The sequence below is a fragment of the Lonchura striata genome, chromosome 15 (genome assembly GCF_046129695.1).
Source record: "Lonchura striata isolate bLonStr1 chromosome 15, bLonStr1.mat, whole genome shotgun sequence".
In the NCBI taxonomy this organism is placed as follows: domain Eukaryota; kingdom Metazoa; phylum Chordata; class Aves; order Passeriformes; family Estrildidae; genus Lonchura; species Lonchura striata.
The window spans coordinates 13,139,358-14,008,644 of NC_134617.1; the positions used below are offsets into that span (position 1 = coordinate 13,139,358).

An 869,287-nucleotide genomic window follows, 5' to 3' on the forward strand; every position below is an offset into this window, starting at 1 on the left:
GTAACCCATGTAAAAGGCAGGAAGGACATGCTTTTAAAATGTATAAGAGGCCAGGGAATAACCAAAGGAATTGTCAGTCCTCTGCTTAAGAGAAATGTAAGTAGAAGAAAAAAGGTATGTAGAGAGCTGAAAAGCTTAAAAGCTATTTTGTGTTATCCCTTCACTAAAATTATTGTAGTTAAAGGCTTCATCTGCTATTAGTAATAACAGAGATGAGATGGAATCAGGAAGGAACAGGTTAAAAAGTGCCTACCAATTTAACATGGAACACATTAAAATAATCTCTGGAGAGCCAGACAAAATTCTCCCTGGAGTGAGGTAGCATCAGTATCAAAGCCACTGGCAATTTAATTAGTGGATTCATGGAGGGGAGGGAATTTCACAGGGGCTGGAAATGAATGTCATAGAACGAAATCAGGCAGGTATAAGATCCTCATACTCAAATTTCACTTTTTCAATTCAGGTCTGTAGGCCCAAAGGAATAGTCTGTGCTCTGCAAATTCATTGTTCAATGTGTGCATGACCCTGCCTGAGCAGCCTGGGAGCCTGACGTGATGTTCAGAACCTCTTTGGCAGTGGGCACTGCACTGCCACCAGCCAGCCTTGCAGGCTGTGGGGACACCTTCTGCAGAGACCTGGCCTTGGCTGCCCAATGTGACATGCTATCATTCCCTCAGTCACCCTCCCAGTCTCCCCCAGCATGATCTGGTTGATAATTCACATTATTTCTTACAGTTGAGGGACTCGACAATATTGTGCTAAACACACATGAAGAGCAAGCATGAAATCACTGTGGTTGCTGTCCAATCTTTTCTTTATAATTATTCCATAAGCTGCCATCTGTAATTAAGTTTAAAATGTCAGTGGTTCCATAGCATAGTGGTGTCATTGATAATAACATGTACACAATTATATAATCCTTTCTTTTGGGAAACATGAAAAAATCTGTCTGGGAATGAATAATGTTTTTTATGTTTTTTGGGTTTTTTTTCAAATGAGAGCAGATAAAACAGAAATTTCAATGGACTTCTACAAGTGCATATTATTATTGTTGTTTTCCTTCATTTTTTTCATATTTTGTTTCTGCAAAAGAGATATTTTTGAAATTAGACTATTTCAGCATTTTCTTTGTTAAAGAGTCCTGCTCAGACAGGTCAGGTTCCCATTTCAGGCTGAGAAAGCAAACAGCAGCTGTGGGCAGTTAGGGTTTTGTTTTCAGAATCACACATGGGTCATTTCCTCTGTGAAAATTTGTCCAGGTAGCTCAGTCACCTGTTTACATGTCCCTTTCCAGTTTTTGTGATGTGGAGGAGGTGATGAAAATCTGTCCTTTCTTTGGGGCCAGCTTATGCAAGCGAGCACATGATTCTTCTGGCCCTTTAGGCTGTCGCTGTTAAAATGTTCCATCAAAGCTGAAAACAGCTGCATATCAAGCCATGGCAGGGCATAAAGGCAGCTCAGAAATGTTGCTGGCCCCCTTCAGAATAAAAGAGCATGTTCAATAAAAAGGAGAATGACGAGTTTCTCTGGGCTCTCCTCTCCCCTGGGGTTCCTGTGGGCAGTTTGCCATGCAGGAGTGGTTCTCACTCCGTGGGCAAATCACTGGGTTCATCAGCAAAGCACAAGAGGAATGAAGTGCAATTTGCTTCCCCCTGTTTCTGTGAAAGATGATGCAAATAGTCCTGGCTTTATAGAATATACATAGCATGCTCAGTTACCATATGTGTAATGGCATGGATGGCTGTATAGATGTATTTGTACAGAGTAAATAACTGCAGGCCCTTTATAGTTTCAGCTGGAAGAACCTGCATCACACTTCACTCTTCCCCTTCCTTCCTACACTCCAAGCTGCTGGCCAAGACTATTTATTTCCATCTCACCTTTAGAGGCCCCATTTTGTCATATCCCTGAGTTGTGATTCTGCTTGTACGTGGGAGAGTTGCTAGTCCCTGTCCAAATAACAGAGGAGGCAAAACTCTGTCTTCTAAGCTCTCTGGCGACTTCTCAGTCTCGTGTCCTCTTCTCAGCAATCATTTCTGAGAGCCTCTCATTCTGTTTGTGAGCCCACCTGGGATTAGGTGTTGCGTTAACCCACAGTAACACGTCTGCCAAAGCCTTTGGAATCTCTCTGTAAATGATACAACAGATCTTCAGCTGTACAGCAGCACCTTGGGAATGAGTGGGGTGCAGTCATGGTGTGGAGGCTGTGCCATTGCCAGGCTGCTGTTTACTGGCCTCAAAAAACTTGTGGTGAATGTGGAAAGTTCTTCATTATAGGAAAAAGCAAATATTACACCTGATTTGGTGAAAAGCAAGGAGGGTCCCCCAAGGAGAATCTGGGTGCCCTAGTGAATAAATTGACTATAAGAAAACTTAGCCCTCATTTTAAAGGGAAAATTCATTAGATGATGTCAACCTTAACTTTTCTATGATTTTTTTTTTTTTATTTCTCTGACTTGGGTAGGTATAGGATTCCCAGCTCTGGCCTCACAAGTTCATCCATGCATGTTCCAAGTGGGGAGGTGACTGGATTTGCTCCTTGCTGCCAGAAGGGCTCTGGGGTCTGTGGAGATGGCACCAGGGAGCTGCCTGTGGTCTGGCTTCTTTGTGTGGTGCTGCTGAAGGTGCTGAAAAAGCCTGTGGCATTTTTTGTTCACCTGTGCATGGAGAAACTGCTCCCTGCAAGGGGATTTGGAGGCAGAGCAGGGTGACCACTCAGGAGCTGTTCTGGTTGGATTCATCTCTTATTCCTGTTTGCCAACACCATAAATTGTGTAGCCATTTGGCACTTCCAGTGCTCCTTCAGTGGGCACTTGTGTCATGTCAGGGGAGTTGGAATCCAGAGCACATTTGAGACCAGTCTGTTTAATGTGGGCTGATATTTCTGCCAGCACTAAGCCATTTGGACTAATATTACAGAATATTTAGGTGTAGTGCTCACCTTTTCTTTTAAGGAGGTAACAGCAAGAGGGCTCGTGCATCTGCAGTGTAGATGGGATGTTAGATCTGTGAGTTACATGTAGTATAGATAAAAATTTCCCTGGAGACACAGTGGGTGACAGTGAGAGCAGGGTGGCCTGAAGATAAGGACTATGCTATCTTGGCATGAAATATTAGTAGCAAACATTCAATGTGATTTTGGTTCTGTGTTTTCTTTCAAAAGCAGAATTAAATGGATTTTGTTGCATTAAAACAAATAAGTAACCTTGTCAATGCTTATACTTTATATAGCTTTTCTAGATGGTGAACCAGATCAGATCATTTTAGGAAGCTGCTTCAGAGAAAGAGCAGAAAAAGAAACATTTGTAATTTTAAACCCTGGTTATGTAAAGTAGTCAGATATGGGGTTTTGGCTTGGGTTGTTGTTTCTCTTTTAAGATGACTTGTTGAGAAGTCCAAGTGTTAAAATGGAGGATTTTCACTTAGCATTTAAAATTAAATCTCCCATCTGATTCCTTGCTGTGTAGAGCTCTGCCTGCAGTCTTTGGCTTGGCTTGTTTAGCTGTACAGCAGCATTCCTGTCTGCTGCTTGGGTCTTTGAACCTCACTGCTGCCCCTCCTCATTTTGTTATCATGAAATTCAAAACACTTGATGAGGAAAAGGACTTCACAGACCACAGCACAATCACACTTCCCCGACATCAAAGTGAGGACAGGCTGTGAGATGAGCCATCTTGACCAACATGAAACAAGACTTTGACATTGTAATGCATTGACATCACTCTCGTTTAATCTTTTTTTCTCTTTTTTCTCTCTTCTTTTTCAGTCTTTGTTTAAAAATTTGTCTAGGACAGTAAAAAGAGGATATCCTGAGGACATTTTATGACATATACAACCTGTAAGTGGCAGCGGTGTAAAAAACATCTGTATCCACACTTTTTTTTAAAAACAGACTCAAATCCATCAAACATAGGGGAGTGCCTAGCTAAATTACATATAGGGTCTCATGAGCTAAAGTTTCTGTGCTGACCACTAAAATTGATTTATTATATCAGTTTGCGGCAAACAGATAGCACTTGATCCTGGTAACACATTGAAACATGAAATATATGAGATTTATAGGGTATGTAAAATAAATTCAACTCTTACCTAAAAATTATCTTTAATAATGACAAAAAAAATATTCTCTTCTTTGCTTTTCTAAATTCAGCTTCAGCAAGCTAATGTTATTGTTACTGAAAAATATACGTCCTTAAATATATATTGGAAAAAAGTAAGAATCATATTATCACTGTAGGACAGTGGAGTTATTTAGCACCTGGGAAATACCTGTGTTTGAGCTGGAGTTCATGGAAGGCAGGCATTTACACACTCAGGAAAACTGAGAAGTGTTTGTGCAGTAAATGTCACAATGTCTCAGTTACTGGAAGATTGTCACAAGTTTTGTGCCAGGCTGCCCAAGGACAGGAGTTCTTTGCTAAATGCTAAAATATTTGACTTATTGTGCTTAAATATATGTTGTTGTGATTATTCAGTAGACAAATACTCAAAATTCTTTATCCTCAGTGTGACACTGACAAACAGTCTACACGTTACGTTTTGAAAGTGTCAAATTACTAAGAGTAAAATACTGAAAGAAAAACATCAAAGCATGAAAAAGAAAACCTAGAGCATGGTGGAATATTTTCCAGTGCTATCTTCAGCACAGCATGATGTTGTGCTCTTTAGGCTGGGTTAGCAGGGCTGTGAATGAAAACGAAGTAATTGCTTCTGAGGAAAAACCCCACAATTTAAAGATTATTGCAGTTCTAATGTTTTGACTTTTTTAACATTTAAGTTCAATGAACATATGTCTCAGTGACAGTACATCTTTGAGCTAAATTCTGTATTTATGCACATAATGAATTTATGAAATATTGGACAGAATATATTGATGAAAACAGTATGACCAGCATTATGATTATATGATTAATAGATGATTATATTTTATTTCTGTAGGCTCCTCATGTTTTTTTATTAAACAAGTATTTATTGATGACTTAAATAGAAGTTTCTTTTAAATGCAATACAGTTTGCTGTGTATGGAATGTGAAGTCAGAACTTCACAAGAAGCTATCAGCCCTTTAAATAATAATGCAAATATCCTCCCTAAGTCAGCACAACTCATATCAATAACTGAGTTTGTTTTTTCCTTGACTGCTTTGTCTCTGGATGCATGAGAACATCTCTAGCACTGCTGTGATAAGTAATTATCTGTTGAATCATTTAGAGCTTGTGCAGTGAAGGTGGCACAGAGTGTACCCCCCTGGCAGAACTGATAGGGAATGCTGTAGAGAAGCAAGGCATTGCACAAAAGTAATAATATTTATGTGTTAGGGGTTTTTTTATGGCAAGCAGCTGCCTTTATCTCACCATCTCATCATCAGAACATTTATTTTGTATTATTCTGTGCTGTGACTTGGACACAATGCTGTGCATTATGACAGGATGAAAAATATACATTAAAAGAGCATGAAATTAAGATTTAAAAAGTGTTTGAATTGTTAGTAAATACAGAAAAGGATCTTGCACCTCCTGCTCTCTCTGATGTAGCCACAAGTAAGCAGGTCCTGCTGTATTTCTCAAGTGTGCTGAGGGTGTGCATGGAGAGAGGACAAGAATGCTGATGTATAGATAAATGGTCACTGGTTTTGCTTTAGAAAGGACTGGGAGCAAGCAAAGCAGGAAAGTCTTTTCCTGCAGCAATGCAGTGAAATCTGTTGTTGCTATGGTCTCAACTGGGTGCCTGGAAGCACTGATGTACATGTGAAATGTTTTCATATCACAAACATGTTAGCAATTGACTTGATACCAAGCACAGAAATAGAAACCCATACTGTTCATGCATATCCTTGTTTTCCTCTTTTTTGTATGCTGCTGTAAAGTGAGGGTGTTGGCAGCCAGTTTGATGTCAGGTCTGTCTGTGATTCTTTCTTCGTGCCCATCAGGGTGCCCACAGACTAAAGCCATCCAGCATGAAGAGATTCTTCACATCACAGTTGCAGAAGCAAAGTGCTTCTTGCCAAGCAAAGAAAATACCAACAAACATTACATATTCACATTTCCCTTTTGTTGTTTAATAAGGGAAAGGTGTCCTGGTGATTGCTCAGCCATCAAGCAGGAAAAACCACAATTCTTTTTCTTCTGTTTTTGCTCTTTTGTCAACAGAGAGTCTGCTTCCCTCAGCCTTCTGCTGTAAACTATAGAGAGCCTATGGAGAGTCTCAATAGGAGACATAATGGGAAAACAGGAAATTGCCCAGCTCAGTTGCCAGTCACAAATGAAAGCTCTTCTCCTCTTGGCTGCATGTGGGTTCCTTTGTCAGCCAGGATTGTTTCCCTGATGTTCAGAGGCCTGTTTATGTGTTTGGGATGCATCTCTTTCTTCAAACACTCTGCTGTAAGATTTATTATTGCGTTAGATGTGTGCAGCCTGGATGTCCCCCTTGGTCTTTTCTGTAGGGTTGTTTTGCTGTGCCAGCTGCCACCTCAGAGGTCTGGGGGTGCAGCATGCTCTGAGGGGCTGTCCTTGGAATAACCAATTAATAGACTATATGTATGTACATAAAACTCTTTGCCTAAAAGTCAGATTAGCCTGATTTTAGTGCTGCCTTCCTATCCTTCTCTCTACTTATACTGAGAGTTTCTGCTCATTGAGAAAAAGAAAATTTGTCCTCCCACTTTTTTTTCCTTTTTCCTTTTCAAAATGACAGAATCCAGATCATGCCAAAATATTTATGGAAATTCCTCCTTCTTTAGGCTTGAAATATCTTTACTAATCTTTGGGTCTACTAACTTATTCCGTCTGCCAGCATGAATTTGGCTCAGTTCCTTACATGACACTAAACCACTACTAAACTACTGTTACTATCCTAATCTTTTTTTTTTTGTTTTTTGTATGCCAGTAGTCATCATAAACCAGTAATAAAAATACCATCAGTAGACATAAATATTAATTATTTTCTATTCTGGAGGTGGGGGTTGTTTGGTTGGTTTTGGTGGGGTTCTTTTGGTTTTGTTGGTTGTTTGTTCATTGTTTGTTTGGTTTTGTTATTTTTTAGTTTTAGGGGATGTTTTTGTTTTTGGGGGTTGGGGTTTTTTTTGTTTATAATACCAAAGAATGGAAATTGAAATAAATATAAAGCTTTCTCATTATTTTGGACAGTTTTGTTCTCAACCTTTGTGCTCATCTCAGTGGTATGCATGCACTTTTACTGCTTACAGAAGTGAGCTACAGTGTGCTGCAAATCTGTATATATACATATATAGATATGTATAGATCTATTTCTTCCTTCAAATGGACTCCATCTTCAAAGGAGTTGTCCTTTCAGGAACCTGCTTATTTTCCAAATATTTAGAAGTTGTTTTTCTTGTAGATAGAAAATTGTAAATGTAGAAAATCAAGCAATGTTCCAGCAGTGCTGTTTATGGAGAGTATCCCAGTATTTTACCAAATATCCACTTATATGTCTCCTTAAATCAGTAATTTGGGCACAGCCTCCATTGCTGACAGACCTTTTAGAAATTATTACATCTGAATTCTTGTCAAAACATTCTCATACTTGGATTTCTTTAGTAAATATAATATATAGTACTGTATACAGATTAAAATTTAACCTTTTTTTTGTAGCACCTGTAACAGAAGTATCTAGGAAAAGCATAAGACACATGTAGATGAACTCTCAGGCAGTCATCTAGTGCCATTTTTCTCAAATTGAAGTTATTTTCCCAGTAAATTCTGATAATAATTTTGTTTAGTATGTAAATTTAGAAAGTATTCATACAAAACTTATATATATATATATGTATATAAATTTATATTTAGGGTACTGGGAAAAATCCTTATGTAGCTCCATATTAGACTACAATGGGATTTCTGTTTTCATTATAAGATATGAATTTATATGACTGGCTGCTCTGGGAAGTTCTGGTAAGAGTTTTCTAATATATTGCTTGGCAAAATAATCATACTGTATTGAATGAATTCATACATTAGCATGACTCACATACAAGGCTGAGCAGTTGCACAGTTAAGCCAGCCACTTCCAGTAAATAGAATTCAAAATCTCATGTTTATTTTAATTTTATTTACTGTATTGCATATGCATATTTTCATGTTTTTCCAAGTAAACATTATTACTCCCTCTGCCTGCACCACTCTAATTGGAAGATAGGAGTGGCACCTTCTCAGATGGCTGAAAAACAACTTTCTCCAGTGGAGTTATATTTTTCAGAAACTACATATCTTTTAGAAAGCAGGTCCCTATCTGTAAATCAGTATGGAAAGGTAATGCTGAAAACCTGCCTGGTAGAAAACAGTTAAAGCAGTTTGACCAGAAAGTCTGGTCAAAATATAATTGTTCTGTACATGTTTTTCCATTTAATGAAAAAAAAAAAAAAAAAAAGTTATCTGAGAAAAGGGAAATATTTAGAGAGAAATATAAGCACAAGATACCAACACATTTGGAGTCTTCTAACGTGTTCCTGTTCTCTTTAGGAAATAATTTAGGTCTTGTTGAAAGAAGTGCTTTTCATATCACTGTATGCAAAGACGGATTTTATTTCAGATACTGGATTAAAATCTAAATGTTTTTCAGGATATAGGGTTACACTGGATGTCCTTCAACTCTTTTCTAATTTAAGATTTCTGATTTAGAAAATCATTGTAGCATTTAGCTTAACCTTTGGATGTTCCTCTTTCCGTTGAATGGAGCCCAAAGGGTTCACAAGCATCTTCAAATACCCAGTTTTTTCAGTCCACTCTCCTGTACAAGGTGGGATACTTATCATCATCCACTCCTACCATCTGCCCTGGGAGCTAAGAGCCAGATAAAGACTTGGACTGTGAAATTATATTCTGTGTAGCTCACGTGAGGGTTAATTAGGGTGGGAAGAAAGTCACCACACAGCTTTCCTTCTCTGGGACTACAGCCATACAGATTTATGTTCAGTGCTTTAGTTCTGCTAGCTGAAACAAAAGAGCAGTAGGGAGGTGACTCCTTACCTTCTGAGAAGTCTCTCATTTCACACTGGTGGGATTCTTGTATGTCATTCTTCTAATGGACTTTCCCTGCTGTGCTGAATAGCAAACTTGTTAAATATGATTATACACAAATGCAGGGCAAGTGGAATTTATTCTGTAATTTTTTAAAGTGATGGGTAGGGAAACTCTTTTGCTGGAATGTTCAAAAAGCATTATGGAGTTTCACACAATTCCTAACTGATGGGGGGGGGGGGGTGCAAAACAAAACTGCAGCAGGGATTTTGTAACATTCAGGGAAGGAAACATTTCTGGGATTAATGTGTCATTGCTGGGGATTAGAAACTTCAATTTTGTCTCCAGTCACAGCCTTGTTTTCAGTTCAGCTGAAGTTAAAGGTAATTTGGGGCAGTGAGTGTCATCAAAATCTTGGGTTGCTTAAACTTGCTTCTTGTTCATTTACCTTTTGCTATAATATCTGACATCTTGTAGGACTTTTTTTTAATCCATCATTGTATCTGATAATAGCATCATATGATATATGATATTTTGGGCTAGCAGGGACCTCAGGAGGATGCAAATCCAAACTACCTGGCTGGAGCAGGGGCACCTCTAAGGTTCAGCCCAGACTCTGGTCTTGCAAACCTCCAGAGTTTTGGAACACATCTTGTTCAGAGCCTGAACATCCTGTGACCCCCCCCCAGGTTCTGCTCTCCACAGAGCCCAGGTGGGAACAGAGCACAGTCTGAACTTTGCTGAAGGTAACTTGAGTTACAGGGTCACCTCCAGGATCTCAAACATCATTTAAGAAAGCATTTGTACCAGGGAAAAGCAGATCCAGGAGACAGTGACAGACTCTGGTAAGAATAAACCACATAACAATGAAATCAGTGACTGTAAGGGGTTAGTTTGCAGTGTGATTGTTTCATTGAGCTTAGTTCTGCTGGGGTTCCTCAGATCACCTGGAGTTATTCAGATCACCTCTGTAATGAATTTTCACCCAGGTGATTAGTCCTGGAAAATGTAAAAAACAGGGGGAGAAGAGAAAATACATTCTCTGAACTAAGCATCTTAACCAGTTAACTGGTGTATTCCTTCATAGCAGGAACTCTGGTGTGTCTCAGGGTTCTGTGGTCAAGATGACCCCGAGATCGTAAAAGATCTTTTTTCTCCCAGCCCTGCAGCCAAAGAAGTCCAGATGTGTTGGTTTTGCTTCTCAAGGTTGTTTATTTTCTCTTACCTATAAAATTCTTTCTCTGGCCTGCTAAGCTCTGTCTAGCAAGTCAGATCGTGGCATTCTCCCTGCCCTCTAGGGGAGTATTTACATTTTATACTAAAAACTATGTGTACTTTATTTACAATTCCCAATACCTACCACCTACATTAGACAGTGTCTCTACTCTAAACCAATAAAAGTGTCACCGTCACAGTGAAAGATGGAGGACAAGAAGAAGGACAAGACACACCCAAATTCCTCCATCTTGCCTCCTGAACCCCATTCTAAAAATCCCCAAAATTCCAGTTTTTCAGCCTGTGTTACATTACTCAAACTCTTGTGACCTGTTAATCTTCACACAAAGTTGACAGTTTTTACCATGGGCTAAGATCGAAGCCACAGGTGTTTTTGACTTCATGTCAAGGTCTCTGAGCCCCCCTCCAGGGTCCTGAGACAGCCAGGGCAGCCAGAGGGATGTGCTGGGTTCCCACATGGTGGGGATTCTTGATGGGTTTTGAGTGACTGACAACTTCCAAACCTTCTCTTAACAGCAAATTTAGGAACAGGTAAGTAGTGCCCAAAGGAATTTGTACTGGGAACTGATAACTTTTGTAAAGCATTCAGAAAACTGGGGAAAGAGAAAGAAGAGTAATAAGCAGTCTAAGAACTGTGCAAACAAAATTTATAGGTAAGAAGTGATTTTCATGCTAAGTATATCAAAATTATTTGGATATGCTTATAACCTCATCTTAAGAAGTTTTTTTTGTGTGTTATCTTATTATGTGTTTTGTGCTCACAACTGAAAATGGATGGATAACTTTCTTACAGCAGGGCCCAAACAGAGTGGACACTAGAAATAAAACTAGTTGAAGGTATTAGTCCTTAACTCCAAGTCAAAAAATTCACCCAAGGTGATTTATGAGCAGCTGCTGCAAACCTTTCCTGGGGGTCATTACTGCTGGAGCACCAGTGCCAAGGCAGTTGTCCACACTCCCCTCTCAGCAGCCAATGCTTCTGCATTTCTTTCATTTTCAGACATATTAAAAATTTATCACAAACATTTAAAGGAGAAAAATGCATTGACTTTTCTGAAAGCAATTTGTTAATTAACATCAAAGGGATGAAATTTGCCTTGCATTGCCTGGTGAGTGGCATTCTTCCATCCTCCTGGTTGCTATGGGGATGAAGGAAACTCTTGTTCCGGGTCATTCCTAAATTTGCACATGAAAGCATTAGAGATTACTGCTGTCTAATCAAGTTATATGGAAAAGTTTAAAGGGAGGTACAATGTTTTACAGCCAGCAACCTTCAACAGAATAAAACACAATAGGTGCGAAAAAGGATTATCTCCTGCTTTTAAAAATATACCAGGAAAGTTCAAAATGGTATGAAAGCTTTTTTAGCCAAACATCTTGACTTTTTTTTTTTTTTTATGCTATTTTACAAATGAGGAATGTAGAATAACATTTCTAATAGAGAATTAGTGTATGCATTGCCCAACTCCAGGGCTGTCTTCAGCATAATGAAGAAGGGATGTGCTATGCATTCATTAAATGATTTTACTTTTGAACTTCAGATTCTTCTGTGTCAAAGTCCTTGATATTGTCACATTGGTATAGAAGTACAAAAACTTGTTCCTCTGAGTATGGACTAAAATCTCAAAAGAAAATAAGTCAGAACTGACACCAAAATTCCAAGAGGGAGCATCAGGAGAAGCCCAAATCCTGGTGCAGGACCTTCCTGGCAGTGGGGTCTGCAAGCAGCACATGCAGAATGCCTTCTGCCCCTGAGAAAGGGGTTCTGCAAGGCTTTAGGAGATGCCAGGTGCATTCCAGGGCAGAGAAAATGGGTTTGGGCATGAGCTTGTATTTTTATTTTAATGTGTGAATTAGACTTTTTTCATCCTTTTTAAAAAATTGTTGGTTTTATTTGTTGTAGGGTAATTATTTTATTTTTCTTTTTTTTCCATGACTTGTGAATTCCAAATAACATGGCAATCCTTTAAATGCTTTCTTAATGGAAAAGTCTAAAGCTTTAACAGCATTCTGTAAACAGCTCTGTTACAGAACAGAACATGAAGTTACCTTAATTTTGAATATTTATGATTTAATAGTACTGTTCAGAGACTGAAATGAAGAAACATGATGAGTTCGTCAAGTTATCTTTTAAATTCAATATAAACAAGCATGTAGCATCCTTAATTATATATGAGGATACTCTTGCTATAAAATAGCATTGTTGTCATGGAAGCAATCAAGACAGCAACAAGGAAACTGTGTTTGATTGACCAAGGCTGGTTCTAACAATACAGTGAAAAAATATTCATTTTAAAGTGACTGCTGAAGAAATGGATCTGCTTAAACATTGGGTTATTTTTCAGTGCTAAACTGGCATTTTTCATTGGTAAACCAAAATACAAGATATTTTTGTGATGGTACAAGTACTACAAAAATGTCAAAGGAGACTGTGTCTACCCACAGATCCTCACAAAGGAGGGCTGAACTGCAGCAGCAGAACACTGAGTTATGCACCCATGTTTCCTGGATGTGAGGAAGGGCCAGTTAAGAAGCATGTGTTAATTACATACATTTAGTTATCTGCATCTTTTATCACCCCATACTACCAGGAGATTCACATCTAAAGCTCTTGATTCTCCTTCTGATGTTTGCTTCTCAATTTGAGATTTTTATATGTGAATCTCCTCCCATTACTTTCCTATGGAGCAAAAATATGTGTATTTTCTAGATTAGTCTATCTGATCTATTTGTCTGATCATGACCTAGGTCCAAAAACTGTTTGAATTTAGAGAGATCTTCTATTCTTTGTCTTATTGGCTATTTTTAAGCTTGGTTTATGTGTGGAATGACTGGTCTTTGTATAAAAGTGGCCCTAACCACTTAGAAGCAAAGATATTCTAACATGGGTAGGCATATTTTCTGTTCTTCATTTTAGAAGTGTTTTGTCTACACCAGGAACAAAAGTGATTCAGTGATTTTAGCTGACCAATTGCACATCATTAATAATGCAGAGTGAAATTAATAACTTATCAGGAATCCTGATGCTATGTTCTCACCCAGGGTCCACTAATTGTGATCTGATTTGTACAAAGTAGTCTGCTTATAAAAGTGTTGTGAACAGAAAAAGGAATACAATCTAAAACAGTATAGTCAATAATTTTACCAGCTTCAGTCACAACTTTTCATTTAAATTCAAAATCTTGTCCTTATTCTATGCCCTATTTTGATCTGAAATAATAGAAGTAATTTTTTTCTGTGTTCAGCATTTAAGAACCATCCATTTCCCAATTCAGCTTCACAGGAAATCCACTGTTGGTTACTTTTTAAACACACAAGCAAAACTACTTCATGAAAATCCATCAGAAGGACTAAATATTTACTGTGATTGTTCTTCCCTTTCTCTGAGTTGCTGAAGAGAGGAAAAGAGAAAAGCATGTTACGTTCCCTTTAGCCATTTTCATGTCCTTGAAATATACAATTCTATGTAATAAGCTGTTGGTAATTCTTAGAAAAAGCTGTGGTTATAAATGATGAATTACCACTGTATCATGTTGCATTTTCATTTTTATTTTCAAATTGTGATTCTACACTCAAACCTGAGTATAGAATAGATATATTGATAATGTAATAGGAGATGAAAAGAGGGTTTGGGTTTTTTTTTTTTTTCCTTTTAAATCAGTGCAAGTAAGAAAGAATGGTTACTTATAGAATGGCTTTTTTTAGAAGATGCATTGTTAAGGAATGGAACCTAAGCAGCTTGCTAAATACGTAGAGAGCCAGAAGACATGGAAAAGTTATTGAGAAGAGAGATGGGGTTTAAAAAGCAAGGAACAGAAAGCTGCCAGCTGAGGTTTCCCTCTGCAGAACCAGCCAGATGTGGGTTCTGGGATTCTCATGTGGGAGAATGAGCACGTCCTGAATCCCCCTCCTGCCTGGCCTCCTGTGCCATTCCCATAGTGTCAGAATATGGGGAGGTTCTTGAGAGCTGGGAGTGGTCTTTTGGGGATTGCTCACAGCAGCCAACAGTGAAGGACTTGGCTGATGATCTTTGGAGGTTGCTCAGGGGTCAGTGGAATTAAACAGTTTGATCCAGAGATCAATGGGAGTATCAGTAGTTGTTCCCCTTGCACTGAAATTGGGTGATCAATACATATCTCTTTTCACAGAAATTACTTAAAACATTTTAAGCTCCTTTCATCCCTCTTTGCTCATATTCAGAGCAATTTTCACAATGTCAGAATTTCACAGAATCAGAAAAGGGGTGAATGCTGGTTTTGTGCTGAACAGCATCAGCCTCTTCTGTCCCATCTTCGCAGCCCCTTGTCCAGCTGGAGCAACTCAGAGTGGTTCCCTTCCTCCTCCCCACAGAGACAGTGATGCTCCCCATGCTCCTCCCAGCCTGAGGAGAAAGTTAACCCCCAGTAATAATGCTCAGGGACCTTGGTGACAGTGGCAGGTAGAAATGTGAGCACTTGCACTTAGCATGGCTGTAGAGCTGGCACAGGTTTGCAGCCACGGGAAAGTTCATTGCTAATAGGCAGGGGCTCACATCCCAAGCCTCGGGCTACAGTGAGATAGAATTAACAGCCTGTGACAGCCTCAGAAGGGAGTGCAAAGACCATCTGAGCTAGGGAGGCTGAAAAACCCAGTTTCTGTTGCAGCTGAGATCTTCAAGCCTGAGGAACTTTGAGAAGTCAGCACTGCTGCTTTAGCTCTTCTGCTGATAAGTCTGGGTATTGGGGACTGGGACTGTGGAACCTCCCACTAGCCTAAAAAACACATTTTTCCTAATATTAAGTAAATTAATAGTATAATAAAAATGTGGCATATAGTATGAAATGCATGAGAACCTTCACAGTTATTTAAATTAGTTTTGATCTCCTAAAAGGAAAAAAAAAAAAAAAAAAGGCATAAAAAAATTGAAACAGCACTGTCTTGCAGCGTGAAATCTTTCTGGCATTGGTGAAGCAGGCTGTGTTCCACCTCTTCCAGTACTCATTGTTTTTTTCCAGATTTGTTACAGTAATATTGCTTTTTCCAGCACTATATTGTTGTGATAAATGCATGCATGTTTGCTTCAGCCCTGAGTTTTGGCTTCAAGGAATCGATTCACGCTGGTATTTTTCACAAATAAGCTATTATAAGAACTTCTGAGAAAGAAAATAATTTTAGCTTTCAAAATGAATTGGCTGCTGTGATCAGGAGCTGGAAATGTCAGGTGTAGCCCCTGCAGTTACCTTGGGCTTTCAGGGTCATGTGCAGGCACAGAAGTAAGAGAGAGCTTGCCCTCCAAAGCTCCTGGAATTCCTGAGAGTTCTTAGCATTTCTGATTTAATTCTGGTGGTTATAGGACTGAATCTTTAGCTTCTGAAAATATTTTATATGCTCTTTAATTGCTGCAAATAGAATATGACTTGGCTGTTTGTTTGATTACCCTAAAAGTTGGTGAATTTTGTGTGACATGCAAGCCTTTCCAAAATACTCAGAAAATGAAACATTCTCTAGTAGCTCCTTACCTTCTGAAAGGTACTTATTTACTTGCCAAAAATGAGGTAGACTGTCCAGTTTTCTAAAGGTTTAATGGAATATAATCACTAATGATTTGCTATTTTTCTCCTAAGTGTTTGGTCATATGGCAGGCTGTGAGAATTAAATGGAAACAGAAATACAAGGGAATGCTGTGAAGTAACAACTGTTGCTACACTGTATTACAGGTACATACGGCATGTGTTGAGTTTGCTGTCTGAATATCCTGGCAGGTTTCATATTTCAGTTATTTTGCTTTCCTTAGTTCATTGGTCTGAAAAAGTAGAACTAAAACTTCCACCTTTACATAGTGGGAGCAAGAATCATAAGTTGCAAATTATTGCATTAAATTTTGAGCTACTGCTAGGTATCAAATATACACACATCATTTCAGAGGCATCCCCCAGGTTTTTGTCCTCTGAACACTTCTCAACTCATTCCAAATGAAAGTGATTGGAAGTACACTTGTGAATAATAATATAAAATATAGTATTAAGAGCTAATCCAGTTAAATCTCCATCAGAGTCTGTAATTCTACCCATTTGTCACTCATGCAAAAGCAGATTTTTCAGGCATAGCCTTTAAAATGCCTCAGGTTCGTTTTCCACTCTTCCTTAGCTCATAGGCTCAGAATAAAGAAGGAAAAGTGCTGGTAATGTAGACAGAAATGAAATGTGTTTGTTTCCCTCAGCTTTTTTCTGTGCTGCGTGGCTCACAAACTGCTGTGTGCTTGGCACTAAATCCACATGAGAAAGTAGAGTTATATTGTGAAATGGCAGCAGTTACTGCAGCATGGTTTCAGGACAAACTCACAGCTGTCAGCTCTTGGATCAGTCAAGTGTGGAGTCAGTGCAGGGAAAATGTTTAGCCTCAAGAGGGAGAAAGCCAGCTGCCATGTCCATTAGCACCCTTTGTTGACCATCCAAGAACACCAGCAGCATCCAAGGCAGCTCTGTCCCAGCTCTCTTTGCTGGAGAGAATTATTGGAAGGTGCCCAGTAAGTGAGCAGAGAATGGCAGGGGTGGAACTAAGGCAGAGGTGGAAATGCATTTTATATTTGGAGGTATAGGTTGTTTGGTTCTTTGGGCATCCTCGAGTGAGGCTTAATTTGCACCTGTCCTTTCAAAGAGAAAGGGATTATTGAACCACAAGAGGAGAACAGAGAGTCCCTTTGCCCTGCCTGGCGAATGCAGAAAGAGCAGGCCCCTCAAAAGGATAATCAACGGAATGTGCTAATGTTTGAGCCAGCACTTTCAAAATCCTCAATTAATTCTGGGGCTGAGGATATTGGGTGCTCAATCTGAGCTCTCCAGCTGCACTTGAATTATCTGAGAGCATAGATGCTTGGGATCTCCTAAAATGAGATCCCAGCTGTTTCTGGTTGATAAGTCTAAAATTAGTCATCACTTTTGTCAATTTTATTTTAAATTAAAAATTAAGTGCTTTCATTCATTATTTGTATTACATCATAGCACTTGGGAGCCCAGTCACAAATCAGGTCTGCATTATTCAGTACATACAGGCAAAGAACAAAAGATTGTTCATGTCCCAGGGATCTTACACTTTAACTTTTTATGGGAAAAGAAGTTAAGAGTACAAGGATATACGAGACCTGATTCATCAGGATTGTTTCAGCATAACTACAGGACTAACCAGTGACAATCTCATTCTTTGTAAAGTTTTGTTGTCATTATTTTAGCGTTTCTTGTGTTTTTTTTTTTTTTTTAAAGGCAAAAGTTTAAGGAAAGATTGAAAATAAACAAGCCATTAGCTCTTTTGGATTCCATGTCAAGCTGTGCATCTCTCATCCCATGCACACATTGATGCAGTTGGTGTGCACAGTTATCCTCATTCCTGCAATAGCTGGATGTGGCTGGTTTAATTTCAATACCCTACCAGTCATTTTTTTGCTACACCATTAGCAGTTTCCTTTTCTTTCTCCCTCACAATTCTTCCTGGGACTATAATCAACAGATGAAGCATTATTTTTATATAGATTATAGTTGTTGAGTTGAATAATAACATAAGGCAAGACAGAGAAATTGCTGTTGATGTCCAGATAAATATCACTCAATGTCAATTGTCAACTTTAAAAGTTAAGAGAAATTAAGTAAAAAGGAGAAAAGGGTACAGCTGACACTGTGATCAAAACTCACATATTAATGCAGTGCATTTGTATTCTGTACTAATTTCCTCTAGAGAGTGTTTGTGTGTGTGTGTGCACAGAGTTGTGTTTTCCTGGATTGTGTGGATGGATGAAAACAAAACATACAGGGAAATCTCTGACTACTTTGTTCTCCTTTTGTTCAGCGTTGCTATTATTCCCCAACTAATTCTTGTTATAAAACGGTAGCTTTGTATTTCAATCTGGGGAAAAAAGAAAAGCCATTGTTTAAAAAACAATGTAGAGGCAGGGATTTGACAGAACGTTGTAAACACAAAGAATGAAATCCTTAGCAGGTTGCTTGAGTGTGGTTATGTCGAGCCTCCTCAGCACGGATGGTGCATCCTTACTGCTCTAAGTGCACACTAGATAAAGAGTATTTATGTGTGCACTTATAACAAGAGGAGAAATCATATTGACAATGTGGACAAAGAATTTTTGAAGAGTTGTTTACAGTTTGCTTGAGTGGAGGAATAGTACAAAACCTACTATAGTATATAAATGTGTATACTCACCATTTCTTAATAATTTTTATTTTTTAATTATTTTTTATTTATGAGACCAAGCCAGAATTCTGAATCTGATCATCAGATTTGGATGAGAGGAGGAAACAGATGTGAATTTTATCATTCAGATATATCCTAGCTATCTGACTGGCTTTATGCTGGCTATTTTTTATGGTTTTAATCGCTTCCTCAAGTACATGACACTTTCTTGATCTGGGCCACCAACACTTTTCCATCCTGCCACAAAGCAATGAGGAATTATTTCTCTGTGTAGGTGCAGGTGCAATGCAGAATTATCCTGAGTGCTCATGGCTTTCTAATTCAAATGAGACAATCACAGAAGGTTGTACAAATCCACTAACAGCTGAGAACACCCCTGAAATATCCATGTAAACATCCTACAAGAAGTGTTCTCACATTGACCCTAAAGGCACTTTTATACATCTGAAAGTTTCTTGTGAAGCTCTGTTTAAAATATCATCTTTACTTCAGACTTTCTTGTCTTTTGCAGGACACTCTAGCCCTAAAAAGCTTTCTTATCCTCCTACACTCCATATTCAGCTTGCTCTTGATTACAGTTATTTCACCCCTGTAAGAATTCTGCTTCCAAAAATACATATAAAAGCTTTTATTTCTCTGCTATTCAGCAGAAAATAACCACAGCATGGAGGCCACAGAAAACTGTGGATCCTGTTTCCTGCATGCATTAAACAGTAGAGAACTAAGGCCACCAAACCATTTCCATTCACCTCTGTGTGTTTCTCCTCTGGAGATCTGATATGGAAATTTCTGTCTCTTCCACTTGATTTACAAAAATCTGATCTCCATACTCCAAAACAATATTTTGTCTGATTATTGACAAAACTCCAGACTCAATGCCTTTACAATCACTTCCAGTGATGGTCTTGTCCTGTCAGGAAGAAAGAAAAAAAGGAAAAATTAAGTTCTGGCTTTAAATTCCTGTCCTAAAAAAGAGGGTATAATAATTTAATATAATAATAATTTAAAATAATTTTTTTTCTAGATTATCAAGGCTTTACTTCCAGTTGTGGCTGGGGTGCCTGAGCCAGACTTAAAAAACATTTTCAGGAAGATTCAGCAGTGTCTGATTTGGTCAGTTGCCAGAACTTCTAGAGGAGATAATAATCCTGATTGTTCTCTGTTCGTGGAAATGGGCACACAGGGGACAATACACCAAACTGTCAAAAGGTCCAGCTTATTTACTTGAACTTCCTTTATTTTTCCTTCAGGAATTAGAATTCTTAGATTATCTTTAGCTGATTTAGCAAGAAAGGGCAATGTTAGAGAATCTCTTAGCTTAGCTGAAAGGAGGCATCACACATCCTTGATTTGAGAGAGGGGTGGTTATTATAAATAAAACAAGTTCTATTAAAGGAAGTGTAAAAAACAGGATGCTGTATCAATATCTAGACATAGCTTTAATGATTTTTATTTCCCATTGGGTGATTTGGGTACACTTTAATGGAATTAGACCTAAACATTTATTTTGAAGGTGCTGTCAATATAAGAAATATAAGGAGAATAAAACTGCAGGAAAATGTTGCCATGTTCCTGATAATTAATGGTTTTATAAAGTACAGACACAGTAAGTGAGTATGGGGGAGTGGGTCTGGCCATTCAACCAGCCCTTACAGCAAACCTACCTCTTTTAAAATTTTTAATATATTGACATTTTGTAGCAGGAAAATCAAAGTGATATATTTCTCTATGGAGTTGAATTTCCAGCAATTTCCTACTAATGGGTGAAATTTCTCCCTTAACATGGATGTTGATCACCACTGCAGCCCAGTTCTGAGTACAAGCTCGATTTGTGAAATTTACATCTTAATATCAAAAGAATTTTCTGTGACATCATTTGGTTTTTTCTGCCTGCATGGTTTTTAAATGTTCTCAGTTAATCACCTCTGCAACATATTAAAGAGGTCTCCTTTTGCAGAGCTGAATACCAGCTTTTCCTGGCAGTTTATTTACTCAGCAGCCTTACCCCAGCTGACAGAGTCCTCTCACAGCAGATTCTCTGCTCTGTGTGTCCCAAATTAACACCAGAACCTCCACAGTGCAGAGGAGGGTGATGAATGAGGCTGTGTTCCACTTTTCTGGATGTTTTGTTCATAAGTTTGATGGGGTTAGAGATGTGATTTTCTGTCAGAAAGGTCATGTAATCTGATTTCTGCATTTTTGCACAGAGTAGGTCTTTATCTAATTATTCCTGTATAAGTGGAATTACTTGTTTTAATGAATAGTATATTTTGGGAATCCAGTCAGTATGGGTTTAAAGATTTTAGGAAGTGAGAATGTAAAAATTCACTTGGTCATTTTTTCCAGTGATTAGTTGATGTTAATATAACTTGTCATTGGAGGAGAAAAAGAAAATATATTCTGACATGACTATAATAGGAAAATTCTCAGCTTTAGAAATAAGAGATATTTCATTGTGTTTAATTTTTCCTTTTATTTATGAGTTACTGGAAATTTTTCGATAATCTGAATTGGAATTGGAGTAAGTTCTAGTAATAAATGTCATTAACTATTCTATTTACCATCTAAAAACCAGCAGAACAGGATTCTGTTGGTTTGTTTTGAGGGTTTTTTTGTATATTATTTTGAGATTTGGGTGGGTGGGTTTTTTTTCATTTTTGTTCTCTGTAAAGGAAGTGATAGAACTAAGTGATATCCATGGGCTTTTTTTGAATTTTTTTACAATCTTAAAACATGTTTTTCAGTAAAAGGGTGCACATATAAACCAACACAAGATGTATATTTAGGAAACAGCAGTTACTGCAGAGCAGAGCCCTCTGAGATTTCAAAATCTAAGTGGGGTGTTTCAAGCAATGTTTAGGTTTTGAGCTAAAGCTGCACAAGATGAATTTCACTGCCAGAAATGTGGAACTCCAAGAGGAACTCCCGTGTACATCTAGAAGTGTTTAAATAATAAGATTTTTTAAAAAATACTTTGTGTTATTCACAGTTCAAAGACAATCAAAAACAACACAAGTATCAGAAGTTTATTGCCTTAAATTTTGTTTTCCTTACAAACTGTTTTTTTTTTCATTAAAGTGAAAAAAACCCCATCATGTATTCCCCTAATTCAAAACTTGTGAGACCAAGCCACTTTGTGGATTTTCTTCATCTTATCATATTTTAATAATTTTCTTACTGCAGTAGAGAAGATGGTAATAGAATGGGCACAACATTCTGGGAAAAGCATCTAAAATTTCAAATGTTGGTAGAAAACCCCCAAGGAAAAATATTTCCATCACAAAGTGTTCTCTTTTCAAGGAATCTTTGAAGTCTGTCATAGGACTCCACATTTAAAAGTCTCCCTGCTTTGTTTCTTTTTTAAATTAATCATTTGAACATTTTGGGGGCTTCAAATGTTTACTGGTGATTATTAAGACACTGCAGTACTGAGGAAGACTCATGAGGCTGCATATTTACCCTCATAGCCTTTTTATATTTTATTTTGACAAACCATCAATTGGAATTTTTAATTCAAACTATTCTCAAATGTTACAGCATTTTTACACAGTATATTATCAAAGTATCGAGTCCTTTGATAAGAGTAATTAAACATGCCAAGTTTGTTTCCACAGCCCTAAGTCTGCAATTGCTTCATCTTTCGTTCTGCTCATAACTGACTTCAGCTCTATTTATTCCCAGTAAAGCCAATGGCAGTGCTCCATCCCACTAAATGGGGGTATATTTATATCAGAATTCATGATAAACAATTATTTTGGAATAGTTAATAAAGAAATGAACATTAGAAAGTGCAATCACAGATTTGAAAAATTCTACATTGATTATTGATGAGTTGTCTGATTAGAACAAGAGTGTTATTTGTCCTTTACTTGGCATGGTGGAAGAAATAAAAAGAGCAGCCCTATTTACCTGGAAAAAAAATATTTGAATAAGCTACATGAAATGGTTATTTAATAAGAAATTAAATGTAGTATAGACTTTGTGCATTTTAACCAATTTTGAATGTAGGTTTTGTGAGCTTTTACAAACTCATACCTGCCACATAGTAAGTGGTTGTATTGAAAGAAATTGTACTTGGAATTAGAACTGAAATGTTATGCTTGTGAGATCATATTTCCTGGCCTTAATCTGGCACTGAGTAAGGCTTTGGGTTTTCTTTTTAGTTTTTCTTTTTCTAGCCAGGGAATGGCAAGGAATTCTCTAACATTCTGTAGAATGTTTCACAGCATAATACCAGCTTTGTGTCACACACCCTGGCTGATGCTTTTTATTTTCTTTCTCTTTGAGAATGCTGGGACATGCCACTGCTGGGCTCCTGAATTTGTCATTGGAAAACATCCTAACAAAAATTTCAGTTCACAGAGCAGGGTCTGTTTTATTTTAGATTTGTGTAGAAGCAAACAAATTACAAGTATTTTAATAAAGGCAGTAGTGATAGCTCAGGAATAAGGTTTAGACTTCATGTCTGTGCCAGGGAGTACATTAGTGAAAAAATAAAAGCATGTGAAATGGCATGCTACTGACATGAGCTGATTATGATAATGCCTTAGTACAAATTTTTGAAAATCAGACACTATAAAAATATACCATTAACTTTATGTTAATAAAATATTTTGCTTGATGCCTTTTAAATTATTCATTTGAAGTAGTCTAAAAATATAAAAGAACTCTTATTATCATTCAATTTACATGATTACTTTAAGTTCACTTTTTTGGTTTAACATAAACAGAGTATAAAATCCCCATCAAGGTTTTAGAGATTTAAAATGTATCATTTTTATGCAAAAATTGGAGTCTGTTAGGATGTTAAGGTTGTCATTAGTATAAATATAGCTCCAATTTCTGATTTGAAACTATTTTACACATAGAAATTAGTGCGTTTACTGATTTGTCTCATTATTTATACTTTGATTATTCATATACTCTTTTGAAAAACACAGTTTTACAAAACTAAAGCTAAAAAACCATAAACTGACTTAATACTGCTATAATCCTTTCTTGTCAGTAACACAGGAATCAAGGGAGCCATGGAAGGACGCATTTGGCTTATTGAATATGGGAGTTGTTATTTTTTAGGTAAGCTGAGCTTTCTCTGACCAGTGGCATTAATCCAAGTGCAGCTGAGGCACACTAGGATTCACCAAAAATTTCTAGTGGGGCAGAATTTTTTTTTTAATAAGGAAGACCTCACCAGCCACAGCAGGGAGGCTGAGAGACCTCGCTGCATCGTCTGCTGATGGCTGAAATTTGCAGGTGTTACCTGCTCCTCTGCTGTCTCTGATGGTGTGAGATCACAGATTCAAACAACTTTCTGACATTTGGGATTGCTGGTGTTTCCTAAAATTGGTGACAGCTTCTAGAGGCTCAGATGACTTTTTTTGTTTTGTTTTGTTTTCCCTTCTATTTCTATTTGACTGTGAAGTCTATTTCCTTTGGCTATAAAGACAATTTTAACAGCACAGACTCGTCCTCAAGCTGCCGAGAGTGATTTGTCCATCTCCAGGAACTCTCAGTGCCTTCAACACCAAGGGTCCCCCCCAGGCTCAGCGAGGGCTGGGAAAAGGATGGTGCTTGCAAAAGCCAACTCTCAGCACTGGCTTTTGTAGAATAAAGAGAATTTTATTTGGGACTTCCTGCAGAGAGCTGTGTGCACAGAGGATTGGGAGGCTGGGGAGATAAACCTTGGCACTGGAGTGAGGCCACGAAATGAATAAGGCAGCTCTGCAGTCATTCACAGGGGAAACGGCCTGAAATCAGCTCAGCCTGCATTGCCATCAGCCAGCATATGCAGGGCATCCTCACAGCTGCTGTGCTCAAGCCTTGTTTGTTGTAGGAGGTCACAGAAAATAGATGGTTTCATTTCTTATTTCTGAGAGTCATCTCTGTTTTCTGTGCTACAGACTTAATCCCCACCAAAGCCACTCTGGCTGAGAAACACTAGACAGTGTTATTTCCCTCTGATTAGCACTTTTTCCCAAATGGTTGTTTAATCTCCATATCTAGGTTAATTTGAAATAGCAACTGAGAACACAGAGACTTCCAAGAAGGAAGGAAATATATTGTACTGCTTTGCTAAAAAATTATCTTCACAAAGTAAAAGCAGTTGGATGAGGTGTTCACTATTAAAAGGCATTTTCCAGGCCTGCTACCATTCACTATATCGGAATTTACAGACAGAAAAAATGTAGTAATTCCTAAAGGGAGGTCCAGAAGCAAGATCTTTTCTTTCTTTCAACTCAGAAGTCATCTTATGGTGCATCATATCAGGTCATGTCAGCCAAACAGGGACATGGTTTAGTGATGGCCTTGGCAGTTCTGGGTTAACATTTGGACTTGGTGATCTTAAAGGTCTTTTCCAACCAAAGGGGTACTATGATTATTCCCTGTTATACCAGTTTGGATCCATCAGCAATTTTTTAAAAAAAATTGACATCATAGGAAAAAACACCAGAAAACTTCAGCATGTAATACCTATTTGCACATTCAGTTTTCACCTTGCATTGTACAGCTGTCTTAGCCAAGACTAAAAAAATGCTAAATTTGGTGCTTGTACAGTACATAACCCTACTTAGCTGGAGAGAAAGCAGGGTGTTATGCAACAAAGAGTGATTTTATGTTGTGCATTATCTTCTAGCTTCAGGAGTTCTTTAAAATTTGATTTCATTTCTTTTTTAGCTCTTATTTTCTTTGTTACTTTATTCTCCTTTTCTTTTGGTCAGCTCTCACAAGGCTCACGCCAAGGTGTGAAATGCTCAGCATTGTTTTGCAGCAGTATTTGTCTCTCTGGGAGGAATCAGAGTTTGTTTCACTGGCAACTCTGAAATCACCTCTGGGTCTGTCATGTGGTTAAGCTGCAGATGGTTTGCATGAGTTGCTTGTTTGAGCTGCATGAAATGTCCCTCTGGACTCTGCTGTGATTCTGAGGAATATATGCACTATCAGTCACATGAAAACCAATCCATGTTTTACTTTTCTGTGACATTAATCCTCACTAGCCATAGGTCTGGTTGTACAGTTCAGCTGCTTCTTCAGGTGAGGGGAGAGGCACTGGTGGGATGCCATAGGGACCTGCAACAAACCTTTCACAGGCATCACAGCCTGCTTTAACCTCAGGAGATACCACTGCAGATAGTCAGGGATGGATGGGGAAGAAAATTCTCACACACAAGTTGATGTCAAGTTTCATATTGGAAAGGAAACTTTTTTCCCCTCAAAGGATTGCCAATACAAGGAGGTTTCACATAAGCACAATAAGTAGTTTTCTCCTTTGCAGTAGTTTTTAAAGGATGAATTCTCTTTTTCAGAGGAGCATATATAAAACAGATGCTGTGGTGGTCAGGCTGCTTTTCTTCAGCATGGTAACATTTTTATAGGCAGCCATGCTTGATGTGAAAGCCACAGGCAATGCTGCAGCTTGCTGCTGATGGTTTGTCACTCATCGAGTGTCCCTGGCACAATTGATGTATATGCAAACACAACAGCTTGTCATGCCACTAGATATTTTAAATGTCAAAAACTCTGGTTACCCTGTACAACAGCAGAGGATTACAGTGCTTGCATGGCATCATGGTTCAGAGAGAAATTACACAGCAGATGAAACAATAGGAATGTTTCACACTGAAAATACGGAATACATTGAGGAGGAGGGGTTATTGTCTTGATTGTCTTTATTGTTTTTAATTGTCTGGCTCCTTAACGGTGTTCAGTTATCATTTCAGGGGCCTCATCTCTAGTTATTGTTACCTTAAGACAACACATTGTGATTAGAGACAGCAGCTTTCAAAAAGTTTGTTATCATTTAAATGCTGAATGACCACACTTTCAAATATTCTCATTATGTGATATAGTGACCACTTTTAAATGTCTGGAGAGAAATTCCAGAAGGAGCCACTTAAAGTGCTAAGTCCTTCTGAAAATCTCCCATTTATTCTTATCAAATTTCAAAATCTCAGAATACACAAATTTGTTACTCAGAGTGATTATTTAGCAGTCTCACCAATTTTCAAATTAAATATATTCTATGCTATTTCAAAATTGCCGATTAATACTTTAGATTGCAGAGGCTGTAACTCTAACTGAATATTGGAATTTGACATAACATGAATAGATGGTCAGAACAGGAGGACGGAAGGCTAGACTGGACAAACTCTGGCTAAATAAGGTGATAAGGCTAAATAAGGTGATAACTGAGCTACAAACATATCTGAGGTTAATTACACTTGAAATTGTCAGTCTTAAGTTGTAGATGAGATGCAGAAGTGTTTTACTAATGAGTTGGTTTCAAGAAGAAATAATGTCTTTGGTGTGAAAATCTGGAAGCCAGCCTTGTTGCAATAGCTGGCCCTCCTACCTTTAAAAAAGTACTTTTCATCCTGTGGCACAACACTCAAATTGCAAGACTGAGAGATGCATTTCTGCTCATTGTCATGCAAGAACCAACCCCATGCCACAGTCTGTGTGTCACAAGGGAAGCTGTGGTCAGCTGTCACACCTCGGTGGTGTTTTGGTGAGAGAATGTGAAATCATGGGCTCTGCAAATTACAGGATGCAAACATTGCATCGTATTTCTTCCTTCTCTTCTAGGAAGTTGCAAACTAAAGACAAAATAAGAGTTTCTGCATCTCTTTGTGAAGTAGAAGTTGCTAACTTGAGCTGTTTCGTTTGTGAAAGGGGCGTGGGGGGTGCTTGGAAGTGTTCAGCTTTGTGTTCCTGGGGAGTCACTGTTTGTAAAGGCAGAGCTGGGATATCAGCCTGGGGGTGTCACAGCCCTGGGGTGTCACAGCCCTGGGGATGTCACAGCCCTGCTGGGGTCACAGCCCTGCTGGGGTCACAGCCCCTGCTGGGGTCACAGCTCTAGGGTGTCACAGCCCTGGGGATGTCACAGCCCTGGGGTGTCACAGCCCTGGGGGTGTCACAGCCCTGGGGTGTCACAGCTCTGGGGTGTCACAGCTCTGGGGGTGTCAGAGCTCTGGGGGTGTCACAGCCCTGGGGGTGTCACAGCCCTGGGGTGTCACAGCCCTGGGGTGTCACAGCTCTGGGGGTGTCACAGCTCTGGGGGTGTCAGAGCTCTGGGGGTGTCACAGCCCTGGGGTGTCACAGCCCTGGGGTGTCACAGCTCTGGGGTGTCACAGCTCTGGGGGTGTCACAGCCCTGGGGGTGTCACAGCCCTGGGGTGTCACAGCTCTGAGGATGTCACAGCCCTGGTGGGGTCACAGCCCTGGTGGTGTCACAGCCCTGGTGGTGTCACAGCTCTGGGGATGTCACAGCCCTGGGGGTGTCACAGCCCTGGGGTGTCACAGCCCTGGGGTGTCACAGCTCTGGGGGTGTCAGAGCTCTGGGGGTGTGAGAGCTCTGGGGGTGTCACAGCTCTGGGGTGTCACAGCTCTGGGGTGTCACAGCCCTGGTGGGGTCACAGCCCCTGCTCCCCACGGGGTGACCGTGGGGCTGGAGCAGTGCTCACAGCTCGCTCTGGCCCTGGGAGTCTGGAACTCTTTGCCAATGGCAGCTTCCTTCTGTTTGTGTGGAAATTGCTCAGCTCTGACATTTGTAGTGTGATTGTTGCTCTGCTTAGGTCCTTCCCTGATCTATTGATCTGTGCTTTCTTTTCTGCTAACAAGGTATTCCATCCTCATTTATAAATACTTGAAATTAGCAAAAGGTATCACCATAATACTTTGGTATAAACTGGGATTTACAAATTGCTGAAAGGTCATAAAGCCTGTAGGAACAAAATGTGTTCTGGCTGGCAATCCTGGCAGTGTTCATCCAGAAGGAGAGGTACCTTTCATAAAGCCTAAAGTGTGGGCTCATGTTCTGAATTTGCTTTCCCCTCTCATTAGCAGAGTTGGGAAAAACGTGAGATTTTACAAAGAGCTGCCTTGCACAGTGCTGGAGAATGCAGGTTTTGATGCCATCCCACACACTTTTGGGTGTGAAATATGCTGGGAGATGATCCCACACTACCTGTGACCAGCTGGGGACTCTCCTGTGCTGTGCTACCACTAAACCAAGCAGGTCTGTCCTGAGGGAGGAGCCCTGTACTTCCCTCCTCTGCATCATACAGAAGTGTAGAAGAGCAGATCATGTAGAAATGAAACAGTTTATCTGTCTAAAATATATTAAATATGATTTCTACAGATAATATTGAATAATATTAAATATAACAGTAAATCCCAAGTCAGTTTTTAATTTATATGGACTTGTTTAATGATATCTTGCAGAAGTTATACAGATGCAGGTCAAGGTGGCTATATTTTTTTTTAATGTCAGCACTCATAAAATTCAGTGGCAACTTCTGAAAATGTTTTGGGAGGTGTAGTCCATCTCTCAGTTGGTACATGTCTGTACTGCCAAGAATAATGAAAGATGTATTTTTTTCATATTTGCCAAGGAAAGAACCAGAAAAGCACTCAATAGTGAGCAAATTATTTCCATGCTAAATCCCATACCTTATCCTTCACTTCATTTGGAGAAGTGAAATTTCTCACTCATGAGAGACCAGGCTGTTGGGACTTACAAAATCTGTGCTGATCATGACGATAACAGACTGTGCAATACATGGAAAAATATTTTGCCAAGAAGTTCGCTAGCAAAAAAGTTTTGCTTTATTTATAAATTTCAGACCTAAACCACTACTAATGTTCTCTTAAGAGAAGAGATCCTGACTGAAATATAATATGGATTTCTTCAAACAACACAGAGGGTTAGGACAGCAGGGGAAAAGAGAATTTTTACAGGAACTATTTATTTATTAACCAGGGCACATAGCTGGAAATGGATCAGGCATGCTGGCAGATCATCAAGGATCATACAGGAGTTTAACATGGTTTGACATTTTTCTATAGGATTCTGTTTCATAACTTTCATATATTGCGAAGTAGTTGTTGATAGCTGCCATAAAGGAAGAGTGACTTTCGAAGCAGCAGAAATTAACAGCAATATGCAAAAAATATCAGAATTCATTTTGGATGTCAACAAGAATAATGAAAAATGAGAATGAATGTATGAATAAAACTTCTTATTGCTCTTTAAAATAGCTATAACTTTTAGAGACACTTGGAAATGTAGAGAATACTAGACTGTTGGCTGTAAAATATTCTAAAAGTTATTTTCATCATCTTGGACTCACTTTGGTAGCTCTGTCCCCTTTTGGAGAAGTGTGGCTGCACATAGGATTGTCCTTTTTCAGATTCTCATTCCTCCAGAAAGAATATGTGTTAATATTTAGTCATATTTGCAAGTTGCCTACTCTCACAAATGGGGGTTTTAATGTCACTCAAAAGGGGGGAGTGGGGATGCACCACCACACCTACCCAAGACCTGCTGGTGTTTGAATTTTCATAGGACATTCTTTTATAAATGACAGATTCACAAAATGTCTCACTAATTGTAGGTTTGGTTTCTGAATGTATCCTGGCTACTCCTAGTGCAATGTGTATTCTGTTGTAAATAAGATTCTGCTTCCAAGGCCTGTCCCCCAGGCCATAAACAATGGATTATGTCCATTGAAAAATTAGCTACCAAACATTTAGCTACCAAAAAAAAAAAATGGACAATAAATACCTGCTTGCTTTTCAGGTTGTTTTACCTTTCCTTTCTTCTTTTCTTTCTTAAACTGTGACTGAATTTCTCATGGTTTATTCTTCACCTACCCCTAATGTGCTTCCATATTTTAATTCATTTAAGGCTACTAAAATTACTGACTTACACAGTGTTCAGAATTTTTAACTGAACACATTGAGCAAGTCTCTGCTTGAATATATAACTGAACATATACTGCTAAACCAGCAGCACTCAGCTGAGTGTAATAGCCAAAAATGACTTGTGCAGTCACAGTTCATGAAGTCTTGTTCATTTGATGAGGAAACCTTCATCATGAACTTAATGCAAGAGAAATCTAGGCTGTTCAACATCACGAGTCCCTTAAATGCACTCTGAGGCAGCATCTGATTCTTTAACTGTCCTACAGCCTGTACCAGACTCGAATTGTTGCACTCACATGTGCTCAGTTTCTGCTTAGGATTTCCACTCCATAAATATGGATTTAGCTTATATATAAACTGTCTACAATTTTTGTTCTTTTTGACCTTTTTTTTCAATTTGAAATTCTTAAGTGTGTTGAGGAAGAAAACTGACTTATGATGAGCAGAGTTACTTCAATTTAACTTTCTGTTGTTATCTAGTTGCCTGCAAGTCCATTTGCAAGAGCAGTAGTTTAACTGTTAACTGGATTTTTTAAACAGGTGTGTGTATGCTCTGTGTGTGTGTTGAGAAAAAAATTAAAGTCCTCATCCCAGTTCTCGGAGAACTCCTGTAAATATTCATCTGACTCAGATGGCCGAATTTTTCACACGTAAAGATTCATCAGAAACCTCATGTAATCTCTTAAATTCCTCTGTAATATGTCAAAATTATTTTTGCTACCAGAAAATTTGCTGATCCAAATCAGAATCATAGATATTTATCCTTAATAAAGTGGCACTAAAAATTAATGTTATTAAAATATTGTGACTTTGCAGGGGATGATTATTTTAATGAGGAAAAGCAGAAAAACTACCCCCTACCTCCATGTTCAGTTTACAGACTCTCTTTCTTTAGATGAAGTATTTTGCTCTGTTAAAAAAAGATCATTTTTCTAAAAATATAGGAAGGAAAGAAAATGGTCAAAACCCCAGCTATTATTATATGGGTAGCTAGACAGGGGAATCAAATTCCTACAAGTGCCCAAGTTTTTTATTAAAACTCCAAATATCTTTTCTATTTAGATGCACATAAAATAAACAGCACATCAAATTTAATACATATATATAATCGATGATCTGAGATAAACTGTATCCTTTATTCCAAATTTTTAAGCATTATTCTCATTTATAATTGTATTCTCCATTGTGAGGCAAACACAATAGGAATTCTCATATTATTAAAAAAATAACATATAAAATCTGGAGAACAATTATTCACTGTAGTTGCCTGTAATCTTCCAGAATCTTTTTCCTTTTGTGCAGATACTCCCTTAAAAGTACATTAATAAAGAGTAAATCTAAACAAGATAAGAAGAGAAAATTAGAAGCGTTCTCAATACATTTTCTTTCCCACAGCCGGAATTACAAAATAATTTTGTTTCTTTTTTTCAGTTCTTTGCTGTTGCCCAGCCAACACCTGAGGGATCACAAACAAACCTTGGAGTAAGTAATTAAAATTCAAAGCTCCAGCATTCAGTTAGTTTTTACACTTTCTTTTGCTTCCAACTAGCTAGGAATTTTCCAGACAAGCTTTTAATTAACAGGTGAGCTTAACTGATATGTGAGTTTTCTTTGAATGGAAAGGATATCAGTGAGAAGTATGGCAGGACTCTTTCATACTCACAGTTTAAGACCATTAGTCTGTTTGCACATTGATGAATTTTTTTTAGCAAATAAATAAAACTGAAAATACAAGTATTGGGAAGAGCTGAGGCAGAATTTAATAGAATTATGTTGATTTTCATAGCAACTCCTCAAAGGAGAACTCTACCTCAGTTCTGACAGCTTAGCCTGTGGTCTGGAATAAGACACAAGTAATGAAAATTCATAGGCACCTAAGCAATCTGTTTTGCCTAAATGAACCTAACATGATTTCCTTAGGTTGGATCTAATTTCACCTAAGTTTGCCATCTAAAACATAGGTGACCACTGTTCCAGCAGGTGGAGATTCAGAGGGGTGTTGAATCCACCTGAAAATGAGAATAACCACCTCCTGTATGTGGCCAAAAGCTTGGCTGCAACGTGCCTTTATACCTATAAGTATTTATTTCTTTGGATTTAAACATGAGCAATGATTGCCACAACAATGTTGTCGTCAAATACATAAAATTTGAGGTTCAGACAAGAACTTCAGAACTCAGCCACACATCTAATTACCAGAACACCCATCTCTGTGCACTGACCAGCCAGGGTGCACGCCTGTCTTTTCTTCTAAAACAGATGGTGCTTTCAGCGTGCTGTAAGGTCACCAAATTCAAGCTGTTACAACCCAAAAACCGACTCCAAAGTTCTGCAGCTCTCACAGAGATGGCTTTGCCAAGCTCTGCTGTAGTGTGCAGGAGCTGGTGCACTGGGCACAGTGGTGGCAGAATGTCACCGAGCGTCCGGGAGGCTGATCTAAGTCACTGCTTGGGGCTGGTCCAAGGATTGGAGAGCAAAGGCTTAAAGCCACCTTCAACTTCCCAGGAGCTGAATTTGGCATCATAATTCCTACCCAAAGAGCTGGCTCAAAGCTTTATGAAATTGTAGAATATGTGAAAGCAAGCTGTGAAGATTTAATCCAGATAATATCACAGTGGTATAACGATGGGCTGGGGTAGCAACTGGGAGATTTGGCAGGGGCTGAGTTGCAAAATGGCCAGCATTTCCTTCTTCAGGATTATTATTTCTTTGTTAAAATAAAGGATAGGTTGTTAAAACAAATATTTTCAAAGTATTTCACTGTATACTGAGCAGTGAGCACTGCTGTACACTGAGAAACAAATTAATGAATCAAACATTGCAGCACTATCCACAGGGGCTCGTTTAAAAGCAAATGCATGACAGAACTGGAAACCAGCTTAAATGCAAATGAGCGAATGTGATGAAATCTGTAATGTTTGATTCATTAATTTGTCTCTCATTGTACAGCAGTGATCATTGTTTAGCGTGTGCTACTAATGAAAGACCTTTATAGGCAAGGATTTCCAAATTTATAGATGAGCTTTAAGAGAGTTCTGTCACAAAATCCTTCATGGCCATGAGATTCTTGCATCTGTACTAATTAGTTTTTAACAGAAGAATTTAATATATATATTAGTTTTCTTGTTATGCAGGCTAGCAGATGGAAAGAAGGAAAGCCAGCATTATCTGATCCTCTAGTTTTCAAAGGCCACCAGCAGCTAATATGTTTAAAGGAGAAAAATACTGGAAAAACTAAAATCTTGGCTGTGAGATTAAAAGAAAAGCCCTCCTCCCACTCTTTATAAACAATTACTTTCCAGATTTTAATCAACTAATGAAACATGACTGAATCCCCAAAAGGGGTGGAGGAGGGTGGTCGGTGTTATTGTTTCCCTTTCATAGAAGTTAAACTATGAAATGTGAGTCTGACAGATATGATGGTAATATATATTTAGTCTTGCACAGCAGTGACATCAGCCTCTGTTTGTGTGCTCCCTAACTCTCAGCCTGTAGCTGTGACTCCCTTTGCACTTGTTCACATGACTCCAAACTGGGGCAGACAGGAGAGAAAAGTATTATCAAAGTAAACAGCCACTGTAGAGCATATAATGAAATTTATCAATTTAGGTTCCAATGGCAAACAAAATTGTACCTCAGTCTCAGCATTTGCACCCTCATGTGCAGAAATTTGTATAGGTTCCTTCTCGTTTGTTTTTGCATTTTGCTGGGATTCATCCCTGTGAGGATGGCTTTGGTTAGTAAGGATCGCCAGGTGGCATTTTGAGAGTTGGGTGGCACTAACCTCCCAGTACTCCAGGAAAAAAGAAAGAGAGAAGTCTTTTGTAGCAAATCAGCAGCACAGAATAAAAAATTGGCTCAGTTAGGAACCACATTTCCAAGATTCCTGTTCCAAATCTAAACAACATGCACCAGGCCAATCTGTCTATTTATTTCCATTCTGTATTTACAGTGCGGTGACATTTAGGCAAGTACAGTGCTAATTGCCTTGCAGGTACCTCTTGGTATTGACATCTGCAATTAATCACTAAGCAGGCAACTCTGGATTCAAACATTCTGATTTTGATCACATCACCATAGAAATGTGATATATTTACCAGCTCCTGAAGATGTTGTTTTCTGACAGGACAGTTTCTGTTCTCTTGGCTTTTTCTGAGATTGCAAACCAAGATGTCAAATAATGTCTGCTACAAAACAGCTAGGTCTTGGGGGCAGCTGGGGAGGGTTGCATTGTCATTAGTAATGCGAAAATGACTTTCTAAAATAATAGAAAATCTGTTTCTCATGTGCACAGAATTTGGTTTTTACAGCTTACTATATACTGGAGCAAAACAATACACACTTTTTCAATAGTTACCAAAATTATTTGAAAAAGAGGGTTGAAATAGTCATCTAGAAATGTATGAATCATGATAAATATTTCCTGAGTGAAAAGCTTCTGAAGCCTTCTGTCTGGAAGTCTTCTGTCTTTTCTTTTGTTGGCTGGGAAAACAGCAAAGATATAAAAAAGTAAATTCCATGAAAATTTCATTTCTGTTTTCCTATAGCAGTAGACTTCAATCTTCTTTTGCCAAAATCTCTTTTTCCATGTATAGTTTTTCATGTCAGCCAGCTAGTTTTCAGCTTCCCCAGCACCATTAAAACTTCCCTTCTCCACCCTACCTTACTGCAGACCCATGGCACTGTGTATTCTCTCAGGATTCAAAATCATTTTGAAATTTCTAAGAAGACTTTTAGTCCATTACTAGCTAGTTCTGTTCTGCTAAAGACAGTGGCAAAGATCCTCCTTATGTCAATGATTTAGAACAAAGACACAAGAAATCTGTAGTGTATTTTGCATGAAACCATAGCTTTACTTGCTGTTTGGCTTTAATCCAGTTAAAATTTTATTTTGTACCTGTTTTTGACCTTAGAAAACCGGTATTTCATATAATAGCTGCTTCGTCTACCCTTGAACCACTATGACATTTAATTACCTATTGCGTGCTCCTCTTTTGAATGTATTGTTTCCTAATGTCTGCAATTAGAAATACAATATCTGGTGGGTTTGCACCCAGGGCACAGGGGTTGTGGCTTCTCTCTGACACATCAATTGTGCAGTCTGGGGCTGGCAGCAGGATGAGAAGGGCTGAGCAGGGGAGATGCTGTGTCCTCCAGCCAGGGAGGGGAGTGCAGGTGCTGCAGACACACAGCGAGGCAGCAACTGCTGTGCTGCTCAAATATTTGTTGTCTGTAATCACTGAAATGGTTCCACAGCACTGGCATCAAAGGGTTAACAGGTTATAGCAGGGACCTAGAGTAAGTTGATCTTGGTCTTAGTAGGATTTTTTTTGTCTCTCTTTTTTTGTGGTTTTTGTATTGTTCATTTTTGTATTGTTCATTTCTGTCTGTTATAGTAAAGTCTTTGAAGTCGTACCTACCATGCTGGGTTTTTTTCTTCAAAACAGTTTTTGCTTATTTTGAAATTCACAGGTCCGTTGTGGCTCTTATGTTGATAAAGCATTTTCTCATGGTTATGTTTATTTCCATTTGTGGATCTATTGCTTCTCTCCTGAATGTTGTTCCATTTCTTAGCAGCCTCTTTTCACCATCTCTTTTAGCATGTCCAATCCTTTACATCAGTCTTTTGGAGGGTTTAATTCCTCAATTCTTCCTCTGATGGTATCAGACCTGTTTATGTTACCAGGCACAGCCAAAGAATTATAACTTGTATGGCCTGTTCCGCTTCATGCACATGTTTATTAGGAAGCTGGTAATGTTGTAAGAAGTTGCAGTAGCCATTGCCTGATGCAGTGTACAAAAATTACAGTGTAGTAATTCAAAAATGTGTTATCTCAAAAGAAGGTTGTTCTTAGGAACTTTGACTTGATTCAAGCTACAGCAAGTGGCTTTAGCTAGTTAGAGAAAACTTTTTAAACTTTCTTCTCTTAGCTAATTTTAGGTACTGTAGAAGCTTTACAAACCAAAAGGTGTTGTTGCTAAACAACTGAACTGACTACTTCACAAGCCGCTAGAGACTTTATTTTAGCATTATCCAAAGTGTTTCCACTGAACAACAAAATGTTGCACTTTTCTCTTTAGTGACATTCTATTTTAATGTTACATAAAGTAGCTTTCAAAAGGGACAGTCACTACTTCTAGTGCACAGTCCAAGGACACTTTTAGTTTTTCCAAGTGTTTATGAAATAGCTTTGTAGCTTATGTATAGACATGAGAAAACAAACTGGAGATAACAGAAGAGACTTAAAATTTAAAAAATGTTACAGTTCCTTAAAAGTGTTTCCAAGGCCACCAACCTGTATGTTTAATACCTTGGAAGATATCTGGATGGTTTGAAGGCTTTGAGGTGGTTACTGCAGCACACCACAGAGCAGCATCCCGTGGCAGCAGCAGGAGGGATCTCTGAGCTCAGGAGTGGGTGAGCTCAGGAGCCCAGGGCTCCTGGCAGGGCTGCAGGGCCTGTGTGTAAAAGGGGTTCTGTAAGGCTGGTCACACAGGGGCCCAAGTGGCAGAGTGGTTTATTAGTTTTATTCTTGTCATTCTTAGGGATTCTGCACTAAACAGACTGAAGTATGTGAAGAAAGGTTGAATGGGTAGTTTTCTCAAAGTGTAAATAAAACTGGAACAATTTTTAATTTAAAAATATTTTTTTTTTAAATTGGAGCTGATCGGTGAAAGATGATGAGTAATATCTAAACCCTAGTGAGAAATTCTGCTGTCATGGCCACCTTCTCCCTATCCATGAGCTTTGACATAAGGAAAAAATCCTTACTCTAGGGGTAGTCCAGTCCTGGAGCAGGCTCCCCAGAGAGGCTGTGGAGTGTCCATCCCTGCATTCTTTCAAGACTGGAATGACCCCTGTGTTGAGCTCAGGGTTGGGACTCCCTTGGTCTCACCCAGCTTCAGTTGTTGTCCTCTCCTGTGTTTGCAACACATTGGCTGTGCTGCCTTTTCCAGCAGGGAATTGCTCAGAAACAACAGCCTTGCTCAACTCCCAGCCAGCATCTTCCCATGAATGAATCTCCAAGTATCTGTGAGAGGAGCTACAGGTGGTTTGGGTGATAACTGGGACAGAAGGAGCTGAAAGCACTTGTAAAAGGTCACCATACAGGCAGTTGCAGGGCTGGTGACAGCCAACAAATCTGCTGCTCCCCAGAGCTGCTCCCTCTCTCCATGACACACTCTCATGGGATTGCAGAGGTGCATGGAGGAGTGTCCCTGAGCCCATGGAGTCACAATGTGCTGGAGACCCAAAAGGAGAGCAGCTCCTGAAGCATCCTCCTGTGACTTCTCAGCAGGCCGGATTGGTTTGGGGCAGCATCAGGCTGCCACACAGACTGGTTCCTCTCATGGGCTGTTCTGGGAACATGAGCCCACTGCACCATACCCAGCTCTGTGTCCTGGATTTCCTGATGCCATTCTATTTTTGTGCTCCTATAATGCAGAGGTTATTAGATGTTTTTAAATTATATTTTACATAAAAACTTCTGAGAAAACGTGGAGCCCCCAGTACTGAAGCTCTCCTGTCTGTCAGAGGAAGCGCAGGAGCCAGTATGGGTCTCTGAACCAGTCATCTGAAAAGCCTAAACTGCATAAAAAACCCTCAAAGTGAAGTTCACTGTGCAGTACATAAAACTAGATGAGCTGTAGCACCTTACCACAGTATTCTTAATGCTTCTGGATATTTCAGGAGAATGTACAGGAGCTACCTTGGGACTGTTCCCAAACTGAGTGTGTGCTCACAGCAAGTGTGCCTGTATTACAGTGAGTTATGTTTGGTGTATGGTGCTTCTTAGAAGTTGGTTCCACCCTTTGTGTAAGTTATGGGTGTTATTAGCAACAGAAATTGATCCCCTGAAAGCAGCAGAACATGAATAGAGCACTTCTGAAGACTCATTACCAGGATAAGCTAATACAATGTATTATGTTTTGTAATGGATTCTCTTATTTAATTTTTAAGTTCTACATAGTTGATCAATCAAAAAGCACTAGTACCGTCCACTTTCCTCTTGTGTAAAATTTAATTTAATATTTGTGAAGAATCTTTAAGAAATAACATCATGAACTGCAGTAAATATTAAGGACATTGTAGAGAAAAACCTCAGAGACTTTCTAGCTAGTTAACTGGTCTTTCTTTAGACCCGAGTTTCCCCTCTGTGCTGTAGAACACAGGACTAAACCAATTTGGTGTTTAATCCCTAGAATATGCTGTGAACCTCACCTGTCTGTTTTTGTGCCAGTGTTTACTTGACTATGACTACAGATGGGAAAAATTGAATAGTAATAAGTCTCTCGCTTCCATTTGATATGTGATTTTTCGATGGTTTATGCTTATTTCCATATATACATTTGCCCAGAACTAGTCTTTAAAATTACTTTTTACTTATCTTCATGACTCTAGACTTTGAAGTAATACTTCAATGACAGCTGAACTGAGACATTTTAACAGGGTCTGAACAGAGCTCTCGGTATTCTGTGCCATGCTAAAGAACTCCTTCTCTCTTGGAAGTTTTATCATGTAGGAGGCTATTAAAGGTACGAGTTTAGGCTGAGGCAGGAATAAATCCTGGTCGTGCTGATGATGTCATTGCAGTGGTCAATAAAATACATGGAAGCAAACGCTTCTCATGTTACTAAGATCAGCTAACCAAATCAGGATACACGAGCAATTAACTCTTTAATTAAGATGAATGGATGACATTAGCCCTCCTTAAACCCTGCTCGTCAGCATTTACAAATAGAAAAAGACGGATGTCTCCTTCCCGAGAAATCTAGCTTTTATTTTTCATTCTTTGACAGCATCTCATTCTTTCCACTTTGTAAACAAATTCACTGATGAACACTGCCAACCACAGAGATTTAAACAGCCCTGTTCAATCAGGGCTATTGCTCACAGGTGATGTATATGGATTTAATTTATTTTCTTGGCAAGTTGCATTGAATCTATGTTTCTAATTAGGAAAATATAAAGGGCTTCTGATACCCAAATACCTAAGATCATATGAATTCAGTGAGCATGACATGTTAGAGGCCACATAATTAAGTACTATGAAACTTCTTGCCTTTGAAATGCATTATTATTTCTGACAAAGGTGTATGTGTAAACTGAAGAAATAAAGTACCAGTTCTCTGTCCTTGAAAATCAGAATAATCTGTCTGGAAGGAGATAGATTACCTCTCCCTGCTTTTAATACATACATTGCAGTATATTTTTGGAAACATTCAAATTTCCCAATGATTGAAATGTTTTTGCCCTCTTGTTATCCTAGAAAATTGCAGGTTTCCCACTATTAAAGTCAATTTATTGCTACTTTCTATTTAAATGACATATGGTGCATGTGTAAATTCTGGAAAGAAGTAGTCTTTTTTTCCTGCTACCTGTATTCAAATAGGTTACCCTCACATGTGGGACTCAGATTGGAATCAACATAACTGTTGAAAATAGGAATTTATTAGTGTTTGCGTTATGTTTTCAGGTACAACTTTTATATGTATTGATGTTACTGCTGGTAATTTTTGTGAAGCAGAATTTTGTGAGACAATATTAGGATATCACTTTTTACTTCTGTAAGAAGTTCTTTGCTCAGAGTCAGAAATGCTGAGTATGTATTTAACCCCAGCTTCTCTGAAGAACAGACAGTCTATGTGACCTTTCCTCCCACAGCTGCATTCTCAACTAGGGAAAAAAAAAACCCAAGTTCTTGTTTTAGGTGCAGCAAAAAACCAGAAATGTTCTTCCTTAAACATAGATTTTTGCATTGTTGTTGGTTTAACAAGAGTTAAGAATAATTTTGTTTTCAGCTTTCACATACACCCGCATATTTGAAATAGCAGTCCAAAATTTCTTGTAATACATCATCTCTCTGTCCTGGCCTAATGGATCTATAGCCTTCTGTTGGAGTCAGGTGCATGGAATTATTCAGATTATTTTCTGTGGTCTTCTGTTAGCCACAAGCCCCATCCAGTGGGTAATTCTTATGAGATGCTTTGCAAGAATGTTTTAAGGTCCTTTCATTTTTAAAAAAGTAGTTTGAGAAGGTGGAGAGGTACATATAGGAATGAAGAGGGAAGCAGATGGGTTAAGAGTAAGTAGCTGATTACACAGCATGTGACTGTACCAGGATCTAGAGGGGTTGGTGGCAGTCACTGTCCTGGTGGCTTTATACCAGAGCTGCTGCAGGGGGACTTCCCTTTCCTGGTCCAGACGCATCCAGAACTGGCTTTACCTTTGATTAATCTAGCAAAGGAGAATTTAAATTTTGCCCCAATTTAAATAGCAGAAAAGGAAAGGCACAATAGTAGCAGAATATTCTTGATGCCCTTTTCTAGGTTCTAAACCAACAGAGCCCTGTATGAATGGCTCTTTGATCCCTTGGCATAGTGAGGCTATGTGGGACACGGGGGAAGGACGAGACTGGAGGAGCAGGGGTGTCACTGCCTTTGTGTAAACAGAGATTCCCATCCCTTTTGGGGTTACATTTGCCCAGCAGTCACCCCTGCAGTGCAACCACTAACCTGCATAGGCAAGTTCTGGCTGCAGTGTTTTTCCTGCTGCGTGGCTGCTGCCATGCAAGACTGGAATGTGGGGACACAATCCCTGCAAGCTATTTTTGTCATGCTGTCCACATGGCACGAGGCCTGGGAGGACCTGTGATATATTTATGACAATGTGCCTGCAGTACCCCGAGCCTGAGGCAGCCACCCAGCAGTGCTCTCTGCAGCAGGACCCTCTCATCCACCACCAAAACACCCTCACAGAGCAGCTTGTAGCTCTTCCCTGAAAATAGAAGGTGCAAAACTTCCCTACTCAGGGATACCAACACAGAGAAATGTGGTTGAAATGGGGAGGGGATTAGCGGAGGAGGTGGATGATGACAGGGAAATAGCCATCTGTGTTTCAAGCAGATTTTTTGGATTCCTGACAGAAAATGGAATAATGCAGCTATTTGAACTGCCCCATGATTGTCTTACCCACAAGTTCAGTCAAGTGAGATATTCTTTCAAAAAGCTCCAGATGATAAAAAAATCCACACATACAGAGAAAGAATTATGAAGGGCACAAACACAAACTACACAGATTTTATAAGTGAACTCTTGCAGTTATTAAAATGTTTTGGCATCGTAACAGGATAGAAATCTGCAGTTTTGCCAAAACCTGGATGTGAGGCCTGTGTGGAGGTGACAGTGTCACTGATAGAGCAGGGGGAGCAGTTTGGCACAGGGGGCTGCTGACGTGGGCAGAGCTGCCACACACGTCTGTCTGCTCTGGGGGTGTGCTGGGCACAGCCATACATGCTCCTGTCACTCCTTTTGCTGTCTGCTGGAATCCAGACTGATAGATTTTTTAGCAAATATTTTAAAATGAGGAATGGAAACAATGTTTTATGAGTATTAGTAGCTTTTCAGTGTGTCGTATGATGACTTTTCATAATTTTAATGCTTATTCATCATTAGATTTTCTACCACATTCCCATGTTTGGATTACAATTTTCATCATTTTGGGTTTAGAAGGTCTGAGAGGATTGCACTGGGTTGTGAGGATGCTTTTAACCTCCAAGTCAGCCTTCCCTGGGGTTATCCCTGTAGGTCAGTGTCTGTCCAGTGCTGCTGAGTTGGCAGGTTGCCCAAGTGCCATGGCTGTGGTTATCTGTGTTCGTTATTGGCTTTATCACTGATAGCTCAGGTTGAAATACCAGCCAGGACACCAAGCACAGGCTGGGGCAGAGCACAAGCTGGTTCCCTGCCAGGCAGCTGTGCTGGCACGGGCTGGGGACTGCTACCACCTCTGGGTACCTCACTGCCACCTCTGGGTGCTCCCCTGCCACCTCTGGGTACATCACTGCCACTTCTGGGTTCTCCCTGCCACCTCTGGGTGCTCCCCTGCCACCTCTGGGTACATCACTGCCACCTCTGGGTTCTCCCTGCCACCTCTGGGTGCTCCCCTGCCACCTCTGGGTACCTCACTGCCACCTCTGGGTGTTCCCCTGCCACCTCTGGGTGCTCCCCTGCCACTTCTGGGTACCTCACTGCCACCTCTGGGTGTTCCCCTGCCACCTCTGGGTACCTCACTGCCACCTCTGGGTGTTCCCCTGCCACCTCTGGGTGCTCCCCTGCCACCTCTGGGTACATCACTGCCACTTCTGGGTTCTCCCTGCCACCTCTGGATGCTCCCCTGCCACCTCTGGGTGCTTCACTGCTGCTGCCCACCTGCAGCACCAATATGGATTTGGGTAAAATAATTCTCTGTAGTTGTGACTTTGCTTTGAATACAAGTGTTGGTCACTGCTTCCAGCAATGGCCACACCTTCAAGATGAGTTTGAAACATTTGGCCTCTATATCCACAAAACCCTGTCCCCAAAGTGATGCTCACTCCTAGGGGCCTGGCTTGGAAAGATGTTCTAAAGAGGAATTTATTTCTTTGCTGTCTCAATCTGAAGTCATTCTGCTCCTTGAAATCTTAATAGAAAAAAAACATTGGAAATTTCATATGGAATCCTTCTATTACAGAAAATCATCGGTGACAATTAAAGATGAGCATGGGGCTATAAAAGCACAAGCAACTCAGAAGTAAACCTGTTCAGAAATTAATATAACTCATGCATCAGTTTCTTAAAAAATGTTGGCAATTCTATTGCTCTTTAGGGCAGGAGTTTAAATTATTATTATATATACCTAAGCCTATGTTTCCCTATAGAGATGTAGGCACAAAAATATTTTGAAATTCATATATTTATATACGTGCTTATAGAGAAAAGGAACTGAGCTGTTCAAATTTTGCATCCAGCTGGTTGGGAAATAAGTGCTTATGAAAAGGCAGCACTCACCACTTACGTATTTGTAAAAAAGTAAAGTGATGCTGTTTAAAAATGTAAGAGGACATTAAGATGGAAGAAATAAAATAAATAAAAAGTCCATAGTGGAAATGGAGAAAAATCAGAAAGAAAGTTGATTATTTCATTTTACAACTGACAATTCAGTGACGTTTCTGTTTTAATATTATGTGCAAGCCTAACTGCCAGGTTTTATTTATCATCTGATATAACTCTAGCTCTGGTCCAGGGTACTGGAAAACCTCTCTTGTAGAGTTTTACCTCTTTAACCTCAAATGAAAACTGGCATTCCATCTGGATAGTGTCCAATGTGTCACATTTTGGTAGTCATCAACCAGTTCGCCTTATAAATCAAGAGCACTGATTAAATAATCAAGATTTTTGAAATGCCTTGAGGGAGCTGTACGTTTTTTGCATCAGTGATTAGTATTCAGTGGTAATACTGAAATCTATTTGAGCTGCAGCTATAAAACTGCATTTTGCATACTAGGCATAATCAGAGAGATTATATTCAGAAAGTGTGCTTCCCCTAAGACAGCAGAAGGTTATGACTTTTGCCACGGCTCCACTGTTAGTTTAAGTGAGCTTTGTCCTTGCTGTTGTTCAGCCCTTCATTCAGCAGAATAAAATCTTTTCTGCAGCTGTGTACTGGGAAAATGAAAACTTTAGGTAATAACTTTCATAGGGCAGCTGGTTAAAGAAAACTAGAGCCCCTGAATAGAAAGTAATTTTAATTAAAGATCTTTTTAGTTATTAAAGCTTAGTTTATATTGTGTCATTTCTTTTGTTGTTGCAAGTTAGCATTTTGTCATTTAAATCATTTCCCCAAATCACATATAACTGGCAATAAGAGGAGCTGCAGTTTACAAAAGAGACAATAGTTATTGGCTTCAGGAGAGACTGGCTAAGAAATAAGTTATTGTTCATATCAAAAAATAGAATCTAAGTGTTATATTCAGTAATGAACTTGTAAGAAGTAGAGCAATATAAATCAAAAAACGCTTTCCTGATAACCCCAGCTCAGGCTGTGCAAAACTTTGCAGGTTGTTTCAGTTGCTTCTGCCCCTCTCCTACTTTCTAAGGGGGGGTTCTGCCCCTCTGGTACCTGAGTGAGAGAGCAAACTGCCCCAAAGGCAGCTGTCCCTACAGTGTGAGCTGCCTGGGAGCTCAGGGCTGTTCTGCACACATGGAACCCTCCTGGGCAAAGCTGGGCAAGCAGTACCCTCCCTTCTGCAGGCTCATCCTCCCAGCTCCCAGGCAGATGGGTTTTAGCCAAGTGCTGCCCTTATGATGGGCAGCAGACAGTCCCTTGGACAGTGCTGTATTTTCCCAGGCTTGTTAGGATAGCATGCCATGGTCTTAAAAAATTATATTTAAATTATGCTTACCTCAAAAAACAAAACAAAACAAAACAAAAAACAAACAAGAAAAAAAAAAACAAAAAACAAAAAAAAACAAACAAAAAACAAACAAAAAAAAAAAAAAAAAAAAACAAAAAAAAAAAAAACCAAAACCAAACTTGCAACTGTCAAATGAATGTTTGTGCCTTGATGTGGAGCTTTGCCATACATGAATCCATATATCTTGTGTAACCTTGCAGTGTGATGTGTAACAATAATTAACACAGTCTGCATAAGTGGGCTTCATGCATGCTCATCACTGGCCTGGAGGTGATTAGAGATGATGGTGTATAATGATTTGGAAGGGGGAATGGAATTATGATTTGGGGCTGATCTGTCTCCCTTCCTAGCTCTGCCTTTGACAGATGCTCTGACAGACCCCATATCAATTTGGAGCCCACTGGAAGGCAATGGTATCAGTTCCAATGCCCATCCTGCCTTCCAACAGATCTCCAGAGCTGAAAACAGGGCGGTTTGGTGTCACTACCTCAATTAGCCTTAGAAAGAGAATTACTTTTCCTGCAGGTTTTGCTTCTACCCTTAATTTATTATGTCTACAATACCTTCATCTGCTAAAACCAGAGCTTTCTCCCAGGAAATGGAGAGCCTGAGTTCATGGTCTTTTCAATCAAGTCACTCTCACACTCCAGCTGAGGTTCTGCCATGCTGCAGAAGGGATTCAAGCCCTATTCCACAGGTGGGAAGGGGCACCAGAAGTATCATGGGCTGTAGCACAGGAAGCCTTTCCTTTCAGCTCTCACATCTCTGCACTGTGCTTTGTGTTAAAGGGTTCCTGGGTAAAAATGCAGTGTGTGAGGAGAGGGCTGTGAGTGGTGAGGGCAGTGGGATGAGCCTGGCATACCCCATTCTCAGGTGGATTTCCTGAGAGCCAGAGCAGGCAGGCAGGGAGGTGGCTCTGCCCAGGGCTGTCACCTCCCTGCGGGCAGGGGCTGCCCGAGAGGGGCTGCCTTGAGCATCAAATTAAACATACTCACACCCAAACCTCTGCCCTCCTGTCTAGTGAAACCCTTACAAACCAGGTGGAAATCCTTCCCTGAATCCAGCCTTTAGGGAGAAAGCACTACTGTACACACTGCTCCAGATGGAGACTCAAAGCATGTAAAGTATTATCAGATTCCACAATGAAAGAAAGTGATGAAAGGTTGTTGCTGCATTGTTTTGACAAACACGTGAAAACCTCATTATAGACACACACAAAAAGCAGAAAAAGCTTAGGATAAAAGTGTGGTTTCTAATAACCCTCCCTTCTCCTTTTCCCATGATAGGGGTGGCATTGCCAACTAATCTCAGTTATGGTTAAAATCATACAGTCATTTAGATCCATTTTCTACAGTAATCAAGCAGAAGCTGATCTTAGCTGAGGAAAGAAAAAAAAACCAAAAGGATTAGGAAGTAAATGTAGATATTGTGCAACTTAAACCACACATATTTTTTAGAGCAAACTCATAGCTAACTCTGCTGGCACGTAATGTGTTAGAGAATGTGGAATGTGATCTCTGCATGTTCCAACTGAATGCTTCTGCATTTCATACAGTAAATTGGAAATTAAAGATGTTTGATCCTCTCATAGCATTGTTCTGGTGTTTGATGAATACATGTCCTTCAAGTGCTCTGTTTGTTTGTTATCTGATATTGATGCAGACTTTGCTTGTCTTACTTTTTAAGACAGGAACATTTTTACCCTCTCCATTTTACCCTGGAGATATAAAAAGAAATAGCATACCTTGTGAGAAGTTTAGCTACTTACTTTTTAAGTTCATTATTATTCAGTGCTGTTAACTTCCAAGCTACTGCAGTTACCAATTTGCTGTTAATCAGTACATGATCCTCTAGTGTGGCTAAATCCTCCTTGTCTTTATTTTCCTAAAATTAAGACCATGCAGTAATTTTTCATTGATCCTCGTTTCATCACTTTCCTTTACTTGATTTCATCCTGTTGGCATCAAGCATTATGGACCATTAGCTTTTGAGGTATTTATTTTTTTATATATATTTTTTGGGTCAAGCTTTACAGACTTGTCATTTAACTATTCTGCAATGCCACTTTTCTACACAGTGGCTCCTTTCAGTTGCTGTTCATTCAGTAGATCTCCTCTCTCCCTTACAGGCTTGCTGCTTTGCCTGGAAGTGTTTTTCTCTGGTTTTATGGCTGCTTGAAAAGCAGCTGCTTTTTAAGGGTTTCCATGGGCTTTCAATTCAAACTCCTATTTCACCTGAAATATTCATTGGCTTTATTTGGGTGTCTTTAATAAAGACTTAGTGATTTTTTTTTTTTTTTTTGCTTTGCCCTAAAATGTGATATTTTTATTCTTCAGCTTTAATTGAGTTACATCTTGGAATATGTAAGAGGTAAAGTATGTGTACAGAGAGGATTCTTTACAAAATCATACAAAGACAATTTTGTGGTTTGGTAGAAAAATCAACTTTAGAGATTTAAGGGCTTATGTGCTGGGTATGAAATATTGCTAGCTGATATCAAGAAAACTCTATGCTGAGGTTGGTGAATGTTTTGGTAGGAGTGAGCAGGGAATACTGAGCAGAGCCCATTGATGTGGGTATTTTAATTTGTGTGCCTCTTAGCTTAATACAGAACATTAAATTATTCTGCTGAATAATTAGACATTTGTCAAGGAAAATAGATAATTATTAATGGATGGTTTGCCATGTTTCATCCTCTCCACCACAGATATGCTTACTATTCTATTGTTTAGCATGCAAAAAGTTCTCTGCATTCATTTACTCAGTTATGCACCTGAAATCTCATTCCCTTTGTGTCTGTACGTACAAATATTTTACTCCAATTTTCCTTTTTTTTTTTTTAGCTATAAGTTCTCATAATTCAGTAACAGTACTAGTTTATGTATTATTGTGAGTAAATGTTATCCTTGTGCTATCTGGAGCACTGTGTCCAGTTCTGGGTTCCTCAGTAGAAAAGAGATCTGGAGATACTGGAGAGAGTGCAGCAAAGGGTGCTGAAGGTGCTGGAGGGGCAGAACCATCTGCACAGGAGAGCTGGGACTGTCCAGCCTGTTAAAAGGAAGGCCTGGGGCTCTCAGGATGTGTGGGAGCTCCACAAGGGAGGCTGTGAGGAAGATGGAGCCAGGCTTCCTTTGGTGATGCTCCAGTGGCAGGCGCATGGCGATGGGCACCAAGTGAAGCACGGGGGGCTCTGGGTCACTGTGGGGACACTGGGCACTGGAGCAGGGTCCCTGCAGGACCTGGGGGTGGCCACTCCTGGGGACATTCAGGAGTTGTCCAGGTATGGTCCTGGGCAACAGCTCTGAGGTGGCCTTGCTTCAGCAGGGACAAGATGGTCCCCAGAGGTTCCTGCCAACCTCAGCCAGTGTCTGATTCTGTGTGACGATGATCAAACTGACCAAAGGCACATGCAGTGACAAGAGCAAACACCACCTTTCTGCTGGCATGCATGCCTGTGCTGGGTACCTACAGCTCCCAGTAAAATATGGCCACACTGCAGCAGTTAATTGAATAAAACACCAGTGACTAAAATAGCATTTCTAAAATGAACAATAAGAGATGTGATGCATTGTAGATAAGAGCATGCAGAAGTCTTTCAGTTGTACCTAAATACTTCTTGTAACTGAAAACCTCTTCTTTCCTCCTGATACTAGGAAAGAAGGGAGGCACTAATCAACAGGATTTGAAATAGTTGAAAACTACAACAAGTGGTCTCAGTTCTTTAGGCATTCTACCTTAAACTTGTTTAAGTTACTTGTAAAGTTACTTAAAGATAGTTTCTTGTAAAGAATTATGTAAGAAATAATATATTCAGCAAGTAACATAAGTAATGGAATCATACAAGGATCAAGTAGTTTCATCAAGGGTTGAACTCTATGCCCACAGAATGCAGTAGTCAGACTCTCATGGGCTTTAGATCAAACATGAAATAAAACAGTTTGATTAGTGCTGTTTGACCAGTATAACTGCAAGTCTGTGTGAACTTAGTTTCACGCTGTGTTTCCAGCATATTTGAAATGATTCTAACATAATGGTGACATGCTATAGAGCTTCAGACTAATGAACTTCGTGTATGTCAGCTTTAATTAATGAAAAAGCCCTTTTGCACTTATTTTGAACATCGGTGGATGTTTGTATCTCCTTTCCAATTCACAGATACAAATCTTTATTACCTTGCAAACTCATGTTCTCCGTGCTAACCTGACTGGGTAAGTTGCAAGTGGGGTGTAATGGGATGTGACTTGTCACAAATGCAGCTGCTCAGGGCAGGTACAATTCCCAGCCCTGGCAGAATGAGGAGAAAATTCTGCAGGTTCTACCCAGACAGTAGCACTGACCACACATCCACAGCTCACACCTGTAGGAGGGAAAACAAGCCCACCAGCTGATGAAGTTTCTAGAAGGATTGCAGGGAGAGAAGCCTGAGCTCCCCGTGTGTGCCCAGCCTGGCCGGGCACTGCTCAGGCAGCACTGCCTGGAGAGGGGGAACGTTTCTGTCTCTAGAATTGTTCCAGCAGTGACAAACCAGGGCATTTTGTGCATTTCTGTCTCCAGAATAATTCCAGCAGTGACATACCAGGGCATTTTGTGCATTTCTGTCTCTAGAATAATTCCAGCAGTGACATACCAGGGCATTTTGTGCATTTCTGCTCACTTAGCTGCGTCCTTTCTCCACTTGGAGAGGAGGGGTAGCTCACCTCCCTCTCAGAACAACTGCACTCCAGCTGGCGAACACTGCTCGAGCTGAACAATTCTGACAAGTATTTATAATAAGCTATTGCAGCTGTTCCAGCTCAGTCTTTGCTTTTGTAGATCAGATTTTGCATTTAGTATTTTCTTTTATGATTTCGTCTGTTATAGGAGCTAGATTACTCACAGATTCACTCCAAATAGTAACAACAAATTATGCTACCATTAACAGAATTGTAATATGTTTCTACTAGTAATGAAATATTTTTCCACAATTTAGGCTACATGAAGTGGCATAAACAGATATTCTGCTATTCCTTGGTGGCCTTGCTGCTTCTCTACAGGAAGCAGTGAGTCTTTCATTTCAGCTTGCTGTCCTCAGAGTTCATGCTATTTGGAGGCAAAGCTGTGGATGACAAGCTACAAAGCTGACAGGAAAACATGCAAGGTTGATATACAAAACAAGCCACACTGCTTGAGCTTTGACTGTCATCACTGCTTTCAGTAAAATGAATAATACTGCTCACTCCAAGGCTCTGTAAGAGTTTCTTCAGCTTCCATGGGGGATATTACAATTCCTTCAGTCCAAATTTGGAACCTAAGAGCTCAGTTTTCTAAAACAAATTCACAAAATAGCTCTTTTCTTTCCCCCAACCAAATTCATAGAAGAAAATAAGCTTGTGTAACTTGTCCCCAAATTGAACAAAGCTAACAGAAATTGATGGTCCCTTTCATGAACTGTGAAAAATGCTGTGGATATTTCTCTGGTTTTACAACTGAGTGAAAACATTCTCTGCTCACCACTTTCTCCGCAAATTTTGCTGCAAGCACCAACAACTTTACACCAAGAAGACCCAAAGGAATTTTCCATCAAAGAAAAACTGTGCATCACACGAGCAGGTGAAAATGTGATGGAGAAAGGTGTGATGTCTCTGTAAACTTAACCCATGCCAGCCTCCATCTAATGTGCAGTATTTTGTTTTATTTTCAAATTCCTGTGGATTTAGTAATTGAACATTATTCTCTATGTGGCATTCATGTACATAATGATATGCTAATATATCCTTAATAAAAAATAATCAGAATTCATCTTTTAACATGCTTCGAATTGTGCATGTAATAGAAATGGATATTTAAAACATCTTTATTTCATTATCTCATTTATTATATTGTAGGTTGGCAACTAATTAGTATAGATATTTGAAGTTATAGATTGGGGAAACTAAATTAGTGCACTATAATATAATTAATCATAGAAAACTTTTCTTCAGCAGCTAATCTATCAGCTACTTTGCTTCTTGTTGATACTCATAACTTTGATTAAGATTTTCAGTACTTTATTTAATATCATAGCTTGTTAATATGAAATTCAGTGAAGTATCTACTATCTCTGAAAACATTCCTGGAAAAACTTGCAATGAAAATCCTCCTGGTGCTAGACTTCAACAAGAAATAGCCTGCAGAGACCACCAAGGGCCATGGTGTGCCAGCAGTCCCTTAGCAAAGGATGCCTCAGGGTATCAGACATGCTTTTCATTTTTGCCCTCCCCTCTGGTTCTCCTCATGTGCTTTCACATGTTCCAGCCATGAAGTATTACAGTCACAGCTGAACGTGCAGGAAGAAAGCAGTAATCCAAACCAGGACCAAGACTGTTGCTTTAGAAACCTACAGCACACAGAGAAACCTACAGAGGGCAGGCTGGGGGTTTGTGAGCATCCCTGAGAGCAGGACAGGGGCTCTGCAGGCAGGGGCTCACTGGGGCTGAGATAGCTCTTGCTTTTCTCCTGGAATTGCCATGCTGTTTCTGTCCTTTCACCTACCTACTGAGAGGCAGACATACATGGTGAGATGTCAGAATTCAAAATTAATTATCCCTTCATAAAGTTCAGAAGAATTGTTTGAGCTTCTCTGATAGAGTGAGTACATCAGTGGACAAGGGAAGGGCTACAGATGATATTTATCTGGACTTCTCTAAAGCCTCTGGCACACTCCTCAACTTCTTAAACAAATGTTTGCTGGTTTAACCAAAGCTACTATTTCAGAAACTTATTTACCTTGCCTATTTTCATTGCTACTATAATTGTAAAGTCTTATTAAACTGTGAAACTAAACCTGTAAAGGCCTAATCTGTGTGATTTTTACTCTGTAGGATTTTTTCCAGTCAAATAGTTACCACTTGCAACTTTCAACATATGAATAAAATACCTGAGCAATTCTTTGGAAATGCCAAGTAAACAGAATGACAGGCCATTGACCAGTCACTGGGAAACACTGTTTAGTTCATTTATTAAATATTAGAATATTTAAGTGAGCTGTTTTTACTGTAACATGGTGTTATTTAGAATATGCCAAAAGAAAATAACTATTTTTAAAATTGTACTTTTTGTTGGGGTAACATATTGGTAAACTTGTAAAATTCCTAGCTGTTGGTTTCACTGAGTCTTTTGTGTGAGTCTTTTGGTGCATTTTGACACAAACATAACCTATCTTCATCCGTTCATGTGTATTTATGTTTCATGGTTACTTACAATTCATGCCCCAGTGGTCATTTATATAATTTTACTTATCCTGTAGTCAGCTTTGACATTATCACGTGACTCCAATTTGTTATTTGCTTTGACTAATGAACAGCAAATAGGTGAAGACTAAGCAAAGCCAAAAAACCTTTTTAAGAATAACAAACCAGAAACTGACAGAATAGCAATAAAATATGTATAGCAAACACTTTCTCTTAACCAAAATCCCCTTTATGGGATTTTTAAAATGTTATTGGACAGATTACCTGCTAAAGCAATATTTCTGGCTCAAATAATGATATTAATACAATTGAACATGGAGATTTGTAATAGGAGACCTTAAAGTTTTAGGAAGTAAAACTAGTTTTCCTGACTTTATTTAGTCAGGGGCTGGTATGCTTTCTGGTGTATATTTGAAGGCTTTTTTCTCCATTCATATATCATTATTATTACAGAAAAAAGTGGGGAATGGAATACAAATAACTGTTATATCCTGGTGAACAGCTACAGGTATCTTTCAGAATTTTATTTTGAAAATTGGATAATGAGGGGAATCTCTGAAAACTCAACACCCAAAATATTTGTAAGAGCAGAAGTATATATATATAATATAAATGCAAGATTTTGCCTTCTGTATATTAAGATGGATTTTTAGTTGCATTTTGTTTTCAAAAATTAATATTTGATATTACAAATTTGTATGACACAGATTTCTTTAAACACAAGTTTTGTAATTTGCATATAAAATAAATTGAATGTATGTAGAACATAGGCTCAGTGAGGCTGCAATACTTTAGAGTTAGGTCTCCACCAGGATATTTATACCGTAATTTACTAGTTTTCATTTTTTCTTAATGTTGCTTGAAAGCAAAAAGCCAACTGCATCCTTTTATGAAGTACACAATAAATGTCCATTTTACAGAGTCAGGAATCAGAATTAGAAATAGATGAGCTCTGAACTCTCATTTTACTTTATGACACTGCTTGATTTCTTTGTAAAAATTTGATTTGCATGGAGATAATCTGTAAATCATCATTCATCAACACATGAATGGACTTCTCTTTGTCAAAATTCCCAGTGACCTCAGCAGTCCCTCCTTAGTGGGAGCTGTGATGTGAATGTTAGCACGCAGCACCGTGCTGGTTGGAGGTCTCTGAAACAACCCACAGATTTTTGATGTTTCAGTAACAGCTCCTGGGACTTTTCTGTTCCAGCTCTTTTATTGCTGCAGAGAAGCTGCACTGGTAATACCAGTGGTGGGAAACAGTGAACAAAAATGCACTTTATGCTTTCCCTTTAGGAAATTAATATGCCTGTTCTCCTCCTTAGGCCTTGATCGTGCCGTGAAATTAAAAACACGCAAGTCATAATTCTACTTAAACACATTGTTACTGACAGCATGCATGGCCAGATGCTGTCAGTAATCAGGCACAGGTATCATTACTGTGTATGGCCTCACAAATAAATCAGTAGGGGTGCAGGAATTGCAGACTGGCAGCAGGAGCAGGGTTTCCCAGGATCACCTGCTGAGGGCCAAAGGGGATCATTACACTGCGTAACCTGACCTTCTCTCCAGCACATCTGTCATTTCATCCATTTACTCTGTTCTGAGCCCAATAACTTCTGTTTGACTAACACACCTCTTCTCTATTTGCCTTTATATTGAGTTTCTAGGCCAAAAGTCCATTACCATTTTAGTCAGGTCTGCCATTACCTAAAAGAACTTTTGAGGATTTCTTGTACTCTATTAGAAACCTGCCATTGGGAGCGTGGGACCAAGTTCCTCTCAGTAGCAGTGAAATTATCCTTGCGTCTACAGCAGGCCATGATCAGCAGTGTTTGTGTCAGGCTTTGGGATTCTTCTGAGTGAAATATGCATCAAAATATATTGCCGCCTGCCTAGTTTCTTATTTGCAGGGCGTTTTTTAGGAAGATTTAGGAAGATAACAATTTTTTAAGAAACTGGTCACATTAGTAAAAACCCAATGGTTCTGCAATTTTCAAAAAAAAACCATTATATACTCAAAACACATTCTTTCACCATGCAGAGCCTTCCTCCCAGTCTTTTTTTTTTTTTTATGCTATGTAATTCATAACAACATCTGACAGGCTCCTGCTAGCATCAAATTATTTGAGAAGGATTTTTAAACAGGAAAGGGAGATTTGGGCAAACACAGATTTGGACTGTGTGGTTGCTGCCACCAAGGTGGACATTGCCAGCATTCTTCTGCTTCTCAGATGTATATTGGCTCATTAAATCACTCTTGTTTTAAACAGCCATCTCCTCCAGGCTGTTAGAGAATTGCATTCCCAGAATTTATTGTTTGTCTGTAGTGAATTCTTCTTTAATATGTATTTAGGAGAAATGTCTTTACATCACATACATCACATAATCATTTTTTTTTTTCCCCAGGGGAAATTTTAGGCTAAACAAAAATATTTTTGATCATCAATATATAAAGTTAAACTATTTCAGTAAATATGATTCCTGTAATGTGTTCTTCAAGATATTCCTTATCTTCCCCATAAAAAAAACCCACAAAATAATAAAGCAAAGAGCAGATATCCCTCCTATAGATCTCCTTGTAACTGAAGAGAGGAGGCTTTTATCTTGCTGGCTGGCTTAGAGCTGCTCTTTACTCCCTGTAAAGGTAATGAAGACTCAAAAATACGGCTGGATCTTTTAAATTAGGAGTCTCACTCTCTCCCTCACAGTACAGTTTGTGTTCCTGCAGACACTTGAGCCTGCTGGTGTGAGCACCTGTGGTGAGGCTGTTTGTGGATGCAGTGGCAGAACCCAGCCCCAGTCATGTGAAAGCACGAAATTAATTCCACAAACTGGCATTTTTTCTGAATTTTTTACACCCTCATTCAACAGTACAATATTTTCAACAGCAATAAGGAAAACAATGGCACCTTCATGCACAGGCTGGGGAAGGTTTGATGAGCAGGAGAGCTTTAAGCATCTTGTAAAATTAATTGGAGGGGAGCTAACAGTTTGTGAACACGGCTCGTGCCTGCCATCACTTCTGAGAAGTTGTTTTGCTGTTTATTTAAAGGTGATCATGCCTTTTTAGCAAACCTACTGCTTTCAGGTATTTTTAATAAATTCACAGTACAAATTATGTGAAGTACAGAAATGTTTATAATAAGCAGAAAAACTCAGAGATATTTTATTAGGCTGTGCAACTATTGCTTAATTACTTTTAATTGGTGAAATAACTAATTCCTGGTTTATTTCTTTAATATTTTAACCTACTAAATGCATGGCTTTTCATTAAACATTCCTTTTGGATGCAGCTAAAGCCTTTCTCAGTGGTTTTGTTCACAAACGCTTAAATTAATCTCAGGTATTAGTTCAGAGAATCAGAGAATAATCACATAGTTTGGGTGGGAAGAGACCTTTAAAGGTCGTCTAAGGCCACTCCCCTGGCCTGAGCAGGGACATTTTCAATGACAGTAGACTGTGTAGTTAATATACATGTCTAACAGTGTATTTATGAGTCTCCAGTAACATGATGCTGGTTTTTTACAGCTTTTTGTGTGATTTTTTTCAAATGAAATAATCTTTTTCAACCAGCTCCTAAACACCTGTTCACATAGAAGCAATTGCATTATTATGATATCTATTATGCGTCTTTTATACATATACATAACACCTGCTATATCTGAGAGCACTTGTATCCAACAATCTGAGAAACAACTAATTGATTTAGTTATTTTTTAATTAAATGTATCACTGTGAAGTCAGACCTAATGAATTACTTCTTCAAATTATTTTCCCTTCTCAGACTGTTAGAATATTTATACAGAATTCTGTATATTTTCTTGCATCTAAATGAGACCATTCTTATTCATAACCTATTTAATATGAAAACCTATCCTCTGAAATTGATTCTAATATAAAAAGGTGTACATGTGCACTGATATCCTTTTCTTGAGTAAAGCAGAAATTACCTTATTAATCATATTCAATTGTTATAGGTCTCCACTTTGAAAGAAGTTAGCCCGCATAGAAAACTGGGCTTCACAGGAAAAAATGCCTCCATAGAGATTTTCCTGGCAGGGAAAAACCACAGCTGCCAAACTCCAAAAATATTTTGGTAGACCCAAGAAGAATGGATTTCTGTATGGGAAAAAACCCAAACTGACCTGAAACCTTTAAAAAGAAAACAAACCAAAAACTGCACACAAACAACAACAACAAAAAATCCACCTCAAAGATATTATTTTAGTCTCTTACTTTACCCAGTTAATCTCTACAAATGCAGTAGAAGTTCTATGGACAGAGGCATTACAAAGTTCAGGAATCCTATCCCTAAAGCACTGGCATCTGGTTTTAGCCAAGTGTTGAATCTAATTTAAACTATTCCTTTAATTTATAACTTTATTTATTTAATTAATTTATTTACCAGTTCTTTGAAAGTATCCTAGGATTTTCTTGTAGAAGTGCTCATTCTGAGGGAAGTAATGCATTAATTTGGAATCCATATGGACATTAGTCTGCTTATATTCTCTTAGCAGAATAGAAATATTAGAAATAGCCAAAAAAACCACAAGGTCATGACATTTCTCCCTCTTCTAAAGAATAGAATTAACAGAAAACGACACCTGGATATTTTGTTAATATTTATTAATTCCAACCACCCTGCAACTCTTTACTGAAGTAATGACTGAGAACAAAATCCTGGATTAATGAATGGAAGAGGGATGTTTTACGAATAAATAAATAAATAAATAGGCTATCCCTTTTTTTTTGTGGCTTTTTAAAAATAGCAATAGATTTGCTGGTTTGTCAGGGTTCATCCCTTCTGACTGGCTCCTCCTTGCCTGGCCAAATTCAGCCCTTGAGTGAGTGATAGGGATTCTTCCATGTGAGGGGATTGCTCACTGATTTGGAGCTGCTCTGAGCTATGCTGACCTGTTTCCAGCTTTATGTGATGTTTAAGCTGGAGACTAAAACATCTTATTGGATGGTAACACAGACAAAAATAATCATAGGAAAAATCCTATTATCAGATAAATATTTTTAGTAATGAGAGAGCAGGATGTAGTCATGCAAGATGCTTAGTCTCAAGGCCAACAACTCTTCAAATCACAATACAGTTGTAACATTTTCCATTTCCAAACAATGAGCAATCAAACATTAGCTAATTAAATGCTTTCAGTGGTGAAAGAAAATATAAAAATACATGAAATTATCAAATAAAAAAACCAAGCGACTAATTTGTCAGCCTCAGCATCACTTTACAAATAGCAGCAGCCAAGTTATCCCTACACTGCATATCAATCAATTTTACTTTTTACAGCTGATAAGATATTCTCTAATTAAATTATGTTTTAATTGCCTTTGACTTTCAGTGCAAGGAAAATGACAATATGCTTTCCATGAAAGAACTCCCTACTCATTTCTGTATGCTGTGACTGTCATTATGTAGTTAGCAGTTGTTCCACAGAGGTATCAAGACTCCACATTTTCTCTTGAAATAAGATCCTGAAATAAATGTGTTTTAGAAAGGGTTATTTTCTATATGCTAATATAATTATTGTTGGCAACATTGAGGTCTGCCCACTTATAGTCTACTGCCATTCTCAGAGTTTTTCAAGCAGCATCTCCAGAGCCATTTGATCCTATCTATGCGTGACTCATTTACAATGAGAATGCCAGTCCTGGAAAACACAACCTCCTGGTTTTCACACTGACTTACTTGCTAATTACCTTTCAAAATATTTGGTTTTTATAAGGCCACCATGAAATGCATAGATCGAAATCATACTGCTGCTTTATGATATGATAATTAAGTTAATTATAGCACAAAAATGTGTGTCAGTAAGAAGGTGCCAGAATTAGGGCAGGAGACCCAGCTCAGCCTCAGCACAGGGACACGAGGGCTGCACTGGCAAACAGAGCAAGCCCAGGAGGTCAGGGAAAATGAGCACCCTTCTCTAAGTGTCTCTTCTGCCTCTGCCAAACAAAGTGGGGGGAGGAAGAAGTAGCAAATGCCTTGACAGTTCCCACTCCTCAATTCTGAACACACAGGAGTGGTTTGGGTGAAGGCAATTTGGATGATTCAAACCAGACTTCATGTGAATTCAGCTGAGAAGGAAAGGAAGGTAAGCAAGCTGTAAACAGACACTGGTGGGAGATATGAAAGCAAAACCAGAAAAACAATAGAGACAACTTCTTTGTCTGGGCTTTGAGATAAGCAGAAGGAAGGAAAATTTGAAGTGCAGCCATACTGCATTTAGTTTGCTCTCTTACCCAAAAATTAATTTCTACACCAGTTACAGAGAAAACATCATCTCAAGATTGTACATAAAGGCTTTGGTCTCACTTTGACACAGTTACTCAGCATTTCACATTCCCTTGTTGCCATATGGACCTGATAGATGCTCCTTATAAGTTTGATTTACAAATAAAGTCAGAAGTGCTGCAGTTGTATTTTCCAGCCATTCCTCCAGTGAGCAGATAATGATATAGCCAGTGCTGGGATATTTGATGTAATTAGTGGACTTTTCAGTCACTGCATGAGTCCTTAATCTCCCTAGGATCCACGGGAAGAAAATTATTTGATATGAGAGCGTTTGATATTACAAGTTGTATTTAACATTTCAAGGCTCATTTGAATCAGCTCAGCTCACTGAACTGCTAAAGCATACAGGACAACATATCCTATCCTGAGGAGAAACCTATAGATGTGCTTAGTAGCCTAAAGGTATATTACAAAAAAAATGAGTTGCTGAAGATGAGGCCCAAAATTGTATTGGTGCTGCTCATTTCAGATGTGATCTGACAGCCAGGCCTGGTGCATTACAGCACAGAAGGCTGGATGGATCATCAGCAGAAAATACTGCTGAGGTCTCTGTGCTGCACTCAGAACTTCTTGGGGCAGAAATTCTGTTATGACCCACAAATACCTTTAGAGCACAAGCTAGTGAAATTTCATATTGGTGCAAAAATACTGTATCATAACACTATATCCCAATTTCTTCTCCCCTGTTGTAATCCATTAGGATGCTAGAAAACTTGAGTTTTTAGTAGAGATGTGCAGGCAGTAACATCTGCTTCCTGTGCCTTGGCACAGGACTAATGGCTGTTGCAAAACGCTTCCTTGTAAGCATTCAGCCAGGTTTCTGCCCACAGCAAATAAATGAATAAGGATGTTTAGTTCTACCCATGTTAAAGCAGTGTTTTGTAACCTCAGTATAAAATAGAAGCAATAATTTCAGGGGTTATGCATTTTGTGGTACACTGAGGATGGAATACCAAACAAGTTTTTATGCCATTAGAAAAGTGTGTATTTGTACTTCTCAAAGAGCTTGGCTTCTAAGCACAGCACTGAGGCTTTCTGAGTGCTTTCTGCAGGTCTCTAACAAAGTGTGTGCTGATAAAGGAGACACAGTCCTGAGGCTTCTCTTGGCTGGCCCATTCTCAGTGACCCAGGAGGACAGATTTTGCCAGGGGTCATTTATGTTAACAGCCCTGAAGGGTTAAACTTGTATTTATTTTCTAAGACCAGACAATTTTGTATGAGACACTTATTTCTGCTGGTAGTAATGAAGTGATGGCAAAGAAAAGACAGGATACCATGTGTACATTTTCCTCTCATGGTATTTCTTAGAGTGACAACATGAGTCAGTGGTCTAAGAATCAAAATTTCACAAAATTTAGGGTAAAATAAAGATATTTTTACAAGAATTCAGACTACCTGATGTATCAGCTTGTATTTGTAGAATGAATAATTCTACACAAGAGTGGTACCTCTTAGGAAGCACATAAGGATATGATTATAAATCACCCAGTTCCTGTAGGTCTGCTGTAGGTTCTGAGAAGTCAGTATATTTCTCTCTGTTAATTCCAATCAATTGTGGGTCATGTCCTAGATTTATAATAATTACATTTAAAATCTTGTGATTAAAACAAGCCCTTGCTTCTATAAATACAGTAGGAATTAACACATACCTTATGAGATCTTTCACAAATGCAGTCAATGTGCATGGGTTTAATTTTTTTAATATGTGTTTTTTTCTTTTTAGGCAATAATCAGAATCCAGAGGAAAAGGTTGCAATCTACAGGAAGCTGGTAGGTCAAATTTTAAAATTATATAAATGCCAGTACAATTAGAGAGAAAAAAAATGTAAGCAGTAAGGTAATGAAACTTGCATTTACTGGATATTCAGAGAATATGCAAAATCATTTAAATTTACATACTGAGGGGGTGAAAATGTGGTTTAGCAGAGGCAATTAACATGAGAAAGTAAGACAGATGCTGTGCAAATAATTCATAATGAATAATTTCTTTGCTCCATTATGTGTTTGCAAGTTTTCCAAACAAACTAGTTTTTCTGATGTATATGTTCAAACTGTTTGCTGAATAATATCTATGCATAATTTTTTATGTAATTCATTCATAAGCAGAGCTTTTTGAATATTCAAGCTCTTTTTGAATGGGTATGTAGGTTGTGCAACACATTTCTCTTTTCCAATTGGAGAAACATGACTTATAGGTTCTGCCATGAATAATCACAATATTTAACAATATTTGCTTCATTATTTTACCAAACATTTCTGCTAGTAAACTCATTTGTCAAGATAATCATGGAAAAAGAGATGCAAACAAAAGCAAATAAATTAGCCTGGCATCCTCTCCTTTCTTTCTCACTTGAGAAAAATAATTTGCACTGTCCATAATTCTGTTTGTCTTTCATTAAAATATATGAGGAAGCTGAAAATGCAAAATCATAGTCTTAAATAGACTTGGGTTTCCTACGGCTGTGGAGTCACACTTAATGCACAGAGTGCCCTTCGGAGCTGGGGCTGCCTTTGGCCCCCTCCCAGAGGGACAGCCCCTGGGATGGCTGAATCTGCTTCCCTTCCATGGAATCTGTGTCCCATCCAGGGAATCCTTGTCCCTTCCGTGGAATCTGTGTCCCTTCCATGGCATCTGTGTCCTGTCGGAATCTGAGGTATTGATGATTCTGAGATTGTAGAAAGTCTCTGTCTTTCAGCCCCGCTGCCAAAGCAGAAGCCATAATTGGTCTGTGCTGGTTCCAAGGTTGTTTATTCTGTTTATCTCTCACATGTTCTGCTGCCCTGCCCAGCTCTGTCCTGCAGGGCAGCGTGTGGGGCTCTGCCCTCAGTGGGATGTTACAAACATTAAATACCAGAAACTCCCTGGGCTGCATTTACAATAACGTGCCAATATCTGTCACCTACGTTGGACAGTGTGTCCCAGCCTGAACCAACAGAAAAATGACAACACCACAGTGAGACATGGAGGGCATGGAGAAGGAGAAAAAGGACAAGGCACACCCAATTTCCTCCATCTTGTCCCCTTTGGACCCCTCATCTAGAATCCTAAAATTTTACTTTTGCACCCATGCCACACTTAATTATTACTTATATCAAACACTCAGAGCCAGTAATTCATCCTGTAAGATTGAAAACTCTTTTCCATGGACAGAGATCACAGCCAGTGTCTCTGTGGGCTCTGTCCAGGGGGTTCCTGACCCCTGCCAGGGTCCCAGACCTTCCAGGGAGCCAGAGGGAAGCCCTGGACTCCCACAGTGTCCCTTCCATGGGATCTTTGTCCCTTCCATGGAATCTGTGTCCCTTCCATGGAATCTGTGTCACTTCCATGGAATCTGTGTCACTTCCATAGGATCTTTGTGCCTTCCATGGAATCTGTGTCCTTCCAGGGAATCCACGTCCCTCCAGCAGCCAAGCAGTGTTTGGAGCTCCTGTTCCGTGGCATAAAGGAAAGGCTCTCATGCAGGAAGCTAATGAAGATAAATACAGTATTTGTTGGCATTCAAGGTGATTAATTGCCAGAGGCAAGCTTAATTATGCCAGGAGTAACAATTGAGTCAGGGACAGATACCAAGTTTTGTGTGGGCCATTGTTAGATGTGTTGGAGTTTGAATTTGAACATGAATGAATTAGTATGGATTGTGTCTTCTTACATAGCTGCCACATATTCTTAATTATATTTAGAGTCATATTTATTTAGAACATTGGAAAAGTCAGTTTTTCTCTAAGTGAAACAGGTCATCAGAATTGAGAGACTGCAGCAGTCTCAGGATAAAATGTGTATGATGAACTCAATGATGAGTGAATTCCCATTCCAGAATCTTATTAGCAATGTAAAGACTGCATTTGATTTTCTATATTTAAATTTTTGTACATGTTTTTATACTGAATATATTACATTTCAGAGTTTCTATATCAGTTTACTATTTCAACAGTGATAATTAGGAAAAAAGTAATATTGGTAGTAGTAAAATAAATTTCATGTTCCTCAGGAGACAGTGAGAGAATTTTAAGTTCTCTTTTTGAGGTACCTTTGTATCCCATGTACATGCTCTCATTGAGGATCTGACAGTTTTAGTTTGTACCTTCATTTTTTCCTGAAATCAGAAATTAGCTTGGTAATAGCTTATGACAGGAATAGTACAAAGGATCCCCTGCACCTTTTTAAGACTAAAAGAACAAGAAAATGCAGAGAACTTATAAATACAGTTTCACAAAGGTCAGTTCTGCAAATGTGTATCAGTGTGAAACTTCTGCCTTCTTCACATTTTACACTAAAAAATGTGAGAGCACCGAGACAAGTATTTTAAATAACTGAAGTATATCTACATGCCTTTGGAAGAGAATAGGAAGAATAAAATAACTTAGCAAGTACTGGTGTCGGAGTGTGCTAACCAGCATTTACAAATTCCTTTGGAGACAAAGAAATGATTGCTTTAATGAGCACAGAAAACAAAACTCTTTGAAAATACAGAAAAATTACAGTGAAGTGACATTAAACCTAGAAGGAAATTGTAGATCACTAAGCTGGCAGATTTTATATGGCAAACATGACATTTTTTAAAAATGAGATATATGTATCAAAATAAGAAAACAACATAAAAGAAAACACACATTAAACCAATCTTGTTGTAAATATTCTCTCTATTCTTTGGATTACTTGCATTCTCTTCCCATTTTCAGTATTTTAGATTTCAACTTTATGAAACATCCAGACATAATAAACACTTAAATTCAGTTTTGGTTTATTCTTTCCTATTTATCTACAGTTTAAAAAAATCACGTCTCACCATTTAATCATTTCATTAGTGATTATTGGTATTTTTGTAACTTTAAAACTGACATTGTAGATTATACATCTCTGAAAGCATATTTCCTGCTCAAAACTTCCCCTTCTATGGCTGCCTTAATTTCTTTTTGCACTGCAGGAGTTCATACTGGTGGAAGTGATAAATGGACGTGTTTCTTTGCATTATACATATTTACAGCAAGTAAACTCTGTCTACCATATCACTTTATAAATCTATTGCCCAGTGCTCCTATAGCCAATGCATTAAATATTGGGCTTCTCGGGGACTGCTCAGTGCAGTTTAACACAACAGATAATGAAAGGAGATCAGGCATGAAAAGTTCCTCTTTATCTTGCACCTTTCGTCACACAAAGTAGCTGATAACAGCTAAGTTCATCATCCTTCTTTCATACAGTATTCAGGAAATCAGGCACTTAAACCACGACCTTCACAGAGAGAGGACTGTGTCATCCTCTTTAGTCAGGAGCAAAAAAAAGGACTCTGATCCTGAATGGAGTTGTTGGATTTTGTCAGAAGATAAATTAAGCAGCTGAATACTTTTGTGTGCTTGTATGGAAGTCCTTTTCAAGGAAATACTTTGCATTAAAAGAAAAGAGGGCATAAGAAGGCACAGAACATAAAAGTTAGCAATGAAAGATGGGGCAAAATTAAGGGAGAATAGAGCAAAAGTAAAATTAACTAACTGCTTCCTTAAAGACCCATCTCTAATATTTCATTATTTTATTAAAAATGCTGTGCAATGCCAAAGAATTCAAGCTACCTGTTGGAAAAAAATATTATCCCAATTCTGAAAATTTATGCTGGTTTATTATTATCTAGTATTTTTTATTCTCTTGATAGTTCTTGTGCACTAAGAAAATGAAAAAAATATTGTTCTATTATATTTCATAATGGTAAGTGAGCCTATAAAAGCTAAAATATTCACTGATCTGTGAAAGTATTTTTAGACAACAAATTCCACTTTCCCCACCCTCTAATTCCTCCCTCAGTCTGCAGAGGGGTCTTTTTTAAAAGGAACAAATTCTGTTGGTGAAGTAATTTCAGTCTTATGTAAAATAGCTATTTCATCCTTTACACCTTGCTACTTGCCTTTTTTTTTTTTTTTCTTTCCCTGTGTAATGTTCCAGATATTTTATTCTACCACTTCTTGTGGCTAAACCAATTTAAGTGACCTTTCACTTAGGCTAGGCACTAGCACTACCTGTGTGTGGTGCCATTTACCTAAAATCAGCCTCATTCCATCCCATGTGTGTGTCTGTGAGATACCTCCTCCACACCAACATCACTTAATGCAGAGCTGAGCTAAAACCACTCCTGACATCAGCAACAAATGTTGAATTTATCCTTAGCTCGCTTTGTCAGTGAACTCATTGTTACCTTCCAGAACACCCCCTGACCTCCATGAGCTTTTATCATACTGGTAAATACATGGTATTTTCTCCCACTCTCAAAAAACCATACACAGACAAGTACCTAAAGCAAATAGTTTTTCTTAATGTAATGGCTACAACCTCTCAGTAATTGCAGCAGGAATACAAGTGAAACTCTTCATCCTCTGTGGTGTCAGAGTCATTAAAATGGCTGAGAGAATTAACATTGCAATTACACTCAGAGAGGAGCTTGCAAAACCAAACTGAGGAATAGTTAACAACTGTATCTTCTGTCAATGTTACCACAGCAATGACAATGCTCAGATTTCTGTACTTGGGAACTGGAATCTAAAAAGTCATTGGAAACCAGTATGACTCCAGTAACTGGGTGGACAAGAAGGTGAGAGACATGGGTCCTGATTCACAGAGTAAGAATGGCCCTGATATTTATGTCTTTAGTTTAACAACTGGTTTAGGATTATCATATAAGCATTTTTAGCACAGTAACTACTCTGGAAGCAGGGCATCTACCAACTCTTCAACAGTGACACCTAATTTTAACACCCACAGTGTGGCTTTTTTTCCTGAGAGCTGAACAAATTAAACACAAAAATTCCTCTCCATGACTGGTGAATTCCCCTCTTGGTCAGCCAGATGAGCAAAGACTCATAATTTGCTTCCAGCTAGTACTAATCCACTTTACACTTTGTTGACAGCCATATTCTTCCAAATTCCTTTCAACTATTTGTGGTCAGCTATAGGGAAAAAAGAGGCCAGGTATGCCACTTCAGAGTTTGTTGTGTACAGAACACACACCACAGCACACAGGAGGTGTTTTGGTGAGTTTTGCATCCACTAGGGATGGCTGTGCATACTGAATGTGCTCACTCACAGACAGCAGTTCCTAAAAGTAAAACAATGTTCCATGCCTATAAAAGTCTTTACATTTTCTTAACTTTTCACTGAGCATGTGGAAAGACTTTCCATTTTTTTTTCCCCCCTTCCTCCAAAACTGCAACTTTGTTGATGGCTATGCATTGTTGAGAGCTGTTCAAGCACATAGCAAGTGGCTTTCTACCTGCTCAGTGCTTCCATTTGAGCCATTTCAAAGACAGGCTATCATTCTTACAATGATAAGAATAAGGCTGCCTATAAAAGAGAAGGGGAAAGAAAAGGCTAAAGAGACTGGAAACTACCTGAAAATTCTAGTACAATTTCAGCACCTTTCTTTTCTTTTTGTTTGATGAATTACATGCAGCTTCTGGCAATATTTAGGAGGTGACACAAACTCCGTTATTGCAATGTCAAACACACACCACACTTACTGAATTACCAAAGAAGGTAATTCCAGTGTGTTAAAATTCTGTATCATGCCATTCCTTCTCTGCTAGGTGCTCACTCCATGATACACAGCTATTTCTCCCATACCATGGTGTGGTTACTTCCTTGGAACAGAGATGCTCATATGTGTATTTTTTTTATTATTATTACTTTTTCCATTATTACTTATTATGCAATTACAGACATAGGATTAAGAGTGAAAATTGGACATTTATATCAGGTGCAGTTGCACGACTGACTTATGATATCACAGTATGTATAATAAAGGTAGGAAATTGTACCAATTAATTAAAATAATCCTCTTTACAACACATTAAAACGTTTGAGAGGCATTGTTCAGGAAGATAAGCTCTCTCTTTATTCTGAAGAGTTCTATGTTGTTACAATGGATCATTGCATTTCACAATTTCCAGCTTAAAGGTTTGAAAAAAATTATGGTTATCAGCTGGAGTGACCTCTTGTGTGATGCCAGCTAGTGAACTTCCTCCAGGTAACCACTCCATCAATCCTGTAACTTACATTTGAGGTGCAATATAACTTCCAGAAAGATCCTATTTTGAATCTAAGCAAGACTAGAATGCACATTCTATAGGTAAAATGTTCCTATTACTAAGAAGCTGCACTCCGAAAACTTCACCTTCATTGTACAATGTATTTATATAGCATCAACTTCCAAAAATCCTTTTATCATGCTTCTTTTGATCAAGCTATAGCAGTGTGTGTGGTGGAGCACCGACATACTAATAGAGAAATAATGATATATAGGGACACACTGAAAAATCAGCAGTTCCAGGTTAGAAAATTCAAACATGTGCTTAAAAGGCAAGGGGACAAGCATCCAGCAGTTACCACCAGTAAACTGCTAATCTTTCTTGTTGCCTCCTTTTTTCTTTCCTTTCAAATCACACTGAAGGTCAATTTTTCAAAGAAGTGTGAAAAGAGAGAGCCATGGCCCTTCTGAAAGTGGACAAGATGCTCTCCTGTCAGCAGGCTCTGTAAGTGACAAGGAGATTCTGAGAGAGCCCCTGAAGGCATTGAGGGCTGGAGCTGGTAACATGTGCAGGCTCCAGGCTGTGCCTTTTCAGCTCAGCCGTGGAGCACTGGCTGATGCAGCAACAGCATTGGGGCAGTGACACAGCTGCAGTGTCATTCCTCAAGCATCTTAATAAAAGATGAAGAAATACACTTATATTCACTTCAGATTTGCTGCCTGGAATTTGTTCTTGAAGGTAGGTGTGCACATTGTTTCCTCCAAAGAACTAAACAGAGCTAATGTATTTAAAATCTGCTAAAGAAGGAGTAGCCTATGGTGACCGTTTACTGACTAATCCAATAGCTAGAGACCTAACCCAATAAATTAGGTGTTTGGGTTATTCTCTGCAGCCTCATGCATATTCACTGCCACTCCCAGGAGAATACCCTTACTTGCAGATAAAAGGGATAGGAACAAGCCTGTCTTCCATTGAAGCTGTACCACCACATCTAAAGGAATCCAAGATCAATTTAAACAGAGAACAAGAAGAAGAGGGAGCATGGTTCCCTGTCTTCTATTAGGACACTCACTGTAGGGATAAAACACAGTTATCCTTCTAAAACCTACATTAATTGTTTCTCAGATATTCTGGATTTATATAGTTAACATCAATCCTGAATGTGAACTCAAAGCCAGTATTGCCACATTGGTCTCACTGATACTGCCTCGACGTGTAACTTTGGTTGGTTTTGATACTCTCTGCCACCCATCCACTCCCAGCTGTCATCTTCACTAACCCAGAACACTGGGAGCATGTACTCAGTTATTCACCAGGACAAACTAATGCTGCTTATAGTAAACTGCCTTCCAGAAAACAATGCCCCAGCCTGAAATGTCACCCGTGTTCTTTTTCACTAGATGCCTGACCTTGACTTCACCAGCTCTGTTGCACAAATGAGGCCACCTTACCAAGGCAACTGGATTGGTCTGTGCCATTAACCCATATCCATCATAACTGACCAGGCACAAACCCTTGCTGCATGGCATTTAATAAGCAATTTGCTTGTTCTCTCTCAAATCACTGGTCTAAATAGCTTCTGTATGACACTCCAATGAGGTGAAGATATCCAAATACCTTCAGATTGCATGAGCTGAATGAATTCTGAATTTTGTTAATTTGACTAATTATCATAAGCATCAAGTCAAATGGTTTATGGACTACTATTACAGACTTTATATTACCTTTTTCACTGACACTTGCATCCATCATAATGTAGTTTGACAAGATTTGCTTCCAAGCTCAGTGTAATTCTGTCTTTCTTTCCTGACAGGGACAACTCATTACTTAACTGCAACAGTCTTTTTATGACTTCTCTAGCATTCATTTTTGCAATCTAGTTTATTTTCAAGCAGAAATGTTATTTCCAGTAAAATGACTAGCACAGTATATCTGTACACAAGTTTTTCTGCAGAAACAACACATCACCACACGTACATTAAAATCTTGACCACAGCTTTAGAGACAAGGACACATCTTGAAATCTGTGAAATGCCATGGGAAAAAGATGAGGCCAGGGAGAAGTTGTAGTTCTGTGGATCTTCTTCACTCCTGTTAATAGATGGAGTCCTCAAGCCAAAGCGTTGCATGTAATTTGCCAAGCTCTACCAGTATGCTCAACTCTCCCCTTTTCTCAATTAACCTTGAAAAGCTGAGAGATGCTTCCCTGCTGGTTTCTGGATTGCCCCTTAAAACTCTTGCTCTTTGTTGACAGTTACAGAACTACAGTTGCAGTTGGGAAATTAACTCTACTGTAGTTTCTCTCTAATCAGAAATTTACAGTGCACTTTCCCCAGCTACAGCGAATCCAATGTGCTCCAGTTTACTGCATTTCTCTACAAGGATTTCTATGGTATGGAATATAGTCATGAAGTCAATCTGTGGCACTGTTAGCGCTGCTGCTGTGCATTGCCCATGTCCAAGGCTCCTTTTCACTGCTGTTTCTGATTCCTGGCTAATTCCGGTTGCTACTTTCCTCCTGGCCTTGCCAAAAATATGTACAAAGTTTTACAGGTTGCCATCAGCTTGCGCCTTGTACTTTGTCACTCTCTTGTTTCCTGATCTACTTGGCTTTAACACTTCTGCTTTCGGTGGTCTGACAGATGTGTAGCAATGTGAGGGAGAAGATTGAACAATAGACAACATTTAATGGTTTCAGAGAAAAAATAAGTATTCTGTGCACAATTTTGATGTAACGTTATACAGAACCTTGCGTTTGAGGCTAGAGCAGCTCCGTCCTGCAGAAGTGACAACAGTAGTTGGAACGGTTCTAACTCGTGGCAAGAAGATGGAAGCGATTTTTTAACGATTCTTGCCCGGATTTTGTTGTTCCCTCCGCGCGCCCCTCGGGCTGCGCAGCGGCGGCCGCGGGAAGGGACCCTCCGCTCCCGACCGGCATCCCCTCGTGATCGGCATCCCCTCCCGACCCGCTCCGCCCGCGGGGCGGCGGGACGAGCATCCCGACGCCGGAGACCCGGGGCGTCCCCGCCTCCCGCGCCTCTGCGGCAGCGCCCGGCCGGGGCAGCGCCCGCTGTGCGCAGGGACGGCCAAGGGAGCAAGGACGCGCTGGCGGCGGCGGCGGTGCGGCCGCTCCCGTGCCCGCTCCGTGCCCGCTCCGTGCCCGCTCCCGTGCCCGCTCCCGTGCCCGCTCCGTGCCCGCTCCGTGCCCGCTCCCCGCGCCGCCGCCGCGCGCGCCCGGCAGCGCGCGCCCGCGCGCCGAGCGCGGCGATTGGCTGCGGCGCGCGCGCGCGCCCCTGTGCCCGCGGGCGCCGCGCGCGTCGGGGCCGCGGCGCGGGCGCGCGCGCGCGCGCTCCCCGCTGGCCGCCCGGCGCGCGCTCCCCCCGCGGCCGCGGCTCCCGCGCTCCCCGGGGGCGGCGCGAGGCTGCGGCGCGAGGCTGAGGCGCTGCTGCCCGGCGCTGCTGCCCGGCGCTCCGCTCCTGCCGGGAGCGACGGGACGCGCCGCGAGAGCGCAGCGAAGGCGGGGAAGGGCAGGCAAGGCAGGGGTGTCCCCTCCTCACTGAAGGAATCCGCACCGGTGCGAAGTTATCGCCCAGAGACGGTGAGAGGCGCTCGGGCTGCTCAACCTGCCGCCGCCGCCGCCGCCGCTGCCGGTAAATGCTCTTCACTTCTTACTTGCCGACATGCCCGGGGCTCTCCTCCCCGCTCCGCCGCGCTCGGCAGAGCCGCAGCGCTCGGGGCTCCGTGGCCCCGCATCCCCCGCTGTGATTGCGCCCGTGGAGTTGACAAGTTGGGATTTGCGTGTGTGTGTCCGTGTGTCTGTGTGTCCGTGTGTCTGTGCGTGTGCCACAGCCCGCGGTGCGCGGGCTCTGCCGAGCCGCGGAATTCAGCACTTGGAGAGGTCATTAGTTGCGTGAGTTCCAGGCAAGGAGGATTCTCGGTGCCTCCGCAATAACCGCCGCTGCCGCCTTTCTGCCCATTAATCCTCATCCCTAACCGCTGGTATTTCTATGTTCTCACCGTGTTTTAATGTTGTCTTTGTTTTTTTTTTTTTTCTTTTTTTTTTTCCTACGCTGCTGTTTTTTAATTTGTTTACTTTCTTTTCCCCTTTTCTCCCGAGATTGTAGTACAATGTTATTATTTATGTCTTCAGTGTTTGCCAACAGTGTGGGAAGGTATCGCTGATTCAGAAACTATTGTCCACAGTGCGTCTCGCTTAGGAACAGGCAGCAATAGGAGAAGGCAGGCATTTGTATTCCGAAAGAGAATTTAAAATAAAGCTGCTTTGCATCATTGCTGCAGATTTGCGGGAAGCACTGAGGGACGGTGCTATTTTGTTGTTTGCGAAGGTAATAAAGACCGAAGCGCTTTGGTGTTTCACGCATAGCCCTGCGATTGAGCTGCTTGGGAATTGCTGTGGATAATAAATTCCTGGCTGTGGAGGCAGGGATTGCTGGCATGTATCGCACCCAGCGCTCAGACAATGTACCAGCGTGTGCTGACACCGGAGCGCGTCCCTGCTACACCTGCCGTGGAGCGGCACTTTGACAAGAGACTGGTTTGTCTCCTGCATACACCCAGACTGAAATTTAAATAAGGTGCGAATTGAGCTCTTAACTCTCTATCTTTGAACCGGGCTCCTTTTTCAATACTTCTTGTTAGTATTGTTGCGTAAACATCTATTTGTAGCAATTTCGGGAGATGTAATGGTACTGATGTCTTAATATGTGCTTTTATGCCTTTTTTTAACTTCATGCTTAAGTGTTCTGTCCTTCTAAAAGGCTCAGAATGTAATGACAAGTGCTGTCTGTGTGTGTATGTGTGTGTGCATAAATATTTAAATATTTGTATATAATGTTTGGTTTGTACTTGTTTAAATTTGCAGGATCTTGTATTATGTGGAGGAAACAGGTATTACAGAATTAAAATGCAGGAACACAGAATTAAAGGAGACTTTTTTTTGTAAGGTTTAGTTGTGTAGTTGGAAGGTTATGTAAGATCAAAGACATTCAAAATGCATGTGTCCTAGAGAAGTAAAGTGTAGAAGTAGCAACATTCTAGCAATTTAAGAATATAAAGCTTTGCTGCAACAACACAGAATGCAAGCTGTCAGTAAGTCTCTGTAGCCATCCAACATCCTCACAGGGCACTTTATGGAATGCTGCTTAAAATCTGTTGTAATTAAACCAGTCTCTGTTAAGGGCGGAGTTAATGAAAGATTAGCATCACCTGTTAGTATGGTTACTTGAGGTAAGTGTAGTAGTTTACAGTGGTTGTACAGACTCAAAAGTTTTTCTTCAAACTTCAGAGGAATTGAGAAAGATGGTTCTTTCTTTAAGGCATTTGTATTTCTCATTCAGCTGGTACAGAACCACTGTACAGAATAACAACAGGTCTGTTCTAAGGCGCTGATTTATATAAGTGCTAGGTAAAGTCAGTTTTTACAAAGGGATGCCAACCTAATGATAAGGAACATTTCTTTCTTTGTTACGATTTAAAATATATACAAACAATGTATTTGAGCATAATTTTCCTGTGCCTTGGCAAATCAGTGACCAGATTGATGATTAATTTGCCTTGGCCCATATGCTGAGGTTCCTAGTTGCTGAGTAATAAATAAAAACTAGTCTTACATTACACCTATATAGATTGTGTGGTATTCAAAAAGCCAACTGTGAGGTCTGAGCTTTAATTCATTTTAAGAGGAAAACTTTTCTAGCTATGGTTTCTTAATGTCCTGGCAATGCCCGAGAACTCAAAGAAGTAATTTTTAATCCAATTATTAACACGTTTACAGCATGGTTTTTAAAGAAAAAGTTTTGAACCAGTTAATGTTTGAATTTTTATTCTGCTTTTAAAAAAAACATTTCTATTAAGACAGTGCTCAGAGGAAACAATAACATTTTAGTCCTCTACATGCTTATTTTTTATAGGGATAATTAAAGTAATGGTCTTTCTGTGTCATTAGATTTTAACTGCTTGTGTAGCATGGGGAGAATTAACACGTGAGCATCACTAGTAATGTTTTGTTGTAATTAAACCGAACTGTATTTTCACTTCTAGTATTTCACACTAAAAGTCAAAGCTGCAGGGAAGAACTGAGGAGGTGCTTTCTCGTGTTAGGTCACAGAGATTACCAGAGGTTATTGATTTGAGGGGCTAATAGTTGCATTTCTTTGCCTTTTTAAGGAACAGTTTTATTTCTGATACATATACACATCAACCTTTCATATATGGACATGGTTTTGGCATTTGCATGTCAAATACTGACATTTTGTTTCTGCAGTCAAAGTAATTTTCCTGTGAACAGCTTTACTGTTAGAGTAAGTCATGGTGTTAGCTGTATTGGTGATTGTGCTTAAAATTATTTAGAACAACCTAGAAAAGGGAAAATGTTGAGTTCAATCCAGTTCAATGTGTAGACTTTCTTGTCTGAGAGGTCAAACTGAAGGTCAAATTAGATGAAGACAAAGCTCTAGCCACTATTAGAGTACTCAAGTCAATATACCAATGTTTGAAAAGCTGTTTTGTGTTTGTTTGCATTTTACTGTGAATTTAATCTTTCAGTCCTTATTGTTTTTGGCAAAAGATGGACATAGGAGCACCACTGAAGTCCATGCTTAAAGATAAGACCTAAAAATTATTTGGTTTATCCTTTAAACAATAATATTCTTTTATATAAATGGATAGTTCTAAAAAGTTTGCCCTTCCTTGCCCTGGATCTGTAATAGAAAATGCAACCTTACAATATAAATTAAATTCATTTCTACTAAACTAATTAAGATAAGAGATGTTTTAGTCCTTGCTCTTTCGGAAGGTTAATATTTAATGGAAATGGCAAGTTTTTTCCTAGGCTGTTTTTTTTTTTTTAAACTATGCTTTACTTACAGTTTCACAAGATCCTTATCAGGAAGAACAGTTTTATATAATACTCACTGGGCTACAACAGCAAAGAAGGTTTTGCTGATACTTGGGACAAGTAGAACTGGTCCTCATGTTGTGACCGGAGGTGTCACATCCCAGAGCCCTCATGCCAACTGATGGTGACTCATCTTTCTAATTCCTTCCTGCACAAGCAGCTCCTGCACAGAGTGCTTTTAGTGAAGTACAGAGTGCCTCTGGCTGTGTCACCCTGTTCCAGCCAGGGGCTGGCCCAGCTTTGTGTCCTGCTGGTGTCTGCAGCCTGGAAGAGCCCCTGCTTCTGCTGCTGCAGCGTGTTCCCTGCAATTCTGCCTCCCCTAATCCACACAGGATTGAAAAGAGACTTTGGGCCACTCTCTGGTAGCTCAATTTTGTCTCACAATTATTGGTCTGCAGTGGGATCCCATAATGCCGGTGAAGTTCAAATACATTGTTTTAAATCCACCTTGCAGACTAACTCAATATAATCAGATAGACTTTTCGGATAAGCAGGAAGTGTGCTAAGCTTAGATATTATTCATTTTTTATTATTTTTTAAATAGGTTCTTTTTAGTGGAATTGATTGACATTCAGTGGCAAATAGTAATAAATTGTCTACTTTCATCTTTATTGCTAAGCATTAATAACTCAGTAGTCATCCAAACAGGGATGTAATTATAAGATTTTTAGTGACAAGCTGCACAACATTGGATTACAAACTTTTATGTTTAGCTGAGCAGGTTGTGAATGGATACATGGTGCACACACTGCTTTACACCAGTGGCTGTATTCAAACTCATTCTGGGCAATAGTCAGGGAAACAACTGATCTTAAGTCATGCCTTTTTCTTTCCCTCAAGAACAGGTTTTATAGAAGATATATTTTATTCTCTGATGAATGAAAATAAAGTTCCACTTTGGAAGGGTGATTTGGCTTTGGGGATTTTTTGGTTTTCTGATCATTTACTTTGAGTTGTTTTGGTTTTAGCTATAACACAACTCAATATGGCAAAATTAAGAACTGAGTATCACCCTTTTTGGTTCTGGATAATAGGGTCTTAATTTTTTTTTTTTTTTTTGTTCTGAAGAGACTTCATAGCCAAAACACCTTTTAACTAAAATATTAACTGCAACTATTATTAACTGTTAAATATTAACTGTAACCATTCAGAACTACAAATATGTGTTAAAATAGTATAAAATACATAAGTAGATGCTCTTGAAGGATTTTCTTACTAGTTTGGGGCACCTGGCCTTTACCTTTAGTAGCAGCCTTTAAAGCTTTGAATTGGTCTCAGTTCTCCAGATTTATCTGTTGTTTCTCAGCCCACACAGGCCAGGAAAATACCAGGGCTTGTTCAGAGGGGTGGTGCAAGGCTATCTAAAATCCTTAATGAGCATATCAGTGAAACCCTTGAGGAGGACAGAAATAGCTCCTAGGTGCAGTCTGAGTGGGAGATGGCACGTGAAGAACGTGGATGCTGAGCAATGGTTTAACCTCAGGTGCTGCCTGGGGGAGTAGTTTCTTTTTCAGGTGCTGTTTGTGGGGAGCAGTGAAAATGACAGAAACAAAATTGTCTCCTGCTGCTTATCCCAGGCAGTGAGTGTCAGGGCACAGGGATAGCAGCCAGTGTCAATTTTTGGAACCAGACCCAGAGGAGCTTTTCCCACCAGTGTGCACAGGTACAAAAGCAGAGCCTGTCTCCAGGTGAGTGCTTCTGTGCCTCCTGGGAACTTTTAGGTGTGTTCCCTTAATTCTCAACAGGGCTCTTTCCTTTTTTTACTTACTATTAATTTCTGGGGACAGTTTTTAGGGAAGTCACTTTTTCTAAACAATTAAGTTAGGAGTGTTGGTTCTGCTGTGGTTTTGAGTGGCCCTGTACAGTGTTGTCAGCTGTGTTGTAGAAAACTATCTTGTATTGAGTTGAAGAGGTGTGGATAACTGTATGTAAGTGAATATATATAAAAATTCTTTTATGAAGCCATTGTGTAGGAGTGTAGGGCTTGGATATAAAATATCAAAATACAGGAAGTCCTACTAAGTATAAATAATAGATTTTTCCAAAGCTTTTTCTGAGTGTAATTGCCTAGTGACTTTTCTAATCTCTTTTAAAAAGGAGAATAAGTTATCATAATAGTGTGCTCCAAAACTGTAACACATACTAAAGCAATGGTAAGTACCTTTTCCAAGAAAGACAACGACAAAAAAGTATAATATTTAGAAAGGCAGAATACCAGATATTGCAATATAACAATGACACTTGACAGAAGCTTTCTGGTGTTGAAAATAAAGTTCACTTTATTTGCCAGTGTTTCAGGAAATACTGTGTTTGATTCAGATTCTGGAGGTAAAATGAGTCAACTGAAATAAAGTAAATATTAAATTCATCCTAGTATATATCAATACATTCCCTAGGGAGAAGTGTTGTACACTTCATGCTTGCCACATTAAAGGAGTTTTCTGAACCAAATAAAGCAAGTGATACACAGTTCTGCTGTCACTGTGTAAATACCTAATTGGCCATTACTAGGGATTTAGCCATTAAAAAATATATATATATATATACTTTTCATCCTAGTTCCTAATTATAGATGCTGTAGAGTTGGATATGCACATGCAAGCTCTTGGTGTGTTTGGTTTTGGGTTGTGCTCAGGGACATTCAGAAAGTTGTAGTGCTTCAGGAGGTGGCAAGAGCATAGTCTGGAACATCGACTTTCTCTTTTGGGATGTTTTCTAGGGTGGGCATTTCTCCTAACTTTTCTCCATGTACTTTTGACACAGAGAAAATATTTTCACATTGTCTATAGTTTTTGGGAGTGTGAGCTCTAGTTGGTGTGCTGGTTTCCCATGAAAACATACAAATGTAAGTGTCCACAAAAATAAGCCTTGAAAGAGTAGGGAAATAGTTTTCTCTCCTACTTAAACATAGCTGACAGCATTAAAATTAAAAGTATTATTATTGGGTCTCACAGAAATGATTTTTTGTCAGACACATTCAAATCAGGGTAAAGTTTTAGGCAATTCTTATTTTATAGAAGAATATTTCAATGAGTTGAAACTTGATATATTTAATTACAGCTATGAGTAAACACAAAATGACCATGGAAGTGGATTAGTAATTTTAATAATCCTGTAGCAGTTTGATTTGTTTGTGCAGTTTCTATAACGTATGCATTTACCTAAAACATTACTGAGTTTCTGTAAACATACAAGTGACACATGGGGGTCTAGCTAGCAGAAGATAGAGAAAATTCCCATAGTGAATGGCTTTGATCTGCTCCTTCTGTTTTGGGAACCTGTGGCCTAAATATCAGCTAAAGAACACACAAGGGAAACTGGAAATTGCTATTGAGAGTGAGGCAATACAGAACAGTTTTTCAAAAAAAGCTTACTGTTTAAAGATGAGTGGGTGTCGATAAGGCGCTGAAAAAAATCCTGTTAGCTGTACTCTTCAGTTCTTAATGTCCTTCTGGACTTGGTCTTGGCTCTCTGGCTGTGGAAAGTCCTTGAGGAGAAAAAAAACCTATAAAAGTATTTCTGTCAAGTCACCTGAAATAAATGCATATGTTTTGTAGTTGAGTATTTTCAGGAAAGATTTATAAGAAGTGGACTGTCAGGTAGATTATTAATAATCTAAAAAGCAAGGATAGTAATAAAGATTTGTGTATAGCCTTGGCTACAAAAGGAACTAAACCTTTCTTGTTTTAGCAGAGAAGTCATCTTGCATTACTTCTCTCCCTGCACAGAGACTAACCTAAGTCTTCTCTTTTCCCCTGTCTCTCCAGCAGTGCTTGTTGTGGGCACAGAGCAGCCTGAGCAAGAGTCTCTTAGTGCAGTGCTAAATTCGGAGGTCACAGCTTTATTAACCAATTCTGAAGTATGTGGTATTGCAGTGCAAATCCTAGCTGACACCAATGGCCTCAGCTGTGGAGTAAAGAATAAGCTGTGCAGCTGTCTTTTCTTTCAGCTTTTCTACCTGCTAGGGGATGCTGACTGAAATCCAGAACATTGTCACCTTCTTTCCTCTGTACAACATACCTGAGGCTGAGAGATGACACGGGAGTGGAGCTGCACAAAACATATTTCAGAATCGTGGCAGTGACCAGGACCAGTGCTGAAGCACAATTTGCTGCAGCATTTTTCTAGGCCATCAGAGTCACAATTATTTCAGTACTCCTTATAAAGCAGGCCCTCTGGAAATATCATCACAGTACTTCGTTTCAGCATTGCAGGGCAAAGGAGGGACAGAGATCACGATGTGCATAACCAAAATGCCTTGCACAGGAACAAAGTTGAGATAGTGAATCCTCAATGGATTGCTGTCATCACTCTCTTCCCCCTGCTCCTTTCAGATCATTCCCCAGCAAGGTGCTACCCCTTGCTTCAGCAGCCTGCCAATAAACAGCAGTCTAGCAGTCTCTTTCCCTCTAGGGCATGAAGAAGGGGAGAAGGAGAAAAATACAGGGAAAAAAGTACCCTGAATAATGCCTCAGCTGCCCTGGGAGGTGTCTTTCTCTCTCAAAGTGTACGTGGGGCCCATGGCTCCACCACTGCATGGCTGCTGTGGGTGAGCACCTGTGAGACCCTGTACCCTGCACTTGCCTCGCAGCAGCGGAGGGAAGAGCTGGCAGCTCCTCCTGGTAGTGTGTCCCTTGTGTTTCCATTGAGGATTAGTAACTAATGAGTTGAATGAGAGAGAGCTTTCCCTTGCCTTTCTCAAGCAGATGTCACTGCTGGAGAGAAGTGGTGAGAGGTGAGGAGAACCTGTGGATTGCCTGTGGAGTATTTATTCTTCTATTGAAGCTCTAATTACCTTACTGCAACTCTTCTTCCATCTCTCCAGTAATCCCAGAGGCCTCTGTAAGTTCCTCTAGTTCAGCTGGCATTCTGTATCAGCTACCTTCGGGCTTAAATTGCTTTTCTTTTTCCTTTAAAGGAGGAGTAATCACTTCCCTCTGTGTTTCTTAGTCCAAAATATAAGCCCTTAATAGATTTCTCTTTTACAGAGCAGCTTATGCATTACCTCCATGCCTGTCACTCTCTCCACAACCTTCTCTGACTGTGAACATTGGAATTTATACATTATCTATTCTGTAGATCTTGTGTTACAAAATTAAAATTTGCAGTTGTACCCCAGTTAGCTTTAGGCCAGCTTCCAGATGACCTTTTCCCACACAAGGATACTGGGATAGAGAGATCTGTGTCATTCTCCTTGTCTCAGCAGTCTTCTTGGGCAAAGCCAGAATTGGGAGTCTGCTGATACTCCCCACATTGATGGTCATTCCCTGCTTTCCTGGTGGTTCCTTGCAAAGGAGAAAGCCTTTCTCATTCCTCAGCTCTTGCAGAAGAGAAGCACTATGAAGTGTGGGGTTTAGATCCTTTGTGAAGCTGCTATGATTGGTGCTTTTTTCTGCCCCCATTTACCAAACATTTTCCATCTAGCCCTGGACAAAAAAGAGTTTCTGATTATTGTAAATTTCCTGGCCCCTGGAATGAAGTGTTAGAAGTCTGATGTATGGTCAGACTGGGTTAATCCTTGTCAGGAGGAAACCTGGTAGATATTAAAAAATATTTAAGCACCTTTCTTGAAAATAAGTAACTCAGCCCATGTATTATAGAATAGGAATGTCTTTAAATTTGCAATATAAAAATACTTTGATAAAATGACAGTTAAGCCTGAATTAGATTCGTTTCACTATTAGGGTCTGATCCTGAAAATAGTAATTATTGCCCTGCTGTTGTTCAAATAACTGTGCATGAGAAAGGATGACCTGCTTAGAGCAGCCTCTACTAGAATATGTTTTTCCTATTGTTGTCCATTTGCAGTTTAATTTATACATTTGAAAGAAGGACACTTATAAGATGGTTAGATGCCACTTCAATTTTGCTAATGAAATGCTGTTTTATACTTAGTAGACCATAATATTGGCACAACACAACCTATCATTTATAGCTAATAGGTATTATTTTCAAACTAAGCAGAAAGAAACATATATATGAGCTTGCACTTGTGGTAGTTGAAGTTTATTTATGCCTTGCAGTGATTGTAATGACTTGGGATCAAGCCTTGCTTATCCATGCTACAGTTTTAGCTAGGTCAGGAGGCTCACTTCTTCTTTCTAGGTGTTTTTCTTTATAGAAAAAGAGAAACAAATGAAGCTTGGCACCACACACTGCAAAAAGAATTGCTGAGGTTAAAGAAAAAGGTGCTCAATATTTGGTTTGAGATTGCTTTCCATTTAGGCAGCGTGAGTAGAAGTGAAACCAGGGGCTCTCATGGTAGTTCAAGAGCAGCTATGTGCTACTCCATCTGTGTCTTGCCTTGTTTGCAAAAAAGAATCTTGGCAGGCATGGCAGATGGAGGCAATATGGCTGGTGTGCTGTTTCCTGGGTCCAGATAGTAAACTAGCAAAAATGTGCTTTAAAAATATCTTACTTCTTATATCACTTACCTACTCTGCACTTGAGTCTGGCACAGGTGGATGTAAAGCTCCAGGATCTAAGCTCCATAACCAAGGGTTATCTGACTTAGTTCTGTCAGTTCATGAATATTTTGGGCTGTAATTCCCCAAATTTATTATGAATGCGTCTGTCTGGGTCAGAAGTCATGGTAACCCATATCCCTGTGTATTTTAACATAATGCTTTCTGTATCAGGTGGTTATTTATTTTCTGTGTCAGGTGGTGGTCATTTATGACCTGACCTCAAAAGGAATCTCTTTGGTTGGGTTACCATCCAACTTTTTCTCCCTTCCACCTTCCTTTCTCCCACTTTCCTAGCCTGCTTCCCTCAGCCATGACAATGCTGGGGAAGATTTTACAAATGTAGTTTAAAGTTTGGAGCTGACTAATTATCTTATTGCCAGAAGTTGTATGTACTCAGTGCCATTTCTTCTGTTGTGTATGAACTCTTATTTGTGTCCATTACCAGTAGATTATAGCTAAATGCTGAATGTTAGGAATTGATGTTTTTTTCCCACTTTGATTACTTGGAGATCCGTAGAGCTGTTTATTCATCTTCTCTACTTAGCAATTATTTAACATTCCAGTTTGCTCACACAGTAAATCTGTAATAGCTTTTTGTATTATGGAAAACAATCCTTCCTTGAGTAAGGAAACAGTGCTGCAGGATAAGCTAATGCATTGAAAAAAAAGTTTATTCTCCACTTAGAAAAGGACTGTTGCAGTCCTGCAGATAAGGGCTCTTGCCTCTGAACAGCAGACAAAATTCTGCTGGTCCCTTCATGCACTCAGCTCACAAACTGTGCTGTCCTTCCAGCCCTGACATAGTAGGTGCATTTGGGAACTGGATTTACTCCCTGAAATGTATCAGTTTTGTGCAAAAATGTGTGCCTTTGGGTTTGTAATTACATGCCTTTTGCAATTGTGATATTTCTTTTTTGTTTGTTTCTAATTGCGAATGTTTCAATTTGAAAGTGTTTTGGAAGATGATAGAAATTGGATGATGATCTAGTAGAGTAGGAGGGAAAAAAATAATCCAGTTTTTAATTTCAGATAAACAGCTTTATTATAGAGGCTATCTTCTCTGTGATTAGTCTGAACATGGACAAGAGTATTTTGAAAAAAAAAACAAAACTAAGCTGGCTGTATTATTTTGGAAGTATGTGGCAGCAAGATGGCCCAGTCACTGATAGCTTTTAGCCCATTATGGAACCTTTTCTTCTTTCAATTACCAAGGCTTATGTTTGGTCAAATAATGTTTAGCCAGTTTAATCTTTCTCTGTAAAATTCTCCAAGACTGAGATCCTTTGGTGAGTGGGGTTGGATGTCCCTCCCTGCTGGCCAGGGCTGTGCCATACAGGTGCCAGAAGCACCTGTGCCTCCCCCAAATTCAAACTGGGTGGCAGCACTAAAATCCCAGTGTCACCTTGTTTCCCATGTCCTCCTCATCTCTGAAGTCCTGTGTTGACTAAAAAAATTCTGGAATGCAAGAGCTGAGCTTCTTTGTACTCCTGGGACACACCTGACAAAGAATATTTCAGTCTTCTCCTCTGACTTAATCCATTATCCCCCTGAATAATGGAATACAGGGGAATAATGGAATACTGCGGCTCACAGTGAAATATGGTGTCTCAACAGGAAGCATGTTTTTGGGAAAACTGTGTAAGTTAGATCTTGGAGCTGTCTGCTTTTCTTAAGTGGTTTATTTATAGCTGTCCCTGAGTCTGTTGCCTGTGAGTTATCAAAGACTTTGCAAGTTTAATTTGCAGTTTCATTGCAGAGAGTAACTTCTTTCACCATGAGAAAGACTTTTTCCCCCCTCCTCTTTCCTGTGTCTGTGTTAAGTACACTGTTATCTTCTCTTTTGAGTGTCATGACTTAAAATGGCTGAGACATTATTCCTACACGGAAACATAGCCAGAAAAGGAATGTTTAACATGGCTGCTCAGTTCCCCTAGCTACCATTTCAAAGCTTTTGGGTTCTGTTCACCACAATTTTAAGGTCCACAGACCTTACAGGGTCTGACTTCTCCTCAGACCCTCTTATCCTTCTTATTTTCCCATTTTCTTTCAGGAATTCTAGCACAAAAAATTATTTGTTCTTTACCTCAGTTGACACAGTTCAGTTCATGTACCCTTTGAACAACCCTACTCTCTATGGGACTTCCTTAAAGCTTTCACCAAGTGAGACTGAGGTTAAAAATTAGAGAAAGAAATAAACCCCAAACCCCAAATCCCCTTTAAAATGATAATAGTAAAGCACAGTATATCTGCAGTGGCTGTGAAATCCTCACCATTACTGATATTACAGTACAGACTAGCCAGCCATCCATCTGGGATGATAGCATTACCATTGATACTGTCCTGCATGAAGGGGACAGATTAGACAACTTTGCAGTGGGGATCTCTCCCAGCTGTATTTTTCTGCAATGTACTGGACTGGCACTTCATAATAGAAAAAGGTAGATTTAAAGAGATGTCTACCAAAAACCCTCCAGCTTTTTTCAAGGTGTGTTTCTTAGAAATCAAAAGTATTTCTCAAGTGACTGAACTGGAATTTTGAATTAGGACAGCTGAAAACATGGATAGTTAGAGAAGGGTCAAATTTTTTTTTCCTGGATACAAAAATCCTTGCAATAACAAGGTAGGGTAATGTGTTGTTTCCATTAAACTAGTTTTTTCCTTTTCAGGCATCCTATCTAAGCAAGTCCTTGCTGTATGGGAAGAAGCTAAGATCGTAAGATAAGTGTTTTACTGAGCTGTTCTGTTTGTGCTGCAGCAGCCTTCTAACTACATAGCTGAAATTTTGCAGCAATAAATGTCTGTGTATATAGATATATCCCAGGCAATTCATTTGGCATCATGGATCCTAAAAACAGTGTCCAAATAGCTGCTGAGACTTCACTAAGTGCCAGGTAAATACGATGACAGTGTCCTTATTTTGTGACAGACCTGATGTGAGAAACAAAGGCTCAGAAGATTAGCTCATGATTTACATCATACAGGACACTGTGAGGAGAGGATAATAGGAGCAGAGTCTTCATGGTAGTCCCTGGAACGCACATGAAATGGAGCAAGATGAAAGATTTAAGCTATAATAGCTTTGTGAGGGAATGCCCTGCCTCTCTCCTTGTTTCCCTGTATTGCATCAGTACTGATCTTTTTAAAAGTGGAAATAGGTGCCCTCTGTGACTACCACTGTATCAGTACTGCAGAACAGCTCCTTGAACTCTGAATTCATTGAGGTATCCCCAGATGCCCTAGATACTGCTGAGGCTTTCCCTAGAAAACAAAATAGCTCAGGAAAAATGACCGATTATCCAGGCTGGCATAACCTTCCCATATACTTTTCAAATATAAATTACAGTGGAATTAGCAAGTAAAATATTGGATATTGTCTCTTTTAATGCTGTCCTTTGAAATTAATGGTAATGATGATTCCCCAGTTTGGAGTACATGGTAGTGGCTTTCTAGTGACTAATTGCCTCAGTCAGTAATGTAATAGATTTTTGCAACATGATAATGAAGGAAATCCTAATGAAGGTCAGATAGCAAATGGCTACTGAATTGTTAGTTTAAAGAATCTGTCAAAATGTGTAATAATTGCTTCAGGTTTTGTTAGGAAGGCTTTTTGACCCCTGGTGACAGACCTGTGATCATTAAAGATATTTCAGTGATTTTGGGAGAAAACCAGACTTACTGTGTCAGGCTCTTGAAGAAGGGAATTAATGCTGCTTAGCTTGATGCATGATGTTGAAGTCCAGCTGGATTTTCAGACCTTTTAGGGGAGAGGCATTTTTGAAGCTGACAGTGCAGCCAGGGCTGTGAAGTCTCACTGAGCTGTGCTACCTGCTGGCTGAAATCGTGGACAGCTCCATGGTGTGATGCAAGGGGAGAGATCGCTGTGAAAGACAAATGTTTCCCTCTGCATGCCTTCACTGGAGATGACTAAATCAGCCACTTAGTGATGCAAGAATACCTGCCTTTTAGACCTTTTTAGTTTTGCAAGTTTGTAGGGGCTTTTTGTTTGCAATATTGTGAGCTGTTACAGCAGTGGGGTTCTGCAGGGGGTCGTGGCAGTGCTGATTTGGATTAATGGATGAGGCTTTCCATGTTCAGGTAAAGGACTTCCACAAGGACATTGGAAGGAATGTGTCATGTCTTGTAAACAATCTTGGAAATGCAGTTCTAAATTGTGGCTAAAATCAAATGTGTTATTGTAGAATATTTTTTCCTCATTTGCATTTGTGAATCATTCATCTGTTTATCATCAGCTGGTGGTATTTCTATAGTAAGTGAGTTTCCATTAGAGAACTCATGATGAAGCTGCCTTTTCCTGTGAATCAGTAGTTTAGGGAAGGTGAAATATATAAAAGTATATTTCAAGTGAAGACTTGGTCAGCAATCCTACATAAAACCCTTGCTTCTCAAAATGTGTTTTGGAGAAGCACAACATCATACAGGCTGTTATTTTGTTCTTGTGTCGAGATAAATTTGTTTGGCTTTTAGAAGGATATGCTTGTATACATATGATTTCCTTCAAAAAGAAGTGGGTGTGGGAAGTTTCTGATTATTGGTTCTGTGAAGATGGAAAAGAGAGTCTCAAATTTGTGTTAAGAGGAGGTATTATCTATAAGATTATTATTGAATTAAATAACGCATATCATGTCTATTGAGCTTTTTAATACTAAAATATTGTTGCCTAATTTGAGATTGGTATCTGAGAATTGGAAAGCAATACAGATATTTTCTATTTTTAAAAATACTCTAAGTCTTCATCAGATACTAAAAGACTTGTAATGGTTGATTTTAAAAAAAATATTTTTTATTCAATGTATTGGAAAAGGAGGTTATGTCTTACTTCCAGATATAAAACAAAATCACAATAGTACAAAGTACAGTATAGTACTTGCTTGTACTACATGTGCAAAATATTGTATTAAGATTAGTTTTTTTCAAATTAAAAATAAATCAGGTTAGAGCTACTGCAAAAAAATATCTGTGAGCTTCAATATGTTTCATTTAGCAATATGTTTCATTTTGTTCTAGTAAAGCTAGGCAAATGAATACATGCAATCTGAAAGTTTTAAATAATTTTACTATGTTAAAGAATTTAGAAAAAAACTCTTAAAGCTTTATTAATTTAGTTGCTCATTTTCTAAAGTATTTCTCTTTTTAATTTGCTTCTCTGTTACACTTTCACAATATGCATTTTTGGGGCAAAACCCATCTGAACAGATTTCCCATACATCTTCAGCGAAGTGATTATTTCTGTGCAGTGACTGTTAAATCCTTGATTATGCTGTGGGAAAAATGTAATAAAGTTACCTACTTCCTTTTCTGAGAAGGAATAGCATTTTTGTTCTTAATAAGTTTGGTGTGGTGCTTATGGAGCTTTCTGAGGTGAGATGTAAAGCAGAAAATTTATATATTGTTTAGCTGCTGCACTGAAGGTTACAAATTTGTTTGCTTGTTGCAGCTATGCAGAGTGACAGGAATGCAGGTTAGAGGGCACAGAGTTAATGGTCCTGCTGGCTCTGAATTGGTTATGGTCCTAATCTCTGTGATTTTTCTTGTCTGTGATGCAGAAAACTAGAGAACGTGTTTTGTCTGTTGAGCAGCTCACGCTGCTGCCTGATGACCAAGGCATGTCAAAAGCAATTGCATAACATGGTGTTGTTATCTAATCTTTACCTTTTGCTGGTGCAGTGTGAGCCAGGCCTGGCTCTTGGCAGCCCTGCTTGGGCCAGGTCTGTGCAACAGCAGGAGCCACTTCAGCTCAGTCTCTGTTGCCTTTCCAGCGCCCTTGATAAGAGGAATGGCTGCAGCTGCCCCTTGCTGGGTCTGTGTCGTGAATCACAGACTCAACGAGGTTGGCAGAGACCTCCAAGGTCACCGAGTCCAACCTTTGACTGATCCCCACCGTGTCAACCACACCAGAGCAGTAGTGCCACGTCTGGCTGTTCCTTGGACATCCCCAGGCGACTCCCCCACCTCCCTGAGCAGCCCATCCCAAGGCCTGAGCAGCCTTTCAGTGAAGAAATTCTTCCTGATCTCCAACCTGAACTTCCTCTGGCACAGCTTGAAGGCATTTCTGGTTGTCCTGCTGATGGTTCCCTGGGAGCAGAATGAGGTGTCCCGTGAGCCTCCTTTTCTCCAGGCTGAGCCCTCACAGCTGCCTCAGCTGCTCCTCATGTACTTAACCACTGAAGCACGAGTACTCAGTGAATAGATTATTCTGATTCAGAAGGGTAGGAATTCTTAGATTTGGTATTGAGAGCTGTTTTCTCATCTCACTTGAAGCAGTGATGCTGGTTTATTGTTTTATTGGCATGGTACCCAGTGTAAGTGACTGAAAGAGTGAATGCCGATTCCTAAGAACAGAGTTTTCATTTTGTAATCTGTGACAAGCTGACAGAACATGAGAAAACATGATGGCCTTTCTCCCTCAGATGTATCTATTTGTCTGGGGGTGAATACACAGCCTGTGACAGCAGATAAAGTACATGCGATGATTGGATACACAGGGATATGCCTGGCCATCTCCAAATCAGAAGTATAAAGTATTAGAAGTATAAAGTACAAAGAACTTTTTAAACCCAAGTGTGTTGTCACAGGTACTTTATGAACTTTCATACTTGATCTCCCTCAATCTACTGGCACTTTGAATTCTGGGCTTGCCCAAGCTGTGTGGAATGGTGAAGCAAGGTTTATTTCCTTATTCTCACTGCCACATTCGCATTTAGTGGACTTTTCATTTGTTGTGTGTGCTTGAAAGTGGAATATTGAAGCCCAGATAGTTGTAACCTGATACCTTCCCACAACTGAAAATGCAGGCTTTCCCCTTAGCCATGATTTCCCTCTCACACTGGATGTGGTAAGCATAGCAAATGCCATGAATGAACTAAAAAATCTCAGCTGCAGCTGACTCCTTTGATAGATCTGAAGAAAATAAGGCATTCCTTTATCCTGGCCACTCGAAAATATCATCTATATCACCTAAAATTTGCATAGTAAGCACATCATTTCAGGGGAGCTTGGTAATAAAAAGTGTGTGGTTTATCACCTTGGTTAAAGGTGATACAGTTCAGAAACAAGAAGTACAAGAAATAGGAATTCTGTGTGTGATTCAGACTGCAAGTACTATGGATTTCTTTCATTCTTTCACAGTTCACAGAAAATATATTCTCAAAGAGACTGTATTTTATAACACTAAAAAAAAAAAAGCTGCGATAGCTATATTGGATTTTTAAGTCAGCTTTGATTCCTGCCCTGCTGAATAGAAATGAGCAGTCTGATGTGGAGTCTTCAGAATGCTTCACAAGTGACGGTCAAACACCTGGTGTTATATTGAAATATATGGCAAATAGCTCTGCCTCTGACAAGTGCTCATTATTCGACCAAAGAACCTAGTTTTTGGTGCAGTCTCTTATGCAGAATTGTTGAGACACATGAGAAGAAGCTTCTCTTTCCTATTTCCTTCCCAGTATTTGAGACAGATGATGGAGAAGCTAACAATTCATGGTCTTGCTGCACTTTCTGTTGCAGGAGATTTGAATGATTGCATCCCCATCTGGTCATTTGATGGGAACATTCTGAAGCTTTAACAGTCTGTTTAGATTCAATGACATTTCACAGCTTGGAGAGATCTTCCCCAGCATTACTGTGCTATCTGATTGAGTCTGCATGTACCAGAGATTACAGTTGTGATTATATAACCAAGAGATGCGGGCAGATAGATAAAGATGAAAATCCTTTGTATTATTTGGCTTGGATTTTATTTTGTTGTGGGTTGTTTTGTTTCCCTTTTCCCTCTCAGATTGGAGTTAAATGTAGGAAGTTGAGAGAAAGAACTAGAATGCAGACTAGGGAAAGGAAGACTGTAAATTGCTGCTGGAAACCATATGAATCAGAGGTTTTCAGAAGGTCCATTGCTTTTACTATATATATAGATATATAAATATATATATTTGTGTATGTGCCTACAAAAATACACATATGTGGAAAGCTTACAATGCAGATGCCCTCGCTGTGACTTAAGAATTTTTTTTTCTACAGAATGTTCTTTAGTAATTGATAATTTTTATCTGACCATTTTTTATTTGATGGTAGTGGTAAGCAGTTGTTTTGCAGTAGAATAATTCAAACTTCATTAGAAAAACATAAAGCTATCTTCTTTGCCATCTTATTCTTTATGGAAGCAGGATTTTATACACAACCACATTAATTACAATTAACTATAGCATTCTAATTTGTTGACTTTGTTTTTTCAGAACTCTATTAGTGTTAAACAATTAATGGTAAGTTGAACTTTAAAGTGGATGAGAACGTCATTCTAAGCTGTAATAGCTTAGTGGATGAGCATATTGTCCTAAATTGGCTTAGCTGCATCGTTCAGTGGTTGTTGTATACAGGCTGAGTAATTATATGATGACTGAATGCTATTAAACCTATCTCTCTTTTAGGCACACATCACGATATCACAGCAAATGTTCCCAAAACTTCCAGCTACAAAAAAATGTTGTTGTTAACACTATCTTTAAATGTTCACTGGATTAATTCTAGATCAATTTGCAAAAATATACAGGTCAGAGGGTTTCACTTATTCCCTAAATCTGGTTTTGCAGGTGTGTTTACTCTTTGGCAGCATTGTTTTCCAGTTGTGCTGGGAGAAAAATTATTTTACCATTTGCTCAATAGCTTTATTCTTTTTCTATACGCTTTCACTTACAGAGGATTTGCATTTATAACACGTTTTTCCATTTAACATGCTTTATATTATTGTAGGAAATGGAGAAGAAAAATCGCCAAGCTGTTTAAAAATTCAAATAAATACTTGTTTGTCCTGTGAGTTACATTTGAATTTTTTTTTTTTTTTTCCGAGGACACAATCCATTGATGAAGTAATCAGTTTTCTAAAATAAAAATATGCTAGCACACACAGTTTAAAATAAATGTCTGTAGGAAGGATATTTTCTCTTTGCATTTGCATTAATGTGCGTGGGAAGGATATTTTCTCCTTACTTTTGCATTACAACCAGATGCACACACACACTCAGACAGAGCTATTTATCTCTCTGTATTTATAAATATAGGCAACTCCTTTCAAGCCGTAGTAAGGCAGTGTGTGTAGTGGGAGCAGTCCAAGGCAGAAATAGTGTGACTGAAAACAGCTGTTGCATCCTGGCTCCCCCTCTTGCTCCCAGGAGAAATAAAATGTTGCTTATCTCCAGACAGGAGTTGATTATTTTCTCCTACACGCTGCCTGGCTGTTAGTGGGCTCGTGGACGAGATGAGGCAGAATCACAGCACCACATGCTCTGCTAAACTCGAGAGAGGGAATTGTGCCCTTTGTAGGCTCTTCTTTCCAGCAGTGGCCTACACAGGAGAGTGACTAATTCATGCTCTCTGACCTTCTGCATGTAAAACAAGTAATATTACCATCCTCATTTGCACTTCTTTATTATTTGCTCTAGTGATAAAATCAGAGGTTCACAGATGGGTTTGAAGTGCTGCTGTCCTGGTTCTGCCTGCGCAGGAATTGGCAGCGGTTGCCCAGGAGGATGAGGGATGATGTAAAGAGACTCCCGAGGGATCCCGGGGCTCAGGTGTGCTCCCTGCTGCCCTGCTGCATGCCCCAGTGCTGCTGTGCTTCCCTCCTGCTCCCTGTCCCCCGGGATGCCAGCACCCCAGGGCTCCTGCCCAGCCTCTGCTTTCCTGCCTCACCCTGTGCAATACCACACACCAGGGAGCTAAGAGGTGTCTTACCTCCTGCCTCATTTCATTGACTGCCACAGCCTTGAGAGGGGATTATTTTGTGTTTAACCTGATATCTTCAAATCACCCTTAGCTCAGGTCAGGCAGGGGACACAATGCTGACTGAAGGCAGTCAGTGTCCAAACAAAACAACAGCGGTGTTGCTACAAAGGGTAAAAATGAGAAGATTCTTAATCAGTTTTTAACTAAAAGATTTCAGGAGGTTCTTCCTCACCTTTCAGCTGTCATCTGACCTGGAGGTTTTCCTGGACATCTTTCCTTTTGCATCTAGTATCTTTTATGACAGCTGTTGCAGAGAACAACTTCTTGGTGAAACATAGCATTTACTGCCTATCCTGTTTGTCCTTGGCCTTAAAGGAGAAAGTTGTTTTCTGTCTCTCCAAAACTAGTTTATTTCTTATACCAGAAAACAGTGCAGCTATTCTGTAAATTGATGGGTTTGTCACTTTCTAGAAGCTCCCTGTCTGTTACTCATGTTGTGTTCCCTGTACTTACCTGCCTGTTGGTGATTCCTCCCTTCCCCTTTTGGTGATTCAGTGTTTGTTTCCCAGCATGAACTCTGTTGTTGCTTTTTTTCCCCTGAATTTAGGATTTCTCTGTCTTCATGCTTAAACAAGCATAGTTGATACAAATGTCAAAAGGGGGTGAGTGTAGGTGGCTCCATGTTGAGCAGAGCACCGTGGTAATCACCATTCTGTGAACACCAGGGGCTTGAAGCAATTGACCTCCATCATCACGATTTCAGAGTACAGAAACACGGCGTTTCAGAGGCAAGGCAGAAGCACAAAACAGTAGGTCTTAATTAATTGCCATTTTAAATGATACCTTTCCAAATTTTCTTTTGACTCTGGTCCTGCCTGGCCTTTGTTGGGCAGCTCTCCAGAGCTCTCTATCAGTGTCACTATGGATGCTGAATGTCCTCTTTATCAGATCACATTGTCTTGAACAGATCACCCTTACCATGAATGTAGTTAAACTCTTTTTTCAGTGGTCTATCAGCAGCATCTTCATTAAGAAACCATTTTATATCAAAGCTTTAGTGTGTTTGGCTGTCTGTTTACAACTGGCACAACAGCTTTGCTTTTCTCTTTGGACATATATGGCAGATCATATAAGAAGTTACTCCTGAAGCTCAAGATGAAGCTGATTTTGCCACATCACAAGTACTTTGTGGTTCAAAATCAGACTGTGTTGATCTGTAGGCAGCTTGTGGGTTTTCCCTGTGGATTCAGATTTGGAGGAAAAGGCAGGCTAGATGTGGCATCATGACCCCACACTCCTTTATTGCATAAGAGGGAAAACTAAGCATGTGTGCTCGGAGGGAACAGATGTGGACAGTTAATTCTGTTGCCCTGACCAAGTGATTAAGGGAATTAAACCTGGTCCATTCCATTATGCTGAGTGTCCTTACACCCACTCCTGTTTAGAGGCAAAATGCTGCTTAAAGTGAAGAGTTATTGAAAAGCAGAGCACAAAACAAACATTATCAATCACACAACTGACATCTAACCTCTGTGCCTAAACACATGCCTTGATGAATACAAGATTTCATTGCTGTGATCCATTGAATTAGACTTTTCAAAAAAAGAATAGACTGAGACACCCATTTGAGCTGTGCTTTGTGATTAGACTTCATGAAAATTGCATCTATTAAAAAGGAGTAGGGAGCAAATGCACACAAAAATTACAGTGTGTTTTCTTTTTGGTGTTAGGAGATATTTTGATACTGGTTTTAAAAAGTATTGCTCTACGCTTTTCTATCAAGTTTTGTCCTAGGGTTATGGTTTAGAATTTTTAATTTAACTTTGTCTGTCATGACAAATGAAGAGAACGAAACAGCTGGGAAACTGTAAAGTTGATTTGAGAGGGAATTGTCAAAGATCTCCACTCCAGTGGATTTAGCAAATCAAATTTTACCAGTATACCATTGATTCGGCCTGCTGAAGTAAAAGCACAGTATTATTTGTAAAATATGGCCATGCTAATAATTTGTAATTTTTCATAATTAAAGGATCATAATATTTCAGAACTGCTCTCCTGTACTATTAATAGACGATTAACGATGGGCTGCAACCTTGAACTTAAAGCTTTGACTTCAATGTTTGGATCTTTGTATAATGTGGTGAATATAAAAGGAAGGGTTACCAGCAGCTTGACTGCTTTTCAAAACCTGAAGTATTTTTAGTTAAACCCCAAATTCTGGTAACTGTGTAACTCATGAGATGATCTTATCTATTAGGATAGAAAATTGACATTCTCAGTCAAAAGCAGATCAAAGGCAGGAAAAGGGTGACAGTGGATGGCAGGTAAGTTCAGCAGCAGTTCTTTATTTACCTCTTCCATCAGGAGAGAGAGCACTGTGGTGTTTCTGCTGTACCACACCCTTGGACATACATAATGCTGTACAGCCACCCCAGGCAGGTGGCTGATCAAGAAATGTGATAGTTCAAGGAAATGGCCTCAAAATCTGTGAGGATGCACAACTACTGTCATGTCTTCACCCTGTCTTCAAAGCCTCCTGCCTACAGGTGATGGCAGCAAAAGATAGATATCCTATTCTCTCTGTTCTTCACACTCTCTGCTTCTCTCAAGGAAATATTGGAGTTCAGCCCTATGACTTTCTGAAGCTGTAGCTGCAGCATAAAAAATAAATTGCAAAACCTCCCACATGTTTCTGAACAAGAGCTGTGAAACTTGTCTTTGCCAGTTGTTTCATTCTAATACTCATCAATATCCTGAGCTAAAGGAGACGTGCTGGAACTGCCCATAGATTGAGGAAAGGAATGCTGCAGCTGTTAGCTCCCTGGACTCTTAACTAAGTGGTGTCATTGATGCTCTGTGGCTGGAAATGTTGGTGTTTGAATTTTACAGAAGCTGATAGCTTAGACCACTGCTCACTAGGGAGGCATGTTGAAGTGTATTTTTCAAGTGTTGATACATTAAACTGCTTAATTTTATGGTCCTGTGACTGAATGTAATTAATACTTTAAAATTAATTTAAAGCAACCTACTTAGCATTCCATATTAGTAGGAATTAATGCTAGTACCTATTTTGTTTTTCTGTGCAGAGTTACTTTACAAATATTTGTTTTTGTTGCTGCAGTTTGTAAACAAAATGAAAGCCTTTTATTTAAAATGGAAAAAAGTTTCTGTTTTTCAAACTGAAATAGGTCTAATGAGAGTATTTGAACAGGAACTATATTTCAGCATTCAGGAACTAAACCTAATTTTTATTTTCCTTGCTTGTAATATGCTGCAGAGTAGTTAACGACAAACACATTTTTTTTCAAGACATTGAACTTTGTTTGTTCTCTGCAGTACATGCAGCCTCAGTTTTTGGGCATATCTTATACTAATTGTTCTCATCATACCTTTTGAGCTCTTCAAGGTGCAGTGGTATTTGTCAGTCTTTGAATCAAAGGTGTTTCTAGACAAGTTTTAACTATACATATCAAGAGAAATTGTATGCTAATGTAGTTGGGCTTTTACTAATTTTGGGGCTCATTTGTTTGGATTCTGGCTATCCTTTATTTCTGCAAGCTTTGCAGCACCACATATAGTCTTACATAATCTTTCAGCCTGCTGGTAGGGGAAGCCAGAATTTAATAATAATGAATGAAAATACAACAGGCTGTTCCTCTGTTCTTAGTTAAAGGATTTGTGAACCTGAATCAGCTCTTCTCTACTTCTTCTTTCCAGTGCTGCACCCATGGCTGGAACAAACTGGAGAACTTATGGAATTTCCTCTCCTGGGCCACAGAGGGATGGCCCCTGACTGATGGGAGGCCTGGGTCCATAAACACCCTCTGTCTGTCCTGCCATGTGTCTGTACCCGCAGGGCACAGGAGCTGTACAGGGAATTGATCAAGACAGAATACAAATGAAGTGAGATTCAAGAATTACTTTTGTTTTTCTAACCTCTAAAGCAGTATGTCCTTTCTCATTGTGCAGAGTTTTAGGTAATATTCTTGGTTTCTAACAGCAGGATGAAGCTGCTGGAGTGATTAGTGTGGAAGGATAGAGAGGTTAGGAGGGTGCATTTATGTGTGTGTCCATGTACTCATTTCTGATGAGTTGTCATGGAAAAGTTACAATAAATTCTGGGGGTTTTAGTTTAATTACCATGTTTTTCTGATTTCAGGACAATTTCAATTTAAAGTGTCCAGCTAATGCTACACATGGGTGGTCTCTCCTAACTTTTAGCTGCTGTCTTTTGCCACACAACTCTTGGTGTGTTCTATTAATCTTACAGTCGTTGCCCTTCTGGTGGAATGCTGTTTGATTTGTATCCTGCAGGATGTTGGAAAGAATGGCAGAAGGAAAGACAAAATGCAAAGTTAGAAGAAGGAGATGAAAGAAGAGTCTTGGATCAAATGCTGCAATAGCAAGCAGCATTTTCTTTTTATGTCATCCTAAGTCAAACACAAGGTAGAAATACCTGGGATACTTCTTGTCTAATAAACTAAACCATGAAACCACTGTGGATCTATTCATCTGCTGCAAAGAATCCTCTCTGCTGGTTATTGTTACTGTACTGGGGAAAGGAAGGAAAAAGAAAAGAGAAAATGCTTCATTTTTTTTCACTGCTGTCATCACTCATCCTAATGAGGACAAAAAAGGTTACCTCTACTAGGAGCATGATGCTTTCATGTACTCTGAAACCCACCTGCTCACTTCTTAATGAGAATGTGAGGTTTGGAGATACTGTGATCGTGTTAGGTTATTTCTGAAATACATTACACAAGAAATAACTGTCAGCTGCCTATTTGGTAACCAAGACTTTTTAAATTCAGACATCTTGTGAAATGCTCTTGAAATAAATTTTGAAATCCTTTATTCTTACTGGTTTAGTCCTTGTCAAGTGTCAGGCATCAGCAGTATTTGAGTCTTGGGAGTTTACAAGTTGCATTTTATGCAAACATTTTTCAGCATCTGCACATATAATATGCAGTAGATATGTAGGTATATGTAAATAAATATTCATATCAATATCGTGGTTTGAATTTATAAAAGATGTGACATCTATGAGCTTACAGAGATTATTAGTAAGATGAAACAATTTTTCATAAGGTATTTTGACATATCTGACCCATAAATTTCACCAGGTGTTCTGCTTCTGAGTTTGTGTATGTACCTTGAAGTGTCATCACCATCCTGTGCTTTACAGCTGGGGTGTAAAGGGGAGTCTGAAATTATTAAGATGAGCAGGATATAGTTTTATTTTGAGACTGAAAGCTGTGGGTGAATTTAGAGAAGCTTTCTTTTCTTTCCTCCTTGGAAGTTAGGGCATACTGTACACCATATTTCATACAAAACAAGACATACAGCTTGTTTTTATCTTGCACCTGTGTTTTACTCCACTTGCTGCTAAGTGTAGAAAACAAAAGAAGTCTATCTGTAAACTTAGTGGTTAAAACCGGCTTGAATCTGATAGAAGTAATGTATTGAACCCTCATTTGTGTCACTGGAACCCAACAACTGCATGAAAACTTTAGCATGGAGCTTTGTCAGTGGCCCTAAAGTTACCCAGCTTGTTCAAGTCCTGACTGAACATCTTTAAGCACAAGTTGTTTTGCTCCACCCTCTCCATTTTCTTCATGTGCTGTTAAAAGTGCTTCTGTTAAAAGCTGCACACAGAAAAAGCAGATCTTCTACAGGCAGCTGCCAGATCATCTCAGGACTTCAGGGAAAAACTCAACTCTTTGATTTTCTCAAGCACTTTTACATAGAGCAAATTTGAGTTGGGACCAATTAGTATCTTTGTCTGTAGGTCATTTAGATTAGGCAGTTCAGGGTTGCTTTTAGTGTTTATAGTTTTGTTTAATTTTATTAGTCTGCTTTATAACTTGACCTTATGACTTCCAGTGAAACACAAGGGTTTTTTTCAGCTTACTTGATACCAGACAGATCTGGCTGTTCACACAGCATGTGTAGGTTTGTTTGTTTGCTTCTTGGTTACTTACATGGTGGATGATAAGAAATCAGCTTGCCTGGGAGGCACAGGTTTACAGTAGCAATCAATTGCTTCCTCTAACACAACACAGTTAAACTTGATGGAAGAATTGCTTAAGTTGATTTGTGCTGAATAGCTGTCTGTTGTCAAAAATTCATTATGGTCATTGGCCTGCTAATAAAAGTAGCTCATAGAGCAAAGTAATTTTGAGTTAGAGGAGCAGATGTAGGCTCATTAGTGTCAAGGAGTTCACCATCAGGAGTTCAAGCTGAGTAATGATCAGCCAATGGAAAGTATGACTTAAAATCTTAACATTGTGTTAACCCTTGCACATACACATCTTTTGAGGGCCAGAGTGACTTGCTAATATACAATGCAGTCAGTGTGTATCAGACTGCTCGAAAAACTGCTCAAGAGGTGGCAGGTGGAGTTAGTGGAATCTCAGAGAGAACAAATTAATGCTCGTTGTGGAGAGGGGAAAGTGGGGCAACTCATCTTGCCTCCTCCTCTCCCATTTTATCTAGGACTGGGAGGGGATTCATGCTCTTTGTCCCTTAAGTTTTTCAAAGGTCCCCAAGCAGTGGCATGGGCTTCACCCTAACTCTGACAGTAATCTGTCCATGTGCTTTGAGATTCTTTTATGTTTCATTTGAAGGGAGTAGAAGGAATTGTGGTGACATGGCAAGATTTGGCTATGGTAGTGTTGTAAATCGGCCCTCGCTATGGCTGCTGGTATTTAACAGATTTTTAGCCTAATTTGAGATTCTTCACCTGATGTTTCTGGTACAGGAGTTCTTCCGTTTTCTCTTGAGTCTTTTACCAGCTCTCCAGCATTTAGAATGAAGCCCATCCTTGGGTGCTGGGGCTCCCACCACCTTTGCTGGGACCTTGGAATAACATGGAAATGAACACAGTACTGCCATAGTTTGCTCCAGAGGATGCTCGCTTCCTCCAGTGAATGAGTTGTGCTATTGCTCCATGTGGGGAAAGTCCAAAGGCCATGGCATAATGCCCATAATTTTTTAGTCATTTAGACATCAGCTTGGAATCACTGAATGAAGAAACACATGAAGATTTCTAATATTATTGCAGCATATTCCCTCAGGTCATAATACAAAGATTAGTGTTACATAAATATTTTCATAATAAAGATTCATATTCTGAATAAAAATGGATTGTGTTAATGACGTGAAATTACTGGAAGAGAGTCATACATATTACAATCATATGTTAGACAAGTGTAACATTTTATCCTTCAACTTATTTTTCTTCCTACTGTGTATTTTTTGTTCACTTTCACATAAGTATTTCCTGTATCTGGTAGATAAACTCAAAAGAAATGTTTGATAGGTGTACACTGGACAGAAATGCTTCTACTTGTGAAACATCAGCATAGCTGTATCTTCTCATCTGCCTTTTAACTGTGATTTAGCTGAGAGCTGAAGCACAGTAGCTTCCATTAATCAGCACTGAATGAACTGGACAAGCTTTATACTAAGATTTAAGTGGAGAAACCTTTTTTTTGAAGCTTGCCAAACTCCACCCCTGAATTTTCTTTCTCTTGTAGGAGCTGATAACATCACTTAACACCTCAGGACAATTGGAACACTATTTCTAGTGGTGATTTAAGTGATAATGATAATTTCTCTTCCTTCTCCACAGGCAGAATGCTCTAAGCTTAGGTCTGCACATAGAAGTAAAAAGAATATTTCAAATGCATTGTTTCAAAATATGTGTCTGTTGTTTAAAACTTTTCTTCTATAAGGGTTTAATACAGCTTTTCTATGAATAGAAAGTTGTTTTGGGTTATCCAGGCTATAAAGACAGAGAAGGACACAGCAATGGGAGGTTTATTTAGTGCTGGTTGAAAATGGAAATTATCACAATTCCCATTATTAGAAGACTGCAAAATGGAGCTGTTAATATATAGCAAACTACATTTGCAAAAAAAACAACCAACCAAACAAAATGTTCTGGATTGCAAAATAGATAAATATTCAGGATAGTTGTAGGTGGAATTTAAGGTCACATTTTTGAGAGGAACATTATCCTTCAACTCAAAGATCTGATAAATAACTTTATTCCTTCCTTTCACTCGACTGTATGTCTGTATTTATCAGTATAAGTGCAAATACATTTTTTTAAATGCAGAACATATGCTTTAGCCATACTAATATTCCCCTGTTCACCTGGGTGCCTTTTAATGCCTGTTATGCCACCTCTGTGACAACCACCTACACAGATTTATGATAAACAAGAGCACTTACTATTAGATGATGATTTTGCAAGAAGTGTCGTTTCTTCATTCTGCTTTATCACTGTGTTGCAACTTAATTTTGCCTTTCAAAAAGCCCATTTGTTGTCCCAGTATAAAATTGTCATGAGCACAGGCAGTGAAAAACAAATCTGAAAAAATCAGGCAGATCTTGATCTTTTCCACCTAGGTGGTGAGAGCATCACTCATCCCATTCCACTGGTCTCAGCTCTAAGGGTGTAACAGGGTGGAAGTTCTACAGGACAAGGAGACCACAATTTTTATTTCTTTCTGTTTTGACTTTTAGGTAGGCAATGTGGGAAATGTTAAGGAAGAGAAATCATAGGTCACTGGAGAAATTCCTGTAATAGGATTTTGTGATGTAAGGAAGTATAAACCCATTATCTGCCAGGCATAACAAAAATGAAAAGATAAAATTAACTAGTAAGACTTTGCTTTATTCTCTCCTCTATTATTAATAATTTTTCAATTGTCATCCCAGGTTCTTCTGTCTTACACATCATAAACTGTTAAATAAAATGAAGAATAGCATTAATGTACACTATTATTACAATGTGAAGTAATATTTGGCTCAATAAATGAACTATTATCTTTTACAGTATCTGTCAAAGATAGGGACAAATGTGTTTCACCTACTGATTTATGTATGGTGCTCTGAAGAGAATTTCAAATATACATGTGCCCAAATTTTTAATTCTCTATTTATATGTCTGAATTAGTAAAAAAAAAAAAAAAAAAAAAAGTGTGAGTACATTTGTATTTTAAAGATATTTTTATAGAATAAGCTTTCAGCATCCAATCAGGCTAGAATTCTATATTCAATTTTCCAGTTTTATTAAAGCAGGGAGATCTATGTAAATCACAGCTAGAAACCAAATTTACCCCTGAAATCCATATGCTCTGGGCTTACCTGCTGAAGCTGCAGTGCTGGCTGTGGTGTGTGCCTTGCCTGAGCCATTTTATTTAGCCCTCATCCCTGCTGTGCTCAGCTCGGGGCAGGAAGTCTTTCACTGCCTGGATCTTCCTATCACGGTGGGCTTGTTTAGGATCATAAAAAAAGCTTTATTTTTCTCACTTTCTTCCTTCTTTTAGCTGTCTCAGTAATACTTCCCTGAATAATTTTATGCTTGTCAATTGTACTGTGCTGCTCTTTCATTAACAGAGAAATGAATATTATTCTTGTTACACAAAGAGCTGAAGTCTTATATGGGTCACAAATCCTATTGCAGTTTCTGGAATTCAGACCTACTTGTCAGATCAAAGCATTTAAATTCCACCAAGGTACTCCTCCTTAACTTTGACTTTGTTTTTGCTAAGGCTGCATATATAGCATAGTCATACGAGACTATCTGGATATTCTCTCACAAAATATTGGCAGTGATCCATGGTAGCCAATATTTACATATTTGTATTTAAATGTTGATGATAATATGTCTTATTCTGTTAGCATTTCTGCTAGCTAAAGTGATAGGTTTATATTTTAACATTGCTTTTACTTTACACTTTATTCAGCTTCTGGTGTTTATTTAAATCTCACCTCTAAAATAGAAGGTGCCACTAGGGCTGTTTTAAAGACACATGTTTATTTGCACTCTTCTTTCCTCCACTCAGAGGTCATTCGGAATTAGTTTAGATAGTGCTTTCTGAGGAAAGAATGAGACTTTTAATATTATTTCTGTGGACAATAATTTTTTCATAATTAAAGTATTTAATTACTTGATTCCAAATGCCATTTTCCTCTTGACATTAAAAAAGGATGAGTTGATCTCCAAATGAAGGAAAACTGTAATTTGAAGCTAATACTCAGCTCACTTCACACTGTTATGAATTTTTACTTTTTCCTTTTGTGAAAAAAAAAAATTAAAATACTTAATTACAGTTAAAGTCAAGATTAATTTCTCCTCACATGATTCAGACACTGGTCCTACTATCCTGACCCTCATTAAGGTGTTCTTCTTAGACCTGCTCACAGACAGAGCAGTGGTGTCAATTCTTGGGCTCTTGCTGGATGAGGTAGCTGTGATTGCCAAGAAAGTTTGATTTTTAATTTATTAATAAAATATATTTTCTTGGTTGCTCAGTTTTCCATTACAGAGAGCAACTACTGGAGGGTGTTTTTCCAAGGCTTGCATTTGAGGTGATCTAGAAGCATGAGATGTTGGAATAGCTCTAGCTGCCTCTGAGGATCTTGCCTACCTCAATGCTTCATCTCTGTGTGTTTCTCCAGCCCTGGAGTTTATTCTTTAAAGAACTTCTTTTTTTCACCTCTTCTACTTTTCCTTGTGTTTAACTTCTTTAAAGGTCCTTTGATCAAGTGAGCCCCAAGTTCAGAGTGTGCTGCAAGCTCTTTTTTCCCCTTCTGGAGGGAGCTGTCTGTCCCTTGGGGAGGAGGGTGCAACTCAGTCACGTTTTGGAGACCTGGTGTAAAATATTACTCTGATCTATTGTCTTTTATGTGTAATATAATACTCTAGTTACACAAATATTTTGAAGTTAGTTCAAACAGAAAGATTAAAAAGTAAATAGATTATTTTTTATTAATAATTCTGTCCTGTATGTAACTAGTAGAAGATTATTGACATCTGTTAGTGAGGTAGCAAAGAAACAAATGATATAAATGTGCATAACAGGATTAATAGTGATGCTTATCTGGAAGTTGTGGTAACATGAGCAGACTCTTTTAAGAATTACGCTTTTTTTCCTGAGGAGCTAAAATGGATAACCAGATTTCTTTGGGATTTAAATTAAGTATCTCACTATTTCTGCTAACACAGTTTGTTCAGTTCTGCTATGATAGTTCTAGATACACTTCTGTGGTGCTGAATATTTTTGTCTGAGCTTCAACCTTGGAACATGGGTCATGTTGTTAAATAATTTTCAGAAAAAATGATTATACAGAACTGCTGATATTCACTAATGAAAAATCAAGTTCTTGAATATCCATAAAAGTAGGTTTAATTTATACATCTTTTATATGTTCATGTCAAATTAATACCTATATATTCCTGTCAAATTAATGTGCTCATTAATGACATCAAAAAGACATTTTATATTTGGATATTTTACATTTCTAGAATTTTACTTTGTATTGTTGTCTGCATTAACCTTGTTAAAAGCATTGAACTTGAGCATAACAGTTCTGTCACCACACTGAAATTCTGTTGCTAAGTATTTCATGTCTGCTTGCCTTAGAGAAGTTGAACTACTTGTAGGTAGCTTTTGAGGCTGAATTTGCTGAGTACCTCTGTCTACAGCAGTGAACCAAAGCACCGCCCTCAGCTGTGTAATTTTAGAATTTGATGTCTTAATAAGATCAAATGAGTAATTACACACATCTCAGTCTGCTGCCTTCACTCATGTTGAGTTGCAGTCTACACTAGGATTGATTATAGGGGAGGGAAGTGCAGTGCAGCATTAAGAGAGTTGGCATGTTTTGGGGTCTTTGTTTCAAAAATCAACAGCACTGGGTAATGAAAACTTGTTTGTAACTGTTGGAATCAATCAAATTAATCAAATATGGATACCTCCATGGTATTATTTTCTTTTAGTGCTTAATAATGTTTTCACATAAAACTCTTTGTGCTGTGCTTTTGCTGAGCTAGAGGTATGTTGTAGTTTCCTGGAGAGGTAGAAAACAGCAGCTTTGGCTGTCACAGAGCAGTTGGATTTGTAGACTGGGGTGTCAACAGCCAAGTACTGTTACCAAGGTCACTGCCACGACCCTGTGGTCAGAGATAAAGAGCAGCCCATAAATGGGCTGGGATGGCTGTGTTTGTCTCCTTGTTTTCAGATGGAATGTCCCCTGAGCTGTGGTGTTGGGGTTTTGGCAGATGCACAGCCCTTTGGACAGTGGGTACCCACAGCCACGGTGTTTGCTCCACAGCAGCTCCCTGCACATCTCCCTGCCTTCTGTCAGTTCTGGACTTTAGCAGAGGTTCAGGTGTTCACTGTAGTGGTTCTCTTCACCAGGATAGTCACAGCAGTACAGAATGAAATACAGTGGCAGGAAATGTGTGACTGGCACTGAAAAGCAGTATTTGAATGTTTTTCAGCATCTGAATTTCAGAAAAATGAGGAACGTTCAGACTCTCACAGAAATTGTTGCTGAGTTGCCACAGTCTCTAAAGATAACCAAGGACGTTAAAATTCTATAGTTGCCTCTGTATAGGCAGAATCCAAAAAGTCTGGTCAGAAGCAAAAAAGAACCTCTATTGTCTACAGTGGATTTAAATTTTAAAGTCATTTTTCTATATCTTAATATCTCAATAATTTAAAAAAAAAAGGTCATTAATGATGTTAATGTTAATTGGCAGATAGACCATGAACTCATCTTAACTGTGTCTGTTTCACAGTTCTGGAGAGGACATGGCATGTTCTTGGTAAGGACATGGTTAAAGTCAAGAACATGGTAACATCAGATATTCAACCCTTAATTAATTCCAAGACTCTCCATGTCTTTCTACAGAGAAATCTTCTGTTCTGGAGGCAGACTTGGAATAACTGCAGGTTGAATATCCAGACATCAGTGCTGGGAAGGATGCTGTGTCTTTCAAAAGACTCATTTACAAAGAAATAAGCAATAGGGATGTAATTCTCAGTATGTGCAGCTTTACAGGAAATGAATCATGAGCAAGCTTAATTTCAGTATTTAAAGAAGTTCAAAGGTTTGGCTGACAAAGGTGAAGGTGTAGCTATAACAGCCCTTTTAGTAAGACAGTTCTTTGCATTGCATGACATTCCAGTTTGAAAAATAGCACTGCCCTGTATCACTGAAGCACAAGTTAAAAGGATTAGGAACTGGCCAACTGACAAACCTAAAAAATTAGTCATAATAATAGAGTGCAGCTCCATAGGGATCAGCACTGTGCCTGACACCATTTAACAGTTTCAGCATTGATCTGGAGTACATGGAACTGTGGTAAAATTTGCAAATGACTCAAAGATTACCAAAGCAGTAAATAATGAGGGCAGGGAGTAATACAGAATTATCTGTACTGATCTGCCTGTATGCAGCCATAATTCTGATTCAGTCAGATGCTAAGCTTTACAGCTAAGAAGAAAAGGCATTTTAAGTTACCATTCCATCCACTATAAAAATAAGAATAATAAGAAATGAAATAATGAGAAACTTCAGGACTCAGGAATGAGAAATTAGCAGAAATTTTATCCAACTGCAAGAAAGGGCCCAAACCATCCTTACCTGGTTAGACAGAGAAATGGAGAGTGCTGAACTGACCTGTAAGCATTAGGGTCAAGAACCAAAGGAAATGTCATCCATCTTTCTTATTCTTTGCATCTAGAGTAGGAGTTTTGCCATTGCTTACCATGGATTCTTGGCCTCAAACCAGGAGTCACCAAATGCCACAGCATGTTGATGTACAGGAGGTCAGTCTATGAACTAGAATTGCCCCTTGACCTTGAACTGGTAATATAAGAAATGCTAAGTTGACTCAAAATTGTTTGACAGACTTCTCTTGAGAAGCAATTGTATCTAATGGGAAATTACTTGTCCCTTTAATTTAAGGTTGAAGCTTTATTTTTAGGCTCCACTAAAATGTGCCTTTTCCCACATACTAAATTTAGACAAATTAAATTGTCTTTTTTTTCTGGCACAATAATATGCTGGTCTAGAATGCTGGACATTTTTTTGTTGTTTGTTTTTCCTTTTAGCTTTGAGGCAAAATGTGTATACAAATTAAAGGCTTCCCAGAAGGATATATGGTTTTCATACACTTTTGTGACTTGTGATAAGAAGACATTTTGGCCTAAAAATGAAACTTGGTTTTGGCATAGAGAATGAACTTCTTTTAATACATGGAAAGTAGGAATATTTATTTCAAAATGTTTTAAGAGCAGATTTAGAGTTGAAACCTGAACACCTGTTGTCAGGCTTATACTAATCACCTGTGAACTTTTAAGTAGGGTGACAGAGTGCTGTGCTGTGGTGCTCACGTTCTTAAGTATCTTCCCAGGGACTGAAATTCTGTCCTGGCAGTACTGGAAATATGGAGGCTCTTGCCAGTCTTTTCCAACACATTTTGTGGTGGCAGGTACACTTGTCCTGGTTTGTAAGATCAGCATGTATTCTATTGCCATCTGTTGGAGGTTGGGCAGCTTTCTTATCTCTCCCAAGAACAATTTCTCCCTCCGGGGAGATCTCTTCTGTTAATGGCCATTGAATGACTCAGTGCATGACTGGTAAAGTTCCATCAGCCCATGGTGAGATGCTCCACCCAGAGGGAGGAGCCAAGCATCCCTACCTGCATAAAATCAGCACTTTTTGGGACACCAGAGCAGCCCCTTTGCTGGATTCCCGGAGGAGCAGCTTCTTCCCTGCTGGATCCCCAGAGGAAGACCAGGCCCAACTCCTCCATCACCAGACCTTCAGAGAAAACTCCACCCTTCTACAGATCCCTGCTCCAGCAGCATTTCATCTGCCACTCCAGGAGGAGCAGCCACCATTTAACTGGACTATTGCCAACACCCTGACTCCTCAGGGTGTCAGATTTCTGAATCTATCATTAGTTTTGTTTGTACTAATTATATTTTTTTATATTTAGTTATTTTTTCTAGTAAAGAACTGTTATTCTCATTTCCATATCTTTGCCTGAGAGCCTTTTAATTTTAAAATTGTGGTAATTCAGAGGGAGGGGGTTTACCTTTTCCATTCCACAGGAGGCTCTTGCCTGCCTTCACAGACTCCTGTCTTTTCAAACCAAGACAACACTGCACAGTCACTGCTGTCTCAGGTTTTATCTTCACCTTGCACTTTCTGTGCCTCAGCCCCTGCTCGGAGCTGTCCCAGCAGTGGGGATGGAGCAGCATCGAGGGGGACTGACAGATCCCTGCCAGGAGGGGCTCAGCCCCAGCAGCACTCAGTGTCTGCAGAGCTGCCTGCTGAGGGAGCTTATTGTAAATGCAGGAGAGCCCAATGGGAAGAAATGACGATGTCTGACTCAATTCAGAAGGCTGAATTATTTCTTTATTATAACTATGCTAAAATACATCAAAATACTATATAAAAGGAGGATACTAAAACTACATACTACTATCTCTGACTCTAACACAACTCATGAGCTTTTCTGAGTCCAGCCCCACATGGGTTGGATTGGCCATCAGCTCAAACAATCCTCACCAGAATCCAGTCAAGCACTCGCCCCAGGTAAACAATTCCCCAAACACATTCCACATAGGACAAACAAGGAGCAGAAATAGAAATTGTTTTCTCTTTCATTTCTCTCTGTGCACCTCTATGAAAATCCTGAGAGGGAGAGAAATGTGCTTGCCACAGGGGCTGACCAGAATCTGTCTGCAGCCCCTCTTCCCACAGCTGCTTTCCTTTCCCCAATCTCCTTCAGGCTGCTGCTTCCTCATGTTGCTTAGAACTGGGGGCACTCGTGTCCTATAAATAAGAAACAGCCAACTTCACTTGCTAAGAGGTTAGGTTTTCTCCTATAGTCAGAGAGATATTTCAAGAATGATTCAGACTTGGATCTAGGTTAAGGAAATATTCTTTAGAAGTTTTACAATGAGTGTAAGTGCCTATGGCTTGTCTGCCTTTAAATTCTCAACACTTGTGTTACCATTCCATCCACTATAAAAACTTTTCTATAAAGTAGTATTTTTAGATATAAAGATGAACTGATCTCATCTCTGACTTGAAATTTTTTTGTAGTCATTGAATAAAGCAAAAATCAAGGCTCTTTTATTCACCTTTCTGCATGTTTTGTTTTGTTGTGAGCTTTTTTGAAGTGTGGCCTGGATTTTTTGTTTCCTAGTCCTGACAAAATTTTAATTTGCTTTTTAAGTTAAATTGCAAAGTTCTTTCAAATCACCTTCCAAAAGAAGGTTTAGTTAGAGAGCTATCCAGAGAGCACCTGCATGTGGCAGTGCTGTTTGTGGAACGAGGGTATGGCAGGGTGGGAGAGATGCTTTCTGTTTTTCTTGTGAGTTAATTTTAATCTTTGGTATATTTCCAGTAAATGTGATGATTTGAGCTGCTATAGGGGAAAAAAATGGTACTCATGTATTGCAAGACAGCAATGAGGGTGTCCTGCTGCTGAAAACTACAGGTGGAATATTGCAAAGTCATTACCTCAATAGCCTCTAAATGAAGTGCACGGTAATAAGATGTAAGATGTGCTTTGTTTTCTATAGCCTGCACAAAAAACCTATTGGAATCCATAGGAGTGACAGTGCAAACACATGATGAGATTAGTATTATGTTCAGAAGAACAGTAACAAAAAAAATACATTCCCTCAGGAAAATTGGAGTTGCGTAGTGTGAGATTGTAATACAGCCATGAAAGAGCTGAGCCAAGTAGGAATTTTCTGCTCTCATTGAATAAGGCTCTACAGATCTTTTATCTTGATTCAGGCTCACATATGGTTATTATGCTGACTCACTTGGTAGTTGTATGATGTGAGGCCTGTTAACATGAACCCAGACTTGTAAAAACACTTGAGCTTTTCTTTACAGTAAGGGGGAACTTGGGACAAAGAATTCGATAACAACAAATTACCAATGGTAGAATGAAGGTGTAGAATTGGGTGGTAAAGGTCAGAAGAATATTTTTGGTTCTTTTGTATGAATTAGGGCAAAAAGAAAAATCTTGGAAATAGGACACTAGGAAGCATGTCTTTGAGAAGAGGCTTTTTATGGTATTCCAGTAAAGAGCATGAAGTAAATCTTGCTTGGAGTGCTTGTGTCAACCACAGAAGCGTGGGGGTGCTTGGAGTGTAGTCTGAGAAACCTGTAAAATTCACACCTAAAGTAGGGTTTTGAAGTCCAAGTATACCTGAAGAGCTGAAAATAAAGCACACAGAATGAGTATGAGGAAAGAGGAAGTTCATTTCACATGTGGTGACCCTAGATGAAGAAAGCAAATGAGCTTGCATGGAAGAACTGTGCAGCTGCAGCACATTCTCCAGCTTGCAGATCTGACCAGTGAATCTTGTCAAAACCCAAAGCCTCATCATTTTAATGCAAGTCATTGCTTTGATCAAGGGAAAAGGAAAATATTCAGATTTTTGGTAACTTTTTTTAAGACTATGAATGATTCAGCCTCTGCATGATTCTGTCTCTGCATGATTCCTTTCAGAACTGAGAGATGTGTGATAAACCTTCAATTCCCTGCCACACACATGCTTTGAGGTGGTATAGAATCCTCATGCTGAACATGAGCATTTGACTATTCCACCAAATCAGGGCTGGTCCAAAAATGCACAACAGTGTATTTTACCAGCCAGCACCATTCTCTGAGTTTTAGGATGTGACATCAGTGGATTTTGCACTGGTCTTTACCCAAGAACCTCTCTTTGTATGAGGAATGCCACTGGTTTGCTGGGATTCAGGGCATGCTTGAATGACAGTGATTGCTGGAGACTTGCTGTTGGAGGGGAGGGTTTTAAGGACAAGGAATAGCAAGGAAAATCAAGTCATAGTTTCAGTTAGAGCAGTCATACACCATTAGATAACATGGCCAACTCCAACCAAGCAGAAATTATAGCATCATACAAAAATAGGACTGGAGATGACTCTTAGAGGGACTCTGCCTGAGGACAAGATGCAGTCTCTTGATGGCATTGGCATCAGGTATTTGGCAAGCCATTTTTAAAGGCCTCAAATGATGGTCAATTTATGAAACCTCTGTCCCACCTAAAATTCTCTATCATTAAAAAGTATTCCATAACCTCAACCTTTACTTTGCTGCTGCTGGCTTCATGAATATGAATAAACCTCTTCCTTTTCTTCTTACTTTTGCATTATCTGCAGTTGAAAGTGTTTTATCTTACTCTGTCCCCTTCTTCTACCACATCAACTCCTCTTTAAACTAAACAATCAAAATTTTTTTCAGTCTAGTTCTATGTAGGTCATGTTTTGTCTGATTATCTTTGTGGCATTCTTCTGGACCTTGTCTGGCTTTCCTTGCTCTTGAAGTGCAAAGCTGCAAACTGCAGAACTGTGACTGAGCAGAGTTGGAAGGATTATTTCAGTCTGTTTTCTTGTTTATACAGCCCTATATAAATATAAACACAGTATATATTTAGAGAGTGAGGAACAGCATGATATTGTTGATTCATGTGCAGCTTGTGATCAGCCACAGCCAACAACTTTTTATTTTACTGCAGAATGACTTGTTTCTCATCTATTTGTGTGCAGTTGAGTATTTTTGCATAAAGGAAAAATCTTGCCCATTTTCTCACTGTCATGGGTTCTTTTCTTCTGAAACATTTTGACCACATGTCAAGATGAATTTTAATTTGGAACTTGTCCGGTAGCACACCACCTTCTCATCTTTAAGTTGCTTCTAGATTTAAATACTCTATTTTATTCTGTATAATACTACAGTAGTTTAGTTGGAAGGTTGGTTGTGCAAGCCCTTGCTGCAGCTGCTCAGTGAAGGTGTTTGTTGCACTAGATCCAGCACACATCCCTACAGATCACACAGTGCTGGTATTTGGACTGTGACCCCTTGGAGTATTCTGGAAATAGCTTTCTCCCTTTTCCTTGTAATTGTCTAACTCGACTGTGCTTCACTAGCTTGGTCAGCTTGTCCTTTCTGTTGTCAGTGAGGAGGTCAAACTGTGAGACTTGCAGAGGAAAAACACTTTAGTTTCTCAGTACAGCTTTACTTCAGGGTTAAACAAAAGCTTTAGGTAGTCCATGTAAGCGTTAACTGGCTTCCACCTGGGGGATTTTAATCTGATTTTTCCTTGAAGCAGTACTTGGTTGTGAGTTGCACATTGTCAGGGTGTGGCTTTACTATATAGAGTAATTCCAGCTGCATCTGCCCCTAAACTGGGAGAAGTCAGCTCCCTTCAGACTGCCAGGCTTTGATATTGTGGGAACAAGGGGCAATGGGAAAAGTATAGAATTGGTAATAGTCCTTGCTATAAATCCTTGTTTTGATGAAATGCCCGTTGGTTTGAGGTCAGTGGAGCTGCCTGAGGAGCAGCTGAGCTGGGGCTCAGAGGGGCTGCTGCTGAGTTCTGTGGGAGTGTGCCCAAGGGGGAGGCAGAGCTGGGACAAGATGTGCTGCAGTCGGGCTGGCCCAGCCAGGAGAGGTTGTGGAGCTGTGTCCTGCAGGAATACATGGAAAACACGTGGTGTCCTCCAGTACACCCAGTAACTGGCTGGAGAAAAGCCTTGACCACGTGTGCTCTGATGGGCTGCGTTAGGATTTGGTCCTGAGGCTGTGAGAGACTGTGGGACAGGTTCTGACTGTGACATTTGGTTGGATAAGCAAACTCATTTAATATCAGAATTACAGATTTCTTTAACAAAGACCAAGTTAGAGCTACTTAATGGATTAAACCAATGTCTGCTGCTGTACTTTTTTTTTGATACAAAATGTTCTGTGTGCTAAGCATGCAAAAGGAGCTTAATGGCAAGGTTTGACTTAAAAAAAACCAACTTTTTAATAAGGTGTGATTCATCTTTGCTATTCTCTGGTCTAATTAAAGATTAAAAATCCAGCACAGAATACAAAATTGAAACATCATTCTACAGTTGCATAATTTTGTAGCACTTAAAAAGCATCATTTCTAGTTTCTACATTACAAGTAAAGTATTTGGATGAGCTTGAGTATCCTGTACTGCCCCACGTTGCAGCCTGCAGTGCTCAGGTCAAATTCCCTGATAATGCTGCTGCCCTAGTCTTAAGTGGAAGTCAAGGGGACTAAATGGAAAAGATTTGCAGTAATTTGGGAAGTTTGGGATTAGGAAAAGCACAGCCCTTGGTCATGTATGTTCCTGTGTGCTCAGAAAGAAAGGATATTTTGCTTTTCTGAAAAGCTGGTACATTGTTGCTGATGTGAGGTAATAAATACTGCCTTGTTACCAGGTGTTTTCACTGGGAAACAGAAGGCAGAAATATCAAGACCTTTAACAGTAATATCTGCAAAGCTCACTATTGCTGTGTTTTGGGGTGGGGGAGAAATGCTGAGGAGAGAAAAACTAAGGTGTCCTAGGGAAATTATTAGTCTTTACAGCCTGTATCTTTCTCTGAAAGACTGTTCTGAGAAACTTAGCTGTATTCTGTATGTGATGTTCTGTTCTAGCATAGTCTGTTAAGAGATCCTTCCTTGCTAATACTAAAATAAATCTTAAAAATTGAAAAGAAGGACATCAGTCCTTGTAAATGAAAAGATTTTTTAAATACCTGAATGGGTAAAAGAGATGGAATGTTTGTGGTTTGGTTTTTTTTTTTTTTTAATCTGGGTAGAGATAGCAGCATTTCTCATTCAGCCAACCAGAGAGCCTTTCTAGAGACATCCCAACAAAAACCCTAATAATATTTTTAAAGCAGATTAGGAATAATCTTCCTGCATGCCCTTGCCTCGGTGACCTGCTGGTTTGTTGCTCTCTGGTGGGGCTGTGTGTGAGGGAAGCAGTTCTGGAGTGTGTGAGGTGGCACCGTGCCCTCCCCTCCCGTGCCCAGCACAGGGCAGAGCAGTGCCCTGCACGGAGCATCTTTATTATTTCTCAGTATGATAGCAACCTATAATAAATTTAGAAATGAGCTGTTCAAACAAAATATCCAAGTAATGTGCTTCTCTTCCTTTGCATATAGAAAATGAAGTCAAACCTCTTTAGTTTTACAAGATTTTAATTAAATTAAGGGCTTCTAAAATGACATAAATTACAGAAGTGAAGCATGAGTGGTTTAGTACTGGGAAAAAATATCTTGACACCAAAATTTAAACAGTGCAACACAAACATTAAAGTGGCCTTCAACAATGACTTGAGGATTAGAACTGTGGATATCAAGAATTAAAGGATTTTAAAGGAATAATCTTTCTGTTTTGATTATTACAAGCTAGTACTGATATATTTGACCTACGGAAAAGCTTTTCCCTTTAGCTATGTGCCATCTAATAGCTTTTATTGTTATTCTCATTATAAAGAGAATGTCTGTAAATGAGTGCTTGAATGTTTGCTATTTTTCTCATTTGGCTGTGGTAACGTTGGGAGATAAATACAGAAAAGTAATTATTATTCCAACTTAATAATACAAGCTTGTTTGTAGCGTACACACTTCCTAGATTGCAGTAGATGAAGACTTATATTCTAAAATTCTCATTGCTGTAAGTCATCTTTTGAGGCTTCAAACATGCTATATGATACATAGACAAAGCAGAAGACAATAGTGTTCTAACTTACACTGAAGGTAACTGAAGTGATAAGGTAGATTCAGAGATAATTCTTATCTTTCTAAGCTTTTACAATATATGGAACCCTGAAATTCTTAAACTGACAGTTACTGTTTTACAATATCTTTTATATTAGGCTTTTTGAAGGGAAGTATTTTATTACCCCATATCTGTATATTCAGACACAGAGCCATGCTGTAGGAGAAAATTCTAAATGCAAATTCTACTGATTCTTTCTTTATAGCCTGGAAAATTCATGAGGTCAGTTTCTGGACTTTAAGACTGAATGAGAATTTGATACTTGAGTTACAATTCTGAAGAGTGAGAAATTAAAATGTGTGGTGTTCAAGAAATCATGATATATTGCCAAATATTTTAAATTCTGTGATACTTGTAGTTTTTTTTCTTGTTTCCCTTAAAAAAATCCCAAAACAGTAATATTTTTGTTACCTTTACAAAAGTGCTTTCTCTGAAATTTACATAGACACAGAAATATTTAAGAGGATGGTGTTTTTGTTGTATGAACATACTGAATTATGTATATTCTAGAAGTACTTTGTTCAATCATAATGTTTTGGCAGAACTGGAATATTGACAAATTATTTAAGGTTCTTCTATTTCTACAGATACAGTGGTTGGTAAAATGCTGAAAAATGGAAAAAATTAAGAACTTACATTGTACATAGCTCTACCCTTTTTTTTTTTTTCTCCCAAGTATATGCTTAAAATGTGATTGTTGATGATTCTTTCTGTACCTGGCCATCCAAAAAAAACCCGAAATTGAGTATCAGATATTTTCTAGGTTCTGTCTGTTATGAAAGGATTTTGGAGTGTAACATGAGTAGGGCAAATTTCAGCATAAACTTGAGTCAGTGTCACCTTTACTACCTTATTTAAACTATAGATCAAGATAAAAACAGCTTAATTTTAAGGTAAGTTTTGACTGACCATTACCAAAAATGAACTGAAACTATTTGTTCAGTCACAGATGGTATATTTTGAGTTCCCGTAGCTTCATGTCTCACACATACAATTACAGATATTCAAGCAGATCTCCAGCATGAGCACAAGATCAGCAAGTTTGTAGAAATGTGGAGATTTTGGTTCAGGACTCCCCGTGGTGCTCAGGGCCGGTGCAGAGGTGGATGCAGAGATGCCCTCAGAGCTGACCATGGCCCCAGGGCTCCGTCCTGCCCCAGGGCGTGCAGGGCTGCAGGGATGAGCCTCTCCAAGGCCCCTTGGACAGGTGAGCATCTGCACAGAGCCCCGGAGGGTCTCCCTGGGCTGGGCTGGGCAGAGGACAGGGACGGGTCCCCTTGGCCAGGTGCAGCCAGGGCTGATGCTCACTCTCTTAGCAGCCAGTCCAAGCTCTTGCAAACAGTGACCCAAGTGCTGCAGATTTTGAGTGGGGGCATAATTGAGCCTTTGTGTTGCATTTTTATTTTGGAATGAGCTTTTCTTACTTTGAGTTTTTTTGTTGGTGGTGGTTTGTTTGTTTTTTCATGAAGACTGCTGTTGCTGATGAAAAAAAAAACTTTCACCTCAATGTCATAAGATATTAGTAAAGCAGTAATTGTTTATAGTGAGGCAGCAGTTAAAAATATCCTTAGCTTTTTTGTTGTTTATTTATTTTTTTTCTTTTCTCCCTTGCTAGGAGGTAGCACAGACATGGGCATTTAATGGTTCTATTTAATGGTTATGCAGTAGCCAGAGAAGAGGAGTGCTCAGTAACTGCTTATTCTGTGCTTCCCCCTCCTCTGTCCTCCATAATGATATTCAGGCTGTGGAGGGGTTGAAATATCAGCCTCATATCTGAAGACAAATTTACATTTCACTCCAAACACCTTAATTTAATGAAGGTATTATGGTGTTGGTGGGTACTTAATTATGCTAGAGGCAGAGCTGAAATTTAATACTGTTCCACATGCAGAGAAGATTTACTAGTAGCTTATTTTCAAAAGTCCTCTAAAAGACTAATGCTTATGCAGTCTACTCTTGTTTGTTAAAGCAGATTAGAATAACCCAAACTTTCATAAATAAAATTTCATTTTAATTGCTCAATGAAGATAATGTATGTCTTTTTAGATTATGGGTTTTTGAGGACATATCTGGATTAGCTGGCTCTGCAGCAATGATCAATGCAACATTTGCTGCCCTTAGCATCTACACTTTGATGATTTACACCCAAACAAATATAATCATTCAGGACAAGTAATGCTGTATGCGCTCATCTTATATATAAATCAAAGTGACAATTTGAAAATTATTTCAGAGCACACCTGTTGGTTTCTCTGTAACACAGCAGAAATCTGCCTTTTCAATCTCAGTTTACCGTGTTCTTTCTGCTAAGAGGCCACTATGGTGAGGAATCATTTGAGTCCCAGCTCCTTCCTTCCCCAGGCTGGGGGGTAGAAGTGGGGTGGCTGCTGGAGGGGAGTGTCACTGTGATGGGACATCTCTGAGACTCCAGGAAAAGTCAAATAAGCATTTGTTTATGTACAAGTAGTAGTGGATCTCTCCAATTACAGCGAAAACCAGTCAGTAATTAGGAATATGAGCCAAGCAAGGCCGAGCTGTGCTGGCCCAGGCTGGCTGGGGGGTTGCCCAGTTTGAGATGCCCACGCTGGAGGCTCTGTCAGGGAGGAAGCAGGGTCACTGCTCCACCAGCACCATTCATGCACTTCAAACCCAGCTTATCTCTCTTTATGGGTCAGTCAGGCTGCTCTGGCGCAGCTGTTCTGGCTGGAGCTCAGTCCCACGCAGCTGCAGCCTGAGCTTTAGGGAGTTTGCAGGCTGATTGTTGATGTGTATTTCCTGTGTTTAGGCACCTACACTGAGGTGGGTTTGCTGAATGAGGCTGGCTGGAGGTATGTCTGGCTCCAGGGCAAACAGAATGGCTTAGAACATGCTACAATACACTGGTGACATTTACACCGGACAGTAATGTGAGAATACAAGCTGGAATGCTGGTGGGAGATGTCATAGTAGGATTTCTTGATGACAGAGGTAGTATAACCGAGAACTCAGTGAAACAAAAATTGATGTAATTAATATCAGCTAGTAATTTAATCTTAATTACAACTAACAATTTCTGCCAGGGTGTCAAGATACTATACTGGGTTTTGAATTTTTTACTGCTGCTACTCTGTTGTCCAGGTAGTGAGATGTCTTGCCTGTTTGCTTTGCTTTGTTCAACCAAACTTGACAGAACTGTTTCTTCAGTTCAGACTTTTTCTCATTAAGCCTTTAAAACAAAATCTGCTGCCATTTTTGGGGTACGTTTTTTTACTCAAAGCTATCATGTCATTTAAATGTGTGACAGTTTCATGCCTGATAACTTTCGTAGCACTAATTCCTTTTCACTGAGAACCTAAAATGACAGTTCCTGAGTCCTGGATGTCGTGTTTCTTGTCACTGGGCAAGAGAATTAGACTGAGTGACTTCAGCTGAGGAAACATCTGCTGTAGTTCTGAGCTGATTGCTGGCTTTTGGCTACCTCAGCTGTAAGTAATTCTGTTGTTAAAAGAGTCCATTTTGGAGTTTTAGAAGTGAAGCTCTTACAGCAGCACCAAGACCTAGAGCAGAGATCTTTTTAAAAGGTGAGAAAAAACTTCCTAGCAATTGCAGATATGTTTCACTATTACTGGAACGATTTCTATTTGAGGGATTTCTTGGTAGAAGGAATTTTTCAGTACATCAGAATTTGGTGTCAGTTTCTGAGAGAGATCACAGTGAGTTTGGTACAGCAAGGGAGGTGCTATTTCATTTGGGCTGCTTGCCCCTTGCTTAAAAGCACATTTACTTTCTGCCTTCAACCTGTTGAGGAAGGAAAGAAGTTTAGCAGATGTCTGGCCATTGCTCCAAAGCAGAAGGCACGTGCTGTGTGTTGCAGCTGCAGGAAGCCCTGCAGCAAAGCAGGTCAGTCCCAGGTGATGCTGATGGTGTCATCGTTGTGCAGGACAGTAGCTGAGGTGATGAACGGCTGAGGACAGGGGACAAGGGACAGTGCAGGGTGAAATGTATCCTGTCAGTGCCCTGCAGTGAAATCTGGGTGTGCTTCACATCAGAAAGTGCTGTGAAATACCAGGGATGTGGCTGTGCTGTGCAGAAAGAGCAGCAGGTTGCCCAATGGCATGTCGTGCTTTTAGGACTGATTTAATGCTTTTGCCATAATCACCAAAGACTTAAGCAAACAGCTTTGATGTTTAATTCCTTCTTTGCTTTGAGACAACTGGTTGTTGTTTCTGGGCTTCCAGCACATTTTACTTTGAAACAAAAGAAATTAAAATCCTAAAGAGACTTAGTCTGGTATACTTTTCTTTCCTGTAAAGCATATCCCTTATGTAAACAGCTTAGGTGAGGAGCATATTATATTGGAGTTGGGAATTAAAAAATTATGCTGGAGAAGTGGCAAGTCTCAAAAACAATATTATGTACATGATCAGCCTCATAAACAGTGAGCTCAGGATTCTGGCTCTGTGTTGCAGTTAAGCATCTCTGACAAATCAGGGTGGCAGAGCCAGTGTACCACTAGTGGAGAAAAAAAAAGACATCAGCACGTTGAGAGAATGCTGCAGAGAGCAGGAATCTGGTGGGTCTGGAAGAAAGGGAAAGGTGGTGGAATAAGCTGAAGGGGCAGAGTAGTCAGCTGCTTATTTTGCAAGCTAAGAGATGTGCTGTTTGCCAACCATGACTATTATCTACAAATCTGGGAAAATATGGAAGGATTTTAACAAGTCACAAAAAGTGTGATGAAAGTGCTGAGGTAATCCCTATTTAAAACAGCATTTTGGTATATTTTTTTGTAAATATTAGTATTATCATACAGATTGCTTGAGCATGTGGCATGTTTGTTTGCTTGCCACTTGTCTAAAGCAGCATACTCTTCAAAACATTAACAGTGTATTTCTCTCGAGTTTTTAACTGTCATAAAAATGTTTTTGAGCAGTTTAAAACAGGGAATGAAACAACTGCAAGATGTCCTGTTTAGAGGAAGCAGAAAGGAAAATAACTTTAGCCACATTTCCCTGCAGATGTTCCACTTGACTGTTGAATGATATGGTGCACAAGAGATGCTTATGCAAGTGATATTTGACAGTGCCACCTATTGCTAGAAAAGCAGAACTCAAATGAGTATTTTTGTTATAAGCATGCCTAAATTGAGCAGAAAAGTGAATTAATCTTTTAATTATTTCAAGGTCATTTAGCCTTGTGAATATAAACTTGCCTTTGTCTTTATGTCTATTAAATGGACTGCACTTTTAGAAACTGGATTTATCATACAGTTGCATCAGATGGTGAAATAAATTTCTATTCCAGAAAACTTGCAACTATTGGCATGTGGTTGAATGCCAGTGACTGTATTTTGGCTAAATCTATTAAGCCTGTTTGTTCCTCCCCCTTTAACTGATGACAGAAGATTGAATCTAAAAATCCCCAAACTGTTTTAGATTTAGCAAAACACAGGAACTTTGTTCTTTCCAGTGCTTGAAGTTTATGCTCATGTGAAGAGAATAAAATGGTTTTTTAAGCACACTTCCAAAATTTCTATGAAAATTAACTAGCTAATAATGAAAATTCTTTGAAGACAAAGACTTAATGTTCTGGATATTTCTTAATGTTTTGTATCCTTTATCAGGTCTTTCAGTTAGCAAGCATGAGAGCTGTTTTGTCTACCTGCCCTTTCAAGCATGGTATTTGTTTTATTATAGAAGTCTAACAACGCTAATGGTAGGAATAATGAAAGATTTATAGGGGCAGCCTGAGATCAATTTTAAGTTTTAATTGTGGTTTTTATTTCTGATCCTTCTTACTGCCTCAGTCCTGTTGCTCATCTCTATTAGAGGGACACCCAACTCTAAACCTCCTCCTGATTTTTGGCTTGTAATCTTTAATGGAAAGAAAAAAAATATTCTCTGTGTTGTTTTTTTCTTGATGGATCTAAATGGCAACGTAAGAGCAGGAAACAATGGAGCAGCAATTTGCTCTTTTTCAGGTCCTGGCAGATATCTCTGAGGAGTTTATTGCTGCTTCACATAACTAATATTCTTTGCCTGAAGCTGTCCTCCTTCCTCAAAGATAGACCAGGCTTTTGTTACCCCTGCTGAGCTTCTGAAGAGCTGGATGACTGCAAAGCTTAGGGGAATCAAAGGAAGCAGCTCTCGAGTATATAGGCATCTGTAGATTTAGAGAAGGTTCAGAAGGGAAAAATAAAGTATCACCTACCCACCTCCCAACCATAGAATAGTGGTGTGGAGAAATCTGACTTCATCATCCTCATTAAGTTTAGGGCTGAAATCTAATTTAGCCAAAGTGAAAATGGTGTACTTATTTCATGGATGGATTTTTGTGTGCTCTCTCTTCTTGAATCTCCTTGCTGAATTTCTTCTGCAGTTTTCCTATACATTTAATCTTTTACTTTATCATTGTAGCTATGTGCTCTCTTGGTGTTCTTCAGCTTCAGTTCACCTGTTTGGTCATTCTCTTGTTCATTCATCTGCCTCTCCCCCACCCACAGAATTACAGCATCTGAGCCAAGCCAACAGACCTTCAATACTTGCTGTAAAGTTTAAAACCCCTGTTCTAACTTTCCTTTATGCAGATTCTGTAGAGGTAAAAAGGAAAACAGCTTTCAGCAGTTAAATTGGGTGTCTTTGGAGGAGTCTGAGTGCCAGCAGAGGGCATTTCAGCCTGGGAATGGGAATGTGCTCGGGGCTGGTGGCCACAGCCTGCATAACTGGCTGCCTTGCCTTAAAAATGGATTTTTTTGATTATTGCAAATGTTGATGAGAGCCATTTAGGCAAGAGGTATTTCTGTCATTGTTGGTACTTTGTCGGCACTGCCTTCTTCAAGCTATCTGTGGCCTAATGCTGCTGTACAGTGGAGGAATTTGGGAACTAGAGGAGCAAAAATGTTCCCCATTTAGTTTAAGGTGTGACTTTACTGAAAGAACTGACACCTTTGTTGTGACCTTCTATCATCTGAAATTGAACATAATGGTGGATGTTAAAACCATTCTTGAAAAAAACTTTTCCCCCAGTGTAAAGCTTCTAATTCCTTTTTAGTTGTGATTTGATTTACTCTTTTAATTAAAAAGCAACTGAAATTGGAGAACACTACAACCTACTAACTGATTTTTGTGGATGATGGTGTGAGTTACTTAACAACAAATTACGATCTACTTCCTCTTCCAATCTGGTGCCAATATTGTTATCTTGTAATCCAATACTAACAGCTGATTATATCTGCCATTAATGCATTTAACAGATGACAAATTTTATTATGATAAGAAGCACCTCACGCTCTTTCATTTGTCCCAGTGTAAATCTGAAGTTACTGCCTTGGATTGAAAAGATTTGTTCTTGTGGAAGAGCTTACTGGTGTAAATGAGGATAGTCAAGCCTGACATGTGGTGATGTACCAAATTATATTACAGGATATTTAAATTCTGTCTCCCACTGTGAACAGCAGGATACCGTTTTTATCCTTCCTGTTGAATGCAGAATCACTTTTCCATTTATAAATTGAGCCTGAACAGAGCACTCTTGGTATTGGCTGTTCCCCTGTTACTCCACATGCAGAGTACATTAAGACACCTGTTCATTCTTGTAACGCAGACAACAAACAAACCAAAATACTTTCCTAAAAACAAATTGTTCTGTGATTAGTGGAACTAATGAAGCTTCACTGCCTGCAGGTTTCTGTTCTTTATCCCCATCTCCTCAGCAAGCCTCCCACCAGAAAGCTTCACTAGTTTATCTTTGCTCGTATTTCATGTGATCTCCCCTTTGTCCCTTTTGCCCTGCAGAAATGCTGGTTCCTGTTAACCTTCCTCAGGTTCCTCCTGCCCTGTCAGCAGCAGCAGCAACAGCAGCACTTCTGCCTGGGCTGCTGGGGAGCTGCTCAGGTAGCCAAGTTCTAGCTTCAGATATCTCAGGGGGGAGGAGAATTCAAGTCTCTTGTTTTACTAGCTGACAGATTTTCCCAGCACTCGGGGGAATTTAATATCTTCAAGTTGATTGCCCTCTGTTAAATTTCATAGAAATAGACCAGCAGATATTAAGAGTTTTTATTCCCTACTCCTTGTTCTGGTGATTGGTCTTTGGGAGACTAATTTTGTTGCTGTTAAACTGCTGCTCTTTTTCTGTATTTCTCTCTTATTTTGCAAATCAGGTGCAGTGGTTACCAGTGATGTAAGAAAGCACAAATCAGGAAAGGAGAATTTAGCCCCTTACTATTTTTTAAGGGCATGTATGCAACTCAATATCTTGTAGCTCTTGCACTTAAGGACAGTGTGAAATTATTGCCTTCAGGCATACCACAAACAAAAGTGGAAGATGAATGCTGAAAATTTTAGCTGGAAGAAATTTGAGTCCTGCCAGTTCCTTGTACTTCCAGAATCCCCTCTAGAGCTTTAGTCTGGCTCTGTGCCCAAGCAGGGCCCAGCAGAGTAGGTTGCTCAGGACACATCCAGTTGGATTTGGAGCATCTCCACAGATGGAGACACCAAAGACTGTGTGCTTCTCTTGGCAGATTTTGGTACATAAAGCACTATGTTGGAATTTTTTTGGTCGTGTTACAAATGGTCAGCCACTCTATGTATAAAGTCTTGTATTTTATCTGGTTTGTTCTTTTGGGTTTTTTTAATCAAAAAATATTTGTTTGAATTTCTGAACATCTAGGTGCAACTAACAGTATTCTTTTATAAACCAAGTATTTTTCAAAATATTGAAATTAATTTGAAATTCTGTACATTGAAATTCAGGTACTAATTACATTTTCCACAGGCCTATCACCTAGAAGTTGAGCTGCTCTTGTATGTATGGGCATTTAAGATTTTTCATCGTAAAGGGGAAACTATTCTTGCCTATTATTAAGTTAGCAAAGCCAGAAGCAATTGGTGTACTTTTAAGCTCTGCTTCATTAATTGGCTATGTATAGATTCACTGTCTTAGATTTTAATACTTGAAAATCCTATCTGAGTGTATTTATGCTCACTCCAGTGCTATCCAGAATTCAGTATTCAAATACCAATACTCTTAAGTGAGGTTTTTAAGCTCTTTTAGTTCATTGAGTCTTTTCTGTTTTGCAAAAATTAAAACATGCACAGTATTTTTTTATAAATATATGTTTAATGAAAAAACCTGCAGGTTTTAAAATTGTCCTGTTTGCTCAGTGCAGAGTGATAGAGATGGCTGGGAGCAGAAGAATTACACCAAATCTCCTGGTGGATATAAAATTTTCTCTTTGTGTTACTTTCCCAAAGGCTTATTAAAAAAAACAAACCAAGAAACTTGCCAGCCGAAAAAAAAAAACCAAAACAACCAAACAAAAGTATCTTGAGAAATATTTTTGAAATGAAAAAGATTTCTAGATTTCAACAGTTACCATATAAACATACTGAAAATAAATGTTTTGCAGACAAATAAACTACAATTGGTAGTTGGATGCCAGCAAAGAAGTAGCATGTGGCTCTTCAGGGATTAACGAATAAATATAATTATTTCTGTAACTGAGGGACTGTTGATAAGCCATAAGTATTTATGCATGGCACATTTTATTGCTGTGTTTTATCGAGGCCCTAAGCTGAGGAGTTGACAAGTTTCGTAGGAGATGAGGACAACAATAAACAGAACCTACACAGACAAAGTAAATCTATCTTTAAACTACAATTTATAAAAGTATGTTTACTTTAATCTTATGATAAATAACCCTTATCTAAAAGACAAAGTGCTGCTTAATGTTATGAATATTGGGTACTGCTTGCTTTGGGATAATTTTGAAAAGAATACCCAATACATAGGCCAGATCTTTTTATCATAATTTTGAGAGGTTTTAATTTTTAATTAACTATGAAGTCTCTTGTCTTTTCTCTTGCACGCCTGAGAGGTGATAGTACTTTAAAAAAACTTAATACTAAAATATTTTATGATTTCAAAAGGCTTTATATATTTATGTACATCATTCTGTAAATGTAATTAGATTAAAAAGACCCAATAAAAATAAGTAAGAATTTCTCTAAACTGCTTAATGAGGCCTAATAGAAATCTGAATTTCAGATCACATTAGGGTTGTCATATGCCCTAATTTCACATGACAGCTCTGGCTTGCCATGCAGTTGGCCTTTTATTTTGTGTCACGAATTAACCAACCGTGTGTTCTTATGCCACTGTTTTATTAGAGCTACACTTAAAAGATGGGAAAACTTAATTACAGTAGTTATGTTAGAACACGAGTTACAGGACAGGGAAATAAAGTCCCTTTCAAACCATATTTAGATATTTACAATATGGATAAATATAGAGGAATGAAAAATTCCTTCTAGTTTTCCCCACTTCCTAACCATACAGGGGTGTGCAAAGTGCAGCTGATGCTCATTAGCAGTGATGTATCAGCACCGAGGGGCTGTGCTGCTCTTGCAGCTCTTTCTGTTAATGGATGACTAATCCTGGATGAGGCACACAATACATTCACAGGTGAAACAGTTCTTCAAAATGAGTGGTGTTTGTGACACTTTGTAAAACAGAGTGTCTGTAGTCTAGTTGAAGAAAGGGGATCTACTAAAAATGTGAAAGGGTAAAAAGCAACTGTGAACTTTTCAGAGCTTTTTATTGATGGGTGTTTTTGTTGGTATGTTTGTTTTGTGGTTTTGCTTCCTTTTTAAATTTGCTGTTTACTAAAAGGGGATTAATATCTCATAATGCCTCTTTTTCAGTACTGTGGCATGATTCTGTGTCTGAATCACACTATCTTGTGGGCCTAAATAAATCAGGTGATCTATAGTGCTTGAAGTACCAACAATATTCTGGGGTTGGATTAACAGCTCGGGGAAAGGTGAAAATATAACTTCTTGTCTTCATTTGCCAGTGCAGAAGGCATTATCAAAATGAGGTGTTAGTTATCAGCCAAATCATTCCTGTCTGTCTCTGCCTGGAGTTGGAGAGATGCCAGAAGGGACTAGAAATACAAGATGGGCTGCCCTGGCTCAGATCGATGGCCCTAAGTGGATGCCTGGGGACAGGACAAGAGGCAGTCATAATTGAAATGCCACTTAGGCTTTCCCAGGCTCACAGCCCTTTTGGTCCGAGGACTTTCGGAGCTGGATGTGGCCTTGGCTGCTTGGGAAGCCTCAGTGGGGCTCTGAGAGGAGCTTTTTTGCCATTGCTTAAATCCTTGTAAACCTGTGGCCTCCCCAGCATCCCCTAACAAATGTGCATTTGCTGTGTAAAGAACAGACTCTTTTAAGGAGGGAAGAAAAATGGAGAAAAAAAAGAATTTTAAACCAGACTACCGCTAGTTCTGTTTATGTCTCCTGGCTCTCGTATGAAAAGAGTCAGGAAGGTCAGATGACATGCCTTGCAGCTTTCCCTGTGGTGTCCTTGCCTCCGAGTGGTGGGTTTGGTCCAAGGGCAGTAAATTCAGGGCATTGTTCGCTGTGTTCAGGCAGAATCCTTCCTGGGAGCACCCAGAGAGGGCAGGAGAAGGTGGGGCTGATGTATTGCTGCTTCTCTTCTGATCTCATCAAAGCACATGGGGACTTTGAGCATTAACATAAAGGGCTGAACTGCCGTGGTGGTGTTGTGCTGGTCTGGATAGTTTGAAGAATACACTCCTGTGCAAGGCTGCATAAAGCCAGAGGCATCTTACCCATGCTGTCACATGCACGTGTCTGCAGCTACTCAGTTTAGCTGCTCTTCATCTACAGAAATGAATGTGTATTTATACATGTATGCAGTTATATCTCTGAACGAGAGAGGGTCTCTGCTAATGTAACTTTATTCATCTCTTTTCAAGAGACAATATAATGCTTATCTCAGTAAGCCTGTAAATAATAATGCTTGTCCACAGACCGTGGTTGGAATTGCAGTTACTATTGATTTTTCATAAAATTCTGTTGGAATGGTTCTTAATTTAGTGGAATGTTAAGCTTTGCTTATATCCAGCCCCAGTTACACTTGTACTTCAGTGGTGTCTGGTGATGGTGCTGTGAATGGGTGCACAGTTCCCTTTATCCCCCCTGAAGAATCCCTCCCAATGATTGAAGCTGCCTCGGGTGCTTCCATAGTGTCTGGTGCAATGTAAGGATGGGAAGAGCAGGACTTGACATACAGGGTGTTTATGACTGAAGATGCAGATTCACCTCGGGTGTTGCCTCACTGCTGCTCCCAGCAGCACTAAAGGACTGGGGCAGCTCTTCCCCCTGCCCTCCCTGCTGGTACTGCCTTCACTTTCTGGCAGCCCCAGTTCCTGTCCTCCTCTGGTGAGCTGTGTTTGGCCTGATGGGATCACCCACCTTGTCTGTTCCCTCTCCTGATCTTCCCATTTGCACCCTAAGTGTCTCTCTCTTACTGTTTGGTTCTGCTTACCATGATGCCCATCTTTGAAGCTTTGCAGAAGTTCTGGAAGTTCATGATACTCTGGCACTTTCACTGTAAGTTTTATTTTTTTCTCTGTTTTATTTTATCCTTCTTTATTGGAAACTCTCAGTGTAAACTAGTGGTAAATACAGTTATATTTATTTTCGCGCTTACAAGTGGAGCTTCTGATTAATTTCTTCAGGTTATTATCTACTTGGCTGTTTGTTTCTATCTTTTCTTTGAATCAGTAATTGCTGAGGTTTATGCTGTGGTCTGTACTCTGCTGAGACATTGATTAATGTTTTGGTTAGCTGAGCTGCTTAAAAAGAAAATCTAAACCAAAACTGAGTATCAAGAGAGAGTGGTTTTCTCCTTGGTTGTGCAGCCTGGGGCCTTACAGGGTCACCAGCTGTGGTGGGCACAGCCCAGGATGTTTTGTGCTTCTCTCCTGCCCAGTGCCAGGGTGTTCATGCAGCTCACTCAGACATTTTCCTTCCTCCTTCCAACACTTTTTTTTTCCTTCTTGAGCAATGAATGAATTCTTCATTGTTGGTCTCTTCTTTACTCTCCAGATTATTGATGGATATTTCCTCTTTACATGATGCTTTCTCAGTCTTTTGTTTTGTTACTAAACAAGAGGTATTATTTGCAGATGTTAAATACACACTATACCTTTCTGGGAAAAAAAAAACAAAACAAAAAGAACAACAACTTTCCTTTCAGATTGATATATTTTTTAAAATACATAGGAAAATATTTAGTTTAGTCATTTCTCCTCTAGAGTTTTTGTGCCTTTTCCTTTTAGGTTCTTCCTCTTGCAGTTTTAGGAACTCCTGATACCCTTGAACAGCACAGAGACTTTGAAGTTTGTTATCCAGGGGTTGTGATCTATCCAGAGCTCTGGTTTGTAACTGGATCTAGTCCCTGGATGAACTACCCAGCAGCGGTGTGAATGATGTAGTTTTTCACTGAGCAGAGTTTTGCTTTGTCAGTGTCAGCTGTCCTGATTTGTTGGTGCAATGGCTTCTTCCTACAGCTGCTGCTTGTTAAACACCAACTTTTACTGTTGTTCCACTGCAGCATCTTTAATTTCTGTGTGAAATCATGGTCTTCTTCACGTTTGGATGACCATGGTGCTTCCCTTCAGCTTCTGCATTCTTTCCTCCTGGTCCTAGGGATACATATTTCAGTAGACGTCTTAGACTGGTATATTTTTTTATTTTTACTGCTTTTCATTTTATTTGAATTAAGACTGCTATATCTCTGAAGATGTTACAAAGTTACTTCAGTGGTGTGTTGGAGTTTTTTATTCTGCTGTGATTCTGCTGTGATTTTTGCTCTCTGCCTCTTGAAAGCAGTGCTATTAGATGCTTACCATGGTCTTTTTTTTTTTTTTTTTTTTTTTTTTGCTAAAGTCTTGCTGACTTTATCCAGAATTTCTCTTGAAAATATAAAGCATTGTCTTCAACTATTACTAATGTTCATTAGAAAAAAATGATGCTGTTTTAAGCTAGATGTTTGGAAATATGTCAGTTATGAAGTACTAAAGTTACACACTTGAGAAATCTAGAGTATCTTCCTTTTTGTAATATAATTTTTTTGATTCTACAGCTGCAATACATTGAAAATACGTTTATAATTTCATGGCTGTTAAAAGCTTTATTATTATTATTTTTTGTTACCCAGATTTCAGTTAATTTCCATTTTCTAATCTACAACTCTCGGTCATATCTTTTGCTGGCTAATAGGAAGAAGAAATATTTTTTCTTTCAAGTTTGGACTGCCTCTCATAAACCCAATTTCCATTATATGTATTGATGTCAAGATGAGGAAAAACATATTTTGAAAGTTATACTCCTATTTGTCAAGGGTGCTATGTTATGATTAATATCACTTTAAGTAATTGTCATTTGTATTAAATAACAACTGAATAGAAATTCTAGATATTCCCTGATTTGCTGGAATGTTCAGTATTTTATAAATCATTAGTTTAAATAAGTTTCTGGTTGATGTTAACTGTATGCATTAAATATAAAGGATGCACTGTGCATACAAAGTGAGTTGACATGAAAGTACTAGAATTGGTTTTTGAATACTGTGAATACAGTTTTTCTTCCAAGTCATCTCTCTGCAAGCTTGTCTCTGTCTTTATTGTCACACTGGCTACACTGCAAGGCAATTATTCAAGTTGCCAAAGAAAAAGAGGGGTGTGTGAGGATGGAGCAGTGAGAAAAGTCAAGGACTTAATAGCCAAGACAGAGATCTTTAATTAGAATTTGTCCTGGCCTTTGGGTGAAGTTGCACGATGATACATTTTCTTCAGAACCACTGGTGCAGTGCTGGGATCAGGTGCAGCCTCAGAACACATCAGTCTTGGGAAGCTTTGTAGGGTGGTGTTTGTATGATCAGTGCTGTGGGTTTGGTTTGGGTTTTTTTCCTGCTGAGGTGAAGTCCATGACACAGGTCGTTCAAAAAGGAGGGGGATACCATACCATGAATGGTTTGTGTAGTCTTACACTACAGCTGTCAGCCCCTGACTGGGACGTTCTGTGTGTGTTCCCATTGCTGCTGGCACTGCCTCCTCATGAGCAATACACCGAGCCAGAGTGGGGAAGTGCGGCAGGAGGAGACAAAAGAAACAGGACTGGTTTGTGAAATGAACAGGGCTTATGCCTTTATTAATGTTCAGCTCTTTATTAAAAAGATCAGCAGGGCAGGGGGCTCAACACGGAGCTCGCCCCTGCTGTTGTAGCTTTCCCAGCAGCTGAAGGAGAAGGTGGCAGAGTCTGTCCCTGGAGTCTTTGTGCAGAGTCTGTCCCTGGAGTGTCCATGGCACACTGGTAGCCAGGGGTGAAGAGGTGTCCAGTCTGTATCTGAAGTCCTGATCAGCAGACCATCCTCTCTCCTTTCCTCCTGGCACACTGGTAGCCGCAGGGTGAGGGGATGTGCAGAGCCTGCTGCCAAAGTCCAGCAGCAGCTGTCCCCTCTCTTTCCCTCCTGGTAACACCAGGAAGAGTTGCTCCTTTGTTCCTGCTTCCCACAGCCCAGTCCAGTCTGGTCCTCTGCAGGCTATGGTGACAGGTTAGACAAAGACTAGGAATTACATCCCCTTTTCCCGAACCAGCACACCCATCCAGCCCCCTCCACTGTGCCCAGTCTTCCATTTAGGGGTGTTTTCATCCCCAAAACCTCCTCCCATGATTCCACTGGTCCCTCTGTTTTGCATCCCAGTCCTAGAATGGCAGTGTGGGTGGGGAGTGTAGGTGATTCCCAGGAGCAATTGGCTAATTAACATTTCAATATCAGTACCTAGCTCAAGCCAGCAGTGTCCCATGGGATCCAGGAAGGCACTTTTGTTCATAACAGTTTGGTGAGGTGGCCAGCCAGGGTCACTGAGTGGCCACCTCACCACTGGCTCAGAGCAGCCAGGTGTTGCACAGCTGTTGTAAGGAGCCCGTTGAGTTCCTGGTGGGAGCAGCACTGCCTCTCCAGCCCAAGCACAAGGTTTGTGATTGCTGCTGCTGTGTTCCTGTGGTGCAGCCTTTAGTAGAGAGGGGAACTGGAGCTGCTGTGTCCCACAGCTCCCTGCATGGTGACAGATTGCAGATTTCTGCACTGGCGTGGCCAGTAAATGTGTACTTGTGCCTTATTTACTGGGCGTGTAAAAATGCTTATCGCTCTGAGCTTACAGCTGAAGGCACCCAAGCTTGTCCTGCAGCATGCAAAGTGCTGTGTAATGCCAAATGCAAGGAAAATTGGGCACGTGGTATTCACAGACACTTCTTCCATCTTCTCATGCCAAAATCTCAGGCAATTAAAGCGGAGTAGTGTCCTCTGGGGAGCGGTGAGCATGGAGGGGTTGGTGCTGAGCAGCATCAGGGTGAGTCGGGGAGGCTGCCTGGCCTGGGGCCAGCAGTGTCAAAAATGAGCAGGAAATGGATTCAGTGAAGCTCTGAGTACCTTGTGCTAAATGATCTATTGACTAAAAAAAAAAAAAAAAAATTAAAATTAAAAATACTACTAATAAAACAAAATACAGAGTATGTACCAAGCAGGACAAATTGTCTGTGTTATGTAGATTTTGCTGTTTCCTGGCTTTTGGATGCTTGCAGCTGTGATATTTCATTTCTATCATTACTGTGTGTCTAATCTATAACCTTCATCTGAGAAACACGACTCATTAATTAATCATTACCAAGGGCAAGACATGCAACAGCATCAAGTGTGCCAAATCCTCTCTCAAAGTTTTTAAGTGTCTGACTGCTCGTAGATAGCATCTCGGCAGTCCTGGCAGATTACTCTAAAGGACCAGATCTTGCAGCACATACTCAATTTATGGGTTTTTATATCAGTTCTTCCAGTGGCACTCCAAGTAATTTGCAACCCTGCCTTCCATTTATTTAACCCTTTCCATACTGCTGCTCTGAGCCCTGCTGCTGTGGTTCCTGGCACGGCTGGGGTGGCTGGGATGTGGATGGCAGCAGGGACCTGGAGGTGGCATTGGTGCAGATGGGCAGCCCTGTAGTTCTTAATGCTCACGTGTGCCTCAGTGGCACTGATGTGGAGATGTGGAGAGGCATCATGGAAATGGGCAAACTCTGCTGCACTGTGACTTCTCTTCTGAGAAACAGTGAAACTCCATTTATATGCTGGTTATGTAGTACCTGCTAAAATTATTTTTATTATTCTAAGAGATATCTGAAAGGAACAACTTCATTCCCTTTGGCTTTGCTTCTTTTCTTGCTTGGTTTGGCTTGTTTGTAAATACTGGTTGATGTTTACAAACACTTCTCCCCTGCTCTCTTATAGAAAGCTACTTCAAGGCAAAAAAATATTAGAACTTGTCAGACTGTATTTTTAGTCAGTCTTGGTAACAAGTACTTTATTGACAACTCTATAATAAAACATGAAACCTGTTTTGATTTTTGTTAACTAATTTTCTACATGGATTTATGATGGAGATTTTTTTTTTGTTTGGCTTGCTTGGGCTTTGTTTCTTTTCTAATTCTGTTACAGCTAGAAAGTTTCACCTTTCTTTGGACCTTCCACATATAAAGAGGACAAAGGAAAAATTGAGAACTGAGATTGTAGCTCTACTGCAGTTTTTTACAGTTATATGCTTTTACATTCTCCTATGACTTTGAAAAGCTCTGTACTTACTTCAGCCTGATTTTTAAAGTCATTTTTGCACGATCTTTTCTCTTTCTTACGCATTGCTCCATGAGCAGAGGCGACTCCAGCAGCCCAGTGAGGGCCAGCACGGTGGCCAGGGTGGGGGTGACAGGCTGGCAGTGCCTGGGCAGGGCTGGACCTGTCCCCTCCTGGTGCCAGGGACTGTGCCCCAGCAGAGCCCTGAGCATGGCCACTGTGGGCTCCAAATCCAAAAAACTTCTCAGCTGTAGCTGCCAAGTGGCCACGTGTCCTTCAGTCAGCCAACAGCTCCCTGTGATCAGTTTGAAAAGTCTGGGTGAGGTGGGCTTTGCTGAGGTTTAAAGCTGTTCTCATATGAGGTAGATTTTAGCTCTCACATATTAATTATTCTTTTTCTTGGTAGCTTATCAGTGTCTATATCTTTGTAACCCAGCACTGTTCTTGTGGAGCTTGCTGTTCCAAATCCAGCAGCTCCTGAAATAGTGATACACAAACAGGGAACGTATAAAATAATTAACAATTATAAGCAAATACTGTAAATGGCACAGAATTACCAAAGCAGGAGGTAGGTATTAGAAGTGTAATTTGCACTTAGGCATAGGTTGATAGGATTGCACAAAAGAAAGTAAGCATAATAGTGAAAATAAGGAGATTATGAAAGTAAAGACTGTATCCCAAACCCTAATTAGTGAGGTTATCTGCATTTCAGCTTTCATATTTGCTCATTAAAAGCACTGGGGTTTTTTTCACCTTGATTCATATTCCTAGAAAATCTTATGCCAGGATTCTGGCCATAAAGATTTTACATGATACTAATGTAAAATGTGTATCCAGTTCTTTGTCTTATTTTAAAAAATGGATGCTTTATGGAAAGCTGTTGGCTTGAAATGCCTATTCATTTCTGGGAGATAAACCTCAGCAGTTAAGCAGTTCTAGTACATCAGGCTTCTTTTTTAACCAAAAATAAGTACTGTTAATTTAAATTCAGTGAAAGACATGGATAAAGCAGTGTTAAATGCTCTCACTGTTAAAGGAAAGTAGCTTAAAAGTTTCATGCAGAACAGTGGAAAGCATTAGCTTGTCTCTATAGGCTTTTGTACATACTTATGATGAAACATTTGGCTCTAATATTGATGGTTGACATGTCTGTTCTCCCCTGCAGCCTGTGAGAATTTTGTATTTTTTGAGTGGGCTGCCATAAACTATTCTAATTTTTTGGCAGAATGACCAATCACTTCTTCACCCTTATTTCTTATTGCTTAGTTTCATAATGCAAGGTGAAACACATGCTTCTTTCAAAGGCATCTTACATATCATTTTGGCTCTGGCTGGCTCATTTCATTGACCAGGTGGAAATTGCTGAAGCAATGGACATATTAGGTAATATTTGTTTTTCCAAAAATACTTTTGTAGATAATAGAAATTCTGAAGAAAATGTGTGAATCAACAGGTATTAGAAGGTACTGGACACTGAGAAAGAAAGTCATAAATTGACAGAGAAAGCAATAAATGGTCTGTGAGGTGCTGACATCTAAGGCTATTTTAATTTAAACTTTTTTGGTAATAAAAATGCCCAGTGGAAAAAGTATAGTGGTGCTAAAGTATTGAGAATTTCTGCTTAAGTTCATCATGGCCTTTTGTTCTTTTGAACTGAGTAGGGAAGATGTAGTTATGTCATATTTACTAGTTTAGCAGTGTAAAAGTTAAATTACTAAGCAACCTCTGTGCTTGAGTGTCTGCATTTGGGACAGGGTGGAGAGAGAAGAGGAAGCATATGGAAAGAGGAATCTAGATTTATTTCTTACATCTGGTGTGATTAGATTGTGGGATCCTCTTGATGGTTAAAAACTGTGATAGATAAACACCAAAACACTGTTGAAGCCTTTAGTTATTGTTAGGATTTTACAGTTTGTTTTTTTTTCCTGAAAGTTATACTTATTTCTTTCTAACAGATCCATCTTGGTTTTCACTGCCTACTGCAGTTAAGAATTCCCTCTCCCCTGATGAGCTAAAGACAAAACCCCTGAGGACTGCCAGAGCCAGCACTGCGACTGCCCGGTCAGTGAGTACTCACAGCCTGACTTTTGTGTGCTTGCTCACAGATGTGTTTGTATTGTTGGCCAAAGTGGTTCCAACTATGCTTCAAAAGTGCCTGGGAAGATCTCTGCAGGAAAAGTGGTTTTGTAGAGGAAAGCAATTTGTCTCAGCACTTTGCTCTGAAGAATCTACTTCAGTCTTTTCCAGCCCAACTGAATGGCTTCAGAAGGCCCCTCTAAAAGGAATATGCCTTTTTCCTGTCTACCTGCATGTTCATCTGGGGTATTGCTCATCCTGACAAACTCAGGATCAAATGAGGGTGTTAGGAATGTATTGCTCCTGACATCAAAGCAATTTTCACTCAAATGAGTTCTTTGTTCAGATCCTGAACACAGCAATTTTTTTTTTTACTTAAGCTGTATGACTGGCTGCATATAGTTCTATATCTGTGTATAGAGAATAGATGCCATGCAGAGAAAAGACAAAGAGAAGAAACCTTTTCATTATCTGTTCTTTCATGGTGTCTGTAACTGCTGGTCAGAATGCTCACAAGACACCCTACAGTTTAATTAATGTGTACATGTTGTACACATGCTCTGGGAATTCAGGTAATTATATAAAGTACCACACTTATCCCAGTGTGTCCAGCAGTGGAAATGGGCTGCCCTGCTTAAGAATAGCTGAAGTGTAAAGGGAACATAACCTTTGGTTGATAGAGTCCCATCAGAAAAAAAAAAAAACAAAACCAAGCCCAACTTATCTTCCAAAAAAAATCTGTCTTCTCTTATGCATTTTAATTTTACTGAGAAAGAATTCTCAGGTGTCTCACTGAAAATCATACTCGAGTAATTTAACTCAGTGGCAGTATTTCATGGGACGCTACCTCCAGATTGTGCCTTTTCTGACAGAAATCTCTCATTTGGAGTTAGTTTAATATAACATTTTGAATTGTTTCACTTGTCTTGAAAAGCATGGCAAAATAGTGGAGTTTAGATATGGCAAGCATCAAATTGTGAGGGAATTCTTTAATTCACACTGAAAAAAATCAACACATTCTTCTGCATTGTTTGCAATGGGTCACTTGGTTGTCATTATGTATTTCTACTGGAAAGTTAATTTCTGACTCCAGGGCTGTACTTTTTCAGTTTTTAGACTATTAAGATCTGTGCTCCATATCATAAAGTAAACTACTCCAAGGGCCTGATCTTTAAATTTTCAAATTTTATATAGTGTAAGAAAATTAAAAGGAGAAAAATGAGATACCTCAGTATAAGGAATCCTTGATCTGGTGGGATTGTGGTGGTTTTAAAATTTATTTTTGTTATTTTACTGGTCTAAGTTTCATGACAGCTTTCTGCCATTTCTGTATGGTTAGAAACATGAAATAGAGGATTCCTGCAATCCGTTTTGGCTATTTTAAGTGTTTCCATCTAGTCTATGTATAAGTTATTTGTATATGCTCTGTGTACATGTTCCTGTATTTAAGAGATCTTCATAGCCCATCTTTAAGTAGTTAAGGAACAGATTGACAAGTACTTCCCACACCAAATTCCAGGAGAGCAAACATTAAATGATAAAAGAAGCTCTCACTTTTGCTCTGTATCTCAACTGCAGTTTGTCAGGGAAAGGTTGCAGAAGTAGGTCCTTGGTGAAAATTTCAAAACACCTGATAGCTCAGTCTCAATATCCCTGCTGTAGTCTTGGTTTGTTTGTTTTTGCTGTTTTTTACAATAACACCAAGTGATCTCCCAATGTCAGACAGCAAGTCTGTAGCAAAGCTGAACATGAAACCAAATTCATAATTCCATGCAGTAACTGTGGTTGAGAATATGACTGTTTAAACTTTCAATATGATGGCTAAGTCCTGTGCATTACTTATTTCATTGCTCTGGAAAATACTGAGGCCAGGAAGGATTTTCAGATACTGAAGAAAAACTTGTCTTCTTGCTCCCCATCTTATGTCTCTGGGAGTTTGCTCAGGGTTTGGTTTGAGTTGAGACACAGCTGGGACAAGGAGCTCAGTGGTGTTTGTGAGGAGCAGAACTTTCCTTTGGTGGCAGTGAAATATTTGCTTTAGAGGATCTCCAGCAGTTCCTCCAGCTGAAGGAGGGCTCCTCACAGTGCCCTAGGACAGGGGAAGAACACAAGCACCACAGGATCCCACACAGCATGGTACAGCAGCTGATTTGGGGTTTCACTTTGGGGCTTTAGGGTTTTGGGAGATGTTCTGTCTTTATGTGGGAGTGAGTCTCCCTTAGCTGAAGGTTTGGGGTTGGGAATTTGCCCTGAGCTCTGTCCCAGGTGCTGGTGGCATCACTTGTTTTCAGCCTGCTGTCTGTTCTTAATTTCACTCCTAAACTTGTGCTCCTGTGCATTTCCTGGTGTGATGAGGAAGTGTTGGTAACTTCCCAGCTAATTCCCTTTTGTATGGTTTGCCCAGCCCTTCAGCACTGCCTGTTTTTGCCTTATTCTTTATGAATCTGTCAAAAACTCACTGTCAGTTCCCAAACCACTGTCGAGACTCATTTTCCTCCACTGTGCCCTTCTCCAGCATCCTCTGGGTTCTTCAGGGGCCATGGTTGTGGCATCAATATTTCAGCATATTTGTTAGGTTTGGGTTTTTTTTTTTCTTTCTTTTCAACAAAGGCTGCTATCATCCCATCATGGTGGATCAAAGTCTTTAGAAAGTACCTACCTTAGAGGAAAAATAAGTTTAACTTCTTGAACAAAACCCTTGTGGACTTATTCTCAAGGGAGGACTCAGTTTCTTAGCTTTATGTATCTTGACAGGAAATTCTCGTCTTCTGAGGGAGCTGGAAGAAAACAGCCTTTTCATCACTGCCAACTTCTGTGCTCTTCTTAGTTCCAGGTCTGGATGATGCAAATTTTTTGGTATTTTTAGTGCTGCCACTCTGAAAAAAAGAGCATATTCTATATGGTTTGAAAGCCTTCTGTAAACTCCCATTGGTATGAATAGTCAAAACTACTTGAGCAAATTGCTGAAGAAGCCTTTTTTACTGTCAGACTTGGCTGCCTCTACCATGTTGAGTTTATTAGTTTGCAATGATTTTGAAAGGGAACAGAAAGTAACAAATAACGTGTTCTTAAGTATTTGTATCTTTTATTTTTTAGGCAACAAACTCGCAATCAGAGCTTGATAAGTATTAGCACTCACAAATGGAGCCACAAAACCAATGCAACTTCTGCTATTGATTTTTCTTCTGAGTAACTCTTGGCAGCAGAGGCAGGTTAGCATCCTGTGTAAGCATCAAACTTAGAGTAAATGACTCTAAATTATAATCTAACCAATGAATCAGCATTGCTACAGTGTTGTCCTCCCATTCCTCACCCCATACCTGAAGTGTATATCCCAAATAAGAAACAATGCATCAGAAAATTGTTTTAATTTTATTTTTTAATTAAATACAGAGAAATGGATGCTGTCCTGGAATTACCAGCAATAATAAAGCCTGATGAAAGAGCAGGGACATATATGCTATTAAAATACATCATTGTAATGTGGTAATTACAGAAGTAGAATTAAGGTGTTGCCCATGATTTTGTAAAGTATGCCATATCACCAAGTACCACTTTTTAAATATTTTTGTCTTTGTTATGAAGTTCAGTAAGGTATTAATGGGGCTAACCACTTTTACAAGTGGTTTTAAATTTATCAGGACATATACCCACACATTGGCCTTAGCACTGCAAGCATATTTGTCGGGAGAGAAATTTATTTGGCAGCATTCTTTAAGACACAAGATTTGATATGAGGAGATGAAGCACTGCCATTTCTCTAGTACTGCATGAGCAGATGAGAAATTGAATATTACTTTGGATAAATTCAGACCTCTCTCAGATGTATGGAAGATTGAAATAATTCAAGCAGAACAGTAAGTCTAGGATAATTTAAAAAATAAAGTACTGTATCTTAAAGTATTTTAGTGGACTCTAGATATGAGTGTTCAGACTAAGAAGGATGTAGTGAGAAAAACTAAATATATAAAAATACCAAATTATCACTAAATTCAAGTAAAAATGTACTGGAAAAGATAACTGGATGTTTGAGGTCCTGTTGTTTTTGTTTGGTTTCTTGGGTGGTTTTTTTTTTGTTTGTTTGTTTTTTTTTTTGACTGACTGCTATGTAGTGTACAAAGTTGAGTGTTGATAAATAGATACTGATAATATTTGCTATTTTATGAGAATTCTCTTTGAATCATATACAAATTTTATTAACAATAATCTGTATTCTATGCCATGGCATTGTATAATTCATGTATTCTTCAAATACTTCAGTGGGATATGAGATTTTGTGTGAAAAAGGATATTGTATAATTCATTTTTTTTTTATAAACTTGAGTGGGATAGGAATCTCTGTGTGAAAAAGGCTCTGTGGGGAAAAATATTTGAGCTTTGACCTTTGATTTTTCTAAGGACAAGTTTAATATATGTCATAGTTTTTAAAAAAGAAAACTCATCTTTTGCCTTCTGTGGGAATATGGGACTGTGGGTGAAAGGGTGGGGAGAGGAAATACTTTCAATATTCAGGCTGGCCTAGAGTGGCAGCCTGAGGGAAATGTTAGGAAAACTATCTGAATGCTTCTTAAAGTGAGACTGAAGGGGACAGTCTTGCCTAGAAGCTCCAGAAATGACGTTCTGTGCATTCTGGGGCTATCCTTGGAAAGCCCAAAGAAAACAGTTGCAGCTCATGACAGATGGTTCTCTGTGAAATAGTCTGTGGTACCTGCTACAAGCACTGAATAGAGGTGCCTGATGTGAAGGGAAATGTAAAATCCTGTCCGTGGTGCAGTAATCTGCCCTTTATTTATGGTTTTATTCCTTCCTTCCTGTACTAAAAACTCAGCACTGGTAATTCTAGGTTTTTGTGCAACTGATTCTGAATTCATCCTGGAAACTTAGTGGGGTTTCAAGAGAAGTTTTATGTGTTTCAGAATGATGTAGCCCTTCCTGTTTGATGATGAATCCTGGGCTGAACTATTTCAGAGTGAAATGGTTTCCTTGTGAAAGGTCCTATTTCCTTGTGAAAGGGAAAGTTCTCAGTCAGCATCTGTCCTGGAAGAAACCCTCTGTCTGTAATTACTTCGTGACTGCAGTTTGAGGTGCTGTGACTGTGTAGGTGTCTGATAAATGTTTTTGGTGGAATGGAGCACACGTATGAAGAATGAGTGGATAAAGCTGCATTTCAGTTCCATTCATTCCAGACCAGTCTGATGCCTTTGCCTGCATGAGCAGATTATTTTTGTGTATTTAACAAAAAAAAAATAAATCTTTATGAGAAGGGAATGTTGGTAAATCTATGTTTTCTTTCAGGTTTTTCCTTTGCTTTTTATTGCACTGTTGGTGTTTCTAAAAGTAGCAGGTACAAATAAAAAATATAGTTACAAAAATTAAATCACGTCAACTTCTAGTGAGCAACCTGTATCTGCTTGGATAGGTTCTTCAAAAATCAGGTGTGCTAGAAAGAAAACAGAAGTAGATGAAAACTAAACTGCCATCACAGTGGTAATCAAAATATTCAGTGTTCCCAGACCTTGTTGTATGGGTAGCACCACCCCATCAGTGCTGACAGCTGCACGTGCTGGGTGCTGCAGCTGGGCCATGAATCAGGGACAGTGAGCCTGAAGAACAGCTCAGGTGCCCCTGGAGATGGCTGGTGCTGACTGCAGGGCAGGAGAGGCCCGTGAGCAGGACACCTTGCAGGAGTAACTCAGTTCTACACATCAGGGAGCCCTCCAAGGGTGCTACCCATGCACTAGAGGAACATGGCAGTAGGGCTTGGGAGAGCCCTTTGCCATTCCATGAGGTCTGTGAGCCAAGATGACCCCTCAGTACAAATGTTTTTTGTTCTATACTCTTATTCTGCCTTTGAACTTGAAGCTGTGTGCAGGGAAGGTTGTGGTTTGCTAATTGTCTTCAAGCTATTATTTATTCTCGGTGACACTGGGTCTTCTACAAGTTTGCATTTACATAAACTTGTCTCACAATGTTGGCACCTTTACAGTGAGCTGAAATGGGAAAACAGCATGGTTCCTCTTGCCTTACATGATCTACTACTGAAAACCAAAATGTACCTAAGGGTGAGTTTCATCAAATTAATTTAGAATTATAAACTCAATATTGCTGGATTTTTATTTGATTTTACCTTGCATCTGGCCACTTGTTTTACTGGCCGATGGGTCTCACCTTACCTTTTTGAGCATGTGCAAAAGCAGCTTTGCTTCATGCAGATCCTTACTGACCCAGCTTTTTATACCCCCTGGCAATCTACTCTGTACTTGTACAACACCAGGTTAATTACAGCCTTATGAACATGTGCATTGAAACAGTCTGCCTACTGGTATAGTGATTTTTTTGTTCTTTTGTTTTACAAGGCTGCATCTTCTTATTTTTTTAATATTAGCTTTGTCATAACTGTCATGTGGCACATTTCATGGACAGTTGAAGTTTCCCTCACTTTAGCAGAAATCCTTATTCTGCTATTGTGCAGATACCCACGTTTGAGAATGAGCATCTGCAGCTACTCAAGACACAGAGATGCTGGTGAATGTGTCTAGGCATTTTCATTTGTTGTGCTGTGTTGTCCCTGCATAAATATGCAGAAAATCTGGCAGTTGAGCAATCACAATGCAAAAAGAGAAACACACTGGTGTTTTGTTATGTGATAGCTGGCTGTGCCACTGATTATAAAGCATGTAGTTGAACCCAAGGGGAAGGAATTTTTCTTTTAAAAAATATTCTAAATATTTTTCTTATCTCAATTTTTTTTTTGTCGATCTCCTTAGCAACAGAAACAGATGTTTCTTTTCTCTTAGTCATTACATTCAAAGAAAGTAGCTGCTTCAAAAATAAGGAAAGCAATTTCTATGAACTGGGTAGCTATTAATTATTGCCAAGATGTTTTAGGATGATAATAAGACATGCAACAATTGGCTTTTTTCTTTAATTGAAATATAGCTATCTAGTTAACCTGTGCTGGTTAGGTGAGCTAAAATCTATCTGCTCTTATAGTGCAGTTGTGTGATAAAGACAAGAGTGAGCTTGAATATTTCTGGTTTATTGAGGAGATACATAGTATCAATGTGCACCTAATGTTTTATTAATTCATGACTTCAAAGCGAGTCAGTGAAGAGTTTGCCTTGAAGAAAAAGAACTAAATATGCATGCCCTTACAAATATATATTTTTGTATGTCAATTTACAATATGAAATAGCATAATTATTTTAGATGTGGACTTTGTTTTACCTTGATGCTCTTTTTCAAATTACCATCTATTTTTCTCTGGATTTATTTTTTTTTTTTTTTTTTGGTACAATTTGAAGCTTTTACTTGGGTTTCAAAAGGGTTTACTGATCTGTGATTTTCATCTGTATGGGCACAAGTGCCTTCCTAATTCAGAAGAAACTGGCACATGTTGATGAGCTTTAGAGAGAAATGAGTTAGGACTGCAGAATCAGGATATGGACTGGGCTCTGTCAGCCAAGAGAAACCGAGTCACCTTTGCAGTTTGGAGAGAAGGATTTTTGCTGCTGCCCTAGTCCTGAGTGATTGTCATTTAAGATAACTGCATGTGCATGGACCCACATGTGTGCTTGAAAACCAGGGCAAAAGAGGAACCTTCATTCCTGATAGTGTTAATCGGTTTAGTTCATCTCATGGAGATTTAGTAGCACTGTTGAGGGGAAAAAGCAGTTGTTCACATGGGTGAAATTGGGAAGCCTTAATCTCAACTGGGGCTAAACTGGCAGTTCTTTTTTTACAAACACATTTTCCTGCAACAATCACATCCACAGCAGGAAAAAGAAAGCAGAGCCTTTGACATGAATTTACTTAAAGAACCAGCAAAGCTCAGAGAAGGAAAAGGTGAAGATCAGTGTTATGCCACAACTTTTACACACATTGGTTACTGTTCCTGATGCTTTCCTTTTGCTTTGTCTCCCTCCAACCCTGAAAATAATAATTTTGATTGGGACTCCTTTTGCCACATGTTGGTGGCAAAAGTGGTTTTGGAAAGCTTTACCAAAGAACCATCCAGAGCATTTATGAGGAGATGGTAACAGATGGAGAAGCTGACTTACAAATACTGGTTGCCAAGCAAACCAGGATCTTATTTATTACTAAAAAATTAGTAAATTACTGAATTTGTTTATATTACTCTAAGATTAACCACATTGCTAGATGGGGTTGTATAAAACTCTGCAGATAACTTACTGAAGATCTGTACTTGAAGACTTGCATAGGATCCTGCAAGGATATTGGCATTCACTCTGTAGTTATTTCTGTTGGATTTTTAGTGCATTTTTAGTGTGAGGGCCAAGAGCACTGAGAACTTCCTCCATTCCAGAGCTGATGAGCTGGGAGGAGCAGTGAGCAGCAAATCCTGGCTGTAATCCTTTCACCTGGCCAGCACATCAGACAGATGGGCTGGCTGCCCAAATGCTGTTTCCCTGGGAGCCCAGGGGAGCAGGCCACTCTCCCCCTTAGGTTTTGCTAAAGCAGTGGTGGAACCATCTGCATTCCAGTTAGATGTGCAGAGTAATCCAAAGTACAAATATGAAACCACCTTGATTCCTCAGTAAGTGCAGAATTTTGGTGTCTGCTGGAGGTTAGCACAGCTCCTCAGGGTGGGAGTGCTGCAGGAAGCAAAGCAGCAAGCTTTGGGCAGGGCTGAGTTTTGGGGAAGATGGGCACTGTTGTCTGTTCACCCCCGTGGAGCTTCTGTATGTGGGCTGGGAGTAAAGCTGTCTTAAGGGAGGACCTGAGAAGGGAAGGCTTTCATCAGCTGTGGCCAGGGACAGCGTTCCAAAAATGGCAGGAATTTTTGTTGCAGGAAAGTCTTAGAAAAGGACAAAACCTCGGTGTGTAGGCAGGGAGGCAGCCTGCAATGGGTATCTGCTTGTCTGTAGGCAGTCCTTGCCTGGTGCTGGCTGCTAAAGTAAGTTAGGTGTTATTCCTACTCAGTGTTGAGTTCACTCAGTTTATTGTAGGTGAAGCAAATGTTAGCACTATAAAATAAGAGTAGCTAAATGAAATCTTGCTGCCAGTGTCACCTGCTGTAAAAAAACTCAAACAGATCTATGAACTCTTTGGTCGTGCATTCCATGCCAGCCTTTGGTTCATGCTGAGTCTCTCCTGGTTGAATTCTTGGAGTAGGGGGCCTTTTCTGGGGAGCAGGTGATGGTGCAAATTCTTTCATGGTAGCTGCAGATAAGGCAGTGAGGCAGCCCTTTGCCACTTGGAGCAGTTACAGTCACCAGGAGGGCTCTGTGCAGGACACCCTGTCCTCTAGCAGTGCCTGGAAGCTGGTGACTACAAGTGGAAAAGGACTAAGCTGGTTTGTGATAGAAGCAGGAATTTCACTTTCTTGGTGTCTCCTTAGCTGACCATCCAGCCATTTCAAGCATTTCCTTGGCATCACTTGTCTTGGTGTTTCCTGAATTTTGGAAAATCATTGCTTACATATTGGTGATCTTTTGGAATAAATGTGGATCATTCCTACAGGGTATTTTAGAGAAAATTGCAGATTTTCTTTTGTCCTCTCTGTTTGTTTCATATGTAAGCTGTTACTGTCCATAGATTTACTTATGTCTAAGAGAGAATTTAGAAGAAAATTACTACTTCTTTCATCATTAAAGTGGACCAAAAAATAACACTGGCTAAAAAGGAAGTGTTCTCAATGCCTACACAGTTTGATGGACACAGCTCTTCAAATGCTCCCATAGCAAATGGGGGCCTTTTTAAACTTCCAGGTAAATCACCCCTTAAGGAAAAACAGCTGATAATTCTGCAGCTCTTCATGATGTCTGTCCACAGGTTATTTTTAAAGACAGAGTTGTCACAAAGAATATTTTAATACTGAAAGAATTCATTCCACTCAGTTTAATGCTAATGAGAATGAGACATGTAAAATCAGTATTTTGAATTGTATGTAAGAATATAAGGGTTAAATATGCACTTTAACTGGACTGAATATTCATATCTGTTGAGGGTTTTTTGTGCATGAAAAATACATGAAGGTAATTTGTTGAATCAATATTCCTGACAGGCCTGTTTCATCATCCATGGTTTGTGTGTGGTTTGTCAGGGGCTGGGAGAGGATTATTTTGGCTACTTTGTTTGTTCTTAGTCTGATTTTAACAAAAAATCTGAATTAATTGCCTTAGGTTGGTTCGGTCACAAACAACAGGTTCTTTGTCTGGTGACACTATACTCCTGGAATTAAAGAAAATGTATCAGAAAGAAAACAATTAAGACTAATTGTCTTCAAATGTTTGGCAAGAACCACTCCAAGACTTCATAGTTACTCTAAATTGAGGGTAAATTTTTAGTAAAAATATTGCATACATTAGAATCACAGAATTCAAAATTGGGTACTGATTTTTAATTTTACTGTAATGATTATTAATTATGGTGACAGACCCTAATCATGCATATGTCAACACTGAAGACCATTTTTTGTTACACATTTCAGGTATACTCTTAAAAATACTACTATTTTAAATCAACTTGTAATATAAACACCTTCAAAGAACCTGCTGCTGTGTGGAATTCATTGTGCTCTCTAGAGAAGTGTAGAATCTGTGGAAAAATGCTTTTCATCCACCAAAGGAAATAGGAAATTTGACAACATGCATTTGTCTACAAAATGCGAAGCAATATCTGATGAAATATGCTTTGTCAATAAAATAAATTGCCAAACAAAATGTAATCCTTCCTCAAAATACGTTTAGCCTGCACAGTGAAATAAGCCACTTCCACAAAGTGCATTTGGTTGCTTGAATTATTTTGATTTGCTATCAGAATCTGCAGATAGTGTTTTGTGTCTTTTTTTATTGTCAGACACTGTATATCAACCTTTTTTTGTTACATATAGGTAAAATGCATTTAATGTGAAGGTAGACATTAGATGAGACAGCCATATGTATGTACATATGTGTACACATGTATGTATGGACTTGGTTGTAAATTAAAAGAAAACTTGGGGTCTGTTAAAAATAATTGTATTTGGCTAAACAGAAATTTATTGCTAAACTTTTGCATCTCATGGAAACTAAAATACACAGTGCTACAATTGGAAAAGTCACTGCGGGTTTGGCTCCTTCACCTTAAGTACAAATATTCTCCCTGTTGTGTCAGGAAGAAACATGGATAGGAATGTGTTTATTTTTATCATATGTAACCAAGTAAAAATTACTTTTCGTATGTTATTTCACATACCAATGAACTAGCGGCTCTCATTAAACAATGTATGTTTATATAGAACTGGACGAGTTGGACCACTGATGTTGAGCAGTGTTCCAGGAAATGTTTGCCTCCTTCCTTTCTCCTTCCAGCCAGGTTCTGTAGGTAAATTTATTTGAATGGAGCATGACTGCTTCAATGAAAGAATAACATAATAATTGTTGAGTTATCTTTATATTAATTTGGAGGGTATTATTACTCCTGTCCCTTCAGCTGCACGTTTGTGAGCTAGCACAATGATAATACATGATAAAAGCCACATGAGCACGGAATGTCAGAAAGAGTTGACAGAAAGCTCATTGGACAAGCAGCAGACTAATCTATATGTGACATATAGGAGGTGGTTTTGTCTGAACAGCTTAATCACTGAAATGAGAGATGAGCCCAAGTACCTGAGGATAACTTGGGTTCTTGGGTAAATGTCAGAGCTGTTGCATTTTCCTCTGTTTTAGTGTAAATCAGGATTGCTCACTCTTTCCTTGTGAGATTTAATGCAGTAAATCTTTATGGGAGCTGTCTGAAAATTAATAGCTGTTGTAGAAGAAACTACGTAATAGAGCTTTAAATTATAGTTTTGAATTATGTATAATTTAATATTTTATTACATAGTTTTATATAGCACAACTAATGGAATATCAATTAAAAAAAAAAAGTCATTATTTTTTAAATGTTTCTATTGAGCATCAATCCATTCTTTTTGCTTCAGCTTGTTAGTGCACCAGTGATTAAATTACAATTACACTTCCCCCTAATGTATTTCACAGTTTAAATACCCTGAATAACATTGTTATATGTGAGTTTGGGGAACAGGGGCACTGGCAGAGATTAGGACTGCAAAGTTGGGCTGGAGGTATTTTTAGCATCTGTGTATGAGATAACGAAGTTTATGAATTGGTATTTTCTGCATCTCTTCAGCCTAGATTTTGAACCTTTTCACCATGTCTGCTGACTAAGATGAAAGGCTAAGAGATCTCAGAGACAACTAATTCCCTGCAAGATGGCAGAGAATTTTTAAATGCTTGTATTATGAGGGCCTCTCAGAAGAGAGAAAAAACCTCCAAATATCTCAGGTCTAGAAAAGTGTCCTTTGGTGAATGCAGCTGGGAGGGCACCAAATTCAGTCAATCAAACACAGACAAACACCTTTTGTATCTGATCATCAACTGAATTTCATCACTTCCACTGCTCACAGAATTAATAGCTTTTGTTGAGAAATTAGCAATGCAGGTTTAAAAATATATATAGTTGTTTGGGTTTTGTGGGGTTTTTCTTGTAGTTCGCACATCTTGCTTTTTACTGAATTTTCTAGCAGTATCTCACTTTAAATGACTATGTTGAGTCTTCATGAAAAATTAATATAAATAGTGGGGAAAATTAAGTGAAAATGTGTATGGACCTGATAAAATTTGGTGAGGTTGTAGTGTAACTGTAGATAATTCCATATCCAGTCTCTGAGGTAGTCTCTTGCAGACTCTGCTATATATTTGCCCTTGGATGAAGAAATAAAGTATCAAATTCTTTCTCATTATATTGAAATTGATTAGAGATAAACAATATTTGAGTTTAATTAGTTTCAAGGAAGTCTAATAATTGGAAGGCAAAAATTACTGCTATTTCAATCCCAGCGTTCAAAGTGTATAGAAAATACTGGAATTTTCTGCAGGTTAACATTGTATTTAAACATTCTAGTTGTTTCACAAAGAGAAAGGAAATGTGGCTGTTCATTTCTGTTTATTCATAAGGTGATATTACAGACAGAAAAATGGATGCACTTCAGGAATAAAATGTCCTGCATACATTTTTAAAGTACATTTCTAAAATCCTGAAGTGACGAATATTAAAGCAGCTTTAAACACACTGTGTTAATGTTTTGTAGCAGCTGGCTAAAGTGATAGCAACCAATATTTTTATTCTTACTTTTTCTGGTCCTATGTCATTCTGTGTTAATGTGCTGTCCCAAGGCTTTGAGTGTCATTTGATTCCCTCTTGCAGCAGTTCCTTACACTTAGGTTATGTTCTTTGAGGGAAATGATGATAGAAACAGATGCTATCTGTTGATCACTAATAAAAACTGCATGAAGAGCAGCATTAAGAGTTGCTGGCCCTGAGCATCGCTGCTGCAGAGCACAAAAATCAGTGAGTGCATGGTGGTGTTTAGCCTTGGGCTCCTGCCTCGTGTCATCTGCTCTCTTCATCCCTCACCACCAGCACCAAACCTCTTCCTGTCACCTCTCGCTGACAGGAGGAGAAGCTGACTTACAAATGCTGGTTGCCAAGTGAACCAGGATCTTATTTACCACTAAAAATAGTAAATTACTGAATTTGTTTATATTTCTATAAGATTAACAACATCGCTAGATGGACTTGTATAAAACCCTGCAGGTAACTTACTGAAGACCTTTTGCATAGGATCCTGCAAGGATATTGGCATTCACTCTGTAGTTATTTCTGTTGGATTTTTAGTGTATTTTTAATTATTTGATGTGCCAGAGTGATTTCTGTCAGTTTAGTTTTCAGTGCAGTTTTTCTGTGCTTTATGGCACAGCCTCTTCCCTGAAGCTGGTAGCCAGCTCTTTGATCTGAGCTTTTCACTGTGGTGGCTTTGCAGTTCTTCAGCCATGAGCTGTTGGCACAGATGAGCTGCTTTGTGGAACAAGCCTGTGTTTGCTCCTCAGGAGTGAGCAAATTATGGCACAACATGGAAAGGGCCTGAAACTGCAATTTTTGGTGTGCACTTGAAAGTTTCTTCTTTCCTTTGACTGTGACATTTTTTGTCACAAAATTTGTCAGGGACCAGTGATCCTCCATGTGGTGAGGCTTAGTGCTTTGTTTCACTTGGGTTTCCTCTCTGAACAGGCTCCCAGTATCCACTGTGGCTACAGGAATGATATCACATCAAACTGGCACTGATAATACACACCTTTGGAATTTGTCTTTCTGTCCTGTGCATGCCATGCTCCAGCTCCTGCAGGTTTGGGGTTTTTTAAATGCTGGAGTGGACTTTCATGCCTGTGTTTTCAAATGGCTGGTTTTTAATTTCCCCTCTGTGTGACTGTGTAGGAATGGGGCCCAGGGAGCAGAGCCCCATTACATAATTCCCCTGACTTCCCCTGCTTCTCAACATTAATTGATTTGGAAAGAGTTACCAAAACCAGGAGTTACAAACATCACAATCAAGGTAGTTCCATTTTCAGTCTTCCTCTGCCAGTCATGGGGGCTCTGGCTACACTGGAGTAAAATTTTATGATGGTTTTCTTAATATAAACCTTACAGTGTGTATTGAAGACAGAACATTAGAACTAGGATTTTGAGACAGTTTGGTTTATTTCTTTTTATATCAAGATCCTTTATAAAAAATGTTTGCTAAAAACTTGAGGAAAATGTATAATATTTGTGAAAATCAAATGATTCTTGGTAGCACTGGGAAGATTCATTTCTTTGAAAGGGTAACTGCAGTCTTAATCCATAACATAAAAAGATGAATCATTTGGAAAAGACAGTCATAATAAACGTTCATTTAATTAGTTTTGCAGAGGAAAAAATATAGCAAGAAACATTGACATTAAAAGAAGTATAATTTTAAATTAAGCTCTAAATGAGAATTGCTGTATTGATAAGTTCAACAAAAGCAAGTGTCTAAGGAGACTTCAAAAAGCAATGTGTACAATTTATTGGAGTGAAATAGCTTTGTGCAAACATGTATTTTGGCAAATTATTGAAGTGAGCATTATGAATGCTTTTTTGAATGGAGTGATATGCAAGCCTTCATCTAGGACCTAATATATCACCTGGAAAAAGGACCAACTATCTCCATGCAATTTTCAACAGTATGGGTATAATTGGAGAAAGACCAAAACACAGCCTTCAAATTAAGGCAGGGAGCTTACAAGAAAAATTAAACAACCAGAATATAAATGTATTATCAGAAGAGATGAACTGAAACATATAGGAAATTATCTCACATGAGGTTGCTTACTATATGAGTTTTATATTAATATGATATTATTATGTACTGATTGGTACATGAATATACTTTTCTTTAAAATAAATTTGATCTGAAGGAGTTTCATTGACCTTATCTACCGAGATGTTGCATCTTCTTTTAAATGTGATATTGTAGATGCAGTACAATGCAACCCTGCAGTTAAGTCCTTGAGAAAGCAAATTGTTAAAGTAACACGTTTAAATGTTTTGTTATCAAAACCTACACAAGAACATATATATATATATATATATATACACACCAATGCTTGCTGTTCTGATCTAGTTCTTTTTAAAGATGTTTGGTTTGTGTAGGGAGAGTCCAAGTGAGGCCATGTCCAGGTGCAATATCTCAGTTTGCATCCCTCATTCAAAAAGAAGTATTTCCAACACAAAATAAAATACCTCTAGTATGGGTAATTAAGTTCATGGCTCAACCAAATCAAGACATTTGGTGTCTAAATTATTGTCACAGTAAAGTGGAGCAGTGGAATAACATCTGCCCTGGGTGACAGAAGGAAAGGTAGTTTGAAGTCTTGAAAGCAGCTGAGATGTGAAATAGTTATTGATGTGAACGAGTAATTGATTGATCAGGTAATAACTATCCTAATTTAAACCTGACAAGGAAATTGATAGTTGATATTGTTAAATATCCTCTAATGAGGCAGAACGGAGATGGAAGAAAGGCAAGAGTGCTGCGAGTCTGGTGTGACAGTGGCTTTGATAAACAAATGCAATGTGGAATGACTGGGAAACAATGGGACACGATTAAAGGTACAATTTTCGAGTCATTTTTTAGACTGTAGGCATTATGTCCAGTGTATACAATGGAGGAAAATGAGGGAAATTACTGAAACTAGGAAAGCATGGCATTATGTTTTATTTGCAGAGAGTCTGCGTGTGCCCTACATTGTTATTACATCCTAATTATTTTAAATGGGCCCTATAAAAGCATTATGCCATTCCTAAACTTCTTGGTGAGTTTAAGCATTTGGATTCTGATTTTGTTGTTGTTGCTGTTGTGTGTGGTTTTTTGTTTGTTTTATCTCGCATCAGATACGTAGGATTTGCAACTAATTAATAGATTTACCACTTTAAAAATGTTAGTGTGTAATTTCCACTTCTAGGTAAGTTTGTGAAAGAGATCATAAAAACAACAATAACCTGAATTCACAGATTATTTATTTTCCCTTAAATTATTGCTGGTGAACTGTCAAAATGCCACAGAAAAGAAGGCAAAAGTTACTGCTTCTTGCTGTTATCTAATATATGCTTGTAATTTGGTAACCTGCTCTCCAGGGTAATTAAAGATGTAGTTTATTCCCAGAATTCTAAGGGAAAGGATCAGAAACATTTCACTGGAGTACCAGACTATGTGCATTAGCCTCTAAGTATAGGGAAATAAGTTTATGGCTTGTAATAATTGTGATAATCATTGTGCTTGGGTAACTAAGAACTCTTTATTGACCATGTTAATTATTAACAGCTATTGAAGATGCATTCTAAAAATGTTCCCAAAATGAATCTACTGTACTAAGCTTGTATTTTCTGGATTTCTTAATGAAAATAATTTAAAGCAATATTAGAGATAAAATAAAATATAATTTGAATTATTATAAAAAAAGGAAGTACTCAGTTGCATAACTTTAAGACTAAAGAGCCTGTCCTACATCAGAATTTGTGCATAGACAGCAAAAAGAAAAGGAGCTGCAGTCATAATTAGGATGATCTTGTATCCCATGTGGTTAGAATTTTTTTTTACTCCAATGTAAATTCCGATTCCTTGAAACTGAATTTTTGTGTGTTTCTAAAATTAACCAAAGCTAAGCTATGTTCTTCTAAGATAGAGTATTTAACATGTTATCATGCTACATTTTTTGTAACTATTGCTGTGGAAAAATGGGGATTTTGAGTGGTTTTTATAGGGTGCTCCACTGGGGCTTAATGCAATTAAGAAACGTTACTGTGATACAGATCACAATCGATTATAATAGTGGCCATTATGGGGGGAAAGAATGCTAAAAATAAAGTAGTTAGGCACCAATCTTATGTTCATAGTAGAAAGAACAAATACCATGAAAGTAGTAATGTATCAATAGAATATTGAACAATTATTGCATAATCATGAAAATATGCCCTGATGGCAGAGTTACTCAAGATCTCTCTGTGCCACAGAACTTAATAATTTGGACTAGAAAAGTCTTACTATTTTTGGGAAGTTTCATATAGGAATTTGTGTGCAAGAGGACTTGGGCTTTCAATTGCTTCTTTCACTGAGCCCAGTGAGTGCAATTGTAGAACAAGGTATCATATGTGAACTTTAATAGAAATCCTCTTGCAAGAGAAAAAGAGGATGTTCTAAAGAAAGTGAACCAACTCAAGTGAGGAGGCACATGCTCAAATATGGACATTATTGGGAATTACATGAATGAGGAAAAAATTATGGTGATATGTCAGTTGCTTCCATCATCTCTTGGTCTGAAATGATTTTCTTTTATCAATGCATTTTTTCTGAGATAATGACATCTCCTGAACCAATCAGCTCCTATTGCCAGTGGCACTTAGCTCCTGTTAGCACCCTGTGGAACCATCAGATCAGATCAAGTGAATTAATCTGTGACAGGCCCGGTAAAGGACAGCAGCATTTATCATCTCTGAGCTCATCCCTCACAGCAGCCCTGCCAGGCTGCAGTCCCTGCTCAGCAAAGCACTTTTCACCCAGTGAGTGATCAGGATGGCCCATGCCTGCATCCTTTGTGTCGTGTTTAGCTTTTAGAGCCTGTGATAATGAGGAGTGCACAGAAGTGGCATAGCAGAACAGACTGGTTTGGTTTTTACATTTGGAACGTCCTGTCAGAACACAGAATTTCAGAACTAGAGGTGAGAAAATTCAGGCTGTAAATAAAAAGACATCTTGCAAGACTGCAAGAGCAGGAGAAAAGAAAATACATAATATGTAGCCCAACAAACTACAAAATTTTCTGAATATGGTAAAAACACCATAGGCAGGTTAGTTAAGCAGGCAGACTTGACATGGACTTGAAAAGAACATGACTTTTTCCAGTTAGGAAAATGTAATATTTGTTCTGCTTAACCTTGTACTGGGGCACTTGTAAGAGCAGAGGATAAGGGATGCTTATTTAAGGATGCTTGTCCTTGGGTCTTAATGTGTTGAGCTCTTGGTCTATGCTGTTTTCCTTGCCTCTGCCTCACTCTTCCTGTCCTCACTTCTAAACTTTAGACTGACTTCCTCTACATTTGATAAAATCCTAGGCAGATAAATTCTGCCAGTCTATAGGACAGACATGCTATAACCTCAAAGGAAGGCTGGCAGTATTTTCCCCACTGGTGCAAAATGGAAAATTTGTTGGAATTTCATGCACCTTCTCTGTTTCCTCACGTGGGTTTTCTTTGGGTGGATGTCATAAGGCAGAGATTCTCTGTCTGTGGCAGAGATCCCAGACGTGGGGCAGTGCTGAGCTGTGACTGCCCCAGGTCAGCATCCTGCAGCAGGCAGGCACAGCCACTTTGGAACCTCCCTGAAGAATCTTGCAGACCAAGAGGAACTCTAAGCTGCTGGAAGCGTGTGTACCAGCAGGTAAAAAAGAAAAAAATCTTGAGAATTAACCATATCCTATCCATGCAATCTTTTAAATTATTCTGTGGTAGAAAGGTTCCCTCATCCACAGGGTCACTGGAATGAAGCCTGCTTTCCTGGATTGCAAGCTTTTATTAATTTATTTATTTAATTAATTAATTACTTTTAATTTTTTCCCCTTCTTTTCTTGTTTCCCTTGTGGTTGGAGCATTTATTAAGTTTCCCTCAAAGGAAATGCCTGATTTTTCTTAACTGGAGAAGAAAAATCAAGTCTAATATGATTTTTATTGTAGGAAGATCTGTGATTATAAAAGCCTTAAGTACCATTTGTCCTTGGTAGTCTGCTTTGCTTCTCTTAAGGATTTTCCTTAAGAAAAAATCAAAAGAAGAAAAAATTGCCTTCATGAGTGTGCATAAGTGTCAAAGAAATCAAACTATACTGTAATTTGTCTCATATAGTGGGGAATTCATCTATAACTAGCTCGTTAAAACGACAATTTTTGATAGAAATTTTAGCATTTGAAATATAATGTCAGAAGATAAAATATGAAAAAAACCTGAGATTAAGTTACTTGGTTTTGAGTAAGTTTTTTCTGTTTTGTTTTGGTTTGGTTTTTTTCATTGGGCTTTTGGCTTGTTCCAGCTGGACTGTGGAACAGTGAGAGAGGAATGGATTTCTTCAGTGTCTGTCACGCCTGTGCTTTTTCCTTACAGATCTCATTTAGTGTCAGTATCTGCCTTTGATTGTATGTATTTTTTAACTCACATGCTTTGTTTCAGTCTGGTGACTAATTTAGTCCTTGTATTTCAGCCCTCCTCCCTTCCTCAGGAGCACTTTGAGTGTCTGCATGGCTGCTCTGTGTGTGTGAAGGATGGGTGCAATCTGCAGCTGTTGCAGGGTGCTCTTGTATCTCATTGATTAATGCCCATCTGTGATAACAGTGACTCAGCACTGACATCTCTCTCGACCACTAATGATATCTCATAGGGTTGTTTTTGTAGCAATACCTATCTATATAATGATTTAATTATGTTTTTGGTCAGGGTCTGTCTGTCAAGTGATTTGCTGCTCTAATATCAGTCATTTGAATACTAGTTCACTACCTTCTAAGTAGATAATGTCAAAGTATCAGACTTGTAATCAAGCTGAATTCAACAAATTATCAAATTATCAAGTCACTCTATCAAGGGGCACATGCAATTCAGTTGAAAAACCCCTCAATTTTTATGGCATAGCCTTTAAACAATTTATGTGCTTTCTCAGATTCCTGTGTTTGTGTGTGGTTGTGGACTTTTTTAAGACAAAAAAAAATCTCTGATTTTTAAGCTTTTTATCAGGGCCCTTAGCAGGTTGATGATAGTGTGATATGCCATTTCCAGGGATGTGTTTTCACCCTCAGCTGCCAAGTGCACAGAGATGAGAAATAAAAGAAATGGTTCTTTAATTTGCAGTTATCTCTTGCTATCATGTTTCAGTGACCCATGAAACACTGTGGTCTTTGTCGTAGCTGTAGCCAGAATTTAACCAAGTATTCAAGAAAGTGCTTTAAACTTGGTGGAGATGCCTGTATTCTATAAAAGCCTGGAATGTGGTCCTAAGTTTGCTTTCTTCAGGACACTGCTCTGTTCATCAGTTAACTGTTGTTCAGATGCTGAATTGAGTTTGATATCAAGACTGGCAGTAATTGTGGTTGTAATGAGTGGATCAATGATTTTCAGTGGGCCGATGCTGTATGGGAAAATAATAATGCAAACAAATTGAGAAAAAAAATACTGCCTCAACTTCAATGGAGGCAGTTACTGCCACAGTTAAAAGAACCAAGTGGAGCTCATTTATTTTGTGAGAACTTGAGAAAGGACATTCTCAGCAAAGTGTTACCTTTCCCTATGCTGATAATGGCCATTGAAAAACCTTGCATTGAGACACCCATATCTGAGTCCTTTATTGGCCAAAATACAAACTGCAGGTAATTTAGTGAAACCAAAATGAACTTTTTCCTTTTGTTCATGATGTTCTTACACCCTTATTATAAATAATTATTTCTTCAGTAACACGCATAGCTTGAATTATCTCCATGCCATGGTGTTGAGAGCGTTTCATTTTTGTGTGTATTGTTTTGGTAGTAGTTCATTCCTCTTGTACTACTACAAAATAGATAGTCTTAAATGGTGTAGATTTGGCTTAAAGTTAAATATTTTGGAGGTTTGATTCATGGCATTAATATTCTCTTAATTTTTCTAAGCCTTCTTGTTGCAGCTAAGCAGGCAGAGAATGAAGGCTGTAAATATCAATTCTGTATTCATGGCAGGATTTCCTTGTTCCTAGAACAGGGTTTAAAGGAAGCTGTATACATCAAATAATTTACATGTATAAAGGCAGCTCTCAACTTTTTTAAAAATTCTTTTTGCACTGCAAATTATATTCTGGTTCTTAGTTTGACACTTCAACCTTATGATCATCTTGGGCAATGGCAGAAATCACCCAGTCCAAGTTGAATGGAAGGATGGAATTGTGCCTGAAGAGGCCTGTGCTCTTCTGTTCACCAGACACTTTGTGCTAATGGGTAGTTGCTCCTGTGATTGCTGTTTTCCCCTGTATCCAGCTTAGCATCACGTTGGGCATGGATGCAATGGATTGTGCTCAGCCTTTTGCAGTCAGATGTTAAATGTCACCAAGTGTGACAAGGGGCAGTGCTCAGAACCTGCTGTTGAATCCAGCCACATTATCAATCTTTACTTATAATACTTACAATAACTCACACTTACAATAACTCATTTACTTTATTAGTAGATACCCAAATTAATAACAAACTGAATGAATTGATGTATTGTCCAATACTGTTGTTTAAATACCATATTATTGACATACTGAATAAATCTTGTGACTATAATTGTGTATTTGATTTTGCTTTGATCTGTCTGGGTTCATTTGTAGAGCCATTTAATTATACAAACAATGCATATGTTTGGACATGTGAACCTCAGTCTTTTATATGTGTATTTTCAGGCTAGGTCAGTTGGCTTTTAAGTAGTCCTTAGGTTGTCTTCTCCCAGTTAAGGAGTAACAATTTCAAGAGTTTCCTGACTCTTGTCATGTAAAACATGTATCTTTATGGAAATAAGATCAGCAGAATGCATTGTTTGGAACGCTTTTGCTGTTGCTGAGTTGCTTTAACATGTCCTGACACCACTGATTGATACAGAATTGACTTCTGTCTTCTTTCTGCTACTTGGTGAGTTTGAATTAGAATGTGCTCATATATTCTCATTAAGGATTTCTTATAAATGGAATTCTGCAACAAAGAAGGCACCACGTGCATGGTCAAATGGGAGGAGTGGTTAAAAAAAGGAGAAGGCATCTAGGTAGCAGGCCTGAATCAAGTAGAGGCTGCTGATTTTTTTTAAGGGTCTGATCAACAGAATCTGATTTTTAACCCATCTCTGTTGAGAAATTCAAACAAATCCTCATGCTGCAGGAATCAAGCAGTGGTGACATTGAAACTGAACACTATCTGTAAAACTGACTCTCTTGCTATGACTAGAAACTGATTTGTGTGTTAAGGGAGCAAAATCTGCATTATTTCTGCTACATTTTATGAACTGACCAATACATATATCTTGCTAAACTTTAAAAACATGTGGAAACAAATGAACTTGCCTAAAAATGTTCAAGAAGGAAGATTACATGAAATAAAATACCTTCTCTATTTGAGCAGCATAGAGAATGAATTTGCCCTCATCTTCTCATCAGGTATTTGTGCCATTTACAAATGCAAAATTACTGTGGCAATTGCTTAACAAAATGGCATGAAGTCCTGCATTTGAAATAATATTTTTTTTTTCTTATTGAAACACTCTAGTACTTTAGAGGAGCACATTAATTTCTTAGTTCCCAGTGCTGGGTGTGCATGGCCACAAACTTCCAGGAACTCAGGGGTGCCAGATTCCCGACTGTCCTCTGAAAGCAGAACAGATATTCTGCTCTGCTGTTATTCAGCAGTAGGCACAAACCCCAGACTTTGTATTGTGGCCAGGAAAGCACAAAGTCTTCATTGACCATATGTCCCTCAGGGGACCTGACTGTTTTCCTCTTGATCCTGTACCCTGCTCCAGTACTTGCCACTCCACAAATTAACCTACCTTTTCTGAAACTCATCCAACTGTGTTTGTTCCTAGATTGGGGAAGAATTCTCCTAAGGATGTGTATTTTGCGAGGCCTGCTTCCTTCCATGATTCAGAGCTTGTTGGCACTTCTTTAAAAGAAGGATCAAGTAGAAGCCCTCTGGCACATCCTGCCAAACCTTTGATGCCACTGTCTGTCACAATCCAGGAGCACACTGACATCCCTTTAAAGTGGGCCAGGAACAGAATCCCCCACCTGCTTCCTCCCGGTGCTAGTCACTCTCACAGGGTGACACCTTCTTCCCTGGCAGCAGTGGCTCCTGCTAGCATTTAAAATTTACCTGGGGCACTTGCTCTGAATGTCTCTGGTTGTTTGAACATGACTTTTGAAGCTCCTTTTACCTCATGACTCAGGCACCAGAGAGCGTTTCTGTTATCCTGAGAGGAAGTGAAGGGTGCTTTGCCTGCTCTTCAGTTTGAGTCTGAAGTTAGTGACTGTATAGGTTCTTTTGCTGGATATTTTTATTAATGAACTTTTTATTGCATCTCTTCCAATCTTGAAGACTTTTGAGAGACTGACAGTTTGTGAGTTCACTTACCAGCAAACAGAATATTGCTGTAATATTACTTTGCTGTAATATTATACTCCTGCTGCTTTCTGTAATAAAACAGAGTTCAGGAGCCTGTGACCTGCAGCCTGGGAGTGGCTGGATGGCAAGAGGGGCCAAAGTCATTGGAGTCTGCTCAGCATGGTGTATTGGTGGCATCCTCTAGTCTGGACTGGGTGATCTCTTGTGCATCAGTGTCTGTATTGAGGCAGATATCTCACTTGGATGAAAAAAATAAGATTTTATCATGTGACGGTAAATTTCCAAATGGCCTGAATTATTCTGTACTTTTAAAATATGAACCTCTACCAAAACATTAATGCAAATTCAGTCCCTGTATTGCCAATCCTCCTTTATGACTGTCTTTTCCCTTGCTTTCCCTGCTGCACTCCCTGACATCAACTCGCCATTCTCATGTCTGTGAGGTGTTGGTGGCCCAGCAGGCACTGCCAGGTGGCTTCTGTGCCCCTCCAGGTGCTGGCCAGGCTGTGCTGGGGCAGCATGAGTCCAGCTCTTTGCTCAGCCCTGTTGCCTTTCCCCAATTCCAGACCTGTCCTGTGTTATGAACAAAACAGCCTTGCTGGGACACTTGGGCTTGAGCTAAGTACTGACATTGAAATGTTAATTAGCTAATTGCTCCTGGGAATCACCTACACCCCCCACCCACACTGCCATTCTAGGACTGGGATGCAAATAGAGGGACCAGTGGAATCATGGGAGGGGGTTTTGGGGATGAAAACACCCCTACATGGAGCTGAACATTAATAAAGGCATAAACCCTGTTCATTACACCCTGGACAGCCGTCCTTGGAATCTGCAGCACGCCTGGCACAGGCTGCTGTGTTTGGTGGAGCCAAACAAAAATGAAATGCTTCTTAAAGCACCACTGATCTAGGAGCCCTGTAAAACTCTGCTCATGCCCTTGCTCTGTTCAAAGTACATTTTCTTTCTCTCGCCTTCTTTCCTTTCTTGGGTGAATCCAAAGAGGGTGGAAGTTAAGGTAGTGTTGGCTGCTCATGCTCTGGGGAAATGTTAGATTTGAAAAGTGAGGACAGTTCTCTTCCCTGAACTGCCATTTGGATAGACCTACTTTCCTTCACCAAGTACTTTAACGACATATGCATTGTATTTTATTTTTTCTTAATGCAAGAAATCTCTATGGCATAATTAGAAACACTGTTACACGTCCTGTTGAGGCTTTGGAAGAAGTTGTAAGCATTGCTTACCTAATGGAAATTGGCAGCCCTTCTGTTGCTGTATTTTCAGGCTGTTTTACTTCAAGTCTAACCAAAAATAAAACTGAGGTATTTCCAGGCTGTTTTACATTGAGTCAAACTGAAAATAAAATTGAGGTATTTTCCTAAAAGCATTCAAAATTTCTTCTAATAAAAAGATGAAACTCCAGCTGAATTTCAATGACCTCACATCTAGATGAATAGTATTTTCTTTGAAAGAGAGGGTTTGGTCCATTCTTTCTCATAAAAATTTAGTTTTAAAAAGGAAAACAAAAGGAAAAAAATAAAGCTTGCTTTAAAGCATTATGTTTCGGGGTGGAACATAGGCTAACATCTTGTATTCAAATACACTGATTTTCCAAGGGTCACGAGTTTTTTCATTAAAAATTAATTACCTTTATTTCATCATTTGCCATGGTTGTGTCTAAGGCTTTGTAAATTTATTAAAAATGAAAAGTCCGCATGTATGTGCAGGTTTGTATGCAGAGTTTGCACGTGTAGGTACCTAATTCTGCTAGAAATGGTTTCACATGGAAATGTTCAAGAGCATTTCCTATATTCTTTCTGGAGTGTTGCGATCGGAGGTGCTCAAGTTAGTGTGTCATGCATTCTCTCATAACTACAAAGGTTACATCTGCATCTTTTTTTTTTTTTTCTCTTCTTTTCCCCTAAAACGGATTTCAGGGTTTTCTTGGTAGACACAGTCACCCCATTTGGAGTCTTTTATATACATACCTATACTTATACATATACACACACATATATATATGGCTCCAAATTTGGTATAAAGATATATGTTAATATATCTTTATAAACAAATATATAGTACAAATTATATATTTCTATATAATTATATAAATAAATAAATAAAAATATAGAAATATATATAAAAAATATAACTATATATTTATACATATACATATAAAAATATATATCCATTATATATATATTCACATATTATGATATTAGGTATTCTGATATGATGATATATATATGTTTTATTCAGTCCTGGGAAGTTCCTGTGCATGCTGAATGCAGATCGAGACATGTGGTGGTGTCTCTTTAAGGTTATTGTGAGGAGTGAGGACGTATGGAAATGATTCACAGGGGCTGCCATTTGTCTCCAGGTTCCTATAACAGGGAGATGATCTCAATCTGCCTTCATGCTGTTAAAATGATTCATAAGCCTCCCAGCATTCTCAAATGATGGAGTATTATTGCACCCTCTTAAAGTTGGGCACTGAGATAATTTGGCTGATGTTGGAGAAGGAATGTACCATCGCCCCAGTGGCTCAACTTTCATTGAATAAATATGGCACGCTGCTGCTTCTGCTCTCCTTGTGTATGGAAGAACAATTAACATGTCAGGAAAGAAGAATCACGGAATGTTCTGGCTCTTTCCTGGAAAAGTGCAATTCCACACTGAGCTGCATTTCTGAAGTTACTGAGCAAGATTCAAGGTTTTATCTCCAGAATATCAGAGGAAGTCAGTCCTATGTTTCATATGGAAGGATGTTACTGAAGTTGGAAGAACTTTATCACTGTAGCACTGTAGTACTATCATATGTCTTAACAGGACACATTTTTATTGCTAGAGGTAAACAGGATCTGCAATACGATTACAGCTGTAGAGTTGTAAAAAAAAAAAAAAGAGGGGGCTTTTGTGTAGACATAGTTCATGTAGACTATGTTCATGAATTCTTTTTCTTTTGTAGTTAAACAAAAAATGTATTAACTGTCCACCGTAACTCAGGGAGAATTGTTTATGAGCTGAAAATTTCCCTCCTTCTTGGTTGTGAGAGTGATAGTATGAGAGATACTGAAAACTTTTAAGACTTGATTACGGATTGGCGTATTTCTGATCTTCTGACATTTATAACCTTAACTGAAATGGTTCTTTCTTTCTTTGTTTTCTCTTTTATTTGCTTGTTTTGTTTTGTTAACCCCCCTATTATGACTTGTTGAGGGGACTTAGCTGTTGTGTCCTGCAGTATAAAAAAAATTACGGTGAAACAAAACTATTTCAAGTTTATAGCCTGAAATTTACATGAGAGAAGCTGTGAATGAACTCATTTCTATTTCTGTTGAAAAACTGTTGATAATTTTTGAGCAGATGTTTCTGACTGGCAAATACATTTCTATCAGCATATGTGGAAATTTAGATTTGAAATGAAATCAGTAGAAAACAACTGTTATAATTTCTTACTCTCCAAGTGAAACGAGCAATGAGTGATGGATTCTTCTCAGGGTTGTTTGGATTTTATTCTAAGGTACATACAGATTGCCAATGTTAAAATACTGATTGGAAGTTAAGTGGTAGTGGATGAGAAGTGTAGGTTTATGTTAGTAAATGTTTTGCATAAGGCAAATGGGTTAGCCTGGTTTTCATAAACTAAACCTATTTGTAAACAAAATGGTTGTGTAATGTACTAATTTGTAAAAAAAATCAGAAATGAAGCATCAGAATTTGAAAAAAGGCAATTGTTAGTAGGCCACAGGCTGCAGCTAATAACTGTCACATATTGAAATAATGTGTGCAAAATGCTAACAATATCTTATTTAGCAGAGCAGCAGTCTTGTCAGACAGCATTTCAAGTGGAGTTTGTGGAACTGTAGTGTACTCTTGTCTTTGATAACACCTCTCTGTCTTGAAGCATGCTTTCTAAGCCATCTAGTTCAAAGACAGTTCTCTTCTGAAATACATTACAGGATGTGTTTTACCTTCACTTTTACTTGTGTTTAACCCAGAGGACCCAGAGAATCATAATTTCCATAAATCAGAGCATGCATTATAACAGTAGGATGACTGTGTCTATCTTGAGAAAGATTTGTTACTTCTTAGGGGCTTCCTTAGTGCAAGTGCAGCTGCAAGTTGCCCTTGTTTGGGGCTGTTTGTATCCTGCTCCTGATGCAGCTGAAGTGCTCAGTGCCACAGAGAGAGGAGAGAGAGACATGCCCTTACATTATATTGTGCTGTCACTGAGAAAAACAAGATAAGTGTATGCCTTTGTACTGATAAGGAAGTGTCCATAGCATGTACTCAATCTTTTAACTTGACTGCTGTGATGTACCCTGCTTACTGGGTCTTACCCTTCCTGTGGCCTGAGTGCAGTTCTGAAATCCAGTAGCTTTGCCTAAGACACATCAGGTAAACCTGGAATCCTGTGGCAATACCATACCTTCTGTTTTGTCAGAAATATTTCCTGCTGTACTCTCTTTCAGTCTGAGGAAGAACATGAGATTGTATAATCACACTGGATAAAAAATGGCTCCATCTTTTAGTAGCATCCCTTTCTTCATCATGCGCATGGTAAAATTTGTGTTCTGGAGCCTTCAAAATACAAAGTGCTTGGAGTTTCTTCACTTCAATAGTGACCATGCACTTCTTTTTATCTGATTAGCAGTTTTTGACAGTCCTGTCTTTCTGAAATTTAGCCTGAAAACTCCCAGCCTCAGAACTGTGCCTGAAAATGCTGTGCTTTGAAGGAGTCAAGGTTTTGCCTCTCAATTTCTAGATGAATGTAGTTTCCTAAGAGCTTCCTTTCGAGGCTCATCAGAAATTTCTGCCTCACTGGATTTTTGACTTACGTATTTCCCACCCTTGATTGCTTGGAGGGCAATTCTTGCAGCTGCTGGCACTGATTGGTTTCTAAATATAGGGAAATCTTGCTGCAGGAAATTTTGAGATGAATCTGATAAAAGAAAAGGTAAGAAACTGTGTTATCAGAAAGTGGTGGTTGAAGGTCAATTTTATGTGGGCTTCTGTAATTTATCTAGCCGCTACAACTTGAATAAAAGATTAAATTTACCCTTTTCTGTGAAGATCTCGAGTAATCAGTCTTTGGCTGAGGAATTAGACCAGATTTGTAGAATTAGTATTTATCTTTTCACTTTTGATTAAGGTGGACTGCTAAGTAGCATTGGAATTCCTCTGGAATGTGGCTTTTCCCTTTCCCCCAGAGGACCTGGCAGGCTGGTTTGTCACCTCAACACTTTCAGGGTGGTCCCTCTGTCACCTGTTCTCATTCTCACAGAACTTTAGCTCTGCATTAGTCAATAATTTACAACATTTTCCTCTGAGTGATTCCCCTCTCTGCCAGTTAAAGTCATTGGCCTTGCAGCAAATGTCTGTGGGACTCCATTGCAGAGATGTTTAACTAAATGTAAAATCATTACTTCAGTGTGATAATTATAAAAACTTTAGTGCAGGAGAAAATCTTTTGCACTAGTCCCAGTAGCTATGGCACCTCATGTGAATCAGTGGCTGCTTCTCCCTCTTCCAGAGGTGGTCTTCTGCAAAGGAGGCAGACATCATTTGTTATCAAAGAATAGATCATCATTAAATTCAGATGGTTTATATATAGAAAACCACACAACAGTCAGGAGTTATTTTATCCATGTCACAGCCTGGCAGCTTGATTACAATTACTCTGTACTTAACCATGAAGCATCATCACATTATTTTTCTTGTACCATAGAAATGCAAAAATAAGTACATGGTTATCTAAACATGGGAGGACAGACAAATGTTCAAGAGTAAGCCTATTGCATGAGGACTAGAACCTTCTCACTCCTGGGCACAGGAACCGTGGAAGCAGCATTTTCTTCTGTTCCCTGCTCTAAGGGACACTTGGAGCAGTTCACATCTGCATTTTCAATCACAGAGACTTCTGAATGAGGAGCCTTGAAGCAGCTTCCTGTAGCAGATCAGTGGAATTCACCACTTCTGGGAAGCATTCCATAAAGATCATTTTGAGGGCTGAGAATGTAGTGCAGTCTGAATTCTTGTTCAGGACAACTGTGATGAAAAGTTGCCTTAATCAAAAAGAGGTGTCCACTCTCTGAAATTTGACTGGAAAGAGAACTAGAAGATGATTATTATCCTAAGCACTGAGCAGCTGCTGCTGCTATAAAAGCAAAAAGTCCAGCAAAAAACCCAGGGACAGGTTCGGGGTTGGGTTTAATTGTTGAAGCTTGAAATTTGCTTTCATTTGATAAGAAATGAACTTTTAAGAATTTTGATACCTGTGATCTGTTTGCTGCTACTAAGGAAGAATAAGGCCAGGTTTTTTTAAATTATTTCAATGTTTTAAGAGACTGTTGGAGAATTTTCAAATGTCCAAATTGTTTGTTTCCTGGCTTTAAATATGATTTTCTCTTTGAAGGATATTGCAGGCCATTTCACATTGTAACTTAAATGTTAATTCTCCATTTTATAGTTTTCTTTATTGTCAGTTATATACTTTTATTTAAAAGTATATTTCAGTCCCTAATGCAGTTTTATTTGTAGGACAGTAAGCTACATTCTGTCTTAAAAAAAATCCTCCTAATTAAAGCAATAATACTAGCTAGAGAAGCAAGATTCATGGAAATGGTGTTATCCAGGGTATTTTCTGCCACAAATTTCTTTGTTAATTCATATTGTTATCTAGAGCAATAAAAGAGTTCTCACATTTGCAGGGAAAACCAAGAAAAAGGTGTGTCAATGTGTCCATAAATACAACATGTATATCAGACTGAGATAAAGTAGTGATAAGCCTTGTGAATAAACTTCCAAGTAAAAACTTAAATAAAACAGTCAGAAGTGCTACCATTATTTCTTTTATTTTGCCTTTTATCTTCCTTTTTTCACCATGTGCTAGAAATGTTTCATATCCAATACCAGATCTTAATCATTCATTATTAGATAAAACTCTTTAATGTTCTCAATGTTTGTCAGGGCTGCAAAAGGAATGCAGCCATCTCTGATTAGTCACAATTTTGGTCAGCTCCCTTTCTATAATTTTTTCCTAAAGCACCATGCAGTCCTTTCTGTGTAGTTTTTCACCCCAAAGCAGTGTTCCCTTTTCTGCTACAAAGATCAATGCCAGAAGCCTGATGCAATCCTATTATAGCAAACCAGTATTCACTGCGAGGAAACACTTTAGTAAAGAAACAGATTTAAGTTTAAAGCTTGCAAAGGATTACTACATAAAGCATAGAAAAATCTTTCTTTTTTTTTTAATAATTACAAGTATCATAAAATGATCCCTTTAATGTGAATTAAGCACATCTTTGTGTCTGTAATAAGTATACATTTAATTTTGATGAGCTACTTGCAAATGAATTTACAACTGCTAGAAATGAGGATGCTTTTTTCAGTCACTTGTGTCAATTGCAGGGTAATTGGCTGGTTCTTCAGAGGACTTGTGGGAAAAGCATTGGAGTACTGTCAGCATTTGACTATGCTGTTTTATTTCCTTACTGTAAAGTACCCATAATTCAGCATAAGTTGTAGGCTTTAACCACAAAGATTGTTTTATGCTAAAGAGCCTCTAAAAGCAAGGTCAAAATGCTGCCATGTGGACTGGGTGGAAATGTCAGCTCCAACCTGTGTAAAAGCTGGAGAAGAGAGTGAAATGAAATGCACGATAAATAGAGCCTCTTAGTGCATGTCGTGTGTGTGCTCATGTTGAAAGAATGACTGCAGTAATCAATGAGAACGTTCACATGAACTGAAATGGAGCTGGTTTTACTGGCTGTTGTGTGAAAGTGGTGTTGATACAGCTGAAAAGGAGAAGTTGTGCATCTCATCTTTAAATCCAAATGAGCTGCTCCAAGACAGGCAGCTCTCAAAAATCTCGAGGTGGTAGCTGGCTGTTTGTGCACATGCAGTGCAGCAGGAGCATTCTGAGGAAAGCTGGACAGATATTTCTATTTTCATCTAACCTATTGTGTCTAGTGGAGGCAGGGGGTGTGTATGTTGCAGAGCAGTAGAAGACCATAATAAAGTGTCAGCATGAATTTTGGTCCCTACTTTTATCTGTTTAAGACAGACCATTAATATTATTTTAATAAAGTGTTCAGTGGTTGAATGTTCTGTTACAAATGCAAGTTGAAATATGTTGTGATACAGTGTGCTCTGGAAGAATATGAAATGGTTGGAGAAACTTGGGTACTTGGAAATAATCTTTCTTCCATTCTGATTTTGAGATGAATACTGTTAAATAAGGCTTTCATTAGCTGCGAGTTAATTTGGGACAAACTACTGCACTTAATATTTGGTAGATGGAAAGGAAGGTGTCTCATGCTGATTGATTTTATTTTGCTCATCTATTTTGGCCATTGCTCAAGCTGTGGCATTTTTATACCAGCTAATTAGGTTCATTCTGGGTAGATGGACAGCCCAAGTGACTCAGCAGGGCAGAGTTAAATTACTTCAGTCCATCCTGCTAGGCTTGTTAGCAAATCATGAATATCTTGATTATTTTCCCCTTTTATTATTTGTAATGTTTCAGTAGTTTCTTCTTGTGACTCATGGGCTAAAAATTACCCTACAGGAAGTTTTTAGGTATGGTGAAGGTGATTGTCTTTCTGCTCTGAAATATTCCATAAACTAGCTCTGAAGGTTAGTGGAAAGGTGGGTTAGCGAGCTGCAGTATGGCAGCTTTGTGCTAAAAACTCTTTGCAACAATTTCCCATGTGAAGACCAGTAATATAATTAATTTGCCTTAGAATAAATTCTGTATTTTGTAATTGATTTAAAAAATGAAATGTTAGAAAGTTGTTAACCTTGTGAGTTCTTTGAGACTTAGACTCCTTTGGAACCAGGAAAAGGTGCAAAAGGCAGAGGATTTCACAGGATGACACTATTTTGTCTATGTTAGTGATTGCAGGAACAGAACTGGTATTACTAGGAACACAGTGAAGTAGATGCATCTCGGGACAAAATGTTTTTCTATTTAACACAACCATAGTTTGAATAGACAAACTGGTCTTACAAACCAAGCAGTAAAAGCCATGCTCACAATTTCTTTCTCAGGAAAGGCTTTTATGATTTTGCATTGTATTTCTTTAGCATTCATTTCAGGTACTTCCAACATCTAGGACACTAATTGTTCAATAAGCAGCACGAGTTCCAAATGACTATCACACCAAGAATATTTGCTTTTCTTTACCATTTCTTCCTGGATATTGATAACTGCCTAGTCACGCTGTCTGCTAAGCAATCTCTTTGATTCTCTCATGTATTACCTAAATTATCAGCTGTGTAAGAAAGGCTGCAGTGGTGCCCCAGGGGTTTGCTGAGATATCTGGGATCTCACCTTGTTGGTGGGCCATGGTAACAGTGGCAGAGGCTTCAGACTCTGAATTTCCTGTTCACATTAATTAGGCAGAGATGTGAGGTTAGCTGGAGCAAAATGAATCAGTGCTGGTCCTCAGCACACAGCTCCCTGTGAAAAAATCTCATTCTGCTGCTGGGCTCTTAGCATACCAAAGAATTTTTTTCTTTTGAGTTGAAATTGTTCTGGTTTTTCAAGTATGACTCAGTAAATTTCCAAAGCAGATGTGCCTGGTGCTCACCCATACAGGCCTATCTGTAACCAGCATTTGCATAACGTCTGCATGTTCAAGGCCTGCTTGATGATCTTTTAAGATGATGAGGGGTTTTATTTTAAACTAAATATGAAGCCACTTTGAACTATGAGCATAAAATATTTAATCAAACTGAAATGCCTGGTGTGATAGATTCTGCAGGCATAAGACACATTTGCATGGATGCTGGTTTATGTTCACAGGTGGAAATTTATTTAAACTTAATGTTGTTTGCTTGAAAAGATGGCTGTTTTTTTTTTCAGGGAAGTTTTTTAAAAATGTATTTTGTGACAATTTCTCTCTGTGAATGTTAACTGTTTCTAGAATCCTAACTTAAAGAAATCCCAACTTAAAGAATCTTTGGTGAAAGTATTTTTTAAACATTTCTAGCACACAGGAAGGTGCTGTGGGTGCACATCTGCTTTGGACCCCCCTGGTTATATGGAACAGACAGTTTCCTATAAGCTGCTCAACTAATGGATTTAATGTTATTTATCCTCTAATGTTACACTTCTTGCTTACTCGGGGTAGATTTTTCTCTTTATTTTAAAAGGGGGCTATGAAGAGATGTGCAGACCAAATTGCAATGCAAACAAAGATTTGAACAGCATAAATAAAAAACTGCAAGTACAGAAATCAAAATGGCCACCCTGCTACCCACATTTCAGTGGTTTGGAAATATTGTCGTTATTATATATGGAGCAATGTTTTTAGGAACCAATAACAACTGCAATCACTGCTTTATTTTTTTTTCAGTTTATTTATCTCAACTAATACTGAATGGGTTGTTATCCCCCACGATTTTCTTTGTTCTAGCAGGATTGATGAAATCTGATGAAATATTACTCAGTCCCAATTTCAGTAGTCAGCTTCTGGTAATTGCTTTGGTTACTAAATACCTGACATGAACTTTTTGTTTCCCAAATGGATTAGATTATCTAAGCACTGAGCTCCCTGTGGGCATTGAATTTTTCAGCTCATTTCCATCTGGGTTTTAATGCTTTTGTAACAATGAAAAAGTTGGTTGAACTGAAAATGATTGATATGACTGAAAAGATGCCTGAACCTTGGAGGGTTTTTTAGTGTTATTTTTAATTTTTTTTCCCTAACTTCTCACATGGCTGTATGAGAAATGCCTTCTAGACTTAATGAAGGAAAAGTGAAGCTCTACTTCTTATCATATTAATACAGTTTGGGGTTTCCCAAGAGAGAATTTCTCATTTGTCTCAAGGTGATTTTTTTGTGTTGTACTTAAGTTGTCTGAATGATAAATAGTGCCCTATGTAAGTTGCTTGCTGTATATGTAACAACGAGTAATATTGTATTTGAAAATTTTCTGATAAAGTGGAATCCAATTTTGCATAGAAAAGCTAAGATGAATTTTAACCACTGCTCACTGAAATTTCATCAGTCAATCTGGACTTATTAGGAAAGGAGAAATTATTCATTTAAACCTTCAGTGATTAGGGACTGACAAGATTACTTTATCAGAATCACTTATTTCAATCAAAGGTACAAATTATAGTATTTATTTACCTTATTAAAAAATATCTGTATAAATATCTATTATAGATATATTTACATGCATACAGGGGCATACACAGCAATATATATAGTTTTATACAAAATACTGCATTGTTTAGCATAAGATCTTGAGATTAATTCTGAATTGCTTGCTAACTAACATTAGTATGCAATTATTTCTGTCAAAACATTTTTAGATAATTTTGTTATTTTAATTGGTCCCATTTAAGAAGTTGGTGGATGGAATTTTACTGGCTTAGCCTTACCTGCAGCACAGTTCAGCTGTGTCACAGCAAGACTGTGACACCCAATCCCACGTGTGAAATATGTGGCACACGTGGTTTTGCAGTAGCTCCAAATAAAGCTGCTCTTGCCACCTGCATTGACTTGGATGGGCTGTTTTAAAATTTGCTCATAAATGGAGAGTTCTGCATATGACTAAATAACAAAATATTCTCTAAATCTCTGAAAGCATGCATAAGAAACATAGGGTAAGTTAAAAAGCACAGAATTGTTTCATGTGTGCAATATCAAAATACATTTCCCAGAGGTAAATCCAGGAAGAGAAAGAACACAGAGGCTGTTTTATACAGCACTTAGCCAAAGAGCTGGCATGAAAAATAATTTCCACTTTGTTCCCCATCGTGTTGCTATGGGGTCTATGTCCTGAAAGTGAGCAAATGTGATGTATCTATTAAAAATACTAGCTATGAGCAAGGAAAAATTAATCTGAACCTATTCTTTATTACCCCATGCAATAATTATATCATTACCATTTTGCTATATTTTTACATGTAGTTGCCCTTGGTTTTCCAAATTAATTCACTCACCAACTGCCCTGAGTAACTAGAAAAAAAAATGTATTAGACTAAATTCTGAATAGGTTGAGTGTAGAAACACCTGGTAATGAAGATGTCTTACAGGATGGTTGAGTGTCAGACAAGGTGTTTGTTTCTTTATCTTGCAGCAAGCTTTGCTTATGGCATGACAGAGTGGCTGGCAGGAGCTCTGGTGCAGAGCTGAGCTTGGGAAAGCCTTTGCTGCGGGGGGGAACCATTCTGCTCTGTGCCCTGGCTGCTACACCTGCGACTTGGAGCAGTTCCTGCTCTTCCAGCCAAGCCCTGCAGGCTGATTCACAGCCTGGCTGTGCCAAGGGCAGGCTCCTGCAGGGCTTGGATCAGGCAGGGGACAGGGATGTGCTCAGACATCACCCATGCTTGGGGCAGCGGGGCCCCTTGGCCTCCTGAGTCTTTGAAGAGCTCACCATCTGTTCTGCTGTCTGGAGATAAGAGTGTGTCTGTCCCTTGGCCTGGCCAGGAGAAGTGGTTGCAGGTGAAAAACCCAAAACTATTGCATCTCCAGAGCCTGCAAGTGTAACCTCACGGGATTTAGGTGTGCTTGCAGGCAAAGGTGGAAAAGGGAAGGGTGAGGAGATGCAAATTAGGGGTTTAGTGATGTGGGACGGGGAAATGACAGCTCTTGTAAGTGGAGATGCAAATTCACATTATATCTTTCCAACCAAACTGGGTAGTTTTACGTTATCTGGAGTTAATTGTTATTTTTATACCTCCTTTTATGTAAACTGCTTTGGCCTTTGTCTGTCTCAGTCTCCAAATGAATCATTTACTTTTCCCACCTGATGCTATCACTTGTTAGACTCTTCTGCTTCCAATTTCATGCTTACATCATTTCCACTTTTAATTCTTGATTAGTTTGCACAATTTTAGAGCAACTCAAAAGAAGTTTCTGATCTCAAACTCCAAACAGTCTGTGAGAATATAAAACATGCATTATGTGTCACTTTTCAAGGACACACTGTACAAGTGGCTTGCTGTAATCTGTTCTAGGATGCTTAAATTTTAAAAGGCACAAGATTTTGATAGCTGATTTTGTTTCTCTGTGTGACTATTTATATTTTTAGCATATTTGATAAAGTACCATTACACAACCGCCTCTTGGCTCTGGTGTAAGGCTTTGTACCAATGTTTTTAATGCTTTGCAATGTGATTATGTAGCAATCTCTAGGTGTATTGAAAGCAAGTTCCCTTTCTACTGTGATAGCTAAGTCATCTCCACCTTTGTATCCCCTACCTGACAGACCCTTCATGTCTGACTCAAGTTTAAAACACTTGTCCTAATTTCTGAAACTTTTCTTCTAAACTGTATTTAAAACTTTCTGTTTTTAACAGCCTCCTCTTTTCTTCTTTGCTGACTTTGTTCCAGTCTTCATCTTATGTCTGACCCACTTAAGTGCCTGTGACTTTCCCATTCTACTGCCTATAATTGAAGCTGTTTACTTTGCTTTGTGCCCAAAATACCCCTGTCTCTTCAGATCTGTTTTCAGACAGAAGAGCCCTCTTTACTTGTAAGTCAGATTCTCCCACAGAGAACTTGTCATTGCCCGAGTGGCCGCACTAAAATCACCCACACGTGATTTCCAACAGCCCCGTTTGTGCTGAAACAGAAATTCTTTCATACTTTCTGCCTCTGTAGCACCAAAGAGATTTGTCATTTGGTGATATTCATGGTGTATTTCCTCTGCCTTTTTTTTTTTTTTTTTGGTGTGTGTTTGTGATGCTATTAAAATGAAAATGATAACCTATTGCATCTGCACCATGTGATGAAGCACGGGCCTGTGTTCAGCAAGGCTTGGGAATATTTTTTTGTCTTAATAAACAAACCTTGTAATTTAACAGGTTTTGTTTAGTTCTGTTTTGTTTTATGACATTTACAGCAAGGTAGCAACTACAGGGCAGGAATAGGAGGGGGATTTTTACACACCTTTCCTTGCCTTGTAAGTCCATCACTGTGTTTTACCCTATTCTCCCAGTGGGGAAGTGTGAAGAGTAAGTGCAGGCAACAGAGTTAAGCTGGAATGTCCTGCAGAGATTCACTATCACAAAGGGTAATGCTGCTTTATCGATCCTTTCCATACCGTCTCCCACAGTTGTGTTAAGCCTGTAGCAAGTGCAACCTTTACAAAACAAGATCAAGAGATATGCCTTACCATTTAAGTTGAATACTGGCTTTAAAATAGGATAAAAGGATGTTTCTTAGGTATGACATATTGTTGGCATTTTAGTGTATACATGATAAAAAATCCACAGTGGAAGTTTGCATTTATTGGAACAATTATTTTTTTCTTCGAGCCCTACATCTGTGAATGCAAGTGAGTGAACCAACTATTTGTAACTTTGACCAAACAGCTTTCCTAGAGAATTAAAGTTTCTATTTCAAATATTCTGCAAAATATTACATAGGCATAAGTCTGTTACTTATACTCTAGGAGTGAAAAAATACTGTCTAAAATTTAACAATCACACATTTTTTGTAACTATTTTTGTTATTGTTATTGCCACTTCTTTGCAGTACTCAATTCCATTGCTGCAGCAGTTTCCAAAGATGTTGATAAGACTTTTCACTAGAGCTTGGTTAGAGCATTTGCTCTATCCTCAGGCTTTCAAAAGAGTGCTGGAGGGCTTTCAGTTTTGCAGTGCAGATTCTTGCTTGCAATGTTGGCCTGTACTTCTAAATTAATATATTAATGTGATAGACCTTAATTTCTAGTTTGAAAATCACCAGTACAGTACACTCAATGGAGTGCTGTAGATCTGCCTGTACTCTGTGTTATCTGCAGGTGACTGAGGCAAAGCTGGGGCCATTAAAAGAAGCAAATGAAGCAGGGAGATTGTTCTGTTCAGGTTCTAGTAGTGGAGTGTTGTTGTGTCCAGCCTCAGTGCCTGTCCCTGGAGCCAAAGGGGCTTTGTCCTTGAGTGCAGTGCCCTGGCTTTGCTTTGCAGACATTTACAGCTATGGCAGGAGCTCTTCTACAGGTTGGCCTTGAGGCAAACCTTAGCACCTTCTGCTAAAAGTTTTCATCTTAAAGTATTGTGACTGACTTGAAGAGAATGCTCTCACATCCACCAAAACCAACAGTAATGTTAAAAACAGAAAAAAAAAAATCCTAAATAAAACCAAACCGAACACCACAACAAAACAAAACAAAAAACCCACCCAAACACCTAAACGAAAACACCTAAACAAACAAAACCCTCAACCAAAAAAAGAAAACTCAGCAAACCTAGATACCAACACATCTTTCTTTCTTCACTTTCCTTACTACAGTTAGTTACCACTTGTGCTCTCTAGCGAGGTGCAAACAAGTAATATGTGACCTGTATTATATGAAAGTTATGCATTTTCTGTATTCATGTTATGGAAGCAAAATTGCAAAGGCTACTGGGAAATTCAAGTAATAAAACTCTGGTGATCTCTGTCAGCTCTGTCTATTGTGAGTAACTCTGCTTGTTGCACAGAGGGTTTATCCAGATGAGGAGCTCAGCAATGAGTTAGGAAGAACTTGGAAGCAAACTTCAGTCAGGAGTAAGTGCAAATACCTGTCAGGAAACCCTGCCTCACCCCCTCCTACTGCCTCAGCATGGCTCTGTCTTAGAACCTTCTGCCTGAAAGTTGTTATAATTGATAACACGAATAAACATTAAAATTCCTCATATTCAGTTTTAGACATAATGAAAGTAGTGCAGTACACTGACTGTGGTGCAGTGTATGCAGAGGTTGCTATTTACCAGTGAAGCAATAAAATGCAAATAGGTCCTTGACTGCCACTGAAGTCAGGCTTAGCCCACTCTGTTCTTTTGTTTCATATGATACAGGTATATTTTTAGAAAAAAAATTTCTAGGTTAAATAAGTTGTTAAAAAAATCAGTTTTGAGGGCACAACCTGCAGGTAATAGTATTTGATTCTATTATTTTGACCGTGAATAGATTAAAAAAAAAAAATCTCTGGTATGTACATGCCACATGAATGGAATGCACAGAGCTTAGAAAATACAGTGAAGTATGCTATGAAGTAACTGATAAATAAGAGCAAAATTCCCTGTTTTCTTAAATGATTGTACACAATCTGGAAGCAACTGAGAGAAATGTTAGATTGTTTTAAAATTTTTGATCCTCTATGCTAATGACACATTAAATCAGTACTGTAGTATCTAATTACTGTTATAATGTTGTATAGTATGAACATAATAACATTAAACTATTTTATTTCCATGCTTAAGAAAAGGAAAGAACACACCTTAATAAAGCTTTCCCTTTTGTTTATGATACAGATTGCATGTCTGATAAGTTCTAGCAGAATTAATTAAGTCTGAGGATGAACTCAGACCTGGAAGGATGGACTGGAGAGATAGTGTCTTAAAATGCAACATGTAGTTGACAGATAAGTTCCTTGTTAATTTAATTAGTTGGAACTTTTTAAAGGGTGGTTGATAGCAAACATCAAAACCTGCCTTCAAACAGGCAGCTGTCAAGTATGGATACTTAGGTGAGAAATGTTCCTGAGAATGTTCTCATTTTTACCAGTGTTTATAAACCACGGATGACTGTTGTCTCTTTCCAAGTTTGTGTATTTTATTCTGCAATGTAATCAAGAATATTTCCAGAGAGGGGGATAAGATGTTTGGATTGGTAAATTGCAACCAGGAAAGTTGTTGTTGCAACTGTTTCATCAAAAAGTTGTGGGTAAGCCAGTTAAAAGGACTGTGCTGGAAAAGTAAAACTAAATAAATGAAAATTCCCAGTGCTTTTCAGAGTTACTAAACTATATTGAAACTTTGGATAAAAACACATTACGTGGTAATTTTAACAAAAATCATTACATTTATGCTGCCACATTAAAACCAGTCATACAGCACAACATAGTCAAAGTACGATACAGTTGCTAACACACAGGATTTCAGGCTTTAGGGAAAAAATGTACTGTGTTATTATGCCTGCACTTGGAAATGCACAGTAATGGCCAGTACTTTCCTGATCCCCTAGAATCTTTCACCAAGCCCATTAGTTTTTCATATTGTTAGAGGAAAGCCACACACGAGTAGTTTTGATAATCCATGGCTGGGAATTATTCCCCTTTGCAGTACTTGGTGTGTTGTATGTGTGCTGCAGTCACAGCTTGTGCCCTTGGTTGCTGTGAGAAAGGCAGGAGCTGGGAGCCAGGAGATGACACCAGGAATTTCATCCGTCCTATTCCCAGGCACATTGTTTCCCACCCTGTCCCCTCCCAGGTTTGAAAGGGGATGCTGCAGTGAACAATGTCACTTGTGACTGGGCAGATACTGCTGCCAGTCCAGTAATCTGTGCTTCTGACCTTCCTTGTCCTGACAAAAAGCTTTCCAAGTGAAGAGCATGGGCTGAGGTGAGTAATCCCAGCAGACTGGAGGCAGCATGTGTCCGACAGGTTAAGCATTTGTGTAGCCCAGCTGCTCTAAAGCCACTGACAATGCTTCAGCTGCACATTTGAGAAAGGATACACTTCCCATAGAACTGGTTAGGGTTTGGTACTTGATTTTTAATTAATACTCATTGTATGCAAAAGTAATCATGATTTTCTAACAAATGGAGAGGTGATAATCATTGGATTGATGGCATACTTGTGTATCAGGGAAGCATTCTGAATAGTTATTCCATTCTGGAATATTCTGGTTAATTCAAATTGGGATTTTTCCATCTCATTATTTGTAGGGAGCACAAGGCACATCCTTTTGAGACATTCCAATTTATTGTGTATGTATTGTGCTTTTATGTAAGAGTATAGTAATAATCCTTTAAATCTGGGTAAATAATATTCTAGAATCATGGTATATTGAGAAAATGCTTTGAGTGTTCTGATGTGGTGGCTTTCAGACAGGTGCCTGTATGTGTTTGCGTGTCAAGGATTGCAAAATACAGATAAGGTAAAAAAAAATTGATGTATGAGTAGACTTAAAGCTTGCCCTGACCCTTAGTCAAACCACTTTTGAGATTTGGAGGGGGAAAAAAAGTTCCATATTATCATTTTTGCACAGCTTTGCTATTTGGTTCCATTAGGGATTGGAAATGGGGAAATATTACAGAGTAGTTCCTGTCAATCTGAACAAAATTGAAATCTCATTAGCCTCTCTATCAGGTGAGATCTAAAAACAAGGTCTTGGCCACTTGTGGTCATTAAAGAACTCGCTCATTGCTCACAGGGGTAAAGGTGTTAAATACAGTGCCTTGGACAAATTCCAGCTTGTAAAATTAGGTTTGGCTTGAATTCTCTCCTTCTTGTTCTTAACTAAAATGTAATAATATTTTGAATTATGAAATGGAGCCTCACATGTGTCCTAAGCATGTCTGCTTTTCAGTGGCAGGAAAATTTTGATGATAGTGTATGTTAGACCTTAATGGAGTAATATAAACAAAAAAAGTTACAGCAGTCCTAAGTGGAAACTACAGTGTCAAAGTTTTACTATGCACCAGTTCAGTCATATATTGCCAAAAATGTATATATTGGGGAATAAAAGTACCTTGATTTCAGCTTGCTTTTTTCTGTAGCTCAGGTAGGTTGGATCTGTAGGAAAAAGCAGAAACATGTAATGAAACAGAGGTTTACAAGAGGAAGAGCAGAATCACTGCAGTCAGGACCACGACATTGATGTAACTGAGATGGTACAAGGGAAGAGCTGTCTCATTTCAAGGATTTATAAATGTACCAAACCTGTGTGCTTGAGCATCTCCTTGCACTTCAGACATGGGCACCTTACCACGTTACTGCAGAGTAAGTCAGGCTGTTTCCACAAGTCACCTGCTCTGCTGTCACTGCCTAATCATGTTCTTGGACTAGGTCTTTCTTTTTGTCATTCATGGACAAATTATTGTGTATCTTCATGGAATGCAAGTAATCACACAGTAATATCAGACTTTTGATGCAGCATATTTACACCAGATTTTACTTTCCTTAGTTTGAATGTCCATCTCAATTAGTTATATGGGATGTTTTGGGTTTTTTTTTTACCTTTTTTTCTTTTTAAAGTAGTATCCTAATTTTTCATACACTGCCTGTTTTCTACATCCATCCACATACTTTTTTGTTCAGGCTGTTTTAGCCTTTGAATTATGCATACTCAGCTTGTCAGTCAGGGCAGCTCTTGCAACATTTCAGTAGAAATTACCTCTCTAAGTCTTTTCCTCAAATATATATTTCTGCTACATTAGAGTCTGCTTTGAAATCCAGTGAGAATGTGCTATAGACAGCAAACACAGAAATAAGTAAAAAATTATATATGAGCATCTGTTTCTAATGGTAGTCATTTTGTAATACTCCTAGGAATCCAAACTGTTGTTCTCACATGTTTACAAAATTTCATGCATTTCCTTCTTAATCTTTCTTTAATGTTAAAATATGTTTTCAAACATACCTTATAGAGAACATGCAGTTTCTTCAGTATGTTATTGTTCTCCCTATCTCTTTTTAGATAATAACTTGGTAAAGCAGGTGAAAAGTAAGCCAATATTATTATGAGAGCCATAAAAATACAGGGTGGAGTATTTTATTATTTTTTAAGTTGATTTGAAGGTATTCAAATATACAATTAGAATTGTTTTAACGCTAAATTTAATGTTTGGAAAAATGAGGGAGAGTGAAATGGTTGGGGGTTTGAAGCATGGGAAGGAGAAAAGTCCATCTGCTTTTTTGCTCGGCATTGGTGAACACTGTGTGTTATGACAGGTCCTGAGCTGGTTCTCCAGCAAAAGTGAGAAGTAATTGCTGCACTTTTATTGTACAGCCACTTAGGTACTTGGCATGCATCCCAAAGACACATAACTAGGGAAAGCAGCAGCCAGCTCTCCCTAGATACAGTGAGAATTTCATTTTTTTGAGGGGTGACAGATATACCTCTGAACCTCTGCTTCGTTAGGAGTTCATCATGATGGATCTCAAGGAGAATTGCATTCCCCTCTCGCAGGAGAAATTGGACATTATGCCTGTATGCTGGTAGATTCAAAGCTGCTCTTGTTCTAACTGGTTTTAGAAAAAATATTTTCTTAGTCATTCATTCCCTTTCCTATTTGATAAGAAAAATAGCAAATAGAGTGTAAGATTTAGGAAGTTGTGTGATGCTTAAAGCAGCCAAAATTTGTCTTGCTCAGCTTTCTGTTCATTCACCACAGCCATGACCAACTGTGCTGGGCTTCAGTTTGCAACTCAAAAAGCTGAAAATGTACCAGAGGAGGTTTGGCTCTGTGCCTCCAGGGACTGTTGTGCTACCACTGATCTAAATCATGGTGTCTAAGCCAGGCAAATTAAAATGCTCACATGTACTTTTTCAGGTACTCCATCAGAAACTAGACCTTTTACACACATACACACACACACGCACATGTATGTGTGTGTGTATGTATAAATATTAGTGATTGATTGATTTTTAACAACTGCCTTCTGATATATTTTTGTTTTCTGATATATATTTTGTTCTCTGCTGCAAGAAATCTGTTTTTTCATTTAACATTCAAAACTATATCCAGCAATTTCTTTGTTGAGCAAAACAATATTATTTATGCTGCAATCCACCTAATCTACTAGCTCCAAGTTGAAATCATATGTCTTTCCTCACTTTCTACATTAAATCTTGCTTTAGACAGATTTTCACATAGGAATAGCAGGGACATATGTTGGATGTTTACGGTGAGGTGGGTTTAAAGTGAAAATACCCTCCAACATGTTAAATATTAACTACTTTGTCACGTGTAAACACTTGAAGATAATAAATGGTAGTGTTACAATGTAGGAATAATATTTCCAGGGCAAATAGATATAAATGTATTTTATTCATTAAATTTTATTACATTTAATGCCTAGTGTTCAGTAAATAATGTTCCACATTCTTGAGAGTAGTTAATAGCCCTTCTAGCTAAATTAGGACTATTAACTGATTTAGATTTAAAGAAATAGCCAAATGTGTACATGATGGCACCAGTGGTAAAATAATTTGGGAATAAGTTGTACTCATTAAAGCATACATTCACTACCTGACATACGTATTGGATAAGTAAACAAATTTGTGAAAATCTAGGACTAAATCATGAGGATAAGTGAGATCAGAGACCAATCATCCTGGAGATATTCATGTTGGGGCAAAGCTGGCAAAAGTGGTGAGCTTGAAAGCAAAATAGAAGAGGAATTTTCTAGGGCACAGGGAAAAGTGAGTCCTGTGAAACACAGCTGTGAAAATGTTCTGCCTTTTATCCTGGTGTGAGTGGCCAGATACAAGGGGTAGGATCTGTGTAGGAGGTTGTACTGACTCTGCTGCTCAACCTTGGTGGTTAAAGATTTGCATTTGGCTGTATGAGTGTGCAGCCTCAAATGTACTGAAATGAAACCATCTCAGCTTTTCTGTGCATTAAAATTCTCCTTGAAGCAGAGACCCCAAAGTTCAAGTAACTAAAGTTAACTAGAAGGTTCCTCTAGACACAAACACCCACACTCCACCCTACCCTCGATTTTCTGCGTTTGCATAGTGATTGACAAAGGTGTTACTTTATTTCATGTTTAAAAATAGTGGAAGATGAAGAATAAAGGTTATGTCTTAGTTCTGTTCCAGCATCTGCTGACTAGGACACCTCTTTTTCATGGTTAGACATTGAAATGCTTTGACTGATTTGGGAAATATGGCTCAAAAATTCTGTGAAATATCTTGTCAGCACCAGAGTAGTGAGTCCCAAGTCTCTTCATTTCTTGATAGCACATATTAGACATGGGTACAGCAGGCTGACAATGATTTTACTGCAGAAGTGGCAATAATGATAGGTTAATTTTAAACACATTTAAATCATCATTAAAAACTGGAATTCTGTTTGTATTCACAATCAATGTTTTCTCATCAAAATCTGAAAATGGAAATTACATGGGATAGAGTGGTGCTGTTCTTGATAGCCAGCCTGTAGGAGAGTAGAGGTTTGTGGTGTGTGAATGGATGGACCAAGAAGGGCTTGAACATGGTTGAGTTGCAGAACCTCACAGTCAAAGGTGTGAAAGCCAACTGACATAAAATTTCTAGGAAGTCTCAAATGCTAAGTCTGTTAATATGAGGTCTTCACAACACGTGTAGTGTCTCTTACAAGGTTTCACAGCCCAGAACTTGCTTTCACTACTGTGACAATTCTGAAGGAAACAGAGTAAGGATGCAAAGCTCCTGGAAGTTTTGCAGGAAGTACTGGACCCTCATGATTTCCATCAGATGCAGCATTTACCTTCATCTTGTCTTCATGAAGGGGTTTGGTTGTTTTGTCCTTCCAGAGTGAATTTGAGGGTTTTTTTGGTGTGTGGAGCTTCTGGTACATCATTTATATGTCTTTATTACCTTAATGCTCCATGTTTTATCTTCCTTTCCCGCTAATTTCTATTGACTTACATTTAAATATTGACTAAATTTCAAGTATTGCTGGATCAGAGTTTTTGAGATGTATCAGTTATTTTGGGATTAGAAAGTCAGTTATAGCTGGTGCTTTGCTGCCAGGCCTGTGAGGCTTTGTGCCTTTTCATTAAGATGCTGATGAAACAGAACCAAATATGTGGAAACTTGTAATTAGTCTTTCTACTCTATGTTAAGCAAGTGTTGCTGTTTACTTTTAAGGGAATGTAGCTTATTGCTGCCTTTGGGGCACAGGGGAAGGATGGAAGGGGTCAATGGTCAGGCAAAGGCTGGTGGTCAGGAGATACCAGATGTCACAGGGAAAGACCTTTGGAAGACTGAGACTAGTGAATTGCTCCAAAAAGGCCTAAAAGTGGCAGACATGGAAACTGTAAGCCATGTGCTTACAATGAGGTACATAAAACATAAAGCACTATTAGTTTGTATTGTCACTGCTTTACAAACTACTTTGTCATAGCCACCCCGAGCTCCAGGAGGAAGCCCGTGGTCCCAGCTGTCTCATTGATCATATGCCACTAGTTGGTGCAGCACACACAATTGAATTGCTTTTCCCTCAGGGAAACAGGGTCTCCAGGTGTGCTAATAATAAAATTAATAGCTCAGAGAAACTGCTTGCCACAGCAGCTGTGGCTTTACAATGAGAGGATCGATTCTAGTGTTTAACTGTCCTAATTCCATAGTGGATACCCAACTCAGCCACCGCTGAGATACGTTCAGGCTCACAGTGAATCAATACATCCCTAATTTAAAACAAAGAGCTAAGATTCCAGATTAGAAGCCTTTCTGAATAAAAGGATATAGGTTAAAACTGCCAACACCCTTCAAGTACTATCTTAACATAAAAGTTAGGAGTGCTTCAGCTAGTGCCTAGTGCTTCTACAGGAAGTGGATGTGATTCTACTGATTGTTTCCCACTCATTTTGTGAAGCATTAGCTTGGAAATATTAGGATGTAAAATGGCACTTAAATCATTTTGACCTGCCATTTTGTAGAGCTTCATGAATTCTGATTGTAATTGATAATATTGCTTTAGTGTGAATAATGTATGTAGTCATACACCGTAGTTATTACTGTCATAGAGCACTGCTGTCAGTAGCCACAGATTTGACTGCCAGCAGTGTGTCTTGAGGGGCACAAATGCTTTTCATATTGGATTTTGAGAAGATCCTGATTGTGAGTGCTTATAAATGTCAAGGTTTAGCCTGTGTATGGAAGAAAATATGCATTTTTATAAGCTGATAGTGGAAAGTGAAAGAGCATTAAGCATTATTGGACATGGGGCTGAAATTTCAGTGACAGCCTCTTAGTTGCAAGAGAAATGAGAAAGACATTGAAAATCACAGCTTGTTTGCTGAAGTTGGGTAGGGTTCGTTTGTTTGTTTTATTAAACTTGCAATTTGGGCTGATCATAGCCTTTATTGTTCCTTGTCTTGCTTATGTCCCTAGATGACAACAATTCCACCACAGTACCTACCACAATTTAGCACAGCAAGGGAGGGAGCTCTGAGACATTTCTGTCAGCGTTTAAACATGGCAGTTCCCTGCAGGGGGAAGGAAATTCTCCTTTCCTCTCCCCTGGAGTTCAGTGAATCACAATCACATCTCCCTATTGCATTTGATACCACCAGAAGAGTGTGGCTTCATTTGATTCTTGCAAATTTAGGAAATCTAAAGCTAACCATCAGAAGAAGTTTGAGAGTGCTGTCCTAATCTAATGGAGACTTTGTAAGTTATGGGCAATTAGGGGTGGTACCAGACTTGAAAAAAAATAAAGCAGTTAGGGGAGGAAAGACTTAAACAAATATAAGTGTTAAAATGCTGTTTATACCCTAGCATAACCAGAGCAAAACCAAGCCTCTGTGGTGTGTTTCTGAGACAGACAACTTTAGATGGTTGCTGACAGATATTGGTAGGAATGGTTTGTGGTTTTGATTGTTTAAATGAATAAATTTGTTAGGAAAATGTTATTTGAGTTACTTAAATACACTACTGGACATAGGCTTCCAATGGGGAAGCTTTTAAAGGTGCAAAAATTTGTTAAGCAGGAGCCACATTTTCCCTAAATGGGGAGCTTGACCTGCTTAGGAGGGCAGGCAGGCTGAGAACGAGCCTGGGTGGTGTTTTTCTGAGGCAGCAACTTCAGATGGTTGCTGAGAGATAATTGGTGTTCATGGCATCACCTCCCAAAAGATCTCCCCAGCACTCTCAGAGCTCAGCCGCTGTCCTTGGCAATAAGACTTGGTGGGGAAAGGTGACAGGGATGAGACAACCCAATTAAAAAGCACATTTAAAAGGGACTTCAGCCACCTCCAGTGGGTAAAGCATTGCTTGTATAAACAGCAAGGAAGTGCTGGTGGTTTTTGCAGGCCTGAGATGCGCACAGTGCTCTTTGTCCCAGGCATGGTGCTCTTTGTCTCATGACTCTGGCCTTATTTGCATTGCTTATTCTGACAGATGTGGGAGAGGTCTGCACTTCTATTTTTATCCAGTGTGTTTCAATGACTTTGCTTTGTAATAAATTGCTTTAATTTTTTCAGCCTCTTAATGAATTAACCAGTGTCCAGAGATAAAATGTCTCAGGATAAATAGTTTCAAGAGACTATCCAAGGCCACGACTCAATCACTAATTAGTTGTTTTTTCTGTTCTTCTCTGTGTCCCAGTGCCACACACACTTTGTACACAAAGGTTGAGGGCAAGAGATAAAGATAAATGTTAAGTAGCAACCAACTTTTCCCTAAATAGGGAGCGTGGTCTAGTTGGGAGGGCGGGCAGGCTGAGAACGAGCCTGTGTGCCGTGTTTCTGAGGCAGCAACTTTAGAAGATTTCTGGGATATATTGGTGGGAATGAAGGAAGACCCTTGTGTTTTTGATTGCTTGAATAAATAAATTTGTGAAGAAAAATGTGCTTTGAGTTCCTTGGATACACTGCTGGACACAGGCTTCCAATGGGGAAGCTCTTAAAGGTGTAAATTAGAGTTTGGTCTGTTGCTTCAATGCTTTTGCAAGTAGTGGGACTGAGAGTCTGAGGAGCGTTGGGAGATCTGTAGGATTGTGTTCTGGAAGAAATCCAAGAAATTGGTTTCATCTGAAGAACAGAGTTCAGATGGGAGATTAAAGAAATCGTGTCTTTACTACTGCATGAGGCTGCCCATCTGAACTAGAAGTCTGCATGAGGGGAGAAGCTTAGAGGTCTCACAGGGATTTTAATTTTTTTTCCAGTTGGTGTCATTGCAGGTGAAGCTTTCCACTGATCTGTGGAAAATTTGGACTGCATTTCCAGTCTTTTCTTAACCGCTGAGAGCATTCAGGTCTTTATTTATTAAAAAATTTAATTTTCAAGAGATGAGTGTATGCTGCACAGAATTTTTTTCTAAAGCTGTTTCAGGTAAAGCATATTCTTCCAACATATGACTATAAGTTGCTTCTTCTCTCCAAGTTATATGGATTTTTATTAAACAGTAATATTGTTGTTAACCCTCTTAAGCTATTGCTAAATCTGTTAAACCTCCTGGTTGTGTGAGAGTCATTTTTGCATAAGAAAATGTGGTGGTAGTGTGTTGGTCACATTGCGGTAGTGCCAATCCATGGTATTGGCCAAACTGGTTTTTGTTCCATTAGCAAATGTCAGAGTTTTTTAAAAATATATTCAGCTTTAAGAGAACCAGTTTTATAAGCTGCAGAGAAGCATCAGTAACTGACTAATAAAGAGACATAATTTAGTTTTCATTAATATTACACTTACAAGATTAAAACAATGAATTTTTATTAAATAGACTTGTATAAGAAGTCATTTTGATTAAGACACTGTCTTCATATAATGGATGTTGGTTCCATGCAGAGTAATGGATGAAAATTGCCTCTAGGAAAAAAAAAAAAAGGAAAAGAAAAAAAATGTGTAGAAAGAAATGAAGGCAAAGACTCCATGGCTTGCCAATACTCACAAACTTGATTTAACATTTCTTTTGTCTGCTTTTCATCTTATGGAGTTAATAGTTGGCTTAGAGCAATTAAGTATATTTGATTTTTTAAAGAACATCTGTAGATGTTTTGCTTTAGACCTAATATTTTTTCTTATTTTTTTGAAAGTAAATTTCAGCTAACTAGAGGGTTTTAATGTTATGGTGTAGTCTTGAAAGATGCTGTCCGTTTAAAACCAGAAAAAAAAAAATCCTGAGGAGTTTCATTGCTACATTAGGACTGAGTACATCTGTGTGCAAATAAGAAGCTTCTGTGGGAAGTGTTTTCCTGCTGCCTCCATCTCCTTGTACCCCCCCTGCATAGCCAGGGCCTCAGCTGGGGCAGCAGACAGGAGACTTGTCTCCAGAAAGTTCATTTAAAATGACCAATATTGCTTCTGTCCTGACAGCATCTCTGTGTGCCAAGGCACAGGGCTGCAGAGGGGAGGCAAAATTCTGTGCTAATTCTGAAACTAAATAAACTCTCATAAGGGGCGAAGGCATATTTTCTTCAACCCTTGGGCTATCTCCTTGACAAATTTCAAAGGTTTTCTGTGAGCAACAGAGGTGTTAGTTCTTGCTAAATATCTTGTAAAATATGAAGCTAACCCTTGAATTAAGTTGTTAATATTTGTACAAGTCATCTATCCCTCGTGTAGCATCCCAGTATAACTTACCAAAATTGAAGGTTTTGGTTTGTGATGGCATTAAAGAAGATAGTGCCACATAAGTGCAAATCCCTGTTTTTGATTTTTATTTTGATAATTTATTTAGCAGTAACCAAAGTGCCATTTTGGTGTGGAAGAGCAATTGTGTTTTATAAAAGCAGAGTATTTTCTTTCATTTAAAGGTTTGGGCTCTAAGAAGAAGGTGTTGCCAGGGATTAAGTGTAATCAAACTCCAACTCTGATCTCTTAAAAAGTAATTCAGCAAATGAATGAAGGACAGAAAATATTTTCTGTCATTTCTACAATATGTGGCTTTTTGTTGCATTGAAAATGCCAATATAAGCTACAGTTCAAGAACAAAAGCATGGAAAAGAAATGTAAATTCATAATAATTCAAAGGCCATGGTATTTATTATCCTTTCAATGAATAGATGAATTATACTTCCATTTTATAAGCCTTCTGTGAATATTTTTTGTCTTACACAATGACTGTTCTCACTTGACTTCAATGAAATGATATGAGAGGCAAATGTTATTGTTACATACAAGCTGAAACACTTTTTGATCAGTGTTTTGACTTTAGTTTTCTTGTTGTTCAAACCCATCTTTCTGGAGAATATAAAGTTATAATACTTTTATAGGGCTTTTTACTGGCTTTTTTCCTGCTACATTTCTCATCTTCCACTGGAGAGCCAGAACTTTGAGAAGGAGGATCTTCTCAGATCTTCTCTCCATCCTTAATTTATTTGCCAGTTGTCTTACTTCTGCCATATACAAATGCTATTGCTTGATTGCACGTCAGAGCTTTTGTCCATCAAAATTGAAGAATGTGCAATCCACACTGTTCTGGAATACTTACAGGAGAAGCAACATGGATGCACAAAAGGCAGAGATGGAAACTACTACATTTTGCTGCACTAAGTGACTTGGAAGAGTCAGGCAATTACTGAAAGTCTGTAAAAATAATTTTGAAAGAATAGTAGTATTTGTTAGATAATGTACAGAAGATAAGGCTGGCTTGTAATTTCATACATTTATTCCCTAGACTCATGTGGAACATGAGCATCTTAGGATGGGAAACAATTTATGTAGAAGCTTTAGGTCATAAATGTGAAATAAATTCTGTCATTAATAGCAGGTGATGTCAATCACTTTTCTCTTGCAAATAATCTCTATAAATAGAGCAATTACCACATAAGCAGTCAATTATAAACTCTTGCATTGTGAAAAAAACCACAGTACGTTGGCTTGTTGTCATTTCCAGAAAGGCTTTAACCTTTTACTAAAAAATAAATAAGTTATTATAATTCAGTGGGAAGGATCTAGAAGAGCTGTTAAAAGAGAAGAGGAAAATGGTATTGCATAGGATCCCTTCCATAGGATTTAGGAACTCCAGTGTTCCTTAGCTGAGTTCTGTTTCTGGATGGAGATTTGGATGGAGATGCTGGATTGAAATGCAGAGCTTGGTCTTTGCAGGGCCACAGAGGCCACAATTACTATTTGAGTAGTGAGAGGAAATGAGATTTTTGAGAAAAATGTTCCCAGCTGCAGCTGAGTTCCTCAAGCCTTCATTCAGCAGGGTGGCACAACACCAGGCATTACAGGACTGACACAGCTTACAGCAGATGTAGATTGTTTACAAACCTCTTTTTGTTGATCTTGAATAACTTTCCCCACATGCCTAAGAATTCAGGCAGTCAGGTTACTGAGTGATGGAGCAGTTTCAGAAATTAGCACTCTTGTGTTCAAATGTTAATATGCACCAAAATAGAACCACCCAATTATTTAACATCTCTGTAGATTAAATTGTTGTTTTGGGTAAGTAGTGTCAGGGTAAGTAATTCTTCCTGTGTTCCAGTGACACAATTGGTTCCTTCCCACTGTGTTGTAGAATTAGGTGCAGCCAATGTGTGTTGGAAACACTCAGACTCTGGCATTGTGGAGAATTCTGTAGGTGCAGTTGGGCACTACAGTGTTTCTGTTCTGCACTAGAAATGCCCAGAATAAATAGAATGTTTAAATACTAAAATGTGGAGTCATGTCTCTGCTACCTGGAAAGAAGGAGAATGTGATACACACCTAGAACATGAAATCAATCTCCTAGAAAGGAAGGATAAGGTCAGTTAGATACAAAAGCTGGTTTTGAGAACCTCCACTGATATCAGATGTGTTTGCAACAGACCCAAGTTTTGGACAAGTTTATTCAATATAGTGAGGGAGTAGCCACATGCTCCTACTTTCATGTACAAATCTCTGTGCTGTGATTTTGAGGTCTCCTAATCGACCATTCTGCTTTTTTATTGAGATAGAACTCTGCACATCTCAGCCAGTACTCTGTAATGAATGCAGTAAATGTGTGTGCATCATTAGTGAAACCTGGGCAGAGAAATCTGATACCTCTTCATACATAATCAGTTATTCTTGGGTCCTCAAATATCTGTTTCACAGTAAAAACAAATGTGGTCTTGTATCAATGTTACAGTAAGATCTCTTCTGCCTCCCTGTTTGGGGGTGTGTTTAAATGGGAAAGAAACCTCCCTGTATTGTGTGCATACACTGTGTAATATATAAGTAGTTTTCCCTGTGGAATAAGTTGAGGTTTGTCATATTTTTTAGTGATCACAGCACTGAAACTTCCCCTGCCAGCTCTGTGTCACCTGTGCTTTTGCAGCAGGCTGACTTGCCTTACCTGGGAAAACTTTTGGAATTGTAGTTCAAGTGACTGTGGGAACCAAGCAAGTTTTCCTTCTAGAAATAAACATTGCACAAAGTGAGACACATTCCCAAAATTCTGTCTAGGAAAATAGCTGTAGCCTTTGTTTATCTGTGGTAGCTACAAATAATTGTAGCTACTGCATGGTGAGCATGTAACTTGTTAAAAGCAGTAGCATTTAAAGGGATCAAATGATTAAAGTGAGCTCTTCAATCAAATACATCTGGAGACTAAAACAGGCTTTGGAAGTACATACCTCAAACACAAGGTAATTCTGTTTCTAAGATGCAGAGAAAAGTGAGGTCAGAACCTACACATGCACTATCAGGGCATGGGGTGTACGACTGCAGCCTGCCTCCTGTTTGGGAAGCTGTTTCACATAACACTGCTGTGCTAGAACACAGGTTTGTGAATAGGAAATTTAATTTTGAGACCTTTTGTGTATAAGGAATGAAGTCCTGAAGAGGTGAAAGTAAAGAGGAGAGGAGATGTGTTTGTTGTTCAAATTATTATTCAAAATGTTCGAGTTGGTTGTTTTGAAAAATGCCTGGCGTGAATGAGATGCAGAGAAGTGGCTGGTGTTTAATTACACAGGACTGCCACCTAGCATCAGCTCACAGCTCTGAGCAGCATCACACTTGCAGCAGCACCACTCCTGGGTTTCATTGGAATTCATTTTTTCTTTCCAACCTTGTTATTGGAGTATAAATGTCTATGCTAAAAAAAGACAGTTCTTACATGGTAAAGCTTTGATATTAACATTAAAAGCTTTTTAATTCAGACAAATGGAAACAGGACTAGTAAAAGCTTTTTTGTTAAATAGATATAGTTTTAGTATAGCTAATATTAATGGTTTCCAGATTTGCTTAGGTAGATGCCATGTTAATAAATGTTACTATTTCAGCAGCTCTCAAAAACCAAATTTTACATTTAGTATTCTTACTGTTCTTTCAAATTCAAGCAGAAACTGGAAAATGAAGAACTCTCTTCATGGCATTAGTGCACATACCCCAGATTTACATATTCCTAAAAGGAAGAATATCTGTGGCATCATGATAAAGAGTCCCACAATAATCAAGACATGAGTAATTCTGTATGTGGCAACAGATAGATATTTTATGTTTGGAAACTTATGAGATTTGTCAGGACATTTGCTGCTGACAAATAAGGGAAAAGCCAGCTCTCAGTCATTTATCCTTTTATTCTGTGTATAGCACAGAGTGAATTAATCCTTCATATTTCTCTCCAGTGCAGCATGAAGCTAGGACACCAATCAAAAATCTGCTTTACCTGAATGATCTGTTAGTGCTTTATTCTATTTTCTTACACTTTATAGTAAGTAAAATATTAAAAAAAAATAAAACTAAGAAATACCGAAAAATTGCATTTAGATTGATGTTGTATTTAATGAATCTTTTATAGGATGTAATACCAAGTGTTAATCAATAGACATGCCAGAATAACTTCCAATACAACCTTGTAGAGTTTTTAAAATTAATTCTTATTAAAATTATTGACTTGTTGTGACTTACTGGGGTTGCAACTGGAGCAGTTTTTCATCCTAATTAGGAGGTTAGGTTCCACTACTGAAACTGCAGATAATAGTGTAATGATTGTCATCTGGAAACATAAAAATCAATGTGAGATACTATCAAAATCTGCTGCCTGTCGCAAATTATGGAAATTGCTCACGGTTTTAAAAACACTGCTAAACGGTGTTTCCTTTTATTCTTTATAGCACATTCAAGCACAGCTACTCAAGAGAGTGTCTATTAACATAAAGCAAGTATCAAGTGGTGCTCAGATATTTAGGGCCACCTCAATCTGTGATGTAATTTACAAATATTTTAGGAGACATATGGAATAGTTTTCCTTTTATGCTATTAAAAAATCAAATATCTTATTACAAACTCTACAGTGTGATTGTATTTTAGATAACACTGCTCTGTTTTCTGGTCAATTATATTTGTTGATGCAGTAAAGAAACTGCAATGTGGAGATAATGGCCACACACATGGCTGTACATTTCTCTCATTGGTAACATCAGGAGAATTGGAAAATTTTAGGTCATTCTATAGATATATATTCCATCTTTTCTTTTACAGTCTTCACACTGCAATGTCAAGGGGCAGAAATGAGAGAAAAAGAAAAAAAAAATGTTGGTTGTCACTGAAGCTGTGCTTCAGTTAGAGGTTATTTATAGTGATTTTGTTTTTAATATTTGATGTACACAGACCTTTCCTTCTCAGTCAGGTGGAACTCTGAAAACTCCTCTGCTGTAATTGCCTTTGGAGGTCTATGGGAGGTTATAAAAACACGATACATGCTGTTTGATTAATCCATTATAAATTACTATATATTTTCCCACTCTGTCTGCCCTGTCTGCAGAATTTATTCTCCCATTTTCTTATGTTCATAATGGAAAAAATAGTGTTCTTCATTTGAATGTTAATATATGTCATGTATAAGGGGAAATGAGGAGCAAAACTTTTGGGTTCAAATGGAAACTAAGCTGATGCTTTCATGCAAATATTCACCAGTTTCCAGAGTGTTGGTCCTTGCCTCTTGGGAAGTACCTTAAAACAACTCATTTCAAGTTTTGTGATGAAGCACTACAAGATCTGTGTCCAAATCCTATATCTTATTTTTCCTTTCTACTTCATTATCTATGTACAAGTGGAATTGCTGACAATCCTTCATAAAAGTCTTTAAAAAGAATGTACAGCTGTAGAAATAAAAAAGCTCAGAATTGCAGGTATTGAGGGACAGTGGCATATATGTTCAGGGACATGGAGGTTTGACTATTCACCATTGCTCAGAAATTCAGAATCAACTGATTTGTAATGTGTACTCTGATGAGTTGACTGAAATTTTAAGTGGTGTATTTAAATTTTAATGCAAACAATTTTTGACAAAACCAAGGCTTTTACCAGTATGCAGCTTTGTGTTTTCACTGAAAAAGATCTTTGAAAATCATGATTCTACCCCAGCTTGGTGCAGAAACTGGCAGAATCCCCAGCTAATGCAAATCAAAATATCTCCATCAACTCAGTGGAGGTGAAGAGATTTATGGGAGCTGCAGAGATAATCCTCATTATCTTTGTGTGAAGAAGATAAAACTGGTTCTGAAGATCTACACAGTAGATTATGACATTGTTTGAAAAGTGTTTATTAACCTTGCACTGTTAAACAAAAAATAGCTTCAGGTATCTGGTATAAGAGGAGGTGAGATTTAAAACACTTGAGAGGGAAACAATAAACAGCTGTGCCCATGGTGGGCTTTGGAGAACATTCAGTTGTGTCCACATCTGGATTCAAACCTGCATGCTGCTGGGGTGAACTCACTGGTCAGAAACTCTTTGAGTTGCTCAGATGCTGAACCAGAATTGGTGGGAAGAAAGACTCTTCCAAAGCATCAGTGCTATATTTCAAAATGTAAGTCTCATTAAATTCTTTCTGATATAAAACAAAGAAAATTGTAAGTGCAATAATTAGAAGCGTAGTAAGCAGCACAAGCTGTTTTTCTCCATTAAAGTGTCAAATTCAATTCTCAATGTGAAAACAAAGCAAAATATAATTTTAGTGAAATGTTTGGGGAATAAAAAAAGAAATATTTTTGTTTGCAGACTCCTTACAAACAATTAAGCATTAGCTCTGTCAAATACCAAATTATAGGTGAATTCAATTTAAATTATGTGAACTACACATTCTTTGAAATTTGCTGAAAAAGACTTACTATAAAACTAAAACTGTGAAAAATCTCTTCTTTTCAAACTGGGTAAAACTCCTTAGCTCTTTTTGTAAGTGGCTGCACATATTTTGAAGGCATTCTAGTAATGCCTAACACCTTCCAAAGTACCTTTCAAGCAGTGAAATTCATATTCAGCACATCTGTGTTTCTACAAGACTTGCAGTAATAATCAGATTGGTTAACTATACTTTTTTTTTTTAAGATTGATTTTAATGTTTTAATCGATTTGAGGCAGATAAACTCAGTTGTGTGTAAAATCTTATTTATTTGGGGACAAAAGGCAATTGAGTTTTGAGAGGGAAAAAAAACTACCTTCCAGAGAAGAAAAGTCCTTAGACTCCACTTTTTAGGGCATGTTCAGCACACTTAGAAATTCATAATTTTGATCAGCACTACTCGTTGGATATGGAATTTATTTTAGTGCATTTTGGATCTAGGATTGCAGTTAGAAGTGTTGAAAATTATTGTAGGTACAGGGATAGTGCATTAGTTATTTTTCTTTCATCAATCAATTTCTTCAATTGACTTTTCCTGGCTAATAATGATTATTTCAAAGAGCTGAATTTAAATGCACATTGTAGAAGCTCATTAATTTTCAGTAATTTTGGAAATGCACATGAGGAATAGATGAATTCTGAAAATCTGTGCTATTGTCCCATACTGGATTCATTTATAAGGAGAATCATTGCAAATGCACTGCACCTAAAATCTGTGAAATCAAGAGAAAAATTGAGAACAGTTTTTAGAAGTGCAGATGGGTTTGGGGAACACTCAAAATTGAGAAGTTTATAAAAGCTCAGGCACAAAAATGAGTCAAAATCAAGTAGCTGAAATCCCCAAAATGTTAATGAAGTTCTGATTATGAACAGGGAAAAAAGAAAGTCTTGTAATCTTGTCAGTTCACTGCTATGAAATGTGTGTATCATATTTCAACCTTTATTTGTTGTGGGTTTTTAAAAGCAATTATTTTATTTATTTTAAGTCTTTTAGTTTTTCCTGCTGCACTACAGATTTTGTACCTAGCTGCCCATGGGATCTGTTTGGGGCACCTCCTGTGTTACTGGTTTTGCTACACAGCCCTGATCTGGAGCAAAACTCTGCTGCCACAAATATTTTCCCATTGTGGTTACTTGTCTGGTTTTACTGTACCAGGTTCTCATGTGAATTACAGATGTTTGGTTTAACTGTGGAGCTTGAGCACAGCGTTTGTAATCCCTTGTGAGTGTGTTTTAGTAGAAATGTTAGGAGGTTTTCATGACACGACACTTTTCCTAGTTAAATTCCTAGTAGGAATGATAAGGAAATCTGCTTTTGGTCCCTCTGATAAATGATGTTATTTAGCAAAGTGAGGATTAGCCTGGCTCTACATAGATAAGTAGACTTATCCTTAGACTTATCTAATTTCTGGAATTCTTAGGAAGTATGGACAAATCTCTCTATAGAAAAAAAAAACTTTTAAAAGCATTCTGATTCTTCATTAAACAAAATCTAATTAACTGATATGTCACAATTTCATGTTGGATTACAATTTTTAAGTCACATGTATTTGAAGTCTTGATCTGACCATCTGTCTGGTGATGCACTTGCACTGTATCAGAACTAACATTAGTGCAGTCTAAATGGAGGCATGGCACTATGGACCAGTTTGTATTTCCTCCTTATTACTCAAAACTCAATTTCTAAATGGGACATTTCCTAATTCTGTAGTCTTGATTATTGGAAAATATTCCAGCAGCCTCATGTAAGTTTTTTATACTGACTATAAAAAGAACATTTCAGATGGATAAATGACTTAAAGAAAGGCACATATCTATGATTTTTCAACTGTGCAGAAGAGAGGAGAAACATTACTTGTTCAGGCTAGAATTTCTAAGCTGATTTCAAAATTTAAGCCACCCCACCTGGAAAACTGAGGATTCCATCAAGATATCATGGGAGTATATAGGCTATCTTGAACATATTTCTAGGAAATAAGATATAATTAGTTTATTTTGTGTTTAAGAATCACTCTTCAATTAAAGATTATCCCACCTCCATAAATTCAGTTGCAATTGAGGTTATTTCAGGTCTTTCTCTTGAGGAGTTGCCCCAAGCATTGAGATCTGTGTGTTGTAGAATCTCTCCTTTGTAGATCTTCTAATATATAAATGTTACCATCAATTCAAAACTGCAGAGATAACACCAATCTGTAAGTTACTCTTAAGAAATTTATTTATTTTCCTTTTTAGTCTTTTTTTTGTTTGTTTTATTATTTTAGTTTAGGACTGTGCTATCAGGCTATTTAAAAAAGCATTGAAAATTGAAGCTGAAAGTTGACCAGAAGTCAATACCTAAAACTAAATAATTAAAAAAATATATATTACATGAACAAGGGTTCATGCAAAATGCTTTGTCCTTGACAATATTTTTATGAGAATGATAAAAGGGCTTAATGCCAAATTAAATAAATAAGATGCTTTTTAAAGAGAATACCCACTGCAAAAGTTCAAGCAAAGAAATTTCTAACTTGTGTATATGTAACAGATCTTGACTAAAACTTGATTTGATCCAGTGAAAATTGTGAAACTGGACAGTCTTATTAAATTGCTGAAGATTGATTTCTGTTCCCAGAAGTTAACTCTCAATATGCCTACACAGCCTAGGGATTGTCCTTTTTTCTATCTTGCCTCTCAGGAAATAGGAATGAAACTGGACAGCTGACTGATGTAAATGCAAATCCTTTGCTCTTATGATAGCTGAAATAAAAAACAATTAATCATGTATCTTTAATGCTGTTAGACTTGAAACCAATATTAGTGATTCAAACACGGGCTCAGTTTGGTGTTGGTTGTTTCATTTTGCTTTTTTCCCCCACTCTAATTGAAAAAATACTTGTTTTCTTTTTCTGTTTGCAATTCCAGCTGCTTCTCAAAGCACAAAACTCTTGTCTGTAGGAAGCTGTGTGGTTCAAGGAGTGCTTTTTCCTGGAGGAGTAAGAATTACTGATGGAGGGGGTGTTCACCCCTGCTGCCTAATGCAGTGCACATCTTTTATATCCCCTTTAACTCTGTGTTAGTGCCAAGAGGAACCAGCCTTGTCAAGAGTTGCTGTCCTGCACAGAATCTCCACAGGAGTGCTGGAAGAGTTGTCCCTTCCTGTGGCTTTGGCAGTGCCACTGACCAAACACCCAAATACACACTTACCAGTCCTGCTCTTTTTTGGGTAGGAGACTTCTTGGGGAGTCTGAGGGACTTCTCCACCTCCCCCTGCCATGGGCTGAGCTCACAGATCCACCCTTCAGGGAGCTGCTGATCACAATCTCCACCACTGCTTGTGCAGAACCAGCTTTTAAGAGCAACGTGTCCAGATCAGTGGCAATGGCATCAAGAAAGAGATTTCTTATCTCTCCTTTACGTTTTATTTTTTATTTTAATATTTCATGAAAGTTTTCATGCAAGTTAGAATTTACTGAGGTAATTTGGGCAACTGAGTAAATTGGTAATGGTATATAGATCATTTTACTCTAGGTCATTGTGTGTCTTGATATTGACCTAAAATTACAATCTGATGGCTCTTAATGTATATGAAAAGCTTTGTCAGATATCTTTTCAGTTCTGTTTGGTAGTAAATTAGGTTACAACTGTTCATAGTTTATTGATTTCAGTTCAGGATAATAAAGCATTTATAGTATTTGGTTCCAGTTTCCTTCCTGCTCTGAGAGGCAGAGATATAGGAGATTCTTTTTCCCACTGCCTGTATGGCAGGATGACCTATTGCTCAAGAGAGGCTTTAAACAGTAGGGCTGCTGCACTTTGCTCTCCTCTGCCTCAGTAACTTTTGTATGAAAATAGGGGATTGCAGTGCTTGTCTTGGGAAAGGGAAGCAACTCTTTAAAGGGTGGAGTAAAATCACTGGTGGAAGGTGCAGTAGGATGTTACTTAGAGCACACTTTGTCCAGGGCACTGAGGTGCAGCTGTGGCTGCTACCAGAGCCAGATGTGTGTGGGGGTGAGTTCTTGAGCTTGGAATTGTAGTGTGGAATTCTAGATAGCCCAGCATGGATGGGAACTCACCTGGCCACAAATGGGGGAGTTACAAAGGAGGTGGTTAATTAGGACACTTCAATGACTCTGCACATCTCAACAACTAGCAACACTAATTCACATAATGGATATCAGTAAAGTGTTCCTTCCTTCACGGTTTCTGCTGGCCAACTGCTCTCTCCCTAGTCCCAGGCCTAGTAGCTCATGTTCTCCACACTCCTGCTGAGATTTAAATACAGCAAAAGCCACCCACCAACACAGCTGAGACAAAATACCAGTTGATTTTAGCCTGTACTGGCTAAAATCAGTGAGCCTTTTGAAGTTTGGCAGTGAAAATTGTACAGGAAGAGAAAACACCACTGACTTCTGTGGGGTTGTGGGTTTACACCTACTTCTGTGCTCTACTCAGCAATGGAAATAGAAATGGAAGGACTTTGTTGGTAAATCACTATAACAATTTAAGTTTTGAATTTTTTTTATTTTGTTTTACAACAATCTTTATATTTCCAGACAGAATAATGTACCATATGCCTGCGTCTCACACACAGATCTCAAGTTGGTCTTTGGCCATTTATCTATGGGATAGGCTCAGATGAATTCGATGCTACCTGGGCCTCCAAACAAAAGACAAAATCTTCAGTGAAATGAGATTAGGGCTTGTATTGATTTACATGAGACTGGAATGTGGCTCTGCCTGGTGGAGAGGTGTGTTAGAGGTTACAATTCCTTCTCACGTGTTTTCTTTAGATTTATGGTAGTGTCATCACAACATATGGCAGAGTTGTTTTCTTTTAGGTTTGTTTTCATATTTTTAAGGGACTGTTTCAAAGTCAACACTGTCAAATCACGTTTGGAAACCTATGAGCTTACAGTAGTGTCTTGGAAATTGTGATAGAGCTTGTGCTTCTTACTTTTGTTAAACTGTGCTTTTAGTTCCTGTGCGTTTTCTTCACTCTAGAACTGTATTCCCTCAAAAGTCTGTGCTGTGGAACTGGAGAAGGAGCAAAGCCCATTCATTTTTCCCTGACACACCACACACACACACACACACACACACCCCAGTGTGTCACCAGTGTGGCTGTAGCAGGACCCACTGCAGTGGTGTCTGCTCCTCTGCAGGCTGCATGTGCAGACAGAATGCAGCCTCTGCCTTATTGTGCTCTTTGAGCTTGGAATTCAGCTTTAAACCTGCAAGCTTAGATGATTTTTTACTTGAAAAACCTCAGACTTTTTAAGCCTGCATGCTCAGCTTACCTTGTGTCTTTGCTTTACAGGCTGGTTTCCAAAATAAATAGTTCTTTTGGTTCTTTCTACTTTTTAATGGTTATGAACTTTTCCTAGATTAAGACCATCACAGGCACATTGAGGCTGGGAAGAGCCTCTGGAGCTCACCTAATCCAAGTGTCAGTGTTGAACTGAGACTGGGTTGCTAAGGGCTTTGTGTAGTTGAGTTTTGAAAATGAGTGAAATTCTCCAGCCCCTGTAGCAACCTCTCCAGTGCTTATTTTTACTCTCCAGTGAGTGATTTTTACTCCCTTCATTTCTGTTCAGAACTTCCTGTGCCTCAGTTTGCTCTGGTGGTTTCTCACTGCCCTTTGGTTGGTCCCAGTAAAGCCCCATCACCCTCTTCTCAGTGGCCTCACAGGAGCAGCAAGGCCACTGCTGCCCATTTCTGCAGCATTTCTTCATCTCTCCATGTAGATCCCATGTTCCTGTCCCTTGAGACACTGCCATCATTCCCTGGACTTCCTCCAATTTGTGAACATCTTTCTTGTTTTGTGGGAGAACTCTGTGCAGTATTATTGCCATCTGTAAAGTACTGCCAAAAATACCAGTACTAAGAAATCATTTTCCTTGGTAGGTACTACAGAATTGAAACAAAGAGAGCATTTTAAGGCTTGAGTTTAACTTACAATTGCTTGGTTACAACCATAGAGAATTCTGGTTTCACAAGGTAAATTTTGTTAAACTGCGTTATTAATTTTGTTCTCTGTACTTAACATCTAATCCTTAGAAAAATAACTGACTAAGCTTTGGACCTCTAGTTAATTTTCTGTTTTGAAAAGCAAAGCTATGAACTTGTTCAAACTTGTCCAATATCTTTGGAGGATAGGCAATTTTAAAACACTCTCAGTTTCATATACTGTGGATGGAGATCAGGATGTCTGCGTAGCTGTACAGATGCAATAAACAGTTTAAATCAAATATCTTCATTGAAGTGATAAATTTTATTTTGCAAGAGTCAGTGATACAACTGAATGTGGTAGGTGAAACAGAATTTGCTTTAAATTTGCTTTAAATACTTCTTGCCAAGTTCCCTTAGGTTTGATCTCTGTCCTTGTCACAGAGTGCTGATGCTTTTGCCTGGGAAGTTGGACCATGGCAGTTGAAGAACATTGGGATCTCTGTGCTGGATGCACAGCAATCCAGGCAGCAGATGGCAAAATTGTGGGGGCTGGCTTTAATGCAGGGAGCTTAGAGTTGTGAAGAAATTAGACATTGCAGCTTAGTTATTGTTAAATCTGTGAAAGGGCAACAGAAAGAAAGGACCAAATGGATTTTGCAAAGATTCCATGCACTTTTAAGAGCATTTTTTAACTTGTTTCTTCTTTCTGACTATTCTTGCTTGGTGAAACTCTGGCACAGATGGTGACTAGGAGATGGTTGTTGGCATTTCTCATATGGTAGCTTATTTGAGATATCCCCACTTGAGCTCCCCTGCTCAGGGCTGGAGCAGCTTTAGCCCTTGCTGTCCCCAGCTGCCTTCAGGCACCCCCTGTGGGGTGTTGGATGAGGCTCTCACACAGGGCTGAGGAGCCAGGATGGGTTTCTCTGTGACAACTCAGCCCCATGAGCAGTGACTGCTGGCAGAGTGACACGGAGGAAACCCCTTACCCACCAGCAAATGCCAAACTTTCCTTGGAGACACCCACAGCTAGAAGAGAGCAAGCAGAATGATGATCCTGGGTAAGAAATCTGCAGTGTAAGAGTGAATATTAAAGTACATGTCCTGAATGATTATGTAGATAACAGAAGATAATGTCTGCTGAAGCATGTGGCCTTTTCTCCAGAGAGATTTTCCTCTGGAGGGACTGGGGCCTTTTTCTTCATGATTTGAGATGGAACAGAGGATGTAGTGATGTCTGCACAGTGACTGTACAATATGATGTATTTACTGCTTTTTGTTTTCTTGGACTAGTTAATTTTCTAGAAGTGTATTTTTCTTGACTGAGGTTATTTTAAAAATTCCATTAATCAAGATAACCCTCTGAGTTCCCCTCTGCAATGATAATATGTGAGTAAACCTTGCACTGCAGATTTGGATGGACCAGCTTTCACGGTGGCAAGGTCTCAGTTCCATCCCTGATGACCCTGTGATGTGTGGACTCTGGAAATTCACTTCAGACATTTTGAGTTACAGCTGGTTACATTTTTTTATAATGGTTATGTTCCTTGTATCCATCACTGCAAGGTGTAATTAATTTCTATAAAGCAATTAATTTTCCTTTATTGAAAGCTGGAACAACACTTGTTAGCCGAGAATCTTCCAGTGTAGCTTTCTTACTTCATTATGCAAAGTTTCACTGCTGGCTGAGGTGCTCTAGAATTTAAAATGCTTCAGCAAATACTTGTATGGAGGCTGTTGAGATATAATGTAATCCATTTTGTGTCCCTTATCACGATGTTCTGTTGTTTTCCATTCCTATTTCTTTTTCTTGTGACTTTTTCTTCACTTACCTTGAACCTTTTAAAACAAAGAATCACTTCAGGAAGCTGTTATTTCTGATAAAATCTATGTGTTTACAAAGGTGGAGAACTCACAAAGAATAAGGCTACCGGTTCACACAAATAGAAACACTCTTACTTTTTTCCTCTTTTTTTTTCCTTTTTTTTTCTTAGGTTTTCTTTAAGAGAGTGTCATAGCTTAGCTGAGTGGACTATTCATGTGTGCAATTTGGAATTGTTTTCTGAAATTCTACTACATACTATTAGGTATTTTAAAATATTTTTGATTTTCCTTACCATATACGTTTATACAGCCTTAACAGTGGTTTCTAGTAAAGCCTTCTGCAAAAAAATATTTTTATGGATTGACCCTACTAGCAGGGAGAAAATGCATTAAAGCCTCCTGTTAATAAGCAAATGAAAATTGTTAGTATCACATTGAGGCAAGAGAGGTTCTGTGGAAGCTATAAAGAAAGAAAGGGACTGTTTCTTATACAGAAGGAGAGAAAATTATATAAGTGTACAGTGAAAAGCAGGTGGTGTTCTTGAGTAAAACGATAAGTACCTAAACCCATTACTGCTTGCATGATTTACGGATTTGATGAGTTTTAAGAATAGTCTTGTCAAGGTTTGAAAATAGCTAAGAAACTTCTTCAGCAACCTGCTCATCTGACAGTAGGATGAGATGTGCACAGGAGCTTTGCTGATCTCAGATTCTGGCAGAGTTCCCTGCACAGTGTATTCATCTGTAAACAAGGAATGAAAGGCACATTCCTGGTGTTTTTCTCTTGGCTGGTCTTGTACCCAGTGGTACAGGTTTTGCTGCTGCCAGCAGGGGTGGAGGTGCCCAATGGGTGTAGAATTACAGAGTGTTCTAACATAAGGAAATGAAAAGCAATTAGGAACTGCCTTAAAATTATTGGCATTGGACCTTCTTAGGTGCAAGAGAAGTACAAATCCTTTGATATTACATTTCTTCAGCTTGATAGCACAGTCAAATATTTAAAACCAACATCCTTGAGTCTAATATGGAAGCACCATGCCTGGAGCTCCCAGAAACAGCTGATGGATTGGCATGGCTGTGAAGGAAAAGGTTTGTGACATGGACAGTATTCAAGTCCATAATGGAAACTCTGGGTATAAATAAGGTTTTTGAGAAAACTAAAAGATAAAGGAGTCTGACAAAAAATGTTGGTGAATAATTGAATGAACTAATGACCAGATGTTGGTGAAATCAAAACAGAGAGGGGAATGGTTGGAGCACAACTTATGCTCCAGCCAGCTTAATGTCTTGGCTCCATTGCTGCTAAGGTTGAAAATCCCATTAGGTTAATTAAAGACAACATTTTACCTAGGATTAGGATGAAAAAGGTGAATCACCCGTGGACAATTAAATAAAGCAAGTTGTCACTCCTTGTATGGGCATTCAATTCTGTCTCACTTCTATAAATGTGGATCAGTTTGATCAAGGACTTAATCAAAAATTATTTAGACAATTACTCCCTGTTTCAAAAGTATTCTCTAGTGATAGGAAACTATTATACAGAATCGTTAAAGCATGCTTAACGCCATTGTCTTAATTATACAATGATAAATTATTCTACATTTGTTCATTAATAGCAGTTTAGCAGTAGATAATATTATTGTTTAGTCTTTCTAGGCAGTGGAAGAGTAGCAGTGTTCTTTAGGTAATTAGTTCTAGCAAAACTTAGTCTTTTGAAGTGCCCAGATCTTTAAGTAGTTTTTGTGAACTTGTTCAGCTATACTAATTTTAAATAATTATATTAATTGAGACGCTGGATTTTTGTGCTGTTTTATAGTGGCTTGATTTTATTTATTTATTTATTTATTTATGTTAACCTGACCGCATAGAGTGATGGAAGTATTTAGATAACAATTATACTGCAGGAGCAGGAAATCAAACTTGGGGATTCAAATGTGCAGTGAATTCACTTTGTGACCTCGGGTGGGACTCTTATCTTCACGGTGTTTGACCTTTGCTGTTGAATAAGAATGATACACATTTAGCTCTCATGGCTGTTCAAAAGCCTAATAAATATCTGTAAACAGCTGTGAGTTGGTAGTGGAAATATGTTTATGAAATATATATAAGCCTGGGTAAAACCTCTTTTTTTCTTTTTCTGGAATGGGGGATAGTTAAGGCCTCACCCAGAAAAGGAGGAAGAACACTCTCAAATAGGAAAAACTTGAAAACTTTGGATGGTTTTGCCTCTGTGTACCTGGAAGAAAAGATTTCAGCCCCCTTTGTGTAACTAGCAATGTTCTGGTTAGTACCACTTTGGGGCATTTATAAGCCCATCATTGAAAAATGAGCTTTTCTCACCTCTGAGTGACTGTGACACAATCTCCTCATGGCTTCAAGGATGGGAATCAACATGATAGTTGATGATCAGCTACTGAATTGTGTACTGTCCCAATAATATTTTAGTGAATTTCAAATGGTTTTCAAGAAAAATCAACTAAATGTATTCTGTGGCTATTGAGGCACAAAGTGAATATTGTTTGTGAAGCTTTCTATTTCTCATGCTCTCAGAGAGGGAAAAGCTCTTGGTTTGTAGCAGCTGGACACAAAGGCTTGGGACCTGGGACACTGCAGATGCTTTCCTGCTAGTGAAATTTTACTGGTGTGATTTCCAAATATATGGTGCTCCCCAGCTTGTGCATCAACTAGAAGCCACATTTAAGAACATTTATGACTTTATACCTGAATTTGTCTAGCAGCTTTTCCAGCTGAGCTCCAAGAAGGAAACTCTCCAGTTGGCCTCGGTGTCAGGTGTGGTTCTGAGGCCCCTGGGGACAGGGAGGAGCTGGGCTCACATCCACCCATCTTCTCTGCCCCGTGGAAAGGGGAACCAGTTGGGGGAAGAATAAGGGGTTAATCCTCAGCAGTCAGTGAATGATGGGGCAATGTTCAAAAACTGTCTCCTAGCATCCTTTCTCAATGGCATGTTATTTTCTTAATGGAATGCTATTTTCATAATAGATTTAAACAGTTCTGGGATTTTTAAGAAGTTCCTGGAGTACAGAAATCTCTGAAGATAGTCTAGAAATAAAAACATGTAGATTTAAACAGATAAAAATACATATATAGGATAAATATTTGGCTCAGTGCTTGATTTTGTTGTTGTGTGTACCATTTTGACTGCCATTAGCTTGAAAATACTTCCTAGAGCTTTTAGCTATTAAAAGGAAAAAAAATCAAGCAGTTCTTTTCTACAGTAAAGCAGAACACAGAATGCCTATAAGCATTGTGTGTCTTATATTACTTAACTTGAATCATTCATCACAACTGTTCTGACATAGCTGTTTACCATGTCATACTAAATATATCTCATTTTCAGCTTAATATAGAATGGCTCACTAAAACAAAATTCAGTATTTAGACAGGAAAAAAAAATTAAAAACAACAACTTATCAACGAAAAATGAGGCTACACCAAACAGACTGTCCAAATATTTTGGTTTTTGGTGCAAATCAAAACCAGCATACTTGTCATCAATATTTCTTCATCTAACAAAGTGCACATATTGTGGTACACCTAGATGTAGTATTTAATTTAAAATTTCATTTTATTTATTGCTTCTTTTTTTTTTTTAATAGACAGAGAGGATCCAGAAGTAGAGACATTCTTTTTCACTAATATTAAAATCAGAAATAAATACAACAGTTTAATAACCATTTTAATTTTTTGCGTGGCACCAAAGCTGAATTGTGCATTTTCTTGTTTCAAAAAATAGTCTTTCCATAAAATAATGAACAGTATTTGAATATCTGAATCAAAAGCTTATTTCCAATTGCTGCTGCTGGAAAGGAGTCTAGCCTTTTAAGAGACCTGTTTTGTTTTTTTTTTTTTAATGAATAGATTGGTACATGTTGTACTACTTCTTTTAAATTAAAAAAAAAAAAAATGTGGGGAAAAAATGCTGTTTCCAACACTGTCTGCACTATTGTAATGTTTTGATTTAGTTGTGCCACATGATTTGGGGGCACAACATAAATGTGAAGTTCTTTGTTTCCCCTGAACTTCCAAGTGATTCCTGGGCTCTGTGTGGTGTGAGTGGCAGTTCTAATGGTCCTGTACACTGTAATCATGTCAGGATCATTACAAAATGCAGCAAACGAGCCCTTGAGTTAGATAAAGGTACGAATCAACTTTAAATTTACAGAGTTTTAGCATAAGCTTTGCTAAGCCATTAAAATTCATTTTGAGCCCTCCCTCTGTGCTTCCTATTGATTTGACTGTGCTAACACAAAAAGGAATGGTCAAATTTTTTAAACCCTCTAACAAACCCATATTTTTAATTTCTCTTCTTCTCAGCTTTTTCTTCTCTTATCCCCTCTCTTCTTTGTTCCCCCTTGTCTCTGTTGTCCCTGTAGGATGTGCAGTGTTTTAATGCCCTTGCACTGCCCACAGTTGCACTTAGGCTCTCATTGCCCCTGCCAAAGTCATGGGCAGGTACAAAATTATTTTGTAGAACCACAATAAATCTTATATTGGATGAATTGTGAGTCACAAATGTGTTACACACATGTAATTTAGGGCACATGGGATCTGTGTACATCAGCAGCAAATACAGCCTGAGCTATTTATTGCTTTAGATTGACTGCTATGGTTGGTCCAGATCAGCTGAGACTGTATTCCTGTGAAACTTGACCAGCCCCTTAGCAGGCCATTATAAATAATAAATATTTTCTGAATAAACACCTTTCTCAGAAAGTTAGACAGAGCTCCTGTGTTTCTGAAATATTTAAGCCAAAACTAGAGGAGAAAAACAGTTAAAGTCACTTGTTAGTGGTTGTACTGCTCTGTAGTGTAAGTGGGTCAGAATGAGCTGTATTAGTTAAATCCTTTGAAACAAAAGAAATTATTAAATCAGTTAGGATTTAGGTCAATGATTCAAAATAAACCATTCACAGAGTGCCCTTGAGACAGGCAAGTCAAAGAGTATCAGGAGTTCTAAACTCAAATTGCATCTCACCATTATTCTCTAAGCAAAGCTATCACACCTTACCTTTCCAGGAATACAGTACATTAATATTTCACAGGAAAGGTGTTTAGCACTGAATTGAATCAGCATTTCATCTATTTAATATTAGAATGAAAAAAAGTGAAACCACTTTTCTAGGAGCATTTCACAACTTAATTCACTGTGTGTTAAGCCATGTAGAGTGATTCAGTTTTCTAAATTTTGAGAATGGCTTGAGCATGATGCTCTGGAACTGGTTTCTGCCTGGCTGCTTTAAGTTAGAAGAAACCCCCACAGCACATCTGAGGAGAAGAGAAATATCTCTGACAATATTTTGTTGTGTTCAGGTATATGTATTTAGTGTCAGATGCTTGGGATTTGTCCTCAAGCAATGGAAAAATAAGGAAAACAAAAAATAAAACTGCTCTAATAAATAAGAAAATGACATTGAAAAAAGATTTCAGTAAAAATGTTGTCATTTAATCTATAGCATTTGAAGGACCTACTAAAATTAGTAAAGTTCAAGAAAATCATAAAATCAAGTTTTTCACCAAGTTATTCTGATGTCTGATTCTTCTAACTAGATTTTCCTTATGAAAGATCAAAGTAAAGGTCTTGGGACATTTCTACTTTTATTTTCTTGTATTAGCCAGTTGGATTTACTGTAGCACAGACATTGTGCCTCACATTCTGCATGTGCAGAGGATTGAGGAGTATTTCCAGGCACATACAGCAGTGGAACACTGTCTTACCATTTCCTTTTATTTTTGCATTTGTAGGGGAATTGCACAAAACCCTACAAAAGAATGGTCATTGAGGGAACAATTTCAAAAACTCTTGTCGTCCTGAGAAGATGCTTTCATAAGCTAATATCCTGGAAATATTCAGAAGTTTTATCTCAGTCAGAGTAAATACTTCTTTTAACTACAGTAGCAAGGAATTAAATGTTCTTTCGGAAACAATAGAACTCAGGCCAGACAGCTTTAAGTTTAGCAGTCATAAAAACAAAAAGCTGTTTGTTTGTCTGAACTGACAGACAATATAGAATTCATATGGAATGACAGGCTTTTGTGTTGAATAGCAGCATGAGGACTCCCAAAGAGTAATTGGCAAGTTTTGCTCAATGCTGTAGTGTCTGTGTCTTTTTCTGTGTTTATAATTGTGATATAGTGATATCTGGATTTGATGAGAGAGTATTAAAATGGGATTAAAGAGCCAGGCATTGTTAATCTAAATGATCATATATCTCCTGAAACTTCAAGAAACTCTTTTTGCCAGTGGTGTTAAAATGCTTTACAGTTAACACACTTTCCAGTTCAATCAGTATTACAGCACCAAAGAACTGAACTAAAAAATTCAGATATGGAGGAGTCAACTAAGCCACTACATGTTCAAAGAGCTGAGAAACAAGAATGTGAATTGATTCTTTCTTTCTCTTTAATCTGAAGTTATAAAACAAATCTTAATTGTTTCAAGTGCCAAATGTCTCTACTTTTGTTTTGGCTTTTCTGTAGGTGTGGTTTTGTGACTTTTTTTCCACTTGAAATGTTAAAAATAAATTAAAAAGAAGAAAAAAAGTAAGCATGTTTACAGTTCTTTTTCCTCACAGATTGCAGAATACCTGTGGGTGTCTTAAAGCAGCTGTTTCTCATGGTTACCTAACTTTAAAAAACAGGGAAAAAAAAGAAAACAAAAACCACAACAAAGATAAATGTCAAATCTAAATGAAGGCTAAAAACCTTTTCTCTAGGTCACCAGCTCCACTGGCCAACATTTATTCTTTCTTAGGGCCATAATCTGTTTCAAAAAGCCATGATTTAACCAATACTTGTGCCAGTGCTGTGACTTCTCCTGCAGGTGCAGCTACCACAAGGAAAGGCTTGGCTGCCTTCCTCATGTTCTGTCATCTTCTGCTGCAGTTTGTTCCCTTGGGGGCAGAGGTGGCACAAGGAATCTCTGCTGAGATGCTTGGGTGGTTTAACCAAAGCTTCTGGCCTGGGCACATTCTGCTGGGTGGGCTTGGCAGGGGGAACCTGAACTAAGGGCACAGGGGCAAGGAAAAGCTCTGCAGCTGTCCCAGCTAAATTCACCCAAACCATCCTTCAACTCCTTAGCCATGTAAAGAAAAGCAAGATGTTTTGTTCCAATTGTTGCTTCTTAGCAAATCTGAGTATTTTTTTATGTGGGAAGCTTTAATTTCCAGCAAAAAAAAATTTGTCACAAGGATTTCTCAGGACTAGCACAGACCTGAGCATAGAATGCCATGAGAGAAAGACATACATACTAATACCAACTGGAAATAATTAGTACCCCAGTGGGTAGGGTGATTGTGCTTTTACTGTATTCCTTCCTTTCTAAAGTAGATTTCGTTTTGCAGTTTTTTTATGCTAACGATGCATATATTAAAGTCTATATGCCACAGTAAGGGTGTCCTAATTAAGAACACTGTAAGAAACTCTATGGTCCATTGAACAAGAGGAGATTTAGACAGTTTTCAAGAGCTCCAAGTGCTGAGTTGGATAAACTGGTTGACTTGAGGGGTGGTGAAGAAGCTTATCCAGTCATGTTCTGAGGTGCACAAGAGCAGCCGAACCCCAGAGTGTGCTCAGACAGTCACAGCCATGCAGGAATGTCAGGGTTGGGATGGGCCTCTGGAGAGGGATGGTCCACCTTCAGAGCAGGGCCTTGGGCTAGTGTTAGCCAGGGGCCATGAAATCAATTGCTGCTGCTTGTGAACACATTGTTGAAGGATAACGTACAGCTCTGTAATGCATTAATGCTGAATAGGAATAATCTCCTCTTTGGAACTCTCCTGCATGTTTCAGTCTTAATTGCAAGCCCTCCTGCAGGAAGAATGGAAATAATTAAAGCTGCTTTGAGACGGCCTTTGCTGCATAACAGAAGCAAATATTATTCTGTCAGTTCTATGTTGTTACCGGAGTTCATTCAAAAATCAAAAGATGACAGTGTTTTTGTTTTATCATTGTTTTTTAAACTCTTTGATGATACGATAGTTTAGATAGAATGCAATTATCTTACTGCATTTAATTTTTTTCTCCACACCCATTCTGGTCAATTATTTCAATTTCTAGAGGATGCATCATATGGACATTCCCTTTCTTCTTGATCTGTGTCACACTGTTCTTCAAGGACAAAGACAAGTCAGGGAGAGTAGAATAAAACAAAACATAGTGGCAGCATTACTTACTCTTTTCTCTTCCTTCCATGTTGTTAGGTGACAGTGACTGACCCCAGACAGAAGAGTGGCTGTCCTGGAAGCACGGTGCCTGGCTCAGGAGGATGGACATAAAGGACAGGAGGCACCGCTCGCTGACGCGGGGCCGCTGCGGGAAGCAGTGCCGCTACACCAGCTCCTCGCTGGACAGCGAGGACTGCAGGGTGCCCACCCAGAAGTCCTACAGCTCCAGTGAGACCCTGAAGGCATATGACCATGACACCAGGATGCACTATGGAAATCGAGTGTCTGACCTGGTGCACAGGGAGTCGGATGAGTTTCCAAGACAAGGTATGTTTAAAGTCGGGACTGGTTCCTTTTATGCTGCTCCTCTGTTCCTTGTTAAAGCATCTCAGTGCTACAAGGGGTTAATGAAAGAGCTCTAGGAGAATGGATATTATCTTACCATTATTTCTACTGCTTTGTGCCAAATTAGAAGTTCTTTCTTAGAGTTCTGGTACTTTTGAAATCCACAATTGTGAATGAGGCAAACCGAGATTCACTGATCAAAACATCTGATAGACACAAATGTCATGACCTTTAACCAGAGGATGTCTTTGCAAAGATATTGGGGTTAGCCAATGTGCTAGCTCGGTATCCTGTTTCCTAGGTTAATTTTGTGAATGATAATGGCATTTTCACCTAAATGTGACTTTCTTAAACACAGAATCTGTACTGAAAAGATAACTAAAACACTAAGTAACCCATATGGCCAACATAAATTCATTATTCATCAGGTGCCTTAGAATTCCTTTCCTGTTCCTGAAAGCTGGGTAATTGAACTGTGGGAATGGGAGTGGGGGTTCCTCTGAATTCATTTTGTCACTGCTTACCCATATTGCTCACCCTTAACCTCATAAAAGCTAAAAGGAGGAAACCCATCTAATTCCTTTTGTAATTGGCTCTAATTGAGCATTGCAGCCTACAACTAATGTTTGAAATAACCTGCCTGTATGAACTGGTAAGCTAGAGGAATTAATCTGTTATTTTATAAAAGGGTCCTTGCTATGTCCAATAGATTCATGAATTAAAAATGTAAATGTATTTACATGAAAACCTGCAAATGTGCACTGTACACACATAGTTTTATTCTCATTTGGGTAATTTCTTGTCTCAAGAACTTGAAAGCCTCTGTGCTAAAACCATTAGCAAGCATTGTTTCATAGGAGCTATTTTTAATCATGTGGTTTACTTGTCCAAATAGCCAGGTTAAATTGGCATTCAATCAGTGATTAGGTATGGCATTTGAATTAAAAGCCTTGGTTTAATGTCAGTTGAAGAATCGGTTATGATTCATACCAGCTAAGATACAGGCAGGCTTGTATAAATGTATAGGTTTTGTGCCCCTCTCAATGGAAGGTAATCTGGTACATAATTTAAATGTACCATAATTTAAATGCAGAAACTCTTCTGGTTTGTAGATGTGCTTGTTAACAGCATGTGATAGTTCTCTGCTACACATTTCTAATGTTGTGGCTCAAGGGAAGTTACCACACTTGTGGAAATCCTTCAGTGGAAGGTCATTTCTTATACCTGGTATCATGTCACGCCTCTTGTTTAAAACATTCTGACAGCAGGCAGTGTCTCTCTTCCCCTTTCAATCAAACTATCTAATAATTAGTGTTGATAATTAAGCCCTTGTCTAATTCCTTTTCTCTCACATTTGTCTGCAGACATGTGGGAGTGTTTGCACTGTGCTTGGTCTGTCAAACACCCAGTTCTGTTTTCTGGGGTAATCTCTGTTCTTGGAAAGTCTTTCTTTGCTTAGAGGTGTTTGCCTAAGATAAGCATCAAAGTGCACCTCCAACTTCTGAGCTGCTGGAGCCATTTTCACTGCAGTTTGTTCTACTTTACTGTACAGGAGTCATCTAAATATTACTTTTCCCTATCAGGATGATTGATGCTTCAGCTCAAGTGCCACATTTTCGTTTGCAGGTCATTATTCAGCATTTCATAATGGACTTTTTTTCTTGATTACTGATTTGACAACTGTTCATCCTCCCCCTGCTCTTAATGTGTTCTTCTCTGCCCTCTTTACAAAGGGGAATGCAAATTGTTGATAACTGAATTGAAACACTCAGATTTTTTTTTTTATTATTGTTATTTTTTCCCCTACTAGTTTGTGTAGTTGTGTCTAAATAAATAGTGATTATTTTAGAGAGCCAAAGTAATTTTTTTGTTAGATAATGAGCAGCAACTCCTTATTTTCCTGCTTTTGTGAAGTTTATAAAGCATTTTTTTCAGAAAATAAGTCTGTGTGATGATTCTTTGCATTTGAAAGCTGGCTATCTTTCTGATTGAACAGTTTTACTGACATGAAATTTGAGATAATATGACAGGTAGATCCAGATTAAGATTTGGTAGCTGTTCTCACTTTCTATATTAACATTAGATGGATAAAAATGTGGTTCATATAGCAGTAAGTTCTGTTCATTACATCTCATACATGCAGTTTCTGGCTGCAGACACCTAGGAATTTATACATTTAACTTTATTCTAACTTTGAGTGGGTGTTATGATGGGATTAAATTCTGTGTCAAATAAACATGCTTAAAATAGTATTTTTTTTTTTGTTCCTCTATTAGAAAAAAGCTTGACATTTTTTAAGGAATTGCAGATATCTTCCTCAGTATTTTGTCTCTTCCATTAGAAAATCTAAATACTTTTGACTTACTGCAAAACATTTGGTTTGACCATGGCACTGGAACTATTCACAGGTGTTTTGAGCTGCCTCTTGGACATTGCTGGGTTTGGAAAATAGGTTAAGACAAAGTTACACTCATTCTGGTTTTGTTTATCATGGTTTGTCAGCGAAATGCTAATAACAAAAATCATATTCGGAGCTCAGAAGTCTGAAACAGTTCTTGCTGGGTTGTTTTAATATTTTCCTGAGAGGGATGAAGGTTGTTCAGACTTAAAAGAAGGTTTTGGCTGTACAGTGACTGATGGGCTGCTACTTAGAGGCCACAGCTGCTCTTATAGGTGCTTGGGCTGACCAGACTTTGTCTCACTGCTCATGCTCCCAATAACACCAAGATGAGATCTTTGATCATCTTTGTCATCAAACCTGAGTCATCCTCTTAACTCTTCTGTTAAAATTAATGTATCCCTTCCAAATCCAACTGAGTTTTGGCAATTACAGTTTTAATACTTCTCTCCAGGACCTGTGACCTTTTGAAAATGAAATGTTCTGATAGATTTGGATTAAATATATTAAATAAATCTTCTTTCATGTATTCTGCCTAGAGTTGAGAACACATTCTTAGTTTTCCTTTGTCATGCAAGGTTTTTGAGTGGCATTCTGCAATCTGTTGATTTTCATTATATCTGTACAGTTACATTATCAAAGGAAATTTAGGGTAGAGGCAAGGTGGCAGATTCTTTAACATGGACTCAAGTGTAGGGTGGCTTGTGTGGCAGGAGGCCTCAAGGCAGCTCTCCTCTTCTAGCCAGTACATGTGGAACCTCCACTTCTCCTGAATCAAGGATTACTTTGGTTTTAATGGTGACCTGAGAGAAACATGATCCCAGTGTAAAATATGTATTATGGTGAGATAATTCTCTTCCATTTCTCCTGTCCAGAATGCATGGCATTACTGAGAATTAAAAAATTATAATTTGTGTACCTTATTTAATAATGGAAAGATGCTGAATAAAACCTCCCTCCTATACCCTCCACCTCTCCAAACCATAAAAGATTATAAGGTTTTATCAATTGATTTAAAAACCTGAAAGCACTTTTCATCTGTACTTTCATCTGTGTTGAAGTTGTTAGTAATGCAGCAATGTAGCAGCATTTCTAGACTAGCAAATAAATAAAAGTACAAATATTTAGAGCAGCTTTGTGTCAGTAGGCTTTTCAGAAAGGAAAATGTAAGAAAGTCAAGCCCAAAACTAACATTCCTCCTCTGGTTTCTACTCTAATATCAGTCAGGTGCCCTTTTGAACTGTAATAGTAAGATGATCTGTTAGACAGAAATTAAACCATAACTTTGTGTATATTAGATCTGAGTCACAATAAAAACCAGAAGAAAATGTATTTAGAAGTGGATTTTCAAGGAGACATCATGGGACTGACTGACTTCCAGTCTTTGGGGTACTTTCTTTTAAATATGCAGAAATTGTTTTCTCTTGGTATTTTGTGTATTTTGTTTTTTTGTTTGTTTTTTGTTTGTGGGTTTTTTTTTGTTTGTTTTGGTTTGTAATGTTTGGGGTTTTAATTTTGTTTGTGTGCTTGTTTTGTTTTCATTTTTTTTTTTTTTCCTTCTGAGCAGCAAGCTCTCTGGTTTGCAAAGTGGTAGTTTAAATCAGTTGTGATAATCTATTCTTTTCCATTTCCCTTATGGTCCCCTACCATCCTATTTTCTTGGCATTTCACCATTTTATATCCATTGTGAGTCCCTTTGCTGGGTGTGCTCAGCTGCTCAGACCTCCTGGGCTGACCACTGAGAGTCAGAGAGTCTGACCAGGGCTGAAGAAAGTTCATCTTCATCTCTTCTCACCTGCTGGACCAGCTGAGCAGCTCTGGTGGGAACTCCAGTAATAATTAATAACACCAGTGCTGGAAAACCCAGCACTATTCTAATATTAATATGTATTTGTAGAATAAACAGCATCTAGACATAATATGAGAATTCTCTGTACAGACAGTTTCTCTAAGGGAATAACTTTTTATTCTCAGCAGTTTCCCACAACTGATCATTATTAAAAATCAGCATATGTTTACAGTTTAAATTAGAGACTCAGAATGCAGGGATTTCTGATGGAAGTATACAAGTTTATATAGACTTATGCTCATTTTTTCCTCTTTTTTGCTCCTTTTTTTAGCTTTCAAGAAAGAACTTCTATTTTTACTGCTTCACTACCGGACTCCTCATTAGTTAATAATTAAGTTAAACTAGGTTCTGGTTTTTTAAACCATTTGCAAAGTTGTATGCACATTGTGTAAACCACATATAAGAGGATAACTTCTAAAAACTAGATGTTACCAACATGTAGTAAGCACACACTGAATGAAGTAAAAAATTTAAAACCTCAGGTCTACCCTAAAATAGGCTTAGTAACAATTTTCAGAGGAACTTCAAAATTAATAAGAAATATGCTTTTTATACTTCATAGTCAAATTTCTATCAAGCAAAAGATCTTGTGCTTCAATGAAAGCCATGTTTGTTCATCTTGTAGTGCTGGGGCCTGACTGGGTGTTGAACAAAACCTTTCCTTTCTGTGTTTTTTTTTTCCCCTCATCACTTTACACTGCTGTGAAATAGAATTCTAAGACTTTGGGTACTGAAAATAATAATTTTTGATTCTGTAAACCCTTCTCCACTTTCTACTACACACATGAGCACACACTCTTCTAAGAACTTTATACACATCTGTGGATGCTCTGTCTCATACTAAAATCTGCTGTAAAGGGAGATAATGTACTCCATGGAGATGAAACAATAGTTTTAGTTTTTAAAAGAGATACTTTAAATGAAAATGATTTTTGATTAATTCTAATAATGAAAATGGCTAACATTGAACAAATCTTGCAAATTTGTTCCACCTTTTGCGTCTTGCTTTCCAAAGGTTCAATTGATATTTTTTAGCATCTGTTTTTCAGCAAGATGTGTTTGGAAGGGAGGCTGATTACTTGAGAGTGTTCTCAAACTGATGGAGATACTCAGATTCTTTTCTAATACACTTATTAACATTGAAATGTCAGTTTAGAAAGCTTTTGCATTTGATCTGGATTTGAATAGGGCATCTCTGTCCCTGCATCCTAGGCGGGTTCCAGAAAATTCCAGTTTTTACATGTAGTCCTGAATTTGCTTTAATGAATATAATTTTGTTTCTGTGAACTTGAGAACCCCTCTAAAGCTTGTTTTCTGGTAAAGGAGCAATTAGGCCATTTTCCTTCTTATCCTCTTTTCTCATAATACAGGAAGAAATAACTATTTAAATAAAATGGAGTTCAGCAAATATTTAACATCCAGGAGCATTTATTTTGGATTATATGTTATTGAACTCTCCACTGCCACAGGTTTTAAGGTCTGCATCTTCAGAAAAAATAAGAAAACTATTAGACATTTGTATTTTAGTGAAGTGTGTGGAAGATGGGTTAAGCAATAGAGGGCATTCACTGCTCTAATGCATGAGTCAGTTTCAGCTCAAATGCGTTGGGACCAGGTTTTAGGTGTATTTTTCTTTACTCTGTAATTGACTTTTCTGCTTTATTTTTTTTTCCCCATGCTGTTTTGAAATGTCTTACTACTGGGGACTAAATTCCAAACTCAGTGGACAGCTGGTTCATCCACGGTGATGACTGCTCTGTTTAGATTTCCTCTGTCCTCCCTGTTTATTCTCCTAACACCTTCAATGTATTATGTGATTTCTAGAAGCCTTTAAAATATTGTGACTGGACACAAATGCACACACTTCACTCAGTAAGAAAAACCTAAGAGTTTCAAACAAATAAAAACACCACCCAAAGCTCATTGTCTTCCTTAGAGAACAATGGGGGTTTTGGAGTTGAAACCAAGTGCTGATGACCAATTCATTTAAAGCCTATATATCAGTAGAAAAACAAAATTATAAGGAAGTATAAATTGTTGGGTAAGCAGGGTCCAGCATTTGTTCTGTTTTATATTTTTTGTCTCTGGATTCAGAGTTCCAGGTCAGAGGATCTGCAGTTACCTTCCTTGGCCTGCTTTTGGGTTGCTCATTAACTTTCATCAGATTATTTCTATATTGATCCCACTAATCTTTCCTTGAATTTAGCACATTCTGAAGTTCTGGAAACATCAGCAGACCATGAAGTAGAAGTAGATCATGAAAAGTCATGATTTCCACTGGTGGGCAGTGGCTGTGGGAACTCAGTCTCCATGTTAGAAGCAGATGCCAGCTTCTCTCTGGGTTTTGGAAACTGGCTTCAGTTTTAGCCATTAGGTCTGGGGATTCTCTTTTCTGTGGTGATTCTCTTTTCTGTGGTGATTCTCTTTTCTCTTGGAAAACCCACAGTACCCAGTGTTGTTCTGAACAGATTTAATTAGATGCTGCAGCTCAGTCAGTTGTGTGTTCTGTGAACTGTCTGTCAATCTAAGCAGAGCTCTTCAAGTATCTGCCTGTACAATGTCATCTTCTGTCATGAATTTCAGCTTTGTGGTGGTTTCTAAACACTTTCCTACCTTTCAGTTTGTCTCTAATGGAAATTAAATATACCATGGCCATGCCCTCTATGCCCCAGTGATGTGGATAAAGACAGGTTGAAGAGACAGTGACTTGTATAAAGGTGTTTCTTTGACCCTATTTCATGTTTGTAAATCCAACTTCAAATTAGCTTTTCTTGGTAGCAGTCAGTTCCTGTTGAGGTGCACATCCTTTAAGGTTCCAAAATTGTTTCAGACTCTAGATACCTGATTAGACAAAACAGCATGCAAATATCTTTATATATTGCCTTTTTTTTTTCTTCCATGTGAGTGCTTAGCTGGAAGTGACTGCAGTGAATGCAAAAGTACATGTCTGTGACTGCAGACCATATTGGAAACAGAGATTTACTGTCCCGAAGTGTAATGCTTACTCAGCCATCTGATGAGATTTGAACACTAAACAGTTTGAGAGGGATGCATAAAGCTGTTTTATTACAAGATGCTGTTATGAATTGTAGCAGCTTTCCTTATGCTATGCTCCTGTTGCCAAACAAGTTGCATGAATGTAAGCAGTTTTATTTGTAATTACTTTCTTACATTTCCTTAAAATAGTTGGGTTATAGGTTTGTGATTCCTGCTTCTCCACTGGTGGCCAACTTTACATCCTGTTTAATTCAGAAAGAAAGGATATCTTTTTAAAACTGCTTGGAGAAAAGCCTCTCTGAGGAATGCTGCTGCTAATATGGGAGGTGGAGTGGGGCTCAGGTGTTTCTGTGTGTGGTAGAACTTTGTTAAAATGGATGCAGAAATCTCAAAAAAAACAATTGGCTGTTTCTTTATAATGCAATGAAAAGTAGAGAGATCTTATTTTAGCTGAATTTGAGCAAGTCCAGAAAATGGAAGATTAAATCACTCACCTAAAGACATGTTATGGAAAATACAGTAATTAAGACATATCCTTTTTCCTAAACTTTAGTCAAGACCTGGACGTTACAAACTGAATTTAACACTTGAAACTGTTCTTGACAGAGCAGTGAAGGCAGTCCTGTTTTCTTGCTTATGTGTAGCTAGAATTGCTTTTGATGGTGCTGCTGAACTCTGTTTTCCTTACACAGTCAAGTGTGTTCCTTATGACAATCACTACTCCCCCAAAGTAAGATAGTTTTTGAAAAAGATTGCAAGACAAGAACAGTTTGATCAACAGTGCTGAAAGTCTCTTCAGTGTAGTTTGTCCAGTGTAATTTTGAATGTTGAATCTTGGTCTTCTGTTGATTGCCTTGCAAGATTCTTCCTCAGTTCAAAAAATCTATTTGCTTGGAAGAACTTGCCAATATCTATCTGTTTTATCCCTAGCATTGCTCCTTCTATCCCTGCTCTGAGCCCAGATTATGCCAATCCTAGCACTGTTATACATCTTTTAGCAACCTATCCTCACTCTCATATTCCTTCTCTCATTATTGCCTCATTTATGCACTCTTAATTTTGGAATCTTGGTCCTTGCTGTTTGCGGTGTTTCTTCTATTGGCAGGTTTTTCCAAAGTCATGTGTCACCTAAACCATATAGAAATTTTCTTGTACAAAGGGATGGCACCAAGCACTGCAGCTGAGGGGTTTTTTGTAGTTCCACCAGCACTTGTAGAATATAAAGAAATGTTGAATGCTAAGGAAATTTGAGCAGCTGCCCAGCATCCGCTGTATTTTTTCCACTTCCACGTGAAAACCATAGAATAGCCTGTGGTCAGTTTTTGCCTAGAAGAGAGCAAGTTATCTGCTGTCTGTGGAAATAAGTGGAAATTTTGAATATGAAATTGATATTCATAATCATATTTGATTATATGAAATGTTAAAGGCTCAGTTGCAGATGACTCAGTCCAGTACAACTTTGTGTTCTCAAACACATTAATCAGCACCATTTGTTTAAATACTGAAGTAAAAATTATCAGTATTTTAGGGTTTGCTACTTAGGCCAGAAGCAATGTTAGTCAGAAAATTTTAAAAAAAAAGAAAAAAAAAGAAAATAAAAGAAAGAAGACCATCATGTAGAACAAATTGCATAAATGTTATTCCTTCAAGCAAATGGCTGCTCTGTAGCTGGTCTAGAACTGTATATTCACTTTTTTAAATTACTTCCAGTAGAGTACTGTGTTTTAAGGTTGGAAGTTTATGATGATATATTAAATATTATAAATATAATAATAATTTTTTGCATTATGTAGTTAGAGTACCAAAAAAACTTTTTATAGATGACATTCAATTTAATGTCATAGCAATATATGATTTTCTTTTGAAGTTTTTCTCTTCCTGAGATAGGCTTTTAAATGATATTGAAAAAAAGCTAAAATGGTACTTAGTCTCCACAGGGAAAGGATTACCTTTGACTGAAATTATTTACAATATATGAAAAGTTTATTACAAAAAAAGTGGTAATCTGGACTTTTTCCTTAAGTTATCTTACCAAAGAGTTAGAGAGGTGGAAAGAGTAGTATTAGTCCCATAGCTTCTCTATTTGGGGGATTGGGGTTTAGTTTCTAGAGTGTCTGCTAAACTTGCTGCAGATATATTTTGACACTAACATTAAAGTAATTACGACAAATAAAATTTTGTGTATGACTAGGCAGTTAAGTGTGTGTGCTCCAGTTAAGATTGTTTCTAAATTCTTACAAAAATAAAACTTGTAAGGCATTATTACCAGTATGTGCTTCAAGCACTGAATTTATAAAGTAGATTGTTAATAATATGAGGAATGATATATCACAGCTGTAATGCCATGTCTTCCAAAGTTAATGAATACTTACAGTTTTCATAATGAAAAATTAAAATAAGGTTAAAGTGGTTTATAAGACTGCCTACAGATCCAGCAGAAGTCTAATTAGAAGAAAGAACATTAAATTTGAGGTACTTGGAAATATATATTACCTAGTGTTATATACAGACTAAAATCCTGCACTTGTATTTAGGATTGCTCAAATGTGGACAATTCAACCAGAACACAGCACAGAAAACTGAAATGTTATTTGCTCTCTGAAATCACTGTGTACACAACAGATTGTGGGTTTAGATGTCTCCAGTACTTCAGTTATGCGAGTCTCCCTTGTTGACTCAGTGCAACAATCTCTCATCCGTGTTTGCCCGTTTCCTCACCATTCCTGGAGTAAAATGAGCCTTTGTGCTTGTTTCTCCTGCCACCAAAGCCTAATGAAGCTTTTGGTGCTGCTCCGTGGTGGCTGGGGGCAGCTGCCGCGGAGCGAGGCGGGCGAGGGCAGCTCTGCCGTGCCAGGGGCTGCTGGAAAGAGCCCACTGCCCACAGCTGGCCTTGAGAGCGCTGCCCCACAGCTGGGCTCAGCTGGGGCTCTGCACTTCTCCCTCAGAGGAAACCTTGGGCTTCCCTGCTGGTGTCCAGGCCACAAGGAGCTGCTGTGCCACGGTCCTGTGTCGAGGCTGGGTGGGAAACGTGTGGCGCTGCTGGAAGAGGGCAAACTGCCTTCTCTTCCCACAGAGAAGGAAACATCCTTCCTGCTTGCCCAGGCAGGAGGCTGAACACATAAAAACTGAGATGATGTTGTGATATTGCACTTCCCTCGACTTGGTTTTGCCTTTTGTATAATGCAGAGTGACTGTAAGTGAGAGTATATTTGGAATAAGTTGCTTTTGCAGTTATCAAATATGTCAGCCTTGCTTTTTATGTTTGTATGTCGGCTTTGTAACTCTTATAAGCTGTTATTGCATGACAGACTCCTCCATCTTAATTTCAGTCTCTTAAATTCATCTTCTTCCTTCATTTTTTTGACAGCGTAACAATATTACACCTTGATCCCAGTGTATCTATCCCACATGGGGTTTGCTGTGTAGTGTTTTTTTGGCCATCACTACATGAGCAGAACTGTCCTTGTTAACAGAATTCCTCTGAAGTATTGTTTTAGAGTAATTTTTTTTTGTTGATCTCTCTCTTTTCTCATTATGTCTACAGCTTGCAAAAGCATAATGGAATAAAATTTATCTAGTTTTTCTCCAGTATCTCTTTTACTCCTGAGAATCTTAGTATTCAGTTTAAGGAAGTGTATATCAAAAAATATTTCAGAAGTGCGGCAACTTATCCTCCTAACTATTCAGGTGTGATATTTATAAAACAGAAACTTTGGCATTTTAAGATGTGATGATGTAGAATAAGAAGGCAAAGGAGGAATTTTAAATAAATGCAGTGAATTGACAGAATAAAAAAATCTGAAATTATAAGGTAATTTTTTACAGATGCAAATTGTGTTCTAAAATACACAAATATACAATTTTTAATTGTTTAATTGTACGGATTCAGTTATTGAATGTAACATATCCATTTGCTCTAGCTGTGGAGTAGTGGAGAATAGGGATTTAATTCAGATTCCTACTTTTCCCTGAAAATTAGGAGTTTTCTTATTATCTCATGGTTTTGATTCCTAATTTAATTTTTATTTAATTTAAATTATTTTAATTATCCAGCATCCCAACATTTTTTTTTTTTCTCCTTCTTGTTTAAGCTATATTTGGAGCAGGTGAAGTTGACAATCCTTTTCATAGAAGGGTTTGGGTTGGAGGGGACATCAAAACCATTTCTTTCCAAGCCCCCTGCCATGGCCAGGGACACTTTCCACCAGACCAAGTAGCTCAGACTCCATCCAGCCTGGCCTTGGAAATTTCCATGGAAGGGCATCCTCTGGATAACCCTTCTATTCAGATCAGAAGAGGAAGTGACCAGTTCAGAGAGCAGAGAAAATACAGTTGTTAGTATATTTGTCAGTCATGGGAAAGACTTGTTTACTTGTGTTTGCACCAGGGATCTGCAAACAAATAAATGGCTCAAACTGATAGAGATTTACCTTAGATCCTCCTCAGGTGATGGAAATAATGTGCTGCAAGAGAGGAGCTACGGTTGCATATCAAAAAATGTTGTTACAGAAATGCGCAGTAAATTTCCACAAGTGATTAAATAAATTAAGTTCCTGGACACGTTTATGGTACTGTTTTCAAAACAAGAATTAAAATCTCTGTCTCTGGAGGTCATATGACTACTTAGCAAGGAAACAGACTCAAAGTTATTTGTAGCATCAGTGAATAGCAAATATACTTTTTTTTAAAACAAGATGTATTGTATCTCATGTGTTTACTACATTTAGTCCAGCAGCATAATTTACTTAATGCTCTGCAATATTCCTGGGGGAAAAAAAAAAGCCAAATTGTTTGGCTTAAATTCATCTTGTTCATATGTAAGAAGATGACTGAAGTATTTAATTTATTGTTTGTTCTTGTAAGAGAACATCTTAGAGAGATGATGGCTCTCAAAGGCCTTTACCACTTCAGCTTTCAAGACAGAGGGTGAAGCTGGGCTAAATCTCTGCACAAACTTTACCTTTCTGCAGCCTGAAAGGTACACTGAAATACTGAAAAGTATTTCTCTGTTGTCAGCAGCTGCAAGAAAAGAGTTCTGTGGTTTGGTTCTGTACTTGATCTTTGGCAGCCACAAACCTCCCCATGAAAGAACCAAAGGAAATCTTTTAGCAGAGTGAGCAGCTAAAGGGTGAAGTAGACCCTGTTGCATAAGAGGGCAAACTGTGATTTCTTATCATTTCACTTCCTCCTGTTCCACTTAAAAACATTTTCGTATGGACTATCTTAAATTTCTTATGACTCCAGGTTGTAAATTAACATATGGCATAATCTGAAATGCAGATGAGGGGAGAGGGCACTTGTGGAAAGTGGCTTCTTGTCTTACTGTCAAGGAGACTGTTATGCTTGAAGTTTTATATTTCTGCTGAAATCCATAGATATTTTTGGATATGCAGGTGGTAGAGTGTGTCTGTCAAATTTTCAATTTTTTTTTTCTCTCAAGGAATTCTTTACAAGAATCTTGGCAAAATATTTTGAATGCATTTGCGGTTTTTCCTTTTTATCTCTATATTCACTATTCAATTACATCATTTTTTTCTGATTTTCTTTATCTCATTGGTCCTTTCTTAAAGAATTCTAACCTGCGCAGAACAATACTAGTAAATAAAGACTTGTAAAATCACAGAAAAAAAAAGTCTAGTGAATTTAATAGAAGTGAGAGTGTCTTCCATGTTGGAATGGTAAAGTAAATTTTCAGATATGAAGATTGATGTGGAAGAGAGTTAGCAAAATAAAGATAAGATGAACAAGGCTGGTCAGGAGCAATGTTGAAAGAGGCTAAGAAAAAAAGGTGTCAGTTATGGGCTTTAGGGTGCTAACTCTGGGCAGAAGCAGCAGGAAGAGAAAGCATTTGCAGAACTTTTGGAATGAGCTCCTATCTAAATTAATACTGAGATATAAAAAAATGGCACTGAGGCACATGAGTTTTTTTGAGGCAGAGTGTGTGGTGCTTTATTTTATTCACTGCTCTTCTCAAGTTCAGAACACACCAGGCAGTGTTTGCACAGCCCTGGATGAATTTGGAATTGTGCTTGTGGTGTCACAACCTAAATTTTCTTTTTTCCCCCACAGTCTCTGTGTGAGACTGAACTCCAAGAGACTAGAGCTTGAAGTGCTGTGCTGATAGTGCCTATTTTAATTCTTTTTCCTTCTAATAATTAACCCTAAATAATTAATTGCCACGGTATATCTGAGTTCTCAGTATAAAGCTGTCACTTTATTTTTTTAGCATTTTCATTATGACATTATTAATGCCTTATTACAATGCTTTTGGCCACCACTACTTCCATGGATTTGAATTCTCTTCTCACTTTACAGTTATCCTCTTTTGGGTTTGTGTCATTTTCCTAATGGGAATTGAAATTTCACATCAGTTGGACAATCACATTCTTTCTTCAATAAGAATGTAGTATTTTATTCTTCTAGATAGTGTCATATATATATATACGTATCATAGTTTTATGTGTATAAATGCATTTACTATTTATTTTAGGTAGACATTGTTCTTACCTTCAGAAAGCAGGTGTTTTAGTTTCTGACAATGAGCACTTATTTACTAAGAAAACAAATTTTACTTTCGGAGCTTTAAAAAGGAATTAGAAAGGAAGAAATTATGATTATTATGAGCTATAAAATTATTCAGGACTGAATACCAGTAAATAATCCAGGGCACTTTAAGATGCAATTCTTTTTTCATCTGTTTAACAGGCCTCTAAATGATAATGAACTTCTCTTGATGTGCATATTAATTTGTGGTGAAAGGTGGTAAATAAGAAGTTATCCAAGATTTAAAGTCTAAGAAAAACAACTTGAAATGCCTCTTTTTCATCTTTTATGTAGCTAAAAAATGATATAAAATGGAAGATGACAGAGGTGAAATGCTTAAGAATGAAAAATGTATAGATTTTAAGTAATTCATAGCTTTTTTTCCTGAAGAGAACAAAAGCTAAGATTATATATGTCATTCTGATGTACCAAATCCTATTTAAATAATTGAGATGTTTGGATTTTGTTATTTTTTTGTCTTACTCTAACTCACATATTATGCCACTGGGATAAATGATGTTGGTTCATTCCCGTTTTACAGACAAATTGCAGGAGAAAAAAGATTAAGTGAGTTGCTCAGGGGCATGAATAACATTGTGAGCTGAAAAAGGCAAAAAAATCTTTGCACTTAGATTAGTAATCCATTTTTATTTATATCAGCTAATATTTCCTCTGTTGGTTTTTTCCTTCCCTTTCTGTTGGCTGTGTAGCATGTGTTCTTAACTAATCAGAAATCGTTTTGTAAACTTCTCTGATTAGTGAAACTTCAAGCCATCCATCCAAAGGGAGAGCTCCACTTCAGTTAATTCCATGTGTCTTGTTTTCTTCTAATTTTCTGGTGTTTCTGGAAAGTGCCTATTGCTTTTATCCATCACAAAAACTGTAATAATAATTTAGAAGAATAAAGATTAGAGTGCTTTTTTTGTTGTTAGAAAATAGAACTTAAACATACAAAGGTGAAGTCATAGACATATTTTTACTGGGTTTTATTAACATGGGAATTACTTCTGTTCAAGCAGATTTATTAAGATAATTTATTTAATAAAGATGTCTGAGAAACTGCTGGATTGGGGAAAACAAAAGACAGTCAAAAAATAGGAAAGGTAGGCATCAAGAGAGACAATAGTGGAGGCTCAGTGAGGGCTCTCACACCTTAGGTATGAGCTGTGAAATAAAAGGGAGAAGGAGAGAAGAGGAAAAATGAGCTGAATTTGCACAATTTTTTAGGAGTGAGCAATGTAACTCTTCCTTTAAGTGTGAATAACATCTCAGAAGTCAGTGATAACCATGTCTTCCATTGTGAGTCCAGGTTTATTATCTCCCTAGGGTGACTCATAGAAAAATGTCAATAGTATTTGACTGAGCATGTTTGGAGACTTAGCCTTGTTGGCTAAACCCAGAATTCACTATGGAGGATCTTCTCCAGAGACAGAATTTTTTATTAAAGCTCAGAGTGTTACTCTGAAAATTGAGCACAGGCTCCATGGCAGTGGTACTGGAGTATCCTGTTGTGTCAGGAGTATAAATCCTTTTCTCTTGGGAGAAGGCCACAGGTGGAGGCAGCCCCTGAGCAGCACCTGGAGCTCCTTGTTTCCTGAGGAAAGGAAAGAGACCATGTGCACCATGACGTGGAGGTGGCCCCTTCACACCGGGCACGTCTAGCACAGGATTTTCTGCCACTCTTGGCCCGTATCAGAGGAAGTTTTGTCATAAGAATCAATGAGTTCCTTCATGGTTCAAGTGCAGAAGAAAAATTGTGTTTGGAGTGTGCTGTTGTGGTCACTTGATTCTTTCTAATACTGTTATAAATAACACTTAGATTTGCTTGTACCAGTGTAATTGGCAGTCCCATGAGCAATTTTTATAGTGTAAAGGAAAAAAAAAAAAAGAAGTAGCTAAGTCTTCTAGATGGGTTTATTCTGATTATAATATCCTTCTGAGCACTGTAAATCTTTTGTTGTATTAATTAGAAAACCTGTAACAAGATGAATTTCTGGTTTTCTGAAATTCAGAGTACATTTCCCTGTCAAAAATAAACATTCCTTCTAGAAAATTATGGAGTCAACTTTGATTTAAAACATAAAGTGAAAATATAGGGTTTGAGTTTGTTGTTGTCCTTTGGTCAATAATCCTTTCTTCAAATCTGTAACACAGGGGTAATGGTAGGAACCTCTTTTCTGTGTGATATTTCAGTATATTTACAAAGCATAATTTAGTTTGAATATGGGCTAAATATTAATGCATGGATTCTATATGGTGGCCAGCCTGAACTGTCTGTGGAGAGGAGCTTCCTTATCCCTTTTCTTATCCATTTCTTGAGAATGCAAGAAAACATGAATTATCCTCAGGTAACTTTGCAGCACAGGATAAAGTCTTTAGAATTCATGGAATTTTATAAAAATGCATGCAAGAAGTATTTTAAAATCCAAGTAATTCTTAATGTTCATGGTCAAATAAAACTACCTTATTCATACATAATCTAATTAATTTAAAAATATGTTTGTAAATGTTGAAAAAATTTACAGAGGACACTGTCTATAATTATCAGTGCCACCAAGAAAATTAAAGTATGGGTGTATCTAAATGAAGACACTGAGGAAAAAAAGTCATGTGGGTTTAAAATACTACTTAAACTGCATTAATTCACTCTTATTCATTATTTTAGTGACCTTACTTCAGTTTCACCAGTTGATTTTTGGAAGTTGTTACATCAAAGTAAAAGCTATTACATTTCTAAAAATCTGCATTTGTCTAGCTATACTTAGTAGTTTAATCTTCACTTTTTAACTTTTTGGGGTTTGTGCAGTTAAATTCTTACCCAAGACACAAACACAGATATTTCAGGTTTATAAAGATCCCAGCTGTCAGGTACAAGTCCCAGCAGAAGTGAGGCTCCAATTCCCAGTAACAGTCATGGCTGCAAATGATGTCCAGCTTCAGAACACTGGTGTCACAGGATGGGGCAAGTATTTGTTCAAGTGCTTGCAAATAATAATGAAATATATTCCGAGTAACTAAATGTCCAGTATTAAATCACCTTAATAGCAGTGCTCTATGAAGGGTGTATGTTCTGACACATTTTATGTGATATTTGATGGGTTTGTTTTTTTTCCTATTCAGAACATATGTAACAAAACCAAGAAATCAAAGCCAACTTCTTGGTCATGCCCATTACATTGTAACTTATCATTTATTTCTCTTCTAGCCTGAAAAATAAGCTTATTACTCCTCAGTTTGGAGGTACCATTAACAAATTTAGGTCTAAGGGTCGTTGCCTGTTTTCAATTCCTATACATGAGGCAGAAGGAATCAAGGTACACCTGATCCAGTCCTACATCACTTAGGACTTTGTGTAAGGCAGTTGTAGGTTCCCAGCAGCCATTGGTTTCTTCTTCCCCAGCCAGGAAACTGTGCCCCAGGGAAGGTCAGGCTGTGGTAGGAAGGTGCAGAAGTCCAGTTTATGGTTTAATACTGACCTTCCTCCCTTTTCTTTCTTCAGCCGTGCCCTTCATGATACATGGGATCATATAAGGGCTATGTTGTGGCTCATATTTTATGTTTCTGCTGAATTGGACCAAAAGACTGGAATTATGTAGCTGTTTTTTTCCAGTGTTTCTTATGCTGGAGTTGTGTTTTCCTTGTGTTTAAAGTTTTCTGATGCACAGGGCAAGAGCTGTCTCAGTCCTGATGGACGTGATTTAGCAGTTTTACAAAGGGACTGTCTCTACACCATGCTGCCTTTAAAATAGATGTATAACGTGCTGCTGGTTTGGAATTCAGCCTACAGTGACCTTTGAGGAAATAGTTAATCTGAGTAAAAATTAATCTAATGGATATTTTTTCATACCAGGGTTTCTTTTCATTCTAAAGCAGGAGGGAAGGATTACACTGTGCTTGGTAACTTTCCTCCCCCACTTGAGAGGATTGCAGGTTAAGTGGGAACGGAGCCAACTCCTGGTTTCACATCCTTGCAATTTCAGCTGGACTGTTCCTGTCAGGTTATAGCAGATATTGTCCTACGTAAATGGATTCAAATCAAATAGAAATTACTTTAGAGTTTTTTTTATATGAGTGTAATTCACAAAGCTGAGTCCCTATAAAATCCTATTAAATTCTGAAGTCTTTTTTTTTTTACATGTACTGATACATAGAGCATTGCAAACCTTCGGGTTTTTTTATAATGGGAAAATGTTTGGGGAGATAAAACCATAAGCTGTAACTGATCAAATGCTGGCAGATGAGGATTTTGTTTCCTAGTTGATTCACCTTCCTGTCCTTTTTTTAAGCTTGAGAAATCACTTAGAGGTGGCTTGAGAGTAGAATATGGCTCATTGATAGGGAGGATTTCATGGAATTTATGGTGGGAAACTGAAAATGTGCTTCAAAAAGTGAGGAAAAACAAGGAGAGGAGACTGAGGTGTGGGAGCAGATGTGTTTTTACTTGGATCCATCCAACCATTAATAAGCTCAGATTTGAGTCCTACTGGACTTTAATTAATAGCCCTCTGCTGGGAAACACAGACTCGCTAAACCAGTGGTGAGGAATTCCAAAGGAAAAGAGCTAATCTGACAAGTATTATCTCTACAGGCATACAGAGAAATAAATGCTTTGTTGTGAGAAATACACCGTAACTGATCTGTGACCTTCCTGGCTAAAGCAAGAGCCTAGGGAGGTTTTTTTGACTCTCAAAATGAGTGCTGTACTATCATTGCTGCTTACTGTGCTGCAGCTCACAAGGCTTGGTTCCTAATGTCATTCCATGAATAGAAAAAATGGATTAAGCCATTCTTGAAGTTAACTTCATAGAATGAAACAGATACCATGATCTGGGACTTCACAGTGTTACCAGGGTTTAGGTTTACCTATACTGGGAAAAAATCAGAATACTTGGTAATTTCATCTTGATGAAATCTCTACCACTGAGGTTTGACTAGTAAACACATAATACTTTATTTTTTTGTAACTGAAGATGATGTTCTGGTTGCCTGGCTTTACAGCAGAAGTAAGGCAGGACTCTGGGTAGGCTATATTGGCTGTAACTGTGTTATGCAAATGAGCTGAGAGAAATTTACCCCTATATGCTTATTCTTTTACAATATCTTTAAAATTCTTTTAAGAGGAGCAAAGATTGAATTTATTCTATTAAGAAATTGCGTGGTGTATTTTCTCTTTGTGCTTTCTTTTTGCAGAATATTCTCACTGCGCTTTTTCATATTTAGAACCTGTCTGAGTTAGAAATAGAAGCCTAAAGGTTTTTCTGACAAATTGCTGAGGCCTATTAATTTGTATGGTTCGTTTGTGCTCTCCATAGTCAAACTGAATTTTCTGGTGCATACTTTGGTTGTGTAGGAAATGCAGTTCTATTTTAAAGTTCTATCTAGTTCCTGTAATATTTTTTTTCCTATCAGTGTCAATGTACTTGGAAGACTGAGTCCCTGTAAGGTTGAAAAGAGTCACTTCAGGAAATAAAAATAAATTGTATGTGAGGAGTTTGTGAAGAGAAGCTTCAGTGGCTGGTGAAGGCTCTTACAGGAGTACTGAGGGGAGGAGAGGAGCTGTTTAATGCCAACTCTTCCTGTAGCCTGTCAATTTATTCATGCAGTGGACCTTGCAAGCCCAATCCACAGATGCTATTTTCTGCTCCTTACTGAATAAAACTCAAGCTTGGTCCTGAGTGTAAAGATTAATTAGTCAGTGAGTGTTAAAGGTCTGTTAAAGCCATTATGGCATGTGTCCACAGAGACAAATAGGGGCTATAAAACACTGTGTTCGAAACCTAATTTTACATGTGTATTTTTCATTAATAATAATGATGGTAGTAATAATTATGGTCTTTTCATTCTGAAAGCTCTCCGAGGACTAAATGCATAGTGCAGTGCATACTGTGTAGGAAGGATCATGCTTTCCATCACTGAAATGCAGGCTGTCAAAGGCAGCCTTCGAGTGATGGGGAGCTCAGGCTGTTGTTGGCCATGGCTCAGGCAGCTGCACAGTGCAGCTCTTCCAAGGAAGCTCCTTCTGTCCACAACTAATTGTTTCCTGAGCTGAGGGTACTAGAAAATGTGTGTCACTGTTGAAAATGGCAAGCAAAGAAATATATATGGTTATCTCTATTTTACTATTTTTGTTTTTAAGTTTGGACTTCAGAACCATATCCTTGCAATTGGTTGCCAGCTTTCAAATAAACTTGGACTTATTGTTGAATGTTTGACTTTTTATCAGAAATTTTTAGCTAAGTTAAAAATTCTTAGCAATTGGCATAAATGGTAATAATTTGTAAATATAAGCATATGCATGAGTTGAAAATGCTCTTGCTCATTTCTTAGGACTAAGCTGCAACTGTTCTGTGTGCAATGAAAATGAATGTCAGCATTACCAGCACCTTCAAAAGTGAAATACTCCCCTTTGCATATTTTGCAGAGTTCTGTGGGGTTTAGTGGCATTTTTGTGTATATTTTTGGTGTTTGGAACCAAAGCTGAAGGCAGCTGAGATGAATGAACTAGCAGATAGAGCCTGTCTCTTAGACTTACAACTGTTCCAGCATGCAAAGCTAGAACTGATTATAGTACTTGTAAAGGTATTCCTTCTTTTCTCAGTCTGAGACTAAAGCAGGGAAGGAAGCCTTTAGAAACACTCCCAAAATTTGGGTTTGTTTACCCCATTATGTCCAGCTATGGGGTCCTTGTTTGGTTGACAAAACTCTAAATTACAAAACTGACTATATATATTCTCTATCTGGTTATAAATGAAGAAAATTTTCCACATGATTGGAAGGGAACTTCTGCTTCCAGTTTGGAAACTTGCTTTGTACAGTGTTTTCATCACAGTGCCATACTTGTATCAGAAGATGCCAAGATGCAATAGATCAGAAATACAGAAGAAAAAAAGGTGGCATTTTTCATGTAAAAGCAATGGACTGTCAGGTCATATTCCTGTTTCTTTTGTCAGAATGCCTTCCAGACTCCTTGTTACACACTGACATCTTAGACAATTTAAAAAATCTGTTGGTTCTGTCCAGCAATGGAAGGGAGAATTCAGCAGTGTGTGCAGAAGTGGTTTGGGGTTTCTTCCTCTCTTTGAGGTTGTCTGACTCCTGCAGTGTTTAAGGGAAGCCTTGTTCCTTTAGGAGAACTGTAAACTGTTGTTTCAGCTGTTGTGTTGATGTCAAACCTGGGAAGCACAGAAAAGAAATGGAAAGATGTTGATTTGTTGAACAGGCTTCCAGCACAAAGATGACTGAATAAAACTGGATAGAGATGATGATTGGTTTAGTGTCTATGTTGCATGAAACTGTAGAGCAGCAAGAAAAGGTTATTCTTGGAGAGCAGTTGAAGAGGGAAAAAGAAACAGAAACAACTTAGTGGCCCTTGCCAGATTTCTAACTACAAATGATAGATAATCAGTTATGTTTTGGAATCTCCATGGATAGTCATTCTAGAGGCTTCAAGAATGTAGTGCTCTCGCCAAAGAAATGGAATCAATCACTCACTTTAGCAATGTATTTATATTAGCCAGTGAATGAATGAAGTCAAAGGGCTAATAGATCTAGTGAGCAAAGCACTTGCTTTTCAGCTGCAGGTCAAGCAGCAATTGCAGATCTCTGAGGAGCTCCTTTCCCAGTGACAACTTGGTTTCTGTGTGCTCAAGTGACTGACAGAGCCAAGGGTGTGAGTGGCAGCTGTGCTTGTTCACCTCATCAGAATACCTAATGCTGCCTGAAGCCCTACCCAAACATTTCACATCTTGTAATGAAAGCTCAGTAACTGTGGTGTCATCTCTTAAAATAACATTAGTTTATAGAAACATGCTTTATTCTAAGATAGTTATCATAAAAAAGGTATTCATTTTAAATTCTAGTTCATTTTTGTAGTAATTTTACTGGTATGTGTAATATTGATTGTGTAGGAATTGTGAGGGCTGCAGAAGGTCTTGTGAAGACTGAGTAATTCAGAATATTTTGGATGCCTTATTTGCCTTTCATTTGGCAGTCTATCAACACTACACTGGAATAAGGCATGTGTTAAAATTAATTCTTGGGTGTGAAGATTTTTCCGATATGTGTCAAGGTACATGGCCATAATTCCCTAGTTCTGTGTATGGTAATGATTCTTCACAAATATTCAAAATAGTTACCAAGAGTTGCAATTTGGCAAAAATTTGTAATTTACATAGGGCAACCCATATCAAAAATTGCAAAATGGGAGAATACCTGTTTATAGTCATAAACTTTGATTTAGTTCTGGGCTTTGTCAAGCACTTGCCCATTTTGCTCGATATTTGTTAGAATTCATGTTGTTGTATTTTGATGCAAATCTTTATTATTTAGCAGTGATTAGAGAAGCCAGGGCAAGCCATTAAGATGTCTGAGAAGGAAGTGCTCGCAATATAACAGGGTCGAAATGTGTTTGTAATTTGCAAACAATAAATGCCAACAGTAAAACTTTTTAACAAGAAACATTTCAGAGGGAAAAACAAAACAATGTCTGAGTAATCTCAGTGACTGAGGACTGAGAAGAGGCAGCAATGTTCTTTGTAGATGGAAGGCAATACCGCATTGTGGTTTTTTTCATCATCTTAAGCTTCTAAATCTCCCTTTCAGCTTTTTTCTACAAAATTAGACTTTAATGTTTCATTATTTACATGTAATATGAATTCAGTCCTTTTAATAGTTATTCTTCTCTCCATTTCATTGTTTTATTGTGTGCTTTTTGTAGATATTAGTCTTTCATTTTTATTGTCAAAATAAAAAAAAAAATGAGTGCATTTTGAACACCACAAATTAAGCTAATTTTTTACTGTTGCCTTTAAATCTTAATGATGTATGTATTATTGTATAAAGCATGTGAATGGCTCATGTATAACACTAATAATAGTACTACCACTAACAAAAGAAAGCCAAGTTGGAGTGGTGGATCTTGTACACTTTGTGTGTGATTATTTCATAGGGAGTAGAGACTAATGAAAGCTAGTAACGATGGATAATATAATATATACAGCACGGCTAGTAAATCAAGTTCCAGAAGTTGCATCTTAATTTAGGCAGATATTTTCTGGATTCCTTCTAAAAACCTCCACAAATACTACAAATGCAGGTTGTGAATATAACATTGTAGGGTAGCAATTTATTGCACTATAATTTTGTTTATGGCACTACTGATCAGCAGTTTCACTGTGGTGGCTTAAAGCTTGACTTTTATTGGAATAGACATTTTGTGGAATAGCAATGACCAACAATTACATAGTTTTTGTCATTTTCATATGGGTATCATTTATTAACAGCAATATCCAAATTAGCATTTCAGAGGTTTTTCAGGCTAGATGGTTTTAACTGCTCCTTCTCACATGAAAGTCTTAATTTCCTTCACAGCACGGACCTGTGAACTGTAGGAAATGACTGTGGGGGTCTGTACCTGATAAATCTGCCTTCTAATGAGTGATGTGGAGCTCCTCGGGTGGGAGCATCCCTGGCAGCCCCCTCTGCTTTGGCCCCAGGGTGGGGTGTGGGCAGGAGGGGCTGTGCCAGCAGGGAGGGGTGCAACTCTGCTGCAGCTCCTGTGCCAATCCAAGGGAAGGGAAGGTGCCAGGCTCCCAGGTGGAGCAGCCCAAGGCACAAGGGCTCACCTGTTCCTCGTGTATCTCCACCAGGAGCCAGCTGGTCCTGCCTGCCCTGGATGGAGCTGCTGCTGCCCGGGCTCACAGAGGAGCCCTGGGGATGAGCACAGGACAGACCCAGCTCAGCATGAGCCCTTGTGGCTCTGAGAGTCTCCTTTGTGGCTCTGTGTCACTGTGTCCAGATAATGAGATGGAATGGACATCTCGGATTTGCCCTCCTGTAACAGGGTTAGATGCTGGCTGGGGCTTTGGAGTCAATCTTTGACACATGTCACAGTTGTTAAGGTAGGTATTAATACAAAATAATACATTTGTGTAGTGTTCAACTTTCCTGGAGCTGTCTATCAGAAAGTTCTGAAGTGGATTTCTTTAAAGACTCCCTGTCTCCTGAGGAAAAGGGGATAAGGCAGTGTGTCCCTGGACAGGATCTATGACTCATTATGTCAATCAAATTCCACTTCAGAGGGGAATAAAGAGATTTGTATCTCAAAGCTGTGCATAACGACTTCTTGGCTTTTCATTTCATATTTATGAGCGGTTTACTTTGAAGTGTTTATCAGGCAATACGCAGAAACATGAGAGAGCATTGCCTGAAACCATGTTCAAGTGTCTAATCTGTTAAATGCTTGCTGAGCAGGCTAGTTCATCAGTGCATGCAATGCAAAAAAGAGAGGAAAAAAATAAACTTTCTGGGGTTTTGAAGCAGAATCTTTATATTAACAATATAAAAAGGATTAATAATGCCAAGCATTTTGAAATAAATGTAATATATGAAATTTACAAAAGTTGGTTATGTTCTGTGTTAAGTAGATAAATAGTTCTTTGCTTGAAAGGAACCTTGGCAGTACTTAATACCAAAACTATACAGTGCCACATCTGCTCTTAAGATGGGAGTATGCAGTATCCACAGGATTCTCACTGCTAATTTTAAATGCTGGAGGCATTCATAAGAGCAGGCTGGTGTAGGTTTCTTTTTCCCCTCTAAAAAGGGCATTTCCTGTTAACAGGAATGTTAAAAGCTGATTTAAAAAAAGCAGTGGCATTAGTCTGCAATGGAAACAAATTTTGAGCAGTATCACCCGCTTGCTGTGCGCTGTGCCTGCAGTGAGACTCTGAAGAGGCAAATATTGTTAAATAGGTCAAAAATTAAACCCCATCATTTTAGGTAAAATGGAAACCAAATGGCAATGTTTTTCTCATTTTCCTTCAGCTCCAGTGGGTTAGTTAAGAGAGTCCATATGCCTCGTGGTGCTTGTTCCACTTTCCTGTTCACAAATTTTCTGTTACCAGTGCTCTCAGGTTGGGCTTTACTAATTCTGGCTGGTGTGGCTGGTCCAGTGTGAGGTGGGGCACTGCAGCCCCAGCCTGCAAACCCCCCTGGCACTTCTGGTGTGCCCAGGGCAGGGCAGTGTTTACCTGGGTGAGTCTGTGCTCTGTGCTGGCTGTGCATGTCAGCCTGCATTTAACTGGAAAACAACTTCACATCCAAGCTCATTTTCAAACATGTTCTTACATATAAGTAATATTAAGAAGGATCAACAGGAATGCTACTAGTTTGGAACTTAATTTTCTACCAAAAATTCTTTAAACTAAAGTAGTATCTTTTCCACTACAGAGAACACATTTGATTTTAATGACTTGATTTGTGTGTTCCTGCTTTAGGCTTCTTAAAGTTATTCCTAAAATAATTTAGAGGATCGCAGCTAATCTCCACTGTACACTTCTGATTATTTTAGCTATAGATTTCTGTTATGATTTTCCAGGTCAGAAATCCTTAGAAGCTCTTGGATTTGTTCACTTTTTTGGATGGAGGGTTTTCTCCTCAGGCTTTCCTGTTCAAGGATGAAACTGTTCTATAACCATGCACGTTGTTCACCAAAATTCCAGTTTAAAATGAGCAAACAATAAAAACCGCAGAAAGCCATGGAAAAAAAAAAAAAAAAAACCAAAACAACAAAGCTCCTATAAAACTTATTCTGTTCAGTTTCCATAACACAAGTAAGTTGTAGAAGAACTTAAATCCAAGGGTAGTTTTGTGACATGTATGCCTGTTCTCTGTTCTGAAGTCTTTAAAGAGATAACAAAAGAGAAAATAGAACAAGCAAATGCCTTTGAGAACCACAAATCTGAAATTTAAATAGAGGTGCTGGCATGCTCAGCCGAATCAGAGTTCATCAGTCTGAAAGTGACGGATAAATCTGAATATCCAGAGCCTGTCATGGTGGCTTAAGCCACCTGAAGCCACCGGCCAGCTTAGCTCATGTGCCCTATCACACCGTAATTAAAAACAGAATTTTTTCTGATAAGAGAGTGACTGCAAGGCCACAGGCAAGGGACATCCACCAGCACCAGGCAGAGCTGTTGTCAGTATTCACATCATGGGTGAAGAGTCTGGCAGCAGAATGGACAGGCTCTCATCCAAGGTGTCCTGTAAGCTGCAGAGAGGGTTTTTTCCCATCCCTGTTCTCCGTTGCTGTCCTTACATACTCCATACTCCCTTTCAAAGATCCTAGGTTCAGAGCTGCTTGTGACACCCATATAACAGAAAGGGAATTATGTGAACTAGCCTAAAATACTTCTTTGCAAAATATTGGTAGGCTGAAAAGTGTGAACTAGTGGGAGGATTAATGAATAATCCAAACTAATCTCTCTCTTGCTAAATCCGAAGAGTTCTGTAATTGGAGTCTGCAAACTCAAAAATAATAATGATGATGATGATAAATAAAAAAAAATAATAATGTAATCGTATGATGCCTAGGCATACTTGACCTTTATCAGTGAGATGTGAATTTATCATTTCACCTGATCTGCAAGGCACTTATGAAGCAAGTAAAGGCACTTAGCAATTGAGATGACGCGGGTGTTAAAAATAGTCAGATAACACAGCCTGCACAGTAACTCTCTTTCAAACCAACTGAATTTTGGTCTGATTTTGTAGTATTTGCTGTATTATCTCTTAAAAATAATGCCTCACAGAGATTTTGGGGTTAGGCTGAAAAATTTTTAATGCAAAACTAAGTGACAGACAAGTGTAGTATTTTTTTAATTACAACTGGTTCTTGTGTAGAATATTAGATCTAGCGGGGGAAAATAATTCTTTTTAAAGTCAGTTTGTGAAAATCAGGGTCAACATTTTCCCATACATAAAATATTATTTGACAAATTTTTTGTTCTAATTGAGATATCTTGATAATTCCTCTTCAGGGGATCGCACACTGCCACCTGTTAAACTTAATGCAGAGTGATTGTAGGAGCTTGACTCACTCTTTGGCACACTTGCATGTCCCTCTGTTATTAACCAATAAAGTCAGTGCTGGCAGTCCTTCAAATCTGAGACAAAAGTGAAAGGGAAGGGACAACTGGCCCTATTGTTCCAATGGAGTTTTATAGAACAAAGACAGTTTCAAACAGCAAAAAGTTTGAATAAACAGAATCTGTAACTTGTTTATTGGCACATAACACAATGAACACTTTACTGTTCATTGAAGAAGGGAAAAGTAGTCTAAATTAAAACACTGCTGCTGAAATTCTAAACCACGGAAACACAGAGAAGTTGAGATGAAATAGAGAAGCAGTTTACATTAACCAAGGGGAGTTGGGGTGCTGAGGTGGGAAGAGAACCTTGGCACAGCCTGTGCCTGCACTGCTGAGTGCAACCCGCTGAAATCTTGGTGTTCAACGTGGGTACACAGGGACAGGAAAACAAAATCAAACAAATCAAACAACAGCCTGTTGTGACTGCCTGGAAAGCACTGCGAGGTAGGGAAGGAAAAGAGGTGCATGGGAGGAGATCATATTTCTTCCTCCATGGGTCCTCAGATGCCTGGCATGACCAGTGAGCTCCAGCAGTGGAGCTGGTGGCTCTGCAGTGTTGCTGCTGTAGCCCTGCGAGCTCTGGATGTGCCAGCAAGGCAGATCACTGTGTTTGTGTGCTTGGGATTTTATGTGCAGTGTGCAAGCAGTAGTCATTGGTAGAATGAAAGAAATCCTGTAATATGGGTTGGTATTTTGTCTGTAGCAAAGTTCAGGACCAGTTGTCATCTGGAGTGGTGCCAACTGATTCATTCATAATACCACAACTGACTGGCTGATGAAAATAACTAATTATTTAGCTAGGATTAAAAGTGAAAAGCTGAAAGCAGTTTATAATTCAGTCAAATAAATACAGATGTTTCCTGATCTCATAAAATGAAGACAATTGGTGAATAAAAGATGTGGTTGTTTGTAGGTAAACTTCTCAAAGAGCTGCTTCCCTTGATACCTGATTGTAATATATTTATCTTTTACTCCAAAATATAGTGCTCAAATTATTTTATTATTCTTCAAGTCTGGCATGAAGTTTATGTGGATGTTTTATGTGACTTTTTCAATTGATGCAGTTCTCAGTTTAATAAGTTTGATTTATTTTGGAACCTCTTCATTTTAGGTGAATTATTTTTTCAGTCCTCAAAATCATTAATATTGGTCTACTGATGGTGCTCCTAGTAGAATTAGAAATGTAGAGTTAAAGGCTGATATCTCTGTCATTTCTGAAACATGTTAGGAGCAACGTCATTCAGAATATAAACACAAGTTCTCAGCTGAATAATGGTTTAAACTTTTTATTCTACTGTACAGGTTACAATTTACATTACCGTTATTTCTAAGTGACATGGTATTTACAGTGAAGAAGCACCTTGTGACTAAAGAGCTGACAGCTGCTAGTGCTCAGGAATCTTTATATGTGCCTGGGGACCCTCATAAAATATAGAGTAGCCGTGTTCCCAGCTCGTGAAGCAAGGTAGAGAGAAACAATTAAGGTTTTGTCTGTGTTGGCAGCTGATTCAGGTTTTTTGAGAGTTCCCAATTAAACAGTCATGGAAGTATGAAAGCTTATTACCATTGACTTCTGCTGCTTCTTGAGAGCACAGCTTATTTATCAAGTCATGAATAGTGGTTTATCTTTTGTCACTTTTAAAATCTTGATTTAAGAGTATAAAAATAAGAAAAAGGCTTTACATTAATTCAGCAAAGTATCAACGGCTCATTTATCCAGTGGTTGTTTACTACAGATTTTTGTAGAGCTTTTTCTTAATAATTGAACTCAGTATAGTGTATCAGTGAAGATAAACAGCTATAGAGTCATTTTATCAAAAAATTACTTTATATGTTTGTGTATATATATAGAGAGAGAGAGAGTCAACTGGAAATCAGGAAAAACTCACTGTCCTTTTCTTACACAATTGAAAATACTTTAACAGCAGCAGACCTAAATCTTCTGAGTTAGACTAGAATGAAAATTACATATTTTTACTGGTGAAAACTGACTTGAAACCATGTGACCATGGTATAATTATTGTACTATTTTGTGCCAAATGAGCCTAAGAGTGCAAACATGCATAGTCAATATAGATACTAAATGGTAGCTATCCTCTATTGGGATTGCACTTCATTCTTTCCTTATATTATCTTTAAAACTGACTACTTTTCCAAGTTTGCATTTTCCATGGAGCTGCAGCTGTTATTCCTTTATAGGAAAATACTATGTTTGTGTGGCAGGAGACAGTATCAGGTGTTGAGCAGGTTGGTAAACATAAAAAAACAGATTGAAAATAATTCTTCCTGTGTTCTTTATGCTAGCTATCACTTTAGGTACACAGAAATTTCTAATATTTTCTTGTGTTTCTGTGATTGATTTTATTTATAAATTCACTCTCTCTTAAAAGGAAACAGGTATTTAATAAAATTATTCCATAGTTTGTTCCATTTCAGGAACGGGAATAGAAAATACACACTCTCTTTTTCATTTTTTTCATAAAATTCTATTTTAAAAACTCAAACAAACAAACAAAAAACAATCAAGCCAATCCAAACCACCACCTCCAAAGCCTGCTATTACTTTGAAGGCATTTGGACCAGGGCTGGGGAATTTACAAGAACTTCATGATTTACCATGAGGCTTCACAATCTGTTCTTTCTGTGCTGCTTGTAAAGGAAAAAGTAACAGGAACTGAATTTTTGTCTCTTGGGGTTGGTTTGTTTGGAGACTCAACAGGGACTGGTTCTGAGATGGATGCTGGAGAAAATCCCTCGTGTTGGTTAAACCAAGGTATCCATGCGTTCAGTGGGAGATTCCAAGCCTGGGAATCTTTCCCCTCTGTCTGTCTGTGCATCTCTGCTGAAATCCAGCAGATTTCCTGCAGTCTGAAGTGCTGGGAGCTCTCAGGTGTGCCCAGGAGCTGCTGCTGGCCCGCGAGGTCAGCACTGAGCAGGGCTTTCCCAGCCTTCTGCTGCCACACACAGAATAACAGGGGAGGCTCAGCCTGGGTTTTCTTTCTGCTGGCACTTAATCAGCAGGGAGAAGGAGGAGAAGTGCACCCAGGGAGAGCACAGAAGGGTGAAGCACAGAGGAGAGCAGAGCAATTGCTTACAGAATTGCACACATCCATCTCCTTCAGGTTTGAGAGAGGACAGTCGGAAGGAATAACACATCCCTTTATAATAAATGAAGCTGTACTTCTTTTACAATTCCTTAGAGCTTGGAAAAGTTGGAAAGATTGGCTAAGAAAGTAAAGTGTTAGCCTGAAGGTTTGCATTTCCATGTGGGTTGTGTGGGATAGATAATAAATAGTCATGTTTGCTACCTTGCTCCATCCTCTTGTCCTCTCAAATCTGATTTTGTCGTTAATCAACATCAGCACTTGAGGAGAAAGCCATACATGTACACTTTTCCCTAAGCCAGAATATCATCAAAATCAGGTTCATCTCCATAAGGTGATGCCAGAAATACAGCTGGTGGGATAGAGAGGAAAAGAGAGCTCTTACACCCTGACTCTGTGTAAGAACTGCTCAGCAGCAGCAGGACCCTCACAGCCCCATTCCAGCTTCAGAGAAGAAAATCAACTCTATCCCAGCCAAAAGCAGCCCAGCATCTCCGTCAGAAAGGAGCAAGGCAGTTTATAAAAGACTGATAAAGAATTCTTCTGTCATTGATGGGAGAAACTAGGAAATGAACTTTACATTCAAACCATGCATTGCAACATGCACAAATATTTCTGTTTGCTGCTTCTAGTCAGTTTGCTGAAGAAGGGACTAAAGCAGACTGAATTTATAAAGAACTGAGCAAAATTAAGTGTGCATCAGAGATTTTGAAAAAGAGAGACCTCTTCCAGAGATTAGACCTAAATTGTGGAACTCCTGCTAGAAAAATCATTATAGCTGTGAATATAACAAAAACTTGAGAAAGGATGGAATATCTTAATATATTTTTCTTATTCTTACTTTCTGTAACTGATTGTAGTAGCAAAGACTGTGAGTTATATTTATTCTTTTGATTTTAGACTTAGCCCACTCTTGAACTTGGTGTCATGTTGAAGGCAAATTTATCTTATCTGTGCATTTCAGAGATCTTCCTCTGAGGCATCTTGTAGCGATCGCAGCTGGATTAGATTAATCTTCAGAAGGGCAATAAATGCAGTTTGTGATCAGCCAAATGAGACCTTTGCCTAGGGGTTAGGTGAAAGTAACCTTTGCTTAAATGGTGATGCTTTCTAGGCTTAGCAGGGATAATGAGTACAGTAGTACATCATTGAATTCAACACGGTTAGTAAGTGTTTATATCCTAAATAACTGAAAGAGTAAATTTCTGTACAAGGAAGTGCACTAAAGAGATAATAGAAGTAATGTCCTCATTTAAAGGAAAACATCTATTCTATTGACAGACTATTCACAGCGTGTAGATTATGGGCAATGATGATCAAGTACATAACATTATACTACTCTGCTAAACTAGAACGCTGCTGATCTGTTTTTGTATGAGAGATTATGTACACCTTAAGGGAGGAGCTGGGTTTAACTGCCTTCCTTTAATGAAAATCATCTAGTGGTTTCTGCAGGAAGGGATGAAGGGACTGAGCATGGAGACTGCTAAGCTGTTTCATGTGAAAAAGCAAAAACCTTGTGACTTTCTATTTTTGGTGCTGTGTTCTTCAAGGGAAAGAAGTTTCTTTCTTTTCCACCAATAAGGATCCAACGTTATCCAACTCTTTTCTCTTAGTGTGACCAGCAAAGCAGTAGATGGTACAAGAATCCAAAAAAAAGCTTTTAGTGTGGAAGAATGGATTCTGCCTGCACATTTCAGTCCTGCTTTGCAAGTGACATTCCAGGGTGGGGCAGTTCAGTTCCTCTCAGCTCTCTGCAAGCCCCGGGTGTAGGGGATGCTGTCTCACACTGTCAGGTGCCAGCCTTGCCTGCCTGCTCATGCTGGCAGTGCAGTTTGGCTTGTGGGGCAGCGTTCTGTGTGTGGGCACACAGCAGAGCAGTCTGACTGCCAGGGCATAGCAAGCAGCGGCACCATGGCCCTGCTGCCTTTGCTTGTCTCCAAAGTCTTGCCATGCCTGAGGTCCCACTGTCAGTAGAGCTGTAAGGATGATACTCCTTGAAGGAGACACTAAACCTTTAGCCCAGGCCAGGCTGTGCCTGCCTTTCCTCTCTCCAGTTCATCAGTGCTGTAGTTTGTGCTGGCACTGAGGCAAGGAGGCCTGAGTTGTTCTTGCTGAACTTTGTCATCAGGATTCCACACGGAGTATTCTGGTGGCCTGAGTGGATATGGAATGACTCAGGTGTTTCTCCATCTTTTATGAGACTGTACTTCATCTTCAAAGTAATAGTAGGGTGCCCAAAGGGGGGCAGCCAGGATGGGGAAGGGCTTTGAGGGGAATCCATGGAGCTGCTGAGGGCACTTGGCCTCTTGGAGAAGAGGAGAATGAGGAGAGACCTCATTCCATACACAGCAGGGTACAGAAGGTCTCCTTTCTTGTGAGGGGAAGAGGAGAGGCAGACACTGATCTCTTCTCTATGGTGACCCATGACAGGACCTGAGAGAATGGCCTGAAGTTGTGTCAGGGGATGTTTAAGTTGGATTTTAGAAAAAGATTCTTCACCCAGGGGATGGCTGGGCACAGGAAGAGCAACCCCAGGGAAGAGGTCACAGCACGAGCCTGGCAGAGTTCAGGAGGTGTTTGGACAATGCTCCCAGGCACAGGGTGTGATGGTTTCGGCCAGACTCAATGATCCTCTTCCAACTCAGCTTATTCTGTGAATTACGGACAAATTATTTCTGTGCATCCAGATGTTATTTATCCTCTATGTGAATATACAAGGGTAAATATGCAAGGTCTACTGGTGGTCTGCTGATGGCATTAATACCTTAATGTGCAGTAATGGCTGAGTAAATGAGAGAAGAATATGTTAGTGGAAGCAGTTTATATGTCATTCAGGACATGTGGGCAGTTTCATTTTAGGAAAACAAGGCATGTAGGAGAACAAGGTCCAGAATAAGAAAAGGTCTAGAGAATATAACTGTAGTATTTCCATCTTCCTTTCCTCAGATTTTACAGTAAATGAAGGGCTACGAAACTATCAGGAATTATAGTGATACATTTCTATATTTTTGGATGTAAAATACATGTCTGAAAACCTCTTTTATATATGTATGTAGATGTGAAAAGATTATTATCCAAGCACAAGTTATTTTACCACTATATGCTGCATTACAGAAAAGTCTCAAATAATATTTTGCAGAAACAAATGCCAAAAGTTAGTGTATAAAACTAATTTAAAATCTACCAGCAAAGAACATGTCTTTACTAGATGGGGAAATTTCTAGAATATTTCATGTCTACCATCAGGTCATAAGACTATAAAAGGGATTTCTGAGAAGCAGCATAGAAAATCCTTTCCCAGAGGTTCAGGGGCTGATTCCATTTGTGGTCTTGATATGATCCACTTCTCAATTTTTTTAAATTTTGTCAGTTGCTGGAAAATGCCATGTTCCCAGATAATAAAACTCAAATGGGTGAACGAGTTTTGCGAATAGTGTATTTCAGTGCCTATAACATTTTCCTCAGGCAAAGTAAGAACAGGATGCTAATCAAAGTGAAATCATCTGGGCTTGTAAGGGCTGTTGAAATCCACCGAATATCATCAAAATGTTTTACTGTGTATGTACAACAGCTTAATTTAGCTAATATATTCATAATTTGGTGTATTTGTAGATGTGCCACTAGAAAACAAGAAAATTTGAAAAACTTCATTTTTATTATGAGTTTAGTAATTTTAATGTGTATCTAATGTCAACATTAGTCTACCTGGGGTGGGCTACTATGATTCAGTTCAGTCAATTTTTAATATTCATTTTGGTTTGATTTTGACCTTTTTATTAATAAGTTTGCTAACATGGCTGAAGTAAAACTAATCAGTCATACTGTTTCTGTTAAATATCTTCTACTGAAATTGCACATGATTAAAGTTTACATTCTCCTTAACAGTAGCTTTATCTGTCATGCTAGAACTCTTCACTTATTAAAAAAAAAAAAAAAAAAAAAAGGGGCAAAAAGACAGCAACAAGCAGAAAATCTCTAGAATGAAGTGTACTTGAGAAGCTCATTTTTAGGACTGTTGAGTTCCTTGCTTTTGGCTAAACCACTAAATTTCTGATTGCTACATTAAATATTAGAAGGCAGATAAAATATGCTCCTAACTAGAAGGGTTTGGGTTAATTTGGTGTTGATGAAAGCAAGCTGGCTTTTTTAATGTCAGCCTTTTGATATTCTTTTTACGCATTGCCACTAAACGTTCCATTCCTTGAGAAGCATTGTCTGGGGGGAATTCTCTTGGCGCTGTGGCCGCGGTGTCACTGCAGGGCTCTTTGACCTCAGGGTGGCAGAGCCACGTCCCAGCCTGTTCACTGCTGCCCGAGGACATCGCTCAGGCTTCCAGAGGAAATCCATCCCCTTCCTTTAACTGATGAGCTTCAGGAATAAATTTAAACCGGGCCCCAGTTTTGCACTTTACATGTGTGCATGCACCCTTTATCCAAAATGTGCTTTGGCAGTTAAATATGAGACTGGAGAGAGCTGATACAGAAAGGGGAACCAGATGGATTTAAAATGCTATGAGCTTTCCTGGCTAACCTGAGAAAGAAGTTCTAATACTTAAAAAAATAAAAAATGTAGTTACTGTCTTTATTAATAGAAGACACTTATTTGTGTGTTTTATTTAGTGTATGAACTTCCATTGTTTAGCTTCATTCTGACAAATATATAAATATATAGAGGAAGAGGAAAAAATAGAAACTGATTTTGGACAAAATAAAACTACTGTTTTAGAAACACAGACTACAGATCTAGTTTCCCTGTGAATTAAGAAATTAGTTAAATAATTGGCAGTTATACTGCCAGCAACTTCAGTCTGGTTTTTGTTTTTAGCTCAATGTAATGAAGCTCAAATTACTTTGCTTTTCAAAATCTTTGAAAGCCTTAGAGACCAGTGAATATTTCCCTTTATTTTTTTACTGCCCTGTTCATTACTGTAGGAAACAAGTACATAAGCAGAAATCAGGCGGCAATTCTGGATTTTCTGAGAACCCTGGGGGACTCAGTGTGCTTTAAAAATGTATAAGATTTTGTCCACTGAGTCGTTATTAACTGCTAAAGGTCATGTGTTTTGACATCGTCTCAGAAAGTTTTGCCTTTAAACCAAATGACCTCCTGATTTTGGTATTGATTAATTCTTTCTTCTGGAATATGGAGGGAAAAGCAAACATTTACAATGTAAGGTCTACCTTGGTTTCTTTAGCAGATATTAAATTAGCAGTTACACCAAATGTGAATAGAAAATTGGTGACAAAGTTCCATGTTACCTCATTGATGGATTTCCATTCTTTCACTATCTCTGTGAAAGACTTGTGTTTGTGAAAATTAGCTTCATTTAAAAAAAATCTCTTTTTGAGTAATCAAATGCATAACTTTAAAGCTCATGCTCTGTCCCACAAATACAAGGTTACATACACACTAAAGCAGGTTGTGTCATTTGCACTTGTCATGAGGTTTATGATAATTAAGTGAATAATTATTTGGGGCCAAAAGAGTAGTCTAGAATTTAGAGACCTTTCCTACCTTTGTTTTGTATATTTCATCCATTTTAACCTTGAAAATATTGAACGTATTTAAGTCTTGCTAGACCAGTGCGCCAGAAATTTCTGTAAGTAATTCATCAGTATACAGCAGAACTGCGTAAAATTAAAAAGAGATCTGATATTTTCAAGCTGAAAATAAATCCTCTAGATTTTTTAATGACTTAATGTTTATTTTTTTTTCCCCTTGTGCTTCTAGGAACAAACTTCACCCTTGCAGAACTGGGGATCTGCGAGCCGTCTCCGCACCGGAGCGGGTACTGCTCGGACATCGGGATCCTGCACCAGGGCTATTCCCTGAGCACGGGCTCGGACAACGACTCGGACACGGAGGGAGGGATGTCCCCCGAGCACGCCATCAGGCTCTGGGGCAGGGGCATCAAATCCAGGAGAAGCTCCGGCCTGTCCAGCCGCGAGAACTCGGCTCTCACGCTCACCGACTCCGACAACGAGAACAAGTCAGACGAGGAGAACGGTAGGGTTTGCCTTCAGTGTATTCCTATTCTACTATTCCTAACCTACTTAAAAATACACCACTCTGCTTTCAAAGGTGAAGTCTGCACTTTCTCAGTTTGACTAAAGCTGGTTTGGGTTTTTTTGGCATCACTATCAGGAAACTTATTATATGTGCATCATATGATAGATATTATGTGTTATCTTACAATTTACTTTTCATGCCATAATCTGTCACAGAAGTTTGTGCTCCGAGTATCTTAAATTAAACTTAATGATGAGAAGCAGAAAGAAATTTACAAAGAGAAATAGTTTGTATATGTGATTTTTCTACACAGCTTGAAGTAATATTAATAATCCACAATGTGCTGATAGCTGTAACAATTATGCTAGCTCATAACAATCAGATTTAATTTTATGTATTTTTTTCCATGGTTTTGAAGTTGTAAAAACAATTATTTTGCTCTTTTAATACTGGTATTGTGGAGCTTTTGGAAAGCAAATCTATGTATCGGGCTGAGGCAGAACGCTTGTGTTTAGTGTCATTTAAAGTCTCACAGAAATGAGACTTTGGGCACAGCACCAGTCACTTGTGGCTGAAGAGTGTGCCAGGGGTAGAGTCTGACTCTCCTGTGTTCTGCACTGTCCTCTCAGGTGCACATATCCAAATTCAGGTCATTTGCGTGGATCACCCTAAAGTTCTTACCTGGGGAATTTTCTGGGCTCATAGGTCTAAAGAACTTTAGAGGGAAAATAGTAAAAAAGGATTTGCAGGAATTTGTCCTTCATCCTATAGGGTGATGAAAGTGTAAACTCAGCTTAGTTAAAATAGAAACAAAGGGGTTTGGATCTTGTCACTCTGAGGAGGTGAAGAAGAACCTCCCTAGCATCATCAACCCTCAGAACAACTGTTCCAGCAGCATGACACCAGGGATAGAATTCTGTTTGATACGTGTTGGGTGCCTCCCAGAAGAGCATTTTTGTAGGTGTTTATCTTGGGCTCCTCCCTGTATTCACTGACAGTTGTCTTGGTTTCAGCAAAGTGGGTGTGCCAGGCTCTGGAAACACATGCTACTGCTTGTCAAAGCAAACGGCAAAATTACAGTTTATATGTTGATAGGAAGAAGTTCAGCAAAGTGCAATTGATTTTGTTTGTAACAACAGTCTTTTTTTTTTGTTGATTTAAATTGAATCTTCATGTAATATATCCTCTCCATAGCCATAGCAGGATACATTTCTTCATCAAAACTAAGGAGGGAATGTGCATTTACTAATAATGGTTTGTACAAGGAAGCCCATGTTTTAAAAAGGATCAGCGAGCAGTTAATTGATTTTTCCTTTTAATAATGCCGTTCACAGAAAATATGACAACTTCCATTGATTTTAGTACAGTTTTGTTAAGGCTTCTGAGCATAATTTCAAATAAAAGTCCTGACTAATAGAATTCTGACAATATGGAATGGTTGGGCTTCAGTGCTGCAGCAGGAATTCACTTCTGTGCAGGTGGTTTTCTCCATTTCAGTGGCAGCAGTGTGTCACACCTTTTGTCTAAGAAAACATAATGATCTCAGAACCCACTTTTATATACACACTGTCACAGACTGATAAAAGAATGAGTCTGTTCACTTGTTTTTCATTTTCTTCCCCATAATAAGTGAATTATTCAGTAATTGGAAATACAGTGCAGTGCATCCATTTTTCATGTTTCTAACAATGGTATTAATAGGAGAAAGAACAACATGATCAAACAGCAAGCAAGAAATACACCAGTATGTGGAATTCATTTTGGGTTTCTGTAAGTAGGGTTTCTGTGTGTTTGGTTGTTTTAAAAAAAACAGCACACAAGGTGCTGTGTACACAGAAGTGTTAACTTCAGTAAACTTTTTAGCCTTACTCTCTCACAAACCCTGGTTAGCTCAAAAATCAATGCTTCTTCACATCACTGATTTTATGAAGTTTTGGGATACATTATCATATAGATTGACAGTTGCCCCACTGGTTCAACACCACAGTGTGGACACTTACAAAACCATCATTAATTTCTCACACTTGTGCCCAGCAGTGGTTTTCTACATAATAAGCACTGTGTCCTTCAGAAGCAGATCAATAACCTGCTAGGTGTTCATCCTGAGAGGAAGTAACAAGAATCTATATTTCAAGAGAAATTTGTACTCTGATATGGGTTCATATTTGCAGGATACCAACATAAAGCAAGACATTACATGGCATGAGACTTTACTCATTTATGCCTAGCAATATTAGAGGGAACTCATTATGCTTACACCTCTGAATTTATTGAAAGTATTGTTAAAGCTTTTTCCCTGATACAACTCAAAGGTCATGAAAGAGTACTACATCTCTAAAAGATGACTATTTTTTTAAGTATTGAGATCCTATCACAATTTCAACTTAAAAAAAAACCCAAACAAACCATACCTCTCACAATTTTTTGTATCAATAAATGTATTTTGTTATTTCCAGGTAGCACAGAGGAAGCTTAATTTCAAAAAATTGCTCCCTTTTAAATCCATTCACAACGCTTGTGACCATTTTCTGCGCTTGTAGATTTAGTCTGATTTAATTTTATCATAAACCAGAATGCTGTGAACCTTGAAATATTAGCAGGCTTGGAATGCTTATAGGTAAATTGAAATAATGGAAATTCATTAAGTTCCATATTTTACTTGGTATACTGAAATTCTTCCTCACCAAACACCTTACTGATATTTTACAAACACTTATATTTTCAGAAATCTAATTAGACTCTAAATTCTTACTGTATCTTCTAGTTTTTGCTGCTGTCTAGATGTGGCAATGTCTTCTTTAGACAGATCAATTCTGAATTTGTAACACAAATCTGTCATCAGATTGTTACTCAACATGATGTACTGTGTTGTGAGATTTAAGTAAATTAATTGGTGTTTTGGTTTTTGGTTTTTTTTTTTTTTTTTGATGCATGCAATTATAAAAGAACAGTTAGAAATGCAGATCACCTCTGATGTCATGTGCCAGCTTTGGAGATAATCACCTGTGGGGATGCAAGGTGTGAGCTATAGGGGATAGAGCACAGTTCCTCAATGTTTAGTTTTTCTTTGATTAAATCTTGTAACTATTTATTCTGAAACAGCGTGGCAAACTTTTCAAAAGGATTTTTTTTTCATCAGTTGCCTTTTTCTTTTGTAAACCTACAGTATTTCTATTTCCAGAGTAAAGCATAGGGGTTGGTCATGTTTAGGTAGTGACCTTGAAGTAACTACTCTTTCAGGGTTGCTTTTTTTATGTTTTTTTTTTTTTCTTTAAAGTTGAACTGAAAATCATGTTCTTCTGAAAAATATAAAACATTGTAAAATAAGGTAACTTTCAGTTTAAAAATACATGAAAAACAGAATGATCATAATTAAGTAGCATTTATATACAGAATCTTTTTGCAACAGATCTGCAATTTTCTCTTTTTCTGGCTTCACTGTTGTTGAATGACCAGTTACAGGCTGTTAGGAAAGCAGTGAAATTCAAGTGACATAAGGCAGATGGGAGTGAACAGCAGAACAGACCAATAACAGAGAAGAGAAAAGGTAATCTTAGGTAGAGGAAAGGAGGATGGAACATAGGATGTAAACTCAGGGCAAATCTTGGTTTGAGTGCTGAAATGAACTCGTTGGCTCAAAGTGAACCCAGAAGGAGGGTTTTCAGTTTGATGTGAATCTAGATCCTGCTGCGAAAGAGAAAAATATACAAATGGTGTTGGTGACTTTTGGTTTTTTTTGGTACATAGTTGTTCCCTTGACACTTTCTTTGCTAGTACCATTATTGTATATAATGGAATAGATAATGTGCTGCACTGATATTTTCAGGTTCAATATCCATCAGTGTTTGCTATTCTAGATGTACTGGTGGCAGTGACTTTTATTATTTTTTCTATATTGCTTTGGTGGTGCTTTTTATTGTAGCAATTAAAAGTTGAGTATCAGACAATACCTTATGTGCATATCACTTACTAAATGAAAGAGTGTCATGAAAAAAGAAAACAAAGTTGGAAAAATTATAAGGTAAAAGATGAAAAACTGTATTTGTGTTGTACTTCTGATTGAATCTTATGAAAAATCAGGCAAATTATATTTTTTTTCTATTTTTCCCTGCTGTGAAGTTTTCAATGGCAATTTCCTACAGTAACTTCTCAAATGCATCTGTAAATCTTAAAATCAAAACATAATCCCACCTCATAATTCAAACTGACCTCCCAGTGTACCATTGTTTCAATTTTATGAGCAGTATAATCTGAGCTTTTCCTGGGATGTTGCTGAATAGCAAACTTGGAATTACGATAGAAAAGATGTTATTGCATCACAGGAGTTTACAAGAAGGCATCAGACAGATGACAGCCAGGGAGTTTATTTTCTTACTTTTACTGTTGTAAATTTGACATGTTGTTATCAATATTTCATTTTTTAATTTTTTTTTCAGCTTTCTATTTCACACTTCATAATTTGCAGGAAAGATTATAGCAACACTGTGGTTCTACTCTTGAGACTATTTTGGGTTTGTTGTATGCATGCTAATGTGTCTGAGTTGTAAGGGAGTAGAAAGTAAAAGCTTTTTATGTTGTTGGTCCCAGAATTCTGTTTGGGTTAAACAAGTGGGAGATTAGGATCGCTTGCTAAAAGTTCCCCACCAAGAAATATTCACTTTCACCAACAGGAAATGCTTACCTTCTTAAAAGGGGATGTTTAAATAGTGGTGATGCAGTTGGAACAGGTCTGTGTCATCATCAACTGCCTGTGTGTGGGAAACATAATATGCCTTCATAATTTTGGGATAAAATATCGATATTTTGGTACAAGGAACAGCAGGGAAGATGCAGATTTGCATATAGTGGAGAGCTGGTTTCTGTAGGGAAAGCTGTCTGGGAATGTTGTGGCTGTTTCTCTCCCAGAGTGACCCAGGTAGCTGGGGAACAACAGGAGGCACAGATCTGAGAGAGGAGAAGGAAGAGCTGTCACAGTTGTGCGATCTGTTCCTCGCTGAGAAAGTGGCCAGATGGTCCCAAGGAAATGCTGGGATTGAAATGAAATGTCATCCACTCAGAAAATGGCATCACACACGTCATACATCACCGAGGCTCCTGAAGGAGGAGAGCTGGGGAGGTGAGCTCCTGCACGGGCAGACTTCAGCTCTTCTTCAGGAAGGCTTGTAAAGTACTTTGTAAATGACAAATTTAGAAAGTCATTAAGCGCAGTATCAAAGCTCAGTTGCTTAAGTGGATCCAATTTTGATGTGCTCTCAAAACCTGAGGGCACTTCTGATAGGAAGTGGTTTCCTAATGAGGGAATTGACTAGCAGGAATGACTTTTAAAGACTTAACTACACATAAACTCAATTTGGTCCAGGTAAATGGCTTATGTATTCAGTGCAGGGAGAGTCTAGATGATGGGGTTAAGGACAAAAAGTGGATATGTAGTACTGGTAAACTTTAAAGCCTTGTGTAAGACAGGAATATGAAATAACAGTATTAAAAACTTAAACATTTGTTGCAATTTTAATATAACCCAGTAAGACTGCAGTATAGCTTGTCAGGATGGTGTGATGAATTGCTGCTACACTGTCTGGTATATATTGAAAAAGCTCGATAAATACTATCTGGAACAAAGTGCTTGATGATATTCTAGAAATTAAGGATGGAGCTCTGCCTTGGTGGCCTAAAAGAGCAAACCCAAATGCCATCTTGACATTCAGGTGCTCATAGCTGACATTCAGCACTTGGGCAGCTGTTAGATTTTCCATTCAGATCAGTGTTGACCTGGGAGATGTGCATCAGGATCTTAGGTTTCATCCTCCTAGAGATACTGATGTTTTTAGCACTCATGATTGCAGGGGGAATGGATGGAATGTTAAAACAAACAAGCAGAAAATCCAACACAAGCCCACAAAAACCCCAAACAAAACCAAAAAGTCCCCCTGGATATGGCGAGGTGAGGTCTTACACCATGAATGTCCGTACTGTTCTCCCCTATTCATTTCAGTCAGGGCTTCAGCACCTGGAAAATTTTCCATTGCCTCTGGGGCGACTCCAGTCCCACATTCTGTGCCCTGCTCTGGCACAGAATCATTGGGCTTTTTGTCCATATCCCATTCAAGGGCCTGCTGAAGCTGTATTTTGTTTGCAGTCTCTCTCTTCATGGTGGTTTTTTTTGGATAATATGAATGCCCCCCTCATAATCAAGTTTTATAAGGCAAACAGGAATTGAGACCAAGGAATTGAAGTCCAATATTTAGCCAGGAAACTGAGGAAAACAGAAATATGGGCTGATGAATTAAGGCTATCAGGAAAATACTGCAGCAGCTGGGTTCATAAACTGCTGAGGTTAGCTGGGATCTTCCTTTTTCCTGAATCCTAAGGAAAGAGCTTTTGCCTGCAGCTGTATCTACATCACTGTGTGAAGGTCACAACATGGAGAGTTTTTTAAAAAAAAAACCTCTCAAAATAACCACAAGATTTTTCAATTATTATTTAATCATGAGCCTTTCCATCTAGTAGAGAAATGATGAAACTGTTTAACAAGAACTCCATTACAGCACATTATTCAGTTTGTCAATTATTAGTTTTATAAAAGAAAACTTAGATGATATAGGTCACCTAGGTAAGCAAGCAGCAGCGCCTTTGTTCAAACCATAACTGAGTTAGAATAATGCCTTTTTATTCTTTTCTATAAAAGAGATCTGTGCCTGATAAAGTCAATCCAGCTTGGTGCTAAATGCATTGTGTGTGGCTGATGAATGATAAAACCTTTGCAGGAAGGTTTGCAGGTTTGTCTGTACTTGGTGTATAACTAAATTTAATAAAGTGAAACAAAACCTAAGCATTTTACTTTTCCCTTATAAACTGAAGCACAGATCATGGGAATCCATACTCTGAATGTATTTTGTCTTGCCTTTCAAAATGAGAAATTTTACCAAAAGCTTCTTCTAACTTAGTCACACCAGAGACTGGTACCTTTCCTCACGTATGGTATCTCACTATTAATAATCTCCCTAATTACAAATACTTGCATACTTCACTGATTAGTGCATAATTACATCAAGGTACACACTGCTTTTTCTAGCCAATACTTCATTTATAAAGCTCAGCCTGAGTCTGGCCAATCAGCTCAGGTGCTGTAGTGAATGCCTACTGTCACATGTGTAAAATGACACGTAGGTGGCTGTTTAAGTGTCATTTCATTTTCTAAATATTTCGTGGGATGTGCTTTGTGTTTACACTCTGCTCACTGTTTTTTTCAAGGAATCTGTCAGCTTGTCGAAGGCAATGGGTTTGAATTGATTGTTAATGTGATGTTGAAGTGTCATGTTCTACTCAGGTAGGATAGAATTCCCCTTCAGAAGGAAAATGGATAGGAAAGGTTTCATATGTATATATTAGACTAAATAGAGCTTTTTGAAAACTGAATTATCCCATAACTAATGAGTTTTGAAAGATATTATTCATCTTTTGCTCTCTTTTATTAAACTTTTTTCACTTAATTCTTAGGTAGCAAGTTATAAAACATGCTTCTAAGTTCCATTCCTTAGGTCAAATGAGAGAAAATCTAATTAATAAGCCTAATTTTGGTGGTGCTGTTTGGGGTTTTTTGTTTGGGTGTTTTTTATCAGTAAAATGTTCTTTTGTGACTTTTTGCAGAAGCAGAATTGAATGACTTCTGACAGATACTATAGGAGCAACCTGAAAATTAACTTTTTTCTTTGCTTTTAATTTCTTTATATTTCACACAGGCTACAGACAACTTTCTGCTTAATTTAAGCTTTTACAAGTTCTATGACACTCTCCTTCCTTGGCAGTGATAAGGGAAGTACTTTTATCTATTTGTTCAGCCTCTCTGTAGCATTTGAAATTGCTGACTCTCTTTCCTACACTCTTCCTGTAAGAAGCTCAGGGGATGATTGGCAATGATTCAGGAGGACTGAAGCTCTGCCTCTCAAATCAAGTGAGAGGTTTCTTATGAGCAGCTGTTTGTCCACTTGCCTGTTCAGTCTTTGGCTCGCAGACCTCTCATCAAAGCTCTTCAACACCTCAAAAGCTGTTGGTAGCACCACAGAGACCATGCTGAAATCTTGACCATCTGTGAACAAGAAACACTATCTCTGGTAAAAGTAGAGGACTATTTTTTCAATTTATATTTTGTCTCTCTCGTGGTTAAAGAACATCAGATTAGGCTAAACCCATAAAAGAAAAATGTGATGATACTGGGGAGATGGAAGTACCTTGAAGAACTTGTCTTTTCCTAAAGTTACCTGCTCTCAAAGGCTTGTTATCATTGTTCTTAAAGCTAACTCCCTACATTTTTCAGCTTGAAGTGGGACTCCTGTCCATGTAAGAGATTTATGTGAAGTAGTTTTAAATGTTTTTCCCAGCCTAAATAATTGACCCCCATTTTGTGCTTCTCTTTTTCATCAGAGGGTGCCATTACTGTGATCTTCCATGTTCATGTGCTAAACCCACTGACTTTTGGGAAAGACATTGCTTCTATATGATACCACTCCTTTTAGTTGTGTAAAGAAATGGCAAAAAGTGGCCTTATGGAGAAAACTGGCAAAAGAGCTATGTGTAGATTGAAACAGTAGTTGAAACAACCCAGTGCTAAAACAGGGCTGTTTTCCTGGTGTCCATTTGGGTTTCTTACATTTCATCAACACCACTTAGACTGTAGTGGTGTACAAACTCATTTCTTACCCTGAAAATAACCACAAATTTCTGGATGCTTAGTACTGTGCAGCAGAACAACACCAGTGTCAGAGGAAGAGGGAGTTTTATTTGTGAATTAAAGTTCCAGAAGGAGGTGTAGTTACTTGCAAAGTTGCTAGTGTATTCCATGCTGGCTCCTGGAGGCACCTGCCCTAACATTGAACATGTGTAAGGTCCTGAGGCTTGTATGTGCTATTTGTTCATTAGTCTGTGCTTGCACAGTGATTTTCCATCTGTGCTCAGGTCTGAAAGAGAGATTTACACAAGCTGGACTCTAAGAAACAGAGTTGATTCCTAGAATGTATCACAAGTACAGTTCATCCTCAGAGCATATCAGACTGTATTTAGATGCAGTACAAACCCATATTCATACCTTCTGTCCTTTGATATTTTCTCTGGGCTCCCAAATACATAATGCAGCAATCTGGGTAAATGAAATAAAAATATGAACTTAGCAAGCTTGATTTCCTACAGGCTGAGATGGAAGAAGACACTTTGATAGTTTTTTAGTTTTCATTTTATTAAGAAGCATGCTAGTATTATTGAGGGCATTCAAATAGCATTTCTCTTGCAGCTGAGCAGCTATTCAGTGGGAAGGATGACTTTTGTGGTTTCTGAAGTTGTTATAAATATCTCAGGAACTGCTGACTGTTCAAGTCATTCAGGCTTTTCAGTAGCATGTTGCTGATGGGAGAAGATCATCACTGAGTGGGTGAAATTGTATTTGCCTGAAAGTCCAAGGAGCCCATGGAAACCAAAACTTCCTTGCCATGTTTGCCCTATTGAAACTGAGATACCATCTTGTAAAAAGGCATATCACTCCATTACAGCAACATGCCTGTAGGCAAGGCACAATGTGTGAGCATCATTTGTTTGCTCAGAGCCATGACTGTCATTCAGAAATATTGAGAGGTAGCAGTTGGATTTTTTCACACAAATGGTTAAGGGACTTTTCTCAACATCAAATTAGCATTCAAGAGTGAAAATATAGCTTCTGTTTCCTGAGATGCTGAGTTGTAAGAATGAGTAATTGTGATTCCTGGGGGAATTTATTTTGTTTTTTAACTTGAGTGGCACTAGATAAATAGGTTTATCAGTTTTCCACAGAACACTTATATTTAGTAAACTTGAAATGAGATGAATTACAGAGAAGTTACTCCTCTTTCTAGTTTTCTTTAGGAAGGGAATTATTTTAAGGAGGTGTGTGCTATTTATACCTCCTACATAATGCTATACCCTCCAGCTATATTACACAGCGTGGATATGGACAAAACAAGGGATGGCTGTAATTGCTTAAGTGACTGGAGTTTGTCTTTTGTAGTTCTTTTATTCTTTTTCCTATTTAAATTTCTATGCTCAGTGAAACAGGACATCACTGACTCTTGTGTTAAAAAGTTTCTGATCAGTTTTGTTCAGTGAACAGAAAGTACACCGGAGGATTAGGTCAAGGTTGGGACTCTGACCAGAGGGGCAAAGGAAAGAGGAGTCCAAAGAGGTTCCAGGTTTGGGGCAGCCAATGGAGCACCAGGAATCTGCCATCCAAACCAACTGCTCACCACGTGTGCTGGGTGTGCTGCTCTTAAAAGCAACCCAGAGCAATTCAGAGAATAAGTTCTGAAACTTTATCTCTATATAAATTCTGGATCACTTTAAAGCCTTTTTTATAGCAAATTTTCAGTATAGCAAACTTTCCAAGCTGCATTTCTGAAGCTAATAATGTATGTAAATCAGTTAGTTTCCTTCTTTCACAGAGTTCTCTACATTTTCAGTATTAAATAGTGAAATAATAATCCTTATGTGCCCAGTCCTGTCAATATATCCCTGGGCAGCTTCTCAAAGGCTCCTTGAGTCTCAATCATCTATATTCATTTGCCAGTTCTAATTTTCTGGAAAATTACTGCATATTTCAAGACCACTTCTGTTGTGATACTTAGCCAGATTTAATTCTTTCAGATACTTTATTTCTTAACCTATAATTTGACTTCCCTGAGAGTATTTGAAGATGGGTATGCATATTCAGTTTAGTCCTAAATTTTGGGCTTGAATCACACTCCAAGTATGTCCTCTGTCTCAATCAGGACTCCCTGTCCTGTCCCCTGAAGGCTCTCTATTTGTGGGCTAAATGTCCTTCACAGGAATAAGGACACTCTGTACATAATGGAGCCCAGCTCTTGTGGGTGACAGAGTGCCATCTAATCTTTCCAAATGAAGGTTTCTATTCATTTAAAGCAGAATTTCCCATATGTTTTCACATTTTTTATGTGGTTTGAATTAATTAATTGCATTTTACTTTTCTAGGTAGCAGGACAAATGAAGGCAGCCTAGTGTGATTACAGTTATGTGGGGGGTTTGGGGTTTTTTTAAGGAAAAAATATAATGAGACATGTGATAAATGTTAGGAGACTGACCTATAACCACAGCAGGCAGACATTGATAATCAGTGTTTTCTGTGTTATCATCAGTCCAGCTGTTTTTCTAAAGACCCTGAGAAAACTCTCTGGGAACAGCCAGTACTGCAGTACTTCAGCTTGAAGGCTGGAGCTGACGGGGAGGATTTGGACAGAATTCTGAGGACTTCACAGTCAGCATCATGAAGATAAACAATTCTACATAGTGAAGAGTAAAGGAGGTAGAGCAGGCATCACTGTGCTTTTTCTGGCTTTGGTCAGTTCTCTGATATTTTTGTATTAAAGGTTTTTTTCTAGTTTGTTTTTTTTTTTTTTTTTTAACTGATGCTTTTCACCATCTTTTTCTCCCATCATTTTCAATCCTGGTAAAAATATTATGGCATTTACCTGTCTTTGTCTGAAAGATAATTTATTCCACTTTCCTACATTTTTTCTAATGTAACATAGTGCCTTGAGCTTAAGACATTAATGTGGTTCCAGATAATCTCCTAGTCTCATTTGACACGTGATGGCTTAAAAGCACTCTTTATAAAGCAGAATATTACAGTATTAATGTGCAAAGTGAAGGTTATTCTCTCTCTCTCCATCTGATGAATTCTTTGCATGGCTTAAAACAAATGGAGGAGCAAATCATTTTACAGAAATAATGATCATCTTAGAAAAATGATCTGAAGAAATCAATATTTTTCTTTTCCTGACTTTTGTCCCTCCTTATTTGAGTCTAGTTCATGAAGTAATGGAATGTTAAAAATGCTTCAGATAACTTCTGTGGTGATAAATTTTGACACTCTTTCAAATATTGGTTTCATATATTTCCTTTTTGTTAGTTTTCTTGTGCCATATGTACTGCAATATACTATATTTTTTTCATAGCTTGAAAGCAATGTTGCTTTTTTTCTACAAACAAAATCTTTTCAAACCATTTTAGATATGATTTGAAGTATTTCTTGAGTTTTGCTGTTATGTCTCAGAGGAGTAGAACATATGTGGCAAGTTCTCCAGAAACAACCTCTCAAAAGAACATATTAAAGATGAAATATAAGGATTTTTAGATCAAAAGGATAATGATTTTTTAAAAATCTTTACTATGTGATAAATTAATCAGAAGGTATTATAAAGATGTACAAACTTGCGCAAGGAGAGGGAAGGAAGGGAGTGACTTTGAAATCAGTGCAGGCACAGAGCTGTGGAGCAGCAGGCAGAGCTGTGGCAGAGGCACCTGAGCAGATCAGAGTGAGCAGGATGAGGGAAATGAGCTCAAACCCCAGTTGAGCAGATCTGTGTTTGCAGAGGGGCTGGGCTGCTGTGCATGATAATAATCAGAGTGGGGCAGGGGCTCTAAAGAAGCTTTTGGTGCCTCTCAGGCCCTCCTGGTTCTGCCTTCCTGTGATTCCTCTAAAGAACACAAACCCAAAATTATGCTTAAAGCTGAAAGTAATCAGCTAACATACATCAGCATGAACCAAAGTTGTGTATTTCTGACAGGAATTCTAACAGACTTGACTCTATAACTGTGAAAAAAAATGCTATTTAATAAAACCCCAACAGATTTTCAGTGCAACTAGACATATGTATCTAAAAGAAATGCTGGACCAAAACACCTCACACTATGATAATTTCTGTTTCAGATTTCATATGTGAGCATGTATATGACTCATTCATGCTTTAAATACAGTTGTGAATGCATTTATAATTTGGTTAGTGATTATTTTTTGTATTAGAATACAACCATAGTGAAACCTGTTCTAACAGATCAGCTGCAAGAAAAGCCAGCAGCAGGAAAGGAGAGTGTATTGGAGATTCTGACATCAGATTCATAGCTAAGCCATGCCTATACCCCCAAAACAAAGATACACTGTAATTAAATTTATAGTTTTTATTACAGTCTATTTAATTTTCAAGATCTATTTTACTTATTTATGAAAGGCTGAATCTTACAATTCTCTGAGCTGTTATGATGCTTGTGTTGTAACCACAATAGATTGTAATCAAGTTTAGTACATCTCAACATTCAAAGGAACATTCTTGAACATTCTTCAAGAATTGGAAACTAAAATCTTGGTTCTGGAAGTCTGTAAGCTTTAATGAAACAATACTAATGGTATTTCAAAAAGGATTTTGAGAAATAATCAGAGAACAACTTCATTATTATGATTGATCAGTAATAATGAAGGAAAGTTCTAGTTTGCCAATGCTACAAAAATCTGATGGTTGTGGGTCTGGAACCTGGAATAAGCTTGCACAGCTCCAGCAGTGTTCAGGGTACCTGAGTGTAGTCCATACTCCATTTATTTGTGCCCAATAAAGCATTCACCAGTCTGGGAAATGGCTGCAAACCTGATGTAGTTGGTTCTGTTTCCTGATGGTCTGAAAATACTGACTTATCTTTTAAAGACTTTCAGAAGTCTGAGGCATTAAAATGTCAGAGGCAATTTTTTTAATAGACTCTTTCTTATCTAATTGAAACATAAAGTCCAGTAAGTGAATTGTGATAATTTTGTACAGAGTTTCTATGAAAGCTCCATCCCATTAGGTAAATGTGTGTTAGCTGCTGTTACTGAGGTGCTAATACAGAGCCCTTGCCAAGCAGCCCTTTTTAGCAATAAATAGCTAAATTTACATGAACTTAGCTTAAACAGCTAAATTCCTGTATGTTGAACAAGTGCTTGAGTTCTGCTTCAATGAATGAAGTATTTGGAAGAAAAATTATCTCAGGGTAATTTTGTTCCCTAGGGATTCTTGGTCACCCAGGTGTCCTCTCACGTGGGACTGTCATGGGCAGCACCTGAGGGCTTGGATCACACCTGGGGTGGTGTCTGGGGAGCCCCTGAGCATCGCTGCTGTCAGTGGGGGCTGTGCTCCCCCTTCCTCAGTGTTTTCCTGGTTCTTCTCCTCCTCCCCCAAAAGCAAGGCTCTCGTCTCCTCCAAGCATAACACATCTTCCTTTTGATCATGTTCCTCTGGACGTCTTTGCTGCTTGTTTTGCAACTCTTATCTGTCAGGTTTTGGTTCTCACACGTTTTCCTATGTCTTATTTGTCCAACTGTATCACAGCTCTGCTTTGGCCCCTGTGGGGTTATATATTATTTACATACTTCATTGAACTGCATTGCAAAATGCTTCAGCCTTATTGCTGTTGGTGCTTCTTGTGAAGTTAAAATGTGAAAAAGTGTTCCTGTGCTGTTGGTACCTTGTGCCAGTGTTATCTGCAGCTCCTCTGGCAGAAGGCAGGCAGCTCCCTGAGGGATACAGCAGCCCCTGCTTTGGCTGGGCTGTCCCAGCACAAAAGAAAAAAAATTGCTTAAAATGCAGTTTTAAAAACCATTTCTGTTAAATGTTTGCAACCTTTATATAACCCATTTCTGTCTATGGTGTCCAGAAAAGGGAGTGTCACAGGGATGGTGGCCAGGGGCACAGGGACAATGCCACACAGAGCTTTTGCTGTTTGAGGGGTACAGGTTGGGTTAGGAACCAGGGCTAGGTTTGGAGTCCAGCTCTCACTCAAAAGTGCTTTGATTAATACTGTGATTGATACAGCAGGCAGATGTTGTAGCAATAAGTCATAGGACTTTGGTAATATACATAGGAATTGGGTACTGAAGCCTGATTTGTTTGTTTGTTTTTTTTAATTTTGTTTTGGTTTTTTGTTGTTTTACCACTTGTGGATTTCTGCCATGCCCATCCCTGTGCATCACTGGTTTATTTTTGTTCAGCTCTGTTCTGAAGTGCTGAACACAGTGTGCCCAGAGTCAGAGCTGAGGCTCCCTGTGATTTCTGCAGCAGAACCTCCCGTGCAGTGCTCCTGCAGCAGCAATGCTGGGTTATCCCACAGCTCCTGGGGCTGAGCAGGGGCCATTAGTCCATTGATTGCTGCTCCTGGCTGCTCTCCTGCATCATGCCAGGGTTGAAACAGACACTCAGGGACTTAGGAAGTAGATGCACAATCTGCACATCTAGCAGGGGGAAGGAAAGAATCGTTTTTGTTCAGACACAGGTGAGTTACTGCTTGTGTGCGCTTGAAGGCTACTGGCAAAAAAGATTTCCCTAGAAAATAACTAGACAGGAAAAATGAGCTGGGTTTCTGAGGATCTGAAGTATAAAATATGCAAATTACAAGAATTTGGCATACTGTCAGGCTTAGACTTTTCCCCTTGATATACAGAATTTGTGTGACCTGCTCAGTCAAGCATCCTATTTGCAATAGATTTTTACAATGAAATTTGCAAGTGGCTTCCTTTTTAATTTTCTCTTCTTTTAGTGTGAGCATTTTCTGACAGGAATTCCAAGTCCAGTTTGGAGCACTATGTTATGCTTTAGACATCTGCATGCTTAAAACTGGAGTGCAAATACAAGATGCCTGTTTGAATAACACGGTGTCACCAGCAGAGCTTGAAAGTGCTGCGAGAGGTGATGGTGCTTCCTTATGCTCCTCTCATCACACATCATGTAGTACATTTGGGCACGTATGTGGGTAGTTCTTTGAAAAAGAATAATAAACAGGTCCAAGATGTGATGTCAGATCTAGTTAATCAGTGTACTAGAAATACATTAGCCTAAATCTTGGTTAGGAAAATAGTAATCAAAGTCTTGAGTTTCTTTTCATTTGGAGAGACAGATGGCATATCTGCTTAACGGCAAATATCCAAAAGAATTTTTTTAAAAAATCCTATCTTTCAAAACATGGCAATCAGAATCATCTTGGAGAGGAACTATTACATTTAATAAGCCATATGTTCAGTGAATTTACTTATTTTGTTCAAAGATGTAGACATAGAATTCACCTCTGTGTCCTTTTGTGTAAATTAACTGCCTTATTCTGTGCTACACAATTAAGGTATTTAACAAAGTTCCAAATGTGCAACATATTATTAGCCAAACACAGCTACTAGTTTTCATGTTGCTGAAATAAATGCATTTAGGTGAACAGTCTGCAGTTTACTAGAATTCCCTCTGTGGAGTTCAGCGTGTTTGAAGATCAGATTGACTGGCAGCTTCCTTGGTATACATAAAACAGATCTAAAATTATTTCAAATAGAAATTCTCTGAGGATTCTATCATCTTTGCCGTTCTGTTGTACTGGAGATGCAGATGTGCCAGACTGTTCTGCAGGATTATAAATGCATTAGTGAAACTCTAATACACTCTCTAACAAATATATGCAGTGCAAGAGGTTTTCTTAGCCATCTTGTACCCACTCATTTTATTTATTTCATGTAATTGGCATGTTGTTCTGCTTTTATAGCTTGTTAAAATGAGATGTGAAAATGGCTGTAGCTAATGGCTGCTGGAAATCTTTTCCCATGGTAGGAAGGAGGGGAAAAAAAAAAGGCATTGCAGATTTTTAAAGCAGAGAGCTCTCCCACCGAGAAGCAAAGATTAAAAAAGATGGATATAATGCATTGCTGTGTGTGGTAGAAGAGAGTTTTAATGACCTTGGATACATAAATGAGCATTGTAGACAGTGTCCAAGGCCTGAAGTGGCACCCTGAGGCAAGGCTGCTCTGGGCTGTGGTGCTGGCACTGAGACAGGTGTGCTGGGAGTGAAGGGGATTTTCTTTCCTTCTGCAGAGAAAATGATAAGAGAATAGGTGGAATGAGGTGTTCTGAATGTCTTCCTTTGCAAAGTGCAGGATTTGGCTCCCAGAAACTTAGACAAGGTGAATGGTGGGCAGCGCTCAGCTCCTCCTTCTCTGGAATCATGGCACTCCAGCCCAGTGGGTGGGCATAAATTAGCATGATTTTATTTGATTTAGCAATGAACTGTTGAGGTCTGGCCAGATAGAAATCCATGTGAATGTCCAGTGTATAGACCACTAGTTTTAAAAGAAAGCTTTCTTGTTTTTCCCCTGGACTACACTGTAGATGCTGTCACATTATTTCATGTTATTTGAATTGTTGTCAGGAGAAGCACGCAGTCTGTCCTGTGATTCTTAAAAAAAGGTTTTTTTAAACTTTAGTGGCATTAGAAAAAAATTTAAGTTGCAGTGCTGCACACCGTCGTTTTAAATGGTCATTCCAGTCTTTACCAGCTCTTGGAACATGAAAGGATTTTAGTTCCAGGATTTGACCTGAGAAAGTGGAAGACAGCAGAGGAACTTTGCTGCATCAGTAATCTTCTCTCTCACTAAGGGTATTGCACTGTTTCACTATATTCAATTAAATGAGTAAACTATCTTTATATTTCCACCCAATCTAGGAACCTGTTGTTCATTCCATGGCAAGACATTAAATTGCAAATAGAAATAAACCCAAAATTTCCTCTTGAAAAAAGCATCTGTTGCAGAACACTTGTTTTCTGGCATCTTATACTTCTTATACAAGAAAAAAAATTGAGTACTTAAACAAAAATTAAGATTCTTTTTTTTCCATTATTAAAGCATTTCAGAAGCTGCTGGAAAGGGGTTTGAGTTTTGTTTTGTATATACATATCCTTTTTTTTTTTAATCATTTCAGTGTAGCATTAGATTTCTATACAATAACATAGCACCTGCTAGATATGTTCCAGAGAATGATCACTGTTGTGTGCCCATTCCCATGTAAAATCTTGGTAAGATTAAGTATGTCAAACACATTCATCTGCTGCAAATCAGTTTGTCTCAAAAAAGACACGGTTAAATTATATGGAGCCTAATTTTTCTACTGATACACCTTCTGAATTTTATCTGATATACTGTATTTTTCTTCCCCAATAGGTCAAATGAATCATCCTTTACTTTCTCTTTTAGAACAGACAGTAAAAGTAAATTCAGCACATGCCATTTGTGTATAACTGGTGTGATTTACTGCACGGCTGAATATAAAATCATAAAACTTACAGGACATGGTTAATACATAACCATCAAAATAACAGAGTGCAATTCTAAATTTATGAGGCTGAACTTAACACTGAATATCAAATAAGAACCACATTGATTTCTGTAGCGCATGGCTTAAAAACACATTAGGTGGCATAACTGCAAGACAGTACATTGATTTAAGCGTAAAATGCATAGCACTCAATACTTCACCACCTAACGTTTCCCAGTAATGAACAAAGCTGTTGTATATTGATGAAAGGAAAATTATTTGTTTTGTTAGATTATGGTACTCAAGCAGATGCCTTGCTTTTAGGCTGGGTTGGCATAATTGGAATCACTCTTAGTAACAAATGACGTTGGACACCTGAAAGGGAGGGTACACGGTGAACTCTGCATAATGTGTTTTAAGAAATATGTATTTAGTCTGGACTTAATGTAAGTCTGAATTCAGGCACCCTTATTTCAGGGAGGGTACTTTGGCAGGTACAGAAGATTAATTGCATTTTGGAGGCCTCTAATTGCCTTTAAAATGTTAAACATTTGCCTTCCTGAATCATGGCCAGAGTGTAAGTCTATAAATCTCTATCAGCCTTACTCACTGAGTTTTGCCAAAATTACCTCTATTTACATCAGGAAACACACCTTTTTCCATATTTTAGACCCCAATACATAAACTGGCTCAGCAAATAGAGAGTTGACTTTAGTCTAAGGTCCCCAAAACTTAAATTGAATTGACATTGACATTTCCTCTAGATTTAGTCTTAAGTAGAAAATTCTGTGTGGGGGTTGAAATTGGGTCTTTTGAACATGATTTTCTCACAATGCACTATATCCAGAATGGTATCCTTGTCCTTTTTAATGCAAAGGGGACTTGAGGCAGCTCAGCCAGAAGCTCCAGGTGAGCGTGGTGCCTGGGCTGTGCTGGGAGCGGGAGCAGGCAGGAGCTGTGCTGAGTTCTGCCCTTGGTGCCTCGTGTGAGAGTGCTGCTCACCAGCCTGTGAGAGCAGGACAGCAAAAACACCTTGGTCTGAAGGACTTCAACCCTGTAGGACATACAGGTCTGTGTGTTAGCTCCAGCTGTGCACACACACATTTGTGTGTTTTGGATTAATTGTATGAAATGTGGCTACTACCATGTTCAGCCTGTGGCCTCTGGCAGGTTGTGCCCTTTGGGGTGTGTGCATTTCGTAGCTGAAGTGAGCAGATACCAGCTCCAAATCCGTGTTCCACATTCAAAACATTCACAGGGTGCTACGTTGATTGTGAATGTTTTACAAGACAAATTGGATGCAGTGGCGTTCTAGTCTTGCTTACATTTTGGGTTACTTTTTTTTTATCCTGCAAAGTTTAAGTATTAGTCTTCGTGACATGCAAAATGGTCTGAGGTGTTGGAGAATAATGTTTTAATCATCATTGACATTTTCAGAGAAGATTAAAATTTAATAAAATTAATTGTCCATTTTTGAATGGCTCACTTTGCTGTTAATCACACACTTTTAGCTTCCCCTGCAGATGGGTATTTCTTTCCTGCAGTGTTTTTTTTTTTACCTTGAAACTCACCTGTAATTATGATAATTGATTAAGTTGTTGGTTATAATCTTTTTCTTCAAATTAATGGAATGTAATTTTAAGTTATGCTTAGTGTGAAATAAACTGCTTTTTTAATCTTGTGAAAGAACCTTTTCTAAATCTGTAGAAATATTTTTCTTTCCCTTTTAAAGGAAAATCTCCAACATCCTTAAAGAATATACCTTACTGGGGTTATATTTAATGGCAAGTATAGAATACATTGTTTTCACTGCTGTGCATCTCTAGTAATATAATTTGAAGTGCTAGGGCCCTTTGCATCCATTTCTGAATCTATTATTAGTTGATTAAATTAACTGGCTGGATCAGTACAGTGAGAAGAGACACAGTAATGATATTACAGAATTAGTATGCTATGATGAATTGTCAAGAAAAGTAACTGTGACAGCCCTGTGGCCATATGCACTTAGCCATGCAATTTATAGTCATTTGAAAAGCCAAGGACTTTTCAGTTTTGGTTAGGAAATTTGTTCTTGCTTTTGACAGAAGTTGAGGGATATGTGAGTCTTGAACAAGAGGGGGTTTACAGTGCCAACGTGAAAAGAAACTAAAGGCTCTCCTCAACTGCTAGCATTTGGATAATTTACAAAGAACAAGCTTCAAAAAAGGATGATTTTATTGTAGCTGTGCCAGTTCTTTTTAGATTATACTATGATAGTGCACAGTATATGTAATAGTGTGGTTCCTTTACGGTTGTAGAAAATAGTGTTGCTTAGGGTCAGGTAAAAGTGAATGCGATCTTGTATCACAATTTCAGTAGTTATGGAGCACCACAAATTTTGGTACAGCAGCAGTAGGGCCTTTTTAGGAGGACAGTAAATACAGCTGGGTTTTATTCTTGCAACTGATTTGAAGCTATTTAAAATGCCTTATTTTGCCTTTATGCAAGTATTTGTAAGTAAAATAAAGATTGCCAAACAACATCAAAATTACTGGTAGTTGCAATAGGTAATCAGCATATAAGAGTTGACTCAGGGCCAATGCTGTAGCAATTTCCACTCTTTTCAGCTTGCCCCTGCTTAGTAGCTGGACACTTGGAATTTAAATTTAAAATCTTGCCATTTTCACATTATTGTAGGTTGGCTCTCTCTGTAATATTCTTAATCATTAAACCCAATTACACAAATAAATTTTCAAAGTAGTAACAGGCAGAGCCTGAGTGTAAAAGCAAGTGGACTAAGACAAAAGACAGCAGATTGTGTAGCCAACTCATTCTTTTTGTGAGCCTAATAAATTATTTATCAGTAGCACTATGGATCTGTAATCTTTGCTGAACATCAGACTAAAATTCTTGTTAAACTTTATAAAGTGGAGTGTTGTCATTTTTCTTAATATTGGTTATGTCAGTTTAAACTTTTGTAAAGAAAAGGAAAAAATGAAATAGGTTTTTAGTAGTTAAATGATAGGATGTAATTCTTAATCTTACAGGAAACCAGTACTGTGGTGGTTACTAACAAGTGTTGATCCCTCCTGGGGCCTCTTCCTGGTCCGTAGGTGCTGGAGATGATGCTTCAGACTGCTCTGTTTGCTGCCTGCTGCCCTGAGAGCAGGACTGCTTCTGTCCTTGTGTCTGCTCCAGCAGATTTTCTTTAGCACATGTTATTTTAAGCTTTGGGAGGAAATGCAATTTTTCATTTTCATAAAATAATTTCACTTTCTAATTTTTATTATAGAAACATTTTCTAGCTGCAGTCTGAGGCTGACCTCTAAAGGTTACTTGGGTCCATGGGTATGACATAACAGTTTCTACACATGATCTGATCAATTCCACTCCTCTCTTCCTCTGCTTTGCTTTCTTTTTCATTAGAAAGTTTCTCTTAGTGTTTGAGTCTTTTCTACCACAGTTGATGCCCGGTCCTTATTTCTTTTTTTTTTAATGAATAATGGATTTTTCCTTCTGCTTAAAATTTTCTCTCTTAATTTAATTATTAATTAATTTATAATCTTGTGTTTGAGTTTTATTAATTTTTCAGAGTTAATACACTAAGTGAAACATGTAGCAGTAATACATTCAGAAAAATAATGGTCTCACCACTCTTTTCAATAAAAAGAAAAGAATTTTGTTATTTTACTGGTAGAAGTCCAACTATTAATAAATAGTTAAATGCTGCTGTTAATGTTGGTGTTAAGCAGGAAAACCATTTCTACAGTTCCTCAGTTTAAGCAAGTAGTCCCTTGACTTCAAAGTAAAATATCTCAAATACTCAAAAATTTAAATGTTAATAGCTTAAGTACTTTATTTTCTAGACCTAGATAAAGGTATTTTTCAAGCAACAAATGTGTTGTTAGGTCTCTGTATCTGTATGGACTGACCTGTACAGAATCTTCCTTGAAGTTGTAATACTGATAATGTGGTTGCTGGGGTTTTGGTTTGTGTTTTGCCTTTTCCTTCGTCATCTATTACCATAGTCTGGTAAGGTAATATTTCCATAATTACTGCATTTAACTCTTCAGATATTGATCATCCCATATTTCAGTGACATTTTGGCTTGGTCTCATGCTTTATTTTTGCATTTTGTGAGCTTTGTACTGTTACCTGCATGCAGTCTCTGTAACAAACACTGCAGTCATGTAATAATTTCCTAATCTTCCTGATCTATGTATTCATAACAATTACTACTAAATAACTCTCATGCTTATTTGCAATGGTAAGTTCTGAGTGTTGGAAAAAACTCTAACCAGCCAACAAAAAACCAAACCAAACAAACAAAAAGAACCCCTTCCCCCCATACCACAGTATAACAGAGAAGGTAATATTTCTTTTACGTTGTTCTTTTTGTCAAATTTACATCATCATTATTTTAAAATACTTTTCTTGGTGTTACTATAGAAGCAGCTTCTGAGAATAGATGATCAAAAGTTGCCCTTGCAGGCTGCTGTTGGTTTCAGTGGGTGCTAGTGAGTGTAAGCTAGAATTTAAGGTAAGTAAAATCGAAGAGAGGCCAGAGATGAAATAGATTTTACTTTTTATTTGCCCTGCTTTTTATTGCAGGGACTTTTTACAGTTAGGGTGTTTGATTTGGGGTCATGTTACACTTGGTTGAACTGAAGTGATTAAACTTTGGTTCTGATCTCTGATTCACCCAGTATAAAGGCAGATAACCTTTTAGGATGTTGCTTCTGAGTGTGCATGCAGAAGTGCTTGGTCCTTTTTGTAGTGTGTAGTCAGACTTTGGAGTATTTGTGTTTGGCAGCAACTATTCATAGACAGAGATCACCATCTAGGAAAGAGCAAAACATTATTTTGTTTATAAAGAAAACAAAAATGAGCTTTGGTAGTAGAAGCTGTTTGGAATACGGGCAGTGCACCTCAGGAAGCTGTGACAGGCTCCCTGCTGATGGATTTCAGGTGCCATGACCCAGCAAAGAGCCTCTCAACTGTCCAGTGCCTGGACCACGGCGCTAAACACTCCGCAGAAATAACAGCGAATTCAGGATGCTCTGAAAAAATATTGCCCAGGATATTTTGTCCCCGTGCTCTGTATTTGGAATCTAAAGAGCACTTAAACCTGAGCGGGCTGATGATAGTTGCTCTGAAGAGTCCACTCTTGCTGCCCGTGGAAATGAATGCCTTTGATGTCCGTGCACTGCAGAGAGACGCGGTAAGCAGCTAAATGCCTTAATGCATTCTGCCACCGAGCGATCTAAAAGCTTCCATGTGCATCGTGGAGCTTGTGCAGGAAGGTTTTCACTGTCAGCAAAGCAAAATGAATGCCTTTAGCTTTAAAGTTTAAATGCCTTGCTCAGCAGGGAGCCCAGAGAGATTTGTTCAACTGAAATGAGCTTATAATAAGGCTTTCATCCTAAGATAAGTAAGGACAACATTCAGTAGCTCTGTAGTCCCTCACCAGAAAATACAAATAGCTTTCTCTGTGTGTTATGATGCTTTTATTGTCTTTCATGTGATATGTTGCAATTCATGCTAATAGACATTTTCCATCGTGGGCTGAGGTAACGCCATGTTGTAACTACATTTTGTTTAGAAGTTCAAGAAAATAGGAGTTGCAGCTTACATATTAATTGGTTTGTTTCTTTTACCCCCAGAAATGAGCACTAGGATAATATCTACATGAGGATTTGCAATAGCAAGGTATTTCAAACCATTTAATTGTGCTCAAACTTTACACAGGTTCAAAATGTATTTAGAGAAATTCATAGCAAAAAAAAAAAAAAAAAAAAAAAAGCATCACTGGCTATTAGACATGAAACACCACTCCTGGCTTAGGCAGTCCCAGAGGTGCAGATTGCTTGAGGCTGAGTGTGTGGGAGCTATCCCTATGCTCGCTGCTGCTGGAAATAAGGAACTGGGCAGACTGACCATTTGTCTGACCTGGTGTGGTTGTTTGTGTATTCTCATTCCTCTATCTGCTGATTTTCTAGCCCCACCCCAGTCATAATTATTCCTTCTGCAATCAAGAGGCATGGTTTGATCTGCAGGTTTCAGCTGGGATCATTAAAATAGCACTTATGGCTCGAGCCTCTGTCCACTTTTGTTTTTCGTGTGGTGTTTGTTACAGGGCTTCTGAGTCCCTAATAAGCTGTTAACAAGCTGTCAATTATAGTGCTCATGCAAATTAGTGAATCAGACAGTGAGGGGCTGATGTGTACAGTATGCTATCTCAGAGGAGGTAGACTAAACCCTTCTAATTTTCATCACTGTCCTTGCAAAGCCGTCTTCATAACAGCTATAAAACAGGCATCTTGTCTTTTCCTTTTTATCATGTTTACAAATTGAATATAGTAGTTAAATATCAATTATTACAGGTCATATTTTGTGTTAAATACCAGGCATCTAAAAATAGAACAATGACATTTAGATCCCAAGGACTTCAATGAATCTGTCTTCATGCTGGTTTAAATGTCTTATTTACAATTTGCTGGATTTCTGGGTTCACCAGAAACATCCTGCTTTCATTTCCACTACTGCCTTTGTATTTCCTATTCACTTGTTTTCAATATATCACATTTTTGCTTGAAAATCCATTATTTCTTGGACTCTTTTTAACTCTTCCCCGAGGACTGCAAGCCAGGTATAAGTCTCTGTATACCAGTCATCAAAACTTCTCTGGCTGCTTTTTTTATTTTTTTTCTAAGTAATTCTCAGAAATGAAGTCTCATAGCTCATACTCCTTATCTTGGTCAGGGCTCCCTCAGGAGCATACCATAAACCTAATCTCTTTCAAATTCTCCATCAAAATATCAACATAAATTTATTTGTGTCCCCCTTGGTATCCATTAACTCTTGGAATACTCACCCAATGTCATTTCATACCCTGTGTTCCTCCACTTGGCTGTGTAAGCACAGCTCATTTTGACCTTACTAGTTCCAGTTAAAATTCAAATGCTTCTGGTTTGTGCTTACTACTGCAAATTTTTGTTCATCTCTTTTGAGGAAGTGGAACAAAGTAGCAATTGGTTGACTTTGCTGTTTGACTGGTGAGAGTGAAGACACTGATGGAGTACAAGTATCCAACATCTGACTGTGATGTTTGGCAAGATTTCTCTTGAATAAAAAAACACTGAAAGATTTTAAATGGAGTCACATAGAAAAAAACTCTACTTTTCTGGCAAATTTTAAGACTAAAATGATCATTTTATCAGTCATCTAAACCCTACTTTTCTGGTGAATTTTAAGGCTAAAATGATCATTTTAGCCTTAAAATTCACCAGAAAAGTAGAGCTTTTTCTATGTGACTCCATTTTCTAAGACCAGAAAAGTAGGGTTTTTTATATGTGTCAAAAGTCTCCTCATTTGTGAGTTTCTCTTAAGTACGTGTGTAATCATAGCTGAGGAGGGGAAAAGGTAGGTAACCTGGGATACAGTTGTGAGTGGAATTAAGTCCATGCCTGATTGTTCTCATCTCAAGTGGAAGTGTAAAAATTTTAGGCACTTGGCACTTCACAGGCAATTATGTTTTATGGAGGACTGCATAAATAAATCAGATATCAAAAGGCACAGTTCTGGCTTTGAAAGGTCCTTTTGAACAGCCAGTTCTATTTGTGGCCTCATACTGGAACGATGTAAATCCTTTTTGTTAGTTATGCTTTAAAAAGGCAATTGGTGTCCTGGGCTTAAGCCTGTGTTAGGGAACCACAGAGCATTTTAGTTGGGAGGAAGGGCTGGAGATCATCTGGAGGTCACTGTCTTCTTCAGAAAGTCCTTTTTTCATCTTGCCACGTGTCCTCCAGCACTGGACAGACTGAGCCTCCAGCATGGTGAGAGCAGTGGAAGGACCTGTCACCTCAGTGACACAATGATCTGGTCACCCTGACTCAAACCTGTCAGCAACTCTAGGACAGCTGGATCACTATGGAGTCATCTTCCAGCCTGTAATATTTGGCTCTTGAATTTCGAATATTTGAACCCAATTTTAGGAGTGCATAGGCATTAATTTAACTAGAGCTAAATACTCTTAACTGTATTCTGCAGAAATTGAGTGGGTAATGTGCCTGCTGACTCGATTCTGATGCATTAATATCAAGGACTGTTTTTCTTCAGCGAGCTGAATGGAATCAGGATCAAGAGCTAAGTAAAGTTAAACAGGCATTCATATTCATTCAGGAGCAGTACAAAGTATACATTCAACTTGGTGCCATAATTTTCGTGTGATATCTGGTAAGCTTATTACTTAGCAAGAGCTATTAGATGAAGTTAGGCTCACAATTACAAGGAGACCCAATCAGGCTTTTGCTTCAGAGAGCATGGATGACTGTAGGAAGCTGATTAGGATATTTGTAGGATATTAGTGGGAGGCTGAGGAGTTGTCATTCCCTTTTCTGAAAAGATGGATTTATTCAAAAAGCTATCTAATTGGATAGATAATTGATTAACTGAGAAATTATATTTTCAACAAAAAGCTGTCACCAGTCTGATAAAAAGCTTGTCCTTTACAGATTTTTGGAATATAGGGACAGATGTCTTCCAGTTATCATTCCCAGCTGGAAGTCTAAGAAACGAAAAAGTTGCAAGAGCATCATACTGTCAGGATGTGTTCAAAATTACTTTTTTTTTTTTTTTAAATAGTCAACAACAACTGGCTGCAGCATCTGGCAGTACTGTAGAGTTTTAGAATTGTTAATTCTACCAACTTTAGGTTGGAATAGCATTACAGACTGAAAACAACACGGTTTCTCATTGCTTTTCTTTTTTCTGGAAAACTTGTTTTATTAGTTCCAAATGTGCATGTTCTAGTTAAAACAGGAGCCTTGGTGTTACTGATTAAATGCTTTGGGGCAGCTGGAGGAGCCAGATGTGGTGACAGCAGATGCAGATAGGCAGCAGGAATTGTGTGTCTCCTCTCATCCCCATAGCTGCAGTCCCCGAGGAGCTGCTGCAGGGATCAGTGGCAGTGCTTCACCCTTTGCTCATGGAAATCAGTCTGTGATTGAGCAGGCCTTCTAGTACTTTACAAAAAAAAAACCTAAATACTACTTTTTTGGGGCATTCCACTTTTCTTTTGAATTATCTAGTCCTGTTTATGATGAGTCTCTGGAGTCTAGTGCTTCATATTCTTATGTTCTATGTTATTGTGGCTGCTTTTCATGCATATGCTAATTCCCATTTCATATCCAGCCATCAAATGTGTATATAGTTCAAAGCACAAGTTGAAAGGCCAAATTTGAAAGTTTGGTTTAGTTTTTGTTGTTTTTTTTTCTCCTGTTAAACCATTATTTAAAATTTCACAGGCAGAGTCTGAATGCCTTGCTGTAAATCAAAATTAGCTGTGTTCAAATGAGTAAAGTTGTGAATAGAGATTAAGAGAAGTAATAGACAACGTAAGGAATGTTCTGAAAAAATAAATGTTATAGAATCTCCCTTTAATTTTTCACAGAGAAGTACTTAGCTCTAAAGACATTAACAAAAAAAAATACAAGCTTAACTTGACAACATTAGGGGTTTTATATGTTTTACACTTCTTGAACATGGACTGAATCAGCTGTGGTAAAAATATTTATTAGCATTCAATTTATTTCCCAGTGTCTTGAAGGAACCATGCTAATGTTTGGACTTCTTAGTTTGTTTTGATTTCATAGCAGGGAATGGTATCCACGTAAGTGAGCATGCACTGAACAGCAATAAATCATTATTTCTCAGATGACCAATATCAGCAGGAATCTCATACCCTTCCCTGCTGGAGATGATTTCTAAATTCATTGAATAATTATTGGTGCTGCTTTTCATATGTGACAAACATTTTCTCTCTGATTCTCTCAAGTCTTACAGTGATGTTCACACACAACCCAACATGCAGGGATTCTTATTTTTGGGATGTGGTAAAAGGAAGAATAAGGAACCTACATATATTTTTAAATAATATCTTATGAAATACTGGGAAATTTGTACTATGCAGTATAAGGAAAAAAGAAATCTGATTCAGATGATTTTAATAACTTTTTAAACGCTATGGTTTATCAAAATGCAGATATTTTATTGAAATGTTAATATTCATGTAATATCACAAACTGTTTCTGTCATGAAAAATAATGTTGTCAATTTTAAATTATCATAACAAAAACACAGTGGTACAGGGTAAAGTGTCTCTACTGAATACAGAATTCAAGGAAGCTCCCAAGGTTTTAGCAGCAATTATGCAGATGGGAATGATCAATGTCTGCATAAAACTTTATCTTTTGCTGTAGCTCTAACACCAATTGTATCAGTGTCTTTTGGAGAACAGCAATTGTCTTTTAATCCGGATCAGAAAAGCAATCTGAATTCCAGCTGGGCTGTGTGTCCCTGATCACAAAGCAGGGATGGGGAACTGGAGGCTCTGGGGCTGAGGAGGCTGAATTTGCCCAGATCCCCGGGATGTTCATTCACTTCAGCATCAGCACCACGGATCTGCTACCAGCTAGAACTGGGGAAAAGCGATTGGTTCTCAAAATAAAATTAAAAACAGTTCGTCACAATTTAAAAATAGATCTATTATAAATGTTAGTAAAGTCCATAACATCTTTGCCTGTCAGAACAGTAGAACAAATTACTTCTTCATTAATCAAAGGGTTAATTGAATTTTTAAATAAAACACTGCAGAAGTTCTCTGTGGAAGTGAGACATCAATTCACTAGAGGGGAGAAATCCTTTAATAGCCTGTAATTTAAATAGTTTTCCACCAAAATGAATTTATTGGGTATTGATTGGCTCCCAACTCAGTTTTAATACTGATTAAATATTACAACTTCATTTCAACACATCCACTAGCTTTTTTTTTTTTCTCTTCCCTCTTTTTTTTTTCTCATATGAAAACCTGGGTAATTGGGTTCAATCAATTTTAGAAGTCATGTTTAGGATAAGATAGTTTCAGTGAGAAAAGCCAGTCTGTTTGCAATGACTTTGTGAAATGCTGTTCCTTTCTTAGCCCATGGCTTATGCCTTCCAACCAGAGAGAGCAATTCTTCAAAGATTGCCTCTTCTGGAAGCTGCTTCACTTCAAGCAATACCATCTTTTCCCATGTATTTGCCATATTATCTATTGCTGCTCTCAAAGCCAAATCCTTGGAAACCAAAGCAATGTTTAATTTTCTCAGGGCTCTTAACTGTTATACATTTCAGGATTTGAAATTGGCTTCCATAAACCGAAATGTTGTGGAGTTGATTTATCATCAGTTAATGTGTTGCCCTCCTGAATGACAGAGGTGTAATGTTTCTGACAGTGCTGCTCCCTGGGCTTTTTTCCCCTTTCTGTGTGGCCTGTGTTGCTGGCATCACCTGTCTGTGTGCAACTCATTCATCAAAAATAGCAGAAATCAATCTTATTTGATTTCTCAGGTTATTTAGTGAATTTCCAGATGACTTTTTAGTCACTCTTTGGGAATGAAGAGAGAAAAGAGAAGGTATATGCATATATATGTTATACATCCCCACAGGTGCACACCTGTCAGCCCCTGGCAAGTTGTATCAATTAGAAAACGTGAAACTTGACTTTGCCCTCGTGTCTCCTGAAGCAGCCATGCCTGCAGTGCCCAAGAGGAGGGGTTTGATGTCCTCTCTGCAGAACCAGACAGCACAGTCTGCACTGCAGGAGCTGGAGAAATCCTGGTGAGGTCCAGGCGAGGAAAGCAGTGATGGGGCTGCTCCTGGGGGGATGTGTGAGAAACGAGATTGAGGTGGAGCTCTGAGGGGTTTGGTCAGGCTGGGGAACCATCCTGGCACACACAGAGTATGTGTCTGCTCCCTCAAGCTTTTTTTGTGCAAATGCAGCCTCGTTTGAAGCACTGCTTTGGCTCTATTTTGATGGAACTGAATTTCTATTTTTTTTCCTTTTTTTGTAATCATCTGTAGAAGGCATGGAAGTATTTGTTAAGAAAAGCTGTAATTATTAAAACATTAATTAAATCACAGTTAAGAGTATTTGCATTTGATGGTCTGTTAGGTTAATAATGACTCAGAATTAACATTGTTGTTTGTTCCTTGAGCATTCAACATAATGGGATTTTTTTCCTTTAGGTTCAGACTCCAAGGTTCACTTTTCATATTGGAGGGAGGTTAAGGCTTGGGGTACAGGTAAAATAACTCCTAAATGGACACTATGGCAGGTTTTGTTCCTTTTACCCACAAATGACTGACCCTCTCAGCCTGGCTCAGTGTTGCATTCCCCTGAAGTGCTGACTGCATGGACAGGGGTACCCACATCACCTCGCTGGGCTGGCTCAGGAGGTGGGTGAGGCAGCAAACAAAGCCCAGAGCTGAAGCCATAATTGAAAGGTTCAGCTTTAGTGCTGGGCTGTGGTGAACAGCAGCGTTTGACACCTCTGAGAGCTGTCATTCTGTGTGACTATCCAACAAAATACTCTAGGGTCTGGATAACATGTGAAAGTTAAGGTAGCCCTTCTGCTTGTGATCACAAAGAGGTTTTTAAATGTCCACTTTTTCGTACAGTTATGCGGGAAGGTTTTCAAAATCTTCAGATATGTGCAACATGCATCTGCTTCTGCCCACAGTACATTGATGACCCCATGCTGTGACAATCTCCCTGCTGTATAAGTTTAATAGACATAATTAAAGTATCAGCAATTCTAATTACACTAGTTTATACAAGTTATACCTATGCTTTTTTTTTGTTGCTTTTTGCCTACGTTTACGTGACTCTGCATTTCTTTTTTCCATTTAATATCTTACACCTAAATGATGTGTTGGAAAGAGCTCTGAAATAAAATGTTACCATAACTTCCAACACCCTACAGGTATCGCTAAAGAGATCCACTCTTCCCAGTCAGGGTCTTTTGCTCCTTATTCCTTTGGCCCCAGAGTAATTGATAAAATATTGCAGGATTTTTGTTTCAGTTTTATGAGGCAATGAATATTTACATTTTCCTTTCTTTCATGCAGGCAGATAAACACGCAGAATGGCATTTCTTATCTCCTTTACATAGCGCCGTATTGCAGACACTCAGTGTTCCTGGGATGTTCAGGTTTGTGATACTTTTGGAAATAAATTTGGCAGCATTTCTTCGTACATCTTTTCCAGTAACAGCTGCAGCTTCTTTGCCTGTTGTGTTTTCCTTCTGTGATGGGCTGCAGTCAAGTGTAGTTATGGGAGATGGCTGCTTCCGCTTGTAAGTGTTGAAGCCAAGCAAGTTTTGGCTAAGTTTTTGCTCTTCTTTCTTCTTTCTCTTTTCTTGTCATTCTCTCCTCTCTTGTGTTTTGGCAGTGTGCTGTGGGAGCAATAGCTTCAGCAAATTTGCTACAGGGGAAAAGGCAGAAGCTGCCATTGCTGAGTATTACGTAGTTAATACTGATGATCTTTTTCTGACATTAAAGAGCATTTCAGATGTTAAATCTGATCTGCAGTTTTAGAAACATTTGTGGTTTGTATGGATGCTGAGGATCTTTTTCATGCCCCATTTTCTGAGGGTAGGACTAGGGACCATATGGTGGATGCAGAACGATGGGACCTGTCAGATCAGTGTTTGGCAGGTTCCTTTCCTCACAGGGTGCCACATTCCCTGGAAGGAGAGGGAGCCAGGAGCGAGTCTGGCTGTGCTGAAGGGCTGCAGGTGGGGATGCTGGTGGGGACAGGGGCTGCTGAGCTGAGTGCCTGAGCTCAGCAGGGAAGTGTGGAAGCAGTGACCTTCAGGAGGGGACAGGGGTTTGATGGCTGGGTGGCAGTGCCTGACATGTGGGGCAGTGTCAAGGTTGAAGGCAGGCAGTGCTGCAGATGCTGATTGCAGTCCCTGCTAGAAAGGATGCTTAAATCAAAATGTAATATCTGATGCTTTTAGCTCTGGGTGTGTGTTAATCAGCCATGTGTGCAAACCAGGATGATGACCTTCACAAAACCCTCAGCCATTAGTTAATTCAAACAAACTAAAATGTTTGACCACTCACAAATACCACAGAGGTTGAATGGGTGAAAAGAGATTAGAAGCTTTATGTGCATATGAAAATCACCAATTTTAGAATTGTAATGGTATTCAAATGATTAGTTTATATCGAGATGGAAAGATAGTTCTTTTTTTCATGCATAAAGTTACTGTGACAGCAATTTGTGCCTGAAGGCTCAGGTGTGACATGTAGCAGCAGGTTCATAGGGGTCTGTTGGTTTTGGTTTTGTATTTTCTCACTTAAAATAAACATAATAATAATAATAATAATAATAATAATAATAATAATAATAATAATAATGTCTTTATCAGTTACTAGGGTGTCTTCATTTTTTAATCCAAAATTTAAGAAATCCAGGCAAGTTCTTTCTATTGCTTATTAGTAAATAGTACATTTATTTTGTATTTATCTATATATATTTAAATGCACTGTACCAGCAGATAAGAAATGAGGCTCACCTTCTGGTTCAGATTTAATGGTTTACGTCAAGGTAGAATTTTCACAGTACTTAAGTGAGATTTTTTACATGCCATCAGATGCAGACAGGAATTTCAGACTCCCACTAAAATTGATCTGTTTCCAGAATGAACATTGCCAAATTATGTAGGTGCTTCAGAGCATTTTACCCTGTTCCTTCCCATATTTCATTGTTTGTGTGCAGTGGCTTGCTTGAATAAATCAGTTTCTGTGAATTCTCCTTTATTCCAGAAAGATCTCTGTCAGAGGTCTCTCACTTGTCCTATACCATTATTCCAGATTATCTTTCCTCTTCCTTGCATAAACTGAATGGGGAATACTTCCCCAAAACTGTCTCCAAAGCAGTTTAGATCTATCCAAGCAGCTCTTCTCTTCCTTGTGTAAGCTCTCCCTTTTTTAACCTGTGGGAGTTCAGGGCATCCCTCTGGCTGCCCTGGCAGGTCTGGGACCCTGGCAGGGGTCAGGAACCCCCCTGGACAGAGCCCCCAGAGACACTGTCTGTGATCTCTGTCCATGGAAAAGAGTTTTCAATCTTACAGGATGAATTGCAAGCTCTGAGTGTTTGATAGAAGTAATAATTAAGTGTGGCACAGGTGCAAAAGTAAAATTTTAGGATTCTGGATGAGGGGTTCAAAGGGAACAAGATGGAGGAAATTGGGTGTGCCTTGTCCTTTTTCTCCTTCTTCATGCCCTCCATGTCTCACTGTGGTGTTGGCATTTTTCTGTTGGTTCAGGCTGGGGACACACTGTCCAACATAGGTGACAGATATTGGCACGTTATTGTAAATCCAGCCCAGGGAGTTTCTGGTATTGAATGTTTGTCACATCCCACTGAGGGCAGAGCCCCACACGCTGCCCTGCAGGACAGAGCTGGGCAGGGCAGCAGAACATGTTAGAGATAAACAGAATAAACAACCTTGAAACCAGCACAGACCAATTATGGCTTCTTCTTTGGCAGTGGGGCTGAAAGACAGAGACTTTCTACAATCTCAGAATCATCAATAGCTCAGATTCTGACATTAACCCACCTCTCAAATGGGGCAAAGCCAGCAGTCCCCATTTCTGCTCTCCTCTGTACCCAGGTGCTCAGCTCCCTCTCTCTGGCCAGTGCAGGCTGAGCTGGACCAGTGGTTCTGATCCCTCCCTCCTGAAGCATCCCAGGGAGGGCTCTGCCCTGGGCTGGAGCTCAGACAGGTTTGCCCCAGGGTGGGAGAGCAAGAGATCCAGCCTGCCAGCCCCAGGGCAAACCTCGTGGGAAGGGGAGGCAGAGGTTGGGAGGAATTAGCCTTTGCTCACAGGGTTTTGAGGCTGTGCAGATGTTACACTGCCCAGTGACTGGGAAAAGGCTGCACACAGCAGTTGAGAGTGATGAAGACAAATTTAAAACAGCGGCTTCCTTTTACCTGCATTACTTGTGAAGATTTTGGCAATGTAGATTACGTGATTAGGTAATGCCTTGTATTCATTTTTTGTTCTAGGGTCTAGCCTAGTGTTAAAAATTTGTCCCTGACATCCTCTTACTTCTGCCATTTTTATTCAAGTAATTCAATTAATTAAATAAATTGTACTTCTTAAAATATAATTTTACAGATTAACGGTCTTCTGCAACTAAATTTTAATAAACATGAAATAACTTCTGACTTCACAAAACTAGAAGCCTAATGATAAGCAAATATCTCAAAAAGCCCTACAGTATTTAGGAGTCTTTACATTTTTAGCAAGCTCTTTTCACTATAATCGGTAAACTGCATTCTGCCTTTGATTTGCTTTCTCTAACTACATTGATTTCCATAGCCTAATATATATTTAATTTGTAGGGATGTGATTGCAACTAATGTTACAGAGCTTTTAAGGGATAATAAATTCTAGACTATGTTTTATAGATTTTTTTATTATTTTTTCTACTCCAAATATTTTAACCACTGAGGAAAGTATAATTTATCTCATTGTTAGATTCCCATGCATTTTTTATTTATTGCAACTTAGGTTGCATTGAGATGGAGTGGTGTGCTTAAATTTTCCATTCTGCTTTCCAACATAGTTATCTTTTAAACTGTTAACTTTATTTATAAGTTATTTTTTTAAGGGAAATTCAGGTGGATACACAGTTCCTGAAGTTCCTTATCACTCAGTTGATTCCCAAACATTTGGGGTGTACAGCTGATATGGCCTTTCCTTGCAGGGAAGGAGATAAAAACTGCAGAATACCCGAATAAAATAATTTCTCCTTTAGGTTGTTTGGGATGTAAGCTACAAGAAGGAGTTTATTTCCAAATCTAAAGATGGACAGAGAAAAGTAGAGGCAAGTGTTGGAACTGCACTATCCAGGACAACTACAGCTGGTGTGGATATCCAAGGTCATTCCAGAATTCTGTACATGTTGATTGCTTTGGTACCCATCTATCTGCTTTCCTTAGGGTCATATTGAGCTTTCTTTGGATTACCTTAGTTTTCTGCCTCATAATGCTCATTTTCAGTTTTGATGATTTAAACCGTGGTGGATTTAACAAATTCTGTGGATACCGCAGGATACAATGACAATTTTATAGACTTGCACTGAAATTTGCATTTTCTAATTCATATGTCTTAGCTATAAGATAACATATGCCTTAGATTGTAGATTCCCACTGTATAGAAATTTTTATAGCTGTGTTGATTGATAGTATTTAAATAGGCTGTGTCTTTCCCTAAGAAAGGATAACCAAAAGAAAGTTAAATCTGACAGCAAGAGAGAGCTCCCAACTGGAGGAGTGAGAAGGAAGTTTGAAAGGAGGAGGTTTGTGACTTAGCATGACTAATGATTATTTGGATTTAGGAAAAGAGATGAGGAAGTTACTCTAAGCAGAGGGGTTTCACATGGCAAATATACTAGATCAGTTATTGCCAAGTATAGGAGAAAAAATGAAAAAAAAAAAGACCAGAAAAAGTGGCTTAGAAATTTCTTTTCCAGTCTCTGCTTATCAACATGAAACATCTGCTTCAGCAGCAGCAGCTCCCACTGCCACCGAGCAGCGACACGGGGAAGCTGCTGCTCACACCAGCACACCTGAGCTGCCTGCAGTGATTTATTGCTTGGCTGTGAGGTATGGGATGCTGCAGGTTAAACTGCAAAGGGCTCCAGTGAACTTGGACGAGCATCACGTATGGAAATTAACGTTGGCACAATTAATTTTTGTTTGTTATAGTCTTAATGTTGCTAAGCTACAGAAAGAAATGGATCACGCTGAGGAAGTCTACAAGTTGCTGACTGTTTGCACAGAATCTTTTAAATATTACACTAATCCTGTACTATAGCTTAGCTTTTATTTAGTGTAAATAAAATGGGTTCTTTATGAAAAGCCACCATCTTAGTTTTAAAATATTCCTGTCTTTACTTGTTATGAGAAAACTTGTACCTATAAATAGCAAACCAGCTTTGCTTAGATCAGCTGCTTCATCAGAGGAGTTCTTGGTCAGACATGTACAGACATGAATATGATCAACTCCTCTATAGTGCCAAAGAACAATACATTTTTATTTAGGACTTGCACAAGCTTTCATTTATAGCTATAAAGGAATTTCACACACAACTTCCAGGTTCAAACCCACAAATAAATACAATTGAACCATGTCATGTTAATAATATGGCTTCCTAAGGTGAAGTGCTTAATTTAATTCCCCCACCATGAATTCCCAGGGCAGACATGGATTGAGAGCTTGAAAGGTGAGTCCTTATGGTTTCATAGGCTGATGGAACAGCCAAAAGAAGAAAGGTGAGATCTTGACCTCAGGATGGAATAGAAGCTATCTATGAGTGCTTCTTTTCCTCTACATCTCCATCCCCACTCTCCCACCTTAGCATACCCTTTGATAGTTCAGTAAAACTAAAAAGGGGAGCTTGATTTTTGTTTTTTCTTTCTGCATTGACCATAAATTTAATTTTGATTTGCATGACTACCCAAGTTCATTTGATTTTGAAGATTGAAAACGTTTTAGAGAGGGAGTAAAGACAGACCTTTTTACCTAATCCTCATGTTTTGAACTCTTTATGAAATTATTACAAAGTCTTACTGTAGAGAGAAGAATTTGTCATACAATAGCAAACAAGTTTCACAATTTTAGAGAAGCAGCAAATACATCAAATGTGTGAAGTACTTTTCTTGTTTATACTTCTGAAAAAAATAACATGAGAGCCTGAAAGTATAGTACTTGTTTTGAAAACCTCTTGCTGTTCTCCAGTCAAAATTTACAGTTCTCTTGCACTGCAGAGACCTGTGTCTCTGTATTTTTCTGTGCTCTCACTTAGCTGGCAGTGCCTTACTTTAGAGGACAAGGAGTATTCTGAACAGTCACAGAATTTTCACATGTGTTTTTTGAATGGATTTTCTCATTTTGTTAGAACTGTTACAAAGTCTAATGAAATAGATATGATAGTGTTAAACTCTATAAAACTGTCACTATCGGGCTTTAATTTTATATGTTACATCAAATATATGGATTTCATTTCAGGAGACATTAGAGGAGATACTTAGGTGGTATCTCCTCCAGAAGTAATTAAAATTATATATAATATTAAGATGCTATATTAATTATTTCTGGGCAAGGTACTTCCTTCTGAAATGCATTCATTCTTTCTAGCAGTGGAAAGCTAGTACTCAGCAAATACAGACTTCCAGTAAACTGAGTATTTATCATATAGCAGTCTTACGAATCAATTATTTAAACCATTGTTATATTTTACTTCTATGAATATAATATCTTCCCAGGTGATTTATTTTGCAGATGCTTAGACATGCCATTCACTATCCCAAAGGAGCTGGACTCGGAAATCAATTTGTGGCTCTTAAATATTAGATAATTTTAATTTCCTAGAAGGAATAAGAACCCATATGTGCTAACAAATACATAGGTGAAGAGTTCTTAGTGCTAAGGATGCAAAAAAATCAGTCCATGGTTAGCACATGAGCCAGTTCAGTCAGAGCCAGTAATGAACCCACTATACACATGGCGTGGTTTCAATTACAGCTTTATGTGAGTAGACGGCATGGTGCCAGAAACAAAAGATTGAAACAATTTAAATGCTTCTCTTCATGGTTCAGATACTTGAGCCTCCGGTTTCTGTTCCCTTATTAATGTTCACTTTTATCTGTGCAGAACTCAGGCTTGGAAAATAGGAATTCACTGCTTGAATATGTAGAATGTCATCTTGTTAAAGGACGCTGTAGTATGATCTGGTAATATATCACTTAGTTAATTATTTGCTGTGTGATAGTTGCCTTCAAGGTTTATGTGCTCAAGGTCAAGAACTATATCTAGAAATTGCTAATTTGTCCCAGTCAAAATTAGAGAAGTTCTTCTAATAGACAGTTAGCAAAATAAAGGTCGTAGTCCCCTCTTCATATAATTACTTAGCAGTTAAATCACTTACACCTCCAGCAGTGTCATCTCTTTGCCACCTCCACAACCTGAGGGAGGGAGGCAAGTCCTGGTGTCTGCAGGGAGCTGCAATCTCTGCTGCTCTCGCTGAAGGAGTCTCCGTGCCCCGTGCTCTCTGAGGAGGCAGAGCAGGCTTTGTTCAGTGTGTGAGATGCTGGGGGCAGCCCTGGCTGCTCCCTGCCAGCCCCACACCAGCCCTGGGCTGCCTCAGGTCCAGCCAGCAGACACCAGCACTGCTCTCCTGCTCCAGCAGGGCCCTGGGCATGGCTGATGGTCCTGGGGATGGCTGATGGCCCTGGGCATGGCTGATGGCCCTGGGCATGGCTGATGGCCCTGGGCATCGCTGACTGCCCTGGGGATGGATGATGGCCCTGGGCATGGCTGATGGTCCTGGGGATGGCTGATGGTCCTGGGGATGGCTGATGGTCCTGGGGATGCCTGATGGCCCTGGGCATGGCTGATGGCCCTGGGGATGCCTGATGGCCCTGGGCATGGCTGATGGCCCTGGGCATGGCTGATGGCCCTGGGGATGGCTGATGGCCCTGGGCATGGCTGACTGCCCTGGGGATGGCTGATGGTCCTGGGGATGGCTGATGGCCCTGGGGATGGATGACTGCCCTGGGGATGGCTGATGGCCCTGGGCATGGCTGATGGCCCTGGGCATGGCTGACTGCCCTGGGGATGGCTGATGGCCCTGGGGATGGCTGATGGTCCTGGGGATGGCTGATGGCCCTGGGGATGGATGACTGCCCTGGGGATGGCTGATGGCCCTGGGGATGGCTGATGGCCCTGGGGATGGCTGATGGCCCTGGGCATGGCTGATGGCCCTGGGCATGGCTGATGGCCCTGGGGATGCCTGATGGCCCTGGGCATGGCTGATGGCCCTGGGCATGGCTGCTGGCACAGGCTGCCCTGGTAAGGTCTTTGCAGGCTCTGTGCCATCAGCTTTTGCAGGCTTGTATCACCGTGGGTGTCACGGGACACTGAGCTTCTGTGGTTTTTGGCAATGCCAAGCACTTTATGGACAAGACTGTGCAGAGCCACCTGTCCTGGGATGCCCAGCAAAGAGGGACCTGGTGGCATTTCACATCCTATGGACCTCTGCTCTGTTCATCTCTATTACAGAGCCAGTGGCTCAGGAATGGAGAGAGAATTAATCACTTTATTAAGTGCCCTGAGATGCTTTCTAAAGATTTTGAGCACACTTTTAATGGAAGCAAAGCTTTCTAATAGCCTCAATTTATTCTTTTTTTTTTTTAACAGGCTGTTTAGGCATAATAGATTTTCAGTTGTAAAACTTATTAAAATGGAAGAATAATATAGTCAGGTTTCCAATTGCCACTACACTAAGTTATTATTGTAATGTTTAAGCAAAGTAGGAATTGTAGAGTATTTAGCACTTTTCTTCCAATGAAATAATTTAATGTAACTGAAGGTATGTAGCTGTGAGCAGAAGGTTTGCCTTGATGTGTAAGTTGGTAGTTGATAAAGCTTATTTGCTTTGTACAGTTAAAGCAAATTAATAAAAATATACTGGAAAGGTAATTACCTATTTGTCTATCTGTATTAGCATCTTACAACAACTTGCTTTATAAAATAAACTCTGTTGATGGTTATTAAATCCAGTGATACATATTTGCTTGAAAAATATTATATTCCATCCAACTGATTTTATCACTCAGGGTTGTCTCTGTTTAACTGCCACCATTATAAAGAACTTCAGGATTTTCTAGGAGTCACTCCTTTTTGCCATTCCAACATGCATTCTGTTATCACAATTGCACTGGTTTGTCTTCTCATCCAGGAAGATTTGTCTGCCACACGACCTCTCTCACAAAACCATTTGGCATTCCTGAGCCAGCCTTCTTGGCTAGGATGCATCTTAACTCCACATGAAATGGTTCCTGCTGCTAGAATGTATTTGTTTTTTTAAAATACTTCCTCCCTCTCCCCCAAAACAGCAGTAAAATGTCATAAATGCCTGGATAAATATGGGTTTGGGGATGCAGTCTATTGTAAATGCTAATGCTGCCAAAAATAACATCATCTTTTTAATATCTGATTTCCATTTTATTAACCTTGTGACAGTGTGCCTTGTCTTTAATATTGCTGTTCTTTTCTTTCTTCTGTAAGACCCGACCATAACCTCATCCAAATATCTAAATATAGATAACATCTAAATTTTTTCAGTCTTGATTTCTTGTTCTCTAGTTATCATAATTATTTATTCAAATCATGGTGGCTGCTTTCTTGAGCTTGTCTCTGTTTTCTAAATTGACATCTATCATTGTTAAGTCCTGTACCTTCAATTGGATATGATTTTTCATAACTTGGAGAATCAGAATGAGAACAGGTTCATCTGCAAATTTAAACTAGATCCAACTACTTTTTTCTTGTTCTGATACATAAAATATAAAATAAGTCATTTAACTATGTGGTCCTTTTTTTTTCCATAAAATAGTTTTGTCTTCTAGAAGAGGTTGAGAGTGAAAATATATAAGTGAACTGAGTTGTGGAGGTCCCTGTGGAATGTGAAATGTGTTTGGAATTAAGGCTTACACCTTCATATCAAACTTAGGTCTAAACTTTCTGCAGTAACCTTCCTTTCACTGGATTTATCACAGTCAGGCAAAAAAGTTCTGCATAAAACACATAATTCTCAGTTTAACTTTGGAAAAAAAATTACTTTTACTTTATAAAGTAAAACATCATTTTAATTTTTACTAGATATATCAAATTAAGATAAAATGGATTCATCTGTACTTCCTAAAACAAGAGAGGGAAATAACAGAGAAACAAGTCTCTTTGTTCTGTGTGAAAGAGAATACTTAATCACACATCAGCACAGAATTAAAAAATATAGCAATACATGAAAGTATTCTTTTTTTCTTCACTGAACAAATTAATTGCCAGCAATGGAAAAGAACTACAAAGTGCTGTTTAAAAATAAAAAATACATATCTTAAAAATAAACAGAGCTAACACAGTTAAAATGAAGCTCCAAAAATCAACTAGCAACTGGCAATTGTTTTTGGGTCTGATCAGTTTGAAATACATATCAAACAACTTTATTGTAAAAGAAAATTTGAATGAGTAATTCTGCATGCATGATTTTCAGTGACAGACTTGGCACAAAAGCTGCTGTATAAATGGACACTCTTCCAGTTTAATTAATTTCATAGCTGAAATCTGGCCAAACTGGAGGTCTTAAGCCAACTAATAATATTCCTTCTAATGTTCTTCACAATATTGTTGTTGTGCTTTTGTAAAATAGGTAGGAATAAACTTCAGTATTCACAAGGAAGTAGCATTTGTCTATTGCTAGATATGCTGACAAGTATAGAAAGGGGATAAAGGGAAGAAATTATTACCAAGAGTGTGAGAAGGATGCAGGATCATTACCTCCTTATCCCCTTCCACTGACCTACAAGACAGCAATATGTTGCACAAATATAAGGGATATGAGCCTATCTTGCTACTGGAGGTCTCTGAGAAATTGCAACATTTATGGTGTATAGTCATATCCTTCTGCCTTTTTTGAGGGATAGAATGACCTTAACATGATATTCAAGGAATAATCACTGGAGTTAATTCTTTCCTGCAGATACATTCATTCAAGTCTGCTTGTAAAGAAATAGTGGTTTTGTTTTTTAAGATTGACAGTATAAAATATAAAAAGTTCTCACAAAATGCAGGAATGTGGACAGGGCTGAAAAAGGTTCTCCAGGAAACGAAAAATCCTTCAAAATTCCTGATGAACACATGGCTGGTATGTGCTTTACACCTCCAACTTCCCAATAATGAGAGGAGAGGTATGGCTGGGTCAGGGCTGGCGTTGGAAGGATCAAATTTAAAATAACCCAAGGGAAAGCGGGGAGTTAGTTGTTCTGCAGCTTATGGAGATCAAAATTAGAATTGTGCATTGAAGCATTTTGGAACTTACCCTGATTTCTGTATCTTACTGATTATATTGGGAGTAAGTTTTCAGTTATATTGGTCTTTTGCCTGTATTCAAATGTAGAGAACATTTTTCAATAATAATGTCTGAGGTGCACATAAAAAGAATCTGAGCTGCTGCAAATTTTCCCTATAACACATAAATTGAGAAATGTACATTTAATTAGCTTTCTATCTTTTTTTAGCACTTTTTGTAGCCTAAATGCTTATCTCTAGCATGGTGCTGGTATTTTTAGCAGTAGAGTAAAGGGGTTTTTACTCACTGTCATATTACACATGCTTCATCACACTGCAATAGATCAGAATAGATCAGATCTAGCTGCATGACTAAAATTTTGTGCCAGGTTAGCCCCTCTGAGATGGCAGTTTAATTGTCCTGAACCACCTTCATACTTGAAGATAGTGGTTTATTAAAGGAGAAAAAAAATATGGCAAAATGGAGCTTTGTGTGTTGTTCACAGGCTGGATGACTAATGGGGATTCACCTTTCTATTTTAATCTGTTTCTCTTCACTGAGCAACACCCATCAGCTCTCCAAAGTGTGTGTTTTTTGTGGTCTTCAGTCAATACTATTTATAACAAACCAAAATTTTGCTGTGTGGTTTAGTTTCAAGTATTTTTTTTAAGCTAGCAATTGGGTTGGTTCTGACTCCCTCCTAGTCAGGGTTGGTAGCAATTGATGAGAAGCAGATTAGATTACTGCTTAATGATGACGTCTTCAAAAGCCCTGGAGTGACTGAGGAAGATAAGTCCCAGGGAAAATCAATGGACTCAGGCTCTGGAGACAGTTAGGTGAGAAGAAAATGTTTCTGTAATGACCTAAATGGTCGCTCTCTCTCCTGGTCTCTCAGTTGTGATGTACCAGAGAGAATGGGTCTGTGTAAAAATATCCAGCATCTCTGACCATTTTAAGGCTGTTAAAAGTCTGAGTGCTAGATGTTTATCTGATTACTATCTCCTGCTCTTGCCTAACTTCAGCAGCCATGGACTAAAGCAGTTCTAAAGTAGAACCTGCGGGGGAAAGAACAATCAAAAACCAGAGCAAGCCATAACAAAACAAAAAAAACATCCCTGCAGTAGGACTAGTGGCTGTGCAGGTGACAAAGAATAAAATACGTATTTAAAACCATACACATTATTATCTAGTTCTTTGGGTTCTTGGTTTTACCATCTTTAAAAGGTTGGGATTTAGTACTCATGCACATTTTAGGCATAGATTTGGGGTTTGTTCACATCATACCAAAAGGACTTCTTATTTCTAGGTGGTGGTTTTCAGTTCACTCCCCTTCATCATTTATGTGGTTCTTAGGTTGGTTTTCTGTGAACCCTTTGAGGAGTTCATTCTTCCTGGCCTGTTAAGTATCAAGAATAAATGTTACTGGCCAATGGCAGCATTCAGATAATGAGGAGGAGGAAGAGAATCCAGTCCTGGTAATATTTTCAAGATAACAATTAAAGTTTTTCAAGAGATAAATGATCAGTCGTGTACAGTGCTGGACAGTGGTAGCAGTGTTATGTTACCTTGATGTTTATCTCTGCCTCATGAGGCTCCTTGAGTCACACTCCTGTGCTACAGAAGTTGAACAAATAATGAATTATTTTCTGCCCTGTTATCATGGGGTACAGCACAGGAAGCATTTATAGTCTTCTATGTTCTCCAAATTTATGCCCGTTTTTTGGTTTATATCTTGGTACCATGTTGAGTTTCTGTCATCCACCTATTTGGATATTCGAAGTTAGGGTTTTTAAACCTACATTTGAATTCATGCTGTGGGATTTTCTTCTTTTGCAATGACCCAGGAAATATGAGTTTGTGCAGATAAAGCACAAACTCATTGGTTTTTCCATAGGATTATAAACAAGAAGATGGGGCCCGGCTGAGGAAGTAGCTCCACTGGAATCCTGAGATTTGCATAAAAAGAAGTGCTCATACACTGGGTGACAGCAGTCCCTGTGGCGTGGTGGTTAAATAGCACCCAAATTGGTGAATTAATTAATTTTCCTGCTGCAGTACCACTTGGATCCATTTTGGTGAGCCCTTGTGTTACAGACTGGAGAGGGTGGCAGAGACCTGGGCAGAGATTTGTCCAGGCTGGCAGTGAGCTGGGAAGGGAAGCTGGAGTTGGCCTGGAATTCTAGCTGAGTGTGCTGCTGCTCAGAGCATCTCCTGGCTTTGCACCAGACCAGCTCCATGAGAGAAGGAAAAGTTGCACTTCCTGGTAGTGTTTTATGGATTGTGCTGAACGTTTTGAACTGATGCTCCTAACAACAGGGAAAGTGTGTGCATTCTCAGAGATCCAACTGAAGGCCTTGATCCATAAAAGCAAATCTTATCTTAATTGCAGTTTCCTGTCAAGGATGGATGCTTGAAATAGAATATTCAGTGGTTGTTCAGGTGTCTTCTTTTTTATCTGGCTTGGTACATTGACCTCCTTTTTTTCCTTTTGTTATAAATTCAAATTCTACTGGGATAGGAATTGTGGAAAAGATTGTGACTAATTAATGATCTTGCCAGTAGAAGTCATTCCATGTCATTACCAAGGGATAAAAGCATCATAATTTGTGATTTTAGTCAAAGTATCAAGTCACCTGGCTACCTGAGTATTAGCTATGATAAACTTGCTGTTACTGCACTGTTGGCCTTCTATAACATTTTAAATGCTGTAATAAAGTTGAATGCAGTTACAAAAATGGGTACAAAAGTGAATAAGAATTTTGATTACTTTTTTTTTCAAAAAAATGCTTAAGACTTTTCTGTTAAAAATAACATTTTTAAGTTTGAGGGGAAGTATTTGTTTAGGTATAACTGTAGTCTACTCTTTTAGAAAAAAAGATGACTGGGAAAAACACTTCTGGTAAAAGTAAAGGTTCCTCTTAGATGAGGTGTACAAAAGCTAACATTTGTTGAAATGTAATAATTCATTTGAATGGCCAATTTTCTTAAGAGTTTTTTGGTTTTTGTTTTTTTTTTCTTCAAAGATCACAAAATGATTAATAGGTTGATCCAGGCTGCATTCATATTACAGTCTAATTCTGCATTATATATTCTCCAATGTCAAAGAGCTAAAAGTTCAAATTGGACTCATTTTCATTATCAAGTTAGGGGTGGGGAACTGTGATTTATTCACCTCCACTGAGGAGACCAGATTCATAAATCTGTTCAAAGGAAAGTGGAGAAAGGTTTCTAACATGTCTAGAAGATACTAATTCATATCATAATTTCAGTATGTGGAGTTGACAGCCCATAGCACTTTTCAGACTAAGGCTTGATATCCTTTCACCATTCACTTTCCTTTCACTGGTATTAGCAAGAGACTGATTTCTTTAAAGTAAATTACCCTAAAATGTCTAATTCTATTTTTGCTGGAAATATGGACAAATGAGTTAAATGTAATAAGGGAACCAGTATGGATACTCTGTGGGTGTGAGCATGTGCTTTATCCAGAGCACGATCCTCTAAAATGGTGTTCCCCATGGTTCTCGTATGTCATGGTGATCAGACACCTTTCTGGGCTTTGTGGTAGATACAAAAAATATGTGTTGGGAAAGTAGTAAGAGGATGAGTCTTATTTTGACAGTTCATACATCCTTTTAAAAATACTTGATATGTTTGTGGAACAGGAGAAATTAATTCAAACCACAGCTTGTGTCTGTTTTCCTTCATTTCCCTTGAAACATTTATCCTATTTTGTCATAATTTAAACATGAGTTAAATGCTCTGCACTCTTGAAAATCAAGCAAGAGAAGCATGCAGATTTGTTTCTCACCATGTACATTTTCTGACCAAATGTCATCAACACATTTAAACTGTGCTTCATGTTGGATTGAATTAGAGATTATATTCATGCATAACACTGAGATCAGTTAGACTGTATTCTGAGCTCAAATTTTCTTAAAGTTTTGGAAAATTCTGCTGATTTAATGCAGAAAACTCAGAGGAAAAAATGGTAAGTTTATCTTACACTACGTGTGGATATTACAGTATCATCTAAAGCCATGTAGAGAAGATATTTAACAAAATAATAAATTCTGAAATAAAAACAAAGCAGAAAATACCTGATAAATTTTACACACATAATGTTTTAAATGCTAGCCTATTCAGCTTTCTATAAGTCACCTAACTGTTCTTTTCCAGCTTTGGATACCAATAATGACAAGTTTCTTGACATCTGGGTTAAGGTGAAGCTATTGTATCTGTCAGTTAACCTCCTTTTTGTCAGCCTGCCATGCTGATAATTTTGTATGTGTGGCACAGTCATTAAGGTACTCACTGTCCTCTGGCAGAATGAAAATTTAAGTTTTCCATTCAGTGTGAAAACTTTTTTTTAATTTTCTATGCAAAATCTGTATGCTAATCTAATTCTAATATATAAACTGTATCCTAAGCTGTCCGATGGAGGAAGAGAAAACATTCTTCTTTCCTCATGAGTGATGTAAATTTTGCAAACTTTATTGGTAGGTACAGCAGTAACTAATTTTTTAGCAGATATTATCATGCAAAGTTCATTTAAGTGACAATATTAATGAGAAAAAGAAGCTATGATTGCAGTGAGTATATTGTGAGGTATTTCATAAATATATAAAATACTTGTGTCACTTTATGCTTGTTTTCAATATATTTCGCTTCTTTATAGCTTGTATAATAAATTAGTGACTTTTAAATGTGTTCTTCCATTGCTTGTGGCATCATGTAGGTTATTTGGTTTAAAGTAATTATGCTTCATCACAGATTTATGTTCCAGTCAGAGATTCAAACACTGTTGAGCTCTACGGTGTATGAATGATTGCAAATTTTCAAAAGAGGAGAGTTTTTGAAGGTGTCTGTGTGTTAAGTTTTTGAATTATTAGGAACATCAAAGCTCCAGCATCTGGGTCAGAGAAGGACCTCCACAGAACTGCTGTTTGAAGCCTTTCATTCTTGACCTCCAGGACTGTAATAAACTTTTAAATAATTTTCAAGGACACTTCAGATGCTCTGTCAATTAAACTGCCATGCAAGCTGTTTTCCTGTTGGCCTGTAGCCACTATTTAATACAGTCATTAAAATTTAGTTTTAGGAGATATGGTATGACACATGAAGTGTTTTCATCAAATAGATTTCCTACTGAAAAAAAAGTCAAAAATAAAGGGAGGTAGAATAATTATTTAAAAAAAGAACTAAAAAAACCCAACCAAAATTACTGTGATCTTCTAAAGGAGCATTTTAAGATAATATACTTCTTGGTGACACACTGCTTTTGTAAATAGCTCATAGATGGAATATGGTGAAAGTAAACAATGAGTTTAGAAGGACATTTTATACTACCTGACTAAAATGTTATTCTCTTGCCATTCTGGAAATCCTCATACAGAGCATGCAGTGCTGTGGACATACTGAAGACTCAGTTGTTTTAAGATATATTTCCAATATTGAAAAGCAGAATATTGTGATGAAACCAGAGTTCGTTCTTCCAGAAGACACTTTTGGAGATGCTGTGTGCAGCACAGGATAGAAGGCAGTGCTGTGTCACTGCTGCTGCAAGAGATGATAATGACCAAGGAAGAAAAGGAGGACTTGAGTTCTGTTCCTTCTTTTGTGAAACGTGTGACTTAAGGGATATTTTTTAGTCTTTCTATTTCTTTTTGGCCCTTGTCTGAGTTGTAGGGTGGCAGGAGCAGCAGTGATATCTGCTGTCCCCAGGAATGCATTGTGCTGTTAGACATGGATGTGTGAATTTGTTCAGGGCCCTTCAGTGTCCTGTGCTGTGCATCTGCACCCTGCTGGTGTTGGCCGTGGTTATGATGCCAAGATTGGCTGCCTAGAACAGAGTTAAAAGGATAGAGTGGGTATTTATTATTTAACAGACACACCTTGGGCAGTCAAAAGCCTGGCAAAAGCTACACCCAATGTGGATGATGGTCATGAGTTTTTTAGACAGATATAAGTTCAGTTTATTTGCACATCAGAGGTTAATTGTCCAATTACAGCTTCAGGGAATGAAGTCACATTCCCCCAGTTGGCTTCTCCCCTCCCAGTTTATTTTTGTTTGTACTTCTCGGGGCCTGAGGCCGTGCTGCTGACCTTGGTTCTCAGGCCTGGAAGGATTGTCTTGTCTGACCAAGCTGTGATGAGAGCTTGCTGCCACTCTGCATGGAGTTCAGAGTGATGCACTAGTGCAGGGCAGGGCAGAAAAGCTAAAAAACACAAAAGCCAAAGCTTAAGGCACCACTTAAGTGGCCTCAGACACATCTGCCAAGGGGGCTGAAGTGCTGGTTCCTCTCATAGGAGTTCTCTGTGAGTGTAACACCTCTTCAGCTACCCTTTGGCATGAGCTAAGAGTGCTTCACCTTCAGTTCAAAGATTGGTGGCACTATCCAAACAGAGATGGGGAGACATCTGATGCCATACCAGTAAAGTTACCTGTGCTCTGCTTTCAGCAGCAACTGAGTTTTATTGAGGCTCCATGTTGCTTGGGCAGGTAGTTTGATTTAAAGACAGACATGATACTGTCAGGAAGAGAGGGAGTGATAGGATGGCACACATAGCTGATAGAATCTTTCAGCAGCTGGTCCTTTCGGAAAGAAAAAAAACCCTAAAACAACAAAATAAACAAACCCCACCAAACCAAACCAATCTCCCATAACTTTGGCACTGTCTTGTTTTCAAAGTTTGACCTTTGTTTCTGGCCACAATTGACAGCATGTATGAAGAGAATTCTTTGAAACTTATGATCTTGTGATCTTATGATCTTGATATAGTTCTTTTGTTCAGCTGCATGTGTGTGTTTATGAAGGCCACAGTTTCAAAACTTTGAAATTGAAATCAATAAAGCTATTTCCTTGGTTCTGAAACAACAGGAGCTGATATCCCATTCATTTGGGAATGGAAATCTTACTTCCCTTCTGGCTTTACAGGAGCTTTAGACCTGAGTGGTGAGCCCCATCATGCTGATCTCCTCAGATGGCCTTCAGAGTTAAGGTCCCATGTTTTATTCCCTGTGCCTCACACTCACATTTGTTGTGCAGGATAGCAGAGGTTACACAGTCAAGTTACCAGGAATTGTGTCAGGTTGTTGTGCATTGTCTACTTCCCTCCCTCTCCTGCCCACTGAGGCTCAGATACCTGGATCCTGCCTTCTGGAGTAAGTGCAACCTTCTGTCATTTGCTACACGGCAGAAAATCTGCTTTATTCTGGGCACTACAGAATTATTTTTGTTTTATTTTATTTTTTGGCTTGCTGCTCGGTCATTCAATTGGTTGATTTTCAAAGACAATATTGGGTAGGATGGCTTTGTCCATATGTATGTATTTATTATTGCAGGCATTAATCTCTTGCTCTGTGTAGTTAAGCTCACACCAGCCTGCCTCTCCATGAAGTTATCTTTCCTTAAGCGATCAGATTCTGCAATCTGCTGCTTATTGCATCCTCAAAAGCGTGATATAAATTCAAGTCAGGGACATTGTACTCTAGTTAAGGGACTGAGAGGATCGTAAAGAAAAATGAGAGGTATAGCAAATGTGTTTCCAATCTCTGTAGTATATATAATAGAAGGTTTTATTCTGCAATTGTCAGAGAGGATCTCATTAGAGCTCAGACTTTCCTGTTCCTGAAAAAGTTCTCATGTTGGGTACTTTAAAGGAAAGAGTTCACAGAGTTAAGATTTAAGGGCATAGGCTCCCTTCTAATACAGGGAACTGTGATCACAATGGACTGAAAAGTTCATAAGCTGTTTTGAAGGCGCTAGTAATATGTACAGTTTGCTTTATTCAGAAGCTCCTTCATGATGCAAGTGCACCTGCAGAGCTGCAGAAGGAAAGGAATTTTCCATTCCATTGTCATCTGCTGCCTCCAAAGGCAGCGGCCTAAAAATAATGGACTGGATCAGCTTTAACGGGATGATTTTTTATTTTTCTTCAATAAATTTTCCAAGGTGGGCTGAAAGGTTTAGGAACACAAACCCCTCAATCTGGGTAGGCCAGTGGAGGGGAGTTTCAGCCTTTGAGGTGTGCAGAGCTGCCAGCAGCCCTCTCCAGCTGCAGCTGAGGATCTGTGCTCACCTCTGCTCCTGCAGCAGGGCCAAGGCTTCCACAGCCTGAGCTCTGCTGCTCTGCACCATCCTGTGTCCTGGAAGTATTGATATATTGTTATGTATTTTATAAAACCAGCAAAAACTGATAGAGAAATCTGAAAAACCCGTGTTTGGATCCCTTGTTCTAAGCCTGACAAGTGGAATAAATCAATTGTACCCTAGAATCTGTCTCCAAAGAGTGTTTCAAAGAGAAACAGGTATCCCCTGACAGTACAGGTTTGAGTTCTTAAATAATATACTGAAATGGAAGTACATTTAATAATTAGATATATAAACCAAGAAAGGGGAATGATGGTTGGAGTTTCTGGCCCAAGTTCAAGAAAGCTTCTAACTTTGAAAATTACATTTTTCAATTTTTATAATTTTAGTTTACTATTTTTTTCTTGCTTTCATGTTCCATTCCTTGTCCCTTCTATTGACCTGCTGAAATGGTTTATTCATAATATTTTTTCCTCATATTGAAAAGCCTGCATGAAAGGGTTTTCATTTTTAAGACCCTTTTGTTTTTAATATTTAGAATTATTAAAGCTCTTTGTCCCAAAGCAAAATGTCCTTGCCTAGGTGGGTCATGTCTGTTTAGAGGGAAGATACTTTATGCTGGTGCTGCTGTTTGGAATTGGTTCACATCATAACACAGTAAAATATTAGTGACAAAGCTGAGTAGCTGGGCCTTTTTCTTTAGTTTGGCTATTCTTCTAAAAAGCCATTAAAACATCATTTTTCTACTTACATGCAAATAGGCAACCAATTATCAGTATGGTGCTTATTCTTCTAAACTAAAAGTAAAAAGAAAACCATACATTTCTTATCTGCTTTTGAACTGTTCTTTCAGGTCTTACATATATTCGTGTTGATGATCTTGTTAAACCTTTTCAACAAATTAACATTATGGGAAGAAAAAAGAAATCAGAACGCAAACCATGAGATTGGTCAGTTTTGGAGAGGCCCAGCTTGAGCCTGACATAATGAACACTTACCATATGTTTGATTTTAAGGAACATTTTGATAGTTTCCTATGATAGTTTCCTAAATGTATTTATTTTAATTCACAGATGGGTATCATATTTAGCCAGTGTGAGAAAAATCTTTGAAAAATCTGTTGCTTTTTAGAACCGAATTTCTGAACTTGAAATATACTGACAACACATCCGACAGAATCCTGGAAGCTGATCCTGGTAGATTAGGTCACCTTGTTCTAATATGGAAAACAATTTTAAAATTTATAGTTCAGTGTATTTGGAGATGATGATTAAATGCTTCTTGGGCTTATAGTGATGCACCTAATTATTTACTTGGGGATCTCTTCCATATTCCTCCTAACTGCAGGATGAAGCTATTATTGCAATAATTTCTGAAGTTCTAAACTTTTCTGAAGTTATAGCTTATTTTACTCATTTATTTTAATTCCAATTTCATGCTGTAATCCCTTCAGAACAAAAGCAAAGTGATTCGCGTGGAGGAATGAGCTGGTCTGAGTTGGTTTATGGTCATATCCACTGAGGTGAATTTTTTTGAATATGCAAAATAATACTAAATAAGACAACCTTAGCTTGGGCTAGAAAGCAAATAATTGCTTCTACGTTGTAGATGGCATCAAAGCTGGAGACCTGAGCTGGAGCAGAACCTCTGCCCATGCCCTGTGAGGGTGTGGCAGTGCTGGGAAATGGGCTGGTTCTGGCAGGGGGAGGCAGTGCTGTGACTGGGCACCTGTGCTGGGAGCTTTCCCCATGGGAAATGTCAGCATATACTGCATTTCCTATACAGACAGATGTGCATGTCTGCATATACATAAAGATCTTTCTTGCTCCACAGTACTGCATGCACTGAGTCTTGAGTAGCTGCATCATTTTAGCCAAAGAAATGAAGGCTTGGGGTGTTGCTGTAAAGCTTGGACTGGTCAGCAAGTGTCAGACTCATTGCTGTCAGCAAGTACTTTTGTGGGAAATGACTAAATCCAGAGAGGAGAGCCTAGACAGGGACCAGGACTGACATTTGGGCTTGATGATATAATTAATGAGACTTTAATAAGCCAGTAACAGGCAGCCTCACAAAACGAAATGAGCAAAGATTGCAAACACAGAGATCAGTTCCTTGGATCTTAAATACAGAAATTGTATTAATCTGTATTGATAAAAATTAATTGCTTATTTTATATAGTCCAGATGTAATTATAGATCAAGATAACATTTCTTAATAAGGCAACATAGGCTTTCAAATTTCAAACCTTGTGAACTATTGCAGCCATGGCTTTGGGAGAGCTGGAGCACAAGTTCTATTCCTTCTTCATTCATTCTGGCTTTTCCCCTGCCCTGTCCCTCTCATGTGCTGCCTGTGCCCTTTCTGCTTTGATTTCATTTGTTCTGAGCTGCTACTGGCTCTGGGGTCACTGTGTTTAGGCCTGAGTTTAAAGCCTCTCAGTATTGACATTTTATGTTGCAGTGTTTTGATGGCCACATCAGGCCTCCAGAAACTTTTATTTTCAAATTTAAGTTCAGTAAACTGGCTTTACTGAAAGACGTGTGTAAGTATGTGCAGGTGTCTGGTTGGAAATTTGCTCTGCAGAGCCAGGTTTATTCAGTCCCTTGAAAAACAGTGATACTGGAATCCTTCCCCAGAGCAAATCAATGTCACAGGGCCTTCAATCAGCAGGAACAAGGAAAATAAAGAAGTGAAACTTTTGAAACAATGTACCATTTCTTGTCTGTTAATTTCTGAAGATATCATCTCAAGTTATTGTAATGTTATTTTATCATTGTATTTTTACTGTGAAATGTATAGGAGGACTGCAGTGTGAATTGTTAATTACTATTTTTAATAATACTCCTATTTTTTAATAATGCTTGATTTTTTTTTCCTTCAAGAACTATCAGATATTCTAATTCAGGTCCTGTTTGCTCTGCTTTTAGCTTATCTGGACAACAACTAATGGGAGTGCAGGTAAATATAGTCCTGAAAAATGAACAGATCTTAAAAAAAAAAAAAAACATGTCCGAAATTTAGGTGTTAATTTATAGCAAACAGGTCTGAGGGAAACAACAAACAGATGCCCTACACAGATCACTGAAGATCCTTTTTCCTCTCTGCTGCTCAGCTTCAATTTTCTGTGAAGTCACTGTTGCACTTCTTTTCTGATTGCCCTGGTATTTTAAGCTTTCTGCCAAAATAGGTGCTAAAGATCTTTTGTAGAACAGAATGTGAAAGAAAAATAACACTTCGAGGTACACTAAAGAATAAAAAAGATCATAGCCAACACTTTCTACAGGCCTTGAGAAAACTCTTTTTTGTGCACATTAACCTGGGCACAGGCTGTGTGTGCTGTGCACGTGAGCTCTTCTTGCAGGCAGGGCTTGTTCCCAAGGCTCTGCCTGGGGTTTTGCAGTATTTTACATGTAACCTCTGAGTTTGTGTGTTTCTTACATGTGTGAAAGCTATATCTGAAAACCAAGAAGGATATATTGGCTTACAGCATTTTATTCACAAAATTGATTTTAAAAATGCATTTTCTTAGTCACACGTTTATTTGACAGCTCTAGGACGTTTTCTCCCTGAAACAGTACAAGTGTGTCAAGCAAAAATAGGGATTCTGAAATAATTTTTTTTTTTTAGAATTATTCTGTACTTGTTTTTTTCTAAAATCTTCTCAGACCTCTTTGACTTTATCAAATAAATTGAGGGGGAAAAAATAAAAATGAAAAGATGAATAAAAAAAGAAGTGATGTGACACACAAATTTTACTAGTGGGAGGAGAGGGGTGCTAAGTCAGTGTTTCCACAGAGGCTTTTTGCTGGTTTTCACCCCCCAATATCCACAGCTGTTCCTTGTCCATGCTGTGAGCAGCACACTAAAGCTGATTGGTGACTGGAGGTAGAAGCAATAATCAACTAATGGCAGGAGGGATGCATTTTAATGATGTTAAAATTGAGGAATATAAAAAACTGGCTGTAGCCACAAATGCATCTGTGTTGCTGTTTTCCTCACCTTTTTTTTTTTTTTGCTTTTGTTGAAAACTCAGCATTGTTTCTTCTTGTTAACATGAGGTAACTGGAATAAGTTTCATATCACCATTCACCATTCCCACTTGACTTGACATTTTGGTAGTTCAGATGAGGCTCTAATAACCTTCCTGAGCTCTGCTGGCTCTAATGATGTCCATTCAATAAATGAGATTTGAGCACAGCTGCCATGCTAAACAGTGTACTTGAACATAATTGAAAAAAAAAATCCAAATAACAACTTGCCTGAGAATTAATATTTAACATTCTAGTAAAAAACAGACTCAAAAATACATTTTTTATAACAAGTATAGTTGCCTTGATAGATTTTTTTTCCCCTTTGAAACTTGATTATTTTGCTGACATATCTGTTTGTCTCTTTGTCCTAAAGTGATAGTGATTCAGAAAACTTGCTAATGTCATAATTCAGTTTCCTGTTGACATTACATTTGTCTTTGACAGCATAAACTGTGGACCAGCAGAAAGGCTCAGAGCACTGCAGAGGTTAAGGCCCATCTGGCCCTGTGGAAAAAAGAAAAATAGTATATGTGAAAAATTTGTATAGAAAAATTAGGCAAAATATTAAAAAAAATAAAGATTCAGTAGTCCTGCACATTTATTTATTTAGTAATTTTTACACTTTTGTTTCAATTCTTTTTCATGCTCTACTAAATGAAAGACACCAAAAGATATTTTTACTGTACGACTAAATGTGGGAAGAACCTAAGTGGCAGACAATGCTCCTGGAGAAAAAATGAAAGAATAGATGCTCCATCTGTAAGGATTTTCTTATTTGCCACAGCACTCTGTCAGGCCTTTTATTTCTGATGTTCTGTGTTTGTAAACTGGCAACTTTTTGCAAATCATTCAGACGGAGCAGAGAACCCTTTAGCAAGAGCTGATGGGGAGCATGCAGGTGACCTTTGGTGGCTCCTGGAAAAGCAGGAACTGAGAGTGCAGTGATGGCAAAGGCACTGCAGTGTGCTGGGGGTGTGGTGGGAATGTGTGGCAGCATGTGCTCCCAGCAGCTGAGCTGCAGGACACCTGCAGTGATGGCATTTCCCACTCCCTTGGTGTTGGTGCAGGGGGAGTTGAATGCAGAACTCTTCCTTGGAGTGAGCAGGAGAAACTCAGCTCAGCTCTCACACAGGCTGGGCAGTGGGGTCCCCCAAACCCACTGCCCTGTTTGCCAGACTGCTGGAAGATACTGTATGAACAGCTCTATAATTAATCCAGCAGATTAATCACATTATTCTTTGGGATATAAATTTTCCTCTGGTGTAAGACTGCGTGTATAGACACAGGCACACACATACAGATATATAAACTATATATATATATATATGTAATATGTGTGTGTATATACACATATATAAACTGTGCATGTATACAGTTATATGTGTAGTGTATATATATAGTTTTGTATATATATATACACATATATATGTATGGGAGTTTATAGAGTATATAGGATATATGCAGTATGTAGTGAGAGTTATCGAGTATATAGTACATATATAGAGTATGTAGAGTGGCCCTGCAATCGCATATAAATTCTGTAAAAACTGATTTTCTTCAGATCACAAGAGAAAACAGAAACTCAAAGTTCAGGTAAATACCCCGCTAGAGATCCCATCCCCTTTCCAAAACCCAGCCATATTAGTCAATAACAGATATTGCGAACACCTAGCTGGGTGTAGGTTTCCTCCACATATTTGGCTGCACGTGGTTCTTTTGCCTCAGAATGTCTCAGTTTACATTCTCAAAGAGGAATTGGATCATATGTGCAATGATAGGAGTAAACAAGCTGGGTCTTGCTTCAGCAGAATCAATGCCAAAAATTGGCTGCTTTAAATTCGAACTCCCAACCTGAGGAAAAGCACCCATGTGGGGAGAGCCTGGCATGGAAGAATGCTGGAAATTGTACATTCCCATTTGCTGGAGCTCACCCTGGGTCGGGGGTGGCTCCGTGTGGTGGAAAAATCTCTCCTCCAACCCGTGCTTCCAAGGAAAACTCAGCAGTCTCTGTTGTTCATTCTCATGGTTGTTTATTGCAAGTTATCTAAAAGATTTTCTCCTTGGGCTGCTGTGGTTTGCTCAGAGCTCAGGCAGAGGCACACACACACCCTGACATCCTCTCTGACCCCGACTGCTTCTTCTCTCCCCGCCCAGGGCTGCTGCTGTCTTTTATATGGTACATTACGTGTGACATGGTTACAGTTTTTCCCAATGCCTATTACCTATATTAAATGGTGATTTTCTATCTTTTATATGGTACATTACGTGCTACATGTTTACAGTTTTTCCCCAATGTCTATTACCTATATTAAATGGTGATTTTCTATCTTTTATATGGTACATTACGTGCTACATGTTTACAGTTTTTCCCCAATGTCTATTACCTATATTAAATGGTGATTTTCTATCTTTTATATGGTACATTACGTGTTACATGGTTACAGTTTTTCCCCAATGTCTATTACCTATATTAAATGGTGCTTTTCTACTCTAAACCAATCTGTGAGTGCCAACATCACCAAGAACATGGAGGTGAGGAAGAAGAAAGAGGGATGACAGGGCAGGCCCAGATCCCTCCATCTTAAAACCTCTGACCCCCATGTACAAAACCAAAACCCCCCTGTACAGCACTCAAAATTCTTCCCTTTACTTTGTGACTACTTCTACTATAATATCTAAACTTTTGTGACTTCTTGTTCTTCCTGCAAGGTTGGTAAATCATTCCATGGCTCAAACCCAAAATCACAGCTGTTTCCAGGTGCCTGCCAGGGTCTCAAATGCTTCTGAGTGGGGTCTGGAACACCCAAAAATGTCTGAGGGGCCTTTTGAGTTCCGACACCCATTGACATGAAAACTGTGACCATTCTGAGGGTCAAGGGGTGGGAAGAACCTTCAAACACAGAGTCCACGTGAGGAAATAACCAGTGTGAGTGTTATGTGGGGTGAGCCCAAACCTGAGACCCTCTCTGTCTACATCAGCGCTCTCAATTTTAGTGCAATTCATGACTTTGGGCCTGAATGGCTGTGCCTGGGTAGAATTGGGATATCAACTGGCACCTATTTGAGAAGTTCTAAAGATCTGGCTATATTGAGACAGAGCTAAGCTTGAAATGGTAAGAAGGGATTCTTTGTAAAGACAGAGACGGACTCGGAAATAATTTATGTGTTTGTTTAATAGAAAAAACAAAGCATTTTTAAAAGCTAGTGAATTACTGCCTTGTTTAGAAGCACAATTGTTTTTTACATCCTCTGCCTGGGCATGGTAGCAGCTTCTCCCAATGATATTTATATGTTAATAAAATAGTGAAAGAATAAAACAAAGACAAGTGTGCATTTTTAACTTATATTGCTTGTATTAGATCCTGCTTACAGACAGTTAATGTTTTTTTCCCCTCTCCGGCTTTATACATTGAAATATAGTTTCTAGAATAATAAGAAAGCTTCCTAAAATTTGTTTTCAGTAAGTTATGTTCACCTTTTTAAAAAATAGTCTGTAATTTGTTAATCTCCTTTCCCTGCCAAACTGCTTGTCTTATTCAACAATAAATTGAATACAAATCTTCCCCCAGGCAGAGAGACAGAATACCAACCCCTGAAAGTCTGGCAGCTTAATTGACATTTGGTGGTAGCCTTAGGCACAAGTTAATTTCTACCCTGTTTATATGTACACATATACTTTTCATAAAGCATGCAGGCAGCACTGCAGATAAATTAAGAGTAATTCATATTGTAGTTCCCAGGTACACACTTGTTGAACTGACATGAAGCTATTTCATTTTATGAGTGAAGGTGTTCCTCACAATTAACCAAATCTGTCAGCCTTGCAGGAACAATGTGTTTCCAGGCAGCTGTGTGAGGTTTGCAGAATGCTATTTTTATTCAATTACCATCAAGTGAATACAGAAATCTTGAGAAATGAAGCTTAGGGTTTCAGACCTTATTCCCAGAAGATGTCCCACCTACCTGAATGCTGCTATTCATGACTAAGAAATACCACACAGGCTCTTAGGGCAAGCAAAAACTTTATTCATAAAAGTAGTTCTATTTATGCCTAACTCAAGTAAGTGCTAGGAAAGCTTCCTTAAAAATGCATAATCCACAATCAGATAAGAAGAGCAATACCAGGGCATTCAAAGGTTAATGGAGGATTTATTTAAAGTATTTAAACTACATTTTTAATTGTGATCTGTCTCCTTTGCCTATGTAAACTAAAGTCAGAGAATGAAGTCTAAGCTCCAGTAGTAAAACCTGAGGCTTTGCAAAGCAGTTGTTTTGCTCAGCTCCAGCTGTGGAGTTTGTCCATTTCAATTCCTGTACCAGTCCTTCATCCTATTGTGATGAAAGTTCTGGTTTGTAAGGCTAATCCACTGGAGCTGTTTGATTATACCTATCAATGCTATAGGCAGAGGAAATGTTTGTGAAACTACTAATGTAAAGTGCAGTATTGCAATAGATGTGCACAACTACAAAAACAGTATCAGTCACCCTGAGAGGGCTGGGTTTTTTTCCAGTCAGTGAGACTCTGTGTGCTTCTGAGCATGGGGACAATGACAAGAATAAAATATTTTTTTTCGAGTACTTTAGTGTACATACCATTGAAAGTCATTCCTATGTGACAAGCAAGCAACAGCTTTGAATTGCTCTAGTTCTTTGAGTGAACTTACTTATTCTTTTATTTCACAATACATATTGCCTTATTTTGAAAAAAAAATCTATGTGGGAAAACTGTTTTGATGATACAAGTCATCAGCTACAGTAAAATTCTTTAGTAAAGAATTCATGGGGTTTAGACATTTTTTTAACTATTCAAGGATAACAAGAGGCAGGTATGGCAGGAACCCTTTAGGAGCAGCACTTTTACTCAGACAGGCACAACGCTGGAAATCTGCTTGATGATCAGAGCTGCAAAAGTAGCAAATAATTTCTAGTGACTTTCTGTAGGCAGTCACAGGAAATGGGGATGTGCTCAAAGCATGTTTGGCAGCAGTTGGGATTTCATTGTCCTGCTGAGGGCAGTGGGACCTGGTGTTGTTCCCACCAGCATCAGGATTTTGGGAACGAAGCAGCAACTGCATCATTCCAGCAACTCACTGAAAGTTCTCCTTTAGCTCTCACTTTCTGTAACACTCACACCTATTGTAAATGCAGGCAAACCCAATGGGAAGAAATTATGATGTCTGACTCAATTCAGAAGGCTGAATTATTTCTTTACTATAACTGTGCTAAAATACATTAATATACTATATAAAAGGAGGATACTAAAACTACATACTACTTTCTCTGGCTCTAACTCTCCCAACTCATGACCCTCTCGCCAGAGCCCAGCCCCAGGTGGGTTGGATTGGCCATCAGGCTCAAACAATCCTCACCAGAATCCAATCAGGCACTCACTCTAGGCAAACAATTCTCCAAACACATTCCACATAGGAAAAACAAGGAGCAGAAATAGAAATTTGTTTTCTCTTTCATTTCTCTCTGTGCACCTCTATGAGAAATCCTGAGAGGGAGAGAAATGTGCTTGCCACACACACTCTGATTGTGGTAGTATTCATCAGCATACCTTTGACTAGCCCTGCTCAAAGCTGCAAAGGAAAGGAGTTCTGTGAAGTGGCAGGTGATGAAAAGAGAAGTCGGGCAGTTCCCTAGCACAGATGTGACACCAGCTGTGTCCCCAGCTCCCGTGGTGTCCAGCCCTTTTCTCCATTGTAACAGAAGGAGCAGGGTGGCACGGGGGGCTGTGCTCTGAGCTGGGGGTGTCAGTGGGGCTCCTCACTGGTGCAGTTCCCCACGGGAAGGTGCCAGCAGTGCCCGGGACAGCGCGTTGGGCACTGAGCTGCCCCCAGCAAACCATGGATCATTTATTACCTACTTGTCTCTTGAATAAATTACACATACAAATGAAGACAGAAAAACTATAACAAGTGTTTCTTTTGGCTCTGGCAAACAGGCATGTGTGAATCTCTTATCAAGTATCTCGCAGACTGTTCTATTTAGCAACTCCTGGTTGTGAACAAGTGATTCATCCTTGTAGCTCTTGTCTTTTTAGTACAAACATTAAATATTCTTTCACTTCCGTGACAATTTAGAAATTTTCTATTATGTCAAAACTAACCCTGATTTATAAAAACATATCAGAATTTAGTTTCAGTGAAACTGTAGCTGTGGTTAAAAATTCACAGTTATTTTGCAACTTTCCCATGTATCTTTAACACAAAGATCTTACAAGATTTTGTTGTAAAGATGCTATGTGTTTACTAAAGCATTTTCTCCATTTTTCCCAGTTTCCTCTCAAAAGAGGAATTTTGAGGGTGTTTTTGTGGTGTTTCTTTTGTCTTAAAAATACTCTGTAGATTTCTTAGATGTAAATAATAGCAAAGGAACCAAATGAAATGAACTTTGGAAATTGCCAAGGTAATGAATGCCCCATTGATTTTGTATTAAACTACAAATGTACATTTTAAAATACTGCATTAATCAATAGATTTTTTTTTCTTAATTTAACTTTTCTAAAATTTTATTTCTTCTAGGTATTCATGTGCTGTTCTTTGGTTAGCTTTAAGTCCTTGATGCTGCACTAGGTCTGTCATCCTAAGAATGAGAAGCACAATGGGAATGCCTAAAATTCCAAAAATACATACAAGATTGGATCCTTTTCTGTGCTGAAAACTTGAGGCAGTTTTAGCTTTTTGGTTTTTTTGGTGGGTTTTTTTTTGCTTGTTTAGGGTTTTTTTGGGGTTTTTTTTTGTTGTTTTTTTTTTTTTTTAAGATATTTAAAATTGTTTAATTTAAAGTTTGGGTTTTTTCCTTGAATTGTGGTAGCCTTTGGCCAGTTCAGGTGTTTGGGTTCCTTTCTAGGTGTGCCAGGCTGCTGGTGTTCCCTGGGCACAGGCACTGCAAAGCTCTCAGCACAGCTGCTGCAGCTGCTCCAGGTGCACATTGACCCTCCTACTCATTTTGGTACCAAGATAATTTTTTTTATCTTTTATTTACCTTTTATATAACTTTTATATATCCTCAGTATTCTTTGCATGCACACTTGTAATTCCTTAAGTCTCATAACTTAACCCTAATAATTTGTTAGGCCAGGAGACCAAACATCCTAAAGAACTCATAGTAGGAGGCCAAAAACCCTATACTACCTTGGGAAACCGAGGTTGTCTCTAGAACATGTCCTGTAAACCAGAGATTTGGCCCATCCAGGGAGGAATTCCTCAAATGGGACAATAACACACCCCTCATCCAGGCCTCCCACTGGGGCATCCTTGTTAGAGATGCTAATTTGTATTTTCTGTAAAATGTGCACACCACCCACTGTGGATGTGCATTGTGGCACATTCCACCTTGGTGAGGTGGGGCACCATAAAGGTCCTTATTAAAATACCAAGGTAAAAACCCCTTAGCCCTTAACCATGTCTGGCTCTCAATTTTTTTAAGACCAGGAAAAGGCATCAATTTCAGTCCAAAATGTCAAAAATAACAGGGAGCTTTCAAAAAAAAAAAAAAAAAAACACCCCTTAGGAATAATGGACTGGGATTCTTGCTGTGGCAAATACACAAAGTTAATGGTTGGTTTCCACCAGTGATTATACTGTTAATGGAGCAGAGCAAAAACCCCTCAGCTTATACAGCTGGAGCAAATTACCTTAGTTTTAACAATGCTGATGTTCCTTAAAAACCTCATGCCATCTTTTGTTCAGTTTTTATTTTTTTTTTGTTTTTGGTGGGTGGGAGAGAAGTGCATTTTATTTTGAGTTTCTCATTTCAATATACATTTTATAGTGTAGCTTAATTCACAAATAGAGGAGTAGATAGTACATGATAAATAATTGCAGTTATTTAAAGTAAGTCTTTTTAGGAAAAAAAATTAATATTTTTGGGAAAATATGTTATGTTTCAATCTAGGCAGAAACCTGAGATTTAAAGTTTTTATCATCAATCATGCTTAAAAGGAATTTCCTGCATTAATTATCTACAGTATCCTTTTGTTAGTACCACCTATATTCAAAGGGAAATAATGTAATTACATAGCCAGTACATCATTCTTTTATAACATATTCTCAATTACAGTGAATTTATACCATTTCTTTTCAGACTTACTAGCAGTTGGTAAAGATTCCCTAATTTGCTACGTAGTAAATGTGCTATGTAACATCCTCTCTCTATTGGAATTTCATAAGAGGAAAAAAACCAAAAGTGAAAAAAAATGGTTTTTATAATGAAGAGGTTTCTATTCACTCTGCTACTGGAATGGGGGAGACTAGCAGTCTAAAAAAATCCAATTATGTGTAATTTGTGTTATTGCTAATGTAACTGTTATGAGTAGGATTTGAAGTTGAATCCATGCCGAATGCTACAGTAAAATACAGCTAATACATTTCTGTGAGAAAAGTATTCCGACAGTTTAAACTCTGCTGATGTTTAAAGTCATAAAGTTTCTAATAAAAAAAGGTTCAGTGGGATAAAATTTCCTGAGCGGGAGTTTGTAGAATATTTAGAAGTAGGGATTTGTCTGCTGAGGAATTCATGAAGCTACTTCTACAGTCTGGTTGTACTTCTCAAATTCATAGTAATCCACAAGTGTAGAACCAGCTAGGATTTTAATAAGACACATAATACCAGGATTAAACATTACTAGATTCCTCAAGCAATGCATTTTCAAAAACAAATTAAAGGTAACCATCTGGTAAAATTTCTAGTCAACATAACAATGACTGTGATGTGTCAACCTGAATTTGGTGGGTTTTTTTCTTTCTTTTTTTTTTTTTTTTTTTTGATGTTTATTTGAAGTTTATGTAGATTTAGGTAGACAATAAGAAAGGTTTATTTTTTAACATGGGGGGCTGGGGTATCAATCCTTTCCCTAAAAATTTCCTATCACAAATCCTGATTGAGTTGTTCTCCATCAGTAGTGCTTTAGGTGCTTTTTCTTCCTTTGGGATACACAGCTTTACAACATACTAATGCAACAGCTACCATAAAATTTGTGCAGTTTTAGGGTTGAGAAATCAAACAGGTCAGTGTTGGGGAGATCTAAGCTAATACATCCAGCCTTTCACAGAGGCACAGCATGTCTTCTGTACCTATAGGAGGTGTTTCTCAAGTGTCAACATTTAAGATACTTGAAACATTTATTTTGCTTCATTTTTAATGTTACTGTAAGCATGAAAACTTTGTAATCTTGGTCTTAACTGCTGAGGCTGGTCAAAGGAGACACAAGCAAGCCCAGTCCTTTGATTTCAGTCTTATGTTTCTGATTTGGGGATGTATATTAATTAGGCCAAGGGTTATGCACAGTTTTCATAGAAATATGCTGAGACAGTTATCCTGAATAATTTTAAGGAATGGTATTGGTTTCATGCTTTCATGCCTGTACCATTTCTATCAGGCATCATAATAGACAATCAAAAAGTTTAAGCAAGGAAAAACTAGAAATTATCCACTTTTTTCCCCTTAAAATTCTGTTTGCTCACTTTTTCCTCCTAAATAAAGTAAAAACTCCCACTGAGAAATCGTGACTGCAGAATTCTTTCTCTCTCTCAGGGAGCTCTTTAGGCAGGAGGCACGAGGCCTCAAACATTGGCACTCTCCCTTGCTGTATGTAGGTAGCTTTATATAAACCAGATTGAAAATGCACTTTTAAGCCTCACAACTTCTGTTCAAGCTCTTCATAATCTGTCAGCATTAATACCATTTTCTCATTAGATTTAGTTGGGATTTTGTTGAACATGTTGCCCAGACGAGGCTGGGGAAATCTGTGTCCCTGCAGGCACCTGCAGGAGCCCTGGGCAGGTCTGTGCTGACCCGAGCAGCTCCTGGGAGGTTATCTCTGCAGGGCCTCTACCCTGAGTGCTCCTGCAGTTCTCTTATCTCAGCTCAATGGGAAAGGAAGTAAAAGGAGGATTAAGTATCAACAATAAAATAATTCAGAACCCAAATCAACTGGAAGTATTTCCATTCTTTTATGTTGATTAATTGTTGTGTACCTGGTGACATCTTCGCTGTTCTATTAACTTAAGTTTGAAGCTGTTCCTTTTCTAGGTGCTTCTCTGCCATCTTGATGAACAAAATTTCTATGTGAAATTGGTGACCTCTGCTTTTCTACTAAATCTGTATTTCTTCAGATTTTTTGTTGTACTTGCACATACAAGTCTGTACTTGGTCTGTACTTTTCCTTTTCTGCTGTGCCATAGGGTTTTTTGAATGAATAATGCTGCTTTGCAATTCCTAGTCACATGTCTTAATTTCATCTTTTAAAAGTCTATTCCGTCATGCAAAACTAGCAGCACTGGGCTTTTTGGTCATCTGTAAAGACTGCACTTGGGGAATCTCTTGACATCCTGAAGTGTCTTCTCTGTCTTTAGGCTCTGCAAGGTTTCAGAGGCAAAGAAAATAGATTTACACCCCTGTACCATCCTATTTGAGACAACTTCATTTCCTTTCCTAAGAGAAATCAAAGAAACTAATTCCAAAATGGAGTAAGATCCCCCTTCACAAACAGCTGGTGGAATTTTTTTGATTGTTGAGGGTTTCTTTAGTTCTGAGCACACTGATATATTGGAGCTGTTGCAACCCTCCCACAAGTTTTCCCAGTCCCTCTGGCCTGTCCAGGGTGATACTTTGGAAGATGGATTCTTTACTCCCCAGAAGGAATCAAGATTACCCATTTCACAGCCATGCCTTTGGAACTAAATGTCCTTGAACTTTTGCCACTCTGGTCCTTTGGGAGGTGCCTGGTGTGGGCTGGCATGGAGGGGCTCTGGAGGAGCTCCAGCAGTTTTCCAGGATCTCTTACCTGCATTTTGCAGTTCTTGCTCACATTTAATCACAAACTCTGTGATACTGACATGGTGTGCTGGATGGTGTTACTTACCACGTCTTGGTGTGAAATGAATCCATTACAAATCACTTAAGTGTATAGACCATGTAATTTGTTTTCTATTCTTGTTATCAGTTCAGGGAAAAAAAAGGACTCAGGCAAAAATGTCACAGAAAATGGGCTGTTGTTAATGACATTGCTGTCTAGTTATGGGAACTGGGGAAATGACTGATACTGGTGAATTTACTTTAATGTCTTGTGTCCAAGGTCTGGGATGATGTGTGCCTGACAGGTATGTCATGAACGGAGCATCAGGAATGGAGCTCTGGTTTCTAGCCTCTCTTCATGAGTTACCCTGTTCTTATGGGTTGTATCTGGGAGAAAAACCTAAAATATGGGCAAGCAAGAGTGGTAATGGGAGCAAGGAGAAAGTGAAGAACAGGAAGGCAAAGATTTAGAAGATTGGCAGAGAAAATATCGGTCTGAACAGGCACAGAATAGAGTAGGAGATAAGGCGGAAAAGGAACGTGGTTGTGAGGCTGTTGAAGGAAGGATTTATCTCACCAAAAGCAATACAGTTTGTCAGTCTCTGTATTTGCTAAAGCTCATTCAGTATTCGTGATGATATATGGAAATAATAGTAGAGGGAAGAGGAACACTTAGAGTGTGAGACTTTTCCTTTCAGCTGTGTTTATTTAAACGAATGGGAAACCCTGCCATGTGGTAGACTTCTCAGATGAGCTTCTTACGAATTACTTAGTACTCCATAACTTAGTACTGATGCAGTAATTCTTTCTCTAAAAGCAATTATTTGTATGTATGAAAGTGTCAGCAGCTTGTGATGTATTACAGGCAAGTGCAGTGTGCTGCTAATAGAAGTTAGTCTGCCAAATTAGTGAGGCAGAGCAGTATGAGAACTGGTGTGACCTATTTCTGCATTTCTTATGGGAATTCAGAGGAATAGTTGTAAGAGAATCTTAGACCCTAGCATTGCTTTCATAATCAACTCCCAGGCAGTGGGATATATAAGATACCAGCTCACATGGGAAGAGAACAATAAACAGGATTTGTGTGTGTCACTTGTAACTGTAGCTGTCGGGAATATTCTTCCTGATTTCATTTCTGCTTCTCATTTTCAAGAGATTAAGTTGTTGTTAATATGTTGACAGCTACTGCTTTATTTATTTTACTCTAGTGTTTATGCTACAAATTTCATCTCCCCTTCATTGTCTGTGTTGTCTAGAGTGAAAACAGTATTTTATGGGCAACCTTTTTTGTATAATGCATTTCTGTATGGATTTCAGCCATATGATTGAAAAAATCCCTGCTTCTGTAGTCTAATACAAACTTTCATAGATGGGAGCCAAGGTATCAATAAGGTAATAACTGAATATACTGCTACTGTTGTAGCTTTTTGAGGTGTTGACTTCAGTTGCAAAATATGAATAAAGTACAATACTACTAGAGGTTTACAGGTTTTAAAAAGCAAAGCAAATCCTATTATAAGGCTGGAATTGTGCAACCAGATTGTCTCTTGCTTTCTTATTCTGCAAATTTTCAAGGACTTTTATTTTTCCCCCTTTTCCTGTTGCAGGCTTCAGAGTGGTGAATACTGTAGGTGGAGGTCTGGTGGCATATCTCTGACAACTTTTGTGTGTTTCTGATGCTTGATGGTGGTAGAGAAATGAATCAGGATAGGGAAAATTCTTTGGGATTATTATGGGGTGAAAATACATTTGAAAAACATTTTAAGCATCTCTTAATTAATTGGGAACTCAAAAATAGCTACAGAAAATGCCTTCCAATCTCCACATGATTAAATAATCCTTAATGAGAAGTAGGTCCTTCGTTAGACACTATGTCTGGCTAATTGAAGAAATCATTTCTGAATGCACTCCAGAGCACAGGAATGAGTGAGCATGGCCTATACATGAAGATGTTTGCCTTTTACTGGTATTTATGAGTTGCTAAATGAATCCTATTTAACTGGCTGTGCACAGCCAAAGTAGTGTTGTGGTAATTGTACTCTATAACTTGAGGGGTTATTCTGCTTCAATGTAAAATTTTAAAGTTCAATGTATTTTTTTACTTTATTCTCTGCAGATCATTTTTTTGTGATTAATTCATCATGGCTACTTAGATATATAGAATCTAAATACTTCACAACATTGATTTTCCTTTTGTTATATATCCTGGATATAAAGCTTGTCTTAAAGTCATAGGATGAAAACTTGTGCATTCTGAAGGGTAAAGTATTTCTTTAGCCTGGCAGTGAGCTGCAGTGACTAAGGGCTCCAATGCAGCACAGGATTGTAGAAATCCTGAAGTTAGACAAATCTGGGAAACACCTCCAAGTACAACCTCTGGTTGAAATTGAGATTTTATTTTTCTTCTATGTCCATGCTTTTGATCAGAAAGAATTGCCTTTGGGTTTCCTTTCTCCCTTGGTTGTTTTGTTTAAGTGAATTCCACTTCCTTATTTTTCCCCAGGATTGTGTGGATTGGAGTACACAAGGCTGGGTGGGATTTGGTCATTTCTGTGCTCATGTCACTGTGGTTCAGTGACCAGTAACCAAAACCCTGTAGCTGGTGGGGAGACAATGGCAGGGCAGCAAATCCTGAGTCACAAACTGGAGGGAATGCTTTCAGCAGGAGCATGAACCCGAGCCTGTCATTTAACCAGTAGTTTCCACTGGGAAAAGTCCTTGGTCTGGTACAAAAATGTGAGGCTGAAGCAGTCATTTTCCTCTGTGAGGGCTGGGATGATCTGAGAGTTACATTTACAGGGTACAATCCCCAAGACCACTGCAGGTACTGGATTCAGACACTTGCACTAGTACTTAGTAATAAATTAAAATGTATTGGAAAAATCATCACAGAGGTTAAGACAAATTCATAACCACCACAGGCTGTCTGGTATTTCCCTGTTAGAAAGAATGCAGGGGTGAGGTTGAAAGTTTAATATCATACAAGCAGAAGTTAAAGCAAGATGCTTATTGAAATAGAATATAATTACCCTGCTACAACAATGCTAGAATGTAGCCTTACAAAAACCAAAATACTGTAACACAAAACAACACAAGAGAGAAAAACAAATCCTTGCAGGGGAATTACAGTGCCTGTGTTTGTTGGGCAGAGAACTTGGCAGCAGAACTATTTTACTTTCCTTCCTGAAATTGGTGCTTGGTACCAGAGGTCACATTCCAGAGCTGCATGGGCAGGGGAAGAGAAGAGCACTGGGCAGCTTCACCTGCAAGGTGCTGCCTTCCCTTGCCTGCAGGGCAATAAGCTCCTGCTGTTAATTACTGTTAATGTGCAAAGGTTCTTCCTAGGAGGCAGAATTGCCAGGCCAGTGGGACTTTAGTGCTTCCATTTCTCATGCAGCAAGAGGAAGCCCCCTTGGAGCAGCTGCAAAGGAAGCCAAAAGAGGGAGTTTTGCTCGCTGAAGGGATGTCTGAGATTCTGACTGGGCTTTCTCTGCCCTGCAGCCAATTCCTGTCAGCTCTGGCTGGCTCCTTTCCTGCCCTCATGACCTTCTAGCCTTCCCTTGGCCTCTTAATGCTGCTACACTTCATTTTCCTCCTTTGGCTTTGCATGGCTCTGTCCCTCTAGCAGAAACTCATGCTCAAAACAGATGGGAGAGGAGCGTGGCCACCAGAGCTGTGTCCTGTCCCTCCTGTCTCTCCTGCTCTCGTGTCCTGTGGCTCCATCAGTGTGGGATGGGCACGAGGAGTCCCGGGACAGGCAGCTGTGGGATTGTTTGTTTGGGATTGTTTGTTGTGGTTGTGCTGCTCTTTGCTTTCATTTTCTGTATGTACAGATGCTGGGTGTTTCTCTGAGGTCAGTATCCCCTGGCAAAGAAGGGGCAGGTGGTTCTGTGCCTCTTTCAAGGAACTCTCCATAGGGTGACTGGGTTCTAGTATTGCTTGGTGCTAAGAAAATAAATAGTCTAATGAACATGCAAAGCAATCAAAGCAACGATTAATGCACTAATTATCTGGTATTTTTATTGATATGCAAAGCAGAATTGTTCCTGTAGTTCCTCTCACCTTCACACACCAACAGATTTCTGTTACCATTTTTCCAGTCCAGCTCTCATACACATGGAAGTGTGAAGTACAAGCAGTGCTTTGTGAGAGTGCTGAAAAGTTTTCCTTCAGGGATCCCAGAATAATAGGGGCAGTCAGTGTTTCTCAGTCCTCATTTGAATGTAGTTTTTGCAAGTGGTTCACTTTGAAAAGTTCTTACTGATCTGTGGAAATAAATTTGGATACTCTGTCCAGGTTCTTCTGGTACTGGTTGCTCAGATTACTTTGAAGTATGTAACCCTGATATTTACATGAACTGGGCATTGCAGGAAGTATGAACCAACCAGCTGTAATTTCATAATAAGGTTGCTTTCTATTCTGAAGTGTTTTGGCAAACACTAATTTAGTTTGAAAATAAATAAATAAACAAAAAATAATCAAGCAACTGATTTCCTGATATCAAAATTGCTTCCTATAACAAGAGTCAAGGATTCTCTTGAATACAAGGGACTTTAACGATGTCTGGCTTGGTATTAAGATAAGTGTTTATATTCAAATGCAGAAAGAAGAGTTGCTCTTCAAGCTGCCAGTTTAATGGTTTTGTCTAATTGAATTCTTGTTTAATTCTTAGGATGAAGAAGTGATTGGCTTAGGTTAATTCAGAAATCGTGCAAAAGTTACTCTTTGAAACCATTTTAGGATTTTATTTTCACATTGCTAATTAGCATTTTGAACACAATACATGCTCTTGATTCTAAATGAACTAAAAAAATGAATGCCGAGTTAAATTTGCTTAAATTTGGACCTGAACCTGTTTAATCATTCAGTCAGAAGATATACATGGGTTTTACTGCATTTAAAATCTCTACTTAATTATTAATACTATTAAAATGGCATTAAAACAGTTGCTAGCAGCCCTTTCAAAAGGTATTATTGAATCTTTAAAAAAAATGGGGTTAAGTAAAAGAAGTCGGGATTGCTTTCTGTTCACTTCATTTCAGTGCAGTGAAGCCTGATACTGGTTTCAGGTGGAAACATTGCTCCGCATGTCTGTAGAATTTTTTAATACTATGAGAAGATCACTGGTGATAAAGTTTCTGGTACAGTACCAAGAGCAAGGAAAGGACAGTAAGATGGTAACTTTAATTACATGTATAAATTAAACTCTTTGCTATAGTCCTGTGATTGAAACTCATTTCTCTAACTTTATTGTTTGTTGTGAGTGTAAACTACAACCCAATTAAATTAGAAAGGATGGTTTGATAGATGCTCATAATCTGTGGCTTTTGGAAGGGATAAAAACCCTGACAAACAGTTCAACATTATCTTGTTGGCTTAACTTTCTACTCTCTAACCCAAAACAAATTAATGGATTGAACTCTGCAGCAGGTAAAAAAAGAATTCTGTGTTGCATGGGATGGGATGTACTGAAGTATTAAAGTACTGTCTCATTTCTTCTGTCTGCATGGAACTCTGCTGTGTGTTTTCTTATGAGTAGGTATGACCTTCCCAAAGGGACACAGAAAATGAGTCATTTGGGATGTCCCCAAACTTCACAATGGGCAGGATCAGGTCCTTCTGTGGCACAGGAGCATGAAGCTCTTACCCAGTATCTTCTACCTGGTTCAATTGGCTATGCCATTCTTAGATTTTTTTATTTTTTGTTTGTTGGTTGGGGTTTTTTTGTTTGGTTTTTTTTTTTTTTCTTTTGGGGGGTGGTTGTTTTTGGTTTTGTTTTGGGTTTTTTTGTTGTTCTTCTTCTTTTTGTGTTTTCTTTTTCTGTGGCTTTTTAATGTTAACTGCTACAGAGTGATGCTGGCTTTGCTCTCAGCATGCTCTCAGCTTACACCACTACTGAATAGGTTCTCCTGGGTGGCTCCAGGGCCATATTTAACCTTGTCAGAGGCCTGTTTGTACCATGGATAGGTTGGTCCTGCTCTGTATGGATGATTTATGGGCTCTGTAGGTACAACATGGGGTTTCACACAAGTAGGTGCTGCAGGTTGAGCACATCTGAGGTGCTGCTCAGGGTGCTCAGAGGGTCCATCCCCCTCACTGTGGGTCCCTGTCCCAAAGGATTCTCCTGACACACGTTCCTGTGATGCCTGGGGTGTGTCCAGGTGGGGTCTGCACTGCCCAGTGCTAACGCTGAGGAGCAGCAGCTTTCCTGACGTGGTCCACGGCCATTGGGATAGAATTCCCCTGGCAGCTGCCTCCTTGCCTCTTTTGTCCTGGCATCAGATGAGTGAGCTGTGTGTGGTTTCTAAACCCACTACAGAAGAGCTGTACTCTGTTTTCAGTCTCTTTGTGTGTATGAGCCATGCAGGATTAGCTGAGCAGCAGGTTTAGGTTAGTCCTGCATATTCAGCAGTGAAAATGAGAAGTAGGAAACATCTGACACTTAGGAGGAAAAAAGACAATATGAACCTCTGAAATCCTGCCTTCCACTGAGAGAAGGCAGAACTAATTTTTGTTTAAACAATTTGAAAGTATTTTAATACTTATTTAATACATATCTCTCTGAGTTTTTTCTCTTGTGTTACTTTTCTGAGTTTTCTAGGGCTGAGAAATTAATTTTCCCTTCAATGGAAGTAGTGTAAAGCACATTAGTATAGGCTTTGCAAGCCTTGTGGAACTTCTGTAACCCAAGTGAGAACTTGAAATTGTTGCTAAATACACAACATGCTCTAATTAATGTACTGTAAAGGCAGTTACTCTCTTAATTGATAGTTTTCCAGGAGAGAGAGTAGAAGGTAGAGAGGCCTGGTTTTGCTTGGTATTAGCTGCACACAGCTGTTTGTGCTGCTGTACACCTGCAGTCACAGCCAAGTCCTATCTTTACCCAAAGCAGTGTTGAATCTCATTCTTTACATTCTTGCTGTGTAACTTTTATTAGTCTTTTGTGCACACTTCTTCTTTAGAGTGCTGGAGAATAATGAAGTTGCTCTGATTTTGTTGCTGTGTGAGTGCTCTATCTAATCATGAAGCTGCTTCATCTTAATCTCTATTCTAAAGGGCCTTTTCTTCATAGCAACTACCCAAGGAAGACTTACATACAATCTCTATTGGAAGCTTGCACATCACTCCATTGCTTCATGAAGAATTTATTAATTTTATAAAGTATGTCTAAGCAATGCATCAGTAATTTATGAAGCTTTCATCATCATCTTTGCAGACTGAGGGCATGTGGGAAATATCATTTGTGCCACTGGAATGATGCTCAGAAAACAAAACTGAATACATCCACCAGGCTATGTTACAGCTGTTTCCTACTGTACCATTTTGGCTGTGCTTCAAATATGGAAATTCTCTGGATGATTTGTTCTTGTGAATGTAATATCTGCACAAAATGACAGGTGCTTTTTACATCTTGTTGTATGTTTTACTTTATTTAAGGGCAAACTTTGGTGGACTATTTAGTGCAGTAGTAAGTGGAACAGGGAACTTTATGTGCTTGCTAATCTGCTGGCATTCTTACACCAATGTCAATCTGCTACCTCTACCTCTTTTTCCAAGTCACTGAAAGCCACACAAAATGCCCTGCATGGCCAGGTGATGCTGTGCTGGGGCTCTCCCTGGTCCAAAGGGAGATTCATGCGTCCCTGTTTCCCAGCTGAGCTGTACAGCTCCCACCGGAACCTCTGAGACACATCACAAAGTTGTTTTGTGTGGATGAAGGAAAGACAGTTCTGATAGAAGTTGTAAATTCATCTCTCTGGCCTGGGGCGTACTGGTTTTTACAAGGTCTGCATCTGATAAATTTGTGTTTGGAAAGAAGGTGTGTGTTTGTGCCATTTTCTGTGAGCAAGAGAAGAAAAGCTAAAGATCTCCTTGAGACAATTAAACATTTCTCATTAGTTAGTTGCCTGGATTAAGTCTTTGAAGGAATTGATTTATAGACATGCTCATCATTGGTTTTGCCAAACAGTCAACATGAAAAAAAGAAAAGAAAAATGTATAGGGTCCTTTTTTTGCTATGGTTCTTCTTTTATGTGCTATGGAAGATATTATTTCCTTGAAGACCTGAGCATTTTGGACTTAACTGGGGAATTGGTAGGGTGTAAACAATTAAACCTCATGCATTTTAATTTTAAAGGGCCATTGCACTACTATTGTCATTTAAATATTTCAAAAATTTTGTTTCCAAATCTAAACTTTCAGTTCCTGGTTATTTAGTGTTTACTACACAAAGGCTGTAACTTATGTGCAATAATTAGGAGGTTGATTGTTCTCCAACTGAAAATTTAGGCACTTGCATTTCATTTGCTGACATTTCTTTGGCAACACTGTCAAACTCCTACCTACTCTCTGTAGGCAAGTGATAAATATGCAACGCTTACAATAGGGCTATTTTAAAATGTAATTTAAATGATACCTATAGCAAACTAACACAAAAACTTCCGTGTTTACATGCACTGAGCCCAGGCTTCACTCCTGGAAACTTGTGTTGCTGAAGTCAGTAGGAACACATTCAACACATTTTCCATTAAGCTGGGAAAGGGCTTCCTTTCCTTTATTTCACCTTGACTCTGAAAAGCAGAAACTTGGAAGAAGCTGTTGTTAGAGCAGGTTTCATTTGATCACAAGACTAAAAAAAAGTATGCATGAAAGCCATCTGTTGATAATTGAAGCAGTAATATCTGTTCCTAACACTTCAGCTGGATTATACTAATAGGGATTTTGAGAGAACAGGCAGGTAGGTGAAGCAGGTTTAGAAGCAAGGATATTTATCCAACTAAAGCAAGCTTGTAAAATATCAATTTTTATAATGCATTTTTTACACACTGAAATTCAAATCCCAGTGAAAATAGAGGCCATTTAGAAAGATATCTTTGAAGCTTCTTTTATTTTCATCAAAATAAGATATGGTTCTAATGGCTCATGTTTTCTGGCTGAATGTGCATAAATACATGCCTTGAAAATGTCCAGTATCTGCAGGAATATCCATAAAGGAATGAAAATACCCATTGAAGCTATTCTTTAATATCTTTTTAGAACATATGTTTTGCACTAGGTTGTAAAGAGCTGCCAAGTATCCACTTTGTATAGAAATCCCTAATTATACATTACAAAGCTTAATAAGAGAAAAATTCTGAAAGTGCTCAGAGCTGATCTTGTGTTCATGGCTGAATGAATATCCTTGGCACCAGTGATCTTCAGTTCACTGAAAGGGGAAATCAGGAATGCTAAATAATTAGCTAAAGGTGCTCTGCAGATTATAGATTGAATGCTTGTGATACAGATGTACCCACTGCCTGTGATGTATTGTTAATGAGCATTGCAAATAAGTAATATAAATCGTATTTTTAGTGCAGAAAGTGTGTGCAGGTCACAGGTTTTCCACATTATGAATTATTTTGATTGTGATTGGAAGAGGTGGGTGTGTGGAATAATTTAGAGGTATTCATCCCGATGTACTCTGGTTTTTCCCATTTCTTATGGTTGTGGGGTTTTTCTTCTAAAGAAAGACCAGAGTATATGGCCAAGGAAAATGAAACTCTAGTCACCTTTCCCACCACCTACATGTATGCTTTAAGCTGTAATAATAGAGGCGTTCTCTGTGTGGGCTGCTACTTCACTGTAAGTCACGGTAGTTTCATTATATTTGTACTTTCTAAGGCATTGGTGCACACATTTTAGTTTAGATCCTTTCTCTGGTTGTAGGGATGTAAACTGGAATTTCAACACACTTTTTCTTTAAATTGTTTGTTCCCTTCTTTTAATACAATTTTTGAACTTCCTGATTTTCTTAATTAGGCTTTGCCAAGTTCCATCTAACTTTTAAAGTTATAATAGCAGGGAGAAGAGTAAAAATACACAGGAAACATCCCTAAAGTTTTTATAACATTATATAAATATGGAGAAATATAATTTTATATAGTTCTAAAAATGTGTAAATCCATCCAAAAGAAATACAGAATCTAAAATTCTCACAGAAAATAACCTGAAGTATACAGCATCAAGTTTAAAGGTTTAATGAAAGGATTAAAGTACTCCTAGGGGTATTTTGTAGGCACTTGTCCTATGTTTATGAATTCTGCTATTAAGAAATACACTCCAGGTTTAGTCCTGCTAGGGAATATTTTGTGTTGAAGCTGATGCTTTCATTTATATACCCACAGGATTTATATTCCCACATAGACACAAATATATAACACACACATTCTTTTACTTATTCATATGTCCACATGAGCATCAGAAGATCACAGTTTCCCCCACAAATAACATGACTACATTTTTCAAGGAGCTTTTGACACTTAAGGTTTCAAACCTTGCATTCTGGATTTTTACACTTCCTAGGTCCCTTGAAGACCCCAGCCAGCCAAGCCAGTAACACTGCCAGTCTGGCTTTCCTAAGGATGTCTCTTATTCAGACTAACTGGAAGTTCTCACCTGGCCTTTTCATACATTTTCTGGAGTTCCTTCATTGTTGGACCATTTTACTTTCTCTCCTTCAGGAAAATAAAACCTTGTCCCACTCTACTGAAAACTAGGAGTCCAGTTAATCAGGCTGTTCTGCATTTTTATTCAAGACTGTAGATCCTCATTCTGTGTTAGAAATCACGTGTTGTCAGAAGATGTTACCTACTGGTTTTACAATGGACTTTATGAAGGGAGACTGATGCTCTTTTGTTGTTCTGATTCTTAGGCCTGATATTTTTAAGGCAGCCTTTGCAGAAAGGGATAGCTCCTTCCCTTTGTTAATGCCCTGTCATTTCTCATCAGCTTCCAATGCCAGAAACCCAAGTGGATGTTGCTTCTAAGGCTGAGCTAAAGAAATCCTCTGTGTAGAAGTAATTTTCTATGCTCACTTTTTGGAGTTTAAAAAGTAAACAGCATATGTCCAAAAGTGTGTGGGAGGCAAAAAATGCATACGCTGAACAACTTGTGTGCTTCACAAAGCGTGGACCAGCTAGCTGCAGAACACAGCACTGCTCCTGCTAGTATGTGCTTGACAGGAAGAGAATAACCTCAAAAAAGTGTGGGAATCATTAGCAGTCCAATGGAATGAGACTGAAATAGTTAATTCATATAAAGGAAATGTCATATTTTTTCAAAATATTGTTTCTGTATATTTTTGCACAGGGGTTTGTACCTGATGTAGTCCTCCTACTAAAGATCCACTCCTGTATTTGCATTCAGTCTTAACTTGAAACTCACAGATATCAAAACAAACGCTGTCTCAAAACCTGGTATATGTGCAAGTGCTCATTTAACCAGGTATAGAGATGAGAATTTTTTTTTCCCCCTCACCTTTGGTTTAATCATGTGAGGAAAACTGAAAAACAATTGATGTGGTGTCAGTTTGGGATGCCACTTCCATGCTTTTCATTCCCCCCCACACCCCCAGATGTTCTCCTTTTAGCAATGCCTAGTTTTAGGTTTAAGCCAGCAATTTTGTTACCAATCAGAGAAAACTTGCGAGATATGAGTCTTGAAAGAATTATTTTCTTTTTTTTTTAAAAAAAAAAACCTATTCCTAAATGCCAATCGCAGGATGTCTTTTTTATTACCTTTCAAGACTGTTGGAGAGGCTCTGTGGAGTGCCACGAGTGGTTGGGGTGTGTCGGGGCTGTGATGAGGATGCTTTCCAGTTTTGGGGAGGCTCTGAGCACTGTGATGAGGATGCTTTCCAGTTTTGGGGAGGCTCTGAGCACTGTGACGAGGATGCTTTCCTGTTTTGGGGAGGCTCTGAGCACTGTGATGAGGATGCTTTCCTGTTTTGGGGAGGCTCTGAGCTCTGTGATGAGGATGCTTTCCAGTTTTGGGGAGGCTCTGAGCACTGTGATGAGGATGCTTTCCTGTTTTGGGGAGGCTCTGAGCACTGTGATGAGGATGCTTTCCAGTTTTGGGGAGGCTCTGAGCACACGTCAGCAAGCCCAACAGAGGCTCTGTGCCATCCGCTGCTCACACGGGGGGCGATGGAGACTGGGGCTGCCTTAGGTGCTCAGTGGAGCCTTTTCTGCCGGAGTTACTGTACCGTCAGGCTGGCCCTTCACACGGCACATCATTAAGAAATGTGCATGTTTCAGCAGCAGGAGTGGGACAGATCAAAGGCAAGAATGATGAATGCTCCTTTGAACCAGCCAGCCCCACCCCTGGGGCTTGTCCGGAGCCTCTCGCTCCTCTCCCGCAGCCCTCGGTCACCGGTGCCTCACAAAACCTGACTTAATGACTTTCTGCACCACATTCACTTGCTGTACATTAATGAGGATTTTTTTAGTTGTGTTCCTGCTTTTTGTCTCTTTTAAGACTACTTTCAGTGTTTTAGCATCATGTTCAAAAGGCTAGTCAGATTTGTGTGCTCGCAGCCTCATTAAAATTCTGTTCTGCACATCCTCTGACTCACACTTTATAATCTATCAGAACACCTGTTTTCTTTACAATGGCCACAAGGCAGCTCAAAACACTGTGGTATTTAGCATTTAATAATGAGCACAAGATATGTATTTTTTGACACTTAAAATTTCCTTTAGAAAAGTGTATGGAAAAAATTCTGGTTTGAATGAATTATCTGAGTTTTCTCATCCTCCCTCCCTTCCTCCCCATATTTTGTTATTTGAATTCTGACTAAACTCAGTAATTCTGTGGCAAATGGAGAACTCCTCTATGACATAAGGCAGTGGTCGTGAGGAACTGTGGTGGAATCTATGGAGCAATCTCTTTCCCTACAGTATTAGCAGTTTTTAAATTTCTTAGGGCAGGAAGTGATAGAGATTTGTATCTACATTTAAATAAGAGCCCTTCACAAGCAGTACATTGTAACTCTACCCCTATGAGGATGCTTAGAAGCTTAAGTATATTGTTAACATCTGCCTCTTTATCATTCCATTACTTAAATCAATAGTGGGCATTGCAAACAATTTTTCTTTTAGTTACAGGCTTTTGGAATTGTAGTATTTAGCTTAATATCAGCCATTTGATACAGAAGATATTTGAGGGCTCAGCGTGGGGTGAAAAATGTGATCTCAAAGGGCAAAAGGCTGTCACTGTTACGTAAGTGAAGAATCATTTCTCAGTGGATATGAAATTCTCTATCTTTAGTGCTCTAATAGAGGACATACTGCAAGTTGATTATTGTAATCCTACAGTGTTATCTCATCAGTGAGTGGATTAAGGGAGTTATTTCTGCTGAAGGGTCAGAATAAACATTTTCATTTACTCCCTGCTGTGTCACAGACAAATAGAGGTGTTATCTAAGAACATTTTGCCACACATGGTAAACATAAGTACAGTAATGTGTCAGTGATTCTTCTCCCAGCTTTCCCCTGTCATATGGAATAGAATGGATGCTGACACTGAAATAGTTACTAGGAGGGGAAAATGTAATATCATACCTAATGTAGAAGGTTGTATTCCTCTCTAAGAAATTATCTCACCTTGGTTTGGGCTAGTAAAGTTTCAGGTGTGGGATATTCCATGTCATTTTTAGAAAGAAAGTGAGTTCACTGCCTCATCTGGTCCAAGAATCAAGAGTGTTGTAAAGTATTTTAAATAAGTGATTTAAAAAGATAGGGAAATAAATGTGCAGGTGGAGGAGATGACTATCACAGGCAGATTTAATGCCCTCCCTGTTGGAGAACAATATTTCCAAGGAATCTCATGCTTAAGAGGGCATTATGCATAAGTTATTTATCCTATATACTCTTCCAGGGAATTTTCACAAAATACCATAAGGAGAAGTGATTCTTCTTTTCCTGATAAACGTTGTTCTTTTTGCAAACTGCTGCTCCCAGGATGAAACCTCCTTCTCTGAACAAAACGATCACAGGGTACGTTTCAGTAGAGGAGCTGCTCTTGGTAAGCCAGCAGCCAAACTGTGTGTGGCTTCTGAGCACTGGGAGGATCAAGGGTGGCAGCAAGAGCAAAGGGAGAACCAGTATCACATGAAAAGATCTGGAAGTGCCCAATGCAGAGGGTCCTGAGCCTTGTAAAGCAGGTGTCAGCTCAGCTCTGGTCTGGATCACTCAGCAGGTACTGCAGGGATTTTATAAATGGAGGAACCCCTCTCCTAGATGGCTCTGGAGTTGTTAGCTTCCAGTAAGGCTTAGAATGGATTTCTTCCCTATATGGCTTATATATTTGAAAGATATTTTAAAAATAAATGGGTAAAAAAAGCAACAGAACACAAAATTGCTGGGGAATAGTGCCAAGATTCCATAACCTGAAGAGTGTATACCTTCATTTCTTCAAACAGTCCAAAACAGAGGATGGATGTCTCAATACATTATACAAAGGCAACTGAGCTCAAAATTGTGTCTCTGTAGAGGAAGAAATCTTGAGCAAATTCTCTTATTTGTGGAAGGAACAGGATCATGATCTTTGCCTCCTAAGGTGCCTGTTGAGGCCCATCACCTCCCTTCCCTGCCAGCAGAGGTCTGCAGGATGATCAATTCCAGCAAGGCTGGTGCAAGACCTCCCTGCTCAGCTCACACCCCTCTTCTCCCTCCTCCTCCCATGACAGTTCCTGGAGTTGTGCAGGTGAAATTACACAGGTGGAGTTTCCACATCAGTTTATAAATGGCATAGTTTGGGTTTTCTTTGTATTTGTTTGGGGTTTTTTGGGGGGGTTTTTTTTGGTTGTTGTTTTTGGGGTTTTTTTTGTTGTTGTGGGTTTTTTTGTTGTTGTTGTTTGTTTTGGGGTTTTTTTGAGAGGGCATTTTGTTTGGTTTTGGGTTTTTTTCATTTGTTTTGGGTTTTTTCAGATTGGAGCAGTTCCCCTAAGGCAGCTCCTCAGCCCCTGTGTTTGCAGTTATGTTTGAGCAGGGGAGAGCTGGCAGGCCAGGCAGGGATGAGTGGGTATGAGAGGAGGAGGCCAGGATCTGTTTACACTGGGTTCAGCACTAGCAAAAATTACAGCATGGAACTGCACTCTCAGCAGACAATTTGATTACTGAGGCACTGCTCCAAGCACATGATTTATCCACGTAGCTCAAAACAGATAGGAATAGAGCCAATGTGCTAATGCAAAGTAAGAGTTTCAAATAGAGCTTAATCAGATGTGACAAAATAGAATGAAATATAGAGATAATTAAACAAAACATGTGAGTGTTGTATAAGAGTGAACTTAAACCAATAAACAGAATAAAACATAAAATACTAGTCACATGACACACTAAAATCTGTTTGAATGTGGTTTACCACATGACAGGTTTCATTATATCACTCATTTGACAAAAACAAATAAGTTTTCTCCAGAGCCTAAAAGCAGGAGTACAAGCAAGGTCACTGTGTATTAGATTTGCCAGTGCAGCAGAGCATGGCTGTGAGTGCAGGGGCAGGGGAAGCTCTGAGGACATCACACACATGCTCCTGGGTGAGTGCTCAGGCTCCAGCAGTGGCTGGCACAACAGTTTGCTGGATAACTTCTGATGCAGGAATCAAAACTTCACCTAAGCTGATCCAGCTGCCAGCTCTTGGTCTTCCCAGTCCCTATCAGAGAAATGCTTATGGAGTACTGTGTTGGCATAAAACAAACCTTGTCAAGATTTCTCTGTGTGAGATTTATGCAGAGTGAAATAAAAGTGTGACATGGACACCTGATGCGTGAGTCTTCTGTATGAAGCATGACACTTGGCAAGAGAGACAGTGCTGAGCTCTGCACACCTGCCAACTCGCACTCATTTGGAGTGACTCAGGCATTTTTTTCCTGATGGTTGTGTGCAGATATCCAGCTAAATAGCTCCTGAATTTAGAGGGAGGTTTGTGCAATGAAAGACTTCCCTGAAGTATTTTTTTAACAGTGCTTCTTTAGACATATGTTTTCCTTCTGTTCTTTAATCACAGTTAGCCTTTCCAAACAAAATCTATATGGATTTTGAACATGAGTAATTAAAATAATACATTCTGGTTTTGTCTCCCTGTCTTACAGAAGCATAAGATAATTTAGATCATTGTTTTTTGTTAAAGCTCACTGTTTCACTGGGGAACAGGAGACCTGAACTCCACGTTAGCAAGTCTTAGGGTAAAAGAGAAAGACAACCAAATGTAAAGTCAAGAATTTATTGTTAATGTAACATAGCAGGCTAATCATAAAATTACTGTTAGGCCACATGCAGCTGTTACAGAAAAAGAAGGAAAGGGAGAGAGGAGAAAGCCATTACACAAAAAGTCTGAATAAATAAAAAACTCATGCAAGTAATAAATTTAAAGTTGTTGCATACACTACTGAGCACCTACCCCTTCCTTTCTCATGTTATGCTGCACTCCCACTGCCCCTGGGTGCCAGGGCTGTGGATTTCAGCCTGGAGGAAGATTTTGGTGAGCCATTCCTGTTGCAGGAGGGGTATGGCACTGCTGGCAAGGGCTCATCTTTCTCCTCATCTGGCAAAGCACGATGCTGCTGTTGGGGGCTTTTCATCCTCCTCACATTGGGAATCTTTGGGGCTTCCATAGAGTTTCTGATGTATTCTTGCACCTTGCTCCTTCTCCTCAGGTCTGCAGCTCTGTGTAACCTCTGCATTTGCTGTCTGGGCAGTCTCTCCTGTGTGGCACAGAGCATTCACTGTTTTCCTCCTTACCCTTAAAAACTGTTCTGCCCCTCCCAGGCCTGGACCCTTCACAGTGCTGGTGTTGCCCATGTCACCCTGTGCCCTCTCTCTGCAGCATCACAGTAGGGTCAGAAACACAGAATTCTGCCCAGACTGACCACTCATCATTACATTATCTTTAAAAATTGTTGTTATTTCATGTGACTATACAAAGCTGAGGACCAGTAATGCCAATTAGACTTAGAATAGCACTTGGTTATTAAACAAAGTCATTATTGGAGCTGAAAGCAAAGCTCCAGCGAGACAGGACAAGACTGGTATGGCCAGAGGCACAGGCTGTTTGGTAGCATGGAGCCTGCTACCCCACAAACACTGCCAGAGCCTCTTCTACCCAAACAGGTCAGCAGGAGCTCTGCTGTCTGCTTCCCACAGAACTTCCCACTGCTTCTGTCCTCCCCATGTGCACTTATTTATACTGATGAGGGGCTTATAGTCATCCACCTGAGCATGACAGGACAGAACAGTCTCACAGTTCCATGGAATTCAACTGTGTGAGATTTTCAAAGAGATAGACAGTGAAAGCATATGTTTTCTTAAACTCAAATAATTTCTGAATGGAGACTGACATTAATCCTTTGGGTGCCCTGAATGTAAAAACAGTAAAGGATAAGGAAGTTTGAAATCGCAAAAATGCCGTGAAAAATTGCTATTGATCACCAGAGTGACTCTTTCAAAATCTATCACCTTGAAGTTACAAAAGAAAAATCAATCATGTTAGGAGAAGAAGTATGTCATTACAGCTGCATTTTACAATCCTGGTGCTGCCAGAACTGCTGTGCATCATTGGTAGCAGTGTCTAGAGCCATGTTGGCACTGCTGCTTGAGGGGCCACTCTTTGTTAAGCAACTCATTGCCCATGGGAATTTTACTGTGAGGTCTAAAGTTCAGTGTGACCAGTCAAGCTTTCTTTCTGTTAGTCCCATGGCAATGGACTAGGTAACAATTAAAAAAAATATATATATACATATAAGATGTAAATTATTAAGGGGAAAAAATGAAGTCTTGGAGAGCTATTTTTGGCAGCACAAGGATTTTTAGTTTATAGTTTTTATTTAGATTAGATTTTAAAAAGGAATTCCTTCCTGTGAGGGTGGGCAGACCCTGGCACAGGTGCCCAGAGCAGCTGTGGCTGCCCCTGGATCCCTGAAGTGTCCAAGGCCAGGCTTGGGGCTTGGAGCAGCCTGGGACAGTGTACTGTGGCAGAGGGTGAAGTGCTCAATAGTGTATGCAACAACTTTAAATTTATTACTTGCATGAGTTTTTTATTTATTCAGACTTTTTATGTAATGGCTTTCTCCTCTCTCCCTTTCCTTCTTTTTCTGTAACAGCTGCATGTGGCCTAACAGTAATTTTATGATTAGCCTGCTATGTTACATTAACAATAAATTCTTGACTTTACATTTGGTTGTCTTTCTCTTTTACCCTAAGACTTGCTAACGTGGAGTTCAGGTCTCCTGTTCCCCAGTGAAACAGTGAGCTTTAACAAAAAACAATGATCTAAATTATCTTATGCTTCTGTAAGACAGGGAGACAAAACCAGAATGTATTATTTTAATTACTCATGTTCAAAATCCATATAGATTTTGTTTGGAAAGGCTAACTGTGATTAAAGAACAGAAGGAAAACATATGTCTAAAGAAGCACTGTTAAAAAAAATACTTCAGGGAAGTCTTTCATGATGAGGTTTAAGGACCCTTCCAACCCAAGCCATGCTGGGATTCCATGATATGTATGTGACTTTAATCAGGGTTTCTCTTTCTCCAGAGTAGTTCCTACCACTGACCTTGCCATGAGTGTGAGAGGATGGAGCAGACTCAAGGTGCACAGAGTTAAACTCTGTGAGGGCAGGCTCAGAAACAGCTGCACCATGACGGGGCACACACATTTGCTTTCCTGAGCATAAACTTTCTGACTTTTTTTTGCTTGTTTTTTGTTTGTTTGTTTTTTAACACATCCTCCATTTGATCCATTAGGAGGAACATTAAAGCAGAATGTTCAGCTCATTAAGTTTCAGTCATGCAAGACTTTCATTCTCAGAATAAAAGCTTATGCACTTGGAAATACTTGAAAAAAAAAAAAAAGAGAATGTAAAAACTTGAACAGTTCCAAGGTACAGTGGAATTGTGTGAAAGACTAAAATTCATTTGATAAAAAATAGCAGGTTCCATGTGCCAGGAAACATTAAGAGAGCATGAAAATGCAATTGGGTTTTCAGGCTTTTCACCAAGGTGTGGAAAGATCTGTAGCTACATGAATCCAAGCTATTAAATACTTTTAATACCTGCTGTTATTCTTGACAGGTGTATAAAATCAGTATTCTGACAAATTCTTCTCCATTTTTTATTTTGATAAAAAAATCAGTAATTAAACTTTTGCAACAAATGTCAAATTTCAGTTAGTGAAAGAGAGAGAAAATGCAGAAACAATCATTTATTTACACAATATAATGCCATTTCATTTTCACAGAAAGTGAGTTTCATTATCTTAGAATTTAAGCTATTACTTTCTTTAGACATTTAAATGAAGAAATGTTTAGTCATAACAGAAACTGTTTTAAAAATTTGTTTTTATTTTAAGAAAGGCATTTTTTTCTTCTCTTATTTTCTCTATGTTCTCTATGTATCTTCTTCCCTGTTAAATAGACAAAGCACAAGAAGTTTGCCTTTCTAGAGATTCAGTTAATTCAGTATTTTGCAAGGAAACAGCAGAAATAGCACAGAAATTGGTGAGCTGCTGCAGACAAGCCTTTTCCTAAGCATAGAGATGATGGCTCAGAAAACTACTCTTATGAAAGATTCACTTTAATTAGTGGATTTTTTTAAGCCATACAGTGAGGCTGATTAGCCCTACACTGCAATTCCATACATTTGTGCTTTAAGAGTGTCAAGAAAGCAGTTGAAATTAAGAGAATTAGATACTGAGTATTAAATATTTTTAATATATTAATGAAATATCCTTAACAGTTTGTAAGACCAGTGTAAAACAGAAGAACACAAAGGTGCAGATTATTAGTATGCCACGCATAAATGATGTAGGTTCTCTTTGAAGTTGCCTATTAAAAAAAAGAAGGCTTGTTGCTTGAGCTACATGTTCTCTGAAAATAGATATATTCCTGTCCTTCCAAGACTTCTCCTATTTTTGCATAAGTAAAAGTAGCTCTCAGAAGGAAAGTCTGGTTTGTTCCTTGATCATCCCTGGTAAAAATGTTTCTTACAGACAGCTTTAGGACAGCAGCTGCTCTTACTCCATCCATGAGCGCATTTTAGGGATGAGATAGGATCAAATTTTTTGGGACCACAATGAATTCTGCAGGAAACAGCAACCTGTGCTTACCCCAGCCTGCACGTGTGGCTGCCACGGCTTCTCACCGAGGCTGCTGCATGACCTGGCTGAACTCTGGAAGTACTGGCAAAACCTTCATCAGAAATAAGCCAGCACGGGCATTTTCAGGTAGTTTGTTCTGCTTCAAAATGCCCAGTGATTCATTTCAGTTTTTGAAGTAATGTGTTGGAACCACAGTCAGTTTCTGTGTTTTGTTGGAACAATCTTCGTCGTATCCAAAGCAGTGAAAAACTGGATTTTACCCATTCTCAGAATCACTTCTACATCTCTGAACACATCAACTTGTTCAAGTTCAGTGACTATTACAGTGTTTTTGTTCCTAACAACTTATCCATTTGTCCAAGTACTTAAAATTTCTTGCCTTTTTTCTCCTTAGTAGATGCACCATAAATACTGTATTTGAGACATTTAACTCCAACCAGTCATTTATTTTACAGATCAAAGAGACAAATATATTGTGATTCTTTTTTACTTCACAGTGTCAGCAGAGCATGAATAGATTAATATGTACAGGACTCAGAAATGTAAAGTTTAATCATTTACAAGCATTTTAGCTCGTGTTAATTGGCAGCTGAGTGCAAACCCTTTGCTGCCCAGCCAAACAAGCCTTGACTCTACAAGAACAGTGACTGCACTTATCATCCAAAGACAGAACTTGGTGCTTTTTACAGTGGAGCTGCTTTTGGTGACTGCTGTCACTTCTGTCATGGACTGGAAAGGAGAATGAGGCAAGGCTGGGGAAGGTTTGCCATGTGTAAGGGAGTGTGTAATAAGAACCCTGAAACTCTTGGTGCATCAAAAATCCCCACTGAAATATGGATGTACTGTATCATGTCACATACATCTGTCTTGGTGCTTGCTGCTCTCTGTAACCCCAGGAAAGCAGTTATTGTCTCTCCCAGGCTTCTGTCCACCTCCATGGACCACTTGGACACAGCTTTAATCAGGACTTTGTATCCTTGTAGCTGCCTGTTAGCACAGTGATCTTTAGGGTTATAAAAGGCAAAATATGTCAGTATGTGATAGAAGCTAACACGTAATGTTTGTCAAGGAGGGAACAGTAATTTAAGGAAGAAGGTATAGTCATTGTAGCTGATGTTAATATGTTTACATCAGCAAACAAACAAAATTTAAATGAAATCAGAATTTGCCCCTGAACTTCAGTGTGAAGCATACTGTGATGCTTTAATTATCTGAAGTTAGATAAAAGTATCAAGCTAATGTGAAGTGTAAATTACTGTCTCAGGATAAATAGATATTGAAGAGCTTATTCTGTTGAGTACATGAAAAATGAAAAGCACAGTGTATTGGTAGAAAAGGCGGTTTCTATTTCAGAAACACCTTTGGGACTGATGAACTGCCTAACTTCAATCTGAAATGAAGAATTTTCATTGAAAAAAGTGAAATGCAAAATTGTAGCTTCACTTGTCACGTATTATCTTGCCTGTGTCTGTTTTATTCTTTTTCTCAGAACTTGCCTTTTATTACCATTTTAATCACCTTGATGGGTGTTATTAGAATCACAAAATGTCAGCCTGGGGAAAGTGAGAATCTCGTCATTATTTTGTTTCAATGTCACCTTTGTCAATTCATGCTCAGCTACTATTTAAAATGTTGGTGCCAATCCTGTGATTCAATACCAGGTGTGATGTGCCCACTACTACAGGTGAGCAGTGCTTCAGTATTCCTATTTGGAATTCACTTCCTCATCGGGAATTATTCACCTTAATGATTTTTTTTTCCTTTGAATTTTTTTTCTTAGACCTTAATATTCTGATAGGTAAATAGTTTCGTATCATTAAATAACAAAGGTAATTTGCCCTGGCAGTTTGGAACAGTTTTCTGTACACGATCACAGGCAGATATTGTTCAAACACCTCTAATACTAATTTAGAATTACTTTTCAGGACATTACTCTATTTGAGCTATTCTAGCATTCCAAAACCTTTCCTGTAAATGATTATCAGAGGCACTAATTTGATGTTCTCAGCATCTGCTTAAAAAAAAGCTGTTCTATAATTTGTATTTTATTTGGGATATATTTGAAATGAGATAAGTTTAGTAAATTATTCAGAAATGTAAAGGATTACTCAATAAAGTTTTGCATTCTTAGTTTCAGTGCATTGAAGATAAACTACTAAAAAGAGGGCCCAGTTAACGCAGCATAAAGATGATGCATGAAATGTGACATCTCTTCAACATTGAGAGAAAACACTTCCCTTCATTGAGTGCTTTACAGCTACTGCAAAATATTGACACAGCCCTATTATACCAAACAATAGACTGCTTTCAAAAAGATAATTTTATAGAAGGGGTAGTATCATGTGATCTTATTAATATTTATGAAATATGATAACAGAAAAAAGGGAATTGGGATAGCGCTGCTATCTTTATAGACCCTATCCATTTCAGCTTCAAAATGTTTTTCATTTCACACATCAGACACTAATTAGCAAATATCTAATTAGTGTTAGAAGAGTAATCGCTCATGGGAGTTGTTGAGGCTTTGAGCTTTCATGCATGCAAAAGTACTGCCACTTTAGGTACATTTGTTGAGGTACAGTAACTTTAACTTTTATTTTTCTCTGAACTGTGTGAATTAGAAATAAAAAGCAAAATTCAGCTCCAATAATTGGGGGTGGGAAAATGAATGCATTCATAAAGAGTGAGGCAAGATCCAGAAAAATTAAAATTTAGGTATTTTTAAACTTCTGGAGATGCTGATAAATTCAATAGACCAAATAGAATATAATATTAATTTGATTTGATTCTGCTTTCCAGGTGAAAGACTATCTGTAGTGTTCCTCTTTACAGAACAGATAACTGTGTATACCCCAAATGAGTGGAACACAGAGTGCAGCCAAGGAAGGAATAATCAAAATGCTCTTGGAATTCTACTGTTTTTAAGTTTTATAGCTCAAGTGTGTCATGGTGATAAGTTTCTTGTTATGAATATTAATTATTAAGTTATGTGAGTTTTATTTTGCATTTCCTGTTATGAGAGACATAAATTCTATATGAACAGAATCTACCTTGGTAGTTATTTTGTCACACAGAGGATAAATACATCTTAGCTAGAAACAGAGTGTTCAGTACAGAGCATTGTGCTTCTGTCAGCATCAAAATTATGAATGTGAAGGAGGAAATAAAACCAAATATTTTTCACATCTGGTTTTAGCAACACTTCTAAGTTCACTATAAAATAATACATGCAGGAGCCTGATTTTGAAAGTAGACAGACTGTAGGAAATGTATGAAAATAATATTAATGATAAAATATTTAGATACTGTTTAAATATGCAACAAAATATTGAAAAATGCTGGAGGATTGAAGAATTAGTCTTTTTTGATTCTGCCGAATTTGATAGCACAACCCTTTTTTGTTCAACTTCCTGAAAATTCTGTCTATGGAATCTGGGTGCATTCTCATTCATATTCATAAACATTTTTCAATAACTTTTTACTATCAGTTTAATTTTAAAGATAATGTGGGTTCTAACTGTAGCTTTTAGATGGAGAAAAAGCAATTCATCTCCACTAAATTGATTTCCATTTCAGCAGAAATGGCTTCTCCTGAAGTTTCAACTGTCCTCAGCAGAATGTTTCCTCCTAATGATGCAATATTTGCACAGTATCAGATTGTCATACTCTCCAGAACCTGGTTCCTAAATATTAGAGAAATAGAATAGTCTATTTGGTTGAAGGAGCCAAATGGAAAACAGATGTAAATAAACAGCATAAAGGTTGGATGTACTTAATTTTTCTTCTATTCAGGCAGCCAGATCTGTATAGGTTTAACATCTATATCTCAAATTTATTAATAAAGTCACCAGTTGGTCAACAATACAAGAGAAGTGACTATCACTATCAAGTGATCAAGTGTCAGCTTTTTAAAAGTCTTACCCATCATTTTACTGAGCAAAGTATTTATTCCTCAGACTCAGTCCCAGTTGATTCTTAATTACAGGGGTTTTTTTACCTTTTGTTGGTTCCTGTCTTAGCTTCTTTTAAAGTCACTGTGAGTTCCTAAGCTTGGGCTACTGAGTACTACTGAAATTTTTAAACGTGAATAAAAATGAAGTGTGACAACCAGTGCTTCGATTACTGTGTGAGGACTTAATAGAAATGTTGAGGGCAGAAAAATAAAATTTTGAAAGAGACCTCTGGAAATGAAAGAGATGGTATTCCTGTGCATTGAATCTGTGAAAATGGAAAAATGAGTGTGTTTTATAGAAGCTTCCATGTGTGGCTTAACAGCATTATTGGAAATGGACTGATTTACACTGGTATGGTCTGCTGATGTTCCTTGGAACTTAAGGGGGCATATCAGCACATTTTTTTCATCATCAGAATGCTGCTCAAATAGTTTGCCTAATGGCAGTTTTCCATACATTACGACTTTTCTAATTCCTAGCACTGTTTACAGTGGTGATGCTCAGCCCTGACACGCAGCCTGGAATTGCAAAGTGTTTCCCTGGGAAAGGTTACTGCCACCAGCCTCAGTTACAGATGAGAACATTAAGGAAGAGGCAGGCAAATTACCTGAAGCAAATTTGAGAACACAACCTTCTTTTCCAAACCTCAGCCTGCTTTTCTGTTCCTCACTACCATATTATCTGTACCAGAAATGAGAGTCTTAATAAAATATTAAAGCATATACTGCTGGGTTTAGGTAAAAAAAAAAGTCTTGCTTTAAAGGTTTTTCCTTGTTTTAAGGTTGTAGTAGGTCAAGAATTGCTATAAAACAGAATACATAATGCTTTTAGCATTTTGATTTTTTTTAATATATGTTTCATTTAAATTTATTAGATGCTGGAAAAATTCAACATGTGAAGGTTTTCTTCCATTGAATAGTAATTTTCTTGTTAGGTTGTAGGGTTTATTTTTATGTCTCTTTAAACATGGGAGGAGTATTTTATTTTCTTTCTTCCTCACGTTTGCCAGGGCATGTTTTGTCAGGACAAGAATTTTGTCATGTAACTTTTGGAGAATGTCCATGTTAAAATTCCACTGAGCCATGAAAGAAGAACCAGCTGGAGCAGGAATGATGCAGATTCTGGCTTTCTTCTTTCCTCAAAGACTGAGCTAATCACCTCTCTGCCAATTTGAGTGTCCTAATTTATAACTCAACACCTGTAGGCTTTATTCCTGCTCCCCTTCCAAGGAGTTGACATGTTAAAGAAAATGCAAGAGCAAACCCTCCATGGGTCACAGGGATACTCAGGCACTGTTCTTACCCTCTCTTCAAAGGTTCTCTGAAATGCCTGCAGTGGATCCACTCCTTTGTGCCATTTTTTTAGTTTGTGTCAGTCCAGAGCAAGGGGGTGTTATTTCATTTTAAACACTTTTTTCTTTTTTTAAGTCAGTGTGAGGTGTGCTCCATTTATCCAGACTTATTGGTCTTTATGGACTTCATGTAGCAGAATAAGAAGCAAAATAGTGAAAATTCTGGAATTGTAGTGCTGGGCAAAACAAAAATAATGATAAAGAATACCTTAATTAGTAATGTTTTTTAAGTATTTGTAAGATTTCTATTATGTCAAGCAGATAGAATCAGGCTTGTAAACATCAATTTATGGAATATTTTCAGGTGTTTAACATCTGTCTTGAGCAGTTGATTGTACTTGCACAAAGCCTAATTAGCAAGGTCAAAAATCAAAGATGTATTTATAAAGCAACAGTGACCAGATCGTAAATATGAATCATAAACAGATTCTTGATATCACATGATTATTTACTGCTTGTGAAAAAAATCTCATTTTATTTAACGTTTCTCTTATTGTAAAGATATACTAAAATGCAATGTTTGTGCTTGATGTAGTAATATAGTTAAGACAGTTAAAGCAAAACCATTCTTTTGGGATCTTTATTTACTATATTTCTTAGATTATGTTAACCTTGTGGGTTTAACCTTTTTCTGTTACATGAAATTACCCTGTGGAAGCATTTCCATAAACTTAAAAGCCTTTATTTAAGTCACTTCAGGGCATGGCTTCACCAGAGAAAGAAACGTCATCATTCCTTAACTCAACTTTTTGGGTTGGATTCTTGAGAAAGTTGGTTTTGAATAATCTGAATGTACTTAGACTTTTTGTACTCGGTGTATGTTAAAGAAAAAAGAAACTTCAGTGTAAAACATTTTGTCTTCCAGAATTCATGGAGGTGTCATTAAGGTTATTCAGCTTGTGGAAATTATGTGTTGCAGTGTTATATCTTAGTAAAAATAAATAAATAAATAAATAAAAAGGGACATATTCTAAATTAGGAAAAAACTGGATCTTTTGATCCAACCCAAATGCTTCTTTGAGAAAGAGTTAAAACTGAGTTGGTATCATGGAATAACAGGTGTCTACTTATTGAAGGTGATAAACTTGATAAGGAAACTGGAGCAGATGAATGTTGTCACTGGAGAAGCATGTTTGCCCTTTTCAAAAGCACAGATTTTAAGTCTGGAACCAATTGCAGAAATGCCTTGGCTTGCCATGATATGTAGATCACAACTAAAGCAGGTAAATGCAATTTGTATAAGCATATAAATCAGAAAGTGTGATTTTAAGTACCCTTAAATGAATTAGATTTGTCTCATAATATTCCTATTAAGCAGGTAAATACCACAGATCCTCATTATTTGGAGATCAGGTGGCATTAGCAAACACACATTCCATTTCAGCAGCAGAGTTTCCAGCTCGTCAATTTGAAGGTAAGGATCATTTGTAAATCAGCTGTGAGGAGTTCTCAATCTCCCATGTAATTAAATCTCTTTATTTTCTATTTCCTTTTCTGTAAAGTAAGAGCAGAATACTATGTGCAAATTTGATACAGAAATTTACAGAACAGTTTTTACAGCTTTTAAGATCCCAAATGAATATAGCCAAGTGTGTGGGGCTGTTTGGAGGAGAAATTCTCTCTGTGTAAAACTTATGCCTATAACCCACTGAAGTCCTGAAAGCACCAAAAGGGGTTTGATGGTGACTGAATCCCAAAGCTTTCTAAGACTGTAGCTGACTGTGCCAGCAGCACCAGCTTTAGTTAATCTGTAATTCATTTCTTCTACAATCAATACAGAGCCACAATTAAAGGATATATGGAGTATGATCGTATACTCAGCATACAAAGATTTGTATTTAAGACATGCAGAACATAAAAAAAATCCATGGTTCATATTTATCCATAGGATAATTAGATTTGCAGGAATTTATTTGGGTTTTAGGAGACACGTTATTTATTTCTCTCATGTAAATGAATGCTTTTAACATACAGCCTCAAATAAAGCTCCCTTATTCCAGACTATAATGTAATGATAATATATTGTTTTGGTTATCCCTGGATGTGTTTGTTTGCTTGATCTGAGGTACAGCCAGGTGGTACCATCTTCTTACAACAAGTTTACTTCCTTTTCAATGAGCATGGTTCATTTGAAGTTTGTGAAAGGCATATCCTTATGGAATTCATAGGATTTCATGTTGTGATGCAGCAAGGAGACTTGCTAGAAATTGCCTGTTTCAGGCTGATGATGCAAAACTAGACATCTGTTAAATTAACATCTATCTAACATTTTTGCCTTTCAGTCAAATGCATTCAAAAATTTAAATGTTTTTTAGCTGTCAAAACAATCTGTCACAAGATATTTATTTTCTTCCTATAATGGGTTACTTAAGGAAAGCAGCATAAGGTTGAGTAAGCTGCACCTATGCTGCAGCTTCCCCAGCTCTGCACTACCTGTGAACTACTGGAAGATGCACAGGCTTAAATGATTAACTTTTAAAATTGAAATAAAAAAAGGCAGAACTTTATACTTCCTAACCTGTTGGATCACTTTATAATTTCAGTTTCAAATAAAAAATAAAGCCAATTTTGGTAAAGAAACCTTAGAAAATGTTGCCCTGCCTTTTTGTCTTAGAGCAGTCCTTAGGATGGTAAGTACATCCTGCAATAAATCACAGTGGGAACAAGCCTGCATTCACCTACAGGTTTGTTTCCTTCCTTAATTTAAGCTATTCATTACTTCTCATGTAGAGGAGGATATAATAACACATTAGCAATTACAATTATGCATAATTTTAATAAAACCCTGTAATAACAGGTCCTAATAATGACCAGAACCAAAAAGCCTTTAATGCAATATATAGCACTGCATTGTACAGGGTTCTCATTAATCAAACTACGGCTTGTGTGTCTTGGTGACATTCTGGGGCTGCTTTTATGTGTCACTTTCAGTCATGTAACCATGTGCCCTGCCCTATCCTGCAAGAATAGCACTGAGATTTTTCCAGATTCAATTCACAATGAAATCCTGGCCTCATTGAAGTCAATGGGTCTGCTGCCTCCAAATCAGTGAAACCTCAACTGACTGCATGCATCAGTATTTTCTAGAAGATAGGCACACTAGAAGTCCAACATTAAAGCTGTTTAAATTATTTATTTCAGAATTCATTTGTATACATTTCTTCTACTCAGGTTTTGATTTGTGTATGCTGGAAAAATGGGGATTTGTTTTGCTTTTTTCAGTCCCATGGCACATAAAGCCTGTGTGAATGTGAGTTAATGTGCTCTGGGAATAGTCAGCAGCTTTGCAGAGGGGTAAGATTGGAAGTTCTGAGGATGTGATATACTTCAGCCCTAGGGAGATGAGAAATGCGTCACCCACACCACTACAGCCCTTCAGGGAGCACCTTGCGTTGTTCATTCATGGTTTAGTTTGGATTTAGGCTGAAGGCAGGAAGAGAATTGTGTAAATGCAGGCACAGAGTTTGAGGTGATTGGGATGGGGCTGGGCCAGCCTCATCCCCAGTGTCACAGCTGTGAGCAGCAGGTGACAGCACTGACAGCAAGGAGCCATGGAGTGCCCAGGGGCACTGAGCAGCCACCAAAGGGAGCAGAGGCACACGGGGCACTGCAACATGGGGGGATAAAAGTTGGGCTGAAGGACAAAGAGAGCATGTGCTTGAAGCCTTCTGATGTGATCTGATGTTACTCTGTACGGGCAGACACCTGAAGCCTTCTGATGTGCGTGGTGTTACTGTGTATGGGCTGAAGCTTTCTGACATTGTGTGGTGGCACTCTGTGTATCGTGGCCAGCTCGACTGTGACACGTGCAGAGAATATAAAATATTGCAATAAGTGCCTGCATTTCATTAGTTATTAGCACAAAACTGCCCATTCCCCCAGAAGGAGCTCTGTGGGCTCAGGTGTCACTGTGGTGTTTTCAGAGGCAGCATTTGAACGTGGAGAACATATGGGGACATAGACTATGAAAATCATTCACTTAAATGTCACTTCTGTCTTAGATTTGTCATCTAATTTTGAGATGTGGAATGCCATGAATATTTTTGATTGTAGTTCACTTTACAGTGAGTTGTGCTTTTTACAACTGACTGAGGCCAAAATACATCAATGTTAATTATGATTATGGGGGATTTTTAAAAGCTTGTTATTTTATTTTTAGCTTGGAAAATATGCTGTGTGTCTTAAAGGTGCAGAAACTGGTTTAGAGGTTTTGGAGGATTTTAGAAACAAGTTTACTCCAATAGACTTCCTTATCATGAGGTAAATGGATTCTAGTACCAGAAAAAAATGCAAATTTTAAAGATTACATTATAAACTACTGTACATTGCTAGACCCCTGTGGACTTCAGGGGGCTTGTAGCATTTTAGGACTTTGGCATGTGGGAATAAAAAGCCCCATCTGACCAACTGGGCATCTCCAGGGAGCAGTACCCTCTGTTCTCTCACGCCTGCTCCGTTTCCCCTTTCCTCTCCCTCCTCCTGCCCCAGCTCTGTAGCAGGGCACGGGCAGGCTGTCTGATGGAACAGGCAACTCCAGCCTTGTGTCAGAGCCCTTCTGGCTGCAGGGACCTGATCTCTACTCCCTTCAGGGAGTTAGTGAGACCTTTAGGCATTTCAGAGCTTTGAGATTCACACAGGTTTGTGTGTACCCAGCTGAGTATTTCAAGGAAGGCCTGACAGAGAAGCAGCTTTGCTCAGAGACACAGGAGGAATGTACCAATGTTAATTCATGTTTGATTTCTAAAGCCAGTGGTCTAGAAGCTAGAACTCTGATTTTCTTCATTGTTGCTATTCTGTCTTTATACTTTAAATATATGAATACTTTCATGTGTTGATATTTTTGGTCAGACTGTGACAATCTGAAGCATGAGCCTTGGCTTTTCTGGGCAGAGGTAGATTGGCAATAATCCTTAGTAGAGGTGACAATAATCATTACATCCTCAGGGCTGTACTTCAAGTCCCACTACAGGAGCAGGAATGGAAGGTATGAACAGCTTGGGTTCTTCCTACACTGCTTAATAAAATGAAACCTGTGCTTTTATTTGATATGCTAAGAGCAGTCCCTTTTGTTTGCTAGGGAAATCCTTCCTTTGCTGCAGCTTCCTTCTGATCTGACACACCCAAAGCTAATCAATGGCAAGTTGATCCTGAGTACCCCACCGTGCCAGTCAGTCCCCTGGGAGGGAAGGGTCGCTCAGAGCCTCCAGCTTACCCTGCTGCCACCCTGGCTTCTCCATCCTCCCCTCCTCAGCCTCACTGTGCCTTCCTCTGCCCTTCCTCCCTCCTCTGCAGGGGGTGCACCCTGGCCAAAGACAGAGGGGAGTTTTCTAAAAACTCCTCTGGGAAATGGGTGGTGGGGGGGTTTCCCAGTGTGGGATTGAGCCCATGTCAGCCCTGCCTGGCAGGCCAGGCAGTGGAGGGGTTTTGGTGGCCCAGTAAAAGCCATGCAGGCAGCAGAGCCTGAGAACCTCCAGTGTTACAGTGTGTGAACAATGTACCTCCAGGCTTAGGTACAAAAAATCTGAAGAGTAAGAAAATGGTTTTTAAGTGCTTTTGCCTTAAAATGTGTTCTTGGCTTTCCCTTTATCTCTCTCTTCTTTTTTCTTTTTCTTAAATGAATACTGTTCTGAAGAAGCAGATTTTGGGAGCATTGTGCTGGGAACAAAAGGATTCTTTCAAAGACTTGTTGCTCAATCTTGTTTACAGGATTTTTCTTTTCCTGAAGCCTTCTAAAGTCTTCTCAATTATTCTCTTCCCTAATGTATTCATATTTGCTGGAATAAAACTTGCTCTATTTTGAGGAGGACTGCACCAAGTGCAGTTTTTCCCAGTGTTTTCTGGGTTAGCTGAGAAAACTGGCAATGGCATTGTTTCCCCAGATCTCTCTCTCATTCTCACTGTGACTCCTGCTGCATTCTCTCCTTCCTCTGGGTCAGCACTGCTGCAGCCTTTTCCTTGGCCGGCTCTGCTGCTGCTTTCTCCTCGACCTCCCAGCTCTGCCCTTCCTGACAGCCGAGCCAGCCACTCCCAGTGAAGTCTGAATGATGGAGGTTGACTCTAAACTTGGGCTTGTAAGCATATTTTCCTTCCAGCATTTCCTGTTGCAGCATAATTTCCACATGTTGTGACCTCTGAGTTGCTCTGCCTTTCCTGCCAGGTGTGTCACACACACCTCACACCTGGGTGGGCGAGGAACAATTGCATTTGTCCATGTGGCATTAATAATAATTATGAGCATAATCATCTTTGGGAATACATTAATGTTGTTTTCTTACATATGCATTAGGTTAACACTTAGCTAAATAATCATAATTAGCAACTTGAAAATTTAGTGCAAGCATTAGTTATTAAACCCTTAAATGAGTCCTGCGAGATATCATTACCACCATTATATAAACTGAAAAAATTGACCACATCAAAGATAATTGTCTTTCCCAAGACCCAGCAATGAATCTCAAACTGAGATGTGATTTGATCTCCAAGGCTCTGTTTCAGCCATGGATTTTGCATGCTTTAAAACACTGACTCCCAGGAGTTCAATGTAACTTGTCTGAACAATAAAAAATATATTGTTTACATTCTATTTTCTAGACATCAGAGAAGAAATAAGTTGTCAGTACTAGCCCTGTGTTTTTTCAGTGATCCCTACTGCAAATAAAAAAATATTTTTGGGGAATTTAGGATGGCTTCTGTATAACTCTATTAGTAGTTGTAACCTTAGGTGTTGTTTTCTACTTTGAAATAGAATTACTGAAGCAAGATATTACCTGAAAAATTACAAGCTCTGTTAGAATGCTGTTGAAAGTTAACCCAAATGGCACAGAAATGTCATACATAGCTGATTATAATCATGCTTCTGTGTAGAATGTTATTTTTGTATATTGCTCTGGTCTGTTTATAACCATTAAGAAGGGAATTATGCACAGTAATGTGTCTAGATTCCAAGGAAGTTATTTGGCCTGGACATTATGATTTTTATTTGTTGCTTGGCTGCAGGACAGCATATGGAGTCATTACCCACTTAATAACTGAAATAGATGCAACCTCTCTTCCCTTGGTGAGTGTGGGGATGGGAGGAGGAAGCATCTGTCACCTGTGCAGACAGACTGAGAGGGGCAGGGTCACTCAGGGCTCTCATCTCTGCCTTTTCCAAGAAGAGTTCTTTGCTTTTGGGCTTTTCTGTTTGTTTTGGTTTGGTTTTTTGGGTTTTTTTGTTTGGTTGGTTTTTGTCTTTTTGGTTTTTTTTTTTTTGGGGGGGGGGTGTGTTTTGTTTGTTTGTTTGTTTTTGTTGGCTTTTTAAATAATTATTTTTCTACCTGGAGTATAAATTTGCTAGGAAGGTGTAGGCACTTCTATAGGAATGTCTCTTTGCACAGGTACAGAGATCACTCCCTCCTGCCCTTTGTGGCCCAGCAGTGTGGCAGGGACAGTAGGGCATGTTTGAGTTCAGGGAAATTTGTGTGCCAAAGTGTGAAAGATGCAGCTGGGGAGATGAGTTTGATATACTTTGAGGCCACAGAGGAACTGGCTGAGTTAAGATTCCCAGCTACTGATTTGCTTTCAGATTGAAACAGTCACATTTTGTATGTGGTCTTTCTAGCCAGAGCAAAAGTATTTCCATGTTTGCATATTGTCCTTTGGAATATGTACTGATTCTGCATGTCCCTGTCTCCCTCTGTTGTTCAGTTTCCTACTCTTTTTTTGTGTGCTTTTTAATGGCTTTTTTGGTCTTCCTGAATTATAACCAAGTTGCTAATGGGACAAGTAAATTTTAATAAGGTTTTATTTGATTAAAGCTTAAAATGTTCAGCTAGGGCTCATGTAAAAGGTGGCTTTTTTTTTTTTTTTTTTTTTTTCATTTAGCAGCAGTGTAGCTAAAAATTCACTGGAATCCTGTGTTTAAAATTGTTAATCTGAAGTGAAAACTAAAGTCCTTAATTGTTCACATTACTAGCAGCCATCAGCTGTGCTCATTTTGGGTTTTATGCATGAGCTAAGCCCATACTTTATACCTGGGTCTCTGAGAAAATAAAAGATCTGTTTCTCCAGGCACCTACAGCACCAGCCTTGTCATGCTGATGACTGTGGCGAGACAGACTTGCCATTAGTGTTGGCCCTTTGGCATCTGTTTTTGATCGGCAGCCCAGCCGGGCTGCTCAGGTATTCAGCGCACATGGCCGCCGCAGCTGCTTTCCGGAGGATCCCTGCTCTGCTCCGGAGGATCCCTGCTCGGCTCCGGCGGAGCCGTGGCTGTGCTGGGCGCTGTCAGTCCTGCCGTGTGTCCCGCCCGCCGCTCTGCGCTGCCCCTCCGGCCGCGGGGCCGGCGCTGCCCGCAGCGCAGCGGAGCCCCGGCGCTCACGGGCTCTGCCGCGCCGCTGCTCCGGCCCAGCACGGCCGTCTCCCCTGTTCCAAAGAGGAGCCGTGTGCCGGAGCCCCGGGCACGGAGCCCTGACCGTGCCCCGCCGTGCAGGTGCCGTCCCGAGCCCCCAGGCGCGGTTCGTCCGTGCGGGGGCAGCGCCCGCGCATCCCCCGCCCCGCGCATCCCCTGTCCCTGGCATCCCCCTGTCCCTCGCATCCCCTGTTCCTCAATCCCCTCGTCCCTGGCATCCCCCGCCCCGCGCATCCCCTGTCCCTGGCATCCCCCTGTCCCTGGCATCCCCCTGTCCCTGGCATCCCCCGCCCCGCGCATCCCCTGTCCCTGGCATCCCCCTGTCCCTGGCATCCCCCTGTCCCTCGCATCCCCTGTTCCTCAATCCCCTCGTCCCTGGCATCCCCCGCCCTGCGCATCCCCCTGTCCCTGGCATCCCCCTGTCCCTGGCATCCCCCGCCCCGCGCATCCCCTGTCCCTGGCATCCCCTTGTCCCTGGCATCCCCCGCCCTGCGCATCCCCTGTCCCTGGCATCCCCCTGTCCTTCGCATCCCCCGTCCCTCAATCCCCTCGCCCCCTGGCATCCCCTCGTCCCTGAGCATCCCCCCCGTCCCTGAATATCCCCCCCGTCCCTGAGCATCCCCCGCCCCTGGCATCCTCCGCCCCGCGCATCCCCCGTCCCGCCCGCAGCTCCGTGGGCAGCACCCGCTCCCCCCGGGCCGTTCGGCGGCCGGACGGTGCCGGGAGGAGATGGAGCGAGGCAGGGCAGGCAGCGGGAGCGGCTCCGCTCCGGCCGAGGCTCAGCGGGGCACGGCTGCGGGAGCCGGGTGCTCGGGCAGCTGCTGGGGCCGAGCTTCAGGGGAAAAGGGGAGCAGCAACAGCGATCCTTCCCTTTCCCCAACAAAACCAACAGAAAGCGTTCAGCTTGGGCTCATGTAAAATGTCGTTTGTTTGCCCAAAAGGTGGTTTGTTGTTGCCCAACCAAACCAACAAAAACCTCTTTAACTGGAAGGTGTGCGCCTGCCCACGGGAGTGGGATTGAAATCAGATGATCTTTAAGGTCCCTTCCAACCCAAACCACTCGGTGATTATCAAAAAAAATAAAAATAAAAATAATAAAAAAAGCCCACAGCCAGAACCCAACTCGGAATTTCCGTCTTCTCCGCACTTTTCTCCCTGGACAGCAGCTGGGCCGGACAGGCAGAGAGGGAGCATTGGGACTGGGTGCCTGTGTCCCGTGCACCTTTCAGCGGTTCAGGCTGCAAGGAGCCTTTCTTAAGCGAGTGCTGCATTAGGACAAACGTCCCGATGTGAAAGCCCCAGCCTCCCATCCCTCGGTGGGATGCTGCCTGTCCAGCTGAGTGTCTAACTCAGTTTCAGTGGTTCTGAGGCAATGCACTGTGTTTGTAGCTGAATAGCTCGAGCAGTTGCATCCTCCTTACTTGCTGTTTTAGTAAACGTAGCACCTCATAACAAAACGTGTAGCTGTGTTACAGGGTCAGGGAGGGCTGCAGCTCTGGTTTGGCAGGCTCAGGTTCCCTGCTGACCCTTCTGGCAGAGGTGTGTCACTGGGGTACCTCTGAGCAGTCATCTCGGTAAGAAGAGATTTCTCAGAGCGTGACACAGCACCGTGCTTGGGTGTTTGGCTAATTCTGTGAGCTGCTTTGAGACCTTCAGACAAAGCCCTGGAGGTGGTACTGCAGGGACCTGCCCTACAGGTACCGTGCCTCTGTGCCTGGCCAAGGTCTGAGGGGAGGCAGGGGCTGCCTGCAGCCTCCTGATGGACACGCCTGGGCAGTGGGGAAGGGCTGTGATCTCCCTGCCCAGGTGTCCCTGCAGTGCAGGTGATGGCAGTCACTGGGGCAGCTGAGGGAGGCCACAGGTGTGGGCACTTTCCCGCACCCCCAGCACCTGGGCTGCCCCAGAGCTGGTCTGTGCAGCCCAAATGCATCGGGGTCACTATTGCAGCCAGAGTTATGTCGGGTGGTGTGAGCCTTCAGAAATGCAAGGCTGCTTTATCTTGGAATTTATGCATCAGCACGTGTTGAAAATATTTAATAACATCCTTTCACTGTTCTTAAAGGATCCCTTGATAAGCATAAAGAAATATTTCTATGCCAGTGGATACCAGAAGATGTGTTGGAACTATTTAGGCCTTGCATCAGACATTACTTATGATGTTGCAATGGGTTTAGCTAATTCTTAACACAGTGAGAAGCGTTGAGAAAATAAAATTCACAGTACTATGTGCTGCTTCACACATTTTGTTTCTTTGTCATGAATGTGTATTAGTTGATGACAATTAATAGTCTGTGAATTTGGCTTAGAGCAAACCTGTTAGTTGAAACAAAAACTAGGTGCTATAGTAGAGATAAGGGCAACAGAATGCTAATATTATGCTTTATGATTTATGCTTTGTCTGGCTTCACTCATATCCTTTATGCTAAATACCCCCAAAACAGCAGCAGCATGGTATTGCTTTACATTATTATAGTTACTTTGAAACCTTAATCAGCAGAAAAATCTATAATGAATAAGGTTATAGAGAATTTCATCAGGGATCCTAGTGTTTCTCCATTGAGTTCAACAAGCACAGTTTAAATGGAGAAAATTGAGAAGAAAAAAAAACAAACAAGAGGTTCAGGAAAAGAGGAAATGGAGGTTATTAGACAATTTGAACACGGTAAGATTGTCTGTCTGCTTTGTTGTTTGGGTTTTCTGTGTGTTTGGGATTGTTGTGGTTTTATGTTCTTTTGTTTTTGGTTTTTTTTAACAAAATTATACCCTTTCATTGTTGTGCTTTTGGTGTTCATTAAGACAAGCACTTTCTGGGAAGTGTACGTGGTGACTCTGTCATGTTATATATTGTAGTTAATATCTATTCCTGGCAGCTTCCAGAGTTTTTTTTTTTAGGTATTCAGAACATGAAGTTGTACCATATTATCCCAGATTTCATAAGTAAGGATGAGGTAATTGTAAAAGAGCGTTGGCTGATAAGTAAAGTTTTGAATTGCATCCGTGATTGTCACAGAAGAGAGCACGTCAAAAATGACAATGCCTATAATAAACTGGCTGGGTGAAAAATAGTAAAAGTAAAAATAGTTCTCTCTTCTTTTTGTGTTAATTACTTTTTCACTTTGTCAGAAACTGTTTGTGGGAAAGCTTTTGCTTTAATGAGTCTGTCTTCATAAAGTTGAAGAACATTTCAAATAACAGCCAGATAGTTCACCCATGCTCTTAGTCAGCTGTATGAAAGATGTGGCAGAGTCTCAATTGAGTTTCCATGGAATCAAAGTCTGTATATTCTTAAGAAAAAAAATCTAGGGAGAAAAAAAAGAATGATATTATTAAATTGGGTTCACTCTTAAATATAGTACATTACTTATTATTGATAATTTTAAGAGAATGAATAGATCTAAAAAGACATATTTAGCTATTTATATTCTGATCTGGTTGTGTTTCAGAACTGTGAAACAATTATCATGAAGCCAGATCTAAAATATGCATTTAAATATTTTTTTACATTTTAATCATCTGTAATATAATGTCATACTGACTTTTTATAGCATTTTTAATATGCATAAGGTTTTTTTAACATTTCTGTTATTTTTAAACAATTTACTTAAAATACTATATCTTAAAGTTCTCAAGGGTCAATCATGTCAGGCTCTTGCTGTTCTCAATATTCTGATCAGCACTTCACATTTACCAATCTACCAATTTCCTTTTGTTTCACTGTGCACTTTCTTAGGGGTATGACAGGGATAAAGGCAGGAGCAGCTGTTGTGGTTCATACCAGGGGTTTGTCAAAACCAGTATCCTGTGTCTGATGAGAGCTGAGGAAATACCAAATTAAGGGTGCTTTTTATGCCGTGTCAACCCTTGTTGGTGGAATTTTCCTCCATGTGCTGTACCAAAAAAGATGGGCAGTAAACCAAACTTCCCTGAACCTCTCTCCCATTTTTTTTATCAGCTCATTGGCTTGAGTCACAGTCTAGGTGCAGCATGAAAGTGTTTAATAAAAGAAACTCTTGACTCCTGCAGTGAGTAGGTTTTGGTTTATAGATAAGTGGAATTTTAGGTTCTGTTATACAAGTCCCCTTGATCATTACATGAAACAACTTTAAGCAGTTAATGAATCATCAGGTATAACTAATAGGGTGTAGACTTGATCCTGTAAGACCTCTGTGCTGTAAATATAGTCTAAATGTGGAGTTCTGGTACAAAAATAGTAGATCAGGACACAAGTAAACAGGAGCAAGTTTGAAAAATGTAAGACCTTTTTTGCTGTTTTTCACTTCCTCTCTGGTATCCTGTATTAGAGAGACATTTTTCTGTTTTCATCTTGCAACTTTACTCTGAAAATCAAAAGTTATTCATTAATAAAAATATTCATTCTGAAAATAAAAAGTTACTCTTTGCCTCCATTTTTTGGTCATCTCTTGTAGTTTTTTGGCATCCTTGGCTCATAGCACAGATAAAACTTGGCTCCAGCAGGGCAGCAGGTCTTTGGATCCTGACATAAAAGCAAACAATTTCAAAAGGTTTATATATTTGGTTCTGTGCTTCCACATTTTCAAGGAAATGTGCTTGTGTCAAGATCAGCTCACAAAAAAAGAAGAGTTTTTTTGATTACCCCAGTTGTTAGGCAATGACAGCAGTGGCCTTCTAATTTGTTGACATCCTTCTGCTTTTTGCCATCTGTATCATAGGTGTAGCAAAGCAGTGTCTATAGAGGTTGGAATTGAATTCACAGCAGAAATAATCTCAGAATAGAAGTCAGCCTGAATATAGGTCAAGTTAGTGCATAGGAAACCAACACATCTTCAAAGCTGTGGCTCAGAGAGTGCTCAAGGGTATACTTAAGGTATGAATGTTGCATATTAATTCAGGGGACTGGGCAGTAAAACTAGGCTTTGTTCAGTTTCTAAGTGTGTTGCCCTGTGGTCTGACATAAATTGTGCACTCAGTGAAGCTGTGTGCTCTGTTGTCTCAGCGTAGATTTGTATTTCATGTAGAGAACTTCAATTACCTAGTTGTGAGGAACATGCTTTAGGAGCCTCACAGCGCTCTCCTGGAAGCCAGCCTTTGTCTTTGCAAGCAGAACGTGCCTACAGAGCATGGAGGGGCCCTCAGCCTGTGGAAGGAAGAATTTAGGCACACCTGAACCTTACAGGTAAATTATTTATTCCATCCCTAATGCTAATTGAGGCACAGGAGGTTCACCTGAACTGGCTGCTGTTTAGACACAGATGAAAGTAATCGGTTTACTGCTGGTTTAAAAAATGTAAATCTTCTGTGGGAGCTGCTTCAGGAATTGTTTGAGGTACTGAGGATTCTTGAAAGACCTCAGTGTGTGACTGTAGTTGGAGAAAAATTCTAAGTGGAAATGTAGGAAGCAGACAACAAGTTGGTGCCACAGAAGTCTGACTCTTGAAATGCCTTTTTAATGCGTATTCCTCTATGATTTTACTAATAAATACAAGGGTGGGGTGGAATTACATGTCCTTTGAAAATTTTGTACCCAAATAGTCAAGAACATACTGATTATCTCCTATTTTAGTACTTCAGCAGAATTTATAGAAATACTGATTTCCATTCATTCATGAAATGATTGGTTTCAAAACATATTAACACTTATTTTTATGGAATAGAGAAAACTAGAAATTAGCTATGTAAATAAAATAATAACTTAGGTAATAATTATTATCACTTACTGAGCTGACAATGATAGGAATCAAAGATTATTTTCAGTAGCCATTAAGAAATCTGCATGAGTCATTACAAGCTGCTTTTGCTGGGGTTTTCTTTTTGTTTCCTTTTCAGAACACTTGGCTATCCCTTCTATCATGTAACTCAGGCAGTTGTAGATCAATTTGTTCAACCATGCATATAGTGAGTAAGGTTGTACTGTTTGGACCAAATGGAGGTCATAAACAGTTTTAATTTATAATGATGCTATCACATGTATTCAGTTATGCTCAAAAAGCAGCATTTAAGTGGTTTTATTATTCATACCAGCAATAGCATCACAGTTTTTCTTCACCCTGCCAGGATGTAGTAGTTTAGGCTTGTGCAAGGTCTTTATTTTGTGCCTCTCACCACTAAAATTATGTCTGATCCTGATGCTTCTTTCACCACACCAACTGCATTTTTCATTGTAAATTGGGTGCTGGGAAGTTAAATTTAGGCAATACAAGACACAAGGGATTTTCTTGTATGCTCTGCCTTCCTTCTGGCCCTTGTGCTCCTCCTGTATTCCTTCTGAGCAGTGAACAGATCCTTTCTAGGGAATGGAGGCTGGGGAGAGATGAAGGGCCACACCGTGCCCTTATAATTTTATAGTGCTTGTGGTGTTAGAGATCCAAAGGTATTATTGAAACAGGGTTTTGGGAGATGAAGGCACTACGTTTTATTAAACCAACAGATGTAACTGGGAAAAAAAAAAATAGATGCTCTCAGAGACAGTCTGTCTTCAGGCCTAAAACAGAAGAAACAAAACCAAAAGGCTGTAAAAATTAATGTTGTGTTTGTGTCACCCAACTAGATAATTGGCAAAGCAAGTCTTTGCTAGATGTAAAACAGAGAAGGGCGCTCTATCCACTGCTAAGATAAAGTGGTCATTGGTCCTTCTGCATAACCAGAGCTTTTCCTTCCATTCCAAAGGACTTCCAGTCAATGAGTGTTTCTGGCCAGGAGTCCCTGGGGTAGGTGTGGTGCTTTCCCAGTCATTTGCTGCTTTGTTTCCCATCACATCCTGTGTGGTGCCCCCTGTTCTCAAAGAACCTGAGTTTTCCTGAGAGGGTTGTAGGGGATGGGGCTGGATTCAGATCACTGAAACACAGCAGTGTGGTGAATATTCTAAAATTGATCTGTTCCTCCAGAAGTTTGAGGTCACTGAGGATGTGTTTGCATGTGGACAGAGAACAATCCAGATTTCTAGCAGAGTAGACAAGTATGGTATCGAGGTTTTCTGTGATTAAACTTAAACTTGGCTTCCTCGGGTAAGATTGAGGGGAAAGCTCTGGTTTAGTTATTTTCTCTGTAATGGTGAAAGTGTAAGAAAAGGTCTGGGAAATCAGCTATTTATATCTCTGCACAAAAATGGCATTGCTAGTACATTTCTGTGTGTAGTTATTTTGTAATGGTGTGGTGCTGGTGTGCTCCTGCAGTACTGCTTGAGGAAGCTTAAGTGGAAGCACATTTAACAGCAGTAAAATAGAGTTTTCTCATTCATGTTCATCAAAGCCTTGCCTGTCTTATGGAAATGTGGCTGATTTATAGAGTAACTTCCATAGGAGAATGACTTGCCTTGCTCACTGGAGCTATAAGGAGTCAAGCAGTTCAGTGTCCAAACACTTTCAGTTTGAACACAAGGTCAGTTCTTATAGAAAACAATTTATTTTCTTCAATGTATAAGCTCAGGCTTGGTTTTAGTGACACAGTCTTATGCCTTTCATGAAAACAAACAAGCTGCATGCATGTTTTCGAGTGTTTTGTTGACCTTGGATGCAAATGCAGCCATTTCATTCCATTGTGAATTTGTAGATCGGCCTGTGAGAATGAATAAATACTTCTAGATGTATGTATGTGTTTGTATTTCCTGAAAGTTGTTGTCATGGATATAATCTAATTCATTGTAAGAGATGTGGAAACTTCTTATCAAGACTTGCATGAGAAAAGCAATTTACAAGTTAGGGTGAGAAAATACAAAATGAATGGGAAACAGGAAAGATTTATCCCCTAATTGTTCCTGTTATTCATTTTAACTTAAGCAGAGGAGCTTCTTACAGCACTTGGGACTTATTTTTGCTTGTTTTCTTTTCAAAAGGTAGTGAGGCAGTTCCTTTAGAGTATTTGCTAATAATACTCTGGGAAAAAAAAATGCAATAACTAAGCTCATGCATGTCTGTTTCTCCCTCATCTTTGTCCCCCTAAAATTTCAGGTGGTGTTAATTTCCATAAAAAAGGAGACTATTTAAACAGTGTAAGGAATCCATTGGACTCCCTTTAGCAGCAGAGCATGGAGGAATTCTTGATCCATCACACAAACTGCTCCTGTGTTGGGTCAGCAAGTGGTGCATTGATACACATACAGAGAGATTTAAAAGCCCATTGTTCTCATTAATATTTTTGTCCTTATGGTAACTTTAAGTTCACATGATGAAAGCTTTTTAAGGAGGTTTGTGAGAATCTGATTTTAATGGATCTCTAAGTCAGTGGATTCCCAGTCCCCAGGTGACATAAAATAAGAGGTGAAATGCTGAAGCAATCAGAAATTTATCAATAGGTTAGGGTTTGCAAGTTTAAACAGTTGTTTTGCAAGTGTTGCTATAAAGATATGAAAGCTGGATTCCATCTGTCCAGAGCTTACTGTGATGGTTTTTGGTGAGATTCTGGAGGCAAACATTGATAGAAAAACATCAATTCTTACAAGTTTTGTAGTATAATAATGATATAGAATTACCTGGGGTTGAAACTGACTCCTGATTCTCTGATAATAATTTATTAATTCATCTTTATAACCTCCTCTCTGGAACTGGAAAACCCTTATGAAAGAGGATACCAAGTTATTTAAAGCTGTTGAAATATTCTTTTAGGCTACCTGAGTACCTTCAGACCCAGATGCCAGAATGTAGCACTGTGTGGCTTCCATGACCTACCACAGCACTCTTCTGCACAGGCCAGAGCTGAATCCAGATTTTTGACATTCTTTCCTTTTCTCTACTGCAGTTGACATGGTAGGATCCAATAGCCCAAACAGGGTGCTGCAGCAAAGAAAAGCTATATTTAAAGTTTCTTCCTATTGCATGTTGGCTCCATGTAAGTCCAAGGGTGGTTGTGGGCTTGTGTCAGTTCTGCAGACAAGGACTTGTGTGCTTTGGGCCAGCTGAACAATTGCCAGATGGCATAAAACCCATTTCTCCCTTGACCACGTAGAGGTAGAAGGTATGAACAAAGCAACTCACAGAAGCTGTCCTGATGTTACATGTTGTAGTTAGGGAAAAAAACCCAACCAACCAAAGACCCAAACAATCCACACACATCCTACACCCATCTTGCATGAAAATGAACTCTACTTGTATGAGGACTAAATGTGTGGATCTCTTCTAATGGGAATTCAAAATTAAATTTGAAATTTGGGCTTTAGCTTGTTACTCATTTTTAAAAAAATACTGGAAATATGAACATATGTCTGATGCATTCCTTTAAAAATGTTAGTTCTGGGTCAAGTTTCTTCTTCTCCTACCACTTTAGAGCAACTTCATCTAGAAATTCCAGAATAAATAAAATTGTCTGTAATACCTTTTTAAAAACAGATTTATCAGCGCTAATATGTTTTGTTGCTATGATAACTCAGTTATCAACATTAAACATTTGTTCAGTTCATTTGTTTATCAGTGGCAGTTTGTTAGTAGTTATAAGTAGAATTCCATCTGCCAGATAAACTATATTGTAAATTAATGGAGAAATTAGCAGCTCCTGTTTTTTGGGGGCAGGGGCAGATGTCTCTCCTAATGAATATAGGAACTGAATTGCATGTAAATGCAGCTCCAGGAGATGGTTGGGGGCATCTCAGGTACGCTGCACACAAGTGTGCCAGTCAGGCGCAAACAGGCACACACTGTGATTATCTCAGTTTTCAAACCTGGAAGAGGCAAGAATGTGTTGCTAAATGAGAGAGGCAGTATGTCATGCTCACTGAGATAAAAACAGAAGCTGCCAGACACTTTGGCTTTATTCTGCGAATTCTTTGCTTCAAAACTCTCCTCTTTTCTTCAGGCTTATTCTGCCTCCCGTTCTCATTCTTCCTCCTTCCCTCGTTGCTGTCGCGATCTCTCGCTCATTGTTCTCTCCCTCTTCCCCGTCTTTGATGCACATACGTTGTCACATTTCATTGACTCTCCCCTCTTCTCTGTTCTTACACTCACGCCTAGTGGTGCTTCAGCCAGAGCTCGCAGCCTCTCCGCCGAGTTTTAGTCATGTGTGAAGCTCAGTTTGATCGAGCGCTCCTTTTCTGCCTTTTCACTCTCGCGAAAGATTAAAAGGTGGCGTCACATCGCTCCCCGGCTTTTTCCCGCAGGAGGGACTTAAAAGGGACAACAAAAACTAATCACTTTCCATAAGCGTTTTCTTGCGAGAAGGGGACTTGGCTGTGCAATTCGAGGCCGGTGCTACGGATTGGGAAGGCTGGAGGATGCTTCATACTGCTAACAAGGGAAGGAAGCCTTCAGCCGAGGCAGGTAAGAAGTGTCTGAATGCGATGTTTTATGGAGTGCCGGGTCGGAGCCGTGCATTTCGGCGTTCTCGAACTGAGGCAGGCAACTGCAGCAAGAGGCAGCATCGCTGCTCTATCAGATTCCTATTGTTTAAGATGTAAAGTCTCTGCTATAAATTGAATTAGAGATGAGGTTCTGAGGACACTGTATTCACAATGACTGCTTGTTTTTTTCCCCCCCTTTTCTCTGTGTATCAAAATGAATCGGACACACAGCTTTTGTGAAAGCTGGACTTTGCTTAAGGTTAAATTCAGTGCTGAAATCTCAGTGTAAGAAAAGCTTGAGTCTTAGAACCCTCAGGGAGCTTCCATTCTGCAATTTGATTGCAACAGCTCAATTAAAAAAAAAAAAAGCTTTACTTATTTACTCTTTATTGTGTAAGGTAAAATCTAGCACTGAGTTTAGGTCTAGGTGAATATGGTTTGTTTGCCTGGCATTTTGTCGGATGAATAGCTATACCCTTTTAGATATACTGTAAAACCTATTTCGTGTTTATGTTTTGTAAATTGAGATTAAGTAGCATCCTGAATGAAATACGTGACTAAAACTCATAAAATGAATCTGTGTTTAGTAAAGCAATCACCAAATTAGAATAATGGATTTATGTCAGTTGTCAAATGGAGTTAACTCTGAAAGTGCTGTCCACAAGTGCACTTGGATTACAATAAAGGGCTTTCTGTTTAACAGTTATTGAGAGGAGCTAATTTATCAGGCAAAGCCTATGAACTTAAGTCTTGTGATAATATAAAATTCTATAGCCTAAAGGGTTTGTGGTTTTGGGAAACGTGCCCTTTTATTCTCTATAAAAATACATTAAGGTTTTATAGAGATTCAGAAGGCAAAAATAATTTTAGTAAGTGCTTTTTATTCACAGCTGGCATATTTAACTATTGGGATGCCTGTTTCTGTTCATCACTGGCTTTAGTGCCTTTTTTTCTCTCCCTACATTTTACAGTTGCTCTCTGTATCAGCAAACTGACTCAAAATAGGAGGAAGGGATTCTGAGCAACAATGATATTCTGAATTTCATTGTCACACTGAAGAGTGAACAAGCAGTCTAGGAGAGTTAGACCATTATTAGGGCTCGGGAAGAAAGCAAATACTGTTGTAGTGATCAGAGTTATTTGTAAAGTGGAGCACTTGCTGGCTGGCTCCGAGCAGAGCTGGGAAAAGCTAACTTCGGGAGCTGTCACCGAGTAAACATCCTTGGGTAGGCAGAATTTCGTGGCGCAGAGCTCCAGATGAGCACCCTGCAGAGTGACATGAATCTGTTTGCCTGAGAACTTTGGTCCTGATGCGAGGTGCCCAAAGGGGAGCTGCCTGCAGTGCCCGCGCCTCGCCATCCCAGCGGGGCTGTGCCTGAGCAGCTCAGAGGGGCTGAGCCCCCAGGGAAGCAGAGTCCCCCTCGCTGGAGCCCTTCAAGCCCTGCTCCTCCCTTCAGTGCTACTTAATCATGCACTTTCATCCTCTTACAAAGGGACAGAATTTTTTTTAATTTTTTTTTTTTTTTTTTTGGTCCCTGTGAAGGCTTGAAGTCAGAACTTGCAAATGTTTCACTGTTTTGCCGTGCATATTTTTACTTTTTAACTATGGTTTTGCTGAACTTGTTTATTTCATAGCATTGGAATCACCACTCCAGCTCTGCTTCACCTTTCAAAATGTTTCTGTTATGTTCTTCCTAGTTCTTTCTATGCTTCAGTTCTGTTTAGGCACATGTTGGGTCAAACCAAAATTACTTCTCCGACAAAAATTGAAGTCTTGGATGTAATGTGGTACTTTAAATGATATTTTGTGACTTAAATAAAGTATGTCTGAGTATAAATAGCAGATGAATTCTGGTAGGAATTAGTCATGAAGACTTTGGTGTTTATGAAATGGCAGAAAAGTGGAAGGTTGAAGCTGAGCCACCTTGATGTGCTTGAGCCCAGAATGCAAGATCTGAATTGCAGAGCATTTATCTCTGCCTTTGGCATTTGCTAACTCTGCCCTGCTAGATGTTAAATGGGTGATTAATAGAAATAGCAGCATTTTACTGATGTTCCAGTAGATGTTGCTGGAGAGCAAAGTTAAGATTACTTCATCTAGAGAGAGAAATGCAGTGAAATTGCAAAAACCAAAGAAAAACCTCAAGGCTGTTGGTGGTTCTATAATATGAGATCAATAATTTTTACATCATAATTGTAGGTGCTATTCCATCTGAAAACCTGAAGAGACACATGCTGAAATGAATCACATGTTGATACAACCATGTGTCTCTTTTAAAGATTTTAGTTTTTACTTACCTCTTCAAATTTTATCACTATTATTGACATTGTTTGATCTGTGTTTTCTTAAAGAAAGAGCTGAAAGAACATCCCTGAAAGGGTTTTTTTTTTTGTTTTATTTTAATCAAAACCACAAAATACAGATGTTTAATTATAAATTAAGAAAATAAATGCATCCCACCTCAAAATTAGAGTTATAGTACAGTAAAGTTGCTTTCCTTTGAGAACAGCAAGAGCTTACCAAATCAACACATAAAAGACAAAAAAAAATCCCTCTTAATTTGTATTTTATGTACTTTTTTATCTATTAACAGTTGGGAGTTACCATCTTCTTATGTGACTCAGTTCTGAGAGAAGCCCTATGATGAGTCTCAGATCAATAAATTGGAAGCACCTAATGGCAAATGTGTGAATAGTAAACTGTGATGGTCTGTGCTAAAACTACTGTTTTAATTAATCTGATAAAATGATAAAGCAGTCCCAAAGGAGTAGAGGATTTTAGTGTACAGGCAATAACTGATGCAATTTCAGGCAACCACTGACCTCTATCTGTGGGAATATTTATTTTTGGAGATGATCAACCATAACTGATTTCAAATTCAAAACCCTAATGGGTGTTGTGTTTCTTTAATCCTAGCTTTTCATGTAAAGCAGGGTAAACATGCAAAACTTAGGCTAGTCATGCTAAAAATATGATCTCTCTGTGTGCAACTGGTTTGTACCTCTTTGAACATTAAATAAAATAGACAAGAATTATTTGAAGACCTTTTAGAGAAGAGATTTCAATTTTTAGAATTAAAATTACTATGTTTGAATTTTATAATACATAGGAGAATGTCTTTATTTTGTTTGCTACTTAATGTTGAAGAAAATTTCAAGTTGGGCTTATAAATGGGAAAAAGTGCACATAAAAAATGTGTGGCAAATCTCTACAGTCATCTCTCATGTAATTAGCATTGTATGCTATTTAGTTCTGGCTTAGATTTAGTATTTTTTTGGGTTTTGCAGGTGCGTGTGCCAAAATGGCTGTAATCTGAGAAGATTTAGGTTGATTGGGGTTTTTTTGTTGTTGTTTATTTGGTTTGGAGTTTTATTTCCAATATTTTGAATAGAGATTTCCTTAATGTTCTGCTTCTTTAATTTATTGCTCAATGTGTGCATGCACACAACTGTGTACATGCTAAGGTAATTCCTTAACCTTCAGAAAACTGTGTACTTGCAATGCAGAGGAAGTGAAATCTTCCTGCATTTCATGAGTATAGTTTAAGAAATGTAACAGATATGTATTTATTGAATGGGCATGTAGTTTTTGTTTTCAAACTTAGTGGTTCCTACAGTTTTAGGGACCATTAGCCATGGCCATTAAATGTTATATGTCTCAGTTGGCCATGGCCAAAAGTTCATGAGCAGTTTGACATTTTTAAAATTCTGTGTCACTCAGAAAAATAAGCCTGACTCTTTCCAGTGAGAACATCACCAGAATTATGTTCTCGTACCTTCCTCATTCTCAGACTTGTCAATTCAATGAAATGGTACATAATTTATTTTAAAAGATTGTAATATGTCACTGGTTTCTAAAGAGAATTCCCTGTTGAAAACATTGGCAAATTCAGTTTAAAGGCTTATGACACAATATAGCCCTAAGGAATAAACTTTATCTTTGTATTTCTCAGTTCTCAAAGTCATGAAGAGAAAAGCAAGCATACTTGTATACTGGAATTTTACTTAGGAGAACACTCCTGAAAGCTCAGAATAGCTGCACAGGATCAATAATTTTGGCCAATTGAGTTTAGTGCCATATTTCTCAGTAGTAGCAATGGTATATTTCTATGTTTGTCTCTGGATGCTTATTTATGTATAAACAATGACCAAAATCTGAATCCATGTATTTTAATTTAAGCCCATTTGAAATTTTAAAATACTATCCTAGTCTCACATTATTGGGACTGAGGAGGAATATATTTCTAGGAATCTGCAGTAAGTTATTGACATCTCAAGCTAGGATGTGTACACAGGAAAATATACTGCAGATAATAGTAATTTAGTGACTTATTTGTGAGGCTTGCATCTATATCAGAGGCTGTGATAGTACCATTAAAACAGGTAAATAAAAATGTGAAAAAAAAAATTAAAAACTAGAAATAGGATTTGGCAACGAAGTCATCTTAACAATCTTCTGCAGGAGGTCATGGTTGTATATATTTTCCTCACTAATGATGCAATAACTCAAAGTATGGGATGTAAGTTCTTTTAGCTGTATTGTGCAGAATATATTTAGATAGCACAGTTCTTACTCTATGCATGCAATTTTTGAAGATACAAAGATCAGTTGCTATCTATAGCTTATATTGATTTAATAAAATTCAACCTGTAGCTAGCTCATAGCTGATTCCAAATCAAATAAAATCTGTATTCTGTTATCACATGCAATATGATTATAACATGGTAAAACACTGCAGTAGAGGGTTTTATCCACCTGCCCTCATAAATAAATTATTTTTAAAAAGCAAAAAAGCTTTTTAGATAAAGCTTTTGTTGAAGCAGGACATTGTTTTCAGATTGTTCTCCTAAACTTACCATTGTCTGTTGGATTTCAGGAATAAATTCATATGAAAGTGTCATATGTGAGCATTCTCTATAAAACCCTGGAAGTGTTAGAAAACCCAATATATGTTTGCCAAGAATTTTGTTATGGAACTGAATACTGAGTATTTTCTGTTGGAGAATGTGCCTTTGAATTGTCACCTGTTAATTTTGTTTATATTTGTGGTAATGCCTCTTGCTGTGCTTGACCACACAGTACTGCCAAGTAATGGCTCTTAATGGTGTCAGTTATTCTAACATTGTTAGGGAAGAACATAGTCTCTTCTGTTCCCCTCATTTCTCTTTGTTACTGGATTAATGTCTATTTTGAATAGATTTTAGTTGACAAATTCAACTCCTTCAGTCCCTTCTGTTTGGTCTAAATGTCAAACCCAACACAGGCTTTTGTGGTTTTTTTTTTTTCCCTGGCAGCACAAAGGGGACAAGGAATCTGCTGCAAGATGTTATCGTTTGGTGGGGGAACAAGGCTTGTACTGAGCTGGGAGAGACTGGTCTCCTCTCCCCACACACAATAATGTCTGGTTTGCAGTAACCCAGTGTGTCTGACCTGTAGCACTCCCTCCCCAGCAGATGTTAATGCTAAATGAAACCTGGTTTATCTCAGTATTTATATTGATATTCATAGTTGTAGCCTAATTCTGTACGTAACTGCTAAGGTGTGGCATGTTCCTGTTGGAAGGACACAAAGAGAAGAGGGTGGGAAAAACAGCAAGAGATTTCTGCAGGAAAGAAAACATTTCTGAGAACAGTGTGGGATTAAAGTCAAAACTGTAACGTCAGATACTGAATGCAGATTTATCTTAAAGTCAGCCTATTGTAGTATTGCTCTGGTGTGTGTGCATGGACATAAATAATGTATATGTGCTATACATATATACATGCAGTCTCTAGAGGTCAGTAGAATGTAAGGAATGGACAGATGTTCAGTTTTCTAATATGAGCCTTTGAAATGCAGCATATCAGTTGTTGCAACCTAGAAAAAGATGAATATGCTTCTAATGAAGTTTGGAAGTGAAGTAATTAATCAGAGTTAACAAAGAGCTGAATGGAGGAGAATCATGTCTGTCGTGTTGCGGAAATGAGAGTAAATTATTTGTTTTGGGCAAATTCCTGATAAATGCTCATTTGCGTTCTGAGAAACTTGACAGAGATCCAAACCATGATTATTGTATTATAGCTCATTATATTGCATCTCCTTGCTACCTTTTCTGAGAGGATCTTGTAGAATGACTGAAATGAAATTTAAAATGGTGTTTTGAGACAGCATGTGTCAAATGCAAAGCAAATCAAGGCTCCAGCATTGGCAATGTATTTTCTCTTCATGTTTACCCTGTTAGCCATGGCCAGCCTTAAGAAATTAATTCTTTCATCCTCATTCACCACCCTCTAACATGAAATCTTCTGATCACTTGTGGTTGAAGGTTCTGTTTTCTTTTTAAAAACTGTGTTCCCACAATCACAGAATAATTTAGGCTACAAAAGACCTCTAAGATCTTGGAGTCCAACCCGTGACTGATCCCCACCCTGTCAATCAGAGCAGAGCACTGAGCGCCACACCCAGATGTTTCCTGAGCACCTGCAGGGAGGGGGACTGCACCACATAGGGATGTGCCCTATGTGCCCAGGGGGGCAGCCCCTTCCAGTGCCCGGCAGCTCTTTTTGTGAAGAATTCTCCTTGATGCCCAGCCTCAACCTCCCCTGGTGCAGCTTGAGACCATTTCTCCCTGTCCTGTTGATGTTTCCCTGGGAGCAGAGCCTGACTCTCACCTGGCTGTCCCCTCCTGGCAGGAGCTGTGCAGAGCCAGAAGGTTCCCCTGAGCCTCCTTTGCTCCAGGATAAGCACTCCCAGCTCCCTCCCATGATTGACTTTCCAGACCCTTCTGCAGCTCCATTTCCTTCTCTGGACATGCTCCAGCACTACATTATCTAGACTCAAAAGAAATCCTGACTCCAGAGTCAGGCTGAGTCACAATGATGCATATGTATTGTTGTATTGTAAACAATGTGGTTAGATTTAAGTGGAGTTAGATGTTAAATTTATATATACGTATACACATGTATATAAATATATGTATATATATATATATATATATATAAATATATGTGTCTATATATATATAAAGGTCCTTCGAAATTAATGGTTTGTATGCTCTCTGTTTCTCTGCCTAAAGAGGCTTTTTGAGTGGTATTTGACATCTTCCTTCTGTTCATGTTGTAGTTCTGCTTTGCATTGTAAAATATTGATAGGACAATTCCTGTCATGGAATTAGTTAGATCGTCAATTCCCTTTTTACTTGCCTTCTGGTTATTTTCATTAGTTTGCCTGGAAGCTATGCTTTAAAAATCTCTGTGATCTCCCTAGATATTCTGGAAGGCATCTTTCAAAGTGGTTTCCAAAACTTGTTTAAGTAGTGAGCTAAACAGAGTCAATTGTTGCAAGAACCACTCTAGTTTCCTTTTCCCTCTGTTCTTTGAGTGTGTTGAAAACTTTCTTTAAGCATTAGATATGACTAAATGAAGTTCTGGAAGTGGATCTCAAACTTCAGTTTATCTACTTTTGGAGAAACAGGAAAACTACCAGCTCAGTAGCTGCTCAGTTTGTATTAAATTTATGCTTTTAACATAACATTGTGGTGGTCATAAAATATGTACTTGGATTCATTATTAATACATCATTACAAATAGTGCCTATGCATTGATGTTAATGAAGTCTAATAGTTCTCCACATAAACAGCAGATAAAATTTGAAGATCAGCCTGGTTCTGGTGTTTTAAGTTGCAATATCTGATTATATGAAAACATCACCTCTGTAGGTGGTGAAGAACTGACTTCCTCAATTTGAAATGATGGCAGGCCTTCGGGTTTAGTTGGTTTATGATTATATATTTTATTTTGCTTTCCTGTTGTTTGTGTGATTAGGCACAAAATAATTGTATTATGACAGGAATGATCCATATTTTTAAATACAGTGACTCTTACCAACCTGTGAATTTTGTTAATGTTTGTGCAGACAAAACTGAGTTTCAGAATTATAATTTCAAAAAAAATCTGTTATCATTGGGATTCCCCCACCCTTTAAGCAAAAGAATAATGAAGAGGTGGGGATTAGATCCAGCAGCACTAATGATGGAGGTGTATCTTTGGTTTCAGGAAATGTAAGGAGTGGATTGCTCTTTATATCCCCAGTCAGTTACATGAGGGAGTGGGAAATTATTGGATACAGCAAAAACAGAGATACGATGATTTTTTTGTAAAGGCTATTTGCCTTTCAAAAATATATAAACCAATGGTTTTGAGAATAATAAACAGCAGGCAGGGTTAGTTTGTATTGTTTACCCTATGTTTCAAGGCATGTTATTAGGAAATGGTAGGTTCTTTTGAGTCCACAGCCTAGTAGGCAATCCAGTAGGTAATCATAATATTAAAGAATTGTCTATGTAGTTACCTGTGATTGTGGAGAACTTGATTTTATTACTCAGTTGGTCCCACAGTTGAGTGTTTTATTTCTTTGTGAGAAGGGATGCATGCTTAGAAAACAGGACAAAATTTCTTGACTTCTACAACAAACACTGCAGAACTCTGAATTATGTGCAAACTTGAGTAACCATGAGATCTGGATATAGAGAAATATGAAATGACACTAATAACTAGTATCGCTGTAAAATTACAAATTATTTCAATTTAAGTGATTTCATTTTTCTACACACATTTTTAAAGTCTGTCACCATAAGCTGTTGACTTCATCTTGAATGCATTCTGCAGTCTTGACAGTTGAGGATTTGTTAATACTAAATCAGTAATTGTTGGCTTTGAAGAGGGATCCAGCATCTTCAGCAAGAGCTTATTAAACTGTAAAATATGGATTGCCTTTACCCTAATGGCCTCTGAATCCTATTACCATCCCATTAGAGAGTGTGGGATTTTAGTAATTCTGTTGTTGTTTTCAGTGGGCAGCAAGTACAATGGGGAAGGGCAGGGGTTAATGCAATTCATCTCCTGTAATAGTGTAACAGTGCGTCCTTTATCATTCCACGGGAGTCTTTTCCTTCCTGCAGGGAGAGTGTCTGCAGCCAGAACTAGTCCCCCACGCCCAAAAAACCCACCAAAACCCCTTGAGGTTTCCTTCATTAGCACTACTTTGTAAACACAATAGAAGTAAGTTGATAAATAAGTGCCAAGTAGGCTGTGGTCTAGGAGAGTTTTCAATTGCTAATATTGTGCCAAGAGGTATATTGAAAAAACACTTCAGATGAGTTCATTATATTTTTAATTATTTAATGCATCAATGCTGTAATATTCTGATTGGTTTCCAATCAGAAAGCACCTTATTCCTTTCCCCATAAATTCAGTGTGAAAAGTGTAAACCAAAATGTAAACCAAATGAGGAGAAAACAAGTGGTACAGTAAGAGTGAAACTTCCATATATAAAATGATAGTTGTTTATTTTGATCCGTATAAGCTACCTCCAATGATAGTAAGTCTTACTAGAGGAATAATTTATTTAAAGTTTTCACTAGAAAGGAATGGGAAGCATTAGTAATTATTAAGAAGGAGTAGAAGAAGTCATGTGCAGGGGTTTTGTCTGCCTCCAGTTGTGCATGAGGCCAATATGTATATTTTTTCAGCACCTGATATGTTGTTTTTTTTTTTTCCCCAAGTGTTCTGTGGAGATTGATTTGACAGCTAGAGGCAACTTGCTTCTGATTTCAGAACAGGATCGAAAAGAGAAAGATTTCAAACAGATATATAGAAGGATCAGCTGAGAAAGACCTGTCAGGGTAATTTTTCAGATAAACAATATCTGATACACTGATGTGCATACCCTATTGAGTAGGGGTTAGTTTGATTCATGAGCTACTTCCAGCTAGTAATTTTCTTTTCAAATAGAGATAAAATGGATGAAAGTCAGGGCAGTTACTTTACCTTTATTCATTTAAGAAATTAGAAGATATTTGTATGGATTAGAGTCTTCATAACTAGTTCTCCCTTGTTTTCTTCAGTGCATTTGGTTCAATTGTTGTTTTACCTTTAAATACAGCAGCTTTATAATGAATAACCAGGATCTTGTGTGCAAACAGTGAGAAAGGCTAGAGCAGAATCTGATAGGAGATGGGTGACTACTGCTTAAAGCATAATGATTAAAGGTCATGTGAGCAGCTTTTTATGTTCTACCTGTGTTTATTTATGTCTGGCAACATATGTCTGTCTTTTGCATGTCTGGCAACAGAGCCCAAGAAAGCAAAAGAGAGACATCTTTAGAGAAGCAAGATCTTTGAGATCAAGTGCTCTGTAAAAACTGATCAGCTGCAAACTCATCTTTGCAGTCTTCCCTGGCTGAGTCTGTGGGCCCTTGCAGTGCTGCACACACACAGTTCCTCCTCTGTGGCCAGATCTGTTTTCTGACACGGGTAATGCTGGGGCTTGGAGAGAATTGATTGGTTGCCTCCTGGTCTTTCTGCATTCATTCCTTCCCAAAATGGAACATCACGATTGCTCCCCCTTCCCATGAATGTTGGAAAGAGAGAGCCTGAATTCATCTGCTGTGGGAGCTGCACATGGATAATCTGTTCTCTTAAACTATAAAATCAGGGACCAGTAACCCAGTTTCTTTCCTGTGGAATAGATAGGTTCTCTTTTACAGGCAGTGAAATTTAAATGCCTGGCAGTATGCTGTACAAGTAGGTCAGTGTTATAGCTGGAACCAAGTCAACTGATTTGTCAGAAAGCTATTTTCCCTCCTGAAAGCACCCTCTTCTTGACCCTGCATTGGGTAGAGTCCATGTAGGTCAGTCTAGTTCTGTTAAGTGCTGAGCAAGTCTGTGGGAAGGTATGATCTGCTTCCTTGAGTTAATAATCTAATTATAGCCTACTTACAGAAAACTGTAGTATCTAAATATTTTAAAGATTTTCTTCTTGCTTATGAGCAAACTTAAACAAGATTCTACTAGAAGAAATGTGCTTACTTTATAAAACAGCTTGGTTCTATAAAATCTCAGAATGAATCTTGGTTCTAACCAGTAGGACCAGGGTGATAACAATAGAATGAGGGAGGATATATTGCATTTTTAAATTTAGGTTTTGTTTTGATATCAGAAAGGCTAAAGCCTTTCAGAACACAGTAAACAAAAATATCACAAAGTAGCCATACTTGTAGGAATCCTAATTAATTTACAGACTGATGTAATGAAAAATAAAAATGATGGAGATCAATAAGCAAGGTTTGACAATAAAGGTGTTAAAAAAATAATACTTTAATTACAGAATTGTAACCAAGGGCAGTGTTGCAGTACTTCTGCTCTCACTTTTGTGTGGATGAGGAAATGTGCATCGTGACCATGAGAGGAGTGGCAGAGTTTGCCTTGTGCAGGTGCAAAGCTCAGTGTGTGCTGGAGGGAACCTGGGCCATCTGAAGAGCTCGTTTTTTTCAGGGATGTAATGTCAAGTAGAGACGTGGATTATCTCCCTGTGTTGCCTTCAGCCTTGCTCCATTTGGGTGATGCTGTTTTGTGTATCCAGCAGGGTGGTGCAGCCCCTGTGATCACTGCAGATGTGTCAGTACACGTGTGTGGTGTGCTACACAACCAAGCTTTAATCTGAAACCTTTATTTTATATTGGATTAAGTTTTGTAGTGCTACAGGTTATTAGGAATATAGTTAGTGGAAGACCTTTTTCACAGAAGGCCTCTCATGGCAACTTTTGTTTCAAACCTACACTGTTATATTTTGTTTATATGTTTTTAAAGTGCTGGTATAGAATGCATTGTATACTGGGAAATGCTGGCGTGGATTTGTGGGGTTTGGGGGTTTTATTTTGGTTTAAGTATGTTGTGATTAAACTAAAACTATATAAAGAAACACAAACTTTAAAACAATTAAGTTTATTTTAGTTTGTTTTTTGCATCTGAAAGCTGAGATCGTTCTGTAAGTACTAAAATTAATCTGCCATCAAAATCATATTTTCTAAACATTTGACATATGCCAGAGAGGTGGAGAGGGGAAACAACAAGCAAATAAAACATTTGTGCCAAAGAGCTGCTTTTTAAATTAGCAAACAACATTGATGTCTCATCACAAACAAGAGAGCAGAATCTAATAAAGCATGCAGTATTTTCATTTTTATCTGTAAAGTAAAAATGGAGAAGCACTCAGCAAAGGTGGAAGTAGCCAAACAGAGAGGGAAAGAATTGCTTTGTCAGGAATGAAATAAATTTGATACAGGTTTAGTGGTCAGTTGTTAAACCCTGGACTAATAACTTAAGTGAAAGGTTGTAATCTAGTTTCTGTAATGTAATGGAAGTGTGTACCTGACTTTTGAAGATCGTCGATCTAATTGGTAATTGTTCTTTTGAACTGGAATTTGTTTCTCTCCGGGCTCAGTAACATTTCATTGTACTTTAAATTAGCTCAAAGGGAAAATGGAAATCTAAACAAGTAGGCTAGTCCTTTCAAACTCCCCCAAAAAAATTGATTGCTGGAAGGACCTTTCTGCAGCTGACATGATTTTTCTGTGTACTTGTGTTACTAAACACTTCTTAATGTCAATGACAGAAAAAAAGTCATTCCATGGTTTCAGGTGCATGGGTTTGAATGAAGGATGGAGGCCCAAAACGTGTGGCTGCTGTGGGCAGAGCAGGGGCTGTAACCTGCACTGTATTTCAGGTGTATTTCAGGAGCTGAACTGGGCTCTTCTGGGTGTGTTTGGCTGTGCCATTTTGTCTGCAGTGGGACATGAAGGCTAAGCAACATGATCTGTTGTTGTTCAGATCACGGGTTTGCTCTTGGTCACATTGGAAATAACTTCTTTCCAAGAGCTAATTTGGGAAGGGCAGAGCCTTGTTATGCAAAGGCAGGTAACATGAAAGGTTGAGCTTATTATCTAACAAACCCCCTCTAAATTAAGTCTTACTTTCATTTTTTTTTTTCCTGCCATACCACATGGGGGGAAAGCCAATAAGCTAATTGAGTCAGGATTATCTTCGTTCTAGCTATAAGCCAGCAGAAATGTCTGTTATTTTTCTGAAAAGGTCTGCTAAGGTAATGCCAGGAGGCCCAGGATTGAAAGGGGTCATCCTGCTCCTGCCTCCCACCCTGCTGTTTTAAACAGCAGGAACTGCAGTTTCGCATTGATCAGTTGAAAAGTCCAACCTGAAAAGTTTGAGAGATCTTTTCCCAGGGATGTTTATTTGAAATTGATATTTTGAGGGCAGAAAAATCATCTGCCCACCTACAATTCTATGAATAAATAGGAAATGGCAATTAGTTATTGAAATTTGTTGTGTGTTGGTGACCAGCTAACAATCTTTTCACAAAAATGTGCAAATTGGGGTAATTCTGAGCTCAAGTTAACAGACCAGTGTGATTGGACCTTTCAGATATTTTTTCCATGTCAACTCCAGTGATTTTACATAAAATATCCCTTTTCTGATTAGGGGAGCTTTAGCACTGTTTACCAGCCATACTTACCCAAGTGCAACTTCTTTGATTTCTCTCTTAAAATTTCTCATGAGTTTGTGTAAGCAAGGAGCCTTTCTGGCCCCAGAGTGGAATTTTCATTATTTTTATATCACTCATGATACTATGAATTAATTCAGGATTGTGTAATGCAATATCCTTTCTGCAAAGTAGAAGTGCTTCCTATGCAATCTCAGCATTGTGTTCCAAACCCATGCTCAGCTGCAGGTTTTGCACAATGTGTTTGCAATGCCTGTATATTAAACTAGAGCTCTCTAGATATGAGTAATTCTGTGTGGTGGCACATGTAGTGTGTTTTAATATTTATTCCTTCACTGCCTTCTTATGGGGAAAAAAACCCTTTCAACTACATTAACACAAAGCCTGTCTGCATCAGTTGCTCTGCTTTTTTAATGGAAACACTGAGTTGAATTTGTGAATGAATTTGTATTCTGGTAACTCTAGCATTTGAGAAACAAAAGTGACACTGACTGCAGCAAATTAACTGATTCAGAGAGAAGGTTTGACTATTCCAGATGCTTCTGACTGTGTGAAAGCCAGACATTGCATAGACTTTCATGCAATGCCAACATTCTGACCATCAGAAAGTGGAAGAGTCACTGTTGGCTTTCCCACTATAATCTTTCTACTTCAGAAAGGGAAAGTGTATCTTCAATACAAATACTGCTGTTCCTAGTACATAATTGTAAAGCAATGTTCTAATATGCTCCTTTTACTTCCTCAACAAGGTTGTCAGCATGAGTTTATATTAACCACTTGCAAAATCCCTCTGTATGTATATGGAGAAAGTAGTACACAGAAATTAGAAACCAGATTTATAAAATGAGAATTGGGGGAGTTGGCAATTTCTTTTCAGTCTGAAGCCTGCTAATTCAGAGTGATTATTCTGATCAGCACTATATGGAGTTAAATCCCTCTCTGGATGTTTGCATTTTCATTCTTCACTGCAATTTTGAATGCACCTTTCAACTAGTAGAGAATTATTTTGTTCTTTTATGTGTGGGGGCATTGGGATGATATGTAGTCTTATTTTCTGCTGTCCCATTTGCTGACTGCAAAAGAATGGAATGTACCAGTGGCTGGTTTGATACCAGGAAAAGAACAAGCTGCAGCTCTACTGGCACTACAGTAAATTGGAAGTGAAGATGTTCTTTCTGAAGCAGAGGTGTGTTCTGGTATGTGTTGGCATTGTTGGCTGTGTGGGACTTGCCTCCAGGAAATGCTCCTGTGGTGTGCAGGCTTTGTCCCCAAGTCCAGGTTAAAAGCTGGGAGCAGTGGTGAAGTCACTGCTGTACGTTTGTACTGCTGCCAGTTTTTGTGTGATGTGTCGTGTATTAGCTTACAGATATAATCCTGATAAAAGCTATGTCCATTGTCTCTGTAACACAGCTTAGGGAAAGGGAAAAGGAATAGGGGAAAAGCAAACAAACACCAAACATAACCATTGTTCTGTGCAGCAGGACTGTGGATTTTGGCATGTTGTGGTTGTAGGAAAAAATCTTCATCTCATGCCTGAAACTAAGATCTAAAGGGATCTTTTTTGCTCAGATTTTGTTTTCATGTGGGTTGTTTTTTATACTCCAATCCATTGACAACACTTTCCCATGCATCCAGCAAAACTGTAGGACCTTGCCTTTTTGTGTGAGTAAAGTGGTTTTCACCTCAAAATTATAAACACATTAGGAACTGTTTGTCTGTTAGGAAAATGTATGCTTCTAAGGTTTTAGGAGTTTTGTTCAAGGTCTTTAACATCAAATTAGCAAAAAAAAAGGTATATTAAAATCATTAGAGAGAGTGAGTTCTTGCTTTTACGTGAGCTCAATTTTCTCCTGTGCTAAGTCTCCTGAGATCTGTAGACAGTCAGTGCCAAGATAACATTGGCACCATTTTCTTATTGCCATGGTGATCTTCAGCTCTGCTGAATACTCAAGGGAGACCATGGTATTTTAAAGCAAGTAGAATTTTGGTAATTAAAAAGGCTGGAAGGAAGGGTCTTTCTAAATTTTGCCAGCCTGGGTAAATAAGGATAATGAATTATGTCTGAATAGGGAAGTTATTAGTCTGCTTTACTTGATTAGTACAGAGTATGAGTCAACTAGAAAGGGTCAGAGTGTGTCGGAATCTGAGGCATTGATGATTCTGAGATTGTGGAAAGTCTCTGTCTTTCTGCCCCGCTGCCAAAGCAGAAGCCATAATTGGTCTGTGCTGGTTTCCAGGTTGTTTATTCTGTTTATCTCTCACATGTTCTGCTGCCCTGCCCAGCTCTGTCCTGCAGGGCAGCGTGTGGGGCTCTGCCCTCAGTGGGATGTTACAAACATTAAATACCAGAAACTCCCTGGGCTGCATTTACAAGAACGTGCCAATATCTGTCACCTACGTTGGACAGTGTGTCCCCAGCCTGAACCAACAGAAAAATGCCAACACCACAGTGAGACATGGAGGGCATGAAGAAGGAGAAAAAGGACAAGACACACCCAATTTCCTCCATCTTGTGCCCTTTGAACCCCTAATCTAGAATCCTAATATTTTACTTTTGCACCCGTGCCACACTTAATTATTACTTATATCAAACACTCAGAGCTGGTAATTGATCCTGTAAGATTGCAAACTCTTTTCCATGGACAGAGGTCACAGACAGTGTCTCTGGGGGCTCTGTCCAGGGGGTTCCTGACCCCTGCCAGGGTCCCAGGGAGCCAGAGGGAAGCCCTGGACTCCCCCAGGAGTGGGGCAGGTGGGATCTGCAGGTGCAGCAGCACTCGGGATCCCAGCTGAGAGGCTGGGCAGGGCTGCCCTGCTCCTCCTGCCTGGCTGCATGGCAGGAAGGCACCAGCACATTCATGAGATTTGCAAATTAATCTCGTGCTTGGAGTTGGCCTCCTCCTTTGTAGGCTGTTTTATTAAACGCCAGTTTTACACTTTACTGATGGCAGTGGATTTTTCAGGCTCTCCATCATTTCTCTGTCATGGCCCAGTTTTCATTTCTCTCAGGCTACAGCATGAGTCAGCATTTGGGATTGTTTTATGATAACTCTGATATTCCCTCCACTTTTTTTTTTTTTTTCCTTTCTCTTTTATGGCCCTTTCAAGCTCATCAATCAGCGTACAGAGGCAGTGTAAAGCATGCAGACAGGAAGGATTGTGAGACATCTGTTACACTGATAAGTTGGGGTCAAAAAAAAATTATAAAATCTCCGTACTAGCACAATTTCAACCCTTTATTTCAGGTCAAATTTAGCCTTCAGCCACAGAAGCTGTTTTTGCAAAGCTGTGTATTATCTTGAACACTTTTGCAAAATACACTTTTGGCTAGCAAATAAGCATTTAAAATGAAACTTAATTTTTTTATATTAAATTTGAATAGTTTGTCAAAAATACAAATTACTGTGATGTGTCAATTCTTTTTAACTCATTCCATCCATATGCTTATATCCATTGTTACCTCTTAATACTGCTTGTGATGTGGGGAAGGAGGCACTTAAATACTTTCTTCATAAAATATGATATTTAAGTTTGTTACATTGCAAAGTAGAAAAAGCAAGCTGGATTCTCCTTCAGCGTACAGTTTAGTCATGGCACACCTGAAAGCTGCCCATTGTTCTCATTAAGTGTTAAAAGGGATTCCAGTCCATTAAACATGTTAAAAACCAATTTCCTTATCAAGCTAGATTTTAAGGCTTGCTGAAACAAGCTGTCCTGGTGACTTTAGAAATGCAGAACAGAAACACTGTGCAGTTCCATGTTGGTACTGTAAGATTGTGAAGAAAACTTACCTGAAAGATTTGGGATTAAACAGGAAATTTGTATTTGGTGTCCAAAATGTATATTACATGCATATTTACTGTTTCTCTTATATAATACATGCATAATTATTGTTTCTCTTATTTGGCTGTGTCCTCAAAAATATCGGTATCCAGGGGATAGACTCTGAGCTCCTTCAGTGGTCTCCAGGCTGGAGCTCTGGAACAGCAGTGCTAACGTGGTAGTAACCACATGGTAGCTTTGCACAATCTCCAGCACAGGCAGCTAATGAAAAAACCCAAAAGCTGTTGTTATTCTGGGGACAGTAGAAAGCTGTGCTGTGTGTGTGTGACACCCACCCCAATCCCCCAGCTCGTCTGGGAGCTCCTGGGGATGCTGCTGCCTCCATCCTGTGCCAAGGTGTGCAGCTCCCCAGGTCGCTGCTGAAGAGGTAGGTGGGTTTGGACAGCTCTGTCTCAATTCCTGAGGACACAGAGGAACTCTCCCCAAATGCTTCAGTCTCTAATTAGTGGGCACAGAGCCCTGCCAAGAAATGCATTTCTGGCACAGCTCCACTTCACTGAGTGGGTCAGGATTTTGCTGATTTTTATTGCTCTACTCTATATGTGATTGATTTTGTCCAACTGAATGTAATCCCCTGGTCTGTTTGTTTTGTCATATCAGCATATGTAAATTTAATCTTTGATGGGGCAATCTTTACGGTTTGTTTTTTTATTTTTCAGTTTTGTGGTGGGTTTATGTATTTTCAAATATTTTAATGGAACCATCCATTTAGGTAAATTAGAAACTTACCAGCGTTTTTACTTATTTGTATTGGGTTTTTTATTATTTAAAGACCATAGGCTAACTATGCTCTAAATTTACCTTCTTTATAAAAGGATAAACTTATTACTTGCCTGGCTCTGAGCAAGGATTACAGGAAATAAACAAGCCCAAGTCTCTATCTAGTTATTTTTAGCTTAACTATACTACTTCTTATTTCAGTTCAAGATGAGATGAGAACTGCAAATAGCCTAAATTAGTCTGTAGCATTTATATCTTGTTAAGTTTCCTGCTTTGGAAAATATGCAGGAAAATCATTATACGTGGTATTCATCTAGAGGCTGATGAGTTTGTTATAATTATGAAGGTAGATGTAATGAGATGAAAACATCTTTCTTTAGGCTCTCTGAGGAATTCCTTCTCTCCATATTGCTGTTGGGTTAACTGTTTTCTAACCAAAGTGTTCCTCAGCATTCACTTCTCATGTTTTGGGGTTTCCTCAGTTCCTGCTTAGGAAATTGATTGATTGGCAGCTCTGCCATTAGCATTTATAGGTGATAACTAATTAAATTCTACATGCACATGAGTAGATAATAAAGACCCCTTCGCATCTCATTTATTAACACAAGTCTCCAGTGTAATTATCATTTTACAATTATTTAGCATGCTTAATAACTCTTTGTTGAGTAACTTTCTAAGTCCTTCCAAAGGACACTGAGATACAGGTGCATCTAAAATCTACAAAGTTATGATATAAAGTTGGAGGTTTAGTTTATGCTTCCTTTTTTCTTTCAGGAAAATATCTATAGTTTTTTTCAGCTCAAAAATTTTATGTGACTTGATAATTCCTATTCTGTGTTCAAATATTTGATAGGCATCATGAAGCACTTAGGTGAGGAGACTGGAAGATGTGTGTGGATTCAGTTTATGGTTTTCTTCACAGGGAATTGTGTCAGCAAGGAAGGAACTAATGAGAATGGGACTATGAATATTTACTGTTTGAGGAGTGCTGAGTTTGCTTGATATCACTAGCAGAGGAGATTAGAAATGGCTCTTTTTATTTTGTTTCTTTTGATCATGATGATTCTTGTTTGTGTGGTGGTAATTTATTTTTTCAAGGCTGTGTCCAAAGTCCTCCTTTCCCCAAAGGCTTTTACCTGTATGTTTCATCCATATGTTTTTATTTATGTGCTAGTAAAGTATATGTGTATATTTACATGTAATTGTCCAAATATAATCCGTGCAAGTGCTATGTTTGAGAAGTGGTTATGATACCCCTATTTTCATGTGAGGAGAGCTCTGGAGAAATTAAACTGAGATTGACAAAACCTTTCCTTCAGTAATTGATAAATTTATAACATTTTTATTATATTATTTGTCTGTTTATATATATATATATATGTATAGAAATGCCTGCTGTTACTGTAACTTCACAAAGTTGGGCTGACTTTTATGTGGCAATACCAATTTCTAAGGAATGCAGGGGCTGGGGGTATCTTTCTGTTATTCTTTTCTTCATTTGCACTGTACCTGTAGAAGTGGCAATTTTCAGGGAGTCACGCACTGAATATTTTGGTGTGAATTTTTATGACAGCAGAAGTTTCACTCACGATTGCAGTTTAACTCTCTTGTGGAGATATTCAAGATTTAAACATAAAAAACTGCACAAGTTCTTTCTTCACAAGAAGCTGTCTTTTCCCTTAACTGTAATCCCAGACTGCTGTCAAGTTTTTAAAGCTTCACATAAGCTTGACCTAGAATAGAACTTTTTTCACAAGCTTAATTTTGTAGATTTTAGTCATTATTCACCTTTTATGCCCATAATAATGCCTAGTCATGTTTTGCAGCCAAACACAGATCTTCTGGCACAGAAATCATGTTTACATTTTTGTCAGGAAGTTGAGATCACCACCTGATCCAAATATTTATTAAAGAAATTGTCAGAAAGCAAGCAGATATTTAAAGAGAGACTAGTCCAATGTCCTGGTCAGTTTTTAATATGCTCTGTATGAGATAACTATTCTTGAGCTAGACCAATTTCTAACTAAAGGTAAACTAAAATCTTTTGGTGCCCAAATTAAACAGAGGTTCACAGTTTACCTTAGGTTAGAAATTGGTCTAACTAAAGATATAAACTATGCCTACCTTTCCTGGTTTCTTGACTTTTCAACATCCATTTTCCTTAATCCTTCAGTCTCTCTTGATGTGATGTGATAACATGCTATAGAAAAAGGGAGAAGGCAGTTTTTCTGCAGTGCCTAAAGCAGCAAATGTGTATTTGCTCTCTAGCCATAGAGTGAATGTCCACTCAGGCTGGGGACAGTTCATTTACAGTGGGTGAATGTCCACTCAGGCCAGGGCAGCACATTTGCAGTGGGTGAAGGCTTTGTCTGCCAGCTCAGAGCTCTCTGCAGTTTGGAATGTGACTTTGCAGTAGTGGAGGCTGTCTCGGCTGTTGTCAGTTCTTACTGAGCTCTGGGGAAATGCACAGCAAAAAAAAGGTGCAGCAAGAGCCATAAACTAGATTCTTGCTTTTATCTTTGCAATCCTTGAAAACAGAAGTGATTGCCAATAGGATTGGGGTGGATACAGGTGTGAGTAACTTGGGGCAGGGCTGCCCACCTCACTCGGGTTTTTGTAGTAGGCAGAAGAGGAGTGTGGTTTGATTTCTCTCATTTTCAGTTATTACAGCTACTTTTTGCATATATCTTAGGGGGGTTTTATCTTGAATGGTATTTTCTTACAGGCTTTGGGTTTTGGCAGCAAATACTCAAGATCTAGGCAGGAGATGTGGGCAAGTGTGCATGTGCTGATTGTGTTCTGCCTCGTGGCAGATACAGCTCATGTTTCTTTAGGTGAAAGAGTGACTTACATATTGCATTCTGCCTTGGTCTGTATGAGACTGTTATTCAGGAGCTGTTATTTGTTACTTCACAAATGCCTTTGCTATAACCTTCCTCTCACATAGTGAGTTAAACTCCTCAGCTAATTTATTTAAATTCTTTAGTCACTGAGGACTGTGCATTTGTATAAATGACTGAACATAGAGAATTTATTTTCAAAATGTGTAAGCGGCTAAATCTTGCTGATGTGATTGTGAGTGTTGGTGCAAAAAAACCGAAAGGAAAATAATAAAATTTTGGAGGCTACTAATACTGCTAAATAAAAAAAAGTTTTTAATATGCTATTAGATTATAATAGAATAATTGTAGATCTATAATATAGATTATAGATAATACAATATATATTATATTTATATAATATAGATTATAATATAATAATTAGATTAATATGCTTTTAGATTTTTCTGCAATTAGTGCAGAAAATGTTACTTACTTTTTACATTTTAAATGGTAGAGAGTAAGGTTCCTACTTTTCCCTAGGTGACTGTGTTTTAGGAAGCTCTGTTTTATTCAAAATTTCATGATGATACACATATATGTCTTGTAGATATGCCACTTTGGTCTTTTAGTCATTGTTCAGTTTTGTACTGCCTATATATTTTATTTATATTTATATTTTGTACTACCTATATATTTTTGTACTGCCTATATATTTATTGATAGTTTATATATCAAAAGTCCTTGGAATGTTAAATAATTCTTAAATTAAGTATGTCTTGTGAGAACCTGCATCTGCAAAACTCCCAATTTGTGTTGATAGCCGGCTGCGCAACTTTTGCTTCCACGTGCTTTTACCTTGCTCTTTTAATTTAGCGTTTGGTGGCACAGACATTTTGCAAGAACTTTTAAGGACTTCTTGAAACAAATAAAGGCTTCGATGGCCAGGCCATTTGCACCAGCAGTGAGGATGAAGATTTGGTGGTGGAGTTCTCGTGTGGCTGCCAAAGTGACCTTGGCCGGTGGAGAGATGACGGAGCGCTTTGGCGGCCGCTCCTGACAGCAGCGCGATAGCGGCGCGCCTGACAAATCGCCCACATTAAAATGGGGGCCACTTTCAGCAGCACCGGCATCCCAATCCATCAGTCCTGATTACTACACAAACGTCAGCCGTGGTGCAGAGCACATTTGTCAGGGGGAGTAAAAAGCTGCTGTCAGTAGGAGCGCTCGCTGTCGCGGTAATGGACTGAGGCTCGCTGCGGTGACGCGCAGGAACCAGCGCAAGGCCTGAGCAGGACTTGGAGAAAACACTTAATGTACACTGGTAATTAAACAGGCAGGATTGGAAACTTGACATAGGATGATTGAAAACTTTCTTGAGTGCTCAACGCTACCTGAAGAGTATCAGAAAGGCTCTGTTCTATAGAATGATTAATGCAGTAGGGAATCAAAATGCATTCTGTAAAAATTCTTTGAAATGCCCAATTCAGATGAGTTCAGTTTTGGTTTTTCTTAATGCTGGTGAAGAAACTACACAATAGGAATAGAAGTAATTGCAGAGTTGGATATGGATTGATATTTTCAGTCATAGCTACTTATTTGTGCATCTTTCACCCATCTTTCATAGGGGTTGTATATGTGTATAACTGAGGAATTCTACTGAAAGATCAGCTTTTAAAAGAAATCACTGTAAATAGTGTTTTGAATATAGAATAGCTGATTTTATTTTTATTGAAGACAGTCGGACTATCCCATAATGAAACAGCATTACTCTAGTGTAACTTCTGTATTGTACAATGATTGGTCAGTATTGAGTAGATAATAGATTTAATACATCTTCAGAAAATTATGCCAGAAATAATGAGTAATTTAAGTTCAAATGTGTTTACATTTGATTTGTTTTGGGTTTTTTTTTTTTGGAGGGAATCAGTGCTTTTATTAATGCCAATACTTTTTTCAACACAGCTGTTCTGTAGAAGAATTTATATTTCTTAATTCAGATCTTTTGTCCCAACTTGAAAAAGAATGCAAAATAGGTGATCGAGAATACCTCACAGTGAATGAATAAAATACTGTTGCAACAAAGAGAGTTTAAAAGCCATAAATTGCTATTTTTTTTTGCCCATGTGGAGTTTTTGTGATCTGTTTCCTTCAGAAGTTTCACCTTACACTTGTTTGATACTAATTAATACCAATGTAAAAAAAAAAACCTTTTGTGAAACACTGAGAAGAAGATGGCCTGGGGGAGGGCTGCATTTGATTTTTCAGTTGCACTGAGGCACGAGTGTGGAAAACATTTTAGTTATTGTTTACTTTTTAAATTTGCATTCATCAGGAAAGAGAAAAAGAAGTTAATCTGCAGTGGTAGAAATATGAGTATTTCTTTGGTTTTCTGAGATACTTCTGACTTTGTGGGTTAGTTTAGTATGCAGAATTCAGTATCTACATCTTTCAATGTTTTAAGTAAAACCTCTCTTCTGCTAAATAGAAATTATGAGTTTCTTACACTGCTTAAAAATCTGGGAGTTCTCTTGTCCCTCCTCCAGCACTTTAAATTACATTTACATTACATTTTAGATTGAGTGCAGCATTTGTTACCAAATGGGTTTGAATGGGGAGATGGGTTTGAAATATGGGTATTCTTCTTTGGGATCTCTGATCACCTCCTGGATTATCAATGAATGTCTCAGGTGTGTTACCTGGGCACCTCATTGCTTCATTTCTTTACATTTTCAGTTCTTTGGGAAGTATTAATGTGTTTATTCTCACTGTCTTAATGAATTTAATAATGGATTTCTAGGATCAAATCTTTCCATAAAAGGGTAATGCAGTGAGTTTCAAAATGTAACTCTGTTTTTAGCTATTGAGATTTCATTCAAACACGGTTGTAAGCCTTTCTCATATCTACAGATATGTGGCAGCAATTCTGTTCTGACCTCCAAACACCTTTCTCTGTGTGTTACTAGAAAGATCCTATTAAAATTAGATTTTTGTTAAAATTGGTAACTGAAGACAATTTTGAACTTGTAAAAGTAAATGAAAGATGATCCAGCTATAATATCTTTCTATACATGAAAATGTCCATTTCTGTGCTTTTGTATTGATGAAACAGGGGCTTGAGGGGATAAACATTCCTTTCATCATTATGGCTTTACTGCTTTGCCATTCCCTTCTTTTTTTCCTGCTCAATAAACATAATCAGTTGTATCTGTATTTGCATGAACAGCTGTAGGCCATGCCTAGTCCACCAAGCTTGCTAAAGACTGGCTCTAACTGTTATTTATTACTGGAATTTGCACACAACTGAGAACATCCCACATAAAATGTTCAGAGAGTTAATCCAACTCTTCTGTCAGCTCTTTGAATTTGATTGTTTTCCAAACCAGACAGAACAGTCAGGGTTTTTTTAAGTTTTCTGGAAAATGGAAAATTCTGTAACATTGTCTTCCCATATCATACCAGTTTGGGTAAGAAATTAAATTCCCAACAGTTTCTTGACTTCTCAGCATGACCCCCGAGCAGTCCATCAGGTTTTCAAGGAAACCAGTGACTGGGGAAGGTAGGTAGAATTTGCAACCTGTGGGGCATTTTCTGGAGTTTTTTTTTTTTTTTTTTCTTTTAAGGCAGCATGGAACAATTTGTAAAGCAAATTCTGTCAGGCTCTCATGGAATCTGTTGGAAATAAAGAAGTGTGACAGCTGGGTTTTCCAGCTAACTCTGATCTTCTCCAGTGAACTTATCTCATAAAATTTTTACTGCATTCCAGTGCAGATTGGAATACAATGGCAGGGATCTGTGAGAATGGCCAACTTAATGATTGTTCTGTGCACGGTTCAGGAGGGCCTGAGGTTTATGGATTAAAGCATCAATACGTCTCAGAAGTTAATCAGAGAGGGGTGTGATCCATAGAGCCTTTCAGGTAAGTTCAGTGGTGCAGCACAGGAGCAGGATGTCAGTCTGCACCTAGGATTTGGGGTGTGAAAAGTCCTGTTTTGGCAGAGCCACATAAAGCTGGTAAAGGAATGATCCCAAAATAGGGAATACTCAGAACTTTGTTGCTACAGCAGTGGGAGGAATCTTTTACCCTGAAATACTGTCAAAAAACCCACAAATTAAGTTTCTTAAAACTGAAATTAAAAAAAGTTAATAAACTACTACCTCAGGAAGACAATTTATAATTCCACCCTTGCTTCTGTAAAAAATATCTCAACAAAAGTATTAAAATACCCATTAAAGAACAGAAAATCTTCTAAAACATTTGGAAAAAAGTAGTGATAAAGAAAAGAATAACTGATCCTGTACAATCTATAACAAACATATATAAAACATGTTATAAAAACAATCCTGACATGAGCAAGAAAATTATATTAGAAGTAACAAAAACAAGAAATGTCCCAGGAAGTTATTAGCAAATAGATTTTTAAATTAAATTCCACACAAACAAAAATACAAATATATACTAATACTAGTTGATACCTCCAGTAATTAGCCTGAAACTTACCCCTGTTACACCAATACAACTAAAAAAGTAGTGAAGACACTGCTCAATCATATAATTCCAAGATTTTAAGTTCCTTTTAGCATCTCATTATGTGAGAAACCACTTTTTTTGCAACAGTAATCAGGGAAATTAACAAAGTCCTAAGACTTACCTGGATCCTGCACACCCATAAAGGCCCCAGGCAAGTGGCAAAATTAAACATATGAAAGGAGCCCTGAGAACCAAATTAATAAAATCTGTCAAAAAACATCCATAACATAAGTTCAGACCTTTCCTATAGCCTTACTCAGAGTCCACATACATCCAAGGCCAAAAAACAACCCAAGTTCCTATGAAATATTATATGGCAGAACTTTTCTGCTACAGCAATGGGAGGGGATCTTCACCTACAATCATCTGTGTTAATGAAGTTGCACTTTGTCTAATTAATGATTATTTTATTTATATGTAGTTCATGGATATTGTTGCTTGCATACTTCATCCACTTTGCATGTGCTTGATGGATTTGCATACTCATCATAGAATGCAAATAGGATCATCCATTTGCACATGGTTTATATGGATAAATGTTTTCATTAAATTATCTCTCTGGTACAACCAGTAATCGTGTGCCAAAAAGTGAGAGACTGCCTTCATTCAAATGTCAAAAATGGAAATTTAGGCTCACACGATCTTTCTTACTCTAAGCCTATATGTGTGTCTGCTTTTTCAGGCTTTCCTATTTATATTCAAATTTCAAGGAGACAGGGCAGGAGACTGAATGTGTCAGAGTTCACTGCTCAAAATCAATATATTGTATGGGACAAGCTCTTTTTTTCAATATGCTCTGTTTTGAACAAATACTAGTTGAATCATAAAAATTTACACACTTATGTTGTTTATGTGTTACACACTTTGTTGTTTCTTTGAAAAGAACCTCCCTTTCTTGCAGGTCTCATTTTTTTGTTTGGAAAATTCACTGGTCCTTTACCTTGCCAGTGCACTTCTCTTTTAGTAGAGGCTGCCAGAAAGTAGTGAAACAATGGACACCATCACTGTCCAAGTCCTCTTTAGGTTTTGGTGAGAAATACTGCTTTCATATCTTCAGAATTTCATGCTGTGCTCCAAATATTCCATAAAGAATTATTAAACCAGGCAGAGAGAAAATTCATGAGACATTCCAACCATCAAGAATATTCTCTAAACCATTTGCATGCTTATCCTTAGTCACACTGTATTAGTTTGCCATTTCTCTTAGCAGTGTAAGTTTATATTTTATGAACATGGTGAATTAGGGAACTTGATAATGCTTGCTTTTCCTTGTACAGGTTGACCTCTCTGATCACATAATAGTAAGATACTGCTCCAAGGGGATAAAGAAATAAATACTTTATTTATCTGTTTATTTTAAAATATATGTGTATGGAAGAATTCTCTCAATAAACTTAAAGTTTAGTGACAATTTTGATCCCCATCATTCTTGTTCAACCTTTATAGTGCATTTTGTTAAAAAAACAGCCAGAGGAGGCAAAGAGATCTTCAGACATGACAATTGCTTGAAGTGGTGTTTGCAGTGATGGAAAAGACAGCAGTTCCCCTAGGAAGGAAAAACAACCTTACAGTTATTTTATTTTCTGTATGTACACATCTGAACAGCTGTAGAGGAGCTTGAGTTGGGAATCATCACTTTTGTTGTTGTTTGTTTTGTCTTTTGTTTACCTCTGTCTGTCTTCCAAAACAGCTGCTTACTTGCCAGTATTTTGGGTTTTGGTTTGTTTATTTTAATGAGATAATATGGAACTTTTATTTTAGGGCAGGGTGGGAGAAGGTAAAAAGAGAATTTTCTGACAAAGTGAAATTAAATTTTGCTTGAATACTGACTTCTTCAATATGTTATTCATCGTTCCTTTGCTGTGGAATCATGGAACAGCCATGTCCCTGAGCCAGCAGTGTGTCCTCGTGGCCACGGAGACCCGTCCTGGGCACAACAGGCAGAGCACTGCCAGCAGGTCAGGGAGCTGCTCCTGCCCCTCTCCTCAGCCCTGCTGAGGCCTCACCTGGAATGTTTTGTCCAACTTCAGATTCCCCAGTGCAAGCAAGTCCTGGAGCAGGTCCAGGAGGAGGTTTCAAAGGTGATTAATGGAGTGGAGCCTCTGGGTTACGAGGAGAGGCTGCGAGAGATGGGCATAGCCAGGAGAAGAGACGAGCGAGGCCCCCCATCCCTCTGTCAGTGTATGCAGGGGGGCATTTGGATCTGGGTGAGCAAATTATCCCCAAAGGAGACTTAGATGCCTCTGTTTTGTTTTTTAATTTCACAAATTTGCATCTCAAGAAATGGCAGATGTTTCAAATGTGAAAGTGAGAGGGTTGTTTGGCTTTGATTTTGTTCAACATTAGATGCACTAAGGAGAAATAAGGAATAATAAATAAGAGTTCAGCACAGGCCTCTCTCTGCATGAGCATTAGCAAAACAGGGCGATGGAAGTTTCTGCAGGTGTGTATTTTTTTTTTGTTTGAAAACATCTATGTAACCATACTAAAAATCACCTATCCTGAACTCTTGAAAACCTCAATAGACAAGTTAAATATTAATTATATAACACATTGGTTATGAATGGGGAGCTTTGGTACTAAAATCTTTTGATACCCAGTTTAAACATAACTTTGCCTTTGGTAAGAGCTGAGTCTGTGACTTGCTGCCAGCAGGGATGGCTGCACTGAGAGACCAGAGTGGAGCAAGAGGGCTTCAGAGTGACTCATCTGAGACTGGGGATTCTGAAATGACACTCTTAATCCCTACGGATAAAATACTTGACAGTGCAGTTTACATATTCCCTCCTAGTAATCTGAAAAGTAGCCGTGACATTGGCTCCGGAGGGAGCTGCTTGGCAGCTTTCCCTGTGTGAGAGAGAGAGAAGGTGCTGCAATCAGAGACAATAGGATGTGGAGCAGGAATACAGAGGGAAAAGGCTCAATTTTATTAAATTCAATGTTTTCATCAATAGCTAAGCAACAACCCCCATGTAACACTGTGAATTAATTGTGGAGAATATTTCTTGTTCTGCCACACGCCCGCTGTGTAAATACTGCTACCAGCAGTACAGGCAGCTCTGTGTTGTGTTTAACATTGCTGTGAAATACAGGTGCATGAAAAGGGCACAGTAAAATTTCTGCTCCTTTTATTTCTCTCCTTGATAATTTTTCTTTCTCTTTGAAGAGGAGAAAATAAGCTTGAGGCTCCTTGCTTTTCAAACGTGTGCACCACATGTCATTGTTCCATGTATCAAATCTCTGTTTTGAAGGGTTTGTGGGTTTTTGTTCGTTGCTTTGGGGTTTGTTTTGTTTTGGATTTTTGGGGGGGAATTAGTTTTTCCTTTATGTGCACTAAATTGTCCAAAGGTTTTTGTAAATAGTGGTTTCCCTGACAGAAGTCTTAAAAATACAGAATGATTCATTACAAAGACTGGAAATTATTTTATGGTAGGAAAATATATATTACTTACTAGCTAATTTAGCATTAAAATATATTTGAGATTGGAGTGCTGTTAAGGCTGTGATAGGGGCATCATTCTATGTGTGCTGAAATACTGTTTGGTTTTTGTGGGTTTTGGGTCTTTTTCTGATTTTTAAATACCAAGTTCATTTTCTAAAGTAGCATCTGCAGGGCAGGCCATGTATTTTTATGATGCTTATTTCAGTTCTCAGGCTTTATAATGTTACCCAAAGGCATGCTGTGCTAACCTAGAAATTTGCTTTTTATGTATTGTTTTGTCTGAATAACTAGATGAACCAATAATAGCCTGCAAGTACATTCAAGGTGAGCTTAGGGTTAGTAAGGTAATGGAGTCTTTGAATTTCACTTAAAAATTTTTGATTTGTGAATTAAGCACTTAAATAGCAGCTGGGATGTTTTATAGCAGGAGTTATGTGAGCTTGGAATGGGCAGACTGGGTGTACAGCACAGTAGGAGCTTTGCATCTGCTACTGTCTTCTCAGTGCAATATGAAATGGGGCTCTCATCTTTCAGAGGAAGTGTCAGGTCTTAAACTTTGAAAGTAGCTCTCAAATTAGGCTTCTCTAGTGAAAAATAAATATAATTGAGTGCCTGATTCTGTGTGTGCATGTTCTGAATGCAGACAGCGTTATTTACACAGTGCTAAGTACAAATGGAGACTGACAGGTTTTTCTGTGTCCAGATGATGTTAACCAGGAGCCAAGTTAGAGTATGTGGCAAACAACATTTTAAAGAGACTTTAAAGCCTACACTTGGGATAACATGGCTTGCATTATATCTCTCATTTGTACATTAAGAATTGATTTCACTTTTCAGTTTGTCCCTTTTTTGTCCCTGAGAAAACTGAGAAGATTGTGCATGTGAAATGTGGGTGGAATTGTCTCAGTTCCCTTCCACACCTGAAGTTCAGTTTATGGGATTTCTCACCCAGGTCCAGGTTGCTATTTGACCATCACTTCCAAGGACTTCCTAAATTTGGGACAAGCAGTATAATGCAAAATAAGAACACCTTAATAGTGTTCTCTAAGTGTAGCAACAGGGGTGGTAGGAAGATTTGTATCTATTCCAGGAACAATGCCATCTATGGGTTTTGGAAGGATTCATTCCTCTTGGTTTGCTTGCAAACAATTTAAAAAATGTGGCACATCATTTGTTTTCCTGTCACTTCAAAGTAAGCTTGAGAGGTGCAGGGGAGAAGGGATTGCTTCCCTTTTTATTACAAGTATTTATTAAGACTATGGCTTCTCTAGCAAGTCTCATTTTTCTTCATGTTTTTTCTGAAACACTTTTTTTAATGCTTTTCAGCTGGAAATCTCCACTGTAAGAACTGTCATAAATAATATCTATATAATAATCTAGTATTGAGAGAGTATTTTTTTAAATGTAGTGTAGCTTTGTGGTCTAAATGATTGAAACATACAGCTGAATTTTATCCCCTTTGAGTTAGGTCAGATGTTTACTTGTTGATTTACTGGGTGATTTCTGAAAGACTTAGTGACAGTTCTTAAAAACCTACAAAATAAAACTACATAGCACTATCTCTTAGGATAACCAGCTCTCAAAATTATGGGATAAAACCCTCTACAATACCTTTCAGGAGTGGCTTGTCAGTCCTCCATCAGGCCAGGCATCTTTCCTTTGTCTTTTCATGGTAAAGATTAAATTGCTGTAAAACATATCATCTGGTACACCATGCTGAAATCCTTTCTAAGAGTGCCAAATCCCTTTTAGCAAAAGAAACAAATTTGAATTTGTTCTTAATTCACTCATTTCAAATTTATGTTGACTGTTCCTTATCTTCATTTCTTATCTTCACAAAACTCATGTTTGGCAATTGGTTCCATGTCATTTGATATCAGAGTTAAGCTGACAGGTCTATTAATTTCTTTTTCCTCCCCTTCTCCTCACTCTGCAAGGCAGGTATTGCCTCTGTTCCTCTGGAATGCTTTAGCTTTCCAAGTGTTCTCAGATGATCACTGAGATGATCTTGGTTAGAGATCTTTTTTGTTGTTGTTTTCTCAAATATTTTCTCAAAAGCTGTAGGCTCATCTTTTGATATTATTGATGTTAAGATATCGGTGATGCCTAAATATTCTTTTTATCATTGACTTAAAAAATTTACAAAGTTTTTTTTTTAATTGTAAGTTCTACTTATAATACAGTGCCTTTTTGAAGATAAAAGCAAAATCTCTGCTAAGAATTCATCCAGTTTTAGCACAACTTCGCTTCCTTTTTTTATCTCCCTTGTACTTAAGGGTTTTTTTTATTCTTCCTCTTCCTTACAGTTTCTGATTCATGTTGTGCTTTACATTACTAATGATCAGTAATAAAAGTACAATGTATAATCTTATTCTGTTATTAACAGAATTAGCATAAAAAAACCCACAAAGAAATCATGGAAAAATTAATATAGATGTTGTCAAGATTGAAATGAAAAGCGTTTCTAACAATTAGAGTTCATAACACACAGCATGAATGTAGCAATTGTTCTGTTATGGCAGCTGACTTGATTTGATGTATATACAATTAAAACCCTGAAGAACTAATTTTTAAACATTCTTCACATATGTGAAATACTTCGCTTTCCGCAGGGCTTTTGTTTGGACTTGCTAAAAAGCTCTCATATATAGTAAAAGAACTTTAATGGAAAGAAATAAAATGCAAAAAATTGTAATTTTTTTAGCCAAGTGCCAAACGTGTGCATTTAATCCCCTTGTGATTAAAACACTTAAAGGTGCACTTACCTTCCTGTGTGAGTATTCCCATTCTCTAAAATGAGGCTGCTTATGCTTAAAACCTTTAGCAAGGCCATATGAAAGAACAGGTTTTGTGCATTGTTAAATAAATAGTACTGATGACTATATTCAAATGAACATGCCTACAGTATCTTGACTGTATGCCCTTATTGCTCCCATTTTTCAAATTTGAAATATGAAAAGGAAGGCAAAGCTATCTGCAGCCTTTAGAGTATGGCAAAAGAAAAGAAGCCTCTCATCATAAATGTCATTACTTCGATTGCATTTTTCCACCCAGCTGGGTAATTCTGAAACTCTAACTCATGCAAAGGAGAAGAGTGAAAAAAGAAATCACACTTAGTCTCTTGTGCCAGTCATGCCATAGTAGTTTTAAGGTTGTGTTTTATGCACATGTACTTGCTGGTTTTTGAACCTTATATTTGTAATAAGGTTTTCATTCAGCTTCAGTGAAGTGTTGCAAGGCTCAGTTACCTGCTATACTGTACCTATTACAAGTAGAAGGTTTTAATCCTTCTTTAGCTGTTTTTGTAAATGTATTGCCCCTGTTTACTTGCTGAGTTCCAGATAGGCTTCGAGCCAGTGTTTTTGTTATGTATTGACTAACCATAAGTTGTGGTCACATCCTATCAGAATAATATGTAGTATTGATTCTGTACATAATCTTCCAGAATATTTACAAGGGAAGTGTCAATCACCTCTACTTGGTATTGGTGGCATGGTTAGACTTTTTTAAAATCTGTGCACTGAGTTCCTAATATGTTTACTGAGGTTTGTCAGTTATTATTATATAAGTATTTCAATCCATGTAAAGTTTATAAATCCAGTCTCTACACCTGCACTTTCCTGAAATAACTTTACACATATGAATATATTGGTAATTTCTGTCTGATTTTTCCCTTAAATAATATTTTGAGTTAATACTCTTTAAAATATATAGTATAAGAAGTATCAGTGGCAAGAGAAGGCTCTGAGGAAATTATATCAGCAATTATCATGTGGTTATGAATGGTGGAATTTTCTGTCCTTGTCTTATTGTTCTTTTTATGATGTGCTCTAAGGTTTTGCCCCAACCAAGCCAACACCACTGTCTGATGCCACACAATGAGCTAAAGAACTGAGCTGGGGAGGTCTTTGGCTGTTTGCTAAAATCAAGTAGTTTCTAGTAAGTTGTGGCTTCATATTAGACATAATTATATGTGTGGGTTACAGATCACAGCATTATCTTCAAAATGTTAATATCATTCTAAAAGTTGCTTTGTGACTATTCTTTTCAAGGAAGACAAACTTTTAAGTCTAAATGTGCAAAAAGATGCATAGACAGTAAAACTGTGTCTATGTTGGTGCTTACTTTCCTCATGCTTCTATACTCACTCTTGGAAAACTTTTGGGTCTTTTCCTTGTTTTGCAGTCTGAATTTTAGAAGCATGTCCTTCTCCAGGTATTCCAATATCCAGCAGCTTGTGGTTAATAGCTTTACTCCATATTTTTATCCAAAGCCCTCACGGTTTTGATTAGGGCATGGAAGTAGATGATCTTTGAGTCCCTTCTAGCCCAAACCATTCTGCAGATGGTTGTGTGAAAAGAGATTATTTCAGTTTTCAATCCTGATCCCATTCCTGTGAACAAAGCATGTCAGGAAAGTGCAGGGCAAGGAAAAAGGTCTTCACTCTCTTAAAACAGGTTTGCTCCCTTATTTTTTGGTGTCAACAATCAGAAATTCTTGCATGCCTAACAAGAATCAGCTGGATGAAAGAAAAGCACCACTTTTGCCATAATATTTTCATCCCAGATGATACCACCCTAAACAGGGTACAGTTCACAGAAGTACAGAAATGACCACAAACTAGTGTACACATCTGTAAATCTTGTTCATCTTTCAGGCCTACAACTGGTATTCAGTGGGGAGGTATCTTGCCGTGCCTAGTGAATTTTATAATCATTGTGTCATTTGGAAGAGCTCAAATGTCACTGTAAGGAAATAAACAGGAAGAGGTACTACAGAGAAGCAATATGGAATGGAAATGGGCTAAGAGGATATAAATGTAATTAGCGAAACACATTTTCATGACTAGTAAAATTAGCACCCATTTATACATGTTATACACTTGAACCCTTGTTGACACCTGAGGCTGGGAAAATATATCTGCTAATCAAAACATGTAATTATATCCTATGAAGCTGAAGTAACGCTCTGAATCCTTGCTCCTCGTGGTGTTAATGATTTGTGAAACTCATTTACCCGATCACCTCGGTTTGTCCTTTCTTGCTGTATTTCTGTTCCCCAAAATAGTGAGGTCAGGGACATTATAAAGCAATTAAATATTAGATCTATGGAAGAGTGAGCATTGCGTAAATTGTTAGATGGTATTGATATTAGAGAAGAAGGTGCTTTCAATAGCGGGGGGAAAATTCTCTGGTTATAAAATAAGCAAAGCAAGATGAGTTATTAACTTGCTGGAGAGCTAAAATTCCTGTGGAGCTGTAATGTAGTGGGGTGGTTAATAACTTGTAATTTCCCACTGGCATGACCTTACTTTGCTGTCTTCAGAGCCCATATCTACATCTAATTGAAGAACATTAAGGTCTGATGCAAACACAAAGGGGGAAAAAGTATAAATTATTGGTTTTTGCAGTGGTTTGGGCCTATACAGGAAAAGTACTGAGGAAAAATGGGATATAAAAAAGGCTCACTAACTTTCATGATATAACAACAGATGAATTTATTTTGGTTTACAGCCCGTTTCTAAAGTAGCATTGTGGAGATGTGAGTGATGAATCAACTCAATGTAGAAGAACAATTTATTTATTCTGGCAATACTGAAGTGTTGCTTCAGTGAAAGGGATGCTGCCATAGCCGTGGACACAGTTCTCTTGCAGCTTTTGGTTTATGTGGGTAGGTAGCACAAGTGAGAATTGGGAGGGAGGAAGGGGACAAGGAGGTTTAGATAGAGTTTTTGTTGATTAAAAGCACAACCAGAAATGAACTAATTCACAATAGCATTATAATAATCTTTAATTCTTGCAGTTCAACAAAATCTTCAGGCTAGTTGAATCATAAAGATGATTGAAAAAGGGAGAAATGCTTCTGCTGTAGCATGGATGTTATCCATCTTGATTAAGCAGCTCTGGCAGGTACTTTTAAATAACCAGTCCTAAATACCCTTTTTAACCACTTTGGGTTTCTCTATCTGTGTGTCTTAGATGAATTGAACAAGAAGAAAACAAGAAGAGTTTTTATAACAATACTGCTATCCCATTCTTCTCTCACACTAGTTTTGCTGACATTCAATGGGAATGTTTACTTTCTATGAAAACCAAGATAATTAAAATTTAAAATTGAATAAACACAGTATCCATAATGTTTATTAATCATGAAGTTCTATGAAGAACAGTGTAGTATAAAAGTGAATTAACTAGTACAGATATATTAGCATATTTAGTATTTAGAGATTTCTTAGAAAACTGGAAATGAGCAGAAAATGTACTGGTTCTAATATCTGAAGGTAAATTAATTCAATATATCATAGTTCTGTTGATGTAATCTTCCTTTGTACCCTAATTTTCCTTCACCTAATGTAAGGGAAACTGTGGCAATATTTGCATGTTTTATTTGCTATATGCAGTATAGTTATGGTCCTAAACTTCCCACTTAGAAGCATTGATCTCATAGTTTTAGGTGAAGACTCATGGAACACCATAGATGTTTTGAAAAAAACACACAATTTAGGTCAAAACAAAATTTATTTTAGAAAGCCTGCTCTGCCTCCCTTGAGGTAAGATTGGAGAGTCTAAATAAGTTATGAAATAAATAGAACTGCTATGTTAATATGTAATTCTGCATTGAATCTGTACAAAAGACATCTAATGCAGGAATTTTCTGTTAATTAATATTGTGCATCTACTGGAATTGTTGTAGGTGTTCTTTCAGTATGTCCTATTTGTGATAAGTTGTAACATGTAAAAATAAGTTGTAACATGTAGAATAAAAGATATTTCAATATTGAGATTATGGTAGTTCTCCATTTAAAGTCCTTAGGTATGATTTTTTGAATATGAATTTAAAACCTGCTGTCCCTGTATACACTGCTTACCTCAAACCAGTGATGTGTAATAGAATCTGAATATCTGTGCAAGAAGTGGACTGCTTGGACATTCAGAATCCAGGAGCAATGCCAGAGGAATTAGGTGAAAAGTAGTGGAAGCTCAGTCACAGTCCTTGAGCTCTCTTCAGAGTGAATTGTTTCCTGGGCTGCACTACTCACACTTTAACACAGCAAGGATTGTTCATGCTTAGTGACATTTAAATTTAACATTTTTCCTTGCTTTACCAATTTATGTTATCCAGCCATGCAAGAACTTATTTTTTTAGGGAGGTTGTTTTTGCACTCTGTTCTGAAGATTAAAAGAGCAAAGTGTCCAATGCTCAGCTTTAATCTGCTCAGTTCTGTGTCCATGTTGTGCTTGGTGAAGCCATGTTTCATCTGAAGTGCTGATTTTCCTCCTGGAGTCAGCAGGGAGTGGTAGGTGCTTTTAGATATTTTCCAGAGGAAGACAAGTCTGTCACAAATTCACTCATTTAGGTTAGGTGGACAAGACCCCCCTCTGAACACATCTCAGGAGTGCTTATTTCTCTTCTCTGACTGCAGAGAATAGTTTGGCTTCTCTGTAAAGAATCTGGCCAAGGTCTAAGTGCCTAATTTAGGTAAAGATCCCACCTATATGGGTTTTTAATCCATGCTGGACATGTTGACCAGTAAGTAACAGCTTAAAAGTGTCAGTGTTAGATGGTGAAAGGAAAGGTCATAAAGATGAACTTTGAGATATTTGCTCACTTGAACCTTCCAGAAGTGATTTTTCACCTTGTAGTGGTCCCTTTCTGTTAAGATCACTATCATGTGATTTGCCTGCTGGCCTCTGTGTACCAGATGATATCTCGGGTTTGTCATGACTGACAATTACGATTTGATATGTGGACATTTAAAAAGTTCAAAATGCTTGTGATGGGGTAAGACCACCAAGTAATTGGGTGGGGCTAGTTAAGATGTCAGGGTGCCATTGGTTGCGTGATCAATATTTGTGTGAATTGTATCATGATACCCTATTTGGTAAATTTTTTCCATCCAGAGGTGAACTAGGAAATTTGCAACTTCCTCTGTGAGGCAGAGGTTCTGCTTTGTCATGGTTCCAAGCTCTGTTTGCTGTCTCCTTCAGAAGAGTGCTGGTTTTACAGCTCAGTGCTCCTCTGTGTTGGAACGGGGTCAGCAGCTGTATGGATTTTCTCAGTGATAGGCATAACTGTGTCCAGAAAAGATCCAGGTTTAAATTCTATTTTCAAAAACATGCCTTTGCTCCCAGATGATTGAATGCAGTTCTTGGCCACGGGTGGCTGGTGGCATGTTTAATGTCCTGAGTTAATGACCCAACCTGCATCATAGGTGTTGTGATAAAAGCAATGACAGCTGGAGGATCACTGCTGGGCTCAGGAACAGTCTGTCCACTTTGGGAAAACAGGTCTCTTGATGGGATGACCCTTCACTTGAGTCATCCCCTCCTGCTTTTGTGTCATCTTCTCTTATTTGGCAGATATTACACAAATTCAAAGCAGAAAATTATTTTTTCTGACTGATGTAACTTAGTCCTATGGCTAGCACTAAAAAAGAAAATCTAAAATTACTAGCATATGAAAAGTCTTACCATGTTCTAAGCTTATCTCTTGTCATGTTTTTGCATCAGCTGGCAAAGAAGAAGCTTTGTGCAGTATTTTATACATGAGCATGCTTTCCTTCCATTCCATGCACTCTTTGGATCTGCTGAACAACAGGGATGTGTTCAGGATTTGTGCCCTGCACAAACTGAAGGTAGGAGCTCATGCAGACTGCCACGCCAGGAGTGCAAGAAAAGGAAATACAGCCTCTGGACAGAGCCAGTCCCCTCCCCTCCCACCTTCTAAACAGAGCCTTAGTGTTTGGACAATATCTAATCCTTGATCTAAAGGATGTGTGATGTGTCCAGTTTATTTACCTTGGAGGAATAAGATGCTATTACAGTCTGAATGTATTTCTTCAGGCCAGTCCTCTGATTCTTGGTCCTTGGAGCTTTTCAGTAAGTTTTTTCCCAGCTCTAACAGAATTGTTACCAGTAATGTTTGTTTTCTTGCCTTCTTGGCTGTCCTTTCAAGTCTTTTTTTCCAGTTTTTCGTAAAGGTTTTGTAGTTTGTTGCTCCATTATGGCCAAGCATGGAGCATGCAGTGGAAAACTAGCTGTGAACATGAGGTAGTTTTTGTAGGAGCATGTAGACTTGAGACTTGGATTTCTGTTTACACCTAAGGTCATTCTTGTGTTATTTGTATTTTTTATCTCTGACTCCTTCCTGTTGCTCCTGCTCTTGCCTCCAGCTCTGCTTCTCTCCTCTCATGCTGGGACTGGCAATGAGACACTGTGCTAAGGCACTTTAATTGCTCCTATTCATATCCTAATGATTTTTCTTTTATTTCTGAAATTACTCTGACCCATTTATTGCTTTGTTCTTCTTTATATGACATTTATGGGCAATGATGGACACTTAAAAAATGGACAACCATTGAAAATTTTCAAATGTCAGCCTGTTTCAAATACTATTTAACACTTCTAAAGTTCAAGTGACTACTTGGCCTTTTCTTGCTTTCTCTTTAATGAAGACTGAAACTTCTTCATTCTATTCCCAAAAGCAGAAGCATTTGATGTAGATTAACACTGACTCTACTTTTCAGACACCCTTCTTCATCCCAGAACAGACCATGTATAGGATTAAATGGCATCATTTTGATCAACTAAAATATTTGGAGATAAGCTGTCTGTGAACTGTCTTACGCTTTTGGCATTTCCATGGTAATATATGTGGAGGAGGAGAAAATCTGACTTATACATGTTTTCCCAGTCATGATTTGTCATTATAAGTGAAGATTCTTTTAGGTAATGTAGTCAACACAATTAAAGCTAAAAGGCAAGTTTGGCATAATCCCAGTTTTAGCCTTTCTGAAATATCATTTATACAGAGTGAGATGACATTAAGTTCTTAATTGCCAGGATGTATAAGAAAATACTTCAGAATGCACTGATATTTCACTATATGCACAAGTAGTTGTGTTTGATGTCATAATTTTGGTGTGTGTGTGTGTGTAACAGAGGGCAGAGTGTTTTTCTGGAATTTTTTGTGGGAAGTTTAGAGATTCTGTGTAATAGCACTGTCTTGTGCTATGGTTTAGAAGGCTTTTATCTATCCGCTAGAAGCTATTTCAGGATAAATTGACAACCTGCACTGTGTCTTTTTACTCAATCACCTCTGTGTGCAGAGTGCCAGTAGTGTTTTCAGAGCAGCACTTATGATAAGGAAAAAGTAGGCATAAATGGGCTGCTGAGAATTTATTGGGAGTCCTCATTCTGTTGATCAGGAGCTCTGCCAACAGTGACTCCACTGCCTGTTTAGTGAACAGGTAGAAAGCCTTTTCTAGCCAGAGTATTTCTCCTCCTCAGAGATAAAAAGGGTAGAATGAACAGGAGCTGAGACAGCTTGTCACTGCTGAATCTTGTCCTGACAGCTGCCTTAGCAGAATGCATTTGATAAACTGTGATTGACAAAATACTTGAAAACTGCAGCTTAAAACTGAATTTCTGGAGAGTGTGAAAGTAGACAGGATAAAGTAAGAATAGTCTTGTGAGCACACAGAGCTGTCATCACGCACATAACTCTCTTTAAATTTGAAAAATAGAAAGCTGTAGGGAAACCTAGGCTGTCCTAATATAATTATCAGGATCATTACTGAAATTGAGCCTTCATTTGAAGTTAGGCCCTGATGTAGTATTTTGTGCTTGTTTACTACACAAAATCTAATGTTGTAATTTAATTGAGTGGTAGACAAGGGGTAAAACAAGCAAAAAGAAAATCAGCTCTGGATTGCTGTGAACCTTTGGAGTCCATACATAAATTTTGAAGTTTTATGGTCCATTTTCATACTAAGAAAGAATTGGCAACAGTGGACCTGATTTTCCTGATTTTGCATTTGTGGTCTGAGAACAATTAGTTTCCACTTACTGGAAATTAAGCTCATCATTTCCCAAAAGTAAAGCCCTTTTAATGCATCTTCTCCATGACTGGAAGCTCTCAGAGGGCTCTTTTCTTAGGTGGGTTTTCTGCTCTATTTCAAATCAATGTAATCTCCTTAATAGTCTATATAAAATGTTGTTCCACAAAATTCTGAAAATTAATTATATCACTCCTGTACAAATACTGGGATGATTTTCTGAGTATTCAGTTACAAACAGAAGAGGGGATGTCACTGCCAGTCCTGCTGATTGCAGAGGCTGTGGCAGTGAGCAGAGCACAGACTCTGTTGGTTGGAGTCATTACACTGCTCTACCACTTGATGCATTTGTTGGCTTGTTTTATTTTTCATTTGCATTTGAATTCCTGTGAAGGAAGGATAAGATAGAGGTAAACAAATGATGTTTATTTGCTCTTCAGTTGAGCTCCTACTAGACCTGTGACTTAGAGAGAGAAAACATTGGGGAAAAATATCTCAGCATCCTCTGCAAAGCATCACATCTCCATTCATTCTCCAGCAGGCTTCAAAAGACACATCCCTCAGGTTTTAATGAAAACATAAATTAACAAGGAGTAACTAAAAATACACTTGAAGTTAACAGGAAACTAGGTCAATCACCACATGACTCAGTATTTGTAGCTTGGATAGAACACATTGCAGTGTTTTTCACATCATAAATATCCTTCTGGTAGGAAAGAAAGTATTGTCTATGTTTATTTCCTATCCCTTTTGAGTCAGGGAGTGTAATTCTTTCTCTGTAACTCTGCACAGCATGAAGCTGTGATGGGTTTGTGTATGTCTGTCTTGTCCAGGGCAGTTTCTGTGCATTTTGGACAAGCTGGGCACGGAGGGCTCTGTTCCATCAGGAAAGAGATGAGTGTGTTTGTGTCAGCCCATGTTGTGTGCAGGGGGGGGCAGCTGCCATCATGTGTGAGGTCACGTATGTTGGTTCAGAAAAGAGCTGAATTTGTCTGGGCTTTTTCTGAGCATTACAGCCTCTTCCTGCCCTTTGTTGTTCTGTTCATTGTGCAAACTTAATTTTGGTGCTTTATAGAATGAGCTGGAGAAACAGGAAAGTACTGATACAATTGATTTCTGTATGGCACTGTAGTGAAGACAGAGATGTTGAAAATTTCCTAAATAATCTCAAAATGTGAATGGTAGGTATGAACAGTAGGTGAAATGGATAAATGTTGAGGAATTATGATGGGCTTTGAATTGTCTATTAAGATTCAGGAAAGTTATGTTAGTGGACAATCCTGTGGAAGGATATCCATGCAAGGCTACAATAATGCAAACAAACCTCTTCTTATAATAAAACTAGCAATCAGTGGGAAGTTTATTTAAAGAAACCAGAAAATATAATCACTGCCACTGTGGAAAGGTGTGGAAGGTCCATAAACATTGAACAATATGTTGAATTCTTGTTCTTTCACTTAAAGAATCATACAGTTGAACTGCAAAAGGTAGTGAGATTACTTAGCCAAAGTATGGCACAGTTTCCTTGTGAAGTATTATTTTAATATTCTTTAGTGTAAAAGCCACTGGTGACATGGCTGGAGCCTCTGCTGCAGTGAGTGACATCAAAAATGTGAAAAAGGAATGATTGCTCACTGCCTTTCACCTGTGTGGAAACTAGACAGCATGAAATTAGCAAATGGCAGATCCAAAATGAACAAAAATCCACCTCATATACATTCAGGACTTCTTGTCCTTGGACATTGTAAATACTAACAATTTACACTGGCTCGGAGCCAGACTTGAGGAACTGATGGAAGAAAAATCCAACCAGAGCTGTTGAATAACATTTTTAGGAAATTGGAGAGACAAGCTCCTGGAGTTACAGAGGATATTCTCAAGTATTACTTTCATGTATTTATTCTGGTTTTATACTTTTCCCTGGGCTAGAGAAGCTATAAAATATCTTTGATATGATTTGCTACAGGTTGTACTTACATTCTTTATCAAAGAGTCCTGAGAATAGTTTTGTTTCAAAGCTATAGGTGATCTCATTATAGAGACTGAACAGATATTTGGTAAAGTTTGAGATAGAAATCTTGTTCTTCATGTCTTTTTCCCCAGCAGAAACCACAGTGAAGCTGCAAGCTTGTCTTTTTGAGAGTTGTGTGTCAGTTCTTAGTTCTTCAAAATTGTTTACAGGCACAGATGACAAATAAGGTCTTACCAACTAAATTACTTGAAAATTGTAATTTGATTTTTTTTTTCACTAGTAGAACTTGCTGTAGAAAGACAATAGAGATCAGTAAGTAAAAGTAGGTTTAAAGGTGGTTGAGGCTCATCAATTAACTTGCCATAGCAATTTAAAAACAATAATTCTTAACAGTGAAGAACATAAATTAATAATGAGGAAGACAGATGCTGAAGTTATTGCTTCAAGAGTTTTGTTTTGTGAGGCACTGCTATTGCTATAACACTCATCTCAATCACTTTGTATTTTTAGGGGCTTCCTTGGTTTTAAATGACCAATGAGCTACAGTGTTAGAGGTAGGCAGGATATTGTAATGTCTGCAGAATATTCAGGTTGCTGGAGAAAATCAAGAGCAGCTACCTTTAGATTTTTCCTAATTCTACAGAAGATGTAGTAAATTAGTATGGTCAGAAGACTTCTACTGGTTGACTGAGCTGAAAAATACATATCCTGCAATAAGGAGAAAAATTATTTTTTATGGAATTACTTCTAGGATTTAAACTGATTTTAATCTTCTCCATGAGTTTTTATTTATGCAGTTTTGTGCATTGCCAAAGTGAGGAGAAAAAGCAGTGGGTACCATAATTGACAGGTACAGGACTCTGTGTTTTAAACTTTGTACCTGACAGCTTCTGTTGTAAAATTTCATTCATGTGAGTTTTGTCACCATACTTATGTAAGGATAACTCGTTTCAAGATTTAATTTTGTTTTTAACAGTAGAGTTACTGGTCTTTCCAGGTGTTTAGTTTTTGATCTAAAAACATAGTCATTGGCACAGAGTAAAGTGTTATTTGTGAGAGGCCTGCATGTAAAAAGTATTAAAAAAAGAGAAAGCAACTATAGAGAACCTTCAGCTGCTGCTTGTAGCTCTTCTTAATTTTTAATAAATTATTCCCATGAGAATTGTTACTTATATCTCCATAATTATTAAATCATGACTAGTAACTGAGTCATTGGTCTGTATGGGGCTACTGAACCATTCCTAACAGCATGAAGTAATCGTTGTTGAATTGACCTTTACTTCAAAAGGCAAAGTAAAACCAGAAGGAAAAATGTTGGGAAATTTCCAATTAGAGTTTTACTTTTTGTGTGAAATAATGACCATGTTGAATTAAGAGGCAGTTATGAATATTTTAGACATTAGGGCTTGGCTCTTCAGGGGAATTTGAGAAGATTTGTCAAAATTACCAGCTACGTTACTGGCATGATCTTAATGTGATATTGTGAAATTGATTGACACTCCTATGTAGACATAATCATTTGGACTTAATAGGGCTGTATTTAATTCTTTTGGGAGATAAGACTAATAGAAATAATTTAATTTGACTTAAATAAATCTACTTGAAATTTAGGTTCAGTTAACTTTGACTTCATAGTTATAACAGACTTCTACATAAAGAAATAGACACATTTCTGCATTTTAAGAGCTGACTGAATTATGCATGTCACTGTGATTCTTATGGTAGAAAGACATCCCAATGCTTTTAGTACTCCATAGGAAATGAAAACAAAAATATTTCATTTTAATTTCTCGGTTGTTGTTGCTAATGTAGCTAAATAATTGCTTTATTCTCTGTAAAAGACATGGAGAGTGCCCTTGGAAACCAGCTCCTCTACATGACATCTCTTGCTGGTCATACTTGTAGTATTTAGGAAGTTTTAAATTGCAATGCAAGTAAAAACTTCTTCTGACTCCCATTTTTTAACCTTATCTTTAAGCTGAGGAGAGGGAAAATGGTATATTAGCTATGGAGTTCATTGAACTAAAATGTACTTTCAGATATGCTTGAACTGCATTGGAGCATTTTCCTTTGTAGTGTTTGTCAATTCTGCAGGAACGTTGGGTGGTGTGTTAACATATTATTTTGTGGAAGTATACGCATAAATATGTCTTGTGGGTGTTCTGCATTGGAGAATAATTGTGCTTGAGAGCTGCCAGTACATGCTGAAGGTAAAGCTTTTTAAGCCTAATTGAGTTGCTGAATGCACTTTGGAGGAGAGAGAACCGAACTCAACTTTCACAAAAGATCAAACAAAACATTGGATATAAAATGTGCAATAGAACATAATAGAGTAATACAGCATAGAGTAATTCTGTCAAGACAATATGGGAAAAGAAAAATTGTGTGGCCTTTTTGTTGCAGAACAGTTCTCATTCCCATGCCTTTGTGTATGACTTTTGTATGCTGGGGTTTTTTTCTAACTGGAGGTGGTGTGTGTAGAGGTTGAGTACTGGTTGAGTACCATCTGCCCACGAGACATGGTATGAAGTATTAGGGCAGAATAAGATGGGGAAAAAAACCCTGGTTTTTGAGGGCAAAGTAGAGCATTGACCTGTCTGGTACTGAGAAAGTCTTCTTATGGGCTTTCTCCTGTTCCTCATTTATCATAATAATGAGCAATAATCATTGAGCAAAACACAATGGAAATGCACTGAGATACCAGCAGAGGAGAACTGCTCACAGAAAGTGGTCAGTAAAAAGGAAATCAGAGATATTTGGGACAGGTCTCAGCCACACAGATGAGACAGGAAAGGAGCAAGAGTTTATTACTAGATGTTTTTGTGAAAATATAGGGAGGGAAGGAAAGCAGCTTGAGAAATTCAGGCTATTTATTTGTAAGGCTTTTCTTCAAGGTTTTTTAAGTGCTACTTTATAAAAATAAACCAGATTTTTATTGTATATTACTAGTAAAAATTGGGTTATGCCACTTTGATAAATAGAAGAGGAGAAATGAGAACAGAGCTTAGGAGGATGTTTAGGCTCTGGTCATATTTAATGTTCCACAGTAATTTTTTAGATCAATGTTGACTGAGAGACATAAGACTTATGGGTGGAGGAAGGGACTTATAAAATGTAAGGAAGTTTTCATGCATACAAAAACCCCCAAACAACCCAACCATAAACAATGGAGCACAAAAGGGTGGAGCACATCTTACAAGATCGGTTGCCAGACTTTTAGTGATGCCAATTGGAAAATGATAAACAGCAAAATGCCAGAATATCTGTGAAATAATAGGATTGGGAATTTATAGTGAATAGCAGGAAGCATCTACTTAAACTATGAAGGGAAGAACTTCAATGGAAGAAAACAACTGGGGATGAGGGGAGAGGAGTGATGCTTGTTCCTGGATTGCTGATGGCTGCGAGTAGTTGCTAGGAGAGCTCAAAAGAGGGATTAGAACTAAGAACAAGAGAATATTTGGGTATTTGATAGCCTCTTTCCTGGGACAGAGAAATATCCTGTGGGGCCAGGTGTGCTCTGCACTGGGATCCAGAACCTCTGGCTGGTGGTGTCCAGAGGTGCCTCCCAGTTGTGGGAGGGAATGAACCTCCTCAGAGTGGCAGCTTCCCTGGGGGGCTGTGAGGCTGGGAGAGAATTTAGAGAAATATTTAAAATACATGTATTCCTCATGGGAGAGCAGGTCAAGAACTGCAGTAGCTGTTTTCTCAGTCTTCAAAAGATGCTGCCAGGATTTGTACTGGTATCTAAAATCACCTGTATCAGTGCTGGCTTTTGGCTTAAAATAGGCTTGAGACTGCAAACCAAAAACTTCTACTTGCTCATCCTTGAAAGGCAAGGACAGAAAACTGGTTTCTTTCTCCCTGCCAGTTACTGTGGGAGGGGTTGTATTTTAAGGAAATGTAAAGGAGGAGCGCGGGAAATTCACACAGGTTTTACATTTCCAGATATAACTGTGCTGTCTGATAAGGGCTAAAATTAACTTAATGTTCTAAAGATTTACTTACAAAAGATTTTCTTTTCCTAATTTTTGGTAAGGCCAAAGATTGTAGGTCATAGTCTGCTCTTTCCTGTCTGATAATTGCAAAATCCATTACCGTCCCTTCAAGATGTTTTTTTTTTTAATAAAAGGCTGTACTAAATCTGAATAAAAGCCTAATAAGTAGATTAGTTAGAAGAATAGTCCTCCTGAGGATGGTTGATTCCAAATGTAGCTGCTAGAGATAACCCTAAATGCAATTAGGTTTAACTCCCTGTGAGTGTCAAAGGAAGGTAATGCCCATGGAGACCTCCCTTCAGATGACACTGTTTTAAGGTGTCTTAACATTGAAATATTCTTTTCCTTTGGGCACTGGTGAAAATTTTTTTCTTTTTTAATTGTTGGAAAAACCATGCTTAGCAACTTGAGCTTTAGCCATTAGTTTTAGGTGCTTCCCACAAAAAAAGGATGGTTCACCTTCCTTGGGTGAACAGTTTGATGTCCTCATCTGTGTCCTTGATAAGGATCAAATATCCAAGGTGGCCACAGACAGGTGAAAGAGAAAATAGCAGATTCAGTAACATATACAAGCATAAAGGGTAACGTGAGAAAATGTCAATAGATTAATTAATTGATGGATTAAATCTGGTTTTCCTCATAAAAGATAAATGAAAGCTAAAGCTAGTATTAAAACAGAAATAGAGACATTAAAGATTTCAAAACTTTGTATATGTTGAGATGGAATATAACAGAAATAATTGCTAACTACTAAAATGGTTTAATTTAACTGTAGGTACTGCATAAGAATTGCACTGTATTTAAGAGTTTGGCTCTATTTTCACAGAAAAAAGAAAAGGGGAAAAAAGCTTCACGAAACAATTTTATTACTTCCTCTTTGATCTATTCCTGCATAGCATGTATTTAGTTATATTTAATTTTTTCCATTTTTAAAATCTTAATATCAACTTTTAGTATTTTATTGTAGGGGAAAATTGCTAGTAATATCAAAAGAAGAAATTTGCAATAATTATTTAATTAGAGCATCTTTACACTGATATGCACAGTGCTCTGCCCTTCACATTTCTTTGCTTGACTTGTACATTGTTCTTTGAATTCTCTTTATTGATAAGTGTTCCTGAAAATCTTTTTTCTTCCTTGTTTGTAAATCAGAAGTCTGTGCCATAAAAGTAAAGCTGAACTAATTAGATGTGAGCCAAAGTACCCAAAAATGTCTTATAGCTGTACCTTAGCAAAATTTCACTTTCTGTATGGCAGGGAGACATTGAGCCAGTGCAGTGAATTCTGGTTTTTATTGTTGTAACTTGTCCCTTGAGGTTCCTTTCCCCCCCAAAGCCAGAGCTGTAAGACTCAGGAGCTGTCATTCTTTCACCTTATTCCACATGAAGCAAAGTATTTTTGCTGCTAACAAATAGCTAATTTGTTGTCTAGCGTGCAGAGTGGTTTGTTTTCTATTGTTTTGGTCAGCTCTTCTTTTATTTGTGTCAATGTGTTGACTTTTTTCTTTGTATATAATAAATTGCTGTGTTTGCAGAACACATTTCCACTGTTGACTTGTTTAAGTGTTGCGTGAAATATTAAATTATTATCTTATAAATATTATGAAGGATTTGAATATGAGATGCACCAAGTATAAATATTTTCCAGTAAAAACTTACAGACAGTGAAAAACAAGAATTAGAGTGACCATACATTAATTATTGGTTGTCTTTTTTGCAAGGAAAATAATGGAAATAAATAAAATAGCCTTTATATTTCCTGTTTACTACATCTGAAAATTTTCCTAATGTTATTAGGAAATTCAATAATACTTCTCAATTGATTTCAAGCTTTTCAAATGTAATAGGACTCCCTGATTATGTCATGTTTTCAAAATCCAGGATTATTTTAGTTCCTTTCTTTTAGTCTAAGAGAGAGTAAATTCAAAAGTAAAGGGGCTTTTTGTGTGTATGTATTAAAATGTGTTTTCCTAAAAATTGAGAGTTTTATGAGACTGAAAAGAAAAAATAATCTCCTTGCAACAGTAGAGTTTCATTTGTTCTTGTCTAGTTGAGATGCAGGAGAATGAGCTTGATTATGTTGAGAGTCAAAATCATAATGCTGCTGCAATAAACTTGTAAGAAATTGTTATTACAACTGAAAATGTCCATTTTCCAAATTAGGAGTCTATTTTTAGGGAGTAAAAATTATCTTTTAAAAGGATGTAATGATATGTATTTGACTATAGGAGTAATGGATAGTACACTGAAAATAAGCTGGTTTGAAATTAAGCACCTCCTCTACATCCTGTATGGGAGCTCTGCTGGCCTTTGGGTAAAGTTCTACCCAAGGAGAGATTTTTGAGAGGTTTTGATGCCCTCAGACCTTATTGTGGTTAATGATGCTGACAGTGGGTATATGGACTGCCTGGAAAGCAAGATTGCACCAAACTACTACTACTCAATTTGCTTTTTAATGTCATTGATAACAAGATAAAAGAATTCTTAACCTCTACATAATGGAGAGTAATGTATTTTACTGACTCTTGAGGAATGCTTTGGGTGGGAGGAGATGAAACATTCTATTGGCTGTGTTGTACCAAAAATGAATGGAATGGAAGAAAAGAAGAGCCATCTCTAAAATGTTATTTGTTTTATTTCATTTAGATTTTCACACACACCTTTCTGAGAAATTGAAAGACAGACAGACAAGCTGGCAGCAGCTGGCTGAGGCAAAGAACTCTCTAATACGTAAGGTTTTTATTTTGCTTAAACTATATTCCTTGTAAACTTAGAACCCAGTTTAGAACTTGTGTGTTGTGCAAAGTTTAATCTTGTTCTGTGTATGTTCTGTTTATTATGTGTTGTGAAATTTTGGTTGGCTGTTTTTTTCTTCCTGGGTTTTTATATTCCGTTGAATAAACCTGATCTCTACTACTCATTTTTGTTGAGTATTACCTTTCTGGTTGGATTGAACTAATTTAGGGGTTTTTTGCTGGGAGGCTTGGCTGGGTGGTGAAGGAGCTGTTTTCCCTGAGCTGATCCTGCTTCATGTTGTCAGGCTTGTTCCATGAGGGGAGGAGAGCTGAGAGCTGGAGGAGATGCCAGCTCTGGGTAGTCACAGGCATAATTTTAAACCAAAATGGTCCCTGCACCTGTATTTTCACCAAGGCAATCGCATATGTTGTGTTCCAGTGGTAAAGGTTTGCAAGGGACACAAGTTTTGTTGGAGATTCTTCAATCGGTGAAAGATTTAGTGATGAATGTTCATCTTCTGTCTTGATTTGAATATTTTTGATCTAAGAGTATGAGATTCAGACAGCCCCACTTGATGTGCCCCTGAAGTTTTGTTTTTTTTTTTCCTTAGGGGCTGTGCAAATCAGGGAGTTGTGTTGGTTTTTGTGGGTCTGTAGGGGATCCTGCATGGCTAGGCAGGGGTATCTGGAGTACCACTGTTCCCCACACACTCTCACACTTGTGCTTCCCTGAGAGCAAAACTACTTTAGGAGGAAGAGGATGTTTGGGGAAAAAAACTTGCAATGCACTTTTTTAGAAAAAATAAAAGTTGCCAGGCTGTAGTAATATAAATCAAAAGACATCTCAAGGAATTTTAGTACAAAGATAATGATTTGGTGACTTCAAAAATTATTTTCATTCACTTTATATGCTTATGCTAACTACAGTGTCAGCTGCTTTTGATAAAGCCTTTTGTCCTTGACTTGGCAAACTTTACCTTGTGTTTGATTGCCTAAAGAGATGAAAGATGGATTTTGTTATTTTATTATTTTCTTCCAGTGCACCTCTGACCTAGTACATACATGAAAGATGCCTTTCTGTTTGGGCTCTTTTTTAAGCACTTAAGTAAATGCTTTTGCAAGATGAGGGCCCTAATGAGGAAAAATACTCTGCTTGCTTAATACTCAAATGAGACCTAAACCGAGGTTTTCTCATCACCCTCATTGTCTGCTGTACTTCTTCCCATAATTGCTTAATTTTTGGTAAAAAACAGTGAATAGCATTATTCTTTGAATCTCAAACAGTGACTAGGCAAATACTGGAACAGTTTCTTAAATCAGGTTCTGGAAAGGTTGAGCATCTGTGACCTTTTCCTAGTTAATTCAGCCCGTGAGTGTTGAGTGTTTTCAAGCAGTAGATAAGGACTGTTTGTTGTGTTTCCATGCTTCTTAGAAGAGTGGGAGCCAGAGCTTTTGGTAGAGTAATTAAATTTCCATAGTGCTGATGTACAGTGCCAAAAACTGCCCAAGGTGTGGTGTGTGTATGGTTGGTAATAAAGATGAAATTAATAAAGAACGGAAATGATTCTGTACATATTTCAGCATTTCTGAAGTAATCATGATTATTGGTGTTGCAGGAGGATTTTGGCACAGGTGAAATGAGTGGGTTATGCTATTTAGGCTGTACTAAATCTCAAAGAATAATGCTTGAATACCTTTTCCAGGATCACAGAAAGGTTTTGCCTAACAAATTGCATCCAACTGAAAAATGTCTTTCCTCATTTGAAGCTTTGATGCTTCTATAGAAACAAAATACTGTTTCTCTTTGGTTTGCTTCTTTTACCTTGCATCCTAATTCTCCTCTCAATTCAAACACATTTGATTGATATATTGCTTTAAATTTTTGGTATTGTGTTCAGAGCTCTAGAAATTAAGAAGAATGTGAAAATGTATTAATAACTATATCACAACTCAAAAACACTTGAGAGTCTTAATGCTTGCTACTGGCTTGATTTAACATGCATTTCAGAAAATAATTGAGCTGAGACAAGCCACAGAAAAACATTACCTTTTATGACTTTTATGAGTCATACTTCTTTGACATGCTAAATCTGATCTGAGTAGTGGAATAGTTTGTTGAATGCTCTGAATGTGGTGAGAAAGGTGAAGTGAATTTGCTGACCCAGATGTGCTGCCTGGTGATATCAGCCAGATCTTTGATGTTAATAATTCCAGGGACTTGACCAAAAGCAAGCTTTATCTCTGCTCCTTTTAAACAGTGCCATAGGATTTTCTACATCAATCTGGATGCTGCCAAAACCAGACAGATGGCACTAACCTTAGTTTAAAGCCTCAGCTGGCTGAGAATGCATCCAAATAGTGTTGCAAAGCTTTCAGTGTGCATGTTGTGTCAACAGAAGAGGACTCTTTGTATCACCATGAGAAGAGCCCTCAGACTTTGCATTTCAAAGGTATCCTGTTCTCATGTGTGCTCACATAGAGCAGATTGCTTTGCAGTGCTCTAATAAAATGATGAGTTTCTTGATCTGCTCTGCCTTTGCTATGCCAAGGTCAAAGATGCCACAAAAAAGGAGATGAAGTGCTGAACATGGGTGTTAGAATGGTCAGTGGTTCAGAAATACGGGCAGAAAGATTGTTGTCAGATCTGTGGTCTGGCTCTGGAAGCAAAGACAATAAAATTGTCTTACAGGAAAAACATCTCCCCTCACTAGTATTTGGAGTAGTCCTAAATCTCACCACTTCTGAGTACTCCTTTTTTGGAAGGAGAATTTCTAGTAGATTTTAAAAACTACAATAAACAACTCACCTCAACTACCCCTCTCTCCCCCCACCAACAAGATCTCTAATCTATGTCAAAATAAGAATATAGAATTACAAACGAAATGCAAAAAAGAAAATAACCAGACCAGCCCTGGTTTATTTTTAGAGCTGTAAACTAATGTAGCAAAATTCCAGATATTTATAAAAATAATTATTTTTAAGCATTCCAGAAGTATGATGTTGAGTATATGTGTGTGTATATACATACATACATACATACATATACATACATATATACATATATATATATATATATATAAAGAAATGTAAAAGTGTGCTGCTTGGGGTATCAGCTCTTAGTATGTGCAAGCCAACCTGAACTGGAGTGCAGTAGAAGACTTGCCAGGGAGAGAGAAAGAAATGAGTCAATCAAACATATTGCAGTGCACTAAAAGGGGATTTTTAGGTTCAAATTCTAGTGGGTGTCCTTTCAAAACAACAAAAGCAAGACCTGGGTTTATGATGGGATTCTAGCAGTGATTTCTTTAAACAGCCAAATCTGAGTTGTGCAATTACTCTTCATGCAACTGTTTTGTTAAGAAACTTCAGCCAGAGACTGCAAACCACACAGCCAAAAATGCATGATAAAATAAAATAGGGGAAAATATAGGAAATCCTGAGGGAGAAGTAAAACTTTCTTGCATAATGGGTCCTAGAAGAAAACAAGTTGACAGTTCTACCAGGTGCTTCTTATAGGAGCAATGTTACAGAATTTGTCTGAGCAGCACCTGTATTGGAAAGACAGGATTTGAAATGTGCTAAAGAAACAAAAGAGGTTGTGTGGTGAAGGGCTGAGCTGCTGGCAAAACACTCGATGGCCTCAGAGTTACACAAATCAATCTCCTGGGTAATGCACCATGTCCCAAAAACTGGAAGCTACAAACAGAAGATATTTTATTTTAAGGAGTTCTGTGACAGCTTATAAAAAGCAGCTTTTCCACTTTTTGCATGAAGTTTCTACCTTAAAGATACTGATGAAATAGGTGACAATTTTTAACACAAGCAGTGACAAAATAAACACCATCTGCTAGTGTTGGCTTATTCCATAGTCTTCTCATGCTGGGTGATTTTATTTCACCTTTTTTCAGAAATAGTTAATGACACATCTGCTGTGTGTAGTGGAGGTGCATTTTTGGTGATTAAATGTGGACATAGGATCCGAGAAAACAGTAACAAGACTTTTTCAGAAAACTGAAGAAAATATTAGTGCCACGAGGAGCTAACAAACTAACTGTGTTGATAGCTTTTATTTTTTTTTATTTTGACCTGGTTTACTGTTGGAGCAACATTTTAAATTATATTTGTTCTTTCAAAATACATATTCATCAAATTTCTCATTTGGCCTTTATTTTACCAAAGCAAAAATCTTGCCACTATGACATTCGTAGTCCTCCAAGCAAGTCTGCTTTTGTAGCACATCTGTGAGTCTGGGATGTGGGGTCAGAGCAGGTTTGGGTGTCCTGGGGGATCAGGGTCAGGTTTGTTTACATAAGAGAATATCTTTAAGGGAGCAAAATGTACAGTGGGACCTGGAGAACAAAATAATGAGGTTTAGCTCAAAGTCCAGTTGAATTCTGGACAATACAAAATTGCAAATACATGCAGAGTTTTTTGCTTGTATAGAGTATGTCTGTATCCTGTAGAGCTCCATGAATCCATCTTCCTCCCAAGAGCCATGGTAGAGCAAAGTGTCATTGTCTGAGTCCCTGTTTGGGCAGACAAAGTTGTAATTCCTGATGTTTTGTGTCAGGCTTTGTGTCTTCCCTCTGGCAGAGCTCAGTGGTCCTGTGGGTTTGAAAATCCCTTTTGAGTGTCCCTGAAGAGCAATCTCTTCCCATCACCCCAGGATGTCCCAGTTTTCCCTTCTCAGTCAGCAAGGAGAATTCTTTGTGATTTAGCATTTTGCTGCAGAGGCATTAGCATAATGATCTGCAAAATTCCAAGCAATTAGGCTGTTAAACCTGTGTTTACCCTGCCAAATCGTATGTCCCAATGCTGTTATGAGTGTGAGTAGATTTTAATAAATCCAAATAACTAAATGTCTGCATCTCCATGTGGATGGGTGGATATTTAATTTTAATATTTAATTTTAAGATTGAGATAAAAATTAAAGCCATGGAAACCCTAAGAGAAAAAAAAATCATGTTTGGTTATGTTGTTATCTTAGGTGAAAAACCAGGATGGACTGCAAGAAACATGAATTCTGACTCTGTCTAAAAGTTTCAAGTGAAAGCAAATTCATTGTCTTTCCTTCCTGGGTGAATAAGGTCTGTTTAATGGTATGAAGTCCTTGTCCACATTTTATGGTTTCATAAAACCACAAAAACTAAGTTATGTAAGTAAAGCTGTATGCAGTCCAAGAGGAAAATTACACCTGGAAAAAAGCTTCAACATGCTATAAATATTTTTAACAGTAATTTCTTGGGAGTTTGTTTGTTTGTTTTGTTAAGCCTTGCTTAAGCTCCTAATGAACACTGGCTAAGGAAATATTGATAGAAATATTCTTAAGGGCAAGCATCTGTACCTGTAGGTATTGTTATACTTTTGTTCAAACTTCATTCAGTTTATTATTTTAATAATGAATGTGTAGAAGTGCTGTGAAGTAATATGTCATTAATGTTAATTGTTCTGATAAAAGAAAAAAAGAGCAATCTGACTCTTGATTTTTGTTTTTACAGACTGTATAGTAATTAAAAATTGGAATGAGAATTCATGCAAGTTGCTCAAGTACATTCAGTAGTGAATATTTGAAGTCATCCCATGCTCCCTAGCAGTGATGAACAGACTTACATCAATTAAATACTTATATTGCAAACCTTTTGGCTTGACCTCATCTGTGTAAACATTTCATTTATGAATTATCAAACCTCTTTGAAAGACAGCCTTATGTACGTGTATTATCATTTATGTTAATCAGAAACATTTTTCAAGCTGCTGTTCGTGAAGTAAGGATGAAAGATCCCTTGCTTATTCATACCCATATGTATGCTGTGAAACTTGAATAAGAAGGGAGACAACAAGGACTGCTTCAAAATATAAATTATATACATATTTTTTACACTCATGCCATATTTCCATAGTTTATGTTTACTTAAATCCAGTGTTAAAGGTAAAAGTGTAGCAAGTGAGAACAGAGTTTTTTTGATCAATATCCATTCCTTGCTCTTATAAAAACTCTTTTGTTTAGATTAGGAACTGCAAGTGAAGGTACTTTATTCCAAACTGGGGTTGCATCTGTGACAAAACTTTTATAGACTCTTAACAGCTTACATGATATATTACAGGGTATTTTAAATATGGAGAAGCAATGAGGAAATTATGACTGCACATTATTTTGGAATATGTTACTTGCAAACCCTTCTGCTTATTAAAGAATTTTACTTTGACAATGCAAAACTGCACTCACAAATTGCCAGTGGAAGGCCAAGCATTTTGATAGAAATGTAGTGGATGGTCTGATGATATTTGAAGATTGGAATCTGTTTGGGATAATAAGCAGAGGTGAAAAGCTGACTCACATAGGCCATGTCTTGATATCCATTTCCTTACTGGGATAAGTGAGCTCAGTATTTGCAACCAAATTCAAAACATTCCTCCTGTTGTTAAGACTTACAGACACAGCTGATAAAAGTTTTTCATGATTCTTCAAAATTTATGTTCTTAAACAGCATTTTTAGGAGTTAGGATTTGATCCTGTATAATTGTTTAGATCTTGAGTGATGGTTCAGCAGCATGAATGTGCTCCAGAGAGAGTTTTCTGTAGTGCTTATGCTCAGAATCCACCCATGCTTGATTTTACTTGCTTCCTTTTTTATTTAGAATGAAAGCTTTCTCAATTAAAATCTGGCATAGGGAAATACTGTGCGTCAACTCCCACATGGCCTGAACTACCTGGTCCCAATTAATGAAATATTGAATGTGGTGTTAATGCCAGGAGGGCCCTGATAGGACTTACTGAAAATTACTGATATAATCCTCTTCTAAAGTAAAGCATGATTTTGATATGATTAAATAGCATGTGGAAGTGGGAAATTGAATGTGTTTTGGAAAAGTAAACGATCTGCAATGAGGAAAAAAATAATCAAGTGCCTTGTTTCTCACTATAAACCAGAAATTTTCATCTCTTACCTATCCAGCCTACAGAATCTTCAGTATTCAAGCAGTGTAGAATACTCATTTTTTAGGGCAACACTCTAGTACTGCCATCCCTTCTCTTTCCATCGAAGGATAGTTGGTAATTCTTAGGATTAGTTGGAGATGTTTCCTTTGAGTCTGGATTCTGAATATGCCTTTGTGTATCATGTGATGAGATCACCATTTAGGTGAATATCTACTGGTTCATCTTTCAGTAGTAAAAACAGCTTGTGCACCCTCCCTGACAGCTTCTTACACAGCACAGGCTGAGCAGCCACTGCTGAGGCTGAGCAAGTGCCTGCTTTAGTCTCTAGAATTGACATTTTCAGAGTAATAAAAGGCATTTCTTTTAGTCACCGTCACTCCTCATTCTCACAGAAAGCCTTATCAAAATAACAGCACTGCTCCTGCAGTCAAACTTCTTGTCCTGTACTCATGGCAGTAAGGATTGAATCCCTTTTGGATCTGACTCAGAGCTGTCTCACTCTAGATTGGTTTCTGAACATTGTCTGATATAAATTTTGTAAAGAACACAGGAGCTTCATGTCTTACAGGCTGATATCAGCATTTTTGCAGCTTAAAGTTAGGGTTTGTATCAACAGACAGGAGGAAATTGAGATTAAACCAGGAAATCAAGGCCATAAGTGCCCTGGTTGTGCAGTACTGCTACATGCAATAAAGGCTCTAAGATGCAAATTCTGCAGAGGTAGAATTGAGATAAACATGTTTTGGGGTAGATTTAGGAATAAGACGGATAAGAATAGATTTAGATAAGGAAGACAGGACTGATGTGTTTTGTATCAATTTCTTCATTTTCTGAGTCACTTGTGTGATGTGCATTATTGGCATTCCATTTCAGGTGTCTCAGAGTGGTCTGGTCTGTGGTGTCAGGCATGTGTACTTCCCAGAGTGGCTAAAACAGTGCTGCTGCTTAGGTAATGAAGCAGTAAAAATGTCAAAAGCACTGCAGATATTAACAGTTAGAAAAAACGTAAATTATATTTGCCTTCCTTTACTGTGCTGTTTTGGAGCTGTCCTTCCAAATCCACAGTGATAGAAGAAATCAAATTGTCTCAAAGTTAAATGTGAAGTAAGGGGGAAAGATAGAAATATCTCTTAGGTGTGGGTACACAGATACACAAATACTTATGGAGATCTGTGTAAACAATATTTGAAATGACTAAAAATCTAACCACCTGAGCTGCCTCACATGAATCAAGAAATGTTATATAAAAACAGCTGCTGCTGTTACACAATCTTTCTAGCTCTGTTTTCCTCATCAAATTAATACAGAAAAGTGGTTTTGTACGCTGAATTTGTGCACGTAGTTGAATTCCTTGTTCAGCTTTTAATTAATTTAAATGAAGTTCTAAATTCGGTTCCCTGTCTAGGTTTATGCTTATGACCATTGTTTTGCATGACAATCAAATTAGCATTTAGAAATTCTTTTTCCTTCATTGTTCTCAATATAGAAATACCTGCTTTAATTCTTCTTTAGTTCTTGCTTCTTTCCAACCTGAACCTGGTGTTCAGCTGTGCTGTGTGAGCCTGTGCTGAGAGAAACCCTCCTTGCTTTACATTCTTAGAGCAGAGAAACACAGGCACAGCTCTTGAACAGAGGAACACTCACTTTAGCTGGGGAGCAATGTGTGACAACTTCAGTTTTGTTTTTCAGATATATATGCGAGAGTTCTATTCTTGTGTTGTTTCTGATAGAAAAATGGATAGAATATCACTTTCTGAATTCCCAGAAAGATTTAAACTTTTGAATCTGGTCTCTGTCAGCTTTTCTCTTTACTCCATAGTAACTGTGTGTCTCCTTTTCCTCTATATCTTGTATGTGGCAATTATTACTGTCAGAGACATAAGGTAATTAAGCTGAATTTCATATTGAGGGATATGGGCTAAAAATAAATAAACAATCTGATTTCATAATTTGCATCCTGATAAGCTCCAGCTATCAGAAGCCAAGTTTATTTTTTTTCTATTTCACCTTGAATTTTTTGACTCCCCAGGGTCATCTCCTAGCTGGGTGCTGTGTGGCAGAGCTCAGCTGCTGCTGCTGTGCAGGCAGTGTCTCCCAGGCTCAGGTTTGTGCATGTCAGCAAACCCTGGCTGTGGTTCAGTGAGTGGGTAATTCTCAGTCATTAATTTGTTGAAGCAGTGTTTGAACCTATCTGCTTAAACGTAAATCACTTCTCAGGCGTGAGGCACCAGAAGGTGCAATTAAATAGGCAGTAAAATTAGATTGGGTTTAAACTGTTGCTTTTTCATAACTGAAGGATACAAACACAAAGTTTTTCTTCCATTATGGGAAAAGGCTACCTGTCCAGAAATGCACTGCAGTGTATTATGCTGAGTGTGCTTCCTAAAGAGAGCAAGGTAGTTAAGAACAATAGTTTTTTTAATCGTTTTTTTTGTGATGTGTAGTTTCAGTTCTTTGAATATTATGAAAACGTAGAATTCAAATAAGCTAGGCTCTTTAACAGGTACTTTGTTTAATGTTGGATAGGAATCAAGTCAGTGGCACTTCTTTGCCAGCTGCAAACCAGCATCAATGTGTGCTGCAAGCACTCTGACATGAAAACCAAATTCCATTAAAGAAGAGCCAAGCTGTGGTTTTAGTGAATTTGCATTGTTAAATATGAGATGTGCATGTCCTTTATGAATTGTTTAAGCCCACCTCACAAAATCTGCTGCCTTTGCAGTGCTTTTCATTGCTCATTGTGGTTCACCTGGTCAAAGGCTGGTGTAGGGTGAGATGTTGAGTGTTCCCAACAGCCCATGGAAGGCAAAGGGCCCTGAATCTGCTCTGGAGGACAAGTCCTGCTCTGCTGAGTGACCATGACCAGCCACAGTGTGTAGGTAATCTGTGATAAATACACCAAGATATAAGCTGAGTGCTAAATGCAGTCCAGCAGCTGCTCAAGGTAATTCCTCTTTTAATAAACTGAAGAATTTGGTGAAAAAGGGTGCAGCATACACTTTGTATTGGATTCCATGCAGCCACTTAAGGCACTCAACAATTACTACTCTAAAGCTGAAAATTAATCAAAAGTTAACAGAAAAGAAAGAAACCAGTTTATATACTGATTGAAAGAGTACTGAGGTGCTAGGATTTTTTGTGGGTTTTTTTTTTGTTTGTTTGTTTGCTTGATTTGAGCTTTTTTTGTGTGTGTTTTTTGGTTTTTTTTTTCCCCTGGGAATATCATATATATGGTTCTTTTAGTTTAGTGCACAAGCAAAGCACATAAATCATTCTCTTGGCTGCTTTGAAGGACAGCATTGGCCCTTTCTGGATAATGCTGCCTAAAGTAGCTTTATTTACACTGGTTTGGTGCTCCAGAAGCCCTGGAGGCACAGGATATTTGATCCTTGTGAGTCTTAACTACCTGCCAGATCTTAAATTAATCCAAGATGCTTTATTCCTGCAGCTGGGTTGAGGTTTTTTTGGCAGAATTTTTTTGGGGTTTTGAGGTCTTCTTATTTATTTTCTATGTTGCACTGAAGTGTTCATACACTCAGATGTGTTGTTGACTGTGTAATACACTTTGAGCTTTCAAATATCCTCAGTGGATTTTTTTCTAGAATGTTGCTATTTACAGTACTCTTACAAAGTTGCTTGAGTTAGCTGTTGACAGTTTAATATGTTTTGTAGAACTGTAACTTTAATTATCATTCTTCCCAATTTGTCTGTACTTAAACATCTGTAACCATAGAGTTCCATAGCACAGTGAGGTTGTTCAGTCTTACTTTTAATTTTCATCTTCATGTATTATAAATTTTACCTGACAAGTAGTAATAGGAGGGAGTACTTCAGGCACAGTGCACCTGCTGATCTGAGTTGGTGTAAGCAGCACATATTTCAGTCATGTGACAAATTACTATTGCTTCATTTCTTTCTAAATGGAAAAAAAAAAATCTGACCTCAAAGAAATGTCAGTATTACAATTTACAGTTCCTTGTAAATGTAATAGTTCATTTTGAAAAAATGCAGGATTTGCACTTAGATACCAATAGAAAATTGAAGACTGAATATTAGTTCATATGCAAGAATTGCTAAAAACAGAATATATGGAGAAGGCAAATCCTTATTTCTAACTCACACTTTTCAAAGATTTTTCATTATGTGAAAATGGCAACTATTGCTTTTATATATGCTTATATTAATATATGTTTACACTTCCCTTCCTTCCCCTCCATGTCACACACAGATAGGGAGAGTCAGGATTGCTAGCAGATTTCTTGTTAGGGATAATTGGTGACACTTCCTTTATGTTCATTAAAGGCTGTATTCTGGTGGAGATAAATAGATAAATGACATGTTTGGGGTTACCAGGAAGATGTGATTTCATCACTCAGTACACAAGCTTTGCAAAAATGTTCCTGATTTATAAGTAAGTTTAATCACACCAGCTCTGACAAAGAGAAACATTTATTCGAATGCCTGAAGTTCTGATGCTGGAGTTACTTGAACATTGTGCCTTGCTGTCAGCTGTTTTGGATGGATTTTGGTAAATAACAAATTTCTAAGTTCTAGAAATAATTTCCATTATTCACATAAAAACACATTGCAAAATTTGTCTGAACATAGAAACATAATATACATGGAGTAGAAGACTGATTGTTGCTGAAGTCTGCATGTGGACCCTTTGTGCTTGTGCCAACAAAATTTACACCCCTTATGTCATCAGTAGCAAAGGTGGGGGCTCTCAGCTCATCTCTTCCTCTTTCTGCTCCTATTTGAGGCACCAAAAATAGATATCTGAGGTTGCAAAATTTGGTATTCAAGAATTAAATGAGTGAGGAGTTAACTTTATGTAACTTCAAGATTGGCTTTTGGGGTCAGAATGTTGTAATGGATGACCTTAAGAGGTCCCTTTCAAACTTAATTGTTCTACAAATCTGTATTAATAATCTCCCTGTGACATGGAAAGGAGATCATTAATTTGTGTGAGACCTGTAATTTGTTTCCTGAAATCCTAATAATCTTGACCTAAGTATAGGCACTTCTGTTACTGAGATTTTTGATACCATTTTTGGAATCTCATCTATTCAGCATGCAGATCATTGCTTGGTCCATTGTAACTGCTGTAGGTTATTCCAGCAGAGTGAGTGGCAAAGGACAGACCCACCATTCTGAAATATTAGAGTAATTTAGAGTATTTCCCAGCACTGTCTTTATAATACCACCAAAAAATCTCATCTGATCACTAAGTGCTGTGCTGCACATGAGACAGAAGTACTGCAACTTCTGTATTAATCAAACATTAAACTGTATGAAGATGCCAAATGATAAACTGCTGTTTTTTCCTAGATGCATAGGCATTAAAGCAGCACTGTTGCTATTTATAATAAAAGGTTCACTGCCTCAGAACGTGATGTCGGTTCCATACATAAACAGGATTAAAAATACTATAAACACTCTGTAAGTAAGTAATTAAGAAGCTGTACATGTTCCTGTCCCTCCCACGTTGAACTGGGGAGAATCAGCGGATCTTTGTGTGCGTGGCACATCTTCAGTACACGTGCAAGGTGCGAGGGAAGGTCAGCAGTGATAATTGCTGTACAGACTGGCAGCCTGCCAGCACCAGATCAAGATTTTAGCCTCGGAATGTTTTACGTGAATTTGCAATGGAGAGTTCAGTGCTGTGCCTCATTTCACTAACACACCGTTTCCTTCTTTCTCCTTACGTTCTGTGACAGAGATGTTATTTACATACCTGATGTAAGAAGATTGTGGCAAAGATTGTTAATTTCTGACAAAAACAAGTTGGTGAATTCTCCTGCTGGTGTCCCATCCAACATGGATGGCCATGTGTACTTTTGGGATGTGTTACTGAAAATATAAGTAGGTCTGTGAGAAATCAAGCCAAATGTGTTGCCTATGTTATTTTCCCTTGCATTGGGAAGGTTTTCCTAGCTTTCAGGATTTGGTGTGGCTCTTCAGGACATATTATATGGTTTCATTGTTATTCATAGCAATTTCTTTCCATTGAAATGGGTATCTATGGTTACTGGATGGCTACTGCAGCCCCATGCAGGGAGGCTGTGAGAGGGGTTAATTGTTGTATGATGTATGTTTTCAAACTGTAGTAAGAATTCTCCAGCTTCTAGTCCGAGCTCTTATTTCTTGGGAAAATAAAATGTGATCACATAAGTTCCATAAGCCTGCCTGAAACAAGGGAATTTGGTAAAAGGTTGTGTTTTAATAATGGTGTTAAGCCCTTTGTGAAGAAGCATCTATTCTCTTTCCATATTGCATTCCATTGACAAAAAGAAGTTGTTGTCACAGTTGCAGGTTACCATGAGAAATTGAGAACATACTCAATATAAATACAGTAGTGGTTAGACTACAGTGGGCCAGAGTGTTTGGGAGAACACAGGTTTGTCTGTTGGGGAAAGGACTTAAGAGAAAACTGAATTAACAGTGCCCATAAGACATTTATCACTGCTTTTAAGCTTAAAACATAAAATTGAATTTAAATTGTTAGGCCTATGTTCACCATAATCTAAAGCCAAACAGTTGTTATGCATCCTGTATGCAAAGGTTTGGAATCAATCCTGTGAGCTCCTGTGTTCTGTCTTGTATTCTGCCTACAGAGCCAGGAGATCAATTTAAAAAGAAAATCAGGAATATTATGTAAACCACTAGGGCTCCTCTGCATTCCTTTGTGAGCAGAGCAGCAACAAACATCAGCATCCACACGGGGTGCCTGATAACACCAGATATTTCCCAGGATTAATCGTGTTCTGCCATGGGGAGTGCAAGGCTGCTGTTCTGTAGCTTCTGCTGCAAGGTGGCATGGCATGGAAACAGGGTGTATCAGAGACCTGACGATATCAGGGTCTTGTCTGGCTGCCAGAGCACCTTGTTGGAGCTGCAGGAGTCTACATTGAAATCAAGGAAGTCATTAAGCTATTACTACATAGAGGATCAGCAAGTAATTCTAGTGAATTTTGTATTTTTATAGTGTGCATGTACACTTATACAAAACTAATCTACTTGCTTTTATGTTGTTTTTATACATATTTCTGATTTTCCTGGAAAAAACCAATTCTGAGTAGTTAGCATACATAATTACATTATTGTTCATTGATTACTAGCTAGAAAACAGCAAAAGTAAACAATGTGATTTCTCCTAATGACTATCTGTTGATTTATTGGTAATCAGAAAAGCAACTATTTAAAAGTTTAGTTGTTATATTATAGTTCTAATGCATCAGTTGATGTGTAGTGTTTTGCTGCAGGCTGCCTGATCAGTGTCTTCACTTACATTTATTTTTTTAAACACATGGACGATGATAAGAAATTGAGGAAAGGAGATACACATATGCTGAAGGGACATAAATAAACTTGAGTTCAAGGGAGGGATGACTATTCAGAAGCAGAACATGCTGGATGTGGGACACTTTATCAAAGGTAGCAGTTACAGCAGTTACTGAACACAAAGCTGCCTGGGACAAATAATAGAAGAGTTTTTATGGTGTTAGAAAAATCTTCCCATTAACTGAACACAATATGCAGGAGCAAACATATGGATTGGTCTCATTAAGAGCAAAGACATTTGTTTGAGATAAGCCTCAAAGGGAAGAAGAGAAGTGGCGTTTTGCTTTGGGAAAGACAAAAGAATAATGAGGTTAAATTAGAGCAACATCACGTTATCACACTGGTGGAGTCTGGACAAAGACAGAGTACAATAGCCTCACTCGGTGTGGAAAAAAAGGAAAAAGGATTGAGTGTTACAGGCACAATGAAGTTTTGGTTGGTGGCTTTGCACTGTTAGAAAGCTGTTTCCAGGTTGTTTGGTGCTGTCATTCTGGGCAGTTTGGGCACTCCTGGTTCCACAGTCAAGGCTGACTCACAGACTGTCCAGAAGAAATCCTGAGCATTGAGTGTAATGTTTCTCTTGCTCCTCTCATGAATTTTCTTTTCCCTTTTCAAACATGTTGGTTATCAAAGCCTTGGTCCTGATTTTTGGAGCTGACTTCCTCGGCTTTTCTTGGTGAACTGCAGGTGTTTTCCCTTGCCCTGTTTTTTAGTTACAGTAACTTGGGGATGGATGTTGGTAACCTGTGTGTGGAAATATCTTGGCTTTTCTGAAATCCTGTTTCTGTGCCTGACTCAAGGCATGTCCCTGCAGGGTTCACAGGCTGTGTAGGGAATCTAAGTGCCTAGAGCAGTCTTTAAGTGGCATCTGTAACATGGAGCACAAAAAAAACACCATTTACATGTTACCATCTGAATTTCCACTCTTCCTAACTCTGTGTGACTTAGTCATCCTAATATTAGTAAATAAAACAGGGAGAAGAAGTAATAAAATGGAAATATAAAAGAAGTTCCTGGCTTTGTCTTCTTCCTTTCAACAGGTCTGTGAGCACTGTTAGTCACATGTAGGTGCACAGCAGGACAGGTTTGCTGTGTCTGATCTTAGGCAGAATTTCTCAGCCAGGTAGGCTTGTGTTTTCCACATTGATCCCTGAGTCAAGCAGACAGGTGCTCTTTATCATCCTTTGGTTAAAACAAATAAATTAGTCTCAGCTTTTCCTTCACTGTGTTTTTTAGCTCCCTTGTCAACAAGTCTGGGTATCTTGTGTGCTGCTTTCCTTTCTCTCTCTGAACTCTCCAGTTCACTCCTTTCTCTCCTGCTCCCCCACAGTTGTATTCCCCTGCATCTTAAAGAGTTCATTTAAGAACTAGCAGACTTACAGAGGAATTTTAATATGATCTACCATTATGGAGATTTCAATCTGTTCCACAATCACGATTCAATCTGTTAGCTAGATAAGAGTTTAAGAAATTTTTTAGGCTTTGAGAAGTTTTTAACAAAACGAAGCACTTTAATATGCAGTTAGCAATAAAGTATAATATTTACAGTAATGTAATTGCAAGGGAAGATATTGCTCAAATTGAGATAATAACTTAAAGGAATCAAAGATATAACTTAAAAATTAAAAACAGATCACTTATATTTAAGCCTTATAATATTTAAAGAAAAGAGGCGAATGGAGGAACAGAAATTAATACTTTTAGTTCCTGAGAATCCTGTGATGTGCAAAATATCTTTCCTGTAGCTGGGATACATGATGTCATATAGTAATGCAAAGTGCTGCAATATCATGCTGCATGCAGCAGGACTAGACTGTGCAAAATGAGGCAAAAATGACACACCAGTGCAGTGTTAGTGTGGCATCTACTACCTGGCTGGAGACTGTGACCATTAAGGATGATAAAACTGGTTGTATTTATTTACAGAAAAAAGTAAGATGTTTTTGGGGGCATAGTAAGCACAGTAGGAAACTAACAAAGTCAAAATTTATCAGAAAAAGTCTCTAAAATAACTTCACTTTTTGTCTGCTGCAGTTATAGGATACAGGTCACACATGATAGTGTTTGAATGTTCTAAGTATGTGTGAAGAGGTGAACATTTGATCATTTTGGTAGCTTCAGAATTAGCTGAATGCATGGTTACACTGTCTCCAGCACACAAACAGATTGACAAGGCTAATCAGATAAATAAACTTTATTAACCTCCTCTCAGCATAAGGCTATTCACAGTCCCAGAAGTGACAGAGGACCTGGAATCAGTTATTAAAAATTTGTGAAAAATTAAAACTTGTGATAAACTTCTAAAACGGGTTAATCCAGAAGGTATTTCTGAGGAAAGCAAGCAGGAATAAAAAATATGCACAATAAAGGCTAAGTCCTGGTATCTGTAGCCAAGAACAATGACAAGCTGAGTCTAGCTGGTGAGTCAGAGTGGTAGTCTGGAAGATGGGCACTTCAGAACAGGGTACCAAACACTGGATCCTCAGAGGGGAAAAAAGGAATTCAGCTCTTGAAGAGCTTGTCTTCAATGTGATGCTGTCTTGGTCTTGAACCTGAGGCCAGTCTGAAGTCACTCTGTCCTCTCTCATGTTTGCTTTTCTTTCAAGGGTGTTGAGCTGGGTTATCTTCTGTTAAGTGGAATTATAAACTTCACGTCCTTCATTGATTCATGGGAGATATTTTGAAATATTGTGATTTCAGTTCAAGCGAGAAATATTTTGATGACAGTGTTTGCCATCCTCCTTATAACTCTGTCAGTGTCTATTGTGGGCTAGAAGGAAAAATGAGTAGTTGTGGCTGGGTCAGATAGCAGGAATTTACAGAGAACTCTCTGTTCTGTGTTGCATCCAACAAGGTCTGTCTTCCTTTGAAACAGGGATGACCTCTCTGGCTGGATACCAAGGAGGTTCAAAACCCTCTAATTTTCCTTGAAATCTATTTTTATCATGATCAGGGACAGGCAAAGTTAAAAAGTACAGGACTGACAGTTCAGGAAGGAAAAAATGTCTTTACTGGATCGTGCAGGTATTCTGTAGCAGAGTTGAAAATTCTTCTGGTTTTCTGGGCTTTGTCACTTTTATTGTGTGAAGCTGGTTTCCAAGGATTCTTTATTTATTCAATTGAATATCTAAAACAAATTATGTTAATTAATGAAACCCACTGCAAAATCATAAAATGTCATTAGTGTCAGTGACTGTTACTGTCATTGACAATATGATAACTATTGGAAGAAAAATATATTTAACGAGGAGAAATTATTTCAGATTTGAATTCAAAAGCCAATATAAGCCATATACGTAAATGTGAGTAGGTGTATGTATACATCTGCCATATTAAAATTATTTTACATGAAGCCAGGTACAGAGCAAGGGTCTCTCTGTGTGACTTAGATAAAATCCCTTTGCATGATTCACATTTTGAAGCTGATCACTGACTTATTCTCCAGAAGCACTTCAGAAAATTCTGAGGAAAATTAATACAATGTCCATTGTGTATGATAACCGAAGATTTCTGGAAGGTGTGCACAAAATCTCTTCAGCAGGTGCTGGTGCTGCACTTTTGTGAATGCTGTCTTCTGCTCTTAAGAGAAATTGTTGTGGTGACTCGACTACAGCAGTTGATGCACCAGTTCTGTCTGTGCCAGATCCCCCTTTGGTTTTTAGAAGTTCCCAACTGGAAATTCACACTGGCATGGGAAAAAAAAATAGAAGTAGGGAAGAAATACCTTTAACATTTGAAAGCTTTGCTGATTTTCCCAAGGTCTCCTACTGCAAAGAATAACAACATTAAAGAAGGTAGGGTGTTAAAATATTTTCAGTGCTACCCATGTTAAATGTGTCAATCATGTTGAGTCTTCTCAGTTTTTCACAGTTCTGTTTGTTTGAGGAAGATCAAATTTGCACTTTTTATACCATCCATCAACTGAAATATACCATTGATTCCAAAAAGGTATTTGACCCTGAAAAACCAATTACTTCTACTGAAATCAAAAGACAAATGTGGAGGTGTTTCCATGAGTAAGATAGCATTTTAAAACATTATAAAGTGGAGATGAGAAGGTAGCAATAAAAACACTTTTTAAAAGACATATATTTTTAAGCACTTGTCAGAAACATGAACCTGGTGAGATGTGGAAATGTCAGACACATTACATGTGCAGGACGTGCATTTGGCATTTTGCTGTCAGCAGGGGAGTTCTTCTACAACTAATTCCTCAGGAACCACACGCTGAGTCTGTCTGCAGGGAGGAAACAGGGCTAGGGGTAGAAGCATATATTGTTTATTTTGTGGAGGTGTACTAACAGGATTTTTTTCTCTTTAAGAGAAGACCACGAGTTATGTCAGTCACGCTGTATGATAAGCTTCTGGAGTTGGAATAAATTCCATATTTTATGCAAAAATATGAGTCAAGCTGTGCAGCTCACTAGTACACGTACAAATGGGCACTTTCTAGTACACTGCATGTAAAGTGATTAAAAATCCTATCTTGCAAGTCACATGTGTTTAATAAATGTTATCTGCAGATGAGCAGATGAGCCTTTAGCAGGGGAGCCTGTATGGCAGTGCTTTATTGGGGTCCTCCCAGCCATAAGGAAGGGGTGCAGGGTGTGATTCTCTGCTTTTGCCATTTTGGTTACTTTCTCTCCTCTCCCCTCTGCTCAGTTCTGCCAAACCTTGACCCTGCTGGCTGCACTACTGACGTGAGCAGGGACTGTTGGCCCCCAGAACACGTTCTGTCCCAGCAGGGCTGTTGGTGATGCTCCCGTTGCTGCTTCCAGCTGTGGATGTTTAATCTGACACAGCTGTTACAGCACATAGCCTTAGGAGCATGGGGAGGGAAATGGGATTTAAGTATCACTGTCAGCTCAAAGCCAAATTTCCTGCAGGACAATATCGCATGAAACCAACATATTAATGAATACACAGAATATAGAGCGTAGTTATAATTTGTTTATACACTGTTTTCCATAGAGACCTTCATGAATACACCAAAAAAGCAAACAATTATGATTTTTATCCTCTTTTAGGCTGTAAACTCTAAATTATGGAATCAATATTGTCCAAATTTAGCAGCAGTATTAAATAGAGAAGCAACAGTGAATGAAAATTCAGATTCATATCAAATAGCTTCCTTTCCTTATTGCATTTTTTTCAAAATTTTAATATTTATTATAGTTATTTTATATGGTCACATTTGCCACTGATAGGCAAGTTTTTTGTAACATGGTCAGAATGCAGTGAAAAAATAAGACCTGGTTTATCATAAGAAAAATTAGATGTGGCATTTCAAATATTTGTTTAGTTCAGGTAGATGTGATTTTCAAGTTTAAGCTGCATGAGCTAAAATATAGTCTTGAAAGCTAAAGTAAAACAATCTTTTCCAAGTTAGTGAGATGTTCTGTTACTAATTTTGCTCTCATTAAGACTGTTTTTCTTATGTGAATAAACTACAATAATTGAGTGCATCTTCTTGTTATGAATCCAGAGAAGGCAGAAACTGAAAGGAAAAAAATCCCTTTTGTTTCTCTTTTTTTTCCCCTGGATTAGGCCAAAATTCTGATTACTGTGCATTACAACATCACTGACATCAAATAGATGCAAATACTGAACCAAATTTACTCCAGCAGTAATCATTATTTGACTTTTCATGTTCTGCAGCAGGGCTGTTTTTGCTGTACTTAGCTATAGTTAAAAACTACATAGGGAAAATACAAGTAGGAGACAGTGAATGTTTTTAATCTTGCAAAATAGTTCATTAATAGATGAAGGAAAAATTCTTTGTTGCAGAAGTTTTTAAAGCATCTTTAAGCAGATGCTTAAAAACATGTGTAACTTACTGGACTGCACATCATTGTCAAAAGCTGAATTATCCCTGTGCTGCACTTGAGCCAGCACCACAGGTCCATATTAATAAAAATGTTTGACGTTCTTTGTGAAGTCACCAGGCTGTTGTCAGGCACTGATGTTCAGTGTGTGCCTTTGGTCCCTGTACACCACACTCCTGATCCCATCTCTGGGATCACACACACACCAGTGTGTGTGGAAAATAGCAGGGATTGGGCTGGGTTGTTGGGCTGCTGTGTCAGCTTTCCTCATGAGGCTCATTCTGTCCTTCCCCTGCACATCCCAGGGGTTGGTGAGTGCAAGGTCAGCGTTCCCACACCCAGATGCCTCCTCCAGGACATCTCTGTGCCACATCTGTGCCCCTTCTTCCCATGTGTGTGCCTTGGTGTTCTTGCTATCACCTTGTGCAGCAAGGGCTGCAGAGGGACTGTGCCTTCTGCAGCAGAGGTGACTCAAATGTAAAGATATACTTAATTTTTATCCAGAGTGTTGCAGTCACAGATCTCCAAACACTTGAGCAAAGAGAAGGTGCAGGTAAGTGAAACAGGACCATACACTCTGTGTAATGCAATAATTATTTGTAGCCTTACTGTGGAGTAGAATTGGAATAATATTCTTGGGATTAGTCTTAAGTTTTCTTAAATGGAAAACAGTAACAATTATTAACACTTTTCATTTTTATGTCACATGAGGATATAAACCATAAAGCAAGTGATTCTGCCCAAACTTTGCCTCTGAGCAGAGAAGGACATGCAATGACACATAAGAGAAGGTGGGGAAAAGATTAAGCACTTGCATTTTATGGATGAAATTGTTATTTCATGGAAACATGTTTTAATAAATTTTTTTCTAAATTGTTAGCTGCATAATTTTGGTTTATAGTCTTTCTCAAATGAAACTTAAGCACACCTGTAAGTAGTGCACTTATCAAGGAAAAAAATTCACCAGCTGTAGTTCTTCAGTGTGCTTGGAGCTAGCCTGAGGACCTGACTGTTTCTTTGAACCATACTTTGATTCCCACTCTGCCTGTTGGGTTCAGAAATGAAAGTAATTTTGACCATTTAAACTTCTTGGTAGAGAAAAGTCTTTATTCTTTGGTGTCATAAAAGAAGGAAGAGAATTTGATCATTTTGGGATGCTTCCTGAGAATTTCAGTGGAACTCCAGATGCTCTCAACTTTTTTATCTGGGTGGTGAAACTTTTCTTTGGAATCTTATTATTTGTTACAATGTGCAAATATGTTTAGAGTAATATTAAGAAATAAATGATAATGGACTTTTTCAGTAGTTAGTTCTAGGTTTTTTAGATTTCTTATTTTTGAGAAAATCATCTAGTTCTGCTATACTGATACATCAGCACAGAAATGCACCTGTAGCTATATGCTGGTAGTGGGCACTGAGCATCAGTGAAGAGAAGGAATAAATGGAAAAGTGTTTTGAATCCTTTAATGTTTAAAAGTAGTGTCATTTTCAAAATTTCTGTAACTTTTCTGAATGACAGTCTGAGTCAGCGTTAATGGGATTTGAAGATGTGATTTCATGGTGCTCTAATTATTTCAATCCTCATTTTCAGACAATGTTTTATTAATGGCATTGTGTTAAAAGCCTGATAAGTTACTCTTAAGTGTTGCAGGAAGAGGGGCCTAATTAAAAAAAGAGAGAAGTATTGTTTGCACTGAGGGTTTCATGGGGGGTTGTTTTTTTTTTAGTGGGAAACATTACCATTTAAGACATTTGGTGTAAGAAAAAGAAAAAGAACTTCAGTGAGCACATCTTAACTCTAGTGCTTGATCCTTCACTTGCTCATGTTTGTGTCTCAAGTTATTTAATAGACTGCTGGAATGGCTGCTTTGTTCCTCTAGCCTCATGATGCTGGTATTTGGTTTTTTCCTTCTTTAGTTTTGTCTTCCTGCAACTTAGAATTTGCAGTGTTGAGCTTACCAGATGACCAGTAAATGTCAAACAAATCAAAGTGTTGCTGCCAGCAGAGCTATTGAAGTGCCTCCTTCTGAATGTGGCTGTTTTTAATTGATTCCTGAGAGGTCAAAATAGAAAGTGCCAATGGCAGGAGCATCAGGGATTCATGGAAACAGACCCCAGCAGTCCAGCTTTTGTTCTCCATGTACTTATCTAGGTCTCCTTACCTTGAGCAGATGTGAGCACCTGCTTATGCTCAAATATATAACCACCCTAAGAAGTGCTTAACTTTGTAATATGGTTTTAACTTTGCAGGGAATTACCTTATCTCAAAGCTGGGAAGACATTTTGGGAGAATATTCTCTACAACTGAGAGGGGAAGACATTTAGCTGAGTAGCACCCATCCTTCAGAAACAGCAGGGCCATGCTGCAGGCTCAGACCTACCAGCATAAGGTGTCAGTGGTGTTCCTGCTCTTCCCTCTCCTGCATTCTCCCTTCATCTCAGTGATGGCAGCTTCCTCTTGGCTCATCTGCTGGGATGGGAAGGATTGCATGTGCTACATGGGCTGTGTTTTCCTCTCCTTGCCAATCTGGAAGTGGTTTTTTGGTAGGCCAGCTGTCAGCAGAGCACTCTGGAATGTGGTGATGAGATTGCTGTGTTCCAGCCCCTAGGTGCCAAGTGCAGTCCCAGCAGCACTGCCCAGCCAGGAGATGTGTCCTGTGAGTCAGCCCACTGTCCTTCTGCAAAACATGATGTAATTCTGGCTCAGCAGAGAAACAGGGGCAAGAAAAGAGTATTTACTATTCTTTACCTATAGTGTCCTTTGAACTAGTGGCAAATGGCTTCTGTGTTGGGTTTTTTTCTAGCCCTTTCAAGATTTAACTCCTCTGTTGGCTTTCTCTATTCTTTTTTTTTTCCTCTCTTAAACTAAGCATCTAATTTTGCTTTTCCCAAGATTGTCAAAATATTGATCCTTTTCAGTTTAAAAAGAAAAATTTTTGATCCTCCATGCAAAATATGGTTTTCATGTTTCACATCTCCACTTTGTAACCTGTCTGTAGACAGCAAATAACCCTACAGTCCATCACAGCCTCCTTACTAAAAAAAAAAAAAAGGTCAAATCAATTTAAGCTAAAATACAACTTTTTGTGTTTTGATGCTACTTCCCACTCTGATTTATCAGAATAGTTACATTTGCATGTCAGATGCAGAAAGATGATGATCCCAAAAATCAGGCTTACTCATCTGTGTAATCATTTTTGAGCATTTTCTAATCAGAGATGCCTTCTGCATTAGCATTGGTGATTTTCAGTTGCACTGATACATTTGTTCTGTATTTGTGATTAATAAGCTCCTTGGAATATTTTTCCACTTGGCTGTGTGAGTTTTCACCTGTACAAAAAGGGCATTGTTTCAGAGGCTCCAGAGTATGTCCTCTGTGTGTTTGTTCTTAGTGATTTCACATTCCCAAAAAATACTTGGAATCCGTGGGTTTCTGAGGGTTTGTTTCAGTCCTCTTTGCTATTCTGGTCTCCACTAGCATACTGGGAGGGAATAATGCATATTTATGACTGCTGGATAAATGTTCATGCTCAGTGTGTCAATGGAGAGCTCTACCAATCCTGTGCTATTTTTCCTACAACTGACTGAAATGTGCATGCAAATAGATATGTAGATGAATTCTTCAGCTCCACAGTAAACATCCACAGCAAGCTTTATCTACTACAGGCACAGAATGAAAAAGCTTTGGCAGAGGAATTTCACCCACAGCCTGAGATCACCATCCTGGCACTTGTGCGGTGCCATGTGTATGCCCAAATTCCACAGGTGGTGGTGAAAGGAGCTGGGTTGGTGTTTACCAAACCTTTGTGCACATCCAACGTGCCTTCAGTGCTTGGCAGAGTTTGGCAAGTGGGTGGAACTGTGCCTGTTAGCAGCTTCCCCACACAGCAGAACAATGGAATGAAAGAGTGGCCTAAAAATACCCAGAGCAGTCACTCATACGCTCTGACACCGCCAGGGAGGTTACTGGGGAGAAGAAGCCCTCGTGTTTCAATGTATAATACTACTAAGCATGCAAATTAGATGTTGGTGTTTTGTCTAGATGATTCTGTGCCTGTCATATTTCTTTCCATCAACAAGGTTAAAGTATATGTACAGTTAAATAACAGATCTAAAAATAAGACGAATTTTGAAGGGCAGGTTATGGACTAAGTCTGACAATATCAATGAGCTTATTTTCTATAAATGGATTATTTTCATAGGCCTTTTAATTTTACAACCTTAGGCTACACCCGCATCCTTTTTAAAAAGCCTTTTTGTGGAGTTTGGGGGATTGTAACACTGAGGCTTTCAAATAATCAACCCCTTCTAGGAGTGGGAGCTTGAAGCAAAATACCAAATAAGGGGGTTTGTCAGAACTGACTGAACGGAACATACGTGACTCAGTAAATAGCACCAGATCCAGCAGGGTAATAAAGACTGGCATAAGCTAATATATTAGAGATTAGAAGAGATGGCATAAGTGACATGCTAAGGCAAATTACATTGTTCTTCCATTCTATAGGCTCCAAAAAACCTCTGGCCCAAGGGCTTAAGATTCTTATTATTTGAAAATAAGGAGATAAAATAGAAGTAATCTTGTCTTAATTTGCACTAATATAAACAATATGGTATTAATCAAAGTTAATCATCAGTAAAATAAGACAAGCACAGAGTGATCCATCCTGCATGCTTCATCTTGGGATGGCATGGGAGAAATGCCCCTGCTTTGGTGTGCATCTCTGTCCATTAACTGCAGAGGTAACTACTGGACTAGTTATGATTTGGTAACTATTTTTAAATTAGTTGAATCAGTAGAATTAGTTGAAGCTCATTCAAAACATCTGAGTTAAGACAGAAAAGCATGTTTCATTTGGAATACTCTCACAAGTTAATTGCTCTGCTCTGTCCTTTGGCATCACTTGTCTTGTTGTCACCTTGCTTCTCCATGGAGGGCACTGAGAGACCAGAGGTACTAATTTTTCACTGCTGTCACTTGAGGGCTCTCTGAATTCATAGCCTAAATTTAGATATTCCCAAGACTTTGCAGATATTCTCAGGATACTGCATAAGAGAGAGTAAACCTACTTGCAATCTTGTGTTGACTTAGCTTTTATGGTAACTAAGTTTAATATTTGCAAACAAATAATTTTCAAAGGTACAACATTGCTAACCTAGAAACAGATTTCTTAAAGTGAAGAATTAAAATACTTTTGGACAACAGCATTGATTGTGGTTGTCATGTAAAGATGTTTTGAAATAAATCTTGACCACAGGAGCAGTATCTTGGTAGAACTTCAAGAAGTCCTGTGCTGGGGCACTGTCTCCACAGTTGTGCTTCCCAAAAAAAGCACTCAGGCTAATGCAGGAGAGTTCTGAAGAAATCTTTTGAGGCTTGAAGACAACATAGACACACATAGCCATTCTTGAGTTTATCTGACAGTCAGTCCCCTGAAGGTTAGCTGAGAATTCTTTGAAGAAATGTTTTCAGTGGTTTGGGGCTGCTTTGTCTTTGAGGTGTTTATGTATGGGGACTCAAATTGTAATTACAGACTCAGGCTGGCTGCAAAGGCTCAGGTCATGGAACAAGGCTCTAAGAATTTCATAGAACCAAAGAAAGTAGGCTTTGGTAGGGCTGCCAGTCAGCTGTTCCCTTCCCAGGTTGAGACTGGCAGTGATTTCTCCCAGATGAGGGTCACCTCTGTTCATCTATCTTGGCAAACCCCTGCTGTGCATCCATCCCCTCGCTGCCCCCCCCGAGTGCCACAGCTCCTGGGCATCACCTGCAAGCTCTGCCCCAGGATGTTCTGTGCAGCAGTTCTCTGGCTGCACCAAAGCCTACACTCAGGACTTCCAGATCTTTGCCAGTTGCCTTCCCAGGCTTTTGCAGGAACCCAGACTTGCTCATTTCTTCAAACTCATAATTTGTGCATTCAAGTGGTATTTCCTCCCTTTCTCATCATTGTTCCTTCTCTGTAAATCAACAGCCCTGTTTTCCAGTCATACACGTCCTTCTGGTTATGGTCATGTCACAGATCACTGAATTAACTTGAACTTCTTCCTGATTGTTGCCCAAACTCTGCACAGTAGTATACAGACACCTGAGGGAGGTGTCTGAAGACCCTCCCTTAAGGGCAGGAATGTGCAAAGTGCCTCTTGTTTTCCCTCCTGTATGACTCCTCCGGTTGCAGCTCCTCCTCCTTTACATTTGTTTCAGCCTGTGTTGTGTGCTTGTGCCCCCGGGGCTATGTTAATATATTTACTGACAGCTGTGGTAAAAATTGAGTTTTACAGATGTGCATGAGCACATATGCACGTATAACATTATACAGTATTCCTTCAGTTTTTCATTTTCAGCCTTGTATTATCTATAAACAAACACACAGCTCATACTTAGTTGCTTGACAAATTTCAGTTGCAATTATAAAGCATAAATGTAATTGTCATATAGTCTTGGCTGTGAATTTTCAAGGCAGGTGTCAGGCACTGCTATTTTGCATCCCATCCCTCCACCCAAACCCGCCATAGCTCTTGAGTTGGAAATGTGTATCAGAAACAATGGCAGCATTTCCAAATGCTTCTATGGAGCGTTTTACAACTTAGGGAAGTTTTATCACTGGAAATTAACCTTTGAGAGGAGAAATAGAATTTTATTTGAAAGTCTTTTAGTGCATTTAAGAGTCTGAAATAATTTTTTGCCATTCAATAAAAATGAAATATCTCAGCTTTATAAACCTACTTCAGGGTTTTTTTTTGTTTATGGGTTTTTTTTCCCCTCCCCAACATTCCCTTTGAAGCTTACCACTTGATAGATTAGCCCAGTGCTAAATAAAATGCCCTTTTTTTTATGTTTGGAAGCTTGGTAATTATTGCCAAAAGATTCTTAGTGGCTCATACTATACATATAATCAGATTAGTCTTGAATTCTGTCTCAGCTGAGGCTGTAGGAGTAATCCAATTGGTGCTTGTTTACCTCTCCTGTTCCTGCTGCCTCCAAGGGTGCACAGCAGCCCGGGGAGGGCAGCAGGGCTGTGCTGTGCTGATGCCTTGCAGGGGCTACCTAGAGCAGAGGCTAGACAGAGTTAAAAGGATAGAGTGGGTATTTATTATTTAACAGACACACCTGGGGCAGTCAAAAGCCTGGCAAAAGCTACACCCAATGTGGATGATGGTCATGAGTTTTTTAGACAGATATAAGTTCAGTTTATTTGCACATCAGAGGTTAATTGTCCAATTACAGCTTCAGGGAATGAAGTCACATTCCCCCAGTTGGCTTCTCCCCTCCCAATTTATTTTTGTTTGTACTTCTTGGGGCCTGAGGCCGTGCTGCTGACCTTGGTTCTCAGGCCTGGAAGGATTGTCTTGTCTGACCAAGCTGTGATGAGAGCTTGCTGCCACTCTGCATGGAGTTCAGAGTGATGCACTAGTGCAGGGCAGGGCCTGAGAAACAGAAAAGCCAAAACTTAAGGCAGCAGTGGGGCTGACCCTCTGAGAGGGATGTGAGACCAACCCCAGAGAATTTGGTGTCTCTCAAAACTCCCAAGCCTGGCTGGGCAGTTCAGCTCTCAAGTCTCTCACAGTTACAGTGAGAAACCCTTCCCAGAGCTCTGTGTCTGTCTCTGATCCCACAAGTCCATCAGTAGGACTTAAAAATGCTGCTTTTCAGGGAAATAATCGTCAAATGTGTGCGTGTCAAACACGCCCCTCACAGATCAAACTGCTGGAGGTTTGGGGCACTCTGTGTATGTAACATAGAAGCTTGAGTAAAGATCAAGTCCATGGCATTTTTAGGTTTTTCAACAACATTTTTACTACTTTCCTGGGATTTATTAGGAGTAAATAATTAGGAGATGTAGGGGACCTCAAAGGTCAGCTATAGCTTTTAAAGTATTCAATTTTCTTCTGCAATTCATTGAAAGGATTCCTAGGCTTCATTGTATTTAAAAGAATTTAACAATTTTGTTAGTAATTCACATCTTGCCCAGGCTTCATGTTTTGTTTAGTCTCAGCCTCATCTATTGTAGCACAATGTTGATTGCTTCAGGTGCTGATTTTACAATTAAATGAAATTAGGATTACAACAGTAGAAAGGCAGACAGGAAATAGCCATTTTGTTATGCTAGCATGTGTATATAATAGATTTAATGAAATTCAAACTGTACGTATCCGGTCCTCATTAGCAATTCAATCTGCCTTCAGTAATAATCAAATATACATATATTTATCAAATGTAATATGTGTGAGTCCATATGCTTCAGTACATGTATACAATGTTGTTTAATACCTTTTGGAACTTAACATATTGGGCATCTGTTCCCATTACCTCAGGATTACATCTGAAGGAATATATTTGTAAATATGGTGTATTTTTAAAAATTTCCATTGTTTGTTACTTTCTATGTAGTTTTTAGTAAAAGAAGAGCTCTCTGACTCTGTGTGAGGTGTGATAATTACCTCAGTCCCCAAGATCAGTACAAGTACATGTCCTAGCAATGAGTGCAAAAAAGCAAATATCTTCACATAGCTATTTTTAAGAGTTCCTTAAGCTTTATTATGAAAGTTTTTATTTTTTCTTGAACAATGAGTTTTAAAACATGTAAAATTTTAGCTGCTACAAAGTGTTTGGCAGTGTAGAAACTAAAATCACAAAATGCAAAATTAAAATGTCATGGTAAATATCTGCTTCATTGTGTTTCATATTCATTAAGAGATAAAATAGGTCTTTTTCATAAGGATAAAGGGATTAATCATTTCAATTTACTTGTTATGCTAGCCAAAAATAAAATTCATCAGCTATTTGAAGTGTTCTTTATAATACTTGAAGAGGGATATGTGTTTTTTTAGTAGAATTTGGGTTTTCAAACTTAGTTCAGCTTTTTTGCATAATGTGAAGTTACTTAAATTGGATTTTAAAAAATACAAAAAATTATATTCTGTCTATATGGACTATATTTTAAAGAAACCAGCACTTCAAAGGAATATACTGCAAGGTACCAACCTGTATCCAGCCTAGCAAAATTAGTTCAAGGTATCCTGGGGTAATGCTAAATGAAAATGGTATTCATGGTGTCAGAGCTCACAAAAAATAGTTATTAATACACTCTTTCTTTTAGGAAAGATGTAAAAGTATTTCCCTTTAGGTAGGAAGATAACAAAGAGTATAACTCAATAGATGTTTGATGGAGATACTCGGTGTAAGATTCCTGTCTGACTGAAGATGTTCTGATTCCACAGAGTCTGCTGGAACTGCTGTGTTTGCCACAGGGGGTCTCTTTAGCTATCCAAAATCTCTTTCCTTACTGCAGGATAAATTAGGTCTCAGAAACAGTGACGTATGCTCAAGTTCTGGATGTGGGAAGCATTTTGGGAGTGGGGTGAGGAGGAAGGTTCTGTGGGGTTTTTTTAATGAAGCCAGAGCAATGGAGAGATCTGCTTGATAATAAAGCTTAACTTCAGTGCCAGCTCCGTGCTGTTACAGCATATTACTACACAGCAAGAAATGTGGCACAGATGTTGTGGCAGCCATATTTTACACCCTCCAAAAGGTCATGTCGCTTGTTATTACATTCAGAATCAATATTAAGTGAGCGTTCCAAATTTCAGCTGTCAGTTGAATTTATTGCCGCAAACCAAGGCTGAAAGGTTTTCAACTGTGATTCCAGCAAGCTAACAAATTAATAATACAGAAGTATGCATGGTGGAGCAGGTGATCCATGTTCCAGCAGAAAAGGAAGTTTAATTGAAAATCAGAGGAATCAGAGCTGAGCTGTTGAGTCTTTTCACTGTACCACGGGGGACGTGTAGTGTCTGTGAGAACTTGTCTGGTGGCCACTGGCAGGGAGGGTTTGCAAACAGAGCCAGTTGTGTGCTGCACAGTGAGGTAAAGCACACATTGCCTTTGTGCCTTGGAAAATATTTCCATCTCTGACATGTGGAAGTCATTTTCATATTCCTGTGTCTTATGCATGTGTGACAATTCTGCTTTTTTGTCACCATCTCTGGTAACAGCAAAAGGGAACAGGTCTGGGTGGGAAATGTTGTTGGTGGTGATCCAGGAGAGCTGCAGCTTTGAAGGCTCAGGTTGTACCTGTGTTTTCACTTCCTCCAGGGAAAAGTTAAATTTCAGCACCAAAACACTTTCTGGAATAGAAACGTTCCTGTTGTCCAGTGGGGATTGGCTTCTGGAATGGGGTCTCATGAACTTTGGTAGCCACAATGCTCACAAAACCTCTCCAGTTTGATAGCATGATAGAATTTTTTAAAGCTTCCAGATGTTCAGTATTTCTGGTGCTGCTTTCAGTACCAGATGCTGAGAGATGTGAATGAAGAAAACCCCTTGCAGCCTGGAATGTCTCTCTTGTTTTCAGTAGGTGTTGAAGTGACCTTAGCTAGATGAACAGCACTATTTTTCATCTGATCTTTCTCATTTTATTCTTTCTTCCCTATATTCATATAGTTTCATTCTGCTAGTTTCCATTTTCTTAAAGACTCTTCTACAATATGTGCAGTGCCTCTGTGGCTTTGTTGCTTTTCCTCCTTCAGTTCCAGAAATAGTGGATTTTGCTTCACATATCTGTGAAGGATGTTCCTCCATTTTACAGTACAATGATCAAAATTACAGCTAATCTGCAGCAATTCTCTTACATTTCGCATAAATTTGACATTATTCATGCTACTTAATGTAAATTCTTCAGATAGAAGTTTATGGTTCTTGAAGCTAAACATGTGAAAACAAGGAAAATTGTAAAGAAACTGTCAAATTGAAATGAGAGCAACAGGAGAGACAACATGCCTTCACAACTGCCTTTTGTGTACTTTTTTTTTTTTTAATTTGTCCCCCACAAATTCAGGTGGGGTTGTTAATTTTTAAATTTTAAACTACCTTCTTATTTGTGCTATTGCCAAGAAAAAAACTACAATGCAGAAGTGTAACTACTGTTGTACATTTCTGGCTTTAGGGACATAAGCAATCATTTTTCTTAAAAATAATTACCTGATACAGGGAAATATTAGCAGTTTATTCAGTACAGAGTTTTGAGAAATAAGGGGTTAATATGAAGGAGATCAAAGACTGAAGGGGGGAGCAATGGGACAAATGTATTCATATGCCAAAGGTATTTTGCTGCACCACTGTGCACCACTTTGGACAAAGCATAAATCACGGTTATTTAAAATTGGCTGTGAGGTTCAGAGAGCTGATTGAAGTTACTCTCAGTGCTACATGGATTACTATTGCAAAACAGAGCTGGTTCCAGCCTTCCTGCTGCAGGGAAGATAATTTCTGCCACTGCCACTCTTATTCTTCTCATTGTTTCTGTTTCCTCAGTAACAACTATAGCTATTTGCATTTGTAATGGTCTTTTGAGACTACAAGCCCTGAAAGGATCAGGCATTTGTATATACCTTCAGTCTTACTGAAATGGCATTTTCAAACCTTTGAAAAAATCTACATGCTTTTTTTCTTCTAAAATGCAGAAAGGAAGCTATGGAGACATCAAGAGACAATCAGAGTTTGGGTTTTTCCATCAGAACATCTTTATATAGATGAGAAATTTACTTCAGTGCATAAGTTTAAATGGCTAAACTGTAGCATAATCTGATTTTATCTAGTGCTGTCACTTAAATCTAGATAAAAACTTATGTCCTTTTTTCCTTCTGTGTACCTCAGGGAAGTAAATACTTTAGGTTGCATGGCAGCCAAAATCTGGTGCATTAAAATTTACAGATGGTAAAAGGCATGTCTTTTCATCTGCCAATGTGTGATTCAGATAGCACAAGCAGACTTCCATCCACTTGACCGCACTAGAGTTGGCACAGCCTTCCTTCTCACTCCCTTCCCCGGCTTGTTTGGTAAAGCAAAAGCAGTCATGCTTCTGGGAGAACAGGAGAATAGCTTTTAGATCTAAAGTAATTAAAAATACTCGAGAAGTATTTATAGAAAGATTAATTTTTGCATGTTTTGAAATCTTGTGTTTGCCAGGAAAATGCATCGTGACTTGTTTGAATCACTGTCATACTTAAAAGATAATAACATCTTCCAAGTAATTGACATGTCAGAATCTGAGGTCAGGTACACATTAAAGTAGATAGAACATCCTAATCCCACTAAATTAAGTCAAAATTGTAGAGCTAAAACTATAACAATATCAAATAATGTCATTTGTGTTAGCAGTTGATAGAATATATGTTTAACCCTATTAGAGTAAGCAGAGACATCCAATCATGAAGCTACAAAAATAAAAGTTTGGTTGGTTTGGATTTTTTGTTTGTTTGATTAAGAAATTGATAAAAATTGTATGGAAAACTTATTGCAGTGTGAGGTTTTTGTTTGTTTAGGAAAAAGATGTTCCTAAACATCGGAGGGTAAGCACATGGATTATTATAGTTCCAAAGGACTCTGCACACCATAATGCATTCTTAGAGCCTTGAAGTTCTTTTCACAAAGGTCAATTGTTCATTCAGCAATACACATCAGTCTCTATGGTCTGATTTGTTTAAAGAATTGAGATTTCTAAGATGTAGACTTTTATTTGATGGAGCCCAATGGGGAGCTTGTATCACGTAGAGCAACCCTTATCAAGATTTAACAATCAGCATGCCACATGGAAAATTCAGAAGCACTTATTATACCACCTGTAAGATTTTGATTAGTTTAATTATAAATCACTCTTGTTCTGATTTTTACTTACTTGCAACACGGGCTGATTGCAGCTCACCACTAGTGTATGTAATACTGTGATATATTGTACTCTAAATTCTGATAACCACTTTTGCAAAAAGACCTGTCTGCCTCCTTTGGACAATTACATATGTTGGTAATCTGCTCTTTCTGGTTTTCTTTTTGTTACTTAAATGATAACAATGCATTTTTATTAGATCAGAGGTGTACCTAAGTGATAATAAGACCATAAGCAGGAATTCTTGACAAAATGAGACTAAATTGAATTTAAAAGGCAAAAAGCAAGGGGCCTGTACCATCTGCAGTCCTGATCATGTTGAATCTAGGGGCAGGAATCAGAATTCTGAGTCTTCCTCTGTTGGTAGAGTTCTTGGAGGCAAAAGTGTTCTCCTTCCTCCTGCCAACCAGCTCTGCCTTCCTGCCTCTCCTCCCACTTAAAAGAGCTTTGGTTAGTCTCTGCCACTTTCCAAGCAAAACTCTAATTTCCACCTGTTTGTACACAGCTTCAAGGTCAGTAATTCTGCCCTTCAGAGTTTGGTAGAGGTCAGTTAGTCCTTTACAGAAACCATTTGGACTGAAGATAGAGGAAACACTGGTGACTGAATTGTCATTCCTGGAAATGCTGGACTTGAGCTGAGTCTGGGACTGTGCATCAACAGTTGGGTTTTTTCTGTTCATCCCTTCTAAACTTTCTCTGAAGAGAATCCAGGTACTATTTCCCACCTACCTCATTCTGGAAGCAGTTTGGGTTTCATAGATTTCTCCAAGGCTTTAACAGCCCAGAAGCTCATTTTTCACAGTAGCACAGACTGCTCCACGATAGCTTTTCTTCAAGAATTCTGTGATTAAAGATAATCAATTCTTTAGGAAGTCTTGATAAGCATGGTCCTTATACAAGTATGCTGTGATTTGCACTGGGCTGCCAAAAAGGGGACCCATGCAGTTTTTAGAGGAATTGTGTCATTTACTGCACACCCACAGATTGCATCCCCAAAAGCATGACAAAAGAGATTTAAATCCCCACTCTTTTTCAGTAAATGTAATCACTTGTGATTCTTTTTTAATTAGAATTTTTCATCTGTTTTGTGCTGGCAAGTTTGAGTGTTTAGGCTGATCTGCTCTGAAATTTGTGTCTCTTGAACCCTGCTCTCCTGCCATTGACTGGCATCACTATTACAGCAGGTGGTGAAGGGAAATCATAAATTTATGGAAACTTGTGAACTTTCTGGATTACGCTGTAGCTAGTACATATAAATGGTTGAAATAAAAAGTTTTATCTGGGTGATGTCAATGTGGTATTCTGGAAGTTCTTGTGTTACTATATTTCCATACTATTTTGAATATTCTGGGGAGGGTTCAATCTTTTCAGGTTTTTTGTTTTGTTTTCTGTTTTCCCAAATTCACTCAATGTTTTCTCAACTAAATCACACAAACATTCTGCTTTTGACAGTTTAGCACTAGACATTCACCTCATTTTTTGAGGTGTTTATAGGCAACACTCCATGCCAAGCTTCTAGCAGCCTGTGTTGTGGCAGTAGTAGTTTTGTTGCCAAAAAATTCACCACTGTCAGCCTGTCGAGAACGAGATGAGATTGCTCATGGTTCCCTGTCTGTAGGAAAGTCAAATGTCAGATCACTGGGAGGATTTGGAAGGAGAAAGGAGAGCAAATGTCTTTCTTTCAATTGTAATGTAACAAAAAAAGGCCGTGAAGCAAGAAACTAGAAACAAATAACTAATTGAAAATACAGTTGTCTCTTCATGGGGGTGTAGTAATCTAGTGGTAGCTGTGACACTGCATCGAGAATGGTCAGTGACCATTGGTTGCAATTAAATAGAAAATGTAATAATGTGGTAGTAAAAATGTATACATATATAGTGTACAGGGAGAGGGAAAGAAATTATCAAAACCTCTAAGAAATGTCTGGGGAAAAAATTGAAAAGAAATTAGGCTTGCTGCCAGTAATGTTATTATTCAGAGACAGTCCAAAATTCTTTCTGTCCCCAGATTGCATTAAGGGACTCATAAAAGCAATTAGCATGTAGACTATTTTTCTAAGTCACTGGAATTTTCAGCATCTAATTACCCATTATGTAATAGCTGGAAGCCAGCAGATAATCTCAAATTGTTGATGCCCTAGGATAATTTTAAGTACTTTGGTAGTAGTTGGGTTTAAAAGAAACACTAACAAAAAAAAAAACAACCAAAATTTGTTTCTGTGGTTTTTTTGGGGTTTTTTTATGTATGGATACTTCTTTAGCATGAATGTGTTCATTTAAAATTATTTCTTCTCAGGCTGAACATGAAATTATTCTGATTACCTTGATGTTATTGGCTTTTGATCTTGTTCTAGTGAATTAGAACTGATGCCTCGTTGAAATGTGCCTAGAAAAGAAACAGGAAAAAACAGGGCTTGTTGAAGTGATATCAGAAATTATAGAAGGTAGCTGGGCAAAACTTATTCTGTCCAGTGCACTCTATTTAGTACCTGAAACAAGGTAAGAGATTGCAGTGGGTTGTTCTTGCTGTAAGTTTTAGTGTAGTTGGTATCATCGTTGGTATCATCATTGACTCTCTGATGACTTAAAAGAGAAAGAAATTATCTAATGACGAACCCTGTAAGTGAAAAAGGTAGTTGAAATGATAAAACTGATTTCGTGATCTTTTTCAATACTCATAGTCTGATTTTCCAGTGCATTTTTGTTATGAAGCTGCTACTTTCCATCCTCAATAAAACATCAATTTGTTGGTTTCATTCAAAAGTGCGTTTTTAATCTCAGTGCTTATAAAATATATTTTTGAAATAATCTATAGTTTTTCATATTTTGATTAGTGCTGCTATTGCCCTCATTCACTGAACTATTTAAACATAATATAAACAAATTCCATAAGTGTATACACACTTGCTGAATATGATTGAAAGCTACGCTTTCTTGTTAATTTATTACTTAAAGAAGCCTCATTCTGAGTAGCCAAGAATTCTGTTTCTTGGCCTTGATTTTTTTTTTTTTCTGGGGTTTTTTGTGCAATATTATAAGTTTATAAGTCTCTTTTTTGTTCTCCATTAAAAGTAAAGCTTTGAAAGTAACAAAGATGAAAGAGCCTGATAGTGGTAATTTATTTTCTATTTAAATCCTTTGTTTTCTTATTAGATTTCTGTCTAATAGAGTACAATGAAGGAGTTATGATGTCCAAAGATGCTTGTCTGGGAGTCTAAAGATATTTTCTGCCCACATATAAGGATCGCATGATGCACGTGGAGAGTTCCAGCACAGCCAGGGATGTGAGCCCAGGAGCTGGGCTCAGTGATCCTGATGGGCCCCTTAAATTCAGCACGTTCTGATTCTGTGAGGTGCTGCCCTGCCACATGTGTTCTCAGGCCTGAGAACAGTTAGCTTTCAAACACATGATAAGCATTCTTTTAATCACAAATGAAAAATAGGAGGCTTTTGAAGTAATGGCTAATGATTAATATTTATTGTAACACTTGGTCACTCCATATTTAAAACTCTGGCGTAGTTTGGATACTGAAGGTCAGTTGATGAAATCAGCTGTTTCCTTGTTGCTTCTTATTTTTCTTTCATCTTCACCCAAATGTCAGAATGCTATTGGAAACTTCCCACTTGCTGAAGTCCATGTCACCCTACATATGTGATGGCACATGCAGAAGAGGTCCAGAAAAGCATCTTCAGCCTCCCTAAAGTAGGGATTTCCTCAATGTGTGAACAATGTAGTGCTTTACTTGCTGATCCAGTGCAGTGCTGGTGGCTGTTGTGAAGGGCAGCATTGCTGCACACTTCATGTGGAGAAATACCCTGAGAAGGAAAGAGGGAATACATGCTGGAAAGAAAGAGGGGAATAAGATGTATTTGTGATGTCACACAGTCATAAATGAACATGGAACTATTACAACTTCTCATTCAAGAGCTAAGGGATAGGAATCAGTGTAAATATTGGTTTAAACCACTGCTCCTGAAAGGTGTGATGCTCATGCAGCTTCCATCTTGACTTCCCATTTTTTCATCATCTCTGCTTCATGAAGGTAACTAAGATGTAAATTCCTGTGAGTGTTTCTGAGCTCTACCTTCTTTTCACCTCATGACCTTGAGATCTGTTGCATTTTTATTCATCCTGTATACAGTACTAAGAGCTTTTCAGCTGATCCCTGCCCTGGTGGGCTTGTGGGCTACATCAAACAAAGGAACAACAAAGAAGAGGTTCTCAGAACATCTATAATTGACTTTCACTTTCATAGCAGAAGGTTTCAACAAGTTGATTTATTTGATTCTCCATCTCTTTGGTTTTGATGGCTGTGTTTTGCAAACAGTTGTGAAAAGACAAATTAAAGAACATGATTACTAAAAAAAACCCCACAGCTATTGTGGCAAATGATTAAAATCCAGTGGAAGAAATGGCTATTAACTTTTCTGCCAGAATGTGTGTTGCTTTCTATGAAGCAGAATAATACCATTTTTTAAAAATATAAACTGCAGTTACAATATTGACAAAGAACATGGAATTGTGTTCCTTGTTTGAAACATTCTTATGAATATTACAGTATTTCTAACACTTTAATATTACATTTCTTGAGTCGGATTGATTCAAGGTTATCATAATGGTTTCTGTTTTCAGGGTTTTAAGAAAAGAAGGTGAATTTAGCTTAGCATTTGCTACTGTTTATAAGTTCCAGTGATTTTATTGGTTCTAAAAGAAAATCCTAGTTATTCATTGTAAGCATAGAACAGTAAACTTTCATATAATTAGCAGTTAATTGAGAAATTAAATTAATCTCCATATTTAAAACATGGGACTCTATCCAAGTACAAAATAACAGTAATTGTTCTGTGCCTTGCTGGGGCTGCAGGGTACTAGCATAGGTTAATGTATCTTAGTCACACACATTCACACTGACTATAATATTATTATCAAGGTGTACACTGAGCTGTGACCTGTTTAGGGGAGGCAGTGCCGCTCCTACTGAGAAGTAAAAAATTATGATTAAAGCAAGAAACTTGTACTTGAGCTGGAAGCTTGTAGTGCCTATGACACCAAATATGTAAGGAGAATTTTGAGATTAAATTTTGAGTTGGTAGAGGGACGTTGCATTATGGAGGCGGTAAACATTCTGAGACATAGACTGAGAAATCTGAAAAAAAAAAGAGAATAAATCCCTTGAAGCAAAATAAAATGCAGATTTGAGAAGGTTGGGAATTTCTGCATTATCCAAGCGCCACATTTCCAAGTTCCTCTCCATCTGTGAGCAGTGGATGTAGGCTGCAGGTCAGATCTCTGGCAGACAGCAGCTCTCAGGAGCCAGTAATCCCCTCTGTCACTCTTTTCTAAACGCTATTGTTCATCTAAACTAAAATGGTGTTAAACTACAGCCTGCCGGCATTTCAAATATAAAGATTATCAAAAGATCTTAAGCTAAAGACTGGAGAAGATTGACAAGTGCAAAAGCACACATCATTCAGGATTCGTTCCTCCAGGCGTTCACTCATAAACTATTTTCTATTAAAAGAACGAAACATAAGCTGACAACATGAAGACAGGAAATGGCACGGGTAAGCACAACAAATGAAGCCAGAATTGCAAAGGTACATACACATCAATAATGAGATTGAGAAGAGGTGTGGCAGCATTTCTGTGTCATCCCAAAGGCCTCCAGTGAGAACATTTAGAATATCTATCAGCCTCTCTGTAAACAGATACAGAGCCTGGCTTCTCTGAGTTTCAGGTCAGGATGGGGCTGTGACAGCAGGGAGGTTCTTCCACTCTTTATCATGGTTTCACCTTGAAGGAGGTGGAGAAATGTTATATTTATCTGTGCAAATCTCCTTCAATGTCAGCGAACAGCAGGGTCAGTTAAATGCAAGTTTTGGGCAGAAAATGAGTAGCACTCTAAAAGACACAGGGTGAGGCCTGAACAGAACTTATTCATTGAATACTAAGAGGATGTAAGGGGATAAAAAGGGTAAGAAGTATCATATGAAAGGAGGAGCAGCTCTGTAAAGAACTGTAAAGCAAAGCCTGTAACTGGATCTGCTGTGGATCGTTGTATCTTTGTGATTTGAAATTCCTTGCTCGAGTTCTCAGCACACAGGGTGAGGGTTGTACTCCTGCCATCTGACCAGGACCAGGATTGACTGCTAAATGTCAGGGAAGGTGAGAGGCTCTTGTGCAGCTGAAAAGCACTGTAATGATGGGCTATAATATGTGCTGTAGGACTGTAATGATGGGCTATAATATGTGCTGTAGGTTCCCAATGATGCAGAGCCTGGGCATCTGTAGATGCCCCAGATTACTGCTGCTTGGTATCCACTGCAGCTTTTGATTTAGCTTTGGGTTGTGTTTGAACAGCTTCAAGATGGGGAAGCTTTCCACAATGGTGACTGTGCCTTGCTCAAGCTGTCTTTATTTCAGAATGGTTTTACATGTGCCTAGAATACTTGAACAGCTTCACACAGGCTTAAGGGTCTTAGTGTGCAGAATCATTTGCTGATTGATGGAGAAAGGGAAGGCAAAGAAAGGGTTACCAGCAGAGGTTGGACAGGGAGGGGATGGGCTGGGTGATTTGTGATGGTCAGCTGTAGTCCACTTTTCTATCACCAACTACTCCATGAGCTACAGGCATTGAAACTGAAGAAGTCATGGTGATACCTTCTGAAGTGCTGCAAATCTTTTAAATCTTTTATACCTGCACACAGCTGTGCTGGCAGCACCACTACAGAAACTGGCTGTGACTGTGAGCACCTCTGTGGGGGTGAGCAGGGTAAAATATGTGCATATTTCTCATGATCACATTGCAGTATAAAGTCTTCTAGAGAAAAGTATGCCCTGTGGTTTTTTTAGGACATTATGCCAGGATCTTTGAAGAAATGGGTAACTCTGCTTTCTGTTTCCTTCCTGTCTTTCTACTAGGAATATCTCTATGTAGTACAGGTTTCAACTGACAAAGTAAGGCTTCTCAAACAGCTCTTTGTCAAAGGTTGGACTTTGATGATTAAAATAATCTAATCAAAATCCAAAGTGCTTCTCCCAGAATACACAGGGTGAAATAAAATAATACTGATTTTTCATGGTGTTCTTTCAAGTTGAGACACTACTAATATTTTGTAATTAATACTTCTCCTAATGAAAGTATTAGATTTAGTGTTTACAAAGAGAATTTCCTCCTGGGGGAGCTTTTCCATTATCAATCCACATACTTTTTATTATGCTTGTAACAAATCCCTGCTATGCTAATTGTGTAATAGACCTGAGATTAAAATCAAGTAATCTCACCTCTTGTGCTATTCTTTAATTTAGGAGAAATAGGAAGGAGCCACAACAAGGCAGTAGAACCTCAGAGCAGTCCAGTGAAATACCTGATGCTCCATGTGCCTTCCCAGTGCAAGCTTTGTGCAGCTGGGCCCATTTCTTTCCCTGGTTTACAGCTTTTAACTTGTTTAATAACACATCTGGCCAGCTAAGGGTTCCTTTTTGAGTGTAAGACATTTTAAATGTGAGGTTTTGCTCAACTATGTGATGAAATCAAATAGGATGCCTGCAGAAATAATGTTATTATTTGCATATTTTGAAAATTTGAGGTAACAAGATAAGTTATGTCATTTGCTATTGCTGTAGGAAGTCATATTTTTTCCAGGATATTGTTCAGGTGTTTTTTTTTTTAGTCTGAGCACATATGTGTGCGTGTGTATATATTTATGAAGTAGAAGTTGTCATTATGGAATAGTGTGACACTAGTGTCTAACTATTATTAGAATAAATTATGAGGTTAATAAGGAACAAGCAATAAAAGGATAGGAGTGGTCAGGTCTCTTTGTTCTGCCATGGGGTGTTTTTGCATCCTTGAACTAGTAGTTTTTCTTTTTTTTGTACAAAACTAAAGTAGCAAATGGAGGGATACATAAATAGCAGCACTCAAAAGACTTTTTAAGGCAGAAATAGCCTCAGTACCTTTTAAACTAAACCATTCTACTGCAAATCTGCAGCAGAAGAGAGGAAAAACAGTTTTCTTTTTTTTTTTTTTAATGGGAAAAGAAGAATTTTCTTTCCTGGGTAGCATTGGTTGGAAAGCTCTGAAACCTCATCAGTTGGATGAACTTTATGCTTTTGAGTAATACTGTACAATTTCTTTATTCCTGTGTGTTTTCAAGAGCTGCGACTAAAGGGCACAATCAATACTTTTATCTAGCATTAATTTGTTAATAATTGTGTGGAAATACTAATTAAATCCAGTCTAAATAGCTTATTTTTCATTTTGCACACATCTATCCCTTAGCGGGTTTTTTTTTTGGCTTCTGGTGCACAGAGTGAGTGAGTTCTGTGTGTGTCAGCAGAGCAGTGACCTCATCACTGGTGTGAAACTGAGTAATTGTTGGTTTGTTTATAGAATGTGTTTCTGTTTGCAGCTTTTCTGGCACATTTATATTGGCCTTGTTATGCTTTGACCATAAAACCCCAGATAATTGTTAGGTAATGAGAAAACTACGAATAATATGAAGCTCACCACACATACACACACACACAAAAAGCAATGTTGTAGTGTGGTTCTGTTAGTGCTGTTGTGTCATGTCCTTGACAAAAAACCAGGTTTGATGGATTTGACATTGGATTGATTTGTAGCTTTCATCATCCAACCAAGAATTGCCTTTCAGATATTCATGTTGTAATTTGCATTACTTTGAGCCTTGTGGCTCATGGAAAGGTGGGGTATGGAGAGCTATCCATGCACCTTGTGTTGGGTCATTTTTCTGGGAGAGGCCATGAAGGCAGCGCTGCCAAACTTAAATCAGAATTTGTGCCACAAACTTAGGGCTCACAGACAAGCCATGTTCATTGCAGCTCATTTTGGAAGCATCTTCCTACATGTAGCCTTTTAACACGCCTTACTGGCATGGCAGAACATGCTGCATTTGGCAGAAAAATGGCACATGATATCCTCTAACAGAACTTATTGCAAAGGAGAATTTCAGGTTACTGAGATGAAGAAAACAGGTGACACCAAAGGCAGATAGCAAATGGATCTGGTATGTTCAGGCTTTTCCTGCCCAATCATGCCATCTCTCTTCGATTTTGACAAGCATTAGCAAGATGCTAGATTATGAAAACAGTGTAGCAATTAGTTTTAAAATAATAAAAATAATGAAAAATCAGCAATTTCCTTCTTGAAAATGAGGTTTGAGACATCCTTTCCAAGAAGGGAGTGGTTACATTTATTCAGTGGTGGTTTGCAGAGGCATCTGCAGGAGCACCATGCTCCTGCTTTCAAGTTTCAGAGGATTTTGTGTGAGCAAAGTGCTCACATGATATAACTGTAATTTACTTCAGCTTTATAGATACAGAATGAGATATCTAACTCTCAGGGGTGGTAAATATCTGCAGAATCATGGCAAAGATAATTTATTGTTGTATCTTAATTAAAACTATAATTAACAAATAAACATTTTGCTAATAACATGCTAACAAATTTTCTGGAAGGTAATATAATCACAGACTTGATTCCTATTTTTCCTTCACAGTCGTGTGTTTCCATTGGCATAGATTAAAAGACTTGTAGGTTTGGGCTTGAATTTTTTTACTTAATATTATCATAGTTAGACTCTGGACCAGAATTTCTAATTAAAGATCTGAAAGTTTCTTGGACCTGGAGGAACTATTGGCTTTTTTGCTCTCCAGTGTGTGTTTTGAATGAGAAGTGTTCTGTCTGCACCTTAAAGTCAGAATGCAGCCTTTTAACCTACTTTGAACAGAAATAGAAGGAATGGGTATCTGTTCTACACTACAACAGTAAGAAGTATAAAAATAAAATATTTCAAAGTGGCTCAGTCAACTGACAATTCGAAATTAGCAGTCCTTTATAAAAATGGAAGGGGGTGTATTCTAAGATATTTTTACCTAAATTATATTTTGAAAGAGCAGAAGACTTGGATGAAATGGTGCATTTGTACACTGGCTGCAAAAACAAGTTGGTAAATCAGGTTTTTTAAATAGTACAGTATTATCTGATTTTCACAGATTATTCAGTTTTAAAAATACAATTGTTCAATTAAGCCACTTAGAACTGTTTATTTTGAAAATCTTTTACACGTGTAAATGGCTTTGTGATTCTAAGCAAATTAGAGCTCTGGGAATGTAATGCATATTTATTAAATGTTTTGGCCTGTAGAAAATGTTTTCAGAGGCCTTGTTCTCCCACAACGTTCTGAAAGTGCATGCCAATAAAAGAGCATCAACTGTGTGAAGCTAAGAAAAGAACTGACCTGGAGGAATTAGAAGAGGTGATAGAAGGACGTATTTTGGCTGGCAAAGTCAGGGCTTCATGTTTAATTTACAAAAACATTAAACTTTTCATGTTTAATTGAAAGGAACAGTAGAATGCTGGAATTTATAATCCCAGTGATGCTATGTTAGAGCCACACCATGGTGGCACGGCTGCTGTTCGAGCTGCAGATGTATAGAAACATTTTGCTAAAAATGCCTTTATTTTTGTTTCTGAGGGGGGAAAAAAGGGGAAAACAGCTAAGGCAGCAACAACAAAAACAACACATTAGGCATGCACTACTAGTCTAGCTAATTCTAGCAGTGCTATTAGCAGACATTTAGGCAAATCTATTAACATTTAGCATCAGCACAAATGCATTCCGACTTTTCCTCTTTCTGGCAAAATATGCATGGCCATTGAAGGGAGAAAAAGGATATTGGAGCTGTCTCTTAGGTAGTACAGCCTAGATGGGGAAAGAGAGTTTAGGAAATTGTAGCTTTGAAAAAGAAACTTGACTCAAAGCTGTTACTTAAAAAGGGAGAGATGTCCTAGAGAATAATGTTGATCAGGTGTTTGGTTGGCATGTTCTGAGCATCACCCCTGGTTTGCATTTTTAAACAGGTCTTCAGCTTTCAACTTTGCTATCTAAGTCTTAATTTTTTTTTAATGCTTGGAATTTGGGAATATCTTTTACAGATGTATACAAAGTTTTTTTAGCAGTCAGGCTTTTTATGCAGTCTTTTTTAACTGCATCCATTGTGCAGTTCAAGTTAAAAATATTTTTTTTTTAAGTTCATTTTCTAACATATACAGTCAACCATACTTCAAAACAGGCTGAATGGGTAGCTGCAGTAATTGTCTTCTTTTTGACAGTGACAAAGGGCAAATGCTTTATTATAAGTCACCAAAAAAATCTATAAAGTAAACATATTGTAATAGGAACATTCTTCCTAATGCTTGCTGAGGTGTTTTGTGGGTTGACTGACATAAAAAAATTAAATGAGAGAAAATTCCTCTTAAACTTTGCAATTAAAGGAAAATATTTTGGAAAAAAAAAAGTTTCCATGAATTCTAAGTATTATAATTATTTCTTTAAGGACTGAAGTGCATAGCTTTTAGGCAAGGGCTCAGCATTTTTAAATGGCTGGCAGTGAAGCCCTTATAAATTTATCATCAGTGAAATTGCATTTCTTGTTTAGCAAGGAAAACAAGCAAATCATCATTATTCAACTGTTGCTACTTTTAATAATTTCAGTTTGCATTTTGTTGGTTATCTTGTTCTTTGAGCTACGCACTAGCCACTTTCTATCAGGAAGGGGAATTTGTGAGCCAAAATAGAGGAGTCTCTTTGTGTACTGAGTGATTACAGAGACTTCTGTTTCCTGCTCTCCCTGCTCCTCTCCTCAGTGCCTGTGGCTACTGTTAATTCAGTGTGACCTCTTGGTCTTTTGGGGACCCCAGTGCTCCCCAGGACATTCATAAATCTTGGTGCCTGCTCAGTCCCTTTCATTTTTTCCAGCTGTGTAAAGCATGAATTTGTTGAGGAAAGATTTCCGACCAAGTGTAGCACATATTTTTTTCCTATAGTGAGAGTAGTCTATATTAATTTCTGCTATTTTTCTCTGTCTCCTACTCCACTATGTGGGCAGGTCTGATTTTCCTCTTCAGTTCTTTATATTGAGTGTAATTGGTGGTGGTGCAGCATATGAATTACCAAGTCTTGTCTGGGTTTTTTATTATGTTGATTTAGGAGCAGGTTGTGTTGTAGAACTATGCTGTTAGAATGTCTGGGGTCTGCTGTAGCACAAAGTCATAGATTTTGACTCATTTATGACTCCACATTTCTGTTTTGTCCTTTTCACCTTTTCCACTGTGGTTTGCAAGTCTCTCCCCCACCCAAGACCCCTTCAGCCCCAAGGAAGGTTTTATGATCCAGGGTTGTCACCTGGAGGGGCCTGTGGCCAGGACAGGGGATGGATGGATGGATGGATGGATGGATGGATGGATGGATGGATGGATGGATGGATGATGGATGGATGGATGGATGGATGGATGGATGGATGGATGGATGGATGGATGGACGGACGGATGGATGGACGGACGGACGGACGGATGGATGGATGGATGGATGGATGGATGGATGGATGGATGGACGGATGGATGGACGGATGGAGGGATGGATGGATGGATCCCTTTGGTGCTCTGTCCCACCTCCCTCCCTGGGCTTCCTGGTCCTCTCCCAGCCCTGCAGGGTCCCACGGGGACCCAGCTGCAGGAGGAGAGGCTGGGACCCTGTGGGGAAAAGGGAGCAGGAGCTCAGGGATGTGCCTGTGAGCCCATGGGGTCTGAAATTCCCTGCAGGCATGGAAGGTTCCAGGGTCATTGACAGCTGGAAGGGAAGGAAATGCAGAGTTTCTGAGCTGAAGTGAGGAGCTGTGCACTCCCTGCACCTTTCACTGACTGCTCTCCAGATGAGTCTTTTGCTTAGGTCCTCATTCACCTTTTTGAATTTTTATTATTAAAATTCTGTGTGACTCATGGGTATAAGATGCTGTAGCCATTCTATTTTTTTTTCAGTAAATATACTGCTTTGGCTTATTTAGTGATTCAACTCCTCAAGCCATTTCTTTGTTTTATAATTTTTTAATAGTTTCTTCTCTTCCAGTGAGAAAGGCAAGAATCACATTTATATGAACCATATACTTTGTTATGCTAACACATATTTTGTACTTAACAAGTACAGATTTAAGTGATTATTTATATAAAACGTGTGAGAATAAATTCTTTCTCTGCTTGTCTCTTGAGACTGAAATTCACGATTCTGAATTTTTCTACATATAGCAGCTAATGATTTAATTTGTATTGGTGGCAGTTTAAATCCTGTCACTGCTCAAATGGCATTGATTGCTGCTACTAAAATACACAACATTCATATTTTCTCAGATTGTTGTTTTAAAAAAAAAGTAAAGATTCAAATGCTTAATTTCTCAATTAGATATGAATCTTGTAAAGTTAACTATTTAAATGTAAAAGAAGAGTAAATAAATTATTCTTCTACAGAATCCTTCAATGTATCTCAAAAGTCAAATTTGTTCTCCATTGTTAATGTTATATTTCTGGGTTTCAGAGGATTTGGGATCTTTTAAGCTGTCTTAAATTTTATCTGCTACCTTTTGACACATTTTGGAAAGGCATAATGAACTTCTGTTGAAGGCAGCAGAATTTTAAAGTGTTCAGCAGTGTCAAGCATGATGCCAGAAAGAGTGCAAAGGCTTTTAAGTCATCATAACAAAAGCTGATCTAGAAGTCCCCCCAAAGTTTTCTGAATTTTTTTTTTAACCTCATATTTCACATAGGAGCTGATTTTCTTCCAGCACATTTTTATGTATTTCAGGGATTGTTCTGACACTGTCATGGGCACCCCAGAAATTGAAGCCCACCTTAGAGCATGGAATGAAGTTATTGCTGGTTTTAAAACATTTGAAGAAGAGGAGATTTTGGGTAAAAATGCTTATTCTAGTGAGAGAGCAGTGCCTGCAGTCCTGCCAATACTGCTGAATCCCAGCACCCAGTTAAGCCTCTGGGGTGACCATGGGCAGAGGCAGCAGCAGCAGCTGGGGTTGCCTCAATAATGGCTCTCAGCTGCTCCTCTGAACCTGCTTGTTGTCTACAGGCAAAAAACAAAAGTTAAAGCAGTAATTTTCCTCTGGAGGATCTCAAGGTGTGAAATATTAACCATGTGGAAATTTAAAATGTCGGTGGGATCCCGTTGTTCCGCTCGGTGCGCCGGAGCAGACACAGACACAAACTCTGCTGGGTTTACCCCGTGCTGTGGCTGCTCTCTTCAGGGTGCCTGGAACATCTTCCTGGAGATGCTCAGGCCTGGCAGTGCCTGAGGAACAGGAGCAGTGTCCTCAGCAAGGGCTGTGACTCCCGAGTCTCAGACAGATGGGCACTGAGGGTGCCTTCCCCTGGAATGGTCCAGCCCATGAGCATGGATGGGCTGGACTATTCCATGCTCCTTCTTTTCGGGTCACCTTGCTCTCAGTGACAAGGCTGTGCTGCATCCTGCTTTTAATTGCTGTCCAGAAGCAACCACAAAGAGCAGGTTATTGCAGAAAGGCATCCTTAGTTCCTTCTAGGCTGGGGAAAAGCTGTGTTTCCCTGGCTTGTTCTAGGAAAACATGGCAAATTTTCACCTGTTTGTGAGAATATTTCAATCTGGATGCTGCTCTGTTAGACTGTTAGAGGTGGTTAAGGCTGATGGAACAAACTGAGCTTTGATTTACATGAGAGGCAAAATCTAAGTGAATGTTAGCAACCTAAAGATCAGAATAGTTCTGCAATCCCAGCTGTCAGCTTCTCTGTATTATGAAACATCATATCATTGTTAAAACAAAGCCTCTTTTCTGCCTGCTGTCTTTGAGCTGGCTGCTGTCCTGGCCAATGGTGGTGGCAGAAGTTAAATATGCATGGCTAAGTTTTACTAATACTAGGCAAGGAACGAGCTGAATGCTATAAACATTTTCTGTCCTAATAATTTCTGTAGATAGGAAGGCCATAGCTATTGATGTAGTTGTTAATTACTTTGGGGTTTTTAAGCCCATATCAGGGGTATAGTTACTTTAACAAATCCTAATCTAAGTCTTTCAGTGGCAATATTGAATTTTAAAAGTAGTAGTTACTGGTTGCAGTATGACTTCGTTAGTATACAGGAAAATCATTCCTTGGTGATTAACATCTATTCACATCTTGGAATGCATTATGGGCTCTAAATTATCATAGAAATTAATGCAATCTTCTTAAAAGGTTTTAAAATATGGTAATAGATACAGCATACCAGCACCTGCAGCTCAAGGTTCCAAAGTTATTTAAGTTGGATATAATTATATTTATTTTGCAAGCATCTAAATGAGGGGAGAATAAGACACAGTGTTTAATAAAAATTGAAAATATAGGCACTCAATTAGAGGTCAAGACTTTCAAAAATTATTTTTTATATAACCAAAATATTGCTATTCCTGATGCATATGAAACACTGTCCATTTTAAAGTTTTGAAACCTGTGGCAGAATTGTGACATTCCTTGCACTGACTTCATAATAGTGAATTCAGTCAACTGGTTTTCTTTTCACTAGTAAATCAAGGAGAAAAATTTATTACGCAAATGTAATTTTTCAAGGCTTCTGCTTCTCACCTGTGTGCACTATTCTCATATATATTTTTCTAAGGGTCATTTGCAGATTAATTTTCCATCTGTCTAAAATAACAGAATGTATGAAAAACAAAATGGGGCAGTTGCTTGAAACTCAGCTTCTGGCTTCTCCTGTTGGAGTAGCAGGGAGCAAACAGTGGTACCTGAAAATGAGCAGGTACAATTAACCTGGGGCTGATGTCCTGTAGAGATGTGGTAGATGGATGCATAAGTAACTTGTGCTAAACTTGACTTCAACACCCATTCTGCAATTAAATTAACTGAGCTAGCCAGGAAATAATAGTGGGGGTTTTTTGCAAAAGACTATATATATATATAGACGTGTGTGTGTGTATGTGTGTTTCTGTTAAATATCTGTGACAGAATGAGTAAATACTTCCTTATTGTATATCTTCATACTCTCTGGATGTTTCATTGAGTGAATCCCAGCCTATCTTTAGGATAACAAGAGGACATGCTGACATTTGATGGCAGTGTTCATTGTGCATAAAGTGGAGCGTGTACAGCACATTAAGTGCAGAGTTGGAATGCCAAGAGAGATTTACAGATAACAGAAATTAGCAGAAAATGCTTCTTATTACCAATACAGAAAAGCTGTATTTGAAATGACAGCCAGATGCTTGTTTACTGTGATTATAATGTAATGGTAATATTCTGTTCTGTGGGCGTGGGGAATTCAGGGACATTCCAACCCCAGCCTCTTTTCTTTTATTTTCAGTTTTTCTGAAGTAAAGTGATGAACTCCTGCTCACAGTGCCAACTAGTAAGAAGTAACATAAACATGGTAGCTCTTTAATGACAGGTTTTGGCAAAGTATATTTTTTAAAGTAAAGTTTCAATGAGAACTTAGCAATTTGCAGCTGTGCTATTTCCCTAATACAAGGTTAAACATGTGGTGGATAAGTAAGTGCTAGTTTTAGTGAAGTGTGGATAGTAATTATCACCAATTGATCTTTGCTTAATGGCTTCATTTTTTATTTGTTTTACTTGATAGAAATCTATTGTGAATCAAGTTCATAATTGAAAGATGGTGCTTAGGATTTACCATTTCATGATCCTCAAGATTTCTAATTTTAGGCCTTAGTTTTACCATTTTGTCCATGGTGGAGGGAGTGTTGGGATATGTGTGTTTTGGTAGATGTAGTACAGAAAAGTAAAATCTTTGTAGTATCATTATATTACCATTCATAAGTACTTCTGTTTCAATTTTCTCAACATTTCCTTGAGCACTAGAAGCTTTTAAGCATCTGTTGATATTGTATGATGATCTTAATGAGATAGAAAAACAAGTGTTTTCTGCATAGGAATGAGTTCAGAATATTTCTGTCCCTTGGAATGAAGTTTGAATTACAATGTAGTCCTTATGTAGATATCTTTGTCCAGCTGTAACACTTGAGATTTACTTTGGCTGTAAGTTTCAGACTAAAGTGAAAGAAGTGAAAGAGAAAAGGGAATAAAAATGAAGGGATTAAAAAATACCAACACACCACATCCTATAACAAAACAAAAAACAAAGAAGGTCAATAAAGAGTCTAATTACTAATTCATTCAGAAATTGAAGTAAATTTTTTAAAGTGAAATGGCTCAAGCCAACAACTAACAGTTCATTAGGGCAACTTTACTAGTATTTGTATATCTTTTAATTTATTTTAACCTTTCCCTTTCTGTGAAGCTATTTAAAAAATTATGGGAGAGTATATTTAGAAATACATATTTGTTAGCTTCTGGTTTGTACTGTTTTAATGAGGCCAAAGCAATAAAGACTCTCAACAGATCCTGAGGTCTGGATGATGAATGTCTGTCTTCCACTGATGAATTATTGTGTCGTGCTTCAGTCTTTGAGTTGCTGTTTAAATATGAAAATATGAATTTCTACAGTTAGGAACTATTCTTGAATTAATTACTTTTTCTCAGGAATATGTGTGCAAATGTATTTGAATAAAAATCAAAGAAGTTTTTCTGCTTGGCAGGAGGAAGGTTGAAGTGGCAAAATTAGGAAAAATGTTTTTAAGGTGTTGTTGATTTAGAAATAAATAAAACAAATGTACATATGTGTCCAAATACATTTACTCAGGTAGTTCAGGCATGTCTCCAGAAAACTGATCATTAATCATATGTAGTAAAGTTACAATGAGAACTTAGCAATTTGCAGCTGTGCTATTTCCCTAATACAAGGTTAAACATGTGGTGGATAAGTAATTGTTAGTTTTAGTGAAGTGTGGATAGTAATTATCACCAATTGATCTTTGCTTAATGGCTTCATTTTTTATTTGTTTTACTTGCTTTGATAGAAATCTATTGTGAGCCAAGCTCATAATTGAAAGATGGTGCTTAGGATTTACCATTTCATGATCCTCAAGATTTCTAATTTTAGGCCTTAGTTTTTCCATTTTGTCAATTTTATTGCTTTGAAAAATATGTGAAATAGCAATCTGAAAGTGGGCAAGCAGTGATACCTCTGGTTCACATCCACATATGCATTAAAGTCTCTATAGTGAGCTGTAGGATATAAAAATAGAATTGGTAAAGACATGTATGATTGCTGATGTATTCCTAAGGGAAACTGAAGTTGCTCACAAAAGAAATATCACTCCTTTTCCACTTAGGAGCGTTGAGAGAAACAAATCCCAGGTAGTTACCTTCCCTTCACTCACAATTCACATATCATTCACAAGGGAAAAAGCACCATCAAAATAAAATAAGTATTACTTTCTGTGACACACAGCTACATTGTTGGTCTGAAAGTTTTATTAACAACTCACATTTATATATTTTTATGATACTTTTAAAATAGTGAATTATGAACGACTGAAAATACCCTCCAGCTTAATTGAGAACCATTATGTCTAGTAATTGCCAGTGATTTCAGAAACAGCCGTTGTTCTCTGGCCTATTAACATAATTTGAATTTTTTATTGCACTTCATAATTATCTGTTGGAGTTAAAAAACAGGCCCATTTACTGAAGTGTTTAAGAACAAAAGTCCCAAATGGGCTGGATTGTGATGTATTATTTCTATTAACCTACCTTGCTGGAACAGTTTTGTACATCAGTTTTTGATGGGGTCATGACTTCTGATAGAAGAGGAGGGTGGATTCTCTAGTTTTCATTTCACTAAGTGTAGGTAAAATGGCATCTTTTAAAATTGTCTTTGACTCTTTCTTACATATCTACTCCACTTACTCCTCAATCCCACTTTTATGTGATCTCCATGATAGCTGAGAGAAGCATTATTTCAGCCTTACACACTTAACAAATTTCGTCTGTTCATCATGGCAAGTTAGCAAGGACTTGTCCCCTTCTTAGTTCATAATAGTTTTAGATCAAGACTTTTTTCAGACCTGTGATTTGTAGAGAAAACAAGCTCCTTATCTATCACCCTTCTGCATACTGCAATAAAATAAATCATTGAAACCTGCTGTGTTATTACTGGTTTTCCCAACACATGATAACATACAGCATGCTCTCATTTGTGATTGTAAAAACCTGCACTGACAGGAGGATCTCCTAGTTGTTCCTATTGCTGGCAGCATTCTTTGTAGAAATCGTTTAAAGCAGGTTTTTCTTTCTGGAGCGTGTAGACCTGAAGCCTTCAGGTAATCTTCTCAATTAGTCCCTGGGGCTGTAGAGACAGGAAAGTGAAGTTCTCTTAGCAGCTAAAATTGCAGGTTCTTGTTAAAATTAAGGTTTTAAGCAATCTGGTGTTGGAGGGAAAAAAAGAAACAGAGGGTAAGAACAGATAAAAGTCCTGGAGTTTTGTCTGACGGTAAGGATAGTGAAATGTGTGATCCCTTTCTCACAGAGAATGGTAACCAACTCTGTAACCCTCTGGCAGTGAACACTGCTTCTCTCTATATTGAGCATCTCTGTCTTACTATCTTCATCTACATTCCCCTAAAATCCATCAAACCTTATGTTCAGCCTTTGTAGGGCCCCAGTGGAAATTCTGAGAAGATTTGGAGGACAGAGGACAAGGGGCTGGGCAGAGAGAGGGGACAAGCTGTGGATTGCTCTGACCTGAGCCAGTTGCTTATTTATGGCATTCAGTTAATAAATAACTCCACCCACCACCTCTTGCTTCTTTCTGTGGCAGAAAAGATTTTATATTTCCTTTTATATTCATAGTCAGAAAGCACATACCAGAAAATTGGTACAACATGTTGGGCAAAAATCTTACTGATGAAAAGACAGACTTTGCTGTGAGGCAAGAGAAACACTTCCTAAGCAGGTGTAGAGGGTTGTTTCTTGTGTTTGAGTTTATTTTGGAGGAAATGTTTTTTCCAATAACTTGACCAAGCCCAGACATGAGCTTTCTGCAAACTCTGAGTAGCATCGATGTACTGAGAGGACTGTAAAAATATCATGTGTGCCTTGGCCTTTGGCAAAATTTAGATTTGAAAAAGCCCAGAGATTTCTGAAGATTTTTCTTTTAGATAGGTGCAGTGGAATGAAATGGAAATTTTGTGCTATGTAAGCAATCTCCTATCACTGAAAATCACTGAAAATTCTAAAATAAATGTTATATAAGTGTGGTTCTTCGTGCTTTAGTGTAGGAGGCATCTTTTGGAAGAGAGCAGGGAAATCACCCTTAATTAAAACTGGCAATCTGGAATTGTTATATTACTTTTATGCTAGTTTTTACAGTGGGTTTCTGGTTATTGTTACTGAGGCAGAACTTAGATCATATTGGCATAAATCAGGCTAACTCATTTTTCCTTGCAGGGCATACTTTTTAATACCTCCAGCTTGCTGGTTTGTTGATTTGGGGTTTGTTGTTTGGTTTGTTTGGTTTTTTTTAGTGACATCAATGTCAAGTAAAACATATCACTTCCCTGTCATGACTAATGACTAACTCAAAGATCAACTCTTGGTAGTGTTAGGACCCCACATATCCCAGTGTGCATGCACCTATACTTGTGTGCGTGTATGTCTATGTTTGTATGTGTTTACAGAACATCCATATAGGTGGTATACCCCTAACTCTTATATATTAACTGAATTTTGGCTTGGTTTTATCTTCATCTGTTGCTTGCAGCAAAGGAAGATCCTTTAATTGGGGCCTGCCAAGGGTTACCTACAGTAGCCCCTTGAGGAGGATAAACAGCAGAGGTTTTTCCTTCCTGAGTACTCTAAACTACTTAAATGTTATTATTTTATAATTAATCTGGAGATCTGGAACATTCTTTACCCAAAAGATAGTGAATGCATCCCTTTTGAATTGTAGTGTTTGTTATGCTGGCATAATATAAGGATTTTTAAAATACACTGCTCAAGATGGGACTGATGATTGTATATTTTTCACTCAATCTCTGTTTCAGGCATTTTATCTATTTCCTTCTGTGTGCTATGGACCAAGAAGATATTAGGCCTCATATGAAATTACAAGCAAATGACCAGGAATCTTCTTGTCATTAATTTTTACAAGGTGTTAATTACAGGCAATTTTGGATGTTGTTGCAAATCTGTAAGTTGTTACCAGAGAAGAAACTGAGAATTTATTTGTCTTTCAATGACCATTCATCTTCTAGCATAAAGAGAGTGATGTACTTATTCTTTTACATGTATATATAAAATATCTATAAAATAATGTATATTCCATGTATGCTAACACATATATGTGGTTAAGCTTGTGGGGTTTTGAATGTCCTGAACTTTTGTATCTTTCAGAATTAAGAGCAGGAGTGGATGATCTCACTGATAACAGTAACATAGTCATTTTCTTTGTTATTAAAGGAACATGTCCTGTGTTACCCAAAAGAGACTACTGCTTTGGAGATCTTAGAGCTTGCCCTGACTTAACATTTTCTTTTGTTGCTCTTCTACATTGTTAGATTTAGCATATGGGAATATAATAAATAATGGTGTTAAGCTTAATAAATCCATGCCAGTCTCTAGTTGTAGCACCTAGCAGGTGTTGAATGGCTGCTCTAACTCAGCAGACAGCAGTTCTGTGTGCCACTGGTGTGAATTGTTGTGGGGCTAATTCTGCAGTCCATGGTGAACCTAAAACCTGAAAGGTTTTGTAGGTGTTTAAAAACCTAGTTTCTGTGTAGAAAGCTTGAAAAATGTCAAGTGTTGCATAGTGTAAGTGCACATTGTTTCAGTTATATACCTGTAAAATTGCATAGTGCAAAGGATGTTCTTCTGCCCTATTTCCCTGCCTCACTGCTTACAGGTGATGCCAAGGTAGTGCCAAAATTAGCTGGGTGTGACCTGGGATTGTTCTGCAATTGTTTCACCTGAATGTGAGAGGAAGCTGGCGTGTTTAATGTGGGATCAAGTTCTGGTTGGGAGAATTGACTTTCTTCATACATTTATTTGTAACATGCAGCTATAAACACAGTAGTTGAGCTCCTCTTATCTTAAAATACTAGCATAAATGAATATCTGAAATATTTATCCAGAGTTAAGAAATTCAGACAAGTTAAAAGTTGTTTTTCTGGTGTGGAGTCCTGACATCAAGCAAGGGTAAAAAAAGAAACAATTCTAGATTATTTAAGTACTTTTTAATGTTGTCTGTCTCCATTGATAGCCTGAATTTTTGACAGCAAAAGCATTTACAGTTCTATGCAGTTCATCTTCCTTGACTGATTTCTCCATAAGCTTTCGGCTGAGTTTAGTTATGACTTATAGCTTGAGCATGGCATTTGGGAAAAACAGAAAAAGTAGTATAAATGTAAATGTGAAGAGCTACAGCTCATTCTGTTTTTGAAATTGTTGGTGTGAAAAGAACTCAACAGTGTTTTATTTAAACAAGGTCTGCTTCAACCTTGATTGACTTGCAGTAAATTGCCTGGTACGAGAGGCAAAAGGAAGTGGATAGAAAAATGGCAATCAACACCAAATGTTTCACATATTGATTGACAAGCACCAGAGATGTGCTAGAGTAAGATAAATTGGCTAACAGAGCCCATCTTGACAGCTCCTGAGATGGGAAAATTGTTCCTGTTAATTTGCTGCTGGGACCTTGTCATTTATGGGGATATATATTTGAGTGCCTTCTAATGGTGTAAACAAACTTTGGATTCCTAAGTAGCATATTTCAGCTTCAGTTGCTTTAATTTCTCTTTGTCCATGTATTTCTGATCTGTAGTTTTAAAGTGCTTAAAGATTGAAAAGATGGGAGAAACTGTCATTATTTTAAAGATACAGTTTGTGCTGAAATATAGAATGGAACATTCAAGCTATTCTGTAGCCTGTTTGATTTTCAGTGGGGTTTTTGCTTTACCAAAAAGCATGGGACAGAGCCCATTTGTTGCAGGGAAGAACATGTATCTTTATTCCTTCATTCTGGCAATTTTAACTGTATAATGAAAAGATTTCTTACCTTTTTTTACACAGCTAGTTTTGTGCTTCCAAATGTCTTTTAATCAGGTTACAGGTTATTTTAGTACTGCAGAATCAAGCTCCATTTTTCATATAGTGGCCTTTCATGTCTGCAATTTCTTTTCATTAAAAGGAAATTTTAATTTCCTGTATTGGTCTCACGGAGTGCCATTAATTATAACGATACACAGCAGTGGTAAAATAATTAATGGTCTGATCACTGTTGTGTTGCAGTCTGCCACTCAGGTTTTATTTTGGCTAAATCTTTTCACATAAAGGGAAATTTGATGCAAACCTTCTCACTTAAGAATAAATATTTTTCAGTTTTAATATAAGAAAAGTGAGCAGATTCCAGTCTTCAGCTAAGGTGTGGTCTGTAGATTGTAGGTTATATTCTACTTTACTTGAGTCTACTTCCCAAACTCTGAACTAGAAATCACCTTTACAAAGATGGAAATATTTCAAACCTTATTCAATACTGGGTGAGAACAAAATTTTATCTGATTATTTGCAAGTGATTTGATAGGTTGTCCATAATTCTATGCTGGGGTATTTTGTGTATTCCTTACCATCTTCATGGTATAGCTAGATCTACCAGAAGACATCAGAGAGGTTTTAAAGGGTTATTAGGCCTAGCTCATCATGTCATGGCATTTCACTTCTACTTAGATTTGAAACTTTGGGTCCAGGTTGTAAACCTAGACCTGAGCACAGAGGATTATCCTGCATTTAATGAACGCAGCAGCCTGGTGTTCCAGTCAGGAAAAGACTGAAGCTGGGGCAGCTGCTCCCTGCTCAGAAGCTTTTCAGGACTTCAGAAAACTGCAGAACCCCTGGCTGTGCTGAAGGCAAAAACAGAGTTTGCATTGACTGACATGGAGGTTTCACTGTGCTTTGCTGTTAAATGCTGGGATGGTTGTTCAGCCTGGAAGGAGGATGTGTTACAGGTGTGCTAACTTCTCTAGGGTACACAGTGTGAAATATCACAACAGTCTTAAATGTCTGCAGCACCTGTTAATGTTGAAGGAAAAAGGATAGCTACCAGAAGTGCAGTGAAACAGAGGGAAGCTAAATTCTGATGTGCTTTTGTGCTTTGGAAAATCCCACCAGAGACAGAGAAGCCTGAAAAGTCCAACTTTTAGGTTTTTGTGCACCCAAAACTCCTGCTAAGTCAATAGTGGTGGTGTAAGAAATGCAAGGCTGGATGTTGAGAGAAGAAACCAAATGAAGCAAGGAAAATGCAAATCTCAATATTGTCATGTAAATTTAAGTATCAAGAATAATGGAAGAATAATTCCCATCATCCTGCTGTTCTGACTGCACCTCCCTATCTGACAGCACTAAAATAAAAACAACTTTAGCGTGTGTCACAGCAGTGGGAGAGCACTAATTCAGAAGTGTGCTCACCACACATTTAGAAAGCAAATAGCAACACCATATTTTAACTGTAGGTGGAACCAAGAAAAGTAGACTTTAATAGCCTGAAGCAGAATTAGCCACAATATAGCACTGGCACATGATATAGCAGATTTTAAGCATATTATTTAAATTATTTAGCCATTTACATAATGTGGGTCATGTGAAGCCTTGTTTTCATTTCTCATTTTTCCCTCCAGAAAATGGAGCTGCTTTTTTTAGTAGGCTGCAAAGAGTTACCACAAATCCCATAATCATTATCCAACTCCCACCAGTTAGTACTAACTAGGTAACACTCTCACAGAGTTAAATAATTACAGGTTGGAGTTTTCTCATGTTTGTTCAAGATATTTTTTATCCCACCTATTAGGGACTCCAGGAACTTGAATCACTGAGTGTTGCAACGTCCCTGGAAATAAATTTCTCTAATAGACATTAAGCCAACATTCAGGGGTATATGCAGTGGAGATGGTGTGAGTGGCTGTTTAACAGTGCTTAGAATTTCACTAAAATAAGGTGAAGGTAAACAGAAGGTGTTTGGATAGTGGAAAGAAGTTTGTAGCCCAGCTCAGTCTGAACTCCTGGTGTCCTCGAATGAAGATCAAATCAGAGTACTTCTAGATTGATCTGAGAGGGAAGGTTTCACAGGGTGCCTGCTAATTACCCACCCAGAGCCTAATTACCACCCCTTTGTTAATGGAATTCCCTCACATGAATTTAGCTGTTAAGACTGAAAAACAGGGAATTTTCTTTCTTCCCAGTTTTTAAAAGCTACACATATTATTGAGTTACCATAAAGTTCATTCACATATGGTTGTGGATCTTCCAATAAGCTTCTTCTAAATACATTCCTAATCTTAGAATGTTATTTTTGTCCCATAAGGAACAGGCAGCTGATAAGTTGTTACAATTTAATGTTATAGTTAGTTCAGTAGAACTTTTTTATAGGGAAGTTAAATTAATTCTGGTTGATGTGAGTTTTGCTCCCACGGATTTGTTTCTGGTTTTCCTGGCTGAATCAGAGGTAGGGTAATATTAGAGGAGACATTTTGACTTTATGAGTGATGGGAAAAAATCATTGAAACAAATTACTGTTTTCCAGCTATGAAGGTATCAAACATATGCCAAGTAATCAGCTTGTGAGTGTAATAGGTTCATGAAGGAAAAGGGTTTTATAATCTTATTCACTGATGTTTTTCCCGAGACAGCAACAGCTTTTATAAAATGAAGCTTGTAACTTCTCATTACAGAATCTAATCTGCCCAGAAGACATTGAACAGCTGCAGAACCCTAACATCTTCTAGCTGTAAATTGCTTTTATTATTTATCTTTGTTTAACTAAAAAAGAAGGGGGCATCAGATGATTTAACTAGACAAGAATTAAGTGACATTAGCTTTTGACAGCAGCAAATTATTCCTTTACATACTGAATTGGTTTAGATAATTCTGAAGTCATGACTGTCTCCTTATTTTTAATATCCAAATTTCATAAAACTGATACATTTTGTAGATGGATTGCTTAGAAAAATTAATTTAACTTCAACACTGGAAGTCAGAAGTGATTGATTTCCAAGTTAGTCTCATTCTCCTGCAGAGTTTTTGCAATGATAATATCTTCTGTTGGTACAGTGATTTCCATATTCAAAGATTACACATGTGCAGTACTGCAGAAAATATTAATCATGTTCAGAGGTCAAATGGTTTAAAGGAGATAACAAAGCTTAAACAAGCTTCTAGAATGGATCTGTAATAAAAAAACAGGGATCAGGACTTGCTGGTGGTTCTTCATCTTTCCCTTTTCTATTATCTACAGTTCTCAGACTGTATTCCTAATTGTGCAGTAAATGGTTTTACTTCAGAGGAGAGGAAGAAGAAATATATTAAATATGAATATATTTCAATTGTTTGTTGTTTTGGTTTTTTGTAAAATAAATAATTTTAAAAACTTTTGTAACAAATGTTGAGAAAACTAAGCAAGATGTAGGGAGTTACTAATTTTGTTAAATGATAAAAACACAAACCTGTGGTACTGAATTGCCTTTGCTGATTCACTTGTATAAATCACAGGTGATGACTTCCTGTGTCTAAATCTCATTTTGCTATTCTCTTTTAATTGTCTCAGCAACATTCTTTCCTTGGTATGATGTGATGATACCAGCTGCAGCCTTAGTGGCCCTTACAATCTGTTGTGATGCAGAAAAATACTTAAACACATCAGAAAACAGGTCTGGGCTTTTAGAAAGATCATGTTTTCTCCTTTGACTTTGTGAAATAGACTCTGTGAAAATCTTTTTTTAGCTTGGTTGGTTTTGTGCCTGTTTGCTTTTAGAGATAGGAGCTTCAGGAGGACTGGAAGTACTTCAGTGATAACTCTCTGTCATCCAAATCCTGATTTATATCTTTATATTTTGCTCTTTTGAATCCTCTTTGCCCAAGAGAAGAAGTGCAGCAGTTTAGGCAAGAGGAAAGGAGCTGAAGAAAATTATCACAGACTGATTCCTTTCCCTCTTTTTCTCACATACTTCACTAGGGGCTTTTGTTTCATCTCTTCCCCCTTGTGATGCCTTAAGTTTTAGCTTTCATATCTTTCAGATTCTGTGCAGCTTTAGTGTGTAGCTCTGAGCTTCAGAGTAAGTGTCAGCAAGTTCTCTCCACAGGGTAGGGAGACAATCCTTTTCCAGCTTGACCAAGGACAACTGTTACAAGATCCAGGCCCAAAAAGTATAAACATAATAAATAGCATTATAAATACACGGTGAATTGAAGAGAGAAAAACAAGGAGGATGGAACTTCATTACCTAAAGCTATAATTGGACAATTAACTCCAATATGCAAATGGACCAAAATATAAAAGTGAGAGACCTTGTGACCAGTTGTCCAGATTTTGTGACCATCTTGGATTCAAGCTGGGTTAGCCCTGGCCAGGCTCTTGTACTGCCCAAGGTGGATCCATTAAAGCCTTTAATAAATCCCTGCTTTATCCTTTAACTCCGTGTAGCCTCTTTTCTAGATCAGCCTTCTCAAGGCATCACTGGAAGTGCAGTCTGCAGAGCCAGATGTTCAGCGAGTGCTCTGCACAGCTGGCTAAGCATTGCTGCTTGCTCCTGGGGAACTCCTGGAGCTGTCCTGCCCCTCTCCCGGGATCTGTCCTGCCCCTCTCCCGGGAGCAGGCAGCCCCTGGGGGGAAGAACTTTTCTCCCCTGAGCATTTTTCCTGCTGGGGCTCTGCTGGCTCCCGGTGCATAGAAGCACAAATGCCAGTTTAGCTACAAAAAGCAGACATGCTGCTCCCCACCTGTGTCGGTTAGCTGTAGTAATCCACCAAGTATGAAATATTTATGTTCCTTGTGCCATTTAGGACAATATATATTGAATTTATTAAATATAACTCTGCTTGAGAGGGCCCAAGCCAGCGGTGAGCAGTTCTGTGCATCTATACTAGAAGGAGATATTTTTCTTCTTTTGCAGAAGGCAATTTTTCTGGGGAGGAAGGGGAGGGTCTGCTGAATGTGCTGTACCTCAGGAAAGTTTCACATTTATCAGTCTCTAAATGCTTAATTTATAGTGCTTTGCACTGCAAAAACGTGCATCTTACTTACCTAATTGTTTCCTGACACATTTAGCAGCTTTCCTCACTCGTTAAAGTGAATTTAGCAATGCTGACAATGTAGGTGCTTCAGTTTGGGCTGACTTGAAAACCTAGTGTGAATGTGTTAGGTGGAGGAGGGCTGTGAGCTGGTACAGGGTCCTGCCTGTGGTCCTTGTTCTGATTCTGTCCGGCTTTCCTGATGGAAGGGAGCAAAGGAGGCTGAGACCTCATCCTTCTCTTTTATCGCCTCTAGCTAATATCACCCCCCCCCCCCCCCATTCCATTGCTAGATAGGCCTCTGTGTATAATTTTTGTATAAATGAGCAATACAGCAACTGCTGTTAATGATCCTGTCCATCATATAAGTCACTAACATAATTTTATGGGATTACTTTGCACAGGGTCCTATACTTTGTATTGGTGTAACATGAACATCAGCAGCTTCAATCAGTAAATGTCAAAGTCTTAATTGCCAATTAAGTGTTTTACACAGTGCTTCTGATGCCATCAGTTATGAAGAAACAACTCTTCTGCTTTCACTCTTTGCTGCCTTTGCTTCCTGCATTAACACTTGAATGCTGCTACATCTTTCAAAGGGCTGATTTTTAAAAAGTTATCTTAAAGTTTCCCTTCTTTCTTCAATCCAACCTGATAAGGATTGCAGAGGGCACACTGGCTTGGGATACCTTTCCTATCTGAGCCCTGGTCCTTATGACCAGAGCTGTAGAACAAAGGGGCTGTATTCATAGCAACATATGTGACTAATTTAGTTTTTACAGGGCATTTATGTTTATTGGCTGCTTATCTGGCAGATATCCTTAGAGAAGAACAGAACAGTTCTATCACAACCCCTTGATTGTGAAGTTTAACAGCTGTTGAAAGTTTTGAAAGCTGATCTTGCTTATAAAAGCCTCTACATATAGGAAGATATTCTCTCATAAATGTAAGTTACCAATGAAGATATGCTGCTTGGGTATATGACATTCATGCTGAAAACTCTACACAGATGCTTGCTACACATCTATCTGTAGAAGAGATTCTGCTAATGGAAAAAGTTTGAGAATTCCAGTACAGATACAATAAGCTTTGACATCAGTGTTTACCACCTTGGGACTCAGGGGTGGCAAATGACAGGGCTTACTGAAATGAGTAAATTAAGAGTGTGAGATGGTAACACATAGGTTATGATCTTCCCTCCTGTCCAAATTAATGGCAAAATAGCTATTTAAGGAGTCTCGATTCATCTTTAGACCTGTTAAAATAATGTATGGTTTTGGATATTATGCATGTCTATCTAGAGTTGTGTGGGTAAATATACTTCAATATATAAAAAAATATATAAATATGTACACACATATTTTGGAATGCATATTTCCATGCTTGCTGCACAAAATTGTTAAATTCCAGGGTTTTTTTTTTTTGGTTCCCTGTTTCCTGTCATGCACCATGGTGTAATATAGAGGCCAGGGTATTACACTCACGTGGCCTTTATTTATCCACAAAACCCTATAGGTCCTTTAAAGGAGGAAAAAAAACCACGTATGAAAAATATATCTCAAATGTCCTTCAGTAACTGATGAGCAGCATGCATCTCTTCTGTGATTGTGTCTCCTGTTTATGTATATTCATGCTGGGAGTGATTGCAGGCAGTCTTTTTTTCCTTTGTATTTTTTTTTTTTTTTTTTTGTCCTTCTGGTGATGGTGTGGTCGTTCAGGCTAATAGCAACTGAAGTATCTCTTTTCCCAATGTGTTATTGTGATTGAGATGAACAGGACTCTTCTTCCCTGTCTGGGCTTGAGACATTACCAGCTGTGAGCATGGCCTGATTTCTGAATGTAGGTTCTATAGCAGATTTTAAGGACTTAAAGGACTTAAGGACTTAAAGTATAGAAGTAATTGAGGAATGGTTTCATAAAAATTCCTGGGCTGGTGAAGAAACCTGAGACTGATTTAAAAGGAAAATTAAATACAAGTGAAAAGAGGGTAAAGAAGGCCCTTGCGGCCTGAGGTGCTATGTGGTCTGGAAGCCCAAAGCAAGCCCAAATCTGAATGAAGAGTTACCATGTTTCTTCTTCACTCTAAAAAGGAAGATAAGATAAATGACAGGAGAAAAGGGTGGGAGGAGAGGAAATTTGTTTTTTCTTCTTGGCTGCTTGCTTTTTGAAAAATGCCTTACGAATGCTGTATTCAGTATCTGTATAAGCCTTTGTCATGCATGAGTATATGCAGTATGAACATGCATATGAGCAGATATTGGGGAAAGAACTGATACAATTCCCTTTGGAAAATGTAATATATCAGCTTTAAGCCTGGTTCCCTTTGTAGCATTGGTATCTGGTTTATGTTTCTTTGACTGTGTTACACAATTACATTATTGCTGTCACTGTAAGTATCCATTGCATAGGATTCTGTCAATGCTCACCAAGATAAAAAACTTATTCAGAGAAGCTTTAACATATTACTATATTAAGATAAATTGTAGAAACTTCTATTATTATTTAAGTTTTGAAAACAGTAGTGTAATAGAATATGATGTTATCATATGTCACTGTATTTTTATAGACTGTAAGGTAATGCAAATCCCATTGAGAAGCAATGGAAATTTAGAATATTTTAAAGAGCTGGGAAGTTTCAAAACATGACTGTTGAGATGTCTGTAGACATGTGAATGGATCTGACAAGGAGCTCGGGTTTATAGAACCTGCAAAGCCTAGTCTGTCCTTTTAAATATTAAATTGAACTTATTTGACCAAGATATTAATATAAGTATGAATCAAACACCTTATTTCTCACTTAAGAGTGTAGAGTAACAAATAAATTACATGTATCATGCCCTTTATAGCCTAACTGCATCCCCACACTTGGGGACTTTCACAAGCCATTCTCTTGGCTGTGGTACATACATAGTTACCCTTAGATTACTTTCTTAAGGAAAATAAAGCTTAATGGTGTCTTTCTGTTCCTGTTCAGTAATTTTTCAATTAATTTCCCACCAAATTAACAAAAAAAAGCTGGGTGTCTTAAGAAATCCTGTGTGTTTCAGGAGCTGGGAGTAGAGAGACATGATGTTTTTTAAGAGTCCTTCAAAGAGGGTAAAGCTGTACTGGGAGTTTAATGTTTCATAAATGCAAAAGACTCAGCTTGATCGACCAAGAATGTCCCAGCCACAAGAAGAGTTTTATTTCAATTTCCCTGTTTATTAGGCAGTCTAACCAGAGGATGGACTGGCAGTGGGTTCTGTGGCTCACAGGCTTCTCTGTTTTGCCATTAGCACGTGATTGTGGTGAGATCTTCCTCAGGAGCCAGCTTCCCACCAAAACGATGCCACATTTTAACAGCTTCTTACCTTCTGATTCCTCCCAACTACAAACAGCTGTAGTAATTAGACATTTTGCCTTTTCTTCAGAGATTTGGGCTGTATTATTTCACGATGGTAACAATGTCATTAGCATTCCCGACAAAAGAATTCTTAAGCTTTGAGGGTTTCTTTCATTTCTCAATGTATTCTGCAAAAATGTACCTAAATTGCTCTAAAATACCATATGTAGTTTCCACAAAAGGAAAAAATCTTTTCCTCCATCTCATACCCTCACACATCCAACAGTTTTATAGTGTAGTAATATATTTCCATATGATACATGCAGTCAGTGCAGATTTAGAATTTATAAAGCTGCTTCTTTCAACTTCACAGTGTTGAAGCAGAGCCAGAATATGTGAAAATTAAATTCACACAGTGGGCACGAGTGTCACGTTCCTGTCAGAGGTGTGTCAAGCCTCTGCCTCTCTGCTTCTTTCTGCACATAGCAAAGAAATAATTAGAAGCTGGTCTTGCTCAATCACTTTCCTGGAATGTTTAGGATATTCATGGTAGTATTTCATAAGAATAGCATAATCATAAATAATAACAGTAATTATTGCTATCATCAATATTAGAGTTATTTCCTCACAAATGCAAGTCCACAATGAAAATATTCAATGCATATTGAATTTTATGTAGCATAAACCATTGCAGGTGGGACTTAATATGGAGTAGCTTAAATCCATTTCTGTCATATTATATCTTGGTCATTCAGTCTTATCAATTTATCCAGGGCTAAAAATAATAATAGCAAATAATCTTAAAAGTCACTTGCCTGTGCTGTGGTATTTATTTCATTTGAAAAGTTTTTGAAGGGAAGAAAGTACTTCATGATATTTGCTGGTACTAGGCAGTGCAAAGTTGGGGGTTTTCAGGATCTATGTGTGCCTTTGGTTGATTGCTGCATCCCAAATATAATTTATATCTGGAACTTTTCATTTTCTCACTTTTATTCCCCTCCTCATTTGGAATTTCATGTGTGATTCCATATATTTACCTACTGGTACAAACCTTAGGGTAATTCATATAAAGTGTGGAGTCCTTGATTCAAAATAATGAAGGTATAACTAGAGGAAATCAGTGTGTATTTTCTCTGCTACTCTTTCTTTAAGAGTGATGGAAATAAAGATATGCCATTTTATATAGCTTTGCTGTGTTTTAACATTTGTAGCATTTGTAGCACATATCTGCCTTACAGACTTTGGCAGTATCAAAAAGGTCATATTTTCTTACATTTAAATTATTCATGAAGAATTTCTTCAATGCACTAGATAAACTTGCAAGCAAAAAAAAAGGCAAAAAACCCCACAACAATAAAAAAACCCACAACAATAAAAAAATCCTGTCTTCATGGGTACATTTGATGGAATGGATTAATGTAAAGTTATGTGAGTTCACAAAATAATAGGATGTGTAACTATGAACATTTCTGTTGCTGACTTGATGTCACTGCTTTGTGTCACCAAGACCATATTGTTGCTGTGGGCTGAGGTATTTTATACCCATTAAGGATTGAGCTTCAAGGGTTGGTATTAACCTGGCTGGGCAGGAAATTCTGCTCCTACAGCTCTGGTGAAGAAAGCAATGGGAGAGGAAGGACAGCAGAGCTGGGAGCTGCCAGCCCAGATTGCAGCTTTAGCCCATCTCTAAAGCAGAATAATTGCCTTTCAGTCCTGCTGTCCCCTCCTGTCACATCTCTCAGTGGGATCTGGGAAGGTCCACAGCATTCTTAGCTTGAAGAAAGCCCTTGTAGGGCTATTTCCTGCCTCTGAGAGATTCTTGTGCTGCAGCAATTTTCCGGGTTAAAAAAAAAAAAAAATCAATCAGCACACTACTATTATTTTAAGAGGCGTACAGATGTGATGTAATTTCAGGAAATGTGATACAAAGGGCCAGGTTGGTGCCAGTGGGGAGGCTGGGGGGCTGTGCATGGCAGTAATGGAGCAGAACCTTGGGCAGTTGCAGTGCAATGACTTGGCTGGTGGGGTTTTTTCATTACACTCATTGCTGATCTTTGATCCCTGTGTCCTCTTTCCCAGGTCGTCCCATTCCACCTACATCCTCGTCTAGCCTTCTCCCATCTGCCCAGCTGCCCAGTTCTCATAATCCTCCACCAGTTAGCTGCCAGATGCCATTGCTAGACAGCAACACGTCCCATCAAATCATGGACACCAATCCTGATGAGGAGTTCTCCCCTAATTCATATCTGCTGAGAGCGTGTTCAGGGCCACAGCAGGCTTCCAGCAGTGGTAAGAAAATTGCAAACATATGGAGTTTGTTTGTGACATGCTTGTGCTGGTTTTATGCCTTCTTTTTGAATGTGCAAATGTGTTCCTGCATCAGCAGAAAATTGAGAGCATCTACGGAAATGGGGCAAAGAAAATCTTACCGGTTTATTTACTGGAAAATTCCTGGAAATGCAATCCATCATATATGGTGTTCCTTCATTCTACTATAGAGAGATTTTTAGTTTGAAGTATGGTAGGAGCTGTGTAAAAAATATTATTGAATTCTTGTCATCAGAGAGTTTTATTTTTCAAAGTAGGTTTCCTGCTCCTTTTTGCATCTGGTAGGAGTGAAATGTACACACAATGGTTCTTTGTTCTGCATGGGCTAATCTAATATATCACTTGGTGATGAGGTTTTGTATCTAAAAATGCATGTTGCTTCTGCCAGTCTGTGTCTGTTCTTGTTTCTGAATCTGTCTGGTTCTGTACTTGCAATGTCACGTTTAACTAAGATCTGCTATTTTTCAGCAAATTAATTCTTGTCTTTCAGGCCACTGTTTTAAAACATTTGCCGCTCTATCAGTCATGGAATCTGTAGTACCTGGGGTTTTCTCTCTTGTTTTTTCCCTCTTTTCATTTTTTTAATTTTAATTTTTATTAGTAGTTGCTGACTTTTCATTTTGACAGCAAAAAACTGAGGAGTGAAGATGCAGTCCCTTTTTAGAAATACAGACAAATCAAAAGAAGCTATTCTAGCACCTTTTTTTTGTTATTAGAGGTACATGTTGTGTGTAATTTAACTGAGCACAGTAGGTTTAGAACTTCTATGCAGTTTCTGGTCTGCCCAAGGGGTGTCTTAGCTGTAATGAGGCAGCTCTGAGCAGCACTGGAGGTTCTGTGTGATGTAGGACTGTGGGCTGCATACAGCACACCTGAACACCCCCTCTTTAACAGGGGCTGGGGGTGTGGTGGGAGGGTGAGCAGGGAGCAGAGTTTGAAACAGAACATTGAGTGGACAATAGAGATATTTTTTCCCCTAAGCATTGGGTTAGAGCAGGTGGCCCTGGGAGCCTGTCCAGCCTCTGTCCTTGGAGCTTTTCAAGAACATGTTGGCTGAAATCCTGAGCTGCTTGCTCTGACCTCAGAGCTGTCTTTGCTTGGCAGGGCACAGGACTGGGCACCTGTAGGCACAGAGTTTGAGGTAATTGAGGTAAATACAGCCCAGCCTCATCCCCAGTGTCACAGCTGTGAGCAGCAGGTGACAGCACTGACAGCAAGGAGCCATGGAGTGCCCAGGGGCACTGAGCAGCCACCAAAGGGAGCAGAGGCACACAGGGCACTGCATTAATGTGAGGGGATAAAAGGTTGGGCTGAAGGACAAGGAGGGCAGATGCTTGACAACTCTTCTGATACTGTATGATGATACTCTGTGTTGTGGCTCGACTGCAACGTGTGCTGTGACAGGCTCCTCCTTCCATCCTAAATTATCCTTTAATCCCATTCAGCTATGTTAAAATATAATTGCACAAAGAAATAATAATTCAGAAATTGAGTGTGCTTCCTTGCTCCTTGAGTGTATTGGAAAACAATCATGAATTATGATGCCACTTTTGAGGGGGTTTAAGAGATTTGGGGTGATCTGGGAACTGCTGTCTCAAAATCTGTGATGGGCAACTCTGTTGAAGCCATGGAAGCAGGGAGGGGGTCAGGAAGCGACGCTGTTGAGGCAGGATGGCATGAAAGGACTCTAGATCAGAAGGTGAGAGAGTAGAACTCTGATTTATTTCAAATACATCTCTCTTTTATAGACAGTATCGTCTAGACCTATTCTATTGGTCCCAGAGTAAAAACATCTCACACCATTGGTGTGCAGTGAATGACACACAGTGGTAGAATTTATTTATAAACAATGTGAACAACAAGACAGATAAAGAATTATTTACATTTTTTCTCAACTGTTTCCCACACTTCTGCCTGGTTAGAAACTTTCGTTTTCTCTCTGACTGAAGTGAGAATACCCAAAAGGAAGTGAGTGTAATTCATCTTTGAGTCGGTGTAGTTTCATGCCTTAGAAACATTCAAGAGGATTTTGCAGGGCTCAGCCATCTCTGGAAAAGGGTGATCCAGCTGATTGAATGGGCCTTTGTGTTTTCAAAAGGGTCTCAGCAAAACCTGTCACTAAATGTCTTCAAGGAAGCATTTAACCTAGCACAGGGTAAGAGGGAAGATACCTGCATGGTGAGCAGTTATTTGAAAGACAGCAGAAGCTGGAGCTCCCCAATGAACTTTCATAGGACATTAAAATACTCAGAGAAGATGGTGGGGTAGGAAAGTAGGTGATGGCAGGGTGCTAAGAACAAGATCAGCTTGTGGAGGATCACAGAAGCACCTGTGAGTCCAAATAAGAGGGAAATAAAATTACAGGAGACCTTAGGGCAGAGAAATGTAAAGGGATATTCATGGCAAAAGCAGCTCTGGTTGCTGGGTTGGTGATGGATCATTACCTGTGTGCAGGGAGGAATGCTTGCCTTGTCAGAGCTCAGGAACAGCTGAAGGAAGGAATAAAGGGCAGAGAACACTGTCTGAAAGGTGTGGTGGATCAAGCAGCTTATGAGATTTTAAAGGGGAATGGAAAAAGTAAATGGGAGAGGGATGAAATAAGGAGAAGAAAATCAAGGTCGGGGAATGTGAGCTAAAAAAAGAGACTTGGTGGATACTTGAGTACTTGGTAATTACAGCCACTGCTGGGACTGAGGGAACCAGCATGGCTTTTCTTAGGAAGCCGAAGGAAGGAAGTGGCAGTAAAACAGCATCAGAAAATCTGATAGAAGAGCTCTTTGAGTTTCATTTAAAATCATAATCACTGTTTCTTTGTGTCCTTAAAAGCTTTGTGTTTAACAGTTGTTGCTATGGTCTGACCCAAGGAACCTTTTTGGCATCTTCTGATTGGCTTTGCTTTGTTTATTCTACATTTTAACACTTTTTCCCCACATATCCCATTTATGTCTTTATTAAACAGTCATATAATATATAATGACCTTTAATTTTCAGGGTATACGATGCAGGTATCTTTTTTTTCTATTTTTTACCATACACACATGCATAATGGCTTGAGTGTTCTGTAGCATGAGTTATTCTGGACTTAATGGATCCTCTGGAAAATAATGAGCATTTTTCTAGTGGTGTCACTTTTTTTCTTTAGTTCTCACAATGTTTCTTTGTAGAGCTTATAAGAAAATACAACAGAAAATTACTTCTACATTAAATTGGAGAAAGTTACTACTTTTTGTGGCTTATCATTATCCTTGAAAGATTTTTTGAGTGTCTTTTACCATCTAAATGACAAGAAAACATTGATCATGCTCTGCTTATGCTTTTTTTTTCTTTTTCTTTTTAACTTATATATATATATATATATATATATATATATATAGTTCCTTTGTAAACTTAGTAATATAGATCCAGACATTTGAATTTGAGAAACACTAATTAAATGTAAATATTTTGCTTAAATTTGGGCTTGGGTTGAAAGGGAAGATTTGTAGATACTTATATGTAAGGTTTAGATCCCAAATAATCTTCAATCATAAATTTTTGCTAGCATTTTCTAGCTTCTTCTTTAAATATTTCTGTCCTAGTTTTTAAAGTACATGCTGAATATGAAATATTTGCCAGTGTCTTTTACTAATTACAGTATAGAAGTTTCCTCTTGTTTGTCTGACTGGATACTCCCCTTGCTTCAAGCTCTGTAATTACAGGTGGCTCCTCAACAGGTTTAAGATGAACCTTTTTGGATTTGAGGAGCCACTCATCCACGTGTGTTGCCCTGTGCCCTTCACAAGAGCCGTGCTTAATATATATGGAAAAAATCATTTGCCTGAAAAAATTACCCAATCAAATATTCTATCAATGAGCAATCTATTGTTGATATTATGGAGGCCTTTAATCTACAATAAATCTTTGTTAGAACTCATCAGAACTCCCAGTTTGAGAGAAATGTGATTATAGCACTCTTAAAATGACATTACATCATCGGGGTGATTGGTTTATCATTTGGAGAAGTGACATCAATCATAACTAGCATAACCACACAGTAAATGAATTCAACCTTTCTACTGCAGAACAATGACACAATAATTGCTCAAAATCAAACTTGAAATGAAATCAGAAAATGCACTTTCTTTAAATATGATGTTAACCTAATGGAATATATTATTAAAAATCATGTTTGAGGAAGTTCTATGTAATTAAAAATAGGTGAAAATGTATTCCTTTTTTCTCTCATTAGAACCTGTTTCAGTTGCAGAATCATTTTCTATGCAAGAAGATATTATGCTGGTTTTAATTGAACTCCCATCACTTAGATTCCTCTGCTTGTATTTCTTAATATAATATGCAGCACAATTATATGTGATGAAGGACAAGAGGTTTTGAAATCTGGTGCACCTGCTGATAGTATTTGGAAAAACACAAACATTGTAGAAGGAAATGAGACCTTTTAGCCATTAAAAGTTACTGGATTTTTTATTTCCTTTTAAAAGAATGTCAGTTCCTGCCATACCATTTCCTGAGATGGTTTCTTACAGCTAACAATAGGAATAGGTCTATTTCTTCTTCTTGTTTGTGTTTTATATATTTTTTTTCTGGTAAGATAAGGTGACTCAGCTTGTTGAAATGCCATTTTAATGGCTTCAGTCAAAATACAATATAACAGGCTGGTTTTCAACCTTACGTGGAAGAAAGAGAAGGGTTTTTGTTGTTTGCACCCTTGCCTTTACTAGAGAGGGTTTGTTTCTATTAAACCAAATTTTAACTGGCAACACAAAACCAATTTGTTTTGTTTGTTCATTTCTCAGTACGAGTGAAAGACACAGGACAGACCTACTCACACATTAGGTTTTCATATAATGGATCCATAATTGGACACATTCATCAGCTTCAACTACTCTAACAATGAGAACGTAGAAGCAGAATTGGAGTGTTTTGATTTGGGGAAAAATTCCAAACTGTGGTTTAGATATTGCCATGGTTCCTAAGAAATTGCTGGAGTTTAACTAGAAGGGGGATGGTACCCATTTTTTTGGTGTTAATGTGTCTTTTTGGCTCAGAAACAGTGATTTAAAGCATTTGGCTCCATGTAACAATGTCTGCCCACAGAGTAGTTTGGACACTGCTTGGAAAACAGGGTTTGCTTTGATTTTTTCACAAGCAGTTTTTGGCAGCAAGGAGAGAAGAAAAGAGAAACAGGTTGGCTTGAAGGAAATAATTGTTCTTTAATGTTGTCTGTTAGAGTTGGAATAAAGAATAAGACTCCTTTTGCTTATGAGCCTATTGCATGGAAATATCATGTAAAATATCAATATTCATTATTTTCAGTATAAATATCTAGATGGATCTCCCATGTTTCACAGATAATACCGGTCTATAGAATTTCATTATTATTAATGTGTAATTACCACCACCTCCATGCAGTTTAATCTAGTTTGTAAAAATCTTTTCTGAAAGAAGCCAGAACTTTCATTAATGCACTGTAGCTGAAGGACTTATTTTAAATCCTCTGCTGGGAGTGCTTGGAAGTGTTTGTTTTACAGCCCTCTTAGAATCTGGCATCAAATAAAGAAGTATTTCCAGTTTCTACTCTATAATGCAAACCCAATTGCAGAACTATTGTCATCTTTTAGAAAGAAATTAATAGAAAAATTATTACATCCTTTCAGATGATTAAGCATCACCCCCTCCTGAATGGAAACCACAATTTTCTGCACCTATCAACCTACAGGACAGAAAATACATTGACAGCCACAAAAATTGAGAATCCATAGCTTTATTTATTTCTGGTTTTTAATCCTCATGAACGATGGCCTTTGTTTTACTTAAGAGACCAAATATTAGAGTTTGGATTGCTCAGTATGTAATGGGGGAAGGGCAGCAACAAGGGAGAAAAGGAACTGGAATCTTCCTCCCCTTATCAATATTGCAGCTGGGGCCAGGAGAGAGGGTGTTGTTTTACTCTGCTGCTTGTTGTTTGTTCTTCTGCTTGTTTACTTTTGGTTTTGTTTTGTTTGATCTCTGTGCATCACTTCTGACATCTCAGATAGGGAGGAACAATTACCAGAAAGAAAATTTTGGCCTCCACCACCATCACTTTCCTGTCCTAGCTGCTATATAAGATTAAGATTTCAGCAGCATCTTTTGGAACCTCTTTTAGCTTATTACATCGTAGAATTTGCCAAGTTATGCTTAGAGCAGCAGCAGTTAAAATCAGTTAAGGTTCCAGGCTTGGGGTTTCTAAATTATTTCCTGTGCTTTCCTATAACTGCCTCCAAAAGGCAGCCCTGCATCCCAGCTGTGTATACAATTCTCCTGGGAAGGGGTGCTTCTTACTCATATATTCACAGGGAAATGCCATAAGGAACTTTCTTCAGTTGTTACTTTGCAGACAAAGGGTGATAGACTGATCTTTATTGTTTCTGTTTCCAAATTAAAAGTAAATTATATGTTTGTTTCTGCTATGGAGCCTGGCCTAGCTTTGAGGCTGTAAACAAGAGTGTCTTCGAACATGTATTGTTTAAACATTTTGTGGACGTAACAGCAAGGCCTTTAAATAAATATTTTTTTTCAAAATTTGTTTCTGATGCTTAAATTCTCTAAATCCTTAATGACCAGTTATAGTCTCATTCTGTTGCATCTCTTGAGCACTGAGTCTAATTTTAGAGCTTTAGAACTAGAATTAGAAATGGAAGGAACAGCATGAACAATGTTTTCCCACTGAAACTGAAGGGTGTACTTTTTCAAAAGTATCAGCTCCATGTTGCTGCAACTATTACAGATATTATTGCTGCTGCTAATCTCTGTACCCTGTGTTGATGATGCCTGCAGATGTCTGAATTTCTGCCCGAAGACATGATTCTAGATATTAAGATATGACAGAAACATTCTATTTATTAATTTATGAATTCATAATAACAACAATCAAATCTCAAACAGAAGGTTCTATGATAATAAAAATGATAATGAATTACTAAAAGCTGTAGAATTGAGAACAGACTTGAATTCTGCTGTTTATGGGGGGTTTTTTAAGCTCAGCATCGTTTTGAGAGTTGGAGAGATTTTTTTTTTTAGCTGCTATTGATTGTTTAAGGTTTGTAAATGTGTAGAATTGGGAACCCCTGTGGCAATAAAAGCCCCCCAGCAAAGCAGCTGCAGGACAGACTTCCCAAGTTCCCATTTCTCTGTGCATTGCTGTTTTCTGACAGCTTCCCTGATGGCTGGGACACAACTCAGAGGCTGTGGCCAGTCAGGCCTGTTCTCATTGCCAATGCTTATTCTGTCTCGTGGCATTTCTCAGACATCACCAATAACTGGCAAACTTTGGAAAGCTGTTGAAGCTTTTGAAACTTAAAGGCTCAATATTGTTGCTCAGTGTCATTGCACCAAGAAAATCAGTGCCTGGACTTGGCACCTCACTTGAAAACTGAAAGGCATTGAGGATACTGCAATTGTAAGCAGAAAATATATCTTTTTATTTTTCTCTTTTTTTTGTATGCTGAGTCCAGATGCTGCTTGTGTGTTTTTCCTTTGCGTGTAGAAAAGGCAAAAATTGTTCTTGCTAACAGGCTCTGCTCTAAGTGGTGCTGTGTGGGAAGAACATTTTGGGCTTTCTAATAGTTTTGTCTTTTGATACAGAATTTTAAATCTTCTGAACTGCATCTCCCTTTCATTGGCAGTGACACAATCCTGACAACTTCCATAGTGGATAGTGCTGCTCCTTTATGTGGAAAGGCAACATTTAGAAAACATTTCGTGTTTTTAGCTGCCTACCAACACAGTTTGGTAGCTGACTAAAGTGAAGAGTTGAGCATATGCAAATTGTTTGCACTTCATGGGCTACAAAGTAAAGAACCTAAAATTTAGGGTATACTTTTTTCAAAATATTTTGCAATATTTGTATAGAGAAGGTTCTGTGGGTGGCTTGGTTGGTTGGTTTTGTAACAGAAGAAAGTTTAATAACTTCCTTCTTTCTCCCTATAAATCCAAATAAGTGCCATTTTAAGTACTTGAAAGCAAGGAGGCACTTTTCATCTGAGTCAATATCTTGTCTTATGGATTTTCTGATTTTGATATGCCATACGCTTCTGGTTTATTTAAATGATAAATTGTGCATTTATCTAGTGCTTAATTATTACTCCTAGTTATAAAATTACATTAATGGATTTACAGTTTTGATACCTGTTTCTAATATGATTATACATATTAGCATCTTATCAGGCAAACTGTAAATATATGTCACCTATTTATCACATTAACATCTCTAGAAACTGAGTTTGTCTTCATATAAAGCATGATGAAATCAATGAAAATTAGGAATTTTTTCCTTCAGAAGATACTCAGTCTTAATTTAAAAAGTACAGGAGATGGGAAACTTCAGCAGATCACTGGAGAAACTGATCAGTGGTTACTAATTATTCTCCATGGGGTTTTTTTTCTTGCCCTATTAATGCCTGACTCTTTGCCTGGCAGTTCTCCCATGCATGTCTGCAACATCCCTTCAGCATAAACAGAAAGAAATCTGGACTCTGTCATTTTACTTGGAATATTTTTCCCTTCGTGTTTCCCTGCCCCTGCCCTGTTGCCCTCTGGGATCATGTGCCCTAAAATGGTTTGCACATACAGCTTTTTTGGTGAAAACAGCTGAAAACAGAGCTCAGCCAAGCAAATTAAACTTTCCTGGTACTTCCTAACTCAGCTCTTCAAATGCATGAGCCATGTTGTAAGGATGACTCCTGTGCCTGCACCTCTGCATCTTCTGCTGCTGAATGCTTCTGCAGGCCAGGATTTTGTCTTTTTTACAGACTCAGCTTCAGCTTGTGTAGACACAGCTACAGTGGGAATGTAATAGAAGCCTGTGGTTCCTCCACTAAACAGCTGCTTTATTTTGGTGCAGGGTTACAGAGATTTCTCCTGGGAGAGCCAGCAGATGTTCAGAGGGGCTGCACTCGGAGCTGAGCGTGGTGTTTGGTGGGGCTCTCTGGTGATGCTCTGTACTCACACCGTGTCTGCCCTGGTGTGGCTGTGCACAGCTGACACTGCAAGCACTCAGGAAATCCAGTGCAAATCCTGAACTGATCCAGTTCCTGTGGAGTTTGTAATTCCCACAATGTTTGAAATTATTACAGACTAAAACTACAGATGAAGGGTTATTTTTTTCTCAAGGAAGAAAATCAACCAAACACTGCCTTTTTTATTACATTGCAAATATGCATAATTCATGTTTCTGACAGATTGTTACACAGAAAGTAGTGGACTTTGAATGTTTGTAGAAGCTAATCACTGGCCTGAGTATATGCTTAATTTTCAGATTGTTTCACATCAAGGCATAGAGGGAGTCTTGTTCCATTGGAAATTTTGTTTCTCGCTCTGTTCCGTTTGTTTGGATTTTATGTTTTATTCCATTCTGTAGCAATGCTTCACTTGCTCCCAGTTCCCCAGGTTGCTTTCATTGCAGTGACCTTTTCCATCTGTGTAGGATGCTATTTGTCACTCCTCTCTCCTTGGATCCCTGCCTGGCCCCACCATGCTCTTGCCTCCTGCACAATGGTTCCTTTCTGTCTAATGCACTTGTGCTGGGTGTCATGGGGCTGGAGCAGTGGGATCTTCAGAAACTCAGCTTTTCTCTCCTTTTATTCATGTCAGGGGTAATGGTTTGTGAAATAAATAAATAAATGCACACCTACAAGCAGAACCATAACAGCATCCCTACGATTGTAGTGACAACTGGTCCTTGTCTCGCATAGTTTGGATCTGAGAAAAACAACCTAGTAAATCAAAAGGAAGGAAAATTGGCAGCTCGGTATGGAAATTGGGCTGTTTTGAGAAGACTCCTTGTACCTGATGCTCTGCTAATTTAAGAATAATAACTAGAACACTGTAGAAAATGAGAATGACTTTTTACAAATGATAAAATAGAATGTGTGGGCATAGAAGCCCACAAGCACCTAAAAGTTGGAACTCTAAATGTGCTGATAGATATTTGAAAATCTGCAACTGAAGGATTGGTTTGCTGTGAACTGCCATGCCCTGAAAACTCCATTTGTAACAACAGAAAGGTTCAGTATTCTCTGAATACTCCCAAAAGAAAAATATTTCTGTTATTTTGAAATATGCCTCCTGGTCTTCAGACCTGGAGAACAGTTGTTAGTATGGCATGAAATGGGGAGTCCCAGCTGCAAATCCACCTGATTCAGGAAGAACTCAGAAACCTGGACTTTAATATTGTATAGTTAATTAATTGAATCTGTAATGTATATGGCATGATAATTATTTTGGGGCATACAAGTAGCTCATTCTACTGGAATCAGCAGGAATTCTGTACACTGAATATCAGGCTAACTCCTCAGTTAAGTAATGAGGTGTGAAATGTTCTGCCTAACAAAGCAGTGTTGAGCATGTTTGTTAATACTTTTCATGCAAACAGGTGGATAATTGTTTTATTTGACAGAAAACTGTCAATTATAAGTACTAGCAAATATGGAAAGGTGTAAAATCTTTGTTAGCTTGTGAGCTTCAGTTTTCTGAAAAACTAATTTAATTTAAGTAATTTTATTAAGTAAAATAATTATAATAATTGGTGAAATTTGAGAGGAGGGTGTCTGGGGAGTTGGAGCTCAAGTGGTAGAGGATGGCTCTGAGTCATTCTCTCAGGGGCTGGGACTGAGGACAGGGACTGGGCAAATAAAACCTTTGTGACTCTGCCATGAAGGTTTCATCAACTCCTGGCACCTGCATTTCCAGCTTACCTGAAAAAACTTGTTACAAAACCATAAAGGAGTAACATGGAAGCCAAATAAATAAAAAACACCATTGGTAAGACTTAGGGGGGATGAAGGAAAAAATTTGGACTTTTCCAATCAGCAAATGTGGTTAGGAAGAGCAATATGAAGCACTTCAATCCACAGGAGAATGTGGGTTAGGCTTCTTCTTGCTCTTTCAACCTTTGTGTTTTACTTTTCAGTGTGGGTTAAAAAAAAAAGGGAAAACACTTAAATTGTCAAAATGAAAGGTGAAAATATTGGCTTAAAAATGAAATTATTCTGAATTTCAAAAATTAAATCCTTATTGTTTCTGCATTTTCACGTCTATCTCTTCATTCTCTATCTTCAGCTAAAAATGTGGCAAAATTCAATTAGATATTTGTGAATCGTTTATCTCCTTGTGGTCTGAAGCAGGCACTACACAGCAGTTGCAAAACAGCTATTTATTCTAAAATCCATTATCTTAGTAGACATGTTAAGGCCAGTCAGTTATACTTGTGAGTGCTGGAGAAGATAGTAAAGAGAAAAACAGGGTGCCTTAAAGAAATGGAGGAATTTCCAAGACTTAAATTTCTCATTTGAGACTGACTTGAAATCATGATGGGATTAGAAGGTTGTGGAGAGCAAAGTGCATGAACAGGCTGAGAACTGGAGGTTCTGGTACTGCAGAAATGCTGCTGAGGGACTGTCCTTACAAAACTTATCCAAGGAAAAGGCTCTTGACTGGCTGCAAACTGCCCTTGCCCAAGTGCCAGCCAGCAGCTGAAGGCCAGCCCATCTCCCAGGTGGCACAGCCATCCTTCCAAATCATTTCCAGGAGACACGGGGATAAGACAAATCACTAGCAGCTGTCATCCAGATGTACGTAGATGGCCACAAAACTTAGTTCTTCCTTTGCTTTCCAACTACAGGCCAGTTCTAAATATCTTTTTCCTCTCTTTATTTTCTCTTGTTGACGGCTGGAAGGATTCCACAGCCTGGATTCCTCGGTTCCTCTGAGATCATGCCAGAAACACAAATGCATTAGAGACTCTTGTTTCAATTTCTTTTTTTGGAACAATTTCCATTAATATCCTGCTGTCACAAAGCAACCGGTGCTGTTTCACAGCTCTTTATCAAGGCAGTTTTATTCTGGGGAGCTCCAGCAATTGCTCTTTGAGTCCAGGAACCCCCAGTGCAGCTGACTCTTCTGGGGAACACCGAGCAGCCACGTTGGGTTCAGCTGATGCCAACTGCTTCATGTTTAACATTTACGTGTCTTTGAGCAAATTAGTACTGCTGGATCCTACTGCATCAGCAGCCTCTGCATCCAGTGGTTTCTTCACAGCTTAGTATAGATTAGTTTATGGAGTGGTATTTTATTTATAGAACAGGCAGATTCAATTTGAATTTCCCAATTCCTAAAGGGTATAGAGGCACAAATTCAAAATCTGGATGGCTGGTTTGGTAATTGTTTGGTTTGGGGAGAAGGGTAGGATACCTGTGGGTTTGTGTTGGGTTTCTGGGTGATGTTTGAATATCCACCTCAAATATTTTCGTTTCTCTGAGAATGTTAAATTTTGAACTGTTTTTTAATAACCAATCTGGTTTATTTGATTAACAAAAAAGTGTTTAATAACAAAATAGTCTGTCATTATAGACTTATATTGAGAGGATCTACAGAAATATGATCATTAGGTTTAAGTCTGAATAAAAATTTTGCTGTTCAATTACTTCTCATTTCCACAAAAAGTTCTCAGATAGTTTTATGAGAAAGCACCTAAAAAGTTTGAGCACTGTACTGAAATTGTATTATTTCAGATTGTGGTTTCAATGTAGTATTATCAAAACCAGAAAAATATTAAGTACGTAGAACTTCCCTCTCTAGTTTTTCTAACTCACTCGTGTTTTCTAACCAAAGCTCTCTGCATCTCCCCCTGTTAGTCTCCAGTCTGAGCCACTGTTAGATCTGTGTTCTTTTTTCCAGGCCTGTTTTTGTTTTCTCACTGCAGGGCAAACACAGAGCAAATGTCCTGGTGATGCCTTAAGTTTTGGCTTTTCTGTTTCTCAGGCCCTGCCCTGCACTAGTGCATCACTCTGAACTCCATGCAGAGTGGCAGCAAGCTCTCATCACAGCTTGGTCAGACAAGACAATCCTTCCAGGCCTGAGAACCAAGGTCACCAGCACGGCCTCAGGCCCTGAGAAGTACAAACAAAAATAAATTGGGAGGGGAGAAGCAAACTGGGGGAATGTGACTTCATTCCCTGAAGCTGTAATTGAACAATTAACCTCTGATGTGCAAATAGAGTGAATTTATATCTGTCTAAAAACTCATGACCATCATCCACATTGGGTGTAGCTTTTGCCAGGCTTTTGGCTGCCCAAGGTGTGTCTGTTAAAGGCCTTTAATAACTACCCACTCTATTCTTTTAACTCTGTCTAGCCTCTGTTCTAGGTGGCCCCTTCCCAACATTGCTGGGTGGGAGCAGTGGGAGCTCCCCACAGCAGCCCAGCCATGAGAGTGGCCCTCCAGGCCACTGTGCTCCTCTAGAAACTGCCCACTTCATATTTTCACAAGATTTAATGCTTTCCTCCACCTTTGATTTGCACTTTGGGATCTGTTGAAGGTATGATACATGGTTAATTTAATAGTATAACAACAATATGTGAATGTTGGTGACTATCCCCATGAGTGGAGCTCACAGGGATGGAGAACATCCAGGGCACACACTGAGCAAATTGCTCAGATGGAGAAGGAGCTGTGGCTGGGCTCTGCCTGCTCTGACAGGCTCCAAGAAATGAAAGGGGACAGATTTTCTTACAGCTATCCCAGCTGCTTTTATTAATCTGTGTTATTAGATGATGGTTAAAGGCTCTCTAATGATTTCTTGTTTGCACCCTATTCATCAAAATTCATGTAATGAAGCTGCTCGCCTGCTTTTATTTGTTCTTAAATCTTATTTGAGTCTCTAACTCGGTGTCTAGTGCTCCTTTTGGCACTTTTTCATGTGGCAGTCTCTGCTTCACAATTACAAAATGTAAACCAACAAAAGGATTCTCTGTAGCTGAATTCTCACTGCTAAGCAATGTGACATAAGGATATCAAACCCACTCATATTTACAGGTGATGCATATCAGAATAGAGATCATTTTTGTGTTGTCTTGATGCAAACATTAAGGTGTTTTGGTTTTTTGGGGGGTTGTTTTTGAGAAATTTTCATGCCATCTTTTTTTAGCTGTAAGTGTTGAAAGCTTATTACAGGATCTAAAAATGAATAGATAAGCAAGCTTGAAATAGCAGATTTACTGACTGGTCCACTGCAAACATTATGTGCTAGTTGAGACAGTATACTGAACAAGTTTTTGAATTTAGAAACAAACTCCAGGTTCCTGCACTTCCATTGAGCTTTGTTGAATCCTTTTCATAAGACATTAGAGATTCAATATTGATGGATATTGAATTACTAGGGGAAAAAAATGTTGAATTTTCTCAAAGATGATAAAAACATAAATTTAATGCTGTTGTTTTTAATGACAGCAAAGTTAGGTCCCTTTTTTGAATATTGGAAGAGCTCCAAAATAGCCATTGGCACTTAGTCTGGGAATATTTAAATATCAGTGGCTCAGAGCAACAAAGAGTTCTGCTGTGTCACTGTAGAGGATTGCTGTGGCTCACATAGGCACTACTGTACTAATCAATTAAGCAGGAATTTGCATATAAATAAAACTGCAACATAAAGACTTCTGGAAATAAAATTGCATCTCCACTTATGAACACAGCATTTACGAGAGAAAAGATTTTGTGTAATGAAGCAAATTAAAATAGCACTGGATTTCTAACTGATCTTGGAATATCCATGTTTCTTCTAGAAAAGTAAAGGAGTTTCCCAATGAAATTTACTGGCGTGTTTGGGTTGACATAAAATATGACATTACCCAACATGTCATGCGATGAAATTTACCCTTTTTTAGCCTCTGGAGTTATTAATGGAATATTCTGATAGCTGTCAGTAAAGCAAATATTGTTGTCCAATAGAAAAGCATGGTCATTAGGAAGAACAGGGAAATTAACACCTGTGTTTGCATCTTTCACTGCTCCAGAAAATGTCCAGTGAACATAATGTGCAGTTAAATACATGCATGTCAGTATTGGTTTTGTTTCTTAATCCTCTAAATCTTGAAGCCACTACCCTTTAAAGTGATTATTACCTTAAAACTTTTATCTGTAATGTGGTAGAAAATTTGAAATAATTGGGCAGAATCACACCATAGAAAACAATATACAAACAACAAGAAAAACCTCCACAAAATGAAAAACAAAACAAAAAAAACAAACAAACTATAAAGAACCCCTGTTCTGTAGAATTTTTATTTTATGGAAGTGGTTGATTTTCATTTTTTTATGAGCAGGCTTTCAAGATGAGTTGATTTTCAAATATGATGGGTTTTAGAGCACTGCTCTTATATATACTCAATAGCTTAGGGAAGAAAAAAGGTTTGGGTTTTTTTTAATACTTTTTATTCTCATGAGGAAAAAAAGCCAATCCCTCTTTTCAAACCAGTAATGACTATTTTTAACCCATTTGATGAACCATTTAAAGACTATTATAATGTTTGTTATCAGTAATATTTCATTAGATATTATTAAATAGATATTTCTGTTAGTTGATGTACATTGTCTATATCCATATCCTGGAAACCTTTATAGTTTATAGATTATTTCCATATAGAGGATGTATATATACAAATATACATGAAAATTACCCCCATGGTCATGTTCTCCTTCCCATCCATACAGGTACATAAAATGCTGCTACCCAGAGTGGGAGAAACACATCCTACTGCACAGTTTATTTATCTTGTATTTTGTCAGTGCCCAGCAGATGGTGGAGACTGTGTGTCTCAAGTTAATGGGAACAAAAATTGTATGAAAAAAAGCTATGTCCAGAAAAATAAGTCACGTAAACTTAAAAAAAAATCAATTAATATGAGCCAAGAAATGATGGAAAGGTGGGTGATGACAGACATTAGTGATGGCAGGACTTTGAGGCATTCTTTAAAATTATATTCTGTGCCAGATTTCTCATGACTTGCAGCTGTCATTTAATCACTCAAATCAGCTTTTAGAGTTTCAGAGGGTCAGAGGAGAGAGAGTTGTAGTTCATTTTGAAAATGTGCTCATTGTTCAGGCAATTGCTCTTAAAAAACCTTACTCCACAGTATTGAATAAGCTGAGATTTGCAATTTTCAGATTTCTGCCTGAAATAATCTTTTGAGGAGTTTAAGTCTTATGTTGCTCTTTATTGAAGGGAATAAAGAGTCACGTAAAGTTATTCCCAGAAATGATGGGAAAGCATTTCATACATGCTTTATTCCCACTCTCTTATGTTGGCCAGAAATTCTGTCTTACACTTGGTAATATAACCTTGAAATTCATTAGTCTGGTAGCTGGGAAATGTACAGATGGTGGGGTTTGGCAAGCCAGGGAATTTGGTAAAGGTCTTCTCTGTTTGAAGTCAGCAATTTGATAGTTGATTTATTTATCACTGATTTAGTGTAATTTAAATGAAAACTTAATTAAGCGAGCTTTGATTAAAATTCCATATGAAGAATGTAAACGGTAAATGATAATTAATCTCAGAATTGCTAAAGTATTGAAAATAACAGAATGTCTCCCATTACCTGTCTGGCTGCTTTTTTTTTTTTTTTTTTTTTTTAAACAGTTCCTCTCCAACTCCTCTGCTGTTTTTTTTTCCAAAAGTACTTTTACGTAATAGTGGTCTGTCCTACCAAATTATAGACTGGTTTAATTACAAGCAGCTCTTCAAAACCCCAGAGTGAACCTCAAACCTCAAATTTTCACAATTATAGATATTAGTTCTTAGGCATTTCTGCTGTTGTCATTTATCAAGGGCCTGAGCTCATTCAGCATCAATAAACAGAACCCAGTCTGTAAACGGGGGGAGGTTGATATTTAGGTTTCATGGTGGAAATGTGAGCAAGAGGCTTAAGGGTAGAGAGCCAAAGCCCTTGAGTTTATTAAAGAGGAAGGGTGAGCAGAAATAAATGTTCTTTGGGGCAATGTGGGGCTGAATTAGAAATGCTGCAGAGTGCATTTGAAATGCATTTGAAGTTTCCTCCAAGGCTCAGTCAGAGAAAAATCCTTGCTCCGAATGAGCACTTAGTGGTCTTTGCATTTATAGCTGCAGTTGACTGAACCTGTATGAACTGTAAATTATCTCTGGATGTGCCTGTCCACATCTGTCCATGCTCACACATCATAAGTATATAATGTACAGTATATATTTACAAACTATAGACATTTATATGTATTAGAATGTGTTTAAGAAAAACAAAGGTGAAGAAATCAGTTTGTTGGGCTTATTTTTTTTTTTTAAATTAGGAAGAATCTGGTTATTTGGGAAATTGTTCTGGACAAAGCAAGGAAGAGGGCATTATCTGTAATTAGAAATAATAATCTATAATTGGTTCATTTGCCATATTTCTACAGTTCTGATTTAGTTGAACAATGTAATCATTATGCCACCAGTTTTCAATAGAGGTGTCACAATGAAAAATAATTGCAATATTCCACAATATTAACTGTACCCTAATTGCAAAAGTTTTGAAATATAATTACCATGAAAGCTAATGCGACAGGGAACATTAAGCATAATTAGTGTATTTTAAAAAAGGGGAAAACTGTTAGAAGCTTGTTATTGTCTCATAAGGTAGCTTCAAATTAGCTGGATGCAGAGCACTTTCATCTAGGTTTTCTATAATTTTGGTTATTAGTACAGACTGCAATAAATTTGTTTGACATAGCCCACACCTGCTAACCCTGCAGGAAGGAATTTCTAATGTGCACGGGACCCAGGTTTCTCACAGAATCTGTCACAATTTCCTGGGAGACAGCACTGGGAAAGATTTAGGGGGGGATTGGCTGTGGGGGTGTTTGTTGTCAGGTTTGTTTTTTTCATATACACAGTCAGCTACACTGCTCAAATTTCCCTGTGTTTTAGGAAATTTTCTGCAAAAGACTCATTAAAATGCTGTTACAAAGCACTTGAAACAAAACATTCATTACACATCAGAAACACCCTCTGAAAAGATGTATCATATATTACTTATCTGTTTTCTCTACAGGACAACTACATGTTTTCACACAGAGCATGAATGTTCACCCATGTAATTAGAATTTATTTTTTGAAGTAAAGAAAAACAATATATCACACCACTTGTATAGAAATGTTTGTGTGCCCAAATCGCAGGGGAGAGGGTCCAAGCCATAACAAGCAGTGCTGGCTTTCTGTAAGATGAAATTTTCTCTAAGAAACATCTCAGAGATTTTCCTGGTTTTTGGTAATGTTTTCCAAGTAGAAACTCAGTGTTTTTCTGGTTTTGCTGTGTATCAAAATTATTGAAACTGGTTTGGGAATAAGCTGGACACAAATAGAAATATGTACAGGAACACCATTACTTTTAGTGGACACTGTTTTAAGAAACACTTCTGTTGCTTGTTCTTGGATTAGTATTAAGCATTGAGGTTAATTTTATCATCTTTATTTGTGGTTATTGCATATATGTAACAGATTTCTTACTAGAAGGAAATTATGTCATAAATAAAGTTTTGGATTGGATAGTAGAAAAAGAATTTTCCCTACAATCTTCTCAAATTAGCATCTGATACTAATTTTTGGAAGTGTAATTTATGAAAACATTTTAGTTTCAGTTTAACTCAAATTACTTTTTATGTCTTCAGTGTCTATCCACAGCAAGTTCTCTAACATTGCTTCTAGAACATTTAAGATCTTATGAAAACTTATAAGGTTTTTGGTGGGTTTTTTCCCCTCAAAAGTAATTCTTATTTAATTTAAGCCTTAGACAGAGCCTGTTTCTGTGGAAGTAATGGAAAGTTTAAAACTGAGAAAAAGTGTGGAAATCTAAGTGATGTCTATAGAGAGTATTATGAAAGTCAGCCATCTGAAAGCAAGTAGGGAGACTAGAAACCTGTTTTTCTTTCAGAAGTTAAACTGATTCATTATTCAGCCTAACCCCATTTTCTGTCATTTTCTCTTCTGCAAGGGTGAGGTGGTTTTTTTTTTTTTAAAGCTATGTTAAAGTCTGGACATGGAAGTCTGCAGATATTTCTGAGTAGCCATTTGGTATATGTGTTCTGGGGGTTAGAAAGGCTGACTGGAGTTCTCAGAGCTGGGAAATGGCACTGCAGAGCTGCCAGGGCAGGGGCCAGGATCTGAGTGAGGACTGGGAGGGTGTGATCTAACACTCAGAACTGATAGCCAGCCCACAGAAAAATTCAGTCAGGTAATAGTAGGGAGCACACTGTGTTCTCACTTATATCAATTACATTTTCTTTAATAGAGCAGATTACACAGCGGTTGGTGTTGTGCTTACAGAAATTTAGTCAAAATTTGTAACTTACAGTAAAAGACAGCAAAAAGCCTACCTGAACTACAGAAGAGTGTGCTTACGTTTTCTAAAAGGAAAAACATTCTTCACTTTTTAACCTTTTTTCCTTCGTTTAACTGGATATAACCCCGTTTTTATTTTATTTTGTACTGTGACCTTTCCACTCTTCCCTCAGCCTGCAGAAATGCAGCCCTGATGCAGAAGTTCCTCCCCACCCTGCTCATCCCCTGCTCCCTCCTGCCCAGAGGCTGAGATGCCTCAGCATGGGGACGCACTCAGTTCATCAGTGGTGCTGACAAGCAGCAAGCCTCAGGCCCAGGCTTTTCCAAAATCCCCCTTTTCCAAGTGCCTCAGTAATGATGCCCACATTGAGAGCTTTTTCTTTTGATTACTCACCAGAGCTGAAACTTCTGGGCAAAACATTGCCTTCATTTGGCAGCACTAGTCAGCCCTGTCTTAGCTCAAACTGAGCTCACTGCTGTGAGCAGCCACGGCTCAACTGCCCTGTCCTTCCCAAAAAGGAGCTGACTGATGCCACTTCCACAGGAGACTGACAGCCCTGACTTTAAATGCCTTAATGTTTAGAAAGCACCTCATTTCATCAAAATGATGCACAGCTGCACGGGGTTATACCTGTACGTGCAGCCTGTGCGTGTCACCTGCCAAAATGCAGGACAGACTTGGCCAAAAATGATGTTTGGTCAAGAGAATCTTTGTGATTAGGCAGAGAGTGCTGCAGGCAGCTGTGAAAGAGCTCATTCATGTACAGAGCTGGCACAGTGTTAGTTTGGTGTCTCATTTTCATCCCTGGTTGCCATCACCCAACACTGAGCTGCCTTCCCTGCCCCTGGCTCCAGGCTGCTGCTCTCCCTGCCTTGGTGCCAGCTCCAGCAGCTCTGTGTTTCTGGGTCCCCAGAGCACCTGCCTGGCAGCTTGGCCAGCCTGGGGACAGGGTTTGGTCCTGGTGGAGGGCTGGTGGCACCCAGAGCACACGGCTGGTGTCACCTGCCAGCAGCGAGGGCAGGAGGGCAGGAGGGCTGCACTGCCTCTTTTGGCAGCACTCTGCACTTTGTCAAAAGCAGCTGGAAAGCTGCACCCTGAGATATTTGTGCAAAGATGAGGTTCTGATGAGCTCTGCTTGGGATCCACTGTCAGTGTCTCCTTTGGAGGATGTCCTGCTTTCCTTCCTCCTCTTCATGTGTGAGTCTAAACTCCTTCTCCTTGCTGACCTCTCTGGAGCACCTGCCTCACTGTGCCTCTTGCTGGTCCTTTCTCTGCTGAGGAACTCTGTACTTTGCTCCATCTCTTCTACTTTTTGTCTTTCTGTGCTGCTTTGGGTTTTATTCTTTCTTCTCCCCTTCTATTATTCTTCCTGCTTCCAGTTATCAGTAAATAGTTCAGTTCTTACTGCAGCCATGGCAGAATCACAGGGCCTTCTGCCAGCAGGTACAGAGCAGGAGAGATCACCCTTCCCAAGTAACTCAGGGCTCTGCTTCCTTTTTAAAGATCAAACCTGATTTATTTCTTTTGCAAACAACTTTAAGCAATGTGCCAGACTTGCATTGATTCATTATTTAGTGCTTACTGTTAACTCCTTGGCTTAATTCTCCTGTTATTTATTATATAAAACATTATTGCATTAACTAGATTGAAACAGATGAGAATGGAGAACAGAGCTGTCAGACAAATTTAAATGAGTATCCAATATCTAAAATCAAGCTTTAGATTTTCATGAATTAATCTCCATTTAAGCTCCTTCTTTTTGCATTCAGTCTTACACATGTATGCAACTATTCATGCATACAAAGCAACATGTAAATACTGAAATGTGGAGAATTTTTCTTTTTAAATAGAGCATTTTTTAAAGTAGAAAAGGTTTATTAATAGAAAAGGAGCTTCACAACCACCACAACAAACATTTGTTCTTACTACTGCTCAGCATATGATCACAGCTAGATATGAGATGCACCTTCTTGCCTGGTGAAAATGTCTCTGAAAGTGAACATTCTCAGTTGTTGTGCTCAGTTTGTGGTTTTGGAAGGATTACTTTGGTGGGAGCCTCAGGCTGGGGAGCTGCTGTGCCTGTAGGAACACTCAGAGCACTTCTGAACGTTCCTGAAATCTCTATTGGAGCATTTCTGGATAAAGTGAGAAAAATTTTGTTCTCAAGTTACTTGGGGTGGGTTGTAGGCCTTTAACTCACTATAATTCAGATTTCTCAATGGCTTGGAACAAAAGAAAATGGACTGATGGAAAGAAAAAAAACCACATTAGGTCTGTGAGCCAGGCACCTACACCTGCCATTCCCCACAAAACCTTTGCCACTGGAGATGTTCTTGGGTTCCTTTAGAGCTCACCATGTGTCCCTACTGTTTGTAGCAAAAGAAACATTCAGCATTTGAATCTTCTTCAATTTTCCCTTTCCTTGTCCTATTCTAACATAGTTTACTTTGAGAGGGTATTAAGATGCCAAACCCGGATTGCTTCACTCTCTTCGTTGAGTGGGGGGATGTCTTTGTTAATTATCATGAGAATTAGTTTTGTGATTACCCTTAGCTCCTAAAATATACAGTTCCAAGGGCCTATCAGTAACTAATTTGTGTTCTGTGCTTCACAGTGTGTAGGAATGCACCATCCTCTTCTCATTAAATTTTATACTTATTTTTCATGTAAGTTTTAGGACATTTCCTGGTGGGATTTTCAGCCATAAATAGCTGTCCATTTTTTATTCCCACCAGCTGTGCATTTGAGGAGCAGGCAGCAAAGTTTATGAATCACTTCTCCCTGACAGATCACAACAACCACAGTATTCTGCCACAAAACTCTGTTCAGTAATTAAACATTAAGCCTCTGATGCCTATCATCATTCACTGCCAAGATCCTTTACAATCCAGGTTTGCTATGTTCAGGTAATGATATTAGAGATGATCATTTATTCTGGAAATGTAGCTATCTGAGAAGAATGAATTTGCTGAAATCAGAATTTCATTTATGAGCTGGCTTTTCAGGACTTTTCTGCTAATGCTGACAGTCACCATGCACGAATATTTATTTAGTTAAAAAATACTCTGAACATAGGATAATTGACAAAGAGTGATGAAAAGAACAATATTTAAAACTGTGGCATCAGCAGCAGTGTGTAATAAAATGCAGAAATCTGCCTTCATTCAATAAGGACAAATGATCCAACAGCACTTCAAGCTTTGGGCATCGTTTCCAAGTTAATCTGCTCTGCTTTGGTGTCAACATAAAATTGAGATCAACTCCAGCTAACAAAGCAGCTCTAGGAACTTCAAATAAAAATTCAAACTTGTAACACATATGCAGCACTGTTGACAGAAACTGTGAAGTCTGTTTTCCATCAGTGTATGTACATAGCTCATTTAATGTTATTGTGATGAGAAATAATAAGAATAACCCTCAAATAAATTAATAGCTGTGTGATGTTTGGTAGCAGCCACAGCTCCTGCTCACCAGCTGAAGCTGTCAGTCTCTGTTCACTGAGAGTAATTTGCTATTTTACAACAAAATGACCAAAGAAAATAAGACTCACAGAACTTAAAAAGATCTGAAGCTTAAGCTGCAGAATCAAGTCTGGAGAAGCCTCTGGTTTTCAGAAATAAGGCTGGCTGTGCCCAGGCTTTTCCCCTGTGATGAATAGTGCCAGAAGCTGCAGCACTGCTCTGCCCCTCCAAGCCCCAGCAGATTTTTGACCAGGCTGGGAATGTGCCCCTGGGTATCAGGGCACCCCTCCCACCCTTCTCCTGGTGCTCCTTTTCCAGCTTTGCTGGTTATTCAATGCACATTCTGTGTGTCTGTCAAATCTTAATTCTTATTTCCCTTGCTCATCTTCTAGTGATTCTTACAAAGTGACTTCCACCCTTTAATTTGTCTGGCTCTGTGTCAGGTTTTTTTCTGTTTGGGTTTTTGTCTCACCTTTCTCAATAGATTTTAGTCCTCCTTTTCTCTACTGGGAACTCCAATTATCTCTTTTCTCCCTTCTGTCAGGTCTACCTTTCTGTCTTGTTTCTCTCAGAACCTTGATGTGTTCTCTCCTTGGCTCCATCCCCCTGTCTGACAGCTTTCCATTGCCCAGCTCCTCATCCTGCCTCAATCTTTTTTAACTCTGAGCTCTAGGCTCCCTACTTCCATGGCTAATAAACAGCAGCATCAGGCTCTGTGGCTCCCACACAATCAGGCTGCAGCAGATGGCTGAAGAAGGAGCTCTGGGGAGGTGCAGCACAATGTTTACCACTTCCAGGCTTTCCTGCCCATTCCATCACCCCTGCAGGTCTTTGTGGGTGCTTTCATCACCAGCCCCTCGAGCAGAGACAGCCAGGGGAGAGTATGAGGCTGCTGCTGCCAGTTTCTCATGATTTTGTTGGTATTTGTTCTCAGGTGCCCTGGACAATGTGGGATTTGTGTGAGTTTGTGTTGTTGCCTGTCCCAGGCAGGGTTTAGAGGAGGAGCCCCATTGCAGGGGAGAGAGGAAAGCCTGGCTTTGATAGGGGCAGCAACCAGCTGGAGAGTGTTTGGAAAGGTGAAATTTGGGGAACCAAATGAAGCTGTGGTGCCCATGTGTCAGAAGTCAAAATGTCCCTCAGACATTTTTGGAGGTTCTGGATCCAGGTCAGAAGCATTTGAGACCCTGGCAGGCAGCTGGAAACAGCTGTGATTTTGGGTTTGAATCATGGAACAATTTACCAACCTTGCAGGAAGAACAAGAAGTCACAAAAGTTTAGATATTATAGTAGAAGTAGTCATAAAGTAGAGGAAAGAATTTTTGAGTGCTGTACAGGGGGGTTTTAATATTTGTACAGGGGGGTTTAAATTTTGTACATGGGGGTCAGAGGTTTTAAGATAGTGGGATTTGGGCCTGCCCTGTCCTCCCTCTTTCTTCTTCCTTACCTCCATGATCTCGGTGATGTTGGCATTTTTCTGTTGGTTCAGGCTGGGGACACTGTCCAACGTAGGTGACAGATATTGGCACGTTCTTGTAAATCCAGCCCAGGGAGTTTCTGGTATTTAATGTTTGTAACATCCCACTGAGGGCAGAGCCCCACACGCTGCCCTGCAGGACAGAGCTGGGCAGGGCAGCAGAACATGTGAGAGATAAACAGAATAAACAACCTAAAACCAGCACAGACCAATTATGGCTTCTGCTTTGGCAGCGGGGCTGACAGACAGAGACTTTCTACAATCTCAGGATCATCAATAGCTCAGATTCCGACACCCATGGACTCAGGGGTGGCAGGAAGAACCTCACCAGTGCTCACTGCACCTCCACAGCCCTGCCTGTGCTGCTCAGACAGAATCTTCCTCTCCTCTGCTGAGCACAGGCAAAGCAGAACATTGCTGCTGCTTGTCTGCCAGGAACAGCCCTTTGCCTGACACTGCCCAAAGCAAGACTAGGCCAATTTCTGTAGCATGATGAGCAGGTTGTTAGGGGTGTTCTAAGGGAGAAAAACAGAATATTCCAGTAGGCAACACAAAAAAGATTAATAAATGGTGGAATTTGTAATGTATGGGGTGCATGTACAGATGGAAAATTATCAAAAAATGGTAGACATGTAATTTAATATATTCCTTTGTCATTCAAACTCTTTTATCATTCTTATTAATCTTTAGAAAAATGGCAGGGGAACAGCTACATTGAAATTAATCTTTATTTACATCTTTAAAAACAAGACAAGTATTAAAAATTCCCTATGCAGAAAATAATAGAATGCTTACAAAATAAATATACATTTTTGCTTGGAATGATGATGAACAGATGCAGTATTTCAAACAGCTCTATTTCATATTTAAATCTCCTCTTAATATATTTCTAGGACAGAAGCAAAAATTAAAATACTGAAAATACAAAGAAGCAGTGTTGCTTGTTTGTAAATAAAAACTTAAGTTGACATGACTAGAATACAGAATAGTTGTGAATAGAAACCTTAGATTATAAGACAGATTTGGCAGCTCATGTTTCCAAAAAGAATACTTGAAAGTAAAATATTTATGTCTTTCATAAAATGAGATTAACACAGCTAATTCTTAATGCCCAAAAGTGAGATTGCCTTGCAAGATGTTAGATGTCAGGCAGTATAATTGGCTCATAACAGAGTTTTGAACAGTAACTTCCCCTAGTTATAGAGAACCTCCTGAAGGACTCAAACACAGCAGCAGTAATGCCATATTTTATTAATCTAAAATTATTCACCTAATGTTTGGGGACTGTATTTCAAATAGCAATTGCATTTCAGACTTGGAGGAATAAAATGTCCATTCTCATTTTCCTCCACCTTCTTTCATCTCTAAATGTTTGAAGGCAGGAGTTTGAATGTTAAACGAAGGAGGGAGCTGGGTTGCAGGGAGCTGTGCTGATGGCCACTGTTATCATATATTATTGCAGTCTGGAGCGTGACACTTCCTCCAGGCACCTGGACTGGATCATTATTTAAATGCACAGCGTGATGCAGCATCAGTTGTGTCACAGCTGCTGTGTGGCTGCACTGTGGAGGTGTTTGTGTGGAGCTGTGGAAGTCTGAATATGCACATTTTTTGGTTAATTTGCTTTTGTGATGTTTTGTGCTCGTATCAAAAAATTTTTGTTGACAAATGGATGGGACAGCCCCAGATACAGGTTAAAATCTTAAATGGGTTTTCTCCCAGTTTAGTGGCACTGTGTTTCTCCCAGTTTAGTGGCAAATCTTTTTGTGTACAGTGCTGTGCTTTGCACACTGAGTCCTACACGTAGCTCTTGATCATTTACTTCATATTTGTGATCTTTTTTTCATTAAGTTAAATTCAGACTTCTTCCCATAACAAAATAAATGTTTGGTTCGTCCCACAGTATCAGGCAGACTGTAATAAGTAAATTTTGGATAGGTCTTATTACTGATCTGTGTGACTGGTTAGTAGGTCACAGTTTGGGTGAAACTATTTAGATTTTTTTTCATCAGGGCTAGAATAGGTGTAAGATTATTTAAATGAGCTTTGAAACCTTATAGTTCATCTGGCAAACTGCTGTAGGGGACTAGAAAACATGAAGGGAACAGACAGAGGAAATTCTGAAAGCAATTAGAGAACCTTTTTGACAGTTCTTTCAGCAGATAAAAAGCCAGCTTCTTGTGAGAAAGAAAAGTATCTCCTGGCATTGGTTTGTGTCTTATGGACAGTTGTGTCATTAATATGCAAATGTAGAATGTAGAGGAAAGCATGTGTTGAGACACTTGCAGATTATTCAAAATTTAAATAAAATTACCAGGAGTAAAAATGAGATTTTTTTTTTTCCCCTTCAAATCTAGCAGTCAAACTTTTAAAAAATGGTTCAGTATTTTGCTTTAAAATCTAGCTACTTGAGCCATCAATCCAGTGATCTGAATTTTTCCATATGCATATTCATGCGTGTGTTTACATATTTGTTTGTTTATTGCATCTGGTACTTGGGTAATGTGTAATTTCTATTTCTCCCTTTTGTCTGGGGGCCTCTCATATTACATTTAGATTGTATCCTTTATCATTCCAAATTGACATTTATGCTTTTACTGCTATTGTTTGCCTAGCTCCTCTCTGGTACGGATCAACAATTTGTTTTAATCTGTGTCACTTCCCTTATCTCCCCGTGCCCAGAGCTGCAGTCACACACCGAGATCGTGTTCGCAGCTGCCCCCGCCCCAAAATCCCGGCAATCTTAATTGCTTTTCCAGTTCGTTTATAAGAGCACCGAGACAACAGAATGTGAGAGACCAGCTTTGACAAAAGTAATGTATGCCAGCGCCTATGAATAAATAAATGCCATTTACATAGAGGAATACTGTGGCACCAGAAGGGAAGTCGCAGAATGAAAGCTAATGATGGTTTAAAAGCATTCTTCCTTTTTCTTAGCAGGGAGCCGAGTGAGGTCCAGAGAGCTGCAGAGCATGGGCTGCTCTACAGGTGCTCTCTTTGTAAACAATAGTTTTTGTTTTAATTTTCTCAGTTGACTGGCGTGAAAACTTCTCGGTATAAATGGATGTTTAAATTTCCAGCAGCCTCAAGCAGCTGTGATGCTTCCTGTGGATTCTTTGCTTTCTAATAATCATTTTAACAGTTTGTGTTCCATTCCTTCCCTCTATTCCTTCCCCTTTTTCATCAGAGCCATCATGTCAAACAGTTCAGGAGGGAAGGAATAGCGGCGTAATCTGTGTGTGGTGGCAGGTTTGGAGCTGTAAGCAAAGGGCTGGAGCGAGGCAGTTTTACACATGGAGTAAAGCATCCCTCTCTGCTGGGAAGAGGAATAATGAGGGCAGTCAGAACAGGCTGGCAGAGAGCAGGAATGGAAACGGCTCTGCAGCCCTCGATGGATCCGTTCAGGTGTGGGGGCTGATCATGGGAGCCTGATAAAATAATCAGAGGTGAGCAGGGACGTGGCAATGAGGTAGCTGAGGCACCTGCCTGCTCCCCTTTGCTGTCTGCAGCCCAGTGCCTGTGGCCCAGCACAGAGCCTCCCAGTGCCTCAGTGACCCTCCTGTTCGCTTGGGGTACATTCCATGCACCACAAGTTCACCATTTGTTACAAACTGATCATGGCACACTCTGCCTTCTCAGGAGGGAAACAAGCTGCACCTTGCAGAAGAGCTTGGTGTGGGAGGAAAAAGCTGTTTGCATTCTTCTGTATCCCAGGATAAATGCCAACTGATTAGAAGGTGACAGTCACCAGCCTGGGAGGAAACAGTACTGATGGATATGTTTAGGAAGGAAGAAATCTGTGTCAAAATTTGAAGGAGTAATTGGAGAAATGTCATAAGGAAGTGCAGTGTGCATTTATTGAGCTACTGATGATGGCAGTGAGATATAGATATATATATATATATAAAGACAAACAAAGATAATAATCACCTGCCTTGTTCAGGTCTGCAAGCTCTACCAGTGTGAAACATCAAAGCAAGCAAATACATTTTGTGTGTTTCTTCTAGCAGTGTGTCTCAGTGGCAGTCTTTCCCACTTCCATCTCCTTCCCTTTTTTTTTTTTTTTTTTTTCCTTTTCTTTTCTCATGTAACCATTATTGTTGGTTTTACTTCAAAAAAATAAAAACCATTTTGGGGAGTACATGACATTGAGAATGAATATCAGAAAGGAAATAGATTGTCCTTTTTCAAAGGCGTCCTGCTCTGTGGGGTGGGAGTGAAGGCAGCCCAGCAGTGTGCCTGTGCTGGCCTGACAGCAGACAGATAATTCAGGGACCACAAATAAATGATAAGCTATTTCTAGCTCTCACAAATCATGAGATTCTTTTTTCTTTCCCACATCCCCCATAAAACCTGAGGCAGACAGTATGCCTGTATCTTCCAGCCTTCTTAAATATGAATAAACAATGCCTGTAACACTGCAGCTCTTTAATTTTTGATCTTGAGAAGCTTTATTCTGGTTTTATTATGCTGTCTCCTTGACCAGCAGCTTTGCTTGCAGTGCACTGGGCTGGGAATTGCTTGGAATTTAAAAAATCAGTCATGTAAACTAATAATATCTGAAGAACAAATGTGTTCTAATTGTTTGTGAACTGGTTAGTAGGAGCCTTGTGAATTACCAAGAAATGAGAACAGAAGAGTATTGTCTCATTCACTGAAAAGTTATGAAGTGTTAGAAAATTGAAGACAGTGTATTATTGTTTATAATTTATGACAGAAATATCAGTACTTAGACTGTGCCTAAGTGATGCTTTTGTTATTATTTTGCTCTGATGCTGCTGCAGTTCATTTGAGCAATATCCAGCAATAACTGGCTTGACTCACAAGTGAAAAGAATAATTTATATAATTCACAGATTGAAGAGGAACCTGCACCATTTCAGTGCAGTTTATGTCCAAGTATAAGCTGTGCACAGAACGAGGACACAGGAGCTCTGCATTTGGAGATGGAGAAACCTCATTCCCTTGGACAGCTCTGGTTCCTTTGGGGTGAACCAGAGGGAAACTGAGCCCCCGGATGGCTGCACTCCCTGTAGAGCTCAGAGTGTCCCAGGCTGGTCTCTGCCCTCTCCCCTGGGCACTGATCTTCACCAGACTGCCCACATGGGAAAGGACACGGCAGTGGGAGCTCCTGCCAGACACAGCTCCCAGGAAACGCTTCCCAGACTGCTGGAAAGCATCCAGGCAGGAATCTGATCCTGCACAGTGAGCCTGCACACAGCCTTTTTGAAACAGCTCTTCACACACTGGGCTTCATCAACAGGTTACTGGGACCCGTGTCTGGATTTCCCCAGTTTTGTGGGTGTGTGCCAGCAGAGGTGTGGCTGTGTGTGTTTGGCAGCACTGCTGATCTCCCGGGAGAATTGCTGGGCTGTGATGGCTGGAAGAGCACCTGACCTGAGCAGGAGCAGTGGCCTGACTGTCAGGTCTGAAACCACTGATTGTATTCATGGCTGTGTCTGGGCAGTCAGTCACAAGCCACCTTTTGGCTACCAGACCCTTTGGGCAGGTTTCTTTTCTTAATTAGTCTAAGGTATATCAAAATATGGCCAAATTCTGTGCTTGTCATCACGTGCTGACATTACAGTAAGTGCCTGCTCCCTGCTCCTTACTCAGATATGCACGAGTGTCTTGCTAAAACACCACTGAAAGAATTCACTGAAGAGATTATTGACTGGTTTTGAAACACTGACTTCACTCAGCTGAGACTTGAGCAACAAATGCGTGTCTCTGCACACCTTGTAGCTTTTTCAATCCTTATTTTTCTAGCAGAAAGAGATTTCTTATCTGAATACACATTACGACAGAGGGCAAATTTTTCAGGGGCATAGCCAATAAAGAAATACTAGGATTGTACTCTGGAAGGCCCCATTGCAAATGCAGAGCTCTCAGAGTTTTGGGGAAGACATTTGTCCCCATGACCCTGGATCCCAGCAAGGTGTGTGTTAAGGTCTTTGGGAATTCTGTTTCCTCTGCTCCCAGAGAGCCCAGCCCAGCTCTGCCTGCAGGGAGGGCACTGACAGGTTCCCAGGATAAATGCTAATCTAGGCTTACAGGCAGCAGTTGTGCTAGGTGGACACTTTGCTGCTTATCTCTCAAGGCTGAGCAGGAATAAGGCAGGATGGCTGAGGGATAACACAGATTTCAGCCAGTGTGAGAGAATAACTCTGTGTTTCCCAGCTCGGCTCATTTCTGATGTTTGCACAAGACCTGTGGTAAGTGAGCCCCTGGCTGTCTTTCTCTTCTGTAACAGGATGCAGCACTTGATGTCATGGCATAGCAGATACACTACATTTTTATTTTTCTCCATTGTTATGCATTGAGAATGTTATCCTGGAATATTCACTGCATTGCACTTTTTTTTTTTTTTTGGTCTGCTTACAAAAATTCATCCTTCCACACTTTTTTCTTCTTGGTGTTCATTTCAGTAATCAGCATTTAGTAGAAGAATTTTAAGTTGCTTTTGCATTTGTCAACACTGAATTGCATCTTCTGTCCCACCACCTGTTACATAGCTCTGCTACCCTTTGAAGGACTGCCTAGTGCATTGTATTTTGATTATTTTTAAGAAAATTTGGTTGCTTTTAGACTTAGCAAGATTTGTTTCCTTTATATCTTCTCAGTTTTCAAGATGATTTGTTAAGTATTCTCTACTAGACTTTTTCCATTCCTTAGACATTTTCCATATAAAAATGTTGAATTCACTGCCTGGTTATTAACTTTTTCTTTAACAGCTATCTATTCCTATTGTAAATTCCTGATCTACATGTTTGAATCTAATTTTGTTTGGCATTACAACTCATGTATCAATATAGAAGAGCTCTTTGATCTCCAAAATACCTACTTTTTCATTTTTTATATGCTAATGCATGTAATATAGCTCTGCCCTCTGATACTGTAGTGGTTTTTAATTAAGCAATCCTTAATTCTTATTCTTTGAGCAGCTTAGCCATCTTGTTCTCAAACTTGTTCAATATTCTTGGTTTTTACATTGTGTAGGCCTTTGACATCCTTCTCAAACTGGCAGTGCTATACCTGCTGTGTTCTCTGCTCTAGCTTAGTTTTTGATGTCTCTTGAATTTGTCTTTACTTCTGTTACTATTTAAAAAATAAAGGTAGATTTCTGAGTATTAGTGTTTATTAATTCAATTAATATGATACCTGATATTCTCTGAAAGTGTTAGCATTTGGTGGCTTTCCTTTTTCCCTGTCTCTGCTCAGGGAGAAGAAACATTTGAACAACTTATTGAAGTTAGTGATTGCAGTTCTCCCATTCCTTGATCATAGTATTGTTTCCTTATGATTCAATTCATTGACTTGCTCATGTCTGTCAAATATATGAATTTACAAACCCTGTATTTCTTGGCCTTCTGATACAAAACCTAATTTGGAACCTGGAGTCCCTACTGGATGTATTTTTCACAATATTTAACCTGATTTATTTGTGACGCGGAACAATCTCGTGCTGTTCCTTGCATGTTTGACCTGTCATTTAGAACTGCTGTATCACCAGCACAAACAAAATCTGATATTGACTCTTAGACCATGAAATATTTCTGTTGTTCCAATCTACAATTTCTTCTCCTAATGAAGCAATGGCAGTAACAAACCAGAGAAGAGATTGCATTCTCAGTTTGACACCAGCAGCTGTATCAGATTCTTTGCTTAAGTTTGCATTTTCTTTAACTAGCAAAACCATACCTTGAAATACAGTTAGGTAAATTTAATTATTTTTGCCTGCTTCCTGTAATATTTCAAGATATGTGAAAATGAATCACAATGGGGGTTATCATCTGCTTTCCTAAAATCTATAAAGTTTATAATGGGTAGATAATACTTTATTGCATTACAGAATTTATTATCCTCTGTTCACATCATAAGTCCTTTTATTTCTTTCATTTTGACTTGAAAAGCTCTGCCCAGCTTGACTTATTTTATTTAAACCTTACATTTTTGCCTTCATCAGAGTTATCATTATTTCTTTGTTCCCATTGTGAAGTTTGGATTGTTAACAGCTTGGTTGACACCACCCATTTTGGGTGACAGAGGGACATGTGCAAACACAGTCCCATCCAGGGAATGCTGTTTGGGATTGGATACAGCTGAGAAAGCTGAAACAGCAGCAAAACTGCAGGGGCATGAGGCACTGGATGCTGCAGTGAGTAGGATGGAAGTCCCAACCACTCTACAGCTGCCATGAACTTAATATGAAATAATGTTCAAATGTCTTAAAGGAAAAATAGGAGATCCATATGTGGAGCCTCTATAGGAAGGGAATTTCTGGAGAGAAGAGAGAAGAAGAAATGCACTTTTACCATAGGGAATCTTTTCTGTATAGTCATACAAAAAATCCTGCAAGGAATCTTGCAGCCTGCAGAGTAGAATTCTCTTTGATGGGAGCACAGGTCCTTGAATGGGGAGCAGAGATTGCACACTGGGAAAGGAGGGAACCAAGCAAATGTTGTTAATCCTCATCAGAAACATGCAGTGATGATCAAGTAAAACACTGAAGGCATATGTACTATTCATAGTTTGCCACATTGATGCAGTTTTGGCATTCAATTCTCAAGAACTTCTTTTACTATCCAATTAGTTTTTATTTTACTTCTAGTGAAGATTTGTAATATTAATTACCAACATAAAAACAAAGATGCACTGCACTGAAACAAATGGATGCTTTTTTACACTTAGATTAAAACATTACTTGTAATAGTTTACAGTGAAATCTCCTTGCTGTCACACTGGTCCTAACAGGGTTATAAACTTTTAAATTCTTAGAAGGAAACAGAAGTAAATTATCTCCTAGCTATGGTGTAATCCACCATTAATTACCCAAATATTGCTGCATTTATACTGTATCATGTACTTATCAAACATCTACATGACTCCTTAACTATTTCCAAAACAAGAGTCATTATTTACCCACTGTGAAAATAGCCTTGTGTTAGTGGTATTAGAAATCATTAGCTCTATTAAGTCCGTTATCAGCTCTGCTAGCAGCTGGAAATATCCTGCAGCTCAGGAGGACTCCAAAATGTTCCCCACTCATTATATTCTAGATCACTTTGTTTTCTTGTACACTGGAAACAGATTATAATCACATTCAGCCACAGGCAAAAATAGAAGCTGACAACAGTGGTAGGAAAAAAAAAGATTTATGAAACTTTTCATTGCTTGGGGCAGTATTTTGAACACGATGGCAGTGTTGTCCCTTAGATAGTGAACAGTTCAGCTATGTCTTTCTATCATCTTGGTGTTCCATGTCTCAAAATGACAATTATCACACCATAAATACAGCCCAAAGCATTACAGATGTCTAGAAGCAGAATCCATATTAATTGTTAATGCATAAAAAAGAGATGGCTCAGTTTGTTAGCTTAGGAAATAAGAGTCTGGGTTTTTAAAAGTACAGAATAGTATATAGAAATATTAATTTTGTCTCTTCATTGCTTTGAATGGGATTCACTCAAAAAAAGATGGTATCTTGAAGTGTTTGGAGTTCAAAGAATTTCTTTATTAGTCTTTACTCCTTTAGGTGAGGCTGGCCCTCCAAAGAGAACGTGTTAAGTAGCAGATTGTAAAGAATTTTTTTAACATGGCTTAAGATTGTGGGTTTCGGTTTTTTCCCTTACCAGAAACATTGTTTGCAAAAACTGTTCCTTCTTGAGAAGGAAAAAGAATTTACTGTAGTGGTAAAAGAAAAGGACGTCTCCATGCAAGAATCTTTTTAATTGCTGGTTTACAGGTGCCTAGCTGTGGACTCCCTATTTTCTAAGCCCCGTGAAATAGTACTGAGGTTTAAGAAGGATATGTCTTAGGAGCTTGAAGTCATGTCTCTGAACTAGGAAACAAGATGGTACTGCTGGGCTGAGGGGAGGGTTTACATAACACAACCTCTCACATCTGTAGCACTAACCAAAAAGGAATGGATTTGTATCCATGAGTAATTACAGATGTCTGAGCTGGTTCTATGTGATCCAGCTCCCTAGGTGTGCCTAAAGTGGGAAGCAAAGTTTACCCAGCTCAATACTGCATTCCTCCTGCCCATGCACATTCCTTGTCCTGTCCTTCACAACTCTTCTGGCTGTTTCTCTCTCTCTTTTATTTTTTTAATGTAAATTGTGCCTAAACAAAAATGCAACTGTCGTGGAGCTCTGCACCATTTTATTTCCTTCTTTTTCACCTCTCCTGGTCTGCCCTGGTGGTTGTGTCCCTTTGTGGCTCCCTCTCACCTGAGGAAGATGCAGCTGGTGGATCCTGCACTGCCTTGGCCACCCCGCTCCTCTCCCCAGCCACACTCCTGTAATTCCTCTTCCCTCCCCGTGCTGAGAGGGCTGTACCTGCCCCAGCAGCCCAGCCTGGCCCCACCAAGAGCCCCATGCAGGATTCTTGACTTCACCTGCTCATCATTTGTTCCTCTTTTTGTACATCAGAATGTTGTCCTGTGTGTAGCTGTACACCCAGCTGTGAATGCCCAGATACCTCTGTGTACCTAACACGTGTGATATTAACAAATCCCATCACTTCAGAAATTCTATTTTAGCTATGCTCTCCTTTTTGTTGATCATCTGGAGTAAATTAGTGTAGGTCCAAATCAAACTGAATCTGTAACTCTCCCTGCTGTTCATCTGAAGAGCTGAAATCTGCATCACTTGAGTTTCTGTCTGAGCATCATCTGAAGTATTTATAACCAAGGCTCTAAAAATGTTACAAAGATAGTAGCATGCCATTTCTCTTTATGCAAAACCCACTTTGGTATGACATATCTGGAGCAGAGAAAAGGCTAACATGCTTATTTTGCCAGCTAACCTAAGTGAACAAATAGGTACAGAAAGATTGGAGTGGGAATTGTTATATTTTATGTGATCAATCAGGTTTTCAAGCAGGCTGAGAGTAATTTGGTGTTGTGCAGGGATGTCAGAATTCCTGCCAGTTATGCAAGATGTTTGAATCTTTACAAGGATTGAAGCAAGAATTTTAGGCAAAATTATTTTATTAGGAAACAACCTGTTGTGTCTTTCTGCTCTCAGCTGTAAAATACTTCACACACAAGGGGAAATACAGGAAAAAGGATGGCATTAAGGGAGGAATTCTTTTATCTAACTAGGAAGTAAGTTTGTCCAGAATTAAGATGGAGTATCTGATTTTGTGTTTCTATGTCACAAAAAAAGTATAGACATTGATGTTATTTGAAAAAATTCCTCAAACATCTAGAACAAGGCATGCCAGCAAGTGGAGATTTCATATTTCAACAGATGCTACATAAATGTTTTGGGTTGGTTTATTTTTTGGGGTTTTTTTTTGTTTGTTTGTTTTTTGTTGTTGTTGTTGTTGTAGACATATTTTAAGGATAGTATCTTTAAAAAACACAGATCACTGTGTATTTCAGCAATGGAATCATAAGAGATACTTTGGGTCTTTGGGTTTCTGTGGGTGAGAGCTGGTTTGTCAGTGGTTTTTTGTTTGACCAATTGTTTAAGCTGGATTATCTTAGAGGATGGATTGTAAGAGGTGAGGAGCAAAGGGGCAAATCTCCTGAACTATTGATGGCAGGACAAGGAAAGAATTAAAAACCACAAAAGGAAAGTATGAGAAAAACCACAAGCTTAAAAAAAACCCCACAATCCTGAAAGTATGAGTAGTAGAGGAATGAGAAGAAAGGAGCAATGTTATTTCATGAAGAGATTTTTCAGACCCCCATAGAGCTCTGGCCCTGTTCCAGCCTGTTGTTTCTTTGTATGTGCTGCTTCACCTTTATAAAAAACATGGCACCAAAGTGCTGTGTCTCGCTTCCCTCTCTCATTCCCTTCTCTTCTCCACTTCTGAAAGACTTATGTCTCTAACATCATACAGTTCCTTTTTTAGCACTGCCCCATCACAGCCTCAGAGGTGGAATTTCCCTTCCTGCCCACAGGGGTTGTTGCCCACTGTGCAGGTGGGCAGTGCTCATGTTCAGCACCTCCTGCACTGGGGAACCTCCCAGGATGTGCTGACCCAGCGCCCTTTGGGGCTGCAGCTTTGCAGTTTGGTGAGCAAGGCACGAGAGGCAGGAGCAGGGGGGACTCCATGGCCTGGACACCATCCTCACCACCGGCCTCTGTGCTCAGCTGTTGGCTGGTTTGGTACAAAGAACATCTTTCCTTGAGTTTTAAGTGACTTTCTTTGTAGTCTGGTGCACCAGCACAAAGTGGCTGAGGCAGCTTCCATGTCCTGTGGTGGCTCCAAAGTACAACAAAGTCACCTCACCCCTGTGCCAGGAGCAGGGGGAGTGTGGCGTGCACCAGCCCCATGCTGGTACCCAGAGTGCACCACCTTGCTCTTCACATCAGCCTGTCTTTGTCACTTGCTCCTAAATTTGACTCAGAGGCTGCTTTAGCAGCAGGTTCCCTCTGTTCAGAGGATATTTTGCTGCCAAAACATACTTTTAATGAGAAGACCAGCTGTTCTCCCTCAGGACCAAGCTTCCACTTGCTCCTTAGTTTGCTTCTTAATTGTCATATCACTGATGAATAATTTAATAATTTTTCTTCAGTATTTCATAAATTTAGAGGTTTGTGGTGTCTCAGTTAATAAAAATATAATGTACAGCAACAGAGAGTTGGTTCTCTTCCCTTCCATTCGTGGCACAGCTTGTCACATTTCCCTGAGCAGTATCAAACAATATGCAGCTAAATTGAAATAGTGAAACCAGATCAAGATGTCTATCAGCATCCTACACTGATGTGCAGTTTGGGTTTTATTCCAGACTATTTTATGATGCAGAAAATCTGCATAGATCAGTCTCTAAGCTTTAAGGATGACTGGCTTGCAGGCACTGTAGATGTTAGTTTTTGTTCTTGTATTTCTCTTAAAATATACTAACTTGACATTAGCTTGAAAATCTAAACCTCCCCCATGGGTGGGACTTGTGTTATGTTTCAAATGGAAAAATCTCTGATCAGCTGTGGGACATTGGTTTGGGGGTTTTTGTTCTTGTTTTTTAACACGTGTAAGAGGTCTGGCAGAAGAATTCTGCATTTCTAGATTTTTCATCCAGTGTAGAAGTTTCCTCATTTGTTTCTGCTTACTGAGAGGTGTTCTGCTTAAACAAACACCCAAACCAAACCTATTTGAAACAACAGCTAAACATTGAATTTTCAAGTGTTTTAGTTTATTGTGGCAGGAGAAACAGATGTGGAAAGTCTGTTAAAAGAAGAAAAAGACTGTCTGAAACTGGTAAAATTCTGATACCATCCTTTCCTTACTGGGTTTTGTTTGTGGAGCACATGAAAAGAACACACAGCAGATACTGTAGAGAACATGAAGTGTTATCACTACTGTTACATTCTGGTTGTTGGTATTGATCATTTCCATGTGTGTGTTGTTGAGTGCAGTCACTTTTGACAGATAAAAGCTCCACAGTCAACGTTGCCACAGTACAACATTACTTGGTTTAAGGTCCCTTTCTCTACCATGTTTAAGTGTCCAGTTTAATGTATCCTCTGCCCTCCCATGTTTGTGAGTATTTCTTCCAAGTGCATTTGTTTGAAATGAAATCTTTTCTATGTGGGCATCATATTCCTTTAGAACTGTATATAAGAAAACCCTAATATTTAAGAATTGTATTTAAAAATGATACTTATTCCTGATCCAGGTGCCATGTGCATGTACCCACCTTCTGATAACCTTCTGAGAGTGCAGTTTGATTTTTTTGTTATTGAAATTAATTCCTCCATTAGTGGAATTATCTAAGTTGATAAATGAGTGTAAACTAAAATCTTTCACACATGATAGATGAAAAAAAAAATACTAAAAATGAATGGATATCTTAATTTATATTTTTTTATTTGTAAGGTAACTTTTGTTGGTGTGGAATCACAGCTACCCAACAGCAATAATTTAATCATATAAATTTATTTTTTAAAGTAATTTGATTTTCTTTCATTCCATGATAAGTATGGACACCTAGTAAGTATCCCACTACCTAAAACTATAGATATCTGTAATTTACTGGTAGCAATATAACAAAAATAACTTTCACTTTAAACATTACATGCCTTTAGGGGGAAAAAAAGTCCTCTTTGCTTTGGAATTTCTTAAGCTTGACAACACATCTGTTCCTGAATGTTCCTCTGACAATGTGGTTCACAGAAAGTCTGTGAAGAAAAGTCTTGATGTACTAAGTGTGTCTCTATGGAAGGCTTAACACAGCTTTTTCTTGCATATTAATTTAGAAATAGGAGGATTGTGTGCTGTCATTCTGTATCCTAGTTGTGATATCCCATTAAAATAATATTAATGGATTTTTCAAATATAGAATTGCAATTTAATATCTGCTGAATTAGAAGTGTTGACAAATCAATGCAAATGGACTTGTTCTTCTAGTAGGCTCATGAGAGGTGGAAACAAGGCTGGGTCCCTGAGACTGCTTCAAAACATGGAGGGGGAGACTCTTGATCCAGGTCTGTCAGACTAAATCTGATCCAAATTTACTGCCCCACACTGTCCACACATCCTGTGGTACAGACCAGGGTGCCAATGAGCCTCTAGTCTCATCTGCTGATAATTCCTTGCTGATCTGCCTGTGGCCTATACATCTGACACAACATTGTCAAAAGCTTCATTTCCCTGGAGGAGAAGCTTCTGTAAGAGCTCTTGGGACACATTTATTTTCTGTCTTTTTTCCTTCTCTTCTTCTGACTCTTTCCTTGCCCCATATCTCAAAGAAGTCAATTTGTCTGACTGGTTGCAGAATGCTCATCTTTCCTCCTCTGCCATGATTTCACAAGCCAACTTCAGTGTCAAAAACTTTTCCTTGGTCTGTGGGTTTGCTGAAATTCATCTATCATATTATGGGTTTACCTGCCCTGAACCTTTTTTGTCCAAGGAATTCCAGCAATCCACACTTAGGGTAAAGCAGAGTTTCAGGCACAGGTTTGGATTGTTTCACATCATTAGAAAAAGTTGCTGGCAATTTTTGCAGAGTCACAGAAGTTTTATCCAAATGATATCTTGATTTTTAACTACTGTCTAGTCTCCTATGTCTTTAGTTGGATAAAATATTGTGGTCATCCTCTTTTCCCATTTTTAAATTCTTCTTTAGTATTGCCACTGTCATGATTATCAATACAGCATGGCACTTGAGAGGTGTTTTCTTTTCACTTTCTTTTCACAGTGTTAAACACCACTTAGTTCTGTGGCAGCCTCAGACATTCTGAAGGAAGAAACAGTACATAATGCAATTATGATAGCTGGTTTTTATACCTGAAGTAGGAAATGGAATATGTTCCCTCCTTTCTCAATTAATACCGTGTTAATACCATGGCTTTTTTATTTGAGTGGCTTGTACTTTGCATTGCTCAGAGAAATAAAACCATGGCCTTGAGATAACACAGCCTGTAAAGCTGGTGCTGGTGTGAGAGGTGGGTGAGGCTGTGCTTTCAGAAATGTTCAGTGCAGGTGATGGGCAGGGCTGTGCTGTTCCCACTCCCCTCGACACTGGGAACAAGCAGCATTGCTGGAAGGCATTTCAGCTCCCTGCCTGTTTGTTCTGGTCGTGTGGGGACACTCCAGTGTATGGTATCTGCCAGGATGATTACACAGCCTCTTCAGGCTGGGAATTGGATTGCCTTCCCCATGCTGGCCAGGGAAGAGCAGGGCACATCTGAAGTGGCAGCACAGAGCAGGGCTGCACTGCAGTGCTGCTGTGGGAGACAGGCTGGGGAGCTGGGCAGGGGGTGGCAGGCAGCAGCACAGCCCCAGGAGACGAGAAGTGATGGTGTTTCCTGTTTAATTGTAAGCAATTAGATGAGTCTATTTAATTAAAAAAAAAATGGAAAAGATCCATAGCCTTCAAGCTCCTGTAATAGAGAATTGCATGGAGGTTTAATGTCTTGGTAAGGATTGAGTACCTGCAAGATGTTAGTAATGCTATTTAGAGAAGACAAAACTTGATCTTTTCTACTTAGAGAGTTTTCAGTGAGCTGTTTCCTTTCTGCTGTGCTACAGAGTGAGTTTCTAGCTTGCAGGAGATTTTTCCATGGTAAATGCAGTAGTAGGAAAGTATTTGCTGCAGTGCTACTGAGAGAATTGCTGGCCAGCACAGGCCCCATGGGTGCCTCATCAGGCTGGTGTTGCTCAGGAAATGTTCTGGTTCCAAGCAGACTGGGAGGCAGCTGCAGGCAGGGCTGTTTGGGATGGAGCTGTTCTGAGGCAGCACTGCAGCACTCCCAGAGCAGCACTGACCTTCCCCATGCTGGGCTGCAGCTCCTCTGCCCTGCCCCGAGCCCTGCATCCCCGAGAGCATCCCCGAGAGCATCCCTGGTGCTTGGCTTTGCTGCCAAGCTCTGCCACACCTGCAGAGAGGCACAACAGGCACTGTGCTTTGAGAAGTTCCCAGCGAGAGAGAGAGCCCCATCATTCTCACAGCTGAAATCACTGTGTATTCATTTTTCTGTTTTACCATGTACACCAGGCTGGGGGGTTGCAGTTGCTTTTTAGTTGTTTGTTGTCTTTTTTTTTTTTTTTTTCCCCCCTTAACACACAAAAAACTTTATTTCAAGAATTGTTTAAGATTTGCTGGGTTAATGTTGGCTCATATGCTAAGTGATAAACTGTGTGAGGCCTTTCATACAGCACTTTACAATTAATTACAAATGAAATACAATTCATTTAAAATACAACACTTTACTGTATTTTATTAATTAACCCATGATTTTACCTCAGTAACAGAATCTTTTACTGATAGTAGCTGAAGATAATGTCTCTGGTACCTTGAAAAGTCAGGAAACTTAAACAGGGCTTCTTATCTGAATGGTTTGTGACTTTTCTTTTTTAGTCCAATAACAACCAATAAAGAATTCAAATGAAATCTCACTGCCTGTGAAAGAAATGCCAGTCATGTAGTATTGCAGCTTGCAGTACCCTGGAGGCAGACAAATCCTTGTTTCTGTCTTGTACTTCCTTGTATCTTGCCTGCTTTTAAAAAGAGAAATAACCCATTGAAAAGCCTGATCCAGTGCACCATGTACATTGCATTATATTTGCTTTTCTTTACTCTAGAATTATGCAACATTCCTCTTACTTTTTCCATATATTCCACACAAATTATTTTTACCTGTTGTACATGTTGAGAAACAGATGGTCCAGGTAGTAAATAACTGGCTTCCCAGGAGCTATGAAATTGAATTCTCCCAGGTAGCTCCCCCAGGAACCTGTATTTGCTGGTATGTGTCAGTGAGCCTTCATGTTAATGATGCCTATATATCAGTGTTTATTTCAATCATTTGATTATCAGTTGGTTCAGCCTAAAAGTAAAACTGTTTTTAATTATTATTTTCATGCTTTTTGACAGCCAAAGGGGTTATATTGTATTTTGGGAAAAAATGGTCAAATCCTGAAAACCCATTGAAGAACATTGTTGCAAGATAGAACTTTGTGGGGTTTTTTTTCCCTTTTAGACTAGAAAAATATTATATTTTTGTTGATCCTACTGTTGAGCTGAAAAAAAATCTAGATTGGTGTGAACTGATGAGCTGTCCTAAGGCAGTAGTATAAGATGGAATAAGAAAAAAAAATTCAGAAGTTGAAGAATTTAGTGCTGCTGAGAAGAGACAATACTGCCTCAGAAACAGAGAAATTACAGGATGCCAAAAGCCTTGTTCAATATATTTTGTTTCATTTGTAGTTCGGCTGCCAAACTTCTCAGTGGTGCAGCTTGACCTTACCTTACAGATTCTTCAAACAGCAGAAAGATTCCAAATCATTACTCTGCTGATAGACCATTCCTTCTCTTAAAGAATTGCAGCACCTAGAAGCCTGATTTATTAAAAAGCTCAGTGTCCTAGTATATCATCTTTCTGACATAATTACTTTAGAAATTTATTTTGAGAGACTCTTGCTGGTATAAATTTTTTAGGAGGTTGGGTTTAACAAAAAAAAAGAATTTTGGACAACGTGTAATGTGTTCTGTGGCGCTTCTGAAATAATCAAGGTCATGCATTGTAATAAACCACCCATGACTGGCATTTCTTTTGCCCCTTGGAAACCAAACGAGTTCCAGCTCTGGGTGATGCAAGATCCCAAGTGCTGCTGTAACAGCTTCAGGGATGACTTTCTATTGCACCTGACTCAGGACTTGCAATGAATTGGAAATTATGGCACAGTTATTCTTGTGTCACCATGGTAATTTTCAGGGTCCACCATAGACCAGTCAGAGAAGCAGCAGCTTTCAGGCCATAATTCTATCAGGAAAAATGCCACCGGGTTCCACTGCTGGCCTAAATATTTCTGTTCAGAAATTTCTATATGCTGTTCAGAAAAACCTGTGTCTTCATTTTCACTTTGGTGTGATTCCCAGTGCTTCAAATTGTTTGAGCTCAGGCAAGAATTTGTCTGAGTCTTTAGTCAGGGTCCAGCTCTTTCCCATTCTGCAGAGCCAAGTCTAGAGAACAACATTTACCTTTCTGCACTAAAATGTTCCATAGTAATGACAGTAATAACGAGCTTCATTGCTTAGAAATATAACTGCCTGCTTTTCTTTTTAGTTCTTACATCAGTCCCTTCTTCAAACAATAGTGTGAATAGTGCTCGTGTACCTGAGCTGAAGAAGATAAATACATCTTTAAACTCTCTGAAATATGTTTTATATTGATATCAGTATGGGGACACTAAATTAAAAGATAGACTGAAAATTATGTGAGATCATTATTTTTCAGTTAGAAAGAAGAATACTCCAACTTCTCTTTCAAAATTTGAAATAGTGTGCCTACCTTTTCATATATGTGTAACATACACATATATACATATGTAAAGTACCACAGGACACTGAGCCTGCATGAACATGATTATTGAACTGATGTGATTTGCCACGACCAGACATTATTTCATGCAGCCCATGCACCTCATGCAGTGTGATAATGAATATTTAAGTGATGTATTTCAACAAATATAATTAGTACATGGTGTCTCCGAGAATACTGTTTTGTAGAGCAGTGAGTTTAACCTTTTTGCAGGTGACCCTCACATGAGGGAGGTGGTTATATGACCCTTAGATCTAAATCCCTTAAATTTGACTCCTGGTGAAGGGTCCAGTTTTGCCTTTGCTTGTATGACTGTGCACACTGCATAGTGTGGGCAAGCAATGGGGTATTTCTACTTTTTTGGGGGTTGGGGGGGGATGAGTTTAGTTTGGTTTTGGGCTTTTTGTTTGTTTGGTTTGGGGGGGAGTTTTTTTTTGGGGGGGGGGGGTTGTTGTTTTTTTTTTTTTTTTTTTTTTTTTTTTTTTGTCAGAGCAACATTTAATTTCCTACTGTAATATTGTGTTGGGGACATGGCTGCAATGCTCTGGCAGACACTGATAAGTGACTTACTGTTTCATATCACACATTTACTGAATTTTCAGTTTGAAATGTACAGTCTGGGATGACAGCCAGTCATTCAACCTATTCTTGCCTCAAAGAGTGTAAAAAAACAGGCAGACAAAAGAAGGAACACCTGGCAAATGTCTTGGGTTTAAAACAACAAGAGAGAGAGGTAATGGTATCCATGGTTAGGAGTGAGATAACTTTCTTCTTTACAGCATGTGTTGAAAACATTTTCAGAACATTGAGATGCCATTTAGCTATGGCCTAGCAGGAAACAATGCAGAGAATTAAGCAACCAAACAGGAGAACTGAAGCAGAGACAGCAAAAAGCCCAGGCTGTGCTGCTGGTCCACCCTGCCAAGCTCACCCAAGCTGGGCTGGGCAGCAGCTCCTGAGCCCCTGGCACATTCCTGGGTGTTCCAGAGCTTTCTGCTCGCCCTGACTCACAGCAATGGGAGCTGCCTTGGGACATGAATTCAGCTTGGAAGGTGGCCCTGTGGTTCTGTGAAACACCCGCTACTCACTGTGAGGGCAGATGATGTGGTTTCCTTGAGAAAACAGTGTGGCAGAGGGATTTGAATGAAGAACCAGCAGTGCTGCAGACGAGGTTTCTAATGCTGCCTGACAAGGGCTGTCTGTGGGCTTTTTAATTATTTTCTTTCAATTCATCAGCTTCGGTTTTGGGCTTTTTTTTTTTTTTTTTTTTTTGTTCAGTATTTGCATTGTTTAAAGCATAAGGAAAGTTGTGTCATTGTTCATTTCAGAAAAATAATACATGTTTGGGTTTTTCCTTTTAGTTCTTTTGTGAAAAGGAATGATGAGGAGGTGTAATGTCTCTTTAGCATTTAATAATGTCACAGAGGATAATTCAGCACAACTAAGATACAATCTCTATTACTTTTTGAGGTAGGATTGACAAAGAACTGGGATGCAGGGAAGCAATTGCTTTGCTTAGATTAGGGATGCTGCCTTTCCTGCTTTGTATTTATTCTCTGAGGTGGTAGATCAACTTGTACTCTTCAGATCATTGTGTTGCTTGGATTTCGTGCATGAGTTAAGTGAGTGTGCCAAAGCCTGGGCAGAGCTATGAAAAACTATTTGACATGTTGAAGCAGATCTGAATTTTCTTTTGTATTTTAGTCAGCATTTGGATTGTAAAAAAGCTGAGCAGTGATGTTTGGTGTGATCAGGAGCTCTCAGCCATCACTGATGTCCCTGTAACTGTGGGACATCCAGGGGCTCTCTGTGACCCCTGGAGCTGCCACAATGGCTCTGTTACAGTGCACAGGCTCCTGAAGGATGTGCTCTAGCTTGGTCTGTTTAAATGTTCTACCAGATAAAAGAATGAACTGAGCAATTTTTTATTTTTTCAGTATTTTTGTTCTGATTAAACCCAAGTAAGTCAATTGGGTAGCTTATGATTGCTTCAAAGCTACACAGATCAGACTTTGTATCCTCAGATTATTTAATTACAACACAATTTACCCTCACTCAACTTCTAATTTGAAATGAGTTTGCTGATGTTCTTGACTGCAGTAAGATCTCTTGAAGAATGACATGTTGATTATGTGGACACGAGGCCGTGATTTTTTGAAAATGCTCAGCATAATCAATGTGTATTAAAATTGATTGGAATTAGATATGTTGTCTGTTTGTGAATTTAAATGAGAAATTTTAAAAAAATTAAAAAGCCTAAGTGTGGAGAGTACCAGTATTTCAGATTTCCGGTCTTTGATTTTCCCTATGTTTTAAAAGACTTTTCCTTAAATTCTAAAGTTTGAGCTTGTGTAGTGTATCCTGGTGAAATGACTAATTCAGCTAATAATTGAGAAAATGCATCATTTCCTCAGTATTCTCCCCCAGACCATACTGGCTACTGCTATACCAAAAATAAAATCTATTTCCTGATGTAAAAAGCCAGATGTACTCCATCAAGACACGCATTCTGTTTAGGCTTCCAAATCAAAGGCAATTTCCAGAGGGCCAGAGCACATTGTGCTGTGGGATCCATGGGGCCAATCCCTTTGGACACTTTATTTATGGGACAAGTGATCTCCTCCTCTGAACTTCAGAGCTCAGCAGATCTGCAGGTACTGCTGGTGAAGTTTTAGTTTAGGCAAAGATGCTCATAGAGGAATGTTCAGATGTGAAACCACTTTTATATCCCTGGCGAGTTGAATGGTGTTCTGCTCCTGCTCTGATTCATTTGAACAGGTTTATGAAGAAGCAGAGCATTAAGCTTTTATCTCTCTCATATATACACAAGTATGTGCACACTCCCTGGTTTGTACTTTTTATATATATAAGCTTTTATACATTTTAATAGAAGCTATATAATATCTACATGATGTTAATATTAGTATTTGTTTATGTTTCTATATTAAATTCTACATTTGTCTTGCACCAGATTTCAGAGTTTTTGCGATGCAATATGTGTTCAGTTACCTCTGCACAGCTCATATTGCAAAGTATCATACATTTACTGTGTGGGAACTGAATCTTGAGGCAGATTAAATAATTTGTAGTAATTCGATTTCAGTTTCTTTAGTCTTACAGAAATGCTGTTCATTCTCCTTTATGTGTACTTGGCTCACTTTTAAGAAGAGCCTCCATGATGTTGTGGTGACAAGATTCAGAGTCTTTAACTGGTGCTACTGTGGCTCTCAGAGCAAAACTGTTTGGTTTGTGTGACTATGACTTTTTTGTACTTATCCTTAAGAAGGAAAAGCTGCATCTGAAGTAAGTTGAGAAAACATGATGCACTTGAATCTTTTGAAGTAACTATTAGCACAAGGACACATATTTGTATTTTATAACTCATAAATATTCACTTATTGAAATCCAAGTACGCTTTGTTTAAAGTCAGAACACAGACTAGGAGAGTAATTCCACTTAAGCTTCTGTGCATGTGGATATTGTCCAAACACATTTTCTTCCTGCTGTGTCTTGCTCTGCATGCTGTTGTGGAATGGCACAGGACCTAGTACAGATTAGAGATTTGATGTTCTTGGAGGTCCAAATGCAGGTTTTAAACATCAAATTTTATTGGCTAAACAGTCTCTTTTATGCTTAGATAAGATATAGCCAAGGATAGTGAGGAGAGCTGCACATATGATGGCCTTAAAATTTAGGCTGTGTTCATAAAAGGTGATTTTGTATTTAAAGCAGTTGACATTCCCACAGGGTGCGAATTCAGGCAACAGACATTCCAAAAATATAAAGAAACTGCTGTTTAGAGCTAAGGCAACATGTGGAGGATGCAGAATTTATTATAATTCATTTTTTAAAGTTTCTTGTCAGAGGACATGTGATACTTGCCTTGTGTAAGTCCAGTAAACCTGGCTCTGCTCCTCAGCAGCCTGTGCTTCCCCAGTTCCTAAGACCATGAGCAGCCTCTCTCCAAAACCACTTCTGTCTCTCTGCTCCTTGGTTGTGTTGCTGTTAGGGAGAGGCTCTTGCCCTGCTTCTCCCAGGCAGGCAGAGCAGCACCAGAGCTGTCCCTGGGCAGAACCCTGGGCTCAGGCTGGAAAAGCTGCTGAGATCCTCGAGTGACCCTGAGCCCAGCCCTGGCAGGTCACCACTAACCCTGTCCCTGAGTGCTGCTGCAGCTCAGAGCTCCATGCTGGGGAAATGTCCTCCTGCTGCTCTGGGGTTTGGGTTTGGGGTGTTATTTGTGTCTATTTGGGTTTTGGATAAATATTGGCTTAAATAACTTACAGTAAGTAATTACTCATCAGCATTTCTAGGCTTCTTTGTTTCACATGACAAAGATCAGTCTTGCTGCAAATGATGTTTTGTGATGTTTTCTTTTTATTATTTGATTCATTAAGTACAATGAAGTACTTTGCTCCAGTTTCTAAAAACAAACATGCATCATTAGAATTATCATTTCTCTAGAATTACTGATTAATGTTCACTAGAAAACAACTTGATACAATGTCTAAAGCATACAGTTCATAATAGTGTTTGTTTTCTTTATTCTCTTTTGCTGTTTCTATTAGACATAAATTATTGTAATGTGTGGAATTGCACATGAACTTATTTACCATTCTAAATTTATGTTTAGAAAAGTGACAATGTTCAAATGACACCTGCTTATCAGATTTTCTTTTCATGTGCTGTTATTTTAATCCATTTGCCTTAATGATTAGAAAAAATATTTCTCAATATCAATGCAAACATGTCCGTACTCAAAGCATGAGAAAAGTTTATATCCTTCTTTATCACTAAAAAATATCATCTGTCATTTTTCAATGAAAGAGACTGAAAGAGTTGCATAATTTCTAGATCTTGCTGTGTGTTTGTGGCATTACTAAATAGAAAAATACAGACCAAATCCTGATCACATGGAATAACATGAAAGATAGCATCACTGTCTCGCTGCTCTCTTTTCATATTTGGAGTTTAATCTTCTTGTGCTGGCACAAATCCTGTTCATTTGAAGCTGATTGGTAAAATACAGTGAATGAAAGAAGATTGATTTCTCTGATTAAGTTTTATAGGGGCCTAAAGACCATATTCTCAAAGGCTATTTTTAATCCATTAAGGATCATCTGCTCACGGTCCCTGATAGAAACGGGGGGTAAATTTCCTCTCGGTAGATGTTGGGAATGGTCCAGCTAGGCTGCTGTCCTGGCTGCTCCACTGAGGAGACCTTCTCCAGGGAGAATCCGTGAAGAAGTATTTTAAAATTTAAATAGAGTCTTTGTCAACATGCCAGCTGTGCAGGCTGGAAGAATGTTTTGTGTTGCTGATCCCAAATAATCACTGATCTGATTTGCCCACGCAATGATGCCCACAGGTCCAAGAGGCACAGTCTCTTTTCCCAGGCCCCTTGGAAATGCTGAGGAGAGCAGTGCCACCACACACATTTATGATTTGTTTTTCTTTTCTGTTTTAGGCCCTTCAAATCATCACAGCCAGTCAACGCTGAGGCCACCTCTCCCTCCTCCTCACAACCATTCCCTGTCCCATCACCATTCCTCTGCCAACTCCCTCAACAGGAACTCGCTCACCAATCGCCGCAACCAGATCCACGCGCCCGCCCCGGCGCCCAACGACCTGGCCACCACCCCCGAGTCCGTGCAGCTCCAGGACAGCTGGGTGCTCAACAGCAACGTCCCGCTCGAGACCAGGTGGGTGCTGGGCATGGGTGCCCTGGGGGATGCTGCTGGGGTCCTCCAAAGTGCACAGAGAACGCTCTTGGATTGTTGGGAGATGGGCTTGGTGCCCTTTGTGCCAGGGGTGGCTTGGTGCCCTTTGTGCCAGGGGTGGCTTTTCTGACACAGCGTGGGGGTGGGTGGTGTTAGAACACCCAGCAGCCCCAGCCTGCTTTGCCCTGGAAGGTGCATGGTGAATAACGTTGCTCACAGTCCATTTTAAAGCCTTTTATTCACTTGGACCTTGCTTGCATACACAACTCATACGATTAATACAGCATATTTATATCATGGGCTCAGGGACAACTTACTTAGAATTCATACTGACTGTGCTGCTGAAAAATTATACATTTCGCCTTTCCTGAAGCAACAAACAGAGGCTCACTTGACATTATGCATTTTGGGAGACTTTGAGAAACAATCTGAGATTCATGACTGACAGTACTATAATTTTAATTTATACCTCATCCAGCATGCAAGTTCATTTTAATCTCTTCTGTACATGTTAACAGTGTGATGCCTGTGGGGCAAACAGCAGCATATAAATGAAAAGGTGCAGCACTTAGTCCTGACAGAGAAATAAATAAATAAATGCCTGACATGCTGCTGGTCTAAATATTCTGGTTTGTTGTCATTTGGGGTATGGAATGTCAAACATATTTAACTTGCACTTTAAATAGCAGAGTTGGCAGAGCTGATCTCTCCGAATTTAAAATTAGCCACTGTGGTTCTGAATAAAGTGCTTGGAAGAGCAGGGTGGTGCTGCTTGCCCAGAGGGTGACAAACACAGCGAGCAGGTGGAGGAGCTGGGCTGCTGGGAGCACTGGTCCTGCCAGGGTTTCAGCTGCATGGTTGCCACAGCTTCTGGGATGTTTGGTTTGGTTTGCAGCCTCCCAGGGCTTCAACGGGGCTCTGCTGGATCACTCCCTGAGGAGCCACATCTGGGGGAGTTACACCCCCATGGAGCCCCAGCCCAGCCCCTCCAACATTGGGTTAAAGGCTGCTGGTCTCGTTTGGAGCTCTGGGAGGGTCTGACAACACCGAGGCTAGTTGTAACCCTGGTGTTACTCGGGGGTTAATCAGTGATGGGTTACAGCTCCATGGGGGACAAATGAGCCTGGAAAGAGCAGGGGGTCTGTGCTGGGCTGGGCTGTGCAAGGGGGGCTGCCCTTGCTTTGTCCTGCTCTGCTAAAATGGGACCATGGCTGCTGTGAAAAAGTGGACAGTAAATTCAGGTTTTCCAAAGCCAAGATGGCCAGAAAAGTAGGAGAAAGGGATTCTTGTTTACTGAAGGTTTGGAGCTAACTTTGATCAAATAAAAAAAATCAAGTAAAAAAAAAAAAAAAAACAAAAAAAAAAAAAAAACCACCAAAAAATCCTTAACTCTGAACTGCTGCTTCTGTGAAAACCTGTGCAATTTTATAGAACTTAACTTGGACATCCTGAATTTGTTATTTATTGCTAAGAATTAAAAGATAGACGTGTTGGTCCTGTTCAGCCCAGACTGGTTCTTGCTGTGTGGTTCATTGCCCAGGATGCTGGTGCAGAGTGGCCACGTGCTGTGCCTGGTCTGCCTCTTCCTGTATGGAATTGTTCTAGGGCACAACACCTGAAATGTATCACTTCTGAAATCTCAAGACTGTCCCAGTTTGCCAATCACTTTACCTGGAGGGAATTCCTTGGGATATTCACAAAAGGATTCTTTGCCATAATCCTGAGCCACAGCAGTGGCATTTGTCTGGCTGGGTTCTTTTACTGTCTGATTTGTACCTATTCCCAGCCAGAGGTGGCTGTGAATGCCTTTACTGACTTTGGTCCTTCTCTTTTTTCTTATCCTGCAGCCTCTGGGAGTGTATGTGCACATGACAAAAGGTTACTTTGTGAATACTGTTATTTTTGGAGGTTGCAGGATGCCCGACAGTTAATTGGAGTTTTTGGAAGACAGGTTTGTCACAGGCAAGCATTAAGCTATTAGAAAGTGTCCTGGCAGAATTGCTGTGTTCCAAAACTATTCCAGAGGATCGATTCTAGTTCTTTTCTGAAATTACACACCTGACAGGGCTTGATGACAAGTTTCATCACAAGAATATTAACTCAAAAAGGACTGAAACTGATGCTTGTGAAATCATTGAGACTTCCAGAATTAGCCTGTAATTCTTTCCCTTAAAAACTGGTGTTTCATCTACATTCACACCAATAGACACAAAAAAAAAAAAAAAAAAAAAAAAAAAAAAAAAAAAAGGTATATTTTTGGTAACTTAAGCCTTGATTTTAAAGCTTTAGCTTGTTGCAAAACATTGACCCCTCTCATGCTGCCTCTCCACAGTGCACTACTCTAATTTTTTATCTTGTTATCTGTTTATTAATCTCAGTAGAGGAGCGCTCAGGAGGCAAAGCCAGCACTGACAGCACCTGCTTTATCAAGAGAGGGTTTCATAACTCTTAGTTTTCATCTTTCAGTTACCTTCAGTAGATTCTGCTCTCAACTGAAAATGATTTGCAAGTGGTCACATTACTGATTCTGAAACAAAAGGTGGCACCTGAGCTGTCTGAAGGGAATGCTTTGTGTCAGCACTACAAAACTCAGATCACAATTTAGATTCCAGATGTCTCTTTATCTAACAGTACCAAGTGCTGAAACCATTGAATAATACAACACACGTCTGCATGTTGCTTCTTTTTTTTTTTTTTTTCCTGGTAAGAATATTTTAACCTTCCCTTTGTTCCTTTGCTGTCTTAGGCAGTTTGGGCTAAATTCAGACTGTTTGGAGACATCGCATTTTCCAAATATATCCTGTCTCTGTCTCTTGTTTTGATATTGATTGGAGGTTGTTAATCACATTTGGTTTATTTTCTTTGTGATGTAAAGGAAGCTTTTACTGCCTGCACATGTTTTCATGTGGCCTTTTCAGGAAACTGTGCCCAAATCTTTGTGCATCCTTTGTGGTGCTGTATTTGTTACATAATTAGGTTTATCTGTATTGCTGCAGCTCATTGCTTCTAGTGGAGTTATGAGTTTGCAACATGCCTATGCAGGGTTCCTATTGTACTTATTTAGAGTTGTAGAATGGTTTGAGCTGGAAAAAACTTAAGGATCATGATGGGCAAGGACAGCTTCCACTAGATCAAGCTCCTCAAAGCCCTGGCTAACCTGACCCACAACACTCCCAGTGATGTGTGCTTGATTTTAGTGTGGCTGTTCCTGGTTCAGGTAAACAAACAGGGGCTGTGCTTCCCTTCCCTGCTTTATGGCTGCACCAGGCTCCCGGGCTGGCTACATAATCACTGTTTTCTTTGAAATAAGGGTCTGTAATGGAAGGGTTGAAATATCTCTAAGTAAGGACACAGTAATGCATGGCTGTAGCATTTTTATGGTGCTATTTTTATGGTTCATTTCTACAGTATTTAGCTGCTTTACCTTTAGGCTCAGAGCTGCTGTTTAATGCTCTTTAACTTTTATTGTCCTCTTGCAGTCTGTTTCAAAGCATCTCCTCCTCCTCCTAACAAAGTGCTGGTTTCTACCTTCTCCATTTGAGAGGTGTTCCTTTATTGCTGCTTTAATCATTGCTTTCCAAGGGGAGCTGTGATGAAAATTCTGACTTTGGACATCCCAGGCTGGGTCTCATTCCTTCCTGACAGCCAGAGGGGCAGTGCTCTGCTTTAAAGCTTTGGGGGCACAGGGAGAAGGGAACGGCTTTGCAGGGGATGTTCCCATGGCTCCTTGCACAGCAGGAATGCCCTGGGATGAGAACCCCACATGGACACTGGGATGACTCGTGAGGGAGAACAGAGGAGGTTCCATGGATGGATGATTCACTGAGATTGCCTGGTTTACTAATGGCTCTTTCAGTACTTTATATTAATGTAAAATTAATTGTTACCATTATAACTAATAATACTTAATTCAGGAGAAAAAAGGGTGGAATTAAATAGAAATTACTCTTATTCTTCAGTTCTCATAATTAGTTTCATAATTTGAAATATTTTCAGTCCAAATCTTTCAGTTGCAAAGATAATTTTGTAGCTATGTCTATAATTTCTCTTTGCTTGGTCACAAGGATGTGGTGCTAGGCTTTAAGACTGTAACATCCTAATGTTTCTTCTGTGTTTTAGGAGAAAAGATGATGGCCACCCTTCTGGTGAATATGAAATTGGTTTCTTTAGATCTTGTGGGCTGTAGTATAAGACCAGTGGTCCAAATCTGAGGTCATTCATGCAAAGTTCAGCTTAAAGATTGAGAAATCTGAAAATTAAACCTGAAAAGAATTCCTATGAACCTTAAAAGAACTCTTCAAAATATTTACCTTTTCCTGGGGCTCAAGCTGCATTTGTTACTTTGCCAGTCTGATTCCAGCACAGTCACTCTGGGTGAGCCTGAGGACAGCAATGAGAGCAGAAAGGATGGAGCAGCAAGGTGAGCTGTATCCCAGTGTGCACCATGCAGTGCTTGAACCCAAAATCGTGGGGTACCACAGCTGGAAAACATCTGCACCTAGTGCTCCAGTTCATTCCAGTGCAGGAATGGACACAGTGCACTGAGCTACGGCAGTCAAGGCAAAAAAGCCAAGAACAGGGCACATGAGGAGAGGGTTTTAACAGTGGGGGAAAGCCATATTAATTTTTTTAAGAAATAAATTAAATATCTGAAATGCTGTTAATACCACATTCATGTTTTGTACCATGTTGGGGTGTTAAGATCAGCTGCAGAACTTCTGAACTGAATATGTAAACTTGAAGTTTCTGAATGTGTTGAAGTTCCAAGCTACAACTGCTCTCTGCAATTGTCTGCCTATTTTCAATGATGTCTCAATATTTTGATATCTTTGTACGTGATGCAAAATGTTCTGGAACAGAACAGTGAAACAAAATTTCCTTTCCTTTTGTTAATGCGATTTCCTAGGATATATTTGGCATAACAAACAACTACTTGGAACTAGTGAGAGAAAATTAGAGTCCTCACTCTAAGTTTACTTTGTCTTTTGTGACTTTCTCTTGCCATTTACTTGCAGCTACAGGTTCATATGCTAGAGCAGGTTCTTCCTCTGAGACTGAAGGCTGGGGCACGAACTGACTCCTTCATTCTCTAGTTCCTGCATGTGAAGGTTGCAGAAATGTTGTGGGAACTTTCCAAATAATTGGAATCTGCATAGATAGATTCTGGACATGTTTAAAAATCAAAAGCATTTTAAAGATTCAAAAAAGCACAGTCAAAAGTCTCCCCAAGGGCTTTGAACACATTTGGGCCATGTACTTGGAGGATTCCAAAGCACTGTAGAAAGGTCATTTTTAGCAGGCTACTGAAGTATCATTTTCATAACAAATATAGTCATGAACAGGAGAGAGAAAAGGGGGAAGGGAAACACTACAAAAGCAGGATACATAATGATGATACAGAAAATCGATCTAGATGTACTCCCACTCATGTACACATAAGCTCAAAGAAGTTTTTACTGATTGCAGATAATTGCATGTTTTCATGATCTTGTCGCTTGCATTTTTAACTTCTGAGCTGTGCAGAGTGAACAGGCAGCGTGACTGCACTGGAAGAGACAGGCATGTTTAGGGTCTTCATGAAAAAAAGTCTAGAATTATGTAATTTGGTTCCTCTTTATTTAAGTTTACTTGTTGACTGATAAATTTCTCTGAGTTCTGTTATTCTGTTCTGTGGCTTACAGACTTGAAAAAGCACTGTTAGTATTTTTTCTTTTTTTCTTGTTAAGTGAGTAGTTGAATTAAGAGATAGTGCAGAGCTTACATGTATGCCTTTTAAAATAGAAGTGTTTTGAAATTATGTTCATTAATTGATGTAGAAAGTTAAAACTGCATGGACCTATTGATATGCAAAACACTGTTATCATAATCCTCACCACTGCAATAACAAATGGAGGCATTATTCCATTTCATCACTTGGCACAATGCAACAACTACTCAGAGCCCCACGGCAAAAAAAGACACAAGGTCTGCTTAAGAAGAGAAAGTTCCTGTAGCTGAGCCAATTCAGAGCTCCTGAATGTTCCTGGATCTGCTGACTGATCCTGCATGAAAGTATTTTCATGTACATGCATCTGCAAAGACCCTGATTTTTTGTGTTTGTGTCTGTAGCTGTGCCTGTTACTCTTTACTAGTCATTAACCAGCAGTTTGATTGCTCTGTTCCTGGAGAATAAACAATAGTGCAAGAAGGAGATTCATAAATGTAAAAGGCAAAGCTGGCCCTTTACATTTACATTGACTGGCTAATGCCCACAAAAGCTGAGTAGGATTCAGGCAGACAGGCTGAGTGAGTGGACTCACACTCTTGCAGAGTACCTGGGAGCTTTTACACTACAGAGCCACCAGACAGGAAGGTGATGGGTGACCCCTGGAGCTCCCTGGAGCTGCTGAGCTGCCATGTGCCTTTTCCCCTTCTAGATTTTATGTCCTTCCAAGCTGGTGTTCTCTATCTCAAACTCTCACGCTGCTTATGATCCCCAGTTCAGCAGTCTATATATTTCATATAGATATATCTCTCTATATTTTCCACCTCACCTCTCTCCAGCCTCTCTCACAGCTCTGCAGTGTCACAGCTCTGCTCAGCCTGGGACAGGGCAGTGGGGACAAGCCAGAGCCAGGAGCACATGGTGAGAGCCTCCAGAGAATGCTCCAGGGGCCAGCTCATGGTGGGATTTGGGAGAGAGAAGGTTATAAAAGCATATCCAGGAGGATCTCAGCCTGCAGCTGAAGAGCAGGTGTCCTGTGGTGTCCAGCACAGAGCCATGGCTGCCACTGTCACACAGTGCAGGGGTTTTGCCTTCGTGGCTTTGTGAGCGATGCCTGCTTGGTTTTGTTTCATAATATGCCAGATCAAGGTGCCCAAAGGCTGGCACTGCCTTTCTGTACACCACCCTGCCTGGCTGTCAGGCAGGGTTCAGGAATGTGCTTCACATGTCCAGCTGTGTCTCTGTTAGGGGTGGCACAGCAGTGAGAGCCCAGCCTGGAGCTCGCAGCAGCCTCTGTGATCTGCTCTGCACTCTGCAGCTCTTAGAACACTGCCTGGGGATGGGAAGAAGCCAGCCTCAAGGAATCAGCATCCTTTCCAGAGCTGAGCAGCTGCAGCTGCTCTGGCTGCTGGGGCTGCTGCAAGGATCAGGAGTGACCGTGGGTACAAGTGTGGCACTGGTACTGAGGTGTTCATCCTGAATTGCTGCTCCCATGCCTAGCAGAGTGGCCTTAGCTCCTGCATCAGCCTCTGCAGCAGGCTGAAAATCACTGAAACAGTGCTGTGAGGACTGCCCTCTGTCTGTCCTCTGTTTCCACAGGCATTTATTTGGGTGTGGGGTGTGTAAGATGGCCAGTGGGTTTATATACATGTGTATTTGAAATAGCTTTCCACTGAAAAATCTGTTTTGCTGAGTTTAGTCTGTGAATCTGATGTGATTGAGACAATTTTTTGTAACTATACAATTTAAACACAAATAAATAACACTTGCTAGGCTTTATTGCTGCCTTTAGAGTTCTAGGCACTCCAGAGGGTAGAAACTTCTGTGCATCAGCTCTCAGCTGTGGAAGCATGGCTGATGGTCCCATGTTTTCTGCAAGAACCTGAGAGAACATACAAATAAATCTGATTTGGGGAAAGACTGGGACACAGGTAACCAAAGCTTGCATTAGTCTACCACTCAGAGTTTATTTTTTCATAACAGGCATAAGAACAGCTGGCAGTTCTCTTTAGGCTTGGTTTCTTTTTGTTTGGAAGTAAGAAATCTTCCATAAAACTTCACTGTCTGAATTTGGCAGCCACTTTGAGGCTTCCACTGACATAAAATGACTCATGGCTACTTTTTTGGAAGACTTTGAAAACTGCAGAAGTTTGTTTTAGGTTTTTTTTTTTAATCACTGTGAAAGCCAGAATATTATGTTCTATATTCCATTGTTTTCTGCTGAGAATAAATGTCCAATAAAATTATAGACAGATGTGATTTTATCACAGCTGGAAGATATTTTTAAGTCCTAGAACAACTAAATTGAGCTGTTACTGTTCTCTTGGCATGTAGATTTTCTATTTATTAATTACTATTAAAAACCCTGTAAAATATAAAAAAGACAATTTAAGCATTACAGTTCTCTGTATGCCTTTTTCTTCTTTTTCATAGAGAATAAGTTTAGGACAGTATGAGGAGGGAAAAAAGCAATTTATGTTAGAAAATGTCTTTTTCTTCCTTTCTATTACAGTTTTTCATTGCAGAACCAATTTTTTTTTCCTCCACTCATTCTTGCAGTGTGCTGCCATGACAATCTGTCCAGAAAGGAGAGGGGGGGAAAGCTGATTGTTCTCTGAAAGAATATGAAAGTTAATACAGTCTCTGTCAGACCACTATTCCCTGAACACCAGAGGTCCTTTTGACCTGTGGGAAAGCACATGCTAGGGAGAGCACTGAATTAATGAAGAAAGCAAAATACAGTTTTTTCCATTTGCCATTAGTGCACAGAACAGTGTCCAAATGTGCCCTGGCAAGCTCAGCTTTCCCAGAGGTCACCTTTGGGGTGCCCAGGTGTGACCCCACCCAGCAGCAGGGCTGAGAACAGGGGGAGAATCCTGAATCCTGGTGCATCCTTAATCCTGGTGCATCCTTAATCCTGGTGCATCCTGAACCCTGGTGAACCCTGAATCCTGGTGAACCCTGAATCCTGGTGAACCCTGAATCCTGGTGCATCCTGGACCCTGGTGAATCCTGAATCCTGGTGCATCCTGAACCCTGGTGCATCCTGAATCCTGGTAAATCCTGAACCCTGGTGAACCCTGAGTCCTGGTGCATCCTGAATCCTGGTGAATCCTGAATCCTGGTGAACCCTGAGTCCTGGTGAATCCTGAATCCTGGTGCACCCTGAACCCTGGTGAATCCTGGATCCTGGTGCATCCTGAGTCCTGGTGAATCCTGAATCCTGGTGCATCCTGAACTCTGGTGCATCCCGAGTCCTGCAGCCAGAGCCTGGGAGAGGGCAGCACCCAAGCTCCTTCCACAGCTTTTCAAGGTCACTGAAATAACAGAATCATCCTAGGCTGGCAACCATATTCTGTGATTTTTTTTTTTCAGTGTGGAATTGTCTTATTGATCCACAGAAATTAAGGAGTCTGGGCTGAGACTTAGAAAATTTACTCCCATGTTTTCAAAATAGAAAATTAGTTCTAGTCTACTTCAAATTGCTAATGCTTAATTGTGGGGTAGAAAATGTGTTTTTCTTAATTTGTTTGATAGGTGAACAGGTAGGACAGAGAATACAATTTTTTAATTCTTATATGGAGTGTATTTGAAATTAAGTGAACTGGTACAAATCAGATCATTTCTTTTCATAAGCAGGCATTGTAAAATGCTCCCAGCCTTACCACTGTGAGGCTGTAATTAATGTTGATAAATGCTCATGTTCTCTCTGTGCAGCTTCAGCCCACAGACAATTGGTTGTACCAGAGCATGTCAAATCTCACATAAAAATATGGCTATAGATCATTGGGTTTAGGGATAGAGTTGAGACAAGTCAATTTATTTCCATTAGTAGCTGAATCTAGATTTAAAACTCTGGGGTCCAAGTGTTTTGTCCATTATGTTCCCAGTCTTTCTGGTGTGCTTTGCTGTGATTTAAGGTATATCTGCTAACCTGGCCCCCAGCTTTGGAATGCAGTGCCAGTTTTCCAAAGTGTCTCGGGGGAAACACCTTTGATGAAATGTCTTTTTTAACTTTTGAAGGCAGAACTTGTATACTTTCAGGTGGTGTGATGTCTGATAGCTGCCACTTTGTCAGGGCTCCTCATACTGAGACAATGAACTTCCAGCTTTTGAAATGCCTGGGTAGGACAAAATGTGGCAAAAATTATCCAATGACATTCTTTCTTTTTTGCTTTGAGAATGACATCTTCTCCTTTTCAGTCAGCCTTTTTTGCTTCTACCAAGTCCTGATTAGTTTTAACAATATCATAGAGATCCTGTTTGCATGGATAAGTGTTTTGGTTTTCTTTATATACTTTATGTATCTCAAAGTGGATCACAGTGGAGCTGCTTTTTTGTTCTACTTTTTTTGTCTTCTCACATGCAACAGGATATGATTGACATGTTCTATTAAAGCATATCTGGATATTCATTAATTCAATTTTAATGGGAGCAGAGTTTCATTATATATCTGAGTTTACTTTAACAATGCTTTATATTAAAATTTCTGTTGGTGCTGTAGCTGCCTTCTCAGCTAAAGAGGACATAAAATTCCTGGGTTTAAAGACATTTCAGATAAAGACAGTTCCAAGGACTGTAATTTCGAGTTTGGTTCTGAAAGATCTGCTTTTGGGCAGGGAAAGGGTAAGAACTGTCTGTTTTAGGCCTGCTGTCCAAACCTGAGGGTCTTTCCTGCCATGAGGATTCAGGAGGAGAAGGGTCCTGGGCTGAGGCAGAATTAGCCTGGGTGAGAGAAGAACTTTCCTGCCTGCCCCTGTCTCACTGGGTCTTCTTCCTCCTGGCTTTCCCTTGGCCCTCATGCTGTCATTTCAGCCCCTAGATCAATAAATGGAAGTGCTCTTGTGCTCCCAGCCCTGGAGAGCAGCTAGAAGGGACCAATCCTGCTTCTGCTGACAAATGAATCGGGTCCTACCCAGACAGAAGGAGCAGAAGAGTCAACAGATGTGGTGTGACACAACCAGCCCCATAACATCGGTATCCCATCAGTTCCTTTAATTGAACTGCTGCAAAGTAAAGATACATTTAAAATCAAGGATTGAAGACATCAAACTTTCATTATTTCTCACTTTCTTTTAGCTGAAAGATGTTTTTCATAATTTAAAAGGCTGGTAATTTTAAGGGGAAGTATTTTAGCATTTACCTTTATTGCTTTTTTCATAGATCACCTATCATGTGCAGACAAGAATTCTAACCTCTAATGTCCCTCACTGATAAAGAAAAAAGAAGGGTGGCTTTATTTGTTAAAAACCCCCAAAGTTTCTATGAAGTAACTGGTTAGAATTAATCTGTTTGAGTGTGATTGCCTATCTGAAGCCTCCAGAGCTCGAAGAAAAAGTTATGACAGTGGATACTGCCACTGTTTCTGTCTGTTTTCTAGAACTAGATTTTGGTCACTGTTAAAAGAGATGTACAAGGCCACTTGAAGTATAAAAATCAATAACAAAGGCAATTTCCAAGTGATTTTCCATTTTTATAATAGAGTTTATAACTGATTTATTAATTTAAAAAAAACAACAAATACATATTTTCAGAAGTTGTCTTCAAATGGAAATGCTTAATCAGAAATCTGGGGAGCCTAGCCAGCCTTCCTTTTACTGTGTTTTACCTTTATGCAATTTCTGTGCAATCTCTTATGCTCTGGACTTTATTCCAAAACAAATGCTTCAAAAAATGCCTTTAAAATCACTTTTGGTATTTTGTAGAATAGGTATGCACTAATCTATGCTTGACAGTAGGCACATTCATGATGGTGGGCTGGAAAACATACTTGGGAAACACATTTCAGCCTCCAACTTCCAAATTGTTGTTGTCAGTGAGTGACATGGATTTTAAAGCTCTAACAGGTGGTTTGAGAGTGACATACTGGATTGTATCTGAATAAAAATGTTAAACATATTTTACATTGGAAGTAAGACCTGGGTTATTTTAGGCTGTGATTTTGATTCTGGAGATTACTGAGTGTCTTCATTCCATTGGATTCCAAGGAGCACTTGTTTTTCAGAGCTGTGAAGGGAGAGGCTGTGGAGCAAGTCTTCAGAGCTCTCTGCCTTAAACCAAGTGACTTTCTGTAAGACCACAGCCTTTATTCTGTGCTTCTCTCTTTACTGTTTACTGGGAACATGTTTGCAGTCAGTTCTTCCTGACTGTGAGAAGTTAATCTAAAGAAACCAGTCTTCCAGTTCACTTTCACCATTTCCTGTGTCTGGAAAGTGTTGACAGCATTTTCTGAGATTCATTTGAGTGTGTTGTATTATTTTCTTCCTAACCAATGCATGGGCAGCTGAAATCCTGGTTTTATCTGCTGAGTCATGTGCTGTTGGTAATTGCCTTAGCTGTTCAAACCAAACCTCTGTACTGTTAAACCACAAAATCATGGTTAATTCTAATTCTGGCAAGATCTTTTCCTACAGGACCGTGGGTTTTGCTCAGTATGTTCTTAGTGGTTTTGCTGGGAGCTTTTTCCAAGTCCAAGAGTGTAAATGAGACTCAGAGTGTGGTTTTCTCGGGACATTTTTTGAGTGGTGGATTCCAGAGGGAACTCCCAGACACTTCATTGGTCATGCTGGTGTTTTAGCTAGTATTGCATCAAATTACAGAAGATATTAAGAAAGATATCCTGACACTGTATTTTTGTGCCAGTTGTTAAGATCTGGTAGCAAAAAAAAGGAGAATTTTCATTTCTCTATTTCTTCCTACAAAATTCTTTTTGGCTGAATTTACCAGGCTGTGGCAGCTGGGATGGTATAGGAGTAGGAGATGTTCTGTCTTAACTACAGGACTTGCCATTTTCAACTCTGTTCCATTTTATGTTTTTCAGGCATTTCTTGTTTAAGACATCTTCTGGAACTACTCCTCTGTTCAGTAGTTCTTCCCCTGGTTACCCGCTGACCTCAGGAACGGTTTATACTCCACCTCCCAGACTGTTACCTAGAAATACATTCTCCAGGAATGCATTCAAGCTGAAAAAACCCTCCAAGTACTGTAGCTGGAAATGTGCTGCTTTATCTGCAATTGCTGCTGCAGTCCTGCTTGCCATCTTGCTAGCATATTTCATAGGTAAGGCTCTGTTTCCTCTCTCAAATCACATGGCTGTGTCACAAAATGAAAGTTCAGCAGATGAAAGGATGGTCAATGGGTTTCAAAAATATGTATTCATAGTGAGCAAAGAATATTATTATTCCTTATACTGATTAATGAGGAAAAATAAAATGTTCAAGTCACGTTCACTGCTGTAAGAGCAGTGGAAGCAAGAAATTGATTCAGGATTCTTAACGTGCAGTGTTAACTTTAGGTGTCAGATATGCACATCTCATAAATGGTCCAAACAGAGGGATTTAATGACTTTTTGATGTAGTGCCATATGTTTAAAAAGTATTTAGAAAAAAAATGTGATAGGTGGTAAATTCACATAAGTAACAGAAGCTAGTGGCATTTGAATTCAAATATTACCATCACATTCTGCCTTTAGATTAAAAAAAAAAATTATTTTGATTACTAGTTCTCAGTCTATATTGGTCTCTGTGCCTAAATCCTGGTGGTGTTATATTTGAATCATTAAATGGCTCAGTTTTACATGCAGTTATTTTCCATATTCCACTCATCCTTAGCATTTTGTAAGGAAAAATATAGAAACTCTGAATGTTGTGTTTCTTTCCCATGATTCATATGGACCACACTTTGTTCAATAGTGACCATACATTGTTCTAATCCTTTCTGTGGTTTTTTGAGATGTTTTTAACATGCTGCTGAGATTTTGTCTTTAATTTAATTAATTTCATTAATTTCTGACTTCCTCCCCCTCCCCTCGTATGCTCTAATTCCCTGTTGTTGTAGAGGCTTTTTTAGGTGTCTGCACAAACTACCAGTGTATTTTGTAGCTTTTAAAGTGCCTTTAACAATATGCTCATGACAGTGAAGTGCTGCACACTCTTTAGGCTCTCTGAGTAAATGGCAAAATTATGGTAGCTTGACAATATTTTCTGTTAATACTTTCCAGACCTATTCTTTGTGGGATTTATTTCCTCTCTGAAACTATTCTCACATATAGCACACAAAAGATCTATAAAGATGTGCTGAATTGTCTCTCTTTCTTTCTTTTCTTTTTTGATCCTATATAACCTGACTCTTCAGGATAGACACAATTTTTTAAGAAAACCCCATTTTTCATACTAATGAGCCTCCATATATGATTAATTTATACAGTAGTAGGAGAGAACTGGCTGCCTCTTCCTGCTGTCTGTTTAGTCCAGACCTACATCCCAGCACACTGAGTACTACAGATCTAACCATCTTTCTGTATTTCCCCTGTAGAAAGCCTCAGAAGAATAACAAGCTTAGTTTGGTGTATAAATGAAAAGATTGGAAAGCACATAATTCATTGAAGTTGACAGTTATCATACAGCAGCTCCCTGTTAGAGTGATTATGCACATGGGAAATGATATACTGCAAGTTGAACATTTTAATCATGTGCATAACTTTGAAGTGATGGATTATGAAATGTGGTTTTTCCTTGGTATTTAGGTTACTGTAATCTTAAGCAAAGCTTTGCAATGTGGTTATTGCTTTTTACACTTTCATTTTTAAGGCAAGAGGGAATGTAAGGCAATATATTGACTCTTAATAATTGATGAATGATCTATCATTTCAAGTAACGACACAACTGATCCATTTTGACAGAAGTTTTTGAGGTCTTCTTTCCAGCTGAAAGAATGATGTGCACAATAGAGTTGGTAGTGAACACAACAAGGCAGGGTTTAGGAGAGAGTGTTAGCTCAAGGTTTAAATAATGAGAAGTTACCTGACAAGCTTTGTGCCATACACAGGAAAGAATAAGTATATGTCAAAACCAGAAAATAGCTGAAATTAATCTTATGAATAAACTTGATAGATCCACCATGATCATAATTTAGAGTGATGGAAGAGAGAGAAAAGAAAAAACAAAAAAGCAGTGATGTAGCCTTAGATGCATGAGAAAAAAAAAAAAGGTAAAAGTGAAATTCTTTTGGTAGGCCATTTATTAAATTAATTCCTTCACTCTCAGCAAAAAATCATACAATTCATTGCACATGACAAAGAGCAGGAGTAAGACCATCATCTATAAACTAACCCTTGCTGTCCTCCAACAGTGTGACTTAAGGTGCTAAATCATCTCCCAGTTTGAAAAAAGGAAAGGCTTTGAAGGTGCTGCTATTGTATTTCTGCCTTACATGTCCACAAAGAAAATTTCTTGCTCTCTACCATAGCAGAGGTTCCATCACTGGGTTACATTAACTAAAAGTAAGAGTTGTGGAAAAAGTCATCAAAATTTGCAGCAAATTGTTCTGCTCCTTAGGTTTGTCAGTGTGTGGGGGCTGTGTAAACGTGATTGTATAAGTGCTGGTCAGGACTTTTGTCTCTTGCATCAAGACAAATGCAAAAGACAGTGATGGCAAGTATAAGGTAAATTATATTGAAAGAGTACTTTGAAGTTCTTATACTCTTCAGGATTTCTAAATTAATTGTCCTATCATAAAAGAGATGGGAGAATTGATATGGGTGGATCATTGAAAAAATTATGTTTACAGGTTTAAACATGGGATTTTGAGCTACAAAAGATTATGGCTGATGAAAAGAATTATAATGAGGGTGATTTAAAGAGAGAAGCAAAAAAAATTTATAACTGATAGAAAAGAAAAAAATATTTTAAGAATTATTAGGCATTCCTATTGCCTTTCCTCCACCACACAACTAAAAATACAATTAATGAAATGAAAAGGCAGTATGTTTAACACTTTAAAAATAAATTCATAGTGCATAAATAACCTTTGGAACTTTTTGCCACACTACATAATTGATGTTAAATAAAGATACTACTGAGATTTTTAAGTTAAACATTTGTCAAAATAATGGCAATATGCCTTGTTAGAAGGTAATTTGGGGCTTTATTTTCTTTTTTAAGATACATATAGATTGATGGTTTATATCATAATATGTCATCAAAGTCTGGCTATTTAGATAGACTCTTCCTTTATAGGACAGTCAGTACCACTGTTACCTGAAATTTTCTAAATCTTCTTCTGCAAACTACCCTGACTGATGTCTGGGAAAAAATTCTGCAGGTCTGCACTGGTGCAGTGTGACAGGGCACCTGTTTGTACAGAATAGGCTTGGTTCCATGTGCAGATATTTTCCCTCTTAGACAAACTGCCCTATGTCTGAATTCTTTAACACTGGCAGAGTTCCTGCAGAAACTGTAACACAGATCAAAGTCACCAGGTTGAAAATAAATCAGGTGAATTTTGGTCTTCTATTAAAGGACTAGACAGAGAAAAAAGGTGCAGATGGTGTGTATGAAAAAGCACTTTAAGATGTTTCTATGGCTGATTGTTGCACTATTTTTAATAGGAGAGAATAGGAAAAAAGTGACTTCAATTAACTTTTCCATTACATAGCACACGCAGGGCTGGCTGCACCTTTAAAGCCAGGTTTGTCACTTCTCCCTGGTTCCTCAATGGCCAGATGTGGACAAAATGCAGAGTATTAATTGCTAGTATTTCACAAGCTTTTGGCAAATTCCAGATTGCAGGATGGAAATAAAATAGTCCCACAGTCCTCTCTGAGACTTGTGCCATTTCACAGAGCCCAGGAGTTATTCCTATTATCCAGGGGTGACATATGAAGAATGTGGAATCAGACATTCAAATTAGGACATCCTGAAGATATTGGGCTGGTGGTAAAACCCAGTTACAAGAAAGTAATTTATAAAGTGTCAAAAGGAAAGCACATACCATGCATATTGTCTTTGTCAGAGTGTTCACTTCAGAGGTTAAGGGAGTGATGAAAGCATTTGTCATGTTAAATTAGTTTTTAGCTCTTTTGATTCATGCCAAAGTTGGAGGAGAAAAATATAAAAAAGAAGAAAGAAGGAGTGTAAAAAGAGTCACCTTGTATTTTTCACAAAGTAATTGCTGCCAAACATAAATACCACGTTTTTGTAAGCCCCTATGCTGCTCTCATTTCTGCCAATCTATCTTTGAGCATCAAAGAACATCTGACCATCAACATGTCAGTACATTAAAAATATGGTAATTTAAATATTTAGACTTTTCGGTGGGGGGAAAAACCAAAACTCTGAGCTGTTATTTCCTGTGGAAATTAAAAGCTGTGATGGGTTTAAAGATGTTTCACTTGAAAATACTGTCTTGATACTTACACTGAAACTTATAGATATTGATGCTATTTTTAACTGCCATCATCTGCAAGAAGATGCAAGAAAAATAAAAGAAAAATGGCATAGACTGTGAGAGCAGCATGCTTGCACCACAACTTTAGTGCCTGTGTTGCACATGAAAGTATTATTAGTCATTTATTCCTCAGTGTTATTTGACCTTAAAGACACATGAGGTTTTAGATAAATTTCAGGTTTCTGCATAAACTTGAAATAATATATTCACTTCAGTGCCACAGAACGGACTGAATTGCCAAAGGATCTGGCAGTTAATTAAGCAAATGAAAATGTCCTTCTTTTAGAATTTGAAATAAGAACTTGAAAAATAGCTATTCACAGACCATAAGATACAGGGAAATAAATGGTTAATTTATACACTTTTTCCTCTTGCACCATAAAAGTATTCCTTTGTTTGTATGAAAGTCAGACAAAAAAATCTATAAGGATTTCTGACTTGGAAGTAGAAATCTCATCTTTGCATCAAATATCTGTACATGCTACAGTTTGCATAAAATTTTATCCTTTGGGTGTTGATATCAACTTATTCCCACAAATGAGTCAGTTTTTTGGTAATGTAAATGCCTGGATGAAGCTTGTTGTTCATTCATGCTTGTAAGTTCTTCCACTCCTAAGTCAAGCTGTCTTTTTGACTCTGCTTCCACAGATGAGGATTCATCAATATAGGTTGCTGAAGTGCCTGTCTAATGTACCCACTGATTTTTTTTTCTCCTCTTTATGAGTTGTATTTTACAAACAGGAGCTTCCATTTTGTTTGATTATTTTTAAGTTGCATTCGTTTATTACTTGTGCAGTACGAAAACCACAGCCTTTGTCTTGTCCAGACTTCACTGAAATCAAATTTGCTAGACATTTTGGAAAGCAAGACTGAAAAAGGGAAAATCATGCAAAGCTGGAACCTCTGAGAAGCAGAGGGCATCTGGCTGCCAATCACTGCGATCAGATTCACTTGAAATCAATGGAAACCGAGGGAATGCTGCATCTTGCAAGATTAGCTGATGACAGAAGGTTCTGTTCTTAAATTTGCATTGAAAATAGGTGTCAGTTAGGGGCAATAATTAAATTTTAGAATATGCCTGTCATATTTTAAATGTCACACATTCAGTGATTCTTATTGACTGCTATCAGTCAATCTGAGTCAGAAAAGCGTGGTAGTAGCTCAATGAGCTTGTCTGATGCTACCTCTGAGAAGTTTTAGGGAAAAGCATCTGGCTTCATTCCATTAAAAACTAGGTGAAAGGACTGGGAATTTTGGTGCCTGTGTCCAGGAAATTCAGATGTGGCTTTTTAGCCTAGAAAGTATCCCTTCCCTGTTCCACAGTCAAAGGTGTCAGATTCATTTTGTTACTGAGCCATTTCTCCTGGAGACAAGCTGCTCCAGCTGCACTGTGTGCTTAATGTTACAAAGAGCAGGAGGACTTTGACATGAAAATCCTTGGGTGTAGTTTTCCTGGGCTTTTCCTGAGTCAAAAGCAAAAGATTCTTGATCCTCAGATCTGTTCCAGGAAAATCCAGTGTACTGTTGTTTTGTCTAGCAGAGATCTTGGGGAGAAGGAGAGGAGGAGGATTTCAGTGTGGAGGCTCACAGCCCGGGCAGTTCTTTGTCTGTGGGACATTTTATACCACGAAACTCAGCAGTTCAAACTGGAATGAGACCAATGTTCCCATGACCCTCAAAGTGCTATCATGTGCTGAGCTCAGCTCCTGCACTTGAAAACCTTTCTTGCTCAGCTACCAGGCTGAGGACACTCTGCAGCCTTGGCAGGAGACAGGGGACAGAGAGGATCACAGAATGTTTTCTCCCGTGTGTTACTGGAGCTGTGCTTTCAGGGCACGTTTCGGGTTGTTAATGCAAATTGCACAGCACAATCTAGGATGGGTCTGAGGCAGTGTTTTTCACACATGCTGGTAGTGCTCCCCAGGAGCTGTTAAAATATATTGCTTTCGACTTGAGTAAAGAAACACAACTGCCTGGCCAGTGCTTGCTCTCCTGGCTGTGGCTGCACTGCTTAAAACATCTGCTTGGCCAAGGCTAGTGCCAAGGAATTGAGCAGTGTGATGTGACAGGACAGAAATGGCTATCCCAGATATTATGGAGAGATGCTGTTTGCAATTAGCAATTTATTAGTACAGTTATTATTTATATACTAGAAACTTTGGGGTTTTTTACTCACAGCTGTAAGAATGGCTTCCTCAGAGATGCTTCCTCTTTCTTCTCTCAGTTGTAAAGTACAGGTTGTACTTCACGTGCCCTTGCCATCCTCCTATGCACAAACTAGAAAATATGCTGGATTTCATGATGGCTATGTGACAGAACCTATTCTCACTTTCATCAGTACAAATACCTAATATTGTGAATGTTTTAGTGGTCTAGGATTTAATCTCAGAATCACAGCTTTGTCAGGGCAAAGTGATAGCAGAGATAAGTAGATGCAGAATGAGACTTGCAGTAAGACGGGGAAAAATGATGAAAAAATGTTGAGATATTTTAGTGAGACATGCTTTATAACCCATCCCAACAAACTGAAATGAGGCCATTTTTCAGGGAAAGGGTAAGCATAAGGGATATTGAAGATTAAATTTTGCTAGCATAATGCCAAGTCAGAGTTACCTATCAAATAAACCTATGGCCACTCTCTCTGAAAAGTCAATGTTCAATACCAGTGTAAAATGTCTAATTTCTTCCTAGGGAAACATTGCTCTCTTAGCAGTTATTTAGATTGATCATTTATAGATTCATTTATATTGATTATTTGTTGCTGTGTTTTTTGTTGACTCACTGTGTTGATTTGCACTTAGTGTGCTTATGGATTTTATTTATTTAAGTATAGCAGTACATATTTGCCTTTAGGAATAGAATTATTGCTCTGTGGGCTCAGAGAGTCTTGAAAGATTTGACATGGATTTTGTAAGTGTGGCTAATGTAGCTCTTAAAGCAGCATTATGAATGCCATAAAAAAAAAAAAAAAGAAAAAAAGATACTTAAGTGTACTACAGAGACAAGAGAATATTCAAGGAATATTCAAGGAACTTGAAGGAAGACAAAATAAAAAATTGGAATTAAATTCAGTTTGTGAAAATAATAAGACAGGGTAACAGAGTAGGGAACTTACGGAGCAAAAGAATTTGAACAAATTGGAAGAGAAATGAGAGAAATATCACAAACAACTTTACTCACCATATAATATAATGGGATGAACTGAGCTCAGTGATTTAAAAGCTGTTTAAGAAACAGTTTTCAGGTTTATTTCACCTTTTGCTTATTCAGGGTTTTATTTTATGTAGTCTTGCATCAGACTTTGACCTGCCTTCTCATGTCACTACTCAGATCCCAGCCATCATATATATTCTGTATGCCCAGTAATAAAGTCATTGACTTGCCAAGGTCAGACGGTTTGAACAGCTAATACACCAAATTTGTGTGATGTTGTGCCTTGTTATTAATTCCTTGTAAGATAGCCTTGTAGCTATAAACAGGAAAAATGACATCTTCTGTGACAACCTGTCTGACCCCCGGGACAAATTTTGCGCTCCAGATTTGGGGTTGCAAGGTTATAGGATGATTTGTGTTGGAAGGGACCTCTGGATGTCTCTTCTGCTCCAAGTGGGTCATCTCCTATGTCCTCTCAGCTCTTGAAGACCTCCAAGGACAGAGACTCTGTGTGGCTTTATCATCTTCATGACCTGGAGGTTCCTACAGGGTGCTTTAAATGAGTAGAGGCAGGCTAAAGATTATTTTATTTATTAAAGCAATGTGCATAGGAAGGAGAAGCTCCCTTTTGGACTGCTGCATATATACTTTATAGTCAGCAAACTCTCTCTGAATTTCTCATAATCATTTCTGACATCAGAAGCTTGGATTACAATGCCAAAGTGAAGAATGTAGTTGGTTAGAAAAATCATGTTTTGACTTGTATGTTGAGCAGATTTGATAATGAGAGAATCAGTATTGAACCCCACTGTGTGATTATAAAATGCTCTTAATGTCTTTGTCTTGGCTATTACTAGAAAAAAACAAGCATTTGTATTAATGCAGTTCCTGAATGGAAAAGGAATTTCATTCTCTAATGCTGATCCTATGGAACCTTACCTAAAACTGTAAATATGCCCTAGGTTTAGTTTGTTTTCTTCTCTGGGGTGTCCAGATTTATCCTTCTGCGTCATATTTAATTTTTAAAATGTATTCTACATAATGCATAACAGTGCTGCAGTTAATTGAATTTCAAGCTTTATTTTAATTTGCTGGTTGGTTGATCAGCTGATTTCTTCCAACATTTTTCTTACTAAACACTTTCTGAGAAAAGCACAGAATAGAAAATATTTCCACATGCTGCTGTCAGTGTGGCAGAGCAGGTTCCCCACGTGCTGGATAATAAGGTGTCTCTGTGTCTGTGGCACCTTACTTGCCTTGCAGAAATCAGCCTGGAGTAGACAAGACTCTTGGGAAGGTCAGACAGTCTGTTCATAAATGCTGCTCATCCCTGCATGTTAACAGTTGTTTTGTTTAAATTTGGGTGTAGTGCACTATTCCTGCAGTTCTCTTTTGTGTTTTCTGTATATTTGCATCTTCTATCAATTCACTTATTTCTCCTGCAAGAGGCTTCTAAAGCAGGGACCAGGGGGTGAGGGATGAGCTGGGGGTGCAGGAGTGCTCCGAGGGCCCATCCATGCTGGCTGCAGCAGAATGCCAGGGACCCACTGCTGCTGCTCAGGATCACAACTGCACATAAAAAATTGACTTACATGCAGTTGTACTCACAACAAGTCCAAAACCATCCTGCTGTAATCGAGAGATTTCATTTTTCAATTGGGATCTTTTTGCTACAGCTTTGCCTCCTAAATATAAAAGCCATAAAACCTGCCTGTAATTCCAGGGCAGCTAGTTCAATCCAAGGCAGGTGGGTTGTCAGCAAACTCAGGTTTTGCTCCTGACAGTTGGAATTGGAGTTGTAAGGGTAATAATTTCTTTTGCAGAAGGAAGATACTCCTTCTGTCAGACTGTACTGTCACTAGAGGATTTCTGTGTTCAGTTATTAAAAGCTTTAAAAGAGAGGTAAATAGTGCTTGATATGCTGAGAAAATTAATGAATGCTAGGAAAATGTCAGAAGTACACAGCAAGTATCCCAAGGTAATATAAGAGTAGATATGAACTTGTGACATTTTTGCTGGTCTGTGGAAAATGCAAAAGAACCTTAGACTGAAAGAGAAGTGAAGCAATTTCACAGCAGGCACACTAAAATTACCAGAGCTGGGAAATGGAGCACCAAAGCCCCATATACCTTGTGGTGATGGGTTCCTGTGCCTTTAGCATCCGAGCCTTTTCCAAGGAGAGACCTCTGCATGTTGGTAAGAATGTGGTGCAGAGCTGGGACCTGAAAATAGAGAATAACTGGTCACAAGGTAGCAGGAAGCAGCAAGAGAAAAGAGATGCAATTTAGGCTCGTATGATTTACTGAGTCAAAAATTTATTTCACCTGTTGTTTCTTGCTTCATACATGTCCCCCTTTTAAATCATGAGACTCCATTAATCACTGAAATGCAAAACTCCAACCACATGAGCAAAGAGAGACCATAATGGAGTCTGCTCATTAAGAAAAGCTCAGGGATCTGACTAGTCTTACTCTTGCAGGAGTTTGACTTTTTTTAAAAAACATTTTTATGTAATTTTAACTCTTATCATATTATCTTCATGGCCAGAATCTGAACCTTAAAACATCAAAGTTCTTATACAAGTGTTGAGGGATTTGGTTCTTGGTTCATGAACAGTATTAGTCTTTTCCAACAAGAAGAATTTTTCTGCACCTCTGGAGGCTTCCTGAAAATCCTAAAACAAATAATAGAAAAATAGTGATTTAAAACCTAATTTCTAATACAAACCAGCTCTGGCTGTCTAGATGAAGAATAAGCTTCAATAAATGGGAGACAGACGCAGCCTCTTCAGTATGAAGAGTAGCGAGGATGCAGAAATAGAAATGGGTTTTTCATTACTTGAGGGATTATGCTTGGGCCAGAAATGCCAAATATTCTGTGGACCGCAGCTGCACTTTCAGCCTGCTGTTGTATTAGCTGGTAATAGTAAAACAATGATGTGGTGGTAGAGACAGCTATTTGCTCTCAGAAATACTGAAAAGTTGTTTTCCCTTTCTTTGCTTGGATTGCCATCTTGTCCTCCATGGCATGTCCTAAACTTCTGTCCTATTGCAGTAAATGGGCTACAAATTAAAGTATACATTCTCCTTGAGCACCACCTGAGCGTGCTCCTCCAGCTGCTGATGCGTTCCCTTAGCCAATTTTTTCTTCTGTCCTTGTGACACTCCTTAGTAAATCCAGGGGCTCGTTATTTCCCTGCACAACTGGGTCAGGGCAATTGCCTGAGCAGCCGTGGGCAAGTGCCATCCATTAGACCTGCAGCAAGCAGGGGAAGGGGCTGCTGTCCCTGGGAGCAGGGAATTCAGAGATGTTCAGGAAAACAGCAGGATCCATCCTACTCCTCGACTGTTTTTCTGTCACTCGATCAGCACTGCTCACTTTCATATTAACAGAGAGACTGGAAATAGTTTTGTTTTCAGGATTTAGTTCAGTGGAGGGTTTCACTCAATCTCATCTGAGAATATTTGTAAAGGGGAATTACTTAAGTTAAAAAGCTTTGGTTTTCATCTCTTTAGATTTTTTCTCTTAGATATCTGACGGAATTAGTTTTATCTTTTGCTTTAGGCCACATAAAGGTTTAACAACATTTAACACCATTCTCTTCATCTTCAGATTTTTTTTCCCTGTCAAAAATCTATGCATTTCCTGTCTATAAAAATCACCATGAAAACGGTCTGCTTAACTCTATTTCCCCATGCTATGAAGCATTGTTTTAATATGTTGTTTGACTTTTTACACTGAGCAGTCATAAATCATTCATCTTTTCTCCCATATTTACCATTAGAAAACTGTAAACAGCTAGAACAGAAAAAGGCTTTTAAACACAATGCAATTTGCTTAACATTGCTTTGGAACTCCTGGAGTACCAAATGCACAGCAGGTACCTTAGCAGTGGGAGTTTTCTCTGCTTTGCCTGTCTGTGTATTTCAATGTAAAGATTCCTGTGTTGCCCATGGTTTGAGAAGCTAATATTTAGTACAGAATTAACTGTTTCAATGAATTTGGAATTCCCGGATACCATTTCAGAGCTGTCAGCATGCCAACCTGCATTTCAACTCAGGTCTGAAGGAGGAGACCTTTGAGTAGCTACTGTTAGCAGGGTGGTGGAGTTTTGGGGTGAGTAGTTCCAGTGCAGTGCATCTGAGGGGTTCAGGCCACCAGGCAGTGCAGTCTGCTAGAACAATCCATGCAGTCCCGAGGTTCATTCTGGCTCTTTTTCCAGAGCCCCAGTGTCATAGGAGAAGCATGAACTACAGGTTGTGGATTGTGCTGCAAATCCTGCTCTGGCAGCTCTGCTGCTGGGACCTTGGATTTCCAGTTTGTCCAGTGGGTGCCTTTGCCTGGGACCAGTGTGGGCCACTGATGATGAATTGTTTCCCAGAGATGGGGCAGCACAAGGCCTTGTGTTGCCTTAATAAAATCTATCTTTTTTGTTACCTGTTGAGTATGAAGCCTTATTCTGAGCACAGATCTTTGCTTTTGCTAATAGAAAGGTCCAAACCAAAGCTCAGGACCCAAAGCTTAGGAATCCCAGTTCCCTTAACATATTTCCATTTTTCAGCTGTAAGCTATCCTTTACATACTTTCAGCAGATTTTGTTTTAAATGCTCTCCATTAAGAGTTTCTGCTGAGTGCTACAACTTGCATACTCTGACAATCCCAGAGCAGTTTGCAAAAGAGGTAATGGCTGCATGTACTGCACACCTTGCTTTTTCTTGAGTGTAGTGGTGACTCTGGAATCGTCAATATTTTTTATAGCTGTAAAAAGCAGTTTCCTTAGCTTAGTGTTCAGGGGTTTGACACGTGACTAAATTACTGAATACAGTAGGTCACCAGTAAGCATCTGTGTGAATGCTGTTAGCCAAAATTTGTGATTTTTTTTTTTAAATTCAGTTTTACTCTGTTACCCCAAATCTTTTTGTTTTCAGACACAAAAGATTTTTATATCATTTCTTGCAAGGCAAAACAGGCCTCAAACATCAAATGTTAGGGGTTTGGAGGTAGCAGAAATTCAGTCTTTCACTTTGCTTAGTAACATTTCTCATGAAAATCTTCTGATGAAAGAGTAACTCATCAGAGGGCAGGAGGATGGCTTTGAAAGCAGTCTGGCTCTTTTCAGCACTCCTGAGCTGCTCTCAGTTCAGTGCTTGGGCACATGGTACTGGTAGGTAAAGGAGAAGGCTTGCCATCGTGTGGAAGGCAACTGTGAATCCTTGTTTCCTTTGGCTGGAAATTTAAAACCAGTCATGTCCTTTCTTGGCCGAAGGAAAACACCAATCCTTGATGCTTCCTCCTCACTTGCAGGGTCTGTAAGACTGGGGGCTTCTTCCCACTTCCTATGCTGGGGTGTCCCTTGTTAGATGTGATCCATGCCAACGTGCCATGTGCGCTCAGTCTTTAGTGAGTCACGCGATTTATCAGCACCAGCTCTGGGCTGGGGAAGCTTCTGAAACCTGTGAGTGTCACCTCCATTAAAATATCCCCTCTGTCAGCTGGAGAACTGGAAATCCTGCAGTCATTAATCCCTGGTTTTCAGTTGTATAAATGCCCCACATGCCATTTGTGAATGGAGACATTATTGCTGAGCATGAAATGCCATTTCAGTTTGAACTCTCTGACTAGTCTGCTAAGATAAAGATAATGTTATTCTGTGGTAGTTTTACCTTTCAAAGCTTTTTCTAAATATAAGCAGTTTTTCCCTAAAGCCTTTTTGTGGAAGTCAAAGGTCTGGATTGAAATGGCAAGATCATAATAGAGTTTGGGCTGCAGATTACGAAAAGGCCAAATTTGTAGTAGACAGAATTATATTTTACATCTGTCTAGCTTGTTCATTGTGTTTTTGTGTACAAATACATACAAATTGAACTGATTTCTCTATAGATTTTACTGATTTATTTCACCTGCTTTTTGTTATGTGCTACTAGATGCTCTTAAGTCATATCCAGATAATTCTTTGTGATGTACTAAAAGTAAATAAAATTACAATGAGCTGACAGAAACGATGAACATATCTCCCCTACTTTTTAGCTTCCTTATTTCATGTATTTCTTCAGAGTTTTACCCCAGACCCATTCTTGAAAATTGTCCATGGATACTGTTCTGAACTTTGTTAGAAATGAACATGTCAGTAAAGTCAGGAATGGGAAAATGGGAAAATTTATCATAGTTTATCTAAACTTTTCTGCAGCAGGGGAGAAGTTTACAGAAATAGCTGTGACAGTAACTGGAAATAGTTTTATTTTCTTTTGTGAAATGTATGGCATCTTGAAGCATTCAGTATTTTGGAGGAATCTAGTATGTACTGCCACCAGTACTTGTAATGAATAATAAAATTGTACTATTTTATGAGGAGGAGTGTTCCTCAGACCCTCTGTTACTGCAGGCTCGGTGCAGTGCTTTGGGTAAATTTAAGTGTGGCTTGGGGTCACTGAACACTAAATCCAGACTGTCCCAGCAGATGTGCAGATCAGCTGGGTCTGCACAAAACCCTGTGCAGGCTGGTTTGAAAGAGGGCACCAGGGAAGGTCTTTAAGCACAAGATATGTAGGACAAAAGCAGTTTGTCCCCTTAACTCTCACCTTGGCAGAATGGGTTTAAAACCATAAAAACTCAAGCTGAAAGTATTCCTGGACACCTCTGAAGCTTTGGAGTTCCCATTCCCCGGCTGAAGGTCAGGTCAGGCTCCCGTGAGGCGGGTGGGGAGGGCAGGAGGCAGAGCAGGTTTTTCACCTCCTCAGCCCTTGGTGCGAGATGCTCTGGATGGGAGGGTCCGTCCCTGCCTGGAGCCGGCGCCACGTCCCAGGGTCTCCCTGGCACCATCAATCTGTGCGAGGGCTGGGATGGCACGCAAGGAAAACAAACAGCACTGCTGTCCCAGCCAGGACTGACAGATGGGGCGAGCTCTGCTGTCCTCTCACGGAACCTAGCCAGAAAACTGGTAACCAGCTTTTCCAGCTGAAACTGAAATAAGTGAGTCCCAGATCTACAAAAGGAATTCCGTGTACCACCCCACAGTACTTGCCTTATGGTTGATAGATTTTTTTTTTCCTTCTCTACTTCCCCACCCCAAATTGTATTGGCTTATGGGTGTTTTAATTCTTAATATCTTGATGACCCAGCTATTGCTATTTCTTTTAAGAAAATGCAGTTTTATTTATACCCTTTGATTTTATTGAGCAAAAGCCCACATTATGTGGTGCTCTCATAATTAAACAAAAGTTTGTGTAGAAGCCAATATTGTAAATTTTATTTTCTGTAAGGAAAAAAAAAAAAGGCATCTGATTTAAGAGCAGTAAAAAATTTTGTAAGTTTTATTTATTTGTAAAGCGATAGCTGCTGTGATTGAAATTAAACATGGTATCATGCTGCTTCTGATTAATTCTAGCACAGAGGAGCCAAAAAATAACTTGATTTTTCTGTAAATAGGCTAAATTAGCATCTGGTAAATAATGATAGTTGGAGGAATTGAAAAGAAAGACAAAAGTTTTATTATCTGCTCAATGAAATTACTTAGTCATTTTTTAAAAAAAATAATGCTTGAAGTTAAGGTTATGATTCACTGTTTTGCAGAATTGAGATGAATAATAGCTAATGCTAATTTAGCTTAGAAGCGTTTTACTGTGGGGAAAGTAAATGTTATTATTCCTGCACTCCAGATGGCTAAACTGAGTTTCAATAATGCATATATTTTACATTACTGTAAAAAATGGATCTTAGGTCTGCCGGTTTTGAGTGTCTTTTGAGTAGTATCAGCCTCTATATTCTGGTATTTAAAAATATCATAAGAACTAAATGTAAGGAAGAGCAGTGTATTTCAGAAAGAAATCAGAGCACAAGTTATGGTAGAGTGTGATAGACAATTGGTGCCTGTTGAGACAGCAAAGTATGACAGGCAGCTCATGGCTGCTCCAGGTAGCTCAGGAGGAGAGATCTGTGTGTGCAGGGGGGGGATAATGAAGGGATTTCTTCACCAAGTGCTGCAATGATAACATGAACTGCACTATACTCACTCCCCAAGGAATACTACATGTTCACATCAAATTTGGAGCAACATTTTCACAGTTTTCCTTTATAGTAGGCAAAATCATTTGTTCTGGCTAACATCTCAATACCTTTACTTGTTAATAGTTAACATTTCATACTTATGAAGAATATATCTCAGCTAAAACCACAGTAAAAAGGGTGTCACACCTGTTATTCTGGCAGCAACAAGAATTCTCTGAAAACCAGGGGCTTAGTTCCCCTCAGCAGAAGCAGCTCAGAGCTGGGCAGTGCTGATTTCTACTTCCCCTCTGCTCAGCCTACAGAAGGAAAATGATGCAGTAACAGCTGCACTTCCACAAGAAGCAGAATTTCCCAGAAAACAACCTGAAGAGCAACACCTTGGAGTTACTCTTCTATTTACTATTACACCTTATTTTATTGAAGAACACCAGTATATACTTTTTGAGTTCTGGCGTTCTGTTAAAACTTAAGGTGAGGGTCTGCAGAAGTTTGGGGATCAGTGCGTCAGAGTTCTTTTCCCACTGTCCTGCTCTGCCTAACCCCTTGTTCCCAGCTTGTTTGATTTTCCCAGGTAACTCTGCAAGGAGAGGGCTGTAGCCTTGGGTGCTACCAAACCAATTCAAATCTTCCTCTGGTCTCTCAGAGGGATGCAGGATTTGCTCTCCAAGCACAACTTTCTCTATCCAGTTTTATTTCAGCACCCCAAGTCACTGTCTGGTGGGGCAAGGTGTTGCTCTTCAGGCTGTTTTCTGGGAAATTCTGCTTCTTGTGGAAGTGCAGCTGTTACTGCATCATTTTCCTTCTGTAAGCTGAGCAGAAGAGAAGTAGAAATCAGCACTGCCCAGCTCTGAGCTGCTTCTGCTGAGGGGAACTGAGCCCCTGGTTTTCAGAGAATTCTTGTTGCTGCCAGAATATCAGGTGTGACACCCTTGACCCACACTCAGTGTTAAGTCACTTTTTACTGTTGTTTTAGCTGAGATATATTCTTTATAAGTACAAAGGAGCAATTTCTTCAGAGTAGGAGTGAAGCTGGACCACTTGAGGAACCTTTCAGTGCTGTTCCTATTCTGAGAATAAATGGCAAATATCATGTTCTGGGACCTGATATCAAGACCAAATATCAGGTTCAGGTTCAAGTCCATTGTCTTTTATTAGCAGAATGGTCAACTTAAAAAAATAAAAAGAGTTCAAGTGTAACCTAATGTGGCAGAAGGTGTAAAAATAATAAAATATTTTACATTAATGCTCCAATCTGAAAGGAAGAAGACAAGCTTTATTCTGTTTTCCATAGAACTCGATGAAAAGAACTTCACAGAACAGGGACAGAGAACCATGTGTTATTTCTGTTCTCTGGTTTTCTTTTCACATCCCAACCCCCTAGTAAACCTTTCAAAATTACTCTGCTTGAACAGTAATCTGCTTTTTCCCACATTTGGTTTACTCATCTATCTTCTAATGCTGATACTCCACACTTCTCCTTTCAACGCTGTCAGGTGTAGGAGTAGTTGTGCTTTGTGTTTGTGCTACTGTTAGTGATGATAACGTGTTTTCTCATTTAACAATCTGCAGGAATCTTCATTCTGATTCCAAGGAAAGCAATTTGTATGTTACTACAGGGAAAAAAAAATAGGACTTGAAAAGAAAGATAAAATGTAATGAGATGTGAGTGTTAGCAGTACCTGTTTGAGTGTGATGTTGACAACTCTGTCAACATTCCCAAATTGCTTTTAAAAATTTTAATAGTTTTTTTTGTGGAGAAGACAGTGAATATTTTGATCTTGACAATACAGCTGTGATTTCCTCCAAACCTGATACAGATTAAACTGAAGAGACATTGCAAAGGTGCTTTAAATCATTTCTGTTTCTGTGACACAGATTAATAAAACTAAATTTATTTTTCTTGGTCGCTAGTGTTTGTAGAATTTGATTCAGTTTTTTTATAGCCTTTTATTATTTGATTTCTCTGTGGAATTAGTGTAAAAATTACATGTTTCCTTGTTGATCTGTATGAATGGAAACACAGCTGGGTATGTCTTACTTTAATGCTTTGAAGATTGCTCTTTAAGTGCTGGTGTTCTGGTGCCCCAGCAAAGTTATGCAGTGTATTGTGCTACTGAAAAATTCAATAGCTTCAATCTACAGCATTTGTGTGCCTCTGCCTGAGCCTTTCTGCCAGTAGGTTGCCTGTGCAAAGATAGTCAGAGTCTTCCTCCTTCTTCTCTTTCCTCATCCTCTCCCCAGGTTCCATAAATTTTGTCAGTTGTCACCACAGCAGGTGCCTTATGGCAGATATAGTCCCAAAAAATGTGAATGAAGTAGCACATAATTTAATGATTGATTTACAAAGCGAGCGCTGAAGGGAAAAATGCTTCTCCCTCTGATAGCAGCAGGCAACCACTAAATCATCAGCCTACACAAAGGTGTAGCACAGCCATCCACAAGGAAAATTTAAGGCAAGCTAAGGTAAGCAGCATGCTGTGGCTTGCAGCTGGGAGCTGGCAGAGGAGGGTGATGGAGCAGAGCCAGGGGCTGGGGGGGACCACATGCAGCCATCCCTGCCCTCCCCAGCACTTTGGGTTTGCATCTCTGCCACAGCCACTGTCCTTCACAGTGCTTGTGTCAAGAAAACTTTTTACTAATGGCAAATTCATATGATTCTTCTAAAAAAACAAGGTTTTCATGCTTTATTGTGTAACTTTTTGCCACCTCAGTCTCCAGGGTGCCAGTACACCCAGGCCGTGTTGCTGGGGCCACTGAGAACTGATCAGAGTTTTGGCTGCAGCATTTGTCAGTGTTTCTGATGAACCCAACACAAGAACATTTAACAGAAGCCATTGCTAAAATCGTGTTTTGCACATCTGCTGCACTGATATTTACATTTGCTGGACATTTGCACTGTTTCCCAAGTTTATTTTATGGGGTTTGGTTACATTTCTGGAGTGGCAGGGCCCACTCCAGTTTTTTTTGGGGAATAGGCAGCCTTTGACAGGGCTTCAGGCAGTGCAGAGAAATCCACACTGTGCCAGTGCCTTGCCAGGCAGGGGCTGAGCAGCACAGGAGTTAACCTTGAGTTACAAGTGCAGGGGTTAACCCCACATTTCTTACTTCAGTCTCATGTCATCGGACACAGCCCAGGTGACTCTGCTGTCCTTGTGTCCCACAGCTGGCAGTGGCTTTGCCTTCCTGGGCAGAGCTGAGCTGCTTCTTGTCTCTTACAGGGGAAAACTGCAGGCTGCTTTAGTGTAAATCAGTTTTCCACACACTATTAAGGACTGATTGCCATCTATCTAACACATGGCTAGGCTGCTGCAGACCATCTTCTGTGGTTTTCTTACAGCCCCTTTGCACTTTCCCATGGGCATTTGAGTTTCCTTTCCCCATCCTGTAGTGCAGCACTGTTCTTGGCTCACACAATCACAGGATCATTAAGGTTGCAAAAGGTCTCTAAAATAATCGAGTCCAACCCCTAGCCCAGCACTGCCATGTCCCCACTAAAGCAAGTCCCCAAGTGCCACACCCACACTTGTTTTGTCCACCAGGAGGAATGTTTCATATGAAGGCGTGGTGTGTGTGCAGGACTCTGTTGAGCAGGGCTGCTCCCAGAGCACGAAGCTGGTGCTGAGAAGGAGGAGGCAGAGCCACAGGGCACGTCCTTTCCTGCAGCTCACGGCAGGGAAATCACTGGAAACCATGGAACATGTGACAGGTGGCCATGGAAAACTTCAGCTGTTGAGGAACACTTTTCTTTTGGTATCTTCTATAATGAAACCTTAATATCCTTGCTATTGAATTTACATGACAGATCTAGCAAATAGCCTAGAAAATGATGCCATTAATAAAGGAGTCCCATAAGGACTGGGTGCAGATACAGGAAAATGTGTGTTATGGCACCATTCAGCAAAATTTATTCTTGCAATTATAGCCCTCAATGCTGGCACACCTATTCTTAAAAGTCAAATCTGCATTTGTGGACTTCAGATGTTTGTTTCCAGCATTCTTATATTGCAAAGGTTGCTAAGTTGCTAAGATACAGGCAGAAAGGTAAGTTTATTTAATACATTTTGTTGAATAAATTTTATAAATATGACTGTGATCTGTGGTTCACTAGGTTATATCTGAGGCTATGCTCAAGTGGAATTGTCATGAAAAATAGTATGGACTTGATTCATGATTGTATTATTCCTCTTCCACACTGATATAGCTACATTGAAAATAATTGACTTAAACCAATAGGGCATGAAAAAGATGCAGGGATGAATTTGGCTCTGTTTCTCGAAATGAAATATGTGCCATTTTCTGTTTGGCATTTGCTGTACCTTAAGAAAAATCATAAGGCAAATTACATCAAATCACACTATTAAATGAAGCATTTTCTTCTTCTGTGCAGTAGTACAGACCTGAAACAGTTATGTGTTCAGAATTTTTTCAAAAGCACACTTTTTATTCTTGCCCTGTATTTAAAAATTGATAACCAAGGGGGAAAGCTGTTGAGTTATAAAAACGGGGGGGAGGGGGGGGGGGTATTGTAATTGTGTCATCTTCTGCTAAAACATAATTGAAATCAAGGTTTGCATTTGCAAATGATCTTGACTAAAGTTTTGCAATTCGAAGAATTCATGTAATAACTTGGACTGTCTGGAATTTCAGAATCCCTTTATGGGGCAAAATCTGTTTTGCTCCTAGTGAGGACCCTGTATTTGAGAATGAGGCTCTTTCTGCCTCTCACGGGATGACTTTAGACTCTGTTTACAGAGAAAATCAGTACAGGAAAGCAGTTCAGAGAGAGGCTGAATGATCTCAGGAGTCTTGTTCTCGCCTGTGGCTCAAAGAACCAGCTTGTAAACTCTGTAGGGGTACCTGGCTCACCAGTATTCTGGAACCAGTAGCCCTTTATTGGCCACAGCTCTGGGAATAATCTTCACTCCACTGCTTTCTGCATGTGGAGACTGGTTTATGTCATGAGGATGACATTGCTGGGTTTGTGGATGCTTAATCTTCCAAGCGCTGAAATAGTCCCTGCAAGGGCAGAGATGGCTGGAGCACGTGTGCTTGGGCACAGAATTCCCTGGCTCACACCACTGTGCTACCTTGGAAAGAATAAATTATGTATTTCTGCCCGTCAGTCCCCTTTGCTCCCTCCTGTCTTCTTTCTCCCTGAAGGGAGGCTGCAGGCTTAGATTTTCTCCTTGATTCAAGTTTCTAAACTTTATTGGAAATTTCTGAATGCAACAGGGAGGAAAAGAATGAGAGAACGATTACATACCTTTAAGCACCTGAAGGTGAAAATCCTCAGTCTTAATTTCCCACCTTTAAGCCACTATTCATTTGTTTCTTGAGTTAATGTTTTCCCAGAAGCATTAGTGGCAAAAGCAGCTGCATGTGTGGATGTCCTCTTGTGTTCCTTGGGTCTTATCCTAGTGGTCTTGCCCAGATGTGGATCACATGCTGCCTCAGGAGAGGGACTGTTCCCTGCACATCTGAAGTACAATCACAAGTTGTCATTCTTTCCAGCCAGTTCTTTACAGTTTATTCTTTAGTGCCTTCTTTTTAAAGGCACAAATCATTGCCTTAGGATTGCTATTCAGAGTAAGCTGCCTGGCTGTATCTGACAGTGCCCTTCCCCAGATTCCCCTTTTCTGTCTCCAGATCCCTCACCAAGCTTATGTTCCTGTGAAGGTACTCAGGCAGGACAACAGAAGGAGAAGAAGATGACAAAAATAATTTATCTCTTTAAGAATGATCCCCGAGTAGGGTAGTTCTTTGCACAAATAACATGGGTGCTGTTCAAACCCACAGGCGGGAGAAGCAGGCGCTGGTTGTCTGCTCTGTCATTGCTCCTGGCAGGGTTGTGCTTCAGACACAGGACAAGGAAAGGACAGAAGGACCACAACCACCTCCACAGAGTTCTTGCTTCTTTCTTTCAGAGTTCTTGCTGCTTTCTGCAGCCCACTGTGAACAAGAAGCCTTTGGCTGTCAGGCTCTGCTTCCTCTGCCTGAGGCTCTGGCTCCTGGTTCCATACACAGCCAGGCATTTGTCCCAGTAGTTTTTCAGCTTGTACCTGTCCATCAGGCAAATTTAGAGGGCCCATGGCTGTGCAAAACTGCTGGATGGGGAATTTTCTCTTTTGTCTCTGCTTGCTGGAAGAAGAATTGGATGGCATTAAGAGGCTTCAACATGCTAGATGTTTGTTTCTGGGTTTCCTAATGCACCCTTTTATTAATGAGTCCATGTTCATCAAAGTCTGCTTTTTATCTCCACTCATATTGATGCTTGAAAATACATGAAACTCAGTGGTCAAATAAATCCTTCGTTTTAACCTGAAAAAATATACATTATTTAAAAAATATTTTTAAATTGAGCTTCCCATTATTCCCAGTGCTATTGTGAGAACTGGGCTGAAAGCCATACAGTTCCTTCCTTGCCAAAACGGGGCATAACCAAGTTTGTGTAGCAGGCTTTTCATGAGAGTCAGTCCTTACACTGAAAGCTCCTATCCAGTCACCTGTTTTTAAACGTTTCAAATGTAGGAAGCCTACTGCAGGTGGTATCAGTAGTTTTACTGATCTGAGGCCTTGGGCAAATTCATTTGAGTTGCTTTGAAACTGCATATTCAAAATTCAATAAAATAAGAGGGTCTGATGGTGCAGCTGCAGCATATCCCCTCCAGCTGGGTTAGCTGAGATGTTTCAAGGCCCTGGACTAGCAAAGCCTGTGTGTGATGTACAGATTATACAGATAGCTGCCAGGGAAGAGGTTTTGGCAGGTTGGGTACAGCAATACCCCCTGCCAGAAGACTTGGGAGTAACAGTGGATTTCATGCTACATGGCATCTTTTGCTGGCTTTCCTTAGACAGAAATTTGTTGGTGCAATAGTGGCAGCAGGCCAGGGGGAGGGGACAGCCTCAAGGATAAAGGGATGGAATGTGGGAAAAAGAATAAACCCAAAGAGCTCCAGTTGTTTTGAAAGTGACTGGCTATCCTGAATGCCTTGGTCTGGCTCCAAAATGAGCTGTTCTGTGGGCGGGTTTTGTTAAATTGCATTCAGAAATCATATTTGCCCTTGGGCAGATACCCTTGCTTTTATGCACAGTAGGCAAGTCACATGCACTAAAATGGAATTCACATGGTGCTTTAGTCAAAAAGCTAATGTCACTCATCATACCTTTTATGCATATCCAGTCCCTTGGTTCTTTATGCCCATTTAAATATGCAGAAGTGCTTTTTATTATTACACTGCCTGTAAAGTATGGAGATATAGATATATAGGCCATGTAATTTATTGCAGTGTAGACTCTTCTCTGCATATGTATTCATCACATAAATTAAAATCATAGGCATAAAACATTTTGGTCGGTGGCTTCTGATTCACTCAGATTTCTGCTGTTAGACAGTGAAAGTAATTCCTTTATGTGCCGTGCATCCACGCTTTCCAAATGACTCCTTCAGTAGCAGTACATGGCTTATCTTTGTAGCATTGTAATGCTGGTATCCTCGTGAGCATCACAGTGCTGGCACAACCAGCACAGGGCCTAAAGGTGAGACAATCAGAGAATACACGCAGGGTCGTTATTGGAGCACCAGATCGTTGGGCTGCACAGTGTGTCCCTCATTATTGAAAGGGCTACCATGAAATTTAATTTAGGATTTTACAGACACATTTTGAATTGGAAATCTCTGTAATAACTTTCCCTTTGCTCAGCCTTTTAACTGTGAAATTCAGTTGGGGAGTTTTGAAGCAGCAGGTAGTGTCTCAGCACTCCAGAGGGATTTCACCAGGATTGAGCTAAAGTGCTTGCAAGTGTCATTTCCATATTTAACTAATTTCAGTTTTTAATTAGCTCCATGTGAAAAATGAGAGTTCACGCTGAGCTAAGCTGTCAGCACAGAGGCTTGTTTCCTTTCTAGCCTCTCAGGACAATTACTGCAGCATCCCCTGGTTTTTTCAATGAGAGTGCTTAGCCACTGCACGCTCCGTCCCTCCACTGTTCCCTGCCAGGAGCTGGGGAGTGTGTTGTGTCTAGCTTGCTAAAATGGAGAAGATAACTTCTGACAATATTTCAGATGTGAAATTGGCTCAGCAAAGGTTCAAAGAACTTCAGAGGTCTGGCTCTGAAACATCCAGCAGCACGGAGTGCTCAGAGCTCCCTGGCACTGTGCAGCTGGTGCCATTGTTCCAAGCAGTGTCTGATCCTTCCAGCTCCATCCCTGGCACTGCTGCCTTCCAGCCTGCAGCTTTTCCTGCTTCTCCTGGGCTTTCTGCAGCCCACTCGGACCACTGCAGTGTCCCAAAGGCTGGGGGGCCTCCAGGAGAAAAGAGTTGCCTTTGTGTAAAATTCCACCATGTAGGATAGGCATGGAAATTTGGTAATCCTGCATCTTGGCTCAAAACTTACCTGTGAGGGCCTGAAAGCAAATGTTAAAATAGTTCTCAAGAGCAAAATGAGAGATGCAGTTCATGTAAAGCTGCAAAGCCATGGGATATGAACAGATTTCTGAAATAATTTTATTAACTGATAGTAATCCTGAGTTACATTTACATGCTAGTTCTATAACACCATTGTTATTTTTGAAAGAATGCAGTTATAAATTTTTTAAATTACATTTAAATGGGTGAATTGGTGTAGATGTTACCTCAGGGCTGGTTTTGAGTTGTGTTTTTTTAAACCTGTCCTATAAAGTGAGATTTTTAAACATTTATTAATATGAAATATTATATGAAGGTATCTTCATTTTCATTTTTGTTTATATCCTAGCAAAATAGAGGTTGTGTGTATTTTATTCTTCACTAATTAGTACGGACAGCCACTTCCAGTAGGCAGAAGCTGATTTTCTCTGTTAGACCATAAAAACAAATCTTTTTCAAATCAGGATGGATGAGGAAAAAAAATCTCAGCTGTGATACTTTTTGTGCTCCTAATGTCCGTAGTGTTGTGAAAGAAGAAGGTAAATACATTGCAGAAACTTGTCAGGTACAGTGACACTGAGGAGTTCCTAGTCATTTTTCTTTTAAGATGCTGAGGAGCTGCTTTGATACCTACTTTCAAGCTGAAGCAAATTCTTGAAAAGGAAAAAAAAGGAAAATAAATTTCATAGTGAAAAGTGAAGCTGAAATGCTAGATAGATTTTCAGTATAGTACAGGTTTGGGGGTTTCTTTAAAATTTAGTATTTACTGTTTCATCCATCAAAGAAAAAAAAAGATATATAGTCCTGGTTTGATAGACAGCCAGCTGGGTGTAACACACATGAAAAAGTAGAACTTGAGTATTAGCAATGAAGTAGCAGTGTGTAATTCTAGCTGCCACATATATATATTATTTTTTACCCCTTGTAGTGTGAGTTATCTTCTCTTTGAAGGATAATTCCTGGTTATTTTATTGGTATTACTATGTAAAGTTGTTACATATATTATGATTGTATTAATCATTTAACATAACTCAGTTATGCCTTACAGAGTGCATGTAATTGAAGGCAAAGGTTACTGAGGGTGTGTAATCTAGCTTGTATTTTATTCTATGATACTTTAATTAGTTGTATACAGTGATGCATATGCTAGTGCATTACAGGTCATGTCCAATTCACCCTGCAGTTTAAGCCATTGAGTTTTTGATGGGTTGCCTTGCTGTTGCCTGTAGAAAACACTGGATTTTCAGGCACTGTTATGATACTCAGAGTCTCAAATACTTTAAATGGAGGAGTTCTGAAGTGAAGCTCTCCCCACTGAAGTCAATGACAGTTTTGACCCTGGTTACAATGGGCCTTGATTTTAAGCAGCCCTAAATGGGCTGCTGAGGAGCATCCTGCTTTGCTGACCTCAGACAGTGCAGAGACTACTGCAGCATTTCATATGCAAGACAGAAAGCTTCATTACAGTGATCAGGTATCAGATGCTCTGTACATTAAACTGGCATCATTTTTCTGTTGTGGACAGCAGCTCCATCTGTAGCAGTGATTTCTGCAATCCCTGCAGTGGTTAGTTTTGGTATACCAAGATCAAATTGAGCCAGTCTTAAAACACTATCTTCTAAAAGGAAATTTGAGACATAATAGATAAGGAAAATTAATATAAATATTAATATTTAATTGTATATTTGACATTCCTTAGATTAATCAGGCTGTAGGTGTCCAAATTAAATAAAAATGTTTTCCATTATTCATGGTGCACAGTGCTTGGAGTGGACTTAGACTCTGATGTGCTGTCATGGTGTCTCCTGGGATTTCAGATGCACAGGCAAACTCTTGTTCCTGTATTGGCTGATGAAATTGTGTAACAGATGTTTTGGTGATGCAACTCATAATCATATATGAACACACATACACACAGAGGAATTCCTTATGAGATGCCTATTGCTGCAGTCTGGAAACTTGCAGCTCTGGCACTTCAAAATAAAGCAGTGATCTGAAATTAAAATCCTGGCACATGTAACCCTTCACTGATTTCTCATGTGCTTCAATATTGGTGTGATCACACAGAAATCCTGTCCTCGCTTGCAGCTTGTATTCCCTTACCAGCTCTGCAATTCTAGAGGAGAAGCCACAGATGCAGGAGGGCCAGCTTTTAATCTCTGAAAACTATAAAATCCTGCTCTAAAACTTTTTTCCTTTGAAGGTAACATGAGCAAACTTTAGAATAAGATAGGTAAAAGACTAGAAACAGTTGTACTAAATCCATTATGGGAAATGATTAACAGGAATCATGTAAGGACAATGGGAAAAAAATCTCAAAAATGTAACTAAAGTCCAATTTGATAATTGCTTATTTCTTTCAAAATTGCCACTAAAAAGACAACCCACACAAAAGAATATGAGTTACAAGGCAGTAACTGATTGACTATGTAAGACACTTATCAAATCGGTGCATTTTATTTTCAGAGGTTTCTATTCTGGCTCTGTAGGACATCTAAATCACAATACATTAATAATGTCAGCCTTTCAAGGCTTATAGAAAATCTCAATCTGCTTAGATGCTAAATATAATCTGTACCTTCATGTCAATATCAAGATATGATTTAGGCTAAGTGTATATATACACCTTTTGAAGCACATTGTGAAAGAAATATAAACAGATAGTGTTGAAAATGAATTGGAGGCTTTGGAAGAAGAAATCATATTTGCTTTTCATCTTTGGATTTATTTCCTCTTTGTAATGAACTTTTAACTCCAATAATTACTTTGCGTAGAGAGTAAAACCTTAAACGTTATCATTCATGCAGTGTTTTAAATTGTGATTTTATCAGGTGATCAAATTAAGCCATTCTGTATCATTTCTATTAAGGGAAGGATATACTTTATGATTAGAAATTGCACTTTTTTTGTAATGTGGGTAGAAATTTGACCACTCAGTAATGCAGTTTCACGTCATTCAGTGCATGCAAAAGAGTAATAAAGCTAAAAACTATTTTCTTAGCAGTGTGGCTAACAGAGGTTGAGTCAAGGTCTGAATGCTTTGGAACAGTGAGATTATTAAAATCTTGTTCAACATGTTTGTAGAAATTAGGGCAGTTGCAGTTTCAGAAGATGAACATAGTTGAATAAATGTTTGACGTGATATCCCGTAGGTTTATGATCAGTATTAAAAGTAAAGCAGTTACCTTAATTCTTTTAAGTTCAGGCCTCAGTGATTTTCAAGAGTATTTGTGTCTATATTCCTTGAAACCCCAGTTTCAAGTCTCATCTGGGTTCTTCCTCCTCTTGGAAACAGAATAAAGACAAGCTGGGTACTTTGTTCATGATAATGGTGTCTTTTAGGTGTGAAATTAAAATTGGATTCAATTTGCTTTGTATTAACACTGAATGCTCACAATTGCTCAAAAATAGAGCAAAATTGAGTTAAGAGCATCCCTTTCTGCTCTTCTAAGCCTATTTCAAAAGTGGCAGTGTTTTGGCAAGGCTGGTAAAGTGGATATTGTATAATGTGATCTGGGGTCCCCCAGGCTGAAAGATGCTGTACTGGGTAAATAAAAATATATACACTTTTCTTATTAGTTACAGTTATCGAGTTCAGATGCAAGACCAAAAAGATTGCAGCCTTGACTCTTGAAATTGCCATAAGAAGTGAGTTCATGTTACACAGTCTCAGGAACTGATTAATCGTGTGCCAGTTCTCTACACTCTGTACAATCTAAAGCCTGTCATGAGAATAAATGAGCAGTGCACTGTATTCTGCTTCTCTTTTAAGGTCTTTGTCATGAGATTCCAGATTCTGAAGGCAGCATGCAATGCTGTTACCCTTCTCATGACAAAAAGATTGCTCAAAGTGGCACAAAATCAAAACATTTCAGTAAAGAGGACTGAGAAGAGCAAAGTCGAGGCCTGAGCCAGGGATCCTTTCTATCCCATCACGGTAGGGGTGGGGAACAAACACCCACCCAAGGTACAGCTCATGTTCCTGGGCTGGAACTCTGCTTGCCTGGCTTTATCCTGGGAATTGGGCACCTGCTCTTCACATCCTGCACTTCTCCCTACCCCCAAAGGAGCTGCAAGTGTGTGTAATCTTTTCAACTATTTTTGGAAGTAGAAAAACTGAAGTTGGAAATAGAGGAATGAACTTTCAAAGCATTGCATGGCAGATAAGCACACAAATCACATTACTCCTAATGGGATTTGTAGGTATATCTTTCATGCTGTGCTTTGAAAATCCATTCCATTCAGTTTATTGACATGCACAGGGAAATAAATCAGTCAGCTTGAAGGGGGGGGGTGATCAATTTGAAAAAAAAACGAACTTTTTTTTGGGTCCCCCTATTTTTTATGTGTGAACACAGTGAAGCATCTTATAGCCCTTCTTCCATCTCCTTTTCACTCTTTAATAACATTTATTCAAAAGAAAGTAATTAATTCCTAGCAGAAGTTTTCCTGCTGCTGACAACAATACAGTCACTCATAGATCCTCTATGATATTTCTATAAGCCCAGTTTCTTGGGCTGGATGCTTTAAAGCAAACATCTTGTTCTAAATAGTTTATTGTCTGAAAGAGTTTACATGCTGAGTATGAAATTATGCCTAAGGATTTCTTTCTAATGTTTAAGATAGCGTGAAGTCAGCTCTGTTTTCCCTCATGTTTTCCAATGGTTCCTGCATTTCCCTGGTGAGCGGAAGGAGCACGGCTGACACCGAGCTCATCCCTCTTCCCCAGCAAGGACTGCCCAGAGCTGAGGGTCTGCCTCCTTTCCCTTCGTTCATGTCCCAGAAATTTAGAGGCTGGAATTCACATTCCCCATGGCTGTGTTTATAGGAACACTCTGAGTGAGAGAAGCCCAGAGCTGGATTCCCTCTGCAGCAGTGAGGAGACCAGTGGGAATAGCAGCCTGAGATACCTTACACTGATTTTTATAAACAGTCCTCATGGCTTCCCTCCTGAAGCCAGAAAATACACTTTCTGTTTCAAAAGTTACAAAATGTTGCTGTTGTTGGTTTGTTGGTTTTTTTTTTTTTTTAAGTACAAAACTATTGCAGATGTCAGGCACAATTAACAAGAGTATAAACCTGTGGCTAGGTAACATATAGAAGCTTGTTGCAGGTAACAATATGAGCTTAATTCAATTGACAAAGAAGTGGGAAAAAACCCATGCAACAAGATATAAAAATACACAGCAGTGCCATTATAGTTAATGGAATTTTCCATTTTCAGCATTGTAAACTGCAAAGAGTGACTCTGAGAAGTGAGAGGTCTTGTTCAATGTTATGGGCAGGATGAATAACAAAGCAGAATGGTTCTTTATTGTGCTCTCTAGGTATAATACAGGCAGGCCTATTGTTTTAATGAACATGGTGGTATCTGTAAATTCTTGAAATTGTGGATTTTGATAATGCTTTATATAGATTCCCAAATGAACTTTTAATTTAGATTTATTACAAAAACCTAGTGCACAGCAAATAGCACACTGATGATTAAGATGAATTGCTGAGAATGAATGACCTTGAAAGTAAGCCATCTATTTGTTGTTGCATTTCAATGGTCACAGTCAATAAACAGGATTTTTTGCATGTATTACAAAAGTATTACATTTACATCAAATCATCTATTTTTGAAATGCTGCTTTAACATTGCCTACAAACAATTGAATGGTCACAAGCTGAAGAGGCAATGTAATCAATAATACATCCAAATGTTTTATATGAGCTCTGTAGGATTCTGTGTCATTAATATTAAAACACAGGTTCATAAATACCCTAAGCAGTGGTAGTCCAGAGAATGATACATTTTTTCAGCTGTTCTTTGAACTCTGCTGTCAACCCTGTAAAAGTTAAATCCTTATCTGCTGTGGCCCTGAGATGTCCAACAAAATATTTTGAAAATGCATCTCTCATAATTATAATTTACTCTGCTGTGCTATTAATTAGAGTATTTCCCATTGTACTGATGAATAGCTACACTGGGTTGTGACACCTGCACAAAAGTAGTGGCATATCAGCAACTGGCATTTATGTACTGCATTCTCTGCCTAAAATCATGCTGCTTCTAGGAAACACTTTGTGGTATAAACATCCCAGGGTTTGCCTGTGATGTGTCATACTAAACATTCCCTAGATTGCCAGGCCTGGTGGATAGGCAGGGCCATGCTGCATCAGCTCTTATCAAGCACTTCCAGAAACACTGGGACTGGTGGATACACTCCAGAGTTGTGCACTCTCATGCACACTCATGTTGTGTGCATGCATAGCAGCAGCTACGTTGGGTTAGACACAAGACAAGTTATCCATTCGTCTCTAGCACCCAAAAATGGTTGCCTTGTAAGAAGGACAAATTATGTATGTACTTTGCCCTACTCATTCTCCAACCTCTGGTCTTTTCTGAGAGGAGGGCTGGTAGCATAACAATATTCCTTATTTTGTTTACTTTTCCCATAATGATTCAATGTTCAATTTACTTGAGATTATAATTTAGCCCAAAATTTTCCTTCTGCTTGATATTAGTCAGCTCAGAAGTCATTATTTTACATGTGGAGTTAAAATTACTTTTCTCCAGCATACTTTATTTTACAGGTTTGAATTTCATCTGCCAATTTCTGGCCCAGTTGCTCACTTATTTTATGTCCTTGTGCAGTTCTCAGTCAGGCCTCTTCTTGAATAATGCATTATCAGCAGCAGACTGTGCCCCCTTCCCTGCATGGCCTGTTTTCCATTTGGAATTCTATCATAGCTAAGATAGCTTTGGACTTTTTAAAACAGTACTTTAGACTTTCCTGTAGACAATATATCAAAAGTGGCAGATGTCCACCCAGCAAGCCATGTGGCTTTTGTTTTGTTTTAGAGAAAGGCGTGGGAATGTGATCAGTTTTTGTGACATCTCTTGGATACCCTCAGGAGAACTCTGGCATCCTTGTCACAGTCACATGAGGTATTCAATGAAGAATAGAAAGTTCTGACACTTTTGAATTTTAGGAGAGACGTCACTGTTCCTCTAGCAAGGAGAGGTGCTACTTGCTCATGTTGTTTATTTTAAGACTGCTCCTTTTAAAAGTAGCAGGACTCATATTCTTCGATAATGGTATTCAAGCATTTTAATATATGTTTAACGGGTGGATTGCAGGTTAGAGCTCCTGGAGACATTGTCCCTTTCTGCCGATAGCAGAAAATGAAAGGGCGTGAATATAATTGTGAGCTTTCTTTGACACACCTTCCTCAGCCCTTGTCAAGGACTCCTGTCCCATCCCAGCTTCATCCTGACAGTGCTTGTACTGCCCCCCTGCAAACATGGCTGAAGGCTGGCTGACAAAACTATTGAGCAGAGGGTGCTGCCAGCCTCTGTAAATTGTCTGTGATTTATTGAAATCCTTGTCTGGCATATGTGTTGCCAAGTCCAGTCTTTGTGCAAGAGGGCTTTTACAGACTGTCCCCAGTGGTGACATACCTTGTACAAAAAGGAACACGTGCAGCACTGCCCATCCGACAGAGCCTCCCTATGCTCTGTTCAGCGCCTGTTCATTGTAAGGCACATTAGCAAGGTATGGATCTCAACTGAGATTTAGTTCAGCAAATTCTGATCCTTTGTATGTTTGTGAACTGTCTTTCAACCTCTTCAGATACGAGAGGAGCTGGGAAAGGCTTCTTACTTCCCTTGTCACAGTGACTGGGGACCCGCACTCCTCAGCAGAGCTCTGAAAGCACTGGTCAGAGTCAAGGGGAGTTTGCAGCCCTGTGCAAGTTTTTGCCATGCAGTTTCCCCATTGCTCTTTCCTGACTTTCAGCCCCCTGCTATTCCTGTCTCGGGCATCTCTTGAGGAGAGGTTGTCAGCTGTGATGGATTGTGCATTCTTTCTGTAATGGGGGCAAGTAATCACTGGGGAATAGGCCTAATGCACTCGTTTCACTTGTGACTTGGGTTGAACTTGAACCTCTTTCTCCAGAGAAATAATAAAACTTTAAATTACCATGCTTCTAATCTTCTAAGTAACTGTTATTTTGTGAATAATAATTGAGATCAGTAAGATCAATTTCTGGTATTTCTCAAGTTCTGCTGCAGGATCAAGAAGTAGCAACTAATAAGGGACCATGAGTCTCATCTTAGTAAGATTTAACACAAATAAGCATGCAATAATGTTTAATTCTTTTTTAATTTTTTGGAGGAATACATTTATTCTTTTCCAATTTTTTGGGTATCCATCTATATGCACCCAGAGGTGTAAAATACTAGATATCCTTTGCTTCATACAAACATTGTAGTGCATTAAAACAACATTCAGACCATTTGAAATAAAAAACTAGATGTCCAAAAAGGTCTTTGAATATAGATGCTATGAAATTAACATTGTGCCATGATTTATTAGGTACTGCTGTTTCATTATGTCTGTGATTCATTAGACCTGGCTTGGAAATAATTTTAATGTTGCTGAAAACTACATAATAAATAATAATAAGAGTTTCATCATCATTCATCGCATGGAAAGGAAACTTTGAACATTTCTGCTCCTATAACACAATGGCCTTTGAACAGCAAATGCACTTTTAGGGTATGTTTGTTCATGTTGTTTGTGATAGAATGGAGTGATCTCTTATTCATATGAAAAGAGATTGTCCTGCTCCAGACAAACACTGGATATATCCTCACAAAGCCATGCTTGATGGGTTCATTGTGGATTACGGTAATTCAGGGGTTAATAAGCATGACTAGCTGGAAATTAAACTATGGAGACATCCTTAATTCTGTTCAATTGTATAAACTTGCCATCATTTTGAGTTGCTTAGGGAATACTGAATTTTCCAACAAGGAAGCAGTGTGTATTTTACAGACCCTAACTGGGAGGATGCTGTAAGAATGGGGAAATTATGGATCATTAGTCTGAATATTTCTCCCTTTAAGAAATCAAGTCAAGGGATAAGTGAAAATCCTCATTGTGCTCTGCCTATTGGCAGACTGAGCTGTACTACAGGGAGATCTGCAGCTCCCAAGGACACCAGAACTCTCTCCTTTCAGATGTACAAGGTCAAGAGTGACAAGAGAATAAAGACAAGACAGAGAGCTTCCTGAGCTTGGGAACCATTGTCCTTTAGACAAAACTCTGACTGGAGTGGGTAGTGGGTTCATGGCCAAAATGAAAAACCAATGAAAGAGGAATATGTGGCACTACTGAGTGTAGTGAATTTCAAGATAATTTGCATGTAAGTTTTATCAATTTCCTGTGGATTTGTGTACCTTTTGGGACTTCTTAAAATAATATGTGATTCACTCTAGCAGCTTCTATCTTATGTAAGTCTTAGACTGATCCTTGGCAGCTCTGCCACCTGGAGTGATGAGCCAGGTCTCTGCTTTTGTTCTTGCCAGGCACGCAGGTTTAGCTTCCAGGTGCTTTTCCTCTCTGTATATGAATGGTGCTAGAGTGGGAGTGAGAGGTTGATTATTATCTTTTACTTAAACCTCAAAGGTTTTTCTTCAAAATGAGTTCTCATGGCTTAGAAAATATAAATACACTATTCTGAATTACTAGATGTTAGTGTTAAATGAACTCTATAAATTCTGACAAGCTTAGTGTTTGAAAATCAAGTATAATAGAGAAGAACTTTGAAAATATGCTTAAATGTTGAGGGGGAGGAAAGCAAACACAAAAAAAAAAAAACAAAACACCTGTAAGTGCTCTGCAAAATATAATTTGTGGATACACAAATTGTTATTGGGAAAAAAAAGCAAAGTCAGTTTCAAACTAGAAAAGAAAAGCAGAAAAACCAAACAGGCACAAATTGACTAGCCCAAATTTCTCCTCTGAGATGCATGCACTCAGCTTCTGCGTGGATCCCCACATTTCTAATTAAACGGGCTTCTACTTATTCCTTTGCTGGAGGCATTTTGTTTGATTAACAGAACGAAAGGTTAATCATATAAATTTGCCATCTCACAGCGTTGTGAAGCAGCAGAGGGAAGGTTTCCCCTTGTTCCCCCGGCTCGGCTCTGCTGAGCGCGACGCAGACGCGGAGCTTTCCCCTCAGGCCCCTGTGACACACTTTTCTCCACTCCTTCCTGGAGGAAGGGGAACATTCCTCGTGTGTGTGGCTGCAGCTGTCTTAGTGGAAGTTTGTGGATCACCTCATGGCTGTGTGAGCTGTGCAGGACATTCTCAGTCTCCACAAGGGACAGAGAAGACATGCAATTCCCTGCCCCGTTAGGAAGGAGCTCTAATTGCTCCTACCTAACGTGCGTCCATGATTAAAACACAGTTATTAATGAAACCACGGTGTGCTTGGAAGCAGATGGATCACAGGTATTTTTTTAATACCATGTTAATAAGATCTTTTATAATTCCCTGTCTGAATTTACCTGGTAATTATAAGGTAGCAACTATAATTTCCTTGGACAGACTATTAGTTATGATTTCTTTATCTCTCTGTTGTAAGGACTGGTTCACACTTGAAGCAGCAGGCTTTCATCTCTGCAAGTGACCTACATTTATGGTTACGCTCACAATAAAATAAAAAAAAATGCAACCTTGAATATACTGTGAGTGTATAAAACACAAAAGTCTGATTCTCCTCTGTGGCTTGTTTGCATTGTAGGGTTTTGAAATTCACTTAATCTTTATGCACTCTTGGCTTTTGGGGCTGGACCAGGTGAATCTGGTGCCTGTGCAGGGAGTGGGAATTGCTGACAGCACAAACACCCCGAGCTGCTCCTCTACTGTCCCAGCCCCAGCACAGCTGCCTCTGCTCAGTGGGCCAGTGTGCATAAGATGCAATTTGAGCCTTGTGAATGATTTTTCCATTTAATTTGCCATATTAAAAAAAAAAAAAAAAAAGTCGGTTGCTTGAGATTATACAGAGAAAGCCTTTTAAAATGTTTGTTTTGGCAACACAAATCAGTTGTAATTGAATAAATCATTTGATCCCACATAAATTTCTTGTCTATTTTCCAAAGATTCTTAAAAATTCTGTAGAGATAAATTTTTAGTAGTTTCTTTGCAAAACATCATTTTCAGGTTCATGTCTGGTATTTAACAATATATAATATTGTTCAATATTGTTAAATATTATATATTATATTGTATATAATATAAAGCCTGGCTTTAAGGTATTTTTTGTTTGTTTTTGTGGCATATTTTGACATAATAGAAACAAAATTTGCAGCTTCAGCATGAATATTAAATTTGGCAACTGCCCTCTTCACAGAAAAGGTCTCCTGATTTCAGTTACTATTCTTAGACATCTGCTTAGACATTTAGCCATAGGATGTCCAGGGGAAGATTTTTCCTAAGAAAGATGTCTTGCTCCCCTGCTGCTTTTGTCAAAAATACAGAGATTAAACTCTGCATAGATTGTGTGCTGAGACATTTCCAGGGGTTCTGATAGATGGATTCTGGGGGTGGGGGGGTGCTTTTTGTTTTCTTGGGGCTTAAGAATGCACATATGAATCACTCACATATAAATGGATTCCCTGCATTCTGAGGTTATCTGTGTGGTGGCTCCAGCATTGTAAATGGCAGTTTCTGTGAGAGGTGTTTTGCCTTTCCTATCCCTAACATTTACTCTTTGAACACTTAGTGTGTGGCCACTGCTGGGCTGCTTGTGACCACTATAATCACTTTGAAGTGGATGCAAAATATCTGATAATCTCATGTGGATCTGACACTGCAGAAGAGAACAATCCTAAAGGTGCCCATAATAGTATTTTTTTTTCCTGCCTGCAAATTGACAGTGAATCCTCTCAAATACCTTTTGACATAACTGGAAACGCTGTTCTCTGTGGTATATAGTTTATATAGATCCTGTGTAAGCAGAAAGGTACAAAGAAAAGGAAAGAAGCAGCTTGGTGGGCTTTATCCCTCACCACTGCTCTACTGTACTGAGAGTGCCATGGGGATAATGTGATGAGAGTATGCAGGTAGCTGTGTTTATACAAGGTGAAGATGCACATAAATCCACTGGCTGAATGATTCAGACCTGTCAAGTCTCATGCATTATGCACAGGACTTATTCAATTAGCCCTGCCACAGTGCCTATAACTCAGGCACTTGTGCAGGGCGTGCTTGGCCCTGCTCCCACTGCTCAGCTCGTGTTGCAGGTGCAGCTGCACAGCCTCCGACTGTCTGGCACAGGGATGGCTGGAGAGCCCATGGCTGTGAGCAGACAAGCCTTCCCTGCCCGGGGCTGTGCGGAGCTTTTGGGCTTCAAAAACTGGGAGGAGAAAGGAGTGGCACAGCCCTGGCTTGGGCAGGGAAGCTCCATCTACAGAATGTAGAGGCTCTGCAATGGCTTCACACTGAAAGAGAGTAGGGGTAGGTTGGGTGTTGGGAAGAAATTGATGCCCGTGAGCGTGCTGAGGCCCTGGCACAGGCTGTCCAGATGAACTGGGGATGCCCCAGCTCTGGGAGCGTTCAAGGTGAGGCTGGACAAGGCTCGGAGCAACCTGGTCCAGTGGAAAGAATCCCTGCCCGTGGAGCTGGGTGATGTTCAGGTTACTTTCAGCCCAAACCATTCTGTGATTCTATTATCCTAATGTATTGATTTAAGTAAGTTGTACTAAACATAGAATAATTGCTGGACAAGGCTCGGAGCAACCTGGTCCAGTGGAAGGAATCCCTGCCCGTGGCAGGGGACTGGAGCTGGGTGATGTTCAGCTTACTTTCAGCCCAAACCATTCTGTGATTCTATTATCCTAATGTATTGATTTAAGTAAGTTGTACTGAACATAGAATAATTGCATTACCAAGTCACTACTTTACACAGGGCTAAAGCCAATTTTATAATCAACGTATAAATTACCACCTATAATTTAAACTCGGAACCGGTACTTGCAGCAAGTGTTTTTGTTTCCCGAGATGCGTCGCTCGCACTGTGCGAGCCGGGAAAGTGGCCGGAATTTTGTATTTTTGCCTTTTGTATTGTGAGTCACCAAGGCTCGCTTTTGTTCATTTGGCACTGGGGAGGGGGCAGGTGGGCGGGGGGTGTTTTTTACCGTGTTGCGGGTTCTCTGAGCGCACGCCCGTCCCTGCGAGCCGCGCTGACGCCGTGTGTGTCCGTGTGTCCGCAGCCATGCACCTCCTGGGCCTCAACTGGCAGCTGCAGCCGGCCGAGCCGCCGACCTTCCACAACGGCCTGCGCCCGCCCGCCGAGGACGGCCCGCCCGCGCCCCCTGCCGGCAGAGGTGGGTCCGCGCCGCGCCCCGGCCCGCCCGGCCCGGCCCGGCGCCGCAGGCCGAACGTCCCCGAACCGCCCCAAACCTCGCTGAACTGCCGCAAAACCCCCGCTGAACTGCCACAAAACCCCCGCTGAACTGCTACAAAACCCCCACTGAACTGCCACGAACCGCCCCAAAAGCCCCGCTGAACTGCCACAAAACCCCTGCTGAACTGCCACAAAACCCCAGCTAAATGACCAGGAACCGCCCCAAAAGCCCCACTGAACTGGCACAAACCCCGCTGAACTGCCAGGAACCGCCCCAAAAGCCCTGCTGAACTGGCACAAAACCCCCGCTGAACTGCCACAAAATCCCAGCTAAATGACCATGAACCACCCCAAAAGCCCCGCTGAATTGCCAGGAACTGCCACAAAACCCCACTCAATGTCCCCAAAAGCCTCGCTGAACTGCCACAAATCCCCCGCTGAACTGCCAGGAACCGCCCCAAAAGCCCCGCTGAACTGCCACAAAACCCCCGCTGAACTGCCACAAAACCCCAGCTAAATGACCAGGAACCGCCCCAAAAGCCCCACTGAACTGGCACAAACCCCGCTGAACTGCCAGGAACTGCCACAAAACCCCACTCAATGTCCCCAAAAGCCCCGCTGAACTGCCACAAATCCCCCGCTGAACTGCCACAAAACCCCCGCTGAACTGCCACAAATCCCCCGCTGAACTGCTACAAATCCCCCGCTGAACTGCCACAAATCCCCCGCTGAACTGCCAGGAACTGCCCCAAAAGCCCCGCTGAACTGCCACAAAACCCCCGCTGAACTGCCACAAAATCCCAGCTAAATGACCATGAACCACCCCAAAAGCTCTGCTGAATTGCCACAAAACCCCCGCTGAACTGGCACAAAAGCCCCAGTGAACTGCCAGGAACCGCCCAAAAACCCCCACTGAATATCCCCAAAAGCCCCGCTGAACTGCCACAAATGCCCTGCTGAACTGCCACAAAACCCCAGCTAAATGACCAGGAACCGCCCAAAAGCCCCGCTGAACTGCCACAAAACCCCACTGAACGTCCCCAAAAGCCCCACTGAACTGCCACAAAACCCCAGCTAAATGACCATGAACCGCCCAAAAACCCCTGCTGAACTGCCACAAAACCCCAGCTAAATGACCATGAACCGCCCAAAAACCCCCACTGAACTACCACAAAACCCCTGCTGAACTGCCAGGAACCACCCCAAATCCCCAGCTGAACTGCCCCAAAACCCCCGCAGAGCTCCCAGGAACCGCCCCAAAACCCCACTGAATGGCCCCAAAACCCCGCTGAATGGCCATGAACCGTCCCAAATCCCCCACTGAACTGCCCCAAACAGCCCCAAAACCTGGCTGAACTGCCCCAAAACCCCCGCTGAACTGTGAGGAACTGCCCCAAAACCCTGCTGCATGGCCCCAAAAGCCTACTGAACGTCCCCAAAAGCCCCACTGAATGTCCCCAAAAGCCCCACTGAGCCACCCCAAAATCCCTGGGGCCATAACCTCCCAAAATCCCCACTGAACTGCACCAAAACCCCAGCTGAACAGCCATGAGCCACCCCAAATCCCCAGCTAAATGACCATGAACTGCCCCAAAACCCCGGCTGAACTGCCCCAAAATGCCCCAAAACGCCACCCAAACTGCTACGAACAGCCCCAAAACGTCACCTGAACTGCCACAAAATGCCCCAAAATGCCACCACACCACCCCAAAATGATGCCAGACCATCCCAAAACGCCACTGAGCCACCAGAAAACACCCCAAAAAGCTGCCAACTACAAATAACCCCAAAATGCCATTGAACTCACAAATCACTCCTAAATGCCACCAAACTGCCCCCAAACACTGCGTAACCCCCCAAACCACCTCAAAACTCTGCCCAACCACCCCAAAACACTGCCAAAACCCTATAAATCACCCCAAAACGCTGCCAAACAGCCCCAAAATGTCACCAAACCCCCACAGATTGCCCCAGAGCGCTGCTAAACAACCCCAAAATGCCACCCATCATCTTCCTCCCATGGCTCTCAGCATGCCCCATGCTCACACTAATCCTGTGGTTTCTGGTTTACTGCCAGTGAAAAGTCGTGTTGCCTCGGACACTGGGGAAATGCTCTCAGAAATGTGCTGTGTTTACTGGCTACGTGCTCTTTTCTCAGGCTTAGAGATCCCAAAGAAAGAGGAGGCTGAGGGAGCTGGGGCTGTTGAGCTTGCAGAGGTGGCTGAGAGGGACCTCATGAATTGTGTAAATGTCTGCAGGGAGGGCTCAGAGCATGGACCAGGCTCTTCACAGCCAGCAGAACAGGAGGCAGTGGGCAGAAACTGATGCTCAGGAAGCTCCACCTGAACATGAGGCAGAACTCCTGTGCAGTGACCAAGCACTGGATCATATTGGTCCAGTCTCCCTCTCTGGGGATATTCCAGAACATTCAGGACAGAATCCTGTGCCCTGTGCTCTGGGATGACCCTGATGGAGCAGGAGGGTTGGAGCACATGACCCACTGTGATCCTTTCCAACCTGACCCGTTCTGGGACTCTGTGAAAAGCTTGATTTAGTTACCAGTGCTTCGTAGTGTTTGAGAGAAGGCAAGAACTGGCTTGTGGCCAGGACCACATCCCTGGTTCTTCTTTCTCAGATTAATTCTAGTAGTAAACACCAAGGAGAGCAGAATTTGACCCATAGTAAACGGTCTGTCCTGTGATAATAATGTGAGAAATTAGACAACAAATGGTTTCTTTTGCTCTTAAAGAAAACCTGTGGTCTGGAGGAGGATGACAAAGACATGGGAGGGGAAAGAAAAACTAAGTAAAACCTAGAACCAAAAATATTTCTTAAACTGAGAAAATCTGTTAAAAACACAGAGAAGTTACATGTCACAAAAATTATTTTAATAATTTAAATGGAATGCTTTTTACTTGTGAGGTTCAGGTGTTTTCTTTGCTACATCAGTAAGGTCTTCTCTGGTTATTATAAAAATTATGGGGAGAAGGCAGAACAGAATGTTACAATTAGACAAAGCATCTCCCACACTTTAGTGTGCTGGGATGGTGGATGGTATGACTGGAATAGAAGTCTGAGCACTTGATTTTGGTCAGCTGAAGAATTCTGTTCAGAGGCTGAGCACTGCCTTGCACTCAGGACCTGTGGCTCGCATGAAACTTGGTAATTGCCAAAGCAAGTGTTAGAAGCAAATGCTGACACAGGATACCTATATTGGGAAAACAATCCATTAAAATAGACTTGGAAAATGAAACAAACTTGTTCTTTTATGAGCTTGATAATTTAATGGATTTGCTTCTGTTTTCAATAAATGCTGCTGCACCTCAGCTTCTCCATGTTTTCCATGGAGGATCTAGTTTTTACTTCCTCCTTGTCATGAAATCCTACATCCTGATAGTGCCAAAAACCTGAACATTTTTAGACAAGTGTTCATGGGTTTGGCTTTCATCTCTGACTGGCTGCAGGTCAAAGTGCATGACCAGCACATCCCTAAGTGCAAGGCAGAACGTTTTCATTGCTGCTGAACTGCCTCCAGGTTGTGCACAGGTGAGAGACCCTGTGGTTTTGGGCAGGAACCCGAAGAGCTCAGGTCGGCAATTATGGCCATTTAGCAGACAACTGCAGGGCTTTAACACCTTTCCCAGTTCCCTCCCTGCAGCTTTTTGTTGCCATCTCTGTGCAAATATAGGGCAGCAGGACTGCAGAATTGGAATGGCTTGTCTGCCTGGGGCACTTCAGTGCAAATTCTGGCAGTTTATCCCAGCCCATTCTAATTAGCTTTGTGCATTTGAAGAGGCTGAGATGCTGTTCTGGGAGTGGTAACCTCCTGTAGAGGAAACAAGGAGAGAGAACTGCTGGTTATGTCTTAAATTGCTGCAGTTAGCTCTCCTCGGAGCATGTTGGAAAAGTTTGCATGTTCTTCTGACATTTTGTAGAGGGTTGCTGAAATGCAACCTGATAACGTGGGGGAGGGAGGAAGAACAGTATTTAGGCAAGTAATCTTCCACAGTGGAATAAAATGAATGACAGGTTTGGATGAACACAAGGAATACCTAGAAGACAAATTCTAAGAGCAGGGAAGGGTGAAAAGTTTTTCTACCTCACCTTTCTTTTTATGTCCAAGTTAATATTGCTATCCCAGCAGTTTTTAGGAAAGCCTCTGACAGCTTTTAACACAACAACCATTTCAGGGCTCTGGCTGTGGAGAGTGACCTTTCTATAATTGACACAACTCAGGATGAAGCCATTCTTTTCAAAACACGGGTCTCCCAAAGAAACCTTTAACCCCTAGTCTGAGAAGGGCCACTTAAACACAAGCTGTGCCTACTCAGCAAGCAAAGCATTTTAAAGTAGAGCAATTTGAAAAGAGAAAAAAAAGAGCAGGTATTCAATTTGATCTGCCTGTTCCTTATTAAGAGACTAAATTTTGGTAGGAAATAATAAAACTGCAATTTAAGGGGAATGTAAATTACTTTATTACTGCATTTTCCTATCTGAATGAAAACAAAATTCACTATTAAGATAACACAGTTTCAGGTTTTTTGTAATTACACACTACATCTCACTAATAGTGGATATGTCTGAAAGGAGAAGGCAAGTGCAATGGGCAGAAAAATCCTCAGTGCTGCTTTAAAACTGCAAGTGAAGTCCACCATGCTGTGAAAGTTGTGTTCAACTAGGGATTTAAGTTAAAAGACAAAAACTCCTTCCTTAATACAGATAATAAGGCAGTATCCCTTCATAGTGTATAAAACCCCAAAAAGTGATACTGCCTTGGAATTTCTACAGGGATGAGATAGATTATAATAACATTAAAAAGCTTTCTGAGAGTGAAGCCCATTTATCTCTTATGTTGCATGAAGATAGCATTAGAATTTGGGTGTAATAAATCTAAATTAAGGGGGAAAGCGGGGGAAAAGAAAAATGCATGTTTGGGAATAATTTCTTCTTCAAAAAGAAGTGAAACAGATGACCTTATGGGATTTATCTGTGCCTAAATTCTATTAATCTGTGCCAAAAGTTTTCTACATTTAAAATTATGTGGTGGGCTAGACACACATTTGCAGAAAATCTGTGACAATGTGCTGTTTCCTTTCTAATTGACAGAATACACCTACACTAACCCCAGCTGAAAACCCATTTAAGAATGCTTTGGTGTCAACTTTTTTGTTTAGGACATATTGTCTTTGATGTGCTCACAAATTTAGCAAATTTTATAATAATTCAAAATTGACTTAGTACTTTTTATCTTGATTGTTTGCTACAGTAATGTTCTAGAAAGCTGAAAAACACAGGAATAGATTGTGATCTCTGATTCTAAAACCTCCCATTTTAAAAGACACCAAAAGTAATTGTGGACAGTTATGGAAAGATCACTTTAGGTATAATAAATGCACTGACTATTTCGAAAAAGTTGGTGAATTTGTGTTTTGATGCTCACATAATAGAGTTTGCTTCTCTCTGGATGAACCAACCTGATCCAAGTTCATGCTTAGTTTGAGGTATTTCATAAAGTCTACCACAGTGTATGTGGATTTCAGACTTTTTAAAAAAATATTACAATTATTAAAGCACTGAAGTGTCATGAAAAATACTTGTTTCCAGATATCAAATTCAGAATTACAAATATAATGTCAATAATGAAACAAAGAAAGTTGAATTAGCTCTTAAATTTGGCACCATCTCACTTGCTTGAGCTGAGAGAGAGGAAAAACAGATTTCTACTGATGTAGCAGTGATTGTCCTTGGATGGATGTGGAAAGCTGAGCTCAGCAGTCACTGTGGTGCTGTACAGGTTGTCTTCAGCTCTCTCCAAATGATGGTGAGAGCTCTGCCAGATGTGCAGCTGCGAGTCACATTTGGGTTTGCACACAAATTGTTTTCTAATAGTTGAGATATTTTATTAGCAATGCAGGACACAGGCAATGCTAAAGGAGTAACAAAATCCTGAAATGGGAGGATCTGCCACCCTGCCAGAGTGATGAGCTGGGGTTCAGCAGAGCAGCTCCTGACTCACTGCCCGAGGCAGCCGTGCTACCCCCGGCTGTGCTCCTGCTGAAAGCCACGGTGTAAGGACTCGGCAGCAGCTGCAGGGAACTCTCCATCCTCTTGTCAAGACAAACTCATCCCTCATTAACAATGTAAACAACATGAATCTCCCGGTTTCTGCTATTTCCTGTTAGACGCTTTGAAACAGACCATCAAAATGTAATAATAGTCAATGTGTTTTAAATGTCACTCCTCTTACCTTCATTCGGTTTAATCAAGACAAGCCATCATTTTCCAGGTGGATTAATCTTGTTAAGTAGTTATGTGGCTAATGTAATGTAGATCTTAATTAACACATTAGCAAGCAGAACTATTAAGATGGAGGCTATGAAGGCTGGCAGATGTGGTCTTCTGAAAATACAGCAGACTCTGTAAGGCTGTCTCAGAAGAGCAAAGGATTTGGCTAAATTCAACAGAAGAGGAGTTTTCGATTTGTGGGTGTGTAAATGGTGATAACATTAGTTGCTCTGTTCAAAGTTAGGTGATGAATTTGGTATATGCCATTTCCAAGGTTCCAATTTACAGAAGTCCTTAGTTCTCACTCAGGCACCAAAGAGATGAACAATCAGAGATGATTGTTCATCCGTGATTTAGAAATCCATGCTAGTGTGTATTTGCTTTTTGTGAAATGCAGTGAACCAACAGATCTTAATTTTATTTCAGTAATAATTTGCTTTTGATTCTGAAAGCAATGACTCTTGTGAAGCCGTGCTCACATGAATGTGAAGATGTGCCTAAAGTTTTAGGTGTATCAGGCATGTCATATTTTAGTAAAAGCAAAGTGCTTCATTTCCCTGCCACATTGATTGGCTGCAGCTGAGCCAGAGCTGGGGTCTTATGCAGACACTCCCTTTGAAGATTTTCTTTCCTCTTGCCACAACAGAAATTTAGGATGCTGACAAGACAACCTGAGGTTTTGGTTTTGTACCAGAAGCTGTTTTCCAGGACTTTTGAAAGCTCATAGACTCGAAGCTTCCTTCCTCCTCACTTCACAAAACAGAGCTCATTGGTACCTCAGCATCTTCAGTGTAACTGAAGTTCAGATGTGCCACAGCAGCTCCTGCTGACAAACTCTCATTGCCTGGCTTTTTAGCTCATTGCAGCTGAGGGAATTTGTATTGCAGTAGCAGTCAATCTATTGTACACATTCCAGAGATAATCTGTTCTCACCTGAGTCCTAGGGCACTTAGGTGATAGTAGATAATTTGAAGTGTAAGTTCATACAGTGAGTTGTCAGTATGGTAACAGTGCATAGCACTGATTTTTCTACTGAAGATATTTGTATGGAAAAGGCATTTTCTACTTTATTTTATTTGCCTTTATGGAATAATAAGACATGTCTGGTCATATATAAGTAGCAAATTTACTTAAGGAAAGAAGTTAAACTATCGTGAAGAACCATAGTAATTCTCACATGGTCTTTTTTGGCAAAAGGTCCATAGAGTCTATTTTTATATTGAATGGTTTCCTTTACACAGCTGTACCATAAATTTCTTCAGAATTCCAAGTCATCTGTGAAAATCCCTGGCTGTATAAAAAGAACAACAGAAAAATAAGCTAGATATAAAGATAAGCTATGTCTGTATCAGTGATTTATAAGAAATATAGAATTACAGGAAAAGAGGGTAAAGAGAGTTTAACCCACCGTGGTGATATTTATTCCTTGTGTTTAACTTGAGGTTGTCCACATTATCTTGGTAGCTCATTTCTGATCCATTGGTATGGTTATTCTGGTAGGTATTTTTCAAGAGTGCCATCAAGATGCAATTTGCAGTCATCCCCATGATAAAGGCACACAGCCACAGCACTGGAGTTAATTGCTGTTTAAATGTGATGTCTGTAGTGTGACACTGCTGGTAGCTAGATTTCATTTTTATTTTCAATTTTAGCTACAGTGTAGGATACTGTAGTTATAAATAATCAAGTATATCTGGTTTCAGTGTAAATACAGCTCTGCATCCACGGCTGACACTGCTTGACATCAGTTAAATTAAAGGCTGACTGGGCATGTCCCATCCACTGCCACCTTGAATCTGACCTCCAGCTCACAGATGAGACCTGCTGACAACTTAGCAGGGGGAGTTTGCATTGCTGTTGTCATGGATTGCCTGTCTGATAGCTTCAAAGGCAAATACACTTGAATGCTAAAAACAGTCTTTTCAAATGTATATGCCAAAATAGTAATTCAGCTGGGTAAATAAAACAGCAGTTTAAATGAATAAGTGTTATTTAGTTGATGAATATATGTTTGACTGATTGAAATGGCTCCCCTGGGTAAGATGAAGAAGTATGCTTTTAAAACTCTTTTGTAGATGTTTATAGAGAGAAAATGACAGGGGAAAAAAATCAAGTATCTATGGGGTTATGAGATAAACATAGAACTTTACAGCAGTCACCCACTACAGAGAGAATGATCTTGGGATTCATTTGTTCACTGCAGTATGAGTAGTTTGGGTTAGTGTTTCTTCACAGATTTGTCAGTTTGTCACATTTGTAACTTCACTTAAAGGCAGTTGATGCTCTTTGAATGTGATCTGCAGTGGTCCATCAAATGGAAAAGCTTCTAAAAATAGCTGGAGAGGAGTGAGTCAGGTGGCAAGATACATTCTGTGCATCAGGAGGTGAGGACTGAAGGGAGCTATAAAAAAAGTTTGAGTCTCTAGTGACAGGGTTTGCCAGTGGAGCTGTTAGTGCAGAAAAAGGCATTGCAAATACCAGTTAGGATGATGGTTTGCTTTTCAGGTTAAAAAATACAAACTTCAGCCATTAACTAAGGTAGATTCAGTGGTCATATCTACTTTGCATTCCTCTCTGTATTTATAACCTGGGGAGGAAGGAACGTGAAGAGGCCAGTACTGAGACATCTCCTGTAATATTTATATTTACTACTCTGCCTTCCTCATCTTCAAGGTGAGAACTGTTAATAATTCTGTCATTGTTAATAATTCTGTTTTACAAATAGGCATCTGAGAGCAAGATCATGACCAACCCAGGTGCCCTGGCAGTACCAGAGCAAGGAGCAGAGAACCAAGATGCTGTCACTGGTTTTGTGTCTCATACCAATAAGAGTAACTTAGCAGGAATTTATGAGAGCATGATTCAATAATGCATAATCTTTAGAGTTTAGTGATATCTTGTTGGACTTAAAACTTTATAAGCTGTTAGCTAAGCTTGCAAATATGAAACCTAGATTTTAGCAATTCAAAATTTAGTTATTACAGCATTGTAGTGTAGCTCTGTAAAAACAGGATGCCATGAATTAAATTCTTAAAAGCAAAAGGAAAGGATCCTTTCAGCATGCCAGAGGTGAGGCAGCAGCTGTTCCTTGCAGATGTGGCACAGGCTGGGTATAGAGCATTCTGCACTACAGAAATACAGACTGAAAGAGAGTCACCCATCTGCCCCATTCTTTGCTGCAGGTTAAAAATATCTCAATCACTTCTGAGAGTTGATCATCTAACCTAAAAATCCTTTGCTGTGGTGAACCCCTGTTACAATTCCCTTCCTGGGGAGGTTTTCTTAAGATGTTCCAGGAGGAGTGGTTTGGAGAACTAGAAACCAGGTCATTTGTGTTGTAGAGCAAAATAAAAGTGTATCTGTATCTTCCAAGGACAATATCAAACTGAACAGAATTATTTTAGTGTTGGGAAAACCTGAATCATGTGAATCATGTCTCTGGGCTCAGTAATAACTACAAATTTGATTGTCATAACTGCAGTTTTCACCAATTTTTATTTCACCATGATGACTTCAACATTCTGATGAGAAATACAAAGGAATTGCCTTCTTCTATTAATATTTTGGGGGAAAGTCTCACATCCAATATATTTTTTTACCTTTGCATTCTGAAGTAGTATCAATGTAACTCTGGTTCTTCTGATGGCTGAAATTTTATCATTTTAGCTTAATTGATGCATTTGAGAACCCTTGAGTCCTGAAAAGTGCCCTTTCACGTAGAGAAGTATGAAGAAGAATTTTGGATATTCAAAGGAAACTGAGGCTAAATTTTTCCAGAAATACTAAAACTTGATCCTCCATTAGAATTAAATTTATTTACAAAGTTACAATTCTAGAGAATATATACATAATTAGCAAAAGTCATTGGCAGTTTTGGAGCTGTTTTAAGAGCCAGTGAAACTTTAACTGCCAGGAGAGACTGTTGTGGCCTTACCATTCATGTGCTCCGTACATCTGCTGCACTGGATGATGATGATGATGATGATGATGATGATGATGATGATAATAATAATAATAATAACTCCTGGGAATAGTTTTTTCTTTGACTGGTTAGCTATGGATATATTGCTCCTGAAGAACAAGGTTCTTTAGAGTGTGTCACTGAGCCTTTTGCAGATCAGATACAGTTGATGTTCATTAAAAAATGATCAGTCTGCTTCCAAAGAAATTACAGTATGCTTTTTCATATTGAAAAAATATTCATCATTTATTACCATATGTTGGAATTGTGAAGTAAATGTAATGTTCTCAAAGGAGGTGAAGGTGCCTGCAGTCTTTTGCTGACTTCCCAGCTCTGCCACTGTTAGTATAACATGTCACAGGTGATTTTTGGTGTGCTCTCTGCCCCTGGTTTTCCTCTCCATGTAGGTAGGTAAGAACTAATTTAAATTCTAGTGAGGTGGTGCCTGCCTTCATTGAGATAGGAACCTTGAGATATCCTCTGTTGCAGTAGCTCATTAGAAATGAAAGCAGAACATGTTTGGATCTGGTTGCTCTCTGTGGCTCTAAGGGCACATTGCTGGACACTCTCAGACATTTTTCCTTTCTTTGCAGCCTCTTGTTGCAGCTTCTTCTGCTTTCTCTTTCTTTGTCAGTGATGTTATTGTAGCCCCATTAACATAGAAAATGAAAAAACAAACAAGTTGCCAAAAACTGTATAGCAGTTGGTATTCAGAACATTCTTTTACCATTTCAAAACACCACCAACATAGTATCTGTTTCATTATGTACAAGTGTAAGTGCTGCTAGCATAGATAATTTAGAATCTATAATTGAAACCGTGCTTTTGCAGCTCTCTCAATTAAAGATAGTCAAGACAGAAAAGCTGTTATGTACTTACCTGCTGAAATTATATGTTGTTCTGTGCCATCCCATTACATTCATACAGTGCTGGAATGTATTTCAAAAGTAACTTACCATGTATTGAAAATAGCATTACACCATGGCAGAAGAACCCTCATGAAGTGAACACTGAACTTTTTACAAATGCTGTCAGGTTGTATCAGAGGTATCATTACCATTCAGTCTGTGGTATTAATGATACCTTTAAATTTCTGTGATTGTCAACAGATATTTTCTGTGGTTGTCTGGTTTATCATAGTGACTGTTCTAAGAATTTTAAAATGGATATCTCACCATGTTGTTTGGGAATGTAGAGCACAAAATCAAGTGTTGCTGCATATTGTAGCTTAAAAACACTGCTAACTCCATATTCTGCACTCCATGTTTAAAATATGTGTAGCCTCAGAACCTGTTCAGTTGAGAACAGAAGGGATTTGCACCATGTTTTAAGAGTTGACTATTTCATGGGCTGGAAGCCAGAGAACTCAACCAGAAAGGCCTTGTATCTTGTCTTCAATAATGCATGCTGAAAAACCAACAAATGATGGATTTTAACTAACCACAGCACAAGGGAAAAAGACTTGTAGATAGACCCAGCTTTAGGCAGAGAGAACTTCAAAGGCACTGCACTGAGTTGTGTAACTCTGTGCTAACTCTGTTTCAAGGAGAAGATGCATGTTACAGACATTGTCCTCTAAACCCTTTTGTGTGCATTTCATTCCTTCTGTCAACTCTCTTGCCTGTGACCTAAAGTCTATTGGACAACTTCAGTGAAGAACAGTGGCAATGAAAATTTGCAATCAGTTCATTTAGATTGAAGATACCCTTCAGTTCACCTTTCTGGCAATTTTTTTTACCCTGGTTGTGTACAAGATGCAACTGAAAAGAGCACAGGGAGATTCACATGTGTTTAATTGACTCTGCTGTTGCTGTTTGATCAGTGAGGAGCAATCATAATTTAAGGGTTTGAGGGATGAGAAGATTGCTGATGCTCCACAGAAAAATAAGGTTTGCAGAGTTTTTGCTTCAAGCATAAGGGCCAAATTCTTACCTACTGATTGAAACAGTAGGCAGATTGCATCAGAATGAGAAAGTTACATTTTGATTTAAGAGGTGTCACTGCCACAGATGTTCATCTTGAATGAATAAAACTACCTGTATTAAAATCACTTATCTAATTTGATTTGTATTTGCTTTTGTTTTATAGGACCATGGGTCACTAGGAATAGCAGCATAGATAGTGGAGAAACAGAAGTTGGCCACAGAGTCACCCAGGAGGTGCCCCCCGGAGTTTTTTGGAGGTCTCAGATCCATATCAGCCAGCCACAGTTCCTGAAGTTCAACATATCTTTAGGGAAGGATGCTCTTTTTGGTGTTTATATAAGAAGAGGACTCCCACCATCACATGCCCAGGTACTTTATCAATGTGTTTGTTGGTTTTGAATGTCAGAATGCAAAACTTAGGTCATGTTTCTTAGGTTTATGTTGGAGTATACAGGATTGAAGTTGAGAGATTTCCTAAATTCCTTCATTTGTCATATTTGTTGTTACATGCTTCAACAATACATTTATAAAATAAGTAATTATGTCATACAAGCTTTTAATTCTCTGGTATAATCTTGGCACAAATTGGGATAAAACTATCCCACTATCTATGAGGCAGAACTGATGAGTTGAGGACCAAAATCTTTGATTAGACTTGAGAGTAAAGGAGTGAGGAGGTTGACATGGCTTTATTACCTCTGCTTCTAAGAATTTCCTTTGCAGAAAAACTTTGGCTGTGCAAAATTCACCAGCTTTCTGTAGTAAGCTGTTTTCCAGTGTTCTGTGAGTTACTGGATGGGTGTGTTTGAGTGGTAAGAAATCAGCATCAGCAGTGTGCAGCCCAAGGAGGGGAAGACATATAGTCAATTTTCCATGTTAGCATATGTTGTCCTGAAATTTGATACAAAGACTGAAAAAATTAGGAAATTGCAGCGGACTGCTGACTGATTTTCAGTCATTTCCAGCCATCCAGGCAACACAAAATATATATCTTCAGAGAATATCTTCCAGGGTGGGAGCCTTTCTTAAGAATGTTTTGATTTGGCTGTAAGGCTTCATTCAATATGCTATCTTGAGGGTGAAATTATGTCTGTAGATCTTCAGCTATTCCAGTGAGGTAATGGCATAATTCATTGCACATGTCTCATTTAATTCAGAATTTTAGTGCTCACTTCCCCTATTCCATCATGAATAAAATGGCAATTTAGTCAAGGAAAACAAACAAAAGTATAAATCATGAAATGAAAATTACTTAGGGCAACCAAAGCTCCAAAGCAATCATCCAAGTTTGCTATAAATGCAGGTTAATTTTAATGTTTTGACTAAGGTATGAGGGAGGTATGCCTGTATCTTTTACAAGAAATCCAATTGGCAGTAGTTGGTAGTATAAAATATTTTTCTTAATTCAGGATGAACTTTATATTGCAGTATGATCAGATGTATTTGTTCTAGATTTCATTATGATGTCCTCATCTGAGAAGGCTCTGATCAGGCAGAGTTTTTTCCTTTCACTCCATCTCACATGAATAGAATAGAAATTGTGTGACCTTTCTGTTAAATTAAATAATGAGTAATATCATCTGTGTTTCCTCTTGAGCTGGGTTCCTCCTCAGGGGACCTGCTTTCCATTCTTCAGAGGAAGCAGTTCTAAACCTCTTCATAAGTGGGGTTAATGAAACACGCTGTAGATAAACTAGTATAGATGTGGTCTGAATCTGCAATATGAACCAGCATAAACTTCCCCACATTTAGACAGGGTCCTGGTGCTTGTTAATAGGGTGCTACAGCAGGAGATTCCATGGCAGTTTTGCCCAGCAATCAAAATTCAGTCAAGCTGCTACCAAGAGAAATTGCTTTAGAATAAGAAATGCAAGCTGTTACAGACCTGAGTTAGTGCAAAGAAGCCTTGTTCTGACAGAAAGGAGCACAATGCTTTTGTATGAATGAAAACAGTCTGAAGTTAACACTAGACGATATTTTAAAATTGAAATTGAAAATCCTTGTTTCTGTAGGTTAGGGACATGAGCTCTAAAGCAGTGAACAGCTTGACAGTTCATCACTGATCAGTGCTCATATGTCAAGCTGAGTAAAATCCTTTGTGGGAACAAGTCAATAATCAGCAAATTAGGTACATGATTAACCTGAGACAACAAGATGCAGTTCCTGTCTGAGAGCCCTGCTGAGATTTAACCTTCTCAGTATTACTGTTTAGCAAATATTCCAAGTGCCTGGTTTAGTCAGTCAAACTGATGTAGCTGTAAACTTGTCTGGATGCAGCCTGTGTGCGTGTGCATGGGGAGTGGAGCTCTGGAGGAGAGGCAAAAATGCAGCTTTGAGTGGCAAGCAGGAGTACAAGCAGGGATACAGTGATTTTGGGCAAAATCCCTCCAACCTGGGTAATGCTATGCAGAAATAACAAATTGCACATTGCAGGCTTGAATGATCAATAGGAATTTAGCAGAAGAGAGTCATATTAATAGAACTGATAATGTATAGAAAATGAACTGAAAATGTCAAATAATGCACAAAGTGACTCTGCAGAGCTTACAGCAATTATGGTGTTGCTACATGCTGGTAGCATGTTCCAAATGATGCATGAAATGAGGTAACCTGAGAAGAACTTCACTGGAATGTCTGGAGAAGGCAGTGCATGGAGCTGTATTGTTTTCATTTCCAGCAGTGTGGTTTATACTTATAAATTTTTCATGTCAAAATGAAAACTTTTCATCCGGAACAGGAAATACCTTTATTTGAAAAAAAAAAACCAGGAAGCATCAGTGTTCTCTTGGCTTTTAGCAGGTGCTCAAACACTTTTAGGTGCTCTCAGCCACAGGGCTGGCCTGAACTGGCTGGCTTGTGGCACATCCAAATGTGGGAATAAACCGGTTGGTTGGCTGCCATCATGGGTGTCAGATGTTTCATGGCTGTATTTTAATGAATAATTACCAACTGGATTTCATGAAGAACTAATTTTAGAGCACTTTGCAAACAAGTTTCCCTGCCATATGTTTTCCTGGCTGCTTAGATCCTACAGGGCTTTGGCATGAAGGTGAATGCTGGCCGCCACGCCAGGCGTGCTCCCCCTCTTCTGTTGAATATTCATCCCTTATTGAGACAAGAGCTCTAGGAGATCATTCTTTTCAATTCCTCATCTCAAAAACTCCTAGGCATGCAAATTGTTTCAAATCTAAGACAATTATGAAGATTATGGCAGCTCTCTGCATTTCCAGTCCTGAGCCTTGCGAGCTCCTTCAGCTCCACAGTGGTCACAAGTGGTTCCCTTCCTCTGTGTGTGGCTCTGCAGTGATGGAGTCACAACCATAGGTGTGAAGTTCCCAAACTGTTCTGCTGACTCCCCATGGTTATGGGCAAAATAAAGTCCTTATTAGCCTATGAATAAAATGCATCAGAGGGTAGAAAGCCCTGAACGGAGAAATTATAAAAACAAATTGCTCAGAAAGAACTTAGCATGAGATTTTAGGTTTGTAAATAAAAGTAAGCAGTAGGATTTCAGTATGCTGGGTAGTAAAAATAAACAAACTCACTGAGAGAGTGAATTTGGAATTTGTTTAGCGATGCAGGCTGGCAAGTCACTTGCTTATATTGAGCTTTAATCATAGTAAGTACTCCCTGCTGCAAAATTGAACTCTGATGATGTAGTCATTTGGGATTTCTGCTGCATGTTGTTCCTGACTGTTTTAGCCATTTTTGTGACTTTCAGTGTGAAGCCATGAAACATAAAGGATCATAAAAAAAGAAAACAAAAAAGCCAAAAGTCAGTGAAACTTCCAAATTACTTCAGCAATTTAATTTGGCTTGACATGTCCATTCCCTAATTCATGTGATTTAGTGGCCTCTTTCTTAGCAGTTGTGTGTGTGTGTTAGATTAAGGATTCTACAGTTGCTTTTTAATGATCATGAAATTACTTGCCTCCTTTTCCTAGATGGGTTTTCTAATCTATTCATATATATGCCAATAAGTAGCTTTAAAGCAAGAGTGATATCTTCAGCACATTATGTAAAAGTAATTAATCATGCAAGGGTGGTAAATCAGAAAATCAACAGGGCCGTGAAAAGCAAAATGATGATTCAGCCAAGCATGTGAAGAAATCTTATCTACTTGTGAGTTCACAGTGTCATCTTGGTGACCCTTCAATCAGGGATTTTCAATTTTGGGGCACATACCTCATCCTTACTAACATATTAAGATTAATATACCCAGGGAACCACCAGCAGATGGTCCTTCTATTTTTTTCTCTCAGACCTGAGGGATAAAAATGTGGTTTTGTTTTCTGTATCACTTTGCACCAGTACTTCAGCATTCACAGTTATCCAGATTCAGTAATTTTGCTTTTGCCTGGGCATTAAATTATTTCTCATACTTTGATTAAAGAGGGGCAATACCACTCTTAACTGTCCCAAAGTTAAAATCATTGTGCCAAGGGACCTGCTCTCACTAGGTCACACCCCGTCATCATGAAAAGAGATTCTGCAGCTAAAACTACTTCAAGCAGCTTCAGGCTGAAAACTCTTCCCCTTCGATCTGGCCAACTGCTGAGCCTTCTCTACTATATGAGGTAGAATCAGCATCAAACAGAGGGAGGCAGAGGAACCTGCCAGCACAAGCAGAGACGAACAGCATGTTGCCAGTGAGAAATGTCAGCTTTTATTGCTGCTTCCTTAGTTGACCCTTTGTGAACAATTGTTCTGAAGAGCACAATTTCTTTTTCCCAAGATGTTGCCCAAGTAATAACATTTCCCATGGAGGTGATGAGTCTGCCCTTAACCTCTGACTGTTAGGCAATGGCTTTTAGCAATCTTCCCAAATGCCATTGATTTCAGAGATAGATATATGTGTGTTTGGTACCTCACATATGCTGAAAGTTACTGGCATACCAGAATTCCCTACATTTCTGGCATGTTTTGCCTGAATTTTACTAATTTATCTGATTTACCTTTTCCCATTTAAATCATATGTGGAAAAAGGCTCAAGTGGATGGCAATCAGATATTGAGTGAAACTTTTCATTCCACTTCTCTTAATTTGTTCCTTGTTTAAAAGCATAGGATAATAGGTAGGGTGCATAATGCACTCACTGTGATGATAGCTCTCAACATTGGTAGATTGGGGCTCAAATTCCTCCCTGCCATGGATTTCCTTTGTGGAAAAGCTGCAGGTTGGTGTCAGTTCCACAGTTTACCAGGAAGACAATAGTTCTTCCAGACATTTCCCTTTGTTGTAAGGCTGAGAATACCAGGGCTCTATAATACTGAAACATAAGAGATTCTCAGCTAGAAAGGTGAGGTTTTATACCCCAGTTTTGGGTAGATGTGATGGCACTAGAGTGTTAAATTTGTCTGTCTCTTCCACTAATAGGGAGAATCTTCATTATTTTATCACAAATAGTGAATCATTTACTCGGGCTCACAGTTCATGAGTGGAATACAGTGTGCAAGACAGTGTGTGTGTCCTTCTCTGGATGTTTGTTCTATTTAGGAGGCAAGGTTACACTTTTCTGTTTAAACTGAAAGCAAGGGAAGGTGGATGTTTTCTCGTAGCTGTTGCGGGCACAGCCTGGAAGTGTTAGAGATAACAGAGGGAAATGTAATGAAGCTACTGGCAAGCAAGCACATACTATTACTGTGTTTTATTGAACACATACATCTTTCTTTAGACATGTCTATCTATCTCTATCTACTCCTACACAGATAAATGTGTCTAAAACAAGATGTGTTTTCATAGGGGACTTGTTATACAGCTATCAAAAGATTAGATATATTGTTTTTGGTGTTTCTTAAGGGCTTCCCTTAGATAGGGACTATGAGATCTACTCAGTTGAGCTTGAGAGCTCCAGAATCACAGACATTAATGACAGAAAAGAGCCTATTAGGACAGCTATCCCAGCTGCTTTGTTATGCAGAGTTATTCCCTGTTGTAGACTAACCAATATTTCTTCCAGTCTTGTTTAATTGTGGCATTTCCATTGGGAGGCTATTTACTGAGCTTAATAGATGGGAAGCTTATCTGACATTCATCTTAAATTTCTTTCTTTCTTTTTTTAGTTTCATGCCATTAATGGTGCCATCGCTCTTATGCTCTAAATAATCACTTGCTCTGTTTGATCCCTTTTCCAAAGATTAATGCAATGTTCTACCTTATTTGGAAGCCATCCAAACATAAATTCTCAGTTTTCCTTAATATAATTTCAATTCCCTTATTTGTGTTATTCCTTTCCATGCTCCCTCTGGTTTTTGTATCACTTACCTTGATTGTTCCTCATACAAACTCAGGTAAGCAACTTTTACTCTGTGATATAAAACTTGTGCAGTGTATTTTTATCTGGTGGTGAGTTACATTAGACAAACAAATTTCCTGTCTGTGCTATTCCTGTTTCACATTCTGGGGGCTTCCATTCAATGATATGTCTGGAGTTACACCTCAGATATCTGTTCCTGTTTCAAATAGAATTTATTGCAGGCTATTGCTTTGAAAAGGGTGTGGGTCTCATGAGTCTCTGAAAGCTGTGTAGGAACCTAAAATAAATGGTTCAAATAATAGATTTCAAATTGTTTCTCAAAAACCATCCTGCAAATTTGTATTTTATGATCACTTATGCGGAGGAAAGATGCATAATTCTAGGTCACTGTTTAAGAAAGAACAAAAGTCACAGAATCTCTTTGTGTTTCATGGTCAGCTTAGTGTATGTTAGTTTCACATTTCTTCCAGAAACACCATTTTATAAAGAGGTAGGGGAGCAAATAGAGAGTCAGGTTTTTGAGCTGAAACATTCTGTATCCAGGTCTGTTTGTTTGGGATTTTGTTTGTTTGTGTTCTCTTTTTTTTTCCCCTTGTTTTTTTTTCTTTTTTTCCTCCCTGCAGTATGATTTCATGGAACGTTTGGACGGCAAGGAGAAGTGGAGTGTGGTGGAGTCCCCGCGGGAGCGTCGCAGCATCCAGACGCTCGTTCAGAACGAGGCCGTGTTCGTTCAGTACCTGGACGTGGGCTTGTGGCACCTGGCCTTCTACAATGATGGCAAGGACAAAGAGGTGGTCTCCTTCAGCACAGTCATTTTGGGTAGGTATTTCCACCAGCTGGGACTTCTCCTCTGTGTTTATATCCTCCCTTACCCAAAGTTGGAATATTTTCCTGCACTTCTCAGTATTTGCCCTGTTTTTCCTTATGTTATGCTGTGCATTTTTTTTTCAACACTACTCTGGCAAATATTCAGTAATGGGGTGTGCTGACATTAATTCATTAATTTTTCTCTTAATATTTTAGTATTCCCATAGATCTCAAGTTAAGTCTTGAAAAACAAGGCTCAGAAAATTCAGTGTGGTTTTAAGCATTCCCCAGCTAATATTCCTCTCTCTTATCTCTGTCATTTTGATACTTTTTATTTGCTTCTCTGAAGATGCTTCTGTACACCCAGGTGGAATAGTATCCAACAGGAGAGCTGTTTAATCTTGGTGGAAAGACAGCTCAAGAAGCTGATACCTGCAAATGAGATTATTGTTTGCAGCCATCCTAGAGATTGATTGAGCCAGTTAATTAGTGTATGTTGCTTTACAGCTTGCCACTCACCTAATAGGGAGTGATCTCCTCAACATGGTGGAAGAACATCCAGCTGCAGTTTTCTTAGAATAGGATTACATGCAGTTGAAGATCAAACTGAGTCTAAATTCTCCAAGCTTTATTAGATTTGTTGACCTTTGAAGCTCTTAATGAACTTTGCTGACTATCTTTTCACAGTGGTACAACAAATTCTGAGGTATCCTATGTGATATTCGGTCCTGGCTGGTGAAGTCTTAAATGGCACTGTGTTCTATAAATCTGTAATTCCTCTTACTTCAGGGGAACTGTAAAAAGTAAAAGTGAGGTTTTAGATTTCATGAAAAATAGTCAGAGGTGTTTTCTAGTCTTGCCTTATTAATAATATGTAGCTTAGGTGTTTTCCCTTTTTCATTAGTATAGCATTAATTTTGTTGGCCTAAGTCCCAAAGGGTGTAGGTGGATAATAAATATTGTCATTGAGTACAAACATAATTGTTACCCTGAATTAAGATGAAAAAAACTTTTCTATGAATGTTGGAAAATATTTTTTTTTATATTTTCCCATAGAAGGCTTTTTCCACTTCTCTAAAAACAATCTTGTTATGCCCCTGTTGTGCTTAAAAAAACTAAGGATATTATAAGCTGCCCTGTAAAGGGTTGCCTGACAAAGGCTATAGCTTTCAAGAGCATCAAAGGTGTAATAGCCAGGTAGGCTACTTGATAGAGCAATGATAGTAATTGAAATGAAATCTGGAGAAAAATATAGTGTTTTATCTGGTTCTACACACCCCTTGTATCAGATGCTTCATAATGAAAGGCTCTGAGACAGCTGAACATCTCTCTGGTGTGGAAGAGGAGGAAGAATAACAGAAATTATGTTAACTCCCAGGCAATACTAAATTTACCATGATTTTGAATACATAGGAAATGCTTTTGTGTGCCATGAAGCAAAATAATGAATAAATTTATAAACAAGCTTCTTCATGAGACAAATTGATATCTTTGAGCATTACATTTCAATTTTTCTTTTCATTGTTCACATGACTCATTTCAAGAGCCCAAGCTAATGACATCTCTTTAAAAATTTGCTTTAGACATTTTGTGTTTGGTGTCCTGCAACTGTGAAATTAGATTTAAAGTTCTATCTGAATCCTTTTCTTCTTTACAGTTTAATTTGACAAATAAAAATACTCTCTATAGTTCAGCTAGTTCCAAATCCAAATTCTCTTTTCTGTGTAGTACAGCAGCTTGATTTGGTGCCTGGGGTGACAGAACCATTTAGTTTGGAACCCCAAGTCCCACAACAACAGGGAGTGATAGTGAAGAGTAATATTCCAATTAGATTTTTGTTCCAATAATTCACTGTTGAAAATATGTTCTGTTTAAACCCAACAGCTTTCAAATTAAAACTATTTTAAGAATGAATTTCAAAAATTAATTTTATTTTTAGATTGCTATTATGCAAAGTAGTGTATGCTTTATCCAAACGATAACAGAAATTGTGGAAAATAAGTATTTTGGTACAGCTGAAATATCATCAGGCTTATGTGTCTACTCTTCTCACATTATTGAGGTCATCAACATCTCATCAGTCACTCAAACTCTGATACTAAACTTTGTCCTCTGTTTTTACAGAACTCTTCTTCATCCTGTTGCACAGCTACTTGCATCTTTTTAATTCATTTCTTTAAGGAGCGAGTAGATTTGCCAGAGCAAGAGATCCTCTTTGTCATGTTCAGCAGATATTTTTGTCAGCTTAATTAATAAGGCTTTAAATGCCTGTAGAAGGAGAAGAAGACACAGTCCTTGGGGCAATCAGTTTCCCATGGCAGAGTGGTTGAGCAAGAACAGTCTCATTGCAAAAGGATTTTCCTGAGGAAGCACTGTGTTTGCTGCACAATATAAACTCAAGCATGGCTGTAGAGGTCTTAAGAGGTCATGCCTTTTTTTTAGGAACAGAGGATTTAAGCACTATCAGAAGACTTTGGGTTCTAATAAAGCCCAGAACTTAATGTGTGTCTTTAGTGTGTCACTAGGTCTCTACACATACTCATGCTGTCATGAAACTCAGTGCATTCTGCTTCACCTGAGCCTTGTCCTGCTAATATTGTTAGGGGTTGTACTTCCAAGTATTGAGGACAAATTAAAATGGAGAAAAAATAAACAAAAAATCTGTAGCCTAACTAGGAACTAACCAATTAATATGCTTGTGATGCTTTAATTTCAGACTCAGTGCAAGACTGCCCACGTCACTGCCATGGGAATGGCGAGTGTGTCTCGGGTGTTTGCCACTGTTTTCCAGGATTTCATGGAGCAGATTGTGCTAAAGGTATCATTTTCCCTATATTTACAAATAACCAGAGTGTGTGTCTGTGATCTATTGATCTACAGTGCCTGCTAGCGAGCATGGAGATAGATTCAAATAGAACAATTTGCTTTTTTATTCTTAGATCTTGAGTTAAATAGGTTTAAGAGGAAGTATTGCCACATTTTCAATGAGCTTGCATAGCTACAGCCTTTTTTTTTTGTGGCAAAGGCAGTAAACAGTGGCAGAAAATATTCTGGAAAAGTGGATGAATTATCGATGCTTTCTGATAATCATTAGCTGGTCTGCAAGAAAAGACTGATTGTATTCATTGATCGAGTGTAGTATATATTCTGGCTTGCCTGAGCCTTACTTCTAGTACAAAGCATCTTTCTTGCATATGAAATTACTCTTTGACCAAAGGAACTTTACCTTTTGTAGAAAAATAGGTAGGACCTGATAAAATCTTAAAATAAACATTTTCTGAAATGTCAATTGTAAATTTTAACAACTAAAACTGGGAAACACACTGCTACCAAGAATTAAGTAGAAATCTAAATGACATCTACGAATTGGCAGTATGTGTTCATTAAGTTCTTCTGAGAGTTTTGGATAGCAGTCTTAGGGAAAGGATTCATAAAGAAGGACCTCTTTAGTTTGCACAGCAGTAGCAGATATGTGGTCTAAATTCAGTGGCTTGGTTGTATTCCCCTCTGAGCACACTCAGAACATTTTGCAATTTGCTTGCTTCTTAGTTTGCGTGAGATTTAGGCACACTATCAATATCATTCTTACTAAGGGGTTGTTAGTGTTCCAAGGGGAAAAGCCTGGTGTTTGAAAGCTTTTTGAAATAACTTGAAGAGCCTTAGAAATTTGCTCCTTTCTTCTTCGACTCCTGATGCAGTCGTGAGGAGAGTTTCTCTATGACTCCTGTGGCATATCCCTGTGTCTATGAAATATTCCTTGAGTAGCTGCTGTAGTTGTACTGGAGTGAATAAATTCCTGGGTTTTGTCTCCACATTTGGCTCTTGAAGGTGCCCCAGTACAAAACAAAAAAAAAAAGATAAATAGAGACCCCAAGGGGCTTGAAAAGCTAAGACTGCTATTTCAGCACTTGCCCTGCTCATTTTACAGAACACTTCAAATAGTTGTTTGATTACCTGAGAAATTAAGACAGCTGGTAAATCTGGAGAGGAGATATCTGTATTGCACAAAGTAAATGGTGTGACAATGTGAGCTATAAATACAGACTGACAGCTCTGTGCATTTCTGTGGTGTTAACCTGTGAAAGTATGCATGCAGTGACTGTGTGCTTCACTGCCACCCTTCACACATACATGGCCATTATATCAACTCATTTGCATTTTGAGTTGTGGAGCAATCCTGCATTGTCTACTGAACCTCTGTGTAGCACTGTATGCTGTGTTAGTGCTAGAAAATACTTGTTCAGGCTGTGACAGATAAATAGCTTTTGAATAGGGTGCTTGTCAAACTATTTGTCAGGCTTCTCCTGCCCCTCAGTGCATTCCCTCTGCTTCCTGCTTTGTCCTTTCCGTGTTGTCTCTTTCCCCTCAAAAGCAGAAATGGTTTCATGGAAGCTTCCTTCAACTCTTGTACTGTTTTCTTGTCAGACATCATGGTATTTCTAAAGAACAAAGAAGCTTGAAAAACTGCACAAAATGAGAACATGGATGTGTTGACAGAAGTGGTGTTTCTGTGCTGGAACAGCTGCACAGTGCTATCCTGAGAGATGGGTGTAAGGGCTTTTTGCCTCACCTCTTTCATGCCTGTTCTCACAGCCACAGGCTTTTCTGCTTACTTGAATGCTCTTCATATGTGAGAGCAGTTTCAGAACACGGGAATCAAAACTGGAATTCTATGTAGGGTAAAGCACAGTAAAATGAGATAGAGAATTACATCTTTTGCATCATATTACATGTATGGACACATGTTTAATGTACATCTACCATAATGTTAAATTTATATTTGAACTGTCACAAGTATGGAAGGATAATGGTTTTTTCAATTTTATTTTTTCAATTATTATTTCCCTAGCAATGCATCTTTCAATATCTCATTTCTCCACAATAAAATAAGTTGAGGCAAGACTCAAATAGAGAAATGTGGAGAAAATGTGAGCAAGCTCCTCAGATGGCTTTTAGAACTTGGTCCATGCAGTAGTACCAGTCTGAGTGCTTCCCTTTGTGTGAACCCCAAGTCTGACTGATAGGAAATGCAATCCTTTATCCCAGGGCTGATTCTGAGACCATCAGAGGCAGTGAGACACCAGGGGAGTCTCTGCAAACCATTTGTAGGCAGTGCACAGGGACCCCTCCATCCACGTGATTCGAAAAGATGAAAATGGAGGAAAGCTGTGAGAGTCAGCGCAGATTTAACTTCAGATCCATTAGCTTCAAGAAAACACTATGAAAATTATTGGAAAGAGATGAACTTTTGGCCCAACCCACAGGCTGTAACACATTTTCCTACCCTGATTGAAATGGAACAAACTTCACCCTCTCAAACAGTCCTGCCAAACACTGTGTGGGGTATTTCTCATTCTCATTCTGTGGAAATAGCTTATTATCTGGTATTCAGTATCAGCAGATTTACTCCATTCTTGCTTAGGCAAGATTCCCTTTGGAGTTTATCCTTATTAAGGTTAAAGAATTTCATCTAACATACAAAAAAGGTAATGATACATTTTGATCTCATGTGGATAAGATATGGCATACAAAGAAAAAGAAAATCTGATAATCAAAGGATAATTCCATGCAGAGATGTGTCCTGATAAAGCAAGTGTGTACAGTTAAAGCCAGTGGAAGATTTGCTGTGGATTGAACTGCACTGTGAGTAACCTCTTGTCCACAATTACGTGTAGGAGCCATTGGTGAAAAGCGATTCTCTGGCCAAGGATCAATTAAAGGATCAGACACACAGCTGTGATTAACTTAATTTTTTGGTGTGTTGCACCTTTTTCTATTCATCTCTATTTTTCTGTAAGTTCTGTGATATAATCACTGAAGTATATCAAAAAGTCCTTCTTTCTTAGGATTCTTGCTGTTTATGTCTGATCATGGTTTGGATTTTCAAGGTCCGTGGTGAATCTGCAGGCAGGCATCCTTCAGCACGTCCTGCCTTTCACCACTTGGGAATGGAGTTCAGTGCTACAATGAGTTCAGTTCTAGAAGTGACTCAGACTTGGCTATAATATAATTTCATTTCATCTCATAAGATATTTGAAGGGCATGCAACTCTTCCACTCCTTTAACAAAACCACTTCCAAAGACACTGTCAAATGCTGTTTTGCAACTGTGAGCAGAGCCTCCTTTAATTTTGCATTTTAAAATACTTGGATTTGCATCATAAGCATCTTTAGCTAATCTGAAAAGGTGAACAATGCACCATCACATAGGATTTCTACATTGATATGATGAGCATAGCCTGCTAAGAGATGGTGTCCAATTTGTGAAAGGACAAAAATGGAGTCAAGTAGCTTATGTCAACTGCCATGAAGTTGCCATTTAGCAGATACTTCTAGTTGATTATGCAATGTAATAAGAAACATGCTTAATATTTTAATCTAAATGAAATGAAGGCTTTTGGATTTTTTTAAACCAAAAATTTGTGCGATGTTTGATCAGTTGACTTTTTAATCTGATTTTAAGAACTCTAATTATTCGGATTTATCTTATTAGCAATTTCTTTTCCTGTTCTCCTTGTGTGGGTTTTTCATTATTTTATTTTCATTCTGTTTGTTTTTGGCTTACTGGCAAAGGACGGCGCCACTTTAATAAGTATAAAAAGAAGGGTAGGTTTTTTTAAATTTCTTTTTATTTCTTTTGCAACATCTATTTAGTTTGAAATAGTTTCAAAGCTGTAACATGTAGTCTCTCTCTCTTTAAATTTATTCTAATGGGTTTGCTGTTTGCACCACAGTAAGAGTTCCTACCATTGCCATTTTCTTTGTTATGTGTGGGCTATTAATCTCTGTATAAAAAATGTAAAAAGCTGACGATTATTAGGTAAGTAAGGTATGATTGCTAGAAAGAGCAACTCTTGCATTTTTCAGTTGTTATCTAATTTCAGTTGTTTGAGACTCATCTTGCTCTGAGGCTTTTCAGAGGCTTCTTGCTTGGACAACAGTGCATAAAGTAATGTTTTCTCATCCATTGAATACACTGCTTGAAACTGCTGTCTTTGTGCCATGTCCAGAATGTTGTCAGTGGCATACAATGTTCTGGGAGTGATTTCAGTGGGGACAACATAAAATTTTGGGGTGCATCCTGCAGAATAGCTCAGTACTTGGTTAACTGCTGTAGAGCACATGGCCCACAGGAATGAATGATGTCCAGCATATGCTGGTAATGTATAGGAGTGTGTATTTCCTCTCTGTGTGGGTCAGGGAAACACTATTTGTCATCATAACTTGGCTTGAAGTTCTAGGAACTGGAAATAGCTTAAGCAGACAGAAGCTCCCTGCACTCTGAAGGAAAAGGTGAGGGGATGCTGAATCCCTTTTTCCTCTGCCTGCCCTGCACGTGGCCATGGCCCCACAGAGGAGATGGGAGCTGAGGCCAGGCAGCACTTTGGGTCTTCCATGGCACAGTCAAACTGGGGAATGGTCTTGAACTATCCAAGTGGCTCCCTGCAAATGCAATAACAGGCTATGGGTCAGAGAAATGAGGGAGGGTGGATCAAACATGGTGATGCCATCACCAGAAGGGTTTGCAGAGCAAACAGCTGCAGAGGAACAGCAGTATAGGTTTGTGGCATTACAGTGTTGTCCTGAGCAATAATATAAGTTAAAGGTGACCTATTGTGGTTAATCCTTTACATGCAAAACAAACAAATAAAAGCAGCACCTTACTCCAGGGATATACCACCTCAATACAAGTTTAAAGGGAATGAATGGGAACCAATTAACAGATATGGAGATACAGAAAAAGTGGTGATAATGCAGTGTTATAAACAGACCATCAGCGTGACTGTTACCAGCTTGGGGGAGCACTGTGGTAAAGGCAGTTTTAAAGAGGGGTGGTGGGGCAAATAACATCTTTGTGGATTATAGAGGAAAAATGAGTCCTTCAGAGGGGAGACTGAGCATAAGAAACAGCTCAAAAAAAAAAAAATCAGTTCTAAAATTTTAGTTTCAAAAGCATCCTCTCCTAAGTCCTAGAAAGGTTGAAGTCAGAATTCAAGCAGTGAGCAGAGTGGGGTGAAGGAGGTCTGTAAATGAAGTTAGAGCATGAAGCTCATGTTCCATGAGATAAAGGAGCTGAAACAAGACTGGGAAAGAAGAGCCACACACACAGCTGAAGGTTAGATAAATAAATTAACAGTATGATTAGTGAAGCAGTGTTGCATGTAAACATGACTGAAGAAGACTGAATTTATCAATGTGGAGAAAAAGGTGCTTATTTAATGTAGATTTTATTTACTGGAAACCAGGGCAGAATTCTGACCTAGAGATTGAATGCAGAAAAAACACCTGTAAAAACTTTTTTAAAGCCTGAATGTGAGGCAAGAAAATGAGTTAAAAAAAAAAAAATTCAGACTATGAACCTTAATGAAAAGTGGAATGATGGTATTTTCCATCTTTGATAGAGCAAGAATGCAGGGTACATCTAAGAAGAAGTGAGATAGAGAAAAAAAGGTAAATCAAAGAACAAATAACTATTGGTAAGCATTTTAGATGTTCCTAATCATAGCATGTATCATCTTACACTTACACTGTACTGTTGAAGAAAGGAAAAAAAACTGTGCTTCTCTGGAAATGCTGCATTCCTGACTTGTCACCCACACATATCTCACATCCTTTCTTGCAGTTGACAGAATTCAGCATGTTCAGCTTCTCTCTTTGTACATCTTTCTGGGTGGGTTTGTTTTTGGGGTTTGTGTATTTATGTGTGTATGTGTGCCAACTTCTGTGCATGCTGCAGCAGCAGCACAGCCCTGGCTTGTCACTCAAATCTTCTCTCACAGTGGGTGGAAGCATCATTTTGATACTTGAACAGACAAGGCTGTCTTTGGCAGTGTTCCCCTTCAGCAGTTCCCACCTCTCTGACTCAGTACCTTAAAATGCCTTTGTTATAAATTTTCTTCTTGTTTTTCCCAGTCTCATATTTTATTAGCAGGCTATTTTCATTTCTTGCAAACTGGTCATGTCCTCAGTTACCTTCCAGATTTTTATGTACAAGGCAATGATTGCCTGCCTGCCCTTGTTTTTCCTGGTTTTACAGAACTGCATTTCACTCTAAAAAGGAGCTTGTGCCATTAACTGTGCCTAAAATTAATTACAGAATAAATAAATAGACATGCAACCGATTTTGACAATGAATGACAGCCTTTGCTGTCTATCAGCTTCTAGCTGGCCTGCATGACATGAGATAGGAGCTTTGATCCAGTGTCAGGTAGACAGGAGAGCCAACACAAAATCCACCACTGCAACTCTTTCTAATTGGCAATTTAAAGAGGAGCCAAGGGCTGCAGGGGTCACAGGCTGAATTCTTTCAGATTGTTAGTGGCCATGGCTCCAGGAGGGGCTTGGGGCAAGAGGAGCCATCGTGTCTGCTCTGAGCTTCCCTCATCAATCCTCGTGGATCCTCCTGGAGACTGGAAGTAAGAGCAGGGAGCTGGAAGGGCTGGGCTCTGGAATTCTACAACAGATGCCTTGTTAAATTTCTCTTACAATACAAGGCATTTAACATCATAACATTTCACTGCTGCCTAGGAATGTGTACCCATCCCTCCAGTAGGGTGTAGATTGAACAGGAGGATTAGCAGTGCTCAGATTGCTCCCTTTCCTGCACCAGGCTGGAACTGCTGCTCATACCCTCGGCTTTCTTTGTAAGACAATATTTGCAAAGTTGAAATAGCACCCAGGAGCTGCTTGTAGCATTGGGAATACTTGAGGAAACATACTTTAAGAATATAGGTTTCAACATGCAAAATATTAATTTCACATTGTTTTTAAAGTTTCTTTGGCTTCTGCTGATTCCAGCATTGAATTTAGGGTTATAAAGAATTTATCTGCAAAAGATCTTGTCCTGAATAATTTTAAGTGGTGATTCCCCCGTTGTTTAGAAGTACATCCTTCATTCTTTTTGTTATGGTTGGGCCTTTACAGGGCAACAAAAATGTTCTAAATTTTTTAAAGAAATGTATTTAATGTTGTTAAGTACACCTAATAGTTGCATCTCATGTAGCAATTTATTAGCATGTCTCCTGTATTAAGCCACCAATAAACATATAGGCCCATTTGTGCATATGAATTGCATTGTCCTTTCATTTATTTCTGAGTTCATGCTGTAGCCTATGAACTTGAAATTAGTATGATTCCTTTTCCCAAAGAGCTTGTAGGATGGTGGTGCAGCTAAGAAGGCAGATTTATTCTGCCGAAGAAAATTTCAGACAAAGCTAAAAAGGATTAAGAAAAAAAATAATGGGGAATACTGAGGAATTCAGTAGTGAAGGAAGAGGAAAATAATTGACAGAAGTCACTGTGACGGACAAAACATGATAGGTAAAAAGTGAACATGTAAGGAATTCTCTGATTTCAGCAAACACTCAGGTATTTTTGTGTGATCATTCACTACTCCACCTGAGAGACTCAGGGACTAAATGGGAGCCACAGGTAGTAAGTACTGTAGCTGAACTGGAACCAAATTTTATTGGCTTAGTATTATAAGAAAGTTTGCTTTGTGATGTCCAAGGTGAAAAGCACATGGAAACACAGTAAAATCTTATTAATAGATTTTTTTTCAACAGCATTATGTAATATTTTCATACTTAATAAAAACTGGGTACATTCATTTGATCTCTCACAGCTGCCTTTGAAGGTTGCTGTGTTATCAGTTACTTCTCTTTCTTCTCTTCTTAAATATGTGCAGCACAGACACATCTATTTACACAAATATCTTCTGTTTCAATGGAGTTCCAATAAGTAGAATATTTCAAAAGGCTCTGGGTACAGCGAGGAAGTGGACATCCGTATAAATACATGCAGGGCAAAAACCACTGTGTAGCTTAGTTCTGGCCAGCCAAAAAGCTTTTTTTCCTTCATAATGCTTCCATTGGTGACCAAGAATTTCTTTGCTCCCACTCTGCTCTGCTGAGCTGAATTGTGCTTGCTGTGCTGTATGCCTTGTAATTTGTTTTTGTGCTTAATTGGTTAGTTTATCTAATTGTGTTGCAATCTACATTTTGGTTTTACTTTGCTTTGTCTCCCTGGAATTGTACTGGTGTTTATTTCGTTAAGTTCTAAGGGTTCATCTTAGCAGTTGTGTTGGGATCATCTTGGAGTCCTTGTGATGATGGTAAATGTCATTGAAGTGACTATGATTAAGTAGTATTGTAAATCACATTATAGAAATGCAGCTGTTGTCAGACATCCTTAGACATTTGCCAGCCCTAAATAGCAGAAACAGCCCTGAATCATAGCTTCAGATTTCACCATGCATGACTTTTTTCACACCTACACTATATCTGGATTCAAAACTGTAATTTAGATGTTTTTCTATATTTAGCCTTACTTCAGTAAGATTAAATTCAGTTAACTGTCATCCCCCTTCACTTTCTCAAACAAACAAAAAATTCTCTAATTCAAACGTAGAAAAATGTTTAAATGTCTGCAGCTAATGTGGAACTGTGCAGTTAAACATGTTATGATTTAACTTTTCTGGTAAATTTAACAAGGCAAATAACAGTAACTAAAATGAAACCAAACCAGCCTGCATTTTAAATACCCTGAATGCTGCAGGCTGTGGGTGCAGTCCTGCATCTACTGCACTGCTGTTTAGCCAGAGCTAAGCCATTACCACAGGAGCAATAATTTTTTACAGCATTCAGTGTAAATGGTGTAAAACTTAGCAAAAATATTTGAAGAAATATTTCACTTTTTTTTTGTTTCTTTTTGTAGAAGCATAAGTGACTTTGTGCAGTTAGTGCTTTTCTGTTATGGATCACAACACTTATGTTTGGAAGGGAATTTCTGGTGTTTGATGTTTGTCCTTTTTGTGAGCATCATCTCTGCTGCTTTTTTGAAGCATCATCTCTTTGACTCTCTCCTCTGACTGACTCTTTCCAGTAAGACAGCACCTGAAAACTCTGAAATAGTTTAGTTGTGCCTTCCTCCACAGTTTTCCTAGTGATGAAGTTATCAAAACATAGGAATGAATATCTACATGCCTGTCTCTGACAGTAGCTGATTTCAACATCTGTTGGTTCCCATCTGTTGGTAGGAAGTAAAACTTGTTTCTCTGCATGCTCTTGTATCGACTTCACTGCTTATATCTAAACCAGAAATTTCACAGCTCTGATTCTGTGTTACTCACAGAAAAAAGAGTTTGGTTGGTTTGGGTTTTTTCCTTCCTTTTTGAAGGCATAAAATAAGTGGCAAAGTGATCAGTCTCATTCTTCTGTGATAAGTCAGAACCAGAGGAAGGGAACTTCCATTTCCTTGAATGCATTGATGCATGTGAAAAAGAGATTGAGTTTGTTGCTCTTTGACAGGGTAGCAGAGAGGCAGGACCTTTCTGGACTGGCTGCAAATCTCCTTCTGTGCTGTGTGGGGAACTGCAGTCTTCCCTTAGCACAGGAGTGACAGTGACAGAGCTTCTGCCATGCTGGAGAAAGAAACAGCCAGGCTGACCAAGAGCTGAACCCAGAATGTAATGACAGAACAAAGTCCTCAGGACATTTGTCTCCTGGCACAGCTAGCTGATTTATCAGGTGTCAGTGCACTCAAATGTTCTCTTTTTTCTCCATCTCCAAATTGTAGCTTGTTTTATGCCACTTGAAATTATATTTTTTATGTGCAGCTGTGACTTCTCCAGGGAGACAGAACAGTGGCCTCTTTCCCTTCCACTGAAGCACTACAGTATCTTCATCTGAGATCTTTGTTGGTGGTTAGTGAGATTGTCCAAACTCATCTTCACAAAAGCAGTAATGGGGCTTCAGTCCTCTCAATCCACCATTAAAATAGTTCTGAGGTACTTGATATTGGCTTCATTTTGATTTCCTTATTTTTATGGACTGCAATATTATTGTTACTGAAAATATCATAGGGGCTAAATAATCAAGCAAAGTTTACTTGTACCAACTGAGCAACCTCTAAGAGACTGTTTTAAAAAATTGTTGCATTTCTGGAAATTGGTGCTAATATGGGAAAACACATTTGTATTTCTTACATAGATTTTTTGTAACAGTTGTTAACCTAAGCAATTATCTAATGGAAATAGATACTTTGTACAATGGTCGAGGAGGGAACAGCAAGTGTTTTCTTTTTGACTGATAGGCTCACGCTGAAGGCATGAGAAAAAATACGGCCCTTGTGATAAATTTGAGCCAAAGCAAAAGTTTGCTGAGTGTTCAGAAGAATGTAAATATTAATTGTGCAGTTAATGCTGTCCAGTCACTTCTATAAAAATCATCCCATTTTTTTTGTAGAACAGCTTAAGTACTTATCGATTGAGAACTCCCAAAATGGAGGCATCCCCATATCTCTACAGGTATTTTAAATGAATTGAATTAATCATAGGCTTAAAAGTCTCTAGTGATCTTCGTTAAGTTTCCTGGGTTTAATTAAAACATCTGTGCAGTTTTAATTTATCGATTCATCCAGCTCATATGTCATGTTTTTAACACACCCCAGCATGCTCTGCATCATTTTTAACCCGATTTCCACTTAACTAAAGCAATTAAATTCACCCCGGATTAATTAAAGCATCCATACTTTAGTGCTTAAGTCAGCGTGTGCTGCTTTCCCCAAATGGTTTCTGAATGTCAGAGATTTGACACACCTGATGGGTTTTTTGTCCTTCTGGAAATTCTTCTGTGGGTTTCCTCCTGGCTTGCTAATGTGCAGTTTGGCAGAGCTTGGTGGGGCTGGTGTTGGGCACCTGAAGTAGGGAGAGCAGAGCTTGCCTGCTGTGAGAGACATTCCCTCTTGATGCTGACCTGGTGCCTGCCAGGGCAGAGCAGCACTACTGTTAAACCATTTAAATTAGTTCTGTGTTCTGCAGTCAAAGCATTGCATGGAGTAACTGCTGAACCACCTCATGTCAGTGACAGTTCTTCGCAGTTGTTCATTCTCCTGCTTCTGGGGGCATTTCTAGATGATTTCTGCTTGGAAGAGCACGAGCTCCTAGAGCAACCTAAAAAAGACTTTGTAGATTTTTCTAATTGTCACTGTTTTTAAGAACATTTCAGCCTGATGGGAGTTAGTGAATTTAGTGATCTCTGAAGAGCAGCCAGACTAGTCAAACACCATTCTTCCTGACTGTGCAAATAGCACGTTTGTGGGGCACAAAGAGCAGCTGAGAGCAAACAGTCTTGAAGTCATTCAGTCTCCCATTCCAGCATGATTTACTTGGGCATGATTTTGCTAGGGTGGTTCAGCTTCTCCCAAGAAAAGTAGTATAAAATTAGTGCAAACTAGTAGAAAAGAAACAACATAAACCATGAAGTCATCTTAGAAGTTATTTCAGATTTTCATATCCACAAATGAACTTCAGTAAAAACTAATAAGTTTGCAGACAAGTAGTGAAATGTGCAGCCAACTGATTGAAATAGGTTTAAACAGAAAATATGAAGGGAAGTGTTGTCAAACAAAACCATTGTATTTACAGACTACAACTAAGTGGGTTTATATGTCTTCTGACTTTTTAGAAATGTCTGTGGGCAAATACTTGGTCTAACAAGGGATATGATAATTAAGGGCAAATATTTGGTGTAATATGGGATGTATAATAAAACAAGGAATGTCTCAATACTTTTTTGTTTATAATATCAATGTAAAATCTGGAGCCAACATTTTGAATCAAGCTGACAGCAATTAATTTTTTAATAACTGGGTAATATTCTAAAATGCAAATGCTTTTTATTCCTTTGGGTATAGTGATTTTGTTGATTTTAGGCCATTTAGATTAAGATTGTTCATTCATAAATAGGTATAACTTCATTTTAGGAGAACAGGAATTTGATTGTAGCTTTTGCAGTGAATGTAAAATTATTTGGGGCTTTGGTTGACAGTTGTAGGATTCAACACTTGCATCAGCAAAACACATCTTCACCTGCTTACTTATTAATCTAATTTGTCCATTGAAGAGAAATTAATATGTGCAGTCTAAATGCTGCATATGCATCACCAACATAAAGACCAAAAAGAGAAAAATGCCAGTACAGTGTGACTCTGCTCTCATCTATCACATTAGCAACCAGGCGGTTGTACACAACATTTGTCTTGGCTCTTTCCTCTATTTCTGCTCCAGTTCGGAGCTGACCTGGAGTGCATTTATAGGCTTCAGATTAGACTGTCAAAAACTGGAATCCATCTTTATATGTTGGCAAAATCATAATCTCTCAGCAGTGGCAGCCTAATCTCTGCTAAAAGGAAGTCCAAGTGTGAGGTATTACAGTCTGAATTAATTATCCCCTAGAGCAACTGCACCCAGAAGGGTCCCTGGTAGGGCTCAGTGCTAACAAGTGTGACCTACATCTGTCTTCAATTGAATTCCTGGTGGTCAGTGAAAAAAAGAACAACTTCAGTTTCATTATGCAGGTGTGCTTGCATTATCCACTCCTTTATATAACAAGGAATTTGTGCAATTCATGTCCAAAGAGCATAGCAAGACTACCCAAATCAGTTCAGTGAATTTTTGTGACTGAAATTTACTTCCTCCTCCTAGCTCCTATCTAGGAGCACCTACAGATAAAAATATTTTTCTTAGGCATGGCAAAATTCTGTACAGTTCAACAAGGGCTGAAAATGTCTCACATAGGAGTACAAATAATGTCTCTTCAGAATGCTTTTTGTCTGAATGTGTTTATTTGTTTAGTGGGAAGTAAAGCTGTAATGGCTGAGACCAAAATTCCATTTCACCCAGGATTTCAGCTGTGATGGTGACATACAGCAGATAGCTGAGGAAGAGTAAAAGTTTTGCTTGTCTTTGTTGCTTCTCCATTAAATTCTTCTGGTTCCAGAGGTAGTGTGGGCTAGGACTTTCTACAACAGACAAAGCCTCTTTGTGTTCAGTAGCCTTTGCAGATTTTCACTCCATGAATTTGTTGAAATTCTATGATCAATCACAGAATGTTCTTCCATGACTTTTAACTTGTCAATTAATCTTGCTAAAACCATTTGATGGAATAGTCAGCAGTACTCAGGCACTGTAGGTAATGTCCAAGTGCTCTTTTAGTTCAGTCTTAATGTCATACTTGAACACTTAGTCCTGAATTTCCATACTATTTACATGGTGAACAAGCAGTCAAACTCATCTTTTTTGCACACCAGCTTGTGGTAAGAAAAATGTGGTTTTTATGCAAGACTGGGGCTTGCAAACATTATGGATACAACCCTGCTGGCCCATACCCAAATACCAACCCTTGGTGCAGTTTTCTTATGGGCATCTCACCACAAAATTCTGTGATACACACATTAAAAAATTAGATTGGACCAAAAATAATATTCTTCCTCTGCCATGTTTTAAAGTTTACATTTGAATGAAAAACTGAGCTGCTTGCAAAATAAGAATAATATAAGGGCATTATTTTTTGACCTGGTCCAGGACAGGGAGGCACTGTAGATGCAAATTCAAAATCCTTTCCAGTCTGCATATTTCAGTTGTGCCCTGAGACTCAAATAATTTTGAAGAGAAATATACCAGGAGGACCTGAAAAAAGTCTGCAGTAGAGAACTGACAGCCTAGATCCTAGTGGTACAGACCCTCTCTGCACCAGGGTAATGTTTGCTCTACAGCAAGAGAAACCGAGCCAGAACTCTGCCTTCACATCCTGTTTGGAGCTTCAAGTAGCAGGGGAAAGCCTCTCAAGCCAGCAGCTGTGTAACTAATCCAAGTTCTTCAACAGCCTGGAGAGTTTGTCTGCTCAGATATCCTTTGCTGGTTTCTTGCCATGCTCTAGAAGAACTGCTCTGGTGAGTATGTGTGTGTGGACCCTGGAAGGGGGGAGCAAGGAGTGTGTGCACAGACTGCAGCTGGGACACCGTCACTGCAGCTGGGACACCATGAGTTGTCACTGGACAAAACAGTGGCTTTTGATGCCAGACCCTTTGGGCATCATCCCTGGCCATCTCCACTCCTCATGTGTGTCTAATAGGCTGTTACCAAATCACCTTTTCCTCATGCATCAGGGAATATGAACATTATTCCAAAATATCCTTTAGAGAGAGAACTTTTAGAGGGATCTTTGGCTTGTCTTTCCTGCTCCATCGATGGTCTCAAATACATGCAGCCCATAGGACTCAGAGGTCTGCAGTGTCTGTTCATCAGCTGAGCCCCATGTTAAATTTAGTCTGATTTTGTTCAAATAGAAGTAAAGGGCATAATCTCATAACCAAATAAAGTTTAGGGTTAATAGCTGTGCTTATCCAGACCTCACTCAGGATGTATACCCTTGGGCCTAAGTTGCCTGAGTGTTGCCATAGCTACTCCTGAAGATCTCTCTCTGTCCACCTTTTGCCAGTGCTGATGTAAGATATGCAATTGATCTCTCCACAGAAATGAGATGGAACTTGGTTGTTCCATTACATAAACCACCTTCCTTCACATTGCTTCAACAGACTTTGGGCAATCAATTCTGTCCTGGACCAGGAGCTGCCCACTTCCCATGGGGAAACACAAACAGTCCTAGATAACAAGAAATACAGAATATTATTGAGGAGTTTGCACATCAGCTGAAGCTGCCAGGTTGTAAAATGAGGGTAGACTGGTTTGGGTCTCATCCTGCAGCAATATGGTCTAGGAAATAGGCATAGCAGAACTCTTTTTAGGCAACCTGCTCCTGTTCTCTGTAAAAAAGCAACTTGATTCTCTCTCTTCCTCACACACAACAGACTATAAACCTGTAGCAAAAACAGTCATGAAGAGCTTTTCATTACTGCAATGACAAGCCAGCTTCTTGTAATAACCTAGACCTTCTTGCACTCTTGCTTACATGTTTCTCCTGCGATCTTAGTGACATGGCAGTCTTGAAAATGCCAAAATCTCTCCCAGAATCTGTCATTTTTCTTCTTCTCAAAGTGATATTCCTGTAGTTTGCAGAGTAACTCCAGCAGAGGGTTGTAGATTAAACTGTGGCTTTAAGTTGCAAGTGTCTTAGTCTTAACTGTATCCACTCCATCCCTAAGGTTAAGTGACAGATTCTCCTGTTTGTCCAAAGTCAGTTCTGGTGTCACTGGCATTGTGACCGCCCTGGCAAACCCCTGATTGCTTTTCAACTTACAGACAAGCTGCACAAGGACTGAGCAGATCCATGAGGCACAGCAAGACTTTTGACCTGATAGAAACATGAAGAGAGGAATGAAAAGCTGTGACATGGCTTTCAGCTTTTCTTAAATTCCTGAAGCACCATAGCAGAGTCAGGGAGCACTAAAAACACTGCTGTGGGAGCTCTTCAGCCCAAGCACCATCCAGTAACCTTTCTTCTGAAATGCCAGGCTCTGGAATCCCAGAAGCTGAACCACGCAGATCCAGGTCAAAAGCAGGAGCTAAGAATGGTTTCCCCACAGACAAGTTCCAAATAGCAGATACACATCACCTTTAGCTGGACTGCAGTTACCCATTGCTTAATGAGACTTAGGGACAAAGCAAGCAGAGAAGTGATCTTACAGCAGGTGTCTAGCACAGAATTGCAGGTCCCAACCCCTCTAGCTAGGTCTAGACTGGTCATAGTTGAGTAGCTTGGATATCTTTGTTGTTTTGGTTTTCTCTTTTATTCATTTTTAAAATGGGTTGTTTCTGCTCAGTCCCTCTTTCAAGGTAGTGTGCTGTTTAAATAGAGTTATTGACTTTATTTGAGTTTTCATTCTAAAGGAAAAGTTTGCAGAACTTTCAGGAGTTGATTCACATGTTGATCTGTAAAACAACAAAACAAGAAGAACTGTTCCTCACTTGTATCCAGCTTGTGAGTCAGCTTTAAGTTTTTGTCTTTATAACTACTTGAACAAATGTGGTTTCTCCGGAGAAACTGCCTATTGCCTATTAGATTGTCCAAATAAACTGCTGAATGCCCACAGACTCATTTAGCCTTCCTAGGACCTGTTCTTTCCATGCAGCTTTATCACAGTGTGGTGAGGAGTTGGGTGGGCAGAATCAAGTGTGTCCTAGTGCAGTTGGGGAATCCACACTGAGAAACCATCAGTGAGGACATCTCTGAGTCTCTGCAGTGCCATGGAAACATGGAGAGAATCTACATCCAGCAGTATTAACTTCCTTCTCTGGTGGACTTCACCAAAGGGACTGCAGGCTTAACCACCACATAAAGGAGCTGAGGGGTGCCTTGTCCTAGAGAGAGATTTTTGTGTTAAAGTGAGTTCCAATTAAAAGACCACAGTACAGTGGGTCTGTACAGTTTCAGAGTGTGCAAGATGACACCAAGAAACTCGACACTCATGGTCACACCAGGTCTTCAAGACAGGCTGCCTTCTGATCACTTGCCAAAATCCTCAATACCGTACAAAGAGAGCAGGACAGAAATTATTACCTTTCTTATACGGATCTGAGAAACTGTATCAGTATCAGCCCAAAATAAGCCTTTAAATTGCAGTGAAATTGAGACTTATGGACAAAGGAATTGTGCCCCCAGATCTTCATAGCCAAAAGTGGAAGTGGTGCTGGGTTGATCCCTTTCTTTAAGAATCACCTGGTGACTTGCAGGAGCTGCCCACCTGCACAGGAAAAGGCTGTGCTGGGAGCTGAGCCAGGCTCCCCAGGGGAACATGCAGCAGAAGGAACAGTCATACAGCATTCAAGTTGCTGTTAGTTCAGTGTGTGGTACATCATGGAAAGGTGTTTGATGCTGAGGTGCAAAAAGATGTAAGATAGACTGTCCTGGAGTGCAGTGTGGGGACCATTTGTCTGTGTGGTATTTCAATACAGCTAGCTTAGTAAACTTAGCTCAGAAACCAGCAGAAATTTAGCATCAACTTTTTCACTGAACTCAGTAAAGCACTTGTGAACATATATCACACCTGAGATGGAAATGTTGCTTGTTGCAGCAGACCTCTCATTAGGGGTAGAAATAAGGCAAGACACAGACTCTCATTGAACAACATGAAAAGGTCACAGTTTATTCTTCTTTACAGTTTAGCCATCCTGACTCTATTTCTGCTGGAATATGGCTGCAAGAATTTCCTTGTTGCCTCTGGCTACAGAGGCTTGACTGTGGCTGCAGGCTCCAGCAGCAGGCTCCAACTCCATCAGAGCCAGCCTTAACTCACAGCAAACCTCCTGCAGCAGCCCCTCGTTTCCTTATTCCTCAGGGTTCCTCTTCCCCCAGGCTCTCTCTGACCAGCAGCCACCCTTCTTAGCACACTTACCTTTATTAGTCACATTAAGAGCAAGGCTGTCCTTCTTCTCTGGTAATTAACAGGGGTGAGGTCAGTTGTAATCCCTTCTGCTACACATACAGCTGCTGATGGAAATTATATTTTATTCAAATTTCTGTTCATTTTTGCAGTGCATAAGAAAACAACTGGACAAAACTTGTAGTAAGAGGAACCAGGAATGCAATAGAATGAATCCTCTTGCTACCAAAGGATGGATAATATGGATCTAAGACATAGGAGCAGTAGCAAACCCCAAACTTCAGCATACTGACTTTGATACTGTTCTACTGTAAAAGGAAGAATAGGCCAAAAAATGTTATACACATTATATGACATGCAGCCATTAATCTGTAATTTTAATTGAAATAATTCTCAGCACTCTAAATTTTAGCTGACATTTCAGGTTAGAAACCTGAATTTTATTTTTTCTGATCAATTTTTTCACCTATCAAATAAGAAAATTCACAAAAAAGTCTGTCCTGAAATGTGTTTTTATAGCAGATCAATGGGACAGCTAAGATTAATAAGGGTTGCTGAGCTGAACAATGGAGAAGTTGAATAACTGGACCATTGCACATTTCTTTGTAGGAAATCAATTACTTGGGTTCTTCTTGATCATTGGGGTTAAAGGGATAATAGAAGCCAAGAAGACATTAGGACCTTTTAATGATTAATAGTAGCTTTTGAGTATATTTTTGGCACTGTAACACTGGGTGTTCATTTCTAATTACTTTGAAGAAGGAAAAGACAAGGAAATACTTTTCTGTCTTTATCAAACTGCATCAGAGAGAAGAGCACAAAAGTGCTCTGAGCTTTTCTTAAAGACTCACTTCATTACTCCTATTTTCTGTTATTTCTCTGTTATTTTTTCCATTTTTCTGGCTAGTGACCACACACCCAGTCTTTGACAGGCACAGAAGTTCACAGATTGCCATGTTCCCAAGGGAGACATGAGCACATGGGAGTGAATATGACTTAGTGAGACATTTATATGCACCTGGGTTTTAATCAACCACTTCTTGCTTTGCATTGCTCTGCATATGTACAACATCTGATTCCTGGCACCCAAGACCTAATGACAATTTTTATTATTCATAGCTTCACTTCATTTGCATAAATGAATATTTGCTCAGAATGTCTTACCCCTTAATAACACTGTAGTGAGGGGTAAGGGTAATGGTGCTTTCTTGCCAGTACACACAGGATAAAAGCTGTCCCTGGGATCCAGGGAAACAAGGCTCAGCAGGGTTAGTGGTGGCAAGGTGCATTTGTAGTAGCTGAAAGCCTGTGTCATTCTTGTGTTCAAGATTCTCACACCGAAAACCAAAGGGTCTAAAGAAGTTTGGGGACTTTACATTAAAGAAGTGTTATGGTAGAAGAAAGATACCATATAATAAGTTGTGGGGACTGAATGTGTTGTGTTCTATCTATGAAAATTGGATGTTACCTAGAGAAACAGAGTAATGTCAAACTCAAATATGTTCACATTACCTCATTAGTTATCCCAGACATTATCAAAGAATAGGAGTTGTATTCTCAGAATGCCCAACACATATGTGCTTTATTAAATAGCAATCAAATTATTTGTTTGGGAAATTAAGAAATAAACCACTACAAATTCTATCAGATTTTTTTTTCCTAGTAACTGAATATATTTGAGTGTGTTTGATAGTGGATTTTTAGTGCACTTTTACATGACTACATGCATGACCCTGTGTGTGGTTTTTCTTTCATTCCATTTTCATTCCAGCTGCCTGCCCCGTTCTGTGCAGTGGCAATGGTCAGTACTCCAAAGGCACCTGCTTGTGCTACAGTGGCTGGAAAGGTCCAGAATGTGACGTGCCCACCAGCCAGTGCATTGACCCCTCATGTGGAGGTCATGGCTCCTGCATCGAAGGGAACTGTGTCTGTTCTGTGGGCTATAAAGGAGAAAACTGTGAGGAAGGTAGGATATTTGTTTTTTCTGTTGTTAGTTTGTTTTCTGGGTTTGGGAGTTATTTAATGGCTCTTTTTTTTAAGGAAAAAAGGAAAGAATGGAATAAAAATCTAAGCATAAAACTGCTGTAGCAGGTAAAAGAGGGTAAAAATTTAGTCCACCACAAATTTACTGATCTATCAGAATTCAGACAAAACTTCAGGCCTTCTGTATACGTTGCTTTGCAGTATTAAGAGTGTCTGCCACAAGTAAACCTGAATAATTCCTTTGTTGAAGAGCAAAGAAAAATCTTTTATTGCAGATTATGTTTACCAATCAATTTAAATGTGAAATGCAGAGGAATGGTCAACAAAATTGCATAGCTTCAACTTCACACAAAGCACAATATCAATCACTATTAATGCAGAAACTGATGAAAAATATTTGAAAGACTTGGATATCCATGTTACTTACAGACTTAATGTGGGTCAAATTACTCCTGTGGCTGCAATCATATGGGATTAAGGAAAGGTAGATGGCACACAAGTGCAATAACTGTCCTTGAAATGCAGAAAAGCTATTCAGATTGAAAGTGTCCAATTCCTTGAGTATGTAGAATGAATTTTTTTTAAATAACCTATGCAAAATGTGCTCATAGATTAAGGTCAATAATGGTTGTATTCACAGAGTTTCCTGTTGGAATGCACAATGTAAATTTGACTGCTTTTTTTTTTTTTTTTTTAAATATATTATTGTGCTCCAGAGTTTATTAATCCTCCAAAGAAAGAGGCAGCTTGAGTACTGAAGTGATAGGGCTGGGCTGTCATGCTATGAGGACTGAGGAGTCTCTCTGGATTATTGTGAATGGGTTGCAAATCTGTATTGATACTGTGTGTATCAATTTTCATCTCACCCTGTAGTAAACAGCTCTCTCTTCCATCAGAAAAGAAAGGGAAGGAAACTGTAGATAAACAAACCATTTTTATTTTTAAAGGCTTTTATTCTCAGGACCACAGTCATGACCTTTAGGACAAGATTCGGCATTAGTCTGAGTGAATTTGTGGTAAAAGGAAGAAAACAAAGAAACCAAGGATCCTTGATGGTGGGACTGCAATTGTTTGTTCAGTTCATTCCTGTCACCTTCTTCCACTAAATCCTCCTTCCGCACAGGTTGTTAGAGCTTTTCTCTAGAATTCAGTTGAAGCCAAGAGTTTTTGCATTGTTTTAAATAGATTATGTTTTAAACTATATCCAGAAAATGTTGTAATATCTTTTTTTTCCCCTTAGATTTAATAGTTCTCAGTTCACCCTGAGTGTGTGATAGTAGGAGATACTCAAAAATTATCTGAAATGCCTTGCTTTAACTTTCGTTCTCATGAAAATCCAAGATGAAAAAGACTGTCTTTAACTTGCTCTACAGCACCCAATCTATTCCCCAGGACTGCAGGACTTCTCTTTCTGGTACTTGCTGCAATTGTTTGCTTGATCTCATTAAGTTTGATACATTTCATCATATTTTCTGTTGTTATAAATGCTTGTGTTATTAAAAAGATTATGGTAGACAGCCTGAAATGATCTTGGTTTCTTATAATGCAGGAAATTTTACCTTGCAAACCATTCCTCCCTCACTTTGATTGTAATCTCCAGGTGCTTGCATGGAATTCTCTCTCTGCTTTCAGTTCTCTAGAATGGCTGTGGTGTGTCTGGGCCATGGATCCCCATGGATCTATCTACCTTGGATCCCCAAACTCCTGTAAGAGAAGCAGGCTCCTGTAGTGCTTAATCCATCTTTATCCTCAGGTGAATGTTTGGAATGGTGAAGCAGAGACATCAGCAGCTCCAGAGACGTTTCTAGAAAAAGCCAGTGCAGGCCTTTTTGCAAATGTATTGGGTTAACTCCAGCCAAAATTGGGAACACAACAAAACAGTCAGTCAACAGAGCTTTTGGGGAGGTGGATGGCTATGTGAGGTGAAAGGATATACATTATTTAATCAACACTGTGTTTGGAAGGATACATTTCTTCCTAAAAAGATAAATGGATTACAAAGGCAGGAGGTATTGATTGCAAACTTGGAAGGGGCCAATAACATGACAAGAAAGGTTAAAGCAACCTTTTGCATGTATGATTGGGCAATAAATAAGTCAATGAATTAATTTGCAAATAAATAAAAATCAACCACAATGTTTCTACTCTAAAATTCCATTTCTTTTGTATATTTCTCACATTAGTTTGAGAGCTGTGGGAGAAAGGGTACACTATGAAGTGGTGTCTGCCTAATTAATCATCTAGTCTTAGTTAAGGTTTTTGCAGGAATAGAAATTTTACACTTTTAATGGTAGAATGATAGATATAATATTTCTGTATCTCTATGTAATATATGAAATCTCCTCTATTGATTTGAACTTCCAAAAGGAATGGCAAAGGTTGATTCATTTGCCATTTTCCAACTAGGATATTGAATTAGAATAAGTGGGTCAGCAATTTTTTTTTCTTCCCAATAGCTTTTTATTTCTGATATTCATCATGGTTATATTGTTCAAACAATTTACCTGAAATGAAAGTGACACCAAAATCAATATTTTTGATGCACAATTTTTGCAGCATAAACACTGTTTTTCTATTAACAAATTTGCACAGAAGATGAAGTGGGGTATTTGTCAGGCTTCATTCAGCCTACTTTGGGGGGACACAAGTGAAATTGCCAAATTAGGTTAAGTTAAGGGTGGTTTTCTTGTCACTTTCCTGGTTGAGTCATTTTTCAATGACATTTAACTTCGTAAGTGTAATTCATGGCTCTTTGGGGACTTCATGGTACATATTGTTCCAAAAACTCCTTGACCTCCTTTTTGTCCTTAAGGATATAAATTGCTTTCAGTACCCTTTTTTGTCAAATCTACAGAGGGCCCAATACTAAATGAGCTCTAATGATCTGAGCTGCCAGGGGGCTGTGAGTTTCAAGCCTAACATACTTGCTAAGGTGCATTCTCCTTTGTTTAAACACAAAAGATGGTCTGTGTATAAATCCTGATTAAATAGCATTGTAAACCCTGCTACACCTCAGGGCAGAACCTCTGCAACACGAGTTGGTGCAGTTCTATTGCAGGTAATCACATTATGCTAATTTCAACAGCAAGGATCTGGCCCGAGATGATAACTCTGAGCATGTATTAAAATAGAACAAGATTGGAGCTCAGAGTAAAAACTCTCCTCAGTTTAAACTTTGGAAGCTGCTACTTGCCCAGATGGTAGAACAAAATAGCTGTAAAGCACATTTGTCTAGAACAAAGGACAAAGGTGTTTAGTGTGTTATCCTGTAAAACAAGGGAAATTGGGGGCTTAGGGCATTGATCAGCTCAATCTGTAGAAATAAATCAAAGCTGCATGAGCACTGTAATTCAGGATAGAGGGAGGACAGTTAATTTGTATAGCAGAAGGTGGTGTTTTTCATATGCTCCACATTCCTTTCATTAGTGCTTCCATTTGAGAAGGAAGATGATACGTTCCTGACAAGGAGAGTACATTATGACTTATCATTATCTCCTAAAGTTAGCTGTCCTATAACAATGTTATACACGTATTACCCTTCTACATTTTCTGTTAAAATATGTATTCTAAAAAAACCCAGAACAGACCAAATGTAGGGGGGAAGTAACCTTCATCTTTAAAGTAGATTGACCTAGGTTTTTGTGAACTTCTTTATTCAATCAGAATGTTTTATCAGAGCTCTGTGTCCATTGAGTTCAACAGCAGTTGTACAAAAGATGCATTGTGAAGTTCAAACAGGTTATAATTTGGCTAAGCACAAAGAAGGAGTTACAATACAGGACAAACATTCTGTGTAATTTAAAACAGCTTATGAATTTATCAGCTTTGAGGTGAACCACAAACCAATCTTGCTTTACCTATAAAAATGAAATTACGTTATAATATTTTCATGTCCAGTAAGCTCAGCTTTAAATCTTAAACAAAAAGAAGAAAAATCAAACCCAAAAACTTAGCCAAAGTCATCATTAAAATGAAAATCTTATAATAAATTTTACAGTAATTTATTCCTGTACTACTGTATTCTGAATTCTATACCACTGTATTCTGATAACTCATTTTATTTCATCTCTAAATGCACTTGTCTCAATCCTCTGCCTGTATCTAATCTATATACTTGCTTTAAATGTTTTACAACTAAATAAAATAGTTTGACAAGGCTCTGTGTTTACAGAAAAGTTGAGATTTGAAAGATCAAGTACTGTTCACATCAAGTGGAATGAAAATATCTCCGCCTTAATTTAGAAGGATCAGTTTGGAAAAGATGAGAGATAAATCACTTTCATTATAAACTCAGATCTTCTGGAGCAGTGAGAGAGAATGCAAATCATTCTTGGTCCTGCTGTTGTGAGCTAATATATACCAGTCATGAGATGAATTCAAGTTATTTAAGACATGAATTTGACCTTGACCTTCAATTCCACAGCAAAAGGCACTTGGTAAAGCCTCCATGTGGGTATTGGCAGTAAAGCATAGTATTGTTATACAGATTCATGATATGAGATAAAAATTTGCAAACTCATAATGTTACTGATAAAGTTCATTTGAAAGACAGCTTGTAACTTTCCTTCATAGGACTGAAATAGTAGCTGAAATTCCATTGCATCATTTTTCATCGTAACTATTTTCACTGTTGTTTCTGGGTTGAAATCCATATCTGTATCTGGTTTTGCTTCTTTTAGAGAAACAATCTGCTGGTTTAGAATATGTGTTGAAGTAACCAGGGCTCTCAGTTTCACAGCTCAGCTACTAATGGGCTATGGATCAAACATTCATAAGTGCCTTAATGATTAAGAGTCTAAATGATGCTGAAAGCCACTGACATTCTGACTTCTGTGTACTTGAAGTGGGTGTCCTAATGTTCAAACAATGTTCTAACATTTTAGTAATAATAATAGAAGCTTTTATAAAGATACTCCAAATAAAAAAATTCTTTAAAACTGCAAATTATTAACTTATTTCATACTTGAAATACAGTACATGAGTCATTGGAGCTTCAATGTGTTTCAGAAGAAATGTCTCCAGGTTTATGTGTGGAACTCTGGCTATAGATATATATATTGAAGTGCTATTTTTAAGTCTTCATGTTTCTCCACCACAGCATCCCTGCAGTAAACTGTCATTGCACAGTCAAACCCTGCTTGATTTATGTAATGTAAAACACAAATTACTTCACTTTCTCATTCTCAGACCAGGTATTAATATGACTTGGACAACTCCTCTATTTACCCCATTGCTCCAGACCTTCCAGAGCGCGTTTTCCAAACACGGCCGGGTGCGAAGCGCCCCTTGTGCAGTCGGTTTTTGTTTCCTCCTGCAGTGGACTGCCTGGACCCGACGTGCTCCAACCACGGGGTGTGTGTGAACGGGGAGTGCCTGTGCAGCCCGGGCTGGGGAGGAGCGAGCTGCGAGCTGCCCAGAGCGCAGTGCCCCGAGCAGTGCAGCGGGCACGGCTCCTACCTGCCCGACACCGGCCTGTGCACCTGCGACCCCAACTGGATGGGCCCCGACTGCTCCGTCGGTAAGAAAAGCTGCTTCTTCCCCACTCTGCAGTCACGTTGCTGTTTTGTTTCAAACGATGGCAAGTTCAATTAATTAGGAAAATTGTCTTTGTTACACGGTTGGGCTTGTTTAATTTTGTTCGGAAGAACTGTGGATGGGCTACTACATATATTTTCATGACATTCTTAATTTGGTTAGGAGTTTGCGTTTTGTTCTAACACTGTTTCTCTTTTAGACTGAAAAAGTTACATAAGTGTACTTCTGTTTCCCAACTGAAAATGAAAATGTTCTATCGTTTATTGGAATTTTGCTTTTACATTGTCAGTTGAACCTTGAGATGGTGCTGTAGGTTAAAACCAAGTCTCTCAAAACAGTATTTACATTTTTCACAGTTATTCAGTTATTTCCTAAGGTTAATCAGCTGGAATACCCCACCAGTGACATGAATATCAAGATGTGTTTTCTGCTTTATGGATAAGCAGTGAGAAAAATTCAAGAATAAAAGTTTTGCTGCCACTTTTCTTTGGTGATGCATGGGGCAAAAGACCCTTCTGCTTATCTGAAATTTAAGCTTGGCAGAGAGCAGAATTTTTGGAGTGATACACCAGATACCTGACCATGTTAGTAATAGGAATACAAAAGTCTCTCCTTGGAAAGTGACTTTTACCCATCATTCTAAATGACCCTGAATTGCTGCCATTCTCTGCCAAATGAGTTTTAGGTGAGTTTCAGTCTCAATTCTTAGGAAATCAATATCTGTCAAAATCACCTGAGGTCCAGGTTTGAGTAGAGCAGAGCCACCTGCTCACCTCCTTTGCTGTTGGGGACAGCACCTCTGACACGTGTTTGTGTTTGCGTGGAGGATGCAGCTCTGCAGGTCTGTCCAGGGCACATTAGCAGGTTTTTTTAAGCTGGTGCCTTGGAGTGGCTACCTAGAACAGAGTCTAGACAAGCTTAAGGGAATAAAGTGGGTATTTATTAAAGACCTTCTATAGAGGCACCTTGGGTAGTCAAAAGCCTCCAAGAGAGGCTATACCCAGGATGGACAATGGTCAGAGATTTCAGCCAATTTTAAGTTTGGTCCATTTACATATCAGGGGTTCATCCTGCAATTTCAGCTTCAGGTTATGAAGTCATATACCCACAGTTTGCTCCCTTCCAATTCTCTTTTGTTTGTACTTGTCATAGCATAAGGCTGTAGAGTGACCTTGAATTTCAGGCGTAGAGGAATTGTTTCATCTGACCAAAATGTGTAGACAGTAGCTTACACTTACCGTGGAGTTTAGAGTTATGTACTAATGCAGTACAGGATTTGAAACATATAAAGGCATTTATATTAAAAAATATATAAAGGCATTTATATTAAAAAATATTAAAATATAAAGACACTTAAAATACCTTAAGGCAGCAAAGCAACTTTTAATTTAGTTTGCTTTTAAACAAAAATGGAATGCCGGCTTTCCTCAGGATGTGAGCAGGAGTTTTGGGAGGAGGTTTGAGCAGAGGCGTTGCTGTGCTGCTGCCCTGCCCCGAGGCTGGCTGTGACTGCTGTTCTCTCTCCTAGAAGTGTGCTCCGTGGACTGTGGCACCCACGGCGTGTGCATCGGCGGGGCCTGTCGCTGCGAGGAGGGCTGGACAGGAGCGGGCTGTGACCAGCGTGTGTGCCACCCCCGCTGCACGGAGCACGGGACTTGTAAAGATGGGAAGTGTGAATGCAGAGAGGGCTGGAATGGGGAGCACTGCACCATTGGTAGGCAAACGACAGGCACCGAAACAGGCACATATTGCTTTCTTTTCATAAATCGTAGAGACATAGTTACTGTCGTGGACTGTAATGGGCTGTTCCCTTAGGGACCCAAGCACTCTCAGATATTAACCCTGTCTCAAAATGGGTTGGGAGAAATGCTGGTAGGCTCTTGGAATCATTTCAAATTACTAACAAAACAGAAAAAAAAAACATACAAAAACAACATAACAAATTCCACATTAGTAAGTAAAGATGAAACAAATGGTACCCTGTGTGATAACAACAAATACAACACATGGTACTGTGGATGATGTCTCAGTAGCATCTGAACCTGAATGATTTTCTAACCTAACTAAGCATTCCTTTGTGTGAATGGCCTGTTTTTCAATTTCCCAGTCTGACCCATCGGTGCTCTCCTGCTGTTGTACATCACATGTGAAACACAGCCCACCAGCAGCACCCAGAGCAGGGCTCAGTGCTGGGGAATGTGTGTCCCTGCCGGTACAGGAGCAGCTCCCTGGCGTTCTCCCTGCTGTGCTGGGACAGTGGTGTTGGCATGGAGACAATGCCATCCCGTGGCTGCTGGGAGCCCCTTCCCTGAGAGCCTGCAGCTCACTGCAGCATCAGCACAACTTCAGCTGGGCTCTGGCAGCCTGGGAAGTTCAAAAAGGTCATCCTTACACAAAGCAATGATGTTCTAGCCTCTCAATTACCATGCTTGAAAATTTACTCAATAGAGGAATTAATTGTTCCTAAGTGAAATTCTTTATTTTGTCTCTACAAGCAGTCAGACACTCTGGATTGTTTTGAAAACTTACTCAGAGGAGAAAACAGTTATTTTCTCTGAGCTATAATCAAAAATGGGAAGTTCTCAGTGATCACATCCCCTTCTGAGAAGTCTGGGCAGATTTATCTGGAACAAGAGTATCCCATCTACTCAGACTGTGAGGTTCAGGCTTTTCTCCAGAGAATTTTTTGAGAACTGTGAAGTACACCTTAGAAGAAATCTGATGAGACCAAATCCAGAGTCATGTCGCTTTCATTATCTTAAGGTGGTGAACTTAAGAGAGAAAAGAGTAGGTCACTTGAGATTTTCATGGCAGTCAGGGACCCTAATGGGACAGTCCTATTACAAGTGAATTGTTATTTCTTTACTTAAACGTATGGTGAGATTCTTGCATCCCTCAAGCTGTTTTTCTTTTTCATTCCCCTCTGATTTCTCTTTGGATATACAAACCGTTTCCGACTTACACGTGAGTTGGAAACTAAAAGTATACTTCTATTGGAGAGATTAAAAAAAAAAAAATTGATACATATTTTCAGGGCATATCCTTTGATGTTGTGGTGCTGCATGCTTCCTCCACACTGTGCTAATATGATTTAAATCAAAGCTTTTATGACTGAACACTTTGTGACCAGCACAGATGCAGAGTGTTTTTGTCATAATTGCTTTCAGACTTCCATCATATCAACATACCTCTGCTAGATTAATCCAGGCATTTTGTTTTCAAAGTTCTTCCCAGATCTTTACAAAATGCCTAGTATATAATTTTTTTCATTAAATTCTGTAATAATTACTTATTTCAGAAATTGATGCTTCGCACAAAATTTGTTTTGCTTTATAATCTCTTAGTAATGTGCCGATGTTTAGAAGTAATTAGTGTATGTAAAGTCTTCATTACTGTGCAGACAAAAAGATGCCTTTTACCAAGATCTCAAAAGTAACCTGAAAACTGCAAGCTGAATTAGTGAACTCTGAAGGGAGATTTTAAGCCTAATTTTCAGAGTTTTGAACTAGATATCTTTCTTATCATTGATGTATATAATAAATTCTTTCCAGAGGAAGGGTGATACTTCTAAAGTGATAAAAATATGTGTAAGCTTTTTTTGTTTTGTACGTGTTACACAGATTTCCTTAACTTAATGTGGTCCTGCCTGTGGCAAAGATGAGACTAGTGTAAAAAATTCAGGTATGCCCTTCTAGTTATCATGGATGAAATTTGGGCAGTCAGAAGTTGTCTGTTGTATGCAGACAGAGATTCTTGTGGCAGGCCTGTATTAGTAAGAATTTTCACATGATCGTGTCCTGAGGCCATTTACAAGAGCACAAAGGCTGATGCTAGGAATGGGATTGAGTTCAGAGGGACAACTCAGTGTGACCTCACTGGTTTGAGTTACATGGAGCTGAACCACAGAGTTCAGAGGAAAAGGATGGTAAAAGTAATTTTTGTCACCATTGGTACGAAATTTCTAGAAGTTACCACTGGAAAATTTGTGCTTAGAGTGAATTGATACTTTGGCACAATAATGAGTTGCTCAAGATGTTTTACACATTGCTATGAAGAGCTAAAGTGCACTTAGATTTACAGAAGCTCACTGTCAGAGTACTGCCTTTATGGTTTCATTTTCAGCTGAAGGTTTGGCACACTGTTTAATGTCAGAATTACTGAGGAGTGTCCACCTAAAAATGCCACAAATTAGTCTTTTCTGGAAGATACATGAAAACTGCATGTTTCTCCAAAGGCAGGAAATGCAAATCCTGTAGAAGTTATTTACTCTGAATTTGCATTTTTGCTACACCTAGACTGAAATGAAGTCAGCAGAAAAACTTGCTTTGATTCCAGTGACTTTAGGCCAAGTCCACTTAGAATAAATTGATCTGTGAGGAAGAAAAGGAGATTTCTATATAAAAACCATTCTCTTTTGTTTGTGTTTCTTTACCAGTTTCTTTTTCCTATATTTATATGACAGTGGAAAAGAAATCATCATAGCAACCTGCAGGTATCCATGTTCATTCAGGATATTTTATTCTATTTAATATCAAATTAGGCTTTAACAGGTGTTTGACAGAATGTGCAGTCCTTATAATTTCATTGTTGAATATCTAAGTTCAAAAGTTTTAATAGAAATGCATTTTTCTTTCTGATTTTCTTGGTTTAAGAGAAGCACTCAGAAAATCCTCCCAGAACAGCAGTGTGAGCTCAGTGTTAGCACAGTGTTTGTGCAAAGCAGCTTTGCCTGTGTGCAATAGAATTATGTGTAAGAATCAATGCAAATAAAAATGCATGCATGTTCCAAGTTACTCAGATTTTGATAAATCTATATCCAAATAATATAAAAGTGAAAGGAGTGGGGGTCTGGTCTTGCTCAGCTGCTGTTCGGAGCAGAGCAGAACTTCAGTTCACTTTGCTACTTCAGGTAAGAAAAGAAATTGCTTACTGGAGTGGTGATAAAGAAAATTAATCTTTTCCCAGTGCAAAAATAGACCTGTCAGGATATGTTTATTAAGTGATTACTATTCATTGATTGCAATTATGGAGGAAGTTATAACTAAATAATAGAGGGTAATCTAGATGAAAAAAAATATTGGAAAACTAATAACAAAGTGAAAGAAAGGTATAGAAGTTGTTAATCTTGAACCCATTTCATGACAGAAATTTAAGATGGAGGATTTAGCTTTTCCTTAAATCATTGGAATGTGTTTTAAAACATGCTGTTATAAAACAGATCTGTTACTTTCACTGAAAATAATATCTAGATGTTTAAAGCTGTTGTTTTTAAATGCTTGCAGAGGATGTTCTGCATATAAACTGTCAAGATAGCATTCCAAGGACAGTGTGATATATATGGGGATCTTATGAAACAGTCAGAAATACCATTTTAAAAGTGTAATTCCATCTATAATTCATATCCTTGGAGCATAGTCTCTTATTATTGGTAAAAATCTCACTGGGAGACCAGTGAAAGCAGGATTTAATCCTAAATATTTACAAGTAAAATTTAAATGTCCGCAAATGGATCTTTTAAGGTGAGCTCTGACCAGAAGGTGATATGTGAGGTTTTCTTTGTGGCTGCCTATCATATTACCAAGCCTTGCCCTTGTCTGCTCATGTCCTCTATTAGAGGTAGTTTAAGCACTCCTTTTCAGACAGAAAGTCTGAAAAATTGTGTTCAAGGCTATTTGGTAATATAGATACTCTGCTCTGGATTTTGATCCAGACAGTTCTTATTTTTTATGTTCTTTTTAAATTTTTTTTTAATGCAAATGAGCTATAGCCCTGGTACAGACATTGAAGCTGAGCCTCCACCTGCCTGCCTGCCTGACAAAACACAAGCAGGTGATGAGGCCATCTCTTCAGGCTCTGCTTGGCTTCATTTAGCTTCGAAAAGACCCTTAAGATCATCAAGTCCAGCCATAAACCTCACACTGTTCTGGCCCTGGTAGTGCTTTCTGAGATCTAACTCCAGAGCTGAGGATCAGCAACTTTCCCCCACTGAGTCCTTGGCCTTTGTACTAAAATTGTCAAAAATGGAGAACAAGTTCTTAGTAAAGAAGGGGGTTGAAAATCTGTATTAGCTCTGTATCTTATCTTCTTTGAATATCTTGAATAAAGGAGAAAGATTTGAAAAAAGCTAGGATTCTGTCACCTACATGGTGGAAAATGGCCTAATATTTTCACATGCTGAAAAATTAAAAAGAGAAAGGGCTCTGTGTCTAGGATGATTAGGAAGTTTAAGTTATAGTACAAGAATTGTGTTGGGAAAAAACATGTTACCAATAAATGAAAAACTGAAGGAGGTTGTCCAAGCAAACTGAATTCCTCATCAATGGAGTTTTTAGCTACCATTTAGACACTTGTCAGGAATAACAGAGGTAATTCGTCCTGCCCTGGGGCAGCAGCCTCACCAGAAATCATTGAACTCTATGAGCTCTCTTCCAGTCTCCTTTTAAATGAGCTTAGGAGGAAGCATTGCTTCTAAGGACTTTATTTTTAATGGCCTACCTTAAGAGTTGTGCTGTCATTCCCTTTAAGAATCCAGTGCCACTGCTGGAAGTAGAATTAATAATTTATCCAGCCAGGGAGACTGATCTATGTGTTCTGTATTTGCAGAACAATGGGTTGTCAATGTGGATATTGAGCCACTCTGAAACATCCAAACAAGCTCACACCCAGTAAGGAAATACTTTAAATACTGTTCCTTTAAAGGTGAACACTATTTGGACCATATTTCACCTGTGGTTTTAATAAAAAATTGTTTACTAAAAAGTTTTCCCCCCAAGTGCTTTGGGATGACCTTTCTAGCTTTTATACATGTTTACATTTTCTACTAGCTGGGTGGAATACCACAAGTGTAAAGATTTAGTTCTTTACCTTAACCTGGACTCAATAATCAATAGAAACATTAATAATGCAGCATTGTGTTATCTTTGGATATAGCAAGATATTTTTGTCCCATGATAATGCTCTTTGTGTTGAAGATAGTTTTTTCTTCTACTACTGATTTCTCTTGTTGTAATTACAACAGTAATGATTCAAAGATGAGGCAATTTTCAGGGTAGATGGAAAGTGTGTGGGAGGAGGCAGTGGAAAGCCATCGTATCTGACAAAGAGCAATTTAGAAGGAGCTAGATATATTAGACTTCTCCAATGGATTTCTGACTTAAAATTAATCTGTAACAGTTTATAACCTATCAAAGCATAAAAAACCCTCTAACAACGATGACAGAAATTTAGATTGCATGCTCTGAGGAGGAACACTTTTTTTTTCTTTTTATTTGAAAAATGCATAGAATTTTTAGGTCATAACCACTTTTCATTACTGCTGATGTAGAAATATGTTGGAAATATATATATATGATGGCATGAACAAAAATGTTTGAGATGTTGGCTGTTCCTGAATGTGCAGATTCCAGTTCATGCCCTGTATCACACAGTTATCCCCCTGTTTTATACCTGGAAGCAGATTTCTCATGATGCAGCCTTTTGGGAACGTGGTGCCAAGCATTCTTTGGAATTTAAGAGTTGTTCCCCCTGTGCCTCCTCAGCAAAGCACATGAGGCAACCTGAGAGGTTCTCAATTATTTCTGTCACTCACTGCACATCATTCACATTTTCTTTTCTATCATTCAAACACAGAGAGACTCAAAAGGTAAAAATCTTCCTTATAGGGTGGAATTTTGGAAACATATGTTACATTTCATAACCAAAAGCCAAGGAAATGTACTCATCGCTGAGATAAATAAGTGCTCATCTAGTCTAGCATCTCTGTGCTTCAGCAAAGGTTTCAGTTCCTGGTAAATAAATATCTGGTAAAGAAATTTCTTCCTGGGAATCTGATGCTTCTTATCTTTCCCAGCTACATTTGCTATTGAGGTTCTTTGTGTGTTGCCTCATCTTTGTCATCTTTTATTTCTGAATAAAATCTCTTGGCTGTAGAGTCCCTCGATTCCATACTATGTAGATGGCTCTTACTTGGAATTTCTGGTTCTGGTTTGTAACTTTGCAAATTCCTGTGCTGAAAACTGAATTATACCAGCTACTTTTGTGGATGAGTAAGCTTTCAAAATAATTGCTGTAGCACTAAGGAATCCAGAACTGCAATAGGTATCCACTTAATTTTCTCATAGCCAAGCAAGGTAGCAGATTGTGAATGCTTGCAAGGAAGCATTCTATGTAGAGATTTATGTATAGTGAGAGTGGTTTGACTTTCAAGGAGTTTAGAAAAATAATTCCTTTTCACTTACAGAATTTACAGGGGGCAGCTGGGGATCTTTTTTGGCTGAAAGGCAAGCTTATTCATGAGGAAGAACTTTCCTGTTTGCATTCTTTGCTGAGGGCTTCCTGTAAATGATTGAAACATGTCACAGCTCCGTGTCAGAACACTTGAGTAGCTTTTTTTCTTTCTCTTTTTACAGGATATTTGCAGAACATGACCTTATTTCTTTCCTTTCTAGCCCAAAAAATTTAATGAGTATGTTTTCAGCTAAACTTCCTGCATTTTGTCTGGTACTTCAAAGGTGCACCCAGAAGATCCTGGTGAATAGTTTCCCAAACTAAAACCACATTTCTTTTTTCTCCTTTTGGAGGGGCTTCTACATGAGTTATATTGATTTTCTGGCCAATTCTTGAACTCTTAAAAGACCACAAAAAGTGAGGGAGGGCAATCAATCAGGGAGCTGATCTAACTTTTGAAAGGGCAGAGCCGATTATGCTGTTCCTAGCAGTATTCCAGGAGCCAGACAATCTTCTCTTCTCCTGCAGATAATATTTTCTGTATTATTTTGTACCCTGTGGTGTCAAGCAGAGCTTCAGCAAGTGAGTGAATTACACAGGGTTGCTGGAAACAAAACAACAAAGACACAGGAATGCTTGTGAGAGGTCAGTGGCATGGATTGTATGGAGACAGAAAAGGAGAGCTGGATCCTGGGAAACAGACATGTATCTACATATATATAATATTTATACCTACTAAGAAAGAAATACAAAAGAGAACAATACCTGTCCATCCTTTTGAGACCTGCTGTTCACATTCCTGTTAAAGATACCTTTTTCTTGATCACTTGCATTCTCAAGGTATCATTCTTACATCATCAGTATTAGTTTCACATAATCTTTTATGCTTGAAGATGCAAATAAAGTCGAATGTGTTTTGCCTGACTGCTGCAAACTCAGTGGAATAATATTTCAGATGCAAAGCTTTGCAAAGGGTTTTGTTGTTTTTTTTTTTTTTCCCAGCTTCTTGCCAATTTAGTTTCAAATTAATAGTAGGATGCATTATAAGTTAGAGACTTGTCTTCCTAAGATATTTGATGCTTTTGAAATTCTCTACTCAATATTTTCTTAGTTTAATGTTGTATTAAAAATATTAATGTCAGAAATAAAAAGTAAAAAATGGTCTCTCTAGAACCTCTGAGGTGTCAGTTCAGGATTTTGCTGTGTGATCTATTTAGAGCTTCGGGGAAAAATGAAACTATTGAAAGCCTTCTCTTTAAGCTGTCAGCTCTCTCTTGTGCAGTAACTGCTCACTGAGGATGAATACACGCTCCTGCTGAATATTGATACATCCTTCTTTCACTAAAAGCCCTTACTTAGACAGTTTTTTAACAGATCTTAAGGAATGATAGTGGGGACTTGTTCAGAGCATAAGTTACAAGATATCATGAGCCATTCTTATTGAAGAAAGTTTTTACAAAATTTATGTTATCCAGCTCTTTTCTCTTGTTCCTTCTTTCTTTCCATGCCTGCTCTGACCTGCTCATGAAATGCTCAGTAGGATAACGACGCTTCTGGAGATTATTCCTGTGTGTAGCCTCAGCCTATTTCATTTTACATATAGCTTTTCTATACATATAAAAAGAAGAAAAGTTTGCTGTCCAACAGAAATCATTATATAATATATTTAATTTGCCCAAAGTAATTGCAAACATAGTTTGGGTTACTGAAGTGTAAGAGCTGAATACAAACTTGAGTATTCTTCAAGGCATTTGGATCTGATGTTTTAGTCCATGTTCATCTCTTCATATTGAAAGTGAAATTAATTGGAATAATCCTAAAGTTGCTATTACCTGATTTATAGCTGCCAAGAAATTGTGCCCAACTGAGTAGATTTCTACAATTTCCAGCACGTTCTGCTGTCGTGTTTTCAGTGATGTAGTGTTGATTGACATATTACTGTCCATCTCAGGCTGTCAGTTGTCTTCAAAACACATCCATGCTGGGATAGATGGAGACAAAGCAGTGCTGGTGTCTCATTAATCAGCAGCTCAGAGCCAGGCTGCTGAAAGCCAAAGGAAAAGCAGGACATGATATATAGAGGTTGCTGTGTTTGTCATCATCCCCTCTTCATTCACTAACGGGATTAGAGCAGAGAGGATTCATGGGCCAGCTGTTCCCTGAGGATTTTCAACTCTCAGAGCTGACCCTGAGCACTGCACACTTAAATATTTCACTCAAAAAAAGTACCTCTCTTAAACAGTTAAGCAGTTTTCATGGAAAAGTAGCAAGTTGGCTTTCATGAAGGATTTGCTGTGACATGGATCAAAACATTATCCTTAATGAAAATGTAGGCAGGGGAGACATGGCTGTCTGCTTATCCACATAAAGCTTTTCTCCCTCTCTCTCTACTACACTTAAAAGATATTTTTACTCCTGCCTTACTGTGATCAGCCAATTGTGTGGCCCATGAGTGGTGTCTGACATCTGGGATGGATTTTCTTGTGGTGGCCCTCTGGTTTTTGGGAGCTGGGCAATGAGTCCCACATGTCCAAGTGTCAAACAAGGTTTGCAAAGCAGCCCCCAAGTCCTGCCCCCTTCACTTGCACTTCCTCTGTTCCACAGTGCCTGTTCAATGCCTGTCCTGCATTCTGGAACTAGGGAGACATCATTTTGACAAACAACCATCCAAGTTTATTGCTTTTTTTCCTAATCCCACTGCATCTTTAATTTCTATTCGTAGTTTTTAACAGTCCAGTGCAAGGCAGGTTGATCAAACTCAGCATCAATAGATGGTATCCTGCTTTTAAAATGCTGTAAAACAAGATACCATCAAAATAGCTGTGAGAAAAGGTTTAGATATTTCTTTTTAAATGTTCTGGCTTGATTAGGGTAGATTGAACTACATGAGCTAATAGTTAATTGTTCATATATTTGAAAAGTATAAACACTTCTAACCTTTCAGTATATTTTTACATGAGCCCATATAAAGATTAATTTCTTCTCTGTTTAATTATAAAATTTCATATGACTTTTTTTTTAGGTAAATGTTGGAAGACTAAAGTTATTCAAGAGTTTGAAATATAAGTAAGGTTCATCATTCATCTAGACAATATATGTTTTAATTTTCCTTCAAATAGTTTTTCATAGCATTGAACTGCTGAGCTAAAGAACTACAATGCATCGAGGTGCAGTCCCTGTTCAGAAGAGAATTAGAGGTGATAATAACTTTGGTATCTAAGAAGTAAATATACGGATGCAATTGTGATTAAAACCATTCTTTTTAATTAAAAACTAAATCAGTTTGTAGTGGAAAATATTACTAGGTTGCTAGGTTGTGATTTTGGGTTAGAAGCAATACTAAGAGGACAATTATCCAAAAGCACAAATAAACAACAACAACAAAAAATCTCTTTAGGAATAGCATTTTTTGCCTGGATCATGGTGATTTATTGATTTTGAAAGCAGTGCTGCTTCAAATACAGTGATTTTCCAATTGCTAGGAATCATAAGGCATTGCTGAGTTTCTTGTAGAAGAAGCTCCTCAAGGTTAGTACTGAAGCTATTTTTGTAATTCAGCATGTACAAACACAAACCCCTAAATGTCCCAGAAGATGCTGATTCTCCTAAACCCAGAGACACATTAGTACAGATGAGAGAACTGACTTTTTGTTTAAACCACTGGGAATTCCAGAGAGTAGAACTCAGTCCCTGATGTAGAGTGCTGCCATCCACCTTTCAGCACAGTTTAAATATAAAATGTTCTGACTGCTTTCCATTTCATAAAGCAAGGCAAAATGTGTGTATGCTGGGTTACAGATCACTTATCTCTCAAACTAAGAGGAATTAGCATTATAGCACTCAGTCCTGCAATGGAAGATAGTGTGCTCAGAATGAAGTAGTTCTATAAAAAAAGAGATGTTTATCTTCCTCTTCTGTATTTTGTTTTAAAATTGCAGAATCCCTTGCATTGGACCATAAAGGTATTACTGTAAGCAGGAAGCCATGAATCATTATTTGTTGTTGAAAAGTGAATGAATTTGTTAAAATGATTGCAGATTCAGATTAATCTTTACTTTTTTTCTAAGAGCAGTTTAATAACAGTACAGGAAAAGCAGTAGAAATGTGTCTTTTCTTGTTTCAGAAGCAATTGAAAAGATGCTTTAAATTTAAGACAGAAAATCACAGCATAGGAGTTTGTTAGCATTCTGAAATGAAGGTTAACATTGCTCCCATGTGGCATTGCTAACAGCTGAATCAGAGTGGAGGGAGTAGAGTGACTGATTTTTAAATACAATTCATCTTTTTATTGGCTTTGGAATGGGGGTAAAACTGCTTTTTTTGTCACTGTCTCCCTTGGATCATTATTAATTGATTCTTTGTCATGAAACCAATCCTTATATATCTTCAGTGTGTCCTGTGAATGTTTGAAACTTTTTTTTTCCCCAAAATTAGTCAGAAATACTGATTTACAATGGAGAAAGCCTGCCATATTTAGAGAACAGGACATCAAAGTCAAGGTCACCCTGTTTGTAAAGGCTGAGTGCACACTGGCTGATTTTTCATTGGAATCTTTTCTTGTATATTCCAGAATAATTTTGATTGCTTGTATGCTGAGTAAAAAATTGAATTAAAATCACTCAGACCCACCCTTAATTGCAAACAGTTACTTCATGTAGTTAATCAGAAGGGTTAATTAGCAATGAAATATCACTCAGCAGACTTTTTGGATTCGCTGAAATGTCTCCTAAAATTATTAATATTTCCATTCCACATGAAAGTTTTTAGTCATGGGGTTTTTTTAATGCAATTAAGACAATGCTTATTACAATCTAATTATATCCCCATTCATTTTAATCTTTCAATCTTCCATACATAAAGAATATGCTAAGTAAAATCTGTCATCTTTGACCAGTGTTTGTGTTTCTAGTTACCATGAAATTTCTAATATCCTCATTAACTAATTTAAAAGCTTATACTGCATTAAAATTTAGAAATATGAGATGCTTTATAAAGGGAAATATTTATTCAGCAGAACTGGGGCAATTTAACATGTGTGCCTTCCATTGAAGACTGCATCTATTTACTCAACTTCTATAGTTACAATTTCCCCTACTTATTAAGGATTCTTGTTAGAAATTCTGATATTAAACACTGCAGTTTTAAAAATTAGTAGCAAGTTGTATATAATGTTTCTGATTTCTGAAGTGAGCATTCCTATTGATACTAAATGGCAGACTTAATAAAGTTATTTGCAGAATATGTCCCGAGATCTTAATTATTTATTTGCTGTATTTTAATGCTTGAGATAAAAATGTAATGAAATGTGAGGAGGGATGTCACTCAAAAGTGGATAAATGACAGTGAAGTGAAAAGGAAAATGTCAGTTCTCATCAGTATTGCTTTTGAATTTTTGTCCTGTGACTAAAGATTATAGGTTTATTAAAGATCAACTTCCACAGGGCCACTGCTACTGATCCCTTACTTGAATTAGGTAACTTCAGCCCAGCCTAGGAAATAATTACCATTAGTAAGTGGTTTTCTTCATAGTGAGAAGCAGGTGAGCATGCTGGAGAACTCACATACAAGTCTTGTGTTGACAGATTTGTACCTTGAGGAGCGAGGCTGTGTCACTAAACTGCAGGAGAGCTTTTCCAGTGAGTGACACCATTAAAAGGGATTTCTGCAGAAACTTCCTGAGTGCTTACAGCAGTTATTAGAGTAAATTGGATATGCACTTTGCCTGATTAAGCATATTCCCACATACATGTTTACCCTGAAAGCCAGAGCTGTCCCCAGGTTCTCTTTGCAGGATTGTGAACTGTGAGATCTCACAGAGTCAAACTGCATCAAACCTTGGGGAGCTTCTGGTGTTCCCTCCTCAGCTGCACACGGGTGGAACCTGCTGGAAATCCTCTGCAGCCAGGGCAGGCAGGATTGTCTTGGTGCTGAGCAGTGGGAAGGGGCTGCACACTGTCAGGCTCACAGCTCTGAGCATGTGGGCACTGGCTAAAATAAAGCCTCATAATATGGTTAATATGGTTCTAACCTGCTCCTGGAAACGTGCTGGCAGCTGAGCCATAAACAAGGGACAGTGACACCATACCCCACTGAAATTATGGGAAACGGGCAGAGTGGGTAACCTCAATTATGATTTTATTTGAACGCTGAGGATCTATAATGGTGGCCTTCAGGGCAGTCTCCTACTCTGGTAACTTTCCCCTGGAACCTTTCTAAGAAAAGTCATGACTTGGATAGAAAAGAAAAATTTCTTTGACATCTGTTTGTTATGTTTAGAGATACTATGAGCTACTCACACATTTTCAGCATTGCAAAGACAGAGTTAATTACACAAAACTGTAGCAAATTGCCTTTTAGATGTTCCTTGCACAAACCATAGATTTTCTTTATTATTATTATTAGTTATTGGAAATTCCTTTTGACTGATCTTTGCTTCTGCTTTTCCTTGTTATGTTGGATTTTTTTTTAAACTAAAGCAAATATCCTGACAATACATAGCTCTGCACTTTTTTGCTTGACATGAATCAGTGAATGGAGTTTATTAATTCAATATACTGATTGTCCTGGTCACATAATCCTATTGCAGCTGAGGTAGAGTGGTCTCCAGATTTCTTGGCTTCATCTCCCACTCCCTTACCTTGTGTTTCCCTTCCTAAGTGCTCCTGGAAAACAGTACCAGTGGAAGAAGTGACAACCTGGGATGGCTTAAAAACTGTCAAATATACATGGAAGGCAATCAAAATAAAAGTCTCATTGGTGCTTCTTATGGCTTCTACAGAGAAATGGAGAATAAATGCTCTGCCCAGCAGCAGAAGGACTTAAGTATTCGTTCCAGAGAATTAAGGACACTTCTAGTGAGGCAAGGGGAGGAGCAGAGCCATCAGTTGCCTGGTAGTAAATATGTTTAATGTAAAGCAAGCAGAGCTTAAAGAGCTCGTTTGTCTTCCAAATTTCTTCCTAGTGCAGATTAAATACTCTTGGCTTACTTGGGGGTGAGATGGAGAAGATGAGCTCCCTTGTAGATCAAAATCACTTTCACAGATTTATTTAGTGTTTAAATATCAAAGCAACTGTCTATATCTGAAGGATTAGGATGTTTCTTCCTTTGCCATGTAAACAGATAAAAAAAGGAATGAAAAGATAACTGTTTTATGCATGCAAGACTTAAACCAGTTCATTTGTGAATGCCACATTTTTATTTGTTATTTGTGCAGTTGGTAGATATAAAAATTGGAAAATGGTATGATATTCGTGAGGCTTATGTATATTGACAAGGGATGCAGAATGGTGCCTTGCACTTTAGAATTAAAGGGATGTTAATAAAGTATATTTTATGTACTGAAATATTCATCCTCTATCCTATATCTGACAAACAACTCAGCATACACAAACACATAACCCAGAATACATTGCTTATCTATTTTAATTTGTTTTGCATACATTGCCTATGTGGTGGAATACTGCTCCTAGGTCATGAGCATTATTTCATACTTTATATTTGTTTATATTCCAACTCCATAAATTCTAGCCTTAACAAACATGTGAGATATATTTATTTTATTATTCAAATACCCATTATTTTTGGCCACTTGTAATCATATTTTAATGTCACGAAGATTTAGGATTGCTGCAAGCCAGAAGGCATAAAACATTTAGTGCATTGCTACTATTTTTCATTCCAAACTATTCCACAAAACTTCATTAAATCTTCTGGGTTTTGCTTTGGCACTTTCTTTGGGGTTTTCTTTTGGACAACTGGAATGTTGGAACTCTGAAATCCAAACCCATGCAGTGTGCAGCCATTTAATGGAATCGATGTGATTAATACTTTAAGAAGATCAGCTGCAGAATATAATGCACATGTCTAAATTTTCATCCTGAAGGGATTCCAAAGTTCTGTACCAAATTTAAGGGACAGAACTTACTAATCTGCCACACAGAAACAGAGGAAACTGCCTGCTCCTCTTAAGGCTCCTATTTATTCTTCTGTCAGAGATAACCTGCACACTTACAAGGGATCAGCATTTGCATACCTGAAAGTTAATTGCTAAATTATAAATTCTATTCAGGTATTAATATCTAATGAATAGCAAGCAATTATATTTTAATAGTGCCTGAGAAAATGGGGATTTCCCTGCCCTGAGAATTATGAAATATAAAGCTCTAAAACCGAAGGGATGGTAGATAATTCAGTTTAGAAGGGATGTCAGCAGGTCAGCTGGCCCAGCCTCTCCTTCAAAGTAGGGTGCTTTTGAGGTCAGACACCAGACTCAGGCCCAGAGATTTTAGGGCAAACTCCCTACAACTGCCCTACAGGTTGTTACCTCTCAGTGCTGTGCATCTTCTGCAGAGTATTGAGCAGCTTAAGCACTTTGTAACATCTGCCTGTTCTCTCCCTGCAGCTCCTATTTGTGTATCCCTGTGTGTGTGTGTGTGTACAAATCCCATTCCCTCACATTACTGAATTCAAACTGATCAAAACTACTATTAAGTAGCACTGACAGAAGGGGAGCAGAGTTTGGTCACTCTAAATGCTAACTTGGCTTACTGGGCATTTTGATTGACTTAAACTCCTCAATTTGGTAAAGTTTTTTGAATGTTAAAGGAGTTACAGTTAAAGAAATGCAATTAGAATTTGGAGAAAAAGTGTGTAATGTGATTTTTCTTTTTTATCTTATGTGGAGTTTCTCATCTATCTAAGGAGGGAAGGAATTCATTCCTCCTCTATGCAATATATGGAGGATTTGTGAAGTGAAAAAAGCATTTTGAAGCTAATGACTAAACTGAGAATGTCTTCCTACAAAAATCCTAAATTACATTAAGTCTAGATTACATTGTAATTAGGTTAGATATTCTTTCAAACATGAAGTCAGTGTTTTGCTTGTTGCCCTTCAATTGACTGAATTTACACATCCTGTCTGATAGGTCACTTTATCATTTAGCTGCCACAAAACTCTTTAAATAGACATTATTTTAGAGATAAATTCAGCTTGAGAAGGCTTCTTTTTCAGAAAGGATATTACATATTATGAAAGATGATGCCAGTGCTTGTGTGTGATATCAGAAACATTAATACAATAAAAGATTATAGTTTTGGTAGTAGTTTTATGAATGCAATTTCACCTGGAATTATATTCTAAATGGATTTTGTTACAGTAAGATTAATTTGAAAGACCCAGCTATCTTAAATACAATTTTTTACTGCATCTTTTATATATCTTTTTATTGGGTATATGAATAGGAGTTGGATATGAGTCTTGTTTGAAAAGAATACACTGTGTAACTCAAATGTGCTGGTAGGGTCGAATTTTAGCTTCTGCTCAGAATTTCAGCAAATAACCTGCTTAGCCTCTGGAAGGAGCTGTGTGGCTCAGCTGCAGCTTTTGGGCTGCAGCAGTTTCTTAACTTATATTTCACATAACTTCTTTGCTCATGCTGGTGCTTGGGTGAAACTCATCCCCTGATCCTGGTAAAGCCATGGGGCACAGTGCTGGGCTCTGTGCAGGAGGAGAGGTGTCTTTGTGCTCACATCAACCATTTTGGGGTGCAGAGAGAGCCCTGCCTGGCTGTCACAGAGCACTGGGACTTGCAGAGGCTCCTCAGCCTGGTGACTGACCTTCCCATAAGGCAGTCTCCCTTCCTTCTGGACACTGTGTATAAGGAGCTCAAATTCAGGGCTCAGCTGAAGCTCTGTGTGTATACTCAACCTTCTGAGCAGGCATGGGCATTTGATTGGTTTCTGTTTGGTTTCACCAAGTCTCAGGACAGCGTAGCACAATCTGTCCCCGTTTTCCCTGCCCAGCTGTTGGCAGCTCAGAGGGGCTCACACCAAAAGCTGGTGGCAGAGAGCTCTGTTGGTTGGCACAAGATGTTGGCACAAGAGGTTGGCACCTCGAGGGTGCTTTCCCCCCACGTCACTGGAGGGGACTCTGCTCGAGTCACTGAACATGAAGTTGGATGACATGGAATGTTCTGGGAGCAAGGCGTGAAGCTCTTGCAACCCTGGGGTTTTCTTCAATCTCAAATTTTTGTGTCCTCCGTTGCAACATGAGTTTCCCTTTCTTTTTTTTGGGGGGTGTGTGTGTGTGTCTCTGTATCTTTTTTTTTTTCTTTTCCCTCAGAAAGATGCAAGTGACTTTACTTGAGATTTACTTTTTCATACCAGCAGTTCCCTTTTATGTGATCTTTACTTCTCTTCTAAACAGTCACATGTTTTTTCTCCTATTTCTCTGTTTTATTTGGAGAGTTGCATGTTCCCTGAGTTCCTGCCCTTATGTGTAAAAGACTGGAATTGCAGGATAAATAATGCTGTTATGAAATACATATCCCATGCAATTTAAGAAATCTTACTTAAAATTCCTAATTGTGTGTCTGCACAGGAGGTATTAGAGTGGAGGATTTCAAGGCTCTTTAAACATACTTTTTGGCCTTTCTTATTTTTTTCAGCCAGTTCAATAAATACAGTTGTAGCTGGGCCAGTCTATAGTACTAACTCAGGCTATATTCATCTGCACAGCACATAGATATTTGCTGCATACTTGATATCTGCAAGTAGATATTTAGTCTTTATTTCTTTGTTTGATGTGTTGCTTAAAGAAATACTTAGGGTGTTGAGTTTATTAAAAAAAAATGTTTTCTCTAAAAAAAAATGCAGTAGCAAGGCAGCCAGTCAGAGCATGCTGGTGCCAAACACTTGAGTGCCAGGGAGGAGCTCCTGCTGTCCCTGAGCCCTCTCCGGAGCAGCAGCTCTTCTGTGGCACGTGGCAGTGGCACTGGGCTTTGTGCTGGCTTCATTCTCAGCAATTTGTCAATCAGTGTCACTGCCCTGCTTCAGAGCCCTGGGCTGGTGCCTCTGCATGGCTCCAGCCTGTTCTGGAACTGTCAAAACTCACTCACAGGGGCCTCACCTCTCACTCAGCCAACACTCTGGTTCACTGACATGTGTTCCGTTCCGTGTTTGGGGTTTGAGTTTATTTCAGTTGAAGTATTACTCTGTAGAAAATGACTTGTGCCTGTGCCTACCATAACACTGTGTCATTTTTATTTGTATGCCCTTTCTTTGGCTTTAACTAAGCCCTGAAGGCTTTGGAATTGAAGGATTAAAAATAACAATAGCAAATAAAAAGCATAATTTTATTTTCAATGTTGCTAGGTACCTCATTCCATGTACCTCATTTATTATTTTCTAGATAGCTGTAGGCATACCAGCAGCTCACTGAAGGAATGAACAGAAAATATGGAAACAGTGATTATCCTCTAAAATCCAAATTAAATAGGCTATTGTCATTACTGCTTTTATGTCATTTCTCTAAATTCTTTAGGTACCATCATATCCCAGACTACTTTTATTTGCTCCAGTTCTGTAGTTAACAGCTGTAATGAGAAGATGAGAATTGAAATGTAATTTAAATGTTCCCCTTGAAACTTGTGTGCATCCTGTGAGTGAGGAAACACTGTGCTGTAGAACATACTCTTCACTGCAGGGCTTCTTCACCCACAGGACCACCTGATCCAGCCTCAGCTGAAGTCACTGGAAAGGCTCCAGTGACTGCCAGAGGCTTGGGATGAGGATGTGTGAAATGAGGTCATGTGGAAAGATAAACACGAGATATCATATTCCAGCTGTAGCTGTGCACATGTGCACTAAATGGGGAGAGCTGCTGGGAGCCCAGTCTGCTGGGAGATGCTGTTTGGAGAATAAATGGCTGATGGCACAGGATCTGAAGGACTCAACAACATAAGCTCTTGATTCACTTCTATTTTTCCATGTACAAACTGAGAGGCTAAAAGCATAATACTTTTCTCTAAGTGGCTCTGAGATACCACTTAGATTTTTTTTTCCCTTCATCTCTCCTATTCTCTTTTTTTTTTTTCTTTTAATTACACTAAGAGGCTACCTCTTCTATTAGAGTTTGGAAACTTTAAAAAGAGAAAGGTTTCTCTACCTTCTCTTTCCCTGGCTGCCCTTTCCCTTTCTTTTTGCAGAAAGATTTGCCCCACCATAAAGTGGGAGTTCTGATGATTCTGACTAAAACCACAAATTGGTTGGGCAAACTTTATGGTTTAGTTTACTTAAAATGTTTGTTTTGGAGTTTAAAGTAGTTTATGCAATGGAAAATCTGTACATGTGTGGGGAGCTGGACATGTGTACTTGTATACTCGAAGTTTGGGAATACCAGAGTAAAAAGGAAATCTGTGCAGAATTTATCCAAAATTGGATTAGAATTCTTGGTGTACTGCCTACATACTGGAAATTAATTTTTTGAGTTCAAAAATGAACTATAACCTCATGATTTAATTTCAGAATAATTTCACTATAGTTGAAAATTGGAAACAGCTTAGCTACAGGCTCAACAAGGACAATGGAATTCAGCACGATCCATTTTTGAACCAAGCACAGTTCATATTTTGGTTTTTGCTTTCATAGTGATTCTCACTCTGATATCTCTCATATGCTCGTAACAGATTCCTGGTGCAACACTGGAAAACGTACTGAAATGTTTCTTGCTGTTTTATTGTGAATTTATATGTACCTGTAGTAAAGTTCTCAGCTTCCAATTCCACAGGCAAGCTGGAGATAGAGAGGAGGGAGGCTGCTTTAGTGTTTCACCTTTAGCAGCAGCTAGAAAAGTGTGAGACACTCAAACTGCTGTTGCCTGTGCTCTGTGAATAAATAGGTTGTCAATCTAGCACTTTAAACAAGCACTTTCTTCTTTTTTAACCTTGCTTCTTGACATTTTCCATTAAGCATACTGTAATGGAAAAGATGAGGAGAATTTCTCTACACACCAGGAATAGCAACCTGTCTGCTTAGCACCGAGGGCCCTTTGCTGTGTGGTGACTGAGAGCTTCATCCCACGCTGGATTGCTGCTTGAGATGAGATGCTGATAGCCCTTCCCTGTGTGGCTGTGGCTGCCTGGCTCTGCGGGAATTCCCCAGGCAAGCCAGGAGGCAGCACACTGCTGAGTGTGGCTGCAGAGTGCAGGCAGGCTCTGCCAAAGCACCGAGAGCTGGGTGTGCTCCCTGCAGTCAGCAAAGGCCATCTGTCCAGCTGTGCCACTGAGCCTTGGCTCTGAAGGCTCCTCAGGCAGGCACTTTGTCACCTTGTCCACTCTCCAAACCCCTCGATGGCCACCGAGCCCATGAGATATGTGGAAATCCAGTGTGTGCAGAAGGTGTTCATCAGTAATAATCGCTGCTCACAGGCACCTGTAGGAAGATTTAAATAGAGATAGGCAGTGCAATTCCTAAATATAAACCTTTTTTAGAATAAAACTATTCTTACTGCATCATAATGGAGCTCTGTTTTCTGGTTAATCTAACAGGCTAGAATGCTATATCAATACATTCTTGAAGAAAGGCAAAACCAGAAATCCATATATGCACATAGGCATGTACAGAGACATAACCATGCAAAATACCTAATTGGTTGTCCATTACTTAAAGCTGTTTCAAAGCTAATTCATCATTAACTTAACAGATCTTTTAAGGAAGATGTTATTGTCCAAGCACTTGGATCTTATTGTAGTGTACTGCTGTTCCTTCCCTTCCTTCTGATATTTATGCTGCTCAAACACCAGGTCTGTCTTTGGAAGGCTGCAGTTAAATAAGCTCTGTGGAGGTGGCATCGTGTTTCCTAGCAACACCATGTCTGTGGCAGTGATGCTGCCTTCCCTCTCCTCTCTAAACGCAAAGTCATGTCCATTAATCCCCAGCTGCACTTAAAACTTTTCAGGGATTTTGCTAGCTCCCTACTGTTCATGTTTTCATTTTGCTCAGACGCTGCAAGGCAAACTGCTCCAGTGATTTAATTCTTGTCAGTGCCTCAGTAGAAAACCAACCACATGGGCATATTCACAATTACTATTTGGTTTTCATTTAAAACAAATAATTTGTCCTACACTGTGATGCCTCCCCTCAAACATTATAATTTTGGTCATTCAAACAACCTGACAAATGGAAGAGATAAGCTAAATGTCTTGAAAATCTATTACCTGTGCTGTAAAAGTAACAGATTTTTTTAAGCTAAGATATGTAGTGGCAAAATAACCCTAAATTTAAGTGAAAGAGGCTTTTTTTTTTTTTTTTTTAATACACAGCAGCATTGAAATAAAATTTGTAGGACTTGTTTCTATCTGCCAACAGCTCTCTGTGTAACATGAACTGAATAGTCTTTGACCTCTTGTGATACCAGCTGTGTGAGTTCCAGGGGTATCACTTTGTTGTATGGAAGCTCCTGCAGCATTGTGAGAATGAGTCTGGGGTCAGAGAAACTGCTCTCTGACTTCACCTGCCTACAGCCAAGGCAGCTGGGAGGAGCAGGAGGAGACCAGCTCAGAGCTGTGGCTTTCTGAACAGGTTTGTAAAGGCACACACCTATTGTCAGGGACACAGCCTTCTCCTCCTGCTCAGATGCACAAAGAGGTGCACAGAAAATACCTGTGCTTGTGTGGATTGGGTGTTGATGGGTTTGGTTGTATTTGCCAAGGCTGCAGTTTGGTTTTCTTACCTTTTTTTTCCATAATGAATATTCAGTAAGATACAGTAATGTCTCTTGAGACTCATTTACTTACAGGAGAAAGGAGTTCAGGTATTCTATCACCTATGGACATTTGTTAGAACATGTAAGCAGCTTAGCTAATTAATATTTTTGTTCCTAATTTGGCTCTTGCTGTACAATAAGTCATGTCATATTTACAGTCAACTGAAAACACTCATCTTTGAGTGTTCTCAAATCTCTTCTAATATCTCATCCCTTCTAATATGTTTTTCAGAAAGTGTAAGATGTGATACCAAAATATAAGTAAACTTAGTGTTAAATAAGTAGGTATTCTAAAATTACCATCAATGAAGGAAAATATGAATTAATTTATTTAAATAAATAAAAGTATCTATGTAATCTTTGTGTTTAGACTCATTCTGGAGAGTGATGCAACATTCAGTACAAAAAGTCCGCTGAGCATTGACGAGCTTGTTGAAGATGTTCTCCTTCATGTGTATACACATACAGTGGGAAAAATAAGAGACGGATCTTCTGTCAGCAGACTGTCATTTCTATCAGCTTTAGGGCCTTTAGAAGGTTCTTAAAACGTGCTAGAGCAGGTAGGGCTCCTAGCTAGATGCCCATTTCTCCAGGTGCCCCCTTCCTCTCCGCGTGTTCCCGGCGGCAGGACGAGCCTTTTTGTCTGCACAGTAGCGGGACCTGAGCGCGGCGGGAGGGATGCCCGGGGCTCACCTTGTCGCTTTGTGCCCGCAGATGGCTGCCCGGACCTGTGCAATGGCAACGGGAGGTGCACGCTGGGCCAGAACAGCTGGCAGTGCGTCTGCCAGAGCGGCTGGAGGGGGCCGGGATGCAGCGTGGCCATGGAGACCGCCTGTGCCGACAGCAAGGACAACGAGGGAGGTGAGCGGAGCCTCCTCCGGCCCGGGCGGCGCAGGGGCTGCGGGCGGGGTCGCGCTTCGCTCCGGCGGGCGGGACGCGGGGACCCGGCTCGGCGCCAGCCCGGCCCCGCTGAGCTGCGGGCTGCTGGGGGGCACCGGGGCTCCCTGTGCCCCTCGGAGCCCTGGCACAGCCACCGTGCTGGCCTTGTCCTCTCCTGGGCATAGCCCCTGCCAGGCTGTCCCTCAGCCCCTGCCAGGCTGTCCCTCAGCCCCGCCAGGATGTCCCTTGCTGTCCACAGCCTCTGCCAGGCTGTCCCTTGCTGGGCATAGCCCCTGCCAGGCTGTCCCTCAGCCCCGCCAGGCTGTCCCTCAGCCCCGCCAGGCTGTCCCTTGCTGTCCCTCAGCCCCGCCAGGCTGTCCCTCTCTGTCCTTCAGCCCCTGCCAGGCTGTCCCTTGCTGGGCATAGCCCCTGCCAGGATGTCCCTCAGCCCCGCCAGGCTGTCCCTCTCTGTCCTCAGCCCTGCCAGGCTGTCCCTTGCTGGGCATAGCCCCTGCCAGGATGTCCCTCAGCCCCGCCAGGCTGTCCCTCTCTGTCCTCAGCCCTGCCAGGCTGTCCCTTGCTGGGCATAGCCCCTGCCAGGCTGTCCCTCAGCCCTGCCAGGCTGTCCCTCTCTGTCCCTCAGCCCCGCCAGGCTGTCCCTCTCTGTCCTTCAGCCCCTGCCAGGCTGTCCCTTGCTGGGCATAGCCCCTGCCAGGCTGTCCCTCAGCCCTGCCAGGCTGTCCCTCTCTGTCCCTCAGCCCCGCCAGGCTGTCCCTCTCTGTCCTTCAGCCCCTGCCAGGCTGTCCCTTGATGGGCATAGCCCCTGCCAGGCTGTCCCTCAGCCCCACCAGGCTGTCCCTTGCTGGGCATAGCCCCTGCCAGGATGTCCCTTGCTGTCCTCAGCCCCTGCCAGGATGTCCCTTGCTGTCCTCAGCCCTTGCCAGGATGTCCCTCAGCCCTGCCAGGCTGTCCCTTGCTGTCCTCAGCCCTGCCAGGCTGTCCCTTGCTGTCCTCAGCCCCTACCAGATTGTCCCTCTCTGTCCCTCAGCCCTGCCAGGCTGTCCCTTGCTGTCCCTCAGCCCCTACCACATTGTCCCTCTCTGTCCCTCAGCCCCACCAGGCTGTCCCTTGCTGTCCCACTGCACAATCCACGCTCCAGGCTCTGCAGGGCTGGGCGAGCTGTGCTCAGTGAGCATGTAGGGTAAGGGGCTGACATCCCTGCTCTGCTTTCCCTGCCCTTTGTCAGGCATATCCTTATTAAATATAGGACGTGTCCTGTGTTTCCCTTCAAATATGCTTTTCTGAGTTTTGTTGAACCTTCCATGGTGGCCTGATAGCAGTTCTGACATGTTATGCTTTCTAAAGATTGGTTAATTTGCTCCTTCATTTAAAGAAACTTTCTTATTCCTTTCAATATAATGTCTTTAGTTAGTCACATAGATTCTTTTTCATGTGCTTCTGCTTTCTGCTACAAACCAAGCATCAGACACAGCTTTTTTCCTTGAGACTCCTTCTCTTTCCTTTGGCCAATAATTAAGCTAAAGAAAACATCCGCTGTTTGCTGATTAATAAATATTTTATAAATGTATTTCCTAAAACTGCAAAGCAACATTGAGCTGTATCAAGGGTAAAATTGTCATTAGGCTGAGTGCTTTAATTTAAGTCCCAAACTGAGGAACAGGTGTATTTGGTTTTGATTACATGATATTAACCACACCTGAATATCATAAACTTGTTTTCATTTGTAAATCCTCTTGTTAGTTCCTTGGTTTCACATGCTCAGTGCTTACAAAAGTATTTTAGAAGTTCAAAAGCTGTTTCAGAGAACTAGAACTTGCTTTATAGCTGTTACTGAATTATAGAAAGCAGATTCTAACTGCCAGAGTACATTAATTGGTTTTTAAGTATACAACAAAACCCACTAAACTTGTGTTAATATTCAGTGTAAGAAACTAAAAGGTGAAATGCTTAGGTTTGCAGTTTTTACATGCTTTGAAGATTATAAAGGGAAATTTGAAAACGGATGTATTATTAGAATTTCCTCAAAGAAAAGAAAAAGGTTGGAAATGTTATTAGAAAAATTGGAATAAGAGGTTTGTTTATCTATCCAGAACATTATTTTGCATTTGTAAAACAGGCAGACAAGCATGGGAGAAAATAACCAGTGACATTATTGAGCTGCTCATCCTAATGAAAAATTGTAGAATTGTAAAACTTATTCAAGGAGGGTAAACAGGAGCTCATCAGAGTTAAAGAATACAGAAAGAATTGTCATACAACAGATACATAATATTATTAATTAATAATTACTGCAGAATTGTATATCCCATTATCATGTGAGTTGCATGGATTTTGGTTTACCATAGTAAAGCACCTGAAAGAAAATTAGTTGGTCTAGCTGAAGGCTGGAAAGGCTTAGGGGAGAACTCTCCAGATGTTCTCAGTGTTTGCATTGTAAGTAATTTTTTTCCAGAGACTAGAGAGGTTACTGGTCACTGGTTCTTGTGAGCGTAAATAGTTTGAAAATTTAAGCTTGATCCAAGATCCAAACAACCTGAGAAGTCCCTTTTACCCCCACGTTTTCACATGGGGTTTCTTTGATAAAGGTGGAAATTGGTCTCTTGTCTTCTGACCCTTTGCTCAGCACTTTAATTCGATGATCATTCCTGCTCTTAATAGTCTCATTAATTCCCATGGAATGTTTACATAAGGGAGCTCATCACCTGTTCAGCTGCTGTTTCTCCACAAGCTTCCCAGGCATTCCTGACAGACCAGAGGCACTCTGAGCCACGCTGTGTTTCCTGCACACAGCTGCCCTCGGGCTGTGCCACTGCAGTGCTCTCAGTCTCTCCCATGCCTCGGTGGTTTGTGCTGCTGTAGTTTGCTCAATTATATTTTGGGGTTCAGATTCCTCTGAGATGTCCTGGGGTTCTGTCCCATGTGAGCTGTGAGGACAGAGGCATTGTCCTGACCACCAGTTTGTCAAATTCACAAGAACTACAACAAAACTCAAAACCAAATATAATGTTAATCACTTAATGATTAATATCTCAGAATACAGTGCTGCCTTTGCCTAAGATGTGCTGCTCTGCACATATCTGCTTCCAGGAATCTGTCCTCTGAGCTCTGTGTTCATAGGGGAGTTTGCAGGAATGGAGAGGCTGGAAGGGCTGTGTGTGTTCTGTGCTTCAAGCTGCACCTTTATGTAATTGTGACTCTCTATATAAAGAAACAAAATTAAGTTTTCTCATTAGACAAAGCTGAAAAGTGTACTATGGGAATCAATAGTAAAGATCCAGCTAGTTACCAGAATGCGAGGTTTCACATAAAATGCAAGTTTATTGGAAGTTAAAGAAATTGCCTCTTCTCCCAGTCACTCTTTTCATTTGAAACTCAGCTGAGTTTATTTGCAGCAAAGTGTTGAACTCATTTGCTGCTCCATTACCAACATTGCTCTGTTAACATAAGCAAGTAGTTGTGGGGTAGTACAGAACACACAAGCTGTTCTTTTGGAAGGCAGTGGGGTAGCTAAAAATACTTTTCTTTTTCCTTTTTCCTAAATGAGGTCTTTTCTGGACAGTTGAGCCTCCATCTCTGCATGTTGTTAAAATACAATTCCTTCAGCATGTCACTGAAAGGGAACTATAATTTCCTGTCTTCTGTGGCAGCAGATTTAACATATTTTGGAGCTTTTTCCCCTGTTCAGCCATTCTTATTGCAATTGTATCTCACAATCAGATTCAAAGGCCTTGGGCCAAGTCTTCATTTTATGGATGTCAAGGAGAGCTTTGCCACTGACTCCAGAGGGTTTCTCATTTGTCCTGCTTTGTCTTATTATCTGCCACAATGCAAACTCCATACCATAGTTCAAAAAGAGAAAAATGAAAGATTATACTTAATATTTTCTTTCCATTTTAGATAAATGTCCTTTCATTGGTTTATTCCTAGAAGAGGCAGATGAGTCCCCCTCTCTTTTAGACTTACAAATCTTCATTTTAAATGAGATGTCAGTGTGGATTACTGGCATAAATAAAATGTGATTCCAGAGCAGTGAGAGGAGAGAGTCTCCAAAGCTGCTTTCTCCTCTTAGGGCTGTTCAGGGTGAATGATCTGAGGTAACACTGGGAAATTCACCTGCTTTTGTCCTCACTGGCACATGTCAAATCAAGATATGGGCTTAACTAGGTCTGGAGGTGCCCAAGGCCAGTTTGGAGGGGCTTGGAGCAACCTGGGATAGTGGAAGGTGTCCCTACCCGTGGCAGGGGTGGAACTGGATGAGCTGTAAGGTCCCTTCCAACCCAAACCAGCCTGTGATTCTATGATTCATAATGAACATGTTTAGGGTTACTATGGTGCACATGCTACTTTGCTGAAAAAAACTTGAAAGTCTCCTATTTATCTTTTTGGGTTTGTTTGTTTCTTTGTTTGGTTTTGATGGTTTGTTTGTTTTAATAATTTCTCTGTAAGGACAAAGCCTAACTGAAAAGTAAAGGGATCCTGGCATGAACTAACTTTTAACATTTCTCTAAATTGGAAAGTGCTTCTGTTTTCCAAACCATGTTTGGATTACATAATTTGCTCACTGTGGCTGCTTCTAAAGCTAATATCTTCCCTTAATCAGTCCCTCAGTAATCTAATCATTATTAAGCATCTTTTGGAGGGATTAGAAATAGCTTTATTTTAAGACCTGTAATTGTGATTACAATATATAATCCCCCTAATAGACACGTATAACCCATTTAATTCACCATGGCTTTATTTTAGGAAATTAAGGCATTACTGATGGTATTTTGAGGAATGGGAGAGGATATGCTACTTTTTATATTCCTATTTCTTTTGGCATATTGCACAAGGAAATCACTACTGTGGCTGTTTATACCCATCATTTTGCAATAACTATTTTATAATAATTTGCTTGGTCCTAAATAGAAAAATGTTTTTAGTATCTCAAAGCAGACTCCTTAAATTACTTATGTTTAACTGAATTTCACTTTAGACTTCGCAGCACTTCCAGCTGCAAGAGACAATGGGATACGCAGCAAAACTGAGATGTCTTTCCTAAAATATAGTTTCACTAAATGTTGGATGCAGTTGATATCCATCACATTTGAGGAATCTTTGTCCTGAGTGTTTTAGGATAATTTGGGTGAGAGATTTAAGAATCCTGTCCCCTGCAGAGGCAGCCTTGGCACAGGCCCATATTGCCCACTGAGGTTGCTCTTTCTAGGCTTTTCTTTTCCTTCTTTCTCTCTTCTCCTGCCTATCTGTTCAAATTTACTCATTTTTATATTTTTTATTAACGAGAGAGATAAATTATGTAATCTCAGAGAAAGACAAACAGGAAATAAGCAAAGTTTTGCTAAATTTGTTTGTTTTGTATTTGACCAGGATGGAGAAGGCAGGTGCAGGCAGGTTAAAAAGAAATAATTTTTTTAAAAAGCTTAAATGAAATCACTGCTTCTATCACTTCCCAGATCACATTTCTCCTCACAATATAATTATCTGGACTAAAATTGGTAGGAGAAGGAAAGGAAGCAACCAACAGCAGTATAGAATACTAAGCCAAATAGAAATGAGGGATTTCTTATTTGTTATGCAAAGTGGCACATTCTTTTTAAAATACATTTTAATTTCTTTTCCACTTGGCTTTCCAAAGAGAGATGTGCACCTCTCGGAAGGCAAATTTTGCCCTTCAGTTTGTTACTCTATATCTTTAACCCCACCAGGAAGTACAGTTGGTAATTCTGTTTGGCACAATACATTAAAGATAATGAATTAGAGAAAGCCAACTATGTGCTCCAGTATGAAATCTCTTCAATTCACAAGAAAAATGCATTTCTAGTGAAGTTCACTGTCAGGACAGTGCACTTGACTGATTGAAAGGCTGTTTATTTGAGTTGTCTTAGAAAACTCATCTCCAAAATTAGACAGAAGGAAAATAGAAAGAAAAGAGAAGTGTCTTCCTGCAATAAACATTTAGAAAAAAATTGCTTTTAGAAAATTACAAATCCTGTGACTTGATACTGCATCAGGCTCGTGACATTTAAGATAATACAAGTATTTCACAGCACAAAAGCAAATCATGTAATTTAGCTTGCCTCAACAAGCATTGCCTCAGCAGGGGTCTCTAATTCAGCACAGACAAAAGATTTTATGAAGTTCTCAATATAAATACCCAGAATACTCTTGGCACAGAAAATACCTTCCCAGAGCCTGTACAATAGTCAGTTGTGGAACATTAAATGCAATCAGGAGCTGAAATCTGTAGTGGATGGGGGCCAGAGCGAGTCACGTGGGCTCGGGTATAAAATCTGTATCAAGAGTAGGCACTCAAATTTTGACAAGAGCTAATGAGTGTGCTTGTATGTGATTGTGTTACAGCTTCATGTCAGCCTCTAATCGCCTTTACACACATTAGCCAGCTTATCCCTCCCCGTCCCTCTCGGGATGTGGGCTACGATAACTCACTCTCAAAACTGGGGAGGAGGAAAAGCAAGGAGCTCAGAGCCTGCAAATTCCACGGTTTGAAAAGGCACCAGCATCCCTGTAGGTGTCCATGTACACTGGAGCTGGGCAAACATTGTTTTTCAAGGTTGTTCTCACCTTGTAGCCTTTTGGGTCAGCCTGGCTCTGAGCAAGGAGTGGTTTGGAGCTGGAGCATCAATTACCCACAGGTTCTGAGGGCCCCAAGCTGGAGCTACACCTGCAGTGGGTTCCTGCAGCTGCTGCTCTCAGGAATGAGGCTTTTCCTGCCTGCCAGAGCTCCAGCAGCACAGGATCCCAAGTGGGCCAGGGAAGTGGGGCGGGTGCTTCACCACTCTCACTTCCAGGGTGTTTTAAAACCTCAGTGGGGAGGATTTTGGGTATTCAAGGCACAACCAATCTCCAGATTCATTCTACTTTACCACAATTTGGGATTTACAATCCAGTTTGTCCTGAAAGATAGTTTGGTTTACAAAAATACTCTGTTGTGCTCATAGTTAGGTACAAAAGCCAGTGTTGTAATGAATATCCTGATAGTTTACAGGGAGTCTTTACAGGGCTGGAGCAGGAATAGAAGCATTCCCTTTCTTGTTAGCACCAGGAACTTCTGAGGAATTATTTTGAATGATACATGCCAATATAGATAACAGTAATTAGATGATGCTACAAAAGTGTGAAAATTTGGGTTAAATATTAGATAAACTTCCTGGTAATAAGATATTCTGGGCTGTGGCATAGCCTGGCTGTGGAAGCAGTTTTGCATGCAGTTTTAGAGCTCAATTAATATATTTCTGTGTTGGCAGAGAAGGCCTACTCTTTTGATAATCTGATAGAGCATCTCTAATTCTTTCACCTTGGGTATATTAATACTGCACATAATTAAAATCAGTTCATGATAAATTAACTAATTTGCCCTTAGAGTGATCAAAGACCCTTTTGCCCTCAGGGTTTGTAGTAGCTGCTGTTCCCCCCACTCCCTACCTCCATTTTAATCATCAGTCTGAAATGTTTATTGGAAAAAGAAAAATTTCCAGGAATTAGGCTCTGAAAGTCCCCAGCTCCTGCAGCTAGTGAAGTGTAAGGATGCCCTCTGCTGAGCGTGGGCTCAGGAGTTTTGGGTGGAAGCAGAGTTGTCCCTTGCTGGGTACAGAAAGCATTGGCTCAGCAAGTTGGATGTCAGGTCAAAGTTCACTCATTCTGATGTGCATCGTGAATTGAACCTGAAGCACAACCTGCAAGTAATTGAAGAAATGTGGAAACTGTAGATAATTTACATATATAGCTCAAACATCAACTTTCTGCAGAAAGGTGTAGCACCTTTCTAGTTCTGCAATCCAATAACCTGGACATGGTGAGAAATATATTCAGTGATGCTGGAACACTGATGCTAAGAGGTTCTAAATACATTAGAACAGGAGTGTGGTAAAATATATCACTGTTCCTCCTGAGAGCTTTTTTAGTCCTTCTAATGATGGTCAAGAGGAACACAATCTTAAGACAGTCATAAATATGAAATGCAGGAGTAGGTTAATCTACTTTCAAGTACTTCTTTGAAGTTTTCTCTATGCTGTGTAATGAAGTCTGCCAAAAAGTTTGTGGAACAGTTCACATAAAGTTGAAAAATGTGTGGATCCGTTAGCCAAGTGAACTGTTCAAGAGATGTACCATGTCACTTGCTGTATTTCTGGAAAGATTTGGGAATTCAGAAAAACCACAAACACCAATGGAGAGCTAATCCTGTGCTGCCACTTTAAATCAGATCAAAATTTCCTATTTCTCTCATCTCAGTTAAGGCCAAGTCAGGACTTGTGTTGGTCTCAGATTGTTGGAGGAGGTTCAGGAGCATCTTAGCTCCCTCTCCCATCACCTCCCTTTAGCATGCAGAGTATCAGAGAGGTCACTGCCCACTTAAAACTCAGCTGTGTGTGCCATGAAAAGCAGCAGCATTTTGGTGTGGAAAGTGGTGAGGGTTTGTCATTGAATGAATCATATAAATAATTCAGCATATCTGAGAAAATTTGGAGGATGACAAGCTCTGAAATATATATTAAAACCCACAGTACTGAATTCTAATTAAAATTTATGTTAATAGCAGAATTTTCTTTTACAGAAGGTACTTTTTTTCTAACTCTGGTTTTAATCAGCTGAGTCTAATGCAAATAAATGATTCTGTAACAATTTACTTCATATATAAGAGTACAGGATGGCTGGGGAAATGGGCTGAGAGAAACCTCAGGAAGTGCAAGGTCCTGCACCTGAGGAAGAACAACCCCAGGCACAAATGTCACTCGTGTCACTTTGTCCAATGACTGAGCAGTGGAGTAGGGTGCCCAGTGAGGCTGTGGAGTTCCATCCTTGAAGACATTTCAAAAGCTGTGTGGGCACCCTTGGCAACCAGCATCTGGTAGCCTTGCTTGAGCAGGGGGTCGGGCCTAATCACCTCCAGAGGTCCTTGCCAATCTCAACCATTCTGTGATAATGGTCCAGATAGCAAATTAGGCAAAAGTGAGCTACAAACAGATGTATTCTTACAGTAACCACTACTCTTTCATGCATGGAGGCAGAGATTTCAGAGCAGCAAAGTCAATAGGAGCAGCAGCTGTGGATGTGAGCAGCACAGTGGTGTGTAAGCCTGATAGCAAGCAGCAGTGCCCAGGGCCTGGCTGTGTGTGCTGAACAGACCCAGACCTCGCTGCTGCTGCTGCAACAAGCTGGATCAGCTAGTTCACATGAGGTGAAAATATCCTAAATCCTGAATCTTGCCATCTGAGGATAAATTATTACAGGGGAGTATAGCCATATAAGTAATAATGTTTGAAAAAGTAAATTGTGTTATGTTCTGTGGCTGTCTTTTCTAAATATTGTTTTAAGCATCTGAAAGCATCTGAGTCTGACTTCACAGAACTGCAGCAAAACCTTCTTACATGGAAGGAATCACAGGCAGGTTTTTCCCTGTTGTTGAATGGAGATGTTTCCAGCCTCCCAGGTCCTGAACTGGCAATTCAGAACAGTTTGATTGCCTGCTTGATTGTTTGTGAGATAACGGCGAGATTGGCAGTGGCAGGGTAATTTACTGAAGATTGCAATGTCAGACAATATCCAAGGGGGCTCGTGAGCATAAAGATGTGATTCACATGAGTGACAGGAGCCTGAGGGATTGATATGCCCATTCCAAGTTCATGGTGTCATCACAAGTGTTTGGCTACAGCATCCCATAATCGGCTGCATGATGAGGGCATTACAGGCAGAACTTGTGCTCACCTCTAATAACAACTATGGCCAAAATATGGAGCAGCTTGAATAGGTAAATGTAAATTTGTCAGAGGGAGTGATTTATGTCCTGTGGTTTGCCTCTGTTATTTCTAGTGTGTTGATAGGATTTCCTTGTCTGGTGGTCATCTGAGAAACACAACTGAGTGGACTTAACAGGGGGCAAAGCTCAGTTCATAGTTGTAGAGGTCTCACAGGCTGGGGGAGAAGCTGAGGAATTCTCAGAGCTTAACAGGAAAACTGCCTTGAGTTATACCCTGAAGCTAATGATGTCCTCAGAACGATTATATAAAGTGGGGAGAAAATTAGCTGTAGCAAAACAGAAAGATCCTGCAGCCTTTTTGGACAGAATTTCAAGATGAATGGAGCTCTTAATGTGAATAGGCGAGTGACCTTAAAGCAACATATAGCTCTCACAACAAGGTAGTTTGTCTGACTTAAATCCCCTTAGAGGCCCCAGTGAAACATTGTCAGCGTAACTTGGCAATTTTGTTTTTAAATCAGGTCAGGCACAGTCATTTCAGGCACACAAAATGGGTTGGAAATAAAAGGCTAATTGTAAAATAAGAAAGTTTTTTGTAGTTTTAGATTGATTTTTTTCCTTTAGGTTGTTGTTTTTCCAGTTATCACTGTGCTGGTCTATTGTGCACTTGAAAATCCTGAAAATGCATGAGTCATGATCTTACCCTAAGGTACTTTTGTCTGCTTCCATACTGGAATGCTCTCTCTTATGTGTGATTTGAATATATGCCCAGGCCATATTTGTATTCAAAAATCAGATTGATACACCTTGGGAAGTTTTACAGACATAAGTAGATTGCAGATTGAACTCCTGATTCTTGCCAGAGTAGATGAACAAAAGTCTCTAAATTTTTTAAGATGATAATATTCTAAAGCAAATGGTTAATAATTTCTAAATCATAGCAAAACTCCATTGAGAGAACATATTTCAGTTTAATAATAATACCAAATGAAGAGATGATGTTAGAATCGTTACTGTACATGCTAAAATTGTTATTTATCTAAGCATACAGATTGACCTCTCCCTTGATTCCCTTTTAATTTCTGGTGTCAAAATTCTCTTTTTTCTTAAAAATGCATATGAAAAAATATTCATTATAGATAACCTGATCTGTAATATGATGATTTAACCCACCAATTTTGTGACTGATCCTTCCAAGTATGCACACTTGAAAGGATTTGAATGTTTTTTGATGCAGAAAACATCTGGGTCAATCACTGCATCCAAGTAGAGCTGGAGCTTGACCAGAGCCTGAACTCTAATTGGAGGATATCACTTAACACATTTTAAAACAAAACTCTTAGAAACAGCAGTTATGAGTAAAAAACATTAGGGTTACAAACCAATCAAACCTGGCACACAGGTTGTGAGCCAGGTATCCACGGGATGTGGGAGTTCCAGCAGCCCTTCCCTAGGAACTGCCAAAATAGCTACAGTGTAATTTGTATTTTACTTAGGTAATGAGAATTTTGTCATCCCCATCTCCTCTTAGCTCCTCAAACAGAACAAATAAAATCAAATAGCATAATTCTCAAGATAAAAAACAAACAAACAAACAAACAAACAAACCAAACAAGCAAATAACTTAAACAGAAATCCTTAATTGTTTCAACTTCCTTTTGCCTAATTTCAGCCCTTGACAGATTCCTTGAGATTTATCCTCATTTAATGCAGATTTACATTAATTGTAGTGGTTTTTAAGCAGTGTGCTCAAAAGCCTCATCTTCATGGCAGGATGACTGCCATCCTCATTCAGGTTGACTGAATTACCAGGTTTGGGGCATGGGATGGTATGAAGAGTGAACTTTAACAGTTTTTCCCAGTGCTTTAAGCTCTCCATGGGTATTGCTGCTGCACAGCTCAGTGCTGGATCTCAGTGCCTGTTACCTTTCAGATGGGCTGGTGGACTGCCTGGACCCTGACTGCTGCCTGCAGGCCACCTGCCAGAACAGCCTGCTGTGCCGGGGCTCGCGGGACCCGCTGGACGTCATCCCGCAGAGCCACGCCGGAGCTCCCGCCGTCCGCTCCTTCTACGACCGCATCAAGCTGCTGGTGGGCAAGGACAGCACCCACATCATCCCTGGGGAAAATCCCTTCAACAGCAGGTGAGAAAGCCCCTTCAACAGCAGGGAGCAGCTGGGAACGTGACACCTGTCTGGCTTTGAAAAGACAGGTGTCAGCTAAGGAAAGCAGGAGCCTCCCCTGAAATGGAAAATGTAAGCCCCCTCCCTCTGAATTTTTTTAATTTTGAAATTAAGGGACAAAGATATGGGAATAGGAATAACGGTTCTTTACTAGGAAAATTAAAATGCAAATGCAATAGTACAAAAACCAGAAAACAAACCCCTGCCAGAGTCAGAGCAGGCCCTATCCCCCTGTGGGTCAGGGAGGTGGCTCAGCCCCATCCCAGGGGGGCTCAGCCCTCCTGCAGTGCCAGCTGTGCTTCTGCTGGAGCAGGATCCTGGGCAAGGGGGGAGTTTTCCTTGGAGCTCCAGGGCTGGGGGAGATGGGCCTGGGCTCCTCTGGGAATGCAGGGGGAAGGAAGCTGCTCCTCTGGGAATGCAGTGGGGATAAAGCTGCTCCTCTGGGAATGCAGGGGGAAGGAAGCTGCTCCTCTGGGAATGCAGGGGGAAGAAAGCTGCTCCTCTGGGAATGCAGTGGGGATAAAGCTGCTCCTCTGGGAATGCAGGGGGAAGGAAGCTGCTCCTCTGGGAATGCAGGGGGAAGAAAGCTGCTCCTCTGGGAATGCAGTGGGGATAAAGCTGCTCCTCTGGGAATGCAGGGGGAAGAAAGCTGCTCCCCTGGGAATGCAGTGGGGATAAAGCTGCTCCTCTGGGAATGCAGGGGGAAGGAAGCTGCTCCTCTGGGAATGCAGGGGGAAGAAAGCTGCTCCTCTGGGAATGCAGGGGGAAGAAAGCTGCTCCTCTGGGAATGCAGGGGGCAAAGGCTGCTGTGCTGTTCCCAGGTCAGATTGGATCCAGGTAGGAATTCTTGGCTCCTCCCCTGGGCACAGCATCTCCCCATGGATGATGGAATTTTCTCAGCCATGCTAATGGGACACTCACTGGCCATGAACAGAAGAGATCTCCTAAGGGAGGATTGACTGTGGGAGGGATAAAGAAAAAACTACCCAATGAGCAGAAGATACCTGCCCCACCTCTGACAGATAGGAAGATAATACACACCCCCATTTCCAGCCTAAGACACTCCAGATCTGTGCATTGCCAGTGATTCTATTTGTGGCTTTACAGGAGCTGCTGCTTGCAGGTGCTTCATCTCAGGCATTGATCACACTAATACCATGCTGGTGCAGTTTATGAGGTGGCCTCTTATTTTATAATAGAGTTTTATTAGCATTTTAACAGTGTGGCAACACCCAGAAGGTTTCTTCCACTGAGTAGGAGCTTCTGAGGTTTATATTTTATGAAGACTGCAGTCTAGAAAAAGGAAAAACACTAACTAGATTCCAGTTCATTTTTAATGTAGTGCCATTAGCACAAATTTCAATAATGGAATAGCATTCCAAATAATTTTAAAAATCCATTGATTGATGGAGTTTTATTATTTATTCCTTACATAAAACAATTTTACTTGTAGCATTGATCCACCTGACTAGGTTTTCTTTTTCTTCTTTTTTTTTCTTTTTCTATGTGTGTTTTCCAAGATTATTAATTATATATTTGCAATTAATCTAAAAGCCAGCACTTCATTAATTAATATTTAATGCCATTGTATACTTACAAGAAGACTGATATTTATCAATATTATATAAATAGGTCTCCATGGAAAGATGCTAAGAAATTGATCAGTATATTATTTATGTTCATATCACCAAAGTTAAGACTGAAGCTAAGACTTCATTTGAGATAACACCCAAAGGATTGCACTTCATTACGGGAAATTGTTTTCTCAGTCAGGATCCCATTACAGGCTTAGTGGGTGATGTAGAACATGCCCCTAAATATTTGTCTGTGAAAAGAGGATCATAATGTTTCTGGATGCACCAGGCAGATCCCCATTGTACTCACCCCTATGCTGCACACAATCATTTCCATATTCCATATTCCATCAGGAAACCCCTGTTGGATCCTACTCTATGTAATACAGATTTTATGCTTTCTATAAAATACTCCATGCATACACACATGGAGTTGTTAAAAAAAATGGGGGGAAAATTGTTCTCTTTTCACCTAAATTTGTGGTGGATTTTCTTTTTTAATCCTGAAAGTGTTCAAGGCCAGGTTGAATGGGGATTGGAGCAGCCTGATCTAGTGGAAAATGACCTTACCCATGGCAGGGGGTTGGAACAAAATTATCTTTAAGGTCCTTTCAAACCCATTCTATGATTCTATGAATTAGTGCTCTAAACTAAACAGGAACTGAGCATTTCAATCCTGAGGCTCCTTTTAAAAAAAAACCCTAATTGGAAACTTTTGATCTTTTTTTATATTCCTGATGGTAGGAGTCTCAGTTCTGTTTTATTCATCTGAGCTACACTGCAGATTTTCATATATCTTTGCAAATGACCTATTAGTGATGTTAAAATTTGCCTTCACCTTTAGTTTTGAAGGTACTTCCAATAATTCTATGGCTCAGCTGCTAATTTTGGTACCAATTTCGGCAAATCTAATGGGTAGTGTCAAATTTTAAGTTTTGGAACTGATGGGTTTGTCTTTTAAAAGTGCCACAAAGTCACACTCCCAACTTTTCCATATTCTGAAACTGCCATTGTCTCAAAAAGTAGCTCCTGTGTTTGTAAGCTGTCTGCTTATCTCAGTCTGTTGTTCCATTGAAAGACATGAAAAAGTGGGACATAATAATCGTTTGGGGTTTTTTCCAGTCTTAGTTTAAGAAAAAAAAAAGTTTTCTACTACTTTGCTGAAAGAATAAATAATAAAATGCATTGATTGCTAAAATAGGTAAATCTCAATTATTTTTTTGCTGTGCAGAAACAAGATTAAGTTATGTTTTCAGGGGAAAAAAAGCTATTTGTTTTTATATATTTAAATTCCTTGATAAAAAAAATATATATATAATTCCTGTATAAGTTCAATTTTTCTGTTACACTTTTAAAATATTACCAAAGATGATTGTGTGACTATTAGCCAAAACATTGTTTCTTATAAATCCATATTTTAGCTACATTTTAGCTTATTCTAATATCCATTGTGTTCCTTATTTAGAATTTTAGAAATGAAAAGGAATAATATTGACCAAAACATTTTAATTCAAGTTATTTCCTAAAATATTAAAATTGAAGGTGGAAAAAAATTAAGTCATGGGCATTATTAGTTTTCTTCTGCCATCTGGCAATTTCTTTCTAAATCTACTTTCTGCACAGTTTCCCTAGAGAAGCTTGAGTGACTTTTTTCCTGCAACTATTTCTGTGTGTTTGTCACATAAAATAATTCAAGCAAAATGAATAATGCCAAAACAATTATCTTGGTCCAATGTGTTCCCAAGCAGATTTTTCTCAACAGGTTTCAATTTATATTAAATTCCATATTCTGTTACAAAATGTTGATTTAGCAAATTAAAAATTGACCTGACAGGTCAAGAAGCACTTGAAAGTCCTAAAAGGAAAGTAACAGAAATGGTTCGTTTTTACTTATTAGATTTTTTAAATGTAATATCAAAGAAAATATTGCACTCTCTCTGGAATAAAAATTTGAGGAAGTAGTTGTCAAATGGGCAATATAATACAGTTAAAAAGGTACCTCACAGCCGCTGAACATCTCAGAGTGGGCAGAAAAGAGCTGCAAACCATCCCTGGTGTGAGCGATGGGAGGAGCAGATCTGTGCCAGGGCCCTCCCAGAGCCCAGCAGCGTTTGTCATGTCCAGCCACGCTCAGCCCAGGTGGATCCCCCTGCCCAGCTCACACATGCCTGCCTCAGGGTGCCGTGCCTGGAGCCTGCTGAGCTCTGGGAGCAGCCCCAGTCCTGCTGGGAAGGGCTCTTCCCTTCTGTCAGCAGAGAGATGGAGGCTCGTGCTGGAGGCACAATGAATAGATACATCTTTTCACCCATGACTACAGCAAAGTGCAATTTTACAATCCCTGAGATTATGGGTTAAGAGGACTTCACCTTCTCCTTGTTTTCACCTTCTCCGGTTTTCACATTTCCAGTGTAGCAATGGAAGCCATCTACCAAGAGCTTTTCCTTTTCCATTTCCCTTTTACCACACAGCTTCCCCCTCCCCAGTCTGCTTCTCTTAGGGTTCAGGGAAAGGAGCCAGGGGCTGGAACCTCCTCTCCAGCTGGGAGCAGCAGCACTTTGTGCCTGCTGTGCACTTAGCAGCAGCAGAGCACGTGCCAAAGAGAAAAAACTGACTGTGCCTCTTAGAGGAATAGCTCATCTTCATCTCCCTTAGGTTAAACAAAGCTGCTTATCCTGCTGGCCAAAGAAATGCTTTGTCTTGCCTGTGTGTAAAGCTGGACTTTAAACCAAATCTTCCTCTTGGCAAAGTGCAAGCAAACATTCCAAACCAGGCTGGAATGCAGTGTACAGACATCAGTCATTCCCTAAGATGAGGGAATTTGAACCTTGATGTGAAGAATTGGTCATATAAAACAGAGATGTGGCATGTGGCATTGCTCTGTGTTTTTCAAGTGTGTTTTGGCACCCAAAGGTGTGGTACTGTACCCTGCAGGGAGGTTTTGGAGTTTCAGTGTGGCTGTAGGGGCACAGCTCCGGCCTGGCTGAATGGGAGGGAGCTTTGTACTCTGCAAAGCCTCATTAGACAATGAGGCAAGAAAAGCACTGACTGCCATTCTGTGTACACTTCTCACTGCATAAACAAGCATTTTCTTGATTTAGGTGTATAGAGGGAGCTGGGCAATATTGTGGTCCCTGAGTATTCTAAAATCCTTTGGACTAAAACTGTGTTTAGAGTAAATGAGGTACAGGTGTTCTACTACTTCACTTATAAATGACATAACCTTGCTTTTGTAATTAGCTTTAATACCTTTAATTCTCTTTTTTTTTCAGTCTTGTGTCACTCATAAGAGGCCAAGTGGTGACTACAGATGGGACTCCTCTAGTTGGGGTCAACGTGTCGTTTGTCAAGTATCCAAAGTATGGCTACACCATCACTCGCCAGGATGGCACGTGAGTGTCCCTGCTCCACGGAGCCCCTGTGTGCTGAGGAGTGTCTTTGCTGATTAACAGATGGTGTGATCTAATGGAACCATGTGGTACCAGGCATTGCCTGCCTCCCAGGGCAAAGAGCTATTAAGTAAACACAAAAGTAATTTTTCACACGGCATTTTGAATACTAAGTGCATGTAAATACGAGCAGGCTGACTTCTGATAATGACGTGTTAGCAGGCAGACTCCTTTCAAATAAATTGTTCTGTATCTATGAAAACATTTGTGGGCTGCAGCAATATCCAGCTGAGACAAGAAATATTTGATTTTAAAATGCAGAGCAGGCTAACACTTCTAGAAAAAAGGAAAGCATCATTATAGAATAGTATATTTTGTTAAAATTTCCCTTCTGTTTCTCTTTGCTTTTGAAGATACATTCTCTTTTGAGTTTCTTCAGGGTAGAATGTAATCAAAAGATTCTAATTGAATATATTTAGACAATTTCCTGCTGTGCAAAGAAGTGCTTTTGCCCCCTTGTATCAGCTTATTTGAAATGCACACAAATTCAGATAAACACAAGTCAGTGTGTCATGGTTTATCTGGTTTACTGGCTCTGGTAACTAAAATAGTTTATCTGACACAGGCATTGTAAACATTTGCCATTTTATCTTGATCTTGCATAAAAACAATAGAATTTATATAATTAATAGGAGTCAACTGAACTATAGGGAGTATTTAAACTCCATAATTTCCAGAATATTAATCTATTATAATAAAAGTATAACGTTGATTTCAGTGGTTTGAAATTCTAGTAAATGGTGAACTGAACAATATTTAAATCTGCATAGATTATTGGCATGATTGAGTAATTTGTTACGTTGCCAGCATTTACATAGAACTGATACTTGTTTCTGTTGTCAGAACAACCTGGAAGCATTTCTCCTTTAAGCCAGGTTTCAAATGCCTGTCCAGCTCCACATTACTGCTGTGATTGTGTAGGGCTTGGAAGTAAACACCTAATTTCTCTGAAAAATGATAGATGAGTTATCTTAGGGACAGGAATTCTTACCTGTAGAACATTTTTCATTACTGTTCTCTTACTGCTATATGTCCCAGTCTATGTTTGATGGACCGGATCTTTTAGGAAAGGGATAATTCAATGTCCTGCTCAGAATGCACTTGGCTTCTCTGCTGTTTCCTTATAAAGGTGACTTGTAATAATAAATGTGGTGGTTTGTTTGTTGGGTGTTTTTTAATTATTTGATACAGATGTTACAATTTTATCAGAATGAGTTTTGTCCTAGTGACTTTAAATCATTGCTTGTCTTGGCTGGTTTTCAGCTGTTTAGTTGCTACAGGTTCACATCCCATTATTGATCATTTGAACCATGACATTTAAAACATAATCATGGTCTGCTCACTCTCCCCACCTCCGGTGGTGTGGGGAAAGAACCACCAGGGTAAAAGTAAGAAAAATCTGGCATTGAGATAAAAACAGTTTAATAACTGGAATAATAATTATAAAAACTGAGCAGCTTTTCCCCTAGCTTATATAATGACAGTAGCACTGTGTGATCTGGGGTATCCCTCAGTTCAGTTGGGGTCAGGTCTCCCAGCTGTGTCCCCTCCTAGCTCCCATTCTGCTCCCTGGTGGGATGAGGAGGAAAGGCCCTGACTCTGTGTAAGCACTGTTCTGCTATAATAAAAGCATCCCTGTGTTTTCAACATCATTCTCATCCTGAATCCAAAACTCAGCACTCCACCAACTACTAGGAATAAACTCTATCCCAGCCAAAATCAGACAGATACCCATCACTGTTGGTATGCCTCTATAGCTGTGTCATTAGCCAGGAATGTGATTACTGGAATTGCTCAGTCTTGTCACTTCTAAAGGCCACACTTTTCTAGGTTTGACTTGGTTGCAAATGGTGGAGCCTCCCTGACGCTGCACTTTGAACGGGCCCCGTTTATGAGCCAGGAAAGGACAGTGTGGCTGCCGTGGAACAGCTTCTATGCCATGGACACACTTGTGATGAAGACAGAGGAGAACTCCATTCCCAGCTGTGACCTCAGCGGGTTTGTCCGCCCTGACCCAGTCATCATTTCATCACCACTTTCAACTTTCTTTAGTGACGCTCCCAGCCGCAATCCCATTGTGCCAGAAACCCAGGTAAGAGCAGTGTGAGTGAACAGGGCAGAGAAATCAGTGCTCAGGTGGCAGTTCTGACCTGAGCACAGGGCCACCATGTGTCCCCTGAAATTGCTACAGCAAATGTCTCTGCAGTGCTGCACTGGTTCTGGCAGCTACCAGGTTTTCTAATGAGGGCTGCAGGAGATATCCCAGTTTTATGTCACCCAGACACATTTATCTTTAATCAGCTTGCACACTCCCATTGTCATACAATATATCAAGTATATCTGTGTATTTCAGTTGCCAGCTTAGGTGTTTCAAGAGAATTTTGCCAAGGCTTGGCATGTGCTGCTGACCACAGACTGTTTCCTGATTTCTTACTTAGGACAAAAGCAAACTCTATTGGTGCTATTTCTTCACTGCTGTATTCAGTTAGGCTTTTTATTCTGTTAGTGGAAATTGTGGGTTCCTGTGATATTTCTTATGTTTCCCTTGCATATAGCTTGCAGCAAAAATGTTTGTGCTTATTTGCCCTTTTGCCAGCAGTGGGCTCTTAAAAAGATGTACACGACACCAAATAATTATTTGTCAGAAATGTCAACTGAACCGTATTGGTTTGAGGACATCCGCTCTCAGTAAAAGACATTAAGTTCTTAGGAATACACAAGGTGATAGATTAAGTAAAAATGATTAATGTAAAGTGTTTGATCTCTTTCCTTCCCAGGTTCTTCATGAAGAAATTGAGATCCCTGGCTCTAATATAAAGCTCAGCTACTTGAGTTCCCGCACTGCTGGATACAAATCCTTACTGAAGATCATCATGACTCAGACACTGGTGCCACTGAATCTGATCAAAGTTCATTTGATGGTAGCAGTAGAAGGGCATTTGTTCCAAAAATCTTTTCAGGCATCTCCCAACTTGGCATATACATTTATCTGGGACAAAACAGATGCCTATGGTCAGAAGGTTTATGGGTTGTCAGATGCCGTAGGTAAGTCAGCATATACAAGCTCCAAAACCTTCCAAGTAACACCTATAATTCTAAATAAGAAAACTGCAAACTTCCTTATGGAGGTCTCATGTAGACTGAACAGTTCATGTCTGCCTGACAAAATTTATCTTTCTATTATGGTTCTTTTGCACATTCAAAATCATATTCAGAGGGTCTAAACTCCGTTTACATGCCTGGGTTTCCTGCTCAGTACCTGACTTAGAAGGTTTAGACCAGGCAATAGGAAAAACTGGCCACAGGAACTTAGGTGAAACCTAATCCATCATTACAATTTTATTTTCTTTACTTATAAAATGATCCTCATGCTGGACTGGCTGGCAGTCTGCAGTGCATTTGAGTTTTCACACATACCCTTATTGTAGTCTCTTGTGGTATAACACATTTGAAATGAAAATGCTGTTCCTCTAATGCTGTTCAGTCTTGTAGTTCTACAGCTATTTTTAGTTAGCTTGGTTCTAGTGGGTGGGAAGAAGAGTGATCATCATAATATTTTTCAGTTTTCATTGACTGTCTGAATAATTTTAATACAACAGTGTTGAAAATGAGCATCAGAGCTGTGCCAGTGTGGAAAGAGCACCTTTTTTTAAAAAAAAATATTATTTATTTTCTATATTTTCTAAATTCTTCTTTGCTATAGCTTTTCTTTCTTATGACATTGCATGGGATATTGCTTTCCTGTGTAATGCTTCCAGTATAATTGTGCTTAAATGCACATGAAGTTTTCACTGCCCTTTGATAAATGGTATGTTAAATGAATATGCTAAATAAATGCTGTGAACACCTGGCAAATTAAGAATTTATCTTGTCCTGCTATCTGATATTTTTAATTATTTATTATAATTTTACTATATTTTAAAAAATTTATTTCTTACTCTCCTCCCAGCAAACCCATCACTTCCCAGTGTGAGCTATTAAAATAGAAGTGATCAGATCCCTGCAGAGTACATGTGAATGAAGTTTCAAATTTGTGTCTAGTCAAAGATCTGAATATAATATTGTAGAATAAAAGTGAGAAATATAATCACTCCATCTTCTTGAGGAGGCTGGGGGACTGGAATACTTGATGACTTGAATGTGCTCTGGACATTTAATTCAGGGTTTCTTCAGCAAGTATATTAGATTTTATTTCATTTCAGTGTCTGTAGGATTTGAATATGAGACTTGCCCCAGTCTCATTTTATGGGAGAAGAGGACAGCACTGCTGCAAGGATTTGAACTAGATCCCTCAAACTTAGGAGGATGGTCTCTGGATAAACATCATGTGCTTAATGTCAAGAGTGGTGAGTTAGTTCATTACATGTGTTTGCTGCCCTACAGGCAGTTTTTATTTTCATTATACTTACACTTCCAAAAATGTGATTTCCCCACTCCTAATTTCATCTTTAGCTCAGTAAGGTATGAGGCATATTGCAGTTGTCAGAAAATTTTTGTAGAATTTCATTACTTTTTTACTGTTCTGCACAGCCTGAATTGCTTAAAGTCCTAATCTTTACCCTCTATTCTGTTTTTTTGTTTATTCCCCTGTAATATCTTTCTGTCTTCCCTGTTTTTCTCATGTTAACCACATCTGTTTCTGGTTCCTTTTGCGTGACTTCCTTTTCCCCCTAACCTGAGATGGAGCTTACAAGGAGTAGGAGTCTTTGACAAGATACTGAGTCTCCTTTGTCTTTCTCATTAGTCACTTTTTTTGGTCTTCCCATCCTAAGCTGAATCTTCATGATCTTTTTATTTTACCAACAATTCTTTGGGAGCTGAATGCTCAGCATACATTTTGTTTGTTTCATGCAAAGTGTTGATTAGCCTTCCTGCTAATCATTTCCAAATAAAAAAGTATATTTCTGCTTATACAGAATGCTTAATACATCTAAATTATTATTCAGAATTGGCAAGATCAGGTTATTTGAACACACTTCCAGTGCTGACAGTGGATCCATATTTGGGTAGTACATGCCAACAGAGAGTGTAGGGTTAGGGTCATACAACTTCATTTCCACAAGAGCATGAGGCTGAAAGTTGCCAGCCAGATTTCCACAGTTTTTGATAATACAGAATATGGTCACACTGTCAGAAAATCTACTCCCTTCTTGGAGCAGGGGTCTGCTCTTTGAACAAATATTTTGAAGATAAATCCTATCTTGGAGGTATTTTCTTGAAGTCTATTAGAGATCTGTACCACCAGCTTCCCTCTTGCCTTTTATCACTGATCCTTAGCAGCCCTTCTGGGAGTTTGATCTTTCTCCTATCTTTTCATTTTCTGAACTATCATTTTCTGTGGTTCCTCCATTTCTCATTTTTCATTTTCCATTAAAAATGTGTGAAAGACTGAGAGGTGGAGAGAGAACAGTAAGGTTGGTACAGAATTCCAAACAAAACATGATACAGGAAACTGGAGTGAGACACAAATAAGAAACTGCTCTTCTCCACCCACTCAGAAACCATCTAAACCACAGTCCCAGGCAAGAGCTGTGTGGCAGGATTTTCTTTCATAATGAATACCAAGGGTCTCTGAATGTAGGTTTGAGTCTGTGGATGTGTATGTGTGTGGGTTTTAACACTGAATCTTCATTATACCTTTATTTTTACTACTACAAAATGCTTCTGTTCTTTTTGAACCACTGAAAAACCAAATGCCAGTCATTTCAATGTACAGTCCCTAAAAGCAGCTGTTGAAAAGAAAACAGCCTCAAGTCCCCTGCAATGAATAGTGTAATAACCACTTCTCCTCTCTGTCCTTAGGTATATTGCACAAAGGCAACGGAGAAAATCAGTTTCTCACTCAGCAGCCGGCTGTGATAACCAGCATTATGGGGAACGGGCGCCGCAGAAGCATATCCTGTCCAAGCTGCAATGGTCTGGCAGAAGGAAATAAACTCTTGGCCCCTGTAGCACTGGCAGTGGGTATTGATGGAAGTCTCTTTGTTGGGGATTTTAACTATATTCGGCGTATCTTCCCCTCCAGGAATGTCACAAGCATCCTGGAGCTGAGGTAAGGCTTCACCTCAGCGTTTCACTTTTGGAGCCTGTGCTTAAATCAGCCTTTGCCATTACTTCTTATAATTTTAAAAAACATTGTCACTTTCAACCTATTTAAATTCCAGTGGAGAAATGGGGCACAGAAATGCATAGTTCAAAGTCTGTAACTTATCCAAGCATTGACTAAAGTGAAGGACTTGAGAGCAGAAACGAACTTGCACAGAAAGTACAAACCATCTCTTTCTGTCTTGTTAGTAATCACTCATTCAGTCCTCCCTCAGTGCATCTTTTGTTTGAAAAGTCTAGAATTGACTGCCCTTAGGTACTGAGCCACAGTGACAGGCAAAGGTGTAACAATCTCATGAGGTCAAAGGGAAGGTTCTCCTGCCAGTGGTTTTGAGATCCACTTTCACATTTCTTCTCCATGCTTGTGAGTCTATTTCTGTAGATTGACAAGTGCAGTTCAGATTGACATACAGATTCATTTTGCATAATCAGAAATCTTTTTAAGATTTTAACTCTTTCCTCCTGTCCCATGCCCTGCTCCAACCTTAAGATTTGATCACTTAATAGGGAAGGCATGAGTGTAGGAATGTACCACTTCACCCATTTCTGTTCCATCTTTTCTTTTCATTTTTCCAGGAGAGTCAGGAACTATTGCTTCAAACCCTCACTCATGTAACTGGACCTTATACTTACAGCACTACTGAGTATTTGCAGAAAAATGAGGGAAAATAGTGTGCCCTGGCTGTCTGCTGCCCCTCCTGGAGCCCACTCAGGCAGTAGCATTGGTGCTCCTGGAAATTGGATATAACTGCAAAGTACATTGAGTGAATTTAGGTCACAAGTCTTTTTTTAATTGTATGACCAATAACCAATTCCTCTGCTTCCACATTTAGTTTTTAATTAGTGGGGAAAAGTGCAAAATGATTGGACTGATAAAGAATAGGAGGCCTAGCTCTATTTTGCACCTCTCTTTTATTCATGTCATTCTGTTGATGTCACTATTGTGAATTCTGATTCTATAGAAAAGAAAAGAGATCTGATTCAGGCCAATTCAACTCTGAAATCACTCTCTGACACCTACCTCATACACCATCAGGCTGCCTCATTATATATTTTTTTTAAGTCATGAATCATCCAGTGCTTTCTGCTAGCAGCTCAGTTTAAACCACAGAAGGTAGCTGGCATGGAAGTGTGACCTGCTATAAATATTTATATCAATATGCACTATAACTCTGCATTATACAGAATATGCTAATTTTTTCCTAAGTTGTTCAGATCTTTTTAGCTTTTTAGTAAATAGACTACAGCTTTATAGGTGAGGAGAAAACATTTTCAGATTAGTATATCTCTTATAATGCATCTTTATGCACCTCACTTACCAATATCAGCCAGTGACCATTTCCTAGCCCACCTTATGTTTGAAAATGTTGCCTCAAAATTTACAACAGTATTAGTGTGAGTACTTTGCTTTCTCCTTCTCTGAGAGAGATTGAGAGGGAATTTGGGTTTTCATCATGTGAGGGAAAATTGGGAAGGACATCAGTAAATAAATAGACATGGATTTTTATCTGCTGTTGTCCTCTTCCTCCTTTATAAAAGTCTGTTTTCCATAGGATAGTTTCTTTAGCTTCTGTTATAACTAGAATCAATTAACAATTAAGCTGATGCATTGTGAGTGCTGTTAGACAGCTGCAAATGACTTGACATACAGATTTTTAGGATTTACAGACTTTAGGATTACATTATGATGTCTTTTACCCCCCGTTCCTCTAAAGGGAATTAAGGTCCATTCCAGCCAACATAATCTATAGCAGTAATTGTGATTCATTGCTCATCTTGAAATCTGCATGAGTTACATGGGTAAGAGTTTGAAGATTTGAGCCATGTAAGTGTGAATGAGAGCAGAGTCTTCAGCTCCTGTCAAATAGTTTGGATTATGTTGCAACCAGTACGTCCACAAGTACTACAAACCAAATACATGGCTTTGTTTAGATTTCACAGCTGATGTCATTTTGGTTTCATATAAGCCCCTATAAATCTTGAATGCCTTTGTACGTCAGAATATCCCAGTGTGCATATTTCCTTCACACTGGCCTTTGAGAAGGTGCCTGGTTGCAATGGCCAGCAGGAATTTGGACTCCAGGGTTGTACCTGGGGCTGCAAGCTGGGGGCTGCTCCTGGAGTGCTGCAGCTCAGGAGTCACAAACCTCCTTCCTCTGTTCAGTGCATATTCCTAAATGGAAATTATATCAATACAGCAAAAAGCTGTGATCATTTTCTTGTGGGAAGTAGAGAACACTTTTCCTTTGGCTCTGTGTCTGGGCAGTAAGCTGTGGAGCAGTTAATGCTGTTTATCTCCCATTGTACAGTACCTTACTGCTCACTTATAAGGGGTTTTTTTACCCTAACATTGGCTTGGATAGGCTTCAACAGATACCATGGAGCATCCAAACTTGCTTTAAGCAATTATTTTAGAGACTAGGAGGAGAGAAAAACAAACTGCATAGTAAAAATTTGTCTGAAATAGCCTGTTGGAAAATTATTTTGATTTCAACTGGCAGACAATATCCAAAACCAGTGCTTCCCCCTGCCCAGTTCTGTATTCAGAGATCTGCCAGTTTCTCTCACTCCTAGCCCCCAAGCTACCCATATATCCATGTGAAAATTCTTTCAGTGGTTCAGAAAGTTTCCTAAATATGAGGGGAGGGGGGTGGGGGCAGGGGTATCCTGTAGGGAATTAGCTTGCAGCTCTATCCCTCCCAGCCACTCTTCACCTGTAAACTAAGCTAAGGCTAGTGCTGAAAAGAGATATCTTCTCCTGTGTCCTTTTGTAAAATAAAACAAATACTATGTTTGCTTTACCATCTATTCTTCAGCTAACTGTTTGTTCTTTTTTCTTCTGTTCCCTTTCTATAAAGAAATAAAGAGTTTAAACATAGGTAAGACATGAGCTCTTTCCCATATAATTTGATATGGTTTGTTTGCTTCATTGTGTTTGCTTTTTGTGTTGTGCTTCTTGTGTAATGTTATGTTCTTCATGTACCATATATAGAAACATTTTTATGTGCTAATTGTGTGTTATGAATATGATAAGCATTAGCAATTACAAAATGCAGTCAAAAAGCAGCCAATAAGTCCTGACAGTAATTAGAAATTTCTAGTAGAATGCAAGTATAATGAACCCCAAGCTAACTTCTAGATAAACACCTCTCCCTGCTGTCTATAATTGGTCTAAATGGTCAAGGTAAACTACAACAGCATTCTCACAAACACCAGAAAGGTTCACAAAAGCACTAATGACTGCATATAGGTCAAATACTCATTTTCTGGCCATTAATGATTTTCTGAACCCACTGTCTTTTGCCATAATTTAGTTTATATTTCTTTTGTCAAACACTTTTAATAGCCAACCTGTGGGGCTGGCTGTGTGCAACCACTAGAAGCAGTCACTGTGAGATTGAGGAGGGAGGCATAACCCTCCTGGATGTTAGGAGAGAGCACTAGGTGTTCTGGATGGCTGCAGCATAGGAAACACTTGTGCCTCCTTTCATGTCACACCTGGAACAGGGAGAATGTTCACCCTGGAGAAAATCAAGGGCAAGAACATGAAGAGCTCTTGTAAACTGTTTCATAGTGTCCTGTGCATTTCCCTTTTAAAACCATACTTTCCATTTTTGTGATACAAGTTGATGCAATAGATGGTCTGGACTAAACAGGATCATTTCCCCTTAACAATATATTTTGGCATAGTAACACTATGCCCTAACTATTCTTATCTGGGTAAATTAATTGACAAATTGCCAATGATTATTGGTGATGCTGGAGGCTCCTTATTGCTTCAACTAAGCCTAGTTCATTTTCCATCTGCTTAGAGATTTGCTCTGGACAGCTTCTCTTTTGGTTAAACCTAAAGAAAAGCTGCTCCTGAACAAGAATTTGATGCACCTGTGAGAAGAACAGGGAGAATGAGCTGCACTTGCTGCCAGGCCCCAGGCTCCATCTGAGAGCAGAGTGAGGCTGCAGATGGTGGTGACCACAATTCACTCGGGGGCTGGAGGCACAGACATTATTGGCAGAGGCCTCTGAGCAACACTGAATGCCATGGAAAATCTTTTAAAACAAGTTACAATCCTTGGCCTCCTATAATTCAAGTGAAAGATTGCAATGGTGCAGAGAAAAGAAAGGCAGAGGTCTTTAATTGCTGGGATGCCAGTTTGAGAAATATTGAGTACTCATTTATAAAACAAATCCCTGTTTGAGGTAATAGTTTCATCGATTCTTTGGGAGCACAATGAGTGCATATTACCTTCCAGCAGTCATTTTCTGTCAAATTCCCTCAAAAATTTGCTTAGAGTTTTCCACTATCTGTTCACTGACCTAGTTCAGGAAAGAGGGCAGGAGAATGGAACAGGTCTGCAGCTCCAGTGAGCTGCTCTCTGATCTGGAACCGAGCTTGTGACTGACCCCCTGGCACAACTGCCCTGGGGAGATCCCAGAGGAGAAAGGCAGGGTGAGCTCCATGGATGCACCATGACTGCAGGAGAGGGGAGGGAACTATCCCATGTTCTGCCATTGCCCTTTACCCTGACTCGTGTCTTATCCCATCCTGGTAGCAGCAGGGCACACCCTAGGGCTGGCTGAGGGCAGAGGGAAGGCAAGGGTGGGCACAGGCTGGCAAAACCTGTGAAAACAAGAGAGATCCTTCCATTCCTGCAGGGTGGCAGCTGCTCCCCTGGGCACCGTGTGAGCAGCTCTCACCACTGAGTCCAGCAGGACCCTGACTTCCACTGCAAGCAGCAGTGTCTGTGCCCAGCTCCAGTCTGTGCACAGCTCCTGTCTGGGCCTGCCTCGGGTGCCCATTGGCCAGGGTGGGTTATGTGCCTTGTTTCAGAAGGGCCATGCAAAAGGCACCAACTGCAGGGCAACCTTAATCTAAGTGTGGGTGTGTTTGTGAAGCACAAGGCCAGCACCACAGCAGAGTGTGTTCAGTGTAAGGGGCAAGCATGGTGGGAGAACAGAGCAGAGTTTGGAAGCAATGACAAACATGCAGGTGTTTGTATGGCTCAGATACCCGAGAGACTGGAGGAATCTCTAAAGTGGAAAAGACTATTTTGCTATGTTGCAAAGAAGGTTGAGCATTACTTTGGAGGGATGAGAAGGGTGTAGTGGAGAGGTGCAGTCTGCTGCTTAATATAAGGAGACAAACTTGGAGAATAATGAGATTGTCCTCTAATCTCAAGCATGTCACTAGTTTCCCTGCATAACTTTGTCTACACCACTTAACCTCTCTGTGCCTCAGTTTCCTCCTCTGTAAAATGGGTGCTACACCCATCTTTTTAAAGTACTCCAAGATCCATGCATGAAATAAACCTGCCAAGTATTTTTTTTTTTGTTTATTGTATTTCTTCATCTCTAATTTCTACACTCCTAGACTTCAGCAGATGGTATTGCCTCTGCCTACTGAATTGTGATCCAACCAATCTCCTTCCTACTTTCTACAGTCTTAGAACAAACCATTATTGACCTAAACCCATGGCATGTCAAAGACTGGCATAGAGGAAAATAACTGTAGAAAGCGATATTTTGGGGGCTCCTCATTCCTCCAAATCTGGAGGAATCATGACCACATGACCACAGTTACCTTGGTGTGCCGATGGATCCATCTGCCGAAAGTGGCTTTATTATAGTTTCAGCGATTCTGCTCAAGAAATGGCTTATGTCCATCATAGCTTACCTCTGTGTATCCTCACTCTTGGAGATGGGCACTTTTGCCACATGAAACTAGGAGTGTGGATATTTGGAGGCAAATATCTCTGGTTACTGGTAAGTAACCTTCATTTTTTTTCTTCCCGTCTTCATTTGTCTTCTATGCTTTGAAACCACCATTGACCTTATTTATGCTCACCCATAGGCTCCAAAGGCTGGAAAATTCACATCATGCTTAAAATCCAAATAAACTGAGTAAAACTAGCCAGGCAAGATTTTGAAAATATTTCTGCACTGCAGTTCCGTGTGTTGAATGTATATATATTGTGAAAATTGACATTTCTCAATTTGCAGATGATTTGCTAAAGTAGTTCTAAAATGTGACAAGCTGTCAAAAAACATGTATTTCAGAAGAGAAGTAGCTTTCCATATGAGCACCCATTCCAATCACGAACTGAGGACCAGTTTTTCAATAACAGAAGATTTGGAGTTAAAGTCAGACACTTGGGGTCTCTGGTTGTAGTTATATAACCAACCTCATCTGCTGTAAATTACATTCTTGATAAGAATGAATGAGAACAAATTTGCTTTAGAAAAAAATTTGTTATGCCTCTGCCTCCTACTTATACAAAACCTCACAAATCTTGTGGCGTAATCTAAGTAACTCAGAAGCCGATTCTTTGATCCTACTCCTATGACTTCTGCTTCCAAAGGAAGTTAAACAAGGTAGCGGGAGGGGGGAAACAGATAAGCTGAAGAGAATTGACCTGAAGCAGATCTAAAGGGCTAAAGAGATCAAGAGGAAAGACTGCTGTGCAGCTCTGGCTTATTGGGCTCTGCTGTGCAAGGTTCAGTGTAGAAAGATGAGTGAGATTTAAAATTACAATCCCTCTGAACACTGACCAGGCCCTAATCAAGTCAGTCCTCAGGTGATGGTCCTTCAGACCTCACCTCCATTCCAAGGTGTCAGACTTTCTTTCCAGATCTTTCTGTGCCTGATGAGTATCCAAGCTCTGAAAGCCTGTGAAGTTTCTAGACTGCTCAGCTGTTTCTGTTTTATGCTTTCTTTTTCTCTAAAGCAACAATCCTGCTCATAAATACTATCTGGCCGTGGACCCTGTTTCAGGCTCCCTCTACGTGTCGGACACCAATAGCCGACGGATATACAAAGTCAAGTCCCTCACGGGCACCAAGGACCTTGCTGGTAACTCTGAAGTGGTGGCAGGGACAGGAGAGCAGTGCCTGCCCTTTGACGAAGCCAGATGTGGGGATGGAGGGAAGGCAGTGGACGCAACCCTAATGAGCCCGCGAGGTAAAGCAGGAAAAGAAGCCGGAGAAAATGACTGCGTGCAGCTAGGCTGGATGTGGAAATAATTATCTGGCAATTAAATCACTCCTTGCTCGGTGATTTTTATTCTGGGCTTTAATTACAGTGGATTGGCAAGTGTTCGTGCTTTGTTTAGTTAAAGCAAACTTTATTACCCTGGCACTGAGTGCTGCAAAAGGAGAACAGAACACAAATTAGCAGGGTACCGCTCACTCCAAGAAGCAAGCGTGTGAACAGGGAAAGTGATTACTGTTTGAGATGCAGTCTTTGGGGAGAGAAATTGCTTGCTGTGGCTTTTCTCTGAGTTTTTCCTCCATGTATCTCCTTTTTCTTCAGAATCAGAGAAAAAAAATAAAAGGATTTTTGCCCTTTACAGTTTCTAATTTTTGACAAAAAATTTTCAAGATGATACAGAGATTTGGGGCTGTGTTTCTTTTTAAGATTTTTTTTCTCTGTTGTTTCATCTTAATTATAAGGATGAATTAATCAGCTGTATTGCCATGTGTTTCAAGCATCTTTGGGCTTTTTCAGTGGCTGAAAATAACTAGGTGATTATAAAGGTACACAAAAATGGAAAGTCCTGTTTCTTTGTATAGGAAGTAGTTTCAGTTAACACACAGAAATTAAAAAGATGAAGCTCTGTCTTCTCTCACTGCCCAGTGGGATGAGCACTGCAACCACTTGAGGACAGAATTTTTTTTAGATCAATATTTTATTTTCAGCCTGAGAAATGGACAAGGCAGTGCACCAAATCAAAGCAGGAAAGTCATGTGAGAAAAAGGCTGCCCTCCTTCCCAACAGGCAGCAGCATCTGTCTGTTCCTCCGAGGGAGCTCCCTTCTTTTCTGTGCCTTTCCTCTCTAAGGACTCACAGTGTGACAGGCATTGAACCTTCCCTTTTTTTATAGGCTGGCAACTCCTGTGTCTTCGTCTGGAAACACCAGATATTTTCTGTATTTTCAGTGCAACAGGTCAAAGAATTAAAAAATAATCCAGAAATAATACAATGTCCTCTTAGTTTTCACAAAATTTTGGAGGTATATTAAAAGATTTCTAAAAAATTCTTCATCCTCATTAGATTCTTCTGATGAAGGAAGCAATGCCTCAAATTTCTGAGTAAAACGGGAGGATAATTTTTTATTTGGTTTATGTAATATATCAGAGAGTTTGAATCTAGCAATAAGCTGATACATTTTGCTGGGTCTTTTGCATGTTTGGGGATTTCTGTGGTTTTCTTTAAAGCCCTGAAGGGTAAACCTGCTTGATGCCATTTCTTTGGCAGAGCAATGGGTTTTTGGAGGGTTCCAGGACCTGTGCTCAGGTTGGGAGGAGGAAGGAGTGGGGGAAGTGAAAAAATGTCACCAAATTGTAAGCAAGACAAAGCCTGCCTTGAAGCAGGAGCCTCACTGCTGCACTGATGCCCGTGTTTTATATTTTCAGGAATTGCAGTGGATAAGTATGGTCTCATGTATTTTGTTGATGCCACTATGATTAGAAAAGTGGATCAGAATGGAATTATATCAACCCTGCTAGGCTCCAATGACCTTACTGCTGTTCGACCTCTCAGCTGCGATTCCAGCATGGATGTCACCCAGGTAGAGTCTTTCTGCATTTACTTTCCTCTCTGCCTTAGAAGAGATGGGCATCTATTTTGGATGACTGCCTGGCCACTTAAGAAACACATTATGCAGCACAAGATGATAACGTATTTGATTTGTTACTGAAATGAGTGAACCATCCTATTTACTGTGGCTCACACAGTTTATTTATGCAACTATAGAGAAATAAGGTTGAGATAATGGGAGTTATTGTCTTAATTGCCTGTTTTTCTGTAATTATTGTAGAGCTTCCACAGTGTAGCATTCATTCTTGCACAGAAACACAATTAGCCAAAGTTACAACTGCACGTAGCTTTAATATTTCCGAAAGACAAAATCATTGTTTGAAATAGTTGCCGTTCATGACTTGGTTTCATGATTTACACTGATAAACCCCTCACTAATTGCTGTTGTTACACGTGGAATTTTAAACACTAGGAGTGTACTTTTCAGTTTCGAGTTTTACAGTAATAATTTGTGCAACTCATAGGTACGGCTGGAGTGGCCTACTGATCTCGCTGTCAATCCCATGGACAACTCCCTTTATGTCCTAGAGAACAATGTTATTTTACGGATCACAGAAAACCATCAAGTTAGCATTATTGCTGGACGCCCCATGCACTGCCAGGTTCCTGGTATAGACTACTCTCTTAGCAAACTGGCTATTCATTCTGCACTTGAATCAGCCAGTGCCATTGCCATCTCACACACAGGAGTTCTTTACATCAGTGAGACAGATGAAAAAAAAATTAATCGGCTACGCCAGGTAACTACCAATGGAGAAATATGCCTTCTTGCAGGGGCAGCTTCAGACTGTGATTGCAAAAATGATGTCAACTGTAATTGCTATGCTGGGGATGATGGGTATGCCACTGATGCCATCTTAAATTCACCATCTTCCTTAGCTGTGGCCCCAGATGGTACCATCTACATAGCTGATCTCGGAAATATCCGCATTAGGGCTGTCAGTAAAAACAGGCCCGTTCTTAATTCCTTTAACCAATATGAAGCTGCATCTCCAGGAGAACAGGAGCTGTATGTCTTCAATGCTGATGGGATTCACCAGTACACTCTGAGCCTCGTTACTGGGGAGTACTTGTACAATTTCACCTATAGCAGCGACAACGATGTCACGGAGGTGATGGACAACAACGGCAACTCCTTGAAGGTGCGGCGGGACGCCAGCGGGATGCCCCGCCACTTACTGATGCCGGATAATCAGATTGTCACCCTGGCTGTTGGCACTAATGGTGGACTCAAGCTGGTCTCAACACAGACCCTGGAGCTCGGATTAATGACATATAATGGAAACAGTGGTCTCTTAGCAACGAAGAGTGATGAAACAGGATGGACAACCTTTTATGAGTAAGAATGTTTTTGGATATATTAAGCATACATTTATTTTTCAAATGGTACTGAGTAGGCCCTAGGCTGATCCTGCTGCAATTTGTTGTAGGTTTTTTCACTGATACTTGAGTAAGGCCGTTGCACCTCAGTCCAGGGTGATGCTGGGAATGGTTAAGTGGCTTTGTGATGGCATCCTTTGGGTGGGTGCTGATCCCCCTAAATCCCTGCCTGGGCTTTGAGTTTGGGGCAGCCCATCCCCGCCCAGCACAGAGGGCCGTGTGCCATGGCCAGAGCCCCGGCTTAGGCAAGCTGCTGTTCATGGTCAGCACAGCCAGAGCAGCCCAGCACTCCCCTGCAGCTCCCACAGAGCTGCCTCTCTCTAGGAGCCCTCATGCTGCAGCTTCTTTTGGAACTCAAATTATCTCTCTTTATGTTCAGCCTCATATATTACTCATGGTTTTTAAAATGTTGATTAACTTCAATGATTGTTCATTCCTGAGACAAGTGAGGAAATTAGATCCCCAGCTATCTGTCAGACCCCTAGTGTAACTTCCATAATTTGTAGATAACCCAAAAGCACACTGGTGTTCATGAGCATATAGATTAAATAGAACTTCCTCTTTAAATGAAATTCATCTGAAGAGATGAGGTTCAAAAGTATATTAAAAATCTACAAAAACTAGTCCAATTTTTATTAATATTTATTCTGTTCTTAGTAGTCTCATTGCCATTTTTTTGATCAAAACAATTTTAAAAAGAGAAGCTAAATGACATACTGAAAAATGTATGTAGGTATGGAAGTCTGATACCATATATTTTGTCCGAATCAGTTAATGATTAAAAAACATCATTCCCCAAATCAGTGAGTAGAAAATAGCAATAAGGCTTTATATTTAATTTCAAATGGCAGGCTTATTTTCAAGTCACAGCCTAGCAATAGCACACACCTCTTAGTTTATTGATACATTCAGCTTGGCCACCTGTTTCCTCTGCTTAGAGAGGCCGTAGGAAAGGCAGGGATGGAGGGAGGTGTGCTCGGTGAGCTGGGAATGCTGCCCTGCACAGCAGGGATGCTGCGGCATTCCCGTCGGAAGGAAAGCAGTGCCCTCTCGTGGGGCGCAGCCTCTCCTCCAGCCCGCGCCTTCACCTGCCGAGGGACTCATTTTCCCTTCTTGTTTCTTTACCACAAATTCGTTACAGAAATTGTTCAGTTACATGACCACACGAAGGTTTTACCTGCTGATTACAAGCTCAATTAAAAGCTCAGTGGACTAGACGGAATAAATTTCACATTATTGTTGATGAGATGTGGATGCCCTTCTAGGAAGGTTTATTTTTTCATCGATAGGTAGCTCAAGATGCAGTCATACAAATTAGTTATTTCTCAAAACACCAGAAATTAATTCTAGAAAACTAAATAGAGAAATAATTGAAAACTATATGAAAATACATAAAACATTTTAAAATGTCATCAGAAAGTTACTGGTTACAAAACTGGTATAACTGGTGTCAGAGAGTCACACCAAGTGCTAAGTTAACATGGTTTATTAGGTAAATTCTATTATGATTCCTTATGATTATGATACAGAAGGTAGGGGCTTTGATGTCTTACTGAGATCAGCTGAAAGTATCATTTAATGTGTACATAGTGCTGCATTTTTTTTTCCGAGATCAAATAAGAAAAGATGCACAACCTTTGCCTCAGGTCAGTGGAAGTTAAATACCATCTTTAGATCTAAATATTACAGCCTCAGGTACTATCTTATATAATTAGTAGCTTTGATGAGGCAGCAGAAATAACTTATTTCTCCCAGATTTGTACATGCATTCTCTTAAGCATAGAGCCCACAGATGAGAGAACCATAAAGACATTATTTAAATTGAATATACCAACTTAAACAATCACACCACAGTCACTCAGCACTGGTTTCTGGTTTCTGTTTGTTCTTTGAAACAGCTCCTAAGACAAAACGCTGTATTCATCATTCTGCAATTTTTTTGGTAGCTACAAATTAATATCAATTGAAGATGAAAGAAGTATTTAGCCAATGAGAGTTTATAAGGACAATAAAATAGTTTTCTGTGCAGATACATTCATGCATTCATACAGACATAATCAGTAGTCAAAATTGCTAATATGGCAGCAGAACTGGAAAAGAACACAGGTCTTTTAAGTGGTAAAGTACGACATGAGCTAAAGTTCTTATGAAAAATTTATGTCAGTGCATTTATATCAACCAGGCACTGAAGTGCCATGTTATCTAATTGGGTATATTCTCTCATTTATCTGAAACTTCACCCTGGAAATGCTCTCAGAATTACATTTGTATAGTTAATCTAGGTGTGCATATGCAGAGAGTTGCAGACACAAGCTGGTTTGTGTGTGCACACTCCATATGTGAATTCTATAGATAGCATCTGTGCATGTGCATGCAGCTCATTTGCAGGAGAAACAGCCAAGGCTCTTCAATAATAGAACAGCTACCAGCAGGCTCACATGGGGTAATTTAAGCTTGGCTTGGGCATGAAGCACAATCTTTGAAGCAGCTCCCAGTGGTATTCTTCTCAGTCTAGGGAGCATCCTGAGAGAATGCTGCAGGTTTTTTCTGGAGTCAGTTTTAAAAGGGACAGAAAACGGGTGTAGCTGCTGTTCCTCCTCTCTGCAGTGCTGGATATGGCCCTGTCCTTCCTGCTCCACCCATGAGCTGTCAAGAGCACAACTCAAAGCTAAGAGTGGGATGCTGGCCATAAAAACTGGGACAGCAGCCCCCAGGGCACTGCCTGGAGCCCAGTGGAGGGATGCACAGGTGTTTGTAGCTGCCTGAGAAGGTGCCATGGCTGAGCTGTAGGTGTGGCCATGGGCAGCTCAGAGCCACCAGGCTGGCAGAGACAGCCCCAGCTTTGTCCCTCTGTCACCCAGAGCTGTCCTGGGAACCTTTGCCTGCTGGAGGGGGCTCTTGGTCACAGCTAGCAAAGAGCTGGGGAGGGAGCAGTGGGGAGGTGCTGCTGTTCGGTGGTTTTTACGGTACTGGGAAAAAGGAAGGTTGTTTGCCCTTGTGATATTATTAGTAGAAAAACTTGAGATGAAGCCTTACTCTAACTGAAATCAGTAACAAAACCTCGGGAATTTGGGAGTACCCACAGCCCACCTCATTTGAAAATGTAAGAGTTCCCTTATCAGACCTGATTCATCCAGGCTGATGCTGTGTCACAGACTGCAATAGGTAGAGACTGCTTCTGAAGAAGACACCAGGTCAATTAATATATTTTTCATTGTAAATTTGGGGTTTTTATTTCATTAGACCCAGGTTCATGACATGAAGAAGAGAAATACATAATCATTTAATTAATGTATAGTTTATTCTTATTATTCAGATAAATGTCTGGGTGTTGTATTCTACTGAGCACTTGCTCTCATGTAATACATAAATTTTAAAAAAGTCTCAGGAATATGTCACTTAAATTTTGTGGTAGATAAACGGTTTCTGTTATATTAACTTTAATTATTTTTACCTTTAAAATATTTTTTAAAATAAGATTTTATTTTGATACAATGGACAAAGTAGAAATGCCTTCATTATATATTGGTATCAGAGTGTGTATATATCATTTAAGTAGTGAATTTTTAATATAACTAATTCGTAATCTAAATGGTCTGCAGATCTTCAATGAGAGTACTTTTGCATATATTTTGTTAAGTGTACCCATCACTTGCTTATAAACTCTTTTAATCTCTACTGTTGCTGCTTTCAAAGCTGTGACCAGCATTGGGGAACACACCCCATGCCAGGGGTAAAACAGTAATTTCTTGAAATAGCACTGGAATATTTTCATTTTTCTGCCTCAATCTCTGTACATCCACATCCATATTCACTTTTTAGACTGCCCTTATACTTTGAATAGAGATTTCCAGTGAGTAGCCCACAGCAATCCCCAGGAATTTTTCCTAGGTTAATTAAATACCCAGCAATGTGAATGAAAAGTTTAAATTAATGTCTCATTTGCATTGCCTAAAATATATTTGCTGATGGGGAATTTCACCAACCATTTTTCTGGAAGTTCACCGAGTGCTGCAGAGTCACACTGGAGACACTCATAGTTTTTTCTAGTTTGTCCTAAATAACACTGTCTGTGCTGTAGAATTTGACATCCAAGTGTTCTCTTCATCACTCTGCTCATCATGAAACTCACCACATACAGACTCTTAAGGGGCCTTATTAACCTTTAAGATTTTCGAAATTGTCCATTTTTTGTGGTTTTATTTTCCCCCTGAAAGACAGATGCTTGGCTGGATCAAGTTCTTCCTTTAGCTGTTCTTTTGGAGTGCTTTTCAATGTTTTTGTCAAGACCTCTAGAAAGACTTAACCCACTTTCACAGATTATCTCAACATATCTTTTTTTTTCAGTATCTTGCTGATGTGTGCTGATATCTATATATAAATATATATGTATCTGTGGTGAGAAACTTGTGACTATATTGAAAAAAATCGTGCTGTTTAGTCTTTATTTCATCCTGAGCTACTCAAATGAACACAATGTATTATTGGTCCCTTTTAGGTCGCATGATGCTTTGTTTTATTGATTTCCTTCTTTGCCTAATACTTCCATTGGTTCTGGTAAGGCTTGCTGCTCCACAGGTGATTTCTTCCTTCCTCCCCAATATTCAGTTGAAGGTGCAACCATTTGCAATGGATTTGAAAGTCATATACTTTGTTCATTTTAACTGAGGAGCCAGTCTGTGTCTTAAATTTTAGATATTCTGTATAGTTCAGGTGGCCTAGTCTGAGGTTTCTGAGTGTTTTAATTGTAAAACCATGTAAAGCTCTGATTTTTTTTCATCTTTACAGCTAACCACAGCCTGCAATGAACTGAGCTAGCTCCATGGTACTAAATGTGCTCCTCTTCTCTTCTGTTACTCTTCAGACAGTGCAATGGATTTACCAGTTCTCTTCCAGGCTTCCTGCATCTCTACATCCCAAGGATGACCAGTTGGTTTCAATCTCTACCTAAACCTTTCCCTTTATCTACACAGGACATTTTTTCTTGCCTTTCTGCTCTCTAGAAGCCCCTGTGCTTCGGTAGCGGCTGGGTGAGAGACTTGCACAAGTAGAGAACTGCAGCAAGCAGAGTGTCAGACTGGAATGCTGATTTTATTTCAGGTCCCCATTTCTTGCTCTAAGATCCAAGGGATTGCTTCTTTAGCAAATGTATGCACACAACTAGAGCAGACTGAAGGAAAGGGGGAAAGGATATTATTTGATTTCCAGCAGCATTCCTTCTTTACCCCCTCCTCAGACTTTATACCTCTAAAGAAATTTAACTCTGCAAAATATGGAAAGCCTTTTTTTTCTTTTTTTTTCTTTTTTTTTCTTTTTTTTTTTTGCTTTTTCTTTTCTTTTTTTTAATTTTTTTTTTAATCTTTATGACTCTGGAGCATTTAACTCATTTTCTAAGGTCTATTCTAAGTGCTGACTGCTGCCCTTTGTGCAACTCCAACCTCTGTCCTGTGCTTTTCATCTTTCATATTTATGATCCAAAATACTGACCTCAAAATGCAGTTCAATACCACAGATAAGATCTAAATGAAATTATAATGTTGTCAAGCTGATGTATATTTTAATACTTTATGGCAAGTTTATTTCTTGATATGTCACTCAAGACCATACTTAGTTTCCACTAGGTATTCAAAAGCAAATGTGCAGTTTATACAATTGTTTACTGCAGTTTCCATCAGAAGTCCGCTTCCTTAGATTGAAATGCAACTATTAAAATGCAGACTAATTTACTAGTTATAATTGTTTGAGCCAGATATCAGTCAATATATTAATAACAATTTAATTAATTTAATTATTCAAAATATGCTAGCCTGGATTTGCACCCATGTAGTTGAGATCAGTATCTAAAAGATATTATTTCATCATTATAGACTCTTTCAAGAACAGAGAAATAGATATGGCCAGGATGTTCTTGAAAATCTGTTTCAGTCTGGGTTTTTTTGCACAAATGTGGTGCATTATTAATACATTGGGTATTGAAATGGACATATTTCCTCATGCTTTTTTGCTCTCACTAACTTTTCTATTAGCTATGATCATGAAGGGCGTCTGACCAATGTAACACGTCCCACTGGAGTGGTAACTAGCCTTCATCGAGAAATGGAAAAGTCTATTACCATCGACATTGAGAATTCTAATCGGGATGACGATGTCACGGTCATCACAAATCTCTCCTCTGTGGAGGCTTCCTATACAGTTGTTCAAGGTACCAAAGCACACTTCTCAGCACACTCCTAACCACACACACAGCCTGAGAAAGCAATTCGCTAATGATTTGTGTCATTAGTACACTTACGAGCAGGGGGAAACTATGTAAGGCTTGCAAGAAAAACTCCCAGAAAGCTTATTCCTAAAATGACAGGTCTTCAGGACAGGTAAGAGCCATTTTGCAGTCCTGCTTTGTGTCAAGTACATATGGTCACTGTCTGCTAGGGAAGGTTAGTCCTGCCACTGCCTCCTGGGTCAGGGTCACTTCACCCACTTACGTATTCCTCTGTACTTCCCTGCAAAATTGGTTCTGACTTCTGTGCCACAGAGATGCAACCTGACTGATGGATATGGCTGCGGGGGGAGATCCTTCTGGAGAGGCTCAGGAAGCCTTTAGTAGAAGAAGTCTAAATGTATACACTGCCATTAATTACAGTGTAGAACAGTCAGGGCAGTGGATGGTGTGGTGCCAGAGATGGCCCTTCCAAGAGCAGTGTACAGCCCGAGGGTGGCAGGAGGCAGCAGCAGCACAGGCTCAGAGTTTGTGTAGAGCATTCCAGCACCGCCCAGGCATTGAATCTGATAGAGTCAGTTATCAAATACTGACTGAAAGGGATTTGGTGAGTGATGGGGCTTTTAAATTAAGATATAATGTCACTGGAATGAGAATATCACCATCAAACAATAGTCTCCTCCTGACATAAATGTCAACATTTGTAGACTATTATACCATGACAGGTCTGGTTACAAAGACTTAATTTATTTTATACCAGATGATTAATTACGTAGATGCAGTCCTTCTGTCAGGCAAATATTGATGTGCTGCTGACAGCTGCACACTCTGGCACTCCATCCTGGCTTAGAGGGGACGTGGCTGTGTCCAACAGCTGGAGAACAGCATGGCCAGAGGAGCACGGGATTGTTTCTGTAACTCTCCTCCGACAGAGGCCGGGTGTGCACATCAGGCCAGTGTGGTTCTGGAGGGGAGGCAGGGAGGCAGGAGAGGGAGCCACTGTGGCTGCCAGCTTGCACTGCTGGAGCCTCACACCTGGAGGATTTAAAGCCACGCTGTAATTCTGTACAAGGCCTCTGCTTGGAGACAGTTTTTAATCAGAAGAAAACAAAAAAGAAGAGGCACTTACTTCTTCCTACTTATAAAGAGTCCAGCAATCATCTTCTTTTTCTTTTTGTCCTGGAGTTTAATGCTTTGTTGTTTACCCAGCAGTTCAGTTTTCCGGAGTTTTTGTTCATATCAGAAATAAATTACGTGATTCAACACATATCACTGTGCATTTTGATTCACAATTAAGACTGAAGGGAAAACATAATGAAATAAACACAGTATCTCTCTGCAGGCTCACTGTTACACTACTGTTCTTTACATGAATCAGTAACATCTGTAATTTCCACCATAGTACCACGTAAATGGTAATTGCAAGCTGACTTCATTTAACATCAACAGGAGTGCAATAAAAAACCAATCAAATTAAGCTATATGTTTTCTTTATGACTGGAGTAGCTAAATTATTTTCTTTTCATTATTGCTGTAGATCAAGTGAGGAACAGCTACCAGCTCTGTAATAATGGTACTTTGAGAGTGATGTATGCCAATGGCATGAGCATTAGCTTTCACAGCGAACCTCATGTCCTGGCTGGGACTGTGACTCCCACCATAGGACGATGTAATATTTCTCTACCCATGGAAAATGGTTTAAACTCAATTGAATGGCGCCTGAGGAAGGAGCAGATTAAAGGCAAAGTGACGGTGTTTGGAAGAAAGCTCAGGGTAAGTAGAACCTGTTGTTACAATAATCACCTTTTCCTCTTTGGGCAGAAAATTAATGGTTTTATTTTGAAGGACGTTACTTTTCCTTGTTAAAAATGTACAACTCTGGGATTATCCTTGGTGTGACCCTGTTTGAGAGCTCAGTTGGCTGCATGGGATCATCTGCTGCAAACAGCTATAGAGCTGCATTACTAAAAGTATTCCAAAAGAGATTGGTAAAAATACCTAAAATATTACAGAATCACAGAATCATCAATGTTAGAATAGACCTTCAAGATCATTTGGTCCAATCATTACCCCAGCCCCACTGTAATTGCCCCAAACCATATCCCCAAAGGCCATATCTCAGTGCCTCTGGAACACATCCAGAGATGGTGACTCTACCTCCTTCCTGGGCAACATACTCCAGTGCTTGAACACTCTTTCAGTGAAAAAAGGTTTTCAAATATCTAATCTAAACATCTCTTGGTGCGACTTCAGGCCATTTCCTCTTTTCATTCCATTTGAGATATGGCAGAAGAGACTGACCCCCATCTTGCTAACTCCTTTCAGGGACTTGTAGAGAGCTATTAGGTTCCCCCAAACCAACTTTTCTGCAGATTAAACACCCCCAGCTCTCTCAGCCATTCCTCAAAAGATGTATTCCAGAGCCTCCCCCAGCTTCCTTGCCCTGTTGCTGCAAAACACTCTGCTTCTCAAGGGCTTGGGAGTCTGAGCACTCACCACTTGTGAAACTGCCAGGACAGACTCACCCCAGCCAGTGCTGGGGAGCAAACACAGCTACAGCATTCTGCTGCTGTAAAATCCCCCTAACAGGCTCACTGAGACAGGCAAGTTGTGTTTATTCCCTTTCCCAAATGGCAGATTGGAAAATAATTGCCATAATTACAAAATCCTAAGCACAGGATAAAGAAGACAGTCAGGTCATGTAATCCATCCCCTGCCAAATTAAAGATCTTCTGCAGCTGGATTAATCCCATTCTGTGCTTTGCTGGCCTGATTTTCACTGTTTTTTTTTTTTTCTTTTACTGGACTACTTCAGTATGTGCAGTTTTGGAAGGGATTTGAGATGCTGGGCAGAAAACAAATGTAGTGCTGATCAAGTCCTCATTCTTTTAGCAATTCTTTCACCATCACTGAACACAAGATATAGTTCAGTATGTTCAAGATCACATAGCAAATGCAATATACATAAGCAATTAAGGAGTGATTTACAAAAAAAAATACTTGGATGTTAATTTTTTATATTTTCCTATTGCTAGCATCTAATTCCCAGTGTTGAGTTGACAAATCTTTTCTTATTCTTACAAATGCTCAGAATGTACTTACTGGGGAGAGGGAGAAGTCTGGACAAAAAAATTGAATGAGATTAGCAGCTAATCCTTAATGACTGAATTTCATGTCTGTGTAATTGATTTTTGATGTGTTGACCTACAGCAGTTGATTGGAAGTGGAAAACAGATCAGCTCTGCATTTTGACTAGGTGTTGTTCAAAATAAAAATAAATAGGATGCTGAAATGAAATTGCAGTAATCCTAATTCTCAATACTAAAAATTTAATAGAGGTACTTGTGATAATTAGCTGAAGTTAAACATATCTTAGTGCTGAAACCTTGCCTGAGATAGGTTTTCTGAGATAGGTTTTCTTGCATCATGTTTATGCAAATCAAAACAATGCTTTATCTAGCAACACCTCAACATTTAATTGTCTGGTGTTAGTTCCTGTAACAATAATCACATATCCATTTAGCTCTTTTAAATGAAAATCACTATGAGATTATCACAGGTTGAGTGGACTGAAAATGAAATTTGAAAACGAGGGAGAATGCATAGAATTTATTTGCATCTCATTTATTCCAATTAATTTTTATAAATTGTTTAGTGAACGAAGCAGAGCGAGTGTGTTGGAATGCTGTGGGGAGCAGGTGGCAGGCAGGGGCAGCTGTGGCACATAGTGACACAGAGCACCAGGGCCACCTCCTGGAGCCCCAGCTCACAACCAGGGTGGCTGGAGGGTTGGGCATTTCTTGTGATTCACCTCTTGGCTGAATACTTCACCTCGCAGCACCCTAAGGAATATTTCCTGGAGCCCGTGCCCCTCTGCTTCAGTAGTGAAAGGGGGATTATAAAAATATGGGGACAGACTTTGTTTTAGGGTCTGTTGTGATAGGACAAGGTGTTGCAGCTTTATCTAAAAGAGGGTAGATTTAAAGTAGTGATAGAGAATTTTTTTATGGTGATGTGGCGAGGCACTGGCACGGGTTGCCCAGAGCAGTAGTAGGTGCCCCATTCCTGGAAGCATTGCAGGTGAGGTTGGCAGGGCTCTGCACAACAGTTGAAGATGTCCCTGCTCAGTGCAGAGGGGTTGTACTGGGTGATTCACAGGTCCCTTCCAGTCCTAAGTACTGGCTGGCTGTGTGAGCCCTACACAGTGGTGCTGCCTGAGCCCAGGCTCTGCCCACTCTGCCTTAGGCACATCCCAGCCACACCTGCTGGAATCTGCACACCTGCCTGGGCACATTTCCTGAACCTGGGAAAGGAACTGCACCTTTATCTTATCCCACTCACTGTCTGCTGCACCACACATTCAGTGCCTGGCTGTAGTTTCAGATAAAGTCCTGTCTGAAGAGTTTTTATTATGGAGCAGCATCATGTGAGTGATTTCTGTGGCCAGACCTTTCCAAGGCACAAAGGGCTCGTCCCTGAGGCCAAGAGAAAACCAGATGTGTGCATGGGTAGTGAAAAAAAGAGAAAGAGAAAGGGCCTGTTGAGTAATCTGCAGCTGTGATAGCTGGGACTGCTCTCACTGTTCCCAGGAAGGGTGGGAATTAGTCACCCTGTTTGGGTTCCTATATAATTAATATGATACTACAATTACAGTCTCTGGTTTTACTTATTTTACAAATGCAAATGAAGGTACTGAATTATTCAAGCAGGTGATGTTTGTGTGTGCATCTCTGAATGATACTTGTGTGTGTGCACGGCTCTTGTGTGTGTAATCATTTTTAAAACCCTACTAATTTTGTTTTCTGTGGCAGAGCCAAATAACTGTTATAATGCTTTTGAGGAACGAGGGGATACCTGGAAGTCAGATTTTCCTTCATGCAGATTAGTATTGCAGTTACTGTAATGCAGGGAACCAAACCCAGAAATCCTGGCTGATTACGAAGCTTCAGAAGTTACAAAAAACCAAAACAAGCAAAAACCACAAAGCTAAAATTCAGTTCATAATCTTTCTGAAAGACTTTTTTTTTTTTTTTTAGAAAATCTGCTTTTTTTAGAAAATCTGCCTTAAGAAATTGGGCTATTTCAGTCATACACTAACCCTTTAATTCTATAGCTAAATGTTTTTGAGAGGTCAAAGCTCTCTTCTGCTCATGAAAAGGGTTTTTTTTTTATGTGTCTGCCATCAGGGTTGATCCTACAAAGCAAGAGTAACCAGCTGAGAAACTACTGGTGATGAGTTTGGCTTCCCTGGCTTTATTTTCATTGCAATGGCTGAGCAGAACAGTACTTGTTTTGCCCCAAGGTGTTTTAAGAAAAACACTCTGTCTTTTCTGTGAATCACAGGGCAAATTGTTGCTGGGATAACCTTTGGGAAAACCTACAGAAAAGAGCTTTTTTTTTTTCCTAGTAATTGCCCACTGAGGAAATGCAAACTGTTAAAGAGATTAATTTCATTAATGGAAAAAATTAGGATAATGAGCAATAATTTGAAATAATTATTTCTTTGCAAACACAAAACTGTATTAATTTTAAATGTGTCTGTATAACTGAATTTCTACTGAGTTGGTTGGGGTGGGAATTGGGTTTACCCTTGCCAGTGAACACATCTCAGAATAATTTTTATATCCTCGAGAAAGGCTCTGGGTTAATTTACATATTGTTTGATGTACAGTTTAATTTTGGATAAGAAGAAACGTTGTGTTATCAAAGCCACTGTAAAATATAAGCTAAAGAACAAATTCCCAGAAAATGATGAATACTTTTAAAGTAGTCATTGCTCTAAAATTATATCCAATTTAAAAACTTCTACTTTATTAATGATGCATCTACAATTAAATTACTTAAGACGCTTTACCAGATTACAGCATTAGCCTGAGTTCTATGGCTTACCCCCCAGTGAATATATTTATGTATCTCTCATTACAGCACTATCCCTAGAAGCCTCCCTATTTTGCATTCTAATTCTCCTTTGCCTCTGTTTTGCTCTTTTACTTTAAATAAATAAATAAATAAATATGTCACTGAAATACTTCATGCTATACTTTGAATGAAAATTATAACAAAAAAAAGAGGGGGGGGAGAAAAATATTTAACCTAATTATTTAACACCTTTGCTTTCAACACTAGAATTCCCTCTTTCCCAGCCTGTATGATAAGAATTTTTAAGCCCATCCCAAGTGAGGGATCTGTTGAATATTTGGAAAGTAAATGAAGAAAACAGTAAATGAATGAATTCTAATCAGGGTGTTGAAATTATAGAAGCCAAGCGACTAAACCTCAATAAAGACAAAAATTTCTTCTGTTGTTTTAAGAGCAATTGTAGGGGGAAAGGCAAAAAAATTTTGATAGCGGAAGTACAAAAATAAAAGAAAAACAGTAGAAAATAGAAAAACAGAATAAGTATCAAAATATTCTGTGCAAAATAATTTATTTCTCTGCACTTTAAGACCTGGGTGTGCAGAATGTCTCTCTGTTCTGACCATAATGGAAGCTTTTTACTGTAGGATATCATCTCCCATATTGCAGTGAGATGGGAAATACCTCGGTAAAACCCCAGATTATTTGAATATAGTACCAAGTAGAAAGCAAAAGGCAGTTACCAGGAGCCCCACACTTTTCCCAAAGGATTTCCCTGTTGGGCATCCCATTTCCCCGCCGTGTTCCCCGAGGGCCGGCGTGTCCGGCGCGCTGAGCGCAGCCTCCTTCCCTCGCAGGTGCACGGCAGGAACCTGCTGTCCATCGACTACGACCGCAACATCCGCACCGAGAAGATCTACGACGACCACCGCAAATTCACGCTGCGCATCATCTACGACCAGCTGGGCCGGCCCTTCCTCTGGCTGCCCAGCAGCGGCCTGGCCGCTGTCAACGTGTCCTATTTCCTCAACGGGCGCCTGGCAGGGCTGCAGCGCGGGGCCATGAGCGAGAGGACCGACATCGACAAGCAGGGCAGGATCGTGTCGCGCATGTTCGCCGACGGCAAAGTCTGGAGCTACACCTACCTGGAAAACGTAGGTGGTGTCCTGGAAAACGTAGGTGGTGTCCTGTCGCCTCCTGGCATGAGCTGCCAGGACACCAAGTTCTGTTTGGCTTCATGGCATATAAATCACGCACACCAACTAGCTAAGGTTTGATGTATCCCAACTGTTAGCCATCCCTGGTCTCAAAATTCCTTCTTTTTCAATTAGTCGGTTGAATATGACTAATTCTCAATAGGAAATATTTTGTTCATGGTTTCTGGCTTTTGATATTTTCCTGCCACAGAATGGCAATAAATTAACACAATGTATTATGCTTAATTAAGCCCAAAAATGCATGATTAAACCTGGTAAAAGGTCCGTGTAGAAACAGGTAATTCATCTCTAATTGCTACTTATTAAATGAAAGTATGGTAGTGTATTTTTACTTAGCCTAATTAGCACACTTCAGTCATAAGTGTCTTAAATACTGCAAAACTGCATATTGTTTTCCCTTTTCCTTCTTGTTCTAAGTAAATCAGAGCTAATGCTCTCTCCTTAGTTTCTCACATATTTCACAGTAACAGTTGTGAATTACAACTGCTGGCAGAAAGATAAATCAAGTCATTTATCTAACTCCTCTGCATCCCTCAGGAAGAAAAAAAAAAAGGAAAATAAAAAAAAGGAAAATAAAAAAAGTCCTCCTACAGGGAGGACAGCTCACAGGTTGCTAACCTACACTTTCTCCAGAGTGTCAGGCTATTGATTTCCAAGGAGCAGATCCTCTCATCTGGCAACTTGACAATATTCCTGAGCAGCTCTGTGCCCCTGACTAATGTATCTGCTTCTCTTTGTACTCATGTGCCTCTCCAGTAAACTTTTCTTCAGTTCCCTCTCTCGGGCCACCTGCTGATAGCTGGTAACGGTTTGTTGTTGTTTCCCCTGCAGTCCATGGTGCTGCTGCTGCAGAGTCAGCGGCAGTACATCTTCGAGTACGACTCCTCGGACCGCCTGCACGCCGTCACCATGCCCAGCGTGGCTCGGCACAGCATGTCCACTCACACCTCTGTGGGCTACATCAGGAACATCTACAACCCCCCCGAAAGCAACGCCTCCGTCATCTTTGATTACAGCGATGACGGCAGGATTCTGAAAACATCCTTTTTAGGTACCGGCCGACAAGTCTTCTACAAGTATGGAAAGCTATCCAAGCTGTCTGAAATTGTTTATGACAGCACGGCGGTTACTTTTGGATACGACGAAACTACCGGTGTCCTAAAAATGGTGAATTTGCAAAGTGGAGGATTTTCTTGTACGATTCGCTATCGGAAAATTGGTCCTCTTGTTGACAAACAAATCTACAGGTTCTCCGAAGAAGGAATGGTCAATGCAAGGTTTGATTATACGTATCATGACAACAGCTTCCGAATCGCAAGCATCAAGCCCATCATAAGTGAGACGCCTCTTCCAGTTGACCTTTACCGTTACGATGAGATTTCTGGCAAAGTAGAGCATTTTGGCAAATTTGGAGTTATTTATTATGATATTAACCAAATTATCACCACAGCAGTTATGACGCTGAGCAAGCACTTTGACACCCACGGGCGCATTAAGGAAGTGCAGTACGAAATGTTCCGGTCCCTGATGTACTGGATGACGGTGCAGTACGACAGCATGGGGAGGGTGACCAAAAGAGAGCTCAAACTCGGTCCCTACGCCAACACAACCAAGTACACCTATGATTACGATGGGGATGGGCAACTGCAGAGTGTGGCAGTCAATGACAGGCCCACCTGGCGCTACAGCTACGACCTGAATGGGAACCTCCACCTCCTGAATCCTGGAAACAGCGTCCGACTGATGCCGCTGCGCTACGACCTCAGGGACAGGATCACGCGCCTGGGTGACATCCCCTACAAGATCGACGACGACGGGTTCCTGTGGCAGCGGGGTGCGGATGTGTTTGAGTACAACTCCAAGGGGCTCCTGACAAGAGCTTACAACAAAGCAAACGGGTGGAGTGTTCAGTACCGCTACGACGGACTGGGCCGAAGGGCTTCCTGCAAGACCAACCTGGGGCACCATCTACAGTACTTTTATGCTGATCTTCACAATCCAACAAGGGTAACTCATGTCTACAATCATTCCAACTCCGAAATTACCTCTTTGTACTACGATCTGCAAGGCCACCTCTTTGCAATGGAGAGCAGCAGTGGGGAAGAGTATTACGTGGCCTCTGATAACACAGGCACTCCATTAGCTGTGTTCAGCATCAATGGCCTCATGATCAAGCAGCTCCAGTACACGGCCTATGGGGAGATCTATTACGACTCTAACCCAGATTTTCAGCTGGTCATTGGGTTCCATGGAGGGCTGTATGATCCTTTAACCAAACTCGTGCATTTTACCCAAAGGGACTACGATGTCCTGGCTGGGCGCTGGACATCTCCTGATTACACCATGTGGAAAAATATTGGCCAAGAACCCGCTCCTTTCAATCTCTACATGTTCAAGAGTAACAACCCTCTCAGCAATGAACTGGATCTAAAGAATTATGTAACAGGTGAGATTTCTTCACATTTATAATACATAACACTACAGCTTGGAAGCTGATTTGGGAAAGAAACACAGCTTCTCCTTACAAGCCCTTCGCTCAATTCTCACATCAAGTTTGGGCAATTTTCCTCTTTTGGCTACAAAAAGAAGTGGCTATTTCTGATTCCTTGGTACTGCTCTTCCCTGAACAAAGTGCTCTAAGTGAGAAGCCATGATGAATTATGGTGGGAAAAAAATAAATATAAGTTTGTCTGAGTATAAAATTTCAGCACAGCCATAGTGCTCTTCCTATTGAACTAGTACTGTATAAAGAAGTGTTCATTCTAATTCTGTACCAAGAAAAGTGGTACATGATATTGTATAGGAATCACTGGCAGGTTGGTTCAGAGTCACAAACCAGAGCTGCTCAGATATCTTTATTTCAGGGTTACTTTCAAAATTAATTACTGTATGAGCTCATGGGCACATTATGAATTAGCACCAAGAATGGATTTAATTAGACCTCCTTTTCCCATTTAACTTTTAAAATGCAAACAGTCTTTAGTCTTTAAAATTAAATCCTTGATGTTTTCTAAGATTATTTCATCCTAAAGACTAATAAATGTTATGGATTTTGTGGAGGGAGAAAAACAAAAGTAGTTTTGATCACATATGTTAGAATTGGGTAAAACTTGTAACCCTTTCTTAATTAGGAATAATTTTTCACTTAGTAACATCACAGAGTACTTGAACTAGCTGCTGGCAGTTTCTAAAAGGAAAGGTAATTAATATGTCTTCAGGAAAAGCTTTTATTCAGATTAAATATGCAGTATACAATAATTAGAGTAGTGATACCATTTTAAAAAAGGAATGATCTTAATTTTAGCAGTAATTTGAATTTCAAGAAAAGTGTGCTTTTCCTTCAAAGAAAATCATAACATGTTTCATTAGTACATTGCAACCTAATAGTAGGTGTAACACACCAGAGGTTCTAGTGAAGCAACTTTGCAATTAGGAGATAATGTTATTTGTATCTGATAGTGTGAAAATACTGGTGACTAAAATTACCTCATTGTCCTAAATTCAACAAAAGTCCTATTTTCATCCACTACCCTTTGATCTTGATTTTCAACATCATCATAATATGTTTTGCTACATTCTGAAATTGTATTTATTTAGCTTATCCATCCATTAGATGAAATCTACTAAGACAAATTGTATTTAGGGACAACACACACCTTGTAGTCTGTAAAAATACTTCATCAGTGATACAAATATTTGTTGCTGTAGGACTGAACAGATTATATCAGACAAGAAGTGATTATGGTTTCACCTTTGTGTCATAGTGAAAAAAAAAAAAAAAAGTGAACAAAACACCAAAAACTCTCCCCCTACAATCCATTCTTACTGTTAACCCCTGACATTGCTTTATTCACAGGTTTTGCTGAAAACAAATTCCTGCAGCAAGTGCAGCGCTGCAAAGCACATTAGCTCAGCAAAATAGTAACTGTTTTGTATATAGGTCCTCCTCTGGTTTCTGTGGAATTGGAGCAGCTGAAGTGAATTGTTCAGGAGATACCACTTTACCATAAAATAAAATTGAAGCCGTATGAGGAGCAGTAACCCTGTGCGATCCAAAGGTTCAGGAAAAATACATCAGGCACTGTGTGATGGGAGATGGATACAGATACCTTGTAGAGACAGAGTATTTTAGAGTCTTATTTTAGAGTCAGAATGGCTAAGAAAAAAAAATACTTTTTGGGAAAACAGGCTTTGCAACAGCTCAGCTCACAGAAGTGGAATAGCAGCATCAGGAGCCAGTGTAGGCCAGTGAGGAGAGATGGCTACTGGGAAAGACAGGAGAGATTTTTAAGCAAAAATTACAAATTCAGGGAACAGGAGATGTAAAACAGGGTCATGGATTCTTTTTTATTAAAAGAGTTATCATTTGGATAACTAAAGTACAAAATTAGTTCTTAATACCTGCTGAGTGAGAATTACTGTTATTAATTTAGTTGCTTAGCTTTTACAGCTAGATCTGAGGATAGAGTTTTCATGGTTGAACCCACATCTGGAACGTGCTGAGGTTCACCTCAGAACTGAGCTGTAACCCTCCCACGCATCTCCTACTTTCCCTGGAGGGATGGAGAGGATATTTTTGTTGCCTAAATTTAGCCATCTGATTTACAAATCTAGCTTCTCACTGCTTTTAATGGAGCCTCCTGAGACCTGATGACAGCTGATAGAAGTAGGACACAGAAGAGAAGCCATGTCTTTCCCCAAAGGACTTTGCAGATGTTCTTAGAGTGTTAACCTAATAATATATCATTATACAATACAGTTTATAGGTTACATATAGTAGCCATATCAGAAAGTGTCAGAGATGGAACAAATACTGTAAAATATTTGGATAATTCATGTGTTCTGATGGAAAGTAATGAAAGAGCGGGTATATCCCTGACAATTTATTTAGGGTAAATTTAATGCAGTTTTTCCTGTGCCTGTTAATGGTGGATTGCTACAGTTCTGTAAAGTTCCACACTATAATATTAATCGTGACTTCAGGTACTACTTGAAATTAAGGATGTCAAAGATGGATTTCCTTTTTTTTTTTTTTTTAATTTTCTCTATTTGTTTAACAAATGTGTTTCTCACTTAGCTGCTTTCTTTCAATTTTTAGATGTCAAGAGCTGGTTGGTGATGTTTGGATTTCAGCTTAGCAACATCATTCCTGGCTTCCCTAGAGCAAAAATGTACTTTGTGTCACCACCATACGAGCTGTCTGAGAGTCAAGCATGTGAAAATGGACAGGTAGGCAGAAAGATAAGACTACTTTTTTGGATAAATTTGTCCCAGTCTATGGATAGAATCACTGGCTCTTCTGTAGTTACAGCAGAAGGCCAAGCACTTAATTCAGTGTAAAGTGAAGTGAGTATAGCTACATTTTATACTAATGAACATATGCCTTTCTTGCCAGCCTTCATTGTTATAATAATTACAGTGTCATTAGTTTGTCTTTTATTGAGTTATTCCTTGATTAACAAGTTGTAACTCGATTAACTTGATTAGCAATGACAAAGGGAGACTTTGTCAGGGTAATTTATCATCTGTTGTACCTTTGGTAAAACCATCCTAATAATGTGTTCCAACAAATTTAGGTTGGTACTTGCTTTACTGGTAAAAAAAGGTTTCTACTTCTCACCCTGGAAGATGTTTTCTTGCCATTTTTTGCCATTGTTCTAGTTAGAGGTTTTGATTTGTTACTCCATTTATCTTCAGTTACAGTGTTTGTACTTGTCAGGTTAAGGGTGGACAGTAGTATAAGGGTTTAACTTTCATAATAAATTCCTATTTATTAAACTTCCCATTTGTTAAACAGCCCATTTAATAAACTTCAGAAGAGTACTAGGCCTATTCCAAACCTTCTCTTTGCTAGGCTTATTTCATCTTTGTGGTAATACAATAGAAATAATTATATAAACCTAAACATACCACTTCCCAGGCTTCCAAGTAATTTGAGCATCTAAACCCCGTCTTCAGGAATTGCTTTGCTGCTTTGGGGCCCAAATTTCATCTATTTACAAAAAGCTAATATTCATAAGCAGTTTAGTTATATTTACTGGTTGAAATCTCTGGGAAAAAGTGTCCAAAAGTTAAATGTCACCTTTTAATACATTGATTCTCTTTGTTTTCAGCTCTGATTAAAACTGTGCTAGAACTGGGCCTTTCTTATTCTTCTACTGGGCATTATATGATTGGCCAAAATTGAAATGTGTGGTGCATATATGCTACAGAGGGTGATGAGAACTATTTTATTTGGTCTTAGAGATAGCAAAATGATTTGCTGAATGAGTATTTACCTGATTCTGAACAAGATGATGGATGGATGGATGGATGGATGGATGGATGGATGGATGGATGGATGGATAACTGAGGGTGGTCTTTTGAAGTGTAGAATTTTTTGCTGCATGTCTTTCTTTTAAAAATGCAAAGCAAAGATCATTATTGGTCTCTGAAATTAGTATGTTCAGATCTGCATCTTCTTTGGTGTTTTTTTGCTCTGTTTTGCTTTCCCCAGCTAATTACAGGAGTGCAGCAGACGACAGAACGACACAACCAGGCTTTCATGGCTCTGGAGGGACAGGTGATATCTAAAAGATTACATGCCAAAATTAGAGAAAAAGCAGGCCACTGGTTTGCCACAAGCACTCCCATCGTGGGGAAAGGAATCATGTTTGCCGTGAAGGAAGGCCGCGTAACCACCGGTGTTTCCAGCATCGCCACAGACGACAGCAGGAAAATCGCCTCCGTCCTGAACGGCGCTCACTACCTGGAGAAAATGCACTACAGCATCGAGGGCAAGGACACCCACTACTTCGTGAAGGTCGGCTCGGCCGACAGCGACCTGGTCACCCTGGCCATGACCAGCGGGAGGAAGGTCCTGGACAGCGGCATCAACGTCACCGTCTCCCAGCCCACGCTCCTCGTCAGCGGCAGGACTCGAAGGTTTACGAATGTTGAGTTTCAGTGTTCCACCCTGCTGATCAACATCCGCTACGGGCTGACCGCCGAGGCGCTGGACGAGGAGAAGGCCAGGGTGCTGGACCAGGCTCGGCAGCGAGCCCTGGCCGCGGCCTGGGCCAAGGAGCAGCAGAAGGCGCGGGACGGACGCGAGGGCAGCCGCGTATGGACAGACGGAGAGAGGCAGCAGCTCCTCAGCACGGGAAGGGTTCAAGGTTACGAGGGATATTATGTCCTGCCCGTGGAGCAGTACCCAGAGCTAGCAGACAGTAGCAGCAACATCCAGTTTTTAAGACAGAATGAAATGGGAAAGAGGTAACAAATTAACCTGCTGTCATCCTTTGCTGGATGAATCAGTAGTCACAACTGTTATCTCCTCTCCTAAGGAGATGAAGACCTAAATGGGGGCACTAGGCTGAGCTACTCTGGGATAGTAAGTGGCAAAAAAGCTCATATTTTTTGAGTTAAATGCTACTGTTCAAGTGATTAAAAACCACATCCTGAAGTGGACTAAAGCCAGACTGAAAACTCTTAACCGTACAAATTAAAAGGTACCCCTGAAATATTACCCACTTGTTCTGGGTCTAAAGAAAAACAAAAAGAAGGCCTCGTATTGTATTACCTCACTCCATTCACACGTGAGCAAACTAAGAAATCCAAGTGGGCCACTTTCACTAACCAGCTGATGAAACACAGATGATTCAGACTGCTTGTTTGATAAGTATCCAAGAGGTTTTCATTTAAAGCAAAATACAGATGCATTTAAAACATGACTTTGGGGTGATTTGTGTGTAGCAAATGGAGGACAAATGAAATGCAAGTGAGAGCGCACTGGAAACAGGAAAGGAAAATATATTTAAAAGTAACAAAACCACACTTGCACTCTGACCCTCCACTTGTCTGGCCTGAAGCTTAACTTATTCAAAGAGGGCAGAGTGTAAAGTTACATTCAAAACGGTGGCTATAAATCACTACAGATAAATTTCATACTCTGTTTGTCTTTGAAGATTTCCATTGTGGACAGTATAACACAGTTACAGGGTGTAGTCTGTTTAGATTCAGTAGTTTGTTGGTATCAGTTCCAGTAGAGCTGTGGGCATTGTGTTACACTATTGCAAATGGGCACCACGTCAGATCACCCTGTACATACATCAGCCAGAAGGCACAATCACTGTTTCAGATTTAAAAATTATTAGTGTGTTTGTTTGGTCGAGAAACTGAGACAATCACATTACGGTCACCACAAAAAAGAAAAAAAAAAAAAAAAAAAAGTCTAATAAGAACTTTGGTACAAGAACTTTTTTGTAATATACATGTATGAATTGTTCATTGAGTTTTTATATTAATTTTAATTTGCTGCTAAGCAAAGACTAGAGACAGGCAAAGATAATTTATGGCAAAGTGTTTAAATTGTTTATACATAAATAAAGTCTCTAAAACTCCTGTGAATTAGTTGTCTTCCATTGCAAAATCCTGTAAAAGTAATTCTTGTCTGGCTGTTTCTAATGCACACAGCATTTTGTATGTGGAAATGACTTCCTGTGGTTCAATGGATCCTGCAGGGGGCTGCTCCTTTGATCTCTGGGTAAGCAAAGTCCTTCACACACATCACCCAAAAATCTGCTTAGGACACTCGAGAAAATTGGTAAATGCTTTAGAAATGCCCTCTCTGTGCCTCATGACGAGCAGCCCTCAAACTGCTGTGTTTCAATTCTGGAATTAGTTTAATTGCACTGAAGTAACCTCTAAACAGTTTGAAAATGTAGTAACATAATATTAAGTGGAACATGCAAGGCTGTGCTGTGAGCCAGGAAGTCTCCATGAAATCTGTCCTCTTGGGGAGATTGCTTATTTCTACCACATTTAAAAACGGGATGTAAGATCAAAGACCCTCTCCTAAGCAAACAGTCACTCCTGGTGATGATAAAAGGGAGCCATCCATCACCCAGAGCCCTGCCGCTTTTATCTCATTTAAGGATGTAGCTGGGGAGCTCTACTTAATTTTGAGAACAGTTTTGCTTTTGGGGTTGCAAATGAGGTTTTTAATGATTCATGATAGCAACAGAGATGCTCGAGTTGATTATGGGCATAAATTCACTCCAGGGCATTTTTGAAGCCGAGCAGTTCAGTGCCTGTGTGGTGCAGCACCTGGAGCACTCAGAAAGCATCTCTCATTGTTCTGTGCAAACGAGAGCCACCCTACTCTGACTGGGAGTTACACCTACATGTGCACCCCATGGGCACCCCCAGCCTTGTTACTCATCCTCTGAAGATGAAGTCTGGCTGCATTTTCAGATAAAATCCTGATTGTTCATCACTGCAGGTGTTTGTTTTTGGGGTTTTTTTTTGCTGAAGGACTTGGAGTGTTGTTACATTATTATTTTGTTCTTTACAAGTGAAATCTCTTAGGGAAGTGGGTTTTTTTTTAGTGGGGGAGTAAAAAATGAAATCACAAAGTAGAAACACTTTGCATTATTGCAGTTTGTCTGGATTACCTGGCCCTGTCCTGGTAAGCTGCTTAGTTCATTTTTTGGGATAGATTTTTTCTTGCAGTTTGAGAGGGTTGAAATGAGAACCTATTGCACAGTCCCCAGTCTCCTTCATTCTGCTACCATTCTCCTAAAGCTGAAACTCTTCAGAACTGGAGATTCTGCTACTTCAAAGGGAACTCAGTTAAGCTAAAAGGGAAGCATCCTTTGAATATTAATGACTATCAGAGGAGATGTAACAAATTTCAGGGGGATGCACTCCCTGCTTATCTCTTTTGCAACTAACACACATCACCAGGATGTTCTTAAACAGAGTTTTGGGAGATGGTGCTAAATTCTTACCAGAGATCACTGCCCCAGGGCTGCTGTAGTTTCCAAAGGCAGTGTGCAGCTCAGCACAGGTCGTGTGGAAAGCCCCAGCAATACCTGAGCTCTTAGGCCCAGCTTAGCATCGTGCTGGACCCGACCAAGGTCACTGCCAGCTCTGCCCCTCGGCTCTGCCACTTCATTTTCCCTGAGTTCCCATAGAGACCCCCAGCCTCCCTCCCATCTACATGGACTACCCAGCCTGTCCTTTTGGCAAGTAAACTGCACTCTGTCCAGTGACTTAGAGAACTTTGTGTGGTGCACCAAAGAGATTGAAAGAATTGCTGTATTTTTTTTGTAATTATGACAAAAGAGCTAAATTCTCTCATGTTTGGAAAAAACAGCTGACTGGTAGAGCCCATTCTAAAGAGTTTTCACTCAACAAATGAGGGAGATAACTGAACTGGTGTGGCCATGGTTTCATCTGGATTTCCCATTTCTTTGAGCATCTGTTTCTCCCTTTTTCTTTCCACAACCTTCCCTTTCCTCACCTCAGACTGGTATCTCCCATTCCTCTCAAAGCTCTTGCTTTTCCTCTCTTTGCCTTGCTACACTTTTCCATATGGAATAGATGCTTAACCTAAAGCACTGCCAGGGAGACATGAACTGGATTCTTCTTATGAGGGAGTAGTTAAGAGATGACTTTAGCAGTGACATTGTGTCTGTGTCCCCAGTAGCACTGTGACCAGGACAGAGCAAGGGCACCCATCAAAGGACTGGCCTGGAAAGCACTCCTGGCTGTGGGAAGGCACAGGGCACGAGCTCAGGCCAGCCCAAGTACCATGAGCATGGCTTTGGCCTCCCAGCTCTCCTGAGAGCAGGCTGAGTCGCTTGTAGAGAGAGCAGGAACCCAAGAATATGCTTCTGTTTGATGCTAAAACCAGATGGAAAATCAGCATTAGAGTACATTTCCTTTTTTTTCTTATTGGATTGCTGTAACTGAAGGTATTTAGTATTTATAACTTTGCATTTCAGCTTGGGAAAGAACCCTGTTTTGTTTCCTGACTTATCCCAAAGAGTGGACAGGCTGTGAGTGCAGCACATGTCTCAGCTCAGGCTGCTCCTCACCAGCACGGCTGCTCAGCCTCTCGAGGTGGCACCCGTGGCACTTTGGCCACATGATGGCAGTTCTGCCAACGAGACATCCAGAGGTACCAGCCTTTGCCTGCTGGCACTGCCTTGCCCACGCCAGTCCCCAGCAGTGCCCTGTCAGCCTTCCTTAGGGGCTGGTGTCTCTCAGATTGAGGCACACACAGACATTCCTCCTACAGCTGGCCACGGAACTCTCATGGGAATAAATAAAGGGAAGGAACCACTTAGGCCCTTTTTTTTTTTTTTTTTTTTTTTTTTTTTTTGTGCTACCTGTAGTGAAGGCTGACACAAAAGCACACACTGAGCTCTGAAAGTGCACAGAGCCAGACTCAAACCTGCATGGGAGCCTGGCTCTGGCACTTCCCATTTTCACCTCCCATCCCTTGGGAAATGCAGCCTCTCAGAAGCTTCCTGATAGAAAGGACTGTGCCAACACCTCTATGAACCAAGTCCCTGATCTTCATGTAGTCCAGGTTCATCACTGCTGTAAGAACAGAAGAGCCAGATATCCCTCACCTGTCCTGAACAAGACCATGGCACTGCCTTCTAAGGTTCTTAATGTTTTCTGGTCTTTTCCTGTTTAAGAGTCCAAGAAAACCACATCAGGATTGAATGCCATTGAATAATTTGCATTATGTGCTTTGTGCTGTAATTTCTGTAAGGATCACCCCTTTGACAACAGACTCACAACAGTTCTCAAATAAGCACTCAATAATGATCAAAGATTATTGTTCCACACACAGCCTTGAGGGTACAGCTCTAAGAAACTCCAAAGGTAAAGTTTCAGTCACTGAATTGTACTGTCCTCTATTCATCTGGAGATTTTACCTTACAAATTTAGACAGGTGTAATGAAGTGGTACCAGGACCTCTCTGCTTCTGAGCTGCCACTGAACTTTTCTGACAACACTGAAAGTTCCTTCCCAGAATCTTTCAGTATAGCTTTCAGGATAAAAGTTATTTATTTGCAAGGATTATTTAATTTAAACAGTACTCACTTGCATTTGAAACTTGTCACTCCTCTGGAACCAAACTCACTTCTCCACCTCTGTGGCATCTAGTTCTAAGGGCTGTGCTACAGAAGAGAGTCAGCATCCAACAGTACAGATGCTGGCACAGCTGCAAAAGATGTTTTACTCTGCACATCTCTGAATTGGCAGCAAGATCTCAGAGCCTTAGAGCCACTTTTGGCTGGCAGAAAGCAGTGAAGGAGCATGGACAGGTGGCTGCACTGGGCAGGGTCTGTCTCTGAAGTCTCTGCTGCTGGTTGTACCAATGTACAGACCTACATTGCATGTTGGAACTGCTTGGTCAGGTCAATAATACCAGAACAATTCTGTATTCCTCCCCCTGTATGTCTATCATCTCACTAGTGAGGGAGATTGCAACATTTGGGCATGACTGAGAGCTCTAGGAAGGCAAATAGCCTTGCCAGTGTTAAAGCACCATCTCCTGTGTTGATAAAGCCTTTTCTGCTTCTGCCTAACCCAGCACAGCAGTGCTGGGCTCAGCTGGAGCTGTGGTCATGAGCTGTGTGTGTCTACAGCAGCAACACCTGGCAGGGGATTACCTGAGCTGCTGGGAAGAGCAAGTGGCATTTAAGAAGTGGCTGAGACCGGGTCACACAAATACAGGTACAGAAAGCTTTGCAGCATCCTCACAGTGGGACCCATCACACTCAGGGGCTAAGTTGGTAATTTTAATCTCAGCTGACAGCTCACTGTGTCAGCTCAGCCTCCCCACCACAATCACCAAAACTAAGTAAAAACACAGAGGTGGAGGCACCTGTGTGATGTGCTCAGGTACCCAAGCCAAGCATGCAGCCAGATGGGCAGCAAGAAAGCAGCCTGGCAGGGAAGGCAGGGACTGGACCCTGCCAGCCTCTCCCACACACACTTTAGGCTCTGCCTGCCAGCACCCTGCAGGCTGCCCAGCCTTCTCCACCACCAGCCCCAGGAACCTCTTCTAACCTGCTGAGTGTGGGGCTTGCACCAGGGGCAGGAGTCAGTGCCCAGCAGATGCCCTGCACCCACCCATGTGCTCCAGTTCACCTGGAGCTCAGCAGGTGCCACCAGCCCTGCCCAGGCTTCCCCTCACCTCCTGCAGCAGGAATGGGGTGTTGCTCTTCAAAACACACATCTAATATCACAGGTTAGCCTTCCCCTCATTTCCTTTTCATTAAAATACTTGTGTAGCATCTTAGGAGGATTTAATGGCTACAGTCAGTCTACTTCTGAGCCAAGGAGGGGGACAAAAAAAAAGCAAGTAATAAAGCAAAATGTGGTAAAAACACCACAGGAGAGAGCTGTGTGCCAACTTTCAGACAAGCAAATGAATGCAGCCAATTTATAAATCCTTAACAAATGGGCTTTACAATGGAAGTGGCAGTTAAGCCATCATGAGTACCAAAGGTGGCAGGCAGTGCTCTGTAATGCTGTCCGTGCTCTGCTGCAGCAGCTCAGCAGCACTGCTATTGGAGAAATTGTATTTACAGAAGTTTTTCATCTTTAGATGACAGCTTTTGGCAGGCTTTAGTCTAATTTGGTGGTTGCATACAAAAGGAAAATCATCCAGCAGGACTCTGGGCTGTACCACTGACTATGCTGCTAAAATCCAGGCCTTGTGACTGTCAAATAGCTCTCTGTCCTCAAACTCCACTAGCTGCAACCATCACATAAATGAAAGTAAAATATTAGGAAATATTAGTGTTATAAATCAGTAATTCAACCATCTCATTTTTAGTTGTTGGCAAAAGTCACTGACTCAGTAGGGTCTAGTGGATAAATCAGATTTTTCATCTGTCAGAAGTTCTCTGTAGAGATAAAAACCAGATTCCTGCTTGCCTCTGAAGGCTGAGTGATCTTTTAGAAAACATCGTCATCTCAATGCCTTGGTCTCTGGACAGGTGGGGAAGGCAGATTATTAAAAACCCTGAGACAAAGCACATGAGAGGAGAGTTTTTATGCTTCTCACAGGGGCCTTATTGAGAAGCAGGGATTGGTGTGGGTGGAGGCTGCAGGAGGGCTTGAAGTCCAGTTCTTCTTTGGTTCCAGAGTATCCCAGGACAGGTGAGGATAACCCCATGTTAAGAGCAGGTCCAGCAGAGCTATGAATATCTTCAAGGTTGGCGACAGCAACTTCTTCAGCGCTCATTCAGCCTTACAACAAAATTAGTATGTCTTATGTTTAATCAGAACTGTGTATTTCTTCCTTTGCCCTGTCAGTGGGCACCACTGAGACAATCCTTTGCTGACCCCCATGAGGCTCCTGCCAGCCCCTTTCTCCAGCTGGTGCCCCTGGGTGGCAGAAGACCCTCTGGATTATCAGCTGCTCTGCCTCGAACCTCCCCCAGTTGCCGTGGCACTTCCAAGGCAGCCGGGAACAGCCTGGCAGTGCCACCAGCCAGCTCCCTCGGCTCTCCGGGGTGCATCCCCGCAAGTCACAGCGATGTCCACGTTCCTTTTGTTGCTCCCGGACCTGCCCTTGGACAGACTGGCAGGCAGCAGGACAGGCTGCCAAGGCACCTGGCTCCTGTCCCGGCAGCAGCCTGCCCACGGGAGCAGCCCGCGGTCCCTCCGGCCGCTCCCCGCAGAGGGACGATGGCCACTGTCCCTTCCCAGGCAGTGCCACCAGCTGCTGCCCCATCCCGGCTGCTGGCAGCAGCCTGAACTGCTGCTAGTAAAGTCCGGGGGAAAGAAGCAGAAAAGGCCTTTGCATGGTATCCACAGATGTTTAATTCAGCCGCGCGGTTCCCCCAGCACACCCATCTCCCAGCTCTGTCCCCTGTCCGGGCGGCTCGGGGCATGAACCTGGTCCCTGGGCAGTACAAAGGTAAGGGCCATCAGGGAACGGGGAGGGAATGGCTCAGGGACATAGGAACAGGCATAGGAACAGGGAAAGGAGCTAACAGCTTTTGGAGGGAAGCTTCTTGTGTATCTTCCTAAGGCAGGGAAATGCCGCCCGGGGTCTCCACAGCTGCCGGCATGCTCCTCCGCCCTGCCGGGAGGCAGAGGTTCCGCAGAGCTTCTGCCGGACGCGGAAATCCCTGCCTGGCTGCCGCAGGGTGAGGAGAGCCCTGTCAGGCTAGGAACACCCTGCTGGCCAAGCCGGGGTCTCGGCTCGCCCTGGCTCCGGCGCCCGGCGGAGCGCGGCTCAGCCCCCGGCCCCATCCCCGCTGGTCCTGGGCACGCACCGCGGTGTCTGTGCAGCTCCTGATGCGCAACGGGCACATCTCCGTCACAAGCTGCACCCGAGCGGGAATTCCCTCCTGTGCGCACCCAGGAGCACCTGTCCCCTGGCTGTGCTGAGCTGCGGCCGTGCCGGGCCCGGCGTGTCCCGCTGTCCCGCTGCGCTGCGGGACACCGCCCGGTGCCAGGGCACGCTCGCTCGGCAGCCGCGGTCTGCCGGCAGCAGTGCCCAAGTTCTCCTTCGCAGGGCACAAAGGTGGGAGCTGGCGGGTGACCAGGACAATCCCGCGGGTGGGAGGAGTCCTCCCTGACTTCTGAGCAAATAATGAGCCCGTGATAAAAGCAATGTCTACCAAACCAATTCATTTTTCTGCCAGACGTGATCCCCATGACAGGTTGATGGAAATTTATCGACCATTATTTTTAAACTTTTATAACTGTCTGGCCCGATTCCTCATTCCCATCCGTAGGGCCAGGGCTGGCAGCTGAGTGCAGACCTGCCTCTGCCTCTGCTGAGGAGCTCCGTGCCCGCCCCATGGCCACTCCTGAGGGCTGGGTGGCTCCTGGGTGACACCTGGGTAAGAGCTGCTGATGCCCCACAGGCGACAGCCAGGCACGAACAGCTCCCGTTTCACTGGGGTGGCCTCCCGGATGGGTCAAGCAGTTCCCAGCTTTTGCAGGAGAGAAGGTTCACAGACACAGGCTCAGCTCCTAGAGCCTGTGACAAGACATATCCACACACTCTGGGAACACACGCGCCTGAACTTCCCAGCAATGTCAAGGGATGATGCCAGTGTTTCCAGTGGGCACAAAAGGGCTTAATAAAGCAGCAGAGATAAGGGTTATTTTGGGGTAAAAAAAAACCCACCTAAACCTGTTTTGTTCATAGGTGAAAAAAAATCTGAGCACCCAAAGGTCATAGTCAGGAATTTATTCCCTCGCTGCAGGCTTGTTTGCTGAAAGATAAAGATCTTTGATGCAGGTGTACAAAGTGCCAAGGATCGGGAAGGCAGCACAGAGTAAACTTGTAGCCGAGTGACGTGTTTGTGGCAGGAATCACAGGAGCTGTCAAAGGTGTCCTGCACTGTATCCTGTCCTTCCGAGGCAGAGCCCGGCTGACAGAGTTTCCTGCCCTGCAAACGATGCTGGCAAGGATGCTGCCCTGTCAGAGCCAGCCTTGCCCATGGTAATGGCCTGAACATTTGCAATGGTGTGAATAGTGACCCGTGGCTTGGTAGAGCCCTGACCCAGGAGTGGCTGCCAGGCAGTCTGTCTGTCCCACAGACTGCAGCAGCTCCCCCCGGGTCACAAGAGCCCTGTGTAATGGCCTCACCACTGAGGACTTGACCACCATTGAGTCTTTTCCAGCCTCAATGAATCTGTGTGATTCTATTGCATCTTGTTTCATGAACAAACTACTCAGAAACTTCTTATGACTGACTTTCAAGAAGATAAAATCCAGCCAGCAGTTTTCCTGGTGTACTGGGGAACCCAGCTGCTGCACGGATCCCATTTAATGACCTGTGTTTAATGGTGACCTTGTCGCAGGAAGATGTGACCCTCTCCATCCCTCACATCCCTCCTCGGCCACACTGCCCTGCGTGGGACAGCCCTGTGCCACACATTCCCTGTGACTGGACACAGGGACACAGGGACAGATGTCTCATCTGGAACGAGGGGTGCTGGGACCAGTGGGACACCAGGCATGGTGCAGCCAGCACCTGCCAGAGCAGCAGGATGGCTTTGCGGATGCCAGCTGCCTTTGCTTTTTATTTAAGGCCTCCAGCAATGGGTCTTTTAAGGAGTAGTTTGAAAGAAAACAATGAAGTGGCTTTGCCAGTGTTTACAGAAAATCCCTTTCATGTTGGTACTGAAAGTACAGCAGGTTGTGTGCGTTCTTCCCTGCCTCCTGGGCACCTCTGCTCTTCCTGCTGGGCTGGAAACAGCTTCTGAAAGCAGGAAGGCTTCAGGTTACTTCCACAATGAAATGTTCCATTGCTCCTAACCCGTTTTTGACTGTTCTAAAAAATAAAGGTGCATTTGGAAAGGGAAACAAATTGACATACAGTTTGGGGGTGGGCAGGATAGGGAAGGGCCTTTTTAGAACAGTAAGGGAGCTCTCCACAGAAATGATACTGTGTTTCAAGTTGAAAAATACTGGCGGTTTTAAATAAAATGTAGCATTTTGGCTAAATGTAATTGCTTTCTGGTAATCGAATTTAAACCCATTTTCCCTCCTATTGCAGTTCAGATATCTGAAGGTGTTAGCTAACAGACCAATACTGTGCCTCAGCCACTTTTCACCTTTGAGTTTTTGTTATTTGCACTCAATTAAGAATAGAGCTTCAGGTGTCAAGTACAAAATTAAAGACTTTTGAATGTATTAGGAAAAAAGAAACCCAAGTATCAAGCAGCCAGCTGCTCTAAAACAGAAAACAGCAGCAGATAAAGACAGCTCCTGTTACTGAGCAGTTTGTAACCAGCCTGTTGTGGACTCTGGTGGGATTGGGGTGCAGCACATGAGGTCATGCTGGAGATGTTGACCGAAGGGCAAAAAAAAATTCATTTTCTGCAGACTTTGTTCTCTGCTCTGCTCTTCCTTTTCACATAGCTAAGAGCTTACCTACAAACCAAATCGCCCTCTTCTTTGCTCACAAGAAAACAATCACCTGTTTGTTTATTGTTTTACAGTTCAAACAGACTCTGATAACGCTGAATTCCTTTGTTGTGAATGTAAGTGGTAAAAGGGAGTAAGTTATCATATGCACATTCCTGATTACGTTTGTAAATTCATATGGTTCAACGACAGGTTGGGTTTTTTTCTGAGTTAATAAATAAAGAGGAGTGGACAAATAAAATCTTTTGACTTGAGTCAGAACTACCTGCAAATATTTTCTGAGGTATTTATTTCAAAAGCAATTATGTTAAAAAAAAATGCACAAATACTTTCTTCCTAAATAGAGTTGATGACATCTGGAACAAAAAAAAGGGTATTCAGTCAGCTTCTTTACATACAGCCTTTTGCTATATGCTCTAAATATGCTCTGAAAATTTGAAGAAAAAACTTTAAAATAAACATGCCTTTTGGAAGTGCCTCTATGCTGGAACATATGACCACAAAAACAGGACCATGAAAACACATCATAATTTATTATCACTTTGCTGTTTACTTCTCTTGTAATATTTAAAAGCATTGGTTGCTGCTGATTTTTTTTCTTATTGCCACATTTTCCCTTTTTAAATGTCTTGAGCACTTTGCTGAGCGCTTTACAAAGACAGAAACACGATTATCCACAAAATTAAAAGCAGAAAAGAGAAACTAACAGCCAGAGTGAGTAGCCCAGTGCCCCACAGAAATGCAATGCCCTCCGCTGGCGCGGGCCCAGGGCTCCCAGCACTGCCAGTGTCTGCTGGCTGGAGTGGCGCTGCTCCCAGTGCTCCCTGCCGAAAAAAACCACAAGCCCTGCTCAGAGCTGTGGACAGAAGCAGTGTTTATTCATTTAGTCTTCACTTATTATTAATTTAAAAGCCTTGTGTATAGTGTTGTTCATAATAGCAACTTATTTAGTAGCTCACACCAAGTCTGGCTTCAGATAAAATGGGGTTAAACCAGGCTATTTTCCAAATGCCTCACTTTCAATTTTACTTGTCTTCATTTTCTTCCCTGCTCAACCACTTCATCGGCCAACTGCTACCACATTCTGTTTCGGCCTCCAGAGGATTAGCAGCTCTGACTCTCAGCAGGCTGTCAGAAAGCCTGATAGGAAAAATCCCACAGAATCTGCCACAAAAGTGAGATGTTATTTCTAATTGTCTTTTTCACTTTTACTTTTCCTCTCCAGCCTTTCGAGGCTCTCCTCTTCCCATCCTCCAGTCTCCTTTTCCACCCGTGTGCTTGGCAGGGATCCCTGCTCCATTCTGCGCTTCAATAGCTGCAGCTCTACAAAGCCTCTCGCTTTGCCCCTGCCCTCGGCAGGGGGAAGGCGGCGTTGGTGCTGCTCGCCAGGAAAGTGCCACCTCACACACAAGTGCGCTCCTGCCACGCTGGGCACATCACCCGCCGCAGCCCACGGCCCCATCCCGTGCCACCCATGAGCTCTTACTGTGACACTTTGTCACGGGTGTCTGTTCCAGCCCAAATGACTGAAATGGGAGAGAAGGCTGTGCAGGGCATGTCCTCATCGCTGCTTCCATGCTGCAGGGCAGCTGTGCCGGAGCCACGCTCAGGCACCGGCAGCGGCTCTCGGGAAGGGTCCGTGCCCGCGGGGCGGGCTCCATCACCGTCCCTGCGGCGTGCGGCTGTACCGGGCTGTCTGTGCCACCCCAGCTACTTTTGTAACCCGGCTTCCCCGTGGTCCGAGTGGACCCAGGTTCCGGCTGCCAGGAGTTTTCCCTCTGGAACCCACAGAAAGTCACCCCCGTGGGCTGCTCCCATGGCTCCTGGCTGCCGGCCGGCCCTGCGGGGAGCCCACCGCGGCCGAGCCGGGTTACCCGAGGGCAGTGCCACCGGAGCCGGGCCCAGGGGCGCCCGAGCTGCTGCGCCCGTCCGTGCGATGCCAGCACCGGCACCCCGCGGCCGTGTCCCCCAGGGCACCGAGCAGCCCCGGCCCCGGCCCGGTGCCCCGGCCCCGCGGGGCCCCGAGCCCCGAGGCTGCCCCGCGGCGCTCGGGGGCGCGCAGCCCGCGGGGCCGAGCGGGCCGCGGCCGTGCCGGGCGGGGGCGGGCCCGGGGCGGGCCCGGGCGGGGGCGGTGCCGCCGCGGAGTCGCGGGCCGGCCGCCGGCGGAGCAGGAAATGGAGGCGTGAGCGGGCGGAGCGGCCGGGGCTCCGCGCCCAGCGCTGACCGCGGGCTCGCCGCCGCCGCCCTCCCGCCCCGCCCCGGCCCGCCCCCGCCGCGGGGCCGGCATGTGAGGCTGCCCGGCGGCGGCGCCTCCCTGCGCGGCTGGGCCGGCGCGGCCCCCGCACCGCTGCGCGCCGCCCGCGGGAGGGGAGCCCCGGCACGGCCCCGGAGCGCAGCGCGGCCGTGCATGGGGCGGCGCGGACCATGCCGCGGAAGGAGCTGCCGCTGCCCGAGGGCTGGGAGGAGGCGCGGGACTACGACGGGAAGGTGTATTACATCGACCACGGCAGCCGCACCACCAGCTGGGTCGACCCCCGCGACAGGTGGGCGGCGGCGGGCGGGGTCCCCGCGGGGTGCGGCAGAGCCCGGCCGGTCCCCGCCGCCGTCCCGCGGCTCCGCTCGGGCTCCGCGGCTCGGCAGGGCAGGGCGGGACGCGGCGGCGTTACCTGCGGGCCTGGCCGGGCAGCGGCGGCCGGCCAGCACCGGGAGCGGAGGGATGAGGGGGCTCAGCGGGTCGTGTCGCCGCCGTGCGGGCTCCGTCCGCGGCCGGCCCGGCCGTGCCGTGCTGCGGAGCCGCAGCGCACGCTGCGAGCGGCGCGGCCATGCGGCCCTTGCGGCTCGGAGCCCGCCCGGGGAGCAGCGGGGGCTCCGTGCGGGGGCTCGGGACGAGGTGGGGTCGCAGAGGGTTCAACGAGCCCTGTCCTGCATCGTGGCTCATCTCTGCGAGCAGCTACGTGGCCTCATCGAGCTTGGCCGTCGCGGAGGTCACTGACTTCAGGGTGTGTCTCGGATCGCCCCTCTTTGCCGCCGCCTTCCCTGCGGTATCCCCTTGCTCCTGCTCGCTCCGAGTAGTTCTTTTCCTGCAGCGCTGACTTGGAAAAGTAAGATAAACAGAAAACAGGGTGCTGCTCAATACCGAGGTCATTTCCAAGCAACACTCTGTCCTAGCATGTTGTAGTTCCATGCTTGAGGCAATCATGGTGAGCCAGAGCACGGGAGTTTGGACGTGCAGGAAGCTCAACTACTCAATCACTACTGAAATTAGAAGTTTTTAAATTTCTCATTTAATACTTTGTTAGGTGAAGTTCGCAAAAACAGGAACTCAAAAATCCATCCCAGCGAGTTGGAAATTCCAACAATCTGAACTATGCAGTTTGTTGTTGATAAATTTCACACACTTCCCCATCTGACAGCGAGCGTTTTCCTTGTGGGGCAGAAAGGTTAATTTCTGAATCTGTGTTCTTTTCTTCCCCTTGCTCTAGCGATCAGTTCCCTGAAGGGGCTTCCATTCTCGGTGGGATGTCAGGACTTTGCCTTGCTCCGTTTACTTAGATGGGCTTTTTGTTAAGCATGGAAGTGAATGATTGTCCAGTTTTACAAGATTTCAAGGAGTGTTCTGCATTCCAGGAATAATCCTTGTGTGTACTGTACACAAATGTAACCTGCTGCCAGCCAGGGCTTTGGAACTCGTCTTGGGGTTCAGTTTTAGGAATGTGGCTGAGAAGGGCCAGTAACAGAGTTGTTCCAAGTTGTTTCTTTAACCTTCATAAAAGTCAATGGAAGCTAAAATTAGAAATGCTTTCCTGGCATCCTTATTTTGTTCAGAGAATGAAGACAAGTGAGAAATCTAATAGGCCTAATGCAGGCTTATAAAAATTCTTGTGTGTCCTTGGCTAGTGATTCAAGAATGACAGAAATGACTAAATGGGTGCCTTATTTAGCCATGTGTTCTGAGCTGTCGCAGAATCTACCTGCTCACCGCTGCTAGAGGAGAATAATCAAACACACTCTGATAACTCTTATCGCATGACACTTGTTGTGCACATAGAAATACACCTGAATACACGTGGCCCTGACGAGCTTTGCATCTGAGTCATCTTCCAGTACTGCTACCAAGGGAACTGCCCCTGGAAATCCACAAGGTTTTGAAGAATCTGCTGGTCCACAGTAGAACAACTATGACCCAACACCTACCCATCATTTAGTGGACCATGAGCTTTGATGAGCTGAAATTGTTCTCCGCCATACAGGAAAGAAGTTTCTTTTCCAAGTAATTACCACTGCCTGTGAAGCCCAGTTGATAGGGGATTTTTCATCAGATCATAAGATGCCTGTTCCCTGTAGGGGAGTGAACTTGCATTTACACAATTCACATTGAACTTTATCACTGTATTTTAAAGTTTAAATGATTGAAAGCTTAGCCTTTTACAGGTCATATTTAAAATTGCTGCAGCTGATACGTGGGTTTGTGAAGTTGCTACAGTGCTCTGTGTGCTGTTACACATTCTGTCTGTAACCCAGCATAAAGCAATAGGTAATGGGTAGCATGGCTGTAGAAATGCAAGTTTGAGGAATGTGGAGGAAGAAGTGTGTTAGGGCTCACTCTGAACCCAGGGCCAGCAGGGACCTTTGTAAACCTGATCAGCGAGTAGCAAGTGAAAGATAGAACACAGATGTTTAAACCTTCCCTAAATATTTCATTCTAGCTTAATTTAGTGGAAATAAACATGAGCAGGGATACTATCTACCTTCAGGGCATGAGCCATGCCATTGTTTAGTGGCAGCAGGTTTGCAGTCCTGCTGAGGTTGGTTTAACAGGCTGCCAGGGAAGCAGACCTGACTGTGGGCTGTGGCAGGGATGGAGAGGCAGAGGGTGAAAGGTGGGACCTCAGCTGGCCCTGGGCTGTCAAATCAGAAGGGGCTGGTGCTTTTCCAGTTCTTGTTTAACTCATTACTCCAGTCCTGCTGATGGGCTGTTAGACTTGGCCAGGAGGAGGTCCCTGGCACCTGGTGGCATCTCGCTATCCTGCAGAGCTGACCCAAGTGATGCCCAGGTGCCTGGAGCCTTGGTTGAAGCAGTTGCATGTCAGAGCACTTTTACCTTGTTTAAGACTCAGGGTGTCCTCCGAAGCCTGTGGATGTTGGAACATTTTGGGAAATAATCTAAGATTAAATAATCTGAAGAGTTTTGTGATTTAACTGTTGCTGAGCCTGTGGTGTGGTTTAACAAGGTACTTTGCATTGCAGGAATTTCAGGTTAAAAAGCTCTAAGGTAATTCTTCTGAACAGGTGGGGAGAAAACCCATATTCTGCTGTGTTTTGCCTTTTGTAAGAGGAAGCTCACATAGCTGCCTTTTTTGGTAGATCTGTTGAAAATTTGATAATTCAGGAATGAAATACAGTGTGACAGGAGATCAAACCTTATTGAGCTGGAGGAGAAAATTTGTCATTCCTGGTTTTTAAAACTAAGCACAACCTTTCAGGTCTGCACCAGTACATACCAGCTGGTAAACCATGCCAGAGAGCTGTCTCAGTTGCTTTCTTAACGCAGAGGGTGCCTCTGCTTTGGAAGCTGCTGTGCTGGTGGCCAAACAGAAATACCAGTGGTGTCTTAAAAGTTCAGCACCAGCTGCTTCCTGCTCTTAAGCATCAGCATGAGAAGCACTTGAACAACGGAGTGCCCTGAGTGAGATTTCAGTTGTCATCAGAAGTGAGAATTAGAGATGGGAATCTCCGTTCCAGTGCTGTGATGTCCTTGGGTTCTTTTCCACCAGGTTTAGGGGAGCTTCTACTCTCCTTCAGGCTGTTTTGTAAGAGGATAAATTTTTTAACTTCTCCTTGCCTTTCAACAGAGAAGCTTCAAGATGCACTGAAAATTTGGCCATGCCTGCTAATCGATCCCACTCTTGAATATTTGTGTTGTACTCTCCTGCTGGCCTGGTGGTGTAAGCAGGTTTTTCTGGGTTATTTTAGATGGAACTGACTGAACTTCTCATTTCACTTCTAACAGTGGACTCCTGTTGAAAATAAAAGCTATTTAAATAGGTGCAATTGTAGCTTAAATTTGGTGAAATTACTAAACAGAATCAGATATTTTGGGAGACAGCAGTGCCTTAGTTGATGTCCCTTCATTTCTTGAAGGCTCTTGTTGCTGTAAAGGGTTGGGAGATGTTTATTAAGTAAAAGCCCAGATTCTGCATTTGCTACCTAAATTCCCACCCTACTAAACATGGAGGTTTTTCTAGTATGAACCTCCAAAACAGAGCTTTGGTAAAGAGATTTGCCAAGGTTGAGGGCCAGTGCATGTGGTGTCACATGTCTTCAGTATTTAAAATAGTTAGGGCCACCTATTTACTCAGGAAGATTCAGCTTTGCTAAGCCCAAGGATTTCAGAGCAGAAAAGCCAGGCATGGAGAGCACCATCACCTAGCCATGCCCTTCTAGGCTTTGAGAAGTGCTGCAGAGTATTGTCTTCTCTGCATTATTCTGATCTTTAAGCTTTTCATCCCAGTCTGCTCTGCACACTTGGTCTACAAAGTGCTTTTATTAAAGATTTGGAAATGTAAGCGTTGTGCTGAAAATTTGTATGTAACTGTCTACTCCTTGGATTACTTGCTTAAATGTGGAATAACTTTAATGACTGGAATAAAGCTGCTATAGCTAACTTAAGTGTGAGAATCCTTCAAAATAAAAGGGCTGGAAGAAGGGAGGGCAATGAAAGGCAGCAGGAACAAAAGGCATTGTGCTCTTCTGTAGATGAAAATCAGTAAGCATAAGGAGATGAGAGAAAAATTCTCCAAAATAGAAGAACCAGGAGGGAGAAATGCTCTTTCATCAGTGCCAACAGCATAGGTCATGCAGCTGAAGTCTGCTAGCTTGATGCCTGTTGTTGCCTTTGTTTGCTGATATCTAGCTAAGCACCCTGTCATATATATGTGAATCTGCTGCTTTCTCCTGTTTGCATTCCCCAAAATAGCTGACAGCTTTGTAAGGAACAGGCAGCTTAGTGTGTGCCCATAGAAACTGCTGATGACCGTTTTCTATGAGTGCAGAAGGGAGTGACAAAAATTCAGTCTTCAAAGTCATCCAAATGCCACCTCTCGGAACAGGTGTCCTAATGTGTAGGATTTGTGCTCTTCTCACTTTTTTTTTCCATAATGATTGGTTTAAGTAGGTGCTAATACATAGGGAGGCAAGGATAGCAGGTAAGATTGTGGCACTTGAAATTATTTTAATTTATTAATATCAAGTGTCTTCCAAGATAAGTTAGCTCAGGATGCACCTGTAGATTGGAAAAGTGGGTTGGAGCCGAAATCCATCACACTGCTTCAGTTATAAAAGATCAGACTTTATTATTTTGGTGGGGGTTTGGGTCGAATTTTTTTTCCCCTGGACTCCCCAGACAAGCCTGGATGTTTTGAAGATTGCAGGGGCTGCCTTCAGAGCCAGTATGCATCCTCAGTTGTGTAAGCTCACCTGACACTGGGAGGGAACTGAAAACAACAGGTGTGCTGCTTTTAACAAGGGCATCGCTGCTGAAGGTGTGCACACGTGTGTAGAGACAGAGGATATTGGCAGTGGCTTTAGAATGACAAAAAGCATTATTTTATCTTGCTTCCCTATGGAACATGAAAAAAAAAAAAAGAAATATGAGGCTTTGTTCAGCTCAGCAGCTTTTTAATGAATCGTGGGGAATTCTGAGCCTTAAAGGATCAGAAATGCTTTTGAAGAAATCTCCGTAAATCACATTGTTAAAAATATGTAGGCTGAGCTTCATCTTCTGCTCTGGCAAGGTCATCTTGCTCACAAGTTGACTCCTTTACTTTTGCCTCAAAAACTGACAGCGTGTGAAGTTAGAAGTTGCCACTGACTGGAAACTTATTTGGCAATGAAATCAACAATTCCATCCCTATGTAGGTCATATATTTTCATACCGGCATAGTTACCTTAATCTCCATCCACTAGAATGGCAGGAAATTGGCTAGTAAATTCCAGAAGATGTGGGTATGACGGGGGAGAGGTGGCTGCAGTACTGGGCAGCTGCTTGGTGCTGTTGTTTTTTGGGGCACCTTAAGCTGCTGCTTCTGCCAGGGTAAAATTCTGTACCAGTGCAGGGAGTGAGGCCTGGAAGCTGGTCCTCCTGAAAAATGTCATTTTGCTGTCTGGGTTCATTTACAAAAACAGTTGATCCAGGTTGTGTGTGCTTGTGCAGAGCTGGGGCTGAGCTGGGAGGCTTGGAGGAGTGGGAGTGGGGCTGGTGGCAACCCAGGAATGCTGCTGAGGGTGTGCTTGTGAAACTGTCCCCAGGCACTTGACCTGGTCAGGCTCTCTGCCAGCCCCATTCTGGAGCTGTTCCCAGGTGCTTAGCTCTGCCCCATGATTTCTGATTGAGTTTTACAGGAAGAATGGATTTTTACTTGCTGGAGCCGTTGTGAAGCCAGCAGTGAGGCAGAGCATCTCCTAAAGATGTTCTTCACAGGGCAGCTTCATAGCTAGCACAGTTATGGGAAGATGAGCTTGCAGCAAAGTTTTCCATGTCTGAATCTGATTTAAATTTCTCTAGACTGTGCCAGAAAATTTATTGGAAGCCATGGGAAGATTTGTCCACAGGAATTTAATGAAATGACTTGTACGTAAAGAAGTGATGTTTGCTGGGTGCCTCAGGGGGGTCCTGTCACTGACCCACCACTCCACCTTTTGGGACTGGCTCTAATCTCAGCTCTGGAGGAGTCTATTAGGAAATGATTGCTGTTGTGTGCTCCTGGAGGTGGCTGCAGGCTGCCAGGGCTGTGCTTGCTCTGTGCTCAGCATTGCGAGCGGCGTCACCGCCCCAGCGCGTTCCTGCGCGCGTCAGACCCCGCTGAGCTCACCCCTGACAGCGGGGAAACGTCCTGGGCTGGCCTTGGCACTCCTCCCGTCCTGTGGGACACCTTCAGGCCCTGCTCAGAGACAGGGAGACACCATACAGCTGCCTTGGGAAAGCCTTGCTGGTCTGCCTGTGCCAGGGCTGGCTGAACCTGGTGGCCTTGGGTGCTGTACCACCAGGGCAAGTGTTAGCTGGAAGAATTAATCAATAAAGAGGGGTGGCAGCAGCTTGGCAGAGTCAGGTGAGGTATGTAGACTGGTGCTACTGCGTGCACCTGTAGGAGAGCTATGCAGATTGACCACTTCCTTGGAGAGAAATACTTTTCATGCTGGCTGCTTGCCATTTGTGAGACCTGTTTAGTAAGGTTACGTGCTTTGCTTGTGGTAATGAGGCCTTGGCTTTATTTGTGCAGTTTAAGCTCAGTTCTTGCTCACAGAGCCTAAGGTTACTGTTCCCTCCTCCCTTTAAAGCTACATGCATAGATAATTGGCTGAACAAACAGTGGGCAAAACTGCTCCCTGCAGAAAAATAGCTGCTTTTCACTGCCACTCATTCAGTGAAGTGGCATCTGGAAGACTCTACAGATAGTCACAGGAGGTTTGGTGTGTAACAGGAAGATGCAAAGAAGCCAAATGCTACAGCTGTCAGTGTTCTCTGTGCTCTTGGATGGGTTCTCCTGGCTTGGTTTGTTCTCAGTTTGTGCTGATACTGACGGCTTCCACCCCAGCCATGATGTTCTGCAGCATAAGTACCCAACACATTTAAAAAACAGATGAATTGCTTTCTCAATCTCATGGAGGTGCTGTAGGGATTAGTTAGTTCTGACAAAGTGCTTTCTGGCTGAGATGTCAAACTGACGTTTCAGGACTAATGGTATTGTTTAGTGAAACTGTTTGGTTCTCCTCAAATGCCTAATTACTATTTTAGAAGAATGTACTCTGTGGAGGGAAGCTTTATTGATTTAAAGCACGCAATAAACAGTATTGCTTTCAAGAGGCAGTCATTCATATCTGCTCTGTGCAGAGTTGAGATGTAAGGTGGTCACACAGCTACTTTGAACTCAAATGTAAGTGAAGCTATTGCTTAAATGACCCTGCAACAACTTGCAGATTTCTCATATGTGACTTTCAAGTGCTTTAATAGCCTTGTACTCAGCACAAGGGCAGTCCCCTGCCAAGCAGAGGGCTCTCTGCTATTTCATCCTTCCCACTGGGAGGATGGCCTGCAGGGGAGCAGCAGTGGGTAAAATAAACTTCTGGACCCTTCAAGCAGCACAGGAAAATATAGGTAACCCCAGAAGTGCTCTGTGAAACTGTGCTGTGGATAACTTAGAGGTTAATTTTGCTTGAGCTAAGCACAGCTTTGGGTGCCATGAGCCAGCTGAGCCTCTGCAGCCACTAGGAGACAGGCTGGTGGCACAGCTGCACAGCCTGTCCCCTTGGCCATGCAGGGGCAAAAATGCCATGGGACATCCTCCCAGGGGCTCAGGCATGTTGGCACCATGGTTTGGCTGAAGCAGAAACACCACAGCACCTGGCCCCTGAGTGAAGAGGAGGAGTCATCCCCTGACATCTTCATCCTGGACACTGGCTCCATTGTTGGACTGTTTGAAACACTGAGTATATATTTGAGCTGCTTATGCAAATTACCCCAAAGGGGATTTGGGTGGGGATGATAATGGAAAGTATTTGGCTGTCATGTGTGATGCAGCTCTTTGAATTATCCAGCTTGTTTCCTGTGAGGTATTTCAGGCTGATGGCCTGTCTTGGATGGTGCTTGGTATTTTTAGAAAAAATAGTAAGACTTATATAAATTCTGATGACCTGTACTGTATCTAATTCCAGGTGAGCTTTTCATATAGAATTTTTTTAAAATAAATATTCTTAGCATGAATTACATTTGGTATTGTAGAGTTTTTGGCATGGTTCAACTTGAAATTAAATCATTAATTTGAACAGGCTTTTTTGCTGGGACATGAATGTGGTGATGCTCAGGTGTGTTTGATTAGTGGTGTGTTAACCCTGCAGAGATTAAGGAGGTTAAACTCTCCCATTCAGTATATTATTCCACATTTCTCAACATCTGGTCTCTCTCCACTTCAGCTGTCAGTTGACCCACTTGTTTAGATTTTTGTGAAATTCCTTAAAGTCATCTCCACATCCAGCTAACCTAAACAGCTTGTCAGCCAGCAAGGCAGTAAGCCAGGTTTGCTATTTTTGCTTTTCTTAGGTCACTTTTCTTAGGTCACACAACAAGGTCTAATCATCAGAGTTAACACAAGTTATTGCCTTGATGTGACTGTTTAATTCTTGTATGAACACATACATAAAAGGCTTTAGGCTGTTTAAGAGCTAGTTCTCAAAAAGTTTTCCAGTATCTAGACATGGGCAGATTTGTCTGGCAAAGAGATCAGTGAGTGTTACTCTGTGTTATTTTATTCTGCATGTGGAGGGAAGGGAAATGCCATGGCTTCTGCTATGTCCCATGGTTTTCTGTGGCACTAAAGCTTTGTAAGATATCTTATACTTCTTAACTTTTCCATGTTTTGCATTTTAAATTTGGATGTGAAAGCTCAGCTGAGTTGGTCTATAATTCTGAATAAAGGTAGATCTATTGTCATGTATCTGTTAATTATTCAATGACTGCTGTGTGACAGCCATGGTGAGTTTCTCATACAACTGGCTTACTAATATTTCAGTTTAGAGTGTATCTGCCTCATCTACCTGATGCTAATGAAAGCATAACCTTGTGTGTGAATACTTTCTTAAAGCACATCTCATTTACTTCTCTTATATTCCTTGGGCAGTACTCCTCACTTCCTTTTTAAGATTCCTTTTCAGGAGAAGATTGTGTGGATGGAAGGGGAGAGATGCGTGGCAGGAGCCTGGTGTGGTCATTTGCAAAAGGGTTACATGAATAAAAAATCTTAGTTTGCAAAGGCAAATTTGCAACTGAACTGGTCACACATGGTCTCCCACTCAGGCTTGTTTTCACACATCTTTTGTAAATGCCGCTCTTATCCCTAAAGCAAATGTTGTGTTGAATTTTCTCATCTTTATTCTCTATTTGTCCAGTAGTCTGTAGCTAATACCCCAGAGTGTTTCCTGGTTTCTTTTCTCTCTGCTTCCCAGATGCAGGCTCCTGCAGTTTTGGGTGGTACCTCTGACAAGCTGTGCTGCATCTTCAGTGGCTGGGCTGGGGGTCCTGCCCAGTGCAGTCACTGGGCTTTGGCTCAGGTGCTGTGGTGGTTCTTCCTGGCAGGAAGAGATCCCTGCATGGGTGGAGGAGCAGATGACTGCAGCTGAGCATGCTGCAGTTCACAGCCAGGTTTAGACCTGCCTCTTTGGGGCTGGGAGGATTTGTTCTTGTGTCAGAACCCGTCCCATCCTGTCTCTGGCTGCTGCCACAGCCCCAGGCAGCAAGGTGGGCCTGGGGCTGCTCTGGTTTTCTGACCAGAGCCAGGTGGCACCAGGTCCTTGAAAGAAGGTGGCACTGGGTGCAGTTAACTGCTGGGTGTTGGGGTTTTGCTGTGTGTAGTAACAAGAATGACAACAGCCCAAGGGGTACTCACACCCATAAACCACCTGCTTGGAAATCTTCTTGTGGCACTCACTTCTGATGGAGTGTTCCTTTGCAGGCAGATTTAATTCTGAGCAGATCTGCAGTGAGATAACCAAAGTTTAACAATTTTAACAAAGCTCTTTTAAAGGCTTTATTGTTTGAATTACTTGTCTGGAGTAGTTGGGCAGTTGTGTGGCAACAACTCTGAATGGCAGTACTGCCTCTTACCCATTTTTGTTGAAGACAGGCTGGAATCCTGCTTTGGTCCAGCTGCTTTGTGCCCAGCCTAGATTCCTGTTCAGAGGTGTAGGGAATAATGAGGTTATGTCGGTATTAATTAGGGATTTCACAACAACAGTTTTATTATTTATATTGCATTCTAAATATTTATTAGTTTAGTCCCCCCTAGCTAGTGGCTTTGCAGTCACAGGCAAGCTGTTGACCTGTCATTTTATACTTCTGTGTTCCCAGCTCTGGTGCACTCCTTTTTCCACTGATTGTTGCTTCAACTTTTTCTCTCCCAAGCCATATAACACTGCTGCTTATTTCCCTTATGGCCATGTTTACAGGGTCTTTAAAGTCTTTCATAAGTAGGCATTTTGCCTGATGGGAGAAGGAGGTTTGTGGAGTATATAAAAAAAAAGGCAAGAAATACACTGTAGGTAATAGATTCCAAAAATGCAAATTTGTTTAAGCAACTTCTTAAAAAGAAGGGAGGGAGGAAAGAATTGAAGATTAAAACCTGTGTTTATATACATGTAGAAGCTGGAGGCAAAGCAATCCATTCATAAATATACAATAGGATTTATGTCATGGTGAGAAGTGCTACATGCATATTCATGTGTAATTTGCAAATCCTTTGGTGATTAAATACTTTACTCTAAACTCAAGAACTAAATAACCTTCTTGTTGAAATGAGATGTCCAAAGGCTCTAATGCTGCTCCAGTGGAGGGGAAAGGCTGGGTGGTGTAATAGATCCGATACTTTAATTTTGACTCTATTAAAAGATTTTTGGTGTGCTTTGGGCATTATTTTATTAGTATAATCAGGAAGTTTTGAACAAAGCATGAAGCAGAGAATTGCAAGAAATATTGTAAAGCCTGTCATGCTAAGAAAAGCAAATAGGCTTAGGAACTTGTTAGGATGTTTTTCTCTACTGATTTTAATGTCGTGTACCTTTATCTAAACTTTCATATCCCACAGGTAAGCAAAAAGTCGAACTAGCAACAGCTTGGAGTGCCTCTTTCTTAAATAAGTAGCTTTGTGCAAGTGGAAGTGAATTGTCTTTAAAGAATGTAGGCTCAGTTCTTCACTGGGAGATGGATATGAATATGCTATTGCCAGTGCTTTAGGTTTTCAAAAGTCTTTAAGTATTGTAGATGAAGTACACCCTTTCTAACATCATGAACAGGGGAAAACTCTGCTATGGAGTAACTGTTTCCTGCACCTGTGTTGTTGCATGCAGGTGCTGAGTGCTCAGTGACAGTGCTGCGTTCCTGGGCAGGGTGTGGTGATGCCACTGGTTCGTCAATCATCACAGGGGGCACTCTGAAATGGGACAGAGCTGCCAGGCATCCTGCCGAGAAACAGCTCAGCCTGTGCCTCCAGCATCTGTGGCAAGATGGGGTTGGGACGTGCTCTGTGCCTGCCCTCGCCTTCCCCGGGATCCTGTCACAGCTGGGAGTGGCAGCTCGGTGTCCCCTCCAGAGCCACCAGCTGCTCTGCTTGTGCAGGGTGGTGCCCGGTGTTCATGTATTGCTGTGGGCAATCACTAACAAACCACAGCTCTTCTCAGTTCCTAAACCTGGACCTAAGCCTGCTCAGTTCCATCTGGGTAATTTCCCTGTATACCTTTTGGGAAAGCTGTGGTTTATTCTTGTATCTGGAACCACCACAAAGTGGTTGTTTCTGCACTCTCCTGGTGTTCCTGATGGCTTGTTTTGGAATTGCTCCTTTTCAGTTTATGTTGGAATTGCTCCTTGTTGTGGCTTTATGAGTTCTTTATCCTTTGTGTGTAGTTTTGTGTTGGGAGAATATAAAGTACATTGATGCTGGATGGGAGAAGCCAGCAGAGCTCTTGTATTCTTTCTTCACCACTGAGGTTAGTCCCTCTTTGAAAGTTGTGTTGTCTGGTTTTCCTGCTCTGTTCTGTAACAGTTCACCTGTGGGATGCTTTGATTGAGTTGAACAAGAAGACAGAGCAGTGCACTCAACTCACTAAGGACTGTAAATGCATTTTTCTGGCTGGCACAGGTGTAGCAAATTGCCCTTTTAGTCCTGTTTACTTGTTTTTCTCATTCAGTCACAGGTAGTTTCTGCTCCTTGGTGATCAGAGAAGAGCCCTGGATCCCCTGCTGCTGTCTTGTGCTGTGATCAGGGGGCATGTGGCAGAGACACTGGCCCTTCTGTGCCTGGGGGCTCTGCTGTACAAAGCTGTGCTTCAGCTGATTTGAAAGAATGTTTCCAGGTAACTGTGAAAAGCTGCTGCTTTTACAACGAGCACTGAGAATTTGTGTCATGTGCCATGTCAGAGCAGCAGAGTGTCTGAGCTGGTGCCTGGTCACATATGGGTGTGAAGATACAGCACTGAGTCCTTGAATACATGAATTGGTGTAGTTCTGTGAGAAGCACAAAATTGAGCTAAACAAACCCTGTTCTCCTTAAGCTGAGTCCTGATTTAGTGACTTCTTAGCTTTATGGGATGGGCACTTCACCCATCGAACAGCTCAGCTGTACACAAGGGAATAGCTGGTGTGTGAGGTGTGGTGTTTCTGATTACTGTGACCAGATGTATGATCAGGTAATATGCCACTGTTTTTTATTATATATTGATGAGGAAAGCTAGGAGAGGTAAAGTTATTAACAGATCCCATGTTTTAAAAGAGTGCTATACAGGTAGAGGCTGGATGGGATGGGAATTTGACTTCCCCCATTTTAGTAACTCTAAGTGGTTCTGATTGATCTCAGAAGGGAGCAGTGAACCATTGCTTACAGTACTGGAACCACTTGCAATTTTGGTGGGGGAAGAAGTAAAAATCTTTGCCCTAGGGGTTGGTTCTCGATGTGGCCCTGAGCACAGGCCCCACTGGCAGGGCTGGAGCAGGCTGAGGAGCTGCTGAGCCATCCTGCTGTGGGAGATGGCCATTCCTTTAGCCCAGGTGCCCATCTGACTCCTCTCTGATTTTGCTGGCATGCAGAAAACTGCTCCCTCTCTTTTTGGGCACAGTTTCTGCTGCTGCAGTAAGTTGGAACAGCCCAAGGATTATCTGGCAGCAGTGACAGGTTGAGGTGGGAGTGACCTTCCTGCCAAGCATGGTTCCCCTGGAAGCCACAGCTCACTCCTGAGCTGCTGTCAGTGCAGTTGTGCTGTGCTTGCCTGGCTCCACGGGTGGTGAGTGTGGGTTCAGCCAGGCAGCTGTGTCACTTGTAGTTTGTCTTTCAAAGCAGACAGCTTAAATATCAGATTGATGCTTTCTCAGCGCTGCGCTGCGGGCTGTAATTCCATCTGCTGCGACACGGTGAAGGTGACACCTGAGCAGGTATGTGCTGCTTTCTGGATGTCCTGCCTGTACCTTCTGCATGCAGAACTGGAGGCACCAGTTTACCTGCTTGTTGGCCTTGCTCACCATGTGGTTGTTTGGGAGTCTAGCAAAACACTCAATATTTTCTCTGAAGTGCTGCTAGAATTTCAGTGTTGTATTTTCATTCATCCTGATCACTGCAGTTTCTGCAGTATCACCAGCCTTTGTCTTCACTGCTTTGGAACAATAGAAGCATCTGTTTATGCCATTGATTTGGCAATTATTAGAAGGACACTGAACAAAGGATATTATTAGTGGAAAACAGGAATTTTTAAACACCTCTGCCCATAAGGTCTGTGTTTTTAATAGTTCTGCAGATTCATCACTGATTTTGGAACTTGATAGCAAGTTGGCTCTCTGGATCAGCCTGTAGATTAGATTAAAGTTACTAGACAAGGGCAGCAGGAGTACTTTGTTTGTCAGAGAATTTCATCTTGATCTTTGCAGGTGAGCTGAACTGTGGATAATGATTTATTTAGCTGAGCTGGTGGGAGTAAGTTAATATGCATGTTGTGAATTCTGCATTGGTGCTGTAGATCAGCATTTGGGTAGAAATGAATAAAAAAGGTAACACAGAAAAGATTGTTGAAAAAAGGTTACTGGCATGGGAGTTGCATTTCATTCAGTTGCTGCTGGTGAAGTAGTAGTGAGGTTAAGCAGCAAATTTCAAACCTGCAAGCTCTCATGATGGCTTGCTTAATAGCAGGTGTACAGTACTGTAAGGCACAGTGTCAGATCCATTAAACACAGCTTTGATGTAAGGATGAAAATGAATAGCTGAGATATTTTAGGTAATTGCCTTGAGCAACAGTGATGGTTGTATTGGAGCAGCTTCAGTGAGTTATAAACAAGCTTCAGCTGAGGCCAGATCAAGCAACTGATGGTTTGCAGAGTGTCTGGTGTGGTTTGCCTGGAGAGCTGCACACATGGTGTGTGCAGGCTGCACTCCTCAATTCCTCCTTTTCTGTTCCCACAGAGGAGTGGGTGTTCAGATAACACTTTCACCTCCCCAGCTGCTTTAGTTTTACCTCAAGTGTCTTGCAGCAAATACTGGTTTAGACTGAGGGAGACTGACTCATTCAGCTGCTTCTCATCCCTTGGCATATAGAAAGGCTACAAAACCTGGTAGTGATGGAGAAAAAAGTGTTACTGAGGGATCTTGGCAAGAAATACTACTTTACACTGTCTGAAAAAACACCCTGGCTTTTTCCTTTTTTTGTTTGGATGGAAGAAGAGAAAGCACAACTGAGGTAAGCTGGACAGGATTGTGTTTTTAAGTGTCATCTATAAAAAAATTTGAATTATCCATAGAGAAGACATTTGAATTATCCATAGAGAAAGCTTGTTTTCAGGACCTTGCTTTCTAAATTCAGGGGAAGGTACTAGTGACCTGGGGTATTCCACGCCTCACAGGAAAGTCTCAGGAGTGAAATCTCTTGTGCCTTAAAGCACCTTCAGATCATCCAACTTGTTTGCTAGGCTGCTTTACAAAGAGGGCTTCTTTTTGTGAGGAGGGCATAGGTGTATCTCACCATCTTATTTTCCTGGCTACATCCCCTGAAAACTGAGAGAAAGAAAATACCTTGTTAGAGATCAGCAGGAGCTAGGGCTTGATATGGCACAGCACAAAGAAATGTGATTTTCTACATTGCCAGGTTTGTGTGGCCTCTACTAGATTTTAAGAGCTTATTTTGACCAATTTGTATTTTCCAAGACAAAGCTGAAACTTACAGATTTGTGCCTTCTGCTGCTTCCCTCAACTTGCAGGGAAGAAAAACATGTGAAAATGGAGGTGGTTTGGCTTGACTTGTTGCAAAACTCCAAAATAATATTCTGTGTGTTCTTCACCAAATGCTTAAAATCCTATTTTGGAGTTCACATTAAATAATAGGCAATTAAGAATGTAACATCCAGTGCCAAATACATCCTTTTGAAAGTATAGCATAAGCTGTAGGTATGTGATTGCTTAGGATAGGGCTGTCCATAGGATGTAGCTGTGCTATGTGGATGAAGCCATTTGGAGTGGTTAGAGCGTGTTATGTCAGATATTTAGAGATTTGGGGAGCTGAATTGAAATCCTCCGCAGAAGAAATTCAAGAATTGCCAGAAAAATAATATAATCCATAAAAGACATAGCTGTTGCTCTCAGCTTTTGCATTAAAAGCCGCTGGGTGTTTTGGCCACGGGCAGTGTGGAAGGGAGCCCTGGTCTGAGCTGCAGACCTGGGGCTGCTGTCGCTTCTCCTGGGGAGAGCTGCTGCCGTGCAGAGCAAAGCTGGCCACCAGTAAATGAGCTGGTGATGGCTGAAGGAGCAGACATCTCTGGTGTGCTGCTGCAGCATGCTCTGTCTGGCAGACACCTGGGGCAGGGCTCTCCATCTGGCGTGGGCTCGGCCCTGCAGGAGTGGCTGCTGCCGTGGGAGCCGCGATCCGCCCGGCCCTTCTGCCGGGATGGAGCCGGGACAGCTCCGGTGGCGAGTTCTTTGTCCTCACAGCCCATCCCCTGCGCTGCTGCTGCCGTGTCCTCCCTAACACCCCTCTCACAGCTTCAGAATGCAGCTTCGACATTGTGCTGCAGTCTGCCAGATGCTCAGAGTGCTCACAGAGGGAGTAAGGACTTTAGCCATCTTCGGGGAAGCGGTATGTGCCACTGAGGGTCACAGCAGCCAGCGGGGCTCAGCTTTGTATTCAGATGCGCTGGCCTGCGAGCTGCAGACATTCCAGATACTTGTGTTCGTTTTGGCTGTATCCAGGCACGCACTCACAAAGAGCAAGATGCGTGCAGTGAAGTATAAATCCCGTCCTCTAATGACTCAAAGCACTGTTGTGTGCGCATACATGCTTAACAGATTGTATAATTAGCTGGCTTTGTGAGCTGGCAGCATGTATGACTCTCCAGTAGCCCCCCTAAAAATCCTGTGCGGTGTAGGGAGCGTCTGCGGGTCCTTGAGCTGCTTGTATCGGCGCGGTGATGAGTGCTGGGCGCCAGGGAGGGGCCGCATCCCCTGTGCCCGCAGGAGAAGCGCTTCCCAGCCGGTGCCACCAGCTCTGCCCGTCCCTGAGCGCTGGGCTGGCGGCAGCTCTTCCCTTCCCCTCGGCTGCCGACGCCGGGCCGGTTTGGCTGGGCGCTCCGGGCACAGGGCTGTCCCCGGGGCAGTGCCCTTGCAGACAGGCTCAGCGGATGGGGCAGCCCAGCGCCTCGGCGTGCGCGGGAGCCCGCGGGCTCGGTGAGGCGCTGGCCCGGGCTGGAACGCTGTTGTTGGCGGCGTTTAATTGAGGAGCGGCGGTGACGGGGCTCTCTGCAGGCTGTCCCGGCCCTACAGCGCGGGCACAGCGGTGTTCGTGAGCCCGGAGCTCGGCGGTGCCCGCACGGCCGGGCCGCCCGCCCGCAGCCGCGCCACGGGCTGTGCCGTGCCCGGGGGTGGGAGCGGCGCCGGGCCCGGCGCTGCGTGCCCGGGGTTTCTCTGGAGCCGGCAGCAGGGCAGCGAGCGTGACCTTGGAAACCCTTATCGAGATGGAAAGGTGCAGCGAGGGAGCGAGTGCCCGGCGGGCGCTGCTGCGGCTCCGGGAGATGCCGTCCCACAGCCCGGCTGCCCCGAGGGCTGCCGTGGGTCAGGCGCTGTGAATCGAAGGGATCGCCTTCTGCAGCTGTTTGCATGCATTTATAACTCATAATGAGCCTGAAGGCGGTAGCAAGGCGAGCTGTGGCAGCTGGAGAAGATGGGCCACCTGAGAGGAGCAGGTTTAATGATGATTCTGTGGCAGGCAGAGCTCGTCTGTGGGTTTGGTGCTCTGGTGAGGGCTGTGGTTTTCCCCAGTGCTGGTGCTGGCACTCCTGTGTCCCTGGTGCGCTGTGGACAGCTGAGAGCCCCAACCCAGCTGGGGATGCCCTGCTCAGAACACGCTGGGTGATGCTCTGTGCCTGAGCAGAAACACTTCCTGGGAGGGCTTGGAGGGTGCAGAAACTGCTGGCCTGGGAAGAGGAGCAAGGAAAAGCTGTGCAGAGAGAGTGGGAGACATGTTTCTTACAGGGGCAACAAACCCTCAGCCTGGCTCAGTTGCTGATGTCTTTGTGCTGTGGATCCAACACAGTTCTCCCTCTCTCCCCTGCACTAGCACGTGTACTTGTACAGTCACATGCTAATTCAGGTTAAATAACTGCATCTCCTTGAAATTGATCCTTTTCTAAGATGTGCTTCTAATCCTGAAGCATGTCCCAGGAAAGTGACACTGTACAGATAAAGCAACCTTTGCTGTGTGAAAAAGTAATCAACACTTACTACTATGAATATGTGCCGTAAAATGAAAAATGCTGCATTCCTGAAGAAATCTAAGTATTGTTAGAGCTTGACTGTGGCACTTCTGTTGCTGAGGCTGCACTGCAGCTTTGGATGCAGATACTTAAAATTCATTGGTTCATAGTGTTGGGTTTTTTTTTCCCTCTTGACAAGGATAGAATAAAACCTGTCTTTCTCCATGGCTATAGGAACATACCCTTGTGTACTTTTTGTTGGAAGAGTTCAGGCATTTACTGATGTCTTTGATAATTCCTTCCTTTCTAAATGCTTCGCTTGGAGCATTTGCATAAAACCTTATCTTGCTTAACAAGTTCAGTTTTTTTTCAGTTTTAGAGGATCCAGGAATTTGGATGTGTACTGATGACCTTGGGACATTTCTTTTAGGTCCTGTGGAATGGGGTGGCCTCAGCCCAAGGGAGGTGAGGAGGTGGAACTTGCCCCTGCTGACAGGGGCAGTCCCATTGCTGTAGTACATGAAGACTTGGTTCCCTCTTGAATAGCTGGATCAGCTTGCTGAGGACGATGTGAGTAGTCATGCCAGCACCTCTGATGCTCCTGTAGAAACAGTACTTGGTTGTGTTGAATGGCAGAGTTGTCAGGGTTGGTGTAGGCTGGTGTGTGCTGTATGCAGTGAGATCTCAGAGGATGTGCTGCATGTCCAGAGCCTGCTTCTGAACAAAGTACAGGATGGTGTGAACACACCTTTTCTGTCAGAGTTGGTGGCCTTGCTGGCCAGCTTATTATTATTATTATTATTGCTCTGAGCTTCATGCCAGCTGCTTCTTATTGTTCTGAGCTTTTGTTTGCCATGATACTTAAGACAAATCTGGCATCTCTGGCCTTTTTCTTTGGGGTTATCTGGCTGGTAAAGCTGGTATAAAATGCAACCTGTTAGTTGGGATTCACCTCCTTCATTTTTTGATGTGGAGCAGCTGTGAAGGTGGTAGTGACACAAGTGTCTCTGCTGTCAGACAAGCCAGGAGCTTGACTGAGGTACATACCTACTGTATGTGTGTGGGAAAAATGGGAACACAGACAGCAAAAAGACACAATCTGTGGGCTTAGCCACCTTCACCAGGGTATACTGGAAAATGGAAGATTGTTCCTTTGGAAGAAAGTAGGTTCCTGTGCTCTTGGTCATAAACTAAAGTAAAATAGTAGCTAAATATTAATAATGAGACTATGTAAGGTGTGTCTGTGCCACATACCTGGAGCATGAAGTGTGAGCAGCAGTGATAAAGTGATATGTATGCTGAGTCTCTGCTTAGGGGAAAGAAATGCTGTCTTGAACTGAGGAATAACTGAAAAACCAAATCCTCACCTGGCTTGTGCCATTTCTGAGCTGGCAGAAGGACTCTCAAGTGGGCTTTAAACTACCCAGGATAGATGAGAAAGGGGAATGCAAGAGAGCAAGTGGCATTATAACTTCCATGTTAACACAAATTTGATCTGTTGGCAAAATATATTCATAGTGGATCATTAAAAATAAACGATGTTTGTAGGAATAAATCAATCAAACTCACTTGGTGATGCAAATCTCACTTTTGCTGTCCTCAGAAGCGTGAGCAGCCTTCAATAGTTGTTGATTTGTATCGACTCCCTTGCAACGTGTGAAGTTCTGAGCTATAATTAGTGCTTTGTACAGTTCTGCCTATAAACAGTTTGGCATGAGTTTTTTGTGGCTTAACTACATGGTAAATCAAGGCTTTGTTGCTTTGGATGAAAAAGATACTAAACCTATTAATTTTATATTCTTACCTTCCAACTCTACATCTCCTAAAGTTTTACTCTCACAAGGTTGTTCTGGAAATTTGCTCTTATTCTGACATTTCTGTTAATTTTTATACAATATGGCTTTTCAGGATCTGAGAACACATTGCCTCAACACTTACAGTGACAGTAGTAAATTGTAAATCTCATATTGTGAATTCCAAGTGCTGCATTCATGAGCTGAGGGCTGTGCAACCTGGACTTTCTCCTCTTTGGCTCAGAAGTGAATTGCCATGTTTTCATTTTCAAAGGCCATCCTCAGTGGTAACTCACAAGGCTGAGTCTGTTGAAATAGTTTTGGTTTGCCACTCTTAAAGGAATGGCAATGGATTGCAGTCTGCATGGCTATGCTTATGCTTGGGTGAGTATTCTGTATCTGGAATCCACAGCTGCTTTGCAAGCAGAAGGATTTTTGTTCTCCTGTGTTCTCCACTTCTCTGACATCATCTCAACAAGGCATCTGTTCTGATTCTTGCAGGCAGACGGAATACTCCATAGTCCATGCCTGGTACTGCTGAGTTTACAATGGCATTGAAGGGGTCCTGTGAGCCCCCTGAGGCCCCTTGGGGGTTCATGTGGCTTGGGAGCTTCCTCTGTGTAGAAGGGTCCTTCTCGATCTGGCCACGTTTCCAGAGTGGCAGGCTGATGTCAGATCAGAGTCATGCTGTATTAGTAATGTTTTCAGAACTAGGCACTGCAGAAGAGCTGAGTGCCTGCAGCTGATCTGACTTAGGGCAAGGAGCAGAAGATGCTCTGGTGATGCCCTGCTGCTTGCCTGGACTGTGTTCTGCGAGGGGTGCAGAGAGCCTGCCAGTGTTGCTGTTGGGGATTGGGACTATCAGATAGCTCTATAACTCAGGACATTTATAATGCAAGAATAGCAAGCAGGCAGCCCTACCAAAGCTGGTGTAGGGATGAGCAATTAGCCCAGTGCTAGCAGGAGGTGAACCAGGGAGCAACATGCCAACCATGTGCATGGAAAACAAACTCCCGTGCTTCCTTTGTCCTTTCTAAACGGGGTTTCATACTTGCAATGCTTGTTTTCTACACTGGGGAAATGAGATGAGTCCAGTGATGCCACCCTAGGGTTGTCTATCTTCCCACTTTATGTGTCATGTGAACAAAGGGCACAGGAGCTGACAGGATAGCTTGCAGGAGGCATTTGCTGTTCACAGAGCATGCTGGTGAGAAGTACAGCACCAATCTTTGCTTCTGAAAGAAGTCAGATTTGTAAGCACTGTACATGAAGTGTATTCAGTGCCTGTTGAAGACCAGTTGTGGAGTGAATCCCAAATCTCTTTTCCATCATTCCTGCCTGGATGGTCAGCCCAGTGCTCACTGATCCTGAATGCTGAGGTAGGGCAGTTTATTCCATACTTCCCTCCTGGCTGGGATCTCAAATATTTATCTTTTTGTGACAGCAGCTATTGGTTCCCTGTTCTAGGAGCTGTATTGTGGGGGGAGTTTGTCCTATACACCTCCTTATCTTACGGCATCTTGCCAATATAAACTGCTGCCACCCACACTAGGCAGCCTTTCAGGGAAGCAGGAATGCAGGCTGTAAGAGCAGAGACAGATCCTTTCCAGTTCATAATCTCCCAAATATGTCAGGGAACTAGTCTGACTACTCTGGGTGCTTGGTAGGCAATTTACCCCATACTCCAAAGTGACCAGTCCCCTTATTCAAGAACAGTTGAGCTTCCAAGTGAAGGGAAAGCTGACTTAGTTTTAGTTAATCTGCTCAGGCTGTGCTTGTGGCAAGGCTGCTTTTTGTTCTAGAAGAACTGAAAGCAAACTTAAAAACCAATGTCAGCTATTTAGAATTAAAGATGTTTGAATTACTTGCATGGTTCAATTCCAATTCTTGCATGCTTTTAATTCAGTGGTGTTGTACTGTTCTCATCAAGTTGTACCTTACACTTTTGTATCTTTTCTGCTTAATTGGTTCAGGAAAGCATGCGAGATATAGAGGCTGGCAGGCAAGTTAATGTTGTGAGAAGCCTCATCTCCCATTTCTTGACTTTTTAACCTTGAACTATCCCAGGAATTTTTGCATTTGAGTGATTAAGGAGGTATGACTGACCTCCTGCTTGCAGAACCGGTTTGTTAATCACTGGGAATGATCTAAAATCTGCAAGTGGTTTTTGATAGCCTTCTCCTTGCGAATAACTTCGTTGTTCTTTGCTTCCAGGGGTAAATGATCTGCACTGAAAAGACATACACAGGAAACAGACTGTCAGTGTGTGCAAAATAAAGCTTGTGAACATGCAGGCCTTTTCAGAAGTAGATAGAACAAGCAAGCAGCTGACTGTACTGGTTTTCTACGCATACTTGTACCTGGTGGGGTCATAAACCACATAATATATAGATTAATGTATGTGTGAATCTGTTTGACTAATAGAAATGGATAAATGCATTTGTGTTCAGAATACCTGAAATCCAGACTGATGCCTGACTTTCAGGTGTCTTTGGTGTCTCCTGATCTCTTTTGTGGAGAATCTACTCAGGCAGTATGTGACTAATTTCTGCGCAAAGGAAGAATTTAAATGTTACCTGCACATGTCAAAGCAGTAGAGAGTCTAATTGGCAAATTACACACAACTCAAGATCACCTTACAGAGGTTGCCCTCATGGCCTGGCCAGAAAACATCACTGAGTTCTTGAATGTCAATAAAAATGTATAAAATTATGATAGCTTGGAAAATAAGCTCTGAGGATAGATGTTGGACTTGCTTATCCTAGAGGTGGCCCAATGCATGAAGCATCAGGGGCCAGGAGGAAATAAAAGGGCAAAGAGGTCTTCAGGAGGCTGAGAAGATGCTCAATAACCATGGCAATGGAAACAACCACTTCTGAAAAGCAAACAGCTCTGCAGTTTGAGTTGCTTGAGGAGATGTGTTGTTTATTTTAAGCCATTTCTCTTGGTAATATTTATGTTGTAGTTTAAGCAAATTTGTTTGGTTTACACTAACAGCTTTAAATATGCTTTTTTTCTTCTCAGAGTTGACCTCATTTTACTGTAAGAGTGTAATTTGTTCCCAGTTATCCTTTATCACAACAAGACCAAGACCACACACTGGCAGTCTCTGAAATGACTTGAGGTAACCAGAAGCTTAAGGTGACTGGGCCTTTGTGTGGGTTTTGGCATAATGTCTCCCAAACTTTGAAATGTTGTATTTGATCTCTCCTAACTGTGCTCTCCTTGGAGTATAGTTAAGAAGATTCTCAAATCTGTGATCACTTTTTAAAAGCTTCTCCTTGTTACCTGACAAGCACATTTGTCTCCATGGTTTCCCTCTGCTAATGGTGGTCCTGAATTGGGCCTTTCTGCTCCTCTGGGTGTAGAAGTCTCCCCCTCCAGCTCCTCTGCAGTTGTTGAGGTTTTGGTGCCACTGAGGTGTGACTTGGCCTGGAGCTCCCTGCTGAGTCCCTGCTGAGGATGCTGCTGTTGGGGATGAGCTGTTCCCATTGCCTGTTTCCTAAACTGCTGTTGGAGTGGGAATACAAGGCAGCATTTCATTGTGCACAGGTGTGTGGAGATGGGGTGAGGAAAACTTTGCCAGCAAGATCATAAAACATTCACTGCCACACCTGCAGCCTCCAAAGGCAATCCTCCTTGCAGTGAGAGAAGATGCTCCCAGGGAAAATAGTTACTATAGTGACAAATGGCCCTGGTGTGTGTGAGGGCTGGATCACCAAGTTGAGTAATAAATGTGTAGGTGTCTATTTTTAAAAGCTTTTGTGAGGAGGAGATTGCAGACAAATTTTCTAGGACTACAGCAAAGTGATAGGGTTTTCTGTGCTGAAGTTTAAAAATAATAATCGTCTGTCTTGAGAATGAGATGACCTCATTAAAAACAAAGAAGCTTGTATGTCATCGTGTGGAGCCTCCTGGCAGTGATTCTTGCAGCAGTCTTCTGAGTTCCAGTGGCAGCTCTGCTGGAAGTTTGAGTTCCTCAAAACTCTGTGTGCACAGCAAGCCCAGCGTCACAGCTGGAACTGAGGTGCCTTTAGCTCATTCTCTGTCCTGGTCTGTGTAGCACATCCTCGCTTGTAATGAACAGTGACTTTTATTCTAACGAGAAATAAAGAATTGCTGTGTAAAAAAATAAATAAATAAACAGAAGCCATTGAAAATAAAACCTGACTTCAAGCTTCTCCTGCAAAATGCTGGGCTAAAAAGGTGTTTGGTTTTGTAAGAGAAATAGTATGAGTGGGAGTATCTGCCACAACTCATAACTGTGTCCTCTATGTCTTGACTTCTTGCCCGAGGGCTTGTCTGCCTGACACACTTGCTGTGTACCTGTGATGCAGGAGGGAAGGGGAGAGCTCAGCAGGGCTGGTAGGGTGTTTGTCAGGGTTTGATGGCTCATGCTGCAGCTGTAAGAGGAGCTGACGTGATGGTCCTGAGTGATCCAGGTGCTGCCTGGGTTCCTGGTGCAGTGAGCTGCTGCTGTGGGTGCAGCAAAGTGCAGAAATCCCCTGGGCTGTCCTCTCGCCCTAAAGTCATGAGGGATTTCATAGAGGCCATGTGATCTGTCCTGCACTGATTACAGTAAGGCTCTCCTGTTTAAATGGCTTTTCTTTGTTAGGGGCTCTGAGGAGCCCTGCAAACACAGATTAAGTGGGTTAATGCACATTGTGAACCTGGCCCTGTGCTGTTGGTTTATGAACCTGCCCTTCTCGGGGACCAAGCCCGGTGTTTGCTAAGTGCACAGCCACCTGTGTGCACTTACAGCCTCATGGCTGTGAGCCTCACCAGGAGCTGCTCCTGGTTTACTGCTGGAGGCCCCCAATTGATTCCAAAATGCAGCAGTTACAAAAATAGCATTTCCTGGTTTAGGCAGTTCAGAATTGATTTCTGTTACCACTGCAGTATTAACTCCAGATTTGTAAGTGGCACAGGTCACCCATCTCCAGCTCCCGCTAGGAACCTCTGTACAGCCATGTTTAACAAACCTTCTGCCAATCAAAAACTGGTTATACAAGGATTATTTGCCTTCAGTTTCCCATGTAATGAGGTTTTTGATTGACAACAGTGGAGTTCAAGAATATAGAAAGGCTTTCTGAATCTAAGATGAGCAAGTTTTCATTTAATACTGTTTGCACATGATAACATTGGCTTCCAGTTTTATCTGTGATAGAAACTGAAGGTGATAAAAATAAGAAATATAGAAACCCTTCTCATTTTAAAATAATGTGACTAGGAAATAGAGGTAAGAAGCTAACTTTGTATTTTGTGCTGTGGGAGTGGGATTTGGACATAATTTGCTGTACAAATAGTTGAGCTACTGTGGGCAAACATTTTGCAAGGATGGAAGTGTCTTGGGATGTTCGCCATGGCTGGTGGTGAGCAGTGGCTTCACCCTCGTGCTGCCTGTGCCAGAAGACTGTCAGATGCTCCTCAGATTAGGAAGTTGGGTGATGCTGTTCTTTTACCTCCGTTGATAGGATTAGTTTCTGAACAGTGACCTTGACCTGCTGTGTGTGGTGGTTGCTCTGGGTACCTGTTTTCCAGGTGTCTTAATTAGTAATTGCACTTGTTCAAGTAAATGTGAATTTCTTGAATGAAATATAAAAATTACATACTAGAAGCTAAGAAAATACCATGAAAATGAATAAATGTAGGTTAAAATGTATTTTTCAAAATACTAATTATTCCTAATAATGACCCCAATTAAAAAGTATCTATGGGGGAATGGCAGTCACATGTATGATGAATGTGGGATATGGGTGACTTCCTATGAGGTGAACATATGGGTTAGTTTTTGGGTGAGCTAGAAGGCCAGAGGCTATGATTTACCAATATCTTCTCTAGCTCAGGCTAGTTTCTCTTGTAGAGCTCCTACACCAAGCTCAGCCTCCAGCTTAGATGCAGATGAAGCACTTGAGGAGTAGTTCAGGTATAACCCATATCTGATGGGTGTTGGAGCAAAGGGAGCACTGCTGGGAGGTACAAAATCTCCCGTCCCAAAGTGTCATCTCTTTTAACTAGGCCAGTTTGGGTTCCATAAAAAATGCTATATGTACAGACCTTAATTTTGCCCCTTGGTTCCCTCGTTGTGGCTGGAGATCAGAAGTCACAGAGTCAGGATTTTCTGAACTTTTGGGTGCATTGCTTTCGTGTGAAAACTGGATGAATGCATCTGAAGGTTTCCCTAAGGAAGGAGGGTAAGGAGTGCACAAACCACTTTTGGTTTCCTTCCTTAGTTACAGGCAGGGTGGTGAAAGGGGAGAATTTTTGTGCATTGCTGCTTTGAGTCCAACTACAGGGAGAACCTATGGTGTGGTAATGTGGTTTGCCTGAGCTGATGAGATTTTTTCAAGGCAGCCAGGAAGCTTTGTGAATTGAAAAGGAGAGGTTTCAAAGGAATAGTCCTGCAGATGTGTCCTAGCTTCAACTTCCCACATGAGGAGGAACAGTCCTGTTTTATGCAGCACTAAGGCACTAACTAAATCATGTCCTGCTGTGAGAAAGAAGCTTCTCCTTTTTGCTCTTTAATCCATCATTGTGAGTATGCTGGGGGAAACACTGCATTTTTGGATCCCTTCTGGAAAATTGCTTTATTTTAGTCTTCATAACAACCCCTAAAACCATACCTTAAAACAAGGAAATAATCTCTTTTTTCTTTCTGTGCTGTATTCAGAGTCTTGCTACACAACATATTACATGTCTTTCATCTAATTGTACCATTGCTACTTTGATTTGTGACAGTTTTTCCCACAACAGCTAGGGAAAGGAGCTTAGAAAAGTAAGTAATATGGTTGTAAAGCTGCAGTTACTTGGGGAAATAGCTAATTTGTCTATAACAAGTGGAATTACAGTCTTAGTTATAAAACTAATTGTTATCTTGTTTGCTAGTTGAATGACAGATTTCTCCTCTGTACAAATGGGATAGTTGGAAGCTGTGGGCAGCCAGGAAGGAGGGCATTAGTCTGTGCTTGGTGATGGGTGCTCCTTGTGAGATATGCTGAAAATATCAGTCTCAAAAGTGAAATAATTGTCTGTTTCTGAGCCCTAGTAACTGGCAAGTCTCCAGTTGGCTTGTGGCATTGCTATAGCAGACTGATCCTGCCTTGCTTTTTTTTCCTTTTTCCAAAACTCTAACTGAAAGAACTGGCTGGATGTAGTTCATGCATTGTATTTCATATGGAAAATAGGAATAAGCATCCTTCAGTTGCTTGGTCCTGGCTTCCTATTCAGTCTGACAGTTTCTGAGCACTTTTATAAGGAATTCAGCTGCTTCTGACAAAATAAGACCCGGACAAAAGCTGAACAGAAGCTTTATAAGTTTGGTGTTACACTTTGGAGCACCAAAGTTGGCACTACAGTACCATTCCCTGATGGAAGTATTCCAAAGACCTAGGGCTGATAGTGCAGCTTCACACTGCTTTTTGTTTTTTACCAAGACAGGGTTTAATGTTAGGTGGGAATCCTGAGCAGAATTCTCAGAATTCTGCAAGACACTCCACTCAGTGTGTAATACAAATTAATTTACTGAGATGTGTTTTATGTCTGCAGCATACCCTCACCTAATGTACTCTTAGTATGGGTTTAATTACTGCTCTGTGTTGAGGGATTCTTGCTTGGATCACTCACCAAAAACATTGAGCAGTGTGGCTGGGCTGTGGGAGATGCATGGCTCCTGGTTTAATCACTCTGCAGGGCTGGATGGAGCTGGTGTGCAATGCCAGGACTGCAGACACGGGATGGAATTGCACCTCTTCTTGCAAAGTTCTCTACAGAAGTGGCAGAGCAGCAATCATGCCACCAATTCACAGCAGTATTTAGAGTGTTGCTGACCAAGTGCTGCACTGGAGAAGAGCCGTGGGACTTGCTGTGCCTTGCAGCCCCACCTTGATTGCTGGGGGTGGTTGTGGGCACCACAGTATAAACTGACATTAAACCATTCGAGAGTGTCCAGAGGATGGCCAGGAGGATGGTGAGGGGTCTGGAGGGGCAGCTGCATGGAGGAGACCAAGGGGAGACCTCATTGTGCTCTGCAGCTTCCTCGTGAGGGGAAGCAGGGGGACAGGTGCCCATCTGTACCATGAGCATGACAGGACTTGAGGAAACAGCATGAGGCTGAGCCTGGAGGTTTAGGGTGGATAGAGGTGGAAGTTTTTTCAGCCAGAGCGTGCTGGGCACTGCCCAGGCTCCCCAGGAAATGGTTATGGCCCAGAGGCTGCCAGAGCTCCAGGAGAGTTCGGACAATGCTCCCAGGGATGCACAGGGGGCATTGCTGGGGGCTCTGTGCAGGGCCAGGAGCTGGACTGGATGATCCCTGTGGGTCCCTTCCAGCTCAGCATATTCCATGGTTCTGTGATCCCAGCATGACTGTGCCCCTCTCAGGGATGGGAGCACTTCATCTGGTTCAGCATTTGGCACTGTGCCCTCCCTCTTCCTGCCCGTGCTGCTCCCACATGAGCCCCTACGGTTAAATAAAAGCAGGTGCCGTTTTCAGAGAGGAGGAAAGTGTTAACCCTGGTGTTTAACTTAACATTGCCAACACGTTTGCTGCAGCACTTTCATCTCTGTTATCTCCAGAGAGTGGCTTATATCTGACCTTGCTCTGCATTTTTACCCTTGTGCATCTTTGATTTGATGAACTCAGAGCAGCACATATTGGGTACTCAGGCTGAGGCAACAGCTTGATCCACAGGGAAAAACATGGGATAAGGGATAGCAATCAGAAGCATTGAGATTCTGTTTTATTTTCAGGTAATCTCTGTTTTCTATACAAACACAATTTTGGTACACAGTCTAGATTAAGAACTGTAAAAATAAACCCTTCAGTGAAACTTTACTGAGAAAGTTTTACAGTTCCATCTTGTGAAGCTCTAAGTTCTTTTGCACAGCAGAGCTTTAAATTAAATTGAAATTTTCTGAGAGAATAGTGATTGAAACTGCTTTATATGGCAAAGGCAGTGCGTTGAAAGGGAAATGCAACAGCAGGTAAATTAGAGGTGTTAGTGGCTTTACAAAAATGTTCCCACCCCATTCTTACTGCATACCAGACTTATAGGTCATATTTAGGGGGAATTATGTTAGTTGTTAAATGTTGATCTTATGTTGAAGACTTATATATAAGTTGAAGGCTATATCTTCTGGATGAAGGCTTTTTTCCTAAAATTCCTCTTAACAATGAGTGACTGTAAGATGTTAATATGAGAGTAGCAGCTGGTTCTCAGTGCCTCCAGATGATGCCTGCTCAGAACTTAGTAAAACTCTTTGTCAGCCCTTCTTAATTCCCTTTGGGTAGGGAGGACTTGCTGGAAAGCTGTGCAGCCTCCTGCAGTGGGTTGCAGAGCTGCTCTGTCCCCCTTTGGCTCCCTGGAGTGTGCTGCCTGCACGTGGCAGAGTTGGGTGCAGCTCTGGAGGTGCTTGCTGACCCCTTTGCTCTCGCTGTGTGCCTGCCTGGAGGGACTGTGGTGTTGTACAGTGTGTCCTGTGCTTTCTGCCACAAGGGCTTCTCTGGGAAGGCAGACTCAGCCCCCATCCATCCATCCATCCATCCATCCATCCCTCCATCCATCCATCCATACACACACCACCCAGAGCCCGGGGCCTGAGTGATGGATCTCTGGGCCTCTGGTATATTGTGCTTTTGGCAGCTGGGGATGTGAGGCATCTGCAGGATTAATTCCTCCTGCCTTGTGCCTCCCTGCAGTGCTGTTTGGTTTGGAGTTTTGTTGGTGCAAGCTGAACCTCATTAGCTCTGAGGCAAAGGGAGGAAAGGGACGTGGTGTTGGTGATTAAAATCTGTACAGCCACTCAAGGAGTGGGTACTCTCAGCTTTGTGTTTTGCCATACAGGCCTTCAGAGTGTTGCTGGCTGTGGTCTGTAGTAGAAAAACTCATCAGAGCAGTGCTGTGGAAATACTTCCTTGTTCGGACAGAGTGGGTTACATGTTTTCTGATACTGAGAAACTAATCTTGTTTGTCATTAATGAAACAGAGCATATTGCAATGCAAATGAGAGAAGTTGCATGACAAGTGGTCCCACAGTCCTCAGCACTTGCTATTGATTGTTCAGTCTTACTTATTCATGCTATGCAAATTGCATTTCTCATCTTGCTCCTTCTTGTCTACGTATTTTTGGTACAGGACTTGCCTGCAAACAGTCTTGTTCTTTCACTGGGGAGGCAGGAATTGTTTCTGGCAAAGTTCTTAATGTTCCTTTGTCGAGCGAGTACTGGCTGAACCAGGGAAGGCTGCAGAGCTGTGTCAGAATGAATTCATCTTGCTCTAACTTCAGATGGAGAAAGGGAAGAGTTAGTGGTGTATTATTTGATAAGAACAAAGGCTTTAAAATAGTTTTCAGCTCTCTTTGGTTTTGATACTGAAGCCCTTGTGGCATTTGTTTTCTAGTCAGTTTTTTGGAACAAGGCATGTGGGAGTGTTCTTTTATTCATGCTAAATATTATTTTGCATTTCAGGTATACTAAACCACTGACCTTCGCTGACTGCATCAGTGATGAGTTGCCCTTAGGATGGGAAGAAGCTTATGACCCTCAGGTTGGAGTCTATTACATAGACCACAACACCAGTAAGTGACATGCTGCTGTGTTTTTGCAGAGCAATTTCTGCCTCTGTTAAAGTATACTGAACACAAAACCACAGAGTTGCTAACAGCATGTTTTAGAGTCGATGAGACCTGCAGCTTGTGGAATTAAATCCTGTCCTTCTCCATCATACAAAGTACTTGCCTCTCTAAGCAGGAATTTGAGACCTTTTGGGTTGCAATCTTCTAATTGGAAGCCACGTTCAAGCCAATACTATGGACACACCTCTGTCAGATTTGGTTCTGCTGAGGAGTCCAACCGGGTAGCAGAGAACTGGAGTTTGTTCTTAGCCTGGAATTTGTCCCTGTTGGCAAGACCATCAGAAACAGTGCAAAGGTCTTGTGCTGATTCCCCTGGCAGGGGTGAACTGAATGAGCACGAGCTCCTTTGGCTGCAGGAGCTCACACTGCCTTTGCTGGAGACAAAACCCTCAAGTAAGCTTGGGATGTCCTGTTCAGGGTTCAGGCTTGGGGTGTCTTTACCCTGTGTCCTCAAACTAAGCCACTGCTTACACCCTTTCCTAGATTGCTTGATTGACCAAAAGAGTTAATTTTGTAAACTCATTTGAATTATAAGAAAATACAGCATTTGTTATATCATTACAGACATTACTAGAATAACTGTAATGAGTTATGCTAGAACAAATCCCCTGGAAAAGTAATAAGCAAAACAAATAAGTGACTGATTCTCTTTACAGAACAGCTTTAGCAGCAGCCCAGAAATTCACAGCACAACCAGTCCAGGCCCTTTTAGGGGAGCTTGCAACTCATGGTGAAAGAAACTTTGAAAAGACAAAAGTGCCTCGAAGTTGTGTGTTTTTTAAAATCTACTTAAAATCTACTTCTAGGCCTTCAACTGAGATATTTTTTTTTTTTTTTTTTTTTTTTTTTTTTTTTTTGGAAAATGACATGATTATTTTCAAATAAAAATGTGGAAGTCTGGGAAGTCTGGTGCATTTTTTTCCTTGGTCCATTTTTATCCCCCTTTGGGTATCTTCATCTTCACATCCTTCCCTTTTTCAAAATTGCCATAATTTCACCTGGCCTGAGACTGCACCCTCCAAGCTTTACAACTTCACTTGAGTATTAAAAATGCAGAATGAAAAAAGCCTAGTCCCAAAAAGCCTAACTGACCCCCACAATACAAAAATCGTAAGTTTCCAGATGTAAAGGTGACACAAATATTTTTATTTAGAATTTATGTAAATCCTGTAATTTTAGGATGACATATCTTTAAATGGCTTCATCCTAAGTATTTTTCTGTAAGGTAGGGGATGATTTTTCTTTTTATTGGAAAGGGTAGGCAAGTCTACAGGATCACACAAAGGAGATCTGCAGGGGAGAGGAATGGACAAACTTTGCTTTAGAAGGTACTGAGTTGTAAGGCACAATTTTGGTAAGACCAGGTCTGGTGTCCATTTCACAGTCTAGGAATGGGAAAATAGCCTTGACCTGAAGCTGTGGGACATGGAAGCTGCTGGACCCCTGAAGTGTTTAAGTTAGCAGAAACTCCATCATTGTTAAGTTTGAGGTTGGACTCAGTGATTCTAAAGGCCTCTTCCAACCTGAATGGTTGAATGCAGCTGGGTCAAACCAAACATGGTTTTATTTATACATTTGAGTTGGTGCAGGGTGAACATGCAAAGGTCTGGTTGCAGGTCAGGTCTGTGCCTCTCACAGGCACCACAGGATCAGGGGCAGGCAGAGAAGCCTTCCAACTGTGCTTACACCTGCTTAATAACAGTGCCTTTCAAAAAGTTCCACTTTTTGTAAGTGGGATGTCAGGTGCCTCAATATTTAAATGAGAATTTCAACTAAAAAGTTGAAGAGGAACAAACTTACGGCATATTTCTTGTGCCAGCTCTAATGCAGATCACGACAGAGCAGAGCACATCCATTTACCTAAACCTAATCAAGCAGCTCATCTTTGTGGTTTATGTTGAAGAATCCTCTGGAGAGTGTCCAAAACTTTCTTCCTCTCCAAGGTCTCTAGCAGGAAGGAACTGCTGAGGCTGGGAAGGGAATGGAGCCACATTGGGTCTTGCTCATACTACACAAGTATTTGACACTAATTATCAGAAATGAGCCCAAGGATAGACTTAAATGAACTCTAAAGGCAGGAGCCATTAAAAGAAGCAAGATGGAGAACAATTGTAACCACCTCTCTGAGGGAAAATAAATACAATTAAATTGAATTGAGTACCCAGAATATTCCTAGTACAGTATTAATGCACAGCCTTGAGTGTGGCTCTCTGGGAGAACTTTGGAGTGTGATTTGCACAAAGGAATGATGCTGATGCAAGCATCATAAACCTACATTCCTCCGACATGAAGCAAGCAGATTTATTTATGACAAGCTCAACATTAAATTAGGAATTCACAAGACAACAAATGATGCAATAGCCTGAATTTCTATAGTTCTTTCATCTCACTTCTGAATGTATTTTGCATTTCTCAGTAGCTGGGGCTCAGTGAGAACCCTTGGCCAACACTTTCATTGATTGGTTTTACATGTTTGAAAACGAAAGCTCAGAGCTGCAATCAAGGGGTAACAGCTAGAGCTTTGATTACTGAATAGGTTGAGGTGAATATTTAGAATAAATCTGGACACAAAGCACTTCAATACCTCAGTGTGTTAGCCATCCTCTCTGTGAGCTGTCTGCTGAGCATGCCCTGGGTCTGATTGTGGATGGGCTTGGAGCACTGGCAGTGCTTCACCACATCACAGAGGTGTTCAGGATTGGAGGCTTTTGCAGTCTTCCTCCTCATTGCTTATAATAGAGGAATTTTCCTGCAGCAGCTTCCACCACCCTTCTTGGGATTAGAGGAAGAATGGGCTGCTAGTCTAAGGAAAAACTGGATATAAGCAGGCTTGAAGACTTATGTTGAGGTAGACTTACCTGCATCAGACCTCAAGAGGTACTTTGCCAACATACTTTTTATGCTGGAAATTAGAGAGCCCTAAGTCACAGCTGCTGGTGGCTGTGCAGTCGTGTCCAGGGAAGCTGCATGTCTGGGAATGTGGGGGCAGCTCCCTGGGTAACAGCAGACTTCCCCCTTCTGGTTCAGCTGTGGGGAAAAGGCAATTACTTCATCTGGGTGTGGGTGATGGTTATCTGGAAAATGGGATTTAAGGGCAAGAATTGAGGCAGGAACATGGATGTCAGAGTCATATGGGTTCTGTGTCCTCCTGATCTTTCTTTTGCTGCCTCTAGGAGGACAGTGCTATCCACAAAGGCACCTACAGCTGGTACAAGCAGCTGCTTTTCCCTCATATTATTTTGGGGCAGTTTTTCAGGTCCAGGCCTAACTGTAATATTATATCAGCTAAAATATTGCTTCTGCTTGCAGGACCTGGAAAGGACTCAGTAGAAATGCTTCTAACAAACTATTCTGAGGTTTTCTGATGCATTTTGTGGCTTCTCCAAGTTTTGCCATGTAATTTGAAGCACCTTGTGTTCCTTTGGGTCTTGAGGTATTGTTAAAAACAGCTTACTGCTGGAGTAGCCGATTAATTTTCTCCTCAGCATGATCATGAACAGCTTGTGAAAAGGATTGAGTGTCATCCCTTGGGTAAACCCCTTTATTTCTAGTTCTGCTGCTAAGAATATTGTCTAACTTTTCTTCCCCACATCCTGTGTACTGCAGTGCTAGTCTTATGCCTGACTTCGTAAGAGCAGCTCATACCTTCCACTCTGGCAGCTTTTTCTAAATATTTAAAGAGGCTCTTAAAATATGCAGATTAGATTCCCACTGATAGTTTCAAGCAAGTCCTTTCCATTAATTATTCATTGTTTGGTAACTAGGCATCCTTATTCAAGCATGTTCATTTAGACAGTTCAGAGCACTTGGTCAACTAAATATTGGAACCTGCTCCAAACAAGAACATGTAATAGCCTTGAAATAGAAATGAAAAATGTTTTGAGCATTTCCTCACAAAACAGAGACACACACTGACAATAAATTTACCTCATTAGTATTAGATGTGGTTGCATGTCTGTGACTTTACTCGTTTTTCATTATTAGAAACCTGGAAAGCAAAGTATTGGTTGTGTTGGGGTAACAGAGATAGAAGTGCTGTGGCTGCTGCATTCTCTATATTACCCTAAACTCCACCTCCCACATCCTTCAGTCATTTACTGCTGTGCCTGCTTTCCCTAAAGGAAATGTTTACTCCTCTCTGAGGTTCTGTTCATATAATGTCATTTAAGAAGCTTTCACAAATCTGTGATTTAATCAGATTTTATTTTTACTTACCTCTGGAATCTGAGTGAGCAGGTTTTCTTTCCCCTCTGCAATAAAAGCCACTTGATAGCCAAAGAGGATGGGCAGAGTTGTAATTGCTTTCATGTTGTCAGGTGCAGTATAATGCAGTTATGTGGCAATGATATTTTCTGAAAGTTTTATCAGTGAAATAGTAGAAGCACTTTGTTGGTAATGTTATAAAGCAGGTGCAATAAAGATTAGTCTAACAGTCAGTGTCTTAGAATTGTGTATGCAAATTCTTAGGTGGGTGTTTTTAAGAGCCAGAACCAGGGCAGCTTCAGCAGCAGAGGAGTTGGAGAGTTCTATGACAGTTTTGTTGTGTATTACTCTATTCGGCATGGCAGAACTCATTGGAATTCATTGTGGAGCAATTTACCTCCTCAGAAAAAAGGAAAATGTCATTATTCAACTTCTTTATTACAGGGATGGGGCAAGAGACTATTTTAAAGTGTCATAAACAGTGGAGCTTTCCCAAGTAGCAGAACAAACCTGCATTCTGTTGATGTTGCTCTCCTCTGTTTTCTCTCCAGAAACGACTCAGATAGAAGACCCGCGGGTACAATGGCGGCGGGAGCAGGAGCACATGCTGAAGGATTACCTTGTCCTGGCCCAGGAGGCCATTGCTGCCCAGAAGGAGATCTACCAAGTGAAACAGCAGAGGCTTGAGCTGGCCCAGCAGGAGTATCGGCAGCTGCACGACGTTTGGGAGCACAAACTGGGCTCTCAGACCAGCTGTGAGTACTCAGTGAGCTCCTAACCAGCTCTTTCCTCAGCTGTGCTCCCTGTAGGGCAGTCAAAGGCATGAAGCTGGTCCTTGGACAGAGCACTGGGATGGTGTGCCATGTCACTCTTCATGTTTGATTAGTTTGTTTCAGAAATGGTGTCTGCCCAGCACCTGATTGCTATTAAACACTCCTGTGTGTGGCTCAGTCACTGGAGTCAACATGCAGATTTTCTGCACGGGCTTCAACAAATGCTAGAATTGTGGTGTTTGGCTCAGTGTGAAATAGTTCACTTACATGGTATTTCCCTTGATTTCTCTGTTTAAAGAACAGAAGCAGGGCAAGAAGGTCTATCTTGGACAGTATTCCCAGGCCCTTTTGTAGTTTTACATCCCAGGTAGTTGAGTAATGGTCTAGTGAAGCTGAGGATCTGTATTTTATGCCATGTTCCAAGTCACCACTGGTGTATTGCCTCTGTGTGTGTGAAGAACAGCAGTTTGTGCTCCATATTGTGTCACAACACATCAATACCAATGTCGCTTCAAGATTTGGTGCATAAATCTTTATAGAATTCTGTATTTGCTCCTTACTGGTACTAGCTAGCAGCTGGAAAATGTCCAGAACAGGATTTATTTCCTGCATGTATTCCAGAATTTTTGTTATAATCCTCAGAGTTGCAGATTTTCTGTGTTCTTGCCAGCCAGAACCTCCCCCTGTTTCACTCTTGTGAGTTATGTGTGATGATGGAGAATTCCACTGGCTAATCCTGTGCCTGGTGTTAAAATTTTTTAAGTAGTTTTCTGTCAACTGAAGGATTCTTGTTTGATAAGGGTGCTGTCCCTCATCTCTAAAGAACTGGGTTTGCTCTTTTCTTAGGACTACTCTGCCCAGAGCAGTTCACTGAGAACATGAGTTACATGGGCGAGATGGGATCTGTCTTGAAAAATACAACCAAACAGAAATAACTAGAAATGCTTTCCCATGTTTTATAGGGCATAAACTGATGGCTGCAAGGATTAGAATATCTCCCTTGCCTACAGCTACCTCTAACAACATTGCACTTTGGGGAGCTTCTGTACCTTCTGAGGCAGAAGGGTTTAACTGCTGCTGAGAAGAGAGTTCTGCTCTTAATGGGACATTGATTTAATCTGGTGTGACACATTGTATGGTTGGTCATGTCCTCAAGGCTGTGAAAAGGCTTGCATCACATTTTTCAGTTTCTTCTCATTCTTTGCTTGTCTTTGTTTCTAAACATTCAGTGGATTGTCTGCTCAATGAGGGAGTCTGAAAAAAGTAACTAAGTAAACCTTCATGCAATGCCTGTCCCTTCAGCTCTGTTAAATGCCTTTGGAAATGCAGGAAGCCACACTCTTGAATGGAGCAACTGTGTTTGGGACTTTGAGTTAAGTGTGTTAACCTGGAACAAATCCAGACTTTGGAGATGCAGGACATGCTTTGGCCCCTTCAGTCTACACTTTTTGTGGAGTACTTGACTGCACTAATGCCTTTCCCTGTCTTTAAGCAGTGAGATGTGGAAGCTGGGTAACAGACCTACACCAGCAATGTCCGGAGGTCTGGTTGTGCAGGAGTGATGGGAGACCTCAGTCTGTGGTGAGCTAGTAAAAGTGTAGGGAGGAAGGCAGAGCTGCTAAACTGGCTCTGTATTTGTTCCAGTGCTTTCTGGCTCCTCATCAAGTTCCAAGTATGACCCCGAGATCCTCAAAGCAGAGATTGCTACTACAAAATCCAGGGTGAGTAGTACAAATGGACCTTTGCTTGCCATGAGTAATGTTCAGGTATTTCCAGACCTCATGGCAAATACTGAAAGGGGACACCAAAGCAGTTGGGAGAGCTAATGTTGCCATTTAGGAGGTCATTTATCAGGATTTTCTAACGTTGCAGTCTTAGGAATTTGAAACAGCTTTTTTCTTCCCCTTAGACTGTAGCCTGGCTTGGCAGCTGGCAGTGCAGGGTGGCTGTGGGGTGTGGAGCTGCATGCTGGCTCCTCCAGTGCTGGAGAGCTGGGGTACTCCACAGGGACTGGCAGCTGCTCTGTGCAGGGCTCAGGGCAGGCTGTCAGCAGGGGAGGGTGTGCTCTCATGCAGAGCTCAGCTTGGGAGGAAGAAAGGCCTAAAGTAAAGTAGGTCAGTGTGGCCTCTGGAGGAATATAAAACAGCAAGCTGTAGGGTCAGTGGATTTACAATATGATTGTCATCCTGCTGGGTTACTCGTGCAGTGGGGCCTTTTCACTGGGGAGCTTGGAGGGTGGCTTAGTTGCTGCAGGGTAACTCCTGTCCTGATGCTTAGCAGTTTTCTTAATTACTTAAAACATTTCTGAGCAAAGCTGGCATGTGTTTCGTTGCTCTCTTTTTTGAATTTTTCCCAACTTTTCCACTTACGTGGCTGGAACTTCCCTTGAGCCCCTTGTTAAGAGGTGTAATAGCAGCTACTGGATAACGCCCTGGCCAGTGATAAAGTCCTGATGAGGAGGCAGTCAGGGCTGTTTCCTGCTCTTGGGATGAGCTGAGTGCCTGGAAACTTTGTTTAGAGTACTGTCTACACTGAATAAATATTGAATTGAATGGGTAGCACTGTACCTAAACACTCATATAAAATAGCCTTCTAAAAATGTGACACCTTGCTGCAGGTTAATAAACTCAAGAGAGAAGTAGCTCACATGAAGCAAGAGCTCCAGTACAAAGAGCATGGATTTCAAACACTGAAGAAGTAAGTGTGTTCTCAAGATCTTTTTTTTTTCAGAACATCTCTGGCTTGCAATGCATCCCCCACTACATTTATAAATAGCTGCCTAAATAGCATAAGCTGAAGTATGCTGCTGGTGATATCTTTAGGCTGAAAGCAGTACACAGCCATGGGGGAGTTCTCTCAAATCAGTGCCTGAATGGGATTGACCACATTAGAACTGACTTCATAGCAAAAAGGTTTTGAACCAGAATCTCAGCAGTTAATGATATTCTGTTTTACTCAGTATTGCTCAGTACAGATGACACTAGCCCGTTGTCTTAATTATAAAAGCCATTGATTTAGGGCACTGAGGAAAAACTGAAGGTGGAGTGGAAGGGGAGGAGAAGTTTCAGGTGCTTGCCTTTGTGTGAGTAGACATCTGGCATCTTTCAGATAAATATTTATTTAAGGGTCAACCCTGGTAGAATTCCTGGGAAGAAGGGAAGGGTGAAGTGGTTTGTAATTAGGTTGTGCAAGCAAATACATCTGTGCATGTGAGCCTGTGCCTAGTTTTTAAAATGATGAGTGATAATAAGGTAATTCTCATAGATGGCTAACTGATCCTCTCTAGGTTAGGAACAAGGCAGCTAGCAGCAGTCTGCCCTAACACTGTTTTGGGGGTTTGTATGCACCTTTGTCCTCCCTTTGGAGCCAAAGAGATTATGATATTGCTGAAATCAGAGTTCTAGCTTAGTGTACTGCTGAGTGGAGTGATTTAGGCAGTGGGGAGTGGGGTCTTTTGTTCCTTCTGTTGTCCTTGTTATAGTTTGGAGTGTGTTTTTGTTAAAAATTCATGTCAAGACACGTGCATCTAGGATAATTCAATTAACTGGATGTTATTAAGTGTTAGCTTACTGTTTTTTTAAATTTCTGTCTATACAGAATTGACATGAAAATGTCTGATACTCAAGGTGGCTACAAACTTGATGAGGCACAAGCCATTTTAAGTGAAATGAAAGCTCTCAAGAAGGCCATCACATCAGGAGAAAAGGAAAAACAAGACCTCATTCAGGTATTGAAACAAGATAACTCATAGTATTTTGTGTCACCATTGCTAAAAGATTGAATTTCTGAGAAGTAATTTAAGTATTTTGTATTTCAGATACGTAATTGAGGCTTTTATTAAACTAGCTTTGTGTTGTGGTTGGACCACAGCCTCTGCAGTTCTTCAGATGCTGGAAACGAGAAGTGTAAAATACAGTCCAGCCATGCCTGACCTCGAGTTTGCAGAGTCTGAGTGGGCACAGCAGACATGGTCACATCTGACTCATGGGGTTAGGCTGGAGTTCTGTAGCTGCTGAGGTACTTTGTTTAGAAGTGAGCTCACCTCATGATTTTCTTTGTGGTTTTAGAGCTTGGCCCGGTTAAAAGACAGCTTTGTGAATGACAGAGGATCCCAGTCAGACCTGTGGGCCAGCAGTGTGTCCGTGGACAGCTCCAGCCCTCTGCTACCCCGGCAGTACCTGGATGTCAGCTCCCAGACAGATGTTTCAGGAAATGTGAGTAACGTGTGAGAAGCCTTGTGCTCATGGAGACATTCCTCTGAACTGTGTGTAGAGCTACCTCACCGTGAGTTGCCAAGCGTGGACAAGTTTCTGTGAAATCATAACTTCTCCTGGTTTAAACTGCAGTGTGGCTTTGTTTCTGTGTGTGGTTTTAATCTTATCACTGAGGGCAACCTGGTATTTCTCCACACTGTCTCTATCAGAGCAGCCCAGTCAGAATAAAAGGGAAGGAAGTTTGATTTTGTCTGTAGATGTAGCTTCTTGTGATACAAACACTCTTTTAGTTCTTTATAGGAATAAGTTCTGAGACAAGAAACATTGAGCAGGTCTGTATGGGCTAAGCTCCAGTGAGGACTCTTCCCCTAAGAGTGTTTGGCTTTCACTGGGTTACAAGTGGCAGTAGCACCTTATGTACAGATATTTTGATGCCACAAAAGTTGTAGTGCTCATAAACCTTCAGTTTCACAGGTGCAAGGAGATCAGAAGTGTCAGGTTGGTCCCAGCCTTGGTAAGGACTCAATCAGTGATGGGGGCACATCTTATTTCTCACAGGACAGCACAGAGCCTCTGCTGTGAGCCTTTACTTAAAGGTTTGCAGCCACTTTCAGTCAGCCACTCATGTTAGTAAAGATCTGCAGTTTTGGGCATGGTGGGATGTCCCTTGTCTTTAAGACTTTACAGCCAAAGCAAGATGTCATCCAAACCAAAATGCAATGCAGCACTGAAGGATGCAAGGAGCATTTAAGAAGGATTGCAAAGGTATTTGTATGTTCATAAAAACAGAAACCCAAGACAGATGGGGTGGATTTTCTCTTCTTTCTAGGCAAGAAAGTGCCTTTGAATCTTGTCAGGGTTTAAGAATTTTAAGAAATAATGAAAAATGTATTTAAGTGCAGCATGTTCCTGTGTTGTGATTGGTTTAACTAGGAAATGACTGATGAGGTCACTTGTAACAGTATCAAGGAAATATCAAAGGAGGAGTGGTTGCTAAGTTGCTGATTTGATGTTTTTGTCTCAGTTTATTGGCAGCAGCAGTAACCAGCTGGCCGAGAAGGTGCGACTGCGACTGCAGTATGAAGAGGCAAAGAGAAGGTAATTCTTTGGCCCATTGCCCTTTTTGGGGGTCACACAGCTCATTCTGAGGATAAACTTCACTAGAAGAGGTGCCACCAGACTGAAACCCAGCATTGCTGCTAAGTGAGTGTGGTCATTTTTGAGCCAGTGAGACATTAGGCTTTTTGGGCCAGTGTTATCTTTCAATAAATAAATAACCATCCTAGAAATTACTAAGGCATGACTAATGCATAAAGAATTCAGTCTGGCCACACCTATGGGGACATAAGTGGTTCTGCTACCTGTTGCCAGTGCTTCCCCATTCCTAATAAGGAGACTGTACTGCAAGGCATCTCCTTAACTTATTTGAAATGAATGAATGCTTGCATGCCTAAGTGTGATAAGGGGAAATGTATATTGTGTTAACACCTTACATCAAAATATGGTCAATGCTGCAATTCCAGAGCTTATCTGTAAGAATGTAAGTTTTCACCTTTGCTCTCTGATCTCAAATGAATGAAGAATAGATTAAAAAAAAAAAATTCTATCTACTTAACAGGCCAATTTAAGCAAGAGCTTTCCAGAATTTACTTTTTAATAGATAATAGCTAACACAACTGCACAGTTAAATGAAAAACCACCAAGAATTATAACTTAGACTTTGGCTGGCCTAGTCTTTGTTCAGTGATGTAACCGTTGCTGGTGGTGACTTTCTTCACTTTTAACTTCTCTAGAGGGACTTTGCAACTCCAGAATAACAAAGTTCAGATGCATGGTATGATCTGTGTGTGGGATATATGCAAAGAGAAAGCTTTTTCTCCAGCCTCTGGTTAGAAATAAGGACCTTAAGGCTGAGGTTACTCATAATACTCTTATTTTGGTGTACTGGAGTGGCCAGTAGGCCGTGCTCAGTGGTATAAAATTTGATCTGTGTCTGTGGCAGTTGTCAAAAACTGTGTGCCCGACTTGTGCTTCTGACACAAATTTATTTTCTTAGGTGGAGCAATTTTATCAGAACTGTTTATTTTGCCAGTCCAAGATTTGCCAAACCACCTTGACATTTGAATGATTCAGTGACTTTTAAAAGCAACATTAAAAATACCAATCCTTCAGATGCAGTGCTTAATTTGGCATGTTAAAATTGCCTTTTACTTTTAAGCTTTGCTGAAGGCTTCAGTTTAATTCACACTGACTTTACACATTCAGATTGAAGAGGAATACTCTTCCTTTATCCTTTATCTTTTCCAAGGAGGGGCAAGTGAATAGTGACAAGCTTTCTCTTTTTCTTTGCTCTTTATAAAGAGAGAGAACTTTATAGACAGCACAGTGGTTCATTTGAAGTGATGATGAGGGGCATATAACACATCTTGCAGTTAAAGAATGCTTGCTGCTCAGACCCCATGTTTGTCTTAGGTTATCTATAGGTTTTTCTCACAGTTTAAAAATCATTTTCATGAGCAAAGATGGATCTAAATGGGCATGAATAGTTGATGCTAAAATGGAAAGATGTCCAGCTATCAAAGTACCATAGTTTTGGCACAGTATTTAGTAGGAGCTGCAGAAACAAATATCTCAACTGGTTTAAAGCTGGAACAATACTATGGATATAGTGACTCACAAGGAACCTTCTGTTCCTGTGAAAATTCTTCCTTGTGATGTTTGAAGTGTTTCCTGTCCCCTCAACAGCATTAAAATATTCCAAAAACACAATAGAAGACTAAGTACTTTGCCCACGCACGAGCTGTGAAGGAGCCAAGTGATGGAAATACATGTGTGGTATTAGCTCTGCAGTATCTTGAAAGCTAAAACTTAAGGGACAATCAAGATGGTCCCACATTAATTAGTTTAGAACTGCTGGATCTGTAAGGGGCTGGCACTTTACAAAGCAGGCTCTGGCAGACACTGTTTGCACCATTCTGGTGGACCAGACTAAAAGCTCAGATGTGGGTGAATATCTGACTGAACTTGACCACACCAGAACTGCCAGGACCCAGCTCCCTTCCCCACCAGTATGTCCCTCCCTGTCACTGCTCAGGCAGACAACAGACCCCTAGAGCAGGTAATGTAAAACCCAGAAAAAGACACAGGGCAGCTACATTGACAAACCTTTGGCTTAATTATATTCAAAACTGCAAATGGTATCATGTCAAAAAGGTTGTCATTGCTACATCTCAGCAAGGAGATAGCTGCTGCAGCATAAATGTAATCAGAGATGCAATTAAATTATGTTGTACAACTTCAGACATGCAGCAGTAACTCAGTTGTGTAGCATTTGCACCCTGCACTGTTCTAATTTCTTCAGCAGTCAAACTTTCAGCTTGGGTTCTGTGTGACTGGTGGTAACTGGGATTTTAGAAGTATGTTTTTTTAATCTCCTAAAATGAAATATTTTAATGTTGCATTAAGCAACATTACAATAATGGTGGGTATTTGACTGATCAGTTTTTAAGCCACGCCTCCCACTTAGTTTGTGGGTTTTTTTTTCTCAAGGACAGAAGCTTATCTGATACAGGATTAGTAATTACTGCTTGTAGATACACATCTTATGCTCCTGTGGAGATGCATGTGCTCTGAACAATCTCTGGAGAGGCTAAAAATTTTATGTGCTATGCCTGTGTTGTATAATAATAGAAAGTACTAACTTTCCCTAATTAACAAAAAAGAGCCTTGTTATGACAATGAGTAAATCATCTAAGTGCCTTCTCTAGTTAGAAAGAGAAGGATTAAATAAAACTTGAGCTTCCTGTTGTGTGTTTGTTCAGTCTGGTGGCCATTGAGAAAGGTGGTGTGACCTGAGGCCAGCCCAGCCTGGCTCAGCACTGATGCAGTTCAAACCCAGGCAGTGAATGCTGAGGGGTTGGAGTGGTCAGCCAAGTTCAGACCTTCTGCAACATGTTTCTTTTGTGATGGTGCTGTTTTATTGGAAAAATAGAATAATAAACCTCATTTTAACTGAGAAGGGGGAAAATAAGGCTCATGTACCAAAGGTAAAACTGGAGGTTAGTTTAACAAAGCTTTTAGACTCGGAAATTCATAGAGAACAAATTCCAGTGGAAAAGCCATATGCATGCAAATGTATGCCAAAAGTGATCAGATTTATGCCAGCCAATCCTCTTAGACTCATATCCCTTCAAAATGCACTGAGGAATTCTTGGATTATGAATTAATGCCACTTAATTCTTCGTTGGAGCACAGTATTGCACTTAATCAGGCGCTCAAAAACAAAACAGCTCTTAAGACGACCTAAAAATAGTTGAGCTGAATATCTATCAATTATGGAACTTTATTAGAGTAAGCAACCTGCTGTGGGAAATGGGTTTACAGAAAGTGATGCTTCTCTTCAGAAGGGTGATCTCATGTCTGTCTCCCGTGGTGGTGGAGGCAGGTCAGTGTCTGTGAGCCTAATCCTTCACAGGCTCTTTTGGGCTCAGGTTCCTCTTGGCCTCTGGAGCTTGGAGGACAAAGCTTTATTCTTCAAGGCCTTTCAGGAGCCTTGTAGCTTGCTGCTGCCCAGATCTGCATCTTATTGCTTCCTCCACACACTTTGATTTTGCTGGTTGGCACTGAATTCGCTCTGTTGGCTGGAGGAAGGACATGCCATCCTCTGCACTTCTGCAGCATAAACCAAATTCTAGAGAGATGAATCCAAACTATTTGCTGTGCCTGATTTAAGTCCAGTAAGTCTGTCACCAGATCACAAAGCCATTTTCAAAGAGAGAAGCATATTGGACATTCATTTTACATGTCATTTCCATTTCTTATGTATTTGCTAAACCCAAGTGAGGGATTAACCTGAGTTCATCACGTGAAGGGGCACATATGCCTTGCCTCTCTGATGTTCAGTCAGGTGAAATTTTTTTGCAAATATCTTGCAAAATACTTTTTTCTCCTTGTTTGCCTTCTAAGTTTTTAATTTTTTTTTTTCATCCCAGCCCGTTCTGTCCTTCCCATTCCCTGCTTCCCGCTTGAATTTTGAATTGTGTGAGTTCAGAAACACAGGTCCATGGTAATTCTAATTCAGATTTATCTGTACTATTGTTTCTCATCAAACTACAATGATCAGCCTGTCAGGTCTTGAAGAGTTGTAGGTTAGTGAATGCAAAGGATGCAGCTTCCTTTGGGAAGACTGACATGACTGCCCTTGGTTCTGTATCCTGGCTTGCTGCTGGTTTTCTGCTTCTCTCTGTATGTTGCATTGCAAAGCTGATCATTTGTGGACCTAACTGAGCAGGTCAGATATTTGGGAGATTGACAGGCAACGATTTGGAGTGAGCAGTCTCCTTACTTGCCACAAGCTGTGCTCTCCTCCTCTGTCAGTCAAAGCTCTTGTCAAATTCTACTTCTGTATTGCTGCTGCTTTTAGTCATTAGCTTCCTCCCTGAGCTGATGTGGTGTGGTGCTGAAGGATTGCTGATACAGGCTTTCACCTGAAATCTGGAATGATACCTCTAGTGAAAACAGGCTTTGATTCTGATGCAAATTAGCAGCTCTGGATTCTGGTAGGATCACATTGCCTCTCCAGCTCCTCACATCGTCAAGTGCAGCTTGCACCAGGAGTCGGGTAGCTCCTAAATGTGTCCAGAGTGCTTACTGGTGAATCAACAGGTGGATTCTTGCAGTAGCAGCATGGAGATATGATTCACTTCCTCATTGTAGGGACAAAGAAGAGTTTCTAAGCTTTTGACTAACCACTGATCTTTATCTGACTCGTACATGGGGAGTACACAGTTATTTCCATAAATGTGATTAAAGAGTAGGCAATTATCACATCATACCCTCCACACAGACTACTCTGAGGTCACAGCTGTAATGCATATGAAACACCTATAAGTACATCTGATCACCTTTTCTGATGTCCAGAATTTTTGTTGTATCATTCCCTGACTTGTGGACACTGCATGTTAGCCATTTTCCATTGTGAACAAATGTGAGTTAAAACCCCATTCTGCATGTCCACATCCCAGCACTTGGCTCCTTTCTGGTGAGGGGGACATGAAGGTGCTTGTCCTGGAGCTGAGAGCCTTTCTCAGGGCTCTGGAAGATGTGGTTGGTCATGGTGCATCACTGCATGTCTGGAGCAGGAGATCAGGCACTCCTCAGGGAATAACTGTACTTTTTTTTCCCCCTGCAGAATAGCAAACCTGAAAATCCAACTGGCTAAGCTTGACAGCGAGGCCTGGCCCGGTGTGCTGGACTCCGAGCGGGATCGTCTGATCCTGATTAATGAGAAGGAGGAGCTCTTGAAAGAAATGCGATTTATCAGCCCCAGAAAATGGACTCGAGGAGAGGTGGAGAGACTGGAGACAGAGAGGAGGCGCCTGGAGGAAGACCTTCAGGCTGCTAGAGACACTCAGAGCAAAGCTCTCACTGAGAGGTAGGTTAGTGGGCACAGGGCAGTGCCTTTTTGGACAAGAGGTACCTTGTCCAAAAGTACTCCCCTGGCTGACTGCCCACAGCAGTGCCCCCACATTCCCAGGACACTCAGAGAGCTTCTGAACTCCTCTCCCAAACAACCCTTCTGCAAGTCTTACTGTGCTAGTGGGGAAAGGTTGCTGTTCTACAATGGATCCTTTATGGGAATGTAAAGAATGCTCAGAATAGCCCAGTGTAGTGAGTGCTAGTGTACTGTAACAATTCTGTATGCAGCCAGCACCTCACAGCAGCTTCTACACTTGCTGTGCAGTCTGGACCTCGGTAAATGTCAGCAGATGGAATTTTAAATTTCTTAAATTTGCTGTTTGTTCTGAGCGTCCTTGTATGTGATTCCTGTAGGATCTGGTATTTGACAGGGCTGTGGGGCTTGCAGGGAATATCCTGTGAATCTAAACTAGCTGAAAAAAATGCCAACTTTCTTCCCTAATTTTACCTGTGTTGCAGGAGGAGATCTCAGGGGAATGTACAGTGAGGATGAATACTGCATTAGGCATTGCCTACAGGTGTTTTACAGTCTGGATGCATTAATGAGGGTAGCTCAGCAGTGCTTCTGGTAGCTGCAGTCTCTTGAACATACATGGAATAGGCACACTGCATTCATTCTCTCTGGCTCCACATTTTCATGTCTTCTACATGGTCCAGCTGACACAAATTTTCTCTATAGGCTTTTTGTGGTTTTACCATGCTAAAAAAAATATGAATGTCTTGGCTGTGAGACACCTGCCTGAAGATCTGTGGTTTGACAAATGGTTCTGGTCTTGCCATAAGGTGAACACCTTCATTTGGGATTTTTGGGAATATGATCACATTCTAGAGTGCCAAAGACATAACACATGTATGGGGAAGGATTTTGTGTCCAGAGACCTGTTCAGTTAGGGTTGTGAGCACCCACGTGCACACGTGTTTGTCTCAAACCAGTTCAGGTGGGAAATAAAGCTGAGATGCTGCTAAAACCAATAATGTAAAGCTGTAATGAGATAGTTAATAACTAAATCAAATAACCCTTACTCATCCATAGACTTCAGTTAAAGGAAATTAAGACATTTATACTTTTTTTAGCACAGTAACTATAGGAATGCAATAGTGTATAGTGAGTAAAATCTGCCCAGCTCTTTTGAGGCCTGGTCCTCGAAGCATTATTAATTATTTTGTCTTGTTGTGAATGTTTTCAGGACTGAGTGCTACATTTTAGAAGTTTCTAAAGTTGGTAAACACTTACACATCTTGACAAAATTCTGTCCTGGGTATTCCTATCAACTTTTGTAGGATTTCACAGCAAAAAAGTAGATTTTTCCTTTATTCCTTATTTAAAATAGTAAATGCTGCTTTAGCTCATGTCTTTCTTTGCTCTTCTCTTAGATTGAAGTTGAACAGCAAAAGAAACCAGCTTGTCCGAGAGCTGGAGGAAACCACACGGTTGGTTGCCATGTTGCACACCCAGCTGAAGAGGTAGGTGACCCTTCCCAGCAGCTGTGGCTGCCTTTGCTGCACACTGTGCCACTGCCTTTCTCTGCTGACAATTCCAGCTCCCAGCTGGGGGCTGAAAGGCCCTTCAGTCCCAGTAGTGACCTAAGGCCCCTGTGTAGTCAGTGGAAGGAGAAGCCTTAGGATCACAGGTCAGTTTAGATGGGCACTTTTCAACGGGCTGAACAACCTCCTGGTGGTACCTCTGTCTCTCTGCAGGAGTTTGCACAGTCCCTTCTATTTCAGTAATATTCAGGTGATGAGGAATAGCTGAGATTTATTCACTAAAGTTTGAATTACTGAAATATTACATTAATAAAGTGTGTTAAAGATGGCATAACAGGCAGCAAGAGGAGTGACTCTCACTAATGCAACTACACCTTAATGGATAAATGATCACAGTTCTCTAATTCCAAGTGTGCTCTGGCTTGCAATGTGGACAATATATAGAGATACCCCTGAATCTGTTGTGGTTCATATGGTGCAAAGAATGGCTTCTAGTTCAGGCTTTAGTTTTGGAAGAACAAAGGATTGTTATTTCCAGACTAATGCGTGACTGCAGGCACTAAGGCCAAATCATTTTGCTAAAACTATATTTTTATCATTCTGATAGCAAGAAAGTTTGGTGGGGTTTTTGTTTGGTTGAGGTTTTTCCTACCAGTGTGTACTGAATTTACTCTGTTTGTAGCTTCTGCTCCACTTGGATTCTGTTTCATTTTGTGAAGATGACACCGAAAAGACTGGAAAGAAATCATAGTGCAAGACTGACATGTAAATAAGCCAGCATGGAGAATAGCTATCTGTGAGGCTTTTATGCAGTGAAAATGCATCATGTTTTCATTTCACCTAGCTGATTAGGGATCTTTTGAGGTGACCAAGAAGCATGTGAAACTAATTTCTTCCTAACCGTGTGCCCAGTGTTCTTGGCATGCTCCTTCATAAGAATAAGTGTTTGTTATTAACCCCATAATGCAAAATGTCTGGCATTCAAGGGCATGTAAAAAAGAAAGTTGAGCTCAGTTTTTTGGTAGGGAAAAGATTAATTTAAAACCTCTCCCTTTTCTTACTAAAGTACACTGAAAAAATGTAAATTCATTAGGCTTCAACAGATGTGTATATACTGCCAATATGCAAAAACATCTATCAGAAGCTTTTTTAAACAAATGTGATGCAGTGCACATCTGTCAGAAGACATTTCCTGCCAAAATTATACTAAATAGAGCATACTTGCCTTTTTTTCATAAGGTCATGGACATAATTATACAAATATAGCTTCCAGCTTTTACCCTATAAATAATAAATAAGGGATTATTAGGCTTATTAATATCTCACTGTTTTTCAGTGAGGCAATTTAAGGCACTTATACATATCCAGAAATTTTTCAATAGCTAATCCCTATCTGAAGTGAGGATCAATAATGATCAAAGTCTTCAATATGCAGAGCAGGAGTCTTGGTTTAATGGAATTTATAGAGATGGTACATGTTGTAATCACTACTGGAATACTTGCTGGGTCTCCTGAGCAGAAAACCGTGCTATGGTGTCTGGACTTCCTCAACTGAACAGACTTCTATTCAGCACCTGCTTAAAATTAATTTTGTTGTCAGTTTTGTTCTGCACCTAGAACTCTAGGGATAAATAAGGCGTGTGAATTGATTTCACAGCCCAGCCTCAAGTTTTTCCCTTGCTCTCTTGGCCCAGGATTCCATGTAGGAGTCTTTCACATGTATAAATCCTGCCAGCTTTCTGGGAACTGCTGGCTGTTGTGATCTCTGAGGGCCAGTTCCAGGCAGCTGTGATATTGCCTTTTGGCTGCAGGTCCAAGATTGAGGCAAATGGAAGGAAATTTCCATATGGTCAGACAGTTCATTGCAATAACTTCATCTTCTTGCATGGGCCTTGCTGGTTTTTGCAGTCTGCTTTGGAGATTAACAGGAGCCATAGATATTTTCCAGAGAGATGTGGGAGGAGGGGGATGGCACTAATTTTAATTGGTTTGAAACTGTTCATTAGAGTTGTTTTGGCTAAATAAGGACTCTCAGGAGTCTGATATGGTGAGTAGAAGGATGTGTATGATTGATACTGTTTTACTGAGCAGTGACCCACCGTTTCTGCTCTGTAGACTGTGGTTCTGGATTGCTCTGGGGACTAATGCGTGTGGCCTGAGCTAACAAAGCAGCACCCTGTGGGCTTAGAGATGTGGTGACATGGCAGTGTTTTCATAAGAAATCAGAAGATACAGTGTCATGGTTTTCTGACTTGTTTCCTTCAGTCTCTCCACCAGCATGCTTTCCCTCTCCTCGAGCAGCAGCCCTGGTTCTCTTGCATCTAGCAGAGGATCTCTTGCCACCTCCAGCCAGGATTCGTCCACCTCAGCCAGTTTCACTGATCTCTACTATGAGCACCTGGAGCAGCTGGAGCAGTTGGACTCGGAATATCAGAACAAGCTTGACTTGTTCTTAGAAGGAGCCACTGGGTTTCGGCCATCAGGCTGTATCACCACTATTCATGAGAATGAAGTAGCAAAAACTCAAAAAGCAGATACCACGAGTCGCATGCAGGCTCTGAGGTCCTTGTCTGGTACTCCCAAATCCATGACATCACTGTCCCCAAGGTCATCTCTCTCCTCTCCATCCCCACCTTGCTCTCCACTGGTGATAGACCCACTCCTAACTGGTGATGCCTTTTCAAGCCATATGGATTTCGATGATGCAGAGATAAGTGCAAATCTGTCAGAACTCACCCTAAACACTGGGAGTGGCAGCTGTAGACTGGAAGAGCCTCGAGCAGGAGATAAACATCTAGGTCAAGGTATGGTAAGAAAAGATTTGCATGCACTGCATGCATTTATATTTAATGTAGTTCATAAAGCATTGAGAAGCAAGTGTTTCAGAAGCTGTCTGTCATCTTGTTATCTTTATGTTAAAAATGTTTTCAGCTCTGTGTTCTGTCTTGTTTGGGAGGGAGGGTTGGTATTTTAATTTGTACACAAAAATACTGATCTGATGAGTCTTGCAGGAGACTGATTTAGGTGTGTTTTTATTGTACACAGATGCATGTGTACACAAATCACAGGGATTTCATATGCAAATATAGATGGTCATGGTGGGATTCCTGGTTTGATTTGGCACTAAACTATTCAGAATGTCATGTATTGTTTTGGGTCTGGGTGCTATATTGATGCAAAGTTTTTGACCAAGCTTTTGAGGAGGGGTGGGAAAAACATTTAGCTTAATATTTAACAAATTATAGTAATAATAATCCTTCCCCACCACCTCAGTATGCATAAAATCCTGCTCTGGTTCCCAGTAAATCAGTGGTAATGAATTTATTAATTTCAGCTGAGCAGACATGTCAAGGCTGTTCTTGAATTCTGCTGTTTTGGTCTCTTAGCAACAAAAACGTGTTTAGATTGTAAGCATGATAAAATAAGACATTTAGAGATAGTAGATGTTCTCATATATGCATATGGCTTGTTGGTGGGTGGGAAGGGTTCATCCTTTTTTGGAAAGGATGGGCTGAAGTGGATGGCAAGCAGCTGGCACAGCCAGGGCACAGCGCTAGGGCCTGTCTGAAGCCCTTGTGACTGTAGTTGGGTTAAATCCAATGAGTGAAAAGACTGGATTTGTAGCTGCAGTGAGGAAGAGCTTTAAAGGCAATATAAACTTGCAAGCTACTCCTGTGAACCAGCAGTACAGTTTGTTTCTGCTTTTTGTGGATTATTGAACAGCCTGTTTGAATAAAGGGAATGAGTACCATGTTATCACTGCCTTCTGCATTAAGAAGGCTGACACTATTTAAAACACAATGAAAAACACAAGTGCAAGTCTTCCCCTTTGAGCTACCATTTTCCTACAAGCAAGAGGTATTATGCATTTGAGTAGGAAACACTAATTATTCTTATTAGAACTGGATGCTGATTAGTTTTAACCTTTTTAGCTCTTCAAGATTTGCCAAGGCTGTTAAAGTGAAAGCTCAGGTGTTAAGCAGATTAAGTGATTACTGCTGTTAGCCAGTCAGCAGACAAAATAATCACCATAAGTAGTTTATTTCAGGGCAATAATGAGATGAGATTCTACTCCTCAGGCATTTTGGGGGTGGGGGCTCAGTGTGACTCCCGAAATGCAGGGGCTGGCTCTGGGGTGGTCAGTCCTGGGCAAAGCACGCTCACATGTCCTGGAAGCAGAGCTGGGCACTATAGCTGGGGGCTTTGCTGCTGCCTTCTGCTAGAGCAGAACCTCCTCTAGCTTTGAAACTGAAGTAAGGCTGCCTTTCTCACCTGAAGAACACCTGAGCGATTTAGGGGAAGCTATTAGCAAAACCTGGAATCTGGCAGGGTCCAGCATTCTCCGAGTAAATGGTCTGATGTGAGGACAGTGCATGGCATGGCTCTTCAAGGCCCATTGCAGGAAGAGAAGAGCAAACTTAATTCTTGATGTGAGTGAAAAAAAAAAGGTGAAACACCACAGGCAGTGTTATCCACCTGCTTGGAAAAATGGAGGAGAGTTGAGTCAGTTTTGAACTCTTCCATAAACTTTCTTATTCGTGTGATACCTATTCAGAGACTTAAGGCTAAAGGCTGAAAGTCTAAATCTTGTGTTAATTAACTGCATGAAAGGGCTGAGCTTTCCAAGTCTTTTGCAAAACCAGTGAGAAAAGGGGTGGCTGGAATTGTTGACAGGGATGCATTAATCTTTATTCAGCTTTACACTGTAGCACTCTGCTGTACAGAGCTCACTTTACTGTTGTGCACTTTCTGTATTCACCCCCTTGGCCCTGAGGTGCTGGGGGGAGGTGGTCAAGACTGAGGCATTCTGTGTTGGAATGACTCCATGGCATTGGGAACTGAGGGAGAAGGAGAGGTTTGGTGTGTGGAGACCAGCCTGCAGTGCCTTTCCCTGTGAGCCAGTCCCATGTAAAGGGATTCCCAGGGCAGCATTTGGTGTGTAAAACTAAAATAATCAGATTTAGGAAGCCAGTCAGTGGGGAAGAAGTTATTTTCCTATTAAAACCATGGACTAGGAGGTATGAAGGAGAATTGAGGAAAGAAGTTTTGACCTTGCTCTAGCACAGCCTGTGATCCACAGCACTGCAGGAGCCTGGTCCTGGCCTGTGGCAGGAGGGAGGATGGATTAATCTGGGAATGCCAGTGTTAAATGGATCCATTTGTGTCAGGTAGTGACTGATACACTGTGTTACAGGTGCTAACCTCTATTCATGTGGATTGGCCTATGAGAAAAAGGTCTGGACGTTCTATTTCTGTCCAGTGGTTCCATGGGAGTACCAAGATGAGAAATGCCATTTGTGGTAGTGTCAGAAAAAAAAAAAAAATCAGTGCATAACTGGGCCTGAAATGACACAGGTGTCTCAAAGGACTGGGGTTACCTGTAGCACCCTCTGCTGTTGGCTTAAAGTCCTTATGGTATTCCAAAAGCCTTGCACACTTTTCCACCAGTTTATTCAAAGCTGGATTTAATTCATTAAGTGGATTTGTGAGGCTGTAAAGTAAACAACACCAAAAAAAAACAAAAACTGAAAAAAACAAACTCAAACCCCAAAAAACCAACCAGAACCAAAAATTGCTTTGTAATAAAGAAAATATGCATTGGAAGCCATAAATTGGCTTGGGGGCATGTGCTTGTCTAAGTCTATGTGAAAGAAGCAGCACTTCTGAAAAAAAGCCTGTTTTGGAGAGGAGTGTCCTGCTCTGCTGCTGTGGGGTTCCAGCTGCTCCAGGGGGACACATGGCACCTCCTCACTCTTGGAGCAGGGCTCCCTCATCCCTGAGGATGAGAGCCAAGGGCTGGGTACAGCCCAGCACTCGTTAGCCACGTTGGCAGATGGAGTGCTCCAGACTCTTGGCTGCAGCTCCTCTCCACTGAAATGTTCACGTGAAAAGATGCAGAATTTGCAGGTTTCCAGGGAGAATCTTTTTGAAACACAAGAAATTTATGTGAAATAACACCTCTGTGCAAAACTTGCTTCACCTTCTTTGGTTTCTCTTCCCTATCTTCTTTTCCTTATATTCCTGAATATTACTGCTCTTTTGAATCCTATAAATCTTTCTCTCCATGTTCAGCTAGTTAACCTGGTCTTTCTGGACCTGCCTTTTCTCCTGTGTACACAAACATTTTGGATTTAGGTGGTTTTTTTGTTGTTGTTTCCCTCTTGGTATGAGCTCTCCAGGTGGGATATGCAGCTCCACATGATGCATACCTGGCCAGAGCTGCTCAGCAGTGCTTGCCCAGGCTCTGCTCTCTGGGTGCCTGGGAGCAGAATGATTGCTGCCTGCCTAAGGGTGTCTTGCAGTTATTGGTCCATATTTATAAGTTCACTAGAATTTAGAAGTCCTGCTGCTTCTGAACGTTGCTCATCATGTCGTGGGTACCTCCCTGCCTTTCCAGGGCTTTGGAAGCTACTCCTGGCATCTCCTGCAAGGATCTGTGCCCAAAGAGGTGCCAGGGCAAGCAGCTGTAACACACCCGTGTGTAATCTCAGCCCTCACACTGCTGCAGGGCCTGGGGAATAGATGGGCACTCACTGTGCAATGAAACCCTCCCTCAACTCCACCACACAGTCTATTCCTCCTGTTTTCCTGGGTCTTTTTGTTCTTCAGGGCAGTTTGGCACATTCCCTCACTTCAAGGCCACCTCTGAGCTCAGTCTGTCCTACCTGTGTCCCCTCTGTCTTCAGAAATGTGCTGTTGCTTAACAATACCTGGCAGGGGAAAAAAAATGCAATTCAAGGGGAGGATAAGAAGAAAAGCTGCTGCTTATCCAGCCAGTTCGTTTTCATTAACACCTGCTTTTGGTTTTCCTCTATGCTTTCCTGATAGGTCTAACCACAGCTGGAGGGACGGCGCTGAAGGTGGCAGGTGTGTCAGCTGCAGTGTCAGATGAATCTGTTGCTGGGGACAGCGGGGTGTACGAGGCATCTGTGCAAAGGTAGGCATCAGATCTCTCTCCAGGACAAAGCCAGTCACAGCTTTGCATCAGGCAGCTACAATACTGATGGTTATGACCTTTGCTTGTAATTTGGTGGCTGAAGTTCTCAGTTTCAGGTTTCTTAATACTTCTGAAAAAACTATGAGCAGGTTAAATTTGATTATCAAAATGACCTGTGCTTCCCTTAATAGAAGCAGCTGAGGGGGAGCTCACAGAGAGGTGTTTGAGCAGTTTGTGAAGGTGCTGGTCAGCTGTGGGTGCTGCCTTGGCAGGGGAAGGTGGAGACACCTGGTAGGTGGAAAGCTCCCTCCTCTCAGTCAGTGAGAGGGGACTTTGGGGTGTTTAAGGAAGCAGCTTGAGCTGCCCGATGGATGTGCAGGGATGCAGTTCCCAAGTGCATGGAGCAAGAGCAGGATTGATGCCCACAAGACTTCTCCCACTAAGGGCACAGCTGGGAGTCCCTGCTCTTGCTGGCTTCCTGGATTGACTGTGGGGGCTTTGTCAGAAAGCTCATTGGAAGGTACTGATCTTATTGGTACCTGCCCCTAATGTGGGCTTTCCTACTGTTTTTATTAGCATTGAATTATAGGGTTGTTAGTTGTGAAACATAACTGTAGAGGTGATACATCATTCATCTCAGATTTCCCTGTTCATTAGTTATCTTCATTAATTCTCTAGATAAATTAGTAATTTTTATGTTTTCAGCACAATTCACTTTGACAAGGGAGTGCAGTGCTTCAGTAAATTGAGCTCCTGGGCTGAAGCAGTCAGACAGTTGGGTGTCCCAGGGCCTCTGTGTCCCTTCAGTGGGGTAGGGAGCTCTGTGGAGAGGGGGGTGGGACAGAAGGCATCCCATGCACACTCACATGTCTGATGCTGGTGTTGTTTGGGTTATCAGCTGCCAACCCCTGTGGTGCCTACAGTGTCATTTTGGTGCCTGTCCAAGTGGTGAGAGGGTGGGATGAGCCACCCTCTGCAGCTGAAATGTAACAAAATGCAACAGAGTGCTAAGCAGTAATTTGGAAAACACTTAGAAGAGAAGAATGCTAATCCTGTTTTCATGTGCTACAGCATAGCCTCTTGAGTCAATTAGACAATGAATGTAGTTTTGGAGACTTTCAGTGCATAAAACTTGGGAGGAGGAATACATTGAGAGGGAAATGATGCAGAATAGCTGTTTCTAGCAAAGCCAGGCAGTGTACTCTGTCACTTTTAATGTGCTTAAGAAAGTTTGATTTCTTAAAGAAACAAAGGAATTACTTAAATCTAATAAAAGTTGAGAATTTTTGCTGTCATGATGCAGGACAGGATTGCAGTTGTTAAGGCACATTTCTCTTGCTGGGCAGTCAGCCGTTTTTACTAAAAACCAGTCAAGGGAACCCTTTAAAAATCCCCCACTGCCTTATTTTTCGAGTCTTTTGTGTGGCTTTTTTTTCTTTTGGCAGTGAAGAGGGAAGGCATATGACTTTCTGCTGATAAGCACTGTAATACATACCTCTAAGGCTGATTGCACTTACTTCTTAAATGGGCTTTCTTTTAGCTGCTAATTTTACAAAATCCATATACCAAACCACTGAATGGAAGGGAAAAGATCTTGTATCACCTAAATGCAAACACTTCAATAAGAGGCAAATCAAATCCTTAATTGTTGTTGCTTCCTTTCAGACCATGTGTGTCAGAAGTGATGGTGTTTGACAGTGATGATACAGAAGCAGTTGGAACAGCCAAAGTGCAAATTGCAATGAGGTATGTGCAACATATTTTACTGGATTTGCTTTCCAGTGGGAAGAATGATAAATGGAATAGTGCTTTCTGTGCTGTTTCCTTCTTGTGTCCTGTGGTATGAGGGTGCAAACCAGCAATAGGAGCACTGGCAGTGCTGGGCTGGAGAGAGCCTTTGGCTGGATTGCAGAATCCTTAAGGGTGCAGCTTGGGTGGGGAAATCTGCTGAGAATAAGTGGCAGTCACAATTCCTGACCTCATGTGGATCCCATAGTAGTGGGTAAGGTGTAGGAGGGCAGGCAGAGAGACATCCTCCTTTAATGACTTTTTGGAAGTTATGTGGGATTTGAGAAAAAAAAAATAGTGCAAAACTCATTTGTCATTGGCCATCCAAAGCAAAAGATTACCCATTACATCCTCACTGTTGTACTTCAGGTATTTTTACTTGTAACTTTTTCATACTGCAGCCATTAAGGTCTCTCAAAAAATTGTAGCTACAATGCAGCAATTTAACTAGTCCCCAGGAAAAGCAGTGTGTGCTATTTCAAATCTACAGCCCATTGTATCTGAATCCTTAAGTTCTGGATGTTCTGGACTGTTTTATATTCTGGATGGTCTGGTAGCAAAACTTGATGTAATAGGAAACTGGTGTTGTTTTAAACTGTGGGCATGTCATGGTCACATTATAGAGTTGTCTTGTTTGTAAATTTTTTGTTTTGTTTGTGTGGAGTAGTCAACCACAGAGTCCAAGGCAGAATTGTCTAATAATAATACTTTTCTGTGTGTTTCTGATTCAGATATGATGACAAAAATAAACAATTTGCAATACTGGTCATCCAGCTGAGTAATGTTTCAGCACTGCTGTTACAACAAGATCAAAAAGTGTAAGTAGGTGAAACAAACACACTTGATATATTTGTGTTGTATCCCAGTGAGAATGAAACTGAGATTGGCTTATGAGTTTTCACACTTAAAAATTTACCTTTCCTGAAATGTTTCTATACTTTGTGTGGTGACACTTATGAACTAATGAACCTGTAAACTGAAATAAGGTGCAGTTTCTTCCTCAAAGGTCTGTATTTGCTAGGAAGGGACTTGCCTGGAATTAGCACTGGCTGGTGAGGTTCTTAATTGTAGCAGTGCCTTGAGCACCTGCATCAAGTGAAGAGGGAGAGTTTGTCCTGCTGCAGAACTCCTTGGACACCTGCACAGGGTTATGAAAATGTGCAGCTACTGCTAGACTCATTCCAAGCACAAGGTCTTTAACTCAGCTGTGTGCTGAATAAGCTGACAAAAATTTGATGCATTTTTGCTGTTCCTACCTACAGAAGGGTGTGAGCAGTGTGACAGGTTGCACGGATGTAAACAACCATGTGAAACAGGATCCCATGATGTCTGAGTAGGAGCTTCAGAAGGATGAAGTCTGTGGCAACTCGTGCCACTGCACATCTCTGATGCTGTGACCAGAGGTTCCGTGTAGGGAGCGCTGGGCTCCAGGACAGCTTAGATGAATGGAGACAAGAGATCTCTGAGGGCTGCTCTTGGGGTATCAGGTTTATTAGGAATGGAGAAAGGTCCTGCCTCAAGCTGCCAGATGCAGCACGTGGCGAGGCTTGAGGGGATGGGGAGAGGAGAGACAAAAGGATGCTCTAGGAAAGGGTGGAGGTCCTATGAGGGGCAAGTTCCAAGAGGAGGGGAAGTTCCAAGAGGAGGGGAAGTTCCAAGAGGAGGGGAAGTTCCAAGAGAGCGTCCGGCCCCCCGGAGACCCCTTATCAGGGGGCTTCAAGGTGGGCTGGAACAAGGCTTAGGCCCATGGGGTCACAGACACTTGATGCTTCAGGGGAGGGTTACAGGTGCGAGGTGAACCGTACATTTTGTGGGGTGAGATGGAACAGTCCATTTGACTTTTGGACTTGCATGTAGGTAAGGGTATTGTCCAGCCAGTACGGAGGATTGTTTTCATCCTGGCTGTACTATTATGAATAATTATATTTATCCATCCTTCCCAACAGTTCCGTTTTCCTCAGCTGGCTGCAGCTCCAGAGAACGGGACAGGACAGCAGTGTCTGTGTGCTCAGGCTGGCTCTCACTGGGGGTTTGGGGGAGCTGTAGGGCCGTGCTGACAGTGCTGTCCCCACAGGAGCATCCGCGTGGCCGTGCTGCCCTGCTCGGACAGCAGCAGCTGCTTGTTCCGCACCCGGCCGCTGGACGCTGCGGACAGTCTCGTGTACAATGAGGTGTTCTGGGCTTCCATCTCCCACCCGGCCCTGCGCCACAAGACTTTAAGAGTCGATGTTTGCACTGTAGATAAGTCTCACCTTGAAGAGTGTTTGGTGAGTATCCAGCTCTCTTTTAATAACTCTGTGTTTGTTTCCTCTTTTTAATTAGACACGATGTTACACTCTTGAGGGATGGTAATTTCTGTGAAAGGCTTCCTGATAATCTTTAGCTGTGTGGTCTCTCCCCCACAGCATTCTTTGCAATGACAATTTCCATCAGGAAAAACAATTACGAGATAAATGTTCTGTTACAGAACTACCTTGTCAGACCACTAGATATTTCTCCTTCATGATCTGATGTCAAACTCTAACTAGTTTTCTTCCTTTTGGAAACATTCTGATATTGCAATATTGAGAACCAATTACTTCGGTTTTGGATACATCAGGTGGTGTACTAAATGTAATTTATTAAATGATGACAAGGCAGATGAAGAGAAATAGAATTTACAAAGATAAAACATCTGCGTTTGGGCAGTGATTTTTGTCAGCCTTGCAAATTTCTTGAAAGGCAGTCATCCTCTCCTGTTCCTTTCTCTTTCTCTTTGAAGCTGTGGCTGTAATTTCTCCCTCCTGCAGGAGCACTGTTTGTACTTCTGGATTCTTGTTACAGTGGAGCTCTAGTTAAACACTTACTACTTACATTGGAAGCCCTTGGCAATGCTAAAAATAATGAAACATAAAGCATCACCAGTAGTGTTGAAATGGGATAAACAGGCAGTTTTTATTTTTGTTAAATTTGCCAAAATTAAGCAGCCCTGGATTTTCATTCTGATTTTTTCTGACTGGTGTGGTAGTTGTTCATTTTAGTATTACACTAAAACTATGTTTTTGCTCTCAATAGGGTGGAGCACAAATTAGCCTCGCTGAAATATGTAGATCCGGAGAGAAATCAACCCGTTGGTATAACCTCCTCAGTTATAAATATCAGCAGAAGCAAAACAGGAAAAGTAAACAAGGAAACAGCCACTCTGAAGTACCCTGCACTGAAAAAACAGTAAGAACAGCTGCTTAAATTGAACAAATCTCTTCTAAGCAGGACTAGCAGGAGGGTTTGTGTGGCTGTTACTATAGAGAAGGCTGCTGTGTTTATATTTACAACTTGAATGTGTTGTTAAGTGCAGCAAAATAATTAACTTGATTCCATATATGCCCTTGTCCTGGGCTAAACACTTCCTGAGATCTCTGCTCAGGGAGCTGAGGGATGTGTCAGTGATGTGTGAGCTCCAGCCTTCCTGCAGTGCTGCCACAAACTTGCTGGGCAAGTCAAGGCAAAGTTTGTACGTGCAGGGCACAGGAGGTGCTCAGCCTGGAGCTGCACAGCTGCAGGTGCTGGGGCAGCTGGGCCAGCTGTGCTCGCAGGGCTGCCCTCAGCTCTGTGTGCAGGGGGCTGGGGGCTGCTCTGGGGCTGTTCTCACCACAGAGGCTGGGCACTCTGCAGTCTCTGAGAGTCATTGCTTCACAAAAAGCCTCTTTGTCTCCTCAGGACTCTGTCTCAGCACTCTTAGAGCAGACAGCTGTTGAACTGGAAGCTGTGGAGAAGAAACTGGAGGAAAGCAGAAGCACTTTAACTAGTGGAGAGAGCTGGTAGGTGCCATCCCACCATCTTCTTCTTGTGGAGTGATCAGAGCATTTGGGTGCAAAGGGAAAAGCCTGTGGGAGGCTTCTTTTGCTGTTTTGGTGAAAAATCCTGTTTTTTCTGTTCTGGAGGCTGTGCTTACAAAATGAGAACAAAACTGATAAATGTTGAAAATTGTCAGTAGCACTATGCTAATTTTGTTATTTGTACAGTCTTCTATGGATGCCCTGAAAACTGCACTCCGTGGTGCAAGGCTTTGCTTGAATTTTAATGTGGCTTTTCTTTATATGGTTCAGATTCAGATTTCCTTAGAGAAATCCAACATTTGAAATAGAAAGCAAGCCTGACCAATGGGATTGATGGAGAAGCCTACTGTGAGTTCAAGGGAGCTGAAAAGGGTGTTAAAACAATGCTTTAGTTTTGTTCAGTAACACTTTTAAACTAAGATTTAATGGTATACTGAGACCTCAAGATGCACTTGCCCTAAACTCAGACCACATGGCTGAGCCCTCATCTTGCTTCTTTTGAAGCCAGATCAGGATGAGGGTTTTGGCAGTAGTGTGATCTTTTGGTGCAGCTTCTCTCCTTTCTAAGCCTGTGTTTGTGTATTCTCAGTGGCTGCAGGGCCTGTCAGGTACACCTGGCTGCCTTGGGGATGTGTTTCTGTCCAGCAGCTTACAGGAGGCACCTCCTGCTCCAGCACCAGAATATTGTCCACAATAGGCCAGTTCAATAACAAAGCTGTTCTTTGCAGGCAAGACGAAGATGTTCCTGACCTGGAAGAACAGGATGAGATCAGTGAAAATGAAGCAGAGGAGGAAGAAGAATTCTGTGCTGGAAAATCACTGTGGGATACAGAAGAAAGTCTGAATTCCCAGCTGCACACAGAGATAGCAGTGAAGGTACAGTCAACGGCCTTTTGAACAGAAAGATGATTTAAGCTTCCATTGCTTAGCTGACTGGGTTGTTGCTGAGCTGAGCAAGGCTACAGCAGTTATTTGAAAGTGCACCATTGATGATTAAATGTTTATCTACCTGAAATATTTGTAAATAACTCTGTGTGACCATTTTGTCCCACAGCATCATTTCATGCCTTCTTTTTGCTGCTCATAAAAACTGTTTTCATTAATGTGTTTTTGACTAAACAGTGTTTTTGACCTAGTTTAGTTCTGAATGTAGCTGTAGTCAAACAGGATTGTGCTGTAGGAGCTGTAGGGAGCAATGCAGTTAATGCAGCAGAGCTCCAGGAGTGAAGTGTCAGGGCACACTGCATGAGAAGAGCTAACGAATGTCTGGGTTTGAATGCAGCAAGCACAGATGTGACACCAGCTGCCCTGGGCACATGGAAAGCTGGCATTTACACTGCACTGTGTGTCTTGCAGGTGGATAAAGAGACCAACACAGAGAGCCTTGCACAGTCCTCGACTGTAGTTCGTCCAAAAGACAAAAGAGCAGCAAATCCACCCCAAACTCAGTTTGTCAGGGGTAGCACCATCATCCGCTCCAAAACATTTTCCCCAGGACCGCAGAGTCAGTACGTGTGTCGGGTAAGGAGGATGAAACCCTGACCTTCTGAGTGCTTGTCTTCACTCAGTCTGTATTTCTCACAGCAACCCAACAGTGCTTTCTTCTCTCCCCCTCTGACTTCAGAAGTTGCTCTGTCCTCACCTCCTGGACAGTATCTTGCTTTGGAACTAACAGCATTAAGCACAAATTTATCAGATATATATGTGCATGTGTATTTGTGGCACATGCAGCTTGTTGAGGTGCCCAAACATAGCTGGAAGGGCTGCTGTAGGGCAGTGAATAAGCTGCATATTAAACAGTTTCCTGCTGCTTGAAGTGTTCTGTGCTAACTCAGTTAGCTCTGTCCACCTGACTTCAGATGAGGTGAACATAAATCCTTGATAGAAATGGAAATGTAAGTACCTGATAATATCAGCAAAAAAAACTGTGGAAACCTGAAAGTCACCAGTGTGCTCTGTGTGAAGGTAACTGAACAGGCCATGTGGTGGGTCAGATGTCACTTCCCCTGCTTTGAAATGTTTGTTTACAATTGTTTCCTGAAATGAAGGTCAGAATAAACCATAAGCATCTTGTATTTTAAGTGGAATTGGCAAACAAGCAAGCACTGTCTTTTACCACACACGACCTGTCCCACTTGGGCAAGCCTTTAATGCAGCTGGGCCGACTTGCTGTGTAGGTTCTCCCTGGTACAGAAGCAGGTGTTTCCAGGGGAGCAAACCTTACTCATTCTGCTGGAGTGGTACAGGTGCTGTGTCCCAGTACATGCAGATCCCAGTGCCTGTTCCCCTCCTCTCCCAGCTTTGAGAAGGGACATGAGGGAATTAAAATTAAGCCCTGCTTCAGCTGAGCTCTTTGTAAGGGTTTACAGACAACCACAAAACAAGGCAGGCTGTTTGTAATGTGGCAAGTCCTCAGCTCATAAACCCAGGGGGAGAGCTTTCAGTTAAACTTGCCTCTTCCACCACTAGTTTAAAATACAAGTTATAGAAAAATATAGATTAGAGAAAGCAGAAATCTCTAATAAAATAGTCCCATGTTTTACATATGCTAGAGAAGAGTATTATTTTTACTACTGCTTACAGGTTATTTTTCTGGGCTGTTTTGCCCAGTCTGGTTACTTGCACAGGAGAAGAGCAGTGGGGCAGAGACCCCATATCATAGCCTAACTCAGTGTCTCCTTTGCTCACGGCCTATTCCCAAAAAGGGACAAAGCTCAAGGCCTGTGGCAGGATCTGGCTGTGCCAGTGCACGCTGTGTACTCTGACTGGGGTGACAGCTGTGTGCCTTTCACAAAATTTCACAGTTCTACTTACAGCAACCTCTGGTCTCGCTGACATTGTGTGTATGCACTGCTTGTATTTCTTTCATGAAAGATTTGTGATTTTCACCTTCCTTTTCAGCTGAATCGCAGTGATAGTGACAGTTCTACATTATCCAAAAAGCCCCCCTTTGTTCGGAATGCAATGGAGAGACGAAGTGTCAGAGTGAAACGGGTAAGAACATTGCCATTTTATTTTCCTCTAACACAGACACATGCAAAAATCGTAAAACTGTTTTGAAAAAAAAATTTGCGAACATAAATCAGTTGCCACATCCTTTCATTCACAACCTTTTCTTTGTGTGCGAGAAGTCTCTCAAGCATTCTTTGAAATACCAGATTATGACAGGAATGTTTACGTTAGAACTCAATTAAAACATTTAATTTAGGAAAATGGTTCCTGCTATTTTCTATCTTGTCAGATTAGTAGCACAAACAGTTTTGCTGTGTCTATTGTTCTGAGAGTCTTAAGTATTTATAATAAATTTGAGGAAGTGGAAAAGAAGATGAGAACAATGTCTCAGATGCTCAGGTGACCCTGTTGTAGTGATGCCATGGCACACAATAAACCCCTGTGCACATTGTGATGGCAATCACGAAAATTCCCCCAGGATACTGACACTGAACTCCTAAGGAGATGGTTTTCTTGGGACAGCTTGTGTTTGAATCTAGCAGAAGGCAATATGTTACTGGAAAAAGGAATCACAGGTTTTTCTGCAGGATTGTGGGTTCATCTGCAGATGAAACATTAAACTTAGAAGGAAGGTGTGCAAGCAAGACTTGTTCGATTTGGAGACGCTGCCAAGGGAGAACTTGAGCAGAAGCACAGAAATGAAAACAGTTATCTATAAGGATTCTTTGAGTTTGTGGTATGTGTCTCAAGACAGACAGGATCAATAGAGATGGTTTGTTTGAAGAAAAGCATTAGAAAAATGGGTCTCACGATGTGTTTGGCACTTTCTGGGTGGAGTGGTTGGGACAGTTCTCCTCAGTGTGTTCACACACCCCTTCTCTTCCAGCCTTCAATCAAGTCCTTCGGTACAGAGCGCCTGATCCGCACCTCACTGGACCTGGAGCTGGACCTGCAGGCTTCAAAAACCTGGCACGACCAGCTGGTTCAGGAGATCTCAGTGCTGAGGGAACTGAAGGAACAGCTGGAACAAGCTCAAAGTCAGGGTGAAAAAGAGTTGCCACAGTGGGTGAAGGATGATGAGAGGTTTCGACTGCTGCTGAGGCTTGTGGAGAAACGAGTGAGTCATACCTGCCTTGGGGTTTCATTCCGCTCGGTGGAGAAATGGAGAAACTTCAGAAACAGGGGGCTTTGGACAGTCAGTAAATGAAGCCTGAGCACTGTTAGTCACTCTTGTGTGCCTCATACAGCTCTATCAAGCTGTAGTCCTGAGCCCTTGCATTCACCAGCAGAGAGATTTGCTGCCCTGGCAGAGGTGTGAATATGAGGAGTCACAAATGCCATCTGTTCTGCCAAGTGTGTCCTCCCAGCCTGCAGGAGCTGTGGTGTGTGGTGGTTGGCACTTACCTTACTTTACATCACACCCTCCCCCATGCACAGGGCTCCTTCTCAGCTTCTGGGATTTCTCAGCACCTCTGCTGGCACCAGGCAGAGACCAAGCTATGCTGGCACCAGGGCTAGGAGGCAGCTGGTGTGAGGTGCTCTTCAGGGTACTGTGTGTGCTGATCTTCTGCCTTAAAAGATCTATCAAGAAGATACAAAGAGAGTACTGACAGGAGGCATTATTCTTAACCACAGGCTGGAAGGACACCTTACATAAAGCTCTCTCTCTCAGAATGGTTGTCAAACTTCTGTTTAGCTTCTGTGGCTTATGTCTTCCAGAGTCAACAGGTTCCAGACCCCTCAGACCTGCACCTCAAATACTGCTGTCTGTGGAGGTCATTTAGGATAAGATAATTCCTCCTGGAAACACAAACAAGTCTTCTCCATTATTCATTTAGGTGCAAAATCCAGAACACAAGTGTGAGTTGAAGGCTGATAAAATGATGAGAGCTGCTGCCAAGGATGTCCACAGGCTGCGAGGGCAGAGTCGAAAGGAGCCTCTGGAAGTGCAGTCATTCAGGTAATCACAGGTACAGGGGAGAGAAAACTGACTACTGCCATGATTTTTCTGTGGATGACTGAGGTGCTGATGAGGAAGGCTGATCTCTGCAGAAGTAGCTAATTGTTCTGCTTAAATAAGAACTTCTGTATTTTCATATCCAAGTATAAAGTCTGCCTCAGGGAAATTAGTTGCAGCACTGCACATGATGAAAGCAACCAGCATTCTCCAAGTCATTCCCCACCTGGCAACAAATTCTTTAACACAGAAGCAGCCCTTTGCTTTCCGAAGTAACAGACCCAGAAAAGTAAAAGCCCTGAGCCCTACTGAAATGGCTTTTGGTAAGGTCAGTATTGTGGCTTTAACTCATGTCTGATAAATAAATAAAAGGTGTAGGTTGTGAGAGGATGTACATCTGCTCCCTGTGGGGACAGCTGGTGGGATAAACTCTCCTGTGGATGATGGACATTTCTTGCAGGATTTCTGTTGCATAACAACTGATCATCTTCTTTCAGAGAGAAAATGGCATTTTTCACACGGCCAAGAATAAACATCCCAACGCTCTCTGCGGACGATGTGTGATCACCGTAAAGTATTTGCTTTCTGGACAATTCTACAAATGCAGATTGGCTTTTGAAGTTATTTATGTGGTATTATGAAGGTACCAAGGCATTTGTATATTAGAGCTTTTGTCAGTATGTGGATGTTTCGAAGATTTTTAGGTTAAAGTTATATCATCACAGAAACCAGCATTAAAGTGACAAGATTGTATAGTTTGTATATTTAGGAATGTATTTTTGGGAAATAGAATTTTAAATAAGAACAAATGCAGCGTAAGGTGCTGTTATTCTTAAATAATGCTGTTTAGACTTTTTGTACAGCTCTACCTTTTAGAGGTTTTACTGCAATAAAATAAATTTGAAGGAACCTCACCCCTACCTTCTATGATGTTCTGCATCGGACTCTCCTCTGAGTGATGTATTTTGTACCCTGTGGGGAATGCTGGGAGCCAGCTGGGACTCCCAAGTGCTGTGAACGAATTCTCTGTGAGCTGTGAAGCATTTGTGTTTCCTGCCAGGTCATAAAAGTAGGTGTGAAGCTCAGAATACTTGCACTTTTAACGTTTGTACTACAGCTCATGTCTGTAATGGGTCTGTTAAGGTAACGTGGGGAGCCCATTGAAACCACTGCTGTGGGAGGAGGGCTGCAGGTTTAAAGTCCATTTTAGGTTTTTCCAATAAAGTGACCTTTCTGGACAAACCTGCCTTCTGGCTTTTTGTCTTGAGTGGATCTTCTCATCCCCTGGCACCTAAACTGGGGTTCTTTTGTGTTGCCAGCTGGAAGCAGGTACCTTTTCACATCTTGTCACAATGCTGTAATGGACACATTTCATATAGTCATGGAGTATGCTGAGCTGAAGGGACACAAGGATCATGCATTGCAGCCCTATCCCTGCACAGACCCCCCAACAACCCCACCCTGGGCATCCCCAGCAGCTCCTGGAGCTCTGGCATTCCCTGGGGAGCCTGGGCAGTGCCAGCACCCTCCGGGGGAAGAACCTCTCCCTCTCTCTGGCCTAAACCTCCCCGGCACAGCTCCAGCCATTCCCTCGGGTACTCGCTGGTTTTCCTCCCTGCCTGGATTTTGTACCCACCTAATGGGGATGGGGCACGTTTCAGAGGCCAGGGTGGTGACACGGACTGGGGGCCGTGGGAGGCTGTGGGGGTGCTGTTCCCATGCCCGTGCCCCGTTCCTCGTTCCCGTTCCCCATCCATGCCCGTTCCCGTTCCTCGTTCCCGTTCCCCATCCATTCCCGTTCCTCGTTCCCGTTCCCCATCCATTCCCATTCCCCATGCCCGTTCCCCATCCATGCCCATTCCCGTTCCCCGTGCCCGTTCCCCATCCATGCCCGTTCCCGTTCCTCGTTCCCCTTCCCCATCCATGCCCATTCCCATTCCCCATGCCCGTTCCCCATCCATGCCCGTTCCCGTTCCTCGTTCCCGTTCCCCATCCATGCCCGTTCCCGTTCCTCGTTCCCGTTCCCCATCCATGCCCGTTCCCGTTCCTCGTTCCCCTTCCCCATCCATGCCCATTCCCATTCCCCATGCCCGTTCCCCATCCATGCCCGTTCCCGTTCCTCGTTCCCGTTCCCCATCCATGCCCATTCCCATTCCCCATGCCCGTTCCCCATCCATGCCCGTTCCCGTTCCTCGTTCCCGTTCCCCATCCATGCCCGTTCCCGTTCCTCGTTCCCGTTCCCCATCTATGCCCATTCCCATTCCCCATGCCCGTTCCCCATCCATGCCCGTCCCCGTTCCCCGTTCCCGTTCCCAATCCATGCCCGTTCCCGTTCCTCGTTCCCGTTCCCCATCCATGCCCGTTCCCGTTCCTCGTTCCCGTTCCCCATCCATGCCCGTTCCCGTTCCCCCTGCCCGTTCCCCATCCATGCCCGTCCCCGTTCCCCTCACGCCGCGGTGTCCGTGCCCGCCCCCGCTCCCCGGGCAGCGCTCCGGGTCCCGCCGGGGTCCTCCCGCCGCCCGGGGGCGCTGCTGCCGCGGCCGCGCCGCTCCGGCCGCGTTCCGCTTCCCGCGGCGCCGCTCCCGGTTCCGGCCGCCCGAGGATGGAGGCGCGCGTGGCGCAGTCCGCGGCGAGGCTGGCGCGGCAGGTGCGGGGCCGGGCGGGGCGGGACAGCCGGGCCGGGCCGGGCCGGGCCGGGACAGCCGGGCACGGGCCGGGCCGGGGCGGGACAGCCGGGCACGGGCCGGGCGGGGCGGGACAGCCGGGCCGGGCCGGGCGGGCCGGGACAGCCGGGCACGGGCCGGGCGGGGCGGGACAGCCGGGCACGGGCCGGGCCGGGCGGGACAGCCCCGACCGGCACAGCCGCGGGGCTCCGCGGGGCGCAGGTGGCGGGCGAGCCCCGGGGGTCTGGGAAGGGAAGGCGGAGAGCGGGCAGGGCTGAGGCGCTCCCGGGCTGCTCCCGGCTCTGCCGGGGCTGAGGGCAGCGCTGCCCCGTCTCACAGCCTGGGCGGATCGCGGGAGTGTTCCGAAGAAGCTTCCCAGAGCAGTGGCCCCGCACGGCCCGGTGCCCGGCCCGGTGCCTGTCCCGGTACCCGGCCCGGTGCCTGTCCCGGTGCCTGTCCCGGTGCCTATCCCGGTGCCCATCCCGGTGCCCATCCCGGTGCCCGGCCCGGTGCCTGTCCCGGTGCCTGTCCCGGTGCCTGTCCCGGTGCCCGTCCCGGTGCCCGGCCCGGTGCCTGTCCCGGTGCCTGTCCCGGTGCCCGGCCCGGTGCCCGTCCCGGTGCCTGTCCCGGTGCCTGTCCCGCTACCTGTCCCGGTGCCTGTCCCGGTGCCTGTCCCGGTGCCTGTCCCGGTGCCCGGCCCGGTGCCTATCCCGGTGCCTGTCCCGCTACCTGTCCCGGTGCCTGTCCCGGTGCCTGTCCCGGTACCTGTCTCGGTACCTGTCTCGGTACCTGTCCCGGTGCCTATCCCGGTGCCTGTCCCGGTGCCCGGCCCGGTGCCGTGCTGTGGCTGCTCTGGCCGGGCAGCCAGGGCGGGATGCGCCTCCTGCGCTGTTCTCCTCGAACAGCTTTGCTGCAGCACAAGGTGCTTAGCTTGGGAAAAGACAGTGGCAACCCTCTGCCTTTTCAGTGGGGATAGTGATGGGAAATAGAGCTGCCAGGGCTGTCCTAAGGCTTTGACTCCTCCAGGGTCACTGCTCATACTTTGCCCATTGCCTCAGGAGCAGCAGCTGTCAGCTTCTGGACCTTGGCCTTTGGGTTTTTGCCTGCCATACTTGTGTGCTTTTGAGCAATTTTTGGGTGTGTTTCCTGCTCACAACTTAAATACATGACATGCACTGAGATAATAAAGCTGGCGGTTGAATCTCTGCAACTCCTTCTTGCCTTTGAGTTTTCCTTTCTCCTTTGTTGCTGCTGGGAGAGGAAGGACATCTCAGGTATTCTGGCAAGGTGTCTCTCCTTTTGCTGTCACTGCTGTTTGGTCTGTAGGCCATAAGCAGGTTCCAGGCACTGGAAGCAGAGCAGGAGTGTTCAGCTCCAGCTCCAGGAGGCTGCAGGAGGCCATGCAGAATTACTGAGCCTCACTCTGCCTGTCACTCCCAGCCACATGCTCCCTGTTTCCAGCTGCAGCATGCCCTGGAGCCTATGGGGATCCAGCCTGCAGGAAAATAACCCAACAAAGAGCAAGCAGTGTGTGCTCAGCAGGGCTTGGCAGAGTAGCAGTAGAGATAAAACTGAGCAGGAGGCAAAGAGGGGAAGGAAGAGGGGTGCTCTTCTCTCTTTGCCGTGCTCTCTCAGGTAATTTTCTCTCCTGTGTGATTTTTTTCTTTTGATGGAGAAAAGCTCTGTCATATTAAAACCCAGACACAGAAGCCTGTGCAAGTTTCATGTTACCCACCTGCTCAAGTAGAGTTCTTGGAAGACAGTCTTACGTGCTAAGGGAGAATGTAAAGATGATTTTGGTCCTTCGAAAAAGCTGTAGTTTTTTTGTATTCACAGGTGAGGGGAAGATTTCTAGTACTCAGCTGAGCAGAGTCCTTGGAGATGTCAGCATGCCCTCATGTAATTCCCACAGCTCCTCATGAGGTGGTCATCAGGTATGACCCTTTACTGACAAGTTGTGCTAGACAGTGCAGGTAGAATAAACCAGGAGGTGGCACTTGTGACCTGAAACAGCAGCTTTTTCCTTCCTTTTCTCAGTTTCACATTTTTTCTATCAGAGGTGTATTGCCAGTGTCTCCCTTCCTCACTTGGATGGTACCATGAGAGGAATTGTTACAAGTCTTATCTGTAGTTTTGTAGAGTAGTTTGTTTTTTAGGAAGAATGTAGCATTCATAATGTCATTTCAATAACATCTAGCATTCACAAATGTTTGCTAGATTACCACAGGGTCCTGTGGTAACAGGCATTTCTGATGTAAATATCTGAGGACCTTTTTTCCAGGCGAGCTCAGCAACATGGTTATGAATGTGGGGGTCACAGACTGATAGCATACCTCAGGTTGGAAGGGACCATCAAGTACATGGATCATCAAGTTCACCTCCCCACTCCTCACAGGACTACCTAAAACTAAACCATATTGTTAAGAGCATATTGCAGATGCTCCTTGAACCCTGACAGGGTTCATTCCTTGAACCCATTGCCAGTTTGGAGATGAAAGCTCCTGTCCCAGCCCAGCTGGGATCTCAGCCCCATCAGTTCTGGAACCCAGTGTAAGCTTTGCTGAGTTCAGGCTTTTCTGCTGGGTCCTTTTGAATGAAAACTTCATTTCATCATCTGTATAAGCTGTTGATGAGCACAATAAAAGAGAGACTGAAATGGTAGCAGCAGCACTGGGGTAGGCAGCTGAGCCACCATGGTGAAACTTTTTGTTCTCAGTTCACACTCGAGTAACAACATAAGGACTTCTGCTGGAAATTTCTGAAGAAGAGGAGCACTAAACAGGAGACAAATGTGGCAGTCTGGGGTGGCAGGCTGGGCTTGGTCACATCTGAAATGGGGCCATCCCAAATCCCTCCAGGTGCCAGGGCTGTGAATTTGCTGTTTTGATACTTGCTGAATTGTGGCAGTGTTTTAGAGGTTTTTATCTTCTGGCCAAATCCAAGTGATTAGTCACCCTGTAAAAGAGCTCTTTGGGCCAGTTGTCTGCCCAGGGGTCAGTGATTCCTGGGCACTATGGTTCTGGCTTCTGACCATGCACATGGATAAACTTCTCTCCTTGTCCTCACTCGTAGTGTAACAGTATGGAAAGAAGCTCCAGTAGGTTACTGGTCATCTCACCTGTGAGTCTTCCCTTGGGAAGGTGTTTGTGATTATGTAGGAAAAGCCAGCTCAGATTCCTGTTCAGTAAAGCTTGTCACTGGTACTGAAATATCCCAGTTATAGCTTGGGGGAATCTTTTAATGCAGGAGGAATACTTGTGAGCTGTTTGTTGTCTTGGACATGCAGGGATTTTAGTTTCAAAAGCAGAATGTGTTTTTCTAGTTCTGGAGAATGTTTGCCTTCGATGCAGAACTCTCCTTGGGGTCTTGGAGGCCTGTCCTGAAGCTGGTGACTTCACTAGAGGGAAGATAATACAGTGTGGACACAGAATTTACAGATTATATGGTATTAGGGTTGAAGATCTCTTTGCACTTATGTTTAACATGCTAGGCTTGGGGGGATGAGTTATGTATGTCACTGCTCTGGTGTTTATAGCAATAATTGCACTGAAACTTACAGTGGCACAGCTGTGAAAATACAGTGAAATCTCTTGTGCTATTTTTTAACTTGAAGCACAGAATATTTTACAAATGGGTCTGTAAATTATGTGAAATGCTACCAAATCAGGCCAGGAAGAAAAGTTGAAAATAAACAAATCTATTTGCTGTTGCTTATGGGGGTAGGCTTGTGTATGTATGTAAATGAGAGAAAAACTGATTTTGGGACACCCGCCTTGGGTTTTGAAAAGAAAAGCTGAAATTGGACTATTTGAAGTGAGTTGCTTATAAGGTACAGCTGTGCTGTTCAGTGATTTTAGTTGTGTAAATGCCAAACCAGAGGATTTGATAAAGGTTTGGGCTATTTCCTCAAAGTCCCTTTTCTTCACATCCAACCTGCAGGAAGCAGCATTGTGTTTGCCTCTGTAGCAGAGGAGACCTTGAGGTTCTAACAGAAGAGTGCTACAAACTGAGGCACAACTGAAGAATGACCTCAAAAGTACTGATTTTCAGCTTGGCCCACAAATAGGCCAATCTTAAGATTTCTTTGCCTCAGCCTAGGTTTTTGGGCATGTGCAGTTAGTTACAGCAGCATTCCTGGGAGCTGCTGCTCAGGTGGACATACAAGACCAAGAGATTCAATGGCCCAGTTTTTTCCCTAATTAAATAGTCTGATTGTTTGAAGAGCAGCAGAGTAAATGAGCCCTTTTTGATAAGGTTTGGTGGTCTACAATAATAGCCTGAGCTGCATCCTGCTGTGGAAGGGCTGGCAGGGGAGAGCCTGGACGAGGGAGCCAGGGGGGTGATGAGCCAGGGTGGGCAGTGCTCACTGCTCCCTCCAGAGCAGCACCAAGTCCCTCAGACCCTCAGTAGCCTCCAGGATTCTGTGTCAGAGCCAGCTTTGTGGCTCAGGGCACAAAGCCTATTATGGGGAGGACAAGAGATAGACAACAGAGATAAAACTTCAGCTATTTGGTTTCTTTAGGGTGTAGGGTGAGGAAAATTCCTGCTCCTTGAAGAATCTTTGAACCACTTTGCTGCTGACAAATTTATCTGAGTTGGGGCTGTGAAGTCTGGTGGGACACAGGGAAGTGTGTTTGGAACATAGAGGCCCTCCTGAAATTGCCAATGCTCCTGAATGCCTTGTGTTATTTTTAAGGGAGAAGACATACATTTCCTTCCTGGACAGGGCAGGAAAGGTTGTGTGGCCAGGTGGAAGTGAGTGCACCCTGCCGAAATGCCCCTGTGGAGCAGCACACTACTTCTGGCATTCCTGTCTCTAGGTGGGGTTTGAGCTTGCTGGGATTGTGTAGTAGTCATGGTTTCCTCTGAAGCTGTGGCTTCTGAGATGATGAAACAGGCTAAAGGAAGCTTAAGGAAATTTTGAGTCAAAACATTTGATATCTTTGTTTAAAAAGCTGGAGAAAGTGCTTATTGGAGAATACCTCATTAGCATGTCCTGTTGTCTTTCTTGTACTTCTGTCTTGATATTAGTGAGACTATTTTCTCACTGCCTTTTTTAAAGAGTGTTTCAGAATCCTTGTTTTTCACACAAGTAGAAACAATCTTCAAGTATTAATTGTTTGGAATTATTCAGCCTACATGTCACTGTTCTGTTACCTTTACACGGTGCCTGAGATCTTGCAGCTCCTCACCTCCTGTCCCCTCTCCAGGAATTACTGTGTGACAGCTCAATTTTCTTTTCAGGAAAACGAGATCAAGTTGTTAACTGCAGAAATTGAGCGTCTGAAGAACTTTGGGTGCTTGGGAGTCTCCCCGAGTTTGGAAGGGCTGCGAGACGAAAACGCAAAACTCAAGTATCGGTTAAACTTCCTTAAGAAGGTAAGGAGATAAAATATCATTGCTGTATCTTGTGGTTTTTGTTGTCATTAGGACAAGCTAAATAAATAGTGTGAGTTTGTTACAGTTCTGATGTGTGACAGCATGCTTGCTCTGCATTCTGACACCTTAATTGGTGGCACATCAGATATTTCTTGGTTCCTTAAACAGAAACCTGTTTTATGGAAGGTGTCAGTAGGTCAGTGAGCCCACATGGTCATGTCTGGGGCAGTTTTCAGCCAGGTGGCCCAGCTGAGGTGTGTCCCAGGCTCACCAGCACAGGTGTGAGAAGTAATGCAGCCCTGCAGTCAGGGGAAGGTTTGTGCTGGGAGGTTCTGCAGGAGGATCATGTGATTTTAATGTTGTATGCATTGCTCCTGTGCCTGGAGGTGTCAGCCAGATCTGTCAGCTGTGCTTTGCGAGGCAGCCAAGGAGACAAGTGGGATGTAACAGCTCCTCAGATGTTGTGAATTAAGCCTTCTGGATTTTGGTTTTCTTTTTTTAGAGCCTTCAAGAGGAAAGAAGCAAATCAACCAAAAGCATGATTAATATCAACAGCTGTCTCCAGGAGATCTTTGGAGCTGCCATTCAGGCTGCCTACCCAGACTTAGAAAACCCTCCTCTGGTGGTGACACCAAGTCAGCAGCCCAAATTTGGGGACTACCAGTGTAACAGTGCCATGGGCATATCACAGGTAAATGATATAAACAGTCTCAAGAAAGAAGCAAAAATGGGGATGTTGTCTGTTGGAAGCCAAGGGATAGACAGCACAGTGAGAGTTGCAGTATGGAACTTTTTCTGGGCTTGCTGCAAGCATCTGGGCTGAGAATTGAGTGAGTATGGAATGGCATTTTAAGGGAAGCATTGGCCTTTACAGAGCTGGCCTTTAAACCTCTGTTCAGGTGCCTGGTATGAGAGAGTTAATGTCTGTGGCACAGAAAAACTGCTCGGTTCATGGGATCTAAATTAAATCAGGATTTAAGTGCTGCATCGATTTACTAATGATGTGCAATTAACTACCAATTAGTGAGTTGTATATTTGGAACTGAAAACAGCAAACAATAAATCACAATTCTGGGGAATTGCAAAATGTTGAGAAACACCTGCATATCTCTAACTGCTCTTTAGTTACAGGAAAGTGTAATATCCCGACACATTTGTGTGCACATACCCCCTTCTCACATGGCAGGTGACAAAGGGGCATCTCCAGTTTTCCTTCTTGGCTCACACTTCCCATTGCTGTGGGTTCCTCCTTCTCTCAGACACACATGGCAGAGCAGAGGGGCCCTGGTGCTGCCCTGTGTGCTCTGTTGGGTTTGAATCCCTGTGTCTTACATCCCAAACTGCCCTCTCTGAGCTCCAGCCAGAAGGCACTGAGCATTGTCAGGCCTGGGTGTGCTCAGGAAGCTCCTTCTCAGAGCCCAGCCAGGTGTGGATTGCTGCTCAGGCACTGCCCTTCATACTCCTTTGGCTCAGTCCTTTGTTTAACATCTCTTGTAAGTTCCCTGGGTACAGGGAGTTTGACCAAAGAGGACACAAATAGAATCAGAGACACTTCAGCAGTTGCTCAGCCTTCTCAGTGGGCTGGGACTGTGCTGAAGTAAACCCAGGAGGTGTGGGAGAAGGAAGGTAGTGTGTTCTAGCTTAGGTGCTGAAGTGCCCTAACTTTCAGTGATGCCTGTGGGTGACTAAGTAGACACTTTGTAATTACAGATCTTTTATTTGGCAATCTGAACAGAAACAACTCCTTTTTTTACACCTTCTATTGTCAGCTCACCCTTATTAACCCATTAGAGTGGCAGTTTTGATGCTGAACTTGCACTGCCACTCGTGGAGCTCTGCTGTGCCAGGTTGTCCCCGTGCAGTGAGCGTGCCTGGGGCAGCAGGGGTACGATACGTGCCAGGCAGCAGGCTCTGGGCTGCAGTGCCAGGCAGAACTGCCCTCCCAGGGCCCGTGTGTCCCCTCGGTCTCATTAGCATCCTGTCACTGTGCTGCTGCCCGGGGTGACTGCGCTGACAGGGATTCAGGGCGCTGCCACTCCTCTGACCGCCGCGTTACCCCAATTAAGTCGCGGCTGGGATTCTCGAGCAGGCCAGGCTTCCCAGCACCGACGTGGTTCACACAGCAGTGTCTGAACAGTCCCCTTCTGCCAGGGTTTGGAGTTCCAGCTTGTCAGCTGTGGTGCTGAAAAGGGTTCCTAGTGCTGGGCTTGGCTGTGGGGTTTGTTCCCTGGGCAGGCAGGCTGTGCACTGGCTGGAGTTCGGCTGTGCTCACACATGCAGTGTGTCAGCATGGCAGAGCCAGGGGATGAGAGCAGCTTGGGGACTTTCTGTCAGCCTGTTTTAGGAGCTTGGCTGTGGTGCAGGCCTTCCCAGGGTGTCCCCTGGGCAGAGCTGGAACACGGGTAGGGTCACTGGGACTGCCAGCAGAGTGGGAAGTGCCCTGACTGGGGCAGCACTGGTACGTGCCAGGCAGCAGCCTCTCCCTGCAGGCTCACTGATGTGGAAAGGACCCTCACAAATGCCTGTTGTTTTCCTGGGAGCTCATTAGCATATTAATGCTTGGGATTTCAGCCAGGAGCTCCAACAGGAGTGTGGTGACCATTTCTGGAATGGTTCACATAACATGCCTGTAATCTGGTGAAACGTGCCCATAATCTGGGTTTGCATTTATTTTTTCCTGTAGTTTACACTTTGGGTAACACTAAAGCTACTGAGGTTTGCTTTTCTTTTGCCCTTTTTAAGCCTTTACTGTCATGTAAAAATCCTGTGTATGACAGGTTAACCAGAAAACTGAAACTTTAGTAGAAATACATTTTAGAGCAGACAGTAAATTAGCAAATAAAAGCAGCAAATAAAAGCAGTGAATGTAAATTCTGAGTTGACAAAAAGATATATCATCTCTGTGGCCTCAGTGGACTTGTTTTCAAACACATCACAATAATACTGGAAAATCATATGCTCAGAAACAAATACTTGTGGTAATTTTATACAAATGTGAATGTAGTGTTTTGCAAGGGATGGGTTGGGCTAGCTAACAGAATCCTCCTAAAGGGTGTTTTTGTAAGATTTGCATAAAGCTGTGTGAGGAGATGGTTTGGGAATGGACAGGGAAGTTGTGTAGTTGGACTAGGTGATCTTCAAAGTTCTGTTCCAACTCAAACCACTCTGATACTATCATTGTATGTAAACTTGTGTCCTGTTCTTTGAGTTCCTCACAGTGGGCTGCTCATGTCTCCAAGGAAAAGGAGAGCTACTTTAACAGCAGTTTTTCTGATGCTCTTTGAAGAAAATTGAGTACTGTTGGGATTATCTTTGTTTCCTTGGGTTGTTGGATTTTATTTATTTATTCACTTATTAATCTATTCACTTATTTATTTATTAAGTTTGAGACTAAGACAGGACTGAAGGCAGTTTGCTTTGGTTGTGTTTAATCATAAATAAACAGACCTGCTCTGAAACCACACTCAGCATCTGCTGGAGGCACAGTTCAGAGCTTCAAATGTGAATGCTGGCAGAGCTGAGGACACCCACGAGACTGATCAACAGGATTGTGAAGCACTGAAGGACTGTGCCAGCTATGTTGATTTTTAAAGGGTTTGTCTGTTTTACTAGCTTAGAAAAATACAAATTTGCCAAACCGCTTAGCAGGTTTTGAAAAATAGTCTGTGAGATTTTCTTCTGACATAGAGACTCCTCTGAGCAGAAGGAGGTGAACGTGTTGGGTCCAGTCAGGCTTGTACTGGGGAGAACTGATCTAATCTGTAAAATTTGCTAGAGGTGTTTCTCTTTGTGTGTATCTCTGCATTATGAAGCTGAAGGACCATGAGGATGTTTCAGTGCTTCAGTACCTGTGCTCTCTGTTTTGCCCTCTGGAATGCTTCAGAGGACTGAATTTTACCTGATCTTTGTTGTGTTCCAGATACTGCTCAAAACCAGGGAACAGAAGGTTAGCCCACGAGAAATCGCGGAGAAAATAGTAAAAAGTATTCCTGCCAATGAGTGCATTGAGAAGGTCGAAATTGCTGGTCCTGGTAAGATAGTTCCATTTTACACACTTTGTATATCTCAAAGCAAAAGGGGCACTTATATTTTGAGAGAGAAGCTGAGTTGAGTTCTACTGTTTTATGTTTTAAAACTGCAGTTTCATAGTGAATTAGCTTCTTCTGTCTTGGTGAGCTTTGTAGCACTCAGACTGTCCAGCAGCAGAAAATCTACTTCTGTATTAGAATTGGCAGGTATGATCATGAGCCCTTTAATTAGCAATTTTTCCACTGATCCTTAAGGGAGCAGCTTTTCCTCTTTCAATATTGGTGATGGGGATCAAGCCACAGTCATGAAATCACAGCAAAAATGGACAGCCCTTCTCGCTGTTGCTTGCATGGTGAGGAGACCTTGTCCTCTCAAAACTGAGAAGCTGGAGTAGCATGGAGGTTATTAATTGCTGCATTTGTTTTGTCCCAGGGAAAAATACAAGGGCTCCTATTCCTTAGGGCTTCAGCATAAACACAAAAATCCCATGGCACAGCCCTTTTAGGGCTAGGGCTTGTTCATTGGCTCTGTGAAGCAGGAGAAGTAAGACAGACGTGTCTTACCATGAGCATAAATTATCCCAGATGAAACTATATGTTTTAGGATATTAATTTTTTAAAATTATAAAGCAGGATTTGGTTTTGCATTCTGGAAACCAAATTATTTTTTTTTCTCACAAAAAATTGTTTCTATAAATTGATTGTTGAGTGACTGTATACAAAAAGGAGTTATGTCAATGGTGTAGCTTGCAGCATCTGACTCCTGCAGTAAAGGCTACAGTGATGTGAACAGACTCTTCTAAATCTGGGAACAGAAATTGCCTTCAAGTGACAACTTTGCTCCCCTGTGACAAAAAAAATATTTTGATAAGCTGACTTCATGTGCTCTTTTGCTTGCTGCATGAAAACAGAAATCCAGGGGGGAAGGGAACAAAAACTGCTCTGAGGCACTTCTGCAGCCGCAGCACTCACTGCTGTTTTTTTCCTGCAAAGGTTTTATCAATGTCCACTTGAGAAAGGATTTCGTATCGAAGCAGCTGAGCAGTTTATTGATCAATGGAGTTCAACCACCAGCTATTGGCAAAAGGAAAAAGGTACAGCAATAAGCACACAGCCATCTTGCTACAGGGGAGATGTTCTGGACAGTATCTTTGAAATTCCCCCCTGAAGGGATGTACTGAACAGATGTCCATGTCAGAGTATGTGGGATGTGGCATAGGAACCAGGGGCCATGGGGTAGGTCATTTGTTTTTGCTGTGGTCTCTGGTGGCTGAGGGACTCTGGCAGTCCCCCTGGGGGTGGGGGATGTGCCCAGGTCAGTCTGGGAGTGATCCCTGACCCTCAGCTGGGCTGCAGCAGCACTCGCTCTGATGTTCCTGCTGAGGGTCAGCAGGGGTGATTCTCGTTCCCACTCCTCCCCCTAACAAAACCCAGATCAAACACACGAGGTGTGGTAACAGCCTTTTATTCATGTGTTCCTTTGGTTCTGTGCCCAAGGTGGTGGTGGATTTTTCCTCCCCCAACATTGCAAAGGAGATGCACGTTGGGCACCTGCGCTCTACCATCATCGGGGAGAGCATGTGCCGGCTCTTCGAGTTCGTGGGCTATGATGTTCTGAGGTGAGGCTCAGTGGCTGGCTGTGGTGGGCTTGCTGGGCTGTTTGCACAGTCCTTGTCTCCCTGTTCTGCTCTGTATTGGCCTGAGTTTATAAGCACATAGCAAATAACCCTTTATGGGTAGTAGATTCTAAGCTGAACAAATGTAGCGAGGTTAGGAATCAAGGTGGGCAGCAGCTTCAGTGCAGTGAAACTGGGGAGCTTGCCTGGGCTGGGCTTCTGGTATTATATGTGTTTCTTTTAGAATATATATTTTAAAAATGTGTGTATCTTAAAGCATATGTTTAAGAGATTATTATTATTGTCCTCTTCAATTGCTCCAAGGTTGAACCATTTAGGAGATTGGGGCACCCAGTTTGGAATGCTCATTGCTCACCTCCAGGACAAATTTCCAGATTACTTAAGTGTTTCTCCTCCCATTGGGGATCTCCAAGCTTTTTACAAGGTATGTGTAGCAAAGCAGATTGAGAAGCTTTACAAATTGCAACGTAATTTTGGATAAATGAAAGAATTAAGTCACTGTTAGTAGATTACTGTGATAACCAGCCACGAGGTGATGAATTGTGACATCTGGTATTGAACTGTCTGTATGGGGCATGATCAAAGGCCTTTGTAAGCACACAGCCTTTCTGTCTTGAGATGGGCATACTTGGAGAGCCTGTTAGGAGTGGTGGTTTGTTTCAGGGGAGAAAGCAGTGCTTTTCCATGTGTTTCCCTGCAGGAATCCAAGCAGAGGTTTGACACAGAGGAGGAATTTAAGAAGAGAGCTTACCAATGTGTGGTGCTGCTGCAGAGCAAAAACCCCGATTTCATTAAAGCCTGGAATCTCATCTGTGACGTGTCACGCAGAGGTGACTTGGCCACATCTGGAATCATGTCTCAGCTGTAGAACAGTGTGGCTTTCCTCACTTTATGTCTGAGCACACCCTCTGTTTTCCCTTGAAAATCACTGCCACACTGCTAAGAGAAGCTGAAAGCAAAAAAGCAGTACAACCAAAGCACTGGGCTGTCTTAAGTGGAGACTTTCAGCTCAATCTTTTGTCTCCTGAGTCCTAGCCTGATGCCTTGACCAAGAAATGGATAATGCTTTTTCAACCCTGCTGTAGCCACTGCTAAACATGCCACTGGTTCCCACTGTGTGCCTTTAATGTAAGTATTATGTTCTGTTTCTCTCAAGAATTCCAGAAAATCTACAACTGTTTGGACATCACACTCATAGAGAGAGGGGAGTCCTTCTACCATGAGATGATGAAAGACATTGTGAAAGAATTTGAAGATAAAGGTGAGGCTTTTGGTCTCGGGTCAGAAGTTCTGCAGCTGTATGAGCATGGTAGCCTCAATCCTACTCAGCAGGGCTTAGGGCTGATGCTTTCAAGTTGCATCTTCCCCACATTTGCTTTTTTTCTCAGCCACGTTTCCCAGGGGGGTATTTTGTGGCTTTTCCTCATTCCAGAAAGCCTGATTCTTTCTTGCTGACATCAAAAGCAGTTTGTCTGTGACATTTGTAGGCAGTAGCACAGGGTACTACTGGAATTTATTATATTCTGAGTAAACAGTCAAGGAGTAATATATGACAGACTTTCCAGTCTTAGTGTTGTGACTGTATGGGAACTTTGAGAAATCTCTGTGAAGACAGTGGGATTTTTGGATCATGTTGTCTTTGAAACTGGCAAGAAGCCAAATGCAGCATAAGAAGACTCTGGTTTTATGTGTTCTTGTCTGGATTTTGCAGTTCCTGAGTCTCGCCATCTGAAGTATTCTGACGGTCTTACCTCAGAAAGACTCTGTGCAGAGTCCTCTGTAGAGTTTGTGTTGTCTTCAATGCTGTATTTTGTGATGGGGTTGTGGCTGTACAGGCAGATCTGGATGCAAGTGATGGGAGTTTTTAAATTAGGTCTTTCCTGATAAGGCCACATTTGTGCAGATCTGTTTAGTTCTGGAAGTGCTGTACAGAATGGGACTTGTGTTGACAAGGTAGTTCTCATGTAGGCCTTTTCATATTTTTGATTATGTGAGTGTGTGGCCTTTTCTTCTTGGTAGCATCAGGGAGGGGAGGTATTGCTGCTGGCCCAGAACCTCCCTGGTGTGATTCAACACAGAGGTTTTTCTTGCTTTGTCAGGATTTGTGCAGGTTGATGATGGCCGGAAGGTCGTGTTCGTCCCGGGTTTCCCTGTCCCACTGACCATCATGAAATCAGACGGAGGTTTCACGTATGACACGTCAGACCTGGCTGCTCTGAAGCACAGGCTGTGTGAAGAGAAGGGTGACATCCTTATCTACGTTGTTGACAGTGGCCAGGTGAGTTCAGCACCCTCTGCTGTAACTGTTGGTGCTGGTCAGCACAAAGTGTGTGAAGTGATGGATGCAGCAGTAACACAGGCAGAACACCACAGGGTCTTCAGCGTGATTGGTGTATTTACTCCTTATCTGAGCAGTGATGGGAATTTGCTAGTTGCTGCTTCTGTAGAGCTGGAAAACTCTTGGAAAGGTTGAATTTCTGAAAGCATAATTTGTCTGTGGAACTGGAAATACTTTAGGTCTTACTGTGAGAGCATCATTGTGACTAGGATAAAGCTATGAAGAAACTGCACCTGGAGGAGTGGATTGAGAACCAGTTGTTGGTGTTTTATTTTCTTGCAGTCTGTGCATCTCCAAACAGTATTTGCAGCTGGACAGATGATTGGCTGGTATGATCCCAAAGTCACCAGAGTGGCCCATGCTGCCTTTGGAGTGGTGCTGGGAGAAGACAAGTAAGTGTCTGGGTGTACTGCTCTCATTCGTTGACAAGTATTTATGTGGCACACCAAGAAAACCCCAAAAGAAAGGACTGGTTCCTGTGCTGTTACCTGTAACTGTCATTGTCCTTGATCCACACAGTCACACAGTCACTGCTGCTGTGGTCATGTTCCCTCTCAAGCTTGGCTCCTGCTGCCTGGTATTTGGCAAGGGGCACTTGGATTGGCTGCTGGAAGTTCATGTGGTACTGGGAGATGGCAGTGGTAAAGGCCATGATTTTCATCACTTTCTACCTCCTTCATGGTAGATGAAACAAAAGTTGGGAAAAGTCTGGTACTGGTATTGTGTGCAGCTTGATGTTTGGAACTGGACAGTTCTGACTGTTGAATCCTTCCTGGCCATTCCTGCTGCCCACGCTGCGGGTGCTGTCTTAGTTTTGGAGCTGTCCATGTGGTGGCAATTCCTTTAATACAAAAGGATTTGCCATGTGCTTTTTTCCTAAGCTTGCTGGGCACTAGGCAGAGGGTGGAAATGTTTTACCTTTTTGCAGGTGGTCATTTTGGCTGTGTGTTTTCAGGAAGAAGTTCAAAACTCGTTCAGGGGACACGGTGCGTCTCATAGACCTGCTGGAGGAAGGACTGAAACGAGCCATGGACAAGCTGAAAGACAAGGAACGGGACAAGGTAGTTGTGACAAATTGCTTGTCTTTCCTGAGAGCTTCCCAGATGTGTTCACAGACTTAGGGCCTCTGCATTTCTTAATGAGATTTCTGTCTGTCTTGCTGCCTGCAGAGAACTGGATAGTGTGGAACATGGAATGTGACAGAAGGACCAAACTCTGTCCAAGCACAGTGTGAGGCAGTGGAATTGGGAAGGGTAGTGTAGGGTGAAAGTGAAAAGTCCATTTTTAAACAGGAACATGAGGAAGCAAGGGAAAAAAAACAGGAGTCAGGCACAAAGTGCTTTGCCCTGCTGCCACTGTTCCAGCAGAGAGGGGTTTGTAAGTGTTTGGATTGACCAAAATGTTCCATAAGGGTAAGAGGACCAACATTTATTCTGTGTACATGAAGAAGCAGGAGCAGAGCACGTGGCAGGTTGTGGGGCACAGAGGTCCTGTGGGCTGTCAGAAGAGGGGGTCAGCCCTAACCTGGGCAGGGCTGTGGTGCCAGTGGATTGCAGAAGTGAGGGGTCGGTGTGGGATTGTCTGGTGCCCTGAAGCAGAGAGGTGTGTGTGAACTGAGCACCAGGTGGGTAAATCCTCTCAGCAGCCTGGGCTCTCCTCCTGAGCCCTGCTGAGGCCAGGGCTGTCACTGTGCTTCATTCTTCCTCTTGACTGTTGCCTGTTTGGAAATTGCACCAGGTCCTGACACCAGAAGAGCTGAAAGCTGCCCAGACGTCGGTGGCTTTTGGATGCATTAAATATGCAGATCTGTCCCACAACAGACTCAATGATTACGTGTTCTCCTTTGACAAGATGCTGGATGACCGAGGGAACACAGCTGCCTATCTGCTCTATGCCTTCACACGGATCAGGTGCGTGGGGTGCTGTGGCTGCAGGAGTTGGTGCTGGTGCTCTCTGCATCTGGGTCACAAAGGGACATGTGGGCAAAGGGGTGACAGTCACATCAGTGCTGTTGGGAGTGTTTGGTAAGAGAAGCCAGCTACACTGGTATGCATCACAGACAAGATTTCATTTGTCCCTGCACACTGTGTGTCCAGTGCCAACTGAAACGGCTCCTCTGTGTGACATACAGCCCAGGGAGGGAACTGTGGCAGCTCCTGGTAAGCAGAGGATTTAGGTGGTTGGAAAAGGATGCATCTGTGTTCCAGCAGCTGCTCAGCTCGCATATTGCCACACATCAGTTTTTCTGGCATGCTGAGCCTTGGTTTGCTTGGAAGTATCAGCTGTCATTGCTGATGCAGGTGCCCAGAGCCCATCCCTCCCTGTTCCTCTGCAGTGCCCTCCTGGATCAAGGGCTGACTGTCCTCTTTGGCCTGGTCACCCAGGACTGGGCAAGGGAGGCCACCAGCCCTGACCAGGCCAGACAGGTGACCAGGCTGGCCCTGGGCAGGCTGGGCAGTGGCACCCTCACAAGCAGATTCTGGTTTGTACCGTTCCAGGGCAATTGCTCGCCTGGCCAACATCGATGAGCAGATGCTGCAGAAGGCAGCCAGGGAGGAGGTGCTTGTCCTTGACCATGAGAAGGAGTGGAAATTGGGCAAGTGCATCCTGAGGTTTCCTGAGATACTGCAGAAGATCCTGGAGGACTTGTTATTGCACACACTCTGTGACTACCTGTATGAGCTGGCCACCACCTTCACTGAGTTCTACGACAGCTGCTACTGCGTTGAGAAGGACAGGCAGACTGGTGAGTGTTGGCCATGGGGTGCTGAGTGTGCCTGTGTCACATCCTGTGGTTACATCCATCTCCATTTCCCTGTCTTGGAAAGGCTGTTGTCACACTACTGTGTCCATGTGGGAGGATTGGCAGAGACTGGCAGAGCCTGTGTTATGACTGAGCAGGAAGGTTGAGTAGGGGTGGGAGCAGCCAGGCACCTGGAAACAGGGGAGGTGGTCACTCTGCCTGGCTTGGGGAGAGCAGGAAGGATTCCATGTGGAAGTCCAGAGCCTGGTTTTGGCTGGAGGGGCTTCCCCTGGGGAAGATACTGTTCTGAGCAGCTACTCCAGCTCCTCTGTCTGTGTTTTCCAGGCCAAATTGTGAAAGTGAACATGTGGAGGCTGCTGCTGTGCGAAGCCACTGCCACCGTCATGGCCAAAGGATTCGACATCCTGGGGATTAAGCCTGTGCAGAGGATGTAGCAGTTCCCTGTGGAATGACAATAAAGGGACTAAACAATTGGAGTTGTCTCTTGTCTCTTGGAGTGGGGTTGTGGTAAGGGGAAAAAAAAGCAAAGCGGGGAGGGAAAAGGAGAGAAAAGGAGTGTGGCTTCAGCAGCTGCAGAGACAGAGGCAGACAATGGCTGTGAGCACAGCTCAGAGCAGTTCTCAGTGCAGGAGCCAAAGCCATGAACTCAGAACACCCAGAGGTACCTCCAGGAAACCCTCCACCCACCCACACTCCCAGAACCAACAATACTGTGATCCATACTCCTTCCATCTACTTTACCTTAGGTGCCAGGTATGAGCAGGTCACCCAGCCTTTGATGTCATCTGTGATGGTGCGGGGAGGCAGGAAGCAGTTTTACCTGGAGGAGCAGGAAGCCCAGGGGAGGAGCAGATCAGTTAAACTACATTCCCTCTGAAGAAAACACAAGGGAAATGCCTTTCCCCTCAGCAGCAATGTTTTGAATCCCTACAGAGTTGCAAACCTCTTTGTGCAGTGCATATCAATCGTGGGCAACTACAAGGAGCCACAGCTCCTGCCTTTGCCTTTGGGTTTGCTGGAGGCTCTCCTAAAAATCTTCCAGAGTCCTAAAGCATTACAAAAATGCAGCTGTGGTACCACTGGACAAAAGGTGTTGCATTGATGCAGGTGCTCACCGACATATGCATGTGTATACATGTATGTACATATGTTTGTGTATATATATATGTATATATAAAGATAAGAGATCTGTATCAGATTCTTCCATGTCCAGAGCACTGGGGAAGGCTCAGCTCTCACAGCTGGTCAGTGTCCAGCACCTCATGTGGTGGGCAGCAGCTGGCACTTCAGCAGGTGCAGACCTGTGCAAATGCACTCTCCTGGTGACTGAGCACTGCCCACAAACCCAGCAGGCCTGGCGCTGGTGCCACAGTGACAGCAGGGTGACAGCCGTGTCACAGACCTGTGCTCCCTGTCCCCACTGCACCCACACCCGTGCCCTGGAGCTCTCCCTGCCCCTGGGGCCGGGGCACAGCCTGGCCAGCCAGGGCCCCTCCCGCCCTACCTGGGCTGGCAGTGCTGACGCCGAGTCCTGCTCAGCTTCAGTGGCAGAGGCAGCGTTGGCCGTGGTCCAGTGGTGGCCACAGTGACCAGTCCAGGTCCAGAGCAGCAGACCTGGGTGTTCCTCCAGGCACAGGCGTGGCAGGGGCTGCCACACTGAGCTGTGGCCTCCAGCAGAAGGGGGACAGCCCTCTCCAGGCAGTCCCCGAGTCTCAGCACCCAGTGCCTACCCTGGCAGGGAGGGGGTCACACCAGCAGGACCCAGCACCCCAGGGTGAGGGGCAGCCCCACAGCTCAGGGCTGGAGTCAGCAGTGGTCATAGCAGGGGTGTGTGGAGTGTCCATGGGTAGCTCAGCGTTCCATGGGGCTATTCCATGGGCCATGCAGCCAGAACAGGGCTGCCAGGGCAGACCAGAGGGTACAGGGCAGGAGTGGTGTCAGGGCACCCAAGGGACCTCAGAGCTGGGCAGAGGGGTTCAGCCCACTGCTGGGGAAACAGGGGCCCATGGTTGGGCTGGGGGTGAGAGGGGCACTTAGGAGCCCTGTCTGGGCTAGAGACTGATGCCATGATCAGACCCCTGGGAAGCTCAGCTGTCCTGGGTGGGGTGTCACTCAGAAGCCAGGCACTGGTTGAGGAATCAGTGCTGGGGGAGCCCTGGGGCAGGGCCATGTGTCAGAGCAGGGGAGCCATGGGGCAGCATCCCCTGCCTGGATGAGCAGGTGGAGCAGAGGATTAGAGGGTCTGAGCTGAGTGTGGTCAGCACCCCTGAGGGAAAGGAGCCAGGGGTCAAGTGGGACAACAGGGCTGGCAGGGCAGCTGCCCTGTCCCACACTGCTGGAGCTGAGCCAGAGGGGCAGCCAAGAGTAAGGATCATCAGACACATCCACGGCGATGAGGTCCGAGGTGCAGCCAGGAAGGTGAGGCAGCAAGGGAGGTCAGGATCAGGTCCAGGGACAGCAACCAGGGATAGCCACAGTCTAAGGAGCACTAGGCAAGTCCATAATGACGGGCAAAGGCCGCGGTCAAGCTGGGAAGTCAGTCTGTGGGCCAAGGTCCAGGTTCAGATTACTGGGGTCAATGGCCAGGCACAGGCATGGCTGTTGCTCTGGCCAGGCCCCAGCAATAAAACTTCAACCCACTCTCCAGCAGAGGTGGCCAGGGCCTCCCTGCCAGGGCACATGGCAGCCACTGCCCACAGGTGCTCTCTAAGCTGTCCCCAAGCCCATGGAGTGAAGCCCAAAGGGGGGAATGGAGGAGTGGTCTCAATGCTCGTTTTCTCCTGCAGCAGCAGGATTCCCATCTGTCACAGGCTCAGAGCTGTGGCTGGGCTGGCAGGGACATTGCCCAGCTGCTGCTCCAAGCCAGCCACCCCCACAGGATGCCCAGAGCTTTTGCTTGGTGACAGTGAGTGGCGTACCTGGAAGAGCCTGTTGCACTCCATTATCATGTGAGCCAAGCCCTGCGTTGCTGCCAGGTTCTCGTTCAGCTCCCTCTGGTCTGGCTTCCCCAAGCTGCACTTCCTCTGACTGGATCTAGGACAGGGGAAGGTGAGAGGAAGGCTGAGCGAGCAAAGTGCTGGGAACCACACAAAACACTCTGCACTGAAGGACCTGCACATGCCATGTAGGACTCATGCAATGTGACTATTGAAGGTCAATTCCCTCCCAGCACATCCCAAAGGTGTCCAGGGCACTACTGACCATTAGTAATGGACACCCAAGAAAGGAAAGTCAAGGAATTTATTCCCCAAACACATCATCATACACTTGGCTAAGAACAACGACCCACGCTTATTTTCGTATAATCTTCAGTATCAAGCTTCTTTGATACCTGCAAAGCCCATGTAGAACCTTTTAAATCTTTTGGCCCAAACCACACCCAACACATTTCAAAAACAGTCCCCTCTTTTAATTCATGCTAGTGGTATTACATCATTAGTCTTGGCTTCTGAAACTTTTATCTATGTACATTCCTGCCAAATGGCTTGAAAATTGGGTGGAAGATAACAGTCCTCAGTGCTGCTCCTCAGAGTCAGACCTGTCAGCTTGAACCCTTTGAAGTGGGAACCCTGCACCAAGGCATTAATGCACACTTACAGCAGAACTAAAGCTTCAAAGCATCCTGGCTTCTACACACTGACAACAAAGAGAAAACTCCATTGCTATCTTTGGTCCTAACATTTCAGAGCAGCGCTGATGTGAAGCAAAGAGGAACAAGTCCCAGAGTGTAGCTCCTAGGAGCTCAAACAGCACAGCAATCCAGCAGGACCTGCTGCCTCCATCCACCCGCAGTGGCCCCGTGGCTCCCTTGCCGTGTGCCAGCTCAGCACAGGCATGCCCGAGGCATTTTCTGATGTTTTGTGACATTCAAAAGAAAATCCTCAGTGTTTTCCTTCCCTTCCCCTGTGCTACCCAGAGCCTGAAAGATGCCAACAGCACATCTGACAGCCTCTGCTTTGGGACTAGTCCTCTCCTGTAGATCCCCAAGCGAGATGTTCAGCTCGCTACGCCTCAGGAGCACCATGCTTGCTGCACAGCCAGCTGTGCTCTCCTGTCCTGATCTGTCTGTCCACAGCCCAGGAGCACGAGCAGAGCAAACAGCCCTGCCTCAGGAGGCCAGATAAGGCATGAGTGCTCTCAGAGATTATTTGTCTACTTTGGCCCAAGGGCACCTTCCTCACTGCACGTACAAACAGGGGATGTTATGCAACCCAGATACTTTTACTTATTAAGATAAATTTACAGAATCCCCATGGCTCGATTTGGCAGGAATGATCCCCTTATCACCCAGCAGAACCAGTGCCAGTAGCTGCCTCAATCTGCCAGGTATCTGCAGGGCCTTAAGGCCACACCTGGGCTCAGGTGGCCAGTGCAGGAACACATTTCCAATGGCCAGTGCCCCTTTAATGCTAGCAGTGGCCACATGCTGGGCTCCTGGGCAAGCAGGGGAGTGCAGCAGTGGTGAGGGACCCACACAGACTGGTCAGGAGCACGGCAATGGGGCCTTACCACGGCTCTGCACTGGGCAGTGAGCGGCCACATCGCTCCACGCCCTGCAGGCAACTCCTGCTGCACCTGAGCTACCAGATTTAAGGTAAACCCCAAGGCACACAGAGTCTATTTCCCCCCCAAAATCACACTCTGAGCCTAGGCCAGCTACAGAAAGCATTGCTCCAGTAAGAGCACTGTGGACAGCAGCATCAAGGTGCCAATACCTGGATGAGGAGGAGGAACTGTCCCGCCTCAGGGTGTTGAGGTGAAACAAAGAAGGAGCCAGACAGACAGCGATGTTGGTTGGGGTCATCTGGTTTTCCTCAACAAAAGCCACCACATCTCGCAGGAAGAACAGGAGAATTTTCAAAGCTTCTCTGTTTTCCTTTGGGAGGAGGAGAATAGCAGCCTGGACAGCCTGAAACTGCTCGTCCTTTGGCACATCTAAAAACATAAACCACGACAAAAGCCACACGTGATTTGCAGAAGGAGCATCCATCAGCAGGGCCCCAAGCAGGGCTCTGAGCTTGAAGGTTCATCCATTTCCTTGTCCCAAGCTCACAGCAGACAAGGAAAGGCCATTATCCCATCAAACATGAAGCATTTCTCCTACTGTCTGTCAAGTGCACGTTCACACCCAGGGATGCTGCTGCCTGACTTGCAATTTATCTTGAGCACCATGCTAATGAACATACCCTGAACTGAGCTACAGTCCAAATAAAGCCCTGTCTCCCCATAAAATATTACTCTGCAGTGATACTTTGGAGCTGCTCTACTGTCTTTTCCTTTCAGCTTGAAGCGTGAAGTGAACAGATGCTCTCAGATAACTCAATTCAGAGACCAGTGTTTTGCCAACAGATTTTAATTCACACTAACCCCCACTGAGGCTGTCTGGCCAAACAGCTCTGGCAGGAGCGTGGGTCTGGTTCATCCTGCCACACATCCCCAGCACAAGGATTTCTCCCATTAACACCACTGCAAAGGGTAGAAGATCACTTCTCCTTCCCTTCAGGTAGAAGCACATACACAGAACACACAAAACACACTTCTTGGTGAAAGGAGCACAATTCTTATCTCGAAAAGAGTAATTGAATCTGTGCACTTGCTCCAGAAGATGGGTGAGTGGGGTGAATAGAATTTGGGCATTTGCTGTTTCTCTCCCAAAACAAGAGACAGGAGGTAGACAGTGGCCAGATTACAACAATTGGAGGAAAACAGTTATACATCCTTTGGACATGGGAATTGCTGACCTCCTTACGAAGGAGGATTTCTGAATGCAAGTAGAAAACTCACTTCAAACAAATAAATTGTTTTCAGACAAAATTTTAAAACCCTGGCAGGTGATGAAATAAAACTCAACAGAACTTTCATGAACCTACACTGTACACAGAGGAGCAGCTGCTCATTGACCTAGGTCAATAAAAGCCACATGGGTTAGGCTGCAAAACCTAGTAAGTTTTTGCAAGTCCTCTCAGAAAGCTTACAATTTGTGTTTCAAAACCTTTTCTCAAAAGCAGAAGAAACTTGTCTGTCCCAACAATATTATCAGCCCTACTTCAAGCTTCTTCCCCAGTCCATCTGCTTTTTGAAAGTGAATTCCTTGAGGGCAAAGTACTGGGAATAGAACCTGTTTAAACTGTATTAAATGCAGTATTTCAGATTCGTGTTTCCTTGCTTTTTGGGTTGAGTCTCAAGGACAGTAGCAGTGTGAGCACAGGCAGAAAACTGCTGGCATTTCCCAGCTGTTTCACAGCAGCTGTTCTTAGGCACTTCAATAAAGAAATGTATCAATATGTCAGGTCTTCTCATTCAAGGAGCTATGCCATGACATGAACAAGGGGACCAGGTTATTTCTTAATTTTGCATAAGGAAATGACTGTTTAAAAGCACAGTTTAAGGGGGCTGCTGCAACATTTCATTACTTTCATCCCTCAGGGAAGAGAACTAGCTGCTTCCTAGGATGCAGACAGGAAGCTCCCAAATCCAGAGCCACAAGGAACTAATTTCAGAAATGTCCTGCCTGACTTGTCCCCTCTGACTACAGGGGGACTTGGCACTACTCCTGGTCTGCCCACTGCCTTGTACAGCTGAATATTAAGATATTCAAGGCACTGGAAAATGACAGCTTTTGGTACCTACATTGGTAGATGTGGAGGAAGGATTCACAGAGCCTGCTGGTAAATATAGGCTCAGGAAGGTCTCGGAAATATTGCTTGACCATATCTGCCACGTCAAATGCTGACTGTCCTTCATAACAGACATTGTTTGGGTTGGTTTCATTCATTTCTCTTAAAGACAGAATCCTGGATTTAACACCGGATTTTCGGAACAGGCCAACCTGTGGGTAAAAGAAATTATTAGAGACAAAGAGAGGAGTCATTAGGAATCAAATTTTTTACAAATAAGTGATCCTCCACCTTCCTTGTAACAGCAAATACCATATGGCAGTGAGACTGAGCACCAAAATACTTCTGTATCATTAGAAGCTGCATGGGCATTTCTCTGAGGCAAACTATGCCCGATGACCACAGAATCAGCTGTGACATACCAATTTTCATGTTTGTTTGGCTTTTATTTAATACAAAAGTACTAATTTTGCCTTTTAAAATCACTACCATTGACATATGCCCATTTTCTTGGGCAGGCTGTGTTTACACATGGCAACTCCTAAGTTTCAATGTGTGTCCACCAAACACAAACATACATCGAGTGCTGGCTTACACAAACTGACTGTGAGATCCACAAGGCTCCCTGGAACACCTGATACATCTGAAACACCTAATATTTCCACAGGCTGTCATTTGAGGGAAATTTTGATTTTCCTTTTAATATGATTGTCAGCTGAGGGAGATTTAAGAGTTTCCCATGAGCTTGACCCCACCAAAGCTTCTGGTGACAGTTTTATTCTGTGCCACTGATACAGCATTTACACTCTTTGTTTTATTTATATGAACTGAATGGATAGCATGGCCTCAAAATGAAAAACACTTGCATTGTCACTTCACAGGAGTGTCACTTTTGCACTTTGGCATCATATAACACATCTAGACAATGGCAAAGCAGAGGGAGAAAAGCCCTCTCTTTAACTAATATGTCTCATGTCACAAGGTCTTCATCTCTACAGCTATGCTATGGAAATACCATATACAGCACACACTTTTTCTGCCATCTCCACTCAGGGGATAAATACACAACTGAGCTCCAGAAAAAGTTGTAACAGCCACTGCTGAAATGTTTTCTCTCTGCTTAGTGGTGCATTTCAGCTGAAACAAGACTAATTTTCACGTTGGCTCTGGCACTAGCAGCAGCCACAGAACAGAGGGAACAATGACATTGTCTGGCAGCTTTGCCTCCTTGGGGAGCAGAGACACGACACCTCCCCAGGCAAAGGCAGCCTGACTGCCTGCACCAAGAGACATGACTGCAGAGGGTTCCAGTGAGGGAAGGCACAAAAACACAGCACAGGGCTAAAGGTATTCCCAGAGGGAATCAGCACTGCTATTTCCTCGCAGGCCACTGGCTCAGATCTACATCTTTCTGCCTATTCAGAGCCTTAGGGAGGGGAAAAGTCCTTCACAAAAGTATGAAAGAGAGTCTGCTTCCCTGGAGTAGATCTGTTCATGGCCCAGAGCTCCTCTGGGCTGCTTCCAGTTCATACCTGGTCAAGAAAGTGGCTCCTCAGATACTCCAGGGCTTGCAGGATGCCATTGGGCAGGGGGTGGCTTGTTCGCTGCACATTCAGAAGTAAAGGAACACCAAACACATTTTTGTCCTTGTAGTCTGAGGCTTTTGGCTTTTTAATGAACTTTGGTATGGTCCTGGAAACGAAAACCAGTAGATGCAGGTTACTAGGTGTCCAGCACATTGCACCTGCTGCTTTACACTCAGCAGAAAGGGCTGAGCTGCATCTTGTCACCACCCCAAATTCTGCCACATACCTGTACACACAGCAACAGGAGGGAGAGAAAATAGCAAAGGCAATTACAGGGATGACTTCCTCATTTCATTGCTGAAATTAACAAAGCATCCTCATAGGAAATACATTCTATCCCTTTATGGCACTGCAGTGTTTTTCATTCTTTCTGTATACCAGCTCCCTGTCACAAAATGTATGTTAGTCTGAATTTGTCACTGGTTTAGTTCAAACAGACACTCAGTGCTGAAGGGCTGGATTCCCACTCCAGCCACCTGTCACCTCAGGTTCTCCAGTCCCTGGGATGGTCTCCTGAAAAAGCCCTGCCATTAGGAAAATTTAAAAAGAAACGATGATGTGCCTTAAAATCACTAACAGCATGACCAGCAGTGAGGGGCCAAAGCACAGCCCACAGCAGAGGAAATCCTGGAGCCACGAAGCTGCTGGCAATTTAATAGGATGAAATTCTTCATCTTGAACATGTGCAATGGTAGGCAGACAAGGAAATTCACATGCTTACATCAACTCCTCACTTTCCAGCTCAGATTGTTTTAATACCAGACAACTTACCAGTTCCAGCCCTGCTTACTGGAAGGGGAATATCTGTCCATTAAAGCTGTGAGTTTCAACAATGCCAGCTTTTGTGTGCGGGCCAGCTGGGCAGCTGACTGGCCATCAGTCTGGAGGGAAAGGCTTTCCAGGCTCACGCTCTCTTCCACACACCAGTGCTGCTTCCCGTGCCTAAGGGACAAATATTGCTTAACCTTAGAACCATCTCCACCATCCCTGTTTTCTACCTGCATCTGTGAAGCACCCAAGACTCTAAATGACCTGCAGTTAGTTGCACTTAAACAAGGTACCTCCCATCCAGGAGGGCCTCTGGCAATACAAACTGAGTGCCCATGCAGATTATGTGTCCTGCTTTCAGCAGAGGTCAGATATTGGCACCTGTGGAGCAGCACCTGCCACCAGCAGCACAGACTCTGCTACCTAGGACAGACTTTAGAACACTTTGTTCTGGCAAAACAATTATATTTTGAGTGGACAGAAGCAAAGGCAAACCCAAGGATGGCTGACCTGTTGGTCTCTTTAGAGTCTGTGATGAATGTCAGGTCTGCAGAACCAATCTCCTTGCCCAGCCCACAGCTGCTCTCTCCCTCAGCCTCCCCTGCTGTCTTATCTTCTGAGCCCTCTGTTTCAAGGGAGCTTTCTTTAGGGGAGGCTGGATACGAAGAGGTCAAGTCACTGGCAAAGTCAGAATCCCCATCATCCGAGAGCTTCTCTGTCCACTGATCAACCAACTTTCTGAGACCGTGGACATCTGCTATGACGCTGTTCAGCTCTGAGAAAACGTCGTCGTCACCGACGTGTGCGGCCTCCAGGCCCTGCAGGAGGGTGCTGGGCATGTTGTCGTACACGCTCAGCCGGCTGTCCCTGCCCGGCTCGGGACTCCCGCGGCCTCTGGGATCCCTGGAGCCGCTTCTGCTCCGGCGCCTCCTGCGCCCGTGGAAGCTCCCAGTTCTCCAGTTGACAGAAGAGCTGTCTGCTGGAGACAGGGAGCTATCCGTAAGCACTGTGGGGAAAGTGCCAGGTTTATGGCCTTGTGGTATTTGAAACATCTGGTTCTTTTGTACCGTCGTGTCATTTTTTAGGTTTTGCTGGGATAGATCATGCCCCAGCAACAGCATGCTGGAGTCCACGTGCTCTGCATACGTCCCCCTTCGTTCAGAGGGGCTGCCTGGTTTTGTAACAGGGCTTGGAGTGCTCCCTGTGCTGCTGTTTCCAGACTGATTGCTGCTGTTGCAGCTCTGGGGAGAAAAAGAAGAATTGTTCTTTGTTCGGATGCCAGAGAGGTCAGAAATATTTACACAGTTCAGCATCTTCATCTTTTCTTCATTAAGTCCTTCCAGAAGAACAGGTTCACTTATTATGGGTTTGGCCTTTGACTGACCACTCCTTAAATTGCAGCTCCTTAAGTGCAGCTTCTCCATTTTCTTTAGAAGGCTCTTCCTCTTTTTAGATGGTGACTTATCCAAAAGCTTCTCCTCACTGGTGATATTTAAAAATTCACTTGGGGGAGGAGAACAACTAAAAGCAGAGTCCAGTGAGGGTACCTTAACTGAGGAACATCTTGAGGAGCTCGTGCTGGTTTCCACATCTTCAAAAGGTTTTTGGGAGTTAACAATGTCACTGTCAGCACTGCTGGTGCTGTGAATAGAGGACACATCGTGCTTCTCACCATGATCCAGAAAAACACTGTCCTCGTTGTGGGGGATCTTCAGTACTGGACTGCCTGGGGTGGGAGCAGCAGCACCTTCCTCTGCTGGGAAACCTGCCAGGCTCTTGATGCGAGACCACCGCTGGCTGCACCTCTCATAGGCCCATCTGTCACTTATTGCACAAGGTTCATCATCTTCAGAGTCGTCACTCTTAGGAGGAGAAAAAAATAAACAAAACAACAAAACTAGTTTAAGGGCAAAGTTTGGAAAAATTTAAATTACAAAATCCAGTTTAACATAAAAAGTAGACTTAGATTTTCTGCCGACCTCCAAAACCCCCATGACCAACATAAGGAAACGTGACCATTCAGTCACTGAAGATCTGCCCTAAGTTAGTTGAAAAACATGCTGACAAATGATGCCCAAGTATGCTGATAAATCTGGGAAGTTGACCACAGGAAAAAGTGACAGATTTGATCGAAGGGGGAAAAATCCTGTTTTGAGGCAAATCCAAGGGTTTTGAAAGATAATTGTATTGGATTTACACTGCCCTTCCTAAAGTCAAACAAATCAAACACTCTCACACTTCTGTGACCAAAACTCACCCGTTTTCAGGTAAAGAAGTGTTTAGCTGTGGGACTGTGGCAGCATTGGTATCTGTGGCACCCTTTTGGAGCCCTCAGCCCCCCTTGGCACCTGCACCAGGTGCCCCCTTTGCTGGATTGCCCCCACTCTGAGGGAACGCTGGGACAGAGAAAGGTTGGAGAGATGGGAGCCACCTGTCTCTTCTCTCTGGGCTCTCTTGCCCCATTCTGCCCCAGCAGAGAGCAGAACTCTCCAAAAGCCAGACATTTTTCCAGAAGATGGCATTCTTTTCTCACTAGTCCTGCAGTTAATCCACGGTGGCTCAGAGGCTTTGCAGAGCTGGAGCTGCCCAGCCAAGCTGTGGCTACCACTCTGATGGAGCTGCAGTGGCAGAGCACAAAGACAGCACAGCTAAAACCTACCCAGCTTCTATTGGCTGAACATTTGCACTGCCCTTTTAATTTCTTTGTTAAGTCAACAGGAGTGAAATTTGAGTTTCAACACTTAAATAAGGTGGGAAACTCCTTAGGAAAGCAATGATAGCCATGCTGAGACTGTTGGACAGTAACGTGTCAAATCAAATTTTAATAGTGTTTCAAAGGCCACCCCTAACCTACCTTGCAAAGTTTCAAACACTACATAGTTGCAATCTTCATCCCTATGTTTTCTCAACATAAAATGAGAATAGCAGAGCTTTGTGGGATGGAATAGAAAGGAAAGTTCAGAAATTGCTAGTTCTTCATGCACTTTTAAACCCAGGTGTTTGATACAATAGCTAAACACATCTTTAATCAGAACAGGAACTGTATGTTACAGACATACCCGTTTCCTATCACGGCTTATTTCCACTTTCATTGATGCATACTTGTTCAATGTGTTCAACCTTCTAGGGTTTGAGAAAAAACACAGGAGTTTTAAATTTCAACTATTTCATTGCTTGAAAACAAACATGCACCAAACTAGTTGTGATCTACCATGGAGTCTTCATTATTGTTGAAGACTGACATTCTGTTAAAGGCTCCCACACACTGGCCCCCAAAACCAGCACCATGATGTTCACACTTCCAGTTCTGCCATCTTAAAACTAGAGAAGACAACCATAATCAATCATTTAATTTTAAAAAAGCATATTATTAGCTTTACTGGTTGTGAAAACTTCATATTGATTTAAAATTTTGAAAATAAACAAAATTCTGTGTGGGCTTCTTGAAAAAAAAAAATTAAAATCAAGATGTTAACCTGTATCCCTGGAAGGACTGCATTATCTATAATTTTAATTAAAGCTTGTGGAATCAGTAAGGTCCCCAGATTAGTCAATCACTTAGTTGTCAAATAACAGGTGGCATCAACAGGAGGCACACTGAAGAGTCCCCAAGGAGCACTTGGGACAGAGGTGATACCAAGAAACAAAATATACCCAAAGTTCTCTAATAACTGCTGTGCTTTAGAGACGTGTGTGTGAACAACCCTTGGTGCTCTGGTACAGGCAGAGCTGGAGTTCAGGTGCCCTGACAGCACAGAAAAGGACCAGAACACCTCAATAGGAGAGGAACTTCCCAGTGCCCTAAGTGTTAGAAATCATCATTTCTGTTGAAGAAACCCTGCTAAACAATCTCATCATGAGTAGGCGTCAGTAACTGCAGCAGAAATTGAAGCAGGAGCCTCACACTATCCTGGCACTGATCCATGGGGAAGCTCCACAGGGCCCTGAGTCTGACTTGGCACTGACAATGCAGGTTCACTTGTGTGCTCTGAACAGCTGTGGCAAAGCAATAACTTCAAACCTGCACCTTTGCTTCTCACCCAAAAAATATTCAGGAAAACAGAACAGATCTCATGCAGATAATTTTTTTTCTGACTATCTGCTGGAACAGAAGTTGGAGGAAATTCCTGCACTCGATTATACATGATCCTACAGAGCAGCCTGCCATGCTTGCAGGGAACTGGCTATTTTTAATCAGCTTGCAGCCATTTCACATCACAAAAAAGATATTTAATGCTCAGTGTAACATCCCTGAGAGGCTGGCTGAAGAGGAAGTGCAGACATGCGGTTACTTTACCTTTTAATTCCTTAAACAACAATTATAGTGGCACTAAACTATGTGCTGAAGTGATTTCTTTCAGTCACAGATTTGGTGACTTTGTTAATCTCTGACAAAAGCAGAGGCATGAAAAGATGAGTAACAAGTAACTGGGGGGCTGGGGGTATCAAAGATGATTCACGATTAATGTTTACCTGAACAGTGATTCAATTGCATCTCCATCTAAAAATTCATGATCTCTCCTCACAGTATTTACATCAATGGGAAACTGCATATCTGTGAACAAAGAAGAGGAATCTGAAATCTGAGTTGTAATTGCAAAGACTTTCGATTTTGAAGCTTATTTATCACAGGTGAAATGAAACTACTTCTATTTCTATAGCTGTACATTCATGCAAACATCCTTCCAGCAAGTGAGGATCAGTTCCTTAGGGCAAGTTGGAGGAAAAAATGTAGGGATCTGCTTGCTGCTGTTATTACAGGTGTACAAGCCCTTCTGCATTTCCAGGAGCTTGCAGTCACCGAGTGCCATAGACAAGAAACACAAAATAACCTTTAGATTTGCTTTGGCTCTCTGCATTCTATAGAATAAAGCTGGGATTATCTTACATGAGCCTTTGCCATGGTGAGGTGCAATGCAGCACATGAGATACACTGAGCTCTAGGGAGCCTGACACAGCATGCTGGGCTGGAAGCTGAACACTTCAGCATTTCAGCTCCTGAGATTCAGCCTTGCACATGAGGGAACCACTGAGGTCCATATATTTTTTCTTAGCTTATTTTATAAGATTTATTTTCCTAGCCAAGTCAGGACATGGCATAAAAACAAGGTAGTGCAGAGAATTCATCTTCCAGAAGCATGGCAGTGCACATTTCCAGCAACAGCTTATAGAATACTGTAGGCAGACAGGAAGCATTTCCAGGTTTCATGGAATACAGCTTTCAAACCCAGCTCTAGGGGCTTGGCTTCAAATATTTGATTTTGCAGTGACCAAGGGAGGTGGGAATGAGAGCAGTGAATGTTCTTTTAACTGTCGTTCTTTGATAAAATCTTTCTTAAAAATATATAGAAAAAGCTTTTGTTACTTTCAATGTTTGTAACAGAAAACATATTTTAAAGAAGAACAGTTTTAATGTATATGCACAAGTGTGGCCTGAAAGATTGTACAAGTTCTCAACAAATCCATATCTCCTCCCAAGAAATAAGCATTCTTAGTAGTTTTAACAACATGAATACATGCTGAAATTGCATTTTTTGACTGGCTGGCTGCTGATGAGTATTTCTTTTGAACATTTCTTATGATTGCAAGATGATTTTTTCCGACATTCTTTTTCAAAACACCAATAAAGCAATCTCACTCAGATCACAGACTGCAGAGCCTCAGAGGAGTTTTGGTTCCAATCAGTGGTTGGAAACTTCACTTCCAACACTCCAAGACAAAGAGCCTGAAAAAATTATAAGCAACTAAAAATAACAAAGGCAGAAATTTGACTGAGTTACAGTCTAACAACAGGAAGAGAAAACCAGGGAAGATTTGGTTCTTTAAAGAATTGTACTGAGTCCCTGCTGAGATGTCCCTTCTGCAAGAACACACACCAGGTCACTACTTTCCTACAGGTTTGCATGAAGATATAACAGAATTTGAAAGTGCTTCTATCAGAAGTGTCAGGTTCTGAAATATATTATTTATGTGAACAATTCCACTCAAATTCAGTGTCAGCTGCTTGGCAAGTCTTTGTGATCATACCTTCAAACAGCTGAGCATACTGGGGAAATCCAGCAGCTCTCAGCCAGTCGCAGGCTTCTCTGGCTTCAATTTCTGCAATGAGAACACACAATTGTTCATGGACAGTGCTCACCAGAGTCAGTGACAAGCTAATTTCACCTGGCACACTCTCTGAGAATCTTGTATGTTAATGTTTTGTTAGGATGTTGCTAAAAAGGAATAAATCCTTGTATCCAATGCACTTACATGCACATAGCTCTGCAATAGTCATTCCACCATAGGAGAGATAAGCACAGACAGGATTGGCAGATTTGAACACATACTGGAGATGTCACACAGCAGGGTCAATCAGCTGTCCCTGGGCTGGGGGCAGTGAGCATCTGCTGGAAGTAGAAATCAGTGACCAGAGCAGGGTGTGGGGCACACATCTGTGCAAAGCCTGCTCAGGCATTCCAGCACTGAGAGATGGTGGTAAGACAAAACAAATCCTATAAATAAACTTAAAATGCTCTCACAAATTTAATAACACTGGACACGGCCTAAGCATTCCCAGAACAAGAGTTCTCAGGAGTACCTGTTGCTAGGGTCTATCAATATTTATTTCCTTGCCAACTACCTACACAACTTGGCAGCCAGTGCAGCCCAGCAGATGTCAAGAACTCGCTGCTCATTTTGTGACAACGGTGCAGGCCTGTGGCCAGTTCTACTGTAACATTCCCACAGAGGCAGAGCAGAACACAACCTCACAGAACCACAGGCAGGTCAGCATGGCTACATGCCCCAGGCTCTGATCTCTGCCAGCATCTCTGGCTCTGTGGAAGAGGATTCCCAAATACACTTTCTGTAGGTCTGGTGCACCCCAGAGTGTGTTACACCAGACACCAACCTAAGAGCAAAGACTTCTTCAAAAGGAATATTGTTGAGCTACCTTAAAATCTAGCCTGCTCAGTAGAGAGAAATGTTTTTAAAGCACCTTAAAAAGTAGCATGACAGCCCAGAGGAATGAAGCTGTTCTAAAACCATGCTCTTTACACATACACTCACAGATTAGGATTCCGAGGCACTTCACATACACACCTGTTCAAATTCACTGCTTGATTTCCTCAGACTTCTCAACTGTAAGTCATTGGTACAATCAGACACTAACCAAAAATATCACACAACTGCCATGATTTTATTTTTCTGCTTTAAAACTTAAAATTGTTTCCATTATCACTTAATCAAACTGGACAATGCCATTCTAACAGAGGCTTCCCTGCACAAAGCTGTATGGCTTTTTCATCTGAGAATAAAGTAATACCACAGGCAAACCAGGATATTTTTACACAAAACAGATGGATGAAACTCTATTTTCATACTGCAGAAACTAATTTCTTCTACAACAGCCTATATACACTATACCCATATTTACTGCTATATTTAGTGCCATAATTTATCATAATCTTTACCACAACAAAGCAATAAAGAGACAATAAAAGACAAGCATTGTATTCAGAGAGTAAAAAAGGAAAATAAAAGCTATTTGTAGAAAAGAGCCAGGAGGATGACCAGCCTAACACTAGAAGTTTTCATAAAGTGATTTTCATTTAGGAAACCCCAGTAGACTCACTCAGCCAGCTCAGCTGTGGAGAAAGTGTAGCTGTCCTCATTCCAGACCTCAGCCTACTCAGCCAGAGCCTGTGCACAGCAATTCTGAGCTCAGGCAGGGACTCTGCAGGGGCTGAAGCTTCCCCAATTCCCAACACATTAAAAGCACAACTCCATTTTTAGACCAAACCCAGACATGAAAAGTGATGCAAACTAGAACAGAAAAATAAGGCAGAAAAATATTTTGCACCAAGTGAGGATGACTGAATATTACTGAAAATATATACTTACAGTTGCCCTCTTCCATAGAACAAGGACAGAGCAGCTGCAGGAATTTTCTTTGCTGATGTAACTCTCCAGGCCTTTTAACATACCTTTGTACAATCACAGGGTATGTTTGGATTAGATATTAGGAAGAAATTCTTCCCTGTGAGGGTGGGCAGGCTCTGGCACAGGGTGCCCAGAGAGGCTGTGGCTGCCCCATCCCTCGAAATATTCAAAGCCAGGCTGGACAGGGCTTGGAGCAACCTGGCCTAGACAAGAGGATTGCAACTTTTTAATATCTTTTGGGTCTATCTGCACAACTGAAATACCAGAGCAACCTAAATGTGTCACCTCCCTCTCCTGAACTGATTTCATAATTAAGCAGATGGGAAAAAAAAAACTCCTGCAAAACTTAATATTCCTAGCTTAGAGGCTGCCAGCAACTCTCCCATGCCAAGCCAGCTATTTCCCCATGGGCTATGGGTGGTAGGTTACTACCAGATGTTTATGAGAAACAACACAGAGTACACAGCCTGTGCCACCCTTTGGCTGTTCTGTGTCCCAGAGGTACGTTCTGTGCTGAGGACTCAGCCCAGTCCCCAGCAAGGAGCAAAGAGCATTCAGTGTGCCCCAGCAAAGAGCATTCTGTGTGCCCAGCAAGGAGCATCCCGTGTGCCCAGCCCAGCACCCAGCCCAGCCCAGCACAGCTGCTGCCCTTTCCCCAAGCTCCCTCCTCCCTGCAGCCCCAGGCCCTGCCCCAGCTGGGCTGTGACACCTCTCTGCAGCCAGCTGGGCTGAGGAGCTGCGTGTCCCCACCTGAGCACTGGCCTGAGTGCAGACTGCAGGACCCACACTTGGAAACCAGATGCTGCAGTGTGAATTAAACCCCTGTCAGAATGAACAGCACTGTTAACCAGATTGCTCGCAACAAAGGAAAGGTTTGGGCATTATCTCGGAGATGTTTTCCTGATAAAAAGCACTTTCCTAACAAGGTAACAAGGCAGAGGCAGAAACCAAAATCAGTGACAGCTGTGTATCAAACAGGCCAGTCAGCCTTACTGTGAGGTGAGCAAACTTCAGCTGAAGAAGAATGTCAAACTGTACTTCAAATTTTAAAATACTCTAAATAGAATGGGAAAATACCAGTTTCTTTCTGTAACCACCAGCACAGTGAACCTTACTGCCAGGATGCATTGTGACTTTCAGTTGCTGCCAAAGCAGGAGGCCTCTTCCATTCCCCAGCTGTGAGTTCCAGCTCCTCATTGCCACCCCCAGCCAATGCCAGCAGGTCCTGTCAGCCAGACTGGCAGGATATTAATCACTTTTGTTTGTCAAAATGAGATTGAAGAAGTTTTAGCTTTCTAAATTGGCTACCACTTGCTCTGATAGGTTCCCGTGGCAGGACATGGACAGTGGTAGGTCCATGCAGGGAGAACTGTGGGATCATGCAGCTGCCTGCCCAGGCCAGGGAGCTCAGCCTACTCTGAAACCTTTACCTAAATGTATTGCTTTGCACAGAGGTGTCTCATGGTAGGTTTTTTTCAAAGCAATTTTTAAGCAGACTGTTTAACAACCAACAGTAGATGGATTACTTCCATCTCCATCCAAAATAGTTTTCCAGTTTCAACAGGTAGGAATCACATGGTGATCAGGACTTCATTAATTAAAGGGATTTGAGTCTGAACACTTTCCAAAACCATGGCAGGAACAAGAACAATTGGAGAGGTTTCTTGCTGTTTGCAGCACTCCTGCATTAGTTACTGCAGGACCCTCCTTGTCCCCTTTTCCGTAGGATGCAGGTGTGGTGCTGGTGGCAAAGAAAGGGTTTCTCAACATGCCCAGCAGACAGGAGAACAGAACAGAGGGTAGGACTGACTCCTCACTTTGACTGAATATTGCACCACTCTGTAACGAAACAAAACAAAACAAAAAAATAATCCAAAGGATTTTGCTCTTTCCCAACCTCTGCTATTATACAGAGGACCTTTTTTTTTCCTCTCTAAATGGCAGCAATCCTCCTCCACAGCCACACACAAGCAGGTGCCCAGGGTCCCCACCTCCCAACCTGCCTGCTGTGCCACAGCAGGGCCAGCTGTGCCTCACAGGGGGCTGCTGCTGCCTCCTCTCGTCACTGCCATGCCCCAGCCTCTCCAGAACTGGAGCCATCAGGCCCCGTGCATGCTTGGCAGCCAGTGTCAAACCCTGCCACACATTCCTCCTCCAGCTCACGAGCCCTGGGCTGGGAACTGGCAGCTCCTTCACACTCTGACTTAGATCCTGTCACTCCTGCTTGTGCTGCCAGTGCTGGAAGCGACAAGGGGTTTTCAGGTTCCATTTGAGCATCAAATGAAGAGTTTCCCATCACATCTTTCTGGTTTGTGCATCTTCCCAGGGCTGTAAGAATTGATATAACTCCCCTATGACTTACTGCTGCTAATAAGGCATTTCATTTTACACACACCCTGTGAAAAATGCATTTGCTTGCTACAACTCTGATTTCTAGTGTTCAGAACTGCATTTTACCTGTGACAGGATTTTTAATAGCTGTTTTTATTTACCTTATATCCTTTTACTTAAAAAGAGAGTTGAAACGTGATGTCTGCTCATGCTGAAGACTCAAACACAATGCTTTCAAAGTAGGGTGTTTGCATTGACCAAGATAATCAGTCAGAGACTTGTAAAACTGTCAAACTCTCCAAGAGCTAAGATGGATCATAAATAAGTGGAAATGTTTATTCTGTTTTCCCTTGTGCAATGCAAAATATCGAAGCTTAATTGTACTTTACTAACCCACTCAAAGAAGAGGGAAAAAAAAAAAAAAGAGATTACAGCTTGGAATTTAGCCAGGATAATTTAGGCTCCATGCAGATAGTGAACAGAAATGTCTGGAAAATGAAAAGGCCAAGATATTTGTCCTTTCATTCCTACTTTACTATCATGCTGGTGTTTTGGAACTGCAGCCAACTCTTCAGTTATCACAGCTGGGAACTGCAATGTATCCCAGAACTTTGTGGCAACCTTAATTGCATCTTTATCCAGCTCCTTGGCATCAGCTCCAAAGCTGATTACCAGGACTCCCAAGCTGATAGTAAGGTCTTTACTCGGGTCCTTTCCATTTTCCTCCCCTGTTAGTTCCTGGGACCCAGACAAGTTTAAAGGCATTTTCTTTGCAGACCACATTAACTGGCTTGTCAGTGCTGGTTGATCTTTTAATTGCTTCTAAGTACAGTAGAGAAGGCAGTGTTTGCTCTATGGGAATTTTGAAGGGCTTGAGGAAAGTTGGTACCTAATTCACATCAATTTCAAGAAAAAATGAGGGTGTAACTCTAATTTCCAACCCACACTGAAAATCCTTATCCAAGTAAGTAGGGTAAGAGAGGGGATTTATCTCCCTGCAATCTAATCCCAGATATGTTGCTTCACTGTGCTTCAGCCCTGCTGGCTGCAAAACAGGAGCAGATCCCACATTTCTCTGATGCAGAGGCTCCTTATGGATGTTTTGTCACAGGACCCTTGTACATGATTGAGAAAAACTTGATGCAAGATTCCTGGGAGGAACTGTAGCAGGGAGAGGACTGCTTGCTGCCACTAGAGCCAATATCAATAAACCCATAGCACAGAAGTAACAAACCCCAAAACAAGTGAACTGTCTGCGCTCTTTCACTGTGTAGCACTGTTTTCTTTAATTATACAAAATGCCAATAACACCACAGTGTGATACAGGTTCAACCTACATGTAAGGAACTATTTAACCCAACAGAGACTGTCCAGTAAGTGGCTGTAAATAAAAGCAGGCTGGATTATTGCTCCTACTAAGGCTGTGCTATGCTGAGCCTGCTAAACCCAGGGCAGTTAACAAATTTTACTGGGTCACTCTGCCCTGATGGAGCCTGTTGATATTTGAAGATGTGCAACAAAGTCAGACAAACTACCTGGAACTTTCCAAGTGCATCCAACAAGTCAGCAAAAGCAGCAGCTACTGGAAGAGCATGATCCAAAGTGTTGACAGCTGGAGAGCCGCTGTCACACTAACGAAGCAGTGGTGGAAACAGCAGCACCCACCTGGAGCCTCACCTGGGGATGTCATCAGCACCCACTGGAGCCTCACCCGGGGATGTCATCAGCACCCACTGGAGCCTCACCCGGGGATGTCATCTGGTACAGCACCCACTGGAGCCTCACCCGGGGATGTCATCTGGTACAGCACCCACTGGAGCCTCACCCGGGAATGTCATCTGGTACAGCACCCACTGGAGCCTCACCTGGGGATGTCATCTGGTACAGCACCCACTGGAGCCTCACCCGGGGATGTCATCAGCACCCACGGGAGATGTCATCCTCGCCGGGGATGTCATGTGCCGCAGCCCCGGCCCCTCCGGCCGCTGCAGCCGCCGGGCTCCGCTCGGCTCCGGTGGCACCGCCCTTCCCCGCCCGGCCCCGCCCGGCCCCGCTCCGTGCCCGGGGCCGCGGGAGGGCTGTCCCTGTCCTGTCCTGTCCCTGTCCCTGTCCCTGTCCCTGTCCTGTCCCTGTCCTGTCCCTGTCCCTGTCCCTGTCCTGTCCCTGTCCTGTCCTGTCCCTGTCCTGTCCCTGTCCCTATCCCTGTCCCTGTCCTGTCCCTGTCCTGTCCTGTCCCTGTCCTGTCCCTGTCCCTGTCCCTGTCCCTGTCCCTGTCCCTGTCCTGTCCCTGTCCCTGTCCCTGTCCCTGTCCCTGTCCCTGTCCTGTCCCTATCCCTGTCCTGTCCCGCTCCGTGCCCGGGGCCGCGGGAGGGCTGTCCCTGTCCTGTCCCTGTCCCTATCCCTGTCCCTGTCCTGTCCCTGTCCCTGTCCCCGTCCCCGTCCCTGTCCCTGTCCCCGTCCCTGTCCCTGTCCCTGTCCTGTCCCTGTCCCTGTCCCTGTCCCTGTCCCTGTCCCTGTCCCTATCCCTGTCCTGTCCCTGTCCCTGTCCTGTCCCTGTCCCTGTCCCTGTCCTGTCCCTGTCCTGTCCCTGTCTCTGTCCTGTCCCTGTCCCTGTCCCTGTCCCTGTCCCTGTCCTGTCCCTGTCCTGTCCCTGTCCCTGTCCCTGTCCCTGTCCCTGTCCCTGTCCCTGTCCCTATCCCTGTCCTGTCCCTGTCCCTGTCCTGTCCCTGTCCCTGTCCCTGTCCTGTCCCTGTCCTGTCCCTGTCTCTGTCCTGTCCCTGTCCCTGTCCCTGTCCCTGTCCCTGTCCTGTCCCTGTCCTGTCCCTGTCCCTGTCCCTGTCCCTGTCCTGTCCCGCTCCGTGTCCTGGGGTACAGGGATGTCCCGGGTCCTGTCCCGCTCCGTGCCCTGGGGCAGGAGGGATGTCCCTGTCCTGTCCCGCTCCGTGCCCCGGGGCACAGGGCTGTCCCGGGTCCTGTCCCGCTCCGTGCCCCGGGGCACAGGGATGTCCCTGTCCTGTCCCGCTCCGTGCCCTGGGGCACAGGGCTGTCCCGGGTCCTGTCCCGCTCCGTGCCCTGGGGCACAGGGATGTCCCTGTCCTGTCCCGCTCCGTGCCCTGGGGCACAGGGCTGTCCCGGGTCTGTGTCCCGCTCCGTGCCCTGGGGCACAGGGATGTCCCGGGTCCTGTCCCGCTCCGTGCCCCGGGGCACAGGGATGTCCCGGGTCCTGTCCCGCTCCGTGCCCTGGGGCACAGGGCTGTCCCGGGTCCCGGCCCTCCCGGGCTGTTCAGAGCCGCTCTCCCGCACCCGTGCCCGCACTCGTCCAGAGGAAGGCAAATCGACACCCCCTGGTTCCTTGCTGGCTTACCTCCATGTTTTAAAGTTTTGCCAATGTCGCTTCTCATAGTTTTACAAAAGCAGCCACATTTTTTTTTTTTTCAAATATACTCAATTGTGTTGTCTCTACCCTGGCACAAAAAAGCTGGACCGACACAGCATCCCACAAAGGAGATGCTGTGCCCAGCAGCATAGAGGAACGGAGCAGAGCCGGGATTGGGGATTCATCCCTAAAACCGACCTCTCATCCCCACTACCGAGTGTGACCCAGCCTCACGGTGTTCTGCAGGTTTATCCTGCAGTGAGGTCCCTTGCCACAGTGGTTTTCAGGGATCAGACAGAACCTGGGCTTTATTTTGCTTATATGGACTTAGGCTGGACTAAAAAAGGTTTGTGGGCTGAAAAGCTCACGTGCAGTTGAGCAATGAATCTGGGTGCTGAAATCATATTAGCATGTTTTTCAACCACTGCAACAGACTTCACTTCTTTGTGTTTGCTGTAGTTCATTGCTGCTATGATTTGACTTTCTTCTTTTAATGATGCAGTACAAAATCTAATAAAAACCCATGATCAGTCTTTGCAGCCTGAACAATCATTAACAGGTACAGAGGGGCATGTAGGCTAGTCTCAGAAGAACATATCAAAAGTGTGAAATTATTTCATTAGAAGTTAACTTTAAATCCCTAATAATGTTTTATCTGCTGGACAGTCAGGCATTAGGGCAGATAGAAGGGTGGGATGCTGTGTTAATTTACAAGGTTGAAAGATAATTCAGACTCTGTGAACAACTCCAGGAAGCCAGACCAGGCTCTAAATTTCTGTAGAGCACCTTTGTGCAGTGTTTAGGCTCTTAGAGTTTGGAGCCTAAAACACAGCAATGAAAATAAGAATTTGAATGAAGTGGATAAGCAAAAATTTTTCAATTAAAATTAGAATTCTAATAGGTAAAGAAATCTTTTTTTCCCAATCTCAATTAGGAACATTATACCCTAATGAAGTTATAATTTATGGGTGTGTTTCATTATCACTAGTTTTCTGTATAACAACCAAGTGCAAAATTTGCACAGACCTATAATTTATTTTTGTGCAATTGCTTCCTAAATGGACAATTTGTATGGCATGATGAAAAAGATGTTTGATATTGGCACTGGGTGACACAATACAAAAGAAATTAGGGTAGTGTGATATATGGCATTAGCTATGATTACCTAAGAAAATGCTTTTGGCCAGACCCACCCAAAGCCATATAAAAAGTACACACCCTGCTCTGATTAAATGTGCAGCTATGTGCTTGGATTAGGGAGACAGAATGTATAATTTAAATCTGGGGATAACATCAGTAGACTGCTCCCATCCCATAGAAATGCTCCAACCCAAGCATGCAGTTTCTTTTTCCTACCCATTTTCCTTTGGGGATTTCCCATGAGATAACCCTAAAATGCTCATTTTATTCCTGTTTAACAACAAACTACCATCAAGCTCCCTAGAGCTGTGTGAGTTACCAGCCATGGAAAGACCCACACAGAATCTGGGGGGTAAACTCCTTCAGTACAACACAGCATTCAGTGAAGAATTTCTGAAGGAATCCTTTCCAGGAAGGAATCACATTCCTCCATTTTGACCATTTAATGTATCCTATAGGACAACAAACCCAGGGAATTCTGGCATCTCCCTCTCACTAGAGGAGGTCCAGCCCACACACTGGAAGTTTACATGTTGGAGTAGAGGGTGTCTGGAATAAGGATGTCTCAGTTTCAGAAGGGGCATTTGTGGATTTTCACAGCCTGTCAAACCCTCCACATTCAGCTGCTTGGCTGATGACTTGTGGGGCTGCTGCTGGAGGTTCCCAAGCTGGAGGGAAAGACAAGAAAATGTTTCCTGCTCACCTGGGCTTTTCAGTTCCCAGCTCTGCAGCTCACCAAGGACCACTATAACATCACTAGAGCTTCAAAGCTTATGCCACTGTTTGGGACTGACACCTGGAAAATAGGATCATTTCCTCCCAGTGGTCCTTGCTGCTTGATTTCCTATTTTCAGGACCCACTTACCCTCACTGAAGGCTCTCCAGAACTTTTCTGATGGACTTCCTTCCAAGCCTTGGCCAAACCCCTGACTGCTGTCAGCATATGCAAGGATTCTGCCCACAGCAGCTCCAAACCAGTCACACTCCACCTCACTCAAATGTGGTGAAAACAATCCCAGAGTGGGACCTTTTACACAACTTCACAAAGTACTGCATGACCAAAATGAATTGTTTTAGAAGTGAGCCTGCTGCTGCTGAATCCCTCACTCATGTTTCACCAAAACTCTGCAGAACCTCAAGTCACCAAAGTTGTTTCAGAGAGTCACTGTGCAAAGCAATGGAGTCATTTCCCATTAAAGCCAAGTTCCCTGCATATTTTAATTCCTGTCACTGGAATATTTCCCTTACATTTGCAAGAGATCACCTCACTTCTTTCTTCCCCTCTCTCCCTTTTACCACCTCCCTCAACACTTTCCATGAATCAAAGCTGAGTGACATTTAATTTCTAACTTTCTCTTGGTAAGATCCCAAAGTAATTGTTTTCTATTTTCTTCTCTGATGATCTTGAGTTAACATAGGAGATCAAGGAACCTAACTGCAGCTGTAACTATACTAGGAGGCATCAAGGAAGATATTTCTATGGAAACAAGTTGTTCAGAGAGAAGCCAGAAGATTAATTAACAAGTTAGACCAAGTGGGAGGAAAAATGCAGAACAAAATACAGTGAGACAGTTAAAAAGGGGGGATGTTAAAGGTGGTGGGGAATAACTGTCAGTTAGAAAGAAGAAAATTAATAAGCTCACTAGAAAGGTATTTAAAATTGAAAATAATTAGATGAAATTAAGGGGAAAAAAAAGATAGTTTAACAAAACCAAAAACTCCCAAAAAGGAACTCCACTGGTTGTAAAGTATTTTTCTAGGGGCAAAGACTGAAATTTTATCATCTATGATGAAAGAGAGGTTAGACAAACTGCACATACATGAACTGCAGGGGGAAAGATGTACGAGCAGAAACATTGACCGTGTCATTATTTTTCCTCTCTTGTAAGACAGGAGTAAGCTGAATAAAGTCTTTAACCTTTTTTTAAAGGAGGAAAATAATATTGTTAATTGTAGACTCTTGGATATGCTGAAATGCTGTTGAGGTGAAGTCAAAACTTAAACCCCATCATATTATAAAAGTAGCATCTTGTTACCACTCTGGTCTTCCTGTCAGAAAGCAGCTGTGTGAGAACAGAAGTACGAGAAAACAAGCACATTCAGTGGCCCCCCGAAATTAAGAATATTTTTTTTCCTCCTGAAAGTCAAGATACAATGGTTTGTGTCCAAGTCATTCAAAAAGCTCTTGGATTACAGGAAGCCCATTCTCTTGGTTTGTCCCTCTGTAGTCATTCAAAACCATTTAGACCAGATTTTCCAGGCTTTACCATCAAAATCTTAAAACATTATTAAAACATTTCAGATGGTTTTCACGTTACTTTCTCCACCTCCCAATGAACTTTGCTTGGCTGCTTTCACTGGGACATTCCAGAGAAACCTGCAGGAGATAAAACATTATCCCATTTCCAAGCCTGCTTTCACAGAGCTGAACTCTAGAAAATGCTGCTATGTATCCTAACAGGATCAGGTCATCACTAATTCTAATTTTTATATCTTCCTTTCTAAACCCAGCCTTCAATTAAAAGGTCACAACAACACAAAATGGTAGGGAATTACCCACACCCTACCCTCCCTTACCTCTTCTGGAAATCCCTGAAAAATAAAACCTAGGGAGAATTCCCCTTCTAATACCAGATAACAACTGGGATTCAAAGACAGGCCCTTTTTAAAAATGGAAATGCAAAATGACCTGGTTATTCCTGTATCCCTGAGAAGTCAGTGCCTTTATATGGCTGTTTACCTGCTCCTATGATAATCACAACTACTCCATGCTGTTATGAAAGGAAATATTGTGGAATTGTTGCTCCTGGAAAACAACACAATGTTGCCTCAGCCAGCAGGTGTCAATTGATTTGATCTTTCCTCCTTTAAATTCTGATGCCCTAATTTCCATTGAAATTGTGTAATCTGTTTCTCATTAGAGCAGGCCAAATCTCAAGCTGGAATTTAGCTTTTGCCTTCTGTTGTTCAAAGTTAAGCATTTTTTAGAGTGGAAAACACTATGCTATCATGATGAGTTCCAGGGATTTTCTCAGGAACTTTTAGGGTTAGACTAAACAAAACAAAGAATTCTTTCAGAACTATGGAAGATCCTAAAATGTGGGTGAGAGATCGTGGCAACAAAACCATAACTTCTTTCACAGATTCACAGAGACCATTTAACATGAAAAAGCTCAGGAGAAATGTAGTGGATGCATGGAGCTGGAAATGTATGTCCAATGTTCATGTCTAGGAACAGAGCATGGAGGAGTTTAAGCAGTGCAGGGAATGGGGTACCCAGAGCAAAATCACAGCTCTGGCCCCTGCCAGCCAAGAAAAACGAGCGGAGTACACACTTTGATTTTCTCAATCACTTAACTACTCCTATCTCAAGAGCCACTTAAAAGCAAAAGTGACATTGAAGGCAGAGCCCCTGACACTTCTGAAGTCTCTACATGAAAGCTTTAACCTGCAGAGCCTTGGCCAGAGTTCTTGAGGAACAGAACAAAATCTGTGCTCACAACCAGACCTTCCCGAGGAGGAAAAGCACTTGATCGATAACGCAGCCTTGGAGGTTTCCTTTCAGTTCTTTCTTCCAAAATGTAGTCAATGCTTTGGATAAATATAACTGGATTGAAAGCATGATACAAAAAAATGTTCAAGTTAAAGTCAAAACCTTACTCCTCAAGCTTAAAAAACCAGTTCTGCCTAGGTTGCAGAAAAAAAAATGTTGCTTGTAATCTCTCACACTTCCTACTCTCAGTGTTTTCTCTAAAAGGTTTTGCCATCTCTGTTATTAAAATGGATTTCTAGAATCATAACAGGACTTGGGCTTGGTTTATTTACACTCCAGCAAGAGCAGGCCCTTCATAGAGGAATGAATAAGCTGCTGAAATGGTCCTGAGGAAGCTTTTAGATTGCACCTGCTTATATTTGAACCTGAGATCTTTGGAAATAGATGACTCTTACCTCTGTGCACCACACAGAAGTGTTGTCAGTAATGCTTGTTTTTTTAATCAAAGTAACATCATTTCAGACATGGAAAAATGTTTTTTCAAGCAAAGCAATCCAGCTAGAATCTGCTACTCTCCAGAGTAAATTTTTGAGACTAATGTTCCTTTGAAGGAAACTCTTGAGGGCTTTCACATGAGGAACAAATCCAGAAGAGTAAGTTCCTGCATAGCCAGCACATCTCCCAGGCGTTAGTGAGCAGTGTCCTGCCTTGGAGAGTCTTGGCCATTGCCAAAGACATTACATGATGTGGGACAGCCAGACAAACACCTGAGAGCAGACAGAACATCACAAAATGTATGAAGTTCCTCTATATATTATGTGTGGAACTGTATGGAAAAGTATCTTCTTTCAACTGCTCCCACACAAGAAGCCACAGATTTTACCTGGCTTTGATTCACAAAGCCTTGTTTCACAGCCCTCTGCCCACTGCCTGCTTGTGGTGACCTGGATGGGAGCTCCACACAGCCCTCACTGCTGCTGTTCAACAGGGATATTTTACCTGCAGGGAGAAGGTAGGGACTGAGGCAGCTCACCTGTGTCTCAGCACTGAGACACAATCTACAGCCAGTGATATCCTCTGTCTTCTGGGGGGGTTTTGCAGGCTGGGCACACTTGGGGGACCTCATTCCTTCTCCGAGTGATTGTCAGTTCAGCAGAGAACAAACTCACCAGGACATTTTCAGCTGTTTAAATAAATAAACCCAGACTGCCCACTCTATGTCTTATCAGGCATGAATGGGTGATCCATTCTAGAAATGACACTTTGACACGTGAGAAATAAAACCTTTTGCATAAAACAACCAACAAGAATCACTTTTGTGGTGCAGTGTCCCTCTAACACGTGAGCAGGTGGGAAGTTCTTCACAAACCCACACCAAGCTGCTCCTTTCTCCAGCCGGAGCAGTGTGAGCCAAGTGCCTTGGCACAAACAGGAGCCCTCCCCTGATGTAGCCCCACCATTTCACCAGGATTTGAGTTGGGTTTGTAGGGAAACAGAGACACAGAGGAAAATTCCTCAAGAGAGTGCAGTGTGCACCATCCCTGGCTGAGGAGGTGATGAGACACAAAGGGAGACAGACAGCTCAGCCCTTCCCTCTGGAGATCAGATATTGCTGAGACACTACTGTGAACCAAGACCAAGTGAAATGGGATCTGTATCCAAACCTGCATCCTCCTTCAGTCATGGCTCTTGAAAAACAGTGTTTTCTTGCCTGGCCAGAAAAGCAGAACACTGTCTTGTGCTCACCTTTCTTCCTTATCTTCATTATAACTCAGCTGTTGAGCAAAATGGTGTGACAGAGGATTCTTCAAAGGCCCAGTGGATGCTCATTCCAGCAACAAATCAAAGCAGCTGGACAGGTCATTTTTTGCCAATCAGCCAGTACCTCCTAATTTTAGGAGATTTATTTTGCACATGAAAAGACAGTTTCTGTTTCTAACAATATTTGTTAACAGCTCAGGAAGCAGCAACAGGCAAGTGCCACCTCAGAGCAAAGACTGTCCTGAGTTTATCTGTGCCTGCAGATCTGGAAATCCCCTGAGAACAGGTTTGCTTGTGAGTTTTTTCAAGAACTCCTTGATTTTGAGCTAAATAGGTGCCAGAGAAATAAAGACATCTGAATGTCAGAGCTAGGGTCCTGAGTTATTACCAGTGGTGTGGTATTGCCATCAGTGTGAGCAATGGGAGGCAAAGGAACATGGGGGGTTTTATTATCAGAGAGCAATGTATGGTGACTCACATATATAAGAAGCACTAGAATGCATAAACTTTGGAAATTTTGGCAGTTTATTGGTGAAATTGAATTATAGAATAGTAAAACCTGAAAGGTAATTGGGGTTTTCAAAGAATAATCATGAAAAACATGCAACAAATACTGGCTTGAGCGATCCACAGTTTGGCCACAGTCACATCCTTGCTTCATTATTTGTAAAGCCATAATTTTGTCCAGATAAATAACTGAGGACTAAAAGATCTTACCTACAGTTTTGTTCTTTGTTATGAGCAACTAATACCTCAGTGACCTTGTCCAGTTTGCATTCCCCCATAAGCTGAAGCTATTTTCAAAGGTATTTGCCAAGTCTTAACCAATTTGTTCCCAGGAATGTTACAATAACAGAGAAAGAAAAAGTAAAGGTGGTCAATTTGAGCAAAATAAGTGCTTATAGATTATGGACTGATTTTATGATACACTGGATATTTTCCTGTCTCAAATTTATCATCAGCAAATAATTCCTTGAAATCTTTGAGATCCTCCCAGAAAACATCTCTGTTCTATTTGTGGGTTTTTTATATGTGCTCATTTTATGACACACACTTAAGATTTTCATTTGAATCACTAATGTTAGGCCAATGGTAAACTTCTGAAAATACAATTGTTGTTTGGGAGAAATAACAGCCAAAAAGATTTTGATAAATAGCCTCAACAGATTCCATAAATATATGTAGCATTTTCATCTGAAAAGCAGCACAGCTCATATCTGGATCTCAGAGAAACTGAGACTCATTTTAGCTTCTCACTCTGGTACTTTACATGAGAAGAAGATGTCAAAGGGAACAAGAATAAAGCAACCAATGAGGAGAAAAAAAATAAAAAAGGAAACTGCAGATCAGTATCTGTAAGGCAAAGTGTAAAATTGCAGTAGCAACTTTCAAATCCATTTTCTGAATGTACAAGACATGCTGTCTAGTCAGGGAGCTACAGAGGAGCTCCCCTTGCAGTCCTTCCATGGATTGTGACAAGAGCCAAGGAAGAGGTCAATATTCTGAGTGCTTTAAAAATAATTTCCTTTGCAGCAGCTCTAAAAAGTAGAAGTACCTTGGAAAGATGACAGTGTTGCTTTAATCATGTATCTCATTTTTACAATAGGCCTGGAATTGATGTCAAATCAATTTAAAGGCAACATAAAAGCAGATTCATATGCTATAGTAGGCTTAGCCTTCTTAATAGACTACAGTGTATCTCAGCAATGCCTGGGAGCTTGTTTTATTCTCTGCATGATAATTGTTTACTGAAAGATGAGAATAAAGTTAACATATAAAACCAGCTTTTAAAATATTTTAGGAGTATATTAGAGCTCTGGAAGTAAATATTTAACATAATAAGTAGACAATGTCCAGCTCTCTTGTCTGTCACAGGAATTGATTTTCCCTCTTTCCAGCACCCACCTGTATTGACCTAAAATGCTCTGTCTAATAATACTGAGAAGAAACTACTGACAGAGTTCAGCCATGGCTGGATGGAAAATTCACTCCCCTTTCCTAAAATTTAGTTCTCTAAATATACAGGTGGGCACCAAGCAGGGGAACTATCAAGGGAGCCTAGCCGGCTCAGAGTAAGATGGTGATGCTGGCACAGTTTTCCTGTCCTCCAGGCCCCAGAAAGCATTTCTGTTTCCCCACCCAACTGTCCCAGCTGCCACAAACCAGGGCAGGGCCAAACCCAAGGTGGGGCAGCACATCCTGCTGAGCCATGGACATGCTGGAGACCAGAGCACCGAGACTGACTGCGGGCACGGAGCAGCACTGCGCTCCCTGCTCAGGACCCCCATGCACGGGGGCTTCCCAGCAGGGTCTGTGTATCGTGATGATAAATATGATGAGATGTGTGTTATGGGTGCAGCATGTCTCTTGTCAGAGCCTGGGTTGTGTACATAACTCCTGCTGACCTCTTCCTTCTCCACCGAGGCACTCCTCCGAGCCAGAGATCTGTCGGGCGTCACCAGGCTGCTTATTTGACGCACTATTTTTAAATAACTCACAAATATTTAAACAACATTTCTATCAGCATTACATGTTTAGAAGACATCCAGGAATGTCAAGAGCACCCGGGCTGGCTGGCCCACTTAGAGCACAGCCCTGCAGCAGTGCTGAGCTGTCGAGTGGCCTGCAGCTCACACCAGCTCCTGCACAGCCCCTGGCAGGCGGCGCGGAGCTTTCAGCACCCGGCGAGAGCGCTCTCGTGAGACAGGCTGGGAATGCAATGTGACTGTCTGAGACACCCAGCCTTGCTTGTGCCTTACTTGTGGTTGCATTTTGGGGGATAACAAAGAGCCCAAAGACACTGCTGAAGATATCAATATCCAATTTTTGTCCTTTAATCTCTTGGACGTCTCTCGTAGATCCTCTCCTGGAGGAGCTGGCAGAATCCATTCTGGCTAACAAAGCTTTGCTGGTTCTGAGAAAAACTGTGAGCCTCAGTTGGTCTGGAGACTAACTGAGCCAGTGTTCCTGTCACACAGCAGTTTGAAGATAAAAGCCAGTTGGATTTTAGTCCTACTTTAATGCACATTTAGGATACATGGCTGTATCTTCCATAACATCTCCACTATCAGGTGATGGATTTACACCAAAGGCATCCACTACCCAGGCAATACTGCAAACCAATTTGATAATCAATTTCTGCTTTGAAAAAGAAGCAAGGCCAGTAAAGCTTGGTTTTAAGACCTGAAAGCCTTTGTGTGGGTTATTTTACCACTGTTATATCTGGCTATAAGAGACTTTCAAAACTCAACAGAAGAGTATTTCACACATTCTGGATTTGAAGAAGATTGCTGCTAAGATGTTCAAAATAGAAATACTGACACTGAAGCACCCAAACCAATAAAACCTGCTCATAAAAGCACTTCACATCAAAAGACATTGATGTGCTTTAGCTCACTTCAGATTTCAGCAGCACTCAGTCCTTGCCTAAGACTGGAGCAAAGCTTGGTGCCACTCTACCTGTGATGGGAGGCTACATCCACTCTTACATGTGTCTAGGCACAACACAATCCCTTTATTGAGCCAAGTTTTCCTTGGATGGCTTGGCTGTGTAGATAATTAGAGGACATGGAGCTGACAGGTCACCACAGCATTGTCTTGAGAGAGGGCTGGCAAGGAGTATGAAGCACATTGCAAATCTTCACCGTCTTCTCAAAGCAGTGGTGGCTAAAGGTGGCTAAGTCAGACTGGTAGCAAACACACATGCATTTCCTTTGCATGCCAGGTATCCCCCACATTACCTGGGAGGAATGTCATAGGCTAGAGCAGAGTTAGGCTTGGAAGTAACAAGGTACATATTAGCTACATGGGTAAGGTGGCATGTCAAGTTTGCATTCTCTGGGTAAAAGGTTTTAGAAGGACCAAGAAAAAAAAGCACATTTTCCTGTCAATATTAGGATGCCAGCACATGTAAACACCTCTAACTTGTGCCCTGCAGAAAAGTAATTTCTCAATTTCTGTAAAACATCTTCATCTAATATTTTGCATACGACAAGGCTATCTCAGTAAGATCTGAATCTCTTTTGCAGAGAAGATGTGGGAAGAAGACACCATCCCAATGTCTGTCACTGGCAGAGAAGTGAAAAGATTCCAAACACCCTTCCCAACACATTGCCAATACATACGAAGTAGGAGCTCAGATCTCAGCCAGGCCAGAGGCTGGATGTGCCCTTTTCTGTAGGTGCAAACCCTCCAAAAATGAATGGGTAGGTGTGTGCTGCAGCTCATGTGTTGCTAAGTTTAGGGACATTTACCTTTGCCTACAAAGCATTGCCACATATTTCTGTGACAGGAGGCTTTGCCTTGTCTCCCCACATTTAAGAATAACTGCTGTTGTCAGGTTCCAGCTGGACACAGGAATGCTGTGCAGTTTCTGCTGTGGCATTCAGATAGTCCTTCCCTCTGATAATAGAGAGTGAGGGAGTGCCTGGGCTGACAGCACCTGATGGGTTGGTTTACATCAATATCACTTATTCAACTTCACTATAACTTTTTTCAGTTCTTCTAAAGGAAGCAGTATAGAAAAAAAAAATATATTCATACATGGTGTCTTTGCTTCTCTCCACAAATGCCCCACTTCATCTTTAAGAAATAAAAACAGCAAAAAGGAAAGAAAACGAAGAGGAAAGGACACTGCTGTGTTGCAACATCAAGTACGCGTAAGCAGTGACAGCACCCACATGAAATATTTTACCATTAATGGCTCCAATAGAAATCTTTCTGGATGATCTATGGAAGCTCTGCATCAGAAATAGTCTAAGCTTTGCTCAGTCCCATTTCAAAATCATGGTTCTCTGTTGAGAAGGGAGCTGCCCTCACACGTACCATCAAATTTAGAAATCCATTTAAGTCCTTTTGATGTTATTTGAATGATCACTTCTGAAAGGTTATAAAACAAAATGCAGCTAAGCCATATTTGTTTTTTCTGCAAGGTTTGGAAAATGTAAACACTTAAATCATCAACAAAGTGCATATCATTCATATTCACCATACCTTTTAAAAGCATACTTAGCATACCGCTGAGAAAGATTATTCCGCTGACAAAAATCAAGTGTCTGGATTAATTTAAAGGGGTGCATTTCACAATCCATCATTCCAGAATAAGAGAACAAGGAACTGCTCAGTTAAATTAAATTCTGAGTTACTCTGGAGCAAATTAAAGGAAATTAATCTCTGCACTGTGTCTAGTCCAGACGTGTAATTCAGGGCTGATGCCATTGAAAACCAAACAGTCTAGCTGGGTTTCATAAAGACTGAATAATTTTACAACTAATATTTGTTTGCACTCTTGCACAACATGAGGAGCAGCTGGATTTGTGGCTTGTAAGATGAGCTGGCAGTTTCAGGCCAATGCTCTTCAAGGACTTTTTGAAGGAGAACAGGTGTGGGAAAGCAGCCTGGGAATGATGGGGCAGAAGCAAAGAGGTCAGCAGAGAGAGAGGATGCTCACTGCTCCCACATGGCATGTTTGAACAGCAGGGCCATTCCCTGGACACTCTGGTGGCCACAGGGCTGGATCTGGTCCATGTGGGTCAGCTCAAGGGCTCTGTGTCACACCCTGCCCAGCCCCAGCTGCTTCAGCAGGGCCCTTCTGGGCTGGAAGGGGTTTGCTTTCTGAGAAAAGGATTTTATTTGATAACCCCAGAGCGCACATGCAGACACAGCCCAGCTCAGCAGAACAGATGATCTCCTGAGGAGACTCTAAAAACAGCAGAGTGAATGAAGAAACTTAAGAGAAGAGTGTCATAAGTGGTAACAATCAGTTTTAGCTTTTCATGTGTTACCCAAAGCCCACTTCTCTAAGTGTACTTTTAACTCTTATCCTTTTCTCCTTCCCCCCTCCCCAATCTTTAAATAACCATTTACTATCAATTGCCTCCTTAATTTTCAATTAAAATTTTCAGTTTCAGTTTCTTTACCTTTTCTTTCCCCCCTCCCCCCATCTTTAAATAACCATTTACTATCAACTGCCTCCTTAATTTTCACTTTAAATTTTCAGTTTCTTTTCTCCCTGGCTTTGTATAGATATATTTAATCTGAATTTTTCATAGCAGAAGAAAGAGTAGTTTGAAAAACAATGTTCCTATGGGATGAAAACCCCTTTATGACCCTTAAAAAATAAATCAGAATATTATCCTCATATACCTGACAGCATTCCAGGGAAAGCATGAGCATATTTAATTTACATTAATTGCCCTAACTAGGTAGTTTAAGCCGTGGTGGCTGTGGCCAGTGGAGGAGCCAGCTGAGCACTGAGAATCTGAAATGTTTAGTGACCTGAAAGGTTTAATGGCAGAGCAAGACAGGTCTCAAGGCACAGAGCTCCATTTTTCCATGTGGGGCAGACACTGGAGGGAGAGTGAAGCTGTGCCTTTGGGCTGGAGCTGCAAGGAAACCTGCAGGAGAGCCAGCAGTGCTGCTCAGGCTTCTCAGCCTGTAGCCTGAGGTGGTGTAACTCCCCAGAAATGCACAGCTGCAGGCTGGTGTGCTGGGCCAGCCTTGGCTCTGAGCTGGGCAGGCAGCTGGGAGTCAGCTCCAGAGCCTCAGAGCCACGCAGGGACAGCACAGGCTGGGATCCCACAGCTCCAGAGCCACGCAGGGACAGGACAGGCTGGCACCCCACAGCTCCAGAGCCTCGGAGCCACGCAGGGACAGCACAGGCTGGCACCCCACAGCTCCAGAGCCACGCAGGGACAGCACAGGCTGGCACCCCACAGCTCCAGAGCCTCAGAGCCACGCAGGGACAGCACAGGCTGGCACCCCACAGCTCCAGAGCCTCAGAGCCACGCAGGGACAGCACAGGCTGGCACCCCACAGCTCCAGAGCCTCAGAGCCACGCAGGGACAGCACAGGCTGGGACCCCACAGCTCCAGAGCCACGCAGGGACAGCACAGGCTGGGACCCCACAGCTCCAGAGCCTCAGAGCCACGCAGGGACAGCACAGGCTGGCACCCCACAGCTCCAGAGCCACGCAGGGACAGGACAGGCTGGCACCCCACAGCTCCAGAGCCTCAGAGCCACACAGGGACAGCACAGGCTGGCACCCCACAGCTCCAGAGCCACGCAGGGACAGCACAGGCTGGCACCCCACAGCTCCAGAGCCTCAGAGCCACGCAGGGACAGCACAGGCTGGCACCCCACAGCTCCAGAGCCACGCAGGGACAGCACAGGCTGGCACCCCACAGCTCCAGAGCCACGCAGGGACAGCCACGGGCTGGCACCCCACAGCTCCAGAGCCTCAGAGCCATGCAGGGACAGCACAGGCTGGGACCTCACACTGGTTCTGGCGCTGCCACCAGCAAACTGGCCACGTGGATTTCATCCCTGGCAGCACAGCTTGTTCCTCTCTTGTGCCCAGCATGATGTGGTTATCCCTAGTTTGCAAATCCACACACTAATCAGCTTGGGAGTTTAGATCTCCATAAATTCTGATTTCCAATGTGCTGTATTTCTCCATAGCAAAAGAGGCATTTTGGTGCCCCAGGTTCTACCTGCACACTCCAAAAAGGACCACAATACAGAGCTTTTCCTCTGAAGAGCCCTACTGAATGGGAGAGGGCAAGGCAACAAGTCAAGTTTGCATTCCCTGGTTAAAAGGCTTTAGAAGGACCAAGAAAAAAGCACATTTTCCTGTCAATATTATGATGCCAGCACACATAAACACCTCTAACTTCTGCCCTGCAGAAAAGTAATTTCTCACTCTGTAAAACATCTTGACCTACTATTTTGCATACTACAAGGCTATCTCAGTAAGATCTAAATCTCTTTTGCAGAGAAGACACCATCCCAATGTCTGTCACTGGCAGAGAAGGGAAAGGATTCCAAACACCCTTCCTAACACACTGCCACTACAAAATAGGAACCCAGATCTCAGCCAGGTCAGAGGCTGGATGTGCCCTTTTCCGTGGGTCTAAACCTACAGAAGGCAAAGTGAGAGAGGAGATATGCACAAGGTCATACAGCAGGGGAATGAATGGGCAAATCCAAATCCAAAAGCCCTTCCAGGACCTCACCCCTCAGGCCAGCCACACGCCGTCTCTTCTGAAATCAGGAAAAATGAGCATGGGAGAGAATTTCCATCATCTTAGTGTGATTAATCCTACTCTGCTGTAACCGCTGAAATACCAACCATTTGTTTTTATACATTTGGCAAAACACCTTTCCCTTTTATTGCCTCGGCCAAATCAGCCCAATTTTTCAGGCTGATTGGGCATTTGGCAGTAATGCACCATAATGGCTCTGCTGCTGCAGGATGGCCGAGCCCTGGCACAGGAGATTGATAGCACTGAGCCCCAGGTAAGGCTGCTCCATTTTCCTGCAGACTGATTAGTACTGTCTATTCCAGCGATTTAAGTGTTTTTTCAAAGAACACATTTCAAGAGCTGAAATGGATACACACTGTCAGCTCCTGGCAGTTTAAGTGCAAACAGCTGCCCTGAAAGCTCTGTGCAGCACCACAAAGAGATGAGCCTCTATGAAAGCTAGTCAATCAAAGAAGATAAATCTTTGTGTCAGTTCCAATTATTGAGATACTCCAGTTAACTCAGGGAATCATAGACATTAGACTGGCTTTAAATGCCCACGTGGTTGAGACTATACCATTGCTCCTGGGAGGCAATTTCACTGTCTGACAGATCAAGAGGCTTTTCTCAGCTAGTTAATTCCAATTAAGTTTTTCCTCTCAATTTCATCCTACTATCCATTATCCTCAGTCAGCTACCCTTCACAATTCCTCTCCTGCCATGCTGCTGGTGCCAAGACTTCTGGAAATAGTGACATTATTACAAGTACCTGGTGATGACACCCATGAGGCCTCCCAGTGCCCCCCAGGCCTCGGAGAAAAGATGGTTTCTGTCTTAAAGAGCTTTTTCGCAGCTTCTACAGCCTTTAAATAAAGCTCTACACTTTAATTTAGGTATGTCAGTAACCTCCCCTCCTTGTGCTTTGCCCCTTGCCCTCTGATAAACTTTGTTTCTCCTGGCTCCCCTGACTTCAGGTAGCAATCAAAGCATAAAGAAGATGTCTTTAGATGGTGTAACACTAGGAAAGAGCAGCTTCTTCAGAATTACCTCCTGATAATTTTCTAGAAGTCCACAAGCACTGGTGTCCTGGAAGGTGTCATGAGAATAGATAACAAAACACAAAAGATTACACTGCTGCCTCATGAACTTGATATAAAGCAAAATTACAGGGGATTCCAGTAAATAATTCCTTAACTTCCTCCTCTGAAAGGTAATGGGAATGGCTGCGCCCTTCAGATTAGATGGGATTCATCAGTGTCTCGTCTCTGATGTCAAAAGAGGCTGGTCACACAGCACAGCTCCCCTTCCCTCAACCACACTGCTGTCCCTCTCACACACTCAGGAAGACAAATGGAATTAAACAATCTGTAAACATATTCTTCCAGCTCAGGAAGGTCAAGGGGTTTGCAAGTTTATTTCAAGAAACAAGAGGAATTTAGCCCTTTATTGAACACAGCATCCAGCACCAAAGGATGGTGAGCTCCTCTGAGGAAGGAGGTCCCTAACCCCAGGGCAGGGCTGCCAGGGGGTAAAGTGTGTGCATGGCCAGGCCAGGGCTGGAGCTCCAGCCCAGATTTACACCAGTGTAAAGGAAAGCACTCCCCAGCCCACTATTTACATTATTCAGGCCAAGGAAAAAATGCAGTGGCAGCTGTGAACAGCCCTGATAGGAGGATCTTCATGCAGGGGTTTAGTTTGTTGTTGCAGCTGACTCTCTGCATCTCCTTTATCTTTTTTTTTTTTTTCCCTCCTTTCAGAGATGGTTGACCTTAAATGCAAAAGGATAACGTGGGTCAGGAGGAGTGTTTATTATGTATGAGTTATTTTCTTTCATGTTAGCAAAATCCTTTTGTAGAAGTTGGCAGAAGTCCCTGTTACAGCTAAATTTTGGACCCATGGGTGATCTGGAATTTAAGATTATTTATGTCTCAGTATAAAAAAAGCAGTGGAAAGGAAGCAAATTCAAAGAAAATAATCAGAGCACAGCTGAGGTCTGTAGCTTTACTTGTTTAAAGCATTCGAGTCTATCACTGCCCTCGTCTTCACTGTTTCAGTGGTTTGAGCATTTGTAGAAATTACACAGCACACTATTTCAGTGTTGTTGCACAAGGCAAGGAGCATGAAGCACTTTATAGATTCCCAGAATTGATTTGCACAGTAGAACTCCTGCGTGCAGGTGTGCTGACATTACCTGCAACTCCTGTTGCACTTTAACTTCTTGGCACTGCAGGCACAGAGGGCAACAGCAGGTGGGGAGCAGATCCTGCTGCTGCTGCTCCAGTCCCGTGTCCCCATCCCGTGGCTTGCACTGGGCTGGGTTTGCACGTGTTACCCACAGCCCACCTCTCTGAGTGTACTTTTACTCTGTTCCTGGGGTGACAGGCAGCCAGGCTCTGCAGTCCTCACCCACTCTGGTACGTGGTTCCCCAACAGATCACCCCTGGCTCCAGGGATCTGTTTGCACTGCAAAAAGGAACTGCTGAGTGTGAACCAGAGCTGAAGTTCAGCCCTGGTCTGCCAGTGGGGTCATTGCAGGGAAGATCATTCCTGAAGGGTGGGGCTGTAAAGAACATTTTTAGGAAAGGGTTATTTTTGTGTGCTTATTCCCAGAATGGTCCCAGGGTAAATCCATACTGGCTGTTTTTTCTAAATCTCATTTACTCTTAATCACCATTCACAGAAAACTGAGGAAAAAAGTTCTTAAAATATTCAGAGAGCAGCTTTGCTTCTTGACCATGCTATTTCACAGCCATCTTCCAGCAAAGGTAAAGAGAAAACCACAGCCGTTCCTCATAAACATGCACAGGAGAAAACTCAAAACCTTGTACCATCAGAGTCAGGGGCCAACCCCAATGACAGGATAAGCTCTGCCCACGCTTCTCCTTTGGCTGCTCATTTTTGCAGCAGACCTCTCTGCAGACAGACACCATTCCTTGATCCCATAGCCCACACCTCCTGTGCACAGGGCAAGGAAGAAAGCAGCACCCCACAGCCCCTCCAAAGTGTGCCCCAGTGTCCTGGCTTGTAAGATCAGCATGTATTCTATTGCCATCTGTTGGAGGTTGGGCAGCTTTCTTATCTCTCCCAAGAACAATTTCTCCCTCCGGGGAGATCTCTTTTGTTAATGGCCATTGAATGTCTCACTGCATGACTGGTAAAGTTCCATCAGCCCATGGTGAGATGCTCCACCCAGAGGGAGGAGCCAAGCATTCTTACCTGCATAAAATCAGCATTTTTTGAGACACTGGCAGCCACTTTGCTGGATTCCCAGAGGAGCAGCTTCTTCTCTGCTGAATTCGCAGAAGAAGACCAGCCCCATCTACTACCAGACCTCCAGAGAAAACTCCACCCTTCTACAGATCCCTGCTTCAGCAGCATTTCATCTGCCCCTGCAGGAGGAGCAGCCACCATTTAGCTGGACTACTACCAAAACCCTGACTGCTCAGGGTGTTAGGTTTCTGACTCCATCACTAGTTTCGTTAGTACTAATTACATTTTTAAAATTATTATTATTTTTATTTATTTTTTTTCCTAGTAAAGAACTGTTATTCCCATTCCCATATCTTTTCCTGAGAGCCTTTTTTAAAAATTGTGGTAATTTGGAGGGAGGGGGTTTACCTTTTGCATTTCACAGGAGGCTTTTGCCTTCCTTCACAGACCCCTGTCTTTTCAAACCAAGACACCCAGCAGCCAGGGGTAGCTGCTCCTACTCAGCCCGAGGTTGAGAAGACCTGTCTCAGCTTTGAAGAACACATTTGAATGCACAGCAGTTTTCACTTTGAGGCGTCCTCCCCCTCCAGCACAGCAGACATTAAATATGTGCATATTTAATGCTCTGCCAGCTCTGCAGCCATCGGGTTGGATCAGCAAGGAGAACTCGCCTGAGTAATTCAGGTGTCTGTGGAATGTCAGAGCCTGCAGGTACAGCTAGGGTGACATTTTCAGAAGTATCTACATTTCTTAGGCTCTTCAAGCTCCATTGAAACTTGCTTGAGGTGAATTTGAACGGAACACAGGCCCCCAGATCTCTTTTGTATTTTAGGTTAGCTTCTATTCTTAAATTCTGTAATAAACAGACACTGCTTGGAAAGTTGGGAGCAAGTAGGAGTTTGGATAGCATGGGCATAAATGAACAAAATTCCTTTGCACATTGAAAGTATATTTAATGTGGTGCTCAAGGTCACACAGCAAATCAATGGGCAAAACTGAAGCATAGCCCTGAGGGCATATTACTTGCAATCAGATGCAGGAGTAATCGAGTAATTGCACAGACTCAGAAGCAGCATTACATCAACTTAACATATGGCTGGAAAGGGGCTTGGGGAGCCTCAGTGATTTGCTGAAGTGGGGAGAGAGTCAAGAGCAGGGCTGGCATTAGATTTGAGCAGCTAATATCACACAGGTAACCTGGCACCAGGAAGTCTGCTGCTATTTATACTCCATAAAAATTCTGATTTTAGTGCCTTAGTTTCTGCTGCTGGAAATATAAGGAGTTCTCCACTTGAAGGACACATCTTGCTGACTGTGTTGGGAGACCCTGAGGTGAGAGACACCCAGTGACTTGGCTCTGGCACCTGGCAAGGCACTGCTGGGTAGGTGTGTCCCAGTGGGAACCTGCCCCTTGGCTGCTGAGCTTCCCCAGGAGCTGCTGGCCCAGCAGCATCCTCACCAGCCCCACCTGGCAACCACTTGCCTCTTATTTCAGCTGTCAAAATTCTATTTATGCTAGTGCAGTATTTCCTGTTTCCTAATTTGGATGGTTCCCTCAGTCATTTTTCCACTAAAATGCTTAAGCATTTTTTGAAAACATCTAAACAGGAAGAGGCCTGACCTCTCCTCCCTGAACATGGTGTGCTCCCTGCTCCTGGCAGCAGCAGATCACTCCTGTGCCAGCTGCTGTGGTGACTCCAGGACAGGCTGAGGGTGGATCCATACCTTGGGATGCACGTGGGCTCTGCCTGTGTGCGCTCATGGCTTGCCTTGAAAGGCTCAGCAGTCCTGGGATCCCAGGCAAAGCCCTTCCTATTCACACCCTGCTGACCCCCCAGTCCAGCTCACTGCCTGTGCAGAGGGATCCCAGGTTCTGCTCAGCTGCTCATCCCCCAAAAGGGAACAATGCCCACTGACTCCAGTGCTTTGATGTTGGGCCAGACACTTCAGGCAGACACTGGGCAGCTCCTCCCCTGTGCACTTTCCCTGGCACAGAATGGCTTGAGGGGCTTTCCCACCTGGGGCATCCATCATCACTGCTCCTCACCTGGGAAAATGCAGCCCCTGGGACAGAGCCATCCCCATCCCTGCTTCCAGCAAAGGCCCCAGGGAGGAATTTCTCTTTCCCTGAGCTGGACAAGCTCTACACCCCAGGATTTGGGTCTGTGCTTGCACTCCCTTGCATTGGGATGCTGGATGAAGTGGGTGCATCCAGCCCAGCCCAGCCCCACTGCAGGACCAGGGACACTTTCGGGGTGCTGGGATGGGGGTCTCAGGGCACTGCCCACTGCCAGGCTCCAGCTCCCCTCTTTGGGAAGGCAGTGCTGCCCTCAGCAGACATCACAGCCCGGGGGTTTAGACAGACAAACGCCCTGCTCATGACTGATGTTGAGTGGGGCAGCTCTGCAGCAGAGCCCAGAAGCAACGAGGAGGTAATTCCCTCACTGCTGGCAGCACAGAGTTCCCTGGCACTGCCACATCCCAGCTCTGGGGCACTGCACTCAGCCCTGGGTGAGTCTGTGCTGTATTGCCAACTAACAGGGGAGTGGGATAAATGGGAAAAAAACTGTTCTGCCTTCTGGAGGTGGAGAAGCTAATGCACTTCATTTCCAGGAGTATCCACATAGTCCCAGGGAAGGAGAGAAGCAGTGAAAAAGCCTCTGCCAACCCCTCTGGCTGTGGGACAGTGAGGGTACCACCCTGCAGCCCCACTGCCCTGGCTCTCCTTGCAAGGGTTTAGTGGCCAGGCTCCAGATCCAGCTCCTTGCTGGTGCAAATCAAAAGCTGACACACATGAGGGTGACAGGACAGAAAAAGAGTGAAAAAAACCCAACAAGTGAAGGGAAACTTGGGGCCCTGCATATGTTTGTACCCACAGATTGCTCCTGCAGAGCTCTTGGGCGGCTGCCTGCCAGCACACGCTTATCTTCACCCTCTTCCAGAAGCCCTCAGTGTCTGGAAATCACATTCAGTACATGCAGTGGGACATATTTAACATACTAGTGTGGGGCCTTGCAGCAGTTTGGTCATGCTGCAGAATTAATCTGAGATTGGTGATAACTGCAGAAAATTAGATTTATGTTAATTTTTTTAACATTGGAGGTTTTTCTCAAAACATTGCTGTTCCAGGTCCCAGCTCTATCCTCCATCAGTGAATCTGTAATGCCACAGGAAGGAGCACTCTGGGGTGTCTTTGGGGCTTGGGCAGGTGGTCTCACCTGGCACTGGCTGCTTGGAGCAGGAGCCAGGTTGTGGCCACGTATTCATGGAATTCTGTGAGGTTTTACCACTTCCCCAGAGCTGGAACTGGCCTCCAGCCCCCAGCACAGCAAACCCTTCTCCTCCCAGCTCTGCTCAAGCACCTTCTGCTGTGCTGGCTGCTGCAGGGCATGGGAGTGACAGAGTGCTCAGCGTGCTCAGCCCTCGTTCTCTAAGGAAAGAGCAGCACCTGGAGCATTCCGGGAGACTCCTGACACTAAGGCACAGTCACTAACGAGCTAAGCAAGATTTGTAGATATTCTGGGCTGGTGCCAAGGAAGGGGGGAAAGGCAATCCCAGACAAAGGAAAGCAATGCTGTGTTATTGTTCAGGAAGATTCATGTGGTGAGCATTAACAGCAGCCAGTGGCTTGCAGCAATAGCCCATCCATCCTGTCTGTGGCAGGGAGCACACACTGCTGGTGCCTGGGCAGCACAGGGGCTGACAGCCAGGGCACCAGCTGCTATTCACACTTCTCCAGGCTCAGGGGTACAGTGGCTCCCCTCTGACACAGGGAGCACAGCCCTGCCTCCCCTCCCTCACTGCACTGTGCCCACCCAGCCTCCCTGTGCACAAGGAGCAGCTCTCCAGGCTGGACCAGCATCAGTATCCCTGCTCAGGCTGGGCAGAGCCTGAGCTCAAGATCAGAGAGAGCACAAGGAAAGCATCCCACTGTACTTCCCTGGCTGTGTTGTTTGTTTAGCCTTAGACTGGGAAAGCTGTGCTTGATCTTGGTGGCAAATGAAAGCCACAGAGTGATGCCATCATTAATTCAACAGCTACACTTCACCCAAGAGCTGCCTGGGTGCAGTGGGGGGGTGGCCTCACCAGTCTGGGTCTGTACATAAACCACTTCAAACAGGAGGCTTGAATGCTGTCATTGCTTTAGTCACTCAGCAAATGCTTCACACTTTTATACAATCCTAGTCTTTTAATAATATACCAAGCTTTTACAGAGCTGTACCAAGTTCAGAAGATGACCTGCCTGTCCCATCACCAGCCTGCCCAAAGCTGACCACGTACATATTCTACCCCTGCTCAGCACAATGCTCAGTGGAAAAACACCCACAATTAATGCTCCCTGTGCTACGGAGCCAACTAAAGATTCAGCTTGGATGGGACAGGAAGTGCAGGGTCCAGCCTGGTTTCCTGTGTGCCTATAAATATCCACTGGGATGCTTTAGGCAGAGGTCAGCCCCAGGCAGCTGCAGGAGTGCTGGCCTCCTTTGCCTTGTGCTGGTGGAGTGACAAAACTTGTCCCCCTTAGAGCAAGAGCTTTGGGACACAGAGGGAGCTCCTGCTGCATCACCTGATGTTAATCAGTTTGACATTTGCTGCAGTGGGAGCAGGGCCACTGATACCTGCCAGGACAAGGGTCCCAGCAGGGTCACCTCCATGGGCTGGCACCATGTGAACCTCTCCTGTCACCTGTTGGTCTCTCAGACTTTACTGAGTGGCACATGAAAGGCAGAAATGTTTCCAAAATTGCTCTAGAAGACAAGAACAGACAAAAAAGATGCTATTTGTGTGCTTTGGTCCAGCAAAGGGACTTTAGGGAACAGTTTTGGCCTGCCTAGGGTTGGTTGGTTGTGGGTCCCCAGCACAAGTGGCACTCCCAATCCCTGCAAACCCAAGCACACTGTGACATCTAGTGGCAAGTTACCCAGAGCCCAGGGAAAGCTGTGTCTGACAGCCCTTTCCCACAGCTCCCTACAGCCAGCCCACACAGGTTTGCTTTGTCACACACTCTTGAGGTGTCTCTGTGCACCTAAACCTGTATTTCTGTGTGACAGGAGTGCTGCATGCATGTGTGAGGAGGTGTGAGAGTATGACAGCTCCTTGCTTGGACGAGGTGTGCAGGTGACAGGGACCATATCTGGTGTGCAGCTTGGGCCACATGTGACATGGCTTCCACCCTGTGTCCCCCAGCAGTGACCAGTGCTGGTGTTTGACCAGCTCAGGGGGCATTGCCAACATTTCCCACAAGCCAGGGGCACACAGATCACAGAGGTGGAGCAGCAGACAGGGTACCCTGTACCCTCCTGCCCATTCACTTCCACCTCCTCCCCATCCTTTGGCAAGGTTTATTTAATATTTCATCCTTTTTTGCCGACGCAGTTCGATTTCCTGCACCACCATCAGTGACATATTCCATATTAGCTGAATAATGATACAGAAATTAAATCAATAGGTTTTTCCTAACAAGTAGAAAGACCCCATCATGCACGTCTGGGCAGCATGAGTCAGGGATGTCATCTGATTACTGGGCTGCTTTGTAAAAGAAGGGACAAACAGATACCAAATATGGGGAGTAAAACTGAGGAAAAAGGTCACATTTCAAGAACAGCCTCATTCCTGTGTGAGGGCTCAGAACTAGGCAGGAAAGTGGGAAACATCTGTGTGATGAGCACCAGCCTCTTCACACAAGCCCCCACCACAGACCTGCCCCCCACAAACTCCCTGCTGCTGCAGGATGATGGAAACAACAGCAAAGTCTGCAGTGTCGGAGCTCTGGGAAGCTGAAACCAGGGTGGGCAGCACCAATCCTGCTTCAGGTGCTTCAGGTCTCTGAGCAGGCTGAGATGTACGAGTGGTGGCCAGGCTCCAGTGCCAGAGGATGTCAGGCACCAAAGGAAAACCTCCTGAGCCTCCAGCAGGGCCTCTCCTTTGTATCTGCCTTTCATAAAGCTTTGTTTAATGCACAAAATGGATTCTATATGATTTATTCACCAGAGAAGCCAAGTTCCCTTCCCACACAAGCATTCCTTCCAAAAGCTCCAGGTCCTGCCTTTTCCCAGGAGCACTGAGGGAAGCAGGATGAGGTGGAGGAGGGATGGGAACCACAGGCAGTGTGTGTGCTCAGCAGCCCCCTGCTGCACAAGGCTTGCTGGACCAGTTTTTGGCAGGTGTCAGATTTTTTGGAGAGCCAGATTTTTGGCAGGTGTCAGATAACGTTAACCCTGGAAATGTGAACCCTGGAAACGGTGAACTTCAGAAGCCGAAACAGCAAATTTATACCAAAAAGAACAGCAAAAAAACCAAAAACATTCCCAGAAACCCCTCCCCATTTCTTAACAGCGCTCTGATCACAGGGCTGGTGCTGGGATGGGGGGACCTTGCTGCCAGCCAGAAGTGCTGACCCCAGCAGCTCCCTCAGCCCTGCACAGCCCTGGGGACAGTGGGACCTTGGCCCTGCTGCCCTCCTCAGCCTGGGCTCCATGCCTGGTGCCCTGGCAGCAGTGTCCCAGGGGATGAGCCCACAGAGGATGGTGGCTTCTGCCTGCCCAGCACCCTGTGGCACAGCAGTCGTGGCTAAGGGAGGGCTCTTCCCAATGTCACAGCAATCATGGCTAAGGGAGGGCTCTTCCCAATGTCACAGCAATCATGGCTAAGGGAGGGCTCTTCCCTGTGGCAGGGCCCTTCCTGACCTCCAGCCAGCACCCCTCTGGTCACTTCCCACAGTGTCCCTGCAGCAGCACCTCAGGGCAGAATGCTCTTATGGTGAATAGCTGCCAACACAACCCATTCCTCCTCATGACTTATGTCAACAACTTACTCATTTCCAAAACACGAGTCATTTTCTACCTTAAAAAGTACACCTCTGCTACTGCCTGGGAGACCTGTGTGAACCAGCAGATGGATGCTCAGCCCTGGCCTGAAATGCAGCAAACTAATTGTGTTTCTCCCCACTTCTCGTGCTCGGCACATTGCCAGGGTGACGCAGAGCAATGAGAAATAAATTGACTCGAAACTTGGCCAGAGAGCATCAGCAAACAGAGGGCTGAAAACTCAGCTTGATTTATTTTATAGAGAGGCAAAGGACAAGAAATTCAGTACTATTCCCAGCTGTGGTCCTGGCAAACTCTCTTGCAAGATCCGTGTGAGAGCAGAGCTGCTGGTGAGGCTGGGCAGCCTCCCCAGGGTCTGTCTGACATGGGAGTGCTGCTGGGAAGGGACCTGACACTAATTCCCTTTCTGAAAACATTCACTGCAACCCTTGCCTCTCCTGCCCAGAGAACACAAAGTGTTTTACATGAAGCAATAAAGTAAAGGCCACGTTCTGACACGCAGATGCTTAATACCCTCCTACAGAGCTGTCGGAGTTGCTGTAGGATTTTTTTGGCATTACAAAGCAAGCCCTTGGCAAAAGCAGGAGCTGGGGCTGGCCCAGTTGATGGCCAGAGAAATGCCAGGACTGCCCCAGCATGGGGCACCGGTTCTTGCTGTCGGGGAGCTCCAGCCCTGGCAGAGGGACCTGGGCACAGCAGGAATGGGGCAAGAGAGGCACCGAGGGTTGAGCCAGCTGAGACAGAAACCACCCTGGGGGGCACGGGAAGGACATGGGGGCACAGCTGAGCATGGAGGCCTGGAGCAGCAGCACTGTCCCTCTCCAGCCCCTGCTCGTGCTGGGTGACAGCCACACACTGCTGCAGGCTCAGGCACCCACCAAAGGTCCCCTCTCACCTGCTTTCCTCCCAGAAAACAGATCAGTTTTGCTATTGCTTTTCTGGAAAAATGCATTACTGCTCAGGGTGACCTCCTCTGATGCTGGTCCCTATGGGAAAGCCACTCCCTGCCCTGGCCCTGCTCACACCACAGGGATGAGACTCCATGGGAGCACTGAAGGTCCTGGTGCTCCCCGGGGAGCAGAGGGCTGGAGCCAGTCGGGTGGCAGTGGGATGAGTGTCTGCCCCCCTCGAGAGGACAAACCTTTGCCAGGTAGGGACCTTCTGCCATGCTGCCAGGGACAGCTGTGCTGTGCCACTGGAGCCCACTGTGGGACTTGCAGAGGCTAAGTGCTAGATCTCAAAATTCCTAGAAACGAATTTTTTTTCTTTTAAATTCTAAGCAAAATACCTAATGGAATACCTTTCTGTTTTCTGGGAAATGACCCAAATAGAAGCAGCACATCCTAGGAGGGAACAGCCAGACCCACACCTTTGCTGCTCCCTCCTGAGTCCGTGCCTTGTTTTCTGGCTAAATTGCATTGTAGTTTGATTGCTGGTTTAAAAACCTTGAAGAAAGAGTAACCCAGGAAAGAAAACAGACCTCCTCCTACCTTCCATGGGGAGAGGCAACTGCAGCGGGTCACTGTCCTGTGCAGAAGTTACTCCTGTGTCCCTGCAAGCGAGCGAGTCCTGCCTGGGGCAGCTGAACTCCAGCCCCATCTGCTCGGCTTTAAGCAGGACAGCTGAGATCCCACCCAGGACGGGGTGGAGAATCCTCCCTGGGAAAGAGCAGCTCGGTCACGGCTCCTCGCAGCCGCTGCGCGCATCCCGCCGGGCTCTGACACGGAGCCGCTTCCCCGCTCCCGCTCGCAATTCCGCCTCTCCGCTGCCATCGCCCGCCAGCACCTGCCGTGAGCCGGCCCAGGAACGGGCTGGGCCGTGCCAGGGGTGTGCGTGGCACGGCTCCACCGCGGAATGCTGGCGGGATAGGCACGGATAACAGCGTCTGACTCTGCGGCAGGATGGAGGGAAGGGAGCGCACAGAGGTACTCGAAGCGCTGCGGTGGCATCAGTGAGAAATCCTCGAGGAGCTGGAGCGGGGCCCAGCGCAGCGAGCTCGGTGCAGAGCACACCGTGGGTGCTGCCCGCAGACACACCCTGACACGGCTCCAGCTCTGCCGGAGGCCATGGGAAAAACCTGGTAAATCCAGCGCACCAGGACTCCTTTAGGCTGGAACGCTTTGGCACAGCACAGGTTATTTTCTTTAAAACAAAGCCTCCGTGGAGCTCATTCTGTCTGGAGCAGAGCGGTTTGAACGTCCCTGGCAGCCCCTGGGTGAGGTGGCCTGTTACATTCTGCTCAGGCCATGTTTTCCCATTCCCCGGGACCCCTGTGACTCTAGAGGATCGGTCATCCTGGTCTCCTCCTTCACGCCCAACAGGGCTGGTGGAGAGCCAAGAAGCCCTCCCTGTCCAGAGCCCAGATAAACCCCTGACCCTTCCTGTTCATCCTCTTTCCCCCCCGCTCTTTCCCCTGGACATCACAGAATAAAGAGCTGGAAAACCACATCGGGGTGAGAGCCTCTATTGAATCTTTGCCCATCTCCTGATGTTCCTCCTCTCAAGGCCCTGTATCTCTGGGCTAGGCTGATCATTTAGGGGCTGAGGGAGGGGGAAACGTCAGTGGCAGGGCCCCACACACTGGGCAGGGTGTGTGGAAGGCATCGCCCACCTGCATGGCAGCTCACCCGAGTGCTCTGAGCCTGGAGCTCCCTTGGCTGTGGGCAGGCAGAGGGTGCTACTGCTGAGCTTGGGCTTTAAGGTGTTTATTGCCCATCACAGGCTTTTATTCATTATTATTTTATGAACTTCCTCTTTGTGACTGAGCTGCCCAGCACCAGGAGCTCCCACAGCCCAGCCCTGAATCCTGCTGTCACAGCTCACACAGGGGACACTTGCACTTCCACTGCAGTGGAGAGATGGAGATGGAGGAGGCACGTAGGGTACGACAGCAGAGACACAGCTGGCATTGCTACCAGACCAGTGCTGGCCCTGGTCTGTGCTTTCAGCACTCACAGCACACACAGGATGCCTGACAAGGCTCTGGTGATCATTGCTATTCACTCCGTGCCACTCACACCAGCTAACACGGTTAAACACTAATGAAGCAAAATATAAGAATATTCCAGGTGTTAATGTCTATGACACATATGATTAAAACTGAAATTTGCTACCACTGAGAAGGTTCCTGGTTGGAATTGACTTCTGTGGCATTGGAGGGGGACATTCAGACTCAGGTCCTGGTCACTCTGACCAGGGTGTGGTTAGGATAGTCACATCCCTTAACGTCTTGCATGGGTGTGGTGAGAACAGAAATTAGCTTTTGATGCCTTCTGAAATGGCATGTCTGAAGGAATAGGTTTTTCTGACTTCCTTTCCCAGAGGATATGGAGACACAAGGCTCACAGGGCACCCTCAGCAAAGGGGCCCAGCTGGCTGGGGTGGCAGTGCCTGGAGAAACCAGCACTCTGCAGGACCCTGGTCCCTGCATCACATTACCTAGCACAGAAATTGAGTAGAAAATACAAAAATTCCTCTTCAAAAGAGGAGCACAAAGTCCTGAAGCATTCCGAGTCACATCTCAGACACCATGAACACTAATCTGGGGAGACCTGGCACCGCTGGCTCACCCGGGCAGGACAGCAGGACAGCAGGGCAGCAGGACATCAGGACAACAGGGCAGCAGGACATCAGGACAACAGGGCAGCAGGACAGCAGGGCAGCGGGGCAGCAGGGCAGCAGGGCAGCAGGACAGCAGGGCAGCAGGACAGCAGGACAGCAGGACAGCAGGGCAGCAGGACAGCAGGGCAGCAGGACAGCGGGGCAGCGGGGCAGCAGGACATCAGGACAACAGGGCAGCAGGACATCAGGACAACAGGGCAGCAGGACAGCAGGGCAGCGGGGCAGCAGGACAGCAGGACAGCAGGGCAGCAGGGCAGCAGGACAGCAGTGCTGTGGCTGATGCTCTGTCTCTCTCTGCAGCCAGCCCCACTCGTGGCTCTGTCCCTCCATGTGACGCCGCTCCCCAGAGGCCGCCTGACCCCAGCTTCCTTCCCAGACTCTCTGAGCTGCCTGGCCCTCAGAGGAGCAGCACCACGGTATTTTTAGCCTGTTTACAAAGAGCAGAGATCCGTGTGCAGCTTGCAGCGAGGGAGCACAAGCCATGCAGGCAGGGGCAGCTGGCAGCCATCTGGGCAGCAGCGTGGAGGGGGCTGGCCAGGGCAAAGGATGGCTCCAGAGATGGAAAGAGAGCCAGAAGGAGCACCAGGAAAAAAATCACCATTTTGCCTTTCCTTTAATTAGCATTTGATAAATTTCCTTTAATAAAAAATTAGTCAATTTTAAAGTCCTTCTTCTGGGACTCCTTCAAGTGCTGAGAGTTTCAGCACCCACCCAAGTGGCAACCCAGTGCAGAAGCACTACAGGCTCCTGCTGCTCCTCTCTGTCATTGTTGGACACCACATTGCCAGCAGGAATCACTGGGATCCACCAGCCGGATCTATTATGCAGTCTCCAATGGAAGCATTTCCACTGTAGCAATTTCTTTCCTGAACTGTGATGTTTGAGCTGAGGACAGCAGTCCAGGAGCAATGGCATCAGTTGTTGTCAATAGCAATCAGCTGAGCAATGGCATCAGTTGTTGTCAAAAAGCAGCCAACCTTTGCCAGCTCCTCCAGGAGGTCACCTGGAGTTGGTGCACACAAATCACATCAGCATTTGGGTGTCCTGTCACCTCACAGAATCTGTGGCAGACCAAGAAACAGCTGTATTACAGCTCCTGCACCTGGTGCAGGGTGGCAAATACCACCCACAGCTCTGTCCCTTTTACTTATAAAAACATGTCCACGCTGCATTTTCACAGCCCAGCTCAAAAGGCTCCCTGATGGTGCTGAGCCTTCTCCACACCATCTGGAGTGAAGAGCTGCAATTTGAGTTCTGGCTGTTGTTTTGCAGAAGAAAGAGACCATCCACCTGGCAGAACTTGTGTGACTCAGCTCCTCAGTAATGGCCATGCCTGACACTCCTCCTGACCAACACATGATGAAACCCCCACTGCTTCCAGAGGATTGTAGTGCTGGTCTGCTGGGATGGGCTCCAGAGATGCCAGCAGTGACTGGGTTTGTGCTGCTCTTCAGCCCAGCTCAAAAGCCCAGAGGCATGACCAGCACACTCAAATTAAATCTAGGATTTTCAAAGTGGTCTGAGGACCTTGGAGGCACAAAAATCATACATCTTGTACACAAAAGCAATTCCCAACATCCTGTTCCCCCACAGAAATCCCCAGTTAATCTGACAGCCTCTTTGCTCCATCCTAGTTATGAACTGAAAGACAACCTCAGCCCAAAGGGTAACTTGGCTCTTGCTTTGACAGGGGAACAGTGATGTTTACAATAACAATCCAGCCCCTTGGCACCTCTGAAAGGTCTGCTTATAACAAGTGAACTGGGCTCAGGGAAAAGAGAAAATTCCTTTACTCATTTTGAACTCTCTCTCAGGGATGCGGAGAGGGACACCCATCTGGCCAGAATCAAAACGCTGCTACAAAACCCCCTGTCTCCACCAGATGAACACAAGCCCCAGGAGGAAAGATCTGTACTCAGCCCACCGAGCTGCTTGGAAGAAAAAGAATGTAGAAAGCCATTTTCAGTGACTGGAGCAGTTATTACTCCTGCCCTGGCAGGGATGCTGCCAGATCCCTGCTGGGCACCATGAAGCTGAGAGCAGGAACAGCTCAGGCGCTGTGTGCAGTGCTCACCATGGGGCCCTGCACAACCCTGACCTGCCACCCCCAGCCACCTCCATCCCACGCAGCCCCAGGCTCTGCTCTGCACACTCTGCACATGCTAATGCACAGCTGGAGAGCTCGGGGTGCAAGGCTTGGGGAAAGGTGGCTGGACACAGAGAAGGATTATTCCTGACACCCTAGAAAGGCTTCCTGAAAAACCATGCAGGTTCAAGTTGACAAGTTTCTTTAAACACAAAAAAATGAAGGTTTAAAAGTGACTCAGGTCACTTTTGGGCACTGTGGTGTTGGGCACTGCGAGGCTGACTGACACTGTCATGTTTTAAAGTGTCTACAAAACTCCAGATAAACAAAAAGTACAAAATGTAATTCCATATAAATCTGAGTATTTCCAGCTCTGAGTACAAATCATCAGCTCAAAATACCCACATGGTCCCACCAGTGAAAAAGCAGCCTGGGCAGGGGCAGCTCTTTGGTGAGGCAGAAAATACAGCAACATTAAAGGAGCGCCAAAAAAGTAAATGTATTTTCCTTCCTTGATCAAGGCTGTAGCCCCAGTGCCTGAATCGCAGCAGTGTGGGGTTACAGCTGCCCTTGGACTGACCTGCAAGGCGCTTTTCCCTGGCCGTTCTCCAGAAGCTGTCCCAGGCCCAGCTGGTGGAGCCCCCGGGGTGGTCGCTGAGGCATCTCCTGAGCTGGGGCCTCGCCCGCGCCGCCGTCCTCATCCTCACCACACCGACCCTGGCACCGGGCACAGGCAGGGCCAGAGCAAACCCATTCTCTCAGCTCCTGCCTCCGAAGCTGCCCCACAGCAGCTCCAGCCCAGGAGAAGCCTGCAGGTCACTCCTGCCCATGGCTGTGGCACCGCAGCCCCCGGCAGGTCCCAGCACGGAGCTCAGCCCGGCCCAGGCTCCCACCTCCTGTAAACACAGCTGTGCCTCGACAGGGAGGATAAATAAGGAGCTAAGGAGAGAGGCCACGCACATCCCGGGAGCTCTGCACCTCTGCATTCCCAGCCCCTGCGTCAGCTGTCTGCACACAGCTCCTATCACACAGGCTGGCTTTGCTTGGGCTTGGGGTTTTTATTTTGGGTCACTTTGAATGGGGCAGCTTGCTCTAGAACCAGCATAGGATGTTTCTCCTGTCTTAGGGGATTTACCTGAGCGATCGTTTCGTGCATAGACCATTCTGTTTGAAAAGGACTTGGATTAAACATTCTCCAAAGAGAAACTCCATTCCAAAGGCACTTCTTGAAGCAGCAATGGGGATATAAAAATCCTCTGCCACTTAGCTGTTCAGTTACATGCCTGGAAATAGTGCTCACACAAGTATGTGTTCTTCCCAGCACATGCAACCATTAAATTCAGGTTTCCTCCCCATTTGGGATGTGAGAATGAAACATCTTTACAGTGGAAGTGTGTATGTACAAAGAGCAAATACCTGACTCCTAGCTCAGCACTGGTGAGGCTCCTTGGCAAAATCAGTCCTGAAAAAGAACAACAGTCAATGGGGAGGTGACTTGAATGGCAGGTGGTTGCAGGTGGCAGCTGGTGTTACATGTCACACATCCACCACTTCTAGTGCTGGCAGCAGGCTTGGGTCAGTATCTCACAGTCCCAGTGGTGTTTACTGAGGTGAGTTCAGCACACAGGACACTTCCCAAGCACACACATCACTGCCACACAGCTGCCACTGCCACACACATGTCTCTGACAAACACGTCAGTGCCACACTCACCACTACCCCAGCTGGTACATCAGCAGCCCCCACAGCTCCATGGATGCTCCTCACCGAGCACATCCTGCACCCAGGAGAGGTCTGAGAGCACCCTGGGAGTCCAAAGCTGATTCCTTTTGTTGGAGACTGATGCTGCAAGCCTGCATCCTGATTAAGACAACTTAATTAACGTCCCCCAGAGGAAGGAAACCCATGGCTGACAGGCACAGTGGCTGCTCTGAGCTGTGAGCTGCAGCACTGAGCATCCCCTCCTCAGAGTCCTGGGGGACCAGGAACCTCCTCAGAGACCTGCAGAGCACACCTGGTAGCTCTCAGCCACACATGATGCATTTGAGACAACAAACTGACATGCAGGACTGTTTTTTTTCCTGTAACACCTGAAGTTAGTATCAGGATGAGGAGAAAGCATTAAGGAAATGTTTCCATTACAAAAAGTTCTTTGGGTTTGGACAAATGCAATCCCCAGCTCTCGCTGCAGGAGTACCCAGGCCATGCAAGCAGCCATTCCTCACTCCTCCTTGACTTGTCCCTTGGGAAGTGCTCGGGGCAGGAAGCTTGTCCTGCACAGGGTGACACATCCATGGCCACCACATCCAGGATGCATCACAGGGAATTACACTTTCACAAGGATGAGACTTAACATGACAAAGGCATTTAGGTTTGAAAAAATTGCATAAATCCCCATTGCTGCTTAATAAATTACACCTGAGCACAATGGAAGAGGCTGTTTTCCACCCCAGTGCCCAGTGAGTGTCACGGGGGGACATGGGGACAAACTGAACCCTGTAAGGGCCAAGCAGAGCTCCTTGGCAGGGCCATGGCAGCTGGGGACATCACAGCCTTGGACGTGGCTGCTGCTCAGGAGAAGGGAAAAGCAAAGTAACAATATTATGCTCATTTTTGTTCATTTTGGGACAGTAAATGCTTAATCCCTTTAGTGTCACCTCCCACTGTAGTTATGCTACCAAAACCCAAAGCATTTTGGTTCTGAAAGCAGTGAAATGCACTCTGTCCTCCTGCAGAGCTGTGCTGCCAGCCTGGTGCCAGGGCAGTGCAGTCGCCCTTGTGCTGATGAGAAAAGGGCTGTGGCTTTGGGGAGGCAGGAGGGGACCAGCAGAGGCACAGTGGGCACGGCTGCCCTGCCTCCTCCAGGGCACTGTGCTCTCCCTGTGCTCTCCCTGTGCTGGGCACGTGCTGCTGCCTGTCCCAGCTGGCACCTTCCATGGGGACAGCAAGGATGAGCCCCAGGTCTGGTGCCCCTCGGAGCACAGACTCATCCTGCTTCATTTCACTTTTCACCTGATGAGCCCAGTGAGCCTGTGGCCATCACCTACAATCTCACGGAGCTGTCGCAGCTGTGAAGAGGAAAATCTGTTTCATCAAGCCAAAAACATCAAGAATGAATAGTCAGGCTGTTCATAGAAAGGAGTTAAAGTACCTCCTGTTGTTTCCCAGACACAGCCCTTAAACATGAGGCGTGCTAAAAATAAAGCTGTGCTAGGAAAAAGCAGCAAAGAGCTCCACATTCCTAGAAGCTTCTCACACTCACATCTCCGCCTTGGGACTCCTGTGAGGCCCGAAACATTTCCCGAAACATCAGGCCATTTCAAGATGAAGCAAACATCCTCCCTCAGTTTCAGTAATTTCAGTTGGCATTTTTAATTATCCAGAATGGTAAAACAACATACTTAAAAAAAAAAAAAAGGAAAAAAAAGCTAGCAACTAATCATTAGGGTTCCTGCAAAAATAATCTGAATATGTCCATAGCATTAAAGACCATAAAACAACTGTTTTAAAGCACAATTTAGCATTTCCCTTGTGGAGAACTGAAGTGTTTGGGCATCTGGATTTCATCTGCACCTGAAGAGACCGTGGGTGTGATGTTTTAACTGCTGGCTGCAGCTGGTAACCATGTGTTTGGATACTGCCACTCTCTCTCAGGAAGATTTAAAGGAGTGTATGATCATGTGCATGCTGTTAAAAAAAGATAAAGAACAACCTTAACAGCTGAGGTTGAACTCGAGTCATTCTTTTGCCCAAGAAGACAACTTTATTAGCCAGCACAGAGGAGTATTTATTCAGAGTAAAATAAAAATGGATGGTTTGAAGATAAGCAGCTTATCAGTGAGCCAAAGGCCTCTGGCAGCACTCACAGCACGCTGTTAGAGTGAGCCCAGGGGTGTCCTGTGCTTCTGCCATGGCAGGGCTGGGTGCCAGAACATGCTGAAAGTCTGGAGGAAAACACATTTCTGATTTTTCTTTACATGCAGAATTCAGCCATTTCAACTGCTAGAAACCAAGATGAGAGATTTCCTTCCCCTCTAGTCTAGGAGCTAAAGGCATCGTGTCCCAGGAGAGGCCATGCCAAGGGGGAGGTTTCCCTGGCAGAGGGAGGCTGTAACTCAGTCAGGGGTGCCCAGTTAATGCCCACTCTCAGAGCAAACCTGCTGTTGCTGTGCACAGCACCAGTTGCAGCCCCACTGTGGAAAAAGCAGCCCAGGTCACTCTCAGCCCCAGCCACGTCCCTCTGTTACAAATAGCAACACAGAGGTCACTTCTTCCCTGCTCCAAAGGAGCTTTCAACCACAATTTTAAGATTATTCGTACAAGGCAGGACAAACAGCACCGTGTGACTGCAGACAGGTACATTGGCAGTAATTTCCTTGGGCAAGTGCTCTGTCCCTTGTGAGGGACTGGCACTTCCCATCCTCTGGGCTGCTCTGGGTGGTGGGAAGGGCTGGGGGACTGCACCCAGCCGTGTGTCCTGCTCTGGATGCATTGCTCCCCAAAACCAGCAGAGCAGGCAGCAGCAGAGGGGCCAGGGAGCTGTGGTAGCTCCCACAGGGTCCTGGCAGGGCAGCCTGGGCAGTGCTCACACACAGCCACTGCTCCCCTTGCCAGGGTGAGAGACCTGCAGGGCTCAGGGAGAGAGAACCGAGGTACCAGGGCTGCATCACAGCCCTGCCAGCTTGGCAGCTGGGCAGGGAGAGCTCCCAGCAGGGACCTGCTTTAGCTTTGCCCTAAGGATCACACAGCCTGGAGCAGCAGCTGTGCAGAAATGGAGCCCTGCACAGGCCCAAGCCAGGGCTGGTAAAATGAGGGCTGGGCTGTCTGTGTGAGAAGAGCTTGCCAAGCTCATCTCCCTGCCCCAGGATGAGCTCCCACAGCTGAGCTGCAGGGAGCAAACACTCAGCTGCTCCTGTAACCTCCCTGATTCCTCCTTCCTTCACTCAGGAAAGTTTACATTACACGTTACATTCCAGGAACATGCAGAACCTGGAAATAGTGCAGCTATTTGTAGTTCATACAGAAAAAAAAAAAAAAGGTTATTTAATACCTTTAAAAATTGTGTAAATTGATGGTGATCCTATAATGGAACACTCTGCAGCCAAGGTACTCATTTATGGACACCTGGTTGCTCATCAATTCTGATTTTTAAATCAGCTTGTTATTCTGACACCCTTAAGCTATGGATTTTCTTTTAAATTATAACTGCCACATAGCCTCGCTTATTTGAAATTTTGGTCTTCCATAATTGTTCTCTGGAACATATGAAACTTCCACACCAGGAGAACAGCAGACAGCCTTCCAATAAGGCTGGGAGCCCGTGCCAGCACAGGGATTTTCACGCTATTTTAAGCATTTACAAGTTGTCTCAAGCCTTAAACGATAAAAACATCAAGTAGTGAGAGTGCACTGAACTCAATATTTTGCTGTTGAGGCAGCCTAGTGGGAACATGCTAGAGCAAACATTTGAATGTAAGCACCAGCTGGAGGCACTTCCTCCAGCTCTGCCACCAGGAGTTAGTGGTGAGAACAGAAGCCCTGGGCGTGAGCAGGAGCTGCTGCCCTAGAAGGAAAGGTATTAGCTCTGGGAGGTGCTGAGGGAACACAGAGCCACATCAATGACAGCAGCGGGGCTGAAGGTGGCAATAGACGACTTAAAAGGACCAGGGTTTGTGGGAACAATTTAGAATCTTCTTTAAGGAAGATTCTGCTAAGCCTCAGTCATTAATGAAAACTTGTTGGAGCAGGTTGACTTCATCACCCTGCCAAGGGCAGGGTTTGTGGGGAGGGGAGGTGCCCAGAGTTAGCAAAGCCCAGCACATCTTCCCCTGCTTGATTTACACACATCCTGGCAGGCTCAGGAGATTCACAAGAACTCCTGTGTGTGACAGAAGCCCAGCCAGACCAGGCACAGGGGGCACCCAGAGGTGTTTGGTGCCAGCAGGAGCAGCTGGCCAAGGACACACCACACCTGGCCTGGCTCTGGGGACACCCTGGAGGTGCTGAGAGTGGCTCTGGGCTCCAGCAGGGCCAGATCCCAGCTGAGCAGCCCTGGTGAGTGCAGGGAATGTGTCCTGCCAAGCCCAGAAATGCAGTGCTGCAGGCACTCAGGCTTTGCTGGCTTTCAGGAGCAGCTGCAGGCACAATGATAAACTGATGTAGTGCTCACCAGCCCCACAGCAGCAGTTCTGCCCTTCAGGAATGGCTGGTGACACACTGGGGAGAGGCTGTGCCCCGCAGAGCTGCTCCACAAAGTCATGAGGGAGTCACCTGCTAAAAAAACTCCAGCACCTTTTTAATAAAAAGGGATTGTAAAATAAGATTTTAAGAATGAAGGCATGTTTTCCAGTAATCTACACAAACATTATTCATAGCCAAATAGCAGGGAAGAGTCCAGGGCTGAAGGAGGGATTTTATTTTTAAAATAAGATGCACTCAGTTTCCCGTGAAGTCCTCTGAAAGGAAAATATTGTGCAAAAAACCCCAACACACTTCAGTGTTCAGAGTCTCAGAACAATATATTTATAAGCATATACCAGGCTAAAAATTGGCAGCTTAAGAGGATCACATCTCTGAAGACAGAGAATGAAGAGCCAAGCAGCACACTGTTAGAGTCTGAAAGAAATACTCCCTTTGAATAAAATTCTGTTGTTGTATGCGTGGGAGCTGGAGAGGATAGGACAGCAGTCTCGTATTTCTTCAGGGAACACAGGCATCTGAATGAAATAATGGATGATACTCTAAGTGAGAATCATATTTCAAACAAACATGTAAGTGACAAGTGTTACTTCAACATGTCTAGTTTTGTATCTGTTTAAAGGGCTGTTAGGAAATCTCTCTAAAAATGCTGGATTTTTTTTACTCCAGCAACACTTGCCATCAGCGTGAGCCGCAGCAACTGGGAAGGAGGCTCTGAGTGTGATGTTTATCTTCGTATTTTGTTGACACACTCTGATTTGAAAAAATATGTTCCAATAATTACAGTGACTAGAGACCAGTGATGTGCTAATTAAATATTGTGAGGAGTGACCCAAAGCCTTGCTGTGCCATCAAATCCCACTGCAACATGTTTTTTAGTTTAAACAGCACGTCCTAGGCACAAGAGCCCACAAAGTGTGAAACCCACCTTTGCCTCTCATGAGCAAATGTGGTGTTGAAGGTAATGCCTGAGCCAGATCCACCTTCCAGGAGCAAAGCCAGGCTCAGCCTTTCCTCTGGAGCTGTTTCCACTGGGGCTGTGCAGGGCTTGCTGCCAGCAGGAGCACAGCAGCAGCTCAGCCCAGCCGTGCTCACACGGTCTGCAGGGCTGCCCCAGCCTGCCCAGAGGAAAGCCAAGGTGCTGCTGGGTCAGTACTGAGCAGGGATGTCTGCACCAGCCCTGCAGAGGTGGGAAAGGCTCCCCAGGGCCAGTGCAAGGTGCAGCTGCAGCCTGGGGGCACACCCCAGGGATGCTCCAGCCCCCAGTGTCCTTGGAAATGCTCCCAGATCAAGCAGCTGGCCCAGAGTATTGTCTAGCTTGGATAAAAGTTAGCAAATAGATTTGAAAATAGCCTTAGAATGGTCCTGAGATACGTTCAGTTCTTCACTGGCTTCTGCCTTTCAGCAAAGCCCACCTGGAACAAACCAGGGGTGCAGAATTCAGCATTAATAACGGGTCATCTCTAAGGTGGGGATCAAGGCAAACTGGGGCTCCCTTGCTCCAGAAACAACCCCTGCAATACAGACAAGGAACATTCAAGTTTTCAGGCAGAACTCTAGAACTGGGGCTAGAGCTGTGACTCCTTTTGCAAACACATTGCTTGGATTAACACAATCTGTTCCTGCTTATCAAGAAATTTTGAGGGTTTTTTTTTGTGTGTTTTTTTTTTTTTTTTTTTTTTTTTTTTTTTGTTTTGTTTGTTTGTTTTTTTTTTCACACAAGATATTTAATAATACTCCCTGGAAGTTACAGGGACATTTGTGGAGAAGCTGGTGACTCAGAGGGAGCTGGTGTGCTGCAGGGACCCCCACAAGCAGGACCTGCAGCTGACCCAGACTGGATTCAGTTCAGTCAGCAGCACACACTTACAGGCCCATGTCCCCAGTATTGGTCACTACCTGCAAAGGTGATGAAAACTCTAGAAGCAAAAGCAAGAAAACTCTAGGAGAGCTGGGGAGATTATCAGGAGTCATGTCTGTTTACTGGGCTGGTTAAACAACCTTCCAGTTTTGGTGTGAGAGTTTGCTTTCAAAAATATGTTTTGGCCAAAGTTTAAGTGCCTCTGGTGGCTGGCACATAAAATTAATAATGGAGATGATGGTAAGGAGATGCAGAGTTGAAAAAGGGCACCAAAGTGTAACAGTAAGGGTAATTTAGGTCTCACACAAAGCATCCTGGGTTGTATGGATAACTGTATATTTTTAACACCTATGGTTAGATTTCTTCTAGTAGATGTGCTAAATTAGAAATACATGTGCATCTGGATTATCAAGTCCAACCACTGACCCAGCACTGACAAGCCCATCACTAAACCATGTCCCCAAGTGCCACATCTGTGTGATACAAAACCATATGTGGGGAGCATCCCTGGCTTACAGGCAAGAGGGGACTGCCACCCATCCAAATAGATCCCAGATAAAATATGGGGGAAATCATGGCTCTGGGGCAGAGCCTATAGTGCCTGTAGAGCCTTGGTGGGGGGGGAAATGAGCAGTTATTTTCCTGTCAAGATTAATCTTGGGTTTGTTAGTTGTTACAGAGGAAATGAACACAGAGCTGAAGTGCAACCACAGCCAGTGAACTGTCACCAATCAACCTAAAATAAATACCACATTAATGTCTGAGGCTGGAACATGCTGTGGAGTGTTTTGTAACCCTATCTGTGAGCTCAGGGAGCCTCCTGCATACTGCAAATTTTGCCTAAAGCTCCTCTCTTGGTCTGGCAGCAGAGCTGTTTGCATTGGCATCTCTGCCCCTCTTCAAGGTCCCAGTGTGAGGGAGAAAAGCAGCTGAAAATGGAGAAGTTGAAATCACACCCCTCTTATGAGATCCCCAGAGGTCCCATTCTCACTCTTCAGAGCAAAGAGCAGCAGATTTTGGTGTGAAAGATGCTTATAACATCTCTAACACATTCCTGGTGGGAGCTGGAACACATTTTTTACAACTGCCCTGTAGCAGGACTGAGTATCTATTTGTCTGAAGGTTTTTTCTCACTCTGTCCTTCTCTATGTTGTCTGTTTTCCTGTAGCAGAACCAAACCCTAATCCTCAAAGGATATGAGAACTTCAGGACCAAAGTGCTTTCCTGTCTCATGCAGGTCTCAGTTTGAGCTGACAAACATCCCGAAAATACCAGAAACATCTGGGGTGTTCACCCAGAGAGAAACAGATTGGGAAAAGCTGAGAGCAGCCCCCAGCTGCCAGCAGCACACCTCATGCAAATCATGGCTACAGAGGCTGGAAAGGATCAGCTGGTCCCTTTTATAAGCAAAAGGTTTCAGGCTCTTGGAATTCTTCACCTTTCCTGATGCTATCTCAGCCTAAAACTGCACCTCTGGCCCTGCCTGTGGGTCACAACAGACTTGGGAAAGGCAGTGGTGGAAAGCACTGGTTTCCAGAGGATGGTGAGTATCTTAAAAGGTGGCTGCCATTAAATAACCCAGAAATGGCCAGAAAAGAGATCAGTTTATCAGGTGCTGCACACTTGCAATTCCCCTGGTATCGACTTACAAAGCATGTGGGGGCTTCAGTGGTGCTCTGGGTTGTACTTTTCCCCTTATCCTTCTGTGCTCTGCTCCCAGGTGTTTGTGCACACCAGCAGCTCAGCAATGTGCCTTTCATGGAGGGGAAATCCTTCCCTGAAGTCTCTGCTTAACCAGGGGACAAAGAGAAACTGGGTGGAAAGCAGGGAGGGAGGTGTCTGGGGGGGTCCAAAGCAGCAGCTCAGCACTGCCCACACCCTGTGCAGCTCTCCAGCAGGGACCTGAAAAGAAATGGCTTTTCCTCAATTACTGCTGAAAACCCTTGTGCACCCTACAAGGGAATTTTCCTGGGAAGTTTTATTGTCTGCTATCAAATGGTATCAGTAACTCTCCACAAACCAGCCCAAACCCAGGGATATAGAAAGTGCATGAACAGATTTTGGTAGAGGCAGTAATTTACATATCTGGACACATCTGGGTCATGAAAGACTGAGCCTTTGATCCATTTAACACAGCCCCTGCAGGAAAGGGAGAATACACCAGTCAGTGAGTACAGACTCTCCAAGCTGACAAGCACCCACAAATCTGTAGATTTTGGTTGACATTTGCCTGCCCCCTCCAGCCTGGGAACAGCACAGCAGAGCCAACCCTGGTACTTCCTGACACTTCTGTACTGTACCCCAAAATGGGACAAAGTGGATATACTTATTGAACACCTGTAGATAGACGGGCCTTTAGAGAAGGACGTTCTACTCCAGGATTTAAGGGCTAACTTAATTTTTAATCTTTATTTCTAAAAATAGGGAAGTTACAAGTATTATTAAATTAGAGATTTGCATTTCTTGAGTCCAACAAAAATTAAAATACAGCTGGCTTGAACAGTCTTACAATAAGAGGAAGTCACTTGTTTCATACAAACTACTTAAAATCAGAGAAGCAAATGAAGCTTAAAGTTAGCCTATCCCTTCAGCTTGCACACGGGCTGCACCAGAAGCAGTTAAGGACCCCAAGTGAAATGCAAACCCGCTTCCACAAAAGGCTACTGCAATTCCTTCCACGAGGTATTTCTGTGTTAAAAAAGCATACTGAACAAATCAGAATGTCCTAAACTTGTAAAGAATTTGTGTTCCCCTAAAAACATCACTGTGGTGCAGACCTCATTGGAGATTCAACACAGAAAGGAATTTTCATTTCTGGCAGTTTAAAGCAAAGCTTTGTGGTTTGGATGACTAAAATATTTGCAGAGAACCCTGAAGGACCATCTCTGACACAGCAAGCTTGTCACAAGCTAGACTGACTTGCTCTCAACTTCCCTGCTCTCAACTTCCTGCCCTGTGGGATCCAGTTTGGACAACCTCAGGATGACAAAATTTGACATTTCAAAACATAAGCAAAGGGCAATTCCAAGAGAGCAGTAGTTTATATAGTGGTCTGCACTTTGCACATCAAGTGTTTTATTCAGTAAAACCCAACACTGAGCTCCCCATCCATGTGCAGGGAGCAGCAGGTGCTCCCAAGTGGATTTGGAAGGGGAAAACTTACAGTGCTTCCAGAACACTTCATTCTTCAACTGCAAACGAATTTAGCACATCCAGTGTTTCTGCAAACAGCACCTGAATCCAAGAGCTCTGCATTATCAGCTTATTAGAGGAAGAAAAGGGCAAGAAACCACAGCAGTCACGTGGCTTTAGTTAAAGATCTTCTGCAACAACCCCCAGTATCAAATGTTTCAGAAATGTACGATGCCAAAAGAAAGGAACACACCCAGAAATCCCTCCCACAAAACCCACAAATGCAGGCGAGCAATGAACAATCTCAAATTATTTATTAGGAAAAGACAAAGTACTGTTTCAACATTCGTACAGAACAAATGACAATAAAACCAGGAAAATAAACTGTAAAAAGTAGGCCCATGACAGAGGAGTTGGTTTATGACAAAGCAAATGAAATCCAAACTTCACTCATGCAAACAAGCAGTAAAGAATTATTTACAGTTTTGATGGGATGAATTACAGCATTGTCCATATTTGGGCCCAAATCAAATTACTCAGTGACATATTCAAGGGATCTAATCTGTACATTCAATAATGAGATTCTATAAAAAGAAAAATAATTTAAACAATTTACAAGAGCTGTATTACAGATGGCATAAAGGCATCATTTACAAGAGCTGTTTAACAGGTGACACAAAGGTATTAATGGTATAATTTATGATGAAAAATTTGTAGCACATATTTTTACATCACATCTTCAGTGTCTGAACAGTAAACAAAAAAGCAGAGACATACCATGAGTGCAATGTAATAGAATAAGGCAACTTAACCAAATGGCTCTTCAGAGAACTTCCATCATACCAGGGTTTACAAGTTACAAATTTGCCTCTCTGTTTTGCTAACTAAAACAAATATTTGAAGATAGCATCTGGTGATTATGAGGCCTGCATATGATGAGACAATAAATGGAAAATGACATGTTTGTTTGTTAAAATGCCAAAACTCAAGAATGTAAAGTGCAGGTTATCTAAAGCCCTCTATACCCTAACACAAACACATTAATTTTCATGTTCTAGGTGTAATTTAATGTTTCAAAATACTAATTCACTAGTCTTTCATATTGCATAATCTGAAACTAATATACCTCCTCTCAAAGCTTGTATTTACAATTTCTTAAACTGATTCCAGAAATGTGAATTGTGAAATGTCAGCAATTTATAGCAAAGTTTAGCAACCAGCACACTATATTCCAGTTCATTTTATAGGCGACAGTAATTAGCACATTTAGATTTCAAAATTACTTTAAATGGGTATTTCTGACTTTTTAACAGCTTTCCCAAACACTTACAGTAGTGGCTGACATTCTTGGAAGTTTTAGCAGAGAACAAATGCCAATTGTGTTGTACTTGCCACGATTTGTGCAAATGGCTCAGTAACAAAACGAGATGAAGGGTAACATGGAAATCCAGCATTGAAAACCCACCTGTTTCCTGACGTGCCACGGGCCTCACACAAAGCAGCACAGGAAGCCACACCTGCCAATGACTTGCCACATTAACACACACAATCCACACAGTCAAAAAAAAACCAAACCCAAAAGGGAAACTCAAAATAAGGCCAAAAAGTATTGGCAAATGATAAAATTTAAAGTCTGTCAAAAAGACCAGGCCATAAATATTTTATTTACAATTTCTATTTAGAATCTTTATTTTCAACAAATGATTTAGCACCAGCAGGAATATGCAAAGTAGCATTACTGTGTTCCCCAGGCAGAAGAGCTTGAGGCCAAATCTTGCTCATTATTTTAAAAGAATGACTTACTAAAGTAACTACAGAGTGAGCGGGATTTGACACTCAGTTATGCAAACTGAGATTGCTCAAACATATTCCATTAGCACATTAATAATTACAGACATATTACAGCATCATCTGAGATGTTTTCACAAGTGTGTTTTTAAGAATACTTAATATGCTTTCGATGGGTGATGTAAATGAAACCAGTAAAACAGGCTTATTTGTAGACTTTTGTTAAACTTAGAGAATTACTAATTTTACCACAGTTGACAAAATACTGGTGATGTACTTTGGAATACATCAGTAAAACTTTAAAGAACTTTAAGGAGGAATTATCCTTCTACAATGTGAAAATGCAATTTTTTTAACTTCCCCTGGTCATGTCTGAGGGATAAATTCTCCCATTTTACTCACAATGATTATGAAACCCACCAGCTCTGACTGTGCATTAAAAGGAAGTGAAAAAATTACCACACCCAAAGAGAAACTGTGTCCCCAACTCTGCATTGGGACCTACAGGCCTTGCTCAAACACTTCCAGCCTGACCCACAGATGTTTGTTCACTTTTTAACCTCAGAAAAACTGTTACATATTACATGGTTTTTAAGCCTACATAAAAAAAAGTGACAAGGGAAAGAATTAGTCTTGTTATAACCAGAACTGACCAGATCTAGCTCAACAGAACCACCCTGACCTTCACCTCTGCTCTGAAGTCGCTGCTTCCTCAGGATTACAGTGGTATCCAGCATATTCACAATGAAAGTGATATTTAAAAATAGGCTGACTGCAAATTTGTTCATTAATGAAAATTACTGACTCAGTGTGTAGGACACCATCTAGTCTTTATCTAGCAGAGATCTACTTTAGATAAAAGACCCTTCAATTAGCTTAAAACCCCATTGCTATTTGGAAATACTGAGAAATGAGAAGTTATTTTAACAGCTCTGGAAGCAGGTGTTTCCTGAAAACCTATACTGGGTAGAGAAAAAAATTATTACAGCCCTTAAAGGCACCTTGCAGCTACACTACCAACTCAAGTGCAAACAGGAATGTCACTGTACCACTGAAGGAGCAGATAATCAATCAGGAGAAGCCAGAGCTTTAGAATATACACCTGAGGTGAAGTGGGACAATGTGGTTTGTCTCTCTTCTTTCCACCCTGTAACTCTCAATTATGAGCACCTGTTGGCAGAATCACACAGGTGCTTGAGGGAGTTAAACCTCTTCAAAAGGCAGGGCAGACACCTGAACACACTTTGAAAATCTTGAGCAAGCTAAGACACAGGGTGCATCACTGCAGCTTCTCTCTGAACTCCTAAATATATCCAGACTTTACTAAAAAAAATGAAAAATTGTTTGTATTTAAACCTCTGCTCAGTTCAGTAAAGAACACTGAGGATGTTTTAATTCCGGCCTGTTAAATATTCAAGATGTATTCTAAGAGTTCTTTCATTCAAACTGCAATTACCCAAGCAGACTTAGAAAGGTCAAAGTGGTTATGTTTAATAGGTTGGAATAACTTCACCTAAGATTGAACTTCTCTACCCAGAAATAAACAGTACTTATCTCATTATAAACTTGCATGATTTTTAGGGAGATAATGATACAATAAAACTGTGCATAATACTTGAAAGGACCAAGCTGGAGGGATAAGACCAAGAAATGCAAAATCCTTACCCCAAGACTAATGGCAACAGGGATAGGAAGCCAGAAACCTGATGATTTTTTCCTGATATCTCTTGTTGCACTGGATTAAAGGGATCATCTCCATGGCCAGTAAAATTACCTGCCATTTTCTGGTAAGTACATTGGTTAGGAAACCTCATGGATAAAGTCCCCAGTACCATAAAACTGGCATTCTATGAAAAAAAAGGCACTCGCATGGCTGACTGAGCTGCAAACGATTACACATTCAAAATGGGTTCTTACATACTATTTTCAAGAACTATCACACAACTTTCCTCTAGAAAGTGGTTCCACTTGAGAATACAACAGTAATCCTGAGAAAACCCCAAATTTTCTCTACTGTAATACATCACACTGAATCAATTCACCCTGAAGCTGCTTCAGCCAATTAGCTCTGAGGAAAAGAAATGGCAAGGGTGAAAGTAAAACCAGAATATATCAGGAAAAAGCAACTTACTTCAGTGACTCACATAAAAGAAAGAAGCATTTTCAACCTGTTTACAAGAGAATTTAGAAGAAAATACATTAAGGCTTATCTTGCAACTATTTGTGATGCCTATCATTTCTCCTGGTGGTAGGGTCATGTTTGGAGACTCTAGTAACAAGTTCTAAGCTGACAGAAAATGAGATGAAACCCAAAGATGTGGCTTAAACACAGGACCCTTGGGCTTTACAACTGCTGTGGTTGCTCTTGTAATGAAGTAACAATTGTGCTGATAAAATTAGCAAAAGGAAGCCAATTTTTTTAGAAGCTCAAGGGAAATAAAACAGAGGTAGGGCATACTTTTTGATTCTCACAGTAGTTTCTATACAGTACAGCTATTCAAGAATTACTCCATTTGCTTATTTTGTAATTCTGTACAGTTTACTTAAAAAAATGTATGTTAGGTAACATCAACTTCAACTGGTTTCATGAACTATGTATTAGGTAATCATCTTCTATATGTGCTTTTGGTAAAATATACAAGTAGCTTCTAACTACTGCTTCAAGAAGACTCTGAGTATCACAAATTAAGTAGCAATAAACATGGACTAAAGGAACTGTTTCTATTGGAGCTGTAGTAGGTCTCCTAAAGTACCCTTTGCAAGTAAAATATGCAGTTAGTTTGCAAAATTTTCAGCAGGCTGTCAGAACATTCAGAAAATTAAGTTTTTTACACAGTTTTATAACCAAATAAAGATTATTTCTGATAGTCAATCCTAACTCAAAAGGAACAGTTTACAGCATTTATAAAGACATTCTAGAAAAACTGTATTCACTTATTTTCTGAAGTGCTCTGATTTAGTATTAGATCAGCTGAACTGTGAGTGTAATTTTTAGTTGTTTATGTCTATAGTGAAACATCAAAGCAAGCACAATGGAAATGTAGTACAAGTACCAAGAAAAGCAACAATAAATGGAACTGCATTTGTGATTAGCATTGCACTTAATGAGTTGCCTACTCTAAGGTACTGTACTCTTAAAGGACCACAGAAAATTTTAAAAGCAAAAAGCTAACATGTTACTTTGGGGCTTTGACTTTTGAGAAAGACTGAAAATAGCACAGGGGTTTCTAACACAAGGGGAATGTATCTGTAAATACAACATAGCCATGCTGTGGAATACTTGAGCAATCAGTTTTAAAAACCTTAAACCCCAAGATATGAAGGTGGTTGAGTCTGGCTGCTCCTCATGCACTTACAGGAAATAAATTTAACAGGAAAATATCACAAAATTTAGTCCACAAAAATTCATATAGCTACTGACTGCATAATAGTCCTGTAAGATTAAGATCTCATACCCTGGCTTCAGGACTAAAGTTCTTGTAATAATCACAACTGTAAATTTTAAAAATCTACAGAAAACCCCAAAAATCAGTTCCAGAGTATGGATTTTATCCCAAGGCCACAATTTGATGAATGGTTCCATATTGCAAGTGCATTAAATATTGGTCCATTTGCTGCTGCAATACAAACTCTGATGCTGTCCTCAACTTCCAAAAACAAACTTCCAAATCCAAAAGTAACCTTTCAACTTCAACATCTGCTTGAATTTTAATCAACCCTTACAAAATTAAAGGGAAACCACAATTTCAAATCAGTAGGACAGAGCAAAAATTTCTCCAAACCTCTACAAAAATAAGCCAAAGCACAAGAATTATGAGGTCCCATAAATAATCTATTATATAAATTTCTTCAGTTCTCTCAGGCTTTATGGTACCTTTACAAATGATGATTCATGATGGCAGAACTTATGAAGAAAAAAAAAAAAAAAAGATAATCCAGTAGGCATTTTGGAAGTCACGCCCTCAAAAAATAGAAAAAAAATTAAGTCTTCCCCCCAAAACCTGCCTTCATTAATCACTGAACTCTTTTCCAAATCCAGCCAAAGACAGAGGAATCTTCCCAAAATACCAGCTGAATTTTCCAATAGATCAAGGTGAGTATCTTCATGAAACCTTCAAAATATCAACTGTTTAATCTGCTGCTTTGGCTGATTCTTTGCATTTCTATTTTCCCACTGGAAATTAAAGCATTAATATTATTTCCATGACACATAAAAATAAAATAATTACAATGTTTAGTGCAGGAAGCAATTGTTTACTCATCTTGTCAATAGTACCTTGCTGTGTTTTGTTTTCTGTAAGCACACGTAAAACTTGTGCTCATACTAAGAGTATAACTAATGAAAATAATTTTCCAGTCATCAATTCTATATATAAACTGATGGGCCTAAAGCCTTGGGAATAAACCTGCAATATTTGCATCCTGAGCACTAAAGGGTCTGGCATTCCTTCTTCTGGAATTTCTGGAAAGTTGTTTTCAGAGGATGTATTGCATATTAGAAGTTCACTACTGGCTACACGTACCAAAGAACATAAATAATAGCCACAAACAGTTCACTTGCCAATGCCCAGCAGAGTGAAACCCCATTCCTTACAACAGCAATACTCAGTAGCTTAATCACTTCTTAAAAAAGAGTTACAGAAAATCAGCTTTTTTCTTCTCCCCTCCCCAGATTTAATTCCCATCGACATAAACAAGTGTCATTCAGGTGGAAAATAGTTCAGTGTAGTGACATCTGGTATTTCAACTGAAATTTGGTAGCCCAAGCAGAGCACCAACAGCTCCAAAGTACCCCTGTATTAAAAAAAAAAAAAAAAATCAAGTTTAAGTAGGGTATTAAATTTTGCAGTAATCACATTTTAGTGACAACAACCACCTGATAGATCAGTGCTACAGAAACAACACTATACACTTTTAATATAAAATATTTCACAGTACTTATTTAAGGCTTTGTAAAACAAACATTTTATCCTCCTTATCTAGCTTGACTCTAGGAGGTTTCCTGCCAAGCCTCACCATACACTGCAGGATCTCTCAGATAGGTTTCAGTGACTCCTAAAGCATGGAAATCAGGTTTGGTTTTTTCTTCCTAGAGAAGCTGCATCTTTTGCTTGTGAAAAAGTTTTCAATAGCCATAGCAACATTATTCCCAAAGTAAAAGTGAAAAATTCCTTGAACTATCCACATATCACACTTTTGGACTGTTTACCTGCATGCAAAGAACCACATTCTCCTGTTTAATTATTTTTCCCCTGTGGAGTGAAATCTTCCTCTCCCTATAACTAAGAAGTATTCAAATGTTTAGAATACACACTTGAGCAAATGTAAGAGTTTAAAATTTACTCAAGGAAAATCTGAAGACGGCAGAACTAACAAGGAACCATTCCACTATTACTGTGGCCATCAGGTCAGACCATCAGTCTTGGGATAAGCAATAAAGGACAAGAGTTGTGAAAATCAACTGAAGGTAACAGATGGAATGCTGTAATATTTTCAGAACCAGAAACTGAGGACAAAAATTCCCAACCCACTGGCCAGAAACTACAAGTCAGCAATTGTTGCACCTGTAATTAATACTGATTGCTTGTATTTTAACCAACACAGGTCAAAGTGCTGCATACTGTGTCTCAGCACTGCATACTGATCCAGAGGGCAGAAGCTGCCCAAAAGCAGGCTATTCCCAAAGCATAAAATCCCTACAGCAGCTCTGAGGGGTCTGTTGTGGAATGAAAACAGGCCTTGTCAAAGCAGTCTCGACTTTCAAGATATTGCTCAAGCTCAGCTGAGAACAATGGAAGTGTTTCAAAGGACCAAGCTTTACATTGCTGCACTCTTTGAAACACAGTACTTACTGTTGTTTCCACCCAAACACAAGGAAAACTGCTGACCCTTAGCATTTTCTTGTTTAACATTTTCTTGTCCCTCTCCAGAGATCCACAGCATGAACTGAGACACCCCAAAGTGACTGAAGTACTTCCCTGGCAGAAAACTGTTCCCAGAGAACCAATTCAGCAAGACAAACCTCCTCTTATTTCTAATATTTACTGAGCACTTGGTGCCTCAGGATATCACACATGAGAGCTACTCAATAGAGGCATTTCTGATTTATGGTGAAACAGTACACACAGATAAATGAGCCACAGCATACCTCATGTTCTAGGAACAAGGCCTTCAGCTGACCTTTTGACCAGTAATCCAGTGCATATGCAAGAAGCTTCATTGACAAAGTATTCACACGCAGAAAGTTGCCAACAAACACAACTCTGTTTATTTTCTAAATAATAAAAAAAGAAAACCAGCAAAGGATTAAGTCTTTTCACTGTTTAACACAGCTTTGAAAAATTAAGCTATGAAAAGAACACTGTCTAGAGCAAGGAAAAAAAACCACAAAAACACCAAACAACCCACAATTAAAACATGGTTCCAAAATTTAAAACACGGCATACTTGGGGAAAAGGAAAAATGGTGCAACCCTCGAGAATTAAAGGACAAGTAGCATTTGTGTTTCAAATTACGTGAGCATTTTCAACAATTACACCAAAGAAAAAACCCAGCTAAGAAAGAAATGAAATGAAAGCTACTTCTGTTTGGTAGAGAAGACTCAATGCCTTCATAGCCCTGTACAATGCTGCTTGATCCATATGCAACAAGGCAGCACTGTAAAGAAGCCGAAGGCAGTAAGACATGACAGATGTTCCTTTCATCCTCAGCCCCCAGTACACCTCAGCCTGACACCAGACTAAGAGTACTTGAATACTAAAGTGAGCTGTGAATTTTAATCAAGTCCAGTGTAAAAAAAGTGAAAATCACTTAATATTCCCCATTAACTGAAGTAAATCAAGCACTAAGCAAAACATTAAACATTGGTTTAACAACCCGAGAGGAAGAACCAAAGAAAATGTAATTGTGTTAGTCCTTAGCACAATGCTTTAAAAAGCACTTAATTGCATTAAATAAATGATCTTTTCCAAGTTATTACAATAACTAATATGACCTGTAGTCAAATGTTTAATAAGCAACTGGTTTTTAAGCACCTTGATTAGTCCCCAGTGAAGACAAAGCAGACACAGTTAAGACACAAAAACGTAATTCTGCAGGAAGTCAAAATAATTACATTTATTTCATCTTTAGACATCACTTCAAGGTACTACTTTGTGTATCCCTATTAGTTATTTCTTATGGTTTGTAGTTCTGTGACATAGCTGGAATTAGACCAAAAACTCCTTGGAATAAAGGTAGTTTGTGAAGTTTACAAGTTCTGATTTGTCCTCAATTACTCCCACCCTTAAATATAAATTGCATAATTTGCCTGAGACATACAGAATGTACTTTCAACTTCACCTTCATTTTAACTCTTATTAAGCTTTGCCATAAACCAAAAAGACAAAACTAACACTCACAAAATTACCTTCCTTCTCCAAGACAGACATGAGAGAAAGATAATGAAACTGAGGGAGAAGTTACAATATTAAAACTAGAAAATGTAAGTAAGTAATCTGGCTCCTAAGCAAAAGGAGTACTGCAGCTAACAGGGCTGTTGGTACTTCTGAGACAATTACATGCAAAGATTTTAAGCAGAACTCTAAACTCAGTTACCCATAGTCTCCAAGAAAGCTGTTACTAAACGTATTTTATCCCAAGTTTGTTGACAATGAAGGAAGAAATCCCTGCTGCTCAGACACTCACGTCTTCTATGCCTAAATTCAGTATTCTTCCACAGCTTCTTGGCTGTCCACACTAATCCTGAACACATACTGGATTTTTTTTTTAACTTTGAGAAGAAAGAGATGGCAGGAAACCTTCTCTGTATCAACCAGCAAGATGAGAGGTGTCAAGGCAATTTTAAAGTCTCAAGAGCTAGAAAAAGTTAACAATAATGTTTATCTAGAAACAAGGCTTTGATCAGAGGATAGTTTCAGCTTGGAGAAACTGCTGGAGGCCATGATTATGCACTGCTTAAAGCAGGACTTTCAACAGCTTATATACTGCAGTTGCTCAAGTCATCTATTTTGAAACCTCCAAGCACAGAGTCCACGTCTCAGGGCTGGATGCATTCCCTAGGTGACCCTGCCTTGGCTGGGGAGTTGGACTACATAACCTCCAGGAGCCCTTTGCAACCCTAACTGTTCTGTGGTTAAAGTACTAGGAAATGCTTCAGAATATTTTGACTGTGTCTGGAGAAGTGGGACAAGGATATCTTTGTCAAAGAGGAGGGTACCTGATGAGGAGCTTTGTTAAAGAATGGAGCCTGAAGCCTGCAGGCAAGCACAGGATGTTGTGATGAAGGACTTGAAATTTTCTTGCTAAAACAGGGGCACTGCAGGCTCAATTCAAAGCTCCATGAATTTAATTTCATTTGAGAATGTATTAACAGGTTTAAAATTATACACCATTTCAGCAGTCATTTCATGTGAAGACAAACAACAAAGCTGTAGATAGATCATTTCCTTGTCAGGTTTTACCTCATTTACTGCACACATCCGGGCAATAGAGCCAATGTTATTGGTGATGGTGACCAGTATGGCTCTAGCAAGATCTTCTTTACTGACAGACTCCCTCTTCTCTTTGTAGATCATATTCCCAAAACTAGAACAGCAGAAATGCCTATGAGTTACAAAGTGATTCATGTGCATTTGAAATAATTTCAGAATGGATTTTTTAATGCTGCAACAAAACCTGTGTCTCATGTTTCCTCTTTGAGGAACTTGCATTTTAAGTCTATATTAAATACAGGAAACAGTCAATTGTGTTACAATAACAGCCCCCCAGCAAATTATTTTTGTTCAGATTGCTGACTTACATGAAGAACCACCTACACTAAAACAGTTTTATTCTTCACAGAAGGCTACTCTGAAAATCTAGTCACTGTAAATTAAGTCACTGTTTGATTGGTAAATCCTCCACTTCTCATGCTTGCTTCCTCACAAATACCTATACATTCTTCTATTCTCAAAGTAGAAGAAAACCATGAATTGAATGATTTTATGATGGAACACAACCCTCTGAAACAAAATGAACAGTGACAGAATGCAATTTAGGTTACACAAATGAAGAGTTCTGGATCAGAAGGGCACTTCCCTTTCCATGCACAGCAGAAAAGCAAATACAAGAATCCATAGCTAGGCGTGATATTTCACCACCAAGGACTCCGTGCCTAACTAACAGATTTAAGTCTGTTTGGAGAGCAAGAATACCTGTTATTCTAAAACTCAAAAAGCCATTAAAGCTCTTAAGGATCTTAAAAAGCAAATGAGAACAGAAAGTACCAACATAAAGCAAGTTAAAATGTTATTGACTGAAGTGTAAAGTTCACACATATTAAAACCTCTCAGCACATGGGCTCTTAAGAGGCTTGGACTCGGGTGGCTGGAGAGAGAGAACAATTAAGTTGCCATGAATTATGACTCCCTATGGAATAACAGCAAAGATTTAATGAACACCCTTATGTACATGATAGTTTTGCTTGCAGAGTTTATTTCTCTTATTTTTTGTAAGGGTAGGAAGCTGTAATATCATCAATAATATTCCTCAGTGGAAATAATGTGTGCAGCTGTGACACAAGTCCTCTGTTGATGACAGTAACATTCTTATAGTGCAAACTATTTGTGTTCAACAGCCATCATCAGTGAGAAAAGTAGTTAAAACATTACATCAAGTGTCTAGTGACAACCATGTTTCCAAAAAAAAAAAAAAAAAACAAAAAAAAAAACAGGAATTGCTCCACAGCAACACAAAAGCCATCTCCCCTCACCTTCCCTCTACTAAAAGACTCTAGGCAATCAGAAAGAAATTGGTACTTTTTTTCCTCTCTTGTACTGGTTTTGACTGGGACAAAGTTAATTGTCTTCCTAGTAGCTGTCTGCTGGTTTTAGCTGGGATGGTTTATTCTCTTCATTGTAGCTACTATGGAGCTGTGTTTTGGATTTGTGCTGGAAACTGTTGATAACACAGGAATGCTTTGGTTATTGCTGAGCAGTCAAGGCTTTTTCTGCTCCTCACTGCAACCCCACCAGTGAGCACAATGGGGGAGCACAAGGAGTTGGGAGGAGACCATTCTGTTCTGTTCCATTTCTGTCCTGTTAAACACTCTTTATCTCAACCCACCAATTTTATTTTTTCCTCCCAGTTCTCTCCCCCATCTCACTGGAGGGAGTTTCTGAGTGGCTGTGTAGTGTTTAAGTGCCTGCTGGGTTACAGCACACCACCTCTGCACTCTGTTCCTGCAATGACCTCATGTTCCCTCTGACTCACACAAATCTGTACATGAAATACCTCAGGAGGTTTCTTCAATATTGACCTAGCAGGCACCTGCACTTGCACATGGCTTTAAATCAGCAGGAAAGCTGAGGATACATACTTTTAGGATAAAAATGTAACTTGACTACAATAAAACCTTGCTAAAAAGCAGTTCTTTCTGCATGAATAGTTTAAGTCTTGTTTTTGAAGCTCCACAAACCAACAGAAGAACCCACAAAGAGACTCCTGCTTACCTGGATGCTACAGCCCATCCTGGTAAACCAAATCTTTCATAGTCCCCACCATAAATATCCCGAACCAGCTTGTCAGCGTGTGTGCTGTCTCCTTTGGATGCCATTTCCAGAGCTTCTTCAAAACTTTCACAGCCTGTCAGCAAACTGCATAACCCAAGAAAGGTCCCTCCACCTAGACTAAGGACAGAGAAAACCAGTTGCTTTCAAACAGCATTTCATCACATGAAAGATCCTTGTGTCACTGCCCCATAGAGTAACAACCCCAACATTGATTTGTAAATTACCTTGTTCCAGTTACTCTTTTATAGTTGTCTTTGGAATGGACTGATAAAATACTGACTCCTGAACCAATGTTAACAACCAGCAATGGGTATGGATCATCCAGGTTAAAAGGCATCTTTTGGCATCTCTCGGGATCCGAGGCATTTTCAAAATAATAGCACTCTGCCTGGCCATTGAAGCTGACAGAGTCTATGTACAATAAGCCTTTGACAAGGCAGTCAAGCTCATCCAGTTTGTGCAGCTGGAGGTTTCCAATCTGTGTTAAGAAAGAAAAAAAAGACTCTGGCAACATGTTCTAACATTGCACAAATGTGCTACAAATTCATGACTATATTTGTAGTCAGTAGTAGCGTATTTGTAGCCCAACTTTAAGAAGCTATCTCACGTGACTAATTCAGGAATTTCAATGCCACTATAAAGCCAACAAAGAATTTAGATCTAAATTCTGAATACATAAACTTAAACTAGCAAGTTAATCTGAGTGTAAATCTAGATCTCAGAATCAAGAATAAAGACTCAGTAAAAGTATCTGCTTTGGTAAGCTCAAAGACCACTTTTGAGATACTAAGACATTTCTCCATTGAAAAATTAACAACATTTTTCATCAATTTAAATTAATAAAAAGGTCATCAAATACCCTAGAGGCCCCACTGTGTGTCAGCTTGGTGGAACTCACATCAGAAAATCTGTTCAAGGTTTGTTGGATTCCTCCCCCATCTTACAAGTCAAAACAGTAATTTCTAGGATATCAGCATATAAAAAACTCAATGGCATCGTACTAACTAGCCTTGCAACTTCATTAACACTCCAAGGATCACAGGAAAACCACAGGTCAGAAATTCTGCAGGGCTCAAGGCTCTCTACAGCTCATAATTCTGTACACGATATTTAAGCTGCAGTTCTCTCACAAAGCAGAAAGACGATTAACTGGTGCTTTCCAGGAAGGCTGTAACTAATTAGTTAGTACAATTAGTACTACAAAATATTAGAGCTCTCCAGTTTTTCAAAGCTCAAGTAATTTTAACCCATCAGCAGCAATGCTTTTAGCATCAGCTTCAGGCAGAGGCAAGCCAGGCTACCTACTGTGCGAAAGTCTTCCTCGAACTTGTAGGCACCACCACCAGTGGCACAGAGCACCGTGTGTAGTGTTGAGAAGTTTTTATTTCTTCCCATTTGGATAAAGGTAGGCAAATCATGAGTTGGGAACCGAATAAAGTGCAAGTTTCCTCTTCGAGCAAAAAGGGTTAAGTCTTTCAGCTCCAGGTGGACATCCCGAATGCCAGTGGATCCGTAGGCGACATTGGAAGTCAGGTATTTGCGGATGCTCTTCAGGCTTTCCACCTCCTCCTGCTCCTCCTCTGCAGTGATGTCAATAGGTTCAAAATAGGCAAGTTTGACCAACGTTCCCCCAATGTCCATGCCAAACCATGGGAAAGCTGGGAAGATACAAGAATGAGCTGTTAGGTTTGTTGAAGAGGACAAAGCACACACGGAGATAAGACTGACTGGGTTGTACTTTTCAACAAGACAGACATTACCAACAAACCTCACAGGAAAAAAGAACTAGTGCTCACTTCAATTACCTGACTTTAAATGCCTCTCTGGCCTCATGTAAAAATGGAAAAACTAGCAACTCCACACATTTAAATGCTATAAGGTGCTCAGAAAGCTCAACTAAAAACTCCCAAACTACACCCTGTCTTTCAGACCAACTTCTAAACAAAATGTAACCACTTTTTTTTTTTTTATTGAGAACAAAGGATTAAAATAACCTTCACTTCTAAAATAACAGCTCTGATGTAGTTCAGCACAAAGACTGCAGTGCATGCTTAAAGAAAACAGGTTACACATTACAGCTGACAACAGGGGCAGCCCAGGTGCTCCTCCTCTAACAGTGCCTCACATAATGTGGTTGTTGAGAGGAAAGCTTTATGCATGCACTTTAAAAATTGACACAGTTAAGATGCCAAATTTCTATCTCTTGAAGTTAAAGGGATAACAAAGTGTCCTATTAAAAAGTGCAAGCAAAGAGAAAATTAATATTACTGAATTTAAGTTCCATTTTTTTAGTTTCTTGTCTTTTTTTTTGGTACCTTGGCTAGGAAGGGGGAATTTCTGTACTACAAAATAACAACACTAAACCACAAGTGCTTTGCCTTTGTCTTTTATGTGGGTTGGCTGCAGTTCCTAGAAGGGATTTTGTCTATGACATGCAGGACCAAAATTTGAATATGCCTGTATCAATAAATATTCTTAACAAAGTGCAGTGAAATAGATACTTAGAAACCCTACAGCAAAGTCAACATCTTCAACTGAGAGTTTTCCCACTGTCATTTCTCAGACAAAGATCCTGGATATCCAGCTAGGAAGCTCATATTCTATTTCATAGACGACACTATAACTTGCTTGGTTTTGCCTTCTCTTTTTCTTTTTTAGTATTCCAATTTATCTCTTCAAATGTAATTTATAGCTTACAGAAGCATGAAACTCAGGAACAAAACCAGAAAGATGTTAATATGCTTATCATGAGCAAAATGCAATTACACTGTATTTACATTACCAGTGGGATCTGTGCTTGAGAAGAATGACCTACCAAAATATTGTAATGCATTTAGGCAAGGCTGGCTGTGTGTATTCATTTATTGAGTGCTAAAGTTAAGAAATGAAATTTCAATGATGCCTCAACTTTCAGAAATGGGCGTCAAGAGAATATTGTCAGATATTAACAAAAAAATTTTAGTTGGTTATCTTACTTTGAAAAACTATACTTAAATACAAAGGTAAATTCTGTGAGTAAAATCTAGCTTGAAGTGGAAATGAAGAAGTTCTATAAACCTGGTATATTTTCCATAAAACTGAGGGCTATGCATAAGACTAAGCATAAAGAGACACATGAATTGAGTTTGTGATTGCATGCCAGCCTTCTTCACCCTGAGACTCCAGACACAAGAAATTTTGTCATCTTACTGTTTGACCACAATTAGCTGAGGATTTAAGTGATCTGACCAAGTTTCAACCTCTTGCCATGAAGAACAAAACTGAAGAAGGGCATTTGATTCACCCAGCAGAGCAGAATATGCCTGTAGGAGTCAACCCAAGCCATGCAGAATTTAACTAATACACTCCAACCCAAGCACTACCTGGATTCTTCCTGTTCAGCAGACCCAGTGAATAACTGGGATCTTGTCCTCCAAAACAGGAAAGGAGGAACAGCTGAAAGTTCATGTGATGAGTTTAAGGGTGATTTGGTGCAAGTCATGCTTGTTTGCCAGACGATCCACTCCATCCCATGTTAAATGATGCAAAAAGCTTTTGCAAATACAGCATTAGTCACGCCTCTGTAAGTCTTAAGGTTTATGGATCTTGTACACCAAGTAAAAACAAGAATAGCTGAACTGTACCTTTACTCCATAATTTAAATGAGAACACATATTATGCTGAAAAATGGGTTCATGCCGTACAAGATCAGTTTTCTGGGTTAACTGAGTGATCTTAACAGCCATGTACAGACTTTGAAACTGAAGAAATAGGCCAGTTTTCACCTGTGACAAACCCCAGGAAGTTTTACATTTTACTAATGAAAATTTGTCATGATTTGGCTGACAAGTACATTGCTCAAGTGTCATTTGGAAGGTGGAGGAGTTCTGACAAGCAACTGGGCCCACGTACTGTTAACTTAGTCCTTATACCAACAAGAAGGTGTTACACAAGGATTCTTGTGCATGCAAGCCACTCTTAATTGATTGATATGGATTTTATTACAGGTGCAGCCAGGAAAATGAAAGCCATTTTGTCTTCCAAACACAGAAGGGGATCTATGTACACACAAATGGCAAGGGCACAAGCAGCTGGGATTGTAAGGATGCAAGATTTATCCATGCCTGAGCTGTCCTTAAATAATAGAAATACACTGAATTCAAATTCTACCGAATTTGAATGTAACTGTACATGGACACAACACGGAAACCTCAAGAAACTTCCTCTTACTGCTACAGGTTTCTTAGGGTAGATTGTGGCTCGGGACCCATCATATCTGGATGCAGAGATACATAAATGACTCTACAAAAGGTATTTTTACACTTATATTTGTGGGCCATGCTTCTCTTGAGAGATTTAGGAACGGAATGCCAGCAGCAAAACCCTTAGGAAAAAACAGCCCCAGATATCAGCTTGATCCTTTCAGCAGTCACATTTACAGAAGCATGTCTGGATGAGGCCAGTGCCAATTACACAACCTTTTTTTCAAGCTTACAGGTCTGCAGAATCTAGGTTTGAAGACTTGCACAACTGTAACCATCTTTCCACAGCTTCAATCCATAAGGAGAGTCAATTCCTCTGCACTAAAATTGGTCTTTTTTCCACAGCTCTGTGGGGATTAGATAATTAAAAGATTTTTTTCAGCTCTTCCTCTTATTGTTATTCCCAGGAATATTCCACAAAAAGTCATGCACAGCTCAGAGATATTCCTTGCTGAGAATTTAACTGCTATTCACAGAACAAATCCAGGGCCCAACTTTTCAAAGTTCAACTCCTCTCTGCAGTGGTCAGCAACAGTTTGAAAAAACGAAAAGAATCCAACTTTTTATTTAACAAGCCCATGCCTTGCATAAACTACATAAAACTCTCAAAAACACACATTCTGCTTTTAGAAAGTCAGGCCAGGTTCTGCTTAAGAATACACAAAATATAGATCTTTACTATCCAAGAAGAGACAGATACTTGAAGTAGAACACTAACTGGGAAGTCAAAACCCATATGGTGTTTAATGTGATACTTCACACCAAATTAACTATCTTCAGGACACCAAGTGGAGTACCATAACATACAGCCTCCTTAATTACAAATCCAGATTTTCTTTCACTCCCCAGCTCTGCCAGAAGCCACTGTGGTCTCTACCTGGATACAGCAACCAGAAGCCCTTACTATTGTAACAGATTGCTCAGTACATGCTGTGAAGACAGCTCTGAGGGGCAACCTGTTCAGAATTAAAAAAAAACAAACCCAGAAAACAAACATGATCTTTAAAAGGATTCCCTAGAGCTGCTTCCTGCAATTAGAAAAGTACTTCCCGCAAGGGAAGAGTGCTGTGGTCATGTAATGATGGAGCAGTTCTGCTGAGTAAGAAAACCCACGCTGGTGTGGCTGTTGCTTGTTATTTAAACCTTCATCAACTTTAGAGATACACAGAGAAGCCTCATTCCCTTGTGTCTGCACTTCTCAAGTTTGTGCTGTACAATCACTGGCAGCAGTCTTAAGGTTACTTATATCTTATCATATAAGGTCTTTACATGCCAAATGAAGTAATTACAGTACATGTCTTGTTTGTGCCAATGCAAGCACAAAGGCTGCTGTTTTCTTTTCCATGGGTTCTTCAGGGTTCTTCACTCAAAGACTTAACTACTCCCCCTTATTCAGTCAAGCCTAAGATTCCTCAATTTAATGTTCTATTTGTATTTTGCTTTTAAAAAATGGGAAACAGATTCCTGTTAACCTCTTTCCTATGAATGTAATGACATATTTGAAACACAAACACCTTTGAAATTCTTCATTTTCCCTGTAAGATAAAGTAACACTCTGGGTCAATCTTGTATAAATTAACAAGAACCAATCTTCAAAGAAGAGTAGCTAACTCCTAATTCAAGCTGGGAGCTTGGCACCATGGGAAAAAAAATAAATTCACAGCTGTCAGTGACAGCAAAGAACAGCCTACCACATTTTGTGTCATCTCTGTAAGAAAGGTCATGCATTATTAAGAAATAAGACTGTTGCACTCCAAGTAAAAACACGGCTTGGGGAACAACTGCCAAAGGGTGCCAAAGTTCATGATGCTATACCACCTTAAAATACAACAAAGGAAAATCATAATGAAATCTGCAAAAACTTAAACTTACTTCTGCCAGCACTGCAACAGTTCTTTATGAAAGTAAGCAGTATTATCAGCTCTGATGCCCAAAATGTACCTAATTCAGCTCAGTACACAGCCTTTGATATCAAAACTAACCTTGATCTCATTCTTATCTGAATATGGACAAGGCAAACAACTATTTAAAAGTTATACTGAACTATTACACAGTTGGTGTTTATAAATACATCAACTAAATGCATTTTGCAGTTTCTCCAAATGCATTTTCTTCTGTGCATGTGCATCCATTCTCATACTTCCAGCATTTCCCTAAAACATCAGCATGCAGCGAAGTTCAACCTGATGGCAAATTTTAACAGCTAAATCAGCTGTGGGGGCTAAGGCAGCTAATGTGAGCTATGGGACAAGTTAAGGGAAAACACAGCAAAGCTTGCTGACTTGCTAAATTAAATGGGATCAACCTGAGGGCTGGGCAGCAAAATACCTTTGCTGTGCCCATGAACACCAACCTACATGGCCTACGAGCCTCTACAGAGAAAAACTGTACTTAAGTGTCCTTAGTGCTTGAGACACTGGAGACTTTCTCTCCTTAACAAGTTGTGTAACAGGTTTGTGCTTCAAATATCCCAAGTCCAGCTGGAAATACATTTGGGCTGGACAGAACTGAAATGCAAACTAAATGTATCTGACACACCCTGGCACATCCTCCCATTTTCCTTGTGGGAAAACTCCATCACGCTCTGCAAACTCCCACTCAGCCACCTCTAATCACGCTCCAGAACAGCCCCATTCACAGTGGGAGGACAGGTGGTAATGGGCAATTACAGTAACTGCTCTTCATGGGCTTCATCACTTCCTACAAATGGGCACCACATAAAGCTTAATACAGGACAAAATATCACTGCTTTCAGCTTCTCCCTCTTTGCTCATTCTGGTAATTTTGTTGACATTTCAGCAGCGGTGTCTTTGGGGATAGGTGCTATTATGGTGAGATACAGAATGCAGAGGCATAATTTAACACTCAAAGATGCACTTTGTGTAACACTTTTAGTATACACTGTTCTTGGCAATATTAATCCATTATTTGAAATACATTTTTCAACTGCAATCAGGTGAGAGCCTGTAGCATCTGCTATGGGCTAATAATCAGCTTTCAAGGACTAATAAGAAAATGCTAGGATATCAAAAAACTATGAAGCAAATTACATGGGAAAAAAATCCATCTATTTATAAAAGATCCTCCATCAATCCAAATGGATTTTTTTATCAATTTTACTACACTAATCCTCCATGTGTCCACTATGATTACATGCTTCCATAGAACCACACTGGAGAAAATAGACTTGAAATTTTCATCTTTCCTTTATACTGATGCAGGATTTTGCAAATCTCTGCAATGTACTTTCATATATTAGTGTGTCTCAATTCACCTCAAGGGAAATGCAAGCACTTGTTCTCAAACCATTTTCAATAAACAATCAAAAGGAACAAACTGCAAAAAGTAACATACACAGTGTATCAAGTACTCCAAGTCTCTGCCTTTCTTTCAGCACTGGGTCACACTCCAGAGCCAAGAGGAAAGGCTCCAGCTGCCCTGGAGAGAGCAGCATGCTGGCACAGCGCTCTCGCCTTCCCCCGCCAACATGCGCAGCTCTGAATGAGCTCCTGCTCTCTTCCCTTTGGGCAGATCCCACACAGCAGAATTCTGCAACACTTGCTGCTCTCACATTTATCATCTTACCCCACAAAGAACCTTTGGAAATGTCCTTGAAAATTGCCAGCCCTTCTTCCTCATGGGCACTTCCTCAGAAGAGCTATCACGCAACTGCTGCTTGGAAGGCTCCTCTGGAGGTCATCTGGTATGACCTCTCTTACACCAGCAGGAAAACTGCCAGCACCAGATGAGGTCAGCTACAGCTTTGGACAGTCAACACTTCGAGGCCTCAGAAGTTTTTCAAGAATCCTCCTACAATGGAGACTCCACAACCTCTCCAGCTTCCACTGCGACACTGACTTAGTACAAAGTTTTCCTCATGTGAATTTCTCTTATCTTCCTTTAAAATGCTTGACTCCTCTCATCACCTGCAGATGAGATTTAAATAGCTCTTTACTAGCCTCTTTCAAGACAGCCAATCTCAGAAGCCACGTTCCATAAATTCTGCTGTGTTTCTTACAGTTTTTACTCCGTCAAATAAGTGACAGCACTAGTCAGGTGAAGATCTGGAAGGGAGGACCACACAAGTATGTCTAGGCAGTGTACCCAGATCAGAAGCTCTGAAATGATTTGGTGTTTCTATTTTACCCTCACCTCTCTCATGCCAGCCACTGCAATCAGGCCTTCTTTCCTGATGCTAAACATCACAGATATAAGCACAGGTAGACTAAAGCAATCTGCTCAATTCTACTCTGCAGGTTCTTAAGTAACCATTATCCATTTTTCCCCATGACCACATCTGGCTCCATCACAGATGATTAGGTACTCACTCGGTCTAAGAAATGTACACTCAGCAATTGTGCTGTAAAGTGTTTACAATTGTCTTAGCCAAATGATTTGTAAACAGTCTAAAAGTGGTATTGTGAGCCCAACTCAGCTTTCACATCCAAGGGAGCATTTAAGCCAAACTGACCAGAGACCTTGAACATCAATTTCCATCTTCAGGGCTTCTGTGGTCCTGGTCCTCTTCAAACTTTCAGCTGCTCTCTCAGTGTGATTAACCATGAGAGAAATCTGCAGACTGAGTCTAAAGTTCACTGCCTAAGAAACTCTGTGCTATTATCTTTTAAAAAGCCACCAGCTCCAAAGTGTGTTCAAGAGTCAAGAAGAAATAACTTAGTTTGACACTGTATCCTGACCCTCCTACTTCTGCAGGAGTTCCAACTGTTTCTAATTCCCATCATGAAACCAACATCAAAGTTCAAATTCAAGAACTGTAAGAGTGTAACTACAACTGCAGCATATTTGGGCAGTTAAAACATTTGCACTGTTCTTTAACCATGAGGCTTAAATCCACCACTATAGAAAACAAAGGCTTTGAGGTCCAGCAGAGACAGTCCTGAAATTAGCAGTTTTATACAGCAGGAGCAGACATAGTCTCCCCATTCCAATTATCAAACCACTATAACCTTTTACAGCCAGCTACTGCTGTCTTGATCAGATTTCTTAATATTATACCAGGGGAAAAGAATGTTGCCTGAACTTTACTCTGCATAAACATCATTACAGTCAATTCAGCAATTTCCAGGCACTGACACTAACAAGAGGTGATGGTTAGTTGTGTGATACAAGATACATATTTAGGGTTTTCCCACCAGACCACAGGAAACAACGTACTTTCAAAGCCTTTACAGATATTTCTAGAGCTATGCTAATACTTCCTGTGTTCAGTATGTGTTTGGTGATTTTCTTCCTCTTGGGCTGCTCAAAAAATAAATTTAAAACATCAACTTCCCATATCCTGTCTTAGTTCCATGCTGTTCACTAGCCAGTCATGCTGTATGAACCACACGAGGCCTAGCCATCCATCCTAGCCTAGCCAAATTTGGGACTAGCAAATGAGTTACTATACAGTAACTCATCCTGAAAATAAGTCATTAAGTATTATAGCAAAGAAGAAGATGCTAAACTCAGTGGAGCAAAACCTGCATCCCTTTCAGCTAAAGCACACCTGTATGAGCTTGACAGGTGTGTTGTCTTGCACAGCTGTGCATCTGTTACAGTGAGAACATATCAACTGCATATAGCTTAACCACATTCAACCCAAATCTTCTTTCCAATAAGTAGCTGTAATCTTAAGACATTTTGTTTATATTCACCTGAGTCTGAATCACGTTTGCACTCTCCAAAACAAACATGGCACTCCAGAATAACACATAGCAAGAAATATCATTTCAGCTGTGATTATTAAAGGGGAGCAATCAGAGCATTTTAACGAGTTATAGCCAAATATTAGTAGATATTCTAAAAGGAATTAGAAGTTGATTAGCCCTTAAAAACAAAACTGTAGGAACTGCAGCCACCTGCGCAGATGTTCAGCACAGTGGCGAAGTGGTTCATCAAACACAGCGCCCATCCCCAAGAAACTGATTATATCACTTTCTATTCTAGTCCTTCCGCCGCCAGCACTGAGGATCACCTGAACCCCGACCCCTCCCTCAGAGGGACGCACAGGAGCGAGACGCGTCTCTGCGGGCATCTCCGGGATCCATGGATGGGCACCGCCCGCCGCGCAGCCCCGCGCCCCCCGCGCCGCCTCCCCCGGCCCGGCCTTACACGGCTTCTTGGCATCCTTGATCTTCATGGCGCTGCGGCGGCGGCCCGGCTCGCTGCCGGCCGGGGCGGGTCTCCTGCCGCTCGCCTGATGGGGCGGGCAGCGGCGGCGGCGGCTCCGCGGGGCCGGGCCTCGCTCTCCTGATGCTGCTCGCCCGCCGGGCGCCCGCCTCCGGGGGAGCGGCGCTGGCCGCGCCCGCCGCTACGCCCGCGGCCCGGGCAGGGGCCGCTCCAGCGGCGGCATCGGCGCTCGGGCTGGGGCGGGGAGACGGGGCGGGGCGGCCGCGCTCCGCCGGCGGGGCGCCGAGCGGACGGAGCCGAGCGGCAGCCGCGGGACGCGCCCCGGGCGGGGAGCGCGGGGAGGCTCCGCTCGGCCGCTCCGTGCAGCAGCGCGGCCCCGGCGCTGCCCCGCGGAGCCCCGGCGGACACGGGCCCGGCCGGCACAAGATGGCGGCGGCGCCGGAGCCGCGGCCGCGCACACAAAGGGGCCGGGGCGGCCCCGCGCCCGCCCCGCCGCTGCCGCAGCGCTGCCCGCCCGCGCGGGGCGCGCCGGGAGCCGCAGTCCGGCCGCGCCTACAGCTCCCGGCGGGCCCCGCGCCAGAGCCGCGTCCGGGCCGCGGCGCGGACGGGACACCCGAGACTGAGCCAAGTACGGGGAAAAAAAAAATATCCGTCTATTTATAAAGGATTCTCCGTCAATCCACATGGATTTTTCATCAGTTTTACTACACTAACCCTGCATGTGTCCACAATGATTACATGCCTCTATAGAACCACACTGGAGAAAATAAACTTGAGATTTTCATCTTTCCTTTATACTGATGCAGGATTTCGCAAATCTCTGCAATGTACTTTCATATATTAGTGTGTCTCAATTCCCCTCAAGGGAAACGCAGGCACTTGTTCTCAAGCCATTTTCAGCGAACAAAAGGGCGGTGAGCAGGCCTGCTGCTGCAGCCGGCTGGGGCTCTGAGGGCTGCGATTATCTCACATTATATCGCTGTGTCGCTGTGTGAGACCGGCACTTGTGCTTTCATCGCCCCTCGCTCGGACTGCAGCGCTCTCACAATTAAGCACCGGAGCAGTGTGGGAAACAGCATCTTTCCTGTGCCTGGACAGTAACTTTATTTCCCTGGAAGCGCTTCCTCACCTGGTGCAACAAGCTGATGTTGAATCACACAGTCATTTGGAAAACACCTCTGAGATCACTGAGTCCAGCCTAGGACTGACCACCACGTTACCTAGACCAGAGTGCCACGTCCAGTCTTCCCTTAAACACCCCCAGGGACAGTGACTCCACCACCACCACCTTGGACAGCCCTTTCCAATATCTCATCACCCTTTCTGTGAGGAAATTCCTCGTGATATCCAACCTCCCCGACCCAGCCCTGTTCCCTGGGGCAGAGCCCGACCCCCCGGCTGTCCCCTCCTGTCAGGAGCTGTGCAGAGCCACAAGGTTCCCCTGAGCCTCCTTTGCTCCAGGCTGAGCCCCTTCCCAGCTCCCTCAGCTGCTCTTGGTGCTGCAGAGCCATCCCCAGCTCCATTCCCTTCTAAACTCGCTCCAGCCCCTCAAGGTCCTTTCTGAACCGAGGGGCCCAGAGCTGGACACAGCCTGGAGGTGCCCCTGCCCAGCACAGGGACAAGCACTGCCTGGTCACACTATTCCTGGCACAGGCCAGGATGTCACGGGGCACTGCCAGTGGCACAACATGGGGAGGTCTCCCACCGGCTGCTCACAACCAGCAATAATTCAAAATGGGTTGTTTTCACTTTCTCCTCTCTCCTTTGTGATAAAGTGCTATGTGATTATAGATCAGTTACCGTGACCTAGGATGAACCTAGAAGCT

General features: G+C 40.5%; 5 protein-coding genes across 10 annotated transcripts; 3 read left to right on the forward strand and 2 right to left on the reverse strand.

Annotated features, from left to right (window-relative positions):
* The first annotated feature begins 69,260 nt into the window (after nt 1-69,260).
* Nucleotides 69,261-685,406, forward strand: TENM2 (teneurin transmembrane protein 2). Its single transcript, XM_021528631.3, has 33 exons — nt 69,261-69,501; nt 129,831-129,936; nt 202,912-203,202; nt 238,774-239,049; nt 395,605-395,688; nt 461,669-461,878; nt 510,259-510,493; nt 523,036-523,274; nt 560,055-560,168; nt 572,523-572,728; nt 579,239-579,434; nt 582,139-582,240; nt 585,995-586,027; nt 601,314-601,508; nt 606,843-607,043; nt 608,589-608,801; nt 630,544-630,690; nt 642,378-642,588; nt 647,471-647,590; nt 649,478-649,739; nt 650,425-650,692; nt 651,850-651,993; nt 653,450-653,699; nt 656,611-656,631; nt 660,478-660,710; nt 662,165-662,319; nt 662,813-663,687; nt 669,755-669,930; nt 671,483-671,718; nt 676,659-676,955; nt 677,850-679,464; nt 682,117-682,247; nt 683,515-685,406. The coding sequence occupies exons 3-33, from the start codon at nt 202,977-202,979 to the stop codon at nt 684,274-684,276; spliced, it is 8,433 nt and encodes a 2,810-aa protein (XP_021384306.1). The 5' UTR covers nt 69,261-69,501; nt 129,831-129,936; nt 202,912-202,976; the 3' UTR covers nt 684,277-685,406.
* An 11,641-nt stretch (nt 685,407-697,047) lies between these two features.
* Nucleotides 697,048-763,232, forward strand: WWC1 (WW and C2 domain containing 1). 3 transcript variants are annotated; one of them, XM_021528623.2, is made up of 23 exons: nt 697,048-697,250; nt 727,223-727,332; nt 732,144-732,347; nt 734,010-734,086; nt 734,983-735,062; nt 735,963-736,092; nt 736,433-736,579; nt 737,604-737,677; nt 742,770-743,012; nt 744,431-744,520; nt 746,807-747,345; nt 751,370-751,478; nt 753,144-753,224; nt 753,998-754,084; nt 755,341-755,533; nt 756,321-756,473; nt 756,963-757,063; nt 757,810-757,957; nt 758,438-758,602; nt 759,983-760,075; nt 760,920-761,150; nt 761,872-761,993; nt 762,488-763,232. In XM_021528623.2, exons 1-23 carry the CDS (start codon nt 697,132-697,134, stop codon nt 762,552-762,554), a joined length of 3,363 nt encoding a protein of 1,120 aa, XP_021384298.1. In that variant the 5' UTR covers nt 697,048-697,131; the 3' UTR covers nt 762,555-763,232. The 3 variants fall into 3 exon arrangements, with proteins under 3 accessions (XP_021384298.1, XP_021384299.1, XP_077642832.1); XM_021528624.2 differs by lacking the exon at nt 697,048-697,250 and adding an exon at nt 710,645-710,674; XM_077786706.1 differs by lacking the exon at nt 697,048-697,250 and adding an exon at nt 726,806-726,884.
* A 1,302-nt stretch (nt 763,233-764,534) lies between these two features.
* RARS1 (arginyl-tRNA synthetase 1) lies at nt 764,535-781,271 on the forward strand. 3 transcript variants are annotated; one of them, XM_031506003.2, is made up of 16 exons: nt 764,567-764,637; nt 766,490-766,587; nt 769,898-770,032; nt 770,535-770,723; nt 773,952-774,063; nt 775,054-775,154; nt 775,558-775,679; nt 776,001-776,121; nt 776,398-776,527; nt 776,854-776,958; nt 777,797-777,975; nt 778,318-778,427; nt 778,964-779,096; nt 779,773-779,945; nt 780,534-780,781; nt 781,124-781,271. In XM_031506003.2, exons 4-16 carry the CDS (start codon nt 770,571-770,573, stop codon nt 781,231-781,233), a joined length of 1,797 nt encoding a protein of 598 aa, XP_031361863.1. In that variant the 5' UTR covers nt 764,567-764,637; nt 766,490-766,587; nt 769,898-770,032; nt 770,535-770,570; the 3' UTR covers nt 781,234-781,271. The 3 variants fall into 3 exon arrangements, with proteins under 3 accessions (XP_021384296.1, XP_021384297.1, XP_031361863.1); XM_021528621.2 differs by lacking the exon at nt 766,490-766,587 and having other exon boundaries at nt 764,535-764,637; XM_021528622.2 differs by lacking the exon at nt 766,490-766,587 and having other exon boundaries at nt 764,535-764,637; nt 778,991-779,096.
* A 265-nt stretch (nt 781,272-781,536) lies between these two features.
* LOC110469665 (rho GTPase-activating protein 7) lies at nt 781,537-829,443 on the reverse strand. The gene is made up of 11 exons (XM_031506002.2): nt 829,343-829,443; nt 795,798-795,869; nt 794,244-794,325; nt 792,830-792,893; nt 790,281-791,632; nt 789,774-789,944; nt 788,949-789,108; nt 787,430-787,628; nt 785,515-785,734; nt 783,718-783,832; nt 781,537-781,619 (listed from the first exon to the last, which is right to left on the reverse strand). The coding sequence occupies exons 1-11, from the start codon at nt 829,347-829,349 to the stop codon at nt 781,581-781,583; spliced, it is 2,481 nt and encodes an 826-aa protein (XP_031361862.2). The 5' UTR covers nt 829,350-829,443; the 3' UTR covers nt 781,537-781,580.
* Nucleotides 829,444-845,045: 15,602 nt separating this feature from the next.
* On the reverse strand, nt 845,046-867,601 carry PANK3 (pantothenate kinase 3). Of its 2 annotated transcripts, none has more exons than XM_021528614.3 (7): nt 867,444-867,601; nt 858,394-858,746; nt 857,313-857,566; nt 857,029-857,205; nt 855,001-855,124; nt 852,687-852,812; nt 845,046-851,332 (listed from the first exon to the last, which is right to left on the reverse strand). In XM_021528614.3, exons 1-7 carry the CDS (start codon nt 867,469-867,471, stop codon nt 851,282-851,284), a joined length of 1,113 nt encoding a protein of 370 aa, XP_021384289.1. In that variant the 5' UTR covers nt 867,472-867,601; the 3' UTR covers nt 845,046-851,281. The 2 variants fall into 2 exon arrangements, with proteins under 2 accessions (XP_021384289.1, XP_021384288.1); XM_021528613.3 differs by lacking the exon at nt 867,444-867,601 and adding an exon at nt 867,340-867,412.
* Nucleotides 867,602-869,287: the final 1,686 nt, after the last annotated feature.

Excerpts from the sequence above, each read along its gene's own strand:
- TENM2 (XM_021528631.3), top strand. The coding sequence starts at position 202,977 with ATGGACATAAAGGACAGGAGGCACCGCTCGCTGACGCGGGGCCGCTGC. Across the intron at positions 510,494-523,035 it reads AACGTCCCGCTCGAGACCAG|GCATTTCTTGTTTAAGACAT; the intron begins GTGGGTGCTGGG and ends TATGTTTTTCAG. Across the intron at positions 647,591-649,477 it reads ATCACTCGCCAGGATGGCAC|GTTTGACTTGGTTGCAAATG; the intron begins GTGAGTGTCCCT and ends ACACTTTTCTAG.
- WWC1 (XM_021528623.2), top strand. The coding sequence starts at position 697,132 with ATGCCGCGGAAGGAGCTGCCGCTGCCCGAGGGCTGGGAGGAGGCGCGG. Across the intron at positions 737,678-742,769 it reads TATGAAGAGGCAAAGAGAAG|AATAGCAAACCTGAAAATCC; the intron begins GTAATTCTTTGG and ends TTCCCCCTGCAG. Across the intron at positions 744,521-746,806 it reads TTGCACACCCAGCTGAAGAG|TCTCTCCACCAGCATGCTTT; the intron begins GTAGGTGACCCT and ends TGTTTCCTTCAG.
- RARS1 (XM_021528621.2), top strand. The coding sequence starts at position 764,593 with ATGGAGGCGCGCGTGGCGCAGTCCGCGGCGAGGCTGGCGCGGCAG. Across the intron at positions 775,680-776,000 it reads GTGGGCTATGATGTTCTGAG|GTTGAACCATTTAGGAGATT; the intron begins GTGAGGCTCAGT and ends AATTGCTCCAAG. Across the intron at positions 777,976-778,317 it reads ACGTTGTTGACAGTGGCCAG|TCTGTGCATCTCCAAACAGT; the intron begins GTGAGTTCAGCA and ends ATTTTCTTGCAG.
- LOC110469665 (XM_031506002.2), bottom strand. Across the intron at positions 794,326-795,797 it reads GTATGCTCAGCTGTTTGAAG|ATATGCAGTTTCCCATTGAT; the intron begins GTATGATCACAA and ends CTTTGTTCACAG. Across the intron at positions 791,633-792,829 it reads TAAGCCGTGATAGGAAACGG|AGTGACGACTCTGAAGATGA; the intron begins GTATGTCTGTAA and ends TCTCCTCCTAAG.
- PANK3 (XM_021528613.3), bottom strand. The coding sequence starts at position 867,379 with ATGGATCCCGGAGATGCCCGCAGAGACGCGTCTCGCTCCT. Across the intron at positions 858,747-867,339 it reads CAGAGACGCGTCTCGCTCCT|CTTTCCCATGGTTTGGCATG; the intron begins GTGCGTCCCTCT and ends GTATCTTCCCAG. Across the intron at positions 855,125-857,028 it reads GGATGGGCTGTAGCATCCAG|TTTTGGGAATATGATCTACA; the intron begins GTAAGCAGGAGT and ends CTGCTGTTCTAG.